Raw genomic sequence first — 1153433 nt, forward strand, 5'->3', positions numbered from 1 at the left:
TGTGAAAGTTATTCTTTTCTGAGATTCTTAAGGTCTCCTGGGAAGCTACCTCTGAGTTTTCGGCTCAGTACAGAACTGAGGCTATTGTTATTTAAGTCCAAAGAAATGGATGGCAGTCAACTGACCGAAAATATCTCTCTGTTTCAACCCTAAGCCTCTACCCTGCCTGGCATTCCAGAATGCTTAGTCCTTCTAGGATTCCTCTGCGGAAATCTGATTTCTTTTGTTTCTGTCTCTCTCTGTGTATAGTCGAAAAGGTAGCTTTCCTTGCTCTGCTAAGTTTGCTAAATCTGTATTCCAGAAATGTGTAGAAATCTCTTATCTGCTACTGACTCCAATTCCATTCTTTTGTCCTCATGAATCTTTACCTTTTATATGATTTTACTAAGATTCTAATGGAACCTAGAGAAGACAAGGAAATTAGTATGTTGGTTAATCTACCATCTATAACTGAACATCCATGCACAATTTTTAAAAGCATTTATTGATTGTTATACTTTCCATCATATATATATGTATATATATATACACATTTTCCATATATTTATCTCATTTATTATATATGCATATATGTGAGTATATATATATGTAGTGTATGTATGTGTGTGAGTATATATGAGTGTATGTGTGAGTGTATATGTGTGAGTATATATGTATTTGTGTAAATATATGAGTGTGTGTGTGTGTGTGTAATCTTTTTTCCATCATCCCACTCTTTTGGAGTTAAGATATGTAAACTCAAGAAATATCATCAATCTCAAAGACAAAGTTCTGCACATTATGTCTCAAGATGAGGGGGCTTAGCCTATTTTAGAAACTGGAAGAATAGATAGCTTCATTTTGGGAAGAGAGAAATAATCACAGAAGACACTGCAGAGAAACCTTAAAAAATGAGTTTAGATCCTGAAGGGTCATGTAAGTAAGGTTAGGAAGACTGAAGTTTGTTTTATGATCTGCAGAGAAGCACTGAATGAGTTGAACAGAGAATGATGTAATCAGACTTCTATTTTAGAGAAATCACCGACTAGAGCGGAAAGAAGTCAGTAGGGGGTAAAATACAGAAGGATCAATCCGAGGCTATCACAGCAATGCAAGCAAAAGATAACGGTGGCCTGAACAGAGACAGCGGCAGCCGAGGTTGGCGAGTGACCAATGTGAGAGATATTTGGGAAGTAGAACTGATGAGTCTTGATGTTTATTAGAAATCGGGGTGGACATAGGAAGAGGAGTCCGGGATAATTCCCGGTTCTGGGACAGAACTTGGCAGGCTAGTGCCAAGAAGGAGAAGCAGGTGAAGAAGGAACTGCTGAATGGAAAGAGAAGAAACAAGGATCCAGAAGCCGGTGACACCCACCAAAGTAAGACACAGCCAACTGCAGACCTTAGCATGGAGGGAGAGGCGATCTCATCTGAACACAGAGGGAAGCACTGTTTGACTTCCGCTGCAGGACCCCTAACCAGATGTGGGGATTCGGGACCAAAGTGAGAACGGGATGATCATTTGAGGGTTCACAGAAAAGACCTCACCTTTCCCAGCATTTACATCCAGAGGCAGAGGAAGCTGATGCCCTCCGAGTAAATTTAAAATTGCATTTTTGTTGCAGTCCACGCATCATAGATTCAGTGCACGGATTACAGATACATGAAACTCTGTACTCCCCAAATCGAAGGTACACGTTCTATTCAAGCGCACATAAAACGCTTATCACAATTGACCACGTGCTAGGTCGCCAAAGACGACTCAAAATTTTTCCAAAATTGGACGTCACAGGGATTGCATTACTTCAACCACATGATCACTAAGGAAGATATCATCAACAACACTATAGAAAGAGAGGACTAGCACATTTTGATGAAATGTATCTCCAAAGAGTTCATGAACTAAAGAGGAAATGACAATGAAAATTACAAAATATTTAAACCTGAGCAAGCATAAAAGTACTACATATCAGAATTATGGGGTACAGTTAAAATGATTCTTAGATATAAATTTACTGCCTCAAATACTTCTTTAAAAGAGTATCGAAATGAATAAGCATTTACTTCAAGGAAGTATTAAATAATTCAAAGAAAGACATCAAAGTAAGGCCTCATCCTTTTTTTATACAAAAATCATTTGGGCATGTTTTACCACAATAAAAAAATGGGATCATTAGGTAAATAAACAAACGCCTATTAGTTCCAAGTAAAGTTTTTATTAGCCAACTAATAAAAATGGTGATTTTAGGGGCGCCTGGGTGGCTCAGTCGGTTAAGCCTCCGACTTCAGCTCAGGTCATCATCTCACGGCTTGGGAGTTCGAACCCCATGTCGGATTCTGTGCTGACAGCTCAGAGCGTGGAGCCTGCTTCAGATTCTGTGTCTCCCTCTGTCTCTGCCCCTACCCTGCTCGTGCTCTCTTTCTCTCAAAAATAAAATACACATTAAAAAAAATTTTTTTTAACTGATGATTTTCTTCACTACACACTCTTTGTCTTTTTTATGTCTGTATTGATCAGAAATTTCAGTGAGTTCATAGTCTGACCTTGTATAAATTATGTATGTGCAGTAGCTTCACGTATATGCAACATGATTCTCTGTGTGCATATATCAGAGTCTAACTTGGACGTTTTGCCTCTAAATAGAAACCAGCTCTGAGAGAAGCAAGATGAAGGGATGAAAAAGACCATGGCCTCTGGTCAGACGGCACTGAATTCCGTTTCCACTTCACCTTACGTTGGCTGGGTGACTTCAGCACCCGTGTGCAACCACTAAGCACTTCAGTCCCCTTCTCTGTAAGTGACAGTTGCTGGAACGCAGGTCCCAGCCACAAAAAAATTGTTGTGATGATTACAAGTTACTACACACCTAGTGCATCCTTTGTTGCCCAGCAATAAAACTCTTCACAAATAGTAAATTGTGAGAATTAGAAAAGAGGGGCACCTGATTGGCTCAGTCAGTAGAGCATGCAACTCTTGATCTTGGGGCTGTGAGTTTGAGCCCCACGCTGGGTGTAGAGATTATGTTAAAAAAATAAAATTTAATTTAAAAAATTAGAAAAGAGAATAGTAATACTTCACAGTGGAAGAGAATGTTTCATCTTGATAAGCACTTCAGTGTACATAAAGTGAGCCTGTGTCCTCCTTACACTAATAAAATGAAGGTCATTTGGCATTTGATATTCATAACCCTCCCTTAGGGAGTTTTGATCAGACCTTATTCCCATTTTACAGATAGGGCAGCGGAGTCCTAGAAAGCTCAAGTGCTTTGTCTAAAATCACAAGACTAGCTAGTGACTATGTGGTCTTGGAACCTTGATTTCCTGACTTCCTTGTTTGCTGTTTTTCCAGAGACGTGTTTCAGCAGAGATGCCACTTGGAGATCTCTCCTAAAAGACCTTTATTTTATTAGCTTACGTGAGACACAGGTTTGCTTAACTGTCTCTTAAGACAGTAGAAGAATTAACACTCTATAACAATATAGGCTTCAGATGGGGTCTTTTTGTGGGGAACAAAAAGACCTGTAGAATTTGTGCACATCCTTTGTTAAAAATTAATATATAATGTACAGCGAGTAAAAATTTTACTCTTTCTAGTGTAGTTTTGTGAATCTTGACAAACACTTGCCGTCATGTAACCATCACAGCAATCAAGATCTAGAACAGTCCCGCTGCTCAGAAAATGCTCCTGGGTCACTTTGCAGTTAACTCCTTCCCCCACTCCCAGTCCTTGGTAACTGCTGGTCTACTTTCTCTCCCTATAATTGCATCTTTTTCAGACTATCACAAAATGGCCTATAGTATGTAATCTTTGAGTTTGGCTTCCTCCTCGTGGCATAGTGGATTAGAGTTTCATCCATGTTGTTGCATTTTCAGTACTCCTTTGTTTGTTTGTTTGTTTGTTTTTAAAGACACCTGTTTTTTTAAGTTTATTTATTTATTTTGAGAGAGAGGGAGAATACAAGCAGGAGAAGGCCAGAGAAAGAGAGAGAATCCTAAGCAGGCTCTGACAGCATGGAGGCTGATGTGAGGCTTGAACTCATGAACCATGAGATCATGACCTGAGCCGCTGAAACCAAGAGTCGGATGCTTAACCAACTGAGCCACCCAGATGCCCCTAGTACTCCATTCTTTTTTAATTCCTGAGTAGAATTCCACTGTATGAAAGTACCATTTGTTTATCCATTCCCCAGGGAAGGGATATTTGGATTGGTTACAAATTTTGATGATAACAAATAAAACCAATGTAACATTCACATGCAGGTTTCTTTGTGAACATAGGTCTTCATTTCTCAAATATGTTGAAGTAGGATTGCACTATGGTTAACCTTCTGAGTTGCTGTCAGACCCCTTTCCACAGTGGCTACACCATTTGCCTTCCCACCAGCAATGCATGAGAGTTCCAGTTGCTCTAAATCTTGCAAGCACTTGGTATTGTTGGGGTAGGGGGGTTATTTGGTGTGATTTCATATGTGTGCATCACTATAATAGGCGTTGAGTGATAATTCTATTTCTTAGAGACTGCTACAGATTGAATGTTTGTGTTCCCCCCGCCCCCGGTTCATATGTTGAAATACTAACCCCCCAATGTGATGATATCTGGAGTTGAGGTCTTTGGAGACAGTTAGGTCATGCAGGTGGTGTCCTCATGAATGGATGAGTGCTCTTATAAAAGAGACCTCAGGGGCGCCTGGGTGGCTCAGTCGGTTAAGCATCCGACTTCGGCTCAGGTCATGATCTCATGGTTCACGAGTTCGAGCCCCACGTCGGGCTCTGTGCTGACAGCTCGGAGCCTGGAGCCTGCTTCCCATTCTGTGTCTCCCTCTCTCTCTGACCCTCCCCCCATTCATTCTCTGTCTCTCTCTGTCTCAAAAATAAATAAACGTTAAAAAAATTTAAAATAAAATAAAATAAAAGAGACCTCAAAGAGATCATTCACCTCCTGCACCGTGTGAGTTCATGGCAAGAAGACAGGCATCCATAAACCAAGAAGTGGGTTCTCATCACATACCCCGAATCTACCAGCACCTTGATCTTGCAAACTTCCCCACCTTCACAATGGTAAGAAATACATGTCTGTTGTTTATAAGCTACCCGGTCTATAGTATTGTGCTACAGCAGAACAAATGGACCAAGACAGACACATTAGCTATGATAACAACCTGAGGATCCCCGTTCAAATTAACAGCTATTCTAGTTGACAAGGGAAGTGTAAACAAGTCTCTAACCAATGACTTTGCCGGTTGTTGTTCTCCCTTGTCCAACAAGGTGTATTGCTCAAATACAGGGATGAGTGCATGAACAGACACATAAATAAACCTCATCACTTTTGTCAAGTGCCACCCTTTGGGGCCCTCAGAGAGGACTTCTTTCTAGGACTGGAGGTGTGGTGTGTACTCTTTTGTACTTTTCCAAAGGGGAATAAGCAAGATTTATAAGGCTTAGTAGGCAGAATAATGACTCCCAAAGATATGGAAATATCCTACTCTACTAAATCTGTGACTATGTTATATTCCCCACTAAGGCAGAATTAGTGTTGCAGTTGGAATTAAGGTTGCTACTCAGTCGACCTTGAGATAGGGAGCGGATTCTCAATTACGCAGGTGCGCCCAGTGTAATCATGAGGGGTCTTTAAAAATAAAAGAGAGAGAGAGGAGAGTCAGTGTCAGAGTGCGGCAGCATGAGAAGTACTTGACCTGTCATTTGCTGGCTTTGAAGATGGAAAGAGAGCACAAGTCAAGGAATGTGGGCAGCCTCTAGAAGCCAGAAAAGTGCAAGAAAACAGGTTCTCCCTTAAGCCTCAGAAGGAATGCAGCCTTGATGTTAGCCCAGTGGGACCCATTTGGACTTCTGACCTTCAGAAACTGAAGAAAATAAATTTCTGTTGCTTTAAGGCACTGAGTTTGTGGCAATTTGTTACAATGCCATTGGAAACTGATACATAAAACGAACCTACAAGAGGAAAAACTGCATGGCCATCAACTAGATTAATTTCTGAAAGTCTTTCCATCAACCCATGAAAGCCTCAGTATTAAATGATTGTGATTCCTGCCTTTGTCACAGCTTCTTAGGATTTAGTCCTGGGACATCTTCTCACTCTTCTCTCCTCCCTGCCTCTGTATCATCATCCGCACTCATGGCTTTGGATGCTATTTGTATATGTGGATGATTCACGAGTTTGCATCTCTCACGTACCCTTCCTTCAGGGGTCCACTCCAGAATATCTCCATTGGGATGTCTCAAACTTGAAGTGTCCAACACTGAACTCTTGATTTTTCTACTCCCTACTTTCCATGCTCACATCGCCAGCCTGCCTTTCTGCAGACTTCCCCGATTGCTCATGGCAGAAACTAGACAGAAAACGTGACAACTTTCCTCAACTTTCAATTACCAAGTCTCGCCAAGTCTCTCTTTCAAAGACAACTCGAACCCAATTCTCACCACCTCTAGGCTCCACCTAGTCCAAGATGACATCATCTCTTCCCTAGACTACATTGACAACCTCCTCCTGTGTTGCTCCCCTCAGGGCCCCTCCAGCTCATTCTCCACATAGCAGCCAAAGTGATCTTCTTAAACATGAATGAGATAATCTCGCTCCTCTGCTTAAAACCCTTTAATGGTTCCCCTTGGTCACACAAGAAAATCAAGACCCTTGAGATGACTTAAAAAGCCCTGCATGATCCTCCTGCATTTTTTCAAATCTATCTCATGAAACTACTCCTTCACTGTTTTCTGGAAAACTGTGTGGCTACATTGACCTTCTTATACTTCCTTGAACATTCCAACCTCCTTCCGACCTCAGGGTCTTCAGACATCCTATTCCTTCTGCCTGGAGCATATTTCTCCTAAGTTTTCATGTGACTTTTCATCTTTCAGGGTCCATCTTATCAGAGATCTCCTCAACTTAAAGTAGTTCTCATAACGTCCTGTTATTTTCTTACAACATTCTTATCCAAATCTGTACTTATCCATGTACTTATCTGTTAATTTCTGTAATCTTTACTAGTCTGTAAGCAGCCTGTGCCTGAGATCATGTCTGCTGTGTCCATGTCTATATTAGTCTCATGCACAGTGCCCAGCACGTAGTAGTGTTTGATGAAGGAATAAATTAATAAATTAATGATGAGTTTGGATAAAGTAAAAATTTTAAAGATCTCTTATCCTACTCCCTTCAGACTATCTTTACCATTTACTCCTACCTTCCCTAGGCGGGGCCACATGCTCTGAAACCTTTCTGCAACATCGAAATACTATCCTGTCACATTCCCACAGGGATCCTGCCCTCTTCTGGCCAATATGAGAACCAGTTCTATTTTAATGGGTCCTTAAGGACTAATTTATTTTCTTTCTCCAATCTTTATCTTAATCAACAACTTCTGGAAAACAAAGAGCTTGGCCCCAAATAAAGTCTCCCAATCCATTTCTATGTAGTAATGCATATAAATCAAGTCAATTACCCAACTCATGAGTGATGAATCCATAAATATAACCATGACGAGCTTCACTTGTTAATTCAACACCTATTTATCGACAACTTTGGTTGAGAGACCTAAGATTTTTGAAGAAGCCCCAGACCCAGAGAAAGATATTGTAACTAAAAGAATGAAACTCTCTCCTCTGTAGATAACTCCCCATCTCAACTCCCCTCATCCAAGTCACTGGGAAGGAGAATGATCCCTGGGCTATAAATTTAATCAGCAACTACATTATGACGCACTACGAAGATCTTCTCATATTTACATCATGTCTAAGAGAAAATATTTCATGACAAAAGTTAAGGTTAGGGTCAAGGAAAAGGACTAATAATACTCTGCAAGTCTCCGGGAGTACGTTTAGGAAACATTTCTATCATATGAGCTTACCTGCCATGGCCTTTGAAAATCGTTAGTGCTTATATGTGCGTGATCCTACAACTGACTGCTGGACAAGGGGAAACACTTGTTGGACGGCGTGTCTGTAACTCACACTAGAGGGAAGACCTTAAAAAAAAAAAAACAGCCTGGATTTTGAATATGCATGTTCACCTTGGGTTGCTTACTGAGGCACTTGCAATGCCAGAGGTCACCTCAGATGGACCCGTTGGGGCTGCCTCTCCACACCACCCTCCTCACTTCACTTTCACCTTCAGTAGCATTTCCCAAAAGGGGGGCAGGTAGAATTTCTCCCAGGAGAATTTAGAAAGAAGAGGCACTTTTTAAGAGAGGCACATGTCTGGGGCTTCTGGGTGGCTCAGTCGGTTAAGCATCCAACTTCGGCTCAGGTCATGGTCTCGTGGTTTGTGAGTTCGAGCCCCTCGTGGGGCTCTGTGCCGCCAGCTCAGAGCCTGGAGCCGGCTTCGGATTCTGTGTCTCCCTCTCTCTCTGTCTTCCCCTGCTCACACTTTGCGTCTCTGTCTCTCAAAAATAAATAAACATCCAAAAAAGTTAAAAAATAATATTGTCAGTATATCGTATCGTGTTACTACTACAACCCTCCATGCAGTTATTCTCTTTAGATGCACCAAACCTTTAGTAAAATCTGACTTATCGGTATACATCCATGTATGGGAATGTTGAGGCAACTATAGAAGTAATACAGAATAAAAACATTCATCAGAATCTCTCAATTGCTAACAATTGCATTGGCTTAAGTGAAAAAATGAATTCATTGGACCATTGAACTGAAAATCCAAGTGCTCAAACTATATATTCAAGGAACTCTCTTTTTTCTTCTACTGCTATTTTTCTCCATGTGGTCTTTATTTTTAAGCAGGCTCTCCCATACACTGGTGGAATGGCCACGCGAAGCTCTAATTTAGCAACCCCAACAAAATCAGAACTTGTTTCCAAAATGTTTCAGTGACAGTACTAGGCAGATACTTACTTGCTTTGCTTGTCTAACCCCAGAGCAATCACCATGGCCAGGCAAGTCCAAACCTGGGTAAAACGTCCGTCTCTACATCCAGGAGGCTAAGTCAATTCCTTGAAACACATAGACCAAATCTGAAATGACAAATCTGGATGACAGGCACATAGCGTTAAAACAATAGATGTGTAATATTATATCAAGTATTGACAAATCTACTGAATAAAAATATAACCAAGTAAAGGGAGAGGAGGACAGGCGGTGGTTTTTTGTTTTATGTTTTTTTTGGGGGGGGGCGGCTTGTTTTGGTTTGGTGTTTGTTTGTTTGTTTTTAGAAAATGTCAGCAGGGAACGAATGTTAGGAGCTGGTGGAGAGTGGATATGGGGAATGACAAATGCAAAGACTCTGAGGGTGGCTTGTGCTGAGAGTATGTGACAGCCAGCGTCAGGCCCACGTGGCTGGAGTACAGAAAGCAAGAGTTGGTAGGAGATGAAGAAAGAGGGACACAGGATGTAAATTAGGAACAGCCTTGTAGACCACAGCAAAGGTAGATTTTATTCTAAACACGACAGGAAGGTAATGACGTAATTTGAGCACAAGATTGACATGAGGTTGCTTATGTTCTAGGAAGAAGGCTGCCTACTGTTATAGACGTTAGGAGGCATCCGGGGAGGCCGAGAGAGGAAACAGAAGAGTTATGAGGCATGGGGCACCGACAAGAGATGAAAGGTAAAGGCAGCTGGCCTGCAACGGTGGTGGCGGAAGTTGGATTCGTGGTCAGATTCAAGAATCATCTGCAAAGTTAATGCCGATAGGGTAGAAGATGGACTGGAGAGAGGATGAGAGAGAAAGACACCAGTCCAGGATGATTTCAAGGCTTCATGCTAGAGAAACTAAGGGTCCCATTTCGATACAGTATGTAAAAAATAATGGCTGCATGTCACAACACACATTCACACGTACACACACATTTTATTAAAGAGCCCATGAACTCTGTTACTTAGGGTCTGGCGCTCAGTGCCTGCATATGTCTGGTAATCCTAAACATCGCTCTCAAGACTAACATCATTCAGGCCCCTGGGGAAACACTTCTCTCTCTCTCTCTCTCTCTCTCTCTCGCTCTCTCGATCTCTCGCTCTCTTGCTTTCTCGCCTCATATCCTTGAACTGTAAGCATATGGCTGTCCTGAAGGTATCCAGATTGTGCCATTGCCAGTGCTGGAGATGACACACTGCTTTCATCTGTGAAACACCGAGAAGGGGACTTGAGCAGTGCAAGGACTTAGGTAAGAGAGAAAGAGAAATGAAGTTGCCACATCTTTTCTCTTGCGTAAATAGCATCCTTTCCCAGCAGTACCGAGTATCAATTTTCCTGCTTCTCTTGATATTCCAATTTGTGGCCTGGGAGATATTCTTTAATTGCTCATTATTCAAAGCTGTGGTGCATGGCTTCTGAAGAAAACAATTTGCAACATTGAAACAATTCAAAATACTCATATTTATACACGAAGACCTAGATGTAGCTAATGCAAGAAATGTAATGCTGACTATTTACACGGGTAATTAGACACATATCAACGTCTAGATTTGCAAACACTTTTATAAAAACATTTAAGAAGATCTAATGAACTTTTCAAACTAATACATTTAAATAGATGCACGTTAGAAGATGAAGGCGGAGCAGAGCCCTGCAAGGGCAAGACTTGAACTTTGCTCTGTAAAGTGATCGGCCTTATTGCCTTTTCCACGGTCAACCCATGGTGGGTATCTCAGCACCAATGCATTGGTATGAACATTTTTTGGATATGGGCCAGTTTTATTTGAATAATTTTGACTTAAAATTTTTGATATGCATTAATTATCTTCTATGTTTTACTTTCTAAGTTTGTCAGCAATTTAAAACACTTGAAAGAAATAACTTTCTTGAAAATAAAAATAATTTTTATGTTTAATTGTGATATATAAACTTAAGAGAGTCAATTTTGAATCCACTGAATACTACGTTTTGTTGTTTTAATCCGGTAGATCATAACTGCCAACACAGCACAAATGAAATAAAAATATTTATTATAACATAATAAATGATTTTCCTGAAGTCAAGAAAAATCTATTTTGTAGAAAAACTATGTAAAAATACACATAGTAATATGTAATAATGTGCACATTATGTATATCTTTTCTATTACTCATCCAAATGTTTCCAGCCTATAAATTAAAGAATGCTTAATAATCATTGTTAAATTAAATTCAGCCATCTTCAGTATTTGGCCAACTTTCAGCCGTACAAAAATAATATTTTCTTATATTTTTATATATAGATTATGGTATATTTGACAAGGGAGGAGGATAGAATATATTTTATTTTATTGATTAGCTTGATTTAAAATTCCTTAAACATTTTGCCATGTGGTATGCAGGCCTCCATTCACGCGCTTGCCTGGGCCCTCTAAATGTCAGGGGCAGCCTTGTTCAAAATACCAACAGAACACCTGAAGAGTGTGATTAATTCTGGGAGGTCAGGGAAGGTTCTGCTGAATGTACATGACGGATAGTTAGGAGCTCAACGGGCAAAGGAAGAAGGGCATCCAGAGAGTGGGAACAGCATGTGCAAAGCTGAGTAGTCAAGCACTGTGAAACGCAGTCAACCTGACGTGGCCGGACATAAAGCTGTGTGAGGACAAGGGAATGGATGGACACAGAGGTGGAGACAGGACTCAGAAAAAGACATCCAGAACTGATACACATACCTCTTGTTGTTACTCACCATCTATGGCTTTTATTCGTGCAGAAATATCTTTTTGAGAACTTATTATGCACCACAACTCCCACCCAGGCATTGTTTTTGCTCTCCAGGAGTTAGGGAGAGGGAGTCCAATGGGGGAATGTGTTATGAAAGTCACTGTGCATGCAGAAAGCTTTGCGTCTCAGGAAGCACCTTGAGTGAGGGATCCTGGTGTAGGATCTTTGCAATTCTACCCAGCCTAGGATCTGAAACCCGATGATTTACTCTCCGTGAAATATTTGCTGAATTGAAGGGAAAAAAAGAGATCACTGCTGGAATATTTGGATGTATTCTTTTAAAAAAATATTTAATATTTATATTTGAATTTATTCTTTATGCTACATTGCAGGAAACATATTTGCGAATTATTTCCCAAGGTCTCAGGTTTGAGGGATGTCTGGAATCCATTAGCTAATGAGAAATGCTGTGAGAGAGTTGAAGACTTACAAACAACAAAATATTGTAAATGTTAAAATAATAACAAATCATTATGACCAATAATAAGAGCTGCCATTTATCAGTCACTTACTATTCGCTGATCTTTGTGTTAAGTGCTCTCTATGAATGATCTCTATGGCCTTTTCATTCTTAGACCAACTCTACAACACAGATGAAGATACTGGGGGGCAGCAAAATGAATTAACCTGCCCTGATACAACCAACAAGCGACAGACCAGAAGTTCAAACCCAATCTGACTGTATCTGCAGTGTCCCTTAACATACACACACACACACACACACACACACACACACACTCACACACACACGCATATATATGGAACAGACAGTGCTTTTAAAATAGTCCAAAGAGCTGTGATCACCCTCAAAATGCACCGCCTTGTGGTTTTTTTCTCTCCTGGTGATTTTATAAGATTTGGACAATGGCCACATCTATATGATAAACAGATGGAGTGTGGACTTTTTCCATCTGGCGCATCTCTAAAACATGCTCATCTCAGTGGATTGGTCCTGGGGTTTCTGTGGTGAGTGAAAGGGTTCTCCAGCCAATATGGAAACACAGTTACTCAACCGATGGAGCTGAGAGACAAGGGTTTCTTTTGCAGGATTCCAAGTCCTGTTAGTGAGAATCTATTGCCTCATCAAGGAATCAATTGAGAGACACAGTTGTTGTTGTTTTTTAATTAGAAGCATTTGCTTCCATCAAAAATGTTTAGAAGAATGTAAATATTAAGAGAAGGGGAAGAATTACTTCTCAGCATACAAGACCTTGATGAAGAGATGTCTCCACAGCTGAATCTTAGTCACTAAGGGCCAGAAGATGATGGGAGAGTTTGCCGAAGAAAGACAAGGAGCTGGGCCATCTCGTGTGGCTGTGGACGTTGCTCACCGCACAAGGGCTCCTGTCAGAGGAGGCGAGTGAGACTCAAATTCAGCCAACGCTCTGCTTGCCAAATCAAGCACAGTGGTGCAGGCCGTATCTGCCCCGAAGGAGAACTGGGTTCGAATTTGCATCTATAGCTTCCTTCCATTTTAAAGGTGTTAGCGGTGACACCAGGTATTCGGCCCCACTCTTCCAAATCCCTCACACACTTTGGAGCATTGGAGAGACTATATGGAGTAGTAGGCTCCAGCTCTGGGCTGCTACCACTCTGACTCCTGGCTCAGTTCCGGGGTCAAGCCCCACATCGGGCTCTGTGCTGACAGCACAGAGTCTGCTTAGGATTCTCTCTCTCCCTCTCTCTCTCTCTCTCTCTCTGCACCTCTTCTGCTCATACACACACAGTCTTTCTCTTTCAAAAGAAATAAACTTAAAACAATTTTAATTCCATATTTGGGGTGGGCGAGTGGTCCTAGACAGTGACATAGGAAGACCCCACCTCACCTCCTCCCATGGACACATCAAGTCTATAACTACATATGGAATAATTCCCACTGGAAAAGAACAGAGAGCTAAGCTGGACAGCTTCCTCCACGAGGGACAAAAGGGCCACGCTGAGATGGACAGGAGAGGCAAAAATGTGACCTTACCCAAAACCCCACCCCTGGCACAGCAACCCACAAAAGGGAGGGATCTCACAGGCCCAGAGCCTTTCCCTGAGTTTTGAAGGGTTTCTTCAAAACACCGGTCACCCCAACCCTTAGGGCCTGTGCCAAAGAGACAAGGCCCCCCAAACGTCTGTCTTTGGAAACCAACAGAGGATCCTTACATCCAGAGGATTCAGGGGACTGGGAGAGGCTTGCATGTGGGAAGAGCACATCCTGGGAAGCTCATCCTGGGAAGAGCACAAAGGCAGCAGTTTCAGAGGTAACAGGATTATATGTGAAGGTGATTCATTTGCTAATCTTAAAGTGTCTGCTGGAGGGGCAGGAATTAGTTGGGATTTTCCTCCGGAATGGAGGTGCTGAAGAGTGCCAATGTTTGCACTCTCTCACAACCCTGCTAGAACAGGCAGGCGCTTATGGACACAACTAGCTCAGCCTGAAGGCCTGCCCCACTCCCAATGCACTTCTCCAGCCTCACAAAACCATGGGCCCACCCAGCCCCTGGTGCTTGCTCCTGGCCTTGTCAAAACCACAGTCCCCCCCCCCCCCACTCTCCAGCAGTTAAGCTGGTGGACAACTGCAGTCCACACAGGGAATGCTTCTTGATTGCCCATCTCTGCGGGCCAGAGGGTCTTGGGTTCCTGGGCCCCATGGGACTGGAACAATAAGAAAGACAGTTCTGGGTAGAACACCACACCCAGGGCACTGCACAGACAGCAGACTGACATACACCCCCAGTCTGCATGTGAAAAAGGCGCATTTAATGGTCCTGGAGCCTCAACCTGAGGGATGAGCTTTGAGTTTGCCACACGTATAAAGGCTACAGAGGGGCTCTTGGGAAACAAACATAGGCAGAGAGACAACATCTATGTGCTCTCCTTGCCACGGCTTGCTCCTACTTCCCAGAAAGGATCTCATACACTCATCTGAAGCCTCAGTTCTTGCGATGGCCACCCAAGGAACACCTTCAGATCTCTTAGTCTGAAGGTCAGCATGGTCTAAAACTGCAGCCCCACAGGACTGTGTATATTTGGAGACCTTAAAAGCTGCTGCCTGAGGATCAGGCAATCAGCCTGAATCTAGGTGCTGACTGACATCTCTCCCTTTGGGTCACTGACAGGTCCTGGCACCCCCTCAACCACTGGGACCTATCAAGAATAAATCAAGCTGGGGCACCCACATGACTCAGTCGGTTAAGCGGCCGACTCTTGATTTTTGTCTCAGGTCATGATCTTGTGGTTTGTGGGATTGAGCCTTATAGTGGGCTCTGCACGGATGGTTCTCTCTCTCCCTCTCTCTCTGCCCCTCCCGTGCTCATGCACGCACTCTTTCTCTCTCTCTTTCTCAAAATACATCAACACTTTTTAAAAAGAATCAATCAAACTAAAAATATGGAAGAAGCCCAAATGTCCATCAACAAATGAATGGATAAAGAAGATGTGGTATACTGGGACACCTGGGTGGCTCAGTCAGTTGAGTGTCCAACTCTTAATTTCGGCTCAGGTCATGGCCCCAGCATTATGGGATCAAACCCCGTGTTGAGCTCTGCACTGAGCATAGAGCCTACTTGAGGTTCTCTCTCTCTCTCTCTCTCTCTCTCTGCCCTCCTCCCCCACTCATGCTTTCTCTCTTCCTCTAGAGGAAGAAGAAGAAGAAGATGTGGTATATAGGCATATATGTATACACAATGAAATATTACTCAGCCATAAAAGAGAATGAAATCTTGCCATTTGCAACAACATGGTTGGATCTAGAAAGTATAATGCAAAATATGTCAGTCAGAGAAAAACAAATACCATATGTATGGAATTTAAGAAACAAAAAGAAAAAGGAAACAAAGAGAGAGACAAAACAAAAAACAGATTCCTAACTATAGAGAACAAACTTATGGTTATCAGACTGGAGGTGAGTAAGGGGATGGGTGAAATAAGTGAAGAGGAGTACACTTATCTTGAGTACTGAGGAATGTACAGAATTGTTGAATCACTATATAGTACACCTGAAACTAATTTAACACTGTATGTTAACTACACCAGATTAAAAAGAAAAAAAGAAAAAAAAAAGAATAAATCAGGCTATATAGAGCCATGCAAAGGTTTGAGAGACAACCAAGAGCTAAGGCAAGGTTGAACAAGAAGGACCATCACCTACACAAGGCCACTGTTTCAAGACTGGGAAAAATAGGTGTTTCACCAAATGCATAGAGAGTCAAACAAACACAGAGAGTCAAGCAAAATGAGAAAACAGAGGAATATGTTCCAAATGCAAGAATAAGAAAAACCTCAGAAAAATACCTTAATGAAACAGAGATAAATGATCTAATAAAGAGTTCAAAGTAATGGTCATAAAAATGTTCACCAAACTTGAGAGAAGAATAAATGAACACAATACGAATTTTTGAAAGAGATAGAAAATACAAGAAAGTCTCAGGGCTGAAAAATACACTACCTGCACTCAAAACTAGAAGGGGACCACTAGCAAACTTAAACGAAGCAGAAAAATGGATCAGTGACTTGAAGACAGGACAGTAGAACTCACCCACTCAAAACAGTGAAAGGAAAAATGAATTTTTAAAAGTGAAGATAGCTTAAGAGGCTTATGGGACAACATCAAGGAGAATAAAATTCACATTATAAGGGTCCCTGAAGGAGAAGAGAGAGAGAAAGAACGGAAAAATTATTTAAAGGGATAATGGCTGAAAACTTCCCTAACCTGGGAAACAGACGCCCAGGTCCAAGAAGCAAAGCAAATGAACCCAAAGAGATTCACACCAAAACACATTATAATTAAAATGTCAAAAGTTAAAAATAAAGCATCTTAAAAGCTGCACGTAAGAAAAACAACTTGTTACGTATGACAAAACCCCCATAAGGCTTTCAGATGACTTTTCAGCAGGAACTCTGTAGATCAGAAGGGAATGGAGTAATATAGTCAAAGTGCTGAAAGGAAAGAACTTCCAACCAAGAATACTCTACCCAGAAAGGCTAAAATTCAGAATTGAAGGAGAGAGAAAAAGTTTTCCAGATAAGCAAAAGCTAAAGTAGTTCATCACCACTACATCAAGCTAAAAGGTTACCTCACATTGAAGAAAACTATTAACAAAATAAAAAGGCAACCTTCTAAATGGGAGAAAATTTTTGCAAATGATATACCTGATAAAGGGCTAATATCAAAATATATAATGAAAGAAATCAAACAATTCGTTTAAAAAAGGACATCTGAATAGACCTTTTTTAAAGACAATATACAAATGGCCAATAGGCACATGAAAAAATGCTCAACATCACGAATCATCAGGGAAGTGCAAATCAAAACCACAATGAGATACCACCTTATGCCCATTAGAATGGATACAATCAAAAAGATAAGAAATAACAAGTGTTAGAAATGCTGTGGGGAAAAGAGAACCCTCGTACACTGTCGCCGGGAGCGTAAATTGGGGTGGCCACTACAGGAACTACCACGTGATCCAGCAATTCCACTACTGGGTATTTTATCTGAAGAATACAAAAACACTAATTATGAAAGATAGCTGCACCTTTGTGTTCATTGTAGCCTTATTGACAATAGCTAAGATGTGGGAACAATCTAAGTGTCTATCAATGGCTGAACGGATAAAGATGTGATATATATATACATCTGTAGATGTATATATACATATACAATGAATGGAATACTACTTAGCCATAAAAAAGAAGGAAATCTTGCCATTTGTGACAACACGGATGGAACCAGATAGAGGGTATTGTGCTAACGGAAATCAGCCAAACAGAGAAAGCCAAATACCGTATGATTTCACTTCTATGTAAAATCTAAAAAACAAAACAAATGAATGAGCCAAACCAAATAAAACAAAACTAATAGATAATGGGAGCAGATTCGTGGTTATCAGAGGGGAAGAGGTTTCGGGGATGGGCCAAAAGGGTGAAAAGGGTCAATTTTTTTTTAATTTTTTTTTTAATGTTTATTTATTTTTGAGACAGAGACAGAGCATGAATGGGGGAGGGGCAGAGAGAGAGGGAGACACAGAATCGGAAGCAGGCTACAGGCTCTGAGCCATCAGCCCAGAGCCCGACGTGGGGCTCAACTCACGGACCGCAAGATTGTGACCTGAGCCGAAGTTGGACGCTCAACCGACTGAGCCACCCAGGCGCCCCGAAAAGGGTCAATTTTATGGTGAGGATGGTAACTAGACTTATTACGGTGATCACTTTGACATGTATGCAAATATCAAATTATAATGTTGTACACCTGGAACTAATATAATGTTATATACCAATTTTACCCCCCAAATAAAATAAAGTAATAAAATAACATATGTGGCCTGCATGATACTTATCTTGGACAGAGCTGTTGTAGAGGGAGTCAGAAAAGATTTAAATACCCTCCCCTCCACGTACTAGCTCTGCTTCCTTGGGCAAGTTCTGTCATCACTTCTTTCATATAAAAGTGAACTTATCAAACAAAAAGCAGAATCAGACTTACAAATACAGAAAACAAACTGATGGTTGGCAGAGGGGAGGGTGTGGGGGAATGGGCAAAAAGGGTGAAGAAGAGTGGGAGACACAGGCTTCCAATTACGGAATGAGTAAGTCACTGGAATAAAAAATGCAGCACGGGAAACACAGTCAAGGGCACTGAATGGCAATATAGGGGGACAGGCGGTGGTAGCTACATTTGTGAACATAGCATAATGTATAAACTTAGCGAATCACTATGTTGGACACCTGAAATTAAGGTAACACCGTGTGTCCACTATACTCAAATATAAAATAATAATAATAATAACGAAGGACGGGGGCGCCTGGGTGGCTCAGTCGGTTAAGCGTCCGACTTCGGCTCAGGTCACGATCTCGCGGTCCGTGAGTTCGAGCCCCGCGTCGGGCTCTGGGCTGATGGCTCAGAGCCTGGAGCTTGCTTCCGATTCTGTGTCTCCCTCTCTCTCTGTCCCTCCCCTGTTCATGCTCTGTCTCTCTCTGTCTCAAAAATAAATATATGTTAAAAAAAAAAATTTAAAAAAAATAATAACGAAGGACGTATGGGTGGCTCAGTCTGTTGAGCGTCTGACTCTTGATTTCGACTCAGGTCATGATCCCAGAGTCGTGGGGTCGAGACCTGTTCAGGCCTGTGTCTCGCTCTCCCTCGACCCCTCTCCGCTGCTCACTTGTCCTCTTTGTCTCTCTAAAATAAAATAATACTAACAATAACAACAACAACAACAACAATAATAAATGTTTTAAAATAATACTAACAATAACAACAACAACAACAACAATAATAAATGTTTGCGACATCACGGTGTTATTCTGACGATTAAGCATTTCTGAAGCAGGTGGATATTCTCAGCTTCCAAAGCACAAGCTGAAGCTTCATGCCAGGATCAAGCTGTAGCCTCTAGCCAGGGAAAGAGACCTTGCAAAGGACCTTGGCTTTGAGCATCATTTTCACTTTGCAGAAATCCTGCTTTCGTTTCCAAGAAGCTTGCTAGCACTAAGGAACCGTTCTCGCGTGGCTGGTGCCACCTCCCCATGCCACACTGGAGCACAGGCACCCAGATGACAAGGTCCTCAGGGCCAAGATGCACATCTCGTCTCTTCAGCCCCTTTGGGGCTCCCTGCTAGGCTATGTGTTTCCATCAGCACTGTTCTTGTACCACAAACATACTGTTCTTTTCCTCTTTCGGGGGACTGACACCAAACAAACAAACCCAGCTATTCTGCAACCACAATACTCACTGCTATGTCTGTATCCAGCTTTTTCTTGGACAGGTAAAAGTAGGAGGGAATGTTCATAGTTTTCATTTTTGAAAAGGCCTCAAAGATCTTGATGTCTTGGTCCAGACATGTCTCTTTGTGGGTATGTTTACAATGTTTGTATTCATAAATTAGAAATCTAGGGCAAATGTGCTCATCTAAATGCTCCTCTTCTGAGCCAGGCTTCGTCTACTCATTCCGCATTTCAGAGGGGTTGACACCAGATATCCAGGGACCAACAAGTCATAACCTGAGTCAATTGCCTGTATCACAAATAGCATTTGTCTCTCAACCACAACCTCACATGCCTCGTGGTGATTCATTTGGTTCACTTTCCCACTTAGGCTTGTGCCTGGAATGCCACAGCTGTAATTTTCCACTATAAAGAAATCTTCAACTAATTGATAAACTTCAATCCGAGTGACAAAGAAAACAGCAATTTAAAAAAATGGGTCACTGTCTGCTGATCAGATCTAGTCTCGGAGAATCATGCAACTTTCTAAGTTTTATAGTTTTCCAGCTAAAAATTAGAAAGAAGAGTTAAACTCTGTGCTGAAGTCTTTTGCGGAGGAAAAAAGTGGGTCAGAATAAAAGGCAGGTAACAAGTATCATTTATTTTAACTAATCTACTCAGTTAATCCCCATGATCTCTGGGGGTTCTGGAATTGCCTAACACAGGACCTAGCAGACTATACCTACCCTGAAAGCTTTTGCCCCGCTCTTCTTTCTCTCTCTCTCCCTTCATTACCCCATTTGGTTTCCAGGATTCTCTTAGCTAAAAAAAAAAAAAAAAAAAATTTATTGTTGAGTTCTGAAAAAATAGGCATGGTTGTTGTTTTTTTCCCACTGGGAATATGTTCAATAAACGTTTAGTCGTCCATAAACAAAGGAGATACGAAGATAAACGTGTGCCCTGAAGGAATTTCTGTCTAGAGGAAGACCTTAGATATGTGTTCAGTCATTCAACAAATATTCGTTAAGTGCTTATTGTATGCGAACCACATTCTAAACAACAGGGAGGAAGCAAAGGCATTGCTATTGGGCTTATATTGTGGAATGGAGATTGACAACGAATGACTATATAATGTGTCTTCCATCACAGTACCTATTTAGTGCTGTTCCACAAATACTGCTGGCTGGCTGTCTGCTGTGTATATGTAACATCACTTCGCTCTGACCCTTTGAAAGCTAGGCGCGGTCACGTGACTTGTGGCCAATGACACAGAAGCGGAAATTACTTGTGTCACCTGCCTGCAGAACCTTTAAGAGCCAATGTGCAAACTTCCATCCTCCCTTACCATCGCTGCAGTAACTGTGGAAGCAATATGTTAAATGGGGCCTTGTCCTTTTGAGACCCTAAGTGATGACCACAAGTAGAGCCTCCTGCTGGCCTGCAGTGGACACGTTGCATGAGCAAGATACATTTTGCTGTGTTTAGCCGCTAACATTTGGAGACTATCAGTTACGACAGAATAGCCAAAACTTCTCTGAAAAGAAGGGGTGGCTAAGTGTCCTGGGGCTAAGTCGAGCATGATTAAGCGTATAAAAAAAATGATACGGGAGGAAGCAGATTCTATTTCAGACAGAGTGGGTTTTGACGTCCTCTCTGATAAATTGATATTTGGTCAGAGACCCGAAAGAAATCAGAATGGCGCCCATGAAGGCATCTGGGCAAAGAGCATCACAGGCAGATGGAACAGGCAAGTGCAAAGGTCCTGGAAAAGGAGCATATTTGGAGTGTTTGATGTGGCCAATGGGGCTGAAGCACAATGAGCAAGAGGAGAGTGGTAAGAAGTAAATTTGGAAAGGTTAGTGGGGGATTGCAAGAGGAGGAGGGCTTTTGTGATCGACATGTATTATATGTAAAAATCAAGTGCAATGGAAAGTTAGAGATACAAGAGAAGGGTGAGTGGCATTTGAGCTGGTCATCTTTGACTCTTACCTTTACCTCACCTCTTATCTCTAATTCATGATCAAGTCTTAATTATATCTGGAATCTGTTTCCCAAGCCCCAGCCCAGCCCCCCTGCCACTGCTTTGGTTCCTCTTTTTAGCCTTGACGTGAATCATGGCAATAGATTTCTAACTGGTCAAGTCCTTTTGTTTTTGTAGCCCAGATGAGTATTCTGTGCTATAGCCACTCCCTCCAGGAATGCATCCTTCAGAAACTCAAAACTGATGAAGTCACACAGCCCAGGTGATAACACGTCAGTGGCTCCATACTCCCGAATGAAAACTAAACAGACCCAACTCCTTAGCATGGAATTTGAGGCCCTCCGTCATTATGCCAGCTCATAGATCCTCTTTTCCAGTCTTGACGCTCACGCTTACCCCTCCTCCCTCCCCTCCAGAATGATCTCGCTGCTATGGCTCCTTCCACACCATGTTGTGTTATGGCTCTGTATCTTCGCGCATGCTGTTCTCTTTATCTGCTAGCATCGCTCCTGTTAATCATGGCCTCTTCTGCAAAACTTCCCATAGCATTGACCCCACAACAGACCCGCTACGGCTCCTCTATTTTTTACTTTAGCATTACAGAGATTACAGACATGATTACAGCTATGATACGGTGTACATTCACCTGTTTTTGTGGCCATCTCCTCTTCCAGTATGTCCATTCTTGAGTTTGAAACTTTGTGATTCACTTCTCTGATCGGGCTGGGCCCGGTACAGCTTTCTCTGCACTAGAAGGTTATTGTGATGCCTCCTTCACAGGCATTCTCTGAAGGCTTTTTCTAGGCCTCACCTCCTACACCTGTTCTGGGCCCAGTTGCTCACTCTTCCTCCAGCTCTTGGTTTTACTCCTTGTGATCTGCTTTGGGCTGAATGTTTTAAATCCATTCATGTTTCCAGCCCCAGACTTTGCTTTGAACACCACACACGTACAATCTTAGGTCTGTTTTGATCAATCCCGGTACTTGGACAACCACGCATGCCAGGTCCTATCTTTTGGTTCAGCCAGCAGGTGGTCATTGCTTGTTTCTACACAGGACTATAGAAGTCTATACAGGTCATTGCTCGTTCCACACAGGACTGCAGAACCAAGTTAACTTCCCTTTTCAGGAGGGGATACGCCTTCTTTCTTCTTCACTTGTGTGTCCCCTCACCCCCACCAATCTATTCCTCCATAGGAGCAAATTTTCAAAAAGTTTGAAAGGTGAGTGGCAGCAGCTCCCCACAGCAGATTGGGTGGCCCCTCGGGAGCCGATCAGGCTTATCTTACCCACCCTTCCTCCCTGCTTGTCTCTTTTCTCCTTCAAGTTGTTGGAAATGTTTTCAGAGCCATCATTTACAATAGAATTAGTAGAATTTGTCCAAGCCTGTCTGAAATGGGGTACAAAAACCACAAGAATGAAGTTGTGTGCTTTTTTTATTTAATACTTGGCAATTCTTCTCAAATATGTATCCTGATATGGGAGAGGGGTCGGAATAAGCTACACTCCTTGTCAGACTCTGTTATGTTAGCGTGAATCTCCTCCTGGGGCCATTTTGCCTCAAAGAGTGTGTTTTGAATCTTCTCTGTCTTGGAAAAACCCGCAGGAGCTGTGAGTAAGAATGGTGGCATGCAGGGGCCTGGGTGTGGGCTGGGAAGGCTCCAGAGTTTCTGGGAAAGCAACATAATTGTGGTAGGAAGAATTTCTAGGCAATACTGATTTCAGGGAATAAAGGTGAAAGTGAAGGGAAAATAAAGCTCAGAAATGAAAACGAGGGATCAAGTGCCTTTCCTTTTCAATGGCCTGATTAAGCCCATTATCCCCAAATCGATAGAAAGAAGACCCAGTGTTGGGATTTTGAGGTTGTGCTGTCCAGGTTGGCTTCATATCTAGAACATAAAAGGAGTTCTCAGGTCCCCAGCTGGAAGAAAGGGCAGCTAAGAAGGTCAGAGATGTCATGGTTCGTTCCAGATCTCACAAAGGGAAGGGAAGAAATGGCCTTGACCATGTGGCCTGTTCTATTGAAAGCCTATGGTGGCCTAAACATCTGCAAGGAGCCCTCAAATGGTACATGACTGATCTTGTGATATCTCCTCCACTTTCTTATTTTAGAAGGGATTAATGCCTCATAATATTGCTTGACAGTGCTTTATTAAAACCAGAACTAACTTCCCTTGAATTTGAGATATGCATAAGGTTTTTTAAGAGACCACTCTAGGAATGGGTTGGAGTCAACTGGAAAGGTATAAAAGCTTGTTTTCACATACAGCCTCATTCCTCTCAGTGTTTGAAATAAGATCCTAACACCACAGTCAGGCAATTTGCAGGTCACCTCAGTGAGCATTGGAGAGACAGGAGAAGCCAAGGAGAAAGTTCCTCTGAGAATCCGTCAGAAGGCTAGGCCTGTGTTTCTCAACACACTCAGATCACCCGGGAGTTTTTTCAATTCCCAGAGAAAGAGGATACGCTCAAAAGGTTCCAAAAAAGAAAACCAGGGTATTATTGGAGTAGCTGGAATACAGCTGCTGCCTCAACTGTGAGGTAAGAAGAAAATATCAAATATTAAATTATATTCATGTAACATATGAAATGTATTAACTTAATTTATATATTAAGTTATATTATTAATGTATTAATTTAATAATTGAATTAAATATTATTTTATATTAACATAACTTATGAATATAATTACAAATAGTAATTTAATTATTATTAATATTAGAGTTATTAGATGCACATTCGACCTAATATATAAAAAAGGTATTAGATTGGATACCACCCAGCCCTCAAAGAACATATAATTCCTACATTACACAAGAGTTTTTGAGACTAAAAAACAGGAGTAGTCCCCCAGTTTCTTTTATGAAGCTAGCGAAACATTGCTATTAAAATTCCACAAGGCGGGTTGCCTGGGTGACTCAGTCGGTTAAGCACCTGACTTTGGCTTAGGTCATGATCTCATGATTCATGGGTTCAATCCCCGCATCAGGCTCTCTGCTGATAGCTCAGAGCCTGGAGCCTGCTTCGGATTCTGTGTCCCCCTCTCTCTGCTCCTCCCCTGCTAGCACTCTGTCTCTCTCTCTCCCTCTCTCAAAAGCGAATAAACCTTTAAAAAAAAGATTTATGTAAAAGAAAATTCCACAAAGTACACACAAATAAATAAAAATAAACTTCCACAAGGACAATATACTAGGAGAAAAATTATATGTTAAACATAGTTATAAACATAGATGCACAAACTTTTAGTAAAATTTAATATTTATTAACCTTTTACAAAAGGAAGTGAGGAAGAGAAAGAGAGAGGAAGGGAGGAAGAAAAAAGGAAGATAGAAAGATGTAGTAAATTTGGAACAAAAAGAAATTTTCTTAACCTGATGTAGGTACCACCAACAACCTAAAGCAAATGTCATTCTAAACATGAAACAATAGAAGCATTATTTTTTAGTTGAGATATAATTGACACATAGCATTATATTAGTTTTACGTTCAAAGTCAGGGAGAAGGCAAAAATGCTCACTTTTCCTGCTTAGATTCAGGATAGAAGTCCAGAAACAGAAACAAAGACAGAAGAACTCAAAGAATGAGCAAAACGGTATGGTCAGTATTAACCAATAATGTGATTTTCTACATATAAAATTGAAAATTGAGCGCTCCAACACTTGATCTCAGCTCAGACCTTGATTTAAGGGTTGTGAGTTCAAGCCCCGTGTTGGACTCCATGCTGGGCATGGAGTCTACTTAAAAAAAAAAAAGTGTTTTAGGACATGAAAATGTACAGAATGTTAACAGATGAAAACACTCAGTGTTGTAAGAATGACAATTTTTCTCAAAGTAGTCTATGAATTTATTGCCACTCTAATTCAAAGTTGAACAGGGCTTTTGACTGAATTTGACAAACTGATCCTAATATTCATATGGAAGAATAAAGGATCAAGAGCAATCAAGATAATTTCAAAAAATAAGAATAAAGAGGGTAGCATCTTGCCCTCCCAAGTATCAAGATTGATTATGAAGTTTTGGTCTTTAACCAATGTGATATAGGGGCACCTGGGTGGCTCAGTTGGTTGGGTGACAGACTTTGGTTCAGGTCATGATCTTGCAGTTTGTGAGCTCGAGCCCCGCGTCGGGCTCTGTACTGATGGCTCAGAGCCTGGAGCCTGTTTCGGATTCTGTGTCTCCTCCTCTCTCTGCCCCTCTCCTGCTCACTCTCTGTGTCTCTCTGTCGATAACAAATAAACGTTAAAAAAAATTTTTTTTAATAAAATAAACAATGTGATATTAGTTTGAGGATAACTAGATGAACTAATGGAACAGGATAGAAGACCCCAGCCAGACATACACATACACACATACAGAGAACTTGGTATACGTACTTCCGGTGCTTGGGAGGGAGGGCTGGGACTGGGGGGGTGGGGGGGAGGGGCGGTGCATGACAGTGACAGAATAAATAGTGGAGAAAGAAAGATCTATCTAGTAAGTGAGGTAGAGAAAACTGACTATATCCTTATAGTTTAAAAACAAGTCCCTACAGACCTTATATATAAAAATGAATTCTGTGTTGATTAAAGGTCTGCAAAATGCAAAACTTTAAAGTTATGAGAAGACAATGTGGAGAGTATCAATATAGAGGAAATATCTTTATGACCTTATGGTACAGAAGAATTTCTTAAAGAAAACACAAAATTTACCTCATGCAAGAAATTAAAATTTTCTGTATGACAAAGGCCATCTACACGAAATGTAAAGACACACTATTAGAAGACAATGTAGAACATACATTCAAGAAAATATTAACATACAAAATGTACATTTTAAAAATCTATAAATTAATGGGAAAGGGGTCATCAAAAAGAAAAGCGGGTAAATGATCTGAACAGGCAACTCACAGCAAAAGGAAACCAAATGGCAAATAGCCACACAGAAAGATTTCCCCCTTCCCTGGTAATTAAGAAAATAAAAATGAAACAAAAGTGAGACAGCAATCTGTGTGAAGTTTTTTGGCAACACTTAAGAAGTCTGACAGAGCATGAGTTATAGTGATGTTTCTGTGCGTTCATTGTTAGTGAATCAACAATATATATTAAATAAGATGTTTTTAAACAGACACACACATAAAACAAAATTATGTGTTGATAGGTTGATAAAAATGTTGTGACCAGAGGCTCTCGGGAAACTAACCCTGTATTTTCATATGCTCTTGGGATGTCTCTTACACTGAAATCAAATTATGGGTGGAGGCCCATCCTATTCTTACAGCATGGATATAACACTTTCAATTTGGAAAAACTACTCCAGGAACTAATATGATCAAGGGCCTTAGGGAAATAAATATGCTGAGAGATTAAGAAGGCTAGGCATAAATTAAAAAAAAAAAAACAAAGCAAAATAACTTCTTTGATGAGGGATATACAAAAAAAGGCTCATTCTGTTTTTTTGATTCTCTTCCAGGTGCACTGCACTTTAACCTGAACAGTGTCTTATCTTTCTGTTATGGTAAAAGGTAAATAACAGTCTTTCTAAACTTGTCAAAACTATTTTTTACCTGTCCAGAGCTCTTTTCTTTTTCACTGCAGAGTCCCATAGCTGTGAACAAAAAGACAAACACTGTTTCCTCAAGCTCTCTTTTTCTTCCATTGTACCTCTTTGGCCCTGTATACTTCACAGCTATGGTTGGGTGTCCAACTTCGGCTCAGGTCATGATCCCGTGGTTCATGGGTTCGAGCCCCGTGTCAGGCTCTGTGCTGACAGCTCAGGGCCTGGAGCCTGCTTCGGATTCTGTGTCTCCCTCTCTCTCTGCCCCTGACCAGCTCACACTCTGTCTCTCTCTCAAAAATAAATAAAAAACATTAAAAAAAATTTTTTTAATTAAAAAAAAAAAAAGGAATACAGGCCCCTCCTCCATAATGGAAAAGCCTTAAATTGCCATTTTGGCCATATGACCCTGTCCCTTGTTATCACAGAAGGGGAGATCAACCAAAGGCCTCTCACTCTGCATTTGAGCTAGAAAATACTTCTCTATCTTCTCTCAAAGTAGAACATGCAGCCGTAATAAAGAGCCTTTAATTAGAAAAAGCTATCAGCTAAATATATTATAACAATTTATAATATTGTTGTAGCTATAATATAGCTACTATATTCTGAATTTACCATATTTAAAATCATCTCCTCTACTTTCATGAGGTGGCATTATCCATGGCCCCTTCCTGAGCTATAAGATCAAAATGAATGCCAAGGAACATGATTTCATGAAAGAAAGAGAGAAATAGTTAACTATTTAGTGTTTACAAAATATTATCCCCTTTGTACTTTCCAAGGTACAAATCTAGGATTTGAACCTAGATAAACCTGACTGCAAAGCTTGTCCTCTTTATGCCTTATGAACTCTAACAGTCATGAACCACTAGTCACAGCCATTCCCCCATATTCTTCTTTGCTCATAGAATCTTGATTTTTCTCGGCTATCAGGTGGCCATGCGCTTCAGCGGAATTTGCTCCCTTTCTAGCCCAGAGGCAAATCTTGATGTTAAATCAAATAGGGTAGCTCCATTCCTATTCTAGCAACAATTGAGCAATGGGCATGTGTTCAATAAGACATTTGGCAAATTTGATAGGAAGCCTCTTGCGATATTTTCCTTTCCCTTAAAAAATAATGATGTAGGGGCACTGGATGGCTCAGTCAGTTGAGTGTCTGACTCTTGATCTCAGCTCAGGTCTTCATCTCAGGGTCGTGTGTTCAAGCTTTGCATGGGGCTCCATGCTGGGCATGAAGACTACTTTTAAAAAAAGATATCAATTGGCCATTGATTTTATTTATATTTTTATATGTGGCTTGTTTGTTTTTACCTCTGTGATGTGATGTCAGAACTTTGGTAGCCCACTTGGGACACTGCAGGAAGTTACTCTAAAGGACACAACAATGTCCTGAGACTAGCACAGTGGAAAAGAGAAAGAACGTAGAACCCTAACAAAATTGTTGACTTGATTTAACTAAACCTCTCCCATTGAGATAATACAAACTTTTGGTTTATGTATTTTGGATTGGATGTTCTTTACTTGAGGTCCAAAATGACCTAACTGACATTTGGTCTGTAAAATATGATTTACTCATAGATGGTTTGAAAACCTAGAAATAAATTTTCTTATAGGTCAAGAAATAGGGTTTCTGGCTTCACTATGGGATGTAGGAAACAGGAAAGGACATCATGTCATACTTATGATAAAAAAAAAAAGACTAGATTATTTACAAAAATCCAACTTTTATTGAATCTATCACAGAGCTGTGGTCCGAGAGCAAATAGTTAATTTAAGAAATGCAAACAAAGATGCCTCCAGGAAGAGCACCTACTTAGCTGCAGCAAATACCAGAGGCTATACAAGCTGGTAAGAAAAATTTGGCTAAAGTTGGGGGGGGGGGGGGGTTTGGCATCCAAAATCTTTTCAATAACAAGGCAGGATGTGAGGTTCATTTTAGTAGCCAAGGCTCGCCCTGAAGCCTCTGGGCCACTCCAACTTCTGGCCCTTGAATTACATGCAAACAAGGAATAAAAGGGAACATCCAAAACTGACACAAGGCATCTACCAAAACCAACACCTTATGTCATACTTAAGAGTGAGAAACTGGATGTCCCACCTTCCTCGAGATTGGGAACAATTCAAAAGTGTCCCTCCTACAATTCCTTTTCAACATCATACTAGAATTTTTAGCCAATGCAACAAGGCAAGAAAAAAAAATAAGACATATATATTGGAAAGGAATAAATAAGCTAGTTGAGAATCATATAAATGGCCTCAAATTTTACCATACTTGCAAATAAACAAGTTAACCTGCCCTGTTTTCATGGATGCTGGCAGAGGGCACAAGATTCTTGCATCATAGAAAAGTATTTCATTACTTATAGTGATAGCAATCACCAGAATATCAGTATTTTCTTGTGCTGATACTCTAACCCCAATTCCCACAGGGCAGTGTGAAAAGAGCCAGATGATATCTGCAAATGGTTAGGGAATCCAAATATTGTATATTGGCTGTCACTGATTATAAGGGACCGGGGTTGAGGGTAGAATCTGACTACCAAGAGGCACAGAAAATATTTTGGTGTGATGGAACTATTGTATATTTTTAATATGGTGGTAGTTATGTGACTATGCATTTGACATAACTCATAGAACTTTCTACTAAAGAGGGTGAATTTTACTATACCTAAACTATACTATTTTTAATGAAAAAATTATGGTGAGAGATACAGATAAAAATGTTATCTAAGAAAATTTTATCTAAAAAAGTCAAATAAGTTTTTCATTATTTTACCTTAATGGTTATCATTTTATACATTGTTTCAGTTTTGATTCTCTGTTTTGGATTTCATAATTATTTGATTTTTGTATGTGAAAACTATTTTTGTATTATACCTATGTAATTATTTTTACATATAAATTAATAGAAACTTGGTTTAAAATGTTACTAATATACTACCTTGAATTCATGAACATTTTCTTTTTTTTTAATTTTTAATTTTTTTAAAAGTTTATTTTGAGAGAAAGAGAAAGTGCAAGTGGCAGAGAGAGAGACAAAAAATCCCAAGCAGGCTCCACTCTGTCAGCACAGAGCCTGATTTGAGGCTCAAACCCACAAACCATGAGATCATGACCTGAGCTGAAGTTGGACATTTAATTGACTGAGCCACCCAGGTGCCCCCATGAGCGTTTTCAATTAACAACTTTATAAGCACCATTAAAGCTGTTCCCACAACTCTATGAAGAAGAGAGGAAAATGTAATCATGAGCCACAGAAGTTAAACAACTTTCCAAGGCTCATGCTACATTGACCAGTTCAGATCAGTCCAACTAAAGTCAGTCACCTTGAGTCTTGTGTGCTACACTGCTATCGTTGGATTAACTGGATCTGGCTACTGTTCAAGGTCAAAAATACATAACACCAAACTTCCAGGCTAGGGGAGAAATCAGAGGTTGGAGCAAGATTACCAGGCCAGAGGTAGATGTACCAAGATAGAGATCTGAGATAAAGTAGACAGGTCAACATGAAGCAAGGAAGGCCAAAAGCTTTGGGAGTTTGGCCACCTTTTTAAGCCATAGTGGGACAAATCAGAGGTATAGGGGACACCCTGAGAAAATTCAACCCTTTAGGCTCTGGATGAAAAGGGATGGGGTCAGGAAAGCCACTTGCCAGGTGAGAGGAGAGGGTCTAAGGCTGAATAACCAATTCAATGTGGGCAGTCTTGTAACCTTTCTGATCCCACTTCACAGATTAACTCTTGCGTGCTCCATTCTCCCAGCTCCCCTACAAGGTCCACAACTGATCAGTAAACTCACAAACTGCTGATTTTGTGGAATAAATAGCCAAGCCAATTGACTAAATTGAGGATGTCAGCAATTTGTCAGATGTTTTGGTGTCTTTTAGACAGAACCTTTCCATCATCACTTCACTTCATGTTTCCAAATATGATCTTCTATTTAAAAGGAAACAAAGAATAGCAGAAAGAACACATATTTTGTTTTGTTTTGAGAGAGAAAGTGAGCAGGGAAGAGGCGGAGGGAAAGAGAGAGAGAATCTTGAGCAGGCTCCATATTCAGCCTGACCCGGGGTTCGATCCCATGACCTGAGCTGCAATCAAGGGTCAGATGCTCACCCAACTGAGCCATCCTGGCACCCCAAAAAAGAACATATATTTTGGAGTCAAGCAGACTTGAAGCCATTCCTGCTGGGCCAATGCTGCTTGTTGCTGTCTGGCTTTTGCAAATAATTCTTGCCTGCTGTCTCAATAACTCTTCTTCAGGAGTGCCAACGTTTTCCAAACAAGAGCTGGTCTTTCTTCTTTTTAATGCTACAGTCTTGCATTCTTGTAAGACCTCTTTTACTTGACTGATACAAGAGCCAGAGCCCAAACTTTCTAGTGCTTGTATGACATGCTCAGGTGAGATGGTCTTCTTTTCAGATTTGTTGCAAATCTCATTGGCTTCAGAAGATACGAGGTGAATGAATTCAGTGCAGTAGATCACCACCAGATCCCGGGCATCGTTGGCCACCAGACTTGGGGAGAGTCTCTTTGATCATCTTATTGGTAGCAGCTGTAGGTATCGTGAGAGCATCCTCATTGCCAGATGAGGAAGCCATCGTATCTCCCTCCCTGGCACACCCCCGGACTTTTAACCCCCCACCCCACCCCACCACCACCACGCTCTGGTCCACTATTCCATTTTTCAAAGGCTGCCCTCAAATGTGATCCCAGGAGCGCGAAGAGGATGAAGAAAATGAGGGGAGTGGGGGAAGAGCTGGTTCATGAAGGTGGGGAGCACCTGTGTGGGGGAGATTTAGGGCGAGAAGTTCTGGGGGGGCTAAAGAGAATGGGGACAGGACTGCCCAACGTCAGAGAGGAGAAAGCAAAGGTGGTCCAGAAATTTGAGCACTGGGGAACCACCTTTGTGTCTCCTCAGAGGAGCGGGTGCTGTCGCCTAACCTGTCCCCAACACGCCAGAGGAGAGGCAAGATCTAGGGGCCCTGGCCTCACCGAGGTACCAGGCGGAAGCCCAGTGGGCTTGGCTCTAAGGAGCCAGAGCGCCACCTGCAGCTGCCCGCGCCTCTGCCTTTACCACTGGTGTTTCTAGGCATATGACCAGACATTAAAAATCTGATTCTCAGTGTTCCCATATGTAACAGGTAAACAACACCTCTCCTGTGGAATTGCGGTGAGAAATAAATCAAATGGTGCTTGTAAGCTACCTAACACATAGAAGGCATTCAGTGATCAGTAATAATAATAATAATGGCCATTTTTAAACTATTTCCTATTCAAGTTAAGTTTGAACGTTCCATAAATAATCCATCTAGTTCATTCCAGAATATTCGCGGGCATGCCAAACACTTTTCCAGGTACACAGAATTTGACAAGGAGTCGTCCTCCCGGAACTGGCATTCTTTGGGGGGTTTGCATATTATATGCCACCCACATGGCGAGAGATGGTTTTCCCACTGAGCCCAGAGTAGAACTCCTTACCACCCTGAAGCTCCACCATCAATGACTAAGGCCACTGATTCAGATCCATTGAGAGAATGGTTTGTAGATTTCCCAAGCAACTTCTGCATCAACATAATGTCCTGCTAAAGAACAAGGATCAGTTTTGCATAATGGGTATCTCCTGAGAACAGAACTTAAATTTTTCAGACTCCCTCATACAGACACAGCAGTAACATCATTAGTATTTCAGAGTGATATTACGCCACAGGAGTCACAGACCCAAATGCCACCTGAAGACCATGGGTAAATGAGCCAAGAAGCCCAGTGTCATGGTTAAAAGTGGAGAAAACTCTTTAAAAAATTAAACAGTCCCTACGAAATGTGCAGCTGCTACTATTTCCAGTTGGTGTTGCTGGAGAAAATGCCAGTGTTGCTAGAGCTGAAGCTGAAATCTGAATCTTAACATGAAATTAAGCGGTTGTCCAAATAAAATCCCTCATCAGTACTGATTCAGCATAGGACACATCAGTTTGCAACTCCTGTAGAGCTCTAGAAGACTCCATTTTTAAAAAGTTATAGCATAGGGGCACCTGGGTGGCTCAGTCGGTGAAGTGTCTGGCTTCGGCTCAGGTCACGATCTCATGGTCCGTGAGTTCGAGCCCCGCGTCGGGCTCTGTGCTGACAGCTCAGAGCCTGGAGCCGGCTTCAGACTCTGTGTCTCCCTCCCTCTCTCTCTCTCTCTCTCTGCCCCTCCCCCACTCACACTCTGTCTCTCAAAGATGAATAAATGTTAGAAAAAAAATTGAAAATAATTTTAAAAATAAAAAAAATAAAAAGCTATAGCACAAACGATCTCTAAACCTTTCCCACATTTTATACTGAAAGACGTCTTCAGAATTGCAAAATGCCAAATGGCAAAGATTTCTAATTTTGTTTGTTTGTTTTATCTGAAACCACAATTGTTATCCAACATCCAACAACGTGGAGCTCAACTGGTAGATCCCATCATTTGTGGAGAAGCAACAATTAGGCTGGAGTAATGATGGATTAGAGGACATCTCACCCTGACATCTTCCAGCCTACTCTTGCCCTAGCATTAAGACATGCGGGGACTTGTTTGTAGTCGCGGATTTTGTATTCTCTCTTGACGGGGCTGCAGTGAGAAAGCACATCTGTGAAGTGTTTGCCAGCATGTCAAGAGTAACAGGAACTCTTGAAGCCATTTCAAACGTCATGCCAATCCTTGTGCATAACATCTTTAAAAAGATTGTTGCTTTAGAGATCTTAATATTTCAAAAAAGAAAAAAAAAAAACCCCGAAACGCAATCCTTTTAGCCACTTAAAAGTGGAGTTTTTTTTTTTTTTTTTCACGAAGCCAAGTTGAACTTTTTAAACTTCTTTTTACCAAGCAAGCCTTTTTGGTGGTGAGCAAATAAATTAGCATGTGGGTCCTAAGTGCTCTTAAAATCGTTTTGCTATAGATCTGTCCACTGTTTATAATACTTGAATAAAGCTAAAAGTAAAGAAAGCCATTCTCTGAAGGTTTATGAGCATTTTTCCATGAAGCAGAAGTCAAACAGAAGATCAAAGGCATCTAACAAAATGCTTCAAACTCGGGATAGGGTGGGCTGAAGCCTGGCGAAAAGAAACCAACCTCTCCAGATAGTTTGGAAGATATGTCTTGTTCTTTCAAAATAAAACGAAACTAAAACAGGATAGTCCAAGTGTATCAAACTGACATTTCTGAACCATGTTGTTAAAAGTATCAGTCTTTGATATTTTAGCCATAGAATCAAAGGCATTTTAAAAGAGGTTACACAACTGTTTTACCAAGTGGCAAATATGAACAAAATCAGGTGAATTTCTTCTCTCTTCCTAACGGCCATTCCTCTCTGGGCTTCTCTGGGTCTTTCGGGAAAGACTCGACCAGGTTCACCAAGGATTAATGTACAGTCTTGAATTATCTTGAGCAGTATAGCGCATCCTATATATTTTGGTACTAATTAATTGATGCTTCAGCTTTTGATATGAGACTAGTTCACATACCTACAAACCATTCATTTTAAAATAGAAAAATGAAGCAAAAGAATATAAAATGAATATAGTTGCTGAAAAGGCATGAATCTATCCAGCCTTGATTAAACCCTCAATAAATCTGCTTCTAATCATCCACTGGTATTTAAATATATGGCAACTACACTATTAAATTTACTTCTCCTTATTTAATGACAGTTATTCTAAATTTAATGACAGTTGTTTAAAATGTATATCCATAGATTATTAACAACATTTTAACAAGATTTGCAAACCAAGGAACACAAGCATGAATCCATCAGATGTCAATAAATCAATTACTATTTGCTTCAAATTGTTAATTTGAAGCATATACAAGTGAAAATGCTTTGAAAACATTTCACTGAAAATTAATTTGCTGGGGTGGGGGAGGGGAATGCATCTGTGGACTGCAAGTACCATTTCAGCATAAAATTAAGGATATATAACTTTAAAATACATTTATTTTGCATGAAAATATCCATTTGGTGAAGCACATTAAATTTTCTTGTATGGGAGTTGATTTTAACCAGAATACCATTTCAACATTATAAGTCAACTGGTTTTCATTTTTCTGTTGCCAATTAAATACGTGCTAAAAATGTTACATACTATTTTATTCTGGGGATTCACAACCAGGCTTATACAAAACATTCCTTTATATCGAATATAAGAAAAACCTTTTTTCAAGTTATGGTGACCACCGAGTCACCATCCCTCAAGCACAACAAAGTCCTTAATCCAAATAATTCTGTTTCCGCCTGCTGGCCAAATTTGCTTCCTGTCAGAAGGACTCCAGCTGCCGTATCTTTCTGCTGAGGATGAATGATCCAGGCCATTCTTGCACGGTCTTGCCCTTCCAGTTGTCCTCTTCCACATCACTGGGGCATTTACGGGGATCAGAAGCGTAGACTGGCAAGTTCGTGTGACGTAAGAGCCCTAACCTATAAAGCACATCAGTAGACACTTCATAGCATGTGCCGTTTATTAGAGTTTCCATTAAAAGTATTATGTTTCCATACTTTACAACCATAAAAGAGTAAATAATTTCAAAGGATTTCTTGATAGGAGACTTCTGTTTTAAATGGAACTTGGAAATATCTGGGAAATCACTGGAATAAATGTACTTAATAGACCCAATGCTGTGAAGTTCTTTTTAACTGTTTTCTTAAGCACATAAAAGATATACCATTTCCTCCAACATTTTTTGAAATAGGTTTTGGTTTGGAGTTTTTCTCCGTAACATTTGACTTATAAATATTTCTTACAATGCTTCCATTGTTTGTTGTTTCTCTCTCTCTCTCTCTCTTTTTCTTTCTTTTTCTTTCTTCTAGCACTGAGACTTCATAACACCAACAGATTCTGCTCCACTTCATTGCTGTAACCTATAGGATAAGTTAGAACTTAAAACCAGAAAACATTACATGCCCCTCAAGAAAGCCTACTGTGCCACTTGAGAAGTTGGCACATGTATACTAAATGCCCCGTTGAGATATTTCCTTTTTTAGAGAAAACAAATTCCATCCATGGCACTAAGCAAATACTTCATCAGTCTGGGCTATCTAGGAAGCCAATGCACCATCCACTGCATGGAAAAGATTAGGTTGGCTTCAGAATACAACTATTTTTTTTTTTTAAATATTGCTAACACCAAACATCTGAAGAAGAGTTAAGTAGTCCATAAGATATCAACATGTTCGTATCCAGTTGGAATCACCTAAATGGGCTATGTCTAGGTTCCTCTTCTCTGGGAAACTCTGTGAACTTCTGTCTGATTTTGTCTGTGTCGACGTAGCGTTGTGTCGACATAGCGACTTTCTTTTTTTGCAGGATAATTATTTAAAGGATGAAATGAGATGTTTCTGAGCACCCTAGTCATCAGAGCCAAGCTGATGAGTAGATAATACCCATGGCGAAGAGCATTTGATCATCTCCTTGTACAAATTAGAGGTCTCAAAAAGGTGGAGATTCACTTTTCAAACCAAAAGTTTTAAACCTTCAGCAACAACCCTTGAAACTAAGGAAAAAGAGTGAGCATAATGTCATCAGGTGAGCTCCCTAGGCTTGGTGAAGAGGGCACCAGGAATTGATGGTAGCAACTACCACACTTGGATGCATTCCAGGCGCTACGCTGAATTCTTGACTCACGTCATTTCGTTTCATTCTGGCCATCCCTCCTCGTCTTCATTTTACCCGAGAAATTGAGGTCCAGAGAGATTTAGTAACTTGCCCAAGCTCACGGAGTTAGTCGTATTGCTAGATTTTAACCCACGTCTGGCCGAATCCCAAGCTTATGCCATTCACTGCCATGCCAGTATCTCCCTTGCTTCACGATTAGGTAGGGCCAGAGGATAGAAGCCCGAGGCAGACCTAAAGAGAAGCTGGATTCTTTGGAGGTGAGAATGCGGTGAAGTGAAGAAGGAAGTCACCCAACAGCTGTTTACAGGACCGAGGCCTCCTCCTAGCAGAGGATGGCTGGCTGGCAAGGGAGAATAAAGGAGAGAGGCATGGACGGCCTTCTGGATCTGAGCCCAAGCCTTAATTTCTGTACTCTGTCTACTGGGAGATGACTAACAGCTATATGTGTCCCTCTCGTGCTGGGCCAGGCCTGCATATCTGGGTGGTGGAAAGCTGGGGGATTCACCTAGCTAGAGTCAGCAAAGAAAGAGGAATAAAGGTGGGGAATGACAACCCAAGGCATATCTTCAGATGATCAAGGCCTTGTCCTTCCCATCAAAGTCATGCAGTCTGAATGAGGACACTCTCTGGGAAAAGCTGGGAAATGGAGCAGGAGAAGAGGAATTCAAGGCAATTAATCGCCTCGCCTGCCAAGGAAATGCAGTTCAGAAACCAAAGGGAAAAACAGGGCTCGATTCCACAAAGCACTCAATCTCCTGAAAGAAACAGCATAAATAGAGTCATATATGCCAATGAAGGTTTCTAAATGTTTAAACTAGCCCGTAACACCACCCAGATGGAGAAACTAATGCTTGCGGAAGTTAATGATTTGTACCGTAGTCACACAGTGAGTTGGAGATAGAGCAGATGTGAACCCCCAATCTCTTGACTCCCAGATCTGCACATAAACCTTCAAAAATACAAAGCCTCTAGCCCTGAAATGTGCCCAGCCCTTTGTCTACTGTGTGGTCCCCTGTCAACCTCAACATTGCACTACACAGAAGGGATTTCTTTCCCCTTACGCACTTTGCGAGTCTTGGTGAGCTGGGTCTCCGTGCTTTCTTTTTTTATCCTTGCATCCACTTGACAAATATTTATTGAGTGCTCACTACACGCCAGGCACTGTTCTAGACGCTGGGAATGTTTGGTGAACAAGACAAAGACCTTGTTCTCCTGGAGTGCAGATTCTAGGAGGGGCAGACCAACCGTGAACAACGAACACCCAAATAGGAAAATACCAAAGCATGCAAATGCCATGGAAAATAAAGCAGCGTGATAACATGGAAAGTGACTGCAGGAAACAACTTTGATGGAGCAGTCGGAGAAGGTCTCTTAGGCGGGAAGGCTTTTGAGGTGAAGCCTGTATGCCAAGAAAAGCCAGCCAAGTGAAGATTGGAGGAAAGCAGATTTCTCCACCCAAACACACGCCTGTAGACTTCCCCAGTGATGCTTTCTTTAACCTGGTTTCTTTTTTCCACCCAAGATAACTTTTCAAATTGCAAGGGAGTGAAAGTGTCATCCTACTAAGAAAAGGGCAAAATATTCTGAATTAGTTTTGATACTTTGACTATTATTAATATTGATTTGCATCCATATGGAATTCCTTACACATTTCACAACAGATTAAGACACAGCAGTGTCTTATATCAGAGAGGTTCATATACAAAGAAATTGGAAGGTTCCTAGAAGAGCTCAATGCCATGACAAACGTCACATCCAGATTATCCTCAAATTCATTTGCACAGCAGATCCTACTCTCTATGGTTTACCGTTGTCACCATCTCTTCCCATTTTATTGTAGGACCCTCCTAGCTGGTCTCCCAGCTTCTCAGCAACCAAGGTGATTTTTTTCAGAAACAAAGCCTGAGCATGTCTCTCCACGGCTTACCTGCGTCTGACTTACAACTGTCTGCAACTGTAGATGGTCATGGACTGAATCATGCTGCCCCCAAACTCTCATTTTGAAGCTCTAACTCCCAATGAGACTGTATTAGAAGATAGGGTCTTCAAGGAGATAATTAAAGGTAAATGAGGTCAGAAAGGTGGGACCCTGATCCAATAGGACTAATGTCCTTAGAAGAAGAGACAGAAATCAGGGGGGCCTGGGCAACTCAGTCGGTTATGCATCTGACTTTGGCTGATGTCATGATCTCACCATTCCCGAGTTTGAGCCCCACATCGGGCTCTGTGCTGACAGCTTGGAGCCCGGAGACTGCTTCAGATTCTGTATCTCCCTCTCTCTCTGTCCCATTCCCGCTCACTCCCTATCTCTTAAAATAATAAATAAAACATTTTTTAAAAGTTAAAAAAAAAAAGAAGAGACAGAAACCAGATGTCTCTCTCTCTCTCTTTCTCTCTCTCCCTTCCGCCTCTCTCTGCCCCCTCCCAACACCCTAAGCATTCACAGAGGAAAAGCTATGTGAAGTTATAGTGAGGCCATCCTTGAACACCCAGGAAGAGAGGTCTCACCAGAAACCAACCGTGACGACACCTTGATCTTGGACTTCCAGCAGCCCAAATGTCCATCAATGGATGAATGGATAAAGAAGATGTGGTATGTATATACAATGGAAGACTACTTAGCCACAAAAAAGAATGAAATCTTGCCATTTGCGATAATGTGAGAAATTTTCTGTGAGAAAATTTCTGTTGTTTCAGCCACCAGCCTCTGCGATCGTGTTATGGCAGCCCAAGCTCACTGCGGCATGGATATTCATCATCTGCTCACCTCACTTCCCTCCTCATCTCCTGTAGACCTCCCTTCTCCCATTTCATCCCGGCCATGTGGGTATCCTCCTTGTTCCTTGTACATGAAACCGCCCCCCCCCCCCCCCCCCCCGCCAAACATCCACATGGCTTTCTCCCCCTCCTCCTTTAGGGTTTTGCTCAAATGTCTCTTCACAATGAGACCTTCTCTGACCACCTTCATTTAAACTTATAAAATTACCCTTCCCTCATGGTTCATTGCATTGCATTTCCCTGCTTCACTTACCCTCAGAGACTCATCACTTGCCAATATGATAGATAACGGACATATTTATAATGGTGTATTGCCTCTTTCTTCACATTGTTGGGTAAGCTCCATGAGGGTAGGGATGGCTAGCTGTTTTGTATGCTGCAAGATGAGGATAGAATGGGGAGTGTGTGGGCATGAGAGAGAGGAGAGAGAAAGAGACAGAAAGGGGCAGAGAGAGAGAGAGAGAGAGAGGATCATCAGTCGGATCAAGATTGTGCCTCTCGGGGAAATTCTATTGAGTTCTTTGACCAAGCTCCCTAGATATTGACTTACACATACTAATAAAATAAAATAACAAAAAATAATTTAAAGAGTTCAAAATGCAATGAAGACTGGGCACAGCTACTTACTGCCCAGTGCCCGGCAGACAGCCTCGTACAAAACAGATCTTCAGCGATTACTTTTTGAACTGAATAGCTATTGTTACCATGACCATCATCTCCGTAATCTAGTGACCCCCCCCCCCCCCCGCAATGGCTATTGTCTGATTATGGAAAAGGTTTTCCTCATCTGAAACTTACGTGCTTCCGTTGGCTAGAATAACGCCTGACTTGTAGTGGACGCTCAGTAAATATTCGTGGCGGTGATTGACCGAATTCTAACAGCGGAAAATCTAAACCTCTTCTGCGTAGCCCATTGTAAAGTATCTCACAATTCCTTTCGGTGACTGACCTTTCCTTATTCTGCTTGGCTCCAACCATAGTGTTCAAACCAGCCCACATGCCAAAGATACTATGTTTTTCTCTTTGGGACTAAGAAAACTCAGAGTTTCTTCCTTGGTAGGAAGGGAAAATGTTGCCACAACAGGCACTAACAGCGTTTAATAGCATCATTTCACAAATTGTGCAAGACACAGAAAGTATGTTCGCCAAAACTTTGTTCTAAAACTTAACTTTTTTTTTAAAGTAGGCTTCCACACCCAGCCTGTAGCCCAAAGTGGGGCTTGAACTCACGCCTCTGGGATCAAGACCTGAGCTGAGATCAAGAGTCAGACACTGAACTGACTGAGCCACTCAGGCACCCCTAAAACTTAACTTTTTAAGTGAACTTTTTTTTTTGAGATTTTTCATTTAATTTTATTTTTTGGATTTTCTTTTTTGCCCCCAGCTTTATGTGGTGAGCTAGTCTTAAAATTTATAATTCCAGTACAGTCAACATACAGTGGTATATTCGTTTCTGGTATACAATATAGTGATTCCGCAGTTCTATACGTAGCTCAGTGCTCATCAAGATAAGTGTATTCTCAATCCCCTTCACCTACTTCGCCCACCCCCCACCCACCTCCCCTCTGGTAACCATTAGTTCTCTATAGTTAAGTGTCCGGTTTTTGGTTTGTCTCCCTTTTTCTTTGTTCATTTGGTTTGTTTCTTAAATTCCACATATGAATGAAATCATACGGCATTTATCTTTCTCTGACTGACTCATTTCACTTAGCCCAATACTCTCTAGCTCCATCCCGTGACGACACCTTGATCTTGGACTTCCAGCAGCCCAAATGTCCACCAATGGATGAATGGATAAAGAAGATGTGGTATATATACCACATCCCGTGTTGTTGCAAATGGCAAGATTTCATTCTTTTTTGTGGCTAAGTAGTCTTCCATTGTATAAACATACCGCATCTTCTTTATCCATTCATCCCTTGATGGACATTTGGGCTGCTTCCATACTTTAGCTATTGTAAATAATCTGCAGTAACCATAATGGTACATATATTTTTTCAACTTAATGTTTCCATATTCTTTGGGTAAATACTCAGTAGTGGAATTATGGGATCATATGGTAATTCTATTTTTAATTTTTTCAGGAACCTCCATACTGTTTTCCACAGTGACTCTATCATTTTGCATTCCTACCAACAGTGCACAAGGTTCCTTTTTTTTTTTCCACATCTTCGCCAACACTTGCTGTTTCTCGTGTTTCTTTGTGTTTTCCTGTGTTTGTGATTTTAGCCTTCTGACAAGCGTAAGGTGATATCTCAGTATAGTTTTCATTCGCATTTTCCTGGTGGTGAGTAATGCTGAGCATCTTTTCATGTGTTTGTTGGCCATCTGCATGTCTTCTTTGGAGAAATGTCTGTTCGTGTCTTCTGTCCATTTTTTAACTGGAGTATTTGGGGCTTTTTGGTATTGAGTTGTGTTAAGTTCTTTATATATTTTGCAAAGTGAAACTATTTTCTAATGCAATCGAGATTACTGAGTTAAATAGCAACAAGAAGACTGAGAAAGAGTTTGTGTAAAAAAAAAGAAAAAACCTATATGCAAATAATCATCCCCTACTTAATCCTGAGGATTGGGGAAATGTTTCCTTTTTGTTATTGTTGTTGGCTTATTTTGTTGTTGCTGCTATTTTAGGTAAGTGATTTTCTCTTTCTTTTAATTGAATTAAAATTGGCATATGATGTATTCGTTTTAGGCGTACAGCATAATGATTTGATATATTTATTGCCAAATGGTCACTTCAACAAGCTTAGTTAATAGCCATCGCCCTACTAGAGTTACAAATTTGTGTGTATGATGAGAACTTTAAAGACCTACTCTCTGAGCAACTTTCAAATATAAAATACAGCATTGTTAATACAGTCATCTTGTTCCATATTACATCCCCGGGGGGTTATTTATCTTATAACTGGAAGATTGTATCTTTTGGCCACTTCAGCCATTTTGCCCACCTTCCCTCCCCCACCTCTGGCAACCACCAATCTGTTTTTCTGTATCTATGAGTTTGGGGGGATTTTTTAGATTCCACATTTTTAAAAATTCCACACAGTATCTGTCTTTTCCTGTCTGACTTATTTCACCAAGCACACTGCCCTCAAGATCCATCCATGTTGTCACAAATATCGGGATTTCCTTATATTTTATGGCTGAATAATATACCATTGAATATATATGCCACATTTTGTTTACCCATTCATCCGTTGATGGACACTTACGCCGTTTCCACATCTTGTTTTCTGTAACAATGCTGCAATGAATGTGGGGGTGAAGGTATCTTTTTGAGTTAGTGATTTCATTTCCTTCAGATACATACCCAGGAGTGGAATCACGGGCTCCTATGGTAGTTTTATTTTGAGTTTTTTGAGGACCCTCCATACTGTTTTCTACGGTGGTCGTACCAATTTATATTCCCACCAACAGTGCATAAGGGATCCCTGTTCTCCACATCCTTACCAACACTTGCAATCTCTTCTCTTTTTGATACTAGCCTTTCTAATAGGTATGAGACGATATGTCAAGTGATTTTTCTTAAAGTACAAAGTTAAATATTAGAATAGACTTTGTTGCATACTTCATAGTCAGTTTCCAGATAATTGCCTGTTCATTTAAGGGCTTTTTGTACCCTTATCCTATCTCTAAACCCTATCCACTGCTAGCCTCTGACTCTACTCCTAAGCATCTCCACCATAAAGCAATGCAACCAGTCAACCCAATTCCAGGCGAGCAAAGAGTACATGGTGTTGGCAGTCAACACTACTATCAGAAATACCACATTCTCATATTTTTCTGTAGATTTCCATGAACCTGGGGCCCTAACCCACTGAGCTGGATAACTGAGCCATATGCTTACGTACGTCTTTGCAAAGGATAGAGTGATTTCTCAGTAAACCTAATAGAGTTGTATTACTAATTCTTCAACATGAAGAATATGACAAGTTTATGTTCTTTATCTTGACAGATTGCAGGTTTAGACTTTAAGGTGTTTCTTTTTCTATGTGTTGTTTAAGAAAAAATCGGTAAACCGATCTTATCAATTTGGTGTTTGAATCCCCCCCCCCAGTAAACATTTATTCAGTAAATGTTAAAACATTAGAAAACCAAAATAAGGGGCACCTGGGTGGCTGAGTCGGTTAAGCGTCCAACTTCAGCTCAGGTCATGATCTCACGGTCCGTGGGTTCAAGCTCCACATCGGGCTCTGTGCTGACAGCTCAGAGCCTGGAGCCTGCCTCAGGTTCTGTGTCTCCCTCTCTCTCTGCCCCTCCCCTGCTCATACTCTGTCTCTCTCTGTCTCAAAAATAAATAAAAACATTAAAAAAATTTTTTTTAAATAAATGTTGGTTTTAAGTAACAGAAAAAGTCAACGTCTACATCTAGAGTGCAGAGAAGTGAGGAAAAGGAGCAGCAGGAGTGAGTGTAGGTTGAGACCACTTGAGGGCATTTGGGCATCTTTCTATCTCATGCCAGTGAAATGGCGCAAGTTAAAAAGTTAGCCTGTCTTTGGCGACAGAAAACCATATGAATCCAGGAGGTTGGAATTTTTTTTTACATCTTTCGGATAATATTTTAGAGAGAGAAACTATAAGTAAATTAAGCCGATACATAAGTATCACATCCAAATTACCAAAAATTGAAATATAGAGTTAAAAAAAAAGATACCACATACAATGGGATTATATGAATCTCCAGACCCCCATTTCTGCAGATTACTCTCCAAATATTCATAAATCTAAGTGAATTCCTGCAGGACATCTCCCAAACAAAGTGTGGCTGAACACAGAAAGCTGAAATACATAAAAAACAGGCTTCAAGTATATATTTTGTCTGGAATTTATTAGGAAGCAGAAAGGCCACCAAAATGGAAATTGCACACAGGGAAAAAATTCCACCATGCTTTTATCCAGATAGGTTGGAAGTGATGTAATAAAGGCACCATAATTTATGTACATAAATGTGTGGGCAACTTGTTCAGGGAGTGACAAAATGCAGTATTCTAGTTAAAAAAAAAAATAGTGGACATCAAAGAAATTTGACCAGCTGCCAAGAATCATCAATCTCTTCATGACCTTTTTATTATTTAGATGCCAAATGGAGCTTGTCATTTTATTCCATCCTCAAAGCAAGACATCCTTATTTATGAAGTTATGAGAGAATACAATATTTTACTTCGTTTGACATGCATCCACAGAGTGTATGACAACCTTGAGAAGATTCCATTCTTAAACATGAGGACATTGATACATCAACAGGCATACACCTCGAGGATAATGGCTTAAGTCTGACCATAGTCCTCAACTTAATGTGACTGTGATCTTCATTCATCTTGCCATGATCAGCAAACCACATCATAGAAACCACTGTATGTGATACATCACCAACAGCCTGCTCACTAACCAGGAGGGACTTCAAATCAAGACAGCATTGAATTGTTTCAGATGTGGAGGCATGAGGAAAACCTTCCGAATTAAGACAGAATACCTTAAAGATCCCACTAAAAGAAAACATTTGTGTAGTTGTCCAGGAAAGTTAGGAGTTGCTGGCTGCAGTTACCCTAGAATTATAGCATTCCGTGTGCTAACGTTGTTCACTGATAAACCTTTCCGACGATGTGGCTTTGCCAGAAGCCGCTTAGCGCTCTGCAAATTCGTGGATTGATAGGTTTCCATGGAGAGCTTCCTGTAAAGATATTTCCTTCTTTGGATTTCGTTAATTTTACCTCTTAGACACCTCGCAAGAAAACACAGTGTGCTACTTATTACTCCCTCTGAAATGAACAACCAATATTTCCCACCTTGAAACATTTCTTCAAGTCTGGATGGAAACACCTCTAGTTGTCTGGACACGACTGGAAGAGGCCTTGTAAATAATAATTTAAAATTCATTCAAGGAACAGGGTAGCCGTAATATTGTCTCCCTCACTGTGACCTCAATAAATATTTAGGATGAGGAGTGGGTGGGTGGTGTGAAAGAGAGAGAAGACAAAGACAGGCAGACACACCCCGGAAGTGAATCGTTAGATCGAGATTTATTGAGTTCTTTAAACAAGTTCCTTACATTTTGACTTATAAATAGTCATAAAATGTAATAAAACAACAACAAATAGCTTCAAGAGTTCAGAATGCAACAAAGAGGTTCTACTCGCCACCACCAGGCGGAGGACTTGTCACAAAGGAGAGGTTCTAGAAGTACTTTATGAACAGATGGGTCATTGTTGACATAACGATCATGTCCTTCATCTAGTGACCCTTCTTTCCTCAGCAACTACCTTCTGATTATGGGAAAGGTTTCATGTGGAAGCTTCACAGGAGAAGCAGAGCAAGGTCTTATGTGCTGACGTAGGCCTGCTCATAAGCAACCAGCCCTGCTGGCCTTGAAAAATGGATTTTTTTCATCGTCTTCAAAGTGGTCCAAAACAACGTTCCTTAATACCTTATAAGAAAGTATGAAGACATATAATGGGACCCCTTCTCCCCTTGTTTTTCCATTTGTAGAACAGACCGGACTCAGAGTACATACATGACCTGATCCCAAGTCTCCTAAAAAAATGCTAATGTTGGACCTGAAGAGAGAGAAGGTGAAGCAGCAAAATTCACAACCGTCCTTCTAGATTCTGCTATGCCGACCTGCTCACAGGATTCACTTTGTAGATCTGCGTTTTCCAGGAGGCAAAGAAAAACAAAGCCAACAAAACCAGTATCGTTTACCAATTACTCGGGTAATTGGATACTGGTCCTAACTCGAGATACTGGTCCTAACTCTCTTTCTCTTGGTTAGTGGCTATTTCCGACAGTTCCTAAAACCAAATCAGCCAACATCATCCTGTGGAAATGGGGCTCCTGAACGACACTAAGAGAGCAACCAGCTAGGGCTGTATATTTACAAGTACAGGGGTGGGAGCAGAAACAGAAGACAGAGACCCAGAACAGGCAAAAGGATGACAAATCATGCCCTGGGGTCAAAATTGGATCCAACCGAGGGACAGAGAGAAGGATGGTCTTGTCCAGGAAGCATCCCCTCTCAGAACACAGAATGCCTCAGATTTGTGGATGGTTCCTGCCACCCAGGAACGCTGGAAGGGCCCCATACAGGAGGCAAACAATTTAAATAGGGGGAAAAAAAAACCCCAAAACCAAAAAGAGGTTTTAGCAGCCTGAGGCAACCAAAGTGCAATCAGAAGTCACACCTACTCCTTAGTGCACCTGGACCCACAAAAACTCCGCCATTCTGTCCTGCCTCTAATTCAACCTTAAAAGAGCCAGCTCCTTCCTCTCAGCCACAACGAAGTCAATTCATGTAGGTTTGCTGCCACTTACTGAATTTTAGTTCCACTTTTGTTTTTATTTTTTATTTTTTTATTTTATTTTTATGCTTATTTATTTTTGAAGGAGAGAGAGAGCATGAGCAGGGGTTCGGGGCAAAGAGAGAGGGAGACAGAATCTGAAGCAGGCTCCAGGCTCTGAGCTGTCAGCACAGAGCCCCACGCGGGGCTCGAACTCCTGGACTGCGAGATCATCATCTGAGTCCAAGCGAGACACTTCACCGAATGAGCCACCCAGGCGCCCTTAGTTCCACTTTTAAGTTACATATTTATATGAACTCTTCTCATGCCCATCACCCAAAATTTACTTAGCAATTTTTTTAGGATTCCAAGCTTATAAACCATTGAATTCACATGGTTCTCAGTCTAATTCTTTTTTTTTTTTTTTTTTTTTTAAGTCTGAGCTCAACTTCTGCTGAAACAAACAGGGAGACGATTTCTTTCTTTCTTTTTTTAACTTTTTTTTTTTTTTTTTTGAGAGATAGAATGCGAGTTGGGGAGGGGCAGAGAGAGAGGGAGACACAGAACCGGAAACAGGCTCCAGGCTCCAAACAGTCAGCACACAGCCTGAGGCAGGGCTCGAACTCACGAACTGTGAGATCCTGACCTGAGCCGAAGTCGGACGCTCAACCCTCTGAGCCGCCCAGGTGCCCCTGGAATACTGAGTCATTCTTAAAATCTCCTTACTCGGGTGAGATATTTCGCTACAGTTAAATCGATGAAGAAAAAAAAAAGATGTGATGGTAATAAACTATTATTGAAACAGAATCATAAAGTTGGACGTTAAACAATAGGGCACTGTAAGTGATACCCTCCCCGAAAGGTTCTCTCTGATAGCCACAGCTAAGGAAAACATACGCTAACAATAAATACGACTTCTACGACACCAAAGCTCTTTCAGCACCTGTTCCATGTGGGGATGATAAGCAATACTTCTGCTCTGCATTTTTTGTTAAATAGGAAATTCTTCCTCGCAAATAATAAATTTATAGCAAGAGAATGTCTTTGTGACTCAAGCCTCCGTCTTTAACTTACTGCCTTTCTGGACGTAAATTCTATGAGCCTACATGTGGAAAGTTTGTGAGGGCGACCTGGCAACCTGGGACCAGTGGGAATTGGTAAATGCCTCCCGGTTTAAAAGGAAAACATACAGTTCACTTGAGAGTCTTTTTAGCCCTCCACCATCTTCCTGGCCATCTCAACCCAATGTAATACTACTTCAGTCAGCAGCGGATTAGGCGATGGGCTACATTCATTCATTATATTTGGGTAAAGAAAGGTCAATTGAAAAAAATAACATGGCGTCCATGAATGTGTATATCATGCCAGTTAGCTGTATATGTATCTCAGAACACCGTACCCTTATTTACATTTTAGAAATCGTTTTATTTTTCGAAAGACAACTTCAGTACGAAACATAGATTCATTCTTCCAGGATTTGAGTACAAGCTGGGTCCATGTGATACCGGAGATACTCCATTTATGGTTTATTTTACTTAAGCAAACACTTCAGTGATTTCTAGAAATCAACAGTGCCCAGGCAATTATATATTTTCTTTCAAAAGGAAATAATACATAATTATACAATAAAATCACATTATTTGAAAACTACCAGAATTTCTCTCTCTATACTTCAATAGTGCTTTAATGGCTCTGAACTTAATCTGTTATCCTTTTCCTTTCGTTCCTCAGCACAGAGACCCATCTAAACTAGCACTACTCAAACGGTATTTGAACAACAGTGCTGCTTGCCTCTGGACCGACAGTCACCCACAGCAATGAGTTAAGTACAGAAATTGAGAATACGCATTTAGAAACTGTTTACGGCAATTCGACAGGTAATTTTTGCCTGTTAAATCTAATATTAAATATTTGAGGCTTGCCTTCTGCATGACTTGGGGTATCTTTTAATTTAATTTTTCTTGTGATTCGTTTTTGTTACATTTTACATAAATATCAGCCATGTCCAATTGGAACTCTTAAAACTGGGCCTTTGCCACCAGTAGTTTGAGAAGCGTTGGTATAAACTACAAAGTCATCTGGATAGTCAGGTAACTGTCTTTTGAATTAAATGTACAGCATCATATATATATTTGATAATATATATATTAATATTGTATATTGTATATAGGATATATATTATATATTATATATTATTATAATATATAATGTATATATATAATTATAATTTTATATTTTTAGAAATTTTAATTTTTAGAAATACACATGCAGGCCTTATCTACAAAACAGAACAGTTAATTCTGCAAAAACAAAGGTTGAGGCTCTGTGCATTCATTTCTTCAGTCTCCCCAGATGTGCCACGGCTGAAGAGATTGTTCAGAAATAGAAATGCTTTAATTACATGATTGAAACAATTGGACTTGTTATGCCTTGATCCTTTTTCTTCTTTCTTCCCTCCCTCCCTCCTTCCCTTCTTTCTTTTCTATGTAATGATAGCATCATCTTCTTCCCTCTCTTTAAAACATGAAACCAAGGGGCACTTGGGTGGCTCAGTTGGTTGAGCAACCCACTCAGGTCATAACCTTGCAGTTCGTGAGTTCAGGCCCTGTGTTGGGTTCTGTTCTGACAGCTCAGAGTCTGGAGCCTGCTTTGGATTCTGTGTCTCCCTCTCTCTCTGCCCCTCCCCTGCTCATGCTCTCTCTCTGTCAAAAATAAATAAACATGAAAAACTTTTAATAAAAATATGTGAAGCCCTGTCACACATGTCAATAAAATACATCAATAAAATTCACTGAGGTGGGGGAAGGAGAAAAAGGAACATAGGGCTATATGAAGACACAAAACTCTGGATGGGAAATGCAGTTGCAGTAGGATCTAGAGAAAAGCATCCACAACAAACAAAAGAAGCATTCCTTCGTGAATCCCCCAAGGGATTCCTAAATGAAGTCACTTTTTAGTAACGTTTTAATTGCCTAGAAGAGTCATTTTTTAACCTGAAGAAGAACTCTTCTTGGTTGTTTACCCATGAAAATCCAAAGAAATTTCTTCTAAGTCATTAATGAACATTCTTTTAGACTCTTTTGGGAAGAGAATTGGTGACGCCATTTCCCCTGCTGCTTGCTCCTTCAACCCCAGCTCAACATCACCAGACCGCAGGACTCTGACGGGGTCCGAGTCATTTCTTCTATCTCTGAAATATGGATGGTTAAAAATAGGATGCCAAAATAGCCATATTTCTTCCCACTACGCTACCTCTTTATATGTACTCAAGACAATGCGGATTTGTTCTGCCTCACCTGTGTCTAATGTTAGACACATGCCCAAGAATCTCTGACAACTTCTGTGGTTCATTTCACAATCAAGGAAATGTACTGCCCAGGCTCGGGAGAGAACAGAGAAATTAATCTATATCCCTTCAGCTTTGTAATTCATTTTTCTTCTTTGTCTGTCCTGAAAACTGAACTCCCTGGGTTGGAGTTTTATGCTACAATTTTATCTTCTGCCCTTTTCTCTGCTCCACCCCTCCCCCATGGGGTCTTTGGCTCCAAGTCAAAACAGCTTTCAAGTGGCCAAGACCAAGTTCCAAAGCTCCTACGTTTCCTAGAGATTTTCCTTCTTTCCCAGATTTTCCTAAGCCCCAGTCTTTGTAGGAGGGCATGACTCAAGGTGGGGCTCTGACTGTAAGTTTTGTGCCTGGGCCCCCACCCCAACTGCAGAGGTTTATTTGAAGTGTGTTACTCTTTTTGCCTGCTTCGTAACTTGAGGCCCGATAGTCTTACAACGTCATTTTTTTCCCCCTACTGTAATTCAAGAGACAGCTGTCTTTGGAATAAATTCTAAATAGTTGGTCTGGAAATGAACTTCACAGTGGGTCCCTCCTCCATTCTGGCTGACGTTTCCCCATTAATTTCTTTTTCTCTTTCATCCATTCATTGGCTGATGAGTCTATAAATACACCTCATCTGCTTTTACTTTGCTTTTTAAGAATAAACTGATACCAAACACACTGTCTTAATTACATCCACAGGCAAAAGCAGAACAAGTTTAAATGTTGTCACAATATAGTTTTAAAAACTTGACATCCTTCATTATGCCAGCTGTGGCAAAAATTGGCAAATGAAGGCCCTAATTTGAATGTGTAAATGAGTAATTCATCTGAAAGGCATTCGTAACATTAATAAGTGAAAATAACCAGTCACCTACAAAGCAAAAGAAGTCAGTCTGGCAGTAAACTATTAAGTGGATTGGTAAGGAAGCAGGGAAACATGGCCCCGGGTCTCTAAGTCGCCACACTTATACCACTGGGCAAGTCAGTACTTCTAAATTCAAATCAGACCAGGGAGAACACGGTTCCTGTTCCATTCTTGAGTGCCCACATTATGTGGTGGCTGAACATTCACGATGTTCTGAATCCCACAGACACATCAGGAAGGCAGGCCCAGGACAAATTCTGACTTGTTCTCAGAAGATGGTAGGTTTTGGAAAGTTCTGCTTAGGAGATGCAGACAAAATTGAAGGAAAGGATAAGAGAAACATCTTGGCAGGATTTTCCCAGAGTGTCTGCCCTACACCCAAACCAGTGTTCCAAGCCATCTTTTTTGTGGTTATATTTCTATTCTACTCTTTTTTAAGTGCCTTCTATAAATGCACTCTTGAAAGCATTCTCTCTTCCTTTTCTCTCCACCAGATGCAGAAAGGAAAGAAGATCTCACTATCAGTCTAGAAGAAAAGCTACTCATCTTTGAGCTGGTTAAATAATTGTAGCCCATTGTATGACTCGCTATTTTACATTCAAGTCCAATACCTTTCAAGTTATTAAACTCATTGGAATTTACTTCTTTTTAAAATTTACTGATGTAAAGAATGATCCTAAGAGCAAGTATTTCTCATATGTTTTTGTAGAAAATAATGGTTGTGATGGTATGGCTGATAATTTTCAGATATAGTAGGTCACTGGAATCAATTAATATTCTGAGTTTTGTAAGAAAAATCCTTATCTTCTTGAGGTATTCTCACATAATACACAATGCTTACCCGACAAAAAGCATTGGATAAATGAACCTCCATTTTTGAATAGGAAATAAAAGTCAATGGAAACTTTCTCAGGTAGGAAATGATTATAATGCTCCATTTTTCACATATAGGAAAAGAGCAGTCGATATGTTTTAAGTCATGTGTAAAAACTGGTAGACATATCAAAAAAACTTCCAAGTAAGCCAAAAGAAAAAAAGACTGACAGATGGCCGAATGGTCCTGACATTGATAGGGAAACATGGGAAGAGTGATGATCCGATGTTTTACTATTTCAATGAGGATAATCCAAAATTAATATGGTTAAACTGCAGAAGAATCAAACTTGGCAACATATAAGAAATTTCAGACTAGCTGGAACCCATTCACCACAGCAAAAGCTTACTAAAGGAAGCGGTGGAAGAATCTATTCTATTTGAAAAGAATATTCCCCTTCCTTGGGGTGCTTGGGTGGCTCAGTCGGTTAAGCATCCGACTTCAGCTCAGATCATGATCTCACGGTTCATGGGTTCGAGCCCCGCATCGGGCTCTGTGCTGACAGCTTGGAGCCTGGAGACTGCTTCGGATTCTGTCTCCTTCTCTCTCTCTGCCCCTCCCCACTTGTGCTCTGTCTCTCTGTCTCTCAAAAATAAATAAATGTAAAACAACTTTTTTTGAATAAATAAAGATTTAAATTTTTTTAATAATTAAAAAAAAAAAAAAGAAAAGAAAAGAATATTCCCCTTCCTTGAAGGAAAAGAAGAAAATCAAGATCTATGCTGGCAGCTCTCAACCCCCATTACAACCCAATGTGTTGCATCATGTTATGTTACCCGTGTTTTTAAAACACAGATTGTTGGCCCCACCCCTAGAGTTTTTGGTTCGGTAGGTCTAGGGTAAAACCCTAGAATTTGTATTTCTGACAAGTTCCAAGGTGAGGTCACTGATGTTCGTCCGGTTGCCACACTCTGAGAACCACTGGTCAATACTAACTCTCTGCTAGGCATTGTCACATAACTATCTCACTGACTCTTTGTAACAACTCTGAAGTCCGTGCAATTCTGAGAGAGAGACAAACAGATATTCCTCAACTTTCATACATTTAACTTTCATATATCATGTGTGGACAGCTATAAACTGCTTCCTATACCCCCAAACCACCCTTCTGTACATCAGTTGATGAGCAAACTTTCTGAGAGACCCCTGGTAGTTGCCTGACAGCTATAATTTAGTGTGGAGAGCAATGCTGTCAGCCAAAGATAATGTGATAGGTTCACAAAACCATGTGGTTTCTCTCCTGGGCAAACAGGAAAACCACATCTCTCAGTTTTCTTGCATCTAGATGGGATCTTGTACCAATTTATGGCGAGTGGAATGTGAGCAGATGTAATGTACATACCTACAGGCCTGGCCTTTAAAAAGACCCATGAGATTCTCCTCATCCTTTGTCTTTGCTCACCAGCTAGTTGAATTTAGTGGATTCGGCAGGGGCCTCCTGGGAAGGGCCATCCTAGTGGATGGCAAAGATGCCAGGGAAGATGCCAGAACCCCTGAGTCCCATCTTGGAAAAGAGTTACCCAGGCAAGATCAGCCCCTTTGGATTCTGTGTGAGCAAAGAAATAAACCAAGCTCCTGAGTTTTGGAGATTCTCTGTAACAACAGCTAACAGTAGCTACCCCAATAAATAACTTCAATAGATACAGCAACCCAAATGAAGTTCAATATTTGTGCATAGATTTTTAACTTCAGTCAGAGTCTCACTTAAACAAGTTGACTGTAAGTTCAATTGCAAAGAAAAATAAAATTAAAGAACACCGGTGAGATTCTAAAGTTTCGATCATTCAAATAGTGTGTCTAAAAAGCAGAACTTACACAAAAACCGGATCTCTCCCCACTGATTCCATTGTTTCACTCTCTTACAATCAACTTGGGGCCATGTCTTAAGGATCAAAAGTACAAAAGTGCCTATTTCCTCATTTTTTAATATGAGAAAAATAAAAATCAGAGTTGAACAATTCCCTCAAAGTCATGTTAATAAATAACAGAATTGAGATTACCTCCAACATTTGCCTCAACCTACACCCTTGTTCTTTTCATTATATCTCACTGCCTCTCATCTCTAAAAATTTGGCTATCTGCCTTTCTTTGAAAAAGAAAATATATGAAATGATCTCACCGCACCTCCTTTTAGCACTTGGATTCTATGATAGAGTTATTCCCATAACTTTCTAATCCTGTGAATGCAGGAACCCTGTGAACAATGTCCCTTTGCTACCCAGATAGATGAGTGCCCAGTGACGGCGCTCTGGTCTGCTATGCCATGCTACCTCTGTAAAACAGCCTTATTTCTATGAGATGTTTCTGTTCATTTCGTGTGGAAAACAAAGCTACCACAACATGAATGAGTATACTACAGTTTCAAGCTATACACTGTTGGTAGAAAACTTGGCCTCTGTCCCAGTATTCTGCCCCAACCACATGTCTAAGGGGTGGGGGGAAAGAATTCCTCCTATCACTCCCCAGCAGCCCATTCTGCTCAACCCAGACCCCCACAGACGGGTGGTGATGAAGACAAAAGATTTCCAAAGACAGAACTGGCAAACAAAAAGCTTGAGACACCCTAGCTCTTGAAAAGAAGGAAATAAATAATTTATTTATTAACATCACAATGGACCTTAGAAGAATGTCATAAAAAGCATCCTTTGTCATCAGTACCATACCAAAGCAAATGTGTATGAGATACTTTAACTAGAAAAATTATTTTTCATTGGCAACCCAGCAACTTTGACCTCATGAAATATTTTGAGAGCCCACTTCTATAATAAATCAGTTCTACAGTCTCCTGGGCCCCATCAAATGTATATGCAGTGGTTAGACTTTTGCTTGTGAAAGTTATCAATGTAAAAATAAGCTTTAATAAAGTTATTAGCATCCATGTACCTCTGTACCCATAACCACTTCCATGCTTCCGCTTCTGCCAAGACTCTTGCTTGATGGGTGTTTCCTGTGAAGGCTCCTCTGCCCTCCCATCTGTAGGACTTCCCAATTGACTGCACAGTGACAGAAGCAGCCATCGGGAGAAATTATGACTCAGGTGGCCCCCCAGAGTCAATCAGAAGTTAGGACCAAACGTTGTTTAGGGTACCAGTGTCACAAGCCAGCCCCATGTTTCATACATTTCTCTGCAAACCTCCCCTCTCTCCTTGTTCACGTCTTTGAGCTGTGTCCAAAAGTGGAAAGTGAAACACGATGGATGAGAAGACAGGAGAGAGATATTGGGGTGAGTATGCATGGCACGGAATTCTACTAGCAAAAGTTTTGCTGCTGAAGTCACTCCTGAAGGAACGGTTGCACACATTGGGAAGTGTGTTGGGGCTTCCAGCCACAGAGAGTATGGGCACTCTCAGGAAGTGTGTACCCAACACAAAGTGGTATCATGTAGACCTGCGTTTCTCAAACCTTAATAGGCATACGAATCGCCCGGGATAGTGCTAAAACACAAATTCTGACTTAGTAGGTCTGGAGTGGTACCTGAAGTAAGACCTTTGTAACAGACATTAATGTGCTGATGCTTGGAGGAACCTGAATATAGAAAGTAAGAACACGAAATCTAATTTCTGAATATATGAGCTGTGAAACCTTGGGCTTCAGTCTTCTTACCTGTGAAAGAGACATCAAGTACTATCATGTAGGATTACTGTGAGCATTAAATGGCGTGCTTTCATCTACATGGTACATGATAAGAACTCAATGCGCTGACTGCCATCAACAGTTTATTTTTACTGCTCGGAGCATTGGAGCAGCTTCCAAAAACTGATGCCCATTGTCAACTTGGTTTTTTAATAGTGAGACCAAAGTGTGCATAATAAGGTGAAATGTATGTGTGTCAAAGGGTGGGCTGGGTGGGTCCAGAAGGTGGGCTAAAAAGAAAACCTGGGGATGAATAAAAGGAGAGATCCCACCTATATTCCCATTCGTGCTTAGATAGCCACTAGCCCAGTGACAAATGCATCTCTGTGACATTACATTAGGAAAAGTATGAGTAGGTATTAGAAGAAGATAAAGGACAAGCTTTGTGGTTTCTTCCCCACCCCCCAAAAAAGTAAAGGCATTGAAGTCAGACTGCAGCTACCAAAATACCGTATCCTTTAACTCTCATACTTGTGATTCTCACAAACATTTCCACCATAGGGATAGCACGGACTTATCAACCGAATAAAACAAGTAAACTAAATTACTGTGATGCATTCCCAGAGTACTTTACTGAAATTTTAGTCAAGTACTTAACTCCTTAACCTTTTCCCTGTGGTTTGAGCTGCAAATAGGATGAGCTCATTTGTGTAAATAATATATTACAATGACTTCCTATTTAACAAGCATGTGTTGGGGCACCTAGGTGGCTCAGTCAGTTAAGTGTCCAACTTCAGCTCAGGTCATGATCTTGCAGTTCATGAGTTCGAGGCCTGTGTTGGATTCTGTGCTGACAGTTTGGAGTCTGGAGCCTGCTTTGGTTTCTGTGTCTCCCTCTATCTCCACCCCTCCCCTGCTCCCTCTCTCTTTCTCTCTCTCTCTGTCTTTCTTAAAAATAGGGGTGTCTGGGGCACCTGGGTGGCTCAGTCGGTTGAGCATCCAACTTCAGCTCAGGTCATGATCTCGAAGTTGACAAGTTTGAGCCCCACATCGGGCTCTGTGCTGACAGCTCAGAGCCTGGAGCCTGCTTTGGAGTCTGTGTCTCCCTCTGTCTCTGCCCCTCCCCACTCATGCTATGTTTCTCTCTGTCTCAAAAATAAAGATAAACATTAAAAAAAATAGGGATGTCTGAGTGGCTTGGTCAGTTAAGCGTCCGACTTCGGCTCAGGTCATGATCTTGGAGTTCACGAGTCCGAGCCCCACATCAGGCTCTGTGCTGCCAGCTCAGAGCCTGGAGCCTGCTTTGGATTCTGTGACTCCCTCTCTCTCTCTGCCCCTCCCCTGCTCATGCTCCATCTCTCAAAAAACAAATAAACTTAAAATTTTTTTAAACATAAAAAAACAAATATATGTTAAGCACTTCCCATGCCATGCTATATACTAATCACTTAGAATATAAAAATAAATAAGACATTGTTCTTTCTTTCCCATAACCAGCATTAATCTAGTTGGGGAGACATACATATCAACAAAAAAATAGATAATACATTTTAGTAAATATAACAGAGATACCAACTGAGTATTATGAGAGTACAAGTGAAGAATATCTAAAACAGTAGCTGTATCCTGATGATCCAAAGGCCAAATATAGCCCATAGGTATAAAATATATACAAGGACTTTTGTTTTGGGTTGAGTCTAGTTGACAACATTAAAATAAAGGAAGAGTTGTACTCAATTTCTTTCCAGAAACAATCAGTTGAAGCTAGTAAAGGATGTTCCTTTTGGATGAGATATTCATGGTCTAGTTTACCACTGTCTTCACTATTGACCTAATTGTAAACAGGTTTCATTCATTTACCTTATCTGCCTAAACTATATAAGGTGTTGAGTTTGGCTTAATGAAGGATGATAAAGAAGTATAGAATTTCTTCCTTAGGGAAATGGATATAGGTAAAAGAGATGGAAAAAATTACGCAAAAAAAACCCTTTTTTAAAAATTTTATTTGCCCCCCCTACATTGCCTACATTTTTTGAAAAGTATCTTTGCTGGGTATAGAATTCTAAGTTTGCAGGCTTTTCTTTCAGCACTTGAAAGATAGCATTCTATTGTCTTTAGACCTGCATGGTTTATGATGAGAAGTCTGCTGAGATTATCTTCCTTCCTCTGTACATAATATGTTTTTTTTCCTCCAGTTGCTATTTAAATTTTGTGCTTGGCATTGGTTTTAAAATTTAATTATGATGTGTCTTGGTGTGGTTTTCGTTATGTTACTTCTATTTGTAGTTTGTTGAGAATCTTGGCTCTGTGGGTTTATATTTTTCATAAAATTTGGATAATTTTCAGGCATTGCTTTCTTCAAACAGTGTTTTCATTTCCCTGAAATACATTTCTAGAACTCCAATCACACATGTATTACATGGCTTAATATAATCCCAGAGTTCACTGAAGCTCTGTTTGTGTGTGTGCATTTGTTCTGGTTTTATTTTTAGTCTTTGTATTTTTCTATGCTTCATTTTGGATAGTTTCTGTTACTGTGTCTTCAGGCATGATGATCTTTTCTTTTGCATGATACAATATGCTGGTAATCTTAACCATTCTATTTTTTTGCCCATAAATTTTCATCCCTACAAGTTACATTTAGGTCTCTTTTGTATCTTTTATTCTTCTTTCATCATTTGTGTGTTTTCATTTATATCTTCATGCATAAGAATGAGCTTTATAATGGTATTCATAAGGTCCTTGTCTACTATCTCTATCATTTCTGAATCTGTTTCTATTGATAAACATTTCTCTTGTTATGCATCACATTTTCACACTTCTTGGCATTTCTAGCAATTACTTTTGGAATTTGACATATTGTGAATTTTATTCCATTGGGTGCTGGATTTTATTTTCTTCCTTTATTTTTTTATTTTAAATCCAAGTTAGTTAACATACAATGCAGTAATGGTTTCAGGAGTAGAACCCAGTGATTCATCACCTATGTATAACACCCAGTGCTCATCCCAACCAGTGCCCTCCTTAATGCCCATCACCCATTTAGCCAGTCCTCCCACCCACCACCCCTCTAGCCACCCTCAGTTTGTTCTCTGTATTTAAGAATCTCCTATGGTTTGCCTCCCTCTCTGTTTTTATCTTATTTTTCCTTTCCTTCCCCTATGTTCACCTTTCGTGTTTCTTAATTCCACATATGAGTGAAATCACATGATATTTGTCTTTCTCTGATGGACTTATTTTGCTTAGCATAATACACTCTAGTTTCATACACATTGTTGCAAATGGCAAGATTTCATTCTTTTTGATTGCTGAATAATATTCCTTTGTATGTATACCATGTCTTCTTTATCCATTCATCAACGGATGAACATTTGGGTTCTTTCCACAATTTGGCTATTGTTGATAGTGCTGCTATAAACATTGGGCTGCATGTGCCCCTTCAAATCAGCATTTTTGTATCCTTTGGATAAATACTTAGTAGTACAATTGCTGTTCATAGGGTAGTTCTATTTTCAATTTCTTTAGGAACCTCCATAGTGGCTGCACCGTTTTGCATTCCACCAACAGTGCAAAAGGGTTCCTCTGTCTTCACATCTTTACCAACATCTGTTGTTTCCTGTGTTGTTAAGCTTAGCCATTCTGACAGGTGTGAGCTGGTACCTCATTGTGGTTTTGATTTGTATTCCTCTGATGATGAGTGATGTTGAGCATCTTTTCATGTATCAATGTGGATGTCTTCTTTGGAAAAGTGTCTATCATGTCTTCTGCCCATTTCTTTACTGGATTATTGTTTACAGTGAGATGGCAATTGCTGTAATAATCATTCATGAGCAGAAGCAGGAATTAGTGTAGTCGGTGGAAAATGAAGACAATAAGAGCATTTTGGGCAAGAATGATCAAATGAGCCAAAGAAATTAGGTGAGAAACAGCAATCATGAGTATCAGGAAGTAACAATTTGGTGTTGCTGCACCATAAAGTAAAGGCAAGAAGGGACCAGGACAATGTGAATCGGGAGTTGGTGTCCAATGCCAGAATTTGGGACGTCAGAGGTCATGTGATTCAGAACTGTAGAATAAGAAGAAAAGCAACAGACAAAGAGGAGACTTGGTTTGAGTTTTACACCGCTAATAATGGGCTGTGTAGCCTTGAGCAATTTTTTGTGCTTTAGTTTTCTCATTTGTCAAACAAGAGACCTTCACCAGTTCTTACCCAAGACCATATTTGAGGGCAAAATTTCTATAATTGAGCTCAGTAGAGGTAGAGGACACTGCAGCCTGGGATTTTTTAGAGAAAATAGGTTATTAACAAATAGTATTTATTGATCACTTACTACATGCTGAGATATAGGCTCAGAGTTTTAAATGCATTATCTTGAATCCTTACAACAGTCCCATCTCACAGATGAGGAAAAAGAGAAGCTAATAGCTTGTTAAAGGTCCTATAGGCTAAAAATGATGGAGACAGGATCTGAAGTCTTGGTGACTACGTTTTGCTGCTTCTGTCCTGGGACCAGGAATCAATAAGTCCTTAAAGGTCCTTGGGTGATTCTAATGTGCTTCCAGGACCAACAGCCGTCAGTTAAAAAGGCTAAAAGCAGGTCCGAGACACCTAGCTAATAATAAGCAACACTTTCTATGTTTCCCCTGCCCCTTTACACCAATTCAGACATATTGTGATTATACTATACTGTACCCCAGCTCTATAAAGGACTGAGAGATAGAAGGATAGAAGAAAACTTTCATTTTCTGGAAGAGGATGCATTCAAGAAGGGTCCTCTTCAACAACCTTCTTGGTTTGGTGAATGGTCAGTTGTACTACCTTGTCTCCTCTGTGCTTTTTGCAACAGTACAGATCGACCAAAGATATATTAATAATGTTGGAGTAAATTGATCCATATTTTATGCAACTTGATTTTGGGAGCACATCGTTGGACTTAGGGCAAGATTTTACTGTACTCACAGCAGACAACTGAAACCTTACTGGGGTCTAGCTGAGCACCCTACCTGTATTACCTCAGTTAATTCACACAACAGTACAGTGATTATTTCCGTTTTACAGGAAACTGAGGCCCAAAGTTACACAGTGGGTCATCCAGAAAGGGGGCCAGGCAGTCGAGTTCCAGAGCCAAAGGTCTGAACCCTGACTTGTCTTGCTGCTTCCTTGCAATGGTTGCCGGTGGAAGGGAGGTGGTCTTTACTGCCTTTTCAGCCATAAACTGTGAAACTAGCATAATCAAAAGAATTGTAAAATGTTGTCCCTGCCATCCTTTTAAAAGGTAGACTACAACAGAAAAGGAAACTCTTGATATCCTGAGACCAAACTCTTGCATTCTTCTGGTCTATTGTGGGTGAAACTTCATTTTTGGCACGCGGGTCATTGCTCAAAAGCAATGCATTCCTTTATCTTTTTAATCTGTGTGTGGTCTCAGTAATGTACGTGTGTTATGGGCCGTGCCACAAATCTGGCTCTCCCTTCACTGGCAAGGCTTTTACTACGCAGACCACGTTAACGTGAAAAACCTGGAACGAAGCGAAACTGTGACTAACCGCATTGTTTCCACGGCTAAAGGGGCTGCGTGATGTATCACCCCTTGATAAGCAAAACAAGTTCAAAACATTTCCTTTCGGTACGGGAATCAGCAACATCTAACTCAGAGATGAGTTCTTCAAAGGTCTGGGGAGGTAAGAAGTCCCTGAGCTCAAGTGTGTCCCTTTATGGAGGTCTCTGATAGGAAGCAACATGTTTTACAGACAGTTTTACCTGGGACAAGTCCCGATTCTCCAGCAGGGAACGGGCTTTGGTGAACTTGTCCAGGGGACAGATAGGCATTTTGCCCCCCATATGAAGTGACTCTTCACCCTTCTCGGAAAAAAGAGATGAGAGGAGAAGTTGCCTAGTCACCTCCAACCATAGATATCCACCCCTTCCTCAGCAAGATTGGCAGTGAGGCCAGTGTGCATAAGAAAAAAGCAGAGGTGTCTCCATTGTTTCCCTTAAGGCCGAGTTGCAATTTCTCTCGAACAATCAAGCAAAACTCTTTGATTGCCGTTCCTACAAAACACGAAAATTGACCTATCATTCCACACATACTCCCAGCTCCAAGGTGGAGGAGATAACAGGACCAGCAGAAAGAGAAGCCGGACCCAACACCACACCAAGGGGGCTATTCGCCCAGAATTAAGAGCGGATCAACCTGATATCTCTATCATCTTTTGCTGAAGACTTTCTGACCCAGCGTGAACACTATCTGTTGTATCGAACCCTGAAAGTGGTGAGTGCTCTACCCGAGGGCATATTCAGTGTCAGTATTGTAGAAGGGATATTTCTCCGTTGAGCCGAGTTCAGACTAAAGGATTCTGGGTGTTGGCTAGCACATGCTCAATCTGCAGATGAACGCATCCATCCAAGAACAGAGGCGAGCCTACCCTGAGCTAGAGCCGCTGCAATTCTTCAACAAGGGTTCCCCGGGACAGCCGGAGGTGGGCTCGTTCCTTCTGAAGTGAAAACAGTGCGTAGCCCTTGGTGCATTCCAGTAAATACTCGCAGCCAGGGGGGCAGGTGGGCAAAGGGGTCTAAATACCCTCAGAGACTGCTGCAGCGTCTCTTAGTGCTGGGTCTGCTGGCAAAGGCCAAGTTCCTGGGCTCCACTGGGGCAGCAATGCCTTCAATACATAACTCAAATCTTTGAATCCTGGTGTCCCACCCAACGAGGGGGAAGATCTTTGCTGGGACTCTAATGTATGGAGTCCGTGGCAAAGTGATGGCCACCTACAGTAGAACACAGTGACGCCGTAGACCCCAGGGAAGATGTCCCCATCGGCTGCTGACAGGTCCCTGCCGTCCTACACCATTTTAACAGCCGGTCTGCCACTGCGCTGTTTCTCACCTATTGGAGAATCAGAAAGGCCTGCCAGCAGGACCAAACTGATTCAAATTTTCCAGATTACGACGTGCAAACCCCCTCTGAATACAGTCATGTGGACATCTTCGTCTAGTTCTAAGTTTTGAAAAATTAAAATCATTATTAAAATAAAAAAACCTTGGGGCGCCTGGGTGGCTCGGTCGGTTAAGCGTCCGACTTCGGCTCAGGTCGTGATCTCTAGGTCCGTGGGTTCGAGCCCCGCGTCAGGCTCTGTGCTGACCGCTCAGAGCCTGGAGCCTGTTTCAGATTCTGTGTCTCCCTCTCTCTCTGCCCCTCCCCCATTTGCACTTTGTCCCTCTCTGTCTCAAAAATAAATAAACATTAAAAAAAAATAAAAAAAAAAAAAACCTAACCCCTGCTGTCTTCTTCTAAACCGGTAGCATGAGTTGTACACCTCATTTGGTCACAGTCAAGACCTCCAGATCCTACTTGAGATCTAACTAGACCCTGCAGAGAAAGCCTTGGACTTTGCGGCCACTAGAGCAGGACCGCCAGCTGCTAGCATAAGAGAATGCAATCCGTCCTCCCCTCCCTGTGCAGACAGCTTTGCAGGGCTCTGAGGGGAGCGGTAAGTGTCCAAACCGATGATGAGAGCTTTCCTGTGTGTTTCGTCAAAACTGAAGCCAAGTCCAAAGGGTTATGTCAAGGAAATCACATCAGACAGTGCCCTTTCAACATCTAAACACCCGTGCCTTTTAAACACGGAATAGAATTGATGATTTTTCCCCCCCTGAAGCTATTTGTTCTGAGTTCACAAGGAACACCAGGAAAACCATCTCTCTTTTCTCTTGTTTGCAAGAAGCATTGCATGCCAAGGACAGGCAGGAGTCAGCACAGGGGACACACTACTAGAAGACAACATCAGTGAGACACCACAAAAGTAAACACGAGCTGCCGTACTCCTCTTATTGTTGGCCGTCAGTGGCAGCAATCGGAAATAATAAAAATAAAATAAAATACAGTTAGTGGTGGTGAGAGTGGCTGGGGGCGGAGTGTAGAAGCAGCTAGAAACTGCTTCAGGACATTGCTTCTGCCTTCTCTGGCCACATCCTCTCTTCTTACGTAGGCGGTGGAGTGATAGGGTTAGGGGAAAAGTCACCTCAAGCTTCAGAAAGCCCTGAGTTCTGGGCGTGGCTCTGCCATGACCCCGGTTATGGGGGTGCTTATGAGCTTGGGCAGTAATAAGAACGAGTAACATTGGTCGAGTACTTATCACATGCCAGGTACTCTTCTTAAAGCCTTGTGTCTATTAACTTGGCGAATCATCACAGTGGTGGGGGGCACTATTCTCACACCACTTTGTAAACGAGACAGCGGTGAACTCACTTGTCCAAAGTCACGCAGCTCGGAAGTGGAGGACCTGGGGGACCTGGGGTCCAGCTGGTCTGGCTCCAGAGCCCCAGCTTCTAATGACTACACCATCGCTCACCTAGACCGGCCCTGGTCCTCTTTACTTACCAGACGTAGGTTACAAACCTCAAGGATTTAGCGTGTTAGTTAAATGAGATACGGTATGTATACTTGGCACGGGGCCTGGGGGATTAAAGGCAATCAGAAATGCCAGCTATTCTTTTTCGTCTTTCTCTCCTTCGCTTTTCAGCCCAGACCCAAAGAAACAGAACTCGCAGAGACGCCTTGAAGAAATCATGCTAGGTCCCTTTCTTCCCCACCCAGGGAGTCCTGTGTCCGTATACTGTTGTTCTACAAACCAATACGCACAGGAATACCAATGAGGCCACTGGGTGCCAAGAACACGGTAGGCATTACACAAAACCCGTCGTTCTACAAAACCTGTTTGCTTCCCCAGCCTGCCCAGTCTCTGCCGAGCGGGTGTAAGATTCCTAGCAATATATCCATTGCAAACCCTTTTAGTCAAGAGGGTCTGCTGCTTTGTCTTTAAAGCTTTGTCTCTGCAAGAATACAGGACTCTTTTATTTCAGCTGCAAGGGTGTTTGGGTCGCAGCCAGAGTCTGTAACATTTGGGGTCCTTAAGCCCTTATGCCTCTGTTGTTTGGCCATCACAACTGACTGCATTGACTTAGTTGGAATTACAACTCAATTTACACCCTATATTTTCCCTTTACTTATTCTGCATCGTTACAGGACTAGAGACTTAACAGCATTTCTTTGACTTTCTGGCCTCCTCTCCAGACTTTATTTGATTTCTACAAGCCACGTAACAGTGTTGTCTGCAGCCAGTAAGTCTTCAACGGGATGTTCTAACGAGGCTCTTTTCCTCAGCTCCAGCTCTAGCAGCCTCGCTTCCTCTCCTCTCCTGTGGCGAAAGAGAGACGACCGGCAAAAGAAATGTGCTTCGTTTTTAGCAGGAGGCTAAAACTAGCTTAACAGGTGAAAGAAAGTCGACTCCTGTCAAAGTTGGAAGGATGGTTTCTCGGAGAGAAAACCCTCCCTCTGTAGGCGCTTGATTCCTCAGAGAGCGATAAGGCCAAAATGCCCGGTTGCGATCCAGGGCATGGAGTAGTATTCCTGACGACACTTGTCACATGATGTAAGGCAAGCCTGTTTGCTTCTCTGGAGACTCAGCGTTTGCATCTGTGAAATAGCGCTCTCTGGCACCTGTACCACAGAGCTGAAAACACCTCGCCCGTGTGTCACCCCTTTCCTCTCGCAATCCTGTAAGTGGGGGCCCAGATGCTTTGCTTTAGGACCTGAAAGAAAGCAGAGCAGCCAATACATTTAGGGACCTGCCCACGCTTGCAATACAGCTGGGCGAGGAATTCACATTGTTTACCTCAATGGTAAGTGCCCTTGTTCTCTAGAAAGGCCTCTGCCCCGAAATGGAGTTCTTAATATAGAACTAAACCCTCTCTCTTGCAAGTTACTGGATTTGGGTATTTAAAAAAAATTTTTTTAACCTTTATTTATTTTTGAGACAGAGAGAGGCAGAGCATGAACAGGGGAGGGACAGAGAGAGAGGGAGACACAGAATATGAAACAGGCTCCAGGCTCTGAGCTGTCAGCACAAAGCCCGATGCGGGGCTCGAACTCACGGACGGCGAGATCATGACCTGAGCCGAAGTCCAACGCTTAACCGACCAAGCCACCCAGGCGCCCCGGATTTGGGTATTTAAATGAACTTTGGGGATTTGCAAAACCAAGGCGATCGAAAACATTAATGTTCAGGCAGGAAAAAAACAGGGTCACCAGAATTTCACATCCTAGCATACTCAGGGTGTATCACCGCGAGACACTGACTACTTCATGTGCACAGTTAAACCTTGTGAAACACATTATTAGTCACTATTAGTTCCATTTTACAGCTGGAGGAACTAAGGAAGAGTGTTCAAATGGCTTCTCTGGGGCCTCAAAGGAAGTCAGTACCGCACGGGAGAAATTCTTGTATTTGCTCTCTCTCCCTCACGCAAATAGAGAAAACAGGTTGTCCGGGGAAGTTCTCACGGCTGGAATCTTTCGTGCAACTAGAGGCACATTCACATCACGCCAGCTTTTGGGTACAGTAGCGGATACAGAATTTCTAAAATACACAATACACACAAATGTAAGTAAGCTCCACATTGGAAAAACGCCCTTGAGGCTGCGTTTCTTTCGTTGTAGTCACTGGGCGACCAGGGATTTGGGAGGACCCCAAGTCATGCATGGATTACACCACCTATTCTAGTATTCATGAATTAACTATATATCTTAGGGCATTCAGTGAAAAGCTTATGTCTTTTTTACATGTGTCTTAACCAAACACCGTACCGGGCTTTCCACTGGTTTTCAAGATGTGGACTGCGCGTGTGGGTCGTGTCAACTAGGCATTTACTGAGTATTAACTACCTAGCAAGCATTGTGCTTATTTGTTGGGAAACAGAATCAAAACATTCCCTCCTCCCCTAAGGAATTTAAAATGTAGGCAAGGCAACAAAACACAATACGCTAGGTTCTGATGAAACCTGGAATTTTACGTATGTTATTCTAAATTTGGCTGAATCCCCCATTTCTTTAACTTGGTGAAGCCTGAAAAACTTTTTTTCTTCCAAAAAGCACCCAGTGATGCCACTATAATCAGTTCTTCACACCTGAAAATTAATTTATTCACCTCCCAATCAATATTCAGGATGAAAAACTTCCTAAGAGGTCATCGCATTTAGGCTCCCTTGTAAAAGCAATCACGGAACTAAAATGCAAACAAAGGTTGCTTCAGTCACGTTTACATTCCTTATTTCAGGTAAAACGGAGGAGGGGGACCCCCTCCTGCCAGGTGCTGCGCTGTGCGCTGAGCAGAAAGGAATCCAACAGGAGCCTGACTCAGGGGTACAGTGGGAGAGAGACATAAAGCGGTGACTGCAGTCCAGTAAGGCGAGGGCGGGTTGACTTAGCTGCGATGTACTAGGAGCAGCGAGCAGAGAGCGGCCCATACCACGTGCGGTGCAGGGGGGCGGGGGACGGGGGGGGGGGGGGGGCGAGCGGAGGCAGGCTTGCTTTATGGAGGAAGTGATGTTCGAGCAATTCTGAAACAGCAGGTCCCCCAAGAGGAGGATGAGGACTTTTCCAGGCCAAAGGAGAAGCATGTGCAAAGGCAAAATGGCATGATTTGGGAGTCTCTGGGGGTCTCCGGATCAAAAGAACACCTCCTGGGAAGGTTGAGAGGTGGGGCGGCGTCGGCAGGGGGCTTTGCACGGCGAGCTGAGTCAGACACCAGACCGCTTCCGCTGATGAAATCTGCCCCCAGCGTCTGCTCCCCCACCCCCCGCACCCGCCGTCTCCGAGGCACCCCTAACTGCTCTCCCAGCTCCCCTTCTTTTGTCGCACAAAGGTAGGGTCCAAATCTGACTTGTCAAGCACGTGAAAAAAGACCTCGAGCTCCACCAGTGAGCATCCTGGAGAAGCTGCAATGGGCCTTGGGTGGTGCTGTCCTAGTCTTTGTCAGGCTCATGCAAGAGCTCCCTCCAACTGTATCCTATAGTGAAAATTCCGAGGCTTAGCATGAGCCGCGTCTCCAAGACCTCTTCCTTCTGTTGTTTACCCTTGGGCGATCTCACTGTTGACACTTAATGCACACAATTGGTTGCAGTGAAGTCTGTTCTCAGCTACTGTTACTTCTTGTGGCGACAAAAGAAAACAGACGAGAGCGATTAGATTCGGGGAATGATTCGGGGACTGTTTTCCAGTTCGATCTATTCCCCAGAACATCGAGATTGTGTGTGGGTGTGCCGCGTGCGTGCGCGTGTGTGCGGAAAATTAGCATGACTGTCAAAATGTTCTTTCACAGTGTTTTTCAGCGAACAACATTTTTAGCTGGTCTCTGAAGTTGACGGACAGCTGGACTCCTGCTGAATTTCTTGAGTCCTAAGAGAAGTCCCTACAGCAAGCATTGGGTTTTGACATCAATAGCAAGGGAAAACACTGTAGGAAGATAATTATGTTGTGGCCAAAGCATCTTAAGCTCAAGTCCTTGAACAAAGAACAGTTACAGGTATCTTTGTTTGAAGTTTCACGGTGACATAATAATTGGAAGCTTATGTAGATAGGCCTTGATTGATAACTGTCCTATGAAAATATTTTCGAAAGACCGAGCATTTGCTAGTAATACGAAGTACGCTTTTAAAATTCTGTATTGGCGAAGGTTATGTATATCCGCTCAACTGAGTTACTTCATTTGTGTAGATGCTTTCAGATATAAATGCTTGACATGCCATCTTTAAAAGAAGTCATTTATGATTACCCAAGAAGAACCGACAGTGATTACCATTGGCAAAGACAAAAACGTAATATTACATTACTCTGCAATTGAGTGATTACTAAGTACAAGGGACTATGCTAAGCACTCAATGTATATATTACCTCGTTTAATCCTGTTGGTGACCCCTTGAGGTAAGTTTGTTATCCCCTTTTTTATAGGTGAGGAATCTGAATCAGAAAAAAAAAGACATTGGTCAAAGTTTGTCAAAGCTAATAATAACACACAGAGCTAGGTTTTGAACTCTGAAACTAATTCCAAAGATTTGTCTCTTAACCACTATCTCTTCATCGTTTTAGGCAATTTGCTTACCACCATTGTCTTAGGAGAGCAACTTATAGAGATACTTATCTATGGTAATATTCTCTAACAATAATCTTTCAGGTTGGTATTATTAATTCCTCCTTTTTAGAGCTGAGTACATGAGGCTCAAAGAAATTAAAGAACTTACCTAAAGTCATGAGGTAGAATGAAGACTGAAAACAGGTCTTTCCACTTTAAACCCTCTGCTATAATTATTATTGCCATTTTTATTCCAAATAGGTAGAAAGTGAAGTAATAGAAAGTTTGTTCTACACATATATACACACACACTCAACAAATTAGGAGGCATTCCTATATCTTTTTGTATGAATAAAATGATAATTCAAAATACAACACATCAATTTTTATTTTTTTACAAAAACTTAGTGGCAATTAAAGCTTCTAACAATCCTAATAATAAAGGTCAAGAATCAGGTATTTTTCAATCCTTATGAAATAAGATTTTACTAATTATAAAATATTTTACTTTTTCTTAGATTGTTTAATTAATAACCTTTCAAAGATGGAGACCTATTACAATTATAGACAATAAGAGGCACCTGGATGACTCAGACGGTTGAACATCTGACTTCAGCTCAGGTCATGATCTCCCGGTTTGTGAGTTCAAGCCCCACGTTGGACTCTACGCTGACAGCTCAGAGCCTGGAGCCTGCTTTGGATTCTACGTCTCCCTCTCTCTCTGCCCCTCCCCTGTTTGCATTTTCTCTCTCTCTCTCTCTCAAAAAATAAACAATAAAGGGGCCCCTGGGTGGCTCAGTTGGTTGAGCGGCCGACTTTGGATCAGGTCATGATCTCACAGTTTGTGGGTTCAACCCCCACATAGCACTTTGCACATGGAGCTTCTTTGGATTCTCTGTCTCCCTCTCTCTCTGCCCCTTCCCCACTAATGTGTGTGTGTCCGTGCGCACTCTCTCACACACTCTCTCTCAAAAATAAATAAACATTTAAAAAAATAAACAATTAAAAAAAATTTTAATCATAGACAATGATTTTAAGTCCTTTTCACTGTAGGCAAGAGAGAGAAAGAGAGAGAGAGAACTAACTCACTATCCACCTGTTTTAACATGAAAAAAGGGAAAATTTTTGCAAAATGAATTGTTAATGAAAATTCTGAAAAGATGATGATTTAAAATACCTTTGGCTCTTGTTGGTTCTTGAAATTTTTACATTGAAAATGGAGAGAAAAGAGTAAAACTTTAGCCCTCCGAAGGATGCTTAGAGGATAATATCATTCAAAAAGCCGGTGCCAACAACAATTTATACACAGCATGAAGAGCAACAGATTCCGCTTCTGTGGTTTGTATCTGGAGAGGAAAACAAGCCAAAAAGGAAAAATTCCAAAGAAGGTTCAAATTTATTCTCCAACCTCAGAGCCTAGTTCAGGTTTGCCTGTGTGGTTTTATTGCTTAGTTCACACACACAAATTAGCACTGGAGATCCTAAAAGCCAGCTTAAAAAAAAAAAAAAATCTTTTGCTCCTGGTGTTGATGAAAGAAAACACTCTTTCTCAAAAATGTGATTATTTGGTCCCTCACAAGTTCAAGATGTGTGAAAAGAGAGAGGGGGATTTCTTTAAAAGAACTTCCTTCTACCACGTTTTAAAATGTTGCTCCTTCGTCAATGATAGGCAATCAGGGGCTTCTAAAAGCAAAGAAACATAATGGTATCTTTCAAATTAGTCAACAGGGAACTTAGTGTCAAATTATGTATATAACCAGAATACCTTGGAGTTGCTTTCTATAGTTATTCCTTTATAGGAAAAAAAAATTATATATATATATATATATATACACACACATATATATACATATATATATACATATATATGTATATATATGTGTGTATATATATATGTATATATATGTGTATATATATATATATATATAATAATGTACTTTTTAAACCATTGGAACTTAGCAGTGACCTTTACTACAGTAAAATCTCATTTGGAAAAAAAATCTTGCTGCAACATTCCCTCAAGAATAATTTTTTATAGTTACAGCCAGATAAAATATGATTTGCTTGTAAGGTGAAAGCTACTGCTATACCCTACCATCTGCATTAGATATTACTGTGAAATTATATTGAAGTTATATTGAAACAAGTTAGAGTAAGACCAATTATCTACCCAAAGAAAACACTCACAAATCTAACAGTTTAAAAAAGGATATGAGAAATGTAAGTTACAAAATGTGTATTTTGCTAAAGTCATATAACACAATGGTTAGAAAAAGAGTGTGCAAATTGCCCAGAAGTCCAGGAGTTCAGAGTCCTGTGTTGGACTGTGACATGAGAAAAATCCCTGTCCTGGCATCACCACGTGAGTCACTTGTAAATACACCCTTGCATTAGCGTTGGAACTTTATCTAATACCTTTCGACCCTTCAGAGGCCACTGCCAATCAAACTAGTTTTCAAAAATACACTGGCTCTTTTTTTCTTTTTCTCGGTCAACCTACTTGAAAGTTTTTTTTTGTGGTTTTGCCCTTGGTGACATCCACAGTGCTGGAAGGCTTTGTGATAAGGAATATCTTAGAACTCATTTGTTTCCTCCTTAACACAGACACCAGCTCCTAAATCTGTGTTTTCAGCCGGGTGTGCTCATTTCCAGTTATTTTATCTTAAAATAGCGGTTTTTTGCTTGTTTGTCTTGTTTTGCTTCATTTACATTTCACACAGGAAAGTTTTCTTCTTGATTTAACATTGTCAAGAGCCAGGCCTTCTGTTACATGTGAGGGTTTAGGAGCTGCCCCCTAAATTGGAAAGTATTATTTACATCCCAATGTTTTTTTAAAACTAAAAAGCTCAAAAATAAAAACCCCAAGATGCACCAATATGCCTATTTAACTATTTTGACTAAATCTAACTTTTAAGTGATTAAAAAACCAAGTCCCTTTGGCTGAACCTCCGATGACCACCTACTCTGGGTAGATGTAATGAAGCTAAGGTATTGGGGTACGACATCTGGCAAGGACTTGTGAATTACAATTTTCTTTTACAACTGAAAACCATATCCTGGTCAGGCCTCAGTGGGGTTTAATGCTGTCAGAGCACACAAGGTTTGTTTTGATCTGTTATAGAGTAACACACATAGCTTTCAGTTCACGCTAATAACATCCCCGTGTCTGGTATACACCAATCCAGAGGCTACTAATTAAAGGCTGGAATTAACCAAACACAGTTTCACTACAAGACATATGAAACTTATTAAAACTTAAAAGTAACTGCTGATTCTCAATACAGGCAGAAGTGAAGAATGTGGGAGTCTTGCGAGGTTACTTAAGCAAAAATTTTAAAGCACATTCAAGATGCTTTGGGTCTGCCTGATCAGTACACAATGTGTTAACATAATAGGGAAATGTGCTAAACTTTTAAGATTACTGCAACCGAGAGATGAAAAGGATTCAACAAGGAAACAGACCATTTCCTCCACCAGGGTTAACTCCTACTCTGAATCTTTGGGCTGACAAATAATTCTACATGCAGTTGTCAGAGCAATTGCCTTACCATTTTCTCACCAGAACCTGCGTGTTGACTTGGAAGTGAAAGGGGGAGTAGGGACCAAGGGAAGATGGCAGAGAGGAGGTGAGTTTCAGCAGGTAAGTTACATAATTCAAAGTAAGACTACAGCTTTATTTTTTGTTAACGATGTGTAATGTACAAATAGGAAAGGGCGTAGTTCATGAGTGTACAGTTTGCTGAATTTTCACCGGTTGGATTTAATCATTGAACAAGTGCCCAGATCAAGAAGCAGAAAATTCTTAGCACTCTTAACAAAGTTTTTTTCTTTTTTAAAAAATATTTATTTATTTATTCGGAGAGAGCCAGAGACAGAGCATGAGCAGGGGTGGGGCAGAGAGAGAGGGAGACACAGAATCCAAAGCCGACTCTAGGCTCTGAACTGTCAGCACAGAGCCCGACGTGGGGCTCAAACCCACGAGCATCAAGATCAGGACCGGAGCCGAAGTCGGTCGCTTAATTGACTGAACCACCCAGGCACCCCTACAAATTTTTAACTTAGCAATGTATCTTGACCCACGGTGGGCATTTAGATCTCACTCCATGTCATGATTTGAGCAAGAATAGCAAACCTCCGAATCTGGAAAGCAATAGGGAATGATAATTGTGTTGAGTTCTCTCTGCTTGTAGCTTTTGACAGGGCTACTGGGTCCCAACATGGCATGTGTGACCCCAACTGCTCAAGCTGGATCCAAGGAAGGCATAAAAGAGGGGGAAACTGCTTCCATTAAAGCTTTCTGTGGGAGTTGCCCTCAAAGCTGAGGCTCATGAAAGTTGTGGAAATACTGTGGTTTGGGAGGCTAAGCCCCAGTTTCTGAATCAGAAATCTCCATAACTTACTAGAAAGAAGGCTCAGTCCAGGAAATGTAACCTCTGAGCCTCAGAGACCTCATCAACAAAACAAAGATGTGTCAATCTCACGAAGTTACTGGGACCGATCGAATGGGAGCCCTTACAGCTGCACGTGAAAAGTGCTGAACCAGAAAGAAGTAATCAAAAGATGGCATTTATCATTACTATGATGCCCAAAAAATTGATTTCTCCATTGGAGAAGAGACCTCTAGTTTTCTCCTCTGTCGAATACCAGTTCACCCTACTCATGTGGATTTTGTTATCTCTTAGCCACTTAGAACCAAGTTGAAGACTAAAGAGTGAGTGACCCCTATTGGTGAGAGACCGATGAAGTTCATCCCTTCTCTTCTTGGCTGACCTACATCTTGAAACAAAAACCTCCAACCATTTACCCTACACCAGGTTTCCAAACTCTGGTGTACATAAATGTCACCTGGATTTCTGGGGCCCCATACGTAAATATTCTCTTCCACGAGATCGGGATTGGGACCCAGGAATCCGCATGTTAATCATCCCCTAGGTGATTCTGCCAGAGGTGGTGTATGGGCCACCCTTCCAGAAATACGGACCCTCTGAGTCTTGGAACCTCAGAGATTGTGATGAGCATCTGTGAAAGCAGAGGAACGTTCACTGATTCTATTTTCTCTGCTGAGTAGACAGTATCCACAACTGACACTTTCCAAACATTAAAGGAATTTTCCAAGGAATAAAAAAAAAAAATTCTCCAAACATGTGGGTTACTGGCCCTTATTTTAGATAGGTTATTTGCATATCGTTTCAAGTCCTAAGCCAAAATGAGATGCTAATGAAATTGGTTGAGTCAAATCAATGCAACTGTAAAATTCGTGAAAGTAAAAATAAGATTCCTGCTAATGTACAAATGTAACATTTTTCTCATTATGGTTTTCGATTCCTTTTTTGTTTTTAACATTGATTTACTCTTGAGGGACAGAGAGAGACAGAGCACAAGCAAGGGAGGGGCAGAGAGAGAAGGAAGACAAAGAATCTTAAGCAGGCTCCAGGCTCTGAGCTGTCAGCACAGAGCCTGACACAGGGCTTGAATCCACAAACCACGAGATCGTGACCTGAGCCGAAGTCAGACGCTTAACCCACTGAACCACCCAGGCGCCGCTGTTTTTCTATTTCTTGTGCATATTTCTTGGTCTCTGACATTGTCTATTTTTTCACATTTTCAGCTCCTCTTATTTTTTTCTAAAAATAGGACCATCGGCACCACAGCCCATGACATTTTTGTAGAAAATTTTATTTGTACCTATGCACTTAGAGATATATATTTACAGATATTTACTGAGATAAGAATAATGGTTTGTTGAATGAATAATTCTTCCCGGTCTTCATATTTCCTCTTTTTCAACTGTTATCGCCACCCTACTCAGTGCATATTAAGTTATGTCCACATTCACTTACAAGATACATCCTTTTACTAAGTTCAGGTATAGGTCGTTCACAAAAACAATTTGGTATTCTTAAGTGAGGTTGCATTCCAGACGGTAAGTTTTATCTCTTCAGTTGTGCTCAGTAAGCATTTATCCAGGACCTACTATGTGCTCAATTCTATTTGATGGGTTGGTTATTCTCCCAAGTTGATAGGGAAATAACCACATCGTGGTGGAGCACACGTTGGTATAAGGACTTGGCTCCACTTTTCCCTATCAAAGAATCGCTGTTAGCAAATCTGAGCTGTGGATTGACAGATCATTCGGCACCCAATACATTTGAATTTGCTTTTATGGAACAGATCATTTTCATTTCCCTTCCTAGACACCCGACACACAAATTTCTACCCGGAGAGCACAGTTATCGGAAACTCCTCCCTTACACAGTTCTTGACCCTGGTTCATGGCCTGACATTGTCAAATTTGCCTGCCTTTCTAAGCAAACCAATGCCAATCCATCCCTAAGAAAGCACCTGCTGAGCTGAGAAAGAAAAGCTTTAGGACTGAGTGAAAATATATCAATTATCAGTGCGTATCTAGAGAAGAAGTAGGGCTAATTGAGAGTGATTTTTTTTTATGTCCTCCAAATTTCCCATAATTAAATGTTACTTTCATCATTGAATGAAGTAACTAAGAAAAAGAGTGAGGAAAAGTGTATCTTAAATTGGGGTGCCCTACCATTAGAAAACAGGGTACAGAGCCATTGTAATTGGTGCTGTTACCAGATATCTTCTTGTTTGTATTTTAAATTCAAGTGCATATTAAAATCAAAATATAGTTGCTTTGAAAAAGGATCCTCAGTGGAATATACAATTGTTTTTTTCTTGGATGTCAAGATTTCAGGCATGAGTGAGATCGAAGATGGTTTTGTTTTCTTCTTTTTTCCCTTCAAGTTTTCTAAAATAAGCATGAATAACTTTTATAATTAGAAACATACCAATAAATGTTATTATTTGAAAAAAGATTTTAGACTCACTGAAGCCCGCAAATATTTAGGCTTTGCCCAAATTTATTTCTACGCTACAGGAATTTGCTCAACTACTTCCAGTGTGGTGGACAATTTCTTAAAATAGCGCTCAATGAATTCGTTTGCTTTAATGATTTTATAATTAGATATCTTGTGAATATTCTTGATTTTTAAGTCTATCTGGTGTTGGTACGAGCCGAATCCAGGAAACTACAATTAACAAAATTCCATCTCCTTTGGATATGGCCTTCTAAATAGGCAAGCATCAGATTTACAATGTGGGACTTGTGAAAATGTCTCATTACCTAGGATTATCATAATCCTGGAAATGACAAATTTTAAAATTTGTAGATTCATTTTAAGACCACAGCGAAGGCTGAAAGAAGGAGCCTATATTTATTGTGACCAGGTGTTCCTGGCCACTATCTTTAATAGCCGAGACCACATTGCTACATCCCTAGAGCTCTGTTCAGGAAGGCATAAAAGGTATGAACGTTTAAGAGGGCCTGGTAAACTCTTCACCCTAACTGCTCAAAGTGTACCTCGTTCTTGGGGTAGAACTCAGCAGCTTCCAACTTAAGGTGAGAAGTGCTGAGATTTCTGAAAACAGATGTTGAAGTCAATAAACTCAGTCTATGTCTCACACTTGATCCCACTGGACCAAAGAGGGGTATACGAAATTGAATTCATTAAAACAAACATGAGAAGGCAAACAAACAGGGAAAGACGAATGATAGAACTGGCTAATTCCAGGCTCAGCCTGAGTGGACTCATCACAGAAATCGCCTTTATTCTTATGTGTCCTCTTAGAGGCAGTATTTCATATTGAAAACAAAGTTTCAGACACATCATATTTTAAAATAATGCCAAGCAGAACAAAGGAGAAAGAAGCATGCAACTGTCTGGTGTTATTTATAGGGTCCATATCTGTAAGCCCAAAAAGAGACTATATGTTTTAAATACAACCAAGGGATAATTTTCTTCAATGGAATCATCACTGAAAAGAAAGTTTTCTTATTATTTTATTCTGTAAACAACCTTTTGGTCATAAAGATTGAATTGATCCTTAGGGGTTCCATACTTTAAGAAGGAAAGTAATGAATGTCCTCCAGTGAAGGGCCCACGTGCACATTGTTCTCCAGCATCGAGGCCCAGAGGCTACTGGTTGCCTTGCAAGTTTCTTCCATAACTTCCACGGTCATTGGGTTTGAGCTATATAGGCCCTCCCCGTGGTTCGCTTTGCACAGACTAAGACTTAAATGGCAATGGAGCATCACCCTGGCCAGACTGCTTGGGTTCAAATCCCAGCTCCCCTACTTACTAGCTTACCTTAGCTGACTTCTTTTAGTTCTTTTCTGCTTCTGTTTCCTTCCCTCTAGAGGAGCATAATACTGCTACTCTATCCTAAGATTGTTGTAAGGCATATATAAAGCTAATCCATGTAAAGTTCTTAGAGCAATACTCAGTACAGAGTAAATTGTCCGTATTAACTATATTCACAAATACAGTCAGTGTGAAGCTACGGATGAGAGAGAAATCAACAAGGAAGAAAAATTAGGGTGCCTGGTTGGCTCAGTAGGTGGAGTATGTGGCTCTTGATCTCAGGATTGTGAGTTCTAGCCCCACATTAGGTATAGAGATAACTTAAAAATAAAATCTTAAAAGAAAACAACAGAACAACTGCCAAACTGTATTGTAAACATTGTTTCAGAAAAATTAGAAATTATACGCAAATGCACTCATGGTGCTAAGTTACGCAGTTTTGGAATTTTCTTTTCTCTTACATCCGGGCGAAAATCTCCAGGAAATAGGACTGGAGACTTCTATATTATCCTCCAAACTTTGCCAAAAACAAACGCCAGTTTCCCACAAGGCTGAGATAGCATTTTTAAAGAAACAGCAGTCACTTGTGAAACATTTTCACCTATAAAAGTAATGGCCAAAGCATGTCCTCAATTCCACTTAGAACCCATTGTGTTAAGAAGTGAATCTCTTGGGGACTGAACATCAATTGCATGTCGATGTAAAAGGTATTTTTAATTGCACACCACCAGTGGGAAACGGTACGAAGAATAAGGAGGCTTATCTAACGAATGGGAAGCACAATGACGAGTCTCATTCAACAGATTTCTCAAAGGCCTTTCCAACAGCTATTACAGCAGTCAAATAAAGGGGAAGGTAACAGTGGATTATTACCTTTCACTCAACACTTCTCCCTCTGCCAAGAATTTTTTAAATGTCACAGGAATATAATTCACATGCTTCACAGATTGTGAACAATTTTCTCTGAACCTTCAACCACGTATCCAGCAGCACCCAGGCTCAATATAATCCAAGCACGACAGCCCATGGCCAACACACTACCACCATGCCCTGCCCTTCAAATGCCCCGGGGGTATGGAGTAGAGGACTCTGTGGACTCCACGTGACACTAGCCCATTGCGTGGCAGGGGGTGGGGGTGGGGGTGGCCTGGAGGGTGCAGGGTGTGGGAATGCCCCCGGAAGTGGGGCACCATTAACATCCTTCAGCTTTGCCAGAACACTTGAAGAGCTGTGGGCCATCACGCCCAGTGAGTGCAGGGAGAAACTCTCACTGACGGCCATTTTGTCAACTTGGCTGGTTGTAGAAAGGGAAATAGACTCTCAAGCATGTCTGTGCCAGTTATTCACAAGCCATGAACTCACGAGAGAGAAAATCACCTCTTTTTAAGCTCAGACGACCTGTGTCACACGGTTCCTGACATAGAAAAATAATGACAGTCACTAACATTGTTAGTGATAATCGCTAACATCAATCAAAAACTCACTGTATGCCAGGCACTGTGCTCAACGCTTTCCTACAAGTATCATCTCATTTAATCCCAAGAACCCTCTGCTACATTTAAGCGACCTGAGGCACAGAGGTGAAGCATTTTACCCGATGTCACCTGCTGGCAACTTGTGACTTCCGTAATCAAGACCCAATATGTGCTTGAAGGAAAAAAGTGAAGTGAAAGCATTTCAAAGTAGGAGTCTACTTTCCCAGCATGCAAATTCACTAAACGTGCACATGTTACCAGGACTGAAGGGAAAGGACACCAAGACAATGGGTGAGAAACTTGGAAAATTACGAAGATTGCCTAACGCAATTGGGAAGAAGCATTACTGCATACTGCAGAGAAATACAGCGATCACCACACACCCTCCTCCTCGTTATCTTTGTTTGAAATCAGATTTCCCGTGAATATGCTGAAACTGACTTTTAACTGCTCTGAATAACTACGATCATTATTGCTGCTGTTTTGTTTGGAGCTAATAGTTTATTGGTCTCCGATAAATGGTAGCAACTGCCTCCCTCTTCCAGCAGCAGCAGTGAGCAGCAACCTTCACCTGCCGGCTCATTCATTCTACAAATAAGCATGGAGCATCTACCACAGGGCGGGCTCTGGGGATACGGTGGTGAGCCAGACACAGCCTTGCTCCCAGGATCTCATAGTCCAGCATCGAAGCCTTAATGTGAAACAAATAATTGCCCAAATAGCTAGCAAATTAGCATCAAGATACACGCTATGAGGGACAGATGCATCATCTGTGAGGGATGGAGCCGTGGTACTTGCCCAGCCCGCAAGGGGACAACGAAGATGTCACTAACAACGTTTTTAAGCTGAGACCCGAATAGAAAACGTGTAAAATGAATGGAAGTTTGCTGGGGGTGAGTAACAGGTAAGAATGTCCCAAGCAGGGAGAACATCCTGGGACAGCCTAGGACAGCATGTGTAAAGACCCTGAGGCAGGAAGGAGCTGGATGCAGTATAGATACTGATTTTAATTATTCACTAATTAACACTTCATTGGTTGGCAACAGAGCAGTAGTTTCTAGAAACTGCCATGTAAGCTGAGCACTAGAAAATAGGACACTACAAGACAGACCAAGGAAAGTATTCCAACCCTAAACAGCCGGGCCACTGGCCTTGGTGTAGGAGATTCTTTGGAACCGTTTGCTCTGGGAGCAACCTCTGAAGTGTTCATGAGTGAACCAGAAGATCTCAGGCCTGTCTGCCCCCTCTCCCACCATGCACAATCAGCACGAGAGAGACAGAACGAGACTCCCGCAGAAGAACTTCTTCCAAAACACTGGTCTGATGCTTATGCAGGTCTTCCAGCAAAGCAAAACAGGGTGGCAGCCGGCCCCACCGCATTGCCATTTTCTTCCCCCCACACACTTCCTTCCCTGAATGCCTCCACCCACCTTTAACTTAGACTTAAACATCTGCCAAAGTAAACAGAGATGCCTTAGAAAGAAAGAAAGAAAAAAGAATATGAAGAGGGAAATGGAGAGAACGAAGAAAACAAATCCCTTCAGGGCTGCTGGCACTTGGGGATTCATACGGCGAAACAATCCGTGTGCCGGCCGGACTCCTGTAGCTTTTCAACGTCCACAACAACCCGCTCACCCAGCTTAAGTGGCATAAAAAGCAGACCCACCAACTGATTGCATTCATGCTGTGTGGTCCAGAAAATCAATCCAGTAGGAAGACAAAGCCCACACCTCTTCTTTGCAAGGTTTCCTCACTTATTGTTTTCTCCCAGGTAATGCCTGCAACCTAAGTAAGATCAGTAAAGTAAGTCGCCCTTGATAAAGTACAGGAAACCTGGATGGGAGGGGGAGGGTAGCAGGAGGGCCGAGTGGGGGCAGGAGAGCCTCCACTATCCTGGGACCCAAGGAAAAGTCTGAGCAGACGCATCCGTGTGCTCTCAAGATACGGGTGGCGCAGCAGAGAGCTAAGAGTTGCTAAGGGCGTTCTTAGAAGTTCATAGAAAACTCAGTCACCGGTTCCTCGGCATTTTCCCAATTTTGAATCCCTGGAGACCACTCCGACTAAACCAGTTCCGATTTGGCACGGAAACGGTGTAAGTGCCTCCCGGCACACACAAGCTTTTCAACAATCTCAAACCTTTTTCAAGAGGCCAGACAGGAATTTAATCTTGCCCACCTCTCTGCGCAGAACCATTCACGGTTCTTGACTCGCTTTTAAAAGTGAATTCTGACAACCTAGGTGCTGGTAAAGCTCATCTTTCGTTCCGTTTTGAGTTTTAAAGCCATCTCCTGGTCCGAACCAAACAAAACACGTTTTGATGCGAGCAAACTAAATAAATGTTACCTGAAAGGAAAAAAAAAAAGATATCATACGTATAAATGAAACATTTTAAATATATAAATACATATAAATTACAGAGACAGATCAAGTTCTCCCTTTGGCAGAATTCTTCTCCGTCCATAGTTCGCAAACCGGGAAAAGTTAGAGGCTGCTGGGTGACAGTCTCATTTTCTTTCATTCGGCCTCCCTCAGTTTCCACGAGACATGAAGCCAAGCTACCAAGTCGCCCCACTTCAGGAAGCACCGAATTTTCGTAAACCGTAGTGTGAGTGGCCCAACGTGGAAGAACTGTTCCGCAGAATATTCCGTTCCCAGAATATTCTAGAACATTAGCGAGATGTCCATCGGCTTCTCCCTTTCCACACTGCTTCTCCCAACCACTCTCTCTCCAGAATGATGCCTCTTTTTGTCACAAACGTCCTGTTGGAAGGGAAGAAAAAGAGGACTGGGGAAGCAGGGCCGAGGGAGAACCCAGTTTATGAGAAATGCGCATTCAGTCACCCTGCTGAGCCGCTCTTGCCCCGAGGAAGCCTAAAATCCATTCCTTCTCTGCATCTTCTTAAAAATGCAGTCTTTGGGGCGCCTGGGTGGCTCAGTTGGTTAAGCGGCCGACTTAGCTCAGGTCATGATCTCGCGGTCGGTGAGTTCGAGCCCTGCGTCGGGCTCTGTGCTGACAGCTCAGAGCCTGGAGCCTGTTTCGGATTCTGTCTCCCTCTCTCTGACCCTCCGCCGTTCATGCTCTCTCTCTGTCTCAAAAATAAATAAACGTTAAAAAAATTTTTAAAAAATGCAGTCTTTTCCACCGGCGCTGACCGTAGCTCACTTCGAAGTTGAGACCCTGAGCTTCTCGCATCACTTAGTTTGAGATTTCCCCCGAAGCTTTTGCTCTTCAAAGGGGGACATCTCTGGGCAGCAGCACGACTTTTACTGATGAAGTTCCATTGACCTTTGTGATCCAGGGCAACCTGAACTTCACCAAGGATTCAACCCAGGCAGGCCAGGGAAAGGTGCTCGGGAACTAATGGCTGTGCTCCCATGCGGAACCCCAGAGAAACGCTCCACCTCCCAACCCCATCCCCGCCCCCCCCCTCCCGCCGGAAGCGTTGGAAATGCGAAGATACATTTAATAATAATATTTGTTGGGGGTGGAACACGCGCTTTTCTTCAAGGGGAACTTTGTTTGGCACCACGAAATTAAAGGATTTTCTAACCCTGTCTTCTTCCCGTCTTTCCCAGAGGAGGAAATTGTAAAGGCCGGCCCTTGAAAAATAATATAGTAAAATCTAACTTTATTCCCCTAATCTCTTAATGATGCTGCAGCTGGCCGTGATCTCTTTAGCATAACACAAAAATAATGTATTTGTACCAAGCAGATTTGAAATGCCTTAAAATAGTGAGCGCTATTTACTTGATTGATTAAGTTAAAGTGTTTACATAAAAGTGTCGTATTTTGACATCAGTCATACAACACCACATCTGGTACTTCTAATTAAATTGTGTGAAAAAGACTACATTTTTTATTCAGTCACAACAATATGGCTAATGGGAAGTACAAACGTATTCGTCATGCCTAGCCTGGGATCTGCAGTTAGGGCATGTGGCAGCTAAAATCCCCATTTTTGGATTTTGCAAAGCTTTCATAGCCTCCAACACATGTTTTGCCTGAACAAAGACTAAGTAACTGGGCCCCACCTCTGTGAGTCAACGGTTATTATTTTTCCCATTTTGATTTAAGCCTCTCCAAGCGCCATCAGTGAACTAAAATGTAATGAGAATTAGGATGAAGTTATCTTAAGAAATTGGTGCCCAGAGCCCAGGTAAGGCGCTTTGTTTTGTTAAGCTTTAGTCCTGCAGATTAGGAAATAAACTCAAGAAACGTTAATGGGGGAACAGGGGAGTGAAACCCTATTATTCATTCAGGGCTGGAGTTCATTTGTATCTTTGTTGAAGTGTGGAACTCATACATACCTTAAAAATGGCCTGCTCCTTACTGAAACACTTGATTTAAACCACTGCTGTTTTTTTTTCTTCCCAAATCAAGATGAAATATTTTAAATACAACAAATAAAGGACAAAATGGGTTGGCTTGTTAAGGCGTGCTCACTTCACTTTTAATATAGACAAATAATACTTCAAAATCCTCTTTTTATTTTTTTAAGTTAAATTATGTCCACCCCATGTGCAGATTCAATTTTCTGACTAAGTACACAACCAAATCTAGCTTCCCTGGGAACCATCCATTTGCCGAAGAAGGTAGAGGAGACACTGCTGTATTTTCTTAAAGAGATTCCTGGCATTTTTTTTCCTCCTTCGCTTCGCCTTAAAGACTACCTTGAGAAATGTTGCCCAGTGGTAAAAGGAAAATGAGTTCAAGCTTCAAAATCAGGAAATTTGGGTAGTAAAAATGTAAGTTATAAAGTCAATGTTGATCGGAAAATAAACCAAGCTCTTTTAAACAGGTTAAGCGTCAGCCGTGAGAAGACCATTGGACTTCCTAGAGAATTATTCATCCTTCCTCGGGCAAACGCTGCCTCCGAAAGGCTCTTGAGCTGCAAGGGGATATGTTGGCCCAAGCTGGTGAAGTATTTGGACTCACATATGGGGTAGGCACTTATTTACCATGTACGATGTTCAATTTAAAGAAAATAAACGTGAAGGCAGGAACCATGAACAAATAGAGGGCACGGTTTTCCATAATTGCATGGAGGCTTAGGTAATGTTCTCTGTGGTGTTTGATTTAAAATGTTAAAATATTAACAGAAGTTTTCTATAGCAGAGTGTTCCTATCACAGTGAAATGACTCATAAGAATGCTAAATTCAAACCAGATGGGCACAAACATTAACTGAAAAAAAAAAATCAGATTTTTAGGGGTCAGCATGGGTCTTCATAAAAATGAAGACCTTGTCTGAGTTAGTGAAAAATGAACTTTCAGTGATAGAAAAGAAACCAAGAGAAAATATTAGTGCCTTTATTTTCATGACACAAGCCACTGTCAATTAGAAGAACTAACATTTACAAAACTTTACATTGCCATTTTAATTTGAAAAAGATGACTATGGTAATCTTGAGACTTGAGGCTTCGGTGTCTCCTGTACAGCCTGAGTCAGGGACACATGAGTTCAGCTGTGTGCCGCGCTCATATTCTACAAGAATCTCTTTGCTTCCCACCGAGAAGCAACCCTCATTGAAGATTTGTGCGGTAGAGAAACCTCCAACCGTCTGCCCACGGCAGGATGCCAGACTCTGCTCTTCCTGCGACAGACCACAGAGGAAAATTCTCATTGCCGGGTCAGCCACCCCACCAAATCTCCTTCTGCTCTCTTGTTAAAAATATGTTCCCTTGCATTTCTCCCTTTTTGTTTTTTCCTCCAGAGCTTTCTACCATTTGCAGATTGCAACATGTGCTGTGTGTAAATGTGTACATGCCCTACAAGAAGAAAAATATGTGGGCTCAGAATTAATATTGTTTTTGACTTATAGGGAAATTCCAGTTGTGTTTAACTTGGACTGTGGGATCCAGGAACTTTACAGAGAGGAGAAACGAATGTGTTTTGAGCAAAAATGTGTAGGGGGCGTTCCCTACTGTTTTGTTGCTGGAATCTTGGACAACACGGGGGAAAGTGACAAGCACATCCATTTAGTCCGGCAGCACTACCACTTTGTGCTGGTGAGCCTGTCAGTTCTTACTAGCTGAGTAAGGGCTGGTCTGCTTTGGGGCGAGGATCAGAGACCTCCCAGGAACAAGTAGGTACTTCAGGAAATGGTGTTTCTCTTTCAGTAGGTGGCCTCTCCTCTCCGGGTCCGTGTGAATCGATGCCCTGCGTGGTGTTGGGGGCACTGTGCACTGAGCTGTTTACCTTTTGGATGAAACCTAAAACCACAGACCTAGCCATTTGTGGTCACCAGAGACCTTATGGCAGACTTTCTAAGAGCAGTTGTGTTAACTCCAGAATCCTGGCCCGAGTCCAACTAAAGTAATTACATTCTGCCTCCCTAAAATTCCCCCTGCAGTTTCCATTGACTGCAATGGTCTCGGCCCTCCATCTCACAGCATTGCTGGGCATAGCGGTTAGCATTCCACGTAGACGGAGCCCACAGTTCCGCACTGAAAGCAGTGAGTCCCTAGTCCTCACCGAGGTGTGGCGATGCTTAATTAATTAGTGCTCGTAAAAGCATGTGGAGAACCTCCGTTGAAAAGTGTTCGAGGTATGCGAAGGGGCAGGAATGTTCACGTGTTCATTTGTCCCTAAGAGCCAGCGGTCGATGTGCTATTTGACCGCTCTAATGGAAGTACAAACTCAGGACAGAGAGGTAGAGTTAGAATCCCACCGCTCTCTGACCTGGAAATGCCGTCTGTGATGTAGTGTATCCAGTTCTGGAGCTGCATTTAAACGAGGAGCCTCATCTACGTGTAGTAGGTCTGAAGAGACCGCCAGAAAGGAGGAAGGGTCTAGAAATGCTGTCATATGAGGGACAGGCCTAAAGGAACTGGGGATGTTTAACCAAAAAGAAAGAAAGGAAGGGAGGGAGGGAAGAGAAGAAGAACAGGAGGTAGGTGTGGGGTTGTGGGAAGGGAGGGAGGGAGGGAGGGAAGGAGAGAAAGGAAGAACTGAAATTTGAAGAGCAAACAGACTTAGGAGCCTCACAGAACAGAACCAGGACCACTGGTTGAGATGACGGAGCGGCAGAATAAAGCTCTCCCTCCCAGGCCCAGACTAGAATATCTTTACCCACCACCCCCGGGGCATCAATTCGATTCTTACCCTTTCTTGAAGACTAAATTCGAGTCTATTGCCAGACGAAGCGCATTCCACCAAGAACTTATGTCCAACTCACTCGGTACTTACGGTCGGTAACGCTAATCAAAGGCTCTCCACGGATAACTCATTAATTCTGCATATCTGTTCTCATCGATATGTCTCTAAGCTTCATCAGAGGAGGAGCCATGCATCATATCTCCCCATATCTGCAGTAGCGGTAAGCAAAGCACATTCAACTCAGTTCTTCACGAGAGCTATTCATTAGCAGACCATCACACATGTGCTAAGTGTACAAAGATGAATAAGACAAACTTACCCTCAAAAGAAATAAAAATAAAAAAGGACAAACTTACCCTCAAGGGTGAACTCCCACTATATGCCATAAATTATTTTTAAAATAAATACATAAGAGGAAAAAAGAATCCCATCAAATTGGAAGGTTCGGGAAAGATTTTCATGAAGAAATGGTACCTGTGGTCGTCCTTGAAGAAAGAATGCCTTTCCATAGGTCAGAGTGTCAATGGGAGACATTTTACGGGGAAGGAACCTTAAAAGCAAAGCCTCACAAGTGGGAAAACATAAAGTAATTTCCTGGAGCTATGTAAAGACGTTTCTTGAAGTAGAGGAATAAATTAGGGAAGAGCAGGAAACGCAAGAAAAGGCTACTTGGAAATCTATTTTGGAGGACCTGGAGATAATAGTCCTTACTCCAGCAATTAACAGCTGGCAGTGAAAGATTTTTTTAAACCTTTTCTTAAACGTTTTAAGTTTATTTACTTATTTTGAGAGAGAAAGAGAGAGAGCAGGAGTGGAGGGGGAGCCAGACAGAATCCCAAGTAGGCTCTACGCTGGCAGCGTAGAGCCTGATATGGGACTCAAACGCACGAACCGTAAGATAAGGACCTGAGCCACCCAGGTGCCTCTGAAAGATTTTATTTTTGTTTTCAGTGGGGAGACTATTAAGATGAGACATGTGCGTTAGGATGCTGATATGATAGAGCTGAAGCCTGGAGTCCAGATTAAGGTAATTGCAGGTCTAACCAAGGTGTTGAAGAGGTGCTCAGAGGTGGTGTCAGAGGAAATGGAGAAGACCGATTGCACAGAACTTCAAGTTTGCCCTGGGGATGTGAAAGGAGATCTCCAGGATGGAAACCAGATTTAAAAAAAAAAAAAAAAAGAAAAGCAAAAGGGAAGGAAAGGAAGAGAAGGGAAGGGGTAAAAAAGAAAAGAGAAAAAAGAAAAGAAAAGAAGAAAAGAAAAGAACTCAGGAGAAGGGCTTGGTTTCCATGGGAAAATGATTAGTTTTACTTTTTATATGTTAAGTTCAGGGGCTTGTGCTGAATCCAGGTGAAGACTTCTAGCATGCAGTTGGAAACGTAATACTGCTTCCCAGGAAAAAATACGCAGTGGTAGATGTATTGCCTCCATCGACAAGATATAGAGTGTTTCCAGAACTAACATTCTCAAAAAGGAGAGGTGGTCTGCCAGACCGTCGGCTGCAGAGGCCAGACATGAAAAAATGGCACATGACTTGATTATTAGAAGAAGGTCATTGGTAACCTTCAAGGATTCAGTACATCTCAGAGGAAAGTAGGAATGGGAATGAATACAATAAATATTTGAGTTCCAGGCGACTTAGAAAAGCTTCCGTGAAGCATATGATAAAAACCAGAATCGCCAATAGATGGGTTTGGTAATGCTGAATAACCATGAGTGACCAAAAAATACTGTACACAACAAAAGAGAACACCAGCAACAAACGCTGGCTTGTGGTTTTTCTTAACAGGTGCACTGAGAAGACAGTACGTGAAGGTTGATCTGGGTGGGGATTTGATGGTTGTGGAACCAGGGAGTACAGGTCAATGGCAAGGGCAACGGGAAATTGAGTCCCTCAGATGGAATCTAATGAGGCTGGTGGTGAACCTGGCCACATGGTCAGGTTAAGTAGAAATAAGGAGGGAGTGGTAGGGACACGGACAGCTGCCCAGCACCACGGGGAGGTGTGAAGGGGATGGAAATGGAGGGAGTGTATCTCTGAGGGACTGCTCAAAGTGGGCAGATGGAAAACATCACGTTGATGATGAGGTAAGGGTCTGATGATCAGACCCAGACTCCACCACCTACTAGCAAGGTCATCCTCAACCTCTAAGCCTCAGTTTCCTATTCTGTAAAATGGGAGTGGCAACCTACCCCACAGGGTTGTTACGAGAATTAAATAAAATAATCCATGCCCTTGGCTCAAGGTAAGCACCCCATACATGGATTTCCCCACGTTGCCATGTTCGCTTTAACCTACGCCAATCTGCAGCTTTCTAGTGTATCCCTTTCCCACGGTGTCACCATCCTGACCTTCTGTGAGTGGCTTGTCCTGATTACTTTCTCCTCCACAGGACAACTGTGTGGTTACACTCAGGGGGACAGTTAAGGATCATGAGTCTCAACCCTACCAAGTCGTGGTGAATTTTCCAGCACTTTATCTCTCTGTCCCTAGAACCCACGGCAGAAGCTCAGATTAATAGTTGAGGGACCGTATCCAAAGAGGGATGAGGTGTGTGTGCTGACGGAAGTGGATTCACTCTTGAGCTGCTGGGCCTGCCTCCAAGATTTCTCTTTTCTCCGTGGAACACCTTAGCTACAAGTCATTCCACAGGACCATTTCCTCAGGGAATTTGGTGAAGAAAGAACATAAGTAGCCAGCCGGTTAGAGACAGTAACAGCCTAAGAATAGAGAAGAAGGAGGAAATCAGTGCAGGGTGGGGAATCCCAGTCCCTGCATTTTGTGGTTCTCTTGGGCCCAGAGACTTTACTTTCCCTTTGCCAACAGTGCTGTCTCTACATCCGGTGGGTAGGAATTTAGCTCTTTGCTGCACTTTAAGGAGACCACAGTATATTTTGCCTTAAAAATAAGTCCCAACAGGGACGCCTCGGTGGCTCAGTTGGTTAAGTGTCTGACTTCCGCTCAGGTCATGATCTCACGGCTTGTGAGTTGGAGCCCTGCGTTCGAGCCCTGCGTTGGGCCCTGCGTCGGACTCTGCGTGGGGCTCTGTGCTGACAGCTCCGAGCCTGGAGCCTGCTTCGGATTCTGTGTCTCCCCCACCTTCTCCTTCTCTCTCTCTGCCCCTCCCCCACTTACGCGTGCTCGCGTGCGCGCGCGCGCGCGCGCGCTCTCTCTCTCTCTCTCTCTCTCAAGAATAAATAAACATTAAAAAAAAAAAATCCTAACATTTTACCAGCCTTGCAGTCTTTCTTTAGATTTCATTTCCAACACCAAGGCAAAAAAATAAATAAAAATAAAATATTTGTTTACATTTAATGAAATCAAGTTTTTCTACTTTTTTGACTTAAGTTGTGACTTCCCCCAATGATGTGGCAACTTACTGTCTCTAAATCCTAGAGCTATGTTTCTGCAGCTCCCGTGTTTTCAGGAGTTTGCAGATAGTCCAAAGATACACTAGGAGTAAATGTCTTACCGAGGGAAGAGAGAGTGGAGACACAGAATAGGGGTCCTTCAAAGAGGGCTCAAGACCAGGAGAAAAAATAACCCAAAGTTGTAATCTGTCTTGTACCAGCATTCAAACGTGACCAGCTGTCAGCTTCCTCTTAGAGAGTCAAAGGCAAGCTGGAAGTTCCCATCATACCAACACCTTCACTTTACAGGTGAGAAACATTAAAACTAAACGAGAAGTTTTCTTAAGTTCCCTTTTAAGAAATAAATTAGTCTATAAATAAATGTATAGACAACCTCTATAGTCCTAAGGATTGGTTCCCTGAATCTATATTTTGTTGATCGACAAACTACACATTCTAACACAAGAGGCACCACTACATAAAAATCCATTCCTGGGGCATGTGGGTGGCTCAGTCAGTTAAGCATCCGACTTCTGCTCAGGTCATGATCTCACAGTCCGTGAGTTGGAGCCCCGCGTTGGGCTCTGTGCTGACAGCTCAGAGCCTGGAGCCTGTTTCAGATTCTGTGTCTCCCTCTCTCTGACCCTCCCCCGTTCATACTCTGTCTCTCTCTGTCTCAAAAATAAATAAACATTAAAAAAAAATTTTTTTTTAATCCATTCCTTTCCTGGATCCTTGAACACGGGAAAGTATTCAATGCTAGCGGAAAGAGAAGATGTTAGGATTTGCAAACTGTCTTATCTTACTTCAGTCTCTTAGCATCGCCTTGTTGCGAAGATGAGGAAACCTGTTTGCCTAAAGTCACACAACTTGTAAAATGTGAAGCTCACACGTATGTGACTTCCGAGCCCGGTTGTTGCTGTTGTTGTTCTGTCATTCAGTCACAACACATTTCCTCCCCTAGTGGATTTCTGCATTTACATGTTAGAATTCCATTTGTACTTCTACTTCAGAAATGGCAAGAAAGAAAGAAAGAAAGAAAGAAAGAAAGAAAGAAAAGAAAGAAAGAAAAGAAAGAAAGAAAAAGAGAGAAAGAAAGAAAGAAAAGAAAGAAACAAAGAAAGAAAAGAAAGAACGAAAAAGAAAGAGATAAGAAAGAAAGAAAGAAAGAAAGAAAGAAAGAAAGAAAGAAAGAAAGAAATGGATGGCTCACACCTTGAACCATGTGAAGGTCTTCACATGGCTTATCATCAAGTGGCTATTACTTCTAATTCTTCTCATCTCTTCCCATCTTGGTACCACGAAACCATTCTCCAAAGTGACCCACAAATCAGATCCACGGATGAGGGAAAGGTGGACAGAGGGGACTCCATCCAATTCCACCTTCCCCTGCTAGATCAAGGCTCTTCCTTCCCTTACTCGGCCATGCCAAAGATACTTTGTTCTCCTTGAAAATGGAAGTATAATAATATTTCATTCAAAAAACAGCTGAGGTATCTTCTGCTATTTTTGAAAAAGAAGTTGAACCCAGAAATTCTATAAGTTTTCCTACTTGATCATGGAGGTTATCTTTCTTTCTAATTGAGAACACAAAGGCAATGACAAGGAATATTTTCTTCAAAGTGATACAAATTGTTTTTAATGAAAAAATACATTGCAATGCACTCTGTAATTAATACACCCATTCATTCTTTTAACAAATACTTCGTGAGTACTAATTATGGATTAGACACTATCAAACTTGCAATTTAACCTCATAATTGAGATCTGAAATAAACAAAGATTTAGGAGCCCCTGCCTCCCTAACTAGAAACACGATCCTGACATTAAGGTTATGTTTCCATCTAGTAATGCAAATCATTAGTTAGCCTTTTCATCAAAAAAAAAAAAAAAAAAAGGAAAATTTTATTATGGGATCTACATGTATCAATGCTAGTTAGTGCAAAGGAGAACAACACAAAACTTCTGAAACTGATAATAATGCTCCAAGCATTTCTTTCTTCCCACACAAACATATATCTGGCCATTAATATCAACACGATCCTCCCACATAGTCCTGGCATTGGAGAGAGGAGGCATAAACCAGGAAGGTCTCACCTCATGACCTCTTTCTTCCCCAGCTAACATATGGTTACAGAATTCTTTCTGATTTATTTTACTGAAATCCCAATTAACTGTCCTTAAGTGATATATATTTTTTAAATATCAGAAATACTTTCATAATGTTTCTAATTTGTCCTCTAGAAAAAAAAAATGGATTTCAAAGTTTGTACTCTCACTATTATTATTACTGCCTTGGATCTTTCTTAGAAAAAGTCAGAGGGTTTCTGACAGAGAAAGTCAAATTCAGATTATTTAATTAACTCACCCAATCACACAGATGGTTTCTAAAGGACAAAAGTAAAAATAAAACACTACTGTTGGAACTGCCATGCCTATTTTCGGACACAACAATTTCACTTCCAGGATTTTACTCTGTAGATACGCTCACAGAGGAATCAGAGGGAACACGACTTGGGGGGTTAGAGCAAAGGGAGAAAACGCCTTATTGATGAGTTGAAGCCAATATTGAATACCTCTTGGGTTTAAATTTAAACGGTGTGGGGCGCCTGGGTGGCTCAGTTGGTTGAGCGTCCGACTTCAGCTCAGGTCATGATCTCGCAGTTTGTAGGTTCGAGCCCCGCGTCAGGCTCTGTGCTGACAGCTCAGAGCCTGGAGCCTGCTTCGGATTCTGTGTCTCCCCTTCTCTCTCCTTCTCTCTCTCCCCATCCCGTGCTCATGCTCCGTCTCTCTTTCTCAATAAGAAATAAACATTAAAACAAATTATTTTAATGGTGAATGCGTTGACATTCTTCCTAAGATATTTGAGCTATTTTTAATTAAGTACCCCTCTTGCCAGTAGTATCCAGTCACTGCATCCAAAAAAGACAAAATTACCTGAAGCCAATATGGCACCATATGTCAACTAACTACAATTTAAACAAAAATTTGAAAAGGAAAACAGAAAAGACAAAAGCCATAGTGTAGAAGGACAAAACTAATCTGCCTTCGAGAAAAAGAAACTGAATTTCTCTAAATGTTGAGTAAATGGTGTAACACAGCGTACCCCAGGTGGGAAAGTGTTCCCTTCCGATTTCCCTGCCTTGAGGAATTGTCTTCCACTCCTGCTTTTGCCACATGGAAGCCCCTCCTTTGCTTCCACTGAGGTTGGGTTGTAATGGACTGCCATTCTTTTATTGTCTGCCCAAGACCTATTAAGCTAAGATCTTCAGAAGGATGACCTTCAATTCAGCATATTAGTGGTTACTTGATTTACCATGTAATTCAAATGTAGGGCAAGTTCCAAAAGAACCAAAACTATTGGCAACCTGGTAAACTTTGGTTCTGAGAAAGCTCTCTTAGGTTAATAGCCGCAGGTCACTGGTTTCCCAGGGGTTCTTTGCGGTGAACCTGATTGAAAGGCTAAGCCTCTGAGACATCGCATTGGCCCTTTGATGCTAGATACCCTAGCCATAGCTTGACCTTCAAACCATTCCAGAATGTGGCCCCAATACACCTTTCCAACGTCATGATTACACCCTAGCCTCAAGCCTCTGCTCCACCTTTCCCCATCTTGCACTTTCCCCTTTTTCCCTGAAAGAAAATGTGATGAATGATATTGTATAATCTCTGAGGTGCAAAAGACAGAAACTCAAATCAGTTCAAGAAAAAGAAAAGCCATTCAACTGGCGTATACAAGTGAAGAGTCTTCAATTATCAGACACACAGGAGTCCAGGAACTCTGATGATATCATTAGGGTTTGTTCTATCTTTTGACTCTGTTTTCCTCAGAGTTATCTCTATTCTTGTGCAAATTCTTCCCTCTTGGTGGCAAGATAGCTGCCGGTACTCCAAGCTTACATCTCCATCTCTAAAATTGAGGCTTATAGGTCTGATTGTGTTCCACGTCCCCAGTTGCGGTATTCACAATGATGGAAGTGATGCTGTGTTCTGATTGGTTGGGTCTGGACAACTTGCCCGTCCCTGAAACCAGTTCCCCACCACCTACCTGGAGTAAGAATGGAGGTGCTTGTTATCAAGAAAAGGGGGGATACATGTTGAGTGTGGGAAACTGAAACAGAAGTCCGCTACAGAGATCGGACTCCCCTTGCTCCCAAAGCCAAAATCTTGTGAGGGAGCTATACAGATGAATACACAAATACCAAACCTGTGAAATCTTGGAGTTCTTATATTTCCCAAAGAAATACATCTGTGCAATAATTATGAACAAGAGTTTATTTTATGTCACTGCCATTTTTATGCATTTCTGCTGGTTGAGGCAGAAAAACTAAAACTGGTTTGTGGCTAATTCAATAACAAGAAATTTGTCTTATTGGGCGGGGGGGGGGGAATAAACCTAATCCCATGCCTGAAAACTGTTTTCTTGTTTTGTAACCTTAGGTCTTTGCTTGTATGCATATATTATTATGGTTGAAATCTTGATGGTAAACATTTTGCATTCAGTCTTTTTAAAGTTATATAATTATAAATATTTCCTATATATATTCAAAATAACCTAATAATCTGGTTCAGTGATTGCATGATATTGCATGGAGCAAATCTCTTATGGTTTCCTCAGCCACTCTCTTATTATGACAGATGTAGGTAGTTTCCAATTTTCGCTAAATACAATCCACTGCAATACACATCTATCTGTGTCTAGGTAGTGGGGCTTTTTTGTTGTTTTTTTGTTTCTTGTTTTTAATTTCTTGTTTTTGTTTCTTGTTCTAATGTTTATTTTTGAGAGAGAGAGACAGAGCACGAGCAGGGGAGGGGCAAAGAGAGAGAGAGACACAGAACCCAAAGCAGTCTCCAGGCTCCGAGCTGTCAGCACAGAGTCCCACGTGGGGCTCGAACCCACAAACGTGAGATCATGACCTGAGCCTAAGTCGGATGCTAACCGACTGAGCCACCCGGGTGCCACTTTTTCTTTGTTTTTTTAAGAACTGCATCCTTAGGTGATACTTCCTAGAGTAACATTACCGTGACAGAAAGATTAAATATGCAAAAAGGGTTAAAGACATGGGATTTGAAGTGAGGGATCCCGGAGTTCAAATCCCACCTCGATCACTTAGTATGTGATCTGAGACACGCGACTCAGCCTTTCTGGATTTCCCTTTCTTACCTGTTAAATAGGCATGAAGATACCTAGTGTTTTAGGGATGTTGAGAGGATCATATGGAATAATTTACATAAAGTATTTAGCACAATATATGGCACATAGGGCGCCTGGGTGGCTCAGTCGGTTAAGTGTACAACTTCGGCTCAGGTCACGATCTCACGCTCCGTGGGTTCGAGCCCCGCGTCGGGCTCTGTGCTGACAGCTCAGAGCCTGGAGCCTGCTTCGGATTCTGGGTCTCCATCTCTCTCTGCCCCTCCCCTGTTCATGCTCTGTCTCTCTCTGTCTCAAAAATAAATAAACGTTAAAAAAAATTAAAAAAAAAAAACAATATATGGCACACAGCAAACACCACTAACATGATAGTTAAGGGGTGCCTAGAGGCTCAGCCCACTAAGCATCTCCCTTTGGCTCAGGTCATGATCTCACGGTTTGTGAGTTCGAGCCCCGTGTGGGGCTCTGTACTGACAGCTCAGAGCCTGGGGCCTGCTTGGGATTCTGTGTCTTCCTCTCTCTCTGCCCCTCCCCCACTCATGCTCAGGCTCTCTGGCTCTCAAAAAAATGAATAAACATTTAAAAAATTTTGTTTAAATGATAGTTAATGGCGGAATGATTGCCCTAAGTTTCTTGATGATACAGTATCATAGTTTCCTAAGAAATTCTACTAATCTGCACCGAAATTTACTCAGCTTTATTGTATTTGCAATACATATTTGTAAATTTTATAATTTACCAATTTCATACTACAAGCCTATTTTAATTGGAAGTTCTGAAAACTTAAATGAGTACACTTTCTCCATGTATTTTCAAAACCGGGTGGTTCTCAACTAAGAGGACACTATCATCTCAAACCTCAGTAAGTGAGTCACTTACAATTAGTGGCTCTCAAGATTTTTCTAACCTAAAAAACCTGAGGGATATAATGTACTTCATCAATAACAGTGACCTTTTATGGCAGATTTTTCCATCTGGAGACCATAGCCCTTGGAAGTTATACTAGAATTGGAAAAGAGATGGTCTGAATAAATAAATAAATAAATAAATAAATAAATAAATAAATCTCTCAGGTGATTTATCTCATTCAATTAAGAATCACCAATGTAAATAAACATATATATTTAACCGCATTAAAGTTTCAATATACCAATACCCACAATTGTCATCAGCCTTGTTTTTCTACCTGTGAAGATGAGATTGCACCATCTATAAGGCTGGAGGGCTGAGAAACAAGCTATAAGGTATGGGTATGAGCAGAGCAGATTCCCCTCAAATGGGACCTCAAAACATACTTGCTCTAATTCTCATCGGTACAGAGGCTTAATCCTACACCCTACCCCCATACCTGCAGTGAAAACCAGCAAGTGATTAGGTACCAGAGTGATGGAGAGGATGGTGATGTGGTGCAGTGGGAAACTGAAAGCTCATTAACACTTGGTGACAGATTGATTGATTTTCCCATTTCTTCCCTGACCCAGTGATAGAAATGGACTTCAACCACAGAGGACCACGGACGGCCCCAGTCTCAGAGCGCCTCTCTTCACATAGAGTCAGTGTTTCAAGCCCGGATAAGACAGAGGAGAGGATTTAGTAAATTAAAAGCCCAGTGGAATAAGCAAGAAGTGAGAGAAGAGAAGCCCATGGGAAGAGGGAGGCAGAGGGTTTCTAAGCCAAGAGCGTGAGTTACTGGGGGAAAAAAGTATGTAGCATTGGCATCTTCTTGGCCCATCACCAGCCCAGAAAGAGAAACTTATATTGAGTTTCTGAGCTAATCAATAAGGCTTAGAACACCGACATCTACCCCCCATCATTACTACTACCAGCCCTCACTCAGAATGTGGAGTAAGTAATAACTTGTGTAGATTACACACATTGAAGATTAAACTGGGTAGACCTTGAGGTGAAAGCGACGGAGTTGAACTGTTAGGGGAGTCTGAGACTGGGTAACAGATGGAGGACAAAGTAGCAGGAGTAGCAACCCTTTATATAAAGAGAGAGCTGTGAGATGTTGATCCTGAGCTCCGGGGAGGATTACTAGGAAAGGCATCTCTAAGCTTGGCCAGAGCACTGGGCTGAAGAGACAGAGGGCAGAGACTAGCACAAAACAATGGCACTGGGCAGCACAGTGGATGATGGTAAAGATGGAGGGCGCCAGGGCTCCTGCCAACTCCTGTCTTTTGTTTTTACCTAAAACAAGGAGTCCTGATCATATAGCCTGAAAGAACCCTCCTAAGTGAGAACAAGTCCATGGCCATTTAAACAGGCCATTGGGTTGAAGCAGAATAAACTTTATCTGGAAAAGTAAAGTAGGCTTCTGGTTAAAGATGGCAATAGCCTCTGCTCTCTCCCCACACTCAATAAAAGCAACAGCCAAGAAAAAATTTTAAAAGGTGGGGGGGGGGGGCGTCTGGGTGGCTCAGTTGGTTAAGTGTCCAGCTTCAGCTCAGGTCATGATCTTGTGGTTTGTGAGTTCGAGCCCCACGTCGGGTTCTGTGCTGACAGCTCAGAGCCTGGAGCCTGCTTCGGATTCTGTGTCTCCCTCCCTCTCCGCCCCTCCCATGCTCATGCTCTGTCTCTCTCTGTCTCTCAATAATAAATAAACATTAAGAAAAAATTTTAAGTGTATACCCACAGGTATAAAGAGAAAGAGAGAGAAAACAACAACACTTTGAAAGCTAACAGGCTAATGGGCGAATGGAAATGCATTTAGCAGACTCAAGAGCTACATCTGAAGCCAACAACTAAGAATACTGACAAGCAGCTTGAATTACACTGGGGACTCACAAAGGTTCGAATATTTATGGTACAATATCTCTGGCTGCAGGGGTGAAGATGGACTGAAAACAGAAGGATCTGTTGGAAGTCTGCTTGAGAAATAGCGAACTCCTCCCCAGACGCCTCTATCCCACTCCATGCAGTTGGTCAACTGCCCGTCTTCTACCCCAGCAGAAGCCAGGAGACTCCTTCTCTTCGGAGCGGGACATGGAGGGCATTCAGACTGGAGGCTATCAGGCTAAGTCGAAGGCAAAGGTATCATGCTGAAAATAACGATTAAGTGGAAATTGACATTCTTTACGTTGAAACCACTAAGCCTTCTTTCCCATGGTGCTTCCAGAATCCTGATATCTAGGCAGAAGTTTGGAAGAGCCTTTTCTAGGTCATATGATTGGCCTAAGGGGACAATCCTCAAACAAACCACCCCGCTGGCTAACAATCCACATGCTCCAAGCCCCTCCCATATGCACAAAGTTCCAATCATCTTTTTATAGCTCAAATATTAAATATGAGCAGACAATACAGATCACCAGGCATTTGAGCACATCTTCTTATGTAAAAGAGAGCGGTCCAATCCAACGAAGAGGAAAAAAAAGTAGAGTAAATGACTGTGATATAAGAAAACAATGTCAGATAGTCACTGATATCCTAAGAAAGATCAAGCATTCATGACGTAAGAATAGGAATTTACTCTTTTAAAAAGGAATATAGGATATTCAGAGACTAAAAAGGAGATCTTGTATATTAAAATATATAATAGCAGAAATAAAAACAAAATTGAAAGAATCAAATTGTATTTTAAAAATTGTTTCAACATTATTAAGATCATTTTCACTATTTGCTGTGTCTATTAGGATATAAAATACTTTGGGGCGCCTGGGTGGCTCTCAGCCGGCTAAGTGTTCAACTCTTGATTTCAGTACAGGTCATGATCTCACAGTTTCGTGAGTTCAAGCCTGATGTCAGGCTCTGCATCAACAGCAAAGAGCCCACTTGAGATTCTCCCTCTCTCTCTGCCCCTCCCCTGCTCTCTCTCTCCCTCTCTCAAAATAAATAAATAAAATTTTTTAAAAAGGATATGAAATACTTTGAAAATATTTATTAATTGCTATCCAGTCATTTTTAGATGCTTGTTATTAAGTAGGAACAAATGTGGAAAAGCTCTGAATGCCCAATTACCATCGGGCCTTAAGAAAACGTACAGAAACAGGGGCACCTGGGTGGCTCAGTCGGTTAAGTGTACAACTTCGGCTCAGGTCATGACCGCACGGTGCGTGGGTTCGAGCCCCGCGTCAGGCTCTGTGCTGACAGCTCAGAGCCTGGATCCTGCTTCTGATTCTGTGTCTCCCTCTCTCTCTGTCCCTCCCCTGATCACACTCTAGCACTCTCTCTAAAAAACTAATAAACATTAAAAAAAAAGAAAACTTGCAAAAACAAGGTCATCAAATTTTAGTACTTGAAAGTATGACTTCACATCACCAAGTCTGTACCAAATACTTGCTAATTTGTAAACACCAATACTTCCTAGCATCTGGAAGTTCACTGGGACACATACTTATGGCACATTAGATTGTTTTTCAGATGCCCTCTTCATCTCACCAACGTTGGGCTTGGAAATATGATTTGCTTTGGTCAGTGGAATATGGGCTGAACTGACAGAGCAACAATTCCTAGCAGAGACCTCATCTCTCAGGAACCTGCTGACTTCTGCCATGAGAGCTGCCATTCTTCCTGTCTGGGTGATAGAATAAGACGTGAATTCCACCTACACACTAGACAACACATAGACCCATGCAAGCGTTGCATGCTTATCGCTGTAAGCCACCGATATACTGTGGCTGGTTATTGCATGGTAAAATAATAGACTTGTTGATTTTTTAAATACAGTGCTTTCAAACTCTATTTAAGACAAACAAACAAACAAACAAAACGAAACCAAAATCTAAAATTCCGCGCTGTTGAGAATCTATATGTAGGAGAAGAATCAGGCTTCACACTCCCTTCTGTAGTGATGCTTCTATCGCTTTCCATTCGTATTTAGTTTTCATTTTACAGTTATCATTTTCTGAATTGAGCACATTTTCATACCCATTTCAGAATTCCATTATTTATAAACCACAGCATTAGCAATCCTCCAAACATGGCAGAACTAAGACTAAATGGCTTTCCACTGAAGAAAACTAAAAGAGCAGAAGTATCTTCTTAAAAGGATCCAAGAGCTAACAAAATAGTGAAGAATCACCGGGCCAAAATCCAGATGAAAACAAGACCCCAGAGAGGTAAACCCAGGATTCAAAGTTGCTTTGTTCTTGCAAGCATTTGCTGATGTGTGAGAAACAACGTTGAACCTTAGCTGTACTTTGAGGGGACTTCAAAGGATCAAAAGGATGAAGGTAAAAGCCTAGGGCTTGCCAAAGGCAAAGACTCTGGTAAACTCTCCCTTAAGAGAGAAGTAGAAGTAGAAGGATGAACTGAAAATAACCCAGTCTTCACATGGATTTACATCTAGCTTCATCTGGGTTGTTCAGGAAACTTTAAGCCTTAAAAGGAGATTAAGATATTCCCAGATTGGTAGTGTTCCCAGGCTCCTCGTTGAAGCAAGATAATATGCTTTAGAAGATAGGTTTTTAGGCCTCAAAGTAGCCCTAAGTGTGGTGTCCAACACATAGACGGAAATAATCAGGCACACCAAAAAGCAAGACACTTGAAATGACAACTGTAAGAAATAACAGAGAGCAGACACATAAACATTTGAGAGATTGAAATTAACGGATGAAGACTACAAAACAATTATGCTACATTTTACAAAGAAAAGTGAAGCCTGAAAATTTCATTGGAGAACTGGACACCATAAAAAGTAACAGAGCAGATTTGAAAATGAACCAAATAAAAATTCTATAAATTAGGAATACAGTAGGAATAATAGACAAAATCAAGATATTAGACAAACCGAAGGAACTATCTGTATCAGATGCAGGACAGATTTTGGTACAACTCTTCCTCCAGATTAACAAACTTCTGCAGGAATAATTCTTGCAGTTAAGAGAATTCATTGAATACTTCTAGCTATCACTGACAGGCGGTGCACAGCCAAGTGCATGAGAGAACTGCCTATGTGAAAATACAGAATGTACTTTGTTGAGTGAGTAGGAGCACGTTAGCTTACTTTAGTTTGAATTTCTCTCTCTCTCTCTCTTTGACTCATTTAAAGACGGAATTATTGGGGAGCCTGGGTGGCTCAGTTGGTTGGGCGTCTGACTCTTGGTTTCAGATAATAACAATGAAAATGCACTGTGGAAATCCAATAATACATCTCATTGTTTCTTTCTCTTTAAAATAAATGATAGTAATAATCCTTGGGGCTCCTAGGCGGCTCAGTTGGTTAAACATCCGACGCTTGATTTCAGCTCAGGTCATGATCTCATGGTTCATGGGTTCAAACCCTGCGTCAGGCTCCACGCTGGCAGTGCAAAGCCTCCTTGGGATTCTCTCTCCCTCTTTCACTCCCCCTCTCCCCCCACTTTTCAAAATAAATAAATAAACTTTAAAATACTAAATGAAATAAAATGATAGTAATAATCCTTTCCTTTCCCATGCTTTTACTAGGGGAGAATATGTTCTGTCTTCAGAGGGCCTTGCAAAATTAGCTCCTGGACATTAGCTTTTTCAGTCTTTGGGGGAAACTCTCCCCCATGACACAAAGTCCTAAACCAGCATCTAGGGCATAAATAATTATGAAAAAAAAAGTGTAATTGATCATCTGTGTTGAGGCTATAGTAGGCATTCAATATCAGTATGAATGATAATATTTCTATATTCATTAGAACATGCTTTTATTTAGTTTTTAAAGTGGGTATGATCGTCTTAACTCTGAGAAGTTAAGGAACTTGCTGACCATCACACATTAGCATGTGTTGGAGCATCAACTCAAAACCAGACCTCATACCAAGACTAGAACTATACAAACTGTGCAATAATACTGCTTTGTTGAATGAACCGAATAAATTCCCACACTTGCCAATATTGCTGGCTCCCCTGGGAAGTAGAAAGCATCAGACTTAGCTTATTTTAGCCATTTAGAAGCAATTAGGTATATTTGCTCTCTGTGCTCTCTCCCCTTAAAAGTCTGAAACATTCCTGTGGACACTAAAACAATATTGCTCCTATGACTACCTGTTTGTTGGAACAATGGCCCGGTCCCTTTCTGTGTGTTTCAGACAATTCCGCAATAATCTTCATATTACTTTTTATGGTTTGCCATTTGAAATATCTACTTGGAAGACTGAAAACAAAACGGCTTTTCCTACAGACTAGTCTCTGTTTCCATTTGGGAAACTCTAATATTTCTTTCTCCGCATGTTTCAAATTCAACTGAAGTCAACATGGCTTTGCTCTTGCCTCCCTTTTACTGTTTTCATCTTTGTGCATCAAGGTCAATGAGCTCATAAACGTACCTGTCTCGAGGAAGGGTGAAACAAAGACCCCTAAAGCCGACTACGTTTGAATCTGCTTCCAAATGCCACATGCACAAGCATTTCCCCCCAATAGATCAGTGCTCCTGGGGACACCTACGACTTCATGATCGCTAACATCAGGCCTTGGGCATGGGTGGCACTGACCAGGAATTCTCTCTTCCTGCAGTTCCTGCCACCCTCCTCTCCCACTCAACTTCCTGAAGGATTTCCTCAAACCAACTTGCAACCCCGATGACTGAAATTCCCATAGGAACCCAACACCAGCTCACCCTCTCTGGACATTCCCAAGACTCCTCCCCTTCGATACCAGGTTACCTCAAAGAATAATTATGTTATTTGCTACAAGATACAACTCTGAGTGAAAGCTAGAAATTAAAAAAAAAAACTCAGGATTAATGATAGAGTCAATATTTGGGATTAAAAAGAGGTCAGTAAGTCTGCCAAATACTGTGTACCAAAAAAAAAGGGAGGTGGTGAGTGCCATCGAGAAGGGCAAAGAGGCTTCCTTGAAGGCAGATCTTGCTCCTTCAAATGGAATGAAATTATAAGCAGACGATGTTCATCCCAGGAAGCTACCTTTGTGCTCCTGCTCACAAGTGCTAGTCATCACGTACGTGCACGTTTCATCTGGAGTCTTGAATGTTCCCACAGTTTCTCCTTTTCTATATACCTCTGGCACTTTAGTGTCTCTCATTAACACTCTTCTGATAACTGTCTCTGACTTTGCTTCTATTCCAAATGCAGTGTGGGCATTAGACTTCAGTCTTTCACCCTCCGATCTGTCTTATACTTTTTGCTTATTCTCCGCCATTATTCTCATTTGACTGCTTAGCCAGCAAGGGGGATATCTGCAAAGAGACAGCTGAAGGTTTTGTTCAGACTTCCACCCAAGGCAATGGTTTGTTTAGTTAAAGAATAGCTTCTCTTCCAAAGGCTGTATCTACAACTGAATTCTAAGAGTCATTTCCTACTCGGAAATAAATCTTCAGGTCTGGAAGTGGAGTGGAGTCTAAAATAGGGATGGCGTACTACACTAAATTATATCTAATATTTGTTCGTCTTGGCCAAAGAGCTATTGTTTATGGTATGTGTTTGTGTACATATCTCGGTACAGATGCAGTCATTGGAATAAAGACATTTATTCATGTTGTTCTTTTCAAAAGCACACAATATGTTATACTGCATTTCTGCTTCTTCCTATATGAATGAGTTTCTTTTACAGCGGTACTTAGATCATAAAAAATATTCTCCTGAGTTTTACTGGGCAATGGTATGACACATAACCACTAAACCTCATATTAGGAAAAAGTTAGCTTAAATAAGAAATTGAAAAATCTGCCTGCAAATAATACTGTAAAAGTTTACAGTCCATCCTAACCATCAAGGATACTTTCCATAACTTTAGGGTTTGATAGTAAAATATATACACACACATATGTATGTTTCTAATAACAAAGCACTAAAGTAAAATAAACCTGCTTGTCCAAATACGGTTGCGTTTCAGTCAAAGTTTTGCTTAATATTTTGAGAAGAGCTTTGAGAAGATAAACGTTCTCAGCCTTGGATCTGATATAAGGTGCTCATGGTGCCATCTACTGGCCGTTTGTTACATGACTCAATTGGGAGACCTGGATTTGGAAAATTGTGTTTTCGGCACAAAGCAAACTCCATGTTGCCCCATAACCACGGCTCCAAAGGTAGCCCAATTTTAAGACAATGTCAACTGTGTTGATTTTCTTTTTTCATAAAAGGATATCCGAATTGTTGAGCGTTATTGGAATTATAAGGCGTCTCATTTCTGAGCGGCAACGTTTGTGACAATAAAAAGCCTAAGCTACACTGTGCACTAGGAACCCACAGCTCAACTGCAGTGAGATGTCCTGCTGTGCCTATGTATCAGAACGAGGCGGGGAGAGCACTCTTGGCCAGCTGCGTCTTCATGGAAACACCATCTTAGCACAGAATGTGCCCAGTAGGGTGAAGCTGTGGAAAAATGGGGGAGGTATCCCATTGTTGGTGCTAAAAGGATCAGTCCTCTGTAAAGGCAGGAGTTGACAGGCCTGTCCCCCCTCAGTATCCCCTCACAAGTCATAAGATCATGGCAGGCTCCAGGAGAGGGCTCACCTTCACCAGCAACTTTCTGAGCAGGTTCTCTCTTGAGGTCCATTCCTGGAGAGCCAGCCCAATGTCTTCTTCCTTCGTTACCTCCCCACTGAATGCAGGCTCTTTCTGTGGCATCTTTCTCCTTCCATTTGTCTCTCAGAAGCTAAGGTTGTTCTCCTCTATAATATTTTCTGTGTCTCGGGTACAAAAGGCCTTTATGGATATTCTACGCATCACTAATGAGCCCATTTATTATCCTGCCCGAACTCCCGTGGAGCTACCCTGAGTTTGGAGCTCTCACGGGCCTGGACACTTTAGAACATAAGCCCACATCAGCCACAGCGGAAGGGCTTCAGAGCCACCCGAGCTGTTGGTTAAGCCGGTTGACCAAGCAGCCAGGGTCCTCTTACGCAAGAGGTCACGCACAAATCAGAAAGTGATCTGTAGGCCTCTGTGTGGAGACCACCTGATCAGCCTTCCGAAGTCTCTTTTTTATTAAAAAAATCTATGAAGAAACTATTTTCCAAGAATTAAATTAAGTTCCAAACCTGACATATATTTCGAGGCGAGAATCCAAGACTCAAGAGGGTAGAGTCCTTCTTGAACCATATATCAACCTAACCTCTTCCAATGCTATGGTTGGGGCGCCTGGGTGGCTCAGTCGGTTAAGCGTCCGACCTCAGCTCAGGTCATGATCTCGCACTCCGTGAGTTTGAGCCCCACGTTGGGCTCTGTGCTGACAGCTCAGAGCATGAAGCCTGCTTTGGCTGTGTCCCCCAAGCCCCCCCACTGCTGCCCCTCCCCCACTCGTGCTCTGTCTCGTTCTGTCTCTCAAAAATAAATACATGTTAAAAAAAAAAGAAAGAAAGAAAGAATTGGAAAAGATCTACGTGTTTACAGGAGCAAACGGTATAAAGTCCCAGATCACAGCAAATATTTTAAACAAGTTCTATAAGCATGAGTGATTTTTAAAATCAAAGTTGACTTAACCATTGTTTTATTTTACTTTTTCTGAATGTTTATTTATTTATTTATTTAGAGAGAGAGAACACATGTGTGCACAACCTGGGGAGGGGCAGAGAGAGAGAGAGGGAGAGAGCAAATCCCAAGCAGGTTCCACGCTGTCAGCACAGAGCCTGACACGGGGCTCTGTATCATGAACCAGGAGATTACAACCTGAGCCTAAATCAAGGGTCTGACGCTTAACCAACTGAATCACCCAGATGCCTCCCCACCACCCCACATTGTTTTATTTTTTAAAAAGGCCTGTTTCACTTCAGTTGGCACAGAAAAGAGGCCTAGAAAAAAATTACTTGTTTCCTGAAAGATCGTGCAACTCTAAAGACACTGCTAAAATCCAACTGATGTTTGTGTGTCCGTAGGTAAACAGAAGATTCATTAAAAGAAACAAAACAGAAGTTTTGTTCTATAGAAGAAGTTTTTCTATATAAGAAGCCTTTTAGAAAAGGGTAAGTCCTTAATAATTTAACTAGAAATGAAGGGATACAAAATAGATTAGTGAAGCACAGAGAAAGATACAAGATAAAATATTGATATCATGGACTGAGTCTATTCAGCTGATATAATATGTGAATTTTCAACTTGATATGCTAACAGAAGTGTTAAGTTTCAGTTTGGGTCTTTTGAGGATCACTCCTTTGTTTCAAGTTTTCTAAAGATAACTTTCAATTTGTAGGTGTTATTTTTATTGTAGGAAAGAACCCAGATTATTCTAGAAAGGCACCAACAACACAGAACTTCCAAGAAAAAAAACATTCCATTGAATTAAAACCTCAATCATATTTGCAATGACACCAATGAGATTATCCATTCAGCACAGAAGAACTCTTATACTTTCAGTGCCCAAACTTCCAACTTCCTTAAGTGTTCGTTCCTCTTTTTTGAAAGAAATGTACCATCCATTCCGGATTTCCTTTGATCAATCCTTCTGGTAATTTCCAAGGATCTACTGGTATCTAAACAGCACAGCAAAAGAAAAACAAGGTGGGTTTAATTCAATGAAAGAAAAAGAAAAGTGTGAGGAAGAGAGGGAGAGAAGAGAATATTCCCAGAAAAGGGAGATACAAAATAGAGAGAGGGAGGAGAGACAAGAGGTGATGGGCAGGGAGATGGCAAGAGAGTGAAGGGGGCAGAGAAAGGAAATCAAAGAAAGGAGGAAGGAAATAAGATGGCAGGGAGGGCAGGAGGGCATAAGAAAGGTGATGAGAGGGGAAAAGCAAGAGAAAGGATGGAAAAAGAGAGAAGGGGAGACAATATTACAAGGAGGGATTTAAAAGCCAAGGAAGGGCTCCCCTGTGGGGTTGGATTCCTGAAGAGGTTGAGGAAGGGAGGTAATAAAATAGTTACCCAGCCATTTAGAAACTCAGCAGGTCTGAGCTGGAAGGAATATTATGGAACATCTCCTCCAATCCTTCAGAGTACAGATTCAGAAATAGAGGCCGGGAAGGTGAAATAATCAAACAGAAGTCGCGTAGCTAGATATCACCGTCGGAATAAAAGTCACAACGAAGGAGCGGTTAGCCCCTCCGCAACAAAACCTTAGGCAGGTGGCGGGAGGGCTCGTCTGAGAAATGGGACCGGGCCCCGGGTCATCCAGGCTCATCCAGGCTCATCCAGAGAGAATTTGGTGTCATCTGATGTCATTACTCAGCTCAAGGTGAATTCCCAGGGCAAGTGACAGCTCCGCAAAGAGAAGTTATCAAAAACAAAGGAGCAGTACTAACAAAACTCTAATCCCTCTGGTGTTGAGAGGAGGATGCGAGCTTGAACTCCAGGGTCAGGCTGCCTCCGTGTGAGACCTCATCGAGCCACTGCCCTGTGACCTTAGAAAAGCCTTCTCTTTACCTCGATGTCCTAGTCCGTAAGTTGAACAAGTACAGTATTTACCGTCCAACACTGTTGTGAGAATTAAATAAAATAATCCGTGGCATGCGTTGACTGCTGCGCCCAGCGCACCATACGCGAAAGATTTGGGGATTCCTTGCCAAACTGTTTGAGCTTCAGCGCCACCCAGCTGTGCTTAAAGCCTTGAACTGACTGCATTTCATTTGTGTAAAATACTTGATTATGAAATGCCTTGGGCATTTACTATGAATGAATGAGGAGGGATAGTAGGAGGCTGTCTCTCCGAGGCAACCACCTGGCGAGATTTTTCCAAGCACTCCTTACCTATTTGAGGGGATCTAAATTTCCAATGTCACCAGTCTTAGTTATGAAAGATAAACTTAATTTGGCATTTGACTTGCTTGGCTGCAGACCTACTGAATGCTATTTGTTTTGAATGAAAACGGAAAATTTAAACCAAGGCATGACTTATATTAACTTGCAAGCATTAATGCTGATCTGTTGCTTTTCCTATTAAAACAGCCTTCTTTATATCCATTTCAGCCAAGGTGCTGATCCCTCAGTGACCGCCTCCGCGTCTTTCATGTCACTTCTGAGAGCTCTTTCATTGCCGGAAGTGAAGTGAACCAGTGGGGAGGCTGATTAGAATCTGTGCTAGACGCAAGTGGATAAAAATGAGATTAGGGAATGTGAGTGCATCTCTAAATCACTGCACTTGACCAAACCAATTACGTTTAAGTCAGCTTTCTCCTTCAATCCAGAGGAGTGAGCAGTGATCCAGGAAAAGAGAGACTCAAACTCTGAGTGTAAGCAGTAGTCGTCGGCCTTTCTGTCTCTCTGTCTCTGTCTCTCTCTGTCTCTCTGTCTCTCTCTCTCTCTCTCACACACACACACACACACACACACACACACGCAAGAGCATGCATGATTTTCCTCCGGTGAAGTGGCATTTTCCTTCCCTAAAACTTCTCCAGATGTTCTTAAATCTGCTTTGCAATAACCACACTTCTTATTTACGGTGTGTGTTCTAAGTACCCAGCACTGGGCTGGGAGATTTACGTATGTAACTTAATTTGATACGCAGAACAAATCTGTGACGTGGATAGTGTTGACCTCTTAACGGTGAGGAGGTGGGAGCCCAGAAAATAATAATATCAGTGATAATAGTTACATTTTTAAAATCTTACATGTGCTCAATGATTTTACATATGCTGCTTCATATCTTTTGAATGATTCTGTGAGGTAGATTTTTTTGGTCCCTATCCAGTTTTTAGAGGTGAGAAGAGTGTGGCTCATAATTATTTATAATCACTACAATTTATTGTATACCAGTTGTGTATAAGCACTGTGTCACATCTCGTAATACAATACATGATCTTTTGTAATTCTTACAACCTACTAACCTAGTAACATAATTCTCATCCTCTCCACTTTACAAATGAGCAAATGAGGGCATGGTAAGGCAAAGAACTTGCCCAATATCATTCAACCAAGACAAGACCAGACCAGGATTTTAACCAAGATTTTGATGACTTCAGGCCTGACTATTTAACCTGTGCCATGGATCATTCCTATTGATTCCTTTTCCAATTTTACATGTATTTTTTCCCTCTATCTCTGTTTAATGTAACATAAAGGCTATAATGAAAGAAATTCCAGATCTAGAAAACACGGTTTTGAAACCAATTTGAAGGGGCTCCCCCTGTCCAAATCTGAGACAATTTGAGCATCAAAATATATAATGACAGTAACAGATTTTAATCCACTTGTAAGTAGCAATTCATGTGCCCACACTGATATCAATGAATGTATGTATGTATGAATGAATGAATGACTGAGTGAAAAGAAGAGAAACCTCTTCCTTAAAGCAGAAAGCCAGACAAGAAATACAGGAAAAATGATGGAATTGGAAGACCACCCAGGTGGCAATTACTATAGTAATAATTAACTCTTGCAAGAAACGTCGATGGATGCCAAAAGTCTTAGGTGAACATGGAGTAGGGAGTGAGATTTTATAGTCTCAAAGGATCTACCCACAAAATATTTGTTAATAACAGGGGAGAAAATAACTTTTCAGTAGAGAGACACCGCAGACACCACAGTCTTAATCAAGAGGTCAAAGTTAATACTGCCAGCAACAGGAAAGACACCACATGGTTTTCGGTAAGATGTCACAAAAAAGATTATGAGGGGTGCCTGGGTGGCTCGGTCGGTTAAATGTCCAACTCTTGATTTTGGCTCAGGTCATGATCTCACAGTCATGAGACTGAGCCCTGCCTCAGGCTCCATGCTGGGTGTGAAGCCTGCTTGAGATTTTCTCTCTCCTGCTCCCTCTGCCTCTCTCCCATTCATTCTCTCTCTCTAAAAAAAAAAAAAAAAAAAAAAAAACACAAACTAAGGGATATTCCACAAATGACGGGTGCATAATCTTCAAAAGTGCCAAGATCATGAAAAGACTGAGGATCTGCTCCAGAATAAAAAGACTGAAAACACAATTGAGTGCAACATGTGTCCTTGATTTGGATTCTTTGCTGTAAAGGACATAATTGGGAGAATTGACAAATTTTAAATGGGGTGTCTGGGTGAAGAATGTAGACTTCCTGGTACTACTCTTGCAAATTTTCTTTAAGTCTCTAATGTGTCAAACAGTATTGTTTAAGGAATTCAACCACTTTCTATGTGATCTCGGGCAGGTCACTGAACTTCCAAGTTTGTTTTTTGTTCTGTAAAAGTAAGGAAATAATTCGGTAGTTTTGATGGGAAAATAAATGAGATGGTGCATACACTGGTGTTTATTAGAGATTCAGTAAAGGCTAGTTTCCTTTTCCTTTTCAACCTGAGCCAAAATCAACCTAATACTTTGAACGTGATCTACTGGTGGGGAGAAGGGGTTGGAAGGAACAATATGATTTATGCTTTGCTTCACAAGGTGAACAAGTAACATCGTAAGAAACATCCCTGAAGCTCCAAGCTCAATGTTTTCCTTTGGGTGACTTTATAATCTGCTAAGAAACTATCATTCCACAGGGCAGTGATTCCAAAATTGGGGTCCACAGATCTATTCTTGGAGGTCCAGAGAGTTTTCTGAAGCAAGTTTTGTGTGTTTTCATTTAAATTAAAATAGCAATTAATATAATCTTACCAGCATGATATTTAACTGAGTGACTATAGTGTCCATAGTTGCAATTGTTTTCAAAATTTCAGAGCCCAAATTTACAATGGTGCTTAGAAACCAAATAGTCCGACTTTTATTATCATGAGCTAATGAGAAAAAGAAGTGGATTTGAAAAGTAATTTATGAATTTGTGCCAAGTGAAGGTTATTGCCAGCAAAAATGGAACCCTTATGTTAATACAAAAAAGATGTTCTGTCCTCAAGACATCTTACCTCCATCTGTCAAATTATTCTACTATAAATAATAAGCATGATAAATTAATAAACGATATACTCTGAGAAAGTGATAAGTGTTATGGAAAAGGAGAAAGTAGAGCAAGTTAAGGGTAATCAGGAGTACCAAGTCAGGATTGGGAAGAGGCAGCAGGTTCAATATTAAATATATTGACCAGAGTTGGTGCCACTGAAAGGTAACATTTAAGACTACATGGAGGTAAAGAAATAATCTGGGGCAGATGTCTGAGAAAAGCAGATACCTGGAGGTAGAGTATTTGAGAAAGAGCCAAGTCACTAAGGCAGGAGTATGGTGTGTTCAAGGAACAATAGGAAGGCCAGAATGGCTGCAGCAGAGTAAATGAGGAGGGGAATGGTTGGAGAGGACTGTCAGAGCAGTAAGGGTGGGGAATAGATGATGTATGGTATTATGGAGCATTCATCTTAGGGATCTGGACTTTTAGTTTGGGAGAAATGGGGTTTTGAGCAGAGGAGTAACTCACCCTGAAGTACATTTTGAAAGGATTACTCTGAACAGACTGTAGGTGGCAAAAGTGGAAGCGGGGAGAGGGGTCAGGAGGCTATCTTGGCGGTCCACGTGAGAAATGACTGGCCCAGACAAAGAGGACGCTCAGAGGGTGGTTAAGAAATAAGGTTCTGGTTCTGTTTTGAAGGTAAAGCCAATTGGATATGCCTAGACATTGGATAACAGTGTGAGAGAAAGGTAAGACTCAATGATAAATCCAAGGTTGCTGAGTTGGATGATTGGAAGATGGATTGTCCAATCACTGAAAGAGAGAAGGTTGTAGGGAGAGCAGTGGGACATACATACCGAGTTTGAGATGTCTGTAAGGCATCCAAAAGGATATATGCATCTGGACCTCAGAACTGGTGGAGATGGAAATGTGTCCTCGGTATTTATAGCCATGAACCCACAGTGTGATGAACAAGGGAATACAAGCAAATAGAAAAGAATGCAAAGAAATGAGCCCTGGGAATCTACAGTGTTGAATGCTTGGGGAGAGAAGGATCCACAAAAGCAATTTAGCAGGAATAACCAGTGAAGCAGACAAAAAAACATGAGTACAATGTCTCGGATGCCAGATGAAGACAGGAATCACTGGTCCAATTCTTCACTTGCCTGTAATGGGACTCTACATCCAAACCATTTGCCATGTAACTTTCTAGTGCCTTCCCACGGTGATGGGGATAGTTCCCCCACTTGCTGTGTGCTTGGACACATGAATAACTTTGGTGGGCGTGAATACAACAGAGGCCTGAGGTGCACTTGCATGGTTTGTCTTATCTCTTGCATCCCTGGCATTTTCCATGAGAAGAATATGTCCTAAGTAGCTGCTGATTGAAGGAAAAGGAAAGACTCATGGAACACACCAGAACCCAACCTATAGCCTAAGCAGATCTGCCCCATCTAACCTGCATACCTGTGAGCATAAGAAATAAATTTATTGCTATAAGCCACTGAGCTTGTGATACAAACATGATTGCAGCGACCGCTGACTATTATAACCACACAAAAGTCCCCAGGAACATTTATACAACCCAAAGAGAAAGGGACTTCCCCCTTCTTGGTCACAACCACCTTCATTTGATTTAGATAAATGATGTGACACTTCTTGCACCTGCAGGATGTGGTGTAAGTTCACTCCTGGCAGTGTGTGTGTGTGTGTGTGTGTGTGTGTGTGTGTGTGTGTGTGTATGTTTGTGTGTGTGTAATATTTCTCCACTGATGCTTATGACCGGGCTCAGAAACCAGTAGACTAGATGACCTCCAAAGGGTTCTTCCAAATCTAAAACATCATGATTCTACATAATCCAACCCACTCTATGTTTTGCCTGTGTCACACGTAGCTCCTTCCTTCTGGCAGTTCCTGCTTTAAGTCAAATGGAGGTCACTCTCTGTCCCTGTGCTTTAGTATCATTACTTCTGAGGTCTCTTGCAACTAGCAAATATGAGAGGCCTCCACCTTCCAGAGTCCTGTATCACAGCCTGTAGATGGGGGAGGAGATGAATATAGATATGGGGCAGCAGGTGGTGTAGCTCCTGCGTGGTGTGGAGAGGAGTCGTGGAGACAGTTGATCTCCCAGATACCAGCTTCCTGACCCCTGGACTCTCAGATCAAATGGCTGCTTGCAATAGACTGGAAGGGGTCCTGGAAATAGGGCAAAATTCCTTTAAGAGCACAAATGTGGAAATCAAAGGACCATACTAGAAACACTGGATTAACAGTAACACTTAATAGAGTCCTAGATTTGCCATGTGAACAGAAAACCTAAGAGGAAAAATGAAACTACATGGAATGTTTGAAAGTCCCATCATCACAGATGTTCCCCTTATATCCTGGAAATTCCTAGACAGGGCCTGACCTTAAATGTAGGTGGATATTAGGAAAATAACTCGTATGGTTTTCTCTCTCTCTCTCTCTCTCTCTCTTAAGCTCTCTTTCTCTCTTTAAATAAGTTCCCTGTAACTTCTAGAGAGCATACAAAATTAATAAGAGATAAATTCCACCTTTCAGGGAACTCTCAAGGACTTTTAAAGTTGTAATTCATCTTAATAAGGTGTCAACATAGAAAGCAGACCAGTATTTACATCAGCCCCAAAAGAATTTTTTCTATCCAAAGAGATTGAAGGTTTACTGGATTAGAAAGGAATTTCCCTCTTTATCTTTAGAGATTGTAAAATTCCTTCTTTTGTTATTTCCTTCTTTCTTTCCTGGAGGGATGCTCTATTCCTCCAGTTTTCTTACTGATCCATTTCACCCCATCCCAGAGAAAGAGCTGAGATTTAGACAGCCCACAGACTGCATTTTGTTGTTCAACTACTCTGAAAGAAGCATAAGGATCCTGAGAGCACTGATCACTTTTGTTGATCATCTTTAGTGGCTTTCTTCAGGAATCTTTAATTCTACTTCCAGTGGGGTGTGTGTGTGTGTGTGTGTGTGTGTGTGTGTGTGTGTAGGCACACCTACTAGAGGCAACACTATATTTTTAAAAAACACACAAAAAAACTTTTCTTCAAAAACATACTTACTATTTGATGACTCTGGGAAGCCATGTCTTGATTTGTTCATCAAGAAGTTTTTAAAGGCTGGCTGCATCGATGGGAATATTGTCACGTGACAGTAAAATTTCTGTTAGATTCATCAAATTCAGTTAAATAAATCAATTCAACTACATAAAATTACGGTGCATACATACAATGGGAAGTATTTCCCACCCTGTAGCTGTTAAAAATAATTATTTAGCTTACCTCCAAGACACATTATTAAGTGGAAAAAAAGATGCAGCGGTGTCTAGAATGTGTTAGCATTTATATAAGGGGAGGAAAGAATATATATGTATATGTTTGTAAAAGCTCAAAATATATCTGAAAGAATACACAGGAAACTTTAACTACGGTAGCCAATGGGAGTGCAGCTATGGGAGGAGGCAGGAAGGACGGAAACCTATTTGTGACTGTGTACTTGAATTTATCATGCAAGTATTTTACCTCTTCAACAAAAAAAAGCAAAATCATAGAAAATGTCCCCCTTGGTCCCATTTTTAGGAGCCATGGGGTAGAGTGTTCTACCGACATGAGGTTGGGCTTTGGGGTCAGGCAGGTTAAGATTTGAATCCATGTGGGGCAGCTGGGTGGCTCAGTCGGTTAAGCCTCTGACTTCAAGTCACAATCTCGCAGTCCGTGAGTTCGAGCCCCATGATGGGCTCTGTACTGACAGCTCAGTGCCTGAAGCCTGCTTTGGATTCTGTGCCTCCCTCTCTCTCTGCTCCCACCACCCCCCCCCACCCCCCCCCCCCCGTCTCGTGCTCTCTCTCAAAAATAAACATTAAAATTTAAAAAAATAAAAAGATTTGAATCTACAGGCTAACTGTGAGACTTCCTGCCAGTCTCTGAACTTGCCTGAAGCCCTCTTCTCTACGAAATGGGGGCGATGATAACTACTGTAAATGATGGCCTTGGGGATCAACAAAAGCAATGAATGGAAAAACACAGTAGCCCTGATTTCCTCTCTGCCTGTTGGAAGGGGCCTGCTTTGGCTACAGGATGTCCTTCAAAATTTTTAAAGAGTTAATAGATTGCAGCCTGTTCTTTTCCATCTGTCACATCCAAAGGGCATGAACAAACCTTTAGTAAGAAGCGCCTGGCTCTGCCACAGGGAGTAGTTCTCGGTGCCTCAAAACCAAGATCCCACTGCCTTGAGCGCAAGATGACGTTGAAGAAAAAACAGGGAAAGAAACTTTACTACTTGTCTTGGTACATGAAACTTCATCATTAAATTTCTCCCTTTTATACCTTGGTAGCCAGTAAATCTCTAGTGGCCTCAGTATAGACGATATTTAAACCTCATCTACTAACACTTTGCAGGGAATTCATTTAAGCAATTAAAATCTTGCTCTTCTCCATGCATCACCACCCATAAAAGAGGACTAGGAAAGGCCGGGCCCACCAGCCTCCCCAGTCTAGTCCAAACTGCAGCTTGGTAGATTTGAGAAGGAACCTTCTCCTCAAGACCCTTTACCACCATCTGCTGGAGAGCTGAAGGTATCAGCTATACAGATGCCCCCATGCCTGCCAGAGGATGGCACCCCTTGGAACTGCGCAACACAAAGCCCGCACAACCTGAACAAATGCCCCCAGACAAGCTTCACAGTTTTGCCAAGGGCTGGCACTACTCCTGGAGCACAGGCACCATTGATAAGTAGCCGTCACCTTCAGGGGTGCGTCCCACAGGAATTCTTGCCTGCAAGGACTCTCCTTGCTCACCCACAGTACTGGACTCAATGTTTCCCCCTTTCCCCAGAACCTCTAGGATAGGATATCTGTAGGTCCCCTCCAGACCATTTCAAAGACCCTTCAGGAGCCCATGACCTCGGCAGGTGAAGGAGTTTTTAAGGCGTGTGAATTCATCCTTCCATCATTGCCTGAGGCAGCACCGCCAGTTGTGACAGCCAAGGGACATGGAAGGGAATGCAGCATTGGCATGCAAGCTTGGCAGATGGGAAACAGATCTGACTAGGTGCCATCAACACAAGGCAACTGGCCATTGGAAACTCTGCTGAGGTCTCGCGTGCTGGGGAGTGGGAGAGGAGAGGAGGGGAAAGAAGTCCTGTGGGGCTCTCACAGCCGGTCAGCTCCTCATCTCAAAGACACAAATGAGGTTTGGCTTCATTTCAGCCCGCTGATTGCTTTATTTCAAATTACCCTAACTACTTAGCATGGTAAATTAAGTTGAAACCCCCAAAAGTTTGCAGAGGATGTCATCTAATCTGATTAAAAGGAATATTCCCGTCACAAGCGAGGGAGGAAATGGAAATTACTCTGAGCGCACTGCTATTAAATAATTTGCATAGACTTGCATATGCTATACATCAGAAAAGCATACGCTGCTTAGATTTAATGAAATAATTTTCCCTCTCTAAAGACTGTTACAGTTTCTGTCCTTCCCTATCTGTCTTTTTCTTTTCCCATCTGTCTCTTTTTTAATGTTAAAATTATTTCATGGGGAGGGTAGGGAACTATGCACAAATCACATGAAATATGCTAATAATCTTCCTGCTGGCAGGGCTGGGAGGTCTTGAAACTGCATGGCCAAACTTCCCATGTACCCTCCCCCATGTCTCCCTCACATAATTAAAGGCTCCCTTTACAGCCCTTAAAAGGTCCAACTTGATTCATTTTGGGGCTCCCATTGATGGGGGGGGGGGGTTGGTTAAAACCAATCTTTTGGCCCTACTTTCCCAGTGATGTTTTCCTAACCCTAAGGAACAGCATCTAAATCAAAATGAAAATGAAAGGAAGAATCCCCATCAAGCTCATGTCATCCATATCTGTTGAGTCTATGATGCTGCCATTGTGGTTGCACGTGTACAATAATCATCCTTGAAAGATTTTTGTGCCTGCTCTGCTTCTCAGGGTTCAAAACCCTTGACAAATGTTGGCTGCTGTTAAAGCGTCACCCCTATTTTTATCAATGGAGACAAGGAAGCCCAGATAGATGAACATGATGCAGGGGGGTGCGATGGGGGATGAAATCTATCTATTCCTGTATTCTCTATGGATATTCACTAGTTTTTGGTAATATTTTAGCAGATCTCATGTTCAGTTGTAACGTAGCCAACAGAGGAATTCTAGTGAATTCCCCAACAAAATTACATTAGGATCAAATGTGATCGTTATAAACACTATCCAGATGTTGGGGATGGACTGGATATAACTCTTTAAGCCCCAAATTACAGTATAATAAATGCAAGCATGGGGATCTGCCAATACATCTGAACTTCGTGTCGGAAACCAGGTCTGACCTTAATTTAACTCTATAAGGAACTAAGAGTTTCCCCACTTGTATAGTTAGGATGCATCCAAAGATCTCCAAGTGCTATATTGTCACGAGTTTTACCACTTACTTGAAGAATGACCATATCAAATTCTGGAGTCAAGCCAATCTTAATGCAAGCATTTTATTAGCACATTTAGAAAGGAAACAGAGTTGCAAATAGAAATAACTACTGAGGTTATGAAACAAACCTGTGAAATGAAATACAATATAATACTAAGATCACATTTGTCCTTGGTAAATCTCAGGGAGTTAAGATACTATAATAAGCACTAAAATATTTTACTACATAAACCAGGGATGCTAACTAACACAGGCCCACAGAGAAAGATAAAATTTAGCAAGGAAAAACTTCATCCTTTGCCCCTAAAAATTTTTTTTTCTATTGGTAGGGCTGATATAAACCGATAACTTTGTATTACAGCTCAAGATCAGTACGGAATGTATCCTAATAAGAATGTCAGTGCTTATAAGGGAAAATAGATATTTCAAATATTCTAGTGTCAAATTAAAAAAAAAAAAACAGGTACTCTGAAAAGCTGGAAACAATAGACTAACCAATTTGCTAAATAGTATACCATAGCATGCCTACTAAATGCATACTATTGTTTTGGATGTTTCTGGAAGAAACAAAGTAAAAGGAAACGTTTTAAGGAGAGCCAAATATGCATCAAGTCGTTTAAGAGATGTATGTTCTTTATCTGGATATACCAAATTACAGAATGGTCTCCTCCCTGGAGAAACTTGAAACATAGTGCCAAAGACACGAGGTATCCAACCTCCCAAATTCAGAAGTTAAATCACCAAACAAAATAATAAATGTCACAAGTTAGCATAAGTATAACATTGAGAGGTTCTGTGTATCTCCCACCACCGACTTTCCAAACAAGAAAAAAAAAGCTATTCATAGCAGTCAAAAAGTATTGGGGAAAAAAACACATCAAATCATCTACCAAAAATATGAAACCTACAACATGATTGTGAGTGTTAACCTCAGTAGTTTTTAAAATTACACCCTTTTTGAAAAAAGAAATAAAAATCTATCACTATCACATTGATATAGTTTGGGGCACCTGCGTGGTTCAGTCAGTTAAGTGTCTGACTCTTGATTTCGGCTCAGGGCATGATTTCACGGTTGGGCTCCACACTGACAGCTCAGAACCTGCCTGGGATTCTTTCTCTTCCTGTGACCCTCCCCTGCTCACTCACTCACTCTCTCTCTCTCTCAAAATAAATAAATAAACTTTAAAAAAATACATTTAGATAGTCTTTGAACTCTCCCTCTGTTCCCTCCTGATCTCCTTCCCCAATATTTTCATCATTCAGTATATGACTGAGGCATACAAAGGGTTCAGACAAAGGAGTGTCAAGGAGGGGAGGTTGTTTGAGAATGGAGAACTTGGATGAGCTGGCACCATATTAAGCCTCGAGATACTCTCAGTAGAATAACTCAAGTGTCCACTGACGTTTTAATGGAAAAACAACATGTGGTATATCCATACAAGAGAATATTATTCAGCCATTAAAATGAATGAAATTCTGACACACGTCACAATATGTATGAACCTTGAAAACATTATGCTAAGTGAAAGAATCCAGACACAGAAAGGGAAATATGGTATAATTCCACTTGTATGAGGTATACTTAGAATAGGCAAATTCATGGAGCCAAAATAGAACAATGGTTACCAGACACTAAAGGAAGGATGGAATGGGAAGTTATAGTTTAGTGGGACAAAATTTCTGTTTGAGATGGTGAAAAAGTTCTGGAAACCGACAATGGTGATGGTTGCACATTATTGTGAATGTACTTAATGCCTCTGAATTCTATACTTAACACTGGTTAAAATGGTAAATTTTATGTTATGTATATTTGCCATAATGAAAAATATTTTTTAAATACATAGTCATGAGAGAAGACAGTGGAAACCAACGTGCCCTGGCAGTGATAGGCCTGGAATATGCGAAGATGAGTGAGTGTTGGCAAAGCAGGTTTGCTGAAGGCAAATTTCCTCCCAGGGTCAGTCAATTAACTGTGTATAAAACAGTATGGAGTAAGGATTACTATAAGAACCTAGAAGTGCCCGACCCACCTAAAGGCAATAATTCAACTACAAAACAAAGCAAATGCAATGCAAATATCTTTAGGGGAAGGGTACCAATTTTTCACTCTGGATATTGGACATTAATGTGATGTTGGACCTACAACAAATACTTGCTATAGGGTTTCTACTTCTAAGCACGTCTTACCAGAAACTGGAGGCAGAACTTGAGGAGTGGAGGGAGGTAAGATCTATAACAACAAAACAACCACCAGCATGTATAAAAAGCTTCCTGTGTACTAGGTAAGCACTGGAAGTGTTTTATATGTATTTTATTTAATCCACAAAATTACCTATGAGGTAGGAACTACAATTATTCCCATGTGATAGATGCAGAAACAGAGGCACAGAGGGATTAAGTCTTTCACAGGTAGATAAGTAGAAGAGCCAGCTGGCCATCTGGTTCCAGTCTAGGATCCCAGCCCTCAAGGCATAAACAAACAAACCAAAAAAAAGAGTAGAGCCAGTGATTCTCAAACTGGAAAACTTTTTCAAGCATACAGGGTTAAAAGACACATATACTGAAACTGTAAGCAAAACAAAGTTGGCAGGGGAAGCAGGTACCGAAAGGAGATGATGAGGTCGGAAGTTCATTTAACATCCATATTTAAGTGGAAAATGAAGAAACAGAACACATTGGAGACTGAGGATAATGTTAGAGATGGGGGAAAACACCAGGAGTGCTAATGGCACCAAGGTAAAACAAAAGAGGGCTTCAAGAACTTCAGCAATAGCAAATGCTACAGCGGAAGAAGGACCAAGAGTGGGCTCATACTAGTAGATCAGAGCGCAATAGCAAACAACCCCCAATGCCAGGCTTTAGAAAAGCCAAGTCTAACTCTTGCTCAAGATACAGGTCCATCACTGGTTGGCCGGGGATTCCTCTCCACGATGACGTTCTCTGTCGAGGACCCAGGCTCATGGAGCAACCACCTCCAGAATTGCCCTTTGTCATGGAAGAGAGAACAGGAGAGTGACTGGCTAAGGGCCACTGAGATTTTGAGTGTAAGTGCATATATCACTTCCACTCATATTGCATTGGCAAAAGTCAGTCATGTGGCCACATCCAAATTAAGGAGGGCAGGGAAGTGAAACTCTACCATAAGCCTACATGAAATCAGAAATATTTGGTGAACGGCACTAATAACTACCACATTATCCCCAAGAGTAGTTTCAATAACAATATACCCCCTAACATTTACAGATTAAAAACATTTCTTGCCTATATTATCTCACAGGAGCCCCACAAATCAAGGTCTGTTTTATTATTTCCATTTTAAAGCCGAGGACACGGGCTCAAAGAAATTAAGTTACTTGCCCAAGGTCACATCCTACGAAGTGGCAGCACTGGGATTTGAACCCTAATTTCCTGACGCTTTGTCCAGTCCAGGGCTGTTTCTTTGATGTCTCCAGGCAGACAGCGGGGGGCAGATGCCAGACTGCAGTGGTTGAAATCAGTTGCAAGTAAAGAAATGGAAGAGTGTTCACCAAGAAGTTTAGATCTGATCTTGCAGCCATGGGAAGTTTCCTAACTGGGGAGTGACATATTTAAAGGAATGTTTTAAAAGGCTTAATTAGAGCTCGTCAAGTGTGCCTCAGACAGGCAGCCAGACACACTACTTCTGGAAAAATTTTTAATTGTTTCAGCCTTTTGGGAAAGTGGTTTGGTGATATGGATTGGGAGTCTTATTAAGAAAAATTCATCCTCAAAAAAAAAAAAAAAAAAAGGAAAGAAAAGAAAAAGAAAGTTTCATTCTCTTCTAGAACTCTTCTACAAGAATATAATCAGATAAGGATTAGTGAGACCATTAATATTACTGGGAGATATTTTGGGTGCAAAAGAAATTTTCTGAAAAAATTTAAGTGTCTAAACGTAGGCAAACAAGAAAACGTACAGTTTACCCACAAGATAGAATATGAGGGAACTTTTCAAACAACACTTCAAGAATTTTTGGTGGCATGGGAAAAATCCTCATGATATGAAGTTAAGAAAGCAGAATATAAAGTTATGTAGGGTTAAGACAATTATGAAAATATACACACCGACATATATTCTGTGTGTGCTTGGACTGTGAATGATTGTATTTCACCGAGCCTTTCCTGGGTTTTCTAATTTTCTACAACATATACATGTTACTTTCAGGTAGATGAAAAAACAATAAAAACTGTAATAGACAATAGAAGTTATGAAAATAATAAAAGTTACAAAAAGAAAATAAAATTGAGAGCCACACAAGTTGAATTACAAGAGTAGAGACAAAAAAAAAAAATACAGGCTTTCAGGGGAGGCACAGGAGAAGAGGATGGTTTATTATTTTGTTCTGTTTCATCTAAAAGATGTTGCACCAACTGTGAGGCAAAGAGGCCCAGCCACCAATGGAAAAGGTTTGATTACCAACCATTGCAGAAGTGGACCTGCAGAAAAGACTGCCAGTCACACACCATAGCTTCATGTAGCGGCCCCCTCTCTTTAGAGAAAGGAAAGGAATAGAATGAATCTTGACATTAGTCAGAAGGTTACACTTGAGCAGCTAGTTGTCACTGTGTTATGGTTTAGAAAAAGCCTGGTCTGAGAATAAAGACACTTAGACTCTGTCATGAACTCCTACTATCTTGGGAAAATCAGGAGCTCAGTTTCCTCATCTGTTGAAAAGCACAGGGCGGAAAACAGGTGATCTCTAAAATGTTTTTCAACCTTAAACCTTATGGCTATTTTATTCCATATTAATTGAATGTTAATGAAATCAACCTGTAAGTGTATTTGTGTTAAAAATGCTCAACTAGACCACCTACCGCAGCAAACTAAATTGGAGTGCTTTTCTTTGTGTCAGTATTCGAGGTGTTTTGTTAAATTAAGTCTTTTCGCTAGCATCTAACATTTCCAAAAATGGTTCATAGAGTTAAAAGAAAACTTAGCTATTTGAGGCGCCTGAGAGGCTCAGTAGGTTAAGGCTCCAACTTCAGTCAGGTCATAATCTCGCGGTTCGTGGGTTTGAGCCCCATGTCCGGCTCTGTGCTGACAGCTCGGAGCCTGGAGCCTGCTTCAGATTCTGTGTCTCCCTCTCTCTCTGCTCCTCCCCTGCTCATGCTCTCTCTCTCAAAAATGAATAAACATTTTTTAAAAATTTTTAATTAAAAAAATAAAAGAAAACTTTGTTGTCAAATTTCTCAAATATTTTCGATGGAATCTTTATTTATTTATTTTTTGGTCCAATCAGAGGTGGAAGGCGGGAAACACATCTCAACACAAACACATGACAAACAACAACCCTTTGGTGTGACCCACCTTGCTTTATAGTCAGGATGAGCTTCTCCTTTTTCTTTTGGATACAGTTGCCTTCAAGTAAGAAATTTACAGGAACATGTAAATATAAAAGGTGACTTAAATTCATTAAGTAGAGATGGGAGACCTAAAACTGATCCAAATCACCTGAATTTCTAAATAAAGAATAAATTAAGCCTTCACTTAATACAGAAATATTTTCAAGCAAAATTCAGCAAACTTCTTGAAAGGCCAGATTTAATACAGAAATATTTTAAAGCAAAATTCAGCAAACTTCTTGAAAGGCCAGATAGTATTTTAGGCTTTGCAGGCCAGAAGAGAGGGTCTCATTCATAACTCTTAAACTCTGCCTTCGTAGTACAAAACAATCCCAGGCAATCATGAAGGTGTGTGTGTAGTTATGTTCCATTAAAACTTTATTTATAAAAAGAAATGGCCAGCCTGTTTGCCCCCGTTGTAGAGCCTATTTTCTATTCATGCATCCAGTTAAGGTTAAGAGTTGTGGGTGAAAAGGAAGAGGAGGAAAAACATAACGGGCAGGAAGATTGAGATAAAGGGGAAGAACCAAGTGTGGAGGGAGAAAGAGGATGCAAGAAGGCGGTGATTTGAGCCTGAAGAGGAAATTAAAATAATATCCACACAGAAGAAGAGGACAGAATAGAAATAGGGAAAAAAATGTGGGGGGGCATACAGAGGGAGAGAGAAAGACAAAGCGATGGAAATAAACAGCACAGAAATAGGAAAATTTCTACTATCATTACAGGGCCACAGAGAAAAACACCAGGGGTCATTTATAAACAAAGAGCACTTATAACTAAGCTTAGTAGCATTTTTTTCCCCTAAAAGTTAAATAAAAACTGTCTGACTCACAGCTTTAAGCTTTTATTTAATAAAACAATTAAAGAAAAAAACTAACACGCAAGAAAAACAGACTGAAGGAGAAAGACTAAAAGCAAAGGTATGTAAAGAAAAGGGAGGTGCAAAAGGAAACACCAAGTGGGGACACGGGTAGGGTGGTGACAACCAGCAGGTAAGAAAAAAAAGGTCAATTTTCCCTGATCTTCATCTCTTCTCTCTGGAATTCTAAGTGCCAAGTTAGATCTGAAACCCTCTGGTCTTGCTGGAGACTTCCCGGTAAAAACATCCACCTGGCATATGTCCTGCCGTGTAGCCGTACCCACTCCCCAGGCCTCCAACCCATCCCAAGGCCAGCGGTCTCAGCCTATCATGCACTTGTCTTTCCGGAAATCGCTCAGCGTCAAATTCCTCCCCGGCACACCGTGAACTCAGTGGGTACACCAGTCTTTAATGACAAGGGTGGAAAATCAGCCATGGGTCACCTTCCTCATCCATTGGTCACACCTTAGCGTTTCTTTCCAATCAAGAATTGTACCAAAAGGACCTCCAGACCTAGGAATCCTCTGGCATTTTAGTTCTAATGACTAAAGTCTACCTTTCAGGTCTAACTTCAAACCTCATAACCTGAGATGTGAGTGTGAGAAGAGAATAAAGCCTTCATACCTACTGGGCAGAATTACATTTAAACCATCTCGATTAAGTGGGGATCTCCCACTCTCGGCCCCCTTCCATTTCTTTCTCTAGCATGCTCTCTCCTCCAGAGACAATTCAACAGCCTGTTTTCAAGCCATACTTGGCTTTAAATAACACTCACATTCAGGAAGTTCTTCTTTACATTTAACCCAAATCCCTTCTGCTACAGTTAAAACCCGTTTCGTCAGTGGAGATTTGGAACAGCTGGTTCCCATTCTCTTTATGGCAACTCTTCTTAAAGATTCATAGGCTTACACAGGACGTCCCTACCAACTTCACCTACGGCATACAGCTTCCTTTTCTCTAGCATTTTCCTAAGCAGTTACTCATAATCGCCTAGTCTGTGGAGAGCTGACTCGTTGAGCAAATTTCTACAAAGAAAGACAATAGCGCCTATCTGATTACTCAAGGGATTACCTGAATTATTAAATACCTCTGCTTTTGTGAAGACACTGTTAGGTTGAAGTTTGGGACAGAACAAAGACTAAAAGTAGGGCAGAATGCTTACGTCTGAGTAGGGAAGCATGTGGAACGACCAATCTTTGGCCAACTGCCTACTGCTCTGCTCAAGAGTATCACTGCTTCAAGGCACTTCAGAATTTTGACAAATAGCACCCAACGTTGGTCTCTCACTTCAATTTGTAACTCTGCCCCCCACCCCTGCCATCACATATCTCAAACTGTTTCTTCTCTAAAGCATTAAAAAAAAAAAAAGAAAAAAGAAAAAAGAAAAGAAAACCTGGAGCAATACAAAAGATCTTCAGCTGACTCTTAGGAGCAAACAACATATGTTCTTGAACATCTGTGCTTTTCCCAAGCTATTTTTTTCCATTATTGTCAAGAGAAAATAAGTTTAGTGGAATGTTTCTCCACAGAGGCACAAGTCTATAATACTCCCTGTTGATTACATATAAAAGACACAAAATATTAGTTTATTAAAAGCAGCTTCGACCATTGCTGTACAAAGCAGTTCTCCGATGGAACAGATTTATGAAGTAACAGCTGAAAGGTATGCAGATCACAGATACATGACAAATGTACTTTATTACACGGATCAGAAATACCATATGTACTAGCAGTTACTGTACAATGATACACAACACCCAAGTTAGACTATGTAAAGGTTTTGCTGATATTGAAAACTATAAAGACACAATGTGAGAGTGAGAGTGTTTCATAAGATAGCATAATGCCAAAACAAGTCATTGCTTTAGGAAATTAAATCCACTCTGCATATTATAAACTTAATGTATTAGAAAACTGTGCCATTCTTTAAATTAAAATGCGAAGAACTGTACCCCCTTCATTGTTTAAAGCAGATGTTTGTAACCTTCTTCCATACTTTAGAGTGGAACTTACTGGAATAAATGCCAGACTTCACGTACATTAACAAATTTAAGATTTTGGATTTTGTTAGTTCCACCAAAAAGGATACTTAGGTCTGTAATTGCGCAGCACCAAAAGACTATCAAGGGTGAGATAAGCATACCACATTTCAGACGGGGCAACTTCCCACAAGGCATTTCTTAGCTAAAATGATGATAGCAGCTTTCAACCCAATTTCTAAGTACAGTGTTTGAATCCATTCTGCTGTGTTCCAACCAAGTGCCTGTCTACCCCTAGCGTGTCAGAATAGTACTCCCAAGGCTGCCTGTTCCAACTTCCAACACTTTGGTCAGAAGGTTCTTCCTTGGATTGACTCAAAGTCCGTCTCTCTGAAGCGTCCCATCAGAGGCATTCATTCTACAGCCTGGGGCAGCCTTGCTCGCAACTGATTAGGTGCCTAACTGTGAGCAAATACACTGGCCTCTTCCAAGCTGTTCCCTCATCTGAAAACTGGGGTAAGAGTAGTGATCCCACAGCATCGTTTTAAGGATTAAATAATATAGGTAAAGCACTTAACTCGGCATTCCCTAAACGTGGGTTGTTATCATGACCATTATTCTGCCAAGAGTCGTATGTGATATCACATTTTTTTCCTGCTCTAAAAATAGGTGAAGACCTCTGGCATTCAACGCTATCAAATTTAAGGTTTTGGGTAGGTAGGCACAAATCTCGCCCTGGCTCCCCTACTGCCTGAGGGCCCTGGGAGCAGCAGAGGGGCCTTTGACCTGACACGAGTGCTTAACAGCTCTCCATCCACTTCCCTCCACACCCAACATTTCCTTGTAATATTCGTACATGTCTGCTACCATGGCATTTGCGGGGAAAAAGAATTCCATCTTGTGGCTAGCATGAATTTCAACTGCTCTGCCAGGTGGCATCAGAAGTTAGTCACTTAGCTAGTAAGCTTAGTCAACAGCCCAACATCTGCTTCTCGATTGCAGTATTTATAAATTTGGGAATTCCTTAATGTCTTTGGATTCCTCCCATTTACTTTGTGGCTAGTGTTCACTGATCTAAACTACACACCCCTAACCCTCAAGGTCACAAATAATCCATTTCAGATATTTAAACCAAGGCACTTATAGCCAGTTATTTTTCATTCTCCACCTCTCAAAACTCATATCCCAGATACATATATCTAAATTTTGAAAACACCCAAATTCCCTCATAAGCAAATATATTCTGCTGCATATTTATTCTCGGCAGTATGTGGACTAGTGGAGGAAAAAACTGTACCTACAATGAATGTGACACTAGAAAAAACAAAAACAAAAAAAAGATGTGCTGAAAACCACTACTTGAGCCTGCCTTTGAGCTTCAGCTACAGTTCACTTGACTGCCCTGAGAGCCTTGGTACCACAGACTGTGGGCCACACCTTTAGAACTGGGTCAGCCCATTCCACAGAAGCACTACCTAGAGAATTCCAGTCTGGGTTAGGCTGAGATTTGAGAAGGGGTCTATAAACCCTGAGCCTCCAAAATGGACTGAACCCAACATAGTTATTGCTAGGAGGATTAACTGAGTTAATACTTTGACTGGAGAGTTTAGGATTAAATCATTTCACCCAAGGTCTATTTGACAAATAACAAATAGATGAAAACAACTTTGATTCTCCTTATTTTAATTTCTTAGAAAACAAAAATAAAAGAGGCACCTGGGTGGCTCAGTTGGTTGGGCGTCTGACTTCAGCTCAGGTCATGATCTCATGGTTCGTGAGTTCGAGCCCCACGTCAGGCTGTGCCGACAGCTCAGAGCCGGGAGCCTGCTTTGGATTCTGTGCCTCCCTCTTGCTCTGCCTCTTCGCTGCTTGCACTCTGTCTCTCTGTCTCTCTCTCTCTCAAAAATAATTAAAACATTAAAAAAAAACAACAAAAATAAAATGTTACATTCAGTTCCTACTGTGACTTAGCCCACGCTAATTCCCAAAATGACTTGATGTTTACCTTGAGCTCCATCTGGTGGTTTTACAGCAATTCTCTGGAAAACACGAGTTAAATAAATGACAGATTCTAAAAAAGATTAGCTAATCATCTAAAGGATTAAGGGACCGTGCTATACTTAGTTGATGCCCTTTATGAATAAAGCAAGAAGTGACTGTACTCCTGCACTCTTTTTGGAACCTCGGTCTAAATTTGCCGCCACACTTTAGAGGTGGGAACAATCTTGCTGGAGGTGCAGCTCAGGATGCCTTAGAAGCCCCAGTCATACCTGAGTGCCAAACCCTTTCTAACAGCCACCTTTCACCGGTGGTGTTTTGGTTTCTTATCATTAACTTTTAAGCTAAATTCTGAAGAGACAAATTTCATTGACCGGACAAACTGAAGTGAACATCCTGACATCGAGAGGCCCTGGATGAGAGCTCTAAGCTCCTACCACTGGAGTCAAATTAGAAGTCATCAGCCGCAGAAAACATGAACATATCCCTGACATTGGCCTCTGACCTCAATTTAAAGAAAACCCAGATCTAAAATACTTGACCATGGTGTTAAATTTTATATAAGCACTAAGTGTGCAACATCAGTGATGCAGTCAATTGCTATGTGGAATGAAAGGTAAACAACTTGGGGCACCAGGCTGGCTCAGTTGCTGGAGTACACGACTCTTGATCTTGGTGCTGTAAACTCAAGCCCCAAGTTGGGTATAGAGATTACTTACAAAAAAAAAAAAAAAAGGTAAATAGCTAGTGTATTTAGGCTGATATTGTCAGCGGCTTAATTGGTAAACATTAGCAACTTTTTATTTCAAGGATAAACATTTATGTATTTACTTTTTCCTCATAAACTATTTGTTGTTCCTAACTATACCAAAAGGCAAAAAGGAGGAGGAGATTTGAATCTTTAAAATTTAATGACAGGAAAATCTTAAGGTGGTTTTATATACTACACTTTTCTGAATTTACTCAGTGATTAATGGATAATTAACTGAAAGGTTAATGGATAATATTTAAATACTTAAAATACATTTTCTCAAAAGAAGCTAATAGAAAATAGTTGGAAAATAAAGTGTGCTCTTGGTTTTGGGGGTAGATTACCGCAGTTCATTGCTTACTTGCAACACCCAGTGCTCATCCCAACATAATAGATTTCACTTTTAACTTGGTTTTCCTCAGAAGCTAACAGCCTCTTTGGAGTAGAGGCTCATAAGGTCAAAACTTCCTAAGTCTCCCTCCCCGTGTCCCCAGCACCTGGAAAAGTTCCCAGCACATAGTAGGCACTCAATAAATATTTGTTGTTCCAGTGAACATGTAAGGATGGTCAAGAGGACTACTGTAAAATTCCAGAGAGAATACAAAGTTTAAATTGCTTAACTAGGGGCACCTGGGTGGCTCAGTCAGTTAAGCATCTGACTTCGGCTCAGGTCATATCTCACAATTCATGGGTTTGAGCCCCGAATTGAGCTCTGTGGTGACAGCTCTGAGCCTACAGCCTGCTTTGGATTCTGTTGTCTCCCTCTCCCTCTGCCCCTCCCCTGCTTGCACTCTCTCTCTCAAAAAATATATATAAACATTAAAAACAGTAAAAAATATATATAAACATTAAAAACAGTAATTAAAAAATGGCATCAATTGTCAGAGCAACCATCAATATAATGCAGTTTTTTTTTTTTACTCAATATAGGGGCACCTGGGTGGCTCAGTCGGCTGAGTGTCCAACTTCGGCTCAGGTCACGATCTCACAGTTCCGTGGGTTCAAGCCTTCCATTGGGCTCTGTGCTGACAGCTCGGAGCCTGGAGCCTGCTTCGGATTCTGTCTTCCTCTCCCTCTGCCCCTCCCCTGCTTGTATTCTGTCTCTCTCAAAAATAAACATTAAAAAAATAAATAAACTGCTTAACTAAAAGTAAACTTAAAAGAGTAAAATTAGTAAACTGTAGCAAAACAGACTTCACAAAAATGATTTCATTTACCAGGATTTCCAACAGTAGAGCCTTCAGAACAATAGTTTGAAAGAGTCAAAGTTAAATAGGTTTCTTTGGTAGATCTCTGCAAGACCATACTAAGCTAAACACTGTGAATGTCCAGGTATGTGGTAGTTCCCAAACTGATGTGACTATGAAATATATTTTTCACCACACATGTAGAAAAACTCATTTTTTAAAAAAATGTTTTAATGTTTATTTATTTTTGAGAGGGAGAAACGGAGTATGAGTGGGGAAGGGGCAGAGAGAGAGGGGAGACACAGCCTCTGAAACAGGCTCCAGGCTCTGAGCTGTCAGCACAGAGTCCAACGCAGGGCTCAAACTCACAAACCGTGAGATCATGACCTGAGCCGAAGTCGGACACTTAACCGGCTGAGCCACCCAGGCACCCCCAGAAAAACTGATTCTAAGAAACATAGTGTGAGGAATGTTGTGTTATATTAGGCTACATAATATAAAAACTGACATTAACTAGTTCCCAGGTTGTTCTCTCTCCTAAAAAGATGGAGGCTATTAATTTGTAGATGTTAATATTCTACCTAAAAACTTAAGATTTTTTTAACAATTTAATTGCAGATGGTCTTCTCTCCTACTAGAAAACCTTAAGGACACATGAAAGAAAAGCACTTCAAGATCTAGACAAAATATCTTTTATTCTGAATTAAACAAAATCAAAACTCTAAACAAGTAGTGCTTATAAGATCCACTGACATATTTTTAGTTGTGTAAGTTTTCTTTAAACCTGAATTAGCTGAAATGTGTCAGTATAATATCTTCTTTTATCTTTATGGAGACCAAACAATTACAACCACAGTAACACTTAATAGAATTTTGAAGTCTGAGAACCCCTGCACATTGGACAGCATCCAATTAAAATACCGGTGTCGCTTTCATTTATCAAAGAAAATATTTTATCAAGCTCCCAAAACAAATTTGAGGAGTTAAGTTGGGTTTGAAGAGAAAGGCCAAGTTAAATCTGGAAACACAGTTTTCATTTGGTGAAAGCTGAAATCCACGTATACATTCTAATCGAAGACCTGTCCCATGTAGGATTTCTCAAATTTTTAAAGAGTCTACCAGGCCAAACCCTTTGCTGCCTTTACTGCTTTTGCTTTGCTTTTCCCCTTCCCTTTTTCTCGCTTTGCCTTCAGCCTTTTCCTTTGTCTCTGGTTCATCCATATGGGGTATTGTCCATGCTGGTCTAGAAGACTCTTTTTGTTTCTCTTAATATCAGTCTCCATCTTCATGTCATCTGAATAAAAAACGAAAACTATTAACGCTCATGAATAAAGAAACAATCTTGTGAAAAAGCATGTTAATGCAATGAGAACATCAGAACTGAAAGTGGTCTGAGACTACAAAAGAAAAAAAAAATCCCTTTTTCTATGGAATGCTCTTTGACTAACACTGAAAACTCCACACAGCGCATTCAATGGACTCAGACATGCTCTCATGGGTTCCTACAACCATGAAAGACATAAAAAGTATTTGTGAGGAACTAGACATGTCTTCTATTTAGTCACTAAGAGACTTTCTGAAGAATGCTGTCATGACTGTCCTTTGCATTAGTAAAAGTTAAACAGAGTCATTTAGGATGTATGGGTTTGAGTTACTGCAAGAAGGGTAAGTATATGGCTGGGAGCAGAAGTGGGTTACAAGAACATTTCTCAGATTAAGTGCTTTCTTGAGCTAACTAGGACAGTTGAGCCTATTAAGTGTACCTACACTTTTAATGGACAGGCCTTAGAAGTAAATGAACTATGAAGAATGGCTGGCCACTTCTAATGAAGTGTACTCAGAAGAGGAGGAGTAGTAAGCAACAAGCTTGTGACGGGCAGATGACAAAGGAAAATCAGGATGGGGGCGCCTGCCTGGCTCAGTCAGTAGAGCATGCAACTCTCAATCTCAGGCTCATGTGAGTTCAAGCCCCACGTTGGGTGTAGAGGTTACTTAAAGAAAGAAAGGAAAAAAAAAAGAAAAAAAGAAAAGAAAAACTTGGATATAAGGTTGCCTGGCTGGCTCAGTTGGTAATGCACACAATTCTCGACCTTGGGGTCCTGAGTTTGAGCCCCATGTTGGGGGTAGAGTTTACTTAAAAAAAAAAAAAAAAAAAAAAAAGTGTATTAAAAAAAAAAAAAAAAAAGAAAGAAAAATGAAAGAAAGAAAAGCCTGGATGTACACTGGGGCTGACACTCTTATCCAGATAACACCCAGAGACCAGCAATCTCCCTGACAGGGAGCTCAGTGCAACCATGCTGTGGTACATCTATCACCAACCTTATCTACTGTGAAGGACAGGCCCAGAATGTCCTCCCATGGGAACTTACCAGGGTATACAAGGTCGTGCATGATCACTACCACCTGACACTGTATTAATTCGTTTATCTGGTTTACTTTCAGTCTCCTCCAATACAATGTAAATCCCATCCGGATGGAAGCAATTTCTGATATTCATCATTATTTCCTCAGTACCTAGAATAGTGCCTTCTGTATACTAGCCATTCAATAACTAGTTTTTGAATGATTGTTTTAGGTGCCCTTCTAGGTTCTGGGGATATGGTGGTCCAAATACACTCCTTGCTGTCATGGAGTTTACAATATTCTGTTGAAGGGAGAATAACAAAGCAAACCGCAGCCTGTGTTAAGTGGCTTTTTTAAGAGAAACACCAGAACCGCACTAAGTAAGACCCAGCAGGCTCTGATGAGCACACGGAAAGACAATGAGATGTTTTAATGATGTGAATGACAATAATTTGCCTTATTTATTCTAAAAAGATCATACTGGGGCGCCTGAGTGGCTCAGTCGGTTGAGCGTCTGACTTCGGCTCAGGTCATGATCTCGCGGTTTGTGAGTTCAAGCCCCGTGTCGGGCTCTGTGCTGACAGCTCAGAGCCTGGAGCTTGCTTCAGATTCTGTGTCTCCCTCTCTCTCCGGCCTTCCCCCACTTGCACTCTGTGTGTGTGCCTCTCTCTCCATCTCAAAAAAAATAAACATTTAATAAATCAATCAATCAATCATACTGTTTGATATGTCAAAAATGAATCAAAAGGGAGTGTCTGGGTGGCTCAGTCAGTTGAGCATCTGGCTCTTGATTTTGGCTCAGATCCTGATCCCAGGGTCCTGGGATCCAGTGCCACATCGGTATCCACAATGAACATGGATCCTCCCTAAGATTCTCTCTCTCCCTCTGCCTGTCCTCCCTTGCATGTGCTCTCCTCTCTCAAATTGGAAAGAAAAAAAAAATATCAAAAGGGAGCAAATGCTGAAGAGAGAAGTAAAACAGGCTACCATCTTGGTTCAGGCAAGAAACAATAGTCATTTTAAAGTGATAACATGAAAGGAGGAGGAAAATGGATAGATTCCTGCTGTATTTTGGAGATATTCAAGATGCGCTAATGTTTTAGAGGTGAGAAATAAAGGAAAAAAGGATCAAGGTGACTATTAGGTTTGTGGCTTAAGTTGAAGGAAACAAAGTAAGGGGAAACACAAACCTGAGGGCAGAGATGAGCAACCACACTGCAACCAGGCAGATTACTAAATGGAAAGACTCCCCCACTCTCAGTTCTATCCCCATTTAGTTCCTGAAATATTCCAAGGAGTGTAGCTGGACACTGCTGCAGGCAGATGAGAGGATCCCTCTCTAAGAATGATGCAAGAAAAGACCTAGGTTCTGACATACATCCTCCACAACAGAACCTTCTAGGTTCAACCCAATCATACTCCAAGTCTAACAGTTGATAAGTCCTCCCCCACACCTTGTCCCCACCTCCCCTGCCAGCGTCCATTCATCATTTTAGTGCTTTACTTTTAAATATAAACAACCATTCATTACTAGGCTTTGGAGAAAGCCTTCATTGTGAAAGAGAAAGACGAAAAATAAAGGAATGCAGGGGGTGGAGGGAAAAAAGAATTCAAGAAAATAGACAAGGCAGAGTAGATCAAAAATTTTCAAACTATAATGAAAATCCTCAGTGAGATTAGAGAACATATATCCATTAAGAACCTCAGGCTATAACAAAGAAAGAGTAAAAGAGAAAAAAGAACTCAGAAATTAAAAATATAATAGCAAAACTAAACAACTCAAAATAAGAAATAAACAATAAAGTTATGAAAATCAGAAAGTATTAAGAGAAAATAGAAAACAGGAGAGAAAACTACAGAATACATTAAACAGACTCAAAAGCAAACACTCAAAAAGCCAATAGGCATCTACCATCCAAAACATATAAGGAACACTTACAATTCAACAAAAGGACAATCCAATTTGAAAGCGTCCTGACTGTTGATTTCAGCTCAGGTCATGATCTCAGGGTCATGAGACATCAGCCCCAGCATGAAGCCTGCTTAAGATTCTCCTCCCTCTCCCTCTGTCCCTTACCGGCTTGCCAGTGTGAAAACAAAAATGAGCAAAGGACTTGAAAAGATCCTTCTGCAAAGATGATATGCAAATGGCCAACAAGCATATGAAAACATGTTCAACAGCGTTAAATGACTGAAGAGATGCAAATCAAAACCACAATGCGACACCACTTCACACCCAGTAGGATGAGGCAATTCTAAAAAGAGAAGGAAAAAGGGGAAAATGGCTGCCTGATACAGAAAACAGTAAACAGAATTATCAACCGACCCAGCCAATTCCATCCATAAGTACAAATCCAAAAGAAATGAAAACATGTATTCAAACAAAAATGTGTACACGAACGTTCACAGCAGCACTATTCACAACGGCCAGAAGGTGAAAGAAAGCAACCCAAAATGCCCACCAACCAACGAATGGATAAACAATGTGTGGTATGTACATAAAACGGTGTATTCTTCAGCCTTGAAAAGTACTGATACATGCTACAACATGGATGGACCTCAAAAACATTAAGCTCAGTGAAAGAAGTCAGACACAAAAGGTCATATGTTACAGGATTTCAATTATATGAAATATCCAGAAGAGGTAATCCATAGATACAGAAAACACATCAGTGGTTGCCAGAGACTCAGTGAAGGGAGGAAGAGGGAGACTGTTTTATGCGTATAAAGTTTCCTTTTACGGTGATGAAAATGTTTTGGAAAAAGAGGTGATGTTGGACAACATCACCAACGTACTAAATGATACTGAATTCCACACTTTAAGGTAGTTAATTTTATGTTATGTGAATTGTACCTTAAAGACAAAAAAAGAGCAAATGGGCAGAGGCAGTACATACGAGGAAAAAGAGACAGCAAGTGTTAAGAAGTTTCAAGGAGAGCTGAAATAAAACAGCAGATTGAGAGAAACGGGAGATCAAGGGAAGGATTTTTCTTTGTTTCCTAGAACATATTTATGCTGTTGGAATGACCCGGTGAAGAAGACAGACTGATAAGCAGGATGCAGGCGTATAGCCCTTGAGAATGGAGAGGATTCAGAACACAAGCGGAGATACGGGCCTTTGAGAGAGTAATATTAGCAAGAGGGAAAACTTCTAGGACTGGAAGGCTGAGGATCACTGCTCTCTTCCTTGACCACTGGACACCACATAAATACACTTCTATTTTAAGAACCTGAGTATTATGAGTGCTTATTTCAGTTTGCTGCCAAACTGTTATATGAGGATGCGAAAACCAAGGAGTCCTTTCCTGTGCTGAAGCTAGTAATATACACAGCCTCTAACTTTAGACTGTGATTAAGACAGGTACCTAGAATCTGTCAAAATCAAATACAGGACACTTTGATTTGTTTTAGGAAAATAATAAAACGGCATATAACGATTCTTTGAATGGGAACTAGATCTTACAAAGGATAAAATGGAAAACGATCTGCTATCTTGCCTAGTCCCTGACTGAATGATACACTCTTCCAACAAGGATGGGTCTACGTTGTTCGTCAACTCCTGTTATGCTGTATTTCTGACACACTTAGGCTATTGTATAAGCCTAAATACCCTGAATAATCCAAAACATGCCTATTCACATGAAGTGCCTTTAAAATAGTTTAGCATAGAATCTCTAGCAGCACTATAAGCCTTCAAAGAATCAAATGGGCATGGCAGGAGGTTTGTAGAGAAGCATGTGCAGGAAAGAGTGGAGGACAGTCAAAAACGGAAAAAGAGTCACAAGAGGAAACTGATAGAATTATTATTAATTTTTTTGTTTATTTATTTTGAGAGAGAGAGCGGAGGAGGGGCAGAGAGAGAGAGACAGAAACGCAGAGACACAGAGAGAGAGAGAGACAATCCCAAGCAGGCTCTGCATGTCAGTGCACAGCCCGATGCAGGGCTCGAACTCACAAACCATAAGATCACGACCTGAGCCGAAGTCAGAGGCTTAGCCTAGTGAGCCACCCATGCGTCCCTATTATTATTTTTTAAACAAAGCACTTAAACTCACCTTTTTCATCTTGTACCACACATTCAGTTTTCTCTGGACAATGTTTAGGTACCACCACAGTTGCTATCTCTTGAACATCTTTCATTAAAACATCACTATCTATTTTAAGAATACTTTTAAGTCTGCTGAGTTCCTTTGGGGCATTCTTTTTTCTCTTTTCGGCACGCATCTTCCTTTTCCACTTACTCCGTAAGCTTTTAGCCATATTTTACCTGGAAAGCTGACAGAAATACATACACAAAAGCAAAAATTTATACTTTTAAAAAAAGAAGGGCAAATCCTTGGAAAACCAGGTCAAAAGGTATCTCTACAAAACATGAACAAACGAAAGGTAACACACTTCACTCTGTTCATGATTTATGATGGCATAATGCACAAATTATGGGAGAATCAACATTGCATATACAGCCATTAAATAACAAGAGCACCAAATCAAACTCCCTGTGGTCACTGGCAAACTGTAAGTCAAGCCAATTCTGAAAGCTCCATACAAGATGCAGAAACTGAATTTCCCCCAAAATGCAAAGAGCATCATCACCTTACATTTATGCAACAACTTACAAATTACAAAATGTTTTTATAGGTATCTTTTAACTTGACTGCCTCTGAGCTTATAGGACACCTTACCCCAGTCTTCCTCATTATGCTCCCCTCAATTCAATCTACCTAATTTTTTTTTAACTGTTTATTTTTGAGAGAGAGTAAGCATGTGCATGGGAGGGGCAGAGAGAGGGAGACAGAGGATCCCTAATAGGCTCTGTGCTGACAGCAGAGACCCACAAACCGTGACATCGTGACAGGAGCCAACGGTGGATGCTTAACCGACTGAGCCACCCAAGTGCCCTTCAATTTAGCTATTTTAAACTTGTCCATATCCACTCTTGCTGTTCATCTGTTAGCCCCAGCCCTAAATCCTCCAAAAGGCAGTTAGTGTGAGCTTTTAAAAACTTAGAGCTTTCCATAGTCTTTCATGGAATTCTTTAATGATATCCCACCTCATATTCAAGATCTACAAGACTATTTGTGACTTTCAACTCTATTTCATCTCTGGCTCCAAGCTCCATCCCATCCCCAAGTACCAATTACATCGGAGAAAAAGCTCAATCAGTGACAACCCAGGCACAGTATGGGGAGGTGAGAGGGAATGGGAAGGAAGGAATTCTAGGTATTATAAAGGGTTAGGAGGAAGGCTTTTGAGAGTGATTTATAACACAATCTTGATTGCACTGATGGACGTTTGTATACATATATCAAAACTTACACTGGAATGCCTGGGTGGCTCAGTCAGTTGAGCATCGACTCTTGATTTCGGCTCAGGAAATGACCTCATGGTTGGTGAGTTCCAATCCCCCTCAACCTCCATGGGCTCTGGGCTAACAGCGACAGCTTGCTTGGGATTCTGTCTCCCTCTCTCTCTGTCTTCCCCCTGCTCTCTCTCTTTCCCTCTCTCAAATAAACAGCCATTAAAAAAAAAAAAAACATATTACACACTATAAACATGTGCAATTTAACAGATCATACATCAATCAAGCAGTTAAATAAAACGTTAAGACATGATTTTGAAACAAAAAAAAAGAAAAAAATTTTTCAAAGTCCAAACTATCTCCACTTTAGCACCTTTACAATTTGCTGCTTCCATGCCTGGGAATGACCTTCCCAAAGCTTGCTCCTTCACTTAAGTACCACAGAAAGGGTTTCTCTGACGACCTCCCCCCCCCCCCCGCCCCGCCTCGTAAGCTTCCCTTCTACTCTCCACCACACCATCCTTTTCTTTCCTTTTAAATACGTATTACATTCTGAAATTTAGTTTATTTTCTGTCATCCCGGGGGACTTCGGGGACCCCGAAGGCAGGCGCTAACTAAATGGGTCTCGTTCACCACTGGATCCCCCAACGCACGGCGCATTCGTTGAATGGATAACTAACAGTTAACAGTTTGAGGACCACAACCAGCAACCACAAACTCACGGTCCCCCTGCCTACAACAATCCAAGCCTGCGAGGGGCAAGAACAGAGGAGTTGCGGTAAACAACTTTGAGGGCCCAGGTTAACCCGAGCGAGACTACCGACAAAGGAGGGCTCCACCTCGCACAGAGCACGGGGAAGCCCGAGGGCCACCACCAACACCACAGGAGACTCTCGTTCCTGACGGAGGGCTGCGTCTCGGGCCGGGCTCAACCTTGCCCAGAGAGGGACCGGGCTTGAGATGAGATTCTCTACGGGCGACAGGTTAGATTCCCAAGTCCCAGGCCCCACTGGACCCGGAAAGCAGACAACTCACCAGGAAAGTCAGAAACTCGCAGATGGCACGCAGACCACGCTGACCGGAAGCCTCCACACTTCCGCCTTCCTGCCGGTGCCCTCCACGCACTTCCAGGAGCCCCGGACGGGCGCGCTGCATGCCGGGAGCCAAGATGCCCCGGAAGGCCTCGAGGGGCGGGGCCTTCTGGAGTCTGGCGCTGACGCACTTCCTCCCTCTGATGGGGGTGCGGTTTTAGGAGCTTGGCTCCTCCCCTGTGGGTTCCCAAGACGGATTTGGACATTGCGGAAAATCCGGACGGCTGTTGGGGCGCCAGCTAGACCAGTTTCCCGATCGTGACCGGGGTATCTCCGACACGGTGACACAAACAGTGATTCTGGCCAGGTGACCCTGCCTGCCCAGTAGTGAGCCCAGAGTCTCCCTTTACATCTCAGGTCCCACATCACCATTCACACGATACTCTTGGATTTCCTTAGACTGAATCGTTCCAGACACGTGTTCTTCTAGAAGGGAAACTGAAATCTTTATTTGCAGCCCTTACGTTTTCCCATCACGGGTGATGATCTCACGTATGTACACATTTGTCAAAACTTACCTATTGTACACGTTAAATGCGCGATTTATTGTATGTCCATTATACCTCAATTTTTTTTTAACCAAAAACCCTGTCCCATCCCAAAGACAAATTCAAAAGGTAAAATGATCATACTGATTCAGTTCAACCAATTTTTACCTGGCTAACAATAATTTAATGTAAACCAGACATAAGTCTTAGGTGATGGTCACAAACACCAGTTTATTATTATTATTATTATTATTATTATTATTATTATTATTATTTTACATATGCTACTAATAGCATAGGCTTTGGAACCAGACATGTCTTGTGTTGCATTTTTGGTTCCAACACTTCCTTGTGAGTAATAAAAGTAAGTATCTCAGAGCCCGGAATGCCTTATCCATAGACTCCAGCTAATACATACAACCCAGTTGATCCTAGGTAGGTGATACAGAGCTCAACAAATGGTAGCTTTTATAATTTTTTACATAACCTCAAACATACACAGTACCATTTCTTTTTTCTTTATTTATTCTGAGAGCGAGTGAGTGAGAGGGGCAGAGAGGGAGGAGAATCCCAAGCAGGGTCCGGGCTTTCAGCACAGAGCCAGAAGCAGGGCTCAATCTCACAAACTGAAATCATGACCTGAGCCGAAATCAAGAATTGGTTGCTCAACCAACCGAGCCACCCAGGGGTCCCACAGTACTGTTTCTAAACTGTTATTTCCCAGAGATTTATAACATATGCTAAAAAAAAACAAAAAACAAAAAAACAACCCAGGAAATTGTCTTTAATGATGTCTGGTAAATTCATATCTGGTTGCTAGAAAAGGAAAGCTCTAAGAAAATTTGTGTGTACCTTCTTTCTTTAAATTTGTGTCCCCGAAGAAACCCTGCAACATATGGAAAGTAGTACACTCAGAATACAGCAGGCTTTTTTAAGTGGCTGACAAACTCTTAACATGTGATATATAAAAAAGCAGCACACATTAGAAACCTGCTTTCTGGGGCGCCTGGGTGACTCAGTCGCTTCTGATTCTGTGTCTCCCTCTCTTTCTGCCGTTCCCCCACTCACACTCTGTCTCTCTCTCTCAAAAATAAATAAACATTAAAAAAGTTAAAAAAAAAAAAAAACCAACCTGCTTTCTTTAAATAAGAGTAAGCCTTTACAAAGCAAGTGAATTTCTATCTTACTAAAAGTTAACCATAGATCTTAGCTGCCTCTCCCAAAAATACACGTTCACATTGCATTTTAGAGAAAGCTCATGGGCAGTCCTAATTAACTGCATCTCTCTTAATAAACCAGGCCAAGGAGTGCCTGTGTGGCTCAGTAGGTTAAGCGTCTCCAACTTCAGCTCAGGTCATGATCTCGCAGTTTGTGAGTTTGAGCCCCGTGTCGGGCTCTGTGCTGACAGCTCAAAGCCTGGAGCCTGCATCAGATTCAGTGTCCCCCTCGCTCTGCGCCCCTCCCCCATTCATGCTGTGTCTCTTTAAAAAATGTGTAAATATACCAAAAAAAAAAAAGTTTTTAAATAACAAACCAGGCAAAGACTTGAAGACGCCTGGCACCAGAAGAGAGAAAAATTTACCTATTGTGAAAATGTCATGGTGTTAAGTATATTCTGCAGTACCAATACTTTAAAAAGCTGAATGGTGAGCTGCGTTACTGGAAAAAAAAAAAAAAAAAAAAAACCAACTTGTAAATTTATGTTCCTCACCGGTTTGTATAAAAGCAGTTCTAACAATAAATAAGTGGCCTTAGTATATTTAAAAATCTATAATTAATTCCCTCATTCATACATTTGAGTATGCACTCTGTGACAGGCTCTATGTTGGGTATATGAAGATGACTGAAACTAAACTACCAGCTTCAGGAAACTTAAGGCCCCTGATGGAGGGACAAGGCTTACAGGTCGAACTGAACATTGCTTCAGCTCCCCCCCAGAGCCGGAAGGAGCCCCCTGGAATGGAGGTACGTGTGTAGCACTGAATACAGGCTAGGAAGTGGACCAGTTCTCCTTCTTAAAGGCATGCCAAACAAGCACCAGCCAGTAGGCCCTCTGCAGCCAGGCTTCTCCCATGGAACTCCCAGTCTGACCAATCACTCAGTGAGGACTGCAAAGCCTTCTGGGATTCAGACAGTGACGCCATGTTGCCCAGATCCCAGGTGATAGGGACTTCCAGGCAAAGCTCTACAAAGATGAACAGGCAAAAAGAGCCCGAGTTCCCAGCTGTTCCAAAAAGGCCCACAGCTGGCTGCTGATACCACTAGTCCCCAGAAGTGCATCAAGTGGATCAAAGCCTGGGGTGAGACCTGCAGAAAAAAAAAATGTAGGCAGGCAGACAGGGCCCACCGCACCTTTCCCAAGAATGCATTCAATAGAAACAGCTCTCAGATACTGCTCTCTCCCCATTTTCCTCCTGCCTCTGGCTGTACTTTGTACCTTGCGTGTGGAGTTGCTGGTCACTCTGTCCAAGTCCTGCTAATTCCATTTTTTAAAGCATTTCTGGAGTCTGCATATTTTCACCTTTGTTACGAAAAATTGGACATTGCATGCACCCTTTTATCCAGCAATTCCACTTCTAAGTATATTTCCCTATCTTGGCAAACTCCTATCTATGCACCCTGGGAGATATACAGGGACACACGTAGCAGCACTGATTTTGCCAGTAAAAAAGAAGGAACCATATAAAAATGTTTGACAGAAGAATGTATGAATAACTATAGTTCATTTATGAAATATAGCCTACATCAGTGTTTTTCAAACTTCTTGGTCTTGTGATCTCTTCACACTCTTAGAAATTCAACATTTGTTGTATCAGAAATTAAAACAATTTCTTACACTTATTTGTCATTTAAAAAAGATGTATGAATTACACGTCTACATTATGTTTATTTAAAATAAACTACTGAAAAGAACAGCATTGTTTTCCATTTTTTTAAATGTCAAATCTGTTTTTGCTTATTTAGTATCTTTAGTTACAATTCAGTACATTCTGCCTTTGGATGGCCAATAATAATTAACAATAGTAGCTGACATTAACTAACACTTATATGATATATCCATCTCATTTAAACCTTGTAACAGCCCAGTAAGGTAGATATTATTACTCCCATTAGAAAGATGAGACAAAGACCTAGATAAGAAAGGATAACTAACTTGTCAAAAATCACATAATCAGTTGGTTACATAGCAAGGATTCCAATTTCAGTGCTCTTACCCCCTATACTATGTTAAACTTGAGTAGAGCACCATACAATTGGGTATTCAACAACTAACTGGTAATGATGGAGTCAAATTTACACCGAAAACTCACCAGAAGCTAAATCTATATTACTAATTTATTTCAACTTAATAGCTGGGAAATGATGCTTCATGGAGGTTATGGGCCAAGTTGTGTCCCCCAAAATTCGTATCTCCCTTAGTCTACCTGAGCTGCCATAACAAAATACTAGAGACTGGGTAGTTATAAACAACAGAAATTTATTTTTCACAGTCTGGAGGCTGGGAAGTCCCAGATCAAGGTGCTGGCAGATTCAGTATCTAGTTAAAGGCCCTCTCCCTGGTTCATTGATTGTGTCTTTTCACTGCTACCTCATGTGACAGAAAGGGTGAGGAATCTCTGTGGGATCACTTTTGTAAGAGTACTAATCCCCTTCATGAAAGCACCATTCTCATGACCTAAGCATGTCCCAGAAGCCCTACCTCCTCATATCATCACACTGGGCATTAAGTTTCAAACTGTGAATGGAGGGTGGGGAGGGCACAAACATTCTAAATTACTACAAGGTACTCACCCCTAGTACCTCAGAATGGGACCACATTTGGAGACAGGGTCTTTAAAGAGGTATTAAGGTAAAATGAGGTCAGTAGGGTGGGCCCTAATCCAATATTAACTGTGTCCTTGTAAGAAGAAGAAATTTGGACACAGACAAGTACAGAGAGAGAAAACCATGTAAAAACACAAGGAGACGATGACCATCTACCAGCCAAGAGAGAGACCCCAGAAGAAACCAATCCATGATCTCAGACTTCTAGCTTCCAGAACTGGGAGAAAATTATTTTCTTTTTAAGCCACCCAGTCTGCGGTACTTTGTTACGGCACCCTAGCAAACTAGTACAGTGAAGGAATCTGCCAGAGTTTGCTTGGCCACTGGTACACTGCTGTAATTTTTAAATGAAACCTGTACTTAATGTCAAATTTTATGTCAAAAATCTGACTTTCAAGAAGACATCTAACTTTTAGTATACTTTATAAATGAAATGTCATTAACACTTTAATTTTAATATAATGTGGAATAATTCTGCAGAATTTATCTTTTTTGCTTTTTCCTAAGTAAGATTAAAATTTCCTAGTAAAAGGAAACTTATACTTTATAATGGTGAGGACACAAGTACTTTAAAATCAAAATCAATTCTAATGTTAATTAAGGAAAAATTTACATAAAGTCACTAGAAGATCAATTGATAGTCTTATCTACTCAAGAAATCATTTTTGAATTGCAGATAAACAATCTCTATATGGCAAATTTAGGATTGAAAAAACTGAAAAAGAGAATTTTGGTATCTCTTTCCTGAGATTCTAAATCAAGAATTTAGAAATGAGATATCATAAAGAATAGTTAAGATTTATATTACTAGAATATAATCTAGTAATTATATATTTATCATATATATGCATATAATTATAATTACTATTATAATTACTACTATATAACAGTAATACAGAGATTGCTATTATACTATAGTATAATACTGTACTATAATATTCTATATATATTATACTATACTATAGTATAATAATATATTATAGCAATGGCTCAGAAGTACATAGCATATACATAAAGTCACAAAAGTATTTACTAGTTAATTATATCCCAAACTTTATTACTTAATGAAACAGTTTCCAAACATTGCTCTCAATCACTTTTTATTAACTGCTTCCAAAAACCGCAACAGATGCAGGAATAGATTGATGACATCCAAGTAGAGGCTGATGGCAGCTAATACATACTCTTCAGGTGACAGCCTATGCATCAGGGAGTGTGTGTCATAGATGATGAATCCGCAGAAAAGAAGGGCTCCCACAGCAGCCAAGACCAACTCCACTGTTTCGTTATAGAAAAATAACTACAGGCAAGATATTAATAAGTTTGTATTTAAGAACGATATTAAGAATACTTGAGTTACTTGCTCTGAAGTTACACATGGTATGTACATATTTAATAATGCTTTACAACTTTAAATACAAATGCTAAACATAGAAAAAGGCCAGGCAAGTCCATCATCATCTCTGTTGGATGAAAGGATGAATGGATGAATCGATGGATATCCTCCCTTCTATTAAATTACCCACCTGACTTTGAACAGTAGCATTCCAAATATAAATCATTTAAAAGTAGATTTCTCTTTCAGAATTATACGTGTCACTTGGAGGTGAGCAATTACAAGTGAGGGCCTCTTTCTATGTAATTTAACTGATATGTTCATCTTTCTTTCAATCCATAATACTGATTAACATAAGACCCTAGTTTTTTAAAAGGTAATTTTTAAGTCATTTACATACAAGTGTTCCAAAAAATTATAACCAAATATCCTATCACAAGAGTACCTCTTATAGCTTTTCAAGATTATTTATATTGACATGGCCAGAAGTAAATTTCAAGTTAGCATTTGAAAACAACTTACCTTCAAGATTCCAGACAAGCACAAAATCCACAAAACAGCAAACAGTCTATAAAAACAAAATATTAGTGATTTAGAATATTGTTCCCTACCAAAAAACTATGTAAATTGATGCAACATTTTCTGGAAAAAAAAAATACATCCATCCTGACAGTTGCCAAAGAATAAGTGAACTATAAGAGTTCATAAACAGGGGCACCTGAGTGGCTGAGTTGGTTAAGCATCCAACTCTTGATTTCAGCTCAGATCACGATCTCACAGTTTGTGTGATCGAGCCCCTCGTCGGGTTCTGCACTAACAGCACAGATTCTGCTTGGGATTCTGTCTCTCTCTCCCCCCCCTAACTTGTGACCTCGTGCACTCTCTCTCTCCCAAAATAAATAAACTTAAAAAAGAGTTCATAAACATACAATGAATACTGTAGAATACTCAGAAATTGAAAAACCAGCTATCGATTCAACATTTGTTTTTATGGTGAACAAAACTAGATTAAAGTACCATTTTTAAGGTTTTCAATTGGAACACCAAAAAAACACTGATATAAGCAGAAATATCATTAGAAGCATTTTAAGCCAGAAATCAATAAAACTTTTAGAACAATGAACAAAAACATAACTATTTTTAAACCAAATAACAGTGTCAAATTAGTCTGTGAATATGCATATCTATCAAAGTTCCCAATGTACTATTTTATTCTAATGTATTATAGAACTTACTTTATGCACATAAATTTACCACTGCTATAATTTCATGAGTTACCACTCATACATATTATATATGATGTATAATGAGGTATTATAAAGTATAAACATACGACACAGGACATCTAAGCAGTCAGTCCTTTGTTATCAGATATGCGATGTGAATACACATCTGCTGCTTTAGGTCACGAGGAAGTACTGGGGTCAAATGTACCCTTCTTCCTTAAGTAAAAAACACACAAAACATGAAATAACCGTTTTCAGTCCCTGAACAGCAAACAGCATGGCACAGTAGTTCCTGAGATAAGGGAAACAGAAGAGGTAAGCTCTATAAGTGACCCAGCTGGAAAAGAGTTTCCGAACCACAGTGTAGGGACAAGAACCCATATGAAGCCCTCTGGTCTCCCTGAATTGAGGAGGTGAGAATTCAGAAGTCAGAGAGGCCCACATGGCTAGAATTCGCAGAGCGAAGTTCCAGAAAGGAGAAAGCTGTACAGAGAGCTAGTTGGCTCTGGTGATATGCAGAGAGTCCCCTTTAAGTCTTTGGCTGAGCACAGATCAATGCATACTCGTGAAGAAGTGACAAAGGCTGGGGAAAGAGAAGCAGGCAGAACAATCCTCAGAGCCCAAACGGGAACAGGAATAAGTTCGCCCTAACCAAAGTGGAAAGACCTCCTAAGACGTGGGGTTTGAATAATTCTTAGAAAGATACTGTCTCAACAGTGGGACCAAATTAGCCCTAACCTAAACACTGTTCTGGACCCACCTAACAGTGCTTAAAAACAAGCATCAAAAGGTTCAGGCAGTTTCCAAGGAACTTAACAGCTTAAGAGAAGAATAAAACCAAAGATATTTAAAGGAAAGAAAAAAATCAACACCCAACAATATAAAATTTACAATGACAAGCATCTAATAAAAAATTAAAAGGCATGCAAAAGAACCAGGAAATATGACCTATAACAATGAGAAAAATCAATCAATATAAATAAATTCAGAAATGACACAATGATAGAATTAGTAAATGACATTAAAAAATATATTCCATATGTTCAAGGAGTTAGAGGAAAGCATCACCATGAGAAGACAAGGGGAAGATATATATTTTTAAGACGCAAACTCAACTGAATTTCCATAAATGAAAAATATGTCAAAAGAAAAATATTCTGGTTGGAATTAACAGCAGATTAGACACTAAAGAAGAACACATTACCAAATTAAAAGTAGCAACAGAAATGAACCAAAATGAATCACAGAGAGAAAACCGAGGAGAAAAAATAAATAAATAAACCGAGTATCCATGAACTGTGGGACAACATCAAGAAGCCTAACGTATATGCTGATCTCAACAGAGAAGGCAAAACCTAAAAATGTTTCAAGTAACAGTTCCTGAAAATGTTCCAAACATGATGGAAATTTTAAACTGACAATCCAAGCAGAAGAAACATGAGAAAACTACACCAAGGAGTATCATAATCAAATTACTAAAAATGTTAATCAAATTACTGAAAATTACTGAGAAAATATTAAAGGTAGATGGAGGATAAAAGACATTATGTACAGAGGAACAAAGATAAGAAAGACAGAAGACTTCTTGTCAAGAACTACCTGAACCAGAATACTATGGAATGATATCTTATAAAATATGGAAAACAGGAAAAAAAAAAAATCACCCAAACCTAGAATCCTACACTCCATAAAAATAACATTTAAAAACAAAGGTGAAAAAATATTTTTTCAGACATGCAAAAGTTGAGATCAAGAGACCAGCACTGTAAGAAATATTAAAAAGAAAGCCCGCAGGCAGAAGGAAAATATAAGATGGAAATTTGGATCCACACAAAGAAATGAAGAACAGAAATGACAAATATGTGGGTGAACATAAAAGATTTCATGTATTTTTAAGTCTCCTTAAAGGATAATTTAATGTTTTGAACAAAGATAATATTTTACGAGGTGTGTAACATATGTGGAATTAAAAGTTACAGTAACAATAGCATGAAGGCAGGGGAGAGGACATGTAAGTTTGCTATACAGGAAATGGTATATGACTTAGAGGTAGATGAGGATGATTTAAAGATGTGTACTGTAGGGGGCTCTGACTGGCTCAGGGGGTAAAGCATGAGACTCTTGATCTTGGGGTTGTGAGTTCAAATCCCACGCTGGGTGTAGAGATTACTTAAATAAATTTTAAAAATGTGGAGTAAGAAGAAAACAAACAAATAAATAAACAGTAAAACCTAGAGCAACCCCTACTTAAAAGAGCTATAGCTAATAACTAATAAAGGAGATAAACAATCTGAAGGAAGGAAAAGAGGGAAAAAAGTACAAAGAACAGACAGGACAAACAGCAAGAAAACAAATGCTGAGATAGTGGGCTTAAATTCAATCAGATCAATAATCACATTAAATGTTAGTAGTCTACTCCAATTAATAGCAGAGATGGTCATATTGGATTTAGAAAAAAAAAAAGCAAGAGCCAACCATATGCTGCCTGTAAGAAAACTATTTTAACTATAAAGCCACAAATCAGCTAACAATTAAATGATGGAAAATGGTTTACCATGCTAACATAATTAAAAGAAAGCTGAGGTATGGGGCGCCTGGGTGGTTCAGTCGGTTAAGCATCCAATCGGCTCAGGTCATGATCTTATTTCATGAGTTCAAGCCCCGCATCAGGCTCTGTGCTGACAGCTCAGAGCCTGGAGCCTGTTTCAGATTTTGTGTCTCCCCCTCTCTCTGCCCCTCCCCTGCTTGTGCTCTCTCTCTGTCTCTCAAAAAATGAATAAATGTTAAAAAAAAAAGAAAGCAAGCAAGCAAGCAAGCTGAGGTAAGTGTATTGATAAAGTACTTTAGGGCACAAATATTACCAGAGATAACTACTACAGAGTAATAAAAGGATCATCAAGAGGACATAACAATCCTAAACGTTTATGCAACTAAAAACAGAACTTCAAAGTAACATGCAGCAAAACTTACAGATATGATGAGAGAATCATACACTAATCCGTACTTGTAGTTGGAGATTTCACTACTACTTTGACATTAATTGATAGAATGAGCACACAGAAAAGATTGGTTAAGCACACAGAACACTTAAACAACACTATATCAATGAACCTGACTTAACTGACATTCATCAAACACTGATCCAACAGCAACAAAACATACATTCTCTTTTAGTGCACAAAGAACATTTACTAAGTATTGTAAGATGACTCTCAATAAATACCTAAGGACTGAAATCATGCAAAATATGTTATTTAACAACAAAATAAAATCAAAAATTAAGTATATAATAGTATCATAACCCAGTGTGGTGAATTGAGGGCATGATGAGATTCCAGCTCTCAATTCCCTTGCTGGAATAGCCACAAAATTTCTACTGAGACATCTGGAAGACCGAAGTTAGAATGACGTATCATGACAACACATAGTATAGATCCTTCAGGACTGAAATGGACTCAGAACTTGCTTTTCCACACTTAAACCTTAGGAAAACTCCAAAGCTTCTGCACCAAGGAGTATGGGGAAGGTGGCATTAAGAAAGCATCTGAGGTTTTACTCTACTCACAAGCTAATAATGAGGTAGTCTGGCACAGTTTCATGGATGCCCGTAGAAAACATGAGACCCCTAGGTCTGATACAAAGGAGTTTATTACAGCAATAGCAGTTGTTAAAGAACAAGCACAGTAGATTGGTGTTGTCAGAGCAGAGAAATAAGAGAGCTAGTAGAAGGCTGAAGAAAGAAAGTGCGACACTGGCATTTAAGATTTCTTCAGTGGAACAATCCCTAGTGACCACAAAGTCCGTGGTGTAGCCATGGCAGGGAGATGAAAAGTTGCTGAAGAAGAGGGCCAGACACACTGAGAAGCTAAGGTGATAGATGGGCCTAACATGTGGTGCGATGCTAGAGTCTTTAAACAATGAGGAAAGCTTGGGGTGCCTGGCTGGCTCACGGTACAGCATGCGACTCTTGATCTCGGGGTTGTGAGTCCGAGCCCAACGCTGGGTGTGGCGATAACTTAAAATAACAAAAAATAAAAAGAACGAGGAAGGCCTGAACAAAGGGAATCAGTGGCAATAATGAAGATGATTAGGAAGTATAGAGCCGGACAACATACACCTTAGAGCAATGGATTTCTAGCACACTAAAGAAATAACGAAAGTAGCACTAGGGGACTGAAGCAGTTGGCAATACTAACCCCCTACCCAAACTACATAGGGTGTGTGCGAATGAGCAGCTAGAGAACAATGTTCTCAAGGAGGAATCAAGTTTCAGCTGAAATAAGAATAATACATTATGAAGAGGCTGAAACATAAAGTAAGATTATTTACCAGAACTGGATTTCTAGAGACTATACTAGAACGGATGGGAGACAGGGAGCACATGGAGACTGGCATGAGAAGAAGCAGAGAGCAAATCTTTCACCGTATGTACCACATGAGTATGTATCCACACCACAGCACTAAAAGCAGGAAATGGAAAAAATATTGCCTGTAAATCAAACTCCATTCTAATACAATGATTTAAGCATCTTGCACAATTGTCAGTGTTGGATGACTAGTTGTATCTTATCCCAACAGAGATTTCTGGTAACCTGGATTTCCAGGGGGAAAGAAGGGGATGAAAGAATGTTTTGCCACAGTAGACTTTTGTAAATTTTTAATGTTGTAACAGGAAAAAGGACAGACGATGCTCGGGTGATGATATGCCAACAGGAAGCCATTATCAGCTTAGAAAAGAATATATGCATTCTTACCAGGTGAGGGCAACACTGTACCATTATCCTATATAAAAAGTATCATTCCATATATTTATTAGTTTGAAGAAAGATACAGGTTAATCTAGATAGGTCAAAAAGGCTTTAAAGTTCATGCAGGTATCACCAACACCTGGGTTTCTCCCACAAAGAAGAGAGTGGATGGTCTTGGTAACAATGATGTTAAGACAAAGGCCTGAATAATTTAGTAAGTTCCATAGCATTCATAGAGCATACAAGCCTAGCCTCTCTAGAAAACTGGGTTTGTTTTTTGTTTTTGTTTTTTGTTTGTTTGTTTTTTGACATTCCCGTTCCTTTCAATATAGAGCGGAAGCAAATGACTCAAAGCCACTTTCCGTCTCCCTGTATGTTCTGGGAGTAGAGCCCGGCCTTAACACTCAGAGAGATGACCTCTCATCACCCTCCATTTTAGAAGGCAGTATCCAAAGCTAACAATATAGCACTTATCTTAGGACAACCTATAATGTTAAGGATATTTATCTATCACAGTCATGAATATATAACTTACCCTGCTCCAAATTTGCTGAAATCTCTCTTAGATTGCAGAGTATACGCAGTCAAACCAAGAAATACGGCAGTAGTCAGTATAAATGCTTGCAGAATAATATATATATCATAGAAAGAAACTGTAAAATTAAAAACCACTGATTAAAAATGCACTTAAACATACTCAATTTTAAACAGCGTTTTCCCCTGGCATTTAGCAGAAATGCTGCATTTTCTTCGGTACTACTTGCCAATAAAAATAGAAGACTCTTTATCCAGCCTTGGAAGGTAAAACCACACCCACACTGCAATAAACAGGCTCCAAAATATTCATTCATACAAAATAAAGGGGTCACATCATTATGAAGTTAAAGAGACAACTGGAGAGATATGACACAGCCAGGTGGTTCAGGATTTGGGGGATATGGTGGGATGACTCCCACCATCTCTGTCCCAGCTGAGTTTTATGACGATCTGTGGTGACTGTCCTTTATTGACTTAAGTATCAGTAGGGATGAATGGGGTCCTGTGGCTGACGGGGAATCACCGGGCAGTAGCAGCAATTCTAGCAATCACCTGCTTCATTGCATAACCCAGTCCATCAGCCCAAATCAAAGAAACTAGGCAAGAAAAAATACTGGCACTGTCTGGGATTGTCTGCCATTCATCAACCCTGTAGACAATAGGAACCAGCCACTAACTGTGTTATATCCATACCTGCATCATCTTGGAATACAGAAATGGGGGTTTCCTGAATATATACCAAATTCCCTTCTGAAATTTTAGAATGAACATCTGAATTGACCACGGCTATTGTAATTATAACACAACTGCTTAACATTTTAACAAAATGCTAAATTGTAACCTCTTTAAAGGAGGTTAAGTACTTTCAACCAAAACCATTTAAGTAATTTTTAATTTTTCAGGGATTAATTTCTATTCTTAAATACTACATATAGAATTTCTCTATTTCTGGGGTGCCTGGGTGGCTCAGTTGGTTAAGCGTCCAACTTCGGCTCAGGTCATGATCTCACGGTCTGTGAGTTCGAGCCCCGCGTCGGGCTCTGTGCTGACAGCTCAGGGCCTGGAGCCTGCTTCAGATTCTGTGTCTCCCTCTCTCTCTGCCCCTCCCCTGCTCATGCTCTGTCTCTCTCTGTCTCAAAAATAAATAAAAACATTTTAAAAAATTAAAAAAAAGAAGTTCTCTATTTCTATCATTATAGGATCAGGAAGGTGAATGCAGAGAAGGAAAAACATGAAATTATCTTGTCAACAATTTTAGAATGAGATTAGGTGGAAAGGATATTATAATTAATGAGGAAAATAAAGTTCTCAGATTATCCCATCTGTGTATGTCCACCCCTATTCCAATAACCCTGAACTAGGAAATCTTTCTCCTATATCCATTACACATGGTGGGAGCCAGGGAAGACAGAGATGGACTTGACAATAACATGAATACATAGTAACATTAATAATAATGTTAATAATAATAAATAATTGGGGCACCTAGGTGGCTCAGTTAACTGTCCAAGTCTTCATTTCGGCTCAGGTCATACCTCACAGTCAGGAGACTCAGCCCCGCCTCGGGCTCTGTGCTAAACAGGGAGCCTGCGTAAGGTCCTGTCTCCTCTCCCTCCGCCCCACCCCTGCTCACTCATGTGTGTGTGTATGCACGCTCTCTCTCTCTCTCAAAATATAAAAAATTGAAAAATAATTTAGAAAAAGGAAAGGTTCTACCAAAAATAAATATTAAGTAAATGTTAATAATACTTCCCCTCTATGTTGAGAAATTTCAATCCTATTTATTTTAGTAGTTATTATTATTGACTTATATTGATTCCTTTATAAAACAAAGAAGTGGTTACCAAACAATATGTAGATTCAATAAAACTGGCTTAGGTTAAAAGCAACAATGACAAAATAGGAAAAGACAAATATGTTAAACATAATGATTAACAATTAACTATTATTGTAATAGTTAATTCTAACTTTTTTGGTACCCTAGGTTAATCATTTTGAGACTATCTGAATTTTTATTAATATTAAGTCATGGGGACGCCTGGGTGGCTCAGTCGTTTGGACGCCCGACTTCAGCTCGGGTCATGATCTCACAGTTCATGGGTTCAAGCCCCACATTGGGCTCTGTGCTGACAGCTCAGAGCCTGGAGCCTGCTTCGGATTCTGTCTCCCTCTCTCTCTGCCCCTCCCCTGCTTGTGCTCTCTCTCAAAAATAAACATTAAAAAAATTTTTTTAGAAGAACAGTGAGTCATGAAAATTTTTACTTGAGGCATTACATATGATACATCAAATAATTATGACAATTCATTTCTTTTCTTTTTTAAACAGACACTTCTTTCAAATACATATTTAACACCAAATATAAAACAGAATTACCAAGTTTCTTATAGTGCCATTCAATAAAATATGATGTAATAATGAAGCACAGTTCAGTGTAGCAATTTGAGAGGCTCAGCTCATGTGATGAAAATGTATGGCTCAAAATATATTTTATCAGTTCCTCCAAGGCCCCTTTAAATCGGGAAAACATTAGCTGTCTTGTTTTTTATAAATGGATAAACACACATGAATACTGTTCTCCATTCTGCTGTTTTCTTAACTCTTTTCCACTTCCTCTAAGCTTAGTTGAACTACATAAAGTATAAACATTTAATTTTGCTTATATTTTAGGAATTCTTCATCCTATGCTATATATTTGAAATATGACATTTCATGAAGTTAAGCTTTAGTCCCAAACACCTTTTTACACAAAAGATTTATCCACATTAAAAAGTTAATGTAACATAAGAGAAGCAGAATTACGGCTTACCAACAAAGGCCACAGTCAGAGCTTCGAATAGTGTCTAAAAAAAGAAACTAAAATTACACAGATGCACATAAAATTTACACTAAATCATGTACATATTCTAATTACTAAGAGTTCAATGTGATTCCATGTTTATGATCTCATTTTAGCTTCAGAGCAGCCTTTGAATTACACAGGACATTTGGTAAGCCCACCATAATGAAAATGAGACCTCAAGGGCACCTGGCTGGCTCAGCTGGAAGAACACATGACTCATGATGTTGGGGTCGTGAATTCGAGCCCCACATTGGGGAGATTACTTAAATAAATAAAGCTTTACAAAAAAGTAAAAAGAAAATGAGACCTCAAAGTATTGAGTAGGAGTATTTAGATTCTAATAAGTGATCCTTAAACCCTAACTAGAGTTTTCGTATCTGTAGCAGGAACAGAATAGTATGGGAAATTCCATTTTTCATACTCTCTGTAAGTAAAAAGAAATTACAAATGATATGCCCATCCGTAAAAACTTCTAGTGGCACACACACCTAGGAAGAATAAAATATTTAGGTAGCACTTTGGTGTGGCAGTCCTGAAACCGTCTCCCAGTATTCTCTCTTTCTTCGCTAGTAACAGAATTTTTACCTGGACGCATAGCTGTTCAGGTTAAACATTACATTTCTCAGCTTCCCCTGCAGCTAGATCTGGTCATAGGACTTTATTGTAGCTAATAGAATGTGGGTGGAGAGGTATACAACTACTAAAAACAAAGGGGCTTGCTCTTCCCTTTATCTTCTCATTTAAAGAAAAAACTTTTTTAACGTTTATTCACTTTTGAGACAGACAGAGCATGAGCGGGGAAGGGGCAGAGAGAGAAGGAGACACAGAATCTGAAGCGGGCTCCAGGCTCGGAGCTGTCAGCACAGAGCCTGACGCAGGGCTCGAACTCACGAACTGTGAGAACTGAGCCACCCAAGCGCCCCTCTCATTTTTTTTTTTTTTAAATAACTGGATGGAATGTGGATATTGGCAGTGAGCTAACTTATGCCACACAATGCTTAAGGAGTACTTGAACTTCAGCAAGTGTCTGTGCCCCTGACAACTAAACAGTCATGCAGATTTTTACATGAACGAGAAGTAAGCCATCTTGCTTCCCCCATGTCACATGCAGCTGAACTCATATCCTAATACAAGATTTAGGGGCATTGAGTCTTAATCCTCCAGCTTCTCTTTCTCCTTAACTACAGGCCTTTGTTTCATCTGCCATGCTTACTCTAGTTAGATTTTACCAACTATCTGATTAGACCGTATCACAAAGCCAAGCCAGAAGTAACAAGCAGTGGCTGTATACTCATAGTCCTGAGAGAAGCCCTCCCTGTAACTCTCCCCACCTGAAATCAAGAAATCTAACAGAACTAGAGCAAAAATGGAATTAGAAATGGGCACACACGTGGAGGCAATGAAGCCACCGCCCCATTTTGTCATAATGCTGTTGGCAGCGTCAGGGAAGTGGTAGCAAAAGATGATAGAAAGATTTTTTTTTTTTTCTGGGCAAATATGATTGTACCACTTTCCTGATACTTGTGACATGACTTGAGGTAAGAAATCCCACCCCCTACTCAAGTATCCAAAGGAAACGGGACAGGATGAACAGGAGAAAAGATAAGACTAGGAAAACATACCACCACCCCAAATAATGCCCTCTTTTAAGTATGTGAACACACACACACACACACACACACACACACACACACACACACACCCTTCTAAAACAAGATAAGATCCACCTCCTTGCTTACTTTGGTAGAGCAGGACAAAGTAACCTCGTATCAGAGGTCTCTGAATAATCTGAAATGTATTTTACATGCTTCCTTAGTTGTTCACCCATTTTTAGCTATGGGTATAGGAATAAGTGATCACCTTGCCCACAAGCATTTGGCTAATGCTTTTCTAGTAGGTTCTCTCTCTGCTGGACAAAAGTCGGTCCATACCAGAGAGAAATCAACCACAGTCTTTTTGAAAGGAGGCTGGCTTTATATAGAGTTGAAGAGGAACTCCATATGACAGGTTCTTTTTATGACCCTCTCTCTCTCCTAGGACAAAGATGACTGGGGCAGGAGTTGGTATCTAACCCTAGGACTACCAACCTGTGTATTGGTTAACAACCTACAATGTGACCTGTGCCAATAATAAGCAGTGCCAATCAGATTCTTTCTCACTTGGGAATCTAAACTTAGAGAAAGAAGTTATGGCAGCAGGAGCTAAAGCTAAAGGTTAACGAACCATATGAGGGCCCACAATGCACCATAAAAAACTAAAGATAGCAGGGGCGCCTGGGTGGCTCAGTTGGTTAAGCGTCTGACTCTTGATCTCAGCTCAGGTCATGATCTCAGTGTGTGAGTTAGAGCCCCTCATCAGGCTCCGTGCTTACGGTGCAGCTGACAGTGCAGAGCCTGCTTGAGATGCTCTCTTTCTTCTCTCTCTCTCTGCCCTTACCCCACTTGCTCCCTCTCTTAAAAATAAATAAATAAACTTAAAAAAAAATAACTAAAGACAGCAAAGAGGAAAACTATGTGTAAGGACAACTGTAAGGTAGAAAAGAGATGTTACAGAAGGGGGAAGAGACTCCCAATTCTTGCTTCGAATTCTCTACAATAGCATCATTCCTGGAAGCTTCCTCTAGTGTTCCTTGTCTAATTCTTAAGGCCACTTCTTGGGGGGTTCCCAAGCTCTTATAAACTTCACATTACTTGAGATAACTTGGGTTAGGGTTCTGATACCTGGCAAACAAAAGAACCTAAGATTTAAATGACCTGTCCTATAATTGAAATTTCTAAAGTCATGAGCTTTTGTTTCAGCATATTAACATAAACTTGTTACCAGAATTCACAAACTTTCTTTAGTTTAAAGCATTTTAATCTGGTAAATAGCATTTTCACTCTTATTTGACGATAAAATTAGCATTAGTTTGAAATGTTTTGAAGTAAATTTTCAGGTTAGAACCCAAAGTCATATTGGATATGAGAACAAGAAAAATAATTTAAAAGATATATAACTTGAGCCTTACAACTCATTCTGGTCAGATTATAGGATTGGGTTTTAATAGGTAGTAGTTTGGGTTTTAATTTTCACAAACATCTAAACAAACATGACCTAAAGTTAAGTTCCCCAATTATGATTTTATTTATTTATTTATTTATTTATTTATTTATTTATTTAGCAAGAGAGAGCACAAGCAGGGGAGGGGCAAAGAGAATGTGAGAGAAAGAGAATCCCAAGCGAGCTCCATGAGCCCAATGCTGGGCTTGAACTCATGAATCTATGAGATCATGACCTGAGCTGAAATGCAGTCAGACACTTAACTGACTAAGCCACCCAGGCTCCCCTCCCCAATGATGATTTTAAAACAAATTAGTACAGCACATCAACTGAGCAAAACGGTCCTTTAAAAGAACAGAGTAGTAAGATAAAAATAACACTGAGGGGGTGTCTGAGTGGCTCAGTCGGTTGAGTGTCTGATTTTGGCTCAGGTCATGATCTCACAATTCATGCATTTGAGCCCCACGCGTGGGGCTCTGTGCTGACAGCTTGGAGCCTGGAGCCTGCTTTGGATTCTGTGTCTCCTCCTCTGCCCTTCCCCAACTCATGCTTGCTCTTTTTCCTTCTCTCTCTCTCAAAAATAAACATTGGAAAGAAATTAAAAAATAAGTAACACTGAGGAGTTAATCATAAAGACTTGAATTTAAGGTCTATGAAATTAAGGCTATAATTTTTTTCTCAAGGAAATCACAGAATATTAGGGATACAAAGTATCACAGGGATAATCTACTCTAACATTTTCATTTTACATATGAGCTAACTAGGTACAGAAAGGCTAAACACCCTGCCAAATGTCACATAACCAGATGGTGGCAAAGCCAAGTCATGAGAGTCCAATTCATTATTCTTTTCCATTATGTCATAATATCGATAGAAAAAAAAAAAAAACCTTTGAAACTGACAAAGGTTAATTTTAAAAGACTAGAAAGTTACAAGTAATATCCTAAGATATTTGAATTTATTAAAAACTCATTACTTTTGTTTTGCTACTATTCATTACATATGTACTTGCACTCAATAAAATAAAGAAAGTTAAAACACAAAAATAAAACATTAAAGTAACAGATACTGCCAAAATACTCACAAATCCAAAAAGCAGGTACAGGTTAAGGGGATGCTTATGTCTGTTTACAGTCAATGCTAAAATCAAACCCAAAGATCCAAGGGCAAACACCAAAATTAAGGCAGGACTAAAAGACATAAAATTAAAAGCATTTTTAAGCTTAAGAACAGTATAAATAGTATTAACCAATAGAATAAAATCTGTCTGTTGTATTTGTGTGTATTTGTGGTGTGGAAGGAACCACACCAAACTGTCAAAAGAAACTATTTTTCCATTCAGGGAATTTGAGGAGTGTGAGCTGGGAAAGAGCAGCAGGACAAAGAAAAGAGCCCATAATAAATGGGGAGTACTTTTCCTTTTTACTTCAGGAACTTTTAGCATATTTGAATATTTTTGCAATTAGCATACTGCTTTTTAAAACTGACATAAAGAATAGCTATTAAATAATAAACAAATTTTATATACATCTACTATGTAGCTATCATTTAAATTAAAGGACTTTACCTCAAATAGCAAACTAATTTTTTTGTAGGGGAAGTGATGATAGAAATTGTCTACTTCCAAGAAAATATTCATTCTTTCTTTTTCCTTTCTTAACGTTTGATTTATTTTAGAGAGAGACACAGTGTATGAGCAGGGGAGGGGCAAAGAGAGAGACACAGAATCCGAAGCAGGATGCGAGCTGTCAGCGCAGTTTGGTGCGGGGCTCGAACTCATGAACGGTGAGATCGTGACCTGAGCTGAAGTTGGACGCTTAACCAACTGAGCCACCCAGGTGCCCACATTTTTCCTTTAATACAAAAAAATCTACATAACTTTTAGCTATGGAAATAATTATTTTGGAGGTCAAATCTTAAATTAGGGATGAACCACATGAAGCTCCTTTGGAAATTTCTCAGTGAAATTATCCTAGTCATGAGCCAACACCAAGGTAAGTTAAACACACGGTTATTAGTGCTTATTCAAGCACTGTCTTAGGCTTTGAGGACTGGGCATAAGTATAATAAAAGCAAAAAAATTAAAATTCAAAACTGCATACAGTAGGGATGCCTGGGTAGCTGGGTCGGTTAAGCGACCAACTCTTGATTTTGGTTTAGGTCAAGATCTCATGGTTCATTGGTTCGAGCCCCGCATCAGGCTGTGCTGACGATAGTGTGGAGCCTACTTGGGATTCTCTCTCCCTCTCTCTTGCTGACCCTCCCCTGCTCATGCTCTCTCTCTTTCTCTCAAAATAAATAAACTTAAAAAAACCTGCATATAGTAAAAATTCTTAATTTCATCAGAAGATGAAAATTTAACACTACAAAACTGTCAGCTAAAAATTTAACACTACAAAACTGTCAGAGGTAAGTACCATGTTGCAGAACCTTTTCTTTATCAGAACTAGTCTTACTCATAAGAGTTAATAATGAACCTCTTTTAACCTCAGAAGTTAATAGAGGAAAAAGCGAACTTTGCTTATCATATGCCCTTTTGATCATAAGCAGCAGCAGAAAATGACTCAAAATCATCTTATCACCTTACCTCTCATGTACAAATGTCCGTATAGACTCAAAGTATAAAAAAAAAGAAGATGTCACTGTAGTTAAGAGAACTTGCAGAGAAAGGATGCTGTAGACTTTTCTTAGAAAGCCTGAAAAAGAAAATAATTACACATGACAGTATTCTTAAGCATTTATCACAGAACAGCAGGAACAAATATGTTCTTAGAAACATTAAATTTTTATATATAATCTGTAAATCTTAATGCAAATAATATAGTGTGTAATTTAAACTAAAAACAAAAACACTTCCAAAGAAATCACAAACTGTAAATGATAACTATCCTTCAAGAAGCATGAGTCTAAAAAAAATTAATAGGCCAGAATAAAAATGTTTTCAACCATGGGTGGTCTGGCTGGTTCACTAGGTAGAGTATGTGACTCTTGATCTCAGAGTTTTTTTTTTAAGTTCGATCCCCATGTTGGGCATAGAGCTTACGAAAGAAAAGAAAGAAAGAAAGAAAGAAAGAAAGAAAGAAAGAAAGAAAGAAAGAAAGAAAGAAAGAAAGAAAGAAAGAGAGAAAGAGAGGGAGAGAGGGAGGGAGGGGAGGGAGGGAGGGAGGGAGGGAGGGAGGGAGAGAAAGAAAGAAAGAAAGAAAGAAAGGGAGGGAGAGAGAGAGAGAGAGAGAGAAAGAAAGAAAGAAAGACAGAAAGAAGAAAAGAAAAAATGTTTTCATCAAAAGGAAAAGAAAGTATAAAACACTGTTTGTACACAGCAGCATAAACAAAGCAAAAGATTACAAACAGAACATTTCCAAACAACAAATCTATCTTGAAACTGAAAAGCTAGAATAGAAAGCATATGGTTAGATACAAATTTTAAGAAGAAATCTTAATTTCCAAGCCATGCACTACTCTTCCCTTCCTCACTATGCTTTACCCACGCTAGCCACCTTTCTGTTCCCCAAGCATGCCAACTCCTTCCTATGCCTGGGCCTTTGCCCTTGCTATTTCCCCTGCCTGGAATGCCTTTATCCTTCTTTAGATGGAATGGTGGTTTAAAACAGCCACAATTTTTTGACACTCCGTTCAAGAGATTCACTTCTAACAACAGAAATAAGGCAGAAGTGACAATGTATGGTATGCCTAATGCTAAGTCATAAAAGGTAATTTTTTATACCTTAGTTAAAAAAAAAAAGGAATACAGCCACCCACTTGCTCTTTCTTAGAGGACTCACTCTAGGGCACTGTTGCTCATCCTTCCTTTTTTCATTATTGTGAACCTAAGGAGCCTTCTGGACATTACTTTCCTAATAGTCTGCCGATAAAATTTTAATGCCGCATACATCTGTTTATGTACCACGGGTCTTTGGAAGGCTAAAATTATCGTAAAATTTGAGATTTTTTTGCCCTCCACCTCAAGAACAAATTTCCGCCCCCTTGGAGGCAATATTGTCCCACTGAGAGTGAATGCTACAGGAGCCAGACCTTCCAATATATCTCTTCATCTGGCTGTTTACCTACATCTTTTGGTAAACTGGTAAAAGTGTCTCCTTGAGTTCTGTGAGCTGCTCTGGCAAATTAATCAAACCCAAGGAGGGAGTCATGGGAACCTTCAACTTACAGCCAAGTCTAACAAGTTAAGGGTAACCTGGGGACCTATTACCTACAATTGCCATCTGAAGTGGGGTGGGAGTATTCTTATGGGACTGAGCCCTTAACCTGAGGGATCTGTTACCATCTACTAGGAGACGGTGTCAGAATTGAGTTCAATTGTAGGACCCACAGCTGGCGTCATGGAGAATTGCTTGGTGTAGAAAAAAAAATTTTTTAAACCACACTTTGGTGACCAGAAGTGTCAGAACTGAAGTGTTCTGTGTGAGCAGTGAAGAGAAACACAGGAGGACGAACTGGGTTTTTTCCCTACTCAAGGGGGAAAAGCAAGTTTGTCACTAAAACATGTATGATCCAGCGATTCCACTTTGGGGTATGTACATAAAAGAACTCAAAGCAGGATCTCAAGGGAGTACTGTGCCACATGTTTATAACAGCATCATTCATAGCAGGTGGAAGCTACCCAAGCGTCTACCAACAGATAAAGGAATTAACAAAATGTAGTTTATTTGCACAATGGAAAATTATTCATCCTAAAAAAGTGACGTCTGACACACGCTACAAAATGGATACACCGTGAACACCTGCTAACTGAAATAAGCCAGTCACAAAAAGACACATACTTCATGATTAAACTTATATGAGGTATCTAGAGTAGCCAAATTCATAAAACAGAAAGTAGAATGGTAGCTGCCAGGCTCTGGGGGAGGGGAAGATAGGGAGTTGCTTGATGGTATAGTTTCGGTGTTGCAAGATTAAAAGGTCATGGAGATTGGTTGCACAACAAAGTGAATATACTTCACACTACTGAACTGAAAAATGGTGGAGATGGTACATTTTTAATGGGCTGTATTTCACCACCATTAAAATCTTAATTTAAAAAAACTACGCTCATTGGCCAAAACCATTCCAAAATTCCATTCTAAGAATAAAGATGTTAGGGATCGAGATTCTTAATGCATCAGATCTTCATAATTCCTTTTGCGGAACAAATTCCAGCCACAGGGATAGCCTGAAAATCTGGGGCAACTTCTGTAATCAATTGGCTGAACTAGAGCGGGCAATGAATTCCACTTACATGACGGTAAGCATTTTATTTTTTTTAAGCATTTTAAATTCAACATAATTTCTGCCCATTAAATACTGTATAATTCCTTAAAACGAAGATTGCATTTTGATTGACCTCTAAAGCTTCCATTTCCAGCAACTGCGTCAGCGAATCCTCAAACTTAGGTTGCGTTCCAGGTGTTGCAGAGACTAGTGAACAAGAGATATGGTCCCTGCCCTCACAGATCCTACAATCCAGTAAAGGAGGCAGACAAGTAAATAGAAACCTGAAACGCGATCACATCCCCTACACCAAAGACGTGCCGGCAAGTAACTGCATTCAGGCGGACGTCACCATGATCGCATAATAAACTTATTTTCACCTTAAAAAGTAACCTTTAGTTTCTTTTAATATAAAGACGCCAAATTAAGGCTGCTGAGGTTTTCATCTACCCTTTCTACGCGGAGGAGGGAAAGGATTAAAGTGGGACGGGCTGCTGTTCCGGTTCTCGGTCGCACAGCCAGAGGACCACCACACCTCCCTAGAGCCGTGCTCTCCCTGGGCGCCCTGGCGGAGCGGAAGCGACACTTCCTCCCAACTCCCGGGGGAGGGCGCTCTTCCTAGGAGCCCGGGGCCTGGGGGGGGCGAGCTGGAAGCAGGGCTTCCGCTCTGAACTCCTGGAGACCCGCGCTGGCCTACCAGCCCTGCCCGGGAGGCGTTGTCCCCGGAGGCCGAAAGCCGCCCCCAGAGGCCGACGACAGCGCAGCAGCCCCACGCAGGGCAGCCCGAAGGGGCGGGGGGAGACGTACCCATTCGGATGTGCACACTGGCAGAGGCCACGCAGCTGCCATAGTTGAAGTCATCCTCGATCGAGGAGCAGGGGTACCGGGGGTCGGGGTCGGCCATGTCGGTAGCAGAACCCCAGCCACCCCTCCCAGCGAGGCCCAATACTCGGGCTCAACGGCCTTCGACCCACTTCCGGGATGAAGCAATCCAGCCCCAACTAGCCGAGTCGCCGCGCCCATCGATGCGCAGCACACGCTCATCGATGCGCTCACCTCAGCGCTTCAGTTCGGCTGGGGGAAAAGGAGATTGCTTCAAGTTGGGGAGGGAGAGAAAACGAATGACGTTGTTCGCATCATCCGAAGTGAAACTTTTCTCAGAGTTTTCTCAACAAGGTGTTTTAGATCCTCTCGCCAGGAGAGTTGCTGAAAGCTATAGAACCGAGGCCCCATCCATCCATCCTTTCAACAAATCTCTCATTCACATATTCCGTCCATAGTCCACACGGGAGACACACTTTTAATTACATATTTTTTAATGTTAATAATAATCCCTAAGTTTCTTGAGCACTTTCTCTAAAGGCTTTCTGAATGAGATGATGCTTAATCCTGGAAGACAAGAGCCAACCAGAGAAGGATGGGCTGATGCAGGTAGGTAGGTTCTCAAGAGACCAGCATCTGCAAGGGGTGGGGAGATGGGGAACAAAGCTCAGTTAAGGTTAGATACAAGTGACAAAGAATGAGACTAGATAGGGGCACCTGGGTGGCTCAGTTGGTTAAGCGTCCTACTTCGGTTCAGGTCATGATCCCAGGGTTCACCAACTTCAGCTCAGGTCATGATCTCAGGGTTCATGAGTTCAAGCCCCGTGTCCATTCAGTGCTGACAGCTCAGAGCCTGGAGCCTCCTTCGGATTCTGTGTCTCCTTCTCTCTGCCCCTCCTCCTCCTCCTCCTCCTCCTCCTCCTCCTCCTCCTCCTTCTTCTTCTCCTTCTTCTTCTCCTTCTCCTTCTTCTCCTCCTTCTCCTTCTCCTTCTTCTTCTCTCTCCCCCCTCTCAAAAATAAGCATTTAAAAATTAAAAAAAAAAAAATGAGACTAGATAGATAAAGTCCAGATCACTGTGTGCCAGATGCAGAATACATTGGAGAGAGCCATGACCAAAGGCAGGAAAAAGGGAATATTGGTTTAATCTAAAACAAATGATGAGGCAAATTCGATGGATCAGAGTGAATACTCATGGTATTGCTGTCATTCAAATACAAATATGAGATGTAGGTATTCCCAGAGTAATACCATCCCAGGGTTCCTTGGAGTTTTTTGATGAGTTTGCTTTGATCCACTCACATTCACCTAGTCTCCACTTTAACCGTAAACACTCAAAAGACTTAGTAAGTGGAGCTCAGAATAGCTGTGGAACTGTCTATTCTGAAACAAAATCCTTCAACTTGATGTTATTGGAAGCTTTTGTCAAAAGAACTAAACTCACTTCCAAAAAGATGAGCCAAAAAAACAAAACAAAACCTTACCTTTTATGATTTTCATTTTAGAAGCATATTACTAATTTTTTTAAGTTTATTTTGAGAGAGAGTGTGCATGCATGTGCAAATGGGGAAGGACAGAGAAAGAGAGGGAGAAAGAGAATCCCAAGCACACTCCACACTCTCAGCTCAGTGCCCCACGCGGGGCTCGATTCCACTACTCATTACATCATGACCTGAGGCAAGATCAAGAGTGGGACGCTTAACCGACTGAGCCACCCAGGCACCCCCATATTACCCATTTTAATATAAAATCATAAAAGGAGTTGCTAAATGGGACAAACTGGAGTTGCGCTGCCAATCCATCTTTTTATTAGCTAAAAGCAGCATTTGTAGAATTTAATCCCCTACCTCTTTTCAGTTGCAAAAAAAATAAATTCCAGATGGATTATGGATCTAAATGTGCAAGACAAAACAATAAAATTTTAAGAAGATAATATAGGAGAATATCTTTATGATTTGGAGAAAAGCAAAGATTTCTGAAAACAGATACAAACTAGCAGTTAACTTTGAAGGAAAATGTTGACAAACTATATTAAAATTTTAAGGGGTGCCTGCCTGGCTCAGTCAGTGGAGCGTGCAACTCTTGGTCTTAGCTTTTGGGTTGGAGCCCCACATTGGGTGTAAAGATTATTTAAAAATAAAATCTTACACAAAACAGATGAGCATAAGGGAAGGGAAGCAAAAATAATATAAAAACAGGGAGGGGGACAAAACAGAAGACTCATAAATATGGAGACCAAACTGAGGGTTACCGGAGGGGTTGTGGGAGGGGGGGATGGGCTAAATGGGTAAGGGGCACTAAGGAATCTACTCCTGAAATCGTTGTTGCACTATATGCTAACTAACTTGGATGTAAATTTAAAAAATAATTTAAATTAAAACAATTTAAAAAAATTTGAACTTCTAGTAATCAAAATATAAGAGAATGAAAACCAAGTCACAAAATGGGTGAAGATATTTGCTACACATGAAATCTACATAATGCTCCTTTCCAGAATATAAAAACAACTGTTACAAATCAAGAAGAAAAAAAGAGACAGGCAGCCAACAGAAAAATAGGGAAAAGGCTCAAATAAGCACACCACACTCTCTCTCTACCTCTCTCTCTCTCACACACACACATATGCCAAATGGCTAATAAAAAGATGCTTGCCGTCATTAATGATCAGAGAAATGCAAATAAATGTCACAATATCTCCACACAGATGGCTAAAATTAAGAGGTGGACAATACCAAGTATTAAAAAGGTTGTGGATTGACTGGGACTCTTAAACTAGAGCTGGCTTCCTTGACATGCAACCTGTGCAACTGCACAGAGCCCTGCTCTCAGAAGGACCTTGCATTTGGCTTAATGCTCAGTTGTCACCATTTTGAAATACTTAATAATTTTGCCTTTGAACTTTTGTTGTATGAGTGGAAGCACAATGCAGCATGAGCATGAGCAGAAGAGGTACACACAATATATGAGTGTCCATTCTTTGCCAACCATTTGCATTTAGCATTCAAGATGCCCCGTGAGCACAGAATTCTATTGAAACTACAAAGAATGGAAGTTAGAGTAGATACAAAATCAGTACAAGGTAAGTGTATTATACATACAATTTAATAAAGGGAAGGAAAAGGAGGGCACAGACTGCGCCAAGGGCTGTGAACTTACTGTGAATGTAGAAAGAAGGCAGTGGTATTCTAAGAAGCATAAATGACCAAGGAATCCTATCACATCCTTTTTCACTTGTGTCAGTTCCCAGTATTAGCCAGCCACTAACACTAAAAATGAAGATGTTGTAGGAAAGGGTAAGAGAGACAACTATTGTTTCTTTTCCTTACATGTAAGCTGAAGGTAGAGAGAAGTGAAATAAAAATATATGAGTGGGGGTCCTGGGTGACTCAGTCGGTTAAGTGTCCAACTCTTGATTTTGGTTCAGGTCATGATCTCATAGTTTGTGGGTTCGAGTCTTGCATCGACGGTGCAGAGCCTGCTTGGGATTCTCTGTCTCCCTGTCTCCCTGCCTCTCTCTCTCTCTCTCTCTCTCTCTCTTGCTCTCCCAAAAATAAATAAGCTTAAAAAAATATATATGAATTAGTTTTATGCAGTTTTTTCACAGTTCTAGTAAGAATGAAATACATATGCATATATAGGCCATGAAATGCAAACTGGATGATCCACATAGGAGTTTGCATTTTAAATCAGTTATTGCACAAGGGCGCCTAGATGGCTCAGTCGGTCGGGCGTCAACTTCAGCTCAGGTCATGATCTGAAGGTTTGTGAGTTCCAGCCCCGCCTTGGGCTCTGTGCTGACAGCTCAGAGCCTGTAGCCTGCTTCAGATTCTGTGTCTCCCTATGTCTTCTCCTCCCCCATTTGGCTCTGTCTCTGTCTCTCAAAAATAAACAATAAACATTTAAAAAGTTTAAAAGTAAATAAACATTACAAATATATATATTAAAAAATAAACTGCTATTGCACAATATAAAGATCAATTATAAAGCTTGTGCTAATAGTTTTAAGTGATATTTTTCCCTTTACTTAAAGGACATTAAATAGAAAGTTAAAAAAAAAAACACGGCAAGTAAAGAAACTGCAAAAGAAATGAGAGCTCTGGGGGAGATTATAAGCGGTTTCACAGAGTGTTTTAGTTTACTAGGGCTGCTGTAAAACATTACCACAAACTAGTAGCTTAAAACAACAGACATTTCTTCATTCACGGTTCTGGAGGCCACCAGTCTGAAATTAGGTTGTCAGCAGGGTTAGTTTCTTACAGAGGCTCTCAGGGATAATCTGTTCCATGCTCTAGTGGCTTCTGGTGTTGGCAATCCTTGGATTTCCTCGGCTTGTGGCTGCATCACTCCAATCTCTGCCATCATCAGCAGCAGGCCTTCTTTCCTCTGTTTCCATGTCCAAATTTCCCTCTTTTTATGGACACCAGTCCTAATCCACTATGGCCTCATCTTAACTTGATTACATCTGCGGAGACTTTCCAGGCATACCTTGTGTTATTGTGCTTCACTTTACTGTGCTTTGAAGATACTGTGTTTTTTTTACAAATTGAAGGTTTATAGGGGGCACCTTGGTGGCTCAGTCAGGTAAGCGTCCAACTCTTGATTTCGGCTCAGGTCATGATCTAACAGGTAGTGGGATCCAGCCCTGTGCTGGGGCTCTGTGCTGACAGGGTGGATCCTGCTTGGGATTCTCTCTCTTTCTCTCTCTCTCTCTCCCCCTCCCCTGCTTGCACGCGCTCTCTCTCTCAACATAAATAAATAAACATTAAAAAAAACCACAAGATTTATGGCATTGAGCCACTTGCTGCATTGAGCAAGTCTATTGGTATCATTTTTCCAACAGCATTTTCTCACTTCATGTCTCTGTCACATTTTAGTAATTTCCACAATATTTCAAACTTTTCTATTATTATAATGTTTTTATGGTGATCTGATTAGTGATTATGACCCTCTGAAAGCTCAGATGATAGTTAGCATTTTTAGCAATATTTTAAAATTAAGGTGTATGCTTTTTTCATAGACCTAATGCTATTACACACTTAATACACTACAGTTTAGTGTAATACAGTGTAGTGTAAACTTTTATATGGAAACCAAAAATTAGTTCGACTCGCTTTATTGCGATACTTGCCTTATTGCAGCAGTCTAGAACCAAATCTGCAATATGTTCCATGTATGCCTACATTTCCAGTTGATGTCGCATTCAAAGATATCAGTGGTTAAGACTTACATGTATTTTATGGGAGCCCACAAGTCAAACTACATCACAGAGGTGGTGACTTTTCAATAGCATCTTAAAAAATAATTAGGGGTTCATCAGGTAGGAGAAAAAATCCAAATATGAAATAACTAGTACAAATTGGAAAAGACCCAGACACTTATGAGAGACATTACAGAAGAATAACATTTGGTGATTTATTGGATATAAGCACCACCAAGTGTAATGTCTGACATAGCAGGTGCTCAGTAAGTTCTTCTGACTATACCAGTTGATCAGTCAGTCAATCAAAATTACTAAGAGTTCTTTTGGCCCATGTGACCAGACACAAGAAAGCTGATTTTCTAGGAAATGATCAGTTTGGAGCATGCTGAATTGAGATGAAAGAAAGAAATCAAAATGAAATTGTTCAGTAAACACTGGAGGTGGGGAGTGAGAAGGGAATCTATAGGACAGCTTAGGACTAAAGGCACAAATATGAGCATGGTCCACATAGAGGTAACAGATGAACAATGAGATTATATGAAATCTTCAAGACCTGGAATAAAATGATCACTAGAATTCCGCCTGTGAGTGCATGGTATAAGCCAAAGGAAGAGTCAGTTCAGAAAACAGAAGAAACCATCAAGAGTGTAGGAAAACACTGAGTATCGTCATAAAAGACAAAAAAAGGGGGGCACCTGGGTGGCTCAGTCGGTTAGGCCTCTGACTTCAGCTCAGGTCATGATCTCACGGTCCGTGAGTTCGAGCCCCATGTCAGGCTCTGTGCTGACAGCTCAGAGCCTGGAGCCCGTTTCAGATTCTGTGTCTCCCTCTCTCTCTGCCCCTCCCCTGTTCATGCTCTGTCTCTCCCTGTCTCAAAAATAAATAAACGTTAAAAAAAAAAGACAAAAAAAGGCAAAACAAAAATTCACAAAAGGTGGTGTGATGAGGGACCAATGCTATGGAACTGTCAGAGTAAGCCCTGAGGAAAGGCCATTTGATCTGAAATTACTAGTATTTTTAAATCCAAATATGCTGGATATTTTCATATACAGACTTGGTATTGCCTTCATTATCAACAGCGCCGGATTCAAAATCCAAGCCTTTATTTTTGTTTCAAAGGTTCAGAACAATGAAACAAAATCAGTAGGAACAAGAAGAACTATGATGGCCATGACAGGCCAGAAGATGTGGATAACTAAATTACCAAGTGTTTTTAGAATGCGTCCTCTGAAACCCAATGATGTGACATCATTTCTTGATGTGCAAAGGGCTTGTTATGGACTGAATGTTTGTGTGCCCCCCATTTGTATGTTGAAGCTCTAACTCCCATTGTTGCTGGATTTGGAGAAAGGGCTTGGAAGGAATTCATTAAGATTAAATGAGGTCATAAGAGTAGGGTCAGATCAGATAGGATCAGATCAGATAAGAGGAGATGAGACACTAGATAGGATCAGATTAGATAAGTGGAAACACACCAGAATGCTGGCCTGCGTGCTCCTGTGTTCTCTCTCTCTCTATCTATCTCTGAATGTATGTGTGCGTGTGCCTGTGTCTGTGTGCGTGTGCCCACATCCAGGAAAGGCCATCTATAAGCCAGAAGAGATTTTACCAGAAATTGAACCCTGTGGACACCTTGATCTTGGGATTTGTAGTCTCCAAAGCTGTGAAAAAAAATAATAAATTTCTCTTATTTAAACCACGCAGTCTGTGACACTTTCAATGCCAGCCTGAACAGACAGGATTTATTTTGGGGATTTACTAAATAACAAGGAAAGGAGGGCCAAATCCTTGAGATGGAAAATGCACAAGATTTGTGCTTATAACTTGACAAGGAAACTTTGGAAATCCTCAATGAGATTTTTTTTCATCTATTTTTCCAACAAACATTGCCTCCAGAGTTCTTCTAGCCAGCAGCAGTTTAGCCATCTGTGAAGTGCAGAAGTTGGATTAGGATGTCTAAGCCATTTTCCATTATCAAATTGCAAACAGTCTGAGTAGATACTTGACTGCAAAAGAAAACATTCCGCCATAATCTCAGATTTATTTCACATGTTTGGGGTTCTTCTAGAAGTAAATAAATGTTTGCTTCAAAAATAGAGCTTTAGCTAATATTGAAAGCCCTTGACGGAAAACTATTCAATTATAAAAATCAGATTTTAGAAGGCAGTGCTGACTAGGCAAAAGTTATTATAGCCACACACTTCGAGGTGAGAAATACTAGGAAAATGATTTAAGAAGAAAATAGTGAAATGAGATGAAGCATGAAAATGTTGGAAGAAATTATTTTCTATAGTTGAGGGTTTTCTAATAGACAATAGCTGTTGACTTTAGAAAGTTTGGAAGACACAGAGTAAGAAAATAAAATCACCAGTTATCCTTCCTTCAACCCTAAACGGATAATTGCTAAAATTTTAATATAGATCATGTTGCAAAGTAATAGATTTTTAGAACACTGGTTTTGGTGTCTTAAATGGGGAAGGGTTGAGTTATAAGACAATGCAAACCTAATCTTTAAAAATCCACACTGAACTGGAGGAATAATTATTGCATGTTATTACTATTAGGTCATTTTGATGAAGGCCTAAAACCACCCAACTTTTCCTTCATAGAATTACCAAGTAATACGCACCACAAATGTTCTCGCCCCATTACTGATCTTTACCTCACCCCTGAACTCCAATGTACCTAGGACCCTCTATGGCCTGGGGACAGGATAAGGCTCAAAGAGGGAATACGCTAGTGATCTTTGTTTTGAAAATTATTTCCCAAACCAGAAAATCTATGTTCCACAAGCTGGGTGTCCTTTGCACATTCATCCTTAGGGATGCTGGGTAAGTAACTGCCACCAAGAAAAGTTTTCCATGTATACAAAGAGCTGTTATCTGACTCTAGTTTCCTTCTCACCTGATTTTTTATCTTAGGCTTTGATGCCTGTGCTTAGCTGGGACTTTGCCACTGATAATACTGTGTATCTGTGCTATTGTGCCATCTGGGCCATAGCCTTTAGGGTTTCCTCGGCATCTCCATTTGGTAATCCGTGTAGTTCATTACTCTCTTACCTCCAGCTAGGAAGGAAGCTCTTCTTCTAGTATATGAAATATGGGGGCAGGGGGGTGGGGGGCAGAGTCGGAGAGGCAAAAGTTCCCGTGGCAAAAGATGAAGTCACAGAGTGAGACAGTTTTAGGTTTAACCGCAGCCCTCTCTTTGCCAGAAGCACGTATGCTGGGAGCGGGTGGGCAGGGTGCATTTCAGGGTCTGGGTTTGTGTGGATTTCAGTGTAGTGTCATGTGCATCTGGAACTTCATACTGCTTCTGTCTGTGCTGTCAGAACCGTTCTCTACCAACACTTACTTTCTCTCAGGGGCCCGGTTGTCTCCCTCTACCATCCAGTTTCCATGCCCATCTGACATTTCACAGATACAGCTGTATACATTTGAACTCCAGTTTTGGACAGAGGTTAGTTTTCTTCCCACAGTTCTACAGGCCCTCAACAAAACAGGAAGTATCACCAAATGTCTGTTCAGTGTATCAGGATGCATTTGGCTGCAAACATAAGATTCCTAGTTTATAAACCTACTTAGTAAGGAATTTATGTGATAGAATTTATAAGCCCATAAGCAGGACATTCTCCATGGAGAGAACAAAAGAGCTGCTTAATGACATTATGAAGGATCTGTTTTTTTCTCTCCCGAGGCCATCCCCAAGGCTCACTTCATTCTAATATTTATCTCCATGTGGTTGCAAAATGGTTCCAGAAATGGCCAGAGCTGCCACATGTTCCTGTTCAGATCCAGAAGGAGAAATGTGAATGAGATCTGGTACTCCAAGCCATATATTATTGGCTGTTGTAGTCACACACCAGCCTGAGTCTGAGCGCAATTTCAAATACGGAGGGCAGGGTAGACTGCAGCAAGATGGGAAGAGCATAGTAGGCAAGGGGATAGCAAGTGCAAAGGTTCCGATGTGGGACTCTGCCTAGTGTGTTCACAGACCGACAAGAAGGCAGTGTGGTAGTGCAGAATGAACAAGGGAATAAGACCAGAGGTGACAGCAGAGTGGGAGGAGAGAGAGTGCAGATCATACAAAGAGTCTGACTTTTATTCTGACCCAAATTAGATGCCATTGTTGGCTTCTAAATAGATTTAGTTTACATAGTCAAATAATCAGATAGTCAGATTTGATTTAAAAGGATGAATCTGGCTGCAGTGTTGAGGACAGTCTATAGATTGTAACAGTGGAAGCTACTTTAGTTAGAAGACAACTGCAGTAAACCGAACAGGATATGATGATGGCTCAAACCAGGCTGGCAGTTGTGGAGGTGGAGAAAAGTGTGATTCTAAATATATTTTGAATAGAGTCAACAGGGTTTGCTAGTGGGTTGAACATGGGCTGTGAAGAAATAGAGGAGTCAAGGATGACTCTCTAGCTTTTGGTTCAAGCAGCTGGAAGGATAGAGTGACCTGGATGGGGAAGAATGTTGAAGAACAGGTTCAGGAGACAGGATCAAGTGTTCAATTTTGGACATGAGTCTTAGGTTTAAGGGAGAGGTCTGGGCTAACCATATACATTTGGCAGTCCTTGGTAGATAGATGGTATTTAAAGCCTCGAAACTGGTTGAGATCATCAAGGGAGTAGGTGTACATAGAGAGAACTATGAACTGAACCCTGGGGCACTCCAACATTAAGAGTTAAGGAAGAAGAGAAGGGACAGCACAGGAAGCTGAAGAGTGACCAGTGAAGTAGGCTAAAATGTAAGAGAATCTGGAAAACAAAGAAAGTGTCCAAGAAGGAGGGGAGGGATCACCTATGTCAAAAACTACTGATAGGTTGGGGCACCTAGGTGGCTTAGTTGGTTAATCTGACTCTTGATTTTGGCTCAGGTTGTGGTCTCACGGTTTGGTAAGATTGAGCCCCACACGTGGGGCTGCTTAGGATTCTCTCCCTCCCTCTTCCTCTGCCCCTCCCCTGCTTACGTGTGCACTCTTTCTCTCAAAATAAATGTAAAAAAAAAAACAAAAACAGAAAAACTACTGATAGGTTGAATAAGATGAGGCCTGAAAATGGACTGTTATATTTAGCAATGATGTGGACATAGATGACCCTGAGAGCCATTTCAGTGGAGTAAGGTAGCAGGAGTGGCTTAGGAGTTGGTTTAAGAGAAGGTTAGAGGAGAAAAGTTGGAGATAGAAGATTCAACTCTTTACTACAAAAAGGAGTAAAGAAATGGGGGTAATTATGGCATCAAAGGGGGGAAATCATATCAAATTTTTTTGGTTTATTTTAAGATGGAAAAATAACATCATATTTGAATGCCGATGGAATTAATCCAGCAAAGAGTGAGAAATTGATGGTGTAGCTGAGAGTGAGAACGGCTGCCCTGATATCTTTGAATAGGAGACAGGAGATCAGATCGGATGCACTAGTGAAGGGATTAGACTTAGATAGGAACCTACTAATTGACTAATGGGAAAGGAGGGAGGGTGTGTATGTCCCTACAGATGCTGGTGGGCAGATAAATGTGGTGCTGATGGTGCTGAGAGTCTGTGGATGTTTTTTTCTGATACTTCGGTACTTTCACTAAATACTCTCAAGATCATTGGCTGCACAGAAGGGTGGAGAAGAAGGTAAACGGAGTTGGGAAAAGAGAAGGCATAGAATAGTTGTCAAGGGGACCCGAAGAGTAAGTGAACAAAGGGCACTTAGTGTGACAACCTGGAAGCATAAAGGACCCATTTGAAAGTCATGGCTTTGATTTAAAAAAAATTTTTTTAACGTTTATTTGTTTTTGAGACAAAGAGAGACAGAGCACGAATGGGGGAGGGTCAGAGAGAGGGAGACACAGAATCTGAAACAGGCTCCAGGCTCTGAGCCGTCAGCACAGAGCCCAACGCGGGGCTCAAACTCACAGACCGCGAGATTGTGACCTGAGCCGAAGTCGGCCGCTTAACCAACTGAGCCACCCAGGCGCCCCATGGCTTTGATTTTAAATTGGGTCCAATTAACAGGGTTTTTATTCCCCACTCCACCTCCAGCTACATTCTGGTGCACGGGAGGCAGAGCCAAAAATTAGAAAATTGTATCTGATCAGAATGGTAGATGTGCCAAGGCAGCTCAACAAAGCCAAAGAGGAGCAAGAGAATGGAGGGCATATGTGAGAGGGATTAGAAACATTGAGTGTGGATTTTATGGATAAAGAGAGAAGTAAGGACATTAAGAGGGTGGGGCCAGAGAAGAGGTGGCAAGATTTTGGATTTGGTAACCTACGGGGGTGGGAAGGTGGGGCGGGGGGAAGAATTGTTGGGGTCAGAGCACTAGAGGGAATGCACTGGAAGGACAGGAGATGTGGTCTGAGAGTGGATTCATGAAATAGAAATTACAGAAGGGGCACCGTCGATAATGACAAGTTCAAGGGAATGATCATGGGAGTGAGTGGCTGAAATAGGGTGGAGAATAAGATTACTGGAGGAGGATCGGTCAAAGAACTCACAGGACAGGGTATTGGAAAGATCATCATCTACTCTACATAGATTTCAAATCATCAAATAAGATAGGGCTAGTATTGGAGAGAATTGCAGTGAGCAGGAGCTATATCGTCTAAAAATGAGAGGGAAGAATTAAGGTGGGGGAGAGCAGTGGATGACAGCAATGGTGAAGAACAGTGAGCGATATAACCTGATGATATAAAATTCAGAAGTCAAAGGCAGTTTTAAGGAATACAGAGAGAGCATGGGCTGATACTAACTGCCAACATTAAAAATACAAGAAATTTCACATAATCCATATACATTTCAAATACTATGGTGTTCACATAAAATTCTTGCTTCCCTGTAAATCAGAAGATCTGGAAAAGCAGGCCTTGTTGACTGCTTCACTCAGCAACCGTGATTCCTGGATCCTCTGCGTAATTGAGTTTGGATCTCTCATCGTACTAATTCACCAATCCAATAGCTACCAAATACTTGTATCCTGCCTGTTGCTGTTTTTTCAGGTAGTACTTTTGAAAGGTATAGAGTTTCTTAAGCGTGTACAGATAGACAAAATTTCAGCTATTTGAACAAAGGCATATAGAAACCTTTGCCCAACCGGTATTGGTTTCACCAATTTTCAAGTATATTTTGTGGTATACTTTAGCTGAGAACGACTCGGGATTCAGGTAGCGTCAGGGGTAATAAACGATGGTGTATCATCAACTGTTGGTGTCTAGGGGGCGCCATTGCCAAAGAGTACAAATCTGAAAGGTTTCAACAGAGTTGATATTGTTCGGTTGATGGCCATTGTCCACTCCACTCATTAAGGCTGGGATTTTTCTCAGCACTTTCAAAGCATCTCCTCTTTTTTGTCAGTAGCATTCGTATCATGCTTGCGGTGGGTACAGCGTACCGTGACAGAATAGTTCAAAACAACAGCCAAGTTTACTTAAACTCCACGTTGAAAGCAAAACAGTCTGTGACACACTTTGAAGTAGGAAAAGTAGCGGAACAATGTTTTATCAAGAAAGCCCAGAGAGAAAAGAATGTACAAAAACCAAGTAGCAACGTGGAGAATGGGCAGCGTCTGGAAGAAAACGAGCACAATTTTCTTCTGCTTTGTTCTCTCTTTTGCGTTCCTGTTGTTGGCATCTTCTTTGGTCTCTTCCAGCAATCACTTCGTATGTGCACATTTACCTGTTCGACTTCAGTAAAAGTTGGGAGGGGAATGCGCCAAACGTTTCGGATGGTTGTCTTCAGCTGAGTGACGATCTTCTGTCAGTTTTTCTGGATTTCCCAAGAGTTCCTCGGGACACATGTATCGCTTTCTGGCAGGGGAAAACAAAACGCGTTTTTAAAAGAACTGTTGACCGGTCTTCTGTCCATCCACGCCAGGAGACAGCCCATGCCAGGGCAGGCAGAGTGGGGTGTAGACTCTCCTCCATTAGCCCTGCCCTCCTGGTCTTCCCCCGGCTCTCGCTCTTTGCCTCTCCAGTCACGTCCCAAACCCGGAGGGACGAAAGCCCTGCTCAGAACGTAAAAGCCAGTGAGGAGGGCCACGCAGACGCAGGGGAGACCCCGCCGCCAGGCCGGGCGTCCCCAGGGGCATCTCTGCCGGGCAGCGCCTTGCGTCATGTGGGGCCCGCCCCCTGGTCGGGCTCGGCAAGTTCTGCAGCCTTGGCCGTCGTGGAAGCAGGATTTCCGCGGTTGTGTAATAGCACCTCGCGGGCGCGGAGAGGCCTGGGCGCCGCATCCCTCCTCGGACTGGCCCCTGGTCTCCGGCGGCCGAGCCATGGCCTGGACGGCGGCGGCGGCGAGCGGCGGGGCCCGCGGTACGCTCTCGGCGCACACGCTCCTGTTCGACCTCCCGCCGGCGCTGCTGGGCGAGCTGTGCGCGGTCCTGGACAGCTGCGACGGCGCGCTGGGCTGGCGCGGTCTCGGTGAGCGCGGCCCGCCGCTGCGGCGGGGCGGGCCGGGCGGGGGGCGGCGGGGACGCGGCGCGCATGCTCAGCCGGGCCCGCCGCCTTCGCGGCCGGGCTGCCCGCGGTCCGGCCCGCATGGGGCCGCGCGGCCTGCGGGGTCTTCCGACGGGGAGGCTGCCCTTTCCTCGCCCCGGGAAGGAGGCAAACACGCCCCGAGGCCCGAAGGAGAGCTCCCCCTTCTCTTTCAAAGACACTTGGGGTGTCTGTGCAAGATTAAGTGAGCGGAGGCTTGGGAAAAGCGGCAACCCGCGTGAAACCATCTAATATTTATCAACTGTGCCTCCTTTGCTTGGTTCAGAGTATTTTCAATCAGAACGCCTATGTGATGTCCTCTTACTGCAAAATTACCCCAGAATATAATCTTCATATTAAAACATTTTTGTGCCTTTCAGTGTACCCTTTGGTGTTTTCAGCCCACTTCCAAGTACCCCACCTTCCTTAAATTTCAGGTGAAATGCTAAAGTAGAATACGATTTGTAATTAATGTGGCTCCCAGTTTTCCTCATTAAGTATTTCTGGCTTATTTACCCAATTTGTGGCATGAAAGTTTATGCTAGATGCTGGCTTTTTATTTTAATCTAGAAAATTGGCTTTTAAGACTCCCATTTTGTGCAGCCATTGGGGAGTTGGGCAACCGACTGCTTTTGGCAAGTGTTGAGTGTCTTCACCAGAATTCGGACAAAAATCCTTTGTTTTGATAAGTACAGGGGTTTTTGTTAGATTTGATCTTCCATGATGCCACATTTAATATGATTGAAAATAAACACAGTCATGTCAAAATAACTTAGCCTTGATTCTCTGAAATTGTCTTACTCATTTATTTTAAACAATAGCACAAGACCTATGAGAAAAAAGGTTTGTGTTGATGAGCAATATGGTCACACATTCTGGAATGTGGCATTGGGCTTTGAGTTAGTGTACATTATATTATAAGCTCTGTCACTTTCAAAGTATGACCCTGATGTAAACATCTCAGAAAAGGGTGCTTGACTCTTTGGCTTCTGGAAAGCATAGAGAGTTCCAGTATGCGTTTGAGGGGTAAGATCCTTTCCACACCAGATCTTTTTGAAATGGGTAATGGCATGGGCAGTTTTAGCACCCATTGGTTTCCTGGAATTACTACGTTTGTGAGAGAAACTTTTTTAGTCCAACCCACAGGTAATGAATAGGGCCAGGCAGCTATCATAAATGAGTAAGGCAGGTTGAAGACTGGAAATGAAGAACATATGTCCCATCTGAAAGGGGCAGTTAGTCCTCAGTCCCAGGTCACTGCCACTTTTCAGGAAGTCCAGCCCAGAATTGCTGGACTCTCTCTCTCTCTCTCTCAGCACTGAAATACAGATATCCGTGCTTTACCTGGGCTGTCTCATATAACACTTCCAATTGCCCTTGGGAGGTAGGTGCGATTATCATCACACTGTTTCAATAGGGGAGGAAATCATGGTACATATACATTAAGTTACTTGCCCAAATTGACACTGCTAAGGAGCGGCAGAGCCAGGATTCGAACCATGGCAGTTGGGATCCATTGCCTGTGCCCTTAACCTACAGCCACTCTACACTTCCCGACCCTGACTTCCTCAGGGTCGCAAGTCCTGACTTCTGTGCTCTTTTCCGCTGTATCTCAGCCTCTCTAAAGTGTAGTCATTTCAGCCATGAAAGAACAATTCAGTGAGCCATTTCACACATGCAGCCCCATTTTTCTAGCTGTGGAAATCAGACCACCCAAATGAGAACAAGCTCGCGCTGTTTATTCAAAGCAAGGGAGTCAGCCACCATCACTCGCATCTGACAGAGACCCAAAGGCAAGCTGAGGAGTGGAAAAGCTTTATGTTGGAAAAAAGGGGAAGGCTTCAGGTCTGTCCTTATTGGAAGCAGTTGACATGGAGAAGCTATGGACAAGCTAACTAGCAGGAGAGCATTCTATGTGATTGTTTAGGGAGCATATTTGACTTTTTCCAGATGGCCCTAAACTGGAAGCAGGGGCAAAAATTAGGAAAGCTGTCCCTTGTTGATCAAGTCCTGAGTATTTGGGGCTGATTGCTATAGCGATTATTGTTTGGCTTCCTGGACTAGTTGCTACAGATGCTAATATAACTTCCCAGACTAGGCACCCTAGGTAGTAGATTGGCATTCTGGGCTGCTTGATGCATCTTGTGGGTCACAGTTCTATTTTTATATATAGTCTGGCCATTGTCCCTTTGTATATTCTTTCATAGGAGAAGAATCTAAAATGTCTAGCCCTTGATTCCCTAGCTATAATTTATTATGCACATAGCTGGACCACATAGCTCTGAAAGGAGATCTAGAACAGACCAGCTGCCTCATGAATTATTGGCTCAGCAAGAAAGAAAGCCTGGCTCAGTTCAGGGTGGTTGAGAGCAACTGCCCATGTTTAAGTATGCCATTTCCCTATTGGCACTGTGAAAGGAGAAAGAGGGGAAGAGGTGCAGGGAGGGAAAACTTGACCTTAGAAGGTAGAGGGAGGAGAGTGTTAGGGGACTGAATCAAGGAGACAGCCCTATTTATGCTCAGGACAGTGGAGAGCCTAAAGATACAGAGTGTCTAGATTCCATATAGAGAACAACCGTAATAGGTAAGACTGTCTCAAGCCGATTGTGTTTTTTCTTGATGATGGTGAATATCAGAGTATATTTGCAAAGGCAGCTCCACCACAGATAGATCATATGGCAGCCTAGTTGTTCGCAAGCCAGAATCATCTGTGCAACCTTTTAAAGACACAGATGGCTCAGAGCTGTCAATTCAGTAGGTCTGCTTTGAGGATCCTGCATCTTTCTGGTTTTTGCTGAGCCCTACAGGTGAGTCTGAAGCACAGCCTGGTTTGGGAGCCTTTGCTTAGGCCAAATTCTCTTCTTTAGTGGCATCTTAATATAACAGATATTTTGGGTGGCTCTGTCAGTTGAGTGTCCATCCCTTGATTTCGGCTCAGGTCATGATCTCACGGTCATGAGCTCGATGCCTGCGTCCGGCTCTGTGCTGAGCACGGGGCCTGCTTGGGATTCTCTCCCTCTCTCCCTCTCTCCCTCTCTCCCTCTCCCTCTCTCCCTCTCTCTCTCTCTTCCCCTCCTCTCCCTCCCCCTCCCTTGCTGATGCAGGCACATGCACTCTCTCAAAATGAATAAATAAACATTTAAAAAATATATACACATAACAGTTATTTTACCACACTTTCACTTCTCCACTTAATTTTCTTTTTTTTTTTCTCTTTTTTTGTTTATTTACTTTTGAGAGAGAGACAGAGCACGAGCAGGGGAGGGGCAGAGAGAGAGGGAGACACAGAATCTGAAGCAGGCTGTCTGCTTCTCAGAATCTTTGAGCTGTCAGCACAGAGCCCGACACAGGGCTTGAACTCACGAACGTGATATTATGACCCGAGCCGAAGTTGGAGGCTTAACCAACTGAGCCACCCAGGTGCTCCTCCACTTAATTTTCTTTATCTTTAAACGTATTCTACATATTATTCTTCAAGTCACTTTTATCATGTATTGTTATTAAGAATAGTGTAATCACTAGGTTAACGTTCTCTGGTTGGTGATGATTTTATGGCTTTGCAATGAAAGTAGGAGCCCAAATCGAAAATGTTATTTATTTTATACTATCTTACAGACATGGGAACATGTATACTTGGTGGCAAGTCATTTCATTACTTTACGGTAGAGGGTTATTGAGTGTTATTCGAATTAAATTGAAACCTTTCAATGCTTATGATACATTGAGAAGGAGACCCTTTTACAGATAGTCTATAATGGTTGTATTTAGATTTCCTCTTCTTAATAAAAGAAATTATCAGAGCAATTATTATTCATCATTTTAAAACAAATTAAATGTAAAATTACATTAAATATGTATTTGAATATTAAAGACTTAAAATAATAGGAATAATAACGATAGTAGCTGCCATCTACTGTTTACTCTTTGCCAGATACTCTGTGCTAAGCACTTTATGGAGTCTGTCCTTTATCACAAAAATCCTGTGAGGTAGTCACTTTTCCTATTCCCATTTATAGGTAGGGAAACTGACTCTCGGAGAATATAAGCAAATTACCTCAAGTCATGGTCTTGTAAAGCACAGACTAGGTTTCTAATCAGATGGTCAGACTCCAGAGCCTGTTCTTTTTTAAAAAAATGTTTAGGGGTGCCTGGGGGGCTCAGTCGGTTAAGTGTCCGACTCTTGATTTTGGCTCACGTTATGACCTCCCAGTTCATTCGTGGGATCGAGCCCTGCGACAGAATCTACACTGACAGCACAGAGCCTGCTTGGGATTCTCTCCCTTTCCCTCTGCCTCTCCCCTGCTTGTGCACACGCACACACACACACTCACCCTCTCTCTGTGTCTCAAAATAGATTTAAAAAATTTTACAAATGTTTAAGTAGACTTTATTGTTTAGAACAGTTTTAAATTTACAGACAAGAAGAATTCTTATATATTTAATGTCTTTCTCACGTACTCTGCACTCAATTTCCCCGTTATTGACATCTTACACTAGTCTGGTGTTGTAGAATCTAAGTCTAAAGTTCTCTTTTGCCTAGCAAAAGAGCGGATGCAGGATTAAAACGAGAGATGGCTAATGTTGGGGGGGGGGAGATAAGAACCCCGAATAAGCGTCCTTGCCTCGTATTTATTCAGATCAGAAGGCTTGCAAACGTGATGGGTGTGTACAAAGAGACAAAGAGACTCGGAACATTAACTTGTGGATGTGAGGGGGAAAAGGGAATTTTGAAGATATACAGTGTTTGGGGTTTGGGTCAATATAAAACAAAATCCAGGCACTGGGCAGATGGGTAGATGGTTGTTAACGGCAGACAGGAGGCACCGTGTCTGTTTATCTTTGCCAGCCTAGGGGATGAGACAGACAGGGGGAATAACCTCAGGGTTAACAAGACACCTTTTCGTTTGTTAACCACCTCCGCTCTGGCTGCTTTGCCTGCAGTGCAGAGGTCCAGAGTCCAATTCACCAATTTACCTAACCTGTCCCTATTCTCCTATGAAAGCAGCTTTCTGCTGTAGTACTAAATTTGGGGTGCTTTCACCCTGAATATCTAATCTTGTTATTCCTATGTATTGGGCACCTTTGTGCCGATTCTATTTCAGGCCTTTGCCTCTCTGTATGTACATCTAGGGGTTCAGCACCCCTTCCCTGTTTTGGCGTGCCTTTGCACCTCCCTATTCTTGGCACCTTTGTGCCTCCCTATTCTTGCCACCTTGTGCCTCCCTATCCTTAAAGTGCCAATCTGTTTACCCAAACTTGGGTGTGAGCATTTTATGACTTTGTGTTTCTTTATGCCCTGTTAACCCATTGGTGTAGACCCTGGGGGATTCCTAAGCTTATCCCCCACAGTCTGGTACATTTGTTACAATATCAATATGTTATTGTTAAAGTCCATATCTTATTGGGATTTCTTTCATTTTTACCTAACGCCCCTTCTCTCTTCCAGGATCCCATCCAGAGGCTAGTTAGCCATCATGTATCCTTAGGCTCCTCTTTGCCATGATCGTTTCTCTGACTTTTCTAGTGTTTGATGACCTTGACAGTTTTGAGGAGCACTGGTCTACAGTTTTGTAAAATGTCCCTTGACTAAGATTTGACTGATGTGTTACTCATGACTAGACTGAAGTTATGGATTTTTGAGAGGCAGAGGTAAAGTGCTATTTTCATTACATCATATCAAGGGTGCCCACTGTTTACATGACTTAGCGCTGTTGCTGTTAACCATAGCTGAGGTAGTGTCTGTCTGTTTTCTACACTGATACTTCTCCCTCTTGGCATACTCTTTGGAAGAAAGTCACCATGTGCAGCCCACACTTAAGGAAGAGAGAGTTATGCTTCCCCTCCCTGAAAGTGGAATTGACCACCATGTAATTTCTCTGATCTTGCAGTGTTCTCTCTAGATCTCACTTCTACTCTGAGTTACCACCCCATTTCTCTGTTCCCTTTAAGACAAAATTATGTGTATTATATTCCAGGCCCTCCATTTTCCCTTGAACCTGCTCCAATCAGGGTTTCATGCCCCACTGCTCCATTAAAATTCCTCTCATCCAAGGTCACAGCGGCTAAACTCAATGGTCAGTTCTCAGTCTCTTTTTATTTGACATAGTTGATCACTCCTTCCTCCGTGAAGCACTTTCTTTACTTCTAGAATTCACACTCTCTTCATTTTCTTGTCTTCTTACAGGTTCCTCTTTATCTCTCTGACCTCCTCGAATGCCCCTGGGATTAGTCCATGGCCCTCTTCTTTTCTGTTTATCTACTTTACCCACTATCTTGTCAATTGCATCTGTATGGTAATAATGCCACATTTCTAGCCTAGGTCTCCCTCTTGACATCAGTACCATCTCTCTGTTTGCCTACTTGACAGATATTTCCAACTTAACAGCCCAGAAATGCTTCCCTCCCCCAAAGTTTTTCCCCATCTTGGCTAATGGCAACCCATCCTTCATTTGTTCAAGCTGAAAATATTAGTCGTCTGTGACTTCTAGCTTTCTCTCACAAGCCACATCCTGTCTCTCAGTGTATACTGGTAACTCTACCTTCAGGATCTATCTAATAATCTGATCACCTCTTACCACAGCCTCCACAGCCCTCCTGGTCCAAACCACCGTGAGATCCCACTGGCTAATTTCAGCAGCCTCCTAACTGGGCTCCCTGCTGCTACCACCCTGGCCCTCCTCGAGTCTCTTTCCAGCACAGCCACCGACCGGTGAACTAAAGTATATATGCAGGGGATATTATATCATTGTCCTCTTCAGAACCCTTCAGTAGCTTCCCACCTCACGGTAAACACCAAAGTCCTACATGCCTTTTCTCACTTCCTTCTTGTTTGCCTCACTCCAGCTCCATTGGCCTCCTCAGACAAGCAAGGAACATTTTCCTGCAGGTAGCCTTGAGGCTCATTTCCTTACCTCCTTTGTGTTTTTGATGAACTATTATCTCTCCTGATCACTCTTTTAAAATCAACACCCCCCCCAGGGCGCCTGGGTGGCCTAGTCATTTGAGCTTCTGACTCTTGGTTTAGGCTCAGGTCATGATCTCACAGTCTGTGAGTTGGAGCTCTGCAGGTTCAAGCCTCATTGTTGGGCTCTGCACTGCCCAACAGTGCTTGGGATTCTCTCTGCCTCTCTCTCTGCCCCTTTCCTGTCTCTGTCTCTCAAACTAAACTAAACTAAACTAGACACTCCCCTCCTCCTTATGCCCCTTTCCTGCTTCCTTTTTCTCTCCATCACTTACCATCTTTCAAATATTTTGTAGATTTTTATTTGTTTTTTTTGCCAATCTAGAAGTAAGCTTCAAGGGGACAGTGTGAGAAGTAAGCGGGAGGAGTCATTTTTAGAAATACCAAATAAAAGCTGTGCTGCCTAACGATAGGTTTGCAACCTATTGGGAATATGTATGAGCCCCCTCACCCCATAGTGGAGTCCCAAACCCTTAGACACTTCGCTTCCTGGTTCTTCCCCTCTCTCTTTCCTGTGCTTATTTTTGCACGCTTTGCAATGAACATGCGCCAAAGAGCAGAGGGAAAAGGGACTGAAGGTCTCTGTGTCACCTCAGGGAATGTACATTTGTGCCAGTCAGACTACTTTTTGCCTTACGTGGGGACAGGCAACATCCAGGTAAGCTGTCACTGCTATAGTACTCAGCCAATGAGGAACCAGGGGAGGGGCTTACATACTAGGAGATAAGTTGTCTGCTGTGACTTCCCCCAGTTTGCCTGTTCATTAGATACTTCGCTCTTGCAAGAACGTTGATTAAAGCTTCGCTTCACTGTGCTCTGAGTCTCAACATCCCTCCTTTGATTGGGTCAGTGGGCTTATTTCTCACAGGCAGAGAATTTTTTGTTTGCCTTATGTCCTGCTTACTCCTTTAGCATCTGAAAGTGTACGTAGTACAGTGTAGGCATTCAATAAATATCTGCGATTGAATGAATAATGAACAGATGTCTGTTAAATATCCAAAACCTTCTTGGGCAAACTATCAAACAAAGCGTTGTACCTGATACAAGTCATGGTCCCTGCTTTTAGGGATTTTCCAATTTAAGGTAGGCAACAGGCCTATGCACATTTTTTTTTTTACACATTTATTTATTTTTGAGAGACAGAGAGAAGCAGACTGCAAGTGGGGGAGGGGCAGAGAGAGAAGGAGACACACAATCCGAAGCAGGCTCCAGGCTCTGAGCTGTCAGCACAGAGCCCGACACGCGACTCGAACCCACAAACCATGAGATCATGACCTGAGCCAAAGTCGGACGCTTCACCGACTAAGCCACCCAGGTGCCCTGGCGTATACACATTTTATAAAGTTTAACAAAGGAAGAAAACATGGGGAGATAGTACTGATCATAACCTGGGTAAGGAATTACACAGCTCTGCTTCAGACTGAAATGCTGGTGTTCAGGGTGAACTGTTGTAAAATTTTCTCCCAGAGGTAGTTAATGTTAGGTCCTTACCTGAGTCTGGGATTGAGGAGGGAGTAGGGCAGAAGGCTATGTGAAAAATCATGCATAGCCCTTCCATGGAATATGAGTCCTGCTCAAGTATGGGTAAAATGTAAACATAAGCTTAAGTATGGATAAGAATTACTTCTTGTAAAATGTATTTATTACCTAGTGGGTTTTCTTTTTAATTTTATTTAAATCAAGTTAGTTAGCATATAGTCTAATAATGATTTCAGGAGTAGAATTCAGTGATTCATCACTTATATATAACACCCAGTGCTCATCCCAACAAGTGTCCTCCTTAATGCTCATCCCCGTTTAGCCCATCCCCCCCCCCACCTCCCTTGCAGCAATCCTTCGTTTGTTCTCTGTGTTTAAGAGTCTCTTATGGTTTGCCTCCCTCTCCCTTTTTATCTTATTTTTCCTTCCCTTCCCCTATGTTTAGCTAGTGGGTGTTAATGCTATAGTCTGGTAAGAGGAGTTGAGCTAACTGACACATTTGACTTGTGTTATTTCTTTGGGAATTAAAAATATCTTCAATCTTAAATGTTCTTTTAAAAGAATGCCTAATTGCGTTGTGTGCTTTGTAGGAAGAAAGAGAGACTTCTTTTCCTTTTCCCATTATATTGTCTCAAAACAAACTTTGCAAGAGTGCAGTCTTAAGTTACTAGGGGTTTTGACTTGTGGTTATATGCAAATACAAAGATTCCAAACAAGGGTGTGTTGCATTAGTCTAAAAAATCCCTTCAGAGACATATTTGCATGTGGAGAGTGCTTTCTGCAGTTGAATTCCCCAGTGGTTAGCATTACCTAGATAGTCTTGCTCTCTCAAACAGAGCCCAAAAGGACCTTTGAGCGTCAAATGAGTATTAAGCAATCAGTATCTTCAGATACACTAATCTGAACTGTTCAGGTGGACTTTTTGGCTTCTATTATGCCAAGATGCCTTTCAAAGAAAAGATTTGCCTTCCAAAAAAAATTTTTTTAAACAATGCTTAACTATAGCGTATTTTTCTTAAAAAAATTTTTTTAATGTTTATTTATTTTTGAGAGAGAGAGAGAGAGAGAGAGAACAGGGGAGGGACAGAGAGAGAGAGAGAGAGACACACACAGAATCTGAAACAGATTCCAAGCTCTGAGCTGTCAGTACAGAGCCCGATGCAGGCCTGGAACTCGGGAACGAGATCATGACTTGAGCTGAAGTTGGACGCTCAACAGACTGAGCCTCCCAGAAGCCCCAACAGTGTATTTTTCTTAATTTATCTTTTCATTTAGAATGCTCTTAAGTTTAACAACACAATTAGTCATTGAGAACTTTACTCTTTATTTGTTTAGTGCCATGAATAAACAAAGATCTATGTTTTGGAAGAAAACAGGAAAGGATTAGAGAAAACTATGAATATGGAAGGATCTGAGTAATAAACATGTCAAGAATTTGCCTTCCTGTATCATCACATTGAAACTCTTGTCTAGAATTTGACCCAAATGAATTATACACTTTATGGATGCTGATAATGCTCGTTAGTGGTGTTTCTATGCAGAATGCATCATCATTGAAGAAAAGCTATTAAGGTTTGTACTATGAATCACCAGTTAGAGAAAGAGAAAATGTATTTCGTTTCTTATCCTGGAAGCAACCCATGCATGCGGTATCCATTTCAACTGAGCCTGGGTCAGTTTTACTCCATGAACTGTTGCTACTAGAAAAATGCCTCTGCTTTCCATAGACCTGGTGCAAACTCAGAACCCTTTGATCCTGGTCAGTGTTAGGGAAGTAAAACCTCAGCTCTTTTGGTATCTGTTGTGTCTCAAGTCACAAGGTGGGAGAGCACAGAATCATGGCCTGTTGCACTCTTAAAAGGGAAATTCAGGGGGTGCCTGGGTGGCGCAGTCGGTTAAGCATCCGACTTCAGCCAGGTCACGATCTCGCGGTCCGTGAGTTCGAGCCCCGCGTCGGGCTCTGGGCTGATGGCTCGGAGCCTGGAGCCCGTTTCCGATTCTGTGTCTCCCTCTCTCTCTGCCCCTTCCCCGTTCATGCTCTGCCTCTCTCTGTCCCAAAAATAAAATAAAAAACGTTGAAAAAAAAATAAAAAATAAAATAAAAAAAAAAAAGGGAAATTCAGAAACTGAACAAAGAAAAAGAAAACTGGGGAATAGAATGATGTGGGAAATCCGATATTCCCTGGGACTTGAAAAGTTAACTCTAGATCTCCTTTGGGGTTATAAACTATTCCTTTTTTAAGTTTGTTTGTTTGTTTGTGTATTTATTTAGAGAGCATGAGCAGGGGAGGCGGCAGGGAGAGAGAGAGGGAGAGAGAGAATCCCAAGCAGGCTCTGCACTATCAGCAAAGAGCCTGATGCGACGCAGGGCTTGAACTCACAAACTGTGAGATCATGACCTAAGCTGAAACCGAGAGTTGGATGCCACCCAGGTGCCCCTAAACCATTCCTTTTCTACTGTGAGAATTGTGAGCCATAAAATGTTTTTACCTTTTTATGTACAAATATGGTATATGAGACTCCTGGTACTTCTGCGGCCAGATGGATCCTCCCAAAACTAAAGCTTCCATCTTTGCACTGCCTTCTCAGAAATCTTTGGCCTTGTTTACTTTCAGAACAGAGTTTAAGTTTGTGTGCTAACACCCAGGGCCTCTGCCACTCAGCAAATACGTATTGAACATCTACTATGTGCCAAGTGCGTACCTACGAAGGTAACAGGGAGACCCCATGGGGCTTGTTCACCTTTTCTTTAACGTGAACCCTCTGCTCTAAGCATACTGGCCTCTTCTTTGCCCTCTCAGGCCCTTTCCTTCATTTCTGGAACAATTCCCCATCTGACAGGCTCTTCTGTTTTGTCCCAATTCAACCCTGTTGTAAAGTGAGCTGATGTCATAACCGAACAAACATGAGTTGGTGCCTTGGTGAGTCAGAAACTGCACCAGGTTGCGTTTTCCCACAAAGAAAACTTTTGTATGCGGCAAATAAGATCATGGGGACTGGCTTCCAAAGCCATGACTGCCTGAGAGAGGGTGAATGGGTTCCTTTTGTTCAGTGTTAGGATGAATATTTGGATTGGGAAGCCTTGTCTTCCTGTTTAGAGGTGAGCATAACATCACACATGCACCTTAAGGAAACATGACAATATGACATCGTGTGTTATGTAAATGACACTGAAGCTCCTCCTTGGGTGGAGATTTTAGTATTATAATGAGATAAAGATAATCATAAGTTATTCCACAGCTCACTCCATGGGCCAGCCGCACAAGCTCCAGGCTGGTTTAGCATAAATGATCTGGGTGGTCTGGGCCAGTAGGAGGTCTTGTCAAGACAGTCACCATCACCTGGGGTTGTTCCGGGGGGGGGGGGGGGGGGGCGGGGGGGGGTGGTTTTGGGTTTCATTTGTCTGAGTTAAGGGAAAAGCCAGAAAGTAGAGCTTAGGGAAAAATGTAACACAAAAGTTAATGCGTGTAGCAGGTGGATAGTAAAGGCCAGGTCCTGGGGTCTAGCTGGTGACAACGTCCCACCCTCATACTCCTCCCTGACTGTGGTAGCCCACAAGGCTGTCATCTCCCTTCATGTCTCATCCCAAAATCAGGTCATGTCTTATCCGGAGTTTTAAAGTAGAGAGGGAACTGTTTGTTTTTTTTTAAATTAATTAATTTTTTTAAGTAATCTCTACACCAGCGTGGGGCTTGAACTCATGACCCCAAGACCAAGAGTCACATGCTCTTCCAACTGAGCCAGCCAGGCGCCCTGAGACGGCGCTGTTTTATTTTAGTTTTTTATAAAAGCTTGCTGTATGTTGTATAAGTATTATTAATTTATATGGTACATGATGCCTGATACTCTATAAATGTCAGCCAAGTAATCTACTAATAGAAAAAGTAGAAACCTAAACTTTCACTTTGCTGAGATTTGATATTTAGTGTTCCCCTGTTGGGATGTTAATCTGGAGACTGGGAAGTGTTCTAAAGACTGGAAGAGGTATTTTAAGGTCAGTGCTCCTATAATCAGCAGACCAGAGAGGGGCAACCAAATTTAGTGTCTGTTTTGGGAGGGACTTCAAATGGACTTCAGAGGATGTTTACTGATGAGAAGTTTGAAATTGCTCAGCGACTTGCCTAGAGTTGCACCATAGGCCAATGGCAGAGCCACGAATAAACACACATTTTCATGCGTATACCCAGGGGGCCACAAGGGTCCTCTGTCTTGATGGAGACTTCCCTTTTGAAGACAATGTAGTCTACTTTTGGGGTTCACAGTTCACTCCTTTATTTTGTTTCCTAACTGAAATTCCCATGATTTTTTTTCTCCCCAGTATAGTATATTAATTCCAATAATTCCTTGAGTATCGGCCTCTCTTTAGAAGTATGCATAATTTTAAACTTGGCTCAGGCTCCAGAAACCATTCCTCTAGGAAGCTTTCCATGATGCCCTTATCTTTTTGAGAGGGATAGAGAGGGATAGAGTCCCAAGCCGACTCTGTGCTGTTAGTGCAGAGCCCAATGCAGGGCTCCATCTCACGAAACGTGACATCATGACCTGGGCGGTGAAATCAAGAATGAGTCGCTCAACCGACTGAGCCACCCAGGTGCCCCCCCGCCTTTTTTTAAAGATTTTATTTTTAAATAATCTCTACACCCAACATGGGGCTTGAACCCACAATCCCAAGATCAAGAGTTGCACACTCCCCCGACTGGGCCAGCCAGGCACCTCCATGAGGCCCCCATTTTTAGTTAGGGACCCCTCTTCTTGCTGCACATACACTTGACGTATGCAATTACTATACTACTAGCACAGTCAACAAATGTTTGAACTTGTTAAAAAGTGAAATTCAACCAAGTAAATCTGAAGATTTTAATTGGCTTTATTTAATAATTCATGAATCAGTCAGTATTCCGTCTAGCAAGTAGAAGGGAGTTCCGGGGAGTTGTACAAAATGGAAGGTTATTTTCCAGGAAAGATGGTGGGGCAAGAAAAATTATTAGCAAAAGAAAAGTATTGTTCTGCTTAGGTCATGACCTCACGGTTCATAGGTTTCAGCCTCAGTTCAGCAGAGAAGCTGCTTGGGATTTTCTCTCCTTCACTCTCTGCCCCTCCCCCTCCCCTCAAAATAAATAAACAAAAACTTAAAGGGAAAAAAAAAAAAAAAGGATTGTTCCTGGCAAGATTCTTTCCCTTAGGGAGAAGAGCAGGGGGTCTTATCATGCAGATTACCTCATCTTCCTCTGGGGATACAGAGGGCCCATGCAACAGATTACTTCAAAGGAACTGATTAGAAAATTCCTGACTAACTGGGTAAGATATTTCTGATGCAGGTTGAAACTACAGTATTGGATTAGGTATTTAGCCCCATTTGGTGACTTGGCCTAAGTGATGCCATTTTGGGCCTGTTAACAAATTGTACCGATTTGCACTATTTCCCCTAAGAGCTTTTAGAAATAGTTAAAGTGTTTATGAAAAGTGTGCCTCAACCAAATAGGTAGATCACATCATCAAAAGAAATACATTAAAAATTAAGTTACTGGGGTGCCAGCTGGCTTAGTCGGTTGAGCATCTGACTTCAGCTCAGGTCATGATCTTCCGGTCCGTGGGTTCTAGCCCCACGTCAGTCTCTGTGCTGACAGCTCAGAGCCTGGAGCCTGCTTCAGATTCTGTCTCTCTCTCTCTCTCTCTCTCTCTCTCTCTGCTCCTCTCCCGCTCTGTCTCTCTCTCAAAAATAAACATTAAAGCAAACTTAATTTAAAAAAAATAGAGAGTTACTATATCTTGATAAATATTTTTGCTTTGAAGGTCCCCTTCTATTTTTTAGTGTGAAGCTATCTAAAACATATATTGACAGTTGGATAGTCCTTGCCTCTTCATGAGACATCATCTCTTCCAAGAAATAGATAATAAAGATATTCTTGCCAGAACTTAAAATATGGAGGAAAGGCAAAAACAGTCCAACTTAATGATGTCAGATACGTTATTGTAGCTGTTTTTTCCTTTACAGCCTAAGCATACATTCCAGTTGAATGTCTCAACTTCATCATCCTTTATTGGATATGCCACTTCCTTTCACCCTTTTCTGATACAAGATGTGACTGAATAACATAACGTTTAAGATGAAACTTTGTGGGTATTGACCAGGATAGACTAAGTTATACGCAGTAACAAGCACTGCCCAAATCACTGCCAGTGGTTAACATAACTGAAGTTTGCTTTTTGCTTGTGGGAACAGCACTGAGAGTCCAGAACAGCTGACCTCATGAGGTGGCCCAGCATTCCAGGTGGCTTTGATCTTGAAGCACCCCCGTATCAACATGTGCTTATACCTGGTGGCGAGCATGGGTGCTTGGTGAATTGCCCCCTGGCTCTTCAGTGTTCCTGGCTGAAAGGGACACATAGGCATAACTAACCCAGGGCAGGAAGATGTAATCCTCTCTGAAGGGGCAGAAGATTGGAAATATTGGTGAGCACTGGTAATATCTACCGAGTCCATTTTTGGTCCACAGGAAGAGGGGGGCAGTTATGGTTGCATATTGTGATCTCTGTCAACTTTCAGGATGTACTTATACTCTCAGCAAAAACAGAAAGTTGAAGGAAACTGAATAGTCTAGCAAACCCTTGAAGGACTGAAAATGTGGAGAGAAGGGATGCCATATTAAATCAAAAGATGTTTGTCTTTCTGATGTCTTGATTCAAATACCGCAGCTATTGGGGTGCCTGGGTGGCTCAGTGGGTTAAGTGTCTGACTTCTGCTCAGGTCCTGATCTCACAGTTCGTGAGTTCGAGCTCCACATCAGCCTCTGTGCTGACAGCTTGGGACCTGGAGCCTGCTTTGGATTCTGTGTCTCCCTCTCTGCCCCTCTCCCACTCGTGGATGTGTGCTCTCTCTCTCTCAAAAATAAATAAATGTTAAAAAAAAAAATTCAAGTACTATAACTAGTGTAGTAGCTCCCTAAGAAATTTTTTAAAACTTTAGAGTCTTTTAGAGTCTGAAATAGACTGAACAGAGATAGTTCTGTAGGGGGCTTATTACACTTCTCAGGTCTGAGCCCCTGTTCGTCTTTTAAAAGGACATCAACCTTTGGAGAGTATCACTGGGGGATAGGTGAGTCCTCCAATGAGGTTACCTTGGTTACTGCTGGAGAGAAGCTTCCAGATTTGTGTGTGGCAGAAGAAAAGGCTGATTTCCATAGCCAGTTATGGTGACGTGTTGAGGGTCCCCACGACCACACTCGGATGACAATTGGATTTTATCCATCCATGTGTATCTGGCTTTTAAATTTTTTAGACTTTCCAGAGGATAAAGGTATGAGACAGGGTGTCTGGGTGACTCAGTCGGTTAAGTGACCAACTCTTGATTTCAGCTCAGGACACGATCCCATGGCTCATGGGATTGAGTTCTGTGTCGACCCCCGTATCGGGCTCTGTGCTGACAGCTAAGACACTGTTTGGGATTTTCTCTCTTCCTCTCTCTCTGCCCCTGCCCTGCTTGTGCTCACATTTTCTCTCTCTCAAAATAAATAAACATTAAAAAAAATAATTAAAAAAATAAAAATTATAAATAATATGAACTAAAATGTATAAAGTATCCCTACACATGTATTCCAATAAAAGTAAACTATTTTTGGGTTCTTCCTGTTGCGATTTCTACAGCGGAGCGACTTTCAAACAGCTGGCTGGATGTTCGTCACATCGAAAAATATGTTGACCAAGGTAAAAGTGGAACAAGAGAACTACTCTGGTCCTGGGCACAGAAAAACAAGACCATCGGTGACTTGTTACAGATCCTCCAGGAGATGGGGCATCATCGAGCTATCCATTTAATTGTGAATCATGGTAAACATTTATGATTCTTATGATGTGGCTCTCTATCTATTTTATAGAGTTTGCAATTTATAAATATAAATATTGCATTTTGTTCAAGACCATGACTGGTTATACTATATGTCAAGGATTCCTTACCTGAAGCTTTATCTGAAGGCTTTTGTCACTTCTTTTGGGTGACACTTTCTTTCCTTATTGCCTATGTTATACAACACAGTCCTTTCTACCACTTGTTTAGGTTTTTAAAATTTTTTACTTGTAAACTACACATTAAAAAAATTTTTTTTAAATATTTATTTTCGAGATAGAGACAGAGACAGAGTGTGAGCAGGGGAGGGGCAGAAAGCGAGGGAGACACAGAATCCGAAGCAGGCTCTAGACTTTGCTGGAGCTGTCAGCACAGAGCCCCACGCAGGGCTCGAACTCACAAGCGGTGAGATCATGACCTGAGCCGAAATCAGATGCTTAACCGACTGAGCCACCCAGGTACCTCTAAATTACACTTTTTTAAACATTTCATTCTTAGCTAAGAGAATCAGTTTTCCATCCAAAACTCTGACACTATTTGAATCATAAACAGAATCACAGTGTTTGAGTAAAACATAAATACTTTTATAATTAGCTTTGTCATATAAGTCAAAATATAATTGGATTCTCTCTTCCCCCGCCCTTGTATTTTAGTGCAAATGATGCCTGGGGCTTATCTTTTATCTTCAGTGCTGTTTTTATGCCAGGGCCTCTAACTCTGCCTTATGAGTCTCGTTTCACAGTGGCCTAATACCTCCCTCTATTTGTCTTGTGTGTTTCTGATGCTGTGTCATGACTTACATACACTTAAAGCAACCTGATAAGTAAAGCTCATGAAACTTTTTCTGTTCATTCTTTATCAATAAAATAAGTTCCTAATGTCCCCTGTTCTGTTTACTCCACTTTAGATTTATTCACTTCAACAAGAATGATCCTGAGTGATCTTGGGTCTTATGTTACAGACTCAGGGCTCTTAGGCTGAAAATTCTTTTGAATCAGCATCCTTGTTCTTTTGGCTCTTTTGTCCAGAGGTATTTTTAGTTCCGTATATTTGCATGCAAATATAACTCTACCTTATCACCCTACCTAGAAAAAAATCCTGCGAAATTTGTACCAGAACACTGTACCTTCAGATTGACTTTTATATGCTTTTTACGTTTAATGGGATATTAGACAGTTCCCAATAGGCTCCCACTACGGTATTTCCCGTAAAAAGTGGCTCATCTCTTTTGTCACTGTTTCCTCACTTGGTTTAGTCCCATGGAATGCTTCACTACGAAGCTGACTGACCAAGTAAAGTACAGTGACTCCCTGGACACTGTAAATGCACTGCCTTTTCATTCTCTGAGCCTTTTCCAGCTGCTGAAACCACCCACACAACTTATCGTTCACAATATAAACTCACACCAATCTGATAGGACACAGGGTTATGTTTTACGTTTACAGATTCTGGAATAGATTTCAGGATACCTTTTCACTCTCTGTGTTGTTTATTTACACAGCAGAGAATGATGTGGACTGTGAGTAGACGAAAATTTCACATCCTTGCTTGACTCCTGTTGCACGTGCAAAATTGATTTCATTTTTAAAAATAGGAGATTCGCTGATTGGTGGAAAGACAATTATTTACTGCCCTAGTATCAGGAGATAGGTAAATCTGAGATGAAGAGGAGGATAGCATTTTGGTCTGAGTCCTTTGCTGAGAAAAATAGCATTATTTAATTGCAACTTGTTGAGTGGATGCTTTGAAACTAAATCTTTAAAATGTTAGCTGTTTATAGCTTGTTCAAAGAAGCAGCGTGATGATTCATGGAAACCATTAAGTGAGCCTACTGAACACGTGTCTCCTATGATAGCTACTCAATGAATTAGAAGTTAGAGTTCCTAACTGAAAGTGCATAAAAAGATTCAGTCTTTGTTTGTTGCTCCCATGGACAGACTTACCAGTTATCCAAATAATCCATTATTTGCTCAAATATCCATTTTTGCCTCCCTTCCCTTGAAATTGTCAGTTTGGTGGGATGGTTTTCATTTTAGAGGAGAGATCACTTTGTGGATTTGGAATTTCTTACAAGTCCTCCTGAGAAAAGTCTTGTATTTCCTCCCAGTCACTATTCCTGCGATTCAGGTGGCTGACATTAGGTGTTTTCACATCCATAAAGCATTCCCTCATATCTCAGGACATAGCCTAGTTGTTCAAGAAACAAGAATCCTTACCTGCTTTCATTATATTTCTGGTATGCCTGCTCTTACATATCACATTTTGCATTTATATTTCAATGGTCATAATTGTTTTCTACTTTTGACATAAAATCCACAGTTTTCTGCTGGCTTCTTAGGAGAGCCATTTTGAATCTTCAATTTTATATGACAATGAATATTGCCTTCCTTTTTATGGGCAACAAAAGGACAATGACTTTTAGTGCCCTTAGTTCAAATTTTATTCTACACGATACTTCCCCATGATGTTTATTTCTTTTTCTTGCCTAATTGCCCTGGCTAGAACCTCTGGTATAAGGTTGAATAGAAGTGGCAAGATCAGACTTTTTTTTCTTGTTCCTGATGTAAAGGGGAAAGCATTCAGTTTTTCATAATGATGTATGACATTATTTGTGGGCTTTTCACAGATACCCTTTATTAAATTGAGGGAATTCTCTTCTATTCCTTGGGTTTTTACGATAGGTTAGTGGATTTCATGGGTTTAGTTCTTCATTCTATTAATGTGGTGTATTACATTGGTTGATTTTCATATTGTAAGCCAATCTTGGATTCCCGAATGAATCCCACTTGATCATGGCATATAATCTTACATGTTTCTGGATTTACGTTGCTAATATTTCATTGAGGACTTGTTGTTGTTGAAGACTTCTGCATCTATGTTCATAAGAGATATTGGACTATAGTTTTCCTGTGAAGTTTTACCTGGCATTGGTATTAGGATAATATTGGGTCTCATAGAATGATTTGGGAGTTGTTTCCTCCTCTTCTATTTTGGAAAAATTTGTAAAGAACTGATGTTAAATTTTGTTTAAATATTTGATAGAATTCACCTGTGAATCCATTCAGGCCTGGGGTTTTGTGTGTAGGAAATCTTAAATTATTAATTCAGTCTCTTTCCTTGCAATAGGTCCATTCAGATTGTTTATTTCTTCTTGAGTTAGTTATGGCAGTTTGTGTCTTTCTAGGAATCTGTCTGTGCCATTTCAGTTATCTAATTTTTTAAGTTTATTTATTTATTTTGAGAGAGCACGCAAGTGGGGAAGGAGCAGAGAGAGGGAGAGAGAAAGCATCCCAAGCAGGCTCTGCACCTGCACAGAGCCGGATGCAGGGCTCAAACCCACGAACCTCAAGATCATGACCTGAGCTGAAATCAAGAGTCACTTAATTAAGTGAGCCACCCAGGTGCCCCTTAGTTATCTAATTTTTTACATGCAAATGTTCATCATATTCTCTTACAATTCGTTTTATTTCTATAGGGTTGGTAGTGTGTCTCCTCTTTGTTTTTGGTTTTAGTAATTTGAGTCTCCTCTCTTTCTTGGTTAGTCTAGCTAAATCAGTTTTGTGATTATTCCAAAGAACCCCTTTGGTTTCATTGATTTTCTCTTTTGTTTTTATATTATCTATTTCATTTATTTCCACTGTAATCTTAATTCTTTCCTTCCTTTGCTTCCTTCAATTTAGCACTTGCTTTTCTAGTTCCTTCGGTGAAAATTCAGGTTATTGATTTAAGATCCTTTTTCTCTTTTAAGGTAGGCATTTAGAGCTATAAATTTCCTTTTAAGTGCTCCTTTTGCTACATCCCATAAGTTTTGGTATGTTGTGTTTTCACTTTCATTCATCTGAAAGTAGTTTATAATTTCCCTTGTGATTTCTTCTTGGATTCATTGGTTATTTATGGACTTGTTGTTCAATTTTCATGTATTTGTGAATTTCCCAAATTTCCTTCCATTACTGATTTCTATTTTAATTACATTGTGGTCAGAGAATATGCTTTGTATGATTTCAGTCCTTCCAAATTTATTGAGGCTCATTTTATCACTCAAGATATGGTCTATCCTGGAGACTGTTCAACATGCTCTTGTGAAGTATTTGTATATTCTTTTGTTTTTGGATGGAATATTCTAGAGAATGTCTGCTAGATCTAGGCTTGTAGTTTGCTCAAGGAGGTCTGTTATTAATTGGTTATGTTTTGTTGCCGGTCCTCTAAGCAAAGTAGTTTTTTAAAACATTAGAATACAGTCAAAGAAAAACTAGAAGATGAAATAAAATTTTTCTGAAGTCTGAATCAAAATGTCAGATGTGACAGCAAGATACTTCAGGGTTTTCATCTTTTGCAGGAAGCTACATAGACTACCTCAATTCAAATAGAACATACAGAAGTTACGGTGTATATTTGGGGAGGGGTGACAGGTGTTTGTGGCTGATCACACGCGCGCGCGCGCGCGCACACACACACACACACACACACACACACACACCCCTCTAATATCTTACAGCACAAGAGGGGATACAAAATAAACTAACCTAAGGAGATATAATCCCATAATTATACAACTTTAAAATATATGGGCAAAAAGCTGATTCAATGTTGCTTTTTTCCTTTCAATTTTCTACTTTCTACTTTAATATTTTTAATGATGTCTATCAATAATGTAAGGTAGGTATTATACGTTAGGTAAACAAAAACATGTTTGAATAATATTTGATCATTACAAAGCTATTTACATATGTTAATTTGTAACCATTCAAAGGGAATGCAAGTGAACTTTAGAAATTAACACTACTAGCAAGGTGTTTATTTTCACAGTCTAAGAAAAGAAAAAAAAACATGCTTATTAGAGACATAAAATTTTATCTGTATCTACCTCCCTTTATTTCTTTTTAGGAGCACCCTTGAAGAGTCAGAGTCATCATGGAGATAGATTTCCAAACATGTTACCCAAGGTAGAGTGTATGTGCAGAGATAATGAACCTTGAACTCTGTTGCATATATAATTGAGCATGGGGGATGAAATTATCAGACAGAAAAATGATGGTTTGCAAGTACTTTTTTAAAACCAGTAAAGCTTTAGCTTTCTCGTTGCTTTGGTTGGGGATTCGGGAAACTAGAGATTTGTGGGAAAGGAGTGAAGAGCTTTCTCCTCTCAGTGATCTGTCATAGATAAGGCTTAGAACTAGTAAGAGTGCTGTGAGTTACACATTTGTCTTAATTCAGCTTTTAATTTTCCTGTTCTACCTGGCATTTTGCATGTTGCTGTTGGTTTTTATGGGAACAAATAAATTGGCAGCGATCATTTTTTATAGCATTAGAAGTCATTTAAAATTGACTGTAACTATGACATTGATACTTGAGTTTTTGTAGTTAGTATGGAAGCTTTAAATGTATAAGGCAATGAATACCGTTGAATTAAATAAAGTAACTTCGCTTTCTACTAGCTTTCTTCTAAATTAGATTCTGCTCTATTGCACTGTATAGTCCAGGGGGAGCTTTGGATTTCTGTTAAGGTTCTGTTCTTTCTAGGCTTATGAAATGGAATTACTTCAGTATGTATTTCCTCTCTTAGGAAATAGCCAATGTCACAGTGGATAATGTTCTTATTCCTGAACATAATGAAAAAGGTAAAAAAAAAAATTTTTTTTTTACTTTAAATCATGCTTTGCTTTAAGTTAACTTACAGAGACAAATATCCAATGAACACATTAACTATTCATTAATATGCAGGTTTAGGGTAAAATTTTCATGGATGTTGAAATACTTGCAGCTTTGACTGACACTAAGTTCTGATGGATGATATATTATTGTTATATTAAAAATCCACTGGCCAATGGAGAACATAATTGTGGTCTCTTCCCTGGGGGGGGGTTTCATACTTTCTGTTAGTGAAATTTGCATTTTTATGTGTCATAGGAAAACATTTAAAAATTACATTGGGTTTTATATAGTGTTAGAAATTGTGATAGCCCTTGCAGAGATCTTTAGAGATGTTTGTAGAGCAATGCCGAAGGTCACTATGAAAGTCTCATTATTTCCTTATCACTTTTATTACTTTATTAGCAGGGAGAATAATTTAATTCTACCTGGGAATCATTCTGATCAACGTTAATGGCTAGTTAAGGCTGCTTTGCCTCGTCTTTACCACCAGATCTGTACCTTCCTTGGTTCAAAAGAGAATTAGAGAAGTTGGATAAAATTTTGGTCCTTTAAGATTCAACAATAAGATGTAAATCAAACAGCAAATGTGGAAATATAGCCAAAATTGGGCTCTGAAGGATTTAGTTAAGCTTTTCCCCTTGGATATGTATTTGATTACCTTCTAAATGTTTTCTCCCAATCTCTGCTTTAGATGATTTTTTAAAAAGCTGAAGCATCTTCCTAATTTACTCTGAGGAAGTAAGTTAGAAATTTAGAGGATTTGGCTCATGAAAAATGATTCTATCAGTCATACTTGGAGAATATTGTTTAGTCATAACAAAGTTTCTACTTCTATAGGTTTTTTTTTTTTTTTGAATGATTTTAGGTTCATAGTGAGTCAAAAGCAACCCATTGATCTAATGACAAAGAAGTGGAGTCCTGGAAAACTTTCCTCAACTGAGTTCTTTGGCTGACCTCTTTGGAAGGGTGATAGAATCACAGTACTATTATTCAGATATCTAAAAAGGCATTTGTTCTGTGGAATGGTGGGAGCCAGACCCAAGTAAATGTGCGGAGATGGGCTTCAGTTTTGGTTCCTGGGCCTTCTGCTCCTGGCTCTCTGCTGGGCTCTGAAGTATTTCTAATATGGAACTTATGGTTCTTTTTAATGGTGATGTTGATTCTTAAAAAAAAAAAAAAAAAAAAAAGAAAAGAAAAAGTAACTTATCTTCTCCCTACTTTCTGTCCTAAGGAATATTGTTTAAATCCTCCGTCAGCTTTCAAAACATCAGAGATGGAACCAAAAATTTCCACAAAGACTTCCTAATTGGAGAAGGGGAGATTTTTGAGGTATACAGAGCGGAGATCCAAAACCGAACATATGCCATTAAATTATTTAAACAGGTATGGAAAGAATTACTATCACAGGATATCAGTTCCATTTATTTGCTCATATTTCATGCTAGAATGTGTCATTTTTCATCAACATTGAAAGGAGATATACTCGAAAATAAAATTTAATCAATGGAAATAAGATATATGACCTCAGGTGACTGGAGAAAAGAGCATGAAATGAATGCCTGACTTGCAGGAATGTGGAAGTGAAATTCTTCCCATCCCCAGATGTGTCGAAGGAGAAGGGCTTTTCTGAAGAGCTGTGTAGGAGCTTGGCACTTTGCCTGTGCTGGTCTGCTCCAGTTTTCTTGTGTTGTTTTGTTTTGTTTTTGGTCTTGTTTTTAGGATGGGCCGTGTCTCCTCCAGGCAGCTTCACAGGCTCAGCCCCAGATTGGTCTTCGGTGCTACTTTATAAATTATCGTTTATCACAGTTCAAGAGGGTGGGAAAGGGGAGGCTTCAAATAGAAGGAGCGAGGCAATGATCAGAGTTGGAGTTTAGGAGAAAGCTGAGTGACTGCAGCCAGTAAAGCAGAAAGGGTGTTGGGGTATCGCACCCAGGAGTCAGGAAGAGACAGGTATGCACACATACACCCGGAAGAACTGCTCTGCTGTTCTTCATCGTTAGTCAGCAGTCAATAAACATTCATTCAACTCTCTCTGTGAAATGGGTGCTGGGCAAGGATGAATAAGGCATCATTCCATCCTCTGGGAGCTCAGTCCTGTGGGGCAAACGGTCAGGTAAAGAAAGCAAAGATAATAAAGCTACAGCGTGAGAAGTAGTTGAGCCCGGATTTGCACAAGAGGTCATGGCAGCACAGAAAAGACAGCCAGGGCAGGGGCAGATCCAGCACCCAGAAGAGAGCCTGGCACAGAGGAAGTACGTGATAAACATTTCTGCAATAGACAAATGGGAAAAGCGAACGAAAGGAAGTGACCTCTCAGCTGGATTTTGAAAGCCCAGTAGAATTTTGGCAGGGAGCGAGGCATGGGAAGTGCTTTCTGGGTGGAAGAAATAGCAGGTGTAACAGCCTGGAGGTGCGTGTGTGCAAACATACGCCTTACTCACTAATAACGGATCACTGGGTGGAGGGAACATAGAGTGGGGGGTGGGAAGGTAATGGCAGATGACACGGGAAAGATGGCTCAAGTCGGTGGGCGGGTTTTAAGTGGGAGAGTGAACGGATTAGGTTTGTGTTTTTGAGATATAACTCTGAGCACAGGTTAGGTGATGGGCTGGAAGTCGGCAGAGGCATTGGAGCAGAGATGGCAAGGACTAGGCTGGAGGTGGATAGAGGGGGTTTTAGATGGGTAGTGAAGAGATGGATGGGACTTAAACCCATGTCCTCAAGCCTAACATTAGAGTCACCTCAGGAGCTTTTTTGAAATGATCCCTCAGCATCAGGTTAGGTCAGCATAGTGGTGGCAGGCATCCGTATTTTTTCAAAGCTCCCCACATGGTTCGGATGTGTAGCCAGCATTGAGAAGCCCCGCTCTGAGCTAGGGCAGAGGCAAGGAGAAGGTACGTCTAAGCCAGGAGGTGAAATGGACCAAATCTCACGATCGGTGAGATAGGGCTGGGCAAATGGGGGAGAGGATGGATCTCGGGCGATTCCTCCTCTGCAGCTTAGATTATGGGGCCCTTTTTTTTCCTTTAATTATTAACCTGATTTCTCCAGTCCTTACATAGCATTCTATACCCACTGATTTCATACGGACGTCTCAAGATTCCTGAGGAGGCAAACGGTCTAATAAAGAAATGAAACACCATTCAACAAAGAGAATGTGGTTATCTAGAGGTGGCCTAACTGAAGCCTGTTTCCGAAGGCCAGTGTGTCCCAGTCCCATTTGTATGTTCTCTTGGGGTTGAGCCCCACGGCCACCTCCCCAAAAGGTTCCAGCCCTCTCTCTACTTTCCTCTTCTCTCCATGGCTGCCACCAACTCACACTGGGAGTTTTTGTGAGGTTTTTGGAAGGTTTTGGGAGGTTTGGGATTATTTATTTGTTTATTTATTTTTTATTCCAGGAGTCTGGCTTCAGAATGGAATGTCATTGCCTTTAGATCTCCTTTCCCTCCTGTCCTAGGGACAATGATCATTTCCTTGATTGCCTCCAACCCTTCTGGTATAGTTTTGGTGACCCTCCAATGTGCAGCCACAGCACCATAGCAATACCTCCTAATACTGGTTTCTTCACGCACCTCTCCCAATGGACTAGATGATGGTTTTTAAAGATCTTATTTATCTTTGTATCCCGGAGCGTTATTACAGAGCCTGGCCCATGGAAGTTGCTCAGTAAATGTTCGTTAGGTGAATTGAATGAAGCATGTGTGTATGTCCTTTTCGTGAATTTAGTTGCTGATCTCTAGGAGTAAAAGGACAGGAAGTAACAAAGTTACCAAAGGCCTAGACACCATGCAAAGTCCTAAGTGTGTGCCTGTGTGTGTGTGTGTGTGCGTGCACGCACACACACACACACACACACACACACACACACACACACACACCGGGGAAAGATGGGAAATTTAATGAAGCCTTAGCCATAGAGCATTTGTTTCTAAAGAAACGTGGTTTTGTAAAATTGGAACATTAACTTCAGTAACCTTTCCTGGAGGGACTGAAGTGGGAAAGTGTACAAGATGCCTTAGATGGGTGCGACCAGATCGCCTGGAGACCTTACAATACAGATTCTGGTTCAGCACACCTGGGCAGGGACCTGAGAGTCAGCATTTCTTACCAGCTCCCTGTGAAGCAGATGTTCCTTGTGCACAGACCCAAACTTTGAGAGTTAAGCTAGGTTAGCAGGAACACAAAAACTGACCCCTTCATTTTTCAGATTAAGAAAACAACGATCTCAGGGAGGCTAAGTGACAAAAAGTCACAAATCTTGCATGTTAGAAATAAGACTGAGACCAAATCCACCTGGCTCCCAGGACAATGGTATTTTAAAATGTAAATTCTCATAAAGTGGTCTGCGAAAATGATTTGTTAGCCTCGTTTATTGTTTCTGACTTCCTGGATTAACTTGGAAAATAGCTTCCAGAATTCCTGTTGGATTTCTCTCCCTTTCTTCCTGAGAACAGAGCTCTAAAAACTCTGCCCTATCTTGCAATTTACAAATGATAGAAACTTACAGCTGATGGAGCCTAACAATGTACTTAACTCTTTCATGGTGGAAGTTAGGATCTTGAGATGCAGAGACGCGCAGCGACATAAGGTTTATAAGCTAAAGCCATCACGAACAATACCAGGGACAGAGTAGGCACTCATACAATATTACTGAATTCATTAATGTATTCAATAAATATTCCTGTGTCAGGCACTGGGCTAGCTTCTGAAGATTCTTTGAAGTAAGCAGTTACGTTTTTCAATTTCTTAGTAAGTCCACCATTTCAACATTAATACAAAGGTAAACCTGAATCGACATATCCAAATGACCCAAATCATAAATACCGAATTGGTGAAATCCCCTTCTAACCAGAATACAGCTATCACAAACTGGATCCTTTGTGAGACCAAGTTGGGCATTTCTGTCATGGGATTTTCTTTGAATACATATAATATTTTTAAATTATGTAAATGTGTACAAAGTATGGTAAAAGGGTTCGAATATAAACTATGGCAACATAATACAGTGCACGAAAAATTTCTAACTCAAGAGCAGTGGTTAGAAATCTGTTTGGGAGTTAATGGGTTTTTGAAAATCTGATGAAACCTAAGGATCCTCTCCCCGGTAAAAGAATTATATACATTCACATCAAAAAGGTCAGCTGGTTTCAGGAAGACTGTAGACCCTGGTTTACAAATCCCAGAAACAGAGATCCTTTCCTTAATTTTGTTTTCTTATTTTTCTCCATGATATTTAGGAGAAAAAAATGCTATGTAAGAAACAATGGAAGCAGTTTTTATCTGAGCTTGAAGTTTTACTACTGTGAGTATATTTGGTCTGGAATTTCTGCCTCTGTGCCTGGCTTTCATCTTTGTGCATCTTTGATTCTATAACACAGTGCTTGGCATGGTGGGCATGTAATAAAGGTGGGTTGGATATTAGGACTTTGGGTAAATTTTTGACATCTGCTTTAGTATATTCTTCAGAACACATTTTAAAATAGACCATTCACATAATTCACTTGAACGTATTTTAACAAGGAACTGTCACAAGGAAGTGGATTAAATCATGTGTGACTAACATGGCTGAATGTAAAATAACTCCTCGAACGTTAGAATTGTGTCTATTCTACCATTCTCCCCTTCCTTAGAGACACTTTAGTCAAGAAACTTTTGTCAGTATAACCGTCTTCGGGAAGAGCGTTTAGACAGAGAAATCAAGTGCTTTTGATGTGCATATTGTTTTCTGGGATTTCATTCATGAGCCCAGGAGTCCTCAGAGACAAGCTAAAATGACTTCATTTTCATATATATTCATAACTGCAGCTGTGCGGCTGTCCAGCCGGCTCATCGGAGGTCCTTAACCCTACAGACTTCACTCGGCACCCTTTGTGAAAAGAAATGTTCTTTTCAGATGTTTTCTAAACCAATATGTGAAATGGTGGTGGAAGAGGAGTCATTGTGCTAAATCCTGCTTTTGTGCCCTGGGCCAGCAATCAAAACATTAGAGTTCTAATCAGAAAAACTTAACGCATACCATTTAGTCAACAAGAAACTAAAGCCAGCATTGTAATAGTAGATTTCTACATGTAAGCTGTATTTATTTGTAATGAACAAGTAACAAATTGAAATCTTTCAGAATTCCAAAAGTGCCAAAGGGTAAACCAAGAAAAGGGGTTTTCCACTATTGTCTTTAACCACCCAGCTGATTGTCCCAAAGGCAGCAGTCATCAGTTTTTCGTAGATCTTCCCAGAGATCTAAAATATGGCAACATAATACAGTGCACGAGAAACTTCTAACTCAAAGCGGTGGTTAGAAATCTGTTTGGGAGTTAACGGGTTTTTGAAAATCTGATGAAAGCTTAAGATCCTCTTCCCGGAAAAAGGTTTATATGCATTTACATCAAATAAATATATTTGTATTTTTCTCTCTCTCTCTCTCTTTTTTTTTTTTGAAGTTTATTTCTTTTGAGAGAGAGCGAGCATGGGAGCACATGCATGTGCGTGCGCAGGAGCAGGGGAGGGGCAGAGAGAGAGAGGGAGAGAGAGAATTCCAAGAAGGCTCTGCACTGTCAGTACAGAGCCCAGTGCAAGGCTCAAACCGTGAGATATGTGACCTGAGCCAAAATCAAGACTCGGACATTTAACTGACTGAGCTGCCCAGGTGCCCCTGTATTTTGTTTTCTTATTTTCCCATCAGAGGTAGCATGAATATACTGTTCATGTTGCTTATTTTAGTATTCCGTTGTGTTCCTGTACTGTAATTTGAATAACCATTCTTATATTAATGGAGTTTTAGATTTTTTTCTAGTCTTTTATTTATTTAAAAAAAAATTTTTTTTAACGTTTATTTATTTTTGAGACAGAGAGAGACAGAGCATGAAGGGGGGAGGGGCAGAGAGAGAAAGAGACACAGAACCGGAAGCAGGCTCCAGGCTCTGAGCCATCAGCCCAGAGCCTGATGCGGGGCTCGAACTCACGGACCGCAAGATCGTGACCTGAGCTGAAGTCAGACGCTTAACCGACTGCGCCACCCAGGCGCCCCTTTTTCTAATCTTTTAATGTTAGAAAATTATGCTGCAGGGGCGCCTGGGTGGCGCAGTCGGTTAAGTATCTGACTTCGGCTCAGGTCACGATCTCACGGTTCGTGAGTTCGAGCCCCACGTCAGGCTCTGTGCTAACCGCTCAGAGCCTGGAGCCTGCTTCAAATTCTGTGTCTCCCTCTCTCTCTGCCCCTCCCCTGCTAGCGCTCTGTCTCTGTCTCTGTCTTCTCTCAAAAATAAATAAACATTAAAAAAAAAAGAATGCTGCAACATGAAAAGCTTATTTTTTTTTAATTTACTTTTTAAATATTTAATTTATTTTTTAAGGCTCCACACCCACTGTGGGGCATCACGACTCCAAGATCAAGAGTCACATGTTCTACTGACTAAGCCAGCCAGGCACCCCAGAAAAGCTTGTATATATGTTATTTTGTAACTGTTTGAGTAGATCTAAGTTCCCATAAATAAAATTACAGGGTCAAATGGTTACACGCATTACATAATACCAAATTGTCCTCCAAAAGAAGTTATAAAAATTTATACCTACACTAGGCATATATGAGTGCCTCATTCACCATATTTTTGCCAACATAGTATTTTTTTTTAATGTTTATTTTTGAGAGAGAGGGGAAGGGGCAGAGAGAGGAGACACAGGATCTGAAGCAGGCCCTGCACTGACTGCAGAGAGCCCGATGTGAGGCTCAAACCCGCAAACCGCGAGATCATGATCTGAGCCTAAGTTGGACGCTCAACTCACTGAGCCACCCAGGCGCCCTACAAAGCGTTTATTCTTAATTTTTGCCAATGTGCTAGGTGAAAATGGTTTCTTAATGTGCTTTAAATTTCTTTTTTTTATTATGAGTGAATCTTTTCACATGTTAAGAGACATATTTCCTTTTCTATGAAATACCTGATGCTATTCTTTGCCCATGTTTTTAAAAGTTAGGCTGTTATTTTTCTTAATGACTTGTAGAAGCATTTTACATATTAGAGAAAATTAGCCTTAGTCTTATGTTATGAAATACAAATTTTTTACCAGATTGACATTTGTCTTTGCCTATTCTAGTCTTTGCTATGTGGAAATGGTTTTAATGTAGTTGAATTTAATCTGTTCTTTCTTTTATGGATTCTGGGTTTTATATCACAGTTTCTAAGACCTTCCCCAGTGAACGGTTATAAAATAATTCTACCATGGTTTTGCCAAGTACTTTTATGATTTCATTTTTTACATTTATATCTCTTAGCCATTTGGATTTATTCTGGTGAGGTGTTTATATATGACTTTTAAGAGGATTAACAGCTCCATGATGTTGAATATTCTTGGTGTGACATTTTTATTATTTATACTGCTAATATTTATTTAGTTTTAGGCTTAATACCAAATACACTACACGTATTAATTCTGTAGTCCTCACAACAATCCTGTGAGGTAAATACTGCCATTATCCCCATCGTACAGATGGGGAAACTGAGGTAGATCCTACCTTTTGGAGAAGGCCCAACTCATTTCCTAAGTCGTTTTCAATCTCCTCCTTCTCAGATATTTATTAATGAATAAATCAGAGGTAGCCCTCTCCTCTCAGAACATGCTGGCTGAAGTGGGATTAGGAGGGACGCACATAAGTAAACAGGCAATTTCAGTAAGCTAAGTGGTAGGATGGGCAAGTACAGAGCACTGAGGGTGCAGAAAATGGTTGCCCGGGGCGGGGGGAGGGGGGGCAGCAGTATAGCCTTCTCGGAAAAAGTAACATCTAGGCTGAGACCTGAGGGTGAGTTTTTTAAGTTCAATAGTAAGGAAGTGTGTAACCCCTGTCCCTTAAACAGAATTGTGAAGTCCTTGGGATGTGGCTTCTGATTCCTTTTTTCCCTCCTTTCCCAAGGGGAGGGAAGGGAGCTAATAATTTTTGAGGACCTAACACCTGGCTAAACAGTTAACTTTTCGTTTAATTTTCAGGAGGACCTTGGGAAGTGACATTTTAATTATTGTGTAGAGTTGAAGAATATTAGTCTGCTGGGGCATCTGTCACAAAAGAGACAGGGTGACTTACACAAAAGAAATTTATTTCTCACAGTTCTGGAGGCTGAGAAATCCAAGATCAAGGCAGATTTGGTTCTTGATGAGGGCGCTCTTCCTCGCATGTAGACAACTGCCTTCTAATTCTGTCCTGACATGGTGGAGAGGGAGGGAGCTGACTCTCCAGTGTTTCTTCTAATAAGGGCACTCATCCCATCATCCCGTCGTGAGGGATCCAACCCTAACCCCGACTACCTCCCGCAGGCCTCATCTCCAAGCACCTTTACATTGGAAGTTAGGGCTTTAACAGGCAAACTGGGTCAGGGGGTAGCGAGTGGGGGGAGAGACACAATTCAGACCATAGCAAAGAAAGAGTCTCACAGAGATTAAATGACTTGCCCAAGTTCACACAGCTGAAAAAAAGAAGACCAGAGATTCAAACCCAGGTTTGTCTGTCGTTCAAGTCTGTCCAGGCTACCACATGGTGGTGCCTCACATTGTGTTTATCTGACACTCACAAATGCTGATTGAATTGATTTTCAAGGTGTTGTATCAGGGGCACCTGGGTGGCTCAGTTGGTTAAGCATCTGACTTTGGCTCAGGTCATGATCTCACTGGTCCCGAGTTTGAGTCCCGTGTTGGGTCTGTGCTGACAGCTCAGAGCCTAGAGCTTGTTTCAGATTCTGTGTGTGTGTTCCCCCCACAAATAAATAAACATTTAAAAAAAGGTATTGTATCTGCTGACCTTCAGACCGACCTATATAATCTAAAATCCCACTGACTTAAAAATTTGTAGCGAAAGGTGGATGAGAAGGGTCTATAGATGCAAAACCAGCAGTGTTTATGGCTGTGCCATGTTCCATACCTCACAAACTTATACAGTGTCCATTTTACTGCTAGATTGGCAATATCTAAAAATAAGCAAATGGTCATTTCTACCCTGTGAGCGAGAGAGCAGAGAACCAGGGCCATGACTGTGTCTGTACGAAGTCTGCTAGCTGCTTTCCAAAAGATTTTTTATCTCTTTAAATTATTTTAAGGTTACCAGGTAGTGGTATAGATGAGTTTTTTAGGCAGCCAAATACACCAGCTCCGTTCCTTTTCAGTCCATTGTGGTGCATTTTATAGATATGGTCTGAATTGTAATAGGGGTAGGGATCTTGTACACACACATACACACAAAACTTCCTTCTTTATGATAGGAGGAATAAAAGAAATCTGAAGCCATGTGTGAGTGTGTGTGTGTGTGTGTGTGTGTGTGTGTGTGTGTGTGTTTTATAGGAAGGTTTTGCTATTGAAGAAACTAAATAAGAGGCCTTTGTAAATAGAATCTTACAAAAAAACCAACCTTATTTTAATATCCCCAAGCATGCCTAGAACATAGTAGGTAGTCAATAAATAATTGAACTGAGATCATAGGTGAATTTCACATTTTATGTTTCATGTTTGTTACCTGAGTTCCATTGGTTTTCACAGTGATGATACAGGCATTCAAGAAACAGGGTTTTAAAGGAAAAGAGGCTGAAAATGTAGGCTACACTGATATAGAACTCTGTCATTTAAAATCTTTTTTTTTAATGTTTATTGTTGAGAGAGAGAGAGAGACAGAGTGCAAGTGGGGGAAGAGCCGAGAGACAGAAGGACACAGAATCTGAAGCAGGCTCCAGGCTCTGAGCTGTCAGCACAGAGCCCGACATGGGGCTCGAACCCATGACCCGAGCTGAAGTCGGATGCTTAAACAACGGAGCCACCCAGGCACCCCAGAACTCTGTCATTTAAAAATCAGTGATATATTTGGGGCACCTGGCTGGCCCAGTTGCTGGAGCGTGTGACTCTTGATCTTGGGATTGTGAGTTCAAGCCCCATGTTTGATGTAGAGATTACTTAAAAATAAAAACGTTAGGGGCTCCTGGATGGCTCAATCTGTTGGGCGTCTGACTCTTGATTTCGGCTCAGGTCATGCATGATCTCAAGGTAAGTGGGGTGGAGCCACATGGTGGGCTCTGTGCTGACAGTGCAGAGCCTGCTTGGGACACTCCCTCCCTCTCTCTCTGCCCCTCCTCCACTCATGTGTGCACACACTCTCTCTCAAAATGAATAAACATTTTAAGAAATCTTCAATAATAAATAAATACATGCATACAATAAAAATCAGTGATATGTTCTTCAACATCAGACTTTACTAACCACATGGATTTTAGGTAACTATAAAGCTTTATGAAGATCCTGGATGTCGTCTCTAGTCGTGTGACTGGTGCCTAGCACAGAATCTGACATAGTAATACTCACTAAATGAACGAACTAAATGAATAAAAAATAGTCTCCTGTACTCTTCTATTTTGGTGATTTAGACAGTATACTTCAAGCAATGAAATGAATAGTTTCAGTTGTATTATCCTTATTTAATAAATAAGTTACATCGGCTTTCATATTGATAAACATAGTTTATTATATTAGAGAGTATTGTCTATTTCTTGTAAAGTTCCCAAGACTCCCAAATCTTAAGAAATCGTCACTTTCTTAACTTTTCTGTCTTATAGTTGGATATTTTATTTATAGTTGCATGATCACAACCAATCAGAGAATGGCTAGTATTTGTCAGAACTCTTTAGACCAATTTGGAAAACAGATCTGTGTCACGTCATGTGTCCAGTGAGATTACTTTTCCCTTGGCCAAATTTATATTTTGCTTTAGACCTATTCCCCATTCCCACCTTATCACCCCCAAACCACAGCACTGTTCATTTCCTATTTGAATGAACAATTTGATGGATTTAAAAATCTTTTGTTTCAAGGTTCCATCATCCAAACATACTGGAGTTGACTGTGTATTTTACAGAGAGTGAGAAGTTCTGCCTTGTTTATCCATATATGAGAAATGGATCACTTTTTGACAGATTGCAGTGTGTAGTAAGTCGGACCTATTGCTCTCCCCAACTCTCTGACCCCCTGAAACCCTGAGGGAGCTCCTGAAATCTCCTGAGATCCAGGAGCCAACATGTGTTCACAGGAGGGGATAGCCAACAATGGGTTTCCCAAGGAAGTAGAGGACTTTTCCATGAATTAATATTTTACTCTTAAAAACAACTGCATAAATACCTGAGTTATTGTGTGTTGTGCAACATGGTGGCCAAAAGATTTGCTGGATCCTTACTTCTTATTGATTCCATATCTTCAACGAGTTTACATTAACTACTCTTGTTTCTTACATAATTTTTATTTGCATAACTTTACACAAAATACCATTCAATACATAGGGTAGGCATAAAGGCAATGCAGACTCCTTAAAGAGAAGAAGGTTGAATTAATGCCTTGATTCCCCGTATTTGTGAAAGATAAGTTTAACAAGTCATTCTGAACAGGTGACGTTTCAGTTAGGGTCAGAATAAAAACAGATTGTTTTCCGTTACCCACACTATTATGCCACAAATACTTCTAAATCTTACTTAATGAACTTACAAACATAGTTACCTTCCTAACCGTATTTTGACTAAGCTAAGGTTCAGATTATTGGGTATTTCCATTACCAATGGAAAGCTGTAAAGAGGACTAGAATCACTGGTAGAGGAAAACCCATCTTGAATCACAAATAGGTTATGGGAAACCAAAAGGTTTCCCATAACCTATTTGTGAATTCACCCACCTTACCCCGCCTCACCATCTGCCTCTCTTCTGGCATACTTCTATGTAATGCGCACCCGTGTGTTTTGCTCCCAGACCAACTACCGTTGTCTTTTTAGGGTAACACAGCCCCACTGTCTTGGCACATTCGGATCAGTGTTTTAATAGGAACCTCCAGAGCCATTCAGTATTTGCACAACACGGAGCCGTGCTCGGTCATCTGTGGCAGTGTATCAAGGTAAGTTGTCTCAGAGCTTGGCTTGCACCTGACAGCCCCTTTCAGCATCACAGGGGAGTCATGCCTCACACTCTTTTCTGCCTGCAATTTCCCTGATATGTACGTGTGTTTAAGGATTAAGAGTGCTCACCTGGGGCGCCTGGGTGGCTCAGTCCGTTAAGGGTCCGACTTCGGTTCAGGTCATGATCTCGCGGTTTGTGGGTTTGAGCCCCGCGTCGGGCTCTGTGCTGACAGCTCGGAGCCTGGAGCCTGCTTCCGACTCTGTGTCTCCTTCTCTCTGCCCCTGCCCCACTTGTGCTCTGTCTCTATCAAAAATAAATAAGTGTAAAAAAAAAAATTAAAAAAAGGGTGCTCATCTAAGTATTTAAAAATCTTACTTTTTAAAATATAATTTTATTATTTTTATTTTGAGAGAGAGAGAGAGAGAGAGCAAGGGAAGGGCAGAGAGAGAAGGAGAGAGAGAGAAATTCCCAAGCAGGCTCTGCAATGCTAGCGCAGAGCCCGAGGCAGGGCTTGAACTCACGAACCATGAAATCATGACCTGAGCCAAAATCGAGAGTCAGACACTTAACCAACTGAGCCACCCGGTGCCCCCCAAATCTTACTTTTTTAGTGCAGTATAACTGACATACAATATCCAATTTGTTTCAGGTGTACCTTCTAGTGATTTTATTTATTTATTTTTTATTAATGAGAATGTGTCTACCCAATTTAAGAAGCTACGTTTATATTGCCAAAGGGAGAGTTTATATTATCTTTGGGAATTACTAACGAACAACGTAGGGTAGACAGTTTTGCGTAGTTGACACTAAACTTTGAGGCGAACCTGTATTAATCTCACTTTTTTCTTCTCGAGTGAAGTTTAAGGAAAGGTTAAGTGACCTGTACGGAGATTCCCAGCAAGATAACCGCAGTAGACAGTAGACGGTGATTAAAATTCTTTGTCCCCGAGTCCCCAGTGTCTTGCTGATTCTAGCAAGCAGCCTGCAGTCTCCTAGCTTTACATCAGTGACAAGCCAAGCAGTAACTCCGGTGTGCATTTTTGAGACAGGAGAAAATGAGAGGCAGCATCTTCCGTCTTTCTTTTTCTTCAGTAGACCTAAAGAATCTTTCAGAGAGTAGGTACGCTGTAACAAAATCCCCCTGGTGAATTTTTCCTGTGTGCCCTTCATCTTGAATCTGTTCAACAGTGGGTAAATCCACCTTTGTTGAGTAGCAGGGATGACTGAATTTAAAAGGCTGCTGCCTTTTCGGAACCATCTCCTGGTATCTTGAAAAAGCTTCTGATGTGCTTTCGAGCTGAGCAGAAGAGGAGCCGATTGCTTGCTGACTTCCTTGTTTTTCTGGTGAAATGAACTCCATATAAAAAGACTAGATTTTTACTTAGCCCTGGGGCTCATAGGGGAACCACCCATAGATGTCTGCTCCTGTGGCAGTGTGGTAATGGTAATTCATCAACTCTAGTGGCCCCATAGAACCAGCACAAAGTGGGTGCTCCCTCACGGGACCTGGGACAAAGATATACACAGCGAAGGTGTCAGGAGTCTGTTTCGAAGAGCTGAAGTGGCCACCCCCAACCCTAAGGAATCCTTCTTCCCCCTACCTTACCACCAGTTCAGCACAGTAGGTGCTCAAAGATATTTTATCTGAGTAAATAAATAAATATCTGGAATTTTGCTGTATATATTCTTCCTTTGGTGTAAAGTCAACGCGAGTATCGCTTGTTTTCTGTCCCAAGCAGTAGTAATACATCAATGTTATTAATTTCCCTTTTGTGTGACTGAGTTCGTCAAATCCTTTCCTGGAAGCAGAACTGGATAGGAGAGAACAGTGAGAAGCGACAGACTCTCAAGGTTCTGATACTTGATGGGCCTGGGGGACAAGGGAAGACCACCAACTGGGAGCATGGTGGGGGGGATGGGTGGTAGTGGTGGAGGGATACAGATCCAGCCTCTGCCTTGTGTCCAAGGTTTTCCTCAGCTTTGGATGTGCCCTGCCAGCATCTGTCTCCAGGGATCTGATTAGATAGAGCTCAGGTTGTGGCCCTGATAACCCGCTTTCTCGTTCTGGATAGGTGTCTTCAAGGCAGGGTCCTAGGAAATAGGCTCAGGGGAGGGATTTGCCTGCAGCAGGTTTTTTAGAGTGCTGTCAGGAACAACAGAAGTAAGGGAGGGAAGGAGGAAGGCAGAATCGGGCAATTGGAGAAGTCGAGCTGGGATATTGTAGTAGAGGCCCTTCCGATGCCACGGGGAGCACTGGTGTTGGGGTGGCCCTTTGAAAATATCCTGATGGCAAGGCAGCCCCCTCCCACCAACGGCATCAACAGCTGTGGGCTATCCACAGCCACCCTTCCCCTGGCTGGGGAACCACCATTGTGTCCCTGGGTCCTGTAGGAGGGATCTGGACCACACCACGGTGGCCACCACAGTTCCGGAGGGGGATCTGACTGGCTAACGCTCTGCAAAATGTGACCAAATGATTTTTCTTCTTCATACTTTCCTCTCCACCTTCTTCCCATCCTTTCCTCTCAGCTCACTTCCCCTAATGTGTCAGACATCTGATTTAAGAAGCCGGCGATGTTCTTCTTAACATGGGATTCTGAGCAAATTGCTTAGTTTCTGTAAGCCTCAGTTTTTCCCTCTGCAAAATGCTAACAAAAGAATAATAGCATCTATCTCTTAGGATTAAATGACATAAAATATATATGGTGCTTGGCAGAGAGTATGTTATAATTGGTGAAAACGTGGCAGGAATAGCAGGGGCAGAGGCTAAGAGAGGATGATGGCCAGCCAGTCTTTGAACTTACTTACTGTCTTAGTCCATTCAGGATAAATAACCATAACCAAAAGACTAGAAAGTGGGTGGCTTATAAACAACACATTTATTTCTCACGGTTCTGAAGGCTGGAAGTCCAAGACCATGGTACCAGCTGATTCTGTGTCTAGTGAGGGCCCACTTTCCGACTCATTGATGCCCATCTTTTTCTCTGTGTCCTCACAGGGTAGAAGGGGATCTCTCTGGGGCTTCTTTTACAGGGGTACTAATCCCAGTCACGAGGGCTCTGCCCTCTTGACCTAATCACCTCCCAAATGTCTCACCTGCACATACCATCTCATTGGGGGGGTAGGATTTCAGTATGTGAATTTGGAGGGGGACCCAAACATTGTGTCCACAGCACTTACTTCTATCATCAATTTATTGTGTTCGAAAAGTAGACCTCCAAACTAAGCTCTGTTTTAAGACTGATCACTTCTGTGTTAACATATGGTGATTGCACATTTGGCAAATCATGTTTAGTTGAGTTAATAAATATTTACGGAACACCTGTTGTATGCAGAGCATTGTATTAGACCACGTGGGGTAGAGGTGGGTGATCATAGTCTTGTCCTTGAAGGTTCAACCTACTGATCAGAGGGATAACACAAACCCAGAAGATATATGGTGCAACACTAAAGATGTTCAGTGGTTGCCTGCTCTGAGGAGGCTCGCTCTAATTACAGAGTTCCAAGCCCAGTCTTTGAGGAGATGGGTCATGGCAGTGGATTGGTTGAAAGAAGGGGGGAGAATAGTCCTAGTGGAGGCAATAATTTGTTCAAGGGAAAGAGTCAAGTAAACAGTTACCAAGTGTATAATGAAAGCAAGACAAATGGGTTAGCTGGAGAGGAAGAAACAAGACTGGAGAAGAAGGAAAGGGCTCCTGGGAAGAGTGAGGAACGTGGGTGGGCAGGGGTGCAATGGGCTTGCATGCCAACCAGCCTGAGGACCTGGGTAGGATAAATGAGGCTCTTACGAGGGACTCTGAGGCTTTTCTGGGGCCATAGGTGGGAATAGAAAGGTTCTGGAGTCTCTTAGGAGGTCTCACACTCGGAAGGAGGCCATTTCTTCCAGGCCAGTATCTTAGGTACTTGTCTGGATGGGGCCAACTATAAAATCATTTCAGCAACACTGCGAGACAGAGTGCCCAACAGTATTACAGATAAAGAGCACCAAGAGAGATCTGGTCAGAGATAGAGAATTTCACGGAAGAGGCAGGATTTAAACTGGAAATGTGCTAACAATGTATTAATTTTTTTTAGTTGGTGACGGGGCTGCTGCTGATTGTTGCCTTTTTTGGCTTTTCCAAAGGGTTGGAGGACTCAAACATAACCATCTGTAGACTATGCTTGCCCGGGCACGAGTCAGGGTGTAGAGTTCCAGGGCTGTGGGCATTTCTTTGAGATTGTGGTTTCCTAGGGCTCATCAGTGTGTCCCTGTCTGTTCCAGAGCAAATCAGCCCTTCTACAGCTAGTGAACTCTTGGCCTTTTTGCTGAGCCTGCCAGCAAAGATGTTAATTAGTACCAGCTATAACAGTAGATTCCTCCCCTTTCCTTTGGTGATGTGTGCACCTGTTCTCTAGAAACTGGAATGAAACCAACTCATTTCATTCAGGGCACTGAACATCTGATGGTAATGACATTCAGCCTCCAGCAGGCTTGACCAAATGTGAATTGGCTGACCCAGGTCACCCTCCCAAATCTTTTAAATGAATTCTTCACTTTGCTCTAAACTTGGGCCTCCCTGATTCTTGGTTCCTGTTTGCACAGCCTAGTGCTTTCAGGAAGGTCTGAGATTCCTGTTCTTCTGCCTGCGTCATATTAATTTTCTCATTCTCTGTAAGGCAGCTTTTAGGGGAGGTGTCATTTTATTTCATGGCCCTGATAATTGGCTCAAAAAAGGACATTTCAAAATATGTCCAATAGCGACCTTTTCTGTGACTAAGTCAGGGCTCTGTTTTTGATGGAATAAGAAATGGAAGATATTGTTACCTTTATTTTCTTTTCTGGACCTCAGACTGATGAATCACAGGAGAGTTTGTCATACATCATTTGACACAATTAAATAATGTTTTTAATAGTATGAAATAACATGGAACAATGTATATAAAGTGAGATTAAAGGGAAAAGGCCAAATTGGGGGCACCTGGGTGGCTCAGTCAGTTAGGGTCCGACTGGCTCAGGTCATGATCTCATGGCTTATGGGTTCGAGCCCCACATCGGGCTCTGTGCTGACCGCTCAGAGCCTGGAGCCTACTTCGGATTCTGTGTCTCCCTCTCTCTCTGCCCTTCCCCTGCTTGCACTCTGTCTCTCTCAAAAATAAATAAACATTAAAACAATTTTTTTAAAAAGGCCAAATTGAACTAGTATACGGTACAGTTATAACTTTTAGAACTACAAATTCATGAATTAAAAAAAAAAGATTAAAACATACCAAAATATCAATGAGGCTTCATTTAGATGGAGACTATAGCTTTTTATTTAATGTTTTCTTTTTATTTCTATATCATGCTTTTAAAATTTTTATTTAAGGATTATGTTCTACTCTTAAGAGAAAAGTCCTTGTCTGGAACCAGGCAGGTGACTACTGAATCTTCTCCTAGGGCTGTGGACATGAAGTGAGATAACGTATGTAAAGCACAGCCCAAGACTTGGAAATAAGCTGTAATTCATCCCACTTCATGGGGACTCTTCCTTCTGCCTCCAAGTGTCTCATCCAGCCTGTCTTTGGACCCTTGCACAACGTGTTGTTAGCACTCCATTTGGGTGCAGCTCTAACGATTAGGATGTCATTTATTTTGAGCTAAAATCTGTCTTCCTGTGACTCACCCGTTAACCATCATTGTGCCCCTACAATTATCTCTACGTACCTGAAGAAGAGAGAAACTCCATTTTACTTCTGCTTTGTCATCAACAGTTTCTTAATCTTTTATGAGTAGCTGAATAAAAAGATGTTTCTTTCGGTTAACTGTAGTAAATTGAAAGAGTAGCAAACTGAAAAAGGAGGGTTAGACTGTAGTCCTGACTCTGCCATTAACAAGCTGTTTTGCAAAAAGACAAGTCATTACAACCATGCGGGGCTCATTTACCTCATCTGAAAAGGTAATAGCACCAATGGCAAATCAGTTACAGCTCACATTCCATCGTTGATTGATTGGTAATGACTTCCCACCTGCAGTGTTGAAAGAGAACCTGGGGTGGGTGCGTTCTGAACTCAATTAGTGATGTCTGCCAAGAAAATGGGAAGCTGCTTTGGCAGCATTTGGGCCGTATATTTGCCATATGCAGAGTGGTCTGGGTCCACTTATGGTTTCAAATTCTCTTAATTAACACGTTGATTATATCAACAAATGTTTGCTCGGTATCTTCTATAGACTCAACATTATGCTTATGTAAACAACACAAGCTGGTCTCTCTGAGGAAGTACCAAATGGTATGGTGCGGGCTGCACAGTGGGAATGCGGAGAAGGGAGTGAGTACCACTGGAATTCAGAGCAGTGGGGTGAAAACTTCATGGAGGAAGTGAATCTTAGGCTGCATTGAAGGTTGAAATGAAAATAAGGGAGGGAGGAGTACTTTGCAGGTCAGGGGAACAGTATAAACGAAGTCCCAAAACACTAATAAGCGCTGTCTAGCACTGGTAAGTGCTAGTGCATTCGGGGAAGCTGATAGGCTGTGGACAGACTGAGGAGTTCTGTGATAGCCAGCCTGACTTAAGACCTGACTGCAAAGCCCAATGAATAACTTACTCCTCCCAACAGCCCTGAGTTTGTGTATCATTGGTCTTACATCAGTGCGGCAGAGGAGAAAGCTAACTTACTAAAGTTTGTGATCTGGCTCTGTTCCATGTCTGTAGATGGGGAAGGTGGTGGGGTTCCATGTTTGTGTGGGTCCAACAATCATGGTCTTATCAGGCAATTGAGGGTTCCTAGCCTGGATTCCTGGGAGCATGTTGGTTTCATGGGCAAAGACGGGGAAATTGGGCAGGAGAAGAGAACATAACTAACTAGTATGTGCAAATTGGGAAATGTTGACATTGGACCCTTAGTGAAAATGGCAGTAGGCAGCAGACTCTGAGGGGAGATTAGGCCTGGAGGTCGGCATTGGGAATCTTGGTCTTGTTCAAGCAGTGAGAATAAAGAGTCTTCTAAGGAGACACTGTCAAGGACGCAGCTGCAGAATACCCAAGGAGGAAGCCAAGCCCACATTTCAAAGGTATTTTCAAGAAGTCTGGTGGTTTAGTTAGCCCAAATATGTCTTAGTAATTTGAACTCTTCAAAGAGAATGTTAGAAAAACAAAATTCATTTCCAGATGGTGGAATTTAAGGAGGAAAAGGATTTAAAGAAAAGAATTTTGAAGAGTTGAAGTCTCTGTTCTTGGCAAAAGACCCTCACATTTTTATTTGGGAAACGAAGATGTTTTTGAGTTACAGGATCACATAAAAGCATCTGAAAGCAGTAAACCTTCTTGTTATTTCCATCCTATCCCTTAGCCAGCTTAATTGTTTTCACATTTATGAACGATTTTACATTGAAGTGCATTTTATCCTCAGCATTTTTCATCCCAGGCATTCATTCCTGTTAATGTTTCCAAAGCCGAGATAATCTCAGTGAACATTTCTAATGTTTCCTATAAGATCATGTTCTCTCATCGGTATTGCCATGTGTCTCCTGCCAAGTGAAACAGATTTTCATACAAGGGAGGTGGTCTAGGAAGGAAAGGAAGGAAAAAGCCATATGCTTAAAAATGAATTTTTAGAAGAGGGAAATTGATCAGAGATAGTGGTAGTTGTGTGGAGAATTTCGTTTGTGAGGGACTAGAAACACTGAGTGGTTTGGAGGGAGGCTAGGAAGCCACTGATCAGCCCCTTCCTCCCACCGTTAACACCCTTGCCTGAGGACCCAAGCTCCACCTTCCTTTACCCCGCCTACTCCCCCCCCCCCCCCCCAGACCTGCTGTGTGTGGCTAGGACTCCTGCTTAGCCTTTAGTAGGGATGCAGAGCCTGAAGGGAATGCAAAGTCTGTTTGTTTGACTGGTTGGTTGGTTAATTAACAAGTCTCCTCTCTACCCAACCCCCAATCCCCTCCCCGTAAAAACCTACTTTTCTTTTCAGAAGTATTTCAGATGTAAATAATTCTTTTCCCCCAGATTTTCCTCGCCCCGCAGCCGTGTCTCCCTTCTTCTAAAATTTCCAAATAAGTTCATAATTTCTAAGGGATGCTGGCACAATTAAATGTTGCATAAATTAAAATTTCTCCTATACCATCACAGTCTCTAAACCCCAACATTCATTTATTTATACACATGGGTACCTACATGCATGCACATATATATACCAAACAATTCTTTTTCTCTCTCCATGATCTTAGAGTATCTGGAAATGTTACATTACTCAGGTTTTTCCAGAACTTCTCTGGAACTATTTTGAAACTCAATGGATGCCCTGAAAATGATTAACCCGATGATCCTCAGATCTCCAGGGTCATCCTGCAACTTCCTGTACCTTTGTTACTTCAGATTGGTGCCTTGAACTTCTAGACATACCCACCCAAATTTCTTGGGATTTTAAGGTGGGTATAGGATGGACAAAGGCCAGCCTACATCCTTCAGAGTATATTTCGGGGCCCTCCCTGTGTATCCGGCACTCTGATTACATTTTCTCATTTAATCCTTGTAACGACCCTAAGAGGTAAGCATGCTCATTTCCTCTTACCCGCAAGGAAACTGAGCCTTAGGGAAGTTGTGCTAGTTTGGTTAGAGATGAAATTTCACATTTAAAGCATGAATACCCCTTATTGGCTGGGCCTTTGACACAGAGAGCCTAAGACTCACAAGTCATCAATAAAGCAATAACAAGCTTTAATATCGTCTCTGGGTCCTGCCTGGGTTCAGTGGAAAAGAAAGAGAAGGCTGCACAGTCTGAGGCGGAATAAAGGGCCTCAACTTTGTCAGATGTACTGCATGTTGAAGTGGGGGGAGGGGGCGTGTGTGCCCTTTTCCAGTAACCTGTAGGTTCCCAGAGAAGCTGCATCTTGCCTCATCTGGTGAGGGGTATCTTGGTGTTGCAACAGCAGTGACACAGACAGTGAGATGTCCTGTTGCCTCAGGCTGTCAGGAAGAGGCCAGCGGGTCGTCTTTATCTCTGGAGCCAATGGGTTGGAGTCTGGACTTTGCCAGAGAATTGCCAGGTACTCCAGACTGGGTTACTAGACACCCATAATACTCTCCCTAAAATACTTTAAAAATAGGTATTTTTAAAAACCAACCGTATGCTTACAGGTCAAACGTTTATTTTTACTTAAATCCAAATTCTGCATTATAGTCTAGGTGTGTCCTTGCACTCTCTGTTTATATTTTAGGCCCAAGGGCTTTGGCTAAATCAGGAAAAAAACTGGTGGGCAGAGAAAGCAATCCTTGTAGCCTTTGGGAGCAGGTTCAGGCCCCAAAAAGAATCGTCCTGGAGATCCCTGGCACAAAAAGAGAGAGAGCATGTTACTCCCCAGAGTCGGGATACAAATTGACCGCCTTGTGTAGTAGGATTTTCCCCATCTCCTCAGTGTACCTCCACTGATCCTTCTACTAAAAGAATTATCTAGAGAGGTGATGGTCTGTGTTACAGTAAGTAGCTCTATGGGAAAGAACAGAAGAAATGGCTTGTAGAAACACTAAGCTGAAGGTGTGGGCCGTGACAGGTTTCTTGTCTGTCTCTTTGGTAAGCGCCATGGTTAGCAAGCTGCCCTTTTGTTTCACTATATTGGTATCTGATTGTAGTTCTTTTATGTTCTCTTTATTTGATTAGCCTGGTTTTACCCCCCTAAGATAAACATACTCCCTTGACCTGCATGATAGTTGAAGGCAGCGTATGAACGTTCTATTGAAGGCTGTAGCAGGGGAAAGAACTAGGGTAGAACTCATTGTTCAAGGGGCTTTTGCAGTTACTATTTAATTAAAACAGAACATTTTTCTTCCTTAGCTATTATTACCTTATTTAGAACAGAGTAAGTAAATCACTGGACGTAAAATTCATGCTAGTCTGCGGGTAAACAACTTGTCTCTTCACCAGATTATCATCACGAAAAGTGTCAATGCAGTGCCCTGGGGGCAATTTCACGTTCTCACTGATGGCCTCTCGCTGACCCAAAGTCCTCTGTGGGATTTATTGTGTCACACATTGTGGTTACTTGCTCTCCCTAAGTCTTTCAGAAGCATGAGTCACCAAGTGCTGAAAGCTTCCCACTAGTTTTGCTGAGGCTCAAATAAAGGCATTAGAGTATGGGTTTGGTTTTTCTTGCTCGTTATTTTTTCTTCTTTTGTGCTTAGAAAAGACCCGTTCTTCAGGAAATCTAAGTGTTTTGCAAATTCAGCTTTTCACATCCTCCTGGATGTAGCATTTAACATTTTTTTAATGTTTATTTTTGAGAGAGAGAGAGAGAGAGAGAGCAAGCGGGAGCAGGAGAGGGTCAGAGGGTGGGGGCAGAGGATCTGAAGTACGCTCTGTGCCACACTGACAGAAGCAAGCTCAGTGCGGGGCTCGAACTCACAAACTGCTAGATCGTGATCTGAGCCCAAGTCAAAGTCAGACGCGCAACTGCTCCACCGACTGAGCCACCCAGGTGCCCCAGGTCTGACGTTTTAAGTTATGATTTGATACTGTCTTCAGAGCTGAGTTGAGGAAGGAGAGGGCTAGACGTGTGCCGTTGAAACTCTGGCATTCAGAGCTCTTGCGCCCCCCCCTTGGCTGAAATAAAGGGTGTGCGTGTGGGGGTTGGGGGTGTATGCAGAAGACAGCTAGGCTGTCAGTGCAAAGGAGCTGGAGGGGCAGGAGTTTGGGGCCTGGTAACGGGACCTAACGAACCTCTCTGCCCATCTCACCTCCTGGCACACGTTGCAAACTCCTGTGCTAAATTCCCAGCACTCCAAAATGATCAGGGGATCCACCTGTGGAAGAAGTAATGACAAACCAAGTGTCCGTACTCACCTAGAGCTGGGGAGAAGGTACGATCTGGCTCTAGGGGATTCCTCGTCTTCAGAGGCTTGTCAGGGTGGTCAGCACTGTGTTCCAAGTGAGATAGATGATGAGTGACACAGATGTGTGAGCCCCGGGCCGGGCCTTAGAAGCTGCCAGGTTTGAAATCAATGGAGAGAAAAGACAAGGCAAGGAGAAAAATGAGAACCGTGATCGTTGATTCAAGCGGGGAGGGCTAGGCCTTCTCTGAGTTTCTCCTCGTAAGTGCAAGGATCACACCACGGGGAATGGCCCTAGGATGGGTAACATGAGGCGGCGGGCTCTCTGGATTTTGCAATTCTCCTGCCACCCTTAAAGGATAGAGGGTGACATCAGGTATAGGACATGTTCTTCTCTACCCTTAAAGGGCCCCGGAGAATCTCTTCATTCTGTCTGTTGTCGGCTTAGTTCTAGACAGAGTCTGGGTTAGAATTCTTAAAGGCCTCAGCTCTGAATCCTCGAAACAGAACTAGGAGTCTGAATACTCTGAATTATTAGAACACCTGCAATTCAGACCCATGAAACTAGGGTCTGTCGGCCCACTCGTACAGGGACAGCAAGGACTTCTGGAACTTTTGTAAGATTCAGTATTTGTTGAGGATTAAGAATTTCTTATTTTTCTCCTCTGGCTATTACCACTTACTTTTTTTTTTTTTTTTTAATTTTTGAGAGAGAGAGAGAGAGAGAGCGCGAGCACACAAGCAGGGGAAGGGCAGAGAGAGAGGGAGACACAGAATCTAAAGCAGGCTCTAGGCTCTGAGCCATCGGCACAGAGCCCGACGTGGGACTCGAACTCACGAACTGTGAGATCATGACCTGAGCTGAGCCAAAGTTGGACACTCAACTGACTGAGTCACCCAGGTGCCCCTATTACCACTTTTAATAACAATGTGTAGTACTTCAAATATACCACTTGGCATTTTGGAAGCTTTGGTTTCAGGGGACAAAGAGCAAGCTCTGAATAGCCCGGAGCAAAACTGGGAAATAGGTTACTTTTTCTTGGCCCACCCACCTCTTTTATCAATATCCTTCTGCTCTCTTATGATTAATGAGTAATTTTCATCTTACCTACCATTTATCGACCGTTCCTGTGTGCCAGAAAGTAGGCTATTTCTATTCCCCTTATCAGTTCTGTGAGTTCTATTGTTTGCCTCATTTCACATGTGAGGAAAATGACATTGGGACTTATGGGGCGAAGTAACCCATCAACTGTCACAGAGCCAGGGAAAGGCAGAGCTAGGACTCACCCCAGGTGTGGGCCATGTGAAATGCATGGGCTTAGCCTTTTCCGTCCCTGCTGTGACAGCCCTTTGACGGTAAATGTAAGCTGAGGCTTACTATCAGCCAAGATGTTAAGTGATTATTTAGGATTTTATGTGACAAGTAGCTAAAACTGACTCTAAGCCCTTTGTCTTTACCTCAGCAGATATCTATGTTTTAAATAAGGCTCAAAGACATTTTTGTCTTCAGTCCGTAGAAAGTCATAGAGATGGGACAATAGAGAAGGGCTATCCTTAAGGCAGGGGCTACCAAAGATCCTTCACATCGCTGCAGGTTAGTGGCTCTCTGCTGAGAAGCCAGGCATTCCGCAGCACAGCTCTGTACATAACAGGTACTTGATTGTTAGCTGACTAAAACCCAGTTAGTGTGCTCACCGCATATCAGAAGAGCATAAGGAAAGCTGCTTTGGTTCATTTTAGTTCCTCCTATTGGCAAATCATCAACTTTATCTACCAACTCCCTCTGTGTGTCTATAAATTGGAAGAGCCCACTGTCCCTAGGCCAGGTTTTCATCTTTGAGTTTTATATAATCCTTGTATTTGTATTTTAAGAAAAATGGGAAAATACCCTCATGGAAAATTCTGTACGGCTTTGTGTTGTCAGTGTTTGGAATTAACCAGATATCAGGGTACGCTTGCCATTTTGTTTTTCGCTGGAATGCCTTCATGATGTTTTGGTCTCGTTTGTTTGTCCTTGGTTACAATTTCAGTGCGAACATACTTTTGGATGATCGGTTTGAACCCAAACTGACGGACTTTGGCATGGCGCACTTCCGACCCCACCCAGAACATCAGAGCTCTACCATAAGCATGGCTAGCAGCAGCACTAAACATCTGTGGTATATGCCTGAAGAGTATATCAGACAGGGCAAACTTTCCATTAAAACGGACGTCTATAGCTTTGGAATTGTAAGTACCAAGTACCAGTCAACAAAGAAGGAGAGTTTATCACCAGGAATGCTCTAGATTCTAAGAATTTTTTTAAGGGCTTTAACTTTCAGACCTACTGACTTCCCGTTACCCAGTGTCTTATACATTAATCTCATGCAATCTGTCAAATAATAAAATATACAGTCATTGATTAGAATGAACTATATCCATTGTCAAGGTTAACTGTTGAACTAATTATATGTATGTATTTAACGTATGTAGCTGACTTTCTGTATATTCCTTATAGGTAATCATGGAAGTTCTGACAGGTTGTAAAGTGGTGTTAGATGATCCAAAGCATATCCAGCTGGTAAGAATTGTCTTCATCTCTGCACCCACTTCTTGGTCATTTTTTTGGATAGAGTTCTAAAAGACAAACATACCTTATCTTCTTCTCTTCCTAGAGGGATCTCCTTATGGAGTTGATGGAGAAGAGAGGACTCGATTCATGCCTTTCGTTTCTAGATAAGAAAGTGCATCCCTGTCCTCGGAATTTTTCTGCCAAGCTATTCTCTTTGGCGGGCCAGTGTGCTACCACGCGGGCAAAGTTAAGACCATCAATGGATGAAGTACGTATACATGGTTTTATTCAAAACCAAGCCCACAGAACCATGGAAAATCTAAATTGGGTACATTGCGTGTCTAAGTAAATTCTTTATCAATGAGGCAAATCCAGCCCCTAACACAGAATTCTAACCTAATAGATAGTTTTTCCAAGTCACCAAGTCACATTCTTTGGTACTCTGGTAGAGGTCATTATTGGGTGGGATCAGGGCACCACAAAAAATTTAATGAAATGACATAAGTGAGTAGTTTGGAGAGAATTGTATTCAGCCTTCATTAAGAGATCTGGTCCATTAAGAATGTAGCACTTATTCCCCCTACTGATTTTTTAATTTAGTCATCAGTTTAATCATCCAGTCAGTTATTTGTTTATTTGTTCAACAAATATTTAGCTAGCACTTACTTTGCATGTGCCAGACTTTGTACTGGGTGCTGAGGGCACAACAGTAATCAAGATACGGTTGCTGCCCTCAGGCTCACAGTCCCGAGTGAGTCAGATCAGTAAACATGGCATGACCTGGGTAGAAGCCCAGGTCAGTATGGGAGCGTAGGCTCAGAATACACACCAGCCTATGGAAGTCAAGGAAGCTTCTTGATGGAAGTGACGGCTGTGCTATGGTTGGCGGAATAGGGTGAATTTAGGCAATAGTAAGAATAGAAGGACACTTTAGTCAGCGAGAATCTATACGTGCAAAGCTCAGAAGTGATGGATTCCATGGCACTAATACTGCAGGTAGTTCAGAGAAGTGGGATGTCATAAGGGAAAAGCTGGAGTGCTCAAAATAATAGGAAGTTCTAGATGATGGACGGACATGAATCCATTGTGGTAGTCTGGGTTTAATCCTGAGTCTATTGTAGAAGCAGGAAGGGATTTTAAACAAGAGGTCAACATAATCAGAATATAAAGAACACTGGCCTGGGAGTCAGCAGAGGTATATTCGAGGCCTGACAGCACCAGTAAGAGCTATATGACCTGAAATCTTGGGCCCAAAAGGTGCTATGAGAGGCACAGTGGAAGAATAATGGAATTGGGAGCCAGATCTGAGGTCAAGCAACAGATCTGTTCCTTACTGGCTAGTGATATTTATTCCCTTTTTGAGCCTCAGCTTTATTATCTGTAAAATGAGAATAATAATATTGTTTGTACAGATTAAAAGGGGGAATGGGTGTGAAAACACTTTGTAAATAGTAAAACTCTCTAAGTACATTTTTAAAAAGTACGTGTGTGTGTAAAGATATGTTACATGCTCTTTTAAATCAGGTCAACAGCTCTCAATGTGGGCTGCATATCTGGATCAACTGGGAAGCTTTTAAAATACAGATTCCTGGGCCCCTATCTTTTATACTTTGGTTCAAGTCTGTGAAAGAAAGGGTCTAGCTAATCTTTAATAGCTTCTCATTCAAAACTCTATTGTTGAACTTATGTCATGAAAACAAGAGGCTGTTCCTTAATAGGTAGACAGAAAAAAAGGTGAAAGGAGAGGTTATTCAAACTTAACTCAATCTTTGCTTCTTGGTTAACTAGGTCCTAACTACTCTTGAAAGTACTCAAGCCTGCTTATATTTTGCTGAGGACCCTCCCACTTCACTCAAGTCCTTCAGGTGTCCTTCTCCTCTATTCTTGGATAACGTACCAAGTATTCCAGTGGAAGATGATGAAAACCAGAATAATCATTCACACCCTCATGATCAAGGTTTGAGAAAAGATGGAGTGACTCCGAAAGTTCCATTTGAATGCAGCCAGTCTGAGGTTACATTTCTGGGCTTTCACAGAAAGACAGGGGATGAGAGAAAAGAGGATGCATGCAACACGCCCAGTTCTTCTTGTAAAGAAAGTTGGTCTGCAAAGCATTCAGCTCTATCACAGGACTCAGGGGCCTGTGGTGCAGATCTGGACCCTTCTGCAGAAGCTCCAGACCCTTCTTACAGGAGCAGGCCAGTGGAGACCAGCTGTTCCTCTGAATCTTCCTGGAACGAATGTGAGCAGTACAAAAAGGAATCAATTTCACCAGAAGATAAAGAAGAAAGCAAGTATTGCTAAGGCCTCTGAGTACAGGTATCATCTTGGGAAAACATTGTTACCATAAGTAATGCGAAAAAGGACAATGGATGGTGAGTTTGGGTGATGCGGATCTACTCTCTGGAGAATTCTACTCCTTCCTTCCCAACTCCGAAAACAGAGTGGCTCAAACCTAGGCTGTATGAGAGCCATCCAAAATTACTTAAGATCATGAGCTGTGGCTTTAGACAAACAAAACCTACCAAAGAGGGACTAGATTCTACGGTCTTCTCCATCATCATCAACATGAGCCCCTGTGCCACCAGTCTGCTAAGTACATTCAGTTCAGTTAGATTGCATGATTCAGTTTGGCTTGCTTGTGAAGGTTGTAAGAAGCGTCTAATTTGTAAATGTTAACAGGTGCCTTTTTAAAGAATTACCTTTGTGTTTATCTTAATTAACCTTTAGTATTTTTCTGTTCCTCCCTGTCAAGCCTGTCTGTTTGAAAATGAGCCAGATTCACCCTTGGCTATTGACATGTTCTGTGTAGAGAGGGGATTCTTGCCCAAGATCTGTATTTCTGTATTTAAACCCTTAGGATAGTTTATCACATATCATGCAGTTTTGGCTATTATTACATTTTTTTTTTTTTTTTTACAAACCTAGAGACCATTATATCCTGAGTAGAATGTGTGAAATTTTAATCAAGTAGTTTTTGTTTCTGAGAAAATGGCTGGTCACAAGGGCTTATGTTAGCTTTTTCTTTGATTCTGTACCTTCCAACTCTGTGCCTTTACTCTTGCTGTTTACTGGGTCTCCCCCTGTTGAAATCCTACCCAGGCCTTCAAGGCCCAGCAGAACTACCTCTTCCAGGAAGCTTCCTTAATCTGTCCAGCCAGAAGTACTCACTTCCTTAGCATTTCTATAGCACTGTTTTTGTATTTGTTTCATACTTGTTATTTTCTCAATTGTACCGATGTTGCCTGTGCCATCTTTTCTCTCTTACTAGATTGTAAACTACCTGTATTAATTTCCTATTGTTGCTAGAACAAATTATAACGCACTTTGTGGGTTAAAACAATGTAGGTTGGGGTGCCTGTCTGGCTCAGTCAGTAGAGCATCCAGCTCCCGATCTCAGGGTCATGAGTTCAAGTCCCATTTGGGTATAGAAATTCCTTAAAAAAAAAATAAGTTAATTATTTTACAATTCTGGAGATCAGAAGTCCTTGGCATTCTTTCTGGAGGCCCTAGGGGAGAATTCATTCCCCTGCCTTTTCTAGCTTCTAGAGACTGCCTGCATTCTTTGACTCATGGCCTCTTCCCCTCCATCCTCAAAGCCAGCATTGTGGCATTTTTGAATCTAGATTTCTCTTTCTTTTTCTCTTTGGACTTTTCTTCATCACCTCTTTCTCTTCCTTTGCCCTCCTGCCTCCTACGGATCCTCATTATTGCATTGGGCCCACTCAGATAATCCAAGGATATCTATGCATCGCAAGACCCGTAACTCATTCGCAGAAGTAACTCACAGACTTCTGGAATTAGGACATGGATGTCCTTGGGGAACTGGGGGCCTTACTCTATCACATTCCCTGAGTGTGCAGGGGCCATCTCTTCAAGGCCTAGCATGTTATCCTATATAGAGCTGTTTCCTTACAAGTTAAGTTGAATTAAGTTCTAAGAACCCACATAATAAAAAAATTGCTGAGTAAAGTGGGGATTAGGACTGTCTTTCTGATGATGGATAGAAACACTCCAAGAAAACCATTTCCACAAGATAAATGGAATTTCCCTCTCTAGAACATGTATGATGAAAGGGTAGACCTCTAGCCTGCTGTGCATCCAAGGAATAGGCTCTTGCTTTTTTTTTTTTTTTTTTTTTGTGTGTGAGTTAGTATGTTTGGGTTAATTGGTCAGATTGGAGTCTAGATTTAAGAACAAATGATTTAAAAAAGGAAGTCATCTTAAAAATTTTTTTTTTTAATGTTTTCCTTTATTTTTGAGAGAGACAGAGACAGAGTGTGAGCTGGGGAGGGGCAGAGAGAGAGGGAGACACAGAATCCGAAGCAGGATCCAGACTGAGCTGTCAGTACAGAGCCTGACATGGGGCTCTAACTCAGGAACCGGGAGATCATGACCTGAGTCTAAGTCGGAAGTTTAACCGACTGAGCCACCAGGGAGTGCCCCAGGGAGTCATCTTTAAAAAAAAAAAAAAAAAAAAAAAAGGTTGGGGGGTGCGCCTGCGTGGCTCAGTCAGTTAAGCGTCCGATTCTTGATTTCAACTCAAGTCATGATCTCGTGGTTCATGAGATCGAGCCCCGCGATGGGCTCCACACCGTGCGGGGCCTGCTTGGGGTTATTTCTCTATCCCTCGCCCTCTGTCTCTCCCCTGCTCGTGCTCTCTCTCTCTCTCAAAATAAATAAACTTAAAAAAAAGAAGGCGGAAGTCATCAGGAATCAGGGTCAGGTTAACAGACCAAGGCCAGGAACATGAAGCTACAATTCTGGGAAAAATGGTCTCATGGTAAGGTTCAGAACACAATAAGCCTTAGTCTGATTGACAGGCCACATAAAGGCCCAGGTAAGCAGTTGGGAGAGGTCATGCTCAGGCTGGTCCTCAGGGGCCAGCCATCTTACCCATCTGTTCTTTGCATGTGTTATTAAGCACCTGCCAGAATCAAGGCACTGTATTGGCTCCAATAGGACACTGAGTGAGGAAGAAAAGGCAACCACCCCAGTGAACAGTTGGGTGACATCTGGTATTTGAACCACAAACCAGTGGAACTGAAAGTAAAAGTGGGAGGAGGAGGAGGAGGCAGAGATTACTATGCATTTTCTAGAGGGGAAGGAAGGCTTTTTGGAGAAACTTGTTGGAGAGAGAGAAGGGAGGAAGAGAAATAGAAAAGGAGTCCCAGGATGGACATCCAGGGATTTGGGGGCCCAGAGCTCTACCAGAGCTCTGCAGAACCCCAGCTCTGGGGCTGGAAGGATGGGTGAGGGCAAAGGGAGCTCGGTCCAAAGCATTTCATGCTTTTTCCTGTTAATCCTTCACAGCCACACTGAAGGTACAAATCCCATTTTATGATGAGAAAACTGACTTAGAGAGGTTAAATAACTTTTGAGCCTGGGGTTTTCCCAGAAATGGAAGAGCCAGGATTTAAAAGCACAGCTGTCTGATATCAAAGCGCACACTCTTTCTTGTATTCCACATTGCATACAGAAGCCCCCACAGATTCAAGCTTTTATAGAAAGGGATAGAGGTGAGAGCTCATTTGTTGATTCCAACAGGTTTTCAGTAAGCACACAAGGCTTGCCATGTCTTCTGCCTTTTTTCACTATCCTGTTCCTTTGTTAACAGTTACCCACCTCTTTAGTCATTAGATGTAAGTTAAATGAATTCATTGATCTAACCATTCATTCACTGAACAAATATTTATCAACAGCCTCCTTTATGTCAGGCATTGTTCTGGGAGCTGGGGACACAGTGACGATCACACCCAACTGAGGGCGCCTGGGTGGCTCAGCTGGTTAAGCGTCCGACTTCAGCTCAGGTCATGATCTCGAGAAGTTCATGGGTTTGGGCCCTGTGTGGGGGTCTGTGCGGACAGCTCAGTGCCTGGAGCCTGTTTTGGATTCTGTGTCTCCCTCTCTGTCCACCCCTCCTGCTCTCTATCTCTCTCAAAAGTAAATAAGCATTAAGAATTATTTTTTAAAAAAAAATCACACCCAACAAAGATCTCTGCCCTCATGGAGCTTATGTTCTAGTCAGTAAATGAATGGATGGATGAAAGGCAACAACATGGGAAAGTTGTAATCTCGATTCTAATGCTAACTGGTGGCTCTCCAGGAGACCAGCCTCACTGAGCCATCTGTGACTGTTGTCTGGACTTAGACTCCAGCTTCTCTGCCAGCCCTTCTGTAGGGATTCACAGAGGTTCCCCCTCACCCTATGGTACAGCTGATGTCTCCATGGTAGCTGGTTGCTTTGCTATTAGTGTGCACCAGGCAGTCTGTGGTATATGGCAATCATGACAGGTCCGATTCTTCCATTGACCTATGATTTCTCCAGGACATTCATCTAGCTACCAACGACACCTTCAACTGGCTGCTCCTAAGGACTCTGAAGCACCTACACATGCCTCACTTCCCTATCACTCCACAATGTAATTGTTGACTTCTCTCTTCTCCACAAAACTGAAACTTCTTGAGGACGGGGACTATCTCCTGCTCATTTTTGTGTCTCTAACAATGAGTATGGTACCTGGTACGTAATATGGCCTGATCAATATTTATAAAATGAATGAACCAAATAGTCATTTAGAATATCTTCAAAATCATTGGTATCTAGTATATCACGACTATCATCTACATTGCACCCAAAGTGCATCTTTCTTTTCTCTCTCTCTCTTTTTAATTTGTTTAACGTTTATTCATTTTTGAGAGACAGAGACAGAGCATGAGCAGGGGAAGGACAGAGAGAGAGGGAGATGCAGAATCCGAGGCAGGCTGCAGGCTCTGAGCCATCAGCACAGAGCCTGACGCGGGGCTCGAACTCACAGACCGCGAGATCATGACCTGAGCTGAAGTCGGTCGCTCAACTGACTGAGCCACCCAGGCGCCCCTCTTTTCTCTTTTTTTAAGTTTTATTTATTTCAGTAATCTCTACACCCAACGTGGGGCTTCAACTCGTGACCCTGAGATCAAGAGTTGCATGCTCTTCATGGGACGCCTGGGTGGCTCAGTTGGTTGAGCGACGACCAGCTTTGGCTCAGGTCATGATCTTGCAGTTTGTGAATTCTAGCCCCACATCGGGCTCTCTGCTGACAACACAGAGCTCACTCTAGATCCTAAGTCTCTGTCCCTCTCTCTCTTACCCTCCCCCACTCACACTCTTTCAAAAATAAGTAACATTAAAAAAAAAAGTCACATGCTCTTTTGACTGAGCCAGCCAGACGCCCTTAAAGTGCATCTTTCTAATACCCATACTACCATTATTCATTTGCTTAGATGGTTCCATCCCACTATTCTCAGATAAAAGTTATTAATATTAAGTATTAAATTGGAGATATCTTTGAAAGGAGGAATTAGACATTGTGTATACATTGTTTATAGATTTGATTCATGGTAGAAAATATTCCCAAACCATTTCTAAGGAATGATAAACCAGCATTTGATAGGGGATAAACTGATACTTGTGGTATTTTGTTTCCATATTTCTGTCAAATTATTTGTATATATTTGATGGTCCATTGAATTTGACATGCAAGTATTTTCTTGGAAGGCATTTTTATTCCAAAGATCTACACTGCTTACCAAGCTTTCACTTTAGAGCCTTCTTATTAATGTCATCTGTCTTGTTGAAAACTTTGTGGCAATCTCTATAAATTGCAAGCGAATACTTCCAAAGTTTTGTATTGGCTCCTTAATTTTAAAATTTCTTACAGACCAACATTGATTGCAATGGAGAGTAAGCAGGTAGAAAGAACTTAAGTGCAGGAGATTCAGACTCAGTTAACACTGAGGTGTCTAATAGTGTGATAAGTGCTTTCATCACCTACACTCTGAATGCCAACTGAGCTGGGTTCTGTTACTATAATAGCAAGGAAAATGATATCAAGAAAGTTGACTCTTATCCCAAGTCATGCTGATAGTGAAGTATGGACACAAATTGAAAACTCTTTATTCAAATCCAGGAAATATTTGCTCTGAAAAGGGATAACTTAAAAATTAGGTATTCCTGGGGCACCTAGGTGGCTCAGTCAGTCAAGTGTCTGACTCTTGATTTTGGCTCAGGTCATGATCTCATGGTTGCGGGGTTTGATGCCCACATTGGGCTCTGCCCTGACAGATCCTATTTGGGATTCTCTCTCTCCCTCTCTCTCTGCCTCTTCCCTGCTTGTGCACATGTGCCAAAAATAAAAAAGTAAACTTTAAAAAATTAAAGGCATACCCTATTTGAAAATAAAAACAGTAATAACATATGTGTTTATCTTACTTATATTAATTGTATTCTCCAAGATTGGCAAATATCAAAGTAATTGACAAAATATGAACAAAGGGACATTCTTGTTCACTGTTGGCAGGGGTGAAGACTGGTACAACTTTTCTAGAGACAGTATGTATCAAATTTGGCAGTATATACCAAACATTTAAATGATACACTTTTACCCAGCAATTTGTTTACAATTTGTCCTAAAGAATAAAAACTACACAAGTATGTAAACATGAGGGCAAAGATGTACTTTATGATATTCGTGATATTAAAACTTTGGAAATGGCCTAAATATCCTTCAACAGAAAATGGGTTACATAAATTCTAGCACATATATACTACTGAGTCATATACAACTGTCATTAAAGATTATTTAGACTGCATTTATTGCTATGGAAATTTGCCCCTGAAATATTATTGAGTGAAAAAGCAAGATATAGGATAATATGTTTAATATGGGCCCATTTCTGACACTGGATATTTTAAAATAATATATGTTTCATACAGAGATCTTTGCCAAAAATGATGTCTTTCTCTGGGCTATGGGATTTGGGTGATCTTTACTTTCTTTTGCCTTTTATGTATTTAAAACTTATATAATGAGCATGTATCATTTTTATTACCAGAAAATAATAAAGGTATTTTTATGTTGGAAAAAAATATTCTATACATGTCGATATTTACCTCTTTGCTTAGCTGTGCCCTTGATAACAACTGTCAACCACCAATAATATTTCTGTTCCATTGCCCTTATTTCTATCTTACAGCCTCAGCGACTGAAGCTCCCACATAGATCTATCTTGTATCTCCTGAATAACAAGTTTTGAGAGGACTTATAAAAAAGCAATCCAATGGGTGCCTGGCTAGCTCAGTGGGTGAACTGTGCAATTCTTGATCTCAGGGTCATGAGTTCAAGCCCCATATTGGGTGTGGAGCCTAATTAAAATTAAAAAAGGTAACAAATTAAAAAAGCAAGCCAAGATGCAAAAACCAGACCAGCTAAAATACAGAAGAGTGGAGAACAGATCACAGTGCACCATGCTTTGTAATTACAGTTGATTTTGGTAAAATATTTAAAAATTACCCTTAAGCTCTCTCCTTACAAATTAGCACTGCAAGGCATAGCCTACAGTTAAATTAAAAAAAAAAAAAAAATTAAAAGATCTTTGGAGAGAGAAATTTTTAACCATAAATTATCCCTTCCTCAGACTTAGGTCCCATTATCCCTTTTTAACCTACATACGACTTTTAACCTGCTGAATTTAGTAGACTCGGGGCTGTAGTTATGAGTTGAAGATAAAACTTGCCACAGTGCAGAGAAAGTGTGACAGAATACAGTGTTTTTCTCTAGCAGGTAGAGATGGAGCCTATGTAACAATGCTAATGGGGCCCACGATACATTAATTATAACGGGAAATAGCAAAGTGTACTCCAGGGTAAAATACCAATTCTAATGAGCTCTATCCTGGAGGGACTGTTTTGTGGGTGTAAGTTACAGGGGACAGTAAATATGATAAAAACACAGGCAAATCCAGCTAAAAGATAAATTCGTGCTGGCTTTTTAGGAGCGTGACCCTGCCGTAAATTTTGTTCTCTTGATACCAAATTAACACGTTGGTGCTATTTTTGTGTTTCCTGGAAGAGAAATGCCGGGTAATATTAACTGTATCATCACTGCAGAGATTTCAGCAAAAGAGAGGTTAAGGAATCTAATACGCAAATCGAGTGTAAAATGAAGTCACTCTGACAGCACATTGGGGTGAAGTATGCATAACTTCCGGCAGTCTTCTTAATCCCATTATTCACTAACGATAATTTCATGTCATTCTGAAAGCATATTAGCTAATTACAGTGCACTTGCTAGACCATTAAACATTGGATCTTCTGATATATCTTTTTATTTTATGTTTGTAACACGGGATTTTTCTTGCAGGATTTTTTTTTTTTAAGAAAAGAGCTGCAGTGATCTCAGCCAAGGGCAAATATAAATCTGTGACTTCTATTATTTTTATTTTATGTGCCCTGGAGGAAAATGTGATTTTCCAGTATGCTTACAAAGCCAAGTGTGCATGTTTGTATTAAGTCACTGCCGGTAGCCCTAAGGCTTGAGACAAGAGGCAGAGCAATCATTATGCATTTGTTTAGCAGTTTGAAGAGGGGGAAATAATTCATATGATTTCTAATATTCTGTCTTGGCCATTAAAATGTATTTCTCTAAAAAAAATTATTACCGTATTTTAGAAGACATAATCTAACATGTTCTCATCTTTCTCCCTATGTCATACCCAGCATCGTTTGTCCTTGTTTCAATGGCCATTTGAGTGACCCAAGTAGCATCCCTGCATCACAGATCTCATCAATCACAGTGAAACTACACCTCTACTTTACTTCAGCCACTATTTCCAAGGCCACACCCTCTGGACTCCATTCTTAACTGAAGCTGCTACACATCAGAAATCACAATATGCTATCCTGGACTTTATAAAGACATCCTGTTGTCTGATCTCCCCATTTTTTTTTTTCCTGGCCTGTCAATGACCATCCTTTTCCTCCCCATCTACTCCATGGTTTCTTTGCAGAGGTTGGGCCATGGGTTCATCTGTATCAGTATTTGTCCTTACGGAAAACGAGAACCCCTGCTAGTTATTTCAAACAGATGGAATTTAATATTGGCAGTTGGTTATCAAAGACTTGGAAAGGCCAGAAGAGGAAAAAAAAAAAAAAAGAAAAGGAAAATGTGTAGCTATCCAGAGATTAAGAACTACAGGAAGCCATTTTCACTGTTGTGCATGAAGGAGAAAAAAAGGGAAGAGGTGTAACTAAGAGCCATGACCACTGTTCTGCTGAGGCCACAGAGAGCTTGCTCCTGATGCATGCAATGCTGATGCCTTTCCATGGAGGAAAGCGGGAACGTGGATCGACCTCCACCTGTGCAGCTCCTATGTTACTGCCAGGGGCCCAATAAGAAGCAGAGAAAGAAAAGGCTCCTCTAGTTCTTCCGGGTTCTATAATGAGGAGTCAGCTGTCAAGGGCATCCAGGAGATGCAGTTTTCTTTAAACTACAAAGGAAAGCACAGAAGGGCAAGAACAGACAAATCCTACCCTGTGGCTATTCAGCATTTATTCTCGCCTTTCTACCTTCTGTTTCAATTTCCGGTAACAATAACAATATCATGCAAATATTCGTCAAATAATCGAAGGTGCTGTCACTCTTTCAAAAGACGTACAGGCTCTCATCAGTCATTATATCTGTCTCCAGGTGATTTTAATATATCTTCTGCCTAAGTTTTCTAAAAATAGAGGTAATCATCTCCAACAATTCTTATACAATATAGGAGAAAAGAGAGGGAAAGTAAGTAAGTGGTGAATAGACACAAATACACACAAAACAAAGGAAGCCTGCACGGCTGCTATTGTCTTTGTTTCTGTGATTTGTCACCAGGATGCAATTTCACTCTCCTTCCATGCTCCCTTGGCCTCGGCCGGCACTTTGGGTCTCTCGGTTTCCTACCCTGATGGTGTGCGCCAAACCTTCACTGCTAAAGGGTGTGAGCCTTCAGTGGTCTTTATTGGTGCTGGAATTGACATTAACTTTCATCGCTGGAGATGGAACTGTTAGTAAGCGGAGTTCTCCGGATTTCAGTCTTAAAGCCTTCCTGTCCTCCTTGTGCTCCCCAATCTCATTTCCCCCTTGACAGCGGCAATCAATACCCAGAACCTGTGTCATAAGCTACATCTTTCTCCTTGGTTCAGTGGCTTGAAGAGCCCAAAATGACAGCCTCCACTTCCCAGTCTGTAAAACCATGCTTGTGTCCTCATGGGATCGTTTCTCACTTGAGATCTAAGAGCTCTACACTAGCAGAGCTCACGGGGCACCTGGTGGGCTTAGTCGGGGGAGCACGCTACTCTTGATCTCAGGGTTGTGAGTCTGAACCCCATGTTGGGCGTACAGTGAGTAAATACATACATACGTAAATATGTAAATAAGCAGAGCTCCGAAAATGATGAGATGGGAAGCTGAGAAAAATATGTATGAGTGGATGTGTTTACTTTTCTCAGCATCCTTGTCATTGAATAATGGGAAACATTTTAAATCAACAGCTCTCTTAAAATTTATCATACCAAATCAAACGTAATACTTTAAATATTGTATGTAAAAAGAGTATTAGTTTATTCTGTTACTTAACTGGGCTATGTTTCTGTGAATCTAGTCTGAGTTTGTGTTAAGTGTGGGTATGTGTGTCTGTCAAAGCCATCATTTCATACGAGCTCCTACTAGCCTGGGGATCTACCACGGCCTTGAGATCTTTTTCACATAAACAGCCGATAGCATAGATCTCCTTCATCTTTTCCTTGTGTAATTGATTTTCACAAAATAAAACCCAGAGCTTATTATATGTTTATCGCCTTAACACCATCCAACTAGTTTTGAATGACTTAATACACATTGTGGTTCACTGCTATCTTGTTTATTTGGAATCACTGATCCAACATTTTGAGGCAGCCCCTCACTCCATTTCTTACCACTCTCATCTCTTACCATGCTCCCCATCATATGTCAGCTGCAGCCACTCTAGCCTTCTTGCATGCCAACCTTGTTTCCATCTCAGGACTTTGCACTTGCTGTTCCCCTGCCCGGAACTCTCTTCCTCCAGAATTTCTCTCTCTGCTCTTACTCCCTATCCTCTTTTACAATGTACCAGTTTCCTTCAATTCATGTGTCAGTGCATGACGCTGTATTATATACCTATCTATTTGTTTATCATCAGTCTTCTTCCCTAGAATACAAACTCTATGAAGCCAAGGACTTTGACATGGTCATGACTGGATCCCCAGCACTTAGAAAATTTCCTGAGACATAATAGATGCTCAATAAACATTTTTAGAAGAGTCTTTTAAATTTTTTTAATTAATTAATTTTTTTAATTTGCATCCAAGTTAGCATATAGTGCAACAATGATTTCAGGAGTAGACTCCTTAATGCCCCTTACCCATTTAGCCCATCCCCCCTGCCACAACCCCTCTGTTTGTTCTCCATATTTAAGAGTCTCTTATGTTTTGTCCTCCTCCCTGTTTTTATATTATTTTTGCTTCCCTTCCCCTATGTTCATCTGTTTTGTATCTTGAAGTCCTCATATGAGTGAAATTATAGGATATTTGTCTTTCTCTGACTAATTTCACTTAACATAATACCCTCAAGTTCCCTCTATGTAGTTGCAAATGGCAAGATTTCATTCTTTTTGATTGCCAAGTAATCCTCCATTGTGTGTGTGTGTGTGTGTGTGTGTGTGTGTGTGTGTGTGTGTGTACACACCCCACATCTTCTTTATCCATTCAGCCTTCGGTGGACATTTGGGCTCTTTCCAGACTTTGGCTATTGTTGATAGTGTAGTCTTTCAAATTTTTAATTCAATCATTCAACGTTTTAGCATTTTTTTTCCCAGGCTTGCATGATTGGACAGTTTGATGAAATTACTTTCTCTATCCACAAAATTTTTGATAAAAAGTATTCTACAGGATAAAGTCAACCTCAGAACCATGCGGCACTTCACCAAGTATTCTCCTTCAGGTTAATCTCTTTCCAGTAATTAAAACATCTTTAGGAAAAAATCCAGTCAACTCTGACTTTATCTCACTTTTGCAACATGTTTCTCTATCTTGACTACAAGATATGATCCAAGATCCTTTAAATAGCATAAAATCACCTTCATAAACTGGTCCCAAACTATCTTTCTAGTATTAAATCCCATCACTACCTCTTTCTTGTTCCTTTCCATTGATTTTGTATTTTTTGTTCTAGTCCCACTAAATTTGTTATGATTCCTAAAGCATACCATGTCCCTTCTCATTTCCATGCCTTAGCCCTTAGCACATGCTGTTCCAACTATCTGGAATGCTCGCCTCTCCTCACCCCACCTTCAGCTACGTATATCCTTATACACCATTCATGAGCTAGCATAAATATTACTTCCTCCATGAATCCTTCTCAAACTTCCCTGATATAATCATCTCCTCTGTTCTCTCTCAGTAATTTAGATTTATAAACTTTTGCATTTTGCTTATTGTTTGTAATCATTATCATATTGTTTATGTCTCTTTTCGGAGTTAAGACTGTGACCTCCTCCAGGGTATGAAATTAGATACTCATTGATGTCTATTAAACAAGTGAAACACTTAACAAAATATTTTTTCCATTACTTTTTGGAGTTTAAAGAAAGCAATTCACACCCAATAGGAGTGACTGATACCCCAGATTGGCTTCCACCAGAGTGGCACTGACCTTGGTGAATATTGGGGAATCCATCTTAGCCCTGCCATCTCAGAGGCTAGAATTCTTCAGTCTCCTTGGAATGGACTTATCTCTCAATGGCAGATCTGAAGTGATCAAGTTCATAGAGGTTGATAAAAATCAGCATACTGATTTTCTACTTTATAAGAAAAGCCTAACTGTCCAGAGAATTGAATTCTCACATCAACATTATTAGTGTATTATCTCCTTATAGGCAAGCTATATATGAAGCAGTATGATATGGTACAGGGGGATTGATTGATTTTAAGTATTTCTTGGTGAAGGAAGCTTGAGACCATCTCATGCACTAGGGAAACAGTGCCTTCAAGGACACTATGATGTTTGAGGTTGCCTAGCCAAGGCTGCCACTCCCTGGGCAGGGCCTGGGGGATCACCTTCAGCTTGGCAGCTCACCATCCATTTCTTGTGTAGCTACGGTCAACCAACATGTCTTTGCCCAAACAGGACCTAAAGAAATGTCACTGAATGCCTGGTGACTAAGTTACATTCGTATTTGAGTTCCCATTCTTCCCATTTATATATTCATGGATATTCTCCCGGTTTTTTCCTGTTCATATTTACTGTGTGTGGATCTAACTAATTTAACTTCAAGCACAACTGTATTGTTGACTCATTGTCAACTCTAATGACAAGACCTAAAAGGGTTGAGTAATGAATCAAGGTCTTGCAGTTTGCCAATGGACAAGGCAAAAATTCAACCTTGATCTTACTGCTTTAATCTGGTATGCTTTTCACTATACTTCTCTAAGTGGAAATACCTACTAATAATTGTACAAGCAGATGAATTCTTAACCTTTTCTTCCTGATTAAAGGTATTTTTCTTTAAAAGGCTTAAAAACATGCATATACTTTGAGACCTTTTTCTTAAGTTTTTTTAAAATTTCTTTTTAATGTTTATTTTTGAGAGAGAGAGAGAGGGAGAATGTCAGCAGGGGAGGGGTAGAGAGAGAGGGAGACACAGAATCCGAATCAGACTCCAGGCTCTGAGCTGTCAGCACAGAGCCCGATGCAGGGCTTGAACTCACAGACCGTGAGATCATGACCTGAGCCAAAGTCAGAAGCTTAACCGACTGAGCCACCCAGGAGCCCCCTTAAGTTTTTGTTTAAGTTCCAGTTAGTTAACATACAGTATATGTTAGTTTCAGGTGTACAATTTTTTAAATGTTTATTTATTTATTCTGAGAGAGAGAGAGAGAGAGAGAGAGAGAGAGTGAGAGCAGGGGAAGAGGCCCAGAGAGTCGAGGCTCGATTCCATAAACCGTGAGATCTTGACCTGAGCCAAAATCCAGAGTCAGATGCTTAACCGACTGAGCCACCGAGGAGCCCTGAGGAGTCCAATTAATTTAGTGATTCAACACCTACATATAATACCTGGTGCTAATGACAAGTACACTATTTAGTCCCCATCCCCCCACCCACCTCCCCTCTGGCAACCATCGGTTTGTTCTATATAGTTAAATGTCTTGTTTCTTGGTTTACCTCTCTTTTTTCCCCTATGATCATTTGTTTTGTTTTTTAAATTCCACACGAGTGAAATCATGTTGTCTTTCTTTGACTTATTTCATTTAGCACACTCTAAGCTCACTCTACCTCCACCCAAATCATTGCAAAAATGGCAAGATTTCATTCTTTTTAATGACTGAGTAATATTCTATTGTATAAATATACCACGTCTTCTTTATCCATTCATCCGTAAATGGACATTTGAGCTCTTTCCATAATGGCTATTGTAGATAATGCTGCTATAAACATCAGGGTTCATGTATCCCTTCGAATTAGTATTTTTGAATTATTTTTGTATTATTATTTAGTATTTGTATTTCGTAAATTCCTAGTAGTGCGGGAGGGCCTGGCTGGCTCAGTCAGTGGAGCATGTGACCCTTGATCCTGGGGTTGTAATTTCGAGCTCCATGTTGGGTGTAGAGATTACTTAAAAATAAAATCTTACAAAATCTAGTAGTGCAATTGCTGAATCATAAGGTAGTTTTATTTTTAACTTTTTGAGGAACCTCCACTCTGTTTTCCAGAGTGGCTGCACCAGTTTGCATTCCTGCCAACAATGTAAGAGGGTTCCCCTTTCTCCATCTCCCACTTTGAGATATTATTGACATCTATGAATCTATCTCATGGAAATAATCGTATTGGTGCAAAAAATTATAGCTGGAAGGATGTACATTTCTACATTATGTATAATAGTAAATAACTGAAATCAATGTAAGTGTCCAATAATAGGAAATTTAAAAAATAAATTATAACTAAATGTAGTCGTTAACACAATGTTCTACAAGAATGTTCATCTTACATTGTTAGTGGGAAAAGGCAGATTACTAAACACTATGTAAACAGGATTCTACTTTTTGCAACAAGGAAGTGAATGGGTCTATAATTATAGAAAAAGGACTAGAAAAAATAAACAAAAGCATCTAAAAGTAAGTGGGTGTTAGGATTATAATGATGCCACCTTTCTTTTCTGCTTATCTATATTTAAAAATTTTTTGCAAGGAACATGTATTACTTTAATTTTTAAAATAATTGTCATTATTTGAGTAGTTTTAAAATTATTTTTGTAATCTTAGATGATGGGATTTAAAGAAAAAACAAAAATCATATGCACCATATGTCAGTATTGGTAGCTTTCTGTGTAAGAAAAATGCTTTTATCTATTTCATGGGCTATTAATTTCCTATAGTGACATTCCACTATAGAGAAGCTCTTTAAATTTATTAATTGCTTGTATTTTTATCCATATAATTGCAGACAAGTCTGTTTCGTTGTTGTTCTCTGGAAGAGACTAATATAAGAATGAGGATAAGGACTCCCAAGCAAATATACAAGGGACTAAGCTTAATTTGTTAGAGCACTACCGTGTTGTGATAACAATTATGATTTTGTCTCCAGTGTGGGACAGTGGGCTGTATACTAGGGCTACAGTAGGTACCTGTTCATAATCCATCCTCTGTAAATATTGCATTGATTGGAACGGATGCCATGAGAGAGCGAGGGTAGATCGGCATGAAACACTTTTCCACTGGTCAATCAGTTAACACCACTATTTGTACAGGAAGTACCATAGCGGTTGGATCAAGAAATGTTAATATTTGATCAGAATTCAATTCAATTTTAATTTAATTTAAAAATTCTGGGAATTTAAGACCAGTGTAACGGAAAAGTAATGAAATGTCAGGTCCTCCAGGATGTATCCTCTTTATACTCCCATCCACTCTTTACACTCCCTCCAGAGTTCATTTGCTCACTGCTGACCTCCCTCTTGGACATTTCTGCTCTGTGCAGTGGGAGGTTCATTTGCTTGCAAAGAAACTTTTCTTTATTCTCAACTTGTTCAAAGGCATTTTCATCCTATCATCTCAAGGAAACCTGGCTCTCATCAAGTGCACTGCTTTGCTTCATTTACAATTCTGTCCAGGGAAGGGTGCTCATTCTGCTGTGAACCTGATGCCTCTAGGTCTGGGAGGGGCCGGTCCAATGCTTCCAGCTGCATGCTGCTGTCTCCCAGCCCAGGGCTGGCTTCAGGGGCATGTGTCCGGTGTAGTCACACAGTGTCCGTGCACAGAAATACCCCTGCTTGGGGCTTAATGCTCTATAGTGTTGTCTTGAAACTCTTAACAATTGTTATGGGCTGAATTGTGTCTCTCAAAACTCCTATGTTGAATACCTAATACTTAGTAGCTCAGAATGGGACTATATTTGAACATGGGGTCCTTAGGGGTGCCTGGGTGGCTCAGTTGGTTAAGCGTTTGGCTTCAGCTCAGGTCATCTCATGGTTCAGGAGTTCCAGCCCCATGTCAGGCTCTGTGCTGACAGCTTAGAGCCTAGAGCCTGCTTCATATTCTGTGTCTCCCTCTCTCTCTCTCTCTCTCTCTCTGCCCCTCCCTCACTCACACTTTGCTTCTCTCTCTCTCTCGAAAATAAATAAACGTTAAAAAAAAAAAAAGATTTTGAACATGGTGTCTTTAAAGACACGGTTGAATGAGGTCACTGGGGTAAGCCTTAATCCAATATGACTTGTTTTCTTGTACAAAGAAGAGATTAGGACACAGACACAGTGGAAAGACGTGGTAAAGGAAGAGAAACAAGATGGCTGTTTACAAGCCAAGGAGAAGGGCCTCAGATGAAACCAACCTGTAAGGGACATCTTGATGTAGGACTTCTAGCTTCCAAACAAGTGAGGAAATAAATTTCTGCGTTTTAAGCCACCCAGTCTGTGGTACTTCACTACAGCAGCCCTAGCAATCTAATATAACAATTTTACCTTTTAATTTATGTTTTGTATGTGAAGTCTGAAGGAACAGTACTCAAGAGGCTTGGAGCCACAGTTCATGAGTCCCACCTCCCACTGTCTCCCCACCTTCCCTGGTCAGATTCTTGGCTTCCTATACTTCCCCTCAATTCCTACACCCCCAGCAGTTGGAGTGATGCCCACTCTGCCCCTTCCTGTCCCCTCCCTGGGGTAGTGAGTGGGCCATGTCGGCAGAGCAAGTGCACCTGTGTCCCATCATTGCTCCCTGGCCCTGGCTGGGGACTGGATGCGGGCACAGGTAGGGCTGAGGCTGAGTGAACATTCCCTATGACGCATTTAGGTAGGGAACGTCAGGACCATCTCTGTTCTCAGACACAGCTGGCAGCACCACTGTGTCTGGTGGGTCCTCGGCAAGGGTTAGCCTCTTGCCCACCCCGATCCAGGAATTGTGGCTCCTTCACGGCTGCCCTTCTGCTCTGGTTGGAATGGTGGGCTATGGAAGGAGAGACCGACTTATTTCCATTCAGCTCAGGTGCAGCACATCAGGGAGGCAGAAATCGGAAGCCAATGGGCCTTGCACTGAGTCATGGGACAGAGCCCCCACGGGGCACCTGTGAGGGTCTGCACTCACTCTGCAAGTATCCCCACGTCCAAGGGACCACAACATGCAATTACAAGTAAAAACACCATGACAGGCCAAGAGACCGCAGAAAAAAAAGGAAAGAGTTTTCTATATTTTAGTAACTTTAGCAGCATTATATATAATTTTTAAAATTTATTTATTTTGAGACAGAGTGTGAGCAGAGGAGGGGCAGAGAGAGAGGGAGACAGAGAATTCCAAGCAGGCTCCGCACCCTCACCAAGGAGCCCGATGCGGGGCTTGAACCCACAAACCACGGATTGTGACCTGAGCAGAAACCAAGATTCGGACGCTTAACTGACTGAGCCACCCAGGCACCTCAACAGCGCTCTATTTAAATGGAGGCCCTCATATTTTCATTTGGCACTGGGCCCTATAAATTATGTCGCCAGCCCTGCCCAGGCCAGCCCCATACCTTAAGGTCACTACTTTTAGAGCTCATACAATCCGGGTATTTCATCCTGTCTCCTCAGTACCCTTGCTTCTGTGCTTATAATTTACTCCCTTAGCTCGTATCTTTATCCCTGCTCCTGGCCATCACGGTGTGGTGGCCATTCCCGGAGTGTCAGACTTAGCCACATCCAGCTCCCTGTTTCCCCAACCTTCAAATCCAATCTAGGAGAACAATTCCCTCTTGTGACCCACCCTTGTCTTTCATCACCCAACTGCTCCACCTCTCAACCTCAGCACTGTGATTTAGTGCACACGCCATGTGGCAAATCAACTTGTAAAAGAGAAGAGTAATGTTTACTTTGTAGGTTTGCTGTAAGGTTAAGCAAAATCATATATATATATATATATATATATATATATATATATATATATATATATATATATATATAGGATGTGCTTAGCATGATGCCTGGCACACAGATAGGTCTTCTCACTAAAAGCCTAGCATTTTCCCCTTGGGTCACAATTTCCTACCCTTGAGCTCCCACCCTCTTGTCCCCACCAAACTGGCATCCAACACTAAGATCTCCACTCTCAATCTCCCCCTTTTATGTCAGTCTATCACGACACCCTTGTCCATCCCCAGGCTTCACTCCCTACCCTACCCCCTATTTTTTCAAATGTTGGCAGGATTCTCATTTCTTTTCTGCCATAGCTGACCTGCAAAATATCTGCCCTGTAAAAATTTACCTAGTTCCTCTCTAGTTTCCTGTGATCTGCTTTCTCTGCTCCCAGACTGAAACCCTGCTGTGCTGGCGTGTGCCTGCCGACTCCAGCCAGCCCCTTCCTGCTGGTCTCGGCTCATCCGTAACCTCCATACCCCACAGTGGTTGTGAGAAGGCTTCTCTTCAAGCCTCCTGTCCTTTCCTATCCTCTGACTCTGAGCCACTGTCCCCGGTTTCGACTCCAGAGGTAAAAAGCAGGCCTTGGGCTTGACTCTGCCTTCCCTGTTCTGCTTACAGACACACCCCTGTATGTGGGGCCTCCCTCCTTCCCCCTCTTCCTGCGTATCTCTCTTCTTGCCTATTTTCCTTTACACTCTGGGTCCTCTGTTGCTTCCCAACTTGGTCAGTCATTCTTTCTACTTTACCATCAACCTCTTGTTCTCCATGTCTGCCCCTCCTCCGAATGATACCTTCTTCAATATTTAATTTACAGGGAAACCTTCCATCTCATCAGCCAGGCCCTTTGACAAAGCCTACCGTGCTGGCTCGCTCCCTTCTTCCACTTCCGACAGCTCCTCAGCTCCCTTGATAGAAGGCTGTCCTCCATTCCAGGGACATCTGTCTCTCTGAGACACTCAGTGGGCTCCTAACTGCCCATCTGTGATCAACATCTAAACTTGATCACACCTCATTTCTCTGCAGTGTCTGACATGGTTGAATTCTACTTCCTTCTGAAAAGGAATTCTGGAATTCTAATTCCTTTAGGTGGTCTCTCTCTCCGTTTTCTTTGCCTTCTCCTTTTTCGCCTTCTCTGCTGCTCCCTCCACTGTTGCTGTTCTCTCGGCTTCCACCCTTCCCCCTTCTCTTTCCCTCTCAAGCCTCCCTTGATGAATTCATTTGTCCTCGTGGCTTTATCCACCCTATCTTTTCTGACGACCCAGTGCTGGGGTCCAGGCCCACCGGACCAGAGTAGCACAGTGGCCATCACATTGCTCAGCCACACAGCTTACTGGCTAAATGCCTGGTGCAAATCATCAACTATGCAAGTTTTAGCCTCCTCCACCGGACAGTGAGACTAACAACACATAGCTTATGGGGTTGTCGTGAGGATTAAAATAATGCAGAAAAAGCTGCTGGCACATATAAATGCCTCAATAAACTGTAGCGACCCTGCTGTTGCTCATTGCCATGATATTTATTTATTTTTTAACTTTTTAAAGTGTTTATTTATTGTTGAGAGACAGAGAGGGGGGTGGGAGAGAGAGAGTGCAAGCAGGGGAGGGGCAGAGAGAGAGGGAGACACAGAATCCGAAGCAGGCTCCAGGCTCTGGGCTGTCAGCACGAAGTCCAACATGGAGCTCAAACCCACGAACTGTGAGATCATGACTCGAGCTGAAGTCGGATACTTAACCCACTGAGCCACCCAGGCTCCCACTCAATGTATTTTTGTGCAGGATTTATTACAACTCTGTTCATATCCAGCAAAGACCATTTGACAGGCACAATGCAATAGGATAAAGGCTAGGTGCTTGCCTACTTTTCCACTGTCCCGTAAGTGCTCATGCACCACCAAATGAAACCACTGACAATTTCCAGAAGGTACCATGTCCAAATAGCCTGTCTCTATTGCTACCCTACTCTGTACAGCCACCCCTGACCATCTCTCCCACAGTCCCTTACCAAATTCATTACTTCCACTCTAACCCCTGCAGCTATGATCGGCTTTTTCTAAAAATCGTTGCCTCTCAACCTTCTGAACTTCGCTTTTCAGTCCTGTCTTTGTCTCCAGAGCCTAGCACAATGCCTGGCACACAGACCTTTATCACCCCTACAGTGGTTGAGTCGATAAATTCAAAACACTAGAGAAATGCTTCATCAGCATTCCACCAGGGGTCACTTTCTTTACATTTTAGGAAGGAACAGTGCAGGCACTTAGTAAATCAATTCTTTATGAAAAATTTAACTTTGTGTTGAATTTTTAAAGTCATTTATTGTTTATTTAATGGAAACTGAAATTCTGCCATGTCGTACAAGCCTCACAGCACTATGTGATCTGCAGCCCTTTCTGGTTTTATGGATAATGTCAAAATTCACGTTTGGATAAAACCCAAAATTGAACGTGGCTTTTAATTTTGCATATTAAGAATTCAGATCACTGAATTTATGTGAAAGTTTCTTCCATATTTTTAAGGTTAATATCCTTAGGTAAGGATATTAGTATTTAATTAGTTTATTTCAAGTATGTTTATAGTTTATCCCAAAGACCAATTGTCTAAAGCTTTATTTCTTTATTCCTATTTACTCTGTTGCAAAAATAATGGTGTATTCCTACTAATCATCTTGATATGCCTGGCTTGCAGTGGACACTATAATTTCTAACAGTACCATTATTATCTCTAGGAGAACTGGCCACACAGAATGAGAAACTTTCCCTCTAGAGGGTCAGGAAAGACTCCCTTGAGGAAGTCGTACTTGTACAAAGATCTGAAGCAAGAGAGAGCCCAACGTACTGATGAACTGCACAAAATTCAGGATGGCTGGAGCTTAGGATGAAAGAGGGCAGTGGTGGGGAGAAGATAAACTCAGCAATTATCTGAGTGATCTCAGTAGTTGGCTTGCACCAGCCGGCTCAGAAAGAAACTTTTCATCACGTTTCATGCTATGAGCAATGAGAAGCTATTGATGGGGTTCATTTTTAGGATGACTTGAGTCAGCAAGACCTTTTAGGAGGTTGTTCGGGAAGACATAATGGTGGCCTGCACGGGGGTGATCCAGAGGAGATGGAGATAAGCGGACAGAGTAAGCATATTTTAGGAGGTGGAATTTATAGAATTTGGTGAGGAGCTGCAGGGGTAGGGAGGGCGGAGAGAGCCAGAAGTGGAGGATGCCTCTAGGGTTCTAGCCCAGGCAGTCAGCAAGAGGAAGCAGCATGCGAGGAGCTAGTGGAGGAAGGCCAGGTGTGCTACACGTGTCATGGAGTCACTCCACGGTCCCAGCAGCTGACCTTTATCACCCATTTCTCTGTGCTCCTTTAGTATATCATTTCTCTTTCGATTGGAATCCACGTAAGAACCACAGACTGTTGGAACAGTACAGGATCGCACAGATTAGCAACAACCTCATCATATATGAGCTTTAGGAATCACAAAACTCTCCAGCCTTCTGGGGCCCTCCTATACAAGTAAAATATCTCAGGTACCTATGCTTTGTAACTGTAGGAAATATAGTCAACACCCAACTATTTCTAGGTATTTCCAGGAGGATGTTTGCATGGCCTATTGTCATCGGGAACGAGCAATGCTCCATTTCTCCTTAATCCCCTCTTACTGCTACTTCCTTGCCTCCCCTTCATGCTCTGGCTCTGTCTCAATTCCTTCGCTCTAACTTGGCCCCAGAGCCCCAGGCTTTCATTTCTAGGACCTAGGGACCCAACGCTGTTGCCTGTAACTTGCTTTATAAAAGACTGGAAGGAATCGAGGAAGATTACTGAGCAAATTAAGGAACTTTAGACTCAGATTTCAGACTGCTCTGTGGGCTGGCCAGCTGCTGTCCTGCTAGACGTGCATGCTCTCATTTACAATAGGTGTCTTCGCCTGGTTCCTCTCTTGCCTGTTCTTTAAGACCCCAATCCTTTGTCTCCAGCCCATTTCCCAAATCAGTGATCATCCACATAAGTCATCTAAGGATAATGCCCTTTTCCACTTTATCTGTAGCAGTTTTATCAGTTTTATTTACTTATGTTTAATTTTTCTCATCCTTGCTAGACTCCGTGTCCTGGCTTTGCATGGCCAAGCGTTTGCCCAAAGCTGTTTTCTCTAGATGAACTCTGCTGCACTTTTCAAATAGTAATTATTTCCTTCCTGCTGTCTGTACTCTATTTTGAAGAGAAAACAGAAGCTCCCAAATCTAAGTGCACAGCACTGTCAGTGACAGATTTTAGAACAGAACATCTTTTTTCTGAGACATCTGACCTTGATTCCAGTATGCTTTCTGTACAAATCTCTCATCCTGGGGGTGCCTGGGTGGCTCAGTCAGTTGGGTGTCTGACTTTGGCTTGGGTCATGATCTCACAGTTCGTGGGTTTGAGCCCCGCGTGAGGCTCTGTGCTGGCATCTCAGAGCCTGGAGCCTGCTTCTGATTCTGTGTCTCCCCCTGTCTCTCTGCCTCTCCCCTGCTCGTGCTCTGCCTCTCTCTCAGAAATAGAGATACATTAGAAACAAACAAATCTCTCTAGTCTTTTGGCCTGGGACTTCTTGAGGGTGTGGAATTGCTAGCTAGCTCAGCACAATGCCTGGAGCAAAGCAAGATCGCCCTCCAGGAATGTTTGCTGAATGGACATGCTTCATCCCCATTCCCTCGAAATTCTTCTAGACTGGAGTGATCCAGCCTTTCTGGTGCCAGTGACCAACTGTGACCATTAGAGGGCAGCAGAGGTACAAAAGCACCCTGGAGGGGATGGCTGAAGTCTTGCAACCAAGTCAATCAGAAACATCAGTAACAGAAACCTCATGGAATACAGAATGCAGGGCTGTCAGGTTAGACGTAAACAAAAACAAAAACAAAAACAAAAAAACCCCAGGAAACTCTGGGAATACTTACATTAGAGATTTTTCGTTGTCTATCAGAAATTCAAATTATCTGGGTGCCCTGTGTTTCACCTGGCAACTCCAACAAGTGCCATTGCACATGAGCCTCATGTTTAAGAAGTGGCTTTGGTCCTTATCAGGAACCTGTTGGAAGGAATTTAATGGGGAAGGTGTATGGTGAGCTTACAAAAATCAAATGTGCACGTTCATCACAGAGGGGATTGACTAACGGTGTTAGCTTAGCCGATGTTAAAATCCGCCCTGCAGGAGAAAACTGTAATAGCACCTGAGTACTCAGGGTGGCAGATCCCTCCTCTACCCCTTCCTGCAGGAAATGTGACTGCCCTTGCATGCAGTGCAACAGATAGTTACCGTCGAAAGAGGATATGCAACATCTCTGTATGTGGGCATAGACTGAGCAATAATTGTTTAACTCCACGCACTGTGACAGCTATAACTTGTATCCACCCTCCTCCTTGATCTTGGCATCTTTCAACTTGAATCACAACCAATTCTCTTTATTCCAGAATCTGCCATTTTCCACAGATTTTTCTTATGATGCTTCCTTTCCCCAAGGTTCATTTTCTTTTTAAGGACCTCCTAAAATTATGCTGCTGCTTTTTTTTTTAATGTTTATTTATTTATTTTGAAAGGGAGAGATAGAAAGCAAGTGGAGGAGGGGCAGAGAGAGAGGAGACAGAGAATCCCAAGCAGACTCTGGGCATGGTCAGAGTCAGACTCCACCTGAACTACAAAACCGTGAGATCATGACCTGAGTGGAAACCAAGAGTCAGACGCTCAGCCAACTGAGCCACCCACGCACCCCCTGAAATTATGCTTCTTAAACGTACCTTTCTCTAATTAAGTGGAGGTACCCATTCTTAATGTAATTGATAAGCATAAACATGGAATAAGCTGAGAAACACATTTGTTTCAACACACACTTATTGAGGGCCTACTATGTAGGAGAAAGATGTCACCATTAAGAAACTCATAACATAGTTAATAAAAACATTAGAAACCAGAAGGGAAATTTCCCCCCGTAAGAAGTGATTGATCTGGGGTGGAGAGAACAACTGGTTCCTTGTAAATCACTGTTCTCCTATTCCTATGAATTTACTTTTGGAGGTAACTTCAGGGTAAGAAAATTCATGTGTATGTTATAACTGATCTATGGGAATTGGGAAAGCTACTAGAGGCTACTTTAAGTTGTTTCTCAAGGAGCAGTTACTTGCTTCCTCTTTTCGTTAGGTAGAACTGACCAAATCTAGCCTCAGTCATCCTTCTGTATATAGAAGCAACTGAAACACACACACACACACACACACACACACACACACACACACACACACTCGTACAGCCGCATGGATTCAAGAACAACAGGTACTAGTGATAGCTGGTTGGAGAAGGCAGCTTCTAACAATCCTAGAATGTTAGTACTTCAAAGACCTTAGGGATCAATCATCTGGCCCAATTTCCTTACTTACAGATGTGGTATCGGAGGCCCCCAAATTTTTAAAGACTTGTGTAACTTCCCTCCCCAAGCTTGAGATAGGGTTGGGACAGAGCTCAAGACTCCCATCTGTGTTTAAGATTAGGTTCTGAAAGACTAGATATGACGTCCAGTGACATTTGGGTAGTAACCATTTTCTCCTGGGAAAGTTTTTTTTTTTTTTTGAGAGAGAGTGTGGACTCACCCATGCTAGGAGAGGTAGGAGCAGAGGGGAATAAGGAAGGGAGAGGGGCAGAGGGGAGAAGGAGGGGTAGAGAGGAAGCGGGGGAAGGGCAGAGGGAGAGGGAGAGAGAGAATCTTAGGCAGGCTCTGCACCCAGAGCAGAGCCCGACTTGGGGCCGGAGATCATGACCTGGGCCAAAATCAAGAGTCAGACGCTTAACTGACTGAGCCACCCAGGAGCCCCTCCTGGGAAACTTCCTTAAGTCCCTGGCTTCTATGACGATTTTAGATTTTCCTCTGTCTCCTGGATGCTCACTTCTGACTCCTTTGCTAGTGCCTTCCTCTAGTCTACAAGGAATGTTCTTTAGGGTTCATTCTCCCACCACCCCCTGCACAATTTCATCAACTATCATTGTTTTAGTCAGTATAAAAACTACCCCTTCAACTCCCCAATTTTTCTCTCTTATTCTGATGATTTCCCTAGGATCCATATGTTCAACTGTTATCTAGATATTCCACAGACATCTCCAACTGTCCAAAACAGAACGCTTATCTTTTTTCTTAGCCTCCCCCAAGTTGGGCTCTCTTCTTGTATTCCATGTTTTAGATAGTAACGTAATTATCCACGCAAGTCTCCTTGTCCCCACACCGTCCCCCCCCACAAATTGGTCACCAAGCCCTCTCAAGTCTATGCCCTTCACACCTCTTTACCCGTTACGTCCTCTGCATCCACACAACCCTGCCTTCGTTAGGTCAGGAGTTACAGATTCAAATGCATACAGGAGGAAAGCAAGTGAGAAGGGACACGTGCCTTTAATAGGGGGCAGTGAGAACTATGACCAACTAGAGACAACGGGCCTCACGTAAAGAGGAGACAAAGTATGTAGTTTATGTCAATTTTTTCTAAGAGAGAATGCAGGCCCAGTATTGCCAGATATACTAAGTTTAGAAGCCTAAAGTTTTAATGCAAAATATTCTGACTTTTAAATGGGCAAATAATTTAATTTAAAAAACCCTCAGATATTGGATGGAAAACAAGCATACCCTGTCCCCCCACTGCCACCAGCACCACTGTGCCTGACCCATCCCATCGTCCTGCATCTAGCACAGTGCCTGAAACACAGTAGGTGATCAGCAAACACTTAAGTGAATGGAAATGGATTATGAGGTTGTTGTTGAGTGGTGTGCCGTTTAACCTTAAAAAATAATTGCAACTCCTGAGTTGTTATGCGCACCTTTTAGTGAATAAAGTGACACAAAAGTATTTCAAGAAAAAGTCAATTATTTTCCTTCTCTGTTCCCATACCCTACAGGAAATTGATACTAACAGTGTAGTGTTTATCCAGCTACATTTTCTGTGTGATCTTAAGACAGTTATGTGAATTTCTGTTTTGTTTTTGTTTTTCAAAAATGTAACCATACTTTACACATTAGTCTGCAACGTGCTGTTTTCACTTAATTATCCAGTATTGCCATCCTTTGGCTTAGTAATTAAGTTAGTTACTAAGTTAGATATTCTTTTTTTTTTAATGTTGATTTCTTTTCTTTTTTTTTTTTTAACGTTTATTTATTTTTGAGACAGAGAGAGACAGAGCATGAACGGGGGAGGGTCAGAGAGAGAGGGAGACACAGAATTGGAAACAGGCTCCAGGCTCTGAGCGGTCAGCCCAGAGCCCGACGCGGGGCTTGAACCCACAGACCGCGAGATCGTGACCTGAGCCGAAGTCGGCCGCTTAACCGACTGAGCCACCCAGGCGCCCCTAATGTTGATTTCTTATAAGACAGAGAGGAGGGAAGGAGAGAATCCCAAGCGGGCTCCATGCTCTGTGTAGAGCCCACCTCGGGGTCTCAATCTCATGTCCTTGAGATCATGAACTGATCTGAAATCAAGGGTCTGTTGCTTAACAGACTGAACCACCCTAGTGCCCTAAGAAACTTCATTCTTTTTAATAGCTGCATAATGCTCTTTAATATGATTTACTATAATTCATCCAACCACTTTCCTATTGACTAACAATCAGATTGTTCCCGGCTTCTTTTTGGTTTGAGAAAGATGTACAATAAATATCCCCATAAACTTATACAGGGCTCTTCCACGCCTTCTATTTCTGTGAGAGAGATCCCCCAAAATGGAATCACTATATTAAAGGATGTGTTAATATGTTTTAAAAGACACTTCGCAATCACTTTCAAAGGGTTCTAACAATTCACATTCCCAACCAGGTGCCTTTGGCAGAGTGAACAGGGAAGGTCCCACTGAGAAGATGATATATGAACAAAGACTCAAAGATGGTGAATGAGCTAGACACACAGATCCCTGGGCAAGACATTTCTGGACAGGGGGGAACACACTGGGCAAGTGCCCTGAGACTGATGCGTTCAAGGAACAAGAAAGAGGCCAGTGCAGCCAAAGCAGAATGATCCAAGGGGAGAACAGGAGGAGATACTGTCAGTGAGACTGATGGTAGGGCAGAGCCTGTAGAACCATCTAGGTTTTTGCTTTTACCATGAGTGTGATAAGGAGCCATCGCTGGGTTTTGAGCAAGGGAGTAATATACTAAGATCCTTTTAAAAGGATCACAACGGCTGTTACATTGAGAAATGCTCTATCGGGAGAGCACGGGGCGCAGGAGACCAGTAGGAGCTTGCTGCGATAAGCTAGCACAGAAAGGAAGGCAGAGGGGGGACTAGTGTATAAGCAGTGGGGATGGTGAGATCTGTCAGATTCTGGGCCTGTTCTGAAGGTAGAGTCAGTGGAACTTGCTGATGGATTGGTTATGGGATGGAGGAGACAGAGAGGAGTCAGGGATGAATCCAGAGAGTTTGGCTAGAACAACCACGAGGATGAAGTTGCCATCACTGTGGGATGGGGAAGACTGTAGGTGGAGCAGATCTGAGGGGAAAAGATCAGGGATTCATATTTGGCCATATTAAGTTTTACATGTGTATTAGTGATCTAAATGGGGGTTTTTGACAGGCAGTTGGAAATACAAGCTTATAGTTCAAAAGAGAGGAACAGACAGCAATACAAACTTAAGAATCACAGCATAACGAGGCTGCTGGGTGGCTCAGTTGGTTGTGTCTGACTCTTGATTTTAGCTCAGGTCGTGACCCCACAGTCATGGGATTGAGCCCCGCATCAGTCTCTGCTGCATGTGGAGCATGCTTGGGATTCTCTCTCTCTCTCTCTCTCTCTGTCCCTTTCACCAGCTTGTGCTCTCAATCTCTCTCTCTAAAATTAAAAGAAAAAAAAAAGAATCATGGCATATAGATGCTATTTAAAGACATGAGACCAAATAAAGAGAGTGTAGAGAGAAGAGCAAAGACCAAGTGGTCAGGGAGAACAGGGAAGACCAGAAAAGGCAACTACTCGGAAGCAGCAGACATGAGAAAGGGAGACAATCAAGAGATTGTGGCGTCCCTGAAACCAGGGGCCCAAAATGTATGAAGGCAGAAGGAGAGATTAGGTGCGTCCAATGTGGCTCTGATAAGTCATGTAAGAGGACAGCTGAGAGCTAACTGATAGACTGAGCAAGGGACCCCAAAGACAGTCACATCCTACTCCCCAGAACCTGCGAATACATTACCTTCCATGGCAAAAGGGACTTTGTAGATGGGATCATGTTAATAATCTGGAAATGGGGAGATTGTTCTGGATTGTCAGGATGGGAACAATGTGATCACAAGTGTCCTTAGAAAGGGGAGGCAAGAGGTTTGGAGTCAGAGGCAGAGGCAATGGGACAATGGAAGCAGAGTTTGGAGTGATGTGGCAAGGGGCGCACTGTCCCCTAGGGCCTCAGAAGGAAGGCATCCTGCGGATCCATTTTGAACTCCTGACCTCTGGAACTGTGTGATAATAAATTTGTGTTGTTTTAAGCAACTAAGTTTGTGGTACTTTGTCATAGCAGCAATAGGAAACAAATACCCCAACCATGGGGTATAGTGATGTGAGTGTCCTGTGTTCATGGCCACATGGTGGCCTTGGAGCAGAGGAGTTTCAGGAGAACGATGGGAGTAGAAGTCTGACTGAAGTGGGCTAACGAAGACCAGGAGAACATGCAGGACCTTTGTGCGAAATCAATTAAAAAAAAAGCCTGTTTCTGGGGGCACCTGCGTGGCTCAGTCGGTTAAGTGTCTGACATTGGCTCAGATCATGATCTCACAGTTCGTGGGGTTGAGCCCCACATCGGGCTCTGTGCTGACAGCTCAGAGCCTGGAACCTGCTTCGGATTCTGTGTCTCCCTCTCTCTCTGCCCTTCCCCCTGCTTGTGTTCTGTCTCTCTCAAAAATAAATATACATTAAAAAAAAATTTTTTTTTTAAAGACTGTTTCTGGCTGGCCAATTGGAAACGGTGATGCCTCGAGGTAGATCAATTTCAAATGTTGTGCCTCAAAAATGACAAAGTCCTGTGTCAAGCATTTTGCTTGGCAAACAAAGAATGAATTAGATTTCAGCCTTTACCAGCACCTCCTCTATCAAATGCCTTTGGGCAGAGCACAAGTTAGCCCTGGAGGAGAGGAATTGAGGATAAATAAATATAGACAATCCTATTAAGTGATTTTGGTGCAGGAGAGCTAAGAAATGGGTTGGTGGCTGGTGGGGGAAGTGAGGACAGAGAAATGATTTTTTTTTTTTTTTTTAAGTAGGCTTCACAGCCAACCTGGGGCCAGACCTCACAACCAACTGGACCTTGAGATCAAGACCTGAGCTGAGATCAAGAAACAGACACTTAACCAGGGAAGGGCTGCTGGAGTGAATGATCTTGAGCAGATGAGAGGGGCTAGGATCGATCTATCTATCTACTAGATATCGCTTTATTTTTGAGAGAGAGACAGAGTGAGAGCAGGGAAGGGTCAGAGAGAGGAGACACAGAATCTGAAGCAGGTTCCAGGCTCTGAGCTATCAGCAGAGCCCAACATGGGGCTTGAACCCATGAACCGTGAGATCATGACCTGAGCTGAGGTCAGATACTTAACTGACTGAGCCACCCAGGCACTGGGAGAGGGGCTAGGATCTAGACCATAATGTAAATGAGGACTACAACTGAGGGCTTGGTATTTGATAAAATCAGTAAGAGGCAACACGGCACAAAATAAGACCGTGAAATAATATGTTTGCACCAGGAGAACAATGACCACAAAAAGAAGGAAAATGGAGGTTGTGAGGCCAGCCAGGACAGAGTTGTAGTAAGTTAGGTGAGAAGGTACAGAATAAGGTGTTGGTATAACTTTCAGAATTGTAAATCAGGGCTCCTAACGAGGGCCCCAGGCATCAGGGGGTCTCACTCTTTGAAGTGGCTTCCTTAAATCTCCTCAGACCCTCTCCGGAACCTGGGACCAGCTGAGAACGGATTGGCGTCCATCTGGGTGGGGCGCTTCCAGCCAGAACCGGGGCCCCATGTGGGCTCAGTACCAGTTTCTCTGTTTGTGGATGATCTTTCATTGCCTGTCCAATGAGTGGCCTTGATCAGACGTCCCACGTTGCTCTGTGGTTCTCGGCTATGCTATCATCCTGGGGTTCTGTGGCCAGGTCTTGGTTCTGGGAGGGTGACCCGGCAAGCTAATTGCACCTACTGGGCAATGCAGGTTTTTGTTTTAGTTTTAGGATTGTGTGAGCATGAGATTGGGCTGCCAGAATGGCACTGCCATGTTGATTTAGGGTGGCCTAAATCGTTTATACAGACAGGAGCGCTGCAAAAAATAGTTGCCCATGGCTCCACACACCCTAGGAAGGGCCCTGAGTGAAACCTAGTAATGAAGGGGCAATCGAAGAGACATTTTAGAGGAAAAGGAGAATACATGCAATTTAGGGATTAATTAGATGTCCAGATATCTGAGTATCATCTTCTTAAGTGAATCCCGCCCCCCCCCCAAAGAAATAGTTCAAACCTTGTACTTCCCCCTATTATTTGGCAATGATACAACCTAGCAAAGAGATAATAGGTGGAGCTTTTTAAAGAGCAGTGTGGGAGCTATAAGGAAGCGTTTTTTTTTTTTTCTCAAAATGTGAAGTAGTGGTCAAATGTTACGGGGAAGGTGTCAGCCAACAATAATCTTTCCAAAACAGAGCTAGCCAGGAAAGAGGTAAGGAACATTCATTTCTCCCACATGCACTATTGATCTGAAACCGTGGAGCCGGGAGTTCTTACAGGTTGATCCAGCAGCTGCGTGAAAAGTAACCTCCGTGCAATTTGAGTTATGGATCACTCAGAGATGACATCATGTTGTGGCTGTCTTTATAACTGTTTTACACCGACTTGAGGATCTCAAAGGAACGTGTGTATGTTTTACAAATCTCAAACAAATAAGCGAAGGCAGAAAATCAAGGAGTTTTCTTTTGCAGCAATATTTGTCTCCACACAACCCCAGTGTTCTTGGCTTTGTGCACAGATGCTGAGAACACAGAGCTGTGCTTGGACACGCAGCAGCAAAGAACACAGGCGCTGGCGCCAGACTCCCTGGGTTCAAATCCCGGCTTGGCCGCTTCCAACCTTAAGCAAGTTATTTAACCTTTTCACAACAGTTTCCTCAGAAGTAAAATGGATATTTTACTGGTACCTACTTCCTGGGGCTGTTGGGAAGAGTAAAGGAGCTAATTCACTAAAAGCACTTGATGGCCGACACATCATAAGCACTCAAAATTAGCTACTTTTCTTGTTTATAAATAAAGGAAGATAAAAATACATAAATGTTCTATTTTTCTGGGTGTGAAAGAATCTTTCTGTGCCCTCTCCAAATTCTGTTTTCGTCTATGAAAAGTGGAATTTCACAGATTTTATCTTCCTTAATGAAATAAGCCATTGGGTAAAATGAACTGTTGTTATAGCTTTATGGCTTTTTTTTTTTTTTTGAGAATTTTCAAATTCTTTTTTCTACTGCCCTGCATATAATGGCTTTATCCTCAGTGTAATTCTCTTTCTGCATGTTACTTGTCTTTCACTCATTCCTTCCCTTTTTGCTCCTTATCATACCACCCTAGTTCTTTGTATCTTATTTTTCTTCAATGCTTCATGAGCTGGGTGACTGTTTTTTTTTTTTTTTTTTCTGTCTTTGACCAGAGGTATGTGTCATAGGTAGAATCTTCGCACAGATGGAGGGGTTTCCAGTCACTTACAATGAGCCCAGGAAAACACAGCTGGTAATCTGAAGGCACTCTGACTTCTGCAACCTGGCTGACCCTGTGGAATGCCCAAATATATTTCTGTTCCACGACGTCAGTCTTCTTCCTCTATTACTGATTATGGATTGCATAACTATTACATTTTTCACCTGTTCCTCGATGTGCACTTCTTCTGTTCAATAATTCATCCCAGTGCCAACATAGCACACTATCTTATCAATGTCAGTTTAATACTATCTCTGTCTCTATTTCTATCGATCACCATTATCTGAAATAAGAAGCCTCCACTCCCGTCATCCTCTCTCCTCTTAATGTCAGTGTAGCCCGTAGTACTTAGCACCACTTGCTATTTGTATTTCCTTGTTCTTTGTCTATCTCCTTCCACTAGAATATGCAGGGACTTGTTTTGTTCACTATCCTTCTCTAGTGCCCAGTAACTGTCCCGAAATACGTATTGACTGAATAAATGGGTTGTAACCATTTGCTGCTTCTCACTAATACTTTCCAAACTTCTGCTGCTTTTTCTCCCCACTTATTCTGTGAGATCAATAATTTTCATAAACTGCCTAACAGCTGAAGACCAAGACGGCCAACGAGGGATCTATCTGCAGCACCGTACCTCTGGGGTAGCAGAGTTGTTGTGTGTTTGCTTCTGTGCTTACTTCAATCATGGCATACATGTTAGGAAAGGAGCCTCTAGAAAGCATATTTAAGAAAGCAATAATTCTTTCATCAACATACTCTCCTAGAACTTAAAGACTTATATGCTGAAATAGAAATAGAAGGGCATGGAGTTAGCCCTTCACGTTATTTTACCTTGAGTAAAAACTTACATAATAATGCAGACTAAATTCAATTGTAATTGAGATAACCGGGGCCATTACTTTGTAACATTTAGAGACAGGGGCATAACATCAATGGCAATTACTGAGATCAATATTTCTACGGAGGCACCCAGGTGGTAAAGAAGAGGCCATGAAGGCTTCATGGGATCTCGTGGTATTTACTACCCAACCTGTCTCCTCAGAGGTGACATTACTTTTCTCTTTCACCTTAAAAATCCATATCAGTTTGTCATCTTACATATCATTTTTTAAAAACACTATAAAGACATACCTTACATATTAAATAACATCATGAGTCAACTAGGCACTCCCAAAGGACTTTTTTCTTCCGTCTTTTTTCCCTTTTTGGTCTATCACTACTGAACTACTAGGAGTCCGGATTTCTGGTTGGAGACTTATGAAACTAGATATCCACTCTTTGTGGGTAAGGCTTTATACTTCTTTAATCCATTTTCCTACCTCACAATGCTATCCCAGTGTTTTAGCATTCAAAACTCTGCTGAATCAGCCCTTAGCACGGTTTTCCAGCCCCTCATCCCATTAACTCCCAATGTACATACTTTAATTATTTTATAGGAACTTTGTGGCAAGGTTTATAATTGTGTCCTTAGGTCTCTCACTGTACCCACCAACACAACCACCTAGTATGTGATCAGCCTTATGTCAGGAAGGGTAGGCTAGGTTCGGCTGACAAGACAAACAACTCCGTAATCTTAGTGGGTTAACCCAACCAAGATTTATTCTCATTGACTCAAAGTTTCCTGCAGGTCTCTAGAACTCTCCAGGGCAGTTGTCCATCATATGATGGATCGCCGTTGTACCTCACACTCCCACAATCATCAAGGTAAGGAATAATTAGGGACAGAGAGCGGAGCACCCACAATTAAATACTTCCACCTTGAAGTGACATGTTGCTCTCGTTTCATCGACCAAAGCAAGTCAGATGGCCATGACTGACTTCAAATAGGTGGGGGAGTAAAGTCCTATGTGCTTAGGATGAGAGGGGAACTAGGCATCTGCTGACAACAGTACTATCTGCCACACATAGGTATATCTGTTGACTAAATGAAATTGAACACATTTTTATTATAATTTCTGCTCTGTATGTAATTACCAATCTTTTTGCGGTCCTATTATTGAACCCATTTCTTTTTCAAAAAAATTTTTTTAATGTTTATTTATGTTTGAGAGAGAGACAGAGCGTGAGCAGGGGAGGGGCAGAGGTAAAGAGGTGGAGACAGAATCTGAAGCAGGCTCCAGGCTCTGAGCTGCCAGCACAGAGTTTGACGCGGGGCTTAAACTCACAAGCCAATCCCCATGAGATCATGACCTGAGCCGAAGTTGGACGCTCAACAGACTGAGTCCCTGAGGCGCCCCTAACCCATTTCTTGTTTTGATTCTACCATTTCCTTCCAGACATTACTTTAACAAACAAAACAGACAAAATACTAATTCAAACACTCATCAGGATAAATTAGTCTGAAGTGCTTTCGTGTAACTGTGAAACCATCATTATCGTGACTACACCTTAACCGTGTGCTTTACTTCATTACATTAATTAAACAGGTCACTAAACCTTATTCCCTCCCTGCTCTCCCAATAAAATGTTTAGGCTTTACTAATGATAACTTCACAGTGGGCTACCTGCCTTGATCCCCTCCAGGCATTCTAAAACAAATACATTTCCAAAATAACCAGAAGACACATTATAGATAACATAGGGAAAAAAAACTTCTGCATGAGAAGCAACATGGCTGAGATACTGAAAATTCTTTGCTACATGATTCAGATTGATTTATTTAACAAATTTCCTAGGATAGATTTCAAGCAGACATTGACACGAGAGCTTGATTTTGTGTGAGATGAATAGCCACGGTTTCAGGAGAAAATGGTTAAGCTGTTTAGAGCCTTCAGTGGTTTCTCACTAACCTTACGGAGGCCTCCCAAGGCACGGCATGTTTGGCTCTAGCCCACCTCTCTAGCCTCACCTTGTACCCATTCCTGATACTCTTGGCTTCAGTGACTGGACTTATGTCAATCCCAGAATCCCTCTTGTTCTTCCTACCTTTTCCCCCATGATGCTGGCTTTTCAGAAAATCCAGGTCAGTTGTCTTGTAGAATGTCACATGTGCTAGGTCAAGTTGCATATATTTATGGCCTGTTTCTGAACAGCACTAGAGCTAAAAACAGCTTTTACATTTTTAAAGGGTTGTAAAAAAGAAGAGAAAGAAGAAAAGGGAGGAGAAGGAGGAGGAAGAGCCGGAGGAGGAGGCAAGAGAATTATGTGATGGAGACTACAGGGCCTGCAAAACCTGAAATATTTATTATCTGGCCCTTTATGAAAACTGTATTCTGACTTCTATTTTAGATCTTTCTGTTTCCTCGTGGCATTATTTAGTTTATACCTCGGTTCCTTGGATTTTAGGCAAGTTGGAAATTAGATCTGGAAATGTGCTATCCAATATAGTAGCCAGCAGGCACATGTAGCTATTGGGTACTTGAAATATGGCTAGTCCAAGTTAAGATGTGCTATAAGGGTAAAATATACCCCAGATTTCAAAGAATTAGCATGAAAAAAAAAAGCACAAATTTTTCATTAGTGATTTTTATGTCAATTACCCTGTTGAAATAAAAATATTTTGGATATATTTGATTAAATAAAATGCATCATTACAATTAATGGTACCGGTTTCTTTTTTTAATGTGGCTACTAGAAAGTTTTAAATTACATATGTAGTTCACATATTTTCATTGAACAATGTGGTCTACAGCCTTAATTAAAACCAGGTTAAATGTTTTTGGCAAAAATACTTCACAGCTGATCTTCTGTACATTATACTGCATCCTACCATGGGACACACATCAGTTTGTCTCATTAATGGCGTGAAGTTTGAAAACTTGACAAAGGGGTGACTGACAAGAATCTTCATTGTAAAAATACATTTTCCCCTTTGCAGTTTGTAATCTATTATAGCCGTGAGACTATTGAGCCACGGTTTCCCATTGACTTTTCACTCAATTTTTTTTTTTTTTTTTTTTTTAGCCTTTTGTGACCCTTGCTTGAATCTGTTATTACGTTGCAGATTGCAAAATGGTGTTTTATATTTTTAGAATTTCTCTTTAAATTTCTTACCTGACATTCTTTTCTTCTTTTCCTTTTTTCCCCCTTTCCTTCTTCCTTAAAAGGTGTTTTTTTGTTTTATTTTGTTTTTGTTTTTAGGAAGTATCACAATGGACACATCACTTTTTACATACTCAGTGTGTTACAATCAAAGTGCAGTGATTTTTCTGATTCTCAAGCTTCCCGAAATTTGGCTAGTGGAAGTCCCTTCAAGGTGGCGCCTGAATCTTTTTATCATCACCCCATTGGTTTTTGAGGGCTTCCTTGCCATCTGGTACAACAAGTCCCAGGTCTGCCTTCTATTTTCCTTGTTTCAGAGGTAGAAACAGCCACTCCTTAAGAAGCCTCCATTTCTTTGAATGACAAAATGGCATTCCAAAACCAAGATTTAGGGTGGTAGATGTGATCAGAGTTACTGAGATGACATTCTTTTCAGGTCCTCTCAATAGACAGAACTAGAAAATATATTTTAAGAAACCACAGCTCATATTGACATTGCTAATCCAAGTTTAATATTGTAGGAGTTTTCTCATTCCATTTGTTTTCTTTTCATATACATTAAAAACCTTCATTTGATAAAAACATAAAGGCATTTACTTATCTGCTTTATCCTATGATACATAATTTCAAAATTATCATAACATTATTAAAACCAGCATTAACCATAGTGTGTGGTGAAGTTTAAGATTACTTTGTAGATCTTTTGTCCTCAGCATATATCCTGTTAAGGGTCTATAGTCAGAGTAACTTAAAAGTATTTATTCAGGGGCACCTGGGTGGCTGCTCAGTTGGGCGTCCGACTTCAGCTCAGGTCATGATCTCACGGTCCATGAGTTCGAGCCCCGTGTCAGGCTCTGTGCTGACAGCTCGGAGCCTGGAGCCTGTTTCGGATTCTATGTCTCCCTCTCTCTCTGCCCCTCCCCCACTCATGCTCTGTCTCTCTCTGTCTCAAAAATAAATAAACGTTAAAAAAAATAAAATAAAAAAATAAACAAAAGTATTTATTCAAAGTATTCAAAAGTAACTTGAAGTAATTATTTTCCCTGAAAGGTTATAGTATATGTTTGATAGACACTTTCATTTGTTTCTGTTTGTGTCCAATTCAGGTTTGCTTTTGGTTTATTTATTTTTGAATAAGTGAAACATTCACACAGTTCAGAAGTTAAAACCATTATAAAAAGTTATGCTCAGAGATCTTGTTCCCAGTCTTGTTTCCTCTACCTTCTTTCTATCCTACCTGTAGGTAACTATTTTCCTTAATTTCTGGGTTTACCTCTCCTGGTCTTCCTGTCTTCCTATCCCCCTTCCTTCCTTCTTTCTCCCCCAAACAAGCATACCCATATACACATAAATAAAACTATATGCATGGCTTTTGCTTTTTCTTATTTAATTGAATATCTTGAAAACCACTCATTATCAGTTCATAGAGATTTTCCTTTCTTTTTTAAAGTCACTGCAGAATATTCCATTGGATGGATGTGTCATAATTCAGTAAGTCTCTTACTTATACACATTTCTGCTATTTCCACTTACTTGCTACTACAACAATTACAGAGTGAATAACTCCACGTCTGTGTTTGTGGACACGTACCTTCAGGGTAGATCCAGGAATCTCACTTTTAGAAACATCCCAAGTGATTTTCATGCATAGCCAGATTGGAGTATTGTTGCTTACTGTGTAAAAAGGGTAAAAATGGTATTCAGAAACCTTGAATAGTTAACATTTTTAAAACGAAGAAACAACAGGTAGGGAAGCAAAGTTCGCACCACCCCAAATCGTCACTTTACTTCGAGGAATGCAATTGAGTTACATAAACAGTAGCTTAACCTCTGGAGACTTGTCCCCTAATCACCACGTTGGTAACAAGAATATACTATTCGGACACACATAAGTGACCGAGATTTGGGCAGCAGATAACTTTCAGTTTAGATACGCTGAGTCTGAAGTAGCTGAGGTACATCCAGCAGTGGCATCTACTAGGCGGTTTTTTGCACAGGTTTGGAGATGAGGTTAGGAGTCATTGAGTGCAGATGCCAGAGTAGGTAAAAGATGCTCGAGGGGAGGGTTACAGAGTGAGAAGTTGCTTAGGATGGACCTCTGGGGAATATTAGTACTTAAGAGGGCAGTAGAGGAGCCCAAGGAAACTATACATGGCTAGAGAAGTACGAGGAAGCCCTGAGAACACAGGTCACGAAAGCCCAGGGAACAAAGTGTTACAAGGAGATTAACAGTTACCAGTGTCAAAGGTTGAGAGGTGAGGTAAGACAAAGGCAAGAAGGTATCCACTGATTTCCATCCAAGACACCAGGACTGTGGCAGACCAGGTTTAATACTGTGGTGGGAACAGCAGCCTTTATTGAGTGTTAAGCAAGGAATTCAACCTCACACAGATGATCCTTGGAAATCTTGGAAACACCTGGTGTTTTGTCAGCTACAACAGAGTTTTTCTAAAAGCAACAAGAAGAGAGATTTGTATCCAAAGGGAAAAATCAATTTTAGTATTTTCTCCCATAGATTTTTCTTAAAACTTTGGTGCTGGCTGTTGTTAATGTATATTAAAATCTATCATAAAATGCTTTGGGATTTAGCAAACAGCACATGTTTAGGTATTTTAGGTTTATTATTAATAGAGTAATTTCATAATAAATAGTATAAAAATAGTAAGGTAATCATATGTTTTATGGTGTTCCTCAAAGAGTACCATGACTTTCAAACAGTATCCCGTATGGGAACCATGGCTCCGGAATAACTTTTTAAGCCTCTCAAACAGTATCCCGTATGGGAACCATGGCTCCGGAATAACTTTTTAAGCCTCTTTGCTTTCTCTTCTACTTCCTTTCCCCAGTCCCTGTCCACACTCTTGGCTATAAGTAGATGCTGTTTTGCCCCACTCTTAGCAGGTAGGTAGTCAGCTGCAAGGAGCTTGGGAGACCAGTGTGCACTCACAGAGGAAAAGAGAAAACAGACTTTGAATGTCATCTAATCCAGTAGTTTCCAAACCCAGCTGAGCATCGAAATAGATAACCTGGCACGTGCCTGAAAAAGACAGAATCCTGGGTCCCTGCCCTAGATCCCTATACTCTGCGTCTGGAACGGGGCGTAGAGAACTGTACCTTGAATAAGAGCTTTGATGATATGAATTTAACTCCTTAAGAAAGCGGAGGACCAAAGCAGCCACGAATAAACGGGTCCTCCGACTGGAGATTCCCTGCTCTGTGCTTTGGGTGATGGCCGATTGTCCTGAAGGGCATCTGGGTTTTCGTTTTAGGGTGCTGGGGATGGCTTGCTTTTCCGGGCTTTTTGGCTCACTAGACCTGGGCTTCCCTCACTTTTCTCTCTCCGGAGGTGCTAGAAGTTCTGCAAGTGCCCCGCCCCTGACGCTGTCCAGCCAGCGGGGTTGGTCCAGGCATCCCGAGGACAATCAAGTCCGGTTACCGGCATGCACTCTCTTCTTCACCCCGCCCTTCGCCCTGTCCCCGGCGTCTGCGTCTTATCCCCGCCTCCCGCGGGAGACTTGGGGCGGAGCTTCGCCGCTGCCCCGCCCCCTGTGCGCGCGCAGGCCGGACGTCGCGAAGCTGATTGGCTGGTCATGGCCGTGTACCTGCCGGGGCTTTCCGGAATGTGGGGACAGGCTGGGGGGGGGGGGGGGGGTGGTGGGATCATCATGGCCTGGTTGACCCAGCACTTGCGGGAACTGCAGGGACCTCTGCTCCCACCCAAGGACTTGGTGGAGGAGGACGATGACTATCAGGACGAAGCGGAGGAGACTGAAGATCTGGTGTTTGTCGACGCCGAGGAGCTGTGCAGTGGGGGCGTAAAGGCTGGCGGCCTCCCCGGACTCCTCCGCGGTGAGGAAGCCCCCTGCCCCAAGGGGATGGGATTGGAGGCTGAAGTGTTTCCCGTTCTGGTGTTGTCCTAAGTAAGGCTCCCCATTGCTAACAGACTTTTATTTAGGACGGCCTCGCTGTTTTCATCCTACTTAGGATAAGATAATATTAATAATAATAATAATAATAATAATAATAGCAGTGACTTGAGTAAATACTATGCGTGAAGCTTGTGTTCTGTGTGTATTATCTCATTTGATATTCACAACTCTTTGAGGTAATTTTATAGTCGAGGAAACAGTTGAATGTCCAGCCTGTATTCACACCCGGAATCAGACTTTCAGACTATTTTCCTGTCCTGCCTGGAATCAAATGTGTATTTATTTTTCAGCTACTTCGAAAATAGACGCACGTACCCAAGAAACATCTCTAGGCGTTGTTGATTCATTAACCTTGTGTTAATAGTGTTGCGATGGGGGTTTGTTTACCTTGTGTAGTTTCCTGTGCTATAAATTATACCTGTTATGTGTACATTGTGACTGATATTTAAGAATATTTTATTTAAGAATATTTTAGTGGTAACCAAAGACCCGTAGAATTTTCTGTGCTGGTGGCATTTTTCAGTATTTGCTCTGTCCGGTACAATAGCCACCAGCCATATGTGACTATTAAGAACCTTGAAGTGCAGCTTGTGCTATTGAGCTGAAATTTAAATATTATTTAATTTTAATTAATTGAATTTGAAGAGTTACCTGTGAGTGGCCAGCACAAGTTTCCACAGAAAGTTTTCAAGTGTTTGTGGAGGGTGTAGTCATTTATCCTAAAAGTGTTAGTGACTGGCTGTCTTGTTCCAAGCAAGGTGGTGTTTGTTGCAGGTATACCCAGGAGGGATAAGATAATGAAATTTCTGTCTTAATGGGGCTTATCCTTTGGTAAATTAAACAGACATTCTTTAAATAATTACAGAAGTAACTATATTATTATTTAGTGCATAGAAGGAATAGTAAGTAGTGCTAGGAGAGGTTATATTCTTGAGATTCAGGGAAGGCTTTCTTGAGGAAGTGACAATTAAGCTGAGGTCTGTAGCAGATGGGGTAAACAGTAAGGAAGAGAACATTTGAAACAGGTGGAACGGCTTATGCAAAGGTCCTGTGGTGGGAGGGGCCATGCCAGTTTTTAGAAATGGCATGAAGGTCATTATTGGCATGGGTCAGTGTATAGTAGAGATGACTGTTTTTAGAAGAGAAACAGCAGACTTTTGCCCTATACCGTACTCAGCTCTTGGAATACAAGGACAAGTGAAACATTGTTATTCTAGAGAGCTTTCCGTGTAGTAGAGGGTGACAGATAAACAGGTAAGTGGAATGTGGATTCCCTCATAGACATCTATCTGTACAGGGTGCTGTGGGGCGATTAAAGAGAGTGGTAGATTTGGTAAAATATTGTAAAAGGGGTTTTAAATATCTTAAATTAACTTTTTTTTTAAGTTGTAATTCCTGATGAAAACACTCAAGAGCAATGTCAAGTGTTTGGACGTTTTCCAGTAACGGGTCCTTGGTGGCGAGTGAAAGTACAAGTGAAACCTTTGGGACTGAGGAGCTATCAAGTTCAAGGATTTCCATCTTACTTTTTACAGTCTGATATGTCACCACCCAATCAAAAAAATATCTGTTCCCTGTTTCTTAAAGACTGTAAAGTCTCCAGTGATCATATAAATAAATTTTTAGCATGGGTAAATGCTGTATCAAGCTATAAAAACCTCAACTTTGAAAATCTTAGGGAAACATTAAGAACTTTCCAAAAGGAAATTGAAAGGAATCGTCAAAAACAGTCAAAACAGAATGTACAGGAAGAGTCTCTACCAGAAAATGAGATGTGCCTTCCTCTGGAAAACACAGGTAGGTGTGATTTTTATCATCCACTTTTAGTGTAATGGAAATAGTTAATGACTAGTGTGTTTAAGACATTACCCCTATAGTATCTTGGCTTAGTATTCTTTTTTAAAATGTGTTTTTTAAAATGTGTTTCTATCGCTTTGGGATGTGTCATTGTCATTCAAGTTTCCTTGTCATTAATGTGGAGAGTTGGGTGAGATGATCTTTAAGCTCCTTTCAGTTCCTCCCCAGTTCTAAAACTGTGATTCTGTCTTTGTCTCTAACTTTTGTGTCCATGGGATTTCCTTGAGTCATTAAGAAAAAGTTCAGTTGTTAGTTATTCGGTTCTAGTTATGATTCTGTTTAAGACGGCAGAGGAGAAAGATACTCATATTCTTGAGTATTCCATTTTGGAAAAATTTCAGCCCAAAATGGTATAAAATAATTATATATTATGACTTGCTATCTGGACATCCGCATGAGTGGGATATTTCATTTCTTAATTATATCAAATAAATTTGGCAGGACAGCATTGAATGACTTCAGTGACAAAAGAATCATGATTACAGTCAGAAAAATGATTATAAAGGTTAAAATGTAATAAGATTTTTTACGCTTAGTTTTAAATTTATCTTTGTATCACAGAGTCACAAATTTTACTGATTATATTGTAACCAGAAGGAAACAGAAGGCCGAGAAGCAGTTGTCTAAGCATTTGAGGAACATAAATTTTGGAGTTAAACACAGTGAAAACCACCTTAGTACAAAATCAATTGTTATAATACAATCAGTTTTCTTGCTGGTTAAAATACACTTATTGATCTCTCTTTGATTAGGATTTCTTAAACTGGTTGTGCTGGGTGAGAAAGTCCATCAAATCAGTTGTTCTGTGAGCTCATTTGTATGTTTGATGTGTTCTTTTCTATTACCCTATAGTTCCATTTATAAGTGTAATGACAGCTTTGCAGTTTCCAAAAATAATGGAATTCCTTCCAGTTCTTCTGCCTCGACACTTTAAACGGCTCATAAGTTCAGGTTCTAAGGAGGTGTTGGGAACCATAGAAGAGATGTTAAGTACACATCCGTGGAAACTTGGATTTGGTAAAGTAAGTAAGACATTTACTCAGCAGCATCTTGTGTGGGGGGCGGGGGGAGGTCTCAAACTTGACAATTTTTACATCTCTTTCAAAGGAAAAAAATTTGTATTGGACTGCAATGTTGATTTATTTTTCGTTTAGTGTTAGAACCAACTATAAAGTTCTTACACCTGTAGCTCATACACAGTAAATTGATAAAGGAAAACAAAATAACAAAACTGATAACATTCACATTGTCAATAATTTCATTATATAATTTAATAGGAAACATGTTTTGGTAACTAAATGGCCATTTGCAACTTGAATACAGATCTCATTGAAGGCACAAGTTCTTATGAATTTGGCAAGTTCATTTCAGTCCCTCCCTTTCCTGTTTGAACTTTTGAAAACTTTTAGTATTTGGCACAATAGGATCGTTTACGTATGAACCCACTTCTGTTCTTATCATTATAGACCAAAAGTAGGAGTGACGCTATGAGGCTTCAGGGGTGTTGGGAACCAAATGTGGCCCTTAAATGTTGCAGGACTTTGTTATGGGCGGTTTTCCAATTGAAAATACAATTTAAAAAATCTGAGATAATTCTTGGATCTCCAGGAATGTTCCTAGAACCCCCTCCCCCCACAATTTGAGTAATACTGGAACAATGAATTTGTTCCCTATGTAAAATGATGATGGTTTCAGGATGTTTTGCAAAATGAGATTCTGGAACATTTGATTATTGCATGTATTTATCGAGTAGAGAAGAGAGGCAGAGCAATGCATATTCTGGGACTCAAGTGGGAGAAGGAGGCTTGAAGTCCATTGCTCAGTGTGTGAACTGCCATCAAGAATAAAGACCATTACTGGGGTTAAGATTGCTGGGGCTGCTGACCATCTAAATCTGTGCTTCATACCATAGTCTGGGTGGCTTAAACAATGGAAATTTATTTTCTCATGGTTCAGGAAGCTTGAAGTCGAAAATCAAAGTGTTGGTCTGGTTGGCTTCTTCTGAGTCCTCTCTCCTGAGCTTGTACATGGTCATGAGAAGACACCTCTCCCTGTGTCTTCACATGATTTTCCTTCTGTGCCTGTCTGTTGTAATCTTCTCTCCTAATAAGGACACCAGTCATACTGGATTCGGGCCTACCCCAGTGACCTCACTTTAACTGAATTACCACTTTAAAGACCCTATCTCCAAATATGGTCAAGTTTGGAATACTAGGAGGTTGGGATTTCAACATATTAATTTGGGGGGGGGGGGGACACATTTCAGCCCGTAAGATATAAGGAAGGTTCTAGCAGGGATGTCTCCATGAAAAAAAATGGAGCTGGTGGAGAACTTGCTGAGTGGATCATGGTGAAGGAAGTTCTCTGTCTCTTCAGTAGAGTTGGGGCAGAATTGTTGAGAGGCACATAGACACCTAAACACGCCAAGAAGGTGAAGCAGTCATCATACACACAAGAGTTTGACACAAAAGTTCATGTAATTGTGGTATATCATGTTGCTCAGCTGTGAATCCTATTTAACATCAATGTAACCAAAACTGATTAACAAAATGTATACTATAACTTTTGTTCAAAGATGGGAGGAGGAGAAGAAGGTATGGAGGTGATGGCATAAGAGAGAGCTTCCCCAGAGAAAGACTTTCCATAGTAGGGAGTTCATACTAAATATCGAAAATCTAAAAACAACAACAACAACAAAAAAAACCCCACAAAGGATAGTGTAAACAGTACTTGGAAATGTGGAGTAAATTCTGGAATAAAAAACTGAAAGTGTTGGAAGTGTTGACTTTGTCAGCATGGAAAGAGTAAGGCAGGGGATTCCTGTCTTTTTGATAAGCTTCATGGTGTTACTTGACTTTCGAAACTGTGTATGTATTGTTCTGAGAAAATAGAATTTTAATTAAAAATGTATATAGATCTTTAAAAAAATTTTTTTAAAGGTTTATTTATTTTTGAGAGGCTGAGAGAGACAGAGTGGGGGAGGGGCAGAGAGAGAGGGAGACACAGAATCGGAAGCAGGCTCCAGGCTCTGAGGGCTCTAACCCACAAACCATGAGATCATTACCAAAGCCGAAGTCGGACGCTTAACCGACTGAGCCACCCAGGTGCCCTGTATATAGATCTTTAATCACAGGACAGTAAAAACTTGGTGATGTATTAGGTACAGAGTTTTTTCCTCCAACTTGATATACATGTCTCCTGGGACTTAAGCAGTTATTGACAAATTACATAGTTTTTACTGTATTTCTGATAAGATTCATCGACATTTATAATTTTTATAAAGCAACTTGAATTCTGTTTTCTTTAAGATAACCTACACAGAACTGAAGCTTTTGCAGTGTGAGGCAAGTTGGACCTCATTTTGTCAGTGCAAGTCTCTCCTCCAGTTGATGACTGCTTTGGAGCAAAATGCATTAATAATATATTCTAAACTGAAACATATATGTAGAGATCAAGGGCACACGTGTGTTGAAGAAGCTGACTTCACTTCTAAGTTGTCAGACCATATGTCTTTCCATGATGCTTGGCAGTCTCTGAGGTTTTTGAAGGATATTGGTGTGGTGACCTACCAGAAGGGCTGCATCTTTCTTTATGACCTTTACCAGGCTGAGAAAGACATTGCCTCTTTCATATGTGACCTGATGACGAGGCCCCCGTGGCATTTACATGTCGACGTCAAAAGGGTGCTTGCATCTATTCACACCGCACAACCGGAGAACTCACGAAGCGATGATGCACTGGGCGAAAGTCAGCCTGATGAGAGCAATTTGGAAACTTCTGTGGACATTCTGGAGAGCCAGGACAGTGGTGACCATATTTGGAACAATGGTGAACATGAGGTTAACGCAGAAATCAGTGACGCTCTGCTGGATCAGGATCAGGTGGCTGCTTTGGAAATGATTTGTTCCAATGCTGTGACAGTCATAAGTGGGAAAGGCGGTTGTGGGAAGACCACGATTGTTAGCCGTCTTTTTAAGCATATGGAGCAGTTGGAAGAAAAAGAAGTAAAAAAAGCTTGTGAAGATTTTGAACAAGACCGGGATGTACCAGACGAATGGATTACCTTTACCGAGCAAAGTCTACTGAAGGCCGACAAGGCTATAGACGTGTTATTAACAGCACCAACAGGAAAAGCAGCTGGCTTATTGCGACAGAAGACTGGTTTTAACGCTTATACACTGTGTCAGGTAAAGGTTTTTACATTTGTCTCTGCAGATAAAACATTTGCCTTAAAGATAAGCTTTGTTGAATCAGCTGATGTTTTATTTCTTCCTGATGACAATCAGTAGGTATTTCTTGAATGTCTTATGGATCCGCGCTTTGTAGCAGCTGAACATTGAGGTCAGTGCCACTCAGAACATCCGGGCTGTAAACTGTTACTGGTTTCCGTGAGGCAGGAGCTAGTGCTGGACAGTAAATCAGTACACTGCTCCCTACATTGAGAAAGTCTTACTACTATGGAAAAATAAAAGGCAGCTAAACTGAAGCGTATGCTTAATGATGTAGTTAGTTTAGATTCTGACACCAGCTTTATTCTGCTGGGACTGGTTACAAACATGTTACAGTCCACAGGCCTTATTTTGAGAAGCATTTGCATTGGAAGGGAAAGGTTTTATTCTATTTTACAGAAGGAAAGCTCCATAAAAGGGAAGACTTTCATCATCTAGCTTAGTTCTTTATCTTTGTCACCCACAACAATGCCTGGCAAATAGTCACACGTAATGAAATTTTCAAATGAATTAACATGCTTGAAAAACAGAGTTTTGGCTGTAGTTAGAAGTCATAGATTTCAAACTTGTAAAGAGCTGGAGAGGTTTTTCTAGATCTGACCTGTCATTTTGTAGATCCAGGAACTTAGCTGTTGGAAGATTTCTGAAGGAAATGATCATTGAATTGGACTCTAAAGGACAGAGAGCCTCAGGTGAGGAGAAGGACATTTTATTTAGGGGGCAGGTCTTTCCACAGGCATTGAGGAAAACGATCATAATGGGTTTTGAGGTGACTGCATTGATGGGAATGAATTCCATGTATTGCAAAATAATGGAAATTGAATTTGGTTTCGACTGGGAATTTGAGCTCTAAAGTTTGCAAAGTATTTTGCCATCTCATTAAATCCCTGATAAATCAGTGACGTGAGTCATTTTGTAGAAGAGCCAGTTGAAATTTGGGAGCATTAAAGGACTTGCCCACGATCTTAACCAGGAGTGCACCTAGCACCTGGATTCAGATTTCTCACCTCCCTGCTTATTATTCTTCCGGGGGTGCCATACTTTCCTCATTTATTATAGACCTAATAGAGAAGCTTGGACTTGGTTTACTGGGGAGCTGTTTAGGTTCCTAAGCAAGAGAGTGAAATGAAGAAAGCGGTTTTAAGGAAGACTGTATAGAATCACAGAGCCATGAGCAACCCCAGAAGTGACGTTACCTATTACCTTTATTTGTCATGAGGGTGAATATAGTCCTAGAGAGGTTCAGTGTAGCTCATTGATGGAAGGGTCTTCTGATCAGCTTATGATTTTTTTCCATTACACCTTCACGTCTGATGAGTCTAAGGGTTGGATTAGAAGAGGAGAGTCAGAGTGGGATCATTTTGAATTTCATTTAGAATGAAATTGGCAGTGTCTTAATATCTGCTTGGAATACTGGGAGAGTATTTCTGAAGCAGGAGAGAGTGTAGGACCATAGGAAAGGCACTGATGGGGCACTTGTGCCATTTATTTATCATCCTTGGGCTAGGGTTACCAGATGACGCAGATAAAAATAAAAACAAGTCTTTACTATAAGATGTACCAAATATTGCATCACACATACTTGTACTAAAATGTCATTTATTGTTTATTTGAAATTCAGTTTTAGCTAGGTGTCCTCTATTTCATCAGGCAATTTTATTTTGAGTTAGTGTGTAAGGGAACATGGCTGTAAGGCTGTGGGAGTAATCTAGGCTCATAGATAGGTCCTGTATTGAATTGGTAGCACTAAAAGTATAGTGGAAAATGTCAACCAGGCATTTCTAAGGTAACTGATTGAATACGTAAAATCAAATTAGCAGTGATTCCAAATATTCTATTGTGAGACAAGGCCACTGAGAGAATGAGGGTTTTATTGAAGGGAATTGATGCATTCATGTGGAAAATATGAAGGGTTTTCCTTAATAGATATATGTTGAACCTAGCTGCAGTAGAAACATTAAATAAAGATACGATACCATTTAAAAAATCCATGTATGTATATTATATATATAGTGACAATGTAGAAACATTTTGGGAATGATGTATACCAAAATATTTAATGTTCTCTGGTTGTATTTTCCAAATTTTTCTCCTCATCTGTGTTTTTAAAATAGTAAATATTATTACATCTTTATTTTTTATTTATTTATTACAAATTTTTTTTTAATGTTTTTATTTATTTTTGAGACAGAGAGAGACAGAGCATGAGCAGGGGAGGGGAAGAGAGAGAGGGAGACACAGAATCGGAAGCAGGCTCCAGGCTCTGAGTTGTCAGCACTGAGCCCGATGCGGGGCTTGAACTCAGGGACTGTGAGATCATGACCTGAGCTGAAGTCGGATGCTTAAGCGACTGAACCACCCAGATGCCCCATTACATCTTTAATAAATAGTTCTTTTAGTTGTTTTGTTGGTGGTGGTGGTATTTTTTTTTTAACTTTTTTTTAATGTTTATTTTTGAGAGAGAGACAGAGTGTGAGTGGGGGAGGGGCAGAGAGGGAAGGAGACAGAATCTGAAGCAGACTCCAGGCTCTGAGCTGTCAGCCTTGGTGGTATGTTTTTAAACGTTGGGAAGTAAGGGGTGGCTGGGTCGGTCGGTTGAGCGTCTGACTTCAGCTCAGGTCATGATCTCACAGATTGTCGGTTTGAGCCCTGCGTCAGGCTCTGTGCTGACAGCTCGGAGCCTGCTTTGGATCCTACATCTTCCTCTCTGTCTCTCAAAAATAAATAAAATAAACATTTAAATGGTAAGGAAGTAAGAGAGCTTAGAATATTAGAAGAAAAATAGTATTTTCATAGGTTGGGAAGGCAGCCTTTTATTTCTAAAATGGAGTATTCCAGTGGGGAGAGGGGGTGAGTCAAAGTGACAGGACCATCTCAGAAGGCCAAGAAAAGGTTGGAAAAGAATAGGGAGCTCTTTAATCAAGAGCAGTAAGAGAGAGGTGGAGATTTTGCATTAGAATAGTGCTGTGTGCAAAGCTTGTTAAACACACATAGTACTTATCAGGAAGCAGTTTTTTGAACTATTTGATCTTTTCTTTTTAAATTTACTTGATCTATATTTTCTGTGTATCGAGCCCTAAAACTTTTGTGTTCTCTATTTCTTTAGCCTGTTTCCCTATGTGACTCTATGTACATCCCCCTGCCCCTCATTTAAGAACTTTGTTAAACAAGTTTTTTTTTAATATTTATTTATTTTTGAGAGAGAGACAGAGACAGAGACAGAGAGACAGAGTGTGAGTGGGGGGAAGGGCAGAGAGAGAGGGAGACACAGAATCTGAAGCAGGCTCCAGGCTCTGAGCTGTCAGCACAGAGCCTGGCGTGGGGCTTGAACTCACGGACTGGAGATCATGACCTGAGCTGAAACCAAAAGTTGGACACCTACCCGACTGAGCCCCCAGGCGCCCCAAGAGTTTTGGGTTCAAGCCCCATATCGGGCTCTGGCTGGTGGTGCAGAGTTTGCTTGTGATTCTCTCTCTCTCTCTCTCTCTCTCTCTCTCTCTCTCTCTCCCTCCCCCCCCCCCGTCCCATGTGCTCTGTCTCTTTCAATAATGGATAAACTTTAAAAAAAAAAATTTTTTTTTTAAATAACATGCTAAAATTTTGTTTTGTAAAATTTATTATAACCTGAATTTTAAAATGCCATGCTTTGCTTATAGGTCAATTATAGTTTCTATTACTGGAAGAAAAAAAGCCCGGCCAAGAACAGCCCATGGAAGTTTTCCTCTGTTAGAGTTCTGGTTGTAGATGAAGGGAGTTTGGTATCTGTCAAGATCTTCAAGTCAGTTTTAAATTTATTGTGCGAGCACTCCAAACTTTCTAAGCTTATTATCCTTGGTAAGTGAAATATTGTTGGAATCCTAATTTGTTTATTCAAAGCATTGCAGTTAATAGGTTGCTTACACCGTTTGGTGGTTTTAATATCCATATCCTGCAGGTGGGAAGCCAGTTCTCAGAGTCCACACTCCAGCTACCCTGAGTTCAGTCTGACTACTCCCTCTATTAGCTTGGGTGGTTCTTCATTTGGGCCAGGATATTAGCAGGCCGGGTGGTGAAATGAAATAGAGTTGTTAGGGGTTATTGCTAATCACCTAAATGATGACCGTTCAGGTGGTAAAAATGTCACACACTCAGAGGAAATAATGATGTGGATCATTTGGGAATAATACAAAGTCTGAATTACAGACCACTTAGGAGTAAATTTATGATTTTCAGCTAATAACCCAAATTAGACCTCACTAGCCTCTTAAATTCTTTCCCGTTCTGGTGAGATTTAGTTAGATTCTGTTGGGTACCTCTGGTCTGTAGAGTGTGTGATTTCATGGAGAAAAAATAGAATCGCGTTGTGAGAATCAAATTGTATATAAATAATTCTCTTAGGTCTTTGAGGATGTGTTCTGAGCAGTTGATTCTGTTAATGGCTTAAGCATCTTCCCAGTTTGCGCTGAAAAAATAGTTGTTGTTGTTTTTTTTAACTCCAAGTTTTGTTTGTTTAAAGAGAATTTTAATAGAGCCAAACATTATCACTGTATTACTGAAATTTATTATCAAATATGTTGGGTTTGTTTATTTTGTATTTCATGTGTTTATTTATTTGAGTCCGTAGATTCTTCCAGGTCTACTAAGACGTTGAGCAAGATTGAATAGGGGACTAAATACCATATATCTAAGGATCTAAGGCCTGTTTTTCTCTTCACATGTTGGCTAAAATATACACCCCTGCACAGTTTGCTTGGGGTTATAGGTCTGAAAGGAATTCAATTCAGATTTTACCTTATTGTGTTATTGCTTTTTTATATTTCATATTGTTTACTTTCAGTGCTTTGTTGTTAAATATTTTTAAAGAGTTCATGTTCTTAAGTAATTTTAAACAAAGACGTTTGGGGCTTTTTTTTTCTTAGAGTAAGTCTTTATAATTATAACATATGTCAGTAGGGAGAAATAAAAACAACTTCTAAATTGCAGGACCCCTGTTACTTAGAACCTACTGTATCCTTTTTGTTCCCCTTTTAGGTGATATTAGACAGTTACCCAGCATTGAACCTGGTAATTTGCTGAGAGATCTTTTTGAGACTCTTAAGTCAAGAAATTGTGCTATTGAACTAAAGACAAACCACAGAGCAGAATCTGAGCTAATTGTGAACAATGCTACGAGGTACAGTATAACTAAAATTTTGCGTTTTCTCTCTGTTGTATTAGAAATCAAAGGTTAAAAAAATGCATATTAGCTTTTGAATTAGGGCAATTCAGTGCAGTACATTTACTGTGCTTTTTTAGCGAACCTATTCTAGCCTTTAGGTATATATATACTTTTTGACCCACAGTTAGAAAAACAAAGGCAATATTTTTCATTACTGGTCTAGCATAAATTATTATTGAAATTTAAGAATGACTTTTTTTGGGGGTTCCTGGGTGGCTCACTTTGGCGTTGGGCGTCCGACTTCTGCTCAGGTCATGATCTCGCGGTCCGTGAGTTTGAGCCCCGCATCGGGCTCTGTGCTGACAGCTCAGAGCCTGGAGCCTGTTTCAGATTCTGTGTCTCCTTCTCTCTCTGACCTTCCCCCGTTCATACTCTGTCTCTCTCTGTCTCAAAAATAAATAAACGTTAAAAAAAAAAAAGAATGACTTTTTTTGGGGTGTCTGGGTGGCTCAGTCAGTTAAGTGACTGACTCTTGATTTTGGCTCAGATCATGATCTCATGGTTTGTGGGTTTGAGCCCCGCATTGGGCTCTGAGCTGGTAGCATGGAGCCTGCTTGGGATTCTCTCTCTCTCTCTCTCTCTCTCTCTCTCTCTCTCTCTCTCTCTCCCTCTCTCTTGTTCTCACTCGCTCTCTCTCTCCCTCTCCGTGCCCCTTCCCTGCATGCTCTCACTCACTCTCTCTCAAAAAAAATAAGTAAACTTAAAAAGAAATGTATCTTCCTGATTTAAAAAGTATATCTGTGAATAAAGTTATATCAACCTTAGAGACTAGAATAAGCCCAAGGGGAACAGAGACTTGGAAATGAGTTCATTAGAGTTCAAAGGAGAATGGGGAAGAATTATCTCCAATTTCTTTAAGGGGAGCCCCAAGCCAAAAAAAAAAAAAAAAAAAAGGAACACACTATTGTACTCCTTGATGAGTACTGGTGGCCCCCATAGCATCTTACTCCCCTTAGTGTAGAAAAGAATCCTTTTCTTTCCTTAGTCTTCTCATAAGCCTTTAGAGTGATCCTCTAATAGATGGAATGGGATCTCAGAATACTAAGAGACCATTTTATTCATTGGGCCAAAATTTATCTTTGTTTTTGATTGACATTCTTGTAAAATGCCGTTTTTGTTGCTTGACATTTTCTTCATTGGATGTCAGCAGAAATTAGAACATTTAGAACCGACCTTCTCTAATGCCCCTGTCTGCCCTGGGTAGGACTATAGGAAGAATTGACAGGGATAGTGTAGGATGTTGTAGGTTCATATTAAGACATTAAGCAAAAGAACGCAGTTAGACCCTTTTTGTATAACCCTTCTGCTCCTACCCAAAGGCCACCTGACTTTGGGGAGGTTGGTAGATGATTGGTCACTTTAAAATCTGAAAATCTTGGAAGAACCCAATGCACATTAGATTTCTTAGAACTCAGTTTTATCTGAAAGTTAGGAATTCTTCTTAGTAACGCTTTTGATGTCATTTGGGCTGTGCTGCCTTTATCATTTCTTCCTAATCATCATCACCAGATATTTAATGTCAGAAGGATCCCAATGATACCAGGGAAGGATTCCTAGAGATAGAGGTTATGTTTCATGTTCTGGGTCAGAAGCAAAACCTGAAATCCATGGTGATTCTCAGCACTCCCAAAATTATATCTGCAGGGATATTTCAGCAGGGTGGCCTCCTTCCCTTTTCTCCCTTTCAACCCTGTTGGGGAGGGTTGAAGGTGACAGTAGGGTACCACTAGCTCTGATAGCCAGGCTGATGTTGGGTCTTGTCAGGGAATCCACCTTCTTCCAGATAACCAAGGAGAGACTCTGTTGTGACAAGGCACCTGCTTGTAGCATAGGGACTCTGCTTTCTAGTATGATTTGCTAGTCTTGGGAAACTAAGAACAAAAGAAGGATGAGGGAATAGAAGCAAAGCGAAGATGTGGATATTTGGTTCCGCTGAGAAAATGAGGCCACGTAAATGCTATACACAGAAAAAAGGAGAAAAAGAGTGTGATGTAAGCATTTGGACAAGGCCTCAAAGAGTCCACATTAATGTAAATAGGAAGGGCTATGGAGCCAGAAGGGCCCGGATTTGCCTCCTAGCTCCCCTGCTTTCTCCCTCTGGCCATGGGCCTCGTGCTGCTCACCTGTGAAATGAGCTAATACCTACCTCGTATAGTTCTTTTGTGGTCTGGAGGAAGGTAGGTCAACTTCCCAGAATGGTAAATTCCCTGACATTTTTCTCTAATGCTTTTAATTTGCTAGAGACAGGGGATTGATTGATAAATGTAACATTATGGTCTTGCTAAGTCTATTGTAAAACTCATTTACTATTTACCATGCATATATGGGAAGCCTTTTCACCCTGTTTATTATCTATTAGCGGATTTTAGTTATAGTATTGACATCTCTGATGATATACGAAGACACTTTTTTGGATACTCATGTTCTTGGTGTGTTATTTTATCTTCACTTAAGAATCTCAAGACGCCAGTTTCCAATATTTGATGCAGAGCTGAATATCTCTGATAATCCAACATTCCCTGTCTCAATACGAGATAAAACATTTATTTTTATCCGACTCCCAGAAGAGGATGCCAGTTCTCAGTTCTCAAAAAGTGATCATCGCTCTTGTAAGTGTAAGCCTCTGTATTGTGTAGGGTTATGGTTTCAGTTTTGCAATGTACCTATTAAATGACTAGTTATAATTTTATTTGACGGTGAAGATAAATGTTGCTAGTAAAAAATTTAGGCACCGAAAATGAATAAACTACAGGGCACCTGGGTGGTTCAGTCGGTTAAGCGTCCGACTTAGGCTCAGGTCGTAATCTCACAGTTTGAGAGCTCAAGCCCTGCATCAGGCTCTGTGCTGACAGCTCAGAGCCTAGAGCCTGCTTCGGATTCTGTGTCTCCCTCTCCCGCTGCCCCTTCCCCGTTTGCACTCTCTCTCTCTCTCTTTTTCTCAAAAATAAACAGTAAAAAATTAAAAAAAACCATAAACTAATTTATTAATCATCAAAAGCAGAGTACCTTAGAATTTTGTAAAGAAGTAAGCTTTCCTAGCCCAACATACGTGACCAAACCTGCGTTAACAGGTCTTATCTGTAACAGCTCATGCTGGAAGGAATTTGGAAGGACTGACGATACACACGTGCACGCACGCACGCACACACTCATACACACACACACACACACAAGAAGTAAGCTTTTGACACATAACACACTAGGACTCAGTAAATATCTGTTGAGTGAATAATTGGATATAGATGATTAGTTTAAAATGAAGCAAAGATCCAGGAATCCAAGTTCATTCAGGAGAAAGCATATCCTAATTAATGAAGATTTTCTTTTATAACACTTGGGAAAGTAAATACATTTGTTGCTTTGGGTACATTTGTGAACCAGAGGTAGTGGTTGTGAAACTGTTGCCAACTGGAGTTCCTACTAGTTCTTACAGTTTCTTACAAAATGACAAGCATTGCTTCTGATTGTGGGTGTTAGGATGACAACACAACAAGGTCAAAAAGAGCACAGGCTCCCGACGCAGGTCACATCACTTAGGCATCTGTAAACTGGGAATCATAGTGGCACTGCCTGTGGGGCTGTTAGGAGGGTTGAGGGCATTCTTCAGTTTTGAGGCACTGTTAGTTTTTTTTGTAAATAATAGATCTTAAATGAACTATTATAAGTTAATTCAAGTAGAGTAAACCTTTTGATCGTTATTTGTATTCTAAACTTAGCAAACTTTAAAAAAAAAAATAGTGTGATGGTTTACTCAAAATTGAATTAGTGAGGATTTAAATGATCACTGCTGGGAATTTATTGTAGTTGCCATCGTTGTTACGGGTGTGCCCTAACTACTGAGCTACTTTCGCTCGTATGTGAAGCAGGTGACGCACGGCTTTACACGTAAGCATTTCCTGCTTTGTGTGTCGCATATGTGGTTCCCTTGGTTTCGTGTCCATTCATGTGTTACAGTAATGTTTTTTTTCTTTTGGAATGGGATCATATGATATGTAGTATTCTCTAAATGCCCTTCCGGTTTTTGTTTTGTCTTGTTTTGTTTTTTGAGAGGGAGAGAGTGGGAGTAGGGGCAGAGAGAGGGAGAGAGTAGCTTAAACAGGCTCCGCGCCCAACGCAGAGCCGGACGCGGGGCTTGATCCCAAAACCGTGAGATCATGACCTGAGCCGAAATGAAGAGTCCGATGCTCAACCAACTAGCCGCTCAGATGCCCCTGATTTTTTTTTTTGATCATAGAAATAACTTACATTCCTTAAAAAGGGTCAAATAATACAGAAGTGTTTGAAGTAAAAACGAATATTTCCTTGTACTCTTCCTCTTGATTTCCTCTCAGGCAACCCCGAAAGGTCACATACTATCACTATTACTCGTCCACCACTCCTGCTGTGTAGTAAGACTTAGGTGTTTATCCTTTAAACCTTATGATATCAATACACAAGCATGTATAATTTATTTCCGTTTTACATACATGGGATTATAAGCTGCATCGTTTTGTGATGTTTTTTATTACATGTGTTATGAAGAATTAATAGGTAATATTTATTCTCACGACAGTTTAGTTAAGAGTAGGTGCTAATAATTATGAAATACAATAAGACTTAGGCAGTTAAATAACTTGCCCTCCTTGCCACTCCTTGTAGATTTACCTGAAATACGGTTGGTTTTCCTTCTGACACCCCTTCTTTATGTTACTGAGAATGTACTTAACAAAAAAAAAGTGCTCTGTTTCAGAATGGCAGCAGAGCCCCCAGCTGATGCTGTTTTTCTATCTCAGTCACAGACTTCAACTGTGAAATTAGTCCCTTCCTTAAAAGAACTGAGTAAATATTCCTTAGAGAGAGGCATATAGTGTACTTTCACTGATAATGAAATCACTGAGTACATGACTCCATTATATTCCAAAGTACAGGGGCCTAAGACAGGCTTCAGAGCTGGGCTGGAATTTCAGAGATGCTAAAGTGTGAGAAAAATGTATATCTTAGAATCATTGAAATATGGTGTACGTATTGATCTGTAAGGTGTAGGGAGAGTGAAAAAAGCAAGGAGCAGAACAACACGATCCTGTACATATAAAGGAAAACAATACCCTGTGAGACCTTTGGAAATTCCTGCTCGGGCAGCCCAGGGCTTGGCTGGGGGGCGAGCTGAGCATTGGCCATTTTTTAGTGATAATCTTCCCTTCATCTGAACCAGGAAGGGCTCAGTAAGCAACTAATTTAGGCTTCCTGGAGCAGGGCATCACAAGGCCTGGGCTGTTTTTTTCATTCCCCTGGGATTCATCTGCTGTGAGGGGAAGGCACGAAAGCCTAGAATGTTCTTACCCAAATTGTTACATCTGTCTCTCATGAGAAATGTTCACTGTTTTGTACTATTGGTAAGACAGATTAGAGGAAGCCTACTTCTCTGCTTTGAGGGAGGTTGGAAGTGGATGTCATTATTGCCAATGATTTGAAGTCTGAAAGAGGGAGGCCAGGCACCATACCCCTTTTGGAAAATTGCTTTTACTTCCAAGAGCCCCGGCTCCACATTATATCTAGACTGTAATCAGTGTTTGTGGTCAAACTATGTAATAGCTGAGGTATGGTCACTCTTAGAATGGATGCCTCTGCTGTGCCAGGGTTAACCTTTTAGTTGCTGGACCATGGGGAGGTTTGGGGGTTCTGGGGGTAGGTAGGAAACACATGGTTGGGGTGGGGGGTGGGGCGTTGCAGTGTTTGGGGAGTAGCTGTTTGCCATCCTTTGTGGAAGTATCTTAATATTTTCTACTAAATACCAACCTTGGATATAATAATAACAGCTTCCTGTGCATGTTGTAAAGATTAAAAGTGAAATGACAGATGCAAAGCGTATAGATACTCAAATTATTTCTCATTACGAGCAGAACTTAAGACAGAAGGAAGTCTTACATTGCAGTAATTCCATTACATATTTTGTCTTCTTGCTCATATTTTAAATTCAGCTTTCACAAGCCATCAGTGATGAGGGGTTGTGTTCTAGATTAGGAGCCGTTCTAATGGCTAGTGGTTGACCTCTCTGTTGAGGATAGGGTATCTGGAACCCTTATCTCCATTCTCTCTTGTGTTGCTCTGGCTGCTGTAGCAAATGAAGTTGATGTTCCCATAGAGAACTTGGGTTCCGTTTGTGTTAGTTTCTCCATTGAAACAATGTTGTAATTTGGTGCTTTTCCTTGTTAACTTTTTTTCTCTTATATTCTTGTATTAGATTTATATTCTGCAGTTGGAACCTTGCTCAAAGAAAATGACCTACAGGATGCACAAATGTCACAATTCATTGCATTTAGAAGGTAAAGCATTTGCAGTATTTTAGTGTGCTTAGTGTAGCATTTAAATCTCGTAACTTATCAATACAGGTACTGTATGAATGGGAGACTCTCATTGCTAATTCTGTCTCTAATTTTGAGGTCTTTCTTTGTTAGATATGGCAGAGGGAAGTTTTTAAACAGGACTCTTTCTACCAAATATTACATTTGGAAACTCCCAGGAAATCTGAATGGAAACGGTTTATGTTAAGATAAAAATTATTGGGGGCACCTGGCTGGCTCGGTCAGGAGAGCATATGATGCTCGATCTCAGGGTTGTGAGTTCAAGCCCCACATTGGGTGTGGAGATTACTTAAAAATAAAATCTTTTTAAAAAAGATGAAAATTACAAAATGCTTTTCTCTGGTGAGATTCCTGGAAACTTTTATAGCATGTAGTACATTGTAATTGTTGGTAACAGAAGTGAGCACAAAGCAGATATCATTAAGGTGACCCTTGCTTGTTTGTGTGTTTCAGGCAAGACTGTGACTTAATCAACGCCTGCTGTTGTAAGCACTACACGGGCCGCCTGATCAAGTGAGCACAAGGGGTCTGAATGCTTGAGGATAGCCCTTCCTTTGCTGTTCTTTTATTTGACATTTATCACTGTAGCCACATACTCAAAAATATTTTTTATTCTCATTTGTGAAGTGAAATGATCTCTTCAATTAAATATGTCTCCTTGGGAACTGTTTCAGTAATCAGTGTAATAAGAAAAATAAGGAATACAGTGTTTCTTGTGGTTTTCAAGTTGGCAACCTCCAGCTTCTTGGAGATGAGTATGGGGAATTCAGGAGAATTTTTTTTCAAGTATAATATGTGTGTAGGCATGTCCAAGACCCTTAGCAACAGGATGTCCATAGAGAGCACCCCAGGGGACATCTATCAGAGAAATAGCAGTGTAGAAAAGCTACTGTGTTTACACACAGGAAAAATTAACTCACTTCTCTTGCATTTATCAACACTGTACTGTTTGTTAAATGCAGAGAATAAAGATGTGGAAGTTGCAGGAGGAACTCCCAGTCTGTTGAGGGATGACCCACAAAAAAACCCACTTTAGTAGCCTAACAAAGGGTTAGAAAGCACCAGCGGTGGGTCACCCAGTCTGTGTCCCAGTAACTGTGATCTCAGGCAGGTAGTTTAACTTGTCCATATGTGTAAAAATAGGATACCGATGCAGAATTTCCCTCATAGAGTTGTAGTCAGGATGGGATGAAATAATATCTCTAAGGCACTTATGACGGTAACTGGTATATCACCAGCATTTATTCAACTTGCTGCTGTTATTCCGATATAACATCATAGTTACAAGAATAGAAATATGTGTACGTGGGATAAGACGTGATATAGGGCAGGGATAGGAGAGATTGGAGAGGAGAAGATGAATTTAAAAGGCAGAATGCAGGGGCGCCTGGGTGGCGCAGTCGGTTAAGCGTCCGACTTCAGCCAGGTCACGATCTCGCGGTCCGTGAGTTCGAGCCCCGCGTCAGGCTCTGGGCTGATGGCTCAGAGCCTGGAGCCTGTTTCCGATTCTGTGTCTCCCTCTTTCTCTGCCCCTCCCCCGTTCATGCTCTGTCTCTCTCTGTCCCCAAAATAAATAAACGTTGAAAAAAAAAATAAATAAAAAAAATAAAAGGCAGAATCCATAAGACTTTGGATAACTTTTATTTTTTTATTTTATTTATTTTTAATATGAAATTTATTGTCAAATTGGTTTCCATACAACACCCAGTGCTCATCCCAACAGGCGCCCTCCTCAATGCCTATCACCCACCCCCCCCCTCCCTCCCACCCCCCATCAACCCTCAGTTTACTCTCCGTTTTTAAGAGTCTCTTATGGTTTGGCTCCCTCCCTCTCTCACTTTTTTTTTTCCTTCCCCTCCCCCTTGGTCTCTTGTTAAGTTTCTCAGGATCCACATAAGAGTGAAAACGTAGGGTATCTGTCTTTCTCTGTAGGACTTACTTCACACACTCTCCAATTCCATCCACATTGCTACAAAAGGCCATATTTCATTCTTTCTCATTGCCACGTAGTACTCCTTGTGTATATAAACCACAATTTCTTTATCCATTCATCAGTTGATGGACATTTAGGTTCTTTCCATAATTTAGCTCTTGTTGAAGCCATATAAACATGTTTTCTATAAACATAGGGGTACAAGTGGCCCTATGCATCAGCACTCCTATATCCCTTGGGTAGATTCCTAGCAGTGCTATTGCTGGGTCATAGGGTAGATCTATTTTTAATTTTTTGAGGAACCTCCACCGTGTTTTCCAGAGTGGCTGCACAAGTTTGCATACCCACCAACAGTGCAAGAGGGCTCCCGTTTCTCCACATCCTTGCCATCATCTATAGTCTCCTGATTTGTTCATTTTGGCCACACTGACTGGCGTGAGGTGGTATCTCAGTGTGGTTTTGATTTGTATTTCCCTGATGAGGAGCGACATTGAGCATCTTTTCATGTGCCTGTTGGCCATCTGGATGTCTTCTTTAGAGAAGTGTCTGTTCATGTTTTCTGTCCATTTCTTCACTGGGTTATTTGTTTTTCGGGTGTGGAGTTTGGTGAGTTCTTTATAGATTTTGGATACTAGCCCTTTGTCCGATATGTCATTTGCAAATATCTTTTCCCATTCTGTTGGTTGTCTTTTAGTTTTGTTGGTTGTTTCCTTTGCTGTGCAGAAGCTTTTTATCTTCATGAGGTCCCAATAATTCATTTTTGCTTTTAATTCCCTTGCCTTTGGACATGTGTCAAGTAAGAAATTTGGATAACTTTTAGAATCTATAGAGGGAAAGAGAGACATCAGCATTTATGCCAAGATTTCTAACTTGAAAACATCTGGCTGGGAAATGTCATTGAGTTTGAGGTGCCACAGACAGGATAGGTAATCAGACCACGATTGTGGGAGCCTGATTTCTTGTTGACATTTGGAGAACAAAATTGAAGGAGAGAGAGTTTGGAAATTATTTTGAGAATTGGATCAGATCTGAGTGGGGGTTAATGCCTGAACAAAATGAAATTGAGGCTTTCCAAACCTTGATGACGTATTCTCATTTTCTAACTCAGAGACCATCGGAATAGACTTCAGTTTGGAGTTGGTGATAAAATTTGTTGTACAAGGAATGTGTATCTCTCGGAGCTACTCCCTCAAGATACCTCTCCCAGTCAGGAGAGTAATGAACAAGAGGCCAGTGGTGAAGACTTTAATGGTACTCTTCGTGGTTTTGCTAAAAATAAGCATGACTTTGAAAGTGATATTCGACTCTGCAATGGAGAAATATTTTTTATAACAAAGGTAGGTGACAACAGAAAAATAGTACCTTATTAGAGGTAGATTTTTTTTTAATTGCCCTAGGTTTGATTCAGAACCTAATCATATCGGAATTGTTGACATTCTTCCATAATTTTTTGTTAAGGAGTTTTGCATTCATGTTTATGAGGAATATTGGTTTGTAGTTTTCTAGTAATGTCTTGTCTGGTTTTGGTTTCAGAGTAAAACTGGCTTCATAAAATGAGGTGGAATAGGTTTCTTTCTCATATTTTCTGGAAGACTTTGTTAAGAAACATTTTTATTAAGTTCGGAGGGCTCAAGTAACAAAAAATAAGGGACAAGTGACATACTTAATATATTTTGCAAAACATCATTTCTTTGGTTGCTGCTTAAATACAGAAACCATTGAGGTTTCTTTGAATTTGTTCTCATTGTATAAACACCGTCTTAAACATAGAAGCTTATTCTTTACAAGCAGTGAGGATGTGAGGAAATATAAACTTTTTGCAAAGAATATGTGCAGACTTACATAGTCAGTGCGAGAAGTGAAACGTACAGACTTCAGAATAAGTCAGGCACACAGACTATTCTCCATAGAATCAGATTAAGGTTAAGTTTCAAATTTATTCAAGTTTGGGTGTATATATATATATTTAGTTTGTGCTCAAGTGTAGATTTTAAGCCTTTTGAAAGTTCTTAACAATTGTGAATATACATGCAATTTTACTTGAGTCTGCATTTAATATTCAGCACAAAAATAGACTATATTTACAGTGTGTCTATTTGAAAATGTACAGAATAATTCTTTGTTTTGATCATAGGATGTAACTGATGTAACTTTTGGAAAGAGAAGATCTTTGACCATTAATAATATGGCTGGCTTGGAAATAACAGTGGACTTTGAAAAACTGATGAAATATTGTCATATAAAACATGCCTGGGCAAGAACTATTCACACTTTTCAGGTAACAGTGGACATTTATAAAGTGATTTGAACTGGTTTTGAAGCCATGGAGTAGTACCTTCAAAGATTTTCTTCTTAATTTTGTTGCCTTTATTTTGTAAAAAGGAACAAGGTTACCAAAGTTTACATAAATGGCTTCCTGATGTTTATGTATTTTTGCAGCTTGCTTTTTTTATTATTGTATAATCAGCTTTATTGGGGTATAATTTGCATGCATATTTAAATTTATCAAGTTGGATGGGTTTTGACAAATACATCCCTTTCCTCTGTTCTTTTGAGGCAACTACTCTCTACTTGGGAATAATTTTAATTTTAGGGTTTTTTTTTTGTTTTTTTTTGTTTTTTGTTTTTTTTTAATTTTAGAGAGAGCATGAGCTGGGGAGAGGGGCATAGGGAGAGAGAAAGAGAATCTTAAGCAGGCTTCAAGCTCAGCGTGGAGCCTGACACAAGGCTTGATTCCCACAACCCTGGGATTATGACATGAGCTGAAATTGAGCCACCCAGGTGCCCTGGGAATAATTTTAGTTTTATAGAAGAGTTCGAAAGATAGCAGAGACTCTTCCCATATACCCTTCATCTGACTTTCCCTAATGTCAACATCTTACATAACTATGGTGTTTGTGTTAAAACTAAGAAATTACCGTTGGAAGAATTACTATTAACGAAGCTCCACACTTTATTTGGATTTCACCAGCTTCCCAAGAATGTCCTTTTTCTGTTCCAGGATCTAATCCTGGACACAACATTGCATTTAGTGCAATTTGCTTTTAAGCTCATTTTAATACTCTTGACTTCTCATAAGCTATTTGTGGTTCTGTTATTTAACTCGTTGTTTTGCGTGCCCCTCTTTGATGTTGGTATGTTGCTTTAATCATGAAGCTGCATCAGCCTACATTTGCATGTGGAAAAATTTAGGTTAGCCTGTACCCTCTACTGGTAGGCAAACTAATTAGCGTACGGGTTCTGTTTTTTGTGTGTGTGGTTTTTTTTAATGGATGGTGTTTTATTTATTAACCTACTCCATCTCAGTTCCAAAAAGAAGTCGAAATGGCTTTCAAAAAAATGGCCCCAATTCAGCCTTTCCTTTTAAAAGATAAAGGTAAGGGTGGTAAACGCATTCCTGCCAGGGGAGGGTTGGGATGCGGATATGCACACTGACCTATTTGCTTGCTAATGTAGGCTGAAGATTTGGCTTTGTTTTCAAAATAAGAGAGAAGCAGTCAGTGGACTGTGTCTATTGGGTAAAAAAAACCCAGAACAGCCAGTTGTTAAGAAGTACACATATTCCTGGCTGCAGGTCCTGGCAAAATTTCTCCCGTGGATCTTTATGATGGACTCTCTGTAATTCTAGAAACTCGTATCATTCAGTTTGGGGAAATTTTCTTGAATAATTTCCTTAAGTTTCTTGCCCTGTGTTTTCTGTGTTTTGTCTTTCTAGAATCTCTATTATGTTGGGCCTCCAGAAATGATTGTCTGAATTTCTTACCTCTCTCCTGTTTTCCATCTCATTATTATTTTGCTGTTTTTTTTTTTTCCTAAGAGATTTCCTCACATTTATAATCCAGTCTTCTGTTACATTTCTGGACAAATGAAGTTTGAAGGGGACTTTTTATTACTTTGTTAAGGTTGGAGTAAATATCTCTAGTTGTTCCTTTTATTGAATCTGTCATTTTGTGGTTGAAAGAGCATCTCTTACCTAGAAGAACATTCGTGATTATTATCTTTATCAGTGTAGTTTGTTTCTTCCATGTTCAGTTCAACAAATATTTATTGAGTCAGACTGTCCTTGGTGCTTGGTTTAGATCAGTCCATGAAACAAAGAAAGATACCTGCCATTGTGAAGATTACATTTGCTGGGGAGGAGGAAAGAGACAGATACAACCGTAAAACAAGTAAACTATAGTTGACCCTTGAACATTGTGGAGGCTCGAGGCACCAACCCCCCATTGCAGTCAGAAATCTATGTATACTTTTGATTCCCTGAAAACTTAACTACTAATAGCCTGCCATTGATTGGAAGCCTTAATGGTCATCAGACAATTAACACGTATCTTGTATGTTATACATTAATAATATATACGTTATTTTACAATAAAGTAAGCTAGGGGCAGCTGGCTGCCTCAAGAATTAGAGTGTGTGACTCTTTTTTTTTTTAATTTTTTTTTTCAACGTTTATTTATTTTTTTGGGACAGAGAGAGACAGAGCATGAACGGGGGAGGGGCAGAGAAAGAGGGAGACACAGAATCGGAAACAGGCTCCAGGCTCTGAGCCATCAGCCCAGAGCCTGACACGGGGCTCGAACTCACGGACCGCGAGATCATGACCTGGCTGAAGTCGGACGCCTAACCGACTGCGCCACCCAGGCGCCCCTAGAGTGTGTGACTCTTGATCTGGGGTTGTAAGGTTCAGCCCCACACTGGGCGTAGCGATTACTTTAAAATAAAATCTTAGAAAAGTAAGCTTCAGTAAAGAAAATATTAAAAAAATTATAAATAAGGGGCTCCTGGGAGACTCAGTAGGTTAAGCAGTTGACTCTTGATTTCAGCTCAGGTCATGATCTCACATTTCATGAGATAGAGCCCCACATTCGACTTTGCGCTGACAGCGTAGAGCCTGCTTGGGATTCTCTCCCCCCCCCCCCCCCACCCCTCCCCTACTCGTGCTCTCTCTCTCAAAATAAATAAACCTGAAAAAATAGTCATTAAAAAAAAGAAAATTATTATGAAGAGAAAATACATTTACAGGACTGCCCTGTATTTATTATTTAAAAAAATCCATGTGGAAGTGGACCTGTGCAGTTTAAACCCATGTTGTTCAAGGGCCAGCCGTACACATTATGGTAGAAAGTGGCAAATGCTATGGAAAAAGGGCAGGGATAGGTGTGGGATGCAGTTGTAACGTTAGTCAGCGTAGGCCTCATTGAGAACGTGGAATTTGAGCAAATGCTTGAAGGAGGTAAAGAAGTTAACCATGTGGGTATCCGAGACAAGAGCATTCTAGGTTGACGAAATAGCCAAGGCCACAGTTCTTAAGTGGCAGGCTGTCTGTCATTTGAAGACCAGGAACAGCAAAGAGGCCAGTGTGGGAGAGTGACAAGAGACGAGGTCAGAGAAGTAAGGGGGGATAAGGGAGGGTAGAAGGATTGGGGGCCAGATCACCTCCTAAGACCTTCTAGGACTGTATGATTTAATATGGTATCCATATCTGGCCCACTACCAGATTTTGTAAAGAAAGTTTTATTGGAACACAGCAGCACTTGTTCATTTACGTATTGGCTCTGACCGCTTTTGCATTACAAAGGAAGAATTGAGTGGTTGCCATAGAGAACAGCTGGCCTGCAAAACTTAAAGTATTTATTTTTTGACCATTTGCAGAGAGAGTGTTTTAACCCCTATTCTAAGGTCCGTATATTTTCAGATTCTGAGCCTATAACATCATGAAAGGAATCAATGGTTTGTGTTTATTCGTACAGATGTAGAGTTTTAGAACACATTTAGAGAACGGACGTATACATAATTTAAAAGTCAGTGTATGAAACCTGCCTCCTTTAAGAAGTTTGAAAGCTCTCATGATTCAAGGAAGATATGAAAAATGGACGAATAATTTATAGCAGGTTATTGCCGTGACATCAGATGTCCATGTCCTGCTTTTTAAGCACATCTTTGGCATGGCTGTTTAATTTTTATAATTATTCATTAGACACTGGGTAAAGAGCAGTGAACAAGAAAGACGCGGCCCTGCCTTTGCAGAGCTTACAGTCCAGCAAGGAGAAATACGGTGAAGGCGGCAAACAGTTACATTCCAGCTCAGTAAATGTTCTGTGACAGAGGGAGTCTGGGGCTCTGGAATGTGCATAGATGGGACAGCTGATCCAGAAGGGGGCTGGCACTGGCAGCACCACAAAGAGGTTCGTGGTGCTGGATGGAGCGTGGCTTGTGCATGGAAAGGAGGAGAAGAGAGGAGGAGGGAAGGGAGCAGGTCCAAGGCTGGCTTCTGAAGGGCCGGACGAGCCATAGTAAGGAGTTAGGACTTTGCTTTGAGAGCTCGAGAGCTGTGGCTTTAAGCGGAGTCGGATGTGATTGGATTTGCTTTTTATGCATATCCCTATAGATGCTGTGAGGGCCGTGGATTGCAGCACATGTGAGTGCGAGGGAGATGGACTATGAAGCTGTTGGGTTTTTCTGTGCTCCTTGATTAGGAGCTCGGTGAACTAAGTTTAGGTTAGATATTTACCAGTTTAGGAGTACCCAATATGAAGTCCAGAGGGATAAATGGTGCTGTGCGTCTATACAATGGATTTGGCGTTTGCATAATCAGGTGTCATTGAAGTACATTTCTGAGACTCAGCAGCACCAGAAGGAAGTATTTGTCACACTTTGATAATCTGAAGCATTGGTTCCAATTTTCTGTGTCTAGGTAAGACAGAAGGGCTTGCTGTGGAAGAGGGTTTTAACTGGAGATCTGTGTTTCCTACCTGTCTCGTCTTCTCATTTGTCTTCCCACAATTCCTTTGGTGGGGGGAGTATGGGGACATTGGGAGAGAGAATGGTTCAAAGCACTTCTTAGTTTATGTCGGCCCTGAAAACAATAGGGACTGAGAATAGTCCCAAAACTTGAAATTGTTTGCTCACAGTCACATGGTGACATTGGGCATTTTTCTTGCCTATGTAATTCTTCTTGCTAAACTTAAAAAGCACAAGTTCATTGTTCTCTTTTGTTTTGTTCACCTTGATGAAAGTAATAAATGTTCAACAATGGGAGAATACAGAAAAGTAGAAGAAAAAAAATAATCCATAGGGCCTCCATTTTGGAGATAGACTAGTTAAATTTTTGATAGGATTTCCTTCTTTTTTTGTATGACTCATTTTGTTAGGTATTTGTGTTCATTTGTGTGTACGTTTTTGGATCAGAGTCATTTTATTTTGTGTTACATAGTTGTGATCACTCTTTACGTACAAGTATCCAGTTTTTGTTTTTTATTTTTTTAGAGTTTATTTATTTATTTTGAGGGACGGGGAGGGAGGGAGACAGGGGAGAGGCAGAGAGAGAAGGAGAGAGAGAATCCCAAGCAGGTTCCAGTGTGGAGCCCAACGTAGGGCTTGAACTCACCAACCACGAGAACATGACCTGAGCCAAAGTTGAGTCTGACCCTTAACCAACTGAGCCACCCAGCTGCCCCAAAAGTATCCAGTTGTTTTTAAAATTTTGTTAAGTTTTAAAGCGCCTTTGCCATTTGCAGAATAGTATTTTAAATGTCTATATACAGATACTTGATATGAATATAAACAAACGAACTTATCTATTCTCCTGTAGGTACAAATAGGGTAACACGTTTATCCATAGAGCCTACACGATCATTGAACATTCTTTTTATGAGGGAAGATTTGGCACCGCATGCAATCTTTCAAGCTTTTGCTGGGTTTCTACAAGCCAGCTGTGGATCCGTCAGACCTGAACTTAACAGCACAGTTAGGAATCATGAGGTCTCGGATAATGAATAAACCGGAAGCGTAAGGTGGATTTAGGTGAATATTCTGGCCGACTAGCAGAGATCCCTTTTAGGACTTGTCTGTTTTCTATCTTGGTGGACCGTGTGAAGACAAGAGCCCCCTGTGCGAAACTAACCCTTCCCACCGCATTCTCCCCCCTCCAGGGGTCTGAGGAGCAGACGGTCGTGTACGTGGTTGGGAAGGCGGGCCGCCAGCACTGGCAGCACGTTTATACGGCGGTGACCCGGGGCCGCGGCAGAGTGTATGTCATCGCAGAAGAGTCTCACCTCCGGAGTGCAATTATGAAAAGCAGTGCCCCTAGAAAAACCCGTTTGAAACATTTTTTGCAAAACAAGCTCTCCAAGAGCTGCGCGTCTCTGGCGGATTCCGCATCCCCGTCGGAGAGCTCTGGAGACAGCAGCAGGCCCGGCACACAGCCGTCAACACCGTCACACCTTGCAGTCACAGCCAGCACCGTGACACCCAGAAGCAAGGCCTCCGCAGCTGATGACAGGACGTTCCCCTTGGCCGGAGAGTGGAAATTCTCTTCACCCGATGAGGTGGATACAGATGAAGATCCGTCAAAACCCCGTGGGTCCAAAAGAGCCTGTGGCATGAGTGATGCTGAAAGTCCAAGCAAAGTCCTGATGGTAAGAGTGACGTTCTCGTGTGCTCCCGCTGTATTTAAGTCGTGTTGACTTCAGGGTGCTGATACGTGGCTGTGGATTTTTCATTAGTGTTAAATTGTGCTATCGGACCTAAAAACAAGTGTTCTCTCCCCTCTGCCACGTGTCGTCTCCCCTGTGCCTGGTCGATCCTAGCGCGCTTTGTCGCCTGGCATGAGGTCGGCACAGGTGGCGTGCCGAGAGACCTTGTCATCCTGCACCGTCTTTCCGCATAGCTTCCTTGTCACCCTCCCCTTCCCCTTTGTAGGCCACAGTCTCACTTTTATCCCCACTGTTCGTGAAAGCGGCCGGGTAATTATCAACATTCTTGGAACAAATGAAGTTCCAATAGAAGTTTGAGAGTCGCTTCATGTGCTGGGGTCCGTAGGCTTTCAAGGCCATGACCTTGAAAGGGGCCAGGGTGGGAGCCCCCAGGGGAAAGTGCTAATGTGAGCTGTCAGTACCAAGCAGAGTTCTGAAAGGAGGACAGAGATAGCCTCTGACCCCACATGGATAGGGGACAGTGAAACTGTCCTCTGAGATGCTGCCAGCACATGCGGCGTGTGACGTCTTGGCCTGTTGGGCCATCGCAAGTATGGAGTAGTGTGGCTGGAGTACGCACGCCATCGGAGGCTGAGCTGAAGACACTGGAAGAGTCGGAAGACACAGGCTCTTCCCAAGAGGCTGAACGTTCTTCTGAACACAGCGGAGAACACTAGAGGCATTTTAAGAGCCCGGTGCACTGAAGTTTTGGAAGGTCACTTCGGAGTTGAGTAGTGTTTTGGGAGGCCATAGGGGATGAGTTCCTAGCGCAAAGATGATTTCAATGGCTTGAACAAAATGATTAGGTTCTGAAGTCAGGTGGTAGCGATGGGGTTGGAAAAGAGATGCTTAGGGACAAGGGGTGCACGGGCCTTGATGGCCGGTTACATGTGGGTGGGGTTGGGCCCGAGCAGGACTCTTAGGCTCCGGCTTGGGCTTCCCGGGGGGATCCAGCTACATTAGGATTGGGAAGTGAGGCCGAGGGACAGGTTTTGTAAGGAAAGTGACAAGGGGAGTCATAAAACCCCAAAGTTTCTTCTTTTACCTTCTTGGAAGTAGTAGGGACCCTGCCGATTCTAAGCTTCATTCGGTGCTCCACGTCAACTCTTTGATATGGAATTACCATATCAGCAAAACATCTTTTCCTGAAATTGACTGTATCACCTCTTACAAAGACCCTGGGGTAATAAGGCTTTGGACCTGGAACAGAAAATTCCAAACAAAAAGTCTTGGCCTAAAAGTTTCTTGCTTTGTATTTCTTCACGCCAGCAGGGGATGGGTGGCTTCTGGCTTCTGGGATGGTACAAAGAGACAATGACAGCATTACCTGTCTTCGCTGCCGAGCTTGCCAAAGTTTTTAAGCTCTGGTCTGTGAACACGGAGAGTCCAGCGCTGGCCGCAGAGGGTCAGTTTTCTCGCAAGCCTTGCCAAAAACATGTGACATCTACAGAAATCCCTGGAAATGAGGAAACTAAGAATTCAAAGGCTCGCGAGTGATAAATTAGGGACTTCTGTGTTTTCCATAATTGTGAGATATGTGATTTCTAGAAGCTCAAATTCACTGACAGGGGCTGCCCTCATACCTTTCTTTCCTGTATGGGTGGCTGCATAAGAACCACATCAGCATTTTAATTCTGCAAGTACTGATGGCTGAGCCTCCCTACATGAAAGCTTTGGCTTTTCTGTGGATTAATAGCTTTGGGTTGTGAAAAAAAAAGGCTTAAAATATTGTCCTGATTTTTGTTTGTTTGTTTGTTTTGCTTGGTTTTGTTTTGTTGCTTTTTTTTGCCTTGTGTCCCACAACCAAAAAAAGGGGGGGGGTACAAAACAGAAATTCCCCTTTAAATAAAAGCATATGCATCAATATTTAAAAATTTATCATATAAAGCAGTGATTTCCAGAATTTTTTTTGAAAGAAAATGACATTTTATTATAAAAAAAAAATCTGGAAAGGGAGTAATCACAAAGTCCCTAAATAAAGATAGTTCTATTAGTCAGGGTTCTCCTGAACCAGTAGCCTGTGTCTGTGTCCCTGTCTATTTACCTACCTACCTGTCATCTCTCTGTCTAGATTTATTTAAGGAACTGGCTCATGATCGTAGAGGCTGACAAGTCCAAAATCTCCAGGGTAGTCCTGCAGACTGGAGACCCAAAGAAGAACTGACATTGCAGTTTGCATCCAAGGGCAGGCAGAATTCTTTCTCTCTGGGAGGCAATCTTTTTTCTTTTAAGTTTTCTCTTAAGGCCTTCAGGTGATCAAATGAGGCCCACCTACATTATGGAGGGTAATCTGCTTTATTCAGTCTACTGATTTAAATGTTGGGGCACCTGGGTGGCTCAATCGGTTAAGCGTCCGACTTCAGCTCAGGTCATGATCTCACGGTCCGTGAGTTTGAGCCCCACGTCAGGCTCTGGGCTGACAGCTCAGAGCCTGGAGCCTGCTTCAGATTCTGTGTCTTCCCCTCTCTCTGCCCACCCACCCCCCCGCCCCCCGGCCCTGTCTTTGTCTCTGAAAAATAAATAAACCTTAAAAAATTTTTTTTAAATGTTAACCTCATGTAAAAATAGGTCCACAGAAACACCTAGAATAATATTTGACCAAATATCTGGGTACCATGGCATAGTCAGGTTGATACATAAAGTTAACCAGTGTAGTCCTCTAAATTGAACAGGTTTAGCATTGTGAAAGATTGATTGTGCTTATTTTTCTCATTTCCCTATGGCGGTGAAACTTTCTCATGACCGTACTGATCCCTTGCCTTGTGCTTGGGAGTCACGAACAGTACCAAGAGTACTGGCATTGCAGTGTTTCGTCTTATCACACCCAAGGCCGGTGTCATGGATGTGCAGCTGAGCAGTAGTCAGTCATTCAGGGCTTTGTGCTTAAAACTACCCCATACTTACTTTAATGTTCTGCACTTAACCATCTTGAAGTTCTTAACTTTGAACAAAGGGCCCACATTTTCATTTTGAACTGAGCTGCCAAATTATGTAGTGGCCATACCTGTAGAAAGTATGTGTGTGTGTGTGTGTGTGTGTGTGTGTGTATAGTGTGTATATATATATATTATGTAAATATATATATATGGTGTGTATATATATAATGTATATATATATATATAGTGTGTATATATATATATAATATATGTATATAATATGTATATATACCCTCATTCACAAATAGTCACTTCTTCATGCCTGTCCCAGAGCTGGGTGCTAAGGATACCACAGTGAGCCAAAGCAGGTATGATCCCACAAGTTGCCGACAGCTGATTGCTGTGGTCTCCTCAGGTCTTCCAAGGGGTGGGGAAGATATTATGTCTCCCGCGGAAGTAGAGGAAACAGAAGTACATAGGGCAAATTGTGTGTATTTTCATGAAATTAATCTCATTTTTATTGCTGTCCTAACAGGTGGAAGAATCATCTCCGCAAGTGTCTTTGAAACTTCGGAATTTGAGACTGAATAGTTTAACCCCCCGGCAACTTTTCATACCCACAAGTAATCAAGAAACTTAATTTGATTTCAGATTGCGGAAAGTAATTTCTCTCTCTCTCTCTCTCTCTGTCTTTTTTCTATTTAACACAAATGAACATCGTAGCTTGAAAATATTAAGGTACAAAACAGGATATGTGTAACTGGGGTTTTATTTTAAGGTGTTTGTGTTAGCAGATATTTTAAATCCGTTTGATCATAGAAAACCATAATGAGTTCAACATCTGTCATCATGAGAACTGATAGCATATATGTATATATTTTTTAAAGTTTGTACTTTAAAAAGTGTTTTATTTTTGCAATAATGCCTTTATTAACTTCCATGATCATGTTGGGTGGTCTTTGCCCATGGTATGAAGCCATAGTCACGACAGACTGTAATTACGCCTCTCGTATTATTAACTGACACACATTTTTCAGGTTGTTGGGTCTTCTGCCAAGTGTTCATCTGGCAAGGCTCCTTGCTCCATCACGGCCGGCCAGACCCACTTCACCTGGAAATTCCTTCTGATTTGGGAGTACATTTCTTTTTCTGTATTTGAGATACCATTGACATATGTTACCACTGTGTACCTTGAAAGTGTACAGTGTGTTGATTTGATACATTTATATAGTCAATATGATTTCTACTGTAGCATTAGCTAACCCCTCCATCATGGCACATGACTGTTATTTCTTTTATGAATACATTGTTTTGAAGGTATTCTACCACTGGAACATTATTTTCTCTCAGTGATTTTATTTTTTTTAGAGCTCTATTTATTGTTAACCGGTGAAAAAAAAGGTTAAGAAAAAAAAAATGTACCCGTGATTCCAATATTTGAAAAAGAACCTTAATGAGCTATAATTCACATACAATTCACCTGTTAAAGGGGTAAAACGGAGTGGCTTTTAGTACATTCATGGAGTTGTGCCACTGACACCACAATGGATTTTTGAACACTTGCATCATCTTCTCCAAGATGTGCCTCTTAGTACCTGTACCTCGTAGTTCTGACCCCCTCGTCCCCTCCAGCTCTGGGCAACACTAATTTACTTTGTCTCCATTGATTTGCCTGTTGCAGACATTTCCTACAAATGGAATCCTACAATATGTGGTTCCTTGTTACTGACTTCTTTAACTTAGCATAATGATTTCAGACTTCATGTTGTGGTGCCTCTCATATCTGTCTTTTTATGAAAGATTAATAAATATGTACCAAGAGCTAGCATTGTTCCTTTTATTGGGTGGATGTCTTGGATAGTCCATTCAAGGGGAATCACTCAGTCTAACCAGATGAAGCCTCATATCCTTGGTGTATTGATGGAAAATATGGCAGCATATATGGAGGCTGTATTTCTGGATCACACCATGTTGGGTTGAGCCGATGAGACAAAACCAGGAACCCTGGCTGAATTTTTGCAGGTGGTTCCAGTAGAGCTGCAGGTGACCTATCTTGCTTCCAGTAGTGCAGTAAGACAAAAGGCCTCTATCTCCTTTTATTACCAAATAGTATTCTGTCGTACGGGTATAGCACATTGAATTTCTCGGTTCATCAGTTGATGGACGTTTGCGTTGTTTCCACTTTTTGGCTATTATAGCATGCGTTGGCCTACAAGCTTTGTGTGGACATGGATTTTAATTTCCTTTCTTTTAAGTTTCTTTTCACTTATTTTTGGGGCGGGTGGGGGAAGGGCAGAGAGAGGGAGAGAGAGAATCCCAAGCAGGCTCTGTGCTGTCAGCCCAGGAACCCGACTTGAGGCTTGATCTCACAAACCGTGAGATTACGACCCAAGCTGAAATCAAGTGTTGGAGGCTTAGCCGACTGAGCCCCTGATTTCTTTTCATTATATTTCTAGGCGTGGAATTGTTGGGTCCTATGCTAACTCTATTTAGCCATTTGAGGAACTGCCAGATTGTTTTCTAAAGCAGCCATACCATTTTGTATTTATACTTGGGAGTGTGTGAGGGTTCCCGTTTCTCTACGTTCTAGTACTTGCTATTATCTGACTTACTGATTATAGCCATTTTAGTAGGTGTGAAGTGTGGTTTTCATTTGCATTTCCCTTACGGCGAATGATGTTAATTATCTTCTCATGTGCTTACTGGTCATTTGTATGACCTCTTCAGAGAAATGTCTATTCAGATCTTTTACCCATTTTTTAAAATAATTTTATTTTATTTTATTATTTTTGAGAGAGAGAGAGAGAGCACACATGAGGGAGGGGCAGGGAGAGAGAGAGGGACAGAGGAATCGAAGCAGGCTCTGTGCTCATAGCAGACAGCCTGATTCGGGGCTTGAACTCCACGAACCGTGAGACCATGGCCTGAGCCAAAGTCAGACACTTAACTGACTAAACCACCCTGGTGCCCCTACCCATTTATAAATTGTTATTTTTCTTTTTATTGAGGTATGAGTTCTTTATACATTTGACATGCAAGTCCCTTCTTAGAACTACTGTTTGCAAAAAAAAAATTTCCCATGATGTTGATGTTGTTCATTGCTGCTGTTTAGAAATACAGCTGATCTTGTATCTTGCAACCTTGCTATCCTCATTTATTAGTTTTAATAGGTTTTTAGTGGATTCCTTAGTGAGGATTTTCTATATATGAGGTTATATCATCTGCAAATAGAGATCGTTTTCTTTCTTTCCAATCTGGATGCCTTTTATTTCATTTTCTTGTCTTAATGCTCTGGCTAGAGCCTTTAATACATTGTTAGATACAAATGGTGAGAATGGACATCCTTACCTTGTTCCTGTGAATTTACAAGGCCTGCAAGACAGTCTGCAAAAATGAAAATGTTGGGACTATAAGTGTAAGTTTTAAGTAGCATAGCATGCATTAAAATTGGTACATCTTAGTATATATAATGTATTTCATGAACACATGTACTGTTCTCTGAGGGCAGATGTTATTATGATTGTTGAGTTAAAATCTATCTTTGTCACCTAAAATAATTGTATAATTAGTCTGGGGTATTTCTATCTGCAGGCTGTTTTAGGACTTAAACCTTGTATGTTTTACATCTTGTCCTTACAATGGTCCTGGAGTACAGTTATGACCTTCAGTATCACAGGTAGGGAAACTGACTCTAACTAAATTTTGTACCACCAGTGAGTACCAGAGCTAGAATTCAAACCCAGATCTGATTTTAAAACTCATATTCTTCCCATTCTTCCAATGCTGCTTTTCAAGCTTAAGGCAAAACCTTTCCCCTTTAGAAAATTTTAGGGGTGCCTAGGTGGCTCAGTTGGTTGAGTGTCTGACTTCGGCTCAGGTAATGATCTCACACTCCGTGAGTTTGAGCCCCACGTTGGGCTCCATGCTGACAGCTCAGAGCCTGGAGCCTGCTTTAGATTCTGTGTCTCCCTCTGCCTGTGCCCCTCTCCCACTCACACTCCATCTCTCTCTCTCTCTCTCTCTCTCTAAGATACACATTAAAAAAAAGAAAATTCTACAGCAATAAGCATTGTATAGGGGTCATCTAGAATAAAATATATTCAAAGCACCAAAAAACTGTATGTCATAATTTTGGCTTTTCAAAATCACTTTTTATTCCATTTGGTAGAGGGTTTTTTTTTCCATACAAATATTTGCAACAATTTTGAAGTCCCCAAAACCATACATAGACGATAAATACCATGCTATTAAAGTATTAAATTTGTACAAAAATACTTTACAGCTTAATACTTGTTTGTTACAAATAAAAATACATATTTAAGTGACTCATGATCTTTTTTTTTCTTTTTTTTTCTTAACATGATTCTGCTTTATACTTTCTTGCCCTGGCGGGTTGTGACATATGATTGAAATAATATATTTCTTTGCACAAAAAGAAAGGTGAACTTTTTCCTTAAACAAAGGACACAGTGTTCAAATGCTTTACCTAAGCAGTCATTTGAATTATTGACCAAAATGAAGATGTTTGCAAAATAATCATTTCAATATGGAGATTCTACAATCCATATACAGATCTATCTTTTTTTCAGTATTCACCAAATAACAGTTATTAGTGTAACTATTCAAAATATCTGAACAAATGAGAACAGTTGCTGACAAACATTAAAAGCAACTGTCACAATTTATTGCTTTGAGGGATGGTAATAATTGGCAATGCATTTTGTGAAAGATGTATTTACAATTTCGAGAAGTGGCATGGCTCAGAACAAAAGATAGTCCAGTGTCATTTTAAAGTACATGTCCTGTACACCCCTCTATAAACAGTTTTCCAAACATGTCAAGCAAGATGAGTTTGATTTGCCTATCATTAAGATAAACCTCATTTTAATAGACTCTTCATTCTCTCTTAAGTTCTTAGTCCTGAATTTTAAAAATAAGATAACTCATTCTCAGTGTTCCTAAGCACTCTAATTCATTATCAGAGATTTGCAGCTATTAAAAACGTGTCCTTAAAAAAAACAAAAACAAAAAAACAGGTCACAAGACATATCCTGTTTGTTAGTTTGTTGCATAGGGAATAGCATACATCTTAGTTAAGATCATTCCTATATTGGGGCAAAACATTTACCACCACCTGTTATGGTCTCCTACGTGCATCATCGCTGAAACGTTTTAAGAGAACTTTAATGTTACACCTGTACCCCTCCCATGGCAGCAGTCCCTGGCCACATCTCAAACTCGAGTTCCCCTAGGAGAGCCAGCTTTGTGGAAAGACTTGGTCAAGTTCTTAACGTTAACGACTTCACGGTAAGAAACTGATTTCAAAGTGAATTAAGGAAATTGTCATAGAGAACAGTTTCAAACAGACATTTCTCTTTTCAAAAAGTGATTGGAAGATGAACTTGTAAAAAATTTCCTCTGATGTTAACTGGGGGGAGGGGTAGCCTGTCTTCTTTTTCTCTACCATTGGGCTTGGCAGGGAATTGGCTGCCATATACCATAGTGGTCACCAAGAAAGAAACCTCGTCAGCTTGAAAGGGGAAGTGAACATGAGCCATGAGAGAGATTTAAAAGACCCCTGTGCTTGCAGTTAATGCCACGTGATTATCTGTGCTTTAAATGCCACAGAAATCTGAAAGGGATATTTTAGCACCATGTAGATATTGTCTTTTGTCCTGCTTTATAAAAAGCGTTGCTATAATGTGTTAGTGGGTTCTCGTATCTCCAAATTACTACCATGACTAGGCTGTTGGAAAAAAGCGCTGTTCTGTTCACTCCATTCTCCTCCTGGTAGAGTCTGTTCTATAGACTTCTGTGAGGCCAGTGGGTTTCTACTAATAACCAAGTCCAGCTTATTACCAGATTCTGCTATGAGGGGCACAACAAGGCAGCAGTCAAAGTCTCTCGTTCGGACGTGATTAACCTGAAAAATCAAGAAGGGCCACTTTGAATTATTGTCGTAGTCTGAGATAACTCTCAAAACCCAGAGTAATACTTGCCATGTTAACAGGTGTCTGCTGATGCTTAAGTGAGCCCTCTACGCAGAGAGGTCTGTCCTTTCTCTGACCACCCTAGAAGGTGGTCATTGGCTGACTTATTCGTTGCTATTAAATTGTAAGGCCCTTGAGAGCTTGGAACAGGGACACGTCCCAACATCCCCATGCTGAGCAGGTTGCCTCGCACATGGCATGTGGTCCTAGTGCCGAACATTATCCCTATAATTTCCAGATGAGGTAGGTGAGGCACAGAGTGGTTCAGAGATTTGCCTTAGATCAGCACTTGGTAAGCGGTCCAGATAGGATGTGATCCCAGGCAGTCTGGCTGACCCCAGAGCTGTGCTCTTGGCCGTGATGTTGAACTACCTCTCAGAAGTGAGCCCATCCCCTCCTCAGCTTTTGCATGTACTCATCTTCTTTTATTTCTCCTTGTTCTTCACCGGCAAGGGTTTCTAAACCATCTACGTGCCTGCTTCCACTCTTTGACTTTCCATTCTCAATCTTGCCACATCTGGAACCCGACACAGTGTACAAATGACCCCAACTGTCTAATACAGATACAGATACGGGTCTCATCTGCTTTGGCCTTTAGCACTGGCTGTGCCTGACAGCCACACATCCCTAAAACTCTCCTTCCTTGGCTCTCTGTGACATCAGTTTGTTTGGATCCATTTTAACTTGATTTCAGTTCTCGCCTACCTTTATTTCTTCCTGTCCTTTACATTCGTTTTTCTTACGATTCTCTCCTTGATTCTGTTCTCTTTCTTACTATAAGCCCACCAGAGGTCACTTCATCCAAACCCATGCCTTCAGTAACCTAATCTCCTAAATCTGGCTCTGACGTCTCTTCGGAGCAACAAGTCCAAACTGCCAGTTGCCTCCCAGACTGCTCTACCCGGAAGTACTGAAGGCATTAAGGTCTCAGGTCAGATAGAGGTGTCTTACCCACACCTACCTCGTCTCCCTCCCCGTGGTCTTCCCCTTCCCCATTCTACACCAATCCACGTATGGTATTATTCTATGGTCTTTCTAAATTAACAAATTATGTCACTTTTCTGCTTAAGAAATTAATATGCTTGAGAGCAAAGTCCAAGAGATTTACCGTGGCGTTCAAGGCCCTTCACAGTCTGAACCCAGTCTACCTTCGTAGCCTCAACTTCCATGAAAGCAGGTACAGTGCAGCCCCAATTTATAGATTAGGAAGAGCCACATAGAAGTTAAGTAACCACAGTTATTCTTTCAACAAATATTAGAGTGTGGAAAATAAAAGTGTCCCATCCTGCCAGCATAAGACGAATTGTTCCATTGCTGTGGTAAAGATCGCCAGAACTGGTTTTAAAACCGTAATTGATCAACGACAACTTGCTCTGGTGAACGCGTGTCTGAAGGCCAACCGATCAGTATAGCCTCATGCTTTGAGAGTCAGCTCTTTGGTGCCAGACTCATTCCAGTTAGATACACTTTCAAGACTGATGTCAACCCTCTCTTCTTCCTACAAAATGCTATTCCTAAAAAGTGTACGTCAAGTCAGGAATTTGCTTAGCTCACTGAAACTATACATGACCATGATGGTATTCCACTCGGTAAACAAGGTTTGGCTTCTTGCTGTCAGATAATTGTGTGAGATGCTGAGATATCGTGTATTGTATACTGGGAGATGGGAGAGTAATGTACCAGCTCCGTTCTCAAGCTGTTTCTAAGCCAACAGCTTAGAACCGATTTCAATGACTGGTAAATTTTACCAAAGGGAAAGGTTTTTATCCCATATAGAAGGGGCCCTAATCTAGTGTTGAGGCAAAGAAAGATGGGTAGGCATCGGTCAGGTAAGACTTTGGAAAGTTAAATTAGAATTTCACCTGAGGTCTTACCTGTAAGAGTCGGTCATAGGGTTTTAAGCCACCAAGGTCTCCTGGCCCAGCTGGGCGAATGTTTTTGACATATACTCCTTTCTCCAGCAAGCCATCTGCTACGCTGAACCCAAAATCTTCCACATCGGAGCTCTTGTACAAGGTCACCTGCAAAGTGAGAAAATGTGAAGGGGACATTTAGCTTGGCTGGAGACTTGTTTTTTAAAACATTTTTTTTAACGTTTATTTATTTTTGAGACAGAGAGAGACAGAGCATGAACAGGGGAGGGGCAGGGAGAGAGAGGGAGACACAGAATCTGAAACAGGCTCCAGGCTCTGAGCTGTCAGCACAGAGACCGACGCGGGGCTCGAACTCACGGAGCTTGAGATCATGACCTGAGCCGAAGTCGGATGCTTAACCGACCAAGCCACCCAGGCGCCCCTGGACACTTTTGTTTGTGAAACTTTTCGTGCCACAATTGTCTGCCAATCTGTCAAACAAATTTACTCAGTAGCATCATTGATTTGTAATACATTAGGCAGCTCCCCATCCCCCTGCTGCTTTCCCCTTCTCCAAGAATATCCTTGGAATCTGTAAAGTCCCACTCAGAACTGAAAAGGAAGGAGAAGGGAACTACTGGAGAGTCCTGGTCTTTTTGTTGTTGTTGTTAATCACAGTCCTTGGATGGGTCTAGGAGAGCATTTTCCCAGGGCAGGCTGACTTCTCTACTTTCCTGAAGCAGCACCCGGGTGTTGGGGGTAGCCAGTAGCAGCCCTTTGCAGCTGCTGGATATCAGGGCCCAGCCAAAGGCCTTTCCTTCCTGCCCACCGAGCCCGATGCTGTGCCAGGTAAGCGCTCAGTATATCATTTTCCTTTGAGCAAGCGCCATGGACGCCAATGGTATGGTATCCCAATCAGAACGTCCATACTGAGAGCAAAAATGAGTTAAAAGACCTGAAAGTTTTCTTGTAACTGACACATTCTGGGGTCCGGCCTGAAGAGCAACGAGGCTTTGGTTTTAGCAACTCCAGGCACTGCCCCTTCTCAGCTAGGGGCCTCACTGGTTCCCTCCGCACCTGCAGCCACCTGTCGGTTCAAGCTTCCCATGATCCTCATGCCTCCCATCTGACCACCTGCAAGAGTTACTCTGAGGTTCATACATTCATCCAGCCATTCATACATTTCGCCAAATGTGTACTGAGTCTCTATGATGTTCTAAACATGGTGCTGGGTGCTGGGAAACAGCGGTGAACGAGAGAGGAGGCTGCCTTCCAGAGGCAAGCACATTTATGCGTAACATTTACTGAGCATATGCTGTCCCGGACCCTGCTAGGGGACATACTGAGCACTTTGTGCTCACCTAATGTTTTAAGCTGGCCACTGATACCGCTAAGATTTGCCCGATGCCCTCCATACAAACTGATGCACTCTTCAAGCAATGAGCTGGGCTTTCTGTCTTATGCTAATTATTGTTAAAAAATGTTTTCTTGTCTTTTGTTTTCATGCAAGTAATACATGAATATGTGTCTGTAAAACAGTAGAAAATTCAGAGCTGTACAGGGCAAAAAGTAAAGACGACACAGGTCTGTTTTTTATACCCACTTAATGTATTTCAGAGAAGTCGAGAATATTGAAAGAACTACAAAAAGTGGTGTTTGTGTTTTTTTTTTTACTTCACTGGGCAGAGCGCTAAAATATCAAGCTGGCTGAGTCAGTACTATTCGCCAGACAGCCCTCATGGTTATTGCCATATCAGAGGTGAGGAAATTCAGTTTTATAGAGGTTAAGTAATTCTCCCAAGGTCACAAAGGTAATGAATAGCAGGGCCCTGTCTGTCTGATTCCAGACACCGCACACTTATGCCTTATTTCATAGGTTCTAAGATAAGCATATATATATATATATATATATATTTAACTCTCTGAAATCAGGTGAGTTTCATAATAGATGGCATCTTACCTAGATCCTATGAATTAAGATATATAAACATTCTACCCCTACCTGGCTCTTTCCTACAAGTACACTGGAAGGATTTTGTTGCAACTTTGCTTTAAGAGAGAGAGGAAAAAAAAAATGTGCTTTGAAGTGAGTTCCAGAACGGAAGCATCCACACCTCTCGGGAGCATGTTCCAAATGCAGAATCTCAGCCCCAGCGAACTGGCACCTGCAGATCCCTGGTGATTCCTGTGCACATTAGAATTGCTCCACGTGGTACTCCACACACAAGAGGGGCTATCACATGTTTGGAAAAGAATCGAGGGAACCAAAGTTTAATGGAATGATAGCCTTTGTAGGCTCATTCTATCATTGTGTGCATGTGAATGTATGTGTGTGTGTGTGTGTGTGCGCGCGCGCATGCACCCTACTATGTGCCAGGCACTGTTTTAAGGACTAAGGACATAGCACTTAAAAAATAAAAAGATACAGCAGTGAGCAAAACATAGCCTTCTTGAGTTTATCACCAGTGAAGATATCTGATTTAATCCTCGTAACAATCCTTAGAGATGGGTAAGGGTCTCAGGTTTTTTATTTATTTACTTATCTTTAAATTTTTTAGAGAGAGAGTGAGAGTGGCAGAGGGACTGAGACAGAGAGAATCCCAAGCAGGCTCCACGTTCAGCCTGGAGCCCAACGCAGGGCTCAATCCCATGACCCTGGGATTAAGACCTGCGCCAAAATCAAGAGTTGGATGCTCAACCGACTGAGCCACCCAGATGCCCCAAAGTCTTAGTTTTAAATGAGGTAGTGTATATGAAGTTTTAAAATCTGAAATGACTTGACTCCCAAGGAAGGATCACTTTCATGGCACTCAGTTAGTTGTACAGGTATAAAAGTAGAAAAACTTACTGCACTATGGAAGGTGTGTGTGTGTGTGTGTGTGTGTGTGTGTATACGTGTGACTACATGCGTGTGCGTAGCTTAGTAAAATCCAGCCCCCATCTGACGTGCACCCTGATGATGCACAGGGAGAAGTAGGTCTACACGACTGAGAAAGTTCCCTCCAGACCAAAACTCATTAGGAGGTGAGAAGTCTTTGTTGGTGACCCGGGCTCAGGTGGCCTTGGAGAGAATATGGAAGATTCACCCTCCCCCACACCCATCAAGCTCACTGAGTGGGGGAAAGAATCTGTTTTTTGTTCACTGATCTATCCCAAACCCCTAATACGGTGTCTGCCACATAGTAGGGTTAGTGTTTTGTCAAATAAATGAAAGGGCTGGTTCTGACATACCGAGTGGTTGACTATGGAAGCCAGTCAAAACTGGCCAAGAGGTGCTGTGCGCATGAGCTACGAGGCATTTAATTCAAGCCGTGCTCCCCACTCCCTCTCCCGCCCCAGGGCTCTGCTGGGAATTCTCAAAGCTGCAGCTGCAGGGTGGCTGGGTGGCTAGGTGGCTGGGGCCAGGGCAGGATGAAGCTCAATGGCGACACCGTGTGGACGTGAGAGGTGAGACAGCCTCTGACGTTGAAGCCAGGCCTGCCCTCAGGGCTAAGGAAGCCCCCCCATTCTTGGGCAGGGCAGGGAGGTAGGATGGAGCGTCCTCCAGCAGGAAATACCAGACTTCTTGCTAATAAGAGATGAAGCCTGAGCCTTGAATGAGCAGACTGAAAAGCAAACAGGATGTTACTGACTCTACCATGTCTGTGGAGTGGACCATACAGAAGGGGAATTGAATTCAAGCTCAGAGAGTTAGAAACGTGTCCATAGTAAAACAGCGAGCAACAGAGAAGTGGTTCAAACCCAAGAGGTTCTGACTGCGAAGCTGAGATCTTTTCAAGGCACACTATCTCCTTAGCTAGCGTGTGGTTGTTTAATGAATACTCATTACAAAGAAGAATTTTTAGGCCTCTCTATAATTTTTTTTTTAATTTACAGTTTATTTATTTTGAGAAAGAGAGACAAAGTGAACAGAGGAGGGGCAGAAAAAGAGAGGGAGAGAGAGAATCCCAGGCAGGCTCTGCAATGGCAGCGCAGAGCCAGATGTGGGGCTCGAACTCACAGGAGTTCGAACTCACACGAAACCGTGAGATCATGACCTGAGCTGAAACCAAGAGCAGGGTGGTTCACCGACCGAGCCACCCAGGGCCCCTAGGCCCCTCTATAATTATGATTTGGCCTCAGGCCACAGTTCAGGTGAGGTCTGCCCCTTTCCTAAGGTGGGGAGGGGAGTTATTGGAGAAAGGTATTAAAATTTGTTTTTTAATTCCCAGTTTTGTGGAGATATAATTGACATCCAGCTCTGTATAAGTTAAGGGACTTCGTGTACATATATTGCAAAATCATTACCACCATAAGTTGAGTTAGGAGAAAGCTATTTTTTAACGAAAAATTTCAGATTCAAGAGTAGAGAGGCTAGAACAATGAATCCTCATAGACTCAGCACTCAGACCCTACAACCCTTCAGAGCAGGCCACACTTGCTTCATCCACCCTTCTTTTTCCTTCTTTGGGGGATTATTTTAAGGTGAATGCCAATCCTTAAGTCATTTCACTCCTACATACCTCAGGATGAATCTCGGGGGGGGGGGGCGGCGGGGGGAGGACATGATCATTCTTTTTACATAACCTCAAGGTCATTAATTCATTCACAAACTAACCCTTATTCCTTGACACACTCCAATACCTAGTCCGTGACAAAATTTCCCTCGTTGTCTCAAAAGTGGTTTTTAGAGTCAGTTTGTTCAAATCAGGATCCCAACAAGGTCTACACTGGAATGTAAGGTGTCTTATGTGTCCTCTCATCTGGAACATGCCCCCTGCTGCTCCCTTACTGTGGGAACAGCACCTTTTGTCCCTCAGTGCACTCTTCTAGAGCCCATTTGCCTGTAAATGGAAGTTACCTCGGGATCCTTGATTGGAGTCAGGGTCAGCTTTCTGGGGAAGGGTGTGCTTCCTATGACGTCACGTCATTCAATGTCTACTCGTCCCACTTTCGGGGGGGGGGGCGCGTGTCCAGGTGGGGACAGCTTCATTCCTCCACTGTAAGGCTTCCCATCAACCTCTCTTCTAAATGTAAATTTTGACTGATGGTGACCACTGTCTGAATCAATTAACTTCATTAGGGGCTTCAGAGTATGCTCTTTTTCTAATCCTATAATAGCTTTCATATTTGTTAGCTAGAATTTTTTCTTTTTCTTTTTTTTTTTTTTTTGAGAGAGAAAGAGAGTGAGCATGAGCAGGGGAGGGGGAGAGAGGAAGGGAGAGAGAGAGAGAGAGAGGATCTGAAGCAGGCTCTGCGCTGACAGCAGATGGTCCCACGTGGGCTCGAACTCATGAGATCATGACCTGAACGGAAAGTCAGACGCTTATGACTGAGCTACTCAGATGCTCCAGCTAGAATTCTTTTGTAAAGAAGTCTCCTTTCATCAGTTAGTGCTGTTTGGTTACCCTGAAGTGCAGCTTGTACCAGAAAGGCTGAATGAATTCTAATGCTTTCATTTTTAGTGTAGGGAATTGGTACACTAAACACTTCCAGTGGTGTCCCAAAAAGGTTTTTTTTTTTTTTTTTTTTTGGTGGGGGGGATGACTTCTGATAAGTAAAGTATCCCTGCGAACCTCTGGGTTTATATATAGATAAATGGATTTCAATTAATTTCATCATTACTCTTTTGGGTGCTCAAACGCTCTCATCTTTGGCTAAGGGGACTCTTTCATGTTGACTTCGATGTCCTTTTGACATGACCCATTTGTTTTGGTAACTTCTTTGTTTTCTGGCTCCAAGATATCATGACTCATCATGAATATTTCCTGTTCCCAATCTGGAATCAGCCACTCCTCCAAGGTGACTTGACTGGAGGAAACATTTTTATATTCTAGCTCCTTTCCTCCCATCCTCATGCTCCTTTATCAGAGGAAGGAAGAGGAGGAATGGGGGCAGAAGGCCAAAGATGGAGGAGGAGGAGGAGGAGGAGGACGTGGATGAGAATGAGGAAGAGAAAGCAAATAGCTAATAGGACTGGTGATAGTCTGCCATTCTTTGGGCCCTGCTTCTTAGTAGATGATTCTCTTTATTCAAGGTTCCTGCTTCTGTGCCTCTCTTTGGCTTTGTGCCTTGTGTGTGGGATTTTGTATCCTTTTGCCCCTTTGTTTCTAGTCATGTTCCCACCATGTGACAAGTAGTGCTCCTAGGGAGGGACGTCCCCACGACTCCTGGAGGGCAGTGCATCCTAGTTCTTTCTGCTCCACTTACAGCTAGGTGTGGGTGAGGGTCCTGGAGACCCTGTGCTTCTTGCTGGATGGGTAGTGGGGCATCTGCTCTGCAGGCCCAGCCACACTCTTGAGGTGCACCCGGATGTGAGGGCTGCAAAGCCTATACATGCAATGGACATGGAGAAGCCCACTTCTGTCTTAGATCTAAGGCATGTTTTCCAACACAGGGACCAGTATTCTTGCGTTGGGGGCAGCATTTGGTGTGGCCTAGAATAACAGTGAAGTTCTTCATTGCTCAGTTGGCCTGTGATTCTTGGATGTCAGCTCCATAGCCAGAACCTGGGAGGGGCACCAAATAATGCCAACACCAGTCAGGAGTAATACATTAACCAAAATATTCGAGTTGGATGTCAACCGGAGCAGGTTAACAGATTAGCTCATTAACTTTAAGGTCAGAGTTGTTGGCCAAGAGGCTTGGTTTTTCTGAGCCTCAGACTTGATGGAAAACTCTTCAAGATAAGAGGCAAACCAATGGTTTAAAATTGAAACTAATCTGAAAAGAAAAAAGTTGAAACTAATCTGTTTCGCTAGAATGATTTCCTAAGTTTAGAGGAAAAGGGATTTTCAGAGCTAACTCTATGGTTCTCCTGGAGATAGCCAATAACAAAAATGAAATTATTTTGAAGGGACACAAAGGAGAAGATTCCAGGACTCAATAATTCACAAAAATGGGGAGCACAGCCGGCTGCTCTCAAAGCAGCAACAATAAATTGTGCCACGTGGCTGCCTCCCTCCTGCTGGCATGGAGACTGGTGGTGGTTACTTCTGATTTATTTCCCGTCCAAGAAGAATTCTAAGGATTCCAAGGTTTCAGTCCCCCCGCCCTTTTTTTTTTATTTTGCCACAGATGAATTCCTTACGCAGGCACTTTCTTACATAAGATTGCTTTTGAACGCCTGGCAATCTTGTGTAGCAGAATTAGTCCCTTCCTGCTAATGAGAACACTGATCTTCAAGAAGTTGATGGACCTACTTGTCCAGTTACAATGCATAAGCTCTGGGATTCAGTACTTGAATATCTGACCTCATTTGCCGTGTTCCTTGCACTAAATCGTGATTCCCACGCTCCTCCCGGACATATAATCTCCTAGCTGGTCAGGCAGCCTTTATCCATTTCCAACCGCCCAACAAGCGAAAGATGAATAACTTATCATGTCTGCTGTATTTCTTTTCATCAGAGCCCCTCCGTGGCTTTCCATGAACATCTGCCTGAACTTCTGCTCCTTGAGCTCTTCATGGCTCCTCTGGCTCCTGGGAACGGAGTTTTCTTGTGGCGTCTCTATTCTGTGCTGACCCCCAGGATGCAGCCGGGGAACCTGGACTATGAACACCAGGCTACACTTTTCTGTCCTAAAAGGGCCAATGAGCCTCTTGAAACATAACTCTGGGCCAGAACCTGGTTTTACAAAGCTCAGTTCAATCTTAACTATTCGGCTGCACACGCTGTGATTGCTTCTGACCCCCCCGAGAACAGAAGCTTTAACAGGAGGCAGAAGCGTTCACCACAATTCAACTTGGGCCTTGTTTTTTATTTCTAAGCAAGTCTATTCACATGTCTGAACAATGTCCTCAAGGCAAAGATTAGAAACCTACTGTTTCTGGTTTCGGTTTTGACACACGGGGAAGTCTTTAAGCGGGCAGAGGCAATTCTCTCCACTTGGGTTTTGAGGGCCATTGTGTCTGCCATCTTGAGCAAGTCACGGCAAGTGACAGTTATCCCAGAAGCACTTCTGAAGCCCTGGCAGGCTTCCTATCGTTCAGCGCCTTGCCTGATGGCCTTAAGGGCCAAATCAACACCTACTTCCCAGAGATTGTACTCCTTTGCCCATAAATCACCAGGCACTTGGGTTTATTCTTGCAGACGCTACTGGGGTAGCTCTCTGCCTTTAACCCTCATAATTCAAGTAATGCTGGCTTGGAGGATAATCTTATGACTACTTGTGAGGCCGGAAGAAACAAAGGTATGGCCTCCCGACTGCATCCTTCCAGCCCAGGAGGAAGCGACTTCAGTTTATGCCACTCAGACTGGGCTTCAAGACAAACTGGGTCAGGAAAGACGGCTGCTGCCCCGTCTGGGGATCCTCCTTGGCAGGGGAGAGAAAGGGACAGCTGCTTCAAACACTGCCTCCTGCTGCTTCCTGGCAAGTGTGTGGCACCACAGGCTTGGGAAGTAGGGGCTCGACAACAAGAGATTCCGTAGCTTGGATTTTGGCTCTGAGTATGAGCACGTCAGGGCCGACTTGGCCCTTGGAGAAGGGAGTCCTAACCAAGGAGAGCACCACAGTTTTTAAGATCTGAGGTGGATTTATGGGCTGCTTTCCCAGTTCATGTCAGAGCACCTTCACCTCCATCACTTCGTGCCGCATCAAAGGGAAAAGAGCCAGATCAGTGTCCAAATTCTCTGGGAGATCAGACCAAGCCATGGGCACCTTGGTCACCTGTTGTCATGGGCTCTGTTGTCAGGGTAGGCAGTCAGTTCGGTTCTAACAGGATGCCTGGAGGCCGGCAATGAGAAAGGCCAGCCCAGCTATCCTGTCCTGGCAGGAAGCTGGGTCAAACCAGAAAGGCCTAAGATGGCGGGTGTCACGACAGGAAACCCCTGACCAAGTAAGGAAGAAGAGGCTCGAAATCCTGCATCTCCTCCCCAAGTAATGAGTGTTCCACCTCCTTGCTGACAACTGTCAAGAAAAGACAGAAAACCCAAACCCCAGGGTGCACGTCTCTCTCTCTCTTTCTCTCATTTGCCCAATCTCACATCTCAAGAGTATACTTCCACTTTAACAAACGTTCCTGCTTGTGCTGTGTGCGTCCACTATGTTGTGTGTCTATCCTTGAATGCTTTCCCATAAGGAGACTAAGAACCTTCAGCGACATCTTTGGGATGAACTGAGCCGAGGCCCCAGGGCACAGGGTCTCCCCGGTTCACCCAGCAACACTGCCACCAGCCTCCTCCCTTGCTGCCGCCACCACTAAGTTAGAGTCTCGGTTCCAGGGTTTTTCTCAGGACAGCCTGGTCCGCACCTGCTCCCTCTGCTCCTGCCTCTGCTTTCTGGCTCCCAGGTCTGCCCTGGCCTGGCTCTTCTCCAGCTGCTGAGCCTTCCCATTTCCCTCTGTAACCTACTGACCTCCAATCTCTTTAAGTCTCTGTGGGCCTCCTCACTTCAAGGGCCACCCGCATCTCTAGCCGGAAGGCCTTCTGCTCACCCTCTGGGCTTGTGGGAATTCAGGGCCAGGCTCACTGTCATTCGGGAAGTCGGACACTACAAAGTTCCTCAGAACAAGGCGAGAGCTCTTATCTGTCTAAGGCAAAGAAAGAGACAAGCCCGGGCAAGACCATTGTCAGTGTAATCCTTACTATAGCCAGACAAGTAAGAGGACAGAACACTGGTGAAGGAAAAGGTTCTGCGGGACCTGTCTCCAAGGACCAGGACATCAGGGGAACAGAGTGACCCTCAGAGAGCTACGCCATCCGTAACTGAACATCCTATAGATAATACAGTATCTTACAACCTATAAATGAACATATTTGATCACGACAGAGAGACATAGAAACATCAGGAAGAGACGAAGGCTCCCCAGCCAGTGTTAGACTTATGGGAAGCTACTAACGTCGGAGCCATAACATAAAGCACATCGGAGCACTGAGAAGGCCTGAGGGTCATCTGAGTCTGGAGGCCTGCCAGTCTGTTGGACTTAACATTTCTATGGCTCAGAGCTCAGACTCTGCAAAGGCAGATGGTAACTTGCTGGAAAATAGTAAGATGCAGAATGGGCTCTGCCACGTAGGGTTGCAAATGAAAAGATAACCTTGAAGGCTCTGCTTTTCCCCCCCTATAAGTCGCGGGGCGGCTTTAATCCTAACTTGGAAATCTCATTCTAGCGTTATTGCTTCCCCCTCCCACACTGAGACATACAGAAAGTGTCTTTATCCCCCTTTGAAAAAGCTTTGTCGTCCCACTCATCATTAATGAGTTAAAAAAAAAATATGTTCATTTTTGAGATGAGCCTATCATTTTTATAAGAACTATGTTTTTTATGGGGTGCCTGGGTGGCTCAGTCATTTAAGCATCTGACTCTTGGTTGTGGCTCAGGTCATGATCTCACCTTTTGTGAGTTTGAGCCCCACATCTGAGCTGACAGCGAGAAGCCTGCTTGGGATTCTCTCTTCCTCTCTCTGCCCCTCCCCCACTCGTGTGTGCTCTCTCTCTCTCTCCAAAATAAATAAACTTAAAAAAAAAAAAAACCCAAACGCCTGGGTGGCTCAGTTGGTTAAGCCGACTGCTGCTCAGGTCATGATCTTGTGGTTCATGAGTTCGAGCCCCATGTCAGGCTCTGTGCTGACAGCTCAGAGGCTGGAGCTTGCTTTGGATTCTGTCTCCCTCTCTCTTTGCCCCTCTCCCACTCACCTCTGTCTCTCTCTCTCTCAAAAATAAACATAAAAAAAATTTAAAAATAACCCCAAAATCCTCAAAAAAAAGAATTACATTTTCGACATTTTGAAAAGTATCATAGAATACTTAGACAAAGCTGAGGGAATGATCCCTCCGGAGGACTGTCAGGGCTGAATGCCATTACTCATTGAAAACATACAATGCAACCTCCAACCCTTATTCTACACACCCACGTCCCTCCAACAGTGTTCTGATTATCAGCTGCCCCTGGTTTTACAGGGAGAGAATATGTCTGTCAGACTGAGGTAGTGACTAGTAGTAACTAGACACTCATCCATTTGTCTTTGTAAACAGATTCTCATTCTGGTTCATATCTCCTCTCGGGGGCTCTAAGGCAGCGGCTGAATCTTCTCTTCAGGCTGGGACTCTGCAGAGATCTGATTTTCTGGGTTACTGACATTGCACGGCTAAGGCAAGACTCTGAATGATGGTGGCTTCCTCAGGGAAAACGCTATTTGTGAAGGCTCCTTTCCTGAGCAGGATCCTGCCCCCTCCTTTGCTAAATGAGAAAACTAAGGTGTAGACAAGTGACATGGCTAATGACTGTCACACTGTGACCGAACCTCGGTCTGCCTGACGTTGAAGTCTGTATTCTCTCTAACAGATCACCCCTTGCCTGGAGAAACAGAAACCGCAGCTAGCAAAGAGGGGTAGACAAAAGCAAAAGGTTCATATATTCAGTTTGTCATTTTTAGCTTCTAGTGACTTCCATAGTAAGACAATTCTATACTAGCTATTTGGAGAAGGTCTACACCTGCCATGAGGACTCACTTCATCTTGACTACCAACTCCAAATATTTGGCGAAGAAAGAGGCGTGTGTCTGAATAAGATATGTTTTTGCATTTCATATTACCTCCTAGGGCTGAGCCTCTTTTCCTGACTCAGGAAGAATATTGCAAAATCAGCTGCCACTAGGCACTGAAAATGACACTCCTTACAAGGGGAAAAACAGCTTTCTCATATCAAGAAAAACAAAGATCCCCTCTGAAAACATTCAGATGTACAGAAAACGCAAAGTGAAATTGGGCTGGGAAAAAAGTTGATGGTGGCAAAGGCCGTAGAAATGAAGAGGTTCCCGACAGATGACTTGAATGTTCCAGGGTCACGCCACCAGCAGCCATAAATAAAAGTAGATGCTGAAAAAGTATTTTTAAAACTTTTCCGTAAAATGATAAATACAAAATAGCTGCATACAATTCAGGAATACAAATTTATTTAAAAACACAAACGACAAGGCAAAGGAAATGTCAATCATGATTAAAAAAAAAAAGTGCAGGGATGGGGCGCCTGAGTGGCTCAGTCGCTTAAGTGTCCGACTCTTGGTTTTGGCTCAGGTCACCCTCTCACAGTTCATGAGTTCGAGCCCCACATCGGGCTCTGTGCTGTGTCAGCGGGGAGCCTGCTTGAAATCCTCTCTCCCTCTCTCTCTGCCCCACCCACTCATGCTCTCCCTCTCTGTCAAAATAAAGAAATGAACTTTCAAAAAATTTTAAAAATTTTAAGAAGTCCAGGGGCGCCTGGCTGGCTCAGTCGGTTAAGCGTCTGACTCTTGATTTTGGTCCAGGTCATGACCTCATGGTTTTGTGAGTTCAAGCCCCTGGCAGCAGGGAGCCTGTTTCCAATTCTCTGTCTCCTTTCCTTTCTGCCCCTCCCCACTTCTGTCTTTCTCAAATAAATAGACTTAAAAAAAAAAAAAGAGCCCAAATGTTCTGAATGTGGGGTAACTTTCTATTTTGCAGAAAAATAATCTTTTTGCTTTCAAGTATGCAAAGAAGTGAAGCTAGAATTTGTCTCAGAAATAGAGTAAGTGGACATAAAGGATATTTAAGCATCAGAAGGGAAAGGGCTATCAATGAACCGTAGCTAAGATCACAGGCTCCTTATCTGCAAAGAGAATCAATCTGTGGTAAGCTACAGTACAAACCGGAATTCATTTTAAAGATAAAACCCAGAAGGCTAGGGCTAGGGCTGAAGATGAAGCCTCATTTCCCTTTTACCTTGCCACCCAGCTGTTGCCAATGACCTCCCTGAAACAGAGAAATCACCTCCAGTAGCAAAACCTTAAGAAGTGATTCTCAATCTTTCTGGTGAGAAAGAACCTACCGAGGAGGTTGCTAAAATGCAGCTTCTTAGGCTGTACTCCCAGAAAGTGCTGACTGGGTAAGTCTGGGTGGGGTTTAGGAAACTGAACTTTAACAAGCATCCCATGTAATCATGGTAAAGATCATCAGAGATTTTTAGGCCAAACTTTTTAGGCAAACTTTTTAGGCCAAAATTGTTAGGTAAACTTTTGGTTGAGACTCCAATAAATTTCACAATCGGCTTAATATGAGAGTACGTTTGAAAAAAAAATAAAAAATAGAAAATATTAGTGTAAACCGTGCAGTCAAGTTTTGGATTCATTCCTATATGAGCATGGATGTATGCACGTCCTGAATCGTGAAGTCAAATGTATTTCAGATCGTCTCGGCCAACACAGTCTGAGAGGTAGTGGCCTCAGGGGACTTGAGTATTATCTCCCTGTGACCCCTCTCACTGTCCCCCACACGTTACCAAATATCAAATCATCATGTCAGCTCTAATGTCCTCCCCCATTCACAAGGCCAACAAAGGAAGTGGGGCTGCATTTCTTATGTTTGTTCTAAATGTCATGAAGGACAACTAGCTTATGGGGCTGAGGAATGAATGTAGACAGCTTGAAGGAAGACTTTGTCAAACCCGGAAGAGCTTCAGACATATCGGATGGCGTGAAATGAAAGAAAACCATATTGACCCTGACCTGAGCTTAGGATTTTCCGGAGGTCCGAAGGAAGAGAAGGAACGGCAAGGAGGACTGGTTGGAAAATCATAGGCAAATAATGGAAAGCAGCTGAAACCCAAGAAATTGGAAGATAAGCCCACGCTGTCTTCTCTCTGTGTGAAGATGACGTTAGTAACCCGCCATGCAGAGTTGGAGCTGTTTTTGCTTTATGTTTTTTCTTCCCAGAAATGAGGATGGATACTTGCTCACTCATCCGTATCCTCTTGACCTAGCTCCTATCGAACACAGTATCAGTTTGTAGGTGTTGGCTTGGACAAAACCAGACCTGTAACCCGTCCTCAAGGACGCAGATTTCATCAAGTAGCAAACAGCCACAAGAAAGATGGCGACCGAAAATGACGCCAAGCCCGTTCAGGATGGCGTGCCATGTACCTCGTCCAGCCTGTTCGCTCTCCTCTTTGCCGCCCCTTGGGAACTCCTCTGCCAGATCCATTTGGAAAAGTCCAGCAAGGGGGCTCAGGGAACTGAAAGCCAGCCCTCATTCCGCTGGTCAAGCTGTGTATCCAGCTTGGGGTTATCTTCAAGTTGAAGAAGGAAAGTTTTTCTAATTCCACAGCCACCACCCAAAAGAGTGCCTTTTCTCATTTTTACAAAGGATTAGTACAGGCTGGCAGCTCCCCACTGGGAGGATAACTCAATCCCATCAACAAGTCACTGCGCTTTTTCATGGTGTCAGGCAATCTCGCAGCGTTCAAAGGACACCCCACGTACAACATACAAGCACAGCCACGGGCTGAGCGGCTTTCCTTCTCACGCACTTCAAGACTGGAGAACGCACTTAACAGCAAACACTGGATGGCCTGACGAATAACCGAACTCACTTAAAAAATAAAGGCTACCCGGGCTGTGAGCATACACCGCTCCCAGATTCCCCATGGTCAGCCTGCAGCCTCCCTGGCTACCTTTTCACTTAACTACGTGTTTTTGTGTGCCTTATGATGCCCAGCACATCATCCACTTAAGAGAGTCCTGTTTTATTTGGGATCAATTCAGACGATGCCCTTATTGCCACCACTGAGGGGAAAAGGTCCATCCATGTGTGTGATCCTGTGGCCTCCAGGTTCACACACTGCCACACAGATGTTCCAGCGATAGGCCACACTCTGCCACTCATCGGGCTGGCAAGCGGATGCTGCCTTTTCAAAAAATAAGATCGATTTTCGGCATCATCACTTGTTTCAAACCTCAGCGGTAACAACTTGCACACCCCATTCATCGTCATTATCTTTGCTAAATGCTTTCAGTGCAGGAAGGATGGGGAGACAGGTGTTTGCACGGGTGCACTATCAATAATCTTTTGAGGAAAGTGCTTCACTCTAGAAGGAAAAATGAGTCTATTTTATACTTGCTATTTCCCTATCCTGTAGATGGGGATAATAAATATCTGCTCAGAAGGGCTATCGTAAGGGCTAAAAATACAGAGTATCGCATATAATAGGAACTCAATACATGTTGGTATCTTTTCCCTTTGGGGCTGGAGGAGGATGGGTTATCACGTAATCTCTTCTCTGCCTGGGCAGGAGAACTTTTGAGAAAAGAAGGCAGGATTCTTAAGACACCTGAGGGAATCAGGTTAGGCTAACTTTTCTTAGTACAGCTGAAGGAGCACGGACTATATAGCTCTTGCTATTTAACCACCATGGGGGACCTTACAGCCTCCTAATGGTGTTTGTCAATTAGCATATGAGGACGTTTGACAGGCAGTGAAGACTGTGTCTACCAAACAGACGCATCAATTCAGGGTAGCTGGACACACAAGCTAACTTGTGGCATGGGGCTAACCTGGGTCGCTGCCCTAAAATATCCAAAACTTCTTTGCTTTTCTGTACGTCTGCAATTCCTCTTAACGCACAAGGCTCCAAGCCAAGGCTTTGATCACTTGATCGGGGTATTTCCACTCCCTCCATTTACCACAATCTTTCACATCCCTTTGCACAAGCTTCCTTCCTTCCTTCAACCTCCACCTTCCTGCAGAATCGGCACCTACTTCTAACAAGCCTTTCCTGTCTCTTTCTGTAGTGGGTGAGGATCCACCCTCTGCCCCCCCCAAGGCAGCCTGGTCTTGCCTCTCTCATTGTACTCACCTCACCACCTTCCCCCTGTTTCCCAGACTGTCTCCTCATTAGACCGTGTGCCCGCTGATGATTTGCGACACACCAGTTAAGTGAATGCATGCGCGGTACATGTATGAAATGAGTGAATGGGTGGGAAATGAATCAACCTGGGGATTGGAGCACCAAGTTCAGAACTCAACTTCCCATTCTATGTCTCTCTTTCATCACATCCTTTGTCAGCTTCAAAGTAAATAGCTCCAAAACGTATAAAATATCTTTTATAGGGTGCTTGGGGAAATGGACGTCTTTAGCGGAAAAAGGGAGTGTCTGGCCTGTTAACTCCTCTCAGTCCAACATTTACTTGTTTTTCTGGGTAAGACGAACAACTAATTTCTAATTAATAGGTTATTGACTGCAGAGAGGGTCTTGGTTCTCAAGAAAAGTGGGACAGATGATTATTGTCTATGCATCTTTATGTATTAAATAAAAATAAAGCGTTAGTTCTATGAAAGAAAATCAGAGACACCTCCTTACTACTGCTCTCCTTCCCTGGGTTCTGCAAACAGTGTCCCTTACATATGACTTGCTTAAACTCTGCCAGCAACTCAAATTCAGCTCTGGGTGCCATAGTGGGCTTTCTTCCATGAAGTCAAATGAGGCAACCATCACAGGCTGAGACGGAACATATGAGGCCTTGCCCTGTCCTGACCCAAAGACACCTAAATTATGTCTGGAAGAGAACTTCATGTCTTCTGCATAATATAACCCTCTACTGATAAGCCTTCAATTAAAGAGTAAGCATTCCTACATTGCACCTGAAGCTCATTTTCAGTGAAGCTATGAGTGTATGATACTTAGAAAATCCACAGGGCGCCTGGGTGGCTCAGTCGGTTGAGTGTCTGACTTCGGCTCAGGTCACGATCTTGCAGTTGACGAGTTTGAGCCTCGCGTCGGGCTCTGTGCCGACAGCTCAGAGCCTGGAGCCTGTCTTCGGATTCTGTCTCTCCCTCTCTCTCTGCCCCTCCCCTGCTCATGTTCTGTCTGTCTGTCTCAAAAATAAATAAACATTAAAAAAAATTAAAAAAGTAAAAGAGAAAATCCACAGGGCACCTGGGTGGCTCAGTTGGTTAAGCTTCCGACTACGGCTCAGGTCATGATTTTGCAGCCCATGAGTTTGAGCCCCGCGTCGGGCTATGTGCTGACAGCTCAGAACCTGGAACCTGCTTTGGATTCTGTGTCTTTCTCTCTCTGCCCCTACCTTGCTCACATGCGCACGTGTTCTCTCTCTATGAAAATAAATACATGTCGAAAAAAAATTTTTTTAAAGAAAATCCTTCTCCCGTTTCCAAAGAAGTTGGAATGACAGACCAATTCATCGCAACTCCATGGGATGTGAGAACCTCTAACTTTTGCAAGAAGATTTTGGTCATAAATGCATCATTAGGAAATTCATTGCTCCAAAGCGAATTCTCCCGATTTTACAGGATACCCTCCCAAAGATCGCATTTTGAGCACAGAATCTCTAATGCTCTGCCTTTAAGCTCTGGCTTCTCTCCCTGGCTGAGCCAACAGTACAGTGTCATCACTATGCTTGCATCAGGGTGCTCATGCGCAGCCGAATGGCTACTGAATGTGACCGAGGGGAGGGAAGAAAGCATCCTGACCTTGTGCAGCTCCACAGGAGTTGGGGACATGATCTCCTTTATTTCTTGTTTCATTTTCCTCAGGGTGACAGACTTCCTGCCCACGTCGGAGGGCAGGGTGTTGCTCCGCGTTGTTTGGCTATAATGCGGCCGCGAGCTGCTCCGTTCCTGGAAGCTGGCTTGTCGCCCCAGCTGACTGCGAGGTGTTGGGGCCTCATGATTCAAACTCATCGTGCTCCCCGACATGATCGTTGCCTGTGGCATTGACAATTTTCAGAGACGATTAAGCCATGGACTAAGAAAAGGGTTCGGTTGCTCAACAGTAAGCACATCTCTCCTTCTGCCCAGTCAAGATACAGTCTCTTCGGGGCATAACCAAAGGCTGGAGAATGGACGTACTAATTGAACTATGACAGTGTGGCAAAATGCTTTGCAAGTGACATTTATAATGCACATCTCAAATCCAATTTAAGTACTTAAGCCATTGAGTTTATTTAATCAGATACCACCCCCGGCAGTTTTGAGGCAAATTGAAAAGCGATAACATTTGCTTACTGTAAACTACATTTTAGCCATTAACTTTCCACTGAGTGGGCTCTAAAGATGGGATTCGTGAAGCAGCTTCAATATATCTTACAGAAATGGACGAAGAACTTTTCAACGGGACCAGGTGGCGTCTATTTGCAATGCTGCCTGTAGCTCCCCCTGGAGGTAACAATGGGCTGAAACAGGGCTATTGATAGAAAGGCAAGGGCTTCTACCCAAAGCCGCCTGCCTACCATAACATATGGTCTCTCCTTGGGCCATGTGACCTGCCCCAGAAATTTGTAGACCAGCGAGGTCTCCGCGTATTTAGCATGGGTCAACCTTTCTTAGAAACGGCCTTTGTGTGAGATGCTCAGAGAGTTTAAAGAGGAATCCTATATTGTGCTACCGGACTCAACCCTTTGCTCAAAAGCTGGGAAACTTAGATTGGATTTTACCGGTGAACAGGGAAGTCTGTTCAGTTTCAAATATGTTCATACACAAGGAAAGGCGAGATTAGATCCCAAATATGACTGAATCTTAGAAGTGAAACTACTTAAGCATTTGAAACCAATGTCCTGTTGAGAATGTTCATTTTTCATGGTTCGGAAATGCCAACATTTCAAAATTGTGCCTGGAGCCAGCTCCGTCCTCCTTGATAGGATGGCTGGATGATGGTAAACTAGCATTGGTGAACGTGCCCGAAGTCACGGGAAAAAGAGCAAGCCCCACGTGCCGTGTGCCGGCTACAATGCGACTGGTGGTTTACGTGAACGCTAATGCTAACAGTAACCGTACTTTGCTGAGTCCTTGTATTCCCCTATTTAAGCCTCACAACAACTTTGTGAAACAGACACTGTTATTACTCCTAATTTGTAGGAGCAGAAACTGAGGCACAAAGAGGCTGACTTACTCAGGGTCACGTAGGCTCCATCACATAGATGGAGCCAAGGGCACCGTCTAAAATGGTTGGTTAGAAGGGAACACTGCCAAGTGATAGAGCTTTCATTTGTTATCTCCCTAAGATTTTGTGACTCTAAGATTCACCTGGCGTTCGACTATACACGCACCACTAACATGATCTTCAAATGGCAGCCCAGTATTGGAGCACGTGTAGGTATACCTACAACTCTTATAAAAAAACAAAAAAAAACAACAAAAAAAACCCCCCAAAACACAACCAGTTATCAATATCCTGACTGGATCAGTTATCTTACTGATAATTTTGAAAAAGAAAAAAGAAAACCTTACTGGCCATTGACTTTAACATGTTAGCACGTGTAATACCATATACATGTGTATGTAGAATGTCATTTAATATTTATGATAAGTTTCTGATAGGTATTACAGTCATCATACTTCCCCATTTCAGTTATGGAAAGGGATGCCCAGATAAACTGAGCAAGTTGCCCAAGAGTCTGGGATTATAGCCCTCACACTCTGACTCTAGAAACCTTACCCTTGACCACCAGGCTGTATTGCTTCCCAGTCAAGTATTAGGTTGAAGCATATAAAATTGACTTTTTAGGAGATTAATATTGAAACAAATGTGGATTAACCATATTATTGCTTTATTTCAGTTAAATCCCTTTTTAAAATTGAAAGCTTTGTTGGTGTCATGGGACATCCTTTATTTTATGGCACTTAACCCACATACAACATTTTTTTGTCTACTGTTGATGACAGAACCCAGGGATTATTTTCTTGCTGTGCTGACCACCCCTCTATTGTTTTTACCTACTTAGACACATTATTTGCTTTGTTAACATCTATGTTTTATATTCATTTTTATTTTTATTCATTTATTCATTTTTATATTCATTTATATTCATTCACTTTCAGGGGACCAGTAGGAGAAACACGTCGGAAGTAAAATACTTAATCACAATTCTGCTTGGCTGAACCTTAAGCCACTACGGAAGTTCCAAACTGATCTAAATGGAGTTCTGATGGAACCAAGTTTCCAAAGCACAGCTTGATTGCTTTGTTTAAAGTGGACTTCAGTTGAATTACTATGAAGGAATATAAAAATTAAAGTACACATATAAAAACTAAAGTTTAAAAATGATTATTTTAAATTATCTAGGATTTGTTTTCACTTCAAGAATATCTATTGCCTGTTTCCATTTTGCACAATTAATAATTTATAGTTATAACCTCCCAAGTTCTCAATGAGATAACTGAGATACATGTAACTTAGAGGGGTATGTTCAAGAGTTTTCTATCTGATATCTAGTTAAAATTTTTTCATATATTATCCTAAACAGAAAATAGCTAAGGCACTGTTAATTAATAAAAATGGCAAAAATAATAACTTCTACTGAATAATTATCGAGTGTTATGTTCTGTGTTAAGTGCCATATAAGCATTAGTCATTATAATCCCCTTATTTTACAGAAGAATAAATATCTGGTAAAAGAGATTAAGTAACTTGTCCTAAGTCTTAGTCTGAATTTTTTTCTTCTGTTTTAACATTTTTCAGTGCTAAAGTTGAACATAAATTATTGCCAGCTAATGGGAAGAATGACTAGTATAATTTTCATTTCCATTTCAATCGTAATCATTTTTCATGTTAGCTAATCTTTTACATTTATTATGGTTATAATATGCTGTAACTTTTAATGCTGGATGTACATTTCATACGCAGGAAACTAGCTCCCATAATATTTTTTGCACGGTAACATTTACAATCACACGATCAGAGTTCATTTAAACTAGTGAATGAATATTCTTTTTGATAAAAGTCTAAAGAAGTCTCTTTAGATTTGCCAATCATTCTTCCTCATTGAGGACTTTAACTTCCTTTTGGCTTACACACTCAACCCATTTCCTTTCTGCATTTATAATTTCAAGGGCCACACCTGCCTGAAGCTATGCTAGAAAAAGTTTATATTTATAGGCTTTTGCAACATAATTTCTTTTTTTATTTTTTAATTTAATTAATTAATTTATTTATTTGCAACATAATTTCTATGCTCATAGATGTTTGTTTTCATTAGATAAATCAATTTGCTAGCTAATGGGGACAATGACTAGAGTATTGAGTGAAATGAGTGAAAACCCAATTTCATTGTGCCACTTTTTACATCGCCCTGGTTTTACTTGCTGTGAAAGATGTTATTAGAAGAATAGTTGTTTCTTTAAAAGAGAAGTATCAGAGCGCAAAGTGGAAAAGGCATATGGGCCAAGCGCGCTTTCAGAAGCAGGCGTATGTTCAAGAATTGTGAATTGAGCTCAGTATCCAGTTTGGACCCCTTCTGCTAATCATTCTACATCCAGGAAGTGGTAAAAGTTTAAATAAGCCAGCTGATACTTAAGCATTTTACTCTTTTTGAAAGGTGCCTAAAAAGGAATCGATGGCCAATGTCTTAATTTATTTAAGTTTCATAGTATTATCCACCTCCAGGCCCTTTAACTGTGCTCTGAAGTTTCAATTCATGCCAGGTAATACTATATTTATAAATTCAAACTACTATTTTTCTTTATAATTCTCTTTGCAGATTCACAAACATTAGAATCACATGAAAATATCCACACATGCAACCGAGAAGCAAAACAATATAAAGATGAGTATTCGTTTTAGAATTGCAGTTTCACCCAGTTATGCCATTCACATTCCTTATGGGACTTGGGGACCTCAGATGACGTCAAAATAAAAATGAGACTTTTGCCACTTTACTTTTTACAGCTCAGAAAATTTAAAAAGAACATAAAAGGAAACAGTCCAGGACCTCCTAGACCACAGGGTGAATATCGTCAGCAAATTCATGGCTTTGATTAAAGAACTCACCGGGAGTCCAGCTATTGTGTTCCATCTTGCCACAACTCCTAGAATTCACACTAAGTCGATACGGAATCAGGATTTGCAATTAACAGCAAAGTACTGTGTAATATTTTGGCTGCTTTTTTCACACAGACTGGCCATTTTCACCAGCTGCATTTGTCATCTACTTCCAGGGCAAAATGAAATAAAATAAAATAAAATTTCCTCTTATGTTCCTCTTCACGATCAAATCAATTGCTATACCAGGTACAAATGAAAACATGCCAAAGAAACCTTTCTAAAGCAACTCAGAGAGTGAGATGCGCCACTGCTGGGGGGCTTAGCTCCCTCCCCAGCGATTCGGTGGCAAACAGGTACAGTCAGGGTTAGCAGGGAGCAATGGCAGAAGCCACAAGTCAGAAAGCTCGGGGTGGGGGTGGAAATGGGGAAATAAATACTTTCAACTGCACTGAATAAAATCAAATTGCTGTCCAGGAGGCAAGGGGGCAGGGAAGGCAGCTTCACAAGCAAAAATATAAACATAAAGGGTAGCTACCAAGAGAGTCATGTTTCTCAAAGACACACGCCTGTCAGCTTTCTCCTGTGGAAAGGGGTTAAAGCTTTTAAATGAACTGATGTGATAAATGCAAACTCAAAAGGACCAAAAAAAAAAAAAAAAGAAAATGAATGTAGAAACAATACAAGTAGCAGGACCGAGGCTACCTCGAGTTCTCTCAGAATTCCCGACTGTCCACAGGTTTCCAAGTCCTCCAGCGCTTGGGACCAGAAGTTCTCCTCTTGTTCAGCCTCCGTACTGTCGGGAGCCCCTGTAAAACTGTCGTCAGAAAGCACAGTCTGGGTTGACAACTCGCCGAGGCATCATTCGGAATCTCTCTCTTTCATCCCACGTGTAAAAAAAATGGAGATTCTGTTTGGGGATCTGGCTTTCTTCCAACTGTAACCACCAAGTGAGGGTGCTCTAGGAAATGCAGAGTATCTCAGAGAATGGAGGGAGGGAAGGACCACGGTCCTGTTAACTGAATTTTAGGGCGTTCGTGGCTCCTGCAGGGTGAATTGCATCAACATGGCACCGTGTGGGCCTATCTTTCAACTGATCTGTCTAGTGCAAGGGAAATCAAGCTTCCCTTTAAGAGAAACATGTTTTGCCACTTATAAATGTCAGTGGAGATCATTCACGTGCTATCGGTTTTTGTGAATTTCCTTAAAATGCTCTGTCTCTCTCTGTCTCAAAAATAAATAAAGGTTAAAAAAAATTTTAAATACTTTGGTAAGGAACAAAATGCTAAAATACATCTCAATTCAAACTATGGGATCCTCGATGTACCTTTTTTTTTTTTTAACCTAAGCTGACATGAAGCAACCTTTTATTTATTTATGTATTTATTAGAGTTTTTTTTAAATATATGAAATTCTCAAATTGGTTTCCATACAACACCCAGTGCTCATCCCAAAAGATGCCCTCTTCAATACCCATCACCTACCCTCCCCGCCCTCCCATCCCCCATCAACCCTCAGTTTGTTCTCAGTTTTTGAAGAGTCTCTTATGCTTTGGTGAAGCAACCTTTTAAATGTAAGGAGAGGAGACTAGTCAGAGAGTGAGGACAGGGTTTACAGATGTAGTTTTTCCCACATGCTATTGTTTTTATCAGGGGGAAAATGAGCTCTTGTCCGGCCGTGGGGTGGTCCCGGGATCCAGCCGGGCAGGCACAGGTCTCTGAGCCCTGCCATGGGGCCGGCATGATGACACTGGCTCCTTCCCACGCTAGCCGTATGTGCCATCGGAAGTGGAGCGATTCGGATCTGGGCTAACGGCCACAAAGCAGCAGTTGACGAAAACCTTACCCACTGACTGTGGACCGGTCCCAGTCTTCATTACTCAGCCCCACGTCTGGGTAGGTCTGGCTTCGTGGCTTCGTGACTGGGGACAGGCTACCTCTCTGTTTCGGACCCCTCCACTCGTAAGTGTTGAAACTGTAGCCTGACGCCTGAAAGCCAGAGCCTGGAACAAAAACAAAGTGTCATCTTCTGTTTCTGAGAAAGATTCGGGAGATCTGTTCGGGAACTTGCCTTTTTCTGCGGTTCCCATTAGTTTGTTTAAGGCAGCTGACCTTAGGGGCGCCTGGGTGGCTCAGTCGGTTAAGCGTCTGACTTCAGCTCAGGTCATGATCTCACGGTCTGTGGGTTCGAGCCATGCGTCGGGCTCTGTGCTGACAGCTCAGAGCCTGGAGCCTGCTTCGGATTCTGTGTCTCCCTCTCTCTCTGACCCTCCCCCGTTCATGCTCTGTCTCTCTCTGTCTCAAAAATAAACATTAAAAAAAAAAAATTAAAAAAAAAGGCAGCTGACCTCAACTGAATTCGGGATTCTGAAGGCCATCAAGATAATCCCCAGGTCTTATATTTGAAACACATTCGCACATTATATGTCAACTGATTCCAACAGCCCTGAGGTAAGACCTTCAGATCTAAGCAGGCAGGCCCACGGTGCTGGACCTGTTTTTATGAGGGCTCCTGCCCTGTTCTGTCTGGGCAGGAAATCAACTGGACCAGGGGGAGGTGCCCACCAGACCTGTATCCAACCCTCTCTAGAGCAAGTTCTAGAAAGTGAGGCACCTAGATTTCCTGCCCAGGCAAACCTGTGGTCACTTCCAGGGTTTGTGAGAGCTTCTTATCCAAGTCTGTCCTTTTACGATTGAAATTTGCCACCAGATGGGGGTTCCGGGCCCAAAGGGCGGCCGAGAGGCTGCTGGTTGCCGAGTGTGGACGGAGTTGGCTAGGTGGGGCCAGGACCCACTCATGTCAGGGATGACTTGGTCCGATGAGAAATGACTTGTTAAATGACCTCATTCATTCTCCAGAACCATCTTTGAACGTAGGTACTTTTACCGTGTGCACTTTACATATGAGGGTACTAAGGGCTTAGAACAGTGGCTCAAGTACCTAGGGGTATCTGTGAACTCTCCTGGGGGTTCCAGTCATAACCTTAGAAGAATCAGTTCCGCATTTATTTATTTTTTTTAAAGTTTATTTATTTTGAGAGAGAGACAGACAGAGAGAGAGAGAGAAAGAGACAGAGAATCTAAAGTGGGCTCTATGCTGACAGCAGTGGGCCTGAATGCAGGGCTCGAACTCACAAACCGTTAAGCACGTCTTCCCCACACTGACCCTACTGAAAAGGACCAGAGATCTGAGATCTGTTGATTCTCCCTTCTCACGTCCACCGTCACAGTTGGTCTTCTGCCACTTTACCAATGAAAGATACACGTCTTATCCATCTCAAACCTTTGCAGGAGATTGGCCCTGGGCTGCAAAAACCCCCAGTCATTAAATCAAGGGATAATTTGGGAAAGCCTTGCTCCTGAGAGAAGGTCTCTCGGGAATAGTGCCTTATTTCAACCAGGCACGGACTCCTGGCAAGGCTTTCCCCCCTCTCTCATTCACCTGTCTCTCTGCGTCTCAGAGTTAGCATTCAAAACAGTTGTCGGTTGGGAGGTGGGCACATTATTATTTTATTTGAATTGCAAAATGAAGACTGACTTCACTTCTGACAGGGAGTTAAGTCTGATTAGCTTGATAGGCGAGGCAGGGAGGAATGGCTTTGGCCGTTGGGTTATACAATGGACCTCTTCCATAAATTTGAGCCAAATCCATGGCTCCAGAGTTTGACAAAACTATATTTAAGGCATACTAATGGCAGACTGGAAGTTGTGGTCTTTGCAAGTATTTAAATTTGGGGAGAAAAAACATTAGATGACAACTTTAAATTGTGATGGGGTATGCGGTTTTTCAAAATTCTTTCGGGAGGTTTAAAGAGGAGAGCAAGGGCTTGTTGGCAGCTCAGACTTTCGAGCTTGTGCTGTGATCATGATGCACGGCTTCACCCACCATTTCAGGTTGGGACCCGCTATGTGTGTGCATGCGTGTATCTCTCTGTAGGTGTTTACATGTATATACTGGGTTGCAATGTAATACGTATTTCTGACTGCATTTAAAAACAGTTACTACAGTAAACAGGCTGAGGCCCCCATTCTCACATACAATGAAATGACGGGATCACATGACTGTCTGCATGCCATCCCTGCTCGTCTTAACTCACTGTCCCTCAACCTGCTGGAGCCTATAATGCCATCCTTACTAGGAGAGGGCAGGGGGAGAAGGATGTCCCAAAGGATAACGCTCTGATCAAAAGGATTTGATCTCAAGAATGCAGGGGAACGCCCAAGGCTGCAAGAACCTTCTATGAACCTTCTGCTTTAGGATATCAAGCATTAGGAGTCCACGGTGCAGAGCAAATATTTACAGTTCAATATCTCATTTTCTTCTTGGGTAACTACAGAAATGTGGCTAGCCGTTTGGGAAGAAATTTTGTGTGACGGATGCACTGCCTTCTGTCAAAAGTGGTGAATTACGGGAACACACATGAATCTCTTCTTGAAGGGCAGTGACTCTGTGCATTTCTCCTGGATCCCTGTGACAGGCTATCCATTTTCTCCTTCCCAACGAGATAAACCAACTCCCTAAACATGTGAAGTCTCACTTTTTGTGATACAAAAAGAACTAGGGGGAGCCTGCACCTCCCTGGCCTTAATTAGCTGTAAACCTGTTAACAGCCAAATCCCAAGCCGGCTTCATGCTGTCAGTGCAGAACCCGACATGGGGCTTGATCCCATGAACCGTGAGCTCATGACCCGAGCCGACCGACATCAAGAGTTGCACGCTTAACCGACTGAGCCACCCAGATGCCCCAAATTCCAGCAGGTTTTAAACTGGACAGATTAACTGTCTGATTTTCCTTCCAAATGTTGTCTGTAAGTAGTTCTTGGTGACTTGGGCCAGATGCAGGCAGGCCTTGAGCAGAGGTGCAGCATTGTTCCTTACTGGGGAAATGCCTCTTTTGAGAAGCATGTCTGTCTACACCAAGGATGCCCTGTCTTAATAAGCAGCATTAAAAGATTATTGCATTACAACAAAGCAGGGCAGGAAGAGGGGATAAAATTCAAGTATCTTTGGGTTAGGCATAGACTCAAAAGAACTGGGTCTGGACCACACTGTGCTGGCACAGGGACTCAGAAAGAGATCTAGGTTCAAATCCCAGCTTCACCACTTCCTTGATCTGTAACCTTGGCCAACTCTTCTCAGGGTAAAATAGGGATAATGATATGCACGTGCCTCACCAGGTTGATAAGAGGGCTGAGAATAATACACACAGACTCTCAAACATAATGAGGGTTTAATAAGTACAGATGCGCATTACTTTTACTACGTGCTAAGCCATTCAACTTCTCAAGATCTCTGAAACCGGGAGAGCAGGAGAGGAGGAAAGCTTCTGCACCACTGAGTGAACATTTGGTGCTTCTTCAGTGTCCGGTAACATGTGAGGAGCTGAAATGCAAAGATAACAGTGCTACGTTCCTATCCTCAAACACTGCACACTTTCGCATTGTCTGGAACAGAGAGGAGGAGAAACAGGCATAGAAAGGGACAGTTCCAACTGCATCTGAGGAGTGCTGTCCTTTTAGTCTGAACACGCTGATGTGCAAGAACCAAGACCTGCTTGGGGGTCAGGATGTGGGTCACGAAAGGTGCAAAGGGAAGGTGCCCTCTACGCTTAGAGCTAGAGGGTGAGGTGGCATTTCCTTGTCGAAGTGTTGGGCAAGACGGTGCAGGCCTCACAGGAGAGGCTGGTAAACATGCAGTCGTGGTGAGCACTGTCCTCATGTTCCATCAGCGGGGTTCTGAAGGAGGGAACAGTGTTCCAGAAACACTCTGGTCCCTCTTACCATCTGGGCTTATGCCTCCCCACAGGAAGAGCAATGAGTTACCTAACTGTCGAGTTCCGGAAGAAAACAGGGGGTTGTTGAGACCCTCGGTCTCTTCTTGGCTCCCTCTGGACTCATTCTCTCCCACTGCTGCTGTGCTGTAAGGCAAGCACAACTGCGTCCCACTGTTGGGGCTCAATGAGCTCCCAAGGGACAGCAAGGCCAAGACTGTGCAGTGAGCGGACTGTGGCAGGCTACCAGCTGCCTATCCAAACATCCATTCTTCTCTTTATCCTTTTACCAGAATACCAGTTTTGGGGGTGGGCATATTAGTGCTCAGGATAAGACTGTATTTCCTGGGTCTCCCTTGATGTTAAGTGTTGACTACGGAAACTATGTAAAACGCTCTGGCCGATGACATGTAAATAGAACTTCCAGAAAGGCTCTTTACAACACTCCCCTGCTGCCTGGAATGTAGATGAAATAGCTGGCACCCTGGTAACCACCTTGGATCATGTGGTAAACCCAAAGACGGAAGCCAAGGGCTAAGCACAATAGAGAAGAAATATTTAAGAGTGTGGTTCCTTGACAACACTGTAGAATTATACACCAGCTCTGAAATGCCTACTTAAAAAAAAAAAATGATTTAAGCCACTGTAATGTTAGGCATTCAGTTCTATTTAGCTAAATCAAATCCAACAGTTTGCTTTGCTGGTCTGACTTCCCCCTCATTTATGTCCCAACATCTAGACTTGGGTTAGGGGTAGGGATATAACAATATTAAAAAAATTTTTTTTGATGTTTATTCATTTTTGAGAGAGACATACAGAGCACGAGCAGGGGAGAGGCAAAGAGAGAGGGAGACACAGAATTCGAAGCAGGCTCCAGGCTCTGAGTTGTCAGCACAGAGCCCAATGCAGGGCTGGAACTCAGGAGCTGAGTTGTGACATCATGACCTAAGCCAAAGTCAGATGCTCAACCGACTGAGCCACCCAGGCACCTGGGAAATAACAATCTTGATTCTCTGGCTAAATGTTCAACTCAGCTTTTCTAGCAAAACAAAACAAAACAAAACAAAATGCCTCCTCTCCAAAAAACCAAAAATAGTTAATTTTTAATCCATAGCTGACTCCATTTCTACTTTTTTTTTAGAGAGCGAGCAAGTGAGCATGCATAAGCGGGGGAGGGGCAGGGAGAGAGAGACAGAAGATCCAAACGGGGCTCTGCACTGACAACAGTTGAGTCCAATGAGGGACTCGAACTCATGAACTGTGAGATCATGACCTGAGCTGAGACTGAGCCACCCAAGTGCCCCCCCATTTCTACTTCTCCACTGATTTAGAATGGATCAAGGCAGGGATTGATTAACGGATCAAAATACCTAGTGCTATAAAGTACTAAAGAGCAAAGCTTGCTTGGAGAAGAGTGAGAAAGAAGTTCAGGATGTATAGGGCTAAAGGTCCTGCAGGGAAAAGTCAGGAGATAGGTTGATGAGGCAGTTGTACCTACATTACAAAGAGCTCTGTGCTTTAAGCTAAGGACCTTCCGTGTTATCCTATAACAACAGAAAACCACCAAGAGGGCTTTTGTTATTTTGTTTTTAAGGGAGGGGCAAGGTTAGATTTAGGTTTTTTTGTTTGTTTGTTTGTTTCTTAAGGATCATTGATGGTAATATACTCAAAGTAAGGAGCCGGTGAAGAGGTAAATAGTTCAGGCGTGATGAAGGTTTTATAAGAAAAGGCAATGAATGGAGAGACAGGAGACATGCGAAGCAGGGACGAAGTAGAAGATGCTGGTCCACGACGCCGCGGGGCTACCTGCCTCCTCCAGGCTCTACTACAGCGGGAGAAAAATAACTCACTTGCTTAAACGCCGTCCTTTGTGTTTTCTCTCATATGTAGGTGAACTCGATCCCTAACGAATGCAGGTGGAGGATGGGAGCATAATTGAACATAGGGAATATCTGACGGAAATTAAGCTTAAATAAAGACAGGCTGGTTGCCATAGTCGACAAGTTAGCAGCCCTGAGGAACATCCCTTTACAAGGGGAGTCAGACTTAAACGCCACAGGAGGAACGGAATCAGCGAGGCAGCCCAGGTGTAAGAAAAATCAACGGCCAGAAATACAATTAGATTTTGTTTTTATTGAATGATGGTGTGAGCACATAAAATTAACAAGCAGGTATGATATTGGAAACTAGATTTTAAATTCAAAATTGAGAAATCCATGGAAAGACAGATGTAATTTTTAAAAAATGCATTTCCTAAGTCATTACTCTTTTTATTTAGAATTGGAAAACTTTCTTTCTTTTTTCCTCTCTCTCCCTTCCTCCTTCCTTCTTTCCTTCTTTCCCATCTACGTTTCAGTATCTGGTCTTATCCTTGATAACATAACGCGAGGTATGTTATGGACTGACTTGTATTTGCACCTAAATTCGTATGTTGATGCCCTCGCCATCAATGGGATTGCATTTAAAGATCTGTAAAGAGGTAATTCGGGTTAAGTGAAGTCAAAAGGTGAGGCCATAGTTTACTCTGATTGGAGTCCTTATAAGAGACTATTTACACACACACAAGAGATACCAAGGATGAGCTCACACATAAGAAAGGCCATGTGAAGACACGGTGAGAAGACAACCATTTGCAAACCGAGGAAAGAGACGGGGAGAAACCAAACCTGGCACCTTGATCTCGGATTTCTAGCCTCCTGAACACTGGAAAATGAATTTCTATTGTTTAAGCTCCCCAGTCGGTGGTATTTTGTTATAGCAGCCCAGGCAAACTGATACAAGGTATAAAATCCAGTCTAGGGGCACCTGGATGACTCAGTCAGGTAAGCGTCTGGCCCTTGGTTTTGGCTCTTGCAGTCCGTGGGTTCGAGTCCCACGTCAGGTTCTGCGCCGACAGTGCGAGGCCTGCTTGGGAATCTCCCTCTCTCCTTCTCTCTCTGCCCCTCCTCTGCTTGTGTGCATGCACACACTCTCTCTCTCTCTCAAAATAAATAAACGTGAAAAAAATTCAGTCTAGATTCCTTTCACTGAGAGTAATGTTTAGTTTTATTCATTAGTGTAATGGAAAATAGGTCTGTACAAATGTTGGCAATCTTGGTGTAATGATTTTTATTTTTAAGGTAACTACACTTCAGATACCTGTAAAATTCTGATACTCCAATATTGTACTATTTGGTTTTCAGTACCACAATACTGTGCAGATTAATATGTTACATTTATAGTTCTTAATTCACACTGAGTATTAATTTTAAAAAGCGAACTCAACAATGTTGGTTCATATTCATAAAATTTGAAATCAGAGAATGGTTTTGAAATGCAGTCTTCAACTGTGCAATTTGGGGGCTGTAGCTCCTGCCGTTACTTTCATTTTCGGAAGCCAATTTTAGGATAGTCAAGTGAGCCAGATAATTCCCTGCCAAAATTTGTTTCATAAAAATCGAGTTTCGTTAAGAATGAGAAAATCAAATCATACATTTGTGTAACTACTTGTAATTGTTCTAGCCAAGAAATATTCAAGGTGTTTAGATGAGAATGTGGTCTTAAAATGGCAGAGCAAAATAGTTCTCTACCTTTTCCAGAAATCATCTCAAGACAAAAAGGGTTGACAAACAACATAAACTTCATCTTGAGCAAAACTAGAATCTCAAACCATAAATACACGGAAAAAGTTACCAAATTCCCTGCGTCAAACAGGGAGTGAGAAGCGGTATTAAGGAGCCATGAGGAGACACCTATGGCCAGCGATTTCGGAGAGGGCCCACGCTTCCAAAGCAGGGGCCATGGCATAAAGCAAAACAACAGTCCTTTGTTTGGAAGACTAGAATGGATTGCACATGCTGGTGGCAGGAAGTGCCCTGGACCCAGTCTGGCACCAGGGCAAGCCAGGGAGGTGGGCTGAAGGACCACACCTACAGATAGGCCACCACCTGCAGGAAGCAGTCTATCAGGCGAGCAGGAAGGAATTCCACACTGCTGGCAGCCTACGGTTGCCATCTCTGTGGGCTGGGGAAGAAGGCACTCATCACAGGTCACTGTGAACGGGGGGGGGGGGGGGGGGTCATTTTTCCTAGCCTGGAGCACAACTTGGGCTCTTCTTTGAAAGAGACCCTCTTTCAAACTTCCAACTTAGAAAGAAGTCATCTCATCCACAGATGAGCAATAATTAAAAAGGAACTGTCATAAGATGTATACCAAGTTAATATTTTAAAAAAAACAAGGGGGAGAAGAAACAGAAAGACAAAGCAATAGCAGATGAAGGATACTCATGAGTACAAGGCTGCCATGGAGCAAATGATACGTATGACCAAATACATCATCACGATATTTAAAAGATGCACACTGAAACCACCACCTCTATAAAGCAAGAGGTCAAAGCACAGATAGAAGAACTCAAGGAAAATTGGGCAAGGCCACATGATAGAAGGAGATAAAACATGAGCTTGTAGAGGTCAGAAGAGATATAGAAGAGAGAAAGAAAAGCCCTCCCAATGGGGAGAATACTCTCAGTCTTCTGCCCTGGCTACTCTCTTTATGTACTATGTTGTGTTCCCTAACTATATTAAAGGGAGCTTGGGCTCTCTGACTGTACCTGTTGGCGTCTCTCTCTTTTTTTTAAGTTTTTATTTAAATTCCACTTAGTTAACCTACAGTGTACTCGTAGTTTCACGTGTATGACATAGTGATTCAACACCTTCATAATGTTGATGTCTCTTCTCGGTCATCAATATCTTTATGAAAAGTAGAAGGAAGCATGGAAATAAACGAATCAGGTACCCAATTCTAGTCATAAACAGAAAACCTAAGAAGAATGGAGTAAAGTTAATCAAACTCAAAGCAAAAATGTATTTTAAAAAATAAGAACAGAACTAATAAATAAATGCAAGAGTCAGTTCTTCAGAAAACTACTAAATAAAAATAAATCATTACCAGCATGCTCATGGGAAAAAAGAATAAAAACACAAATATACCAAATATGGGACAATATTGGGGAAATAATTACAGAAACCAAGAAAATAAAAAGAATCAAACAAGAAATTCCTTAATTGTACACAAATACATTTAAAAACCTGTGTGAAACAGACTTTTTTTTTCTGAGAAAATACAAATGATACAAATGACCTCAAAATGGATCCACCAATCCCACATCTGGGTATATATCCAGGAGGAAATATAGTAGGTATCTTGAAGAGATAGAATATAATAACAGCATTATCCACAATAGTCAAGATACAGAAACAACCTAAGTGTCCACTGACAGATGAATGAATAAAGAAATGTAATGTATGTACACAACAGAAAATTATTCACCCATAAAAATGAAGGAAATCCTATTTGCAACAATATGGATGAATCTGGAGTATATTATGCTAAATAAAATAAGTGAGCGAGAAAACAAATACTACTAGCTCACTTATATGTAAAGCCTAAATTAAAAACAAAACAAAACAAAACGTCAAACTCATAGAAACAGACAGTAGAATGTGCTTGCCAGGGGCCGGGGAGTGGGAGAAATGGAAACATGATAAGTTCTGGAGATTTACAGAGTTTGATTAACTTTACACCATTTACAGTATGGTGACTACAGTTAAAAATATTGTATGCTTGAAATATGCTAAGAAAGTAGACCTTAAGCATTCTCACACACACACACACACACACACACACACACAGGCACACACACACACACACAAATGGTAACAACGTAAGATGATGGATGTGTCAATCAACTTGACAGTAACCATTTCACAATATGTTTGTACATCAAAATCATCACATTGTATACTTTAAATATATACAATTTTATTTGTCAATTATATCTCAATAAAGCTGAAAAAGATGAACTCAAAAGAAAGAAATATCTAAAGATTAGGGTAGGATAAGACAGAAACAAAGCTATCTGAGTTGAGAGTCAAGAATTACAGACAACAAAAGAGCTACGCCATCCAGGAGAATGAGAGCCCAGGTACAAGCAATTTGTCAGTCCATCCTTTGCTAAATCCAAGGAAACGGTTTTTTGAGTTAGAGGCATAAATAAGACAAGGGGGCCAAAGCATAAGATTTCGATAAGGCAGGAGGGTATGAACATAAGGGTCAAGAGAATGGGAAATAGAAGAAGCTGACCCAGAGGCAGACTAGAAAAAGTCTGCATCCTAGAGTTGCACAATAGAATTGAGAGTCATCCCATTGTAAGACTTCTTTAAAAAAAATTTTTTTTAATGTTTATTTTTGAGAGAGAGAGAGAAAGAGAGAGAGAGAGTGCAAGCAGGGGAAGGGCAGAGAGAGAGAGGGAGACACAGAATCCGAAGCAGGCTCCAGGCTCTGAGCTGTCAGCACAGAGCCCGACGCGGGGCTCAAACTCACAGACTGCGAGATCATGACCTGAGCCGAAGCTGGACATTTAACCAACTAAGCCACCCAGGCGCCCCAAGACTTCTTTAAACACACTCCTTTCCCCACAGCTTTGATGACTCCATCCTACTTCTTTCTGTGTTAATTAATACTTTGCACCGTAGGAGCTTGTTAATTGGCCCTTCAAGTGCATTACCCCTTCCATGAGAATAGGGACCCCAACTCTCTGGCCCATCATGTGTATCCATGTATGCTGGCCTTTTAGTGTGCCAGCCATTACATATTTGTTGAATGAATGAAAGGGACAAGTTTCACACTTTGGAGAAGAAGCAGAGAACAGTAAGGAATGTGGCTGCAGAGACATTGGCCCCAAGGAGGAGGATGTGCATCATGGAGGTGTGACATCTTATTGGGAATGGGACAGCTATTGTGGACTGCAGGGTACAGTCAGAATGTGCAACGTCTTCCCGGGATATGTTAGAAGGTCTGCTGAGAGTCTGGAAGGGCACGTTGAAGATCATCTGTATCTCACAACATAGTATTTACCAGGGAAAAGGAAGTATGGTTCTATGCCTTACTTTTAAAAAAAGCCAACTGCACAAGCACAATCTGGAGAGACTGGGTTTAACCTAATAACACAAGGAAAAGGAACAAAAAAACATACTTTGAGATCTTGGTAAACAATCAGCTCAAAATGAGTGACAGACAGGATCTGACCACCAAAATTCTTACGCTGAGGTAAGACAGGCTGTGTTCACAGGCTCTAAAATTTTCAGTGATGAAGGTGACAGGCTTGAGTTGCTCTGGACTGTCAGGCTGTTGTATAACCTTCCTTTCTGAGAGAGAGACTTCAAGGAGTATAAAGTTAAACTTGAACATACTCAGAAGAGAGGCCCTCAGGATGATAAAGACACTCAAAAGTAAGTTTTATGCGAGGAACAGTTAAGGACCTGGGGCGATTTTGCTTGGAGGAGGAAAGACTCCAAAGAGGCACGATGGCTGACTTGGAGTATCTGAAGGGCTGTTGAGTAGAAGACACTTCAGTCTAGTTCTGAATGACCTGGAGGGCACAACTAAGACCGACAGGCAGGGGCCACGGGCAGACACATTTCAGCTCCGTACGAGTGAGAACTTCGGGCCATCAGAGCTCCCGGCGAGGATGTGGGGGAGCTGCCTCCTAAATTCTCCCCTCACGCTGAGGAACTTCATGTTCCTTATGAGAACTGAGATTAGAGTTTCACAAATATAAGGTGTTACTATGTTTTCATCATCTCTCTAACCTCATAAAGGTTTCTAACTTACTAATGTCAAATTTAATATTATTATGATCACAATTCTCCATCTAGGAATTCACATTTCCAAAAGCTTCATGAATAATAAGTGGTTCTTCATTTTTTATTATTTTGGGAAAGGCCCTATATTTAGTATGCTAATCACAGTCCTCATCCTATGGTATAAAGGGGCAGAGTACCTAAGTTCTTTCTCTTTTAATTTTTTTTAAGTTTTAAAATTTGTTTATTCATTTTAAGTAATCTCTACACCCAAAGTGGGGCTCGAACTCATGACCCCAAGATCAAGAGTCGCTCGGTCCGCTGACTGAGCCAGCCAGGTGGCCCTGAGAGTAGCTAAGTTCTTACACGTTACCTTATGGGTGGACATCATTAAAATAAAGAACATCCTTACAAACAATCTGTGTAACATGAAAGTCTCCACATTAACAAACAATAAAGAAGCAAGCACATTAATAAATAAACCTCAGAGTCTACGCTGAGAGAATTTGACTTCTGCCCTTTATCTGAGACCTCTGGTGACTCATCAACTCACAGGCAATGAGAAGAGCAGTTATTTGATGGGATAGCTAAGCCGTCACAAGCAATTATGACGTGGAAAAATTAATTGGCAGATACATAAAAGCTCCAATTCTATTTTGGGTCTTCAGAATATTTTCTCCACCAAACTCCAGTATCCTCTCTGACAAGTGACAACTTGAGAACTTTTGAAATATCATTCCTTTTCCTTGTCCTCTACTCTTCACGGGACTTGAGGGGAGAAAACTAGCAGAACCAGGAAGAGAGCAAACTGGATACAGTCTCCTAAAAAGTAGCTAAATAAGTTACAAACCAACTCCCACACCCAAATGAGTGTGGGGCTCCAGACTCTTGGTTTATGTGTTTTATTCTCTGACGGAGTTAAATCAGAGCAGAAAAGGGATGTGAAGGCTGGAATTTATACAAGGCAAAAAAGAGAAGGTGAAGTTTTAGCTTTAGTTTTTGTTTGGAATAGATACACCAAACATTTATTTAATTCCCTGTCCGTTGACATTTTTGTTTCACTAATATTTACACATTGCAAACAGTGCCTAAAGCAATGTCTTTGTATCTCTGACTCTGGTAAAATTATTTCCTTAGGACAGAGTCCCGGAAATGAAATTGCAAGGTCTAAGAGATTAGGAGCATTTGTGAGGCCTTCCGCCATGGTCTTTAAAGTGTATCTGTTGTATCTTGCTTTCAAACCAACTCCTCTGTGTGGCCAGTGTCCCACCTACAGCTTTCAGCACATGTGAACATGGCCAGGACACCCCAGTCCCCGCTGGTGGCCAGTCTGTCCACCTTTAGGTAGTTGAGCAGATGTGGCTTAACCTGCAATTCAAATATTCTCTAGGCACCACAGGGGCAATCTGGAACATCCTTTCCTCGAGGGGCATTTTCACCAGAGATCCAGATGGGGGCAATCACGTCTCAATCCCATGTGGGAGAAATACAAAGAAGTTTTGGCACATTTCTCTTTTGATGCTGTGTATCATTTGAAGGAAAGAGTCGAAGGGAAGAGACAAGAAGCTTTTAGTTTATAGTCCGCATTCAGCCTAACACTTTTTGTACGTTCACAGTGTCAGTGAGGTTTAACTTTTAACGGAGGTTACCCTTCTTCACGTGAGGATGATGCTTGTGGAGAAAAATCTGCTCTCTACTTTCATATATCGTGGTTACAGCTCTCTAATAGCGAGTGTTTGGGAAACCTGGATAAGTTTCTATTAAAAGTCAGGAGGAGGCAGGAATAAATGGGGTCACAAGTCACTGACTCATCTCTTGAAGCACACACCTTCAGCGCTCCCAATCCATCTTTGTGGAAAGCCTGCTTAAAAAGTAAGAATGGGGCCTGCCTTCAGTGAACCGCTTTATTGTATGGGTTGCTTCATATTAATCTACGTATGAAGTGGATTGAACAGTTAGACATCAGTAGATCTGGTGAGGGCCTCGCAAGTGTTTGATAAATGCTCATGACTTACGGGTGTTAAGGAGAAAATGCCAGGCCGCCATATTCAGTGTGTTCAATCTGGTTATGCTGAAGTAGACGCAAGTAAAATAAATAAAGGTGTTTCTTTTCAGAAAGCAGAGGGTGGGTCTTTGAGGCACACAGGCTTCAACAGTCAGTCCTCTGCTCCCTGAGGCTAGGACATACCTTGATTCCCATAGCCGCTATCTATTCCAGAGCCGTCCCACGAGTCTACCGCACTGTCCACACTGGGCACGGTGGAGGGGTACGTGTCAGTGAGCTTGCCTGGCTTCTGTGCCAGAGAGGGGTCCTCCTCCACATCTCCCAGGTCACTCAGGTGGCTAGAGATGGGGAATTTCTTGGGACTTGATGCTGCCTGGGCTTTAAAGACAGAGAAGGAGTTTGAAGTCTAAGCGTCCATTTAAATAAAAAGATATTGACATACTCCCTCAGGAGAGTCATTTCCTTAGAAACACACACACGCAGGGAAAGAAATGCACTGAAAACCCTTCACTGTGGCTCTCGACCCACTCACCATCTGTCTGTTTCTTAATCTTCAAGGTGACGGTCTCTCCGGCCATCTGTAGCAAATGGATGGCCTCACTCAGAGGCTTCCCTTTCAAGCTGCTGCTGTTGATGGCCAGGATTCGGTCTCCTATGTGGATTGCGCCAGTTCTGAAACACCACATGGTAATAGGAAAGGTAGAAATAATCCCTGTGTGCAGCTGAGTATCAATTCCCCACCATACTTTATGTATTCATAGTAATAAAGATTTGGCAAGGGTCTCTAGAAGCCACTTCTAGCTTTCTCCTGGGCAATGGTACAAGATAACTGCATCTGCTGGGAATCACTTTTTGGTTTCAAATAAAATCAGAAAAACTGTTTTAATTAGCATTTCGAACGGACTTGTGTGCTTTTTACATTCCAAAAAAACGCTGGGTCATTTGGTAACCTCTTAAAGATCCCGAGGAAAGAAACAATGTTGGACAATAAACGCAGCGATGTTTAGTATGGGGCATGCCTTCTTTTGACAGATTTGAAAGACTGAACACAATCACTCCCGCAGCTCACCGGAAGTGAGGCTCAGACAGGTGGACCTGCACCAGACCCTGGTGCATCGGGGTCCCTCTGTTGGTAATTCCAAGGATAGAAAAGGCTCCATTCAGGAATCAATTAATGTTACATTGTAATCCAACTTCCCAGTTGTGTGGCCCGGGTACCTTCATTTAAGCTCTCTGGGTGTCAGTTTCCTCACGTCTCAGGGGGCAAAATGGGGATAATCATCTCTCAGGGGAGCCCTGAGGATTAAACGGGGAATCTCATGTAAAGGGCTCAGCCTGCTGCTTGAAAGATGGATAAAGAAAATTTATTGATCGATGAACTAATAAACCTCTGGCCTTTTCTCTTCTCTTTCCGTCCTCACCCAGTTTTGAGCAGGCAGGTTGGAATTCATAATTCTGATGTTCACCATATCCATCTTTGGAAGCACTGGGTGGGGAAGGAGTAGGGTCATAAGCTTTCAAGCTCAGGGATGGTATAAACACTCAGATCTCTCCAAGCGCTAGCCTCTTATTGTACTGGCTCACTGTAAGCACGCTGAGGGAGGGAAGTGGCCCAGCTCACAGGCTGCTTGAGGCTGAGCGTTCTGACCACAGCTTGCTTCTGGGGCGCTGGGCAGCAGCAACTGGGGTAACAGAGGTGACATGCGGTCACACAGGTTATGAGAGCACGCTTAACGAGTCTACCGATGCATCTACTCTCAAGGAAATTTTTTCTTAGGGGGAAACAAAAAGGATCACTTAATTCATTCATAAAGGATCTCCAGTTTATGAAAGATCTGTGTTGTAAACCATAGAACACTTGACCGGTAGGTGGCTGAATCAGATCAATATTAATCTTTTCTTGTTGTCTCCCTACCAGAGATATGTGGGACTGTCTCTCTAGCAGGGGAAGCTAGGAAAAGAGAATATCTGAAGAATACCACAGCATTGGCATCTCTGTTAATACCGGACTGTGACATTCCTACAGGGTGAACCTTTCTGAGCTGTCTCAGTGCCCACATCTCCCAGATGAAGATGTTGGGGGAGCTGACTTCCAAGGTGCCTGGAAGCTCCAAAGTTCTGCAGTGCTGCAGCTCTACTCTGCAAACCATTATTCGTGTCGGCATGAATGACGTGTGTGCTTCCCTGAGCAAGCCTACCAGAGGAAAGATCTGGTTATGGGGTTTGGAAGATGCACCATATCACGTCTCAGAAAGAAAAGCAGTTTAGCGGGGCTTGGGTGTGTGTGCGCATCATTGCCAACACAACAGATGGACCTTCTAAGTTACAAGACATTATGAAGATGGGTCACTACACTTTGTTTCCCCAAATCTTTGAAGACAAAGCCTGGGTCATCCTCTCTGGAAAACACAGCGGCCAAACCCAGTACCTGTCAGGTAACAGAGCCTCAGTAAATGTTTGCGGAATTGAACTGGACAAGCCTTTTAACCTCCCTGAACTTCAGTCTCCTCTCAAAATGGACACAATATAAACCCACCTCCAGTTGACTGTGGTCAAGTGTATACATTTCCGGAGAGTAATATCAAGGCTAAGCCCATGATATCTGTTACTGCCTGTAAGATGCCCCTCAAAGTCAAGTCGGAGCTCTGCCTGAGAGTTCTCAAGCTCTAAAATCAATTCTTTGTGCGGATCTGAAAAAGTCAACAGGTAACCAACCAGGAGAGGGGAGCATATTTCTATGCGGCTTGTGAGGACAGCAACCCATCTCAGACACAGGTAATTGTAGCATTTTCTTGAAATTTTACCTTTCAGCTAATCCCCCTTTAGTGAGGCTTGAAATGATTATAGGATCAAACGGCTCTTCAGTTCCTGAAATTGTGATGCCAAGGGGCCCCCCATAGCGCTTAAGCTCCACAGTGTAAATAATTGCTCCGGAACTTTCTTGCTCATCTGCAATAAACGCCAAGGAGTCATAATTGGTTCCTTTGGAAAAAGCGGAGTAAGAAGACACATATATTCATACACAAAATAAGAAACTCGAAACGTCGTGAAAACCTTACGTCTCAGGAAATCATTATCTGGGGAAGTAGAATCTCCTTAGGATATATCACATTCTAATACAGGGATGTGGTTACCTTAGTGTCCGGGAAGGGGTTCACTGCCTAATGACCTGTGTTTGAAATCAGTGAGTGAGCCACCGAGCTGGCACCGCAGGCCCTTTGGACAGTGTCCATACCTAGTACAGGGCTTCCCCAGCACTTGTGTGCCACAAATACCTGAGGCATGAGCACATGGCTGAGGAGGAACTGAAGCAGGAGAGAGAGAGTCATGCAGTGACAGAGACCTGGCCAGGCCATTCCTATTTCCAGGCCTTTCCAAGCAAGCTAACTTCCAATATGAGAACATTTTACTCAGGGTTGGAGCAAACGTTAGCATATACATGGCCAAGCGGGGCTCGGACAAGGTGGTTTAGAAATCTAAAATCCCTTACACGTCATTCCACTGATTGTATCTTAAAACGTCAATCCTACGGATAAATTCACAGGTATTAAAGTCGTGGTTTGAATGGTTCTCTCTCCTCTGTTCTAGAGATTAAAAGCCATGCAAATCATGTTTCGGTAGCATATACCAGGCTGCCACGGTCATGAACTAACTTTCACTATTTAACATTGGTATGAAGGAAATCCTCTGTTAATGCGGTCTTACTACAGCACTGGCCTGCAAGATGTCACGGGACGCCTTTAACATTGTTGGGGGTTTTCAGTGTGTCAGGGTTACAAATATGCAGTCTCAGATTTCAATGTGTTTTTCTTTGCTTGTGACATGCTTCAAGTCCTCGGGCATTTCTCGTTCTATTCCTTGTGCCCCGGAGCCGCGAATGGCTAAGGAGCTGTTTCATTTCTGTACCCAAGGATACAGTGAAATGGTCCCGGAGCTACTTTAACACAGTCAATTTTACAATCAGACTGTATCCTAGTTAAGCATTACCACAGTCACATTTCTGCAAGGAGCAGCTGTTCATTTATGACATGAAACCCTGAAATAAGGAGGAAAAGAAGAGCCTGAATTAACGATTCAATTATCTGTGTGTACAGTGAACAATTACAGCGAGCATAAAATGAAAGGTCTGTAGAGTAGCGTAGGAAGTGTTATGCTCTCTCCTGCCAGCGTTTACTTCATTCTTGCCATAGACTGCGACTTCTGGAATGTACCCATCCCCTCCACTTCCTCGGTACTCTACTCCTAATAAGCTCCATGCACAGAGAATTCAAGACCGTCTACCACACACGGCAATGCTTAAATCAACCTCTTACGATATAAAAATATCCAATATTACACTCAAATCTGTACTGGCAGACAAGAAGCCTCCACCTCCAGTGTCAAGAGCTTTAGTTTGACGGCTCACAAACTACTTACAGGCTTCTACCCAAGTGGCCAACAAGGTGGTGATCATGTGCTAGGGAGCTGCTGAAGGAAGCAGGAGGATACAGTACCGTGTGGAGGCAGAGGTCAAAAGTCTAAATTTTCGACACTATGATACGTCATCATCCTTCAGAGCTGGCTTTGACATAAAGGAATAGGGTATTATTGGATAGATTACATGTACTTCGTAGACTGTGCTATCAACTATATTCTGGATAGAATTCTAGGTGAGTCATTTGATTAGTAGACCTTGGCATTATTAAATATTAGTCACCCCCGGGGCACTCACTCTACAGGTCATTCAGTGCGGGTGTTTATGCCAGTGGAAAGACCCTGACCCTTATTGTTCTGCCTTATAGGGCAAGCAGGAACAATGCTTTGTCAATGGACACCAAATAGTCTGGACTTGGCCACGGATGCTTAATGGGAGTTGTGGGAAATGAAAGCTGCCCAGTACCGGAACCCAGCAACCTGTGGGAAGTTTCAGTTAAAACTTCAGTCCAGATGAAAATAACCACTAGTGTATAGGAAGCTGGGCTTGGGTGCAGTCCCACTAGCTGGGAAAAGGTGGAAAAGCTGGCTCTATTTCACTTCTTCTTTAGGCGATCCAGAGTGAGTGCCCTGGGTGGTTTTTGTTGTTGTTGTTGTTTTTGTTTTTTTGTTTTTTGTTTTTGACAGTTTTGCAACTTGCATCACAAAGATGGCAAAATAACACCAGAATAGAGCGAATGGGTTTAAGACAGGCCACTTTATGTAGGGACATTTTTAAAAAAATTTTTTTTTAACGTTTATTTATTTTTGAGACAGAGAGAGACAGAGCATGAACGGAGAAGGGTCAGAGAGAGAGGGAGACACAGAATCAGAAGCAGGCTCCAGGCTCTGAGATGTCAGCACAAAGCCCGACGTGGGGCTCGAACTCACGGACCGCGAGATCATGACATGAGCCGAAGTCGGCCGCCCAACCGACTGAGCCACCCAGGCGCCCCTATGTAGAGACATTTTTAAAGTAGGCAGCTGAGGCCTCACAATAACAAGCCATCAATTCTTAAGGCACTCCATGAGTTTAAATTGTGACGGGGATGCCAATTAAAAAAATGGCAGTATTTTAGTGAGGAAGGACACACTCCTGTTATCTGTCACGTTGGGATGGAAACAGGAAGAAGTGAGGCTATGTTAGATTATGACAGAAATAGAAGCTTATTTCTGAATTCTTCATTAAGTAAATTGTCAGGAACAAAGACCAGAAAGGGAATATTTAAGAGACATTTCAACCAAAAACAATGAGTAGGTTTTTTGTACCAAATTAAAACCAACTGTTGTTTTTTTATTAAAAAAACATTTTGTAAATGTTTAGTTTTGAGACAGAGAGAGGACAGAGCATGAACAGGGGAGGGGCAGAGAGAGAGGGAGACACAGAATCTGAAACGGGCTCCAGGCTCTGAGCTGTCAGCACAGAGCCCGACGCGGGGCTCGAACTCACGGACCGTGAGATCACGACCTGAGCCGAAGTCGGACGCTTAACCGACCAAGCCACCTAGGCGCCCGTTTTTTTTTTTTTTTTTTAAATCAATCTATCAGTTTATCTATCTATCTCTACCTACATAACTAATGATACACACACACACACACACACACACACACACACACACGTAAATCAAGGAAATGGCACACTGAATGAATATTGGATGATATTAGGAATTATTGCTAATATTTTAAACTGATGATATGGAGCTACATCTTTTAGAAATCCTTTAAAAGAATATCATTTATAGATACATTAATAGTGTTTATAAGGTGGGGTGATAGGTGTCTAGAATTTGTTCAATGTAATTCAGTGTGTGGGTGGAGTGGGGAAATTAGGATAAGAGTGGAGCTGTATAACAAGATTGATCCTAAGTTAACAGTTGTTGATGCTTGGTGGTGTTGGATGGTCCATGCCACCATTCTTCTCCATTTAAAAAATACATTTGAAGTTTTCGTATTAAATTGGTTTTTTTATTATTTATTTATTTAAAAATATTGTTATGTTTATTTTTCAGAGCGAGAGAGACAGAGCGGGAGCAGGGGAAGGGGCAGAGAGAGAGGGAGACACAGAATCCGAAGCAGGCTCCAGGCTCCCAGCGGTCAGCACAGAGCCGGATGCGGGGCTCGAACTCACGAACCGCGAGATCATGACCTGAGCCTAAGTCGGATGCTTAACCGACTGAGCCACCCAGACGCCCGAAAACTGTAAAAATATCGGGACATCTGGGTGGCTCAGTTGGAGGAGCATGCGACTCTTGATCTCAGAGTCCCGAGTTCCAGTCCTACCTCAGGTGTAGAGGTTACTTAAACAAACTTAAAAAAAAAAAAAAGATAGAAATTTCCTTAGAAAACACTCATGGATGCCTTGAGTAAACGACTATTTAATTAGTCTGGCTTCCTTACTTTCACAGACGGTGGTGGCTGCACACACACTGTCTCATCCAGACCCTTAGGAGCCATCTGTCCACCAGGCGACGTTCCCAGAACTTCCCACGGACACTCGCTCTAGAAGAGGCCCCCACCTCAGCTCTGCCCTGTTTTTTCACAGTTTCTTCCTAAATTGTTTTCCTGGTTGGGCTCCTGCCTTTGCCCCTCCCCCACATCTATTTTCACCAGTGCTGCCAATAGACAATTCCTCCTCTTTTCTTCCCAGAATATTTTTAAGGCATAAATCTGAATATGTTACTGTCTTACTTGAAGCTTTCCTGTAGTTCCTCAGTTCTTTTGAGAATAAAATACAACCACTTTGTATGAGCTGAGCTGGAGCCTCTGAGTCCCCAGAGGGTCATGCCCCCTCTCCCACCACAGTCCCATCTCCTAACTTCTCTCCTCACTGAACCAGCCGCGGCTTCTTAAAGCGTAGTTAGAAAAGTGCTTTTCTAACATCTTCAGCCTGGCATGTGTTACTCCCTACGCACAAACGCCTTTCTTTCTCTGGAGAATTTCTACCCTTCCTTTGAGACTTGGCTCATGGGTCTCATCTTTCAGGAAGCCTTCCTGGTTACCCGGCCGCGGCCAGCAGCTTTTCCAGGGGATCCCATAGCTCCTGTGTATTCTACCAGTGTTCTCAACTCCTCTTCATTCTTGTTCCCCTCCTCAAGGAGAAACATTCAATTCAATTTAAATTCTCTGTAACAAGAGAAATTAAATCTGAAGAATGGATTCAGTCAGGTAAGGTTGAGCTTTGAAGGGCCACAAACCATTCTAATGTAACGTCTAAGATTCTTTGCTCCCTGAGAACCAATATTTGCCCCCATCAAGAATGCATGCATGTTCTCGTATATACTTTTCACTCTATGTTTGAATGATTTCTTTACTTGTCTCCGCCATTCGAATAGGATCACCTTGAAAATAGACATGTTGGGGCGCCTGGGTGGCTCAGTCGGTTACGCGTCCGACTTCGGCTCAGGTCATGATCTCACAGTCTGTGAGTTCGAGCCCCGCGTCGGGCTCTGTGCTGACAGCTCAGAGCCTGGTGCCCGTTTCAGATTCTGTGTCTCCCTCTCTCTCTGCCCCTCCCCTGTTCATGCTCTGTCTCTCTCTGTCTCAAAAATAAATAAACGTTAAAAAAAAATTAAAAAAAAAAAAAGAAAATAGACATGTTGTCTTCACATCCCCAGAACAATGTCTGGCACCCCGGGGACTTTGGTAAACGGCTAGACAAATGAGCGAGAGGATAAGCGGATGTTGTTAGCCCGAGTCACCGTTCCGAGGGACGCAGTCTCTAAGAGAGCCTCGTGAGTCACTGTCCCGGCAGCTCTGAGATCTAGTTTTCTTCCGCAAGGTGATGTAAACCCAACTATGGCTCACTCAAAGAGTGACAGTAAGACCCGGGCTGCCACCGTGGGGACCAGCAAACCTAGAGCATCTTCCCTCCACAGCGCTGAGAGTGTCTGAGTCAGCTTCAGGCTACACTTCCCACTCCATCTGTCTTCTCGGGCTTTAGCCCAACTGGCAGTTGTAAGGTCCTACAGCTTAGGAGGGTGATAACCACCATTCATGCTCAGGCCATTTTGGAGGTGGAAGCATTCCAAGACCCTCTCTCCTTGAGGCTGCTCCAGCTTAGAAAGGAGCAACGGGAGTGTTTAGCCAGAACAAAAACTTTCTGAGAAGACAAAAATGCAGGATCGCCAGTAAGTTTCAAAGTGAGCCCAAACAGATGTTAATGATATTATAAGAAGCTTTTATATCGCAACAGAAGGTTTACAACTATTAGCGAAAGACATGAAAGGGGGCCGGCCTACTTGTTTGTTCTGCTCGGCTCTAGTTAAGAAAATTAATGGGACCACAGAACAGATGCAAAATTGCAGCGTAACTTATCTACAATGTTATTTTCGGGCGTCTTGAGTGTTGACTGTTTAACCAAATGAACACTATCCGGCTTGAATCCATAATGGCAGCTGCTTCTGTGACCAAACGGGGGGCCTGGGTTTGGGAGAGAGCCCTTGGAATGCATAAACGTACAGGTCAATCAAAGTTCACTTCAACTAAAAGCGACAGAATTCATTTCATGGAGTATGGCTGTTTCTTGGAGGACAGGACTGAGAAAATAAACCATTTAGAACAACACCCCTTACAGCTTCCTACTCTTGTGTGGTCATTTTATCTGGCCACTAAATAGTGTACCAACGGAGCTCCAAGGAGTTGCTCAGTGTCAGAGAGGAGAATTTGAATTTCTTTTATGATAATTATATATGTATATATAATATATACATATACATATACATATACATATACATATACATATACATATACATACATACATTACGCTTTGTGACTGTGCTTCTCAAAGTGTAGTCTGAGGACTAGGAACTTCAGCATTATCTAAGAACTTGTTGTAAATACACATTCTCTTCACCTCAGACCTATAGGAATCCCCAAGTCTGGGGGAGGAACCCAGTCATCTGTGTTTTAATAAGACTTCTAGGTGATTCTGACTAGAGTTTGAGAACCATTACTCTGAGGGGCGCCTGGGTGGCTTAGTCAGTTGAGCATCACACTTTGGCTCAGGTCATGAATTCAAGCCCCACATTGCACTCTCTGATGTAAGCCTGTCAGCGAAGAGCCCACTTTGGATCCTCTGTCCCCTCTCTCTACCTCTCTCCTGCTTGCACTCTCCCCCAAATAAATAAATATTTAAAAAAATAAAACCATCACTCTGAGATCAAGCATGAAAAAAGGGAAGATACCCCCCCCCGCCCCCCTTTTTAAAAATCTATTATAGGTTCTTTCTTGAAGCCAGTCTTTTGCCAAAACCACCCCTTAACCACCGCTCCTAGCACAGCAAGGATCATTCTTGCTTGCTTGTAATGGGGACTTTCTGCTACTTCAGTCTAGTTTTGAGGGGGAGAAAAGCTAGGGGAAATTACTGAAAAAAAAAATGAAAGCTCAAATCTTTGAAGGGCAGATTTCACTGGTACTAAAGCTATCTGTGCACAAGGCTCTGTTTGGAAAGGCATAAAGGTAATTTGCTTTTGATGGGACAAACTGTAGCCTGGAAATGTTTCTCTATATAAATTAGAGCCCATGGAGGTAAAATATTGCATTTCTGGTCTCTGAAAACATGCTCTATATTATAAGAGAGGTCTCTTGATCTGCAGATCAAGAGAGAAATCGCTAACAGCTATAAATTTGATTGGCACAAAGGCAGTAATAGAGAGCACACAGGCCCTTAGGAATTATTTGGCACACATTTGCAAGTCTCCACCTGTTTCTTCCTTCAAGTCCCCAAATTCTCAACTGTTTTGCTTCAGGGCTGCTTCTCAGCTAGCCACTCTCCCTCTCTTCATTTACATTGGATCTAGACACAATCAAAAAAAGACAATAGATTTTATTTCAAGAGGGTTATTTGCATCTTTGGGGACCTAAGGATTGGGTAACAGCCCTTTTTTGGAGCCTTGGACCCAGGCAAGAGCCATCTGGCTCTACTTGGCTTATCCTCCTGTGGTAATGAAAGATGACAAACACAAAAGCTCCTGAAGGCAGAATGGTCACTGAACATCGCGGGGAGGGAGGGAGGCAAATCCCTACAATTCCAAGGGTTCCAAAAGATTTGGGCATCGTAAAATAGAGCTAAGATTAACGTAAAAGCATCCTAATACTGGCAGCTGGTAGTTAGGATTCATTGAGCCCTAGTAGGCACCACACATCACTGCTGCACGCTTACATGTATCACCTCCTTGGATCCTTGAAAACAGCCATGTGAAATAGGCATTAAATGGACATGTACAGATGAAGAAACGGATGCTCAGAGAATTTAATTTCCCCGTTTCCCAGCTTGTCAGTTGTGAAGCTAGCCTAGAGCTCTTAGTCATTTCACTCTCTTGCTCCCGAGGCTGGACTAGAAACAAGAGTTGATTCAGACCCTTGAGTGTGCTCCATTCTTCACTAAACAATGGCAACCGGGTCATCACTGACCAAATACTATGGCCTCACTCCCCTGCTTTAAGTCTTTTAATGGCTCCCATTGGCTTCTGGAGTAAGGTTTGAATTTCTTAACATGGGTTAGGACTGTAATGGTCTGGCTTCAGTATATCTTTCTACTTGCCAACTACCGAGTCCTTACACATAATTTGTGCACCGGCTACATCTGTTACTAGGATGTGTCATGCTTTCTGATCTCCTGCTTTGGCTCACTGTCTTCTGGTTAATTCTAACAACACCTCCCAAACCCTTTCAAGACCAAAGTGGTTAGAAATCCTTGAGCTCCCCAGGCTCAAATGGATGCCTCCATATTCTCTTAACATTTTGTGCTTACACCTAGCCCATTCATCATACTATCAATTATTTTCTTCTGTGTCTCATATAAGGTGGTGACTGATTTGGGGGCAGGGATTGTGTGTTTTTTTTTTTTTTAATGTTTTATTTATTTTTGAGACTGAGAGAGACAGGGCATGAGCAGGGGAGGGGCAGAGAGAGAGGGAGAATCCGAAGCAGGCTCCAGGCTCCCAGACGTCAGCACAGAGCCCGACGTGGGGCTCGAACCCATGAAGTGTGAGATCATGACCTGAGCTGAAGTTGGACACCCAGCCAACTGAGCCACCCAGGCGGCCCGATTGTGTCTTTTTTAATCTAAGAACTGGCTGACCCTAACACCTCATACACATCAAATACATGCCGATGGCATGATTGAATGGAAAACAAAGACTTTAACAATTTTGAGAGTAGTTCTACCATCTCCCTGGGTAAGGTACAAGGCAGAGCAATAAAATTAGTGTAACGGGAAGACGTGCCCACATTTTGAAGCCACAGCTATTAAACCCAACTGCAGTATTGCTAGCTTAGGAAAAGAAGTTCTATCACGTATGGTTATAAACTTTCTGCAATTGATGAGAGCAGCAAGGATTGAGGGGGCAGGGTCAAGGAAAGCACTGGAAGACTCCCAGAGTACAGAAAGTCCAACATGAATATGAACAACATTTTAGGGAGTGGAGACTATATGCTGAATATTGCCATTTTAAAACACTGAGACCAAGGATGGTAATAATTCACATCACCAGTTTAATTTCAGATTAAGCACAGCGTCAAACTTCCCAAATCAGTGACTTGTTATGATTAATGCTTACTTCCCATTCATTTAAATCTTGCTGAATGATAAGAACAAAGGTGGAGAAAGGCATTTTAGGAAGCAGTAGCCATAAAAATAGTCCCCATGTATTGAACACCAACTGTGCCAGTAAATATTTCTATTACTAAGTGACAACTGCTCCGTAAGGCGAGTATTGCTGTCTGTACATTACTGAAAATATAGCGGAATCTCAGATTGGTTCAGTAGCTTGCCCAAACTCACATAGCTCAAATGTGGTGGAACTGGACTTTAAACTCAGGCCTGATCTTAAAGCATTGTGCTCTTTAGGACCACAGAGTCTGCCTTGAACTAACTCATTTTGAATCATTTCCTCCCCCACTCCTTGCTCTGTTCTGAATAAGAGTAGTCAGCTACTCAAGTTATACAGTACTTTACATCCTCATGTTGGAAGAGGATATAGAAACACTTAAATTCTTCCAAATCAATGATCAGATGGTAATTTTCAAATAGTGGTCTGTTATAAAAACATGTCTGAATGAGTACATATTTTCATATGCCAATTCGAGAAAATCTGGTTTGGGTAAATATGTCTCTCACATCTATACTTACAGTCTTATTTTGGGTAGGCGCACAGTTTTCAACGGAAGGATTTAGAGTTTTAAAAATAGGACCTCCTTGGTGCACCTGGGTGGCTCAGTCAGTTAAGCATCTGACTTCGGCTCAAGTCATGATCTCGCAGTTCACGAGTTAGAGCCCCACGTCGGGCTCTGTGCTGACAGCTCAGAGCCCGGAGGGAGCCTGCTTCGGATTCTGCATCTCCCTCTCTCTATGTCCCTGCCCTGCTTGTTCTCTCTCTCTCTCTCTCTCTCTCTCAATCTCTCTCAAAAATAAATTTAAACAATTAAAAAATTAAATAAAAAAAAATACGACCTCCTAAAAAAATTTAAAAAAACGTAATAAGCATGATAATTACCATAATACTAGGCATAGGGATTGTGGGGTGAAAGGGGAAAGGGGGGAAAGATGAGCTGCAGGAATGAAGCAATTGAAAGTAAGACCTGACTCTCCAAGTGCTCAGTTAATGTTTCTGGAACTCTTCCTGCCTGACATGTCTGCACAGCCTGGCGTTGGAACTGGGAACACCGCCAACTGTGAGCACTATACATATTCATCTCTGGCTTGGGTTTTTTACTCTGCAAGGAAGGTGGCTGAGATCTGCTTAGCTTGGCAAATCATACAAAATGGGTTTCTCCACAGAGTGTTGCCTCTTCACTAGGACACAGCCCAGACTGATGCTTGAGGCTTTATCCTTTTTGGAAATAAATCCCCCAAAGAAAGTGCAACTGAAGCATGCTTGTAAAGGGAAGAATGCAAACGTTGGTACAGAAAATCAGTTGCTTGAGAAATAATGAGTGGAAAATTTTAAACGTTGGTTATAAAATATATTTGAATACAATCATCCTTACCAGCTCTGCTGATGGATGCAACTACCAGTTTGTTTTAGCTTTGGATAGGAATCAAAACCACATGACCACAAACTCTAGATCTAGATGGCTTAATTATAGAAGATTCTAGAGCACTGACAATAACTCGTCTTTGGTTGGAACGAAGCTCTCTTAACCACTCTCTCTGTAACCATTACTGGATTAACTGATTCTCCATCCTCTTTGTAAAATGTACCTTTCTTTTTTTTTTGAATTTTTTGAATGTTTATTTATTTTTTGAGGGAGAGAGAGAGAGACAGAGACAGAGACAGAGCATGAGTGGCAGAAGGGCAGAGAGAGAGGGAGACACAGAATCCAAAGCAGGCTCCAGGCTCTGAGCTGTCAGCACAGAGCCTGACATGGGGCTCGAACTCACAGACTGCAAAATCATGACCTGAGCTGAAGTCGGAGGCTTAAGACTGAGCCACCCAGGTGCCCCTAAAATGTACCTTACAATGCCATAGAATGCTCTAGTGTAATAGGTCTCTCTCTCTAGTACCTCTGTGAATCTCTGTTCCTGCTAACAATTGTGTTGTAAGCTTAAAAATTCAGTCAATTTTGTTTATTCCCAAGCTTGTTGATGTTAGTTTTACTAGTTTTTGTAACTATGTAATCTGATGAATCTCACATAACCTATGAAACATGAGTACAGTGGTTCTATGAAAACAAAATCAAATTCTTTGGAAAGATTCAATAAGGGAGGTCGTTAGGCAAAAATCTACTGTTAATTCTGTAGAAGAAAAACTTGAAAATATTGGGCAAGTAAAAAAATCTAAATGGAGTAAACATTCAGATTAAATTCTTTAAATTTTCACTATATTAAAACAAAAACAAAACTGGAGATCATGAGCTGTCTATTATATGTATGGTTTAGGAATCCAAACAAGTAAAAAGACTTGTAACTGTGATCAGCAGAATGATATTCATAGCAAAGAAGTTGGCTTCACCCCCGAGATTGGTAAAATTTTAAGTTAAATGTTTATGCTATCCATAGCTATCATTTTCTGTTAATTCCCCACATTAGCTGCGTCGTTCAATTATGGACTTTTTTCAATCAGCTCTAGGTTCTTATCATAATCAGATAAAAGACGCTCTACTACTGCTCAGACTGTGTTCCTTGGACCACAGTAGGAAGGCTGCTAGAAATGCAGAGTCTCGGGCCTCATCTGGGTGTAATATCCAGGAACTGTGTTCTAACAAGCTCTTCAGGTGATTCTGAGGCCCTTAAAGTTTGAGAAGCCCTGTCCCATTGTGTTCCTCCATTACTGGAAACACTACCAATGAATATAGCCCTTTTAGAAAATAACAGGATACTTCCAATCCATGAGCATGGAAAATTTTTCCATTTCTTTGTGTCTTCTTCAATGTCTTTCATAAGCTTTCTATAGTGAAGGATATATGATTTCACTCATATGTGGAATTTGAGAAACTTAACAGCTGATCATAGGGGAAGGAAGGGAAAAATAAGATAGAAACAGAGAGGGAGGCAAACCATAAGAGACTCTTTACTTTTTTTTAAGTCTCTACCTCATGGAAAAAAAATTTTTTAAGTGTTTTATTTTTATTTTTATTCTTTGGAGACAGAGAGTGCGAGAGGGGGGGCAGTGAGAGAGGGAGACACAGAATCCAAAGCAGGCTCCAGGCTCTGAACTGTCAGCACAGACCCCGACGTGGAGCTCGAGTCCATGAACTGTGAGATCATGACCTGAGCCGAAGTCTGATGCTTAACTGACTGAGCCACCCAGGTGCCCTTATAAGAGATTCTTAAATACAGAGAACAAACTGAGGGTTGTTGGGGGTGGGGTGGGGTAAGTGGGTGATGGGCAATAAGGAGGGTACTTATTGAGATGAACACTGGGTGTTATATGTAAGAGATGAATTGGGTCCTACTCTTGAAGCCAAGACTACACTGTATGTTAAGTAACTTGAGAATTAAAAATAACTAAAGAAAAAAAAAAAGAAAACAACATGATACAAGACTCATCAGGAATCATGAGAAGTTCCTTTTTACTCTTACTCAGCAGTTCTACTTCTAAAACTATTTCCTAAGGGAATAACTCAAAAGAAGAAGAAGAGTTGAGTAAAGATATCCATACGTAAAGATGTCTGTGATTGTACTATCTACAATAACTGGAAGCCATCTAAGTAAGAAGAGAAAAATGATAAGTAAATTACAGACAATGGTAGATATTAAGTGTTTGAAAAGTGGGTAATGTGCTTATGAAGGTGTAACACACACTGATTATGTAATACAAATATCAGCTAGAAAATGACTAGTTCCATTGTGTTAGGGTAGTATTGGGTGATGCTTTAGTTTTCATTTTCAAGCATTGCTTTGATACAGCTGCAATAATGTTGTATAATAAAAATCTTAACTGTACAATTTAAAAGCACCCCTATTGAAAATTCATAGTACCCTCTTAACACACAATTGAAAGACCCCTTTAACTATGTAAGACTGCTGCAAAGTCACTAGCCAGCTGCCGCATGTAAAACATCAAGATGTCATATCTTTTGTGACAGACGGGCAGTTAGAGAAGTCAGTCGTAACTAAGAAGGCTATCAATACCTGAATTATCTTCATCTTTGCGGATTTTGAGCTTCACCAAGTCTTCACATTGCTGGAGGATCTGAACCGCATCTTCCATAGAACAGTTGTCCAGCCGGATGTTATCTATCGCAAGTAATTTATCCCCCAGTTCCAGGGTGCCAGTCCTGTTAGTAAATGCACAGCGACACATGATGAATGAGCACTTACCCTGGTCATCTAAGAGGCATTAAGAAGAGTGTGGCGGTAATGGCAGTCTTTAGAGGGAAAGACGTCCTCCAGCTATTTTTAAATTGCATTTTATGAACAAATCCCTTTTTTTCCAGTCTTGTTTTGGATGGCTGCCATGACACCAAATTTCAGAGTATTAAAAACATTTTTTTTAAGTGGTTTCTTCAAGTCGTCGAGGACAGCTATATAAGCTTCCCTCAGGAATTCTAACTTTCCCAGGAAGGGAGGTGAAGGGGCAGGGTTTACAGACACTGGGAGTCCTCATGCTTCTCCGCATCGGTGCACTCCTTTTCTTCCTGGGCAGTTCCAGGTACTAGGAGAGGGCTGAGAGATGGTGGGCGAGACTTAGTGGATGTCAGAGTCTTGGTGTCCCTGCCCTTTCCACCTGTCCCGGGAAACACACTGTGGCTGCCATAGGCAGAAAGGGTGAATCTGATGCTACCTATCTGCGAGGTGGCCACTGAGAGTCTCACACTGGCCATGGACCTCTGCAGGTCTGTTGAAAATATTTAAGGTCCATCATGAAATAAGAAAAATAATGAGAATGGATACGTGTTTGTGCATATATGCACACACACACATATTTGTAAGGAAGGTTATGTTTTGGGAAGGACTATCTTTCATGCATTATGTCTGTGGCAGAGATTGCTAACTGCTTTCCTGCGTCTAATTTCCTCTCTCTTCTTCTGGGTCGCTCCTTGAAGATGCATGTCCCAGACTCCCTCGACACCACTCTCACTTCCCTTTCACGGCTAGACAACCGCAATGATGGGAGCAAGCTGGTGAGGATGACGGGATTGTTGCCCTAGTCCTGCACTGCCTGCCTGCCTCCCAGCTGTCACATGAGATACAGTGCAGTCTTGTCTGACCCAGTCTGTTTATGAGCCTCCCCGTCATGGCATCTGAGCCTATCCCGATATACCTAAACCCATACAATGTCCTTCCTGCTTTTTGAGCATTAGAGTATTTCTTTAATGAAATGACTGTGATAATAGAAGGGTTTCTTTTTTTTTTTTTAAGTCTTAATTGGACAATAGAAAGTTAAGTCTCACATAAGTATTCCCAAACATTTAAAAATATTTTGATCTGTGACACTGAAAGTTTGAGACTCCCTGAGTTTAAAGGTATACGGGCCAAATAGGACATTGTTCTAGGCTCAGGGATCTGGCTTGGCTAGGGAGGACATTCGGGCATCTCGCAAAGCTCTCCCACAAGCTATTATCTCCATGTGGGGTGTTTTATAATTGGGACCACAAGTAGGACCACTTCCAGTTTCTTAGCTGGAAAATGAAGATAGTCAGCGAAGGAGAGCCTGTGATAGATTCGGGAAGGACCCTAACAAATATTTTCAGGTGATTATTGTCTACAGTGGGTACAAAAATAAATAAATAAGGTGGGAGAGCTACACAGTCATTGCATGAGAAATGTCGAATATAATCAATTAATAGTGGCTGTTTGGAAAATGATTCATTAGGAAGGTCTACCTTGGGTGTGGAAAGGGTCACTTCTACTTTAATTAAGGAAGCCTTACAGCCAGCTGCCTTAGTCGTTAGAGCATGTGACTCTTGATCTTGGGGTCATGAGTCCGAGCCCCACGTTGGGGATAGAGTTTACTTAAAAAAGAGAGAGAAAAAAAAAAGAAATGCCTTGGAATGAACCAGAAAATTCATTTTCCTTACCTATGTGCCACACTGCCTTTCTTGATATCTGATATGACAAGGGGATCTCCTGGTTTTCTGCTGGATGGTGCTGTAATAATAGATTTAGAATAGTCACATCTTTATACCCATGATTCACCCACACTGTACATTTCCAGTTTGTAGCAATGGTTAATGCAGGTACAGTTTGTATGCAAAGCAAAGCTGCTCAGCAAACAGATTAGAAAATGTGCACATTACACCTTCTTGATATAAAGGTATTTGTGTTGAAGTATTTACAAACTTAAAAACAAAAGCCAAGCCATTAAAAAATTTTTTTTACTGTTTATTTTTGAGAGAGACAGAGAGAGAGAGAGAGACAGAGTGTGGGCTGGGGAAAGGGCAGAGAGAGGGAGACATGGAATCCATTGCAGGCTCTAGGCTCCGAGCTTGTCAGCACAGAGCCCAACACGGGGCTTGAACTCATGACCCGTGAGATCATGACCTGAGCCAAAGTTGGACGCTTAACCAACTGAGCCACCCAGGAGCCCCAAAACAAAGTCATTTTAAATTTGCAGTTGGAGAAAGCAACTGCAGAACTTCCCATCAGGTTTAAATCTATTTCAACCTGTGATTCCCAAGAGAAAGGTGAAAGGTGAGCACCCCAACTGGAGAGTATCAGACACAACTGGGGGCTCCCCTTAGGGGTATTCACATGTGCTCCCTTCTCCCTTCCTTTCTTTTTGGTGAGGGGACAGCACTTTTTATGGGACCATGCCATATTACTCCAGTGGATGGGGCTGGAAAGTGGATGAGATTCACTGATTTAAAGTTCTTCTTTTTTCAGAAGGAAATCTTTTGCTAGATAGACAGTAAATCTTAAAATTTTGCTCACACATTCACACCTAGAATGCTCTGAAATGTTCTGGAATGTGACTATTTTGTTTTACTGAGAATAGTCAATATCTGGTGTGACTTAATTACATGTTTATACATATGCATATTCTAAATATATACATGTAACTTTTATCGAGTTTACAGATTATTCCATTATCCTGCACAGTGGTCAGTTTTGGGCTTTATAACTTCTCTTAGGGATGTTTCCATTTGATGAGACTCAATACACTTGGTATTGAGTCTACCTTAGATTTAATCCTGAAAATGAACTACAGCTCACATAAGTACAAAAATACCATCTTGATCTAGAAGGTTTACATTTAATGTAGGAGACTGATAATTAAAATAACCCATACCGACATTTATAAAAAAAAAACAATTCGCCTCCGAGAGAAGAGGTTTTACCAGTGTGAAGTATGTTGTGATTTCCTTTTAAGGATCATTAAAAGGCCCCTAAAGTAAGATTTTATTATAAACAGGCTGATCACCCCAGAATAATCATAGAACCATATCATATCCCATAATCCCATCTGAATCCCAGGAAAATGTTTATACTCAGGAACAGATGGTTTAATATCTCAACACAACATTGAAAAAAAAGCAAACACATACACCAATACCTTACCCGCTGTCTAAATTAGTCCATAGTAAATGTTAATGGGACTTCATTCAATCATTATTCTTAGCTTCTAGCAAAGTATGCAAAACATTCTATTCACTACAATTAATTCATAATTTAAACCTCCACTCAATGATCTGATATAATTCTGCTAGAGAAATAGAAACATTGAGCATTTTTACACATGTCATATTTCACAACCGCAAATTGTTTTGGGCATAGGGCACAAAAACAAAAACTTTGTTATCACCAGAAAATACAACTTTTCTAGCATCTGCCGATGAATTTACACTGTATTTTGCTGAGCTGTAGTAACGTCGTAGAGCATTCAATGTTTCCCTTGGTTTTTAATAAAATCCATGTTCCACTGAAATGGTCTGATATGAAACAATAGTGGAGACGACAAACTACACCAAACCCATCTCTGTCATCTTTGCAGCAGAGGAAACTAGCACTGGGACCTCCTGGACAAACCCACACAGCTTTGCAGAGAGGCTTGAAAGTCATCATGGTGTGTAGGCACATATGGTGGCCATTCTCACGTTTACTAGATTCTTCTCTTTTTCTTTTAACCAAGACCATAGCTGAGGCTTGCAAAATTCATCAGGGTAGAGGCTCACTGGAGTCATAAAGCCGAACCCAGAAGTGGGTCCAAATCTGTACGAGCTCCTGTCACCGTCACTACTATGCCTAGCAGGCATATTAAATGAATGTGGCTCTGGGAGCCCAGTCATTGTTTGCACAGCCTAGTATAGTAAAACCTTGGATTGTGAGTAACTTGTTCCGCGAGTGTTCTGCAAGACGAGCACACATTTCTAATACGTTTTAACTTGATAAACGGGCGATGTCTCACAATTCGAGTAGGATGTGACACCGAACGTCAGGTGATCACAAGTGAGCCAATGGTGGTTCTCTCTCTCTCTCTCTCTCTCTCTCTCTTGCTGCAGGATTATGGGTGATCACCTCCCATGCTCGGATGCTTGGTCTCAGGCTGCGGTGTTTGGCAGATAGCAGTGATTTTTCAGAACGTTGGAAGGTGCCCACAACTGGCACGAGTGTATTTTTTTGTCATTTCAAAGCAACTATGGACAGTCCTTTACTTTCCCATTCAAGAGTAAGCTTAGGAATGTTTTGCTTCATTCTAGGTCATCGGATAGCTTCCTTGTTAAAGTTGCATGGAAAGAAAAAGGTCCCATTGAGCCAACAGATAGCAATGATTCTGTTAGAGATAGTGAAAGTCGTCCTACACAATAACCCTCCTCTCTCTTGTCTCCCCTCACACCAGCCACGAAGGTTTTCAAAGGTAATTGCAGGTTAATTTGTTTATTTTTCTTTATATTTTGTATTTTCTTTACTATTTGGTATTATATTACAGTATTGTAGTCATTTTTATATGAATATTTTGGGGTTGTGGAACGAATCATCTGAGTTTCCATTATTTCTTATGGGAAAATTCGCTTTGATATACAAGTGCTTTGGATTACAAGCATGTTTCCGGAATGAATTATGCTCACAAACCAAGGTTTTACTGTACCATGTTTTAATTCTCCACTCTTTGAGAAGAAGTCACAAACCAAGCATCCTTTGCTTGCCTTGTGATGCTTTAAAAAGCTAGATTAGTTGCCAGCATTTAAAAGTTAGTAGATTTCATGTGTAACTTCTTTTAAAAAATTAGGAAGGCAGAGCACTTGGCAGGCTCAGTCAGAAGAGCGTGTGACTCTCGATCTCGGGGTTATGTGCGTTTGAGCCACATGTTGGGTGTAGAGATTACTTAAAAAAATAAATATTTAAAAAAATTTAAGGGGCACCTGGGTGGCTCGGTCGGTTAAGCGTCCGACTTCGGCTCAGGTCATGATCTCACGGTCCGTGAGTTCGAGCCCCGCGTCAGGCTCTGTGCTGACAGCTCAGAGCCTGGAGCCTGTTTCAGATTCTGTGTCTCCCTCTCTCTCTGCCCCTCCCCTGTTCATGCTCTGTCTCTCTCTGTCTCAAAAATAAATAAACGTTAAAAAAAAAATTAAAAAAAAATTTAAAAAAATTAGGGAGGCAATATGGTATAGTGATTAAGAGCCAAGAGTTGGCAGCCAGATGCTTGGGTTCAAAATCCTGGCCCTACCACTTATTAGCAATGTGCAGTTGAGGACATAGTCTTTAGGTACCTTAGTATTCTCATGTCCAAATGGTGATGAGGAATAATAACAGTACTTACCTAGAGGGTGTGTTTTTTTTTTTTTTTTTTTTTTTTTTTATAAGGATTGAGTTTTTACATTAAAGCGACTGGACCAGTGCATAAGCAAGTGGACGTGAGCGTTCACTCTAATGATTATCTATCAACACTGGACATGTTCCAACTCCTCCCTTGGATGGAGCCTTCAATTTCCCATTTGTCACTGTCCTCACTTGGATGGGTCTCATTCACTGACTTGCCTCACCCCTGAGGGCTTCGGAATTTGTGACCTTTTGAATGAGAATACACCAGCACTCAGTGCTTCCAATTTGATTGGAGATCTCCACAGAATCATTTGTTTAAAACATACTTATTGAACACCAACTCTGAGTTAGATAGCTCTGCTCTGGCCACTGGCCATGAAACCCCAGAGAAGTTGGATAGCAAGGAGAGGCAGGGCCGGTTAAATCTCATGAAGTTCTTAGGCACGAAGCTCTCTTTTCCGCCAAGTGATTCCAACTGGGAAGGTCATACAAGCACATCATATGGTGGGGAGGTTACACTAAATGGGTCAGGGGTGTGGCCTAGCAAACAAGGGTAACACATGGTTATTAAAGTTCTGAAAAAACCAAAATGCTCCCACAAGTGCTTGAAATCTCAGTATCAATTGGTCACATGTGCAGAACTGAAAGCCTGGGACAAAAGAGAAAGAGCAACGACAGCTGTTTCGCAATCCAACAAGGGGAGGTCCCTAGAAATTTTATCCTAAATCACAAGTACCTGTTTGTATAACATGACAATGACCGACATTTCCATGCTGCCCACAGACGTACATTCTTGATCCTCAAGAGGACACTACCTACTCTATTGCTTCTCAAAAATCTGCGTTTCTATTTTTTTACTTTTTATATCAAAATTATACGTGTCAGATTTCTGCAAGAGCAGCCCTTTACTTCCGACTTCCCCAGGTGCAACTTTTGGCTGTTGCTCTATTGGTAAGTAACATACAACTGTTACTATTTCATTACGTTTCAGTGCTAGTCATTGACCTTCTATTATGAAAGATGGGGAGTTCGTTCTCTCCCGCTCTATACCAACACCACACTCATATATGTTGCTTGTCCTGTGGGCTCCCCCCATTCTTCCAACACAGTTTTGTCTTAATTTTTCATAAGATCGATATTTTCCTCAGACTATGTAAACAGTACTCACAGACAAGTCATGTCGCATACCATGCCTTTTCATAGGACATGTTTTCCCTGTAGTCGTCTGTTGTCTTGGTGTCTTTGTTTGCTTAGTTTTCTTGGCTTTATCATGAATCCAACTCCTCAGATTTCCCAGATTATATAAAGCTCCTCTTAATATGTAAAATCAGGGGTACGTGGGTGGTTTAGTCGTTTAAGCATCAGACTTTGGCTCAGGTCATGATCTCACGATTTGTGGGTTCGAGCCCCGCATCAGGCTCTGGGCTGACAGCTCGGAGCCTGGAGCCTGCTTCGGATTCTGTGTCTCCCTCTCTCTGCCCTTCCCCTGCTCATGCTCTTGTCTCTCTCTCTCAAAAACAAATAAACATTAAACAACTAAACATATATATATATAGACACACACTGTATATATATATACTATATATATTATACAATATATACTATATATACTATATATGTATAGTACATATATACTATGTATATATAGTATACTATGTATACTGTATATATAGTATACTATGTATACTATATACTATATATACTATGTATATACTATATATTATGTATACTATATATATATACACGCTATATACTATATATACTATATATATACTATATATTATATATACTACATATATATGTACATATATACTATATATACTATATATACTATATAATCAGATGAGGGATTCTAGCAAAGGTTCACAACCTGTCTGGGCTGTTTGCTTCCTAGGGTTGCTACCCAGATCTTGGGAACTTCCTTCCCACAGACCCTGCGAACCCAGATAGATGTTCTCTTGACTTTTGTTACACTTATTAAACATGGAGGCCATTAGACTGAGGTGGCTCTAATGCTGTGCTGGCCTATAGAAGCAAACCAAAATCTCAGCCTGTCAATGTCTTAAGGTTACACAATCAAAAAGCTAAGGAAAACCAATCACAAACAGCCAACTGGGCTTTCGGCTACATCCAACCAATAATCTCCTTTCTTTGTATCTGCACTTCCTTTTTGTGTCCTCCCCAGGCTCCTGTGGGTAGAGTGCCCCTAACCACTTCCAGTTTGGCACTCCCTGACTTGAATCTATTTTTGCTCAAATAAACGCTTAAAATGTTTAATGTGCGTTAGTTTATTTCTTAACACTAATGACATTAGTAAACTAATAACACTTAGTTTACTTCTCCCCTCTTTCATTCTGTAATGGCTATTCTTTGGATTTCGTGTCGTTTGGACTCAGCCTGAATAATTCTTCTGTAGTCTAGATTCCTCATTTATTTGTTTTGTTCTCATTTCTGGACTTTTCCCTCAGCTTCATTTTCCAATATTTTAATTTCTGCCACATTATCCTCCGAGAGCTCTTTGTCCCCCTTAGTGTGTTATGTTATATTAGTAGTCGTCTCCTGCCTCCCACAGATACAACATCACAGGTTGTCACTAATGTTAATGAAAGCTTTTTCCTTGTTAAAGTTTTCTCCTTCCTGAATGTGCAGCTTCTGTTTTTCTTTTTTCTTTCTGGTTACAGTCTTGCATATTAGATTCTTTCCTCAGGTGTCTGCTTTTTCATAGCTGTCTGTTCACATTAAGGAGAGCACCCCTAAAAGGCTGTTTGAAAGCTGGGTGTACTTGTGGTCTTCCCTGGATAGTTCAGGCCAGGCTGTTTCTTTGGGTCACATGGCCCCGATTCTTTCTCTCACTTTGAGGGTATTAAGCCTGGCCGCCTGGCTTGTTTGAGCCTTCGGAGGGGAAGAAGGCTGGCAGTCTTAGGTATATACACTTTCCCTATATATATTCGGTATATACACTTTCCCCTCACATGTTTTTAGAGTGGTACTGCTACACTCAGCTGGGCTCTCTTGTCCGGAGACCCTCCATGTCATGCTTTCCAGAGAATGGACCTAGGTTCTGGCTGTGCTGGCTGGGGGAAGGCATCTAGGAATAATTAACAGACTTCCCACCATTCCTCCTGTCTCCCCTCTACCATCACTCTCACTGCTGGAAGTTCCTGACTCCACTGTCTTGCTTTTGTTGGGAGTTTTGACTGCAAACCAGGTTCCCTGTCAGCTTTCCCTTCTGCTTCTATAAATTCATCTTGCTCCATCTTCTCTGCCACTTCCAAATTTGGTTGCTGTTGGGGCGCCTGAGTGGCTCAGTCCGTTGAGCATCTGACTTCCGGCTCTGTGCTGACAGCTCAGAGCCTGGAGCCTGCTTTGGATTCTGTGTGTCTCTCTCTCTCTGCCCTTCTGCCACTCATGCTTTGTCTCTCTCTCTCTCCCTCTCAAAGATAAATAAACATTAAAAAAATATATTTAAAAACCCAAAAAACAAATTTGGTTGCCGTTAACTATTTTCCCCTTCTCCTTTTGGGTTTGTGCCTTTTGAAAAATCTTATACTGTCATTTAAAAACGGTATGGGGTGGGAACAGAGCTAAATGCCAGCGTTCAAGCTATCATCTTTTGACCTCTGAAGATTTAAACCCACTAGTCATCCTTCACTATCAGAACTGACTCTTAAAGTGAACACGTATTCTTTGCTTCTCAAACAGTTGTCGGAAGAGGTAGAAAATGACGCTGTCTTTTGTTTAAAAATTTTTGTCTATATTAGAAGACAGGTAAAATCTTCTAAATTCTGGAGCTAATTAAATATGACTCAACAAAGCATCCCAAGAACATTCTATAATAACTAGCTATTCATGGATCTTACTCTACTAGTCAAGGTACTTTGCACAAAGGGAGTAGAAACGTGTCCAAACTACACTGGACACACACACACACACACACACACACACACACACTCATTCAGCTTTACTTGCAACTGTATATATGATACCTGGCAAGTAAAACAAGTTATTTGATTTGAAATGGAGCAGTGAGTAGAATTTTTATTGCAAAGTTGGCAAAAAACTTGAGCCATTCTCTTTAAATACGTTTAAGACTTAAGGGGAAAATGACAGATTTGTTGTGCTTGTCATAAAGGCTGCTTTACGATTTTATAAATAAAAAAAGCAAGGCTTTGTTCCTGAAAACAATTCAGTCTCAACTAAAAAAGAAAGCCAACAAATTAACTCCACTCACAAAACGCTGTCTTTTGCGTTTCTGATATAGGATGCGGGAAGGGTCATCAATCAGGTGGAGGCAGCGATGGGTGGTGGTGTGGCAGCAAAACCCATGTGAAGTCAGACAGAATGGGTTTGAATCCCGTGTGGCCCTGATGAGTTCTGGGTCTTGGGCAGGTTACCCAGCTGAGCCTTTCTATTCTAGAAAATGGGCATTGACGCCACAGGGCCACTTTGAGGATTAATAATGTAAGAACACACGTAAATTGCTTATCTCCATGCCTGGTACAAAGTAGATACAAACTGTAGTAAAACAGCAAAAGAAAACACCCATATCAACGTGACTTGACTGACAACCGCGCATGACAGGCAGCCGGGGCTCTCTGGCTTGGAAGGCAGCCAGGCCGTGTTAGAGGGTTCGCGCTCTGGCATCTGACTGGCTGAGCTGTCAGAGTTTTAGGATGTTGTCCTATACCCCATCCTTCTGCGAGGCTCTTCCACTTTATTTGCTATAATAAATTGTTCCATGTTACAGCAATAACATCAATAAAAGTAATGCCTGATGTTAATGTGCTATGAATGTCTCATCAGGAACTGAAGAAAATTAGTCTAAAACTGCTCACCACATCCAAAGTCAGAGAGGCTCATTTCTCAGTCAATTAGGTATGAAGAGTGAGGCTTAAGCCAAGTGTAAAAGGCGCCGGTGGAATGCGTCCCGAGATGAGGGCCTGCCTCTTACCACTCAGGTTTTCACAAGGTAAAGATGAAGACTTTGTATAAAGATAGTGAGATACGTCAATAAAGCCCTGCATTGCCTCAGTTTCACTAACAGTACCTGCGTGTGTTTGAGAACAGCATCCCTTGGTTTCCTACCCAAGTGCCGTAATTGTGTGCGGTACAGCTTGAGTTAAAATATTTCATGAGACTCTATATGTAAGATAAATAGCAATCATCATAATAACGAACACTTGTTAGGGTTCATAATCGGTTCTAGGCACTCTGCGTATACCAACTCATTTAATCTTGTCAACCATGCTATCAAGAAGGGAGCAAGTGCACCGTTTAATAGATAAGAACATGGTACAGAGAGGTCAAGAGAATCGAGGAGTGGGGTGGTCTAGGCTCTGAGGCTTGCTCTTAATCATTTTTCAAGTTAGTGTATCTTTGGCTCACACAAAGGCCTTTGCTTAAACATCTATATTCATTGTCTCCTTCAAAGGCTCATTTTCTGGAGTGAACAGTTGTTAGTAGAAGATAGTAGAAGATTGTTTCTGATGGACTCCTTATTCATTCACTCAACAAAGAGAGGGATTAAATAAGCACCGTGTAGGGGCGCCTGGGTGGCTCAGTCGGTTAAGCCTTCAACTCTTGATTTTGGTGCAGGTCACGAGCTCACAGTTGGTGGGATTGAGCCCCACATTGGGCTCTGCACTTGGAGAGCAGAGTCTGCTTGGGATTCTCTCTCTTTGTCTCTCTCTGCCCCTTCCCTGCTCTCTCTCTCTCTCAAAAAAAAAAAATAATAATAACATAAAAAACATAAGCACCTTGTATACATCAGGAACTGTGTGAGGCCTCAGGAGTTTACTATTTCATAACAATAAACATGGATTCTGGCCTTTTTAAAAATTCTTATTTATTTTTGAGACAGAGAGCACGAGCAGGAGGAGGAGCAGAGACAGGGAGGCATAGAATCCAAAGCAGGCTCCAAGCTGGCAGGCAGCACAGAGCCTAATGTGGGGCTCGAACTCATGCAATGTGAGATCATGGCCTGGACTGCAGTCAGGTGCTTAACCAACTGAGCCACTCAGGTGCCCCTGGCCTTTTTTTTTTTTTTTTCTTTAGAGTAAATTCTGTTTTCTCATTTGGGAAAATATGAGTATTTTCCATGAGGAGACACAAACTCAGTATGGCGATAAGTTGCATAAATGGAGCTGTAGCTCCATAGATGGGCTGACAAGCATGTCTGACAAGCTTATGTGTCACATCTCCGTCTTCATCCAGGAATAGCATGACACTGGTAACTTCCATAAACCGCTTCAGCTTACTGCTGGCTAAAAGTCAGGCCGTTCTTGTGGGGGTTTTGGGGTAGTTTCCATTGTTGGTATCAAATGTAATGCTTAATACATGTATAACACCATCAAAAAGCATAATTTTAAGCGACTCTTCATATGAATAAAATATGTTGTACTTGTGTGTACCTGAATACACGTCGAAGTGTATTCAAAGTGTATTCAAAGATTAAGCAGCTAAGTGCCGACTTTAAAAAAAAAGAATATATCATAGGATTAGTTTCTACATGGATACTCTCCTTTATATTTAAACTATGCTTTTGTGTATATCAATTTTTTTCTTTAAATTTTTAAAAACGGAGGTATAGTTGACACACAGCGTTACATTAGTTTAAGTGTAAAATACAGTGGTTCGACAGGTCTATTTGTTATGCTATGCTCACCACAAGTGCGGCCACCCACCACCTGTCACCATGCAATGCTGTTACAATAACATCGACTATATCCTCTATGCTGTCCCTTTTGTTCCCGTGACTTACTCATTCCATAATGGAAGCCTGTATCTCCCACTCCCCTTCACCCATTTTGTCCATCTTCCTACTCTCCTCCCCTATGTATATCAACTTTTAAGAATAAGTCTATTGCAGGGGCGCCTGGGTGGCTCAGTCGGTTAAGCATCCAACTCTTGGCTTTGGCTCAGGTCGTGATCTCGCAGTTCGTGGGTTCGAGCCCCATGTCAGGTTCTGCACTGTTAGCGCAGAGCCTGCTTGGTATTCTCTGTCTCTCCCCCCCCTTCTCTCTGCCCCTCCCCTGCTCGTGCTCTCTCTCTCTCTCAAAATAAATAAATAAACTTAAAAAAAAAAGACTAAATCGATTGTATGAAAAACCATAAAGACAATTTTCCCACTTAAAATTTGGAAGTAAAATGACTATGTGGCAATAGAAGCTTCTGAGCAGTGGGTGTCTTTGGCCTGTGCACAAGCAATACACATCTCTAAGGACAGGGAGTGCATTTTCAAAACGTAGCAGAGGGCCTAGGTGTGGTAGGCGCTCAGGACGCATTTATGTAACGGAGGCAAAGGGAAGAAAGAACGGAGTGGACAGTGCGCCTCTGTGAGAAGCCAGCAGTTTATGCCCTACTCCAAGAGAGGCCGTTTTCATAGCCAATTCTGAAGGAATAAATAAATGGAATGGAATAAACAGAATAGAGAGCAGCTTTGAAGCTACACGGGGGTTGCAGCAGCCACGTTGAGCCCCAAACATTTTTAGAATAGTAAGTTCTGATGAGCTCTCCCTTAATTTCAGTAACCAGCGCTGTTGAGAGAATAACTGAATCCCGTTTCATGATGAACACACTGAGAGGCTAAGCGACCCAGTTAAAGTCATAAGTGACTTCGGTAGTACCTAGAAGAGGTCCAGAGTCTTCCAAATCCCATCTCACCTTTCTACATATCATAGAGAGGCATGTAGACACCTCGGTCCTACTCTTCTCCCAGGAGGCCACACTGGCGTTCAGGAGGTGGGTACAGGTGCTCTCTCATACACATAGCTTCTTGTCCTTAACACTGATTCTGTGTTGTAGGTCCACTATTTTTAGTGTTGCGCCAGATCCGTCTGATGTATTGGTTATAACTGAAATTTCATTTTCAGTGTTGCATTTATATTGTCAAAGTTGCAGCGGACAGCCCCCATTTCACACTGCCCAGTTGAGAACTATTTTTGCCTTAACCGCTGACATAAATGCGATCCAACAGAGTGTAGCGAGGCATGGCATCAAGTGCCTTGATGTAAACTCATCACTCTTTCTTGAAGGGACCACTCCTTGATCACAAACATTGCCTCTTTGGTCTTCATGTATTAATCATTTGCTTCATTTTCTTGGGGCATTTAAGGATGAACCTAGTTTATGGATATTAACAGCATAAAAACTTCAATTCCCATTCTATAAACAGGGGCTGAAATTTTCAAAGCTGTTTTACCAAGCAGTTATTCATCTAGAGCCCGAGGAAAGGAGGGAATTAAACACATTTATAGTTCTGCTTTTCTTTTTGGTTTGGTTACCCAGACACCTTGGACCATGCAGGAATTCAGAAAGTTACTAAATTAAGAGATAATATTTCAGTGTTGTAAAATGGCTTATAGATGCATAGTGGGCAGATAGGAGGATAGTTTTAAAAGGAAATAAATGCAACTTTTGTTAGTGAAATGGATTATTGTGAAGACTTAATCACAATATAATAAAATGTAGGGAACCCATATGCATTTATATGCTCATTTAATTATTCATGGTGGGGGTGAGACACATTTATTGGGCACTTATTACTTGCCAGGGACTGCACTAGGTATAAATATGTTATATACCTATATACTAGGTATATAAATATGTTATATACCTATATACTAGGTATATAAATATGTTATATACCTACATACTAGGTATATAAATATGTTATTTTACATAATACTTCAAACAATTCTATATTTTGTAAAAGGCGAAAGATTTATGTGATCTGAAGAGAAACCAGAGTATAAACAATCCTATATTTTGTAGATATCCTTATTTCCATTTGACAGATGAAGAAACATAAGACTGGAGACAGTTTAAGTAAATGCCCCATTCACAGCGCTAGTTAAGTGCTTAGAGGTGTGAGTGGCTCTGTATGTTTGTAACATTACAGGGAAACTTGGCAATGACACTTAAAACATTTTTCACACCTGTAAGCCATTTGACAATACAATTTCCTAATGTCTTTTTTAAATGCTGCATTAAAAAAAAATCACTTTTACTTACAACTGATGGTTATTCCAAGTTCCACATTATGCTTCTTAGGGAGCTTTACATGAAACGTTCCACTACTTGGGATGACAGACTCTGTAATTTCAAAACAAAGAAGAGTACGTTTGTAGGTGACCAGGAAGAATGGAGCACCAATCAATGGAAATGCATCAGGGATTCTTGTATCATAATCGTCTGAAGTTCAAGTTGTAGGAATTGAAGTAAATGAATGCCTATAAAATCCTGATAAATTGCATTCCTGGTTAAGAGTGGATGTCCTGCCCGGAGGCAACTGTGTGCATTTCACAGCAACAGCTGAGTTCAGTATTTCTTAAGTGTTATTCAGGCAACATTTGCATCGAATTTGCCTGGAATGCAAGTTACAAACAGATTCCTGAATCATCCGGGATCTATGGAATCAGAGTTTCTGAAGATAAAGCCTAGACGTCTACATTTTAAACATATTCTCCAGGTGATTTTTTTTTTAACAGATTTTTTAAAATGTTTATTTAAAAAAATTTTTTTAATGTTTATTTATTTTTTGAGAGAGAGATTGACAGAGTGTGAGCAGGGGAGGGGCAGAGAGAGAAAGGAAGGCACAGAATCTGAAGCAGGCTCCAGGCTCCGAGCTGTCAGCACAGAGCCTGACACGGGGCTCGAACCCACGAACTGTGAGATCATGACCTGAGCTGAAGTCAGAGGCTCAACTGACTGAGTCACCCAGGTGCCCCTTTAATGTTTATTTTGAGAGAGACAGAGAGTGAGTGGGGAAGGGCAGAGGGAGGGAGACATAGAATTTGAAGCAGGCTCCAGGCTCTGAGCTGTCAGCACAGAGCCTGACATAGGGCTAGAACTCATGAACCATGAGATCATGACCAGAGCCGAACCCAGATGCTCAACCAACTGAGTCACCCAGGTGCCCTACTCTCCAGGTAATTCTTAGGCATACTAAAGTTTAATCATAGGTCTGGTTTTACATATATATATATATATATATATATATATATATATATATATATATATTTTTTTTTTTTTTTTTTTCTCTTCAACCATATTTTTCCAGAATTTACCTAGTCAGCAATTCTTTTTTTCAACTGTTTCTTGAAGGTAGCTAGGGGAATAGGTTTTAAGAGAAATTTCAGTTTGATGCGATGGTTGTTGATAGGGGCTGGGGGGTGGGGGATAGGAGGTGCCTTAATTTGTAATATAAACAGTGAAAAGTACCCCTCAAGAGGTAGAAGCAAGAGTGATACTCAAAATATTTTGCAGCCAGAAGGGTACTGGCCACAACCAGTCAGACTGGACGCTGACTGCTAGGCTGGAACAGAGGGTCCCCGGAGGACCCAAGTGCATCAAGGATTGTGCTTAGGTGTCTGGATCGTGGGGAGCTCTGGGAGGTCCCGGGGAGGAACGGGAGGGCAGGGGGCACTGGGACAGGGTGCAGGTTGGCTCAGATCCTGTCCAACCGGTACAGAGGTAAGGTGACACTGTAGCAACAGAGAGAACCAGTGGAGCTGGCTGAATCTCAACCCTGGATAGAACTTAGTTGATTTACCAGGGCCTGACTAGTATTGGAGAAAAGAGGAAACTGCTACATATTCTTAAATAGACTCTTCTTAAAATTCCTTTAACAGCCTGGGAGACCTTCAGTTAGAGTCAAGGCTAAAAAGAAAATACGTTAAACGTCCGGTTAAGCTTCCGACTTCAGCTCAGGTCATGATCTTGAGGTTCGTGAGTTCGAGTCCCACATCGGGCTCTGTGCTGACAGCTCAGAACCTGGAGCCTGCTTCGGATTCTGTGTCTCCCTCTCTACCTGCCCCTCCCCTGCTCATGCTCTCTCTCTCTTTCTCAAAAGCAAACATTAAGAAAAGAAAGCAAGAAAGCAAGAAAATATCCTCTGAGGAGATAACATCTATTCACCCTAAGCTGTTAATGACTATAATCCTTTCTTGAAGGTTTTGGAAAGGGGTGGAAGGCGCCCGTGAAGGGAAGCATTAGCGTAAGTGGGGGCTTGTGGGATGGCAGAACTAAAGCATTTTTACTGCTTGATTTTGCTCAGTGCTTAACCCGCACACAAGGACTCAACCACAACCATGAGGCCCTGGGTTCAATTTGTTAATCACATACTGAACACATTTTGTCTCTGCCAAGCTTAGGTGGAAGTGGGGATGGTCTCATGAAAACAGCTGGAGACTCCCTTCCTCAGCCTTAACTTGCCCGTCCAGGCCTTTTGGACTTTTCTAGGAGGAATTGAGGCCAGTGAACCTTTTATAAGACAAGAATCTGATCTTCCAAAACAGAAGATATGCCACAGGCTGTTCAACCGGAAAACACAATAAAAATTTGATTTCTCTGGGCCCTCCGGGCTTCTAGAATGCCACCTGTGAAAAAAGGATCCCCAAGCTGCTTCTCATAGTCCTGGCTGTTGGGCCAAGTGAAGGCAAGTCTACCCTTTGGGGTCCTTTCTTTTCTTTCGGTGCTGTGCACACTTCCCAGGGAAGCTAGGGAGGCTGCTGCTTCTCCCAGTCCCTCCCACTGGTCTTTGGTTGTTTTTTTTTTTTTTTAAGTTTTTACTTAAATTCTGGTGAGTTAACATACACCACAATATTAGTTTCAGGTGTGCAATTTAGGGATTCAACACCTCCATACAACACCCAGTGCTCATCACAAGTGCCCTCCCCAATCCCCATCACTTATTTCCTCCATCCCTCTGCCCTCCCCCCGCCCCCCCCCCATCCCGCCCTGTAACCACGAGTCTGTTCTCTACAGTTAGGAGTCTATTTCTTGGTCTGCCAATCTCTCTCTCTCCTCTGTCTCTCTCAGACTTTTTCCGTATTTTCTTTTTTTGTTTCTTAAATTCCACATATGAATGAGATCATACGGTATTCATCGTTCTCTGACTTATTTTGCTTAGCACCCTCCTACTCTTCTTAACTCTTCGATGAGTGTCACAGACTGTGAGTGGATGTCTTTGGCTTTGCTGTTGTCCCCAACTAACACACTGATGTACCAGAAAGGACCCATATATATTTATTTGTTTATTCATAAAGAATCTGTACCCTTGGGGAGCCTGGGTGGCTCAGTCGGTTGGGCATCCGACTCTTGATTTTGGCTCAGGTCATGATCTCATAGTTTTTGGGTTCGGGCCCTGCACTGGGCTCTGCACTGACAGTACAGCCTATTCGGGATTCTCTCTCTCTCCCTCTGTCTCTGCCCCTTTCTTATGTGCACTCTGTCTCTCTCTCTAACATAAACTTAAAAAAAAAAAAAAAAAGAATTTGTACCCTTCCCATTTCCCAATAGGTCTTGAGATAGATAAAATTATTTTCCCTAACAGATTTCAAAAAGACTGGCTAGGTTTGATACACTGGGGGAGAAAAAGAAGAGAGGTAAGTAACAGTATATAGGTGTGCTTTACTTCCTGGCTTTGGATGCTGCAGGTATAAATATTTACTTCCCAAACATTTCTCAAATCTGTGCCTTTCTTCCATCTCTTCCCTAAGTCCTCTACATTCCCTGTTCCAACAATGGAAGACTAATTGCCACCTTCTTCTCACCCCCAAAGTGACAGTTAAGAGTGGGGAATTAGCATGCAGACTGGGGGCTGAGAGGGCATTTGAATTGACCACATTTTGCCTATCTGCACCAACAGCCAGTCTGCAGAGAGAAGCGAGTGCACATGAGGAGCCTGCATGAGGTCTTGGAGAGCCTGTGCTTGGCCATGACAGCCCTTTTGTCTGATTCTAGAGCTTCCTGGGGCTGTCTGCATTTCCTGTCCTCCAGAGCTGTGAAACGCCTGTGTGCTTCCAGTAAATGCCCCTTCTCTGTCTGAATTAGCTCCTGTGCATTTCTGCTGCTTGCAACAGAAAGATCCCTGAAGAACACATTGAGCTGGTAGAGGAAATGGGATGGGAGCTAAGCAGAAAGCCTCCACAGAAGTGTTCATGGGTGTGGTAGGAATTTCATTACCCAGATATGGCTTGCAAGTGGTCTGTGAGTACATGCATAAGAAGCTTTAGAGGCAGAAACGGCTTCGCTAATTCCGGAACTCACTTCATGTATGTTTGTTTTAGTGTTCTGTGTTTTTTACAAAAATTCTCTGTGAAAGGGGAGGGGAGCATATGGTATGCTCGTATGTATGTATACATGTATTCACGTATGTATATAACAGCTTGTCCATGATGCGACTATACAAATGAGGTCTTGGAACCCTACGGGCCAGGAATCATTGATCTAGAATTGTTACTATAGCAACATTTTGCTTTTATAAATTTTTAATGCAGGGAACCTTGACCGAGATTAACATTGTTAATGACACTGGAGGAGATATTACCACTTTCTGGAAAATAGTAATGAATCATGTTTGACAACACGAGATTTGAAATATTCATAATGATGAAGAAATATCAACAAATGAATCTCTTTGATCAGCCGTGGCTTCATTTTAATCTTTAAATGCTAACATGATTTATTTCATACTTGGTAAGTTTTTTTGTTTCTTTGTTTTGTTTTTGCCCACACAGTTATTTGGTGGTTGAAGCAAAGGCCTATTTACATTGGTGTTTCTTAAAGAACTACTTTGGAGAGGAAAAGATACTTGGAGAAATCATAGGTTTAGAACAAACAGCTGGAATGTTTACTTTGTTAGACTCCCATGTGATTATTTTGTGCTTCTCTTGTTTTGCCTTATCTTTGTTAATACTGTAATTAAAAACACATTTGGATAAACAAAGTCTCCCTTCTTTCCAATCGGCCTGCTTTTCCTGCCTGAAGCATTCGTTGTTGGCACAGTAAGATAATCACCCCATCATAATTCATCAACCTGCACACCCTTGTGAGACTTGAAAAAGTAAGGGATTCTGAGAGGGAGCGGGGAAACGTAGATGCTTAACCCCCAGCCACTCAGAGGAAAGCACGGGGGGCTCCCGCAATGATGGCAAACATCATTTGATAGGATTTTCACTGGGACTTCTTTCCAGAACAAAGCCGTATTTTTTTTTTTTTTTCTGACAGAATAACTTTATAGTCAAAGCAGAATCTTCAAGTGTTCACAATTTTGTAGACTGGTATTTAAAAGACAGTATTGAAAAAGGCAAAATATAAGTTGTGTATATATTATAAATATAGCTTTATAAAATTATATACATGATAAATGACCTTGTAAAGAAATATAAAAAAACTTTTATTAAAGTGATGAGGCTGTGAATAATTTCAGCTTTAAAAAGAATCTCATCAATGTCACTACAATGTTGTTTATACAGTGGTGCCCATTAAAAGAGATAGATTTAGGCAAGAGTGTACTCACAGGCAAGCTTTTTTTTTTTTTTAAATTTTTTTTAACGTTTATTCATTTTTGAGAGACAGAGAGAGACAGAGCATGAGCGGGGAAGGGGCAGAGAGAGAGGGAGACACAGAATCAGAAGCAGGCTCCAGGCTCTGAGCCATCAGCACAGAGCCTGATGCAGGGCTCGAACTCACAGACTGTGAGATCATGACCTGAGCCGAAGTCAGACGCTCAACCGACCGAGCCACCCAGGCGCCCCAAGCTTTTTTTTTTTTTTAAATTAAGTATAATTGATTGTCAAGTTGGTTTCCATACAACACCCAGTGCTCATCCCAACAGGTGCCCTCCTCAATGCCATCATCCACTTTCCCCTCTCCCCTACCCCCCATCAACCCTCAGTTTGTTCTCAGCATTTGTCTCTTATAGTTTGCCTCCCTCCTTCTCTGTAACTTTTTTCCCCCCATCCCCTCCCCCATGGTTTTCTGTTAAGCTTTTCAGGATCCACATATGAGTGAAAACATATGGTATCTGTCTTTCACTGATAGGCAAGCTTTATAAAACTCTGTGTTACTTAAAATAGAGATGGCTTATCTCTGAGACCCAATAATTTGGGAATTAATATCTTGGTATATTTCTGAGGAAGAATTTTGGAAATGGGTGGCCCACATTCGGGCAATTAGGAGTGAATCCAGGATAGGACAGTCTTGAATTAGCTCATGTCCAGAGATTTCCTATACCAATGTTCCAAGATCTCAATTGGCTACAAGAGAGCTTTCTGACCCCAGCAGTTTCCAGCAGATTCCATTGGTAATGACTAACTAAAGTGTTTTATTGGAGATTCTGATGTTGTGTCTGGGCTCAGCAGGAGAATACTGAAATCAATTAGTGATGTTGGCCATGAGCAAGGGAGGAGAGAATGACAGGATGGGAGCATATTTTTTTTCTGGCCTTATTCTACATCATTTCTATCCATTTGAAACATGTTGATTTCTGGAACAATTGGGCAGGGGGGAAAGACCTTTGGTCCCTTTTCCCCTGTCTCTTATTCAAGGAAACTTGGCACTGCACAGAGTGAGTTTAATAGACAAGTTTCTATTTCTTAGAGGAGCTTAAACCGAGGATATTCAAATAGTTAATCAGCAAATATTAAGCTATACATATACATTAAGTATGGATTAAACAATGAAAAAACATTGAGGATACACATAAAATAAACATGTATTGATAGCACAAGTAAATGCTTGGATTCTGCTTATGGTAGAGGTCAAATTGTGCTGGCCATTCCACTATAGGGGGGTTTCAAGAATATGCTGTGTTACATCCTACAATGCACAGGATAGCCATCTCCCCTCAACACACAACGACAATAGGCAGAAATTCAGAAATCCTGCGCTTTCGTGCTGGAAACCCCCACACCTCCTGAACAGGCAGTGTAATATGATATGAAAAAGGCGCAAGTCAACAGTCTACTTTGTTCTATGACCTTGAGTTTCCCCGCTCAAACTTCAGTTTCTCCATTTATAAATAAATGAAGGTATTGGATTGTAAGAGTCCCTTCACCACTAATGTTCTGTGATTGTAGTAATACATTCTGGGGCTGCTGGACAGCCTTCTTTGAAAAGCACACCCTCATCAACATCTGACTGATCCTTACAGGGTCCTTCTACCAGATTCCTGCTTGGTCACAGCTGACAAGAAGGGGAAGCTAACAAATCTGAGAATTAGAAACTTGAACTGGCTGGCACTGGCTGGGCCCTTTAGCAAAGATGGGGCAATCAAGTACAATCAAAAGCCAGAAAAAACTTGTAGAGAGACAAATGGAGCAGATACGCAGAGACAAGCAACACCGAGAGACCAGGAACTCCAGAGAAATAGTGGATATGAAATCAGTTTTTTTTTTTAAGTGTATTTATTTATTTTGAGAGAGAGAGAGAGAGAGAGAGAGAGAGAATCCCAAGCGGGCTCTGGGCTGTGAGCACCGAGCTTGATGTGGGGCTCAAACCCACGAACTGTGAGATCATGACTTGAGCCAAAACCAAGAGTCAGAAGGGTAAGTGACTGAGCCACCCACGCACCCCTGAAATCAGTTCTTGATGCAAACTGAGGTTCCTGGATCCAGTCCCTCAGGAGAGACAAATGCACTTCATTCATTCATTCATTCACCAAGTATTGGCTGAGAGGCTCTTGTATTCCAAGCACTATTCTGGGTGCTGGGATACATTAGTGAACAAAAGGCACAAAGTCCCTGACATCATAGATATTCTTCCAGTGGAGAAGATAAGACAATAAGTACATCCACAATATAACATCAGAGCATGAGTAAGGCTAAGAAGAACCATAAATCTGGGCACAGGAACAGAGTGTTATGGTGAGGGAATGATTCCCTGAACGAGTGATATTTGAGCAAAGACCTGAATGAAGTAAGCAAACCACCTGAATGTGGGAGGGAAGAGCTACTCAGGCAGGGGAAACTGCAGAGATCCTCTGATGGGCTTGTGTTCAGCATGTCAACAGTAGCTAGTTCATACTCCCTCATTCCAAGTCCTGCCCTCCTTCTGGGAGATTCCACTGTGTGGATGCTCTTTCCATCACACTGCATTCCAATTTCCCAGACCTCTGGTTGAATAATATTCGCCTCCCTTCTACTTCACTTCAGCAGCTCACTACCCTGAGCCCTACTTGACCTTCTCTGAAATGCTAAGCTCTAATATGCCACTTTGACCTCAGTCTCCCACCATTAGCTCCCTCCTCAACTTTCTCTTACTATGCCCATTTTTCTTCCTGAATACTCCTAAGCCCTTGAGTCCTCTCTTTCTTCCCAGTCTACCATGATGATCCACTATTGACTTCCATCCATCTGTAGCCTAGATTCCCTCAAGGCAGTATGTGTAGTGGTTAGAGCATGGCCTTAGGAGCCAGACCAACTGGGTGAAAATCCCAGCCCTACCATTAACTCCATGGGCTTCAGTTTTCTGGCGACAAAATAATAGTAACCTCCATTGCTGTTATAAGTGAGCTAATGCACATGCAGTGCTTAGAAGAGTGACATGCCATAGAGTAAGCATTTCGTAGTATTACCATGATTTTGATGTTATTACTATAGTTATTCATCTGTTCTTCCTGCAACAATTTGAACTGCTGTGACTTTAGTTTTCTTTCTGTTGACCCTTCTCTGGAAATCTCAATCTCTGGTTCAGTCTAATCACCTAGCACCTCTGCTGTTACTCCTCAGTAGCTGAGGCCACCTGACAAAAAACTACTTGGCCGTGCAGGTTGACAGTGCTATTAACTTAGAGCTTCTGGACTTTGCATGGTCCACCACCCAGCTGGAAAATCCCTGTACATGGGTCTGGTTAGCTTTCTCAGTCATTTCCCCATTAGCTATTCTAAACCATCATTCTTTTCAACTCCCCAAGATGCTGATCCTTTTACCTTTGCCTGACAGTTCTTACATGAATGTCTCAATAGTTATATTCTCACATCCTTCTCTTCAAACTCACAAGAGGCGGCCATCAACCTTTTGTCTTAGACTAGTTATCTACCTGTGTTCTAGACAACTTCTCTGCTCATCCCTTTAGGGACCTATATCCATCAATTATCTTTTTTCTCCCTCATTCACTTCAGGCCTCAGACATGTTCAGATCTCTCCAATCTCAACAAAACAAAACAACAAAACAAATAACTCCCCTCTGAACTCCGAATCTTTTATCTTTTACCCCATCTTTTTCTCACCCACAGCGAAATTTCTTACCATTGCCAAATGTTCCACAGGGCAAAACTGATCTTGACTGAGAACCACTGATTAGAGAATAAAATAGAGTGTCCAGTATGTAATTAAATGCTGTAGAAGTTTTCAAACAAGAAGAGGCCACAGTGGCCTCTGTCCTTTTTATCCATTCACTGCATTTTTCTAGTTACCCTCTTTCAAAACCCAGTTCATTGGCAGAAAGCAAACATAGCCTGCCTGTATTTCTCTGCCCATTCCTCACTCCTCGGCTTTCTGTGGTCTGACTCCTGTCCCCCAACTCCCTGAATATACTCTGCAATGTCTTTTTTTCTGAATTGCCAAATCCAATGGACCTTTCTTGCCTTATATTACTTGAATTCTCTGAAGCCCCTTTATGCTATTGATCACGACCTTGAAGTTCTTGTTTTGGTTTCCAAAATGCTACCTTTTTTGGGTTCTCCTTTCACTTCTCGTAATCCACCTACATTATTTCCTTGGCTAGCATCCTTCCCCTTTCCATCTTAGAATTCCTCAGGCAGCATCCCCTCCTTCCTGCCACTCGTTCCTTAGTGGTCTCCTGTATTTCAGTGACTTCACCAGTCACTGACATGGTGGTTCCTCCTCAAGGCTGCTCTCTGGCCCAGATCCCCCATCGGGCACTTCCTTTCATATTCCAGTGGCAACACACATTCAGTAAGTCTATTCTTATCTTTTAGCAGATCTTGCTCTTGTCTAATTGACTCTGAGCTCTTTGAAGATATTAATCCTTTTTATTTTCCCTTTAAATGATCTGAACATAGCACAGTGCCTAGCACTGAGTAACTGGTGCTCGATAGTTGTCTTCTGAACTAAGGAATGGATGTGCTTGTCCCTTTCCCCCTAGAACTGGCAGTGGATTTGCCTAGTCATGTCTAAAATAGAACTTGTTCGGGGTGCCTGGGTGGCTCAGTTGGTTGAGTGACCGACTTCGGCTCAGGTCATGACCTCACGGTTTGTGAGTTAGAGCCCAGCATTGGGCTCTGCGCTGACAGTTCGGAGCCTGGAGCCTGCTTCGGATTCTGTGTCTCCCTCTCTCTCTGCCCCTAACCCACTCGCATAAAACAGAACTTGTTGTTATCCTCAAATTTCCATTCCTCAAGTCTTCCTCTCCCTTAAAGCCATCACTCTTTACTTGATTGCTGACTCTTACACCTCAGGAGTCATCCATGATTTTCCCTTTCTCTCATTTTCCATATCCATTCCATAAACAAGTTCTGCTAGTCCTGCTTCAAGCCACATCTTAAGTTGGCCCCTTCCAATCCTTCTTATTACCCCATCTCCAATTCCAAACGTGATCGTCACCCCCAACTTCCTTATGCTGCAGTGAGAACCCTTTCCGTTGGTTCTCAAATCCATCCATCTTACTAATCTGGCCCATGTCTTTTACGCTGGCTGTTCCTTCTACCTGGAATACCCTCCTCCCAGGACGTAGCTGGCTCCTTCCCAACCTTCAAATCTCTGCTCAAGTGTCACTTCCTCAGAGAATCATTCCATGAAAATAGCTCCCCACAGCCATTCTCTCATCCCCATCCTGTTTTCTTTTCCCCAGAGCACTTATTACTGTCTAAAGTTATATTCATTAACTTAAAAATCAACTTTCTGTAATACTATATGCTTCATGAAGGAAGGAGTTATTTTTTCTTCCATGTCTACTGCTGCATCTCCAGCTGGCCCACAGTAAACACTCAGCAAGCATTTGCTGGGAAGATGCAATCCCTACGTCCAAAGGCATATCTTTACCAGTTGGTAAAGATTGTTGGCTCTATGAAGTGGTATATCACTGTATGAATACTATTTCGTTAAATGGAAACTAGCAGCGACCTCTAAAATCCACACACCTGTTAGCTACTGACAAGGATTCCCTTCCCGATCAAACTTAAGTTAGGCTCCTCTGGGTCCTCTTTTCAACGAGGCCTTATCTTTGATTTGCTGAGCCCAGTTTTAGCGAGAATCCTGCTAACTCAGGTTGTTGAGAATCCCCCCCACCCTGGAATCTACAATCAAATTCCTCATTCCCACCCCCTTGATATCTAATCAAGTTCCTGTTAGTAATTTTTCATTCCATGACTCCCTACCCTCACCTTGCTTGGTGGCCATAAATTCCCACCTGCCCATACTGTCTTTGGGATTGAGTTTAATCTCTCTTCCCTATTCCAACTCTTGATCTCTCTTGAAATAGTCTTGAATAAAGTCTTCCTTGTTTTTAACAAGTGTCCGGTGCAATTTCTTTTTCACACTAGAGAATGAATTATTTACCTGCTGGGCTTGTATAAATCCACCTAATGCGTTTTCATTGTTCCCTACCAAACTTCCACATGTTCTTTGCAGTGGGAAGGGTCAAAGACAGGCTTTTCTCATCCACGTGACAGAAGAATATGGTTTCTCGAGCATATAGGGGAAAATCAGGAAGAATAAAGGCTACGTGATTTTTTAAAATCACCTTTATAGCAGCTAATACTTATTCACTTTGTCACATTTATTTTCATCTGTTCTTATGGTGACATTTCAACGAATAGCACAAAAGTAATGCTCAATACAAAATGACACCCCAAATCTCCTAAACAAAAACATGTTCAGTAGGTAAAAAAAATAGCTCCCCATCTGCCACACAATCCATATAATTCACATGCGGTCCACTCCTGACTCTGCAGCTGACTCGCGATTATATGACCATACCTGCAACATCAAACTCGATTTCCAGTGTGACCTTGCTCGTGATTGAAGAGTCTCGGAGGAGCTGGTTGGCTTCCTCAAAGGTGCTGTCTTCAGTTGGAATCCCATTAATGGCTATCACTCTGTCTCCAATCTGTAGCACCCCACATCTATATTTAGAACCACATGTTAGAGACTGTAGCCAGAGTAAGTAATTATCAAGTTGAAGTTGCCAAATCTGTATTGTTTGATCCTTGTGAAATAGCGTAACCATTCGGTCTTGTTCATTCAATGCTGTGGGCATCGTATTAGGTCAACTGCAAGGTCTTGCACTCTTGTGTTTGATGGCTCCAGATGTGAGCCAGGCAATGTTGATGTACCCCAGAGAAGGAACAAATAATTTAAAACTATGGCATTGTTTTAATCTGATCTGAACCAATATATAGTAGTGATGAATGTACAGCTCCCCATAGCAGAGGAATGATTATAATAAAGTTGGAACTTCAGAGATATTTTCCTTTTTAATTAATACAGCCTCCAGTCCCTGCCAGACAACAATCTGCTAGATAAAGGCATCCACGCTCGTTTTTCTTCTCAAACCTTATCAAGAACGTAAAATTTTACTGTCGGAACGGAGAGTTCATCACATCCTGCATTTCCTGCATTGAGCCCTGTTCCCTAATTTATTAGCTATTCAAAGATACCGGGCACAGAAAAGGATGCTGTCAAGGAGTGTCTTACCTCTCGGCTGGGCTGTCAGCTTCAATATAGGAAATCAGAGGTGGCGAAGAGAGCGTCTCCGTGGCAAACACACTGCCCTGCAGTTGGATCCCAAATCCTGTGACGGGATCGGCTGTCAGCACAACTTCTGTGGTTTCTGTGTGAACGACCTGCCCAGCCAGGCCCACTGTGCTTGAGGCTAAAGACACTGGAGGAACAAACATGAAAAACAATGATGTTAGGTTGGAGCAAGCACCAGAGACGCCGGCCTTGCTGACGCAGATTATGTCTCTGAAAGAAGGAAAAATAAAAAAAAAGCTCATTGGTAATGGTGGGATATTTTGGTCTCCTTGAAATAAGTTTAGTCAGAGCTGAACCACATAAAGGAGTCTCCTGATGTCTGTCATCTATCAGTCACAACACCAGGGTGGCCCCCATACCAGGGATAGTTGTGGGGGTTGTAGGAAGAGGATGGCCTTGGGACTGGGTATGTCGGTTCTGGTCCTGGCTCTACCAGTAGGCAACCAGCTGTGTGACCTTGGGAGGGGCAGAGGCATTGATTTCTTTTCTATCTATGAAAAAAAAAAGGGTTCGGCTAACTGGTCTAATGTGTTTTCCACTCTATCCATTTGTGCCTAAGCCTTAAGGTTTTTATAAACAATCTGGTCTGTAGCTTTGAAGAGTCTGGCTCCTGGAATGGCGAGGACGTGTTGGTCGTCAACCTTAACCTAGCATTGGGTTGGCTTGATGGAGTCGTTTAAACTTTCTATTTCTCCTATCCCCAAATTTTGGCTCTTTAGCCTTTGTTCTTTCCCACTGGATCTCTGGCGGGTCATGAAAAGGCCACTCCACTCCCCGATGCCTTTCTCTCATTGATGCCCACTGGGACCTGTGCCTCCTTTGCTTTCTGTGAGCAAGCTCTCTGCAGGGTCCCATGTGGGACTGTCACTTCCTCCAAAAGAGTCTGGCCTCCTTACTGCAATTGACACCTGCTGACACCATATACCTCAGAAACCCCTCCACCCAGAAGCTATTTTCTTTCACTCTCCCTGCAGGGGACAAGGACAGAGAAAGGGTTAGAACCTTCCGTGCTCCACACATGCAGTGCTTTTTACCTTAAACCATTCCTATTTTATTTTATTAAAAAAAAATTTTTTTTAACGTTTATTTATTTTTGAGACAGAGAGAGACAGAGCATGAACGGGGGAGGGGCGGAGAGAGAGGGAGACACAGAATCGGAAGCGGGCTCCAGGCTCTGAGCCATCAGCCCAGAGCCCGACGCGGGGCTCGAACTCCGAACTCCCAGACCGTGAGATCGTGACCTGAGCTGAAGTCGGATGCTTAACCGACTGAGCCACCCAGGCGCCCCAAACCACTCCTATTTTAAAGTTCTGTATTATTTACTTATTTCTGCTTTGTCTCCTCTTCAAACCCATGATGTTCTACTTTTCCTGTTTCCCCCCATTTCCTCACTGACTTCAGACTCGGCTCTTAATTTGCCCCTTCTAGTCTGTCGCTTTTCCATGTCCTCAGTATCTTTGACATCATGGCAATAATTGAACGCCTGGCTTTGTGCTTCTTTGGGTCTCTCAGTGCTGATTATTAGCAATTCCACTCGACTTCAGCTCTCTATCAGCAGAACCCTGTGTTGGACCCCACCATCCTTCAACCTGGAGACCGCTCTGGGATCTTCATATCTGAATCCTCTTTGTTGACCACGCAATCTTAATAGCCATCTCCCCCCCGTCCTTCCGACCTCATTTTCCCTCCTTGATGACTTCTAGCCCCACTCTCTCTCACCTGTCTTCCAGTCCAGTGGTTTGCAAACTTGTTAGCAACAGATTCCCCCTGACCCCTCTTCAAATGAAAGCATGTAAGGGATGTCTTTGTATTTCAGATAAAAACAGAGCTACTGAAGATACTGAGGTAGGAATGGGAGACCCTAGAGGAGGCCTTCCCATCCCTCCTGTGGGAATCTGGGGAATCCAGTTTGAAAGCTACCGTCTTTATGTATTGCCTTTTACTGGCATCGTTTCCCCCCATACTCCCCCTGGATCCCTGGTGACCACTTCAGTGATGCAGCTGCTGGAATCAGAGATGCTGAAAGCTCATGACATTTTCTATAGTCTAATACTCAATATTCTTTGGTAATGCCCACTCCACTCCCGTGCTCTTACTAAGTTGCTGATGGGTGCTAGAGAAAGTCACTACACATTCACACAATTCTCTATGGGGCCCTGGAATTTTCTGTTGTGTAATACTTTGACTCCTTATTTGATTTCTCACGGGATCTGTCTCAAACATTTCCACCATTATAAGGATCAAACTTGACTCCTGACTTCATTTCCTACCAGACTGAAAAGATCCAGCCATTTGACAAGAGTTCCTTAAAAGCATTCTTTTCAACTTCGATTTCTCTGTATCATCTATTCTAACTTCCTTCTTTTTCCCAGGAGGATGTATCCTTCTTTCCATTTCAAGGCTACCTCCTCCTTTCTGGTCCTATCCATTTCGGCTCCCTGTGATTTTGTGTCATAAATACTTCTCTCTTGCTTTTTCCAACTTTCCTGCTCACTCCCCTAGCTTTCTGACCTCTCCCTATGGGTTTGTACTGATTCTGGGCCTGCTTAAAACTTGGCCTCTCCTTTCACCCTTTACTGAAACTACTCTCACTGATGACTTCCTGACTGCCAAAATCAATGGCCATCTTCTGCTCTAACTACTCTGCAGCAAGTGGCTTGGGAACTATCCTTTTCTTTCTGAAATTGCTCTCTTGGTTTCAGTGAAGGTTCGTTCTTAGTTTCTGACTTTTTTCAGCCCCTCCCAGTTCCTTTGCTTAGTCTACACGGCAAATGTAGACTTCCCTGTGGTTCTCTTCTAAGCCTTCTCTACTCTCCTTTCCCTCATTTACTTCTACTGCTTCTGTAATATGACCTCTGCGTGTATCTTCTCAAATCTACCTCTCCAGTTTCTCTCAAGCTCCAGTGATGAATTTCCTGACGTGGATATCCCATCCACAAGAAGGTCTCACTGACTCCTCAAAACTCAACATTTTAAAAATTGAGTTAGTCATCCTCTCTTTTGCATTCCCCCTACTGTTTCTGTGACTGGGACCATCATGCTTATAGGTCCACCAGGCCTGAAATCTCAAAGTAGCCTTTGACTCAGAACATCCCCATTGTCTCAAATTCAATCAAGACAATGGCTAAGTCCTTTCAGGATGACCACTGAAATCTAACTTCTATAAATCCTCTTTTCCCTTCTTATTGTTAATGCTTCAGTCCAGGCTTTTATTATTTGTATTTCAGGTGTTTAGTTTATTTCAAATACATGAATATGGAGGTTTCTGGTCCTTTCATGCCCAACATTTTCTACGTATCAACTTGCCAGGTTAACTTTCTCTTCATGATGAGGCCCCCAGTGTATCTATTCTCTAAAGTAGGGCCTCATCATTGCTAATACAGATCACTATATAGACTTAGAACCATGTCCTTGCCTCTTGTCTTATGCGAACAGCCTCCCAATTGCTGCCAGAGTGGCTTATCTAATGGGCAGAGGTCATCCTCCCATTTAGACTCTTTCAACGCCTCCCTATTTTCTATAGAACAACAACCCCAGTGCTAACAGAGCTCGTGGGAACCTTCATAAGTTCATGTCCCCTGCCTATCCAGTCTCCTGCCTATCTGCTGCAGCCCTGCTTACATCCCTCTGTCCCTTTAGCTCTTCCCCTGGGCTTTCAATGTCCCTTTCCCTGCTTTCTCCAGGCAGAGTTAGGTACTCCCCTGTCTACATCTCCACATTTCTAATACATGGTCCTACTTAAGCATTCAGCATCCTTGTTTTTAAAGATTGGAACCCAGATCTTTTCCTCTTTGAAATCCCAATGCCTGGAACATTCAATGAACACTAAATAAAGGAAGAACGAATTGAGTTTTGTGATATTATCCACATTTTTCTTTTTGGAACCAACATTTCATGCAGGTTCTGCTGAGTTAAGGAACTAGAAAGTTGTCCCTCAGGACCCCAATTTTTCCACTATGTAGTTCATCCCAACATTGTAGCTGACATGGCAGAGGAAGATGCGATAGATCATTTGTCTAGAAGGAAGGAAAATCTACTTCTTCTTAAGAAACATCATCATAGTTCTCACAACAAAATTCACATCAATGAGATTAAAGTAGCCTGAAGTAGGGGGTAAAGGTAGCTTCCAACCCTGAGCCTCTTACAGCTGGTGGCCTACAATTCCAAGATCCGACACATGGACTATATTCATTCAGATCACACTTTCTAGTGTGCTTTGTTGATGTCAACTGTACTTTACCTGCTCTCCAGATTACACATTTTGTTCCTGATGGCACAGAACCACCAGGAGTAGTTAGTATGGATCTGGAGAGTTGCATTTCTTTCCAGTCTGTTCTCATAGTAGGCAGGAATATAATATTAGGACATCCCCTATTTGGCAGATTACTTCCATTCTATCTTCTATTACTTCTTACTTCAATAGGAATACTTTCTGTGAATTTTTCTATAGGTTCACATTAATATACACAGTTTTTTCATCGGAGATCTCAGTTTGGTATAGATTTTTGGACAACTTAACTGGAGTTAAAAACCACTTTTGAAACTTTAAGTCAGCTAAATGCCATTTCCACTAAGAGAGGATTAAGAAGAAATGGGTCAATCATAACAGGAGGAATAGATTAGGCTAGACATAGTAAAGATCTTCTCGAAGGAGAGACTTGCTGCGTTCTTGCAAGAGTTAGAGAAGATAGTTCAGAAACGGACTTCTCTAAAAGGTTTTGAAAATAGATCTAAGTGCTCACTGTGGGCATCATTAAATTTGTAAGCGTCATCTGGAGTCAAGTTGAGACAATAGAAATTATTAGGACCTTTAATTTAGGATTAAAATTATGTTAAATATTGGTTTTATAATTATAAAAGTTTACAATGTATCTAATAAATGTAGGATTATATTAAATAATCTAGGATTTTATAATTACCTCTGAAAGTCCCTGGATACACTGAAATGTTCTTTGAAACAGTAAAATTTCATTTGGAATTGTACGTACTGATTACTCACACAAATTAAAGTCTTGCAAATTATAACCAGACATGAAAAAGATAAATGGTAGATTTAAAGATGATGAGCCAGAAGAAGAAAAGCAACCAATATTACTCAGAGGAAAAAAAGATGAGCTTGATTATCCTGCTTCATTAATGTGGCCAACCATTCACAAAGGTGAATTATTATGAATTATAATGCCGTAATTTAAAAATTTGTATGATGAATTCTCTCTCCGGTAGTAGAGACTCCTGCAAGGTCCTGGCTCTGAACTGAAGTGCGCCCATTTCTTCTACTCACAGGAGAGGAAGGAAAGGACTAAATCACTGACATGCTGTGAACACTGCTAAATGGTATGGGCCCCACGGTTGTGTTCATAATCTGCATCTGCTCTGTCCTGCTCCTGTTCACCTTTGGAGGGTTCTGTTCGCAACCCTTCAGGTTTGCAGGAAATGACCCTGTGGTTTTTGTCAATTCTTGTCTTTTCTAGTGTAAGGAAGGGAGGAAAACCAGAAACAACTTGTTAGCTTCTAAAGCTTAAAAATCTGCTTTCTTAGAAGGCTGTGAGGTTAACTGTCAGATAGGAAAAGCATTTAAAAAGTATAGGGAGCAATGGATTGCAAAGGTTTATCCATATATGGTGTTCACCATTATTTGATCCTGTAACTCAAGACCTCTGTGTCACTCAAGTATTTCCCCTTATAGTCGGCCTGCTGGGGATCCAGCCCACTGTGCACCGTGTGATCCAGTTCAGGCGCACGGTGTGGGTGTCCAACAGCTCCCTTCTCCAGATGGGGGTCAGCTCGTGGGGTGGGCAGCTCTTAGGCTGTTCCCTGAAGGGCTCCCTGCATGCTCACTTATAAAAGCTCACCATTAGCTGCCTTTGTCCTCCGATCTTTTTTCAGTGGTTGGTGGCAGGGACAAAACTTGTTAGGTTTTTTCATTCTCTTCAACTCTTTTCCATGTTGGCCTCCCTAGTAGTACACGGTGATGGCAAAAGAGGCAAAGACTATTCTGGGAATGTCATCTAACTTCTACGCTTGGCTGCAATTCAGGTGGACTGAGAACAGGCAGAGCCTACACTGGCTGTGTGTGCAGAAGCAGGAAGCAGGGGGAAGGAACCGGGTCCACTGCTCAGTCATGCTGCCATCACAGGGGGATGACGGGGTTCTGGGAAGAGCCTTAGCCTCTGAGGCAGAAAAAGGGACAGCCCAGGCTGTGGGGCAAAGGTCAGTAAGATTCCAGAAGAGCTGACAAGAGGGTTCCCTCTGTGACACAGCTCTGCAATCCTTCCAGGGCTTTGTGACACTCCTCCCAGCCTGGTGCTGGGGATACTCATCCTTCTCCCTGTGAAACAAACACAGCACTTTCCTGCTTTAATTCTTGTAACATGGTGTTACAGACTTCCTGTATTCGCCCCTCCGGTCAATGATACAGAATCTTTCAATATTTATGAGAAGACTTCAATTCTTTTCTGGCATGTCCTTTTGTACCAGAAACATATGTGAGAATTTTTTCTGTTTTGTAGGCTCTGGCCTCACCTCATCACCAGTACAGCGAAGAGACTTTTTATTGTATTTGTTGTGACTTTGCCATGATTCATCGTCCATACAAATGGCCTGGTTGCTATGGAAACGTAAGTATTAGAAAGGGGACAGCAAAAGGTGGCATAGAATAAAGACATAAATAAAGTGGTGGAAATAAACCATGGTATAGTGAGAGCATAATAAAACTTTTATTATCAGTTATTTGGGAAAACCCTTACATCGAATGTGACCATACCAGAAGCAAAGAGAGAGAGAGAGAGAGAGAGAGAGAGAGAGAGAAAGAGAGAGAGAGAAGAGAAACTTAAGAAAAACAAAAAAACAAAAACAGCAATTACTTTTTTCTGGCTTTGGAATGCTATCATTATTTTTGTAGGCCTTTTTGGAGTACGAATCAAAGTTTTGGACCTTGTTGTTTGATCACAATATAAAATGCGTGATCTCCTGAGACACTTTCATAAACATTCTGGTAGGTATACGGTCAGTGGTGCCCTGGTGGCCGATGTCTCCAAAAAACACAAATAGCTTGCAATTTCTGGAGTCACGCGTCTGCTTCTACTATGTTGGAGAATAACTTTCTGATTCAAAAGAGAATTTGAGTTGATTATGGGGATCAGTGACAGCGTGATCTCAGCTTTGTTTCCTACTGTAAAATTCAAGCTATGTAAATATCAACCCGAGATAGCCAAGCATATTATCACTCATTTGGAGTCACTAATGCCTTTAGTCAACAGAGTGAGTCTTACCTAACACAAACAAATGTGTAGCCATTCAAGCAGAAGTACAAACATTAATGAATTCATTTTAATTGCTCTTCCCTGATGAGGGCTGTTAGGCTGTTGCTGTCGGTGAGGGACGCTGCACCCAAAGGCATTACTTGTAAAAAATTTCATATACAAAAATCCACCACAAGCCCTGATGGCATTGCATGGAAGACCCAGAACCTATGTATTATGCCAAAGTAGTCACTGTGAAAAATGCCTAAAGTTGGGAACAGTGTCAACAGATTTTCACACATGGCAATTTAGATTCAAGGCATACTAACTAACACTTAAACTATTCAAATGGCTAACAATTAAATAGTGTTTACCATTTACCAGGTGTTGTTCTAGCATATGTATATAATATATATAGTATTTATTGTATATAGCATATTGTATATAGTATATAATTGAGAAAATTATATATAACACATACATAAACTATGTGTATAATATGTATATACATATATGTACATGTATTAACACATATTATTGTATGTATGTATATATGTATTTTTAAGTTTATTTATTTCTGAAGGAAAGAGACACAGAGTGCAAGTGGGGGAAGGGCAAAGAGAGAAGCAGACACAGAATCTGAAGCAGGCTCCAGGCTCTGAGCTGTCAGCACAGGGCCTGACACAGGGCTCGAACCCATGAATCATGAGATCATGACCTGAGCCAAAGTAGGATGCTTAACTGACTGAGCCACCCAGGCGCCCCAATATATATAATTTTAAAATAATATGCATAATATGTACTTAATAATATATATTCTCCTCACAGAGTGTATTTCTTGTCCCATATGTCCCTTTTGGTGGTGTGAATATATATATTCTTTCATATAATCTTCCCAATTACCCAATGAAGTAAGTAATTAATCCCTGTTTTGTAGCTAAGGAGGCCGAGGCATAGAGAACTTAGGTGCCTTGCTCAAGGTCCTACAGCAATGATGCTGGGATGAGAGCACGGGCAGCCTGGTTCCCACATCTATGCTTATAACCACTTCACTCTACTGCCTTCAAATGGTTTCTTCCAAGACTGAATAATTTACTTTCGTGTCACCTGAGAAAGATCTGAGACTCCAGAAGCTGTTTATTCTCATTTTACCTAAACTCAACCTTCCTTCTATTTCCCTCTTTTTAAATTTACTGTCCTGCACATATACCCAAGATGAAAAAATCCCCTTATATTTGAAGGGATATGCAAGGCAAAATCATGACTATACCACGGTGTGACCCTATCTTTTGCAGTGGTTTTCTTTGTAAGGAAACCTTCAGCTTCCTGTAACATGAAGAGACCATTTCCCAGGGTGGGTGGTGGCTGGTCTCCGTGATGGTGGCATGGCGGGTCCTCTTGTGAAGATGAATCTCTGACAAACAAGCTGAAAAGCCAACAGGTCCAAACAACATTCTCTTCACTTCCAGCCTTGAAGAGTCTGGGTTTTATTTTACTTAGGTAACTTAAGGGTGTTCCTTATTTTATTTTTATGGTAAGTGCAGGAAGAGACCCCACCTTCTTTGAGTTTCTCTATAGGAATCACAACTACAGCCACCAAAGGGGACATATAGGACAGGAAATACTCCCACCTCTCTAGACTATGATTCGATCTGGTTGGAAAGAGAAGTGATTACATGTTATAATCATATTAAACAGATGCATGGGGTTCTTTCTTATATTTATCAGGAGGGAGACATAGTTTTCAAACCATTGATTTGGAGTGAGTAAGGAACTGAGAACAAATGTTTCATGTCCAAAGTCACCCAGAATATAAGGAAGGAGACTTGAAGGGGAAAAAAATCACCTCTTTGGTTACCGTAGCAGATCCAAAGAGCAAGAAAAGAAATTTCAAACAAAAAGTTGTCGGCAAAGATAGTACAAACTAACTAATTCAGTCTGAAATTGTTCTGGGCAATCAGTATCATGTAGATACTAGATAGCATTTCAGGGACCTCTGGCATAGAGCTGGGAGCCCCTTAGCATCCACCTGATCATTTAGGCACCAGAAAACACTCTTCCCACAGACTCCGACCAGCCCGCCTATCTTCTCCAGCCCATGAGACAACGGTGACTGTTTCACTTACGTGAGCTTTTGAAGTCTTTCTTTTTCAGTCTCCTCCTCATCATGGTCCCGCGAGGGCTAGTGGAGTAGAGGCTTCGAGGTAAAGTCCCCATGTTCAGGGAACTCAGGCTGTATGCACTCATGGAGGTAGGAGAGAAGGGTGAAGACACCAAAGCTGCTGTAAGAGAGTGGAGACTTGGCACAGAGCATTCTCAGGTGGGGTGTGAGCCTGCTACCCTTGCCAGCCAGGGACAACCCCGAGAGACACACACGGCAGCAATGGCTAGTCAGTGCCCCGACCGGGCAGAGACCAGGTCTCAGAAGCCACGGAGACGGCACTGTAGAATCTCAAGGTTACAAGAGCCCACCGCTGCCTGAGGGGCAGCACGATCCTCCTGAGCACAATGCAACCCAGAGGGAGGCTCTATGAATTTTGCTCTAGACACACACAGAGATAAACATGAAACCGCGTTTCTGCATAAACAACAACTCCGTGCATCCAGTACAGACACGCATCGTTCGTAGATCTTTTCTGATGTGAATTTCACAGTGGTTCCAAGCACACAAGGAAGTTCTGAGCACATCGTATTCTATATCATATTTTGGACTGTTAATTTCCGGACCACATATAAAGCATTAGGAACATTTACATCTTTCTCTAATGACAAATGCTTTCTGATTGGGGGGGGGGAGGGCGGGAGGGGAAGAGACTCAGAAAGATGTCAGAAATGATAAGTTGCTATTACAAAAAAAGCACATAGCACCCATGAAGCCAAATATGGTATGAATCAGATGAGGAAGAGGCAGAATATAATTTTCACAAAAGACCAGGAGGAGAAAGTCTGGAACATTACGAGGGCTGTTGGGAGGAGGCGCCTTTGGGGCTGGCAGGGCCGGAGCTCTGCAACGGTCGGGGTGGGACGCATTAGGGTATTGGTAGGTGTGAAGGCTGCAGTGGTCGCTGGCCCAGGAATCCCACGCAAGTTGCCTGTCGCTCCTCTGAATTTTCACTGCCCACATGAGGTGATGATGACAAATAAGAACAAACAAACAAAGAACCAAAAACAAAACAAAACAAAACAAAAGAAAAAGTAACTGAACTGTACAAATAAAAAGTGTAACAAAAAAATGAAAGCTGCTTGCAAAGAAAAAGAAAATATACTGGCTTTGCCCTTTCTCAGTGGTCAGCAGAACAGATGATTAACATCACGAATGGAAGCCTTCCATCTTCCCAAGAATAATGCATGTCGTTCGCCAGCTCATTTTTTCTTCTTTTAACATGACTATTGAATCAATTTCTAATCTCCCCCTGCGCTTCACAGACCAGATTAAAAACATTTTTTTTTTAAACTTAAAAGTCAACGCCATAAAGATCTATGGCACGTGATTAGTAATTAAAGATTTGCACATCTTGGTCAGTTAGTAGCACTTGTTTTGAGAAAAAGAATAGAAGGAACAATAATAAATCATGCTGGCTCATGATTCAAGTGCTTTACCAGTCACATATCACAATTTACTGTTCTGACATTTTAATTACAGTCTGATCCATCACTTGGACTTGATTTTTCTCAAAAAAAAAACCCACTCTTAATCATCTATCAATATCAGAATCATATTTGTATCCTAATAAGTAAAGGTCTCAATAGATTTTATGCTTTTCTGTACCTTTGAAAAAAGATATGTTTACATTTGAAAGAAACAGTTAATTCTCAAAAGATTTCACATGTTCTTATATTTTCTTAAGATGCCACAACATTTTAGTAAAGCTATTTCAAAATTTTTGTGTCCCCTTTATTGAAAAAAATGTGTAGTGCGTTTCCATTCTAATTTCAATATTATTTAGACGTTTTTCTACCAGGTGTTCTGAAAGATGAGCAAGGTCATGTTCATTACTATGTCCGATCCGAAGTTTTTCACTGAACAAGAGTGAAAAATAACAAATGAACTCATACCTCCTTTTAGTATCATGATTCTAATGTGAGGTGCCTTACATGTGAGTTATTTGACGGTATTTATTCATGCAGAGAATCAAATGCTCCGTAAGTATTTAAAGGAAGCTCATTTAGACAAGGGCTTAAGTTGTACCATCTGTGATGTCAGCATCATTGGCCACTTCACAGCCTTTCTGGGGTAAGGCTACCCGTGGAACCAGAGCCCCAACAATGAAAGAGCGCTGTGGGCTGAGGCGGGCCTGGGTTTCAGTTCTGGCTCCAGCCCTTCCTCTCTATAGGACCGTGGCTAGTTACTCAGCCTCCCTTAGCCTCAGTTTCCCCACATGTCAAATGGAGACCACGAAAACATCGCCCCGCAGGACCACCGTGAGAATTATGCCCACGGGTCTATATGCAAGGTGCTTGCACGGTGCCTGTACACTTGATAAAAACAGATGAACTCTTACGGATAATATTGATTCTGACTACTTTCGCTCTACTTGCCAACAAATAAAGTATCTTTTGAAGGAAATACGTATCTCTCACTCAACAAATCTCACTCACTGGACACTTAGGTTGAGAGAGTATCACTTGCATAGCCACCATAATTCTACAGCCCTAGGCGGCCCAGCCGGTTCCTTCTGTGCCGCTGCTGTTTCTGGTTTGGGTTCCATCTGCCTCTCCACCATTCTAGTTCCAAGCCATCACCTCTACCTAACCTCTGCAACACCTACAGACTTGGCTCCCCACTTCATCAACTGCATACTTACCTCCCAGTATCTGTACGACCTGGTAATCCTTTAAATATATAAGGTGGATCATGTCACTCCCATTTAAGCTACTTCAATGGGGTACAATTACAAAGAGAATCAAATGTGACCCCTACTTATCTCTGCGGGCTTATCCCCTATCACTCTCCCTATCATTGACTGTTTCAGCCACCATTGGTCTTACTGCCGTTCTTAGAACAAGCCAGGTTGCTTTCCTGCCTCAGGGCATTTGCCCTTGCCATTCTTTCTGCCTCGTGTATTCTTCTCCCAGTTGACTGCGTGGTTGCAGTCGGTTGACTCCTTCTTCTCCTTCGGGTCTCAGCTAAGGGGCCACCACCTCCTCAGTGTTGTTCTGACCACCCCCCAGCCCAGGCTGAATATGCCCGACTCCATGCTACCCCATTAGTATTTTATGTTCTTCATAGTACTTATTCACTTAGTCTGAAGTGGCTTTATTTATTTAACATATTTTAAATATTTGCCTCTCTATACTGAAATTCCACGAGGATGGGAATCTACTTTGTCTCCCTCACTAGATGTCTTGTAGCACCTAGAATAGTGCCTAGTCATAATGACTGATGAATCAATGAATGCATAAGTGAATAGGAATCAGCCAGAGTGTGCATGTCTACACTGCGGCAGCATTTTCCTCGTGATAAAGAGTGTTGCAGGGGAAGTTCATAATGGGTTATCTTTCCCCATCCTCATTCTCTTTTGGGGAGTGTAAGATGACTTTTTACCAAGATGCAATCATTGCTGGGTCTGGCTCATTGACCCCAACAGCCACTCCGATGTCCTTTTTACAAAGTACGGTCTGCGTTTCAAATGAGGGCAGGGTATAGTGAATGGACTTTAGAAATCCACACTCTCTGACCCAGTTCGTTAAGGACTTTGGACATTACCGGGCATATTTAAGGATGGTAGCACCCAGTTAAGTTTGGAAGTCTGATTCAAGAATCCCTGCCTTCAGCCCACCCGCACTACACTGCCTCCTGTGGGCGTTCCGAGATTTGATACAGATACATAAACGGCAAGTTAAAATAGAATACTTTTTACATCTTCCATGATGACATCACTGTTGAGGTCTTAAGAAGTCTTAAGGACTGTTGAGTCCTTAAGAAGGACGTGGAGGGTCCTTTGGTTTGTTCTCTCTTCTAACTGTACCCTCTTGCCCTGTCTGGGATGTCTGAGGGGCATAGGCAACAGCTGCTTTTGTGGTTGCTCCTGGAACTCAAAAATGGAAGGTCTTCCAGGCCTTGACTCTATTGAGCCTTGCGATTCTGCTCCCATTTTCTCTTTCAAAGTCTCATGAACTTCAATCATGATTATGTCTCCCAAATACCCTCAGTAGGAACAATGTCTAATCTTATTGAGAGCTCATTCTCGTAAGCACTTTTAACGCTATTTAAAAATTTTTTAAATATTTACTTTTGAAAGAGAAAGAGAGACAGAGCTTGAGTGGGGGAGGGGCAGAGAGAGAAGGAGACACAGAATCCGAAGCAGCCTCCAGGCTCTGAGCTGTCAGCACAGAGCCTGATGCGGGGCTTGAACCCACGGACCGTGAGATCATGACCTGAGCCGAAGTTGGACGCTTAACTGTCTGAACCACCCAGGTGCCCCATTAATGCTATTTACCAGCAAAAGGCACAGTTAATCTCTTTTTTTCCTAGCTGATGTGCCCGTTTATTTCTCTGAAAACACTATGGTGGATGCTTTCTTGTGAAACAAAATGTGGGAAATATATTTCCATCTACCATGGGATGAGACATAAGCGTTCAGGGATCAGGCTTCCTGAAAAGATGGCCAGAACTCTCTTGTGGAAAAAGGGAAAAACTATGTAAAACCACCCTACCACAGAAAAAAACATAAGTTTTTTATAAGAATTATAAACAACATAATTTGGGGGGGCATTCCCCCCTATTCTTAACTGTGATTTAATTATGTTTAGAAGCTAATACTTTTGCCTTCTTGGAAATGCAAGTCTGATTTTAATGTAAACTGTAGGGAGATGCCTGTAGGCTAGAGAAGAAAGATGATGAGCAACTTTCAGCCAAAGTAGATGATGGGGTCAGAAATGGAAGCTTGAATTATTTAAATCACCAGCCCCGACCCTGCACCCCTCTGAAAAGTCACAATGACAACAGGGCTTCCATATTAAAAAAAAAAATAATTTGTTCTTGGTCTTCATGCATTTTAGTATATACATTCATCCTCTCAAATTGTCTTGACAGGTAAAAATATTTAATATTTCACGAGTTGGAAACTATTTGGACTATTTATGATTTATATACAGGGCAAATAAAAAGGGGAAAATGAGGTTGCTGAAGATAATGACATTTTGCAAGGGTCTGCTCCATATTTCTGATTCACCGATAGCAGGATTTACCAAGCCAAATCTCATGCTGAGAAAGTGCTACACAGTGTATATCCTTATACCTCCTGTGCTCCAAATCCAGTGACGGCTTCAGATTAATTTAGAAGAAACTGAGTTTGAGAAATCTCTTCCCTCTGCCAGGGTGTCCCAAGGGGTCTCCTGACCGGAACGGTGTGCATTCCCATGACCTGTACCTCCTGGAGCCCCTTCCCACTTCTAGGCAAATGAGGCAGAATTTCTTTTCATAACCTGCCTATACTGCATCACTTCTCGGCTCCATTGTGTAAAATTAAAATCTGATAAAGGTAATGCTGTACTAGAGATTTTCATTAGCTCCAGGGCTGTCTAAGCTCCATTTAATTAAAAAAGGTTGCATCCAGCTGACTCATTCAGTATGAAAATTAACCGGTCCCTCTGTTTTTTCTTCAAACTGTGGAAAAGTGCGGTGTCTTTCAGAAGGTGGGAGACACATAATACAAATGATCTCTTCACAAACAAAATTTCAATTCCGGAGAAAATTGTTCTCTTTCTCTAAACATACAAAAAAAAAAGTGCTCTTCTCCATTAGGGCCCCCTGACAGCACTAGTGAAGCTTCAAGGAATCGATTTCAGGGAATAAAAAAGGGGGGCACTTGACTTAAGGGAAAGGAGAGAGGAGTTGGAACAAAGAACCCCCTTGAAGAGTCTTTCTTCAATGTGATTTTGGGCTCCAAGTCCTTTCTCTTGTACTGGGTTTTGTTTAAAGATGCTTAGGTGGATGGTGTACAAACACTTAGCAAATGTACCTGTGAGCTTCAGACAGTGAAAATGCAGGTCCCCTCAGCTGACACTTGTTACTGAATAAAAGCAGTCAAATATTCTGACATGCCCAGGAAAGATATTTCATCATAAAGGTCGTTCCTTTATGGAAGGGCTAAGGAAAAAGCTATTCTGGCAAACAGACAAACTGTAGAGAAAGTCAACCTTGCACACAACTGTTTTCTCCTCCCCAAATTTGAAGTGTCTGCCATTAATACCCATTTTATAATTATTTTTAAAAAGTGAGAATTTTATAATTTGCCTTCATCGTCCTTGAGGTAGAGTGGACATTCACTCTGCGTAACAGGAAGTCAAATTATTCCCCTTCTCTTCACAATCAATTTGCAACAAAGGCTTCTTCTTTTTCTTCTTCTTTTTTTTTTTTAATATCAAATAGTACAAGCCTGAAAATTCTATTTCAAACAATGTTTCTTTCCTCAATTTTGAGGTTTCAAATAAATTACATTTGGCTCAGGAACAAGGATCTGGGAGACGAAGGAAAGTAAACAAAAGATAACCCGCTGCTCTGAAAGAAATGATAAAGCCAGAATTAGCCTCTTGTGTCTTTCTGCTTCTAATTCTGGGAGAGAAGCAATAACTGTAAAAGCAAGATAAAGAGATTTATCCAGATGGATCCTTCTCACCATGCTCAGGTCCCTTCAGGGCCAGGCGGGTCTGATGATGGGGAAGAATCTCCAGCTTGACCTGGTCAGTGGTGTTGGCCAGGAACTGGGTGGCTTCTGCCAATGTACAGTACTCCATGCTGGTTCCGTCGATGGACAGGATGTGATCTCCCACGTGAAGGGCGCCACATCTACGGAAAGGAGAAATACTCAGTGCGATGAGTGCTCTCGTCTTTGGAATATGATGTTCATGTCCTTCGTAGTCTTAACATTTCACGCGGTTTGCATTTACTTAAAAAAGGAAAACTCTGAGTGTTATAGGAAACACCATCTGTCAAATGTGAAGCACCTTGCGTATGAAGAGGAATGTGGGAGATACAGAAAAACTCAAGGAAATGTTCTCTTGTGCCTCTTAAGAAATCGTATTATTTCAGGGTGGTGGTGCCAGAAGTTGAAGGGAAGTGTGTGGGAGGGAAGAGAAGAACAGGAACATTTTTCCCCTTGACTTTCTTCCGTGATTTTTCCTTGTTGGTTTGTATATCTATAAATATGAGCTGGTCAATGTTCAGGATGTCAAGATGTGACTCACATAACTGGAACAGGATCATTTACAACTAGTTTATGTGTGAATGGGAATAACTTGGGGAGATTCAGCTAATGCTTTTTTCAGAACTCTCTCACACAAGCTGCCAAATCACCAGTTCTTTACTACTGTATTATATTTTGTTATTTTCGAGTTAAACATCGATTAGTACAAAAGCTCTTGATGGCGATGGAAATTATGCAGGAGTCAAAAGAGCCATAAAGGAGGCCTGCGTGGTGAGTGAAGGGAAAGCGGGGGCTAGAGCTACACCTTGCTGAACTCAAGAGACTGGCTACTGCATGAGTTGAGAAAAGCAAACACAGCAGTCAGCATCCCGACGTACCAGTCAAGTGGACAGCTCCTTAAACTGGTTACCCCCTGCGGAACGGGAAAAAAAAAAAACAGAGGGAGAAAATTAAAGCATCCTGCACCATTGAACTGGAGAACACCCCTGGATCAATGGCCGTCACTGTTAAAGGGCTGAATGTAGGGTAAGACCACAGTGGAGCTGTAGACTGACCAAGACAGGGGTTGCTGCGGGTTACTGCGTCTGAGTTGGAGGTTTCCCAGGTAAGGCGAGGGCATATGAAAAAGAGGCTGGGAACCTGCAAGGGAGGCTGGGCCTTTTGGAGTACGTCTAGAGACTTCCACAGTGAAAACAGTCTACTTCTCAAGACAAAAAAGCATTTCAACTCATCCCTTCTGTCTAAAAATAAAAGTTCAAGTGGAAACACTTAAAGAGCTTCAGCTGTGAAGGTGGGGGGGGAGTTCCTATCAGGAGCTGTGAAATAACTTATTAGGGGGTGAGGTAGTCTTTCTTCCCCCCTTCTCACCTTGTAAGTCTAAAATATTAATTTGCAAAAAGAACTCAGGAAAAAGGGCTTTTGTTTTTATTGTGTCATAGGAATGAATGATGTTTTCAGGGGCCCTTGAAGATTGTGAAACCCTAAGATTAACATTCCGTGACAGCATAAGACTTCTCTTTAAAGACTGCATTATTTCAAAAATATTGTCTTACTTATTTAAGAAAAAAGGAATAAGATTTTATGGTGGCAAGATTTAACTGTTAACAGTTCACGAAAACCCATGACTTCTCTAAATGGAGCATACAAAAGATATACTTAGCTACCTTACAGCAAAACCAATCTATCACCCTAGAACATGGTAGGGAAACTTGTTCAGTTGCTTGACTTCCTTTTTTTCCTATTTCTAAAGGCCACACCAAACGTCTGGATGAGGCAGCATAACATCTGGGGTGGCTGACAGGTGGGTTGATTTTTAAGCCCTAGAACCGTAACTTGTTTTCTTGATGAAACTTGTATAGATGGGCAGAAGAGCTCTTTTTAAAATCAGATATGTACGTATGTGAAGGCATGTGTATATGTGTATGTATTACATGTGTGTATATGCGTGTGGAAATATATGTAGATATCTATTTTAACACTCATGCAGTTTTGAAACGTAGGCACTTTCTACAACACTCACCTGTCTGCAATACTTGCAGATTTGATTTTGTCTATGACAATGACCTGTTTGTTACAGCACATCGAGGTAGTCAGGGCAACCCCAAGGCTGGCACCAGGAGTTTTGGCAACTTCAACTAGCAGTGGCCCGGACGCTGTTGCCACAGAATCTATGGAAGAACAAATATCAGAAAACAAAACAAAACAAAACAAAACAAAACAAAACAAAACAAAACAAAACAGAAACCCAATAAGCAAACACAGACACATGAGAAATGTGGAGAGTGTTCAGTCTGATGTTGGTCTGGTAATGTTAGCCCTGAAACTTACATTTCCCTCCAGGTAACATGACCCCTGCCAGCGGTAACTTCTTAGGGCATGTTTTAGGACACATTTTAGGCATGTTCTATGCAGCTTGCGTATCTAGTAATATGTGCACAGATTTATCTCTTCAATTAAAATTTAAGCTTCACATCACTGGGGATAATGTTTTGTGTATCTTTATGCCCTCTTTATCACTTGGCACAGTGCCTGGCCAAACTAGGTTTCTCAGTAACAGTTTTAAAAATTAATTAATTCAAACATCTCAGCATCTACTGTGGATGGATGGATGGATGGATGGATGGGAGAGAAGGATGAAGAGATGATGTCTCTAAATAGCCAAATACTGGGGATGCATACCCTAAGTTGAATTTGTAAATCTTTTGGATCTTTCTTTATCCCGGACCTGATCTAGGGTCACCTCACCCTCAGGAGTGACTTTACACCGCACATGCTTTACTTTTGGCTTGGAACACTCTTTATTCCTTCAACTCCTACTTGGGGACTCCGTGTAAACATCAATTCTTCTGAGAAGCCTCTCCTGACTCACGATTTGGGAGATCACTTTCTCACGTGCTCCTATAGCCTGCTAGATGCCTTCAGTTGTGGCACACGCCTCACTGTTTCATAGTGGCCAGTGTGGATTACATGCTTCTGTCCTTTGCCAGACTGCAAGCTTGCTGGGAAGGCAGAGATGACATCTTATTGATCGCACCCTCCTCAGTGCCTGGCATAATGACCGGCACATAGGAGGTGTGCAATAAATAGTTGTCAGGCCTCGTTACCCCTGTTTTAGTTGTCCTTCCTTCACTAGGGGAGACGATTCTGCTTGCTTCTCAACTCTGATAGTCAAAGTTCTGTGGCTAAGGCAAACGCACATAATCTGGTGCCTCAAGCTTCACCCCCTGAGGTCTGCTGTCCTCCCTTTCCTTGAGCATGCTCCCTAGCAAGGTTGACCCTCATGTGGGCTCTGGTCCAGCAGGGCCTTTTCTCCCATTATCTTTATAGAACTCCAGAAGGACTTAATTAATTAATTAGGGATCGTTTGGCATATTACATTAGTTTCAGGTGAACAGTGTAAGGATTTGATATTCGTATACACAGTGAAATGATCACCCCAAGAATAGAAGGAATAATTTTAGAAGGACTAATTTTCAAAATCACTTCCCACAGACTCGGCTGGATTTTAATAGATAGCTTTGGGAGGTGACGATCACAGATATTCTTCCACTTTTTTTTCCATGTCGAATAAATTTCCCAGGCTTAACAAATGAAAGTAATAAATTTTCTCTGTTACTTACAACTTAATCTCTTACGAATGACAGAAGCTGAGAGTTGTTCCTTGGTATCCCACACTCCCTTCTTTCTTCAGTAATAAGCTTTCCAAGTTTTAGCTGAGCAAATGTCCTGCCCAGCTAAGGACATTTCCTGGCCTCCTTTGCTGGGAGGTGCAGCCATGTGACCTCATACCAGCCAATGGGAAGTGAGCCCTTCTGAATGTGCTCTTCAAAATGATGGTTGTGCTTTCCTGTAGCTCATTTCCTCCTTGTTGCTGTTGCGGTGTGGGCCCAGAACTGGTGACCCATCTTCAACCATGTAGACAAGAGCAGGAAGCCACACAGGAAGCTTAGGTTTCTGAAACCCTATATCCAGAGATTGGAGATCTCCTGATAAATAACCTTCTATCATATTGAAGCTAATATTTTAAGTTTGGGTCTTTGTTAAAAGCTAAATCTGGATCCTGATAGGGCTTTTCACTGGAGTCTATCCCTCCAATGTACCTTTCTTGAATTCTAAGGGGCAGCTATTTCTAACTAGGTATTTGCAGGTGTAAATTTTTAACAAAACCATAATCAACCATTATCTAGTACACGCTATGTATGCATTTTTCTTAAAACATTACATCACGATTAAGGATCAGAGTTTTTAAAGAGATTATCAGCCTATGTTGTGGAACATGTTACCAAGAAACAGAAAAATATTAGCAAACTTGCAGGGAATTGATTACTCACAAAAAGCTTTTAACTTTTTGTTCTTTAAGGATCTAATTAGTCTTTCAGAACATTTTGAGAGGAAGGCAAAGGTGCTATGTCAGGTTGTAGTGTCTTAGAAGAATGGAACAATTAGGAGAAATTGTTGGTAGGAAAGGAGGCAAACCGAAATTCACAAGCGAAGTGCTACACAGTAAATGCATACGAGTAGCTGACAAAAAAGGTTTAAGGAGGTAATGGGAGACCTTTGCTCCTTTTAGCTTCGTAAGTGCCTGTCAGTGTCCTGCTGTCACTGAATAATGGATCTTTCCATTTGGAGAGGGGTTTTGGTATTAGACTGATGAGAATGGAGTGAGTCTAGAACAAGTATCAGGTTCCCTTAGACTCTGAAGTAGATGATGTGCACACAATTAAAGTGATTTATGGGGGGGTGGAGGAAAGAAGCATAGAAAACGGGAACCAGATCTTCTGCCGCCATTAATCTAGAAGAGAAGAGAGATCAGACCCACAGCTGCTCTGGTGCCCCTCTGTGAATGGGAACTAGAATAACAAGTTCTCTCTAAGTAGTACTTTCCCCAGTAAGGCTTCAAAGGAACAAGTGCAGCATTTCCTTTTGGGAGAGCCTAATGTGCAACTAATGAGTTTCTTTTAAACTTTACAAAGCTTCAGAATTCTGAGAAGAGACATTTAAAGTCATGGTTAAGGGAAGAAACAGTGTACTTCTAAGCTGGGCTCAGGGCTGGAGGCTCGGAGGGTGATGCCTGGCTATGCTACCAACTTACCATGTGGCTGAAGCCATCGTCTCCTTTTCACCTCATTTTCTTCTTTTGAAAAATTAGAGGACTTCAAAAAAAGCTCTCTAACCCTGATAATCTGTGACTCTACAGAGAGATAGCAATGTCAGGTAAGGAAGAGCCTCGTGGAAATCAGAAAACTAGAGAAGGTTAATAAACTTTACAAAGACATGCAATAGCTAAATTTAAATTCCAATTTCCTACTAATGAGTAGAAGAGGTGACCTGCTGGATATAAAGTGACTGTATACAGCTGGTGTTTACCAAGATGATATGCAAGACATCAGACTGTTAAATATTTTGATAACAACAGTAACATCCTTTAAAGACTGAGTTTGAGGGATGGTCTCCCACCCTTGTACTCTCATTATATAATATAAAGATTTCACATTAAGGGGTTTCCAGGGCACAAGTTTAAGTTTCTAGCAGGACTGTGTCACAATGAGGTCCTAACTTACCCAGAGAAAATAAAGATGGCACAGGAAGGAAGGTGTTTATCTCATGTAAAGACGATCCGGAATTGTTGACAACAGTTTATTGAATATGAGCTCAGCCTTCTATTCTTTCTCCTTAGGAGCCCAGTTTCACTTGACCACGATCACTCTTAAATCTATGTGTCCAGCACATACCCTTCCTCTGAGCTTCCACTGCCACCCCCCCCCCCACCTCGAACAATTCTTGGATGTTTCATGAGCACAACAAACACAATGCGTGTAAAACTGATAGCGAGCCCACCACACTCCATTGATTCCCATCCATGTTTCTTTCTCCCAGTGAATGACGCCTATTATATTCCATCATGCAAACCAGAAACCTAGGAGTCATTCAACTCCGTCGTCTCCCGCATCCTCCCAAATGCCTCTTGTTCCTAAGTAGCTCTCAACTTCACCATTTCTTTCCATCCCCACAATCACTCTTTCAGTCCAAGTTACCATCATCTGATACCCCTTTATCCTCATATGGCCTCCACCTTCCAGTGATTTAAAAAAAAAAAACATAGATCTCATCATGTGAACACCATGCATAAATCCTTTCAATGACTGTTCTCGTGGGGTAAAACATTTTAACACGGTCTACAAGGACCTACACCTGGCTCCTGCTCACTTCAACAGCTTTATTTCCATCATTCTGCTCTTGTTCTCTCTGCTCTACCCCCTACTTCTCCTTCAATTTTTTAAAAATGCCTTGCGCCTTCCTGCCTCTGGTCCCTTATATATATGGTTCTGTCTACCTGGAATGTTCCAAACCGCCCCCCCCCACCCCCCGCCCAGTTTCTCCTTCACCTACTTCACCACTGCCTTGCTAAATGTAACTTCCTCAGGGATTCCTGCCCTGATCTGAAAACCATGTCAACCTGCCTGTGAAATGTGTTCATAGAACCCTGCTTTTTTCCTTTACAGGACTTCTAATAAATGTAATTCCACAATTAGTTGTTTAATTTGCTGTTTATCCAATTGTTCTTTGTTTTTTAAAGTTTATTTATTTATTTTGAGAGAGAGAGAGAGAGAGCGAGCAGAGGTGGGCCAGAGAGAGAGGGAGAGAGAGAGAATCCCAAATAGGCTCCATGCTGTCAGCACAGAGTCCAATGCGGGGCTCAATCTCACAAACCATGAGATCATGACCTGAGCCGAAATCAAGAGTCAGACGCTCAACCCACTGAGCCACCCAGGCGCCCCTAATAGTTCTTCAATTAAAAGTGTAAGCTCCGTGCAGCTCTTCATGACTGTGAATGCCCTCCTCATGACTGTGACTCCACAGTCTACAATATTGATGTACACAGTAGGTGCTCAGTGATATTGGCGGAACGAGAGAAAGCATACACACCTATCATTTTGTTCAAGGTGTTATGCTAACTATATTGATGATACAGAAATTTAAATCATATTTTTTTGTTTGAAGTAGTTCTTAGTGTAGCTGGGATCATGTTCACCCTATGCTTAAATCCTTTCAATGGCTCTTCTTGGAACAGGCTGCATATGCATGACATAGGTAATGTTGATGATGAGGAAGATTTTTCTCTTGTCTAAATTCTAAGCCTGCTATAATGAATTCCATCTAATGCCTCACAATATCAGACTGAGAAGTGTTTGAGTTTATCTAAGAATGAAAGAATTAGGGAACAATGCATTGGCAGAAAGGGAACCCACCTTCTTTCAGATGGGACTTGAGCTCATTGATCATTCCAGCTCCGTAAGTGGGTATTAGAGCGACTGAAAATGGTCAAGTAAAGAAACCACCTCCAGGATTATGAGCTCTTAAAACAGACTGTTACCATTTAGGGATTGACACAAAGGTCCTGCGCCTTAAAACCATGAAGAGATATGAATGCTTTGGGTGTCTTTGAGAAGAATTCTCTGGCCCTAGGAAAATCTGCCAGACCAGCTTCTCTGCAGAGGACTCTGAGCGTATCATGTTGACCTATAGCTAAACAGAACCACAGAGTAGATTATGCTTGTTTGAGTCAGGGTCCTTGCAAGAAACAGATGACACACTCAAATCAGGATAATTTGATGAAAGTTTAATAAAAGAAATATTTAGAAAGCTGTGGGCAACTTAGAGGGAAACCACCAGGATGATGTAATACTGTGGGGCCAGAACCAAAGAGCATTTTGCTACACTGTCCTGAAGAAGCAAAGGCTAGAATTCTTAGTGAAATGCGGATTCAGAAAGGTCTGTGTGGAAAGGGCTACCTGACAGGAGCTGGGACCTTGAGTCAAAGGACATAGCCATCCCCAGTGAATCCATAGGGAGGAAGCTCGGGAATAACACCCTCCATCACTGTTTTCCCTCCCTCTCATCTTCTGCCATGATTCCCTATTAGCTAAACCCAATGGAGCCAGGGGACATGAGAGCCCATTATGTGGGCCATATAGGTCACAGCACACAGTGGCATGGAGAGGGGTGGCGAGTGGCTCTAGAGGTAAAAAGGAGGATATCCTTGTTTGTATATATCTCCATGCAATTTCTTTCCACAAAGTCTGGAGGCTGCTTGCTTTAAATGAAATATGTGATATAAAGAAAGACTCAGGAAGAAGAAAAAGAGCCTACAAGTGCCTTGCCCACAGGGGTTAACAGAAATGGTCTGAATGAATTGCAAAAATGACTCTGAACTATAGGTAAATTCAAGGAAACAGAAAGTAGATTGGTGGTTGCCAGGGTGTGGAGGCAGAGGGGAATAGGAAGTGACTGTTTAAGTTTTGCAACTACACAGAGCTGATGGTCTACACTTTATTTTTTTTAAGTTTATTTATTTTGAGAGATAGAGCGTGAGTGGGGGAGGGGCACAGGGAGAGAGAGAGAGAGGGAGAAGAGAGAGAATAACAAGCAGGCTTCTTGCTGTCAGTGCAGTGTCCGATGTGGTGCTGGAGCCCACAAACCGTGAGATCATGACCTGAGCTGAAATCAAAAGCTGGACACTTAACTGACTGAGCCACCTAGCGACTTTTGCTTCAGTGAAAAAAAAAAATATTACTCTGAGATTCCTGGAAATTGGGACAATAAAGGAAACATGGTCAATTATGCAGTTATCACCATTGGAAAGGGGGAAGTCTTCTAGTCCTTGCAGTGGAAATAAAGGTTCTTCTAGCAGGAAGCTTTAAAAGATCTCTCTCCCATGGGGTTTTATAATCTATATCTATATGCAGATCTATCTATCTATAGATAGATATAGATCTATCTATCTGTCTATCTATCGTGCTGATATAATGGGAGTATCCTCAATACCTTTTTAAAAATGTTTATTTATTTTGAGAGACAGAGAGAGAGTGTGAGCGGGCTTGGGGAAGAGGCCGCCATGGGGCTCAACCCCATGAACATGAGATCATGACATGAGCTGAAATCAAGAGTTAGGTGCTTAACTGAACCACCTAGGTGCCCCTCAACACATTTTTATAATAGGACACAGAGGTAGTGTCCAATGGCTGTTCCTTCATCAACGTTGAGGAATAAAATTAAAAAGCAAATCAATGATAGTGTCTCTATAATGGAATAAGCTAATGTGGTAGTCAACTTGATCTAAAGGCAGATCCTAGCTTAGACAGATGGGATGTCTCTCTGGGGATCTTTCCTAGATATCAGTCTTCTCCCTCACTTGGGTTTCCAACAGAAGTTGGCTATTAGATGATTCAAGATGGTTCTCTGCAAGAAGACCTTAGTATGTTGGCATTTTATATAAGTGACTGAGACCAGATCCATTTGCTTTGGACATCGGATAAATCAGTTACAGGATTAATGTACTATCAGGAGATGAGAAGCCTAGCCAGATTCTTGCCAGGTTAGAAGATCACCTACCTCACTTCCCACAGAACTGAACTTTCTAAATCTGCAGGGTAAGTCACCATTCTTGCAACAAAATGAACTTTAAAAATACATTTATTGAGTGCTAACTATATGCCAGGAACATCAGAAGGTACTGAGGACTCAAATATGATAGTGTACTGTCCCTTCCTTCTAGTAACCCCTAGGGATCCCTTGCCAAGAAGATGGGGGTATAGGATAGGAAAACTAGTGGATTCCACAATGGAAAATGATTCTGCTGAACCTCAAGACGTTTCTAGTTGTTTTTTTTTTTTTAACTGCAGGCCGTATAATGCTGGCAATTTCCCCCTCTAATGAAATCTTTAATATGGTAGAGTCAATGTCCTTATAAAAAATAATGAGCTGTCAAACAGGATGTGATTTCCAGGTTTCTAGGAAAATCACTCAAGTTTGTCATTTGATCCACAGGTGACCAAAGTTCCCTGTCCATAAGGACTGTCTGTCTGTGTTTTAGGTAACATAGAATTTGATCTGAATGTTTCTCTGCTGCCTTTATTTTAATGGGCTCTAAGAAAACAACAAAACTATTTTAGCAAGTAAGCTCTCCAGCATTACCCAGGTGGCAGTTACTTTCCGCATCACAGAAGGGGATCTACAAATGCTAACGTTTAATTGATCATTAGCCTTTTCTGGCAATTGCTTTCCATAATAAATGTTTCCCCACAACAACATCAAGAAGCTCATACTGCCTTGTGGTATTAAGCCTATTTCCCTAGTTGCCACCTCATTCCATTTACAGAGGGCCTTATGAAAAGTAGGAGTCCAAAAGCCCTGGCTTTATTCCAAGCTGTCTAATAAGATGCATAGCAAAAGTAAAAGCAAGCAGACGGGGTGGATGAATGAGGCACCCTTATTTAAGAAAGTGCGAGAGGGAAAAATGGAGTGTGTCAAAATGAGAAAAATAAACCGAAGAAAAATCAGGAAGAAGTAATCAAGAGCCCATCCCCTGACAGCAGATTAGTCTGTCCCGCCTAAGTGAAGCATGGTTGAGAAAAATGGATCATGCAGATATAAATTATTCATGGCTAAAGACGTCTCAGTCATTAAGATATTTACACTATGGCTGAAGCCCTTGCACGCTGTGTTGATTTATGGCCTACATAATTACATAAGATACGCTGATGACTGTTTGCATGGGAAACACTCCGGATTTTTTATTTTGTTAATCAGTTTTCCCACTCTGAGCTCTGCATTTCAATCAGAGCACAAGACTTGATTAGAACCTCCCCGGGTGGCAGAAAGACTACACGGTATTATTAGCTCTGCCTGCCTTACATTCATTCAGATAAAAAGTACCTTTGGGGTGCTTTTCAATGTACCCATTAGTTAAAAGTATTTTTATTAGTGATAGCCTATTCAAATCATGCTACTAATAATTTCAATCTCTTTCAGATGAGCTAAACTCTAATACATTTTTTTTTAACTTTCAACAAAAATTGCCAATTTATTTTTGCTTCTTAAAATACACTGCTTGGGAAATATTCCCAGTACAACAAAGCATACCTTCCATGTTCAAATGAACTGTATCTTAAGCCCTGTTTTTCTTAGGGAGTTAAAGGAGACAATTTGCATAGTTACTGCCTTGTAAGAAGAGTCCAAAGTCAGTGAAACTCAGTAGTATGTCCCATGTCCCTTAGGTTTGGCTAAAGCATGGTTGATGACTGACTTTTGTTCTCTACAGCAGCTCTGGTAATTTTACTAACTTTGGAATATCTTGGCCCCCTCCCCGTATTTTACATGACTGCTACTGTTATTTTTTGTACCTTGCTTATTGGGTTATGGTGCTTTTTAAACTTTTTATTGAAGTATAATAAACATATAGAGAAATGCATAAATCATGAGTTAGCAGCTTAATATATTTTCATAAACTGAACACATCTGTGTATCCATACCCAGACCCAGAAACAGAACGGTACCAGCATTAAAGAATGCTCCTGCTTTTATATTCCTTTAAATCACGCCCTTGTCCCACAGGTCACCACTATCTTGGCTTCTACCAGCATAGGTTGGCATTGCTTATTTTTGGACTTTTAAGAAAATACACCCATGTTTTACTCTTCTGATTCTGGCTTTTCTGCTCGATAATACGTTAGATTCATGCACATTTTGGGGAGTAACTTTAGGTCATTCATTCTCCTTGCTATATACTATTCCATTGGGTGAATATGCCATAATTGATCCATGCTACTATTTAGGTATTTTCCAGTTTTTGGCTATTACAAATATTGCTGCTATGAGCATTCTAGTATGTCGTTTGGTGAACACAGGAATGCATGTCTGTGGGAGTCATAACTAGGACTGACCTGTTGGGCTGTGGGGTGTGTTCAACCAGAGGAGTTGTGTACATTTATCTTGTCGCCTGCAGGGAATGAGAGTTCCAGTGGTTCCACATGCTTGTCACCTCTTGCTGTGGTCAGTCTCTTCCACTTATGCCATTCAGGTAGGTGTCCAGTGGTATTATGCTGGGGTTTCCCTTCGCATTCACCTGATGACTAAGGTGTTGAGCAATCTTTCCCGGGTAATGGGCCACTTGGTATCTGTTTTTCATAAAGTGTCTGCCCAAGTCTTGCCTCCCAACTTTCCATTACGTTGTCTGGCTTATTGATTTGTGGGAATTTAAAAATAACATACGCTGATAGGAGTCCTGTATTGGATGTATGGTTTGCAAATACGATTTTCACCTCTCTGGTTTACCATTTCAGATGCTTAATGGTGTCTTTTAATGAAGAGAAGTTCTTATTCTTTTTTTCTTCTATGGTACTTTATTGTTCTCTTTAAGAAATCTCTGCTTACTGGGGTGCCTGGGTGGTTCAGTTGGTTAAGTGCCCGACTTTGGCTCAGGTCATGATCTCACGGTTCGTGGGTTTGAGCCCAGAGTCAGGCTCTGTGCTGACAGCTCAGAGCCTGGAGCCTGCTTCAGATGCTGTGTCTCCCTTTCTCTCTGCCCCTCCCCCGCTCCTGTTCTGTCTCTCAAAAACGAATAAATGTTAAAACTTAAAAAAAAATCTCTGCTTACAGGCTTTATTATTTAATTTTCACATTTAGATAGATAATCCATCTGCATTGATTTCTATGCATGGCGCAGGGCAGGGTCATGATGTATATTTTTCCACGTGGATATAAGTGACCCATCATCATAACTGGAAAAAAACCATTCTTTCCTCACTGCATTGCAATGTCACCTGTATCATAAAAGAGAGACTATATATGTATAGGTCTGTTTCTGGACACTGTTTTCTGTCGCATTGGTCAATTTGTTCTGATGCCAGTACCATACTGTCTTAATCACTTTGGCTTTTTAACAGATCTTGACATATGGTAATACAAGTTCTCTGAGTTTGCTGTACCTCTTCCAGGCTGCCTTGGCTTTTCTTGGCCTTTTGTAGAGTGATGTTTCACTGTGGAGCTAGTTCAGGGGAAACCAGAACCCAGTAACTAAACAAATGAAGGAGTTTAGGCCCCTGGCTAAGGGAAAAACAATACATAAAATAATCATGTTAGGATTTACATGGCTGGGCTCAGTATTAAATTTTATAGACTGACAGTACTTATATATGTTTAAGCATGTTTTGTAGGATACTAATAAAAGTCTTCCAACTTTAATTACTCTGGCTCTAATCTTGTCCCATGTAGATAAGTAATAAAGAGTTATTAAACTTTTAAAAGAGAGGATGAGAAAAGTCAGGTCCCAAAATTTCTTAAAGGAATTTATGAGTTCAGACATAGTGACTTGGGGCACACATTGTAGACAATGCCATGTCTCTTTACTGCACAAGCTCCAGAAGCTTCCATTCCCACCGTCAGTACTAATGTGATGACTTTTTAAAAAAGGGCATAATTCTGTCTACTAGGAGCAAGCTTTCAGGAAACTCAAAAAATTTATGTCCTATTTGCTTTAAAAAGTGTGAACGGCCAAATGAATCAGGGCTTTAAGTGACCAATTGTCAATGGGAAAGTAGAAATATTTGCCACAAAGCGAAAAACCCTTTGCCCCGACCGTTACAAAGATTTGGCATTTATACATGGCTATTGTGTAATCATCATATTCCTTATCATCATTTTCCAGAAACTCTGATTCCTCCTCAGTCTAAAAATAGTCACTTTCAGGTTTTCTGAGCTGGATAAGTGATCCAAAAAAAAGAAAAAAAAAAAAGGATGAATTTCCATCAGATTCTGCTGAGGCAGAGAAACTACTTAAGTAGGAATAAGTGTCTGCCAGCCTGAGAAAGAATTCCTACTACTCAGGATTCTTAACCTCCAAAGACTACGAGGAACACTCAGTCAAGAAGGGTGAATGGCTCAATAGCAAGATACAGACAGACTCTCTCTGGCATCCTGTGCTAGATTTGGTTTTATATATACAGTTTTAAAAAAAGTATCCTTTTCACCAGGAACCGGATCTGAAATAAGACAAGTGAATCCCAACCACACAGACATCCTAAAAGCCGATTTACTTGCAAATTGCCAAAAATATACTTAGAGATATTTAAAGCGTCTATATTTCTGGCTGACCTTGGGTTTTTACAGGAGGTAAAGACAGTATTTAAAGAAAGCCATACTGGGCAAATGTACAGATCTAAAGATATGGCTAGAAAAAAGAAGGAAAAACAACTTGACCACCATGCGTTAAAACCACAATGCCTATGTTTTCACTCATATGGGGAACTTGATAAACTTAACAGAAGACCATGGGAGAAGGGAAGGGGAAAAAATAGAACAGAGAGGGAGGCAAACCCGTAAGAGACCCTGTAATACAGAGAACAAACTGAGGGTTGATGGGGGAGTGGGGGGAGGGGAAAATGGGTGATGGGCATTGAGGAGGGCGCTTGTTGGGATGAGCACTGGGTGTTGTATATAAGGAATGTATCATGGGAATCTACGCCTGAAACCAAGAGCACACTGTATACACTGCATGTTAGCTAATTTGACAATAAATTATATTTTAAAAACAGGTAAAAATAGAACTACCATATGAAAACAAAAACAAAAACAAAAACAAAAAACCACAATGCCTCATCAATGAAGAAGGAAAGGAAGTTGACCAGGGCATCAACAATGCAAAGGCACTAAGAGGCCTCCCAGCTTGGGCCAATGGTGACCATTAGATAGGAATGATAAGCACAGAGTCTAGTGTTTTGAATCTGGTAAGTCCCCAATAAATACTTATTCATTAATGATAAATAAACAAAAATCCTAATTAGAAAAGTTTGAGATAGCTGGAAAAGACAGAAAATAAGTTGGATGTCAGATCTAAAAAAGTTTAGGCAGGGTGGGGTGATGGATGAATATTATTTAGTAGGGTTATTATATTATTATTTAATAATGATTATGATTTAATAGGGTAAATGATGATATGCCTTCCATTTTTACTGTGAGTTGTAGTTTACAAAGTGCTTTCATATATATCATCATGTTCTTTTTGTCACAACCCTCTGGGATGGGATGGACATTTTCAATGTTCTCCAGGTAATCCCATTGTGCATTGAAGGTGAAGGACTCTTGGTTTCGGCTGTGGAGTTGGTTGGCAGGAAGGTGTTTGCTATCAGAGGTGTTCAAATAGAGCTTGGTAGGGAAGGTCTTGAAGGGATTCCGGCATTGGAGAGTACTCTGAGCAGATGATGCTGAGATTTAACCGTGGTGTCTTAATTTAGAGAATACCATCCCCAGGGAGCCTTATATCCCTTCAGAAGTATGTTTTGAACGTCATGTTTTCACTTACACAGTTAGATGGCTCCTCTGGAGGCATCTGTTTCTTGACCAGAGAGGGCATTCGAAAGTGACATATAGCCTTCTACGTCACTCTGATATACTACTCTTAGGAGAAAGTGGGGGTATCTGCCTGGCTCAGTCAGAGGAGTGTGTGACTTTTGATCTCAGGGTAATGAGTTCAAGCCCCGTGTCGGATGTAGAGATTACTTAAAATAAATAAACCTTACAAAATAAAGAAGAAATTGGAACCACTCCTGAAATACATCAAAAGATGAAAGTAGAAAACTTCCCTAAACCCGTACACACAGCAGAAAGAAGAGCCAAGTAGTTCTGTGGGGAACTTGAGAATCTATGGAGTCCAAGTACATTTTGCACATGATTATAGAATTAAAGAAGGCGAGAGCCTTTGCCAAAGGGTAAGAGCTAGCAAACTGTTCCATTTTAAATCCTTCATTATGGAACCCTGACTTAGATGATGGCGCTATAATATCACTCATGATCTCTTCACTAGGTTAGGAAGTGAACACAGACCCTACTTTGGGACTATACTTGTGTTCCTTTTCCTGAACTATCTATTTCTTTCTTGTCTTTGGAGACCAGCTAGTTCCTAACACTTCTGTTTCTTATGGAAATGTGAGCTGTAGATGCAGTGCTCAGGAATCTGTGAAGATGTCTCTGGGCACACATGACATATTAAGAGACCAAAGAAAAAACAGGTAAAAGGGTTCCTGGATTCTGATGCCTCACTCCCTTAGTCTGAGTAGCTTTACCATAATTCATATCAATAAAAATGCCTGAATGATTAAACACTAGTAGATAATTAATTCCCTGTCTCACTTTCTTCCTGTTATTCAGAACTCTCTTAGGTGCTTGATGTTAAATATTTGATGTTCTGGGATTTTCTCGATTTTTTTTCTCAGTAATGCACCCAGGCCTAAAATGATTATATTTCAAATCATAAGATTTCACTTTTATTTTTAAACATTCTCTGTAAGACATTTAGTTTTGAAAGAATACGAACTGAGTCTTACATTTCAATTTCAGAATTTTAGGTTTAGAATATACAAAGACATATTTCATTATTTTTTCTGTTGCTTTCAAAGCTCTCATCCATACTTAAAATATATGTTTCTTTTTTTTTAATATTTACTGTTGCAGACATTGCTATAATGACTGTCAATCTTCTGTGGGCACATAATCAGATCTGTGAAGTCAATCAGGTTTAATCCCAGGTTTACCACAATATTATCTGTGTGATCTTGGGCAGTTAATGTAGTGATGTCTCTTGAAGACAATTCATTTATGAAAAATAAGGATAACATGTTCTTTTTGTCACAACCCTCTGGGATGGGATGGACATTTTCAATGTTCTCCAGGTAATCCCATTGTGCATTGAAGGTGAAGGACTCTTCATATCATAACAGGATTGTTATGATAATTAGAATTGATAAAACAGGTAAAGTACTTTGCATATTGCTTGGCAGAAATGAACCACGCAAATTGTTAGTTCTCTCCTTCTCTACTTCCTGGGATAAACCCAGGACATGCTGATTTCATCTGTGCTGCTTAATTAACTTCCTAGCTGATGTGAAGGATTATTTTCTTTACCTAGCCACAGAAAGATAAAAACTCTTAAGTCAAAAAATTAAGTTATTATGTATGTGTCCCCAGAACTGTGAGTGTTTGCCTAATGTAAGATGCAGTGACGTTGTCATTAAGACAAAGTTTTAACAGAAAGAGAAACGAGGGGCAGGATGGAAGAGGTGGATAGTATTCTAGTATATCATTAGGTAGATTTCCTTTCTTTTTAAAAAAATTTTTAACATTTATTTGTTTTTGAGACACAGAGAGAGTGCGAGTAGGGGAGGGGCAGAGAGAGAGGGAGACACAGAATCTGAAGCAGCCTCCCGGCTCCGCACTGATAGGCTGATAGCAATGAGCCCGATGTGGGGCTCGAACCCACGAATCATGAGATCATGGCCTGAGCTGAAGTCAGACGCTTAACTGACTGAGCCACCCAGACACCCCTCATTAGTTACATTTCCATGTACCTTTCCACTTACTTAGCTTTAAGTGCTGTAAATGATTTCAATATTACTCTGTCTGCAATTTCAGATGATCTACCCCGCTATGAATTTAGTTTTATAATCTATAACTAATGAATCCTTATCTCGGACAATGCACTCAAGAAACACCTACACATGGAGCCTCTGAACTGTACAATTATGAAAATTAAGTTAATTTTCATTTTTTCCACAGATGGGATATTTCATAAATCTGCCAAATAGCATCTTCAGCTCGACTGACCAGGCTAAAACCTACCTTATGCCCCCAAATGCCCTTCTGAGTGGAAGAATTCTGCTAGTAAGGCTGCCAAACTTCTATTGCAATTCTGTTTGTATAGGAAGGCTCCAGTGAAGCAGATTCTGCACGGTAAATGTACCACTCAGCACAAAACTATCTTTTTTCTAAGTTTATTTTTATTTATTTGGGGGGGGTGGGGGAGGGGCAGAGAGAGAGAGGGAGACAGAATCCCAAGCGGGCTCTGAGCTGTCAACGTAGAGCCTGACGCGGGGCTCGAACTCACTCAGGAACCATGAGCTCATGGGTGAGCCAAAACCAAGAGTGGGATGCTTAACCAACTGAGCCACCTAGGTGCCCCTCCACAAAATTATCTTTTAAAGAACTCAGCAGAGGCATTCAAATTATAGAAGTCATCTCTGAGAAGTAAGAGGTCCCAGAGTAGCCCAAAGCATGTCTTCAGCGTGAGACATCGCAGATAGAGTCTGTAGCAAAATTTCAAAGAGGTGCTATGAAGCAGGCAACCAACATTATGAATGGAAGTGCTTAGGGCAAACGCCAGTGAGATTTTACATGTGTGCTGCTAAAATACTGCTTGAATATTTCACCCAGTTCTTGTGAATTAATGACAACCATTCCTCCCTCCCCTCGGGAGGAGAGAGAGAGTATGTGTGTAGCTTAGTAGTTGCTTTTTTTTTTTAACCTTTTGATAGCCACAAACTTAAATATGCCAGGATGAAAGTCTCTAATGAACCCAACATGTCGGGTCTCAAAATCTAGCTTGTTCAAGTATATGATGTTTATCTGGAATCACACTTAGGAGTGTCGAAGAGAATTTTCTCTTTTACCAGTAACCATAATGTTGGTGAAAGGTATGGAATACACCAGAGGTTGGACAACGAGTATGGATGATACAATAGACTTACATTCCCATTAATAGCAACCGTTATAATTAAGGAGAGACCGAGGATCCTCAAATGACCTCAAATGCAGAATACCAAGTTTTCAACCAGCTAAGACACCATAGCAGGTCAACTCTCAGAAGCTGTGGCATTAGGAACTTTGATCATGAAGACTCATATTTGCTACTCTGTTCAAACAAGGGTCTTCTGAAATTGGAGGGCTGGTCACAGGGTGATAAATGGTCACTTTGTACTCTGATCCCAGTACTTCTCAATCTTCAAAGAACTGGGGAGAAATAATTTGTTGTTTGTACACCAGTACATCTAATTCGAGGAGGGTCTGGTATAGTCCCTAACAGAGAGTACTGTTAGATTCTGGCACTATGGTGTTCTGGAATCACTGAAAATAGCTAATGAAAATTTGGGCAAGAAATCAACTGTGGGCATGGGCTATGAGTCACCCCAAATCCTGCCAAGTGGCTCTCCAGGATTTAGGCACCCTGACGCTTTTGTCTGTTACCTGGAGGAAATGCTTCTTTAAGGGAAGGGAAGGAAAGGGAGGATGGTGGTGAGGGAAGGGGAGGGCAGGGGGGTGAAGGGGAGGGGGAAAATGAGGGGGACAAAAGGGGAAGGGGAGGAGATGAGAGGGAAGAGAAGAACGAATAAGAATATCAGAATAGGAATATGAATTGGTTACTTAGGACTTTATTGCATCTTTTCCTACCACCTTTGGAGTTCATCAGAAATGAGTAAACATTTATTCTCAATTTAGTGAAACACAGTAGAGGTACTGTCCTTAAGCTGTTTGCATTTCAGTCATCCAACAAATATTTAATGTGTACTTTTTTTGTGCTTCACACATACATTGGTAAAAAATATATACTGTTCCTGTCCCAGCCCTGTTGGTGCTTACAGCATTGTGGAGACAGCAGGTTGGCTCACCAACAAATTAGCATTATAGTGGTGATAATTATCATGAACCCTTCGGTCAGGGTTCCCTGGGTAAGTAAAATGGGGAGACCTAATTTAAACAAGGTGTCAGGAAAGTTCTCTCTGAAGAAGTGACACTGAGGCTGAGACATTAAAGGACATGTACCAAATAGCTGGGTAAAGAATGGGTTTGTTCATGTGCAAGGGCTGGAGAATCACTTCTGAAGCAGTGGGAACAGAACTTGCAAAGTCTCTGAGGATGGGAGACTGGTATGGGGGGAGGGGCAAACAAACAAAAAAAAAAAGCCCAGGGTTTCAAAGAGAAGAGAGCTTCTGGGAGACCATGGAAAGTGGAGATGGGGGAAGGCTCTGGAACAGAGCATGCAGGGATTCATAGGCACGGCACAGAACTGAACTTGATTGGAATTTAGTGGGGCAACATTGAGGAAGGATGATGCGATGCCATGGGTTCCTCTCTGGGGCTTCTGTGGGAGCACAGATTTGAATGGGAGTGGGGGGTGAAGAGAAGACGGGCAAGCCGGGAGGTGACTGGGAGAGAGAGGGCTGCATCTGTGAGTGAGAGGCAAGGACAGGTGCATGGAAGGCTAACGTGGACCGAGCCGGTGACCGCAGGAAGTGGCAGCTTAGTGTAAGCAGGGTGAGGGAAGACGAAGGATGACCCAGAGCTCTGGTTTGAGAACTGCTCAGAGGGAGGCATCACCACCTGAGATGGGGAAGATGGGAGAACAGACCAAGGGGAAGGTTCAAGTTCAGTTCTCAACATTTAGCTTTAGGAAGTATCCTATAAATGTTGCATTAAGACTGCTCCAGTGGTTAAATTGCTGGAAGCAAAGGTTCTGGAATCAGATATAACAGTTTGAATTCTGGCTCTGTTATATTCTACCCAGGCAAGTTGTTTTATTTTCTCTGTTTCCTGAAATGGGAATACACACACACCTACCTCTGAAGGTAAGATCACAGGGAGATAATGTTTATAAAATGCCTTTGCACAGAATAGACTTTGTAAATGGCAGTTACTACTACTATAGTTTGCTAATAGCAACATATTATGTTAGCAAAAAGGCTGAATTTTCACTTTGACATTTATAAACTGTGTCATCAAGGCAAATAACGTACCTTAGATTTCTAATTTTCAGAACAGTCAAAATCCTCCCTTTCCTACCTCATTAGGTATATAAAAACAATAATGATAACTCCAACATCATTGATTTAGCCTTGAGCCCAGTGTTGCCATTGATAGATGGAACAGAGTTGCCACTGGTGAGGAACCTGGCATGAAGGATCTTTTTTTTCTACCACAGGGAAGAGAAGATTAGGAATATTCAGTGGGTGGCTCCAGGAACTCTGTAAAAAATGGCACCGTGAAGAGAGCAGTGATTTGGGGGAAGACCTTATTTAAGGTCTGTCTCACATGTGTTCCCTGAGAAGGAACAGAAAGTTGCCCAAGATATGCAAATATGAACTACAAAGTTCTCACCGAATATTCTAGAAATGTAACCTTCAACAGTAAACATTACCTGTGTGATGGTCATGAAGCGTATGTTTTGATCTGTTCACTTAAAGTGCAAATGCATTCACCAGCTTAATGTGAACTGACCTGTTGTTGTAGAAATCATGTAGATCCTTGTACTATGGATCAGAAAGTGTCAGCCTCCCAGGGTCCACATAATTCTTTCAGGCTCTCTCAAAACACAAGAGGAAGTGTGGTCTATAGAGGTAATGTACGGATAAGGCAGGATAGTGATTGTGAAGTGTCCCGTAGACTAAAAGTGTTCTAAATACATGAGAAGTTATTTTGAGTATTATTAAATTTAGGGTAAAGACAGGCTTATTTTGAATTAATCCTTGCTTATTTGTTCATTCATTTGCCCAGTCAACCAAGAGATAGTATCTTCCAGGTATAGGGCACAGCAGAGGATACATATGGGTATGAAATAGCGCCTGTCCTCGGGGAGTTTCTAATCTCATAGAGGAGCATGGTCACACACAGAGAAAACCACACTACTATACTCGGGGGTAAAGACTATAAAGAGGTGTCTAAAAAAGCCGCCACAGGAGTTAAGACGACAGAGGGATTGCTACCAGTTGGATTTGCTAGGTCTAACTTCAAGAAATAGAAGTCAAGTTGACAGGCTGTAATACGAGAGTGAGAAAACTCACATAGCAACAATAATAATAAGGACAATAATAAAAGCAGATTTTTAAGTTTCTATGTGTGCCAGGAATATGCCAAGTGCTTTAAATGTATTGACAACTTTAACCACCACGAACCATAGGCAGGAGCTGCTGTGATGAATTCCCATTTTACAGTTGGGGAAACTGAGACTTAGAAAGGTCACATACCTAGTAAGTTGCAGAGCCAGGAATCCAACCTGGGTCCTGTTAATCACTAAGTCACTATGCTGTACAGGTAGGATGAAAGCCATGAGGAAACACACAAACATGGTAAACCTCATTCACAAATCATTAGATGTCCAGTGTGGCTGAATGAAGCCCAGGGTTTTCCAGGGATATAACAAAAAACAAACCTAGAAAGGTAGGTTAGGAAAAGCTTGGGTACAGACTGAGTGTCAGACTAAAGACTTTGGACTTGATTTTATAGCTAACGGGTGGGCAGAGGTCCAAATAAAGACGGTGGTAGTTGTCGGAATAGATGACAACATTGTGAGAGAGTATGTTCAGAGACAGAAAAAGTAAAGAAGTCGAGGGAAGAATTACGGAATGGCTCTTTGCATTTTACTTGTTTTAAAATAAAATAATTCTGCAGGAGGTGGTGTGGTCCGTTTAGCAGTCATTTGCTGTTTCTTGTGAACGACTCCATTAAATGCTACAGGGATTCTGAGCGAGATTAATGCCGTGTAGTACTGCCCTCATAGAGATCGGGCGAAAACCTGCTGGCTTTTCCATTTCTTATTTTACTCTCAATACAATACCTTCAGGGGATGAGAACCAGATGCTACAGAAGGAGGATGCTGGGTGTTGGTGTATTCTCAAGGATGTCCGTATGAAAAGTTTGAGGTCAGTCTGCTTCTGAGAATTCACAGTAGAAAAATTTCCATTTATCTTAAAGTAAACCAGAGGATCCTTACAAAACGGCTCTGACCTCCTGAATCCATGGAGACAGATTCAGGGCAGTTTCTACCATTATAATTGTGGATCATATGGAAAATCCAAGAGGCAGGGGAATACAGTGGGTGCTATCATATAGAGTAAAGGCACCCTCATGAGTGATAAGACAGTGGGTCTGGGAGCCACATTCAGTATCACAGCTGCAGAAACAAGTAGAAATATAGTTTGTTCCCTTGGTATTATGACTGTTGGGAGTCAACCTGATCCTTTACTACCTATTAGTATATCATAAACAATGCTAAAAATACTAATTTTACTGTATACAGGAACTGAAGTGGATGCTGTTGAACAAGGATGACTAAAATATGGAGAAAAGAGAAGAGTTTCATGCCTCACAGGGAGCTTGTGGTCTTCTGTTTCTTTGGAAGGTATAGCCTGCAGTTATACATAATAGTTGATGGAAGATACAAAGATATAAAGAACAATGACTTTTCCCCAGTAAAAGATATTTTGGTATCCTACTTTACTTTTCTTAGTTACTTACTTTACTTTTCCTTGCCCAATTGACAGCAAGGAATTATAGAATTAGTATCCAACCACTGAGGAAAGTAATCTTGATTAGCAGTTGGGTAGTACTCTAAAAAAATGTCCAAGAACTGACCTTGTGATCGATAAAAGTGCTTACCTGTTACCCTTCTTAAAATGAAATGCAATTCTGGTCTACCTAATACATGTATGTGACCTTACTGAAATTTACCATGCAAAGAAGTTTCCTCTGACAGAGTTTAGGCAGTTTTTCATTTGTCTAAAATATACTACAATTAAAGGACCAATTTTCCCCTTAAGGGACATGTTTAAGTTTAGAAGCATAATATTCAATCTGAAAATGAGGGAATTTTAACCCATTTTCCATTAATTTGTTAATGTCTCAGAATGCCAAGATCAAGATCTTTGCAGATAGTGGCTTCGTAGCAGCAACTTGGCCTTATGCCTATTATGGAAATGCTGGGAAGAAATCTCTGGGAAATGAGATTGCTGGGTTTGTTGTGATTAACAAGGGAAGTGACCAACTTTCCTTTTTATTTTTAAAGTTTCTTTATTTTGCGAGAGAGAGAGAGAGAGAGAATGTGCACATGCATGTGTGCACAAGCGAGGGAGGGGCAGAGAGCAAGAGAGAGAGAATCTCTCTCTTAGTGGGGCTCAATCTCACTAACCGTGAGATCATGACCTGAGCTGAAACCAAGAGCTGGAGACTTAATCAATTGAGTCACCCAGGTACTCCCCACTTTCCTTTTTTAGATAGTGGTTTTAACCGTAACCCTTTTAATTCAGTTTGAACTATAGTTAAATATTATTTAAAGCTATTTTTATTTACAGTATTTTGCTTTAGAATTACATCAATGAGAACAGAAGAGGTGATAGCTTTTAAAATCTTTCATGAGGGGCGCCTGGGTGGCTCAGTTGGTTAAGTGCCCAACTTCAGCTCAGGTCATGATCTCGCGGTCTGTGAGTTTGAGCCCCGCGTCGGGCTCTGTGCCGACAGCTCAGAGCCTGGAGCCTGCTTCAGATTCTGTGTCTCCCTCTCTCTCTGACCCTCCCCCGTTCATGCTGTGACGCTCTCTGTCTCAAAAATAAATAAACGTTAAAAAAAATTTAAAAAATAAAATCTTTCATGAGAAGTTATCAAATTCAAAGAGACAGAATATTAGAGTTGGAAGAACCTCTGGGATGGTGTGGTCTAGTCCCCTCATGCCACAAGTGAGGAACAGTGGTCCAAAAGATTTAAAAGACCCTTCTGATTCTATCACAATGGATATCGCCTAAAATATAGTCAAATGGGCTCTTAACAAAAAGGCAGAGATTAAATTACTACTCTATCTTACTCCTACTCTGATACCTCGCTCATCTCCTCAGTACCTCATATAACAGGAAACTTCTAGAAGGTGTGAATTCCTGAATGATATGCTACGGTATTTTATTTTCTTCCATTAATGTTACTGAGTTAATTAAAAAGGTTAATGAATACCTCTCACGCTAAAACCAGACTATTCGCATCGCTTTAGAGACCCAGAAACTAACTTACTTGGGATGAGCTTTCAAGATATGTATCTACCCCCCAAGCCCAAGGAGAGAATCAGGGTGTAATAAGCATGAGGAGGCCGGCCCAGTAGGGAGCAGAATGGGGAACCGTGGTGGCTCAAATGAGAGGGATCGACAGGGGGCTGAGTTAAGCTGAGCATCTCGGCTCCCATCTCTACCAGTCTGCCAAACTCTTCACATCACCCCTAGGAGTCATCAAATACCTGTTTGGGGAAATGCGAGGTTAAACAGACAAGGATGTGGACCACTTAGGACAGAAACTGCTGGTAGGGATCTTTTTTCTGAGAGCCTGCCCAATCCTGTCTTGAAGCTACGCTGGCTGAACAGAAAGGTCACGCAGTGCAGAGCAAGGATCACAAACCCAAATGCCTGTGGGCAGCAGACTTGCTGCAAGGCGTGGGTGTCAGGGAAACAATTTGGACAAATGGGAGAGAATATCCCTTATCCAAAGAGACAGCCTGAGACTCAGCTTAAGCCCGTGGTTCCATATGGGCAGGCCAACCTAGTGCTGTTAAACTGTTAAGGGCAGTCGGATATTTAGATTTACTTTAAATGAGAAATTCTTATTTCTAAATGTTCAAAACTAATTCTAACTTTTCCAAATCACGGTGCAGACCAAAGGATACATGCTCCATGTCTTCCAGTTTGCTGCTTCTCCTCGAGAGCGTAAAAAATGTGGATTATCGTATGTGGTTGTAGAAAAAAACAGACCATCCTCCAGTTATGGTGACAATGATACGAAGTGGTGTATTATTCAGATTTATCAGACAGAGAGTCTCTAAAATTGATTCAACTTTGGACTAGTTCGCAGGTCCAGTGGCTAGTATCCCTTGGACCTCTGAGTGGGCAAGGGGTGGTAACAAGAAGGCATTTGCACTCATAGGTACCTGCAGCACTCAGTACATGGTGTAAGTGATCACTGTCTTTCCCATTGAGCTTGGAAACTTCAAGCTCCTTCTTACCACAGTGGTTCAGACAACCACCACCTGTTAATCAGAGATGACATTAAAAAAACCTGGAAAATTACTGATTCTTCCCATTCTAGTTGAACTATAGTTTGGGGATACTGTAGCCGTTTATTTGTACAAGAACATTCAGAGAAAGGTGATATAATGTAACAGCATAAAACAGAATCTCAAAGGTACTCAAAACATGTTGAGAATTACTTCAAAGTAGGCACCAATGTTGGTCTAGCTGATCACCTCTCCACAGGTGTTTCGATCTCTAAGTGCTGGCATTTCTCTTCTAGTCTGTTCCTGTCTCTCTTTGGTTTTGTGGTAGACGGAATCTCTGAAACTATGGTGTCCCTCTCCCATCATGTGCTAATCCTCAGACCCTCTGAATGAGATAATGTATCACTCCCATGACTGTGTTGTATCGTTCGACCCAGGTGACCTTAAAAAGAGAGATTATCTGGGTAAGCCTCACGTGATCAAATGAGTCCTTAAAAGTGCAGAACTTTCTCTGACTGTTGGTAGAAGGAGAAGTCAGGGATTTAAAATGTGAGGGATAGCCAACACTACATTGCTGGCTGTAGATGGAGGAGGCCATGTGAGAAGGAATGTGGGCATCTCTAAGGGCAAGAAACAGTTCCCAGTTGGAAACGGGGACCTCAGCGTCAAAGACCTGGAGTTGGCCAATAATCTGAGTAAGCTTGGAAGTGGATTCTTTCCCAGAGCCTTTAGATAAAACCTTAGCTCAGGTGACACACTGACTTGAGCCTTGAGAGATGCTAAGCAAAGAATCCAGAAGAGCTCGCCTGGACTTAGGACTTCTAGAACTGTGAGGTGATAAATGGGCGTAGTTTTAAGTCACTGGTTTGTGATATTTTGCTCCCTAGGAAGAGTTAATACTAACATTTAGCTACACAGCAATAGCTAATACTAATATAGTACTGAACTCCAATGGCAACATCTACCTGAAGATGGCAGAACAAACTAGATGGAATTTTACATCCGCTTCCAGGCTTCTGTTTGTCAAACTCTCAGGACATTCCCAAAAAGCAACCAAGCAGTTTATTGGAATGTTATGGATTAGCTGAAATCTACCAATTTTGGCATTTCTTTTCCAGACAGTAGTTAGGGTTAATTTGTAACATATATAAATACAATAGGGCTTGCATATATAATGTACAAAGACCTCATATAAATCTATAATGATACAGTTGCCTAACGGAAAAAAAAAATGGACCAAAAGACTTGAACAAACGGATTGCAACGGAGAATACCCGGATGACAAATAATGAAAAGGTGCCCAGCATCCTTATTCATCTGGAAATACACACTAAAGCCACAAAAAGCTAACAGTACACACTCTCAGAATGGTTAAAATGAAACAGATCGATGATGCCAAGTGCTGGTGAGGGTGGGAAGGAAGCAAAACAGTCAGCAGGAATGCAAATCGGTACCACCACTTGGAAAAACTGTTTGGCACTGTCTACTAAAGCTGAGCATGCATGTAACATATGGCCTGGCGATTCCACTCCTAGGCATAACCTAATAGAAATGCATATATATGTTTACCACAAGACATACACCAGAATGTTCACAGTAGCATTATTTGTAAGAGTCTCAAACTGCAAAATATATAAATTATCATCAATGGGAAAGGCTAAATTGTGATCTATTGGTATAATGGAATGCTATAATAACAAAAAGAATGAATTACTGCTGCAGGTAACGGTAGGAGTGGCTCTCACAAACATACTGTTGGACAAGAGAAGCCCAGTACCAAAGAAACAGGCTACATGGTTCCATTTATAAACAGTTCAAAAATCAGGAAAATACATTTATGGTTTAGTCAGTCAAGATGGGGGTTACACTGTGGAAAGCGATGGGGTAGCGATTGGGTGGAGACATTGGGGTTTTGGCGATAATGGTTCTGTTCTATTTCTTGACCTGGGTGGGGAATATGCCAGTGGTATTTCAATAATGTGTACAAATAAGATTTCAGCACTTTCCTACTTGCATCTTGTACTATAATGTAACAATGAATTTTATTTTTTTAATTAAAAAATTTTTTTAATGTTTTTTATTTATTTTTAAGACAGAGAGAGAGAGAGCATGAACGGGGGTGGGGGCGGGGGCAGAGAGAGAGGGAGACACAGAATCGGAAGCAGGCTCCAGGCTCCGAGCTGTCTGTCAGCACAGAGCCTGATGTAGGGCTCGAACTCACGGAGTGTGAGATCATGACCTGAGCCGAAGTCGGACACTCAACCGACTGAGCCACCCAGGCGCCCCTAAAAGTGAATTTTAAAACCCCTCTGTTATAATCTAGCAATATAAAATAAAAAAATATACCTTTTCTAATTTAAGGTAACTTTCTCCTCACCCATTTCTTTTGTGTCCATAAACATATGTTAAGTGGTTCTAGTTTGAATACATAAAAGAGAACCAGATGAGTAGGAACAAGAGTATTCTGCAAAAAATCATTTTTTAGATCAAAAGGAGAAGTGTTAAGGAGATCTGCCTTTTATCTTAGAAAAATAATATTCCAAATAAATGGCTATTGCCATTTGAAAATTAGACTTTTTGTAAGTGGAAAACTTTCTGGTCTTCCATTTATGAAATTTTCTGTGAAGGGGAGGTTATGCTGGTGACCCATAAAGAAGCATGTGTGTCATAAATACTTCTAGGAGCCCTTGAAAAATTCGATGGAAAAAATGTCCAGTACATTGAGATCATCTAGAAGAAACTTATTAGAGAACACAGATAGTGGCCAATTTACTCTTGGTACCTGTGACTCAGAAGTCACTGGTGGAAGATGTTACATCTTGATCTTGATATTCTGAAAAAATGAAATGCAAAGCATGGCCAAGATCCAGTTGTGATGACACCAATAAACCTATACTCTTTAAAAATATGTTTGTTTGTTTGTTTGTTTATTTATTTATTTATTTATTTATTTATGAATGAGAGAAATGGAGAGAGAGATAGTGGGCAGGGGAGGGGCAGACAGAGACAGGAAGACAGAGTCCCAAGCAGGCTCTGCACTGTCAGCGCAGAGCCCCATGCGGGGTTTGAACTCATAAACTGCGAGATAATGACCTGAGCTAAAATCAAGAGTCGGATGCTTAAGGAACTGAGCCACCCAGGTGCCACACAAACCTATACTTTTGATTGCAAAGGAGTTAGCCATCTTTTCCGAAGACTCATAACACTCAAATCAATATCTGTTAAAACAATTACTTGAAAATTACTAAGGATTGAATAGAAGTAAGGACCATCCACACATCTGGGCAAAGATAGAATAGGCGTGGGCATTTCAAAGGAAAGGGTAACATTTTTTTCAGCATTCTTGGTTTTGCATGCTGGCTTAGTCCAGATAAATGAAAGGAAATATTTGAAGCTGAGCAGAGAGATAGTTAAGAGAAGAGTCAGAGGATTACAGAAACACAGAAAAACACCGTAGGTAGATGAAGAGGTTTTGTGATTTAAAGATTCATAATGGGCACTGAGGAGGGCACCTGTTGGGATGAGCACTGGGTGCTGTATGGAAACCAATTTCACAATAAATTTCATAATTATAAAAACATAAAGATTAGTGATGTCATTCTGAAATGTAAGATGGTATCATGAAGTAAGTTCATTTGAACCTACCACATAAACATTGACGTTTTGCTATATTCTATATGCATCCACTTCATGATGATCAGTCATAAAAACAGCTCATCTATAGGTGACTGCATTGTTCAATCCACAATTATCATTAAGAACCTCCTGTGTATATCTGGAGACTTCATGTGAGATGCAATAGAAATAAGCAAAAAAGATGACTCAATTACTGTCCCCAAGGAGTCTATGGAACCTAAAGGCACAACAGAAAAACTCACAGATAACTTATGCAAGACAAAATGTAAATGCCCTCCAGAGTTGCCAAGGGAGCGCCAGTGGGGTTCAAAAGGGAGAGAAAATGAGAGACTGACTGAACCAAATAAGAGTAGGATCAGGGAAGGATGTGGATTTGATGTGGGCATATATGCATAGAAGGGAGGGAGGGAGGGAGAGAGTATATTTTTGAAAGGTCTATGCATGGGGATAGTAAATATTAGGGATGACAGTGGAAAATTTCACTGTATTTCACAGTTTTTGAGAAACATTTTAGTTGTCTTTCCATCTTTATTTGCAACTACAATAATTTGCTGTTTACATTTGACATCTACTAAGTGACTATGATTACTGTTTCTTGGTGAGAAAGCTTATTTAAATTACACTACAGTGAGCCTTGTTTAATATAACTGACAAGAAATCCATATTAACGGATGGCTTTCCACAGCTCTTTCCATGGAAGAAAGAGGAAAGTTATAAAATAAATAATATTAGAGGATCTTGTAATTTTTAAAACTCTGGAATAAATTATAAATCAGTACAGATTTAGCATAACCTCTAAACCTCTTGACTCTGTGGCACTGGCCTAAAGATTGATGTTCAGAACAATGCCCTCTATCTTGGGGGACTGTTTCCATGTGCTCTATCAAAGACTCAAGTATCTTTAATTTAATATACATTCTAGGAAACATACTTTAGAAATATTTTCAGCAAAGTTCTAAACAAAATAAGTATTTCAGTGAATTTTAGAAAATAAAACAATCCAGAACACGTTATTACTCAAATATCCTTTCTACCAATGACTTAGTATTGTCACAGAATGAAGATTCAGCTCCTTCTTCATCCAGGGTAATAATGGGTGATGTGAGGTTCATTTTAGGGAAGTGGGGCATGGAAACAGTCAACTTTAATTTCCTGGTATTCAATAATGGGTCAGTTTAGTTATGGTAAGCACTTTATATATATTCACTCAGTCTTTCCATCAATCCTTTATAGAAATGCTATTATCATCCCTATTTTAGAGATAGGAAGGTCGAAGCTTGGAGAGGCTCAATAACTCGTCCAAGGTCAACAGAGAACCAAGACTCGATCAAGTTTTTTTGACTTCAAGAGGCACTACATTTTGCTGAAGTCAGAATGTTCGTTAACATTCTAAATGATTAGTTCATATTTACTATGCACGTATTATGTGCCAAACACTGCATATGCATTAATTCTTCCGCTTCTCACAGCAACTTGTGAGTGTGGTGGTATAATTACCACCATTTACAGAGGAAAAATCTGTCCTCCATGCCTCAACACTCTGCCTCGGTTCTCTGTCTCCATCACTCAATTTATTTTGCAGGTTCCTCTTCACCTTCCTGACTTGTGACTTGTCACTTTTGGAGAGCCCCAGAGCTCAGTCCTCTGTCTCACCCCCCTCAGGTGCCTCATGGTTTTATGATCCATCTTTGTGCTGTTGAGTTAAAAATTTACATCACCTGCCCTCACTTCTGCAGTGAAATCCAGGCTTAAATACCCAACTGTACGCAGTTGGGTATGTCACATATCACTTGAATGGTAGACATCTCAAACATAACATATCCCAAACCGAGCTCTCAATTTTCCCCTAAATCTATTCCTCTTACAGTCTTCCTTATCTCAATAATTTTCCTTAAAATTTTAACATAGATTAAATTCAACTTTAATTAATAAAATCTATAGTGTCAACAGCTTTCCTAAATAGACTACTGACTTTGCTGACATTTATATTTTGAGATTTATTGAAAAATACATCTGATTTCAGGGTTGAGATTTATGGTTGGATGGGTACACATGCACACACACACACACACACACACACACACACACGCACACACACATATACTTCCTAAGAAATAATTTGTGTACTTTTAAGGGTATATAAGTAATTAAAATCAATATTTATATCTATGATTACAGATGTATACATACTTCTAAGATATAATACGTCATAGTTTCAATAGTATATAAATAAATAAAAGTCTTAAGTGTAAAGTCAATGCAACAAGTATGTCCTGCTGGGAAATGAAAAGGTGTCCCACGTGGTTATTCATGGAGACAATATACATTAAGCTTAAGATGGGATATCACTTAACATCCATCAGAATAGTTAGCATGAACCAGACTGGGAATACCAAGTGCTGGTGAGGATGTGAAGCAAGGAAAACTCTCAGATTAGAGGGAATATAACTCCTGTGAGTGGGAATGTAATATTTAACATCAAAATATGTTCTCAGAAGGGCATCTATTACTTTCATCAACTCAACACCATCCGCTTTGGGGAAGTGCCATTTCTCTGTTTCATTCTGCTGGGGCTGTTCAACATACACTCTGCCTCTCCTACCAAAGGAGCAAAGAGTGCATTATATCCCCGGACACAGTGATTAGGGTATGGTCAGCATTTGCTCCAAGCTAAGTCACTGAGAATCTTTTACAGGAGATCCATTCTCATTTCTTTCTCTGGTATCATAAACTCTCAAGATGATGTAGGCGTGTGGCTGCTGGGGCCATCTTGTCATAACATAAGGAGCGGCTTTCCTAGGCAAGGAGATCGGAGAGACAGAATGCCTATGACATTACTGAACTTATGTTTGAAGCCAGGCTACACCTTGGACTCCAAGCTTTTATAGGCTAACATCTTCCCTCTTGAAGCTAGTCTACATTGGGTTTCTGCTATTTGTACTTGATGCTGTCCTTGTATATGGTTGAGCTATTATTGCTCATCATTTTCCCAGGCTGTGCTGCATAAGAGCTCATTTTATTCCTGTTGAGAAAGAAGAGCTCTAAAAGTTGCAAAAGAAAAAGTATTACAAGAAAAAAGGAAAATGTGTTTTTTGCTATAGAAAGTATCAGTTCATATTTGATGAACAATTCTAATTGAAAGTATCTCATATTCTAGGACACCATATGTACTTCTCTTTCCTCCAATTGTCATTCTCAATTATTTGAGCTTATATGGGGTGCCTGGTTGGCTCTGTCGGTTGGGTGTCCGACTTCAGCTCAGGTCATGATCTCACGATTCGTGAATTTAAGCCCCACGTCGGGCTCTGTGCTGACAGCTCAGAGCCTGGAGCCTGCTTTGGATTCTGTGTCTCCCTCTCTCTCTGTTCCTCCCCCATTCACACTCTGTCTCTGTCTCTCTCAAAAATAAAGAAACGTTAAAAAAATAAAAAAAAAATATTTGAGCTTATGGATACCTAATCCTATCTTAACCCAAATTAGGAAAACAGGAATGGAAAAAAGCAAGAAACACAAACAGAGAAAAAGGAGGATGGCTATAGGGAATACTAGAAAAAAAGCTGAGTAGGACAGTTAGAATAGAGTAGTACTCATAGTGAGAAATGGAGAGCAGAATATCAAAGAAGAATTGGGTGGCTAGAAGGGAAAGGAGGAAGAATGGAAGACAGACAGTGAGGAACAGAGTGAGAGAGAAAAAGTTGAGAAACGGTAAGCAAGTCCCCATTTGACAAATGAGGTAACTAAGGCACAGGGAAATAAGAAACATGGTCCACCTTAATAGCTAGAAATCAGTACCGTGAGAACAGAACCCAAATCACCTAACTCCAAATCTAACTTAAAACCTATATAACCAAAGAGAAAGAAAAAGAAAAGAGGGTGGGAGAGAATACAAGAGAAGGGTAGAGGAGGGTGGGAAGTTCATTCATTTTTGAACTTTCCATGTCAAGAGCATACCATACTGCTTATTCTGCTAAGAACTCCTTAAATCTCATACTTAAAATTTTTTTAGAAACCTCATACCTTTTAAAACATTTCAGGCCAATAGACATATTAATATTTTTAAGCAACACTGTTCTACATGAATCACACAGGGTGGGAAATAAAGGAGAAAGGAGTTTGCAGTTAATAGAGTAAGCCTCTTTTCTCTGCTACATTTCACCAGCACAAAACTTACTGGTAAAATCAGGTCAAATAATCATGTCTGACAATTGTTAAGTGTATATAACATGATTGAGTTTCAATTTCAAGTTCCAATTCATTATTTCATAATTCTTCTGCCTTCATCAACACTACACAAAACTGGGCTCTCTCTTAACATTTAAAAGCCAGATGAGGATACCTTCCAAGTTTTACCATAGTTGTAAGGGTAAATTAATAGAATTAATTTCTATTGTAATCATTATTGAAAGAAAGAATACTACACCACATTTTGCTAGATATGTCTCCTCAGGCAAGGGAAACAAAGCAAAAATAAACTATTGGGACTATGTCAAAATAAAAAGCATTTGCACAGCAAAAGAAACCATCAACAAAACAAAAAGGTTACCTATTAAATGTAAGAGGATTTGCAGATGATATGTCTGTTAAAGGTTTAATATCCCAAATATATAAAGGAAGAACTTCTATAACTCAACAACCAAATAATCCAATTAAAAATGGGCAGAAGAATTAAATAGACATTTTCCTACAGAAGATATTCAAATGGCAAACAGAGACATGAAAAGATTCTGGACACCACTAAACACCAAGGAAATGCAAATCAAAACCACAATGAGGTATCACCTTATACCTTCCAGAATGGCTAAAAAAAAAAAAAAAAAGACAAGAAATGGGGTTCCTGGGCGGCTCAGTCGGTTGAGCGTCCGACTTTGGCTCAGATCATGATCTCACAGCTTGTGAGTTCGAGCCCCGTGTCAGGCTCTATGCTGACAGCTCAGAGCCTGGAGCCTGTACGGATTCTGTGTCTCCCTCTCTCTGCCCCTAATACACTTGCATTCCGTCTCTGTGTCTCTCAAAAATAAATAAACATTAAAAAAAAAGACAAAAAATAACAAGTGTTGGTGAGGATGTGGAAGAAAAGGAACCCTCGTGCACTGTTGGTAGGAATGTGAATTGGTGCTTCAGTACAGAGTTTCTTCAAAAAATTAAAAATAGCAAATACCATATGGTCCAATAATTCCACCACTGGGTATTTACCCAAAGAAAACCAAAACACTGACTCAAAAAGATATATGCACCTTATGTTTATCGCAGCATTATTTATAATAGGTAAGATATAGAAGCAACCCAAGTGTCCACTGATAGATGAATAGATAAGGAAGATGTGATTTATACACATTATGCAGCCATAGAAAAGGACAAGATAGGGCCATTTTAGACAAAATGGATGGACCTAGAGGGTATTATGCTAAGTGAAATAAATCAGACTGAGAAAGACGAATACCATACGATTTCACTCATATGTGGAACTGAAAAAAATCCAAATAAGTGAATAAACAAACAAAAAGCAGACTCAGACCTTTAAACACAGGGAACAAACTGATGGCTGCCAGAAGGGAAAAGCGTGGGGGGACGGGCAAAATGGGTGAAAGGGAGTGGGAGACACAGGTTTCCCGTTATGGAATGAGTAAATCACGGAAATGAAAGGTACAGCAAAGGGAATACAGTCAAAGGTATTGTAACGGTGTTGCATGGTGACAGATGGTAGCTATACTTGTGGTGCACATGGCAAAACACACACACTTGTCGAATCACTACGTTGTACACCTGAAACAAATGTAACATCGTGGGTCAACTACATTAAAAGAAAAAAAAAAAGGATACTGTACTCAACTTCTCATTTTAACCACGGATACTATATGGTCCCCTTCCTCTCTTTATTCCTAAATCTTAGGATACAATGATTGGTCACTTCCATTAATTCTGATTCGCTGGCCTCATGCTGTGAAGTTACAAGAAGGAAAGAAATCTCCTATTTTTCTCAGTCTCCGTGTAGTAAAAGAAAAAGTACCAGCCCTTTAGTTAATAATACTATTCTTGCGATTTGGAGGGGAAAATACTTTGCTGCCAAAGTATAATCCACACAGAACTGACTGCCAGGTGAAACGTTCTGATGGAATGAGACCTTATTATAGAAGCTATTGACACAAGAACTCTAAATTGCTGAAAAGCACCACTCACCTCTTCCTGAACCCAACAGAGTAATGATGGAGTATTGATGAAATTCTGTCTGCTGCAGGAGGACAGCACAGTTCATTCTTAACCCAGAGTGGTTTATCAGGGACGGACAATGACATGACCCAGATCTTAGTGAGCACAACCTCAGGACTCCGACATACCCATCACTGAGACGTCATATTCTATCAGCAGCGTTGCTTCTTGTCCACACTGTTTAAGAATACTCATGGCTTCGGCATGCGTGGTTCCAAGAAGCCGAATTCCATCCACACTGAGCAACCTGTCGCCAGGTTTGATGGTGCCCTCTCTGAAGGGAGAACACAGAAACAGTCTTCATTAATGTAACATAATGGGGGTTAGCATTAAGAGTCGCTCAGCCAAGGGGCGCCTGGGTGGCTCAGTCGGTTGAGCGTCCGACTTCGGCTCGGGTCATGATCTCACGGTTCGTGAGTTCAAGCCCCGCGTCGGGCTCTGTGCTGATGGCTCAGAGCCTGGAGCCTGTTTCCGATTCTGTGTCTCCCTCTCTCTCTGACCCTCCCCCGTTCATGCTCTGTCTCTCTCTGTCTCAAAAATAAATAAACGTTAAAAAAAAAAAATTAAAAAAAAAAAAGAGTCGCTCAGCCAAAGCGGTTCTTTCACACCTTCTCCCATCCATCCATTTGCTCTTCGTCTTAAGCATCAAGTGTGATAGTAAGGGACTAAAGAGGTGGCTCTGAACAGAAAATTGCTGCAATATGCAAGTCAGTAATAAGGAAATAACTGCCCAATAGTCGATCACCAAGTAACCCCCAGTTAATTCTTGGGATGCAAAAATACTAAAGGCACATTTTCCCTTTTCTAGGTTCTTGTCTAAATACCTAAAATTGATTTATTAGGGCCCAGAAAATAGCATTTACCTATTTTTTCCAAAGCCAGGTGAGCAGAAAAGCCTGCTGATTCCATTCCATTTATTATCAGTGAACCCAAGCAGGACTGGGAGCACTGGTGAAAAATTTCCCTAGTCTAGACATTTCCCTATTGATTTATAAGGCCATTTTGGCAATCATTAAATCGATTCAGTCTTATATTCCTTGGAAGAGACAGGGAAATACTATTCTTTCTGCTGTGACCATAGACACTCAAGGCACTGGAAGAAGATGCCTGAGGACATTGGAGACACCACTAAAATATAGCCAGGAGGCTTCCAGATTATAACCCTCCTGCCTCAGGGAGGGTCATGATATGAGAAATCAAACTGGGGTGGGAGGATTACAAGTTGAGGATTTGGAAAGGATAAGAGTGATCTCTTAAATATCCTTCGCCTGGATAATTCTCTAAGAATTTTGACTCTAAATTTTTATCTTAAACTTTTAGATTCCATTTCATCCTAAGTTAATTTGATAATATGTTGCTCAGAAACTAGTAGCTTGCTTCTGACATTTTTGTTAACCCCAAGGTAAATGTTAATAAGGAACGGAAATATTCTCATTTACTGCAGGAAGAATAATTCACAAGAGAAGCAGGAGAGAGGAAAAAAGGCAAGATTTCTGTGCAAATTCTGACTTTGTATTGTCCTCTGCAAAGGCAAACATACTATGGCACAGGTGAGAAACCAGTATCTTCATATTCTCTTATTTTATATTAAACACAAACTTTTTAGAAAAGTGAGCTAACAGTATGGATTTTGAAGGAGAATGAACCTGAATTCCTAGCCTGGCTCTTCCGTGTACTAGCTGGTAAGTCATGTACCCACACGGGGCCTCAGTTTTATCACTGTAAGTGTGGCTAAAAAGTACTTAGTAGGCAGTTGTGAGGACAAATAAAATAGTGTCTGCTAAACACATAGTACATTTCCTAGCACATGGCTCGGTGCTCAATCAATTGTATTTATTATTACTATTTCTATTGCATAAGAAAAGGTTTAAACATTATATCCCGGTTTGAAACATAGTGCAGAGTCAGGGGTAACCAGGGCATTATTCTCCCACCCTTCAACCACAGCGAATGGCCGGAGTTGTGGTCCCTTGCCTTTATGGAATTGACATTTGTGATGGGAAATTAATACAAAGACAAGCATCTCCTGAGACAGCTAAGTTGTGCGTTTACGTACGACCTCCTCTAATATTTGTGATATGAGAGATGAAGGAGCTGCCTCTTCAGATACTCAAATTAGTCCCGAAGAGATAGCTCTAGGTACTGACAACGCTCCTTCCCTTTTATTGAAATCACTTCCATTCTCACATACATAATCATCATCAACAGATAATAATAACCAGAAGGATGTTGATTAATAGTAACAGTCAGAACATCACCACCTATCTTTCCAGGGTAGGAGGTTAGCAATGGGAGACGATGTGTTTAAAGTACGTGCCTTTAAAAAGCCAGCTACCTTTTATTAAGTATCTACTGCATGAAAGGTCCCCTGCAAGGCCCCAGCCAGTCTCTGATAAAACTGAAGACCTTGTCAGGTAGGTATCATTATCGACATTTCACAGTGGAGGAAACTGAGCTTAGAACTGGTAAGTCACTTGCCAAACACATAGGGTAGTGAGTGTTGAGCCTGGAGTCAAACCTTCTTTCTTCTGATTTGGCAGCCCAACAATTTCAGTATTCACATTCCAACACGTTTGCTTAATATCTATCTTTCACTATGAAATTTCTAATTCCTCAACTCTATGCCAAAGTCCCCAGCTTTGTTGAATCTGTTTGGATAGTGACACAGACAGAGGAAGTTTACCTGTCAGCAGGTCCTCCGGGACGAACACACGTTATTACAACTGGACGAGATTTATTTCTATCGTCATGTGCCCCTCCTGGCAAACAAAAGAAATACAGCTTATAAGTGCCTTCATTAAAAAAAAAAAAAAAAAAAAAAAAAAAAAAATTCACTTACAAAATGGCAGCTGAGAAACTAAAGTACATTTTGTTGATGTATGGAGGAAAACATGTAAAATTTTTCCAAAAATCTTATTCATTTTATATAGAATATGTTTTTGAAGTCATGATGTTTCCACCTCTCAATAAATACATGGCTGTATTCAGGGGCGATATATAAAATATTTAACCCAGCGTCGTAAGAACATAAACTACTTAACAAGTACTAGCCTAATTATGACAATAGCCAGTTATCAACACAGTGCAGGTGGGTATACCTGTTGCCAATTAACCTGGGCTATAATACAGATGAATAGGTCTACAACCTGGCATAAAGGAAGCAAAAACTGGAGAGGGGGGGAAATACGTAAGTATATAAAACAAGAAAGAAAAAACTTCAAGTGGCTGAGATGGGTTCCATTAAAGTTGGGGTGTTCAAAAAATGGACACATAATTTCAAGACAAGTGCAATGCTTAAATGGAGATTTTATTTCCCTATATGGAAAATTTCTGCTCAAGAATTCTTGGAAACATAAAAGCTTTTAGATGGAAGGTAATTTATTATAAACTCTCTTCTAAATCCAGGACCCTTTTGTAGAACACGTCCATAGTCTGTGCTCCCCCAGTCTTTTCTTGAGACCCACCAGATGGCCTACTTATTAGGTTTGAGGCAGCCCATTTCACATTCGGACGTGTAGGGGTGTTAGAAGCTTCTTCCTAATTATTCATCTGATACCTAACTTCCTTCAATTTTCACCTACTTGTTCTTATTCTATTATTTGGAGCAGTGAAACAAAAATGTATGCTTTCTACTACAAGAAACTTTTTCTGAAAGTTGAAAACAGTGATTATACACCTGCTAAGTCTCATCTTCTTTAGGCTGGACATTTCCACTTTCTTAACTATTCTGCATCTGACCTGATTTCCGTATCAGGTCACCTCACCATCCTGGCTACCCACCAGATACCTGCCAGTATCTGATAAATACGAATGTTATCGTCAGATATTCCTTCCATAACGCCTTCCTGGTAGAACAGACTGGCATTTCCCAAACTTGGAACGGGTAGAGAGGTCAACTTAAAGAATCTAACCTAAAAGACAAATCAAAAGGCATTCACTGCTCCCGATGAAGGCAAATGCTTCCTTTCTGCTTACTTCTATTACCAATGATTTATTCAGTCTGGCTGATTGATAAAAGCTCCCTTTCAGTACCTCACTCTTCCACTCAGTTTGATGGTTTCTTTTGAAATTCCTCCTTGTTTACAATAGGAAATTCACAACTTCCTTGGAAAAGGATTTTAAAATGAAACCATGACAATAAATTATAGCACATGCTTACCCATATTTATATAAATACTACTATGTAATTTCTCTTTTGCAAGGGGATCATAAAAAGGTAGGTTTGTTTTCTCCTGAAGGGATATTGATTTAGAAAAGGATGGGGGCTGACGGCCATACAAGCTTCCATAATTTTGATTTGGAGGTCCACATTTAAATCTGTAACAGTGAATGCATGGCAAAGTGTGAGATGGCTCTAAATTTCTCGATATGTGACATTTTACCATTATTTGAAATAATGAACCAGATGTAGCTTGCGATTCACTTACATTTTACAAGTTTGGAACTGCAAAGCAATTGACACACACAGAGCCCAGTGGTATTTCTCAATCCTGGCTGCCTGTTGGCATCAGTCCCCTGGAATGCTTTTTAAAAGTATCAATGCCAGAGACACAACGCAGACCAAATATGAATGTTGGGCTCTATCTAGCAGATAAGTAGACCTATCTATAATTTTAGAGTTGAGAATGATCGATAGGTAAATTTTCCTTGCCCAAAGTGAAAAAGAACTTAGTGGCAGAGTGCTTTCCCTATTGTCCCAAGCTGTTTGCCTTAGCTTGGCGGCGAGGGAATTAACTGAAATTTAACTCTGGCAAGATTTAGGCCAGAACATCATTTTTCATTCTCAAGGTGCCAGGTTCTACTGTTCGGCGAGTCAAGGTGCTAGAACCTATGACATGTAGCACTGGAAATGCAATTCCATTCATCAGGTAAAAGCCTGTATTATTGTTCTACGACCCATTTTAATTGGTTAAGAAGAAATTCACCAGTACTAAATGAATATGCCGCATCTGTAATATTGTCCTCCTCCTTCCTGAAAGTCCTGGTGTTCTCACTAAAATAAGTTGAGCTCAAATTCCATCTATGCCATAATGTCTTCTTGGCCATGATAACACTTGCCCACAGTACTTTCTCATTCTGCAACTCTTTTTGTGACTAATCAAGATTCTGAAGCAATGGGTGGGGGTCACCTTTTGAGCAAGGAAGAGCCTTCAGATAGGCCTCAAACTAATCTAAACATTAAGTTCTTTATGTGATTCTTATGAGAAATTGCGCAAAATTTCACAAACTTTTACGTTCAACTAATATACTAAGTGAGTTTTTAAAGCCGACCAAAATATGGTGCTCCTAAACTAAAATCACTATAGCACTAAGAAGTCTGATGTCCGCACAAATCTAGGCAACATTCAATTACTTATTCATTTATTTGTTAAGGGCCTACGATGTACCAGATAGTATCCTAGGCTCATATTATAAAATTCTTATTACTCATGCACATACAGATATTTGAAATTCCTGCAAATGGCAAGATAAGCATTTTGCTAACATTATATCATCAGCTGTCTTGTGGTGGTTGTAGATTTCAAATGCTTCCGTTTTTTTCTGTTCCTAATGATAAATTACTGTTGTTTTAGTTCTTTCATTAGCAATTTGATTTACTATTGATTAACCACACAACAACTAGTAATGAATATTTGCACCCAGCAGTATTTTTTACTGCAGCTTTTCAGTAATTAGGCTTGTATGCATGTGATTCAAGAGTGCCTCTCTATCATACTACACTGCAAAAACGGATTTGTACCACCCTCTGAGCCAAAATTACTTTTATATTGACTTTGTACTATATTCATCTAGTTCTTTTACACAGAAATTTGGGAATGGTTAAGGTAAATGATGAAAGTAAAATGATCCTGTTTGCGCCACCTAAAAAAAGGAGCTGGTCAGAAAAGGGTAATAATTGCTGGTCTAAACCACTCAGTGAATTCCTCGTTTTCCATTTTCTCTACCGCTCACTCAGGCACTTTGTCTTAAATTCACTGGACTATAATTCCCTGCAGATAGGGGTCCTGTCCTATGACTCTCTAATACTTGGCCCTATGCTGACATGTTGACCTGTCCTTAATAAATACCTGACTGATTGATTTGCTAAATGATTGGTACAGAATGGAATCTAAAGCTTAGTCATTTAAGACAAATCTGTATAAATGAATGTATTTCTTTTATTCCTTGATGCATGTGCATTTATTAAGGTGCTTAGTTAATTAAAAAAAATTTTTAATGTTTATTTTTGAGAGAGAGAGACAGACAGACAGACAGAGCATGAGCTGGGGAGGGCAGAGAGGGAGACATAGAATCCAAGGCAGGCTCCAGGCTCTGGGCTATCAGCACAGAGTCCAATGCAGGGCTCAAACTCATGAACCACAAGATCATGACCTGAGCTGAAGTTGGACACTTAACCGACTAAACCACCTAGGCGCCCCAAGATGCTTAGTTAATTTTAATTAATGTTTTAATAATTTGGATAAATTTTAGACCCTGGTGAAGTATAGAATATAATAGGTAAAAGCAAAAAACATCACGAAATGTGAAATGTTAAAAACATTTCTGATGCATACATAGTTCCCTATTGAACTTTATTGTCATATGCAGAATTATGAGTTGTTTATGTATAGTCTTTGAGGGGTGAAACTGCTAATAAGAAAAATAAAATATTAAAAGTCAGAATTACAGCTCAGAATTCATGGTTTTATAGCCAAGTTGGAGTCACCTGAAATCTTTATTATTAATGTCATCCCATAATAAAATAAGTTAAGCTGATGCACATAGGTTCCCAAGGGATCAGATTATCTTCAATCCATTTTTAGAAAGCTACAATAACAAAATGTATTTCAGGAGAAAATAATTTAAGCAAAGTTGTTTAATCCTAGTGTATTAAGTCAAACCAAGCCATATTCATCAACATTTTTGACTCAGAGATACAGAAAAGTATAAAGGGAAAGCAAAAGACATGTAGAAAAGTGGCAAATCAGCAGGATGAATGAATTGACAAGGTTTACAAACAGTGACTTCTTACTCTGTACGGACTGAAAGCAGATCTAAGTCATTTGGATTCCACTTTGATTCCTACTCATTGCTTTATTTTTTAAAAGAATGGGTGCAAATATTATAAGGGGACTTTACGCATTGGGAACATCTGTTGTTGCTGTTGTTTTCAGGATGACTTTCTAGTTCACTCCCAATATTTCATTGACAAATTCTCTAAGAATATCTGATGATTCATGTTTTCTAGCCATCACCTACCTCGGATTACAAAACCAAAGGTATTGCCTTCTTTATGTAATGTGACCTCCACCGTTCGGAAAATAACACTCGATCCTTGAACAGCTGAATGCAGGAAAGAGAGAGAGAAATATATTAAATCATAACATCATTTCCTGTTTTTTTTTTTTTTTTAAAGGTTATTTATTTTTGGGACAGAGAGAGACAGAGCATGAATGGGGGAGGGGCAGAGAGAGAGGGAGACACAGAATCGGAAGCAGGCTCCAGGCTCTGAGCCATCAGCCCAGAGCCTGACGCGGGGCTCGAAGTCACGGACCGCGAGATCGTGACCTGAGCCGAAGTCAGACGCTTAACCGACTGAGCCACCCAGGCGCCCCTCCAGTTTTTTGTAATGTGGCATAAAACACTACAGATCCCCCTTGCAAATAATTCTTGTTATGAAAAATACAAGGGCGATAACTGCTTTTCAAAGAAAATGTTAAAAAAATACATACAAATACCATAAAATAGTTGTCTGCATTAGGGACTTAGGCTTAGACCCGAGTGGAATCAAAATCATAGGCACTTCCTTTCTTCTTATGGAGCCAGCTTCTAGCTAGAGTGTAATATTCACATCGTTAAAACTCTATATACCAGGAGAGATACTCTTTATGTAATCAATAGAATTATTTTCCCTTTGTGAAATGCAAAAGCAATATGATTTTTGTAAACCTTGAAATAATTAATGTATTTACATTTATTTTTGGAGGAAATGCAGGAAGAAAAAAGTATTACTCTCAAATTACCACTAATAGATTAGGCGATGAAGACAGGTTTTCTGACACGATGCACAGCAACTAACAAAGACATCAGCAACCCAAATCACACCTGGAGGGCAAAAATATTTCTGTACATTCAAAATGTTACTGCTGTCTAATAAAATATTTACTTGATTTCATTTGATACTATCATGCTTATGTTATGTTTGCCTGCTTACGGCTCTTACTTCACAAAATAAAACTGCATGGCCAAGTTGATATCTCTAATTAATATCACATACAGTATACGTGTGTAATACGGGGTGTAGGTTGTATGAAGGTATAGTAACTAAACTCTTCTGTGAGACTGTTTCCAGGAAAGTGGTGGGTAATTCTGCTTAGATAGTACACTATTGCTGAATTAAAAAACAACAACAACAACCAAATTTCCACAAATTAATATTTCATCATTATGGATACAGGGATGTTTTTATTCAGAGAGAGAAAAGAATTTGCAAGTATAGAATCTGATGGTCTTAGATCCTTAAGTGAATTTGTACAATGATATCTAATTACTTTATGCTGTGGTCCTTATCAGTGGCATATTTTTAACATTGCGATTAGATTTTGAAAACTTTATTGCATGAAACATTTATCAATAAGAAATATATGATGGAATATAGGTACAGATTCTAAAGATAGAATTTAATTGCATCTATTAAAAGAACATTTCTTGCCATTTACAGAAATAGGAAGTAATTTTAATTTAGCATTGATTACAATTATTTTTAATTATCAGAAATTCTGAATCCTCAAAGGAATAGACATGATTATGAAAAGCACACAGATAAATTCACAAGACTGCGCACATCTGGCTGGGATATAAAGTACGTCACGAACTTGGATCTGCTGAAAAACAACATAACCCTACAGCTGAACAAATGTTTTGGTATACTGCTGATTTAATTAAATGTCATATTCTTGCTAGCAAGGGAATTTCAGTTCATTTTAATCAGCTAGGAATGGTACACAAATAGCTGAAAGTGTTGAGGTACAGTTTTAATTAAATGAAAGAAACTGAGTTCAAATCAAACGTTTTCTTATTTTCATGACAAACAAGCCACTTGAGGTAATTGGTTGAGAACACGATCTTTTTGTTCTAATGAAACAAATAGAAAGGAAAGGAAAAGATACAGGGAGAAAGAATTAATGAGCGTCCACTGTGTGCCAGGAAATCTGCAAAGTGGTTTACAAATACTATTTCATTTAAACATTAAATCAGCTTTTAATTCTATACAACCAAATTCTAATTCGGGGCCACCTGTCCTTGTTGGCCGGGTGTCTGTTCTGGGAACGAAAGGCACTGTAGTTTGGTGGCTCAGTCGGTGAAGCGTCCGACTTCAGCTCAGGTCATGGATCTTACCGTTGGTGAATCTGAGCCCCACATCGGGCCCTGTGCCGACAGCGTGATGCCTGCTTGGGATTCTCGTCTCCCTCTCTCTGTGCCCCTCTTCTGTGCTCTCTCTCTCTCTCTCTCTCTCTCAATCTCTCAATCAAAATAAATAAATAAACCTCAAAAAAAATTTTTAAAAAAGGCACCATAGTTCACCGTAGTTTGAATTTTGCTTGAACTCAATCTTGTTGACCACAAACTCCTACATTCCAATCTAGAGTCAATACAAAGACTTTTAGGATTATCTACAGCTTTGGATTATCCACACTCTTGCTGTTTATCCTTCACAAAAATAAATGTGAATGTTAACTACATTTTGATACTTAATGAAATAGATTTGGTCTTCATAATTTTCATTTGCATGACTGGATCTTGGTGACTGGGTTTTCATATGCAATAGCAGGACCCCTGCTATTGCCACGTGCATTTTATTCATTACTTCACATTTGTGTATGTGGACATAATGGATCCACATAAGGAGCTTCCCCAGAGAATCAAATGCAGTACACAGAAGGGTTAAGTTGAAATGAATATTGCAAAGCAAAAATACTTCTCCTCAGCATTTTAGTGGTGCTGCTGTCCCTTGTTTCTATATGTGACTATGCATGTACTGCTATCCATATTATTTTACTATGGCAGATTAGATTTTTCTACATGATATACTATTTCCCTGACTCCTCAACTCCTACCTCAATAGCATGATAAGGGTTGTATACTTTCCCTCCTCAATATGTTGGGCTTCCCCATGTGACTCGCTTTGGCCAATGGGATGTTAAGAGATGTAATAAGCACTTGGTTGGAAATGTGCTTGGGTAGTTGGGACTATCCTGCTTTTCCTCTGCTATGGCCACAGGAAGAGCTTTCTCTGGGTGGCTTCTGCTCCTTCAGACTGAATCCCGGAAGGAACTACGTGGAGGAGACCTGAGACTGCTCCCCCTGCCCCCCATTGCCATCATCATCATCATCATCATCATCATCATCATCATCATCTGTCACTTGTCTATCTCTCTTAGAATTGGAATTGAGAAGTAAGAGGCAATCACAGAGACACACTTTAACACATCTTTTTGAATTAAAGAGCTCCGTCTGATAGAAAGCTAATCTGATTTAGCCGACGGTTTAACAGTGAGGATTGCCTTTGCCAATCAGATTCTGTAGCAGACATTTTCCATGAAACAAATGAGGCAAATACGTAGCTCTAAGGTCTGAATGGAAACTTCACTTAAAGGTATATAAAATGAACAGCATGCCAGAAATTATATCCTTTCCAATGATTTAAGCTTATAATAAAGAATGTTAGGTGGCTTACTAAAAACTAAATGAGGATTATGGTTTCAAAATTCTTTAGGGATTATGTCACCACAAAACATGAAGGCATTGCTCTAGACCAACTTTTAATTTTTAATTTTAGAGAGAGAGAGCACGCAGGGGAGAGAGACAGAGAGAGAGAATCCCCAGCAGACTCCACACTCAGTGAAGAACTTGACATGGGGCTCGATCCCATGACCCCGGGATCATGACCTGAGCCAAAACCAAGAGCTGGACACTCAACTAACTGAGCCACCCAGGTACCCATAGACCAACTTTTAATACATAAATATCTAAGATACAGTTTGGAAATATTCTCTCTAAATACAGTCTCAAAACCACAATGTAATTCTAAAGTCAAAAAGAACTTTAGAGCTCATGTAGATCAATCACTCCATTTTCATAAAGAATCTGAGTCTTACAAAAGGTAAGTGGTTTGAGCAAGGTCAGAATTCCATTCCTTCTCTATCAGATCACATACACACAGACATGCAACAAATATCCCTCCTCCACTTCTTTCTGGACTCTGGGGGTGGCTGAGCCTCAAATGATGTGATTCTTGAGAGTTACCTATCTCGGCCTTGGCCTTGGGCAGCTTATTTTTCAGCAATCTGCTCTCTCCCTAGGGCCTCACTGCAGCGGCTTGGTCCAGCTCTAGCAGTCTGAGCTCAGTGAAGGGGATGTTTATTAATCCCTTCAACCTCCCTGAACTCAAAGATCTTATTAATTTACCCAAACATAATAGAGACAGAGATAATCCTTGGAGAATAGATCTCTTCTATCTGATTTCTACCGTCGAATTCACACTTTTGTTTTAAAAAGTATTTTTCCTCTTCCTCATCAGCTTTAATGCACGAGGAAGGAAAAGGTGGTATAATCACCAAGTCATGATAGGTTTTAACTCCTGTATATGTCTGATATCCACTCTACTCTTTAACCTTACTAATGCTATATTTGTTCAGGATGTCACCTCTCTTTTGGAAAACTGTAACAGCCTTCAGGCGGCTGATAGCCTCTTATCTATTCTCCATTTGGTTTCCTAAAATGAGAACTCTAAAAACTCAAATCTGTTATGATGTTCGTTGGCTTTAAAAGCCTTTAAAGGCTTCTTGCTGCCCACCTGATTTATCCAGGCTCCACCAGTGTGGCTTCCATCATTTGGTTCCTGTCCACCTCACTGGCCTTATCTCCCTCCAGGTCCTCTCTTTCCCTTTGTGCCTCAACAACAAGAGTCCATTTGTGGTTCAAACCTGTGCACTGGGCTAAGTTCTTCCTTCCTTGCTCTCCCCTCTGCCCAAAATGTTCCTCTTCTTACTGGATCTGCATAACCTCCTTCAAAGCTTCTCAAACTCCTCGCTGTAGTTCACACATAATTTGGCAAATCTCCACTACTGGCTTTACCCCTGGAAAGCTGTACTAAGAGTTTGTTTTAGAAAGAGGGTGTGTTTTGTTGATATTTATTTCCCCAGTGGAATCAAAATGGTTAATCCAAGAGCATTAGCTCTAGATATCTGGATTCTCTTAACTCCTTGGCGATGCTTTGAGATAGTGATTTCAAAACAAATGGACTCCTTTAAAGTAAAAGAAAACACAGTACTTTCAGTGGAATAATAATAATGTAATAATGACTAACAGGCATTATATCTTACTGAGTACATGACGATGATCCAAATATTTCACATGATTATAGCCTTGAATTCTTACAAAAATTCTACATCTACTATAGCCATTTTACAGATGAGAAACCTAAGGCTCAGAGAACTTAAATAACATGCCCAAGGTCACATAGCTGGACAGGGAGAGAAACTGATATTTAACCAGTGACACAGTCCAAGCTCTCAGCGCTCGATTTTACTGTCTACTCTTGCTGAAAATGAAAAATGTTACAGGGAGGTTTTTGAACACAGACCTCAATTGATTTTGTTATAAAAACACCATTATACTTTTGGTGTTGGAGTTTATGTTCAGAATAAGAACTCACGACTGGTCATATGCACTCACTCCCTGAGTGCTCACGTTTGGTCCCAAAGCTTCAAACACCCTCTATATTCCCATTACTCTAAATGTACATTTCCAGCCCAGATCTTTCTCCCAAACTCCTAACCCCATCTCTAGTGCTTTTCTTGACATTTCTTCTCTGCACATCAAAGAGACACGTCCACTGTAGCATTTCAAACAATGAACGTCTTCTGATGGCCCCCTCGCAAATCAGCCCTGCCCACATTCTCGCCCAACCCCATGAATGGCAACCCTGCCCGTCCGGTTGCTCAGGCCCAAAATCTCCGGGGGCCTTTGACTCCTTTATTTCTGTACAACCCACATCCAATCTGTCAGGAGGTCCTGATGGCTCTACCCTCAAATAGATCAAGAACGTAACTGCTTTTCGCCATCCGCACCACAGTCTCTCAACTGGATCACGACAACAGCCCCCCAGCTGGTCTCCCAGCTTCCACCCTAGCCACTGCAGTCTGTTCTCAACACAACAGCCTGAGGGAGGCTTTGAAAACAGGAATTAGACCCTGTGCCTCCTGCCCCAACTCATACAATGCCATCCTCTATCACCCAGAGCCAAACTTAAGGTCCTTCCAACGGCCTCCAAACATACCTCATCCGTTACATTTTTGACCTCCTCTTCTGCTTCTCTTCACGCTCACTCTGCTCCTGCCAAATTACCCTTCTTAACGTCTCTCCAACAACCCCAGTGGATTCCTGCCTTTGCTCTTAGCACTGGCTGTTCTCTCTCCCCAGAAATCCACACGACCAACTTTCTCACTGCCTTCAAGTCACCGACACAGCCTCAGTGAGGCTTTTCCGAGCCACCCGATTTCAAACTGCAACCCCACACCTCTCCCCACCTTCCCAATCCCTCTCCTGGCTCTTTCTTTTTTCTCCTAGCATTCATGACCCCTAGCGTTCATGCTGTCCAGTTTACTTATCTACTGGGGTCTTGTTTTGTTATCCGTCTTCCCTTGTCTAAATGTAAACTCCACCAGTATACAACGCGGCGGCCGCAATGTAACAAATGCTCAATAAGTCATTGCTGAACAAATGAGCTATTATCAGTGATTAATATTCAGTCTGAGTTCTCACTGGCATAGAAAAGCAAAGGGCTTTGTCAGGCTGGCATCTACGTTGACAGCTTAATAATAGGAGACGTGGTGTTAGCAGAGCATGGCTTAAATGCAGGTCCGCAGTAACACACGGCATAAGTATATGTCACAACGAATAAGCATATGGACTTTGGAGTCAGGGAGCCTGGCTTCACATACTGATTCTGCTGCCTATTTATTTGGGAAAGATACTTTACTCAAGCCTCTGTAAATGAGCAATTTAATGTTAATAATGCCTCTCTTATAGTGTTAATGTATACATTATTTATCAAAAATTTTTATAGTGCCAGCTACTGTTCTAACTGCTTTACAAATACTAACTCATTTAATCCTCACAGCAGCTATATGAGCAGGAACTAACATTACGCCCATTTCCCAGATGTGGAAACTGAGACACAGAAAGCTTGAGCAACTTCCTCAAGGGCACGCAGTTAAAGGTGAAGCTGGGATCTGAACCTGGCTATTTGACATCCAAGTCGAGCTCTGCTAGGCTGACACTCCTTATGGTGAGAATGAAGCGTATCCGTGCAGGTCAGGTTCCTTATAAAGCCGGACCTTTAGTAAGCTCTGGAAATGTGTTGGCTACTCTTGTTACATTACTATTATTTTTACTTGGTAAGAATGTGCTTTGAATCAATTTTCATGCTTCAGAAATTAACGTAACTATACAAGAATCAACACAGAACACATTACACATGCTTTTCCTAACCCTAGTCCCTCTGTGGAGAGCTTGGATCGAACTTAATGTGCAGACCTTACAAAGAGTGATATACACAGAGGACCTTAATGGAACACGAGTCCTGTATAATTTTATTGTTTTCTGAGCTCTTTTTGATTCTTCTGGAGTGGGCTATAGGTGTATCAATTTAAATAATTTCTAAATATCCAGAAACGGTGTTCTATCACCCCTGTAACGAGACAACGATGCCAAAAGGGAAAACATGGAGAACGAATTGTTTTAGGCAAAGGGGTGGCGTAGCTGTCCCGCCCCTGAATTGTGATTACTTACAGACTGGCGGCAGCTCATACTCGACTTCAAGAACCACTCTTTCCCCAACGTTCTTCAGCAAGCTGATGATCTCATCATGGCGGAACTTGGCCAGGTTGATCCCATTCACTGCTTTGATGTAGTCACCCACATCCAGCTGATCGCTTCTGCAAAATAGGCAAGGTGGCTTCAGTGGACCCGTCCTCTCCCCAGGCCTGCCCCGGTTTTCCACTTTCCCTTCCTGCAAGTGCACGTAAGCCCGGGAGGCCTGCCTGGCAGGAGCCCCTGCCTCCTAGGATACGGAGGGATACTTTGAAATATCCCTCTATTGGATCTGCTACGGTCTCTCATTTTTTTCCCTAACCCTTTCCCTCTTTTGTTTTTAAAGAGCACATGAAATAAAATAAAGAGGTTTTGGGTTTTTTGTTTTGTTGTTGTGGTGCTGTTTTTTTTTTTTTGGTTGCTCTGTCCATAAAGAGTTTGGTTCTCTAGAAACAGATGATCCAGATCTTGGCATGCCCAGACTTTTTCTTTCCTTTCATTCTCTCTCATTTTTGCTGCCTGCCTCCTGGACATTTCCTAGCTCTCAGTATCTGCACTGGGAGTTTGTTGAGGGCTAAGGAGAGGGCCCGCTTGTTCTGCTATTGAATGCTTACAGCAGGGCTGATAAAAAAGAACAAATTACAATGAAAGCATTGGGTTTCAGTACCATTCTCGCCTCTCTTCAACACCATAGAAGAACTATGGCTACTTTGGGGGTTTAGGCAGACTTTACTTCTAAGGCAAGAGCAAGCAATGAGACCAAAGACAGTACTTAAAATTCGCGTCACGGATAAGGACCTTCAGTAATACCTTCTCCCCAAACAGAAACATGTATGCATTTATTTTACCTAAGTCCGGCCTGAATCATTCCTCTTTCGCAAGCTTTCCTCATCTGTGCCAGCCTGCGGTCCATGCTGTCCTTCCTCCCTCGGGTTCACTAACTCACTGGGCAACGTAACCACCCAACGCTCTGTGATGATGCTCACGTTGTGGCAATGCTGTTATTGTTCCCAAACTTTTCATGTTGTTCATACCCATCTTCTCTAGTAAATTATCAGCCCCCTTAGGGCAGAGTTCTTATCTTTAATTATTTTCCTTTACTACTTATAAAATGGTAGTGCCTTAAACAATGACTAATTTGGTCATTGATAATATAACCAGCACAGCGTTACTTTTTTTTTTAATTTCTCCAAATTTTATTTGAATTCCAGTTAGTTAGCAGACAGTGCAACACTGGTTTCAGGAGTAGAATTCAGTGATTCATCACTTACATACAACGCCCAGTGCTCATCACAAGCGCCCTCCTTAATGCCCATCCCCCATCTAGCCCATCCCCCAGACACCTCCCTCCATCAACCCTCAGTTTGTTCTCTACCATTAAGGGACTCGTGTGGTTTGTTTCTCTCTCTTCTCTCCCCCCCCCCCGCCCCTTCCCATATGTTCATCTGTTTTCTTTCTTAAGGTCCACATATGAATGAAATCATATGGTATTTGTCTTTCTCTGACTAACTTATTTTGCTCAGCATAATGCACTCTCACTCCATCCACATCATTGCAATCGGAAAGATTTCCTTCTTTTTGATGGCCGAGTAATACTCCATTGCATTGTGATATATACCACATCTTCTTTATCCATTCATCCATCGGTGGACATGTGGGCAGTCTCCACAGTTGACAATGCCAACAATACTTTAAAAAATTTTTTTAACGTTTATTTATTTTTGAGACAGAGAGAGACAGAGCATGAACGGGGGAGGGTCAGAGAGAGAGGGAGACACAGAATCTGAAACAGGCTCCAGGCTCTGAGCTGTCAGCACAGAGCCCGATGCGGGCTCGAACTCACGGACCGCGAGATCATGACCTGAGCCGACCTCAGCCGCTTAACCGACTGGACCACCCAGGCGCCCCAACAATACTTTTAATTATAGCATCAGTACGACTGAAGATCTTTGCCCTATTTACCCGTGCTACAGGGCCTACCTATGAAAAAGTTCTGGAGACATATGAGACCCTAGCATCGGAGATTGGCCATGACCGTTATAAAATAAAGGAAGCTGTCGGTGTGGAAAGAAATCTCTTCCCTCGTGAAAAAAGGAGATGACGGTGCCTGTGTTGACATCAGCCTATTTCATAAACAGTACCTCAGATTATGAAGCAGTCAATTGGCTTAAGCTTATAAATTGTACAGATGGGTTGATCACCAAAAGTAATCACTATTTTTGATGATCCTTTGTAAGGTTAAGAAGGCCCAAACTATTTTTGCGATTACGTGGGCAAGACTATTGGTGTCCGGGACTTAAGATACATTAACCTCACTTTTAACGAAACCTGACCATTGCATCTGAAGTAAATTTTGAATCTGTCTATAAGGCAAGCCCGCCTGGACCCAGCACGCAGGACATTCTGCCTTTGGCAAGAGCGAGTGCAGTCTGCAGCCCATCGCACGAGGACAGAACGACACCTCCCCATCTATGCTTCCTATCCTTTTGGAAACCTCATCTTTGTCTTGATGAAAAGGGAAATGTCACAAGTAGAAAAGCAGAGAAGATGGGAGACAAGCAAAATCGCCACTTAGAAACTCAGAGCTGGGTTTCCCTACTCCTGTAGGCTTACCACATCCCTGCACGGGCGCTCCCTGCATACGCATGATACGGGCCATCTGTTCCATTTACATGATCGGAGTGCATCAGTCCCACTACAGCCCGTCTGCTGTCCAGCGGCATAGTTGGGGACTGGAGCCACAAAGTCGTTTTAAAATTAAAGTCTTATGAGGGCCAGGCGGCTCCCCGGTGACTTGGCACGGGCCAGAAAAGCTTCTACAAACACGCCCGGGTGTGCTTCTGCCCGGCAGATGGCAGCTGTCATTTATTTATTAGTGACCGTTTCTGATGGAGCTTCGGTTTTTGGATTAGTCACACCCTGTGTTCCCTTTCCCACGTTTCCCCGAGAGGGAGTTACCTGGCAGCAATTCCCCCTTGCCGCAGGTTAGACACGCGTGGCTTGCCATCCTTGTCAATTCCGCCCGATACCGTCAGCCCGAGGGTAGTGCCTTCCTTCTTCATCAGCTCAACCACGGTGGAGCCCTTGAATTCCTCTGTTAAGAGAAAAGCATTTGCCTTATTAAAGAGAGAAGTGCGAGGCGCAGTTGCGCATGGTGAAGGGACTCCTTCCCATAAACTCTTTCCACTTTCTCTTGGACGAGAAAAGGTCTGTGGTCTCTTTTCCCTTGCAGTTTGCAGCGTGTCTCGTAAAGACGTGCGTGCAGATAAAGTCGACGCAGATATCCCGTTATAGGTTATTAAAATGGGTACCAGTGGGGTAATCCACTCAAGGTTCACAACAAAGAGTCTGACATGGGTTAGATACAAACAATGATATTTGCCCTTTGTTTTCTGCCATCCTCAAGGGACTTTCTCTGGTTTCTCTCCTTGTAACTCCAAAGGGAACAATAGAGAGTTGTAACATAAGGGCCCAGAACAGAGTTTCAAATAATAATACAACAAAAAATAATCTACTTATTTATTTATTGAAGTTTATTTATTTGGAGAGAGAGAGCATGCGAGTGGGGTAGGAGCAGAGAGAGGGGGGAGAGAGACAGTCCCAAGCAGGCTCCACACCGTCAGCACAGAGCCCGATGCCCGGCTTGATATCACAAACCGTGAGACCATGACCTGAGCCGAAACCATGAGTCGGACGCTTAATCAACTGAGCCACCCAAGGGCTTCCAAAATAATTTTAAATAGTAACACATATCATGCAGCAGCAGACCTCAAGTTCCTGGTACATTTCAGCTGAATAAGCCGATGGGCACAAGAGAAGAGAGCTTTCTACAGATTCAACAAAAAATATTACTGACTCCATCATTTTCTATCTTTCAGAAAACAAAGTACAATGACTTCACGTAACAACTCACATCACTTCTTACCAAAATGTGTCACAATATGGTAAGGTGGTGTTGGTCCTCAGAAACTCCAGATAACTGCCATAAATCCCTCATCTCACAGATCTTATCCAGACAAAGTCTATACACCAAGAGGGAACCCAAGTCTTCTGATTTTAGGCACAACAGAAAGTGAGAAACCTTTAAGAATACCCTTTCTTTCAGAAGTAAAAATGAGTCGAGTCAACATTTACCTATCCAGACGTCAATTCTGATCAGCACTGTTTTCAAATTCTCTGTTATATTATTCCCCCTCTGCATACACACTTTCTGGGTAGGGACGGGAAACTCAAGCTTTCTAATTCCTCCCGACTCACATTATGAATTTTGGGAGTTATCAACTTCTAGGACATCAAAGAGTCTCATATTAAAATGCAAGAATGGGGGCGCCTGGGTGGCTCAGTCGGTTAAGCGTCCGACTTCGGCTCAGGTCATGATCTCACAGTCCGTGAGTTCGAGCCCCACGTCGGGCTCTGTGCTGACGGCTCAGAGCCTGGAGCCTGCTTCAGATTCTGTGTCTCCCTCTCTTTCTCTGCCCCTCCCCTGTTCATAATCTGTCTCTCTCTGTCTCAAAAATAAATAAAAACATTAAAAAAAATTTTAAAAAAATGCAAGAATGGACTTTCTTCTTCGAAGTTAAGAAACCAAAAAGGTTATCGGCCTACCTCTTCCCCTTCCTTAATTACACATAACAGAGTTAATTATCATTTCAAAAATCTATATGAATGCTTATCATAAAAGTTCTTAAATTGTTGCTGCTGGTATACTATTCCACTAGCTGATGAAAAAAATCAAATCATGTTAATAAAAGGAATGATCATTCATCGGATCTTGGACGGAGAACAGAGTACTCCAGGAAGGAATGCGAGGGGGGCAGGACACTGATTTCCTCAGCAATGTACTGAGTACCATTCCAGGCAAGGCTTTCAAGATTCCCAGGTCCTGTGACCTTAGCACACAAATACACCCTTTTTCATGACAGACTCATGACCCTGCATACATGAGCTGTTATTGCTTTTTAAAGTAAAAGCCAAGGAAGAGTGTGAATGCTCTCAGTTTCATTCATTACATTTCGTATGAGAGACCAAATAATGATTGAAATTCAATAATCAAAATTCTTGTCATGTGCGTAAAAGCACAGGGCCTTTTACATCACTTAACAGACGCATTTGAAACAAAATTCCATCATTGGGTGCATTTAACCTGTGCCCTTTTAAAACAGAATAAAACAACCCCTTCTATATCCCATAAAAACATACATAGGCCCAACTGGTATTTAAAGAGGTCAACCTAACAACTGCTATAAGTCCTTCTTGGCAGAAGGGTAGGTATAAATTATTTTAAAAATCAGGTTAAGTAATTAAAGTAATGAGAACTACATAACAGATGAGGACTGTTCACATTACAGAGACATAACGTGCTTAACGATTCTGCCCAACAAAAGAAGTCTTCGCATTTTGTCTAAATATGTACGTTGATCATTTGAGCATTTGGTTATAGGTTATAGGTCTGTACGTGAAGAATTAGAAGCATAGTTCTTTAAGGGCCCATCTCAAGGTCAAATCTCAAAGGTCAATCAGAAATGTGCAAAGAATCAATGATGAAACAGTAATACCAGGCAAGGTAGAAATAAATCTTAACTAATAAAATTTTCATTTCTACTCAGGTTTTCAAGAACATGCTTCCTGCATAAAATGGGCTACCAGTGCACAGGTGCAGCTTTATGGGATGTGCACAATGTAGTTTTCTCCAGAAGGAACCGAGGTCCTTACCAGACTTCTGGCTGAATCCTGAAAATCTAGAAAAACCTTAACTCCTGTTTTTTTTTTTTTTAAGTTTATTTCTTTATTGGGGGGGGGGCGGGGAGCAGGGGAGGGGCAGAGTGAGAGGGAGAGAGTGAGAATCCCAAGCAAATTCTGCACTGTCAGCGTGGGGTTCGATGCAGGGCTTGAACTCACAAACCAGGAGATCACGGCCTGAGGTGAAACCAAGACTCTGACGCTTAACCAACAGAGCCACCCAGGCAGCCCATAGAAAAAGCTTAATTCCTTTAATTTAATCTGTGTTAAAATATAAACCCATCTGGGTTTCCTTGTGAACTGGTCAATTCCCCTCTAATGAAAACAATTTTTTTTAATGTTTATTTATTTTTTGAGAGAGAGAGAGAGACAGAGCACGATTGGGGGAGGGGCAGAGAGAGAGGGAGACACAGAATCCGAAGCAGGTTCCAGGCTCTGAGCCATCAGCACAGAGCCTGATATGTGGCTCAAACCCACGAACCATGAGATCATGACCTGAGCCAAAGTCAGACGTTTAACCAACTGAGCCACCCAGGCGCCACAATTACCCTTTAATTTTAAAATGTTTCAAATCTTTCCCCAAGAGCCAGTTTTAATAACATGAAAGAAAGAAAATACTGATGTACCAGTTAATTGAGTAATCTGTACATTCATTGATTCAAGTATTTACTGAGTACCTACGAAGAGCCAGACGATGAAACTCAAAAGACGAGAAAAGTTAGAGATGCTTACAGCCTAGTCACAGAGGCAAAGGAGTCACAGACCAGCATGCCAGAGTGTGGTTTGGGCTACGGGGGCCATAGAAGAGAAGGTCCTGGCTGCAATAGAGAGCGAAGGCTCAGTGTTCCAAATGCAACATCTATTTCACAATTTTGTCTCCTGTCTAATCTGTCTGTATTTATCGATCAGGATCAGCTGAGCAGAACAGACTAAGGAGGAATCTAAATTAGGCAAAACTCAGGAGTAAAGACAGAATATTGTTGCAAGAAAATGCGCTGAATCACAAGAATGTTAACTGCCAAGTAGGTATCTCTAGACCCTCAAGGATTGACGAAATCTTTTACTGGTGTTTTGAAGGGAACAGGAGAAAAGAAGCAGTCAGAAGAGGGAGGAACATGCTTCTGGAATTTACTTTCTGCTAACCTGCACCCTGCATTAGATGAATCAATCATTTTATGTATCTTTTGGTGTTTAATGTTTGCATAATGACGTAATAGTAAAGAGAAATGATGAACGATGCATTCATTTGCATGAGTTCACGTATTTATCAAAGATTACTTAACAACACTCTGCAGTGAGACACTGGAACTCGGACAAGTCAATACATCGTGACAATTTCTTCATGATTTAAACTGCAAACATCCCTCCCCGAATTAAGAAGAATGTAGCGAAGACAGTAGTATCCCCAAGTTAGTAAGCAGCACAGGGAATAGATGATGCCCAGCTGGCAAGGAGTGAGATGGTTCTGGACTTGGCATCTTCCTTAATCACCAGATTTAGTGATCTTAGCAAAGAAATTGCAGGTTTACTTCTGTAGGAGTACTCACTCAACATAACCAACGAGAATCACACTGCCAGTGTAGGATTTAGTTGTTTGCAGTTTTTCCTTGGATTTATAATTCAATACTGTTAATTGCTAAACTCCAGAAAGTTTTAAGAAAAGTAACAATGATGCCTGGTGAAAACAAGAGAATTTTGAGAAGTTCTTGCAAATAAGAAAATTGGTTACAAAATTAATATGCCGAAAACCATATCCTTTGTATAAACAAATAGCCAGTTAGAAGTTATCACAGAGGGAAAAAAAAACCCATTGACAATAACCAAAAAAAATAAAACATGAAAAAAATTTAATGAAAAACCTACAAGATGTATGTGAAGAAAACTTCAAAAACACTTCTGAGGAACATAGGATCAGAAAAAATGTAAAAGCATCCCACTCATTCATTCAATAAAAAAACCTGAGTGTTTACTATATGCCAGGCATTGTTCTAGGCTTTGGAGACTGAGCAAAACTGAAAAAAAGTTTGGAAACCAAACAAAGCAGAGAAAATCCTTGCCATCTAGGAACTAATACTCCAGTGGGTAGCATAATCTAACATCAAAAATATGTCAATTCTCCCTAAATTAATCTATGAGGTTCACAATATCAATAAAAATGCCAATAAGATTTTTTGGACAAAAGATCTATTTAATACTATTGCAAAAATGGAACATGCATCCTTGTAAAGGTTCTGTGAAAAATTATGGTCCCAAAGTAGACCTGTTTAATGTTGCTATGAAAGAATATAGAGAGCCCGCCCATGATGCCAACCTGAATGAGTTAATGGAGTTGTGACTGGATGTTACATTACTAACTGTATCTCCCCAGATGACCCAGAAGCGTGAGCCTGGAGTGCGAAGTCTGACAAAGCCTCCGTCTCTGCCTCCCAGGCATTGGTCAGAGTCTGGATCTGCTTGGCTATACCAAAAGGAAGAGAAGAGAAGAGAAGAGAAGAGGAGAGGAGAGGAGAGGAGAGGAGAGGAGAGGAGAGGAGAGGAGAGGAGAGGAGAGGAGAGGAGAAGGGAAGGGAAGGGAAGGGAAGGGAAGGGAAGGGAAGGGAAGGGAAGGGAAGGGAAGGGAGGGAAGGGAAGGGAAGGGAAGGGAAGGGAATGGAAGGGAAGGGAAGGGAAGGGAAGAAGGAGGGGAGGGGAGGGGAGGGGAGAGAGAAAGGAAGACAAAGAAAAAAGAAAAGAAGTAGCACAGACATATGGCATTCAGAACCCATCATTAGGCTGTCTTAGAGTTTTGTAATACTGGTTTGCATGAAATAAAGGTATGGCATAAGAATCTTATTTTGTTCTGTAAAACTCTTGGTGCCGGGACATTTTTGCTTCATTGCTTGTTTAAAAAAAGAAAAATAGGCTTAGACCAGAAAAAGAGAGTCAACTCTAATTGTTGGCAAGTCCCTAAATTTTAGGGGCTAAATGAACAGGGAATCACAAAGTGCACAATTTCAACAGTTGCTGAAAGTGGGGGAACAAAAAATGATGATGACAACAAAGAGTGACAAGGGCTATGACAAAAGTAAATAAAGGTGCAACCTGGGAGGACCCCTCATCAGGCTGAGCAAGTAGTGCTCTGAAGAATTCTTCTCCCTGGAAGAATTATCCCTGAGCCATTCTGAAGACAGCCTCAGTTCAGCGAATGGAGGAGGGAAGGTGTTAGAGGCACAGGAACGGTTAATGGTAGGTGATTACACGGGTTCTGGGGAGAGGAGATCCATCAATTCAATTTGCACTTTGTCAATTCTGGCTGCGTGGTAGAATCAGTTGGGGAGCTTTTCAAATAGCAATGCCTGGGATCAACCGAGAACAAATCATCAGAATACCCCCTGATGGGAATGTTTTAAATTAAACTTTTAATTTTGAGGTAACCGTAGACTCTCACGCAGGTTTAAGAAATACTATAGAGAGATCCCTTGGACCCTTTGTCTGGTTCTCCCCTGTGGTAACATCATGCAAAACTGTAATACAATATCACAAGCAGTTTATTGACATTGATGCAGTCAAGATACAGTATCACAAGTTCCCTCATATTATCTGGATAGCCATACCCACTGTTCTCCTCCCTGGACACCTTCCTTAACCCCTGGCAACCCCTGACCTATTTTCTATGCTTATAACTTTGTCATTTAAAGAATGCTAAGTAAATTTAATTCCACAGTATGAACACTCTGTGGTTGACTTTCTACATTCAGTATAATTTTCCATACCGTAACAATAGTTGGTTCCTTTTTATTGCCAAGTAGGAGTCCATGGCATAGATATACCACAGTCTGTTTAACCATTTAACTCTTGAAAGATGTGTTGGTTGCTGCTAGTGTAGTGCTATTGTGAATAAAGCTGCTATAAACATTCAGGCACAGGTTTTTGTGTGGACACAATTATTCATTTCTCTGGAATAAATGTCCAGAGAATGTCCAGTAAAATTGCTGGGTCATATGCTAGTTTTACATTTATTTTCTAAAAAATGGCTAAGTCGTTTTCCAAGGTAGCCATACCATTTTATATTTCCGACAGCAGTGTATGAAATATCAGTTTTTCTACATCCTGTCCAGTACTTGATGTTGTGACTGTTTTTTTATTTTAGCTATGCAGATAGGTGTATCAGTAATATCTAATTGTGGTTTTTATTTTTGCATAATTTGAGTCCTTTCCCTAGTGGGAAATGTTGAACATTTTTGTGTGTGTGTGTCCTTATTTTCCATCTGCATATTTGCTTTGGTGAAATGTCTCTTTATGTCTTTTGCCCATTTTCTAATTAGATCGTTCACTTTTTTACTGTTGAGTTTTGAGAGTTGCTTATATATTCGAGATACTAACCCCTTGTTGATTATGAGATTTGCAAATATTTTCTCCCAGTCTTACACTTTCTTTTCATCCTTGTAATAAGGTCTTCTGCAGAACAAACATTTTTTAATTTTGATGAAGTCCAATCAGTCATTTTTCCTTTTACAGGTCATGCTGTTAGTGAGTCTAAGAACTCTTGGCTGAGCCCTAGATCCTGAACATTTTCTCCTATACTTCTTCTACAGTTTCTAAAAGTTCTATAATATTATGGTTTACATTTAAGTCTCTGAGCCATTTTGAATTAAATTTTGCATAAAGTGTGAGACTTAGTCAAAGATTCATATATTTTTTGAGGGCAAAGGGCTATAGATGACCAATTGCTTCGGTAACCATTTGTTGAACAAGCTATCTTTACTCCACTGAATTGCTTTTGCATCTTTCCAAAAATAAGTCAATTCCTGGATTCTTTATGTTGTTCCACTGATGTATGTATTCCTCCACAGATACCACACAGACTTTATTACTGTAACTATATAATAAGTCTTGAAATTGGGTAGGCTGATTCCTCCTACTTTATTGTTCTAGCTAGTCTAGTTCCTTTGCCTTTCCATATAAACTTTGGAATACTCTTATCTTTATCTACAAAATTTTTCCTGGTATTTTGAAAGGACTTGTATTTAAGCCAGTATGTCAATTTGGAAAGAATAAACATCTTTACTATGTTGAGTCTTCTAATCCATGAGCATGTTATGTCTCTCCAATTAGGCAGACCTTCCTTGATTTAATTCATCAGCATTTTGTAGTTTTCAGCATACAAGTCCTATACATGTTTTGTTGGTTTTACACCTAATTATTTCATTGTTGGGGGGAAAACTGCAAATGATATTGCTATTAATTTTGATGTACATCTGTTCATTTCTAGTATATAAATATGTAATTGACTTTTGTATATTTATCTTGTATCTTGTAGTCTTGCTGAACTCACTTAACAGTTCAAGGAGTTTTTGTGGTTGTTGTTTTGTTTTTGTTTTTGTGGATTCCTTAGGGTTTTCTATGTAGCCCATCATGTCATCTGCAAAAAAGGACAATTTTATTTGTTTCCAAACTGTATACCTTTTATTTTCCTTTCCTACCTAAAGCATGAGGTAGCACTTTCAGCACAAGGGTGAATAGGAGTAGTGAGAGTGGATATCCTTCCTTCTTCCCTATCTTAGGGGAACGACATTAAATATTTCATCATTAAGCATTATGTTAGCTGTGGGTTTTCGTAGATACTCTTTGTCAAGTTGAGGAAGTGTCCCTCTATTCCTATTTTTCTGAGGGTTTTTATCATGATAAGTAGGAATTTTGTCAATTTTTTTTGCACTGATTAATTGATCATGTGATTTTTCTTCTTTAATGTGATAATGCACTGGATTGCACTGATTTTCTAATATTAAACCAATCTTGCAACCCTGAAATAAATCTCACTTGCTAATTATATACAATTCATTTTATGTATTGATGGATTCTATTACTAATATTTTGGCAAGGATTTATTTTGCATCTATATTCATGAGAGATATAGTGTGTAATTTTATTTCTGTACTATCTTTGGTTTTGGTATCAGGATAATAATGCTAGCTTAATAACACGAATTGGAACACATTTCTTTCTTTCCTATTTTATGGAAGAGTTTATGTGGAATTGATGTTTATTTTTTTAAACATTTGGTATAATTTTCCAAGGAAGCCATTTAAATCTGAACATTTTTCTTTTTGGACGTTTTAAATTACAAACTAAATTTCCTTAATAGTTACGGGACTATTTAAATTAACTACGTTGTATTGTGATGAGTTGTGGTCATTTGTGCTTTTCAAGGAATTGGTCCATTTCAATTGGATGCAAATCCTTGCAGGTGGGGAACTGGACATAGGCATTTTTTTTTTAAAGCTCCCAGGTGATTCTAACATGTATTCGAGATTAAGAGACACTGATTTAGGGTTCGGTGCATGAGGAAAATTGGTAGAAAACAGACTGGGAAGCAAACAAAGGAAGTGTTCAGATTTACGTTCTAGGAAAGGTAAGCCTGTTATTTACTGTGAAGCAGTAGACTTGGAAATGATGGCATGAAGCACCGGGGAAAAAGTCACTAGATTTGAGTCAAGGAGAACCACTAGAAGCCACCTCAGTGATACATTAATTAAGTTAGGCTTTGCTGTGTCAACAAAGTGAAAAATGAGTAATTGCTCGACCACAACAGAGACTCATATGCCAGTCTAAGGTGGGTGTTCCTGATCCTTAGTCAGCTCCTCTCCACGTGATGGTTCAGGGATCTCCGCTCTTTTCAATTTTATGACTCTGTCATCTTCTAGGGCTCTGGTTTCCAAACTGCGCACTAAGGTGCCTCAAGGTTCCCTAGTGAACTCACAGGAGCACCACGGACTATTGTAAATTTCTGAGGAGCATAGAGCCATACTTGACATCTTTCAGACACAACGCTATGTACCAGCTGCCAGCAGTGTTGCTCAACATTCGCTCATATTATATCGCTTTTGTTGATGTCCTATCTTTCCAAAGTTAGGTTTTGGGTTTTAGAAAAAGGGAGTTCCACGTGAAAATCAATGTGGAACAGGAAATGAGGCTGCCACTCTTTAATTTGATTTGGAAGTTTGAGAAGCTGTGCGATGCCCAGTAACCACACACGTACCACTACTAAGTATTCTGGTTCTTCCAGTTTATACGTATTGTTTTTCAAATGTCTATTAAGTGGTTAGGATGCAATATGTACTATACCATTTGGACGTCACTACCTAATAAATGGAACTATTGGTATTTCATTTCACCTAGAGCCGCTATGAAAAAATTACCGAGGCACTAAGGGCTGTCAACGGAGAAAGTTTAGAAACTCTTGCCCTAGGACTCCACCTTGTCTTCATTCACTCGGTTGAAGGGGCAAAAGGGCTTTCTTAAAAGCCAAAATGGCCTACTTCTGTTCATAGTCCAGTGGCAAGAACTTGTTTCATGTCCACACCTAAGTATCAGGGAGGCTAAGAATTGGAGTGTAGACAGATGCCAAAACAACAAAGGTGGGGTGGGTTTTTAGAAACAGGTAGAAAACACCTGAGAGACTGAAATCCATCCGTAGCTGTATGGATGGCACGGGCTCCAGATATATTGAGGAAGAACTGCCCTGAGTGGGAGACAAATCAGTGTGTGGGGAGCAAGGATCTGTGAGGAACAAGAGGACCTCAAGGATTCCAACTTTTTTGGTGCGATATTGATGTCTGTCCGTAAGAAGGGGAATCTGGAAAATGAGACAAAGTTTGTGTTGTTGTGCCTCATTGGAGAGGGGGTAGTCACATGATATAATGCCACAGAGAGAGAAGTAAAATGTGATTTAAATATCAGGGAAACACCTAGTGTTAGTATAGTTTTCATCATACCTTAAGCAAAGCGGGTAGTCTGTAAGACCCCCCACCCTATGGCTGTAACATAAAAATAGAAAGGGCATTTTAAAAGCAACCACCATAGGCACATCCAGCAAGATAAGCATTGGCAAACCCCTTTACTTCTTGCAGTTCTATTAGCTACGTTGAATTTTAAAAAGAGATCATAAACAGTGAAATGGAAATACTATTGATGAAAACTCTATGCAACGAGTCATAAATTTCCAAATGCTAATGACAGAGATAGTGTTTTTCCTCCTCTGTATGTCCAGTGCTTAGAATGGTGCCTGGCACATTAGTACGTACTTCCTGGTAAGTGCTGAATGAATGAATAAATGAATGAATGAATGAATCCCCCAATCCCAACAGAGGGATGATGACCCGGCAATGAGCACTGGCTTGTAGCAAACAGAATTATTGCTGGATAGTGCAGAAGCAAAATGAGAAAGGAGCAGAATTCGAACAGGAGTAGACAGGGTTATTTCCCTAAGCTTGCATGGTTGATCATCATCATCATCATCATTATTTATTTATTTATTTATTTATTTATTTAACCATTTCTTTAATAAGGTGGATTGAGGCCCACACCATAATACCACAGCTATATCTATGTATTGCTTCTGAAGAGGATATTATTGCTCACACTACAGTTTTATCTATATATTACTTTTAGTGGTGCCACTTGGAAGTTTATCCCCCTCAGGAAATAAGCAGATGCTTTTTCCAATACTCATTTCAAGTTTCCTCCTAACAACCCCTGGTTCAGCAAAGCTGCTGGGATCAAAGCTGGGTTTCTGTGATGAATGGCTGCATTTTCAGTCTCGGTTCCTGCCACCCAGACTTGCAGAGAAAGGTCTTCTGGCACTTTCCACCTCTGTGTGGTGACATGAAGGATGTACCAGAATTTCTTTCATCCCCTGGGAATCTGAGCATAAGTTAGATTAGTGACAGGGATGTACGGCACATAAATATTACCCAGCACAAATATTCAGGTGAAACAAAATTATGATTGGTATTTATCTTACACAGTGATGGGGACAGCTGGATTAATATCTGTATGTTTCTTAGAGCACCTCAAGAGAAAGAGAATATATAAATATGTAGTACCGAATATAAAAATCTGAGCCCCCTGAAATTATGTGATGAATAGATCAGGATTTAAAAATAGAGCTGAGATGTGGATTCTGGTGTAACTGATTCAGATGCCACATGTCTCCTAAAGCATCAAGAAAAAAATATCCTTGATTTTAAAATATGGCAGAACTAGAATTCTTTCAGTTCCCCACTTCTTCAAAATCAATGGTTTGTCAAAATGTGTTATTAAGTTTCCCAGTGTTGCAACTTATTAACAAATTATTGAATTTTTCTCAGTCTTAGCTTCCTTATCTCTAAAATAGGGGTAATAAGAGTACCTACCCTTAGGGTGGTGTGAAAATTGGGATAAAATTCTTATAAAGAATTTATGGTATTACTTTATTATAGAAACTGGCACAAATATAGTATGTCACACATGATCTAATATACATTATATTAATAATAATTATTATATTTAATACAGTACCTGCCACATATTTAGTGTTTAATACATACGTTAGTCATAGTATTACTATTATTGTTGTTGTTATCAGTAGGATATAAAAAAATTCCAGGTATGCAGATTACCAACCTTCTACTGTATTTTGATTGTTATGAATAGAAGACAAGATACTTAGCAGTGGTATTTAACCATTTGTTAAGTCATATATTCCTTTGAGAATCTAATGAAATCCATGGGCCTCCTCCCCAGAAAAGTTTTGCTTAGGGCACCTGAGTGGCTCAGTCAGTTGAAAGTCCAACTTTGGCTCAGGTCATGATCTCACGGTTTGAGAGTTCAAGCCCCACATCAGGCTTGCTGCTGTCAGCCTACCAGCGAAAAGCCTGCTTCAAATCCTCTGTCCCTGTCTCTCTCTGCCCCTCCGTGCCTCAAAAATGAATAAACACTAAAAAAAAAAAAAAGAAAAAAATTGGTATACAATTTTAGAGGAATTCATGGGCACATCACTCTGGACCACATTCCTGTACTCAAGAGACCATGAGGATCTTAAGTTGCATCATATTTGAGCCATAGGAAAATCACAGAATATCTGCTAGCCTGATATTTCACAATCTGTGCACATATCAGGGAGGGGTCATGAAATAGCACATAATGCCCAAACCTATCATTCATATGTTCCTTTGTGGTCATTTAATAATTGAAATGAAACCATATGCAAAATACCAAAAACAGGAAGTGACTCACCTCAGTGAAACTTCCTCTCTTCCTGAGCAGGCTGGCCTATGTGGTAGACATTTATATCTGAGAATCCATAAGGACCAGCAAGAGGGACTGTGCAGAAGATGTGGTAAATGCCCTTGTCTTAAGAGCTCCTGGCAGTTTTTCTTTGGGAAAAACTCTCCATCTGTGACTTTTTACTTGTAGGCGGTTGTCATCACATTTTCAAAGTTGTCGACACAGTGGAAAACTGGATTCTACAAGTTAAACGACTGGCGCAGCTAATTTTGAAATTACCTTGATTTTCACTGGTTTCCTAGAGAAGTTAACTGCATTCTTGTAGCTACTCGTGGGCCACTTTGGTTCAAAAATATTTTTGAGCATCCACTATTGCCAGACTGTGCTGGCATTTCAACGACCAATAATCACCGCCTTCACCTTTCTGCAGCTCACATTCTACATGTCTAAGGGGTGAATGTCTACACTAATTATTTCAATTAAGTGTTTTTGGTCCACAGAATGGCCTGGGAGCCAGAGCAATAACAGTTCAACGTGTGCTCCTAGGAAAGCTTCCTGCAGGTTACAGATGTGTAGTTGGAGGTTGAAGTTCATCCTGCAGGTGATTTTCTTGTGATCTTACTATCATTTCCATCTTATAGTTGGAGATATAGAGGTACCAAAAATTGCTTAGCAGATTAATAAGGTATGGCTGGGTTTTTGCATGTCTTTCTAGACGTCCTTTTGACCAGTGTTTTATGTTGCATAGCTGTTTAGATATAAAAAGCCAGAGCTACTGTGTAGGATTGGCTTAGAGTGACCAGTTGGCCTGGTCTGGGAGTCTAGCTGAACAAAAGGTATGAGAGATAGGTCTTGTCTAGCTGAGGGGTGACAAGAAAGAAGCATTCTGGGAAGGAAGGACATCTGAGACACACAGATGTCAGGTGAGGCTGCACAGGCAGCTAGCGAGAGCTAGTCATAAATGGGTTAGGTAGCTTAGTCAATGCTCAGGATGGGGATGCTAAACGCTGCTTAGGCACTGTAGCTGCTTCAAAGACAACTGGGGTCTCATTCAGTGTGAAAAGGAAATGGACGGATGATAAAACTTCGACAAGAAATTAGACTTCTCAAATAATCAGGGCAAAGTGGGACTTAGAGCTACGCTTGCGTGGCCTCCTCCTTCCATGGATACCTCCGTACCCACGAGTCCAGCACGAGCTAGACAACCTGACTGCATAGCGAAATTAAAATACGAAAATATTTCTGACACCTTCTAAGATTATCCATCCTTTTAAAGCAGCTAATACTTTTCAAAATGTTCTCATATCCACGATCTCATTTAACCTTTGGTACAACTCTGTGAAGAGGATAGGATTTTATAGATCTTATAGACTAGGAAATGGAAATTTGAAAATTAGTTTGTTATGCAGAACTTTGTATCTGTTTTCGGTACATGACAATTGCCTCCTCATATAACTGAATGCTAGAAATGCTCAGACTCATCATAAAGTAATTGATAAACGATGGATACAAGAAGGTAATGAAATACTGCTGAGAAAAGGGCTGAAAAATAAGGCCATCCTGAGGCAGACACCAAGCCACCAGAATAACAGCAGGGCAGTGAATCAGTCCCTCTCATTTTGTTACAGATGTCGTAGGCACTTATTTGGCTTTCTTTGGTTTTATAAGACTTGATCCATTTCAAATAAAGGACCAGACGGAAAACTAATAGTGCACTCACTGCAGATAACCAAGAAGCAAGGCATCAAGGGAGCCCCGTAGACTCTCCATGGAGAAGCTAGGAAGCAGGGCTGCAGTGAATTTGAGTTTTACTGGAACCCTCTTGAGACCTCACTGCAATTCAGAACACAAGGAGGCTGTGCTGCCCACATCAAGGACAGCTCCCACATCCTACCTTTGGCTTCCTCCACTCTGACAAGGACAACAGACTGCTTTCCTAGCCCCCCTCCTGGTCCAACTCTTTCTTCTGCCCCACGTGGGAAACAACTATATTCTTGTCCCAAGGGAACAGGCTTCCCGTTAGGGTGAGCAGCAGGGAATGAACAGACAAACCAGAGTCATTACTGTTTCTTCTCTGTTCAGTCCTTTATACTAGTACCTCAATCACCGTAGGGAACACAACCTCACCCAACTGCCTTGTAGCTTCACTCCGAATATGAAATGTTTTAGTCCTGTCTATCCCTCCCACTCTCCCTCCCTCCATCCTTCCATTGCATATTTATTGACAATTTGCTAAATGCTAGGCACCTTGCCTTCTAGCAATAAACAAGACTGACTTGGTCCCTGCCCTCAAAGAATTTATATTCTAGTAAGAAATTCAGACCCTACACAACGAAAAATCATAACCAGTATGACTAGGAATAATTAGCAAGACAAAGGGGAAGGGTTCTCGTCCGGGGCTAATTAGGAAGCAACTGCTTGAAACATATCTGCAGTTGGTTCCTTGAGTTCCCATGGTTGCATGGTTGTGTAAAATTTGAAAAGGATAGTTTTGGATTCTTTTCCTTGCAGTTGTCTCCCCTCGAACTGCACGAGCTTCAGGTGCCAAAAAACCTAGGTCTTCCTAGGATAACACCACCTCACATCCAAATAGCACCTAAAGGGTTGCCTCATAGAGGCGCACACATTTTCTCATTTGATTCTCACGGAAACCTAGGGTCTTAGGGATGAAAACACAGAAGCCTTCCAAGATTAGGTGACTGGCCTAAGGATACCCTATCAGGCAAATCATTTGCTAGAACTTAAAACCAGGTGCTCTAACCTTAAATTCCCTTCTTTCTACTACATCGCTTTGGTTCACTTGTGCTGTCTTGGCTTGACGAGGTGCCAAAGTGATACGTGGCAAAAAAAGTTCCAAATTCTAACAAAAACGCGCTAAGACTATTCTTCTTTTTCTTCTTGAATGTAAGTATGAAACAGTAAAACAAACTGTAGTTCAAAGAGTGTGAAAGTCACTTTCACCTGACAGGTGAAAGAATATTCACTGGTTTGTATTGAGTTAGGGACCTGCCAACTCCTCATCTGGAAGGCCACACCGGTTCCAGAAAATAACAACCTTGTGTTAAAATCCTTGAGAAATATGCCCTGCTGAATATCTAAAGGAAAGGCCTACTCTTTTTGGGTTGTTTTAATTTTTGTTCAACCAGTGATATATACACACACATACGAATGTGTTTTTCTCATGTCTGAAATCTGGATACATATTTCCTAAAAAAATATTACGAGCCTCTGTTTTGCCCCATTGCATACTTTCCTTTAACAGATTCATCATGTGGTCTGAATACAATACCCACCCATGTTATCAAGTATGAACAGAGCAAAGGACAGTTTCTTTTTAAAAGCACAGTGCCCTACCAACGCCTTTAAAATCCATTAAAGAATATCTCACCAAGCCCAGGAGAGCATTACAATAATTGCTTCTCTTACCCAGGTGAAAAAGGACATATCTGTCAACTAAAGAAGTGGAGAAGCAATTAGCGCCTCAACACTCTACTGGGAAATTGCTTAAATTAAGGAAATAACAGGGATGCTTTATGGTTATCGTATTTCTAATATTTAGTTACTAGCATGGCTGGAGAGTGCCTCAATCACTCCCATCCACTCTCCCCATCACAACAGGGTCAAGAGCTGGTGTGTACATGACTCGGGGTGTGTTTGGATGTCTGCATGTATGGCACATATGATACTTCAGTCATTTCATTCTTCAGAGACTCGGTGCAGAAATAGGATTGGTAGATGCACTAATGAAATCAACATGAAAGGCTCTATATGTCTTAGATCAGTAACTTCTCAGGCATAAAACAAAACAAAACAAAACACACATTTCTGAATTATGTGCTACCACAGTGGAACTGCCTTATCTTTTCTCTTCCAAAGCTGGGCTACCATGCGGGACGTTCACATTTAACAAGCCTTCTATACAAAGAACAGAGGCATGTGACTGAGCTGGGGAGTGAATCAGACAAGTCGAAACCCTTGTTTGTCAGCAGCAAGATCTAGAGAGAACCTGGAAATCCAATCTGTCATCTTTCTCTCTTCTGGGAAACACCCAGGAATGTTATACAGCCTTTACTGTGAAGTATAGGTATACAAACCTGTTCGGAGTTTTGAGAGAAGCTGAATATAGGGCCTGAGAGTCTACCAATCTTAGTAAAGGTAAAATATACTTCTTTCTCTTCTCCCTACCCCATTCCTAAAGATTGACTGTTGAAGAGGGACCAAAGCCACTCAGAATTCCCAGAGAAAATTATACAGGATGCTCTAGTTCCCATTTGTATACAGGTGAAGACAAGTAAAAATGAAAAAGCTAGCATGTAAAAACAAAAGCAGCAATGAACCCAGGAAGATGCTGGAGGAGACCATGAAGGAGGAGGGCCGTTCTTCACCTTGCCTGGTGACTGAATTACATCACAGATGATCTGCAAGTTCAAGACCGACATCCATTTGGTTATCTTCACTATGTGCCTATAATCAGCATCGAGCACCTGTCTGAATACTCCCAGTGTGAGAAACTAATCTTCTCAGAAAGCTACCTATGTCTTCTTCAGACAGTTTCAATGAGTGAGTAAACACTACATTTATCAAAGACCTTATAGGGACTAAGCGTAATTTAGTATGCTGTGGCAGACAGATTACAGGGTGGTCCTCTATGATCCCTAACTCCTGATCATTAGCCCTTGTGTTGCTCCTTTTCCTGAATGTGCATGTGACCTACAACTCGTACCTAACCAGTAGAATATGGCAAAGGTGCCAGCATGTATGCTATTACACGTACGTGATTTTGTACGTAAGACTAGTGCCCATCTACCTGGAGGCTTTCGTACCCTTATGAGCTTTGAGGAAGCAGACAGCCATGTTGGGGCTGAAGGTGGCCTTTGGCTGATAGCCAGCAAGAAACTGAAGCCCTGAATGGAATTCAGCCAACACCCTGAGTGAGTTTGGAAGCAGATCCTTCCCCAGTCGAGTCCCATATGAGACTGCAGCCCTGGCTGACACCTCGATTGCAGCTTTATGAGAAGACCAAAGAAGCTGTACCTAGATTATCGACCCACATAAAAATTTTAAAATGTTTATTTATTCTTCAGAGAGAGAGAGAGAGAGAGAGAGAGAGGGAAGAAGGGACAGAGAGAGAGAGGGAGACAGAGAATCCCAAGCAGGCTCCACACTATTAGCACAGAGCTTGATGCAGGGCTCAGTCTCACAAACCATGTAACCTGAGCTGAAACCAAGTGTCAGACACCTAACTGACTGAGCCACCCAGGAGCCCCACTGACCCACAGAAAATTTTAAGCTGCTAAGTCTGTGGTAATACTGTTACCTAGCAATAAAAAACCAATATAGATGCTCTCTATGCATTAACTTTGTTAGTCTTCATTACTCTCCCATTTCATACAATGGGAAAACTGATACATAAGCATGACACTTAAATAACCTGGCAAAGTCCACATAGCAGTAGGTGGCAGGGCTGGAACTTAAAAGGACAGGTGAACTCCAGAGCTTGTGTTCCTAACCAGCAATGTATATTGCTTTTCTAAACTTATGCTCTACCTTAAGTTGCTTCCAAATCTGATTTCCTGTAACTTACCCTCATAGAAGAGGTCAAAACTCTTGCTAACTAGATGCAATAAATGAATGAAACAGGCTGTGGCAACCTGGGTGGGAGGGTGTGGTGTGGGCATGAAATACACTGAAGAGCAACAGTCATTGCCTCATGGTATTTGCTGGTTGAAGAAATGCGTCTATAGGCTTCCCTGAGCCAACGGGGTGATGCTGGTTGGTGATCTCCAACATAGGAGCTCCAGTTATGCCTCTGAGATCATGAAGAACACATTGACCCCTTTTCTACAGGAACAAAATATTTGAAACCAGTGATCATTTTTGTTTCATATCTTCGATTTTCTCCTACTTATATGAATGGTGACAACCTCACATTTTTGTTATTCTCTTTTGCTGATGGTCTCCTTGACACATGTATAAATACTTAGAAGGTTCTTGACTCTGCAGTGCCAACTGTCAGAGATCCCTCCTTCTCTTCTCCATCTGCAGGGTTGGGTCTGGTGTGCCTACCCAGATATAGTTCTGCAGGTAGCTGTAATCCACACAGTGCTTGTCATTACAGTACTTACAACAATTACCCAGGTTATTACATATTCTAGCATAAGAGTCAAGTGATACATAAGCATATGGAGCAAAGCCTGAGTGAGGGTGCCTTCTATTCCTCCTTTCATCTCAAAGGAGACCACTGTCAACATTTATGTCGAAACTTCCATTCTCTTTTCAGACACTAACATTTAACCTAAACTGGAATAATCAACACCATAACTTTCTGTTTTCAACATAACACTATATCTTGGAGATCTTTTCATGATATGGCCTATAGGTCTACTTCATATTTTTAGCAGTTTTGTAATTTTTCTTAGAATGGCTATGCCCTAATTTGTTTGACCATTCTTTAATTGATAGGTATTTTAGGTTGTTTCCAATATTTCACTATAAGCAATGCTTCAGTGAACATCTCTGTACATACTGATTTGCTATTCATTATTTCCAGTCCTGCCCATTTTCAACCACACATCACCTGTCCACTCATCGCTGACTGAAGGGAGTCTCAGTTCCCACTTTTCAACAGTGAGGCATCAGAATTGGGAGAGGTCCCTTACTATCCCCAGAGTCACCCTCCTCCAATGCTAATGATTCTCCATCTCAAAGGCAGTGAGTGATAGTGACAGTGGTTGTTGGGAGGCCACTGACATTTTTTCAAAGCATTTCTTTATAGAATTGGGATAATTCTCAAAAGTTACCACATCTTATAGGTAGGCAACTTTATGGTTACATATTTGTGCACAAGGATGAGGATTGCTGTAGGATATATTCCCAGAAATGGTGGGAAAAGTGGATATATATTTTTAATTTTTTAAATGTTTATTAATTTTGAAAGAGAGAGCACAAGCAGGGGGCGGGCAGAGAGAGAAGGAGAGACAGAATCCCAAAAGGGCTCTGTACTGTCAATGTGGAGCCTGACAGGGCTTGATCCCATGAACTGTGAGGTCATGATCTGAGCCAAAATGAAGAGTTGGACACTTAACTGACTGAGCCACCCAGGCACCCCAGATATATTTTTAAACATTTTGATTGATGCTACCAATGTGTCTTCTAAGAAATTTATATTCCTACCAACAATATATAATTCTATTTTCCTGTATCCTGTTGGAACTGTATATAACTTAAGTATTTGCCATTTCCTTTTTTTTTTGTTTTTGTAAACTCCTAATATCTTTTCCCTTTGTTTTTTGCTCCTGAGAGCAGAAGAGGGGTTCTTGCCACCAGAATTACTACCACCTTCATGTGGGCTTCTAGAAAGAATGGTTCTTGGATATGCTTTTTTGTAATATGGACAATTTTATCATGTGAGAACTATAGGAGGTGTTACGGACAAACTAGAAGAATTTTTCCAAGTTCTCCAGGCCAGAACAAGAACATGGGGAAGAAGTCTACTGCTGGTAGAAGCTGGTCTAATGTTACTTTTGGCATGGTGAAATGCTGAGCTACTCAATTCCAATGATGCATTCCAGTGGCTTCTAGAATGGTCTTAAACCAAAAAAGATTGAATTTAAAATTAATGTACGAGAAAACTTACGCCAAAGGTGGGTGAAGTGATATTAAAACAATTCCTTAGCTTTTAGAAATATATTCTAAGCAGCTTCATAGAGTCAGATATATTACCTCCCCCAGAATTGAAAGAATGTGCAGATGTGATAATGAAATGAAGATAAAAATCAAAGATATGCCAAAAAGACTAGGAACGAGTGAGCGTCTCAATTCCTACACTGAAGAGCTCTGAAATCATAGATGTCTAGGATTAAGGGATGTCCTAGCAAAATTTTAGAAAGGGTTACTACACCACTGAAAAGTGAGGCATACAAATCAACATATATACATAAAAATAATATAATGTAGGGGCACCTGGGTGGCTCAGTCGGTTGGGTGTCCGACTTCGGCTCAGGTCATGGTCTCACAGTCCATGAGTTCGAGCCCCGCATCAGGCTCTGTGCTGACAGCTCAGAGCCTGGAGCCTGCTTCGGATTCTGTGTCTCACTCTCTTTCTCTGACCCTCCCCTGCTCATTCTCTGTCTCTCTCTGTCTCAAAAATAAATAAAAACATTAAAAAATTAAAAAATATATATATAATGTAAATACATACTTGAGCCTGTCAGTGGGCTTTGAGAAAGATCTCTCATGATCACCTGTGGACAGAACAGAGTACTGTGAACTCAAAGCCTGTGGTTTTGAAGCTCACTGAACAGGTTACCCAAAGCCTGCAAATCAATATTAATGGGGGAAGGTCAATGTTTCTGGTGGGGTGTTTCAGAGTTCTGTCCGTGGTACTGCTATGCCCCCGAATTTTAATATTGTTAGATGCTTATCAAATTCGTGGTTAATTCACTGCTAAGAAGAGTGGTAAATATATGTGATGAGCAGGAAGAGAGACTATTTGCATCATGTTGCAAAGATGAGCTGAATCATTTGAGAGCTGAGTATGTACCTGAAAGATGAGGGGCCCTGGATTAAGGTAATTTTAAATTCAAATACCCGCTTTGTTGTTGGATAAGCTTGGGCAAGTCACTTAAGCCTTTGTGAGCCTTAATTTCTTCCTCTGTAAAATCGAGATAATGAGCTATCTGTTTTGAATAAATAAGACTGGTACATGATAGATGCCCAACAATTGTTAGTACCCTTCCTACGCTCCTCTTCTCAAATCTTACTAGCTGAATGTAATAGAAGTAAATGTACAGACAACTGAATGAAGGGTACAGTGTTGCCCTGCATTACACAGAGTGCTGCTTCTCAAGGGAGAAAGCCTAACTCATAGGGTCAATTTATGAGAACAATTGCAAGTTCAGTATAAACAAACACCACTATTTCATTTAAAAATACAATCTTAATCTACATTAATCCAGTAGAGTATCCAGATCGGGAAGGGAATGATTTTCTTACACTCTGTTCTCTTCAGCTTGAGAAGGTTCAGTTTGGGCCACAAATGGTAAAGGGCATTGACAAACGTGAGAAAGACTACCAGGGTGTGGCAAACAGGTTACAGAAGACAGGGCTGGAGGAACGAACATGCTTTCCCTGGTCAAATAACACCAACTCAAAGGAGAGATGACCAGGTGCGTGAACATACTTGAAAACCTGAGGATGTTCGGGAGAATTAGAAGAGCCAATGGGTAGAGGTACGAGGTGGGAAACTTCAGTTCTTTGGCATAAGGAATACTTCCTAACAAGTAGAGATATAAAAAAGTGGGTCTACCTTTTAAGATAGTAAGTTTCCTGTTTCTATAAATATTGGAGCAGAAATTAGTTTCCTATATTGAAAGAGGAAAAGAGAAAAAAAGGCGTGCGTGTGTGTGTGTGTGTGTGTGCGCGCGCGCACATACAAGTGAGTGTGGTAGGTCTAAGTGTTTATTAGAGAAAGAGCAGTAAGAGTATAATGAGCTGTACTCATCACCGCATCTCATTATTTTGTAATGTTTGATGTATAATGGCGATCAGATCCTAAGGTAAGTGATGCAAGGAGTCTTTCACACAACCCACATGGACTCCACTGAGCTATGAATCCTGCTGGGCAAAACAGTGTGGAGGCAATTTTAATAAAGACACATTTTCTTGAATCTAAGGGGCTCTAATCTCAAATTAGAGATAAGTCTGGAATCCAGAAAAATAATCGCAGAGCAGCTTGAAACAGGATGAGCTAAACTGCCAAAAAGTTTAATAAAAACACATAATGCTCTGGGTGTTCATCAAAAGAAATGATCGTGGAAGGAAGAAGTTGGAGGAGAGCTCCCCGGGGGAAATGGACTATAAGCTGGCAACAGGGGGTATCAGCATTAGGTGGGTAAGTTCATTTTAGCCTGTTTTGATTTGAGGAGGCAGGGTTTGTAAGAGAGAAGGTTCTGTTTAGTTGGAGATCTACAGGACTGCATGGTAATCCTTGGAAATTGCCCTAGGCAATCCACTCCCCCCAAGCTTTGAAATGACACCTCCTCTCTCTGCCAGCCTATAGCATTCCTTTCCCTTCCTTACTCTCTGTGATGACCTCCCCTCCTCTTTCACTAAGAAAATAGTCATCAGAAGAGGACTCACGCATCCTCTCAGCAGGAAATCGACCATCCTCCTGCCTTTGTGCCCTTGGACTCTGTTGGCCTTGCTTCCTGCTAACACCTCCACTACATGCTGATGGCCTCCCTCTAGCCTCTTCAAAGACTTTGTGTTTGCTTTTATCCCTTCTCCCTCCTGTGTCAATTTCTCCCACTCCACTGGATCAACCACATCAGCACACAAAGGCGCAGTTTCCTCTCCCATAGTTTTTGAAAAAGGAGCCCCTGCACTCCCAGGACCGTATGCTCTCTCCAGCTACTGTCCCATGCTTCTACTCCTCTTGATAGCTTCTTTGGAAAGGCTGAAAGAATTGGCTACATTCTCTGCCTTTGTTAACTTAAGTCCTATTCTCACCTCAACCCACTCAGATCGGCCTTTGGCTCATACTGTTTTATGAAAACCAGTCAGAGTCACTAAAAACTTTCTTCTTGAGGAATCTTACGGTCAATTCTCAGCCATCATCTTACTCATCTTTTCATCAACATTTGGCCCAGTTTGTTTCTTCCCCCTCAGTGACATGGGGTTCTTGGCTTGGATTCCAGGACAGCGTATTTGCCTGGTTCTCCTCTTACCGCGTCTGTTTCTCCATGTCTTCTGTGGAAACTCCCTTCACTACTGACCTCTGAAGGCTGGTGTGCTGTAGCCTCAGGCCTTGGACCCCACCTTAACCTATCTGCACCACCTAAATGCCATCACTCATCCCCAGGGATGTAAATACGGCTGCTGACTCTAAAATTTCTGTCTCCACTGGCCTCTCCTCTCCTTTGAGTTCTCTACTCCCCCTCCCGCTGATTTAGTTCTTCCTCAGTGGCTCTCTGTCTCAGTAAATGGCACCGCTGTTTATCCAATGAAGAGCAGAAACATTTGACTCATCCTAGACACATCTTTTCTTCTCACATTCCCCATCTAATTTCTCAGCGGGTTCTTTGAGGTCTTTCTTCAAAACTTGCCCATTTTCCAATACCTACACCTTCATCATCCTGGCCCAAGTCACCGCCATTTCTTGTCTGACACACTGCAATGACAACTGATCTCCCTGCTTTTGCTCTTGTCTTCTTAAAGTCTATTTTCCATATAGAAGCCAGAGAGGTTTTCTAAAGAAAATTATATTGTACCTCAACTGTTCAGCCCCTGCCATGGCTTCCTGTCACACTAAGGATAAGTTCCAAACTCCTACCTTGGCTACAAGCTCTACAGAACCTACTTTTGTCTCTCTCTCTCCAACTTCATTTCTTTCTTTATTTTAAAGAAGATTTTATTTTTAAGTAATCTCTACACCCAATGTGGGGCTCGAATCTACAACCCTGAAATCAAGAGTTTCATGGTCTACCATCTAAGCCAGCCAGGCACCCCTGACCTCATTTCTTACAGTTTCTTTAACTAGCCAAACTAGTTTTGACCTCAGGGCCTTTGCACTTGCTATTTTTTTGGTCTACAGTCTACTTCCTCCAAACCATTATGTGGTTTGCTCCTCATTTTAGGCTCCCTCAAATGTTACTGCCTCCAGGAGGACATCTTTGACTTGCCTTTCAAATGCACGGCCCATATCTTTTTGCCCCCACCACTCTCTACTCCTTATACGAGTTTATTTCACTTTATTGTACTTAGCATTGTGTGACCTTATGTTAGGCAGTTTGTTGAATATATGTCTTTTCCACCAGGAAGCCAACTCCAGGAGGACAGAGGCTTATAGGATATTCCTAGCACCAGCAACAGTAATAGGCACATAGTAGGTGCCCAACAAGTTGTTGAATGATTAAATGTTGAATGACTGTATAAGGGTCCGTTTTGATAAAAACTCAAAATAAAGAAATGAGAGATCACTTTAATTATAATGGATTTAGCCAGCAAATAAAAGCTTAGCTGGAGAAAACCAAAAAAGCAATGCAAGTATGCAAGTATGTAAGGGTAAAAAGCATGTGCCAACAGTTTACATCCTATGCAGAAAACAGGAAAGCACCAGAGGTACAATCAAACTCCTAAAAAAAAAGAGATTTGGCAGGTGTTATAAAGTATTTCCCTCCAAAATTATGAAGGAGAAATCTTATAACATCAGTTTAACATCTAATTCAGTAATAGGCTTTAGGAATGTGTAAGAATGTCTAATTTTAAAAGAATTTAAAGTGTGTGTGTGTGTGTGTGTGTGTATGTATACATATATGTGTGTGTGTGTGTGTGTGTGTGTGTGTATGTGTGTGCGTGTGTGTGTATCTATCTATCTATCTATCTATGAGAGAGAGGGAGCACATTGCTTGGAGTCAGTCTTTAAGCATTTAATCTGATAATGGGGGATATATATGTACTGATTTTAGAAACCTCTTTGCGAGGTTATATGCTCTGCTACAGATAAAAGTGATTGCTTCCATTTATTCAGGTTGTTCCAAAGTCTTAAAAGGGAAACATGAAGTTATAGAGTAATGGAGTCGCCAGTTTAGGAACAATTATATTAAAGACTTCTTGGCCAATTTTGATTTTTTCCTTTGAATTGAAAGCCCTGAAAACCACAAGTGTATAGAAGAAATTATAGCACAGCTTGAAGGCACTGCCAGTTTTCTTCCTCAGTTTCTCCTGGCCTTTTGTTACTTAGAGAAATAATGGTATGATCCCCATGACTTCAGCCTTTACTCACTGACCTCCATTTAATAAAGGGTGCCAGTCAGTCACGACTGAGATGGACACCTTACGTTTTCTGGATACTCTGAGCAGAGACTCAGTTGGCCTGCAGAAGTCAAAGTCTTTATAACTCATACTCATTATGGGCTTTCTCCATCACCTTCTCTTTTTTAAAAAAATATTTATTTATTTTGAGAGAGAGAGAGGCAGAGAGAGGGAGAGAAAGAATCCCAAGCAAGCTTTGTGCTGTAGCACAGAGCCCAACGCGGGGCTCAAAACTTACAAACTGTGAGATCATGACCTGAGCCGAAATTGAGAGTCAGATGCTTAACCAACTGAGCCACCCAGGTGTCCCGTCCACCACCTTCTCCTTTTACACACTGCTCAGGACACTGGTTGAACTTGATTTTTATTTAGGCTTTACCCAAGTTCCACTATTTTCCAGACCCTGTGATGCTGGGCAAGTGTTTTTAGCCTTCTAAACTTAAGTTTGCTCGTCTGTTAGAGAGGAATAAATAAAACTTACTTCCTGAAGTAAACTGGGAGGAAGAAAAAAACCAATATTTATCAACATGGTTAGTCTAATACTTGAAGCATAGCATGAAGTGAACGGCAACTAGTATTCTTATAATTAGCTATAGTTTCCCTCACTTTATCTTTCTAGATTAGGTTACTCTTATGATCATTTCATTCCTGTCTTTCCCTACACTTTGGATTAATACTGTTCAACCTCATCTTTCTCTTTCAGTATTTCTTCTCACTTTATATAGCAAAAGCCCCAAATGCCTTCCACTCCCATTCAGATGACCTGTTTCTGCACATTGAATCTCCGACTACTTATCAATCTACCAACAAAGTACACAGCACTGGGGTTCTTGGAGTCATTTCTTCTGAGGAGACTCTCATTCCAAGCTGGTGCTTCTCCAAGCATGGTATATGTAAACATTAATGGGTGTATTTGAGAGGACACAGATGCCTTTAAAACCATTTCAGAACTAGACATTTAAAAAATTTATGTTAGAAAAATACCATTAGTATTTCAAGGCACAGATAACAAAGGTTTGGAGAAGGCTAAGAAAAAAAATCCATTTAAATTTACTGAAAAGCACATGAATTAGAGTACAGGTGGAACACAGATATATAATAAACATCATGAGGGGAACATGGGAGCGGCAGAAATTTGGGAAGCTATTCTAAGTCAGGTAAGCCTGAACCATAAGAAAGGAGTATTGATGGGCCCAACTGCCCTATTCTACAGTAAATTGCGTAAGACGGTTCTTGGCTTTCCAATCAATCAATACAACTTTCACCCAGCCTAATTCTCTGAAGTCATTTAATTTAAAAACCCTGATTGCAGGCCTCCCTAAGTTGGAAACTGGGAGAATTAATTTTTCTTCGCTGCAAAAGGGGTAGAGGGAAAAGACTTGTTCCTTGCAGTTCCCGCACACATGTCCTTGAGCCTCTTTGTAAAATGTTCTTCAGACCCTGGGAGGCTGTGCTGGCCATCACGGTCACGCGGTCACTCCGTGAGCTTACTGTGTGTACCCAGGGCGTGACATTCACTAAATGCCACCACTCCTATAGCACAGGGGGACTCGGAAGTATCGAGGCACAGTACTAACTCGCGACACATGATTTCCCCCTAAATTGCACGCTGGGAGAATTATTATTTAAAAATTGTTTGCTGCATATGTACCACTTCATTACATCTCATCCATGTTTACTAAGGTGTGAGAGGAGTTCAAACGTAATAGACTGCCATTTTTTGAATTGCTAATGAAGGCGGCAGCATTGAGAACACAAATCAGGCTGGCTGGCTTTGCCCAGTGTTATTTGAGAAGTCAGTATGTACAACCAGCCACATGGCCAAGTGGATCGGTTCTCTGGGGGAAATATTTAATGTGTGCCTGCCATAATAAGTAATAAGTTCTGCCTTGCACCACTCTATTTATAGACTCTGGCTATTTGCACGTCAGTTTTAGCGTTTTTGCTACAGCAGAACACTTGAACGAATCATTCTCATCTTGCCACTTGTATTGTTAAATTCTGCTCAAACTTTCAGTGTTCCAGAACTGCACAGATATTGTCTGCTCAGACAGAAACACATAAGGCTGGAGGGAGACCTCTGGCCTTTAAAATTCTCTAGCTTCTAGCTGACCTATATTCCATTCATTAGTCTTGGGCAGCAGACGATTTCCTTAGAAATGCCATATTTGGAGCAGCCTCAGGGCTCGCCTGAACAGCATTTTCAAGGAGTCAGGAAATATATGGTAAACAGAGATTGTTACACTCGTTTTGTAAAGGAAGCGTATTAGTCACGAGGGAACAGACCGCACAGAGAAAACGTGCCTGCTGATCTCTGCCTGCTCATTCATTCCACAAGTATTGACTGGATACCTACCACTTGCCTAGCGTTGTTAGCTCGATGCAGTGGACACACACTGGTGAACAAGACATATACAGCAACTGCCCTCCAGTCGCTTACGTTTCAGTGAGGGATTGAGAAAGCAGAAAAAACAATAAATGGAGCAGTTAATTTCAGAGAATGGTAGATACAGTACCATGGACAAAACAAAGGTGGGGGTCTGGACAGGATCTCAGACACATGTGCAGCTCCCAAGACTCTTGACTTTACCACCTTAGCCATTTACCTCTAAAGACGTGATATAGTTCTGCTAATTTCTTAAAAATGCAACAATTAGAATGCTAGTAAACCCTGTTGTTTTGTGTTCTTACTGTGGACTCTGAGGGGCTCTGGTAGGGCACACCCCGGACCTAAGTCCCCTTGTCCTTACCTTGGCCCCGCTGGAGGTTTTGAGGACACAGGGACAGCCTGACTGAGTAGCAAAGGTGCTTGTCTTGGTATTTTCCCGCATGGGTCACTAGCTCACTAACGCCAGAGTTTGATTCAGTATCTGTGGGCAGCATTAGTGCACCAGGCTACCATTCCTTTCTTTTTCTTCTTCTTCTTCTTTTTTTTTGACTTTTTATCTTTGAAATAATTTGAAAATTATAGAAGAGTTGCAGGACCACTATGAAATACTCCTTCACACACACACACACACACACACACACACACACACACACACTCACAGATCAATTTTTCTTTTCTGAATCATATGAGAATACACTGGAAATGTAACGGTCCTTTACCTCTCCCCTCCCAGCTTTATTGAGATGTAATTGACAAGTTAAGTGAACAATGTGATGATTTGATGTATGGATACGTTGTGCAGCGCCTTTTTGTGTGTGATGCCTCATACGTGCTTGATTCAGCTGACTTTAGTTTACCACCTGTGAGACTTGCCCACTTTTTTGGAGGAACTCAAGGGTGGAACCAAAAGGAAGAAAGGAGAACCAGCCCCAACCAGAGTAAATGCCCTTCATACACCTGAGCAATGTCATAGCTGTAAAATCCTGTGTAAATGTCACACTATATATGCTGTCATAATGAAGATTTTGACCAATGAAGTGTCAAATTGTGTGCTAACAAAGGCAGGGAAATGCTGAACAGAGAGGGCAGAACCTTTAAAATTCTTGTCCTTTCCTTCTTAATTCAAGGTTGACAGCTTCTCCGTGGTGCCAATGTCCCTGTATGATTTACCAGACTGATTTTCCAGTAGGTGTTGACCCTTCCTGGATGTATTCTAAACAGCTTGGGTGTATACGTCTGAGGCTAAAGGACATTTCAGACTCAGCTCCGTGTTTTTACTCCCCCAGCAAACACCCAAACGTGAGAAGCAAGAATGACTGATATAGACTTCATTCCATTATGGCCAAGTTGATAAGTGTCTTTTTTATATTCTAGGAGCAAAAACAGAAATCTTACACAAACTTTTGTAGCTCATTCTGGCTACAGAGTTAAGATCATTTTCCCGGGGCACCAAGTTTGCAAATACAATGGATGTGAAACGCTTGACAGCTTCTTGTATTTGTGAATTGCCCAGGAATCTTTGTGAAGACTAGCATAATAAAAGAAAGCTATCCTACTTGGAAAGAGGAAGCATGTCGAATAAATAACACACTAATTCTAAGCCTTGAGGCCTATAGCAGTATCCTATCTTTTTCCGTCATTCATGTTGGACATACATAATTAAATGCCTCATCTCTAAGTGGGTAAAACCATAAATTATTGCACAATGTGTTAAACTAAGAATCAGTACAGATTTCCTTTCGTAATTTGGACACAACCTTCAAGTGGTAAACTTTACCACTAATCTGTCAGACTGAGGGGAACAGATCAACAGATTGTTTTTAATAAACAGATGTGTGAGAGAACCTGTTACTTCAAAATATCTTTGTACTTGGAAATCATCTTCTCTTTGATAAAAAAAAATGGGCAGAAATGAGTCTGAAGATATGCCTCCTTAATATTTCTTAATAGACTTAACAGATCTTTCATCTAAATTTAAACTTCAGGGTCGTAGACACTCATGTCATTTTTTTACTGTCATCATTATTAAAATTTTAAAAAGCCTCATGAAAGGCCAAAAAATCTTTTTTGTTCTTACACATTTAGTGTCGTAAGAGAGATGGCTAAAATGACAAGTTTCCAAATAACATGAATAATGCATTTCCCCTTTATCCGAAGCAAGTGTACATTGCTCCTAAAGGATGTTTAATCCGTTCCCTCTTTTTTTGTTGTTGTTTTTTAGAAGAGAAATGGAGGACAAGGAAAGGAATGAAAGGATTTACAGCTAGAACTGTCACTTCATAAAAGATACATATTTGACTTGTGAAGTATAAAATAATTGCTGTAGTAATATTGAGTTTAGACGGGGTGGTGGATCTTAATATGAATAAAAAGCAAATTATATTTCTGTTAACATTCAAGGCTATTTCTTTGGGACAGAATTATTACACATTACTCTTTATTATGCCATGAAAATAGTGGAGCCCATGTTAAGAAATCTCATCTATGTATACGTATATAAATATTTACTCCAGGAAGCCCTAGGTCTACATTTGTAGAATAAGTTTCAAAGAATGGAGCTTTCATAAAAGTTGGATAGAGAAGTTTAAGATGGCTTTCCCTACCTTACACTTTTCCTCCACTACCTCTCACCCCTTCTATCAGAGAAAGTGCTCACGTGAGTGATCATCACCATCACTGGATGGTTGAGAGTGAAGTCTGGGGGTAGATGTGAGGAAAGCCATAGCTCCTTGAAGGTTCCAGTTTCCTTGTGTTTGCTTATAGTGCCCGGGGCAGCAAAATGGCCCTAGGGCTAAGGCTATGTCTGCCCGAAGAGTTACCTTTGCGCTGAGAAGATCCAGGGTCTGCTGGATTAGCCACGCTCTTGTTTAGGCCTCATTTCAGTTCCTTGCTGCATTTTTCTCTAGACACATCTTTCCTTGCTACCAAGGTGGTAAAACACCTTTGAGGAAAGTAAGATTGGCAGGGGAGCACAGGAGGAAGGAACGAAGGCTGTAAACCTGCATTTTGCTTTTATGCTCCGTGTGGTTCAATGGAGTTCATCCAGAGAACATTTCAGGATTTTTCAGCTAAAGCTCCAGCAATGAATAAAGGCCATGCATTTCCCCCTGCCTCTTCCTCTGTGTATCTCTTTCTCATGGGGTAGGGGTAATGGGGTAAAGGTAGTAAACATAGTAGGTGACTGGTTAAGACTTCTGGATGCTGGGTTAGATCTCTCCTTAAGTGACCTCTTGGCCTAAGATCAAGGGAGGATGCCCCCCACAACCTTCCCCCCGCCCCCAGAACAAGAATAGGTTCTTGTAAGTAGTAAGACAGAAAAGTCAAGTAAGTACAGGTTCAGAATTCCAAGTATTAGAAGTCAGTCAGCAAACAGTTTCTAAGAAGTTCCTTAATTTTCTCCTTGCGATAATAGTAAGTAATAATCAGCTATTAACCACTTTGGTTTCTTAGCCCTCTGGGTGGTGACGACTTTCTTCTTGGGCTATTCTAAGTAAGAAAATTTTCAGGATCCCCAACCCTTCTGGCTGCTACCTCATTAAAGAACAACAAAAAGGTGTCTGTCCATGTTGAAACCCCAAGAAAATAACCCATGAAGCCTACAAAATAGGTTCGTGATTCTAATTAAATTGATTCCAATTAAATTGATATAAGGAGGGCTAAAGGAAAAAGTTCTGTAATGAAGAATCACTATATGTCATGAGCTAAGGATTATGATGAACGACTTCTTTGTACCTAGCGCGTAACTTAAAAAACTACTTAATGACTTTAGGGAAAAGTTTGACCCTCAAACATGTTATAATTTAGTAACACTAGAGAACCCATGAAAAGAAAACATAATTATAGTCAGTGCTTTTGTTCAATATCACATAAAGGGGAAAGGACACTAGGAAGTCCCTTCACTCTTCCTAAGAGAAGAGTATTGCATACTAGCTAATGTAGACAAGCCAAGAAGGAATTGATGGATAACTGGCATTCTTGAACTTCAAACTTTGGGTACTTCCTTACTGCTGACAAGGAGAAAGCAGAGAACACAGCCCATCGCTGACTACAGTAGTTTTTCTAAATGTGATCAGCACAAAGAATGATGGGCTTATGGGATGGAATAGAAGAAATCTCTGCACTGGGTGATGCCATCTAATTATAGAAGTCAAATTACTTTAGAATCTTCAAAACACCCAGACAAGGATGTATATAGCATGTTCACAAGATGGCTCTTTACAAGCCATGTACTTTCATAATGAATCTAAGCCTTCACAGCAAGAATAAAAATAACCACATGCCATTCTTATAAAAGTAAATAATAATCATGAACAGGGTTGCTCAGAAACTGGACTCATATTGCTCTCATTCAAATGGAAAAATTCCCCTATTCACTGACAGATTTGCCAAACCATTCAACTGAAATCCTGGAAAACACTGCTTTCTTTCTCCTGAATTGTTAAACTACTATGCTATGCTCTAAAATCCCATAGCTAAGATTTAGCTGTGCTCAATTCACTTGTCCAAAATATATAAAGGCATTATTTTTATAAATGTCTAAGCGTGTTAATGATTTTAACCCTTCTTTTAAGTATAGTTACTTCCATAAGAGGTTTTTCACAAATCAACTAGCTTTATAAATTTTGAGTAATATTTTGAATTTTTTTTCCTCTTTTACAACTTTTGTGTCATTCTCAAATTCAAAGCTTCAAAAACATTGAAGTGTTGGGGTAAGGCTTTTAAGATATTTGTCCAAAATGGTTTTTTTTGAAAAAAACAGGTATCACTTATTGTGTCATAGGAATCCTAATCGCAGCTTCCTAACGAGACAAAGCCCCAGAATTTTACAAGAGTTGCCCAGTGGAAGTAAATCCAGGTTCAAAGAGATAAGAAGAAAGGAGTAATTTGTTATTCAGAACATATATATGTTCGGCCACAGCAATTTTGCACCCTTTGTTCTGCCTTGTACATCTCAATAAAGAAATAGATGCTGCCGTGAAAGTCATCCCCTGAAAACAGAGAAGAGAGTAAGTAAATGAGTGAGAGCTGACATAACTCCAAGTCATTTTACCAAGGAGTTGCACATCGGATGATTTCTCACAAGTTGGCAAGCTTTTCCAAAGTCTAGTTTTTATGAATATCCTTCGAACAAGTTGGGTGGAATGCAGTCTATACCCTATGAAATATCATTGATTTTTATTACCAAGTTGGAACTGTTTAGGATCACCAAATAACAGGGTTCAAAAGTAAAACAGCTGAAAAATCCAACAGTCTGGTCTAACCTGGGATGCTCTGTCTCCTCACAGCCAACGCTCCATCAGGCGGCTTTGTCTGGCTGGCGGATTTAGTGTAGGGGCTCTCATCTGCAAAGGTACAATGAAGCGTTTGGTTAATTTCCATCCAGTTTCTAATGCAGTGAAGATTTTTTAATGGACTGCAATCCTTCTGCCAGAGAGAGGTGATATGGTATGGTATGGTAGAAAGAGTCAGGAGATGGGAGTGTTAACCTTGGCTTAGCTGTGGGGCAAGTCATTTAAAATGCACTGAGCATTGGTTTTCTCCCCTATAAAAGAGGGAGAGAGATACTTTCTCATCTACCTCTTAGGACTGTCAGGATCAAGCTGTCGTGTACGTGAAGGCATAACATGGTAAGAACTAAGCAATACAGCATACAAATTATTTGCCTGTCACCTACATGCATTGATAAATAAGTATCAGTGAATATCAATAAGAGGAAGACAAAGAAGGAATAAAATGGCTCAGTGGGCACTAAGAATAATCAGGTAGAAGAACAAAGGAAATGAAACGAAATGTTATATTTCAGATGACAGGGCATTATAAGCAGATGACAGAGCATTAGTATTGCAGGAAAATAAAGACACACTAAATTAGTGGGTTCCTCTTGGAAGTGCAAAATGGCATCCAGATATATGGAGGGACATGGACATTTAGAGTAAGACCAGAGAAGCTATGCTGAGAACAGGAAAGGAATGATGGTTTGGCAAAAGAGGACGTATATTGCAATGGGCTGATCTGCCCTCTTTTAGAAAGATATAAAAATAACCTGCAGAACCATAAAGAGAACAACTGAAAAGACAGAAGGACCAAAGCTCAGCATATCTGTGACAGGCAAGAAGCTAGATGAGCAAAACACTAGGTGACAAGATCATAGAGGTGATGGATCTATGAAATTCTAAGTAAAGTGGTTTTATTTAAATATAGAAAAGGATTTAATCTGGCTTGGAATACAGGAGTAATGAACTAGGATGGCAAATGTTAGGGTTAAAAAAGAAAGGAAAAATTCTTCCTAATTTGCACGGGGCATTTGTATAAAGTAAGAGATGTCTGAGTGACAGTCTTAAACATTTTCAAGAATAAGATATGTATGGCCATAGTGGACATAATGTAAATTAATTATCTAGCATATCGAGTCAAGCTAGATGACCCAAACGGTACTTCTGGCCATACTGTAAAGTAAGTTTGTTGTGGGTGTTGTTGTAATAGGAAATCACTAGATGATTAAAAAGAACTGTATTGTACAATGCAAACTATTAAATATAACAAGGAGTTAATTCAGCAAGTAGGCTTTATCATCTGAAAACATTAATTCTCCCAACTAAGTGGTTTGTGTTTCAAAATTGGGGAACTCAGTTCCTTTCTAGGATGTACTTCTGGTTGAAATGATTCATGATTTCTTCATAAAACTAACAAGGCCTTTAGAAGCAGTGACAAAAAGCAAAGATTAACACTGTTGTAAGCTGCAATTAACTTAAAAAATGGAAATCACGCTGTTTCATGTTTATATTCCATTTGTCACACAATTCTTTATGTTCTTTCAACCACAGATATAATGTACCAACTTTCAGATACCAATATAATCAACAGCATCATTTTTGCTTATAATATAGTATCCTGGATCTTTGACTCTTCTCGATGCGGATGCAATTTTGAGTATAATCAGAAACCACAAGACAAAATGTAAACATTGCACTACAAAAGTCTCTATTTGCCCCATCATTTCCACTTGAGTATTTGAGTTTTTCTCACAGTATTGATTTAATAACCAGGCAATGTGTTTTATACAGCACCTATTAAAACAAACTTACTATATATGAAAATTTGGATTCTTTATAAAACCAACTAAAAATATATTTCCCTTTATAATCCAAATCTTTGAAACTGTGTATGTATGAGTACAGAGCGCTGAATCAAGGAGATATGGATCATAACAACTAGTTTTAGGAATAGCATCTTGGAAGCCTAAAGGCTTTCTTCCGTTTTCAGTTTGTCAAGAGTCCAGCCAATTAAAGTCTTGGGTTGAATCCAGTGTTGGATTTTCTCAAAGGGCAATAAGAGATTTACCCAGGAGACTCTGGGGTTTTTTGCACTCAATGTTCTATTTTAAGGAGCTATTTCTTTAGAAATTTACCACTTTGCACTACAAAAGTAGACAACTTTGGTGAAATTGTTTTCTCATTTATATTTGAAAACAGTTTCCTTGATTTAGAGCTGACATAGTCTAGCTATGCACATCCTAAAAGGTTGAAACCACATTACAGATGGCCACCTGGCCAGCCTCTACATATCCATTCCCCAGTCTCCCGCTCCTTCTCCCGGTATTAAGAGTGTCCTTACTGAGCATAAACAAAAGTAAACAATCATCTAGAAGCCAAAGTTGTATTGGTCAAAGTTCCAGACTGAAGTAAACTTGACATTATCTAAGAATAGCTTGCCAAAGTCAATCAAGGTGAAAGCAATAATTCCTAATGGAAAGCAAGTCAGAATCCTGGCAACGTTTATCATGAGAAGTAAGCCGAGTGCAGCAACACAGCAGTGTGGCACCATCTCACATTTGCTTTTAAGAATACATTCTAAGATATTCTAAGAACATCTGTTTATTTTAAACCTCTAGGAGGCATCACGGGCCTTTTATGAAAAGCTGCCCATTACAGAATGGACATCAACTCTTGATGTGATCTACTCAAAGTCAACTCTTGATTCAAATTTTGTTTGAAAGTAGAAGTGGAGGAAAGACACTGAATAAATCAGTGGCTGATGGCTCTAGAGCAGGTTACTAAAGGACCAGAAGGTCGGGGGCACCTTTTTAATCCTTAAGCGGAAAGTCATGGAGAGCTATGGAGTCTTCTATTGTGGTTTTCTCATGTGTTCCTTAATGGAGATTGGTTGACATAGCATCAGAATTTCATGTTATAAGGGATAATGTAGGCTAGTCTTTTCATTTTACAGTCAGGACTTAAAGTCCAGAGAGGTAAATTTATAGAAGAACACACATCTAGAGTGAGTCTGGACTGAATTTCGTTTATTTGTATTCTCATGCTCTTTCCTCCTTATGCAACTTCCTCTTGCATGAACAACAAGCTTTGATAGGTTCTTCTTTGCATGTTTCTGTATCATACAGGTAAGCGAATGAACACAACACTCCAGCCACCAGCTTGCAAAATGTAAGCTGAATTCCTATGGAGAAGGCTATGAAAATGAGCAATCAGAGTTAATTTCTTTTGTGTGTATAGAAATCTCATTTCCCCCTCCTCCATATATTTGTTGGCCTAAAATGAAGTGTATTTAAGTTGTACCATAGTATCAATCCATCCTTTTAAGTTCACTTTTTGGAAGATAAAAATTTAAAATACACGCCAGTACAATTCACTGTTCCTCAGTTAGGGTCTTAAAAGGTTCCCTGAATATAAGACCCACGTTAATACTTCTTTATTTTATCAGGGAGACACTAAACAGACTTCCAAGTTCCATTCAATTACACAGGTGAGTTAAAAAAAATAGGTCAAATAATAAGGAAAAGAATCAATCAGTAGATAATATCTCTAGAACAGTGCCTGACACATAACATGTATTCATTAGACATTTGCTGATAGATGATTGAATTATATTCCACTTTTCAACCTAGGGCATTTATTATAGATTTATTATAAATTAATTATAAATAAGCAACCTGAAGAAAGTCAAACATTTGTTATGGACCATCCTTCTTCCTACCTCTGATTTTCTTTTTCTAGGTTTATAGCCAAGTCCTTTTAATGTCACATCATCCTCCAATAGCTGTTAAGGACTGACTTAATATGTATTTAAAACATTCGTGACTCTTTATAAAAACTAATATTGAAATATATTTCCTTGGGGCACCTGGGTGGCTCAGTCGGTTAAGTGTCTGACTTCAGCTCAGGTCATGGTCTCGTGGGTTCGTGGGTGTGAGCCCTGCATCGGGCTCTGTGCTGACAGCTCGGAGCCTGGAGCCTGCTTTGGATTCTGTGTCCCCCTCTCTCTCTGTCCCTCCCCAGCTCGTGCTCGGTCTCTCTCTGTCTCTCAAAAATGAATACATGTTAAAAGAATATTTTTAAAATAAAAAATATATTTCCTTTAATTTTCATTCAGACTACAGAAAGATTTATCAAACGTCCTTTAGGATAATGCCTCTAAGCAAAAGAATTCTGATTTTCACCCAGGACTTCCAGACTTGACTTTGATGATAGATCACATAAAAAGGGATCCTTATTGAAAGTCACCATAGGGGCAAAGCAGACATTCAACTGGTGAGCTACTGTTCACTGAAGGGAATGCTGTCAGTAATCATTAAGGGCACCATAGGGTGTCAGAACTGTCAACCTTCTCTAATGACCTCTTAGCAGCTAAATAATCACTGTCATACATGATGGCCGCCCACTGTCACAGGGGCTATGTATTGGTTATAACAAGGAAGAGCATAGGTCCCCTTTAGAGTGACATCCCATGAGGCGAGGGAAAATGCCCTCCATTAAATGGAGAATCGACACTGTGACAGAGGCACAGAAAGGGCTTAGTCAAGCATATACTTACAACAGAAGTGGAACAATGGGAAGGCCATCTGTCCCCCTCATTCCCCCAAGTTTGGTCAGTCTCCCCATGTGCCAAACACAGGAGTGGCAAACACAAATCATTTGTTTTGATTACATATTCTGAGTGAAGCTGGTTTTCATAAACTTGGAAAGCAAACACAGGCGCCTTCGTTCTGCATCACAACCAAAGCCCATGCTGGGGCTGAGAAAACCACATCTTGAGGAATGGACTCAGGGCCCCTCATGTTCTCACAACCTTGAATGGTTGCTTGATCTCAAATAGCATCCATGTGTAATCAGGCTGCTTCTTGTCTCTCCATCTCCTGCCTCCCCTAGTCCCAGTGTCTGGGATTCCCAGCGGGACAGGATATGACTATGGTTTCAAGAATCTCGAGCCGTGTTCATGGCTTTGTTGAAGAAAAAAAAATTAATTTCCTTTGGCTGAGACTAATCAGCCTATGCTAAACAATGCCTAGCAACTAATTATGCACAATTGAGGTGCCAGCTAAGCCAGCAGATCTCTTAACTTCTTGATTGGGGGGGGGGAAGGCATTTTGTGCAATTAAACATTAGGACCACTTCCTAGCAGCAGGGAGATAGGCAGCTCATGCCACAATGTTCATGCACGTCATTACCAACTCCGAAGAAAACTGTTTTTCATGAATGGAACAAAATGAAATCCATTGTGAAGGGAATGGTCTACCTCTTGAATTCAATTACATCCCAGAAATTTTAGTGCCTACTGTGTGCAAACTAAGAATCAAAGTGGATAAGAGATAATAAAACTTTAAGTGGAATGGTGATTGAGGAATCCTTATTGCTTCATGGGTTTGAGACTGGAACATGTGCTTCATTAGCTGATGGGAGAAATGAGCATGGGCTTAGGGTGCTGGTGGGGAGGGGCATGGGAAGAGAAAGGGAGAGCCACTGAAATGAACTTATCCAGAGCTCTGCAAGCAGAAAAATCAAGAAATGGGCCATTTTAGTTTTCAGCTAACATGGAAGTTTTGTGTGACGTGGGACCATAATCTTTTCATTTCATCCCAGCCCAGCATGAATGTGCTATAAGTCGGCCGTTTCTCTTTTTTAGATACTAGACCTCCAGTTTCATTTGCTGCCTTGGCAGTTTGGGGCACATTCTAAAATTTAAGCAAGATGTCCGGAAGGATAGCTGTCAAAGGGTTTTGACAATGGAACTTAGTTATGTCTTATCCTTATTAAAATAATGTATAAATACAAGCACCATTCCCTGCATAATTTAAAGAAAAGCACAAAGATACAGCACAATACTCCTCTTCAATCCCAAATGGTTCCTAATCTTTGATAAAATAATATTTTTTCCCCTAGGACCAAACGAAAAATGCACTCTCAATCTTTTCTAGAGTCAGAAACTTCTTGAGTCTTACATGGGCTTCAGTTCTATTGCTTTGGTGTATGGAAGCAGTTGCTTACAACTGATCATGAGCATGAATTAATTTCATCTCCTTGCCCAATGGGATACAATAGTCCACACACTAGATTTAAACCAGAAGAAAGGAGGAATGATCTGAGCTTGATGGCAGGAGGCAGAGGCGGTGTGCTGCTCCTGGACAGTCTTCTTCCTATTAAGAGATGGTTTTCCCCTCTCCAACTGTCTTTCCCTCCTCTCTTGTGTTCTTTGTTTTGCATCTGCGTGGCATTGTTGTCTATCCTTGGCTCTGCAGGTTTCTGTATAGTTTTATAGATCAGACACAGATGTGCTTTACATTCTTAAATGGGACCAAGTCTTTGACTTTTGAACATCAAATAAAAAAATCATCCAAACAGAGAATGACTTCATTTTACAAAGAAAGGTACAGTGGTTTTGTCACAATGATAGAATGTCCTCTAAAATTATATCACAATCACATAACCATTTCGGGGATTACATATTTACAGCTAAACACCATGCCAACCATAGAGCTCAGATTGCTGCAGGCCGGTCGTATAAGACCATTTTTCTCCCTCACTGCCCCGTTAACTAACTCCTTGCTACTCAAAATGTGGTCCATAGACAAGTGGCATTGGGCATTGCCTGGGAGCTTGTCAGAAACGCAGGATCTCAGGTCCCGGCCCAGACCTATGGAATTGGATTTAACAAAATCTCCACGTGATTTGTATGTGCATTAAAGGTTGGGAAGCCCTGGTCCAGTTGATTTGACCCAACAGCAACAGCACGGGCAGTGAGGATGCATCTGTCCTATTCGTCACCTGATAGTGTCAGTGGCAGCCCACAAAGAAGCTGGCAGAATGGCTTCAATGGTATTCCCAGTTCTTAAATATGATAATTATCAAATTACCTATAGAATTATTTCCTCAAATGGAAATGAAACTGGTGCAGTGTTACGATTCTGAGTGAATTTCATCTTCTCCTGATCCACTTTAAACCCCTTTACAACCCTAAAATGGCTAGTTCATGGGGGTAACTGGATACATCTAAGGTTAGATTACCTACAGCAGTGGATGGATTAAGGTGGAGACAGGAAATAGTATGGTGTGATTACCCCCTAGCCAATAAAAGTCGACTGAAAATGTAAAGTTATGTCCTGCGTCATGGTGGGGACATGGGGGAGAGACTCTTCTGTGGTACTCTCTCCTTAAACTCTTTTTCTTCAGACACAAAGTTGCTCCCTTGACGCATGTGCACAGTTCTCTTGGAACTGGGGAGGTCTCCGGCCCAGAAACTGGCCTATGATCTTCATGGGGGGATACATAGGACCACTGCAGCCCCCGAGCATCTGGTCAACCTTGTGGAAGTGGTCTGCAATAACTGTGCCTCTTGGTGATGCCTACAGGTTGTTTCGAAGAGTAATATCTCGAGCCAGGTTAATTTGCAAATCCTCTCTGAAATTAATGAGCATGAAATTGCACATTTTCTGTCTCTGGCATTCCTCTTGCTCATGTGTCTGAATCATAAATGATAACCCCTATGCTTCTTCTTAAGTACTGTTTCTAGCAGGAACAGATGAACAAGAGTCACAGCAGTCACAGGCTGGCCTCCTCACCAAGGAATCAGTATTTCTAGAGGGATGGACACAATGCCATGAAGCCTATTTTCATTGCCATAACAGATCCCAACTAAAAACTTTAAAAAGTTAAAGTCAGTACAGCTTCTACATTTGCTATATGTAGGGAGAGTATACACTTTAATTCTTTGATTTAACCACCAGATTATGGCAGCTGATATTCTCGGTATCTTAACATTATGAAACCGTGTAGGTTCCACAGGTGCTTAGCATTAGACTAAGAATGTGGTGAAAAATATGAGTTACTTCAGGGTAATGAGCATTGGGCATCTAAAGCCACATTTGCTAATTCTTATTTAAAAAGTGCATCACTGGGGTGCCTGGGTGGCTCAGTTGGTTAAGCATCTGACTTTGGCTCAGATTATGATCTTACAGTTCAGGGGTTCGAGCCCTGCATTGGGCTTTGTGCTGACAGCTCAGAGCCTGGAGCCTGTTTCGGATTCTGTCTCTCTCTCTCTCTCTCTCTCTGCCCCTCCCCCTGCTCATTCTCTCTCTCTTTCTCAAAAATAAATAAACGTAAAAAAAAGTGCACCATTATTCAGGAAGCAGTATGTGGGTAGCAATAGGCTAGAACATATCTGAGTATTCTTGGGGGGGGGTTCATATGATTATACATAATAGAACTGGAGCTTGGTGGGAGGATCAATAGAAATAAAACATTTGGAGTAACTAAGGTTCCCCCAATTTTTGACCAAAAAATAAGATGAAATGAAGAAGTTACTTTGATTAATACAGAGAACAAACTGATGGTTGGTGGGGGTGAGGAAACGGGTGAAACAGATAAAGGGGATGAAGAGTGTCCTCATCTTGGTGAGCACTGAGAGATGGATAGGACTGCTGAATCATTACACTGTACATCTGAAATGAATATAACACCGTATGCTAGTTCTAGCTGAATAAAAAACAATTTTTAAAAAAGGAGTTACTTTGATACATATTGATCACAATTTCAACTGGAGTAACTTTTAGAGAAAAACTTTTACGAGTACATAGATTTTCCTGAGCGAACTCGTGAAACAAAATGTTAAACATGTCTCCATTGAAAAGACTGAGATTTTTTTTTTTTTAACATCCCAATAACAATGGTCACGGCGTCAAAAGTGGATCATTTAAACGGTTGTATCTCTTGATTATTTAAATCACTTAGGTTTTTTTGCCCCTTTGTCTGGGACACTTTTTGCATATCTAATATAACTCGTAGAGAAAAAGACAGAGCTTTTTGTAAAATCAGGGCTCTTCAAGAACTCTTCTTTTACGTGTTCTTACTGCAAAGCTTTCCATATTTAGAAAATTTCAGTATGAATTTTCAGTTACAAGAAACAGGTCAAAGTTTACGGAAAAAAATTAGAGGAAGGAAAATGCAATCAGGGCGACTTTATTTTAAGAGGTCTAAATCTTGGGGCGTGCCTGGTGGCTCAGTGAGTTCAGCGTTCGACCTCAGCTCAGGTCATGATCTTGCGGTTGATGAGTTCGAGCCTGGCGACGGGCTCTGTGCTGACAGCTCGGAGCCTGGAGCCTGCTTCAGATTCTGTGTCTCCCTCTCTCTCTGTCCCTCTCCCACTCCCACTCTGTCTCTCTCTCTCTAACTCTCTCTCTCAGAAATAAACATTAAAAAAAACTAAAAAAAAAAAAAAAGAGGTCTAAATCTCGTGCCAGTGAGGGAAGAAACACTGGATATCATTAGATAAAAGAAGGATTCACTTATAGCTATGGGGAGAGCATTCTGGTATAGGTTTGATTATTGAGAAAATAACCTTTAAAGCCCTCACCTGTTGCTCCAGCAATCAGTGACATTATGCAATTTTACAACTTTCCAATCTGGTTCAGTGACTTAGTATTTTTTCTTTTTCTTTTTTTCCCTTTTTCTTATTAACCAAGTATAGTGTAAGCTAAAACAAATGCCAACTGCTGGCGAACGACTTTATACAAATAAATGATCAGCTAGTCACTACTGCTGACAAATTGCTAAACGAAACCGAAAAAGGATAACCACCACCATTCAGACTTAGTTTCTAACACATAAGCTGAAAAATCTGTCTCTGTATCTAGCATCCTGGAGTAAAAGAATGGGGAAAAATAAGTAGTATAGATTTTAACCTTGAGTAACATTTTGCAGCTAGGAGCACAGACTATTTTCCCAGGGTCATTGATCTGACCAAACCACAAGGATCATATGAGCCAACCTCATTGTGTGACTCCCAACTCCCTCCTTCATGGCTCAAGTGGGTCCTCAGAAACAATACTCCAAAGGATGTTTCCAATATGCCAAGAAAAAACAAAACTTTTTCCAAGGGTCTACTGTCATTAATAATCCAAACAGTGAAAGAGGAGATGAGACTTTATGGTAACGGGGAAAGAGGATTAAACCAGAATTTTTTGGAGCGCAAAGTAAACAAGGAAAAGTGAACCTCAGGTTGAATTCCCTGGCTATATGTGAAAGATATTAGTTACATGAAGAAAAATTAGGGTTTGATTGTCATCATGTAAGATTTTTTAGATACTTCTTTCATTATACATCAATGCCGTGGGTTTCCTCTACAAGTATTCTAAATACTTTCTTACAGACCTTTACTTCTGACTTTGTGCTCCCTCTCTTTCTCTCTTGTTTATTTATTTTTGAGAAAGAGACAGAGTGCGAGCAAGGGGAGGGACAAAGAAAGAGGGAGACAAAGAATGTCTCCCTGAAATGAGAGTCCATCAGGGGGCTCAAACCCATAAACAGTGAAATCATGACCTCAGCCGAAGTCAGAGGCTTAACTGACTGAGCCCCCCAGGCGCCCCAGACTTTGTGCTCTCTTTAATAAGTAGTTCAAACTACTTGGGTCAACCATAAGACATTTTATTTACTATCTTTTTAAATGTTTATTTATTTTGAGAGAGAGATAATGGGAGGGGCAGAGAGAGAGAGAGAGAGAGAGAGAGAGGAAGAGAGAGAATAGCAGACTCCACGCTGTCAGAGCAGAGACTTACATAGGATTTAATCTCACAAACCATGAGATCATGACCTGAGCCAAAATCAAGAGTCGAACACTCAACCAACTGAGCCACCCAGGCGCCCAACCATAAGACATTTTAAGATGTAAATAATACTGACCATACTATAAACAATTATAGCTAATACTTACTGAACACTCATGGTATGACAGTATGAATCTAAGTCCTTTATGTGTATAATCTTATCCTCACAACTCAATAACACTTAGAATAGCAAAAAAAAAAAAAAAAAAAAAAAAAAGAGAGAGAGAGAGAGAGAGAGAGAGATAAATTCATTTTACAAAAGGAGTTCTGGTTTTAAGGAAGAATGTGCCATTGCTCATCCTAAATAGTATTCCATGGTGAATTTAATGCAACTACTATGATCTTAAAATTGAGAGTGGGGCACCTGGGTGGCTCAGTTGGTTAAACGTCCAACTTCACCTCAGGTCATGATTTTGAGGTTCATGGGTTCGAGCCCTGTGTCCAGCTCTGTGCTGACAGCTCAGAGCCTGGAGCCTGCTTCAGATTCTGTGTCTCCTCTCTCTCTGCTCCTTCCCTCTTGTGATCTATCTCTCCCTCTCTGTCTCTCTCTCTCAAAAATAAATAAACATTAAAAAAATTTTTTTAAATATCAAAAGCAGTGTGGGTATACTACATGCCTAGCATTGTTCTTAATACCTTAAGACATAATCAATGTTCACAACAATATAATTGTTCAGGCACAATTATACTACTTGACATATGAGGAGATAGAGGCTTATAGAAATGAAATAAGATGCCTAAATGCTCCCCGGAAACCAAGTGCAGAAATGAAGCTTTAACTTACACATCTTTATAGAGTCGGCTGTTCACCACAATGATGTGTTATTTACCAAAATTTGATTCACATCCATTTTTATAATTTCTCTGTGTGTGTGTACGAAAAAGAGGCACATTTTCAGAGAGCAGTCACGTCTGGGTGTGTTCTCGCTGACTACACATATTGATAGAGGACAGGGACTTGGGCTGCATTTGATTTCCTGGAATTTGAATTTAGAAAAGAAAATATCATCTCCCAGTTTTCAGATCTCACTTCCTTGTCATGAATTCTTAGCTTAATTTACGATATAAGATTCAAGGTTTTTTTTTTGTTTTCTGGCACACAAACAAATCACTTGAAAGAATGCCTTTTAGCCAAGAGCTCCAAGTATTTTAGGAGATGAAATCTGGCTGAATTTATCTCTCTAACTCTTCCTCTATGCCAACCATTCTCTACTGATAGAGCATTTATGAACTAGTTCCTACAAGTGGTTTATCATCTTACAATGAATAAATTGTGGGACGCTCTCTTTTCTCCTCTAGTATTCCAGACACCATGTTCATAGCCTGCTGCTTACAATATTTTAAGCATTTCTTTAGTGTTCATGCAGCTGGAGGGGGAAAATAAATCTTGGACCAGGCCACCCCCAGCAAGACGACGAAGAAAATGGTGGTATGCCTCATGCGGTTGGCAAAGGAGATCATTGAAGTCTGTCTTTCCTCCTCCTCTGGCTCCCCCAGCCCATCTCTGCAAAGATCCGGGCTCCAGAGTAGGGAGTTTACAGACTCAGGAGTGGTTCTGTGCAGCGGAGTAACAGGACAGACTGGTGCAGACTCTTTGCTGCCCCTAATAATTTCACAGGGAGCCTATGAAGCCCGGTGACTAACACCTAATTAGCCATTCTTTCCCAGACTGCCATCTCTTCTGGCCTTGGCTCCTTTCAGGGCCTATTCTCTGAACTCGCTTTCTTTAATGGCTTATAGTTTTGAACATTCCCAGGTGTCAGCTCAATTCGTAAGTGCGGGCTAGTGTCGCTACATGCCATTTTAGAGCCAACACCTTTCTGCCCATTAGGTGAAGGGTGAGAATCACATTTGGATGCTTTGGGAACAATATACTTCATACGTATGCCTCGAGTTGCCACATGTTTTGCTTTATTAATTCATCGCCAGGTCAAAGCAACAGCAGATGACTGCTTATCAAACAGATGACATGTGTTTTTCATGCATGATTAAAGCAGGATTTATCATGGCTGTCAGAATCCAGGGAGTCTGTGAGGTTTGTTATTTAAAGCCCTACTTTGGATACTCTCTGGTTTTACAGTGAGAGGCAGTGATTATACAGATGAAACCTTGCAAGGGTGTTGGACCGGAAACAATTTTTGGATGCAAAACATTAAACCCATTTTAATGCACCAGAGTTTTACTGCACTGCAACTTTCATGGTTTGGACGGCTTTGCTAGTTACTGCGTGACCAGGGACAAGTTACTTATTCTCTTGGAGCGCCAGTCTCCTCACCTCTACAGTGGAAATAGTACTGTACCTACCTCTTAGGATTGCTGTGAGGATTGAATAAACAGTGTAAATAAAGCACCAGGACTGATCTGAGTTCCAAAGGTGATGGTTCCCCATCCCTCTACCTGGTGAGTGAGGAAGCTGAATGAGACACAAGAGCCAGCAGCAACAAAAGAGCCCCCAGCAACAAATCTATGTTTTCATGAGAGCCCTTATCATACCACCTTGTAATCGTCGACCTGCTTTTCACCACCACATGAACTCCTTTGACTGGGGATTTACTTTGACAGTCATAGACACTGGTTTCCCCATTTTTACAGATGAGAAAATTAAATCTCCGGGAAGCTAAAAATCTGTCTCAGCCTAAACAGCTAATAAGTGCCACGAATCGAACCCAGGTGCCTGACATCAAAGACCATTCTTTCCCTAGTATTGCTGCACTGCCTCAATAGAGTTTAAACAACCTGTAGTGGAGACAGAAGTGTGTTATCTGACTAACGTAAACCAATATGACCATTGTCCAACCTGTCCTTCCGTTTTCTATCTTAATGAAGAGGCAGATAGTTGGCACATCATTTTTTTCAAAGCTCTGGGCTACCGTTTGCTGAGTTTTCAGTGGGAGAAATTCACTGACATTCATTAAACAGTCTATTCTGATTCAATTTGTCAGTGGCAAAATAAAAATTAAAACCCAGGTACCTAGATTTAATAGTCCAAAGATGATCAAATTATCTTCATCTGCTTCTGAGACAAATTATTCAGACGTACAATTTCCTCACGAATTACTTGCTTGTCTAACTCTCCTTGGGTTTTGTCTACTTCATCAATTTCATTATTTTTTCCCATAAATCTTGCCTGAACAAAGATTCAGCTTTTGTAGTTAATGAGGACAAACATGGAAAATGCAATTCAACTACACCAAATGTGAATGTTTAATTTTGAACCGATTTTGTAGCATTAGACTCGGTAGGACCCTTCCAATTTTCCAATTAACAAGTTACTGACATGTACAAACATCCAGAATAAAAGAAACCTTTTCTTCCATCATTGTTGTCAGTTTCATTACTGAATTGGGGTCTGCTTTGGGACACTTCAATCATGAAAGAAATCATGGAAAATTACATTGGGTTTTATTAGCAATAACACCTTAGAGGAGGTTCATCTATGATAACTAAAACTTTCTCTGACTCACTCTCATCTATCATGTAATTTGCCTTAAGGTATTTTAAAATCACACTGTCAAAGCTTGAGAAGGGCACTTCGAAGCACTTAACTCGGAGCCACAGTATATTTTGAAACAGATTTTTATGAAATCCAATGTTAAGAAGCAAACTGCTAAGTATTTTCCAATATAAACATTGTTTCAATTTTCCAGATCAGTGTATATCAATGCCATATGAGGCAATCAGGAAGGTCTGTATCTATATCTGTATAACTATATATCTGTATCCGTATATCTACATACACACATACATAAATACACACAAATACATGCATATGCATTTGATAGATGTAGGTATCCATACGTATGTATCTATTTATGAGTACTGGTAGGAAAAATTATGCATATGAACAGGAGATCTAAAAGGATCTTTCAACCCCCAAGTATCCCTTCTCTCCTATTCTACAGGGAAAATACAATGGGCAGAAGTTGGAGGCCATCACCTTTATCCCAGTGACTTCTTCTTGAGCCCTAGAGTAAAATGAGCAAGAGCTTAGAGCTAATGGCAAGAATCAAAATGGTACAGAGCTCCTATAATATTCCAGAGACGTCACCTTTTAGAAAATACATGCAAACCTGTGCTTTAATTTATATAAATTCATAGACTTCGGAATTCTATGTTTGGGGTTGCCACATTATATCAAGAGATGCTTTCAGAGAAATTGCAATTTAGCTTGGAGACAGTCTATAAATACGTAGTGCAGATGCACAGCGTATAGAAGAACAGCAGCTATGTGAGAAGTCCGTTTATCTCAGGGGTCTAGAGTGAATATTCACAGCATAGCAGATATCATAGAGGTGGGCATGATTACCATTTGACGCTTACTGTCTACACATATACTGCATAAAGGTTATGCATGCGAGTGTAGATCCATTGAACAATCTGGGTACTGATTTTAAGTATAGTCTGGCTTTGTGTTTCTTCACTGTATACATGCAGCTTTTACTGGCTTCTATTTTGCTTAAGACAAGTTTAACAAAACATTTGCTATTTATTGTGACGGAGTAAACAACACGGAATGGCTATGTTGGGTACAATAAAGCTCAGATATTTGCTTCTTTGACAATTAGGGATGTATTGCTTGCAATAAGTTCAAGTGTTTGTGTGTTATCTGAAAAACGTCACATTTATGTAAACAGAGATCATAAAACTGAAATATGAAAGCACCGCTCACACTCTGCTCCCATCAGTATCTTCCCTCCAGGAAACGAATTCAAGGGATACTTTTTAAATTGCAATTATGGGAGATTTTAGCTAAAAATCCATTAGGTCACACAATTCTTTGTTCAACCAAGTAGAAAACTTTACCACCTTTCTTAAATACCTACAAACTTAATTGAAAAAAAAAAAGATGTTAAATTTGGTGAAGAAATACCAGAAAGCCTCAAGCAACCTGCATAATTAAATCATCTTTTTCCATTTCCTTTATCTTTTTTCCATTTGACCCCAAAAGCTCTTGCTTCGCATATTTGCATGTAACTGAGATGGAACTTGATACAAAGGGTGGGCCTCATCTCACAGGCCCCCAGGCTCAGTTAAGGGTGACCTGGTTGGTGAGTAACGACTCTCACACTTAAGAACTAGATGCCCGGGGCACCTGGGTGGCTCAGTCGGTTAAGCGTCCTACTTTGGCTCAGGTCATGATATCGCAGTTTGTGAGTTCGAGACCTGCGTCGGGCTCTGTGCTGACAGCTCAGAGCCTGGAGCCTGCTTTGGATTCTGTGTTTCCTTCTCTCTCTCTGCCCCTCCCCCACTTGTGCTCTGTCTCTCTCCGCCTATCAAAAGTAAATAAATGTAAAAGAAAATTAAAAAAAAAAAAAGAACTGGATGTCCATCCACTAAATGATCTCTTTTCATCTAGATTGCAAAATCACACAGGCCTATTGCAAATTTCATAAATAGAAGGGACGCAAACATTTACCACATTTGTTTTTTTTTTTCTGCCATCAGCAAAGATAAGCCACTTGGAAGTAGGTGAGAGAAGGAAAGTCTTTTTAGTTTTCTCCTTTTCTCCTTTAGTTTTCTCCTTTTCTCCTTTTTTAAAAAATTGAATTTTCTTTTTCTTAAGATTTTATTTTTAGGGGCGCCTAGGTGGCGCAGTCGGTTAAGCGTCCGACTTCAGCCAGGTCACGATCTCACGGTCTGTGAGTTCAAGCCCCCGTCAGGCTCTGGGCTGATGGCTCAGAGCCTGGAGCCTGTTTCCGATTCTGTGTCTCCCTCTCTCTCTGCCCCTCCCCCATTCATGCTCTGTCTCTTTCTGTCCCAAAAATAAATAAACGTTGAAAAAAAAATTAAAAAAAAAATAAAATTTTATTTTTAATCTCTACACCCAACGTGGGGCTTGAAACCACAACCCCGAGATTAAGAGTCGTATGTTCCACCAATGGAGCCAGCCAGGCACCCCCTCTCCTTTTAAAAAAATTATTTATTTATTTATTTATTTATTTATTTATTTATTTATATTTTAACGTTTATCTTTGAGAGAGAGAGAGAGAGAGACAAAGTGCAAGCAGGGGAGGGGTAGAGAGAGAGAGGGAAACCGAGGATCTGAAGTAGGCTCTGCACTGACAACACAGAGCCCAATGAGGGCTCAAACTCACGAGCTGCAAGATCACATCCTGAACCAAAGTTGGACACTTAACTCACTGACCCACCCAGGCGCCCCTCCTTTTTTTTTTTTTAATTGACGTACAATTGACCTAGAATATCCTATTTGTTGCAGGTGTACCTCAAAGTCACTTGATATTTTTTATACGTTACAAAATGATCCCCACAAGTCTAGTTCTCCATCACACAAAGTTATTACAATATTATTGACAACATTCCCCATGCTGTACATTACATCCCCATGACCTATTGCAACCCCCACTCTGGTAACCCACACTTTGTTTCCTGTGTCTATGAGCCTGTTTCTGTTTTATTTTGTTTGCTCATTTATTTTGTTTTTTAGATTCCACATGTAAGCGAAATCATATCGTATTTGTCATTCTCTGTCTCATTTAATTAGCACAATACCCTCTAGACCCATCCGCATTGTTACAAGCGGTAAGATTTCCATCTTTTTTATGGCTTAGTAACATTCCCTCGTATTATGAACTACCTCTTGTTTACTCATTCATCTATGGATGGATAATCGCTTCCATATTTGGCTGTGGTAAATAATGCTGCAGTAAACATAGGGGTGCATATACTTCTTTGGATGGGTGTTTTTGTTTTCTTTGGATAAATACCCAGAGGTAGAATTGCTGGGTCACGGGGTAGATCTAGTTTTAATTTTTTGAGGAACCTCCATGCTGTTTTCCAGAGTGGCTACACCAACCTACATTTCTACCAACAACGTAGGAGAGTTCTCTTTTCTCTACATCTTCACCCACCCTTATTTTATGGCTTTTTCATAACAGCTGATGACAGGTGTGAGGTGATATTTCATTGTGGTTTTAATTTGCGTCTTCCTGATGATTATTGATGTTGAGCATATTTTCATTTGTCTGTTGGCCATCTGCATGTCTTCTTTGGAAATACATTTACTAGCGTTCTCTGTTCATTTAAAAAAATTTTTTTTTATTACAGAAATTTTCTTCCTAAGGCTTACAGCAACAGAGTGCATGTGCACACTATTTTTATATTATATTCACCTAATGCCTAATGTTTCTCAGCTAATATGACTGCAAGCAATTCAAACATAGAAATGGGGGTTCTTTTGTAGAATATGAACATAGTGAGGTGCCTGGGTGACACAGTTGGTTAAGCGGCCGACTTCAGCTCGGTCATGATCTCGTGGTTTGTGGGTTCGAGCCCCACGTGGGGCTCTGTGCTGACAGCTCGGAGCCTGGAGCCTTCTTCGGATTCCGTGTCTCCCTCTCCCTCTGCCCCTCCCCTGCTCACACTCTGTCTCTCTCGCTCTCCCTCAAAAGTGAATAAACATTAAAAAAAAAAACTAAAAAAAAATAAAGTGAACATAGTAATGTGCAAGGCACACAGGCTTTATGTTCATAAAATGTTTGAAACTTGGTGTCTCCATTTACTTTGGGTGCATAACATAAATCCTTTAAGCCTTAATTTTCTCATCTCTCAAATAGGGATAACAATATCTATTTTGTGAGAATATCAAACTTGTGAGAATTAACTGGGAGAATGCATGTGAAGACCTCAGTATATAGCCCAGGCCCAATAATACGAGCTGCTTTGTGCAACGTGGGCCTGGTAAGGATTCAAGGAGGTCTTGCACGTTTGACAATGTTAACTGATCATATTTAGTAGAAATAAAAATCATGCAAAGGGGGATTTTTAAGGGCCTAGACTTTTTCTTTTTCATATGTTTTTATTTTATTTTGAGGGATTGTCAGAACCCTGACAACTGAGAACAAAGACATTGCTGTTCACACATAATTGAATTACTTAGAGATGAGTTCTGAGAAGGCTAAAAATGGCTCCTTAAAAACACAGTCAAATAATCCTAAAAATACACATGAAACCTATTAAATATAAAACATATCTTTAAAAAATAATATGGTAAATCCTCCCAGAGGCACAACTCAGTCCCCAACCCGACACATCAGGTGGGCGAATGCCAATTCTTTGATGGTACTAAAATATCATTTATTAAATTACTTCTTTTATAGTGCCCTGGTGGCCCCAGAACTACTGCTCCTCGTAAAGGTTTAAGTTACACTGAGAAAGACGGCTTGCTCATCTGATCCTTTATGTATAATTTTCACTAATTGCACAAATCTTGTTTGTCTTTGTTCCTTTAAGTATCTTCAGTGACACTGTTTCGTTTACAGCCCAACGCTAGGATGTACACTGTGTCTACACATGGGATGCTTTTTACGTTACAGTTCGGTTCAGAATTTTAATTAAATAAAAGAGAAACAACCACATAACAAGGCCGCCGCAGCTCTTAAAATAATGAGGATGCACTAGTATCCGTGCTTTACATGATAAATGATGACAAAGGACAGGGTGGTATCATTATCCAGTTTGGCAACAACTCTGAAAAAAAGAACTTTTTAATTTCTTTCTATAAAATTTTATTTTAAAAAGTGAAATATGGCGAAAGGCAAGTACTCTTGGGTGTTATAAATCATCTCCTAGGTCGTAGGAAGAGAGATCTGTTGGAAGGCTGCCCAGGGCACACCGATTTGTTCTCTTTTCCTGAATCACTATTAGGGGGCAATTACTTTTCATTGGGTTGAAGTTTATTCTGTGCAAGCATTAAAAAAAATGCTTCTGTATTCTGGAGTTTAAAACTATAAAAATAGTACACACTTAAAATGCAGTATAGGTAGCACTGACTTTTGATCAGAAGGTTCTCTCATCATCAATTTTATTTTAAAACTATTCTTTGATTTCTTCATTCTTGACATTTGAGCAGCATCATAGGAGTCAATCTCTGCTTGGGTTTAGGTATACCAGATGGCCCTAGGTCCCCACTAACCTCACCAACCACACCTTTTTTCAGCCTCCACTAGTTGATGCCTCCCCTCCCTCTTTCAGCCTGTAAATATGGATATGCCTGTTCTTTGCTATCCCCTACCATCTCAAACTGTTCCGTGCCTTTAAATGCTAATGACTCTTATATTTATATTTGCTGCCATGGCCTCTCCCTGAACTCTGGACTCAGGATATACAACTGTCTATCTATCATCTCTGCTTGAATATTGAAAAGGCATTTCAATCTTAACATGTCCAAAATGGAGTGATTGATTTCCCCCCCACCAGCACTCCATGACACCCCCATTCAAGCAGTTACTACAGCCAAACACTCTTAGTTATCTTGGATTCTGTCTTGCCCTTACATTCTACCTTGAATCCATAAGCACATTCTGCCAGCTCTTCCTTGGAATATTCATCCAATCCATTCACTTACCACCACCTACACAGCAACTAAGTCACTATCATCTCTCTGCACTATTGAAACAGACTCCAAAATTTGCCCACTTACTGCCCACGTGGCTTGCAGAATTATCTCATAAAATAATTTAAAAAATAACAATACTCTTTGGCTTAAAGTTCTTCAGAGACTTTGCATTATTCCTAGGGTGATATGCAGACACCCAGCCACGGTACCAGGTATCACCTAGCCCTGCTCATCTCTCTTACCCCATCCTATATCTTTCTCCTCTCCATTCACTGCACTCCGGCCACTACGGCCTTCCTCTGGCTCCTTGACCAGGGTAAGGTCATTCTCACCTTAGAGCTTTCACTCTTGCTGTTCTTTCTACCTGGAACATTATTTGCCCAGGCCTTTGTACAACCAGCCTTATTATTCTGATCTTGCTAAAATGCCATCTCCTCATCCTTGGGCATCCTTTCCCAATTTGGCCCTCTCTTCCCAAGCCACGGTCTATCCATTAACTTATTTTTATTTCCTTTCCAACACCTAAAACTATTAGCAATGGCTATTTATTTACTCGTCTAGTGTCTGTGTCCTCCACCAGACTATGAACCGCGTGTGAGCAGGAGCCTTGTATATACTGTCTATATGTCTTAGCACACAGTAGGTATTTGTTGAGTGAATATTTCGAATACATTCCTGACCAACATATATATGTACTGATGTATAGACATACCATATAATAAAGTCACACATTTAAAATCCTTTATAAAAATTTAAAATAACGAAACCATGCTCCTGGCCATAGGGTTCAAGAACTGGGAAGGACCTTAGAAATTAAAGGGCCACCTTCTTGTTTTACAATGTTCTGAGGATCAGAGAGGGGCGGTGAGCCACTAACAGTTCACAAACTAAGAGAGAGGGTGAGTCGGGCCTGGCCAGGTCACCACTGGAGCATCAAATACAGCGGGCTGTTCCTTACATATTACACATGAGCAATTGTATAGAACTCACTGAAAACACAAAGAAACCCAAGTTCAGCATCAAAATGCACACCCACTATGCACCAGAAAAAGTATGACTTTGAATCATAAATTTGATTGATCTTAAGTGAATATACTAGAGTTCATAATAAATGGTAACCTTTTAATTAAAAGTATGCTTGCATTAGAATTTAGGACACCTTTTTCAGGGACCACTGAATGACACATTTCTAGAAATACGGCCAGAAGACACTTAGTTTCTCTCCATAAATGTCCATAAACATCACTTCCAAAAATCCTTACAGCCGCATCTCATTATCTGGGTGGCTTTAGTTACGAGACACAATGATGTATATAATTCAGCCCTTTTGAGTGCCTGGGGATTTCACAGAAGTTGAGAGAGGCCTATACTACTTTAAATTTTTGAGACAATTGGTTTTTTTTTCCAGTAATAAAATTATGAAATAAGGTTACCCAAATTATGGAATATTTTAAATATTTATATTGAACAAATTGACATATTAAACTCCAAAGAGTGCCATATAGTTATAGGATTTATGAAATATGTTTATCCTTCACGCATTTAGAGCTCTGTGATCTACTGCAGGGACATACATTGTAAAACTGTACGAGGAACACCTACTCCTTGCAATGTTGCCCATGAATCTCTGGGACACGTATATGCAAATAATGGCAAAAATCTAAGTTTGAGGTTCTTTATAAATGTGAGACCTGAGCCGAGTGGCCTTCTTCGTACCTATGACAGGCCTTGTATATCTGATTTTCTTTTCTTTCTACTCTTCACTTCAACCGTAAGCAAGAGGTGTGGGGAGAGGATGGCGGGGGTTGGGGGAGACATTATCCTCAAAAGGCGGCTAAAATCAGGCGTACAAAAAGTGAAGGAAGGATGGAAAGTTTGTGTCTCAGAACTTGAAAAACAATCCAGGAAACGAGTAACAGGATGGCGGGGTCGGGGGAGACATTATCTTCAAAAGGCGGCTAAAATCAGGTGTACAAAAAGTGAAGGAAGGATGGAAAGTTTGTATCTCAGAACTTGAAAACCAACCCAGCAAACAAGTAAAAGTACCATATGTGACTGTCTGCATCTCTCTCAACCCACTCACTCTCTGATTCTCAGGGGGAAAGTGAGTGGCTGTATGGGTGTTTTGAAAGGTCTACTGGGTGCTGAAGAGTAAGTCAGAGGAGAAATGAAACCAGAGTTGTCTCCTCAAGAGTTAGGGAACAATTTGATAAGCAATAGGTAGGAGGGTGTGTGTGTGGGGGGGGGGGGACAGGGCAGGGATGTATAGTCTGAGGTGCCTTTCAACTTCCGAAACCAGCTCTACAGTGGAACTGAGAGATAAGTCTGCTTAATTGTTCAAGGAGACCCCATCTCAGATCTGGCTCTTTCCTTCACCTAGCCAGAGAGAAAAAAATGCTTGTAAATTGCTACATTGGTGATTCTATTCATCTTTTTTAAATGACATTAGCCATCTAATAAGCTTTAGTTCTTAGCTGTTTTTACAAGAATGATGTTTAATCAAAGCTAATGACATCAGGTTACTTGAATCATCACATGAATTAATTGAGCAATATGAATGCTTCATCACATTCTCTTTTTATTTCTGTCAATATTAATTAGAATCATTTCCCAAAGAAAATGGAAGTTCCAGGGATGACTTGGCTATCCCACTTTTCTACTCAGAGCGGACATATTCCAAGTGCGACAGGCCACAGATAGATTGGTTTTGGTTAGAGATCAGTGTCTAAGATTTGCCCAAATCTGGAATATTTACATATATTTGATTTTAACACCCTATAACCAAAAGCCAGTAGAAAAATGGGCCTGTGATATTAACAGAAATTCACAGAAAAGGATATAGTAAAAGTACAAAAAAGATGTTCAAACTTACTCATAAGAAATGCAAATTAAAGCCATATGCAATACCATATTTTTCACTTCCCAGATTAGCAAAATCCTCCAAGTTGGATAACATACATAATGGTGAGGCTGTGGGGAAACAGAAACTGTCACACACTGTAGGTAGAAATATGAATCGGTATAACCTTTGAAGAGGTCAATTTGACAGTATATACCCACATTATAAATGCATATACCCTCTGACCCAGATTTCCATTCATGTGATTTATCTTACAGATACACTTACACATGGATAAAATAATATATGTAGAGGGATATTCATTATAGTAATTTCATAACAGCAAAATATTGGAAACAATTAAAATGTTCACAAATAAAGACTGGAAACAACTTACATATTTACAGATGAGGGAATGGTTAAATAAAGCAGGGTGCAGCCATACAAAAAACTGTCATGCAGCCATAAATAAAGAATGATAAACCACGCATGGTGCCAATACGGAAAGATCTCCAAGATATCTTTTCTCAGTGAAAAAAGCAGCATACAGAACAGTGTGCACAGAATGCTATATTTTGTTTTAAAAAGGAAAGTTATGAATATGAATTTATATTTGCTTGTATTTGCATAAAGAACATCTGGAGGAATTCTAAGAAGCCAATAAGCATGATTTTCATTTTGTGTATGTAGTGGTGGGACCTGGTTGGTTGGAGGGCATGGAAGAGAGTGAAGTTTTTCATTACACACCTCTTTTATGTTTTGTATTTCAAGTCATCTGGTTAAACCAGAATCTACCTATTTACCTCCTCAAAAAAAAAAAAAAAAAAAACCACAAAACTATAATTGATTAAAATGTTACAATTTCTGGTTTTGTAGAACATATTGTGTCTATATTATTGAATACACTTAAATTTTTCCCTGGCAGCTTTCTTTGCCAAGGAAGAATCTAATAAATTCCAGAAGATAAGCATTAAAGACATTTCATGAATGCATGTGCATAATGAAACACTTCTAAAGATCCACTAATGCATTAGCGAATTATGTTTCTTGAGAATTAGCATTGATTAAATGTCATACTTGTAAAACAGTTAGGGACTAAAACTTATTGGATGGAGACCAGCTGAAAAAAGACAAACACCACCATCATCTGGAGTAGAAGACAAAAATGTGATGTTCAGTAGCTACCACATATCATTTTGGTAAGGTAAGTTAAAAATCTACTTATTTTATTTTTATTACAGGGTTCTAATACTATGAAGTTAAAACTCCTATTACTCTATTACTCTGAAAAACAATGTTCAGGCAGGTATGACCAAGTGATATTTAAAATACTCAGATATAAGGATAAGGGGCATTTCCTCCAAGTCTGTTATTGCAGTTATTTGAGGCCTTGCCTGGATAATTAACATACAGAAAGAACCCAAGGTTTCCATATCAAGATAGAAGACAGTAACATAAACTAAAATGCACAGTTAAAATGAAAGGAAACACTGTGAATACAGAAACAGTTCAGAAGCCATAGGACAAGCAGTACTAATATGTAAGAGTCATATTTCTCTTTTAAAAAGCAACCAAAAGCTTACTTATATAACGTATGTTTAAATGGACTTATAATGTTCACAATTCACAATTTTAAAATGACACATTGAGAGAAGATGTGATATATTCAATCATATGTATATATATTATCCAGCCATTAAAAAGAATGAAACCTTGCATTTGCAATGACGTGGATGGAACTAGAATGTGTTATGCTAAGCAAAATAAGTCAGAGAAAGACAAATACCATATGATTTCACTCATATGTGGAGTTTAAGAAAGAAAACAGATGGACATATGGGAAGGGGGGAAAATGAGGGAAACAAACCACAAGAGAACAAATTGAGGGTTAATGGACAGACATGGGTGGGGGGATGGGCGAGATGGGTGATGGGTGGAGGGCACTTGTGATGAGCACTGGGTTTTGCATGTAAGTGATGAATCGCTGAATTCTACTCCTGAAACCAATATTGCACGGTATTTTAACTACAATTTAAATTATAAAACAAATGAAATGAAAAAAAGAAAGGACACACTGAGGACTACACACCGGATCACGGGATCTAATGGGCCAACGCAGAGTAGGAGCAAGCAGATGTAGGTAGAGAGCCATTATGGGTGGTTTTCCTTGACCTCCCTGAATCAAGAGTACACATCAAGGTCCTTTGCTTTCTTCCTGGTGGCATCTTTGACAAAAATAGCAGTTCACAGTATTTGTACTCAACACCCACTTCAAAAAGAAGAGGGAGCAAGCTTCTAACGTTTGCCGCGTATCGACTAATAGAAGAGCAATAAATGAACACTGACAGCGAAATCAATAAAGACTATAAAATGGCCAAAACATTAAACTTTTTCATTTTTACCTGCTTTGTCCAAGAAAACCAAAAGAAGATTAAAACAAAAAAGATTTGAGGATAATTATGAAGCCACAACCCTCTCAAAATGGTTACAAAAAGCAGGTGACTACAAACTGTCTGATTTTATCCTCCAATGAAAAAGCAAACATCTGGAGAGAAATCTACATGGGGGGAGGGAGAAAAGAATGAGATTAAAAAATACTAGTTTACTCCTATACAGTTTTGGTTGTTGAAAGAGAAATAAAAGTAATTCATTGTTTGGGGTTGACATTAGTGCCTCTTACAAAACTGCTAATAGAAACAACTCTTATTTAGAAAGCGCGTTACAATTTTAGTGCAACTTTACATCCATTATTTCCATTTGATTAGCTGATATTATCATCCCTGTAATATATACAGTATATAGAGATCAAAGCTCAAAGGCATTTAGCTACCTGCTCAAGTTTGCACAGATAGAAACTAGTGGAGCAGGGACTCAAACCCAGTTTATAGCTGCACAAATTCTGAGCTCTCTGCTCCACAGAGCCTCAAGGATATCTGCACGTAATGGCGCCCTACTAGTCTTTACAAAAATGAGGCATTCAGTTCCCCTGTGGAGTAACCAGCCAGGGACTAAGGGTATTTTGACAGTCTATGCCAATGGTGTGCTGAGGGAGCTCTCAAAAATAGGTTCAGTGTTAGTTACAAAGACACATTGATTCATTGTCACCACCCAGGATCCTCAATTCCCTGTACCCAAAAGGCCAATATAATTTTGAACCATGAGTTGAGCAAGGAATTGATTTTCCTTTGATTCAAATTCCTGGGAAGGCTACCCTGAAAAGCTGGGAAAGCTTCGCTCTAACCTTCTGGACATTTCACGTCAACATCAGACAGATGTTAACAATTAGAGATGTTCAAAGAACAATAAACAATTAAGAAGCCAGCAAGATTGATCTCATACTCTAGGTAATTGCTCTCTGAGGATATTGTGCCTTTCTTAAGCGCGAGAACAACAATAAGACCGTCATGATGTTCCAGACCAGAGCTTTCAAAACTTTTTGGTCTTTCCCCGACTGCCTTCCGCCACCACTCACCTAAAGCTTCTTTGACTCTACGGCTGGGGAGAGTGGCATAAGAGGCTTCTTCCTCACCACAAATTAAGAGTTGGGTTGTAGATGTTCCTTTGAAGTTTGGAAGCTAGAGCATGAAGTTATTCACTCAAAACATCTCTAACTGGCTCAAATTTACACACTCCAAAAGTACCAAAGGTAGCGAGTGGATAGTGAGTGATATAAAAATTCAAAGAGGTTATTGTATTTAGAAAAGTTCTGTCTTTGGGAAAACGTTTTATAAATTGCAGGCATTAGCCATCCCATTAAAGGTTTTTTGATATTGTCGTAAAATACACATAACATGAAATTTACCACCTTACTCATTTTTAAGTATACAGTTTAGTGGTCTTAAATACCTTTATAATGTGGAACAACTAACACCACCATCACTGTCCATAACTCTTTTCGTCTTGTAAAACTGAAAGTCTGTAACGCATTAAACACTACCTTCCCATTCTACTCTTCCCTCAGCCCTTAGTGACCTCTATTCTACTTTCTGTCTTTATGAATTTGCCTACTCTGTGTACCTCAGATAAGTGGAATCAAACAATATTTGTCCCTTTATGTCTGGCTTATGTCACTTAGCATAATGTCTTCATGGTTCACCTGTGTTTTAACATATTGTCCTGGGGCGCCTGGGTGGCTCAGTCAGTTAAGCGGCCAACTTCGGCTCAGGTCATGATCTCGCAGTCCGTGAGTTTGAGCCCCGCATCAGGCTCTGTGCTGACAGCTCGGAGCCTGGAGCCTGTTTCAGATTCTGTGTCTCCTTCTCTCTGACCCTCCCCCATTCATGCTCTGTCTCTCTGCGTCTCAAAAATAAATAAACGTTAAAAAAAAACCCACAAAAACCATATTGTCCTAATTTCATTCCTTCTTGCAGTTGAATAATACTCCCTTGTACGTGTATACTGCATTTGGTTTATCTGTTCATCTGTTGATGGACATTTGGGCTGTGCCCACCTGTTTCTTATTGTGAATAACACTGCTATTAACATTCATGTACAAGTATCTTTTCAAGTTCTTGTTTTCAATTCTTTTGGATATACACCTAGGAGTGAAATTGCTGGATCATATGGTAATTCTCTGTTTTGCTTTTTGAGGAACTCAAAGTATTCTCCACAGTGACTACACCATTTTATATTCCCACTAATAATGCAAAAGACTTCCAATTCCTCCACATCCTTGCCGATATTTGAAACCTATAATTTCCATTGTTTTTTTTGTTTTTGGTTTTGAATAATAGCCATCCTAATGGGTATGAGGTGATATCTCATTGTAGTTTAATATCATTTCCCTAATGATTACTAATGTTGAGTATCTTTTCTTATGCTTTTGACCATTTGTGTATTTTCTTTGGAGAAATATCCATTCAGGCCCTTTGTCCATTTTGGAATTGGTTTGGTTTTTATTGTTCTTGTTCTTGAGTTATAGGAACTCTTTCCATATTTTGGAATATATTAATCTTTTATCAATATATGATTTGCAAACATTTTCTCCCATTCTGTGGGTTGCCTATCACTCTGTTACAGTGTCCTCTGATGCACAAAAGGTTTTAATTTTGATGAAGTCTAATTTATCTACTTTGCTTTTGAGGTCTGTTGCTTTTGATGGCATACCCAAGAAATCACTGCAGTGATTCCACTTGATTATTAGTCTCTGATACCCTTTTCAGCAGTATTCTTCTACAGGTCACCTACAGTAAGTTTATTTATTTATTGATTCCCACATAAATTCTAAAGAAATAAAAGGCAAAAGATGTATGGGTGACTTCATATTGGATCCCAATTGCCTTTAAGGTTCAAACTGCATGGCACTGGTTTTCCTTCATGATCTGATCCCTGCCTCCTTCTTTAGCTTCATCTCACCCTTACCATGTAACTTTAGTAATCCTGAACTCCCTGTGCTCTGGAATATTCTATATAGGTCCTCTTACCTGTCTCACTTCTACTCATCCTTCAAGTCTTAACCCAGTCACCACTTCTTCTAGGAGCTATCCCATGTTCTGCCCCCTTTTCTTACCAGCATCCATCTGGCCAGGGGGTTGATGTGCTAGCTTTGAGATCCTACGGCACCCCATATGGTGTTTATCACAGGGTTTACTCTACAGAATTATTATTTATTTAGCTCACTCACCCTCTAGATCATAAATTCCCTGAAGACGGTGACGATATCTAAAATTTATTTGGATCATTATATCCTTAGTACCTAGAGTAATTCCTGGCAAACAGTAGATGCTCAGTAAATCTCTGATGAATGAAAGAATAAGCCAGACCAACAGCTTTGCCAACCCAGTGTTCTGTTTCTAGCAGTAAAGAAATCTTTTCATGAGGAGGTATCAAATTCAAAGATATACCATAAATTTCCCTGTTTTTCTCAACAATTTCTTCTCTTTGAAGTTTATCTAAAACAAACCTTTAATCAAGGCACTGTTCTAAGTACTTTACAAATATTAATTCACTTAACCTTTCCAATAGCCTGATGAGGTAGGTATTATCTGCTGTTTTCAGGGAATGAAGTAAGAGCAGAGAGACGTTAAGTAACTTGCCCAGGGTCACACAGCTACTAACTGGACCTGAGTCCATTTAGAGTTGGTCAGCCTGTGCCATATCTTGGTTGTGACAAGTTCCAAGTAAACGTGAAACAATATACACTGGAGCATTTCAGACTTAGAAGGATGGTCAAGTTCATGGTATTTATAGTATTCTAAACTTGGCTTGAGGCCTCCTCAGATTTACGGTCCGATGTACCTTGTAGGAGCCCCAAGTTTCCTAACTGGTGTTCATGTACCCATCAACCCTTCACCCCTTTTACTCCGTCTCTCAGAACCTGAGCTCACTTCCTCATCCCTTCTGGAGGCTCCGCTGCTGGAAGCAGAAGCACTGAAGAACCATATTATTTTCAGGACTAAAAACAAAATTTCTTACCTGGTTTCTGATACCTCTTTGTTTTTAATTTTATCAAGGTATTCAAATAACTAGCTAAAGTGACCTTTATATTCTGTTTTGAACTTCAGCTGGTAGGTAGTACCACTGCTTACCGCTTTGAGGGATATTTGAACTATTTTCTTATCTTTTGGTTGTCTTGAGTAAAACTAATCTTCAGCCACATTATTATTATTATGCAGCAAGGTATCTCTTTAAACAGAGCTCCTCTGTCCTTCTTCCGTCCTCCCCTTCCTTCCTTCCTTCCTTCCTTCCTTCCTTCCTTCCTTCCTCCTTCATTCATTCAATGCACTTTCAAGGTGCCAGATGCTGTGTTAGATAATAGAAATATAACTTTTATCCTTAAGAAGCCAATGTTTTTCCCATTTAAAAAAATTTGTTCAATACTGGGCACCTGGGTGGCTAGTTGGTTGGGCGTCCGACTTCGGCTCAGGTCATGATCTCACTGCTTTTGAGTTGGAGCCCTGCGTTGGGCCCTGTGCTGACAGCTAGGAGCCTGGAGCCCGCTTCAGATTCTGTCTCCATCTCTCTGCCCTTCCCCTGCTTGCGCTTTGTCTTTCTTTCTCTCTCTCAAATATAACATCACATTTTTTTAGGGGCGTCTGTGTGGCGCAGTCAGTTAGGTGTCCGACTTCGGCTCAGGTCATGATCTCACAGTTTGTGGGTTCGAGCTCCGCATCGGGTTCTGTACCATCTCTGACAGCTCAGAGCCTGGAGCCTGCTTCGGGTTCTGTGTCTCCCTCTCTCTCTGCCCCTTGCCCATTCTCACTTTGTCTCACTCTGTCTCTCAAAAATAAATAAATGTAATAAAAAAATAAAAAAAAATTTTTTTAAAGATTTGTTCAATATCATGCAAGTTAAATCATTCTTTGATTTGGGATAGTAAAAATATTTTGTAAGAAAATAAATTATTACAATGGCTCCTCTTTTTCTGTATTCATATTTGCTCACTCATCGGGCTACAGTTGCACAGAGGTCAGTACCATTACCTTCGTTTGAATAATTAAACAAAACATCTCATTCCAGAAAGTACAAAAATATAAAACAAGATGACTTACAACTTTAAGTTAAAGTACATAAAGTGCATCAAGTTAAAGCTAAGAGTTAATCTCCTTAAAAGAGAGAAAAGAATTAGAAGTAAAGTAACATTTTAAGGAAAGATGGATATATTAGAAATTTACCACTGGATAGACTGCAAAACGTCTCTTGCATCTGAATAATAAATATAATTTATTGATTCTCTCTGAATGTATTAGAGAAATAAAGCATGTAAAATCATCATTTATGCTAAGGACATACAGTAAAGAATCAAAATTATTCTCTGCAGCAAGTACTAGGCTGATGGTTAATAGCACATACATCCATTTTCATACCTCTTGCCCTTTTTAATAGATCTCTAAGGAAAGACAGCAGTTATTATTTGGATTTCCCCATGTGAAATTTCTCATATAGTGCAGTAAATCTTTAAAAGTTACATGAGAAGTACATTTTTCTTCCAGGATTCTCATTCATAGTTAAGAATGCTTGGGGGTATATTTCATTTACCACGGACAGCATTTCCAATTTAACTTGTTCCAGAGAATGTAACATTTGCAGCTAATTTCCAATATAACATTTAGAAATAGCTCAAAGTGAAAACCCATTATTGGTTTTTGCCATGTTTAAAAGCCAAATGCAAATGAAAACCCAGGCAAGACTATATTTTACTTTTAGATCACGTATTTCAGTTCCTTTTCCAGAAAACTAAGTTTGGTGTAGGTGGTAACTTGTGATGTCATTCTTTAATACACAGGCAGGAAGGTCCCAGGGAGGAGAGGGCACATGTTAACATCTGTCATGACCCTATACTTACTAATCTCCCATTTGAAGACAGGCTTTCAAACGACCAGATGCGTGGTCATCTCTAAATCACATATATTATATTAGCTTCATTTTTTGTTAACCAATATAGTTCAAATCCTGGCTTTTATATTTCTATTAGCTTCTCACTATGGATAGCTTACATTATGTTTTGCCCAAACTGAACTGACTCTCTGATCTGGCTCATGCATCTTATTTACAAATAAACAGATTTTCACATATGTGCTTTCCCATATGAACTGATGACCAGTAGGTCTAATGAAATCGTTTTTGTGCATTTATAATGTTACAAATCACTACTTTTCAAAGGGACTCAATAAAGTAATACAAATATTTATAAATTTAGATTGACATGCATTCATTTGAACTATATGTAAAGAAACCATAATTGGTATTAGTGATTTTTTTTATACAATTACCTGCTGACAATAAGCATAAAATGAAGAAATTCAAAAGGATGGAGTTAACCTTGGAGTTTGAGGCAATATATAGTTTTATAACTGTTAGGGTTTAATGGAAAAAGTCACTGAGGTGGACAAGTTTTGCAAACATATATTTTAAATGGAGTTTCTAAAAGGGAATGATTTTAAGATAACCTATCAAATTTGAGGAGTCAGGGATTATATAGATAAGAAGTTTGCCATATATATAAGTAGCATAAAGAGTATGTAGAGAGATTTGCAAGTATCTTCCATATCGGGTTCAACAAATATTTATTTCATGCCTACTAAAGATTTCAGATACTGCGAGTCCTGAGTGGAAGGAAGGAGGCACCATGCGGGAGGGAATGCCTCTCTGGGGAGGCAAAGGCCACACATGCTGGGATTCAAATGAAGACCTGGAACCGGCCCTATCTCTGGGGACGGTGGCTCCAGACAAAGACAAAGGGCAGGCACATCAGTCTCAAGAGCACGTTAAAAGTGTATTTATCTTTAAAACCAAAGGCTAAGAGTCAGAAGTTCAATTACAAATTAATGTATCTCTACAGTGCATCTATATTGTGTTCTGACAAAATATATGTATACATATGTAGACTTATACCTACAGAGATGTATACCAAATATGTATACATAAATAAATAATTTTTTATAAAGAAAATCAAAAGTAAATTTCTTAAATATTTTGAATATAAGCCAGCAGAAGCTAGGAATAGCTGGATAGCCCCTATCCTCAAAATATTTGGTTACAGTTTGTCCTAATAAATCTGCCTTGTCCCTATTTCTGTTGTCTTTTCTGCCAGTGTCTCATGTGCTAGCTCCCTCTCTGGCGAGCTGCGGAAGCTGAGAAAGCCCACTGTTTCAATTAAAAAGTGTCACAAATCCATGTTTCGCAGTTCTGGAAATGAGCACAGAATCCTGATAAGACAGTGCACTGCTTTTTTCTACGGAGGTGACTCTGCAGGTGGCAAAAAGAAAGGGCACTGAACCGGGATACCCAGGGAATTGGCATGGATGCTGTTTTGCCAGGATTCATACCCTTGCACTCTCTGGCCATCTCTGCCTGGTCCAAGTAATTCATGTGCGTGGACATTAAGCTCCAAATGTCATTGCACACTGTGCCTTCCCATTTTCTAACAACAGGTGCTTCCAGATCAGGCTCTTGCTCAACCTGCCACTGGCAGCTAAGCCATTATCTGTCTTACAGAACATTAGGACAGCTGTGCTCTCCTTTGATAAAGAATAACTTAGATGTTCTTTGTCATCACTTAGGACAGCTTGACACCTGACACTGTATCACTTTTGGTCTTCATCAGATGGTTTCTTTGTGGCAGAGATCAGTGTCTAATCTTTAGGACGTTATGTTTCTGTACTAGGAAGGAGACTGCAACCCAGAAATTTAGCACAATGACCAAGTCCACCAAATCTCTCTCTTGAACTAACAGACTCCTAACTGGTTTTCCTGACTCTTCTTCAATCATCAGATCTCTATATGTAGAACAAAATGAAAGTATCAGTTCAATTGCTTATTGTTCAAGTCCACCAAATCTCTCTCTTGAACTAACAGACTCCTAACTGGTTTTCCTGACTCTTCTTCAATCATCAGATCTCTATATGTAGAACAAAATGAAAATATCAGTTCAATTGCTTATTGTTCAAGAAACGGCCACAAAATCTACTGAATATCTTCCATGTGTCAAGCACATGTCTTCCCAGTGTCAAAGTGACTGTATCAGGACTCCACGGTAGTCAGAGAGGGATGGATCCTGTTACTACAGGGAACAAGTGATGTTTTTGCCTAATTAGCAGACATTTCTCCCTTTATTAGCACCTCCTGATAGATACGTAGATAAATAGACATAGATATACATATAGACATCTTATCTATCTATCTATCTATCTATCTATCTATCTATTCCAACATTTGCCCATTTAGATCTAGTTGTGCTCTGAAGCTCTAAGGCCAATGATGGAAACACTGACAAACTACAAAATGAGCACTGAAGAGGAAGCAGCCAGCTCTGCCTGGAGCAGCTGGGAAAATGCATTTCCACCTGGCACCTGACTGTTCTCCACTATTCTTTAAATGCCACCTCTTTAGGGAAGGCTCTCTCTCCTTCCCCCAGCCCCTCCCCACCTCACTTCCCCCCCCCCCCCATCCCCATCCCAGAAGAATTACTTGCTTGATTTACTCTGCTCTTAATAGCTTGTGAGGTCACAGATACCAGAGAGCATGGCTTGGTCATATTTATATCTCCTAGTGCTTAGCATTGTGCCTGTTAGATTGGGTACAGAGTATGCCTTCAACAAAAATTCCTTGAATACCTCTATGTACCCAGCCCTGAGTGAATGCAGGGGGTTCAGACAGGAGCAGAATGGTGGCCCTTCCCTTGAGGAACTTGCCAGGATAACTAACATGTACAGAGAACTGGACTTCAGAAAGAACCCTAAAATCACTTGTTCGATTTCTCATTTCCCCCTCCTCTCCATGTCCTTCTCCGTCTCCATACTCTAGTCTAGTTAATGCCCCATCAGATGTTACCATGTCACTTCTCAGAAAGCCTTGCCAGTTTCCCTGTTACCTGTTCTCAAAATACCTTGCATTTCTCCTTTGTATAAAGGAGTTCTTCTCAACTGGGGTGATTTTGCTCCCCCTTCCTGAGGACATATGACAACAGCTGGAGACACTTTTGATTGTTACTATTGCGAGGCAGGTTGCTGTTGGCAGATAAAGGACAGGGATGCCGCTGAACAACTCCCAAAATACAAGATGGCTCCCCACAACAAAGAATTATCTGGCCCACAATGACAGTAGCTTGTGAAACTCAGACATAAATCATCACAGTTTAGAACTATTGCTCTCCTTTTGTCGTTATGTGATTCCTGTATTTTTCCCCGCTAAACGGTAAGTTCCAAAAGGGTAGGTAGGAGCTAAATCTGCTTTGTACCATAATATTACCAAAGACTCACAGGTAGTAGGGACTCAACAATCATCTGCTGAATACGGTCTTTAAAGAAATGTTTAATCTACTCTCTGAAGCAGAATACAGTATGCAAGTGATTTATCCTTTATGGCAAGTGTGTATATTAGCATGCACAATTAAATTCTCTCTACTCATGTACCATTTCCTAGAAACAAAAGTTGTCGGTCGCATGCATGGCTGTATTTTGGTCTAATTGAGGAGGCTCCGTTCCAAAGTGAAAATATCCCATATGCAAATATTTGTTTTGAATTATTAGGAAATTCTTGGGAGGTTGACAAGACGCATAAAAGGTATGGCTCTGGCTGCAATGATGCTTTATACTTTGCAGCACACAGAACTCGCCAGCCTCAATGACACAAATAGCGGGCAGCCTAATGTGCACGATGACCGGCCTGTCACAGAGATAGCAGACTGGCATCATCAAAATATTCCTGAAGTAGATGATAATACAGATTCCTATACTTCATAACTGCTCCCTGGTAACAATAAACTTGGATTCCATTCAGCTTTGTCTTCAATGACTGGTAGTTCTAAACCCTCTAATTATAATCTTGAGTCATAATATTGGCTTCAAAGCTTCAACTCAAAGTGAACATTCAAATGTGATTTTTATATGAAAGTCAATTTCTGGAAGGGCTACAATGTAAAAACATTTGGAAAAGGACTAGGTTAATTATGAAACTGGATCTAAAACAATATACTTACACTACCTTATAAAAATCAAAAAGAAACTAGTTTATAAATGACACCCTCCTTAAAAGCACGTTGCAAACACACACTGCACCTATTTTCATCCAGAGATGTTTACGTTCTCCATGAGGCAATGAATTATTTAAATATACACAGAACCTGCATTTGAAAGCATGCTAAACCATTTATCTTTTATATTTCCCTGTTGAAATTCTGTATGGAAAAAATGATTCCAGATTCTAGTTTCAAATAATACAAGATTAATTTTGACTATAAAAAAATGAGTTTTTCCCCTGAAAAATGTCAAGTCACTGGTAGTCACTCTGCCAAATACAGGTCATGGCTTTTGGGGCCTTTAGGCACCTTTTCTGTTTTTGTCTTTGGGAGCTACAGTGTACAAGGCCCTTTTGGCTAGTTATTGAAGACGATGTAAAAATTCCAGAATCCTTGTCTTCAGATACCAGCTGCAAGCCTCCCTTGATTTGTTTTCTTCTGCTCTCTGTCCTCAAGGTGCTTAAACTCTTGTGAGGCAGAGAAATGTAGGCTTTAGGGCTCAATTTGCGCAAAAAAGACATTTTTGAGTGAAAGAATGGATCTCATTTGACAGGGGAGTAAAGTAAGGCTTACAGAAGTTAGTTGAAAGGATCTTAAAATACAGGATGTCAACCTCCATCTTTTCAGGCCATATATTCATGAGTTAATTGTTCTATGATGGAACTACAAAGTCCATGAGGGCAGGGAGCAGAAACTTTTCGAATGGAGCAGGAACATTTTATGAATCAGAGAGTAACATCTGTTTCTGCATACGTTTAGTGTAGTAAAAGATGTTCTCCAAAAGATGAAAGTCACTATTGAAGGAGAAATGTCTATCCTTAGGATTTTGTTGGAATTGACCTACAGAGACAAAAGACCAGAAAACATTCCCGCGAAATCAAATTTCCATCTATGTTGGCTGCATTTACGGGGATAGCTGGGACTAGTAAATGAGGAAAGTAAAGCTTCTTACTACTGTAATGATAGTAAGATAATTGGAAAAGCTATATTTCCTTGGTCATGGACCTGATAAGAAAATCACTGGAGCTGGGGCCATTTTTTATTCATTTTTGTCCCCACACAGTATCTTGTATATTATAGGTGCTTAATAAGTATTTGTTCGTTGACTTTGTTTACTGTTTGGATAAAAGGAATATTAAATGTGGTATTCAAATAGGACAGGAAACCTTACTAAGGAGAAAAATAAACACTACTTATACTCAACCTTTTTTAAAAATCACCATAACAACAACACTAAAGACATATGTAGTGTGTCAGTTTTTGCCGACGTTTTTCTCCATTTAGTAAGCATTAGGAAGAAGAGTTTATTCTGTCTTCATGCAATGCATTCCACTGTGGCCATCTGACTTTCTATGTAACAAAGGGGAAAGGGTGAATGATACTATCCTTGTCATCATGATGGAGACGGGTAACAAATTATATGGTCCCACCATGCGAGCCACTTGATACAAAAATTCCTATTTAAGCAGAAGGTTGTTACAAGATGTATTAAGGTGACAGAACTAGGACAAAAATGGAATGAACATGTATTAGTACTGAATGTGTCCCAAAGGTCGGCCTCAAAAGGCAAATACACAAACACAAACACGCATTAGGTATCAACTCCATTTAACAAATAAGAAAGGTAAAGCTCAGGGAGGGTAAGTGATTTGCTCAAGGGATGGTAAAGGGCAGGATAAGGAGTGTATCTGTCTCTATAGCAGATATAAGAATGTAATTTTTTTTTTTTTTTAAGTAAGCTCTATGCCCAGGGTGGGGCTTGAACTCATGACCCTGAGATCAAGAATCACATGCTCTGTGGACTGAAACAGCCAGGCACTCCAGAATGTCCATACTTTTTACGATGAGTTATATAAATGAAGACTTCATCCCAAATTCCAAAGATCAAAAAGGGTAAAGTGGAAAAAGAGGGAAATGGGTATTTTAAAACTTTTGAATACTTAAAGATGACCACAACTTTTTTCTTTTCATCCTTAAAGACATGGGTTAAATTACTACTATCCCCATTTTACTGGAGAGTAGAAATTACCTGAAGTTCAATAACCTACCCAAGGTTTCTTAGCTGTACGTGACAGAACTAGAATCTGAATGAGGGAGTTGTATTCCAGAGGCTGTGCTATTACCCACTGTGCTATCTGATGCGTGGCCACAGCCTAAGCAGTCTCTGGCTTCATCCATCTTTACTGGCAAAGTCTTAAACTGAAGTTGTCAATGGCAATCAAATAACATACTGTAAGCACACCTGGGAGTATGATCTCGAAGGAACTCTGAACCTTAAGGTCAAGAAAGTCAGAGTCCAGGGTAACCCTCAGATAAATGGGAAGATTCATATGCATGGGATTCATATGCTTTCATTCAGTTTTTCAAAGAGGTGTAAAAGAGTTTATGTTTTCCTTCGAAAAGATCCATCTCTGCATTTTCTTTTGCGTTGTGTTATATTCCATTAGGCAACAAAGGCTTCATTTCTTCCACTCCTGGTAATAAGAAGTGATTAATCACAATCACCTGTCACACTTAATTTAGCATTCATCCCATGAAAAGATTTTCCACAAGCCCCAAAGTGAAATTTACATTTTAATGTCCACAGATAAAAAAGTATAGCAGTATGTGTTACGTTTTTTTTTCCACTATGAAAACCATTTTCGGGAATTTAGACTGTTAAATAATCATTCCTTTTATGAGACTGGCTCCAAAGATACATATACATTTTGAAATCTATAGTATTACTTAGCAATTTTAGTGCCTTCCTTTTTGCAGCCAATCATGGAAGACTTGCTTTTATAGCTTTCTCTGCAGAGTCATCTTAATTATAGGGAAATCCCTTCACAAATGGTTCCCCATTTTACAGTGCTTCGGCTGGAATCTCATATTGGTTTTATTGGAAGTGATGAAAAATTACTCTTCCTGGGACATAGAATTAAGAATCAGGATTAGAAGTGAACTACACTCTTTTATCTTTAGAAACACTTAAACTTATCACACTTCCTTCTAAACAGTTTTTCCCAAAGGGGTTTAATAAAGCAAAAACCTTTTAGATGTTCAGAATCATAGAAAAATTTCCAAGTTGAAAGGTTTTGTACAGGTTATCTGATTCAATCCATACTGAATTGACAAATAAGATAAGTTTCACCCAATTTATAGAGTGAGAGAACCAGCACTAGAAGTCCTGTGTATGCTGCCATTGTACCCTTCTTCCTAAGCTTTTCACATAGCTCACGTGGGTGTGAGGGTTCTATGGCCCTAATGACAGGAATTTCTTTGAGCCTTTCTTCATAGTATTTACGACAACCTGGCATGTGCTCCATATTCATTTGGCTATTGTCTTTTTCCTCCAAAGAACAGAAACTCCATGAGGGCAAAGAATCTGTGGCCTCTAAGAGGGTGTCACATAGCGTGACTCAATAAATACTTGATAAATGAAGTCTCAGATTTAACGCTAACACTCCCCCATAGTTTACATGTTCTTTCCTAAAATTCCCATGTTTGCCTTAACTAGAATTTTAAAAAACTAAACATCTTAATGCCCTCAAGGTAGAAGACTTCTTAAATGAGAAAAGAAAAGACTTCTTAAATAAGAAATGGAGAATGTAATCAATTATGCTATATTAAACTTAGGGGGTTCTAATTCACCAAAAACTACCGTAAAGAGATTGTAAATCAGAGTCACAAACCAAGAGAAGAAAATTGCCACACATATAAGCAACCAAAGATTAGTATCAAGAATACACAAATCACTCCTAGGAATCAAAAAGGAAAATAAATCCAAGTTACCCATTAGATAAGAAAAAAGATAAAAGATATATGAATGTATATTGTAAAGAAAAGAAAACCCATGTGGCTAATAATGGCCAATAAGATGGATATTCAACCTCTTCAGTAAGCAGGGACATAAAAATTAAAAACCACAGTGACATATACTTGAAAGAATTAAAAGCAGTGACTCAAAGAGTACACCAGTATTTGTACACTTATTTGTACATCCGTGTTCATAGCAGCATTAGTCACAATAGCCAAAAGGTGACAGCAACCCAAGCGTCCAAGCGTCCATCAACAAATGAGCGGAGAGGGGGCACCTAGGTGGCTCAGTGGGTTAGGCGTCTGACTTCGGTTCTGGTCATGACCTCACGGTTTGTGAGTTCAAGCCCCGCAATGGGCTCTGTGCTGACAGCTCAGAGCCTGGAGCCTGCTTCGGATTCTGTGTCTCCCTCTCTCTCTGCCCCTCCCCCCCCCCCCCCCCCCCGTGCTCTCTCTTGTGTGCGCACGCTCTCTCTCTCAAAAATGAATAAACATTTAAAAAAAAATTAAAAAAAACCCACATGAGTGGAGAAAGAAAATGTGTTTTGTTTACAAATGGAGTACTTAAAATGGAAAATTATTCAGCCTTTAAAAGGAAGGAAATTCTGACAGATGCGACAACATGGATGAAACTTGAAGGCATGTATGTTAAGTGAAATAAGCCAGGCATGGAAAGACAAATACCGTATGATTTCACTTACATGAGGTACAAAGAAGAGTCAAATTCATAGAGACAGAAAGTAGTAGAATGGTGTTTGCCAGGGGCTGGCGGGAAGTAGGGATGAAGAGTTCTTGTTTAATGGGTATGGAGTTTTCACATAGCTCATATGTTTTGAGAAAATGAAAGTGTTCTGGGAATGAATTATGGTAATAATAGTTGTACAACAATAAGAATGGACTTAATATCCCTGAACCGTCCACTTAAGATAGTTAAAATGGTATATTTTATGTTGTATATGTTTTCCCATGATAGAAAAAGAAACCACAGTAAGATACCAGTTTATATCCACTGATGGACAAAGCACAAACCAAAAGACCCCTATACTTCTGACAATACCAAGTATTTATAATTACTATGCACTGAATTGTGTCCCCGGAAAATTCATTTATTGAAGCTCTGACTGCCCCAGGTGATCGTATGGGAGAGACGGCCTTTCAGGAGTTAGTTAAAGTTAAATGAAGTCATAAGGGTGGAGCCCTGATCCTATCAAACTCATGCCCTTGTGAAAAGGAAGAGTTACCAGAGAGCTTGCTCCCTCTCTCGCTGAAGGACACAGCAAGAAGGCAGCCATCTACAAGCTAGGAAAAGAGCTCTCACCAGTAACTGAACCCCAATCTTGGACTTTACGGGCTCCAGAAGAGTGAGAAAATAAATTTCTGTTGTTTGAGTCAACCAGTCTATGGTATTCTGCTAAGGAAGCCCAAACCGACTAAGTAATGGTGGAGAAATGGGAACTCACAAGCTGCTGACAGCGGCGTATGTGGGAACAGACTGGTCTGGTCTAGCCAGCCTGAAGAGCTGAGCACCCCTAGCCCCAGCAACTCCACTGTCTGGTGTGTCCAGAGAAACTCCAGCATGTGGGCAACAGATTAAGTACATGGACGTTAACTGGGACAGCTTTTGTGTTAGCAAAATCTGCAAATACCCAAAATATACACTGAGAGGAAAAGAGAAACTATAAAGAAAAATAGGTGAATAGGAAATTCAAAAACACAGGATGGTATTACATCTGGGGAGATAAAGAACAATGGCATCCTTGAGGGGAGTGCACTCATCAATTTTAAGCTGGGTGGTAGGCATGTGGATGTCTTACCATACTTTTATTTTACGTATACAGAATATTTATTAACAATGAAATAAATGAAATTAATGACAATATGCATTATCAAAGGCATAACCTAACTACATTTGACTCATCTCGGTCCAAAACTTTTGATAACAATTACATTTCTCTTCCCTTGCTAGGTTCTTGTGTTTTTTATTTACAAAAGATAATGAAGAGTTAAGGAAAGTAATTGTACTCAATTCAAAGATCTCAACTTTTCATTTTATCCATTAAAAACTGAGCATCTGGCGAAACTAGAACAAGCAATCCTAAAATTCATATAGAACCACAAAAGGCCCCGAATAGCCAAAGGAATTTTGAAGAAGACCAAAGCAGGAGGCATCACAATCCCAGATTTTAGCCTCTACTACAAAGCTGTCATCATCAAGACAGCATGGTATTGGCAGAAAAACAGACACATAGACCAATGGAATAGAATAGAAACCCCAGAACTAGACCCACAAACGTATGGCCAACTCATCTTTGACAAAGCAGGAAAGAATATCCAACGGAAAAAAGACAGACTCTTTAACAAATGGTGCTGGGAGAACTGGACAGCAACATGCAGAAGGTTGAAACTAGACCACTTTCTCACACCATTCACAAAAAATAAACTCAAAATGGATAAAGGACCTGAATGTGAGACAGGAAACCATCAAAACCCTAGAGGAGAAAGCAGGAAAAGACCTCTCTGACCTCAGTCGTAGCAATTTCTTACTTGACACATCCCCAAAGGCAAGGGAATTAAAAGCAAAAATGATCTACTGGGACCTCATGAAGATAAAAAGCTTCTGCACAGCAAAGGAAACAACCAACAAAACTAAAAGGCAACCAATGGAATGGGAAAAGATATTTGCAAATGACATATCGGACAAGGGGCTAGTATCCAAAATCTATAAAGAGCTCACCAAACTCCACACCCGAAAAACAAATAACCCAGTGAAGAAATGGGCAGAAAGCATGAATAGACACTTCTCTAAAGAAGACATCCGGATGGCCAACAGGTACATGAAAAGATGCTCAATGTCGCTCCTCATCAGGGAAATACAAATCAAAACCACACTCAGACATCACCTCACGCCAGTCAGAGTGGCCAAAATGAACAAATCAGGAGACTATAGATGCTGGAGAGGATGTGGAGAAATGGGAACCCTCTTGCACTGTTGCTGGGAATGCAAATTGGTGCAGCCGCTCTGGAAAACAGTGTGGAGGTTCCTCAAAAAGTTAAAAATAGACCTGCCCTATGACCCAGCAGTAGCACTGCTAGGAATTTACCCAAGGGATACAGGAGTGCTGATGCATAGGGGCACTTGTACCCCAATGTTTATAGCAGCACTCTCAACAATAGCCACATTATGGAAAGAGCCTAAATGTCCATCAACTGATGAATGGATAAAGAAATTGTGGTTTATATACACAATGGAGTACTACGTGGCAATAAGAAAGAATGAAATATGGCCCTTTGTAGCAACATGGATGGAACTGGAGAGTGTGATGCTAAGTGAAATAAGCCATACAGAGAAAGACAGATACCATATGGTTTCACTCTTATGTGGATCCTGAGAAACTTAACAGAAACCCATGGAGGAGGGGAAGGAAAAAAAAAGAGGTTAGAGTGCAAGAGAGCCAAAGCATAAGAGACTCTTAAAAACTGAGAACAAACTGAGGGTTGATGGGGGGTGGGAGGGAGGGGAGGGTGGGTGATGGGTATTGAGGAGGGCACCTTTTGGGATGAGCACTGGGTGTTGTATGGAAACCAATTTGACAATAAACTTCATATACTGAAAAAAAAAAAAAAAACTGAACATCTGGGGCACCTGGGTGGCTCAGTCGGTTAAGCATCTGACTTCAGCTCAGATCATGATCTCATGGTTCGTGGGTTCCAGCCCCACGTCAGGCTCTGTGCTGACAGCTCAGAGCCTGGAACCTGCTTCAAATTCTGTGTCTCCCTCTCTTTCTCTCTCTCAGTCCCTCCCCCGCTTGTGCTCTCTCCAAAATAAATAAATAAACATCATCATCATCATCAACAACAACAAAAACCTGAATGTCCTGGGAACCAATCTTCCATTAAAATCATACTGATCTCATAGCCGTCCTGGTCTTGCTTAGGCGCATTATACAACTTCTCGGCATTAAGTGTCTGTCATATAATAATTCAGGAGAGAGAGAGAGAAATGGAAGGTCATAAATAAATAGAGTATAAAACTTCCAGTTTCAGGGCATAACTGGGACAGATAACAAAGCAAGCCAAATTCTGATTGAATAAGCTACTTGAACTGCCTAAAAGAGTTGGCTATGTAACTCACAATTTTACCAAAAGGGCTGCACAATCTGTGCTGGCTACCAAAAGGCATCAGGAACAGTAAAAGGTCTTCTGTATGTTGTCAGCCAAGACTCCACATCATATATGTAAAGTCCAAGGGCCACTTAGAGATATGCCATGGCTTATACACACAATCATCCAGATCAACTGTCCCCCTTCAGGGTGAGAACGTCATTGTCCACGTGAAAGCATATACTGTTTTGGTTTTGTTTTTGTTTTGTTATAGCTAGAGGTAGGAGTGAGATGTTAGAAACAATGAGTGCAAAGAGTTAACAAAAAAAGCGTTGAAACCACTAAGAAGTGCTATATCTTATATTTTATCCCACCAGGGTAAACAAATTATTCCGAGGGCACTGATGATGTGACACATAACTGTTTCAGGTCCATTCACATTTACCATTTTATTTAATCCTCAATATATCATCCTTGATAGGAATGACTTTTCCCATTTTATACGTGAAGAGAGAGACAGATTAAATACCTTGCCCAGGGTTGAGTGTAGGTAAAACCAGACTGATGGAATTCAAACCTAGTCCTTACTCAAAGTAAGAACTTTGGCCACTATACTGTTTCTTTTGTTTGTTTGTTTATTTATTTTTGAGAGAGACAGAGACAGAATGTGAGTGGGTTAGGGGCAGAGAGAGAGAGGGAGACACAGAATCCGAAGCAGGCTCCAGGCTCTGAGCTGTCAGCACAGAGCCCTACGTGGGGCTTGAACTCACGAGCCGTGAGATCATCACCTGAGCTGAAGTCGGACGCTCAACCGACTGAGCCACCCAGGCGCCCCTATACTATTTCTTTATGACTGCCTTAAAAATCGTTTTTAAAATGACAGCAAATAGGTAAAGGGGATTGAGAGGTACAAACTTCCAGTTATAAATGAGTCATAGGATGAAAAGTACAGCGTAAGGATTACATACAGTCAATAATATTATAATAACTTTGTATGGTGACAGATGGCAATTAGACTCAGCGTGATGAGCACTGTGTAATGTTTAGAATGGTTAGATCATTATGTTGTACAGCTGAAACCAATATAACATTGTATGTCAACTACAATAAAAACGATTAGCAAACGAACAAAATTCAGATCATCGAGTCTAAGATGAGTCTTAGGATTTCTTGTTTCCTGTTTTCTTTTTTGGCTCAGCCTTATATTCTACAGCTTTATTTATGGCACCTGTGAAGTGCATGTGGTACAGTGTTGGTCCAGAGTGGGGGCTTTGGAGTGAGAGTGCCTGGGTATAAATCCAGAGGCAACACTTACAGCTCTGTGCCCTGAGCAGCTTACATCACCCCTCTGTGTCTTAGCATTTTTGTAAAAAGAGGATAATATCTCATAGTTTGGTTGTGAGAATTAAATAACAGAATGCACATAAAGCATTTAATAGTTCCTGACAGATAATAAGCGCTTGATAAATATAGGCATTATCATTAGCAGCAAATACACATACACACATATGTATGTATTCTACGCACTAATAAATGTTAGATATCACTATCAGTATTATAGTATACTAATAGCACAACATATTACTATTAGTACACTTAGGTGCCAAGGGGCGAGGGGGCAGGGGCACTGAGGCAAGGCATCTGGGCAGAAAAGGATTAGGAAGACGTTCTGGCAGAGGCTGAGCTTGAGGTGGGTTTTGAAGGGTAAGCAGGAGTCAGATGTATGAAGATGATATGTGTTCTGGGGAGCGAGGGTATTTCAGGATGAGGGAACGGCACGTGTGAAATCACACAGCATGAAATAGCATGATGTCCAGGATAGACTGGTGGGGCAGAACGTCAGCGTCAAGGGGCCAGTTACAGTGTAGTAGTTGGAGAGGAGATCACATTGAGGTAGACCACAGGGACCGGACAGCAAGTAGAAACTGACTCTTCCAGGCACGCAGGCTGTGAAGAGATTAATTGTTCTAGGAGCTAGAAAGAACCATGGAAAAGACTGATAAATAACCCGGCATAAAATGTCCACTTGAACTGTGATCAAAGTCTTGCTTTACAAATGTTTGCATTTTCTAGTACGAAAATACAAAATTTCAGAGGTAAAAGTTGTAGAAACCATCTGCATCAAATATCCTCATTGCCATTTGTCTTTTTTTCTCTTTTCTTTCATTTTTAAATGTTTACTTAATTTTGAGATAGAGAGAGTACAAGCAGGGAGGGGCAGAGAGAGAGAGAGAGAGAGAGAGAGAGAGAGAGAGAATCCCAAGCACGCTCTGTGCTTGTCAGCACAGAGCCCGACGTGGGGCTTGAACTCACGAATTGTGAGATTATGACCTGAGCCAAAATCAAGAGCTGGACGCTTAACAAACTGAGCTACCCAGGCACCCCTTCATTGCCATTTTTCTATTAAAAATTTGCCACACATGAGAATGAGAGAAATCTATTTTCTCATGACACATATAAGGAGCTGGATGAATTTAGTGCAAGCACAGTTACAGTAGTAGGATTAAAATTGAGGTTGAGACAAACTTGAAGGAAATAGAATTAAAACGACATCATTTTTCTTTTTGTCTATTCTGAACTACCAGTAACCTAACCTCTTGAATGTAGGATGTACCTTTCCACGTTGTCATGCTTGCCTCTAGAATGCTCCCCCCCTTTTTTTTTTTAAATTTTTTTTTCAACGTTTATTTATTTTTGGGACAGAGAGAGACAGAGCATGAACAGGGGAGGGGCAGAGAGAGAGGGAGACACAGAATCGGAAACAGGCTCCAGGCTCTGAGCCATCAGCCCAGAGCCTGACGCGGGGCTCGAACTCACGTACCACGAGATCGTGACCTGGCTGAAGTCGGACGCTTAACTGACTGCGCCACCCAGGCGCCCCCCCCCCCCTTTGTTCTCCTTTTGGACTGATATCTTCTACTTGGCCTTCAAAATGTAACGGAAGGGTCATTTTCTCTGGGAGCCTTCTCCGATACTCCAATCTGCTTTAGAGACACATCCTTTTGCTCCCAGACCTCAGGCATACTCCCATCTTAGCAATTATATTACATCACACTGTACTATAATTGTTGGTGTTATATTTATTTGCAATAAACTATGAGGTCATCAAAGGTAGGGACCATGGTTATTCAGAACAGAGATCACGCATGACTTTATACTCCTAATAACACACATTACTTAGCACATATTTGGCATTAGATAATGGCATGTAGTTTGTTAACATCAGGCGAGCACAGAATGAAAAATAAATTTATCACCCTGAGAATAACAAATGACCTTAAAACAGATTTCTGATTTCGCTACCCGAAAAACTACAAATAGATAACATGGAAAAATGCCCCAAAGGTATCCAAAGCAGGATGGAAGTCTCACACAGTGTCTCTCAAAGTTGCTTTGGGCAGTGGTATAAATATGATTTTTTTTCCCTCTCACATCCAATGAAACTCTGCTTTGGTTTCCAGATCGGTCCACCTTCAAACCAATAGTTATGATTTTTCATTATTGTGAAAGAAGAACTCTCTCATCCACAAAATAGGCTCTTATAGCATTGCAGGATCATTTTCCCCACACGTGAGCATAAAAACTAAAAGTAAGGAGTATTCAAGGGATTAATGTTTCAAGTAAAAGCCATACAGGATTTTGCCACAATCTTTCAAGAGAATCTACTCTCTGGTTCTCCCAAAGCACATTTTCCATGCCAAGAAAAATCACTTGTATTTCAAGGCAAAAACAGACAAAATATTGCCTGGAAATAGTTTGCAAACCCCAGTCGGGGGGAAAGTTCCTTATAGAACAAGGACAGAAGAACAAGACGTTAAGCCTTATTTTCAGGCTATTGGGGGACAAGTACAGAGCCTGAAGCACACAGATGATGGGAGCAGATCTGTGCTTCATAAAGATCCCTCCAGCTGCAGGGTAGAGGACAGGGAATGTGTAGGGCCCAGGAAGGCAATTAGAAATATAATCTAAGTACTCCAAAGACCAGCATTTGGAGATTATTTAGAATAATTTTCAAGTCCACTTGGAAGAATAAATGAGTGAGAATGGACGTGACTCCTTCCAAGCTCTCCATCCTCTGTCCTAGCCAAGACACTGAATTCGTTGTAAAACGACCGTCATTAAAATAGAGTGACAGCAGAGCAGAAATGGCGCAGACGGCTGATTGGAACAAAAAGTCAAGAAATAAGCCTAAATATAGATGGGAATTTAGGTCGTGACAAAGGGGCAAGTGGAATTGTTTTAAAAAGTAATGAGGCTCTGGCCATAACAATAAAGTAAATTCTAGATGGAGCGAAGATTTCAAGGTACAAAATAAAAACAGGTGAAAACCAGTGCCAGGCAGTTCTCAAAAGAAGGAGAGCAAATACTCAGTAAACACAAATGGCAGTTTTTATGCAGTGGGTTGGCAGGGATGTACAAGGATAATATTCCTGGACAGTGAGGTTCTAGGAGAATCAGGGCACGTCCACTCCCTTGGTGAGAATATAAAATTGGTATGTCCTTTCTGGAAGACAGTTTAATAATGTAAATCAAACCTTTAGAAACCTCATACGTAGGAATGCATCCTAAGGAAATAACTGGACAGCAACCTCAACACAGTATGTACGATAGAGGCAAGTGCAATATTTTGAATAGTAAACACTGAATAGTAAACACTATTGTAAATAGTGACAACGAAAATGTCCTGACAGAGACAAGGAAGTACTGTGGAGCCGTACAACGTAAAGATGCAGGACTAGTTTAATGACATGGAAAGATATTCACAATTTATTGGTAGGCGAATAAACTAGATTCTGGGACAGAGTAGGTAGTACAACGCTATCATATGTATTTGCATTGAAAATAAAAGGGGGAGTTTACGCAGAACTATTGATGGTAGTTTTCTCCATGAGATGATAATTGATCTCTGTTTTCTCATGCGTTCTCTGCAATTTTATTGCCGTGACTGCTTTTATAATTGAAAAAAAGAAAAGAAAAGAAAAGAAAAGTAAAACCTCTATTTCCCTTTACAAAGAAGTGTCAAGAATATAGCGGTGGTGGGGTTGATAACTCAAGGGGATGCAGAAAGAGCAAGCGCCTGCATCACATCCCAAGTCATTAACAAGCGCCTGCTGTACCGTTTCTTCTCTGGAGTCAAGGAGAAAAACAGACGCAGGAAGACTTTCTACACTGAACCGCAAGAAAAAAAAAGAATACAAATCCTTGTCAGGAGAGCCAGCGGGGTTACTGACTAAATTACAATACATTTTGCACTTCAGTCGCGCAGGTAAGACAGACACTAGAACCACATTTTTTACACTCAATCCCCGTATCATGCCTGTCAACTGATCAAATCCCGTCAAATTTTATATAGTACAACTTAGGTTAAAGAGTCATAGTCTTCCCTTGTGGAGGTCACGTTTGCATGAAATCTCATGCCACTCTATGTTTTTTCACTTAGCAAACAACAAAAAGCTGTTTGGCAGACCCCCCAACGTTGCATATCAATCATAGCATGCCTTAATATGTAAATGTTGTCTTCATAATAATTCAAAACTAGTAACAATAAATGCCACCTTCCTTTTGTGGTGTATAGCTTCCCATGTTTAGTGAAGGAACAGGCAAGGCATTCTTACTATTAGTATCATTACTCTTATTCCTGCTTATACACATAAAAGAAGTTACTATCAGAGGAGATTATATCCCCAAGGGTTTCAGAGTCCATCGGTCACAGATTCAGATTCATACACAGTTTTGTTTTCATGCTGACATATTTTTTTTCAGCTTCTACTAATAAGAGTTTTTACATGAGAAATACTGGAGTTGAACAATTTTATCTTTGTGTAATCTACACAATATAGAATTTTAAGATTATGGAACTCATAAAGTTCAGTCTCCTCATCTTACTGAAAAGGAAACTAAAACCCAGGGAGACTGAGTGAGTGACTCTCCTCATTAGCAGAATGGGAGCCAGACCTCAAGTCGCCTACCTCCTCCGTTAGAGCGTTCATCATGCTGCACAGAGAACCTGAGCCCCTATGACCATGATAATTCATAGAGCATTTCAACATACATTTAGTTCCCACAACAACCCTGTGAGGTGTTAATATTGTTATTCTCATTTGGGAGAATTTAAGTGACTTTGTAACACTTTGAGCCATACGGCCCAAGGCTTTATAGCCAAAGGTAAGAGCTTTTCCACTTGAAATCAAGGCCGGGGTGTGTTTGCTATAATTACCTCTTCAGTTCAAAGGGATCCAATGCTGAAAAAGTTTTGGAGCCTTAAAATTATATAACCATCTCATAAAAAGATCCACAGATTGTTAAGAGCATTATTTTCCAAGAAAAAGTCCTTTTGATCACAGATCTCAAAGCGTCAGCTTCCTGTAGATAATTGAAAATTGAACTCAGAAAATAATGAAAGCTTACCACTGTTTAGTTTAGCAAGACACTTGAGAGGGCTCTGATGCAGGTTAACCTTTGTATCCTTAATATCAGGCAGCTTACAGCTTAAGTAAAAATCGTCCATGTAAGCATCTAGGGCTTTGGAGGCAGAGAAATATGGCTTTTCTTTATATTGGATGGAACCATCAACATTAAAGGAGATCCTGTTGAGGGCTAAATTTGCTGGAACAGAAGGGTTGGAAGTGCTAAATTGAAGTTTCTTAACTGACTTTGCCATGGCTTTCTCAAACTGGGCTGCAATGTCCATTCATCTTTCAAAAAACCCTAAACACAAACGAAGGTAGACAAGATTTCAGTTAAATAGGAATGGGTGATGATACAGAATCCTTGCTAATCTTTGCATCACCTGTATTTCTGTTTTACAACACAATTGCTTTTTATCCCCTTTTACGCTGTAAGTATATTGAGCTCTCAATCCCTGCATTGATTGACAGCTTTATTGAGCATAAGCATAAGCTACACTGTAGAAACATACTAGGGAACTAAGAAGATGAACCTTGCCAGGTAAAACATAAAATACAGGTGTTGCTCTCCTTTGGTTTTATTTTTTTTTTAATTTTATTAAAAATTGTTTTTCAATGTTCATTCATTTTGGAGAGACAGAGCATGCGCGGGGGAGGGGCAGAGAGAGACTCCAAAGCAGGCTGGCTCCAGGCTCTGAGCTGTCAGAACAAAGCCCAATGTGGGGCTTGAACTCGTGAACCGTGAGCGTATAACCTGAGCCAAAGTCGGACGCCTAACTCACTGAGCCATCCCGGCGTCCCGGCTCTCCTTCGGTTTTAGTTTTACTGGATTGGATAAGTAATTCTGGAGTCTTGAGATATTTGTATTTGCTACATTAAAACAGACAAGCCTCCAGAATTATGTCATAGCTTTTATTCCCTACATCTGTCCCCACTCCATTCATAGGACAGGGGAAGCCATGTCTGAAGACAAGAAGACAGGAATAGGGGACCCTGGCACAGAAATGATGGCAAATAGAGACTAGGGAGCAAGATGAGGTGAGTGCGGAAAGGAGCAGATTTAGTGGGGGGCCACTGGGTCCTCTGACCTTCTGGCACTCTGGCCTTGGTGCAAGAGTTCAGCAGCTGTGAGCCTCTGTAGTGCCACCTTGTATCGACCACTTACTCTCCATGGCAACTATAAAAAACAGGTGTTATCAGTAACCTCATTTTTGAGATAGGAATATGGTGGCACATGAGGATTAAGTAGCTTGTCTGAAGGTATTGCGTAGGGAAGCACACAGCCAAGGTTGAACCCCAGTGGCTGGATCTGAGCTTGAACTTAACCACTGCACTAGACCCCCGGTCCACTTTCGCATGTGTGCTGGAACTGCCAGTGTGACCTGTGATTTCTAAATGTCAGCCACCGGTAACATGCTGGAAATGTCTGCCAAGCTAGGGTGCCTGGGTTCCATGGTCTCTCATGTCTCTAAAACACTTAAGAGTATTTACTGGTATGTGCAAGGGGAAATGCCATTTATTTGATAACAATATAAGTAGTGCCAAAGAGAGAGTACTCACTTTCAGTCCTTTGAAATTCAAGTGGATATGCTGTATTTTCAGAATGTTACATTCCATGACATCATAATGCCCGAAATTACCATCTGTGGAATGTCATTTAATTTCCTCTAATGTAATGGAGTTATGCAGAGGCCTCGAAGAACCTGGAGAAAACTATGGATCCTCTTCCTACAAAAATGCACGATGGCAGGCACAAACACAATGGGTTCTAAGATTCTGGAAGCCCATTCATAGTCCCCTTGCATCTGAACCATAGATTAAGACTTTTTATCTAAAGGAAGTGATAGATGTGTGAAGAAAGAAAGGGAAAGAAGGTTAACTAGGAAAGGGACAGTAAGATTCTTGCCAGGAATGGAACGAACCTGATGTCACACACTCTTCAAATGAGATGAGAAAGTATTTTTTGATATTTTAAAGGCTCGGCTCAATAGGCACTTCCTTTGTAAATCACAATCACGGTCATCTTCCTCCTTCTTCTCTGAATTTGTAAGGATGAATTAGTTACTATTACAGACACTGGGCTTTAGAACTAAGGGAGAAGTAGGTTAAACTCAGTTCTACCTTTTACTCACTCTGTGTCTCTATCCTATCCTTAATACGTGATGTCCTCATTCTAAATTCTGCTTAATAATACTTCGCTCATAGAGTGGCTGTGTTTGATCTTCTGCATCTTTGTACCAGAATGGTCACAGCAGGGGTAAATATTGAAATATTTTCAAAACAGCTGGCAAAGCCTGCTACCCTTCAGATGAACCCCCTCCAACACACACACACACACACACATACACACAACTTCTTGCAACCCCAGCCCTGACCAGTGCACCCAGAAGCCCCCAGACCTTCCCATAAGTTCTGGTTGATGTCCCTTCTGACTGTCCAGTGCCTAGCCAGACAGATTGCTAAGTGTCTTGAATACCATCCCTGAGAAGATACGGTATTCAGTAAGTGTCAATGTTTTTCCTTTCCCCATCCTTAGGTACTTTGCCTCTCCCTATTCATACTTATTATGGCTTGACCTACATGATAGCTGGGTGTGAGTCTTTTTCCCTCTCTAAGTTCAAACAAAATCAGGGACGGGTGGGTATCCCAAGCTTTCCAGCCCATGGCAGTTGCTCGACAAATGTGTGTTGAATTTGTCAAAATATTCCTTTTACTATAAAGTATTCCAGCGTGATTACTGCAGTCATGAAAATGTTCCGGAAGATCAAGTCCTTTGGGTTTACTCGTAGCTGCTGAGAAGTCACAAACTAGGCAAATAGGATAATGTATTAAATCAAGGATTTAATGAGAGAAGGGTTGAATGCAGAGAGCAAGAAGCTGATGAGGGAGTTGGTAAGATTATTGTCCATGGTGACACTGGCTTTGAGGTTCACTTAGAGCAAATCTTTAGCACCAGACTGTCCTATGTGCATCTACAGTGGGAAGTCCGGTTTTAACTGGAGATTTAGTTATTTTTTTTATTTATTTTTATTTTTTTTTAATATATGAAATTTATTGTCAAATTGGTTTCCATACAACACCCAGTGCTCATCCCAAAAGGTGACCTCCTCAATACCCATCACCCACCCTCCTCTCCCTCCCACCCCCCATCAACCCTCAGTTTGTTCTCAGTTTTTAAGAGTCTCTTATGCTTTGGCTCTCTCCCACTCTAACCTCTTTTTTTTTTTTTCCTTCCCCTCCCCCATGGGTTTCTGTTAAGTTTCTCAGGATCCACATAAGAGTGAAAACATGGTATCTGTCTTTCTCTGTATGGCTTACTTCACTTAGCCTCACACTCTCCTTAACTGGAGATTTAAAGGCATTTTCTTTTCTTTTTTTAAATTATTTAAAAAAAATTTTTTTAACATTTATTTTTATTTTTGAGACAGAGAGAGACAGAGCATGAACGGAGGAGGGGCAGAGAGAGAGGGAGACACAGAATCGGAAACCGGCTCCAGGTTCTGAGCCATCAGCCCAGAGCCCGACGCGGGGCTCAAACTCACGGACCGCGAGATCGTGACCTGAGCTGAAGTCGGACGCTTAACCGACTGAGCCACCCAGGCGCCCCTTAAAGGCATTTTCTATGTCACCTAATTGCACGAATAACACTGTAAAGGAAACTTGCTAATCACATATTTCTAAAACAACAGAGAGGGAAAATTCAATGTGTAAGATGTGTTGATAATCCTGGTGAGTGAGCACCAGTTATAAACTTTAGCTGATTGTGGCTTCCATTTTATCATACACATGGCAATGTGCAAATTCATTCTCTTGGTTTTTCACCTATTTCTCACTCATAGAGGCTCAGCAAAGAAATGAATGAATACTCCAGTAGTTTAAAAAGGCGAGATGACCATATGCAATAACTAAGAGAGGAAAAAAGACTCAATAATTTCCTAACTATAAATCAAACAAAATGGAGATTGTCTGTATATTTTTCCCCTGGCAATTTCATGTTTGAAGCTGGTCTGGCTCCATTCTCTTTGATAGTGTTTTAAAAAATGTATTCAATCTGTAAAACCTCAGAGTACATCTATCTACCAGGGGGCAACAGATTCCTGAAGCATATAGAAGATTATAAGTAGGACTAGAGAAAATCATTAGCTCTGTTTCCCTTATCACTTCAGGTTATACCAGGCTCAGTCCAAGAAGCTGAGTCCCTCAGTCCTGGGCAGGGAGAAAGGTCCAAGATTTGCACAAAGTTCAGTTTCCCTCTTTCATTCAATTCAATCAAACACACAATTACTGACTGCCAATGTGTAAGGAACCGTGCTAAGCACTGCATAGGGATACAGCGACGGACTGGACTTGATTTCCCTCACAAGAAGCCTATAGTCCAATAGGAAAGATAAAGGCAGCATATAAACGAGAGCAGCCCAAGAAAGGACATGCTAATGCCATCAAGCACCCCCAAGAGTGGCTGGAATACAGAGAAGAGAGAAATTGCTTCTGTTTGAAAGAATTGGGGAAAGTCTCATTTCAGACAGAATATTTAAACTAGGACTTGCAAAAGAGGTAGCATTCAGACACACAGAAATGAGGAAAACAGATACTCCAGAAGGAAGGAACAACATAATCAAAGATACTGAAATAGAAAAAACCTAGGGGCGCCTGGGTGGCTCAGTCGGTTAAGCGTCCGACTTCGGCTCAGGTCACGATCTCGCGGTCCGTGAGTTCGAGCCCCGCGTCGGGCTCTGGGCTGATGGCTCAGAGCCTGGAGCCTGCTTCCGATTCTGTGTTTCCCTCTCTCTCTCTGCCCCTCCCCCGTTCATGCTGTGTCTCTCTCTGTCTCAAAAATAAATAAACGTTAAAAAAAAATTAAAAAAAAAAAAAGAAAAAACCTGTATGCATGTAGAGAGGAAGGAATATATCTAATTTTTGTGGGTGGTCAGGCAGTGAGAGAAGAGGATGGAAATACTATATTCTCTGCCGTATGGCCAAAGGGATGAGAGCTTCAGGGCCAGGTATTGGGCCTATTTTACAGAAAAGGAAAATTGAGCCACAGAGAGCTTTTCGAGTGCTCTGAGGGAATAGATCTAGTGAGTAACAGATCTGAGACTTAAAGCTTCAAAGCTCATATTCTTTCCACCACATCCGCATGTCTACCACGGGCCTATCTTCCCCCAAGAACGGCTGAGTAAAACACAGACTCTCCTGGCCACTCCTTCCTTCTGCATCATGGCGGTTAGCTCCAAATCCAATGGACAGTATCTGACCTCGCCTTTGCAGCCACCAGAAATCTGTACCCCAGCTGAAGTCCCCGACGCACTCGTGCTTTTGAAAATCTACTTGGGTCATCTGGCCAATGGGATACCTTACTAGCCAGCATCCATCTATGCCAGCTGTATCTCAGGATGCTTGAGGGAGACCGGAAGCATCAGGACAGAAATATTCTTGAATCTTACGAGCTTTGTCCAAGAAATTTAGTAAGCAAATAAAATGTATTTTACTAGAGAGAGATTATATTCTCTGGTGTCAGTCTGATTCTGATGAAACTTTGAGCCCTCAAAGATCAAGCTGTAAAACATGCTATGCTTCAGAATTTGAATTTTAGTAGAATAGTCACTGCAATGCACCTTAAGTTTTCTCAGTACAAAGGACCCAATGGAAACACTTCATATATTACCTTAAGCACCAGACACTGTGACAAGTAATACCTTCTTTGAAGCCTAGCTTGCACATAGGGTCACTATTATGAACTATTCAGATTTTAAACCGCAGGCTGATCTTAATTACCGAGAAAGAATTAGAGAAGACACCAGCGTTTGCAACACACACACCTTACAGATCAAGAATACTCTCTTCAGGGGTTGTCTGCTAGTAATCTGGTAGATGGTAACCGATGAGCGAAACCATGAACTGGTGCTCCTCGTGTGTTTTGTAGTTTGGGGTATGTAATATTTCAGACTAACAGCTTATTGCGGGTTTGTGTCACATTCTTTTACAAACCCACCTGGTAACCCCTATATACATAAGGAACCACACTCACCAGTTTCACATCAAGCAGCACGACTTTGGGCAAATAATTTAACTTCTCTGTCCCTAAACGTCCTCATCTCTAAAATGGTAATAATAACCAGTTGCCAGCCCTCATATAATGATTAAAGGGGATACTGTGGGTAACACTTAAAAAAAATGCCTAATACACATGGAAGTTGCTCATGAAACAGTTTGCTGTTGGTATCATTGTGATTGCCTAGTGTGTGTTAGTATCGATCACCTAAGTGTGATAGGTCCTCCTGCCAGAACATCCATTTCCCATTGGGATGCCTGTAATTTTGTGATTTTAGGGGACTCTGCCCTGCCCAGTCAAGCAGTCGTGTAGCAACTTTAGAATAATAAGCTCCAAAATGACAAACCTAGAATTTCATTCATTGTAACCATTAATCTCCTTACATTCCCATCCCATAGATGAAAGGATTATCCCAAAGCAGGATCGATACTTGATTCATTCCACATCCTAGAATCTTCTGTAGAGCCCAGGAAGCCTGAGGCTGGAGGAGAGGCATCAGCAAAATGTAAATTATTTCCTAAGTCTTAAGCTTTAAAAGTTATTACGTTCCGCTCTAGGGATTGCTTTTCTCCCTCTGTCACTTAGTGGTTCGCAACCCCCCCCCCCCAAAAAAAAAACCCGTTTTCAATTTCTCTTTACTTCCAAATCAGAATACTCACGATTATTGTTCTCTTAATGTGGATGTGAGAGCTTCTGCAAAGATAGCTGCCAAAAAGACTTTAAAAGATTTTATTCACTTTAATACACCATGACTGATTGGGGGAAAACAGCAAACAACCACATTAGGATTGTGTCTGTAGGCCTGTAACCGTTCACCGGCACACTGGCAACACATTAAGTGAAATGTTACTATATTGGGTAATGAGGAAAAAATTCCTTCCCTTGCTGGAAATCTCTATGGACATAACTGTAAGGAGGAGCAAAGGGGAGTTTTTACTCATGCTTTCTGAGCTAAATAATATCATCCATCGCCTCTGAATACATTGTTGTTATTCAGGAAAAAAAATACTAGAATCAGGAAGGGAGCCCTATACCGCATTCCGTATTTTAAGGGTTTTCTCAGCCGTGGCGGTGGCACCTAGAAATTAGGAAGGGGGGGGTTCTGGGTCGTATGTTTCCAGTGAAGAGAAGAGAAGCGTTCCACCTTTCGGGAAAAATGGAAGACATTTCTTAACACAAAATCAAAGGAGGTGAAACAAATTGTTATTCCACAACTCCTAGATGCAAGCCCTATAGAGAAAAATGAGGAAATGTCGGGGATGCCTTTGCACGGAGATTCTAATGTATGGTAGAGAGAAACGTGAGTTTGAGAGTCTGCAGGTGGCACTGGGCGACGGGTGCTGGGGTGTTAATAAGCAGGGTCTACACGAGGAGCACTGGCCACAGGGTGCTGGGCAAAGTATGTCGCCGGCAAGCTGATGTGTCCCTCTCTCCCCACGGGCTTCTGCCCTGTGTGGCCTGATGTGACTAATGAGACGTCTAGCCTTTCCTCTTAGAATCTGGTGAGAGATTTCCACTTCAGAGGCTCTTACCTGGAACTTTCTTTAGGGCCTAGGTCTGCCTCACACATGGGAGAAAGGCGTAGATGAGGGTTATAAAACAGGCCACACGCTTTTCGTCTCTAGTTTGATCTGTGAAGTAGAAATGCCAGTTGCTTTACTTGAAAGATTCCAGAGGCAAAGAAGAGTATTTAAAAAAAAAAACCAAAAAAAACCAAAAAAACCCTGGCGTGTTTTCATTTGGTTGTTCTTGGATAATTTTTTGTGCTCACAATTATATTGTGCCCGATGAGTTGTAGCTAGTACCTGTTAGTACCTGTGTGATGGCTTTGCTGCTCTTGGAATGAGCTGGGTCCCTGGATTCTTTGACAGTGACTCTAGATCACAGGTTCTGTTTGCACATATAATTTTCACAGAGTTTCCCAATTGAAAAGGGTATTAAAAGCCCCACAAATCTCCTTCCCCAAAGTATTAACATAATGAATCCAACCACTACCCTATTATAATTTTCCAAGCATCTGTGTGGCCAAACAGCAAGCTACTAAACTTTACAAACTTTAGGTACCCCTATAAGCTGAACAGCTAATGTTTTCACAGAGGATTTAACAATTTTGTACTGGCCCGCCTATCTCCTAAAAGTATCACCTAGAGTGGATACTAATTCGGGAAACAGAATCAGCGAACAATCTATCAGCTCTGGATTAGCAGTTCCTCCATTTATTAATCTGATGTAGTAGAAGTTTTATCCCCGGTATTCCCTTTTCTGCAGCTCCTTCCACACCTTGGCATGTCAGCATTTATGTCACGGAGAGTATATCGAACCCAGGAAGTTATTGACCCATGCTTGACCTAAAGGAAGAAACTATTTGCTATAAGAATGTGGCAGATTTGGGGCGCCTGTGCGGTTCAGTGGGTTAAGTGACCGACTCCTGATTTCGGCTCAGGTCATGAACTCACGGTTTGTGAAGGTGAGTCTCACGTTGGGCTCCATGCTGACAGCATGGGATTCTCTCTTCCTCTCTCTCTGCTCCTACCCTGTTTGTTTTCTCCCTCCTTCTCTCTCTCTCTCACTCTCAAAATAAATAAAAAAATAAACATTAAAAAAAAGAATGTGGCAGATTTATCATAAGCCCTTTCCAAGAGGATTGTTTCTCCCGCTCATACCCGACAGATAGCAATGAAAATTTAAAGCAAAGCTAAGGGAGCACAGCCACACTTAGACAAGTATCTCTTTGAATGAAACTTTGAACTGAAATGTACACCACTGGGTAGATACAGGGGTGGCCCACTGAGTTCAGGAGTGGACCCAGACTGTGCACACAGAATCAGAGAGAATGGAGACTAAAAGTCCATGGATGCAGGATGCCTATGGATGTGGGATCATCACCTGCGACAGCAAGCTGGGGCAGGCATCCCTGCCAGTGAGCAGAGGCTGAAAATGCTTCGACCACTGCCCAGGACTGTGATCACTAGTTGGCTGGGGAGGAGGGAAGGAGCATAGCTACCAAACCTCAGCTCTAGATTTAAACTCTCTCAAACACAGGAAAAGAATCCCTAGCAGTCCCATAAAAACCAGCTTCTCAATGGTTGAACCCAGGAGGACAAAAAAAAGACAACTCCAAGAAGTTGGGACAAGGAGAGGCGACCTTGAGGAAAGGGGAAAAAAATCAACAAGCAAAACAAGCAAAACAACAATAAGCAAAGGAAAACTTCCACCTAAGCTGAACTTGCAAACAAGAAGCGTAATATCATACCACAGTGAAAACAATCCACGCCAAAAATACGATAAGGACAAAGACATAGGTCGAATCCTACAGAAGAGGTGGAATTTGAATCGGACTTGTGGGAAGATATTTTGGGAAAGTAGGAAGGGAAGGGGCATTTCGTGAGGAAGAACCACATAGGCGAAATCATGGAAGTGATTCAATGTGGAATGGTCCTTGCTTTCTAGGAGTTATTGGAGGGTTGATGAGAGAGGTTGGAAATTGTGGGAAAGGGAGACATGCTTTATATATTGAGATGGGGCCAAACTATGGTGACGCCCTAGGGCCAGGAAGAGAAGTTAATGTGACTTGTGAACAACGGGAGCAGGCGAAGATGTGATGAAAGAGGTAGTGGCATTGTGCAGGAAGGAATAGAGAGGGAATGGGGTAGTCGCCAGACATTTCAGGAGGTGTTGAGGGTAGTTAAGATGTTACAGAATGATGTTTGTGCCATAATGATTCAAGAAGAATGGAAAGAGATGGTTTAAGGTAGATTCCCTAAGTAACAGATTGGGTTAGCCACTGGGGATAAACAAGAGGGAAAATTTAAATATCTCAAGTCTGGGAGGCTGGCGCCACTAAAGCAATGGTGAAAATGAGAAAAGGCATTCCCTCGGGAATGAAGAAAAAAAAAATCTAATTTAGTGATGTTGGTATTTCACATTCTTATTTTATTTTTAAGCATTCTCATTTTATTTTACTATAAGCAGGAAGATGAAGAAAACGTGGGATGCCTTACTACCCATCATCAAGATTTAACAAATGTTTACATTTTAGCAAAATTGCATCAGATATTTTTAAAGAAATAAAGTGTTCCAGATGCAACTCCAGACCAACATCTCTATCTCATTTCCCTCTTTCTTCCCCCAGAGGCAACCACTATCCTCAACTGGGTGTTGTTATCCTTCAGCTGTGGAGGTTTTTATACTTTTCCTTTAATTGGATGCTCCTATAATATATACTACTGTTTTCCATGCCTTACCAATTCACATAAAATCCTTCGGCATATTTCTTGCCATCTTTTTATTTCTTCTTTTCTCTCACTATTATGCTTTGAACACGTACTGATGTGAATACAGGTAGACCTAGTTTATTGATATATCATATTTGAAGGAGGTTAGATATACTGAAGGTCAGGCGAGAGATTAAAACTAAGGTGCTGATTTGAAGACTATAAACATACAGAGAATAACTGAACTGTGAGCACAGCTTTATTTTCCAGGAAGGACAAGGCATCCCCTAGACCTTGAGGTCTTGAGTGCAATGACCCTGTGTCACTTATCTTTGGAAGTCCCATAGCACGAATCATGATGCGATACTCCATGAACGTTGGCTAAATGAATCAATGGAGCTTTCTTCCCCCCTGCCCTTTTCTTGCTGTAAAGTCTGCAATGCACGGCTTGCAAAAAGGAAACCGCAGGTGAATTTAAACTATAAGTGAACTTTATTAACCAGCACGGTTTTTTTTTTCATAGAACCAACATTTTTAGATTGTGAGATTTCCCAATTAAAAAAAAACACAAAACAGATACCTTGCTTTTATTGCAACATCTAAGTACCTGGCTTGTACAATGCCTGGCTTGTACTTCTTCCTGGCAACAATCGAGGTGAGTGGCTGAAGTAACCTTTAAATGGGCCGTGTGTTTCCAGCATGATACCAACACCTCCCCCTGCAGTTCTGACCCCCAGGCCAATTGTCAGTTACGACGGATTATTGCTTGCACGGTTGTTTTTCATACGGTAGGAAATATTTCAGTGTATCCTAGCCTCTGAGAAAGAGGGGAAAAAACAGAGAGGGACTGACAGGGCCCAGTGCTTCACACAAAGTTGGAGAGAATACATTTCTTTGCAAAAGTGAAGACTATATATCCTTAGATGTTCAACACACAGTGGTGCACACAAACAGCGTATCCTGGTCAGGCAGTCTAGGTCACGGGGAACGGCACGTATTTATTTCTTACACAAATATTAAATACGTCGATTCTATTGACATTTTGGTGAGCAATCCAACCCTCCCTCCTCAGATACTTTTAGAATATAATATTTTTTACGTGAACTATAAAGAAAGGAGCTTCAGCTTTTCAGTATTTATTTTCACACAGTGTTCATCCCAATAGAAAATCCTCCCTAATAACCTGGAAACCTTCTCCTTCCCCCTCCTCCTCCTCCTCCTCCCCTTCTTCTTCTTCTTCTTCTTCTTCTTCTTCTTCTTCTTCTTCTTCTTCTTCTGATGTTGTGTTTATTTTTGAGACAAAGAGCACAAGCAGGGGAGGAGCAGAGAGACAGAGGATCTGAAACAGGCTCTGCACTGACAGCAGAGAGCCTGACGTGGGGCTCCTACAACTCACAAACCATGAGATCAGGACCTGAATGGAAGTCAGTCCACCCTCTTAATTTCCATTAAAAAATTAAAAGAGGGTTCCAGGAAACCCTCTTAATTTCCATTTTCTCTGTTAGACTGCCCAACAGGAGCAGTCACGACTCTAACAGAGCTTGTTACCAGCACATATATTAATTCTAAAAATTGAAATTTGTATGATTTTGATTTAAATAAGAAAACATGGGAGTGGTTCATTTTAACGCTAGCTATGGCAGACTCCCCTCATCACATTGCCATCTTTAATGATGTGAGACGACTCTCTAATAACAATTTCTCGGTCAAAGGCAGCATAGGGTGTGATCCCCAGGAAAAGTCACTCTCGGACTTCAGAAGGACTCCCAGAGAGGCAGAACACTTCTGTCCTTGGGAGTCACCTTGGTACCCAATCCTCAAAGCTGGACAGAGTACAGCATTAGAAAAGGTGGTGGGGACCAGGAGGCATAAGGTGCTAAGTGGGGAGTCCTTGTGGCTGAAAATGATACTTTATTTGAGCTTTACTCCAATCGTCTGCTCAAATGAATTAAGTCCTTTCAGGTCCCTTTACATCAATAGATGGTTATTCTTATTAAGGAAAAATGGTCTTTGAGTAGAAAGTAATTTTTTTCCAAGCTTAGAAGTGGAGGAGAGCTGTACATCCCTCATCCCATGTTTATATGGGTTTATTTCCAGCTATAACAGTTTCTTTCGCTGCATTTTAAAGATATCTCGCTGTATTTCACATGTGCCAAACTGCCATGAAAATTAGTAAAATCTTGGGGCACCTGGGTGGCTCAGTCAGGTAAGTGCCCGACTTCAGGTCATGATCTCAGGGTTCGAGAGTTTTAGCCCTGTTTTGGGTCTCTGCTGTCAGTATAGAACCTGCTTCAGATCCTCTGTCTCCCTCTCTCTCTGTCCCCACCCCTCTCATTCTCTCTCAAAAGTCAATAAACATTTCAAAATAAACTAATAAAATCTTCACACTTGGATAAAACAGCAGATAGCCACGTCATTGAAAAACCAGGAGGAACTCTGTTTTAGGTGACTGTAAGGTTTACTCTTAAATATTTTTAAAAAGGCCTTTGTTTTTGGGATTCAACTTAAATTTTGGTTCTTACAGAAACAAAAGATATCTTCAATTTTATAAGTGAATAGTTTTCCGTCTTCTCTCACCCTAGTAAGGGGATTCCTTCCCACTAAACTCCTAGGATGGCAAATTCTTGATTTTAAAAGGTACTTACTGATGAAATGAATGGTACATAATTATTTCAATAGTTAATATATATGATGAAGAATTTTTGATTGGCATATTAATACAGAAACCCCCCCCCCCAGAAAGGTAGATACAAAAGATATTAAGAAGAACAATGGAAACAATGCACATGAATTGTTGATACTATCAATTAGCAAATTTCTTTGAGAACTTAATGCAGCCAGGCTGTCTGGGTGGCTTGGTCGGTTGAGCATCCGACTTCGGCTCAGGCCATGATCTCACGATTTGTGAGATCCAAGCCTCACACTGGGCTGCTGCTGTCAGCCTGGAGCCCACTTGGATCTTCGTCCCCCTCTCTGTCTGCCCCTATCCCACCGCACTCCCTCTCCTGAAAATAAACTCTATGTTGACAGTGGATCTGGATGAAGGCTCTCTTTGCAGCTAGAAATGGCCCTTATAGGGGCATTTGGGTGGCTCAGTTGGTTAAGCCTCCAACTCTTGGTTTTGGTTCAAGTCATGATTTCACAGTTTGTGAGTTCGAGCCCCGTATCAGGCTCTGCACTGGCAGCATGGAGCCTGCTTGGGATTCTCTCTCTCCCTCTCTCTGCCCCTCCCCGCTTGTGCTCTTTCTCTGTCTCTCTCTTCCTCTTTCTCTCTCTCAAAAAAAAAAAAAAAAAAAAAAAAGAAAAAAAGAAAAAAGTACGAAAAAAGAAATGGTCCTTGTATATGTGAAGAAATGCCCAGTAAGTATGGTACTAAATAAACGTGTAGTCTTGTATTCTTGTAATCTATGCCTCTGTGGAGTATTTTGGAAGTGTGACTACATATGCATATGATAAACAATTAACTTAAAATCCCTCATTTAAAAAAGAGCTCCTGAACTCTGTGCTTTGCTTACTGTGCTCTAACAATATTGTTCCCTTGATGAGACATATACACCAAGGTCATTCCAACTTAGGGGCTTTTGCATTTGCTGTTCCCTCTATGTAGAACACTCTTCCCCTGGATAGATATTTGCATGGCTTTCAGTTCTTGGCTTTCAAATATAATGTCATCAGACAGGCCATCCCTGACAATCCTACCTCAAATAGGGCCTTTTCCTTCACTCTCTAACCCCACATCCTCCTCTAACTTTCTGCATAACACTAAGAGTATGCATTTATTTGTGCATTTGTTTATTGTCTGACTCTACCATGAGAAGTTAAGCTCCACTGATGCAAGGACAACACTTGTGATGTTCACTGCTGTGTAAACTCCCACCAACCAGAACTTTATCTCACATTTAGCAGATGCTCAATAAATACTTGTGAATGAACGAATGAAGCTGCCATTGTACATTACTTTTTAAAAATTTTATTTATTTTGAGGGAGGGAGAGAGAGAGAGAGAGGTGAGACAGAGAAGGAGAGGGAGAGAGAGAATCCCAAGTAGGCTCTGCACTGTCAGCACAGAGCCAGATGGGGAACTTGAACCCACGAACCATCAGATCATGACCTGGGCCAAAATCAAGAGTCAGACGCTTAACCGACTGAGTCACCCAGGCACCCCAACATTTTAAAAACAACTTTGCTTTATGTCCTTCAAAACAAAACATTTTAAAAGCTACAGTTCCCCATGTGTGTAATACAGTGTCACACAATCCCTGAGGATGTGAATATTAATGTACTATTTTCATTTTATAAGCTACTAAAAAAGAACACATGTACCAGTCTCTGTATAGATTCTAATTTGATATAAACTATATATGTACACTGAATTAAATCTAAGAAAGCAATTATTTCTCTTTTCAAATGGTTGTTCATTCTGACAGTGTATCCAGTATGTGCTCTAAACATGGATATTTAAAAGATATATTCCTTGAAGGACCCAGCTTTGTTCCATGTACTCACTAGAGGCTCAATAACTGTTAACTCTTGGTGAATTGTTGCCATGCAATTCTCCTGTAAAATCTCTCTAGTGGAAAAGAAAACAAAGCTCTACCTTGCTTTTAGCCCAGAAAAATGGTCTTCCCTAGTATAAACTCCCCAGATATATCTCAAGTTAACACACAGGTTCTACACATAAAATAAGCAAAGGATTGTTTTTCTACTAAAACGATTCTGTTTGCTGTAAAAGTTAAATCAATGTTCATGCTGCTCCAGTGGGGGGGGGGGGGGGAGAGGTGGGGAGGGAATAAATTATCTGATTTTTTTTTATGATTGCCATGCTGGTGCCTAAGCTGCATAGGATTCAGTAGCCTCAGCCCTGGTGAACTGTTGGCCGTCTTTGAGGCTAAGGAGTCGATACTGTGTCCTCATTAGAATTATCCTCATATGTCTTCAACCCTTAATTCTACTAAAATGATCTCTAGCATTCATACCCTAAAATGAGATCAATACCATAACATACCGCACCACCTCTTATAATGATGTGCCTACATATTCAAAATAATGGCAACATCCTAGTCTTAGAATATTTATCAAATTCTTCCTCAGTCACAGATAAACATTTAATGCTGTCTGAGGCAAGAAAGAAAAATAATTAAATCTATGAATTATCCTTACTGATATTTTAAAAGTCTGATGGTCTACCGACTGAGCTATCCAGGCTTTTTCTCATTGATTAAAAAAAATTTGTTTTAATGTTTATTTATTTTTGAGAGAGGGAAGGAGAGACAGAGCGTGAACGGGGTGGGGGGGGTGGAGCTGAAAGAGAGAGAGACGCAGATTCAGAAGCAGGCTCCAGGCTCCGAGCTGTCAGCACAGAGCCCGAACATGGGGCTCGAACTCACAAACCGCGAGATCATGACCTGAGTCAAAGTCGGATGCTCAACCGACTGAGCCACCCAGGCGCCCTCACTGGTATTTTAAATCTAGAACTTACTCCTTGCTAACAACTAGCACCAACTGCTGATTATTAACCCAGGGTCTATTAGTAAAAAATACAATTATAACCCTTCAGATGTTTATATTTTATAGGAACATTAACACTATACAATATTTATATAAAATTTTACAAAGCTCATTCACATACATTTCTCAAGCCATTTTCAGCCCACTATTTCATATAGTAACACGTTCTAACACATTTCTGTTTTTGGGAAGATGTGTGAATAGAGCTGTTATTAATTTATTATAAATTCAATTTTATTTATTTATATATTTACATTTATTGATTGCTTGATATCTTCTAGGCATTTGGCTAGGTGCTGGGGATACTGAGAGGAGTAAGATATGGGCCATGCCCTTTATAGTAATGGCTGTTTAGGTACAGAGAAAGTAAATGTATTTTTTCAGAGTGTCCAATATATTTGTGTGTACATGTTTTGTGTGTATGTATGTGTATCCATCAATATGCATAAATTATATACATATGTATTATATGTACTATATATGTATTATATGCATATACATATATGTATATATTATAGATTATACATATGTACCTCATCTGATCTCTCTACATAACTCACTAGTTATACTCTGAACATACATAAATATTGAAGTTGAAATGGATGCTATAACTTTTAGGAAAATAAAAGTTTAATATGCAGATCTGTAGAAACATAGAAATATGTTCAAGTTTATAGCTGTGATGAAAAATTCATGACTTACAGAAATTGAGTAATATTTGGGGAAAAAGTGGCCTCTATATGGTAATCTGAAAGCTGAATTGCCCTTAAGAGTAGGAAGCAAACTATGTAGCTGATTTGAACTTCCTGTACCCAGTATCAGCTGGCCAGAGTTTAAAGATCTGCCTCTGGAGATATGAATCTTGAGGAGATTTTACTTATTTGAAATTCCCAGTGTAAAAGGTCAAGTCCTGGAACAGTGAAACAATTAACTAGGAACTGATTTCTCAAAGCAGAAACTACTTCTCTCAAAAACAACCACCACCATCACAAGGAAAACCCCACTAGCTCTGAGAGCAAGGTCTTGTGCAAATGAAACCCTGGTCAGCCTCTGGAAAAAATAGGAGAGGTGGGAAAGAAACCAAAACAAACCGTATCTAATACTGTTTACAACTGACTTAGGGACAGCCCAGTCTAGAATAAATTCATCATCATCTTTATCAGAACCTCAGACAAACTTTATTTCAATACCAGATACTACATAACATATATTTTACACACAGTTTTGTCTAAAATTCCACTAAAGTTATAGAAAAGGTGAGATCATAGGGGCACCTGTGTGGCTCAATCAGTTAAGTGTCCAACTCTTGATTGTGGCTCAGGTCATAATCTCACGGTCATGAGATTGAGCCCTGCATCAGGCTCTGTGCTGGGTGTGGAGACTGCATGGGATTCTCTCTCTCTCCCTCTCCCTCACCTGTCCCCACCTCTAAAAATAAAAAAATAAAAAAATAAAAAAGATGAGATCATCTATATATTTTCTTCCTCCCAAACTACTGTCTTTCTGAGTTCCCATTTGGATTTACATTAAGCATTACTCAAGTACCAACTCAAGCCTTTACAATGGCCAGCATCTTATGTCTATAACTACCAAGCTCTTTTTCTTTCCGTCTCTGCCCTTGAGATAACTTAAATAAAATTCAACCCAAAATTAATCTTTAGCATATCATATAACTCTTCTAAGATGTCGCCACACCTGTCAGTTGAACAGTGGAATTTCGGCCAAATAAGATTTAGATAAAGCAAGGATCTTTTCCTTCCCATAAGTTGCAATGTACCTTTCTCACTCTGGGTTCAGTAAGAGATTTAAGACCTAATATTCTTTTTTTTTTTTTTAATTAAAAAAAAATTTTTTTAACGTTTATTTATTTTTGAGACAGAGCATGAACAGGGGAGGGGCAGAGACAGAGGGAGACACAGAATCGGAAACAGGCTCCAGGCTCTGAGCTGTCAGCACAGAGCCCGATGCGGGGCTCGAACTCATGGACCGCGAGATCATGACCTGAGCCAAAGTTGGACGCTTAACCCACCAAGCCACCCAGGCGCCCCAAGACCTAATATTCTAAGTCACACTCTTCTGCATGTAGAATGACATTAATTGCATATCCCCCTTGGGAGATTTAAGAAAACAATCACCCAAAACATGTTCATTGCTCTGTGTTTCAAATTAGGCACCAGGATGGAAAAGATCTGGATTTATTCTACTCAAAATGTCCTTCTGCAGAGGTTTTCCCTCCAACTAGGGCTAACTAGTATCTACTAATCTTTTTTTTTTTTTTTTAACGTTTATTTATTTTTTGGGACAGAGAGAGACAGAGCATGAACGGGGGAGGGGCAGAGAGAGAGAGGGAGACACAGAATCGGAAGCAGGCTCCAGGCTCTGAGCCATCAGTCCAGAGCCCGACGCGGGGCTCGAACTCACCGAGCGCGAGATCGTGACCTGAGCTGAAGTCGGACGCTTAACCGACTGAGCCACCCAGGTGCCCCTACTAATCTTGATGTTCTTTTCCATTTCACTGTTTGCTGGAGCCAGGAGTCCCGCTTTCTTCCTCTCCCTCTTCCTTTCTAGGTTCCCTCCCCATTTCCCCATCTACTCTCCCGCCAAAAGTCTATACAAGCTAAACAAGGTATGGAGGAAATCACACATAAACCATTTTAACTTCAAATCTTTTCAGAGTAACGTATTCCTTTGGGGCAGGGGAAGGGTTCTAATAAATTGCTACAAGCAACCTCTGGCTGACACGATTCTTGGGCCCCGTAACCTGAGCAAAGAGGTCTCCAGGAGGAAGAGCAGACGCACACGTCTCTTTAGATGACTAGGTCAATTACTTCATGATGCTTTTCCCACATTTTATGGCCTACTGAAAACCAAACCAACAAACAAAAACCCAAAAAACCCTTTAAAAATTTGTTATCTCTTACCTAAGTATTCTAAAAAATCTCGGGAGAATACCCTTCCCTCCGAGAATTACTAAATTTCTGTCCCATGTGGCTGCAGCTTTTCTGCCAGACCCCTTTCTGTAATGACTTTCTTTGGCATCATTCCTTCGCGGTGGGCTCTCCTTTCAAAGTGGGGACACCATGTTACATTTCATCCAAAGTGCAAAACTATGACTCATTTTCCTTATTAAAAAAAAAAAAAGGAAAGAAAAAAAAAAACTAAGTCGGGGTCCCTCAATCTACTCTCTTACATTAAGGAACCGGGTTTCCACTGTTAATTACTGTTCTACCCTCGCTTTATCACGCTAAGACGAGGGAAGACTTTTTGTCATGTTCATTGATCTTTTTTGCCTTTGATTCTATAAACAGGAACTATCTGTAAGTCAAGCTGTACAGTCTTGGATTAAAGCCCAGGCTATTAACGCGTTTTCAAAGGGTATGCCATAATCCTACTGTCAGAATCAGTGTGGATAAGAATGCTTGTTTGACAGATCAAGTTCTAATTCTAACTTGTGCAGCATCCCCTTTCGTGTTAACCTTTATCAAGATAACTTGATAATGTTTTGTGCTCAACTGGAATTATGCCCATAGGTTCTAACAAATTGAAAGATGACTGTATGCCACTGTTTTATTATCAGGATGTATTGATTAATTATTGCGATAAAGAATTCCACACAATATATCCTTATGATCACGTGTGTATTCTTGGCAGATATTCTCTAATATACAAATGAAAAACTGAACCTCTCCCCATCCCACATACACAAAATTTACTCATTCAGCTACCCAGGGAAGGGGTGCCTACGTTGCAGAGGACGCAACTTTCCAGGCTCCTCAGGAAGTACTTGTATTGAAAACTAGACAGCGTATGAGAGTCTAGGTCGGTCAGTTCGTAACAGTGGCTTTTTAAATGTTAGGAATTCAAATCATCTTTTTTTGTGCTTCGTGGCGCAGAATTTAGAGGTTACACAGAATTTATTTGAAATGACAGGTTCTGGGGTGGGGGAGGGAATTTAATCTAGCTGTAGACACCCCTGTAGTTATTTTTGTGTGAAAGTGGGAGGTGTATGTCTAGGACAGAATTTGTCAGACTCCTAACTTTTTGTAATAGGACACAAACTATGCTTTCTGCATTTCTAAACTCTAAACCATAGGACTCTAATTTTATAAACAATACCAGAGAATACTGGCACTTGAAGCAATTCTCGGAGAATTCACCTTTCAGTACTTGCCAAGCCTATATTTGAAACAATGAGTTTTGGAAGCTACTGTCTAGGGACTTACTAATGACTGGTGCTTCTATGTTGACTATGTTCCAATCCGTATTGAGTTAAACTAATGTTTTCCAAACTCTGGTTTCTGCAGTGTTAGTATTAAATGAAAAAAGGCCCCATTATCAAATAAATTGGGAAAATACTGGGTTAAACAAAATTAATTAGCTTTATTTCTTACTGGACTTCTAAGGGTCTTTAATATGCTAATATAGTTTTGGATCTACAAAAGGGAGGTTACAGTTTGTTGCATTTTCCATTTCTTGAACCTATTTTTGATGGAATAACTATTAATATGTAGCATAATTAATTTTCTGAATAATAAAGGTTGGGAAATGCTCCCCGAATCAATATGTCCAGATTCTACTACCCACATTTCCTGAAGAAATTATTTCCCTGCATTATTATGTCATATCAGGACTTTGGGTTTTACAGTGAGTCAGTAAAGGAATGAGTTTTTAAAGTAACTCCTCTCTTTTTGCCATAACATAATTATAGTATCTAGTATATATTTAAAAAATTTTTAAGTTTACTTATTTATTTTGAGAGAGAGAGTACAAGCAGGGGAGGGCCAGACAGAGAGGGAGAGGGAGAGGGAGAGGGAGAGAGAGAGAGAGAGAGAGAGAGAGAGAGAGAGAGAGAGAGAGAGAATCCGAAGCAGTCTCCATACTGACAGCACGGAGCCTGATTCAGACCTTGAACTCACGAACTGTGAGATCATGACTTGACCCAAAACCAAGAGTGGGATGCTTAACCGACTGAGCCATCCAGATGCCCCAGTATCTAATATATGTTAAATAAACATTTATAATGTACATTTTTGCTAGAATTTGTTGCCAAGTACTGATTATCTCTCAAAAGTTTTTAATGGGAAGTGAGATTTATAAACACAATAAACTTATTTTTTTCTCCTTGACTGCTAGGGAGCTCAAATGCAAATGTGCCTTAATATAACAAACATATTTTCAGTAGCTGAACATTTTTCTTTCTGAATGTTTTATGTCTTTTGTATTATAATTGGGTATTTTGATGTTTAGCATCAAAATGTTTAGTATCATTATAACTGGGTTAATAAATTCACCCTAATAAATGTGGTGAAGAACATCAAGTGTGAAAATGTAATTGAAATAAATTAAGTGGAACATCTGCTTCAGTATTTCAGTAATGGTAAGCATGAAATAAATGGCAGTGTTATTATTAACAATGTTAATATTAGTTTTGTTTTGTCTTCCTCTTTTTAATGTTAATGGTGAAGAAAAGTAAAAGATGAAAAGTAAAAGCTTCCTTCCTTATTTCTCATTCTCATTCCTATGCCTCAATAGGGAACATTTCTTTTTTTTTTTTACGGTTTCAGTCTTCAAATTTCGGAAAATGCCAAAATAAATGTTATCATTTCTTCTCTTGTCAATTTTGAGCAGTATTGGTCAATGTCGTCTATGAAAGAGAGACATTTGTTTCACTTAGTCTTCACTTTTTTTTTTTTAAAGTTTTTTTTTTAACATTTATTTATTTTTGAGACAGAGAGAGATAGAGCATGAACGGGGAAGGGTCAGAGAGAGAGGGAGACACAGAATCGGAAACAGGCTCCAGGCTCTGAGCTGTCAGCACAGAGCCCGACGCGGGGCTCGAACCCACGGACCGTGAGATCATGACCTGAGCCGAAGTCGGACGCTCAACCGACTGAGCCACCCAGGCGCCCCGTCAGTCTTCACTTTTCTTTCTCCTCCTCTCTGTTTTGGTAGTTATCATTAGTTCTTTGATAAGTCATGCTTATGAAATGTAAATAATGTACTTAACACTTTAGTTTTTTAGATAAGCTTTTTATGGGAATATAGTGCATACACAGAAAGTGCACCAATCAAAAGGAATAGCTAGATGAGTTTTCACAAAATAAACACACTCGTGGAACCACAGCTCAGAAAAATAGACCAGTGCCAGCATCCCATAAATCTGCCTGTCTCCACTTGATGAACGTTTTTGAACTTTTTAACCAATCAATCGTATACTTTTTTATATTTAGCTCCCTTCATTCAACATTATGTTTGTGATATTCATCTATTTTATTGCATGTTCTTTTTATTCCACACAGTATGCCATTAAATGCCATTACGTATTTATATCCATTCACTTGTTAAGGGATACTTGTGTTGTTTCCAGTCTCATGTTAGTAAGAATAGTGTTGCAACGACCATTCTTGTACAAATCTTTTGGGTCATGTACTATGCATTTTTGTTGGCTATAAAGCTGAGTCATATGATATGTATATGTTACGTATCAGTAACAGTTTTCCAAAAGTAGTAGTTCCAAATAATACTTCCATGAGAGCGTATAAAAGTTTCAGTATCCAGGCCAACATTTGATAGTATCAGTCTTTTTAACTGTGGTGTTTTCTTCTAATGTGTCAACTTCATATAGTACCTTAAAATATATTACACAAAAATTGAGGACATTAGTAGCCCTATACTTTCCTCCATAAAGCCTCCAAGCTTATCAGGTATGTAGTTATATTTATATTATAAAAGTTTATAACATGTGCATTCTCTTCTCTAATTATAATTTAGTTTTATGTTTCTCTGTACAGATAGACTATAAAAATGAAAAATCCAATAAATGACAACTACAAAATTATGATTATATAAATATTATTCATTGCAAAATAAAATAATGTGATAGAATTCCTAAAGCAGGAGAGGCAATTCTATGTCACTAGATCTGTGCTACTCCATGGAGAATTTTCCAAATATAATTTTTTTTTTGAGAGAAAGACACAGAGCATGAGTTGGGGAGGGACAGCGAGAGAGAGAGAGAGAGAGAGAGAGACAGACAGAGAGGGAGACACACAGAATCTGAAACAGGCTCCAGGCTGTCAGCACAGAGACCTATGTATGAGGGGCTCAAACTCAAGAACCATGAGATCATGACCTGAGCTGAAGTCAGATGCTTAACCGACTGAGCCACCCAGGCACGCCGAGAATTTTCCAAGAATAAAGGTCAAGTTCATTCTCGAACAACTGTTCAAAAACATGATACATTTTATATTGCTTTATATTTAATTTTTACTTTTTTGCCCAGCTTTAATACTTCTTAAGGTTTCTGACTGCCTTTCTTTTTCTTGTTGACAAAAGAGTACTTACATTTCTACTTCATTATTAATATATCCAATTTACTCATTAATTGTTGTAAGACATCCATGTTCTTTGGAAGATATTCTTCTGACTCTGGTCATATGTTCTAATTTGGATCGACTGTTCTCCCACTACATAACTACCATTCTGGGATATCTTTTCACTGCTCTCTTACATCCATTGCTCGCTGAATTTCACACTTCTCCTCTCATCTAGATTGTGTGTGTGTGTGTGTGTGTGTGTGTGTGTGTGTATATATATATATATAAAATTTGTTGTTGTTATTTATTTTGAGAGAGACAGAGTGCTAGTGGGGGTGGGGCTGAGAGAGAGGGAAAGAGAGAATCCCAAGCAGGCTCCATGATGTCAGCACAGAGCCTGATGCAGGGCCCAGTCTCATGAATGGAGAGATCATGACCTGAGCTGAAATCAGAAGTCAGATGCTTAACTGACTGAGCCACCCAGGCACGTGTGTGTGTGTGTGTGTGTGTGTGTGTGTGTGTGTGTGTGTATTATATATATATATATACATATATATATATGTGTGTATATATATATATATATATATATATATATATATATATATAATTTGCTTAAGTATATCCTCAGATAGTTTTTTTCTAAAAGTATATGTTGGATATAAACTGAATCATTATATGCCTAAAGATGTCTTTATTTTATGCTCACCTTTGATTTAAAGGCACAAAGGTTTAAAAGCAGAACTTTGAAAGCATCGAAGTATGCTTTTTTTCTAGGATCTAGTGTCTTTTTTTTTTGTCTTTTTTTTTTAAATTTACATCCATGGTGCAACAATGATTTCAGGGGTAGATTCCTTAGTGCCCCTTACCTATTTAGCCCATCCCCCCTCCCACAACCCCTCCGGTAAACCTCTGTTTGTTCTCCATATTTAAGAGTCTCTTCTGTTTTGTTCCCCTCCCTGTTTTTATATTATTTTTGCTTCCCTTCCCTTGTGTTCATCTCTTCTGTGTCTTAAAGTCTTCATATCAGTGAAGTCATATGATATTTGTCTTTCTCTGACTCATTTCGCTTGCATCATACCCTTCAGTTCCATCCACATAGTTGTAAATGGCAAGATTTCATTCTTTTTGATTGTCCAGTAATACTCCATTGTATATATATACCACATCTTCTTTATCCATTCATCCATCGATGGACATTTGGGCTCTTTCCATATTTTGGCTATTGTTGATAATGCTGCTATAAACATGGGGGTGCATGTGCCCCTTTGAAACAGCATACCTGTATCCCTTGGATAAATACCTAGTAGTGCAATTGCTGGGTCATAGGGTAGTTCTATTTTTAATTTTTTGAGGAACCTCCATACTGTTTTCCAGAGTGGCTGCACCAGCTTGCATTCCCACCAGCAGTGCAAAAGGGATAGGATCTAGTGTCTTAAAAAGTCTGATACCAAATTGATTCTTATTCTTTTATAGGAGGTCTGTTTTTATTTATCATGACAAGCTCTTAGGATCTCTTCTTTTTCATAATGTCCTAGAATTTCACGAGAATTTGTCTAGATCTTTTTCCAGTCATGCTGCTTAGGGCTCAATGGGCCCTTTCAATCTGAAAATATTCTTTAATTTCAGGAATTTACATCGATCATGTTATAATTTCCCAGCTGCTCCATCCTTCAAACAATCGCCTTATTTTCCAACCCCCTTCTTCTTCCTAATGTCCCAAACCAACACAAGGTTGGAGCCTGTCTGTGCTCCATTGCCAGGAAGTATGACCTTCCCCTTCTACTGTTCTTATATTTGCTCCTGATGGCAATGTCTGCTTTAGTTTATCCACTTTCCATCTTCCAGAAATTTCTGAAAATCTCTGGTCTCTCGATATCATTCCTCCCATTTTTGGAACTGTTTACTTTCATGCTGACATTTGGGATGCAGCTGAGGGAAACATTTTTTGGTCAGTGTGCCTTGAGCCCCTAATTCTTATACAGAATTTAACATTTGGGAGGCTTACATTTAAAACAAATATCATCTACATAAAAATATCATTAGCAATTAATACTCTTGGAAACTGTCTTGATTCTGAGACTTTATAACTAAATCTTCAGTTTATGAACCAAATTTACTAACAAACCATTTAGAAAACAAAGGCAATAAATGAAATTCATTTTTGATCTTTATGAGGTCACCTAGCTTTAGAGAATGGGAAAGACTCAATTCAATCAGAAACTCTGTGGGGTCCTAGATATTCCCCAGATTGAATTCAACTGGGAATTCTGTCATGCAGAATTTAACAACAGTCTTGTCCTTCAGCCTCCAGCTCCCGGGTGCTATTCCTGGACTCCTGCCAGTATCTTCCCCTAGACTGCTTTAAGAGGGCTTCGGGAGGAGGAGGAAAAGAAGGAGGGCATGGAACACCCCTCCAGTTAAAAAGGAAATTGGGAAATGAGCAGGTGAGAGAGGATGTTGCACCTCCTTGGAATAGTTCTGGGGCTTACTTCCTGATGTACTATGAAAATGTGAAAAAATACTTTAAAAGTCAAGAGCTCTGGTGAAATGAAAGGAGTTATCTGAAACATTCTAAGTCCAAATAAACATGGGAGATTGATTAATCCAGGAGATCATTAGAAACTAACCCTATCCATTCAATATGGTTTTCTCTGCGCCAAATAGTGTGGGTACTTGCTGGTGATATAATGATAAGTAAAGCATATATATTAACCTCATAGAATTCACAGTCTGATGGTTGCATACAGATTGACATATAATCAATCACTATCCCCATTTAGACAGCATAATGAAAAACGTCTACAGAGGTTTTATGAACAGAGAGACCAGAAGTATCTGTTCGATGGTGCGCTGGCAAGTGTTTAACCCCTGGCTTTCTGGGGTTCAGGCTTTGCCAATTTCCCTTGTGTAAACACTCAAACCACAGCCAGTTTCAAGTTGATGTGCGGCAGCACACCATCGTATGATATTTTGGCCACACTGCTACACCATACGTTAAGAAGACAAGTAATAAAATCTAGTGAAGTAACACGTAGGTAATAATTGGAGAGTGATGAATTTTCAGTATTTATTACATTTGTTTTTTAATACAATTTATTTCACTATAAGTTAATATAAAACAATGTTTAATAATAGATGTGTTTCACAACCAGCCCACAAAACTCTTAAAAATTTGGCTGTAGGTTCTTACGCCAGTACAAGCTGGCTTCAGCAGACAGCTACCTGTAACTGGGGGACGGGGTGAAAGACATCCTGCAAGATACCAATGAGGATAAAACCCTTTATCATAAGCAGGTTAATGTCCATCGAACTTGGAAGGAGAAAGGTAACAAAAGGGAAGAGGGATCAGGGAGAAGAGCTGATCACGCCCAGAAAACCAGTGCACTCCACATAGCCAAAGCAACACAGTTTACAACCCTGCTTTTTAAAGTCCGCTCTTGTTAAACAGTCACCTTTTGCTTAGCAGGGAGAGAGAGGTCGGGAGGAGTCAACTGGCCCTCACGTCCTAGAATAGTAAGGGCAGGAAAATAACATGGAAACAAAACACTGCTTTTCCATCCCTATCCGGACATTCCGTCTAGTTTATGATGATGTGGACTCCCAAGGGGGCAGCGGTGGGTTCACTCGATCAGTGGTTCACTAAACAAAATGGCCAAGTGAAAATCGTAAATTGGTGGTGGTGCTCATTACTCAACGCAGAGCTGGGGGGCCAAGATTTGCTGAGACTATGATGGTGTTCTGCAGAATATGAGTGATCCAGGAGTCCAAAAGTAGTTGAGTCAATTATCATTTTAGCTACATTTAAAAAAATCTTACCAAAATGTATATACTCAAACGTGTGATAATCCATATCAGGTTTCTTTTGATTGCAACTGAGAGAAAACCTGTCTCTAGCTTAGTTTAGATGTTGGGGAAAATTATTAGCTAATATAACGGAAGAAGTCTAGGGGGGAGCTCAAGCTCACTTAAGGTAGTTCTTGACCAGAGGCTCAAGTAATGCCAACGGGACATGGTGTCTCTTTCTTTTGGCTCCATTTCCACTTTCAGATGGGCTCTGCCTTCAAAGTCACAGGAAGGCTAATCTGCTCAATTTCTCCAGCAGTTGAATAAAATTCCTGGGCTTGTCTCTGGCCAAAACATGTCTGATTCCAAAGGACTAGCGTGGTATCTCTATGAAGCTGCCTAAATGGTTAGGTCCCTGGCTCCCAAACTCATCTGCACAATACAATCACCGGGGACTTTTTGTAAAATTCTAAAGCAGAGACCACACCCCAGTCAATTAAATCACAATCTCTGGGGCTGACGCAGGTGTCACTATTTTTTTTTAAGCTCCCCAGGGTGATTCCAATGCAGAGACAAATGTAGAAACCCCTGGATGAGGAGCTCATAAGAATATGAGGTTTTAGAATCTCCTTCTAATTTACTAAGATAGTCAGGTTAGGTTAATTTCCCTAATGCCCACCTCAAAAATCTTTCTTCCTATGCTTTCCCATCTCTGTGACAGAACGTCCCTCTGTTAGCCCAGGCTAGCAACCATCTGTATCCTCTATCTGCATTCTGTTCTCTCCCTCTCGCCCTGCCTTGCCTGGCTCCCAGAAATCATCCCTTCTCTTCTTTGCATCTTGAAGTTCATCTCTCTGCTGGCTCTCTCCTGGAGAAGTAAAGAAAATATGCTCAGATCTCTCCTATCCCATAATACCCTTCCCCATTCCCTGTGGCCCCACCCTCCACTCCCAGGGGCTACTGCCCAGCTGGCCTCACCTCTACTGTCCACCTTAGAAGAGGACTCTGTGCTCACAGCCTTATCATCTGCCTGTGGACATCACTATTCTGCTGAAACTGTTCTCTCAGAGGTCAGCAATGACCCACTTACAAAAGCAAATGGCTGTTTCTTTCCCTCTCTTTCTCACTGAAGGCTGCTCTCTGTCTCCTTTTTGAAATACTGTCCTTGCTTTGTTTTTTGGATATTATGGCATCCAATGCTCCTTCCCTCATTGTTTTTCTTTCTGCCACCTTGGTAAGCGTTGGACAAAATGGATATGTATCCTAAACACATTTCTCAGGAAATATCTATCACGAGACTTGAAAGTCAAAATACACTAAGGCAACACTTTAGAACACAACAGAAATTCTTTGGAGATACTCAACACCACCACTTATTAGAATGAAAGTCTGAAAACAAATTAGGGAGATATGCTAATTATGGAAATCCACATAACAGAATACTATTGACACTAAATTTTCCTACAACTGTGTGCTCACATGCACAAATGGGTAGAATTTTAAGAAGAAAATGTAGGGCAAAAGTATGTATTGCACCTACAATAAAACTTCAAGTCTTATTAAAAAGTGCACAGAATAAGTTGTAATCAAGTTGTCCCCTCTCCAAGGTTTCCAATGTAACACTGGCAACGTACTGTTAGTGACGTGACATTAGATTCGAACTTTTCTTGAAACAAATTCAGTTTTGTTTTGAAAATCAAACAGAATTTGGTGGTACAAATTTCAATTATTGTGCTTTTTAATAACTGAGTTTGAATTATTAATAAGAAGCTTTTTGCCACTTTCTAATTGTTCCAAAGCTTCGTCTGAACTTAGGTGGTCACCACTGACTGAGAAATATGAGACCATTTTTGTTTTTACTGCTTTTGTAATGGCAAGGTCAAAGTGTCTCTTCCCCTTTGAAAGGTGAAGCCACATCCTTCAAGAAGCTAATTGTAATAAACATCTGGTTCATTGCTTTTGTTTCGAATATATGTGGTATTGGAACTTTAATAAAGTAATTACAAAAGAAACTGTGCAGAAAATTTTCTTCCGTAGATTCATAATGCATAGATTATTAATATTTAGTTCAATGCACAACTCTCATGCATATGTACAAAATAGTGCCAAGAGACTTAATATAAGAAAGAAAAAGAGAGAGAAGGATCTAAACATTGATTGCTCCCTATATTCCTACAAGTTTTCAGAATACCATATATTGCCTTCTCTCAAATGGTGGGAAATTACTAAAAATATGTTTTCTGCCAGAATAAGTGGGCTTTACTAAGATAAAAAACTTGAATAAATCAACTGCAATAGTAAATTAAAATTAAACTATTTTGCTATTGCAAACATAAGCAGAAACATACGGTTTTTAATTTATAGATGGGGAAACTGAGATTCAAGGAGGAGGTTCAGTTCTTCTTTTTTTCCCCCCTGTCACACAGGTAAGAAAAAGAAAAGCTGGGACAGGATCACATATCTTCTCACTTTCAAGTCAATTCTATTTCCCCCAATACTGTGTGGAACGCTAAGGAATTAGAGATACACTGCCTTGGTTGATTCTAATATTCTAGGTGGACAGGTATACAGTCCCCATCCCCTTCTCCTACTCTAGAAAACGTGGCAAAAATGAAACAGTGGGGCTCATTTTCCCCAAATGCCCAAGTTAACACACTAGAATGACCATCCTAAATTGGCCTTCCTTTTCCCAGTAACAAACAAGCTTTTCCTTCCTGATCAGCCACAGTTACATCAGAAGGGTATGGACTCCTTCTTGTTCATCAGAGGTTATGTGAGGGACAGCCAAATAGTCCCTCAGTAGGACAGGTGCCTCCTGCAAGGAGATAAAGCATTTCTAGTATGCAAGTCCTATGCAGGAGATGGGGGGTGGGGAGGGGAGAAATAAACCTGTAGCTATGAGAAGTCTAGCCAGTTTACAAAAGAAAACCTTCAGACCCACTAGGAGTAACATGGTCCAAGTCACTCAGTGTAAACCCTCCAGAGCACTGGACTAGGAGCAGAGCAGGAACTCCATCGCTGTCCCCACCATCAGTAGTACTTGGGGGAGAACAGCAAGACATGCCCGAGACCTGGTTGCAGAATTCTCAACTCTCCGTATTTATGACAGAAATATGTCCATGCCCTGACAACAGCTCAAACTCCAATCCAATCCAATCAGTCTTATTTTCTGAGACAACTTTTAAGAGCATGGTATTTTTAAAAGGTTATAGGCTGGAATGATAAGCTGGTTTTGGTAGGATGGCATCAAGCGGTAGAGGCAAAGGAGAAAGGATATGTTTCAGGTGAGGTTTGAAAAGGGATGGAAAGTTAATGAGGTGGAGAGATACCGTCAAACTGTTCCAGATGGCAGGGTCTGACAGAGGAGGCCAGGGAGGGTTAGCAAAAGGAATGAGGATGGGGAGATGGGAGAATGAGGTCCAGCAGAGAGAGGGCATTCTCAACCTAGATGATAATCAATTCTGAATCACATCACAGAGTGGATAAGGAGCCATTAGAAGGGAACGCTGGAGGACCCGGGAGACCAGATGCAGACAGATGGGGAAGTGAGGAGGGACCTAAACAGAAAAGTTGAGGCTATCAGAAGAGGAACAATCATGTGCAGAACAATGACACGAGCTCAATGACTGATACAGAGTTCCTTGGATTAAAAGAATGTAGCAGAAAGGGAAGGGCTAAGAAGTATTTTCCCTCCTCCGTTAAGACAAAAAAGATTAAGTGTATTGTTGCAGTGGGTTGAGGTTGCACCTAGGAAATGAATTTCTGAGTAGAAAAAAATTAAACACTGGATGAGTGTCAATCAAAGAACCTCAGAGTTCAGAGGGACTCGGAGGTCACTTGAATAATCCCTTGGAAGATTATCAGACACGTTGTGAGATTGTTCTTGTTGGGGAGAATTAAGAATGAGATTGCTGGCTGTCCAAGAGAGTTGAGTTGCATTTCTCTCAGGAGACAGGTCCTAGATTAATGTCTGACCTTCCGTTTCAAGCGTGACGCGTCTGTGATTGGGGGAAGTGTAGGGAGCAAAGACTGAAGGGAAGAGAATGTGGATGTGATCGGAACACAGTCTGTTAGTCCTGCTCAGTGCCAGTGGATACAGTAATGCCCAGGCATGCTCAAGAGGAAGAAGAGAAAGGGTAGCAAGGTTTGGAGGAGGGAGATCAGGAAGGAGAAAGGGGCAGACAGAAAGAAAAGAAGCCCAGCAGGGAGCGGTTGGGTGCCAGCCATGAACGAACGAACGAACGAACGCCTCACTCAGACACCTCATTGAGATGCAGGTCAACAGGGCTGCCTGTATAGTAAGCTAATGGGACAGGGGCCGAGATAGTTAATTCTAATTCAGGCCATAAGTGTGCTTGGGAAGAGAGAGGAAGAGAAGGCAAGTAGAAAGTAAAATGACACTTAGGCCAGCTATGATTTGGGAGTCGACAGTAAAACGAAAGCAGAGATGTTTGAACCCAAATTTTGAGCCAGTAGAGAGAAGACAGGAAGATTAAAATGGGGGGCGACAAAAGATAAAAGGTGACCGGAGCCAGGCTCCCCGTGGAACGTCAGTTAATACTTATCGGCTGATGTTGGCTTTGGTAGACAGAGTAAAGCCTGGGAGAGGAAAATGCCATTGCCAATGGGGTATGACAGTTCAGACCTGTGGACCCCAAGCGGTGGCATCTGAGAAAGAAGTCGAGTCAAACCCAGTTATCACCATGGACAACGACGCTACGCGCAAGAGGCCAACCAGTCTCAAGGAAAAAGAAATGGCAAAATCCTGACAAGAGAGAACCAACAAAGCCTGTCGAAACTGTGAAAATACATTCCCTTCTCAGAGAGTCTGTTCACTTCTCTTGAGGTACTGTAGCCCCCGGTAGAGAAGGCAGGACTCGCAGAGGTAGTGGTGGTCAAGCGGGCCCCCAAGAGTCTTGCTTTACTCGCTCAAGAAAACTCCTTCGTCAGATGTGGCAAGAAAGCTGAGACAATGTTATTTTTGACTTTGGCTCCAAGGCCAGGTAATCACAGGCAGTCTCATTATGAAGGATGGGGAAAGGAGCAGGGGCAGAAGACAGCCTCTCTTCTCTAGATTTCAATACCAGGGGTAAAAGAATGTTTCTGATGGTGTTTGGTCTATTGTTGGCCCAAAGTTCCCCTCATACTGGTAGGGACAGGCCTTTCCTACTGGTAGGGACAGGCCTTTCTTATTGGTAGGGACAGGCCTTTCGGGTGAAGGTTATTTTCTTCTGGCTCTACCTTGGTAGAGGAACAATAAGGCAAACAAGTTGAAACAGTCCCTTGAAGCCTTAATAAGAAAAACACTCGATTCCCAAATCTGAGAAGTGTTAGGTTCACCTAAAACACATTCTGCTGCAATACTGTGGGCCACGCTTCTGTGTGGGATGATCCTTTAAAATTATTCTCAGGGGGCGCCTGGGTGGTTCAGTCGGTTAAGCGGCCGACTTCGGCTCAGGTCACGATCTCGTGGTCCGTGAGTTCGAGCCTGCGTCAGGCTCTGGGCTGATGGCTCAGGGCCTGGAGCCTGCTTCGGATTCTGTGTCTCCCTCTCTCTGCCCCTCCCCCGTTCATGCTCTGTCTCTCCCTGTCTCAAAAATAAATAAAACGTTAAAAAAATTAAAAAAATAAAAAAAATAAAAAATAAAATTATTCTCAGATAGGGGCGCCTGGGTGGCTCAGTCGGTTAAGCAGCCCACTTCAGCTCGGGTCATGATCCCACTGTTCATGAGTTCGAGCCCCGCCTCCGGCTCTGTGCTGACGGCTCAGAGCCTGGAGCCTGCTTCGGATTCCGGGTCTCCCTTGCTCTCTCTCCTACTCGCGCTCTGTCTCTCCCACTCAAAAATTAAATAAACATTAAAAAAAATTTTAAATTATTCTCAGATAAAGAACCACTTATTTACTGTTAAAAACACATTGATTAAAAAATGCTTGATACGCCTATAAAAAGCCCAGCCCAGGATTCTAGTGCAAAAAATGGTAGTGCCTGGAACACACAGTAGGTACTCAACAGTTAACTGTTCAATGGACAAGAGAGAGACGGATGAAGAACCTAACGACCCAAACAAACTACTAAGAGTGTGGGTATGTGTAGAAAATGTTTTCCTTTACTTGCACTCTTTTCTCCTTAAGAGACTTAGAAAGACAGTGCAATTGCCCTATGATTTCGGGAAGACATCAAGCACATATAATAGCAAGGCAGTTTCGGAGAACATGAAGCACATCTCCCCTCCCCTCAGCCCAAGGTCTGGATAAGGTTCTAGCCACCAGGGGTCTAGTTAAGAACTTGAAGCATTTGCTAAGAGCTCCCGGAGAATTCAACAGTCCTACCAATTCCAACTATGCAAATCCTGTTCATTTTACCAAACAATTACTCTGAGCCTACCACATGCAGGGCACTGTGCTAAATATCTGGGGAAGGTATAGTAGTTGCCGTCCTCAGTGAGTACAAAAAAATACGTGTGTTTGGGGGGTGCGAGTGAGGGTGTGGAAACTGTGTGGTGAGGAGGATGAGACAAGAAAGAAAGGAACTTCATCCTGGTGCAAATCCACCCATCATCCCCTCCCTCGCCCCCCCCCCCCCAAAAAAAAGAAACCCAAAACAAAGAAGGAGCATTAAGATTGTAATTACCTGTTTTGCCCTCTAGGATTTTGGTGGTTTCCTGTCTCCCGCTTAACTTGTATTTCTTGGTTTTATTATTACAGTCTAAGAACAACAGCACCACAGAGAGGGGTGGGGTTCAAAGAACTCAATGAACAACAGTAGTATTGGTGAGCCTTGAACCTGGTTGACAGAGCTGCGAGTGGACGGCAAGGTAAGGCGCCGCACTACTCAGACACAATGTTTCACATCCCGGCCAATGATTCACATGCAGTCAGACACAAGAGGAGTCAAATTATGGCAAACTTTCTACATATAGATTTTATCTGAGCCATTAATTGGCAGCTAAGCTAAGTACCAAACAGAAAACAGCAGATGTAAAGATTTTGGGGGGGGAAAGTGAAATGGCAACTACAGAGAAGGTATCAATACTTAACTCATTTATCAAGGTTTTTCACAACTCTCTTAGTAAACATTTAAATCTCCTTCCACTGCAGGGGACCAATGCTTCCAGAAAACTCCAAAAACTGGCAATAGTTAAAATCAAAATGTTTGTAACAACATTGCTTGGGTTCACTCTGGTTCCAGTAGGTAGGATTTAAAAAAGAAGTTCTGATACACATGACTAAAAATGATTGTTTCATGATTATAACATAAGAGGAGCATCAACTTCTCAACATCGAGACAAGAAGATGCTAAAATCAGTTAAGAAAAGAACTTTTTAGGTTGAGTCCTGTCTTTAAAAGTCTTAGCCAAAACCAAAACATAAAGGATAGTCTTTTAATAGTGATTCACAAACAGAAATTCTATGTTTATACCAATTGCAGAGGATAATGTCAAAACAGAATTTACTATCTTGTGCTAACAGCCTCATTTAAAATGGATAGTCTTTCCTATATTTTCCCAAAGTACCTTTTAAAAAGACTTGTTCTGCTATCCAAACAACTTGCAAATGCATTCGGTAAGTTGGGCTACAGTATTTATTCTCTTTCCTATTATTGACTCAAGATCTATTTCTCACTATTTGCTTTGTGCTCATTCTTCTGCCAAATAAAATATTAATTGCATTTTTAGCTGCACTGCTGGTGATCAAAGAACTCTGATATGTCAAGCTAAACTGATAGAAATAGCATCCATTAACATATTTATAGGTTCAGAGCTTCTAGTGCATAATTACACCCATTAATTACTTGACAGTAGTCTATATTACAGGCTAAAAAAGAAAGACATTTGCAGGTACACAAATGGTAAAGTGTTCTTTTTTTAATAATAAATTATCACTAAAGAATGTTCTATCTCAAGGAAAGAAAGCAAAAGGGCTCACATGTCTATCTGTACGTAGCCAGGACAGAATTTTAAAGCAACGATTCACTAACTTTGGGACAGAATGTACACAAAGTAAAATCAGATGGCATAGAGTGATTTCAAAGAAAAGCATAATGTGAATATTACAGAGAGATGTGATTGATATCTTAGAGTTCTAAGAAAGACAATCTCAAGCCAGTAATTCTTGACGATAAGATACAGAGCAACGGTTTTTACTTGCAAATAAACTTCTTCAAATATCACACAGGACCCGAGCATTTCAAATTACCTACATTTCTGAACATGCAATTCTAACATGTAGGGAAAAAAACAGAAAGCTGTCCTTGGAGAAAGCTCATGAGATGTTAGAAATTAATAGAATAAACAACGGTTCTGTAGATTCACCAGCTGTGCGCGTCCTGAAGCTGCCAGCTGCATTTAGTACATGTATCATGCAAAGGACAGTAACACACACTTGATTCCTCTTGACCAGTTAATCACTATGCAAAATGACGGTTTCTCATATTAACTTCAGCACCGGACCCAAACACATTTTCTTTTCAGCAACGAATGAAGAAGTCGTTACGAAAAGAAAAGGCAATCGCACAAGCCACATTTTCTCCCCCTAATTTCAGCACGAACACGACCGGGATGTAAGGATGAAAAGCAAAGCGGACTCCACCTGTACGTATAGGTCTGTACATATCTCACTGAGTTCTTTGTTGCCTGACAATAAATTGTAAAGGCAGTCCTATTTGAAAGTAAAAACCGTTACACTGTGTTTACAGGCTACTGCACCAGACTGGCTGAGCGAATAACAAGGAAATCACGGTACCTTTCGCAAGTCGCCTCAGAATCTGACAACGGCATTTAAAAGAGACAGCTATCATTCTTGCTCACTGCCTTCTGTGGCAAAGTGTACTCAGGGCTCTGCTCTGGTGGCTGCAGCAGCAGCATATGAATTCCTTGTGCACATACCAGGAGAAAGGTAGTCCCAGTGGGGAGTGACAAAGCTTAATTCCTCTTGGCTGATGCAGAGGTCCGCTCCGTGTCATCTGGCAAAGCTGTGTCATTCACTACTACTAGCCCTGCCCGCCCGCCCCAGCCTCCTCCCCCTGCACAATCACAATAGCTTAGAAAGTAAGGCTGTTTCGATAGCAACAAAGCACCAAATTGTGGAAAGCAGGGACAAGGCTGGGAGAGGAGCCATTCCATAAATCTAATACTAAGCACTGAGCGATGCATTCAGTTTTAGGCAAAGGGCTATGTATTCCAGCCGATTCAGCTACCCCCGCTCCCTTCCGTCTCAGCATGAAGTCAGGGTGCTTTATGTGTCTCATTTCACTAGAAATGTTACTGAGATGCTCGCACTCTCACTTTACAAAGAAATGCATGTATCATATACCATGTTTTCTTAACAAGAATGGAAGGCAAAGGAGGGAGGCAGTTTATCTTCGGGATTCAGTAGAAAACAGGAGGGAAAGGGCCCTATAACAGAGTCGGAAAGACCTATTTGGCACTTTGCAAATCTGTGAGGGCAAGGCAGTCTAGCTTTGGAGAAGAAATGCAGCAAGGGCTCAGGGAAAGGGCTCAGGCAAGGGGGCCATCAGGCAGATGGAGTCCCAGCCCCCTTAATTACCCTTCCCCCCCCCCCCCCAAAAAAAAAGAAACTTGGCTGGAGAGCAACACAGTGAAGACTGTTTCTAAAGATACCAGGAATAAATGCAAACAAGGCCAAGTATTTCTATTTTTAATGTACTTTATCATCCTATTTCCCAAACAACTCTCCACCAAGCCATTCTTCTCATTATGCAAATAAAACAGTCTTGCAACACTGCAGATATTCATGAGTATCTGCTCCAGTGGAGTGAAGAGGAAATTAACAAACCCCTCACAATCCATTCACAAAATGACAGGAAGGAGGGGCACATTTCTTCATCTGTTTGCACCAGCCTACTCACCATTGAGTCAATACAAACTAACATTTGGTATGGAATTTTAATCAAAACCCAAGAATCTCCCACAGGAGTTAACACAAACATTCAGAGCCCCCCCCCCAAAATCACAGTTGGTCAGGAACTTAAAAAAATTAGCTGTTAGTCAAAATGAAAAGATATATCACTGTCCAAACTATTTGATTAATATTTCTAGGACTATATGAATTATTCAAATGGTCTTATTCTCTACTCTAAGGCTGTAAAAAAAACCTTCCAAGCTGGTTTCTAAAATAACATCCAATATTCCAAATTTAGCGATAAAACTTTCTCCTCTTCATTCATAAATTCCAAATTAAGTCAAACAATTTCAATCTGCCAATATTGAAAAGCATATGCTATTTGGGGTCCAATAGAAAAATAATCTCTGTGTGAAAAATAACTGAATATCGTAAGCATCTACTTTAAAGGTTTTTGAAAAGAACAGAATTCCCTGACCAAAGACGGTCTAGCTAAAGCAGTCAGCTACTAATCAATAGGAAAGTACATTAAATGGATTGTATTGCAGAATCAAATTTTTATAACTGTTTCAATTAGCATAAATCTGTTTTTGCATTTCAACCCATCTCATTTTCATCTTTATTAGGTCATCCTTAGTAATATGTTAGCCTTCTTGATTTTTTTTTTGCTTTGATAGAAATGTACCTTAGTGCTAGAGAATTGGGTTATTAGCGAAAGTGAGATAAATATTTACAGTTAGGTCTTTCAAAGATCCTTCCCCAAAACTAACAACTTTCTTTAAATCTAGGTACTCAGAATATGCAGCTGTCAAATAGCATTAGTAAAATCTTGCCTGGGGAGTATCACCACTCCAGCCCATTTTATTAATGTCTATTCAAATAAAACTCAGAATCATTCAGGAATCTCTTGCCCCCTCCTCTTATGCTTACTCAGATCTAATTTGCTTCTTCCTTAAGGCTAAAGTGATCAAATATTTCCTCTTGTACTAGAATGCTCAATTACTTTTTAAAAGCTCTGTCTTCTGGTCCTAAGAAAGATCCTCAGAACTACTAAAATATCTACTTTTCTGGCAGGAGAAAAAAACCCTATCCTGGAGCCCTTTGAAAGGTTCCTGGAGGCTCACATTAGGGGATTTTTTTTTTTTCTCTTTGGAAATTATGGCTGCCAATCCATATATATCCTATTAAACAGCTCAGGCTCAGCTCCAGGAATCTTACAGAAATAGAGGCATCCCGGACTGACCCTTTTCTAGGAAATGAAGGAATCTGCCATGTGTGTCTACCTTCTTCCATTTTTGGCCTCTCTGGTCCTCAGAGATTTCCCTGGGAGCCATTCCCAGCTCTGCCTTCTTATCCTAAGCCCTTCACCTAATTCCAGCCTAGCCTCACATCCTGGACTCTAATGCTCGCAGAACAGCTTCCAGCAGGCAAGTTTTTCTATCCCAAAACTTACTGGCCTGTCGGACAAAGGTCTCAAGTGGGCAAGACCACGGTCTCCTAACATAAGCTACCACTGGGCAGAGTAACCTGCCTTTCTCAGCTGCCAGTTTAATGGAAGTATGTGTCTTTGGAATCCTATAATCAACTGCGACAATTACGATGGCCCAGCTGTCTTGCCAGCTCAAACTTAACAGCATGCTCTTTGAGGGTCACCATGTGGGAACTGTAGAGATACAAGCAGGCAAAATGGTATAATACACATATCTGATTAAGCTCCAAAGTGATCTGGAAAACAGCTGATGAAGTGTACTCCTCTTTTCTTAAAAATACCCTCAATATATGAAAACATGTGCTTGCTGGATTTAAGGTTGATCATTCCCTTAAAATTATCATTTTTATTTTAGGGTTTCTTTCAAATATTAGTTTTCTTGAGAGAGAGAGAGAGAGAGAGAGAGAGAGAGAGAGAGAGAGAGAGTGTGTGTGTGTGTGTGTGTTTACAAAGCACTTTCACACACAATGCATCACTGGAATGACTCCCTTATGGGTTTTTGTTCCTGATAAGGAACCTGGTTCTCAGAGCATTTTTCATCGAAGTCACTCAGCTACTAAGTTGCAAAGAACTAGAAAGAATCCAAGGCTTCTCACCCTGGCCGAATAGTCTTTCTACTCTTTACTTTGTTACTATGCCTCTTTTCCACGGACAGAAAACGTAATCCTGATTACAGGGGGAAAATCCCATTAACAAAGACCATTTCTATGCAGTTACGTTTTATGATAGGAGGCAAATCTAGAGTCTACCGTTTCAACCACCCCTTCTTCTCTGCCCTCACCCATGCCCCGCTGAAGTGCAGCCAGTGTGTCTACAACCACAGTGACCAAAAGGACGCAGAAACTGGAGGCAGTTAAGACAGGTTCCTCCAGGGACCAGATCATTATGCACCAAGCGGTATCTTTGTCATACTTGTGTTTAAATATTTTATTTTTTAAAATTTTTATTTATTTTTGAGAGAGGGAGAGACAGAGTGAGTGGGGGAGGGGCAGAGAGAGAGGGAGACGGAATCGGAAGTAGGCTCCAGGCTGCGAGCTATCAGCACAGAGCCTGACACGGGGCTCGACCTCACGAACGCTGAGATCATGACCTGAGCTGAAGTCAGATGCCTAACCGAATGAACCACCCAGGTGCCACCCCCCCTTTTTTAAAAAAAAATTTAATGTAAATATTTTAGTATCTCTGTCAGTGACATTATGGTACAAATTACCTTATCCTGCTACTTTTTCTCATTTCCTTGATTCTTACCTTTCTTCTGTGTAAAATCTCCACCCCCCAAAATAAACAGTGCTGTTTACAGATTCTTCTGATTCTTAAATTTTTTTATGTTTACTTTTTTTATTTTTGAGAGAGAGAGAGAGAGAGAGACAGAGATACAGACTGTGAGCAGGGAAGGGGAAGAGAGAGAGAGGAGACACAAGATCCAAGGCAGGCTCCAGGCTCTGAGCTGACAGCTCAGAGCCCAGGGGGGCTCAAACTCATGAACTGCGAGATCATGACCTGAGCCGAAGTCGGCACCTAACCGACTGAGCCACCCAGGTGCCCCCAGTTCTTCTGATTCTTAATAAATCATAAGTCACAAGTTTCCTGCCATATACTTCTACCTGGGAAATTCATTAAAAAAAAAACAAAAACAATGGGGTCAACTCCACAAATACCCCACTACTTTATATTACTAGAATCAACTTGATTAAAGTACACACATACTGTGTACTTTCCTCTTCATTTCAACTGATTTTGTAAATCTGTCACAAATACATTTCATAGATCCTACTTGTTTGATTATCTATTACCTTTTTCTTTGGATGCAATTGATTGAAATTGTTTAACATGGTCAGGCCATTATGTAGACAGCACACGATATCTTGAATCAGCTAGTATTGAATCAGTATACTGATTTTTTCCCCTCACACTTGGCAACTGTTAGGCATCTCCCAAATCTTTAGAGCATTTTAGAACACAGTGTTCTCGGAGGTCTCAAAATGTGACCAGGTCGTCTTTTTCAGCTACTTACCGGCAATCTTGTTGACTCATCCATAGCTTATTATAACCAGTCGTTTTTAGTTTCCCTCTCAAAGATGCTGAGAGTAACTATGATCCCCACACATATTCTAGTTCTCGTGACCACTGTCTGCCACTCAGTTCACAGAATATGTCAGTGTGAGACCAAACATTTAGACTGGACTCCAGACAGAACCTGTCATCGCCAAGCTGCGGACTACTGAGAAATAGGAAAAGCAAGACTTAATTTGCTGATAGAGGTTCTAAGGGTGTGAAGATTTGGTGTAATTGCCCAAGACAGGATTTATAAGGCATTTTTTAACAAATATTTTATGAGAAAACATTTGTGTAGAAGTAACGATGCCCTTTAGGAAGTGTCATTAGGACATACTCTGGCAAATCTGGGGTGATTAAAAAGCACTTAGTGGCTCTGAGCCCCTGGTGTGCCATGCTATAAAAGGGAGGGTATAATGCACACTTTATGTGTTATTTGCTTATCTCGTTAGGGCTCTGAATTCAGCTCTTCACGGGGCCAGGGGAAGAAGGTTGCCTGCAGTTAACATGAGAAGGCCAGGAAAGCCCCCATAAAGGTAAGAACTTTAGAGATTTTTCAGTTAAAAGTATCTGGTTGGAAATGTTAAAGAATGGAATATGTAGAAAACGAGAAATGCAGCACAAGAGGAAACCGGCCAGAAATCAACCCCACAAAAGACCAGGTTAAATCAAATATTTACTGGGGTACCATGAAGACAGAAGATGGTGCAGTGGCCAAAAGCCCAGGCTTTATAATCAAACTGGCTTTGAGTTGTGCTTTACCACTAAATGGCCAGGTGACATAGAGCGAGTGAGTGAACCTCTCGTTTTTCATTTCTAAAATGGTGAAAATCATTTCCCAGCTTGTTTTAATAATTCATTGAGCTATTTACGTAAAGTGCCTAGAATAGAGAATAGTAAAAAAAAATTCATTAGTTTTTATGTATTTGGTGGGAAATACAATGATACAATTTGGCATTTGGTTACAGAGCTCAGGCTCTTGAGGTAGGGCTGGGGTTAATAACAACTAAAATGATCCCTTTTCTGTGAAGTCTTCCATGATTGCAGTGGCATGAAGTAATCGCCCCTCAACTCCTGTTTCCTGCCCTCATCTCTCCTCCTTCTCCCACTCCTGAATGATGGCATTTCCCCAAATTCAGTCAGAGCGCCTTACCCCATCTGCAGCATTGTATCTACTCCAGACTCCAGTGGTCACCTCTCTACTTTGACTCCCAAAGCTTGGCCTTCAACTCAATCTTGCTCTCATTCCAAACCTCATTCCCGGATCCTTGATTCCCAGATCTGTGGCGCCCTTCATAGACATCTCAGATTATCCCGTTATCCAATCTCACCCCTCATTTTGTCCCCAACAGGATGGCTTCTCTTCCATGAACCCACTACTCACCACCCTCTTCCTTTATAGTCATTCCTTTCAAATCCACCAGTAAAACCCCTCTCACCATTCTCCCCTTCTGAGTGCCAGCAGCTGGTTGAAACCTGCATAGTCATTATACACAGAAGTCTTCTCTTGCAAACATATATTGACTGTTCTGTTCTAGGCACTGGGGCATTGGGCCCCATACTAGGTATGCCAGTGAACTCATCCTAGAATCAGTGGCCAACAGTTTTTAAAATTTTTATTAATATCTGAGTAGGTCTTGGGGGCAGCATTACTTTTCAAATTTTGCAGTATTAGTCAAACTTTTTTTTTAGGGCAAAATTAGAGGGTACTTTATGTAAATAATCTCATGTATTACAACAACAGATTGCCCAGGTTATGCCAAATACCTTGACCAACAATTTGCAGATCACCTGGAGGTAGTATGTTATTTCAAGAATGAAGAAAAGTGGACTACATCAAATAAGAAAGCTTCTGCACAACAAAGGAAACCATCAGGAAAATGAGAAGGCAACCTCCTGAATGGGAAAAAATATTTGCAAATCATATATCTGATAAGGGGCTAATACTCAGAATATATAAAGAACTCTTACAACTCAATAGTAAAAAAAATCTGACTGATTTGAAGGGGCACATGTACCCCAATAGTTACAGTAGTATTATCAAGAATAGCCAAACTATGGAGAGAGTCCAAATGTCCGTCAATTGATGTGGTATACACACACACACACACACACACACAAACACACACAATGGAATATTACTCAGCCATCAAAAAGAATGAAATCTTGCCATTTGCAATGACATGGATGGAGCTAGAATGTATTCCAAGCGAAGTAAATCAATCAGAAAAAGACAAATGCCATATGATTTCATTCACATGTGGAATTTAAGAAACAAAACATGAATATATGGGAAGTGGGGGGAAGAGAAGAAAAGCAAACCAAGAGACCCTTAATGATAGAGAACAAACTATGGGTTGATGGAGGGAGGTGGGTGGGGGATGGGCTAGATGGGGGATGGGTATTAAAGTGGGCACTTGTCATGATGAGCACTGGGTGTTGTATGTAAGTGATGAATCACTTAATTCTACTCCTGAAACCAATATTGCACAGTATTTTAACTAGAATTCAAATTAAATTTAAATTAAAAAACCTGACTAAAAATAGGTACAGGATCCGAATAGACATTTTTCTAAAGAAGACATACAGATAATAAACAAATACATGACAACATCACCAATCATCAGGAAAATGACAATCAAGTCTACAGTGAGATATTACCTCACACCTGTTAGAATGGCTATTATTGAAAAAAGACAAGAAATTACAAGCGTTGACGAGGACGTGAATAAAAAGGGAACCCTTGCACACTGTTGGTAGAAACATAAATTGGTGCAGTGACTATGGAAAACAGTACGGAGATTCCTCAAAAAATTAAAAATAGAACTACCATATGATACAGCAATTCTACTTCTGGGTATTTATCTGAAAAAAAACCCCACTAATTTGAAAATAAATTTGCACCTCCAGGTTCATGCAGCATTATTTACAATAGCCAAGAGAAGGAAACAACCTAAGTGTCCATCAATGGATATATGAACAAAGAAATATATATATGTATGTGTGTGTGTAGGAGTATATACATATATGCATATAATGGAACATTATTCAGCCATAAAAAAGACTGAAATCTTCCCATTTGTGACAACATGGAATGGACCTTGAAGGCATTATACTAAGTGAAATAAGTCAGACAGAGAAAGACATATATGTATGATCTTAATTACATGCGGAATCTAAAAAACAAAACAAAATGAATCTAGTAAGTATAGAAAACAGATGAGGCAAGGGATGGTGAGTGAGTGAAATGGGTGAACAGGTCAACAGGTACGAACCTCCAGTTATAAGATAAATAAATCCTGGGGATATAATGTACAGCATGGTGACTACTACAGCATATATTTGAAAGTTGCTAAGAGTATAAATCTTTTCTTTCCCTCTCTCTTTTTTTTTAATTTCTTTTTGTTGTTAGGAGAATAGCTCTTAATACTCATCACACACACACAAATTCTGTTAACTATGTATGGTGACTGACGTTAACAAGAGTTATTGGTATCAATATGGTGGTCATTTTGCAATATATGCAAATATTGAATTCATTATATTGTACACATAAAATGAATACAATGTTACATGTCAATGAGACCTCAATTAAAAAAAAAAAACCAAGGAAGTCCAACAGGAGAGGTTCTCTCATTATTAAAAAGACTAACTGTAGAGGCATGGATTAATGCTGACTTAAAGGACTGTTCATTTTCCACACTCCCCGGATGTGTGCAGGGGTTTTCTGTGCTACTAAGAAGGCGAGACACAGAACTAATTCAAAAGCCCAAACATAAGGAGTGATGGTGTGTGCACGGAAGCGATATTAGATCAAGGGAAGACATGGGATTTCCCAACGAGGTTTGCATGAAGTGCTTATTCCAATATCGCCCTCCATACACAGCCTATTACAACCTGTGGATTGATTATTTTCCCAGATCACTAAATACCATCTAACACACTATTTTCATTATCCGTTTACTGTTTGCCCTTCTGCAGCCTGGAGCTTCCCCACCCCCCCCACCCCTTTTTTCTTTTTTTCCAAATGAGAGCAGGATTTCTTGTCTGTGTTCATTGCCTAGGACTGCACCCAGCACATGGACACTATTTCATAAAATTTTTGTTGAATAATTTTGGAGGGTTTCCTTTCTAGTGGACTTCTTTTATAAGCAATACTGTTTCTAAAGCTCTTCTGTAAAAGATGAAGTTGACAACTTTGGGGGAGGGGGTGGGAATCTCTGCCTCTTTAAGAGCAAATTCTTCCGAATAATATGTTTCTTGAAGGCTACCTGTTTGAGGAGGGGGAAAAAAAGAGACATGCCATGTACCCTCCTTTCCAGAGCACACCTCAGATTTATTCCTGGCGCTTCTGACAAGATGATTCATAAGGACCCTGTTGTTCTCGAAATAGGAAGAAGCAACCCTAGTTTTTCACCGAAGTCAGAGGCAGGAGGAGCAACAAAGAAAAATCCAAAGTAAAAGATGCTAAAATTGAGAAGGATTCTCTCTGGCTTGGCAGCAGAAAGAGAAAGGTAGCAAGGACAGCTCATCTTGAGAGTCGAGTCTGGTCTAACGCTCCTAATTGTGGGCTGTCAAGGATATAATGTATCCCTAAGATAACAGATGTGTCTGTGTTTAAAAGTTTCCATATCCAGGAGCGCACAGCTAAATAACTTGGTAATTCCGTCTTCAACAGGGCTTTGTACTTTATAACAATTAACCTCCAAACTAACCTTGTTGCTGTTTTAGCTGCTATTTTGACACTTTTCATTTTGTTGATATAGAAGTTACCCTTTCCATGGTTAGAACCCATGCATTAAAAACAAACGACACCTCACAGCCACCTCAGTTCTAGGATACTTTGCTCATTCAAATAAAGGTGAAGGGTGTGTATCCTGTAGATATATGACAATCTAAAGAATGTGAACGCAATGAGGGAAAAGTAAGTCTTGATTTTCTTATCATATTTGATACAATGAAATGGATAGCTCCTTCACTCCTTCAAGCCACCTATAAGACACATGCAATTGGAGGGCCAATGCCACCACCCACTCTAATATTTTGATCACATAACACTGAAATGATGATGGAAAGTATGAAAATGGAAAACCACACATGAGAAATAGATGGTAGGACTGAAAAGCGTCCTAAGGAGACAGTCTCAGGTTAAAGTGTGGATGTGGTACAGACTGGCCGTGTGCTCTTGGGGGAAAGTTCCTGAGCACCTCCTGCATGCTGGCCACCACCATGGGCCCTGCAAGTACAAAGGTGAAAAAGACCATGTACTTTGTGCTGAAAAAGTACAGAGCGGGGGAAACGTCAACTCAGAACAATACATATTACACACCAGGATTCTAAACAACAAACTATAGAACCACTTTACATAAAATGACATAGAGCCTTATAAACTGCTTATGTCCGGGCAGCATCGAGACTCGCCCTCCCTTTAAAGAAGAACAACACTTCAATTTTCTTCTGAGGACTCCCTCTCAGTCCATATGGTGTGGGCGGGGTGGGCACTCCCTCTAACTGCCCCTCCAGGCCATTAGGTCTGCCTAAGTAAGCACATGGTCCACTTAATCACATGGATTGGTCCAGAAATAGGCAGTCAGACAAGGCTGCCTGATGAGATGCAATCCTAGGACATTTGCTAGAAAGACTGTAAGGGAGATATGCTTCTTTCCGCAAGAACTGCCATCTTATCACCACTGTGGGAGACGTGACCCTTGATCCATGCCAAGACAGAGAAAAACAGTCAAGAGATGGAAAGTGATGGATTCCTGAAGATGTTGCTGGAATATCGAGATCTATCCATTCCCGAAGGCCTAACAGCCTGGACTTTTTGGTTATATTTGCCAATATTATCCCCCATTTGTTAATCCAGCTTGAATTGGGTTTCTGTTACTTGGGATCAGAAGTGCCCTGACTGCTACTCTTTCTCGGCTACGGATTCTTGACCTGCAAAATAAGGTTATCTCTCTAAAATCCCCTACAGTTCTGCCCTTCTATTATAATACTGTCTTATCTTATTCAGCTATCTTATAAGGTTGCTGCAGTGATCAGATGAGATAACGAAGAGGAAGGCGCTTTGTTGATTTTAAAGTGCTCTACAAAGGATAGGAGGGTTTATGAAAATGATAATATTCAAATTTAAATATATGTGTGTGTGTTTATATATATACACACTCACTTGCATGTATATATACATATATATGTGTGTATATACATACACACACACACATATATATATGTATATATACATGCAAGTGAGTGTGTATGTATGTGTGTTGAAAAAAAAGTTAGGAGGTTCCAGAGTGCACACTGTTTGTAATAATATAGTTATGTAAGAAGCACGGATTCAGAAAACAAGGACAAGAAAGGTCTTGCTCTTTCTGCGCTTCCCTCATAGGAAATTCACATTTTATCAAATCTCAAAGGTTTCTACTAACCATTACCTAAGCTGTGTTCCTACGTTCATTACTCCACCCAAGAAGGCCCTTTTCTCTCAGTTAAAAAAAATATTGCTCATTATTTTTCACTCCCCACCCCCCCCCCCTTAAAAATAATACTAAGGTCTCCTTGGGGATGTTTTGCAAATGCTTTCAATCACCAATCACTGACTCTGAGGGGAAAAAAATGTCAAGGTGTTTCTTTTATTTTCCTCTAAAAGAAAAAGAGGACCAACCTTGTAATAATGCCCAAAGTGGGGGTAAGCCTTTATAAAGATGGAAGGAGTGCAGAAATGAGGAATAAATGAAAACAAGTTGGTGTGGAGGGATATTCTACATTGGGTCTCTTTTTCTCATGAGACTCCTCCTCCTCCTCCCCCTCCCCCTCCCCCTCCTTTTTTTTTTTTTTTCAAATTTAACCCCTTTACTGGGGAGTGATTGGCATGCAAAAAGCTATAGATATTCAATCTATACAGCTTGACGTTAAAACTTCAATAGACATTCCATATTGCTTTCCCCAAGCATTGTTCTAATTAGACTTCCACCAACAATATAGGAACGTGTCCATTTCTAATGACCATCACCAATTCTGCAAAAGATCATTCTCTTATTAATCTAATGAAAAATTTGTATTTACTTGGCCTTTAGGGAAGCTGAGGATCTATTCCTAAGTGTGTGTTCCTTTCTCCACTTTCAAGGTTGTATGTATTTACATCCAAGTTAGTTAGCATATAGTACTATAATGATTTCAGGAACAGATTCCAGTGATTCATCCCTATGTATAACACCCAGTGTTCATCCCTACAAGTGTCCTCCTTTAATGTCATGAGGCATCTTCTTAAGATCCAGGTAGGTAAGCCCCTGCCATCCAGCAAGAGCAAAGCAGGTTCTGTGTTCTTGCTATGCAATGGGGTGGACAGCTATTAGAGGGCAGCAAAGTATCAGAAGCGGGAGCACAGGGCTCAGGTAGGTCCAGGGACAGACCAGGTGACTGCAAGACTAAGTCCAGCTTCCCATCATAGGACAGGGAGGGTTAACTTGCAGAGGGCCCCTCAGAATTCTTATATGGCTTATGACCAATCTGTGTCCATGGCAATGCAAGGACTCACCTGAGTATCCACGACAGGAGCACAGGTAGAGAGGCACTAGGAAATCAGCAGTGTAGGGGAAAGCCAAGAGTCAAAGTCAAGGAGAGGTGGGGAGGAGGTCGGAGGGACCTGAGTTTTGATTAGAATTGAGGGAACCCATGAGATCCGTGGGTTGTGATGACTGTTTTCAGGTTTTCCATCATCAATTGTCATTGCCAGCAGCAGCAACGGCATGGCTAGCACTTGTGTGGAGCTCTCCAGGTGCCGGGCATGGTCTAAGCCTTGACATTTATTTCCTCAGCAAATCCTCACAAAAAGTCTATGCAGGTGAAATTATTACCCCCATTTTGCACTTGAGGGAGTTCCTCCTCCTATTTGCCCACTGCACTTTGGAGCAACAATTGTAAATTTGCACGGTCAACTCTCCAGGGGACTGAAAGCTTCTGGAGGACACAGGCAGTCTTTTCATTTTCAGGGTCTCAGGGACTATGGCTGGGAGAACAGTAGGTTCTTAAGCTTTTTTGTTGTTGTTGAATGAAAGAAAGAATGAATGAAGGGGGCCACTACAAGAAGAAAGGACCAGGTGAACAAGAATGCCCTATTTCAAAGGGTCTAGTCAGTACACATTGGGATGTAAAAGACTGGGGACTAACCACCCAAGATCTGCAGCTCTCAGACTGGTGCGCCCAGAGAGTAGCCTAGCCCTAGTGGAGGCATCTCAGCTCCAGGTAGTGGGGTCCTGCAACAGCTTTCACTTGCAGGAGGTCCTTACTACCTCTGGATTTTTTCTTCCTTAGGCCTTTTCTTGCAGAAGAGAAGCTGAATAAATAGACATTTTAGGAAGCATTATATTAACCAAGGGCTGGGAGTAGGCACTCCCAGTGCCTGGTATAAGCAGGCACCTGCTTCTCCAGTCTCACCAATTCTATTTGTAAGGATCCAGCCATACAGAATGACAAGAAACATCCAGAATACACCGTCTACTCCAAAATCCATGCTTTCACCTGCCATACCACCCCTGCCTGGGATTCTGTGAAATGTGCTTACTACTTACCTATTAATCTCTTCTACTGGGCTGGGAGCTCCCTAAGGAAGAGATGGGTCTTTGTCCTTGAATCTATAACACTGAACATGTAACTGGAACACTGAAGGCACTTGATGAATGAATGGACAAATAAATAGTAAAATTCAAAAGTCCTTAGTCTGAGATGTGACTTCATCAATTTCCAGCTACACAGCCTCAGAGAAGTCACTTAACCTTTCCAAACCTAAGATTCTTCACCTATAAAATGTGAATTGTAATACTGCCCTGCCAACTTCACAGACTTGTAAAAACTGTTACATAGATTATCATATATAAAATTTACAAAATATTTACAATTTATATGTACTAATGTCTAAAACAGTTATCTATCTATCTATCTATATGTACGTATGTGAGATATATATATATATATATATATATATATATATATATATATATATATATATATGGCTCCATATATCTATCTAGGTAAATCTCTCAAGCCATTCCCTTCCTCCCCAATGCTTCCCCAAAAGGCTCAGATTTTGTCAATAAAGTTAGTCAATACCAGTTATAAGAAGCATTAACAATCATTTTCTTCAGGTCAAGAGATTTCTCAAGATAATTCTCAGCTGTAAACTGTGAATTACAAGTCAGTGAGAAGTTTTCAGATACAGAATCTGGTTTACATGAAAATATTAATTAAGGCAAGAGATAGGGGTAGCTTTACATGCATGCCAAACTAAGGTAGTACACAGCCTTATAAAGGAATTCATTCAATGGCACATATTGCCTTGTGACGAGCATGTTACGGATACTGTGAGAGATATGAGAAGGGACACATGGGTACCTGCCTTGAGGGGCTTAAGCTCTAGTTGACAAAGTACCCAAATAAATGAATCATGAAATAGGTCTCAGCAGTATAGGTGCTGTAGTCATTCAGAGTGAAGAAAATGTGATTGGAGGTTCAGGTCTTTTAGGCAGCCTTCATGGAAGAAGTAAGTCTTGGAAGAAAGAGCAAAACTTGGATTTGTGGTAAGAAAAAAACACATCATCACATTCTGGGTCAAAAATGCAAAGTAGTGGTCAAACTATACACCTTTAACTTATGTGATTTCAGCCACTTTGGGTCTTTCTCTCTTCTCTCACTATTTATACACACACACACACATACACACACACACACACACACACACACACACATAATATGCTATATTTCATGTACCAAATTCTCTGTCTTTTCATATTCCACAAGCGTTCTCAGTCATTAGGTGAGCAGTCTACCTCATTGAATATGATTCTATATTTGCATATGACTCAGCCCCTATATTTTGGCCAGCTGTTTTATCTGCTTAACCTAAGATATACAAGGATTAGTCAAGGATAATTTTGACTTTATGAGATTTTGATTCACTTAACTTTAGAATTACCCTCCACACGCTCTAGTGCTACTAAATTCACAGACTTTCTGAATCAGTTCTGATGATGTCATTTCTCACAGTAAGAATGTTCTTTAAGCAATGTTTCTTCAGTCATTGATATCCATGGTCTTCACTGAGGACAAGAGTACAAACCATTAGAAACATTACATTTGTGCAAATCCTGTGATGTATGTTTGGGTCAATAAGGAAAACTATCAAATGGACATACCCAAATTTTCTTCCATAGTACCAGAAAAAAAAAAGTCAAAACATTTCATTAAAAACAAAAAAGAGCCTGGGTGGCTCAGTCAGTTAAGCGTCCGACTTTGGCTCAGGTCATGATCCTGCGGTTTGTGAGTTTAAGCCCCGCGTTGGGCTCTGCTGAGAGCTCGGAACCTGAAGCCTGCTTCAGATTCTGTGTCTCCCTCTCTCTCTGCCCTTTCCCTGCTCATACTCTGTCCTCTCTCTCTCTCTCTTTCAAAAATAAACATTAAAAAAATTTAAAAAAAGAAAAGTTTACTTTCAAGTTTTAAGGAATATTAAAAAGTGCATATACTTTTTAAAAAGTAGTTCACTCCATCAACTTTTGCTTTTCCCATTGTATAGTTCTTTAAGTGTTTTTTAATGGCTGGCTATATTATCAAGCCTGGAATTCTACAATGCTCCCACAATGCCCTTGGTCACTCATTCTTCCATATTTTTGGTTGTGAGTCTCAGTGGTCAATAAAAAAGTTCTCTTTACAGGCATTTTTTATTCCAAAGCTACCTTTCATTTGGCTTCATATCTAATGTTTTATTTTCAGGACTGACATTAAAACTAGTCCCCAGGAAGAGAGGTCTTCCACAAATCTTCTCTGTACTTGTTTAGGGAGGGAGATTCAGGTGCTTAATTGATCAAAAGGGAGTCCCGAAAGGATGAAATATTTTGCAGAGGCATATGCTAATCGAAGTGCACTGACAGCTACGACCCACTGCTTACAGGAAGCATCATAAACTGGTTAGCTGCTAGAAATGCAAAGCTGTAAAGCAATAGCCAAATCCACATTTCGTTTTTCAAATAAGGGGCATCTTCGAAGTAGGAAATTAGGGGATTATTTGATATAATTCATGGCATAGGATAGCTGTGGAGTAAATTCACACCCTGTCCTTTTCCTCACTCCTTCTCTCGGTTTTTCATTATCAATCTCTCAGCAGGGTTTAGATGTCAGCATTGGCACCAGTAGATGGAATTGGAAACAAGTGCATTCTGCAAATCACTCCATGCTCCCATGTTGTAATTCTGTCCTCGTTCATCAGACACAGATTCCCTGTTGCTGCTACACTTAAAGTCAATTCTCTGCCATTGCAACTGTAATTTTTCACTTATTTCAGGAGTTTATTTTGTGCAAACCTTTAGGAAGCCTCACTCATTTGAAGTGGCTCAGATGGAACGGAATTTGAGTGGAGAACCAAGAGGTCACTCTCTTTATCACCCCTGCCGTCTTATTCTAATACAAAGCCTTTGATGGCTTTGATGACGTCGCGGCCAAACTTGTTGAGAGACAGGAGACAAGGCCATCTATCACCATTATTTGGAAATCTCATCTAGCAAAGGATTTATGATCTGCTCATTTCACAGGAGATTAAAAAAAATACCAAAGGCTGAATAAAGCATGTCTGGTGATGCATGAAAATGAGACGGATTTCTCAGAAGACCTGGGGGTGACTACACTCAGTCAGAAATGCCACACCACGATGCCAGTGTGGACAGGGTTTGTCTGAGACCACTACGGGGTATTTGAAGAGTGGTCGGTACCCAGCGCACCACAAAACAGAACAGCACAGGAGTTGAGAGCACAGTTTCTCCTGCGTTTGCATATAGGATATGGGCTAAGGCAAGTTACCAAACAAGTCTGTGCCTCAGTGTCCCTAGCTCTTCATAAGATCATCATAAGGATTAAATGAGTTAAGACATGTGCCCAGAAGCTCCCAGAACAGCATCCGACACACAGCGAATGTTACAGAAATGCCTACAAAACCAGTAATAACTTCCCACAGGAGGTTGCTGACATGCTCAAAGGAGTTACTGTGAATATTCAGAATAGTGCGTGGTAGACAGTAGGTGCTGAGTATCAGCCAGTGCTATTACGAATGTTGTTATTACAATAACAACAATAGTTCTTAGTAATGGTAGTACTAGGATTCCCCAGTAGGGTATGTGTCCCTATCCCAAGAGAGCCAGGTCTTGAGCTTATTAATTACAAGCTACGGTCTTTTTTTTTTTTTTTTAATAGGTTGATTTATTTATTTTGAGAGAGGGAGAGAGAGAGAGAGAGAGAGAGAGAGAGAGAGAGAGAGAGAATAGGTGGGGAGGAGGAGAGAGAGGGAGAGAAAAAAATCCCAAGCAGGCCCCACGCTGTCAGTGCAGAGGCTGATGTGGGGCTCCCTGTGGGGCTCCACATGGGGCTCTACTCGGGGCTCAAACTCATGAACCGCGAGATGACGACCTGAGCTGAGATCAAGAGTCGGATGCTTAACTGACTGAGCCACCCAGGCGCGCCATCACAGGCTGATGTCTTAACTCAGTTTGTCAAATTGACAGCTCAAGAGTCACACGTGGACTATAGGTCCACTCATTTTGCCTGAGCTGTTTAAAAGTGTTAGTTGTACCCTTCAGAAATTTCTGAAGTTCATTTAAAATTACGGACTTGCAAGTTCTTCTAACAAGCCCAGAGGTAGGGACGCCTGGGTGGCTCAGTCAGTTAAGTGTCCACAACTCTTGATTTCTGCTCAGGGCGTGATCTCATGGTTTGTGAGTTTGAGCCCTGCACTGGGCTCTGCGTGGACAGTGTGGAGTCTGCTTGGGATTCTCTCTCTCCATCTCTCTCTTCCCTTGCTCATGCTTTCTGTCTCTCAAAATAAATAAATAAACTAAGCAAAAACAAAACCAAAACAACAACTCCATTGGTCATGCCACGCGGGGCCTGGGGCCGAGCAATGTGGCTGCCTCCAGATAGCTGGGGCACACCTTACGCAGCTGACCCTACTCCTCACCACATTATGTCCATTCACTATGTAATCTGCCCAGCCTCTGGAGGTACTTGTGTTTTCTCTCCCCACCACACCCTGAATCTAGTCTAGGCCTCCTTGGGTGATATGCCCTCAGACAGAATGTGTTTTGAATGGCCCCGACCTCGACTGAAATTCTGATGGATGTTAGGGAAAGTCTCCCTGGTAAAATACACACAAGTTCAGATGCTTACAACACTGCTAATTCTAGGGGGACTATGGAACCCCTAAAGAAGCCCACTCCTGGAGAAATTCCCAGGTTTAAGGGTTTATTCATGGACAAGAAAATTCTAACAATCTCCATGGGGAGAACATGATGAAAAGAAGGTAAGTTATACAGAAGCAGAAACTGAAGGACAAGGCATATGGAGATGAAATGCTTTGAAGGGACAAATTTCGTGGTTGATTTGGTTTCAGTTCAATTTTACATCTTTAAAATGCAAGTATCATATGGGTTTGCTGTCTCATCTCGCTTCCTAAACATTTCTCCACTCCTGCACCTTTCCTCCACATCTCACTGCCAGGGGCAACTGCTAGCCCACAAGGTACCACAGTAAGCATTTGAGGAAGGCATCCCTTTCTCGAGACATCTTACTGCCATCTGCTGGCAAGAAGATGCCATAGGAAGTACATCCAGTCATCATGTCCAAGAGGAGAACAGTGCCCCCCTTGACATGGGGTCCGTGAGTAGTACACAGCTGCAAGAGACTTTCCAGCATGATCGGGATTGTAAGCATCCCTGGCATGGACTGACCATCATGACAGAAGGCTGCTATCTAGTGAGGCAAAGAGAGCAGTGCTTGCAAGCTTTGTCGTGTTGAGTTTTTAAAAAAACTTTCTATTTGAACTACCCTTAGGCTTCATGAAAAGCTACAAAGGTAGAACGGAGCTTCCACATATCCCTTACTCAGACTCCTCCAGGAGTTTTGACTTTATAACCATGGAAACCAGGGTTTTAATCATGATTCTGCCCAGATCCTGGCAGATGGGCACAGTGCCAGCACACAGGAAATGCTCAATATGTATTACATGTTGTTGCTATCTTCTGCTAACATGGCTCCTCTTACCTGTAAGTGGAGATAATAAAAATACTGAGTGTAAGCACTATATTAAATTACGTGTAAATTAAGCACCATGGAGTGACATTAGTTTTTGTTGATATCGGTGGTGATATTAACCGCTGTTATAATTTCTGTGGTTTAATGCTTCCCGCGACCACTTAGCTGGTATTCTGTCATCCCAGTTTCCCAGTAATCACTAGTAATAAGATGCTCATTATCTCAGGAGGTGGGTGTTGATGACCATCCTGGATGACGACACTAGGCATCCCAGGAGCTAAGGGCAGAACCAGCTCCAGGAGGAGGATGTGACTAATGGGGACCTTCTATTTTTGTTATCTTTTCTGAGAGTCGGCACCTCTCTGGACCACCGAAGTCTTACTGGTTGTTGTTATTGTTGTTTTAATTTCATACGAGAAAAGCAGCTCCTTTTTAAAATAAGGGAAAAGGGCTTTCTGTTCCCACTCCCAAGTCATCTGTCCCTATCCAAGGCATAGGGACCATCAGGCTCCCAATGAGGCGTGTTAGATTCTCAACCTGAGAAACAAGCAGTATAAAAGATCTTGGTTCCTCAAATAGGCTCTGATGTTTAGGCATGGGGGAAGGGGGGCAGGGCATGTGTGAGGAGTAGTCTTACACTTAGAAGTGAAGACACTTTGCTCCAAGTACTCCCACACTGCTAACACAGCACGTAATGCAAGCTTTTTCGTTACGGCATCTGTTTATATAAATTCTGACCAGGTGGCAAACTCTTCCCCTCTGCTCTCAGCAACAGTATCGAGGACAGAGAACACCTGTTCTAAAAATGGACTGATTAGCCCGAGGTTGGCATACACAGCATGGGCTTGGGGCCACACATAGGGAGGAAATCCTGCCACCTTGTCAGCGGTTGGCTCTGCTTCTCCTCTTGGCTCTAGTCCACGTCCACTACTAATGGGATTGATCCACGGGCATAAATCTGAAGGGCCTTGCTAGGCACGTGGGAGGTTATTCTGTCCCAAACTGCTACCACGTGCAGTTACTAGTCTAAAAGCAAACGTTTCGAGCATTGGGTAGGGGACGGGAGATACAAAATCTACACGATGATCCTTGTCTTTAGGGAGCTTAGGGAGCTTAGGGAGCTTGTTGCGGGTTAATGACTATGATAGAATGGAGTGGAAATACCATTAAACGATTACTTTTTCTGGAATGTAATTTACATAGGCAGGATCACTTTAAACAAGTAACAATAATTCATTGGGATATATGTCATATTAGGATTATCAACAGAATGCTGTAGAAGCAAAAAGAAAAAGGAGAAAAATAGTGGGGTGAGTGGGTAGGTTAGGGAGTGAGGAAACTGTGGGTAGCTTTTCCAGAGGAGACAGCCCTGAAGCTTGATCTTGAAGGCAAAGCAGAAGCTTATCCATGGAGGGAGGAGAAGGCAAATATTCCAGAGAAGAGAAACAGCATGCAGCATGGGGCAGATGGGAACAGAGCTTGAAAGAAATGGAAAGTACTAAGTGAAGAGAAAACCAAATTAAAATCTAGCCTAATGAATTTGGGGGAAGCTAACAATGAGCAAAGTTACTATTATCTCAAAACACCATTTTCTTATGAAGACAACACATCACAACACTTCCCAAATGTGGGGTTCTTAACAAATACAGGGTACTTCCCCTCTCAGGAATGGTCCCTCGACCCAGTGAGCATACAGTAGCACAAGTCAACCCATTCTGCTTTTTAAATCTACAGAAAGCTCTAACTTTGCATGCTCCTTGTCGTTTTTAAAATTTGTTTTCTGGTGAGTAAGACCCCAGCCTAAAGTAGAACACTAATCTAAACATTATTATGGATGGAGTAATAAAGAAGAAATTCTACAAGCTCTTTATTCCCAATAGTCACAAAGGTCAGAGGCCAAAAATAACGTAACTTAGAGCAGTGTAGAATAGACTCCAATATGAAAACAACATTTAAAAATAATTACAGTTATAAAAATTTAGATCCAGGGGCGATGTTAGGCAGCCTGCCCTAATAGAACATGGCATATGCTCAGAAAACACTTGTTAAATGAATGATTGAATAATTATTCTATTCAGTGGTTTAGACACAGTTCATCCTATGGGGAGCCTGGGTGGCTCAGTCAGTTAAGCGTCTGACTTCGGCTCAGGTCACGATCTCACAGTTCGTGAGTTCAAGCCTTGTGTCAGGCTCTGTGCTGACAGCTCGGAGCCTGGAGCCTGCTTTGGATTCTGTGTCTCCCTCTCTCTCTGCCCCTCCGCTGCTCATGCTTTGTCTCTCTCTGTGTCTAAAAAATACATAAATGTAAAAAAAAAAAAAAGAAAAAAGAAACAGTTCATCCCGGAGGTGGCGCTGGGTCTGTAAACCCCAAAGTAATCTCTGTACAGCAATGAAGGTTTAAGCTTCTCTGTAGACAAGTTTGGCCTAGTACCTGACAACAGGTGCTTTATGAATATCTGACAGTCAACAAATGAAGGGATAAGCAAATACTTTAATAAATAGAAGGACGGAGCTGTTTGAACACTGCTAATCCCGAAACAAGAGAGTAAAGTCTAAATGAAGAAGATAAAGACTGAATTTCATTCTCTACTGACCCACCTCCAACCTCACCTTTGCCAATACCTTACTTTTCTTGGATCAAGAGAAGCAGAAAAATGACCTTTTCCTCACTTCAGAGGGAGGTGGGGAAGATAAATATGTTTTTTTATGTTTATTTATTTTTGATATAGAGAGAGAGAGACAGAGCACGAGTGGGGGAGGGGCAGAGAGAGAGGGAGACACAGAATCAGAAGCAGGCTCTAGGCTCTGAGTACCTTGTCTTCAGCCTCGGACTCACATGGGGCTCGGTTTGGGGGCGATCACAAACATAAGCCCTTACCTGCAGTTGTGTGGTAAAGGGCTGGTGAGTGTGCTCACCGGCACTGGACTGGTGGGAGGCAATGATGAAGTAAATGCACCTTTCTCTGTGCACTGAAAGCCCTGATTTTCAACTAAATTCCAGGAGAGTAAGGGTAAAGATGAAAAACAGGGTATTTGAAGATATTTCAACGGTTTATTTTTATTTTTTTTAATGGCAAGTACTGACCCTATTCAAGCTACATTTCTCATGTCAACATTGTGGAAGAATTGATCTCATCAGCAGATGCAAATCAAGAACCCTTCAGTATAGGGACGTGGAATAAAAATAAAAGCTTATTGATCTCCTTATTATTGATCTGGCCCATACATCTAAGTTCATCTGGATCCCAGAACAAGAAAAAAAAAATTCAGTGCATAGAATTAAATCGAGAAAAGAATATCAACAGCAATGGTTTCTACAATATGTGAAATAATCAGAGATTAGGAGCTTGGGAAAGAATGAAGCTCATTACTAAATGGGACTTCTCTGCTAAATGGAACTTATTACTAACTACCCTCAGTTATGCAGGCTCATGAGATCCGTCTCAAAATTCTTCTCAGTCACCATGCTATCAATACACACGTGGATCTGCATATGCACTGGAAAGGATCAACACATCAAAAATAGAACCAGGAGTGAGCAAACATAATTAGGACCAGAATTAATTGCAAGGGATTTAAAAAGACAATTTTACTTGTCCACAGCATCATATTCCTTATGAGAATGCCTGATATTTTTTAAAAAATCATTATTGAACAGTAACAATTGTGCTCGTGCCAGATTTTCAACTACACACAGGCCATCAAAACTTGACATTTCCATGATTCTCTCAATTCCACATATGCAGAGCAGAACTTAACTAATTCTCCCCAAGACAGGTCCATTTTAGTAACTCCTTTCTGTCAGTTTGACCAGCTTCCCTCGTCTCCTCTGCTAGACATCTAGGCAGAAACGTTCTCTCTTTTCTTGCCTCCATCCTCTGGGACTCTGCCATCGCTAGAAGCACAGAAAGAAAATACTAGATTTGTATCAGGAGGGAATTCACTTAACGTCCGAGTCTCCATTTCCTCACGTGTTCAGTGAGGATGACTGTCGTCTTCCTCCTACTCCCCAGCTATCTCGTTGACTCCAGGTCAGTCCTCCACCCTCTCCCCTCCAGGGGTTTGGTAGGAGGAGTCTGTTGAACTTATTTGGTTGCTCAGGGGGTCCAAGACAGGCTGAATAAATGCCAACTGTCGTTGTCGTCCTCGTCGTCGTCGTCATCAGCATCCATCACTCTCCATTTTCACCAGTCAGTCCCAGCGCATATGCCCACTTCACATCGGATTACCACATGCATTCAACAAACAAGCGCTCAATGACCATGTCCGCTGGCACCACGAATACTGGGTGCTGTGCATACAAAGATAAGATGAGCAAGTCCTTAGTCTTACAAAGATAAGTCTAGTGTCCAAGATAGACACATATAGATGATTGAAGTAAAAATGCGGTCAGCTGGTTCTGGTGAGCTCTGGGCGGTTCAGTAACTAATACTTCCCTTCCCCTTCCCAAGGTCAGACGCAAGAGAGATGTGCAAGAGTCAGGTGGATGGAAAGCAAAGCACTGCCACCATAACCAATAAACCTGATCCTGGAGAACGTGGCTTAGTGTGAGAATCCAAACGGCTGGCTAGCACGCTGTGAGTCAGACCAACTTACACTGTCAATGTCGCAAGCACAGCTAATGAGAGCCCCCTGCAGGAGGCCTGTGCCTGAAGAATGTAAGGCAGGTAGAAGTCAAGGAGCACTGGTTCCCCAAGAGAGGGGAGAGGGAGGAGTTGAAGAGAGCATGCTCAATTTCCTACTCCAACTAACCAGACCCACCAGCCGGCCTCCCGTGAGGAAGCAAGCTGGGGGAGAGCCATGCAGCGAGGGGGCAGAAGCTTCCCACCTCCCGCGCGAGAAATATTAGAGACCCGCAGAGTACTGCAGTGGCAGTGGCCGTGATGACATCACCCAGGCTGTGCGGGGGGCTTAGAGGAAACCAGAGCAAAACTCCTGGAGGAGTTTCATTTCAGAGAACAAGCAGGAGTTACGGCAAGGCCAGCCTGGGAGGTAGGCAGGACGGGGCTTGGCTGGGGAGGGCCCTGGATGGCATGTTACGGGGAGTCGACTTCATCATGGGTAATAGAAGCCACCGAAGGCTTTCCGTCAAGGTCTGACATAGTCAGACTTGTGTTTTAGACAAACAACTGTGGTGGTTGTTGAGGATGGACTGGAGGGGGACACATCAGATCAGTTCTGAAGGTATTCAAATACTTCCTGGAGCCTGAGGTAAGATAATGCCGTCAGGGCCCAAGAAAAGACGGACTTGGGAAATATTTTGGAAGGATCACCGACAAAGCTTAGGAAATGCTTTGCTGCTGCCTGAGTCCTCCTGTCTCCAAGCCATCCTTTTTTTCCAAACCATTTTAAATCTTCCGCAGGCTGTGTATGGTCCCGCTTTGTGCCAGGCACTATACCACATGATTGACCTTCATGATGTGAGTGTTAATAACTCCTGTTTGGCAGAAGAGGTCACTGAGAATCAGTGAGGTTTGGTCTAATAAGACCCAGTGAGTAGGAGGAATTCACATCTAGGCAGTCTAATTCCAAAACCTGTGCAATTAACCAAAATGACCCTCCCCCTTTCTACACTCATTCATACTGTCCTCCTCTACTGCTGATATTCCCCCAGGTCCTCCAGGTACCAAAGTGCCCTCCCTGGTCTCCTCTACCTCGCCCCACCCCATCCTCCTTTTTCACAGCTGCCTCCTGGCATTGCCTACTCTGATGCTTTTCCATTGAGCACCTCCATGAGCTACCCACTTTAATTATTCAACAGCACACATTTTATTTTGTGAATTGGAAATATACATACAAGGTAAGGAATTCAAACACTTCATTAAAATACAATAAAAAGCAAGTACTCTTCCAGGTCCTTTCTCCAGGAGCAGCCACTGTTACCAATTTGTGAAATGCTTCTGAAAAGATATATAAGACATATAGAACCATAAATAGATGCATGCCCTTCAGGCTGCCCATGGGAAGCTTTCTCCAACTCCTGTGTTCACTGCTGTCTTCTTCCTCTGGATTCTTCCTATTTATCCACAGAGCAGTGCCCCGGATTTTAGCATACGATTAACCTCAAGTTGTTTCATACATATTAGCCTTGTCTCCTTGAGGGCAATGGCTGTTACACACACATCAGAATGTTAGACACACAGTAGTTGTTCAATAAATACCTGCTGATTAATTAAACCTCCTCGAATTAACTTCACGCTAGCTTAAATGGTGTATTTCATGCAAACCTTTAATAGAACCCATTCACAAGCTTTTTACATGGTTACTTTTGCAATAGCTATCTACTTAATTGGTCATCAATCTCTTTTTAGAACTCCAAGTACAAGTAGCCAGAAAAAAAAATTATTATGGATGATGACATTACGGTGAATGCAGTCATTTAAAAACCTAAATCTCAAGACATTCAAGTATCACAGAGCTAGTCATGCAACACAAATTTCAATTCCACTCTGAGAAGCCTGCGTTGTCAATATTGGGGAAAAGGGAGTACAGATTCCTCCTGCGGTGCCCCAACAGGGGTATTATTTCTGCCATGTCTACCCATTTACTCTCGGCTACACACTCAGGCTAAATTTTAAATTTTAGATGTTACGTTCACGATATTGCATTCAAAGGAGACCACCAGGCTCACTTACCTACTCTTCAAGGGAACGGATCTCAGATAATCTGTCAAGGAAAGACCAGTTGCTTCTTTTCCCTGTGACTCAATGCTGTTCTCATTGAATAATGCTCTAAAACTACAATTCCCTCCCCTAATTTGGGATCTCTTATGCTAAATTCCCTTCTTTTGTTCTCTTGACAGTTTCCAGTCATGGTTTAGAGTCTGCTTTCAGGGTAGTAATTTTTGATACTTATCTTTAGTGACAGCAAAAATTCTATGAAAGGGTTCAAGTGAATGCCTTGCCCTGTGCATTTTACAAGCCCAAAGAAAATTACATTTCAGAGAAGGTACATATCCAATTACTAGGAAATGAGTTACAACAAAGTGGCCATAAGAGGCGGTGTAATAAAGACAGCCTCAATTAAAAGTCACACAGCAAAGCGAAAAAGAGACACAATGCGATGCACATTAATGGCTTATTCAGAAGCTAAATACAAGAGTGGGTGGTAGAAACATGAAGTTCCTTTCATGTGCAAGTTCATGAATCATTCTATTTCACAGGGGGTAAAGTAGGAAAGGGTGGGGGTCTCTGCTGAGATGGGTAAAAAGCAGTAGTTAGAATTCAAGGAGTAAAACAACTCTCAGCCACCTTGCAAAAAATTATTCCAGACAGTTCTTACCGACTTTAATCTGTTTTAAAAGCAACACCGGGAGACGAATGAAGCGCAAGTGAGCACAGGCACACAGTCATACCCACGTTTTGGTTCCGTAAATACTATTGTGCTGCTGAAGGACGGGGGTCCTGCCTTCATGGAACCTTTGGGGAGTGGACACCTGATTACGTTGCCGTGGTGCGACCTCCAGAGCAGAGCCCGCAAAGTGCTTAAAAGTCAGTGGAGGAGATCTAATAGCCGGAGGTAGTGGTGGGAGTCGAAGAGAGAGGGAGGCAGGAGAAAGAGGAACAGGCTGTCTCACGAATGCAATGTAGTGAGGCTGAAGCTTGCTGGCCGCGTGAGCCTATGTGGGCGTGAGGGTTGGGTATGTGTACACAGCAGGCAAGCGCAGCTGGCGTGAACAGTAGGGGATGTCTATCGGCTTGCAAAGATCCGTCAACCCCTCAAAGAATCTGGAAGTCGGGAACGTCAGAAAGCCTCTAAGCCAGCACAGTGGCATGATGGCATTTGCCTTAAAGACAGCCAGGAGGCACCAGTGTAGAGGATGACGTGGTAGGTGAGCCCCCATGGTAGGTGACGGGGCTCAGAATGAGGGGAGGGCCGATGCGGGGGAGAAAGGGAGTGAACATCTGAGGAATGTTAACGATAGAGGACCAACCGGCCCAGTGACTGATGAATATGAGGAGCGAGAGGAAAGAAGAACCCAAGATGACTCCCAGATCTCATGTCCGGGGGGAGGATGGAGCCACTCACAGGAGAGGAGATAAACCAGGAGGAGCATGTCGAGCGACACTACACCTGAGCAAAATGAAGAGCATCTTCTTTAAAGAAGAACGGGCTGGGTGACTTTCTGCCTATCAGACATTAAAGTGTATTACAAATCTATACTAATTAGAACCATGTAGCCGGGAGAGAGGAAATGAGGAGTTGGTGTTTAACAGGTACAGAGTTTCTATGTGAGATGATAAAAACACCTGGGAAAGAACAATGGTGATGGCTGCACAATATTGTGAATGTCCTGAAATGTACACTTAAAAATGGTTAGAACGACCGGAGCGCCAGGGTGGCTCCGTCGGTTGAGCGTCCGACTTCGGCTCAGGTCATGATCTCGCCGCTCGTGAGTTCGAGCCCCCCATCGGGCTCTGTGCTGACAGCTGGAGCCTGCTTCTGCTTCTGTGTCTCCCTTTCTCTCTGCCCCTAACCCACTCGCATTCTGTCTCTGTCTCTCTCAAAAATAAATAAACAGTAAAATAATTTTAAAAAAATGGTTAGAATGATTAAAAAACCCAACCACCATGTAACAAAGGTGTGGGGAGCACATGTATATCAATGAAAAGGAACAGACAGATTTAAAGCAGATCCCGGTATACGGAAGAATCCAGGAGACAAAGGAAGGGTATATTTACCGAAGTGATACAGGGTGAAATTAGCTAACTCCTTTGAAAAATTCAATGTAGATACATTGCACAAACATCAAAATGAACTCTAGCTTGATAAGCATAACACGTAAATAATGAGCATAAAATACCTATAAAACCATTTTATGTGAATATTGGATCTGTGGATAGGAAAGAACTTTCAAAGCATAAAAGCAACGGAAGAAAGAAATTATAAAGAAATGTTTATCATAAGAAAGAATTATCAAGAAAAATATCAACAAATTTTCATGTTCAAAAAGGGTTAATGTTAAAAGAATTCAAATATAAGTCAGAACTGTAATGGATTTGACATGAATTTGAAAAAAGTTAATATTATTCCATGAAGAACACATAGAAATCAATAAAAAGGTCACTAAGATCCAAATAAAAAAATAGACAAAAGATGTGATGGAATAGCACAGTAAGGGACAAATATAAATATCCCAGAAATATATGAAAAACTTTTCAGCATCACACATAATCACAGAACTGCAGAACAGAGCAATGAGATGTGATTCCCATATTAAATTAAGAGCTGACCAATGCTCACAAGCACTCTGCAGAACATGTACGTGCCTAGGTTCCATAGGCAGGAGATCAATTGAGTACTGCTTTTCCAGGGAGCTCCCTGGTGACTTGTAGCAAGAGCCTTAAACATGTTCCAAACCCTTGATCCAGTAATTGCATTGTTGAGATCGCACCTAAAGAAATATTTGGAAATGCAGCCAAGGTTTTTGCATATCATCACAGTCTCTCTCTTCTTTTACTGGCTTAAAAATAAAGAACTTGTCGATAATTCTTTCATTTGTAACACTTTTCCCCATTATTCCTCTATATAATTCCTTCTTTTCCTTCAGGTGTCCTTGAACCCTGACCACACTGCTATCCCTGCTCTACATTAACTTAGGATCCTGCAGCCCCCCCTTGATGTCACTCATTATGCTGGTAATTGTTGCCCTCCTCTGTCTGGATGTCTTGTCTCGATGACAAGTTCCATGAAGATCTTCTTCTCTCTGATATATCCATCACCCAACAGAGCCCCAAATGCAAATACATAGTACTTGTTGAATGAATGCATGAGTGAATGAATGATTACTGAGAAATAGACTGTAATCAATTTTACTTTTCTTTTCTCCCTAAGAGTCCACAATTATCTTATGTGACTTTTTATTTTTTCTTTTTGGAGAGAGAGAGAGAGAGAGAGAGAGAGAGAGAGAGAGAGAGAGAACATGAGCAGGACGAAAGAAAGGGAGAGAGGAAGAGGCAGAGGGAGAGGGAGAGAGAAAGAGCGAGAGTGAGAGCGAGAGAATCCCAAGCAGGCTTCACACTCAGTACAGACCCCAACCCAGGGCTCAATCCCATAACCCTGGGATCACTACTTGAGCCAAATTCCGGAGTCAGATGCTTAACTGACTGAGCCACCCAGGTGCCCCTTATGTGACTTTTTAATTCCAAATAACTACAATAAAAGTTATTTAAAACAGCATCCTTTCATACAGTTCACCTAGTACCTTATAGGTCAATGCTCTATAAATCAACTGTGAAATACTGCATAGGATTTAAAACTAATAAAAACATCTGCTTCATACTTGTTCTTAATTTTTCCGTAGGGGAAAAAGGAAAACAAATTCAACCACCTTGCAGCTTGTGAGCTGGCTTCCCATGAAATAAGCAGTTCAAGTTGTGTCTACCCTGTGACCTTTACTCTGTCCCCAGGATCCACAGGTTCTTAGGAATGTCCAACCTTAGAACCTTCATGCTATAGCTTCCAGGCCGTAGCTGCCGCTCTGAGAATTTCCTGGATGCGACTCGTGGATTGTGAGATCTAAGGAATTCTTTATTACTACTGAAGTACACACACACTCTGACAGGTTAAAACACACCCTGTAAATAAGCAATGTGGATAAAAAAAAAAGTGCTTATACTCTGTCTCTGAAGTCTGATTAAAAATAGTAAACACTATCCTTCTCTGAGCAGTAGCGATAGGCCTGGTGATTTTACTGCCTGAACCAATCACTGATTTAAAAAAAAAAAAAAAAGTGGTGAATGTACTGGTCTATTTAGAGGTCCTGACCCTCTCTGAGCACTTCCCACACAACTTCTTTTAAAAAGAGAGAGGGCTTTCTTGGGGCGCCTGGGTGGCTTGATCGGTTAAGCGTCCGACTTCAGCTCAGGTCATGATCTCACACTCTGTGAGTTCGAGCCCCGCGTCGGGCTCTGTGCTGACAGCTCAGAGCCTGGATCCTGTTTCAGATTCTGTGTCTCCCTCTCTCTCTGCCCCTCCCCTGTTCATGCTCTGTCTCTCTCTGTCTCAAAAATAAATAAACGTTAAAATTTTTTTTAAAAAAAATAAATAAAAAGAGAGAGGGCTTTCTTGAAAGTGGCGGAGAGACGGTGGTGACCCCCTCCTTCCACCTTTTTGCTGCTTATTCCTCCTTCACAAAGTCGGAACCTGGTGAATGTCCCCATAACCCAACCACTCCTAAAATTCCTTTCAGTGCCCTGTAATGCTAATTTTACTGAAAATTAAAAACCCACGCATTTTTGCTAAAGCAGTGCTCCCTCAGTTTTAACATGTTACACATTAATGTTATACTACAGAATATCATGTTAAGTGAAAAAAGTCGGTTTAGAGAAAGACAAATACCGTATGATTTCACTCCTATGTGGGATTTAAGAAAGTAAACAATCCTAGGGGAGAAAAGGGGGAGGCAAACCAAGAAACAGACTCTTAAATCTAGAAAACAAACCCATGGTTACCAGAGAGGTGTGGGGGTGGGTGGGTGACATAGGTGACGGGGATTAAAGAGGGCACTTGTTTTGATGAGCACCGGCCGTTATTTGCAAGTGCTGAATCACTAAATTGTACATCTGAAACTAATATTACACTGTATGTTAACTGGAATTTAAATAAAAACTAGAAAGAGAGTGCTAGTGTCATTAAAAGTAACTTAGTGTACTATGCGAGATTTTGGTTTCTTTTTTTAATTAGACAGGACTACTAATTATGTGTAATACTGAATGCTAATTGAGGGTCTATCTTGCCTGAGAGAGGTTATTAACAATTTTTTAAAAAAGAAACAGAGAAAAACAATGTGTGTTTGTATGACAGTCCCTATTCTAAGAATGCTGTTAAGTCTAAAAGCGCATATTTACAAGTTACCTTGTTACTATCTTTTGAATGTTCAAAGTAAGCTGGTCATAAAGTCTCCTATCCAGCAGCAGCACTGGGACCTGTCTTGGGACATTCAGCACGCACAGCGCATGCACCCCGTGGGAAGAAGGTAACGACGGTGTTCATAATGCTCTTTGACATCAGTACTCGATAAACAGAATTAAGCATAACCTCCTCGCAGAGTCGAATGTGGCAAATTAAAGTAGTTTAAAAAAAAAAGAGAAACGATCTAACCTGTCTAAAATTTTATTTGTTTACATTTTGGGTATCTGTAATGAAAGGAGTGTCTTTCAGACTAAATCAAGGTGATTCCAAAGGTTTGCAACACCAGAGTTGATTTGTTAGTTCACCTAAGTTCTTTTAGGAAGTTTTAATGTGTAACGCTTATATTCTTAGTTCAGGATCAGGGAGATCAATGTTAATCCAGTGTTCCCAAGTGATGATCAAATAAATTATTTTACAAATAGAATGAAAAATAAGACCAACCCTTCAGTGCTCTCTCACTGAGGAAAGGTCTCAGTCTTCTTTTTCTCCTCAAAACTAAACAGACAATAGTCACCCCAATTTAAAAAGTATGTCAGGGAGAATAGCAGCCTCTGGTTGGGGGGGCCCAACCACACCGAACAATCAAGAGATGGAGAAAGTGGGCACTGGAACACGTATTTAATAGTGTTCCTTTTGTACAATCCTGTGGAATGGACAGACTTTTGACACTGGATCAGGGGTGTGTCCCTAGACCTTCTTGATCACCAGATTTGCCAAGGAAACGGATACATTTATCTCCCCATCGATGCAGCAAAGTAAAAGAAACTCATCTTGAGGAGGGCCATGATGTGACAAGGTAGAAAGGAGGGGAGACAAGGAGCAGTGAGAAAATGTTGCAGAGGGGCCGGCTTTTCTCACCAATGAGATTTAGTAAGCAGGGGCTTCCTGGAGCAGCCTGTGGTTACCACACACGGTCCACGGTCCACGTAGGGTCATGACCGGTGTTTCAGGAAGATGATGGTAACATACTCTTTCACCTTAAGATTTTGTAACAGTTAATTTTTTTTAAAATAATGTTTATTTATTTGTGTGAGAGAGAGACAGAGACACAGAGAGAGAGACAAAGAATGAGTGGGGAGGAGCAGAGAGAGAGGGGGGCACAGAATCCAAAGCAGGCACCAGGCTCTGAGCTGTCAGCATGGAGCCCAACGCAGGGCTCGAACTTGTGAACTGTGAGATCATGACCTGGGCTGAAAAGTCAGATGCCCAATCGACTGAGCCACCCAGGTGCTCTAAGATTTTGTAACAGTTTTAAAAGTTCCTTTGCTAATGGTACATCACAGGTTCAAAGATATAATTTGACATAATTATAATTTAGGAATATATTTTTACTTCTTTAAAATATTAAGAGATATTAGTTTTTATAGATATAAACACCTGTCTTAGATATTCAAATAATATTAATATCCTTTTAATACTTTGCATTAAAAGAGAATTAAAACAATATGTCAGGTAGAAGAACAGAAGAATATAGATGAATATGTTTATAGAAATGAAAAGACAAATAAACTTGTGGTCTGTCCACAATGAAAATACATGAAGTTAAGTTATATTTATGTGTAGATCATATGTATATACTTAAAATATATGATTATGTACATAAAAATATATTGTTATGCATTTTAAAATAAAAGTATATATATATTTTTAATTAAAGTCTATACTTTTTTTTTGAATGTCATAAACTACATTTAGTTGTAGTTGACTCCCTCTACTGGCTAAAAAGGATACTTTTTGTGAAAACGTGTTTGTCAAGATTTTGACACATGAAATAACCACGATTTGCAGAATCTGACAAATTCACAACATGACGATGCAACATGATTTTTTTAACCAGAGGGAAGTTAATATAAAATAAAGATGACATACCATCATGAATTAGAACAAAATGAAAAATAAGAAAAAAATTCCCAGGACATTTACTATAAAGAAAGGGAAACACTCAAAGTATTTTGAAACAAGTTTTTATCCAAATAGCTGATAATCATATTGAAGGACAAATAACTTTTTTTCAATGATTGAAAAAGAAACCATATCAGGATCTGATCAGATCTGTGAGGAAAATATTTTTTGTTCACTGTGTTTTTTAATCAATGACTTGAAAGGTTTTTCAAGTATATTTATAAAATTGTCAATAACTCAGAAGGAGGGGAAAACACTCATGTACTGTTGGTGAACAGACTCAGAACTCAAAATGATCCTTACAGGGTGGTACCGTTGACTAAAGTTAACTGTTTATCTATAGTCCCCGAACTAAAAAGCACTGAAAAAGGAAAGTTGCTGATTCTGCCCTTTTGATGGCAAAATCAGACCTGAGCTAACAGGAGGTTACAAAAATCTTCATCAGCCCCACTTGGTGTGAATATCCATACTTTTCACTGCAGAAGCATTACATTGGTATGTTTGATAACCAGAAGCTGTTCCAGGATAATCCCGGGCGGGGCAGTAGGCCTATTTTGTAACTTACAGGTAATACAGAGGCTATTGCATTACCTTCTAAAGGCTGATAGTTCAAAAACACATCTGGTTTACGGATTTACGATAAGGGACTGTGAAACTACAACAAAACTAAACTAAAAGGGGTAAATGCCAGTATGCACGTGGAACCAAAAATTCAATGGCATGAATGCAGGGATTTAATAAAGATTTAACAGCATATTTAATAAAAGGAGACGGGCTACTTTATAGTGAGCTGCTATATTTTGAATATGTGCTGCTTGCCCAGCCCTTTGTTAGTCATTTTATATAAAGCATCTCTAATTTTGCAATAGTTTTGTAAAATAAAAATATTACTCCCATTTTATAAATGAGAATCTGAGGCTAAGCGTGGCCAAATGACGTATGCCAACACCACAGCTATTACATGGCAGGACCGGGAGTTGACTCCATTTCTTCCTGACTTTGAAAGTAGCACCGTTATAACTACACCGCCACCCAGAACAGGACAGGGAAGGGACTTAAATCTAAATCATGTTGAGGATATTGGCAGGAGTTGGGAAAGTGCTGCCAGGAAACAGTATCTGTTGGGCTTAGAGTGGGGAGTGGGAATTAGAGGCACAATGGCTATCCTCAAATATGAGACTTTTATGTGGAAAAAAAACAACAACAACTTTTTTCCTAATGGGAGTGAAAGGGATTCAGATTTTCGCTCCAGAGAAGGAGGACTTTTGTAATTTTCAGACACTATGAGCTTCACAAAGGCAGGGGTATTGGTCTGTGTTGTTCACCCATGTCCCTAAGTGACCAGAACACCGCCTGTTAAAGAGTCGTTATTCGGTAAATATCTGGGGGATGAATGGATGAGCTGAAAGAAACGAGGAGTCCTAGTGGTGAATCTGGGCCCTGCAAGGGCCGGCCCACTAGTTAATTACTTGCCTACCTTCCAGACAGCATTGTGTAACTCTTTACTTTGTCTGCTACCACTAGGGTGAGCTCTTTACAGCAAGGATTCTTTTAGCCTCAGTCTCTAGGCCTGTGCTACCTCAGAATGGATGTTCAACACAGGCTGGTTGAGACTATGTAAACGACTGATACATCATGGTTACTCAGACTCGCTATACAGCACATTGCATTTGAGTCAAAAAAAAAATCTTGCCTCAGAACGCGCACATAGTATCATTTCTTCATGTACCACAGAAGGGCTCGTACCTGAGTCCACAGTAGAAGTAGAGTTGAGTCCTAAGATTTTACCTCTTGGTCTGTAAATATAAATTTGGATAACCCAGGGCTCAGAAATGACAGCCATCTAAAGATGAACCTGTTAGATAGAGTACTAATTCTGAACAGTTACAACTAGACATGGCTCTTTAAAAATGAGAGAAAAATCCAATAAACCTAAGACAGATATGATGATTATTCTTGGTATATAACGGTTATAATGCAGATCATTCATGTACACAACTTTCTAGGGTTTTTTTTTTGTATAAAATTTTAATTTTAGAATAGTTTTAGATTTATTAAAAAATAATAAAAGATAGTACAGAGATTTCAATATACTCCACACCCACTCTTTCCCCTTTTAATAACATTTGACCATGAATGTGGTATGTTTGTCAGAATTAGTGAGTAAATACTGATATGCTATTATTAACTCAAGGGGGTTTTAGTCGGACTTCTGTAGTTTCTACCTGATGTCCTTTTACTGTTCCAAGACCTCATCCAGGATAACATATTGCATTTAGTGGTCATGTCTCCTTAGGCTTCTCTTGGCTGTGACACTTTTCTCTGACTTTCCTTGGTTTTGATAAACTTGATAGTTTCGAGGAGTACTGGTCAGTTATTTTATAGAATATCCCTTGACTGGGACTTCTCTGATGTTTTTCTCACAATTAGATTGGGGTTCTATATTAGCGGGAGGAAGATTAAAGCATATCATATCAATATATCACGTGAAGGATGCATACTAGTAACATGACTTGTCAATGCGGATCATCATGTGACTGAGGTAGTATCTGTCAGCTTTCTCGGCCGTGAACTTACTCTTTTTCCCTCCTTGCCATACTGCGGTCTTTGGAAAGCAGTCACTATAAGTAGGCCACACTTAAGGAGTGGGAGTTATGTTCCACCTCTCTAGAGTGTTTTTAAAAGTAAAAGAGAGTAGAGTTATGTCTTAAGAGAGAAAAGAAATAGATAAACAAAATGCAGTCTGCTCTTTGGGAGATTATAAACTAGCTGTGGGAACTCTTAGAATAATAAATAGTCTCTTAAGGAAACAGTGGAGCTTTACTAAGACTTTTCCAGCTGAGAAGGACTCTATGATTTTCCTTTCCATGCGAAACACATAGGTCAGCTATTCTGCTTTTCTCATCTTTTGCAAATCTATCTTATTCTTGAAGGAAGTTAATATTTATTTGTTAAAACATATTACCAAGGCACACGGGAGTGTTACTTCTAAATCCTATCAATTGGTTTCCAAACCTTTGTATCAACTTCCTCACATCTATAAACAAGATGGAGAGAAACCAATGCACTTACCTTGAAAATTTACTGTTGCTATAACCCCTGAGTTAATGACCCCAAACACAAAGAAGAAATTCAAACCAGTCCCTCTGTCATACACTTTGCAAGGCCTTATGATTAAAGAGAATCTTAACATAAATAATGCACGATCAATAACATAGTTCACCAAATTGCATTTAAAATATTCATGCCATTCTTTTAAAGAATAAAACCACAAATTGCAATTCAGATGGAGTCTTCTGAAGGGGAAGGAATACAATACGTGAATATTTCTGATTATCTTTGAAACGAATCTATGGAAGAATCTTCCATACGTTTCCACCTTTCTGGATCAATGCAGCATGTTTTATGATGGTAGTACAAAGCACAAGTGTTTCTGAAAATACGAGATAATATGGTATGTTTAGCTCAGATATGGTACATTCGTCTTCAAGTAATCTGTCGTGACTTCATAGAGGATATCTTTTCCTTCATTCTTCAAACACAGCGATGTAATTTACTAGACCAATATAGAAATAGCTTTGGGTATTGATTTAGGGCTCGGATGGGTAACCTGCTTGGGAGCATGTTTGCTCTGATTCCTGCTTTAAGGAACAGTATTTTCAAAATGTTTGGTTAAAAATGTATTTAATAGGAAAATAATGAGAACACAGGATTTTAATAAAGGGTATTCCTAAAAGCTTCCACTTAGAAATGAAAAGCAAACTCTCTAAAAATGGATTTAACATTGATGCATCTCAGTTGTCATTAAATACATGTGTCTGGGATATATAATTTTGTAAATGTTCATACAAAAAATCTAGAGATTGCTATCATTAAATCATCAAGAAAGATTTCTGAGAATGGTAAATTTTACCTCACTGGAGATCAACAAAGGGTCTTGACATCAAGAAAATTAAATTTTGCCTACGTCTTGAAATACACTGATAAAACACAATTCACTATGCTCTTAGATATTAAAAACCCTAAAAATATGGTAGGCATAACACATATTTATATTCAACATTGAGATTTTTCTTGGTAGAATAATTGAGTTCACACTGATCCAGACCTTGGTAAATTGATGCGTCTTATAAACTGAACAACTATAAATCCAAGGGCACGAAAACACAAATCTTGGCTAAAATAAAAATCCACCTGCCAAAAATATCCTTTTGGAGCTTAGAATTGGCCTGTTTAGGTCTGCCACGATGCGTTATATGTGAGAATGCACAACTAATAACATTACTAGTTTATAGACCAAGTTTGAATAACATGGTTATGCACTGAGTTGTGCAGAACACTGAGCCACAGATCCTCAACGGGTAAATCAAACCTGGCCCACTATCTGGCATGATCAGAAAGACTCCCAAGTGGTTTAGGACTAGTATCATTTTTAAAGATTTATATTCATGGGAAATTGCCATATCAGTGAAATATCAGCTGAATTCAGTTATCTCGGAATTGTAGTTTACCTTTTATGTTAGTGGCAAATATTTTTAAGTTTTTTTTTTAATTTTTAATGTGGGAGCATTGAAACCTTGAAATTTTATGCAATTAAATTTAATAAATTCTTCTGGGATACCTTTCAGTTTTGACATTTAATTTTGAGAGAACCGAAGATATATATACAGCTCAATCATGCTTCACGATTATTTAGGCATGAACAAATAGCGCCAAGCATAGGCAAAAGGACAGTAAAGTGATTGAGAAATGCAGTGAGTTACAATAACGTGCTCTTACAGACAATGAGTTCAAATTACAGTTTCACCCCTTGCTATTATGTGAGCTGGGGTAAATCACTTAACTCCTAAAACACAGTTGCATCATCTGTAAAATATCTGTCTGATACAGTTCTTAGGATTAAATCAGATGATAACCTATGAAAAGTCCTTGACCGCATACTCAGCACTCATTCTGTGGTCCTACCACTTACCAACATGAGTCTGAGTTTTGCTTGTCTTAACTTCTATGTCCAGTGCTCACTGAGGGCAGTCTTCTTCATCTCTCTCTATACATTCCTAGGACTCTATCAGCAGATGAGTTATGTCCAAAAAAAAAAAAAAAAAATGGTGGCTAAAGCACGATGAGTGATCACTGCCTCTTCAAAAAGTTGAAAGTACTTTCACAGACTGCTTCTCTTATCTTTATAGTAAGCTTTTGAGGCAGAAAAGACAGAAAATAAAGCAGCTGCTTATTTTATCTTCCAATGACATAACCTAATGCCCTTCTGTCGGAAATTTCCTTCCCTAATTTTTGTCTTTGTCACAGTCCGCTCTTTAACTTCCTTAAAGTGGGATGGGGCAGTAGATCTACTCACAGCCAATGCAGAAAATAGCTAAGAAATGGAGAGCAGGAATTACTTCTAATGATTCCAATGTCTAGCAAGTGGTCCTGTTCTTCAAAACACAATCATTGATCATCTACTATGTGCCAGGTAGTGTGCTAGGTACTGAGGATACAATGATAAGTAAAACAATCTCTATTCATGGAATTTAACATTTAAGAATGACTGCACTAAGATGAACTGTAGTCTGCCTGAGCACATCTGAGAGTACTTGTCAAAACATATTTATTCTTAAACAAATAAACTTTAAAAAGGGGGGGGGGCAGTTCCTGGGTTGTTCAATCGGTTAAGCGCCCGACTGTTGATTTCTGCTCAGGTCACGATCCCACGGCTCACGGGATCGAGCCCCGTGTTGGGCTCTGTGCTGACAGTGAGAAGACTGCTTGGGATTCTCTGTCTCTCCCTCCTTCTCTACCCCTCCCCTGTGCTTTCTCTCTCTCTCGAAATAAATAACTTCAACACACACACACACACACACACACACACACACACACACACACGCACACTCACACACACACACACACACACACACACACACACACACACACCCCCCACAGCCTCCTGGGTTTTCCCCCAGAGCAATGGACCTGGAATTTCTGGATATCAGGCCCAGAAGCCAGAAGACTTGTCTCCTGAGCCCCCCCACTCTCAGAGCATTGCCCAGTCTCTGCTACTCATCTGAACTATTCTCTATTCATCATTACCCTCCCTGCTCACCTTCAAGTTCCACTCCAAAGCTACCTCCTGTAGGAACCTCGCCTGATGCTCCCTCTCCCACAGAGTTACAGAATTAATTCCTTCTTTCTCTGTTTACCTTGCACTCATTTCTACCAATGACAATGGTATATGCTATTGTGTAGTTGATTGGTTTATGTCTACTTCCCTTACTGGTCAGGGACTCTGTCAGCAGAAACTCCCCCCCATTCACCTCTGCATCTTGGTACCTACACAGAGCCTGTATGTGGAGGATGGTCAGGAAAAATTTGCTAAATCATAAATAAAAAAAAATTCAAAGTTCCCTGATAGATAAAGTTGAGAATTTCCTTAGTCAGAGATAGGTAGAGGGGTAAAAAATTCATTTAAATTCATCCCGTTGCATGTTCAGTGACCCAACACAATCTAATTCCCAAACTGCAGAATTGTTTTCACAAGACATAGAATTTTATTATTATTTTGAAATTTCCTACCAGATGTCTCCAGTTGTAATTTCAAACTTTGGGACTTAGAATTCTAAACCAACTTGAAAAAATACTTTTGTTTTAATCTCTAAATCTACCTGTCAGTTCTGTTTGAAAGCCTGATTTATATAATGGAGACTCTTCTTAGACCTAATTCATAAAAAGGATTTGGTGTGTTCAAGTGAAATATCTGAAGTAAATGTTTTCTATTTTCTATTCACGCTGTATTTCACTGAAAATAATAAAGAAACTCTTTAAAATACAATGAACACAAGAAACTACAAGAAGGAAGGGAAATACACAAGCACAGAAGGTCACAGTGAAGTGATATTCACTGAAGCACATAAGATTCAGTGAATATGAACGGACTTAATCATCAATTTTATTGTGAAATGTATCCTCTCAATCTTTCATTTTCTATTGTTGCTATAAAACTTTGTATCAGGATCTACCTAAAATAAATATATCACATAATCTTAATTTGTATGTAATTAAGGTAAGTAATCTCTTTAAAGGAGATTAGCATAAAATGTTGACTTTTATAGTTTTGAACTATCAAAAAATAATTATTAACTAATCACTGAATTTTCCATGCATGGTTTACAAAAAACGTTATCTTATTCGGTATACTACCAAAAGATTGCATGTCATTCTGTCTTATTTGATAAGCCCTTGTTGACATGACTTCCTCAACAGTGTTACCCCTTCTATACACTTGGTAGATGTTATTCCCAGTCTTCTAGGTGGACAAGCCAGAAAATGGGGAATCAGCCTAGATTCTTCTCCCTCATCCATTCATACAACCATCCATCCATTTGTCCATCCATTGGTCAAATCAAGATTCCATAGATTGCACTCCATACTTGTCTCTTATAGCTCCGTCCTCTTTTCTGTGTCCACTTCTGCGCTCTAGTGCAGGCCTTCAATTCTGTTTTCCCTCCTCCTTTCTTCCATGTAGACGGTGATCTTTGTAACTTCCGAGCTGAACAATCTTCAATTATCTTCTATCGCCAAGGACACCACACTCTGAAATCTTGAGCAAGGTACACATGACATTCATGATCTGTCTCCCAAGCTAAATACAAATTTGGCCCTCAGACAATACTTGCTATGCTGCTTACACTTTCTGGAACTTGTCATGGGGTCTCCTTAGACAGTGCTCATTCTGTCCCTGTCTCTAGAACCTTCTCCTCCCTTATTGGACTCACAAACTCCCATTTTGTCCATTAGATCTGAGCTTAGGCATAGTTCCACCATAGAAACATTCTGATTATAGTTTTTGGTTGGTTGGCTTTGTGTGTGACTCCCCTCCAGAATAAACTCCTTGTGAATAGGAGTTCTTCTGTTCATCTTTGTTGCCCCCATGACCAGAGGAGTGCCTAGCATCAGAAAGATAGCTACTATGTACGTTCATAGTGAATAGTTGAATAAATGGATAGTAGTCTACTTCGCCTAGGCTAAAGACGGGTCCTGCTCAGAACCGTGCCAGAAATGATAAAAACATTAAAGCATGCAGGAGGTGGGAATACGGGCAGAGTAATTAGGATGCAAAAATTGCTGCTGCCTCCCTTATCCACCACTCTTTGTTTCTCTCACTGATTCTGCTGTGGGGACTTTGATGAAAACACTTTTGATCTAGAACTTTAAGAAGAAGGAAACAGTGATGATCTGGAACAACTTCAGAGAGTTTTCCCAGAAAGGAACTTTCAATCCGGCTCAGCCAGTCTCTGGGCGCCCCTGGATCAGAAGAAGCCTTCCTCACCTGGCATGAAGATTTCATTTGCTCATCTAAAATTCCTCTCACTGGAAATGCTTCTGAGGTTTATTTATACCCATTTTGTGCTAAGGAGGACTCGCCATTGCTGATGCACAAGGGCAGTTTCCTGATCTAAAAACGATAATAACCTTCCTCTTTTCTCTGTTACAAAGTTCAAACATAATGAAGTGAAACTACATTTAGAAATATTAGAAAATCAAATAAATTTAACTTTCTATCCTCAGTTGATGAGAATTCATTTAATCTGTATTTTTTCCTTAGTCAAGTTTAACTGACTCGTGGAAACAGGATTTTTGATTAGGAGGCAAGGGATTTAGATTGTTTGGATTACTGGTTCCCTGTTCACTGGAGGCTCCTGGGACGTACCGATGCCCCGGCCCACCTCTGAGAAGTCAGGGGCTCCAGGAGAGAAACCTGGGAATCTGCACATTCACAAAAGTTTCCTCGAGAACTCCAATAGTCAGCTAGGTTGAAAATCACTGTTTTAGGTATATAACCTTTAAGGTGTTCCTCACGGGCAGCTGCATGGCTCAGTTCGTTAAGTGTCTGACTTCAGCTCAGGTCATGATCTCGCGATCCATGAGTTCAAGCCCCACATCAGGCTCTGTGCTGACAGCTCAGAGCCCGGAGCCTGCTTCAGATTCTGTGTCTCCCTCTCTCTCTGCCCCTCCCCCACTCACACTCTGTTTCTCTCTGTCTCTCAAAAATGAATAAATGCTAAAGAAGAAGAAGAAGAAGGAGGAGGAGAAGGAGGAGGAGGAGGAGGTATTCCTCAGGGGTGCCTGGGTAGGTCAGTTGGTTAAGCATCCTACTTCAGCCCAGGTCATGATCCTGAGCTTCATGTGTTCAAGCCCTGCATCGGGCTCTGTGCTGACAGCTCAGAGCCTGGAGCCTGCTTCAGATTCTGTGTCTCCTCTAGCTCTGCCCCTCCCCAGCTTGCACTCTGTCTCTCTGTCTCCCCAAAATAAATAAACATTAAAAACAAATTTTAAAAAAAGAAGGTGTTCCTCAGTGTGGAATCCTGTGTTAAGAACACAGACATTTGGGCTCCGGACAGACTGATGTAGAATCTAGATGCTAAACGTACCTCCCCAACTTCTGGCCTCTGTAATCCTGGGAGCTTGATGGGAGCAATGCCACAGATAAGGAGCATTTAAGAGTGGAAGAAACATGACAGCCTCAGAAACTCCACAGCCCCAACTCTCAAAATAGGAAACCCCGACTTGCCCTGGATATTCTAATTCAGCTATTTTAACAATCTCTTTTCCTGACCCTTCAAAAACCAAATACAGCCAAGGCAAGAAATAGATAAAATTGCTAGGAACCCGATTACTATTTATGTAACTCTGTCTTTATGTCAGATCATGTTCCCAGTTCCAAAGACCTGAGTCACAAGTGATCTTTAGAAACACAACCCACTCTTAGATCAGAAATTGTTTCTGTTACCCTCGAGAGAAATGTTACAGACTACACATATTCAGAATAGCCTGTTCTTATTACCAGACAACTTATGACAAAAATTTATTTTTCTTACATTTTGTAGACAGAGGGCAGCATGCACAAGGCAACTGTACAAGCAAAAGCTTACGTGCCGATTTTACAGAAAATGCTCTTTAAGCATCTTTGTGTCATGGTCCTTTTAAACTTGAAAATACTGCTTAGTCATTTATAGTGGGCTGGCATTTTTGCTCACTATTAAAAAAAAAAAGGACCCAGGAAGGTATTTATTTCTTTGGTTCAGAAAAATGTATGCATGCGATGTTGCCACGGCTTTGGAAAGGGTATACACACAGATATGGTAAAAAGCATCATGCCAGAAAACTCAGTAGTTAAAAATGATAACTGATCTTGTCATGCTCTGTCATTATGCAAATCCAATAAATGTATTGCCCAAGGGACTTATATTAGTGCAGTTGAAAGACACTTAAAAACATAATCTTCAGCAGATCATTTTAAAACTGACTCTCTATGACTGCCTATGCCTTACAATGTTGATGCATATTGAATAGTAATTGTATTGGTCTTTTTTTTTTTAAAGTATACATGATACTGCCCTTTAATCCAATGTACACGATTGACAAAATTATGTTAGTGGACTTTAAAAGTCTCTCCCATTTTCGTGCTTTGGTCAACACAGCTATTCTTGGACTAGATGATAACACATCTGTATTTCTCTGTGTAGGAGAGAGCTGGTGGATGACACCCTGTATCCTGGGAAGATGTATTTCTAGAGGTTGCAGTGCTAGTGGGGTCATCACAACACAGTTTCCATGGAGATCTGTTTCTGACATCATATTTTGGTGCTCGGGCTTCAATTTTCTTCAAATCCCCTGATGAATTTCCAGATGTAGATTCTTCCAGCTACCATTCACCCAATGGCTAGTCAGTCCTCCCAGGCTGCAGTGATATCCTTCATGAATGCCAAAAGATCCCTACCATCCCCAATGCCTTGCTGATTCTGAGTTATCATGATTTCTCAACGCTGAGAAATATGAGGGACATTCTTCAAACACGGTTGCCAATTTTTTTTTCCCATTTGTGGAACCTCAGAGCTCACTCCAATTCCCTCAGTTTACAGACAGAAAAGAAAGGGCCCTGTGGTTAATATTCAGGATAATCTTTCTAAAAATTTGGGAAAAAAACATTTAAAATAATTGGAATTAATGTTAAAATTTACCTAAGCTATTTTTCTAAAAGAGGGAATTTCAAGCTGTATTTCTTGGAATAATAGGTACTTTCATGATTAAGTAAGTTTTGGAAACAGTAGGGGAAATAAAGTAAAGCAGATTTCCTTCCTACAGAAATTTTTACTCATGTTTTTTGTCAATCTGCAGGGAGAGCATTCCCTAAATATTTTTTCTCTTTTCTCACAGAGCACCTTTAAGATCTAGAAATCCGCAGAATAAATTTGGTAGACACTACCATGGAGGCATAGAGTTTACTGTCCTGTTAGGAAAAATTTGAGAGTCAAAGAGATGCCATTACTATTTCTGCTAGGAAAACAGGCGTAAATTGGGACTGTCCTGGATGGTTCTATGGTCACCACATGGAGGCATAGAACAGAACAAAACATTTTGAGGGTTAACAATAATAGAAAAAGGCAGTCATAATACTGATCCTCTACCTGAGTGCTATAAGATACAAAAGGATGAACATTATTCTGTGTTGCTCTGGACAATAATAAAAACAACAACAACAATAATAATACGAGGGAGAAATTGCATGGTGGAAGATTTCTACACAATATAAAAAGAACTTTCTAGCAATTTAATCTGTCCACAAAGGGAATGGATTCTGTTAGGAAGATGTGGCTCCTCCCTCCCTCTCAAGAGGTATTCAGACACAGGTTAGATGTTGACCAGTGAGGGATGCCAGAGGAGCTAGGAGTACATGATTTCTAAGAAACAACTCATATTTTTATGATTCTATGATTTGACTATAAGAGGAACTTATTACAAAGTCCTGAGACAGTACTGCACTTCAATCCAAGTAAATGCGATTGTTTCAAGGGAGAACTCAAAATGTCTTATAATCCAACTTTTTCCAATTAACCATTTGCCTAAAGGCATATGAGCAATACCCCACAGAACAAATGAAAGATGATCAAACTTGAGTGACTCAGTTTCACACAACTTAAACCTCACTGAATACTTTGCCATGAGCCCTTGGTCTCAAAAAGGTCATTGCATTTATGTAAAAATTAATGCTCTGAAAATTCCCAGGGGCAGTGCTGTTAAAACTAAAGGACTGGTAAGCTCAGACTTAGATATAATTTGTAGATCAACAAACTGTAGAGAGTAAGGAACCTTGCAGGTCATTCTAATTTGGTTTGTTCATTTCCTCATAAGGACACAGGCCTAGAGATACGATGCATATTGCCCCCAAATCCCATAATAAGTTAGAAGCAGAGTTGAAATAATAACGTAGGTATGAATCTGAGTAGGACATGTACAAAAAGTTAAAATTCTCTTACTTAGTCTCATACAAGAAAATAGCATATATTAACAAATTAAGATGAATTTTCAGGCATCGGAAGGTGCTGAGTTCCCTCTAACTTCATTAAAAATTTTCTTCTTGGCTCGAGAATGCAGACTAGGAGTTCTGTACACACAGCTGGCTTCACCATGGAGTTTCCTAAGGTCTGATAAAACCACACAACTGCAAGGTGTCTACGTGCAAAACAATCTGAGATGCTTCATACCACACCCACACATACACACAAAGGGGGGCGGGTAGGAGAAACAGAATTAGAACGATCGGAGGTAGCCCAAGACGAAGAATTCAAGCACAAGTGCCAAACTGGGAGGTCATTTTTCAAACACACACCTGCTGAATAAAACACAGTGGTTCAATGAAATGAACATTTCTTTAATTAGGTCAATGGCTTATCGATTAAGCCATGAAGTGGTAGGAAAAAAGATGGGTTAGTTAGGACATAAAAACAAAGTAAAACACAGAATGGTGCTTTAGAGAAGTGACAGGGCAGGAAAGCATCAAGCTCTCAAGCCGTAACACCCTGGTATTCCTCTAGTCCAAAACCAGAGGCTGGAAGCTGAATTAGCATGTAGTGACTCAGGGGACTCTGGGAATTCACACTTGAATGGTGAGCGAAGATGGTTGTATGTGGCTCTGTGAGGTTGGTAAGAGCTTTTTAAAAAGCTTGTTCTGATTCTCGTGCAGTGAGAGGCTTCTGACATATCAGAACAGGGTGCTGGCAGTCATTTCTGGACACGTCACAGCATTTTCAGCAAACTGCCTGTTTGACACTCTTAGGAAACGGGAGCAAATGCGGTGTCCCTGCTATCCAAAGGAATAGAACACTTAGTGTGACTTTTTCTCAGAGCCTAGGCAGCAGGTTCAGAGGTGCTAAGAGGCACCGAGCATTATGCCCTGTGTCTTCGATAACTGAGGTAGAGGAAACTGAGTGCATCACAGCTCCTTCTCTCTCAATTGTCCAACATCACACTCCCCATTAGAGCATAGAACATCTCGGTGAAAAGTCGGCCAGCCTTTGGCTCTGTTTACCTTAAAAACTGATCTCTTGATTCCCTCAGGGGGCTTTTGTCATCAGATGTCCAAAATGGACTCCAGAGACCATGCTAACAACATAGCCTCACGTGACTGGTGACTAAGTGCTGTTCTGTACCCTAGAACCTTTCCTTTAGAAGTTATTTCCTGTACTGGATGGACAAATAAAGTTATTGCTACCCTGGGATTCTCACCTCACTATGTGCTGCTCCAAAGGAAAAAATCCAAGGAGTTTAGAGACCTTTTGCCTTCAGAAGTGGAAGGGGCATTGTCAAAGCAGAGGCTGTTTGAGAGCGGACCCCGTGTCAGAAATGCTGTGTGACAGGAGGCATGTCCAAGCCCCTGACTTGAACGATGTTTTCCCCCTACAGTACTTACTACTCTCCACTTTGTTGACCAAACGAAAAGCACCACTTAAGGATTATTTTTCAAACTAGATAATCTTTTCGAAGTACATTTTTTTAAAGAATTTTTTTTATGTTTGTTTTTGAGAGAGAGATGGACATAGCAGAAGCAGAGGCAGAGAGAGAAGGAGACACAGCATCTGAAGCAGGCTCCAGGATCCAAGCTGTCAGCACAGAGCCCGATATGGGGCTTGAACCCACAAACTGTGTGATCGTGACCTGAGCCAAAGTCGGATGCTTAACCAGCTGAGCCACCCAGGCACCCCTCAAAGTACGTTTAAAAAAGCAAAACACATAGGGGGTGCCTGGGTGGCTCAGTCGGTTGGGCATCCAACTCAGTTTTTACTCAGATCATCATCTCGCAGTTTTGTGAGTTCGAGCCCTGTATCAGTCTCTGTGCTGGCAGCATGGATCCTTCTTGGGATTCTCTCTCTCTCCTGTTCTCTCTACCCCTCCCCTGCTCACGCTGTCTCTGTCTCTTTCAGAATAAACAAATAAACTTAAAAAAGTTTAAAAAAGTAAAATACATAAACGTTACATAATGTAAAGGCAAACTAACAAATCTAGAGCTAATCTTGGTATTAACTTTATAATTTTTCTATTATATGTGTGTGCGTACACACATATATACATATTTTAGACTGTATATATGCACACATAAAATTTATGTGTATGTACTGCTTTTATAAAATGAGATGTTTTTCCCTTAGGATATTATGAAGATCTTTAAAAGTCGCTAAGTTGTACGTATGTGTGAAAATTCATAGAACCAAAGAATATTAGAGCTGGAAAAGATTTAAGACACCATCTATTCAGACTTTGACTACAATCCCACGCTAAAAATATATTTTGTGTTGCAACTCAGCACACACATTCATATTTGTCATGCACACACACACACACACGCGCACACACACACACGCACAGAAACAAGAGTTTCATGTAACAACACTCACCCTTACTATAAGAAGCGCTCTACTAATTTCTAATTTCCTTTTATTATATTTTAAAAGTGCCACTGACAATATCAAATACTGGCAAGGATGTGGAGCTACAGGAACTCTCATTCATTGCTGGTGGGATGCAAAATAGTACAGCCACTTTGGAAGACAGTTTGGCAGATTCTTACAAAACTGAACTTACCATATGATCCAGAAATTTTAGCTTAGACCCAGCACTCCTTGGTATTTACCGAAAGGAGTAAAAATTTACGTCCACACAAAAATCTGCACTCAGATGTTCACAGCAGCTTTATTCATCCTGCCAAAACTTGGAACTAAGATATCTTTCAGTAGGTGAAGAGATAAATAAACCATGGTACATCCAGACAGTGGGATATTCTTCAGCACTAGAAAGAAAAAACGTATCAAGCCATGAAGAAACACAGATGAACCCTAAATGCATATTACTAAGTGAAAGAAGCCAGCCTGAAAAGGCTACATACAATATGATTCCAACTATAACATTCTGGAAAAGGCAAAGCTATGGAAATAGTAAAAAGATCAGTGGTTGCTAGGGGTTGGGTGGGAAAGGGATGAAAAAGCAGAGCACAGAGGATTTTTAGGGTAGTTAAATCATGATATTATAATGATGGATTCATGGCATCGTGCATTGGTCCAAACCAGATGCACCCAAATAAAATGTAACCACCGAAAATGAACTCTAATGTAAACTATGGACTCTGGATGAGTACAATGTGTCAATGAAGGTTCATCTATTTTAACAAATGTGCCACTCTGTTGTGGGATATTGATAAGGAGGGAGGCTCTGTGTAGGGGATGGGGGAAGGCAGGATATGAGATGTCTCTGTACCTTCCTCTTAACTTCTCTGTGAACCTAAAACTGCTCTAAAAAAAATAAAGTCTCGAAAAAATGCTGGTAGACATCTTCTGTGGATTTATAACTCACGAATGGGTTGGGAGCCACAGTTTGAAAAAAAAGTCATCTCACGAAATCTCTTCTTTTATGAAGAAGAAAACTAGGCTCAGAGAAAGTATGTGATTTCTGAAGATCACGCAATGAATGGTATTGTCAAAACCAGGATTAGATCTGGTAGACAGAGGAGCGTGTGTGTGTGTGTGTGTGTGTGTATGTGCACGCGCGCGTGCTGCACACACCACCCCAAGATATGGAGGAAAATGCTCAACATTTTCCATGGGGGAAAATAAAATTAAATAATAGCTAATTTATGATTCATGAGTTAATTTCCTCACATGGTTTTATAACGTTCTAAGGCCAGCAGGTCCGGTCAACTGATTAAAGACCAAGCTATTGCAGATACGAGTCGGTAAGTTAGATAAGTTTAAGCCACACCACTGTAGAGTATATGAGATTATCAATCTGGGTTGGCAGAAGATCTGGACTTTATGAACTTCAGTTACTTTCTTTATCCCTAAAATGGAAACGACTACACTTGAAAAAATGTAGGATATAACTCCAAAAAACTTTTATTTCTTGGTTTGCCAATTCCACTGCAGGCTGAGGGAGAGTCCCGGCTGGTAACAACATGACCCTGGCTGCTTCAGTCTTGTGGTACCATCACCAGTTGTGCCTCCCAGGCCAGGCCAGCAGGGGAAAAAGAGCCAGAGGGTGACATGATGGCTCTTAAATGCACTGGCCCAGCAGCTTGACAGTAATATCGACTCCCAGGTCATTGTCTAAATCGAGCCACTGGCCCCTGCCTAGATGCAAAGGGAGCCATGAAAAGTAGAGGGGCATAGGTATATTCCGTGAGCAGTAAATGTCTCTCCTTCCTCAGGGAATTATACCCAAATAGTTAGAAACCGACTAACTATAATGAGCCTGATTAGTGCATATTCTTCAGCTTCAGTAGTATAAGACTGTAGTGTCCAACCTATCATCATGATTAGTGTTTCTGTTTTTCAAATTGTGATCTGGGGGCATGAACAATAAATTTTTGAAAGCCTAAGCACCTATTGTAATTGGTCCGACCTCTAACAACCAATGAAGCAGCCTGTCATGGAGCTATAATATTTTATGTCCGTAGAGGCCCCAAAGTATATTACAATCGTATATAGAAACTACACTCTGTCGAGCAGGGTATTTTTAGCACAGTTCTCAAAGCACCACTGAGCTGGAAGAATTTGAGGCAGTAAAGTTAGCCACTATCTTCATTTTGTCCATTAAGTAAAATCAGCTGGATTCTAAAATGAAGTGACACCAGTTATCGGAAGCAAAAGCAAGTTTCCTCAAGAGACCCGATGTGCCTCAGGTCTCAGGATACTGGCTGATAGCTTTGGCATTTAGAATACAGGGGCACCTGGGTGGCTCAGTCGGTACAGCGTCTGACTTCGGCTCAGGTCATGATCTCACAGTTTGTGGGTTTGAGCCCCGCATCAGGCTCTGTGCTGACCATTTGCTCAGAGCCTGGAGCCTGCTTCAGATTCTGTGTCTGCTTCTCTCTCTGCCCCTCCCCCGCTCACGCTTTGTCCCACTCTGTTTCTCAAAAATAAATAAGTGTAGAATTTAACAGTACAGTATACAGTGTGGTTAACTTACCAACCCATTTATATTTTAATACAAGAAAATGGAAAAACTCTCTCTAAAGATGATGAATATAAAGAGTTCTCTAACATACAGCTCACACCTCCCAAAGGACATGAATTCCTTTCACCTTTTTGGACTTTAATCCATCTAGACCTTAAAGCCAGAATTAGATGATTCTGTGCGTGTGTGTGTGTGTGTGTGTGTGTGTGTGCTCACGTGCACGTGTGTCTGCAAATGTGTAGATGTTGAGCATCAAGTGAAGGCATACATTCATTCGTAGCTATATGCTAGAATTAAGTATTGCTTCAAATATTTCAGTTTGCTGTAATAAGATTACAGATTTGCACCCTTTGCCCTGTAACTTTGCAATGCTTCTCCAAGGAACAGGTGGAGTAGGTATCCCCCTGCCTCACTAATTCGGGCCAATGGAATCTAACGTAAGTGACAGAATGATAGTTCCGAGGTGATGTCTTAAGTGACTCAGTCCTCTTGCTGTCCCACCACCTGCCAGGAGAAGAGTATGACATGCGGCTGTCAGTTACAGAATGAGAGACACAGGGGGCAGGTCTGAACCCAATCCACATTAGAGCCACAGCTGACCCAGCCACCCCACAGACCCAGGAAAGAAAAAGAAATAAATGGAGATTGTTGTAAGCCCTGACATTTGGGGTGGCCACCTATGCTGTGTTAATGGGGAAAACCTAACTGATACGAATGAGGAAAACACAGAAGCAGACTCTTTTTTCTTTTATTTACAAAATTACTTCTATAAATTCTCCCTCTTTAAACACAAAGCCTCTTGAAAGAAAGTAGGAAAAGAATAGAAAGAAATGCCATGGAAAGGAAGGATGGTTGTCCTATGAGGATCTACAAAATACAATGGAGAAGCTGCAATAGATTAAATGGGTATATATGTACCCATATAAAGTCTGAGGAGCTGCTGATATACTGAGAGAAAGCTGGAAAAATTCTATATAAGGAGAAGGATTTCAGCTTGCACAAGAAAATGGGTAAGAAAAATCTCAATTTTTTAAACAGCATTGTCCTTGATGATGCTAAATCTTGACCTAAGTTAAGGTTTCAAATTCAGAAAGGCTAATTTAATATTTAACAGATTTTACAGAAGAGACAAGGCACTCGAAAGAGAAAAATATAACAGAGACACTGCCAAGACAAAAGTTCCACCTTGAAGGCTGATATGTTATGACAAGGAAATGGAAGAAGTTAATTCAGAATTTAATGCAGTACAAATTCTACAATCTATACAAATTTCTTTATGTTACTTTTAATTTTTAGGAATAGGCTTGGCTAGGTGTGACAGATAATCTAAATTAATAATGGCTTAGACATAGTAGGATTTATTCTCTCTTACAGAAAATGTTCCAGGGCAAAACCTACAGGGTTGGAATGGCTCATCGCTATGCTGCAGACCCAGGATCTTTCCATTTGCTTGCTCCATAGTCTCAACACACAGGTGCCCCTTTTGGCTCTCAGATGGCTTCCTGATCTCCAGCCATCAGATCCACACTAAAGAAGTAGAACAGAGGAAAAGATAAAGGAAGTCATGCCCCTTCTTTGTAGGACGCTTCCCAGATATCCCATGTGACATTTTAGCTTTTATCGTATTACCCATAATGTAGATTCACAGGTAGCTTTAAAGGAATGCACCCAGTTGAGAAAAATGGGGGTTCTATTATTAAAGAAATAGGGAGTAATGGATATAGAAGGTCAGTAGCCTCCACTACTATTTTTACTGTGTTGAGAGTACAACATGTAAGCAAGAAACAAGCAGTCCTTCAACAGCCTGCCCTAAATCACTATGGCAAGCAAGACGAGAAACACACAGAGGGCGGTAGCATTTCACTTCAAAAGCTAAACGACACTAACAACATTAACTCACAGAATCCCAGCATATACTTAACTAAGAGGAAACCTATAAACTTTCCCTCTTCCTTTCTCCCTCCTTTCCTTCCTCCCTTCCTCCCTCCCTCCCTCCCTCCCTTCCTTCCTTCCTTCTTTCCTTCCTTCCTTCCTTCCTTCTCCTTCCTTCCTTCCTTGTTGCTGATTAAAATCCAAAATGCAGTAATCTTCAACATCATCCCAAACACCCGTACCAGTTAGGTCAAAAAGTGTTGGTGGGTTCAGTGGATTAAGGGAGCTTATTTTAGGCAAAACATGTTAATCTTCATCACTAGCGTTAATGGCCTAAATTTGGTGAAAAGAAGCACACTGTCGTTTTCCTGCTGATACTTAACTTTACCTCAGAGGTTTGGTTAATATTAAGATGAAGCGTGTTGACATTAACCTTTTCCTGCATATATAATATGTATTTTGAAGGTGCATAATTATGTATGTATATTATGTGCATATTTTTCTAATTAAATGTATATGGCTTCTCTGTAACGACAAGATAAATAGTGAGCATACAGTCAACCCTTGTTATGTGCCAGGCACCATGCTATGCACCTGAATTACTCATTTCTTTTCACTCCTTTTTCAAAAATAAACCTAGAAGGACAGACTATTGTATCTTCCAAATCACAGAATAGAAACTCAAAATGGGTAATTAGCTCACAGTCACATATTACTCAATGAGGGAAGATGAAACCAGGATACAAATTTAAGTCTCTCTGATAAGGCTCAAGCTTACCTACTGCTTTGCTGCAGCACATTATCTTAAGGGAAACGGCACATGTTTTGGAGATAACTAGATAATTACATATTTGCTTTCATTTTTGTACTTCCTCTTTGGCTTATCATTGTCTCCTAGGTAAATGAATATTCAGAAAATTCTATCTCTGATTCATCACAAAATCAGTGTCCAGCAGTGATGTATATATAATAGCCACTCAGTGAAATGTGACATGATTACACTTATTAGTAGCTCTTTTTTCATCGACTTTCCAATACATATATGCCATACTAGCACTTTTGTTTTACCATAACACTTATTTCCCACATCATATACAATTTCACCAGTCTGAATTTTTACTATAAAATATCATCCATCACTAATAGCTAGTAGAAGTTTTAGAATACTGTAAATAGTTTCATAAGTAGTTTTAATGTAAATGTCTTAATATCAGAACTACGAGTTTTACTGAAACATTCTGGACCAGAAACAATGATTGGGAAATGCATTATTATTGCTTATGAATATATTTAAATTTCTTTTACTAACTTAAAGATCAACAGCCATCTCCTGATTTTTGATATTATTATCTGTTCAAAAAAAAGGGGGCTCAAATTTCAAAAATATATGTCACTTACACATCCTTTCTCAAAAGCAGGTTACCCAAAGAAGATATAAATTGTAACCTAAAATATGTTTGTTCCTTAAAAAAATTTTTTTATTTTATAGAAAGAGGAGGGGGTAGGGGCTGAGGGAGAGAGCGAGAGAGACAGAGACAAGAGAGACAGGGTCTCAAGCAGGCTCCATGCTCAGTAGCAGAGCCTGACCCAGGGCTCAATCCCATGACCCTGCGATCATGACCTGAGATGAAATAAGAGTCGGACCCTCAACCAACAGATGCTGCTAAAATATGCTTGTTCTTAACAGCAAGGCCCAGACCTTAACTGGATGCTAGCCCAAGAAAAAGATGCAAGAACAATCATCAACAAAGAAAAACCTACCTTAGATGTCATACCTCCCATGTCCACTATGCATGGGGGAAAGGAATCTGAACACAGCATTGATCTGGTATGCAAAGGAAGTGGCTTATTTCAAATTTTCAAAAGATGTATATAAGGGTGCCTGGGTGGCTCAGTCGGTTGAGTGGCTGACTTCAGCTCAGGTCACGATCTCACAGTCTGTGAGTTCGAGCCCCACATCAGGCTCTGTGTTGGCCTGCTTTGGATTCTGTGTCTCCCTCTCTCTCTGCCCCTCCCCCACTCATGCTCTGTCTCTATCTCTGTCTCTCTCTCAAAAATAATAAATATTTTTTAAAAAATTTTAAAAATGTATATATAACTTCGATTTCTCTACGTTCCTTGGGTTGTGTCAAAATACAATATTCGGTACTCTTGGGAATAAAAAGCACTAACTTGGTGTGAAAAGCATTATTATTAATGATAAAATTCAAGTCATTTTAATCTCTGCTGGTTAAATAATAAAGAAGGACTGTAAGCCCACTCTTCTCTCTTCTTGCTCTGGGGTCATAAAGAGCCCATGAGATCTTCTATACACATATTATTTTTTTCCTGAGCCACAAAATCAAATTTAATGGTCTCAAATGCAAAAGTGAAAAAAAAAAAAGCAAAATAAAATTAACAGAACCCAAAATGTCAAGGCAGTTGTGAAGAGAACCCAGAGGGTTAATCTTTAAAACTACAAATCAAAGGATTCTTTGTTCATAGATAACTGGCAAGAAGTAAGTACTTTTCCTCTGAGTGTTCACATAGAAGCAAAGTTTCAAAGCAAAATCCAATTTAAAAAAAAGTCTAGGACTCACAAGAAGGGATGCAAGAAATAACAATGCTCAAATGTTTTTGTGTTATTAAAATATAGAGCTACCTTCCTGCATTCGAGTTACAATGCTCTTGGAGACTGGAAAACGCGAACAACTGTGTCTGATGGGCGGAGCACTGTGAACGCAATGTGTGAACAAAAATTTGGGATGTCAGAGTAGGAAAACATCTTCAGGCATGCCTGGAGCTTAGGTCTGACTCTGGAGTATACTGGAGTCCCCCTGAAACTCTTTGGTCAGTTCTCACTGGCACCTTTGGAGAGATCTCATTAGATATTTTCCCTGCTGGTGGATTTCATTATTTTAAGGAGAACCACTGAATTGTCAAAGAAGAAAAGAATAAGTTCTACAGATTAAAGCAAAACAGAATGAAACAGAATATAAAACCAAAAGAGAACTTTCTTATAATCATCATTAAAATACTAAAAATGCGAAACCTTTTTGGACTATCATTATAAGCTGGTATTGTAACACACTGGACTCAGAGACTTTACTCGTGTCATAAAATTATCTGAGCCGTTTGGGGCTTTAAATGTCTTACATTTAGTTTTAGGGACTGTGACATGACGATACTGTACTGCATAAAATCACCTGTGCAGTGTTTTGGATAGAAAGTTCATTGCTAAATAGTACATTGCCCAATTAGACCGGCTTATGGCTGTTTACAAAGTACTTGCCTTACTTAATCACTGGAATGTCAAAGAAATATGGTAGGAACATGACTTCTCAAAAATTCACCTAGATAGGGGCACCTGGGTGGCTCAGTCAGTTAAACGTGTGACTTTGGTTCAGGTCATGATCTCGCGGTTCACGGGTTCGAGCCCTGCATCGGACTCTGTGCTGACAGCTCGGAGCCTGGAGCCTCCTTCCGATTCTGTGTCTCCCTCTTTCTCCGCCCCTCCCCTGTTCATACTCTCTCTCTCTCTCTCTCAAATATAAGTAAACATTAAAAGAAAAATTCACCTGCATGAACAAACAGTGGCAGAGCACTACTTCGTGCCAGAGACTGTAGTAGACAAGAAAATGATTAGGTCAAAATAAAGACATAAAAACACGATGGGGAGTTCCACAACAACGTGAATATACCTCACAATACTGAACTGTACACTTAGAAATAGGTAAAATGGCAAATTTTATGTTATGTACATGCTTACGTTTTATGTATATTTTACTACCACTTACAAAACAATCTTGAGAGAATTATTCGTATCGAAGTACATCAAATGGACTACAGTGGACTAATAATAGAGGCAGGACCTATCCCTACTAGTACAGGAAGGGTGTCAGGGACCGACTTTTAACTTCTGAAAACTATGTACTCTATTTTAGGATTATAAGAAACTTGCTTTAGTTCAAAGGATTGGGAAGTGTAATATGGATGAGAATGAAACATTCTTTTCATCTGGGACCCAACGTGTCATATCCAAATGGCCCACTCTTAAATAATTTAAAACACTCAAGTTGCATGAAAACGATACTTAAAAAATAGAACTTTGCTGATTCAGAAAAGCCATTAAGAATCGGGCCGATATTCAATTTTATTGTGATTAAGAGTAATTTTTCTGTCAACAGAAAAATATTTCTGAATATTTATATGCTGAATAAATAAGTATTTTTCTGTGGATAAACAATTCAAGAGAGAGGGGCGCCTGGGTGGCTCAGTCGGTTAAGCGTCCAACTTCGGCTCAGGTCACGATCTCGCGGTGCGTGAGTTCGAGCCCGCATCCAGCTCTGGGCTGATGGCTCAGAGCCTGGAGCCTGTTTCCGATTCTGTGTCTCCCTCTCTCTCTCTGCCCCTCCCCCATTCATGCTCTGTCTCTCTCTGTCTCAAAAATAAATAAAGGTTAAAAAAAATTAAAAAAAACAATTTAAGAGAGAGAGTATGGAAGACAGGAATCTGCTGTTAATACTTGTTTTCATACTTTGTCCTTTGGGGTGAAGGCTACTAACTGCCAAACCAATATCCCTTCTTTCCTTTTTCCTTAATATAGAACACTGATTTTTTGGACAGAAGGCAATATATTCAGCTGATAAGTTATATACTTTCCAGGTGACTAATTTCTGGCTAACAAGGTGTGGATAGAAGTTTTGGGATGGGACTTCTGAGGAAAACGCCTTAAAAAAAATAAAAGGCCGACACCTTAAAAAAGAGGGTCTTTATAACTAGCAGGTGTATACGATTTCTAACTAACGGATCAGGTAATGGAAATAAAATGGGTAGGACGTCCCGCCGAAAGAGGAGAGCCCTTTTCAAATTTTAACCAAACTGTCTTGCAGGATTCTAACCTCACTGCACAAGATGTATACATTTTATTCTAGAAGAAACCCAAGGGGGCAGAGGACTTCCTTTTGTGACATTTCAGAGTTTGTTGAAAGCCTCGGCACCATCACTGCAGGGCATCATTCTAAACACAGATGCTTATTGTTGTTCACAAGGAGAGAGGTGGTTTTCTACATAAGCTGCAACTAGGTGAGGCACAAAGGAAACGTGTGGCCCACGCAGCAAAAACAGCAGGAATCAAAGTTGCTTGCTCTGTAAATCCTGAGATCTGAATGGTATATACGCTAGGCTCTCCGAGGTCTAGTGTAATAAAATTCCTATTTTAATTACAGCAGCATACTTAAAGTGCTATCATTAAGGTGGTGTCAGCAATTACTTTTTTTACAACCTTATTTTCCAGAGAATAATAAAAATGTGTTTGGGGCTGATACCTTGGCCTGAAAGGTGGTATTCAGCTCTCTATCTACATGCCTTTTCTTGCTGCTGACAAATTGGAAGAGAGCCTGAGCTGTGCTCCCTTGGAATTGTGAAAGAGAAAATTCTAAACGAACAGACCTCCAAATTACTTTGCCTTTGATTGTCTGAAATTCAGGTCTGTGAACTGTCAGGGGTGATCGCTGCTGTCATGTTTCAGGATGAGAACTGTGGTTTCTACGGTAACAAAGGCTCAAAATGATTAGTGCTTAAAAATTAAAATCACCTCTCTGAACTGTACTTTAAAGAGGGAAACCAGAGTCAGGATATAGAAGTGTTAATTTTCTTGGCACATAGATGGAATGATTTGCAGGGAACAAAACAGGCAAGAGATTTAAAGAGATCGACTCAGATTACTATGAGAATAAAATTACTTCAGATAAGGAACTCTCCAAAGATGGATGGGAAAAAACACCTAAGTTCTGTGAACAGTGGGAAGAGAGTTATAAAAACTCAGCAAGGAGGCAATATTAGAAGATCTGTTATTAGAAAGAAGTACCATTGAAAGAATTGAGGCTTAAAGAAGAGTAAAAATCTCCTTATTAGATTGATAACGTATTTAAAGGCTGCATATTGGGGCGCCCGGGTGGCTCAGCGGGTTAAGCAACTGACTAAGGCTCAGGTCATGATCTTGCAGTTCGCGGGTTCAAGCCTCGCATTGGGCTCTGCTGACAGCTCGGAGCCTGGAGCTGCTTTGGATTCTGTGTGTGTGTCTCTCTCTGCTTCTCCCCCACTTGCGCTCTGCCTCTCTCTCAAAAATAATAAATAAACATAAAAAATATTAAGGGGCGCTTGGGTGGCTCAGTCAGTTGAGTGTCCGACTTGGGCTCAGGTCATGATCTCGCCGTTGGCGAGTTCGAGCCCCGCGTCGGGCTCTGTGCTGATGCCTCGGAGCCTGGAGCCTGCTTCGGATTCTATGTCTCCCTCTCTCTCTGCCCCTCCCCCGCTCATGCTCTGTCTCTCTCTGTCTCTCAAAAATAAATGTAAACATTAAAAAAATTTTTTTAATATTAAAAAAATAAAGGCTGCATATTATGTCAAATGTCAGTTATAATAACAAATATAATTAATATCATGACTAACATTTATTGGGCATTAACTATGGACAGGCCCGTTGATAACTTTTTAACATGCATGAACTCATTTAACACTAATGACAATCCTACGAGGTGGGTACTTTTGTTATCCCCATTTCACAGATGTGGACACGGGAGCCAAGAAATGTGATGGGCAGTAGGAGGCAGAGCCTCCTGCGTTCTTCTTGGTATGCTCTTTAAAGGCTTTGCCATGGCTGCTGTGCAAATCTGTTCGACAGGAAGCTTTACCATAACCGACTTCCGTGGCTTCCTGAAAGAAGATGATAAGCAGGTTTCAAGATGCTCAGGCAGAAATTAAACCTTAGGTTTGTAATGTTGAATGATAAGAAGAATTTTCCAAGGCATAGAGGAAAGATTGGGAAGGAGACCGAACTCCGGTGTAAAGAAAAGTTATGGAAACCAACTGCCCGAAAGAGACCACGGAGGCAGTAATAAAAACTTGCAGTAAGTTGCCCCGTGGCAATGGTGCCAGAGGAGCCTGCCGGGATACCTAGGCCAGAGTCCACAAATAAATTTCGGACTCACTCCATATTGCCTGGAGTCATTCTAAGGCTCCTTTGTGACAAAAGGGAAAATCTGATCCAACTTGGTAGAAAGATAAAAAGTTTAAGTGACAGCAGGAGAAACAGAAAGGAACAGAGGTGACAAGAGTGAAGAAATCCTAAGAACAAAGGTGGCAGGAAGGGTGAAAGGAAGGTGTCAGGGGAAGGAAACCATCAAGAAGCTGTCTGAGAAAATAGGCCAGCGAAGGCAGGCTGCAGAAAGAGAGGGGCCATCAATTCTAAGTGGCGGGACTTCCAGATACAAAAGCTGCCATTACCAAGACAAATCTTTTCCTAATCCCATTTCTTATCAATTTTAGCATGAATCCATCCCCCGGGGAAGATGCTTCAGCGTTAAACAGCAAGTACAGGCTTCCCCTCCATTCCTTGCTTACCAGTAAGCAAAGATGGCCCTTAGGATATGACACAGTTAAATCGGAAGAGGAATCTTGAGACAGATATGCGATGCAACATCCAGGAAAAGGACAGAGAAGGTGAACATATATATTCTAAGTACGTGAGTTGATTCTTCTCTGCTGCTAAAAATCCCTGGGAAAAAAAGCTTTAAGTGAAAAATTTAAAGAGATCTGGGAAAGAGGTTTGTTAGGTAGATGCACTGGTGTCATGAGTCGAAATTAGATGAGATTCACTATGGCATTTCCTGGGAAAGAAGTCTTCACATTGAATATACAACAGTGCTTGCTTTGGCATTCGATTGGTTCACGAATCTTCTTGTTGTTAAAATACATCCTAGCATTCATGGAGCCTTGCAAAGTGACAACTGTTCATCAGGAATGTTCAGGTAGAGCTGCAAAGCAGCAAGGAAGACTTATCTTTGAAGAGCTGACCGTGATCACGTGTGCACCTCTGTCAGTGAAATAAACAATGGTCACTTTCCTTCCCTCTGGTACCCGAAGGTTACTAAGTCATTACCCTCCGCTGCACAAGGTGCTTCTCTGCTTCGGTTGCAGTTCACTGTGACTGTTTTTTTTCTAGGTTCTGCCAGTCGTCCTCTATTTCACCTCTAGCGATTCCCAGGATACTCACTGTCTGTTTCTTTTACACACTCTCACCTCATAAAATCACCTCATTACTTCTTATCTCTCTAGTCTTTCCAGCATAATTTCTAGCTCCCTCTTCCTCTCCCGTCAACCTAGTATCCCTTTTGAGATTATTTTTAAAAGCTAACAATATTGCCACATCTCTTTGTTCTGTATTGGACCTATTTCTTTACTCTTTTGTCCATCCTTTAACAAATATCTAATCGTCACCCACCATGTATCAGGTGCCATGTTAGGCAGACTGATTTTTTAATGTCCTCTTGATGTTTTAAATTCTAGTTGAGAAGGCAGACACCAAACAGGTGACTATTTCATAAAGTTGTGACGGCATAGTAGAAAAGAGAAGGGCAGGTTGCAAAGACGGCACCTGACAATGGGAGCTGACCAGTTTCAGGAAGGGGAAGGGAAGGGTTTTCAGGGAAATCCATGTCTGGTGCCCTTGACTGCAATGTCTCATGGCAGAGACTAGCACAGATATTGGAGGACTGGAAAGAAGTACAGAGATGGACTGAGAGGGAGCAGAGCGAGAGAAGAGCCATGAGGCAGGCAGGGGGCAGAACTTGAGAGCCTTGCAAGTTCAAGAGGAAAAGGTCCATTGTATATTTTGAGAAAGGTCATTCCTGTGACCTGAAGAAGATGGATCAGAATTAGGAAGAGGGGAACAGGGAGACCACTAGGAGGTCATGGTGGTAAGTGCACGGTGCTAGCAGTGGGAATGAATGGGAATTGGTGGGAGTGAGCTACGTTAATTATGCAAATAAGACGCCTAACAAATGCCTTTGATGTGTCTCCTACTGCAATAACATGAAGGTGTTAAATGGTCAGGATGGAACCTTACTTTCCCAAGTTGCCTTCTCCATTCCTGCTAGGAACCTACCCTGCCCAATTCCTCCTTTACTTATTCAGTATTCTTCCCTCCTGCTAGGAACCTACCCTGCCCAATTTCTCCTTTACTTATTCAGTATTCTTCCCTCCTTTATTTTGCCCAGAAGTTCCTCAGGAACTTTGATCCTTGACCAAAAGAGCTTTAGATATTTGTTCACAGATTGACATGATTAGTAAGTCAGTATCCATCCTAGTGACCACAGACACTGGCTCTACAATTTGCTTGGGTCACGATAAATTTCTGGGCTAAAAGGATCATGATATTGAAGTTATCAGAGAAGCACACTACACTGTCTACTGTAACACTTGCCAAAAGGAAAACTAAGATTAGTAACTAGATAATAATAATTACTATTAACATCTATTGAGTACTTAGAGATACACCAAATATCCTAGGTTGATTATCTAATTTAAGCCTCAAAGAAATCCTGAGGTGGGTCCTGTAATTTATCTCCATTGTATAGACTGAGGCTCAGAAAAGCAAAGTAATTTGCACAAAGAAACAATGAATGGTGGAGCCAAGAGTGTGACTCTTCCAGTAACTTACCTATCTAAGGTACTAAACATCTCACAAGAAGAGGCTTGATTATACGTTTTCACTCATATGTGGATCTTGAGAAACTTAACAGAAGACCATGGGGGAAGGGAAGGGGAAAAAATAGTTACAAACAGAGAGGGAAGGAGGCAAACCATAAAAGACTCTTAAATACAGAGAACAAACTGAGGGCTGATGGGGGGTGGGGAGAGGGCAAAGTGGGTGATGGCTTTGAGGAAGAGCACTTGTTGGGGTGAGCACTGGGTGTTGTATGTAAGCCAATTTGACAATTAATTATAATAAATAAATAAATAAATTAATTAATTAATTAAATTATAAAAAGGAAAAAAAGAGGCTTGATCTTCTAAAGGAATCAGAGGCTCCAAGTCCCATATACCAGTTAGGGGTATTACTGAGATTTCCCACAGTCTCGGTGGTACCCATATTTGTCAAACTGACTGTTGGGATTATCATAACTTGACTACTTCTCTTCCTCAGTAAGGGGTCATTGAATAGTCACTAATTCCCATTTCCCAGTCTATAAACCCAGTCCCATCGCCTTCTAGAACTCAGGCAAGAGAGATTTAAGGAACAACATTGGATTGGTTTTGTTCTTCAAGGAATATTAGCATCAAGCTAATCTTACCACAAATCTGCTGAGGCTCAGTTCTCAGGAACTAGCCTCTACCTGTTATTGGAGTCCCCTGCTCTTCACGCATGAACTCTTTGACAGATTCTTTCCTGAGCTTCTATCCTAGTAGAGCGCCCAGTATTTCTAGGACTGTGATCCTACCTTCTTGAGCTTTCCTCTGCAGTCCTGAGTCCTGGCATGTTATCTAGGCTCTTCCAACAGATGCCCCAGATGTGAATTGAGTAGATCCTCAAACATTGCCACGTGAAGAGAACCTGTGGCTGTGCACAGCCTGGCGGTCAGATGTTCTTGTTACGATGTCACTCACGTTGGACCCCAATGATGAGTACGTTTGTTGCCATAACCTCTGATGTGTGTTCTGCTTGCCCTTCCTATCCCCACTACCACCCTATAGTCGGAAAGATCTAATCCCAGGCCATGTTTCTCTCAGTTTGCTTTAGCTATCTGAGTTTAACTGGGTCATCCCTAGCCCTGTCAGTGCCTATGAAACATAAGTGATACAAATAACAGTGTCAGGATCCATGTAAGGTTCTTGACTTCCACAAAAGTCCTTGTCAGGACTGTAGTCACCCTGCTTCTCTCCCAGAATCTGAACTGTAGCCAGCAATAATTTCTGGCTCCTGGCCCAGAACATAGAAGGACGGAAACTTGAGTTCTAAAGCCAAGAGTGCTTTCAACTCATTAAAGATGTTGGAAAAATCACTTAGCCTTCTGTTGATGCATCCCATTAGAAGAATATAGGGCCAAAATAAGGGGAGGTAAATGAGGACGCTATTTCCACAATCAAAGTTATACCTCTAAGATCCATTAGTATGTATTGAGCACTAATGTGTCAGACACTGTGCTAAATGCCTTGGATAATTATCTCATTTAATTCTCACAAGAATACAATGACTAGCTATTATAATTATCTTGATGTTACATGAGACAAATTGGGCTTGGAGAGATGAACTAACTTGCCTAAAATCAAGAACGTCGACATGGATGAACTTTAGGAGCCAGCCAGAACCTGGTGGAAGGGCTCATATATTCCTCTCAGCAGAACCAGATTCACTAAAGACACGGATATGGGCACGTATGCCTTAACTGTATGCAAATTTAGTTTCTCAAAAAGTTAAAAATACAACTACCCTATGACCCAGCAATTGCACTACTAGGTATTTACCCAAAGGATACAAAAGTACTGATTTGAAGGGATATATGCATCCCAATATTTATAGCAGCATTATCAACAATAGACAAATTATGGAAAGAGCTCAGATGTCCTTCAACTGATAAATGGATAAAGAGGATGTGGTATGTATATATGATGGAATATTACTCAGCCATCAAAAAGAACACAATCTTGCCATTTGCAATGATGTGGATGGAGCTAGGGTGTATTATTTTAAGCAAAATACATCAGAGAAAGATAAATACCATATGATTTCACTCACGTGTGGGACTTCAGAAACAAAACAGATGAACATACAGGAAGGAGGGGAGAGGAGAGAGATAAAGAAACCACAAGAGACTCTTAACGATAGAGAACAAAGTGAGAGTTGATGGAGGGAGATGGGTGGGGGATTGGCTGGATGGGTGATGGGTATAAAGAAGGGCACTTGTGATGAGCAGTGGGTGTTATATGTAAGTGATGAATCACTAAATTCTACTCCTGAAACCAATATTACACTATATGTTAACTAACTAGAACTTAAATAAAAACTTGAAAAAAAATGTACACAGGTTTAAATTTCAAAGCTAGAAATGCAAAGAATTTTTTTTTTAAGTCCAAATTTGACCAAGCCTTCTCGAATCTGTAAGAAAAAGGTTTGGTGATAAAGAATAATGCTCAGAAAAACAGCTCCCCTCTCTTGTTAAACTGCTCACGGCTCTCTCTCTCTCTCTCTCTGTTTTTTTTTTTTAAAGATGATGCAACATCGACTCCTCTAATAGGAATAAAAGAGGATTATTCTGAATCAATTTATTCTCTTAGGTCCTTTTTTGTGTAGTATATCTACCAATAATGAAAATTTGACAAGACTGTTTACTTAAGAAGTACTTAAAAATCCTTTATTTCAGAGGAATGTCTCCTGAGCCTGTTCATAAAAATAATTCTCGGATTATGTTGTTCATTCTCTTTATTCATATCTACTTCTTATTTTAAAAATACAACTCCAAAACAAATGAAACAACTACCTGAAAATTAACATACTCACAGGAAAATGTGAGGAGAAGAAAGTAAAAGCAATCACACAAGAAAGTCAACCATGGTTAAAATGCCAAAGATACAAGATAGTCATACTAACACAGTGTAGGGCTAGACTAGACTAGCACTAGCCAATAGAAATGTGGGCCACACATGTAATTTTAAATATTCTGTAGTCATATGTAAAAAAATTTTAAATGACAGAAATTAATTTTAATAACATTTTACTTAGTCCAATATCACAAAGTTATCCATTCAACATGTAATCAAGCCAAGAGTTACTGATAAGATATTTCACATCTTGTTAAAGATCATTAAAATTACATATATAATATAATATAATATAATATAATATAATATAATATAATATATCATTTGTATGTTATATATACGCTAAGACTTGGAATCTGGTATGTATTCTTTACTTACAGCACAACTCAATCTGGACTGACCACGTTGCAGGTACTATATAGCCTCTTGTGGCCAGTGGCTCTATGTTATCAGACAACAAAGAGCTACCATGTCACGAATCTGAATATTCTTCCAGTTTCCAAAACATCATGGCTTCCCATCTTCAGAGAATAGCTAGCTCCCTCCTCATCCTTTTCTTTCCTGGCACTTTTCCCTTTTCGTTGCTTCCCATCCTCTCTATCAATTCTTCACTCAGTTCACACTAGAAAAAATGATTTTCTGTCAACAGATCACCATACAGAAGAAATTATATACCATCATACCTCTTTCCCTCTGCTTATACAGTACCTAGGTTATTTCCCTGCTCTTGTATTATTTTATTTTCACCTGTCTTGCTTCTGATTTATCAGGGCTGCCAGTTTTTTACAGGCTTACTACTGAAAATCCACACAGAGTTTCCTCCAGGAGAGGGGTGACCTCCTTCTGATATGAACTGTGTCCGTTTGCATTTTTTCTGGAAGCCTCCTCAACTCATCTGCTCTTTCCAAGAAGTTGGGATGTTTGTTCCAAACAAACTGCTAATGAAATCGTTTCTGCAGTGGTGGGGGTGACAGAAAGAGACAGGGAACAGGGAACAGTATTTCCAAGGAAATAATGGGCACCAGACAGACATGTTTGCTTGTAATCATCAAGGCACTGGTACGACGTTGCCTAACGGAGCTCTGCTGTCCAGAAGGTGTCCCGACCAAACCACCAACCCCTCTGCAAGGAGAATACATGTTATATATGGGAAGATAATTAGAAAGTCAAGAAAAAACAACCATAGCATTTCCAAGATCACACTGAAGAAAGGTTAACTGCAAACGAGGTGCTAAACAGATTTACACTATTTGGATAAGACACATCTGTGGTCGTGTCTGATGTTTCACACCATACACATCTGACCCAGAAAAATACAAAAACATTACATCATAAATGAGAGATGGCGTGGGAAACAGAAAACAGTAACACGGGAAGAAATGACTGCTCTCCCCCAGATGATAATCGGAGGAGACTGCAGGCTGAGAGACAAAAAGGGCAAGGGAAACACGACGAGGCAATAAAAAAATAAAAAGGGAATGTCAGCCCTATTTATTATCTGTATTTTGACAATTCAAAAGGATAGTTAAATCAAGGCAGTTAATGACTAGCAGAAGTAGGCAGTAAAATAGTCAACTTAAGAATTAAATTCAGGTTGAGAAAAGAGCAGTATCCACCTTTCTATGAACAGAATGGTTAATGTCTAGGTGATGAAGAAGCTTTGCCAGGTACCACTGCGTTAGCAGCCTTCCCCGATTCCAGTTTGCAGATAAATAGGCCAATAGGAGATGTCTACTTCTCTGGCAAACAAGCAGCCCTCGAAAACACACTGTATGAAAAAAATTAAAAAAGAGAACTGGTCTGAAGCCAGAATGCAGGGACTGCACTTATCCGCCGAATATTCACCCTCGGGCTCAGTGTAATGCCTGGCACACAGCAGGTACTCATTAAATATCTGTTAAAAATATTTGGGGGCAATGGCTTCAGCTGTAGGTTAATACTAAGTATATTTCTATCCCCAAGCATGTTGGGGTAGAAAAAATGTTGAGAACCACTGGCTTAGTGTCAGTTTCCCCCAAAGTGGAAGGGTTAAGACTCAGAAGCAACATGAGTCCTGCTATTATCTGAGCTGGTGGAGTTATCAGAACAAAACAAAACAACATTATCAAAAGAGTAGGGGTTAGAGTAGAAGTCATGAGGAGGAACTCTATCAAAAGCCCAGGTATGACCGATATGACTAGATCTGTGGATCAGGAGCCAGGGACCTGGAAGAAGTCAATAGATCAGCCAGTGCAGAACAGTGGCCATGCTTCATAGGGGCAAGTGGAGTAAATGATACCCATAATGTAGACTTTTTTTTTTTTTTTAAACCAGGCCCTTGACCTTTACCAGGACTCAGGAGGAGCCTGTCCTAAAGAGTCTAGGATTTTGTGTAAACCGCCCCCCCAACCCCGAAGAATGGGATAACAGGGAGGGGAAAGAAAGTTAACAATCTGTAATAAAACCAGACAAGATAAACAGTGGTAAAATTAGTGTGTTAACAAATTAATCTATCTTCTATTCAAAATCGTCAGTTCTCAGTGGCTTACGGCACAAGGGCCACAGGTACGAAAAGACTGAAATCATTGTGGAGGGTCTTTTCTACACTACACGCTTAAGTGGAAGGAGGCAAATTCTCATTACCAGTAGTAACTTTACCTTACAGTAAAAAATAGAGACACTATAGCTGTATAGACGTTCTTGCCCTTACCTATGATAATAACCATTTCCTTCTCAGGTGTCTTTAGTGCTTTCCCATCGCGGTCTATGTCATAATTAAAATATTATCTTCATTTCCTAGGCATGCTCCCTAGAGATCCACTAAACTCCTGTTCTTCCAGGTGTGACAGTGGAAAGCTACCAAAGTAAGCAACACTGTAAATTAATATATGAACAAATGCACAAAAACATTTGAAATGAAATAAACACTGATTAGTTCCATTCTTTCCTCAAGTCCCTCTTTCCCCTTCATTTCTCACCAATGCATTTATCAAGATGGTCCTTTATTTCGGGGCGGGGGGGGGGGAAGGTCCAGTCCTATAAGAATAGCCTTCCCCTGCCTCCTTACCCCTTTTTCAGCCATTTAATTCTTTCTGCAATACATAGCCTACCCCTTCTTGTGGACTGGTGCCTGAAAAGATAATAAAGAGCATGGGACCCCATTTCTGCCCTATACACAATCGCTTTGAGTTTCTGGTTCTTCTTGCTCCTAGATTGCTCAGGGGATTCTTGCCATTTTATTTGTCTTCTTGGTTTTGGGTCCTACCATACATTCTGACGTCCAAGATGTGTCTGAATGAGGGTCCCCGATTGTGAAGCAGTCTGCTCTGGATTGTTAAACTCATTGATGTTTAAGGTCATCGATGTTGACCCTTCCTTCCCAGCCCCCCTGCCCCAGAGGAGGCCTGACACCCCCATCCTATGCATCTCCTGTTTTTGCCTCAGCACCTCCTTCTGTGCAGACAACTCAGTCCTACCCAGACTCTGACACTATCTAAAGGTTATTTTCCCTCACCCTTGAGTAACACATCCGTCATAATTTAGTTTCATACACAGAAATCCTACCCAATTACATTATAAACAGTTCTATTAGTGCTGCTGACAATTACTAAATTCATAGTACTGTATGGCTATATATCACCAGCAGGAGATTAATGAATTGGGCTTCCAGTTCTAACAAAGTCATTTTGGTCCTATAAAAGGCAAAAGTAGGAAGCACTGCATTGCAGGGACCAGTTCAATGTCAGGGACAAAGCATTTCATGCATCGCCTGACAGCTGTATCTGAAAGGATCGCTCCATCACGAAATCCATAGATAGTGAGGAACATCAAAACCTTCTATTGCTCCCAGGTGGCAAAGCTACCAAATTACCTCTACAGGAAGTCTGACCAGAACATATATAAACTAGTCTGTAAAAAGGATTGCAGTTTTACCAAATCAGCATTCAGGAATAGTCAGTAAAACCCAGCAGAAAATATACAAATGACTTACAGGTGATTTATAGAGAGAACAGAAAGACCTTGTTGGTTTGGCCAGGACCACAGATAAATCAAAGCTGAGGAAAGGCAAGTTATGTGGGGGTAAATGATAACTCAGGAATTATACAGAGTGAATGAGAAGGAAAAACAGGCTGATCAATAAATGCATTCATTTGACGTGTATTCTGTGCCCAGTAGGTCCCAGATATTGCAATAGGAGTTACAGAAATAAAAATGAACAAGATGATGTTTTTCTTCTTAAGAAGCTCATATCCCAATGCTAAGACAAACACATAAATAAAACACCATAATAGACGGTAAGTGCAATGGTAGTAGAATTATGCAAAGTCCTTACAGAGCAGAGAGAAAGGGCTAAATGCACGGAGCAAGTGGAAGCAACCTTTCAACATATCTTTTTTTAAATGTTTATTTATTTTTGAAGGAGAGAGAGTCAGAGCACAAGCCAGGGAGGGGCAGAGAGAGAGGGAGACACAGAATCCAAGGCAGGCTCCAGGCTCCGAGCTGTCAGCACAGAGCTCGACACGGGGCTCGAACCCATGAGCCATGAGATCATGACCTGAGTCGAAGTCAGACACCCAACCGACTGAGCCACCCAGGCGCCCCACCTTCGGACATATCTTAAAAATGAGTAAGACTTGACATGCAGAGGTACAGGGACATTTCAAAGTATAAGTTCATTCTTAAATGTGTGAGCTTAGAATATCTCACAAACATCATGCAAAGGACTGGTCCAGCCAGAACAAAAGACACATTCTGCACTGGTAGGATTTGCCAGCTGTCCCATCTACAAGTTTTGAACAAAGATAAAAGGGATGGAAACACCAGAAATCTTCTTGCTTGAAAAACAAATAGTACTGCTGGGAAGAGGGGTTAGAAGAGAAAGGAATCTCTGTAAGAAAAGCCAGAAAAAAATTTGGAAATGGACAAACACTTATTTCTATTGCTTTCCAGGATACATTGGGTATTCTGTAGACTTGCTACTCAAAATGTGGTTCTCAGGACCAGCAGCATCGGTAGCATCTGGAAGCTTGTTAAGGGATGCAGAATCTTAGGCTGCACTCAGATCCATAGAATCAGAATCCGTAGTTCATTAAGATCCCTATATGAATCATAGGCAACATTGACATTTGAGAATCATTACTCTACAGAACTGGGGAAACTGTCCATGCTACAATGAGGGCAGGGCAGCTACCCCTAAGGCACTCCGCAGAAACATGCCCTTCTCCACCCCTGGCCCTCAGCGCCCTCTTGCAGCTTTCTCAATTTCAAATCCTGCAGGTCTATCAGCCGTTTCCCTAGAATGCCTACATTACCTGTATGCCTACACCACTGTGGCTGAGCTTAATCAGGCACTAAAAGAAAAAGAATATGATTAACTCATCAAAGTAATATCGTGCTAAGGTGTAAAAGGCTGATTGGATTAACATCCTCAGCGTGTATTGACATTTTAAAGGGTATCTGTTAATCCAAATGGATTTCTAATTGGTAGTCTACGGGAAAGAGTGATTTTGGAGCTGGGAAGACTTCCAGGTCTGTATTGTCCCTGCCTGCTGCAGACTACCGCTAGCAGAACAATAAATTATTAGAATCCACTTATGGGCCAAACAGCGTTACAATAAATTAGACTATATTCGTCTGAGTTATGGAAATGATGGTGATGACAAGCTAAGCAGACTAGTGAAGATTAAACTATTTATTATGGGGCAGGGTGCTGTTGGCACTGTTTGAGAGTGCCAGTGGAGGAATCTCACTCCTGTGTCTCCATGGTGTAAGGCAAGAATCAGAAGCAGCCCCATCAGTGTTCAGTGCCGAGAAGCCACAATGTAGGATGCCAGCTACCTGTAGGAACAGCCAGAGAAAACTGAACACTGGATGCCACAGTCCACCCTTCAAGGGGATGAAGCCACAGATCCTATAGAAAAGCGAGCTTAGGTGTAACCTCACTCCCTGGGAGAAGAAGGCAGCCCCTCCTCTACGATGTCCTAGCTGTCTTATTGTCCAGTGAACCCTGAGTCAACTGAGTCATCCTGGGTCTGACACTCCCTGTCCAATTCTAAGGGCATATAGCTGCTTCTGAGTAACAACTTTAAATAAGTCTGTTGTATCATATCAGACTGTCCAGATACCTACAGATAGTAAAGGGAATATAATCCTAAAATCAGTCTTAAATGATCCATACTAACAGCAATAGAAGTTCACAGAATAAGCAAAAGACTTGCGAAATAGGGGTTAAGTCACCTAACTATATAGATATCAAAGGGAATTTTGAATAAATTCTTTACATGTGACCATTAAAAGAGCATAGGCAATGAACTTGTAATTCTTCTAAAGTAATTGGAAGATTGATTTAAACCAATAAAGACTAAAATATTCTAAGTTTGCTATAACTTTATTCTCTTTCATCTTCAGATACTTACTATAGTAGTCTGCTTTTGGGGGGGATAGCAGTGGTTAAAAAAAAAGGTTTTAAGTTAAAATAGAAATACCATCTAGGTGAGAAATTGGCAAAGAATTATAGATGCAGCTTGAGGAACCCTCCAGAATTCTTGTTACTCGACTTCAAGTTAGGAACACTGGAATGGCTGCCCCCAACAGCACTGTGAATTCCATCATGCAAGAATTTGCCTCTATTGGCTCTAGCAGCCAATGGATACAAAACGGAGAACTTTCAAATGAAAGATTAAGAAAACTAATGCAGAAGAGTAAGGTAAGTAAGGAACTAGGAGAGGTGTGACTATCTATGGATGCCCAGAAATATGAACAGAAAAAGTAGACAGAATAACCGGGAAAGTATTCTCTCCCCCCTGCCCCATAGTCTGCATTCTGTACCCTCACAAACTTCCCAACCTAGTCCACACACTTCAAAAATCAAAGGTAAAGGAATACGCAGGATTATCTTCCATAAGAGCAGGGTGCAGCCCACGGAGCAACTGCTGAGTGCCTGGTTCTGTGTACTTTAATTCCAACCTGGCTCAAAGGTTACTTCCTCTCTGAGGTCTTCTCTCCCCACAGGAGAGGAGTTAGGAGCTCTCCTTGGTATTCATGATGGGCTCTTTGGCAGATGCTCCACAGAGGAAGGCTTCAATTATATAAGACTGTAGATTTAGAGCGGTACTTTCATTAACCCCAATGAGAAACAATTCACAGTTTGTTTAGTTAAAATGAATAGATTTAGATTTCGTACCAAGTTTCCCTCACTTATAGACTTGGCAAATTTGCTTTTAAGTTTCACATATCATCTAAAAGTGCTGACAACATGTGTCACCAGTTTAAAGTCTACATCATGATCCAATGATGGCAAATGAAACCTAAAGTGACTTAAATGACCCTGCTGCAATTTCAGATAAGAGCAAAGCACAGAGCCACAATGAGTAACTATCAATAACATACACATGTCACAAATCCAAGAGACCGATGAGATAGGCACACAGAACGAGAACACTAGATTATCATTCTCGTGGGCAGGACCTTGATTTTTCAACACATTACTAATGAAAATGCTTCTCATAGAGTGGAAATATTTATCCATATTATAAACCATAACAAAGTCTGATGTTAGAATTTATTATGGTTAGAAGCTTCAATTTAAGAGACAACAGGGGGGCACCTGGGTGGCTCAGTCGGTTAAGCATCCGATTTCAGCTCAGGTCATGATCTCGTGGTCTGTGAGTTTGAGCCCCGTGTCGGGCTCTGTGCAGACAGCTCATAGCCTGGAGCCTGCTTCGGATTCTGTGTCTCCCTCTCTCTCTCTGCCCCTCCCCCACTCATGCTCTGTCTCTATCTCTGTCTCTCTCTCAAACAAAACAAAACAAAACAAAACAAAACATAAGAGACAACAGGGACTATGATTTTAAGGACCATGGCACAGAATGAACAAAGTGAATTGGTTGGAGTACAGAATATTTTCATCAAATACTTGCATAGTCCTTCATGTAAGAGTCCCACTAATCTACTATTTTCAGGGAGACTGAATTCAAATGTCTATCTGAAATGTTTTTCAGTTTGAAACAAAATGACATTTAGTTTTATAGTAAATAAAACCAAACACATTTTGATATAGGACTAGCGTACTCCTTTAAATATCATAAAGATTTTCCAACGACAATCATACATGTTTTTCAAGTTGAAAGTTATTGAAGAGTTAAATACCTAGAAAACAAGTACCTGTCCTAACTAATATGTCCAAAGCCCTATACACAATGGGCAATTAAAATATTTGATTTAATGATACAACACAGATGCCCCTTAGTTGCTAGTAAGTATGAACTCCTGGATTATTTAGATATAGTATCATGGTTAGTGACATTGTTTTTTTTATACCTCTTTAAATAAAAGTCGTATTTGTGAAGCTGTTATTAAACGATAAGCTAATTAATTAAACACTGACTAGGTACTTTTGTATCTCAGTGGTCTTGGGATACTATAGGGAAATATATGAAGTATAAATGGGGCCCTTACCTACAAGAAGATTATAATCTTGTTGAAAAACAAAACTTAAATTAAAAAAATGCATTATCCAAATATTATGCCTCAGATCTGATGTAATAAATATAACAACTATTTCAAAAGTAAATTTCACAAAATTGAACCATTGGGGCCTCATCAAGATAAAAAGCTTCTGCACTGCAAAGGAAACAATCAACAAAACTAAAAGGCAACTGATGGAATGGGAAAAGATATTTGCAAATGACATATCAGATAAAGGGCTAGTATCCAAAATCCATAAAGAACTCACCAAATTCCACACCCGAAAAACAAATAATCCAGTGAAGAAATGGGCACAAGACATGATTAGACACTTTTCCAAAGAAGACATCCAGATGGCCAACAGAATGAAACAATGCTCAGTATCACTCATCAGGAAAATACAAATCAAAGCCACACTGAGACACTACCTCGTGCTGGTCAGAGTGGCTAAAATGAACAAATTGGGAGACTATAGTAGCTGGCAGGGATGTGGAGAAATGGGAACCCTCTTGCACTGTTGGTAGGAATGCAAACTGGTGCAGCCACTCTGGAAAACTGTGGAGGTTCCTGAGAAAATTAAAAATAGAACTACCCTATGACCCAGCAATAGCACTGCTAGGAATTTACCCAAGGAATACAGGAGTGCTGATGCATAGGGGCACTTGTACCCCAATGTTTATATCAGCACTTTCAACAATAGCCAAATTATGGAAAGAGCCTAAATGCCCATCAACTGTTGAATAGATAAAGATGTCGTTTATATATACAATGGAATACTGCTTGGCAATGAGAAAGAATGAAATCTGGCCATTTGAGGAAATGAGGATGGAACTGGAGGGTTTTATGCTAAGTGAAATAAGTCAGGCAGACAAAGACAGATACCATATGTTTTCACTCATATGTGGATCTGGAGAAACTTAAGAGAAGACCATGGGGGAAGGGAAGGGGGGGAAAAGTTACAAACAGACCATAAGAGACTCTTAAATACAGAGAACAAAAAGAGGGTTGATACAGGGTGGGGGAGGGGGGAAAGTGGGTGATGGGCATTGAGAAGGGCACTTGTTGGGATGAGCACTGGGTGTTGTATGGAAACCAATTTGACAATAAATTATATTTTTAAAAAAAGTAAATTTCAGCACAGTAAATCGGTCAATTAATATTTGCTTACATTAGAACAACAATGGAGAACTCTAAAACTAGTAGAAACTTTGTCTTTCTCCCTGAGCCTTCCCTGCCTCTGTGCTTGCACCCTAGCCAAAATAGAATATTCCTTCCTCTTTCATGTTACTGTTTCTCATGCTCTTCTCTTCTATTTATATTGCTATCCACTCTTCTAGCAAATCTAAAAACAACCCCTCACAGTAGCAAGATTACTACTACTTTCTAATGTCTAAAGTAGATTTCCACCTTCCTTGCAGTTACATGTGGCCACATACGTCTGAGTCCCAGGAAACAGAATGTGAACAGAAGTGATGGGGGTTCCTTCTTGGTCTTGCCCATAATAACTTCCATCTGCAAACCTCTCATTCCAACGTTCTGGAAGAAGGAAGGGAAAGCAGCAAGTGGGAATGACCCATGGTTCCCAAATCACCCTGTGGCCAAAGCCTCCTTCCATGACTGCTGATCCACTTTAGGCTGCTGGCCTGAGATATGAGTGAGATGTAAGAGTTGATGCCATGGCAGATGGCATTATTAGCCTTAACCCATACACCTACCTGTCTTTTAGTCATAGATCAAAGATTCCTCCCCTGCAAAGTCTTTTCCACCCCCTCAGGCAGAATTAATCACTTACTGCACTGTGTTCCCAGAGCATTTATTACATATATTTACAATTTATTGCTAGCTGGTTCATCAATTAGCTTGCGAGCTCCCTGAGGGTAGATTCAGTTTTATTCTTCTGAAAATCCATAACCTAGCCCATAGTAGGTAGTCAATGAATGCTTAGTGAACATTCTTGAATGATTGATGGTATCTGAGAAAGCTGTATTAATTTACTAGAATGCTTACACATGAATCTGATTTAGAACACAAGAGAAAACACTTTTCTTTTTCTCTTTTAATTCGTGAGAAAACACTACTTTGGATTCAGCAGTGCATTCAACTTACACTTAAATGCCATGCTTAAACAGTAACATTTCTTTGGATACACATGGTTCATTTATTTTTCCCCTCTATGATGCTTAGCAATGTGAATCATCCAACTCAACTACCATAAATGCATTTCCTCTTACTCTGACTCTTAATAGCCCTTAGGGTTTAAGTGACGACATGCTGGTAAATAATTATGATCTGTTGTGAAGTTTAGAATAGTTTTATTCTTCTTTGTTGACAAAAAAAAAAATACAGACTGATGGAAGGATACCTTTGGTATTCATTCAAGAATAACCTAGCCAGAAATAATTAAAAAGAGTGTGAAAAACAAATGTTTATATAAAACCGAAAATATGCAAAGGTTTGATTGTAGTCTATAATATCAGAAACTAAAAGCAAACCCATACACTTCTGAGTTCGTAAGTATTATGTGCTTGCTGCTCTCCCCCGGCTGCATTACCACCTTATAGGATATCTTGGGGATTATTGATGGGATGGAGCAACCATATGTGCATATTCAAACACGTGCACACACAGAATACGTCTGGACCGAATCCCTCATTTAATTAATGAAGAGACATAATATCATCTCCATGCAGCTTCTACTGGCCCTCAGTACCCTTAGTAACAGCAGAGAACTGTCTCTTCACTGGTCATCCAGCCTAGGGTCTCACAGGATCTGAGAGCACAATTCTTCCTAAACCGGAGCCTTATATTATTATTATATCATTATTCCAGAAGGGAGTATGACTAGCATGGAGTTCTCTTGATGCTCAAATGAACCTCAGCCTAGGAGAGTCTCCATCTTCATAGAGGGGCGATGGGAAAGTGAGGGTAGAAAGCAGCGGAGGGTGAAAAGCTCAAATGCCACTAAAAATAACTACATTCCACATTTTTAGAAGCCCATCTCCTGGAGTTGGCCTAATAAATCATCTACATCTTCACTCTGATTCCAAAGCAGCCCACCTTTATTCTATGGGGGTTCTTTACATTATGAATCCCCTAATGAGGCAAAAGATCAAGCTGAGAATGAAAGCTTCAGTTTTTAATTTTTCCCTAGAAGGAATTCCCTAACATTCAACAAAGAATAAGAGGATGCAAGATATTCCTATGGTCACTGCACGCATAAGGCCTTCCTCTCATGTGATCTCTAATAATACATAATTATGAAAATAAAGAAAAGTAACGATAAAGGCAGCCCTCATTTAACACTCTTTTATCTAGTTGACTGTCACATGAGTTTGCCTCCCTCCCCTTCCCCACTTTAAAAATTGGGATAAGGGCACCTGGGTGGCTCAGTCGGTTGAGTTTCCGACCCTTGGTTTCAGCTCAGGTCATGATCTCACGGTTCATGAGCTCAAGTCCTGCATCAGGCTCTGCGCTGACAGTGTGGAGCCTGCTTGGGATTCTCTCGCTCGCTCCCTCTCTGCCCCTCCCCACTTGCCTTCGATCTCTCAAAGTAAATAAATAAACCTTAAAAAATTAAAAATAAATATAAAATAAAATAAAATAAAATAAAATAAAATAAAATAAAATAAAATTAAATAAAATTAAATAAAATTAAATAAAATTAAATAAAATTAAATTAAAAAGTGAGGTAAAAAACACAGGACATAAAACTGACCATCTAGCAACATTAAGTATATTCACATCCTTGTGCAACAGATCTCTAGAACTCTTTCACCTCTTATCTGAAACACATTACCCACTGAACAGCTCCCCATTTCCCTCCTCACCGCCCATGCCCTCCAGCCCCTGCAACCACCATTCTGCTTCGTTTCTAGGGATGTGGTGGCTTTAGATACCTCATTGGTCTTTTGGTGACTTCCTTTTCCTTCACCTCACTGGCCTGGATTTGTACATCCCAAATCAAGTACTTCCCAAACGAGTACTTCGATCCTTGCCTCAGGTGAGTCTCTAGAAAATTCTGGCTAGAACAGTGTTCTGCATAAATGAGATTTCACTCATTGTAGCAGAAAACCCTGTCTCTTGAAAGGAGACCCTCGGTTTGCCTATCAGGACTAGTTTAGGAACTTGTATCATATAATAACACTTCATGTCGTAAGTACCCTTTCTGGTAAGTACCTAGGTTTTATCCTAACTTATATTAGAGATATTAAACCGGCTGCAAGAGCCCCAACAATGGTGGTGACAGGGTGTTAGCCATGGTGTGTGGTAGCAGAGATAGTTAACCATTACTGAGCACCTCTGGCCGAGTACTATGTATCATCTCATTTAATCCTATGTGCTAGAAGTCTCATCATCTCATCATATGACAGATAAAGAACTGAGGTTAACAGGATGAACTGAGAATGTGTCTTGGGCCACAGAGCCAGTAAGTGGCAGGACTACAGTTTGAATTGAAGCCTTTCTGCCCTCAGAGCCTGGCCCTTAACCATGTGTGCTATAGATTCTGCCTCTCTTTCAAATAGTCAAATCAACCTGAGTCCTTTTATGTGCCAGGAACTTCGCTAGTGCTTTACATGCATCTCTTTCCTGTCGTTAAATCCCCAAAAATGATTCCATGAAATGAAAAAGCCTCATTGATCCACACATTTTTCTCCATTATTTTTCCCCAAACAAATCTAGGAAGAAAATAAAGCTTTCCTCTGTATTTTATTAGAGGAATAAAACAGGAAATGTAGGAAATCTGTGAAAAAAATACGTATTTACAAAATCTAGTTAGTTCAGGAAATTAAAAAAAATATTTCTGAAAACAAAGAAGTACTGTGAAATTAATTTGTGATAAAAATGCATACGCAATGAAGGCTGAACACTATCAATATTTTGTACATCCTCAACTTGATCTGGAACTTGCTTCAGTGTTAGTGCCCCATCCTGTTAGCGAGCAACCTTTTCTGCTCCCCAGAAGTAGTGCCCCAGACTATTTTGTCAGTTACCATGATGCGGGATGCCAGAGAGAAAGCATAATGCAATGACAGCTTGGAGCTCTATGAATTAGAGCAAGAAGAGTTGGTAGGCCAACTTGAATCGCTTCAGAATTGTCCCCCCTCTTCAACCGACTTGGCAAAAAGACCGATCCTGTCCCGCCGCCGTCTTCCAGGAGTGCAAATGATCGTTTGCTTTCATTCCTTTCTTTCCAGTTGCCCCCACCTCATTTCTTCCTGTTTGATACCATGTGACGGACCCTTACACAGATCCTGCCTTTGCAGCATCCTAAGCATCACTGCAGATACATTTTTCTGAAGCACAAGTCATCTCCCTAGCCCCAAATGTCCATACTCTCCTTTTTCCTTCCAAAGTAAGCACCTGCAGTTTTAACTGTCCCCCATGGCCACACCGGCCATGTTCTGTAGCCAGAGCTGGGTGCATGCTCTTTGGCACCTCCACTGTGTTTTCTGCTGTTTCCTCGTGTCTATCTTTGCGCTGAAAATGAAGTGCCTACAGCCTCACCTCAAGCCTATACTAATCCTTTGGAATCCTTCTCCAACATTCTAGCCTCCTACCTTCTCAGCTCCATGTGATCGCTTCTTTTCTTGGATCCCCACCACACTGGGGCCGGGCATCACCTGGGTCACCCCATTAACTCTGCCATGTATCATCTCCCTACTCAACTAAAAGTTTTCTTAAGGAAAGGTATGCCATGTATATCTTGGCTTTTCCTTTGGAAGGTAGCACACAGCAAAGCTCATTAAATATGTTTTTAAGGGAAACAGGAGATTTAAGGCATCAACCCCAACGGCTGTTGGTGTTTGTAAGCTGAGCTTTGAAGGAATCTCAGAACTAGAAGATTCCAACTGCAGATTCTTCAAGTCTTTGTGTTTCATCACACAACTGAACAAGGGTGAGGCAACTTGGTGTAGCAAGGAGAAGCATGAGCCATAGCTGGACTGCCTGGGGTCGAGGCCTGGCTCTGCCACCTACTAGCTCTGATGTGACCTTGACAGGTTACTTTATTGTCCTCTGCCTCGGTTTCCTCATCTATAAAAGAAGGATCATTACATTTTCTAAGCTGAGGGTTATTAAGTAAAATAAACGAGCTAATATTTGTATGGCACTCAGCTCAGTGCCTGACACATAATAAATAAAAAGAATATTAAACTGGATCTCCATGTTTTTGCTCCTTCCATCATAGCCACCTTCTATTTTGAGACAACGGTCTTGTGAACTTGGAGGAACTTTGTGGCAATGTATACTTACTTAGTGTGAGCTTTACTTAACACTAAACGTCAAGGCAGGCAGAATTGTCAACAAGGAGATTCTAGACTGCAGGCAACTTAGCTGGGCTGGAGGAAGCTTTCTGCTACACAATGGTGGGTGTCAACAGGCTTATTTCCCTCTGGTCAGAGGAGGCTGGGGGGCAAACCCTGGCCCCTCAGCCCACATTGCTGGCGGTGAAGCAAAGGGGCCAGGGGGCTGGGAGCATGTCTACACTCTTCCTCTCCCAGGTGCATTTTCCTGTGCCCCATTGTCAATACCCTTCTTAATCCCCACTACGCTTATTTCCGAATATGGCTGTACAACTTCAAATGTGTACCTAAACATATGCTGAAATCTTCCAGCAAATAGATGCAGTATTTAGTTCGGTATTTGGTTCAATTTAATTCCCCGAACACCACTAGGACCATTCTGTGCTAGGCGCTGGGCTTCTGCTGGTGAATCCAAGAAAAACGAGGCAAGGTCCTCCCCCTCCGGGAGCTCACATTTATTTGAAGGAGACAGAATGCAAACACACAGCTGTAAGGTAATGTGTGACATGCCTCGACAGGAGCATAGACCGTGCAGAGTGGCTGCACAGATTGATTCTGCCCTGGGGATTGGCTTTATTTAAACAGCTAACAAATTAATAAGCGATACTAGTCGATTTCATTTCATCATTCCCTGTGTTTACCGTGTTTTGTGTATGAAGCTGTTACCAGGGGCTATTGAGCTGAAGTACAGAGAATAGTCACTATCATCATACTCTTGAATATTCTGTTTACAGAAGCCGTGCCCCCACAGTTTGTTCTGTTACTGCAAAATGCAAATAAAAGGGATACGATGTACTTTAAAGGAACATTGTCGCTTCAAAATTAGATGATTCATTAGATCTCCACTGCTAAACTAACTCTCAGTATCCTCCCAACAGACCCTAGTGCATTTGTTTCTCTTGGTGCTTCCCGTGTCAGATTTAGAAGTTGGCCCCTGAGCTAGGAAGGCCACCGACGACTGTGACTATGGGTGGCTTCTCCAAATCAGCCACCCTGGTGACCCGCCCTTTTTTTTCCCAAGCTTCCTGCCAATCGGCTTGTCATCTGCAGGCCTGCATGGATGTCTTGTCCAGCCTACCCCTGGGCAAGCTATCTAGTCTTTAGAAACAAGCTCCACCTCAGAAATGGGATCTGACCTAAAATTACAACGACTATCGGTCTGACCACAGTCGATGATAATTCCCCGGGACTCAGCCTGACAAGGAAAAAGAATGAAGTGGAGGAAAACTAGATGCTTGCCAGCATGACTGCTAAATGTCAGCTATTCTGGAGTTTATCCCCACATGAGAGATTTCTTTTGTACTATGAGGGCGATCACTGAAAAAACATGACAACATAATAAAGCCACAGAAGACAACCCCGTCATTACTGCTGCAGGAAATAAAACACAGATTAGTGTCACTAAAGCACACGTCAGGAGGGATAATGATGATGTATACAAATGAATCTTCTCATCCTGGACAAAGGGCTTAAGTACCACCTAAAACTGAGTAATAATTATATACAAATCACCAGTGACAATGCTCTCTGCTAAGCATGTATTATGTTCTCACATTTTCAAAGAGTTTGTTTTATATTTTTCTCTGAAAATTCTCTCAAAGTCTTCCCACTTGTATTCAAGTGACACAAATTACAAAGCGGTGCAGCAGGCATTTACATTGCCTAACAAGGCAAATGCAGCCTGCCATGGACAGCAACGGGACATCATGTTTCCCCATACCATTGAACGTGCCAAGAGGACTGTGCAGCTGTGAATAAGCAAGACAAGAGTGCTGTGGACCATGCAGAGAGGCCATTTGGCTGTCCGAATCAAAACTGGATATAAACAATCATCTGGAAAATAGGTTCCATTTGTATTTCTGGCCCCCGAAAAATGGGACAGAGAGTAAAAATTAAATGGGAAAGAATCTGAGGCCAATAGCTGACCAATATAAAGAATGCAAGATCTAAGTTGAGCATCAAAGATGAAAGGGGTTAGAATTTCTTTATCTTGGCTCTTGGCTATAGTCATTTCACTATTAATTAGCAGTCTTAATGTGGTTGGCTAGAGCATCATAATACATCAGCCTACTGAAATCTCAAGGTATGCTTTAGGAGAATGTAATAAATGACAAAAGAAATGTTGCTACTTTATTTATATTTATTTATTTAAATGTTATTACTTTATTTATACTGAAATCCTTGACCAAGATTTAATTTAAGCTCAACTTCTCGGGGATACACTTCATTTCATAAAAAGAAGTCCACCTACACTTGACAGCAAATGAAAGGGTTATAATTACTAAAGCCCCATCTAGTCATGAATACATTCTAGAAGGCTTATATATTTATTAAAGCCTATTAACACTCAGTTATCTAACAGGATGAGGGATGGAAAAGGTGACTCTGTTTTGTCTTTTCACTATCCTGTTCTCTTTTAGGATAAAGTACAGCCAGGCATAAGAAAATGTCACTTGAACTTGAGCAAAGCCCTCCATTAGCTGCCTGGTCTATAAAGCCACTACTATGTTTCCCTATCTATGAGACGGATGGCACTTCACGTAGACTGCAAACCGTAACAATATCAACAATATTACTAATAGCAGTTTATTTAGGGCTTCCTGTGGTCCAGACATTGCTCTCTAAGTGATTATGTGAGGTGATTGATCTAATCCTTACAAAACCTTATGACGTTCGAGTATAACCTTTATTTGATATATAAGGAAATGGAGATATATGTATTTATATTAGACATTTCATATTTTCTCATAAAGAAAGCTACCCTCCTGCAACTTCATTAGAGTACGTAACTAGAACTTATCTTACTAAATGTAGAACATAGCACTAAATACAGAATACACAATATTAACATAACTTATCTTACTAAATACATACCTTTCACTGAAAGTACATTTGGTCTTTCTTGCTGATGGGACAGGTCACTGGCACGGCCTGCCCATCTGATCCACTAATGATATTTCATAGACTCAAATAGTCTCAAAGATATAAAAGACCTTGAAATCATTTACAGCTATGTTTCAACTTACTGCAGGAAGCATCCTTTCTGAATGTATTTCTGGCCATCTTCTGAACATCTCCAACCTGTTTTGTTGATGGAAAGTTCCCAGTGCCAAAGCTCTCATGTGGAATCACACTTCATGACAGTCTTTGAAATGGGTCTTTTTTCAGTCAGTCAAGAATTTTGTCCTTTTCAGTGTTACCCTATGTGAGTGAAATGGTCAGGAACCATGTTGTAGTTTGTTTGTTTGTTTAATGGATATTAGCTAAAATCAAGAGTGTGATGTTACAGAACTCTACATGAGGAAATGAAGGAGGCTGGTCCCCATCTGTGCACTGGGAGATTTGATCTCATTCCTGGTTGTCACACTTCTTGTTTCAAACCCCTAGTGGCTTCATCCAGCTTCCCCACCATTGAAAGTGCTAAGACTCCTTCACATTGCCTTCACGAAAACACACTAGAAACCAATAATATGTAAAAATTATATTGAGTGGGAAGTTCTTGATGAGTGAAGCTGAAGCCAGTTTTTTCTCTTTTTTTTAAAATTTTTTTTTTTAACGATTTATTTTTGAGACAGGGAGAGACAGAGCATGAACAGGGGAGGGTCAGAGAGAGAGAGAGAGAGAGAGAGAGAGAGAGAGACAGAATCTGAAACAGGCTCCAGGCTGTGAGCTGTCAGCACAGAGCCCGACCCGGGGCTCGAACTCATGGACCGAGAGATCATGACCTGAGCCGAAGTCGGCTGCTTAACCAACTGAGCCACCCAGACGCCCCACCAGTTTTTTTCTCTTAAAAATGGTATGGAAACTCTATTTCTGTGAAAGAATTATACATTAGATTTGAAGAAAGAGGAGGAGGGTAAAAGGGTGAGATAAGAGGGTATGGGGGAGGAGGAGGAGGAACAAGGAGGAGGAAATGGCTGCAGATAGAGGCCATCCTTAGGAGAAGAGCTGTCTTCAGACTTTCAGACCACCCTGGACAGTTCTTCTGGTACGGATACCACCATGCATCTTTCTGAGCCCCTTTCTCCATCCTTTTCCAGGACTCCCTACACTGTGGCGCTGATTTTTTTTTTAACTATGAAAACAAAAAACTCGGGAAAATCAAACAAAACACACCTGAAGCTCATCCACAATGAATGTAAATGGCAGACAACCTGATATTAGCATCATCAAAAGTATATTTTTAACAGGAATTAAAATGTTATATTAGAGGGCTGGAGCTCTACGTCTTGAACTGAGAGTATCACTCAGCACGTGGCAGAGATATTGTGGGGGGAGGGGTCGATGGGCCTTTCAAGGACCAGCCTCATTCCTGGAGCTCCCCCTTGGACTTTGTATAAAAGCTCATCAGGGTTATTCAGATCTCTGCACATGGCACCTCTTTGGAGAAGGTGGCTGGTGAGCCAGGCAAAGTTGGCATTCCCTTCTATAAGCTTTTCAAATACACAGCACACACACCTCCAGGAAAGCATCTGCCCTATTGTACTTTAACTGAGTTCACATGTCTGTCTCTTCCACTAGACCATGAGCTCCTTGAGGACAGACACTGTATCTTGGTTATTTTTATATTCTCAGTGTTTTGTATCACACCTGCACGGTCACCCGTTCCTCTCAAATGGCTGCCCTGTGAGGAATCCAACACACAGGGAACACTTCTGCCTGGGGCAGTCTTATATTTAGGGAGATGCAGTCGGTGGCGATACAGGAGGTTCTCCAGGTATTGACAAGACCTTGACTTACAGGTAACAAGGCCAAGCCTGTGAATCATTTCATTAAATTATAAGCTTGCTAATGGCATGCTTGTGATTTTTATTTAATGGAGTCCCAATTTGTTCTTTCTAATTCAATGTTATTGCAAGCATACTCTCAGCCACTGAAATTTTGAGTAATACCCACTGAAGAACTGATCAACCGAACTTTTGAGTAATACCTACTGAGGAACTTATCCACTATGGCATCAACTGTGGATGAACAGAGAATAAGTAAGTGGATAGGGAAATCACTCTGACTTCCCTTTTCCCTCTGGGATTTGCTACCCATTAAAAATACGTCGAGTTTAGTCATCTTTAAGTGAGAGAAGACTCAAAACTATAGTTCAATGGTTTAGTCTTAGGCATTTGACTAAAAACTGAAATGACTTTAAGGTGGACCAGATATCATTAACTAGACAAAGGCAAGCCTGATGAAAGAGCAGTAGATCATGTGACCTAATTGCTCTGGTAATTGCCCAAAACATGACTAGCAAATACTCAACTACTAAAGACTGAAAGTCAATTTAGCATGTCTATGCTTAGGTAATAGTGGAGAAATGGAATAAGAGCTTTTTAATTTTTTTAAATGTTTTATTTTTGAGAGAGAGAGACAGAGACAGAGACAGAGGGAGAGAGAGACAGCATGAGCGTGGTGGAGGGGGTGGGACAGACAGAGAGGGAGACAGAGAATACAAAGCAGGTTTCAGGCTCCAAACTGTCAGCACAGAGCCCGACGCAGGGCTTGAACTCACAGGCTGTGAGATCATGACCTGAGCTGAAGTCAGATGCTTAACTGACTGAGCCAGGAATGAGATCTTTTTAATACTTGCCCCAAACTTGACAAAAAATAAAATAATTATTTAAAATGCAAATAATGCTTGAAATGCATAAGTTTATCTAACAATAAGAACCCAAAATATTTTTCTATAATTATATAATCAGTGGTACAATACACTAATTATAGCAAGCACACTTCCCATATCAAAAGGAATGCTGATTTTTAATAGAATGACATCATGAGAAGCACATCTATAAAAGCAAAGCTAACAAGTTAGTCTATATTCCTCAAGGAATAAAGAAGCTCCAAACAAAACCATAACTTAGAAATCACTGGTTCAAAGGCAGGTCAAAACACATCTTTACCTAAGTTCCTTCATCTATGAAATAGGGAATATTTTGACAAAATAAATTATTAGGTGATACATAGTTAGTAAGCAGCTGCCTGAGGTGTGCTTGCGTATACATCCTTCACTAAAACTTTTTTTGTGTTCCTAGGTAACATTCATTACACAAAGCAGAGGTTTGCAAAAGGATCCATAATTTTCTGGATTGATTTCTTTAATCCTGCTATACCAATCTAACCAATTTCAAATCTCAGGTGACTGTATAGCTTCTGAATGTCAATGCTCTAATTTGATTTACTTTTAAAATTCAGTTTAAAACACTCTTTTTGCTACTTAGAGATACCTTTAAATTCCAGACTGCTTTCACATTAAAAATACTTCACATGAACAAGCTGTCTGAAGAAACACTCCCAGTCAGAAAAAGCCAATCACCTTTGGGGATGAGGAGAGAAGGAGAAGAAAATGGGAAAAGAGAGGGAATTCTCAGAAGCATCTAAGGATAACGGACCGAGGAAAACAAACAAACAAAACTACTTTCATTATTTATACCCTCTACGCTTAGATGTTGAAAGAGTTATTTCAACTGAAAGGTCTGGGACAGGATTAAAGGCACTGGAGTTTTCTGATACATCTAATTAAACAGTAGAAGCTAAAGAAGAATGCTATACATCATCATTTTTGCCTTCCCAGCAAGTGGCTGTCTCAATGTTAAAAAAAAAAAATAGCTTTAATCAGTATAACTGACCTTTGACGGGATTAATAGGCTACCGGGCACGATTTCTCACAGTAGGCTGAAAAATTGCAGCTAACATGAGGGAAAATTACATAATCGCTGAAGCGGAAGACAAGCAAATAATTTATACATGAGTCAATTGAGACAGAGCAGCCCTGCCAGGATGTCAGTTTGCCTCTCCTCGGCTTTATCCACCAGAGACATAACATACATGTTTTGGTGCCATGGTGAGGTAATGTCTTTAACAAGGTAATAGCCTTGAGTTTTCCCCCTTTGCAACAATGTTGAGGTCCAAGGACTCATTCGTGATGTACCTTGTGAAAACAACCACAGAGCTCGTAACAGGAAGAAGAGAGGGTTCAGAATCAACACAATTCCTGTCAAATGTTGGTATCCTGCAGGCTTATAAAAGGTAGAATCAATTCACTTCAGCAATGAGTAATAACTTCTGCGTCCTTGAAGAAGCACTTTGAGAAATGCTAGAGTCACAGAACTATGTATCCAGTGACACTGATTAAATGCTCTATTTGCTATATTTTTTACTGAAGGTGGAGGTGGGGTGGCACATTAATATTGCTTGCTAGTACTTAGAGGGGCAACATTGAGAAAGCTAGGTAAGGAATCCCGGGATGCCATTTGCAAATTGCGGGCATTATCTGATGAACATCACGGGAATTAATATTCTATATAACCTCGGTTTAGCAGGCACCTACTTCCCCAAATTGCATTGCCTACTATCGCCAATCACTGATGTGTTTGTCTATAAACGGAAGCTCACATACAGCTGGGGATGCTACAGGTCTTGTTGGGTGGGACTTGCGACCTTGCCAATTGCTTCCATGGCAATAAAGATGAGAATTTGCCAGCACAGGGGATGACACACTTGGGGTAAGTGAGGATATTAGTGACATGAGAGTTGGTATGGCCCACTGGACTGGTCAACAGGCCATGGGAGTGAAAGCGGAAACACTGTGTTCTCATCTCACCTTACCTCTGATTTACCCAATGGCTTGGAGGAAGGTATTGACCTTTTCCCTACACAGGTGATAGTGTAAAAGCATATTATGGAGAATAAACATGTCAGCTAGACACTGTTTACACATCACATTCATCCTTTACTTGATAGTGGCATTTCATTATTGGTGACTGAGGACAAAGACAATGCTTACATGAATGTTTTCACATTACAGAGTGAGAAAAAAAACAAAAACAAAACAACTCAGGTAACCAAAGCTAGAAGACAGTGGTCTTCAACTTTGCTGCATATCTGAGTAGCATGGCGACTTTTGAAAAAATCCCAATACTCACCCTACATCTCAGACCAACTCAATCAGAATCTCTGGGAATGTGACCCAGTTTCTAAACATCCCCAGGTAATTCTAATGGGCGGCTGCCTCTGAGAACCAATGGAGTGGGAATCCACTACGACACTCTACTTGCCCTGGCCACCTGGCCTTGCTCCTGAGTGTGCCCCAGAATCCCCTGAAGCCCTCGTTAAAACACAGATTGCTGGGACCCACCTCCCGAGTTTCTGGCTCAGTATGTCTAAACTGGCATTTCTAACAAGTTCCCAGGTGATGCTGAGGCTGTCCAGGAACCAACTTTGAGGACTGAGGATCACTGCCTCAATCAAGTGTATTCAGCTGCATGAATGCCTCTCTGACTAGAAATGTTCTTTACTGTTGGCCTTTTTGAGGGTATGGTTTTCCAACTACTGGCATTACCACTCCCTGGTATGCTTACTGAAAATGCAGAATCTCAGTCCCCACAGCAGATGTGCTATTTCAGAATCACTAGGGACGGGGGCCCCTTTTGATTTTACTATCCCCACACTTGTGATTATGCACAAACAAGTTTAAGAACCACTTCTTTACTTCTGCTTTCTGTAGGTGTTTGAAACAGTTCCCCCCTAATCACCAAAATTACTCCAGCATGAAAAGGCCACTGCCCCCACCCTGAGAAGCAGGAAAGAGTGAATTGCCTATGGTGCAGCGTCTTCACTGCGTTACTCTACGGGGCAGGGGTCAAGGACACAGGTGCAATTTTCAGAACACTGTGTCTGAGAAACTGACTGTGTTGTAGACAAAAGTCTCCTGTGTGCTGAGCACACACTCTTCATTATCTTTCTTATCGCTGCAAACCCTCTGAATGTGGGAGGAAAAAAAAATCTTCCTTTCCAGAGAGTTCTCTGTAACAACCAATGGTGTGTATGTGTGTGTGTGCGTGCGCGTGCGCGCAATATCACTTTCTACCTTTCTGGCTTCGTGCATCCCTATCTCTGTGTCCACTCCTGAGCTCACAAAAAATAAGAGTATTAGGAAAGAAGGATATTTTCTTCCCCATTCCACCTTGCTAACATTCTCTGGTTATTTTCTCTAAAGAATAAGGGAACTGGACAATAGAATAGTTTAATTGTTTACAGTTTAAAACTATTCTGGTAACTTGTTGGAAGATTAGGTGTTGGAACCATTCGAATATGGGATTATATCTCAGGTCTGCCACTCACCAGCTGGTGGCAGTGGGGGTATTATTTAACCCTCCATGCTTCCAGTTCCTTGCCTGTAAAACTGAGGTAATAATAATGCCTAATTCACAGAGGTCTTGAAATGAACTAAACCATATAAAACACCGAGCATAGCACGCACGGCATAGTAAGTGTTCAGTAAAGGTGAGCTTTTGTTTTTATTATGACAAAAGGGCCATTCTGTGAATGCTGAGGAAAGCATGGAATAAATGAATTAACAAATGGCTAACCAAATAAACAACAGAAAAGACTGTCCTTTGGGTCTGTCAGACTCCAAGTTTAGACTATGCTATTGCTCAGGGCATCTATAATATCAGAGTACCTGGATAGAGAGTATGATTCTATATGAAGTTCATTAGCAGAAGTTATATGAAATTTATTTTTTACAGCTGAGTCAGGCCCAACTTGCTGTGAAAGTTACTTTTGCCAAGAAAAAGAAGAGGGACCCAGGCCTTGTATGTAACGGGGCAGACAGTTAACCAGCACAGAATGACAACTAATAGGGCTGGAGGTAAAGCCCTGAGGCTGACCCACCGGGAAACTGAGGCAGGGCAAAGGACGAGGGCCATCAGAAGGCCAAAAAGAAGCAGGGGACTAAGAAACATATGGGCAAGGAAGCTTGAAAGGGTAAGCTGGATAGATCAGGAATCTTTTTAAATTTTACTATGTATTATAGATTTTCTCCCATTCATAAATATAACAAGTCATACTCCCTATATCTCATGGTACCAGCAACTCCAATTTAACTTTATCAGTTAAACCCACAATAAAAACTCAGCAGTGGGCCTACGTGTCGTGTTTTATTATTCAGAGACATGCCAAAAACTTAACACCACAGACCATTTCATCTTTTGGAATCCTAATCTCCCACTTAAATTCAGAAAATACTTTATTTAAAGGAAATTCATTTTTAGTGACAACACATTTATTCCTGTCATTACATTTTCCCAAACTTATACTCAAAGGTAATACAGTAACACAATGCACCATTACGTTTCAATTATATTTACATATATATATTGAATCATAAGCATATAAGATCATATACACATACAACACACATAGATGCTGATACTCCTATCCACACACATAATCAAACCATAGAGTACCTCATAAAATAAAGCCCATTCATTTTCTATTGCTACAGATACATGGAGTGTATGTGAAGGCTAAATTAAATTTTGGGTTCACTCTGGTCTAAAGAGCCTTAGATTCAATCTGCCTTTAGCCAATCCCAGGCTAAAGGGTTCCCAAAGAACAGATCATTCTTTCTTTCCCTTCCTTCCTCCCTCCCTTTTTCTTCCTTTCTTCCTTCCTTCCTTCCTTCCTTCCTTCCTTCCTTCCTTCCTTCCTTCCTTCCTTCCTTCCTTCCTTCCTTTCTTCCTCTTTCCTTTTATTCTTTTTTTTTAAATTCTCAAATTAGTTAACCTACAGTGTAGTCTTGGCTTCAGAAGTAGAACCCAGTGATTCACTACTTACATATAACACCCAGTGCTCATCCAAACAAGTTCCCTCCTTAATGCCCATCACCCATTTTTCCCCACCCCCATCAACGCTGTTTGTTCTCTATGTTTAGAGTCTCTTAAGGTTTGCCTCCCTCTCTGTTTTGAGCTTATTTTTCCTTCCCTTCTCCTATGATCATCTGGTAAGTTTCTCTAATTCCACATGAGTAAAATCATGTGATATCTGTTTTTCTCTGACTGACTTATTTCACTTAGCATAATACACTCCAGTTCCATCCACATTGTTGCAAATGGCAAGATTTCATTCTTTTTCATTGCCAAGTAGTAGTCCATTCTATACTTACACCACATCTTCTGAATCCATTCATCGGTCGATGGAAATTTGGGCTCTTTCCATAATTTGCTTATTGTTGCTAGCATTGCTATAAACATTGGGATGCACGTGTCCCTTTGAATCAGCCTTTGTGTAGCCTTTGGATAAATTCAGAACAGGTCAATTCTAAGATATACTGAATTTGTTTAGAAGGTTAAACAACTGACCTGGTTTCTGAAGGGTTTGTTGTGAACAAAGACCACTTCAAGGCCAGAGAGTCTCCTTGTGTTGGCTTTGAAAAAAAGTAATCCCCTTAAGCCTGAAGTAAATAAGAAAAACTACTTCATTAGCTCTGGAAAGAGCCTAAGTTCTTGGATTTGGGTCACATACACCCAAGTCTAGGATCTCCTATGGAACGTAAATCCATGGAGGCACACTGCAAATGCCACAACTGACGAAAGAATCTTCAATTTACTAAAACAGGTCCTACACATACAGGTGACACACAAAAATGAATGGCATGAGAAAAATTATAATAAACATGATGAATAATTATTGAGAGCTTAACAAATTCTAGATATGGGTAGACATTTTACATGATTATCTTACTTGATGTTCTAACAGCCCTATGAGATAGGTACCATATCATTCCCATGTTATAATTTAGAGAACTGTGGCTTAGTGATATTGAGTAAGTTGCCCCAAATCATGTTCAGAGCCAGCATGTATACCTAAGCCTATGATCTCCAGAGCTGAAGCGCTCAGCCCTACCCCAGTCTGCCTCTCAATACAGAGCATTGAGCAGAGAACTCCTCAATTGTTTTAGATCTTAAATGGGAAATTATACGACATGGAAGAATGGGCACATAGTCAAGAAAGAATACTAAAGTGTGATCCCAAAGGACAGCATGAGCTAAAACTCCAAATAAGCCAGATCTTTCATTATATTACTGGAAATGACACACACACACAAACATTTTATTGATGGAATTTAAGATTAAAAGCACAAATCCTGTTAGTGCCAAGCTTCAGCCACAGCTGGACAGCGTGAAGGACTAATGGGATATATCTTTGAACAGAAAAGTGAGAAACCACTAAGGGAATAATATATCCTATGAGAGAGGTCTGCTGCTGCCACATGAAAGCTTGGTCTAAAAGGATAATGGCATCAAGTTAGAGGGGTGCCTAATTCCCAGTCATTAGTGTATGTTCCCCCACCCCCTAAGCTTGTGCCAGAGCTCTGGGGACTTAAGATGGAAAAACACTGTTTCTTTAAAGCCCCTTAGGCTTTGGAGAGCACAGAGCAGCCAGCTCTAAGGTCCATGTAACAAAGTGTAGCATGAGTGAGAGGGAAAGGAGTTTCCCCATTAGAGTTGGTTCTTGAAGCCCACTGGAGACTCAAATGGGGCCTGAGCACTACTGGGCAAGGAGCCATGCCTCAGGGCATTAGGAGTGGGATCAGACCCATAAAGCCACAAAAGAGGCAACCTCAACACATGGCAGCTGGGAAAACAGAACTTCCTAGACCAAGTGAACAAAAAAGACTTCCAAAATAGGTTGGAGAGATGATATGCTGAAAAGATTGAAGAGAAGAAGGAATTCCTGCAATTTTGTTCATGGTGGAGGTGGGGGATACTCAATGGTGAGAAGCAGAGGCAAGAAATGACCTTTTAATAGTTACTCATTTATCCTCAGGTCAGTAGGACCTTCAGAAGCTGAGATCAGTTATATTAGGTCTGATCTTGAACAGGACAAAGAATGGGACTAACTCATTGTAGGTCATTGTTTTTGTTCTTGATGGTGAGATGTTTTGGTTGGAGTTATGTTAAAACAAACAGAAGTCCTAAGCTTTTTTTTTTTCTTTTTTTGCATTTGTGGTACATTCAAGTTCACCATGACTATGCAGAGATGAGCCACAGTAGCTCTTGAATCCAAGAATTATTGGGTCAGTGACCCAAGCACTACTGTGGTTAATCTCTGCAGCCTTGGGAAACTTGAATTATGTTGGAAGGTGGGGGTAAAAAAGAATATATGTCAAAGTTCAAAAGAGAACAGTGTATTTGAAAACAAACACAGTGAGATATTGTCATGTTGTAGAAAAATGACAAAACTAAATGCTTAGAGTTTGGTTCAGAGTCATCATTCACTCATAACCCTGTTGCCTCTGTTTTGTCATCAACAGAAATGGAAAGCTTCAAGATCAATGGCTGAGTCCCACTTTGAGGGATTCTCAGCTGGAATAATGTTTCCTGTGAAAACCCTCTGAAAACTGAAGCTCTTGAAGCTGTGATGCCCCATGTTTCTACGTACATTTTGTACAAACATAGAGAAAAGAAATTAACTCAATATGAAAGTGACATGACTAAGTTAAAGCTAATGTGTTTAATAGTGACTAAGTGACGATTAATAAAGCACTCCACTTACAGGAACAGTGAGACAAACCCAAATGAGATAGAATGTAACAGGCATACACTTTCATTAATATGAAAACATTTTTGGGGTGCCTGGGTGGCTCAGTCAGTTAAGTGTCCAATTCTTGATTTGGGTCATGATCTCAGGATTTGTGGGCTAGAGCACCACATTGGGTTCTGCTCCAACAGCATGGAACCTGCTTGGGATTCTCTCCCTCTCTCTCTCTCTTTCATTCCCTCTCTCCCTAGCTGCCCGACCCCTGTCCTGCTTATGGCCTCTAAACAAACAAACAAAAATTTAAAAAAATATAAAACATTTTAACTGCACAGGTATAAAAAGTGGGGAGGTACAGCCCTAACCTTGAAGTATTTGAAAAGCCTTGGAAGTTTCATCTTACCATAAGCTGAATGTAAGTCAACAATAAGATCTGGATCTTTAACATCCCTAAGCTGCACTAATGGAAATACCACTCTAGTAGAATACAGTAGGACTGTTATTTCTCTTCAACTGGAAATACACTCATACCATTGCAGCCTCCATGATTTAACTATTTGTAGCCTGACTTAGATGCACAGGGGGTTAATGGGCTTTTAAGGGCTGGTCTAGGATCATAATTATCATGAACAGTATTTTTCAATAGAAGGGGGGAAAATGTTCAAAGTTCGAAGCCGTCGATTTAGAAATACACTTTGGAACCAAGTCATTCACAAACCGGGGTGGGGCATGAGAGCACAAGCACTTGGGGCCACATCTCACACACAGAGCCACCTCCCTCCTGGCTGTGAGCCTCACATTTCACAGGAAGTGCTTGCTCTCACTCAAAGATGATTTGAAAAGATGGAGCTAAATTAACATATTGATTTCCCAGCACTCTGAAGGCCATGAGCAGCACACACTCGGTCATGTTTCAGATGATGGAATGTGAAATTAAATTAAAGGATGCATCTGTGCTCAGCCCCTAATTGCCAGCCTAGTAGATGTTTTTAAGCAGCACAGAGAGGGAAGGGGGAGAAACGAGAAGAGGAAGAAGCAAGGTGAGTACATTACAGAGCCAGAAACACACAGGCTGTCACAAAAGGAGTGGGGAGGGGCATTTAGCAATTTCTAGGCACAGATCAAAGTTCCGAGTGCCTGTTAAATAAATCTTCACAATTTAAAATCCAAGTAAGAACAGTTATCGGTTGGTATCTTTGACAACACAGACAGAAGTTTTAGAAGCATTCCTCCGACAACGTTTCAGGTATCTAAAAATATTACGTAATTCGGGGAAATGAATAGCTAGGTTTCTTTACTGAAATCATCACTTTCTTCAATATATCAATTTTCAGACTTAAACATGGTCCCTGAACTCTCAGGTTAGCTTTAACGTTTCTAATGAATCCTGGGATGGAGTCTGTTAAAAAAACAGATCATTGAATTAAAATGTTCAATTCATCTGTGGCCTACTTCTGTGATCGACTGACTAGAAACCAGCACATAGTAGATAAGCATCTCTTCATTTCATCAATGCATGTGAGGAACTTAAAATATATATACCTAACAGTTCTTTCTAAATTTATATAGTTACCTCTCTCGGTACACAAAGAAAAACAATTGCTCTAGAAAACTGGTGGTATTCTGTGATACACTGACAGGTGGTGCTAGTTTAAAAAAAAGAATAGTTTTCTGGGATCAAATCAATCTGACAGACTCTAGGATAAAGAGGTTTCTTTACGTCAGGGTTTCTCAGAACCCTTAATATGCTTATGTGCATGGAGAGGGAAGACTCAGTATAACATTTCCCAAATGGAACATTTGTTATTCTCTCCAGGGACCCTAGTGTACAGAGAAACCAGCCCAGGAAATGCTGCTCATCTTCCTGACCCAGAACATACTCCTCTCTCCAAATCCATCTTCAAATCACATTTCCAAGATTCTCAAAACTAAGCAACGGTGTAGCCATTGGCCTAATGACCTCAGCAGCCAGATGCCCAAGGCTACAAGCCAGAAATTGCTGCTTAGTTTCAAGATGGCAAACCAGACAGAAGCAGACAAAGCTGTAGGAACCTGGCTAAACTGTATTTACCATCACTTACATAGGTATCCAATTCAGTCCTACTCAGGTTTTTGTATATTTAAAGAAATGCCTACCTTAGGGATTAGAAATAAGATAACAAATGGACTATTTCCACACTGAAGCTACAGAAAGAATACTGTTCTCAGCTAGCAGTCAAAAACATATAATCCAATAAATCCAAGAGTTTCAGTGACAGTTATTATTGTCATTTTAATTATTAATACATTGATAACATCAGTATAAGATTATGCTGCATAATTCAAACAGAATTAAGTCATTTACTTATTAACCAACAAAGATACAACTGCTTCTTATGTATTGAGCAAAGTTCTAGTCACTGGGGGAGGGTATAAAAAATAAGAGGTTAGCTCTGCTCTTGAGAAGCTTATAATAAAGAGGGAAATACAAGGACATAAACAATTCAAATACAAAGCACTGTGTGCTGTAATAGATGTCAAGTGCAAAGCAGTTTAGGAGCCCTGAGAAAAGAAAGAGGACTGGAATAGAATCCACGTTATTATATGATTTAGAGTGGAGGACAGATCCCCCCAAAATTATACCAGTAAGAGAACACTTTCACTTATAGAATTGGCAAAAATAAAATTATTGATTAACTGCTATGTGTTAACAAGAAAACAAGCAGTCTCACCTATAATGGAGAGGAGTATAAATTTGTACAATCTCTTTGGAGGGTGGTTCGGCAATGTCTGGGAAAATTAAAAATAAGCATTCCCTCATCTAGCTATTCCAATACTAGGAATTTATTCTACATGAGCAAAGAGATGTAGATTCCGGGACATACACTATGTCATTGTTTAGAATAAAGAACAGACCAGAAACAACCCGAGTGTCCCTCTCCATAGGGACAGTGGTAAATAATCTATGGTACATCCGTATATTAGAATGCTTGGTGGCTGCTAACGGGAAGCATGACAGGCGTCCCCACACTCACAGCAAGAGTCCCAGTGGTTACAGTGGCCTACAAAGCAGACAAGATCTACTGCCCTCCCAATATAACCTCCCCCATGTCTATGTGCCTCTCTCTCACTTCACCCCAGCCCCAATGGCTTCCTCACAGCTCCTCAAATGTACCAGGCTCCTTCCACTTGGGCCCCCACCTTGCTTGGAACACCCTCCCCCCCAAGTTTACCCACAAATTTACCCACTTCTCTCAAGGTCCTGAACAAAGATCTTAATGAGGTGTAGGTACCCTAAGCACTCCATTTGAAATGGAAACTCCTGCCCCCACCATTTTTTGTTTTCTTTCTTTCCATACATAACAGACACGTTACCTTCTAACATGCTATATAGTTCGCTTAAGCATTTGTTGTCTCTCTTACTCCTCTAAAACGGAAAACCTGAAGGCAGGGGTCTATATCAGTTTTGTCCACTGATGTAATCCACGTGCCTAGCAAAGTGTGTAGATCACAGTAGGTTGTCAGCAATATTTGCTAAACGTAGTTGAACACACATATACGTGTATAGCTACACGCATACATAACCAAACACACTTGAACCACTAAGGAGAAATCTTCAAATGATGGTGTTCAGTGAAAAAACAAAGTACTAACATATAAAAGTGTGTACAGTTTGTCTCTGTTTACATAAAAAAAATAAGGAAAAATACACTTGATGTATAGAATAACTGACTAGTACATCGGAAGTTAGGTTTGCCTTTGAGGAGGAAGACTGAGGAATTGAGAATCAGAAGTGTAGCGAGTCTTGTTTCACACTACATATACCATTTTATTTCTTTTTTATTATTTTTTTTAATGTTTACTTTTGAGACAGAGAGAGACACAGCATGAGCAGGGAAGGGGCAGAGAGAGAGGGAGACACAGAATGTGAAGCAGGCTCCAGGCTCTGAGCTGTCAGCACAGAGCCCGACGCGGGGCTCGAACCCACGAACTGTCAGATCATGACCTGAGCCGAAGTTGGAGGCTTAACCGACTGAGCCACCCAGGCGCCCCTACATATACCATTTTATACATTATTACTTTCTTCCTCCCTCCCTTCCTCTCTGTACAACATAATACAATAGGCACTAGCCACTGATCGCTAGTGGGCACTTGAAATGTGACTAGTCTACATCGTAATACATTGTCAGTGAAAAAATACATACCAAATTTAATTGAACTGTCCCCCAAACAGAATGGAAAATAGCTCATTAACAATTTTTATACCGATTGCATGTTGAAGTGGTACTATTTTGGATATATTGATTTAATAAAATATATCATTACAGTTATTTTTACCTGTTTCTTTTGGCTTTTAAACATGTGGCTACAGGGTTGCCTGGGTGGCTCAGTTGGTTAAGCAGCTGACTTCGGCTCAGGTCATGATCTCTTGGTCCATGGTTTGAGCCCCACGTTGGGCTCTGTGCTGACAGCTCAGAGCCTGGAGCCTGCATCAGATTCTGTGTCTGTCCTCTCTCTCTCTGTCCCTCCTGCACCTCTGTTTCTCAAGAATAAACATTTAAAAGATTTTTAAATAAATAAATATAAAAATAAAAATGTGGCTACAATGAAATATAAAATCATGTATGTGACTTGCATTTACATTCCATTAAAAGTGCTGCTCTCTGCCCAAAAATAAATCAGATAGATAAATAAACACCCCCCCCACACACACACACATGCATACTAACACACACTAACAAGAATGGTAAAGAAGTGGGGCGCCTGGGTGGCTCAGTCGGTTGAGCGTCCGACTTCGGCTCAGGTCATGATCTCGCAGTCCGTGAGGTCGAGCCCCACATCGGGCTCTGTGCTGACAGCTCAGAGCCTGGAGCCTGTTTCAGATTCTGTGTCTCCCTCTCTCTGACCCTCCCCCGTTCATACTCTGTCTTTCTCTGTCTCAAAAATAAATAAACGTTAAAAAAAATTAAAAAAAAAAAAGAATGGTAAAGAAGCTTAGAGATAGACATAAAAACCTGGAATAAAACCAATTTTGTTTTTACTTAACTTTTCTGTGCCTTAGTTTCCTTTGCCAGCAAAATGGGATATGATCCAGGTTAATGTGGAAATTAAACGAGACCAATGTATGCAAGGTACTTGGCACACAGAAGTGTGCCATAAAATGTAGTTTTCTTTCCAGAGGAAAATAGTTCATAAGGCTAGTAAGGAACCATGAGCCTTACCACCTAGCAATGAGGCAGTATCATTTTTCTAAATTGTTGTGCAGATTGTATTACCTATGAGAAAGGAAAAGAAAGTAAACTCACCCAATAAAGATATGAACCTTATGCAGAAAAACATAAGCAGGAAATAAATGAAGGAACAAAGCGCTGAATTTTCAGTGCAGGGGTGCTACCATATTTTTACGTAGTTTCACGGTATTCAGTAGATGCCAAATTGCTCACCCACCAGTAGAAACTTTAGTAGGCAGAAGAAAAGGAAATAAGAACCGATGGACCGCTGTAGAGTGTGTACCAACACCATCAAGAAGATGTGAGGGCAGGGTCTCTACCGACCTCACCTCCAGAAAGAGTCAGGTTGGGAACATGAGGAACAATTCATGAGGTTCAGAGGTGAACACATCAACTGACCGTGTTGCTTTGGGAGCAGGTCTCCCAAAAGAAAGGAATTCATAGAGGAGAAGAGGGAGAACCCCGAACACTTGTGCAATAAAGATGAAGTGCTACATGTGACCACAGGGCAGCAAGGGGAATAACAGGGCCTCTTGAATACAAAAAACTTGTGCAATGTTGTGCAGCATTTCTGTTAGTGGCTGAATTTATTTTAAAGGTTCAGAAATGATTTTAGTACTGTATTCAAAGAAACATTAAGAGGTCACTTAAATTTTTCAGTTACACTTTACTGCATTTTATGGAAGAAATTTTATGCTATAATATTTGTGAATTTGTGGAAACAAGGAGGCCTCCTGGACATATTCCTCATGAATGTCACAGGTTTACTGTATCAAAGACTATTAGAGATGGGAAGGCTTTTCAGTAAACTGAGGCCCACAAGACAAGCAGCTCAGACATCGTCACGATCGTTACCACATCGTCAGGGAATCTGGATTAGCCATTCCCAAGCACAGGCAATGGAGGACGAGACACAGGCAGCAGCAACATCCTGATGTGCCGAGCGCACAAAGTGAGATATTTGCATTTTATTCTGGTTGCGGGGATGCCTTTGGAGGCTTTTATGCAGCAGTTTCACATTTTTAAAAGATCATTCTGAGTGAGTTCTGGTAAAATGGTAGTTATACGGCAGCACAGTTTTGGATCTTCCCAAATCCCTACATCAAAACAGACAGAGTAACTAACATCCAAATCAAAACTCTAGGGACGATATTTACACAAAATTAGGAAACAAGGTAGCTCAAAAACTCCAGATTCCAAGCTGGTGACAAATGACCAAGAAGCACAATATTAGCATCTGTGCAGAAGCAGAGAGACGCAGATCTCTGACGAATCAGAGAACAAGAGAACCCACAAACGGCCAACATAAGGTATTTACTAGAGAATATTGCAGGCCAATGTAATAACAGGGGTTGCAGCTGCCTAATCCAAAAGCCAGTGAGGGCAAGGGGCCCATGGCAAGGCCTAGACATTCAGACTCTGTCTAGGCCCTGTGAACTTTTGCATCCGATCCAATCTGGCCTCCCTTCCTGGACAGGACCCCATTCTGAGGAGAAACTACTGGGGGTGAAATCAAAGTTGAGCAAGACAGGAACAACTGAGGTAAAGGAAAGAGAAGAGCCAGATAAAGGGGGAGCATATCTTCCGAAGCTGCACCCCACAGTATCTCCCATTCTACATGTTCTTAATAAATACATTGTTCTTAATAAATACAGCGCCCCTCCCATCAGGTGATTAGGTCTTTATCTCCTCCCCTTGGAATCTGGACAGAATTTTGTGACAAACTTCATCAACAGAGTATGGCAAAAGTGACTCTAGGCGACTTCTCAGACCAAATCATAACAATGCCATTCACTTCCACCTTGCCCTCTTGGAACCCGGCTTCTACGCTATGAGAAAGCCCAAATTCACCTAGAGGGAGAGGCCATGTATATGCATTCTAGTTGACAGCTGAGCTGAGAGGTCCCAGCCAGCAATGAGCTGAGGCCTCAGAAAGTGGAGCATACAAGCCACCTCTGCTGTGCTACATCTGAATCCCTGACCCACAGAATCTACGAGCACAGTGAAGTGGTTATTCTTACTGCTAACTCCTAGGGTGGTTTGTCACTCAGCTAGTGACAGCCATGCCATAGTTTTCATTAACAATTTTTATCTCATGGAAAAGCTTATGAGACATGTTTATTTAAAAAGTCTCCTTTATTTTTTTTAATGAAATTTATTGTCAAGTTGGTTTCCATACAACACCCAGTGCTCATCCCAACAGGTGCCCTCCTCAATGCCCATCACCCACTTTCCCCTCTCCCCCCCCCCCATCAACCCTCAGTTTGTTCTCAGTATTTAAGAGTCTTTTAGGGTTTGCCTTCTTCCCTCTCTGTAAATTTTTCCCTCCCTTCCTCTCCACCACTGGTTTTCTGTTGAGTTTCTCAGAATCCACATATGAGTGAAAACATATGGTATCTGTCTTTCCCTGCCTGACTTATTTCACTTAGCATAACACTCTCCAGTTCCATCCACATTGCTACAAATGGCCAGATTCCATTCTTTCTCATGACCAAGTAGTATTCCATTGTATATATAAACCACATCTTCTTTATCTAGGTCTCCTTTATTTTTGATAAATTATAAAACAAACTCAATACCAGTGGTAGGATTCCTCTTTCAAAAGAGTAGCTTAATGGATTGGTGTAACCTAATCCATTTTCCTTTGCTTTAGATGGCATCTCTGTAGCAAATGCTTCAAAACTCATGTTAGGGAGGTTTGTTTTTTTTGAAAAGAAGTAGCTAGACTCATTCTGTTTTGTTTTGTTTTTCCTCTCTCTTTTTAAAACTTGTTTACAAATGGCAGAAATGGGGTCAAGCAGGATGACCACATAATTTACCATCCAAACTGGGGCAATTTTTCAAGAGTCCTTTATTGAAGATATAATTCACATGCCATAAAAATCTGTCTATATAAATGTTACAATTCAATCATTTTTTTTTAAATTACAGTCACAGGGTTCTGCAGCCATCATTACATTTAGTTTTAGAACATTTTTATCCCTCCAGAACCCTAGGTAATTTGAAAGTAAAGGGAGCATTAATAATAAGTACTCAAAGACAACAGGTATCAAGTTGGTACCTCCAGGGTCTGTCCAGGGCAAACCAGAGTCTCCCATCACTTGAAGTAGAGGGTACAGATGTTAGAAAGTAATATGTATCACCCAATTCAAAACAGTGGCCTGCTTTAAGAAATGTGGCTTTAAATTTTTTTTAATCTTTGTTATTTATTTTTGAGAGAGAGAGAGAGAGAGACAGAGTGAGAGCAGGGGAGGAACAGAGAGAGAGGGAGAATCCAAAGCAGGCTCCAGGCTCCGAGCTGTCAGCATAGAGCCCGATGCGGGGCTCGAACCCACGAACCATGAGATCGTGACCTGAGCCGAAGTCGGACGCCTAACCGACTGAGCCACCCAGGCGTCCCAAGAAATGTGGCTTTAAATGAGACAGATAATCAGAAGCGGAATTCTTATTTCTTGCTGGGGCAGGGTTAGGGGCCAAGTGTATAAATTAGTGGGACCACTCGGAAGACTGGCATGATCTGTTAAAGCTGAACATACGTGGACACTATGTATTAAGTAGTTCCACTCCGAACTATGTACTCAATAGAAATGAGTACTTGCCATTTGATTTCACTTATGTCAACTTCAAGAACATGCAAAAGTAATTCATAAAGGTACAGATCAGGATAGTGGTTAATCTCAGGCAGGACTTAGTGATTGGAGAGGGCACATGAGGGAGGTTTTAAGGTGCTGGTAATGTTGTTTCTTGATCCAGGTGCCAGTTACATGGGTGTGTTCACTTCATAAAAACTTAGCAAGTTCAGCATCTTTAATTGGTGCACTTTTCTACATGAATGGAGAGGTTTCTGTTCGCAAGAGGAATATTAAGAATCTGGATTGAGACAGGATTTCCAAGCCCATTAACAGGGAGCTATTTTAAAGCGAGTAATTAAGAGCATTTAGTGTTCACATGGCAACAAGGCGTTAACTTTTCTATTTAACACCTTTCCTTTAAACTAGAGGCAATGAAATTCCTAGGGAAAACAGAGGCGGGGAAAAAGCAAAAGGTCTTTCCCTTATAAAAGGAAATGTTTAAGATGGGAAAATTAACCACCACTTAGGAATAGTGGAGGCTTTTTTACTTTGAATTTTTAAGCACTTTTGCTAACCAGGATAGTACTTTAGAATTAGAAGTAATATTCAAAATAATTCAATTTCTTTAACTTTACAGTTAAGGAAGTGGAGGTCCAGAGAATTAATAAAAGTTTCCCAAAATTACACAGCTAGTTAGTATTAAAGATGAGTTCAGAACCCAGGGTCTTGACTCATCAACCATTATAACCATTAATAATGATGGTTACTCTTATTGCTTCCCATGCAGCAGACTCTATGATAACAGCATTCCTATTCATCTAATGGAATCCCCACAAAAGAGAACAGGTACGAACAGTTGTCCCCATTTTATGGAGGGAGCAACTAGAGATGATTAGAAAAATTCATATACTTTGACAAGGTTAAAAATCAATTAAGCAGAGGATCCAGGTTTCTGACTGGTTCTCACTCTAGAGTCTAAGATGTGGCCAAAGCACAACACAACTTCTTTGAGTTGATAGTACCTTGCCATGTTTCTAAGTTGAAGGTAAGTAAGTAAATACACGTGTGGTTTCTTGATCATTATGTCATGGGAAAAAAAGCGAGTAATTTATTTCTATCTTGTAATCCAGCTATTCTCACTTATGTCTTAGGAAAATACAGCCATCCACTGGACCAATACCATTTTCAGTAGCACTAACAGTTTCCTCTTGGCAACCATCTATACATAAAGTGGCTGTGCTTAGCTTTCTAGGAGTTATTCAACACCCAGGAAGCTAACCTTGAAACATTACCTCTTTTAATGACACATCTTTATTTCCTTAGCAATGTTCTTGACAACATACAATAGGTAGTGTTAAAGATTCATGGTCAACACATCAATTTTACAGTTGTCTTCTTAAGTATCCATGGATATATAAGATAAGGTACTCCCAGTAGAGTCTAGGGAATTATTCATATCCTAAAATGTGCACGAAACACTAGTATGAGTTCAATACAAATATATGAAAAGTATATTCAGATAAGATATATTTGATTTGGCAAAAGATAGCTTGCTTTTTAGCATTTGATTTTCCTCACATTCTTTCCAAATATCTAATTGATAGTAGAACTAAGACATTTATGAAGCACAGGCTCATTCATTGTGCATTGTAAAGTGTATTTCCTTCCACTTCATTCACATTGCAAGACTAGCAAGGTCAACGGAATGGTAGAAAAACAAGGTATTTTCTTTCCATATAATTGTCATATGTTTAAACTTAAGATATAATAAGACAAGGTGAAAGGAAAGAAAGATGCATGGCAGAAACTCCCTGATTAAGCTAATGTTCCATCTACTTTATTATTTAAGCAGTAAGTAAATAGCTACATAACATGAAAAAATAAAAGGACTGAATATAAGTGATCATTTCATTCAACTATACCCCAAAGATGATAAATCTATGGCCTACTTTCCTTCACTTCCATGACAGACATCACTAATTGATCACATTTGCTTTCCCACCTAACACGATCTTATAATCTTTCTTTCTTTGACCTCACAACCTTTCTCAATGCTAACATTTATCACTTTCCATGTGTAAGGCACTGTACCGAAGGCTTTACATGCTTTATCTCCTCACAATATCCCCAGTGAGATAGATACTACCATTTTCCCCCTTTTAGAGATGTAGACACTGAGAATTAGATGTTAAGTCACAGTGTTGGAAGGGACTGAGCTTACGTTCAAAGCCAGGTTCATTTTACTCCTAGGTCTCTGCTCACAATGACTACACTATTATAACCATATTCTGCCAACTGACGGGAGTTAGCACATAATATATGAGCTATTTTCCATCCTGCTTCTCTATGCATGCACTCCTTCCATCACGTTGCTAACAGTGGTCACAGAAAAGAAATGCTATTGTTCTCAGAAAAAGAAAAAAATCCTCAAAGTTACTCATTGATTTTAGCCTTGTTTTGATTAAAGTCCGTACAGAGGAAATTCGTGGGTTGCACATCACCATGTGCACTACTGTACCTCTAACCTACTTTCTGCTCTTTTTCTGAGAAGTCTCTTCTTGACTAAGGTGAACACATTCTATTCTTTTAGTCAGTCTGTACACACCATTCATGTCTCCATCCAGTCATTCTTCTCTGGCAGGGCTTCAGTTTGCCCATATCTCTCTCCAGTGAGCTCTGACCAGCCCAGAGTACGTTGGGGCTATCTGTACCTTTCATGTTCTGGCTGTCTTTATTATCACATCTGAAGACTGATTTTAAAGCCAATTTCATATCTCTATTGACTTATGATGACCATTTAATATCTTACTAAGTCAGCACAGGCCTCAGACTCCAAAGAAGAAGAAACTGGATATGAGAAAAGGAAAGTAGAAGTTAAGTGCTGGTAGAAGAAGGTTTAGGAAATGGGACTATTTCTGATAGGAGAGGCTGCAAATCCCCATATCAAAATGTCTTTTTATCTTTCTTTGTTTAATTTTTTAATGGTTATTTATTTTTGAGAGAGAGAGAACGCGCACGCACGCGCATGAGCAGGGGGAGGGGCAGAGAACCAGGGAGATACAGAATCTGAAACAGGCTCCAGGCTCTGAACTGTCAGCACAGAGCCCGATGCAGATTTGAACTCATGAGCTGTGAGATCATTTCCTGAGCCGAAGCTGGATGCTTAACGGACTGAGCCACCCAGGCGCCCCGAAATGTCTTATCTAAATAGAATATGCTTAGAAGCCAAATAGAGCAAAAATGATCCAGTCTAAAATATTCTCTCCTACTTTGCCTGAAGTCTCATCATTTAAAGGTTTATTGTGGTTAATAAGCAAAAACAAAACAAAAACTCATCCATAATAATGTGAGTTACCAATCACCCATCTTGTGAGTTTTAAAAAGGAACTAACTTGGTTTAGCAAATGACCTAAGTTTTGGAATTGAGATGGTAACTTTTTGACCAGGACATGAGTTGGGAAGAAAATGAAGAAAGCTGGGAATTTGGGGATGAATGTGTATTAGGGGAGAAAAACCAAAATCCATTCTGGAGGATGAATACAATAACCATGTTTTGCACAATAGAAGTCAGTACAAATGGATGAACAGAGGGCAGAGGATTTTGAACTGGCACAGTGACCAAAATGCCTGAGACACATGGAGGCTGTAAGTACTTGGTTGATGGGCAGGAAAAACATCACCATGTGAGCCATGTGGCAACCAGCAGGCAGCAGGAGGACTGTGGATGGTTTCACAAGCCAAGTTCACCCTCGTGGTTGTTCAACCCAGGACCAGTTAAGCTGCTGCTTTCTTCTCCCTCAAAACCCAAGTGCAGATGTCATTTATGTGGACCATGGATGATACTCTGTTTTTTTCGGCATCCCCAGAGCCTCATACAATGTCTAGAAATGAGCACTCAGGAACGAATGTTGAGGAACAGTCTCCCCGCCAAATGTCTAGCCTGTAAGGTGCTGCCACCAGAAGGAGAGTGGTGACAGCCTTAGTTGGCTGGCTCTCCAGGACATACGGACTTCAGGGGTCCTCCTGGGTGTAGGAAGAGGAGAAGCCTACAGTCATGCTTATGCTGAGCAGGGCCCCGTTTTCATGGAACCACAGGTGGAAACTGCAGCGACTCTGACAAATGAGCTTTAGTTTTGCGATCGACCTCATACACTTGAATGTGATCACAATGACAGTCTAATAATTCTGTTTTCTCTCTGAAAAAGAGCTATAGCTGACTTCTCAGGTCGAATCTTTCAGATACCTAAAAGTAGGGGGGGAGCCCAAAACAAGGGTTTGGGATACCAAAACAAGGTATGTCATCCTACACATCTTTAGGTTCACCACAAGCACAGTAAACTGCATGAATGAAAACAGATTACGGTGCAAGAGGAACAGATGAGTGCACTAGGCAATAGTGATTTGCCTGCCCGTTAGCCAGTATTCCCTACTGTAGCAACAGCACCTCAATTTTTCTTTCCCCCCACTCTCAGTTCATATGATTTAGATTTCTGCTCTTGTCACTTTCCCCAGGTTCCAGGAAGGGGAAGGTGACCCAAGACGAGTCAACTGGAGAGTTCCATTCCCCCTGACCATCGGGATGGGAATGAAGCACAAGACAGATCAAAAGAACCCATTCAGAGCTATTCAAGAAAGCAAAGTTGAACCCACAACTGTATGGTCAATTTATCTTCGACAAAGCAGGAAAGAATATCCGTTGGGAAGAAGACAGTCTCCCCAACAAATGGTGTCAGGAAAACTGGGCAGCAACATGTAGAAGAAAGAAACTAGACCACTTTCTTACACTGTACACAAAAATAAACTCAAACTGGATTAAAGACCTGAAACCATAACAATTCTAGAAAAGAAAACAGGCAGTTACTTCTTTGACATCAGCCATAGCAACTTTTTTCTTGACATGTCTCCTGAGGCCAGGGAAATAAAAGCAAAAATAATCTATTGGGACTACATTAAAATAAAAAGCTGTTGCACGGCAAAGGCAACAACGAACAAAACTACAAGGCAGCCTACTGAATGGGAGAAGACGTTTGCCAATGACATATCCAATAAAGAGTTAGTATCCAAAATATATAAAGAACCTATAAACACTCAACACTCCAAAAAACAACCCAATTAAAAAATAGGCAGAAGACATGAACAGACATTTCTCCAAAGAAGACATACAGATGGCCAACAGACACATGAAAAGATGGTCAACATCATTTACCATCAGGGAAATGCAAATAAAACTACAATGAGATACCAATTCATACCCGTCAGCATGACTAAAATCAAAAACACAAGAAACAACTAGTGTTGTCAAGGATGCAGAGAAAAAGGAACCCTCTTACACTGTTGGTGGCAATGCAGACAGGTGTAGCCACTGTGGAAAACAGTATGGAGGTTCCTCAAAAAGTTAAAAATAGAACTACTTTATGATCCATCAATTACACTGAGTATTTACACAAAGAATACAAAAACACTAATTCAGAGGGATACATGCACTCCTATGTTTATACAGCAGCATTATTTACAATAGCCTAGATATGGAAGTAGCCCAAGTGTCCATGGACTGATGAATGGATAAAGAAGATGTGGTGTGTGTGTGTGTGTGTGTGTGTGTGTGTGTGTGTGTATTATGAATAATATGAATATTATTCAGCCATAAAAAAGAATTAAATCTTGCCATTTGCAATGACGTGGATGGAGCTAGAGAGTATTATGCTAAGTGAAATAAGTCAGAGAAAGACAATACCATATGATTTCATTCATGTGTGGAATTTAAAGGAAAAAATGAGCAAAGCGAAAATGAGAGAGAAATCAAGAAACAGTCTCTTAACTAGAGAGAACAAACTGAAGGTTACCAGAGGGGAGGTGGGTAGGGTTAAATAGGTGATAGGGATTAAGGAGTGCACTTGTAATGAGCACAGGGTGATATATGGAAGGATAGAAGCACTACATTGTACACCTGAAACTAATATAAGACTGTATGTTAACTAACTAGAATTAAAATAAAAACCTTAAAAAAAAGAAAATAAAAGCCAAAACAAAAATGAAAGCAGAGTTGAAAGTTAAAGAGAGGACAGAAGAGAACCTTGCTGGCTCAAAATTCAGAACAACTCTGAGATATATATTTTTTTAAATTTTTAACGCTTATTTATTTTTGAGAGACAGAGCATGAGTGGGGGAGGTACAGAGAGAGAGGGAGACACAGAATCCAAAGCAGGCTCCAGGCTCTGAGTTGCCAGCACAGAGCCCGATGTGGGGCTCAAACCCATGAACTGTGAGATCATGACCTGAGCTGAAGTCAGACACTCAACCGACTGAGCCACCCAGGTGCCCCTGAGATACTTTTAAGTAAAAGAATAAATTACCTTATTTTGAAGGAGAAATGACTACAGCCAGTTTGAGTTGGGTTTCTATGATTTTTTCCTTAAAAAGTCTGGACAAGGTGGAGGTCAGTCTATTGGAATTTTATTTCTTCTGATTTATTCTGTGTGAGCAACAGCATTTAATATAAATGTCATACCCAGTCTTAAGATGGCCCCAATGATTCTGACCTCTTAGTATTCACAACCTACTGTAATCCCATCCTCTTGGGTTTGGGTTGACCCAGTGACTCTTTTCTAATGAACAGAAAGCATGAGTGATGGGTTGTTAGTTCCAAAATGAAGTTACAATGAGACTGGCTTTTGTCTTACTTGCCCTTTCTCATTCTCTCTTGGCTCACTTGCTGTGAGTGAAACCAGCTGCCATGTTTGAGCTACCTAGTGGGGAGACCCACGTGGGAAAAACTGATGCCTCAACCGATAGTCAGCAAGGACCTGAGACCATAGTCACATAAGTAAGCTTGGAAGGGGGTCCTCCCTCCACCCAGCCTTGAGATGACTACAGCCCCAGTCTAAACGTTGACTGCAGCCTTATGAGACACAGTGAGCCCAAGCACTGAGCTAAGCTGCACCAAAACTTCCAACTCACAGGAACTATAATATAATAAGTGTTTGCTGTTGTAAGCTGCTATATTTGGGGGTAATTTGTCATGTGGCAATAGATAACTACTAGAATGGAATTAACCCCAGACAGATTAACAATAAAATACTTATCCTTTGCCTCTTTGCTGTTTCCCATGATGACTTCCAATTTATAAAAAGTGCTATTCATTTACAGGATATTAAAAATGCAGTGTTAATATTTTCAAGTGCACAGCATAATTCTATTAAGTTGATACAATACTGTATTTGAGTAGGAAGATTCTTTAAGGGACTGATAGTTGAAATTCTATTCTAGTATAGGCTAATCTATTCAACAAATACACTGTGCACCTGCTATGTTCCAGGCACACGAAGATAAATGGCACGGGGTAGCCTGTTTCAAAGAGCTCAAGTCCATTCAGGAAAGTAAAAAGGCCTAAAAGATTTGGAAACAGCTGAATCAAGAGGAGCCACTATTCATTATTTGTATGACAATGAACAAGCCATTTAATTTTCCAGTGCTTTTTTCCTTCATCTATAAAATGGGGAATAACAATAATAACAGCTGATTTATCAACTTATAAGTTGGTAGAAGGACCACAAAATAAAATGTGTATAAAAGCATTATAAAATTCTAAAATAAAATAAAGCTATAATTATTGCAATGCTTACCATCAAACCATAATATACAGGCTGTACTATAGAAATAGCTAAGAATGACTCATAATTAATTTGCTGTTTACTGGCATGTGACATTTCTTTTCTTTTAACTATTTAAACATGTCCTTAAGTTTGAAATTTGTACTCCAAAAGTTGGTCAGTCTTGATTATCTCTTCAAAACCATGCAATCCAAATTACTTCTCTGAATTTAAATCTCTCATAATTTTATTTTCTGTGAGAAAATAGTTATTGTAATGGTTTAAAGAAAAACAATGAAAATTACAAAGAACACAAAAATTGTAATCATTTTGGTCAATTAATACTGTTGTAAGCAAAAAAGTTTTTGTCCTACAAAAAAGAGAAAGAATCTTCTTTGATGTTAAATTTAAACAATGTTTAGAGCTACCATTTAGAATCAATTAAATGTTCTCATTACCTCTATTGCCTTTCTTCATTAAACTTCCTCTGATATACTTTGTGATTTATTAGATCAACATTCTAAAGTGAAAAACACTTTATTTTTCATATTTTCAATATGCCACTGTACTTCAATTCATTATTCTAATCCAAATAGCCAGTCCATTAATAAAAATGCATAGGCAAGAATAATTGATTCCATTTTAGGGAAAAGATATCAACAATAAACTACTTTGGGTGGAGCAATCAATGGTTATTGAATTCTAGACCCCAAGCTAATATTTCCAGATACCCAGGTCCTTGAGACTTGAGCTGCCCACTTTGCTTTTAATGAACAAGGTGAAAATCATCAATTGAAAATACTGTGACACTAATAGAATACTTTACCTCAGAAAAATTTTAGCCTCGAGGCATCATAAACTGCCAAGTATCTTTCCAGTAGGCCTAAAGATGAATATATACATCAAAGTTGAAGATAGATAGGTCCCCTGGAATCCACTGTTCTAGTTGTCTACAGTTTGATGTGAAATAAAACAAAATTAAACATTTATTAAGCTCCAACCATGAACTAGCCTAAGTGGAGAGGGAATACAAAGTAGACGAAGTAGATAAAATATAATTGAAAAACTCAAGACAAGCTCGAATGAGGAATGATTTTGAGCTTCTTATTTTAGACAGCTTTTTAGAGGACAATGCCTTGAAAAGAGAGAAGGCAGAGCAAACCTGTTTGGGGCAGGAGATAAGGTACTGAGTTCCGTTTAGGAAACGCTGAAATCTGAGATGACAGAACATCCAGATGAGAGTTGGCAATATGGATCTAGAGCTCATTTGTGACATATAAACTACAAAAAGGAAGGAGCCAGATTATTTCCCAGGATGAATTTACAGACGGAGAACGCAAAACAGCCAGGACTGAACTCTGGGCAGTTCCAGAATAAAAGGGGAAGAAGGAGAAGGTGATCAGAGAAGGAGAGAAGGACCAGGTAGAAGATGGATCAAAGTGGCTCAGCTGGTTAAGCTTCTGAAGCTTGGTTTCAGCTCAGGTCATGATCTCATGGTTCGTGGGACTGAGCCTCACATCCAGCTCCATGTGACAGTGCTGAGCCTGCTTGGGATTCTCCTTCTCTCCCCCTCTCTCTGCCCCTCCCTTGCTTGCTCTCTCTCTCCCTTTCTCTCTTAGAAGACAAGTCATAGAAGCCAAGTCAGGAAAGATTCAAAAATCAAATGATGACCAATTTCACACAAAGCTCAAAAATGTTAACAACATTTTAAAGACAACTAAATTTACACTCATTAGGTCACTGGTGATCTCTGTTGTATCACTTTCAGTGGAGTGGCTGGTGTGGAATTGGAGGACCACCAGGCATCATTCCACCAGTCTAATATTAACTGAGAACCTTCATTGTACTTTGGGATGGGAACATGCTGCCTGTATATATAGAATTTTTTATAAGAGATACTTGGGAGGGGATGAGGAGAAGTAGAGAACTTGGAATGAGTCTATATCTTCAGTTGAGAGTGTGTTTAGGGAGGGGAAGAGCAGGTTTGAATTCAGAAGACAGGTACAATTTGGGAATAACTGCGCCGGGAGAGGAAAAGGGATTGACTCCAGATAAAGGCAAAGACTGATGACTAGTTTTGAAAGCCCAGCTGAAGCTGGAACTCCTAAGTTTGTAACACAGCCAACCTCCATGGTTGTCTGGTCTTTTTCTTCCAGGAATGTTAGGAGCCAGAGAGCAGGAGTAAAGACAACAGATGGTTTAGTGGCACAAAGGCCAAGCACTGGCAGGCGCGTGAGGCCAAAGTCCAGGGGAGACAAGCACTGAGGGGCCTGGAGATTAAGCAGGGAACTGGAAACTGCATGACAGGATGAAAAGTCAGCAACGTTCTGACAAGTGGAGAGGACACAGGAGCTGAAGGCCATGGTGAGTTTAACATTCAGATGTGATAGGGAGAGGTTGAAAAAATGGAATTTTATGAGATTTCTGACAAGAAAAAGATATAAAACTAAATAAAAAGAGAAATAAAAAAGTAAAAAGAGAGAGGGGCACCTGGGTGGCTCAGTCAGTTAAGCAATTGACTCTTGGTTTCAGCTCAGGTCATGATCTCATGGTTCCTGAGATCAAGTCCCTCATCGGACTCTGTGCTGAACATGGAACCTACTTAGTACTCTCTCTCCCTCCCTCCCTCCCTCCCTCTCTCTCTCTCTCTCTCTCTCACCCCTCCCTCACTTACTCCCCCCACCTCTCTCTCTCTCAAAATAAATAACCTGAAAAAATAAGAAAAACTGCTAAAAATAAATATTACCACATGGCTTAACAGAGCAAGAGAACTGATTCTACACTTTAAAAATGATACACTTCGCTATTCTTCTCTACATGACTTAAAATATATACTTTTCTCTTAACATTACATAATTCCAAGTAGTATCAGGTCATTTCTGAGGCTTGACATCACATTTCAAATCAAGAGACCCCTGTCAGGTTAATAAAATATTGTAATTTCTAGCTATTTGGGAAACATGCAATTTTAAGAAGGAAAAGAAATTAAAAATAAGAAACAGAAACTTTCCAAATGAAAAGAATAAAGAGCTAATCATCTGAGACCATTACAAAACCCCAAGTAAGACACTTTGACAAAGTCAAGTTCAAACCGGATAATATAAAAGACATAGCCTGACACTAAGAGCTCCTTGATCACTGCTGTCAAAAAACAGAATAATATTCAGTCTTAAAATTTATACTTTACGGTAAATAATTTCACTCTACTTGACAAATATTTCCCATCAACCAATTATTTTATTTGTCAGGGGGGATATGATTCATGTGTGACTTGGTAATAGAGAACATAAATAAAACTAATTCCTATATCATTTTCCAATTCTCATGAATTCAAGGATTTATGTGGAACCTCAAAGAGAACTCAGATTTTATGACAGATTTATGCCTGTATTCACATTTTTGTTCATATAGCTGCATTGGTTCTATACTGCCTAATTTTATTAATTTGAGACACAACATGCATTCACATTCATATATTCAGATGGCCAGATACTCACATTCCTCCTGCTCTGCTTCTGTGTTGCTGAAGGACTGTGAACAAGGCTTGATTGAGGTCCCTGTCCTACACCAGATGTGTTGCTCATCTTGGTGATAATAAATATTCTTCCAATCCAAATATGCTGTGAATTATATACATCAGTTCCTAATTTCAAATTTAGTGGGGAAACACACACACACACATACCACAAAGTTACACCAGAATGTAAAGCAAATTGTCCTGTTCAAAGCACAATTGAACTGAACATAATTGAATGAAGACGTTGAAGAAGAAAATTTATCTCATTACAAAAATGGTTAGTCATAATAGCAGTTGCTTTTGATGTTTTTCCTACCATGAGAGACAAGGAATTATAGCCAAGATGACTCATGAGTCTATCAACCTGTCAAGAGGGCTGAGGTCCGCTTCCTGACAACATCCTTGAACAGCAAAGTGAGGGAGAAAGGCACACAGCATTGCAGATGGGAGATACGGTGCACTTAAAGCTCTCAGAATATAGTATGTGCTTAATGAATATTTGGTAGCAAGATCTAACAGCTCGGATAATTGTATGACACTGGGAAAATCAATTAAGCTTGTTTGGCCCCAGTTTTATAGAAAATAAGGATAATATCTGTCCTACAGAGTTGTGAGAATTAAATGAGCTAGTGCATATAAAGTTCTTAGAGCTAATGTATGTAAAGTACTTAGAGCTAATGCATGTAAAGTACTTAGCATAGATTCCAGAATGCACTAAACTCAGAAGAGGTAGGTCTATACATTATTATAAAACATAAACACTTCCATTCCACTTCTATTTTCTTTGCACTCAGATTCTCTAAAAAGTCTGTTGTCAGAGCTGTGTTCTCTTAATGCTACTGGGGTAGGAGAAGGGAGAGGGAGAGTATCAGAATTATGGATACTGCAAACTCAAATTCTTAGAGCCAAATATTACTATTTGCTAAACTTCCTTCTCATTTCAGATATGTGAATGGTGGCTATAAAGGAATGAGGTAGGTTTCTGTGGGTGGGTCATAAGACCCACTGACCTGCGGTCAGTCTCCACAGATTTTCAAGGACGAAACAACTATGCATGGCCCAGTGTATTAAGGCAGCCAGGCACTGTCCTAGGTGCTGGAATATAAACATGCCTACACAGCACTAACAGGAGAGACAGACATAAAAGTCATTACAAAACAGGAGAGTAAGTGAGACATCATTCATATACAAAGCACCCCTTGGGACTGGGGTAGAGGGTGGAAAGCTTCACATGGAGGCAGTCTTTGAAGCAATGAGAAGGGTTTGAGGGAATGTAAGATTAAAAATAGACCAAGTTTAGAGAGTTAAATACTTTTATGCCTGTATTCTTAGCTGACTGTAATCCTAAATCAGATTTTTTTTTCTCTTAAGGCCAAATTACTATGTTGTTAAGGGTAATAATCATATGTAAAAGCAAAAAGTTGAATTGGGGCGCCTGGGTGGCTCAGCCAGTTGGGTGTCCGACTTCGGCTCAGGTCACGACCTCACAGTTCATGAGTTCGAGCCCCGTGTCCGGCTCTGTGCTGACAGCTCAGGCCTGGAGTCTGCTATGGATTCTGCGTCTCCCTCTCTCTCTGCCTCCGCCCCCACTCACAGCCAATCTCTCTCTCAAAAGTAAATAAAACAGTTTTTAAAAAAGTTGGATTGAAAGATCCCAATAGTTTTTCTTAGCTGTAAGATTCTTTTATGCCTGATCATCTTCCAAATGGTCCTAAAACACCATTATACAAAAGCTTGGGATTTTTAAGAATGAAAGAGGTATTTGGCCCTGTAAATCATGAAAACTTGGTACTGACAGATAAAACCAGCCACAAACAACAGTTCTCAGGTGCTGGGAATTCCCCAACTCTATGTCAACAATGAAAGACCACTGTAAATCTATAAAATGGACATTTATAACCAACTGCTGAATACCAGTATTTCTCACGCTAAATTTTGACAGCTGCTCCCTTAAAAAGTCATCATGATTCTAGGCAGGGTGACATGTACTGAGCAAAGTATTTTCAAAGTATAAGGTTGTATTTATGTCTTCAAAGTACTTGCAGAAATGAGTTTTAACACATGTCAAGCACTGTTTACAAAAACAAGTGTTAACCTCAACTGTAATTGTTACTAAAACTCTTCACTGCAGCTATTTGCTAACCTACATCCAATTTTTAGAATCAGCAAGATGGCCACTCTTGACTTCACATTCTATACAGGTTACATTTGACATGTGCCTAGTGTTGTCTCAAAAATGAGGCTTCACAAATCAAATGTTATTTTCCACACCTGCAAAATCATGAATCACATAACACCACCAGCCAAAAAGCAACATGAAAACTAAGACCAACTCAGCAGTAATCAGAAGCACCTGTTTTTACAAAACGCAAGCCACTGTCCTGAAATTAGGCACACATTTTAAAAGTTTACTAGTTAGCTGCATCTCCTGAAAGCAGTTCAGACATTTATCAGAAAGCAGAAAGATTTTTAATCTCACACTGAATTTATGTCTAAATATGAAAAAATAATACTGTGAATCATATTTAACATACAGTAACTGATCTAGAACATAGTTGAATATTCCAACAAGCAATGTGAAGTGTCCCTGGTCATCTATTGCTAGTAAAATAATAAACAACAGAAACCTAAGGGGTCCAATTCTCTATAAAGCACAGAGAACGGCAATGCTGTGGGCTGTAACCTGAAAGATCCTGTACAACTTTGTTCACTCTCTGGAGAAGAATGTCTTTGATGTGTCATCTTTCCCCCCAAATGCACAAGCCATTGAGAGTTTCTATAATGTAGTGATTTTCACTACATTTATAATTTTGTCTTTCAGAAAATGAACGAAAAGCTATGAAACAGGGGCACCTGGGTGGCTCAGTCAGTTAAGCTTCTGACTTTGGCTCAGGTCATGATCTCACTGTTCATGGGTTCAAGCCCCACATGGGGCTCTGTGCTGACAGCTCGGAGCCTGGAGCCTGCTTCAGATTCTGTGTCTCTCTCTTTCTCTGCTCCCTCCCCTCCTCCCCCCCCCCCAACCCGCTCATCTCTCTCTCTCTCTCTCTCTCTTTCAAAACTAAAATAAACATTAAAAAAATTTTTTAAGCTACAAATCAATCATACATTTAAGTATCTTCTGATTACAACGCAAGCACATTTTTAGCTTAAGAGCTCGCTCAAGGGATATTTAGAAACCAAATGTAAAGAAAACCATCACATACTTGTACTAACCTAAAGGAAAAATAAACCATTTTCTCGTTCCTCCAAAACACCACTGCTACTTCAGGCAACCCTTGGCAATATTAGACAGAGAAGAGACCTACATATGAACAGCAACTACCTCTCTATCTTTTTCAGCAAAATAAAGGTTTTCTCCAATAACCATGCCCCCTTTGGCCACAGTCATATTTTACCTATTAGTGAAATATCACACAGGCCTTGATGTTCAGGTCTGGCTTGAAACCCACATTTTCCCAAAAAGAAATGCATCTGGAATCCCAAATAGCAGATTTTGCAAGTGAACTTTCAGGAAACAGCCCATTCAGAAGATGTCAATACAAGTATTATATTAAAAAGAATAAGGATATTTTTAGCTCCAGAGAGTTTCATGCCCCAGCCTCCTTCCCAGATCACCACAGAGTGGCTCCATCTCTTCGATCAGGGGCAGCTCAAACATCTAATTCTCAAGAGGGATCACTTTTGCAAAAACACTCACCGCTCTCACTACCTCCCTACTCTGTCCTGTAAATCTGATCTGATTTTCCTCATGGCCCTTTATCATTATTTCTTATTTTCTATTTCCCTGTTAGATTGCTGGTTACAACAGGGCAAAGACCTTCTGTATCTTCTGTAACACTGTATCTCCAGCACCTAGAATGATATGTGGTGGGTATCCTCAAGTATTTGCTGAATGAATAAAAACTGTGAAATGCTTAGGATAAACTGAATCTTCCTATTATTTAAAAAAATTTTATTGTATTTATTTATTTTTGAGAGACAGAGTGAGACAGAGTGCAAGCAGGGGAGAGGCAGAGAGAGAAGGAGACACAGAATCCGAAGCAGGCTCCAGGCTCTGAGCAAGCATTCAGCACCGAGCCCGATGCGGGGATCAAACCCACGAACTGTGAGATCATGACCTGAGCTGAAGTCGGACACTTAACCCAGGTGCCTCTGAATCTTCCTATTGTTGACAAGGTAGAAAAACAAAGAAAATTTGAGCATTATATTATATCTTATATCTTATTCCAACAGTTTCCAGAAGAGAGATCTTCAAAAGTTTAGAATGTTAACTGAAATTCACATCCGTTTCTACACATTTGTAGACCTAACTGCTAATACTAATTTAAACCCACATATCCAAAAAACTCAGTTCTATGGTTCAATGTTTCAGAAATGTCTTTTGACTCTAAGCTTATGTAATAACAGTTGAGATACTGGGGTAGAACTCTAACACTTCAAATTTAAAAAGCATATAATCAGTTCTATTATATATTCTAAAACACCAACGGGAGTATTTCCCTGTGGCACTATGGTGAATCACTCTGTATTGTACTTTTTATTTAACTCTTTTTTTCCTGAGTAGGTACTTAAATACTTCATGACGGAGCTAATGTCCCATAATGAAGAAAAAAGCCTCTGACTGCCAGTTTGGGAGCTGTTAAACAACAACAAAATTTTACATGTATTCATTTGAACATCCCTCTATATTAAAAATATTAATGATTTTTTAAAAAAAATTAATGTTTATTTATTTTTGAGAGAGAGAGAGAGAGAGAGAGAGAGAGACAGAGCTCAAGCAGAGGAAGGGAAGAGAGAGAGAGAGAGGGAGACACAGAATCTGAAACAGGCTCCAGGCTCTGAGCTGTCAGCACAGAGCCTAACACAAGGCTCGAACTCACAAACTGCGAGATCATGACCTGAGCTGAAGTCCACTGCTCAACCGACTGAACTACCCAGGTGTTCCATATTAATGATTTTTTAAAAGATTATACTTACACAACCATCACCACAGTCTAATTAATCTTCAGAAAGTTTTCATCATCCCATAAAGAAACCTTGCGCCCATTTGCATCAATATATGGTCTAGTTTTTTTCATTTAGCACATTTTTGAGGTTCTTCTATGTTGTACCATAAACTAGTCTATCTTTTTTTTTTTTTTTTTTTTCAGAAAGAGCGAGACCAGTGGGGCACAGGAGGAGCAGAGGCGGGGAAAGACAGACAGAGAGAAAGAGAGAGAGAAATATCAAGCAGGCTCCACGATCAGCCCAAGCCTGACATGGGGCTCGATCCCATGACCCAGGGATCATGACCTGAGCTGAAATCAAAAGTTGGACATTTGACCAACTGAGCCACCCAGGTGCCCCAAGTCTCCTATCTTTCTAAACTCATTTAGAAATAGCATTATCTGAACATACACTAATAAAAATCCACCTTTTGAATCCTAACACTTATTCTGAGTTTCATTTCCCTTTGCATGATCAACTTTCATTTAGCCTTCTATATCATCATTATGAGAAATTTATCAAATGTCCGATCCATTCAGTACTCATTGCAAATTCTCTTAAGGTATCTTCTATCTGTCGAAACTCTCTTACACCATCAGAATCATATGTTTAATCAGTTTTCCTGGTTTGGCCCCAAGAACAATCAGCATTAAGCTGAGTCAAGAGACCTCTCTTTTCTTATCAAGTTCACCTAGTCCCATGATTCAGCCATCAGACCCACACACGTCTTGCATGTCTCTTAAGCTCTATCCCCTCTGTATAACCCCAACTTCCTCATTTCAAGCTACCTCCTAAGAACTCTCCTCAGACATCTTGGCAACTCAAACTCAGGACGTGGAATATATTCCTTCTGCTCCTCCCGATGTTTTCCCACAACTGCTATATCTGCCCTTGTATTTATGTCTCTCTCTCTCTAATCCCTTTTATACACTAATGCCACCTAATCTTCCAAAAGTGCAGCCCTTCCATGGTTACACCTTCACTAAAAAGCCTACAAGAGTGCTCCAGCGCCTACACAATGAATTTAAGCTTCTTAGTCTGCCATTCATAACTATCCAACACGCTTTGCTTAATATCTTTATGAATAAGGCTTTCTTCCACTAACATGTCCTAAGTGCTCACTAGGTGTCAAGCACTAAGTGCTGTATTATGTCATTTAATTCACAATAACCCTAAGAGGTGGGTAGTTATTGACTCAATTTCACAGATGAGGAAACTCAGGCACAGACCGATTTACTCGTCAAGGTCACATATCTATTAAGAGAGAGAGCCAGGATTCCAACTGAGAGGATTCCAACTGAGGTATTCTCATCCAGGTCCCCCATCCTTAACCAGCAGGATACAGCTGTCTCTGTAGAAACAGGTATCACCTCAGAGTAAAGAAAGGGTGTTCTTCTTGATCTCACACAGAACTGTGTAAGTGCTATGCGCATGTGTATGCACGCACACGTGTATCCACACATGAACGCACATACCTGTTAACCTTCTGGGGGTCTCACTGTCCTCTACTTCCTACTCTAAAGCGCCTAGTTTCAGGCACGTGCTCATAAGAAAGAATCGTCTTGTATGTATCCAAATCCTCTTTTATGCAACTGTGGATACTGGTGGAAAAACTCTGGTGAGGTGTGGATGGGGAGGTTATGTGAATCCCCCAAACAAGATTAAATTCTGAACTGAAAGTGAGGGTGGAAAGTGTTAAATACACAGTGGTTATGCTGCTAAGAAATCTGCTCAAATTTGCCTGCAGGCTCTTTCTTTCTCCTCCCCCCCCCCCCCCCCCCCCCCCCCCCCCCCCGCCAGCTTTGGCTGTGCACTGCACGAGAGCTACGGCTCTACTGACTAGACCTGTCATTGATTCCTCTGTCGGGATCTTCAGCATTCAACACTGGTGTGTAATCTCTCATTTTAAAAATAAGAAACCGCAGAAGCATAGGGATCGAAATGATTCACCTGAAGTCACATAACTCCTTAGTCCCATTTAGAAAATTACATTTTTTTGGAGGGTAGCAACTTTAATTTAAAAAAAAAAATCTAGTTTCTGTCTCTAGCACTTATTTCTGTCAAATAAAAACACCCAAGTAAACGTATTTTCCAAATTAAAAAAAATTACCCAGACTATCAAACTAGAAACTAGCCCATCTGAGTTTTGATCTTCGTTCTGATCCCTTCTAGCTATGTGACCTTTGATTCGGGCAGCGCTACAGACCTCGAGGACTGGGAGTGGTAACCTCAGAACTCGGAGGGTCTCTTGGTCTTTCATCCCCATTTCTTTGCCATCTTGACTTGATTCTCTCCTATTCCTGACTCTTTTTTACGTGGTAGAGGGCACCGTCTTGGATTTGCAAACTCCCAGAGGAGCACTGATCGAGCCGGCTTGGTTTCTATGTCCATTGTCACCCCAATCACCACAGCCAAGGAAATGGTATAATATGTCAGTTTTAATCAATCAATAATGACCGAATTGGAGTGGAACAGGAGTATATTGAATATGAGGATTGCTCTTCCCAGGGAAAAAAGAAGAGTTTCAGGGCATACAAATAATGTCTACTACATCATGCGAACAGAAAACACTAGACTGTGTTTTCATTAAATGAATGACAGGTTTAGTGACATTTTAGTAATACACAGAAAGAAAGAAAGAAAGAAAAAGAAAGAAAGAAAGAAAGAAAGAGAAAGAAGAAAAAGAGAAAACTTACATGGAAGTGGGCCCAATACAGAGCTCTTCTGGGTTTGTGTAGTTAAAACAAAAATAGCACTGAAGAAATTACTCACCTCCACATACCATATGTTACATCGATAAAAGACTAATATGAATAGAGAAGATGCGGGAAATCTTACTGCACATTAAATCTAGTAGAATCTATACTTATTTGGGTCAAGATACAATTTTGACCATATATTGTATTCGTTGGGATACGCAAACAACTCAACGTATAATTCAGAACTTGTGTAAAAGAGACATAGGCTTATTCAGTGACTTGCCTTCTTTGGAAGTGAATGTGTTCATACCAGAATGATTTAAACAAAAGCTGGATATCCACACAGTAGGGATGGTGCGAAATGACTTGCTATATTGAACAGTAGGCTTTCCTAACATAACTTCAAGATTCCTCTAATATTTTCTGATAGAGTCATGCTATTTTAAATCCCCCAAAGGGATAATTACTGGTAAAAGTGGCTGTATTTGCAGACCACAGAGAAAATGGGAGGTGATACAGAATATACTGTACTTTGGTTTTTGAATCACTGACAATCACTGTCATTAACACCATTTATAAAAAAGCCACCATGTTAATTTGACTTGCAGTACTTTGTTGGCAGTTAGTTTTTGTTCAGGAGTTTAGTTTAAGATAAGGTGACCCATTGATCCAAAGAACAAATCTACCTACAAAGGAAATTAACAGTTCTAATTCATATGCAGATAGATTCCAGCCCTCAAGTATCAGGGGAAGAGTCATCCGGGAACTAAAAGATGGGTGTGGAATAACCTAAGGAGGACCAGACCTTACCAACAGGTAGGCCTTCTAGTCCCACTTCTGAAGGATCAGTGGGGCTGGCATAAATCATGTAACATGTTTGTATCCTAGTTATTCATCTAAAAAAATACTCAAGGTGGACAAAGTGCATTCTAAAGTCCCTTTCAACTTTTATTCCTTCAAATTATTCCATGTGGGAAAAAATACAGCTTGAGATAATAAAGCTGATGACACAGAATACTCCAGACAAATGGAGCATGGTAGCCAATCAATTTTCAACAAAACAACCCTACTAGAGATGGAAAGCAATTCTTAGGAAAGAAAAATAAGCAGTAGAGTCATAAAACAAGCAAGTTTGCCCTGTTTCTATATAATCGATGTTTCTTCCAATTCATTGGGGATTTCTTGAGTCAAACTAAGTACAGCTAGGAGTTGAATCATCAGTATCTCACATCCAAGACCTGTCAGCTTGATGATGACTGTTTTAAACATAGAAATGAATGGCTTTTATGTTTGTAAACTTTGGAAAGGTAAGGATAACCTATGAAATATGCTGCATTCTCTCCTTCCCCTTTCCCTTCCCCAGCTCCTCTCTCCTCCTTTGCCTGAGCAAGGCAACTTCCCCTTTGATTATGTGTTCAGCTTCCATAGGAATGCCAGCAGGGATCAGCTATCTTTCTCAAGTACCTGTAAAAATTCTCACTCTATCCTCTGGCATACTTATTTAAAAAAAATCTAAACAAAGGAACTAGTGAGAAAAAATTACCTGTACTAATTACCTACACTAATTCCTAAAAATTCTCCTACTACAAACACCCACTACCAACATTTTTTTCTCCAAGAAGAACCATGAAGGGCATTTTTTAAAGAAGTTAAAAAAGTAAGCACCCCTCTTAAAATACAGTTTGAACATCTAGGCACTTGAAAGCCTGAATTGCCTACCTAGGGATTTTAGATGCACATATTGTTTAATAAAGTCACTTAGCTAACAACATTTTTACATAACCACGTCATGATTTTTGCTAAATATCTACTAGAATAGGGCAAAAAATATGAAATAAAATAAAATAAAATAAAATAAAATAAAATAAAATAAGTTTGTAAATACAGATGCCCTTTTCTCAAAAGATCTAAACCATATTCTTGTTCCCCCCCTTTTCTCTAGTTTCTCTGAACTGACCTCAGTAGGAAACTTGAGTGAATCAATATGCCCTCCCTGAACAGCTTCCCCGGCATAGCTTTTCTCCTGCCTAGGAGAGTGAATGAAAACAGAAGAGTGGTTACCATGGAGGAACTCCTTGCCTAATTCAATGCCATTACCCATGTGCAAAAGGTGGTAGGGTCATAAGGGAAAGTGACTCATAACTTTCATATGCGTAAGAGCAAAACAAATTTCTCCTATTCAAGCAATTCAATAACCTTCTCCTGCATGGCCCACGGCAGGTCAGGATTTCTATCATGAAGATGAACAGTGTTAAGAGAATGCTTATAAAACGTACATTATCTGTTTTACCACTTGAATATTATCTGGTGTGGTTAAATAAAAATATACATTTGATAGGGCCAGAGGGTTTATTTATTGCCTGATTAATCAAAATAGATGCCAAAGCCTTTAAAGGGGAATTGCCATAACACAGTATTTCGTGAAAAACAAATACAAGCACAAAACACAATAAAATTGAATTTCAGGATCCTTTTCTAACTTTTTGTTACATTCAGGTTTATGAATCAGTTTTGTAATCAATGCAAGTTTCCCTTAAGGAAAAAATACCAAATGAGTCATCTATGTGAGATTTTCAGAGCAAATGGTGCTTCTTGGCAGATAAGATAAAGTAAAAAATGAAGTCTAGGATTTACCAATATGTTCAGAATTTCATAGGTATAAACACTCTCCAAAACTGCCTCAGGCTCAATGATAGATTACTATCTTAAAGGAATAGGAATCTCCCTACTGACAATTCCTTCCAGGAAAAAAATTCCCTCAGGATATTCAGGTGATTTTTTTTGGTTTAAATTGCAGTTAAAATCCTTCAGCCAATACCTTTATGTAAATTATTTCAGAGATAAAGCTTAAGATCATATACTTATAGAACTTGAAACATCCTAAGAAATAAAGATATCTCTTGTTATATTTTAGGAAACAACCCAGGAAAGTTTGGTGATTTGCCCAAAGCATCTGTCTAGTTTATTTAAACTCTAAGTCTAGAATTCTGAAAAGACAGACGAGTAATGAAAGCAGAATTAAAAAAATCAAATACGGTCATCCCAAGCACCGTGACATACATCAAGTCCATATAAAATCAGGGAAGGCATAAAATCAGTCTATCATTACTGTCATCATTGCTAAAACTCAGTTTTGATAGAGTTACAGAAAAATCATCCATTTTTAGAACAACTTCTCTTCCGTAGCATCAGACCCTATGACATTTTGATTCAGGCTTTGACATTTCATGAGATTATAAACTGTGTTGTAGTTAAGATGAAGGAAAAGGATGAAGACATCCTCATCTGAGCCCACAGCAGAAGAGACATTGTTCAGGATTAAGTTAAAAATCAGCAAGCACTTGAGAATGTATTAAGGGAAAAGCAGACTTACTGGAGAGTTTTCTGGGAAGGTTTTTCTAGCTCCATCTTTCACTATCATATGCATAGAATCCTTGTGGTAATCTGAACCACTAACTAAACTGACAAGACAGAGAGTTAAGTTTATTTCGAGGAAAAAAAAAACTACAGGGAGAAAAAAATAAGAATGACACTTCTGGTTTATCAATAGCACCATTAACTAAGATGTGAATATCCTCCGTAAAGTCCACCAAGTTTTGAGCCTTAATGTAAACAGTTTTTCTAAGCTATCTAGGGAAACACAGGGCACACACTTTCAAATTATGCCAGAGACTAATTAAAATAGATACACTGTAGATGTAATTGAATCCAACCATATTACCCATTTGAGAGGATTACTTTCAAGGATCTGTCTCACCCTTCAATACATTTCTATAGCCGTAAAATATAAGTGGATGTCTTCCCTACCCAATTCAAATAGGCCCTGAAACCGAAGCCAAAAGGTGCACTGAGAGGTCATTATATTATATGACATGTCTTCTTTAAAAGCCCTGGCACTTTGACATTTGACGAAATGTCGAATCCCAAGTGTCTGACTCCACTGAGACACATTCTGTTTATTATGCAGCAGTTGGAAGTTGGAGGACTCAACGTGCATCTAACTCCACAAAGTAAATTGGTGTTTTCGGATAAAACGAGGGGAAAACATGCCGGTTATATACCTAAAGCAAGTGACTTTTGATGTTTAGTATCGTATCCTCAGCATGACCTTCACAAATCAGATAAGTGAAGACAGGCTTCTAAGTTACTGCACTTGATGTATAAAGACTAATGCCATAGCTATATATCATTCTCCTAACTCTAATTCGAGGATATTTCTTAGACACTTTCATAAATATTTCTCTGCACAGTCATATTTTGTAAACTTTTAAAGTATTTATTTTGTTTTCTAAATTCTTACTAAACCTATTAGGATGCAGGCATATTTCAGAGAGAGAGAATTTGATTCTATTTGTACAAGCACATACAGCACAAACCCGAGAAGGTGTGAATTTGACTCAACACATAGTGCTTGTGAGAAATCTGTACAATGGACACCAGTGTAATGAAAGTTCCTAAGCTTCTCTTTTTTTTCAACCTCCAGGTTTTCAGAATTGTGCATGCAAGCAGATAGTATTTTTTGATGTCACACAAATCTCGGTTAATTTTTTAAGTATATTGTGGAAACTAGGTTAGTAAACATATACTGTCACCACATTAGGACAAATTATTAATGTAAAAGCATTATAAAAGAGAAACATCTCTACAACTCAGAGATTGTAAAAGCAACATAGCCATTTTATTTGAGCAAGTGTCAAAGAGTTAAAATTTTTCATTATTATGTTATTACCACCACACGAATCTTCAACCTTCAACTTTCATCAATGACAACAGAATTTCTGGCATTAACACTAATTCTCATGCATTTCAATATCACAGAAATAGAATCTAAATTATTTATTAGTCACCACTCAGAGGTTGTAAGTAGGATATATTCATGATTAGACATCAAAAGGCCAGAAAGAATTAGAACTGAATTACAACTGAAATACGAGTTTAGAAAGATCCTTATTCAAGAAGATAAAAAAATAACTTTTAGTGTTGTCAGTATAGAGTATATGTAACTGTCAGTCTCCCACATTTAGGGCACTTCATAAACCCAGTGATTTCTGCATGTAGCTGCTTTCTCTCTGTACCTTTAGGCATTTCTGGGCATTATAAATCTATGGGGATGAGTCTAAACCTCACCAGGAACTTAAAGCACTGATAAGTACAAGAAAGACTCTAGGTCTCTGCTCTGCTATTTATAAGCTAATTTACAAATGTCTTAATGTGGATTCTAAAGGTATCACTGCTTCTAGTTGACAGCAAATAAGTGTTCCCTTAATTTAATAATAAAATGATGAACATGCATCAGAGAAAATAATTTGAACTTCCTTCTACAAGCAATACCTCAGGTTAATCACAGATAACGATCTAGAAGTCTGTATCAGGAACATTAATCAACATCAACTTGAACATGAACAATTATTTGTTCCTAATAAGCTAGCCTTCTCTATTTGGAAAGAAAAAAAAACCTGTTATTTAAAAACAACTACAACAGAACATATTCTAACTACCACATTGGCTTGCAAGGTATACTTTTCTGAATGGCTCATTACAACAATAACATAACCAACTAATTGCACCTAAAATATTAACCAGGCATAGTACTGGACGGGTTATACTGTCTAGATGCTATCTGATAGCTGTTCTTGCAACAAATCAAGCAAAATGTAGCACTTCAGTACTTACAGACTGCTCACAGAGAACACCATCTGGGAAACCTTTTGCATGTAACATTAAAGCTCCATACAAGGTTTATTGTTAGCCCAGCGTGCTAGAAGGAACGGAGGGTGGAGGGAAGTGCTTACTTCGAAAATGCTCTGAGGCGTAATAATAGACATCCTCATAGCCCTCGTGGTAATCCTCTTCTGGTCGGTACTTTTTCCCCTTTCTTCTCCTAGATCTTCTTATCTGCTTGACAAAACCCAGGAAGCGGTCCATCTCTCACTCACCGTGCAGCCTGGTTCAGCCAGCACCAGAGAGGAGCAACAGCCCAGCTGCTCCGGGACCTGGTGGCGCATGAACGCCCAACACCAAACCTGGGGATTGGGGACGCGCTACCCTTCCATCGGCTTCTGTGCTACCATCGACGCCGAGACTTTAGCCATGGGAGGTGAAAAAAAATAGCAGCGATATGGGTTTACCTTGACAAGATTTCTTACTTTGCTCAATAAACTATCAAATGTGCAATTAAAAAAAAAAAACAGTAAAGGAAAAGAGAGAGAAAGTAAAATAACGAAAGACTAAAAGGAAAAAAAATAAACTGCAAAGCTCTGGACTTCAAACAGCTTCAAAACAAAACAACAAAGTTCAACAAGAGATTCAGCTGAAGCCCGAGGAGTCCCGGCACTACAATTTCACTCTCCAACATCTCCATCATCAGGGGCGGGGGGCGGTGTAGGAGATGAGAGGGGCGGGGAAACACGTTAGTCAATGGACTGAACCAAAACTGGAGACTGAACCGGCTTTTTCTTACCTGCTAATCCCACCCCCTAATCCTAGCACCCTTGATCACAAAAGCACATACTTGGGAAACTTCCCAGAAAGCTATTGTTTTGCAATGAGCAGATTGATTAACCCTTTGTGCTCTCGTGCATATCATATTAATGAGCACTAAAGTGGTTTCATCCATATGCACTGCCTCTTGCTGACAAAAGTGTGCTGTATGTGTTAATTGGAGCAGCAGGGAGAAGGCTCAGCAGCTGCTTTCAAATGACACATTTACCCACTGGGCGTTAACGTATTCCAATCACTGTTTGATCTAAATATTAAAATGCACTTCACAGAGAGACTTCTCATAGGCTTAGTAACAGCATACCATAATTGGCAAATAAAAGAAACTGCATGGTTTTTTGGGAAAAGAAACACAAACAATCCCACTGAACTCAAATATAAATTTGAGTTGTTACACTTTTAAAAAAAACACACATGAAAAGAAAGGGACTAAATAGCAAATAAAATTTAGTTTTCTTGGTGAAAAATTTAGTTTTTCTTGGAGAGAGGTGGGGAAGTTTTAAAAAATGCCCACACCCTGTTCATTCTTTGTCTCTAAAATCACAACCTTTTTCCTTTTTTTGAGTATGACAATCAGAAACACTTCAGACTAGACTAAAGAGGTACTCTAAAGTCTAGACAGGTCAGCATTAATCATGGGTGATCTTTTTCTCTCTAGCTTTTTTCTTCGGGTCTCTAAATGAATGTGAATGTTTAACACCAGGAAAAATTCAATTTGTTTACAATATAATTAATAAACATGTCAGCATATCACCTATGAAACTAATAATATTCTGCAGCTCCATATTCCCAGAAATGTAATTTTTAAAAGCTTTTTTGCTGTATATAATTCAATATCTATGTAATACCAGTTTGTAGGACCATCCTAGAGGAAGGTGATTGCACTCTGCATTATCTGTTGTTAGATTCAAGGGAATGTGTCTCTCCTCTAGATTCAAATAGTTCTCTATTTGCAGATATTAATTGCTAAGGATGGAGTGGGGAGACATTTACTCACAGAGGTAAACATTCATCAACCAATAACATTTCAGCTCTAAAATGTGTAAAGTGAGATTCAATGGTTACATGAATTTTCCCTGTTCCTAGAGTCTTCCCACTTTTTATGCTTTTATGAATGAGTTTGTGAAGAGAAACACAAACTTAATGATGCTGACAAAAAGATACCATAAAATGTTTTATGAACATCTTTAAACAAAAAAAATCACTTGTCCTTAGGTTCCAATTCCTTTCTTTATTATTCTGAATCCCTCAACCAAAATAAACTAGAACAGTTAAAAAAAAAACAAAACAATGAACTAGAAATTTGAATATCTAGAGTCCAGACCTTGAAGAGGTCACTAAACCAATGATAATAATTAAACACAATCTGTTCATTTAATCCTCCTAACAACATTTATAATGAGGTAATACCCCCATGAGTGAGGAGAGAAGGTTCAAATATGTTTTAGTGGTTTGGCCAAGGTCACAAAAGTCACACTGCCAAGTACTACTTAGTGCTATGTATTTTTTTCATACAAATTCAGAGATTATCTTGTCTATCTAAGAATTATTTGCAATCAGTGATTCATTGTTTTCTGTGTCAGTTTGCTATTGAAAATAGTTGTTGGCTTTCAAATGTTTTTAAGTTTTTATTAATTTATATTTGAGAGACAGAGGGAGAGCATGAGTTTGGGGGGGCGCTGAGAGAGGGGGACAGAGAGAGGGCTCTCTGAAGCAGAGAGCCAGAGGTGGGGCTCAGATTCAAGAAACCTTGAGATCAAGACCTGAGCCAAAGGCAGATGCTAAACCGACTGCACCACCCAGGCACCACATAGTTGTTGATTTTCATTTTTAATTGAGCCAAACAGATGTCCTGATTTATATGGGAATTTGTTGAGTACACTTGTCCCTCAGAGATTATTCAGGCAACAAATTTTACCCAACTATTCCTGAACTATTATAACTCCTAAGTTGGTGGAGTCCACATTATTTAAGTTTTGTAGTTATAAGCTCCTAGTTGAATCTAAAGGGACTGACGTTATAGGGCAGATGATATTTTAATACAAGATCCTTTTTGCATAGACTAACTTGAAACACTCCAGTACAGTTTACTGATTTTTAATTTTAGTATTTACAAAGACAGACTTTTGGGGCATCTGGGTGGCTCAGTCAGTTAAGCGTCCGACTCTTGATTTCAGCTCAGGTCATGATCTCATAGTTTCTGGGATCAAGCCCCACGTTAGGCTCTGTGCAGTCAGTGTGGAGCCTGCTTGGGATTCTCTCTCTCCCCCTCTCTGCCCCTCCCCTGCTCACGCTCTTTCTCTCTAAATAAATAAATAAATAAATAAATAAATAAATAAATAAATAAAATGATTTAAAGAGACAGATTTTCTGAAGGAGTGGTAAGCAATCATTTTTGACCAAGAACCAATGCAAAGTAAAATTACCTACATACCAAAGAGAACTTAGGCTTATGTACCTTTCTATTATTTTCATAGTTTCAGAGGAATTTATTTGGGAGGTTAGCATTTTGGCATCTAATTACAGTAATAAAATGTGTATCAAAGCTGAGGTTTGGTGGTCGTAGGAAAAGTTTATAGTTTAGCCATACACTTGGAGGGGTATGGCAGAGGAAATAACAGCCCTATTAAAATAATCATAGATGCTGAGGAAGCAGGAATAGGGGATCTGCTATTTAAAGGAGGTGTACTTGGATCACAAAGAATGAAAGAATTTAGCAATGGACCATGGGAGGGATGGTGCAGGTGCACAGGATACTTTCCTCAAGCTTCCTGGGTCCAACCTCTGAATTTTTCTAATCTTCTATCCTAACTTCTCCATGGTTAGCAATGGAGGACCAACCTGAAATCTATTAAGGACTTGTTATGAAACAGTAAGTTCACACCCTACCACAAGTGACAAATTAGTGGGGTGAAGTTCAAGTCCATTCAGTTAGGTGTACGACTATTTCCGTGGAGAATTACACCCACTCGCTCCATAGCACAAACACTGGTAAGAGGTGCTATTCACCAACTGCTGCACTCCATAGTTTAAACAGATGGGATAGTTTAAAAATTGAAAATGGTAGTGCACAGAATAAGTATCTCCCACAAATGGTTTTGTTTGGCTCACATAGGTATATGTTTTTGTTTATTTTTTGGGTTTTTTTTTCGACGTGGCCAATATCTAAAAGTCAGGAATTGCACAAATAAATCAGCCATTTTATTTTTTCTTCTTGAAAACTCAAATGATCTGGCAACTCTAGGCCCAGTTTCAACATGGCGACTATTGATTAGAGCTGAATGGTGGCTGTCATCCATTAATAAATGTGTGCTTTCCACCTGGCCACAGTCTCCTCCCCTGGGCCCAATTCTCTCATTCAGTTACCACCTGGCCCCTATAGGCATTTCTGCTTACGAAGCTTGTTTGAGGTACAATCCTCACTAGCCACCTCCAAAATGCTAATTTCTTTACATTGCAGCTCCCCAATATTTTCACGTAAAGAAAGTAGACTATTATCACCAATTGCTGTTAGTTGAGTGAAATGTCCACTAAACCATAAAATTAAAATTCTTAGAAAAAACTGTTCACAAGAGAAGATAAAGCAGGTTGAATTATTCAACAAAATGTACTTCAACCAACAATAGCAAATATATGTCATGGGGGGAAAAAGCTAATTCTTTTTTTTTTTCCCCCTGGGAAACAGGCAATTGCCTGGACAGCAACTGCCCGGCTTCCATACTCTTCTGAATTAGATTCTCCATCCCCTTTTAGGAAAGGAGGAATAGGCCAATGATTGAGATTAAATCTTCCATTTACTACCTTCCCTAGATTACTGATGAAGTAGTACATTTCTGTGCTTATTTAGATTGAGTACTGGTTACAGTATTTTCTGAGTTGCACAATGGAAAATCTGGTCTGGTCTCAAGGAAATCTTTGGGACATTAAATCAGTCTGGCCTTTTTAGATACCGTGGTGTTTGCAGACAATGCCAACAACTATGGCAGTCTCCCTGTGACCATAGGAAAAACACTCTGGCACCCGGAAATGCCCGCTCATATTCTTAATCAGACCCTATCAGACCCAACGCCACTGTGTTGTAGCAAATGATTGATAATATCCCCCTTGACTAGTCTAAGTGAAATTCACATATCATGTGATGCAAGCATACATCATTTAAATATATAATAACATCATCATACATATTTATTTTTAAAGTTTATTTACTTTTTGAGAAAGAGACAGTGTGAGTGGGGGAGGGGCAGACGGAGGGGAAGAGAGAGAATCCCCCTGTGCTGGCGGCACAGAGCCTGATGAGGGGACTCAAACCCGTGAAACCGCGAGATCATGACCTGAGCCAAAAGCAGGAGGCAGACCCTCAAATGACTGAGCCACCCAGGTGCCCCAACATCATCATATATTTAAATATATGTTTAATAATATGTATTCAAATGAATAAATCTGAGGATACAACCACACCAGATATAGTTAGATCCTTGGACCTACTTCTTCTTCTTCTTTTTTTTTTTTTAATTGAAGTATACTTGACATACAATGTTACATTAGTTTCTGGTGTACAACATAGTGATTCCACAAGTTTATAAATTATGCTATGCTCACCACAAGTGTAGTAACCATCTGTTGCCATACAAAGTTGTTACGTACTGTTACTTATATTCCGTGCTGCACATTATATTCCTGTGTCTTGTTTTATAACTGGAGGTTTCTACCTTTTTGTCTCCTTCACCTATTTCATTCTTCCCCCCAAGCCCCCCCCCCACCGCCTTCTGGCAACCATCAGTTTGGTCTCTGTATTTGAGTCTGTTTCTGCTTTTTATTTATTTTGTTTTTTTTAGACTGACATATAAATGAAATAATCTGGTATTTGTCTTTCTCTGTCTGACTTCTTTACTCACCACAATACCTTCTGGGTCCATCCATGTTGTTGCAAATGTCAAGATCTCATCTTGTCTGAGTCATCTATGGAATTGTTGAATCACTATGAAACTGTGAAACACTGGAATTGAATATAAAACTCTATATGCTAACTACACTGGAATTAAAATAAAATTTAAAAAACAAACCTCATCCTTTGTTATGGCTGAATAATGTGTGTATGTGTGTGTGTGTGTGTGTGTGTGTGTGTGTGTGTGCACACCTCACCACATCTTCTTTATTCATTTACCTACTCATGGACACATGGGTTGCTTCTATATCTCGGAATGGTAATGCTACGGTAAACACAGGGGTGCATAAATCTTTTTCAATTACTGTTTTTGCTTTCTTTGGGTAAATATCCAGTAATGGAATTATTGGATCACATGGTAATTCTATTGTTAATTTTATGAGAAATGTCCATACTTTATCCCACAGTAGTTGCAACATTCCCACCAACAGTGCACAAGGGTTCCTTTTCCTCCACATTCTCACCAGCAGTTTGCTACTTCTCGCCTTTGTGATTCTAGCCATTCTGACAGGTGTAAGGTGATATTTCATTGCGGTCTTGATGTGTATTTCCCTGACTAGTGCCATTAAGCATTTTTTTCATGTGTCTGCGGGACATCTGTACGTCTTTGGAAAAATGTCTATTCAGATTCTTTGTCCATTTTTAATTGGGTTGTGTGTGTGTGTGTGTGTGTGTGTGTGTGTGTGTGTGTGTGTGTGTTATGTAACTTCTTCATATATTTGAATACTAACCCCTTATTGGTTATATCACTTGCAAATGTCTTCTCCCATTCAGTAGCCTGCTTTTCATTTTGTTCATGGTTTCCTTCCTTCTTGCACCTACTTCTAATGAACAATTTTAAATTTAGGAGATGATCAGAAGCCATTCCATACAATGTACTGAAAATAAAAGAGTAGAGTCAAAGGTGGACACCACAGTAAAAATTAGTATGTTTGCTGTATAGTAAAACTGTGAAAAATATTTCATGTCAAGAGAATGAAGACAGATTTGAGAGAATATTTACAAACATCCACCTGATAGATAACTATTATCCAAAAAAAAAAAAAAACCTCCTAAAATTCAACAATAAGAAAATAAACTACCTGATTAAAAAATGGGCCACAGACTTGAACAGATACTTCATCAAAGAAGATACACAGGTGGCGGACAAGCATACAAAAAGACATTCCACGTCATACGTCATCAGGGAAATGTAAACTAAAGCAACAATGAGATAACACTACACACCTGTAAGAATGGCCAAAATCCAGAGCAATGAAAACAGGAACTTTCATTCATTGCTGGTGGGAATACAAAACGGTACAGCCGCTTTGGAGGACAGCTGGGCAATTTGTCACAAAACGAAACATACTATTACCATATAATTAATCAATCACACTCTTCAAAGTTGTTGAAAACTTATGTCCACACAAAAGCCTGCATTTGGATATTTATGGTAGCTTTATTCGTAACTGCCAAAATTTGGAAGCAACCAACATATCCTTCAGAATGTGAATTGATAAGCTGTGGTCCATCCAGATAACAGAGTATTATTTATCACTAAAGAGAAGTGAGATATCAAGCCTGAAAAGACACAGAAGGAAATTAAATTCATGTTATTAAGTGAAGAAGCCAATATGAAGAGGACACATACTGTATGATTCCAACTATGCCATTCTGGAAAATGCAAAACTATGCAGCCAGTAAAAAGACCAATGGTTGACAAGGAGTTAGGGAGGAGTGAAAGATGAGAGAGAGAGCATATCGGGTTTTTAGGGCAGTAAACCACTCTGTATGATACTATAATGGATACGTGTCAATTACACATTTGTCCAAACTCATAGAATGCAGAACAGCAAAAGTGAACCCTAATGTAAACTAAGGATTCTGGTAGTGATGTATTACTGTAGGTTCATGGGTTGTAACAAATGTACCACTCTGGCGGGAGACATCGATAATAGAAGAGCCTCTCATGTGTAGGGGTAGAGGCTATGTGGGAAATCTTTGTACCTTCTGCTCAATTTTTGCTGTGAACCTAAAACTGCACTAAAAAATGGAGTCCATTAAAAAATACTCTATGCTTCCGTGTATAACAGTATTAGCTTCTAGGCTCAAATCATTATAAATAAGTGCTCACTTACAGGAATATTTATTCATGTAGATATTCGAAAGCTGTACAAACGCAAGAGAAATTTTCAGCTTTGTAAGAGTTTCTCCCTCATTTCAGTATTTCTAGCAGCCCAGGCCCCCTTCCACCATATGCTGGTAGGCCCCCTTTTCCTTCCGCCTTACCTAGCGTTGTGGTAATCCATAATGGCCCTATAAATGTCTAATAGGGGCATTTGGGGCTGTTCCAGCTGATGACCCCAGAGCTAAATTAACCAAGTAAATGTTCCCTTATCCCTGCAATTCTTCCTCCTGTACTTTCATACCTCCTCACCCCTCTTTGTTCTCCTTGTTTTAGATACTTCGTAGGGTGAAGACCAATGGTATTACTCAGCTCTTTGAGCAGTTGATAGTCAAAAACAGGTAATATCCCAAGAATTTGAATTATATAATGCTCATATTTTCTATCTTCTTGCTCTTCATGAATTTGCACAAAATCTAAGGGAAACTAAGTCCCAAAATAAATGCTTCAAATTAAACGTAAGTGCTTCACACCAAGTCCAAGGCATTTTAAATCATTGTTCTGCCAGTAACGTCACCTCAACCTACTAGAAGGAAAACACTGTTGGTATACTAGAATTAAGTCGTTTTAGAAAGAGTCACCAAAGCCCTGCAATCAACAAATGCTCCAATTCTTACATTTATTTAAGTAATAAAAACACTTGTTTTCATTGTTAAAAAAAAAAACAAAAAAAAAGTAAAACAATAGCCCAGGGTCCAAACTGGGCTCATCAGAGCCCGAAGTACAATGCTTTCAATTAAAAGTATATCTTTCTAAATTCTCCCCAGGCACACTACCTGTGGGTAAGTAAACATATCCATACAGAGACAGGTATCCATTGTCCCTGGCAGAGAGTAGTGCTCAATAAATCTTTTTTTTTTTTTTGTTATTTTGCATTCATATGATAACAATGCCAAGATATCTTAGATAACAAAACAGATAAAATCTAATGGCATTTTTAAGAAATCAGATTCACAAAATACTGATATTAGAAAAGATTTCAGAGATCGTTCTCAGTCTCTGTATTACCCTCTCTCCACCAACACGCAAAGCCTAGGTTCTCACCACATTTACGCTAGCAATCCCACAAGACCCAGCCCTAGTGCGATCTCCACTTGACACATCCTGGCTCTACTCTGGAGCAAAACGGACTTTTCCCGGGCACACTCATGGTACTTTGCTTCTGCCTCCTTTACAATAATAACTCTTCTCCCCATCACAGTGCCCCTTGACTCAAACATCTAGTTAGTTCATGTACAGTAGCCATTATCACTAATTTGAGATATGTAAATGGTATGCATAGTTTTATTTGATGTACTGTCTTTGTTTTATTTCAGGGAAAATGATAAATACACACTTCATATACTTAGGACTTTTAACTCTCTTTGCCATTTTTTCCTACCAGGCTCTTTTCAGTTAGTGGACCTACGATAACAATAATGACAGCAAAGTTAAATACTTCTTGCTATGCCTCTGTCTTCAAGAGCTTTGTGTACTCATTTAATCTTGACAGCAATCCTATGAAGTTGGTACTATCATTCATCTTCATTTGTAGATGAAGAAAAGAGATACGAAACAGTTAAGTAACTTGGCAATAATCAACACAGTGAAGAGCGGCACCTTTACTGGTCTGAAATGCAATCCATAGATGATATAACCTGCATGTATATAATTTAAAATACATCTGACCTCCTATAACGAACCAGGCAGTTTAGAGTTTATGCTCCTAATCATCGATGCTAAGCTGCCTCTCAAGAGTTATCCTTTAGCAGGATTTTTAAAGTGACGATTATAAAAACTTGCGGTCTAGGTGCTCTGTATACATTCAAATGAGTGATCTAATAGATTTATTTAAAATGTATACTATGCTAGAAATGATACATTTGGCAAATATATAAATGATTAAAAGTATGATGAAAAACTTTAGACGTGAAGTTAAAAATCTGTGAGGGGAATGCCTTTGCTTTTCGGAATGCCTCTGCTTTTCAAATTCCCTGAAGGCAAAACATTTTGAGACCACTGCCTGAATGTGGTGGTGGTTCCTTGTCACCTTTGTAGCCTTGGCTGGGATGGCATGCTACACACTCAATATCTGACGGGCGGAAAGATGGACTGAAGGGTGAATAAACGCACGAGTGAATAACTGATTGAATGATGGCTGAAGAGACAAGATCTGCGTAAGATTGCTAGGACGGGGAGAGCTATCACATAATGGAAATATAGCTGCGTCCTGTCCCACTAGGCTAACAGGTCACGGAGAAGACAGGAACGTGAGAGAAGACACGGAAGACACAAGATGAGGCTACGATGGTCCAAAAGACCACACCACACTTTAAGTGGAGAGGTCCCTGAAGGAGATACATGGAGCAGACCTAAACCAACCGCCTATAGCCAAGCCCACATGTCTCGCAGCCCGAAGCGGGGCTTCTAGCATGACGCCTGCCTTGATTAGCCCAAACGGAAACTCCCTGCAGAACAGTGGGTGCGAGAATAGAAATGACTGTTGCTGCAAAGCACCAGATTTCAGGAGTGGCTCATAATGCAGCTGCATTCGTATATGCTGGTTAAGGTACCACTCATACTTGTCTGGTACTTCACGCCGGATTACAAAGGTCTGGTGTTTTTTTAGCTGTCTATCTGACTAGACTGGGAAGTGCATAGAATAAGAGCCATATCTTACTGATTTTAAGGTCTTTGGTCTCTGGCACAGTACTGAACTCAGAGTAGATGTTACATGTTTAAAGATGGAATGAATGGATGAAAGAATAAAGCATTATACAATTGCTGAGGCTTCTTTCAATTCTAATTGCAACCACTTGAGCACCCAGCCCCAGGTACTGAGTAGGTCCAAATACACACTGGGGGAGCCTCAAAAAGAGACTAGTGACTACCTAGGAAATATCTAGGAAATAGTCCCAGAACATGACTGGCACTGATCACTGTTCCTATTGTTCTAAAAATGTGCAACTTGATACACTAATGGACCTAGGAAGAGGATTCTAGCCGGGTCCTCCGGAAACTGAGACCAGGATGTAAAAGATTCTGTTTAGTCTGAGGATCAGTAATGGCTACTTGTTAGAAAATCTAAATTAGGCTTGTCCTTAACTCTTAAGGGGGAAAAACCCAACTCCTTACTTTCTTTGGACATTGAAAACCCCATTTCTACCTTTCTCTATGTTATTTGTTTTTAACCCCTGGGTAGAGGTTTTTGAAATTGGATGTTTCCAGAATCCTGGGTTATGGGAGAATAACTCAATAACCCATTTAGCCCAAAGGACAAACCAAAGAAAGACAATCTGGTCTACCTAATTCAAGTTTCATTAATTCTAACTAATCACTTCGTCCGGAAATTTAGTCTCATGACTAATTGTAACATGAACAAAATGTAAAACGTTAATGGGAAAGACTGGAATTTGGAGAGTTATCCTCAGTTGGTCAACTTTTAACCTTTATTATTCTGTTTCTGTACCATGATTAAATATACCTGAAAAAAAGAATCTAAACTAATGGATTATTTTTTTCAAGAAGAATGACATGAAGTATGGAGTTTATTGCTAAGTCTTTCAGAATATCCATATGGGGGGGGTGCCTGGGTGGCTGGCTCAGTCAGTTAAGTGTCTGACTTCGGCTCAAGTCATGATCTCGTGGTTCATGGGTTTGAGCCCCACATCGGGCTTCTGTCTCCCTCTCTCTCTGCCCCTTCCTCACTCATGCTCTCTCTCTGTCTGTAAAAAACAAACATTAAAACAACCTATCCACATTAGTTTTACAAATGTGCCTAATATCCAATATCTGCCTATATTATATTTTTTCATGTACTTATCTGACAAGTGAGCATACTATACATTACACAGGTAAATAGCACATAATGCTTTGTAAATATTTCATTGATACTTTCATGATAGAAGGCTAAATAAACACAGAGAGATAGTGGGGCACCTGGGTAGTTCAGTCAGTTAAACATCTGACGGTTTCAGCTGAGGTCATGATCTCACAGTCAAGAGATAGAGCCCCACGTTGGGCTCTGTGCTGATTGTGCAGAGCCTGCTTGGGTCTCTCTCTCTCTCTCTCTCTCTCTCTCTCTCTCTCTCTCTGCCCCTTCCCTGCTCTTTTTCTCTCAAACATAGATAAATATTTAAAAAAAAACATAGAGAAGCAGTTTAGTCCAATGTATAATTGGAACTATGTATTTAAAGGAAAGAATGCTATCTGTTTCTCTTCTCACCCATATACTAATGCCCCTAGGAGCTCCAGATTCACATACCCACATCCAGCTTCCTGTTAAAATACATAACAGGCCTCTCCAAGATAGCCAGGTCAGACACTCCAGCACAGTCCTCAAACCTCCCCCCAGAGTTCCCAGCTCAGTACACAGCATTATCCTCACCATTACTCAAAACAAACCTTGATTCCTTTCCTTTAGATTACCCACACCCAATTTATTGGCTATACCTTTGAAATAAACCCCTAACCTACCCACTTTTCTATGCTCCACTGCTACCCCCAAAGCCAATCTTCTAACTAAGCACCCTGTTTCTACTCTCGTTCTATTTCCCATACAACAACCAGAATGATCATATGGAACATACATCGGGTAACATCATTTCCCTGCTTTTAACTCTGAAATGAGGTCTATATGTTTCACAATCCTTATCAGGACCTTTAAAGCCCAAGTTGAGCTGGTCTCTGCTCACCTCTTTTGCTTCTTCTCATTTGACTCCCCACAATGACCTTCTTCTTGTCCTTATCAAGCTCAGAGTCTTTGCCCTTCCTGTTCACTCTGCACCAAATGTACTGTCCCCAAATCTTTGCATGGATGGATCTTATTGTATTATTCAGGTTTCAATTTAAATTTTGTCTCCTTCTGTTGAGGCCTTTCCAGACGCCCCCCTAATAATATAGCCTCACAGTCACCTTGCATCATATCTCCCTGTCACTTACCACTGCCAGAAATTACTGTTGGATAATGTGCTTATTTGTATGTTACCTGTTTCTTCTCTTCTAGAATATGACTTCCATGAGAGTTGGAACCTTTACCTTCATGTACACTGCTCTAACTCTGGGCCAAGAACAGTGCTCGGCAATACAGGCAAATAATAAGCACTTGCTGAATGGATGAATGAATGAATGAGATTTAGTGTATGTAAGCACATGTTGTTCGTGGTTTATTTAAACATACCACTTAAATTACACAAGGGTCTTTAAAGTTTCCTTCCTAAAAAGTATATCAAGCATCAAAATCAGCCAGCAAGGATAAGAGATAGGACCAGTTCTAAAGCTTCTAATGGTGGGTCAGATTCTAAAAAAAAAAAAAAATGATTGGTCAGTTCTAAAAGTGGGCATGGAGTAAGAAGCTAGTATGTCACAGGTGCTAAATACATTTCATAGAGTGAATAAATGATTCTTTAAAGCTACAGACATTCTAAAACCTTTTCAAGCTAATGGTTTTAAAGTCTTCACGAAAGTTGTAACTGAAGTTAATATCAAGTAGAAATTACCTGGCTCAGAATCGCCACCCCCTCCTGGTATATACCCACTGGTTAATACATATTGAGTGTTCAGTATGTAGGTGGGGGAGAAATGAGTGAATAAATGCATAAACAAATGAGTGAACCAATTAAAGTTCAATAATAGAAGCAGAGAGCCAAGAACATAATTTAATCCAAATTAAAGAGCTTTTTTTTTAAAAAAAATCAACAACTCGTAAGTTATTTGACAGCAAACCAGACAAGTGTGCCTGAAAGTGCCTGAAAGCAAGAACTGGGGTCTAAGAAATGGCTTTGAGAGAAAAAGGTTAAGAAGGTAAGATGAATAATACGGCAAAGCACTTAGAGGAAGGAAAAGAAGAGAAATTTAAATTAAACTAGTCACCACAACTTGAAAAAGAAGTGAGACTATAAGAAACTATTTTAAATACCAACCAAAGGTTCCTGTAGCCAAATGAGTCAATTAAAAACAAACAAAAAACAAACTACTAAGCTTTCTGAAATGCAGTGCTTTGGTAAAATGAATCAACCAATCAAGAAACATAAACAAATAAATGTGTGCCATTTCAAAATAGACTTCTTGCCCTCTAGTAGTGTGGAAGGACAACAGGATAGGGGGAGGAAAGGGGAGGGAGGAGAGGAAGAAGTATGAATAAATTCCCAGGCAACGGAACCGTTAGGTAGCACGCTGTTCAGAACCATCAATAAGGAGCTTAAATGATTCCTGTGAAGTCCCACAGTTATCTAAAAGAACTTCATAATCAGCACTCTTTTTTACTATCACTTGAAAGCATCTAGCTACACAAAAATAATAACCTCTTACAGCTGGAAGAGACTTTCCAATCTAAATCTTTCTAGCTAGGATACATCTTCAGGGAAAATATGAAGTGTGATACTTTCCATGTTTTTCAAACCCCTGTAACATTCCGATAGTACACTTAGCATTTCAAATTTGGAAGTTATTTTTGTTTTTACTTTTGACTCACCTATGCTCATTCCACACATAGTTACTGACTGAATATATTAATTTGATGTGGTTGAAAAAATTAGAAAGTATCTTTAAAAATGGAAAGAATAATCTCACCTCTTCAAGCCCTTTGAAGCCTGATATATTTGGAATCTCAGAAGGACTGCCTGACATTTCATTTTGCAAGAAGTGTAAACAACTACAATAAATTTACAAATGCAGACATGCCACAGTTAAATTTCATTTCACGCTCAGTAAGCAAACATTATCAAACTATAAGCACTGTCCTCCACTATCTTTTTAACTCAAAATCTTGTAGCCAATGGATGGTCGACCTTGAAATATTTCACAGATGGATGAATTGGCTTGGTTTATTCATCAACTTGCAGACTAGCCAACTTAAGCTATATGTATTACTGCTCAGGCAGGTGTCTCTATACTGTATTTAATGTACAACACAAATAACTACTGATCAGACAGAATCAAGTTAGAAGCCCAATTAAGAATTATTCAGGGAAAAATTCTTCTGAAAATAATGCTTATTTTTTTTAAAGTTTATGAATCTTGGTTCTTTATTTATTTTTTTAAATATGAAATTTATTGGGGCGCCTGGGTGGCTCAGTCGGTTAGGCGGCCGACTTTGGCTCAGGTCATGATCTCACGGTCCGTGAGTTCGAGTCCCGTGTCGGGCTCTGTGCTGACAGCTCAGAGCCTGGAGCCTGTTTCAGATTCTGTGTCTCCCTCTCTCTGACCCTCCCCCGTTCATGCTCTGTCTCTCTCTGTCTCAAAAATAAATGTTAAAAAAAAATATGAAATTTACTGTCAAATTGGTTTCCATACAACACCCAGTGCTCATCCTAACAGGTGCCCTCCTCAATGCCCATCACCCACCCTCTACTCCCTCCCACCCCCCACCAACCCTCAGTTTGTTCTCAGTTTTTAAGAGTCTCTTATGTTTTGGTTCCCTCCCTCTCTAACCTTTCTTTCTTTTTTTTTCCTTCCTCTCCCCCATGGTCTTCTGGTAAGTTTCTCAGGATCCACATAAGAGTGAAAACATGTGGTATCTGTCTTTCTCTGTATTTTTTCTGCATTCACATTTCTTTAGAAACTTGATGCCACTTTCATTTCTTAATGGCAAATTTCTTTAAACAGTTTGTATCCATTTCAGTGAAAGCAGGAAAGTACATTCATTGAAGAAATCATCAAATTACACAGGGGTTTGGGAAACTAAAGAGTGAGTGCTATAGAGTGCTGGGTAACTTCTTATGCATCAGTTATTTACCTGCAGTTTTAGATAGATATAAAGAAGAAGCTTTCTTAAACATGTTGGTTTTGTAATACTGCCAATTCATTTGTCATTCTGCATTTATCAGTTATGTAATAAATGTAATAAAGATACAACATGAACATACTCAGGAAAAAAAACCCTCATAATATACTTCATATTTTTTATACCAAAATCCCGTATGTGAGACTTTCTGTTCAATTTTGATTTATTCACTTTAAAAACTGTTACACAGTATCAACCTCCAATTACAAATTATTAGAAAGGCAGGTTACTGATGCAGATTTTACATCAGTGAATATCTCTTTGACTAATCGAACATTAATACTGGCAGATATGAACCAAAGACATTTCCATTAAAGTTGTAGTACATGCTATTCTCCAGTAGGGGAGCTTTATCCTGTAGAGCCTGAGATGCTAGCATTAGTCATGATTTGCATCAAATGTAAGTCATTTATCCACATCCATATTGACTTTTTCTTTTATATCACTGGTACATCACTGAGTAAATTTCTTTCTTTCTCATTTTCTTTCTTTCTTTCTTTCTTTCTTTCTTTCTTTCTTTCTTTCTTTCTTTCTTTCTCCCTCTCTCTCTCGCTCTCTTTCTCTCATTCTTTCACTCTTTTCTTTCTTTAGTAAATTTCTCGCTGTAATTAGTACCCCAGTGATTTCAAACTCTCAAGAAGTGACGTAGTTTTTTTTTAATTTTTATTTAAATTTTAGTTACTTAATATACAGTGCAATCTTGTTTTCAGGAGTAGAATTCAATTCATCACTTCATACAACACCTGGTGCTCAAGTGATGTAGGTATTTTAGGGATGTTGTTAAAATTGCACTGTTCAAGTGCATGTAATGCATGTTGAAGAAATAAAATTCACTTATTTTTGTGCAGTAATGACTGTCAAAGTTTAATTCACAGAATATATTCATTAACTTTATTATAGCTGCTCTTTATACAGCCTCATCATCTTCTTTCTTAACTGGGAATTCAAAGGCAAAACTGTCCTTTTTATTGCTGGAGGCTGAATGTCTAAGTGTACAATTTCCCCTTTATTCATTGGTTCTTTCAACAAAGAATTTATTGAATGCTTACTATGTGACCAGCTTCATTGGGTACTAGTAATCCCATAAAAAAACAAAAAGGAGACAATAATCATATTTTAATGAAGCTTATATTCTGCGTAGAGGGGAATGATAGTTTATAGAAAAAGTAAATAAATAGAGAAAATCAGTAAGAAGGACCTTGGGCCTATATTGGATATTTATTTCCTTTATTTACATGCATACAGTAAGTGCTCCATATAAATTTGTTTAAAGAATGAAGCAATTACTATTTAATTCAATCTTCCAGTGGGATTACTAACAATGGAAAAGGCAAATCTCATTATAAGGCATCACAGCAATGACTCATGGGGAGAGACTATTAAGAGGGTAGTGGCAGAATCACCTGGGGAGGGGGTTTTTCCAACTCACAATGATTTTTCAAAATGCAGGTCAGAGACTCCTTCCTACAACAAGCCTTGCCTGATGCTCACTTCCCCCATCCCTTCCAAAGATCCTAGGCTTGGGAGTCACAGTATCCTGAACTTACCCTACTAGTTAGGATACTGGTTAAGGTGCTTTAACAATTCAGTGAATGTGCTTAATCAAGACTAGAGGTTTATTTCTTTTGCACATGAAGGTCTGAGCTGGTAATCTGGCGTGTCGAGGTCGGGAGAGAGAAGGTGGTGCTGCTATATAGTTATCCAAGGATCCGGGTTCCTGCTCTCTGAAACGTTATACCTTGACGTGTTGTTCTTAGACTCGTGAGTGTGACCCGCCACCACTATGGCCAAGTTCTAGCCTGAAGGAAGAGGAAAATAGATAGTAAAGTTTCATTTTAAGAACTTGGCCGTAAGTTGTACATATTACTTTCACTTGATACCATTGTTACATGGCCACTCCTTACTATCATCAAGGAAGGGAAATACGGTTTCTCTAGCTGGGTGGCCAGATGTCTAGCTAAAACACAGAACTTCCTATTACTAAAGATGGGTGGGTAAGTATTGAAGAAAAACCAATTTGTTTCCCCTCACTTACTTAATTGTAACATTATTCTCTGTTGTAATTGAGACATTATCTGGTTTTCCTTGGGGCTGATCTCAAGTTTTGTTCAGCAAAGAGCCAGTGTTGTAATCATTTTTGTTTTCCTGGTGCCTAGAAGAAAGCTTTGCCGCTAGTGGGTCCTCAGTTCCTGTGTATTGCCTCTACTATGGGTTCTATCAAAATTTCATTTTGTTTGTACAACAACCTAGTGATATAGGTGTAGTAATTTCATTTTATAAGTGCTGATATTTATAAACTTACTGATTGAAGTTTCACTAAATTATGGATCCGGTATTTGAAACCAAATCTGTATGACTCCTCAAATCCCTTGTTCTTACAACAAATCATGCTGATATATTTTAAGTACACACCAAAAACTGAGGCTACTATTTTAAAATGTAGCCTTAAAGTCTTCCATCAGACATGTGTTAGAATTTTCAGATAATATTTTAACATTAACAGCCTTATTTTTTCCCTCTATTCATGTAAATTTTCTGAATAACAAGAAACAAGAGTTCTGATGGTAAAGACTGAACTTCTTACAGAGCCCTGAAAACATTTGGAATAAGGCAAAAACTAGATCCTCAGCCACTTGAGCTCATTAAATGTTGTGTTATCATTTGCCTCATGGTTAAGGTTGTCAACCTGTCTGTTCCACGTGAGAAAGTTATAGGGCTTATATTAACTTTTTAAATTTTTTATTTTAGTGTGGCAAAATCACCTCACATGTAATCTGCCCTCGTAACAGGTCCGTAACTGTACAATACAATATTGTTAACTAGAGACACAACGTTATGCAGCAGATTTCCACAACTCATTCATCTTGCATGACTAAAACTTGGTGGGAATGAAAAACAGTGCTGCTGCTATGGGAACCAGTATGGAGGCTCCTCAAAGAAGTTAAAAATAAAACTACCATATGATCCAGCAATCCCCCTTCTGGGTCTTTATCCAAAAGAAATGGCATGGGGATCCCAACGAGATATTACTATATTCACTGCAGTACTATTTACAATAGCCAAGATGTGGAAACAACCTAAATGTCCAGTGATGAGTAAGTGGAAAAAGAGAATGCAGTGTATACATACAATATCATATTATTCAGCCTTAAAAATGAATGAAATCCTGCAATATAATAACATCTTAACCTATGCAAGGCACTGCATCTTTCAAAGCAAGATGTAACGGAAGCGATGTTTGCAAAGTATTATTCCTCAAACATACCTTCCTCAGAAAACAAATAGGATTTCATCTTAGAGCTTGAGAAACACCAAGTTAAAATTACAGTTTCTTTTTTTTTTTTAATTTTTTAATGTCTATTTACTTTTGAGAGGGAGAGAGACAAAGTGCGAGCAGGGGACGAGCAGAGAGAGAGGGAGACACAGAATCCGAAGCAGGCTCCCGGCTCTGAGCTGTCAGCACAGAGCCCGACGCAGGGCTTGAACTCACAAACTGTGAGATCATGACCTGAGCCAAAGTTGGACGTTTGACCGACTGAGCCACCCAGGCACCCTCAAAATTACACGTTTCTCAACTGCATGACCGTCATGGTACTTTGGGATGCAATGGAAGTGCTTTAAGAGTACTTCCTAATTCATAACATAGAATATTAAAATGATGTTTATTATCTTATCAAAGATATTCTTAAATGAAACCTATATTTTGCTTTTCATTGCAAGTGTTTGGTAGTGAAGAATATAAATGGCTACTAGTCCACTTTGGTGCCACTGCCTTGATGCTAAATCATTAAAGATGTTATCACTGGGTAACCCTACTACACAAAATCACTGCTGAGTGAAAACACACAAGAGCCTTGGTCCTCTGTGATTTGCTCCAAGTCCTCACAAAGCGTTTCTCAAAAATCTTAGCACAGTTTCAAGCTTTAGTAATTTCAGAGGTATAAATGCTAGCAACCTAGTTAAATTCTCTTCCAAAAATTTTGTTCAGTGCATTTGAAAGAATAAATTTTTAAGTTAAAATTTCTGTCTGCAACTGTTTCCAGATGGATTGGTAGAGGAAGCCCTAGGCTTGACTATCTCAGTCATCACATCTGCCTTCACCAGGTTTTTTTTTTTTTTTTTTTGGTAGGTAATATCCAAACTGTTGTGTATATAACAAAACTGTGTTGTTTTTTAGAGCTAGGATTTAGAGCTAGGATTACAAATGTAATCCTTTCAGTCAATGAGCTTAGTTGGTGAAAGTTTTTACAAAAATCAACAAGAGCAATGTATAGCATAAGGTGGTAATTCTGTCAAATTATAATAAGAAACATCAATATTTTATTTTTTAAAAAATTTTTAACATTTATTTTATTTTTGAGACACAGAGAGACAGAGCATGAACAGGGGAGGGCCGGAGAGAGAGGGAGACACAGAATCGGAAACAGGCTCCAGGCTCTGAGCTGTCAGCACAGAGCCCGACGCGGGGCTCGAACTCATGGACCGCGAGATCATGACCTGAGCCGAAGTCAGACGCTTAACCGACTGAGCCACCCAGGGGCCCCAGAAACATCAATATTTTAAAATGTTAAGTAATCAACCTGTCAAATGCTTCCTTTAAGTAATTATACTATAGTATTCTAAGGTTATTTGTTTCATAAAGCAATTACAGTAAAAACACATGAATTAAACCATTCACTCAACAGTTAATAAATATTGGTTAAATTACTTTTATATACCAGGAATTGGGCTGGGGACTGCAAAACATTTAGTAAAGAAAGCTTTTAAATAACATACAGTGCTACTTGAAACTATTCTTTATAATGCCAGTGTAAGGTAGTTTCTGAGATTTATATGCAACAGTTGTCAGATTAAACTGATAATCTTTAATATTCACCGTCAAAATTCAACCTAATCTTATTCTAGCATTTACGGCTAAAATTATGAGCCTGCTAGAGGTGAGTAAAATGGACTTTTACTTGACATTGTTATTAAAATTTATCATAAAATAACGAATTCTGTAACAGTGCTAAAAATTTTGCATCTCAGCCAAAAGATAGAAGGTTATAGGTGAATAAAGGTCAATGATACTTTTTTGCTTATGGATACTATGAGTCCTCAATTCAGAAGCACCATGGCATGAATTAATGTGGTTCTCCCTTGACTTCTTGCTTTCTGACATAAGAAACAATATTTGTTTAGATTACGTTTATAATTTTCTAACTCAGGTTGAAAAAAAGTTAAACAAATGTCAGCCTACAGAAGTAAAAATACTATCCTTGTCAATACAATTTAGCTGACGTCATGTTTTAATTTTTAGTGGTGCTAAATAGTCTCCCTAGGGAAATGGAGCCAATAGTAATTAGAAAAATCTCCTATACATACTCTTCTTGGTCTGGGAAACAAATAAGCCGCTGAGATCGTTAATCCCCACCCCCACCCCCTTCCAGAGTAGTCTTGTGGAAATAGATGGCTCCTCATGGAAATGGGTGACACTGAATCTGAGACTTGGACGCCCCTCAGCATGAGGGGAACTTCTGTGTATATCCCATCAAGAAACAAATCGTGGAGGCTCTGCTGCTAACCATTGCGATCTAAGAGGAGTCGTGAAACTTCACATCCTTGGCCAACCACATCCAACCCAAGAAGAAGTCCTAGATGATGACCACTTTTTACCTTGCAGATAGAACCGTGGCTAAGTGATGGTGCCACTTCTGTCTTTTGTGTATATGTACACAGCATCCAATTAATGTGCCTCCTTTTCTTTTTAAATGCTTGGTATTCAGAAAGCATCGTACAGTTGAAACATGTAGGTGGGCTAGGAAGAAATTAATCTGACTGTAAGTGACTTAACAAAAGCCCAGAAGCCATACTGCAACATACCTGTGTTCTTATTTTCACCCATAGTGTTTTAACGCTAACAAAACTTTCCCCTTATTCAGCATACCTGTGAAAGGTTCCAAAGGTCAGTAACCATTTCACTTATAAAGCCAAAGCTAGTGATGCAGAGAGAGGTCTCTTCTTGATAATAGACCTGGTTACTAGTTCCACAGAACCTGCCAACTAACTGCATGACCTTGGGCAAACAACTTCACCTCTCTAGACTTGTTTTCTTATCCGTAAAATGAGGGGACTGAACAATAAGATAGCTTACCCGTTTGCTTGCTGCTTGCTGTAAAATTCTACAACTATCTGATTATATACCCTCAGACCTGTAAATATCTCAAACATCAAAATTTCCTAGGAAATTAAGATAGTGTTGCAAAGAACTATTTTTTATAATTACGTGTTCCTTGGTAAATCGTCCTCAAGTTGTTGCCTTTGGTTTTGTTTGGGGTGATTAAAATTCCTTGAGGAATGACATCTCTTGATTTCTATTTGGTTAATTACCCAATAATGTCTAGTAAAGTGCTTTGCACATTAACGTTTTCATGATAAAAATGATCAATGATCATTAAAAGCTTCTCTTGATAAAGTATTGGTTTATACGAAAATTATACCTCCATTAAGATTCATTTTTCTCTTTCATTAGTTTTTAGTACATACTCTGGCACCTAACAACCATATGTATCTATCTGGTCAGCAGACAAATTAAAATTGTGTACTTTGACCAAAAAATTAGAGACCTTTAAAAACAACAGCAGTGCAAATCAAATATTTACTGAGTAAACACCACTTGTAGGGAACCATCTCTCCGTACAAATGCTTTCCTGCACCTGAGAATCATGGTACTAACTTGCAGCTCTCATGGGGTGCCAGACTCATGGCAAAGGGGTTCTGAAAGGATTTGGGGGAGATAGCACAAACCTCCCTCCCTTCCTGGCCTTCGAGTGCTTTTACTGCCATGTGTGAACTAAATTTCTCGTCAGTTGGATAAGACGTAAACAAGAAAATGTAATGCCATCCTTAACTGTGAAACAGGGGATCTGATGATTCCCAGATATAACCAGTTCTACTTCTGCTAATAGGTCTGTCCTTTCCAGGAGAGTAGATAAAAGTGGGCTCCAGCTGTCATAAGAACCTAATGTTTCATTCTGTGTGCAAGCCTGACAAGTTTTCAAATGTTAATAACATTAGCAATAATTTCCATAATGTAACCATGGCAGAGGTGCCCTGAGTCTGCCAGGATTTTTAAAGAGGTGGGTGGGGCACAATTCCTAAATGCTGAGATTCAAGAATAAGGTCTTTTTAATCATCAATCAGAAAATCAGATACACACACACATGCACACGCACACACACCCAAGGTGGAGAATAAAGAATCAAGCGTCACCGGTTGAAAGGTGCTCTCACAGAAGCTGTTTTGGGGTTGTGAAAAGGTGATGTGAGATAGGGAAAAGAAAGGTGAATAAAGACATAGTATATGCCGTTGAAGCTCCAGCCTCTACAACACAAGGCGTGCTTCCTATGAATGGCACCAAGCAGGCGCCTTCAGGTTTTTGCTGACTCTTTTTGGTTGATCGACCTCAGAGGATTTCACAAGGCTTTGGCATTGCAAGTAGCCTTAAAGGGCATGAAGTCCAGACACCATCTCCTCCCCACCAGGTTGAATCCCCTCTGCATAATCTGGACAAATGGTTGTCCCGTTTCTCCTTCAATTCATCAGAATAAAATAACTACGCTTTGTCTACAGGAAGCACAAGGGGACTCGTTATTCAAGGATAATTGGTACCAAGAAAAGGCCACCCAAAGAGAACCCACTTAAAACAGAAGCTAAATTTCATCGTATAGAGCACAAACCAAGAAGGCTAGAAAAATGAGCCAAGAAAAAAAAAAAAGAGTCAAGTATTGACTTTTATACTTTTGGGAGAGTGCATAATATAAAACATTTTGCTGGAAATTTTACGACAACAAAATTTAACATCCTTCACTTCCAACTGGACTTTCACAGCCTCGTCTTAAAAAGAAGGTCATTTTTGTAAAAGTTTTCAAGACCCTTATTAATTTTCCCAAAGGCTTTTCTTAATCCCTTGAAACACAAATTGTTCTCTTTATAAGTGCCCACGTTACCACTATTGTCCATTTTTCATATTCAATTTTTAACTAGTCCAATTCTATCTTTAGATCTGAGTCATCTGTCCACATCCCCTTAGCAGTCTCAAGAAACTCTGAGTTTTTAGCAAGATTTTCAATTTACATTATTCTTCATTGTCAGGAAGGGTCATCGGTAACCGCACATATTTGTAGATCTCTTAAAAAGGAAGGGAAGCTGACTGAAAAAGTCTAGAGACAAGGGTAGACAGTAAATACAGGAAGAACGTTCTCCTAAGGACAAATTTTAAGGTGATCAGTTCATAAGTGAATTTTTTTAATGTTATAACAGGTTTTTGCTATATAAATCACTTAAAGGTTTTTAATTTTTTTAATGTTTGTTTTTGAGAGAGGGAGAGTGAGTGAGCTTGAGTGGGGGAGGGACAGAGACAGAGAGGGAGACACAGAATCTGAAGCAGACTCCAGGCTCTGAGCTGTCAGCACAGAGCCCGATGTGGGGCTCGAACCCACGAATTGTGAGATCATGACCTGAGCTGAAGTGGGACACTTACCAACTGAGCTACCCAGGAGCCTCAATTTAAAGATTTGTATAAGATAGCTATTGCCCTTCTCTGTAGTTAAATACAGAGTCTGTTTGTAATATGCACGATCATACTATTGAGTACAAAGGGCATTAGCTGCCCTCTCTCATGAGGGAGCTAGCTTGCTAGAGAAATGGCTCCATTCCTATTTTTAGGGATTACTAAGTAGGATGATCTTAGGTTCTGGCATCAGTCTGGTTGCTATTCCACCCTTCCAATTGCTACCTCTGAGACCTGAGGGGAGGCATTTACCATCTTTATCCCACAGTCTCCTCATCTGCAAAACAGGCATAATACCAACACCTACATCCCCAGCTGCCTGTAAGGATTATTGCAAGTAGCCAGCATTCAGTACATGTCAGCTGTCACTCTTCCACTGCTGCTGTTATAATAAAGTGATGAGGATGCCTTCTGAATGACTCAGAAATCTTTTTCCATGTTCAAGGAACAAAACTATGTTTTAAGATGTGAAAAAGCATCCTGTCTCTATGGAATAAAAATCTTGATCAGGAATTAAGGAATTAAACCTTCCACTAACATTCAGGGCTTTTATGATCCCAAAGTACTTGTAGAGAATGAGGCTGATTGAAATGAAAACTTAGCTGAAGCCACTGGGGTTGAGGATTTAAAATGCCATCCAGAAAAATCTCTGCCCTACACCTGTTAGATGAAAATAAAGTCACTGATAAGAAAAAATACTAAAGTAGTAAATTATGGCCAACAACAACAACAAAAAATAAAAGTGAGAAAGGAATGATTTTCCTCCCAAGTTCAAAACCCAAAATGCTATAATTAAATTAAAACTGGGGTGATGGTGGGGGGAGTTCTCATGTTCTGATCATATACATCATCTGTGCTTGTCCTCCTTTCAAAATATTCACAGGCTATGGTGTCTGTTTTTTTGAAAACACACAAAAGAGTATGAGTAGAGGGAAATCAATATCCTAAATATATTTTATACTTTCCAAAATGGTTATCAGCTTATTTAATGCCTATGGCCTGGACTCCTCTCTCTCCTCCTGGAGGTAAACTTTTGGATGTAGAGAAAAATCTAAATCCATTGTATTAGCATCTGTTGTTACATAACAAGATTACCCGAACTTAGTAGCTTATAATAACACACATTTACTGTCTCTCAGTTTCTGAGGGCCGGGAATTTTAGCAAGACTTAGCTGGGTCCTCTGCTTAGGGTCTCGTAAGGCTGCAACCAACACGGCTGGGTTCTCATCTGAAAACCAATTGGAGAAGGGTCCACTTCAAGCTCATTCAAGTTGTTGGCAGAATTCAGTTCCTTGCCGTTGTATGACTGAGAGTGTCCATTGTTTCCTGGCCATCAGCTGGTGGCTGCCTTCAGCTTGTAGAGGCTGCCTACAGATCCTTCCCACATCAGGTTCCTTAAGGAACCAGCAAAGGGTAGAGATAGGGAGAGGGAGAGGGGTTGGGAGACCCCAGAAAACAGACACTGAGATCTTATGTAACATAATCACATAGTTATATGCATGTAATCACGTATATCCCATCTTTGTTGCCCTGTTCTATTGGTTGGAGGCAAGTCACAGGTCTTGTCCACACCCAAAGGGTGGGAATCTCACAGGGGCATGAATACCAAGAGGCAAGGGACATGGAGGCCACTTTAAGAGTGCCTGCCACACTCATGTCTTTACATTCCTATTCAAAGATTCATCTTCAGTGGAAGAATGACAATCTTGATTTTAAAAGCCTGAAAAAAGTCCATTCTCCATTCCACATTGCCCTTCATTGTCCTCCCTCAATAACTGAGTACTTGTTCTTCTGAGGTCTTATTTTGAAATGATTATGAAAAGTAGCCATACATTAGCTTAGTCAAACTTCAAAAGATTCCTTTTCATAAAAACATATCTTGCTTATTTGACTGATTATGGAATAAATGTGTCAGGTTCTAGTTTTCCCAGAGCTTAGGGTTCTATTTTTCTCAGTGTTTCTTCAGTGGCTGGAGGCTGCTGAGAAGGAAAATGTATTACACAGTCTTTTCATGGATCTTTCACTGGACAACACTTCAGCCTGGACCAGGAAGCAGAGACATCCCCAAGGATCACTTGGCTTGCCCTGCATCTGGCACTCCTATGCCCCAGAGTCCAAAATGGACCAAATAACTGTCCAAGATGACATAATTTACCAGCATTGTGTTGAGACAATCTTTCATTTTAGTTTAACACGAATGCAACACCACTCTTTCTATAGGCTTTAATAAATTCAAAACAGTACTTGAGAATTATAGATGACATAATCACAATTATGGATAATGCCATATGGGATAGTAGAAACTTAAAAAGATCACCAAAGGCTATACTAAAAACAAAACAAAACAAAACAAAACACACACACATACACACACAAAAAAAACCTAATAGGTAAGCATGATACTTGGAATTCTGGACATTACTTCACTCTTCAAAATGTAAGGCCACACCATCCACTTTCTAGCCTACTGATGTACAGTACTTAAATAATATGATTTGGAGATGACCAGCATTATTAAGAACCAACACGTGGGGCGCCTGGGTGGCTCAGTCGGTTAAGCGACCGACTCCGGCTCAGGTCATGATCTCACAGTCCGTGAGTTCGAGCCCCGCGTCGGGCTCTGTGCTGATAGCTCAGAGCCTGGAGCCTGCTTCAGATTGTGTCTCCCTCTCTCTGTGACCCTCCCTCGTTCATGCTCTGTCTCTCTCTGCCTCAAAAATAAATAAACATTAAAAAAAAAGAAATTAAAAAAAAAAGAACCAATATGTCACATCCCCATAGCCTTTACATTTTCAAAACATATTCATAACTATTATATCTTTTCAGATAAGTAAAAATGGAATTATGATTTACACCCCCTCCCACACACACACACCTGTTTTTAAAAGTCTGACTTCTGGTGCATGTCATGAGTTTTACCTCTCTTTTGCAATGAGAATTATACTAACACTTACTTTTTCAAAACTCAGCTCCAACTATTCCTCGGGTGAGGAAGCCTTCTAAGAGAGCCTTCTCCCTCTGCCAGTGCCTCCTTCCACCTTTATGTGCTTCTCTACACGGAAGATCTCTGTGTTATATTGTCTCCTCCTCGGAAGTTTTGGTTGTTCTGAAGTGTGTTTTGTATTTCATTTGCTACATGGGAACCTCATCAAGGAAAGGGATTTCACCTGTTTTTAATTGTGTTTGGGGTTGCTCCTATAATGCATCAGAAAAGTGTTCTTGCTCCTGGAAGTATTCAACAAAGGGTACCTACCAATGGTCTGACATTTAGCCACTGTTTGAAAGATCTTTACCAGGGGTGCGTGGGTGGCTCAGTTGGTTGAGCACTGGACTCTTGATCTCAACTCAGGTCACGTTGTCACGGTTCATGAGCTCGAGCCCCGAGCGGGCTCTATGCTGACCGTGCAAGGCCTGCTTGGGATTCTCTCTCCCTCTCTCTCTGCCCCTCCCCTGGTTGCACACACACTCTCTCTCAAAACTAAACCTAAATAAACTTAAAACCAAAAAAAGAAAGATCTTTACCATTTCAAAGTGGGCTTCCCCTTACTCTCCCTGTACTTCTTCAGTATGCTAAAAAAAAATGGCCACCTTTTTTCACCACTAGCTCCTAGCACTCATTTTACAAAACTATTTGAAATACTTTATTCATACTCTAAAGCCATTTAGGCCAGCATATACTCCAAAGCATGATTTTCAAACTCAAAAAAAATTATAACTATTTTTCAAAATCTTACATGAAATCATCATTGTATAAAAGAAATCAAAGAATTTTGTCCGGTGGAAAGATATTGGGGATGGGAGGTGGGAGCAAGTGTAGCCTGCTTTCCTGCTTGCCCTCTACCCCCGCTCCTGAATCCCCCTTCAGAAGCCTTGAGAATCACCTGAAACTCTCTCTCCTGGGAAGTGACTTCTGAATCTCATTCCCACCAACTACTTAAGAGCTGGCCACCTAATCAGATTCACGCATGCACGGTACGTTGCTGTTTTACCTCTACAAGGTGACACTTGGCTCTGATTTTCCAGGAATGCTGATTAGTTCATGTTGATTTATTCACATTAGCATTATGTTAATGTTATTGATATTTTCAAGGACTGTAAGATACCTTATATTAGCAATTTCTCTCAAGAATGATAAGAGAAAGAATGAGTTGACTTGGTCACCCCAAGTTTTAAAGGTAGAACCAGTCAAGGTCCTTTCAAAATGTCATACGTTGACCCAACATACCAGATTCCCTGGAAATATTTCAAAATAGTAATGGCTAAGAGTTTATGCTCTGTGTGTGTCCTTAAGAACAGCACTTCAAAGCAAGTATTTCATTCTCCGTTTACAGTTTCAGAAATGAGATTCAGAGAAGTCAAATAACTTTCCTGAGGTCACACAGCTGGAAAATGGCCGTACTGGAGTCTGCACCCAAGCCAATCTATCTCCAAGACATATGCTCTTTCTAGATTTCACACCAAGGAGGATCCGTTGCCCTCAGAAGAAGTATGCTATAAATCCATATTTATCTCTTACTTGTCAAGTTACTTAACCTCCCAACGCCTCAGTTTCCTTACCTGTGAAACCAGGACAGTAACACCTATCACAGACACCACAGTGAAAAGGAAATGAGTTAATACATGTCTACTGCTTGGCAAAGTCCCTGAGATAAAGTACATATTCTAAACCATTATTATTACTTATTAATACATTTGAGTGGTAAGTTAGACTTTCCTCAATCATTCCACACTACACACCTTGTTTTACGTGGAGTCATATCTGGAGAAATTTTAGCCTCTGCAAAAGATCAGGACAAGTTGCGAACTGAAACAAGTTACCTCAGAGACTTGCTTTGTGTACACTTAAGACCTATACATTCCTACCGAATTAGTTTCATGCTTAGAAAATATCAAGAGGTCACTGAGTTCATCTTCAAGCTGTGGCCTGGTCCCGTCTGAAATTATTCACTTCAGTTTGAAATACCTCCAGAGAAAGAGATTTTATAGCTTCCTGTGGTAATTGATTCAAATGTCAGACACGGATAGACCCAAAGTCATGAGCACAGTGCCTCATGTTTCACTTTGGGCTCGAGGTCAGGAATACATAAAATGTAGTCTAGAATTTCCTACAGAGACCTGTGCTATTTTACAAAGGTTTCTTGAACTTTAGCTGATATCCTTCCTTCCAGATTCACACTTCATGCGTTCTTCCTTCCATCTTTCCTTGGAACCAATGAATATCTCAATTTAAAAAAAAAACAAAACTGTATCATCTGTTTATGGAAAAAATGTTTATTTTCCTTATAGGACTGCAGAATTTAGTAAGGAGGCAATGCACTGCAAACTGAGCTCTGGTAATAGAGCAAGCTGGGGCCAGGGGCAGTGAGTACTTTAACTGGTTGTAGTGAGTGCCTCAGAAGATGTTTAGACTGGAAATAAGGAGAAACAGATTCTATACAAGCCTTCTTTTATTTACTGCTTATCTGCTCTCAGGCAAACCCAGCATAAAAAGGGTATGATGGCAACGACCCTGTTTATACTGCAGGCATGCTGTGACAATCAAGTGCGACCACGTTAAGTGCATCAGTGACTATGTAACAGGTGGTTCCCAGGAGAAGACATCTCATGCCACCCAAGTTCATATCTCTGACCCACAATGATGATAGGCATGATGACAGGCATGATGAGAGGCACCAGCAACTTTCTGAGTTATTTCCGCCCCCTGCAGAATGGGGTTTGCTTTGATGTGTGTTCCTCCTGGTGGCTCTCTGGGTAAGTGCTTTCAGAGACACAGAGACGGAACTCAGTCAACTCGGCAGAATTTGACCCTGGAATTCCCAGTGTCACAAAGCCAGTTTCCTCCTGAAACCTGGCGTCAATTGGTACACAATGCAGCCAACTTTCCTGGAGGCTGCCACAAGCACTGGTGTGAAGGAAGCGTTCTTGAATTGGTCTAGGGTGGGGTAAAGGCTGTCTTTTTCACAGGGGCCCCTAGCTCCGAGGTAGGGTGGGCACTCCATGGCAGTCCATCTAGAATATTCAACTGTTGCCACCCTCTTTATTGTGGCACAAGAGTGGGGCTGTTTTCCTTTTCTTCTGAAGGTAGAAACATGTTGTCAAACATTCTTCCCTGGGCCCCAAGTGAGACCCACAAAATCTTCATCTTTTCTCCACTGTATGGGCTCTACCACATGGTCTGCCCTTCTCAAGGAAAAACAGACCTTTCTCCTGTGTCCCTGGACACAAGCTTCTCCCGTCTCCCCTCCCATCCTTCTCCTCCTTTACCAGCGTTGTCCCCTAGTTCACTCGTAACCTGTAGATTTCTACCCTCCCTGATCCAAACCTGTACCTCTACAATCAAACTTAAACTGTGGCTTCTTTCCTGCCATCATTATCGCAATTTAAAAACCATCCTGAAGCTGGACACTGTGTGCAGCTGGGTAAAACAAGTCACATTGTTTTTCTATATCTTAGATTTGAAAAAATGCAAGCTCAAGAATCAGGAGTAGAGAGAAAAGCCTTAATAGTTGATAATAGACAAAATGTGTCAAGGGTTTACTGTATGCCAGGCATCAAAAAACAGTTTTAATCATTTTTATTTTATTTATTTATCATTTACTCCTCCATATAGGCCAATGAATTAGGTATTATTCTTATTAGCTGCATTCAACAAATGATTACACTGAGCCTCTGAGAGGTTATATCATACCTGCTACAGAGTCAGGCAGAGTCAGGCAGAGCCAGGATTCAAACCCTTACACTGCACTGCCATTGTGAAATAATTATGCGGTGGCCTTTTACTCTTTCCTGACAGTTTTGTATATGCATGAGGAAACAGCGACTCTGAATTATTACAGATACAAGATAAATCAAGATAAGGCCTTATAATCCCAAGGGGAAAATGAAATTAAAGATCTTCCTTAGGATCAAGGAAAAACTAAGGTTTAGTTAAATAGCAATTAGTGATAGCCAAATTAGCAACCAATATTCTTTATATCTTGTTCTCCATTGTATTTGCCCCCCAAAAGTATTTGAGGCTTATAGCTGATTTATATCATTTTAGTAGAAGTGTGCAATTGGCTGCACTGTATGTATGGGTAAAAATAGCCCGTTATCTAAGCCTGCTACTACTATTAATAAGGAGTTAAGGCTCTCAAGGAAATAGCAAAAATCACATGACTGTTTTACCATCCTGACGTGTCTCAGATCTCTGTATCCATCTAGGATATCATGAGTAAGTTTTTCTTATAGATAACAATGTCACACACATCTCAACCTTTCTAAGTGCTTGCAAGAGCCTAGGCCCAGAAGCCCCAAACCTCACTTCCTCCCAGAAGATGTCCATCTCCCCTAAGCCAGACCTCCTGAGCCTTCATTCACAGCCCTTTTATATAAGCCTGCTACTAGTTAATAGGAGCTTTCAGGCAGTGACACAGTGGCAATCACATCAGCGTACTCTTCAATACATCTTTTAAAGTAGGCCATAGCTCTTGGAATAGAAATGTCATTAGCAGTATCCCCACAACCACCCTCCCCCAGATTGATTTCACGAAACATGGAGAGAAAATACAGCAAGGATAATATTTTTGTTTCTGCTCATGAATCTCTATTTATAAACACACATACCTTTTAATTTCTAAACAACGAAGTAACGAGAACCCTTTCATTAGAAGGATGAGAGACTGGCATTGATAAAAATGCCTCCATTAATAACATGGATTAATGGCCGGCAGCAATACTTGGGGTCCTCCCTCCCTTGTGTTTACATTTACAGACTTGAAATTAGTAGTATCATTAAGAGGCCTCATTTGCAGGCTGGCAGCAGGTTGCCCCACTAGAAGTATGAGTGATGATTAGTTCATCTGAAGAGGGGGATGTTTATTGCTCACAGTTGGGAAGCTCAACTGTCAAAACAGCATGCGGCTTTTGCAAAAAAAGAAAGGGTGCATTCGTGTTGCTTTTCTCTTCAAAGCCCATCTTCCAAACGGGGGTTATGGAGGAGGAAGTGTATGCTTTTATCCAAATGATCATTGCTGTCAAACAACCTAGTATAAAATAATTTCCACTGTGCACTGAATCATTGAGTCTATCACTTCCATGTATTTCCCTAGAATCACTGCTCACAGCTTTTCTCTTTCCAAGAAAAGGTTAGTAATGTCTTTATTCTCTCACTCAAATTAATTTAACACATATTTACTGACTATTTACTATGAGCCACATCAGGCCACCAGGATACAAAGGTAAATTAGACATTGTCCTAATCTTTAAAATCTTACACTAGGTAAAAAGCTGAAAGTTCTTCCTTTAAGATCAGAAACACGACCATGATGCTCACTCTCAGCACTTTCATTCAATATATTATTAGAACACCTAGCCACAGCAATCAGACAAGAAAAGAAAGAAAAGACATCCGAATTAGAAAAGAAGAAGTAAAGTTGTCACTATTTGCAGATGGCATGATACTATAAACAGGAAACCTTAAAGACTCTACCAAAAACTATCAGAAGTAAAAATGAATTCAGTCAAGTTGCAGAATACAAATTAACATGCATAAATCTATTGAGTTTCTACATACTAATAATAATCCGTGAGAAAAGTAAATAGGAAAACAATTCCATTTATAATTGCAGCAAAAAGAAAAAAAATACCTGGGAATAAATTTAACCAAGAAGGTGAAAGCCCTGTAGACTGAAAAGTATAGACACTAATGAAAGAAAATGGGAAAATGAATCTTGTTAAAATGTCCATACTACCCAAAGAAATCTACAGGTTCAAGACAATCCCTATCAAAATACCAATGGCACTTTTTATAGAACTAGAATAATCCTAAAATTTGTATGGAACCACAAAAGATGCCCAATAGCAAAAGCGATATTGAGAAAGAACAAAGCTGAAGGTATCATGCTCCCTTATTTCAAACCCCAGTACAAAGTATGGTAATCAAAACATATGGTACTGGCACAAAAACGGACACATAGATCAACAGAACAGAAGAGAGAGTCCAGAAATAAACCCACGCTTGTACAGTCATTAATCTTCAACAAAGGAAGCAAGAACATACAATGGGGAAAAGACAGTCTCTTCAATAAGTGGTGCTGGGAAAACTGGACAATAACAAGCAAAAGAATGAAATGAGACCATACGCAAAAATGAATTCAAAATGGACTCAACACTTAAATGTAAGACCAGAAACCATGAAAGCCCTAGAAGAACACATGGGCAGGAAGCTCTTGGATATCATTCTTAGCAATATTTTTCTGGATCTGTCTTCTCAGGCAAGAGAAATAAAAGCAACTGAACAACTGGTGCACACAACACTAAAAAGTTTTTGCACTGTGAAGGAATCCATCAACAAAATGAAAAAGCAACCTACTGAATGGGAGAAAATATGTGCAAATGATATAACCAATAAGGGGTTAATACCCAACATATATAAAGAACTCACATAATACAATATCAAAAAAAATCTAATTTAAAAATGGACAGAGGACCTGAATAGACATTTTTCCAAAGAAGATATACAGATGACCAACAGATATATGAAAAGATGCTCATCATCATTAATCATGGACATAATGCAAATCAAACCATAATGAAGTATCACCTCACACCTGTCAGAATGACTAGACTAAAAAGGACAAGAAATAACAACTGTCGGCAAGGATGTGGAGAAAAGAGAGCCCTTGTGCACTGTTAGGAGGAGTGAAAAATGGTGTACTCTATATAGTATGTCTGTCTATCTATCTACCTACCTATCTATACAATGGAATATTACTCAGCTATAAAAGGGGATGAGATTTTGCCATTTGAAGCAACGTCGATGGACCTAGAGTATATCATGCTGCGCAAAATAAGATAGTCACAGAGAGACAAATAGCATGATTTCACTTATATGTGGAATCTGAAAAACAAAACAAATGAATAAAGAGAAACAGACTCACAGATACAGAAAAAAATCTGGTGGCTGCCAGAGGGCAGAGGGAAGGGGGTTGGGGGAAAGGGGGAAATAGATGAAGGAGATTAAAAGGTACAAACTTCCAGTTATAAAAGAAATAAGACACAAGGATATAATGTGTGGCACAGGGAAAATAGTTAATATGCAATAACTTTGTGTGGTGACAGATGGTAGATATATGTAGCATGGTGATCACTTCGTAATATACATAAATATTGAATCACTGTGTTGTACACCTGAAACTTAATATGTCAACCTTCAATTTAAAACATTCTTTTTAATTTTAAAATCTCACACTGGAGTAAGGGAGAGAGAGATTTAGAGAAGAGTTGCATTAACAAAGCTATCTAAAACATAGAGAGAAGGAACGAACAAGCAAGTGATCACCCTACTTGGGTGGGTCAAGCAAGGCTTCAGAAGGGAGATGTCTGAGCCAATCACCAATGTGCACCTGGTATACTTCCAGAAAAGAAATGCATTCCTGCTGCAGCAGCAGCAACCAGCACCAATGCCCAGAGATCTGCTGTAACTAGTTCAGTGCGGTATGTGTGCAGAAAAAATGAGGTGACGGTGGAGTAGTTGGCAAGGACAAAGCAATGGAAGGGCATATTAAAGAGTTAATATTCGATCTTGTAAGCAATGAATGGCCACAAACTGATTTGAGTTTTAGAAGACTCATCATGTTGCCATTAGAGAGTGGACGGGAACAAGGGTGGTAGGGTGATGGTTAGAAGCTTATTGTAAGTGTCCAGGCGAGGGGAGGTGAGGATGTGAACCATGGCAGTAGTAGAGGGGTAAAGAAGAAAGGGCGAATGTTTAAGACTTAGAAACAGAATAAAAAGGAAAGCGTCAGGGATGAGGATCCAGTTTCAAGCTTGGGTTCTTTGAGAAAGGGGATATAGAATCCAGTAGGTTCGGAGAGAAAGGCAATGAGTTCATCCTCTCCGTAACAGCAATAGATAAGGTATAAGAAATATTCTTCTTCACCCCTTAATCTGTTACTGGGTACCATTTATGCTTCCATGTATTTTAAAGCACTGATTCTAAAAACCTTAAAAAATACTTCAAGTATTTCAGAGTGAGAAAGCTTAGTAGCAATAGGTAGAATCATTAACAGAGAGATGAGGTAGGAACATTAGAATTGCATTCACGAGGGGCGTGTGGGTGGCTCAGTTAGTTAAGTGTCCGACTTCAGCTCAAGTCAAGATCTCACTGACCTGAGGCTGAGCTCTCAATGACCTGGGGCTGGGTTCGAGCCCTGTGTCAGGCTCTGTGCTGAAAACTCAGAGTCTGGAGCCTATTTCAGATTCTGTGTCTCCCTCTCTCTCTCTGCCCCTTCCCTGCTCACACTCTGTCTCTCTCCCTTTCAAAAATAAATAAATATTTAAAAATTAAAAAAAAAAAAAGGAATTGCATTGATGAGATAGGACTGTTTGCCTAGAGTGAACACAGGAGATGCAAAACTCTGATCAGACAAGAATCCTGCCAGAAGCAGAGGTGTGACACAGTTACTCATGCATGGGGACAAATCATCTTAGACATCATAAAGCCAAAGAATCTGATTAGGAATGTTTGGGATCAGTGGCTGGGTTAAAATAACAGAAAAGGGAAGCACAAGGACAGAATAATGTCACCTGATAAGGGGGCATGGAGTACTTTGGTTTGGATTGATAAAAATAAGTGAGCGAGTCAGGTGATTCTTTCTGGTTTGGTGATAGCAGTGATTGGGTAAATGAAAAAATAGAAGAGGTTAATACAGAAAGAGAGAGAGAGAGAAACCCACTAAATAAGAAAGGATGACAGAAGAGGCACAGGATAACAGAATTGTCAGAGTAAAATATTGGGGTCATAGATAAGGGCAACTTCCTATATATAAAGGCCAATTTTAAACTTAGCAGTGAATAAGACATTTTAAAGGGCAAATCAGAGTAGAGACAGAAACGATGAGCTGCCTCAGTCCGAATATTACAAGAACTCTACCACAGATGAGAGCATTTTATAGCAAAGAGCGGTGAAATCTAGACACTAAGTGCTGGCCAATGCAATAATGAGTGTTACTGTAAAATGATTATTGCTAGAAGAGAAAAGTAGACTAATTTGGACTTAATTCCCAATATTTGAGGTAAAAATACAAAAAGAAATACAGAGAAAAATGGAAAAAACTTGAATTTAATGAACAGAAAGAATCCTCTGATTTACTGCTGGTAAATAATGGACAAATGGAAATTGCCAAATCTAATTCTAGAGTCAGTCCCTAACGAACCTATTAAAAACCATTGTGGGCAAGTAATACAAGTACAGAGGCCCAGATGACTCTCTCCCATGTCACTTGTTTATGAAGTCAAACTGTAATAGACACAATTCTGTGGGATGAGAATTTTCAAAAGAGTTTAATTCTGCAAGCTAATTGCATGTAATATTCATATGTGAGTTTGTTTTAAATATATATTTGCATACACACACGAATACCTCAGTCTATGCATATATGTATGAGACTATATGAAGACTCACAGCCCCAGAAAAAAACATCTGAAAAATTCAACTCTGTCAATTCAGTTTCAGCAGCTGTGTAGCATGAAAAGCGAAGAGCTGTATCCCCAAAGGGACAAGCTTGGGCTTCAAAGGCCAAAAAGAAAACAAGAATTCATGGCACAATGGATTCCTAAAGCAGTATAGATGGGTAAGTGACAGCTTACTTGGGAGAATGGGTATCCCACCTGGTGAGACCGGGAGGGGGACTTGGAGCTCACCTCAACAGGTGTTCATTTTGCACTTACTCTGTGCAAGGCTGTCTGCCAAGTGCATCGGGTTCATAGAGAGTCAGATGAACTCACATTCGTTGGTCCCCTGTACCAGTCTCCTCCCTTCCCCTATATTATCACCACTTATATTTGACGATGTGTTCAATAGATACTCTAGCTAGCAAATATAATCCATGAAGCTACAAATTCAATACAATTTAATCTAGGACCAAAATGGGAAATTACTTTGATTTAAATATTGGTATTTCCAGGCTTTGGTCCCACACTGCTGTTTTATAGTTTAGGCATACGAATTCTTTCCCAATCAAGCCCATAAATGCCTCAATCTTTGGCAACCCCAAGCACAAGGTCAAAACAGCCCTTCAATGTGTAATTAAAGGAAACTCTCTATTACTTGGGAATTTAAAATAATATAATAATAATAATAATAATAATAATAATAATAGTGATAGTCATAATAACAGGCTCCTGGTATTGACTGTCAACTAAAACAACCTTGAGGGGCTTTTAATCTCATGCTATTATTTCAAGTATAAAGCAATAGGGATTATTCTTACCAAGAGACAATAACCAGCTACAAGTTTGGGGTGGTGGCTTTTAATCACTAATGAAATGGCAAAAACTTAACATTTTCCTAATGTTAATCTGCCAGGAAAATGACTAGAAAACAATGTCCGAGGCAGCTTTAAAAGCAGAATGTTTGTCCTAGACAAGAGCAGGGAAGGAACAAGATCATTAGACAACAACAGTGAGGGCTGCCTGTTAATGAGGCGTATGTAAAAATTTTCCTAGCTGATTGGCTGCCATTTTTCTTGCCGATGATGCTAATACTCACCTTGCAAAGTGAAGTCATTTTACAACATCAGAACAGAGAATTAACTCTGAAACATCCAAGATTTTTCATACTACCGAACAATCTATCGTTTATTTATTTCTTTTGTTTTACATTTATTTATTTTTGAGAGACAGAGAGAGACAGAGCACAAGAGGGGGAGGGGCAGAGATAGAAGGAGACACAGAATCCGAAGCAGGCTCCAGGCTCTGAGCTGTCAGCACAGAGCCCGACGTGGGGCTCAAACTCACAAACTGTGAGATCATGACCCGAGCCAAAGTCGGACGCTTAACCGACTGAGTCACCCAGGCGCCCCTGAACAATGTACTGTTTAAATGGAAACATACTGACCTATTATGTGCCAAGCTTGATAGAACAAGAGTCCCGAAACCCTCTAACTGGTCCTTTGGGCTGCCTGAGAGGTATTACAGGGTAGAAGTTGTATCAGTTTCTGGTCCTCCAGTGCCTGATCAAAACCCTAATGTCAAATGTGAACAGACAAGCCCAATGAGTCTTTTAAAATTTTAACTGGCTGGTTGTTCAGTTACTTTTTTCTAACTAGCTAAAATACATATTTTTTAATCTTTTTAAAATTCGAATGAGTTGCCAGGTAAAATATAGGACGGCCATTTAAATTTTAATATCAGACAGCAATGAATATTTTTTTCAGTATATCTCAACACTGCATGGGATATACTTCCATTTAAAAAAGTATTTGCTGCTCTTCTGAAATTCAAGTTTAACTGAGCATCCTGTATTTTATTTGTAAAATCTGTTACAGATGAGCTTGCAATGATATAAGGGAAATCATCAGGGTAGGAGGCAAAAAGGAACTAAAACCAAAGATCTGAATGATTGACATATAGTAGATGTTTCCCATGTTTTTGTTCCTTCCTCCTTTCCTCTTTCCTATCTATTTTTGCTCCTCTGCTAGGTGTTAAAGGAATACCAAGAGGTTTATTTTCCTGTCCTCAGTGAGCATCAACCAAAAGCAAAGTCATATAAGAAAATATGGCATATGCTCGTGCCAACGAGGAAACTAGGAGCAACTTCCTACAGAAATAGAGAGCAAATCTAGTTACATGCGTGTTCTTTTTTAAAAATGTTATTTATTTTGAAAGAGAAACAAAGAAAAAGAGAGCACAAGCAGGGGAGGGGCAGAGAGAGAGAATCCCAAACAAGCTCTGTGCCGTCAGTGGAGAGCCCAGTGTGGGGCTTGATCCCATGCACCATGAGATCATGACTTCAGCTGAAATCAAGAGCCAGACATTTGGGGCACCTGGGTGGCTCAGTCAGTTAAGTGTCCAACTTCGGCTCAGGTCATGATCTCATAGTTTGTGGGTTCTAGTCCCACATCAGGCTCTGTGCTGACAGCTCAGAGCCTGCTTCAGATTCTGTGTCTCCCCCTCTCTCTGCCCCTCCCTTGCTCACACTCTGTCTTTCTCTCTCTCTCTCTCTCTCTCTCTCTCTCTGTCTCTCTCTGTCTCTCTCTCTCAAAAATAAATAAACATTAAAAAATTAAAAAAAAAAGAGCCAGACATTTAACAGACTGAGCCACCCAGGTACCCCAGGACCAAAATCTTCTATAATCTACATAGATTATTTTTTCCAAAGTAAGATCAGCAATGATTTCTCTAATGTTGTGCCTATGCTATGCCACTCTGAACATGGAGTTTAACTTCAAATGCTTTGATATTAGTCCACTTATTGTGAAGAGGCATATTTTAAACATTCTTTTCCTAACAATGAAAATACATGCACACTACAGAAAAAGAAACTTTAAATACATCTCACGCCCATTAGAATGGCTACTATATATTTGAAAAAAGAAGAAGAACAAAGATAGCAACTGTTGTTTAGGATGCAGAGAAACTGGGATCCCTTTTGCACTGTTAATGGGAATGTACAATGATGCAGCCAGGATGGAAGACAATATGGCAGTTCCTCAAAAAAATTAAAAATAGAATTACCACATGATCCAGCAATTCCATTCTGGGCATATGTCCAAAATAATTGAAAACAGGATCTTCAAGAAATATCCCTACACTCATGTTCACAGCAGCATTGTTTACAATAGCCAAAAGATGGAAGCAACCTGTGTCCCCCAATAGATGAATGGATAAGCAAAATGCGGTACTTACATATAATGGAATATTACTTGGCCATGAAGTAAAGGAAATTCTGAGCCGTATTACAACATGGATGAACCCTGAGGATGTTATATTAAGCGAAATAAGCCAGTCACAAAAACCCAAATACCGGGCGATTCCACTTATATGAGGTACTGAGAGTAGTTAAATTATAGAGACAGAAAAGAGACTAGAGTCCATGGCGTGGACTAGAGGGGGAAGGTGGGGATGGACAGTTATTGTTTAATGGGTGTAGAATTTCAGTTTTGCAAGATGAAAAGAATTCTGGAGAGGGTTGCACAACAATGTGAATGTACTTAATACTACTAAACTGTATACTTGAAAAAGGTTCAGACAGCAAAATGTACATTTTGTATATTTTACCACAATCAAAAACAAATCCATGATAAAAATGTTTAAGGATAAATACAGGAATATTTCACGATATATTCTTTCTTGCATTAATTTTTAGGTTCCACTTCTCTCTTTTTAAAATCTCTTTTGAAAAGGATATAGCCTTTAAAAAGGATAAGTTCTGTCTCCCCAACATAACTCTAATTTCCACAGGATCATGGGCTGGATCCATTGATTTTGGGTACACAGCAGACTTATAATCATCTTCAGTAGTTAACTGAAATGAAATTAACATAATAATGTTTGGCTAATCTTCTTTTGAGCCTCAAACATTAATACTCTCTACATGAGCTGAGCATGATCAGCAGGCAAAGGAGAAACTCTATCCTGCAGGAATATCTATTCTAAAAGACAGAAAAGCCTGAACAAAAGGAACTCTATTTAATTCTCTTAATGAAGTACCCAGAGGACTACTGGCACTTCATAAACCCCCCACCTCCAAGGCCTTCAAGGGCTGAATGATTCGGTATCCAGATACTCTACACCTTTGCTCCTACTCCCCCCACCCCATACAAATCATCTGCTCTTGTCAAGCTGGACTATTCATTGTTCAAATTTGCAACACTGCTTCTGAACCTTTGTTCACACTATTTATTTCTCCTGCTTAGTATTCTTTTACCACAGTCCAACAATGCCGACATCTCAGTCCCTGTAGGAAGAGATTCCTCATGAATAGCCTTTGGCGACTGCCATCTTTGCTGTTGGTGCTACCATCTGTAATTCTCACTTGCTGGGATTTTTTAAAAGTCTATTACGCATGTATTATCCTTTCTCAATGAGATCTAGTCACCAGTTCGAAACTGTATATCTGCTTGTCTCCTTGACTTTTCCACTTGAACATCTCAAAGTTACCCCAATATCAAAATGCCCCAAACTGAACTCAAGACTATCCCACAATCAGAGCCTTTTCCAGTCTTGATTAATGGCCCCTACTACACAAGCCAGAAATCTATGACTCATCTTCATTGCCTTCTCTCCTCCCATCCTCCACATGCACCTATCTCAGAATTCTGTTAATGTTATCCCTTAAATATCTCTGCATTCACTAGCTTCTTGCTGCCTCTACCACTGACCTAGACTAGCACAAATGTAATGGGTTTGATTGTTATTTAGGAATGATAAGGCCAACAGATCAGAAGACAATGCCATTGAAAAGGCAGTTTATTCTACTCACAATTCCTAAGGGAGGAAGTGCGTGTCACAGCGGGGGGGGGGGGGGTGTGCATCCCCGGATTCACAGGGGTCTATGAGGAGGCAGAGAGGCAGGGAGGAACTGTGGGCAAGAATCTTTATTGAGGTCTTCATGGGAAGGAATGGGCAAGGCTGGGTAAACCAGTTTAGGATTGGCTGGTTTGAATAATTTCAGTGGGCTCTGGGGAATAGGGGCTGTCCCTAGTTGTCTGCTATCTGGCCCTGGTTCGAGCAGGTGAATAGTGGCCCAGCCTGTGAAAGCCCAATAAAGGAGATGGTTGGTGATGAGGACTTAGTCAGCTATTCCAGAAGATGAAATGACTGGCCTCCAGCCAAGGCCTCAAAACAGAGTCAAGACAGTATTTAAATAACTGTATGACAAGCATCTCACCCGGGCTGGGTTTTTTTTTTTTCTTTCTTTCTTTTTTTTTTAAAACCATTCTTTTTTTTTTTTTAATGTTTATTCATTTTTTGAGAAAGAGATACAGCATGAGTGGGGGAGGGGCAAAGAGAGAGAGACACAGAATCCGAAGCAGGCTTCAGGCTCTGAGCTGTCAGCACAGAGCCCGGTGCGGGGCTCAAACCCAAAAATCATGAGATCATGATGTGAGCTGAAGTCAGACGCTCAACCCACTAAGCCAGCCAGGTGCCCCATCACCTGGGCTGTTTATTTCAGTAGCTTCATAATGGTCTCTGTCAGTCACGATCTTCTACCTGTAACTCCTTCTCTCTCTCTCCTAGAAGCCTTCAGTTTTCCTATTTCCTTAGAATAAAGACAGAATTTGCTAATATAGCTTCTGAACCCCTGAATACTCTGGTCCCTGTTTATTTCTCAGGTTCAGTTGCACTTTGCTTCCTGTAACTATATATTCATTCTTGTCTACTTGTATATACAATCTCTCATTTGTTCCACAAAAAGGTACTTCCTGCTGAGAATATATCAGTTGCAAGAATTCTGATGGACAACTTAAATTAAAACCATTTACAGGATTTATCTTTATTTGGCAAATTATGTAATGTTATTTAACTTTGATTAATCAGATGGTGCTATCCATTATACGTATTTATCTGCACCATTAATATAAACCCTGAAGTTAAAAGGGCTGAATTTATTTCCACATAAAGAGTAGCTTTCAGATAGACATCTTAAATCTGGTTGTTGAGTCTTCCAATGAAAATGTTCTATTCAGACAATCCTTGTTTCAGAGAACTTTATGAGCTAACATAGCCACAAATTTTGCTTTAGAATGTGCCCGACAATTCCATCAGACTCATAAACATCCTCAAGATCTAATGGTAACATGTTAAAAACTCATTTAGAAAATCATTTCAAGATGAAATTTTTCCTACCGCATTTAGATGGCAGAAATAGGATATGAGAATGTGTTTTAATTTCTCTTTCAATGATGCATTATCATCATTTTAAATAAAAAATGTTTTTGAGGTAGGAAGTAAGTTTATTTGATCCTCGGATTTGTCATAATTTCCCTGACTTGAATTTTTTTTTTAAGTTTATTTCTTTTGAGAGAGAGAGTGTGTGTGTGTAAGCAAGCAGGGGAGGGGCAGAGAGAGAGGCGGAATCCCAAGCAGGCTCCACACTGTCAAGTGCTGAACCAAATGCGGGGCTCAAACTCCCCAACTGTGAGACCTGAGCAGAAATCAAGAGTTGGATGCTTAACTGACTGAGGTACCCAGGCACCACCCCCAACTTGAAACTGTTTCTTCGTTTTGTAGGTGGCGCATCAGACATAAGTGATTTGACCTCCCTCCTCTCTCTCCTAACATGAACCTGTGTTCAGCTATTTCCCTAGAACTTACTGAGCACTTTCTATATGGCAGACACTACAGCAGGCCCTAAGGAGCAAACGGTAGACAGGACAGAAGATAGTCCTGTCACTGGGAAGCTCACAGTCTGAAGAAGTAACCAGCCATTAGGCAGTCATAACCCAGCATGTGACCTACCCTGTGGGAGATGAGTGTGGGGTGCTACAAAAGCATGTAGGAAAAGGAATAACCTGAACCCACGGATCGCAGAACGCTTTCTGGAGGAAGCGGCATCTAAACTACAGCATAAAACAATCAGCCAGAGGGACATTCCAGTGAAATTTCAATTTAAATAGAAAGAGCGCTGACTGAAAGTCTAACTATATGCATTCTGGCTATACCCAATTCCTTCACTAACCTCTGTCATCCTGAGGAAGTCACCTCAACTTCCAAGGCCTCACCCCAAATCTATAAACTAGGGGATGGCACTTGATAAACTCCTTCCAGGTCAGGATTTTCGTTATTGGTGTCTGAGCCTTCCTAGTCTGGGTCTCCATTATCTCTTGTCTCTTGCCCGCCTAACTCCCCTCAACGCCAATCCATCCTGCACACTGTCACCAGATTTAGCTTCCTAAAGCACTGCTTTATGCCAGTTCTCTGCCTCCCGGGTATTATCCCTCAAGGTAACATCTCATCTCACCTTCGTTACCAGTCCCACCTTATCTCCCCAGGATGAGCCCTCCACCCTGAGCAGGTTACAATGCATACCCGATGCTGGGATCCCTCTTAGCTGCTCCTCCCTGCTAAAGAGCCCTCGGCCTCCTCTCTGCTCTGATCATTTCTTCTATGGCCCGGGAAGCTCGTATGGCCCAGGAAGCTCACTTTCCAGCCTTCTCTGTGAAACCTCCCCAGGTCACTCCAGCCTTCCCTGTCTCCTCTCTCTCTGAACATTTACCACGCCACTTATCTGAAATCCCCTTTTAATTACCCAACACTGCAATCTGTGTTATTTTTATTTACCTAATGATACTGTGAAATTTTTTAGCTCTTAAATCCTTTTATTTAACTCCCCTCCTTACCTCCTTCCGTGGTAGTATTAAGCCCATACTACGTACTGAATTGAATGAAAAAAAGAGAGAGAGACATAGATTTTTACCTACTTCCCAAAAGGCACGTGTGCTAGTCCTAGAATAAGAAAGAAAACATTCCTACCTCTTCGGTCTACCTCTCTCATTCCTTTCCAAGGACCAGACATCGTTCAGCTAGCAGACACAGCCCAGTGGAAAAAGCACTGGACTGGAAGCCCAGAATTCCAAGCTCAGTTTGTGGCTCAGCTGGTCTCCCGCTGGCTAACTCTAACCTCATTTTTCAGTCTCTCTGTGCCACAGTTTTCTCACCTACAAAATGGAGGAGATTGGTCCAGATAGTATTTAAAGTCCTTTTTCAGTCTCAGATTTGTGGGGACACACAGATAAGCAGAGGGGTACCTGGTTACACGGGGAGGCACTCCTCAATGTAAGGAAGTCTGAGACAAGAGAGGAGATGAATTAGATTACAGATTCAATTAAAAAAAAAAAGCGCGTAAAACCGTTGTGCAGGTGAGGCAACAGCCTATCGTCTGAACACTTCATCTCTAGGGAGACAGCTCACAACACCAGTCAACCATCAAGCAATTCAAACTTTCATTCTTTCTTAGAGCCTTACAAACACAGATCTGGGGTCTTGAGGTGGCTGAACACTTTTCAAGCCCTTGGAACGGCTCTATCAAATGATGAAACTGTATTATAAGACTTAGGGAACCATCACCCGACTGTATTTGCAGAGTGCAAAGGTTTTATTTTGTTTTGGTTGTTGTTCTTGTTTGCTCGTGTTTTAATGCTTCGTGAGAATGGATTTCAAACTTTCTATCTTGGAATCATTGATCTGGATGCAACATTAGCCTGGAGCAGGAAAGGGACGCAATAAAAACGAACCCAACATTTCAGGGACATCTCAGGAACACCTGGACATGCCTCATGGATGCCTAAGACATCAGTGATACTCCCACAAGAGTTACCTGCATGGAGGTAACAGGCAAAGAAATTCAGGGCACATTTTCTCAAAAGTACTTATTTCTGTTACAAAAATTATATAGATATATTTGTTTATTATTTTCAGATAGGTAGCACCCAGCATGTAACCAAATACATTCCTTCCTTCCCCCTCTTCCTTCTTTTTCTTCCTCTATTTTTGTTTAGCACTCTTTTTATTAATGAGGAAAGGGAAATGTGACCTCTCTTTTGGAGATGTCTCTCCTTTTAGACTTACTGGCTTTTTAATTCCTCTCTCTGGCTTATTTAACATCTCTGAGCCTTGATTTATTCAGCAATTAATAATGTAGGCAAGGTATCTTAGCAGGATAGGATCTTTTATTGATTTATTTATTCATACTGACCTCATTCCAAAAGCAATTTAAAGAGAATACTTGGCAAATAGTAGGTGCTGAATAAATGTTAGTTTTCTTCTCTTTTCTCTATTTAAATTACCCCTGGTTTTCTTGAGAGGGAAGGATTAACTGAAAATCAAGAGGAGTTTAGGAATAGAGGCTATGGACGTAAAATATTAGTAAGTGATAATGACCAATCTTTTTTAAAAAGCTTCCATCTGAAGAATGACACTCTTTCACAAGACACAGGACATCTAGAAGTGAAACAGGAGGCTATCCAAGGAAAGCAGGGACAAAGGCAAGCGTCTGTCTACAATAAAAGAAGTTATAGGCGGGAGGATGTTTTTGTGACTAGAGCAGGTGTTCCTCTGAGAGCTCAGCAGCCCAAAGCCAAAATACAGGGTTTTATTATAATTACATTTGAAATTTATACAGCCTTTGTACACTGAAAACACCAACCAACTCTTCATCATGCCGGCTTCACAGCCGTCCTGAAAGATTTTACCAGCTGGGCTTTTCCAGAAGTGACTATGATGCACTGGAAATCAAGTGACTATGAAGCTGAAGTTGGTATGCTGGGTAAAGCATACCAACTTCACCTCTCTGGACTCGGTTTCTCTATCTATAATATGGGCTAGCTGAAATCCCCTTCCAGTTCTAAAATCCCACAATTCTATCTTCCCAGCCATGGAAAGTGGGTAACTTCACCAAACCTCCCATAGTACCCAGCTGAGCAAGGTGTGGTATCCTCCCCGCTTTGTTCTCTGAATTTTATGTCTCCTTATAAAGTTTTTCACATTAAACAAGCAAAGTGTTAAAAGGCTGAGCATTCTTTCTCCAATCCCTAATCATTTGCAATTTTAGGTTCGCTCTATCATTACAGATACATACATTCATAATCATAAAACTTTATCAAAAACCTACCTAGCATGCCAGTTCACATCATTAACAATTCTGACTTTGCCACAATTAGTATTCCTTTTCCTCATCACGTCATCATGAATTAAAGTCATAATCTATAAATAGAGGGTGTACAATTTCAAATAAAAACTCAATTGCACTTAAAGTCTTCTGTAAATAGAGCCAGTAAATTCAGGAGAGAAGGACTGGGTCAAGACTGTGAAAAGGGCTGTCGGTGCAGACACAAATTCATTCTCCCATTTTTGGACACCTTCCTGTACCTACTTTAGTCATGAAAGTTATATCTTACATTAGCCATGCCAGGGAATTTCTCTTTCAAAAGTGATTTGATGCCTTCCCCAAATTGCATATGATTTGCCTTAAATCAGTAAGATTTACCCACTGTGATAAGTTAGCAGTCCTCCCCGGCAGGTAAATTGAGGTCAAATAAACAGAAACGTGGGGTGCCTGGGTAGCTCAGTTGTTTAAGTGTCCAACCTTGACCTCAACTCAGGTCATGATCTCATGGTTCACAGGATCAAGCCCCACGTTGGGCCTTTTGCACTGACAGCACGGAGCCTGCTTTGGATTCTCTCTCTCCCTCACCCTCTGCCCCTTCCCTGCTTGCTTGCTCTCTTTCTCTCTCTCAAAATAAATAAATAAACTTAAAATAAAAAAGAAATGTCACTTAGAATGAGATCACAGCAGAAAATCACCTCTTAGTACCCCCTGAGTTCAGTTGTGATTTTTAATCAGCCCAAACAATAAACAAAAAATGCTTATACATACAGATAAACATAACATAGTACACATGTAGTATCGTATCTTTTAAAATAAACTTAGGGGCGCCTGGGTGGCTCAGTCAGTTAAGCGTCCGACTTCGGCTCAGGTCATGATCTCACGGTCCGTGAGATCGAGCCCCGCGTCGGGCTCTGTGCTGACAGCTCAGAGCCTGGAGCCTGTTTCAGATTCTCCCTCTCTCTCTGCCCCTCCCCTGTTCATGCTCTGTCTCTCTCTGTCTCAGAAATAAATAAACGTTAAAAAAATTTTTTTTAAATAAAATAAACTTAGATTTTTTTCAAATCAGTATAAATTTATATAAATTTTATGAATGTATATTTTGATAAATAAAATGTATCTTCCAAATACCAATTAAATAGAGATATCAGCTCTAATGATTTTGAAACGTTTACTTGCTACATTATTAATGGGAAATCTGGGCCAATTCCCATGTATTTCAACTAATGCCAAAAGATATAAAATGATTCCATTTATAATTCAAAGCCTGGAGTCACTGCAAGTGAAACAGTTTTACTGTTAAATATTGCAAATCATTAGTGCTATCAGCATATATGTCTTTGGAGAATAGCCTCATATCCTAACACAGACGAACCTCCATTTATTGCAAGCATAAGAGTAAGTAAAACATGCCACACTAGCAGAACGCATCTTAGCCCTCCAAGGATACTACCCTCCTTGTTAAAGTTTCCCTTGATAAGTATGAAAAGTAACAGACAACTAAGACGCTATTAGCTTAGAGTTCATGTCTCAAGGATCAAACGTGGTGGGCTTTTTCTTCTGATTTGGAGAAATCTCAAAGTAACCATGAAAGAGTTCTTTATATGAATACCAGGAAAGGAGATTTTAAATTCTTTTATGTTTTCTTCATTTATTTTTGAGAGAGAGAGAGAGAGAGAGAGACAGTGCAAGCAGGGGAGGGACAGAGAGAGAGGGAGACACAGGATCTGAAGACAGGCTCCAGGCTCTGAGCTAGCTGTCAGCACAGAACCCGACACGGGGCTCGAACTCACGAACTGTGAGATCACAACCTGAGCCAAAGTTGGAGGCCTAACCGACTGAGCCACCCAGGCACCCCTGGAAAAGAAGATTTTAAATCTTACAGGTTGCTGTGGAGCTCGTGTACATTGAAGATACTCAAATACTTCAGTAAATATCCCCATATCTTTCTGATGGAGGCAAGTTGTGATTTGTTCCGTTTTGTTTTGTTTTTTCCTTAACACTTTATCATTACCTGTCAGCAGCCAGTAATGCATTTGATATTTGGCTTCATTCCTAGACCACACATAGAAGCCGTCCCCAAAATGAATTATCGAGTAACTGGCAGTGCGAACTGTTTGAGCTTCAATTTTGAAATTTATCTTTTTTTTCCTTTTTTTCCTCCTTACATAATCAAGAGCTCAAGTATCTGGGGAAGCCATTTTAACAACTCTGCTCTTAAGTAATAATTAAAGCTGCTGCCACACAGAGGTTTTATGTCTTTATAAATGTCAGTCCAATTCTAACAAATCCGAGTTTCTTTCAGCAGCTCTAACACCACATCTTGGAAGAAATAAACTTCTGAAACGTCTTTTTGCCATCCAGACATTTATAAATCATGGGCCAAAGCTAAGACCGAAGTGCGTACCTTTCCCTGATACCTGAGCCTACAGTGACCGGTGGGCATTCTAGCAGTAGAACTCTGCCCGAATCACTGACGCTGACGGCAGACAAGATGCTGAAAAGACGGAAGTATCTGCAGTTTGATTACCTTAATTCTGTAAGAATATAATTTGAGAATTCATGAATATGATTGGTTCCTGTCATTAGAGGGTTTAAGTTTATTTATTTTGAGAGAGAGAGAGAGAGTGCGAGTGTGCGTCAGTAGGGCAGGGGCAGAGAGGGAGAGAAGAATCCAGAGCAGGCTCCTCACCGCCAGCACGGAGCCTGACGTGGGGTTCAAACTCATGGACCGTGAGATCATGACCTGAGTGGAAACCAAGAGTCGGACACCTAACCGACCGAGCAACCCAGGTGATCCTAGAGTGGTTTTTTTGTTGTTGTTGTTTTTTAATACACTTACAAATGTATCTCTTTTTTTTCTAAATAGACACTAAAAATAAGTTATTTGGGGGGTTCACAAAATCACTAAAATATGTCTTGCTCTGCTAGGAATAATAATAATGGGTCTTTTGGGGTTGACAGGCATGGGGGACAAATAAGGTGAGACAGAATCCAGGAAACAGAGATTTCTTGAGCACTTGCTGTAGGTCAGATGCTGTACCTTGGGAATATAAATATAAATAAGACACAAGTTGCACCCTTCATGTGCCATCTTGTGAGGGAACAGATAAGCAGATCGTATTGAAATGAAAAAGTGTCACAAGATAAACAGCACAGAAGAGAGACACTCATTCTGGACAGGTGGGGCAAGGGGTGGCCAGGAAAGACCTCCTAGGGAGGAAAGGAAGTGCATGACACAACAAGCAAAACCATAATGGTCAGAAGAAAGCAGAGAAGTTTAGGGTGACTGGTCATAACATGTGGAGATGAGAATGATGGGAAATGGGTTTGGAAATAAGCCAGTTCATGGGGGAGGGGGGGGGGGGAGCCTTGAATGACTCAGCAGGGAGCCTTGATCCTGGGAGCACTGGGAACCACTGATAAATTTGAAACAGACAAATTCAGATTAACATTTTATACTGGTTATTCTGGGAGTGACGTGAAGGAGGGCTTTGGGGGAACCAGCATTTAGGAAGCAGCTATGCCCCACCAGGTTCTTTACTTTTAGTATCACTGACTCCTCACAAGAATCCTAGACATCATGACCTCCATTTCACAGCTGAGGACGGGAGACCAAGAGAAGTTAAATGCTTTGGCAAGATCACGCAGGAGGTAAGTGGTAAGACTGGAATTAAAATGCTGCCCGATACGCAATCCCCAGTTTCCCCAACAACATCAACATGTTGCACAAAATACAAAAGGAAACAGGAACAATCTAGGTGCAGCCTAAGCATAAATACATGGGTACTGTTACAAGTTAAAACAGAAGTTATAGTGTTGATGCGAGAGGGGAATCTATGAAATGAGCCGCGGGACAGGAACATTACTATCCATACTACCCAATAAGGCAGATAACGGACAAACTCCCAAATGCTTTCACTATGGACTTCGTTTCCCATGATCCTCCCTCCCTCCCTCCGTTCCTTCCTTCCTTTCAAATCTACACCTTTATTTATTTACTTTTCAGTTAGTTTAAATCCCTGAGGGATACAGCATCACACGGATTCTGCGGCCAATGGCTTTAGCAGGAAGGTTGCTTTGGAATTTGTTTGGCATGAACCATGCCACTGTTTCCATGAGCACAAGTTACTTTTTCCCAGAGTACTCTGGTTTTGTTCGGTTTGCCACCAGGAGTCACTGTGTTGTTCTTTGCTTTGTACATATGAGCACATCTTTTGCCTAGATAGAATTCAGTTTCATCTTGAGCATAAACTCCTTCAATTTTAAAAAGAGCTGTGTGCTCCCTCTGGCTCCAGAGACCCTGCTTATAGCCAGCAAAAATGGCTCCGGACCACACCTTCCCAGACATCTTTGTCATTTTAGGAGTCCTGTTCCTAGTAGGCCCCACTTATTTGGACCCCAAGTTCAGCAGCAGCAGCTCCCCTCCCCCATGGCACTTTATTCTGAGAAATTACTTATTCTTAAAACACAGTGTCAACCTTTGTCAACATCATCCCTATTTGAAGTGATGTCTTCTGTCTATTCTTCCTCTCCCATCTGCTTTTTTTTTTTTGGGGGGGAGGGAGGAGGTGTTGAGGGCAGAAGGGGGATCTGGGGAGAAACTACATTGGCAACAAATATCCCAAACTGTGTTACTACATCATTAAGGCTGAGTCGGACACATTAGGTTTTACCAGCTCCTACTGCACACGTATGATGCGTTATTAACTGGTCAGGTGTCACAAGTCACTTTCAAGTCATCTCTAGCTTCTGGAAATGAAACTGCTCTCTAAGCAAACTGATTTAAAAACACATCCTTAAGAGTGTTAGTTACATCTGGAATCGGGCAGGGAGCAAACACACATCTCTGCATTGTTTGTTTGTTCTGTGCCTGTGTTGACACTTCGGGGATTCAATATCCCCACTTTATAGGTGAGAAAACTAAGGGTCATGAAGAGAAATGAGAACTGCACTCCCATGGCGTTTGTGAATGTCAGACTTGGGGTCTTTGAATCCAAGTCTGTTGACTCATATCATTTACTACCTTAACTTCATGCTTCAGAAAGAAAAATTAATAATATATTTTCAAAGGTCAATGCACTTAGAGAAACCAGCAGGAAATTAGAGGAAGAAGCAATCACTGTCACATACTTCTAAAAGAATATTCTAGATTATATTCCAAAACCAGAAGAAAGGAAGCCTGTTGTTCCCATTTTCCCAATACTAACTATAAATACATAAATAACACAGTGTGGGGAAGACATGGGCAGAACTATCTAGAATCTGCTACAGAGTGGGTCCTGGGGAACACTAGCTCCATAAAACCCTCCTTTGTTGTTCCAATAGTCTGAGAAACACTAAATATTTTATTCTCTTCATGCAGATTCTTGATGTACTCTGGCACAAAAGGGTAGGTTTTGCAATGTAAAGGAGGCTGTTTAACTTTATTTAACTCAGAGTATCTCAAAATAATGAAAGTGAAACAACACCATGTTTGAATCTCAGTGATTGGAGGTATCAGCAAGTTTTAAAACATTGCTAGATTCAACTCCATCAGAATACTTAAGCCACAAGCCACAAACAAAGCTTAAGCCAAAAGCCACAAACAAAGGTTTCATATGATTTCCATTTAATATCATTTTTCACCTAAAAATAACAATGACTGCTTACTATGCGCTAGGTGTTCTGCTAGGCCAGTGGTCACAAGGCAGCTGAAACCAGCATGTCAATCACAAGGAACCTGTCTGGTAAGTAGCAGCTTCAAGTGTGGCATTCAGAAGTACTAGGGAGCTAGGCCTAGTCTCCGAGAGAGAGAAAGTGCCATGATTGATTTGCAGGATCTGTCACAGACGCGGGAACTGAAGACTGAAGGCACATGTACCTCACATTTTTCATACGTGAACTAGGCACTGAAGATACATAAATGAATGAAATGTGGTTCCTGATTTCAAGGGGCTCATCTGGGGGTGGGAGGAGGGTGAGGCTCATATAATTTCAACATCGTGAGACAAGATCAAAAATAGGAGGCCCTAACAGAAAGAGGAGACAAACAGTGATCAGAGGAGCTAGCTTCAAAGATCAGAGGGTACTCGACTGGAGTCTTGAAGGACACGCCCGAGTTCATCATGTGTGCAGAGAGGTGGCATTACAGGTTAATGGCACAGCATGCTCAGGGGGCTGTCACTAACAAAGCTTGGCTGGAGCAGGGAAGTATGGAAAAGACACTTATCACCTTTTCTTTGATTATATTTTCCAGGGCAACCCTCCCAACAATCTTCATTATGTTTTTTGTTTGTTTAAGTACCATTTCAGTACCCTTTAGTTATTTACATTGGAAAAGGAATGCATGTTCTGTTTAACTGAATAATATGGCTAGTAGAGGATTACTATATACACGAGAGATCATTTTGATTCTAATTTTCACAATGGCCCGTGTGCTACTCTTGACTAAAACAAAGGCCAACACATTTTATAATACAGATGGCATTCGTATTGCTTCTTTGTGATAATTTGCTAGCACCCCATGAGACATTACGTTAACTCTGAGCTTTGTATGTTTAAGAAATTAAGGTAAATATGAATTGACTTCATGACATACTCCAGAACTAGTCTTAAAAATATAAGCATAAAAAAGGGGTGCGTGGGTGGCTCAGTCGGTTAAGCGTCCGACTTCGGCTCAGGTCATGATCTCAGGGTTCGTGAGTTCGAGCCCCCACATCGGGCTCTGTGCTGGCTGCTTGGAGCCTGGAGCCCGCTTCAGATTCTGTGACTCTCTCTCTCTCTGCCCCTCCCCCACTCACATTCTGTCTCTCAAAAATGAATAAATGTTAAAAAATATACATGTATGCATAAAATACTCTTAAAAATCCCTCAAGTTCATTTGTTTTCTTTGGTATCTTTTTCCTCTTTTGCATATCGTAACTACTACAGCTTATTGGGTAACAACGTCTACTGTTTTTCCAGACAACACCCCATTGTCTTATGGAGACGGGTGAGGGCAAAATGACATGGTCAAGAGGCCGCTTTAAAAAAGTGGAGACAGTAACCAGACAAAATTCTTAGCAGGCTTCTCTCAGAGATGCCGTCACCTCACCTTTCTCCTTTTTACATTTAAAATAAAATACTCTACTCCAAGAAGACACGGAGTCGAAGCAAGATTGAGAATGAAACATGAGCTAGTGGCGTGGATGAGCATTTGAGGGCGGTTCCAATGAAATGGAGGAAAAGCTCACCCTTGGACAAAAAGATAGCACTAAGCCAGCGTCTTTTTTGTTGTTGGTTATATAGAAATTTTGGCATATCAAAGTTATTCTTTTAAAGAATGAGGCAACGGTGCTCCTTGACAAATCATCACTATAGCCATCATGGCTGACCATTTTGACCTAGTTGCTACTCCCAATCCCTGTGAATTTGTACACGCACTTTTTCCCCCTAAAAACTTCTACAACATCCCATGCCGCTTTGTTTTTGGGAATATGAGCCATATTTGGAATATGCATTCACCACTGTTAGCCAAAGATAGAAGCAAAACCATTTTTGACTCTAGGGTACTAAATGCTACAAATTGCCTGGAAGTAACAAGACGGGGCTTCAAAGATCAGGCTAAATATTCCCAGCACTTTCTGAAAAATACCAATATTAGCCATCAAAGGCCCGTAGGGCAGTTAGTTCCTTTAGCATCATTTCTTGACCCGTAGGTTCTTCACAAGAGGCAGGTGTTATTTTTGCCAACTATGTATGTATGTTTCTAAACCGTGATTCAAATTTAATATTCAGTTTTGCTTACAGGTGGATATAATATGTGAAATAATAAATGATAATACAAAAGGATAAAAGGCCCTGAAGGAAATAATTTTCTCAGACTCAACCACAATCCTCCCACATACAGTGACAAAAAATAGATATAATTTCCTTATCTTATTGAGATGTCTAATTCCATTCTCTGTGGGAGACTCATCAATGACCTTAGATAAAACAGCCAGGCTCATATAAGTGTAGGTCATTAAAACCATATTAATCCCTGAGAATTGTTTTGAAGAGATGAGTGTCAGTCTGGGGCAATTCCTAAAAACCGTGCTCTGTGGCCTCTGCAGGGCTCAGTGTTACCACCATCCGGACGACTGCTGACTTACAAGCAGTACCTGACTGGTTGTGGGAGAGAATACCCAGATTCTTACTTCTCCTGAGCTCAGCAAATATAATCCCATTCTGTTACAAATTCTCCATCTAAAAGTCCCCTAGGGCCGCCCATCTGCAGTCAGCCCCTTCCTCCTCCTGATGGCAGGGCTGCATTGGATCTCCAGACGTCCCGATAGAAGAACTGAGATGACCCACGTGCAAGGTATTAGGTGACCACCGCTCACTGGGGAAATCACTCTTAAGTGCTTAACTTCTAAACTTTCCAAAATTACCTTTTAATGCAAGGTCCTCAGATCCTTGGTCTGGAAAGCAACACCTTCCTTTGTTATCTATAACAGGGATTACACAGATAGCTCATTTCCTGAAAAAGCCTGGGCTTCTAAGATATAGTTTATTGAAAAAGCTTGGGCTTTGGAGCCTGAAAGAGCTGGGTTTAAGTGTTAGCTCATCGTTGACTGGCTGTTGAATGACTTTTCATAGTTACCTCTTCCAGGACAGCAATTTCCATCTCTCAGAGTTGTTATAAAGATTAAGTGTGAGGGGCACCTGGGTGGTTCAGCTGGTGAAGCACCCGACTCTTGATTTCAGCTCCGGTCATGATCTCACGATGCATGACTTCGAGCTCTGCATTGACAGGGTGGAGCCTGCTTGGGATTCTCTCTCTGCCCCTCCCCCGCTTGTGCACGCTCTCTTTCCCCCTCCCTCCCTCTTTCTCTCTCTCAAAAGTGAATGAATAAACTTAACCAAAACAAAAGATTAAATGTGAACCTCAGCCCAATGCCTACCAAACACACACTTGCAACTAGGACATACCTGTTAGCACCTACATTGCTGTATTGGCTTCGTTGTTTACGGTTATTTGTTTAACATGCCGCTTATCCCCTGATGGCCAGTATCCTGACTTGGCCATCTCTGCAACCCAAGCCCAGGATGCACTGCTTGACACATTGTAGGCTCTCAACATCTGCTGTACATTCAAAGAGGAAGCACTTATTTTTTTTTATATGAAATGTATTGTCAAATTGGTTTCCATACAACACCTAGTGCTCATCTCCCAAAATGCCCTCTTCAATACCCATCACCCACCCTCCCCTCCCTTCCACCCCCCCCCATCAACCCTGAGCTAAGAGGAAGCACTTAATAGTCAATGTTTCTCAAACTTTGATGTGCATATGATTCATCTGGGAATCTTGTTAAAAAACAATTCAGATTCATTACATCTAGGGTAAGCCCTAAGACACTGCATTTCTGACAAGCACCCAAGTAGGCCCATGCTTCTAGGACACACTGAGAGTAATGGGTGCTAGTTTCCTTTTGTTCCCTTCCTTTTTGGCCACAATACTCCATGAAGTGAGCTGTTTGTGAGCAACTCTTTGAGGGCTGTTACCCTTAGCCCAACCACATCCCTTCCTCAAATCAAACACAGGGCAGGGGCACCCAGGATGATATTAGTATGGGGATTATTTGCTGATGTATCTCTACCCTATTGGCACAAGCTTTTAAGTGAACTCTAATGTTAATAATCAGAAAGATTAAAAGCTCCGTAAGGAACAATGAACAGTTTTATTTTATTTGTATCACGAAATACTACATAATAATGTGCCAGTACAAGACACAAATTTACAAATCGCAGACACTTGTGTTTCAAAAACGTGTCATACTGTCTACTGTAATGTTAACAGAATGCGTGTTTATAAATATAGATGTGGTAGAAATGCACACAGCCACATTTACAAAAAAAAAAAAAAAAAAGCTGTCATCTAGTTACTTCACAGTGCCATCTGCTGGACAGCTGCTAAACAGCAGAAAAATGCAGGAAACCCGTTGGGAATAATAACATGAAAATTTTTTGCAGTTTTTCAAAAAGATTTATGCAAACTAAGGCAACTTCCTATAGTTCGGCACTGGCTTATTTGAAGAGAATATTGTATAGTGTCTATGCCCTTTCTGCTTAGAAAAGTAGAACAGTTTTATAGAGATAAGCATATTGATGCAGGACTAAAAGCTCAACACAGAAATTCCATACCAGCCACGGAGGAAAAAAAAGAAAAGAAAAGAAAAGAAACTGCTTCTTTCTCCCAAGAAAAAACCTGGTATCTTGGACACTAATGGAGTTCACATGACTCTTAATCCATAAAATATTAGTGCACAATACTTTGCAGCATCTCTTGCAAACAAACAAACAAAAATAGATATAGCTAAGTAGAAAATACAAATTCCTAATCTCATTCACTTCTGAACATGGGTTCCTCTTGAACCCTAAAATTAGTCATAATTCTTTAGTGCAAATGGCAAGAACAGAATAAGTGAGAAAAACGTACGGCTTATGTAAGACCTTCCTAGCACTCTTCCTTCAAGGAAAATGCAACTTGCTCTATCACAGAGGTGGTATAATTCTGACAATAATTTAACAACTTCCTACCTGAATATGCGCTCAGTCCAGTTGCAAGAGCTGATCACTTATGTCTTGGGCAGTCATAGATTTTAAAGAATTAAGCAGATGTGCACGTTTAACTAGACATTTTAATGAAGAATGATTAGTGCTATGAAATATCTACTTTGGGATGTTAAAAAATATATATGTAACCAGGCCCTTTTAAGCAATTTTCTATGGCGGATCTCAAAGGATAGTGCTATCGTGCCGGCTTTCACTCAATGACCCTTAGAATGGCTCTACGGAGGTTTTCTAAGGTTCAGGAGTGAAAAGTATGAATAAAATATGGATCAATAAAATACCTTACACGTACTTTAGAGAACATTAAGTGAATTGCCTGAGGTCACTAAGTCCTAATGGTGAGGGAAAAAACAACCTGGGACTCCCGGAACCCGCTTAAAAATCCCAAAGCACAGCCTTCCATGGCATACTTCTTGGGGGACAATCCCATAATTAATTTAAATGGCTTTCTGGGGCATATTAATTATGTATGCTATCTGTACGCCAGGCCACTCTGAAAGCAGAAAATGTCTTCCCTGCTAGTCATAAATGGATTGCTTTCCTCTTAGTGATACCGAGGTGCACTGCAAGGCTCTTGGAAGGAAAAAGCTGCCATGCCAAAAGGGCCAGGAACACAGGTGGGGCACAGATTTCTCATCCGCCTGTCTTATCTCATCTTGGAGGATCCCCTCAGTGGCCCAAGAGAGCTGACCTTTCCTTCCAACTGTGAAGCCTCACCGAACCCCTACCACAGGCCCTCATCACCCTCCATGGGGCGGGGGTCCCAGCTGTAAATCTGCATGGGCTAGAAGCAGTGCCTGAGGGGCTCAGCCCTGCTGGAAAGGGCCCTGCGCGCCATCTCCACAAATGATAAGGGTAGCATTTCTCCCCTCTTCTGGGTCCACAAGAACTTCAAATACGCTGCAGTTTCAGGGGGAGCTAAACCGGAGTTTTGTGAGGAACCACTTACACGGTAAGATGATGGAAATTAAAATAGGAGGTACTAAGATTGAAATACCAAAACAAAGCAAACACCTCTAGAGTTGGTTAGGAAGAGGATCCTTGATGGCGAGACGGCACCTGGTCGGCTCAGGAAAAGAAGAATGTTCTTTGATTACACGTGCTGCAGTCTAGAACCAAAATATGACTCTAACCACTTGAACTGAAACCAGAGCCAACTGAAATTCTATTTCTCTTCTCCCCTTTTCTAGCCAAATTAAATTACTGACTGTTCCCTAAAGTACACCTGCAATTGCGAGCCTGACTGCAATTGTTCCTGGCATCCGTCCAAATGGCAAATATTTACCAAGGCCAACTATGTGTCACCTAGGTGGTAAGCATATGGTGATGCACACTGTAGTCGTCCCTCCTCATGTGCAGGGACATCATTCCAAGACCCCCCAGTGGATGCCCAAAATCGCAGATAGTACCAAACCCTGTATATATCGGGGCTTTTTTTTCCCCAGACATGCAAACCGAGGCAGACTAATTCATAAATGAGACACAGTAAGAGATTAAAATAACTAGTATCAAAATAAAACAATTATAACAATACTGCGATAAAGATTATGGGAATGTGGGTTCTCTCAAAATATCTTACTGCAACGTATGCTCCCCTTCCTCTAAGGATGCGAGGCGAACGATGTAGCATTAGGCTACTGCTGCCCTTCCACGACATGTCAGAAGAAGGATCATCTGCTTCCCGACTGTGGTTGACTCGGTAACTGAAACCACAGGAAAGTGAAACCGCAGATAGGGGGGGAGGTGCTGTACAAGGATAAATGAGTCCCTGTTCTTGTGCTGTTGACTTCTAGTAGGGCGAGACAGACAGTAAGTAAACAAACCAATAACTGTATAGGAGGGATTAAGCACTTACAGGAAGAGAGATAAGCCAGGTTAGGAGCCAGAGTGACAAGGCAGGTTTGTTTAAGTCATCAGGGAAAGCATTTCTGATAAGGTGACATCTGAACAGAGGTCCAGAGGAAGCGAGGACAGACAGGTATATTGATATGGAGGAAGTGCATTCCAGCAGAGGGAAAAGCAAGGGTGAGAGGCTTTTGCTTGGCATGTTCAGGGAACAATGAGGAACCCCACTGACACACCAGCGGGAAGACCATATCACACGGCACTCCTCAAACACTCTGTGATACAGAACCACTTCTCTGTTCTTCACAATCCACTGCAGATCAATTATTAAAAAAAAAAATAAAAATAAATGTCACAGTTAACATCTACTGCTCTGAAAGCTTCTAGATTGATCTCCTCAGAGACCCCTGGCCCTTCTCAGACCAGCGGCGACCCGGGGGCCACACTGAACAGCACTGAGATGGGGTCAGGGAGGCCAGGGCCAGCCTTGTGAATTTCATTCTGAGGGCACTGCACCACCAGGAGAAGAGAGACCTTTGACCCTTTGGACTGAAATGCTCTTCCCTCACCACCATGGGCCAGATCTCGCTCAGTTACATGAACTGTATTCACTACGTGCAGAGACTCCTTCAGCCAGCAGCCCTCCAAGCACTTCACATTCTTGCATCCTGGCCTGATCTCAGGGCTCCTCCTCCACTCCCACTGAAAGCAACCGCTGTCAGTGAAAATCTTTCTCTTTTGGTGGTATAGTCTTCATGGCATCCATCTACACTGTATTATGGTTTTTTGAGTACATGTCGCATCTCTCCAGTCTGTAAACTCCGAGATATCGGAGACTATTTCATAAATCTTTTACTTATTATGCTAATCTGACATTCAATACATGCTCTTGAATTGAGTTCTAAACTAGATCTATAAAGATCGGTCATCAATAATATGATATGAGTATATAAAACAGTTATTTAAAGGCCTGTTTATAGCATTTGGGGAAAGTGCTGACATTTTTCAAGCTCCCTGTTACTCTACAGATCAAATACAGAAAATTATTACTGGATAAAACTTTTGTAGTTGTAATCTTTTGTCTATAGCATATTTCTTGAAAAACATGGCCCATTGGCTGGAACTTGTTACAATTTTAGTGCTATATAGATCTCTTTTCTAATGAAATATGTTCTAATGCAAGTTTGACCTGTAAAGCTGAAGAATTCCAAGCCTCCCTGAAAAAATCAGGGACCAAGAAACAGCACTGTTTGTATATGTCCCAGACCTACAGTTAATTTTCAAATCGGAAGTAATGATCTGCTATGTTAAATGAGTAAGAGAATAATTAAACATCTGGATTAGGGAACTGTAAGATAAAAACCCAGCAGCAAGTTGAAAATTTAGCTTTCAATGTTTTAGCCCAGAGAAGCATGGAAAGAAGATTATTGCTCTAAAATCCAACATGAAAAAGTTCATGGTGATTCTAACTTTAGTTTTACTAGCAGAAACACATTTTTGGCTGCACAATCTTCAGTGTTGGCGTCTTTGGACTGAATCATGATTTGGGATGAAATTCTCGGCTAAAAACAAAACAAAACAGAACACTTTTTTCTAATCACAGAATGACATTATTCTTCTCAAAATGAGAACGTTCTCCTCTACAAAAGAGGAAAATCTCTTAAGAGTAGGTAGGCAGTAAGAAGGACTACCTAAATAGAGCAGGAGGGCTTTGCTATAGCTTTACTGCATGGACAGAAATAAGCTCATTTCTAGCTGCCAAGGCACCTTCTTAATTTGACACATATGGTTTAAAAGGTCTTAGTCCCTTCAGGCTGCTATAATAAAATACCATGAATTGGGTGGCCTATAAACAATAAAAATTTATTTCTCACAGTTTTGGAGACTACAAAGCCTAAGATTAAGGCACAGGCAGACTTGGTGTCTACAAAGATCCCACTTCCTGGTTGATAAATGGCATCTTTTTTCTGTGTCCTCACATGGCAGAAGGGATGAGGGATCTCTCTGGGGCCTCATTTATTAGGGTGCTGATCACACATATGAAGGCTCCACCTAATGAGTTAATTACATACCAAAGGCCCCACCTCTTAATACCATCACCTTGGGGGTTAGGATTTCAACATGCGAATTTTGGGAATTCACAAGCATTCAATCCACAGCAGTCAGCAATACAATCTATTCATTACCCATCATTCATGCATCCTGTGCATTATGATGCACATCTCTCTGTTGATCTATCATCCATCCATCTGCCCACCCATCCACTCACCCACATAGATCTCTCTCTATATATCCATGTATCAATCAATTTCTCTCTCCCTTTTGTAAACTTGAGTGAAATAAAAATATTTTTTCCTCAAAATTGCAAGATTTAAAACTAAGCACTAGGCATATCTTTATGGTTATCTTCCTTTATTCCTGGTTAATCATCCTCCTTCAGCAATTTTCCTATTTCTACCTTTGTCCCCAACCCACTTTTCTCCATTTCCTAAATTTAATCCTTTTCTTCTCTATGTAACTCTGCATCTCTTTCTGTCAATCTGCAGAAGAAAATTTACATGACTCATAACTTTTGCTCAGGGGTCTATGTAAAGCAAGAAAAGAACAAAGAACCAAGGCCTTCCTTTGCCTGGTATTCTCTCTGGACCCCCTCCTGGGCTTATGACTTTACTTGCTACTCCCAACAGACTTCTCACTCAGTGGCTTTTGTGCTGATATTTTGCCCAGAGAAAACACATGAAATAACCTACAACTCTATGAAAAGCCTAAAAGAAATAAGAGAAAGACCCACTCTTAAATGATTTTAAAAATAAAAAGCAGTGACTTCATGTTATGCACTGAAAAACCCATGAGCAAAATCTGATTTTCCTAAGCAAACACTGGTGAACTGATTTGATCCCATGGAAGCTTGAAGTCCTCAATATGCATCACTGTTTTCACTACACATTATAAAATATAAAGCTTAAGCATTTAGAGATTATCTTTGATGGGGTGCCTGGGTGGCTTAGTCGGTTAAGTGTCTGACTTCGGCTCAGGTCATGATCTCGCAGTCCGTGAGTTTAAGTCCTGCATCAAGCTCCGTGCTGACAGCTCAGAGCCTGGAGCCTGCTCCAGATCTGTGTCTCCCTCTTTCTCTGTCCCCCTCCCCTGCTCATGCTCTGTCTCTCAAAAATAAGTAAATGTTAAAAAAAAAATTAAAGATTATCTTTGAACAGGGCTGGAACCCACAAAGGGTAGGCAAGGAGCAAAGAGCTTTCAAACGTACGTATGTTTGTTTTTTAAACTGGTTGGTGGATACACAATGTTATTTTATTTTTTATACATCCATTATAATTATCTTGTCTACCTTCAATATATAACAAAAACAAAATTATTAAAGCCCATCCTTTGAAAAGAATTATGATTTATAATGTTATCTGTTTAGAAAATGGCAGAAACGACACTTATTTTCTGTAGGTGTACACTTTTAAATAAAAATAAATCCACCAGAAAACCACATGTGGTACTAAAGATACTTCATATGATAAAGATGCCTCACAACTTTTTGTAAAGTTGTGAAATAATGAATATAAAAGCACTTAATACATTGCTTCATACACAGCATGTGTTCAGTGAAGGTCCTTGAAGTCAAATACAGACTGCTAAACAGCAAACAGAAACCTTCTATAGAAAGACATGCAGAAGTTGGTATTAACCAACACTAAATTTTCAACTCCATGTGAAAAGAAAAACATGATTCTTTATTTTTTTGGTTTTTTTAAAGTAAGCTATATGCCCAACGTGGGGCTTGAACTCACTACCCTGAGATAAAGAGTCACATGCTCTACTGACTATGATTCTTTATTTTAATACAATAAAGGAATAGAAAAAATAATAGGAATAGAAAAAAGGAAGCGATGATTAGTAAGAGATGGGATAACAATAAATATCACATAATCAATCTCAGCATATGTGGAACAAAAGGCAAACCGCTTAAAAATCCAACCTGTGGTTCACTTAAACAAAAGGAAACTATGGTTGTCTTAGTCCTTTTCAGCTGTGATAACAAGACACCACAGACAGGGTAGCTTGTAAACAACACAAAATTATTTCTGACAGCTCTAGAGCCTAAAAGTCCAGAAATGCTCTGGGTCTGGTGACAGCCCTCATCCAGGTTGCAAACTGCAGACTTCTCCGTGAGTGATCACACAGTGGAAGGGGGCAAGGGAGCTCTTTAAGACAACTTTCATAAGGGCACTAATCCCATCCATAAAGGCTCCACCCTTCATGACTTAAGCACCTCCTAAAGGCCCTGCCCCCAATACCACCACCTTCGAAGTTAGGATTCCAGCATGGGAACTTTGGGGGACACCAATATTCAGACCATAGCAATGGTACGATATGGAATTACTTAGAATTTCGCATTAAATACACCTCGTTAGAAGATGGGGGGAGGGATGTTGGTTATGTTGTTGATGAGAATGATCAGGAAGTGATGTGGGGGGAACATCTGTGCTGGTAAACAGTGAAAACAACAGAAGCCACCACTGACATAGAGGACAAGGAAGGAGAGTTCCCTTTAGAAATATTATGGAAGTGAGGAAGATGAACGGTGGGGAGAGAGCTCACTGTGGCATCTTTGGGAAGCATTTTATGTGTCCCCTCAATAATCTTCTCCAACGATGAAATGTAAATGTTATTAATCCTGTCCGTACAGATGAGGAAATTCTAGTTTTGTGAAGTAGAAAAGTTACATCAAAAGACACAGAGTTATAGCAAGGACGTAAATCCAGATATATTTGACCCAAAGCTTATAATGTTTCTACTATGCCATCCCAAGAATAGAAAAGTCTACAAAACATCATTGGGGTGAAGGAAGAGAGGGCCATCATCTATCTTAAAAAATGGTAGAACTAAAGAGTACAGAAGTTAAACAAAATTTTTGAGTCCTTATTGCAGTAGTTATTAGGAAGATCTGAAAGCTAAAATCATCTTTTGAAGCAGAGAGGTCAAACTAATGTTAAGAATACACGATGTTCTGAGTCTAATTGACACACCAGACATAAATAAATCACCAGGAGTGGTTGTAATACACTTTAGAGGTTTCAAGGAACTTCAGGATGAAACAGTGCAACACTGGGCCAAAATGTACAACTTGTCACTTATAAAATTATCCTTATGCGAGGAGTCTGGAAGCCTGCCAGCATAATTCTACTACAGAATATGGGTTCCGGAGGTCTAGATCAGGAACTTGAACTTTCATGCATGACTGGCAGGTGGACTCTCTAAGTCTGATGCTTCAGACACCCCACAGAAAGCACATCCCTCACATACCTCTTTCTACAGTTATTTATGTACATATCTTACCCCCCTAACAAGGCTTCTAGCTTTTAGCAAGGGCTATTTCTGATTCATTTTCTATGCCCTGATAGCCTGGCATACTAACCTGTACTTAATAGACACTCAATATTTGGTTGAATCCGCCCCTGCCCACATCAGGAAGCTGGGTGGACAAGTAACTGTGGTTTCTGTTGGGGAAAATACTATGCCACTGATTTACTAGAATTCTTTAAGAAACTGACATCAGTTTGTAGCTAAGAACTCGTGGATATACTTTTCCAACTGAATTTTATGGTAATTGGGAGACTGCTGTGTCAAGGGAAGAAAACCGGTTCAAAACTATAAACAAGAAGGATAAGTATATAATTTCTCTAAATGAAAAGGCCCTAGCCACAGAGTCTGTTGCAGCTGACCTTAATTAACATGTTAAAAAATATAAATCATCTGGCTGATGAAGCTATAAAATGTTCCAGATTGCAGATAAGAAGTCAAGTTAATGAACATAAATGGCAAAAGAAATCGGCAAAGAGTTGAGTGGAAGGAAAAGTGACAGATGTGCTCCATTGAAGACAAGTACAAACTAATGATTAAAATACAAAAGTATCATATAAGATGACAGCCTCTGAGCCATTAGTAACAATTTAGGAAAGTAATAAAGCCCCTAAACTCAGGCATTTTCTAAACACACAGACCCCAAATTTCCAAGTATTATCAGGCAGGATTTGGAAAACCAAAAGGTATTGTTTTCCTTTTGCACCAAAGCCAGATTCTGTAGCTGTGTCTAAGGACAGACATACAGAGTAGAAAAGGATCCAGAGAGATACACCTAGAGCAGGGTTCTCAACGGCAACACTGTAGGTGGATAATTCGTTGTGGGGTGCTGTCCAGGGCACTGCAGACTGTTCAGCATCATCCCTGCCCTTTACTCACTAGATGCCGGCAGCACACTCCCAGTTATGACAACCAAAAATATATCCAGACATTACCAAATGTCTCCTGGGGGCCAACCTGTCTGGTTTAAGAACCACTACTCTAAAGTGATCAAGAAACTCCCTGGCGACAGATAAAATCTGATAAGCATATGACAGAAATAAACATTCCGCGAGAGAGCTGGTGCAAATAGGTATATGTTTACCAAATTTCAGGACTCTGGATGTGGTTGAGGGAGGCACTTTTTTTTTTTTTTAATGTTTATTTTTTGGAGAGAGCAAGTGAGGGAGGGGCACAGAGAGAGGGAGACAGAGAATCCTAAGCAGGCTCCAGGAGGTCAGAACTCACAAACTGTTAGATCATGACCTGAATTGAAATCAAGAGTCAGATGCTCAACTGACTGAGCCACCCAGGCTCCTCAAAGGGAGGCACTTCTAAGGTGCCTTTTAAATCATAGAAGGATTAATAAACAGGATGCAGGCTTGGGAATTTCACCTTAGGAAGTGGACCTGGTTGAAAAAATTAGGTTGAAGGAATGTTTGGCAAAGCCATGTGCCCTATGTAGATAGACCCTACATCTTTTTTTATGTTCATCTTTTACAGGGCAATGTTGTTCCTCCACAAAACATTTCTTGGTGCAATAAAAAGCACATCTGTGTAGTCTAATACAAAGGTTTACAAATACCAGGCTGAAATTAGCTATATTCTGCAGTTCTGATTTTGAAGTATTTTTTTTCCAATTATTTTTGGGTTTCACCAAATGCACCTCGTCTAACTGCAGAAGTTATTTCTTATGTAAGGTCAGCCAAATTTGGGCATAGATAAGCACTTGAGGGGTGCCTGGGTGGCTCAGTCGGTCCAGTGCCTGACTCTTGATTTTGACACGGGTCATGATCTCACGGGCGAGACGGAGCCCCACGCAGGGCTCTATGCTGACAGCTGACAGCATGGAACCCGCGTGGCATTCTCTGTCTCCCTTTCTCTCTGCCCCCACTTGAACGCATGCGCGCCCTCTCTCTCTCAAAATAAATAAATAGACATTTAAAAATAAAAAAAGAAGAGCATTTGAGTTCATGCTTCTTGATAGGATTCCTGGCAAGCGCTATCAGACTGGAAAGATTGCTACATGACCAACAGGATGTAAACCGGTCATAAATACTAGAATTTAAAGTCATGGACTTTGTATGCTGCCATTTCATAAACAGCCATGCCATTTCCAAAGACTATACACCAATCAGGTCTCCTTGTCACTGTGGTTTTCTGGCCTTGTCTTGCTGTGTGAAACAGTAATCTCCACTTATCTGGGATTTTGTTTTCCATGGTTTCAGTTACCCGTGGTCAACTGCGGTGTGGAATCAGATGATTCTCCTTCTTCTGTATCATCAGAAGGTCAATCAATGGTAGCCTAACACTAAGTCACAATGCCTGAGTCATTTACCTCACCTCGTCTCATCTCATCACATAGGCATTATATCACCTCACATCATCGCAAGAAGAAGGGTGAGTACGGTACAATAAATATTTTGAGAGAGACCACAATCACATAACTTTAATTACAGTATATTGTTATAATTGTTCTATTTGATCATTAGTTATTGTTGTTAATCTCTCACTGTACTTAATTTATAAATGAAACTTTACCATAGGTATGGTATGTATAAGAAAAAACATAGCATATTAGGGTTCAGTACTATTCGTGGTTTCAGGCATCCACTGAGGGTCTTGGAATGTATCCCCCACAGATAAGGAAGAACTACATTGCATTTCATATATTGCATTTCACTATATTGCATTTCACTGAGAACCTTCACTGTATAGCTTACACAATAGTTGAGAATGTGGAATTTGCATTCAAAGCCTAGATTTTTACCATCGATGGTCTATGTGATCTTGACCATAACATAACCTTGACACTCATTTTCTCATGTGTAAAAATGACCAACCTCTCCGCACTGAGGTGAGCATTAAAGAGGCAAAAAGCTTGGAAAGCTACCACTGGAATTGTTGTAAGTAGAGGAAGAAGGATTTCCTGGGAATCAGGGTCCAGAGTGCAGACTCCTAAAAAATTAGACAGTGTTGCAGTTTCTCACCCATTTCTCCTTTTTTTTTTTTTTCCAGACAGAATCATCTTAGGAAAACCTGTGATAATTGTTTCAGAACACTTTTCACTTTTCCCCCTAGTTAATATATAAGTGCTATATATTCCTGGAATTCACTCAAACAGGAGCAATCACAACCACCTAGACACCGAGTGAAACCCCCATCTGTCAGTACTTAGGAAAGCAGATCTAGGGGCAGGATACCTGAGTCCCCATGCCAGCACTGCACTTATTAGCTATGTGGCTGCTTTGTGCCAGTTTCCTCAACCGTAAAATCAGAGAGTAATATTATCTACCTCATAGGGTTGTTGTAAAGATTTCAAATAACTAATACGTGTAAAGTGCTTTAAAAAGTGGCACATACTATCAGGAAGTATCAGTATCATCAGCAGCATCATTATCATTATTTGTCTTCAGGATCGCACTCTGCCAAGAGACAGGAACTGGTGGGCAGGGGACCCCCATCCCCAGCCTACAGTGTAAACATTGCAGAGTTAGGCTTATTTATTTCATCTCCTCTGATCATAAACCCCTTATCTCCATATTATGCCCGTAGGGGTTTTGCTGAGAGACTTGAAATTTAAATAAGATTGAGCAATGTTGTGCTGGGGCAGGGAATTTTTCTTGAACTATTTACACTGGTACGAAATTTAACACCTAGCCTGCTGGTACACTTGAATACTCCATCCGCTGTCTAGTCTTGCCTTCTGGCACCACCAGAATGATGCAATGTTCTGAGCTGTGGTCAGCAGGACTTCTGTTTATCTTCTTTTAATGTATCCCAGCTATGCATAACTGTCATGTTTTCAAGCTACCCAGCACCTTCCAAATACTCTCAGGATGTTTCAGAAATTGGCAGCCACATGGACCTGGCTTCATCAGAGCAGAATCCAGAAAACTCAAATTCCCAGACTTCCTTGCAGCTAAGACACAAGCGCTGGGACTACATTTTGCCAACGAGTCACGTGCTCCTGACTCTTTGGTTTAAAAACAAGCAACTTAAGGAAACAAGCTTTGGGAGGAGTCCATTTTGTTTGTTTTGATGGGAGCAGAGGCATCCAGTAATCAGGAGCAGCTCACCTAGGGATTTCCTCCGGTGCTCAGTGGGCAGCAGAAGTTACAGTTTGCTCATCAGGCTGGTTCTGATGCATGCTTTAGATGGTTCCCATAAGTTCAGACTCAACTATGGTTGTATGTTTGGATTCTAGCTCTCCTCACAATTCTGTGAGCTACATAATATTTTTATCATAAAATCCTTTTCCGGTTGATCAACTGAAGTTGGTTTGTGTTGCTTTCAGCTATATCTATGAGTAAAGTAAATAACAGGAGATATATATATATATATATATATATATATATATATATATATTTTAAAAATATATATTTTTATATATTTAGAATATAAATGTCATTTATATTTGTTATTTAAATGTTACTTAAGAATAATGTTATAAATATAAACATAATAAATGTTATTTAAAAATGGCAGTTGATACAATTATGTCGACCCTAAATGTACAAATTTCTTCTCCATATTTATCAATAAATATTGCTTCTACAGAGACAGAAAGACTTTGTTTAGGCCTTTGCAATGGACAATAATGCTTTGCCATTGTAATGTCAAGTTTACCTTATCAATGATTTTTCTAATTATACTACAAAATAAAGTACCTCAAAATTTCGTGTCTTAAAACAACAACAGTTTTGCTATGCTCACAGATACAGTGGGTCAAGAATTTGGAAAGGGCTCAGAGGAGATGTCTCCTTTCTCTTCCAAGATCTGGAGCCTCTGCTAGGAAGAACTGAAGAGTGACTCATGACTGGGAGTTGGAATCCTCTGGAGGCCCCCTTTTCCTTGATCATCTCTGTTGCTTAGCCTGACCTACGCAAGGACTAGGACTACTGACTGGAGGTCTTTGCTCCCTCACAAAATACTGCCTCAGGGTAATCAGACTTGTCACTTGTCAGTGGAATTATAAACAAAGGGGATGATGGTACATTGTCTTTCATGGCCCATCTTGGAAGATGCATACCCTATGGTTAATTCCAGCATACTCCATTGGCCAAAGCAGTCACGAGCCTGCCCAGAATCAGGGGGAGGAGAATTAGACTCCACCTCCTAATGGGGAAGTGGCAAAGCCACACCATAGAAGAGCATGTGGGATAAGAGGTGTTGTTGCATCCGTTTTTGGAAAATAAAATCTGCCACGGTGATGTTGGGAAAATGGATTTAGAATCTAAGTGTTGATTAAAGGATGTCTAGGAGTCACAATCAGACATTTAAACTGCTGGGGTACTTTGAGGTTTGATGTCATTTTAATACTCTTTATCTGGTATAGATCCCAAAAGGATAAGTTTCTCAATGTTGCTTTCTATTTTTCACCCATCAGTACATAATTTGAGTATGGAATACTTGTCTGGAAGAATCTGGTGACTACCTATATTCTGAATACTAAAATATCTAAGTAGTCCAAATTCATATATAGTTTGTGTTTTCTTCCAGCTTATCGTAAGTCCCTGGTGCTATGGTTCCTCTGCAAAACAGTTAAAGATCCCTTGAAAAATCTTGTTTTGCTTTCACAGAAATGTCATGAATATAAAGTCTTTTTGATGATAAAAGGAATTTTGTGATGCTCATGTATTTCCTTTAGTTTTATAGATGGAAGATGGTGTTGATAATGGCACGATAATTTATATCAGACTCACTGAGCAGATCATTGCAACTGAGTTTTTCACTGAAAAATTCAATTACATTTCTCTACATTTTAACACCACTGCCAAAGGATGCACTGAAATCTTTCCTAACTCCCTTCTAGACAAAAAAAAAAAAAAAAAAAAAAAATGTTCTGCCACAAAGAGTCTCTTAAGATTCTTGAAGGACATTTCTCCTTGTCAGTATGTATTCTGGGGGAGAACTATGCTGTTTCAAGATACAGGCTCATCAGTTATTCTCTCGGTAAATGTAAAAGCTTTGACTGGCTGATTGCAAAGACAACACCTGAGAGCTATTACTCTTAATGTATCAAACCTTTCCAGAAGAAAATATATCCACCATTTTTAAAATGTCATGTGTATTTGTTCCTCAAGTCTAGGGCTTAAGTCTTACCCATTGATGCCCATGTCAGTACATTTATGTAGTGTTTGTTCAACAACCGCCTATAGGCAAGAATTTTATGATTGCACATTACTTCCATGTACATATAGTTCATACTACAATACTGACTTTTTAAATATTTGGCTAGGATCTTCAATTTTTAACTTCTGATGGCTGACATTCCATGAGATAATCATCATATTCATATTTTAAGGTATTACACTTCATGCATACATACCTTGTCTCTATGCTACAAAGTCAAATCCATGAAGACAGGAACCATGTCTATACTATATATTTCCTGCACCTAACATAGTGCCTCATACAGAGTAGCATTCAATAAACATTTGTAAAATGATACAATGATTGATTGAATAAATGAAAGAATGATAGGATAGGTTTGGATCTTAGGTCTCCTTGTCTTGTTCATTCATTATCTCATGAATCAATCTCATCCTAAAAATAAAGATGGTAATATCCACATTGTTACAAAATGGGACCTCAGCTTCTTTAGAAAATAATTGGCTCAAATCCTACATTGCCATCACCAGAAAGGATTTAATTTCTACCAGCAAACTATGTAAATTGAGCTAGATTTCCAGGAATGGTTCTTGATTGGTCTGATTAATCAGAAGTGTTGCACTGATGTGTTAAAAGAACAGGAAGTGACCAGAATGTAGTCATCTAACTGCAAAGTTCCATTTTTATACAAGTTCTCTATGATTGCAAGGGCTCACCCATTTCACAGGCTGCATTATAAACATTAACACATTCACCATAAAAATAAAACCCTGGCATTGTTGTTAGTCAGTAATTAAATTCTAGGCACATCCAGAATTTTGCTGGCACGTACATTTTAATAATGTGGTTGTCTTAAAGGCTCTTGAAAGGTAGTAGAAGACTTCATTGCTTAACCGAAGTCTGCCAATTATCCCTTAACTTTGCAGTTTTACTAGGATCAATCATCCATCATATTGTGGTATTTTAACCGGTTACAAATTAAACAGAAAAAGTAATAAGAAAAGAAAACTAATTTTCCTAGACTACCCTAATGCTGCCAAGCATAAAAATGCACTTAACTGAGAAAACTGCTGAGAGATTAATACAGAATTTGTGTGCTACTAAAGAAATCATTACAGCAGCTAAGTTCTGGGAATATGGCCTCTGCAAAAGTGAAGGGAAAGATCTTTTTTCAAAAATAGTGGTGCAGTAAGATTAGATATTTATTCTCTACTAATGCAAAAAAGGATTTTAGAAGTGTAACTTCATTTAAAGGCACAGATGCAAATCTCAGTGAAGAAAAGATTTCAATGGCTATGCAATTTAAAATATATTATTAGCTCAAAGGAAAAGGATGACATTTAACTTAAAACAAAGAAATCTACAAAAGGGATCATAAGCATCAGCTAAAATAAAAAAAAATAAGCTATCTAGCTTATTTAGAAAAAAAATCTAGTTAAGTTAGAAAGAAAATCAAGGATAAAGAACATTTTTATCTCCCGTGTAATTCTTTATCACTGTCCCTGTTGTCATCATTGTTGTCATTATCAACATCGTTGTCACCACCAACACCCCCCCCCCACCACAGCTATTCTTTACCAAATGGCTACTCTTATCTTACATACAAGTATCTTATATACATTTTCTAATTTATTCCTCAAAACTTAACTCTGAGTTAAGTTTTATTATTGCCTATGGTCGACTCTTGAAGAAAGTGAGGCCAAAACAGGTTAACTAGCACAAATTATTTGCCTAAGCCTTGTAAGTGGTAGGTTCAAACTCCCAACAGTCTGATTTCACATTCCCTCATAATGATCATCTGTCTAGATATTTCTGACAATATGTATGATGGACACAGGAGCTACCGACAGAGCAAAGCTGCCAGGCAGCTCATGGGCTACACGAAGCTTAACAAGGTATTATGTGACTCATTTCAGGTAAATGAAACTTCCTGGTTCTCAAATGCCTCACTGGTGGCAGGACTAACCTAGAGATTTGCAACTGGTTGGCACCAACTGTTCAGGGGAAAAACCTGGACATTTATGGGGAGGTGAGATCACAATGATTGTGGACCACTCTTCTGGGCATTTGGTGGGCAAGAGTCAGTCACCGGGGTTGTAATGAGTGGGCAATTCCACTAATAACAGGAAAACTGTCTTATGTTCTGCTTGATCTTGCAAATGCTCCAACAGACATTCAGATGTTAGATAAACCCTTTTTATAACTTTGAATCTGTACATTAACTCTTTTCACACGTAAACACCAAGTATTTTGCTATTTTAATACACACATGAATTTTCCAGGAATGCAGCCACCATGTATGTATGTGTGGGTGACTGGGTACGTGTGAGTGAATTTTGCTTCGTTTTGAACTTTATCAATAATGGTACACCATCTAGGAAAATTATACCATTGATATGAAGCCAATTATGGTATTTGATCTGACAGCATGTGTGGCTGTTCCATTCATGATGATTCTATGAAACAGGTGCAAGCATCTGACTACTTCTATATGTCTTCCAGAGAAGTCATGCTCAAGCGTTTATATATTGATACTGAGGCATATGTAATTTTTATACATCATAAACACAATTTGTATATAAATTATATAAACTTTAAGTACACATATATAACTTTATATACATACATTTAATTTTATATACATACGTAATTAATTATTCTTTTTATTTTTCCTTTACATTTCAGTCAGGGTGTGATATTGATGTTTTTTTAAATATATTTGAGTTGATTATATGGTTGGTGAAATTTATTTTAAGTCACAAAATTGTTGTTACTAAATTTTTGCCAAAAAAGGGTACAGTGGTTGTGACAGCCTACAGAAATTCTGGACTGAGTGGTATCTAGGGTCCCACCTAGATAAATTCTACTTAAAATTCTACTTCATCCTATTAAATAAAGCCATAGCAGTGATTTCCTCTACAAACGTGACTACAGTCAAAATCAAAAGTAAACTGCACACTCCCTCTTACTTAGCATTACTGCTCAAAGGACACACAATTTATATTTCTGGAAATTCTCTGATTTGCAAATTTATATAAGGGGAACTGCCTTTCTTAGTCTAGGCGGCAGAAAATGGCATTCCACATCCACTCCTGCATATCCAGCCTTTCCTCTTAACCCACACAAAATCATACCTGGCAGAGTCAGTCAGATTAGAAAATGAAATGAGACTATGCTCACAAAATGATTTTAAATCAAAAAAATATGTGAAAGAGTGAGTGAACGGAATAGCAACAGAAACAATGAATGGCAAATGAGAGAAATGATGTGGAATTAAAGTAATTTGATTACTCTGCACTGTGGGCCAACACTATGGAAATACTCAGAGGATTACAATGAAGTATCACATTGTAAATGAAGAAGAGTTTAAAGTTTACTCAGTGCCTTGCCATCTGGAAAGTTCCCTTAGTCAAACAATCATTAAACAAGACTTCAGAACTATTTTCAGAGGGATATGAATGGCCTTTCTGAGGTCCCTTCTCACCTTCAGGTTCAGCTGACTAAACATTTACTGAGCACCCGCTGAACAGATGGGCGGAGCACTGCGCTGGGTGTGAGGGAGGGCGATGGAAAAGAGGAGATTCCTACATTCCACATTCCTGCCGGACACACACATATAAATAAATCTGAAGTGAGGAAGACAAAAAACAGTTACGAGAAGCACAAAGTGCTAAAGGAGCCCACGAGAGGAAAAAATTCATTTCAGCTGGAGGAATCTGAGAAGGCTTCTTGGACGGGGTAGGATTTGAACTGAGCTTTAGGGAGAAGAAAAGCTTCGATAAGTAGAAATGAGCAGGAGTGGGGAGGGAGCCCAGACACAGGACACAGCTTGAACCAAGGCCTGGGAGAGGAGAAGGCATACGGCACAATGGAGTGATGGTATTACGGTAGAAAAGGGACGCTGGAGAGGGCCAAAATAAAGCTATCTTTGAAATCCAGGTTGAGGATTCTGTATATTCAACATTCATTATACAGAGCACCTTCTATGTATCTGACTCTGTTTTAGAGAGCAGAGATACACCAGAAAACAAGGCAGATGAAAACCTCATGGAGATTACATAGTTAGAGAAAAATAAGAAAGAATATATAGTAAGTCAGAGGCTGAGAAGTATCGTGGAGACAAAGGAAGAAGGGAAGAGGACTTGGGAACTTCCAGTTCAGAAGGTCCAGGGCTCACTGAGAAGGTGGTGCTCCAACAGCGGCTTGTAGGAGGTGAGAATATATGGAATGGGGACTCAAGAACAGATCATGACCACCACACTCTAATTAGAATGGCCAAAATCTGGAACACCGGCAACACCAAATGCTGACAAGGATGTGGAGCAATGGGAACTGTTGTTGTTGGGAATGCAAAATGGTACAGCCACTTTGGAATACGGTTTGGCAGTTTCTCATAAAACTATACATACTGTTAACCATATGATCCAACAATCACACTCCTTGGTATTTACCCATAGGAATAAAAACTTATGTCCACACAAAAACCCATTCACAGATGTTTATAGCAGCTCTATTCATAGTTGCCAAAATTTGAAAGCAACTAAGGCATCCTTTATTCAGTAGCTGCATGCATAAATAAATTGTCACGCATCAGATAATGGAACATTATTCAGCACCGTAAAGAAACGAGCTACTAAGCCATGAGAAGACATAAAGTTAACTTCAATGTGTATTACTAAGTGAAAGAAGCCAACTGGAAAAGGCTACCGACTGTAGGATTCCAACTACATGACATGATGGAAAAGGCAGAACTATGGAGATAGTAAAGAGATCTGTGGTTGCTGGTGGGGGTGGAGGAAGAGAGAGGAATAGGCAGAGTACAGAGGATTTTTAGAGCGGTGAAAATATTCTGTAGGATATTATAATGATCGGTATATGTCATTAGACATTTGTCCAAGCCCATAGTATGTGCCAAGCGTAGTTACTCTAAGGTAAACTATGGACTTTAGGTGATTATGATACTAAATGTAGGTTCATTGTTTTGGTAAGAATGTACCATTCTGGTGAATGATGTTGATAATGGGCAAGGCTCTGCATGGGTGGGAGCAAGAAGTATATGGGAAGTCTCTGTACCTTCCTCTCAATTTGGTTGTAAAATAAAACTGTTCTTGAAAAAGTCCCTTAAAGAAGAGAGACTGTGAACAATTTACGGAATCGGATTTACATTTTGGGGTGATAACTCCAGAAACAATATGGCTTACTGATTTAGGAGTGCACTGAGGAGTGGGTAACTAAAGAAGCGGCAGATTGCATTGCACATCATATAGTATTCATGATTTCTAGCTATATAGCAATGTATAAAACCATGCCTACAAATGCCAAATGGCAAATATATGTCAGTGGTTACCTGTGAGATGGAAGAAGAGAGAAAAGGAAGGAAGCAAGAAGGAAGGTGATGTAGGAAAGGGTCTTCAAGTGGATTTTACTATCTCTGTTTTCCTTCTTTTTTAAAAAATATGTATTTATTTATTTTTGAGAGAGACAGAACACAAGCAGGGGAGGGGGCAGAGAGACAGGGAGACACAGAATCCGATGCAGGCTCCAGGCTCTGAGCTGTCAGACAGAGCCTGATGCAGGGCTCGAACCCATGAACCATGAGATCATGACCTGAGCTGCAGTCAGACGCTCAACCGACTGAGCCACCCAGGTGTCCCTCTTTGTTTTCTTTTTTAAACCAGTAGTGAGTTTGCTATATTGATCTCTATTCCTATTTGCAGTCTGAAATAGTTCACAAAAAATAAGACCATTGTGAATGTGGACACTAGGAATAATTAAAATAATTCCTGTGTAATTACATTATTATGATTACCATTTGCTATGTACCAGGCACTATGTGATACACAGGAACTACCTCAACCAATCCATACAACCACCCTGTGGAAGATGGTCTTGTTACTATCTTCCACTTACAGGTAACAAAACATAAATGGGACACAGAGGCTAGGTAATTTGGACGAGGCCATACAGCTAGCAAACCAACCCATACAGTCTCCAAACCAAGGCAGCCAAGTTCCAAAGACTCTACTCAAAACCAGTGAGCAAAACTGCCTCTCCAACAAATAAAAGCTTGAGCTGGAGGAAACTGAACATGAAGGAAGGCTGAGAAAGATAGCAACAGAGTTAAGAGGCGGTGTCAAGGCAAAATGGACTGAACAGCAACTAGTTATAAGATTCACTCACTCATTCATTCATTCATTCATTCATTTTTTTCAATGTTCAACTTTCAAAGCATATTTCTTGAAGCTTATGTGCCAGGTTTCATTCCAGATGTTGCATTATAAGAGTAGGTAAGACAGCTTACAGGTAATTGGAATACGGTGTGATTAGTACTCTAATAAAGACATACACACAGGGCATGGGAACCTGTAGAGGGCCTGTCTAAAATGCAGACTTCAGAGACAACTTCAGAGACGAAGAGGGAAACTGATTGAGCAGAGGCTGAGGTGTCTATTTGCAGTATCGGAGATGTTTAACCATGGCTCGCTTGAAGAAATGCAAATAAATGGTTAATATGGAGAGAAGAAGGGACTGTAAGTATTTGCAAAAGATGAAGCTGGAGCAGTTAGCAGAGGCCAGCTTATGAAGGGCATGGTCAGCCATGCAAACGTAAGGAAGGAGCTAAGGATGGATGAAATTGAGAGCAAATTCAGTGTGCAAGAGATGGGGCAGATGAAGCCTAAGAACCTCACATTTTCTAAAATTGTGGATATAACATCATCTGCTAAGAGAAGGGGAGGTGGGGGCAGATGAAAGCTTTAAGACAGAGAACATCAGAAATATTCACGTTAATTAAACTGACAGGAAATTAACAGGGGATCCAACATAAATGCATCCTGACAAAACGGAGGATGTAGTGAAGGTAAAGTGCCTTGACGTTGAGTTTATCGGTCAGCGCACACATCGATCAACATCACAGTTGGGAGATTCTGATCCATTCTCGACCATTTAGGAATGGAAGCAAAGAGGTTGCAGGAATAACCAGGGAATAACGACAACCACGGTGGGCATGATGGATTCCGGACTAATTTTTAAATTCTTTGTAAGGATTCAATGCTAGTAGTAATAAAGAACATAGGTTATATTGCTTCCAACTCAAAGAGTTTATATGGTAATTAGAATTGAGCAGAAGTAACAGGAAGAAAATGCCAGCCATGGACAATAAGTAGTGGGAACATGGCAGAACACATGTAACTAATTTGTAGGAGCCAAAGATTAGCCAAATGAATCTCAAAAGAACGTTGTGCTGATTAACTGACTGTACCTTAAAAATTAAATAGATTTTTGTTAATGTTTCTTAAGGTTCACTCAATATGTGTTCCCTACAGGCACCATTTCCAAGTAAGAGGTGAGGGGAATGAGAAGAACATCTCCAATTCTCACCTGTAGCCTAATACAAGAAGTCAGGTTTTCAAGCATTATTCCTGCTCTTCTTCTGTTCTTTTCCTTTCCTGCAAATAACATGTAAGTGGGAAACGGAAGACCATTTCATTTCTTTTCCCTTCATTTACTAATTCCTGCAGCTATTACTCCAAGTGGGCTATCTGATGAATAGCAAATAGACTTCCTTTAAAAAACAAAAACAAAAACAAAAAAGAACCCAATGAGTAGAAAAAAAAAAAAGAAGCAGAAGCTCTTGTGTATGGTAGTGGGGCAAGAGAGCCGTGGCACAGAACTCCCTTTTTCTGAACGCTAATACCAGCAGTCAGTTTTAAGCCTTAGTCTGTAAAGATGTGCTCTGGGGCTCACAAGGAAAGTAAAGGGTAAACTTCTTAAAGCATAGTTGGAGAAGCTGAAGCTGCTAATTAGCTCTAATGATCTGAATGCAAATTAATAAATCTCTATGCTAAAAATTACACGCATATATAATTGTGACTTTTATAACTTGAGAGCTCCACTTAACCCATTATTCACTTTTTCCTTCATAGGACCCGGTATGGATGAGTAATTTTTTTCCTTCTATATTCACCTCTTTATTATTGAAGTAAAGTTGACATACGATATTATAGATATTACAAGCGTACGACATATCTGTATTCACTTATTTATTTTTTTTTAGTATAGTTGACACACAATGTTACATTAGTTTCAGGTATACAGCATAGTGATTCAACATCTCTATAGGCTATGCTATGCTCATCACAAGGGCAGATATCATCTGTTACCATACAACGCTATTACAATATCACAGACTATATTCCCTACGCTATGCCTTTTATTCCTGGGACTTATTCATTCCCTAACTGGAAGCCTGCATCGACAGAGAACTTTTTTTTTTTTTTACTACCTTTCCTGGACCATCCATCACATGCACCATCGAGCTTTACAACTTTCGAAGGTCTTGTTAAAAGAATCCAAAGGATGGCAGAAATGAAAGCCACAGACATTTTTACAAAGCAGGGAAAAAGGGTCAAGCACAAAGCTGTGGAAGACTGAGCAGCTTGAAAAATCCCCAGCATAGTTGTCTCCTCAAAAACTCTTGGACCCAGCAAGAAGAAAAACTTGACATTGCAATGTGTGGCTGATGGCTGTTGGACATAAAAGGCGTATAAGAACACGGCTATAACAAAATGGTCAGACACCGGCATTTTGTTCAACAAAGACTGGAGTAGTCGTCGGGAGTAACTGAGATAATTGATCACGAGAAAGCCTAACAGGGTACTTGATACACAGCAGGTTCTCAAAGAGGTCCTTTCACTCATTCATCCACTCGAACAGTCAAGGAGTATCTAATTCTGATTTCCAGTCTCTATTAGTTCACTTTTTGCTTCTCTTCCTCTGTCTGTTTTTACTTTTCCTATGTATACTTGCCTCCTTTGCCCCCTTTTCTCCCTCCTCCCCCTGCTCCCCCCCTCCTCCTCCTCCTCATGCCTTCCATTGCATGCATAAGCACTTTTATTTCCTCTGGAGGCACCCGGAAAGAACAGGCATGGAGCCTCATCACCAAACACTCATCAGAGACCTGAACCTTGAGCCCTATGGCCTGCACCCCCTGTGGAAACATAGTCTGCCATCGCTTACAAGGCCACTCTGCTGGCAGTGCTGACATTAGAGCACCTGAGCCGGCGGTGTGTTAATAGTAAGTGGAAAAGGGAACTACACCTGGAAACTGGCAGGCCGGGCAGTGTCCACTGACAGGACACCTCAAAGTCACCAGAGAAAACCTGCATGCAAATGAAGGTCTACACTGTGCTCCGGGTCTGACAACAGTGGCACAGGAGAAAAAGTAAGAGGAGCAGATGGATCTCAACCCAAACCCATTTTAGGTTACTGAACAGCTGTGACCTTGAGTAACTGCCTAACTTCTCTGTGCCTCCGTTTGGGTCTGTAAAGTTATTATGAGAATTACTTAGCCTATGTGTCTACGAAAGCATTGGGAACAGTGTCAGGAATGTATTAAGCGCCAACGAAAATAGTAACTGCTATTACCAGCACGACCACTACCATCATTTTATTTTTCAAGATAAACCCAGAATGAATATTAGAATCATCAACACTAATCACAATAATATCCTTCTTATTTTATATTTTGCTTTTCAGTATCAAACGCACCCTCCTCACGCTCTCATTTGGGCTTCCCAACAGCCACGTGGGCTGGAAGGATAATTATCTCTATTCCACTGACAAGGAACCTAAGGCCATTTTAAATACTGTTCTACTCTGTCGTCCTCTGCCAGGGTCATAACTAAGGAAACTCCTACAGTGGAGACAAACACATAAGCAAGGGAAGAAACAAAAGCTGGGAGGAAGGATCTTTTCCTCTCTCCCCTTCCATCCCACCAATCGCCATATTATTTGTGTCCTTCATTTCCCCTTCCACCACCACCACCACCGCCCACCCCCCCCCCCCCCCCGCCGCCCCCACGGTGTCCTTCATTTCTCTTTTCTCCATCCCATCCTCGCTGGCCTGGCCTTTCTCATCTGGCCCTTGGATGACTGAAACCACCATTTCCCGTTCATCCTGTCTCTTCTGTCTCTGCCCCTCACAGCATTCTCCACATGAAAACCCATCACGCCATTCTCCTCCAGGGGCTCTCCTCATCTACTCCAAATGGACTCCTCCAGTCTCAGTCCCACTGCATGAGTGCTCTCCTCCTTCCCTTCATGGCTCTGCTCACCGTATTCCACAGTTGTTGGCTTTTGTCTCCATGCTAGATTACAAATTCCCTGAGGCCATGGACAGTATCATTTTCTCACTACCCATCAAAATACCCCACCCATGTTAAGTGCTCAACAAATGTACGCTGTACACAGAAACTGAGACTCCATTAATGCAAACATAGCGGGACAGGGGCACCGCCCTGACCATATTTACATGGTTTGCATCATTAGTGGGCACATGCATGGAAAGGGGCCTCCTTTGAGCAAAAACTGAGTCTGCTTAGGATCAAGCACTTTCCCACTTTGGGGGAAGGAGGTTGGAAAAGGTTCCAGAGTCTCCCTTTACTGTCTCAATGATTCAAAGCTCTCCACCAAGAGAGTTTACAGTTAGGGTAAACATTTGTCCTGTCTGCATGGAAAAACTGGTTTGTAACTGTCATCCAATGTAAACAGCAACAGTGACCCATATAACTTTGAAAGATGTCCCAGTTCATATACTGTATTACATAGTGGGAAAAAGGGCAGACTGGGTGTGAGCTCGGTCACCTTCCAGCTTTGTGACCTCGGCCAACTCCTCTAAATTTCCCATTCTCCATCTACAAAATGGATATCTACCTCACCGGATTGTGAATATCGAACAAGACAAAGCATGCAAAGTCATCGGCATAATGCCTGGCACGGTGCACAGATGGTGGCCACTATTATTATCACTGATGTTGATCACTCAAATGTACCTGTGTGAACAGAAAAATATATATATACAATTACGAAATGTTAACTCTACAACACATTCTGGCAACAAACCGATCAGGTTTTTAACTCAAACCATGTATGAATGCCTTTTGTGCAACATTACAATAGCCCTTTTCAGAGTAGAGAAATGGGGAAAAGCAGGACAAAAAGCTGCAAGCTTGACCTATGTATTTTGTTAATAATTTAAGTGAGACCACTTAGCGCTTTTGCTTACAAGAGGGAGCAGAGATCTGCACCTCCCACTGATGTATCAGAACTCTTGTCAGCCACAAGGGAATAGAGAGCTGTTTGAGAAATTGCCTCTCTCTAGCCTCTAATAATAATATAAAGCATATCAGTGAGGATCTATAATTGGTAAAGAAGGCTAAGACTAGAAAGGAAGACTCCTGCTTTCTAGAATTGTCTTATGATAAGTGATAAATGTCTTTTAGAAGAATTAGAATCAAAATACATAGAAATAAGAAGAGAGGTTAATGCAGCTTAACATATTATTATTCAGCAGAGTTGACACCAATTGGAAATGGATGATCATGAAATGCAAAAGTTGTAAGAAACAAAAGCCTTAAGACACAAGAATTATAAATGGATTATAAAAAGAGATAGATCAAGCTTAGTCTTGAATTCAATGAATTCTACACTACCCAATGAATATCTGATGCACAATTTCTTAAACCAAAGAGGAAAGGAGAGGGGAAAAAATGAAATACAAAACAGAAAATAAAAGGACAAAAAGTAAAATACAACTTGTGCAGGTGGAAGAATAAGATTTTGAAGTATCTTCTAAAATAGGCATCACTCGTAGCAATTCTTATTGCCTCAAAGTCCTCTACTCTTCGAAGCTGAGGCATAAAGTAGAGGGCAGGGCCAGGAAGTAGTAAAAAGAAGCCATTGCCATTCTTGGATTTCAAAGTAGACCTGTTTTAAAACAGAGCATGAACACCTTGATTTTCCCTTGTAAAATCTGGGTACTGAGGGGTTTTCCCTGGACTCCAAAGATATGCTTTAAATATCAAGGTTAGCTTACAGAATTGAGTATAAAATTCTACAATGAGCCAACAGATCTGCCCACTGAGATCAAAACCCCAGGAACTCTTCAGAGAAACTGAGCATCCCAAAGCAGAAGACACTCATGGTCCGTTTTCAACTAAAACTTTCAATGGTACCCACACCACTCAAGAAGGCTGCGACAGAGAAATGCCAGCGGGCACATTCCTACAGAGACGACTAGCCCCCCCATCTTCCCTCCATACCAGTTCCTCTTGGCACCAACGGGGGATGGAGAAGAGCTGGAAAATCCCCATGGGCCCTTGAAAGGGGCATAGAGGGTGGCTATGAATTGCCAGCAAATGTGTTCTCCTACATGTGTGGCCCCAGACAATAAGAACCTGTAGCGAAGTCTGTGGATAAACCAAAGCCAGGATTTTATGTCGGTGGGGCTGAATCTGAGAGAGAAAATAGCAAGGAAAAAGCCAAAGTGATGGCCAAGTCAGCAGAAAAAGACCTCTAGGTACGGATTGTGCTAAGGTCAGGGACACTTCAGTAGCAGATGAAGTGAGAGTAGAAGCTAGTGCCCAAAGAGCAGTTAGGACAAGACGTCTCAGAGAAGGCAGGGAGAAGGAGAAGACAGCTGATAAGCCAGCCACCGCCTCCCCTCAAACCTTAAAGGTTGCATAATCTACGTCCCACTCTGCCACCCGGGCTCCACTGGAGAGAAAAGGAGAAAAACTCTGAAAGACTAACACTTTAAGTGGATGAACGGTGAGTTAACATGGAACTGACCCTATTATCTGGAGTGGACAAAATTACGAGGAAGTGGGGAAATGGAGATTTAAGTGCCCTGGCTAGAGAAAATTAAAGCTATGGTATGAGACTCTAAATTTAAAATCCCCCCAATACGTTATGTGTCAAATCTATGCAAAATTCGCCTGATAGCATTTTTGTTACCAAAGTGAATCCTGAGAAGATGACTTGAGTTCCAACCCAGAGCAATTTTTACTTCCTCCTAACTCCCTGGGAAAGGGGGTCTGCATTTTAAAGCAAGAAGGACACTGTCGGAAAAGTTGGAGACAGAACCCTGGGTGGGGGTGGGGGCACAGTGTAGCTAAAATAGGCCTTCGACAGCCCTGCTACTGAAACATACTCTTTATTTAATGCGCCCAACAACCTTTATTTAATGCGCCCAACAACCTCCTGACACGACATGAAAAAGTCCAAGGGTCACAGAAGCGAAGGAACTTTTACAAGGTCACACAGCTGACAGGTGGCAAAACTGGGATTCAAACCTGGCTGTCCCTGACTCCCGAAGGCCCGGCTCTCTTTCTTATGTCAGCACGTGAAAATTAGGGGGGAGGAGGCTGAGGAACAGAATTCTGGTGTGTGCTTCACCATATGCACTCTACACATGCCTGACACTAATTTGGATCTCGTAATACCGAAAAATGGACCTTTCTGAATGATGATGAAGCAATACCGGAAGAGAGATTATTCTTATTTGCAAGGTTTAGAGTTTGTTTGCTACCTCCTCTACACAAATATTAAATGTGTGTGTGTGTGTGTACACCACAACATATTATTAATATTTGAGTGTGGATTATTTCAAACTCAAGTAAGGGGCGCTTGGGTGGCTCAGTCGGTTAAGTGACTCCTGATTTTGGCTCAGGTCATGATCTCATGATGTCATGGGTTCAAGTTCCGATTGGGCTCTGTGTTGGCAGCATGGATTGGATTTTCTGCCTGGATTTTCTGTCTCCTTTCTCTCTGCCCCTCTCCCACCTGCACTGTCACTATCTCAAAATAAATAAATAAACTTAAAAATTTTTTTAAAGAAGTAAATGAAGCTGAGAGCTAATTTCATAATTGAATATGGGCCTTGATATAGAATAATTTTGGAAAGACAAAAGATTATCCTTAAATCATATAAATAGAGGCTTTTACAGTAACAATGCTCATAATAAACAGAATAAAATTACTGCCTTTAAAAGTGAAACAATGTGCATTTGGACTGACAAATTAACAATGATCAATATCTGGAATGACTTCTAGTTTTCAATTTCTGCTTACTCCTCAAGTCCAATTACAACCTCCCCCCATTCTCCACCTCCCCTGCAGTAAAAATTCTCTTTTTTGAAGGCAAAGCTAACTAAGAGACTTCCCTACTGAAAATACGTTCACATTCCTAAATTTAAAAGCTCCCAATGGTCTTACAAAGTCTTATAAGGATAGATGCCTGTCCCTGGCACTCATTCATCCTACCCTCCATCTACTTTAGAAAGGCGGGACCATTGAAGTATGTGGCAATAATAAACAAAAGTAATAAGATAATAATAGTTACAATAAAATAACAATAATAAGAAAAACTAATATCTGGATATCATCATATAGCCCCAGAGCACTCCTTGACAAATAATGTCATCCGTGACAATAATACTGTGAAGAGCCACAGTAGATATGTTGTCATTGTTAATTACTGCTGTTCCTACTACTTCTCCCTGTTTGACAGTATGCATATGAAGTCTCAACAGGTTCAGGGAGTTTTGCAAGATCACACCCCTACTATCACCCAGTATCACTCACTAGATATGAAATGGATTTCAAACCTTGAAAGTTGGGGAACTGAGAAAGCAAAGCAATTAAAAGTGTGGTGTATGAACCACTTGACCTTACCCTTTGTTTCTCTGGCTTTGTTAACTATGATGGCATAGGAGAAGAAACCACTTTTAAGACTTTGCCTTAGGAGTAAAACATATTTTAATAAAGGTTGCCATTTCAAATCTAGCAATAGTCAGAAATAATAAGGACTGCTAAAGTATAGACATTTTTGAGAAAGAAGGCTTAGAATTCCAATTGTAATTACTAATGATAATATTTACATACTATTTATAAAATTGCTCACTGTGGTCTCAACGTTCTCATGGGTAAAATGTGGTTAAAATGGTACCTACTTCAAAGATTGTTATGAGGATTGAGTGAGATCTTGCCCTAAGGTGCTTGGAATACTGTCTGGCACACCAGGAGCCCATTAATGTTAGCTAGTAGCCCATGATTCTAATGATAGAATAAGAAACTATAGGTCATTGGTTTTTTTCTAGGTGTCAAGGATATTTATAGCTGATATTTAGTTGCTTTTTAACTAACTTCAAAATTCTATATATGTACATTGCCATAGATGGAATGTTTGTGTTCCCCCAAAATTTATACATTGAAATCCTAACCCTCAAGATGATGATACCTATGGGGCACCTGGGTGGCTCAGTCGGTTGAGCGTCTGACTTGGGCTCGGGTCATGATCTCGTGGTTCGTGACTTTGATTCCCGCATCAGGCACTGTGCTGACAGCTCAGGTTCAGTGCTTCCCCTGAACCAAAGATTTTTCCAATAAGACTGTGAAGGTATTAGTTCATAAATGCCTCCCTATCAAAAAAAAAAAAAAAAAAAAAAAAAAACAAACCACCAAATCCTACTTTAATTAAAAGTAAATTTAATTTAGATAAGGATAGGCCTAAATCCACAGCTCTCAGTCCCCTGTGTACATCAGAATCATCTGGGGTCTGTAGAGTGTGTTTTTTTTTTTAATTGAAATGTAGTTGACATACAATTATATTAGTTTCAGATGTATAACACACTGATTTGACATTTATATAAGTTATGAAATGGTCATCCACAAGTAGTTGTTACCATCTGTCACAACACAAAGTTATTATAATATTACTGACTATATTCCCTAAGCTTTTAATAAATACAGAACCCAAGTCCCACCCCTGGTGATTCTGCTTCTACTGGTCAAGGGTGGAGCCCACAAACTGAAAACTTTTGAAGCTTAGTCAGGTTATAAGAATGAGAACCATGGATCAAAATTAGATTTCCAAGTTCTGTTTTGCTAATAGGAATGAAAATTTTGTTTCTGTACTGTTTTTCTACTGAACAACAGTTGTTCTCATCAGACTTTAAAAGCCACATTTAAACAAATCAAGCCATATTTTGATCCAAGGAATAGTACCCAAAAAGCTCTGAAGATGACATTTGAATAAACAATCTAGTCTTGTATAACCACAGTGGGATGTTAATGAAGAAATAGTGCTAGAAAACACAGCTGATCTAGAGAAAAGTGAAGCTCTAGGAAGGAACACGATTTGTTCAAGGGAATAAAGCCAGCAGCAGACTCTGCTATCCAACCTGTTTCTTCCAATCCTGCCACACTTTTTCTATTATAAGTCTAATGGTTTCTACGCATGCACACAAGAACTTTTTTTTTTTACAACGTCACATTTTGAAGAATTATGATCCAGTAGTAAATGTTACCTATTCTACATTATATATGTTGAATATTTTAAAATATATCCATAAGAGTCAAAGTGATTATGCTAAATGGTCAGTGATGTAAGCTAAAATATATCCTTTGCTTCTGATCAGAATGGATATAGTTAACTGACTTCCAAACTTTAATAGAAGTTGTATAATACTAATTTTCTCAATTTTATTTTATACCATTTGCCTAATATTTTAAGATTTATATTATATTATATTATATTATATTATATTATATTATATTATATTATATTATACTATTGCCTGGGCTATGTTCCTAGATAGAGAATGATGGCAATGTGCTAACCTACTACATTTCACGTCATGGGATTTGGAACCACATTTGCAACAATAACAATAATACATTGAAATAATGCTATTATAACAATAATAACTGCTATTTATTGAGTGCCTATTCATTGTATTAAATGTTTTACATATACAGGCTTTAAGATTTTTACATAAATTTCATAGATGTGTAAACTAAGGCTTAGAGAACTCAAGGTGCTCACAAGTGCAGCCATTTGATGGCAAAGTAAGGATTCCAATGCAGACCACTTTTGATAGAAAGCCAATAATGCTTGATCCACAAATTTATACCACCTTAAAATAATTACTTTGAGACCACTCAAAGTTTAATTTTGTTGAATGTAAAATTACATTAAAATTTGGGGTAAAATTGAGTTTAGGTATAATTCAGGTTGAAAAACTCTAATTGTTTGAGAAAACACTGATAACAATAAAGATTAACATTGATAAAACCTGAATGTAATAATGTTAAAGACTCTCCTTATTAGTCTGAGTGACAGAGAAAGATGACACAGGGTTCAGAAGGGATACACCTGTAACTAAATACTATTATCTGCTCTGTGCCTGAGAGTGAGCACCAGGGAATATAAAATTAGAAAAACAGGCGCAGAAAAAAAAATTAAATGCAAATAATTCAGGTGATTATAACTGGAATACAAATAAGTTTATTTTACATGTTAATGGGTCAACCATCTTTCCATCTGAAAAATAGATTATCTGACTAAAGGTAAATTTTAGCAGGAGGGCAGGGAATGTAACAGTAACAGATGTGCTACATAAGAAAGAATTGCATCAGTGTGGGGATTGGAACTAACACTGTGGGTCTTTCATCTGGTAGGATACTGGTGGATGCTCAATGATTTTATTACGTGTTTCTTGGAGACTTAAATAATATCACAGGGAACATATGGATTTCAAAGGGAAGTGGGGGAACATGTAAAGTATTGCTATATTTTATTGTTGCTCTAAAGATTATATAGTTGGTTTTCTAGTAGCAATTTCATGATTGTTTTAAGGTACCTAGAATTCATGCCTATTTTGATAAAGAGTTTGTTTTATTGGAATAAAAGTTGATGGATCTCAAAGCAACTTAAGCTTTTATATTTCTGCATAAAGGTTGAGTCTATGTTTGGAAAACAACTGGAAAAAGTCCCAATCTTTTTTTTTTTTTTTAATGTCAATGATGATTCAAAATTGATACAAAGCTTCCCATAACCTTACTAAGAAGTAGGTTGTGGCTATGATTCAGTGGTCCAGAACTGCTCAAGGACTTGATGTAAATTTTGTGTATCAAAGACCTGGCAGGACTGCCAGCCCTAGAAAAGTGTTCATATCTGAGTGGTCACAAAACTTCCAGCATATGGTTCTAGGAGGCTGAGGAGGTGGAGTGCCTGGCTGCAGCCAGAAACAACGAGAAGGAATTTATCTCCCACCGGAAAGATGCGCTGGAAGGTTCTGGGCAGTGTACTGATATTAGAATGACATCTGAAGGATTGGTTGCCAAAAATAGAAGTGGCATATCATAGGGATGAAAATGCTGCATATCCTAGGGATGAAAATTGGGATGACTTAGCCTCTGCAGATCACTGAGCTAGCCCTAATCCTCAGATCATTGAGTCAGCCATAATCCTAAGAGACGACACATACCATAAAACAAGATCAGTAAGAAGGAAAATGCTTTACCACAGAGGTTTTCCCTCCTTCTCTCACTTGGGAATGTGTCTTGAGAAAGAGCTGAGAGATGAGGACACCTCACTGGAAAATATACCCAAGGTGAACTCTTCCCCATGGACGTGGAAAAGGAATTAGAAGCTTCCTGTCAACGAGAGAGTGGGGAGAGCAGAATATGATCCACCTGCAGTGGGAAACTGTCCAGTTCAAACCACATGGGGCAGGTTGTGGTCTCCTTCCTAGTAGACAAACTGAGAAAATATAGCTTGGACAATAAAAGTCAAGGACCTGGGAAGGCCCAGGCAATTCTGGCACAATGAGACAAGAGTCCATAGCATCATGAGGGCAGTGGCACTCACACTGGCTGTGATGCTCAAATTTCAGGCACAGGGGCAGAAAGTAGTGCTAGGATCAGCAAGACGTAAACAACTGGATCCAGAGGGGATAGTAGAGATGGCAACAGGGTGGTGACAGGCAGGGTGTCTGGCACTTTTCTGAAAGTTGCTCCACTGCACAGTTCAGAAAGGACATTTCCATCATCAATCCCACCCTGGCCCTGGCCACCATCATCTCATGTAGATGGTTTTCTTGTTGCCCCTCCTCTTCCTTCAGTGTTGACTCAACATAACTGCTGGGAAGCCCCTTTTTAACTTTATTTAGAAATAGTTTTTGACTCACAAGAACATGGCAAAAAATAGTACAGAGAGACTCTGTGTACTTTCACCCAACTCTTCTAATAATAACATCTTATATATCTATATTATACTATCAAACAAGAAAAGTTGACATTGCAATACTATTAATTCAGCTACAGACCTCATTAGAATTTCACTGTGTTCTTTCTTTTACTCATTTTTTACTGTAGAGTTCTAGGAAATATTATCACATGTACAGTGGTGTGCAAACACCATCACAATCAAGATACAAAACTGTTCCATCACCACAGAGAAACTCCCTGTGCTACTGCTTATAGTCACAGCCTCCCCAACCCTCACCCCTGACAACCACTCATCTGTTCTTCATGTCCGTAATTCTGCCATTCTAAACATGTTATGTAAATGGAATTGCATAGTTTAAAACCTTTTGAGGTTAGCTTTTTTCAGGGTAATGTCCTTGAGCTCCATCCAAGTTGTTTTAGGTGTGTTTCATAGTTCTTTCTTTTTAATCTTAGAGTAGTATTTCATTATCTGGATGTGCAAAAGTTTGTTTTCCCATTCACCCACTGAGCAATGAGGGACATTTGGGCTGTTTCCAGTTTTTGACTTTTACAAATAAAGCTGCTATGAATACTGATGCACAGGATTTTGTGCACACGTAAGTTCCCACCTCTCTAGGATAAACACTCGGGAGTGTGACTGCAGGGTTATATGGTTAAGTGTATATTGAATTTTACTGGGAATTGCCAAACTATTTTCAGGATCACTTTATTTATTTTTTATTTAAAAAATAATTTTAGGTTTATTTATTTATATTGGGGGAGAGAGAGAGAGAGAGAAAGAGCACACAAGCAAAGGAGGGTCAGGGAGAAGGAGAGACAGAATCCCAAGCATGCTCTGCACCATCAGTGCAGAGCCTGATGCAGGGCTGGAACTCATGAACTGCAAGATCATGACCTGAGCCAAGATCAAGAGTCAGACACTTAACTGTGCCATCCTGGTGCCCCTTCAGGATCATTTTAAACCAAAGGTCATGTTATGTTACTTCTCTCTCAAAACCCGCTGGTGGCTTCTTCTTGTCTTACTCTAGTAAAAGTCAAAACCCTTGCTTGACCTTAAACAAGCTGCACCCCCTGGTTACCTCTCTAACCTCACCTCTCATTACTTAACTACTTGCTCATTCTGCTCTGGCCACACTAGCCTCCTCTCTATTTGCTCACCAACCACGCCACTCCCAGTTCAGGGCCTTTATATCTGCTGTCCCAACAGCTCATCCCTCAGAAGTCCTTGTGCCTTCCTCGTTTCCAAAGCCCAGTCTTTAAAATTACAGTACCTCCCTTTCCTGCTTTATTTTATCCAGAACGTATACTCCTAAGATTCTTTCTCTAAGCTTTCCTGTGAATGCCCATTAGAGCTCTTGGGCAAAACCCATTAAGAGAGTGTGTACTTCCCCAATTTCTGCTACCCCTCTAGGGAGGAGTTTGGGGAAATGCAAGATCTTGCAGTTCAACATGCTTTTCAATTTTTTCACTGCAGGGACGGGAACAAAGATCTTTCCAGCTGCCTACACATCAGCAAGGAAGCCAGGTTCTTCTGTTTCCTACAAGGTGCTCTAAATGTGATCACCAGCCCTGCCACCTTTCCCTGTCCTTTGCCCTCCCAGGTCCTCAAAGGCCCAAGCCTGTCCTGATTCCTGAGCCAATCATGAAAATGGCAAGAGTTGGATCAGAAGACACAGACAGCCTCCCAGACAGACCTGGGAATATGATTATACTGTCAATCAGGCCTCACAAGGGATGAGCAGTATGCATCCAAGAAGCCTCCCAGTGGCAATTTTTCTAGCTACTGTGTTGACACAATTTTTTCCATAATCATCTTGGTTATACTGACCAATAACCAAGGCTCCCACTAGGACTGGAACCTTAGCCACTGGGCTTAGATACTGCATGCTCTGGAACTCCTTCCCCTTATCCTCCAGTCCATGGCTGTAATCCTACTGTGAAGGAACAGGGTCTTCAGATGTGGCTCAGCCATGCCTGACTTTGCCCTCTGTTGTCCCTTGGAGCTCCTAGTGTACTTCAGCTGCCGGACTATCGATCTCTAGGACCATGGACTACCTGCCCAAATACACACATTCTTTGGACACCTCTTCAGATTGCTCAGATGCCCGTCCAGCACTCAGTGTCACAGCCTCATTTGGTCTGACTCCATTCTCTCCTGTTTCTGCCTGAGACCTGTAGGTCTCAAGCTCACTGAACGCTCTACTGAGCAGCATTAATAAGTGAAAATGAGATTCGATTATCAACCACTGCCTTAGTCAAGGATTTGTTCTCAAAGGTACAGGTAGCCCCAGACCTGCCACTACCTCCTACAGTTAATTTAATCAGGCTACTGGTTTCCTTTCACATTAATGTTCATTTATCAGAAGGAAGGGAGGTTACACACAGCTTAGAGTACCCTGTGGTTCCTATTATGTGCCTTAGCTATAATATTAGCAGTCTTTGTGACTAGTTTAGCCCAAAGAATAAATGTATTTAAAAACTGAAACTGACTATAGTCAACCTCTGCCATCTAATGGGAAAGTCAAAATGCATATCATTGAAAAAAAAATAAGTTTTCTCCTCTGATCTTGTCCACACTCAGAAAATGAGCAGAAGTGAAGAGATGGGACAGAGAAGGGAGAGTCAATGCTGAAACGCCAAGGTCACTGCCAGTTCTCCTATACTGATAAGGACTGATGGCCATTTTGTTTAACGAGATAGTAATGAATCCCTCAGGCAAAGGTAGGCATGGAGCTGAAGAATGGGCCGTGGCTAGACAATGCTGCCTAGAAAATGAGGGAAACTGAATTTGAAGTGTGCAGAGAACTGGAGTGCCATCAGGCTGAGCAAGAGTCTGGAGCCTTCTTCAAGGGTGACTGGTGAGAAAATTCTCTGGGATGGAGTAGCTGAGGCACATATAGGGAAAGGGCTGTCTAAATTCCATTCTAGGTTATTTGTGTTGTGATGACATCACTACTAACATCCCCCGTCGTCCTCCAAACATTCAGTTAAAGTCTCTGACACCTAAAAATGCCATGTATGAGGAAGGGGGGAAATCTAAAGGTGAAAAGCCAGGTATAGGTTAACATGGAGCAGAGGGAAGAAAATGTCAAGAGAGACAGAGACTTCAGTGGGAATTAAAGCTCAAAATCAGAAGTGACTGGGAGAATATTACCTCTCAGGAACTTGCCTCACCCCAAAAAGTCTTTGGTGGGCCTGGATGCCCCACAACATACAGAAGAGAGAGCTAACTCAGTGTTTTGTGAATCCTAACGAAGGAAGGCTCCTACAATGCCATCTGGAATATCTTCTGCAGGTGAATGGACACTCCTTCTCAAACAGGTGGTTGTGGAATAAGCTGAAGTCCTGGTGACATAAAGAAAGGTAGGAAGGGGTTAAAAGACTGCCATGAAGAACAACTTCAGCAGACTGAAGGATAAGTCTGGAGGCTGTTTTTAGAATCCAGAGTGCTCCAAGTTAACCAGCCATAATAAATTCTGTATTCTAAGTTAAGTGTCATGAAACAAGGATTAGGAAGGTAGCTTGGCAGTTTTCTGGTTGGAGAATTTCAAAAACATTCCCACGATAAGGGAACAAATAATTAGAATGTATCAAGGCATTTTTCAAACACTCTCCCAAAGTCCTGCTTTCACAGCAATTGGGAGCTGCTCAAACTGAGAGGCAGTGTGACATGGTGGGTAAGTATGCAGGCACGAGAGCTGGCTTGCTTAAATCCAAGTGCTGGCTCAGTCATTTGCCAGCTTTGAGATCCTGGCATGCAACCTGTATTCTCTTGTCTCCGTTTTCTTATCTATAAAATGTGAACAATAATCACTAGCACAGATTCACAGCGTTGTAGGGAAGATAACATGAGTTAATACACGTAAAGCATTTAGATTGACACCTGGTACCTAGAAGACACTCAGTAGGTGTTTTTCTCTATTATATAAAAGAAACAGCTCACGGAAAGTACTCTAAAGCCCTGCCCTCAGAGCTAGGAATCATGCCCTGCAACTTAGCGAGAAAAATGAGGGTCACAGTCTAGGACTCTTTTAGCTTTCCATGGAGGTCAGGGTCAAGGCACAGCAACTTCTGGAGTTTCTGCTGCTTCTTTATTAGCCTCCAGCAATACAGAAAGTTGACACTAATTTTGCATCTGCACAGGCTTAAATATCATTTAGGTAAGAAAAATACACTCTGTTCCACTAAGACCCAGAGGCTATAGCCAAGGCAGGCAATCAGCAGCTTCAGAACGCTTGCCTCAAAGATACACATGAATAGGAGGGAGTCAGCGATGGTGGCATGTGAGATCAGAACAGTGCTTCCTCTCCACAGAGACTTTCACCAGGAGTTCACAAAGTGACAATAAACCTGGTAATGTGAACAGATCTAGTATGGCAAAACACGGTAAATGAATACTGAGCCTCAGGCATGTAGTGTTTATTTTAGACCAGTGATTTCTTTGTGAGACTTATAATACTTAATTCTTCCTGACATTGCTTTTGAAATACCTTTCTTATATTGCTTTGTTCATGGTGTAGGTATGAATCCAAACACACACACACACACACACACCAGCTACGGCTTTGTAAAAACAAGTAATAGTAATTACCTGCCACAAAATGCTAGGACCCATTTTTCTCTAAAAGCCAGATACTTGCAAAACAAAGAAAAATAATCAATAGTGACATGAGCACATTGCCTAACCCTTGTGCTGTAAAAAACAAATAATAGTTCAGAAGATAAGGGGGAAAAATGTTTATTTATCACCTTTGTCACCTACATGCTCGTCCATATACGATATTCCACAATGCCCCCCAAATTCCATAAAGTGGAGAAAAATCATCTTATTCGTGTTAGCTAAAGCAAAGAACTGAGATTCAAAACCAGTTCTGAATTCAGAGCCTGTGCTATGTGCACGACACTGACCTCTTGAGAAAGAATCCCCAACCTTCCTCAATAACTGGTTATCGTTTGTGACATTTTTTCTTTTAATGATGCTCACTTTCAAGAAATGCTTCCCAGTACTTCATCTAAATCCCTCTCTTCTCCTCTATTTTAAGCAATTCCTTTTATTTATGTTCTCAATGGGAAGAGAGTGCATGGGTCAGCCACTTCCTTAATAACAGTTCTTTAACAATTATTAAATCACCTCTACTCCAGGCTAAATGCATCCTACTCCTTCAACCTTTTGTTTCAAGTTCTGATTTTTTGGTAACTGCAACCACTCTTCTCTGGGCCTCTTGCAAGCTCTTGTTGTTGCCCTCCAAATGCATATATATTACATATACACACCCCTCTTGTAATGTAGAGTCTATGCCAAGTAAAGCCAACATAATCCCCGCCTCTAGTTCTTTTATATGAGAGAGAGAGAGAGAGAGAGAGAGAGAGAGAGAGAGGCTCATGATTTTAATAAAAGCCTTATCTTGTTAGGATACTCATTATCCACTTACAATCCATTATCATCACAGATTTCTTTTTATGATACCCTTTCCTAGTCCAGCTTGTGTCCAATGTAGTGTGTTTATTATCAACAATAATAATCTACCTTGAAATTACTCTCTACAAGCATGCCAAGTACTTTGGTGCCTGGAGGGGAAACAGACTGTGCTTACAGGGACTGGTCCCTGAGAAAGGAAGCTCGTGTGAGGCCCCAGCACCATCCTGACAGTGGCAGGAGGAGACAGCAATATGACATGCCCTGCGTGTGACAGCATCGCCCTTCCAGCAGGGGCATGTGGCATAGAAAGGGGTGGGGTTGTCCCGTTTCTCTTTGGTGCATCCCTGCCCTCCCTTTGTGTTTGTGCCTGAGAAACTTGCTCCATCTTCCCAACTTATATCCGTCCTGCTTCTTCACGAGGTTTTCTTTTCTTTTCACCGAATCACTCCCTACCCCAGGCTGCTTATGACCTCTAGTTTGCTCCACATGAGCCATCTCACAGAAAGCTGTAGGAAGGCAGGTACCAGACCCCCGATCAGGGAAGGCGTAAAGGGGGCTGTCCCATGCGCTAGTCCATGAAACCCTCCCCCAGTAAAGCGCGGCTGGCAGGACAGACTCTACTTCCTGCAGACATCATTGGAAAGAAACTGTGTTCCTGTCCCATGGGAGACAGTAACCCTGTCCATTTCCCCTTTGCTACAGAGTAGATTCTAGACTTCAATGACTCATGCGGGCAACACAACTGCCCCGTCCCGTACACCCCACCCCACAGCTACTGCCCTGAGTGCTGCTGTGTAAAGTCTCTGTGTTGCTCTGAAATCTTTGTGTTGAAAGGAGAACAAAGGAACAGCAGAAATAGCTGCGCGCCCGTTCTGGGGCAGGACCGGCCTGCATGATTTTCAGAGGCACTTCCTGTCTGAAAATGTCCTCTTGAATGCTAGTAATACGTGAAAACAAAGGGGCTGAGAGTTGGGAGAAGGCACTGGTGGAGTGGGAACAGATGTTTCTGCACGACGGCGATAGAAAAGCTAAAGAAAGCCATATCAGCCAGGACAAGGTTGTCTGCATGTAACCGAATGCCAGAGTCCCTGACTTAACCGAGACAGAAGTTGATTTCCTGCCCGGATAAAGGAAGCACGGATGTGGGCGGGACATGCTGTGACGTAAGCTCCAAACCCAGCCGGAACGCTGCGTCTGACCTTTCCACGTGGCCTTCATCCTTGAGGCCCAAGGTGTCTGTGCAGCTCCAGACACTGCGTTTCAGGCAGAAAGAGGAGGAAGAAGGGAAGAACTTTCTGGAAGTAAAGTAGAACGGATACTGGGTAGATAACTAGCGGTTTCCACACCAAAAGCTAAGACAAAATACTTTCGGTTGTGGTTCTCAAAACCCTGCATGTGTTTTAAGGGCAGGGAGGACACGCACCACACTTCCCCCCACCCCCCCCACCCCCTCGGGGGCAGTGGAGAGACCAGGATATTTAAATCTGATGCATGAAAACTTGTCACTCGTATCTTTTAGGTCATTTTTAACGTTAAAATGAATGGAAAGCTTGATTATATAAGTAAAACAACCGAACTTTATCGTGTCAGAGGGAGCTATTCAAATTGAAATGTAGAGCTTTGTTTTGAAAATAAAAAACATCCATCAGAGGGGGAGTTAGTTCAACAAAGAAATGAAACCAGTAAACATCTGCAATTTCACATGATGAGGGAAAATAATATAAAGCTCAGTTATTTTAAGCAATAGACCAAAAAAAAAAAAAAAAAAGTGGAAGCAAAATGGAGGCTACGACTTGTCATTCTTGCTGACAAGAGGAATGGCTTCACTCAGCCATGGGTGTGACACATGGGGGGGGGGGAAAGGAGGTCTCAAGTGTTTCACTCAGTTGTCTTTTATGCTTCCTGAGACCCTGTGATTACAGTAAACAGAATCTCTCAGTGGAAAAATCAGGCTACATGGTTTGACAGAGGACTTTTTTCTTTTGCGTCAAGCTATAAGGACAGCCTCACAAAGCTAAGATGATGCACAGTTAAGAGATTGCTTTTAGGGCAACGAATAAAAGCCCCCGAATTCAGGGCTATTTGAAGACCGCTGGGATGTATGCTAGACTTAATAAACTTGGACTGACCTTTAAAACCTGCAACAGAGACTCTTCCCCCTGAGCAGTAATTGCCCTGCCAATAACACCCAAGCCACAGGTCCAAGCCTCATCGCCGGCCCGAGGGAAAGCCAGTATCTGACAAGACATAGGGAACAGCAGAAAGGCAAAGATCTGCTCTGCTTATTTCCTTGTTACTTAATCATTGCAGTAGTGAACCAAAGGTCCTTGTAATGTTCCACAATTGTACTGTAATGTCTGGGGATCTCTGCTATATACAAAGTCTTCTCAACCTTGTAGTGCATTCAACAGCAACAAAAGTAAGTATTTCTCCCTGAGGAACCCCACCCCTCCCTCCCCTGAGCAAGTGCATATGTGGGGAAAACATGAGATTTAGAGCCACAGATACCTGGCTGGCAATCCAAGATCTGTGATTGACTGGGCAAGAGTAACACCAGGAAAGCAATGAATACTTTTCACACACAAAACTGGGAAACCAGTTCCTTACTTCCTTACACTGATGCTTCAGTGATTCAATGAGATGATGCATATTAAGCCCCCACCTGATACTTAATAGGTATTCAACAAATGCTAGAATCTCTCCCTCTCTCCTACCTCCCCACCCCATCCCTTTACCCACCCTCAACAACTCATTGTTTTGCATTTAGGTTCACATATTTAGCACAATTTGATCACGATAATACACTGTGAGGTTCAATGAGGATGCCAGTAACAGTACAGCCATGGATAAAAACTTCTCCCTCGCAATGTGACATTAGGCACAGACCTCCAAGAAGCAGCTGGCTTCAGCAATGATCTCAGCAAGGACTCTAGGAAGGTACAGGAATACGGGAAAACCACATGAGCAGGCTCCCAGACATCATTCAGGGATCTTCATCCTCTGCCCAGTCTTTTGCTCTAGGACTAGGCAACCACATGTAAAAACTGCCAGTTCCATTTATTAGCTCAAAGTTGAAGTCACCAGGTAAGGGTATTTGGGAATATTGCAAAAGAGATGCAGGCAGAAAGGAGAGTGAACTGGAGTTTTGGGCACCAGTGACCTAACGTAGGAAGTAGTGACAGTCTTCTGGGAAAATTCAGTTAGAAATCATTTAATATATTTGGATATAGACACAGGAGTAGTGTTGGTGTTTTAAGAGCTTATATATCAAAATGAAATATAAAGACCCTAAACGTATACTGTTTTTACTGCTTTTGAATTATTTAAGAGTAGAGATACACGCTCTGTCTGAATTGCTCATTTCTTTAATGCTCACAATCGAGCACTAGGGAAAGCTTCCTGTCTATGTAAAAAATTAATTGCTAAATTTTATTTTTCCAGTCATGGAGTTCTAATCTGTTTACCTTTAAACACTCATTATTTATACAAATAACTAAGTTGTTTTTCAGAGCAAATGCAAGAGAAAAGTAGAGAATGAAATAACTAGCTAAAATTTGAGATGAGACCAAAATACCCAAGAAAAGCTTTTCTTGTTAATTCACATTTAATGACTGGGGAGTCCTTTGCCTATTACTATGCTATGCAAATCAACAAGCAAAAAAAAAAAAAAAAAGCATGCAAAAAATTTAACAGCACCATACCACAATCCACAGTTACCATTTATTTTGACAATCCCAGTTCTATTTTAATTATTCATTATGGTACTTTATGGCAGAGTGTAAATGTGCTATGATTTATTTTTTTAAGTTAAAAAGTATATGTACTGCAAACCTCATGAGTGCTTTTTCCCATTAAATGTTTTCTATAATCAGAAGAGACTGCCTTTCTAGAAAACTTCCAAGGTTATTTCGTGACAGAGCAGAATAAATTATGTTCTACTGTTCACCTACTTCTACAAGTTAGAGATTTTGAAGATTAAGATCCTTTATTTTAAAAATCTTAAGAAACTATGTATTTTGGGCCTTACTTAATGAAATTCTTAGGGTTAAAGTTTTAGATTGTCAAGGTTTCTCCTTGAAGGGGAGGTGGTGAAGAAAACCATAGAAAACAAGTAATCAAAGAGAGATTCTAGGAAATACTACATTTTCTCTTTAAAGTCTATTTATTGAACTTAAATCGACATAGACAGGGAGGCTTAAATTTACACATTTCTTTTTCTTTCCCAAAATAGTACGAAGGAGGAGAATGTGGGTAATAGGTAATAATGAGTTCGGGATCAATGATAATCAGATACCGCTGAGGATGTCGGTCTTTGCCATGCTCAAGGCTACGGTGTATTGATTGTTGCTTTCCCATGAGGGACAGGAGGAAAGGTGGAACTTGGAGCCTCCTCTGCTCTTACTCAATCGAGCAAACGGCTCTATCGATAGAGCCCCTAGATACAGTAGTTCTATGTTTTTGCACCTGTTGATACTTTAGGATACTGGATACTTCTGCAAGAAGGCAGTGGCTCTTCAAGAAAGTGACGTGACGTCCGCCACAAAAAATTTTAGGAAGTACTTAATAGAAGGTTAATATCCTTTATATAACAAATATATTTAGCCTGCCTATAGTTAAAGGTTGTTGCTAACTAATGTTGCTCCAGAAAGGAACAGTAGTGAGGGGAAACATTTTTCTTCCTGCTATATAGGCTAGAGGGCACTGTGGTATAATCTCAGTAGGTATGTCTTCAACCTTTGTATAACCCAGACTTTTGGACATCAGATATGGAAGAAGTACTTCAAGCCACTGCATGGTGGTGCTGCCTGCTGGCCAACACACAAATTTGGACAGTGATACAATCTTGAAGTGAGCAGCAGTTTATATTTGAATATTTCAGCCTATTTTCTTTTCTTGTTGTATGAAATGGCACGGGAAAAAAATGGAAGTCATGAAAAAAACAGTCAGCCCTAATAAGGAGCCAGGATCTCAGGATTTCAGATGAAAACCCAGTTAATCTGAGTGCTGACTGATATTATGAATTAAAACAATAAAAATAAGGAACTATATGGGGCGCCTGAGTGGCTCGGTCGGTTAAGCGTCCGACTCAGGCCATGATCTCACGGTTCGTGAGTTCGAGCCCTGCATCAGGCTCTGGGCTGACAGCTCAGAGCCTGGAGCCCGCTTCAGATTCTGTGTCTCCCTCTGTCTGCTCCTCCGCTGCTTGCACTCTGTTTCTTGCATTGTCTCAAAAATAAATAAACATTAAAAAAAATTTTTTTAAATAAGGAACTGTATGAAACACTGGGAATTTAAATCAGAAAATTGTACGTGAAAATATACTTAATTAAGGATTTCATCATATACTTAGCTCTTGTGTAAGGAAGCCCCACACCTTTAGATATAGAAAACTTGTTAACATGTAACAGATCATAAAGATGTAAAATGTGAAATATTGGGTTTTGTTCATCGTTTTAATGGAAAAGCAAAAGTGAGCTTAGAAGGCAGGCCACATGTGTAGCGTACTCAAGAATGGCAATGCCACCACCATGAGATGAGGGTCCTTAGATACAGCAAATGTCGCTGCATCTCTACACGCGTTGACCCCGTAGGGGCATTTGTGATACCTCACAAAGTGCATAGCATTCAAGTATTCAGTAAATGTTCCCAGAATTGTCATGTATATGAAAACTGGGACTGTTCCATTTTTAATTTTGAATTCTGTCTAGTTGACATTGCCCCCTACTCAGTTACCAGGATTTTATGCTAAAGGAACAAGTATGGGACAAGTTGCTCCATTGCACTGTAAAAAAAAAAAAAAGTTTGCTATAGGAAGCCTCTGTTCCAAGCCCCACACTTTCCATCTGCGGATGTTTGTGTTTGTGAGGTGGAGTGCCTAGATACAGGGATGGATGGTAGATGCCGCAGAAACACATAGGTAGGCAGCTGTGGAAAGCAGAAAGCCCTAGGGAAGGATGCCCAGAAACAGACAAGAGGGACTTTGCTACAACAACCTCAGCTCCGTGGTTAGAAGTGCGTGGTTTATGAGAGCAAATGGCAGTTCAGTTAGGGTCGAAATGGAACACCATGTGTTTTCGACAGGAATGACTGAAAGTCCAAAGCTTTACAGGCGGGAGGAAGAGAACTACAGGACGACCCTACATTTCTAGAAACATCCTTCTTAATTTCCAGCTGATTAGGTCACATTATAGCTTGTATTAATTACACGCGCTACTATACAATCATTTTAAAGTAAGGGACTAAGTTAAGGTGCTTTTGGGAATGCTCCAGGATGTTTTCACATCTGAGGTGTGAAACTTATTTTGTCAACCTTTACAAGTTAGTAACTGTAGTATTTGGATTTCTATCACAATGAATCGGCATAAATATATTCTTTTGTAGTAGGTTTCAAACATTTCAGAGGAACATTTTCTTCACGAAACTTGAGAGGGGACGCTATTAGTGAAAAGGTAGTCAGTCCCCAAAGTGTAAAGTAAAATAAAACTGTACTAAATAATAAAAGAAAGAGACAAAAAAAAGAAAAGAAAAGAAAGAAAGCTCAGTTGGGAATCTTACTGGAGTATCTTGATATTCGATATGAACAATTTTAAATTCACAGGTAAAATATATACAATTTAAGATCAAAGTATAAAGAGACCAGATTCCCCATTTTTATTTTGTTTTTCTCCAGCACAACTCTTATTACCCTCAGTCCTGCTGGAAGCCAATTACCAACACACAGGATGTAGGTAGTACAATAGCATTGCCACCAAAAGGCAGGCTTCTGGCCTCTCAAGCACATGCGCTCTGGGACCACGTCCTCCCTAAAGGCACCAAGCTGTTGCTAGGTAAAGCAGGAAGGGCAAAGAGAAGACACAGACTGCAAATAACCTAAGTAGGAGCAAGTAACGGTAAACTAATTTGGTGTTTACTGAGCATCTACTAGGCTGTGCAATGTTAGGAGCTGGGAATCTAAATATTAAGACACAGTTTCTGTCTATGGAAAGCTTCTCATTGATTTTTCCCTTAACTTTTTTTTATTTTGAGATCATTTTTTATTAAAAATTTGTACAAAGGTTTCTCATCCACCTTTCACCCAGCTTGTGCCCTCATGTTCATATCTTGCACAATCTTCAGGCCAATCATCAAAACTAAACAACTGACCCTGATAGAATATGATTACCTAACCTACATGCTTTATTCGTATTTCACCAGTATTTGCACTAATGCCTGTTGTTTCGGCATCCACTATGCAGTCCTACCGTGGTATTTAATCACCGTGCCTCTTTAGTGTGCTGCATTCTCTGACAATTCCTCAGTCTCCCCTTGACTTTCTTGATTCTGACCTCTCTGCTAGTTGACTTCTGAACAATCATAATGGGAAGTGTGAGTTCCATGAGGATGCTATGGGGTTTTTTTTTTGCCTGGAGATGGGGTGGCTTCATGGTAAGATGGCATTTGAAATGTGTCTGAAAAAATGAAGTGGGACTTTGCCAACTTATTATTTATATCTCATCTGTTCATTTTAACATATATTTCTAGTAATGAGAAGAATAGTAGGCATTGTGATTGCACCCTCAAGACAAAAACGGTCTCTGCTCTTACACATCTTATGGAGGTATTAAATAGGTCTTGACAAATACATTGACAGTTACAAAGAGGAGGTAAGAAGACCTGAGGTCAAATTCGGCAAATGGGTTTTACTTCACCCAGAATGTGAGGGGAGATTCCCTGGAGGAAACAGCAGTAAACTGAAATCTAACCAGGGATTCGTCAGGTGAAGGGAGGACAAGAGAGTTCAGAAAGGGGGAACAGCATCTGCAGATGCCTAGAGTCAAGAGCACTTGTCAGATTCAGAGAACTTCAAATGCTGCATCACTGGAACATATGATGGAGGGGGGTGGTATAAAGAAGAGAGGCTAGATGGCTTGGAGAGAGAGAGGAACTTTCTGCGTTATTTGGGAAAAGGATGGCTGGAGCAAAGAGGAGGGAGAAAGGTCATGCCAATGTAAGAAGAACATACACAAAGCATCCAGAGATACCTGAGGACAAGAAAGATGTTGGATTTCCCTTCAAGATGATGAAGGTTAGGACATCAGCAGAGTTAGGGTACCAAAAGCATGGAATAAAATTTTGAAAAATAAAGAGATTTATTGTCTTCCCAAAAGAGCATCAATATCGTGGAAAGTGTAAGAACTCTGTTAGACTTTTAAACTTATTTTAATAGCTCAGGAGTATCTTTATTTTAATAGCTCAGGAGTATCTTTACTTTGAATCATATCTCATAGAAGATATCATTTTAGAGTTTCTGGCTTCTAAGATTCCTGGTTTGGGCTAAAACTACAGATTCTGATGACACTTACTATTGAAACACAAGATAGAGGAATGAGTGTGGACCACGGCTGGCAAAAAGGTGGTGGAAGGCTGACACGGAGAGTGTGAGAGGCAGACTGGGAGCCTAGGAAGATCTGAAGCAGAGAGGAGTGAAAGGTCTAGGGGAAATGTGGTTACAGGAATTAAGGAAAGAGAGAACTGTGAGGAAGCATGCCCTCCCACAGAGAGGTGAGGCCAGAGGAGCACTGAAATGATTCCTGTAATCTGACCCTTAGCAAGCAGCTGTCATGGGTGACCTTTGTTAGAATACTTTCAAAAAGAGTCATGGCATGGACACTATATTGAAACAAGCTGAGGAGTGAATGTGACCTGAAGAAACAGTGCTCTATATTGAAAACTGTCTTCCAGAGGCTTTGTCTATGAGGCAAAGCATGAAGCAAGAGTACACTGAATGCAGGATGGAGGAGATATTTTTATGGAGGGCAGTACATTCCTAGACCAAAGGGAGGAGTGAGCTGGAAGATTCTTGCTTTCCTGGAAAAGGTCTGTACATCTGCAGGGGTCCCCTAGTCGGGGACTTCTGCCCCCAAACAACCCCAGATTTAAGAGGACCCAAGGGAAGCCTACAGTAGCCCCCAAGACATGCCTCAGACATGGTAACTCTGCCCCACAATGGAGATGCTAACTTAGCAGGACTAAATACCCTTCTTCCTTTTTAGCACATTCCTTGATAATTTTGCGATTTTCCTTTATTTTATTTTTATTTCTATGGCTAATACTGTTCACTGTCTTATTTTATTTATTTGTTAGTGTTTATTTTTGAGAGAGAGAGAGAGAGAGAGAGAGAGAGACAGTGAGAGAAAGGAAGAGGCAGAGAGGAGGAGAGAGAGAATCCCAAGCATGCTCCCCGCTGTCAACACAGAGCCTGACACAGGGCTTGATCTCACAAACTGTGAGATCATGACCTGAGCTGAGATCAAGAGTCAGACGCTTAACTGACTGAGCCACCCAGGCGCCCCTTTACTGACTTATTTTACATTTTTTTCTCGCTAAAGTGTTTTAAATGTTCTTTATCTCTTTCCTTTTTTCTGCCCTTGTTATCATTAACTTTCTCTGTTTTATTATTTTGCCCTATTAGCGCGTTATGATGTATTAGCTTCTGGTACTTCCGTCCTCCATCTCAAATGGCCTCTCCAACACCAGCCACCATACCCTTCCTATGTTCTCCTCTGTGAAGTCTGGGAGAAGGTCATCTGCTGAGGGACGGGGAAGTGACGTGGAGCACACAGCTTGTGGTGAATGCTAAATGGAGAATGGTTCAGACAAATAAGTTACTCACCTGTTTGGTACTGATAAGGATTTTGAAAATTGTTCCATATGCAAAACCAGTTTCAACCTAAAACCTGCTTATAGAACATTTCAACAGGGATGTTTCATTGTCAGCCCACAAGGTCATTTTAAGGCCCCTTATCATCCCCAACCTTGTTGCCGGTAGTCAGTTATGTCTTTTACTTCTTTCCTACTTCAACCCAACTAGGATTTGCTGAGGGCCTACTGAATCCATTCACTTGTTCATCCAAGTAATTATATATGAAAGCTGCTAGGATGAAGGTGACTATAGGGTGCATGTGAACAAGGTTTATGATGTTCTTCCAAATACTTTCTGGCTCCCTTTATTTTTCTTTAGCCTCTCCTCTACTTTCTCTTTCCCTCTACCCCAGACTAGTTCTCTTCTAATATATCTAATCTCTAGTTAGCTGACCAAACACAATAAAATGGCTCCAATTTATTTCCATCATAGTGTCAGAGCTCTTAAAAATAGGGTCAAAGATCTCCAAACTGATGGCATCAAAAATATCTCATCCCCATCACTTCAATTCCTTACTTCATCGAAGCAAAGCATAATCAATCCCAGTATTCTCCTATCTCTGGTCAGTGCATTTAATCAAAGTCTTCTTTTAACAGATACTCAAGGTTGGAAAGCGTTATCACTAGGATGACTAGTACAGGTCATACACGGAATTCCAGACATAGAAGCACTTGGATTATGAAAATCCCTTGCTCGGAAGCAACACCCAGGCCACGGACCCATCTCTCCCATCTCTTCTAGCCATTCGTTCTCCCCCTTTCCTCTGCCTCCTTGGCCAGTTTGCTGACAGAACTCATCACTAGCATGAGTCTCCAGTCCTCATCCCCTCTCTGCCCAAGTGCAAAGAAAGAAGCAAGGCTGCGGTCATTTAGACCCCCATTTCCATCTGCAGTCTTGGGCCTCCCCTTCCCTTTATTTTCCTGGCTTCTATGAAATGTAATTTCACGTTTGGCTAACGACTACGGGCTTACCAAGCTCCCACCTAATCCACAGGCAGCGCCAAGTGCTAGAACATGGAGGACATGGTATTGCCACCCACAATGTATGGAAACTAAAAGCCCATAGCGAAAATACTTCAGCAAGAACTGGGGAATGTATCGTATAGCCTTTCCAGCTAAGAACCTATGAAATTGTATCTGGAGGTAGATCCAAGCACGTGCCTCTTCTATTTAGAATATGGCTCTTCACCTCAGAAAACATAGGGTAAGAAAAAGTCTTAAAACAAAACACAGAAAATGTGAAATAAAAAGATTAAGAATCAAAGACCTAAAGAGCAAAAAGTAAACTAAAGAATTCTTCCAAGTTCAAGTTTATACATCAGTGGTTCTTAACCTGTGTTCTTCAGAGGTGTTTAAGGGTAGGTCTCTAGAACCCTAGCACTCCACTTAACCCACATAATTCCATTTTTATCTCTTTCACATACTAGACCTCCATGTCAGACTTCAGTTTGGAGGACAGGTTAAAAAAAAAAAGTTTAAAAATCATTATATCAAACTCCAGCCATTCAACAAACATTTGTTGAACATCTACTATGTGCCAAGCACTGTGCTATGGGATGGAGGTGCAAAAATGAGTAATACACGGGTGCTGCCCTCAAGGGGTTCTTCCTGCAGATGGAGAAACAGATAAATGACACAAAGCACATAGTACAGTGTGAAGAATAGGGAGCTTTGTGATTCCATGAAACAGATGTTTTAACATCTGTAAATTGGCTTAGAAGCTCTGCTTAAACATATCCAGTAATTCTACAAGGTAGTCGATTCTATTTTTAACACGTGTAATTTTAAGAAGTTTTTCTTTTTAGGGCTGATGTCTACGTTCTTGTGGCTTCAATCCATTGGCTCTAGTTCTGTCTCTAAGTCTACCCAGGCTACGCCCACTAGCCTTTTCCAAAAGATTGCATTTTAAGATTTGAGTTCAGTCATCATTCCCTTCCCCTGACTTTCTACTCCCTTAGGCATACAGCCTTTATTTATACCAATTATATTATGGATTCCTGTAACCGAGACAAAAAGGGAGAGAATTTTTTGAGAATAGAGAATTGAAGAAATGGCTCCTATTTGGGATAATTGTAAAAACAGTCCTGGGCTCTCCTGGAATCAAGAAAAATATGTAAATGAAATTAGACATAATAAAATGTGACTACAGATCCTTAAAGCTCATTTTTCTTCATTATTAACATTCGAAATTAATGGAAGTCTAGAGGGTGGTCAAAATCATACAAGAATACACATAAAAATGACTTACTGCTATTACAACACATGACATGCTCAATGTGTTGCCCCTCATTAAAACGCATAGTTTAACACAATACTCAAAATTGGAATGAAACCAGTGTACTAACAGTTCCCATCAATGCCTGCACAAACATCTAAGAAATGTTGCCTGAGAGATAGTACCTCAGATTTCCACTGGCTAAACCTGCACCTTTAGCATGTTCTAGAAGAAATCAAGGAAGAGTAATTTAAAATTTTTTTAATGTTTATTTATTTTTGAGAGACAGAGAGATAGAGTGTGAGTGGGGGAGGGGGAGAGAGAGAGGGAGACACAGAATCTGAAGCAGGCTCCGGGCTCTGAGCTGCCAGCAAAGAGCCTGATGTGGGCTTGAATTCATAAGCAGTGAGATCATGAGGTCATGATCTGAGGTAAAGTCAGAGGCTTAGCTGACTGAGCCACCCAGGCGCCACAAGGAAGATTAATTTTAAAAAATTAATATTACCTACGTTTGTAGATCATGGCCAACACCTACTTTTCATTACATTTTAGTGTTTCACTTATTGGGTACTTTTTAACTACTGAAAACCTTTAGAAAATTATTGTGCTTAAGTAATATTCTGAAATGTTTAATAGGCCTAATTGTATAAAGCATTTCAGTATTTTTTTAACCACAATTTCTATACACAAGAATTTTGCTATATAATGAATTAAGGAGCTTTAAAAGCTGGTGTGAAACCTAATACACATATACATTTATCTTTATGAAAAAATTATCAGTTAAGATGATTTGAAGGTAAATTTTCTGAGCACACGCTTTGCATAAAAAGTACATTTCACTATTAATATAAAATTTAAGTACCGCCTCCTTCCAAGGGAACTGAAGTAATTGATAAGTTGTTTTCAATTTTTAATTTTTTATAAGCCTTTTTTATTATTATTTTCAATATATGAAATTTATTTCAAATTGATTTCCATACAACACCGAGTGCTCATCCCAAAAGGTGCCCTCCTCAATGCCTGTCACCCACCATCCCATCCCTCCCATCCCCCATCAACCCTCAGTTTGTTCTCAGTTTTTAAGAGTCTCTTATGCTTTCGCTCTCTCCCACTCTAACCTCTTTTTTTTTTTCCTTCCCCTCTCCCATGGGTTTCTGTTAAGTTTCTCAGGATCCACATAAGAGTGAAAACATATGATATCAGTCTTTCTCTGTAAGGCTTATTTCACTTGGCATAACACTCTCCAGTTCCATCCACGTTGCTACAAAGGGCCATATTTCATTCTTTCTCATTGCCACGTAGTACTCCATTGTGTATATAAACCACAATTTCTTTATCCATTCATCAGTTGATGGACATTTAGGCTCTTTCCATAATGTGGCTATTGTTGAGAGTGCTGCTATAAACACTGGGGTACAAGTGCCCCTATGCATCAGTACTCCTGTATCCCTTGGGTAAATTCCTAGCAGTGCTACTGCTGGGTCATAGGGTAGGTCTATTTTTAATTTTTTGAGGAACCTCCACACTGTTTTCCAGAGCAGCTGCACCAATTTGCATTCCCAGCAACAGTGCAAGAGGGTTCCCATTTCTCCACATCCTCGCCAGCATCTATAGTCTCCTGATTTGTTCATTTTGGCCACTCTGACTGGCGTGAGGTGATGTCTGAGTGTGGTTTTGATTTGTATTTCCCTGATGAGGAGCGACATTGAGCATCTTTTCATGTACCTGTTGGCCATCCGGATGTCTTCTTTAGAGAAGTGTCTATTCATGTTTTCTGCCCATTTCTTCACTGGGTTATTTGTTTTTCGGGTGTGGAGTTTGGTGAGCTCTTTATAGATTTTGGATACTAGCCCTTTGTCCGATATGTCATTTGCAAATATCCTTTCCCATTCCGTTGGTTGCCTTTTAGTTTTGTTGATTGTTTCCTTTGCTGTGCAGAAGCTTTTTATCTTCATGAGGTCCCAGTAGTTCATTTTTGCTTTTAATTCCCTTGCCTTTGGGGATGTGTCAAGTAAGAAATTGCTACGGCTGAGGTCAGAGAGGTCTTTTCCTGCTTTCTCCTCTAGGGTTTTGATGGTTTCCTGTCTCACATTCAGGTCCTTTATCCATTTTGAGTTTATTTTTGTGAATGGTGTGAGAAGGTGGTCTAGTTTAAATGTTCTGCATGTTGCTGTCCAGTTCTCCCAGCACCATTTGTTAAAGAGACTTTTTTCCATTGGATGTTCTTTCCTGCTTTGTCAAAGATGAGTTGGCCATACGTTTGTGGGTCTAGTTCTGGGGTTTCTATTCTATTCCATTGGTCTATGTGTCTGTTTTTCTGCCAATACCATGCTGTCTTGATGATTACAGCTTTGTAGTAGAGGCTAAAGTCTGGGATTGTGATGCCTCCTGCTTTGGTCTTCTTCAAAATTACTTTGGCTATTCAGGGCCTTTTGTGGTTCCATATGAATTTTAGGATTGCTTGTTCTAGCTTCAAGAAGAATGCTGGTGCAATTTTGATTGGGATTGCATTGAATGTGTAGATAGCTTTGGGTAGTATTGACATTTTGACAATATTTATTCTTCCAACCCATGAGCAGGGAATGTTTTTCCATTTCTTTATGTCTTCTTCAATTTCGTTCATAAGCTTTCTATAGTTTTCAGCATACAGATCTTTTACATCTTTGGTTAGATTTATCCCTAGGTGTTTTATGCTTCTTGGTGCAATTGTGAACGGGATCAGTTTCTTTATTTGTCTTTCTGTTGCTTCATTATTACTGTATAAGAATGCAACTGATTTCTGTACATTGATTCTGTATCCTGCAACTTTGCTAAATTCATGTATCAGTTCTAGCAGACTTTTGTTGGAGTCTATCGGATTTTCCATGTATAATATCATGTCATCTGCAAAAAGTGAAAGCGTAACTTCATCTTTGCCAGTTTTTATGCCTTTGATTTCCTTTTGTTGTCTGTTGATGCTAGAACTTCCAACACTATGTTAAACAAAAGCGGTGAGTGGACATCGCTGAAATGTCCCTGATCTCAGGGAAAAAGCTCTCAGTTTTTCCCCACTGAGGATGATGTTAGCTGTGGGCTCTTCATAAATGGCTTTTATGATGTTTAAGTATGTTCCTCCTATCCCGACTTTCCCAAGGGTTTTTATTAAGAAAGGATGCTGAATTTTGTCAAATGCTTTTTCTGCATCAATTGACAGGATCGTATGGTTCTTATCTTTTCTTTTATTAATGTGACGTATCACGTCGATTGATTTGCAAATGTTGAACCAGCCCTGCATCCCAGGAATGAATCCCGCTTGATCATGGTGAATAATTCTTTTTATATGCTGTTGAATTTGATTTGCTAGTATCTTACTGAGAATTTTTGCATCCATATTCATCAGGGATATTGGCCTATAGTTCTCTTTTTTTACTGGGTCTCTGTCTGGTTTAGGAATCAAAGTAATACTGGCTTCATAGAATGAGTCTGGAAGTTTTCCTTCCCTTTCTATTTTTTGTAATAGCTTGAGAAGGATAGGTATTATCTCTGCTTTAAACGTCTGGTAGAACTCCCCTGGGAAGCCATCTGGTCCTGGACTCTTATTTGTTGGGAGATTTTTGATAACTGATTCAATTTCCTCACTCGTTATGGGTCTGTTCAAGCTTTCTATTTCCTCCTGATTGAGTTTTGGAAGTGTGTGGGTGTTTAGGAATTTGTCCATTTCTTCCAGGTTGTCCAGTTTGTTGGCATATGATTTTTCATAGTATTCCCTGATAATTGCTTGTATCTCTGAGGGATTGGTTGTAATAATTCCATTTTCATTCATGATTTTATCTATTTGGGTCATCTCCCTTTTCTTTTTGAGAAGCCTGGCTAGAGGTCTATCAATTTTGTTTATTTTTTCAAAAAACCAACTCTTGGTTTCGTTGATCTGCTCTACAGTTTTTTTAGATTCTATATTGTTTATTTCTGCTCTGATCTTTATTATTTCTCTTCTTCTGCTGGGTTTAGGCTGCCTTTGCTGTTCTGCTTCTATTTCCTTTAGGTGTGCTGTTAGATTCTGTATTTGGGATTTTTCTTGTTTCTTGAGATAGGCCTGGATTGCAATGTATTTTCCTCTCAGGACTGCCTTCACTGCATCCCAAAGCATTTGGATTGTTGTATTTGCATTTTCTTATGTTTCCATATATTTTTTAATTTCTTCTCTAATTACCTGGTTGACCCACTCATTCTTTAGTAGGGTGTTCTTTAACCTCCATGCTTTTGGAGGTTTTCCAGACTTTTTCCTGTGGTTGATTTCAAGCTTCGTAGCATTGTGGTCTGAAAGGATGCATGGCATGATCTCAATTCTTGTATACTTATGAAGGGCTGTTTTGTGACCCAGTATGTGATCTATCTTGGAGAATGTTCCGTGTGCACTCGAGAAGGAAGTATATTCTGTTGCTATGGGATGCAGAGTTCTAAATATATCTGTCAAGTCCATCTGATCCAATGTATCATTCAGGGCCCTTGTTTCTTTATTGACTGTGTGTCTAGATGATCTATCCATTTCTGTAAGTGGAGTGTTAAAGTCCCCTGCAATTACCACATTCTTATCAATAGGGTTGTTTGTAATTGTTTTATATATTTGGGGGCTCCTGTATTCGGCGCATAGACATTTAAAATTGTTAGCTCTTCCTGATGGATAGACTCTATGATTATTATATAATGCCCTTCTTCATCTCTTGTTACAGCCTTTAATTTAAAGTCTAGTTTGTCTGATATAAGTATGACTACTCCAGCTTTCTTTTGACTTCCAGTAGCATGACAAATAGTTCTCCATCCCCTCACTCTCAATCTGAAGGTGTCCTCAGGTCTAAAATGAGTCTCTTGTAGACAGCAAATAGATGGGTCTTGTTTTTTTTATCCATTCTGATAACCTATGTCTTTTGGTTGGTGCATTTAGTCCATTTACATTCAGTGTTATAGAAAGACATGGGTTTAGAGTCATTGTGATGTCCATAGGTTTCATGCTTGTAGCAATGTCTCTGGTACTTTGTCTCACAGGATCCCCCTTAGGATCTCTTGTAGGGCTGGTTTAGTGGTGATGAATTCCTTCAGTTTTTGTTTGTTTGGGAAGAACTTTATCTCTCCTTCTATTCTAAGTGACAGACTTGCTGGATAAAGGATTCTCAGCTGCATATTTTTTCTGTTCATCACATTGAAGATTTCCTGCCATGCCTTTCTGGCCTGCCAAGTTTCAGTAGACAGATCCATCAAGAGTCTTATCGGTCTCCCTTTATATGTTAGAGCACATTTATCCCTAGCTGCTTTCAGAATTTTCTCTTTATCCTTGTATTTTGCCAGTTTCACTATGATATGTCATGCAGAAGATCAATTCAAGTTACATCTGAAGGGAGTTCTCTGTGCCTCTTGGATATCAATGCCTTTTTCCTTCCCCAGATCAGGGAAGTTCTCAGCTATTATTTCTTCAAGTACACCTTCAGCACCTTTCCCTCTCTCTTCCTCCTCTGGAATACCAATTATGCATAGATTATTTCTCTTTAGTGCATCATTTAGTTCTCTAATTTTCCCCTCATACTCCTGGATTTTTTTATCTCTCTTTTTCTCAGCTTCCTCTTTTTCCACAATTTTATCTTCTAGTTCCCCTATTCTCTCCTCTGCCTCTTCAATGTGAGCCGTGGTTGTCTCCATTTTATTTTGCAGCTCGTTGTTAGCATTTTTTGGCTCCTCCTGGCCGTTCCTTAGTCCCTTGATCTCTGTAGCAAGAGATTCTCTGCTGTCCTCTATACTGTTTTCAAGCCAGCGAGCGATTAATTTTATGACTATCATTCTAAATTCACTTTCTGTTATATTGTTTAAATCCTTTTTGATCAGTTTGTTAGCTGTCGTTATTTCCTGGAGATTCTTTTGAGGGGAATTCTTCCGTTTCGTCATTTTGGATAGAACTGCAGGGCACTTCCCCTGTGCTTTCTTGAATAACTCGCGCTGGTGGGCGGGGCCACAGTCAGACCTGATGTCTGCCCCCAGCCCACCGCTGGGGCCACAGTCAGACTGGTGTGTGCCTTCTCTTCCCCTCTCCTAGGGGCAGGATTCACTGTGGGGTGGCGTGGCCCATCTGGGCTACTTGCACACTGCCAGGCTTGTGGTGCTGGGGATCTGGCGTATTAGCTGGGGTGGATTGGCAAGGTGCATGGGGGTGGGAGGGGCAAGCTCAGCTTACTTTTCCTTCAGAGATTCACTTCAGAGGGGCCCTGCAGCACCGGGAGGGAGTCAGACCCGCGGCTGGAGGGATGGAGCCACAGAAGCACAGCGTTGGGTGTTTGCGTGGTGCAAGCAAGTTCCCTGACAGGAACCGGTTCCCTTTGGGATTTTGGCTGGGGGATGGGCGAGGGAATTGGCGCTGTCGAGCGCCTTTGTTCCCCGCCAAGCTGCGCTCTGCCGTCTGGGGCTCAACAACTGTCCCTCCCATTGTCCTCCAGCCCTCCCGCTCTCTGAGCAGAGCTGTTAGCTTATAACCTCCCAGATGCTAAGTCGCGCTTGCTGTCTGAACACACTCCGTCCGGCCCTCCGCTTTTGCAAGCCAGACTCGGGGGCTCTGCTTGGCCGGCGGGCCACCCCTCTGCCCCGGCTCCCTCCCGCCAGTCCGTGTAGCGCGCACCACCTCTCCGCCCTTCCTACCCTCTTCCGTGGGCCTCTCGTCTGCGCTTGGCTCTGGAGAATCCATTCTACTACTGGCGGTTTTCTGGGTTATTTAGGCAGGTGTAAGTGGAATCTAAGTGATCAGCAGGATGCGGTGAGCCCAGGGTCCTCCTATGCCACCATCTTGTCCCTCCCCTCTATAAGCCTATTTTTTAAAGAAAAGCATGTACAGATATCACTGTGGTGTATATTAAATTTGACTTTGATCTTCCTGGCAGCCTAGGCAAAAAGGAAAATATGAAAGAATATTAATTATATTTGATACATCTGAGAAGATAAAATAACCACTCTCGGTGTTTTTAAGGAAAACAATAACCTTTTTTCTACTAAATTCAAAACAGAATGTATCAAGAAGTACTAGTCGAGGGAATTTAAACAAAGGACATATAGCAATACCCACGTCTTCAACAAAGATATGCAGAAGGCTAGAAAACGATCCCAATAATATTATAGATTACATATTTTCTATAGAATTTGAGGGTTCAGGGTTAATGTAATTTAGTAAGGGTGTTTTTACGGAGAACTATCCTGAATAAACCAAGGAATGTAGCTCTTTTGTGAACTGCGATCATTAATTCATGAATGAAACTTGAATTAATAGAAAAGAGACGACAATTATTTTCTGTATTCCTCTTCCCCCAATGCAACTGTTACAGACTGATATAGATGGAAGCTATCTCAAGTTTAAACTCTAAGGATAAAGCCTGTAAGGTAGGTACCTTGTGTTCGTGCCCAAAGGAAGAACTCAGGATATCAAACATGAAAGCACAGAGTTCACATTCCATTATAGAAGCTGAAAAACTATTTCTAATCCTTGCCTGGCTGAAGGGTCACCCCCCATTGCCACACAAGTCAGTCATAGCAGCATCTAGGGCCAAAATTGGCCTCAAGACACAGCTTTGGAGAGGCTCAAGTACTTGAAAAAACTGCTTGTTTAAAATTCCACAGTACTGTACCAAAGAAAATTGTTTCTCCGAGCGTTTCTTTGCTCCAAGACTTCTCAGAGCTTTTAATTAGCTAACATGCAGTGTGGACGTCCCAAAGTGGGCACAGAATGAGCAATAAACTTATCTGACTACCGTGATACCATTTCCCAGAGAATCTTCCAAGACAAATTATAGAACAGTCTGGCAAATACCACCAGAAATGCCAGAAGCCCCACTTTAGGAAACAGGTATCCCCACCTCAGCCCCTCCTTCCCCCACAAAGATCCTCAGTGCTGTTCCAGTAATATGTTTGGTTTTTCATCAGCACCGACTCTTCAAAGACCTCCCACATGAAATTAATCTTAAAGTATGCCCCCAAGCAAGTGAACAAAACAGGTTTCAGGAAAGCACTGCTTATCATTGTTGGAGAGTTATTAACGAAATAACAATAGCTTCCGCACAGATCATATAAAGCTGCTCCTTTAGAGAATAACATAACAAGATGAACCACCTTCTAGGGCTGGAGATGGAAATTCAATGTCTTCGGCCTAAAGAGGAATGTTTTTCTATTCGATTACGTCAGGAGGTCACTGAAATAATAAATCGGAAAGTTGTAATAGTAAGATAAATTACACGGGAAGGACATTTAAATTTTATACTGCTTATGACATTTGATATTAAAATCTAATCTATTAGTAGATAATTCCTTTTCATTCCTGTCATCAAGAAATATATTAAAATACTGATTTTGAAGAATCATCACTAGGTTGGGCTTGATAATGATAACAGCCAGTACGTACTGTGCTGTAGGTCATGGTATACTAAGGTTATTACCTTCTTATACCAGTCTCATGAGATTGGTATTATGGCCATCCCTGTTTAAGCAACGACTGATGAGATTCACATAGAACATATTGTAAAACCCAACCTGGTTTTGACAAGACCAAATAGTGATGAAATAAACTGCGAATGTGGTTGAATTTTTGCCATGGTATTTATAAAAATATTTCATAGGTACATGGGTCAGGAAGTCGCAATTTGTAAGTTCTCCAAGTTTTGTCATTTTATGTGGAAAAAAGTGAATAAATATAATTGCTTTTACCTCAAAAAAATTTCTAAATGTGAGTCTCTTCCCAAATGCTATTCCACAGGTAAATTTAATTAAGCAAAAGACATGCGTTATTGAGGAACAAGCATAAGAATATATTAGTGTGTTGTTTCAAGTCACAGTACACAGTATTTATAGATTTTTTAATTGTAATAAACATGAATCATGTTATTGCAAATTTTATGTGCATCATCATCTTTTCTGCTGATTTGCTAATGGCTGTGGTGTAGATACAAATATAACTGGCAATTATCAAAACTTTTACTAGCACATCAGCAATGACCGCAGCAGACTGGCTATTCATAGTTTCCTTCCACCTAAGAAAGGATATCATAAAGCAATGAGCAGGATTATAGGAATAAATCAGAATCTGCTTTAAACTACATGAAAGAGGAAATCATTTGCAAATCTGGGGATTTGTTAGTGTATCCAGAATACCACACAACTGATTGATTAGTCTATCATGTCATAGTATGTAAGAACAGGCTGTATTAAAAACTGCCCTTGGGAGAGGCCTGTCCAGTTCAATTTTTCTCTAATAAGAGGTTTGGGGGGGGGGTGCACCGAGTAAATAAAGATCGCGACTCTGAGACCTGGCAACCAAAGACTCGATACGCACCTTGGCAGGAGAAAGACAAACACAAAGGCACTACAGGAGGGTCTAATCAGAAAGCTGAATTAAAATCAGACTAAAGCTGAGAAAGAAATAAGCTTTCCAATTTTATGAGACATGACTCACGCATCTGGATGGCCCAGTTTTGTACCTCTCAATTTACCTGATCTTGAGAAAATTTGTTTCCTAAAATCCAGGGTCCCTGGATGCAAATGACAAAAAAAAAAATCTGAAAGGAAACTTGGCCAACCAGAACCTTGCTTTTGAGATGCTCATCCTGATGTGTTCCTTAACCACTGAAAGGAATAAACATCCCAAATAATTCACTAAGAGAGGAAAAATGCTGTCACTTTCTTTTTGGCAAAGGCTTACTTATTTGGCAAATGCCTACTAACAGGAGTAACACCTCGAGAGTCAGACTAGCTTAATTGCCTATGCATCCTGGGGAAGTTCTTGGTAGAGACAAAGTCTGTGGGCTTTCCAGACAAAGCCATCTGCAGATGGAAGGGAGGGGGAGTTGTCTAGACAAGGAGACAGCTAGCTTTAGAAAAGGAAAAGAGTATGTTGTGACAACGGCGAGTAAGACAGAAAGAGTAAGAATCACGCGGAGTCCGGGTTCTCAGCAGACGTTGACAGTGGTACAGAATGGAGGCTGCTGTCTGTCTTCCGTCACTGTGAGCCTTAGCCAAGAAGGTTCTGGGGGTGGTACAGATCTCCCAACTGGGAAGCTTCTCCATGGTAGAGCTTTCAGTTAATGAGAAAGAATATTGTATCAAGTGGGCTGAATTGGGGTGGGGCCTAGGTCTTGTATGCCACCAGGCTTCAAGCCTTGTCTTTCCTCAGGATTGTTTCCTGATGCTCACTAGACAAATAAGTGGGCCAGGTATTGGGCTAGACACTGGGATGAGACAAAGAAGAAAACACAGCCCTACCTTCAAGTGGCTCTGTACGTAGGAACATTCCATCAACATCAGAAGCAAAGTGAGAGGGGAAGGGTTCAGAACACTTCTCACAGGAGCCGTCTGTGACCACCTGATCATACCAGAGGCACCTTCTGCAGGGCAAGAGTGGGGGGGTTATGGGCCCACTGAGCTTTGGCTGAATACAACGACGCATTAAGCACGTGCATGCTTGCACTTACATGCACACTCAGGACGGTGCAGTGTGGCCTTTATGGGCCCTAAGTACACCCACCTCTGCTCTCTAATACAAAATGATTTTTGTAAGAAAGCCTAGAAAACAGGAAAACGGAAAATGAAATGACCATTCAAATTCACAATTAAAAGAAAAAGCATCCCGCACGGCATTTAAGGTTGGGGCCTTACATAGCTGACAAGGACGGATCTGTGTAATCTGTTCTCTCAGGCTAGAGTCCACAGCGGGGGGCTCTCGGGGACTCAGATTGTCTTGTTTGGAGAATCTGAGGGAGACAGAATCCTTGTGTTCGTGCTCCCCTCCACCCCCACACAATTTATAACTATTCAGGTTTAGGCATGTACAGCTCCACTTTCCTGGGAAGTCCCGATTTTGTACAGACAACAGTCTCAGCCCTGCGCCCTCCAGCAACCCCCTTCAGAGGCTGCCAATGTACCATAAAGTGCCTTTCATGTTTAAAAAAACACCAACAACACCCCTTCAAATACAAAGTATTAGAAGCATTATGTTTTTTAAACAAGTAAAATGCATATACTTCAAAACCTCACATTTCAACAAGTTTCTTAGGGGATTTAAACAAAGTATTTAAGTCTTGGTTTTTCCTTTTGTTCAACTGTTAGGGGAGCCAGCGTCAGGCAAAATAGTCAAGAAAATCTAGAAACTGAAGATTTGCATAGAAAAAAAAATCTTAACATGAAATAATTATGGTTGGTTATACTATGTCCTATTACCCAGGATCAAAAGCCATCGACTTTACGTGGAGGCCTGACATTCTAAAGAGAATCTTAAATTTATCCCATACATTTAAGGAATATTTTCAAGTTCTTCATCTCGTGTTTTATCTATGCTTATTTTTAACTTTTTTCCATTTTTTATCATCCTAGTCCTAATTTAGAACATCTTTACTTAATGTTGCCTCTCAATCAATAACAAAAACCACAAAACCCATGACCAATGATCTCTATCTACACTTTCCTAAAACAGTGTTTCAAATACAGTCCATCCTGCATAGCAAAGTGTTTTCTAAACGTGGTGAAACCACTTTCTCTAATCCAGAAATGCACTGAGGAGTAACAGAACAACTAGGGAGGCCAAAAAATCTTATCAAAGAGGACCTATTCTTTGTTTTTTTATGGTAAAACAATGCAACGATGTATATCAAGCACAAATTAGGGCTTATAACTGTATGGTTTCATGAAAATATAATTAAAGCACGAATTAATTGATAATCACAAGGCAGAGGCGTGATTTCCTTTCATCACATGCCAAGTGTACTGCTTCATTTTAATCATTATTTATCCCATACCTAAAATATACCAGAGGGGAAATTTACTGCAGTCATTTCAAACACTAGACATTTTAAGGAATGTCCTCAACCACTTTTAAAACATTATTTCAATTTTCCCTGTTGTCTCAGCATCATTTCTTTTTTAGATCAGATATTTTAGAAAACTATGAAACTGGACAAATTAAGTCATTTTGTATAATGTTCCCTCTGGTGTTTGTAATTTTCAAAATAATTACATTCCATCATCTCTCTGTTTATATCTATGAATCAAAACCACTTAGTCCAAATGCATTAGTTATGGTTCTCCAGAAAAATAGGACCAATAGGATGTGGATAAACAGATAAATAGGTAGACAGATAAGCAGACAGGACCTCTAGATAGAGGCAAAAAGATATTTTTGAATTTTAATTCCAGTACAGTTTACATACAGTGTTATATTAGTTTCAAGTATACAATATAGTGATTCAACAACTGTATGCATTACTCAGCGCTCATCATAAGCAAACTCTTAAAACTCCTTCCACCTATTTCCCCCTTCCCCAACCTACCTCCCCTCCAGTAACCATCAATTTGTTCGCTATAGCTAAGGATTTGGTTTTTTGTCTATTTTTTTTGTTAATTTGTTTTGTTTCTTAAATCCCTCATATGAATGAAGTCATATGGTGTTTGTCTTTCTCTGACCGACTTCTTTCACTTAGCATTATACCCTCTAGATCCATCCATGTTGTTGCAAATGGCAAAATTTCATTCTTATTATGGCTAAATAATATAATAATATTCCTATGCACGTGTGTGTGTGTGTGTGTGTGTGTGTGTGTGTATGTGTGTACACCTTCTTTATCCATTCATCAATTAATGGACATGGGCTGCCTCCATAATTTGGGTATTATAAATAATACTTAATAAATATAGGGGTGCATGTATCATTTTGAATTAGTGTTTCCATATTATTTGGGTAAATATTCAATAAAGGAATTACCAAATCATTTGGTAATTCTGTTTTTAATTTTTTGAGGAACCTCCACTGTTTTCCACAGTGGCTGCAACAGTTTGCATTCCACCAACAGTGCACAAGGGTTCCTTTTTCTCCACATCTTTGCCAACATCTGTTGTTTCTTGTGTTTTTGATACTAGCCATTCTAATACATGTGAGGTGATATCTCATTGTGTTTTTAATTTGCATTTCCCTGATGATAAGTGATGTTGACCATCTTCTCATGTCTCTGTTGCCCATCTGTATGTCTTGTCTGGAGAAATACCTGTTCATGTCACCTGTCCATTTTGTAATGGGATTACTTGCTTTGGGCATGTTGAGTTGCAGAAGTTCTTTATATATTTTGGATGCTAACCTTTTATCAGATATGTCATTTGCAAATATCTTTCCATTCAGTAGGTCTTTTAGTTTGTGGGTTGTTTCCTTTTCTGTGCAGAAGCTTTTTATTTTAATGTAGTCCCAACAGCTTATTTTCCCAAGCCTCAGAAGACATATCTAGAAAGATGTTGCTATGGCCAATGTCAGAGAAATTACAGCCTGTGCTCTCTTCTAGGATTTTTATGGTTTCAGGTCTCACATGTAGGTCTTTAATCCATTTTGAATTTATTTTTGTGTATGGTGTGAGGTGGTCCAGTTTCATTCTTTGGCATGTAGCTGTCCAGTTTTCCCAACACGATTTGTTGAAGAGACTTTTTCCCGTCACATATTTTTGCCTCCTTTGTTGGAGATTAATTGGCCATACAATAGTGGGTTTATTTCTGGGCTCTCTATTCTTTTCAAGTTTTGTATCAGTACCATACTGCTTTGATTACTAGCTTTGTAGTACTCCTTAATACCTGGGATTGTGATACCTCTAATTTTATTCTTCTCTTTCATGATCATTTTGGCTATTTGGGGTCTTTTGTGGTTCCATACAAATTTTAGGATTATTTGTTATGGTTCTGTGAAAAATGCCGTTGACATTTTCATAGGGATTGCCTTGTATCTGTAGAATGCTTTGGGTAGTATGAACATTTTAACAATATTCGTTCTCCCAAACAAGAGCATGGAATGTCTTTCCATTTGTTTATGGTGTCTTCAGTTGCTTTCGTTAACAATGCATAGTTCCCAGAATACAGGTCTTTCACCTCTGTGGTTGTTTTTTCCTAGGTATTTCATTATTTTGAATGCAACTGGAAATGGAATTGTTTTAATTTCTCTTTCTGCTACTTCATCATTAGTGTACAGAAATGTAATGGATTTCTGTATATTGATTTTGTATCCTGTGATCTAACTGCAATCATTTATCAATTCTTCTAGTATTTAGGTGGAGTATTGAGGTTTTCTATGAATAGTATCATGTCAACTGCAAATAGTGACAAGTTTGACTTCTCCCTTACCAATCTGGATATCTTTTTGTTTCCTTTTTCTTATCTGATTGCTGTGGCTAGGACTTTCAATACTACGTTGAATAATAGTGGTGAGAGTAGATGCCTTTGTCTTGTTCCTGATCTTCAGGGAAAAGCTCTGAGGTTTTCACCATTTAGTATGTTAGCTGTGGGTTTTACATATATGACCTTTACTATGTTGAGGTATGTTCCTTCTACCTTATTGAGGGTTTTTACCATGAATGGATACTGCATTTTGTCAAATGCTTTTTCTGCATTTACTGAAATGATCATATGGTTTGTATTCTTTCTCTTATTGATGTGATGTATCATATTAATTGATTTATGAATATTGAACCACTCTTGCATCCCAGGAAGAAACCCCACTCAATTGAGGTGAATGATGTTTTAAACGTACTGTTGGGTGTTTTGTTGAGGATTTTTGCATCTCTGTTCATCAGAGATATTGGTATATAGTCCTCTTTTCTGTAGTGTCTTTGTCTGATTTGGGCCTCACAGAATGAATTTGGAAGCTTTCCTTCCTCTTCTCTTTTTTGGAATAGTTCGAGACGGACAAGTATTAACTCTTCTTTAAATGTTTGGTAGAATTCACCTGTAAAGCCATCTGATCCTGGACTTTTGTTTATCAGAAGTTTTTTGATTACTAATTCAATTTTGCTGCTGGTAATTGGTCTGTTCAAATTTTCTACTTCTTCCTGATTCAGTTTGGGGAGGTTATATGTTTCCAGAAATTTATCCATTTCATTTAGGTTGTCCAGTTTGTTGGCATATAATTTTTCATAATATTCTCTTAAAATCCTTTATATTTCTCCTCTTTCATTTCTGATTTTGTTTATTTGAGTCTTCTATTTTTTTCGGATGAGCCTGGCTAAAACGTTCACCAATTTTGTGATCTTTTCAAAGAACCAGCTACTGGTTTCACTGATCTGTTACAACGGTTTTGTTTGTTTGTTTCATTTATTTCTGCTTTAATATTCATTATTCCTTTTCTTCTCCTGGTTTTGGGTTTTGTTTGTTCTACTTTTTCTAGCTTTTTTAGGTGTAAGGTTAGGTTGTTTACTTGAGATTTTTCTTTCTCCTTGAGTAGGCCTGTATTGCTATAAACTTCCATCTTAAAACAACTTTTACTGCATCCTAAGGATTTTGGATCACTGTGTTTTCATTTTCATTTGTCTCCCTTTATTTTTTATTTCCTCTTTGATTTCTTGGTTGACCTATTCATTGTTTAATAGTAGCATGTTATTTAATCTCCATGCACTTATGTTCTTTCCAGATTTTTTTCTAGTGGTTGATTTCCACGTTTCATAGAATTGTGGTCAGAAAAGATGCCTGGTATGACTTCAATCTTTTTGAATTTGTTGAGACTTGTTTTGTGGCTTAACATGTGATCTATTCCGGAGAATGTTCCATGTGCATTGAAAGGAATGTGTGTTCTGCTGTTTTAGGATGGAATGTTCTCAATATATGTTAGATCCACCTGGTCAAATATGCCATTCAAAGCCACTGTTTCCCTATTGATTTTCGGTTTGGATGACCTATCCACTGATATAAATGGGGTGTTAAAGTCCCCTATTATTGTGTTACTATCAATTACTTCCTTGTTTCTTATTAGCACTCCCATCTTGGGTACATAAATATTTACAACTGTTTTATCTTCTTGTTGGATTGGTCCCTTTATGATTATGTAGTGTTTTTCCTTGTCTCTTGCTACAGTCTTTGTTTTAAAGTCTATTTTTGTCAGATACAACTATTGCTACTCTGGCTTTCCACTTCTATATGCATGATAAATGCTTTTCCATCCCTTCATTTTTAACCTGCATGTATCTTTAGGTCTGAAATGAGTCTGTTGTATGTAGTATATAGATGGGTCTTGCTATCCATGCCATCACCTTGTGTTTTGATTGGAGCATTTAGCCCATTTACATCCAAAGTATTGATAGATACGTACTTACTGCCATTTTGTTATTTGCTTTGTGGTTGTTTTTGTAGTTCTTCTCTGTTCCTTTCTTCACTTGCTTTCTTTCATGGTTTGCTGTCTTTCTTTAGTGACATATTTGTATTCTTTTCTCTTTATTTTTTGCATATCTATTACCAGTCTTTGATTTGTGGTTACTATTAGATTTATATGTAACATCTTATGCATATAGCAGTTTAAAGTAAGTTGATGGTCACTTAAAATTTGAACCCATTCTTTATTCTTCTCTCCCCCTCATGTTTTAGGTATATGGTGTCATAATTAACATCCTTTTGTTTTGTGAATCCCTTGACTGATTTTTTTTATAGATATACTTCATTTTACTGCTTTTATGCTTCCTTTTTTTACTCCTACTTATGGTCTTTTCTTTCCACTCAAAGAGTTCCCTTTACCATTTCTTGTAGGGCTGGTTAAGTGATCATGAATTCCTTTAACTTTTTTTTTTTTTTTTTTTTTTTTTGGTCAGGAAACTCTTTATCTCTCCTTCTATTCTGAATGATAGTCTTGCTGGACAGAGCATCCTTGACTACTTTTTGTCATCCTTCACAGAGTTTTTTTTTGTTGCAGCACATTGAATATATCATGCTATTCCCTTCTGGCCTACAAAGTTTCTGTTGAAAAATCAGCTGATAGCCTTATGGGGTTTCCTTTGTATGCACTATTTTCTTTTCTCTTGCTGCTTTAAAATTTCTCTTTATCACTACTTTTTGCCATTTTAATTACTACGTATCTGTGGATCTGCTTTTGTTGATTTCGTTGGGGCCACACTAGACCTCCTGGATCTGGATTTCTGTTTCCTTCCCAGATTCAAAAACTTTTCAGCTATTATTTCTTCAAATAAATTTTCTGCCCCCTTTTCTCTCTCTTCTCCTTCTGGCATCCCTACAATGCAAATGTTATTACACTTGATGGCATTGCCGAGTTCCATTGTTCCATATATATATGTATGTATGTATGTGTGTGTATATATATATATATATATATATATATATATATATATATATATATAAATTTCCTCGTCTTTTTTTTTTTTTTTCATCTTTCCTGTTCAGCTGGATTGCTTTGCACTATTCTGTCCTCCAGGTCACTGATCTTTTCTTCTGCTTCTTCTAGTCTACTATTTATTCCATCCAGTTTATTTTAAATTACAGTTATTGAGTTCTTCATCTCTAATTGGTTCCTTTTTATGTTTTCCATCTCCTTGTTGAGGGTCTCACTAAACTCCTCTATTCTTTTCTCAAGTCCAGTGAATATCTTTATGACCATTACTTTAAATTCTCTACCAGGCATATTACTTAATTCTATCTCATCTAGCTCTCTTGGCGTGATTTTGTCCTGTTCTTTCTTTGGGACCTCGTCATCTGACTCTTCATTTTGTCTAACTTTCTGTGTCTGTTTCTATGTGTTAGGAAAGTCAGCTACATGTCCTGCTCTTGAAAGGAATGGCCTTATGAAGAAGAGGTCCTATAGTACCCTGCAGTGCAGTGTCCCCTGTTCACCAGAACCTGAGACTTCAGGGGTGTCATCCATGTGTGTTGCATGTGCCCTACTATTGTGGCTATGCCATGTTTGCCCTCAGTCCAGTTATCTGCAATGGTTCTCTGCCTGCTATTGGCAGGATTTGGTCCCTGTGTCATTAATGGGTCAGTTGGGAGCCACGCTGGGCTTGAGTTGGGTTAGACCAGGTGTTTGCCAGAGATGCAGTAGCACTGAACTGCAGAGTACTTTCCCTGTGTTGTCCCCTGAGAAGCTTCCATTTGTGGGCAGGACCTGCAGTCAGACTCAACGTCTGCCCTTAGTCCCACTGCTGGAGTCACAGTTGGACTGGTCTTTGTGGTTATCTTTCCATCTCCCCAGAGCAGGAGTGGTGCTGATCCCTGTTGGGGCTGCTTGCACACTGCCAGGCTGCCAGCACTGCTTTGGATGGACTCCAGCCAAGGGTGTATTGGAGGGGGCAGATCGTAGAATGCAGGGAGAGGGTTCAAAGTGCCATCAACATCCATTCCAGTCCACTTCGGGAAGGGATCTGTAGCCATTCCGGGGAAGACTCCTGCCAAAGCCAGCTAGGTTGAAGGGGGCAAATCTACAGAAGGGCTTGGAGGAAGGGCACACTGTTAGTGAACTAGACAGTCTTGATGCTGAGCTGGTTCCCACAGGGTCTATGTATCTAGGGTTGGAATCAGGGGAGGGAAATGGCACCTGCCAGCCCTTTTGTTCTTGGAGAGATCTTTCAAAGATCCCTGCCCCCATAGCCCATGCTCTGAAATTAGTAAATAAATTTCTTTCCCATGTTTTTCCAGCTGCTGCTTCCATGCTGTTTCTCAGCAGGGTTGTTTGTTGTGTGATCTCTTCTAGAGCAAGGACTCGACCCTCTAGCCTCTCCCAGAGCCCAGGCCTCTGAGTCTTAAAGTTCCAGGTGTTGGGGCGCCGGGTGGCGCAGTCAGTTAAGCGTCCGACTTCAGCCAGGTCACGATCTCGCGGTCCGTGAGTTCGAGCCCCGCGTCGGGCTCTGGGCTGATGGCTCAGGGCCTGGAGCCTGTTTCCGATTCTGTGTCTCCCTCTCTCTCTGCCCCTCCCCCGTTCATCCTCTGTCTCTCTCTGTCCCCAAAATAAATAAACGTTGGAAAAAAAAAATTTAAAGTTCCAGGTGTTAAGCCCCATTGATTGTTAGGCTCCACTGGTTTTCAAAGGGGATCTGTCCTCCCTGTGTGGGTCCCCCATGCCTGAGGTGGCTGTTGTGGGGATATGCCCCTCTCTCCTCTCCATGCCAGCCAGTACTGCTCTCCCATGACAGTTCTGCAGGTACACTTGGCTCCCAACCACATCTCTGCCCTTCCCACCCTTTTCAATACAACCTCTTCTCTACATTTAGCTGTGGAGAATCTGTTCTGCCAGTCTTCAGGTAATTTTCTGGGTTATTTACACTGATGTGGGTATTATCTAGTTGTATCCTGGGGCAAGGTGATCCTCCTACTCTGCCATCTCCCCGAGAAGTCTTGAAAGAAAAAGATTTATTATAAGGAACCGGGTCACACAATTATGGACAATTCCCAAGATCTGCAGGGTGGACTGGGAAAGTGGAAACCCAAGAGAGCTTATGGTATACTTCTAGTCCAAGTTCAGAGGCCTGACAACCGGGAGAACTGATGGGATAGTTACAGCCCAAAGGCCAGAAGGCTCAAGACCTAGGAAGAGCTGAAGTTTCTGTTTGAGTCTGAAGGCAGAAAAAAGCCACTGTCCCACTTCAAAGGCAGTCGGATGGAAAGACTTCCCTCTTTCTCCTGGAAGGGTCAGGCTTTTTATTCTATTCAGGCCTTCAACTGAGTTGATTGAGGCCCACCCACATTAGGGAAAGCAGACTGTTTTACTCTGTCTACTAATTTAAATGTTGATATCATCCAAAACATCCTCACAGAATGAATCATCTAGTATAATGCTTGGCCAAATACCTGGGCACCTCATGGCCCAAATAAAATTAACCATCACATCAACCAATGATGTTGCCAAATATACTCCCTTTTATTCTATACTTTCCCCTAATTCTCTCAAATTCCAGAGTTTTAGAGGATTAATATATTTCCAAACAACAATTATAATTTAAATTATTCAGAAAACCTAATCAGCAGGAATAAGTTTTCTTCTTAAGCAGAAAAATGATACTTTCTCATATTTTGTAAGAGTTGCATATTTATATTAGCTTTCCCAATAAAAGAGTGCTATCACCAAGATTAACTAAAAGAAAATGCTAAGCTTCAATTTAAATATCAGTCTTCATTTGGCAACTTCTCCCTCAAATTCACCAAATATCATTAGTGCTACGAGGTAAAGACATTTTATAGAAATGTAAAGTGAGAAGTAAGAATACATGAATCGATTAATAAAAATGTCACAAAATGTTATTCAAATTTTCTTTAAGGTTTTTGGAATAACCTTAAAACATGTATGAAAAATAACACACAAATATTGAACATCTACCATGAATAGTTCAGAAATGGGTGAGGCCAGAAGGTCACTGGAGCTTCAGGTTCACAGAGGGCAGTGCCTTGGTCATCACCATAATTCAGGGTCTGACTTTTGTGCAGTTTCAGAACAGCAGTTTTATTTGGTTCTCCCAGGCTTTAACAGGTATGATGGAACAGATTCACAATAATTTACTGAAAAAGAAACCTATTTAAATCCTAAATCATCAATTTTTTAAGTGGAAGATTTTATGTGACCCAAGAACTAGGGACACGTCTATAAAGAATGTCCTTCTTGGGGGTTGGCAGGGGTGGTAGAAGGGAGGGTGTTCACATGGAAGCAAAGTTAGCAATTGGCAGCTGGCTTGGTGACAACAGAAGAGAGCAAAGATTGTGAAGCTCCTTAGGGAATCTGAATGGTGTAGCCCAATGAGCTACCCTTCTCTACCTTGGGGATATTTTTGTATAAAGAGCAAGATGATTCATTAACAATCAGAACATCTGCCCTCTGAGCAGTGCTGGAGAAAAATTGTAAATTCTTTCTCTGCAACTCCCTTTTCTTTTCCAGACTACACAGGAACTTCTTTGCACTTATCATTACATCATTCTCTTTTATTTTAGCTTACATAATAGACTGTTGTCTGTTTCCTAATGACATAAAGGGAGGCACCTCAATGACACCAGTGAAATGAAGCAAGAATTTGGTTTGGGGCTTGAACTGCCCCCAAATAATTACCTCAATTAACCATTCCAATGAGGGGCATAAGGAAGTGAAATAAGCCAGAAACGTGTGTCACAGTGTATGATGTTGACTCACCCCTCCATTAAAGTAGAATACAATAGACATTTGAATAAAGAAAAGAGCTGTCAATGTGTTAAGAAGACATTACAGGTTCTTTTGCAAGTCTTACATACAAAAACTTTACCTTAAGTAAGTTTTTACTTAATTAAAGGTAAAATATTTCTAGGTGGGAATATTTATTTTTATATTGAATATGATACAGAAGTTCCTTCAGGAAAGGGAGATTAACTAGAAATACTAGAAAAGTAAAAATTATCAATAATATAAATACAAAGGAGATGATATGTTATAGGTATATCATGAATATTTATATAAAGAATAGTTGATACAGCTATTTTTGGCAATTATAAATCAATTTGCATCATAAAACCCATAAAGATGATCAATAATTAGGATAAGGCAAGAAAAAAGATAAGCTATGAAAAATGACAGAATTTGATGGACCTGCATTAAATATTAAAATCTCCCTCATCCGGCATTGTTGAACAGTGTTCTCTTCCAGCTACACTAACACAGTAGGTCAAGCCTTACTTATCACCTCCCTCACATTGTCATCCTCCTGCTTACTCAGCTTCATGGCTCATGGCTACTACTGTAACTACTCTTTTGCCCCATCCCTGGTCCTTCTCCTTCAACAGCATAACCACCTGATTATACCCAAACATGTGCCTTCTCTCTATCTCCCCCAAGCAGTTAAATTTAGCTTAAACAACAACAAAGAAAATCCCACACTCACAATGATAAATCACACATTCATTATATCTGTGTCCCAAAAAGCTCAAAAGAGCCCCACCCAGTGATTCTCAAAGGTACCAAGAGAAGCTATCCAGAGTGCAAAGTACCATCAGGGCAATGATGGAAGAAACCCAGGGATTAGGGAGACATGTTAGTATCTGGTTCAGAATCAATTCCCTATCATTTATCACTCATAGTCAAATGTCCATGATTCTAGAAAAAGAAATTATGTAATTCATATATATTTTAGTTACTAGTGGACATGGTGAGCCTTAATCAGGTCCAGACCACAAAAGGCTCTCCTTAGAATTTCACATAACCTTAGAAGATCTCTATTCAGCTTCTTCCTCATCTTTTCTTTACTTGAGCATTAACTTTTGGGCATTCTGATCCATTCAACTTTTCTCCATACCTTATTAGTGTTCATGAGGACCATATCTGCTGCCCTGCTGACAGTCCCACTTATTTTGAATGTAACAGTCTGTACCTCCCCAGCACCCCTATCTTGCCACCAAATAATGACAATGCAACAGTGAAATCCATTCATTTTGAGTTAGGCATAAAAGGACTTCTGAGTACCTTCTGGCAAACTGTAACAGGAGGAGAGGATACTTCCTGTCACTCCCTTTCATTTGGGATGGCACAACCCAGCCTCTGAATACAGCTATCCAGATGACAGGAAATTAAAGTTACCCTACTGGGAAATGAGATGCCCTGATGTTACCATTAAAGGCAGGTGATACATGAGCCTTTGTTACCAATCATGAGACATCACTTCCCATCCAGAGAGAAATAATAGATGAGCTCAGAAGCCTTTCAGCTCAGAGGACAGTTTATAACAGCAAAGAAAATGCTATGATAGCCCCTGACCTGATATGCCATGTGAAAGGGCGGGCCTACACCAGCCGACTCCATCTTGTTCTGTGTCCTTCACCTTGACCACACCTCCTCCCCTTGAGTAACCACCCCCCCCTCACCTGCCTAACAGGACTCGACCCTTCCCCAGGACCCTTCCCCAGCCAATCGGCTGAGGCCATAGCCATTACCTCACCAACTGCCCCCAGGCCCCAATAAAACCTTTGTCCTTTTGAAACTCGCTCTCTTTCCCTGGTATCTCACCGCTGCATCGGTGCAGGTAGGGGATTGAGCTCGAGCTAGCTCGAATAAAGGCTCTTTGCTTTTGCATCGGACTCGGCTCCCTAGTGGTCTTTGGGGATCACGGATTCTGGGCATAACACCATGCTAAGAGACAAATGAAATATCCAAGAAAACTCTTTTCCATAAGCCCAAGATGTGTCAGTTGCTTACACCCCCATTCAAAACTCCAAACAAAGTACTGAGAAAGGGGATCGCTCCTGGCTCCCAGGTATTGACATATCAATGCATAAGAACAAAACAACCACCTGGATCATCTGAAGGCATCTGAGCTGCCTTCCAGCCAGTCTCCGGAGCAATTCTTGCACCTTGTTCTTTATTTCTAATTCCCAGCTGAACCTACCATCCCATCCCCCATCCATGTGCTGCAGACCCCTGTTATTGAGTTCAGCACACTGTGGACCTTCATACATGCCCCCACTCGTTTGCACTCTAGGGGCAGGATGTAACACTGAGTCAAACATCAACCAACAAAGGACCAGAACTGAAGACACAAATCATTAATCTGAATCTGCTTAAAACCAAGCAGAGAAATTGGAAGCTTGATCTGGAGGCACTTGAATGTTGGAAGAATCAATTCTATAGATCTGAAGGTATTATCTTTTGCTAGGCTCTGAAATTTCCTCTTCTATAGATCCTTATAATTTTAGGCCATCTTTAATTTCTTCCTTTTGTTGCCATAAAGTAGCTACAGAGGCTCTTGATAATTTCTCCACTTGTTTACCATCTGAAAGGAAAGAGAATTGGAAAAAAGCACCACTGCTTCCAAGAACAGAAATACAGAAAATTATTAATATGAAACAAATTGTGTTTGTTTCAAAAGCATTTCTTCTACTTTATCACTTTATAAAGGATGTAGCTGATTTATATTTCATTTAGAAAGCAACTGTTTATAAGAAGAACCAACAACTGTGAAATCTCTTTGGGAAAGAATGAAGAAAACCAATTAATAAATACACAAAACAATCAACAGTAAACACTTTTTTAATATATCAGCTTCCTGCCTCTAGAACACATCAGTAACCCCAAAACAATTTACATGGCACAAGGCTTGCCCTGGGGGGAAAAAAGGAAGTGTCATTTTTTGCTTTTTCCCCCCTCTTTAAAATCATGACTCCGGGGCGCCTGGGTGGCGCAGTCGGTTAAGCGTCCGACTTCAGCCAGGTCACGATCTCGCGGTCTGTGAGTTCGAGCCCCGCGTCAGGCTCTGGGCTGATGGCTCAGAGCCTGGAGCCTGTTTTGGATTCTGTGTCTCCCTCTCTCTCTGCCCCTCCCCCGTTCATGCTCTGTCTCTCTCTGTCCCAAAAATAAATAAAAGTTGAAAAAAAAAATTAAAAAAAAAATCTCCCTCCTTTTTAAAAAAAAATAATAATAAAATAAAATAAAATAAAATCATGACTCCACATTCTAGAGCCATCTTAAAGTAGAAAATAATGGTGGCTATTTACATTCTAACCTTGTGAGAGAAAGCCACAATGTACTATCTGATGTCTAATTTTCATCTAAGATTTCCAAATGTTGAGGATTTGAGTATAGAAAGGTGTTGCAGAGACTGAAATTGTCTATTCAACATTCAGTTTTATTTTTTCTTTAAAAGCAGATCCCTACATTGTTACAGGTGGCAATGTGCCTGGATTTAAAACAAAACAACAAAACAAAACACTATAATTTCCAAACTCCCTTGATTTTAAGAGAATCTAAATTTTGAGCAGAAGTGATTGACAGGCTTCTGGGGCAATGCTACAACGGAGCTGACTCAACTGACAGCCTTTGCCCTTCCTCCTATCTGGAATATAGTCATGATGGCCAGACCGCCGGCAGTTATCTTGTGAATAGGAGGTAATGTTGAGGATGGAGAGCCTAGCCTAGGAAGAGTGGAGCAGAAACACAGAAACAGGTGAGCCACTCATGACTGTGTAGATATCATACAAGCCCTTGACGACCTACCTTAAGATTTATTCTGCATGAAAGAAAAATGAATCTCTGTCTTAAATGCCTAGCATCTCAGGTTTCTGTTACTAGCAGCTGAAACTAATCCTAAACAATACAAGTAATTATTAGGTTGTTTGACTCCCTTTTTAAAAATCTGTATTGCAACACTGCACATGATTTGACACATTGAGAGCACCGCTAATTCATGGGCCACAGCATCAGCTGTTTTCTTGGGAATGCCTGCCACTCCAGCTCAGCGTCCACCATCAACTCACTTGCCTACGCAATGAGAGTTCTTCCAAGTCTCCCCAGATCTCCACAAACCCCTATCCTCTTCCTAACCCTACTCCACACTCAGCACATCTCATAATCCACTTCAGGAAAAAGAGTAAAAATTATCAGGTAAGGGCCTGCTCCTTCCACCAAAGCCTCAAATCTCCATTTGTGAGGCCATACAGGTTAAAAGCCCAGACTCTGGATTCAGAGAGACCTAGTTGGAACCTCATCCACTTGTTGAGAAATCTTGGGCAGATCCCTGACCTAAGTTTTGATTCCTCATCCAGAAAATGTAAATAATTTTTGTATATGAACCTCACAAGCTTTTGAAAGGTTAATCAAATGAGATACATTTTTAGCATACTTTACTGCAATGCCTGGGACATAGAAGACACTGAAAAACAATGCTAGTTCATATCATAATTAAGTCTATACCATATCTGTCACAATCACCATGGTGCAAAGAGTCTGACACACAAGACACATAATATATATTTGCTGAATGCACTATACATTAAGCAAATTCCATTTAAAGTTGGTGAAAATCCCTGAAAAAAAAATCGAGCCCATGTTGAAGGTAGAGAGATATAGATGTGTCTGCATAATGTATCCAGAGTTGCATCATCAGCAGACAGAATCGCATTCTCTGAATTCCTTTTCTCTTCGCTAGGCAACAAAAAGAACCAACTTGGTATGGAAATGCATTTGGCTGATTTGAACAGTGATTGGACTGACTCACTGGGAGAACTTTGAGAGGTATCACAAAACAGATGCTTAGCTCATTGAGAGTAGCCAGGTAAAAATGAATACAGCAAGATAAGAATTTTTTCATTCAAAATATAAATAAATTATAGTATTCGTGATATTTGATTTATTTTAAATTTATTTTTGAGAGACAGAGACAGAGTGCGAGTGGGGGAGGGACAGAGAGAGAGGAAAACACAGAATCCCAAGCAGGCTCCAGGCTCTGAGCTGTCAGCACAGAGCCTGATGCAGGGCTTGAACCCACTAACTGTGAGATCACGACCTGAGCTGAAGTTGGACACTTAACTGACTGGGCCACCAGGTGCCCCGGTGACATTTCATTTTAAAAGAAATGATGAGATTCTTGATTTTCTAACAGATTTTGGGCATTCTGGGGGCAGATGAGATTTCCAGGAAGAGGATATAAGTAAATAAATTCAAGAAACAATGGCCAAAGAATTTTTAAGTAGCCAAATCAGAGATATTTTTTTTTTTAAAGATGGCAAAGAAAAGATCTATACATACACACTGATGCCCAGAAGTGGACGAGAGTGAAAGTATCGATGGAACGGGGTTAGGGCAGATGGCCAAGCAGCACGTAAACTACCCAAACCATCCATGAGTTAGGTCAGCAGTGATACACAGGAACGGAAAAAGTCTGTTGAAAAAGGCAAAAGGAAGTAAAAATACGTTCTTAAGTATGAGAAGTACAGTACAATACCTTCTCACATTATATAGAAGAGTGAATGAGCGTATATTCTGTTTTCATTGGTCTGAAGTCAGATGGAGAGAATACAGGAGGTCAGGGATTTCTAAACCCGGAAAATACCCTAACCATATTGTGTTACAGTCAAACCCGTCCAAGAAACTTTCTGAGCAATAAAGAGAAATAGCATTAAGTATGAAGTAGGATAAATTAATAGACTATGTTTATTAGACATGTTAATACAGGAATAATGATAATAGAGGCGACATGACAGACTCTCCTCAACACAGGAAGTAAAACAGCATTCTCAAAGGACTGCTTCCTCTCTCAACATGAGCAAAATCATTACCTCACACTGTTCTTCGGGAGTCACTGTGGAGTTTCGGTTTAAATTTCTCAGTGTTTCATGGTCAGTGTTACCAGTTCCTCTGATAATAACTGAAGTCTTTTACATGTAATAATGTTCTCCACCACCTTAGGAGACTGTTACTTTCATTTTTTTCTCCTATTCCAAATGGCGTATTAGTAAAATAAAGGTCTATTCAGGGTTTGCAAGACCACCCCCTGCCCCTCCAGCTCAAAGCCAGTTCCTGCCTAAAATCACACTTTTAAAATCAGCCTGCTGCTCTCAATTATCCTTTCTTTCCTCACATGGCCCAAGTACTGCAGTTCAGTTGAGAAACCAGAGTTCGATTTCTACCTCTATCACTTAACCAGCACTGAAATAGCAGGCCATCACCCTGCTTATCTGGTCTCAAGGTTGCCATCTACAAGATGGGACAGCTGGATTAGATGGCCTTTCAACTCCTTTCCAAATATGGCATCAAACTATTATATATAGTTTTAGACATCAATTTGCGTACTTGGTTGGTAGGGCTTGAGGTTATTTACTTTCAGACACTGAGAAGGCAATTTTGTAGGGTGCAAAATATATGCCCCTGTGCTCCACATAACCAGACTTTGTTCGACATGGAATGGAGGGTCAAAGCACATTTCACTAGGTTACATTTTTCCATTAGAAATACAGCACCCCATTAAAATAACAAAGCTAATAGTACCACAAATCGCACCACTAGAAGCAAAGAAAAAAACAAATGCATGAAGGCACAGTTGGATACGAACTATTTAATCTAATCATGATATTCTCCCCAAATCTAATTAGAAGCTCACCAATCATTCATTCATGATTTATTTACTGAATATGTACTATGTGTTAGGTGCTGTGCCAAATATTCCTATTAAGTAAAAAGCTTCCTTCTGCAGAGACATCACCCAACTTGTTATATTACATCAAGGTCTCAGAGCTTTGCTGGCATCAGAAGCCTTTCTCCATACCCTAACATCCTCCAAGTGAGAGAATTAATTTACCTCCTCAGACTTCTTACCTTACAGAACCTTCCAACCATTCAAGCACGTGACTGAGCTTCTGTTGTCCATGCTCTATTTTTCCACTCTCCTTTCAGAAATCATTAATGGCTTTGGCTCCAAGAAACATTATTTCAATAAATAACAGTGGCATCCTCAATGTGTGTCAAGCAGTGGGCTAGGTGTTGGAGGTATGCAGGCAAGAACGCAGTGGGAAATTTCCCACTCCCAGAGAGCTTATCATTGAGTAGATACTGATTAAAGGTGAGTAAGATCAATAAGACATGTCCCTGTGCTCTTGACCATTCCTGTCACTATTATTACTTGTCTACGTGACCGCCTTGTGGGTTTCAGTTCTTGAAACACAGTATGAACCCGGTAAATATTTTCTAAATGAAACATTTCAGTCCGTCTCTTTTTCTGTCCACAAGAAAGAAACTGATGCTCCTTAGGACTTGGCTGCCACAGTAAAGAACAAATAGAATTTATTACTAAGAGGTCTTTAGTCATTTCTACAGACGCCGACCTTATAGGAGTGGTTGCCACCCACTGTCAATCCTCCTCCTTCCTCTTACCTAATGGAGCCATGATTTAGGTCAGGGTTTTCCTCCTCTCAGGACAGCCATTGTTATCAAGGGAAACAGATCCTATCCCCAGATCCAAGGCTGAGGCCAGAGAGCCTACAATTCCCACGATCATCTCATTAGCCTTGGTATTAAGGGCTCAGGGGTGAGCACATGACCTAAGTTAGCCAATCAGACTGCAAGAAAGAATTTTTAGTCTATGGCTGGAGAACAAGTCCTTTCTTTCACTACAATTAGGGACAACTGTTGCTAGTATTAGCAATTATCTTGTGACCACGGTGGAAGCCAGCTTGAGAAAAAGGGTAACACATGAAAGAGAGCAGAGCTGAGATCCTAGAAAAATGGAGTGGAGACTGGCCAACTTCTGGCTTCCAGTTATGTGTGATAATATCTCTGCTTATTGTTTATGCCAGTTTAAGTGAGGTTTTCTGTTACTTATAATTAAAAATACACTGATACGATCCTCTAGAAGCTACTGGTTGAACCCCAAATCAGGAGAGAAGAAAATATGCTTTTGAATACATGATATATTTTTAAATGTAAATTCTGATCATAAGGACAACATATTTCTTCCAAGACCCAGCTGGGCAGTGAGGCATCTGTGAATATAGTTGTGAAGTGAAAATACTATTTACAGTTAATAGTTTATAAGGTGCCTTTCCCTCCCCTCAAACTTGATGTTTAATACCCTCCAGAACTCTTAGAAATACTTTGGTTTTAAAGTTCTTTCTCTGAATTGAAAGGAGCTCCCTTAAAAGCAATATAAAGCCATCTATGTTGGGTTATTCATTCAGTTATAGAGGAAAAGAGGTTAACAATGAATAACCCAAGAATGAAGAACTTTTAAAAAGAATAGTGGATCACAGAATTGCAGCTGAAAAACTTCAGTGTCTAGACTAATGCTTTTCAAACTTTTCCACTGAAATCCATTATGGAAGCATTTTCATGAGTACAGAAATAGTCAAAAGTGGCCTGTCGAAAGCATGAAATATCTTTGACATTTGACTTTTTAATCTTAAAAAATGTAAGGGAATTTTATGTTCTAGTGCAGAATATTATTTATATATAATTTTCCCCAAGCCCTTAGTGAAATTAATAGCCCAGAAAATTGTCCAGTGTCTGTGTTGTGGCTTTGGGTTGACCTCACTGATACACCATGGTGTATCTCCAGGGGTAGATGGTAAATTTACCCAAGTGCAAGCATACGACTACTGACCATTACCCTCATGTCACAGATCAGAGAACTGAGGCCAAAAGAGGTTAAATAACTTGCCCAAAATTCTGAAGATAGTTATTGGCAGAGCTCAGAACAGAATCAAGCTCATTCTTTTTTTTTTTTAATTTTTTTAATGTTTATTTATTTTTGAGAGAGACAGACACAGAGACAGAGCATGAGCAGGGTAGGGGCAGAGAGAGACAGAGACACAGACTCCAGGCCCTGAGCTGTCAGGACAGAGCCTGACGCAGGGCTCGAACTCATGAGCTGTGAGATCGTGACCTGAGCCAAAGTGGGATGCTTAACAGACTGAGCCACCCAGGCGCCCCCAGAATCAAGCTCATTTTAACTCTCAATACCAGTACTCGTTCCAAATGCTTTTTCCAGTCCTTGTATGAAAATAAGAACAACCCAAATCACAAGTTCAGCTACAGCTTGAATCAAATCCATGAGGCTACAGCTCATTTCCTGAACATGCCTAGCCTCAGTGCCTTTGCATTTGCTATGCCTTTCCTCTAGAAGGCTCTTCCAGCTCTCTGTATGGCTTGTTTCATCCCAGTATTCCTGTCTCAGCTCAAATGTTACCACTTTAGAGAAGAGGCTTTCCATAGCCACCCTACCAAACTGGTTTCTCCCACCCCCAGTTAAGCTCTACCTTATCAATCTGATTTGGTTCCTTCATAGGCTCCATCACAATATGAAATTATCATACTTATATGTTTGTTCCCTTGTCCATTATCTGGTTTCCTCCCTCTTGAATATGAACTCCACAGAAGAACAGACCTTTTCTGTCTTGTCTGTCTTGCTCATTGCTCACACCACAATTGGGCATTCACACATAGAAGATGCTTGAAAGATACTGTTTAATAATAAATGAATACCCGGTACTCTCCTCTCTACCTTTACCCAAGCTGCCACTCCCCTAGAATGCCTTTCCTCCTTCACATTTGCCTGCTCGAGTATTACCCATTCTAAGGACAACTCAAATCTTACATCTTCCGGGAAGCCTCCCCTCAGTCTATTTACCTGACTTGCTTGGGAGGACATTGAGGACCAGAAACCTGCCTTATTCACATCTGTATTCCTAGATCCTAACAAAGCTGGATCTCTGAACTCGGTCCTTCCTTTCAGTTACCTGTTCATTTGCCTTTCTTATCTCAGTGCATTTTTTCTCTGTGTTCTAGAAGACCATTCATTCATTGTAAGGTTATCCTACCCGTGATTGACTATATTTTCCCTTATGTCAATTCTGTTCCTTAAACACTCCAATACAAATTTTAATTGTCATGTCATTTGTTTTTTCTCCATTGTCATCTTTTGCTCATGTCATTCAGGTTCTCTTTTTTTTTACCTCAAAGCATTATTTCCGCTGGGCTTCATGCTCTTTCATTGAGATTCTACCTCTTTGCGGTCAATGTAGAAGGCCTAAGTTATTCAAAATAGTATAATGTTTCCTGTAATAAATCATATTCAGAAGTATTCTCCTCCTCTGATCCTTCAGCTTGATATTTCTTTCCTTTAACCTGCACTGTTATTTTGTGGGCTATACACGTAGGAGTTCCTCTGTTTTCAACCTAGAAGGAGGGGAGTTCTATCCAGACTCCTGTATTGGCCAAATAGGTAATTCAGAGAGTCCGCCAGGGAACAGGTCTAATCCCAGATGTAAAGCAAAGAAAAGACTGGTGCACCAGCTCTATCCTGGCTCTAGGAGTCTAGGCTAATTCAGAACAGCTCTAGTGGACCCGGGTGGACTCTCCTCCCAGTTATGTCAAATGATGGTGTTCAGAAGTGTAGGAAAAACCACAACCACCAGCATGCACAGGGTAAAAGATTTCCTAAAATACAATGCATTCTTCCCCCAGCTCCCTCTAGACTATGTTCTGCCCTGTTGTCTCCTGAATTCATTGCCTTCAAATCAACATTGAAAGTGGAGGGAACAGAATTAAAGTCTCTTAACAGTAAATAAAACAAAAGGAAAAAGCAAGGGGCCAAAAACCATTAAATATTGCTAAATAAGGACTGGAAGAAGAGAGAGAACGAAGAAACACTCCAAGTACTAAACGATAACCATGCATAACGATACAGTTAGGGATAACAACAACCACAGAGATGACTTGAGGAGGAGGGAGCGCTGAAATACTGCAAAGCGGTGACCACCAATGTCAATGATTTCATCTAGAAAAATGAATGAATACTGCATGATTAGGAGGCTGCTGATGTCCTTGAAATTTTCAGAAGGATAACAAAGAATATCACTGTGGCAGGTGATTAAGCAATGAGTAAAATGATTTAGAAAGGGAAACCAGGACATGCTTGTGGAGGATGACTGACAGTGAAATACAGAAAAATAGGTAGTAGTCATCGATATTAATATTTTAGGAAAGATGTTAAAATCTGCAAGCACTATTTAAATTTCTAAGTAAAAGTAATTATCACCATTTCCTTTTTTGAATTTAGGAAGACTACCTAGGGTTTAGGAAGTAGTGAGCATAACCATTATGCACACCCTTTTTAAAAGCGGCACAAGAGGGATGAGGGCAGAATTCAATCCCAGAAATTAGAAATCTGAGAATTTTAGATAAAATATCAGTGAAGAAAGACTCTGGGAGTTTTCTAACACTGGACCCCAAAATTTCTTCCTTAATTCTGCTAAATTATCATGGAGATTTTGGACTTCTCTTTTTAATATTTTGTTGTTACATGATCCCAATATCAACTATAGGTTATATGCCAAATTCCGAAGCCTTCTTACAACTAAATCAAACAGTGAATTTGTAAAGTGTGATGTCTCAACATTATCACACCCACTGAATATGAAGATTACTAGAGGATATATGTGTTTTTATAGGTAAGAAAAAGTCATTTATTATTTCTTTTCATATCTTACATTCTGAAAGCATAAAAGAGCCATTCTTTTTCAACCATAACCCAGCAAGACTAAGTGAAAACATAAAGTCTCTTAGCCACAAGCAAATTTGGTAAGGGCAGGGGAACCCAAGAACTAAGAGAATCGTGTGTCTCACTTATAATCTACAACCCCGGAGAGAGCCTCATGAAGATTCCATCCATCCAGGAGCAACAAAAGCACAAACTAGCAGATATTCACCCCATTAGTCTAACCATCTATTGGTACTTAATTGTTTTTACTTCCTTGGTCATTTGAGAAAGGTACCGAGTTGGAAACTGTACCATTCTAAGAACGAATTCCCACCCTGGAAAGGAAACATCAGAATCATCCAGCAACTGCTTAAATATTTTCACTTTTAAAAAGGGATTTACTCAAACAAGTATTTATTGAGGACTCCTATACACCAGGCTCTGAGACTTAAGCAAATAGGTCACTTAATTGGACACTGAATTGAATCTCTTAAGTCAAGTGAGCAGAAGAATCAAGATTATATATACTAAAGAAACAATATCCAAGACATTAGCTCAAGTGGCTAAAATCAGAGGGAGGGAAAGACTCACAGATTATCCATGTGGTTTCGTGGCAGTGAGCCTAGCAAGGGATGATATTATTCCTACAGGCAGCAGCTTTCATTTTTATGAATAATCTTTCCTATGTGTGACATCTTTTAACCTTTAGTCTAACTTTCCTTCTGGATACTAGACTTTCTGGCTGGGCATAAGTTTCGAGAGCAAATTAACTTTTGATGATCTGACCTAACCTTTTCTTGAATAGTCAATACAGACAGAGGCTGGCTCCACTTCTCCAACATAAAGGCATGATCGGGATAGTAGCTCTTCCCAGAGGAGCTGCACAAGGGTTCAGGATCATCAACATAGTTAATTCTCCAGAGAAATCTACCATAAAAGATGAGATCACTGTGTGTAATTAAACTAAAAGTAAATTGTCTTATGTTGTATGGAAATGACTGCTGACATGTTCCCCAAACATAACTCTAGTCTTAGGAGAGCTTAGCTCAGCTTAGCATGTGGTTGATTTTAAAATTTACTGATCGTATTAAACACATAATATCTGTTATTTACTTCTTCCTTCATGCAGCCTCAACAGGGTATCCATCTTCATTTCTGCATATTCAGTTCATTCAACAAAAATTAACTGAGGGCCTACTATGTACCAGCCACTGTTATAGGTTCTGAGGACACCATAATGGGTGAAATGAAGAAAGTGAAGTCTCTGATCTCATAGACCTCACACTTCACTGGATGGATATAGCAATGTACCACCTTCATATACAGGTGTAGTACAGCAATGTTTATTCATCAAAGTGAAATCTGCTTCCCTTCTTAAATCTGGAAATATCTGAACAGTGTCAGGGAGCTAAATGTGCCACTAAGCCACTTGTATTCCGCACAGTATTAAACTCTAGCCCAGACCTAAATCTTAGCAGATTCCCATGATGTTCCTTGGGCTTTTTTTCTGCCTACGGCAGGTTGCTCCCTTGCCTACACTGTCTTCGTGTTTCCATTCTTCACCCCGCCTCCCTTCCCCCCAGCAGTGTTACTCATTGTCCCAAAGTGAACCACCATGTCCTTGTTCAGTCTGCTTTCTCACTTAAGACCACCTTGCTCTGAATGGTGCTTTCTTGTCCTCGAGCTCATCTTCTACGAGATCTCCAGGATCTACTTAATGTGGCACACAGCGTGATCCCTTCCTATGTTTCCAGGTCATTTCTCCCAACTCACTTCAGACTTCACAGAATTGCTTTTGTTTCTCAACCGCAGGTCCCTCTCACCTCCAGGCCTTCGCTGCTGCTTTGCACACCGCCTAGCAGCACCACACTCTTTGCCAGGCGGAGCACTTCTTCACCCTTTCATACTTAGTCCAGGCACTGCCTCCTCTAAGAAACTGTCTCTGACCTTTGCATCTCTACTCCCCTCCTCGGGGAACTTTCAGCTCTCCCCTTCTGTGCTTGCACAATACATGAGAAAGAATCACAGTCATTCAACTTACACTGTACTGTAATCTTCTGGCCGCAAACCTTAAAGGGGAAATAAAGTCCTGGTCGTGTTTGTGGACCAGCGTCTCTTATAGTGCTCTCCACATGGCAGAGACCAAAAAACATGTTCACCGAATAAACGCTTGGATGTATTTAAAAAACATACTTGGATATAGTAAAAAACAGCAAGGGACAAAAACTTGTGAAATTACCAAGTTCTAAACCAAAGAATATTTCTTCACTCGCTCTGTTCTCCTTCTTCTTTTTATAATTCGTAATAAAGTTTTATTGTCAGTGCAGAAGAAGAGCAGAGAAAACATCTTTAGTAGCTTTCAGCGAGTAAAATCTATCATCTTTTTCTTCTTTCTTCAAGCTATTTATGTAGCTTTTTTGCTCTAACTAGATATTAAACACAAGTGAATGCATGTTTAAACTTGAAAAATCCTACAGGGATCATGGAAGTTGATAGAGGAAACACAGTAAGCAACTGAACAAATATTTGTTATGAGATTTACCCTCTGCCCAGGAGACACCAGAAAGAACTTCATTAGCAAAGATCTTCCTTCACCTATGAGGTAATGAAAGGGGAATTGCCAAAGCCCTCAAGCCAAGGAGTGGGTGACATCAACTTTATCCTGAGCAATTTAAATCCATCTACAATGTCCTGTCCTCCAGAAGAGGCCTCAAAGAAAGAGATGAGCTAAATACGTTTTCATTTACCATTACTTTATGCCCCTCTAACAAAGAGATGAACTTCAGCTTTGATTGTGAATATCCCCTCTATAGTCAGGAGGTTTTTCACCTCAGTTGGCTGCTTTTTTCTTATCTCTGGGTCAGGTATATTGTTAAGATTCATAGGCCAAATTGTTTTCGAATTTCTGTCTGTTGTATAATAAAGAATGTGTCTGGTCTTTGTCCCAGGTTCCTGGGACTGAGTTTCTAAATTCAGAATTGAGAGACAGGAATGTCTTTGTTATTCACCATAGGCCCTCAGACCACCTCAGAGTTTATGCTAATTAACTGGCTCCAGTGGGCCCCTAGACTATTTGCAGGAGGAGGGCTGGTGTGCTAGAAAGACCAACCAGGTGATGGGAGGGTTGGGACTTTGAGCCAAGGTTCTGACAAGCTTCCGGGTAGGTGACCACATTGATGTGTCCAGAGGGCAACGTGTCTCGATTCCAATGGGAGAGCACATGAAAGTTCTGTGTCCAGGACCCTTCCAGACCTTGCCCTTTTCATTTTTCCTTTTCATTTGGCTAGTTCTGATTTGTATCCTTTATAATAAAAATGTAACTGTAAGCATAATGCTTTCCTGTATTCTGTGAGTTGTTCTAATGAATTATCAAACCTGAGGCAGTTGGGGATACTCTCAAGTTATAGCCAGCTAGTCAGAAGTGCCAGTGGCCTGGGGACCCCCAAATTTGCAGCTGACACCTTAAGTGAGGGCAGTCTTGTTGGGAATTCTGCCCTTGAGCTCTGGAATCTCCTTGGGGTGGTTAGCATCAGAACTGCATTGCAGTAATACACGATTCTACTATGGTAACCACACAATCCCCATGTTCATTCATCACTAATAAAAAATGTCAGAGGACCTGGGTCCAGAGTCAAACCTGCCATTTAACAGCCCTGTGATCTTGAGCAAGCCACATAAGTGTTCTGAGTGCCAACTTTCCCACCAGTAAATGAGGGGGGCTGGACTCCATGGCTTTTGCCATTTCCCATCTTTCTACTGCTCCCAGTAGGCCTTAATCTGGAAAAGCCAATGATCACTTTTGCCTCTGAATAATTTTCATCTATAGGCTTCTTTTATTAGCAATGTTACAGATGGGTTTAAGGCCTTTGCACCTGCTCTTCCCTCCACCTGGAACATTCCACTCCCAGATATCTGCATGCCTTACTGCTACCTTTCTCCAAGGCTTTCCTGCACAAATGCCATTTTTCTGTTAATCCTCACTGGCGATGTTGGCTGTAATTTCAAAACCCATCACTGATACTCGGCCACTCCCTTTTCTGCTTTATTTAGCTCCACGGCATTTATTATTAAACTAACTTACTATATATGACAATGGCTCCTTTTTTTTTTCTCAGATCAAAACAGCTTTAAAATATCACAAATAAGTCTAAAAATCATCCAATGTCTTGCTGTTTCTGTAGCTGGATAACTTAGATCTTATTCATCCAGCCTGCTGAACAGTTCCTTTTTCAGAAACATAAATACCATCCCAAATTTTTCTGATATCCTTGTTTTTAACTGTTGTGGCTTGCTGAATCAAGGCAGCTGAGTTTGATACAAGCTCCATGTCATTTCCTCCAAAAATTAACCTACCTTTCTGGTTTTGAGATACTGAACAAGCAACATCTGGCCTCATCCGAACCCTGCAGATGTATTTTTCACCCACGCAATTTCGGACATCAACAAAAGAACCATCCTCCTGAATTACGAGGTTGATGGGAAAGTGAGCATAGCAGGCCTCATCTCATAACAGACACCCAGTGTAATGCCCTTGACCATGCTCTGTACATGACTACAGCAGTGCAAACAGTTCTTGTTCTAGTTCTTGTTTTCCCACCATTTGTCACCTTGGAGTCTCTTCTTTTTCTTTCCAAGGAGACAAGAGTTCTACACTGATGTGACTGAAGTCCCTTTGCAGGGTTCCTCTGGGGCCCTTCACAGTAACAGTGTGACCCTGCAGAGTGATACTGACATTTTCTGGAATTTCTGATTCTGATTTCTGAGAATGGTCTTCATTTTCACCAGAGATGCAGCAAAAATGAGGTAATGACTTCCTTCTCATCTATTTCTTCAGTAGATGGAAGCTCCATGAGGGCAAGGACGTTTATTGTTTGTCCACTGCTTTCCCTTCAACATCCAGAGAAGTGCATGACAAATAAATAGCTCACAAATGAATATCGTTATATATTTCACAGATGACTCAATGATTAGCTTTTTTGAGATGAGGTAGACACAGCAGCTTAATTAAGTAATCTATATGCTCATACCTGGAATAATTGTAAAAAGTATCCCCCCCCCCCCGCCCCGCCCCAATTCAGAATGACCAGGAGCAAGGGAATGGTGATAGGTAATAACAGGACGCTAGGAACCCTAGTCAGAGACAGGAGCTTTGGAGGTTAAGAGATTTGAGGATGATGATAAGGATCAAAGAACAGAGATGACGATGATGAGTGATGTGGAAATGACATAAGACGTTGAGAGAGAACACAGAAAGGAATGGGGGAAACTGGATAGCAGTTGATGCTGCTATAATTCTGAAAAGATTATGGAAAACGGGTGGTGTAAGAGAAAGGTTCTAAAATACTGAGAAATTTCAAGGGAACAATAGTTTAAACTGCCCAGTACAGTAGCCACTAGACAGAGAGGCTATTTAAGCACCTGAAATGTGGCTAGTCCAAATTGAGATATGTCATAAAAGTGTAAAATGAACGCTTTCCAAAATTTTGAAACAAAATGCTTTTTAAAATTAAAAAATTTGAAAGCTTTATTGTGAATAAGAAAGGTAACACATATCACTAAAAATGTTTACATTAGCTACATGCTAAAATGATACCTTTTGGACATATTGGACTAAATAAAATATATAATTAAAATTAATTTCACTTATTTCTTTTTACCTTTTTAAGTTTATTTATTTTGAGAGACAGAGAGGAAAGGGGGAGGGGCAGAGAGAGAGAACACTAAGTAGGCTCTGCAGTGTCAGCACAGAGCCTGAGTCGGGACTTGAACCTACACACCGTGAGATCATGACCTGAGCTTGATGTTTAACCGGCTAAGGCATCCAGCCACCCTTCTTTTAACCTTTTTAGTGTGGCTAGGAGAACATTTAAAATTACATATGAAGGCTAGCATTATATGTCTATTGACAGCAACAGTTATAAGTGTCCAAGGGGTATATGAAGAATTCCACAGGTATATCAGCCTCATGAATCTGGAGAAATGAGGGAAGGCATGACCCCCCCCCCCCCCCACTCATTAGAGAAGTTTGCTAAAGAAGCGGTATCTTCAAGGGAAACCACAGTTATGACCTCAGGGAGGAAATAACATGATTATTTGAAAAAACGGACATGTTACAGATGTTAGCTAACACTATGGCAATAATTATGTTGCAATACATAAATGCATCAAATCAACATGCAGTACACCTTACACAGTGTTATATGTCCATTGTAGCTCAACTTAAAAAAGATGAAAAAAGGTACAGTTTAGGGGTCAGAGGCAGATTGGCATATCAAATCACAGGAGAGGTAGAGACTTTGAAGTTCATCTACTCTATGCTGGTTCCAAAGTCAAGAGCACTTCCTCGAGTTCCCTTTGGGAGATTGGTGGATGAATAAGTCATCCAATTATAATGCAGTCAATCAACAAACATTTATTAAAGAATTAATACACCTGGACTCCAGAGATTTAAAAAATGAATAAGTTCCTGGCTTCAAATTGTTCTCAGGCTAGTAGGAGAGACAGGTATATAAAAATCGATACATTCCAATGCATACCCTGGCAAATGCAGTAACTGAGTATAAACTAGGCCTTGAGCTCAGAGCCAAGAATGAGATGTACACAGTTTAAGTCCCGTGTGTTATTTCAACTAGGGCAAAGATTGTAGAAATAGTCCATTCAGCACAATTTTAACTCTAGCAACAAAAGGGTCATGTCTTCTTTACTTAAAAACATTAAAGCTTTTGTCTGGGGGAAAGATAAAATTTTTGCAGATACAAAGGAAATTAACTGATAGTTTACAAATGTATTCCACTCTCATTTAAAGTATACCTGTACTTTATTCAAAAACTGTAAAAATACCAGCTTATATTCTGCAATATTATTTTTAGATATCTTTATAGAAAACAAGATGTGCATATAACTGCTACCTGCTTTCACTATCTTAAGATGCCAGGTGGTTACAAAAGAGAGTAATATTTCTTTCCTTTTCCTGACTTCCTTCAAAAATTATCATACAGTTTGTTTGGTACAGTTAGCTTCCAAAAGGTATACTAAGAAACAGCAAAATCTCATTAGTAGACACAAATCAGCCTGTGTATACCTTTTTGGTTCTTCTCATTTTCTTCAAAGCACCACAGTAAAGGTGAAGATAACACTGGTTAACAACCAGTGTGTGTGTGTGTGTGTGTTTGTGTGTGTGTGCGTGTGTGTGTGTGTGTGCGTGTGTACTGGGGACAGAAGGCGGGGCACACAAGTTGCACATTTATGTCTGGGGCAAGCACTGATCACCTCTAGAGCTCATCCTGGTTAGAAGGAGAGGTACTGGGCATCAGGATTGGAGAAACCGAGATCCAAACCTCAGCTCCATGGCTTCTTGAATTTAGAATCTTAGGAATGTTAATCAACTACCCAGAACTTAAATTCCATCACTAAAATAATGGAGGTAATGTGCTGCACACCCCCAGGACTACGAAAATTAGACAAACATTCTGGCACATGGTAGGTGCTCGGTAAGTGTTAGTTCTCCAATCCCTTCCTTTTCCCTTTTAGTTGTGGCCATTTATCCCCCAAAGAAAGACAAAATTACATCAATCAGCATAATAATTATTGCTATCCTAAAGGTGCCAGTGCATCAGTGACAGCAATCATATCTTGTGTATTAAAATGGAAGAACATGGTTTCAGAATAAAAATGTCATTAATTTTTGTTAAAAATTAACTGCTTAAGGATTTTCTAGCAAAATTAATCCAAGCTAATTGAATAGCCCTTGAAAAGCAGGGAAATCATCACAGCCATCACAGACTATTGATTCGGTTTCTACAAAGTTAAAAAGCAAATTATAGAAAGTTGTGATGAGAATCTTCTCCTTATCAACATGAATAAAGACTCATAAACTTCACCCACTAAATTCCAACAATCTAAAATTCAATAGAAGAATAACGTCTTAAAATAACCCTAAGAGGATGTGTTTTTATCAGGGAAAATAACTTGCCTTAAATCCTCTGTGGAGAGAAGACATACATTTATTTTTATCTAGTAAAACTTTCCATTTTTGATATCAGAGTCTCCTTTTTTTACTTGAATAAGTACAATTCCCACCAAAAAAAAAAAAGTTTCTAAGGAAAACAATAATGCATTTGATTAAAATAAAGCACAATGCTGATACAGTCTCTAGTGAATAGAGCACTTAATGTGTAGCAAATGACAAATAAACAGTGAAAGCAAGCACACCTAACAACATGTTACAACAAGACGGTACATGAAGTCATATGGTTTTTTAAAAATCCATTCAGGACAAGTCCAGCCAACTTTGTGGGCGAGGAGGCTCAGAGAGGGTAAGCGACCCACCCAAAGTCACACTTGCTAAGTGAACTAGAAGCCAAATCAGCTGATTCATTTGCCTACCTTTAAAATCTTAGTGTTGGAATACCCCATGAAGGTTATTTGGTCTCTGGTTAGTAATTCCAATGTCTCCTTTTATAAGGTCACTGTTGCCATTTCTGAAATGTCTTCTTTATAATAAATCTATATCTTCTCCCCAGTTATTTTTATGCTCTGGTCCTGAGCTATAGCACATATCTAATCCCCCTTCCATAAAAGAGCTGGTCCCCAAAGCTCTTTGGACTTCAAAGCTAAACGTTCCTTCCACCCATAGGGTTTCACCATGAGGTGCCGCTATGGGCATCATCCAGGTACCATGTCTGCCAACCGTGGCTCATTTCTATCTTCCCATCTCTTCCCACCTTTTGATTTTCATTTCATACCACCCTGGGGTGTTTAAAACAGAAGCAAAACTAGACTGATAAATTTTAAAAAATTAAATGAAAACCAGTAACATAACCATGACCTTCCTCAATTATTGATTTTCCTGAAATATCTGGCACTCTTCAGTGGAGAATTATTTATAATCTAGATCTGTAAGGATCAACAGTTATCAAACCTCTTCATCTCTTACGTTCAAAGACCGAATTCACCCAACCACTATATAAAAAGCATTTAATGAACACCAACTACACAACATGCCCTAAGCTAGGCTCTGTGGCAAGCTCTACCAATAGAAGAATCAATAAGACAGTTTCTACACTGAAAAGGGGTAATAATGTTATTATCAAATAACTTTCACTGAGCACTTACTGTGTGTCAAGCACAGTCCAAAATGCTTTACACGAATTAATTCACTTAATCCTCACAAGGACCATAGGTGGGTGTTGTCATGATTGTTATTTCCTGATGAGGAAACCAAGTCCCAGAGAGGTTGAGGAATTTACCCAAGGTCTCCTAGTCAGTAGCACTGCCCCTGGGGCCTCAGGGAAGAATTTCAAAATAAATAGTTTCTTTCTTGTTCCTGCCTTCTTTTTTTATTTTTCCTTTCAGCTTTTCTGTTATTTCCTGGTTGCCCCAACATCTTTGCTAATGCTAAGTGATGTGAGGTCTTCTTCGGTCACAAATTTACATTACGTAGATAACCAAGCACAATACTACTACTTTTCCTACCTTCTTTGACTCAGTTCCTCTCCCAGGTACATAAATGCCCCCAAGGTCAGAAGAAGGGCACTCCAAATGTGACTTGGCATTTGAACTGAACAGTGAGGTGTATTTTAAACATTAGTGGGGGGAGGGGGTTATTTCAGAGCATCTGTTATTAACCATGCCTGACATCCTTCATTTGATGCAGTATCTGCAGTTGGTAAGAAAGGCAGATCAGAAAAAGCAGTGTGTGTTGTGACGCTGAAGTCTTCTTTTACAGATGGTGCTTCGGGAGCATGTGGGTTGGTAAAGAAGGGCACAAATGTGAAACCTCAAAGATTCCTTTGCCGATAATTTTGTCTTCTAATCTTATGCAGAATCTCTCCATCTTCCTTGTTGGCACATCTAAAATGAACTAATCCTGGATTTCCTAGGTCAATGCCCCATCTGAAGATCAACTAAGGGTTAAGCTGGAGAGGGGAAGGGCAGAGTAGAGGGTACCCAGCAAATACAAAGGCCCCAAGATGGAGAGGTCCTGGGGATTCCAGGAACGAGTGCCAGGTTGGAAAGGAAAGGGAGGAAGCCTGATCAAGGAAGAACTTTCTAATGAGCAGATCTTTGAGCGACATGAAGAATCACTATATATATACATATACATATACATATATATATGTATATATATATGTATATGTATATATATACATACACACACACACACACACACACACACACACACACACAACTGATATCCATAAATTGATTTCTTCTATTAAGTGTTCTAGGCATTAAAGACATCTTTACTAAAAAGGTAGCTTTACAAATATTTGGAGTTTAATGTTATCTATATTCCTTTTTCTGTGAAATTCCTTCAGTTCGTGACAAATGCAAAAGCAAAGCAGTATGCATGTCTCTCATTAAAGGTTTTAAAAGAGAAGCAGCATTACAGTAAGTACATTTACAGATCATTCTGCTCATGAATTTTCATTTGATAGATATCATAATCCTCTTTTTAAATGTTGGATCATGGTACATTCACAAGGTGTTCTTGTTTGTGTGTTTTGTTTTTTATAATTAAAAAGGATCTTCATTGGTCCCTAAAAATGCCACATAACTACAAATCTACTGAAACGGTGGGAGAATCTACTTCAATATACACATTCTTAGTCTTTAAGCTTCCTTTGTATCCATCTGAAGCAGGCAACTGGGTCCTATCTGGTGTCCTGAAAGGTTAAGTATTTATTAAGGTTCACTTTGACCCATGTAAACTGAAAGAAAAAATTAATACTGTTGAAATCTATCTTCTTCAATTCTTTCCTCTGATACCCTGAGATGACTAATAATTCCAACCCCCAGGCTTTCAGGGGTTGATGTGATGTTACCGTGGGTTCTCCTACCTGGAGCTTCGGTGGCAGAGGTGATCTGGTGACTTTCTCCACGTCATGGACAGAAAGGACGTAGAGAGGCTGCCATGCTGTGGAAGAACACTCCCTCCTTAACCCAGGCAACTCATTTGCCCCTCAGGCTTTGGATCTGTTAGATAAACAGGTTAGACTCTACAATCTCGAAGGCCCTCCAATGCTATGATTCTATGAATTGCGAAAGACTCAGTTTTCTCCTTTATAGAGTTTTAGGATGACAGAGAGCCTGACCCTGAGGCTACTATAAAAAGTCTATCCTTCCTGTGTAAAATGCTGTCTTTTTAAGTAAATGTGACATAGAGCTGGAAATTCACGTTGATGAAGTGGAGTACTGATTCACTTTACTGAGAGCACCAAACACTTTGCACAGGGCACTTTGCTGAACAGAAGCCAGTGTATCTACTCTGCAAACTGAAGAAAAAGAAGGGGCAAAACTCTGAAAGGAAGTACACAGTTAGAGGACCCCAAGATGTGCAAGAAAATCTGGAGAACTGAAGAGATGGTGGGGGGAGGGGCACAATGACAGGAGAGTGGCTCAGAGGGTCAGAAAGGGAAGGGTAAGTGTTTTCTCCTGGACTGCAGGGCCCGGATGTCACTCAGAGAGCCGCCACTGAGACATTCTGTACTCTTTTCTTGTCAACAGTTTCAAAGTCAAATTAATGCAGGAGGTTTTTAATATAGAGTTGTCAATTCTCTTTCACGGATAAGAAGATTTACTACGGCAACATTCATCTAACTGTTAAAATAGAAATGGAGTCCAAATGCCATCCTCAACCATGATACCCTCTAAAATCCAAAAATGTTTGGCCCAAACATCCATCAGATTAATTCATCAGATTAACAGATTAATTAACCAAGTGATAATCCATCAGATTATTTCCGATTATTCTATGAAATAATCTCTCCAGCAAGCTTTGGAGGCTTATGTGCTCTGGCCGTGATTTTCCACTTCAGCTGAATTCTCATCCATTGCTTGACACCTTGCACCATTGTTTTTCATCCACCTCTACAGAGGCCCAGATGTGGAACTCCCCGGGATGCCACCCTTCTTCCTGCCATGGAATCATTTAGAATTCTTGTATGTAGCAGAACACTTAGAGAAAGATGCTGGGTCAGGGGGAGGTGTTATGCATAGCACTGCCCAGTCAACAACTAAACCTTTTCCTAAAAGACCTTTCTACTTCCTCTCCCCCAAGGCGATCTATCTAGTTTCCTCACTTTTGCTTGCTCCTCTCTCCCCCCTATTTCCCACAATGCCCACGAAAAGTCTACATAGGCTTCCTCTCTATTATTTACAGTAATTCAATCCTCTCCACTTCTGTCTATAAATTAATTCCAGGCCCACCTTTGAATAATCCAAACCCAGGAGGAAGCCTGAGATCACAGTCTTTCCATAAAAATGATTGGCAATTCATAGTAGTTATGGTTTTAAATAATAACATTTTCTTAATGAATATATTCAAACATATGCTTTAGATGATGGACATCAATTCTAAACAAGAGTTAGCCTAAAGTGTATTATCATCGACATCAAGAGTGTATTATTCTTTAATACAGTTATTCTCAAACATTAGCATGCTTCAGAATCAACTGGAGGGCTTGGTAAAACACAAATTGTTGGGTCCCCATCTCCTCGGTCTCAGGTTTCAGGAAGTTTGGAAATCTGCATTTCAGACGTGGTCCGGGTGTGACTAATACTCTGTCCCTCTCAGAACCGCTGCTTTAACAGAAGTTTTCATCTTCTCTGCCTGAGGAGGGCAGGAAGCATAATAGAGTGTTTTTGCTAACATCATGGCTGGAGCTCACTGCTGAAGGTGTAGGTAGTGAATACTTTCACCTGTCCCCTTTCAGCCCACGCGTGGTGATGAATCATCCTGTTCCCACGGGATGCTATTTTCTGTAAGATCTACTGCACAAAGGCTGGTGTGGTCTGCATATTAATCATCCCTCCCAGGCCCCTGTCATCACAGCAGCCAGAAGGATATGCTCAGGACTTACATTATAAACGTGGAAAAGGGAAAAGATGATGCGTATTTTCCATCACCATACTTTCCCCTAAATCACCGTGATTGTTGCTGATGACTCTTGTGTGCTGGCGGAGGAGAATGTGTAAAGAGTGAGAATTTGAAGATGAAAGCAGTCGAAAAGGTATACGATGCTTCATGTTTAGCTTTTAGATGCGACAATAGTTTTCCTATTCTTCTGAGCAGGTGGCAGATGGGTGACTTCCAGTGTAGAAAGGACTGATGTTCTGATTCGATGGCTGCTCCCATGACATCAGTGACAAAGCATTGTGAATGAGAATTGTAACCAAAATTTTAGCCACTGTTCAGCGTCAACTATTCAGTGTTTTCTCACCAGTGAGATTCCTCCTGAGACAGGCTATTCCTGCAGGAGTCCTTGAATTTTCCAACCTAATCAATAACCAAGCATAAGACATGAAGCCACACAGTGGTAGGCCCTGTAAGCAAGACTTGCAGCTGAAATCAAAAAACCATCTTGGTGGTTCCCTGTAGAAGGGGGTCGGGTTGTTCCTACCCCCATTTTCCTGTCTCCTTGGTCACTTATTTAGTGATTTTCAGAGTCATCTCTAAGGATGCAGGACCTCATTGTTTACAAAAGAATGGCCAACAACACCTCTCTGTAAAATGAGTTTACTTCACAGTGTCAGATCACATCAAGATATACAAACCACTCTCACTGTAGCAAAGAAAGCTTAAAACTAAAATCTGATGATGTGTTTATTCTCAAGGCCGAGCTGATTTATAAGATTGATGTTTCTTATATAGTAGAAATATTTTAATTCTTTAAATATTTATTTTTGAGAGAGAGAGAGAGAGAGCACAAGCATGGGAGGGGCACAGAGACAGGGGGACAAAGGATCCAAAGGGACTATGCTCTGACAGCTTCGGCGCTGACATCAGCGAGCCAACGTGACACTCGAACTTACAAACAAGGAGATCATGACCTGAGCCGAAATCTTAAGCTCAACTCAACTGTTCAACCGACTGAGCCACCCAGGCACCCCTGAAGTACCTGAATACTTTAAACTGCCACCATATATCCTTGGAGGGGGAGGGCAGACTTTTAGATTTGTCCTTAGGTAGTAGTCAGTTTCTCAGATACTAGGTTTGTTAGATATCTATTTGTTCTTTCTTCTCTTCATTCTTCTCTAAACTTCATTTAGCTAAAATGATCTGGGCATGACTATGTAAAGAACTCTTGATATTCAAAACTTACTATGCAATCATCCAACTTCATTGGGCAGATCCAATAAACATCGTCTTAAGGACAGTGTCACACAAAGGGGTACCCAAGACAAGTAAGTAATTGTACATGTCCTAAAGAAGCCCTCGGTCCTGGGGGAGAGACAGATACGTCACTAGCTAAACTATGGTAAAACAGGGTGTGCAAACAGCTGACTAAGTACAGCACACTGGAAATAGCGGGTAAGGAGAGAGGAACTTCTTAGGGCATGAAAAAGGCTTCAAATAGAGGCTTTGTCTGAGTTAGGTTTCAAAGAATATATCCATAAATGGAAGAAGAGAAAGGAAAGCTATTCATACAGATTCTATCCTTTCTACAATTTGCATCAAGGACAATTCCTAACTTCCCACCATAGAAAGTTGGAATTGTAGATTTCTATATCTACTTTCACTTCCATTTTTAGCCAATGTTAGGGAATCCCTCTTATAAATTACTGAAGATGCGTGGCACTTAAAAGCATAAACTAGAAGCATGTAGCTGAAAGGGAGAGGAAATTAAAGAAAGAAACAGAAGACCTTTCCCTCCAATTCAACATTATTTTCTACTTTTTCACTAGAATAATCTGATTAAATTAGCTTAAGCTCATCATAAAACAAGTGCTTAAATTTAGTGGAAAATGTTTTGTTTGGGGACTTTGGCTCTTTAGAACATGATTTAAGACATAATTATGGGCACTCTATACCATAAGTTTAAGTTATTGATTATTAAAAAAAAACTGTTAGGAAAAAAAGTATGAATATTAACTAGTTGTGCCTGGTTCCTAGAAAAAAATTCCTGAGACTTTTCTATAAAGGGAAACTAAAAACAAAACAAAACAAACAGAAACATCCTTCTGATTGGGGAAGAATGATAAACCATTTCCCCCCAGCTTTACTCTAACCAACTAGACTGAGAAGTCAAATGAGAGATCCACGTACAATTAACTCTGAAAGCCTACCTGACACGAATGTAAATCTTGATTAAGATGGGACTTAGCAAGCCCAATTGCTAATGGTCATGGCGAACTGATAAAGAAAAGATGAATGGAAGATGTACCTTTCTCTTTCTTTTAAAAACTTTTTGAAAAGGATGTTTGTCTTACTAAAGTTAAAGTATCTTAATGACAAATTGTGTATCTTATTCTAAAAAGTAGACATAAAGGACATCAACCATCCTTACTTCTCTGGTTGGCCATGGCTTACGATCAACCAGGTATTATAAGCAGCCCTTAAAAGTTGACTACAAATCTAAGATCATGAACTAATAACAGATGTAGGAATTGTATTTCCTTTAAACTTTCCTTCTTTCATGTTTGTCTTTCCCATTCAAAATGTCATCAAAACATTATCAAAGCCTTTCTGGGGTGCCTGGGTGGCTCAGTCAGTTAAGCAACTGACTCTTGATTTTTTGGCTCAGGTCAGGATCCCAGGGTCCTAGGATTGAGCCCTGCATTAGGCTCCACGCCTGCTTGGGGTTCTCTCTCTCCTCCTCCTCTTCCCCTTTCCCTCTCCCCTCTCATGTTCTCTCTCTCTCTCTAAAATTAAAAATACATATATCACTTTATGATCATTCTGATTTCTGAACTAAAAGCCAAATTTAATGTCCATATTGCACTACATGGTTTTAAATACAAAAATAAAGGGAATTCCAAAACAGCTAATAGTTCTCAAAATTAGTATTTCAAAGTGCTAGCTGAAAGACAATTTTGGTATATTAACTCTCCTATATTTTAAGTGAGATAGTGTCCTCAACTCTCAAAAACATTTTCTTTTCTTTACTCAAAATAATTTTCTTGAATTAGGGGTACCTGGCTGCCTCAGTTGGTAGAGCACTCATATCTCGATCTTGGGATTGTAAATCCAAGCCCCATATTGGGCGTAGAGATTACTTTAAAATTTTTTTTAAATCTGAAAAAGAAAATGTGTCTCCAACCTTAATTTACTATTCAGTTTTAATATTTATATTAAAGCCACAGCTTTAAAAATAAAATGTTCTTCAAAAAATTTTTCCAACTGTGAAATTAATTAAGTTGGTTTTAATTAATATTGATAAATAAATAAGATAGAGTAGCGCAAAATAGAAAAAAAAAACAGAAAAGAAACTAACAGAATATACTGCTGGTAGCAAGAAAAAATAAGGATTTCTGAGGTTTTATTTCAGTTTTGTGTGTGCATGTGCATCTGTACTAGATCATGGGATAAACTGAGTCGTGGCCAAAAAATTTTGAAAAATACTGTTCTAGAAAAAGTATTGAATACTGACGAGTAGACATTCTCTCTGTATCTTAGAGACCATGTGCAACGTCTAGGTTGGCCACTAGCTCATCCTGCAAGATGAAGGAAGCTGCTTCTAAAGAAACTGCTTACAGTATATTGAAGCTGAAGACTGATCAGCTGAACACTTGACAATGTGCTGGATTAATTAAGATTAATTTATCAAGGCACCATGACAGGCTCAGGGAGAAAAATGGTGAGCAAAAAAAGTCATAAGCCCTGCTGTCATGGGGCTTACAGTCTAGCAAATGTTAATCAAATAAACACACAGTTAAGGTACAGTTATAGCTGTTAGGGGCATCTGGGTGGCTCGGTCGGTTGAGCGTCCGACTTCGGCTCAAGTCATGATCTCGCAGTTCATGAGTTCGAGCCCTGCGTGGGGCTCTCTGCTGACAGCTCGGAGCCTGGAGCCTGCTTCGGATTCTGTGTCTCCCTCTCTCTCTGCCCCCCCCACCCCTCAGGCTCTGTCTCTCTCTCTCTCTCTCAAAAATAAATAAACCTTTAAAAAAAAGTATAGCTGTTAAATGCTAGGAAGGGTAACAAAAAAAGATAATGAGTAAGTCTCACTTGGTTGAAAAAATAATATAAATCATTAATATGATATTATAAGATGTATCTTATAATACTATAATATTTGATATTAATTAATATTTCAGTGGTATTAACTTTCTTGAGGAAATGATATTTAAACTGAGCTCTTAAGGATGGGAAGTAATTAACTACATAAAGTAGTGTACAGTGAGGGTTGGGGAACAAGAATAACATTACAGGCAAAGGAAATAGCAGGCACAAAGGTCCTGTGGCAGGAGACAGCAGGGCACATTTGCAGTTACTAAAAAATGATAAAATGGCTATAGTGGAGACCACAACAGGAAGCATCTTGTGAAATGAGATGGCAGAGGTCAGTGAGAGCAAGACCATGCAGAAACTAGCAGGCTTGTTAAAGATTTTGATCTGAACAAAGGAGAGAATACATAATCAAATTTCTGTTCTCAAAAGATTACTCTGGCTGCAATGTGAATAAAGTTTAAGTGAGGAACAAGAATGGATGTGAGAAAACAAATCTGGAGATTATTCTAGCCTATAATAGCAATCCCTGGTGTAGTCTACCTGGAAGATTCTACTGGCTTAACCTAGAGTGGCCAGGTGCACTTGTGATGAAGAGAAGCTATTAACAGGGTAAAATAGCCAGGTAGACTGAGTAGATTTGAGAAGGTGAAGAAAAGAGAAGCACTGTCAGGATATGACCTCGGTCTCCTGTTTATGTAGACCAATGTGGAAGAGGATTTTAAACTGAGCAATGGGTATGCCCTAAAGGCAAAGGGGAGATGTCTAGATAGGAGGTCTGAGGTTCAGAGGAAAGGTATGGGCTAAAGATTCGATTTTTAAGTCAACACCATAGTTGCAGGAAGTTGACAACAGACAGGACCACAGATGAGATTATTTAGGGAAAAAAGTATAAAATGAGAAGAGATGAGAGGGAAAGGGAGGGGCAGGGAGAAAAAAAAGGAATGGAAGAAGCACCAGGACTGACTGAGCCCACAGGATGAATGGCCAGGAAGAGCAGACAGAGAGGGAGAACACAGAAAATCTGAAGGAAAACCATGCTCCAAAGTCAAAGGAAGAGACAGTTTAAGGAGGGAGTGGCCATCAGCTGGAACACTGTTTAGAGATTAAACAAAAAAGCCTGGAAAGTATTCTAGGATCTTGGACGTTGAGGGCATCAGAGATCCTGGTGATCACAAAATAGAGTTTCTCCTATATAAATATTGAGAGTTTCAAAGCTCAAGATTATGAATGAAAATCACATATAGTATTATTTATCGATGGCCTATTATGGGGACCCAATAAAAGGGCAACCACCAATCTCCTTTTTATAACGAAAGTAAAAACAACAACACCAAAATTTGTTCATCTTTTTCTTCACGATTGATCACATCCTCCTGCCATTAGTTACAGTAAAATCAGACTTAAAAACAAAATATGAATGCCAGATAAACACTTACTTTTTCATTTTAATACAAAGCATTATGTTTCATCTCAGTAGAGTTCAAATTTCTCTGACTCAATATATTCAACATCGTTCATGACCACAATTCAATCTGATTTGACAGCTCATTAAAAACATTCTCCATTTGCTGCTGGCTGAATGATTTCATAAATTGCATACATGAACCAGACCCTAGAATACTGAAAGGAACATGATTCTGATGAGCAAACATATGCCATTTTTAGTTCATTTTTATTGTGCATACTTGCAAACTTATTCAAGTTTACGATTAGAGTTACATGAGGACTTTTATAAATATTCTGTATAGCTCAACTAAGTCACACATAGAAATTTAAATTCCAAAGTTGGTTGAGCATAGCTGCAACCCAAATCAGAAGAGGAAATGTTTACTGGAGTACATTTTCAAAGCACAAAAATTATACCACATCTCAAAAGAAATCATTCAGCCAACGACAAATGGAAAATGACTTTTTTTTTTTTAAGGATGCTTTTTAATCTTAAAAAAAACCCAAGTAGTCATGTATTCATTGATTCATTTTGCCAATATTTATTGATTGTCCAGCATTTGTTGGGCACTAGGCCGCAGGTGTGAACAGACAGACATGCTCCGTGTGTGAGGAAAACTACAACTCGTTGTCAAGGCTCTGAAGGAAAGGACTAGGAAGAAGGTGGAGTTATTGGACTCAGACTTGGGGGCTGGAAAAATGGTGATTCAGGACCTACCACTGTGCCAAACCTTTGGAAGCACCATAAGGATGATCTCATTTGATCCTCAGAACAATTCTCTGAATTGGGTGGTAATATCATTAAGACAAGAATACTAATACTTAGAGTGGTATTTTGCTTTTGTTTGTTTGTAGCATAAATTACAATGCTCGCGATGGTCATCCTGAGACATCAAGAAAATTTAAGCCCTGCTCAGCAAAATAAGAGAGGTGGCAAGCTCTTAGAAATGTCCCCACTAAAGGGATAGTTATGATTGTGTTACTGCATTGGTACTCACAGGTACCAATGGCTTCTTGTGAAGGCTCTATTCTCTCCAAGAATGGCAGATTAAGGAGGCAGTACTATAAAAGACTAGGAAAAAAGTAAAAAAGAAATAGAGAAGCAGGAATAAAAGTAAACAAAACTGAATAACACTGGGTAACCCTGCATCAGCTACTAAATGACAGACCAAAGAGAGGGAAGGACACACACACAATCCTCTACAACCTAAATAATGAGGACCTGGTCTTCTCACCGTCTACGATAAAACTTTGCACTCACAATGTGGTCTCTTGCTCAACAGAGTACAATATGTCTTCTCATCCCCCAAATCTGTTGAAAAAAATGCCATCAAACCCATCTTATTTCCAGCTGTCCACAACACTTCTCTCTCAGAATTCTCTGCTGATTCCTGCGAACAGAGTTCACATTTCTTTTACTGGGTTTCACAGCTTCCTCCTCGTGTGGGCTTTGCCTTTATCACCTCTCCAGTTTTATTTACCGCTATCTGTACATCTGCCTGGTCCATCTAACTCCCCTTTGTCTTATTTCTTCCCTTCCCCTAATTCTTTCCTCATGACATCTCAGTTCCTTCTGCCAGGAACAACTTCGTAGCTCTTAACTGCCATTCTTAACCAATAAAAAATGGCTGCAGATTTCAGCAGTGCTTGGGAACACAAACTCATTCTAACTTAATGGTATAGAGAAGGGAGTTTCAAACTCTTTAGGCTACACAGTCCTCTTGCCAGTGAAATTTCTTCCAGAATCCAGCCACACAAGGACTCTTGGGGGAAGGATGGGTGTCTGGGGCAGCCGAGTGGACCGGGACCCTATTCCTGCCCCAACCACACTAGCTCACCAAGTAGCTTCAGGGTGTGGAGACCATCAACCAGTGCCAAAAGCACAGCCTAATTATGGAAGCTTTTCATAAGTCAAATCAAACATTTAGTACACCTGAAGTGCTTGAAGAATGTTTGGATGACCCATTTCATAAAACAATATTGACCATTCATTAGAATAAAGTACCTACTTTACCAACATGTGAAAGTACCTACCTATGTGCCAGGCACTGATTTAAGCACTTGGACTGCATCAGTGAGAACAAAGGTCTCCTGCCCTTGAGGAGTTACAGTTGAGCATGGTAAGACACATATTTTAAAAGGCACATAATGAATGTATAAAGTACATAATTTATGAGAAGGTGATAACTGCTACTGGGAGTTGGGGAAGGTGGGGAGGAGAAAAGACGACTGGGAGTTCCAGGCAGTGGGGCAAGAGGGAGAGGTAGGTTGCAATCATAAAGAGGGCGAACAAAGAAGGCCTCCGTGATAAAGTGCCATTTAAGCAAAGCCCCAAAGGCGGTAAAGGAGTTAGCCATGAAGTATTTGAGGGGAGGGGTGGTGATACCTGGCTTTAATTGGTACCTTTTATGGAAACGCTTACAATATTCCGGGCAAATTGGCTAACTGACTTGCATTACACACTCCAGTTACATGTGAAACTATAAGAGGTGGGTATGACTATTGTTTGCACGTTACAGATAAGGATACCATGGTCTGGAGCAATGCAATCACCTGGAGGGCTTGTTAAAACGCACGACTGCTGAGCCTCATCACCCAAGTTTCCAATTCGGTATGACTGGGGTCCAGCCTGAGAATCTGCACTTCTAACAAGTTCTTAGGCCATGCCGATGCTACTGGTTCCTGGAGCACACCTGGAGAACCACTGACTTCAAGGAACAAGGTGATCTGCAAAACATTTCTGTCTCCAAACTCCCACATCCCGGTCTCTGTTACAGAGTCCCTCGTTCAAATAATAGCACCTTCATCCCAATGTTTCCGTTTACCATCCCAATGAAGCATAAAAGCAAATGTCTATTATAGAATAGATTATAAATATGTAAACAAATCTGCAGTTCTTTTTAAAAAAGGATCAACTGGTAATAAAATGAAAGCTGTACAAGGTCAAGGACATGACCTATTTTATTCATTGTAGAATTCTTAGCACATAGAAAGACGACCTGGCGTGTATTAAGTACTCAGTAAATAGCTTTTGTGTGAATTAATACTATCCCATCGTTGACAGAAGGTTGACAGAAGAGCTATGAAAACAGCATAAAGAATTCCCATATACTCTTCAAGCAGCTTCCCCTAATGATAACATCTTAAATAATACTTATCAAAACTGAGAAATAAACATTGATACAGTACTATTAACTAACATGCACACTTCATTCAGATGTCACAGCTTTTCCACAAATGTTCTATCCCAGTCCAGATGAGCCGACTGCATTTAGTCACGGAGCCTGTTTACTCTCCTCTGATCTGTGACAGCTTCTCCATCATTCCTTGTTTCTCATGACCTTGGCACTTTTGAAGCACACTGCTCAGGTATTTTGTTGAATGTCTTTTAATGGGAGTTTTTTGCTGGTTTTCCCCCCATGAATAAACCAGAAGTATGGATCTGGGGGAAGAATGTGACAGAGGCAAAGTGTCCTCCTTGTTTCATCCTATCAGTGGTATGTGACAGTAACAGGACTTAGCACTGCTGATACTGAACTTGATGGCTTGGTTAAGGTGGTGTCCACCAGCTTTCTCCACCGTGAAGTTCCTGTTCTCTTTCCATGAATTCAAAAGGTGAGTCACTGAGTCCATACTTCAGGGCGCTTCTTGAAAGAAGGCATGTAAGGGAGTTTATGGACATATGTTAAAACTACCACAGGGGTAGTTTTAAATAAATTAATAAATATGGGTGAGGACATAATTTGAAGCTATGTACATACCCTAGGTCTCCTTGAATTCTCTCTGAGACTAACCTTGTACTTTTCCTGTCCCAGTCCCAGAACTGGCCATTTCTCCTTCATGAGAGAATGGTATTTAGAAGCTATCTGGGGGCCAGGAGTGCTTGTTTTTGCTGGAATGTCACTGCTTCCAGGACCTCTCAGCAGATGACCTATGTGATACATGCATATCTACTACTATATGCATATACATATTTCCATATTTATTTCTGTATCTGTATGTATATTTATTAAAGTGAACACAAGTTCCCACTAAGATCTTTGATTCAAATCTGTTACCACAAGGTTCATTCTAGACTTCCTCTTTTGCTTCTTTGTAACTCTGACAGTGAGAAACCTGGTGTTGTGGGCTGAACTGTATGCCCACAAAAATTCATATGTTGAAATCCTAACCCCAAAACTTCAGGTTGAAACCATACTTGGAGATGAGATCTTTAAAAAAGTAACTAAAATGAGATAACTAAATGAATTAAAATAAGGTCATTAGGGTGGGCCCTAATCCAATGTAACTAGTGTCCTTAATAGAAGAGGACATTTGGACACAGGTCCAAACTGAAGGAAGACAATGTGATGACACAGGAAGAAGAGAGCCATCCATAAGCCACAGAGTGAAGTCTAGAACAGTCCCTTCCCGTATGGCCCCCAAAAGTCACCAAGTCTGCTGAAACCTTGATCTCAGACTTTGGCTATTACAATTAAATACCCAATATCGATATATTATTATTAAGTAAAATCTGTACTTTAAGATTTCCTTGGCTTGACCCCAATGTCCTTTTTGCTGTTCAAGAATTCTATCCAGTTGAACACACTGTATTTACCCATTATGTCTCCTAAGGCCACTCTTGGCTGTGAGAGTCTCTTAGACTTCCCTTGTTCTTGATGACCACAACAATTTTGAGGACTACTAATCAGGTATGTTGTAGAATGTCGTTAAATTGGGATTTGGCTGTTGTTTTGCTCATGATGAGAGTGAGGTTATGGGTTTGAGGGAGAAAGATGAAACAGGTACATTTTCAGCACATTGTATCAAGGATACATCAACATGACTTATCACTACTGATATCTACCTTGACCACATGGCTGAGGTAATGCTTTCCACATTTCTCCACTGTAAACCTATTCTTTTTTTAATTGAAGTATAATTGACATACAATATCCTAACAGTTTTGAGCATACATCACAGTGATTTGATATTTTTATAGACTATGAAATGATCCCCATGATAAGTCTAGTTACCATCTGTTCCCTATGAAGTTACTGCAATATTATTGACTATATTCCCTGTGCTGTACCTTACATCTCCAAGATTTTTTTTTTTATAACTGGAAGTTTGGACTTCTTATATTGTAAACTACTCTTTTCCCTCTTCCTAGTACTCTTTGGAAGGAAATCGCTAAGCATAGATCACACTTAAGGATTTGAGGGCTACACTCTACCTCCTTGAGGGTCAAGTAAATCATTTGGAATTTTTCTGCATGGGAGATTTCTCACTTGTTCTCCATTTACTGACTTATTCTATAATTTATTTATATAAGCATACACTAATGAATATTTACTTTATGCTTTGGATTATAATCCAATGCTTCTTTATTTTGTTGCTTAAATTGTCCCAGCTTTGGCTATTGGGAACTCTCTCTTCCAGTTGGTTCTTGTATTCTTCTGAATACTCCATCATTGCAGGGATTATTTTTGGTATCTTGGTAGAGTTTTCCGTTTTTTTGTTTTGTCTTGTTTCTTTTTTTTAAAGTTTATTTAGTTTTAGAGAGAGAGAAAGAGACCAGGAGGGGGAGAGAAAGAGGGAGAGAGAGAATCCCAAGCAGGCTCCACACTGTCAGCACAGAGCCTGACACAGGGCTCGAACTCACGAACCATGAGATCTTGACCTGAGCTGAAACCAAGAGTCAGACCCTTAACCAACTGAGCCACCAAAGCACACCTGTTGTTTTGTTTGTTTGTTTGTTTGTTTGTTTTTGAATACTCCCTTACTTTCTGGCACTACAGGATGCTCCCAGCCCATTTTGTACATTTGCTGACACAGTCTTAGAAGCAGCCATTTCTCCAGGGAGCCCTGGTTTCTCTTATTGGAGAGCGGTATTAGGAACCAACATCTGGGTGCTAGATGTATCCTACATTTTTGACACAACAATTCATCGTAAGTATTTTCCATGTGAATAAACACTATAAATTATCATTTTTTTGAACTGTATAATATTCCACTGTTAGAATAAACCATAATATCATTTACTGATGGATATTTGTATTGTTTCTGGCTGTTTGGATATCAACTTTCTGGAGTAAACTTTCTGCTATCAAAATCAGCATGCTTATGACTAATTATTTCCTTAGGATAAATTCCTCAAATTTAAAATTGCGAGTGTGGGGCTTTTGATGCATATTACAAGTCTTCCACAGTCCCACTTGCAGAAAATGAGTGCCCTTCCCCCACATACTCTCCAACATTGGGTATCTATCGTTATTCATTTTATTTTTTTTTTATCATTTCCTATTTAATGGATAAAACTTACTTTGTCAATTGATATTGATTCCCAACTAAAATGACCAAATATTTGCCACTTGAATTCCCTTACAAAATTTATTTTTTCTGTTCAGGCACATTGCCTACTTTTCTACTAGGATAGGTTTTTAAAAATTTAATATGCAACAGTGCTTGTATACTAACGGAATTGACCCTTTGTCTGTATACATGCATTATTTAACTACTATCTTTTACAGTTTGTCATTTGTCTTCTAATTTGGTTTATGGCCTACTTATTTTTAAACAATAACTTTCCATATTCCATATTCTACAGTTTAAACTAATATCTAGGGGGGCCTTGGTAGGTCGGTAGGTTGAGCATCCAACTTTGGCTCAGGAAATGATCTTGTGTTCCTGAGTTCGAGCCCCATACGGGGCTCAATGCTGTCAGCGTTTCAGATCCTCTGTACCCGCCTCTCTCTGCCCCTCCTCCACTGGTGCTCTCTCTCTCAAAAATAAATAAACATTAAAATAAACAAATAATTTATGGATTTTTCCCCAAGCCACACTTACATTTTATAATTTGGCTCACAGACGTTTAAAAAATGTGTTTACTTTCACATTTTTGCATTTTGTGAGCCAATCTAAAAAAAGAGCTGATGATGTATTATTGATTCTGACATAGTCATGAAAGCACAGATTATGCTTCTATTAAAACTTACATTTTATGACAGGTTTGTCAGGTTTAATTTATGACTCATACACATTTCTGGCTCAGTAGCCACAAATTATCTCCCTTTGAATCTTTATGATATAGCACATATTCTCACCAGAGCATTTTTTAAAAACATCTTAATATTTAACAAAAATAAATAAATAAATACAAAAAACAGAAAACACACACCAACAAGTGATAAATAAGAAGCATCATTGTTTAAACCAGTTCCAAATACAGTTGAAACACAAACAATATGTGGTTGAACTGTACAGATCCATTTAAATACTGATTTTATAAACATGTATATACATGTATGTATATAGTACAATAAATATATTTTCTCTTCCTTATTATTTTCTTAATATTTTCTTTTCTCAGCTTACTGTATTGTTAGGATACAGTCTATAACACATATATCACATAAAATATGTGTTAACTGACTACGATATCAGTAAGGCTTCTGGTCAACAGTAGGCTATTAGTAGTTACATTCTGGGGAAACCATAAGTTACATGCAAATTTTTGACTGCATGGGGGGTCAGCTCCCCAATTGCCATGTGGTTCAAGGGTCAACTGTATTTATATATGTATATATGTGTATGTGTGTATAGAATTCAATCTCCACTTCCTTATCTCTCACTCTAGTTTCATATCTTTATAAATATATTTTTCTCATTTTTAGAAAAAGATGTAACATAGACATTCATGTTGTCAGGTTGTCACATTCATTCATGTCATGTTCGAATTTCTGAATATAAGAAACATGCACATACCAAAAGTAAAGAAAAAGAAACTGATGAAGCCATCTTCTTTACAGTAGCATTAGTGAAAGGAGAGAAAAAATGCACACACTCCTAAGATTAGGAATTAGAATGGTGGGGTTGAGGGGGAGCTGGCTGAGAATATTCTAGTCATATGCAGAGACATAGCAATGGGAAGATACATGGTATCTTCAGGGAATGGAGGGAAGGTAGGCAGGGGCCAGACCATACAGGCCATCTAGTCTTATTAGAGATTTGGGTCCTCAACCTGAAAGCAGGTGAAAGCACATGTGACTTATTCAAATTTATTGTCTTCCTCTTACTCCATCCTCCGAGTAATACAGAGGATGGGTTGAAGGGAGCTAGAAAGTCCTGGAGTCCAGGGTTGAGCCTCGTCAGCGGTCCGGGCAATAGATGACGGTGGCTTGACGTGCAGCAGTGGGGTGGTAACTATGGAGTGAAGGGAATGGATCTGGGGTAGAGTTGGAATGTGAAATCAACAGCTGTTATTGACTGACTAGAAACAGGAAATAAGGGAGATGGGTGGATGGCTCTACCTTACCATGAGATAGGAAACACCAAGAGAGAAGTGTGGTAAGAAGATCAGCATTTTTTACTTCCAGCTTTGCAATCTCTTTGATATATCTAAAAAGACATGTTGTCACTGGAGCTCGACACAAGGTCTGAACTGAAGTTCTATAATGAGCATGATTAACATGTTGCTCATAATTGAAGTGTGGGGTTGGGGTTGTTTAGGGAAAGAACAAGTGTGCTGGTGGGGTTGTTTAGGGAAAGAATATAAAGCAGTGGTTCTCAACCAGGGTTAAGGGAATTATTATTTTGCCCCTCAAAAGATATTCGAAAATGTCTGCAGACAGTTCTGGTTGTCACAAATGGGGCATCTAGTGAGGACAGGGATGCTGGTACACATCCCAATGCACCAGACAGGCCCCCACAATAAAGGTCACCTAGACCAAAATGCCAGGAGTGCCAAGGCTGAGAAACCCTGATATACAGTGTGATGAAATGAGGGCTTTTAGGAACCCTGCCTGAAGATGAAAATGGGTCGGGAACAGGGCCTGAGAAGGAGCATTCGCAGAACTAGGAGGAACACCAGGAGTGCCTGCTGCCAGGAACATCAAGGGAGTTTTCAAAGACACGGGCAACAAACAGAGCAGGATGCTGCTACTGAGAAATGAAGGACTGTACTAGTCCAGAGTCTAATTCATACAGAAAGTAGTTTTAAAATAATTTGCCCTAGGGGCCCTTGGGTGGCTCAGCTGGTTCAGCGTCTGACTCTTGATTTCAGCTCAGGTCATGATCTCAGGGTTTGTGAGATGAAGCGCCATGCTGGGCTCTGTGCTGACAGTGAGGAGCCTACTTGGGATTCTCTCTCTCTCTCTCTCTCTCTCTCTCTCTCTCTGCCCCTCCCCTGCTTGCACTCGCTCACTCGCTCACTCGCTCTCCCTCAAAACAAATAAATAAACATTTATAAAATAATTTCCCCTAAAGTGCATTCAAATTTGTATTATTTTTCAGCAGGCCACAAACTAGGCATACATTTTTAGAAAGAGCAATGGAATTTTGCATCCCTTCTCATTAACCCCCAACCTTGGTCACCTTCCTAATTTCTCTTTTTCTCAGATGCTCACCTCACAGGGGAGGGAGGGAGTGACTACTGTTTTAGAAGGAGCAAGATTAGGGAGGGAAGGAGGAGGCAGGGAATCTGGCAGGAAAAAGGATGAATGACTTTACACAGGAAAAAAGCAGCATTCCAAATGATCATTTCAAGTTTTATTTGCAACTTGCACCTATTGTCCCACAGACACAATGTTAGAGAAGTGAAGTTTAAGGGGAAACTACAAGGCTGTTTCACCTATGTTACCAGCTAACGCTGATGAAGGCCAACCTGTAGGCCAGGAGTTCAGGAGGCCCAGGAGGGTTAGGATAAATTCATCCGTCTTCTCCTTTCTTGGGAACACTCTCTATCCCAATTTTTTAAAAAGCTCATTTGCTCACCAAGTATTTTTTTAAAACTTACATAGTTATTTTTTAGTGTCTGTGTCCCCCCGCTCAACACTAAGTCTATGACAGCAGGTACCGTGTCTACTCTAATCACTGCTACAGGCTAAGAAAATGCCATTACTGCCTGGCTCCCCAAAAATAATAATTGATTACAGAATGAATAATGAACAAGTGAATGAAAGTATTTGTTTTTAAAATGATGATCGTTTACTCTAACGTATTTGAAAAGGGTAAATTTTTAAGCAGAATTACCATATAGATGTTTCGGAAAATAGCCTGGTAGTGTGAAGAATTGTATTCTGATGCAGAAAGGTCACCCAGAAATAGGCCCATCCTGCCTGAGCGCTTCCCCTTGAGGTCAGCCTTGTTCACATGGTACATACACTTATAGTTTTATCCCCCTCCTCCTTTTCAGGTACGAAAACAACTATTTTTGCCATGGCTCTGCAAGTGGTGATGCAAGCATAGCTGAAGCTAACCAACAGTTAAAATTTAGGGCGCAACAGTCTATCCCTTCAGTAATAAAAGGAAATCTTCAGGAGAGGCAAATTTTTGAAACGTTAAGAAATCTAACAGGATTAATGTATTATCGTAAACAACTTTATGCGGAGGAACTTTCACACTGGACTTCAAAGGGAAATGGAATTAAGAGAAGAAAAGTGGGTCAGGTGGAGAGGACTTCTCTGATTAGGGAAAGATAGTCATCGGAGAGCATTCTACCGTGAGCTCAAGCATGAGGCCTTTGTAACGTGCTTTTCTTATAGCCGAACGGTGCCATTTAGACCAAAGCATGATATTAGAGAATGAAAGCCACTTCTCTACAGAAAACAAGCAGGAAGCAGGAAGAACTGAGTGTCCCAAAGGAAGCCACTCCATCAGGTTGCCGACTGAAGAAGACAACAGATTTTTTTTAAAAAAACCTGCTAACACACACTTTAGTGAGCCAATAAATGTACAGGGTTCCGGGACTTTCAGATATTCAAGGTACTAACAGAAAGGGCCATCTGAAAACAAAAAGAAGAAAACAGTAAGGCCCAGATTAAACAACAGTGAATAAGATTTAGTCAATAACACACTCAGTTTTATTCTGGAGTTTGTATTTTACTCCGTGTTGCTTTAAGTTTCACATCATTTAGTGCACGCTTTGTAATTAGTAGTTGGTAGACAGACCGTGTATTTTAATAATTATTCACATACACACGTATTTGCAAACATAACATAAAGGAGTGCTCCATCACATCCCACCTAGACAACAATCCACCTCGAGAAATCTTCTGTGATCAATCTTAGAGGCTGTAGGCACTGATGTTTCACAACTGGAAACATAATCATATAATTAAACAATGATATTGACAAGAGCTCACAATTATTGAGTACACATTATACGATAGAGGCTATAAGTATATCTTATCTATCTTCCCAACAACCTAGGATAGAGGTAGGTGTCATCCTTGGGCTCATTCCACAGATGAAGAACAGTTAGGCAGGAAGTAGTTAAGTAACGTACCTTCAGAGCTAGAAATTGGACTTTGCATTCTTCTTAAAGTTCTATAAAGTAACAACAAACATAACAAGAAAGATTTCATCGAATGTTTGGGAAGAGCACTGGCTTCTCACGCTTGCTTTGATTTCCTGTTGCCATTTCACTCCTGTTCCCATTTCACTCACAATACTCTGTGTTCTTCTCTTCAGTGTCTAGACACTCTTCTGAAATCATTGCATCCAGGTCCATGGCTTTAGTTTTACCCCTCGGCTGAAGATTCTAACTCTACATCCAGCCCAGATAGTCCTCCTCTACAGACACAAGCAAGCACACATGTTGATATGGATGTCATTCTGCTCCCTAAAGCTAGACCCAAAAACTGAACTCAGTACCTCCAACCAACCCGCACCCCCCCCCCAATCTACTTTTCTTCCTCTGTTTCCTGCCTCAGGAAATGGCCCTGTCTTGCTTTCAGTGCCTAAGGAGGCAGCGTGGGACTGACCTTGGACTCCCCTCTTATTCCTCAAGCCTTAAGACCTGAGGAATTTTAAGTTCTCCTGATTCACCTCCGAAGTAACTGCCCCCTATCAAACTATCTTCTGTCCACACCTCCTCCATCCATTGTGGCAGAACCATTCCAACAGCCTCCTGTTACCCCTAACTTGGGGCCACAAACATTCTCCACTGTGCTGCCAAAGTGATTTTTTAAAAGAACAAGTCATGATTTTCATCCACTTATTTAGTAGTTTTGCTAAACACCTTCTATGTGCCAGGTACCATTCTAGCTAGTGAAAATACAATGGTGAGCAAGAGGCAAAAAGGCATCATGGAGCTTACATTCTAATGAGGAGAGACTGGCTGACATTAAAACAAAATAAGAGTGTGTGGGGGGGGTTGTGTGTGTGTGCGCGCGCGCACGTGCACACGCTCTTGTTTGTTGGATAAAAGCTTACTACTCCGAGGCCAAATCTTACCACTCGTTCATTTACACACACCCTAGACTTCATCCCTTTCGAACGACTTTTGATTTCCCAAATATGCCATTTCCCATACCCAGGCATCTGCACGTGCTGTTCTACTTAAAATTCTCTCCCCCTGCCCTATTCATCGGGCTTTTACCTACTTTTAGCACGTCTTCCCTGACCCCCCAGTTCTGGTTTTGCCACCCATCATAGAGCTCCCAAAGCCCATTTAACACTTGCTATACTATACTGGTATTGCATAGTTACTCATCTGTCTTCCCTTCTGCTTTATAAGCGCCACGGAGCAGAGAACATGTGCTCTGATGATGTCAGATCTGCCATAACAAAATACCACAGACTCGGTGGCTTAATCAACAGTGCTGGAGGCTAGATGTTCAAGACCAAAGTGTCAGTTGCCTTGATTTCCTCTGAGGCCTCTCCTTGGCTTGTACATGAGCACCTTCTTCCTATACCTTCCTATGGTCTTTCCTCTGTGTGCACATCCCCTAGTTTCTTTGTGTGTCCAAATTACCTCTTCTTATAATAACACCATGGGATTAGGACTCACCCTAATGGCCTCATTTTAACTTAATCACTTCTTCAAAGGTTCCTATCTCCAAATATAGTGATATTGTGAGGTACACATGAATTTGAGGGAGATACAATTCAGCCTATAACAGTATTCTATAATCAACTCATGGCCAATCTTGTGTTGCCTATAGCCCTAGCCACTCCCCCCAATCCCTTTTATTATTTTGAAGTAAATTCAAGATATCATATCTTTTAATCAGTAAATATCCCTTCAATGTACTTAGATAAAGACAATATAGCCTTCTCTTGGGGACAAAAGAGATAAGTCTTACTTCGATCTCTGATTATGTCCTAACATCTTTTCAGATTTGGAAGAACAACACTATTTTTTTAAAAAATCTCTCCTCTTCGAAAAGTTTTCTCTTAAAATAAATTGTTTAATAATAAACTTCATATATTGAAAAAAATAAATAAATAAAAAATGAATAAATAAATTGTTTATAAAACAAATGTTTGGGGTGCCTGGGTGGCTCAGTCGGTTAAGCATCTGACTTCAGCTCAGGTCACGATCTCATGGTCTGTGGGTTCGAGCGCCGCATCGGGCTCTGTGCTGATAGCTCAGAGCCTGGAGCCTGCTTCTGATCCTGTGTCTCCCTCTCTCTCTGCCTCTCCCCCACTCACACTTTGTCTCACTCTGTCTCTCAAAAGTAAATAAATGTAATAAAAAAATTTTTTAAACACACTTGAAATCTTCAATATGGTAGCTCTCAGTCTACACTCTAGTGATGGAGGAGGAACTATCTATGGGTGGTCTTAATTGAGGTTTAATTTTTCTACATGCTGCTTTAAGCTACTGAAAAATGAACTATGTGTGTATGTGCACACGTGTGTCCATAAAATACTATACCTAAAATGACGTTCACGAATTTTCAGGGTGCATTTTTAGAATCCATGCATGCTATTCCATGCATCATCAGTGAGATCCAAGAAGCTAGACTGTTTTCTCTTTTCATTACGGATGCTCTTTACAGCATCTCTACTCTCCGAACAGCTGTCATGGCAACATTCTCCTCTGTCAGGATGAGAAAGCGGCAAGGCTCATCCTCTTAATGCATGAATGAACCAGGGAGACTTCTGAATAACAGGACTCCCCAGAGTTTGGATGACGCCATTGCAAAATGCAGCTTCTGCCACATAGTCTGCTTTCAAAGCAATGCCTTCTCCACCCTGGCACTCCACAACGTGATGATAAAATAAGGAATAGATGAAAGAAATGGACTTTATTTTTCATTTGTGACGCTACATATTTTCTCCCTAAATAGTAAGCTGTGTAGTGACAATGAATAATATGAACACTGAAAAACATTTGGAAGACATGGGATTTTAACAGCTGAAAGACAATTTTTTCCTTGCAAGTGTTTGCAAGGGAAAATAAAAGAACTGCTGTAGTCCAGAAATAAAGTGAATATCATAAATACCAAGAGTTTTTTATCAGCAGAAACTCTTGACGGAGGAACAAATGGCTGTGGGTAAGAGTTCTACAAATGAAACATGTGTACGTATGCTCACATTGATATTTTTTAAGCTAAAATGTATTTTTAGAACAGTTTAGATTTACAGAAAAATTGTGAAGAGAGTTTCTAGAACCCCAGGTTATTATAGTCCTACATGTGTATTAGCTATAATTAATGAACCAATATTAATACATTACTATTAACTGAAGTCCCTACTTCATTCAGATTTTCTTTGTTTTTGCCGAATACCCTTTCCTGTTCCAGGATTCCAACCAAGATAACACATTTCATTTAATTGTCATGTCTCAAGCTCCTCTTGGCTCTAATAATTTCTTAGACTTCCCTAGTTTTTATAGATAATGCCTAATGCTAAGATTTGCCTAATGCTAAGATGGGGGTTATACATTCGGGAAGACCATAGGGTAAGGCGCATTTCCATCACGTCACGTCAAGACTACATAATATCAACAACACTCATCACTGCTACTGTCAATCTTGATCGCCTGGCTAAGGTATGTTTCTAACTACCAAACCTCTGTAAAGCTACTTTTTCCTCCTTTCTATAATGTACTCTTTGGAACAAAGTCACTATGCACAGCCTACCCTTAAGGAGTGGAGAGTTATGTTCTCGACGGTAAAGTATTATTGACTGTAAAGTACCTACCACCTTCTTGGTGGCAAAGTATCTACATAAATATTTGGAATTCTGCAGGGGAGATTGCCTCTTTTGCCCCATTATTTTATTTTTTGTTGGCTGTGCCATAGTTTGTTAACCATTTATCTGCTGAAAGACATCTTTTTCTTTTAGGCAACAGAGAGTGGGGTCTTTTTTTTTTTTAATCTACTCTGATAATCTCTGTCTTTTAATTGGATAGTTGGTATATTGAGACCATTCACATTTAAAGTTGATAATACAGGTGAATTAGTATCTGCCATGTTTTTCTCTGCTTTCTATTCATTATACATTTTTTCTCTTTGTTCCCCCCCCCATTCTGCCTTCTACTTTTTTTTAAATTTTTTTAAATGTTTACTTATTTTTGATAGAGAGACAGAGACAGAGCATGAGTGGGGGAAGGGCAGAGAGAGAGGGAGACCCAGAATCTGAATCAGGCTCCAGGCACTGAGCTGCCAGCACAGAGCCCAATGTGGAGCTTAAACACACAAACCAAGAGGTCATGACCTGAGCTGAAGTAGGATGCTTAACCAACTGGGCCACGCAGGCGCCCCTGCCTTCTATTATTTTAGTGAGTATTTTATATAATACTATTTTATCTCCTCTCTCTCCCAGCATATCAATTATACTTCTTTTTAAACTTTTTTTTAATAGTGGTTGCCCTAGAGTTTGCGATGCACATTTTAAACTAATTCAAGCCGAGGGGTGCCTGGGTGGCTCAGTTGGTTAAGCATCCCACTTCAGCTCAGGTCATGATCTCACTGTTCGTGGGTTCGAGCCCCGCATCAGGCTCTGCACTGACAGCTCAGAGCCTGGAGCCTGCTTCGAATTCTGTGTCTCCCTCTCTCTCTGTTCCTCCCCCACTCATGCTCTGTCTCTCTCTCTCCTTCAAAAATAAATAAAAACATTAAAAAAAATTTTAAATTTTTAAAAATAAACTAATTCAAGCCCACCTTTAAGTAACACTACACCATTCCATGTGCAGTGCCTAGACCTTATTATAAAGTACTGTCATACCATCTCCTGTCCCTGTGACACCATTGCTATTCCTTTCACTTCTCCATATGCTGTAACCATCTAATACATCATTACTGGTATTAAATCGTTTTCTGAATTTTTAGTAACAAAAGATTTTTTTAAAATAAGAAAAAGGATCTTTTTTTTTTTGGACAGAGAGTGTGTAGAAGAGGGATGGAGAGAGAATCCCAAGTAGGCTCCTTGCCATCAGTGCAGAGCCCGAAACAGGGCTCGATCCCACAAAGCATGAGACCATGACCTGAGCCCAAATTAAGAGTCAGACGCTTAACCAAGTGAGCCACCCAGGCGCCCCAATAACAAAAGAATTTGTTTTACCTTCATTATTTCCTTCTGTGAGGCACTTCTCTTCTTTATGTAGATTCAAGTTCCCAAACTATATTATCTTCCTTTTCTCTGACAAATTTCTCTTAACATTTCATGAAGGGCTGGTCTGCTGGTAATAAAGTCCCTCAGTTTTGCTTGTCTGAGAAAGTATTGCTCTTTTGTTTTTAAAGGATAATTTCTCTGGATACAGAATTCAAGGTTGGTGGGGCTTTTCTCTTTCCCCATTTTAAATATTTCCTCTTGTGTGGTTTCCAGTGAGAGGTCCACTGTAATTCTTATTCTTGTTCTTCTGAAGGTGAGGTCCCCCTGTCCCAGCCCTGGATCTGTGGCTTCTTTCAAGATCTTCTCTTGGTCTTTGGTTTTCTGTAGTTTGAATATCATATACTTAGGGATAGATTTTCTGGTATTTGTATTGCTTATATTATCCATCTGTTCTTGCATGTTGTATACAACATGCATTTGTAGACAAATTAGTCCTTAGCCTATGAATCACAGTTATTTTAAATTCCCTGTCTGATCATTCCAGAATCTGTGTCACATCTAAGTCTGGTTCTGATGCTTTCTTTGTCTCTTTAGACTGTGTTTTTCCTTGCCTTTTAGCATGGCTTGTGATTTTGTGTTGGAAGGCAAACACGATATATTAGAGAATAGGAACTGAGGTAAATAAGCCTTTTATGGTAACCTGGCTAGGAGCCGGGCTGTTGAATGTTTGCTGTAAACACAGGTGTGAGAAGCTTAAAACTCCTCTAGGGTCTTAATGTTGCCTCTCCTATTATCTTTGGGCTTTCCTAGGAACCCCTCCTTGGACAGAGTGTGCATTCTGCAGCTCTTTCAGCTGGAACCTACTGTTACAGGAGAGCTCTGTTAGCACGGTGGTAAGAGGTGGGAAAGGGGAAGCATTCTATAACCTCACGATTAAATGTCAGTCTTTTGTTGGGCTTGTGTTGCTGTGCTAGGACCTTTACAAGTGTTGCTTAGCTTTTTTTCCCCTTCACCCTTAGGGGACACAAAAAAGCTAGCAACGGTTTAAGTCAGAGAAATGTCCTTTCACCAGGTGGTATAAGACTGGTAGAGTCATGTCCCCTGGAGAGTAGACCTTTATGCTACAGAATGCTCAGGGAGTATTTCACAATGGTTATTTTTTCCCTCCCTTTGTCAGAGCCAAGAGACTGTCTTTCTTGGCTCTTCACTGTGAGAAGTTGATGGAATTCCTAGAAACAAACTCCATCTAGGTGTGAGATCTCTCTGAAACTGCAATGACCAGGAATTTCTCACTCTCAAGCTAAACTATACTCAGCCTCCAGCAACTCATCAAAAATCACTATTTAAGTGATCGTCCCAGGTTGTGGCTCTCTCTACATCAGCCTCAGGCAAGCAAATCTTATTTGTGACTGTCTGGATTTACATTTCTCCAGATTTCAGTGGCATTTGTCCCGTGACTACCGATGGGTCTAAGAAAAGTCACTGACCTCAGTTTGTCCAGGATTGTAAGGACAGGAGTGAGGACTTCCAAGCTCTTTATATGTTGGAGCTCCTTCCAGTCTTTCCATACTCATATTTTAATATTTATTTTTATTAGAGAACATAAATGTCTGGCTGGGAAATATCTATTGAAAACTCATGACAAACATAGCATGGTACCAGGTACTCTGGAAGATAAAAATTCATTCACTCAACAAATATTTATTAAGCACCTATATGATAGTAGGCCATGTACTGAACAGTAGGGATATGGTTATGAAGAAAGCTATGGCCTCAGCTCTCAGAGAACTTATACTCTAGTTAGAGAGAAAAAGTACATACACACAAAACCAGTAACCTCAGCCTTTAAGAAGCTAATCAGAGTGGCAAAACAAAATGGAATAGTCATAAAGAGTGTATACGTCTGAGTACACTGTAATAAGGTGAGTCAGCAAAGAAAAGGAATGGCAATATGTTAAAGTATTCTGGGGTTTGAGCAGAAGTTAGGAAACAAATAGAATTAAGGTTGTGAAGAAATGTCACTTTGATGAAGGACACAGCAATGGCAAAGACTTGAAAGCAGTAGTGAGGAGAACAGGTTCCAATACAACCAATCCAATATAAGAGCATGTTCCATTGAGCTTGGCTGCACTGTAGTTTTCAGTGCAAGGTAGTACAAAAGAACAGCAAAAAAGTTGGTTTACACCAAAATCAGAAATGTGTTGTTCAACAAGATCCGTGAGGACCCTGTTGTTACAACATTTGCTAGTGACTGGAATACAAACCAACAAACCAACCAACCAAAAAGTTCAATCACTGAGTCCTCTTCCCATCTAAACACCTTAATGTTCTGAGTGGGAATCTTCTACATCATTCCAAATAGGTAGCAATCTAGTCTCTGGACGAGTCAAGTGACAGGAAGCTCACTGTTCTTGGAGGCAGCTAGTTCAACAGAATGGGCACTGGGGAGTTAAACTGATAGAATGTTTTTGTTCATAATGAGCTGAAATCTGCCTTTCCATAATCCACTCCGTTTAAAATGTGAGCAGCTCTGTCCAACACATCTTTCTGCGATGTTGAAATATTCTGTACTGCACTGCTCAATTCAGTAGCCGCTCTCCACACGCAGCCACTGCTCACTTGAAATGTGGCTGCCATGACTGAAGAATTGAATTTTTTGTTTTATTTAACTTTTTATTTTTTGTTTTATTTTGACTTGATTTAAATGACCACCGGTGGCCAGTGGCTGAAGTATTGGCCTGCCTAGCTCTAAAGCAACCCAGAATAAACATATTCCTTCCACATGACAGGTCCTCAAATACATGTGATAGCCCATTGTTGGCCTAATTCCGAAGCTTTTTTTCTAGGTAATCACACGGTGATTGATGATGCTCTAACCATTGCTCACATGGCATATTTTGTAGCCCCATCTTCTTACTGACACATTCCAATTCACTCACACTCGGTTAAGGTCCACAGATGGTCTCTAGAAACCGTGAAACACCCCTGAATTTACATGAAAATCTGCTATGAACGTATGTGCATTTTTGATGGGAGAGTTTCCATGGCTGCCTTCAGATTCTCATAGGAATCCCTGACCCCCCAAAAGGGGGCTTGAGTGAGAGGGGAAGATAAAAGAAAATGAGATACAATGGTAGTATTAAAGTTAGCTCTGAAGCATCACATAACTATTAAGACACTGAGTGAAAGCAGACCTTAGGACCCCCAGAGCCCTTAAAGTCTGACTTCTATTTCAGTACCACCTATGTGGTATTTTCACAAAAAGTTGCTTCACTTTCTTTCTAAAAAAATAGCCCATCATTCTTCTTCCATAAACACAGTAACATGTAATTTTTATAAATCTGTGTGTCATGTAAAACTATGTTATTTTCAGGAGAACTATGGTTGAAAGCATTTTTTTAAAGGCATCCTTTAACACCACCACCAGCAAAAAAAAAAAAAAAAAAAAAAAAAAACCGAAAACACTCTCTAGCTTATTCAGAGTCTTGGGATACTTATTTTATTTATTTATTTTTCTGACTGACATGACAACTTAAAAAAAAAAAGGAAAACGCACTTCAAAACCTTTCTTGCAGTTTGCTAAAGACATCTGCAATTCCCTTGGTTCAGAGCCTGCTGCCTCCATGTTAGATGAGTATATTTTGAAAAGATTTTTGAATTCTGTAGAATTCATCTTACTAAATCAAAGGACCCCCAGTCTGTCAAGTAATCTGACCTCTATTGACCTAAATCAAAACATCACAGCTATGCCAGTGTTTATCCTATTTTTAAAGAACTCCAGGAAAGGTCATCCTGTTACCTTAAATGGCAATTTATTCTAATGCCATTCAATAAAAGACCTCATGTAACATAACACTGAAACAATTTTATAGATAGTGTTATTGCCTTTTCCAATGGTATATATCAAGGAAAAGCACATCATCTACTTGGATCATTGTGCCTTTTCTTTACTATCATCCTAATTTAACCTAAGCATTAAAATTACGTGAGAAGATCCTATGGTGTAATGAATATTCAAGTCTACAGTTTTCCCAGATCCCAGGGTTTGAGGGCATTCTTTTTTCTTGCTCTTAATTTCTTTTTGTCTCTTGTTTAAATATTAAACAAGCAACTGCAGTGGCTACAATATAAAAATTCTAGGGGCACTCAGGTGGCTCAGTCAGCTAAGTGTCCAACTCTTGGTTTTGTTCGAGTCATGATCTCATGGTTCATGGGCTGAAGCCCTACATCAGGCTCTGTGCTGACAGTGCAGAACCTGCTTAGGATTCTCTCCCTCTCCCTGGCACTGTCTCTCTCTCTCTCTCTCGAAATAAAATAAACCTTAAAAATCCTAAATGAACAAACAAACAAGAATACCCCATCCTGACATCACCCCATACCTGCAGGTTACTTCTTAATAACAACTGACTAGAAGACAGAGCATGCACAATTTGAATCTATTTGCAGTTAGATCTTTCCACACAAACTTTAGAACATTTATTTTTGTCTTTCCAGTTCTAAAGGAAGAAATAACCATGAGACATGTACAAAAGTCCCTCTAAATCATCTTGAATGGAAGAAACTGAAAAGTCAGTCTGACCACTGGAGTCTGGAGTTGGCTCTTAAGAACTGTGCTGTGACAGCCTTAGAATCCCCCACTTGGATGTCTATTTTACCATTAAAAACGAAACACAAAATCTGGTTTCATCTCACCATCTATAGCCCTGCCTCCCTAGACCACATCTCCATGACTCCCTGTCAGATCCCTGTCAGCTCATGACTCTGTCAGATCCCTAGAATACCTGCTAACCCATCTCCCTATTCTGCCCTTGACCTCTTTTATTCTCAACCCAGCAGCCAGAGAGATGCTTTCAAAAATAAGATCATGTGATTCCTCAGCATGTTCCAAATGCTTCCCATGCAATCAAAGAAGAAGCCAAAATCCTTACTATGCCCCACAAAGCTGCCTAATTCCTTCAAGTCCTTACCAAATGTCACCTTCTCCATGCATTGATTCATTTAAATGTCAATCTTTACCCCCAACACATGTACATTTCTTACCTCCTTGCCTCCTATACTGTTTTTCTTTAGTACTTAACACTATCTAACATATTAGAGACTTTACTTATTCATCTTATTTGTTGACTTATTTATATAAGCTTCATAAAGGCAGAGATTTGAAGGCCTGGAACATTGCTTAGCATTCAATAAGGCGTTGGCACATAAATCTAATGCACAGGTTCATACACAGGATAAAGTGAAAGGGTAAAGCAAAAATGATCATAATTTCAACATCGTCTAAATTCAAATCCTCTAAATCCTGGTATTATTCTCTGGAATTTTTAAAAAATAGAAATAAATTTTTTTGTTATAAACTGGTCAAAATGCTCATCATAAAAAATCAAAATGAAGTCTTAACAAAGTGTCTGGTACATAGTAAGAACTCAACAATTGTTTTCTATCATTGATTCTTAGCACAAACTTAACTTAGGGTAAATTCTTGAAAAGTGCAATCGCTGATCACAGAGACATATGCATATTAAGTCCCTAAGAAAGTGTAATCTTCAGGGCCCATCATTTACTAGAGCCTTTTCCAAGACATGAAAAGAGTTCCCAAATTATATTCACATGACCATATGTTTTTACAAAATTTGTAAAAATCAGATCTTTAACTGCACCTGTTCTGACTGCTGTTGACTTCCACTCCAGTTTCCCTTTCATCCAGCTTCCCCTTGTATTGAGTGGTTCTGAAATAGCCATGGGCATTTTTGGATGCCAATAAGGGCAAACTGAGTTGGGAATTCTACTTTAGTTTACTTTAGTTTATATATGGATTTTGAGGTCACTTCCAAAGACAGTGATAGCTATACCAGACTAGAAATGCCCAGGAATATTCCTACTGCCCATTATCCCAACTCACCACCCCCCCCCCATAGGTGATGGCACAAGAATGCCTCTTGCCAAACTTGGCACCAGAAGTATGTGGGTAGTGGAGGAGAAACGGGATTTGAAATGTATAGAACCTCGTGGCACCTGGGTGGTTCAGTCGGTTAAGTATCCCACTCTTCATACCAGCTCAGGTCATTATCTCATGGTTGTGAGATCAAGCCCCAGGTCAGGCTCTGCCCCGAGTGTGAAGTCTACTTGGGATTCTACCCGCCCCCCCCGCCCCTACCTCACTTGTGCTCACTCTCTCTCTCTCTCAAAAAATAAACATTTAAAAGAAAAAGAAAGAAGGAAATTATAGAACCAGAAACGAATATGTAGAAAATCCTTCCAATCATCAGGTGTCTCAAATTGTAAGTAAGGGATTCAATTCAGTTTTCATCAGTGCCTACACTAAATGGAAAGAATCCTCTGTCTAGAATATATTCAGTAATGTGGGTATATTCAATTATAAATACAACAAACCTATCGTAGTACTACAAATAGCAAATATATGTGTGTGTGAACTTAAGTTTTATGAATCCCAGCTAGTACTAATAGAAAGAAATTTCCATCTACCATGCTAGAAAACTTAATTTTATCTTTCTTGTGCTTTTGTAGAAAATAACACAAAATTAGTGTCATATGAAAAGACAATCAAAGAGTAACCAAATAATATAAGGAATAAATTGTTACAGAAAAATGTCAGGAAATTAATTACTAAAAATGTTACTAAACATAATATGTACATTCTGGTCAATTGTGAAACACAGAGGAGGCATGCCAATGATTTGAGAGAGACAAGACTGAGAGTTAGGCCAGGATATCAGCAGGAGAGGGGGCAAAAAGTTGCGAAAACATTTTGGTCGTTAACAGTCAACAGACATATACAGTGATGCAACCTGAGGCAGTCACTGCAAAGCTGTTTGTGAGCCAAGTCCTGGAGCCAAACTGACTCAAGTTTGCCACATAGATGGTCCAGTCCTTTGCATTTTTCTATTAGAAAGGAGTCTTTGTCACTCGGTTGGTATACAATGCTCTATCAGGGTCAAACAGTCTTACTATGTGTATTTACACGACTTATCTTGCACATACATTTCATTTAAATGTCTTAGCTCTAAATGCCTTGTTTCTCCAACTAAAAGATAAGTTCTTGATAAGCAGGAAAAGTTCTTGATGAGCAGACTTTTGTATTACGTTATATTGTATTATATTATATTATACTATATTATATTATATTATACATTTTATACCCCTCACCTAGGAAAGAACCCACAGTTGTTTTTTTTTTAATTGAAGTGCAGTTGAAACAAAATCTTCCATTACTTTCAAGTGTACAACATAGTGATGTGACAACTCTGTATGTCATGCTATGCTCACGACAAGTGTAGCTACCATCTGTCACCATTCAACACTATTACAGTATCATTGACTACATTCCCTATGCTGTACCTTTAATTTCCATGACCAATTCATCCCATGACTGGAAGCCTGTACCTCTCACTCCCCTTCAACCAAAGTATTTTAAATGAGCAGTGTTTAAAACAAAATCTAAATTCCTTAAACCACCGCCACTTCTATAGTTTGAACTGCTAAATTCATTCACTCAACAGGAGTTAAATACAAACGCCTCACTGGATGTATCATATATCCAGCCCAAAGCACATCCCATTGTCATGCTTTTAAATGAACATCAGAAGACTTGTGTCTTCATTATTTCCACTCACCCCCACTCTTCTTGAACTCTCCCAAACCTCCTCCATATTCTCATGTTTCTCTTTCATCCAACCCTCAGATTCCTAAAAGTCACATACACATATAAATACATTCGCAGTTTATGAACTGTGAGCTAATGAGAAATTTGAGAAACAAATTCTATGTTTTGAGCTGAACATAAATTGTAGCTAATTCTGACCCCCCACTGGGGCCTTTGAATACACTTAGATGATGACTGAAAATATAATTGCAGAAACAGAAGCAGGTTGCTAATTACAAGGAACATCAATGGACAGCTCCCAGAGAAAGATTTCTCGATTTTGATGCAATTATGAAAAAACAAAATATAAACATTAGCATTCCCAAATCTCCCATGCTTCGGATCAGGTCAGATTTTCATCAGGATACATCACCAAGCCTACAAAATTTAAATTTCTTTACGATAAAATTATCTTAAGAAAAGTTCTGAAAAGTCCATTGCTCTATACCATAGCGTTTTAACTTACAGTGTAACATGAATGTAGCAGAAAAATACACAAATGATTAAATATTCAGCTTGAGGAATTTTCACAGAATGAGCACTCTTAGGTCATCAACCCCCAGTTAAAGAGACAAGAGCACTACCAGAAGCTGGGAAGCCCTCATTGTGGGAAGCCCACATCACTACATCTCCCCAAAGTACACCACTATTCTTAGTTTCAACACTATAGATTGGTTTTGCCTATGTGTGAACTTTCTATAAGTGGGAATTATCCAATATACACTTTTTTTGTATCAGGCTTCCTTTTCTCCTAGTTATGTTGTTGCGTATAAGAATAATAGCCCCAACACCCAAGTTGTGTAAAACATCACCGAGGAATGCCTTCCTTCAGTCACTATAGTTAGTTTGGCAGTGGGGCTCTTTTTTCAATGAAGTTTCACATTTTAGATTTTAAATTCCAATCCAGTAAGTATCTCAACAGAAGTTAATAAACAGATTCAAAGGTGGGGAAGGGGGAGGGGTTAGGATGATTTTTTGATAGCGCAAAGTACATATTCACACATACAAAAAGGGAACTACCTTTCGTTACCTTAAAAAGAGTAACAATAAAGCCCTGTTCTCTAAAGTTCTCTTGAAAGTTTGGGTTAAAAGCAATTCTACAGAAATGAACTGTAGAAACTTCTAAATTATAGGTCAATGCGTGTATATCAAAATCACATCTTTTTTTTTTGATTTAACTGTTTTTGATTATGTAATCTGAAATGACCACCCCTTGTCCTGCATCAGCTTCTGCCTTGGGTAATTATGTTAACAGCTCCAGTCTTCCTCAAACTGGTCATATGTTCCCCAAAGAGACAATGCTTTTGTAAGAGTTTCCATCTTCCATGCATCACACTTCAGCACTGCTTTTTGCATCTGTCTCAGACCAGCTGTTTTCTATTTTTCCCCCAACCATTAAATGTTACTAGATTAAAGCCGAAAAGTATTTGCCTCAAAAGCTAAGATAAAAAATAAACAAAAACAACTAACGAAAAACAAACACCTCTATTTTTAAAATACTGCATTTCCGCCAGATTGCTCATTTTTCTCTTGTGCAATGACATTTTCATTTTCTTTAACTTGATTTGACTTCTAACCAAGTTCATTCTTAAATTACAGGCAGCTAAGCCTTTGAAAATTTTATCTGCGGTTTTCAGGATCCACGGGGACAAATGGCAAAGTGGTAGACCGTGACACGGCCACAGCTCAGCCTGCAGAAGCCGGCCAAGCTTTATGCCTTCGGCCGCATGCCTCCACTCGTCTGTGCTAGGTCAGTAGCTTTACACCATCTGGGTTGCTGCCCCAAGATATATGATTTACTAAACCCGCTGTGATCCCATGTGTGACTCTTCCCAAGGAATTAAATAGAAAATGCGCTGCTCTCCCTAAACAGCAATAAATCCCAAACATTTTGATCCCCATTATACCACTTGAAGATTTGCACAAACCCCCAAACCCCCAAAGCTTCTCTTCTATTTAAAAAAGCGGCGTGGGGGGGAGGGGGGCAAAACAAAAGAAAAATGTGTCATCTTGCAGGTACCATCACCACTAGATAATTCTGGAACTACTTTTGCTTTGATATGAATTCAAACGCTTTGGGAAGGTGGAAAGAAACTCAATGAGTGGACCCAGGAGTAAAAGTGACTTCCTAACCTAGTTTGTGTGGCAAGAGCCTGTACTGGCCAGCACTGAAAAGTTAGAGCCCTACAGCTCCTGTCTTCACGAACTCATAAAAACATCTCCCAATGTGTTCTAGGGCTGCAAGCCTCAGCTTTGAGAGATGCTGTGTTATGGGCTGAATTGTGTCCCCAAAAAGATATATACCTGTACCTATGCATGTGATTGCGACTTTATTTTGAAACAAGGTCTACGCAGATGTAAATCAAGTTAGAATGAAGTCATAAGGGTAAGCCCTATCCCAATATGACTTATATAAGAAAATTGCCATATGAAAATAGAGACACACACAAAGGGATGGCCATGTGACCACAAAGACAGAGACTAGAGTAAGACAGTGCAAGCCAAGGAACACCAGGGATGGACAGCCAACATCAGAAGCTAGAAAGAGGCAAGAAAGGATTCTACCAGAATCTCAGAGGCAGGGGCCCTGCTGTCACTTTGATTTTGGAATTCTAACCCCCAGAACTGTAAGAGAATACATTTATGTTGTCTTTGTTTTTTAAATCTTTATTGATTTTTGAGAGAGAGAGAGCAAGAGAGCTGGAGAGTGACAGAGAGAGGGGGGGACAGAGGATCCAAAACAGGCTCCACGCTGACAGGACAGAGCCCAGTGCGGGGCTCACACTCACAAACCGTGAGATCATGACCTGAGCTGAAGTCTGGTGCTTAACCAACTGAGCCACCCAGGTGCCCCTATTTATGTTGTTTTAAGCCACCCGGTTTGTAGTCCTTTGTTGTGGCAGCCCAAGGAAACAAGTAGACAGTATGATGAGCACATTAAGCAGAGTGCCAGCAAAGCTTCTAAAGTGCCCCTTGTTTTACAAGACTCCAGACTCCAATCAGAAGAGTCACCATCTACTATCATGCACTAAATGTGCTCAATTCCCAGTTCTTTATGATGAGATGAAATACTGAAAACAGTTAATCAATTTGCTTTTTCAAAGCATTTTGTACTTATATTTGAATGTGAGTGGCTGGCATTCTACAAATTCGCCATACTTCAAACAATAACGGCAACCGTATATTGAATGTCTCCCACGCATCAGGCACTCCTCTAAGAGCTCATATGTATTACCTCATTTAATTAGTACAACCCGATGAAACAGTAATATTCTTATCCTTCTTACATCAATGAGGAAACTGAGGCAAAAAAGAAATGCACTTGCCCAAGGTCCCATAGTTACAAAGCAGCGGAACCACAATTCGACACCCTACAGTCTGACTCCAGAGCTTTCGCCAGCTTGCAAGAGTCCCTGCTACAAGTTCACACTGGATGAAGTGACTACCTAGCTTATCCACGTTACCCTTTCTACTCAGTGCCTTTTGTCTTTCTCCATTCTTCCTGCCTTGTTCTCCATTACCCCATTTTGGGCACTGGCCAAATTACCAGTAGGCAGTATAAAGGACCTACGCGTAGCAGAGCTGAGCCCTTCCTGCAAATGTGCAGTTTCCTACTTTTCCTAGGGCAGAGAGGTTAAGTATTTTTATCTATTTTTTTTATGTTTATTCATTCTTGAAAGACAGAGAGAGACAGACCACAAGCAGGGGTGGGGCGGAGAGACAAGGGGACACAGAATCTGAAGCAGGCTCCAGGCCCTGAGCTGTCAGCACAGAGCCTGACGCAGGGCTCGAACTCATCAAAGATGAGATCGTGACCTGAGCTGAAGCCGGATGCTCAACCGACTAAGCCACCCAGGCACCCCAAGTATTTTTATTTAAAAGGACTGCTATTCCAATTGAATTTATAATAAACAAAACTCCTATTTATGTCATTCAAGCACTTAAGCAGAGAAGGTGATAATGTCCGTGAGTATTCCTTTCAAATGCTTAATGTACATAATGTCTAATCAGGAGCTGGCCCTACACTAGAGTGGTTTTCCCAAATCCACAAGCTGGAGGTGGTCCCTTCTTCTCTCTAAATCCCCTTAAGCTTTAGTTTATGATGTTTATCAGAAACTACTTTCTATTATAATTGTGTTCACGTGTCACTTCCCTTTTTACATTACAAATTCCTTGACGTCAAAACTACATTTTATGTCTGTCTCCCCCACAGCAATTTCCTTGGTGCTTTGCATAAAGCAGGAGCTCAAAATACATTTGCTGAATGAATAACTAGATAAATATATAACAGCCATGATATTAGGCAAGCGATCCTACTGTAATAATATGCTGAATTCTAGACATAAATTGATTATTCAATCCATGGAAAGCAATATAAAGGAATTTCACCTAAAGAATCAGGTTCCTATCTAATTATAAAAACTGTAAGTTAGATTTAAGGTTGAAAAGCAGAAAAGACAAAAATTTAGCTTTGCAGCAAGGTCTTGAGCTACCTTTATCTAACCCAAAGACATGCTAAAAAAATAAAGACTCTATTTAAAAAGACAAACACATTGATGCAGGTACTCTGATGGCAGAAATGACTCAGCTTGGCTTTACACAGGTCCTTTACATTTGCCTAGACTGTGAGATGGCCTACTCAAAAAGAAGGTAATCTATATATAAATAAAATGCCTATATTTTAGGTTTCTTAACTCTCAATCTTATCATTTGTGTGTCTGGGCTGCATTGTGTTATATTGGGGGCTATCACTCCTTTTACCTTTGGAAAAACTGGATTCTAGTTCCAGTGCCCCTACATAGTAAAAGAAAAGAGGGGCGCCTGGGTGGCTCAGTTGGTTGAGTGGCCGACTTCAGCTCAGGTCATGATCTCGCCGTCCGTGAATTTGAGCCCCGCGTCGGGCTCTGTGCTGACAGCTCAAAGCCTGGAGCCTGTTTCAGATTCCGTGTCTCCCTCTCTCTGACCCTCCCCTGTTCATGCTGTCTCTCTCTGTCTCAAAAATAAGTAAACGTTAAAAAAAATTAAAAAAAAAAAAAAGAGCTAACACTCATTGAGATTTTACAGAGCACACTTTTATGCTATATTATCTCATTTTATTTGGACGATGTACTATGCTTTTGTGGAAGAAACAGATCAAAGATGCTAATAAATTCATTTCATCAGTGGCAGTTTTAGGACTCAAATCCAATTCTTTCTATCTGCACACTCGGTACCCTTTATCCACTCTTTGTCGTAACAACAGCTAACTGCCTTACCCAACATTCATTCTCCACTTCCTCCTGACTTTGTGTGTTACAGTAAGATCACAACTAAAAGCATTCAGGCTCTCGGATGGCTCTGCATGATTCTCACCTTGCAATACTTGAATAATCCTCTCCCACTTGATGTGAGCTGGAACTAGTGACACGTCTAATAAGTAGAACAGGGCAAAGGTGAAATGATGTCACTTACAAAATTATGTTTAAAAAGTCTGAGGCTTCTATTTTAGACTACCCTCTCTCTTCTCACATTCACCTTGAGGGCAGTCAACTGCCATGTTGCAACCCTACCCCTGAAGAGGCTCTCATGGCAAGGAACAGAGGAATTTTGGTTATCAAAGTAAGGAACCAAGGCCATTAGTCCAACAATTCATTAGAGATTGAATCCTGCCACCAATCACATGAGGAGGCTTGAGTGGATCCTCCCCCAGTCAAGTCTTCATATGAAACCACAGCCCCAACTGATACCTTGATTGCAGCTTTGCAAGGTTCAGGACAGAGACCCCCAGCTCAGCCTCTGCCCTGAGCCATGGACACTAGGAGATAATAAACATTTGTGGTTTCAGCTTCAAAGGTAGGATAATTTGTTATGCAACAATAGACAACTAACACCATTCCTTTGAAGCTGGTAGGGGCTATAAGACTTCTGAGATGTAAGTAGAAGTCCAATGAATGGGACTACTGGAAAAACTACTTCGTGCTTAATAGAAAGGGGCAAACAGCTGTCATGAGCTTTTGGCACTTTTCCCTTCCCTTTCTTTCTTCTTGGAATGTAGGTGTGATGCCCGAAGTTGCAGCCATCATCTTGTAACAAGGAGCACAAAACCTACATGCTAAGAAAAGCAGAGAAGAAAGGGAAAGAACTTGGGGCATCTCTATGATGCCATCCCCTTGACATTTTGTTACAAAAGAAAAAAAAACCTTATTTGATGTTATTTGGAGTCAAATATGATTCTAATTTATGCCTTTTCCAGCTTTGTCTGGATCTTCTGTTTTCTCTATAAAATCGGAGGTGAATAACATCTCCCCCTTCTTAGATAGGTGTGTTGAAGTACTTTGTTCTCATAAAAATGTAATATAAATATATTTAAGAACTGAAAATATTAATATGTAATGACAATACCAGGTATAACATTACTGACAACATATAATGTTTAATTTTAACTCTCAGCAATATTTTAAAAATCAACATACTAATAAGTTTTTGAAAAAGGAAATTATTTGTAGGTAATTATTTTAATAGTTATATCATAATAAAACGTTTCACTTAATGTAACTCCATAATATAACCAACACCAAGTTTTACATCTCTCCCTTATGCTATATATGGATTTGATGAGGTCGTGTCTATGCTTTCTAAATAATTCACAAAAGATCTGAAATATAAGCCCAATAAGTAGCAAGTTAAATTCAATACCTGTACCTCATCAGCCAGTGTCATCAATGCAACTTACAGGGTATTGTGCATGAAGTACTTAAACAGTACTGCCCTTGGATGCTGCTATCAAGGGTATACTTAATGGTGTTACCCAGGAAGTCTCATGGTGTCTGTGTTTTTGCACAATGGGGTATCTATTTTCAAATCAGACTCCAGGCAGGAAGCACCTCTTCCCACCAAGGGAGATTTAAAACCCGCCTCTATCTTTGCAGCACACAGAAGACATCGATTACAGCAAAGAAAACACAGATGGGGATGTTCAGGTTAGAGATACAGCATTATGTGACCACAGCCAGCAATTTGCAGAGCAAACTCAAGAGAAGCAAAGCCACACTTAAGAAATCCAAAGATAAATCAAGCCTCTAGCCTATACTTAAAGACTGTATTGCAAGACCATAAGAAATGAGAAAGATAGTTATAATGAGCCTACAGCAGAAAGCAGGCATCTCAGCAGATGCAAAAGCACAGGGGGGATCTAGTCTGGACCAAAATCATTTCCATGTCCCCAGTGGTGATAGACTCTCACCAGGGCTCCATACTAAGGATAAGAAGGGACTAATATCAAAAGCTATTATATGGCATATACAATTTATCATATGTAAGAACATCTAGAAAATTATGAGACAGTCATAATCAGTTGTAGGTTCAACTGTTTTCAACAAATCTTCGAATTGTCCTCATAAACTATCAGAACTATAATGATGCTAACAGTTATCGCGTACTTACTAAGTGCCAGGTGTTGTTCTAAGTGCTTTACGTGTACGAATTCATTTAATCCTCACAACGTCTAGGAGTTAAGTGTGTTAGTATCATCCCAAATTAATAAAAGAAGAAATTTTAAAAAAAGAAAAGAAATCAAGTAACCACTTTTCTAATGGGAATAGTCAGGGAAATGACGACTGATATCATGAAAGATTTGGATTTTTCCATCATGTTAAACTGGAAAAAATTAGCACTGCCGCTGAGGTTCTCCAAGATAAAATTTCATTTTCAGTAACACCTTACTACCTCTGAAACATTTCATCCTGCCTTTAAAAAGCACTGTAAACCAAAATCTCAATTCACTCTACCAAGTTGGCATGTCACTGTAGATCCTTCAGTGAGGACACCGGAAAACAACTCCGTCGAGGCACCTGGGTAGCTCAATCAGTTAAGAAAACAACTCCATCACTGTAACTCATGTGCCTCTGGTCAATGGTCAGCAACAGTTATTGATTTCATTCTGACTACAAGTGCTCAGTGTTTTTTGTGTCTAAAATTCAGGGTCATCTTTTTAAATGCGCTGCTTACTTTTGCTCTCCGTCATTGCTTTCACCCTTGAGAGATACTGTTTTCCAGCCTCAGATGCCCTTCCCCCAGCTGACCTAAATCTCATACATCACTTAATTCAATCACAAATCTTGATTTCTATACTCCTGAATACACACACATCCACACTCCGTGCAAGAGATACACCTGTAGTAACCAAATTCTTATCTGAATATTATTTGGAGACCTACAGAAATTCCAAGAAGCTCAGAGATACCATGTGAATGCAGAGAGACAATACACAAGAGCTTCCCCTATTTAGGGTTTGTTAAGCAAGTTAATAAAGGGTTCAGCAAGAGTGTTTGAGCCTTATGGCTTCACAAGGTGAAACTTAACAGGGGCAGAAGAAGGTAAAATAAAATAGAATTGCTGAACTCACGGATGTTTCCAGGCAAGAGGGAGGACTGAGAACCTAGGGGGCAGGATATCAAGGGGAATAGCTTGGGAAGGGGAAAAATAGGATTTATTGTCTCCTTTGACCAGAATATAAGTTCTGTGAAGACAGGGTGGTTGTTGACTGTGATAACTGCAGCACCAAGAACAGTTCCTGACAAGTAGCAGATATTCAACCAGCATTTGCTGAATGAATAAATGACAGAAGTACATGATGAGGGAGCGTAAGACAAGCTGAAAGGCCTCAAACACCCCACCCCGACCTCAACCAGGTGGGCTATGTGTGATATTCCTCCTGCACTCCTGGCTGCGCAAGAACAAAAGAAAGGGGAAAAACAAAAGGTTAACTGATAGAGATCACAGCCCTGCAGGACCTAAAAGTCTCCATCACTCCTCCATAGTAATGTGGGAAACAAAGGCAGAAGGAAATGGCAAATAGAACTAAATTTCCTTATAACCTGCAGCCCATTGACAAATACTTGAGGCAGGCAGAGTAAAATGTTTCTCCAGGAACTCCCTACTGTCTTAATGCTAATGCTTTGCTACAGGGAAAACCACCTTAACTGGACAATAGCTAGGTCTCCACTGTCTTGAGTCTTCTTTACCATATGAAAATCTCACTGGAAACTTCCCCCTGACTTTTCCTCCTACAACCCCATAGCATATAACCAGTGTCTCCTGCTGGTCCCGTGGCAGCTCTTCCTGCCCAAGGGTCCTGTCCCCATGCTTCAATAAAACCACCTTTTGCACCAAAGACATCTTCAAGAATTCTTTCTTGGCCATTGGCTCAAGACCCCACAAACCCCACTATCACCCCAAAAAACCTTATCAGTACATAGCAGTAATTCTCAAGATACAATGCAATGAGAGATGGGAATCCAGGCTTTCACTCCTTTGAGAGCAGACCCTGTCCTTTAGACCCGTGCCTTCTTATCAACCTCCCAATCTCTCTCCCTTTTTACAAACCTCAGCCAGAGTAGGATGCTAACCTTCTCCCTGCCTGGAGAGCTGAAGAACACAGTTGCATCTCCCCACAACACTGTAAAGGAATATCTGCCAAAAGGAAATCCGTCCACGTCGACACAACAGGTCATCTTTGCAGCCCCGCTCCTTTTGGAAACGAGCATTACCTGGAGCTTGGTCTTTTAAGCTCACTTGCCTTCTACAAGGTCAAAAGGTCACGGAGTGGTCACCAAAGCGTGATACTTGCATATCTTCCGCTCTTCCCTGGACCCACTACAAATTAGTAAGAATGAGGTTCTTCCTTCATTTAAAGTCTTAGAAACTTCCTCTTTCTTTCGGCTCCTCTTTTCTCTGCCCATCCTGATGACCATTACTGCTCTCAGAAATGCCCAGTCAATAGCTCTATGTGGTAGGCCACAGATGGGCTTTTTCCCCTCCTTTATGCCCTTGGTAAATCTATCCTGACTTCCAAGCCTGCCTCAGTCACTGGCCATACCTACCTATGGCCAGGTCATTTAACACCCAGGATCTTTGTTTCTTCATTCATAACCCTAGAGGTCAGAATAAATAAACTTAATAGTCTCTTCTAGGTTGCAAATTCTTTGAATCAATAAGTAATTAACAAGGGCACTCCAAAGAATAATCTTTCTGATAGTGTAAAAGAATGGCGTTAGTTAACTCTGTCTTGTAATCTAATGGCCATTTACTTCTTTGACCAATAAATAACTAGGCACTTATTGTATACATAAGTTTTGTGCTGCTTCCCTGATATTCCAGAACCTGTATTTATGAATGATATCTCCTTGAGTTTTGATCCATGGTTTGGAAATGTAGGTTTTTTTTCCAAATTCTGATAAACTGCACAGTTAGCTCACTCATCTAGTTATTCATGAGACAGTTAAAAAGCTAAGTGATTACTGATGAACTCTCAATAAAGAATGACTGATTTCACTACTTCATAATGGAAAATATTCAGTTTTTGAGATTTTCTTAACTCTCTGAACTAGAGTAATGGCTAGGCAAGCTAGGGGGTGATCAGAACCTTCATTTATAAATATATCCATAAGCTAAATGTAATCATAACTATGACTTGATGGGCACTTACTATGGATCGGTGCTTTATAATCCACCTTCAAAACAGTCCTCTGAAAAAGGTATTATTCATCCCATAAGACACAAAAGGTTGTAGACAATTATACTGTGAATCATAAATTCCTGACTTTAAAGCTATCGTTCCCAAGAGTCATAAGCAATTTCTAACCAATGTTCTAACATTTCTAAGTTTTTGTTAATCTGATATTCTTGTACGTAAACTTGCTTCTGCTTCACAATTAAAATGCAGACTTACTCACTGGAGACTCTCATCTTTGTTATTACTCTGAATACCCAGTTGTGGCACAGTATAGGAAGTTTTCACTGAATAAATGCAGTAAGGTTTTTTGCCTTGTTGAAATTATCAAATTTGAGAGTTGTCACAGTGAAGATCAGTGTGTCCTTGGGAGGGAGCCATGGCCATGGAAATCTTCCCCAAGCAACAAGCAATTAAAGGGGTGTCTGATCTGTTTGCCTTCAGGGTTGAGAATAAAACCCATCTGTTTCTGCCCTTATACAAATGGCCTAATGGCAAAATTATCTTCAGTTCCTCAGATGAATACATCTAAATAGGATATTAATCATCATTACACAGAAAACCTTTTTATCTCACGCTTAGAGAACTTTTTTAAGTCTAATATGGTCAAATTAAAATACGATGTTTCTAAAGTTAAGCTTCACGTTTGCTTTGGATAAGAAGGAAAAATAATGGAAGATATTAGTTTATTACTGAGAAATGGGATCCCTGTTTCCAGCATGATCTGGCTGGCAGCACTCAAGCCTTTCATAGAATTTTAGTTACAACTAGAGAAGTAAATACAATCAACTCTATTGATTGCGGCAATGTGGGAGGCAGGGAAGAAAAGTGCAAATGATTTAAAAGAAACTACAAATTCCACGGGAAAATGATAAAACTGCAAATGTACAGTTAGATGTTTTCTGGTAAGCTTTCATAGAATTAAAATAAATGAAAGTATTTCTGCTAGTTCTAAGCTCATTATATTCTGCCTGTTCCTGACTAGTAATATATTAAATATATTTCATTAAAGAGCATGGCCCATAACAAGGATGAGGGAAATACTGCTTCAAGTTGTGCAGTTAGAAACAGAGGGAGATATGGATTTGTTTTGAATATCTGGGAAAATGTTGTTAAAGTTGTAAAAATAACGTATTTAAAACTTCCAAGTTTCCAGCTCTGGGCCACGTTTGAAAAATACAGTGGAAATTAATACAAGCCTACCAACATAAAGGAGTTTATGTACTACTGGAAAGGAGAAACAGAAAGGAAAAGGAAGCTAATAAGTGTGACTATTCTGTATATCAAGCATTAAAAGAGGCACTTTGCAGCCATGAACTCATTAAACACTCACAACAACCTGGACAATTATTCCCATGTTACATCATTTTCCCAGCATTATCCCCATTTTATGCAGGACTCACCAAAGCTCAGAAAAATTGGGTATCTTGCTCACGTAGCAATGTGGTTAAGCTGGGATTTAAAACCATTCTATCTGTTCCTTCCACTACGCAAACAAATATATCCAAATACAACATACAACAGACTGGAAGGTAAGGGTTGCTTGTAAAACAAACTATGCTCAGGAGGAATCAGCTTTTTCATTTATGTGGACTCAACAAACATCTGCAACAGACAAAAATCGATCAGTAATGATTAGAGATGTCGCTTCATTTCCAAATTAGGGAGAAGGTGGCATTGTCACGGTAGGTAGGGGAGGAAAGAAATATTTCTTCCATGTAGCTGAGTGAGGGGAAATCTAGGAGTTATATGTAATAATGTCAAGTGTCAAAGTAAAATATGGAATTATTAGTTAAAATACTCATTTCTGTAAATAATTATTATTTCTGAATGAAAGGGCTAAGGAAAACATAAAGACAGCTTTGGGCACAACCAACTTTTTCAATAATGGGCAGCATATTCACAAGTCATATTGTGAGAGCCAAATGATATATTAATAGCAATGTTGAAATAGAGCCAGTTTGATTTTTAATGGTGATATAAGAGCCACACAAAGCAATTCAATTCATCCCAAAGTATACTTAGTGATAATAATAAGTATATTTTAATCAATACTAACTACATCAATAAGAACACTGGAATTTGTCAAACTGAGCTGGTTTTTTTGACTCTCCGGGGTGTATTCAGCCAGAGCCCGTCTCAATTTGGATTCCAAATTAACAACAGTAACGGGAGCTCTTGGCCTGAATTTTAGCAGTTTCCTGAAAGAGAACATGCTTCCACTGAACAGGATACATTCAAACATTACTCAATATAGAACTGAAATGAACAGAAATTTCACATTTCCAAGAATATTATGGGTATGTTTTCTTAGGCATAGATTGAACTCAGTTGAATATCCCATGCACTAAGGGCCATGGTCTGCTAATGCAGATATTCAGGAATGAGTGCAAAAACTTACAGCATGATTCATGCTGATCAAAACCTGCAAACCTCCTCCAGAACTGTGAATTTATTCTTGGGGTGGCACAATTCTTAAAGAATCAGTAATTCTATTAGTTTTAAGATAATTCAGTAATAGAACAAGAATAAGCAGGCTGCATTTGGCAACCATGTGCCTCACTGGAAGCCTAATGCCTGCATCCTAGAACAGTAATTGTAAATTTTTTTTAATCTTTCTTTTGTTTAGCTTTTTAAGAGAATTTCAATTTCAGTATATGCAGATATATGTCAACTCAGAAAGAAAGTGCAACCAAACAGGTAGCTGGCTCTTTCAGAGACATTTAAATACCAATAAGTCCCAAGTAAAAGCTTGGTAAATCTATTCCACAAATGCTTAAGATAAACCATGTGCTGTAAACTAACAAGACCTAACACACATCTATAGAGCACTTAACCCACAAGAGAATCCAGTCTTCTCGAGTGCACATGAAAACATTCTCCATAATAGACCATACGATAGGCCATAAAACAAGCCTACAAATATCTTTAAAGGAATAGACATTATACAAACTATGTTTTCTGCCCACAACAGAATGAAACTAAAAATCAGTAACACAAAGAAATTTGGAAAATTCAAAAATACGTGGAAATTAAAAAAAAAAAAAAATACAACTTCCAATTAACCAATGGATCAAAGAAGAAATCACAAGAGAAATTAGAAAATACTTTAACATGAAAGAAAAGGAAAATAAATATACCAGGGGTGTCTGAGTGGCTCAGTCATTAAGCATCCAACTCTTGACTTTGGCTTAGGTCATGATATCATGGTTTGTGGGATCAGGCCCCCTCACTGTCAGCACAGAGCCTACTTGGGATTCTCTCTCTCCCCCTGTCTCTGACCCTCCCACCCATGCATATACGCATGCACTCTTTCTCACTCTCTCAAAATAAATAAACTTTAAAAAAAAGAAAAGAAAAGAAACATACCAAAATTTACAGGGTACAGCAAAAACAGTGCATAGAAGGACATTTATAGCTAGAAATATCTATATCAAAAAGAAGAATCCTCTCCAATCAATAACCTAACCTTTCACTTTAGGACACTGGAAAAAGAAAAACAGACCACACCAATAGCAAACAGAAAGAAGGAAATAAAGATTAGAGCAGAAATCAGTAAGATAAAAAATAAGTTTTAAAAAAAGACACAGAAAATCAATAAAACCAAAAGTTGGATCTTTGAAAAGATCAACATAATTTACAAACTTTTGCTAGCCTGACCAAGAAAAAAGAGAGAGAAGACTCAAATTACTAAAATCAAGAATGAAAGCAAGGACATTACTTACCAACCTTACCGAAATAAACAAGATTATAAAGAAATACTACAAAAAACCAGGATGCCAACAAATTAGAAAATCTAGATGAAACAGACAAATTGTTTAGAAATAATACAAACTACCAAAACTTATTCAAGAATTTAAAAACATTTTGTATAGACTTATAACAAGACTGAATTAGTAATTTTAAAACCTCCCCAAAGGAAGGCTCAGGCCAAATGTCCTCACCGGTGAATTTTACCAAATATTTAAGGAAGAGTTAATACACACAAAAACTTGAATACAAATGTCTATACTAGCATTATTCATAATAGCTAAAAGGTAGAAACAAGCCAAATGTCCATCAACTGATGACTGGATAAATAAAATGTGGTATATGCCAACAATAGAGTATTTTATTTGGCAATAAAAATGAATGAACTGTCAATACATGCTACTATGGATGAACCTTGAAAAACTTGTGCCAAGTCAAAGAAGTCAGTCACAAAAGACCACATACTGCCTGACTCCATTTATATAAAGTGTCTAGAGCAGGTAAATCTATAAAGACAGAAAGTAGATTAGTGGATGCCAAGGGCTGAGAACCTGGTGGGGAGGCAATGGGGGACTGACGACTTAATAAGGATGGGATTTTTTGGGGGGGGCGGGTAATGAAAATGTTCTAAAACTGATTGTGTTGATAGTTGCAGAACTCTGTAATATACTTAAAGCTCCTGAATTGTACACTTTGAGTGAACTGGTGAATTGTGTATGTAAATTATGCCTCAAAAAGCTGTTAAAATATGAATTAGCAATCTGAAACTCTTTCACAATGGGAAAAAAAAAATGAGACCTCTGACTACATACAAAAGTTCTAGAGGCCAGCGACCACCTGAGCCAAAGCAGTACGGCTAAGATACTCTGATGGTGCCTATGTTGCCTGATGGCCTTGGCGTCACGAGGGTGGCCCTGCTAAATCATCCGTTCCACACCACCATCACCGCCACCTCACCAATAACTCCCTTGGTACATGCATGAATAGAAAAGCCCAGACCAAATTTATTGATTTCCCTCCCCCTGACCAGAGTGGAAAAAAAAAAAAAAATGGCATGAAGTACAGGAACTGTTAGTCCCTGGTACCTAGAGATTAGCTCATGCTGGAAGACAGAGCAGAGTGAAATTAGGAAATCCCTACAAGTTATAACCTCATTGTTTGTATTATCCTCTCTGGATTTTGGAACTGTGTGGATTTCTCTCACGTTCCCACTCCTTTGAGTGACATTCCGCCTAATGAAAGAGGCCCTCTCACCCTCACAGCTCACTCCAAACCTGAGAAAGACCCTCACTCCCAGAAAGAGCTACTAACACCTGCCCACGTAAAAGGAAGAAGGAAGAACCAGCACTGACCTGCCATGTCCCAAGAATTGTGGCTCTAGTTCCACCACACAGCTTCCACAGGAAGACCTAAGAAGATACACCTGGCAATTCCTGAACAGAGAAACTGACCGAGAAAAAAGAGGGAATCCTTAAATCTTGACTCTTTTCCAATACTGGAGTTTTTGCCTTTACTCAAAAACTTTTAAAATGGAAGCTTTGAAAAAATCTGCAGCACAAGAGTGACATTTCTCTAAGAATGTAATGCAAAATCCTCCTCTTCAGTGGTTTTACAACCCGGCATGTAATACATAGAGCATATGCGATACATAGAGCTGTTCCCACCAAGATTCAAGAGGACGTTTCTATTAAATAAGAATAGGCAGAATAAGAAAAGCGAGCAGTAAAATGAAAAGTACAGTGGAAGTAAAATTCAAACCAGAAGCCATATAAAACAGGCTCGACACCAAAGAAAATGGAATAAGGATGGAGAACAAAGTTGAGCAAGAGGATGAGTCTACGGGTAACCATTTGGAAAGTCTGATCAGAATTCCTGCCTATGAATAACAGGTATTCTTGAAGTAGAAACCAAAGCAAATGATTTTATCGGAGTGGGAGAAAATGAAACACTTGTCTGTTTTAACCTGATTTTTCCCTTGCAGGAAAATAATTTTGAAAAAACTTAAGGCATTTTCAGCTGGGATACAAGCCCAGGTCTGTATGGCCCCTAAATGTGTGTTACTGTCAGTCACACTTTCAAAACCTGAAAAAGGACTAGTGATTGCCATGTGCTCAGCAAGTTAACAGTTTTTAAAAATCTAAAAGACTTATTGGGGCGCCTGGGTGGCTCAGTCGGTTGAGCGTCTGACTTCGGCTCAGGTCATGATTTCACAGTTTGTGGGTTCGAGCCCCGTGTCGGGCTCTGTGCTGACAGCTCGGAGCCTGGAGCCTGCTTTGGCTTTTGTGTCTCCCGCTCTCTCTCTCTGTCCCTCCCCTACTCGTGCTCTCTCTCTGTCTCTCAAAAATAAATGAAAACGTTTAAAAAAAAATTTTTTTGAATGAAAATCTAGGGGCGCCTGGGTGGCTCAGTCGGTTAAGCGTCCGACTTCAGCCAGGTCACGATCCCACGGTCCGTGAGTTCGAGCCCCGCGTCGGGCTCTGGGCTGATGGCTCAGAGCCTGGAGCCTGCTTCAGATTCTGTGTCTCCCTCTCTCTCTGCCCCTCCCCCATTCATGCTCTGTCTCCCTCTGTCTCAAAAATAAATAAACGTTAAAAAAAAATTGAAAATCTAAAAGCCTTATCAATCATTTATGAACTTTGTTTTCTCAAAGAAAGAAAGCCTGAGTTTGGATTCTCCTCTGCAATAATAAATGCCAGAAGACATTGGAGTAATATCTGTAACTATGCTGCAACCACCAGCCATATGTGGCTATTTAAATTAATGGAAAGCAAATAAAATGCAAATTTTAGTCCCCAAGTGGCACTAGCTACATTTCAAGGGTTCAAGAGTCACACGTGGCTACTGGCCACTATAGTGGACAGCACAGATGCAGACTATTTCTATCACTGCAGAAGGTTCTACTGATCAAGCTAGCCCATCAAGTCTTGAATAAAAGTTCCTGACCAAATAATTGCATGGAGAAGTTGGAATTTCTGTTTGAGGTTAGCGAAAGTATGTTTTAGACCTTTACAAATCTCAGAAAATATACTGTCCCTGTAGCTTTCTGAGAAAAAGGCTTGTCTATGCATACAACCTGGCTTACCAGTCTCATTTTAAATTCATGACCACAAATCCCAAATGGACAATAAGAACTGCCTGGAATTCTGCTCTGTATCCCGGAAAAGTTCATTTCACACATTCTTCTTTCAAACTCAGCCCTCCCTTCCCTGCCCACCTCTCTTCTCCAACTCTCCGCAGGTCCCTCTGAACCAAAGACATCACCTCATTCTTCATAGAGAAAGCTGGGGCGCCTGGGTGGCTCAGTCAGTTAAGCATCTGACCCTTGATTTCGGCTCAGATCATGATCTCACGGTTCAGTATGTGAGTCTGAGCCCAGCCTTGGGGCTGCCAGAGCAGAGCCAGCATGGGCTTCTCTCTCTCTCCCTCTCTCTCTGCGCCACCCCTGCTCACACGTGCTCTCTCTCTCTCCTTTTCTCAAAATAAATAAATAACATTTTTTTTAAAGAGAAAATAAAGCAACTGTATAGGAACCCACCTGCATCTGGTCCATGTTCCTCTGCAAATGACGAAGAGCCCCAGCGGCTAAGACAGTGCAACCCCTTCAGCTGTACCTTGGCCCTCTGTCCACTTCAGAGATGGCACTTAGGCCATTATTCCTCTCTCCCCAGTGGCACTGATGTCTCCTTCTCTACTGGGTCTTGCCCACCAGCATTCAAATAGGCTCCAGAGCTTTCTTTTTAACGAATGGTGTTTACAAGCTCATATATACAGAGAACAAATCGGTGGTTGCCAGAGGCAGGGGTTGGAGGGTGAGTAAAATGGGTAAAGGGGTCACAAGGTACAAACTTCCAGTTATAAAACAAGTAAGTCTCGGAGATGTAACGTACAGCATGGTGACCACAGTTAATAACACTGTATGTCTGAGACTTGCTAAGAGAGTAAAAGAAAGTTCTCATCACCAGAAAAAAAATTCTGTACCTACGTATGATGACGAGCATTAACTAGCCATTGAGGTGATCATTTTGCAATATATACAAATATCGAATCATTATATTGCACACCTGAAACTAATATAATATTGTATGTCAAATATACTTCAGGTTTTTTGAAGTAAAAAAAAAAAAGAAGAAGAAGAAAAAGAACAGAAACAGTGTTTGGACGCTAAGTGCCCTCCAGACATGACCTCCTTTTTTCTGCCCTCCTCAATCAGGTCTCCGATCAAATGATTTCTCAAGGTGCCCTTCACCGACCATCCTATGCAAAGCTACCCACACCTCATATGCCCACCTATGCCCTCTATAACGTTAGGATGCTTTCTTCATAACACTTTTATATCAGGAAGAAAAAACAGTTCCATCTCCACAGACCTTGTCTGCTGATTTATACCCCACGTCTCCAACGGAGCAAATAATAACCATAATAAAATAACAATAGTTAGTGTGCCATGATCCAAACATGATTCTTATTCAATGTTCACAGCTTTGAGGAACATACTATTAACGCCTTATTTTATTGTCCAGGAAACTAAAGCCCAGGAAGGTTATGTCACTTGCCCAAGGCCACACAGGTAAGTAGAAAAGCCAGGCTGAAGCCCAAGCAGGCTTTCCTCAGAGCCCATGCTGCCTCTCTATATTGACAGGTATACAAATATACTTTTTGTTTGTTTGCTGAATGAAGTTTTTGGCCCAGTCATCACAAAACAAAACAAAGCAAAATTATAATTCAAGAATAAGAAGATTAAGGAAGTGAACTTTGAAAATAACAAAAGGTATAAGATAAAGGTAAATTGCATTACCCACCAGTAAGGAAAAATATAGTATAGAATTGCCTAAATAATTAAGGCACATATGGGAGCAAAAAGAGAAAGCTAAAAGGAAAAAAAAAAAAAAGGACTAAAGAAAGTTTGTAGTAAAAACAGCAAAAAATAAAAATATAGAGAGAATCAAGACAAAATCAGATATCATGGATCCATCTGCTCACAATTCTTACTAATTTTTGGTTGTGACGTGAGGTGTTCTGGTAACAGGCGACCACACATGCTACAATGGACACTCACTGCCCTGGATGTCTGTCCTATACCTCCTTCCACCCATAACTGTTCTCACGCCATTGTCATTTCAAAGCCCTCACTTTTTAGGGGCGCCTGGGTTGGGCATCCAACTGCGGCCCAGGTCATGATCTCACGGTTCGTGAATTCGAGCCCAGCATCAAGCTCTAGGCTGACAGCTCGAAGCCTGGAGCCTGCTTCAGATTCTGGGTCTTCCTCTCTCGGCCCCTCCCTCGTTAGTGCTCTTTCTCACTTTCTCTCTCTCTTAAAAATAAATAAACATTAGGGGCGCCTGGGTGGCTCATTCGGTTAAGCGTCTGACTTCAGCTCGGGTCACGATCTCGCGGTCCGCGAGTTCGAGCCCCGCGTCGGGCTCTGGGCTGATGGCTCAGAGCCTGGAGCCTGCTTCCGATTCTGTGTCTCCCTCTCTCTCTGCCCCTCCCCCATTCATGCTCTGTCTCTCTCTGTCTCAAAAATAAATAAACGTTAAAAAATAAATAAATAAATAAATAAACATTAAAAAAAATTTTTTAAAGCCCCAACTCTTTTTTCCTCCCTCCCACTGAGTTTTTCTGGATTTAGGAACTCAAACATTTCTCTCCTTGATTTCAAAAACTTGCTACAACTCACAGGGTAACAAGCTATGTGACAGCACACATTTATATCATGTATTACTCGGTCTTTTCCCAAGTTTATTGTTACTTCAAACTAAACTGGGACCAAATTTGGGGGGGAGAGGCAACTCTGTCACATACATCTCCTTATCTCCTCAGGACCTGTCACAGTATTTTATACATAAATTAGATAAATAGTGGAAGGCAAGCAGAATACCATACATATTCAATTATCAAATACCTATGACAGTATCATAAAAAAATAAAAGAATACATGTTTCTACAGAACATATCTTGTGTAGGAATTAGCTATGTTTCTCCGATTTAGAGAAACAGATTTATTTCTTTTGCAGCTAAATAATAGGAATTAAATACTAGCCATTACTAATATCTAGTAACTTCCCATTATGTGTCTGCTAATATATCTGACCAAAAATATCTATCAACCTCCAAAGCATCATTAAAAACGTCACACCTTTGGAGAACCTTTGATCAATTATGGACCAAATATCTGAACTGCTTTCTCCCCAAAACTTCCATGTTAGCCCCACACAGGCATAGATCAGTCTGCCTCCTCACCTGTAGCAGTTCCAGTAAAGGTTATTTTATTAATTTTTTTATTTTTATTTATTTTTGAGAGACAGAGAGAGAAAGAGACAGAGCATACATGGGGGAGGAGAAGAGAGAGAGGGACACAGAATCCGAAGCAGGGTCCAGGCTCTGAGCTGTCAGCACAGAGCTCGACACGGGGCTCAAACTCACAAACTGTGAGATCATGACCTGAGCCAAAGTCAGACGCTTAACTGACTGAATCACCCAGGCGCCCCTAGTAAAGGTCATTTTAAAAGTCAGCAAGTTCATAAGGACATTTCAACATCAGACAGTCAGTCCAAATACTGTTGAGAGAATTTGTTACAATTTTTCACTGTATTCTAGCTTGTGAATTTTGGATATTCTGGCCGAGACACTGAATTTTGCACTGGCTTGTAGTGTAGGGTTACCAGATGCAGCAAATACAAACAATACAGAAACAAGATGCCAGGTTCAATTTGAACTTTATAGAAAACAACAACAAATATTTTAGTACAATGATGCCCCTTACAGTGTTTGGGGCACACTTATTTATACTTTTTAAATATTTCATAGGACATATTTACACAAAAGCAGTATTTGTTGTTTATCTAAAATTAAAATTTAACTGGGTGTCCTGTATTTTATCTGGCAACTCTACCCTAGAAGACAGAAATCAGACTTCCTGTATTTCTGGAATCATCTTCACTTACCATTGATGTCGCACTGCCTAAACTGGTCTGTAGTTTTGTAAAACGCTTCCTGGCTAATCCAATCTATCCCCCTCTTACTGTATCTGCTCGCACTAGCTCTGTTCCTACTGGAGATTTTTTTAAATGAGTTCTGATCATCTCTTCAGATTTTGCTCTAGCTCAGCTCTTTGCTTTAAAAGAGCCAAGTCTCTCCCAGTGTTTCCCAACATAAATTATACTGCAAACTTATAAGCTGCCTAAATTCTCTTCCACAGGCTCCAGGAGCCTGTGAGTTGTAGCAAATCTTTGAAATAAAGAAGGAGAGAAATCTTTCAGTTCTTCAATCTGGAAAAAACTTAATGAGAGGGAGTGAAGAAAAAAGCTGGGGCCCTGAAATGAAAATGGCATGAGAATAATTATGAGTGAAGGAAGGTATAGGATATCCAGGGCAGAGAAAGGGAAAAAAATAATCAAGATACATCCTCAGAAACAAGCCATAAGAGACTCTTAACGATAAAGAACACTGTGAGGGTTGACTGGGGGTGGGGGTGGGGGGCTAGATGAGTGATGGGCATTAAGGAGGGCATGCGTTGTGATGAACACTAGGTGTTGTATATAAGTGATGAATTGCTGAATTCTACCCCTGAAACCAATATTTATGTCAGCTAACTAAAATTAAAAAAAAAAAAAAAAAAGATACATCTTCAGTCATGGAGAAGTAGGCAGCAGATTCAAGATTCTGTGGTAGTTTTTTAGAATTTTCAATAACCCAGACTTAATAATCAGCGTTATTACCTAAAAATTCTCTCTGTGGTTTCTCTTGAAAAAAAACAAAAGGACCCAGCAACTCTGAGCCTGCTTTGCTAGATGATAACCAGAGACTGGAAGTGAAGAAGTGCCCAAGACCCCCAAAGACCCTACCCGCACCCCCCCCCCCCCACTGTCTCACCTGCATCCCACCAGACACATGGCTGCATTGGATGCTCTCTCATGCCAAGGGCTCACCTTTCACACGTCCACATGACCAACCACTGTAGCTTCTACTTCGCATCTGCAGAGACAGCTACTCAGGCACGTCCCTCCTAGCAGGTCCCAACCTTGCACTGTGCCTACTAGTCCCTTGTACGACGTCTGCCTGGATGTAAAATAAATCTGAATTCGACCCAAGATCGAGTTTTGCACATGAGATGAGGAAAAAACAGCCTGAGGAAAATAGGTACCAAAGTTATAAAGCCAGAAAGAAATGTAAATCCTGCCAGTACTGCACATAAAGTGAACAGTATTGGATTCAAACTCAGCGGGCACAGATGCACCACTCGCCCTATCGTTAGAGCAACGGTGAATGCGACCAGTACGCCCCATTCAGAAGAAGCGTAGCACAACTCGTTTTCCTCCTGAAAACCTCGTGTTCGTGAATTGTACAATCTGGCAAAAGGTGAAGACAACCTGAAGGAAAACATTTAAATCAGCAAGCCTTCATCTTGAAACTCACTGACCTAAATATCACAAAGACTGTAAATGAGACAGTGCCACAGATTCGACCAAGAGAACAATCGTTGCGCACTGCACACCGGAAACGAACAGACTGAAACGCAATCCTGGGGTAGTGCGTTGTCTCACGTGTCCGCAGCAAACTTCCTCGACTTGCAACCTCACAAGGGTTCTGGTTCCCCGAAGTGCTAAATAGGGGGTGATACCAGCTTTTACCACAAGGCAATTCACACCACAAAGTAAATTAAAGTTCTCTAATCAGAGGCACCGGGGTGCCTCAGTCGGTTAGGCCTTCGACTCCTGGTTTCAGCTCAGGTCATGATCTCATGGTTTGTGGGTTCAAGTCCCACATCAGGCTCTGTGGTGACAGTGCAGAGCCTGCTGGGGATTCTCTCTCTCTCCATCTCTCTCTGTCCCTACCCTGCTTAAGCTGTCTCTGTCGTTCTCTAAATAAATAAACTTAAAAAAAATTCTCTAATCAGTTTAAAGAAACTATTTTATTACAGCAACCATATATAATTAATTAGGTTGATGATTTCATGACACAGTACGTCTTCTCATTTTTAGTCATGTGGTCATTTTTAAGAGAACTCAGACATACCGTTTGCCTGTAGAAATGTACCTGTCTTCTCATTTTTAGTCATGTGGTCATTTTTAAGAGAACTCAGACATACCGTTTGCCTGTAGAAATGTACCAGAATTATGGTTTTCTACTTTCCTTTTCTTTATTAAGTTTCTTTGCCTTCCTCTTCTTTCTTTTCCTCTTCTTTTAATATTTACCTTTAGAGACATCTTTAAAGCAAAACGTCCTTTGTCCCTACCAGGATTAAATCGGCATTACCATTGGCTTTCTGCCATCAGGAAAAAATATTTGAAGAGGAGAGAGTCAGTGACCCCTCATGCCTCCACCTGCCCATGAGCACCTTGGTAACTCCACGCCACTTGCTTTCTACTCTCCCCCTCTCTGAGCACCATGTCCCAGAAGGAAAGGGTAGCTGTGGTCAGAGAAAGCAGCCCCTGCCTTGTTCCCCTGTAAAGAAATGTGCTACAACCCGAAACCTGCAACTTACAGAAAAGTACCATAGTAACTGGGAACACCTCTTGGTAATTTGCATATCACATCACCCTCTTTTCCTCTTCTGCTGCCTTTCCATCCTAACCCCAAAGATGCCAATTTGCTTGAACAGTCTTACATTCCCCGTGGCAAACTATTGCTAAAAGAAGAAAGAAATGTGTTGCAATTAGAGTACTGCGTTTTGTCTTCTATGCTGGTACTATTCCAATTAACTTCTCGAATATGAAATTCTATGCTACTAATTCTGTAATAGATACTGACAGCTCAAAAATGATAATTCCTGCCATACTTTCCCACTTTTCACCATTAAATTATCAAGAGAGAGAATAAACGTGTATCAGTTTCCTGAAGCTGCTATAACAAGTTACCACAAACCGGACAGCTTAAAACAACATGGATTCTCTCACAGTTCTGGAGGCCAGAAGTCTGGATCCAGCAGGGCCATGCTTAGTCCTCAGGGCCCAGGTGAGAAGCCTTCTTTGCCTCTTCTAGCTCTTAGGGGCTGCCTCAGAGTTCCTGGGCTGTGGCTGCATCATTCTACTTTCCGCCTTCATCTTCACATCGCCTTCTCCTCTTTTCATGTGATCTCCCTCTACCCTCTCTTATGCGGACACTCGTGATGTCGTTCAGGGTTTACCTGGGTGATCCAGGGTAATCTCTCCATCTCAAGATCCTTGACTACATCTACAAAGATCTTTCATCTAAATATAGTAATAGGTATAAATTACACCCAAATTTCTTTGGGTGACCATCATTCAACCTACTCTAAGATGAGTATGGTACCACATGTAGAATATCTTCATTGGCTGAAAACCATTAGCCAGGGCATGTTATCTTTCAATTATACAGATATTGTGAATACTACATTCTTACTAAACCAGCCCCAGTTGTAACAGTCAACCTTAGTTTAGCACTCAGAAGCTAAAAGATTCAGGATTCTTGATCTGGAAAAGCAGCTGGATGGCAGAGTTGGACTACAGTAAGAAATCATTCAATGGATAAAACTATACCTCCCAGAACTTGATGAAGCCCCAGTTTAGAAGGCACTCCAAGAATAAGGTAACTTTCTATTATTACAAAACCAACAAACCTGGCTATGGAGAGGAGAATATGTTAAAATGTGACCCACCTATGACACTCTAGTTGGATGGGAATGAAGAAAAAGAAGCAACAAAATAGTCTATCTGGGACACCACATGAAAACCCAGGAGTTAAATGTTGAGCACGGCATAACAGCAAATAACACTTTAAGCTTAAAGGGAAAGAACAGAAGTATAATAGAATTGGGAATGGAATTAATTTTTGAGAAAATTGGACAGAGTATATGACTAATTTAGTCAAGCTTCATCTAAGATAGGAAAAAATCGTAGACATTTGAAATGTGTGCATACTGGGAAGAGAGGAATTTAAGTTATCATCAAAGAATTAAAAGCAATGGAAAAAAGCCATCTTCAAGTGAAACCATGAGAGCATTTTTTAAAGGTCAAAGGCTGGCCTTGTTGCATAAACTTTAAAGGAAGACAAATTATCAATTTATTTTGATCACTCTGGAAAGGAAATATGAGAGCAAGAATTTTTAATTTTTTACGAATATCTGGCTAAAGTGGTCTTATCATAAGTGGGAGATGGGGAGATATTCTTCAGACCACCTAGAATGTTTACATAATTTGTTGCTCTCTCTCCTTCACAAAATTCAAATTCCTCAGAAAACAAAGTCAAACACTTCAGAAGCTATGCTTCCATTTCATCTTCTGTATCTAATCTGAATCTGCAACCTAGAGAGAAAGCAGTCTGGTGATAACATCTTCCGGCCATCATAGACATAGTGTTGATAACCTAAAAACTGTGACAGACCTGAAATATAAAGATAGTAAGGGAATTACCAGAAATTCATTACAATGATAATATTAGCTGACATTCACTCATAGCTTGCGACCAGTCGAGCACTGTGCTAAGCACTTAACTTGGATGATTTCTTTAAGTTCTCATAAAAAAAAATCTATGAGGAGGGTACCATTTGCATGGACATTTTACAGCAAAGGAAAAGAAAGTCAAGATTCCAAAACCAAAAGTAGCTGAGCTAGGATTCAAACTCAGAGAGTTTAAATCAGAGTGGAACTCTCATCGACTGCTGTGGCTGTGCAATAAACAGCACCCATCACTTACTGAATGTCTCCTGTGTCCCAGGCGCTGCCCAAGACATCTTACACAAATATGAAGACATGTCTCCCAAACTCCCTGGAAGGGAGGTCCCCATTATTAAACCCAATGAAGGAATCTGCCACACAAAAACATTATGTAAAAGGTAGATCAGCATTTAAACACAGTAAGGAAAATATAAAAGGAAGTATCCTTGACAAGTATGCCAATAATAAAGGCTAGTGACCTACGCTGTATTTAATAAGACTTTCTCTGACAAAGTACAGAAAGGGAATTCAGTCATCCAATCTGCCTATTGAGAGCTGACTACCTTAAACATCCATCCCCCTGGACTCCTGTGCATAATATCCAGATGCCAATGCCTCAGCTTTCAAAGGTAAGGACTGGGTAGCATCATCACTTTTAATACATTTTAATGGGAAAAACAGTGCCAGGTTTTCTAATGACTTGATACTCTAGGAGTAAGTATATATGAGGAAAGGGCTAGAAAGAGGCATCCATAAACAAGGCAGGAAAAATACAAGTACCAAAAGCAAGTCAAAAATCACTTTCCCACTGCTGCCTGTATCCAGTCAGGTAGGTACCAACATTTACAAAAAGAAAAAAAACAAGCCACAATGCCAGCCTTCACCTGAGACAACAACTTACAGGTGCATTTAAGAAGCTGCTGGCTGGAACAAACCTAAAGACCGAAGGGAGCAGTCTCCAAATGGAGGGATAGAGGAAATAATTTGGTCCAAAGCAGAGAGAAGCAATAAGTAAACCAAAAAGGGCCTCTGTGTGTGTGTGTGTGTGTGTGTGTGTGTGTGTGTGTGTGTGTGTGTGTTGTTTTTTTTCATCTACCATGAGAATTTCATAATGACAACGCATTGCCTTGGTTTGTAAAGCCAAGTACATGCAAGGGAAATGTTTCCTCTAGTTTCTATGAATTCATAGCTGGGATCAAGTTAGAGCAACCACTGATCACCTTGTCAGTTTCCCTTTAATGTCTAGAATGGGTAACAGAACTTAGTGGAGGCAGCACAGTGGTGATAGGTTGGAAGAAGAAAAAAAATGCCTTAAATTATGATTTTCTTCCTGTTGTCACACACACACACACACACACACACACACACACAAGGATACTCTGTACCTGAGTTCAATATGATCATCTGCCAAAATTCAGGGCAACAAGATTCATGTGAGAGAGGTAAAGGAATCTACTCAGCATTTATTCAGCAAAGTAATATCCAAAGTATGTGTCCCCAACAGATGCAACCTATCTTCTTCTTTCAAAATCTTTCATAATCCATTGCATTTCTTATATGAGCAGAAAGCAACGCAAAGACGTATCCCTCCACCACCCCCAAAAAAAGAAGAGTACGGCCAACAGAAGAACGATGGGCAAATATGATATTGGTTTGTAGACTCAGACATGTAAATATACAACATTTAAAAGTTTATTAGAGAGATGAGTTCACTCACATACCTTATCCCTCTTGTTACTGTTACTAGTGGCATCTCTTATTTCCAATGCCATACCCACCAACGTCTCAGCCACCACAGGAAATTAGGGTCATGGTATAATAGCAGTCTTGCCGCAAAAATCACAGATGAGATTTTTTTGCACAATCAATCTTTTTGATATCTATTCTTTAAACTCATGGGGACTAAACCGCAGTCAACAATTATTAAGTTTCACAAACAGCTGTGTTCTAGCTACAACGTGCATTAACATCTCAGAAATAACACTGCCTATATAAGGATAAATTTAACAAAAAAACAAACAAAAAAAACAAATCATGGCATATTCAGCCAAGGAAAATGAATAGGAACCCACAGAGTTTTTGCAGAAATAACAATTCATGAATAAAACATCTGCATAGTATATGGCTTCAGAAAGAATCAATCATAATAAAGGCTTCTATGACACAGGATGATAAGCATGTATTTAAACTTTTTTTTTGACAAACCACAGAATATCATCAAATCCTTCTGTATTCATTGAAAAGATATTGCCAGTCTAAATGCTGACAACATCCACTGCCTCTTCATATGTGAGCTAGGGGATGGGGGAGGATAAGGGTACTGCCCCGATTTAATGCTCAAAGTACAGTTTTACACGTGCACGTGCACACGCACACACACACGAAATTTAAAAAGTAAAAGAAAATCTGCAGAAGTAGCCGCCTTTGAGGAAAAATGTGGAGTGTGAAAAGCAAGTCTCACATTCATTCACCATATTATGTATAAAAATATATCTTCAGGACTTCCCAAATTAAGGCTATAAGTTTATTTTAACAGAAGGCCACTCAATACATTATTATTTACATTCTGCTTACTTTCAAAAAGGAATTCGATTTAATGTACAATAAAAGGCACGTCATGTCGAAGACTGGAAAAACAGCAGTTTGGTGCAGTGGTTATGAGCCCAGACTCTGGAGAGAGAGAGGGTGGGACCACTACAGCTTGTATGGGACCACTACGAGCTGTATGACCTTGAGCAAGTTACTTCACACCCCCAGTCCTCAATTTTCTCACATGTAAAACTAGAATGATAATACCTACCTCTGAGGGGACTATGTAAAATAACATACATAATGTAATAAAGTGGCAGCACAGTGCTGGGTTCAAATAATAAGTGCTCAAAAAACTACAGACCCTGTTCATTTTGAAATTAGTAAGGACAGAAGAAGATGTTAGAAGGACTCTCCAAACTGCCACGTCATCCTTATTAACTATTTTAAAAAAGAAAAAATCTATATGCTTCCACTGACGCAAATGTGTATGCCATATAGGTACAAAAATTAAAGAACCTGACCCCTTCCCATCTCAAGGAAAAAAGTCATTTCATCTTATCACAAAGATGGCCAATAAGAAAACCCGCAACTCTAAGAGAAAAATGTGATTCAGGAAGTAATTTTGCATTTGTTTCAAGGGCCTAAGCAATTGAGACACTAGAGTTTTACATCATAAAACAGATAGCAATGACTTTGGTCTAGGATATTTTAAGAGCAGGAACGACCAGCTGGCTACTTTAATTATGATTTCTATTTTTAAAAACTGCATCCTCTTGTGTCCCCATACTGAATTAGCTAGAAACTATTTCTCCTGAGAATTAAACAAAAAAGTAATTTATTTGATATTGTACATCTAATCGCTAAAGATTTTCACAGAGGATTATTTAGCTTTCTTTTTGAGAGTAATTAGCCACTGCATTTACCTGCCTTGCTAACAACATGGAGGAAGATGCTTATCTTTCAATTAACTTTGACAGGAGGGTATGCATACAGCTCATCTTAAAGCTACTCTGGCTTATTTAATGCTGTTGGAAGTCAAGATGGCTAAAAGACAATTCTGCTTTATATTATTTAGGATTGGAATTTGATCTACAAAGATCAAATATTCTTACCCACTCTCATTCTCAGAATGGTTTTATATGACACAGACTCTTTAGAAGAATTAACAGCTTGTAATTCATGCTGAATTACAGTTCTGCTTGTGGATTAAAGACTGACCGCAGATAGATTGATCAATCTTGTCAAAGTCCTTCATTGGTCATGAACATCTAACTGACAAGGACTACAACCTATTAATCCTCATCCAAAACAGATTATAAGACTCAATGAAAGCTACTGAGAAGCCTGTACATTTGGAATGTGCACCTAGACAAATGGCGGATCTATAGCTGGGGAAAACTGAAAGCCACCTTTGAGTAGTTTAGTTTACACTTTGGGTCCAACTTAAAGAAACTGTAGCTGAAGAACAAATCTCAGGATCCATCACTTGGAACAGGATTTCAACACATTCTCATGATACCCTCAGGTAGTGAGTGATTACTTTTCCCCTGACTTTCAAATAACATCTGCACACCGAGTTTTTACTAAAGGCAGAGGTATAAGGAAGGCAAGGAGGTAGTCCTAGGCAGATGTATCCCCACCTCATGGGGTGTTTATTGATGGTCTGGTGTCAGCTAGACAAAATCTCCATGCGTATACCACAGGACTGTCTCCAAACCTTCTTTTCCATGGTTTTCATCTGTGATTCAGATGAATAAAGATATATGTACACTCATCAAACCTGCAGATAATGCAAACCTAACAGACAATACAAAAGAAAAAAAAACAGGATTCAAAATGGTGACAACAGATTAAATAAATGAACCAAAACCTAGAGATTAAATTTAATACTCCATTCCTAGTTTCAAAAAATTGACTGCACCACAAGTATAGGATTTGACTTAATAGCAATTTGTGTTAAAAAAAAAAAAGGATATAGGCATTTTAGTTGCCTTCAAGCTAAATATGAGACAATAGCATTACAGCTGCCTGAAAAAGTTAAAGCAACCTGAAATTAAATTTAAAAAGAACAGTGCCTAAAGCAAGAAAACACAATCGTCCTTTTCTATTACGAACAGCTACAACCATACCATGAATTGATGTGTTCAGTTCTGGGTGCTACATTTAAGGCCACTGACAAGCGGGAACACACCTACAGAAAGTGATAAGAAAGTTAAGGAGTTCCAAAACCAGATATAAAAAAAGGACTAAAGGAAATTAAGATATTAACCAGAAGAAAAAACGATGGAAGAACAGGCCAGTGGTGACACGTTTGCCTCCTCATTGTAGTTAACCCAAGAACGTCAATAAGAGCTCAGTGCAGAAATGGGGAACATAGGACCCCAAACCAGAACTCCTGAGCCTTCAGTCCAGGTCACAGATGAATCATCTCATGTCCTAGGAACCACCCACTTTAGGGGAATGTCAAAACCAAATCCACCAGGATGCCTTACATTCTCTGTTTTCCTTGGTTACCTTCTACCATGCAGGTCTCTCTTCCCAAATATTACTCCAGTTATCTGATGTTGCTAATAACCCACCCCAAAAATGTAGGGCTTAAAACAATCTTTTTTAAAAATCATGGTTGTGCAATTTGGGCTAAGCTCAGCCTGACAATTCTTCTATTGACCTTACTAGCAATCATTCAGTGGCTGCATTCAGCAGGCAGAATGCCTGGGGGCTGGGCTCAGCTGAGATGGGTTCTCTCTCTCACTCTCTCTCTCTCTCTCTCTCTCTCTCTCTCTCTCTCTCTCTCTCGTTAGGTGATCTCCCTCTCCACATGCTGTCTCCATGTGGACTCTCCATGTACTCTCTCCAGCAGGGTACCCAGGCTTCTTTAATGGCATCTAAGGACTTACAAAAGAGTAAAAGCTTAGTTCTAGAATGGGTGCTGCTTCACTATTGCCACGTTCTATTGGTTAAAGCAAGGCACAGACTCAGAGCAAATTCCAGGGAAGGGGATTGTACATGGACATGATTCAGGGAGGCATGGTTCATTGGGACCACTAATGGTGTAATCCACCACAGCTGTCATTTCCCCCACTACTCACAGTAATGCTCTCTGCTATGCCAACCACCACTTGTCCCACCCTCCTGTGCTCTCAACTATGGCCTCTGGAACTCTAGAGACCACTGCGTCACCCACATCCTTAGCCTCTTTTCTGAACAATTGTTTTTGCTTCCTTGCCTTCACCTCTTTACCTGAGCAGAAACCTGGCTATCTCCAGGAGATTCAGGTCTGCTGCAGCTGTCTAGTCTTACTTGCTTTAGGACCAGAGTTGGGAGTCTGGTCTGAACCACTGCATATCGACTCTCCCCTTTTCATTTTTTTCTCTCAAATCTTGGATCTTGCCATCACCAAAATTAAAGTCACTAATCCAAACATCTCATTCTCTGCCTGTAGTCAACTATTCTTCCAGGTTGCTAGCTCAAGTACCAACACAGTGTGTGTGTGTGTGTGTACGTATGTGCATGCATACATCTCACGGGCACCTTCAACCCACCGACTCCTGTATCCCTATCCATGTGTCCCTTTGTATATGCGTTATCCTCCTTATCTACATTAGGGTCCACAGTCCATCATTACATGAACTCACTTCGAGACACCATAAATTGTCTTGCCCTTTGGCCTTCCATCTCACCCTTCTGCCTAACCTCCGTGTTTGCTTCTCTTTTTATGAACTGAAGTATGGATCTCTTCTGCAGAACAATCACAAAACCACAGATTAATTCACAATAAAGTTATAATCGTCACCCCCAAACAACTAGCAATCCTACTTCTTTCTCTAACATGCTCTCCTTCTCTCAGCAACAAGTAACAACTATGTCATACGTCCTGCATGTTCATGTTATTTCCTTCCTGACATCTGTTCCCTCCCAATTGTAGCAGGTGACCTTGTTTCATATTTCAAGGAGAAACTAGAAGCCACCCATGGACATCCTCCTTCTTCTGCTAGCACATGGGCAAACCAATGTGCACCTGTATCCCTCCTGTTATAATGGAGGCAATGTGCTTCCTTCCACCTAAAGCCAGTCCTTCCATGTAGACCCAAGGTTCCCTCCTAACTAGCAACATCAGAGATTTCATCTATTATCCTTTAATCCTGTCTCTTCACTCCTCCCACCCTATTCTTTCCTACTCTTTCCATTGAGGCCCAACACCTTGAAAACAAACAAAACTTCTTCTCTACCTTTCCTCTCCTGCTCTAGCAGCTGCCTTGTCTCCTATCCTTCACAGCCAAACAACTTGAAAAAATGTCTCTTTGTCCTTAATTCCTACTCGTGTACCTCTTGATCTACCCTAATCTGGTTTCTCCCCTCATCACTAGACTGAAGCTGCTCTTGCTAAGCTTACCAGTGCGCTTCATGTTTCCATCTTAATGGACACTCAATCTTCACCTTACATCAGCAGCAGCATGGGGCATATGAAACCCACCCTCTTTGAAACACACTCCCTGCTAAGCATAAGAATACCAATTCTTCTAGGTTTCTTCCTACTTCTCTAGTTGCTCCTCCTCGGCATTCCCTAGGAAGCTCCCCTCTCCAACTCCACCCAGACTATAAATTGTTAGAGTCCTCAGAAAGTGAATCCAGTACTCTCCTCCCTGCACCCATCACCCTAGGAAATCTCACCCACCAACATGGCTTCAGGGAACCCTAAATGCCAACGACTTCCCAGTTATCACTACCACCCATCGTTTCTTCAAAGCTCCACACTTGCACATCCCACTGTCTTCTCGACGTTTCTACTTAGGTATTTCAATGGCATCTCAAAACTAAACATCTCCCAAACTCAAATCATCAATATCTCCCACTAAGCCTACTCCTCATGCAGGGTTCCCCATAAATGGCAACTGCATTCAACCAGTTGTTTAAGTTAGATGACTAGGAGTCACCCCTAGATTCCCTCCCCCCTTCACACATCAAAGCAACTGGTTCACCAAATAGTTAATCCAATGATTTCTCTCCATCTTCACCCAAATGCTTTAAAATGCAAACCTATTTAAAACCCTTCAGTAATGCCCCAGTGCCCTTAGGAAAAGAATAGCATGTTTAAAAAGTCCTGCCTGACTTAGCTCCTGATTACCTCTCTCTTTGGACCTCAAACCACCTACCTTCCCTCCTCACTTGGTTCCAGCCACACTGGCCTTCTTTCGGTTCTTCACACATGCCAACCTCTTTTCCTTCTTCAGGACTTCATACGTGGTGTCTCTCTGCCTATTTGTTCCTCAAACCCTCATAATCTTCTAGCTCTTTTGTTTATCCTCCAGGGCTCAGCTTAAATGTCACTTTCTCAGGGAGGCCTTACTTACTGCCCAACCGAAATTAGGTTCTCCCTGTTAGCTCTTACATAGCACCCTGCACTGCAGAAATTTGAAATGACATGTTTATTGATATATTCAAAAACTGAATAATATATACCTTATCTGCCAAGCCAGGAGTCAGCAAAATTGTTCTATAAAGTGCCAAAAAAGTAAATATTTTAGGATTTACAGGCCACAGGGTCTCTGCTGTAACTTCTCAACTTTGCTGTTGTAGCACAAAAACAGCTAGAGACAAATGTAAAAGAACGGGCGTGGCTGTATTCCCATAGAACTTTATTTCGGAAAATAGGCTTTGGGCTGGATTGGAACTAAAGACTGTAGCTGGATACCCCTCACTAACTATAACTTCCAGGGAGGCAGAGATACGACTGTTTTATTCTTACTGCCCTATCTCAGTTTGCCTAGTAAGTACCTGGCATATAGCAGCTGTGCAATAAACAGTTGTTTAATGGACACAAAATGGAGCGCCTGGGTGGCTCAGTTGGTTAGGCGTCTGACTTCGGCTCAGGTCACGATCTCACGGTCTGTGAGTTCGAGCCCCACATCAGGCTCTGTGCTGACCGCTCAGAGCCTGGAGCCTGTTTCGGATTCTGTGTCTCCCTCTCTCTCTGACCCTCCCCCGTTCCTGCTGTCTCTCCCTGTCTCAAAAATAAATAAATGTTAAAAAAATTCTAAAAGAAATAATGGACACAATATGGAAGAATGTCACAATAAGGTCTGCTCCATGGGGCTCTACAGATCAGTAAGTACAAGTTAGAGGACGGCACATTTGGGTTCAATGTAAAGGAAAACTTCTTAAAATAAAATTTCTACCAACGTTACAGAATTACCATAAAGATTAGCTAAAATAATGGTTATTAAAGCATTCTATAAATTATAAACAAAATGTGTGCTGTTACCCTTATTAGAGATGTCCAGAAACATGTGTAGGCTGCCTTCTGAGGTAACAGGGCCCTTGGGTTATCTAATGAGAGCCTGAAGACCCATTTATCAGGAGTGCTCCACGACAGACTTTTGCACTGACAGGAAGGAGGTTGGACCAGAAGACCTCTAAGATGCCTTCCAACTTAAAGAGTCTAAATCATCACTTAGGAAGTTCCGACTTTGTGACAAGAGCTTTATATGTCATGATTTATTTAAGTCCTGAAACAATCCTTTAGGTTCGAGTGGCATTGTCCTCATGCTGTTGAGAAGCAGTGGAGATTCAAAGATGTGAAAGTAAAGGGGCAGTACCAGGACCAGGAGCTCATGTCACACACTCCACAGCTCCCCCCGGCCACACCAGTCCCTTCTCAAGCACCATACTTACACCCCCAAACTACAACATGTAATTCCTAACAAGTCCCTATATATTTAAAGCCAAAAGATAAACGACTCAAAAAGTAGTCTGCATCAAATCCATGATAGGGCTCAGAGGAAATGATAAAGAAATGTGTGTCGCGAAAGTCATTTTTGAAAACAATTTTCCTTTAAGATATGCTGAATAAATATAACAGCTTTGTAAACAGAAAATAATTTATGTCTAAGAGAAACATTTTCACCTTTGTGAGAAACCTATTATTTTTCAACCTACACTTCACAGAAGGGAAAACAGATAGCTAAAATATTAGGTAATAATATAAATTACTACATCACATAATTTGGGCAATATTTGTTAGGCAAAAAATACCAGATACATCACAAAATAAATATTGCTTTTTCTGATTTTCAAAGATGGAATAGACTTTCCATTCCCATATACAAATGCTCATATAAAAACAGGCAATTTTTACTTCAGAAGGAGGTCAAAAATTAGTCTTGTTTTTAAGTCAAAGCAGTGGGATTACAAATGCTCTTTATTATTTTCAAATTGCTTCTCTATTTTTCTATATTTTTAATGATGAACATATATTACTTGTGTAATAAAATGTTCAAAAACAATTCGATTAAGAGATGTATATCTTAATATTTTCTCCATAATTTTATTGACCAAATCGTTCTTAATTACTCCATGTACCTATTACTCATTTATTTGGCCTCATCTACCCAGAACACAACTGAGAATTAGGAAGAAGGCAAACAAACCTCTAAACAGCCCAAATAGATGTGACAAGTTCAGTATTCATGCACATTCATTACAGGGGGACCTTTTGAGCCCTTCTTATTATTTTACAGGGAATTCTAATAAACTCAGAGAGGTGGTTTCCAAATCTCTCACAGAGTTGGGGAAACAAAAAGGGATATGTAGTAGACAACACGGTTATCTCCCCAGTGTCCATTCTGTCTGGCCCCCAGTGGGAGAAAGCCATTCTGCCTGAGTTGCACTGCGTCCCACCTCCAGGAATATTCTCTGATAAGCATGGTAATATCAAAATATTCCCATCTCCCTTTCACACTAATTGCTGTATCATATCCAAACCAATAAGCACTTCAAATTCCTTGGGGATTGGTTTAGGAGTTTGTCTAGTCGATGCAAAACTCAGAATTTCTAACAATTCTCAGCCAAGATGTTCTTCTATTCTGGTGGCAAACTGCAACGTGAATGACAAAATGCAAAACCTAAAAACACTGCAACTATTTTGCACCATGATACAGATCAGCCCAAGGATAAACCTTACACACGGAGCCAGGTCAATGAAGCCAGATCTCTGATCGAGTCACACAGAGGCCAACTCAATCTCTGAGGTTTTCAGGTACATGAGCCATTAAACCCTCTATTGCTCAACTAAATTAGTATGTACTGGATTTTGAGTTAGTCATAACAATCTTTGTTTGCCTTGTAGTTTACAGCTATTGTCTCAGTAGAACTATTGGCAGAGTTCCTTTTCACTTCCCAAAGTATCCCGGTTTGAATGACCAATTATATGGGCACCCAAATCATAATTGAAGTGGGATGAGGGGAGAGTATTAGACAGTTAGGGGAGGTCAAAACACTCACAGTGATACCTTTTAACAGTAAAAAAATAAGAATGCACGTAAATGTCTTTTAAAAGGAAACATAAAAATCCAGCAGCAGTCTGGGGCCATTCGATGTAAAGGCGAATAATCCCATATATATTGAAAGCTCTAGAGGCTATCACACTAAGACATTTTCCCCAAAAGTTCTAAATATATTCTCCAGGAACTATAACAAATGTAACATACAGGAGGTTCTCTGGTCCACCATAATTGAGAAAAGCTCCATTCCACAACTCCCCTAGGAGACTTAAAATACACAAGAAAGTGCTAAGGGCTCTGAGTCATCCTGAAAAAAAGAAAATTACTTATTTTGTTTACCCAGTATTTACTCAAGTTATCTGATCACAGAGAATTGTTTTTCTAAGATACCTATTAATATGCAGTAGATAACTATTCTGCTGACGCCAATTTGAGAAAAGCCATAGTCAGTAAATTAATGAATCTGAGTCATCCAAAAATAAATCATCAAATTACATGTACTGTTTTTTATTTTAAAAGATGAAAAGTATTGGGGCACCTGGGTGGCTCAGTTGGTTAAGCGTCCAACTTCAGCTGAGGTCATGATCTCACAGTTCGTGGGTACGAGCCCTGCATCAGGCTCTGGGCTGACAGCTCAGAGCCTGGTGTCTGCTCCAGATTCTGTGTCTCCTCTCTCTCTGTCTCTCCCCCACTTGTGCTCTCTCTCTCAAAGATAAATAAACATTTTAAAAAATTAAAAGATGAAAAGTATTTAATATACTCTAGAAAGATTTCCTTCCAAAATGATTAAAATTTTAAGAATAAATAAATGGGAAAAACCTCACCTCTCCTAGTGACTAATTAAATAAGAATGGTAAATAACAGAATCTCTAGCACATTACTAAAACAGCACATTTTAAGGTGCTATGGCTTTTTGAACGGTACAGGTCCTATTACCCAGGAGAGAAAAAGTCTATGAAAACACACACACAGACACACACACACACACACGTCAGTAATTATGTCTGACTAGAGAGTTCTACACTGATCAAGAAATGTGTAAACTGATTGAAATTCTCCAACACTTTAAGTTGTATATTATCCCGGAGGTCATATCAACCAGAATGCCTCTACAAGGGACTTGAGAAATTGCAACCTTCACTAGATAAATTCTTAGCCAGCTTAGGGGGCTCTTTCGTGCTGAAATATAAACATGTGCTCAAGAGGAATGTGACAGAGTATATTTCACTGTCCCCAAGAGGGGTTCTCTTGACTCTGAGTAGAATAAAACAAAAAGCTTTGGAGTTGCCCTAAAATAAATCCTACTTACAGCAGACAGACCAGCATCTTCTCTACCACTTGAGCCTGGTGAATTCTTATAATTCAGGAAGTCCTCGGAGCTTTCAAGAACCACTCCAAAAAGACTTCTGACAGATATTCCTGTTGGGCATATGAAATTGAGAGAGTGAAAACGGAAAGAGAATGTATGGCTTGACTAGAACATCAAATACCCAAAGCCGTGCAAGGAGGCAAACAAATAATCCTCCATGAATGCTGAGTGTAAACAATCCAGCCCAAGGGCTTCAACCAAGCTGTGATGGTCAGAGAGCAATTTCCCTTCAATTTCTACAGGAGAAGGGATCATGATACATCCTTGAGGAGAACTGTTAGCAGCTGACAATGCAACATTTAGCATAAAATCAGAAAATTTGATGCTGGGCCTCAGTAGCAATATCATTCCCACCTGAGAGGCAACAACAAAGTTCCATTAGATGAGGACATGAAGTAGAAATGACCCTGATAGTTCATTATAATGAGTTCTGGCCACCAGGAATCCCAGCTGTGGTTCACCACTGTGTGCCCACCACCAAGCACCACTGCTAATGTCTTCTGCTTCTGTGGGTGTCTCAAGAGGCTGAAGTAAGGAATTAAGGGCACAACAGCTTATTACTTAAACCTGGAACCATGCAACTCTGGGTTACCGGAAGGGCTAAGGTCCTCCACCCAACTTGTATCACAGTAGTTTTAATTGTCGATGCATTTATTTAAGAGGCACATGAGACTATCCCTGAAAAGAGAGAGGAAATAACACTCTGCTTCAGTTTGTGATTGTGTAATTGTAAGACATTAGGTTAAAATGGTTCCTTTCTCTAAAAAGATAGAAGAAATTCCAAACACTTCAGATATTGAAGCATGTAAGACACTCAAAAATTCCAAATATCTGATAACTCCAAATTCACAGATATACACATAAGGATGGATAGGAGGATGGACAAATGGATGGATGGATGGGTGGGTGGATGAATGAACGGATGGATGGAGATGAGAGAGAGAGAGAGAGAGAGAGAGAGAGGGAGAGAAAGAAGAAGAAGAAGAAGAAGAAGAAGAAGAAGAAGAAGAAGAAGACGACGATGAAGAAGAAGAAGAAGAAGAAGAAGAAGAAGAAGAAGAGAAAGAAAGAAAGAAAGAAAGAAAGAAAGAAAGAAAGAAAGAAAGAAAGAAAGAAAGAATATAGATAGATATAGAATGATAGCTAGCTAGAGAGAATGATCAATGATAGATAGATAGATAGATAGATAGATAGATAATCAAACATAAGGCAGCAAGCCATAAAACAAAGGAGTATTCTGAAACAATCACTAATATTATGATCCTTTATCTTATTTCAGAAGGACTTTCACATACATTTAACTTGAGCCTCTCGCTATCCCCTTGGACAGAGTAGGTATGATTTCATTTTTAAAGATATGGAAACAGACTCAAAGAAGCTGACTGACTTGCTCACATGCTCAACAGTAGATGGAAATGGCTGGGCTGGAAATTGTATCCGGTTACTGCTAACCTACTGTCCCCTTAACCTTATTTTAACCGGAGTTAAGAATTTGGGAGGGGAAAGGAATTAATACCTGAACTTCCACTGGAAAGAACTTAACAACTGATGAAGAGGTTATCTGGACCACTCGATCAGAAACAAATAAACACAGCGGAATAAGAATACTTTCACATATAGTATTTCAAAGTGCTTTTGCATACATCATTTCCTTTGCATTTTACAATATTCCCATAAAGTATATAGCACAGGTATACTTTCCCCCATTCTTGAGGTGAAGAAACTTAGATATTTAGATATTAAATCATTTGCCCAGGGACATATGAAAGGTTAGTGAAGAGTATGGAATTACTATAAATTAGATCTGATGGTGGCTATTCAATTCTGTAAGACATTTTTAGTGACTTAATAACATCAGTGTTGGTATTTTTCTGTCTTCCATTCTCTTCTTTAGTTCACAACTGAGTACTTACTATATGCACACGCTATGCCAAATGCTTTGGGAAAGCCAAATAAATAAGACAGTGAATCTACTTTCTAGGAATTTACGATTTAAGAGAGCACTAAGACTTATTTGCACACTCAAACTACCAGGAAGAATGAAATGTATCCCATCAGAGATACAAACAAATTCATCAGAAGGGAAAGATCATTCATGAATGGAAAATTCAAGAAGAGGCTCATGAACAGTTATTATAAGCCCCAGTCTGCCAGGAACAATCCCAGTTTATGCCTGTTGTCCTTTTAGAGGCCTCTTCCTCTGAAAGGTGCCCCAATTTGCTTGACAGATTATATGATCAGCCTTTTCAAGAAGGTAGTGAAACTTAGACTGGACCTTAAAGGATGGGGCATATTTTAATGGGAAGAGAATATTAATAGAAAGAAGGGAACAAGAAAGCCAAAGACAGAGGCAGGAAAAGAAAAACATGGCAAATTTAGTATAGCGTATAATCTGCTGAGTTGGCTGCCATTGATTCTTTCCCTCCCTATATGTGCATACTGCTCTACCCATCAACAGATGGCCTGTCTTTCCCTTCAATCTTGGCTCCCCTCCTAACTTGCCCCGACTAGAATGCACTGGAAGCAACAAGGTGCCAGATCCAGGCCTAGCCTTTAGGAGGCTGGGCACCTTCCTGTTTTTTTGCTCTTGAAAAGAACAACCAAGAAAGCCAAAGACAGAGGCAAGGGGAAAGGGCATTCTCGAACCAACCCGTAGCAGTTCCAGCGACTCCACAGAGGTGCCAGTTTATGAATGCAAAAGCCATCGTGGTTATTTCAGTGCCAGCAGACCCCATGTGGAACAGAGAATTGCTCCTATTGCCTGGGTTACAGAGATAGTAAACTGCTTATGTGTTAGGCTGATAAACTCTAAGATGGTTTGCTATGCTGCAGCAGATACCTGGAACAGAGTGACTAAAACATCGGGATTCAAACTTGCCTAAGTTGTGGCTGTTGAGGTAGGTGATGCCTGTTGTCCTGTCCAGCCTCAATCTTAGGAAAGCCCTGTGTCCGTGGGTCTCAGAGGTGGGCTTTCTCAGTGATTCTGACCCTCCTCCAGTGGTAAAAGACCTCTTATAAGTCTTTGGCCCAAGACAGTTTCTTCTCCAGCTCCAGGTCTACACCACCAAAAGAGACTTCTCAGATCTCCTGGCTGGTCTTCAGTCTTTCTTATGAGCACCCAGGGAGGCCCGTGGAGGAGAGCCTTCAAATGGGTGCCAACTCCCCTAGTGTCTAAGACTTCCAGGGATTCTATCTTATCACACTTTAGCATCTTGAAATTTAACAAGTGTAGCTGAATTCAGTTTGCTTGCTTCTATATAGCAGACCCTCCTTCTTGTCTCCTGAGTTGTACAATAGATAAGCCAATGTCTGCATTCAGTCTCTCCTGGGAGATTTTATACTAGCTGTTGCCCTGCAACCTCAGCTCTCTGATGGGCTTAAGAAAAGTTATGATTTGGGATATTACTTCCTGGGTCAGGTTTCTACATACCAGGTAGAAGTGAGAAGTGCTTAGTTGCTTTTTATATTGTGATGCAGTGACTTCTGGAAAGTCCACAGAGGAGTCTCAGGGCAGCACCCAGGAAAAGAGGAAGGTGAATACACAGGCCTCTGAACCCTCCATTCCCGTCTCAGCCAGTCAGCTCCATTTATTTTAAATTCCAGTATAGTTAACATACAAGGTTGTATCAGTTTCAGGTGTACAATTTAGTGATTCAACAATTCTATACATTACTCAGTACTCATCAGATACCTGTACTCTTTTTTTAAAGTTTTTTAAGTGTTTATTTATTTTTGAGAGAGAGACAGCACAAGCAGGGGAGGGGTAAAGAGAGAGGGAGACACAGAATCTGAGGCAGGGTCCGGGCTCCACACTGTCAGCACAGAGCTTCACACGGGGCTTGAACCCACAAACCATGAGATCATGACCTGAGCTGAAGTCGGATGCTTAACCTACTGAGCCACCCAGGCACCCCAGGTAATTGTACTCTTAATCCCGTTCACCTATTTCACCCATTCTCCCACCTACCTCCCCTCAGGTAACCATCAGTTTGTTCTCTACAGTTAAGAGTCTGTTTTGGGAGTTGTCTCTTTGTTTTCTTTCTTCGTTTGTTTTTGTTTCTTAAATTCCACATATGACTGAAATCATATGATATCTGCCTTTCTCTAACTTATTTCACTTAGCACTATACCTTCTGGATCCATCCAAGTTGTTGCAAATGGCAAGATTTCATTCTGTTTTATGGTTAGTCAGCTCCATTTTTAAAAACCAAGTTTATATACTGACCTTGAGCAGAAAGATGTGTAACTAAAAACACTTGGAAAACCACTGACTCCCAGCCAATTTCAGATGCACCAAGCAGGCAGTCTCTTCCCCAAACCTTTCTCTCCACTTGTTCCCGAAAGCCTGAAATCCTCAGGAGAGCAAAACTTGCACATCATACTCAGGGATAAAGTTTAAAATGCAAATACTTAAAAGAGAAGGCTGACTTAAATTTATATTAAATGGAACTGGTAATAGAATTTTTTTCCCCTACAAGAGGTATTAATGATAACAAAGCTTGTGAACCTGAAAAGAAGTAAAAAGGGACCCTGAATGGGGGACAGAGAAATAATTTCAAAAATGATGGTTCAGGCAAAAAAGACAAACTTTCTACTTTACAATTCTGCCCACAGCTAGCATATATACATATGTCTGTCTGCCTGTCTGTCTCTTTTTCTCTCTCCCAGAGAAGCAGGTAGGCCAAGAACCTGTTTAGTCATTGCACAATGCACGCAACTATTGTTGACACCTCAGGAGACCCTGCCTGATGACTAGATGTGAATACAGACACTTCCTTCTCAACCACCTTGCCTGGGGGCCAGTGACAGGCACACAGCAGCTCAGCACCTCTTCTGACCCTAAAGAATGAAATACAAAGAAAAGAAGGGAAATGTGTTCAAGACATACGTATAGCATGAAAAGTGGTCACCGTAAAGCCACTAAAAATAAGAGCAAAATAAAAGGTAGATGCTTTTCCAGAAAGTACCTTCAGTTTCCAAGCTTCACACGAATCAAAAAAGGAAAATCTTCACAACTGGAGAAGCAATGTCTGTAAAAAATGCTAATATCACTGAATGTTACTGTTTCGTTTCCAATGAGAATGACTAAGCCAGCAATAGCATGAGCAATTTTCAAACCAGGTCTTAGGTAAATATATTAAAAAGGAAAATAAATGTGGAATTAAATTCTCTTATGATCCTCAGCTCCACTTACTAAAATAGACAGGTGATTTATGATAAAATATATACCCATGAAAGATTAATGTAAAGATCTGAAACATGAGAAAGTGTCATGATTTTCTGCAGAAGAAACCTGGTTTCTCAATCAATACCTGAAAAGGGAAGTATTAGAGGAAACAAATGTCAAGCACCCTACTCTTGATCTTAGTGAAAATCGTCCTTTCAGGTTGCTTACTTGAATGTGTACTTAAATCTCACCTTTGCAAGCACTCTACTGGGGAAGAGCCCCCCTACGGTCAGCTCTTCTTTTGTGACCTCTTTTTTGGCACTTTATGGGTAAAATGAACATGAGGAACTTAGAGGACTGATCACACTATACTTTCTACAATGTTATATGGAGAAAGTTGTGATTTAAGAAGTAATTCATCTTGCTTTATTTCACAGTTCCTCTCATGAAACTTTAGTCCTTCAATGTTGGCTATTTTGAGCCTGTGCCTAACATTTAACATCTAAAAACATTTAAATATCACTAATGCTAAAGGAATTGTCAACAACTTAAACTGTCAGAAAGTATTACCCTAAGAGCAGAAACTTTTTAAAAAGCATATTTAAACCAGTAAGAGTAAACCCACCTTAGTGGGTTAAACTTAATATTGTTTTTTTTAAATCAACTTTACTGAAGTTTAACTGACATATAATAAACTGCATATATTTAAAATGCACAATCTGATATGTTTTAACTTATGTGTAAATCCAAGAAATCTTCACCAAAGTCATAATAACATCATCGCCCCAAAAGTTTCCTCCTAACTTCGTTAGTTGCTTCCTGCCACTATACCCTGTCGTCCATCCCTCCCTTTCCCTGTCCCTAGGCAGATAATGGTCTGCTTGCACTTTTTGCATTTTTACAAATGACATCATATAGGATGTACCATTCGAGGGAAAGAAGCAGGGGTGTCTGGCTCCTTTTATTCAACATAATTATTTTGAGATGCACGTATCAATAGGGTATTCCTTTTTATTGCTGAGTAGTGTTTGTTGTATGGATCTACCACAATTTACCCATTCATGTGCTGACAGACATTCAGGTAGTTTGTAGTCTTGACTATTCTAAATAAAGCTCATGTGAGCATTCATGTTACAAGTCTTTGAATCAGCCATACTTCAGAGATACTGTGGGCTCAGTTCCAGAACACCACAATAAAGCAAATATCAAAATAAAGCGAGTCTAATGAGTTTTCTGGTTTCCCAGTGCATACAAAGTCCATGTCTACACTATACTGTAGTCTATTAAGTACGCAACGGCATTAGATCTAAAAAAACAATGTATATACGTTAATTAAAAAATACTTTATTGCTAAAACATACTAGCCATCATCTGAGCTTTCACCAAGTCTAATCTTTCTGCTGATGGAGGGTCTTGCTTCCATCATGATGGCTGTTGACTGATCAGGGTACTGGCTGCCAAAAGTTGGGGTGGCTGTGGCAATCTCTTCAAATAAGACAATAATGATTGATTGACTCTTCCTTTCAATCTGATAAGAAATCAACTAAGGAATTTTTTTAATTGGAATCATCCTCTCAAACCCTACCACTGTTTTATCAACTAAGTTTATATAATGTTCTAAATCCTTTCCTGTGATTTCACAGTATCCTCAACAGGAGTAGATTTCATCTCAAGAACCACCTTCTTTGCTCATCCATCCATAAGAAGCCACTTCTCATCCATTCAAGTTTTATCATAAGATTGCAGCAATTCAGTCCCATCTTTAGGTTCCCCTTCTCATTCTAGTTCTCTTGCTATTTCCACCACATCTGCAGTTTCTTCCCCCACTGAAGTCTTGAACCTCTCAAAGTCATCCATGAGGGCTCCACTCAACTTCTTTCAAAGCCCTGTTAATATGGATATTTTGATCTCTTCCTATGAATCATGAATGTCAATAGCATCTAGAGTGGTGAATCTTTTCTGAAGGTTTTCAATTTACTTTGCCCAGACCCATCAGAGGAATTGCTACCCATGGCAGCTATAGCCTTATGAAACGATAAAACTTGAAAGTTGATTGATTCCTTGATCCATGAGCTACAGAATGGATGTTGTGTTAGCAAGCATTAAAACAACATGAATCTCATTGTCCATCTCCATCAGAGCTCTTGGGTGACCAGAAGCATTGTCACTGAGGAGAGATCTTTCAAAAAGAATCCTTTTTTCTCAGCAATATGTCTCACCAGTGGGCTTAAAATATTCAGTAAAATGTGTTGTAACAGATGTGCTGTCATCCAGATTTTGCTATTTATAAAGCACAGGCAGAACAGATGTAGCATAATTCTTAAGGGTCCTGGGATGTCCAGGGCAAATGAGTACTGGCTTCAAGTGGAAGTCGCCAGCTGCATTAGCCTCTAACAAGAGACTCAGCCTGTCCTTTGAAGCTCTGAAGCCAGGCATTGACTTCTCCTCTCTAGCTATGAAGGTCCTAGATGGAATCTTGTAATACAAGGCTGTTTCACCTACATCGAAATCTGTTGTTTAGTGTAGCCACCTTCACTAATTATCTTAGCTACAGCTTCTGGATAACTTGCTGCAGCTTCTACATCAGCACTTACTGTTGCTTCACCTTGCATTTTTACATTATGGCAATTGCTTCTTTCCTTAAACCTCATGAACCAAACTCTGTTAGTTTCAAACTTTTCTCCTGCAGCTTCCTTACGTTTTTCAGCCTTCACAGAATTGAAGAGTCAGGGCCTTGGTCTGGATTAGTTTTTGGCTTAAGGGGTCTTTGGCTTAAGGGAATGTCGTGGCTGGTTTGATCTTCTATCTAGACCACTAAAACTTTCTCCAAATCACCAATAAGGCTGTCTTGCTTTCTTATCACTCCTGTGTTCACTGGAGTGGCACTTTTAATTTCCTTCAGGAACTTTTCCTTTGCATTCACAACCTACTTAACTCTTCAGCAGAAGAGGCCCAGCTTTCAGCCTATCTCAGTTTTCAATGCCTTTTTTACTAAGCTTAATTATTTCTAGCTTTTGATTGAAAGTGAGAGACGTGCAACCCTTCCCTTCACTTGAATGCTTAGAAGCTATCGTAGGGTTATTACTTGACCTAATTTCAATAATGTTACATTATTGAATAGGGGGATAGGAATAGGGATGCCCAAGGAGAGGGAGAGAGATTGAGGAATGGCCAGTCAATGGAGCAGTCAGAACACAAGCAACATATATCAGCTAAGTTTGCCATCTTATACAGGCATGGTATGCGACTCCCAAAACAATTACAATAGTAACCTCAAAGTTCACTGATCACAGATCACAACCACAAATGTAATGATAATGAAAAAGTTTGAAATATTGAGAAAATTACCTAAATGTAACAACAGAGAAATGAACTAAGCAAATGCTGTTTGATAAACGGCGCCCATAGGCTTTCTCAACACAGGGTTACTGCAAACCTTCACTTTGTAAAAATTGCAGTGTCTGAAAACACAAAAAGTGAAGCACAATAAACAAGGTATGCCTGTACACATGGTTTTATTTCTCTTGTGCAAACACCTTGGAGCGTTGTATTTAGTAGGTGAGATTTTAGCTTTTTAAGAAACTGCCAAACTTTTCCACAGTGAAAACAGTGATTATACCATTTTACACTCCATCGGCAGTATATGAGGGTTCCAGCCCCTTTACTTTCTTGCCCACACTTGGTATGGTCAGTCTTCTTAATTTTAACAATTCTAATAAGTGTATGTGAATAAATCATTATGGGTTTAATTTGCATTTCTCTAGCGATTATATTGAGCATTTTATGTGCTTAATTGCAATCCATATACCTTCTTTGTGTGTCTGTTCAAATTTTTTGCCCATTTTTAAAAACTGGGTTGTTTGTTTTCTTATTAATGAGTTTTGAAAGTTCTGTATATTCTGGATACAAGATAGATATACACCTCACAAATACTTCCCCCAGTATGTAGCCTGTCTTTTCATGTCCTAACAATGTCTTTCAAAGATCAGGCATTTTTTATAAAGTTTAATGTATCAATTTGCTTGTTTGGAGATTGTGCTTTTGGTGATGTATCTAAAACATTTTTATTTAACCCGAAGTCATAAATGCTTTCCCCTATGTTTTCTTACAGAAGTATTATAGTTTTAGGTTTTACACTTAGGACTATGACACACTTTGAATTAATTTTTTTATTATGATATAAGGTGCGGACTGAAGCACATTATTTTACATATGGGTAACCATTTTTCAGGCACTATTTGTTGAAGACTCTTTTCTGCACATGACTGTCCTTGCATCTTCATCAAAAAGAAGCTATCCATATACGTGTAGATCTATTTCTGGATTCTCCATTCTCTTCTATGGATGTATTCATCTAACTTGATACCAATATCACACTGCCTTGATTACTGTAGCATTTTAATTAATGCTAAACTCAGTTAGCTAATCATATAACTTTACTCTTTTTTATTTTTTGGTTGTTTTGGGCTATACTAAGTCCTATGTATTTCCAAAGGAATTTTAGAATCAGTCTGTCAATTTCTATTTTTAAAACTATCTGCTAGGATTTTGATTGCAATTGCATTGAATCTATTGCTTGGTCTAGAGAGAAGTAATTTAAAGTGGTAGAATCCTGAACTTCCACTCTCATCCTTTCCTCCCTCCCTGTCAGCCTCCCACCCATGCAAAACTAGGTCCAGAGGGTGAGGGATGGAGAGTCAACCAGATAGGTGAGGTGGCTCCTACTAGTATGACTCCTTAGGGGCCCAGAGCCAATTCCCTCTTCTGCCTTTTTCTCTCCTTTTTCTTTGTTTTCCTTTCTTTGATTTTTTTTCTCTTTTTCTCTTCCTTCCTTCCTCCCTCCCTCCCTTCATTCCTTCCATAGATTGGCTCCCCTGCTTCCCTTCCCACAGTTAACACCAGTACCTTCCAGCCAGGGTTGGAAACCAGGTTCACAACAGTTTCCCAACTCTCAGGCCCCTGAAGCAAGCAAAAGGCCCTTTTGAGAATGTCCACATTTGGGGATCTTTGGGTCCTTTCTAAATTAAATCATCAAAATAGGATTTTCCTCCCATCACTCATCACTGTCCCATTCTTCACTTTCCACGATTCTAGAAAAAGATGAAATACAAAGAATTACAGCCGTGATGGCCCAAAGAACTGAAGAGTCATGTGTATTTCTGAGGAGAAAACCATCTCAAAGGAGTTCTGGCTGAGGCAACATTGGTCCGAACACAAGAAAGAACAGAAGGAAGAGGGACAGACCTACAGCCATAGAAACTAAGGAGGGGAAAGCATCAAAAGGAACAGGGGAAGACAGGGAAGAGTGTTTTAAACCAGAGCAATGAAGGGGAAGTGAAGGAGAAAGGGACGAAATCCTGGCAGAGGCAGTATATCTGAAATAGGACATACTGGGGCACTGTTCCTAGAGGCCTTTACCAACACAGGATTTATTTGTAGGTCAGGGGCTGCCTCTGTAATAAAACAGCCATTAGAAAGAAAATCTCTCACCACCCTTATTTAATTTGTGTCCTAAGTGCAAAGTCTAAATTCTAAATGGTAGAGAGGAAAAGTATTATGACCCTGATCACTTCACATATAGAATTTTTAAGATCTCTGTATCTCTTAGAGACTTACAGAAGATCAGAAATACAAATGGCTACTCTTCCACATTTAATTTGACTTCACTCCGAGACGATCAAAGAAATAAAATGACTGATGCATACACATATATTTTAATCAATAGATCTTTATAATAATGTCTGTCATAATTCACTATTCATAAACTCATTTCAGGTTAAAGAAATTATGACACTTTCCTCACTGCCATTTTCTTCTTTAATTTAGTCCAGGGTATTCCTCCAAAAGATGTAGTTGAGAACCCATGGCAATTTCTGAAAGAGACCATTTCTACTTGACTACTAGAAAGCCTAAAATCCCCTCTAGAAGAATAAGCAAAAAGAACAACCACATGGCCAGGGTAAAAAGGTCTGCAATTCAAAAAACAATACTACTAAGAGAAACTGAGAAAGTAAGGAATTCCAAGTCCCATTATCTATTTCAGTTATAATTATTTTATTCTTTTAGACAGGTTTATACTTTAGCCTTCTATTTCCATACAAATATGGGATAGAATAAATAAATAAGACAATCCTAGCACTCTCAAATGTTCATTACCTTCAGGATCCCTTCACAGATTGGCATTTCAAAGGCTGGACCCTCACAGATTTATTTCTCCCCCGGGTTTCACCTTGCAATTTCTACACCTGCCGCCAGGTGGTATCTTGGGTCACGACAGCAAGGGTCAGTCTGCTAGGTTCGTACCCCAGGTGTGGATGAACGAAGGAACACATAATCCAGACAATTATGCACATTCTATTTTTAAAAATAAATAATTAAAATGGCAAGCATAAATTAATAACTAGCTTCTAATTATCACGTACAGCAGTGCTTTCTCGGCAATCTAATCTGAATTCTCAAAATACTCTTTTAACTGGCCAGTGCTGTTTTTTCTTTTTTGTTCAGGTGGGAGAATGTGAGTGCACAGTCACAGTGCTTCCTGGGCAACATGAATCTCTCCGCCTTCTCCCAATTAGGAGGTTTACTTCCTACCTGGGCTGCTTCACCCTTTCCCAACTCCCTCGACACCACCTCAAACGCAATTTAATTTTCCTGGAATTACTTAAGATTATTTATTGAAAACCTCAGATACTTTCTGTCAACTCTGCTCTCTATTAAAAGAACAATGTCTTTTTTAAAGTTCCTGCTAAAAAATACTGAAAAGTATAAAGGAGAACAAAAAAACCCAACCCGGAAAAAGAGAAGAGGGGGGGAAAAACCACAAGAGACTCTTAACTATAGAGAACAAACTGAGGGTTGATAGAAGGGAGGTGGGTGGGGAATGGGCTAGATGGGCGATGGATACTAAGGAGGGCACTTGTCGAGATGAGCACTGGGTGTTGTATGTAAGTGATGAATCAATGAATTCTACTCCTGAAACCAATATTGCACCGTATGTGAACTAATTAAAATTAAAAGAAAAAAAATCCCTAATCTCACCACCCAAAGATAATACCACTAGAAACTACTGCACATGTCCTCACAGTTCTCCAGTTATACATTTTCATCCCTTTTCCCTTATGTTTGAATTTTTTTTCTCAAGTCTGTTTTCTACCTCACCACTTGTGATATTTCTCAGCGTCCCATTTTCTATCGATTCCTCTACAAAGGCTTCCCAAATGGGGTTCATAACTGTATATCACTCATAGGGTTGTCTTAAGGATTAAACAAGCTAAAACATGTAGGCCCTTAGAACAATGGCTGGCCCCTAGCAAGTGCTCAATAAATACTAGCTCTTGTCATTATTTCTATGGAGGCTGGCTTTTACATATTTCAACTCTGTGTAATCCTTCCTCTTCTTCCTTTACCTGATGGCCTGCTTAGCTATAGTTTCACACATGCAGCATCCTCTCAAGTGTTGTTGAAAGCAAAAAATACATATGTATTTTTTCTAAGACTGTCGCATATCTCTACTGAGAAAACAATTTCTCTGAAGCCTTAGGAACACTGAGTCCTTTCTTTTGAATAACAGTCTCTTAGTAGAATCCATGGGAGAGCCTTACTTTCTGATAAAATAATCTTCCAATAGGAGGTGAGTTGCTTTCTGGCAAAATTTGTTGTGGATTCCCATTCTTATCTTTCTTAGAGACACGTTTGTCTGGATTGAAGGAAAATGGTCTAGAGCAGATAGAAGAGGAAGAGGAAGACAGTGTTACAGCCCACGTAAAGGGACAATAAGGCGAATATCTCTCTGCACCTCCAACATGGATCCAATTCCTTGGAAACACCTCATTTTCTAGAACCTCTGCCTGATGTCACAGCCACAAGAGCAAGCAGCAGGGCTTTCCTATGACTATTCCAGGTCCTTTGCTTGTGGCAACAGTCTACGTAGGGAGCAAAGGACAGGGGTATCCTGGGTAGCTGTTCAAATCTGAATGTTACCATCCACCAATCCATCCATCCATTCATTCATTCGATAAATATTAAAAAATTTTTGAAGTTTATTTATTCACTTCAAGAGAGACAGAGCAAGCGGGGTAGGGGCACAGAGAGAGAGAGAGAGAGAGAGAGAGAGAGAGAATCCCAAGCAGGCTCCACACTGCCAGCATGGAGCCTGATGCAGGGCTTGAACCCACAAAATGCGAGATCATGACCTGAGCTGAAACAAAGAGTCAGATGCTCAACGGAGTGAGCCACCCAGGCACCCTGCATTCTATAAATATTTACTGAGAAATATGTGTCAAGTGCTTGTTAAATGCCAGAGACACAAAGGTGTACGAAACCAGATTCCACTCATGCCCTCATGGAGCTCATAGTCTAATAGGACAAATACTAAGTGAATTATTACGAAAATGTACAATTAGAATCACAAAGTGCCATGAAAGCAAGACCTCTCATGACTCCTAAGGAAGTAACAATGGAGCCAAGGTCAGAAGGACGATTGGGAATTAACTAGGAAAGAGGAGCAAAAAGGATGTCTAAGCGGTGGAACTATTTGAGGACCAGTGCAAGGCCCCAGGACCAGTGAATCCCAAGAGGTCAGTGTGACAACCGCACCAAAGCACGGTAGACACGGGACTGGGAGGCAGGAGAAGTCCATATTCTGGATGTCTGCCTTGATCCTAAAAATAGTCCAAACCCATGGAAGCAATTAAGCAAAGGATCATATGACAGACCTGCCTCTTGATCATAGAAGTCGAGTGAGAAGAAGAAACTGGAAGAGGGCAAGACGGATGTGGGGGATAAGCAGAGGCCATTTCAATCACAAGAGGCTGTGGCCACATGTTCACCAGACACCCTCAGCTCATCCTTATCTCTGAACACTGCCATCACTCAGGTCACCCAGTGAGGGAAAGGGGCTCTGGGATCCCCTTCAATACAGATCTACCGAGGAACCACTAACAAAAAATTCGCCTTACTTTCCGCCACAGGAACTGTATCCTTTACGTGCTTCTCTTGCTAATGCTGAGATCCCCCTATTTCTTTATGTTTCCACCATTCCGCCAGGAATTTGGGGAGAACTGGGGCCTCTGTCTACACCAACCACTGAACACAGAGGTTCCAACTATTACCTTCCAAAAACTCAACATGCCAATTAAAGAACTGTGTTTGAACAGAACCACTTTGAAACAGATGTATTTTTAGTGGTCTGTTAACAAGCATGTTTTGGATCCAATGGATAGTTGTAATTACATCAGCAATTTTCAGCTCTCATATAAGTAGAAATTGTTGTGAAAAGGTTGCTGAAAAAGGAAACATCACCCATGTCCCTATTATCTGCTATCATACGGAGTACAGCTAGCAGGTATGATAGACATTTATGACTAACATTTAAGAACTCTCTTTTTTTTGCCTTGCTGATACATGTATTGTTACAAGAACTCTTTTGATTCAATAGATTCTACCTCTTCAACATCTTTTACTAAGAAGATTAAATGCCATGACTCTCTCTTCCTTTTTCTCCATATCATGTTTTTAATGTCAATAATTTAAGAAGTAATATACCCCAAATGCAGAGAGCAAGGAGTACTCTGAGTAATCCCTACAGTAAGTGTTTGCTACAGTCCTAGGAAATGTATTTTTTTACATCTCACAGTACCCGTACTTTATAAATCAGTTTTTCAAATTAATTAGTCAATACCATTTGTGGAGAACATTGGTCATAGAAATTCTCAAATTTTCATAATTATTTTTTTGTAGCTCCTAAGATAGCACTATAGACTTAATCACTGGGGAGCTAGTAATGAGATTCACTGGTATTCTCATTTTATAAACATGGAAGCTTGGGCTTCAATATTAAATAGGTTTACATAAAATTTAATCAAGGCCTAATAATGAACCTTTAGCAAATCCAGAAGGAAAGCAGATATATTTTGATTATCAAACTGAAATTCTGGCAACCACATAACATTGCTTTGACTTTTCCATCAATTTTTTGAATAAAAGTTCCTCAAAAGCAGTAACCGATGTGCACCCGTCCTGCTGACTGAAACCTTGACTATTTATACTGCTGGCAATTTCTAGCAATCGTGTTGCTATTTTTGTGTTTTTCTGTACTTTCATATTTTAAAACATTCAAGTTCTTCAAGTGTGAATTGCTTACATGTTTTCACCCACTTATTTCCAATTAAAATAGTATGGGAAAAAATCAAAATCTTACCTGAAGTTTTACTATAAGCTTTTCTTAAGACATTAAAAGATTATTGTTGCAGGGAAGTACAGGCTTCATCAGCTGGGGCGCACGCAGGGATGCAAACCTCAAGGTAGGATATAAAAGCGTCCCCACCCAACCCAGACTGAGAAACACCCATCTCTTTGCACTACCTTAACTCTAGCAATGAGGATCATTCAGAAAAGAACAAAATTAGCCATCTAACATGTGTCCTCTAATAGTCAAATGGCAAAAAGTTCCCAGTTTGGAACTATACTATTATTTTCTCTCTGATTCATAAAAATCTATTCAGCTATTTCCCCTAACCTCTCAGTAATAAATATTACAATGGAGCAGTCTGGCCTCCACTTTCACCAAACCCGAAAACAGCAGATAAAATTAAAAATTCAAAATACTTCCAACTATGAAAAGGCAACCAATGCTGGGCTAAGTTTATTTATTTTTAACCTCTCCCACCCCTGCCCCCCGCACCCCCACTGGCTGATCATTTCTAATTTGTTTGTTTATCAGAAACATTGTTCTTAGCCAAAAGCTGCATAAGGGCAAGTAGAATTCGACATGACATTACTTAGGATGTCAATATCTAAGCCTTCAGAGCTTTGATAGAGAAGAAATATGGACAACTACAAAGTCCTGGGATTTAAGAGCCTAATTACTAAAAATTTCCTTCCATTATTTTTTCCAAGCAATGACACTGTTAGCTCTGTCCTACAGGTGGAGATGACAGAGATTATATCTTCATTCCCTTTATATATACCCAATTCCACTCCCCATGGTAGGTAAAATAATAAATATATGCTCACTGAATATCTGCTGAGGGAATGAATGACCTAAGAGAAAACATGTCACAAAATTAGCATGTGCCTTTCTCCCACCAGAGGCTCTGGGCCAGTCTGGCCCACAAAAGCAATGTGCCCACTCACTTCTTCATCCTATCCCATCTGCTCCCCGGCCCCCGGCCCCATTACTAGAAGGCCACCGACAGGCTTCTGATGGTGAAACCCAAGTCCTAAATACTGTTTCAGCTCCACCCCCCATCCTGGGCCAAGCTATTCAACATGGTGGAACATCCCCATGTGAAGTTTCTCTTAACTTCTACGATGCTAAATTATACAAAATCCCTTTTTTGTGTCTTCTGCCTTATCTTTTATGTCCTTCACTGACTTCTCTTCATTTCATCACCAAACAACAGTCACACCTAAGAGTGTGTCACGTCCTTTTTGATGGACACTATCTACTCCCTTCCTTGAGTACTCAAATCCATTCTCAAAACCTCAGTGATCACTTTACTTGAGGTGATTCTAAAATCTCTGTTCCTAGACGTTTTTACTCTCTCAGTCTCCAGAGCTGATTCCCAGGGGGTTCCTCAAACTCTCCACCATCTAGATAATGTACTATTACCCCAAACTCAACAAGGCAATTTTGAACTCATCATCATCATTCCATTCTTGCTAAACCAATCCATTCGCCTGACCTCTATTCCAATCAATGTCCCCAGACACCCAAGCTTAAAACACCAGGATCATCTTTGATTCCTCCCTCTCCCCAACCTACACTTGGTCAATTACCTACTCCAATACATTTGCCTCTATTTGCCTCTCTCAACTCTTGCTTTTTCACCTTGCCAGTCTATTACATGTGACCTCAGTCTCATTTGCATTTATTTCTTTTGTTGGGGGTTTTCATTTTTTAGCCTCATTTTTCAACTACTTCCCACTGGGATTCTGAGCCAAGGTGACTATTGGATATTCCCCAAACACACTCCCATCTTTCACTTTCCCCTTGTCATGAACCATGCTCTTCCCTCCGTTGTGTATGCCTTTCCACCATCTCCATGGGTTGTTATCCTGTTCATTGAGGGTACATTTCAAATAGAACCCTTTCCATGAACCTTTGCGTGATTTCCCCAACTGAACATGGGAAAACATATTTTCCTTTGAAGCTGTAATTTTTATTGTTATTGTTTTTCCCATCTCTCTTCCAACATCAGATGCCGCCTTGCAAGATAGTGTACTTCTCATGCCATCTCCTACTAACCTACAGGCTTTTTAAAGGCAGGAATCATAACTTTATCTTTATTTTCTCTGTAGAAGCTTTGGATACAATCAGAATTCGGTATCTGTATATGCCTGGATACATGCATTGAATCTTCCCTACTCTTGTTCCCAAAAGAACTGGTAGTCACTTAATAAATATTTGTTGAAGTAATTACCAAAACCTGTTGCTTTTCTGCTTACCCTCTAGCCATTTCCAACTTCCTTACTCTTTTCTACTACAGCAGTCCTTCTTTAATGCTGCTAAGTACTTATTCATCATAATATTTTAAATTAAATTAACCTAAAAGTAGTTTTGGTTCCCAGTCTTTCTTTTTTCGACTTCTCCTTTCTGAACCTCCTAGACTAGAGGTTCTTAACCCCAGCAACTATTGACATTTTGGACCAGATAATCCTTTTTGGAGAGTGAGAAGATGGTCTGTCCTATATTTAGTTGTATCTCTGGCCACTATTCACTAGGTGCAGTAGCATGCCCAGCTGTGACAACCAATAGGGTCTCTAAATATTACTAAACATAGCTTGGGGGGGGGGGGGCGGGAACGTTAGGATAGGCTTTCCTGTGGTTGAGAATCACCAATCTCAAGCAGTACTATCATACAGAAATATCATCAAAGTTACAAATGCAAACTATGTATATAATTTCAGATATTCTAGGAGCAATATTTAAAAGTAAAAAGAAACAAACTAAATTTGTTTTCATAATACATTTTGCTTAACCCCATGTATTCAAAATATTATCACTGCAACACGTGGCCAATATAAAAAAGTCACTGTTAAAATATTTGACGTTCTTTTTCCTCCTGGTCTTCAAACTCCAGTATGTATTTTATATTTACAGCACATTAGTTCAGACTAGTCACACTTCATTTACTTCACAGCCATAGTGACTACTGTTAGCTCAGATCTAGACAGTTTTCTCTACACTGAGAACTCCTTTTTCAAGAATAAAGAAATCTTCTCTTTTCTTGTCTCCTAATTATTCATAGCTATAATCAAATACAGCATAGTTCAGGATCAGTTATAAACTCAGAAAATTTCAAAGGAGATAGATGATAGGAGACTTGGGATAGGAAAGGAGATGTGAAAAAAGAAAAGGAAAATCAAGAAATGGCTGTAAGAGAATTCTCTTCCACTAGCTCACTCAATCATTAGGTCATAGAGAGATGCCAGTTTCTTCATGCCCTCCACACCACAAATTCCCAACCCAGAAATAGTATCTATAATATTATATAACATGTATCTATATGCCCTATACAAGGTGCTCTCACAGTGTTCACGAAAACATGTTCATTAAGTATTGATCTCTCTCGTTTCCCCCAGGTCATACATTATAGAGATGGTAGACAAACTTATTCCAAATCTTCTCATCCCAATCCTTCATTCCACAAATAAAGAAACTAGGATCTAGACAGGACTGGAAATTGGCTTGAAATCTCAGAGCTCATTAATGGAAGTCAAAGCCAGAATCCAAGTTTGGAGTCCTGTCTCCAAGCCCTTCCCCCACCCTTTCCTAGATGTGCAATTTTCAATGAGTGGCTTCACCTCTTGGACCACTGCTTTCTTTATATCTACAACAGAAACAACGATATCTACTCTGCGTGTTTTTGTGAGAATTACCTCAAATGAACGAACATATGTGAAAATACCAGGCACCTTGTTCCTGCAATCCTAAATGCTGTTGAATCTGAAAAGGGTAGCACATAATAGAATCAGAAGGTAAGAAGCAACGTGGAGATTTATTTTAATCCATTCTTACCCTTCAGGAGGATTATGCCTAATCTACCAAGGCTGATGAAATTTTAAATTGTTATTTAACAGCTTTAAAGAAAAGATTTTAAGACCTCTCTCAACAATACATTCCAATGAGGGACAATTCTTACAATCCAAAAGTTTTCCTGTAGGTCTACATTTTTCAGTCAGCATTTCAAGAACCAAAAAAGAGCTTAATTATTAGCTTCAATCCACCCGGGCCACCAGAACCTGCCAAAGGACACATGTCAACCCTGGAGGAAGAATTCCCTACTACCTAACGGGGTTAGGGTCATCACCTGCTTCCTGCACTGAAACTCATCATGGAAGAAGGATTTATTTTTATGTCCTAAATACTCCACCCTTTTTTATATATAAATTTTTTTAATGTTTATTTATCTTTGAGACAGAGAGAGACAGAGAGTGAGCAGGGGAGGGGCAGAGAGAGAGGGAGACACAGAATCCAAAGCAGGCTCCAAGCCGTGAGCTGCCAACACAGAGCCTGATGTGGGGCTCAAACCCAAGAACCATGAGATCATGACCTGAGCCGAAGTCGGGTGCTTAACCAAGTGAGCCACCCAGGCACCCCCTAAATACTCCATCTTTACTTGGTTTGGCTAATAGGAAGGCTTCCTGTGCCAGTAAGATAAAAAACAATATTACCAGGTTTCTTCTCTCTCAACAGAAACAGACATAAAGCCAATCACTCATGGAAAATGGAGTTTGCCACGGTTCCTATGTGATAACAGCATGACTCCCGTGAATATCTGAAAAGCATTATTAAATTATTCCTCAGCCTTCTTTTCTTGGAAACTTTAAATATTAACTTTCCAGGTCTGTAGAAAGGTGGGCACGTGAATAACACTTTCTCCAACATTCTGTTGTATTTTGGTCCAACTTGAATTTAGGCACAGTCCTTCCCTGGGTGAATAGAAAGAAAACCATAGAGAACAGAGGGTTGCTGGAGGGGCAGTGCGAGGGGGAATGGTCTAAATGGGTGAGGGGCATTAAGAAATCTACTCCTGAAATCATTGTTGCACCATATGCTAACTTGGATGTAAATTAAACAATAAATAAATTTTAAAAAAAGAAAAGAAATGTAGGCACAGTCCTTCCCCGAGTGAAGTGAAAGAAAGCCACTTTTTCCCCTCCATGCAGTTCCATAAAGCTCTGGTTTCATGCAGGCTCTTTTATCTAAGGACTTCCCTTTGAATTAGATACTTCCTGCCTAAGCATTCCCTCAGCAGGGTGTTCTGGAGGAGGGTTTGCAGTTTGGAATTCAGGCCCTCAAGTTAGGGAACAAAGTCTGAATCTGCCTGTCCTTCAGGACACAATGAAACAGCCAGCTGTTTGCTTAGACATTTGTCTGAGTAGTATTTTATCAGGCTATTATTAGTTTTAATGTTGTAATTAGATGTGCAAATGTACCCTGAGGTATGTTTGGATGGGAACATCATACAAATCTGAATTGACAATGATGAACACAGCTGCATTGCTGCCAGTGATTAGGCATTTAAATAAGTGCTCATGGTGTGTTTGCTGGAAAACGTGATCCCATGGAGTGGGGAGGTTAGCAGTGACGCGAGGCTGCCAAGGGGACATCAAAATACCGTAAAAACAAGAGAGAGTGAATAAACTGAATTCCATCTGGAAACTGCATACTGACTTCCCTAACCACCTTGTCTAAAAGAGCTCACTTCTCTCACCCTGACAAATTATACATACGAGTAGGTTTTTGAAACTTGTGTGTGCTGTGCCTCCCTTGCCAATAGAACGTTAAGTTCTAGGACGGTAGGGACGGTGCTATATCCTCAATACTAGAACACCGCCCCCTTTCTCCACATGGTAGATTCTCAAAAAATATTTGCTGAAGTTGTGTGTCCACTAGACTTCAATTTAAAAAACTAAATAAATTAATAAAGTTATTTGCCGAAGAAAAGAGATGGGTAGAAATTGTCATTTGACAATACACCATGACAAAGCCTGGTATAAATGACTTTCCTGCATGTAAAATTTTCATAAAAATCATTTAATATTTAAGTATTTGTGAACGGTACCAAATTCCACTCCACCCCTGGAACCGGAGACTTGGGTTGGCTAAGTGACTTGCCCAAAGGCTTATAATTATTTAGCCTGGACTACGGTGAAAAACTTAGAAGCCAACTTTACACTTCTACTTTCTCGTTCTGTCGGAGTAACCATCATGATGAGTGTTCTCTCCTGCTTTCCTTATATTCTACTAAAGAAGTATAATCACAATAATAGAGAATAAAGATGTCAGCGCTTTTGTACCTTCGCAGCACTCGGCTGCAGAATCATAATTAAATCTCTTTCATAAACTGATGGCCTCTGAATCCACACCCTCCAATCCAAGGCCTCTAGTCCAAGGCTCCCAGTAACGTTTCTACTTATCACTTCAAGCCCTGAAGTGGGCTTCACTCCTCACTTCACACCTTCACTCCTCTCAACAACATATCCAAATTATCTCCCTGCCACCTCCTCCCATATTCTTCCAAACTCCACAGAAATATGAATCCAAAGACATTAATGCACAAAACAAACATTATATCTATTTCTGGAGGCATGAAAACCCTGCAGTCTTTGACAAGCGTGTAAGCCAGTATGGTTTGGGGGCTATGAGCACATAGTTAAATACTGTACCAATGTTCTATGAATAAGAATAAAGTACTCTAATGCTGATGCTAGACCAAATGATCTGCTTTTGCAGATTCGGAAGCCAATTCTTGCAGTGCCTGGAGGGCATTACTTTGAACATCGATTCTCTCCATACATCGCTGCAGAAAGAAAATATGATTATTTGAGCTCTTGGATGCTGAATAAATGGAACTTTATGGCATTTTGACAAAGAGGAATTATGATGTTCTTCATATGAAGCAAAAGCAGATATAAAGAAAATGAGCTATATTCCAAACAAAAAAAAGTTAAATATATTTTAGATATTTATCATCTATTTATGTATAAAAACTAAATCTAGGCCCTAAATCATTAAAGTATAATTGTATTTATCATGGGTTATGACCAGAAAAGTTTAGTGAAACTTTTGTTCTCAAACAAAATGCTAAGGTTATAAATTTGATTTCATATTCTATTTCAGCCTGGCAGTGGGATATTGACCTGATCTAGATTGCTAAATATTAAGTCATCTACAAATTTACACAGGTTTTTCTTTAAATAACTTTCAAAGAGGGGATTTAATATTACTAAAGCTACTTTAAAGTGTGTACTATCCTAAATATACTGAAACTGGCAAAAGCCACTTATCACTTTAAATACATAAGTTGATGAGAAACATAAACTCATCAATACAACTCACATTGGCCATCTTGTATCTGTCTGTAACTGTTGCCTGACTACCCAGTACTAACCTAGCTAATGAAAGACTAACCAATGACCTTTTAAAATCTTCTTACATTGTTTTAAAAGCAGAAAGACTTGCGGAGCACCTGGGTGGCTCAGTTGGTTAAGTATCCGACTTCAGCTCAGGTCATGATCTCATGGTTCGTGAGTTTGAGCCCCACATCAGGCTCACTGCTGTCAGCATGGAGCCTGCTTGGGATTCTTTCTCTCCCTCCCTCTGTCCTTCTCCCACCCTTACTCTCCCTCAAAATAAATAAATAAACTTTAAAAAATAATAAAATAAAAGCAGAAGGATTTCTAAGGAGAGTCACTACAAAAGGCTAACATGAAGACAGGGAAGAAATCGAGCAGAGGGACTGACAGAAGCAAATATAAGGACATGGGGAGAAACTCCTGAAGGTTTTCCAGACCATTCTTGTGATCCAGCTCCCTTCCCACTTTCACATTCCATGAGACATCTCTGAGTCCTTATAATAAATTCTCTGTCTTTTTTAGATTTAATTTCCAGTTGGTGTCTGTGGCTTGGAATAAATACTTTATCTATTAAAAGAGTATGTTCCCTCCTTAGAATTTCACAATGTACATTAATATAAAGCATCAGAGAACTCTGCAGTATTTTTGAAACTTAGTACACCCGTAAAACTTTTTTTCATCATTATCTACTAACGACCTTCAAGCCAGTGCCTCACAGAACCTATTTTGAAAAACAATGATGTATATATATATTAGTATAAACTTATACAGTATGTTTTCTCAACCAAGGCATTTCAAACTTAATCTCAAAATACGGTTGTGAAAGGGAAGGTCTGAGGAAGAAATCCCAGAAATAATATCACACAGGCAACTACCCATTCCATCTTAGCAAAGGCAAATTCTGTACAAATCAAAAGGGCATCCCCCCCCTCAGAATTAGTTCAATTACCACAAATACACATTTTACCTTAGATGATCCACTATTGACTTTTAAAAATATGATCAATGCCTTAATGTAGCATGGCTCTACACTTGCTATGAGTCAATACCACACACATATCCTGAAGTCCTAAGTAAGGCCTTAATATGCACAACCCCAAATCTCTATAAATACGTAACAAGAAAAAGCCACAAACCACATATGCACATATACACTCTTGGCATTTATTCCCAAACATAATTTTAAAATGAAAACTAGAGGTCCTGAAAATTTAAAGTTATAAACAACCGTACTGAAAATCAAGAATTAGGTAAGATTTATATTTGGGATGAGTGGAATACTATATTTTTTTTAACTGTTTGGGAAGTTTCCCAAAGCACAACTCCAATTCAATTATTGCTTAAACATCATGTTTATTCTCAGACATCTGAAAAACGTGTTGAGACACAAGAAAGCAGGCCCTGATCTTTTTTTTTTTTTTACATGTTCCATTCTACCAGACATGGGCAGGAAAAAAAGTAATAAATTCTAAATAGTGACTTTTCTATTATCAGCATATAAAACAAAAATAAATTTGTTTCAGACAGGATAAAAGGCAGTCAGGCTGCCACACAGTCAGTAGGAATTTGAGTTCTAACACTGGAAAAGAATTCCGCACAGCTGGGCTCTCTAACTCTGCCTAAACTACAGCCAACATGGGCGCCGGGCAAAAGTCAATTAAAGCCGACGGCTCCAACTCCAAAAAAGCACTGCAACACTGACTGGTTCTGGACCAACAGGAGGAATTCAAAGGAGTCTCATAATGCTTATTATTATCTCAAGAAGATATCTATCCAGAACCCTAGGAGCATGAAACATTATGGAGAAACTTCTTTCCAGATAATTGAAGGCTTGCTCTTTCAAGCACTAAAACATCTTCCCAATTCTCCAAAGGATCCTTCTAGAATGCACTGCACACTTTGAGGCCTTCTAAACTTGAGTGTTGAAAACCTGAACTTTGAACTCCTAGAGACTCACTATTAACTCCTAGAGACTCACTATGAACAACAATTAATATCAACGGCCTCTGGTATAAAAGGATGTTTTCATTTATGCTACTTGGATCCTGGTTGTGGTATATTTTAGGTTTATGTTTGCTTTCATTAAGCTTCTCTCTTCAGCTATTTGTTTCTTCCTACTCTCAAGCTGTTTGCCCCGTGGAACCTCTTCTCCCTGCCTCCTCCTAACAGACAGCCTCTTGCACTGCTCTAACTTTAGAAACCAACATTTCAGGAAGAGCAAATAGGCCAACTCAAGGCCCAGGTTACAATCCATGATTTTCATGGCATCTGTGAGCATTTTTTGCATGCTCTCTGGTTACTAGCCAAGTTCCAGATGCCTGCAAGGTAATTACAGTCCATGTGGATTCTATCCCACACACTGTCCCTCTCCAGAAAGGTATAATGCATGAGCTCCAGTAGCACATGGCCAGTCCCTGCTTCAACAAGTTGAAATAATCCTTGACTCAATATAACTAGAGAAAGCATCTGCCTCAACCTCGGACACAAAATCTACCCTGTCTAACTTCTGTCTGTCAATAAGATTTTCAAAAGACCTTCCTGAGCCTTGCCCTAGGCTCCATTTCACATAGTCATAAATCCCTGTTTCACCCACTATTGTGGAAACAAGTCACCATCCCTGTAAGGGAACAATTTGCATAAAGAACTCTTTGTAACGCAATTCCTATGTCCCTTCACAGGACCCCCAGCAGTTCTCAGCCCACCAGTCATTCTCATGTTTAAAGGGAAGGTAAGAAATGTCAGCCCCGTCTACATCACTTACTGCCTGGATGACCCTGAGCAGGTAACTCACCCACTCCATCCCTATTCATACTATTGTATGTATTGTATGTATTCAGATGTGAAATGGAGACACCAAACTGACAGAGTTAATGAAAGACCTGAATGAGGGGCCCCTGGGTGTCTCATCGGTTGAGCATCCAACTTCGGCTCAGGTCATGATCTCACGGCCCGTGAGTTTGAGCCCCGCGTCGGGCTCTGTGCTGACAGCTCAGAGCTTGGAGCCTGCTTCTCTGCCCTTTCCCCATCCCCACTCATGCTCTGTCTCTCTCTCAAAAATAAACATTAAAAAAAATGTTTTAATAATAATAAAGAATAATTTAAAAAAAACTTGAATGAGATAATGTCCAGAGAGATCTGGCACTCAAAATGTGTTCAATAGGGGTGCCTGGGTGGCTCAGTCGGTTAAGTGTCCAACTCAATTTTGGCTCAGGTCATGATCTCATGGTTTGTGAGTTTGAGCCCTGCCTCAGGCTCCGCACCGACGGTGCAGAGCCTGGCTGGGATTCTCTCTCTCTCTCTCTCTCCCCCTCTCTCTCTGCCTCTCCCCTGCTTGCACGCTCTCTCTCTCAAAATAAACAAATGATGTTTTTTAATTGTGTTCAATAAAGGTTGTTGGTCACTGTGATGATTAATTTTGCATGTCAGCTTCGCTTGGCCATGGTGCCCAGACATTCAGTCAAACGTTATTCTGGATGTTTCTGTAAGTTGTTTCTTTGGCTGAGAAAACAATAAATTATTGGATTTGAAGTAAAGCAGATTGCCCTCAATAATGTGCACGGGCCTCATCCAGGCAGTTGAAGATCTTACGACAACAAAGACTGACCTCCCAGCAGGCAAGAGAAAGTTCTGCCAGCAGACCTCCCCGAGCCTCTAGCCTGCCAGACAACATTGGACTCACCATGCCTCCAAAATTTCACAACCCAGTTCCTTAAAATCTCTCCCTCACCCCACCTAATCAATCAGTCTCTCTCTCTCTCTCTCTCTCTCTCTCTCTCTATATATATATATATATATATATCCCTCCCTCCCTCTCTCTCTCTTTCTCTTTCTCCTTCTCCATACATATATGGAAAACCCTGACTAATAATAGTTACTATTATAATTATTTATAACCACCATCATTATTATGCTATTAAATCAAATACACTGGACATCCTCTAATTTCAGCTACAAAGGAGCTAGGAAGAAAAGCATCATGTCCTCAAACTTCTTCAAATCAAGAAAGGATAGGATAATCCTCAGCAAAACCAGATCTCTAAATATGTGTCCCAGAGTATTCACCTAGTATACAAGTGTATCTTGGTACTGAAACATCACTTTAAACCCACTTGCAAGTGAAGGTGACAACTTTACCGTTTCTCTTTTTTATAAGAAATTTTACAGAAGAAAAGCCACGGCAAAAGATCTTCAATTAGCAAATTGTTTCATATGCTTTACTATTGTATTTATGTTACACTGTAAGCCCCTTAAGAGCACATACAATGCCTGCATCTTTCTAGCAAAACAACAGTAATGTTAACAACATGATTATTCACTTAGTGCCTACTGATTTTGTAGACAAAGGCTTCTATGACCTATGTTTTGCTCATATAACTATCATAAAATGAAACCCCTTTGTCTATGAAAGGTTATAAACTGGCTTTACGTCTTTGAAGTATGAAATTTTTCACAATCTCCTTTCACATTTTTTCTTTAGCAGAGGGTCAGAGGATTTCCCAAAACCCTGTAATTTCATTCTATTTCAACTCACAGCATATAAATATCTTCATTCCTCTGCCAGGCATTTTATTTCTTTACTTGTTCATTCCTCATAGTTGTGTGTCCTAAATTGCCTGTCTCCTATATGGTTTTTGGCTTTAAATACCTCTACTTCTTTAATCATCAGAAACACACGTCTGTGAGAGAGCAGGCTGCAAGAGCTTGGGGGTCCAGGACGGAGGCCAAGTTAATGGTGAGAACAATTAGGAGGGCACCAGGTTGGAAGACTCGAGGGACAGTTCTGATGGGCAGAGGTGTATCACGACTGTGAATCATAGGAGTGAGTGAAGTCAGAGAAATGGGGGCTGAGACAGAGTGAACATGGGGTTAGACTCTAAGTATGAGTAAGAAGGAAAGGGTCGGTGTCCAGGGGAATAACCTGGACAGGAACAGAATACATCTTTTGGCCAAGTTGCAAGGAAACAGGCAGAGAAGAGCCTCACGTGGGACAAATGGACTTGTCCACATGACAGCACAATTTGGAATGACAGAGGATCCCAGGGCAGAGCCATCTGCCTGCTGTCTTGGCTTTAAATGGCCTCACTAGTGTAGGCAGATAAAGGCTAGCAGGTGTGTGCTGTTCCCGGACAGAGGCCAAGGCTGGCTCTGCAGGTGCTGGTGACTGCAGCTGAGAGGGAGGTCCTCTGGGGAGCCCTTGCAGTTCCACTGCCATCATTGAAATTGATAAAGCATAGATTCTTCCTTTGGTTTTCATCCTCTTAAAAGCCAAGAATTACATATTCATTTTTATTCCATAGAGTTATCTTCTGGAGCCTGCAGCAAGGAGGGATAGCTAACCTCTGGAAAAAGTCCCAAAAGCTGCAATGAGAACATGGAAAGAATTGAAAAACTTCCCACTTTCCCTAAAACTGTAATTGTTCAGTCCCCAAAAATCTTTCTTTTCAGAGAATCAAAGTGATTCCAAGTGCATAATCAAAAGCAAACTAGGGCACCTGGGGGGCTCAGGTCAGGATCTCACAGTTTGGTTCATGATTTTGAGTCCCACTTCAGGTGAGCTCGAGCCCTGCCTCCGGTGAGCATAGGCCCCACTTCAGGTGAGTCGTCGTGTGTGTGTGTGTGTGTGTGTGTGTGTGTGTGTGTGTGTGTGTGTGTGTGTGTCTGTCTCTCTCTCCCTCCCCCACCCCCCCCCACTCACTTGCTCACTTGCTCCCTCTCTCTCTCAAAAAAAAAAGGGGGGGGAGGCCACCTGGGTGGCTCAGTTGGTTGAGCATCCCACTCTTGATTTCAGTTCAGGTCATGATCCCAGGATCGTGTGGAGCCTGCTTCAGATTCTCTCTCTCTCTCTCTCTCTCTCTCTCTCTCTCTCTCTCTCTCTCTTCCTCTGCCCCTTTTTGCACACTCTCTCTAAAATAAAAACTAAAAAAAAAAAGCAAACTAGATCAGCCCCTCTTAAAGATACAACTAAAAGTACTGAGGCATAAAATTAGAGATTTTTGTTTGTTTACTCGAAGATCAAAACAGAAGGCCTAACCCTGAGCAAAAGGAGGAAGCAGGTGACATATGGCTTCCTGTCACCCAGCTTTTCTTCTATGGTGCCCCACCCCCATTTTCACCGTGGGGCCATCACCCTCTTACTCTCCTACCCTTTCCCCCAACAACCAAGAATCACGATGCTCTCTCCTTACTCTTATTCACGGCCAAACAGAACCCCCAGAACCCAGAAAAGAGTTTCTAAACTCACAAACATGCTACTGTGGGGCTGAGCCTGTTATTACTTAGACATGCCTGCCATATCTGCATTTCCAGAAGATAGAAAACTTGAAGTCTGAAAAAAAGCAAAGATAGAAGAATCTCTAATGTGGAATTTCAAACACTGAATAGATAAGCTATTTGGAGAGAATTCAAAGGCATTTCTCAGCCCGAAATGAAACAAGTTATTTAGGGCCCACTCCACCCACGGGTAAGACTGACCCTGTGAGAATCCTTTATAATAGAGCAATGAGTTTTAATCTTAAGGGATTTGCCTATAAATTCTGCATATTCAACTCTAAAAAAAACTGGAAATTTCCCCAAGAGCTATTTCAGTCCGTTCGTTCCTGAGGGGTTGTGGGGGGAGGGAGGGAGTGGGGGGGGGGGACATTTCTTCCACCAGTTAAATATCTTTGCTGAAGGAAACCATGTTACATTCTTTTAAGGAATTTAATCCAAAGAATTTTTCTCCTAAATTGCACATGCAAATTGCTCCCATCTTGAGAGAACTAGGATTTGTAGACACTAAAGAAGTAAATCAGAAATTAAGCTGCTTGGATTTACCCCTGATCGATCTGGTATTATTCCCCAGGGAAACCACTCAACCATATTCTTGCTCACATTCACCTTCTATACAAAATTAGAGTGATTAAACATTTTTCTCATACAGATTTTCCTAAGTGGCTATACATTTCCCCTGAAAATCTTTGAAATAAAAAGCTACTGTGAAAATCTAGTAAAACTGTTGTCATAATCATAATGACTGTAAAATTCCCGTTGATTCCCAGGATGTGTTATGTATCACGACTGCTCTTTATCTCATTCCGCTGCGTGCAAAAGCTGACACTAGCTACTTCTAATTCTCCTCTAGTGACTGTCATAATGTTTCTGTGTTAGAATTTAAACAGATTCCAATCCAGAGTCATGTAATATATATACTAGTCTACAGAAAAAAAAAATCAAATAAGTCAACAACAAAATCTATGCCCCAAGGACACGTTTTCAAACACATTTTGCACTGTATTAATCCAGAAGGAGATGCTGAGTTGGTCAGCACCACAATAATTCTTTCTGAGTACTTACTAGGTGCTAAGTGTTTTATGTATGTTAGTTCATTTAATCCTCACAACAAGCAGGTGAGAAAGGTATCATTATTATCTCCATTTTAACCGGTAGGAAAACTGAGGCACAGAGGCATTAAAAGCCTTGCTTGTGATCATACAGCTAACAAATGATAGAGCCAGAATTTGAATGGAAGCAGACCATCTCCAGGGGCTGACTCTCAACCCTACCTCTGCTCTGCCAATGGAGGAAATCAAACAGCACAGAGGAGATGAGATTTAAAATCTTGTTGTTTCAGGGGAAAGAAAAAAATCAAGATGTGTCTACATGGGCAAGAGTGGGCCATTCTATTCTGCATGTGTCTGGATCTGGGGAGGGCAAAGTCTACACTGGGGAATCTGCATCTGAGGAAGCCAGTGTGAGACCCAACAGGACTGTGAGCACACCAAGGAATCAGTCTCAAGTTGCAACGCACGGATGTCCCTACGTTAAGAAAAAGGGCAAAACGATGCCTATAGGGGCAGTGGGGCAGTCGAGACCACTCTGTTTGGAGGCTGGGCTTGCGCGTGTGAACCTCACACTAGCCAAGGGCTTGGACAGTGATCACCAACACCGTCCAGCGCTAGTGACAGCTTCCGGGGCTGTCGGCACATGGGTCACTGTCAAGACAGCAGTCAGACCTGCACCAATCACAGGCGTGACTGTGCTCACACTGGCCAGGCCTGAGTAGGTGAGCTCCTTAGAAGGCGGACGTTAACCTCACACACAGACAAAAAACTTTGCAATTCCAGGACACACACATTTTGATGTCTGAAGCACACCCCTGGGGTGAGGCTGTCTTTCCTAAGCTCTTCAGAGAGAAGAGCATTCCACAGAGAAGAGATGCAGGTCGGGGGCAGCTGCCATTTTGTTTTCTCATAAAACTGGGGAGAAAAAACAACTTGAGCCCTCTCTAGTTGACCTCCACTTCCCAAATGAGTTCAGCCTCAAAGTCAGAGCCAGGAACCCTTCACTTCCTGCCACACTCGAGAAGGGGCAGGAACATGAGCGGTACAGTGCAAGGAGCGGTGGCTGTGGAGAGAGGCTGTCTCCTCTGCATGCCACACGACTTAAGAAAATCCAAGGATGGAGTCTCCATGAGGGAGTCTCCATGATGGACTCTCAAGTGCAGAAACGATTCTGATAAATCCGATTCACAGGCTTCTCATCTGCCAAGATTCCTAACCCGGCTTAACCCCCTAGCAAGGGTTTTTGCTTTACCACTAACTTTTACACCTGACTGAATGTCATGCTAATTTTCATAATTTTGAGCCCCGAATCTTAAACCTTACTGTATATTTACATAAGACATAATAAATTCTGATACAACCAAAATTCAGAGTTTTCTGACCTATATTCAAGATTGTAAGCTGTTACTGACATCTTTCATCAATTTAAATTAAATTTAAAATATCTTTATTTTTAATTCAAACCAATTTTCAAACACAATTCCTAAACTTAAGGGAATCTATCCAAAACATTTCAAAACACAAACCAATTATAAGAAATAAATTTACACATAAGTATGGAACATAATTAAAGTTTACTTAGACCACCGTAGTGGGATCCTTCACTATAGGAAATAACATTTGAGTGGAAATGTAAATTCCCTCATCTCACTTTAAAAGAGGAAAAGGGAAAAACACACCATTATCCTAAACAGCCATTTTCAGAATTTTAATTATATTATCCCGCTCTTCATGGCATGTAAAATAAGAAGACTAAAGAATTACTAGGCTGTTAAATTTGCATTTACCTAATCAAATTGACATTGCATTGGACTTTTTGATCTGTTGAATGTAAGATTTTATCTATTCAATACACAATTACCATTTACTACAGAAGTGCTTTAATGAAAGTAGCATCTTAAAGGCTTTAAACATATCAGTAAAACCAAAGATGTTTTAGGAGCTCAATAAAATCACAAATTCTGGTAGTTTTAATTAGATCTATTAAATTCCCATCATTGCTCAGACACGAGTTCCTCTTTTCCTATTTAAAAAGGATAGTGCAAACATATAATAAATTATGGCAATTAAGTTTCACATTTATTTTGCTAACTTAAAAAAACACATGTTTTTATTGTAGAAATATTGGGACATACTGAAAAATATTTTTCAGAATTCATACATAATCCAATTATAAAATAACTGTTAATATTTCCATGTACCTCCTTTCAGGCCTTTCTATTTTTCACACCATTGAGGCCAATGCACTTATAATTTAATATCTTACTTTTTATACCTACCATCTCAAAATGTTATGGAATCCTCTTTTTAAAAAATATTTGGGGATGGGGCACCTGGGTGGCTCAGTCACTTAAACATCTGACTTTGGCTCAGGTCATGATCTCACGGTTCTTGAGTTTGAGCCCTGTGTCGGGCTCTGTGCTCACAGCTCAGAGCCTGGATCCTGCTTCGGATTCTGTGTCTCCCTCTCTCTCTGCCCCTCCCCTACTCGCATTCTGTCTCTCTCTCTCTCTGCTTCTCAAGAATAAATAAACATAAAAAAATCTTTTTGATTACATAAATAAAAATTATTTGGGGAAAAGACTCCCTTCACTGCTGTGACCTTGGCACTGAGACGATGCCTGGTACAGGATAGGCAATCAATGGTTATTTGTTGAATAAATTAATCAATACATGATTTATCCTCTCATTTATTACCCCATGACTGCAGTGCTATACATTTAGGTTGTTTCCCATTTTTCCCCATTATGGGTAATGCCATAGATCTTGGTGCACAAGTATTTTTGAGTATTTAGGATTATTTACTTGAGATCAAATTCCAGGAGTTGATTACGGACTGGGTCAAGGTTTATATAAACAATTTTCAGGCTTCTGCTATCATCAAATTGCTTTCTCCAAAGCAGCAACTTCGGAGTACCTGTTTCTGCACTCCTTTTGAAAAAAGCTGTCCTGCCCTTACAATGAAAATAGTCATCTCATCATGGTTTCACTCGCAGGTCTTTAATTACTCATATTGACTATTTCTCCAAATATGTAGCAGACATTTGTACTTCCTACTCTCTGAGCTGTTTAGTCACATCACTTATCAGTGTACATAGTCACTCTGTATTGCATGGGGAGCACACACTCTTCTATTCCCTGGGTGTGCCTTCTCTTTATTCTTCTTTTGGGGAAAAAGTTGGTTCTAGTAACTCTTTCTTATAAAATTCCAAGTATGTTGTCATGTTCACACACACACACACACATACACACACAAATTTGGAAAGATTTTTAAAATACTGTTGCTTATGGGGTACCTGGGTGGTTCAGTCGGGTAAGCATCCATCTTTGGCTCAGGTCATGATCTCGCAGTTTGTGGGTTCAAGACCCCTGTCGGGCTCTGCACTGACAGCTCAGAGCCTGGAGCCTGCTTCGGATTCTGTGTCTCCCTCTCTCTCTGCCCCTTCCCCACTCACTCTCTGTCTCTCAAAATAAAATAAATATTTAAAAAAATTTTTAAATATTGTTGCTTATAACACAATATATACACATTACAGAAAAATTAAAAGGTATAAGCAAGAAGAAAATAAAAGTCCCAGATAAGCACTGTTCACATTTTAGTATATATCTTTCCAAGTTTTGCTGTGTGCTATATCATTTTTAAAAGAACATATGTGGGATCATATGTGCAAACTGTTTTGTAATCATTTTTTTACTTAACTCTATTTCATAAACAACTGTATTTTATTTAAGTGGGGTTTTTTTTGAGAGAGAGAGACAGTACACGAGTGCATGCAGGTGAGGGAGAGGCAGAGAGAGAGGGAGACAGAGGATCTGACGTGGGCTCTGCACTGACAGCAGAGAGCCCTATGGGGGTTCAAATTCACAAACCATGAGATCATAACCTGAGCTGAAGTCAGACACTTAACCGCTTAATCGACTAAGCCACCCAGGCTCTCTCATAAACAACTTTCCATACCTTCAAATAGCTTTTTATTATTACTATTATTATTATTAATGCCAACAGAATACTATGGTAAGTAAGAGTGTGGACTTCAGTCACACACAGCTAAGAGTTCAAATGTTGCCTCCAAAATCCTAACTATGTTACAAGACATAACTTTGCTCATTGGTAAAATGAAGATAATAATACCTATTTCAGATGAAGTGTTGTTTAAATTAAATGAAATAATATAACTTACAAAGCACTTTAACAGTATGGTGATAACAGGTACTTAACAAGCATTTATCAAATTAATGGGGGATAGATTAAAAGGTTATTTTCTTCTAATTTGCAGTTCTTTATTTTTGATATTTGGATTTGTACTTCTGTGTGTGTGTGTGTGAGAGAGAGAGAGAGAGAAAGAGAGAAAGAGAGAGACCTGTGCTATGCCAACTGTTCACATCTTTTTCCTATTTCTATTTGGGTGATTTTTTTTTCCTTACTGCTTTCACTTAATTCATGCACTCATTCATTCATTCCTTCACTCAACAATGACTTATTAAAAAGTACTATGTGCCCATTTTATTAAGGATGGTAAACTTCTATTTTTTACGTTGCAAATGTCTTGCCTCTGAATTTTGTTTATGGTAGGTTTTGACATATAGAAATACTAAATTTTCATGCAACTCATTCCGCTTTCTATTTTTTGTAACATGCTCAGAAATTCCTTTTCTACCCTAAGGGGATCCTTTATCATCTGGAGTGGAAAGAGAATAGAGCCTTGTTAAATAAGTCTTGGGCCTGAAATAAAGAAAAACAAAATAATTGGCTTAATGTAGAACTAGCTTGATAAAATGTTCATTTTACACTATAATTTGTTTGTTAAAGGGCAGAGCTTATATTTGTGTTTCTGGCAACTAGCACAGCATATGGTACATAGTAGGTTCTCAACAAATACTGAATTTGCTCAGTTAGAGAGAAAAGAGCAATTAGTAAGGGCAAACTCAGTAACCAAACATCAAAACTGAAAGGGAAGCTTTTAATTAGAGTGACGGTGCAGTACTACACAAAAAACATCAAGAAAATTCAAAATCAAATATTCTACAGCACTGATACTCTTATGTTGTTGAGGGAATAACACCTGCTCTTAACGTTTTTTTCAAGCCCCAAATATCTCTAATTACTATGCTTGGCAGCATTTCTCGAAGTGAGTTCTGAACGAACTATCAACCACCAAGATGCTCCAACAGCAAATGTCCCACAGTCAAACAAGTTCAGCAACCACTGCACACAGCTTCACCCCTTCTCCTCAAATCACTCCCACGCCAGAGGCACAATGAACTTTTGCATACATGAACATTCTTAGAAATTCTGCAGGTACCAGTTTTCAAAGGATACAGAGAGGAAATCAAGATCAGAGCTTTTCTGGGGTGCCCAGACAGAAAGGAGGGAACCGGGGAAATGTTGGGTCTGACCTAGTAAAAAGCTAAAATCAGTATCCTGGGATTAGGAAGATCCTGGACAAAGCACACACTTAGGACACAGGAAAAGACCAATGAGTGGAGGAGACACGGACCAGGCATGAGTCGTTCAGGGATATTGGCAGGAGTTAGGCTTTGTGGTGGTATGGGTAAAAAATAAGCGTCATGCAGCAGGAACCCAGGCAGAGCCTGAAGATGGAGTCAAAGGATTTGGCAATACTGTAAATCCCAACTGCCAAGAGCTGGGCTGGACCACAACATGTGCTGAGATTCCTAGGAACGTCAATCATTTGCTTCCCAGGCAGCCTGGTTATTCAACATTCATTTACTAGGGGCAGGGCACATTCCTGCAGAGAAACTTGTAAAAATTTCCATTCGAGGGTCTGTCCACTAGGATAGAAGGAGGTATAGAAGGCCTGAGTTAACTGGCACCACATTCCTGATTTATTTCAGTGATGTGCAGCATCATTTGGACTGGTACCCTCGCAGCAGATCCCTTACACCTCCTGTGATTGGGACTGAGTACCGAGTGGGAGGAACCATCAGCACTGATTTTAATAACAAACCAAGTTCCCCCAGGCAAGGGTTCCCCTGGAACACCTGAACTAGGCTAGACACTGAACAAGGTGGAGTCAAAGAGGTATATCTAGTAATCCGTGGGAAGCCAGGCAGCTCAGAGTGGCTGTAGATAAAGCAAGGTTCCAGTGGCAGAAGGGGACTGAGCTGGCAAAAGGAATCCCTGAGATCCCAAGTTAGGTTTGACACAACCTCAAGTCAAAGAGCATCTCCAGGTGGGTTTTTTTGTTTTTTTTTTTTTTTTGCTTTGTTTTGTTCTATATTTATCTGTAAGCCATTAATTGAAAAAGTGTTGAAACAAAATCCAAATCATCACATCTTTGTAGGTTCCCTACACTGCAAGACAGTAGTTTGGTTGGTATGTTTACTTGATTGTCATGGTTTAATACATACTGAAAGCCGTATGCTGCACAAGGTTATTGTTCAAATGAAGTCACTGACAGGAAGAGAAATGAAAAACTGTTATTCAAGAGCTTGATGTCTGAACCACGCATCAGCCACAAAATAAACGGAAGCATGTGATTTCATAATCAATCCTTTTATCTAGGTATAGTATAATTCTATGCGTTTGGGGACCCTTAACACTGATGCAAATTAGCCTAGGTAAATTTCTAGGCTATGTTCATAATTATTTTTTTAATATATTTGCAACCAGTTGTTAACATTACCAAATATTTACTTTATCATGAGAAATGTGTGAACGTCCCCTCTTCTCACGAGATACAGGGATTTCCAAACATCCTGGAACCCACCTTCTAAAACAGTCCTCAGGTAACTGCAAATCCCCCAACAACCTGAAAACCTCAACCTCTCTTGTATAGGATCTTGTAAGTTATTACACTCATCTGGATTTCACACTTCTATATATAGCTGCCATCACAGTTCTATATATAGCCGACAGTTACTTTTACAGATAACTCTTAAAATCTATAACCCTGAGGAGTAGGTGTTATTATGGGGTCCTTTTACAAAGTAAGAAACCTAGAGGTCAAATAGTTTGCCTCAAGCCAAAGAGCCAGTGGGGGAGGAGTTAGCATTCAAATCCATTTATGATTCTAAGAGCTCACATCTCTAATCATCCTGCAGTAAAACCAAGTTTCCCAAATTGCTTTTCCATAATAGAAAGTATTCTTTTGATCACTGAATATTTTTGCCACACCTACTGCATATACTCCAAACCTAACTGACAGGATAAGGAATCCATGGGGGGCCTTTGATTCATTCAGAGTCTTCCTTAGGTTAAACTCCGAGAGGAGTTGGGGATTAGATCAATCAATCCACAAGTGTTTATTGAATGCCTGAGACTTCTCATGCTAGGCACTGCGGAAAAAACACACTGGAGTATCAGAATTGATTGTTATTCTGACATCCCAATGTTGGGGGATAAGGGCGAAAACCAAGCAGATACCTTGGGAATTTAGGAAGAAATAGAGTACAGATCTTATGAGGACAAAGAAGCATTGATAAACAGTCAAGTGACAGTTTACATGAAACAGAAGCCTGGGAAAATTAGTTGTTTAAAGAGATGCTTTGGGGGAGAAAAACGATTGCATTAAACCAATTGCCTTAATCTAAGTATGATTCATGATTATGCTGAAATTTGAGATTATCTACCACGCAATCAACCGTATCTAAAGAAAAAATGGTGTAGTTTAGGATGCATGTATATATGAAACGCAACTTTAGAACAAAGAACAATGTTATATAATAACATTATAAATGTTTCCCTAAAAAATATATAAACACTCCCTAATAGGTCTGCCATATAACTATGCAGCCCTTTGGTTGCAGTAATAAGCAGGAAATTGATTAAGTACTACTTCTGCATTTGATTTGAAGAAAAAAACAAATGGCATAATAAATTATTCAATTAAAGGCCATTTTTTATGTCATTCCATTAGAGTGCAATGAATTGGCTTCAAAAATAGGGCGAAATACACTAATCCTCATTTTACTGGCATGTTATTATATACTAGCAAAACCAACTGGACTCATCTAGGGCCAGAAAGAAGCTGTTAGAAAGACGTTGCCTCCAGTACTTTTTTAAGAATCAAGAATGAAAAGAAAAAATAGCATAGATAAGGAAATACATAAACTATTCATATTTGTTTTAAAAGAACTCATCTTGTCTTAAGCACAACTTCTTCAAATATCAAAAACAAGTGTTTTTTTTTGTTTGTTTGTTTGTTTTGGTTTGGTTTTGGTTGTTTTGTTTGTTTGCTTGTTTGTTTTACTTAAAGCAATTGAGAGATACAATTCAGAGATACTAAGTGGTGATATACCGTACTCTTCACTTTTACGTAGCTTTTGCCTCTAGATAGAGGGGAAAAGATAGGCCTATCTCTTTCCCACCATGATTTTTCACAATGCCAACTCATCTTGTTCCCTTTACTCATTCATTTAACAAAATATCAAGTATCCACACGGAGCCCTGCGCCATGGGGGGCAGGGTGGACACAAATAAGACTATCACACAGGCACTGATGTAACCATCGTATTTCAGAGTATCAAGAAAAAGATTTCCACTGTAAAACATTCCTCTATCATTTTTCCGCTTTAACACATCTAGTATATCATCAACAGAGGTATATCTTAGCAGAAAATATTTGTAGTGTTAAACGTGAAAGAGCACTTTTTCAAAGGCCAGTCCATGGATTGCCAGTGATAGAAGAGAAACTCCCTGCTCACCTGCCAGCTACCTTTCTTGAGGTGGGAGTAGTCTATTTAGATCCCCCAATTCTTCAACCCCATAGGGGAGACCAGGAATGAGGCGGTATGAAAATCTAGGGGAAGAAGAATCTTCTGCCAGAATCAAAATGCTTCAAGTTCAAAAGATAAACCCTGAAAAGCAACACGAAACCTGCATGTGAACTTCACTACTCTATCATCCGAAAATCATTTCTCCTGCTCTCTGAGTACCACTGACTTGGAAACTCAATTGAGAACCTACTATGAACCAAGTATTCTCTATGTGTTAGGGATAGAGCAGTAGTAAATCAGACAAAAATCCTTGCCCTCGGGGAGCTTCCAGTAACAATAAACACTAGGCATACACAATATACAAATAAATAAGTAAACTAAGTGGTATGTCATATGGTCCTAAGGAGCAAATTAAAGCAAGAAAGAGAAAGAGTGTTGAGGAGGTTGTGATTTCAAATAAGCTAGTAAGGGAAGACCTCACTAAGAAAGTGACATTTACACAAAAATTTGAAGAAGGTGAGAAAGGAAGTCTTACAATCAAAGAGAAGAGTGAGTACAAAGAAGGACCCTGAGATAGGAGTAAACTGGGTGTTGCTAAGCCCAGTCTGACTGCAGTGGATTAAATGAGGGGGGGGCTAGGACAGAGAAATAAGGATAAATTGGTAACAGAGATTATACAGGGCCTCGTTATTAAGGCCTTCTATTTTGGCTTTTACTCTGGGTGAGATGGGCCACCATTAAAGTGTTTTGAGCAGACCTGTCATGTTTTTAAATGATCACTCTGGCCGTTCTACAGAAAACTGTTGTAAGAACAAAGGACAAGGGGACAAACAGAAAACCAGTTAGGAGGAAAATGTGGTAATCTAGCTAATACAGATGCTGGTAGCTGAATTGGACGTGGTAGAGGTAGGTGATGACAATCAGATTCTAGATATATTTTGAAGATGGAATCAACAGGATTCCACACATAGGATCCAGGATCTAACACCCTGGAGGTAAGATATGAAGAAGTAGAGGAATCCAGGAAGATACCAGGGGCTTTGCCATGAACAAGCAGTAAGACAGAAACAAAATGAGGCATAGGTTTGAGGGAGAAAGTCAGGAACTTGATTTTAGGTATATTAGGTGCAAGATGCCTGCCTGTCAGATAGTCAAATGGAACTGTTGAAAATCAAGGAATCCAGAAGCCTTGGATTAAAAGAAAGGAATAGGCTGGAGATACAAACGGGGGAAGCACCAGCATATCAGTAAGACTGGAGGGGAGCACAAAAGAACAGGAGGTACAAGGACCAAAACCTAGTGCACTCCAATATTTAGATGTCAGGGATCCAAGGAAAAAATACCAGAAGAGACCAAGAGGAGTAGCTGATGAGGGACGAGGAAAAGTAGGACAATGTGATGGACCAGTGACCACATGAATGAAGTGTTTCCAGAGAGGAGTAGTTAATGATGTCAAATTCTGTTGACTGGTCAGGAGATAGGTGATTGAGAATTGGCCACCAGGCTTAACAATATGGAGGTCATTGGTTTGCTTGGTAGAAGATAGAATAGGGCACAAAAATTGGACTGGACAAGGTTCAAGAGAGAATGAAAAAAGAAATATTACAGAGTGAACATAGGAACATCTCTCAAGGGATTTCACTAGTAAGGGGAACAGAAAATTGTAGTGGTAACCAGAGGGATTGAGAGTCAAAAGAGGTGAAAAAGTAGGTGAAATAATACCACGGATGTATGCATAATGGCAATAATCCAGCAGAGGGGGAGACTGATGATGCTGGAGAGGGGGGGAGAATATGTTGGAGCCATGTTCTGGAGTGGGCAAGAGGGAATGGGATCGTGTGTACAAGTAGAGAGCCGGCCTTGCACAGGAGCACACAGTTCAACCACAGTAACAAGAGTGAAGACAAAATATATGGGCAGAGGCAAACAGAAATGCTCTTCTAATTGCTTCTGTTTTCTAAGTGAAATAGGAAGCAGAGTTTTCAGCTGAGGGTGAGAATGGAAGAGGAGGTGTTGAAGGTTCGAGGAAACAGGGAAGAGTGGGAGGTATCAGTCATCTGGGAGAGCAGAGGCATGAATGAATTGACCAAGATAATGTAGCCTGATAACCCAGCAGCACTAAGGGCCCGTTGGGGATCAGTGATCACAGAATTAAGGTGAAAGCAGTCAGCTTGGCTGAGTGTTTTTCTCCAACCACATTAAATTTTACAGAAGTAAACTACAGTGGTAGGGAGTTTCACTGGGTTTTCCAGATGAGTCCTACCAAGTGAGAGAGGCATGAGCGAATTAAGAATCCTCCTAAAAGACTGATTATATGATATAATGGAAAGTCAAGCTGGAAAGAAGGGAAATGAAGACCTGAGAAGAGTGTTGACAGTACGTATAAAGAAGGGAGAGCCGATGGATTTTAGGCCCTACTGGAATTGAAGTCCGTTGGAGTCAGGATTACAGAAAGACAGGTGCCAACTAGAGAGCAGAATGAGATAATGGAGGGTGCAGTCATTAGTAACAAGTATTGGGGCAGCCATTCTCAAACATGTTGGTCTCAGCGTGGCTTTACATTCCCAGAAACTAGTGAGGACCTTAAAAAAGTTTTTGGTTATGCAAGGTATGTCTACTAATATTTACAATATCAATATTAAAACAAAAATTTTTAAACACAAGAATATACAAGTATGTATTCCATTAGTGGCCAGAATGAAGATGTTCATCACATCAGGCAGTTTTCTGCAAAGCTTTCCCAAGACAAAGATATTAAAAAGGCAAATAATGTCTTAGTATTATCGTGGCAATAGTTTTGACCTAACAGACCCTCTGAAAATGGCTTGCAGCCCCAAGGGGCCCCTGGACCTCACTTTGAAAACTGCTGGTGTAGAATGTGGTCACAGAAGCGAGCAACTGAGGTAGAGTCGGATAGAACAACCGAAAGACAGGAAGACACAGGATGGAGAAGCAAACCAAGAAACTGGAGGGACCATTTATATGAATATTGAAGTCATAAGAATTATGACAGAAGCCACATTGGAACAAGTGGCAGTGAGCCAGGAGTTAAAATGGTCACATACCGCAGAGAAGTGACCACAACAGAGAGGAGCAGTGGTTTGTAGGGTGCTATAGCACGAGATTCAAAATTACAAATTTTCAGAAAGGAGGGGAAGAAAACTGACTGGAAACAGCAAAGAAGAACGGAAAGGACCTTCTGTCCCTCCTCCAGGAGTAGGACCGCCTGAGAGGACACAAAGGAAGCAATGGAAGAGCCATGTTTCAGTTAGATCGAGAAAGGGAAGGGGAAGTTCCAGGGGAGGCTGAGGATATAAAGGATGTTGCTGATGATAAACAACGAGTTCCAGAGAGTGCAACAGAACAGGAGATAAGGGATCCAAAACGGGGCCATACAGCCTCTGTTTCACTTACCATTGCCATGTAACAAATTACCCCGAAATGTAGCTGCTTTTTATGAACCATTTAGTGATGCTAATAGAGTCCACAGGTCAAGAATTCAGACATGACAGACACAATGGCTTGTATCGATTCCATGATGGTCTGCGGCCCCAGCTAGGAAGAGTCACAGGCCAGGGCACTCAACAGCTGAGGGCTGAAATTATCCACAGGCTCATCCACTCACACGTCTGGTACCTAGGCTGGGAAGACTGAAGGCCGGGATAGACAAACAGGGCACCTACATGCGGGCCTCTCCAAGTGAACTGAGTTCCACACAGTGTGGTGACTCACCAGAAGCAGGAGAGCCCGGTGGTGGCTCAGAGCTCCAAACCGAGTGTTCCAGCTAACAAGGGGGAAGCCACACCATCTGTTGTACCTGAGCCCCAAAAGACACACAGTGTCAGTCCCAGCATACCCTGTTGCTTAAAGCAGCCACAAGCCTGCCCAGATTCCAATGGAGGGGACACAGATACTCAGTGGGAAAACTATCAAAAAACAAAAATTTGGAGGCTGTATTTTAAAACCAACTTCTAAGTACATTAACCTCTGTACAAAAGGAGCAGTTTCCAGATGCTGAAAGATGAAACGTATAGAAACATTATATATGCCATTGACTGATTTTCTGTTCCTGCCTGTTATGGACTGGATGTTTCTATCCCTGTGTTGAAGCCCTTACCCCCAGCATGGCTGTATTTGGAGATGGGGCCTCCAGGAAGTAATTAAAGTTAAATGACATCACAGGGGTGGGGCCCTGATCCCACAGGATTAGTGTCCTTGTATGAAGACACAGTAGAGTTCTCTCCACCTGCACCTCATGCATATTCCAGGGAAAGGCCATGTGAGCACACACAGTGGGGAAGGCAGCTGTTGGCAGCCCAAGGAGAGACCTCCCACCAGAAACTAACATGATACCTTGATCAAGGACTTCTAGCCTCCAGAACTGTGAGAAAATAAATTTTTGTTGTCTGAGCCACCCAGTCAGTGGTACTTCATTAGGAAATCCCAAGAAAATTAATACATCGTTCTCCTTCCTTTTTCACTATGATGAGTCGAAGCGAGAAGGGTGGGGTTTTGAGTAAACGTAGTCACTGAATGCAGGGCTCAGATCACACCCAATAACATTATAGATTCTTGATGAGAAAGCAAGACTACCCTTCATTGGTAGGGCTTTTACACACACACACACACACACACACACACACACCAGCACCATATATCAGCTGATATAAAACATACATCAGCATTCAAGTGCACGATCAAAGCCAGATGAGGTACTTCCTCAGCAGATGCAGCACTACAGGTGTTGGCTTCTAGCCTGGCAAATTTTCATTCTCCTAACTAAAATTATGGGGGGGAGAAAAGTGAAACAGTAACAAAGAAACTAAATTTATATTGCCTTGTTCAAGGTTTTCACTTAATGAAAATGTGCTCTGCACACACTGGAAAATTATACATTTAAAAAGAAACACTTGAATTCATCTGAAAAATCTAATTTTAATGCCAATCTCTTTTAGTCAACAATCCTGACACTTCTGAGGAGGGCAACGGAGAAATCCTGACTGTCGAAGTATGACTTGGTGAGCACGTTAGCACAGTCCACAGTCTGTGTCAATGGCATTTAGAAGATCAATAATAGGAGAGACAAATACTTGACATCATAAGATATCAAGGAGGAAAACTATTCACAGAGTATGTATCAGAATAAATGAACAAATAAATACTACTACATTATTATCTGTTTATTCACCTATGTTATTATCTACTGTTTTGGTGTTGTTGTTTAATGTACTAACAGGTAAAAACCATCTTCCTTAATTTTTTCTCAAATTATGAACTGTACTTAAAAAGACGTAGACTCTACTAATAAAAAGATGTCAAACTCTGTATCAGACTTTCATACTGTCTGCTCTATTCAACAATTGTGAAAACAAACTAAATTAACACTTGGCTAGTAAAATAATAATTCTAGCATCAATTCATACTAGAAGTCTTAAGGATATCTAGTGATCTCTTTTAAACATCTTTCTTCAAAATAAAAAGTAAACCTTTAAAATACATCAGTATCTGAGGCGCCTGGGTGGCTCAGTCGATTAAGCGCCCGACTTCAGCTTGGGTCATGATCTCATGGTTTGTGGGTTCAAGCCCCACATTGGGCTCTGTGCTGACAGCTCGGAGCCTGGAGCCTACTTTGGATTCTGTGTCTCCCTCTCTTTCTGCCCCTCCCCCGCTCATGCTCTGTCTCTCTCTGTCTCTCAAAAATAAATAAACGTTAAAAATTTTTTAATAAATACATAAAATACATGAATATCTAATTGCTAATGCACGTTGCAATTACACTTCCAATCATGAGAACTACTATGTCAGTTCTCACGTTCACACATTTGCTGATGAAATATAAAGGGCAGATTTCTAATAAAACTATTAAGTGAAAAAGGTGTGTGTGCAATACAAGGTATCGGTCAGCTTCAGGCTACGTCAACTCTAGGTTATTTCTTTCTTTCTTCTCTGACATTCCGATCTTACGGAGAGGAACCCACCTAAGATGCGAACAGGACTGTTCCTTGTGTTCACTCACCCTTTTGACCCTTGTGCCTTCTAGTTTTAAGTTTTCAAGTCACTGAAGCCATTCTAGATATCTGATACAGCACAGAATGAGAAAAACAGGAAGGGACAGGGGGACAAATAATCAGATACAAGTGTCCAATATGCTGCAAGGATTTAAAACTCCTTGACAAGTGCAAAAAGAGAGAAAAACACCTGTGTAGCTTTAAGGGCAATAGTGAACTTTCTGACGAGTGATCCTCATCACCCGGCACGATGGTTATTTGGCAGAGACAGCATTCAACATGGCATGAGAGCAAAGCAGAGGTAGTATCTGCAGAAGGTGCCAGATCTGCAGAGGTGGTGAGAGCACCTCCCAAGATCCCACAAACTCCACCATGATTCAAGGGAAAGAGTTAAGTGCCCAAGAGGGATACAGAAATGCTGACAGGACTGGTACCTAAAAAAGGCATAGTTTTGACAAGACGGTCACGGGCTACAGGATCTCACAAGTAGACACAATGGCAAGGTCCAGGAAGTCCAAATCAGCTGCCAGGATGACATTCAAAGACCAAATGGGAACAGTCTCATTTCAGTGGAGACCAGGGCACAGCGCCCAGTCACCAAGCATGCCAAGTGCAGAGCAGGGGACAAAGTGAGGGTCACACAGTGAATCAAATGCCCTTCACCCAGCGCCATGAAGATACTAACTTTCCCCTTCAGAGAATGAGGGAAGGAACACCCTTGAGAAATGAGAGCAACCACCAAAGAAAGAGTGCTTAAACTGAAAACTACTATGCTCTTAATTAATAAGATCAGATGTTTTCCATCTTCAACATGAGTGGGATCTCAAAGGCAAGGGGAAAGCAGCTACAGAAAATAAATTATGTTTCATTTGTATATCTCACACGTACTGTGTACATTTTTACACACACACACACACCTTTCTCCCATCCTTCTGAACCTTCCTCCCTAACCCCTGCCACATAAACATGTTCTAACCCAGTACTATCCAAAGTGTGGTCTGTGGTCAGTGTCAGTCAGGAAAACTGTTACTCACCCATGGTTAGATAAATACTGAAAATGAAGTCAGGCATTCAGAAACTCCTATAGCAATGTGTCACCGCCCCAGCATCCCAGTCTGGGATTAATGCACTCACCTCACTGAACAGGGTAAAGACATATACAGATGTGGTCAGACTCTGGTAACTCAGGTGAGCCCTAGTACACTCACTGGGCTGTATGGGACCACTTACCAGACTGGGATGAAAAGAGCCCTCCATCAGAATAGTTTAAGAAGCACTAACATAGATCAGCATGTAGCCCACTGCTGCTACCAGCTGCAAAGCCAATGCTGGCTTTTGTATTTAGGATCACCATTGTGTAAAGCAGACCAATTAAGAATGGAGGGCTTCAGGGCCGTCCGGGTGGCTCAGTCGGTTAGGTGTCTGACTTCGGCTCAGGTCATGATCTCACACTCCGTGAGTTCGAGACCCACGTCGGGTTCTGTGCTGACAGCTCGGAGCCTGGAGCCTGCTTCGGATTCGGTGTCTCCCCCTCTCTCTGCCCCCCCCCCCCCATGCTCATGCTCTGTCTGTCTGTCTCTCTCTCTCTCTCTCTCTCTCTCTCTCTCAATAATAAATAAACGTTAAAAAAAATTAAAAAATTTAAAAAGAAAGAATGGAGGACTTCACACATAAATGATGCGTTCATGCCCAAAACAACCAAGTAACAACAGATTGTTAAAACCAAGGTTCCAAAGGAGTTCAGCCAGTGGGGGGAAAAAAGGGTAATATTACTTTCCATAGCAGCATGTGACAACGTTACTTTCCATAGCAGCAAGTACCATATTCACGCTCCAAGAGGAGATTTAGTTTCAGGCAAACAATATCAAGTCACATGAAATAAATGTCATTAATTTGAAAGTTATTGATTTTTTAGTAGTTTTGTTTATATTTCACTTGTAAAATCTGTTGTGGTTCTGTGATTGTATGAGAGCTATAAGCATCAGGAATTTACACCTAGTTTTATGTTAGTACATATTTAAGCAGCATAGTAAAAATGAAGTCAGCAGTGGATATCTGCAAGAAATTTTTTCTCCTGTAAAAAGGTTCTATATGTGATTTCAATTTGAGAAGTAATGGTCCCTTAGACATTGGGTTGAGATCAGAAGCTTGGACTGGTGAGAAGCAGAAACCGAACAACAGGGCGCAGGAGACAAGGTCGACTCCTAGTCTGAGCTGGACTTTTCCAAGGACAACCAGGAAAGAGGCTGTCTTCCGGTGCAGCTTTGAATGTATTGTAATTTAGTTGCATTATTTGAGTTGTTTTGCAACCAAATGGGAGCCTAACACGGCAAACCTCATAACATAACTGAACTTCATTTTGGAAGATTTTTTTCCTGTTTTTAAGTAATCTCTACACCCAATGGGGGCCGCAAATTTACAACCCCAAGATCAAGAGTAGCCAGCCCGGTGCCCAGAGAATTAAGGTTTTTACTTCTCCCCTTTGTCATGTAAAATTAACAGGTTTCACTCCATAACATAATCCCAGGAGGTCAGTATGCCAAGAATCATCCTCATTTCAGAGATGAGAAAAGGGAGTTTGGGGGGGGGGGGGGGGGGCGGGGGGGAGTAGTCTATGCCTAGGCCAAAAGATCAGGAAGATGGCTGAGAGAGGACTTGAACCCCAGTTTTGTTATTTTGAGTCCTATACACGAACTATTTTTAAACATTATTCACAGAGCATTTAGTTGTTTTCAGAAAATAATAATGTTAAAAACCCCACCCAATTCTATTAGTAGGAAAGACATTTCCACAACATAATAACTACCACATTTCTCTCTCAATTAAAAAAAAATTCACATACCTGGATTAGAAGAACAAATATTGTTAAAATGTCAATACTACCCAAAGAAATCTACATATTCAATGCAATCCGTACCAAAATAACACCAGCGTTCTTCACAGAGCTAGAACAAACAATCCTAAAATTTGTATGGAACCAGAAAAGACCCCAGATAGCCAAAGCAATCCTGAAAAAGAAAACCAAATCTGGAGGCATCATAATTCCAGAATTCAAGCTGTATTACAAAGCTGTAATCATCAAGACAGTATGGTACTGGCACAAAAACAGACACTCAGATCAATGGAACAGAATAGAGAACCCAAAAATGAGCCCACAAACTTATAGCCAACTAATCTTTGACAAAGCAGGAAAGAATATCCAATGGAATAACAACAGTCTCTTCAGCAAATGGTGCTGGGAAAACTGGACAGCGACATGCAGAAAATGAACCTGGACCACTTTCTTACACCATACACAAAAATAAACTCAAAATGGATGAAAGACCTAAACGTAAGACAGGGAATCACTTCTCGGCCTTTTGGCTAAGATCAAGTGTAAACATAAGACAGGAAGTCATCAAAATCCTCGAGGAGAAAGCAGGCACAAACCTCTTTGACCTTGGCCACAGCAACTTCTTACTCAACACGTCTCCGAAGGCAAGGGAAACAAAAGCAAAAATGAACTACTGGGACCTCATCAAGATAAAAAGCTTCTGCACCGCAAAGGAAACAATCAGCAAAACTAAAAGGCAACCAGTGGAATGGGAAAAGATACTTGCAAATGACATAACAGATAAAGGGTTAGTATCCAAAATCTACAAAGAACTTATCAAACTCAACACCCAAAAAACAAATAATCCAGGGAACAAATGGGCAAAAGACACGAATAAACACTTCTCCAAAGAAGACATCCAGATGGCCAACTGACACGTGAAAAAATGCTCAACATCACTCATCATCAGGAAAATACAAATCAAAACCATGAGATACCACCTCACACCTGTCAGAATGGCAAATATTCACAACTCAGGCAACAACAGATGTGGGCGAGGATGCAGAGAAAGAGGATCTCTTTTGCACTGCTGGTGGGAATGCAAGCTGGTGCAGCCACTCTGGAAAACAGTATGGAGGTTCCTCAAAAAAGTAAAAATAGAACTACCCTACAATCCAGCAACTGCACTACTAGGTATTTATCCAAGGGATACAGGTATGTTGTTTCAAAGGGGCACATGTACCCCAATGTTTATAGCAGTGCTATCAACAATAGCCAAAGTATGGAAAGAGCCCAAATATCCAACAGATGAATTGATAAAAATGAATGGATACACACACATGCACACACACACGCGCACACACACACACACACACACACACACACACACACACACACACTGGAGTATTACTCAGCAATCAAAAAGAATGAAATCTTGCCATCTGCAACCATGTGGATGGAACTAAAGGGTATTACGCTAAGCGAAATTAGTCAGAGAAATACAAATATCATATGACTTCACTCATATGAGGAATTTAAGGTACAAAATAGGTGAAAATAAGGGAAGGGAAGGAAAAATAATATAAAAACATAAGAGACTTAAACATAGAGAACAAACAGAGGATTACTGGAGGGGTTGTGGGAGGGGGGATGGGCTAAATGGGTAAGGGGCATTAAGGAATCTACTCCTGAAATCATTGTTGCACTATATGATAACTTGAATGTAAATTTAAAAATAAATAAATAAATAAATTTTTTTAAGGATCACTTAAAATTCCTAATTAGTTATAGAAGACTAATGCACAGGATAATAATTATTTTTCCTTTAGGATCAGACGGTATAGGAATTTTACATAATTAAAAACAACTAAACAAAACTTGTGCACATTAAGCCATCACTATGACCCAATCACTTTGGTGGCCTTCTATTTTCACATTGTTTTATCAGATCATGTTTATATTCCCCCCTTCCTCCTCCCCGATATAAACTTGATGAAGAGGAAATAAAGAAAGGCAACATGAGGTAGAAAGAATACCAGTGTCTGTATCAAGGCACTGGGTCTCAAGACACAGTCTGATTCTAATCACAGTCTAAACCAAAAACCTACATGCCCCATGTTTCTTACATTCACCTGTCCTCCTCCTGAGTATCTCTGCAGGCCTGAAACAGGGCAGTAGCCTCCTACGTGACCCCACCCCTCCAGAATCTCCCTTTCCCCAATCTTTTCTCCTTGTTACCAGGATGACCTTTCCAAGATATAAATCTGATCCCTTCACTTCTCTGTCGGAAGTCCTTCAATTCACCGAACACCTGATGGATGCAATGTGAACTCTTTCATCCGACATATATAAAGTTCTTCCAAATCTGGCCCTCTCTAGGCTCCTCTTCTCCAACCAGCTTCCCTACCTCATGGGGAAATGAATATTCATATTCTACACTCCATATGCATGGTCTTATTCTACACTTTGGCTCCTTAAGAAACCAATAGTGGTTCCTGGTATAATTTATTCTACAACGCTTTGGAGCACACCATGCCCGCTGCCTGAAATATCCATCCTCACATCCCCATCCAACCTTCTAAGTTCTTCTCCTTCCTTCAAGTCTTTTAACACTTCCTCTGTGCCACCTCTTCAATACAGTCAATCCCTCTTCTCTGCTCCCTTGGCACTAATCTTTACAGGAGAAGAGAGGCTGTACTGAGTTATTTGTCACATCCATGACTCTATAACTACCCATAACAGTCTTCTTGAAAATGGGAACCATGATTTTCTCATCCCTGGTACCCATCATGGCAGTTAGTGGTAAATAAAAGTTTGCTGCATGTATGAAAAAGTGTGGCCTTAGGACTTTCTTCATCTTTGTGACAGTTAGACTCGACTTTATCAATGACCTCATAAAGTTCTGCAGCTTAGTATAGCTTTTCACAAAACCCTGGACTTTTTTTTACTGGTTTATAAAGTTTTTAAAGAATAAAAATTTATCATTTTATCATCAGGACACCTTGGGGTGTTAAGTTTACAGATCTATATCAAGATATCATAAAAATAATGAGTTGCTATTACTGAGCCGGAACTATATGAAAGGTACTATCATAAATTCCACATTTGTTAATTTCATTTACTCCTCCCAAGAGGTAGATGTTATTTGTCCTCATCTTCAAAAAGAGAATACAAGGGCTTTGAGAACTTAAAAGAGCACAGAGCTAGAAAGTGCTGATGGAATTTAAACCCACTGTTGTTTGACTCCAAGTATCTTACTGTCCACCACTGTGCTGGGTGGAGCTAAGGAATCTACCTAGAATACTAACCACATTTTCACATTCTTTTCAACACCTGATTTGCTGCTTAAAGTTTAATCGCTGTTGAAATGAAAGACAGTAAGAAATTCAATCAGGTGCATTTTAATCAGCAGATACATTTATTTTTTTTTTTATGTTTACTTATTTCTGAGACAGAGAGAGACACAGCATGAGAGGGGGAGGGGCAGAGAGAGAGGGAGACCCAGAATCGGAAGCAGGCTCCAGGCTCCGAGCTGTCAGCACAGAGCCCGACGCGGGGCTCAAACTCACAAACCGTGAGATCATGACCTGAGCCGAAGTCGGTCACTCAACCGACTGAGCCACCCAGTGCCCCTCAGCTGATACATTTCAAGAACATTAACTTTCCCTTAAAACTGACGGCACCCTTTGGTCACTGACATGCCTAAACAAGTAGGTTTCTTAAATAAGGAAATTTGTATTGATAAGTTTTTATATTTATATTTAGGTAATCTTTGAATTTATGAAGAAATAGACTTTAACAAAAGATAAATCAAGAGATTCAAAGTCAGGTTTTGCTTTTGCATTTGAATATTGTTCTCTGTTGGACATGTTGCTTTGTATTACTATTACTTTTATATTTTGTATGACTAAACTACTATTATGACTTAAGTGAACGTAAGCAGCTCAAATCCTAAAAACCTTAAACCATCAGCCATCATGCAGCATTTAATATAACAGTTTTAAAAACTATGATATTCAATTCTCAATATTCTTTACCAATTTAAATTGGTACTTCTTTTTCTTCATGAAAAAAAAAAAAAACAATCAGCTTACCACAGAAGAAAGCATTATCTGTTTGGCTACTGGGCCTTCTGATAGATAGCTAGGCTGAGAGTTCAGATGAATGGCTTTAATTAAATAAAATGTTGGCAAAAGAGCAAATGCACAATGGCTATTAACGATACAGTAGTTTCCCAGTTCATCGCGGTGAGGAAAAATACTTAATTCTTATTAATTCTTGCCTTCACGGCAAATACTCTATGAAAACAAGGAAAACTATGGAATTATAACAAGTAGTTAGAGAAAAGCCTTTCACTTAAATGACTGTCTTTAAGTTTAACCAAATAATTCTACTTAAAAATATGTTGACATTTCAATCCTTATTGTTAGAGTTAATAAACCCATCTGGTCAGTTTGTCAAAAGCCCAAAATATACTTTGGAAGCTTTGTCCCACTATCCATGACTAAAAAACTCTTTTTATAAATTCTTAATGAAAGATTCAGTGTCCGCTAAATAGGTCCAAAAAATCCATGTTTTGTGTGTGTGTGTGCACACGCGTGCACGCATGTGTATAATGCTAAAAATTCCATCTCAAGAAATATAACTTAACTTCTTTTTTGAATTCTCTCTTTAAAAACTGGTGCCCTAAGTCTTGGCCTTTTAACTTTAGGCATTTTTTTTCATTCTGTGAGCATCAGTTTCTCCATCTGTCAGGGGAAATAATAATACCTACCTTACGGGCATGTGGTAAGGATTGTACCAAATAATGCATGTGAAGTGTCAACCACCATGCCCAACACATAGCAGACTCTCCATGCGTTTTGATTGCTTCTCTTTTCCCCACAGCACTCTCCAGTCAAAAGTCAAATTTCAAATTGGAATTTTTGATAAGCAGGCTGTGTACCATAGGGTCAACAGATCTCCTTGTGGTGTGGAAAATGAAACAAACCAAAGACAATAATAAAGCACACTGCTTAAGCCCCCTGTGCTTTCTCACAGACATTTTATAAAAACTAAAGTCTTTATATCTAAAGGGATCCAGAAACTCTCATTCAACAAAACAGAAGCAAAAGCCCAGATACGATAATTCCTACTGAAGTCCAAAAGAAAGTTCTCAAGTTTATTTGTACACCTCCAAAACATATGAGAAGAATAGAAACGCCAGGAGAAAGGGAGCTATACAAAATGCATACATTTTCCCCGGTGAATAAACATACACACACACACACACACACACACACACACACACACACACACACGAATATTTACTAACCAAAGCCACAGAAATCAGAAGGGAAGCTACAAGCCAAAGGAAGCATCATTAATTACCAACATTTTCCTTAACAACTATATTTCTATTACACATGATAAACTAATGAGCAGATTAAAACAACTAATATATTACTTAATCTAATTTGAGTGGGTTAATTAACAGTTTTTAGAGTCCTTTCTCTTCTCCTGAAACATTTAGCCAAAAATGTATTGGGTGACTTCTAAATGGATTGGGTTTATCATCTCCGGCAGAAAATCGGAGGAGGGAGGAGATAGAGAAATGTGTCCTGAATTTTAATAGTATGTCATCGTACATGAGTGAATCTTAACATGTCATTTTGGAAGTAACTGCATTAACCGCAATAACCCATATGCTACAGTTTCTCTGCTCAGCATTGCATGCAATAGCAATAGTTCACTCAATATCATCTTGACAGAAGCCTTCAAGATGAACCCAAGTTAGGAATGGTGTATAGGTATGTCATGAAATCAGACATACTGGCCAAATCTCTCTTTGTATGTGATACATACCAAGAAGGTAGGTTCCCTAAATCTTTGAGTTGAGATTAGGATATTTTATAAACATTAATGCTACGAAATACTTGTAAAAATAAGTAGTCCTTAAAGAAGCTAGCAATCTGTATTCATTTGCATTAAGTTTCGGGAAGAGATTTAGCTAAACAGAATCTGCATGAAAAAATGCTATGCTAGAGTAGTCTCCATGATGGGTTTCAGAATGTTTAAATATAAATTGGAGTTGGGGGGGGGGAATATGAAAAGAGCAATGGTTATGTGAGCACAACCAACATCAGACTTTAATGGTAAGATATTAGAAATGGCATTTTGTCCAATGTTATCCCCAGAGAAAATGTAACATGTACTTGTTCCCTCTATGTTCATTATTTTTCTGACCAACCTCATAGTTCAACATTTTTGTTTATATTTAACAAGAACTAATTCAACACTATTTGAATCATTTAAAATTGTAAATTCCAAAGGGAAAAAAACCTAAATATAAGCTGATGACAAACGCATATAGAAAAAACTACTCGTTCCAATAGTATTCTTCCAAAAGAATAAGCAATTTCAAGCAGTATCCTCTGACATGTGCATTAAAAATCATGCAGGCAGCGCAGTTAATTTAAATATATATGTACATATGTGCACGCACACGCAACTCAAACAGAGACACCAGGTAGGTTTTAAAGAGAACAAAACACATATAATTGTGCATTCCCAGTGAATCAGGACCCCAAAAAGAAATGCCACAAGCAAATCAGATACAATGCTAATTAGAAAAGCATCATATAAGCAAGAAGAAATCTTTAAAGTGTAAAAAGACACCAAGTAACAAACATGCCTGTATTCTCCTATTGGAGAAGGTAAAGAATACCCCATTTCTGACTCAGATTTTTATGTTCTGGAGGAAATTCAGTCTTACCTCCTCCAAGCAGATTAGGTGATCATCTTTCAAAGTTACCATACATTTCTAAAAGACATACAAGTACATTTTGTCACCATTCAAAAATCTACCCGTTTCAGCATTCTGATAAAACTTGTTAGAAGTACCACGATTTTTGATGTTTTTAGCAAACAGATCCATTTAACACCAAGTTCATCGTGACATTCAGTGGACAGGACAGACACTCCATGCTTGACAGAATGCTTTCATTTAGTGCTATTTACCTGGTTATAAATTATTAGTGCCACTATTTGCAACTTTTAAGATATGATTTCCTAGAGGGAAAACCAGGAGCATTTCTAAAGCAGGGGTGCCTTTTGAATGGGTAAACATAAGGTCCCCTGCCAGAAAGAGTGCTGGAAAATGAATGCACATATCTAATAAGGAAGTGGTTAAAAAGGGATGAATTCCCTGAGTCATTAAACAGGATATAAACCAAAGACAGGTTGTGCCACCTAGAGAAAAACTGGAAATCGTACATTGGCTCTTCAGTAAGTAAGCATTATTTCAAAAGCCTGAAACTTTTGGCATGCCCAATAACCAAACCACCCTCCATACCAACTCATCAAGCTGCCGGAGTTAAGCTCCCCTGACAACTCTGCCTTCTCCACGCACCAGATTTGCCTCCCCCTGCTTTCCTCACCCACCCACCCACACAGCACCGTTTAACCTCAGCACCGACTGCTGCCACAGCCCGTGCGGACCCAGCATCCGGAAGCACATCCAATTCTAAAACATTTTCCTCGAAGCCAAGGCCAGCAGGGGTGGGAGGAGCAGGAGAATAAACCCTGGTGGACCTTGCCAGCCAGGGTCCCTCTGGATGCCAGCAGAGTCACGGCGCACACCTCTCTAGCCCCGTGGGGCCTGTATAGGAAATTCTGGTGCACTCAGTACATCACATCCAGGTTACCGAGCTGAGCTCCCTGACCAGCCTCTGCACAATCCAAACCAGCGTGGAATGACCTCAACAGAACCGAGCCTTTGAGGTACAAAGGCCCTTCAACTTTCCTCTCAAGTCACTTGGAAGCAATGTGCCCAGCACACTTCGTCAAGCAACAAAAGGTCTACAAGCAACCTGGCACGGACAGTCGCCTTTACAAAAGAAAATAGACAGTAATTACGAAAAGCCCGCAGTCCTGCGGTATTAACTTGACAGCAGGGACTGCGCTAGGGCATAACTCATCTCCCAGGCATCGCTCCCAGCCCCAGACCCCCAGCCTAGGAACAGCATTCTCCTCCTCCCCTCCCCCGCCTCCGGAGACCTGCGGCAGCGCCCACTTCCCGCCCCGAAGCTCTACCTCCCCCTGCTCCTCCTCCTCCTCCTCGTCCCTGAATCTCCAGCAACTTTGGGCTTCCTAGCACCATCGAGCCCAGCCAGAGGCAGGGACACCGCCAAGGCGGCCGCGGGAGAGGCAGGAAAGTTTGAAAAGTCACTTAAAACACTGCAGGACCCCCTACCAGCGCCCACCCCGCAGGCAGGCACCCAGGGCTCCACGTGCAAGCGGGCCCCGGAGAAGCTACAGTACCCCCTACGCCCCCCCCTCGAAAAAATCTTTCCCCAAACTAAAAGTTCCCTGCCTACCGCACCCTCCCTCTTTCCCCTTCTTCCCGCACCGCCCCCCCCACCCCCACCGAAGAAATCGGTCCGAGTTCGCACAGCGCCGCCTCTATCCGCCAGCGGCCCCGGAGGGCGCGGCGCCCCTCCCCCGTCGGCCGGTGGACAGGTCAGGGGGAGCTGGGGGAGAGGGAGGCACCGGGGGCGGCCCCTGGCCCGGACCCCCCTTCCCTGCCTTCCCCCGCCCCGTCGCCTCACTCACCTCTCTCCTGCTCTTCCGCCTGCAAGCAGATGGGGATATTCTTCTTCCAGCCCGGCATGGTGTCTGCTCCCTGCGCTCGCTCTCGGGCTCGCTCTTCCTCTCTCGCTGGCCCCCTCTCTCCGGGGCTCGCCGCGCCTCCTCGCTCGCCCTCTCGGGCCGGCCGCTGTGCGCTGGGGGGCTGCTCAGCGGGGCTGGGGCGCCGAGGCGGCTCCCGGGCACATCGAGGCGGAGCCGGGCGCCCCGCGCTCGCCTCAAACTCGCCGGCGGCTCCGGGTGGCGGCGGGCGGGCCGGGCCGGGCCGGGCCGGGCTGCCGGGGCTGCAGCAGCGGCCGCCGCGGCGTGGACCTGAGGCCGGGCCGGGCCGGGGGCGCGACGCGTGAAGGCCGAGAGCTGGGGACTGCGGAGCCCCCCAGGAGGTGGGCGCCGGCGGGAGGAGTGGGCTCGCGCCGCCGCCTCCTGCCCCTCCTCCTCCTTCTTCTTCCCCTTCCTTGTCTCTCCGCCGCCAGCAGGTGGGACTCGGAGCCGCCGCCGCACAAAGCTCCGCCGGCGGCAGGACTGAGGCTGCGGGTTCCCCCGGCGCCTCTCGGCGGAGCCTCCCCGGAGACGCGCGCGAGGCTGAGCGGGCACGGAGGGGCGCGCGCGCTCACACCCTCCGCGCCCCGGGCGGCCGGCCTGCGAGGCGCGCCCGGCCCGCCAGGTACCAAACTGGCACCGAGCCGCGGGTGCGGAGTCCACGCCGCTCCGCCACGGCCGCCACTCCTCCCTCCCAAAACCCAGACCGGCGGCTCCAGCGGCTTAGGCAGCGACCTCGCTGAAGTAGGGGGCAGTGTCCTTCCCTCTAGTCCCTCCTCCTCGCCGCTCTCCCCCGCCCGGGCTGTCGCCCCCTCCCCCGAGTTGAGACTTCGCAGCTACGGATTCGCTAACTTCGCCCTCAACTAAGGGAAATAGCAACTTTCGGGATGGCCAGCGCTGGTTCCAGAAATACGTCTTCTGGTGGAGTGGGAAGGGCGTGAGTGGAGAACCTCTTTTGTTTTAAATGGAGCAGGGAGACCTTGGCTGAGTGAATATGTAATCGCTGTCTGCAAGTATCAGAAGGCTTTTAGGATCAGGTTTTATGATTAGTTTCTTTCCCTTGTCATAGGCTTATAGAATATGGGTGGAAGAATGGATATGGGGGAGGGGGACAGCTTTACTGTAGAGCCTGGAAGATTCTGCCCAGACATGGGGGCGCTTGCTTGTGATTTCAAAGCATAATGCTAGGAGGGGCTCCTGACAGTCTTCCAGATGACACTTGGCAACTGTCTGCCCTGTGGGGTGATGACATCCATCTGCCTCAAAGCTGGGGGACTGGCTAGATAATCCCTATGTCTTCACCTCCTGAGTGTCTGATGTGGACTGAAGAATTTCACCCCTGAGGCTGTAACTACTGGTTTGTGGTTGTTGGGGACCAACCACTGCACTGTTAGGACTCTCTGTCCTGCAGTTTATTTTGGCCTCTGAAGGAATTGCAGGTCGCGCTCCCAAACTGACATTGGTTCTTGCCAGCCTTGTCTGTCTCTTCTCTTGGAAACATAACCCTACAGCCAGAGAACCACAAATAAAAAAAAAAAAAAAATGGAAAGATAGGATCTCCCCACCCCCCCCCCCCCTTGCTTCTGCATAAGCAGTCTTATCAGGCTGGGATGTTTGCTCCTGCCACTGTCCCTTGGCTGGGTGGCCAGCTGTCATTACAAAACTGCCCAGCTGCCAAAGACAAGCGGCTATCTCTCCTAAGCAAAGGAGAGGCCCAGGCCCAGGAGCTTCAAAGGTAAAGGAATTGAAGAGCTAAAGGAAGGGCATCGTCAAACCATCCCAGGGGGTTATCAGTAGAAATCCCGTCTGAGCTGCTTAAATCTTCTTTCCAGACTCTTTGGGAAGTAAAATCCAGAAAATCAATCCGAATGTCACACCTGTTACTCTTAAATGGTCCACCCTCCATCCTGAAATAAACAAGACTCCTTGCATACTTTTGTCTTGTCTTAATCTTGTTTCAAGATCTAGAACCACCAATCTTATGGAGAGAAAGGCATTTGTCATTGATTCCCCCCAAAGGAACAGGGCAAACCCAGCCATAACCAGGCCAGCTGGTGTGTAGGCAGAGATCTAGGTTTTGACAGCATAGAAATAACCACAACATTGGCTGTGCTTGCTTTTTGTTTTAATGGCATCTTAAATAGCCATGTAGTGTGTGGTTGCTCTAACAAACATAACCCAGAAGACCGGTATGCTAAAGTATGGATTGAATCATGCTCATATAGTTACATCACAATCAGTGGTGCATTTGTCCTACTGAGTAACAGATTACAGTTGATAAGGAATTCCAGCTCACAAGGGTTAAAATAATAGTATTTTATCTCAGGGAGACAAAATTCCTACTATGTGTTAGACTCTGGGCTAAGGCTAGAGATACAAGAAGAAAATTACAGTTTAGAAGTGGAAGATCAATTTAATACATTCTATTTGTTAGGGTGAGATATTATTTTACAGATTGTACAACTGAGACTGGTAAAGAAACTCTTCAAAGTACTTATTGTCCAAAGAGTTGTTCATCAATATCCAGTGTCTGGTATCATCTTTGTATGTACATGTAAGTCATCTGTTAGGCCCTGAGCTCTGTCAGGGGCAAATATGGCTTACCTCTTTGCATCTCCATTCCAGGGACAGTAAGCACTTGTCAATGAATGTTGATGATGGTGGTATTTAATCACCCTTGAGCTGTGCCTAGCACATCACCCCAGACCCTAATGAATCCTTTTCATGACACTGTGAGATCATTTGCTAATATCAAACCGGGGAAAAAAAAAAACTAAATCATTTAAAACTTAGTCTGTTATGTTTATTTGGCTCCATTGTCTAAAGTCATCTCATATTCCAAGCATTATATATAAAAATCTATTCCAACGAAATTGTAGTGCTACTGGGACTTTCATACGGAAGATATCTACCAGCCAGTAGGATATAAGATACAGTATTTTTCTCCTTCATCAAGTATGAAAATCAGTGCCTTTCAAAGACTACAACTACAATGCAACGTCTGTTTCTAGACATCAGTTCACTTACATTAAGAATTTTTGGGAGTGGGGGCGCCTGGGTGGCTCAGTTGGTTAAGCGTCGAACTCTTGGTTTCAGCTCAGGTGATGATCTCACAATTTGTGGGTTCGAGCCCCACATCAGTCTCTCTGCTGAGCATGGAGCCTGCTTGGGATTCTCTCTCTCCCTCTCTCTCTGCCCCTCCCCTACTCACACTCCCTCTTGCTCTAAATAAATAAATAAATAAATAAATAAATAAATAAATAAATAAATTTTAAAAGGGGGGGGCACCTGGGTGGCTCAGTCAGTTGAGTGTCTGACTTCGGCTTGGGTCACAGTCTCTTGGTTTGTGAGTTCAAGCCCCACATGGGCTCGCTGTCAGCACAGACCCTGCTTCAGATCCTCTATCCTCTATCCCCTGCTCACATGTTCTCTCTCAAAAATAAATAAAAACATTTAAAAAAAAAAAAAAAGAATTTGTGGGAGTGCCTGTCTGGCTCAGCTGGTAGAGCATGTGACTCTTGATCTGAGAGTCTTGAGTTCAAGCCCCCCATTGGGTATGGAGCCTACTTAAAAAAAAGAAGTTATGCTCCTTTTTTGAACATAAACTTGTCCAGCCAAGTTATTTGTACAGTTTGAATGGTTTCACAGTCTGCGTTTACAGAATTCCATTTCATTTAATTGCCTAACTGGTTACTGTGCACAGCTGATTGCACAGGCCACGGAACACATTCCTAAATGCAGCCTCACTTTATCTACTTTTCTATTTATCATCTTCAAAATAAAATGAAGAAAAGGCATGCCCTCTTGCTACTAGAACCTCCCTCGCCTGAGAGAAAAGGAGGCAAAACCTGTAAACCAAAAGCTTTACTTTTCATGTTTGATCGCCTTTTCCAGCTTACGTGGACACACCCAGGCCCTTAAAGAATTGACAATGTGTGTGACAGACACAAAGAGCGACTTCCCTTTCATTACCTTTGTACTCTGACAAGTGAGCCTCCAGTCTCCTGGGCCTCCACTCTAACGGAGTGTTATGACTTCTTGGGACTGAATTTCATGAGTTTGAGGAGTCCCTTGGGAGGTGTAAAATCCCAGCTGTTCTTCTGGATTTGCTCCAGGGCCTAAAAACATCCACAATACATTTTTTTTAATCGTGCATTGACTTTCACGAACACACACACTGCATACTAAGCAACCACCTGAAAGTTTCTGTACTGCTACCAAACCTAACACATCCTTTCTATTGCATGCAGTGCATTTGAAAACTCTTTTCACACCTGATAGACGCTTCGATGGGTACCCGTGGAGTCTTTTAGATGTTGTTAACTCACTTTTAGCTGCAAAACCCTTTTTGAACATTCAAAATGAAAGAAGAAGCTTCCTTGGATAGTTTATCTTCTTGGGGGGAAAAAAGAGAGCAGAAAGCAAACAGAATGAATCCAAGTGTTCTTTACTTTAAAATCTTTGGTTAGGGGAACGTAACTGCGGAAAGGGAAAACATAGGAGAAGAAGCTCTAACATGAATAATTTAAGTAAAGCTTGTGTGAAAGCAAAAAAAAAAAAGTTCGTCTAAGAAAAATAGAGTAAGTTTTAAAATGACAGTACTGGGCAGAGTAATTGGAGTCAGAGAGAGAACAATGGTTAATTTTATGTGTTAGTTTGACTGGGTTACAGGGGTGCCCAGATATTTAGTCAAACATTATTCTAGGTGTTTCTGGGAGGGTGTTTTTAGACCAGATTAACATTTAAATCAGTAGACTGAGTAAAGCAGATTGCTCTCCCTAATGTGGGTGGTCCTCATCCAACCAGTTGAAGGTCCAAATAGTATGAAAAAGGCTGACTCCTCTCAGACTGAGAGAGAATTCCTCCTGCCTGGCTGCCTTTGAACCAGGACATCAGCTTTGTACTGCCTTTGGACTCGAACTGAAACATCACCTCTTCCTGTGTCTCAAGCCTGCCAGCCTTTGAATGGGAACCACACCACTGGGTCTCAGGCCTTAGGACTCAGACTGGAACTAAAACAGCAGCCTTTCTAGGTTACCAACTTCCTAACTGCAAATCATGGGACTTGTCAGCTTCCATAATCACATGAGCCACGTTACTGGAATAAATCTCTACACACACACAAACACACACACCCTATTGGTTCTGTTTCTCCTTAGAAACCTGACTCATACAGAGACCTATCCAAACCCTGCCTCTACCACATACTAACTTTATAATTCTGGGCAATTTATTTAACCTAATTCTATGTTCTCCCCTGTTTGAAATGTAATGCCTATATGGAGATACATGATGGGGATTAAATGAGCCGGTATAGATAAGGCACTTAGTGCAACACTGACATGTAGTTAATTATAGTTGGAGAAAATATTAATGCATTGGTAAAAAAAAAAATAAATTATGCAGAGCAGACTCTTGGGTTTCATGGGCTTGGCCTCAAAAAATACAAGAACTCCCTAAAATTGTATGCAAAATTGTGTATGTATGTTTATGATTCCTCCCTCCCTCCACACATATATCTGCACATACACGCTTGGGGATACAAGAAAGTCTATAGCCTTCAATAAGTTCTCAGAGGAATGCCTTTGAGAGAATCCAAAAAGAGAATAAATGTCCTGATAAGAATGAAAAGAAGATGTCATAATAAATATATATATATATATATATATATATATATATATATATATATATTGCTGAATAAAAGAAAGTATTAATCCAAAAGAGATTTACCTTCCTAAATTAGCTTTAGGATTACTGATACTCAAAGTTCCAACTTTCTCCTTCTCTTTACATTCAAACTTTGCAAAGTCATCTATACTGCTGACACCCAAGTTTTCAACTCTGATTCATTCCTAAACTAACTGCAATTTCTCTCTGTGAAAGGCATTATCATCATTTCAGGCCCCTGGGAGGAAAATCTGAGGAACATTTTGACTCAATCCCAAATCCCCAATTGGTTACCAAATTCTTTCAAATCTACCTTTGAAAGTATTCTGGAATCTCTCTTCTTCCTTTGCCCTAATTCATGCCTTTGTTATCTTTCACCTGGGCAAACCAGGTGAGCCTCTTCTAGGTTCCCTTCTTCAGCCTCTCCTTGCTCCAAACTTTACCATAACCAACCTTATTGCTATTGTTTCCATTTTTGTAACATGATGACAAGTTATCTTTCCTCTGTCTCAAATATCTAACAATTCCTCATACCCACTTCATTTGTCTTCAGCTGCGACTGCTCCCCACAGATGCCTGCCCTTCCTTCCCTCCCTTGTTCCTTGAGCTGCCCCAGTACCCCCCAACATATCATACACTTCCAAATGTTTATAACTTTGCACATTAGAACCAAAACCAGTTGAGGGTCTGAAGCTAAGAGAAATTGTCTTGTGACTAATATGGACTGCAGATAGAATTTGAATCCAGGAGTATTGGGGTCTAGAGTTCATCCTTCCACCCCATGCTAAATTTATTTCTATCTCAAACTATACTGTTTCCATCTTTCAAGGCCCATTCATATCCTACCTCTTCTTTGCATCTTGGTTTCTCTCATTTCCCCAACGCTCGGCACTACCATATCTTCTTATTTTTACACCATTTTATTGTAACTTATATGTAAATCTGTCTATCCTACTATACTGTAAGTTTTTATAGGAAAGTATGTGTGAAACAAGCCAATTAATTCTGAAGTATGATAGTCAAGTTTAAATCCATCTGTATGATCCTGGACAATCACTTGCTTCTCCCAGCCTTGTTTCCTTATCTATAAAATACAGATATTAATAAGATTAATCTCATATCATTCATTGTCGAGTGGATTAGATGTGTCGGTACATGTCAAGGACTCAGACCAGTGCCTGGCACACAGGGAGAATCTAATAGATTTTACATATTATTATTGCAGGGCCAGGAATGTGCCTTATGCTTCTTGGCATTACCGTAGGCATCAAGCATTTGTACGTTATAGTGTGTGCTCAATAGAGGCTTGCTGAGAAGATGAATATTAAAAATAGTTTTCACTTCCTAAATTAATATCCAATGATCATGAAGACAGAGCCCATTAATGTGCTACCGTTGGATAATTTTACCTAGCTTATTTCAATAAGGTTTGACAACGCTTCAAAAAGAAACCTTTTAGGTCAGGATAGAGAACAGTGATTTTTATTATTAGGATTAATATTAGTATTATGAACAAGAGCAAAAATGACTAATCCAATAGAGTTCTAGACATAAATAAGCATTTCATCAAGAAAATTAAATAGATGGTTCCTACCTTTGTAAAAAAAAGTTTCTAATAATGAATCCAGGTTTAGCCCCTTGAGTATCTAAAAAATTAGAGCAGTGAAGTGATTAAGGAAACTGACTTTAGAGGGAAAATTAAGATTGGCAAAGCAATGACTAAGAACTTTTTGGTTGAGATTCATAGAATCAGTAAAGGTTATAAATACTAAAAACAGAAAGGAATTATTTATCATGTTGGCAGGCGATAAATAAAAACAAAGGAAGAAATGAAAGAACAGGGTAGGTTGGTCAAAAAGCAAGATTTAACCTGTACATACTGTTAGTGAATAGTGAAAACCACTGATTAGGTAACCCTGTGTGCCCACATATTCTACTGGTTAGCCTACAGATTGATACACAATTTTGGAAAGTAATTTGGCAATATAGAGGAAGTGCAAACTACATATCATTTTACCTAGTTATGCTATTTTGGGAACTCTCTCTTAAGGAAATTATCAAAGATGAAGGCAAAGGTTTATACTCAAAGATGTTTGTCACATCTTTTTTTAGGATGGCAAAAAATTGAAAACGTCTTAAATGTCCAATAATAGGGAATTGTTTACATAAATTATACTGGCTGTTGAAAGGCCTTAAATATCACGAATTTCGGGGCGCCTGGGTGGCTCAGTCGGTTAAGAGTCCAACTTCGGCTCAGGTCATGATCTCATGGTCTGTGAGTTCGAGCCCCGCGTCAGGCTCTGTGCTGACAGCTCAGAGCCTGGAGCCTGTTTCAGATTCTGTCTCTCCCTCTCTCTGGCCCTCCCCCGTTCATGTTCCATGTTCTGTCTCTCTCTGTCTCAAACATAAAATAAATGTTAAAAAAAAATTTAAAAAAAAAACTTGCAGATGGGGGACATCAGCTTTAAGGCAAGTTCTAGAGGCAAAAGCATAATACTTTCAAGAAATGCTATGTCACCAACACCTTGGTGGAGACAGAAAATAACTGTGTAGAAAAACACACACATTGAAAAGTCTGAATCACAGAGTGAATCATAAGAGTGAAAACTTAAATATGAAAAAATTTAGGAATACCTAACCAATTAATTTCACTTCATTTTTATTTATATAAACTCAAGATATTTGATAAAACTATGTTTAAAGAATTTCTTTCAACAAGTATAAACTAATAATTCTAAGTGGTTAAGCATTGTGTCATAGTATTGGCAGGTTTTTTTCTTGTTTCCTACTAGTACATATAATTATGGTAGATGTTAATATAGATGACTTACTAGATTAATGAAAAGCAACATATACATATGGTATGAATCCAATATTTTTAGAGAGGAAAAGAAACATCAACATATGTTCTCTCTGGGTATTATCTGTGAATTTTATTCTCATCTTTTCATACATTTTTGTATTTTTCAATTTCTCTAAAAAGCAATATTACATTTCTTAATTGGAATTTCTTAATAAATATTGTTTTTAAAAACAATAGTGTAAAGAAATGTTTGAAGACTTGAGGTTTTTGTTCCCCAACTTCTCTGGAGTTGGAATACCTATCAGCTATTATGAAGTAAATAGACTAAGAAATTGAATTGGAGAAGTTTGAGTTTCAGTCTTGCCTCTGCCAGCCTTAGCTATTTGCAAGTGATTTGAGTTTCCTAGAGTTTTCATATTCCCAGGTGTAAGAAATACAAAATAATGCTCACTTGCCTACTTCGAAGTAACAGTGAGTGAACATCTGGGATGAAATAAATAGATTATATCATAATTTCATAGACTTTCGGCGAAGATCACGAACAATGCATTTTGTGAAGACAAGTCTATCTCCCCTTTAACCGATCATTAAGCAGCATTCATGTCTACACTAGCTGTGGGGCCCAGACCAGCCAATCCATTGAAATCCCAGGAACACCAACCTTAGAGCAGTTTCTGTCTAATGTGTCAAAAGGTTAAAAAAAAAAAAAAAAGTCCCTTAAGGATTTGTAAGCTTATTTATTTTTCCAGCTTGTGATAGCATTGAACACAAAGTGCCTGACACATATGTATTATGCATGTATGAGCATTTGTTTATATTCTCTTTGACTTTTAAAAATCTGTTCAATGAGCCTTTTTATTCCGCACTTATTATATACGATGTTTCATTAAGATCCATGGATAGAGTCACTCCTAGTTTATATTTACATTATTTAAGCACTACAGTGATATTTGCTACTGGTTATGTAAATGGAAAAGAACTTCTGAGATTTATGATGTGATTTTCCTTCTTGCACTCGGTGACTAGGTTGCCTCCTGATTTTTATTTATGCCCTGAAAGATAATCAGCACCTTCCATTTGCCCACCCACACAGTAGCTGAAGCTTTAAGAAACTATGTGGCTAGAAATGAAGGTGGGAGAGAAATAACTCTACTTACTTCAGAATGACAACAGGTAGCCCCCTCCTAGAAACCCTGAGGCAGATCAGCTTCCAAGAAAAAATACCAACCCACTTTCTGTAAATGGGAAGCAGAAGTCCCGCGGGCTTTACTTAGAAGCTACCCCAGCACTAAGAAGTCAGAAAAGACCTGTACTGTGGAAATGCCTATAGGCGATTAACAGGTAGACAAAGGGAATTACTTCAAAATTTTAATAAACAATGGACTAGATGAGCAACGAAAAATGTGCCCATCTACCGCCACCCTGAAATCTAACAGGAAATAGGCCAAATTGCAAATTAGTCTGTTTAATGGTTGTATACGAGAGAAAGTGCCTCCTTCTTGTGAAGGAACTGTAACAGATCCAGTCTTGGAGGAAATTATAAACAAGTTAGACTCCTCAGGGCACCTGGGTGGCTCAGTCCGTTAAGCATCTGACTTCGGCCCAGGTGGTAATCTCCCTGCTCATGAGTTTGAGCCCTGCTTCGAGCTCCGTGCTGACAGCTCAGAGCCTGGAGCCTGCTTCTGATTCTGTGTCTCCTCTCTCTCTCTGTCCCTCCCCCGCTCATGCTCTGTCTCTCTATGTCTCTCAAGAATAAACATTTTTAAAAATAATAAAAAAAAGAAATGAAAAAAATAAGTTAGACTCCTCAAAACAACTTTCCTAAATTCATTAAGTTATTAAGTGAGTTTTACATTATAACCCAATTAAAAAAAAGAAACAATCAAATAAGGAAGAAAAACAAAAACAGAACAAAAAGCCTGAACAGCCACCAGATGAAACACCATGATATCTTCTCAGGATCACAGAAAATTCTCTCATATCCAAAACAAAGTGAATTTGAATTTTGTCAAGCAATCAACATCACTTACCTTTTACTTCAGCAAAGTACAGTCCATAGTCTACTAGTGAAATGGACTAGGATGTCCTCTCTGCCTGTAACTTAGGTCTATTTTTCAACTCATTTCACCATTTCAATTACTGTTCTAGTGTTTTATCTTCTTCGTCCTATTCAGAGCAGCCTGAAAGAAATTTTACTTTGAGGCTGCCCACAGCCTGTTCAAATCCTGACCCTTCTTAGCATCCTCTTTTCCATCATCTCTATGTGTTTTCTGTCTCCTGGGAGCTGTCCGCATCGTCATTTCAAGATAGAGACCTGCCCACCTCCTCACCACCATTCCCAAACTGCACCTGTCTCCGTTGTAATCTCCGCTTTCTATGTGACAGTTAACTAATCTGATAAAGGAATCTATGCTAATGGACTATCCGTTTACTATTGTGCAACTGAAAGCATGTTGGTTCCCCAGCCTCCTCTACTTCCAGGAATTTTTACTGTGGCCTTTAAAAAAAATGCCTTGTTTCATAGAGGTGGTATTAGCAGTGGGAATTTGAGGTCTGATACGGACCTGTGGGAGAAAGTAGGACAGCCCTTTTGTTATTCTTCAAATCACAACACAGAGGAATGGTGTCCCAGGGTAGTAGCTGATGCATTTGATTATTATGTTATGGATGATTCTGCAACAGTTCTGTTCAGAACTGCTGTGGACTCAGTGTTAGGTTAAACCCTAGAAAAATGCCATGGCAAAGCGACTTGCATTTTTATGTCTTTAATAAAGGTTAAAACATTTGAACTCTCTATTTAATTGGTGTATATTTAAACTTTTCTTGCCTTACTAAAAGAAAGCCTTTTTGGCATTAAACTGCTGCTCTGTAGATCCTCAATGTCTGAAAAATTCATTAAAATAGCACTTTAATTTTGACAGAGTTGAACTACTGGGAAAATTAATTGATTGTTTCTCACTTGAGCTTTGGAGAAGCCATTAAGGTTTTTATGGTTTATGGAAAATTGAGAATTGAAGTACACTAAAATCAATATGCTATCTGATGTACAGAGAAAATGGCACTTCAGATGAAAGAAAGCATAAACAACTCCTCAGAGCCTTTTCTTTCTTTCTCCTGATTCGACAAGCCTATTTACATAGAGCTTCTATATTTACTTGTATTCAAAGTCCTTAGTCAGTCATTTCATTGTGATGCACATTGTGAGGACAGAATAATGAGGTCTGAGAGACGAACCACTGCGTTTTAGAATCTATTCTTTCCTGGTGATTTCAAAAAAAACATTACGGACATAAAACAAAACACCAAACACATTCGTACAAGTCTGCGTATTTTGTAATGACTTTTAACGAGAAATTTGTCATTGGGCGTTATGTGTTAGGGGCAATGGAAAATACCTCTGTGTTCCATATTGTGCTTACATGTATTCTGGAGAAAATCATCAAGCCTTGTGGAAATAATGGACAATGAATTGGGTACTGGCTGATGCCACCAAGTAAGATTTAGGAGCCCATTCTGTCAGATTAAACGAGGCTAAGGAGAGAAAAAAAAGAAAGGACTGGCAAGAGAAAAGATCATTGTGTAATTTGTCTTTAGTCTTCTGAATATATCCCCCCGATATACACACCAATAATTCTGAGGAGGTTTGGCATTGTTCAGTGTTTGCAAACACTGAATCGATTGGGGATTTCAAGGATACCCACTTCCACATTTATTCACTTCCACCATGTGTATTGCAGAAAGAGATATTTGCCTTTTTGAATATTCATTCATTTAGTGCTGGCTTCCAAACTCCTTCAGCCTCGGATTGACCCTTTCCTTCCGTGGGCAGTTAAAATCACTTGCAACTCTCCATCCTCTCAAACAGTCACATTCATGGGATATGGGGACACCAGCAGGGGTGGGTTAGTGATCAAATATTTGCTAGCATAATTCTTATCTCAGAAATGCTAAGTAAATAAAGTAGCCTTATACATTGCAGATTGGTTATCTTGGGTATCACCGGATGCTTGAAAACCAGGATGGCTGTCTAGTAAGAATTTATTCTGGACCAGGTATTTTGAGGCAATGAAGCAATTGCATAAGGAAACAAGGGTGTGCCCATTAAGTTTGCATTTGATACTTGACATGTTCACTTTCTATAGTTTCAGACTTTATCCAAAGGAGTTAATCATTGTTTACTTCGTCAAGAAGTTAATAATCCCTAAGGAACACACTGTGACTGGAGAAACTCTTTAAGTCTTCTTTTTAAATTGTATTTTAAACTTCTTTTTATTTTTAATTTTTTAATGTTTATTTATTTTTGAGAGAGAGAGAGAGACAGAGTGTGAGCAGGGGAGGGGCAGAGAGACAGGGAGACACAGAATCAGAAGCAGGCTCCAGGCTCCAAGCTGTCAGGACAGAGTCCGATGCAGGGCTCGAACTCACGAACCGTGAGATCATGACCTGAGCCAAAGTCAGACGCTTAACCGACTGAGTCACTCAGGCGCCCCTTAAAACGTATGTTAAACTTCTTTCTTCTGTAGTTTCATTAACAAAGTCTATGGAAAACTAACTAATTCATTACGAAATAAGTGCCCACCCAAACCAGGGCAGGGTGCCAGTTTATCTCCTGATTGTCAGGCTGGTGTGCTGTTCTTTACCTGGTCTTTATGCTGCCAACTTGTGAGTGACTAATCTCTGCCTTCTTCTCCTACAGTCAATTTATCCTAGTATATGTTCCCATGATAGGCATCTCTGAACGTGTCTTAACAACTTGTTCAGGGGAAGGCTTTCAGTTGGAATGGAAGAATAGGAATTTTTCCTGCTTCAACGAGTACTCATAAGAATATAATTTATTAAGCTACATCTTCTAAACCAAGAGTAAGAATTTTTTGTTCATGATTATACTATACTCACAGACTTATTGAGATACCAAAAGGGAAAAAAGTCTTGCAAAAGATTCACTATAGCTCTAGTCTTTAAAGGGGGAAAATTGCTAAAGAAAGTATAGTTGGGGTCAGGAAATTTAAGTGTTATTACTGCGTTCCACCGGTGCTGTTCAGTGGTCCCACTCATTTGACATAAGCACCGAACAGTGCTCTTTTTTGAGCAATGATTCTTTTTTTTTTTCTGCCACTAAATTTAATCCCACAGGCTGTGAGACCACTGCAGTGTTATTCTTTTTTCTATTACTGAGATTACCCTTCCTAGTCCTAGAAAGAGAATCTTTGGGTCAAATCATGGTCTCCATGAAATCCACATTGAAGCATGCCTTATTAGTATCAATCATGACACAATCAGAGATTGATTTATTGCATTTTCACCAACTAGCAACCACCTGAGCAGGTGAAAACTGCCAGGAGACTAGGGAGACAGAGGAAAGCAGACATGGAATTGTTTGTTCTTCAGTAAGCAAACTTACACTGAAGGGTTGGAGAAGGTCCCTGAACCGACGGCCGGAGGGTACCACCCAGCAAGAGAGTGGAGGGTCAGCTAATATGGCAAGGGCCCTACAGAGACTAACCCCATTCCTCACAATCTGTCTGAGGCAACTGTTTTCGGATCAGTTCTTTGAATAAAATATTCAAAGTCTGCAGCAAAAAGGACAAAACATTATCAGCTACAGCTTTATAACATTTCTGTGGGTTTTTTTTCTTTTCAGCTGTTTACAAGTTTGTAATTGCGTTTAATTCTGATATAGATATCAGTAGACTGCCTGACCTCTAATCTGATAAAAATCATTGGTATGTACTGGGCCCCAGATCATGCTGAAAAGTCTGCAACCTGATCTTTCTTGGTACACTCTGACGTCACTGGTGAGCAGTCTTGATATTCACAAGCTCCTTTAAATTGCAGTCACATAAGTGGAAAACACTTCAAACCTAAGCTGCTAAATTTAAGGGATCAAGAGCAACTGACAGCCATTTCACTCCTTCCCCCTATGAAATCCTTTCCCACAACAGTTCATCCTTTATTTTGTTTTAATTGGAAAAGCTTAAAGTTGAAAACTAGAAGCATATTAAATGTGTAAACATGGAAGAAAGAATTGCATTGTGAATAACAGCGCAGAATCCAACAGAACTGCTTTGGATTGCAGCCCCCTCACTTACTACCTGTGTGAATTTTTGAAACCCTGCTGAATGTCAGTTTTTCTGTCTGGAAAATGGGGATAATATCAGTATTTCTTGGAACATAGTAAGTCAGCTCATACTCACTTTTTAAAATTAAATATTATTCTACTAGAAGTTACTTCTGTGATACATAAAGATTTTATACATTATAATTATAGAGACAGTTACCACTAAAATTTCTAAACAAATAAATTGTAGTCAAGGAACGATATGACTATAAAGTATTCAGTGCCGGGACAGGGACTTTATGAGTACAAAAGACATATAAACCCTAGTTTTTTCCCTTAAGTAATGTACCTCAAAGTTGGGGAGACAAGACTAACTTACGAATATGTAATCATTAGTAAACATATGCGGTACTAGCAAATAAAACATTACAGTATTTATTTAAAAGATCAGTCTGGGCACAGATTATTATGGCATCACGTGTAAATCCGTCATGTAACATAGTCCTTAATCTTCCAGTGCCTCAAGACAATTATACGTAGTGATAAAATAGAGTAGCCAATGAAATAAAGTCAGAAGTTGCAGTGAAACAGTAGCATCTTTCAATTTTACATTTCCTGATTATATCTTCTTCGCAGGGGCCGGTAGGGAACCACTTTAATGTCTGTGATGGGTATTTGGCAGACCTAGCCCCATACTGCAGGGAATACTGACGGAAAGGGATGGGCTTGTTTCCGTGCTTTGTGTATCAGCTAAATCCCCATTGCTGGGTGGAGACCCAATAAGCACAGGCACGTTGGGATAAGGTGATTCTGCTAGCCAGAATCTGGTTCACAGTTCAAATGTGCAACTAGACCAAACCTACCCCTATAAAGCAGGCAGGGAAAAAATATTTCCTCTGCCCCTCTTCCTTACACATCCCTCAAACTAAACATTGCTACATGATGATAGTCAATATCTATTTAGAAGTGATTATGGCTATGGCTACCTTAAAACAACAATAAACATAGGGAAGGGGGTTTTCCAGGCTTTACCGGCATCCAACGAATACTCGGATAATACACTCCTAAAGTGAAGACGGAAAGGAGGTGATAAAACTGAGATGCTGACACAGGCTTGTTTCGATGGGAACATTTTCTTTTTTCCAAAATGCAGGCTAGAATTGCCTGACTCTAGGAGGCACGCCTGGGAGTTATTTGTTTCATGGTTCAAAAGTTTGTTTACTGAGCTTTTTTTTCTGATAATGATCTGAAAGTCAGTTTAACTTTAGAATGAATGGCAAGTCGAACTTGAATTTTTTATTATTTGAGTTGTGCCACAAGAGGTCAAAAATGACCATACCACTGATCCGTGGAAAAACACAAAGCTATTTTCTGTAAAATCGCTAACCTTATCTCCAGTTTAAAGTAACCTTTCGGGAACACACACACATACACATACGTACAAATTTTGCTTCTCTCCACAAAAGTAAAGAAGAGTGGGCAGTTTGAAACAATCAATTCTTATCTAAATTGGGTCAGTCAGTTTTTACACAACTTTTTTTTACTTTAACCAAGAGTGTAAGAATCATTCCCAAGAGCAAACAATTTCCAATGAATGCTAGCTTCTTTGGTTAGAACAGCGTTGGGAGGTGGGCAGTGGTTACAGAGTAACTCAGGTCTTCAGAAAAAGCTCCAGGACAATTATAAGACATGTTTTCAGGCTTGGCTGTTGGAGTTTGTAACTATTTTGTAATCATATCTTCTATACATATGTCGTATCTCATTTAAGAGATTTCATATCTAGGGGCACCTGGGTGGCTCAGTATGTTGAGCGTCTGACTCTTGATTTCGGCTCAGGTCATAATGGGATCCTCCCTCTTCCTTTCTCTCTGCCCCTCCTCCCCCCACTCTCAAAATAAATAAATAAACATTTACAAAAAGAGAGAGAGATTTCATATATAAATAAGTCACGTCTTACCTAGATGTGACAACTCCTTCAAAGTCATTGGCTACTGAGGTTTAATATCCCCATGATGTAGGTAAAATATATTACGATTTCTGTTAAAATAAGAACAATGAGGCATTCAGAAGCTGTCTCATTTCTATTTGAATAGAACATTCAATATTTGTGGCTTAGTCTGACACACAGGCAAGAGCAACATTCAGTTCAGTTCAGAAGTATAGGCAGAGACTAATTAAAATTGTCTTTTAGAACTATTATAGGGGAGGAGAGTAATTCTAAATTGTGTTGAGGCTAGTTACAGAATTCTTCATTTATTTTCTCAGAATAATACCCCATAATATTTTAATGGTTATTCTGGTATCATCTGAGGACATACACATACACAGACACACATATACAAAATTTGAAGAGGTCATATTGCCTTAAGAGATATCCATTAAAATAGTTGTCCCAAATATATTCTTTTGATTAGTATGTGTTATGTTTAAATGCATATTTTCAGATTTATATATACATTTATTGATATTCCTCTAGCCTTTCCTTAACAATAGATTGCATATCTAGAGAGGAATGTGGGTAAAGAGGGAGCTGTGAGTTCATGTGTGAACTTGCCCTAAAATACTCAATATTAATAATGAGGATATTTACCTTTTTAAGAAAGTGAAAGTACTTTCAAAAGTAAAGTTATGCTTTTTAACCATTAAAAGTAATTTTTGAGGCAATTTTGAAAAAAAAAGATACTTCCTTTAGCAGCTCAAAAGTAGGAACAAAAAAAAAACAAAACAGGCTAAAGTTAAGTCTATGACCATTCTGTCATAGTACATGTAACAAATGATCCCAATATTTATGTGAAAATATACTGTGTCTGGTAAGCTTTGGTTCTCAGCGGCCTTAATATTGCATTTCAAATAAAAGATTTAAAAAGACCAAAAAACAAACATTTTTTAAAAACATAAAATTTCTCTCTTCTAGTTAAAAGTAGATTATTGAAGCTATGGTTAATAAAAAGACAAATATCAAGTAGCTATAATCTTACCCAAATTCACATCTGATTTTCTATTTCAGTTCAGAAGACTTCTGTATTCATGCTGAATCTTGGATTCAATATTAATGTTTTGCAGGTTGGCTTGAAACTGGTTCTAAAAAGGAAATCAAGTAGGCAATCTGCACTTTGATATAGTAGGAGAACACCTTTTATAAAAAAATGTACAATAGTTGAGAGTTATGTTTGTTTTTCCTGTTACTTTTTATTATTAAAACTCTTTCATAAAGCTGTTATTTCTTCTATGCCCAGAAGGCAAGAGCTTGGCTCTCTGTTGAATTAGTTCATCTAAATGTCAACTGTTTTTTGGGTTTTTTTTTTTTTTTTTATGGAATGAGAATTTTGACTTAGTATTCTCATTTAGGACTACAACTATCTGACCTTTAAGATCCTTTCCTACACTATGATTTCTGATGATTTTATTATAACTTTCCTTAAAATTAAAGGTAAAAAATATTTATCCTAATTGTTAAGTAGAATTCACTGTTATATTAGCTTAAGGCAGAATATGAAAATATTTATGTCAACTATGGCCGTCTATTGAGATGAATATAGATCCTAAGCAATCTCTAAGGAGCTTTCCGAGTGTCTTTGGGTTGCTGCCTGAGAAAAAGGAAGCACTGAAAAATTTCTCCTCCAAAGATTTTATTCTTGAATCCCCTTCCCCCTCTCTGTGCCCCCCCCCACTTTGATATCTCTAAGGAGTGACATAGGCCCAGCAGGAGGGCATAACAAATTAACACATCTGAGCTCACATACTAGATACAGTTGGTCAATGTACAGATACACAGTTGCTTTTACTTAAATGAGGTTTTGTAGTTTAACCCTAAATGAGGTTTTGTAGTTTAACCCCTTTGCTCTTATTCAAAAACTCCCTCTCAAGGTTCCCTACAGAGTTTGTTGGCTCACATTCGTCCCTTTTATCCCACATTTACTCAAGACTCTCACTGGCTCCCAGCTCTACATCTTTAGTTCCAGTTTCAAAGTATTCTCACTGCCGTCCCCCTCTGAATGCTGACTCAGTGGCTCTGCGTTCTCTCCAGTCTGCCCCTCCCCTGTGACATTCCCACTGCTCCCTGACCCAGTGTCCCTGCTTCCTGGGATGGCTCTACATAGTCCTGTCTGTTCTGCTCCAGTTCTTTCAGGGCTTTTTGTGGTTGTTGACTACTTTTCATAGTTTGATCACGTTTCTGCTAATGGTCCTTTTTATTACTTTCAGAGTTTCCCAAGTGAGATTAGCATATAGCCCTTGCCTTTCCGTGGTCTGTAATGGCATGCCATACCTACAGTCTAAAGAACATTACCTATCTAGAAATAACTAACATTCAGCATGATGAAATGCATTACATATGTTGAGAATACATGAGTTTATAAAAAATACTTAAAAGTATTCATTAGTCATCTTGGAAGCTGATAACAAAATGGAGAGGGAGAGACAGAATCAAGCATTTATCATGCTTTTCCCATAAGGACTGTATCTCAGAGTAACCAAAGAGTTGATGAGGGAAAGTTTGTTTGTTTGTTTTGTTTTAATTGCAGCTAATAAATGCAGAAAGGACAATAGAATTTAAACATCACCACTTTGCAATCCCTAACAAGATAAAGAATCTGGGCAAAGGCCATCAATAGCTTCTGGGCCATTAAGTGAAAGACTAATGGGGAGCTTTATAAAGAACGGATCAAGTTGACGATACCAAAACCCACGGATCTAGTTTAACTTTACAAAAAGAGAAACAACCACACACTCTGTGTCTCCTTTTACGACAGCGCTTTTCCACCATCATGAAGCTTGGCCACCAGCATGGACGACACAGTAACCATCTGGACCAGGAGGTTCCTGACCAACCGACTACATCAGCAGAAACACACGGTCCTTGACATGCTTCACCCCAGCAAGGTAACCAACAGTACCTACGACAGAAATTCAGGAAAAGCTAGCCAAAATGTATAAGACTACACCAGACGGCATCTTTATATTCGGATCCAGAACTCACTGTGGTGGTGGCAAGACAATTGGCTCTGGCATGATTTATGATCCCTCGGATTATGTCATGAAAAACGAACCCAGATGTAGACTTGCAAGACATGGCCTGTATGAGAAGAAAAAGGCGTCAAGGAAGCAGCCAAAGGGATGCAAGACCAGAATGAAGAAAGTCGGGGGGACTGCACAAGCCATTGCTGGTATTGGCAAAAAGAAGGAGTCAAGACTCTGCAGTGACTGTCTGTGGTGATTGTGCAGATTTTTCTTGAGAAGATTAATAAACCCAGAGCGTTTATATGTAAAATAGAAATGTATTATATATGTAAAATATATAAACGCTCTGAGTTTGTTAATAGATAATAATATATATACACAATAATATAGATACATAATACATATATAATACACAATAACATATACACACAGTAATATACACACACAACCCTAACTGTGAAATATTCTCATAAAAAGTGGAAGAGATTCTTATCAAGGCCTCTAGATCTAACTGCCAATTGTCTAGGAGACAGGATATCACAAAGGCAATTCGTAAAATCCAGAATGTGAAAATTTCTACAGGGAAAATTATCTGCTTTCTTCAATAAATTACAAGAAAAACAAAAAAGCAAAGGATACACATATGTTACAAAAACTTTGGAGACAGATTAATGTGCAATGTATACATTTTGGCTCCTGATTTGAACAAAGCAAAGCAATTGTAAACAACAGATCTCTCACCGAACAGTCAGAGAAATCCAAAGATTGGGTTTTTGCTAGTATTAGGGAACTATTTATTAAATTTTAGGTGTAATAATGGTATTGTGGTTATTTTTTAGAAAGAGTCCTTCTCTTTCTTTTTTTTTAATTTTATTTTTTTAAATTAATATCCACACCCAACATGGAGCCTGAAGTCACAACCCCAAGATCAAGAGTCGCATTGCTCTACTGACTGAGCCAGCCAGGTGCCCCAAGAATCCTTATCTTTAAAAGATATATTATAAAACACTCATAGGTATAGTTATATAAACTCTTGGATTTGTATAAAAATAATCCAGAAGACAGAAGATGTGGATGGGGTAAAGATGAAAGGAGATTGTCCATGAATTGACAAGTTTTGAAGCTGGTGATGGTAGTTCATTATACTATTTTTATACACTTTGGTATATGCATAAAATTTTTCATAATAAAAAAGTTGTAAAAGATTCAGCAAATAATACATTTCTCTGCAGATGCAATAGGAACTCCAGTGTCAAGAGAGAAGCTCATTCTAGAAATTATAGCCTATCAAAGGGAAGCTATTCTGTAGGAGTGTAGTGATACTCTTAACCCACTTTCTTCTCCTTTTCCTCCCAAAAGCTTCAGAAAATGTTACTGTCTGTTAAAATGTAGACATTGAGGGACTGGAGGGTGGGAAGAATGGTGGTCACCAGGGAAGTGGCAGGTTTATCTGTTAGTTGTGGAGAATCTCTGCTTTGTCCTCACTACTGTAGAAAGGAATGTGGTGATCCAGACTGGAGGCATCTGTGCAAGTCCCAGGTGAGTGCAAGTCCCCTTATGCCCAGTGCACTATCTGGGCAGCCACAGCCATGTAGTTGATGGTTCCTTTCCTGGGAGGAGAGAAAAAGCTGCCACTAAAGGAGCAGAGTTAGAGAAAACTGAGAACAAAGGGGCTGACATATTCCTAGGGAGGAATCTACAGTCTAAATCAGGAAGTTCAAGCCATGACAAGTCCAATTCTAATTCTGGCTAAAGACTGAAAGCTGAAAACCAGGGAGTTTGGGTGTAAGATGCCACCACAAAGACTTCTCAGGCCCGGCACGACTGAAAAAGAGGTGTCGGAGCCCATTGGAAACCAACCTAGTAAGCAGGAGAGGCTCAGCCGTAAGGTTGAATTGGAGTAGAGACCAGGAGTTGGGAACACATACTTTGGAGGGTCGGGGAGATACAGCAGATTTAGTGGAGAGGCTGTGGGTCCATTGGTCAGGTGGTCTCCTAGGAGTCTAGTGTCACATGTAACTGAGCCCAGGCAGTAGGTATCATTCAGGAATGGTGGAGAAGGAATTTGAAGCCCAGTCTGAGTTCAAGACCAGTTGTTTTACCATTGCACACTCTGCCTCTCAGCTCATTTAACAGTCTGAGCATAAGGGAGAGGCCTCTAACAAGCAGTTCTGTTCTATCCACTTGGTGTTGTTCTCGTCTTGGCATCCCTCCCAACCCCTTGTTAAATGCCAATCCCCTGCTTAGGCAGCAGTAGAGGAGAGCCAACAGGATACAAAAGGAGGAATACGGAAGAGTCCGTGGGAAAGCTTGGGATTCTAGAGGCAAACCCACCTGGATCGAGTCCTGGTTTTATTTCTTTCCAGCTCACTAGCCTCTGGCAAGTTTCCTGTCCTTTAGTGCTTGTTTTATCATCTGTGAGATGAGCGGAATATTATCCATCTTGAAGAATTGTTGTGAAAATGAAATTTAAAGTGGACCATAAAATATAGTATTAAAGAAGCCAGGAGCCCCACTCTCCCTTTTAAAACTGTTTTTGACCATGTGAGGTCCTGGAGTAAATGGAAATAAGATAGACTACAGGATAGCAGACACTTGGGAGGTTTTATTAGCATGTGGCAGCCCCATACCAAGAAAGTCACATACTCAACCTGTCCAACTTGTTTCGGAAAGAGCTGTTTTGGGAAAATTTTATGAGTCAAAATATTACAATACTTTGGCTAGTCTCTTCTCAGGAGCAACCCATCCCATCATCACAGAGGTATAAAAGCTGGAGGGGAGTTTCCTACCAATGCCATCTTGTCCAAAAGATTTATATCTTTTGCTTTTCCATGATTTTCAACACTACCAATCAATTGGGCATGGGACCTCCAAGAAGCAAGAAACCTAAGTGATATCAAAAGGTTGATTCCTTCGGGCAGGGCAAGGATATCATTTGAAACTTTTTTTTAATGTTTATTTATTTTTGAGAGAGAGAGAGAGAGAGAGAGAGAGAGAGAGAGAGAGAGAGAACATGAGTGGGGGAGTGGCAGAGAAGGAGGGAGGGAGACACAGAATCTGAAGCAGGCTCCAGGCTCCGAGCTGTCATCACAGAGCCTGATGTGGGGCTTGAACTCACAAACCGCGAGATCATGACCTGAGCTGAAGTCGGACGCTTAACTGACTGAGCCACCCAGGCGCCCCAAAAGTTGGACACTTAACTGACTAGTTAGACACACAATCTAGAATTGTTATTGACTTTGAGTCATGGGCTTTTATGCTTATTTTTAAAAGGATCATTTGACTAATGTTTAATAGAACAGAAGTTCATTGTTGTATTTACTTTTAAATATCTTACTAGGTTAGCTGTTGACAACTCTAAATTTTGGCTTTTTTAAAAAGGCATCAATTGTAAAAATGCAGATTAAAATTTTTTTTAATGTTTATTTATTTTTGAGAGAGAGACAGACAGAATCCGAAGAGGCTCCAGGCTCTGAGCTGTCAGCACAGAGCCTGATGCAGGGCTCAAATTCACGAACTGCGAGATCATTACCTGGGCTGAAGTCAGACCCTCAACTGACTGAGCCACCCAGGTGCCCCAAGATACAGAATTTAAGGAACAGGGAAGATAAATGTTTAACTCAGTAGCCCCTTTAACATCTTTTTCATCATTTTTGATCAATAGCCATCCAATCAAGACCAACTCTCTAGGAGAATGCTGTAATTTTGTTCATTTCAAGCTAAGTTGCTGAAGACATTTCCACTGTATTTGTTGTCTCCATTTTATAAGTCCTTGTGGGTTCCCAAAAGACCATTATAGAACCTTCCCTAACATTAATCTTGTAAAGCCATTCTCTGGCACAGATAATTAAAACTTTTCTTTTTCTTAGACTCAATGGACTTATTTTGGATCTGCTGAACAACTTTTATTATGATTAGTTTGGGGAAAGTTTTTTACTACTATTATTTAAATGGTGATAAAACCTTATGGAACATATTTTTTCCATTGTTTACATGACCCCCAAATATACAAATGAATAAAGAAACTCATCAAATATCTGGGCCTCTTGTTAAAGTTAAGACTATCATCTGGAACACTAAAATTTTTCCCCCATGTCTAGCCTAGTAGTTTATGCCTATAAACAGAGTTTTAGACAATAGGTAGAGTGAAAAGCCAGACTGGAAGGATCATGCTAGTTTTCTTGAATTCTGGGCAATGTCCCAACATTAAAATGAATTGCTCTCGGAGCTGTGGGGAGTGGATATCTGAAATCATTCCTTTGTAAGCTGCAAGAGGTTTGGGGACTATGAAATGGTAAAATGTCAGCTGGAAGGAAATTAAAGGTTTCAAATCCTAAACTTGACCTTAGAGAAAAGTTTGATTCCTTGAGTGGCCATGGGGGGTGGGAGTTTGGGAAACACAGCCACAATGGATCTAAGTGAGCACAAACCCCAGAGGTCCCCAAACCAGCAGAATGCTGAAATAAGAAAGAAGCAGACAAGTAGGTCTTAGTTCCAATGCTGCTGGTTACTGGTCACTTAAGTTCTCTAAAAACCGTAAAGCCAATGGTGTCATGGTTCAGCATCTGAACCTGGTAGCCAGACTGCCTAGGTTTATGCAGCCGATCCTGTCATTTACCAAAGGTTGAGCTTGGGAGTCTCAACCTCTCTAAGCCTCATCCGTAAAATGAAATTCATAATAGAACCTAACTCTGAGGAGTGTTGTGGAGAATCAATGAACGGGAATATATACACTTGGCACACAGTAAATGCTCTATATTATAGAGCTCCTTTTATTTTGACTCCCGTGAGCTGCTAAGAGGACCATCTGAGACAAAAGAAGTGAAATGTGAAGGCTGCAAACGGCCATGCTAATTCAAGATATCATTAGTCAGTTCGCCAACAGACCCACCTCAGTAGCTCATCAGAGGGCTGGATGAAATCTCAAACCATAATGGGAATGAGTTCTCCTTCTATGTCCTGTCACAGCTTGTGTTTGCAGGAATTAGGAAAAGAGAGTCATTTCTTCTTTTTATGTATCTGGTCAAGTAGAGACCTAACACTGCTGGCAGCCATATCCTCACCTGGATGATTGCCTATTATTTTTTTTTTTAAGTTTTTTTTTTTTTTTTCCCTGAGAGAGAGAGAGCAAGCGCAAGCAGGGGAGGACCAGAGAGAGGGAGAGAGAAAACCCCAAGCAGGCTCCACTCTGTCAGGGCAGAGCCCGATGCAGGGCTTAAACTCACAAATTGTGAGATCATGACCTGAACTGAAATCAAGACTCAGCCTCTTAACCAGCTGAGCCCACCCAGGTGCCTACATATTATTTTAATAAAGTGCAAGTCTATCCCTTGCCCTTGGAATTGGGAAATGCTGGGAAAGAGATGGGAATAGGGGTCCTACTCCTTACTTCCTCCTTATCCTGCCTTACACAGCCCTCTTCTTAGGTTTTCTGGCAGTAGATTAACCATACTTTGAGTCACCCCATAGGTCCATGATCTTTCTTCTTATATAAGACTGTCCTAATCAGGAATTACAAAGTCCAGCTTTCTGCCTCTGCACAGATTGAATTCAGTGTATGGAGAATTGGACCATTAATTGGGGTGACGACGTGAAATGGATTCTGCTACCTGAGAAGTATTCTTGGGAGAAAAATAAAACCAAATATTGCTATTTAAATGTTGCTAATACCTAAATGGCCTGGTTGCTGTGGGAGCATAGAACAGAATAAGAGAAGGGGCTTATCATTTGGGGAGATGCTTTCAGTTCCTTCATAAAAGATGTTGTCAGAATCTTAGAACTTTAGCTAGTTGATAACAGCCCTGTCAGAAGGCTGACTTTTCCTCAAAGCCTGGTGGTGTCATCAACCTAGAACCCGCAGGAAAAAAAATTAGGAACAAGTTTTATGGATGAAATAACATATGGAGTTATATACTGTTAGCAAAACACACAATATTTTGAAAAATAACTCTGAAGCTGAGCTCCAGCTTCAGAAAAAAGGAAATCAACCATCAATAAGATTCTGTGATAGGAATTCTGAAAATGTGTGAGACAATTTCCCCTTTCCTTTAAAATGGATAACACTGGTATATATACTATGATTGGCATCATTAACATTTATTGTGTGTCTATTCAGTCAACCAAATAAAATTTACTCTCTCCATATGCCTGCAAAACACCCATTCTCTTGCAGTCCCTGGAGGAGTCTGAGGAAAGGGATATTCAAAAAAAAATTTTTTTAATGTTTATTTATTTTTGAGAGAGCGACAGACAGAGCGTGAGTAGAGGAGGGACAGAGAGAGAGGGACACAGAATACAAAACAGGCTCCAGGCTCCAGGCCTCTAGCTGTCAGCACAAAGCCCTATGGGGGTCAGACTCAAGAGCCATGAGATCATGACCTGAGCCGAAGTTGGATGCTTAACTGACTGAGCCACCCAGGCACCCCACTAGAAAGGGGTGTTTTGATCAGCCTAATCCTCAAAAGAAAATCTGAAGCTGCCTTCATGGCCTTTCTTACCACAAGTAAAAAACCATCCAGCAGTGGACACACCCTCTTAGCCCATTGACTAAATCACAGCAAAATGGCTCATATCTTGTAGAACTCTTCTTCCTGTAATCCTCTAAAGTGGGAAAAGATGAGGGGTAGGGAAGATGCCAGGCTGTTGCAGGGGGGTATGTGCATTCTGCTTTTTTTTATCACCACCCCCCCTCCCCAGCACCATGTCACAGGTGAGGATGGGTAGGTGGATAAAACCTATCGATTGGAATGTATCTGTATCAGTTTGCAAAGCACCAAGAAAAGTACATTTGATTATGAATTGCAATAATGAGCGGTGAGCAGCACAGTCGTTAATGTCAGTGCTACTGCTATTCCAGGCAGAGGTCAACGTTGCCACACGAATGAGTGATTCAGCATTACAAAACTGTGAGGTATCTCCTCTGCAATCAAATCTGGCTCTTTCAGAAGTAATCAAAACAAAGTGCTCAGCAGGAGCAAGGCTGGAAAGTAATTTGGCAGTGTATTATAGTGATTACTGTTATTTTATCATATCTGTGGTAGAAACTCTCCGTTGCTGACCAAACTCCATTCTCCTCTTCTTTTGTGCATATCCTCATCCAGCCTCAAGACTGCATTTCCCAGTCTCCCTTGAGACTAAGTGTGGCCACAGGACTAAGTTCTCAAAAATGGAACGTGAGTGGAGGTGGTGAGTATACCACCTGCATCATTTGCTTAAAATGAAATTGACGCTCTGGACCTGGGCTCTTGAACGCTTCCCAGATGTGCCCAGGACCCATCTTTGATGATTCTGATGAGGACAGGGCTCTTTCTGGGGGATCGTCAGGGTAACAGAATGAGAGAAACATTCTGTACTTTTGGATCAATTGGAAAAGGCCTCTACTTTGTCCTGATGCAATATATTATGCAATACACCCTTCTACAAAATATAATATGATAATATATATATATATATGCATGTTCATTTTCTACAGTTACATAACAAATTGCCATAAAACAATGTTGTGCCATAAACAAGAGAAGTTTGTGATGTCACCAGTCTTCAGGTCATGCTTAGGTAGTCTCTCTGCTCAGCAGCTCTTCAGGCTGAAATGAAGGTATTAGTTGGGACTGCTGTCTCATCCAGGCCTCAGGGTCCTCCTTCCCATCTCATGTGTAATGGACAGAACGCATGTCCTTTCTGCTCTAGACTGAGGTCCCTAGTTCCTTGCCGGCTGTCGGCTGTCGGCTGTCGGCCAGCAACCCCTCTCATCTCCTGGAGGCTGTGAGCACTTCCTTCCCACATGGCGCCCATTGGTAGTTTGCACCATAATTGCTGCTGCTGCTCTCAGGCCGTCAAGAGCACGTCTCTCTGACTTGTTGCTCAGATGTTTGCAATCTGGAGAAAGCTCTGCTACAGAAGCACTTATCTGAATAGGTCAGGCCCACCCTGAAAACCTTTAGTTATCAAGGCCATAATATAATCCCAGGAATGATATATCAGAGATTCACAAGTTCAGTCCAGACTCTGGAGGGGTCTCTATAGGGCTTGCCTGTCAAGGAGTGGGAATCTTGGGCATTTTAAAATTTGATTTTAATATACATTATATATTTTTCTATACTTAATATACATATGTAATATCGACATACCTGTGACATATAATAACATAATGCAATAATGGTTACTTATAATAATAATTATGCTTACTATGTTCTAGGATCTTACAAACCTGCTTATGTGCATTTGATCCTTTAATCCTCACAACAAACCTATGAGAGAGAACATTATATTCACAATTTGACATATTACAGAGGTAACCGTGGTTTAGGGAGGTTAAGTAATTTGCCTGAAGTTATATAGCTAGTAGGTGGCAGAATCTGGAATGTACCCAGTTCTATTCCCAGGGAGCACAGACTCTGGAAATGGACAGACCTGTTATACATGCTCCTGGTGCCCTATAATTCTTCGTAGCACTTGTCACAATGCCAATTAAGTAATTATCGTGATGGAAATTGGTTATGTCTGTTTCCCCAAATAGAGCATAAACTTCATCAAGGAAGTTGTATCCGTTTTGGAGCACATTCAGCAACAAGTAACAGAAAACCTAACAAATAGGGATCGACCTTCTTCATGTAAAACGAAGTACAGAGGTAGCAGCTGCTAGTAATGTTCTGAAGGTTTAACTATATCAGGGTCTCTCTCTATTTTTTAAATTTAAATTTTAGCTTGTTAACATATTGGTTTCAGGAGTAGAACTCAGTGACTCATCACTTACATACAAGACCCAGTGCTCATCACAAGTGCTCTCCTTAATACCTATCACCTCTCTAGCCCATCTCCCACTCACCACCCTCCATCAACCCTCAGTTTGTTCTCTATCAGTAAAAACCTCTTGTGGTTTGTTTCTCTCACTTCTCTTTACCCCTGTCCCATATGTTCATCTGTTTTGTTTCTTAAATTCCACATATGAGTGAAATCATATGGCATTTTTCTTTCTCTGACTTATTTTGCTTAGCATAATACATTCTAGCTCCATCCACATCATTATAAATGGCAAGATTTCATTCTTTTTGATGGCTGAGTAATACTCTATTATATATCTATATCTATATCTATATCTATATGCCACATCTTCTTTATCCATTTATCAGTTGATGGACATTTGGTTATTGTTGATAATGCAGGATAGCTCTTTACTTCAGTGGTTCAAAATGGCTGCTACAGCTCCAACCATCACATTCAAATCGAGGCTGGGAGAAAGGAAGAATAATGACGAAAATCACATCTGTCTTATTTTAGTAGGAAAGCACACTTTCCATTCTTGAGCTTCGCCATAACTAGGTGCTTTGAACTCTAAGTTGCAAGGGAGGGTAGGACAGTGAGATTTTGCATAGTCTAAATTGGGGAGGAAAGGTGTAGTGTATATTTGGTAAGCAAAAAAAATAGTGTCTGCCGTGGGCAGTGATTGTATCTGTCTTATTCATCATTTTGTGTCCCGCACCCAGTTTAATGATTTGCACATAGTAGTCTCTTCACCACTGTTGAGTGAAGGTTTGCTAAATACTGAGTGCAAAATGCTTAGCGCAGTCTTAGCATACACTACATAATTGATAAACAATGACTATTAGTAACTACATTGTTTAGAGATCCCAAGTGTGGGGTGTGTGTGTGTGTGTGTGTGTGTGTGTGTGGCAGATGGATGCTTTCCAACACTACTTTGGTTGATTAAGGAAAAGCACTAACAGCTGATGGTTCTGCGAGGCACATTAGCCACAGAAGGGCCCTGAATGGGGTGGGGAAATTCGAAGTGTTCCATCTCTTTCTAGCCCCACTGGTGCTTTGCAGGCTAAGACTGGCCAATAAGGGATAGCCCTGTAGCAATTGCTCAACTGCTGTTGGTGAAGCTCAGTTTACACAGCTTGTGGAACTGGTGAATGCTTAAAGCTTTCTTTGTTTTGGTAAAGAGAAAAAAAAAATCCCCACCCTAATGGTGGCCAGATTTCTCTGCCTGAGGCTGAGACAAGGAAAAACGTTCAAGACCTTTGTGTCACTACCTTCTTCTTGGCAACATTTCAACAAACTTGCTGGTTGCCCCCTTCACTTCTCTCCCTCTCCGCTGCAGGGCCAGGCAACAAGGTAAGTTTAGATTGCCCCGTGAAATAGACACCCCAGTCTCCACTCACCCTCTCAGAACTAGGTGAGCACGCCCAAGTAGCAACAATGCTGAGAATGGCAGGTATGCGGCTTCCCTCTTCCCTTAACAGCCACCCTGTGGCTTGGGGACTATGTTAGTTTGTTGCTGTTGCAAAGTACCCCAAACCTGTGGCTTAAAAAACAGAAATGTAGCATCTCAGCGCTCTGGAGGCTAGAAGTCTGAGAACAAGGTATCAGTACAGTTGTTACCTTCTGGGCTATGAGGGGGAAACTGTTCCAGGCCTCTCCCCTGGCTTCCGGCACTTTGTTGGCAATACTCGGCGTAACTTGGCTTGGCTTCCTCGGCTTGTAGAATCATCGCCCTGGTGTCTGCCTTCATCTTCACATGGTGTTCTCCCTGCGTGCATCTGTCTCTGTGTCCAAATTCCCTCCTTTTATAAGGGTACAGTCATGTTGAATAGGCCTATCCTAATGACCCCATCTTAACTTGATTGTCTGCAAAGGCTCTATCTCCAAATAAGATCACATTGACAGGTGTTGGGGTTTAGAACTCTCACACCTTTGTGAGGACACATAATGATGTTAGGGCCTCCTAAAATGTTGAACTAACTTCCAGGATCTTGCGTGAGAACCAGGACCTATAAAGATAGTGATTCCATGACCTGGATTTTTAGGATAACACTGATTCCTTGCAATGTTTTCAATAAAAACAATTGGTTAAACATACTTTAAAGAGACTTATGTTTTAGGCCTTTATAAAATTTCTCAAATAAATAGTCAAGTCAGATGAATGAATGATTATGATTAGAATTACAATTCATGGCACATAGCCTCCATGTACCAGATAATACTGGAAGGTTAACTTCAGTAATACTGCAAAGTGGGTGTGAACAGACTCATTTTACGGATGAAGAAACTGAGGATAGATAGAGAACATACCTACTTATGGTCAGGCCCAGTCTGGGAGTAGTATATCCAGACTAATAACCAGTGTATGTTTGATTCCCTGGATTGCTACAGCATGTTTTTGTTTCAGAAAATACGATCTCTCTCTCCATTTGTAGCTCAAATCATCTGTACACATTATAATGGCTGGACATGAAAAAATGAGAGTCTAGACAAACTAGACTTTTAATAAAAAGAGAAAATCGTGACCAGCAGTGCTGAAATAGCACTTCATTGATTTACTAATTTATTTCTATCAGATAGATCGTGGTTATACCTAAAGTGAGCAGGCAGTGGTATGTTTCTAATGTTGTCGAGAAAAATGTGGATCGGTGTTTAAGTAACTCTTCAAACCTTTAAAAATAGTTTTTCCCTTTGCAGGACATAGGCAGACGGACATTAAGGAGGTAAACAGTCAAGTCTTGACCGTGTCCCTAACTAAAAAGACTTCAGAAAGAGACAGGCATTGTTGAGAGTTTGACAATAGCAGAGTTTAAGAAAGTGCCATTTGTTTTAAATTACTCTTATGGTCTATAAAATGTAGACTCCTCATCAGAGTATTTAATTGAAGTCTTCTTAATACCCAGGTTAAGTTACATTAAAGAGAAGATGAAGAATCTCTTTAAATCACTTTGCTCTAATAGGATTTTGCGGATAAGAACCTAATTTAAAATAAATGGGCCACTGGCTAGATTTAGACATTTCTGTCATACAAATTTCTGCTCCAAATATATTTGCAGTAATGGATTTTGATATATTGTAAAAATGGTCAGTTGTTTTGGACATTGTACCTATCTTCACATGCATGAAGTAACTGATGAGCAACTTCTGGAAATTTTGCTAATTACCAATGGCTGCTTTTTAGTGTGATAAAATTAAAGAATTTAGTGGAGCACAGATGTTAAGACCTGCTTTAAACCAGTAGCTGGCCGTCAAACTATTTCTGCCCAGGGAATTCAGATGTAGAATCCTCACATATTCATTCAGCATATTCATTAAACACTGTGGGCCAGGCACTGTTCACTATGGTTGAGATGCATCGGTGGACAGACTGATCCCTACCTTGCAGAGTTTACTCCTAGTGGGGGGGGGGGGGGGAGGGGGGGGAGCAGTAAACAGGAAACAAACGAGAAGATATTGAGAGTCAGAAGCATCAGAATAAAAGTTAGGATAAAATAGCCAGAAAAAAAAAGTGAGAAGGTGACAGTGCCACGAGAAAAAGGAAAAGGGACAGTCAGGCAAGAGGCGCTGAGAATGTTGACAAGTGACATCACCATTTTAAATAGCTTGCTCAGGGGCTCCTGGGTGGCTCAGTCAGTTAAGCATCTGACTTTGGCTCAGGTCATGATCTTACAGTTTGTGAGTTGGAGCCCTGCGTCAGGCTTAGTGCTGACAGCTCAGAACCTGGAGCCTGCTTCGGATTCTGTGTCTCCCTCTCTCTCCCCCTCCCCCACTCGTGCCCATAGTTTTTCTCTCTCTCTCTCTCTCTCTCAAAAATAAGTAAACATTAATACATACATAAATAAATAAAGAGCTTGTTCAGGGCAGGCCTCACAGCAAAAGTGGCACCAGAGTCTCAGTCTGGAGAAGTTGGATTCAGAGTTTCCATTAGACGAACTTGAGCAGGACCACGTAGAATACAGTGCATAGACATTTTAAACAATGGCCCAGGTTTGGATGGCATTGACGAGTCAAGGCCTAGCTGAGGAGAGTTCTGGAGACAGATCACATTCCATTCCCTCTCCATCTCCCTCCAACTCCGTCTCCTAAAAGAAGTGTGTATGGAATAGAGAAGAGAAATCACAGGGTTTTTCCAGAAGGTATGGGAGCAGGGATGGAGGTAAATGGTAGAGATGATTATACGCTGGAAGAACAAATTACTTAAAGGGGACATTCTGCATTCAGCTGAAGACCTAATGGAAACGTTGAAAATCACCCTTGAAAATTCCTCTGCAAAGTGCCCATTGGAGACCAGCAGACCAACTCTCACGAACTTGGCATTGCCAGGTTTTCTTTTGGCATCAGAGTAGTTTTCTGTGTCCTTGGTTGAGCAGCAGATAAAATAATCGATTTGCACCGTTGGGCCACCACCTGAAATGTCTAAACATGGTGAGAGGATTACAAGGGAACTCAGGTTGACGAGGTCATAGCAGATTCATGTCTCTTGTCCCGCTCTGGGGAGGCTGTTCACTTGAGGGGACAGCAGGCAAGTGCTATTTTAACATCTCTCTATTCCAAGCAAACGCAGTTGAATTTGCGTAACTTACTTACAAATAATTATTTAATGTAACGACAGCCTACCTATCAGCCTCAGGTCTTGTGTTTATCAGCTACTATCAGTATGCCTCCCTCTCTCTGTCTGCCTCTCTGAAAGGGTGACCTTCATCTGCCTGTTTTCTGTGGTTTTACAAAGCCACCGGAGTTTACAACCTCGTGGCATTTGCCCCTTTTTACTGTTCAATAGGGTTACCTTTACTAAGCTATTGAAACAAATATGTCACCTGTATATTTTTCTTTTTGCTTCATTTAGTTCAATAAAATGAGTCACGTGAATTGAAGAAAAAGCTCATACAAAGTAACACGATTCACTTGTATACACTTACTTCATACAGACAAGATCCAAATTAAGAGAACTGCCTGAGACAGTGAAACAATTTAGGACAAGTTCACAATATCATGAAACTTGAAGACCCTTAGTTTAATTATTAGTCAGGATTATTCTGATTACATATGCATAAACTTCTCCTTGGGGATAAGAAATAAGAAGATTAAGTTGTCTTTTTCTAAGCAACACATTACAAGCTTAACCAAGATTAACCACATTATAACAGCTAAGATTATACATTCAAGATTCCAGTTACATAATTTAAATATTTCAGAAATTGAAGGTAACTCCTTAAAATTCCCAAACTAAGACAAAAAAGAAAAAAAAGGTTTTCTTGTGTGTTTGTGATTGTTTTGTGTGTTGTGAGAGTGGTTTGATCAATTAAACACAGTTCTAAATAAGTTTTCTCTTTTTGGGGGGTAGGAGTATGGGAAGGGATATTGTAGTTATAGGAGAAGCAATTGAAATTTAGTTTTCCTTTTGGTAGTGTTCCTAAAGTGGAGACTTTTTCAAAATTCTCAAAGATCATTATGCTTCTCCAATTCTCATCTTGGCCTCAATGGGAATACCATTAATCCCTTTTAGTAGACTTTTGAGAACTCTGCAGAGTTTAGACCCTATTGCAAAAGAAAAAATAAAGACCTGAAATGTACTGTTCCCTCCTGGGTGACTGCCAAGTTTCCAATTCTCAGCAACTCTTTTCATAGATGGCACAACCCTTACTAATATCTAATTTCACACCTATTTAGGATAAAATAGTTAGGAAAGTCCAATGAATTTAATATCAAGAATTAGTTGCTTAAATAATTCAAGGGCTGCTTTTTGAAATAAAATTTTAGGAACAAAATAGTTTTGTAAACACGAGTCCTGTGATACAACCTGAAAAAATTCCAAACCCACTGGCAAGTCCGATGTGGGTGAAGGGAGCAAAGAGAAATCTTTGAGAGTGCGGCACCCTTGGCACACAGTCATCTTTAGAATTCACCGTTGAAAATGGCTAAAGGAAGCCAACGCCTAGCAGAGTTCCAGAGTGAGACCTGGGGTCTGAGAAGCCGCTGTAAATCCTGATACTCCACAAACAGTTCTGGAGGATCAGCCAGGCATGCCTGCCTGGTAGGGAGTTATTTACAAGAGGAACCACGGAGCCTTGTGGGAAGGAATTCACCCAAAGAAGGGAGAGGTGTGTAAGCTCAGTCCAAGGACAATGGGTCATTGTCAGAGGGGAGGGGCAGTCTGAGGTTACAAGGTTTATGTGGCTCATATTTCCTTCCGGCCCTCGTTGCATCCCGAGACCGGTGCCCAAGTCTCAGGAGGAAGAGTGCTTGATAAGAAGCTGATCACCAGCATCATTGTAAAAGACAGGTCGCGCAGCATGGCTCTGTGGCCTGTAACAGAATATAAGTCAAGTGAATGGTGGGGTAAATTCCTCAGTTTAGCCTCAAGGCGGTTGGCACATGTTACAGCACTTACGTGCTGGGGATGTCATTCACAGCAGCCACCTACGACCCCCTGGGCCATGTTGTATGAGTGAAAGAGCCAGGACCACAGCCACCTGGCTGCTGGATGTGGGCACAGCAACCTGACACCTAAGTGAGAACTAGTGGGGAAGAGGAGGGCAGAAGACTCCCATGTCACAGCCAGGAGGATTAAATCTGGCAGTCCAGGAGGTGACCCAACTTCTAAGGATTTCCTTAGCCACTCCAGGAGGCCTGAGACGGGGCTGAACCCTGTGATTCATCTAGAAAGACCAGGCAGATACTCTTCGGTGAAAAATCTCTTGATCCTGGGGCTCCCGGGGTGGCTCAGTCAGTTAAGCATCTGACTTCGGCCCAGGTCGTGATCTCACAGTTAGTGAGTTTGAGCCCCGCATCGGGCTCTGTGCTGACAGTTCAGGGCCTGGAGCCTGCTTCAGATGTTGTGTCTCCCTCTCTCTCTGCCCACCCCTCCCCCCGACTCACACTCTGTCTCTCAAAAGTAAATAAACATTAATTTTCTTTTTAAATCTCTTGGTCCTATTGCCTTGCTAGCATCCCCAAGGCTGGTGGGACCTGGGGAGACACAGGTTATGTCTGTGACCTCTTCTCACTGCTTGCTCCCCTCCATTCCCCACTACTATCCTCGACACATGCACAGTGCTTCAGACGTGATGACGTTTAATGAGCACCTGCAACATTCAGTGTGGATACGAGCAAACCTGAGAAACGATGTTTACTTTAATCTAGTTTGGGAGTCTCCATATGTTTTTTAAAAATGAAGCAGGATGAAACAAGGAGAACAAATTAAGAGAAAGCATTTCGTACCGCCACAGGAATGAACGACCTGGTGGCTTCGCTCAGGAAAAGTTTCTTGGAAGAAGTGAGGCGATAAAGACACTGGCGAGGAATTTTGCTGTTTCTACTTATGATTGTGAAATCCCAGTCCCCTGTGTGCAATGTTAGTTCAGGCAATAGTACACACACACACACACACACACACACACACACACACTAAGAAGGAGTTATCTGAAGTGGAACAAGGTCATAGAGCAGCACTGTGAACAATTCTCCCCGGTATAATCCACAGTTCCATTGCCCTCCTCAGGAGATGATGAAGTAAGTACTAGCCATGAAAACTTTAAGTGCTTATATTTGAATCTCTTGAGCCCTGTGAAGAGAGAGGCAGGCCCAAGTTTCATTCAAAATTCATGCCATAAAGCCGAGCACCTACAAAGTGGGAGTCAGGAGCAGTCTGGCCGTGTGCATCAGACTCCCGGGTAGAATCCCGAGTTCTCCCCTGTGCGATTATGGAAAAGGTACTTATCTTCTCTCTGAACTCGAGTGTCTCATCTGTAAAATGGGAATAACACTCACCTCGAAGAGTTGTGAAGATGGAATACGTACAGAAAATCTGATAAGGTGTCTGCCATATAGAAAGCATTCAATACATCAGGATTGAGGTTCTGGACATGGGGACAGGCATCTCCTCAACCATGAAATTGGGAAAAGACAGTGGTGTTTGGTTATCGGGAATGTAAGAGTGCAGTCATACTAACAGTTCCTGACAGTGCCCAGAAGAATCCTTCTGGCCTCCAGCTATCCTCCTGTACCACTAATCGTAGACCCCGGTGTCTCCTTCTGGATCAAGAGGTAGGTCATTGGCTCTACCTGCAGCAGTCAAGAGCTGATGTCAAGGGCATGCTCACTGCATTAAATGCTGGACGTTGGGATCTGAGGAATACCGCCGTGTCTTCAGAATCTCCACTTCTTGGGTGTCGTCAGGAGTGCTGGTGCTGGGGACAGCTCTCACAGCTTCTTTGTCTTTGATGCTTCTCCCAATCAGGGTCATTGTTAAGTGCCAGCCACTACTAGTAGCTCTGGGCCCAGGGCCTGATGTTGGGAAGGATTTGGAAGGAGCAGAAATGTGTTTCCTCCCAGTGCATTGCCGGGATCTGGCATTGGGACCATTTCTCTTGTCTCTGCTTCTGCCCAGTAGCCCCAGTCCTTTCATTTCCTTTGAAGGGGAAGAGGTATGTTTCCAACTAAAATAGAGAAAACCCTGGATGTTAGCCCTCTTCCTCCCTTCCCTAATCAACCATTCAATGATGCTTTGAAAATTGTCTCATTTAATGCAAATAACACCGCTAGAGCAAAGATATTGTTTCCCCTGTTTTACATATGAAAAAACTAAAGAACTCCAGGTAAACCCCTTCACAGCTAGTTGGAGACAGAGCCAGGATATGAACCCAACTTTTCTGACTCAAACCCTTCTGCTTTCTGTCACTCTATAATTCACACAGAACTGTTGGTGGGGAAAGACCCAATTCTAGGACTTGTACCACCAATATCTTAATAGTCCCTGATACCTATGAAGCACTCAATTATAGTTTGTTGAATAAATAAATGCATAAATGAATACCAAGTACAAACAGAAAGACAATAATCAAACAACTCAATGATAATAGGCTGCCCTCATTTCAATAAACAATGTTCAGAGACATACATCATGGGGAGCATGTTGTTTATGAATGATGGAGGCTCCAGCTAATTTTACAATGCACGGCAGAAGGTGATAGACAGGCAACTTCTGGGCCTAGTGGCGCATTCATTCTAGGACACAATATACATCAAAGGCCTGAGCAAAGGCTTTGTGCAAGTCTGCTTGGCTATGAACCAGTGATGAGGACAAATTGGAAAAACAGCAGCAGGCAGGCCTGAGAAGTGAGTTCTGCATTTAAGCACATTGATATTAAGCAGTGCAAGAGAATTGAAACTTTGAGAAGTGCTAATGTGCTAAATATTAGAGAGGAAATGAAATAGCCCACGGAGGGAGTGGAAAAAAGCAGAAAAAAATGCTCACTGTGTATGAGGGAAAGGAAGTTAATAGATTGCTGAATAGATCAGGAAATGAATTTTTTTTTCCAGAGGCTTCTGTTCCTATGTCCACAATACAAAGAAATGATAAGTCCCCCCCCTGAGCATTATGGACCCATCATTCTCATCTTCTTTTCCCCTCCAATAAGGTACTTGTTTGTAAAAGACACCTGAACAACAGCTTACGAAAATAAAAGTGCTTCTCCACCACCAGAAGACTTGCCATAAGAGTTGGATGGGTTACAGGCACCAAAGAGCTCAGGAAAAGGTCCAGAAATCGAAGTAACAAGATAAAAAAGGAAGCACCATATTATCTCTGGTCATTGGCAACTGTACATCTTAAAATTTTTACCATATTGTGTGACATTGCAACTCATTCATAAAGTCATTGGTCACCCAATGTTTACTAAATCTTCTTGAGTAACAGGTGTAAGGCTGGGAGCTGGGGACAAGGTGGCCCTGTCTTGCCTTTAAAGAGCTCCTTTCTATCATAGGATATAATTATCTATCTTATTACAAATAAGATATGTAAATGTTCTCTGGAAGCACTCTGCTTGAGAGATGGGTAGGAGTGGAGGCTGAAAGGTTTCACAGAGAAGGCTATGTGTGAGTTAAATCTTGAATAGTAGGTAACAAACATGGACGGAGGCAGATCCAGGCATTGGGAACAGCATGAGTGAAGGCTTGAGAAGCCTGCTTGAATACTATAAATTCTATGAGGGGAAGATCCACACTATGTGAGGCCCGGAGATTATATATTTGGAAATCCTCTTTAACAAAGATAATAAAAATTATGAATATGAAATAAAATATTAAAATGAAGATTTATTTAGAATGAGAAAGTAGTGACAACAAACTATAAGTGTAAAAGCTGGTAAATATCACTGGAATCTGGAAAAATAATATAATTTGTTATTATATTATAATAATAAGATAATAATATAATTAATTCACTGCTTACCATACTCTCCCCATCATTTGGTGGAAATGGGGATGGGGTGCTTCTCCTACTCTTTGGTAGCCTCTTCATATAGAAACAACTTTACAATATTGCATGTATGGAAAAAAGAAAGCTAATAATTTTTCTATGATGCTTGATAACATTGAATTTTATTATTTTTTTAATTTTATTTTTTATTTTTTTAATTTACATCCAAATTAGTTAGCATATAGTGCAACAATGATTTCAGCAGTAAATTCCTTAGTGCCCCTTACCCATTTAGCCCATCCCTCCTCCCCCAATCCCTCCCGCGACCCTCAGTTTGCTCTCCATATTTATGAGTCTCTTCTGTTTTGTCCCCCTCCCTGTTTTTATATTATTTTTGTTTCCCTTCCCTTATATTCATCTGTTTTGCCTCTTAAAGTCCTCATATGAGTGAAGTCATATGATTTTTGTCTTTCTCTGACTGACTAATTTCACTTAGCTAATACCCTCCAGTTCCATCCACATGACTGCAAATGGCAAGAGTTCATTCTTTTTGATTGCCGAGTAATACTCCACCATATATATATATATATATATATATATATATATATATATATATATACACACCACATCTTCTTTATCCATTCATCCATCGATGGACATTTGGGCTCTTTCCATACTTTGGCTATTGTTGATAGTACTGCTATAAACATTGGGGTGCATGTGTCCCTTTGAAACAGCACAGCTGTATCCCTTAGATAAATGCCTAGTAGTGCAATTGCTGGGTCGTAGGGTAGTTCTATTTTTAGTTTTTTGAGGAAGCTCCATATTGTTTTCCAGAGTGGCTGCACCAGCTTGCATTCCCAACATTGAATTTTATTATTACCAGTTGAGAAAAAAATATGTTACAAGTTCACAAGTCTTTATTGTTAATACCACGTTAATTTTTTAGGGCTGTTATCAAATTTGGGGAAATACTATCGAGTTTCTTTTATGTATGCTATAAGATTTTAGGGTGTTTCAATTTCTTTTTGGCAGTGACTTGCCTTTAATTCTCTTTGAATTAATGACACTATCATCCTGTTGTCATTAATGTTTTCATTATGGTGGTATATCATGGGTTTTATTTTATCTTCCTTGATGTCAGTAATTTTATGTCAATTCAGCAAGAAATTTAACATTTTTTTTCACTGTAGTCACATGCTTCACTCTTCATTAATTGGGTTATCAAACAATATCCATGACTTTTTATTACTTTTATTCAAAATTTATCTCTTCTTTTGAGTGACTTTTCGGTGTCAAAACAATCTCATCACTCATCTTTATCACATTTCATATTTTATTAATTTCACCTAAATCTTTTCTTTCATAACTTAAATAAAATAAAATAAAAGGAGGTACCCTTCACATGCATTTAAATCAGGAATCTATAATTTCTCACTTGTTCTATTGAAGTGTTTGTAAAATGGCTACCACATTATAGTTAAAGAGTATTTTTGAGTTTTACTAACTTAAAAAAATTTTTTTGATGTTTATTTATTTTTGGGAACTAGAGGGAAACACAGTGTGCGCAGGGGAGGGGCAGAGAGAGAGGGAGACACAGAATCCCAAACAGGCTCCAGGCTCTGAGCTGTCAGCATGGAGCCAGATGCGGGACTTGAACTCACAAGCTGTGAGATTGTGACCTGAGCTGAAGTCAGATGCTTAACTGACTGAGCCACCAGGTGCCCCGAGTTTTACTAATTTTTAAATAAACTTTTTGCATCTTATTTGTGTCCGTGTTGCAAGTCTTGAACACCTTTATAAGGGGCAGATCACGTTGTTACATCTAGACTAAAAGTTAAAAAAAGAAAAAGCCACATTGATATGTGGGTTTATTTATTTTTTAATTTATTCATTTATTTTGAGAACAAGAGAGAATGTGCAAGTGAGCATGTGCGGGGCACGGGCAGAGAGAGAGGAAGAGAGAATCCCAAGCAGGCTCCCTGCCGTTAGTGCAGAGTCCAACGCAGGGCTCGATCTCACAAACTGGGAGATCATGACCTCAACCGAAATCAAGAGTCGTTGCTTAACTGACCGAGACACCCAGGCACCCCTGGTATGTGGGTTTACATACTATATCCAGGAGATGAACCAGAAAACACTGAACGTTTGCCAAATATCAAAGCAATCAACAACCTCAGGAACCGTGGGGTTACTTTTTTTTTTTTATTACAGCACGATTAAGGAGTGAGCTACATAGGGCACATATTGGGCAAACTTGATCAATATGATCAATATTGAGATCTTTTCGCTCACCTTTTATAGCAGCTGTGTTGTCATGATGTTTGGTTGTAAATGTTGCCTGGTGGCAGGTTATAATCAAACATTTGCTTCACTTTGTTAAATAAAGTCACACATAAATTCTTTTCAGGTGGCAAAATAAAGCTAAATATAAATATATAATATTTGTTCCACATAAACATATTCCACTATATCCAAACAAAACATAACTCCAGGCCAAGTTCTCATTAGCTAGATCCCAGAAATGTTTATGCCTACTTCAGTGCCGCTCGAAGCTGGGGGTCATGTGACAGGAGAAAAGCTACAATAGGAAGAGACAGTGCTCTTAATTGATTGTGGTTAAAAATATCTTTCTTTTCCAAATTTATGAAAGCATAAATATCCTTATTTTATAAAAACATTAAAACCCTTCGTCCCTCCAATCCTTATTTTCAAAACAATTTAATCCAAAAAACATAATTGGGACCAAGTGAAGTAGGTGGCTGTCAGAAGTGGTCGTGGTCATGACAGCAGCATGATGTATCAAAGACCAAATGGGATGAAGGAAGATGGCATCTTCTGTGGGGCTGGAAATGGGTAGATGTGGGCTGGTGGCGCCCCACCAGAAGAATGAGGAGGTTGTCCATGAGGCCAATGGAGGACTTTGGAGTTCAATAGTGGTAAAGAGGGAATCTGAACTCAGAGTGAGGCCGGATTGGGTGATAGAGGCAGCCTAGAGAAGGGCTTATTTGGATGAGGAGAAGGCCAGTGCATGGTCAGGGGTAGTGTGGCATGGGGTGGGATGGGGGACATCCATGTGGAAGGGATTGGGGGGAAGATTGGTTACAGAAAGAGAAAGGGGTAATTGCTCCAATAGTTAAATAAATCCAGGTTTTGGTAGCCAGGTTTCTCACTGTCAGAGAACAGAGTTATAAATATGCTAAGGAGACAGTTAAGGTGAACCTTGTGTTGGATTGCAATAGGAGGGATCAGTGTGAACTGACATATGAAGATATAAAAATAAATATAGATGTAAGCGTGTGCATATGTATATGTTCCTTAGGTCCTCCACTGAGAAGGCTTGGGAAAGGCAACACCTCAAAGTAGTGAGCACCCCTAATGCTCAGGTCTTGGTTTGTCAATACTATTGCAGGTTTGGAGCAGGGAAATTGTAAGATAAGCTTGGAAATACTGCTCTTTCAGAAAGCAAGAGATATTCAAAGAATAATGGCGATGTGTCAAAATTCACAGAAGCCAGCTTGAAGGGGTTCCCACTGGCCAAATCAGGGACAATTTGAGGTCAAAATAAAATATGATAATAACAGATTATTGCTCATTAAATAAAATAACAGTCATGAATTCACATCAATACAAATTAATTAGTGAATAATAAATGGAGAGAAGAAAGAGTAGAATACCAACTAATAAATGTAGAAGGAATAAGGGAATTAGAAAATCATCTTTTGGCAAACATTATAGTAATAATTCAAGTCATTAATGAATGCTAAAACTAGTGGGTGAAATTCACAAAGTCTCAAAAAGCCTCCCTCAAATAAGTTAATTACAAAGGGGAAAAGTAACTTTAAAGACATCCAGCAAATACCACCTGAGTCATGATCGAAATTAACACCACCACTAACTGGACAGATGGAAATCATGTACTACCTGAAGAGACGCAATGAGAAGAACAGAGCTTTCTGTAATGTTCTTGCTAAAGATGTATAAGCTGAATCTAATTATGAGGAAATAGATGAACCTGAACTGAGGGACATTTTACAAAATAGCTGGCCTGTAAGTTTCAAAAGCATCAAGGTCATGAATGTCAAAGAAAGACTAAGGAACAGTTCCAGACTGAAGGAGTTTAGTGCGATACATAATCATACACTGAATCACTTTATTGGGACAACTGGAAAAGCTTAAATTGGGTCTCTGGATGATAGTGATGTATCTATTTTTGCAATTTTCCTGTCATTTTTAAATTATTAAAAAATACCCATGAAGCCACATGAATGTATAGCTATGGCCCTGTCATGGAACCTCAGAAAGGACCTGTACTGGTGGAGGTCCTTATATTGAAGCTTTATCAGCTTCATAATACATATGCTTTCACTTATAAGTACCTGAAGATGAGAGGCATTCCTAGAAATAAAATCATGTTGGGGAGCCTGGGTGGGTCAATCAGTTAAGTGCCCAACTCTTGATTTCAGCTCGGGTCATGATCTCACAGTTGTGAGATGGCACCCCAAATCGGGCTCCATGCTGGGTGTGGAGGCTGCTTAATATTCTCTTTCTCTCTCTCTCTCTCTCTCCTTCTGCCTCATCCCCAGTCTTTCTCTGTCTCAAAAAATAAAATAAAATAAAACAAAATCATGTCATCGCATACATTTGGGAAAATGTTTTTCCAGTATCATCCACAAGCTGTTTTATCAAATCTCGGGAATCATGACGTGTCTCCAACCTAAGTATCTTCCCACTTAAATAATAGATGGTTATGGTTAATCTTTCTGGTCTGCAGTAGTATTATAGTGCTTCTGAGATGTCAGAGAACTTTCATCAATTCCTAATTATCTGAGGATTGCTACTTTTTTTTTTTCATTATCTCTTTGAAGGTGTCTTGACCCTCTTTGGAATCTGCATGTATATTATATGATCTGACTTACATATGAAATCTTAAAGAACTGAACTCATAGAGAGATAGTGGATTGGTGGTTACCAGTGACTGGAGGGTAAAGGAACTGGGGAGAGTTTGGTCGAAGGGTATAAGTTTCCTATTATAAGGGGAGTAAGTTCTGGGAATTTAATGTAAATCTAGGTGACTATAGTTAACAATATTGCGTTGTATACTTGAATGTTGCTGAGAGATCTCAAATATTCTCAGCATAACAACAAAATATAGTAATTATGTGAGGTGAAGGATGTGTTAATTATCCTTATTGTGATAATCATTTTGTAATATATACTTGTATCAAATTATCACATTGTACACCTTAAAAAATACTGCATTGTATACTTGAAATTTGTTAAAAGAGTAGATCTTAAGTGTTCTCACCACAAAAATTATGACTACGTGAGGTAATGGATATGTTCATTAGCTTGAATATGGTGATCATTTTATAATGTATACATATATCAAAATATCATATTTTAAACCTTAAATGTATATAATTTTTGTTTGTCAAGTCTCCCTCAATAAAACTGGAAAAACAAACAAACAAACAAAAAGGAACCTGCATTTTAAGTTCCCATAGTTATTTTTCCCTTTGCTCTATCATGATCTGTTCAAGAATGTGACTTGCGTGCCTTTAGTGAGCCATCATGGATCCCAACTCATTGCTAGATTATGAAAATAGATGACAGAGAGCCTATGATGAAATAAACCATACACACTCCAAAATAACTTAGGAAAGCACACTGAGATATAATTTTCTGAAAGAATTTGGCAGCCTAGGGAGCAAGAGGAAAAATGAAAAATATATATGAACCACATGTTGTAATCTGTTAGCAAAACAAATACCACTAAACGAATCAGTGTTACCTGGATGGCCCTGAAAGGATTTGGTCTTGTGTAACAAAAGTGCAGGGGGTAGTGGGAGATTGGCTGGGGTCACTGTGTTGAGTTTTGGCTGACATACTAAGCAATTTAACTTTATTCAGTAAGCAATAGAGTGTTATTGGAGTTATTTTAGTAAATTACAGTTGTGTTTAAGAAAGAATTTGAAGGTAGCGCTGGGAATAGACTGAAATAAGACAGGAGGGGAGGAAAGCTATTACAAGAGTCCAGATATTATGAAGTTCTTATCGAAGGCAGGGGCAGTGGGAATTGAGATAAAAGAAAAGGTTTTTTAAGTCCGTTGCAGACAAAATCATCAGGGTTCGTATCATATGTAAAATGATAGGAAACAATGCAAGAAGATGCTTGGTTTCCAGCTTGGATGGCTTGGGGGAACAAATGGTGACAGCACCAGACACAATTGGCTACCCACATGAACGCTCACCCCACAGCAGATTTGCTGGATGCCTCCAAATAGACCTTCCTCCTTCCTTAGTAACAAAGCCTTGGACAGTATATCAAGCTAAAAATGACATTTATTGTCTTCCTTTGCAATTTATTTCTTAAAAAAATTTTTAACGTTTATTTATTTTTGAGAGACAGAGAGAAAGCATGAGTGGGGGAGGGGCAGGGAGAGAGGGAGACACAGAATCCAAAGCAGGCTCCAGGCTCTGAGTTGCCAGCACAGAGCCCGACCGGGGGCTCATATCCATGGACCATGAGACCATGCCCTGAGCCGAAGTCGGATGCTTAGCCAACTGAGCCACCCAGATGCCTTGCAATTTAAGAATAAATCTTATCTGGGAAGTTTCCTTTAAGGAGATAGAGATTGAGTTCTTTTTCATTTCTGGAATACTACTGTGTAGACTGGAGATCTATTGGCTGGACTGTAGCATGACAACCTCATACCGAAGAGCAGAAAGCTTGGAGGGGGCATGGATCCCTCATCACTTCATGGAACTAAAACAGCTGTCCTGGATTTTCTCCCTCTGAATTTCTTTATACATTTAAACCACTATTGAATTTGGGTGTTTGTTAACAGCAACCAAAAACCTAATTATGATTGAGTCAACTATCTTCTCTCTTTTCTAACAGAACCCTGACTCTCATCACATACTGACCATCCTCGAGGTAACATTATGGTGCAAGAGAGGTGGGCCTACCACCGTGGCCCTTCTCTGTCCATTTTACAGTAGATGATTTTGGAAAGTGTATGTGGCACAATTATGGCCAATGAGAAGAGGAGAAATCTTTTTTTTTTTTTAATTTAAATTCAAGTTAGTTAACATATAGTGTAGCATTGGTTTCAGGAATAGAACCTAGTGATTCATCATTTACATATGACACCCAGTGCTCATCCCAACAAGTGCCCTCCTTTTTTAAAAAATATTTTTTAAGTTTATTTATTTATTTTGAAAGAGAGAGAGAGAGAGAGAGAGAAACTGTGCCTGGGAAGGTCAGAGAGAGAGGGGAAGAGAGAGAATCCCAAGCAGGCTGCACTGTCAGTGTGGAGCCTGATGTGGGGTTTGAACTCATGAACTGTGAGATCATGACCTGAACCAAAATCAAGAGCTTAACAGGCTGAGCCACCCAGGCAACCCCCAATAAATGCCCTCTTTAATGTTTATCACCCATATAGTCCAATCCCCATCCAACTCCCTCCAGCAACCCTCAGTTTGTTCTCTGTATTTACGAGTCTCTTATGGTCTGCCTCCCTCTGTTTTTCTCTTATTTTTCCTTCCCTTCCCCTATGTTCATCTGTTTTGTTTTTTAAATTCCATCACATGATGTTTGTCTTTCTCTGAGTGACTTATTTAGCTTAGCACAATATACTCTAGTTCCATCCACATTGTTGCAAATGTCAAGATTTCATTCTTTTTGATCTCTGAGCGATATTCCATTGTATATATACCACATCTTCTTTATACATTCATCAGTCAATGGACATTTGGGCCATAATTTGGCTATTGTTCATATTGCTGGTAAAAACTTTGGGGTGCATGTGCTCTTTTGAATCAGCATTTTTGTATCCTTTGGATAAGTACCTAATAGTGCAATTGCTGGGTTATATGGTAGTTCTATTTTGTATATGGAACCTCCATACTGTTCTCCAGAGTGACTGCACCAGTTTGCATTCCCACCAGCAGTGCAAAAGTCCTTTTCTCTGCATCCTCACCAACATCTGTTGTTTTTTTCTAGTTAATTTCAGCCACTCTTACAGGTGTGAGATGGTATCTTATTGTGGTTTTGATTGTATTTCCCTAATGATGAGTGATGTTGAGCATCTTTTCATGTGTCTGTTAGCCATCTGGATGTCTTCTCTGGAAAAGTGTCTATTCATGTCTTCTGCCCATTTCTTCACCAGATAATTTGTTTTTTGGGTGTTGAGTTTCATATGTTCTTTAGAGATGTTTGAAAACTAACCCTTTATCTGATATGTCATTTGCAAATATCTTCTCCCATTCTGTCAGTTGTTTTTCAGTTTGTTGATTGTCTCCTTAGCATGCAGAAGTTTTTATTTTGATGAGGTCCCACTAGTTCATTTTTGCTTTTGTTTCCCTTGCCCCAGAAACGTTTCTAGTAAGAAGTTGCTGCAGTCAAGATCAAAGAGGTTGTTACCTATTTTCTCCTCTAGGATTTTGATGGTTTCCTGTCTAACATTTAGGACTTTCATGCATTTTGAGTTTATTTTTGTGTATGGTATGAGTTAGTGGTCCAGTTTCATTCTTCTGCGTATCACTGTCCAGTTTTCCCAGCGCCATTTGCTGAAGAGACTGTCCTTTTTTCCATTGGATATTCTTTCCTGCTTTGTTGAAGATTAGTTGGCCATACATTTGTGGGTCCATTTATGGGTTCTTTATCCTGTTCCATTGATCTGTGTGTCTGTTTTTATCCCAGTACCATACTGTCTTGATGATTACAGCTTTATGATACAGCTTGAAGTCTGGAATTGTAATGCTTCCAGCTTTGGTTTTCTTTTTCAACATTACTTTGGCTATTTGAGGTCTTTTCTGGTTTCATATAAATTTTAGAATTTCTTTGTTCTAGCTCTGTGAAGAATGCTGGTGTTATTTTGATAGAGATTGCGTTGAATGTGTAGACAGCTTTAGGTAGTATGGACATTTTAACAAAATTTGTTCTTCCAATCCATCCGCATAGAATGTTTTATCTTTTCTTTGTATTTTCTTCAATTTCTTTCATAAGCTTTCTATAGTTGTCAGCAGTCTCAGAGATCTTTTACCTCTTTACTTAGGTCTATTACTAGGTATCTTACAGCTTTTGGTTTAGTTGCAAATGGGATCAATTCCTTGATTTCTCCTTCTGCTGCTTCATTATTGATGTATAGAAGTACAACCAATTTCTGTACATTGATTTTATATCCTGTGACTTTGTTGAATTCATGTGTCAGTTCTAGCAGTTTTTTGGTGGAGTGTTTCAGATTTCCACACAGAGTATCACGTCATTGGTGAAGAGCGAAAATTTGATTTCTCTCTTGCCAATTTGCATGCCTTTTATTTCTTTTTGTTGTCTAATTGCTAAGGCTAGGACTTCTAGTACTATGTTGAACAACAGTGGTGAGAGACATGTTTCTGACCTTAGGGGGAAAGCTCTGTTTTTTCCCATTGAGGATTATATTAGATGTGGGTCTTTCATGTATGGCTTTTATAATATTGAGATATGATCCTTCTATCCCTACTTTCTTGAGGGTTTTATTAAGAGAGGAGGCTGTATTTTGTTAAATGCTCTTTCTGCATCTATTGAGAGAATTATGTGGCTCTTATCCTTTTTTTTATTATTAATATAGTGTATCATGTTGATTGATTTGCAGATACTGAACTACCACTGCAGCCCAGGAATAAATCCCACTTGATTGTAGTTAATAATTCTTCTAATGTATTGCAGGATTCAGTTTGCTAATATCTTGTTGAGAATTTTTGCATCCAGTTTCATCAGGGATATTAGCTGTAATTTTCCTTTTTAGTGGGGTCTTTGGGCTTGGAATCAAAGTAATGCTGGTCTCATAGAATGGGTTTGGAAGTTTTTCTTGCATTTCTATTTTTTGGCACAGCTTCAAAAGAATAGGTGTTAACGTGGGGCCCCTGGGTGGCTCAGTCGGTTGAGCGTCCAACTTCAGCTCAGGTCATGATCTCACGGTTTGTGAGTTCGAGCCCCGCGTCGGGTTCTGTGCTGATAGCTCAGGGCCTGGAGCCTGCTTCTGATTCTTTGTTTCCCTCCCCTCAGCTCCTCCCCTGCTCACATTCTGTTTCTCTCTCAAAATAAATAAAGACTAAAAAAATTTAAAAAAAAAAGTGTTAACTCTTCTCTAAATGTTTGGTAGAATTCCCCTGGGAAGCCATCTAGCCCTGCACTCTTGTTTGTTGTGACATTTTTTATTTCTGATTCCATTTATTTTCTGGCTATGAGTCTCTTCAAATTTTCTCTTTCTTCCTGTTTCAGTTTTGGTAGTTTATATTTTTCTAACAATTTATTCATTTCTTGTAGATTGCCGAACTTGTTGGCATAGAATTACTTGTAATATCCTCTTATTATTGTTTGTATTTCTCTGGTGCTGGTTGTGATCTCTCCTCTGTCTTTTCTGATTTTATTTATTTGGGTCCTTTCCTTTTTCTTTGTGATAAATATGGCTAGGGGTTTATCAATTTTGTTAATCCTTTCAAAGAACCATCTCCTAGTTTCGTTGATCTGTTCTATTTTTTTTTTATTTCAATATCATTGACTTTTGCTTTAATCTTTATTATTTCCTTTCTTTTGCTGATTTTGGGCTTAATTTGCTGATTGTTTTTCCAGCTCTTTTAGATATTGAGTTCGGTTGTGTATTTGAGACCTTTCTTCCTTCTTTACGAAAGCCTGGATTGCTATATACTTCCTTCTTATGACTGCCTTTGCTGCATTCCAAAGGTTTTGGACAGTCATGTTTTCATTTTCATTGGCTTCCATGTAGTTTTTTATTTCTTCTTTAATTTCTTGGTTAACCCGTACATTCTTTAGTAGGATGTTCTTTAACTTCCAAGTACTTATGGTCTTTCCAGATTTTTTATTGTGGTTGATTTTGAGTTTAATAGTATTTTGGTCTGAACGTACATGTGGTATGATCTCAGTCTTTCTTCTTGTTGAGGGATGATCTGTGACACAGTATGTGATCTATCCTGGAAAAGGTTCCATGTGCACTCAAAAAGAATGTGTATTCTCCTGCTTTGGGATGAAATATTCTGAATATATCTGTTAATTCCATCCAGTCCATTGTGTATTTCAAAGCCATAGTTTCCTTGTTGGTTTTCTGTTTAGATTATCTGTCCATTGTTGTAAGTGGGGTATTAAAGTCCCCTACTATCATTGTATTATTATCAATGGGTTTCTTTATGTTTGTGATTAATTGATTTATATATTTGGGTGTCATCACATTGGGGCATATTTATAATTGTTAGATCTTATTAGTGGATAGACCCCTTAATTATGATATAATGCCCTTCTTCATCTCTTGTTAGTCTTTGTTTTAAAATCTAGTTTGTCTGATATAAGTATGGCTACTCCAGCTTTCTTTTGACATCCATGAGTGTGATAAATGGTTCTCCATCACTTCACTTTCAATCTGCAGGTGTATTTAGGTCTAAAATAAGTCTCTTGTAGGCAGCATATAGATGGATCTTGTTTTTTTAATGTTCATTCATTTGAGAGAGAGAGAGACAGAGACAGGGTAAGTGAGGGAGAGGTAGAGAGAGAGGTAGAGAGAGAATCTCAGGCAGGCTCTGTGCTGTCAGAGCACAGAGTCCAATGCAGAGCTTGATCCCCTGAACTGTAAGATCATGACCTGAGCCAAAATCAAAAGCTGGAGACTTATCCAACTAATCCACCCAGGTACCCCATTGGATCTTGTTTTTGTTTTTGTTTTTTTAAAGTCTATTCTGATGCCACACATCTTGATTGGACCATTTAGTCCATTTACATATAGAGTGATTACTGAAAGATATGAATTTCATGCCATTGTGTTGTCTGTAGAGTTGGTGTTTCTGGTGACATTCTCTAGTCCTTTCTAGTCTTTGTTGCTTTTGGTCATTTGTTTTGTTTTTTCTCTAGTCAAAGAGTCCCCCTTAAAATTTTGTTGTAAGGCTGGTTTATTGTAAGTTGTTGAGTTCTCTAAGTCTTGTATCATGATCTTTTCCTTTGTTTCCCTCTTTTTTTCTGCTTCATCATTTTCCATAATTTTATCTTCTATATCACTGATATGCTGCTCTGCATCGTCCATCCTCGTCATCATGGTATCCATTTGAGATAGCATCTCAGTTACAGAATTTTTAAATTTTGCTTGACTACATTTTAGTTGTTTTGTCTCTGCAGAAAGAGATTCTCTGGTGTCTTCTATGCTGTTTTCAACCCCAGCTATTATTCCTATTATCCTGGTTTTAAATTCTAGTTCAAACATGTTACTTATATCTGTGTTGATTAAATCCCTGGATGTCATTTCTTCTTGTTCTTTCTATTGTGATGAATCCCTCTGTCTTGTCATTTTGGAGAAAGGAAAAAAAAATCAGTAAAATAAAATAAAAAATTAAAATTAAAAAACTAAAAACAAAACAACACAAAAATCAAATAAAGCTAGATCCTAGGTCTGTTTTGGTCTGCTTATTGAGAGAAGTGTGATAGAAAATTAAAAAAAGAGAAAATAGGGGCACCTGGGTGGCTCAGTCGGTTAGGTAGCCGACTTCAGCTCAGGTCATGATCTTGCGGTCTATGAGTTTGAGCCCCGCATCAGGCTCTGTGCTATAGCTCAGAGCCTGGAGCCTGCTTCTGTTTCTATGTCTCCCTCTCTCTCTGCCCCTCCCCCATTCGCACTCTGTCTCACTCTGCCTTTCAAAAATGAATAAATATTAAAAAATTTAAAAAAAGAGAAAATTTAAAAAAATTTTAAGTTAAAAACGTTAATGATAAAAGTAAAATAAATAAAGTAGAATACAAAATTTGCTAGTTCTGTATTCAACAAAGCAAAATAAAAGGAAGAAATTAAAAAGAATACAACGTAAACAAAAACAGAAGCAAAGGAAATGAACAAACGAACACGCAAACAAAATGAAACCCAAATGAAGCTAGATCCAATTTCTCCTGGAACTGAAACTTTGCAGCACACTATGGTCCATAGAGTAAGCAGGTGGAAGGGATTTGTGTTGGTCCTCTGTGGGATGTGCCTGGAGGGAGGAGGTTGGAGGGCATTGGTGTAATGGCTCCATTCTCCACTAGGTGGTGTTGCTTAGCTCACTGGGGTCAATTAGCGTCATTGTGCTAGAGGTGAAAATGGCTTCACCCCACTCTCTAGTCTGTGGCATAGGAATTTCATGCCCTCAAAGACATGCCATCAATCACCCCTCCTTTGTCTTAGGCTTCCTTCAGTCCCTGCCTTTACCCTGTCTGTGTCCAAGCTATCTATCTGCCAGGCGGCACCTTCCTCCAAAGTTTTATCTCGGATGGGCCTGTCTTTCAAAACCCCACACTTCAGAGACCCAAGCAGTTTGGACTGTGATGATCCTGTTGGGGAGGGTCTAGTTGTGCTATGGCTGGATGCTGGCTTGCCCCAGAAAATATTCTTGTGATCGGGTAGCAGCAGAGGCTCAGAGTTTGTGGTAAATCACAACACACAGCCAGCACCAGGTTTTGCTGCATTCTGGTGTCTTTGTTCCAATATCAATAAACATGGCAGCTCTCCAGGGTCCACTAGGACTTTTGCCTGTGGGGAGGCTGTATCGTCTCTACCCAATGCACCTGAAGCAAGGGAACTGCTTCTTCCTGTGGGGCACCCAGTCCTCTCAGACCACACTGCCTGCACCCTGGGCCTTGTCAGAGCACTACCAGATGCTGAGCTCCAAAACTTCAGACTCTGTGCTCCACTGTTTATAGAATCCTGTTGGCATTGAAACCGTCTCCTTTCCCCCCATCAGTGATTTTGGGGAACAGATTTCTTGTCCATTCTCCCTTGAGTGTTTTCACTCTTTCTCTCTCTTTTCTACAGCTACTTTCAGGGGGAGTGCTTATCTTGAATGATCCTGACGTGCTGCACTCTCCCCTTTATCTTTCACTCTCTCTGTCCTCTTTCAGCACAAATGGCTCCCTAACCTCTGACACACTGCGGCTTTTCTCTCCCCCAGTTTGGTGTACCGAACCGTATGGTGTACCTGCCAAGATCTCTCACTCAAATTAATCAGATTGTTGTGTTAATCCTCAGATCAATTTCCTAGGTGTTCAAAAGGGTTTGATGCTGATTTAGCTATGTTTTAGGGAAGAGACAAGTTCAGGGTCCCCTCACTGCTCCACCATCTTAACTCCTTCCAAGAGGAGAAATCTCTTAAAGGGCTTTTGGGAAAGGTTTTCTTTGTTGATATGAAGACCTACAGGAAAAGAAATAGTCCCTATGTTCTTCCAACAGACATTATTTGTCTTGATATGATGCCTGGCACTGCTGCAGTGATCTCAATGAGAGGCTAGCCTGAGGATAAGCCAACGGGCTAAAAATGGAAGAAAGTAAGAATAGAAGGAGTTGGGTCTTGCTTGATGTCATTTAGCTCTGAGTTAACCAATCAAGAGACTAACCTATTTTTAGAATTCTCATTATGTGAAACGATACATTTTCCTTCTTATTCAAACCAATTGAGTCTGACTTTTCTGTAAGTTAAAGTTGAAAGCAGCCTTACTGATATTAACTAAAAAATGAAGACATAGGTTTGAGGGGAGGGATACTATGGAGAGAATTCTACTTTTTAAATGTTGATTTTGATGATTCTCTATAACTACTAGGAAGTTTAAAATAGGGATAAAGCAGACATAGGTATTGGAGATCATATATAGGTGGTCCTTGGAACCATGAGTTACTCAGGAAGTACATGTGCAGTGAGAAAAGGATCATGGATTAACAACTGAGAAACAGTTTCATTTACAGCATGAGCAAATAGAGTCTGAGGAAAAGACAGAGAAAGAGGAGACAAAAGCAAAGTAGGAAATCACCAAAGGATGGTGATTTCAGATAACAAGAAGATAGAACTTTTAAGAAGGTGATGGCTGCAGAGGTTATTGAGATTTTTGGTAGCAAAGTGGGGTGGGAGCTTGCTTACATTGTGCTGAGGAGACTTGGAATATTGACTACTTCTGTGGATGTTAGAGTAGCTTTATTTAAAAAGAAAAAAAATAATAGATTGCTGCACAGATTTTGATTCACATCTTCTGGAGTCAAAGCCCAGAAGGCTGCATTTTAAACAAAGATTTGGGTGACTCTGGTATGAATTGCTTATGAACCACACCTTAAGGAACACTGGGCTACTCTCATCATGGATTACTTGGAAGGAAAAAGAAGGGCAGAAACTTGAGGCTAGGCAGTATAAATGGAAGGCATTTATATTGGAAAAGACTCAAACATTATTGAAAGGATATAGGAGAGACAAAGACACCAAAGAAAAAGAGATGATATTTGGTAATCCAAGGTCCTGGAGAAGGATGTGGTTGGTAAAGGATGAAGTATTCTTCAAGACATAAAAGAAACAGGGGCGCCTGGGTGGCTCAGTCGGTTATGCATCCGACTTCGGCTCAGGTCATGATCTCTCGGTTCATGAGTTCAAGCCCTGTGTCGTTCAAAGCCCTGGAGCCTGCTTTGGATTCTGTGTCTACCTCTCTCTCTCTGTTCCTCCCCTGCTCATGCTCTGTCTCTCTCTCTTTCTCTCTCTCTCAAAAATGAATAAATTAAAAAAAAAAAAGAAAAAAGAAACATACAAGCATATGGTAAAGATGGTAAAGCCATCTATCCCCAAACGGCTTGCAGCTAGGTTTTCTGTGATGTTTCACTTACTGCTCTTTCTGCTTTCTCTCTCCACCTGGAGATGTTGACACCCTCTTTTTCTGAAAACCCTTAAGAGTTGCCCTTAAAATTCTCCCAATTTTCCCCTCCTCAATATATAAATGAATGAATACAATGCTGTAAATAAAAACTAACTGAGGATTTTAGTTTGGTAGGAAAATTGTTTTTAATCAATTAGATTAAAATGTAATCTTTTACAATGAAATGGGCTGCTACCTTCTCATTTCAGAAGATCTCAAGCAGAGACTGGAAAATATTCTGACAAATGTTATAGAAAGGATTGATGCACTGCCTAGAGGTTTGAACCAGAGAAGTTTGTGTTCTTTTCTATCATTGAGATTCTAAGATTCTAAGATTCTAGGTAATATTGGAATAGAAGAGCCTTCACAGAGGAAGAGAAAAAAGCAAGTGGGGCATAGAGCTGGGAATAAATCAGGAACTATGGGCAGCATAAGACTATTGAGATTGAATAAAAATAGGAGGTAGAAGGGTGGCATTCAAAGGTTTTACCCTCTATGTGATTTTTGGTCCAATCTTTCCCTAGTTCCCAGCTAGGTGGTGATGCCAACATTTGATGTAAATTCTAAGTCAAAACCTGAAACAGCCTAAGGCTATGTCTGTGCCTCAGTCTTGCACTGAAGAGAATTTTCAGTTTATCACTGAGGCCAACCCTAGTGTTTTCAAGGCGAAAGAACTGTTGCATAAGGATTGAAAAATGTGACTGAGGGATGTCTTGGTGGCTCAGTCAGTTAAACATCTGAGTCTTGATTTTGGCTTAGGTCGCGATCCCAGGGTCATGGGACTGAGCCTAGCATCGAGCTCCATGCTGAGTGTGGAGCCTGCTTGGGATTCTCTCTCTCTTTCTCTTTGCCCCTCTCCCCACTTCCACTCTTTCAAAGAAAAGAAAAGAAAGAAAAAGAAAAGAGAAGAAGAAAAGAAAAAAAGGTGACTGCATGCCGTTGGCTTTCAGATTCTCAGCTTTTTATGGGCAAAAGTGGCAAGAACAATGATCAACATCGATGGTACTGAAACATGGCAGAGAGTAGGGATTGTTCTGGAGGGATTTTTCCCTCAAAAATAAAGGAACGTATTTAATGACTGGTGGTGACTAATGTGTTGCTTTTTCGGTGAGTGAAGTATATATGGTTGATTACTGCCAAGTTAAAGGCTAAATGCAAATAAGAAAAAAAGAATAAAGACAAAAGAAGTGCTGTGTTCACCGTGAAAGACAAAGTTGAGTCCTACTAATTATATTAATTAGTTGACATGAATAATGCATCAAGAAAAGAGGCTGATTAATATCAGTAGTGATGAACTTAAATTATATAACAGTCTTTTCAAAGCGTTCCATGGATTTCACACTCTTTTAGGCACATACCTCCCTGAAGCCATTAATTTCTAATTCATTAAGGTGTGGGTGGTTGGGTGTCTTGTGATAGTCATGCAGCAAGTGATTGGTAGAACCTAAGCTAAACACAGAGTTCAACCACTGTCCTGTCTAATCCTTCAAATACTAATTTGTATCTTAAACTCTTTTCAGAAAGAGTTTATTGGAAGAATTTGAAACATTTGGCTGAAATAGGAGTGAGAGAAATACTTGAAATGACTTCACAGTGCCTGATTGACTGAAGGAAATGATTTCCTGGTGGAATGGCTTGTTGAGTTACTGCTGAAAATACTTGGTTTGATTTCGTGCCCATCATTAATGGTGTGAAGCACAAGTACATACTGGGCAGAGTTGGACTCAATCTATTTAATGCACCCATGCCTGACATTACAACAAGGGACCTAGATGCTATTATTAGAATACATTTCTAAGTCTCCAGAATACTTCTCTCTCTCTCTCTCATTGGATTTCAAATATCCCCAGAATCCTTGAGGGGGCCGTTGATGAACTTCCTTGGAGCAAATGATTGTACACTAGAACAAGTCCAGAAAGTTATTTTGTAGATTATAGACTGCTGTGCAGTGGTAACTGAACAGCAGAGTTCGAAATGAGTTTTAAAAAGACAAACCAGTTATAAAATCAGCCCAGAAAAATATGGCCCCAAAACTGTGTTGCTAGCCTAGAAGGAAAAGCTCCCTAGGTCTGAAATATTGCTTAGAAATGACTATGACTCAGTAATAGGAAGGAGAAAGGGATTCCAAGGTACATACCATTCTAATCTAGAAGAAGACAGTGGTTTTATAATATTGAGGCATCTCCTACCCCTTCACTAGCTGCTGGGCAAGGGGTGTATCTCACCTGGATTCAAGCCAGATAAATTGTGTTATCACTTAAAAGAATATGGGATCTAAGGCAGCAGGAGAAAGCTGCAAGTCATGCTATGTCCATTCCTTCCACCACTGGGGAACTTTAGTGTGTTCCTACTATGACTTGGTCTTAAAATCACAGAGGAGGAAACTCAATCTTAGAGGGGTCTGTAGATTTTGTGAAGTTACACAGTATGTGAGGAGCAATGCTAAGGCTAGATCCCAAGTTCCCCAAATTCTATCTAAGAGCTCTTCCTATCAGGCCTTTCTTCAGTTTTTTATCATCTTATAGGATCATTTAGGATGGATCTAAGGAGGAGATACTATAATCAAGGAGGGAATTATCTTTAGATATAATATGTTGAGCGACCATGTAAAGGTAGTTACTGTGTGAATGAAAAGAAAGACATGGCTCTGAGAGATTTTACAAAGAAAGAGCTTGTTTTTTTGACCTTAGATTAGATCTATAGGAGAGGTTTATGGAGTAAATGGGTGAAATTGCTAATTCCTGAGCATCCTGATAAATAAGATGGTGTTTTACATCCAATATTCTTACCTTTCAATAACAAATATGGAGGTCTCTTGAACAAATGGTGTAGGATTGACACTAATGGAAGAAGAGAAAGGAGAAAAAAAGGGAGATCATGTGATGAAGAGCAAAGGATCAGTGAAGGTGGCAGAGAATATGATTGTTGCCAAACAATTCTGTCTGCTTTTTGAAACAGAATTTTATCTGAGCTTATTAGCAACCAACTACAAACTACATTTCCAGATTCCCTTATGGTACAGTTGGTCTCTGACTTTTGATGGTTTGACTTGCGATGTTTTTTCTACTTTACAGTGGTCTGAAAGTAATATACATTCAGTAGGAACTGTACTTCAAATTTTCAATTTTGATCTTTTCCGAGGCTAGCAATATGTGACAGGATACTGTCTTGTAATGCTGGGCAGCTCCCAGTCAGCCAGCCATCATAAGGGTAAATAACTGGTCACTTAAAACTGTTCTGTACCCATACAACCATTCTGTTGTTCTCTTTCAGTACAGTATTCAATTGATTACATGAGGTCTTCAACACTTTATTATAAAATAGGCTTTGTATTAGATGGTTTTGTCCAACTCTAGGCTAATGTCAGTGTTTTGAGCATATTTAAGGTAGGCTAGGCTAAACTGTGATGCTTACCCAGTCATAGCCCCATCATAAATCGAGGAAGATCTGTATATGTGGCCATGTTTTGTTTAATGAGATTTGTAGTAGGCAGCTTTTAAAATGGTTCCCAGGCACTTCGGTGGCTCACTCATTAAGCATCTGACTTTGCTTCAGGTCATGATCTCACAGCTGCTGAGTTCGAGTCCCGCATTGGGTGAGCTGGAGCCCCACTTCAGGTAAAAACATGAACGCCGGGTGAGCCCCGCTTCTCTCTCTCTCTCTTTTTCTCTCTCTCTCTCTCTTCCTCTCTCTCTCTCCCATTCTCTCCCTCCCTCTCTCTCTCTCTGGCTCTCTCTCACTTGCACCCTCCCTCTAAAAAAATGGTTCCCAAAAATCCCTTTTGATATGGCTTTCTCTTGAGAATCAGCTGGGTCTTCTAATGAATGGAGTATGCACAAAAGTGAAGAAATATCTCTTCTAAGATCAGGTTAGAAAGAGACTCTGGCTTCCATCTTGTGGTGTCTTCTCACACTCTTTTGCTATGAGGGAAGCTCTACAGAGAGACTCATGGCAAGAAGCTGATGGCTCCAGCCAACACATAGAAAGGACCCTAGGCCAGTCAATAGCTTCATGAGTGATCTTAGAAGCATATCCTTTCCAGGTAAGCCTTCAGATGATTTAGACCCAGACAACACTTTGATTGCAACCTCATGAGAAATCCTGAGCCAGAAGTACTCAGCTCAATTTCACATGGATTCCTGACCCACAAAAACTCTGAGACAACACATATTTTTTGTTTAAAGCTGCTAAGTTTTGGCATAATTTGTTACACATCAAGAGAAAACTAAAATAGGTATTAAGGAAGTGCCACGAGGTATGCACAGAAAGTCTCCTAAAATAAAGCAGCATAGCCATCATGTGTCATGCTGCCTGGAATATGCCTGTGCTGGCGGGAGCTCCATCAGCTATCTTGGATCATGGAGTCAAGGATTCTCTAGGAGTGCTGAGAACACCGACTCCATCTTGGGCCCTCCTTCTTGCTCATGCCCGTGCAATGACCCTCGCTGGGTTCCCTCCAAGGGCCCTTGGAGGTTAATGTATGCCCTGACTAGAATGTGGGAAGGCTTGTTCCGATTTTCCCTAAAGTGGCACACAGGAGGTGTCACTTCAGGTAGCTAGTAGAGATAACTGTCCCACAGAGGGTGCCACTTTGAATAACTACCCTTTGACCTCACCACAACGCCCCCACTCTATAAAAGCTGTGGATTAAGATCCAGATGTGGAGGGCAGAGAATGGCTACATAACACCTGGATCCTCCACTCACCCTCTCCCCTCTGTCAGTAAGTTATCCCGCATAAAACTCTGTGTAAAGGGTATGGAGTGGCTTGCTTCATTTTTCTGTTTCAAAGTGCTTTCTGGTCTAGACAACACTTTACTGACCCTTCTCCACCTTCTAATAGACACCCTCCGGAGATGGCAGAATGTTGAGTTGAATAGTCACTGACTGCCTATCTCTAATTTCCTTCACCTAAACTTTCCTAAAATAGCCAGTGCTACTTTGTGTTGTGTTTTCTGTTATATTGGACCAAACCTAATCCTGGCTGATATAGGTGGTTAGTGATAGGAACAGGAAATCTACCAGTGATAAGGAGTATGAATTAAGCCTAAGAGAATGAACAGTGGAAACAGGGACTTTTGTGGGTTGAACAGAAAACGCAGGGACATTTATTATAAAGGGGAGAAAAGAATGTCACTAACTGCTATTGTCAAGCATGCGCTGGCTAGCACTAACCCAGTGACAGCATTAAAATATAGGTTCCCAAGTCCCCTAGGCAAAAGTTTCATGGAAGTCTTCTGCCAAAAAAATGGTGAACAACACAGTATATCTAAAATTTAAGAATAATTTAATAAGTTCAATATGAATACTTTGTACACAGTGGCTGATACCTATTTTGGTTTTCTTTTATTTAATTTTTGTTGATCATATATTATGTGCTTGGCACTTAAAATCTTATCATTTTATTATCAGCACCATTTTATATTTGTTATTTAGGCCACTTATATTAAAATGTGCAAGTGGATGCTGCATTGACTTTATTCCTAACAAATGAAACAAATTTCTTCTGAATATTGGCATATCAACAGTATCTTTATACCCTTAATCCTATCAGGGTACAAAGGGAAAAAAAAAATTAAAACACCCCTTTAAATGTGACACCAGTGTTAAATCAGCTATTACCAGGAATGTACATTCTTGACATGCATTCCTGATAATTCCATCTGCCAAATGACAAGGAAAGCAGTGAAGGGGAAATGCTGCTTTGAATCTAATCCTAGCCTACAATAAAGAATTTGTTGATAAAGAAAAAGGGCTAGAACTTTAGAAGAATAAAATGACATTGCATAATATTTTGTGATAGTCAAGGAGAAAAAAGCTGGACTGTATTCAGCAATGTATTCAATTATATTTTTATTTATTATTATTTTTATTATTAAAAATTTTTAAATGTTTATTTATTTTTGAGATGAGGGGGAGCAGAGCAAGGGAGAGGCAGAGAGAGAGGGAGGCACAGAATCTGAAGCAGCCTCCCGGCTCTGAGCTGTCAGCACAGAGCCCGACGCAGGGCTCAAACTCACGACGGCGAGATCATGACCTGAGCCAAAGTCGGATGCTTAACCTACTGAGCCACCCAGGCACCCCTTATTATTTTTACTATAAAATAGGTGTTCATTGCAGAAGAATGCAGAAAATGTAGAAAATTACCAAGGAGAAAATAATGTAGTAACCGTTACGCTTTTCTTGTTATACAATTTGTATATAGTTTATATAACATTTTATACTCTTTCTTTCTCTCGTTAATACATCATAAACACTATTTTATTTCATCTCTATTTTATTACATGGTCAACTGAGACATTATTTTAATATCTACATGATACTCTATTAAGAAAAATTACCAAGTTAATTTTCATTGGGTTTATGTGCTAACATTGCATAAAGGATACATTTTTGGATTACCTCATTTAATGCTCATTTCAGTTATGTTAAGCACTTTTAGGATTCCCCACTTATACTGAGATTTAGGTAAAATAAATAACTTGTCAAGGGCCCTAAAGTTAAGAATACAAAATTCAGATTTGAATCTCGCTAATTTAAAATTAGTCTTTGCCCTTTACTACATTATGGTATTTCTCTTATTGTAGGAATTTATAGAAATTAGTTTAACGCAATCTTCTACTGTTGGATTTCTAATTTTTTTAAGTGTTTATTTTTGAGATAGAGACAGAGTGCGAGCAGGGGAGGGGCAGAGAGAGAGAGAGAGAAAGAGAGAGAGAGAGAGAGAGAGAGAGAGAGAGAGAATCTGAAGTAGGCTCCAGGCTCCAAGCTGTCAGCACAGGGTCTGATCTGATGCAGGGCTCAAACTCATGAACTGCAAGATCATGACCTGAGCCAAAGTCAGATGCTTTATTGACTGAGCTACCCAGGCACCCCTTGTGTTGGATTTCTAAAAGTTTTACAGTTTTAAATATTATAAATAATGTCCTTAACTTTGACCATACATTTTTGTGAACATCTATTTTTACTACCTTAAGACAAAGTTACAGAAATGAAATTGCTGCGTGAAAGAGTATACAATAATTTTAACACATTATATAGTTAAAAATATGTTGGTCAATTTGGCAGGAAAAATAGTTTTTTTCTTTAAATGTGTATTTCTTAGATTATTAATGAGGTAATAAACTTGATGTCTACTTAGACTTATTTTTAAATACCTGACAATATTTTTAGCATAATTTCTACTGGCTTTTAAAATTTCCTTATTGATTTGTAAGAACTCTTTACATATTAATGATAGTCAAGATTTATCATGAAATTTTCAAATTTCTCTTCTAAAATTTGACCTAAAATTCTGCTCATGGTGTCTTTATTAGATTTAAAACTTTAGGTAATATATAAATATTTTCTTTGTTTTTTTTATTTGCATTTATGTTCAGAAAGACACTGTGCTCTCTGAGTTCAGATAAATATTCAACCTTATTTTTGAACAACTTTAAAAGACTTTCTTTTAAAAATTGAACTCATTTTTTAGCTATGTGAATCTTATGTATATTTAACTACTATGGACCCTTGAACACAAGTTTGAACTGTGTGGGTCCACTTATACACGGATTTTTCTTAGTAGATTTATAGTACAGTATTATAAACATATTTTCTCTTCCTTATGATTTTCTTAATATTTCCTTTTCTCTAGCTTATTGTATTCTAAGAATACAGTATATAATACATATAACATACAAAATATGTGGTTAATTGACTGTTTATGTTACCAGTAAGGCTTCTGGTCAGTAGTAGACTATTAGTAGTTCAGTTTTGGAGAAGTCAACAGTTATACATGGATTTTCAATTGCACATGGACTTCAGTGCCCCCACCCTCTAAGTTGTTCAAGGATCAACTGTAAATGACCTGCAAGTCAAATCATAACTAGGCAAGAAGGGAAGGTTATGATCTCATTGTACCTTTGAACTTTTTGTTAGTGGTTGGTGAAACATCATTAGGTTTATAAAGTTGTTTAGGTTTATAAGGGTTTTCATTTATTTCCAAGAAACAATATGGAATGTCCCAGAAAGGATTGCCTGTAAACACTCTACCTGTGTACCATTTAAAGTGGATGTCTCAATGAATGACACGATTTTCTTCAGCAAAGCCTCTTGTTTCATCTTTTGGGACTGCCTGGAGAGGAAGTAAATACTTCCTGTTCCTAACAAGCATTGTCATAAAAATATTATTGTCATAACCTCTTCATTCTTTTAATCACCAGTCCATATTTTCATATGTGACACACTTAGCATCATTAAAAACCACAAGGCACCTATTTTCCTGGGGTTGTATGATGATATTCTAGCCCAGCAGCATCGTTGTTATCCTCCTCCATACCCTATGTGTACCTTTATTGTTTTCCCACGAACCTGGATGTGTCTTGTTGAACTTCCTTCTGGTGGAGCTCTTGATGTCCAGATTCAGCTCCTTCAAGTGAATTGAAACAAGACGCTTCTCGCTATCAGAGTCCTACTTGTTGTCATAGACGCCAGCAAGTGAGATGGTGCTGTGAGCTGTCTGGTGGCACCGGGAAGAATTGATGCAATCATAAAGGACCACGCTCTCCAAACTTTAATTTTTTAGTCCATCTGAAATTTATTTTTGTGTACGGTGTGAAATGGTAATCTTATGCTATTTTCTCAGCAAGTAATTTATTTCCTCAAATTTCCTCAATGATTTGAAATGCTCCCTCTTTCATACGCTAACTGTATATATTTATGTATATGCACATATCTGTACCTGTATGTATATAGACACACACACATATCTGTTTCTGAGATTTTTATTCTCTTAGTCTCTCTCATTAGTCAGTTTCTTAGTCCCGTCCCACCCTCATATTGTTTTCATTATTACAGTTTTAAAGTATACTTTAATATCAGATAGTGACAATCCAAATCACCTTCTGCCAGTAATCAATTTACTGCTTCTCAGCTCCAAACTCACCCTTCATTGAATGCTCTGGGAAAGTGGAGTCGAATCCTTTAAATATTTTCCTTTGCCAGCTGGCATGGCATTAATCTTTGTCAGTAGGGGGCGGTAGAGAGATATTGCAAGAGGAAGAGACCATCCTCAGTTCTGGGGTGCTGCTTACCAATCTGCAACAGGCGTGGGTGGGTTCTTTAGTGCCTAACTCCTGCAGGGCATAGCAGTCTGGAGTACCCAACAACCGATACCTGCCCCCAGCACTTCCCTCTGGCAGTTTTGGGGCAGATCCTTTCAGCAGGACATCTTCCAGTGAACCGCTTTCTCCAGCACGTTAGAAAGCAAATTTCAAGCAAGTTCCATGGGTGCAATGCCATAGTAACTTTTTTGCCATTCAGTGAGACACAGGTGTGCCTTCAACAAAATCTAGATCTCAGCCCTTGGGAGAGGCTCTTTCTTCTGCAGCCCTGGAATTAGCGGCTATATGCTATTATATTCTTTAGCTCTCTTTACTTCTTATTAGCTAACCCCTCACAACTCCAGTTCTCTCTCATAGTTAACAATTTTTAACATTAATGGTTCCTGTTTTAACTATTGTTTTGCTTCTGTCTCCTGATTGGACCCTGAAGGATAGCATTCTTTTTCAAAAATTTCATAAATCCTCTTTTGTATTTTTCCAGATGAATTTTAGAATTCGTATGTAAAATTTTGAAAAAAACACTTTTAGATTTTCCAAATACGATTATATTAATACTTTACATTAATTTATGAAAATTGACGTATTTTCAACATTAAACGTTTCTTTCTAGATAAACCAGCCCTCATCTATGTTTTTCAGAAGAAAATTTGTTTTCTTTATTTAGGCCCTATGAATATCTTGCTATTTTCTAGATATTTTGTTGCTGTTATTATAAATGCGACCTTTTTCCATTATAGTTTCTATCTGGCTCGGAGGTAATGGTTACCTTGACTGATTCTCTGAGATTTGTCTCCCAGAAAACTGGCCTTCTACAGAACTCCATGAAACCTGGATAAAGTCAAGTGTGAAAGCAATCAATTCTGGCATAATATTGAGGTGGTGGATCAGGCCATCGGTTACATAAGTTACAAATGCAATACTTAAACTTTTGTAGCTGTTTGAGTTACTAAGGTTTCATAACAAATTATCCCGACATTGAATAGCACGAGACAACCACTTACTGCGTTCATGGATCAGATATCTGGGCAGGACACAGGGAGTACAGTCTCTCTGCTCTTGATGTCTGAGGCTCAGCTGCAGTACTTGAAGGTTGGACCTGAAATCATCTGAAGGCTTGTTAACTCACCCGTTTCTGTTGGTTGTGGGGCGGGGGGAGCCCGGGGCGGGGGGGACTCATTCTTTCTCCACATTGGCCTCTCCATGTGGTCTCTCATATAGGCTAGTTGGGGCTTTCTCCTACCATAGTGGCTGGTTTCCCCAGTGCAACTTCTCAAAAAGAAAGCACCAGTTGGAAACTGTGTCCTATTGTTGCACTAGCCTTGAAAGTTATAGTATCACTTCCTCTTTATTCTATTGGTCAGAAGTCACATGTATACTCTAGCTCAAGGAGATACTAGATAGACCCTATACTTGATGGAATATAGCGAGTCTCTAAAAGAGCATGTGGGATCAGAAATATTGCTGTGGCAATTTTTGGATAACAGAATCTGCCAGTCCCCAAATAATATCAAAGGGAGGACTGATTCTTCCCAAACAGTAACTGCTGAAGTGGCAGTGTGGCGATAAGGAATAAGCTTCTGTCAGAATCTTGATCATGCTTGGTGAGAGGCTGGTGTTTCCCCAAACAATTTCTAAGACTCATATTCCTAGGGCCAGAGACCCTCTCTTAGTATCTGACCCCAGACACTGCTAAATCTCTTTGTGCTTTTTCAGAATGTGCAGAGCAATGTTAAACTCACAGACCATGTTACTGCTTCCATCTCTATGAGTTTCCTCAATAAATATTGTTGCAGAGGCCTGTTTGTGTGCTTTCTGGAAATCTGACTTTGTTTGCTCAAAGTTGGATTTTGCTGGCATATTAAAAAATCCAATTTTTACTTACTTATAGTCATATTGCTAAACATTTTCATTGCTTCTAAAATCTTTTCAGTTGATTCTCTCGAGTTTTCTAGGTAACAGATTCTGACAGTTCTGTTTTCTTGCTTTTCTTGTCTTATAATGGCCAACATTTGCAGAAAAATGGTAAGTAAGAGTGCTGATAGAGGAAGTCTTTGTCTTTCATACTTCAAAATAAGAAATCTCTGTGTTTAGTAATTAAGCATGATATTTGTAGTTGGTTTGGGATATATTTTTCATTATAATTTTTAAGAACCATCTTCCTAATTCTCACTTGCTCAAAGGTTTTTTTTTTTTTTCTTTTAAAATCAAATTAAAGTTTTCTGTTTAGCATCTTTGGAGATTATTTTTCTTCTTTAACCTTTTGGTGTGGATGCTTTATACTTTCTAACATTAATCATGCTTTGAATTAGCTTATTTGGTCATGGTACATTTTTTAGTATTAAATTCAATCAGCTATAATAATTCTTTGCATATAGGTTTTATTAGGTGTTCTCATTGTCATTATTTCCCGAGTAGTTTGAAATAGCATTTTCTTTGCTCCAAAATTATTTTGGAGGGGATTAAAAATGTATTATTAATATTTCCAAGTAGTTGAGATTTGTTTGAAATTCCATTAGTACAACTTAGATATTAAGAAGATATATTTGATTGTAGAAAGGATGTATATTATTTTTGAGTGTGTTATTCAGATTAGGCCATGTTTGCTGTGTTACTAAATCAACTCCCAGGTCCTAGTGGTTTTACAGAACAAACATTTATTCTTGGTCACACTACATGTTGAATGGCAGTTTGGTAGGGAGCTACTCCAAGAACTCAGAATGATGGAATGTCTACTGTTTCTTGGTACTGCTATCTCAACTTGTGATTTCAGCCTTCCCTGTACCATTGAAGAAGGTGGATGGAGAACTCACTCTTTTAAAAACTTTGACCTGAAACAACATATGCCATTTCCACTCGTCACCCATTTATTAGTAGTCTCATGGTCCACCCTAACTACAAAGATATGTGGCCAAGCAAATGGAAATTCAGAAGACAGTAAATGTCTGTCAAGATACCTATGACATTAAATGGAAGATACTCTTGGGTATTTTTTTAAGTTTATTTATTTTGAGAGAGACAGACAGCACGAGTAGGGGAGGGGCAGAGAGAGAATCCCAAGCAGGCTCTGCACTGCCAGCACAGAGCCCCATGTGAGGCTCTAGGCTCAACCCCACGAAACTGTGAGATCATGACCTGAGCCAAAACCAAGAGTCAGACACTTAACTGACTGAGCCACCCAGCCACCTCTAATCTCAGGGTATTATACTGAAATTATAATGAAGTTACATTAAATGTTAGAGTGAGCACTTGCAGAAATTTTTAACTGTAAATGAGGAAGACAAGTGCAAGGCATCTAAAAGACCAGTGTGACTACAGAGAAAGGTCTCTGATAAGTTATTAGAGAACATGTTTAAAATATGAAAGAAAGGATGAAGTAACAAGGATTGGAATTGTTCTCTCACTTGAAACAACCAACAAATGGACACAATATATGAAAAAGCTGTTTCTAAGAAATTGGACATCTGGCCACTACGGACAGTGATCCCCAACAGATGGGTAAAATATGAGCCAAGCCCTACGATTGTCCCAGATGGTTGCCTTGAGAGAATTTCCAGGTTGCAGTTCATGAAAGGGGAGCCCAGGTAAAGTCTGAATTGAGGAGACTGAGGTGAGGATTTGGCAGACTTCACGTGGCTGGAATTTACAAGACAGAGTAATAGAGAGGAGAAATCAGTGCAGACATTAAACTCCAGAGGTCTACAGAGAGTCCCCGCTGGTATCCAGCAGAGTAGTGATCAGCACACACGTGTGAGGAACCTACCTGAGGATAGGAAAGAACCATTCACAAGGCTTAGAGGGAATGATTACCATTACCAACACATAGGTGGGAATAGTCCTGTGACCATCAGCCAGACTGAGAAACTTGTCATTCATAAGGCATTGGTAGAGTACTCAAAGGAATTAGCTTTCAGAACGAGGAATAACTACCCCTAGACTAAATGCTGTTCAGAGCTGCCTAACAAATTTTAACAACAAGAACCAAAGGATCAAACTCTTTCCAAGTAACTTAACTGCATCTGAGAACAAGGCCCCAAAATTATTTATGGCGATACAAAAATATCCAGTGCCTAACAAGGTAGAGTTCACAATGTCAGACAGCTGATAAATAATTACCAGACATGCAAAAGCAGGGAAATGTGGCCCATGATTAGAAGAAAAAGCAATAAATTGAAATTGACCTAGAACTGATGCAGATATTAGAATTAGCAGACAAGGACATTAAAAGAGTTATTATAACTGTATTCCATGAGTTCAAAATGTTAAGTAGAGACATGGAAGGTATTAAAAAGAAAAGAACCAAATAAAATTTCTAGAGATGCAAACTGTAGTGTCTGAGATGAAAAATATATTAGATAGGATTAAGGATAAATTAGACACTATAGAAGAAAAGTTTAGTGACTTTTAAACATAAAGCAATAGAAACTATCAAAGATGAAAAACAGAGAGAAGAAAACTTTTTAAAATTAACATAGCACCAATAGCTATGGGACAACCTCAAGCAGCCTAATGTGCATATCACTAGTTTTCCAAAGGAGAGGAAAGGGATGGGGGAACAGAAAAATATTTGGAAAAACAATGATCAAAAAATTTCAGACTGTTTAAAAGTATAAACCCATAAATGCAAGAAGATAAATGAGTCTCAAGCACAAGAAACATGAAGATAACCATACCCTGGCACATCATAAGTAATTTGCTCAAAACCAGTGTAAAGAGGGGCGCCTGGGTGGCGCAGTCGGTTAAGCGTCTGACTTCAGCCAGGTCTTGATCTCGCGGTCCGTGAGTTCAAGCCCCGCGTCAGGCTCTGGGCTGATGGCTCAGAGCCTGGAGCCTGTTTCCGATTCTGTGTCTCCCTCTCTCTCTGCCCCTCCCCCGTAAATGCTCTGTATCTCTCTGTCCCAAAAATAAATAAACGTTGAAAAAAAAATTAAAACCAGTGTAAAGAGAAAAATCTTAAAAGCAACCTGAGTGAAAAGACATATTATGTACAGAGCACAAAGATAAAGCTAACAACAGATTTCTTGTTGGAAACAACATATATTAGGAGACAGTGGAGAAAAATCTTTAAAGCAGAGAGAAAAACATTTCAATCTAGAATTCTATACCCAGCGAAAATATATGTAAATAAATACCTTTTCAAACACACAAAAGCTAAAAAATCTCATCTCCAGCAGACGTGCACTATAAAAAATGTTAAAGTCCTTCAGACAAAAGGAAAATATGGACGGAAACACAAATTTCACAAAAGAATGACTAGGGTGGAAATTGTTAATCATTCTTTTATGGACACAAATGGCTGGTATCTTGTATCATATTCAAAAAAGATAAAATCCAGTCAAAGTAAAGGACCTTTATTTTTTCATCTTTTCCAGTGTGATTCTTTAAAGAAAGAACCCCTTTCTTAGAAGTAACTCCCACACATACCCATATACTTTTACTTAAGTCACACTGGTGAGAACTGTGAGATCAGAATTGGCTTAAATTTAGAATTTACTCAAGACTCAAGTGAGAGAGGAACCCAATTCATAATCCTTGCTGTTGGACATTTAGATTGCTTTGAATTGTGAACAGCCCTGTCATAAAAAAAAAAATCCTTTTGGACATAGTCTTGTGCACATAACTGATTATTTCCTTAAGATAAATTATTTGAAAAGGAAGAGCCACATCAAAAGTACACATCAAATGCTGCCTATGGTAAAGTTATGCAAATTTATTTTCCCACCACCAGAATAGGGTAGTTTCCATATCTCCTGACCCTTACGTACACTAGCTATTAAACTTATCCAATTTGTTGAACAAATTATGTCTTTTCATTGCTTTAATTTTATTACTTTGACTAATAGTGAGATACATCATGTATTCCCATGTTTCTCCTTTTGTGAACTGCCTATGTGATAACCTTTGCCTACTAGATAAAGTCACATTTTAATGCAAACAAAATATGAAAGGAAGAACACATAATTTAAGACACTTAAGGGATGGCACAGACCAAATTATGATATTATCAGAAAGATAAATGTCCAGAAAGAATTGAAATTTATAGAAAGTAATAAAGGGCACTCTTAAAGGATCTAGCTTGAAGAGAAGAATAAGAATATATTGATCTTTCTTTATGTACTGTGTGATGGTGGTTGATGCCAGACCAAAAATGTAGATTAAACATTTGTAGGAACAATTTAAATCCTACTGAAATTACAAGAGTTTACTTTCAAATGAGTTTAACCTTTTGGGACTTATTGAATTAATTGCCAAAGTCCTAGTACGATGGATTAGATTGCTGATCTTTAAGAAATCTTGGAGAGTAAGAGAGTTTCTGGATAAAAAACTGATAAATGTTGCCTCGAGTTTTACAAAAGGGAAAACAAAGGTAGAATTTGCACATTATACTTGTGATAAAGGAGGTATATAGATTCCCACCCGATTAAATGAGTGACCCCAAATTTTCACGATACAATAGTGATAAAGGAGATATGCAGATTCTCTTATTATTGAATGACTCCAAATGTTGGTCTCTGGTGGATTGCTATAGGACTCAGTCTTCAATTTATCCTGTTCAAAATATGAGTTGCAAGCTAATATAATGAAATTTAATGAGAATATGTGTACTAATGGAAATAAATCACCTAAATAATATAAATTACTTATGTACAGGATTGGGACTAGATAGACTTCAAAATGCTTTAAAAAAAGTGATGTTTGTTATTCAATTTTAAGTCTGATAGAGCAGAGTTTGTTTAAATAGCAATTGTTTAAATGATTAACAATTTTAGAAATCTTAGAGTTATAAACAGACAATTCCACCTTAGAATGGGAAAGGGACTTCAAGAATATCTTGTCTCAGGCCTTCATTGGACAGTTGTCAAAACAGACATCAAGAAAGGTAAAGTGCTTTCCCAGCCTCCCAACAAGTGAGGTGCATGATTTAATTCTTCATCATCTGTCATTGTAGTCTCTCTCTCTCTCCCACAATTACTATCTCTCATTCTCACGACCTACTTTTCAGGGACAGGTTGAAGTTTCCTTTTCTGAGCATAATGGGATTTTCAGAGGAAAAATGTAGTGAACGTCTTAGATTGAAACATGGATTTCTACCTTTGGACTTCCAATTGGATTTAGGGTTTCTATAAAACAGTCCTAAATCAATGATTGGCTCTGTTGGTCTGACAGCTGGTGTTACTTGATGCCACATTTGTGACACTCTTGGCTCTTCCCAAGGAGAAAGACCACTGCCTTGCAAGCATCATTCCTGCCTCATGTGGAAAAGGTGTTTTCCTTTCCTCATCTGCCCAGCTCACCTCTCTTACCTCAGGTCCAATAAGTCGTTCGTCATTCATTACACTGCAATGATTCTGGCATTCAATCTTTTCCTCCAACATACTAAGCCATCTTGGAAAATCTTTCCTTACACAGGCTACTTCCTTTGCAGCTGGATCTTTGTATGACTGGACAGAGGGCTCAGTTTAGCTGTGACCTCCCCAGAGAAGCCTTGTTTGATCATTCATTTTAAAGTACCTTCTTATATGCCTGGCTCTTTACATCCCATTTTTCTGATTTTTTTTATTCTTCCATAGTATTTTTCACCATTTGAAATTGTATTTTTCCTTTAATATCTTTATGTATTTATTGTTTGTCCATCTACACATTGTATAATGAAATCTTCCACAGAACAGGGTCCTTGAACATTCTTATTCACTGTTGGATCTGCAATGCCTAGAAGAATAACTGATTCATGGAGGTATCTCAATAAATATTTGATGAATGAATGAATGAAGTTCCCACTTAGCCTCCCTGCCCTAGTTCCTAACTGGGAATCACAATATTCAGCTTTATTTGGGCATCATATTTATGTGTATACAGATGCCTATCAGAATCAGGCAGAATGGACTGATTCCTCAAACTAGTATATACCTTTATACTAGTTTGATACTGTTTGAAACAGAAACCAAAATTTTGAAGCTTAAATAACTTCAGATCATGATGACAACAGGATGATGGTGGTGGAAGAGGATAACTGAAACCCAGAGAACTAGCTCAAAGTGACACAGATATTTCTAGATAAAGTGGAGACACAATCCAGGTTTTCCGCCTCCCAATACTAAGCTTTTCGTATTGAACTATACTTTTCTATGAACTATGAGACTGCATATGAACTAACAATGTGGAGGGAGAGTGTTTGGAAAGGATGACAGAAGGTAGGAAAAAGTCAGAAAAAACAACTGATTAACAATGGCTGCCATGGAATCAGGAAGTGGTGATACATACTACCTATAGTCTAGATGGGGTAATCATAACCAACGGCTCATAGTATCATAAACCAGGAAATCCTAAAATACCGTAGCTATCTCAATTTTAAAGGGTATGAGGTGTTTCTTTCCCCTTCAGGGGAGAACCATAAGTCTGCTATTAGCTAAGCTACTCTGTATAAGAAGTTCTGAGGGATTTTGCAGTTGCCCCATATGCTCATGGGAGATTGCCTCTTAGGAGAAATGAAATGCAAATATAAGAAGTCATGATTTTGTCATGTAAAATTCTTTATTTCGTGTACATATCAAGGGTATAAAACTAGAAGTAAACATGGGTATAGGACCAAATTCATTCAAAATGACTTGGGTAGAGATAAGGATATTAGGTCTGATAGATAAATGTGCTCTCTAGAATAACACTATGCTCTAAAATTATTATTTCCAAATATCTGGGATTATTCCCCAAAACTAACATTTTCACAAGTTGGATTTTTGGCTGGAATTCCTTAAGTTCATAAATGATTCAACATGGAATCTTTCTGATAAAACTTTGTGAAGATGCAGACTGTCTGCATTCCCATTTATGCTATATTTTCATTAGCTTTAGGGTGCTCTGACAGTCTTCAAAATGATGAATTTTAATATGTTACTTGCTTACCACATTATATTGGACAAAAAGTAAGGAAGAGAAGCTATATTATTCAATACAAGCTTAGAGATGAAACAGCTGTTTTCTCCCACATCGCATGTAAAGGTGTGGGTTAAGCTGGAATTGAATAGTCACATAGATGTGAAGGGAACTCCTGACTTTCTGTATGTTACCTGTGCTGAAGAAGTGTCTAGCCATGTTCAAGGACTAATGAACTTTCCTGTATGGAGAGAGATGTGCAAAGTAAACAACACTAGACTTGGGATTTTAGCCCTTATTAACAAGGTGATCTGAATCAGACACTTAACTTTGAAGAGATTTAGTTTTCTCATCTATAAGTTAATGACAATAATATTTCCCTGGCTCTATCAGAGGGTGATTATGAGGCTCAAGGGAGGTAATGTCCATGAAAGTGCCTCATAAACTACAAAGTATTATATAATTGCATTTATGTATGGTGAAAGGACCTAGCTGGATATACTAGAGGCAAGATTAGGAATTCAGAAGTAAAGGGAATAGAACTGACAGGAAGCCCTATTAGCTCATTCAGTTATGCTCTCTCACTTCCAAGTGTCTGTGGATGTATGGGTGTGTGTGTGTGTGTGTGTGTGTGTGTGCGCACGCATACAGGTGTACATATGTATGTATATACATCTTTATCTGTTCCTCAAAAGGGCTAGGAGTAAATCACCCTAGTAACAATGACCACACCTGAGACCCAAATTTTGGTTTTGAATACTGCTTTCCACTGAATGCAACCAAAGTACTTTGGAGAAAGCCTGATTTCAGGTCTGAGGCAGAGAAAATATAATGTAAGCCTAGTACATCTTTTGTGAGAAGTTAAGGAAGTACTCAAAAATTATGGATCATAGCAAATAGACATGGCAGTTTGAAAGGACTTCCACTGGCCAAATCTGGGGAAACTGGGCATGAAAATAATTGAGGATCACAATGAATTATTAGCCACTGAAACTCAGGAGTTCATACTGATAATAGGTAAATAGATAAATGGAGGAGAAGGAAAATGCTGTAAAGCCCATTATGGAGAAAATTGATAAAAGGCAGACTGTGGCTACATAAAAGTGTTACATTCATGTTCAATTTCTAGAATTTGATAACTATACTGTGGTTTATGTAAGAGTCTATTGTCTCAGAAAAAAAACACATGGGAGTATGTAGGGATAGAAAGGCATGCTGTATACAATCTACACTCTAATATCTCAGAGCTATAAATATAAAAAAGCCTGACATCTTATACTAGACAAATGTGGGACGTGGGTTTGCTTTCTGGTTTTAGCACCAATTAGTTGCTTTAATTTTTTCTCTATTACTTTCTTCCTTTATACCCTAAGTACAAAAGGACAGGTGAATTGAATCTAACCATGAAATGTTTGGAGAGGCTATGTAGAGGAAATACTATCTTTAGGGGAACATTTTAGTTAAAGTATAACATTCATACCGGGGGAAAAAAAGTACACACATAATGTGTAACTTAATGAATTACAAAGTGAACACACTTATGTATCATAGATTCCATATCAAGGAACAGAATATGACTAGCACCCAGAAGCTCCTCTCATGTTCCCTTATAGTCCGTACCCCCACCGGAATAATCACTGTACTGGCTTCTAACAGCATAGTTTAGTGTTGCCTATTCTTGAACTTTATATAAACCACCAGCTTTTTTTCTTTTCACATTATTCTCGTAATTTCCATACTGTGTGTATTTTTAGTTCATTTATTTTCATTGCTGTATAGACTTCTATTTAAGAATAAACAATTTATTTTTTCATTTTCCTGGCCATAGATATTTAGATTGTTTGCAGTTTGAGACTGTTGTAAACAGTGTGACTAAGGACATTATTGGACATGTATTTTGTTAAACGTGTATGCATTTACTTCAGTTATGTATCTAGGAATGAAACTGCCCAGTCATAGGATTCGTATATACTCAGTTTTAGGATGCTGCCATTCTGAAGTAGCTGAATCAATTTCCACTCTCTCCAGTAGGATATGAAAATTTTAATTGTGCCAAATCCTTGTCAACACTTGGTATTTTCTGCATGACATTTCTTGCCATTTTAGTGGGTATGTTACTTTTCTATAACTGCATAACAAAGTATCACAAACTTAGCAGCTTAAACCAGTACATAGTTGGGACGCCAGGGTGGCTCAGTTGGTCAGGTGTCTGACTCCGGCTGAGGTCATGATCTCGCGGTCTGTGAGTTTGAGCCCCGCGTCGGTCTCTGTGCTGACAGCTCAGAGTCTGGAGCCTGTTTCAGATTCTGTGTGTGTCTCTCTCTCTCTGACCCTCCCCTGTTCATGCTCTGTCTCTGTCTCAAAAATAAATAAACGTTAAAAAAAAACTAAAAAAACACACAAAAAAACACACAAAAAAACCCAATACATAGTTATTCTATCACAGTTTCTGTACATTAGGAGAGCAATTTAACTGAGTCCTCTGCTCAGAGTCTCACAAGGTTGCAATCAAGAATGCAACCAAGATGCATTCTCATCTGGAGGCTTGCCTGGACCAGAATCTGCCTGTAAGCTCATTCAACTTGTGGGAAGAATTCATTTCCTTCCCTCAGTATGACTGAGAGCCCTAACTTTTTGTTGGCTGCTGTCTGGAGGCTGTTTTCAGGTTCTTGAAGTTGTCCACGATAATGAAAGTCCCCCCTCAGTTCCTTGCTACATAGGCTTCTCTAACTCAGCTACGTACTTTATCAAGTCCACAACATTACTTCCGGTCTGCTAATACAGGCATATGTTGGAGAAATTGCAGGGTCAGTTCCAGACCACTGCAATAAAGCAAATATTGCAATAAAGTGAGCCAAATGAACTTTGGTTTCCCAGTATATGTAAAAGTTATGTTTGCACCATAGTGTAGTCTATTAAGTGTGTAATAGCATTAGGTCTAAAAAATATACAAATCTTAATTAGAAAATTATTGCTAAAGCATGCTAACCATCATCTGAGCTTTTAGTGAGTCATAATCTTTTTGCTGGTAGAGGGTCTTCCCTTAATGTTGATGGCTGCTGATTGATCAGGGTGGAGATTGCTGAAGATTGGAGTGGCTGTGGCAATTTCTTAACATAAGATGATAATGAAGCTTGCCGCATCCATTGACTCTTTCACAATTTCTCTGTAGCATGTCATGCTGTTTGATAGCATTTTTACCACTGTAGAACTTCTTTCAAAATTGGAGTCAATCTTCTCAAACCCTTCCTTGCTTTATCAACTAAGTTCATGTAATATCCCAAATCGTTTGTTGTCATTTCAACAATCTTCACAGGATTTCACCAGGAATGGATTCCAACTCAGGGAACCACTTTCTTTGCTAATCCATGAGAAACAACTCCTCATCGATTCAAGTTCTATCGTGAGATTGTAGCAATTCAGTCCCATCTTCAGGCTCCACTTAATTCTAGTTCACCTGCTATTTCCACCAAATCTGCAGTTACTTCTTCCACTGAAGTCTCGAACTCTTCAAAGTTATCCAAGAGGACAGAATCAACTCTTTCAAAACTCTTTGTAATGTGGATATTTTGACCTCTTCCCATGAATCAAAAATGCTCTTAATGGTATCTAGAATGGTTAATCTTTTCCAGAAGTTTTCCAGTTTGCACAGATCAATCAGAGGAGTCACTACCTATGCAGCCATAGCCTTACTAAATGTATTTCTTCAACAATAAGACCTGAAAGTTGAATTACTCCCTGGTCTATGGGCTACAAAATGGATGTTGTGTTAGCAGACATGAAAACAGCATGAATCATATTTCCATCATCATCAGAGCTCTTGGGTGACTAGGTACATTATCAATGAGCAATGGTCTTTTGAAAGCAAACTCTTTTTCTGAGCAGTAGGTCTCAACAGTGGTCTTAAAATATTCAATAAATCATGCTGTAAACATATGTAATGTCTGTCCTTGAGGCTTTATTCCATTTACAGACCACAGAAATAATAAATTTAACCTAATTCTTAAGAGCTGTAGGATCTTCAGAAGGGTAAGTGAACATTGACTTCAACTGAAAGTCACTAGCTGCATTAGCCCCTAACAGGAGACTCAGCCTGTCCTTTGAAGCTTTGAAGCCAGGCATTGACTTCTCCTCTCTAGCTATGAAGATCCTAGATGGAATCTTCTTCCAACAGAAGGCTGTTTCATCTACATTGAAAATCTGTTGTCTAGTGTAGCTACCTTCATTGACTATTTTAGCTACATTTTCTGGGCAACTTGGCTGCAGCTTCTACATTAGCATCAGCTAATGTAGAATTACATTAGCTTCACCTTGTACTTTCATGTTATGGAGATGGCTTCTTTCCTTAAACCTCATGAACCTACCTCGGCTAGCTTCAAACTTTTACAGTTTCCCTACCTTTCACAACCTTCATAGAATTGAGGAGAGTTAGCGCCTTGCTCTGGAATAGGCTTCGGCTTAAGGAAATGTGGTGAGGTTGATCTTCTATCCAGACTACCGAAACTTTCTCCATATCAGCAGTAAGACTGCTTTGCTTTTTTATCATTTGTGTGTTCATAGAGTAGCACTTGCAATTTTCTTCAAGATTTTTTCCTTTGCATTCACAACTTGGCTAACTCTCTGGCACAAGAGGCTCAGTTTTCAACATGCCTTCCTCGCTAAGCTTAATCATTTCTAGATGTTGATTGAAAGTGAGAGACATGCAACTCTTCCCTTGAGCACTTAGAGGCCATTGTAGGATTCTTACTTGGCCTAATTTCAAAATTATTGTGTCTCAAGGAATAGGGAGGCCCAAGGAGAGGGGGAGAGGTGCGGGAATGGCCGGTTGGTGAAATAGAACACACACAACATTTATCAGCTAAGTTTGCCATTTTATCTGGGCACAGTTCATGGCACCTCAGAACAATTACAACATAGCAACATGAAAGATCACTGATCACAGATCACCATAACAAATATAATAATAAAAGTTTGAAACATTGTGAGAATTACCAAAACATGACACAAAGATACAAATTGAGTAAATGCTGTTGGAAAAATAGTGCTGATAGGCCTGCTTGATACAGGGTTGCCACAAATCTTCAGTTTGCAAAAAAATGCAATTTTTATCTGCAAGGCACAACAAAATGAAACAATAAAATGAGACATGTCTATACAGAGTCTTATATAACATGATAGGAGTGACATCCCACCATCTTTGCCATATTCTATCAGTTAGAAGCATATCACAAGTCCTGTTTGCAGTCAAGGGGAAAGAGTTATACAAAGATGTAAACACCCGGAGGTCAGGATCATGGGGAGTCATCTCAGAGTTTGTTAGCCAGAGTGAATATACTGTGGTATTGCATCATGATTTCATTTTCATTGGAAGACTATTTTCTCTTCAAAACTAACAGAGTAAGAAAATAATGTTTACCTAAGAAGTTTGTTCTAAAATATCCAAATAATTTCTTTCTGTCCATCTTATGAATTGGTTTCTCCATCTTGGCTCTACCAGTCTAGAAATGGGCTCAAAGTAGATTTCACCTTTCATGTCCTAGATAAAGCTTTGCTTTAATATAGGTTTGACATTCTGCCAGCTCTGATATCCATAACGTTTCAATTGGACACAAAGGATAGAAACCTGAGTCATAGCCTGAGATACTCCAGAAATTTTGGATATGTCACTGAAATATAAGGAATTCTTATTCAGTTGCCTGGAAATGGGACTTGGCCTCTTCTTTCTTGCTTACTTCCTCTAAACAGCGTGAAACATCACTCTGCACTATTAAGCAATGGCAATTTCACCCTAGGGGAGACATTTTAGGAGTGAATGCTGTGATCTCTGAGGTTTGTTTATCCCTTCTCTTAACTTTATAGAGTGGTTGGAACCTTCCCCAGGAGGAAGATACTGATTAACTATCAAACATCATTATGGTTAATATGCTTGCTGAATCACAGATTATAATGGAATAATCAACATTGACCACAAAGAAAAAAAGTGATCATCACTCCTACAAAATTAGGAATTTATAAATCACCCAGCTAATAAGAACTGCATTTTTAAGTCTTTTATTCCCTGTTACAGATTAAATAATCCAATCAACTGCAATAATACACAATAGTTTTTAAGCGAAATTATATCAAAGAGTTTTGAGAAAATAATTGTTTGAGTGAGCTTAAAACTCAATACTTTCCTCAATCCAGAAAGCACAAAACTCCTCTATCTTAGTGAGTTTTTTTTTTCTTTTACCCCAATGTTCTTTTAATCTTTTGGCAACCTCCTAACTGAAATGTACGGAAGGAAATTGACATTGTCGGGAAAAATTCCCCAAATATAGCAATACATCCATAGGAGAGCAATCACATCTAACACAAAATGTTACAGAGATAATTCCACCAGGAGCTGTCTTTGGGTTATCTTCATAAGACTAAAGAGAACATTCATTCAGTTTTGACTCCCCTTGCAAGGAAGTAGAAAATGTGTGCCAAAATATTCACAACTCTGAGACACCTGAAAATTATTTATAATGAATAAAGTTCAACTAGCACAAGCAGTGAATTAGATTTTCTGCTGAACAGATAAATTTTTATTCCTTGAATCTAATTTTATAAGTAAAAGGCAATGGTTTGTCCATGCAACAAACTGGAGGAGTGTCATGAGTGATGCAAATTCTATTGTATTTGTAAAACTCAAGTAGCCAATCCATTTTATATTGTGTATTTTTAGCATTTTACTTTTTTAAAAACAATTTTTGAAGAGAGGTCCTTGGAAATAAATTTTTAGGTACATTTATTCTGTTCTGTTAGGATATGCAAGAGCTAAAATTTTCCTTTGAAATAAAACTCAAGCAAGACTATAGTGGTAAAGCAAACAATTTTGACTTAACTGGAAAAAAGTCATATGTCTAGGGAATTATATAAAAGCTGAGTAACCAAATATAAGTATCCCTTTTAAAATAATGATGATTTTTATTAAACCTGGCAAGTATACTAAGCATTTTGCTCTGATATGGTGTCAGAAATTAGAGCATGGGAATTTGAATCCTCTCATTTTCTAGTTGAAGGCAAACTAATGATGTAGACAACCCAATCTGCCAGGATTAAATATATTCTCGTCTATTTTAATATGTATGTATGTATGTATGTATATATATTCATCTAATCTTATCAAGAATTTTGCAAGATAAATATTATCTCCATTTGCCAGATGAAGAAACCAAAATTTGTGAAGTCCCAGAGTCACATAGCCAGTCAATTGTACAGCTAGAATTCAAACCCAGTTGTGCATGGTTCTAAAGCACATTGCATTCTCCTGTTCAGAAATATCTTTCTTCTGCTGGTGTGCATCAAGTGAGGTCTCCATGGAGATAATCCTACCCCCAACCTATGGATCAATATCCTATTACTAGAAGCCCCTGTGATTGGTTTAAATCAATGAGTATAAATTCCAACATACCAAAGTGCGCTCAGGATGAGGTCATATTTGCAAGGTCCTTGAGGCTGGACTATGCCAGAAGACATGTGCCAACCTGGCTTTAGAATGCCCTTTCATTCTGCTCCAATTTCTCTTACTCTTATTTAAATATGGTGGATACCAGGTGTGAGATAATAGAAAAAATATATATTCATCTCTGCCCCAGGTTCCTGGCACAGTGCTCCTGAAACTCTTGTACTTTTCTGGATAGGACTGTCTTTTGTTCTAAAGAGGCAACTCCGGCTGAGCTCCTAGAGGGCTCCTGGATGATGGCTGGTCACCAGAAAGACCAAGCCATGATTAGAATTTGGAATTTTTAGTCTGCCCCCTCCCCTGCCACCTCCAGCCACATTCTCTTGAGAACAAAGGCCTAAAAATTGAGTTAATGGTTGATCATGCCTACATTATAAGCCTCCAAATCCTCCTGGAGTCGAGAGTTTCCAGGTGGGTGAATACATCATGCACACTGGAAGGGTGATGCACCCCAACTCCATGAGGACAGGAGCTCCGTCCTCAGGACCCTCCCAGACCAGACCCTCTGTATCTCTTCATCTGGCTGTTTATCTGTATTCTTTATCATATCATTCAATAAACTGATAAACATGTTTGCCTGATTTCTACGAGCCACTCTAGCAAATTAATCAAACCTGAGGAGAGGGTCATTGGAACATTCAATGTATAGTCGGTTGGTCAGAAGCACAAGTGATCACCTGGGCTTTCAACTGGAATCCAAAGTGGGGATTGAAAGACAGTCTTGTGTGGCTGAGCCCTTACATGTGGGATCTGACACTGTCTCCCAAGTAAATTGTGTCAGAATTGAGTTGAATTATAGGACAACCAGCTGCTTGTTTTTGTGGGGGGAAAAACCCACACGTTTGGTGACCAATGCCAGAAGTGAAGTGTTCTGTGTGAATTGTATAGGAGACACACAGGATAAAGAAAAACAATAAGGAAGAACTGGGTTTTTCCTACCTAGGAGGCAGAAAACTATAGGCTGTCCTTTAGACCATGGCCTTCACCAATCATGAGAAGAATGTCATCACTTGGTCCAGCCTCTCCCAACACTTTCCTTTCTTGCTTCCACTTCTTCTAGAACCAGTGTGTGAAATTCAGGTAAGAGAGATTCCAGTATTTTTAAATATTTATTTATCTTTGGTTTTTAGCAGTTTATGATATGCCATGATGTAGTTTTCTTTGTATTTGTTTTGGATTTGCTGAAATTCTTGAGTCTATTGATTAATATTTTTTAACAGTTTCATAAAATGCACAAATATTTCTCCAAATATTGCTACTGCCATATTAATTTCTTTGTTAGGTCTTCTGGCATAGTCCTGCATATCTCTTTTATTCTCTTTGTTATGCTTTTTAAAAAATTGCTCAGTGCACCTGTGTGGCTCAGTCAGTTAAAGGTCTGACTCTTGATTTTGGCTCAGGTCATGATCTCACAGCTGTTGAGATCGAGCCCCACATTGGGCTCCAGCACTGGGTGTGGAGCCTGCTTGAGATTCTCTCTCTCTCTCTCTCTCTCTCTCTCTCTCTCTCTCCCCCCCCCTCATGTTCTCTCTCTCTCTCTCTCTCTCTCTCAAAAATAATTGCTCTTTGTACTCAAGTTTGGATGTGTTCTATTGGCCTGTCTTTTCTGAGTTTATTAATTTTGCCTTTTGCTGTATACAATATGCTTAAGGAAAACCCAAACAACCTTATAGAGATATAATTCACATATCACAAAATTTACCCAAAGTGAGATAGGCTAGGGAGAGAATGTCATTTGAGAAGAGGCCCAAGACTGAGCCATATTCATAGGCATAGCTGGAGGCTTGGATTAGCGAGTGAATCATGCCCAGTGACCCATACCTGTTCCCATGTACAGAGTTGACATGTTTCTTGTGCTTTTCCTGGTCCACCAAAACCTCCTCTTTCCAGACAATGCCTGCTTTACACTGTAAATTGATCCCTACTTCTGCCTTTCACTTCAACAAAAGGTAATTTTTCTCAGATCCTTTTCCACCAAGGATCTTAAATGACTAGCAAAACTGATAATTGATTGACATTGGTGTGTAATGTGTTACTCTGCTCTGGAGGGTTTAGAAGTCAACAGAAGATTCCCTAGAGATGAAATAACATAGCCTACATTTTCTTAAAGAGAGATTCATGGACCATTTTCACTGGGGGTGCATGTAAAAATGTAGATGCCTGGCCCTCATTCTTAATCTACTGAATTAGAACCTTTACTTTTATAAGCTCTCCAGCTCTTTCTTATGGACCCTAGAGTTTGAAAATGAATGCCTTAACTGATCCGTGTGAATCTCGAATATCTACTGGTAGGACTTCAAGCCCAGAGCAGCGTAATTACCAAATGTTTCCAAATGTCTCAGCTGCGTCTTTCCAGCTGCACTACAGTACTCTCACTGATTTCAGCTTGAAGCACAACTAACGTTGTTATAAGTAAGTGAATATATAGTATGTGCACAAAATCCAACTTTATATGGACTTCTGAGTGCGAGATATGGAAGCAAATGAAGAGAGTCATTTTTATTTGAGTGGTAGAAAGAATCTGCAACACCAGGCTTCTATTCTGGGCCAAAATAGATATGGAGAGAAGTTTGGAAATGATTAATTTAAAATGACACAATCCATTTCCACCCTGAGTCAAGAGCACTGATGCGGTGGCTAGAGGACATTGAGCCTCCAAAGATTTTTCCGCGCTGCTCCTTCACTCTGTTCTTCACCCTGCAGCCTAGAATTCCCTCAGGGGAAATTAAAATTAATCTTAGCATGACATAAGCACTGTCTCTTGATTTCCGACCTCTAGTTACATAGATACATCTAAACCATGTGTGAGGTGTGCTTGCATGTAATTGCAAGGGCTTTTAAAAAGATGAAACCCTAAAAAATTAGACTCTCATCAGCTTGTATTATCAGTCCGTCCTGATAGTCTGCCTCTTTGCTTCCTGTGTCTTAGTAAAGATGGTTCCCCAATCTCTGAACGGACAATCCTGCTGCTCTCATTGTTGGTAAGCCAGCTTGCTGAGAAATAATGGGAAGTTATTATTGCTATAACCTTTTACATAATTTATCTTTAAAAACCATGGTCATTATGTATAAACACTGAAACGTAAGAAGAAAAAAAAAAAAGAATGCTTTCAACCTGTTAGGAAAAAAAAAAGGATAATATATTTATGACCTGAGGATAGGAAAGAATTTCAACGAAGCACAAAAAGCCTAACTGATAAAAGAAAAGCCTAATAAATTGGATCGCATCAAAATTTAAAACTTCAACATGGTAAAAGACACTATAAACAAAGTTAAAGGCAAGTGACAGACTGGGAGAAGATATTTGCAACACATAAAGCAAAGGTTTAGTATCCAGAATATATAAAGACAGCCTACAATTCAATAAGAAAAAGAAAAATAACCCAATAGACAATGCACAAAAGCTACTAACAGGCGATTCACGGAAGATGAAATTCAAATGACCAATAAACATGAGAAAAGAAAAAAAAAAAGATTAGATCCACTTGCATTAGGAAAATGCAATAAAATCCATAAGATATGATTTCTCGTCTATCAAATTAGAAAAAAAATAAAAACATCTGAATAGATCACACACATTTTCTTAGTTGCAAACTACAGAAATCAGCACAGTTTAAGAAGGAAAAGAATGTAAATTATAAATTATAGTAGCTATTATTTACTGATTACTCATTATGTGCAGGCACAGTTCTAAATGACTTATTTGTATTTGCTCATCATGTCCTCACAACTCTTTAAGACGGGTGCAATTACTTCCCCCTTGCTATGGAAGGGGAAGCAGAGACTTTGAGAGGTTAATTTACCTGAGGTTGCACAGTTTGTCAAAAAAAAATGATGGTTTTTACAGAGGCAGCCTGTTTCCAAGGTCCACCCTATTTAGAGATACATCCAGATGCCTACTTGAAAATGCTGAGTCTAAAGGAGGACCAGGAGCCATGCCCCAAATCACACCTTCCTAGGATACTGAAACTCCACAACTATCAAGAAATCCTAAATACCGACCGCTGTTTGTATCACTGGTACCAGGACAGAATGTTGCTTCTGGAATCTCTGTCTCTGAGGCCTCTGAAAAATGGATGTAGCTGTTGCCAAGAGTGGTGTTAAAAAGAAACAGGTCCAAAGCCTCCTGGGTGGCTCAGTCGGTTAAACATCTGACTGCAGCTCAGGTCATGATCTCACGGCTCATGGGTTCGAGCCCCATGTCAGGCTCTGTGCTGACAGCTCAGAGCCTGGAGCCTGCTTCGGATTCTGTGTCTCCCTCTCTCTCTGCTCCTCCCCCACTTGCTTGCACTCTCTCTCTCTCTCTCTGAAATAAACATTAAAAAAAAAAAACAAAAACAGATCCAAACTGGAGTTACTTATGCTAAAACCTATCAGACTAATATCTAACCTGATGGCAGTTTTGCCTTCACCCAGAAGTGGAATTTCAAACAAATCAGTCTGGAATTTCCTGATTAGTACAGATAGGTAGTCATGATAAGACCTCCTGGCTTTCCTTCAAATGGAAGGTGATCTTGCCTGAAACAATTTTTTCTTTTTGTTTGCTAATAACCTCTTTACCAGCCACCTCCCACCCCATTTCTGCCTATAAAAGCGGCCCATTTTGTACAGCTCCTCAGAATACCCTTTGTTTTTTAGATGTTGCCTGACTCATGAATCATGAATAAAGCCAATTAGATCTTTAAATTTACTCAGTAGAGTAAATTTATTTACTTTTTTCTTTAACAGTGGATTCTAAGGAGCACCTGTTTCCTGTTAAGTCCCTGGTTTTCCATTCCTCATCTGGTGTGGGTGAGTCTGATCGGCAAAGTCTAGGGAGGGTGGCAAAGAGAGTGTTGATGTCTATAGTGGGAGGTAGAGGCTCATAATTGGAGATACTCCAAATATAGAAGGATGTGCAGGATACTGGGTAGCCAAAAAGCATGACAAATGTTCACTACACTGACAATACCATATGCTAGAAAGGATGCAGAGAAACAAGAACTCTGGGGTGGAGCTGTAATTGGTACAACGGATATGGAGAATATTTTGGTAATTGCACCCACCTAACAGCGTAATTTTCTGGAGAAACTTCCCATGTGCACAAGAAGACATGTGAAAGATGTCAACTGCAGCAATGCTTAAAATAGCAACCTATTAGAAATGTCCTAACTTTCCATTAGTGAATAAGTGAATTGTGTGATGAAATTAAATACTATACGGCAATTAAAGTGGATGACCTACAGCTATACTAATCAACATGGATGGTCCTTAGTAACAGAATGGTGAAAAGAATGTCAAGAATGACAGGTACCCTATAAAAGCATTTATGTAAATTGAACACAAATAAAAAGAGTACATGAGTGTAGTGAGTATAAACACATGACCTAAAGGATACACATCGCATTCATGATTTGTGAGGTGGAAAACGCCTCTGGGAAGGAAAAGAGGAAATTGCAACTAGAGGCTGGGAGAGAGACGAAGCAAATTTCAACTTCATCGAAAATATTTTATTTCCTTTATTAAATTTTAAAATCGGAAGCAAAAATGTTAAAATGTTAATAGCATCTGTTAATTTTGGGTGATGATGAATACATGAAGTTGTTTTTTTCTATATTTGAATAACTTTCCAAAAAAGGGGGAAGTCATGGTTATTTAACTGTATTATTTTAGGGTTTTTTTTGGGGGGGGGTCCTACAAATTTAATTGATTTTCCCCAGAAATTTTTTATTCTCTTTGATAGACTTCTCTTTTGGACAAATAAAGGGCACAACTTTATTAGTAATGCTGAAGCTATATAATTCATTTGATTAGCATTTCATTTGATGACTACAGAGATTTGTACATTTTCCAGGTTATTTAATATTAAAGGTTCAGATATAATCTTTCTCAAGGGTATAAACTGTATTTAACTCCTTTCTTTTTGTATAATCTGCCAAAAGTGATTTCTCTGCTGCCGTTTTCTAGCTAATGAAGATGGAATCCATTTGGTAACAGAAAATAAAGCCATTTTTCTTTAACACGGAAAAAATATTTTTGGAATTAGTTTTATTTCAATTGCAACAGCATCTAAATCAAGCATTATTTCATTGAAGTCTATTTTAAACAGCAGAAAGTTGAAATGTTTTCTTCTAAAATATGTATTCAGAATATCCTTGAAATTACAGTGTTAAAGACAATTCTTAAGCTGTTTATCATCTCCCTAGCTATCCTATTTTATTGATCAACTCCTTTGAAGAATTTGCGATTTCAGTATAATCAGCAGTCCCTAAGTATGGGGAAATTTAGTCAATTGTTACTAGCTTTGGAACAGACAATATGCTATACATGTAATCACTTAAATTCCTTCAGGGAAGCTCACAGATATCTGCTAGATCCAGCTTGGAGATTAACCTATTGATGATTTACAGGACCACAGAGATATAGGAGAAAATCTAATCTTCCCAAGAGAGGCTCAGACTACCAAACTAATATCACCCCCGATAACGGGAAGTGATTACAGTTTTCATGGCTTAAACTTCCTGAGAAGAAAACAGAAAGTGGTCTTATTTATAGTACCTACCCAGATTGGTGAGGAGATAGTTGCACAGAAGATTTAAAACATGTCTTCAAAATGATATGAAAAGATTACATCAGAAGATGGAGAACACTTGTCGTCCATTCTAAATTTAATTATCTTCACTGTTAATAGTAAGAATTTAAGTTAAACATAAAAAAAAATCATTGGGAGGAATAATAATGAGAAGCTGGGACCAAAGATAAAGAGCTATTGCTCATACTAACTCTCTTCTGGAAGGTTTATAAAAACAAGATTGATAGTTATTAGCTTGAGATGGCATGCGTAGCATAAAGGATAATTTTAAATGATCTTTGGCATAAAAAATACAGTGGATTGGTAAACAGTGATTATCATTCTGTTTATGATAATCGTGATGTCCTCCAGTCATTACTTCTGGACGGTAAGACTAGGTTGAAGGGGAGGTTAAATAGGAGGCTTCATCTATTCAACACTATCCTGCTTAAACTTGGTGATAGGTACGTCAGTGTTATATTCTTTATACATTTTGTTTGTCTAGAATAACTCATAATCATATTTAAAGGAAAGATGTGGGTTTTTTCAAACACTTATTTCTCTTTGAGAGAGAGAGAGAGAGGGTGCAAGTGAAGGAAGGGCAGAGAGAGAGGGAAAGAGAGGATCCCAAGGAGCTCCCTGGTCAGCGCAGAAGCCATGAGATGATGACCTGAGTTGAAATCAAGAATCAGACACCTAACCGACTGAGCCACCCAGGAGCCCCAAAGAAAGATGTGTTTTAAGGTCGTAGAGAATTGTGTGCTATTCTGGATGCCATACTTACAGAGAGATTTAGACAAACTAGAGAGTAATTAGAAGGTAATGACACTAATGAGACTGGAGACCCTGATATAAGGAAAAGTTATATGGACTGGGGAGGTTTAGCCAGACTGAGAAGACTTGGAGGTGGGAGGGGTTGTGACTTGGCACAACAAGGAAACTGACAGATAAAAATATTTGAGTAACAGTACTGTGCAGAAAGGAATAGATCCTGCACAAGTAAAATGGGTTGAAGACAACAGCAACAACAACAACACAGGAAAAATTTAGTAGAATCCCAGTATAAGTAAGAGTTGTCTGCAAATGGAATGGCCACACCGGTCCTGTAAAAAGTGTCTTGGAGGACAGCTTAAGATGACTGTCACCATGTTAAATTCAAGCAGAGTTTAACTACTCCAGAGTTTTCCAATACACTTAGGTTTTTAAAATGGTAAATTATGTGAATTTTTCATCTGACCGGCACCTTCCCTGGTGAGGAAATTCTTAAAGAGTTGGCCAGTCTAGTCATTTCCATTGTATTAAGGGTCTAGAAATGCGACTTAGCCGCTGGCAAGGTGCCGGGTGCCTGAGGACAAATGCCAAGATCCGAGGGAACATGCTGGTCTAGCCAAACTAGATTATTCAAAGGGGCTGGTATAGAATCAAACAGAAGCTGGAGAATAAAATTAGTTGAGTTGTTGATCCAAATAGATGACATAAGACTCAGTCTAAAAAGTTCCATCTGTAAGCCATTGAGTTCTTGCTCATCGAATGCTTGGTTACACAGCTGACTCAAACTCACTTAAAGGGCTCATGATCGGATGGAGGAACTATTCTGGAGAGAGAAGGTGAACTAATTCACTACATCACTAAGAAGTGGAATGGCTTTGCAAAAGTAGCCAATGCGGTATCTTATGGTATTCATGAGCCTGAACCTCAGCTTGAGTCCAAAGCCCTCTAATTACCATCTGTTTGACCTTGGGAAATTACTTTGCTCATGTGAGCATTAATTGCCCTATCTATAAAGATATTAATTTTACATGCCTCATCTGGTATTTGAGAAAACGTATGTAAATCTATCAGCCTAGTGCCTAACACATAGTAAGTGCTCAGTCAATGGAATCAAAACTGAGGTAGGGAAGGAAGAAGGTGTAATCAGCTTTACCTACTGTTGTATTCTCAATGCCAGGTAAATACTAGGTGTTTAACCAATATTTGTAAAATAAACTAGCACTGAGAAAACAGAAGGCCATAGATTTGACCCAGATATCTGAGCACCAAGAATTAGAAAATAAAGAAAATGGCAATAGTTACTGTTGTGTTAGGTCAGGGGTATTATGTGGGAGAGGTAAAGCAGGAAAAAATGTGTCATTTTTATGGACAAGGTACCCCATCTATAGGATGGTTAGGGGGAAATCCTGAAGTTGGAAATGAAAGGTGATCATGTTGCAGGAGTATTTAAGTTTGTCAGCAAGTCCAGTGGTCCCTTAACTCATGATAGCTATGGCAGGGAGGGATGTGCTGCAGGGTTTCAAATCGAGTGAGAGACGACCAAAAATCCTGGTGGGCTGCACTGTAAATTTTAAGTGACTTCTATGTGTTAGACATATCTGGTCTGGATGTAAGGGCTTACCAATACTCTGTGCCTTAAGGACCATCCCAGGGCAAAACCGGATTTCTGCCCCCTCAGACAGAACTGACTAACTGACTTACTGCCATAGCGTCAGAGGATTGGCTGGGGTTGGGTCTCTCTTCTGTCCGCTGATACTCTGGCTTTCACAGTAAAGTCAGGCAGGTCCATTTGCGTAGCATGTAACAGATATCAGCATAAAGTGGTCCATTTCATCTGGCATGAACTGAGTTTACAGGTCTGCCTCAGTTATTCACTGTTGTCTAGGAGCATCACTCAGGGTCTCTTCTAAAAGTGGCCATGACCTCTAATACCCACGCAGAGTAATTGGCTCAGACTGGAATCAATTTCTAGAAGAATCAGAGAGCAGAGGCCACCCAGACTTGGATCTGCTTCTGAAGTATGCTTTCCTCTAAATAATGTTTGCTATATCATGAAGGCTAATGAAGAATCAGAGCAGGTAAGGTTTAAAGCTGAGATAAATGAGATTTTAAATGACTGTGAGGCCATGGTCACACGTAGGTACCAAGAAAACCCTTTTCCCCATGTAAAGAATTCCCAGGTATAGTCAGGTTAGAGCAGTGGTTCTTAAATTTGAGCATCTATCAGAATTATCTGCAGGGCTTGTTAAACACAGATTGCTAGGCCCTGTTCACTAGTTTCTGATTAATTAAGTCTGAGATAGAGTCTGAATAGGTAAATTTCTAACAAGTTCCTAAATGGTAATGCTAGTGTGGGATTATACTTTGACAGTCATTGGATGAGAGCTAAAGACCAGAAAACCCTAGGCATCATGTATATAGCCAGAAAAAAACTAGAAATAACATGGAGTTCTTGATTTTGCAGGGTACCCCATATTAAATACAATAGCATTCACTTTCTCTAGCATCAGTGGATCATGTACTTTAGACAAAATGTGACCCATCTATAACACTAACCCAAGAAGAGTTCTTTGAAAGTCAAGTATAAAGAAACCTTCTCATCCAGAAACTCATGGAGTATCCCCTTTATGACTCATTGGAAGGCAGGATTGTTGTAACAGCTCAACAATGTCACCATTTGGTGTATTTGGTGTTCATGTATTTCATGAACTAGTTGAGATGTTCCTGCAAAGCTGTCATCACTTATTATTCTTTCTTTTTGCCCAAAGCTGTAGATTCCATAAAAGTCTTAACTTTATCAAGCCCAAGGTTTCGTGGAGCTGGTCTATAACAGGGATTAGCAAGAGTAGTTAACTATCTCAAATGGTATCGTTATGGCATTAGTAATCCTAACAAAGCCCCAATGTACTTATACAAGTTGGACTGAGGGACCACTATAACAATCAGTGCCTAAGAACTTGCAGAAGCTGTTGGTTTTGAGCAATGAGAGTAAACATGTCTGCTTTTCTGGAACCTAGGTACTAGATCTAATGTCCTTATTGCACATTTGAGCTAACTACACAGAAGCAGGGCCCTTGTCTCTTAGTTTGTTACAAACTGAGAACGTTAGTGAATAGGGAGGAGGTGAACTGGAGACTTAATAAAGATATTAATAGTGTTGGTAGCATAGTTTAAAGGTAAAGAAAAGAATACGGGGGCACAGATCATAAGTGTTTAGTCACTCATTTAACAAATATTTACATGCTAAACTCTTTTCTAGGAATTCAGAATACAGTAGCAGAGAAGCCAAAGTCCCTGCCATCAAGTGGTTAACATCTTTAAGTATGATGGTGTAGCAATAAAGGGAAATTTTGGTAATGGATAAAGGACCCCATTCGTTTTTTGATATCTTGATAGGCTTGCCAACATGCAGCTCGTGAGGGAGATGACATTTAGTAATGCACACTAATGGTATTTGTCAAGTGTGCTTCTTAGTTTCCTGAGTAAGGACATGATTCATGAAGCTACACAATATCCTTGAATCTATCAGTCTTCAACTAAATGTAAGGGGAAGCCACTTTTAAATCCATGGAACACAAAAATCTCCTTTTCCAGAAGGGTTCCATATGGATATGGTGAGTGGGACTCGAGTGTTGGACAGAGCCAGAAGTGGAGGTGAATCCCAGAGGGCAAATATCATCACTGTGTCCAATAGGCTCAATGTATATCTAGCATGAAAGATCAGAATTTGAACTAAAAATCAGCATGGATGGTAAAGTACCCAGTGGAAGTTGTAAAGTAAAGGAATGTGACAATAAAGATTTATGCATGGGAATAAATATGCTAGGATGTGTTCTGGATGAATTCCAGAGACCAAATCTATTATCCAAGGCTAGCTTTTATAAACTTATAGTGCATTCTTACACGGGCAGGAAAGATTCCTTTAAATAGGCTGGAATGGAGCAAGTATTCTCTGCCATACACACTAGGAATAAAGGCAAGCAGAACCAAGGTAACAGAAAAGAAAATAGGATTTAACTGCTGCCCTTAGAAATAGAATGGATGTATATTTACTGGACAATTAATATATGTGTAAGAGTCAGGATTCTCCAGAGAAACAGAGCCAACAGGATGTACGTATGTATGTGTATAGATATAGATAGAGATATATAGATTTATTGGCACTCACAATTATGGAGACTGGGAAGTCTCAAGATCTGCAGTCAGCAAGGTGGAGATCCAGGAGATCCAGGAGATCCAGGAGATCCAGGAGATGTAATGGTATATAGTTGTAGCCTGAGACCAGAAGAGCCAATAGAGTAAATTCCAGTGCAAAAGCCAGCAGACTTGAGATCCAAGAAAAGCCAATGTTTTCGTTCAAGTCTAAGGGCAGGGAAAGACCAATTTCCCAGCTTAGTAGTTAGGCAGGTCAAGTTTCCTCTTAATCCTGGGAGGGTCAGCCCTTTTCTTCTATTTAGATCTTCACCTGATTGGATGAGGCCCACACACATTAGGGAGAACAATCTGCTTTATTTGGTCTACCAATTCAAATGTTAATCTCATCCCAAATCACCCTTACAGACACACCCAGGAAGACATATCTCACAAGTATGTAGGCATCCTGTGGCCCAGTCAAATTGACACAAAAGATTAACCACCATAATTCACCAGAGCTGCTTTTCTCGATTTAATCCTCCCAATAATATAGACTCTTAGAATTACTACCATCTCTGTAATACGGTTTAGTCATAAGTGTTTAGGCATCATAAGATGCCTAAACACCAGGCATCATAAGAAACAAACTTAAAAAAATTTTTTTTAATTTTTTTTTCAACGTTTATTTATTTTGGGGACAGAGAGAGACAGAGCATGAACAGGGGAGGGGCAGAGAGAGAGGGAGACACAGAATCGGAAACAGGCTCCAGGCTCTGAGCCATCAGCCCAGAGCCTGATGCGGGGCTCGAACTCACGGACCGCGAGATCGTGACCTGGCTGAAGTCAGACGCTTAACCGACTGCGCCACCCAGGCGCCCCAAAAATTTTAAATAGCTTAAATACTATAGAAGTTAATTTCTCACTCATGTATCAATACAAGGCATAGTTTCTGATCAGCAGGCAGCTTTCCCTATCTTGCCGTTCCATCATCCGATAAGTCTTCAGTGTTATTATCAGCATCTAGTCAACAAAAGGGGAAAAGAAGGTACTTCTCTTTTTATAAGGCATGGCCCAGAATGATGTCTATCATTTTCACAAACATTCCTTTGGTTGGAACTAGTCATCAACCTACACTTTTGATGTAAGAGGGGCAGAGAAATGCTGTGCCTTCTCAGGGATAATTCCATGCTCTACAAAGGGGAAGTGCACCAAACTCTCTGCACGGTCTGCCCCTCTAGCACTAAATATTTATGCTCACCTTCTTTGCGCCCATAGGATATGCTTACTCCTCCCCAAGGGAATTATGTACCAGTATCATGCACTTTCTGCAACAAGCTCAAACTCCATGATCTCTTGGTGATACATAGTCCTTTTCACTAGTTCTAAGAATGGTCTTCTTTTGGTCTGGCAAACTATAAATTGGAAAAGAAAATACACAATGGTAGAGCAGGGATGGGAAACATGCAACTGAAGTTGTCATGTAGATAAAGAAAGAATGGGAAATGCATAGCAGTCATAGCAATGATAGAATCCTACTGGGGAGGACTATGAAGAACTCCTACCTTAGACCTTGGTTCTGCTCTCAAGGAACAGAAGCTGTCGCCTCTTCTGGAGGTTCCTCCTGCCTGTTATCCTCCTTGCCCACATCTGAAATAAATGTTGGGGAGTGTGCCATTCTTGACAGTTGTCCAGATTTCATAGGCTGCTTCTTGCCTGCGTGATTTTGGGACCTGGTATTCTTTTTTAAAGCTGAAGTGATCATAGATTTTGGGCTAGGATTACCATTTCTTTACATGATAGTCAGTTACTGCTATGTTTTGTTGTGGTAATAAGCAAAACTCAGTATCTTTCAGCAATAAAGATTTATTTTTTTGCTCACATTAAATGTCAGCACTAGATTGGCAGAATTTTATTCTATGTTACTTCATTCTGGGATCCAGACTAGGGGATCAACTCGTATCTGGAATTAGCAGAACCATGTAATGGCTCCTAAGGCATATGATAGAACATGATAGCATTCATTACTTCTTTTCACATTACAATGGCCAAAGTCTGATATCAATGGGGCAGGGAAATATATTCCTCCCTCAGGGAGGCACTGCCAGTCTTAAGGCAGTGGGCAGAGCCATATAATCTTATCAGAGGGAGGGGACAATAATATAATCTAGCAGGTTCCCCAGGAACTTAGTAGGCTTCAATCTATTTGCTTCCAGTTAGGTCCAAGTTCTTTCCTTGAGCATATAGCTCTCAACTCTGTTTTGTTTCTTAGCTTCCTTTCCCTTTCTTGCTCAATTTAATGAGAATTATCTTGAGGCCTCTAAAGCCATAGGCTTAAGTAAGGGGCAGTACCCTCAATGGTATCTTTGCTAGAGCTGAGTCACTTTATTTGACTGAGGAGTCTTATTGGACCCTTGTCATTCAAGATCTGCTTCCATCTTATTTCCTCTTATTTAAGGTCTGGAAACATTCTTTAACACTGGAAAGCCTTATTTTATCTCTTTTACTTCTTGCTCTCTAACCAGAGAATCTTTGCTTGAGCTCGTAACTTTCTTGCACTATCTTACTAAAGGCAGCAATCAAGCAACTAATGCAACTGTCAATACACACTAAGATTCTGGCTTTTTCCAATCCTCTCCCCTCCAAACCCCCTACTGCAAACTCAGTAGGCACTTCATCTTCATTCTAAGCTAATGCAAATGACAGTTTTACCAAATGTTTTGCCACTGCGCATTCATTCTAGCATTAGGCTTCTGTCTCCTTGGTGCCCACCACCTGCCCTTTACGCTGGTACCATACATTTTTAGGGTTTTGTTTTTGGTTTTTGTTATGCTAATATTGCACTTCAACTTATCCATTTTTTAAAATAGGTTGATGGGTGCTGCTACAAATAAATGTCCCTAAAAATATATCAACTCAAACTAAATAGAAATTTATTTTTCACTCAAGTATTTCTCTCTCAAATCCAAAGTGGGTTTCCTATTAGTCAGGAGACTCTCTTCCGTGTAGGGATATAGGGATTTAGATTCCTTCAATATTGTGGCTCCATAATCCTCTAGGGTAGGAGTTAGCAAACTATAGCCAGTGGACCAAATCTGGACTGCTGCCTGTTTTTGTAAGTAAAATGTTGTTGGAACATAGCCATGCCCATTCATTTACATATTGTCTATGGCTGCTTTCACGTTATAATGGTAGAGTTGAATAATTGTAACAGAAATATTACAGCCTGCAAGGCCTAGAGTATTTACTACCTGTACTTTCACAAAAAAAGTTTGCTGATGTCTGCCTTAGGATCTAATAATCATCATCTGAATCCAGCTGGGAGAAGGTACAATGCTTCTTAAAGCCCTGGCCCAGAGGTGCCACACAGAACTTGCTGTCACTGTCCACTCTCACATAGCCTCATCTAGATGTAAATGAGGCTGAGAAATGTCATCTGTGGCTGGGCAGTCACTTTGCCACTTTCCAGCAACTCTATACTAAATGCAAAGGGGAGTAAGAATTTTGGTAGATAGCTGGTCAACTCCACCATAATGTCCATCTTGCAGATTTTTAAAAATTAGGTATTTATAAGTTAGTAACTTGATGAAGGACTTTAAAACCTGTTTGGAAGTATTATATCAAAATGGTTAACAATTCTGTCTCTAAAATCAGAAAGACCTGGGTTTGAAGAGTAAATGGTCAATAAATGTTATCAAATATTCTTGCCTAGAGTACAGCAGAAGCTTTTGCTAGACAGGTAAAAATTTCCCTCCTGATCTGTGTTATGCCCAGAATTCGTGATCCCCAAAGACCACCAGGGAGCCGAGTCCGATGCAAAAGCAAAGAGCCTTTATTCGAGCTAGCTCGAGCTCAATCCTCTACCTGCACCGACGCAGCGGTGAGATACCTGGGAGAGAAAGAGAGTTTCAAAAGCACAAAGGTTTTATTGGGGCCTAGGGGCAGTTGGTGAGGTAATGGCTGTGGCCTCAGCCGATTGGCTGGGGAAGGGTCGGATTCCTGTTACGCAGGTAGCAGGGCGTGTTTTGATTGGGAAGTTTGAACGGGTGATCGGGAGGTTACTCAAGGGGAGGAGGCGTGGTCAAGGTGAAGGACACAGAACAAGATGGAGTCTGCCAGCGTAGGCCCGCCCTTTCATCTGTAGTTTGGAAGTTGGGAAACACTGGCCCAGAGGGTCTTTAACATTTCTTCTAATGTAGAAATTATTCCATTCCATGTGTTTTACTTGAGCTCTACTGTGTACCTGAAACTGTGTGAGGTAGTGAAGGGACAGAGATGAATAAGGCCATGTTCTAGCTCTTGAGGAGCTTACAGTCTAAACAGGGAAATAGACGGTATCAGTGTCTCCCTTTAACAATTGGGGGTGGAAATACTGAACTAGAAATGTCCACAGAGATCCTAGAGCCTTGCTGACACCTTTTCTGACAGCATTCGGGCTGAACTCCTAAGCACCTGGATCCTACTGGTTTATCTGTTAATTCCTCCATCAATTGAACCTTTCCTTTGGACACATTATTGGTGGTTAGCTCTTGACTTCCTCTTTGTTTGTAGTCTTTGCCCTAGGAACCTGGCTTTTCCCATATGTTTATTTTCCATGCTTATTTTATCCCAATTTTGTTCTTTTTTTTTCTTCTATTCAAAAACATGAACATAGGGGAATGAAAGGAAAAATAAGCTAAAAACAGAGAGGGAGGCAAACCATAAAAGACTTAAATACAGAGAACAAACTGAAGGTTGCTGGAGGGGTGTTGGGTGGAGGGATGGGCTAAATTGGTGATGGTCATTAAGGAGAGCACTTGTTGGGAGGAGCACTGGGTGTTATATGTAAATGAGGAATCACTGGGTTCTACTCTTGAAGCCAATACTACATTGTAAGTTAACTAACTTAAATTTAAATAAATAATTTTTTAAATAAAGTGACAATTGATTCTTTATTCCAAAACATTTGTGAATACTTCAAGTCCTTTTAATTTCCTGGTCTTCTTCCTTTCACTATGCCCTGGACCAGAGTTTTGGAACTCTGGGAAAGCATGGATATGTTCTGAGGATTCTCAGTTTTTGGAAAAAGATTTTTGAATTTGTGTTTTTGTTTCACTGATAAATTTAAAAATTAATGTAAGCATATTCTGGCTTATCACAATGATAGCATCCTAACAAATTAACGCCTTGTATTTCTAGTGCCTGAGCTTGTGTTTGTATTTGTGATTGTGTTTGCATCAAATGGCATCAGAGTGCTGACTGGCTGAGGGTTTCAAAGTCATAAGAATGTGAGAAGTAGTAGGAGAATGGGATCGTTACATGAAATATGATGGTGTAGACATGCAGAATTAAAAAAAGAAAACCCATACCGTAGCATCTGGCGTCATGCTTATTTTTCAAGTGGGTATATTGTTTAGATACTAACTAGGAAAATTTCATGAACAATAAACATGCTGTAAAGTATTCATTATTTCCATTGCTGGATTAAATACCCATATACAGATATTTTAATGCCACAATGTTAAAATTATCTTAAAGTAAACAATTTACAGAGTTGACACATCATGATAATTATTCTAGGACCATTATTCACTGGAAGAGTTTTGATCCTACAGGAAGACTATTTATCCTAAACTAGGAAACAAAATCATACTTAAGAGAATACACATTTATTCTTGCATTAGTATTATTAAAATCAAAATATAAAAAATGACTACATATAAAATATGACCTGAGACGATGTCCTTATATATTAAAGCCTATGTCAGCAATGTAGTTCCAGTAAGACATCATGTATTATATTCAATTAGCATTGTGGGGTGCCTGGGTAGCTCAGTCAGTTAAGCATCCGACTCTTGGTTTCTGCTGAGGTCATGATCTCATGGTTTCATGAGTTCAAGCCCAACGTCGGGCTCTGCACTGACAGTGCAGAGAACCTGCTTAGGATTCTCTGTCTCCCTGTCTCTTTGCGCCTCCCCCACATGCTCTGTCTCTGTCTCTCTCAAAATAGGTAAATAAACACTGAAAATAAATAAATAAATTAGTACTGTTAATTTAAATTTTAAATGTTTATGTGGTTTTGTTAGTATTTAATTTCTAAACTTGCATTTGTTTTTTAGTTGGATAGGAGCTGTGAGCTCATATTTCTTTTATGTTCCCGTAAAATATGTGCATATTTACTTTACATTATAATAAAATAATGTAAGGCAACATGGGGAGGAGAGTGTGAACATGCCTTTCCCTTTTAAAAGAGAAAACACTACATAAACACCACTCTCAGGAGCTGAACTTCTGATCTTTGAATCAGTGTAGACTGCAAATGAAGGTATAATATAGTTGAGGCAAAGTATACAAAATAAGGACAATTTTGTGAGTTTTTGTTTTGTTTTTAAAGTTTATTTATTTTGAGAGATAGTAAAAGAGAGAGAGAGAGAGAGAGTGAGAAGGGCAGAGACAGGGAGAGAGAGAGGATCCCAAGCAGACTTTGCACTGTTGAACTCACCAATTGTGAGATCATGACCTGAGCTGAAACCAAGAGTGGGACGCTTAACTGACTGAGCCTCTCAGGCAGCCCCAGTGTAGTGAGTTTTGAATCATACAAAGTAATACCATACTTATTACTTTTTTTATTTTTTTAAATGTTTATTTAGAGAGAGAAAGAGCAGGGGGAGGGGCAGAGAGAGAGGGAGACACAGAATCTGAAGCACGTTGCAGGCTCTGTCTGAGCTGTCAGTGCAAAGCCCCACAAGGGGGCTCGAACTCGTGAACTGTGAGATCATGACCTGAACCAAAGTTGGATGCTTAACTGACTGAACCACCCAGGTGCCCCAATAATACTACATTTAAAGGAATGTCCATTAGCTAATGTTCAACTTTTTTTGATGATTAAAATTGTCCTAAAAAATATTGGTGATAACACACAGTAGCCTTCTTTAATGCTTTTACTTAACAAAATGTTACTAAAATGTTACCAGTTTATGATGTTCCAAAGCTACGAACCCCTGCTTGTCTTGGTCCTCTTGTAGCCCATTGGAATCTGTGATCTCCCATCTCCAGTGTTCTGGCACTGGGACCACTCAGTCAAGTCAGAACTGGAACTTGTGGTCGCCTCAACCACATAGAAGCTCATAAACCAAATACCACAAGATAGTAGATTCCTATTTGTAATGGGGACTAGTGGTTGGTCAGTGAATAGAAAAAAATAGATTGAAACCAGATACTTAAAGTATGATACACATATACTACAATTATTTTTTTCTCAATACAAATGAATGTATGTTAATTCACCAATATTTTGATGTAGAGTCACAAAACTATGGGCCCATTGCTTGGTGAGTAAATTACATTTAATTTCAAATTCTTTCAAGGGGAGCAGGAATTTAAAGGCACCTGCCATCAATCTGAGTGCAGAATCATGTCTGATCCCTTCAACCAGTTTTTTGTTTTGTTTTAAAAATTTTTAAATATTTATTTTTGAGAGAGAGAGTGAGACAGAGTATGAGCGGGGGAGGGCCAGAGAGAGGGAGACACAGAATCGGAAGCAAGCTTCAGGTTCTGAGCTGTCAGCACAGAGCCGACACGGGGCTCGAACCACGAACCGTGACAACATGACCTGAGCTGAGGCTGGACGCCCAACCGACTGAGCCACCCAGGCACCCCACAACCAGTTTTTTATAGTTGTATCACTTAGATCTATTTTAATAGAAATTTTTAGTTACTTGCCTTTATCAATAGAAGTACAGTTGGATTAAAGAACTTTGGGAACCAACCCAACTGACTCTCTCTTTTTTTAATGCTTATTTTTGAGAGAGAGAAAGTGTGTGTGCATGAGTGGAGGAGGAGTAGAGAGAGGGGCACAGAGGATCTGAAGCAGGCTCTGTGCTGACAGCAGAGAGCCCGATGTGGGGCTCAAACTCGTGAACCTATGAGTTCATGATCTGAGCTGAAGTCAGAAGCTTACCTGACTGAGCCACCCAGACAGCCCCCAACTGACTCTTCATAAACAAATAGCTCGACTGGTGTGAGTATATGAAGGCATATTGAAGAGTAGAATCTTCAAGCACTAAATGTCCTAAGCATCAGTCAGCACGTTTTATAGGCAGAATGGAGAGCGTCATCTACTTTGGCAACCTGGTTAAATGGAAGTCAGTTAAAAAAAAAAAAAAACAAAAACAAAACTCTGCACAATATAATTAAGGTGAAAAAAGATTTAAATACAAAATGCTGTGGAAGCCCAAAGGAGGAAGCAACTAATGACCTATGATTCTAGATCTATTCAAATTTTATTAAACAATAGCAGACACAAAAAGCAACTTTTTTTTTTAATGCTTTTATTTATTTTTGAGACAGAGAGAGACAGAGCATGAGCAGGGGAGGGGCAGAGAGAGAGAGAGACACAGAATCCAAAGCAGGCTTCAGGCTCCAAGCTGTGAGCACAGAGCCCGACGCGGGGCTTGAACTCACAGACTGTGAGATCATGACCTGAGCCGAAGTCGGACGCTTAACCGACTGAGCCACCTAGGCACAGCAAAGCAACTCTAAAAAAATTTATTTCAATATCTTCACTAATTAAAATATTAATGAGTTATTCTAACATACAAAAGGTTAATCTGGATTTATATTTTTCCCTTAAAAAGTGAGGATAATACACACATGCTATATTTGCTCTTATTGTTCTGAATTATCGACAAGTAATATGTTAACTATTATCTTTAATGATCTGGCATCTTGTGTTGTGAAGAATTAGAATTCTCAGCAAAGGTATTTTATCCTCCCAGAAAGGGAAAATTCTGGGCTCCGACCACATGGGTCTCATTGCGATTGGTTTCTCTTGCTGGAGTACCCAGCTACCTCTCTTCCTTCTACCTATCTTAGCCATTGATCAACTCCCTTCACCTTATTTTCCCCTCCTGGCTCCAGCCATTGCTGGTCTCTCTCCTTATCAGGACTCCTAGAACACTGTGACATTTAATGATACCCTACCTTGGCTTATTCCCTGCCCATTCCATGCGTTTGCCTTTTCTCTTTGAAGCTGCCTACAAGTGTCTTGGCAGAGGACCCTCCCATGTCTTTTCTCTGTTTGCAGCATCTTTACATCACAAATACAAATAACTGCTTGTTGAGTTGAATTGAAACAACAAGCAGGCTACCAAAAGAAGAGTGCAAGTATATTTAATAAAGTTAAGAGAATTTTCTGAGAAATTATTAAATGTGTATTCTACTGTAAATGCTGTGAAAGAGAAGAACAAACCTTCACCTCCTGCCACAACTAAAAAAACCAATCCTCAGTAGGAGTACAGAGTTGTTGGTGAAATTCAAGGTAGAGCTGCTGAAATAGAAATTCAGATGTATCATTTATCTACATACGAGGTTAAGTGTCGAGAACAATTTGTATACTACTTCTAGTGCATAAACAAATGCATGGAAGGCCGTGACATACTTGCTTATGTGGGTTAGAATAATGCCTGATACATTAAAAAATGTCTGTTATCAGTGTTTGTTACCATTATCATCATCACCACTAAACCATAATCAGAGCATTAGAACATTAGATGATTATTTGCTTTCAATCCACAGCAAGAATACTTGAGTTTGGATTTGGGATTCACAACAACTAAAACTCCAAAATTTTTGCAATGAAAAATTCTCTTTACAAATTCCTTCTCCATCTGTTTCACTTGATTGCTGAAATGAAAAGGATTTTCCTCTAAAATAGTCTTTTGCTTCCTCCTCTTTCTTTCAGAGGCAATTTTCTCCTAGTGGGAACACTGTGTAATATAGCCTAACATATTTTCAATGCAAACTCCAGAACTTAATTGTACTTTCCATAGAAAAGTTAATGTCTTCTCTTCTCTCTGTCACTCTGTGAAGTCTTCCAATTTCTGGAGTCATTTCTAAGATGGCTGTCCTTTTAATATTTGGGTATTCTGTCTCAAGGTCACTAGGCGTGCTAATATAAAAGGAGGGCAAACACACATTTTTCTTTCTGTTTTCCTTGTTCCATGTGACAGGACTCAGAAATAAGCATAAGAATTTTATTTCCTATATCAGATCAAAGCATGTGTTTTTCTTTTTCTTCTGGATAGGAGCACTTCTGGGGAAAACATTAGTGTTAGCCTTTGGACCAAGTGCACCGTTGATTCCGTGGTAGAGGGGTCTTAAGGAAGAGATATGTATTAGCACACAGGAGGTGAATTTCCTCACTGTGAATCCCTCTCATGCCACTGCTATTGAAAAACCTTCTCTGATGGAGAGGACCTATTGAAGATTTGGGCTATTGGAAAGGGGGACCTATAGGTGAGCACACAATTTGCTCCCAATTGCAAATGAGAAATAGAGCTAACAACACTCCTATGCACAGGAGAGAAGGGAGACTCATTCAAAGACAGAAGTCTTGATTCTTCTTCACCTGAGTTCCTGGTGCTGACCCAGAGGTGCTCGGGAGTCTATGGATGTTGATTTCTGAAATACTGTGATTTATAAGAAAAATAGAGTATCTGCTCATCCAGATAACCAAAATATATTTCTCATGTATGGTTAGTCTTTGTCTACAATTCCAGGCTCACAGCTCCTAAACCCTCAAAATTTCCTGGGGTAAGAGTGATAAAGATGCGTTTTGTTATGGTAATGAGACAACTTTTGGAAAGCCCTTTGGTAACTTAGGGGGACTGGTTGCCAGGAGAACCAACCAAGTGATTAGTATCTCTTCCCCACCTTCAGGAGGGGAGAGGTGCTGGAGACCGAGTTTGATTACCAATAGCCGATGATTTAATCAAAACCTCCACAAGATCCCAAAGGACACAATTTGGTAAATATGTGATTTGGGGAGAGTGGTACACCTAAAGAAGATGTGGAGGCTCCTCACCCTTTCCCCATACCTCGCCCTATACGTCTCTTCCACCTGACTGTTCCTGAGTTACATCCTTTTATAATAAACCAGTAATCTACTAGTGTGAGCCACTCTCATAAATTAGTCAAACCTAAGTAGGGAGTCTTGGGAACCAGCTGGTCTGAAGAACAGGTGACAACCTGGACTTGTGACTGGCATCTGAAGTGGGACCCAGTGGGGGCAGTCTTGTAACCCTTGACCTGTGGGATCTGATACTATCTCCAAGTAGATAGTGTCATAATTGAGTTGAATTCCTGGGCATCCTGCTGGTATCATAAAATTGCTTGGTATGGTATGGGAAGCTCCCTCCACCCCACTCGCACTTACACATGCCCACACACCTACAGACACCAAATTTCCTTCTCTTTCCTTGACCAAAAAACTCTAATCAGAAGTTTTCAGAGACAATATCATTCATCCTTCACTTTTATTTTCTATTGCTTTTATTGTTGTTGCAGGTTGGTTACTAAAACTGAGTGTGTAGAATATTCTTAAGTGTGGACTTTTGGGATCTATACACGTGGCAAAAAGGGAAGGAGGTGGGATTTGGGAGAAAGTGAAGTAGAGCTGTGAGGCAGCTTGATGACTGCCTAGGCTGACCTCTGGATCTAAAATGGCTGGTCCCAGCTGTCCTGCAATGAGACAAAAGGACTAGGTCTCTATACCCCCACCTTTATCAGCCACTGGATGTGGACCATCTCTCCCAAAGTTGTGGGCCTGAGGTGAGGTAGCTCTCTGCAGCTGGGCAATTCCTGAAGGAGCTGACAGCTGAAGGCTCTGTTGATGGTGCTAATCGCTGCTAGGGAAAGTCTATCCTTGCAGGGAGATGATTATTGTTTTCATACTATGTCTTATTCCCCTTAGGAACTTCTCTTTTGATTCTTAAAAGTCTTTTTTTTTTTTGAAAGTTAAAGAAAAATTAAACATTTGTAGTTTCTCTTTATATTCATGTCATAGCAAATTTTTTTCAAGGCGGTATTAACATCTCTTAATGACCAGAAGAAAGGTCATTAACTTGACCAAAGTTCGGTCTTTGAAGATAGTATAGAGAAACATTCTCTTTTACAGTCAAAATCATTTGACTTATTTTGAGTCTCAAGTCTCTTTTATTTTGTTTACTTGCTGGCTTGCTATTCCCAAGGCCCCGATTTAGCTTCATTTTCATTCCAAACTATGAAAGAGTCCAGTTTTTGTGAGTTTGCCCTCACAAAATCTATGACAAAGCTGAGAATCGTGGTAAAATAATCTCCATCCCAGATAAGAATCTCATCTCCCCAAACAAGAACTTCAAATCTTCAGTTTAAAAGTGCCACCTAACCCCAATGCCCTGTCTGACCTGATTTGTGAGCAGACTCAGTGTAGGTTTCTATCCAGATGCCCTGCTTGGTAGCAAAAAGGAGAGATTAGCCAATTGAATTATATTTTAATATTTTCTATCCATATGGAATACTTTGGGTCTAATAGCAGAGCATAAAAGCCCAACTCAGCTGAAATATGAACTACCATTTGTTATTATCAATCCTGTGTGTCAGCATTACCAGCCTCATATTTCAAGAGGACAGCTGGTACTTACAAGGTCAATGACAGTTTTATACAAAAACCCCAAATGAAAGGACTATAGACATCAAAGATTTGGGACAATCATATAGAGAAAGACTGCCATATGCTAACTCATCCATTCCAAAAATTGGGTTTTTTTTTTGGTACCTATGATGGAGAGATGGGAGGAAATTGAAAAGGAGGATTTAGTAAAAGCTATCAATATGAGACTTTACTTTCCAGTATAAGTCAAACATTCCATAAGAGGAGTTGCTAGGGAGAAATATACCCAGATGATTGTTACTACTGAATATTCACTCCCTGTTGGTGAACTCATTTTGAGAAAGCTAGATGCTAATACAAAACCATTCAATTATACAGCAGGATAGTAATGATCTCACAGACTGATGAAAACAAATCAAAATCAGCTCAGTGGTACCAAGGAATAGATGTGGACATGCTGTGCTAGGCTTTCAATGACCTTGGTATGTTTACATTAATGAAAGAGGGATACCAAATTTTCAAAGTCTTTTGATTTTCAGAACTAAACAGGAATCAGAATCATGATAGCTATACCTCACTTTTCTTGCTTCAGGGGAAGAGCGGAGTAATTGTGAGAAATTACCCAAATTCAGGATATTCATCCCAGATAATGACACCATTACTCCAAAGACCTTGATCCTGTCCATGTATGAAATGCAATGATTCAGGCATTTGGAAGCAGTAGGAGGAACCACAGGATGTTCCCAATTATTTCAACTTTCCATACTGCCCACCGTATGCATTTACCTTCATTTTGAAATCATGAGTTGAAGCTGTTTGGAGAATATTGTGGAAGAAGAAGAGTGACAAACCCAGGAAAATGGAAGACATAGCCAGGACCTATATTTTTACATAGGAAAATTATGCAGTAAACAAAATTTTATTTCAAGCCTCTAAACTTCCTCTACTCAATGTTTTCCTGTTCCTGCTTTCCAGCTTCCTCAGTATTTGTGCTCATTCTTGGGCCCTCCCCCTCTTTTTGTTATTAAACTGTATCTTCTGGTTTGCTAAGGAATTGAAAGGATGCACATATGCAAAAGTCTGTTTTATATAAAAGTGTGTTTTGTACAAAAGCAACATTTTACCCAAACCATTCAATAAAAGAATTGAAAATTGAGTTATCCCCAACTCATGCCAGAGATTCAGCAGTCTGAAACTCAACTGATCCTGCTTTGGATTGTGGCTACTTTATTATTGCAATTATGATGACCTCAGTCCCAAATCATCACACCAAGGATATATGAGCTTGTGGTGGGAGATAGTTCTTTCAGGTATGCACTGATGAGCAGAATGCCTCAGTTTCTGCAGATAGTTCTTCCAACTCTGCAATTTCTTCCCACAGATGCTTTTTACATTCTCACCTCAAACTATCTTAGAGTAAATTTACTTAGAGTAAACTTCAGCCTCTAGCTCAAATCCAGCCCCAGCATGTGCACCACACACTCCCAGCAATGGGGGAGACAGACACTTATTAGCTGGGTATCTAGAAACTGTAAGAGAAATTGCATGATCATTGCATGTTTCTATAGCCCTTCCGCTCATTCAACACCAGAAATCAGTTCTTACTAGTCTCTCCTCCTTACGTTTTCTCAGGGAAAAAGTCTAATTTGAAATTAAATGTGAATTCAGTATAGTGTTACCTCTCTAAGGTATCTTTGCATTTAAAAAGTAAAAGCTTTGTTTCTTTTTCAGGAGTTATGTATATCCACAAGCAGGAGAGGGAAATATATATGTGTGCACCCAGGGGAAGGTACAGATACATGCACAGGGGACCCTGGGGGTGGGGGAAAGGGGTGCAGATGGAATACCTTACCCAAGCCTACATAGATCTTACACATGTCCCAAGTTATCTCAGACTCAGAACATTCATCTATGAATGAATGATAATGTAAGCGTATGTTTACCAACAACAAATATCATGCCCCTTTGCTGTTCTTTTTCCCTTAGGCATTGATCCCTGTGTAACACACTACATGTATTTTACCTACTTTATTGTCTCTGTTGCTACTAGAATATATTTCCATTACCTGGACCAGTGCCTGCTGCATAGTAGATAATCCAAATGTTTGAATGAATTATTTATATGAATACTACACCTTTGCATATACTTTTGTCAGTTGTGTGTGTTGTAATTATATTTTCCTACTGTGCGTTCATTTTTTTCACTGTTTCTATGATGTTTTTGGTGAATAGAAGTTCTTAGTTTTAATTATTTTCTTTCATGTTATTGCTATTTGTGTAGAGTTAAATAAGACCTTCCTGCTTCAAAAGCATGAAATGATGATACTCTCCTATTTTGCCTCTTTAAAGTGCTATTAGTTGTGTTGTTGTTGTTGTTGTTGTTTTTCCAACTATAGGTCTTTGATTTGTATATGATGTGAAGTAGTGGTTTAATTTTCTTTTTTGGCCCATATGGATAACCACTGTTTTAGCATCATTTATTGAATATTCCAAACATTCCCACTGATTTTCAGTGCTTCTTGCCATGTATCAAGCATCCATGTATGTATACTTGCAACTGTTTTTAGACTCCCTTTTGTTCTACTGGACTTAGTATCTTTCCCACCTTCTATATTAAATATTGCTATCTGATACACGAAATTCTCATACTTTATTTTTCTTTTTGAAGAGATCATGACCATTTTAACCTTTTGGCTTTTTACATAAATGTAATATTAGCTAATAAATTTTCCCCTTACATACATACACACAAACATCTATTGAAGCTATAAATCACGTAAGGGTAGATTGAAACCTTAATAATATTGAGTTCTTGGGGTGCCTGGGTGGCTCAGTTGGTCGTGCATCTGACTTCGGCTCAGGTCATGATCTCACGGTTTGTGAGTTTGAACCCCACATTGAACTCTCAGCTGACAGCTCAGAGACTGGAGCCTGCTTCGGATTCTGTGTCTCATTCTCTCTCTGCCCCTCCCCTACTTGTGCTCTGTCTCTCTCTGTCTCTCAAAAATAAATAAATGTAACAAAAAAAATTTTTTAAAGAATATTGAGTTCTTTCAGTCTATTAACATGGCATAGTTCTCAATTTAGTTAGGTCTTCTTTAATGTCTCTCAATCAAATTTAGAATTTTCCCTTTAGAAGCATGAACATCTTTTGAGTTGATTCCTGGGTACTTCATATTTTTGATGCTTTTGAAAATTTTATTTTTGTTCTGGGTGTCAACTATAAGTATTAAAACTACAATTTATATGTGAAACTACAATATGGTTTTCCATGTTCAGTGTCTACAGGAAACTTGTTAAACTCTACTATTAATTCTAATAATTTGTGAGTAGATTCTTTGGTATTTTCTATGTATATCATTATATCTGTGAAAATAACCATTTTGTATTTTCTTTCCTGATCTCTTCACCATTTACATAATTTTATTCTTTACTATGATATTGAAGACCTTCACTACAATGTGGGATAGAAGTAGTGATAGTAAGCATCTCTGGTGACTCATTTCTAATATAAAAGCAAAACTTTTAATATGTTGCTATTAACTATCATGTGTATAATAGGTATTTTTGTAGATACAATAGGTATTTTTGATTTTGTCAGTGGATTAACAAAGCACCCTTTTATTTATAGATTGCTAAGAGTTTTTTCATGAAATGATGCTAAATTTTATTAAATACTGTTTCTGCTTCTTGGCTTGATGGATTATATTTTTGCATATTGCTGGATTTGGTTTGCCAATATTTGTTTACGAGTTTTGCATAATTTTTCATGAGTGAAATTAGTTTATAATTTTTCTTATATTATCCTTTTAGATTCTGGTGTCAAGGTTTTGCTGACATAAAATGAGTTGGCAAGGGTTCCCTCTTTTTAAAATTTTCTCTAAGAGTTTACATGAGATTCAATGATTTCTTCTTCATATTTTTGGGAAAACTCACCTTTGAAGTTATTTGGTCCTAACTTTTCTTGGTAGAAAATTTTGACTTATAGAGTCAATTTATATAATAGTTATAGGACTACTCAGGATTTCTGTCTTCTTTCCCCCCCTCCCAGCTTTATTGAGACATAACTGACATGTAGCATTGTGTATGTTTAAGATGTACAACATGAGTATTTGACACATGTATACTGTAAAATGATTATCACAATAAAGGTAGTTAACACATCTGTCATCCCAAATAGTTACTATTGTTTTTTGTGTGTGATGAGAACATTAAAGATCTGTTCTCTTAGCATTTTGAAGTGTATGAAGTACAGTATTGTTAACTACACTCACCCTGTTGTATGTTAGTCCTCCGACTTTATTCATCTTATAACTGGGAGTTTGTACCCTTTGAGCAATATCTCCCTAGTCACCACCTCCCCACCCTGGCCACTGGCAACAACCATTCTACTCTCTGTTTTTATGAGTTCACCTTAAAAAAAATTTTTTTTTTAATGTTTATTTATATTTGACAGGGAGAGAGACAGAGCATGAGCAGGGGAGGGGCAGAGAGAGAGGGAGACACAGAATCCCAGGCAGGCTCCAGGCTCTGCACTGTCAGCACAGAGCCCAATGCGGGGATTGGATCCACCCACTGTGAGATCATGACCTGAGCCGAAGTCAGTAGCTTAACTGACTGAGCCACCAAGATGCCCCTCCATATAGTATTTTTATTATCACTTAGTTAAAAATGTTTTCTGATTTGTATTATAATTTCCTTTAAACAATATGGTTGTTAGAAACATATTTTTAAATTTTCAAACCTATGAGGATTTTCTGGTTCTCTCCCTCATTTTCCTTTCTAGTTGAAATGCAATGTGGTTAGACAATTTATAATGTATGATTTCAACCCTTTGAAAATTGATGGGTCAATAATCAATTTCATAAAGTTTCCTGAGCCCTTAAAAATAATATATATTCAGCAGATGCTGGTTATTATGTTCTATATATGCTCATTATGTCAAGTGTGTTAATTATCCTGTTCAAATTTTCTCTTTCTATGCTAAACTCTTATCTATTTGTTTAAAGGCTCCTACTAGGATCATGAAGCTATTAATTTTTCTATGTTTACTTTTTATTCATAAATTTTGACACATTAAATATTTCATACCAATTTGAAAAAGCAATATATCTCTTATATTATTATCTTAATCTGTGATAATGATTTTTTTGTCTTGAAAAACATTCTTATAATATTAATTTGCTATATCAGCTTTTTTAGAGGGAAGAGTTGTAGTATTTAAATGGTTTATATATATATATATATATATATATATATATATATATATATATTAAACTTTTAACACTTCTGTGTTTTTTGTATTTTAGATATATCCCTCCTAGTAAATAGCATATAATTAGAATTTTTCCGGCCATCTTTATCCTTTATTTAGAGTATTTACTTATAAATTTAGGTTTTTATCTATTTTTTTACTTAAAAAAGAATTTGTCCTGCCTATGTCTATTTTATTTTTCTATGTAGCTTCATTTGGACTTCCCTTATACAAGTTTAGTGTTATTTACTCTATTTTTATTCATTTAGTTTTTGCTCTAGATTTACAACATACGTAATTTATAAATGTCTAAAGTTAATATATACCTTTACTTTTGTCATTGACCTTAAAATATTTTAACTTCACTTAGCCCCTATATGATCTTATTTTGTTTTCTTAAGCATATTTTAGTGCTATCATTTCATTAATCCCCAACGCATTATCATTGTTGCTCATGACATTCTATGGTCATTTGGTTTACCCCTATTTAACACTCTTTTTGCCTTCATTTCTTCTTGCATCTCAGACCTTTCTCTGGATTATTTTCTTTCTGCCTGAAGTATTCCTTGAGAATTTTCTTTTTAGAGGGTCTAATGGTCACACATTCTTTCAGTTTTTGTTGAACTGAAAATATCTTTATTTTTTCTTCATTGTTGAAAGATGATTTTGTGTATGAAATCTGTTGACAGTTTTTCCCTCGAACATATTCAACACATCATTCTCCTATCTTCTGGCTTCTAGTATTACTCTTGAGAAGTCAGTCACTATATCTGATGCTGTTATAATCACTTTAAAATGTGTCTAAGATTTTTCTTGGTTTTCTGAAATTTTACTGTAGTGTGTTTAGGTGTAAATTTCTTTTTATTTATCCCACTCAAGATTCACTGGGCATTTAGAATGGCTTGATTGGTGGCTTCCATCTCTAGAAAAATTTCAGTCATAATCTATCTAAATATGTCTCTGTCTTATTTTGTCTCCACTAGAATTCCAATTAAATATATATCCAATTTATCACTTTGTTTTCCTTGACTTTTAATGTCTCTTCCATATTTTTCATTTTTTGCTCTCTGTGTTCTGCATTTTGGATAACTTCTTTTGACCTATCTTCTAGTTCACTAGTCCTCTCCTCACCTCTATCTAATCTGCTATTAAACACAGTTACTTTTTCCCAAATCTGATGGATCACGTTTTATAATGATCTGTTTTTATAATTTCTGTTATCTTGCAGATATTTTCAAGTTGATTTTTTATTTCCATAAAGATGGTACAAACAGTTGTTTGGAAATGTCTTATGATTTATCTTTACACTAAGTGTGTAGCAGTTTGGAATCCAAGTTTTACACTGGGATGGATAGGTTTTGGAGGCCCACTGCTTCCCTGTGCCTTCCAGACAGTAAAAACTATGCTTGTTTTCCTTTGTTTTAAGCAAATGTCCTCAAGACAAAAGGAGACTTTGTTCTTGACTTACCATTCTGAGTTGTTTCTTGCATTTAAATTTTAGTCTAATAATCATTTATGTTTTTTCCATGCTCTTAAGGTTAAAAAAAACCTTTAAAAAAACGTTATTCAGCATTTTTAGTTGTTTTTAATAGGAGAGTTGGCATGACCTAGTCCTGCATATTACCTGAACACACACACACACACACACACACACACACACACAGGCTTATTGATAATTTGCAATTGGGGCATGAAAATGTGTGTTGTTGCTCCCTCAATAAAGTCTTGGCTAGATTCCATAGATTTTCAGTTACCTCCAGTTTCTAGAAAAATCCTAATTTTATATATAAGATGCATTTCTTAATTATTGGTTCAAAGCTCAACCTCATCTCTTTTCCCTGCTTCCTTAGAGTAGGGAGTAAAGAGTATGATAGTATGTTTAGATTCTAAAACTTCTTTTTTCCTTTCCTCTCCCAGGCATGAATTCCTTCAGTGTTGGTGATACACAGAATTGGCAGAAGTCTCCTCACTTAAATGTTAATTAGACCCTATCTTTGTTCTGGTTCAGTTTGGTTTGATGTGATATTGGGGACCTCTACTGTTGTGAAGAGCTCCTCACAGGCTGTGAGTGTGATTTTCTTGGGGAGGTATTAGACTTCACCTGACACTTTCCATTGCTCAAGAGCCCCTTCACAGAATAGAAGTGTCTCCTGTTGTTCCTCTTGCTGTATGTATTCCCGAGGCCCTCTCAAACTTGAATACCTCATTACATGACTCTCAAAATACACATCTGGGCAGCCTCAAGTCTCCTGTCTCAAAATTCCCATGATCCTTTGTGTGGAGCCAGGAAAATTACCAGGGTCTTTCATGCCCTATAAGGCTCCTAAAAAATAGAATGGGGTAGGAGTCGAACCATTCTTCTTTCTATCTATCTTACACCCAAGCACTGCTGACTGATATAGCCTTCCAATAATGGGTCTCCTACTTTGAGAACTCTTCAAACCAAATGCATCTCCAATCTTCAAAGGACATATGGCAAGCAAACCATCTTTTCCCCATAAATGGAAAGAATGTCTAAAATCACAGTGCCATAGTCTTAGATCCCCAAAGCCCCCAAATGCTAAGAACTCTCTGATGTTCTGTTCCTATATAGGAAGCATGTATATAAGTCTGTCCCTGAGTCATCATCAAGCTGGAGAATAAAATACTAGTGCCTCATCTTAAAGGTACCCCCAAATATTCCATGATGATCATTTTGGAGTTTTCCTCATTGAATTTCAATGGGGAGAAAACAACCTCCTCTTCTTCCTGTGAGAAAGGAAGAAGGATCCTTCTACTTTTACTTTTGATCTTATATAACTGTGGGGTAGGGAGGAAATGACATTGGTGCTAGGTGCTGCACTGGTATTTTCCAGCAAGGCTGCAGGGGGAAGGCTGGCCCCAGAGGTTGGATATTAGATTGTGAGGTGATGATTTACTTTCATCCTTAAATGCCCTTAGCCTCAATTGTGGGAGAATAAGAAGGATCTAACTCACCTTGTTAACAGTATACATATTCTTGGGGTGCCTGGGAGGCGCACTTGGTTAAGCATCTGACTCCTGATTTTGGTTCAGGTCATATTCTCACAGTTTTTGGGATCAAGTCCAATGTCTAGCTCTGTGCAGCATGGAGACTGCTTCGGATTCTCTGTCTCCTTCTCTCTCTGCCCCTCCCTCTCACTTTCAAAAAGAAATAAACATTAAAAAAAGAAAGTCTTAACAGTATACATATTCTTAGTGGATATACCTCCAGATGTCCACAGTTGCTCTTCTCTTCTAGGGTAGTGGGCTTTTGGATGATTTAAAGATATTTCTTTTCATTTTTCTTTATATTCATCTGTATTTTCTAATCTTTTACTAATGACATACATTCATTGTATGATACAAATAAAGCAATTTTTCTGCCTACTCCACCTTTATTAATGGACGATTGCTAGACTCCCTTAAAAATATTAATCAAATTATTACTAATTACATTTTAGTTTACTGGAAAAATTGCTTTCCTTCTCAGATGTGGAAATGAATTCCATGCCTTTTGACTCTTTTCTATATATACTTGAATTTTAAATTCTGCCACCACATTTTGTTTTGACTTTCAACTCACACTTTAATAAAAGTAATTTCTGTTTCAAAGCTGTAAAGGAAATGGAAAACTGAAAATTAAATTAAATGTTATACTTAATCTCTGACTTAGCATGAAAATACCTCCTCCAAACAAGAGATAGGTGGAAATGATAATTGTTCTGTGCCAGACATTCTAAGAGAAAAATTTAAATATGCACGCATAGGCTTTTTCTAAGATGGCAAGTTCTACCACTGCCTCCCCCAGGTAGAAGGAAGCTCACTGGCATTCAATTGAAGTACTTCCTTGACCCGATTGAATAAATTCTTTGGTCAGTGAAGGAAACAGAGAACTTGGAAATGGTTCTTGACCAGCCTGGTATTTTTCCATTTTATCTCTGGCTAGCTATGTGTTCTTTTCAATTGCACTTGTCTGTTCCAGTACATCAAGTTCATTGGGATGCACTTCCAATTTCTAGATGAAAATTCTTTTTTTTTTTCAGATGAAAATTCTTAATTGAATATCATTTGAATGTTTTTCGTTCTGGCACCGTAACCTAAACAAGGCAAAGAGTTTTCAATTCCATTAATCGTATGTTTATTAGGCATCTTCTCTGTGCCAAGTTTTGCACTAGACACTATTAGAGATTGGAAGATGGGAGAATCAACCATGATTCAACCACAATAGTGTCATGTACATTGGTCTTAGAACATTCTTTTAAAAATGTGGTATCTTCTTTCAAGGACAGTTTAGTGCACAGGATAAGAGTTCCACATATTAACAACTAAAAAGCAAGACAAGGAGAAATTATTCAGTGTTGAACAGTTTGGTGTAGTTAATCGGTAAAGGAACACAGGTATGGAAGAATTTGTGATCAGCAGTGATGGAGGGTGGTTAAATAAGATCAGATGAGCTTTAAGAATGAACAGGCACTGGGTAGGCAGAGTCAGGCAAGGACTTTCTGTGTATGAAAAGTAACAAGAAAAAATGTACAGAGCATGGAAAGAGTGAATCCACAGCCTGATCAGAACAGAGTGGGTCATAACTAGAAATAAGTACTGTGGCCCCATGCACCTGTCTACAAATGCCAGGAAATAGAGAGAGAAAGAAAGGGAAAAGAACAGAGGGGGCAGTTGACAAGTAGAAGAGAAGAGTTTGCAATTACTCATGATATGCATTTGTGAAGTAAATATTTAAAAATACTTGTTCAACCTCACTTGCAGTAAAAAAAAATAAATGAAATGGCAGTATTTTAATCAAAGTTGATATCCCAAACATTAATTACTTACTCCAAAGGATAATAGCACATATATGGCCTTTTAAATATTGTCTCATTTAATTTATATAACAATTCTATGAAGTAGGAATTGCATTTGGTTACTACTAAAAGAGATAGGAAAAACAGCAACTGAAATAAGAAAGGATTTTTTTCCCCTTCACATAAAAAAACTCCAAAGAAAACCCTGATTCAGTCCCATGGCCATGAGAGATTCAGGCTTATTTCGTCTCTGTGTTCATCAGACTTAATAAATGGCTTCTAGTCTCATGATTATAATATGGTCATTATAGCTCCCATCATCATATACATGTTCCAGGTAGGAGACGGAAGTAGGGAACTTGAAATGTAGAAGGGCATACTTCCTATTTATTTTTAAAAATAATTCCAAGTTGGGTGCCTGGGTGGCTCAGTCAGTTAAGTGTCCAACTCTTGATCTCAGCTCAGGTTTTGATATCAGGGTTGTGAGTTCAAGCCCCACATTGGGCTTTGCACTGGGCATGAAGCCTACTTGAATTAAAAAAAAAAAGAGATTCCAAGTTACAAGTGCTCTTTAAAGAGATTTCCAAAAATTCCAGTTCAGTGATCCATGATCTCATCCCTCTCTGCAAGGAAGGATGGGAAATGTACTTTTAGCTGATCATATACTGCCCCAGTAATAAAGAGTTTCTACTAGTAAGGATGAGGGGGAAATGTATCTTAACTAGGCTGTTAGCAGTCTGTCAGAGTAATCTTACTACCATTTTATAGCTGAGGGAACCGAACCTCCAAAACGCTAAGTAAACTAACTCAGTCACATAACCATGTCCTAAGTACAGCTCCTTCATCAGACTTTCTCATGTGCATATTGAACAATTATTCTCCTCTCAGGATTTATCACTCTCCAGCTGCAAGGAGATACTTCAGTATCATCAAGAGGACTGAACAATTTCTGATATGTATACATTGGGGTCAATCTTGCTGCAGTTGAGGCTTGTGTAGCTGTGGTTTTTGGAAGGCTTGGGAATGAAGCTTTTCCACAGATACAATACCGCTTTGTATATATTTCATTTCAACTCTACCAACCACGTCTCTCCCATCATTCCCTTCCATTTAACATTTACCCATTTGTCATTCCTACCCAAATATCCACATTTCTATTTCTTTCAGACCTGACACCCAGCTACTGACACCATTTTCAAGAGAAATTGTGAGCAAAAACTTGTAGAGGGACGATTTACTCAGCCTCGATCCTTAACCTACAAATTATTATTTTTTGAACATTTACTCTGTACATTATTACTGTGCCAGGGAGTACTGGGTTTGTCATGAAACATAAGGTACAATCATGCTTGATCTCAAGGAGTAAACACTCTACTTGGGGAAATAAAATGCATTCACATTAAAGGACAGGTAACAGGACAAGGCAATATATATAAGTACAGGTCAAATGAGAGATAGGAGATGAATGCTCTAAATGTTGAGAGAAAGGAAAAATCCCTTTTGTCTAAGGAGGTCAGGGAAAGCTTCATGAGACCAGAGAGCATTGATTTGATCTCTGTGGGAAATTAAGAAAGTCAAATGGAGAGGAGGTTTCCTTAGGTGGAAAGATCAAAGTCACAGCAATGGGAGACTATTGAGTGTGTACAAGTGATGGGAATGGGTGGGTCTGGCTAAGACAGTTGGTTAGTACGGGCAAGGCGGGAGGAGTAAGGCTGGAGTAGTTTAGGGTCAGATAATGGAAAGCCTTAAATGCCAGGCTAAGGAATGTGGAATGGATATACATTTGGATTTTATCCAAATCACATATAAGATTTAGAAAGCACTTAATGAAAATCCTGTTTTAAAGGGACTAACTCCAAGTCTACATAAACTCTGTTCTGTACAATGAATTTCCCACTCTGGTGTTCTTTTTCTGATCTCCATGGCCTCTCTTCTCCTTCAGCCTGCTTTTCATTTGCCCTGGCCTCTTCATTAGTGCTTTCACAGGATGAGATAAAGTGAAACTAATACCGATCCATTTTATGCATTGGGTTTTCCAATTGTACTAAAAGGTTTAGAGGAAAAAAATCTGAAAGCAATCTCTAGAATATGACCTTTGATTATTAAATGATTGTGTCAGAAAATAAACAAGTGGTGACTCTAGGAACAACATAGGTACAGGTTGTCCACACATTGGAACTAGAAAAGACGCTGTGATTCTTTTCTTCTGTGCCTGACTTCCTGTCACTGTGCTTACAAATAAGGTAGCTTGCAAAATGATAGTGGTAGTCTTGGTTTTGTCCAGTCCTAGCAAGAGAATTATGTGAAGAAATTATAGTAGTTTCTCTTCCCAACAGACAAATTCTTTCAAGCAATCTAATAACATTATCTTATTTAAAAGTATTGAGGATATTTGTGGGTTGCAAGTAACAGACAATCTAACCCAAATAAGCTTAAGCAAGAGAGGAGTATATTAGTTCCCAGAGGTTACAACAGACTAAATGTTTGTCACCCCTCAAGTTCATATGTTGAAATCCCACCCCCCCCAATGTGATGGCATTAGGAAGTGGAGCCTTTGGGAGGTGATTAGGCCTGCAGGGTGGAACCCTCATGAATGGGATTAGTTCCTTACAGAAGTGCTCCAGAGAGCTCTCTCACCACTTCTACCATGTGAGGATACAATGAGAAATCTGTGACACAGAAGAGGATTCTCACCAGCACCTAACCATGCTGGCACTCTAGCCTCCAGTAGCTTTTATAAGCTACTTGGTCTATGGTACTTTGTTATGGAAGTCTGAACCATGGCTTCACTGTGACTGAATCCAGTGGTGAACTTAAGTGATGCCATCAGGACACGGTGTCTCTGTATCTCTCAATTCTGTTTCCTAGTGCACTGTGTCATTTCCTATACTCACAAGCTAGCAAGGTGACTATCAATTGCTCCAGGTGTCAAGGTTCAAATCCAGTGGAAAAGAGTACATGTTTCCTCTCAACAGTTGCAACAAAACTTTCCAGATCATCTCTCTTTGGATCTGATGAGATATTAGATTTTCCAAGCCTGAGTCTCGTGCCCCTCCATGGAGTTAGGTGTTCAGCCAACTACATTCAAAGCACTTGCACTGAGGATGAAAAAGAGAGTGATTCCCATGGCACTATCACCAGAAGAAGAGGAAATGGATACTGGGGGGGGGGGGGCAAAGGGGGAGGTAGCAAACATCTACAACTGTCACATTCTAAAATAACTATCTTAGTAATACATTACACAATTTCCCCCATTCTTTTCAATTTTCCAATACCATTGTCATATGACATTTGCAGGGAATACTATAGCCCCAAAATACCCATGACCAGATCCTAGGAGAGTATGGGGTGCTAGACTTTATGGAACATGTCCAGGGACTGACTTTTATTATGATAGTTCGCCTTCACAACAATCCTTTGAAGCAGGCATATTCTTATTTTTTAAAGAAACTTCAGTTTAAAGAGACTAACCATCTTTCCCAGTGTTATATAGCTAAAGAAGAACTGGCATTGGTTCTAGAAATCAGGACTTTCTGGCTTAAAAGCCATTGCTGCTTCCACTATGTTATGCTGTCCCCAAAGTCTGAATTATTTCCCAGGGCCCATTTTCATTTCCATGGCCATAAAATTATGCTGTGTGTGATCACGTTGTGGTTTTTTTTTTCTCATTAAATTCTAAACCATTGTCTGTTTGTAAAGATAAAGAATCCAAGATGTGAGAGCTGAAAGGGACCTTAGAAATAATCTAGTTCAAAACTGAAAATTCTGCTTCAAAAGACAAGGATACTGGGCACAGAGGGGCATTGGTCATTCAGGACCATAAAAACAGACAGTGGCCCCGGTCGGGCCCGATTTCCAGATTCATACCCTGGCTCCTCTACTTTTTTTTCTTGCCTGAATATGACCTTGGGAAAGTTACAGTAAGCAACCTTATTTTAGTTTGTTCCTCTTTAAAAGAAGGGCCAAAGTACTGAATTTCATTTGTTCCCAAGTGCACATAATTTTAGATTTTAAAATCTAAATGTGGCTTAACTGGAAAGAAAATCCTAGCTTAATTGTTTTTACTTTCTTCACAGTGCATATATAAAACAATGGCATGCATCACAGTCAATAATGTCTTAGATTCTGTGAAAATATGGAAATACAACCTTCACAGGGTTGTTGCAGAGATGTAATGAAATAATAAAGTTGTATCATTTAGAATAGGGCCAGCACATAGCAAATGCTGAGTGAATGTTAGTGTGGTAGTGATGGTTAACACTATATATAAATAAGACATTTATATGGCTTAGCTCAAGTATTCTTTTTGGGATGTAAAATTATCCCTAGGTTTTATCACCATTTATAGTTTTGTCTCTTTGGCTTGTGGGTAACATAGTGGTTTCCCTTTCCTATTCTTCATTCCTGAGTGTTGTACTCTAGAACTTAACCATCGGCCCCAAACCCATTTCAACTAAATTATCTAGATTAGTTCTTTCCTTTGTTTAAACCATGTGTCAAAGTGAAAAACTGTCATTCATGTTTGTATTATGTGGATACAGGGCATAGCAGGTACTGCCTTTCCTTGTTCTTTATAGTCAGTTGATAAAAATGTTTTTTTTTACAAATAGTTGCACTCAAAACTCTCAGCCTCACCTTTTTATGACGCAAAAATGCATCACAGAAGGTAAATTGGCATGAGATGTTTTGGATAGAGATTTAGTTTTGCTTAGGCTAGTAACAAAGACTTTCTCTATCAAGAAGGGAAGTCTGATAGAATTCAGATGTAAGTTTAAATTGGCACAATATCAAACAAAGACAAGTTTTATTGATTTCTGAGACAAATTTCTGTATGTTTTGTTCATTGTAGTTCAAGATATAACTTTGAAAGGCACAATTTTCTTTAAAAGATAGGACATTCATGAAGAGACGTTATGATTCTTTCCTCTAGTTCCCCAAATTTCTCTGTCTATAGATTTGTGATGAAAATAGGTGATATCTTTACTGATCTTGTTATTCAAAATTCACAGCTCTTTATATTATTCTTCTATTCATCATTTTCCCCCTAGTCTTTCAGAATGTCTGTAAAATGATGGGTTATTATTTCCGCTACTTCAGTTACTGTTTATGCCAGCAGAGGGAACATTATTTTATTATTTTTAGAGAATAAAAGCTATTTCTTGAACCAGGAAATTGAACTTGCTATTTTAGAGAAATAAAGCAAAGACATCCTTCTCATCAATCTCTACTCGACTTCCTCTAGGGGGGCCTTCCTAATTCCCTAAAACTACCTCCTACATGAATAAGAAGCCTTTCCCAGGATACACTGTGCATATTTCTGTTTATCGCCAGGTTATATTGTAATATCTATTTCTGTTTCTGTCTTCTCTCTAGACAGGGCACTTGTCAGGCACAGAAACCGTGGCCATTTCATTGTTGTATGTATATGTCCTAGAGCACTAAATTTAAAAGTATGTTAAATGAAGAAAAGTCTAACTTGAAATCATTCTAGAGCTCTGAGGATAACTGTGTATTCAGTTTCAAAACTAATGTTTATCCATTGGGTAGTAAGATACATTACCAAAGTAGATTTTAGTTTCTCAGAGCTACACCTGCAGAGTTGCATGCACCACTTTAGGTAATAATCTGCTAGAGACACTTATAGGCACATATTTACTTAATATTAAGCTGGGCTAGAAAAGAAACCAATTTGAAATTGCTTCCTCAGCTGAAAGCTCTATGCTAACAATAAAGTTTAATTTCAGCAGCTGTAGTTCTCAAATCAATAGACTGCAAAGAGGGCGGCAGAATTTCAGTTTTTGGTTTTGAATACTAAGCAGGTCAGAAGTTGCATTATTTAAGAATAAATTTACTGGATTTTAAAAACAGCTTTTGGAAAATTAGCCACGTGGATTTATATTACTTTCAATAATAATCTAAAACTCCAGAGTAAAAAAATAGTGTCCAACCATAAATTATATTTATTACAAATATGAGGGGTTTTTGAACATTTATGGCTTTAAGAGAAAGATATAGATAAATTTGTAAATAATAGATATTCAGTCATATTATATAATTGACTAAACTGATAAGGAATTTCAGGACATTTCTTAAGCCTCTCCTGTCCTTTCTTTAGACAGAAAACTATTATCGTAATAACTCCTGGTAACTGGACTATGTTATATTAATATCTGTTTTTCCCCTTTAGCAGCATTTGCTCTAGAATGGGAACATTTTTGTAATAAATACAGACTGTAGTTATATTGGGCTTTTTACATTGAAACTAGTTTCTATGAGTATGTTATTTCGCCTTGTCTTTTAATAACTAATTATACTGTAGTCACTTGGGCACTAGAGTATCAAATCATGGATATTTTTATAACCAAGAAGTCCAATTTGGGGAATAAATTTAAAATATAAATAAATTACTTTGTCCTTATAAAAATAAAAGTGAATGCTCTTATATCTCTCCAGTGTCGTCAAAACCTTCCCTTATTCCAGAAGTTTCCCTATCCTGGATATTCACAGGCTGAGGGGGAGAGAAAGCCACATTTACTACTATTTTCTAAGGCAAGGTTGTATAGGAAGGTCTTAAAGTATTCTGAGGTAGTAGGCAAGAGTTGTCAGCATTTCTGAAGGAATGTGGAAGGTCAAGATTAGTGTTCAAAACCGAGATAGAGAAGGAGACAGTGGGCCACAGATGATGCAGAATAGTGTCAGGACCCTGGACAGCTCCACTAATCTTGATCTACCACTGGATTTTTCTTGTCCGTTTTTGGAAACATGGAGCCATCTCATCATAGGCTTTAATTCTGACTAAGCACTGAAATTTTAATGTCACAGTCTCTGTAATTTTTGGCTCTTCCCTTACTGAGGTGGGTTGTGGGGGTGTGAATAGTAAATGAACTTCATCTACCTTTCATATTCACTCTAGGTTTCTAGCCGGACTGAAGCTTCAGCAACATGGAAGAATATTGTGTTAATTTTGGGGTGGCATAGAGGTGGAGGCTACCCTCATACTTTATCATATTTTTCCACTATGCATTTTCTGTCCTGAGAGGTAGAGATTGATATGAGCAGAGCTTGAGACTATACAAGTAAAGATGTTCCCAACTTCTTTTGTGGAAGACCCTGAAGGTATCCAGTTAAGCATTTATTTTTTTCTCTCATTGAAAGGAAGAGAAACACAAGTTTTCTCTCTTTAATAATTTTGTGTAATTAAACTTCAGGCTTTTAGATGTGATGCATACTAATACATTCTCCATGGAATCTTTTAGAAGTAAAGCACAGCTGTTCAATTCATGAATTTATTTTGCAGGGTCTTAATAAAATGTTTTCCTCAAAAAAAGTTTCTTCTTTAGATGGACCAAATGACTTTCTGTATTTTATCTTCCCTGTCATCTTTTTTATTTTTGGCCTGATTCTTGATTAAAAATGCTTGTTAGCCTCAGTATATTATACTTCTGGTGTCAGATCAGTTATTCCTGCAACCTGCATGCCCGTGTTTAGTTCATTTCATACTCCTCTTTGCCAAAGATTATGCCTGTTGCAGGAACTTTAAATTCAGTGAGATTAATTGGGATTTTATTAAAATATATGATTCTGATTCTTTCCTTAACTTAGATGCCTTACAGGTTATATTAAGTTATAATCTGGGTTCATGAAATATTCAACAAGATGATTTCTGGTTTTAAAATATAGCTAAAAACAGAGAAAGATAAAAATCAGGTACTGTATTTAATCTGAATTCACAAGGAGAATTTATCTCACCCTTATTAAATATTTGACTAACTTAAAGTATGTCACATTGATAATAAAGTGGCAATTGAATAATTGTAAGAGACCCCCTCCTCCTCTAGCATGTGCCAAACAACACTGGGTTGATTTAAAACCTTGGAGGCCTTGAAGACTTTCTCTCACATCCCACTCCTACAACCTTAAACTGCCCACTCACCTCATTCACCATCAAGTATTCCTCTTGACCACTGTCAGTACTAATCCCCTCCACCAACATGAAAGAAGACATAGGACAGGAAAAATGGGAGGAGTGGAAGGATGGAGGGAAATAGAAATGGAAGGGAGACTGCTGGTATGCTTTGAATCAGGACCACTACGTGGTTCATTACATTCTATGTATTCTATGTGAATTTCCCTTGGCAGTCCTCTTCGGGATCATTACCAAAAAAATGTGCTTAGACAAATTTAGAGCATGAAAGAAATCCCTAACAAAATAGCATCTTGCTTTATTCTTTCAGACAAATCTCTCCCTTCCTATGGCTGACCAACCCTGGCAGTTGAGTTCATCTGACCAAGAGAAATGGAGATCACTCCAATACTTTGCCAGAAAAATTTAAGAAAGTTCTATCAAGGTGTCTCTAGGATTTAAAAAATATAAAACTCTGTTTGATGTGTTCTGATCAAAAATCATTCCTTGTAGTATTCAGGTGACTTTCATTCAGGGACATTTCAAATAAAACTTTTTTGAAGTAATCACTAGGAAAAGGAATGTCAAAAGGATAAATAAAAGTGTTCACTATTTGGAAGGTAATATACAAAGCATGAGCATCAAAGATTTGAGAAATAGAAAAATCTTTAAATAGATTAAATCCACACCTTTGTCAGTTGAAGAGATTTGAAAAAGTTTTTTTTTTTTTAAACATATAGCACCTACTTAGAAGCAATTTGAGTCACAGCAGTACTTGTCTCAATCATCTATACTCTTTCTTGACTTCTTCACTGTTTTGTTTCTGTTTTCCTTAGGTTAAGATAGTGCCCTTTTTCACAGGCACCTAGAATGGCTGCATTACATTCCCAATCTTTGCAGCATCTGTGGAAGGTAATCGAAGGACAAATAGTCCTAATTTTCACATACCAAATCAAGTGATATTTGTTATTTGTTTAGCAGACATATTACCAATATTCTGCTATGGTAAGCAAGGTAGTTAAATCCTGGCCTCAAGGCATTTATAATTTAGAGCCATCAATAAGGATAAACATGCTGAAGCACATGTCAACAAGCAAGGAACTGCATAATAAATCTAGAGGTAGAAGCCAGAGACAAACTTCTAGAGAAAGCAATATCTATAGTTCAGAATTAAAAAAAGAAACATTACTTTCACTTTTTGCAAAATGTGGGGAGAAGAAATCATAGTGGTCCTAGCCCTCTAAGGGATGCTTTTAAGCAAAGATATGAAGCTACAAGTTTTGGTCATTTTAACCTCTCATCCCCCCCCCCTTTTGTGGCACCCTCTAACTCCTTCATCATAAACTTCAATCATAAAGTGATTTCTGTTCTCTACCTATTCTTTACCATACAGATCTAATTAGAATAGTCACTTGTATCTTAGAGTCTATTTTATTCACCAAGTTTCCTTCTTTCAAAAAGTATGTGTCCTTAAGTCTCATCTCTCTGTGAGACAAAAGGCTTTATTCCCTGTTATTAGAATTTTAAACACTAAAATTAATAGAAATTTAAACATCAGCAAATATACATGTGGATGGGAGTGATATTTGAGAAATAAACATGCTTTCTTGGACCGCTGAGATTTTAGCACATAAACTCTACTTATTCTTCTATATGAGAATGACCTTAGTCATCCTTTTTTATTTTTAAGCCACTTTGTAAGGTCTTTATGTTTTATTGTTATCTGAGTACACTGCCGGTGTGATAACAGTGATGGTGGTAAAGGTAACAATGATAATTATCCTAATTGCTTAGAGTGTCATCAGGTAAAGAATTCTGACATTCATTTTCTTTCAGAGCAGCATTTACTTGCAGATATTTTTGATCTAGGCATTTGGGCAGTACTAGAATGAATAAATATTACCAGAAACCTATCAGGAGGAAAGAATGGGGGAAACCTGCCAGCATTTTAGTGACAACTTTTCCAAATAATGAAGAATGACGAAGGGAAGAGACAACATAATAAATTATGTTAGAAAGAGTTAAGCTTCATTGTGACCTTAACTTCTCTAAGACTCAACTTCTCCACCCATAAAATGGGAATAGCAAAGCCTACCCTTCAAAGATATGTAGGGACTAAGACTTCTAACTCAGTAAATCTTATTTTCCTATCCTTCCCCAGTGGAGGAAACAAAACAAAACAAAAACCTCACGTCTGAATACATCATAACAAAGTGAAACCAACAGTGACCATAGGGAGAAAACTCTTGCATATTATATGTCAGTGAATCCAAAGTGTCACAGATATGATATATTGCTACCATAAAAATTGCCACAGTTTTGAAACTTACCTTGAACACATGAAATATGTGAGGAGAATTCAGAACAATCCCACAAAACATTACAGAAACAGAATCGATTTTCCATTTCTCCTGTGGGAGGATCTTCTACCAAGCCAAATGTCTCCCTTTTATAAAACCTTGTATAAATTCTATTTTTAAGCCTCTCAGTAATAATTATGCAGAATGTGACTCAGACCATTTTAATTCTTATGTATATATATGCTCACAGCAGAATTTACATGCTCTTATGTTTCTATTGTCTTCCCATGTCTTTGTTTCACCACTTCCCTGCCAATCCCATGTAAATTGTGTAAAACTTGAAGGCCAGGTCATTGCTGTATTCTAATGGTTGCCAATATAATGTGCTTCTTTTAGCTCTTTCCTTACTTGACCTCCTAGAAGTGTCTGTCATCAGTTCCCACTTCTTCCTTCTTGAAATCTGTCCTTGGTTTCTGTGATCATATACTCAGCTGGTTCTTTTTTTCTCAAACTGCACCTTCTCAAATTCCTTCATGGGTTCTTTTTTCTGACAAGGCCTTAGAAGTTGATGTTCTTCTGGGATCTATCCCTTACTTTCTTTTCTTTTCATTCTACAGAATCTCCCTATATCATTTTTTCTGTTCAATGGGCTCCAACTAACATTTATATATACTGAACTTCCATATCTGGAGTTCTGACACATTCTCTCTTCAGACCTCCAGGTACATATTTTCAAGTGCTAGTAGCACATAAACTCTACTTAGCCCTCCATTTATGTGTCTCAGAGGCACTTCAAACTCAGCATATCCAAAACTAAACATAGCATCTTTGCCTTCCCATTCCCAAACTTGCCCTCTTTTCCTATATTCTCCTATCTGTGGAAGAGCCTCCATCTACATCACTGTCCAAGGTACCAGGGAGTCATCCTTAATTCTGTCTCTCCCTCATCTCATAATCAAACCAAACTCCCATTCCTAGGAGTTCTACCTTTTAAATAGTTCTTTGACTCTTTTCACTTCTTTGTGTCATCACTGCCACTCAATTCAGCAGCAATACCACCAAATTTTGCCGAATGACTAGAACATCTTTCTGTTCTTTGGTCTCCTTAATGTGATGTTGGCTTTCCCAGTACTATTCCATTCTCCATATCATAGGGAAAGTAGTCTTTCTAAATTGTAGATATGAGTCAAGACACTCACCTGCTTAAAACACCTCAATGGCCTTCATAACCCTCAGGTTAAAAATCCATTTTCCTTACCAAGACCAACAAGCTCTTTATGACTACGCAGCCTCACTGCTTGCCCTTATTTTCTCATTATGAATTACTTGAAATTCTGCAAGTGTGACTTTCTGTTTCATCTCCTTGGCCTCTGTGACTCCATTTCCTCTGTGTAAAGAAACTCCTCTTTCCCTACCCGTGACTAACTTACAGAGAGTACCATTTAAGAATGATGCAGTTGCATAGTATTGGAATTCTTAGCTTCAGCAATCAGACAACACAAATAAACAAAAGACATCCAAATCAGCCAGGAGGAGGTCAAACTTTCACTCTTTGCAGATGACATGTTACTCTATAGGGAAAACCTAAAATATTCCACCAAAAAAGCTGCTAGAACTGATCCATGAATTCAGCAAAGTCACAGGATATAAAATCAATGCACAGAAATCAGTTGCATTCCTAAACACCAATAATGAAGCAAGAGAAAGAGAAATCAAGGAATCAATCACATTTACAATTGCACCAAAACCATAAAATACCTAGGAATAAATCTAACCAAAGAGGTGAAAAATCTATATATTGAAAACTATAGGAAGCTTATGAAAGAAATTGAAGAAGACACACAAAAAAATAGAAAAATATTCCATGCTCCTGGACAGGAAGAACAAATATTGCTAACATGTCAATACTACCCAAAGCAATCTACATATTCAATGCAATCCTTATCAAAATTCCTTATCAACATTCTTTCCAATCCTTATCAACATTCTTCACAGAGCTAGAAAAAACAATCCTAAAATTTCTATGGAACCAGAAAAGACCCCAAATAGCCAAAGCAATCATGAAAAAGGAAACCAAAGTCAGAGGCATCACAATCCTGGACTTCAAGATGTATTACAAAGCTGTAATCATCAAGACAGTATGGTACAGGCACAAAAGCAGACACTCAGATCAATGGAACAGAATAGAAAACCCAAAAATGGATCTCCAAACGTATGGCCAGCTAATCTTTGACAAAGCAGGAAAGAATATCCAATGGAATAAAGACAGTCTCTTCAGCAAGTGGTGCTGGGAAAACTGGACAGCAACAAGCAGAAAAATGAACCCGGACCACTTTCTTACACCATACACAAAAATACGCTTAAAATGTATGAAAGACCTAAATGTAAGACAAAAAGCCATTAAAATCCTAGAGGAGAAAGCAGGCAAAAACCTCTTTGACCTTGGCCACAGCAACTTCTTAGTCAACATGTCTCCAGAGTCAAGAGAAACAAAAAGCAAAAATGAACTATTGGGACCTCATCAAAATAAAAAGCTTCTGCACAGCGAAGGAAACAATTAGCAAAACTAAAAGGCAACCGACAGAATGAGAGAAGATATTTGCAAATGACATAACAGATAAAGGGTTAGTATCCAAAATCTACAAAGAACTTATCAAACTCAACACCCAAAAAACAAATAATCCAGTGAAGAAATGGATAAAAGACATGAATAGACACTTTTCCAAAGAAGACATCCAGATGGCCAACCAACACATGAAAAAGTGCCGAACATCACTCATCAGGGAGATACAAATCAAAACCACAATGAGATACCACCTTACACCTATCAGAATGGCTAACATGAACAACTCAGGCAACAACAGATGTTGGTGAGGGTGCCGAAAAAGAAGATCTCTTTTGCACTGCAAACTGGTGTAGCCATTCTGGAAATAGTATGGAGGTTCCTCAAAAAATTAAAAATAGAACCACCCTAAGATCCAGCAATTGCACTACTAGATATTTATCCAAGGGATACAGGCATGCTGTTTCAAAGGGCACATGCACCCCAATGTTTATAGCAGCACTAACAACAATAGCCAAATCATGTAAAGAGCCCAAATATCCATCAATGGATGAATGGATAAAGAAGATGTGGTACATATATACAATGGAGTATTACTTCATTGAGTAATGGAATGAAAATGACAAGGAATAAAAGAATGAAATCTTGCCATTTGCAACTACGTGGATGGAAGTGAAGGGTATTATGCTAAGTGAAATTAGTCAGTCAGAGAAAGACAAATATCATATGACTTCACTCATATGAGGACTTTAGGATACAAAACAGATGAACATAAGGGGAGGGAAGCAAAAATAGTATAAAAACAGGGAGGGGGACAAAACAGAAGAGACTCTTAAATATGGAGAACAAACAGAGGGTTGTGGGAGGGGTTGTGGGAGGGGGGATGGGCTAAATGGGTAAGGGGCATTAAGGAGTCTACTCCTGAAATCATTTTTGCACTATATGCTAACTAACTTGGATGTAAATTTAAAAATAAATAAACTATTTTTTAAAAAAAGTATATGATCAATTACTCCTCACAATCCTAGTGCAATTCTTCCTGCCTTTGGGTCCTGTCCCCATGCTTTAATAAAAACATCTTTTGCACCAAAAAAAAAAAAAAAAGAAGAATGCAGTTGCAAACCACCTCTCCTCTTCTAAAGGTGAAAAGTTCACCTTGGAAAAGGTCAGTTTTAATAGAAGATGGTCAGTAAATTAAGTTTCCTTGTGATCTAACCATGTTAACTCTGGTAGAGGTTAACTCCGTAGAAGGCTGTGAACAAAGCTTATTTAGATCACTGATACTGGATATGAATAGCACATACTTATTATTAGTTTTTCAATTGTAGCCAGGTATGTGGTGATTTGGTATATGTGTACATTGGAAAAGGATTGCCTGTGTTGGATTAATTAACACACCTACCACCTCACATATTTACCCTTTCTGTTTCGGTGAGAACATTCAAAATCTACTCTCTTAGCAAATTTAAGCTGTACAATAACAGTGTTACCAACTATGGTCACAACGGTATACATTAGATTCTGACCTTATTCATCTTATAACTAAGTTTGTACCTTATACCAACTTCTCTCCCCAACCTCATCCTGCCACCACCCCCAGGCTTCGGCAATGGCTCTTCTACACTGTCTCTATGAATTTATCTCTTTTTTGAAGATTCCATATATAACCAGTCTCATGCAGAACTGGTCTTGTTCCAGCTAGTTTATTTTGCTTAGCATCGTACCCTCCAGAATTACCCATGTTTCCCCAGCACCCAAGGAGTATCACAGGCAGCCGCTAGATGTGTGCTAACTCAGAGGTCTGACCCTTAGGCAGCAGCTTTCAAACTATATAGATGGACCCCTTTCAGGGAAAGACTAAGAGAGGAGTGATTTTGCCTGCCCCCTCTGTGCTGAACCCTGGGAGGATACCCTTGGCTAGTGCTCCTTTGTTTGCTGTGGTCTGTGGGAATTTTCCTTACTGCCTCTGGTAGTGACCAAGCCTGCTTGTCCTTCTAAACCTGCTCAGAAGATGGTGGTATGACCTGAATTCCTTTCCTGGTGCTGCGGAGTCACCTTAATTTGTCCTGTTTTCTTTCTGGAGGACCGGGATCATACAAAGGAAGCAACCGGCACATAGGAAGCAAGTAACCCTCAACTGCTGCTATGGGATATCTTATCTTCTCCCTCCCAAGCTAAAACATTCAAATCTAGAAATAAGTAAGGAAACTTATCAACTCTTAATAGAACCGGTGCAGTGGTTTTGATAAACATGTGGACATAACAAATTGTTGAAGGCGATGCATACATAGAATTCCCCACACATCCAGAAAGACATCAGCTTTCTAGTCAATAGGTGCTGCATCTGTAATATATCACTTTGATGTTCCCATCTGGTTTCCATAATAATACGCATGATAAATATAAGAATATTATTTATTTTGCATCCGTGAGCTCTACAGTCATATCTGAAGCTCTAAGCAGGACACTAAAGATTAACTTCATTTCAATCAGAAGCTTAATGTTACTTGAAAAAGGCATTTAACTGTGAGGCAATTGTCTGCCTGTAATTTGCAGTTGGATTTTCATAGGCCCACTCTCTGTCCCTATATTCTTGTTCATACGTTATTTGGCACTTTTTCCATGAGTATGTGGTATTACTAGTTGTTGGTAGACACAGGACACAGGCACACATTGTGAAATTTAATTTGACACAAAAGTGACCAAGAACAGCAGCCAGAAACATCAGTTACATGAAAACCTGGCTACCAGAACTATATACAAGGATCCAGATGTCATGAGAGTATTGCGAGGTGGAATTAGCTCTTTTCCACACTATTCTTGGCCATCATGCATCTCATAATGCAGCAAAAGTTTGCAACACTGCCCTGTTGGCTCCTGATGAAACTGCAGCCAGCGAAACCTAGCCTTTCTTCCGTGAATTGTTGTAAGATCGGTTCTCGCACATACTGGACTTTCACCATTAATTTTTTTAAGCCTACACTTTGTAGGTTTTTTTCCAAATACACGTTGTCTTATTAGTTTTAAGCACTTTTTCTGGCCCACTTATCTTTGATGACTTCACTAGGAAGAAGAATCGCCACTCATTGATTCAGCCTTCCTTCAGAATATTTTACCTCAGGACGTTTACATCAGGCTAAATTAGGACATTCTGAACTGATGTTATACTAAATGCCTTTAACTGCTTTGCAATCAATTCCTAGGAATGGAGTGGGGACGGGGGAAAGGGAATTGATGGTGGGTAAGAGATAAGAATAAAACTTGGGAAGATGAGTGAATTTTTTTAACATTGGAATCAAGATTTCATTATAAATACGAAAAACACAGCTGTAACTGGCAGAGGGAGTGAGTCAGCCTTCCATCCTGGCAGTCTTTTAACTTTGGCAGCATGAATTGGACCTGAAAGACTTCTACTGCTTTGGGGTTTGATTTTCATTTAGTCTTACCAGCGAGAAAAATCACCCTGGAGCAATGAGCATGCTGATTTTGTTAATTCTCTCAAATATGTCCCTTGTTTAAATCACTGCTGATTAAACATTCTTGACATCTTTCCTTTCTCAATGTGCCGTGACTCATCAGGTGATCACAGTGGAAGCCAAAAGCTAAATCTGCTTCTTTAAAATGTTTACTGAAAGTGAGCAGCGAAAAAAAACAATAGCAGCTAAGATGATGAACGGTTTTGGTGGGCGGTGTGTTTTTTACCTGTTGATGGTCTTCAGGAAACGAAATATTAGCTGTAAGGCAACATCACCGAGAGCTGAGTCAGACCAAAGACGTGAACTGCCGCAAGCCTGGGCTTCTGTGCCAAATGAGCATTTCCCAAATGGGGTGGAATACTTTGCTACTACTGAAGGTCATTTAGAGGTGGTAGTTTTGGCAGTAACCGTAGAGTTTCCCTCTGCCTTATCAGCAACCGTGTTCAAATTCACTCCGGTATCTGATTCTCTATTTCCCTAGTGGTCTGAATTTTAAGATAGAAAAATCACTTGCCTCACAGACACCTGGCACATGGCTAATATTAACTGAAAGTTTGTTTATATTGTGCTGCTTTTAGTGTAACAAAAATTAGGCTTTCTGTTCCACATATGAAAATAACAGGGGGAGGATGAGTACCACAGCAAAGTGCTGACTCCTGCCTACCTAATAATCCATCAGGCTCTGTCACTTGTGTCAAGGGAGGCACTCATCATATTCGGTGTAATACATAGAAGGAGCACTGATGTGCAAGTGAGGGGAACAGATTTTCTGTTCTTGGCTTTGCCCACAAGTTGTGTGGCCTTGGATAAAGCATTTAAAGTCTCTGAGCTTTCATTTCTCTTCTATAAACATTAGACCAGTAAGATCTTGGGGTTTTACGTTTTATTCCAGACTTCCCCCAGCCCTAACAAGAATTATTTTCCTGCAACGTTACTAGGATTTTATGTGTACCTCATTCAATGCAGCCTGAGACATTAATTTAATTATTACCACCTGGAAAATAATCTGAAGAAAAGACCAGATAACAAATTCTATATTTTTCTTCAGCCAAGGAAGATCCCATTTTAGGAGTTTGGTTTGTTGACTTCAGGGGTCGTTTTAAAAATGGGTTTGGCTGGAATGATTAATGTTGTGTGCAGAACTGCTATCTCAGGATTGGGGGGTGAGGAACGTTGAAGTGCAATGAGCCTCATTCTGAGGTCTGTCACTGACTTCTCCCTGGGATTCGGGCCAGTCATCTCATTGCTTTGTATCTGAATATCTTTATTTCTGTCTGAGAGTTATTCAGTTATTTCAGCTTGCCTCAGGTAACTGTGGCAGACACAAATAAAAATCATTTGGGAGCACACTGCCCATGGGATGATGTCAGAGGAATGTTAACAATGTAAAAGTAAGTACCAAACTAAAAGTTGCTTCCTTTAGCCTTTGTTATTTACAATATAAGTGCCTCAGGATTTGGAGAACTCTAACGTCATCTGTAGGTTGTCATGGCAACAGCTACTGCTATTACCAGCCTACCTGGAACGATACAAATGGAAGGTAATAATTCAAAAGTCTTTTTCCTGGCTATGACTTATGAAGGGGCAAGTGTGTCCTCCTCTGATCCATGTACCGTTCTCATTTCTCAAGTTCTGCTGCATCAAAGGCCATTTTCCTCCTCTTTGTTTCTTTTCTGCCGAGTAACATGGTTCCATTGGCTAATGGTCTCAGATAATTCTCTTTTCTTCCCTGGCAAATCTAGAAAGGATATGAACTGCAGAGGAAATAGGGTTTGAGTGATGAAAATATTTTTCTTGGGGAGAAGTAGAAGAAAGAAAATCCCTTTTTCTTCATTTAGAAGTAAATAATGAGGCCCTATGGAATTACTCTCTGTAACTCAATAGTACCTATGAGAGTGACTTATTTAAAATTTAGTCTTATTTTAGGGCAGAGGGACAGATATTGATTGGGATTAAGTAAGTGATTATGTAAGTTTAGCATACCATATTTTCATGCATCCACTGTATACTGTTTCTTCTTTTCTCTTTTCAATACGTTCTGGTAACTTCGAAGTCAGGCTGGTAAATGGAACCAATGCTAAAATTCCCATCTTCAGCACAAACACACACATAAGTGATAGGTAAGAGATATTTAATAAATTGAAAAGCACATGGCTACACTCAAAGACACAAAGGGGAACATATCGTTGCAGAAACCAAGATATTACCATAAAAATGATAAAAACAAACAAAATCAAACAGAAACCTATAGCTGTAACCCGCTGAAGCCATGGGTCTGGCATAATCTAATGGGAACCTCAAAAGGAAGAAGAGGGAACATGGGTACAAAGCAATATCATCAGAGATAGGGCATAGAATTTCTCAGAACCAAATAAAGAGTACTCAGACTGATATATTCCACCACATTTCAAATGGGATAAATATACTTTAGAAATTCACATCTAGGAGCTCCTGGGTAGCCCACTGAGTTAAGTGACCAGCTCTTGGTTTTGGCTCAAGTCATGATCTTGTATTTTGTGGGATTGAGCCCCACATGGGGCCGACAGTGCTGAGCCTGCTTGGGATTCTCTCCTCTTTCTTTCTCTGTCTCTCCCTGCTTGCACTCTTTCAAAACATAAATAAATAAATAAATAAATAAATAAATAAATAAATAAATTCATATCTAGACACATTATAATAAAATTGCAGAATAGTAAGATAAAGTGAAAATCCTATAAAACAAAGATAAAAATCAGATTAGCTGTAGAGTTTTCTCAGTAAAAATAGACACCCATGAAGTGGATTGGTATCTACACAATTTATGAAGGAAAAATAGAGCTGTGCAATAATTCTACAGCCAGTCAAGCTATAATTTTAAAGGTATTTTAAAGCCTACATACACCTCTAAAATAAAAATAAACCATCATAAGAAGAACTTTGAAAGTCTATTTTCAACTAAATAAATTTATTGAATTAGAAGGAGTTGTGATAAGCAAGAACAAAAAGTGAGCCAAGAATCAGGAAACTATAATGGAAATGCAAATGAATGTTTGTAAATAAAAACAAAATGATATTTTATATGTTTAGTAACAAAATTGATCTAAAATTTCAGGCAAAAATTATGCAGAAGTTGGGGAACAGTTGAAGAAAAGTAAAGTGTGCTAAGGTAGACTTCAGAAGGAGGAGAGAGATACTAATTAACTTTGGGCTTTGTTAAGAAAATATAACTATATGCATGAATGTTAAAAATTTTTGAGGGTCAGGGAGGGAGCAGGTGGGGAAAAAAGAATTTTAAGGGTCAACCTTAAAAAGGAAGGAAGAAAGAAATAGAACACATAGTTTCCAAGTAAGTAGAGGGGAGAGGGGAAACAAAATCTTGATCACTTGAAGAAAAGACAGGAAAACAGAATAAGAAAAAAATCAGCAAAAAAATAAAAGTATGATAGATAACATAAGATAATATGGCAGACACAAGAATAAGTATATCAGTAATCATAAAATGTGTAAAGTATCAAACTTATCTTTTGAAAGAGACTCTCAGTTAGCAAAAATAAATCCACCTATCTGCTGCCTCCAGAATTATCCAAAAATAGATAAAATGGATGAGTATTTTGATAAATATTAACATAAAGAAGCTGATATAACAACATTCAAATTATAAATATAGCATAGTTTGGTGAACAACATTAAAAGGGCCAAAAAAAAAGAAATCTAATATTAATAAAAGGAAGAATCCCCCAAAACAAAAATTATGTTCCAGAATGTATTCTACCTATCCACTCTCTGATCTCAGAACTTCATTATATAATTTAATTTGTTGGATCTTTGGTATTCAATTTTTATTTTTATTTTATTTTATTTTTTAGCCTTATTTTGTAATTTTATTAATGTGTTCATTTGGTATTTTTTTTCAATATATGAAATTTATTGTCAAGTTGGTTTCCATACAACACCCAGTGCTCATCCCAACAGGTGCCCTCCTCAATACCCATCACCCACCCTCCCCTCCCTCCCACCCCCCATCAACCTTCAGTTTGTTCTCAGTTTTTAAGAGTCTCTTATGCTTTGGCTCTCTCCCACTCTAACCTCTTTTTTTTTTTTTTCCTTCCCCTCCTCCATGGGTTTCTGTTAAGTTTCTCAGGATCCACATAAGAGTGAAAACATATGGTATCTGTCTTTCTCTGTATGGCTTATTTCACTTAGCATAACACTCTCCAGTTCCATCCACGTTGCTACAAAGGGCCATATATCGTTCTTTCTCATTGCCACGTAGTACTCCATTGTGTCTATAAACCACAATTTCTTTATCCATTCATCAGTTGATGGACATTTAGGCTCTTTCCATAATTTGGCTATTGTTGAGAGTGCTGCTATAAACATTGGGGTACAAGTGCCCCTATGCATCAGCACTCCTGTATCCCTTGGGTAAATTCCTAGCAGTGCTATTGCTGGGTCACAGGGTAGGTCTATTTTTAATTTTCTGAGGAACCTCCACACTGTTTTCCAGAGTGGCTGCACCAATTTGCATTCCCAGCAACAGTGCAAGAGGTTTCCCGTTTCTCCACATCCTCGCCAGCATCTATAGTCTCCTGATTTGTTCATTTTGGCCACTCTGACTGGCGTGAGGTGATATCTGAGTGTGGTTTTGATTTGTATTTCCCTGATAAGGAGCGACGTTGAGCATCTTTTCATGTGCCTGTTGGCCATCCGGATGTCTTCTTTAGAGAAGTGTCTATTCATGTTTTCTGCCCATTTCTTCACTGGGTTATTTGTTTTTCGGGTGTGGATTTTGGTGAGCTCTTTATAGATTTTGGATACTAGCCCTTTGTCCGATATGTCATTTGCAAATATCTTTTCCCATTCCATTGGTTGCCTTTTAGTTTTGTTGGTTGTTTCCTTTGCTGTGCAGAAGCTTTTTATCTTCATAAGGTCCCAGTAATTCATTTTGGTATTCAATTTTTAAATAGCATTTTGAGAGTATTAGCACATTAGCAGTTTTTCATGATGATAATTACAATATATAACTCATTTCTTAGCATAATGTCTATACTTCTTAGTGAATTAAGCAGAATACTATCTGAGAAATCCTTCACCTTTGAAACTTCAATCATACTGACTTCAGAGTTTGCATTTGAATCTCTATTAACCCACTGAGTTATGTATAATGTAAATAAATTTGGGGAATGTTCTTGCTTGCATAATTCTGAAATATAAGTATTAAATAGTATTTCAGGGCATTTATCCAAAAATAACTCTATTTTTATATGTAGACATCTCTTGCCATTTATTCTGTTTATTCCTTCCCTTCCACAGGAGGATGTTACAGTCACCTTTCAGGACAATTTTGTTGAAATATTAAATTTTGTTTATTAATGTTTATATGTAATTAATAAATTTCTCAATCCTTGTTTTTAAAATGTGGATAAAACATTCAAGATAGTTCTCCCAGTATATATATTTCCTGTTATTATTAGAATATTGAGGGGAGCCTGAGTGGCTCAGTTGGTTGAGCAATTTGTGAGTTTGAGCCCTACATTGGGCTCTGTGCTGATAGCTCTGAGCCTGGAGCCTGCTTCGTATTCTCTCTCTCTCTCTCTCTCTCTCTCTCTGCCTCTCTCCTGCTCATGCTCTGTCTCTCTCTCTCAAAATAGTAAACACTAAGAACAAGAATATAGAAAAAAAATCAAGGTGATAAATACAATTGACCTTTGAACAACACAGAGGTTAGGGCCACTGGCCTTCCATGAAGTTGAAATCTGTACACAACTTTTGACTTCCCCAAAACTCAACTACAAAGAGACTGCTGTTGACTGGAAGCCTTAATGATAACATAAACAGCAGTATTTATTATATACTGTATTCTTACCATAAAGTAAGCTAGAAAAAAATGTTATTAAGAAAATTGTAAGAGAAAATATAGTACTGTATTGTATTTATCAAAAACATCTGCATATAAGTAGGGCCCATCCAATTCAAACCCCTGTTATTCAAAGGTCAACTGTAATTAGAAATAGAAGAAAAAAAATCAAAACAAATTAAACTGTTTATGTTATTTGAATACTTTTAAAAGCACACACACCTGATGTAAAAGGAATTATTGATTGTAACGTCTTGTGAATTAATTTTTGTGTTTTCTTCTATGATGGAGATTACGTAGGAATCCTACTGGGAATGGAAAGAAAAAATGAAACATCCCTTGAGAAATGTATCTATAGTAAGAGGTTACTGATTATTTGGAGACAGTATACAGTTTGGGATCAAATATTGTTTTATGATTATTATGGTTCTAGGTTGGTGACTGAGCCAAGAGAGTGGTTTTCTCTTGATCTTATGGCCTCCTCTATTAATCAAGGCATCCTGTCTCCTGAGATTGGAGCTGTATAGCAAAAATTTACTCTGTAGCTTAACACAAAGCAGGAGAATGCTAATTTATTGTCATTCCCTTAACACCTCGTGTAAAGAAAACATACCTTTTAACAACAAATATGCTTCCCCAGTGCCTATTTCTTGTCACCAGACATGGTTTAATTTTTGAGAGGCAGATGCATGCATCTTTTGGCTGAAAATACAGAGAGCAATTTTACACCAAACACATCAAGAGGGAAATTGGGAACACTTGCAACACTTTATCGCTTGGTTTCTGAAACGCTTTCACAGTACTGGACAAAAACTGGCCTCATGCCGGCTCCCAAAATTCCTCCTTTGGAGTGTAATCTCCTGAGAGATTTTTCATTATTGTCTTTACTGCTTAGATCAACACCAGGCAGACTGAGTGCAAATGGCCCTTTAAACCCATTTTTAATCTTTCAAACAAGCAAATTAGTTGTAAATTATTTATCAAGAACATCCAGGTGGCCGCTAATACAGTCAAATCAGCTTCCTACGTTCCTATAACCTGGAGCTTTGTGAGCTTTGGAAATACTGATGTCACTCCTATTCTTCTACCAATTTTCTGTATTTTTCCCAAAAATAATTTGATACACTATCAGTAGGAAAAGATGTTTCTTTCTTTGTCCTAAAGTGTTGTGGCCAAATCACTGAGAAAAATAAGATAGTACCTGGGCCCACAAATGTTTAGGATTTACAGAGAAATGCAAAGAGAGAACTGGGGAAAGAAAAATTGAAGGAAGAAAAAAAAATTTTAAAGGAAGGTTAAGATTATAGTAACATTTTTGGGGGGGCTAGCAAAGAGGAATGTAGGGTGTGTACTGTGCTAATCCGTTAAAATAAGTTCAACTTTTTTCAAGGAAGGAACAAGCCAACAAAAACTCCTTGATGTTCAACTTTATGAAATCAACATGAATTTTCATTTTCCATTGTTGACCCAAATCTTTAGTCAACCCAGATATGATCACCTTATTTTACAGTGCACAGGCTTATAAACAACATCAAGTCTTGTATTACTTTTAATTCTTTTTTTTTTAATTTTTTTTTTTTTTTTTTTTTTTTTTTTTTTTTTGAGACAGAGAGAGGCAGAGCGTGAACAGGGGAGGGGCAGAGAGAGAGGGAGACACAGAATCTGAAACAGGCTCCAGGCTCCGAGCTGTCAGCACAGCTGACGGGGCTCGAACTCACCGACCGGGAGATCATGACCTGAGTCGAGGTCGGACGCTTAACCGACCGAGCCACCCAGGCGCCCCGTATTACTTTTACTTCTAATACACACAGAAAAAATTCCTGGCTGCTTTACAACCTGAAGGCTATAAAATCCTGGACAAAATTCCAGAATTAACTCAAGCAAAGCAGAGGCATGCTTGTAAACAGAGAATACTCTATTAGCAAAAGGAATAAATATTATTTGTGTAGTTAGAAATATTATGATGCTGTTAAGTAATAAGACAATAAAAGATGACCATAAATTTAAAAATTTTTAAATGAGTTTTGAGACTTAAAGAGTTGCAAATCTAAAGAGCACTTATTATAACCCATAATTAATTCTCATAAAAATAAAAAGGGTTGAGTTAGTAATGTTCCCATTAATTGATGAGGTAACCAAAATATAGAGTGATTGAACAACTTGTCCAAAGTTCCATAGCTAGCAAGCGGGGCTGGGGAAGGACACAGATATTCTGCTTTCAGAGCCCACTATTTTAACTACTTGATATTTGGCCTCTCTTCCACTCACCATACCTAATATTACTAAAATTATTACTGTCAAGCATTGATATGACCCCTTACCAAAATAACAAAAATTCCTTCAGTGTCTTGTAAAAAATTTACACAAAACATGAACTCTTTGCCACTCTGATGGCCACACCAAAACCGATGACCGTACTGTTTTTATAGTATTCCTTTCTGCTGTGCGTGCTTTCTGCTCAAGCTAGTGTTGGGTAATGTTACTTGGGTCGGGGGAAGACGCAGAAAGAGAATAAGTCAGTGGGGGTAATGTAAAATTGGAAGGACATAAATTAAAAATATTGTGCACTCTTTAGTCAACTGGAGACAAACAACATTAAACTTAAAATAGATAAATGAAGAAATAAAACTAGCACTTATGCTGTGCCACATACTTTCTTCTGTTAAAACTCATTTAATACTACTACTAACCCTGCAACATAAAACCAGTATCCTTTTTAAAGGTGAGAGGTCTGAAGTGAACCAAAACAGAGAAAGAATTCAAATCTATGTTATCTGTTGCTAAATTCTTCGCTCTACTTTCTACTGCTCTGCTAATCTATGGCTTTGAGATACAATGGTAAATAACACTTCTGGAGTCCGTTCAAAATCCTTTATTCAAAAATTATGGCATCCATGGGGTGCCTGGGTGGCTCAGTCGGTTGAACATCCAACTCTGGCTCCGGTCATGATCTCATGGTCCATGAGTTCAAGCCCCACATCGGGCTCTGTGCTGATGGCTCAAAGCCTGGAGCCTGCTTCTGATTCTGTGTGTCCCTCTCTCTCTGCCCCTTCCCTGCTCATATTCTCTCTCTCTCAAAAATAAATAAACATTTAATTTTTTTAAAGAATTATGGCATCCTTGCTCAGTAGAGGTATAGTCTCTTTTTATTAAGTTTTAATTTTAATTCCAATATAGTTAACATATAGTGTTACATTAGTTTCAGGTGTATACCATAGTGATTCAATACTTCCATACCTCATCCAGTGCTCATCATGAAAAGTACACTTCTTAATCCCCTTCTCCTATTTCACCTGTCCCCCCACCCACCTTCCCTCTGGTGACCATCAGTTTGTTCTCTATAGTTAAGAGTCTATTTCCTTAGTTTCTCTCTCTCTTTTTTTTTCCTTTGCTTGTTTGTTTTGTTTGTTAAATTCCACATATGAGTGAAATCATATGGTATTTGTCTTTCTCTGACAGACTTATTTTGCTTTGCATTATACTCTCTAGCTCCATCTATGTCATTACAAAGGGCAAGATTTATTCTTTTTTATGGCCGAGTAATACCCCAGTGTGTGTGTGTGTGCGTGTGTGTATACACACGCACACACACACACACCACATCTTTATCCATCCATCAGTTGATGGACATTTGGTTTTTTTTCTATAATTTGGCTATTGTGAATAATGCTGCTATAAATGTTGCTATGGCTGATGTCAGAGAAATTACTGCCTGTGTTCTCTTCTAGGATTTTTATGGTTTCAGGTCTCACATTTAAGTCTTTAATCCATTTTTAATCTATTTTTGTGTATGGTGAAAGAAAGTGGTCCCGTTTCATTCTTTTGCATGTAGCTGTCCAGTTTTCTCAACACCATCTGTTGAAGAGACTGCCATTTCCCATTGCATATGCTTGCCTTCTTTGTCAGAGATTAATTGGCCATTTAATTATGGGTTAATTTCTAAGTTTTGATTTTGTTCTATTGATCTTTCTGTCTATTTTTGTGCCAGTACCATTCTGGTTCGATTACTATAGCTTTGTAGTATAACTTGAAGTCTGGAATTGTGATACGTCCAGTTTTGTTTTTCTTTTTCAAGATTGCTTTGGCTCTTTGGGGTCTTTTGTGGTTTCATATGAATTTTAGGATTTTTTATTCCAGTTCTGGAAAAATGCTATTGGTATTTTGATAAGGATTGCATTAAATCTGTAGATTGCTTTGGGTAGTATAGACATTTTAACAATACTTGCTTTCCAATTCATGATCATGGAATGTCTTTCCATTTGTGTCATCTTCAGTTACTTTCATCAATGATTTATAGTTTTCAGAGTGCTGGTCTTTTACCTCTCTGGTTATGTTTATTCCTAGGTACTTTATTATTTGGAGTTCAATTATAAATGGAATAATTGTCTTAATTTCTCTTTCTGCTATTTCATTATTAGTATATAGAAATGCAACAGATTTCTGTACGTTGATTTTTTTTTTTTGTATCCTGCGATCTTATTGAATTCATTTCGCAGTTCTGGTCATTTTTTGGTGGAGTCTTTAGGGTTTTCTATGTATAGTATCATGTCATCTGCAAAGAGTGACAGTTAAACTTCTTCCTTACCAGTTTGGATGCCTTTCTTCCTTCCTTCCTTCCTTCCTTCCTTCCTTCCTTCCTTCCCTCCCTCCCTGTTTCACTCTTTCTTTCTTTCTTTCTTTCTTTCTTTCTTTCTTTCTTTCTTTCTTTCTTATTGCTCTAGCTGATTACAGTACTATGTTAAACAAAAGTGGTGAGAGTGGACATCCTTGTCATGTTCCTGATGTTAGGGGAAAAGCTTTCAGATTTTTCCCATTCAGTATGATGTTTGCTGTGGGTTTTTGTATAAGGTCTTTATTATGTTGAAGTACGTTCCTTCTAAACTTTTGTTGAGTTTTTTTTAATCATGAATGAGTGTTGTACTTTCTCAAATGCTTTTTCTGCATTTATTGAAGTGATCATTTGTTTTTTATCCTTTCTCTTATTGATGTGATGTATCACATTGACTGATTTGTGAATATTGAAGCACCTTTGCATCCCAGGAATAAATCCCACGTGATTGTGGTGAATTATTCTTTTTAATGTATTGTTGGATTTAGTTTTCTAGTATTTTGTTGAGGATGTTTGCACCTATATTCATCAGAGATACTGGCCTGTAGTTATTTTTGTGTGTGTGTGGTGTCTTTCTCCAATGTTAGTATCCAAGTATTGCTGGCCTCATAGAATGAATTTGGAAATTTTTCTTCCTCTTCTATTTTTTGGAATAGTTTAAGAAAAATAGGTATTACTTACCAGGATTTTGACATCTATAGTAATGTTTATTTGATTCCTCTTATAATAAAATCAATATATATTCTTACCATAAAAATGTAAAAATATGTAGATAGTAAAATGTAGTAAATGTAAAATAAAAGCATGTAGATAAGTAAAAAAGAAAATAAAATAATTTATAATAAAAAAAGAAGAATAGGTATTAACTCTTCTTTAAATGTTTGGTAGAATTCTCCTGTGAATCTGTCTGGTCCTGGATTTTTATTTGTTGGGAGGTTTTTGATTACTGATTCCATTTCTTTGCTAGCAATGGGTCTGTTCAAATTTTCTGTTTCTTTCTGTTTCAGTTTTGGTAGTTTATATGCTTCTAGGAATTTATCCATTTCCTCCAGATTGCCCAATTTGTTGGCATATAATAGCTTGTAATATTCTCTTATTATTGTTTGTATTTGGTTGTATTTGGTTGTTATTTCTTCTCTTTCACTTGTGATTTTGTTTATTTGAGTCCCCCTCCCCACCCCACCCCCGATAAGTCTGGCTAGAGGTTTATCAATTTTGTTAATTTTTTCAAAAAATCACCTCCTGGTTTCATTGATTAGTTCTATTGTTTCGTTGTTGTTGTTATTGTTGTTTTGTTTATTGTTTCTAAATCATTTATTTCTGCTCTAATCTCTATTATTTTCTTCCCTCTGTTGGATTTGGATTTTGTTTGTTCTTTTGCTAGCTTGTTTAGATGTAAGGTTAAATTGTTTACTTGTGATTTTTCTTGCTTCTTGAAGTAGGCTGTATTGCTATAAACTTCCTTTTTAGAACTGCTTTTGCCACATCCCAAAGATTTTGGATCATTGTGTTTTCATTTTCATTTGTTTTCATGTAATTTTTAATTTCTTGTTTGATTTCTTGGTTGAGCCATTCATTATTTAATAGGATTTTATTTAACCTGCATGTATTTATATGCTATCCAGATTTTTGTTTCGTGGTTCATTTCTAGTTACAAAGCACTATGGTCAGAAAAGATGCCTGGTATGACTTCAGTGTCATAGTGCATATATGAATGTCTATATTTGTCAAAATCTTTCACCTGTACATTTTTAAATTGTTGCATTTTAGCACTCTCAACAATAGCCAAATTGTGGAAAAAGCCTAAATGTCCATCAACTGATGAATGGATAAAGAAATTGTGGTTTATATACACAATGGGGTACTACATGGCAATGAGAAAGAATGAAATATGGCCCTTTGTAGCAACGTGGATGGAACTGGAGAGTGTTATGCTAAGTGAAATAAGCCATACAGAGAAAGACAGATACCATATGTTTTCACTCTTATGTGGATCCTGAGAAACTTAACAGAAACCCATGGAGGAGGGGAAGAAAAAAAAAAGAAAAAAAAAAAGAAGTTAGAGTGGGAGAGAGAGCCAAAGCATAAGAGACTCTTAAAAACTGAGAACAAACTGAGGGTTGATGGGGGGTGGGACGGAGGGGAGGGTAGGTGATGGGCATTGAAGAGGGCATCTTTTGGGATGAGCACTGGGTGTTGTATGGAAACTAATTTGACAATAAATTTCATATAATAAAATAAAATAAAATAAAATAAAATAAAATAAAATAAAATAAAATTGTTGCATTTGTTGTATGTAAATTATACCACAATAACATTAATTTAAAAAATAAAACATGAACTATAAAGTTTCATTCTTGTATCAGAGTATTATTCCTAGTTTGTAAGATCACTCACAAGGATGTGTACAAACTTACACTGTTATAAAATAGTCAACACAAATTAAGGGAGGAAAAGATGATTCAATAAAAATGTCATGAATGATTGTCTGGCTATTTGGAAGAATATCAAGTGTAGTCTGCTCTCACTTCACATACTAAAATAAATTCCAGGAGTAACAGAGTGAAATATATATATAACATATTTTTTAAAGCAGCAGAAAGTATAAATAATAAATAAATAAGTAAGTAAGTAAATAAATAAATAAATAAATATTTATCTGATCCTCTAGACACAGAGGACTTTCAAAGTTTCAAATCAGTGGAAAAAATCATAAACAAAAAGATCAAACTTAAATGTATCTTAAAATTGGCCACTGTTTCTTTAAGAATACCATAAACCAAATTAAATGTTAAATACCTTATTTTTAAAAACCTGGAGTATATGACCAAAAATTTAATACATGACATATAAAGAATTTAACGCATAAAGTAGTTCTCAAAATAGCTAAGGAAAACACCAGGATAAGCAGTCAAAGTCTGTTAACATGCAAAGCAAATGAATTAACAAAAATGCAAATATGAGGGGGTGTATGGGGTGGTTCAGTCAGTGAAGCATCTTGATTTCAGCTCGGGTCATGATCTCAGGGTTCATGAGTTTGAACCCCGTGTTGGGCTATGCACTGACAGCGTGGAACCTGTTTGGGCTTCTCTCTCTCCCTCTGTCTCTGTTTCTTTCCTGCTTACACACACTTTCTCTCAAAATAAGTGAACTTTAAAAAAATGGTTTTTGTGCAAATGTGAGTAAAAATGAGGAATTTTTTGTCCATCAAATGTAGCAAACATTTTAAATATTATAATATTAGTAAAGTTACAGTAAAATTTGCAGTTTTATATACCACTGGTGGTAGAGTAAGTTGGTATGAACTTTGAAAGAATTAAAATCACCTAATATTAAGAGAATTGTTATATCAATTATGATAAAAACCTTATGGAATATTATATGTTATATATTACTAAATAGATACCATATATATAAAATACTTATTATATAGTTATAATTATTAAAATCATTTACATGAATATATTTTTTATTTTTTTAATTTGTAAAGCCTTTAAATCATGTTTTATTTATTTTATTTATTTTAATGTTTTTTAATATAATTTATTGTCAAATTAGGTAACATGCATTGTGTACGGTGTGCTCTTGGTTTTGGGGGTAGATTCCCGTGATTCATTGCTTACGTTTAACTCCCAGTGTTCATCCAAACAAGTGCCCTCCTCAGTGCCCATCACCCATTTTCCCCTCTCCCCCATCAACCCTCAATTTGTTCTCTGTATTTAAGAGTCTCTTGTGGGTTTTCCTCCCTCTTAGTTGAAACTATTTTTCCCCTTCCCTTCCCCTATCATATTCAGTTTCTCAAGTTCCACATATAAGTGAAAACATATGATCTCTCTTTCTCTGACTGACTTATTTCACCTAGCATAATACCCTCCAGTTCCATCTACATTGTTGCAAATGGCAGGATTTCATTCTTTCTCATTGCCTAGTAGTACTCCATTGTGTATATAAACCACATCTTCTTTATCCATTCATCAGTTGATGGACATTTGGACTCTTTACATGATTTGGCTATTGTTGAAAGTGCTGCTGTAAACATTGGGGTACAAGTGCCCCTATTAATCAGCACTCCTGTATCCTTAGGATAAAGTCCTAGTAGTGCTGTTCCTGGGTCATAGGATAGTTCTATTTTTAATTTTTTGAGGAACCTCCACACTGTTTTCCAGAGTGGCTGCACCAGTTTGCATTCCCACCAACAGTGCAAGAGGGCTCCCATTTCTCCACATCCTTGTCAACATCTGTTTCCTGAGTTGTTAATTATAGCCACTCTGACCAGTGTGAAGTGGTATCTCAGTGTGGTTTTGATTTGTATTTCCTTGGTGGTGAGTGATGTTGAGCATCTTTTCATGTGTCTGTTGGCCACTTGGATGTCTTCTTTGGAGAAGCGTCTATTCATGTGTTCTGCCCATTTCTTCACTGAATTATTTGTTTTTCATGTGTTGAGTTTGATAAGTTCTTTATAGATTTTGGATACTAATCCTTTATCTGATATGTCATTTGCAAATATATTCTCCCATTCCATTGGTTGCCTTTTAGTTTTATTGATTGTTTCCTTTGCAGTGCAGGAGATTTTTTTCTTGATAAGGTCCCAATAGTTCCATTTTGCTTTTATTTCCCTTGCCTTCAGAGACGTGTTGAGTAAGAAGTTGCTGTGGCTGAGGTCAAAGAGGTTGTTACATGTTTTCTCTAGGGTTTTGATGGTTTCCTGTCTCAAATTTAGGTCTTTCATCCATTTTGAGTTTATTTTTGTGTATGGTGTAAGAAAGTAGTACAGTTTCATTCTTCTGCATGTTGCTGTCCAGTTCTCCCAACACCATTTGCTAAAGAGACTGTCTTTTCTCCATTGGATACTCTTTGCTGCTTTGTCAAAGATTAGTTGGCCATACATTTGTGCGTCCAATTCTGGGTTCTGTATTCTACTCCATTGGTCTATGTGTCTGTTTTTGTGCCAATACCATACTGTTTTGATGATTACATATTTTTTAATTACAGAAGAATAATATCAAGCCAAAATTATATTATGCCATATTAATATATGTGATCTCATCTATGAAAAGGGAAAAGTACAGAGTGAAATTAGTTGAAAGAAATATGTCAAGGGGTGCTTGGCTTCCTCAGTCAGTGGAGCATGCAACTCTTGATCTCAGGGTCATGAGCTCAAGCTCACATTGGGAGTGGAGCCTACTTAAAAAAATAAGTAAAAATAAATAAATAAATAGATAAATAAATAAATAAATAAGAAATGTGTCAATACATTAAAATAATGGTTATCCCAAGACATAGCCAGGTAGGATTATGGATTTTTTTTTCTTTGCTCCTGTACCTTTTAAATTTTCTATTATAATGGGTAGATGAATAGGAAAATAAATTTAAACTTCAAACCTTTACCATATAGATTGAGTTGGATCAGTGGTTATAAAACCTAGGATAATATTGCTCCCAAGGGGCATTTGGCAATGTCTGGAGACATTTACAGTTGTCACAACTCAGAGGAGGGTTTCTAGAGGCAACTGGTGTGTAGAAGCCATAGATGCCACTAAATATCCTACAATGCACAGGAGAGCCCTCCTCCTAGTTCCCACCCCCCACAAAGAATTGTCCATAACAAAGAATTATCTGGCCCCAAAATGTTGGCGGGGCAGAGATGGAGAATCTCTGAGTTAGAAGCTTTTTATGTGTTTGCAAAGCACCTTCACAAAATAATAAAACTGATTATATTGTTAATATTTACTATTGACACACCTGTCTTTACCTATAAGACTTTGAGTAAGTTGAGGGCACTTAGCTAGGTGATACCTGGCATAGAGTAGGAGCTCACTGTTTCAGTCATACTTATCCAACTACTATTTTTGTGAGACTATCCCAGGTACTGGACTCTGTACTAGACTGCAGATCACAGAGATGAACAAGATGGAAAAAAAAAAAAAGATCCCTGACTTCATAAAGCTCAGTTATTGTCAGGAAGATCATTGCAGACCGTGATGAATCTTACAAATAAAACAGGTAAAGAGATAAAGCATAAGCAGGGGAGGCTATTTTAGATAGGAGGGCACAGGAAGGTCTCTCTAAGTAGGTGGGCTTCCAGCTGACAAATGAAGGATGAGAATGCCATATGAGGTCATACACAGAGCTTGGAGAAAGAAAGCAAGTGCTCTTGATGAATGTGTGTATTATAGATGAATGAATGAATAGTATATGTTGATTAACAGTATTTCACTGACAATTTATTTTGCAATCTACATTACAGTTTTTTGCATATTTCCCTTTCACATGCTTTTCTCTACTTACCAAGCAAGTGAGAATAAAAAATTCAAAGTGCATTTTCCTTTTTAAAAGAAATTCTGTTCTGTATCTGTCATTCACACCCATAAATCCATAACCAAGCAAACATGCCTTGGCAGTCCTATTAAATTATATACATATGAGTTATGAATGAGTTTGTTTACTAGGTCCAAGAATTACACATATCCCCAGGGCTAAGAAATTCTCAGGGAGTCTCTGCCAATGCCACAAAATTATAGCCTTATATGGATCCCATAGGACGGGAAGGGATTATCTTATCCCTGTGCTTCTTTTCTGGCATATAGTAAGCAATTGTCGCTACTGCTACAAATAGCAGACAAGGATAAAATTGATAAAAAATACCATCCTCACCTCACAGATCTTTTTCACCCCTCAGAAGCCTAGAGAACTACATTCAAGATCGAAATGTAGAGGTGACATTGAGAAGTTGAATAAATAAAAGAATTGAGGGGTTTGTAAATGGGAGACATACTATATTACACTTGTTTCTCTACCTGCTATGATTGTTTACATGTAAATGGTTCAATTGCATGTGGATGTCTGGTCAACTGAGTCTGTTCACTGTAACATATGAGCTTCCCAGAGCAGATGAGAGAGAGACAGAGACAGAGAGAAACTATAGCGATGATATGCCTAAGTTTTGTAGTACAGTTTCAGAGAAGATAAATAATGAGGTTTCTCTCAAATATATTACTCTCTGGTTCTGAATTCAAGATGGAGGCATGTTGATGAGGCATATATTTCATATTGCCTATCTAAAACATGCATGGAAATTCTACTCATTAGCTAAACCCACCTTTCCCACTTGAGCTTCTATGAAAAATAGAATTTCTTTTTAAAAAAAAAATTAATGTGTATTTTTGAGGAAGACAGAACAGGGGAAGGTGGGAGGCAGGGGGACAGAGGATCTGAAGTGAGCTATGTGCTGACAGCAGACAGCCTGATGTGGGGCTCGAACCCATGAACTGTGAGATCATGACCTGAGCTGAAGTTGAGCAGTTAACCAACTGAGCCACCCAGGCACCCCATGAAAAGTAGAATTTCACGAGGGATCCCTTCCCAACTAAAAACTGGTAATTTTAAATAAAGTGTCTGGACTTACTGAAAAATTCACTATTAGAATTTAATTTCTTTTTTATTTAAGCTTATTAATTCTGAGAAAGAAAGAGAATGTGAGCTGGGGAGGAACAGAGAAAGAGGGAGAGAGAGAATCCCAAGCAGGCTCCGCAACGTCAAAGTGGAGCCCAATGCAAATCTTGAGCCCACAAATTGCGAGATCAAGATTTGGACTCTCAACTGACTGAGCCACCCAGGTGCCCTGGATCCTTTCTTGAAAGCAATTTTTGATAACAGGGAGATAGAGACTGTGAAAGCACTGAGCATATTAGTTGGTAGAAAGTGGAGAAAAGACACTAAATGGTGAGTCATAATCACAAGTAAATTTCCCCTACCTCAAATTTTTCTTTGTGGCAGGTTTTGTCTCTAGCTGTTGGTTTAGGTTTCTGGCAATTTGGCAAACTAGACATGAGACAGAATGATTCAGAGCATATGTAGAACACTTCCAAGCACAGTGGCTTAAAGAAGAAAAAGGTAACTTTTTTTATACAAAAAGAAAGAAAGAAAGAAAGAAAGAAAGAAAGAAAGAAAGAAAGAAAGAAAGAAAGAAAGAAAGAAAGAAAGAAAGAAAGGAAGGAAGAAAGAAAGAAATTCAGACTCAAGATGCCATGGTGGCTCCTTAGGATCATCAAACACCAGGCCATTTTAGTTTTCTGATCAGTCATTAACAATATGCAAATTTTCTTTATGGACCAAGATGGCTACCAGAGCTCCAGTTATTCTGTTACATTCTAATCAAGAGGAAGGGGGAAAGAAACAAATTAAGGAGAATCCTGGAAGTTCAAACATTACTGTTAACAACTTTATGAGCAACAGTCAAATACACATACCTAGACACAAGGAGGAATGGGAACTGTGTCTCTCAGTTCGGTGTGTCTTTAATCTGCATTCTGTTACTGAAATGGAAAGGGAACTTGCATGTGGAAGAAGGCAACTAGCAGATGCCACCACTTTAAAAAACACGAAAATCCTTAAGCTATAGAATACTTACAAATTTCAGATAAAATGTAATAAATGTATTCTCTTTTTCAAGTCTATTTATTTAAATTTCAGATAAAATGTAATAAATGTATTCTTTTTTTAAGTTTATTTATTTATTTTGAGAGAGAGCGAGTGGAGAAGGGGCAGAGAGAGAGGGAGAGAGAATCCCAAGCAGGCTTCCTGCTGTCAGTGTGACGTCCATACACGGCTCCATTTCGCCAACCATAAGATCATGACCTGAGCCGAAACCAAGAGTCAGACGTGTAACCAACTGAACCACCCAGGAACCCCATAAATGTATTCTTAAAATTCATTTTTGAGACTTCCATTTCCATCCAAGGGGGAATAATGGGAACTAGACTCACCCTCCCAACCAAAATACCCCCCCAAAACAAAAACAAATATATGAACCAAATGTTTTTCAAGGATATTAAGAATTACAAATAGCAATCCTTAGAGAATAAAAATGAGGTGAGCCTTATGATTGCCCGATTGCTCAGACTGCCCTATGACTGCATGAGGAGGGGAACCCAGGAATTCCTGGTGGACACTCTCGGTTGAGGAGGTAAAGCTGAGAGTCTGAGTAAACCAAAATAGCTAGAGTTTGCAGACCAGAGTCCTAGAGATGAGAGAGTTTGACAGAGAGAGAACTCTGACATCTGCAGAATCCCCCCCTAATGTTAGGATAAAACCCAGATGAAAACATTGGAGAACAGTGCTTGGCTGGTAATAGTGCCCGTTTCCACCAATAAGACTGAAAAAAATTTTGCAGGGCAATGATTAATAATCTTAGGAAGTTGCCTCAGTAGTTGGGAATAATTGCATTGAGCACTACTCTGGGTCTGGGAACCCAATCAGAAAAAGATCAGATTATTTGTATTTTTGTATCTAAATTCATTAGATCCCAGAACAAATCTGAAAAATATTGTAGAAACACAAAAATATTCACATAACAAGGTAACATTTTATTTTTTTTTTTAACGTTTATTTATTTTTGAGACAGAGAGAGACGGAGCATGAATGGGGGAGGGGCAGAGAGAGAGGGAGACACAGAATCGGAAACAGGCTCCAGGCTCTGAGCCATCAGCCCAGAGCCCGACGCGGGGCTCGAACTCACGGACCGCGAGATCATGACCTGAGCTGAAGTCGGACGCTTAACCGACTGCGCCACCCAGGCGCCCCGGTAACATTTTAATATCTGTCATCCGGTCAACTAATGAGTGAGCTTAGCAAGTTTGCTGAGTATGATGTAATATGTGAAACTAAACTGTATTTTTATATACCAACAGTGTACAGCTAAAAATTGAAATAAAAACACCATTTTAAATGACATCAAGAATATGAAATACTTAGGGATGAATCTATAAAAAGATGTGAAAAACTTATATACTCAAAACTAAATGGCTGGTGTATGGGACCTGAGTGGCAAAGAAGCTTGCAGTTTATCCTGGACCTATTGCAGAGCCCTCTCTTGCTCTGGGTCTCTTAGAAAATGGAAAACCTTCCAAGTCATGCAACAAATGAGTCAAAGCAGTATTCTGTATTACAGTACCTACTTACTCCAAAATCCAGAGGCCCAGCAAACACAGTGCTGCTTTTCTTGTGACAGAAGTGTGAGGGGCAACAATATATCCTTCATCTTAGAAGGAGAGATCCCAGCATTATTCAATCCATTGACTCCAGAAAACTTTACTAATATGGCAAGCTCCTGAATCTCCACGGGACTTTCCTTCCACTTTCTAGTGTTGTTAGGGCATCATCCAGGGTACTTGCCATTTCTTGGCTATAGGATTCAATAGCATGATGTCATCAGTATAGTGGACTGGTGATGTTTCATGAAATATCAAAATGACTAACAGCCTGTGGACACATTATGACAGAGAGTAAGAAAGTTAACATAGGCGTGCATCAAGATTAATAAGTTTGTCCTTGCTATATGAAAGTAAACCGCTTTTGATCCTTTCTACTAATTGAGACTAAGCAAAACGCATTTATTTACCAAATCAATAGTTGGATACTGAATGCCAGTACTATGTTGATCTGCTCCATTAAAACTGCTATATTTGGCATGGCGGCTGCCATTGGGGCTACCAACTGTCTATATTTATGGTATTCCAATAACATACCCCCCTTTTTTGGCAGGAGCAAGTTTCAAACCTTGAGATTATGGGAAGCACTATCCCTGCATCCTTTTCTGTCTTGTACAGTGGCACCAATCTGTAATTCTCTAGGATAGTATTACTTCTAATTTACTCTCTTTGCCTAGGGTTGGTGGCAGTTTCAGGGACTTTCACTCGGTTCTTTTTTTTTTTTTTTTTTTTTTTTAACGTTTATTTATTTTTGAGACAGAGAGAGACAAAGCATGAACGGGGGAGGGTCAGAGAGAGAGGGAGACACAGAATCTGAAACAGGCTCCAGGCTCTGAGCTGTCAGCACAGAGCCCGACGCGGGGCTTGAACTCACGGACTGCGAGATCGTGACCTGAGCCGAAGTCGGACGCTTAACCGACTGGGCCACCCAGGCGCCCCTTCACTCGGTTCTTAATAGCACTGTGGTCCTTGTTTCACACGTCTATAGTCAAATGTAAAAGTTCTGTTTGTGCTGAGAGTATTTATTCCAACTACATATTCAGGACCAGGAAAACTACCACAAGATGAATCTGTGGGCTCACTGGACCCACCATATGATGGACGTGGGCCAAGACTCCATTTATCAATGAGAATGCATAAATTTTACCTTATCCCTGGCCCTCAAAAAGTCTGAATGTTCTCCTTTCTCCACTGGACAGTTATCCTGGGGGAAAAAAATCATAGGTCTCTTTAGGGAAGGATTGAAAAAATATGTACTTGTGAGGGGTACTTCTTCAAGGGCATACATCTCTGCGTCAATCAGTTGGCTCTGTGTCTGTGAACTGGCTTAGCTCTGGAAAGTGAATGAGAAATTGCAATTTCCTATAGCTGACATTAGCCTACAAACCATCAGCTCTCATTTTTAAAAATTGCTTTTGTTGACGTTCTGCAAATCAGGTACCACTGCTGTCTGTTGTCCTTCTGTTTTGACACTAGATGTATTATGATCTAATAGTCATCACCCTAGATCCCTGTGGATCAAGGCATCCTGATTGTCATTTACTCTTTCTGTCCATTGCTAGGGTAACCAAAGATTTATTGTCAAAACGAGGGCACTTTTGAGAGTGAAAGCTGGCACTATTAATAATTATACTGGGACAACTGGCAAAAAGTATCCTGAGCAAACAGTGACATATGCTGACCTTACTCATCATGTTAATTAGATTCATCTTGCCTCTGATGATTCAGTGCTGCCACCTGGCTTCTGCCATTTCTTAATCACTTTATCCTCCTGAATTCCAAGGATCACAACTTCAATTGCAGCATCTCACACCGTCAACTCCAGCCTACACAGGACAACAACCATTAAACTTCTCAAAGTTATCGGTGATGCTTTACAAGCACATTCTGTTGCGTTTAAAAAGAGGACATCCTTCAGGACCTCTGATGAACTATGAGGTGGTAGGTCCTCAGGTATTACACAGTCTATTGCGATATCCAAACTGCAAAGAGCCATCCCAGCAGACTGGGAAGACTGGGTTCATGTGCTTGACCCAAAACATTGAATCCCGAGGGATAGATAGTGTCCTCATATCAATAATCATCCCCTAGCCAGCCTTTATTTCACATTCCTACCCGGTCCAGTGCTCTTAACAATCTGGTACCTCACGGGTTCCCCTGGTTTATGCTTGTATGTACGATTCACATTATTCAATTCCCTTGATATGTAAGCTACTTCTTCCCGGAGCAGACTACCTCCATATTCGACCTGTGCTGAAATCTGATCTTGGTTTTCAGCCTGGAGTGGGGTATGTGTGCTGATAGTTGGCACCACCTTATGAGATACTATAGCTATGCTAGAGCTGTAGCTGAATTCATGCAGGGTCTCTGGATATAAGAAAGCCTCTCTTCCTAACAAATGGAAGGGTCTTTCTTTGTCAGTCTAGAGGGTTTAGAAGTATTTAGCCATCCCAGAATCTTAGACTCACCTATCTAAGAGCCCTAATTCCAGATCTCAGACCCTATTCATATTCTAGCAATGTCCTGTGTTTCACATTCCTGTCAAGTTTGCAGCGAGTGTCCCTTGCTGCACCACCACCCTTAAAATTGGATCTGGAGCCTGATTTTCAGGGCAGTCTGCCTTGTAACTGCAGAAGTCAAGCATTTTCTTATAAACTCCTCCAGAAGTTTTATCAGCCAAGATCTAAGTATTTTCTTTCATTTAGTACACAGTCATGATAGTAAATCTCTGGTATGTCTCACCAAGGGAAGCTTTGAGGAAGATTTACACTATATACTTGGGGCCGCGTTGCAGGTTACTTTCTCAAGGGACCCACCCTTTTTAAAATTAATCTCTAACCCCAACGTGGGGCTCAAACTCATGACCCTGAAATCAAGAGTCACATGCTCTTCTGACTCAGCCAGCCAAGTATCCCAGATCCACCCAATCAAAATTTGTGAACGGGCTTAGGTCTGTAAGCTAGATGAGAGGCTTTGACTCTCCATTGTGGTGGCTCAAGTCAGCTTTCTGGTCATGAGACCCGGATTATTTTATTTTCCTGTTCTAAGCATCAAGTAACATTTGAGTAGTATGTCTATCTATTTCATTTCTGTGGCCGGTGGCCAAACATTTTGATTATCCCTTCATTGGGGATGCTCATCTCTTGGAAATGTGTCCTCACTGTCTCTAGTAGGTAAGTGCTACCACTTGGTGCCACTATGCCTTGTTGAAATCAGGGACCCATTGCAATGGCAGCATTTCTCAACATCTTGCCTGGCCTGCTGACCACAAAGACCACAGAACTTTTCTAGGATACTGGTGCTCCCCTCACCTACATATTGCTTAATGCCCCAGTGAAAGAAATGTCTTCTGAGGCATCTAAGATGATGCAATGAAGGTGGATCAGGGGGGTTAGTGTACAGGCCACTTATGATAAGTCTACTCCAATATCCCAGTCCTCCAAACCTCTAAGTTCCTACCCCTGCCTTATGTGGAGGAAGGTTCTGCATCCCCATCTCAGTGAATGCAGATCATCACTGGACCCAAGTTCTGTCAACCAACGAAGTAAATGACTAGAGCCACTTCCAGGTGTGTAAAATAACACATTACACCATAGTCTCTGAAAAGGGTACCCCTTTCAATTTATTTGACTCAATCCAGTTATGTAACAGAGACAATGTATCATAAGGAATTGGTTGAACAGATATTGAAAGATTGAAAAGGCAAAAGGAAAATACTGAGAGAACACAGAAGCAATAGCATAGAAGGAAGCTACCATTTCAAGGGCTGGGGATCAAAGAGATTGGATTTATTAAAGCCCAGAAGCTTGGAGAACCTCCCCGTAGCAGGAACTCAGGCTTCTGAGGAGGGGTCTGGAAGCTGGTATCTCTGAGGAGGTGATGTCGACAGGCACAGAACACAAAAAACCAAGGAGCTAGTTGTTCCTTCTCCTCCAGGCTTCCAGCCTCCCTCTAGTGTTCCCTTTTGGAAAAACCGAACAGGAAGCCCACTGCTAAAACAGAAATACAGAGAGCATCATAAAGCAAAATATAGACAAGAGGGGTTGGAGCAGACAAACAATAGCTTAATAATCAGCAAGGCACCCCTCAGACTCTCACAGTGGCAGTTGGCTCTGTGTGACCTTACTCTGTGTGACCTTACATGCCTAATGCCATGAACAGGATCCAAACTCCTCCATAATCCTTATGTTTGTAGTTGTTGCCTTATCCCCTGAGACATAAGATGTGCTAAAGCCACAGTACATGCCAGGGCCTCAGTTTCCCCCATACGTCATCCCAATGAAGTCCTGGATGAAAGCCCTAGTGATCCTGATGCTATTACAAGCGGGAGATATTGCCACTTCCACTTACTACCAGCAATAGGGTCCCTATTGGCGTCCAACTGGCGAGAAACACAACTCCCCAATCCTATCCTGAGAGGGCTGCTTTCAAGGGTTACCCCTGGTTTTTAGAGGTCTCAGTTCTCAAGTGCCGAGCCTGAGGCAAACCCTTACGTGTTGCTACTTTACCAGAGAATGCAAGCCCAAGAGTGAAGGCAAAGGTGAAAGAGGCAAGGAAGTAGAGAGAACCACCTCAAGGTCTAATACTGAGCAGGCTACCCACCTGGTTTCAGAGAAAACTCATTGCTTGATCTTGTAGGATCCTAAGAGCCTATGAACTACTGTATTTCAGGGCAATCCTTGGGAGGGAGAGAGGGTGGGTCACTTTTCTGTTGGTTCCCATCTCCCTTTCTTCGAAGAGTTACCCTCAGGGGTTCTCTTTAACATTTATTTTCGTGCAATTCTGCTTTAAATGCATGAGAGTGGAGTCTGTCCTAGGGTATCTCATGCCTCAGTAGCAACTGGCCTCCCTGAAACAGGAAGTGAAAGTCACACATCTTGGGCAAGGAACAAGGTGCGGTCTTGTTGGAGTAAGCAATAGCTCATGCTAGATGGGTCAACACAGGAATAAATAGGAAAACAAAATAGTGAAAAATGACCCTGGTGAGGCTGAAAAGACACAAGTAGTATCTGCTACAAACATTGTTTATAACAAAAATGATGAGAAACTACCTGAAAGTATATCACTAGGAGAATGATGGAATGAAATACAAATAATATTATGTAACTCTAAAAAATAATTAGAAAATATTTTATGTATTGTTATGGAAAATCTATAAAATATAATATTAGGTTAAAAGAATGGTACAGATGAGCATTTATAACATACAACCTTTAGTTAAAAAGTGGGAAAATGAGACTATATTTAAATCCACTGAAATATGCATAAACTCTGGAATGACACATATGAAATTAAGAACAGTACTCACTGGAGCGCCTGGATGGCTCAGTTGTTTAAGCATCAGGTTCTTGATTTCGGCTCAGGTCATGATCTCATGGTTCATGACCTTGAGCCCCGCATCGAGCTCTGTGCTGACAGTGCAAAGCTTGCTTGGGATTCTGTCTCCCTCTCTCTCTGCCCCTCCCCCACTTGCTCTCTATCTCTCTATCAAAATAAATAAAAATAAACTTAAAAAAAAAGAACAATAGTCATCTATGGGTATCACGGTAAGACCTGAGCATATGGGGACAAGTATGGAAGGTCAGGCTTCCGCTATAAAATGTTTTGTACTTTTGGGTTTTTGAGCCATGAGAATATATTAGCTAAACATTTGATATAAGAGCGTGGGAGCATGGAGTCAGGGGAAGCATTAGACAACACCTACAAAAACAAAAAGATGCTAAAATTAAGTGTAAGAATATGAAGAAAATACTAGGAATTAAAGAAATTGAAATGGTAGCCAAAGACCTCCATCCCGTCTCATTCCACCCTCACATTTCCCAGCTGAATGGGTTTACAGTGAGTTCTACCAATATATTATGGAAAAGTTAGTTCCTATTTGAAATGAATTTCCCTAAAGATGGTACAAAAGCAGCCCAGATCATTTTATGGGGCTAATATAATCTTGACTCTAGAAACATAAGGACAAACAAACAAATTTTACAGACCATTTCTCTTATAAACGCTACCTTAAAATATAAGCAAAATCTGACCACTTACAATCTCCTCAACCTTCCACGCCATCATTATCTCTCACCTGAACTTTCTGCAACAGGTCTTCCTGTTTCCACACTTGGCCCACTGCCATCTATTCTCCACAGTGACAAGATTGTCTTTTTTTTTTAATGTAGGACATCACTCTATTATTTCTTTCAGATATCTGCTCAGTATCTCTGGTTAAAAGAGGGCTTTATCTTGTTCCATAGTCTCATCACTCTTTACCTCTTACTATGCATTATTTTGTTTTACTGATTATTACCAGAGATATTGTATATTGTTCTATTTATGCTTTAGTGTCTGTCTCCCAACTACAAAATTAAATTTCATGACAGCAGAGATTTTGTTCTGTCACTACTGTGTTCTCTGTACTTAAAAGAGTGGTTGGCACAGAGTAGATGCTCAAATATTTGCTGAGAAAGGTCATTTTATAAGTATACCTACATGGACACTAATACTGTATATTGTACAGTACTTTCAGATACATATTATAAAAACATAAAGATATGCATACAAATCAAAGCCACCAAATACAGGAGAATGTGATTAGTACATGGGGTTAATGTTTTCTTATGGTGAGTGATAGGTACATGGCTATTTGTTACACTGGTTTTCTTACCTTTTTTAGGTACCTCAACAGTCGATACATTTATTAACGGTCAAGAGTATAGATTCAAGAGCTTGACCAACTGGGTTTGAGTTCTGTCTCTGCCATTTAGGAGCTGTGTGACCTGAGAAGTTGCACTTAACCTCACTGGGCTTCAGTGTGTTTTCCTGTAACATGATGATAGTAATACCCATCTTATCAGTGAATGTATTATGCAAGGTGCTTGGCACATATTGTTATGTATGACTCTTCCTTATTTTCTACTATTGAGTTCAAATTCAACAAAGGATTCTACTCTACGTAACAAAATTAAAAAAACCCCTCTTGGCATGAAGCATCCTTGTATCCTAATAAGTGCAGAACAGAGGAGAGAAACATATTCTATGCTTAAATTTTTATCATGCCGCTTACTAATTATGTGAACTTCAGCAAGTTATTTTCCTTTTGTGATCCTCAGCTACTTCACCTGAAAAACGGGAATAATAATTTGCTATTACATCAACAAACATTGGCCAAACATCAACTATATTCAAACACGAGATAATGTCTAGAATATAATAAGTTAGCTGTTACTGTTTTTGCTTAGAACACTGCTTGAGCACTGTGGAGTAGAGATAATAAATACATAGACCCTATTCTTTTTTTTCTTAACTTATTTTTTTAGCTTACATCCAAGTTAGTTAGCATATAGTGAAACAATGATTTCAGGAGTAGATTCCTTAATGCCCCTTACCCATTTAGCCCATCTCCCACAAGCCCACTAGCAACTCTCTGTTCTCCATATTTAAGAGTCTCTTATGTTTTGTCCCCCTCTCTGTTCTTATATTATTTTTTCTTCCCTTACCTATGTTCATCTGTTTTGTATCTTAAAGTCCTCATATGAGTGAAGTCATATGATATTCGTCTTTCTCTGACTAATTTCTCTTCACATAATACCCTTTAGTTCCAACCGCATAGTTGCAAATGGCAAGATTTCATTCTTTTTGATTGCCGGGTAATACTTCATTATATATATATATATATATATATATATATATATATATATACACACACCACATCTTCTTTATCCATTCATCCATTGATGGACAATTTGGTCTCTTTCCATACTTTGGCTATTGTTGACATAGACCCTATTCTTAAGGAAGTTATATCCTAGTAGTGAAAAGAATCTGATGCCTAGATTAATTATAAAGCACTGTGAAAAGTTCAACACGAGAAAAAGCATGGAAAAGGAAGTAGTTAAAATATGACAGAGTCCAGTGAGGTGTCCCAGTGATAGAACTCCCTGGGAAGTTCCTTCTAAGTGCCAGAGGAAGCTGTCTATGGGGAGATGCTACATGCTTTTTATTTCTGCATTCTCTTTCATTCTGTCTCCAGTGGCTTCAGCTGATGAAGCTTAACATCATACCAGCTGTCAAGAGAGAATTGTTTCAATATCACAGGCACAGCAATGAAGGGTGGATTTGGACCACAGAGGCAATAGATCAATAATAGTATAAACTAATGAGTCCATAGTTACATTAAATATAAGTAAACAAAATGATCCAATTAAAAGACAAAGATTTTCCAACAATTACAACTAGGTGATGTTTACAAGAAACATTTAAGAAATAAAGATGTAGAAGATAAGAAAAAAATTTTTTATTTCAATTACTAGAAATAAAAGAATTTCATTATGGTAAGACATTTAACTCACAAGAAATTTATAATAAACTTTAAAATGTATGTGTCTAATAACTTAGCCTCCAAATATAGAAAGCAAAAATTAATACAAAGTTACAAAAGTGAAGTCCACAATCATATTGAAAAGTTGTAACAGTTTTTCAGTAAATAAGTTGATAAAAATTAATAAAGATATATATTTGTGGGATTGTTGCAATGATAGACACATAGATCAATGGGACCATAAAGAGAACTCACAGACCTACGCATATATGAACACTTGATTCATCACAGAAGTAGCACTGGAGTATGGAGAGGGAAAAGCTCTTTTTAAAAAACATTGTCAGAGGTGCCTGTGTGGCTCAGTCGGTTGAGCATCTGACTTTGGCTCAGGTCATGATCTCATGGTTTGTGACTTTGAGCCCTGCAATGGGCTCTGTGCTGACAGCTCAGAGCCTGGAACCTGCTTCGGATCCTGTGTCTCCCTCACTCTCTGCCCCTCCCCTGCTCATGCTTTCTCTCTCTCTCTCTCTCTCTCTCTCTCTCTCTCTCTCTCTCTCAAAAATAAACAAGGGGGCGCTTGGTTGGCTCAGTCGGTTAAGCGTCTGGCTTCGGCTCAGGTCATGATCTCGCAAGTTTGTGAGTTCGAGCCCTGTGTTGGGCTCTGTGCTGATGGCTCGGAGCCTGTAGCCTGCTTCACATTCTGTGTCTCCCTCTCTCTCTCTACCCTTCCTCTGCTTGTGCTCTGTCTCTATCAAAAAAATGAATAAATGTAAAAAAAAATTTTTAAATAAGTAAATAAATAAATAACCATAAAAAAATATTGTCAGAACCAAAAAAAAGCACTTAAAATAAAGAAAAAGATTGATACCATAGACTAATTAAAATCATGAACATTTGTTCATTAAAAGACATCAGTAAGAGATGAAAAGAAAAGGTACAAAGTGGGAGAATTCATTTGCATAGCCTTTATATTACATATATAACCAAGAAATCATATCCAAAGCATTATGAAAAAGACGCACAACTCAATTTTTAAAAAATGGGCCAAAATTGGGGCACCTGGGTCTCGGTTAAGTGTCCAACTTTGGCTCAGGTCATGATCTCATGGTTTGTGAGTTTGAGCTCTGTGTTGGGCTCTGTGCTAATAGCTCAGAGCCTGGAGCTGCTTTGGATTCTGTCTCCCTCTCCCTCTGCTCCTCCCCTGCTCATGCTCTATCTCTCTTGTCTCTCAAAAATAAATAAACATTAAAAATTTTTAAAAGGAAAAAAAGAAAACAAAAAAATAAAATAAAATAAAAATTAAAAATGCACCAAAATCTCAAATAGGCAATTTACATAAGAGGAAATCCAAATGGCTAATAAAGGTGTTTGATCTTATTAGCAATCAGGAATGAGAAATTTAAGTTAAAATTAAATCTATATACCCTAGCTACAATTCAAAATCTGACAGTACCAAGAGTTGGTGAGAAAGTGGTAAAAAGCAACTATCACCCATTGCTGGTTTGGTGGTAAATTGGTGTAAACACTTTTGAGAATAATTACAGGTTATCTAGGAGGAATGAAGACACATATGTCCTATGACCCAGAAATTCTTCTCCTGAATATATACTCTACAGAAATGCAAACTTAGATGTGCCAAAAGACATGTACAAGAATTTTCATCATGGATGTTGTGTAATAGTCAAATAGTAGAAACAAATCAAACATCTATCAATGATAGAGTGGATTAAAAAAGAAAATGTGGGATGTTTATTTAACTGAATATTAGATAGCAACAGAAATGAACTAACTACAACTCACATTTACAATGTGGGTAAATGTTAAAAATAATGCAATAAAAATAATGCCAGCTGGACCAGATTACATATAAAGTTCAAAATCAGGCTAAATCAAACTATAATGTTTAGGATGCATACTTATGTGGTTAAAAAAACGTATGTGTACATAACGAAAAGCAAGACAGTGATAACAGTAAGTCAAGCAAATGGCTACTTTTAGCACGAGTAAGGGGTTGTGATTTGGTGGAGCAAGTAGAGATTTCTGGAGTAATGGTAATATTCGATTTCTATACCTGGGTGACAGTTACATGATGTTTGCTTTTTAATAATTCAATTAGCTGAACAGATATGCCTTTGCACTTTTCTAAATGTGAGTTATATTGCATAATAAGATGGCTTCCAATACAAAAAGAAATGAACAAATAATCCTAAGATGGGTAGAACATTGTGCTGTGTATTTCCTGTTTGTTCTCTCTTCTCATTCTGATAATAACTATGAGAACAGTGTTATACAGTATTGTCATTTCCATTTTAGGGATATGCAGTATATTTTAGTCTTCTTTGTCATCTTTGTAAAAATCTAGCACCATACTTGGCAAATGGCAGGTGTATAGCATCCTACGTGTTTATTATCCCGTGGCTCAGAGAAGGTGAATGCTTTTTGTTCAAGGCAGTGTAATTCACCAAGGAGTGGAATCTTCAAACCCCAGTGTTCTGAATCCAAGCTCCATCCAACGGCCACATCTGCCTCTTCTCGCTTCTCCTGTGGCAGACAGAAGTCTCCCTGATTCTGGTCACCAGCTGTACACACAGCTATATGAAGAACCTATTTCCAACCATGGACTACAAACAGATTGCAGGAGTAAAGGCATCTAGAAAGTGAGGGGCAGGGAAAGCCTTGACTATAGATCTTGCCCACTTTAGCACAAAATGGGTATGTGTACCTTTTACTGTTATGTTAAATTGACCTCAGACAAGGAGCTAGCATCCTTTCCTTTGGCAAGGGGCACTGTCCTTTTGCCCTAAGCAAAATATTTGCGGGTGTCATTCTGGAACCAGCAGAGATAATGTTACATTTTTATTTTAAAGTACTTTGTATTCTTCCCTGTAGCTCACAGTATGTTTAACAATTTCATTAGAATGTAATCAAGTAGAAATTATTTGATTATATTTAAGCAGACTGTAAGCCTATGTCTTTGGACTTATTTACCATTGCGGAGACAAAAATCTGTTTCCTACTGGTTTCTGCCATACAGAAATTATACAAATGCTTAGCAGAAGGGAAGGGTTTTATCCTGTACACTAAGAGTGACAAGCTCAGCAGATTTTCACCAGAAGAAGCAAGTTCTAGGGACTCTCCCGAGAAGGGGGTTTTTCAAACTGCAGGTCACAATCTATTAGTGGATCCCAACCATTTAGAAAAATAAAATAAGATAAAATAAAATAAAATAAAATAAAATAAAATAAAATAAAATAAAATAAAATAAAATAGATTAGAAAAATTTAAAGTGTGTTGCCTATGGTAAGAGTAAGTACTGTTTGATGAAATTTTAGTTTCACATTGTGTGTGTGTGTGTGTGTGTGTGTGTCCATGCTTTTTTTTTTTTTTTTTTTAGTTCCTAGAACCAGTTCCTAGAAGTAGGGAGTAGACTTCCTCACACACCACCAAGCCATTCTCTGAACACTAGCTGGGCATCCTATATATAGTTTAACTCAATTTTCACACTATCTACCCAGAGATAGCATCAGATCCCGTAGGTAGGAGGTTAGTCCTATAAGATTTCCACCCAGCTCCTTCAGACGCCAGTTATAAGCCCAGTCATCAACTGTGCTTCCAACCAAAGCCTTCTGAGGTTTGGAGATTGCCACAACCTCATCTAACTCAGGATGCCAATCCCAAGTCCTGGTTGTTACCTGCACTTCTCTGACCAACTGGCTATAGGTCAGAGGTTCCCAAGCCCCCCTCCTTGGGTACAATTAATTTGCTAGAGTAGTTCACAGAACTCAAAGAAACATTTTATTTACTGGATAACTGGTTTATTATAAAAAGATATAACTCAGGAATAGCTAGATGGAACAGATGCATACGTTAAGGTATGGGGAAAGGGTGAGGAGCTTCCATTCCTTCTCTAGGGCACCACTCTCTCTCAATGCCCGCATGTTCACCAACTCAGAAGCTCTCTGAACCAAGTCCTCTCGGGTTTTATTTTGTTATGTTTTGAGTATACTTGACACACAATGTTACATTAATTTCAGGCATACAACATGGGGATTTGACAAGTTTATATGTAATGCTATGTTCACAAGTGTAGCTACCATCTATCCCTGTGAATTGCCATTCAATATCACTGATTATATTCCCTAGGCTGTACCTTTTATTCCCATGATTTATTCATTCCATAACTGAAAAGACTGTATCTTCCACTTCTCTTCACCCATTTTGCCCAACCCCAGACCCATCTTCCCTCTGGCAACCATTAGTTTGTTCTCTGTATTTATAGGTCTGGTTCTGCTTTTTGTTTTTTATTCATTTGTTGTTGGGTTTTTTTTGGGGGGGGAGGTATTCCACATATTAGTGAAATCATATAGTATTTTTCTTTCTCACTTTGACTTATTTCACTTAACATAACACCCTACAGGTCCATCCATGTTGTCTCAAATGGCACAATCTCATCCTTTTTATGGTTGTGTAATATTCCTGTGTGTGTGTGCGTGTGTGTGTGCGTGTGTGTGTGTGTGTGTGTGTGTGTGTGTGTGTGATATACATAATACGTATTCCTTAACCATTCATCTATCAATGATCAGTGAACACTTAGGTTACTTCCATATCTTGGCTACTGTAAATAATGCTGTAATAAGCATACATCTTTTCAAATTAGTGGGCATTTTTTTGTTTTGTTTTGTTTTTTGTTTGTTTGTTTTTTAGGAAGAGGTAGAAGATACAATACCCAATAGTGGAATTATTGGGAGGGTATCAAATGGTATTTCTATTTTTAATTTTTTGAGGAAACTCCATACTGTTTTCCATAGTGGCTATACCAATTTACATTTGCACCAAAAGTGTATGAAACTTTTCTTCCCACATTCCCACCAGCACTTTGTTATTGTCTTTTTGATTTTACCCATTCTGAAAGGTGTAAGGTGATATTTCATTGTGGTTTTGACTTGCATTTGCCTAATGATTAGTGCTGTTGGGCATCTTTTCACGTGTCTCTTGGCCATTTGTATGTCTTCTTTGGGAAAATGTCTGTTCAGTTCCTCTGCCCATTTTTTAATTGGATTTTTTGGTTTTTGGGTGTTGATTTGTGTGCATTCTCTATATATTTTGTATATTAACCCCTTATTGAATATATCATTTGCAAATCTCTTCTCCCATTCAGTAGATTGCCTTTTCATTTTGTTGATAGTTCCCTTCACTGTGCAAAATTGTTTTTGTTCTTTCTTTCTTCTTCTTTTTTTTTTTCTGATGTAGTTTATTTTTGCTTTTGTTTCCCTTGCCTTAAGAGACATACCTAGAAGAATGGTGCTATGGCCTATATCAGAGGAATTACTTCCTGTATTTCTTCTACAATTTTTAGGGATTCAGGTCTCACATATAGGTCTTTAATACATTTTGAGTTTATATTTGTGTGTGGTGTTAAAAAGTGGTCCACTTTCATTCTTTCAACCATTGCTGTCCGGTTTTCCCAGAATCATTTATTGAAGATACTGTCTTCTATATTGCATAGTTGTCCTAGAGAAATTGATTGTTTAAGCATGCATTTATTTCTGGGTTCTCTATTTTGTTCTATTGATTTATATGTCTATTTTTGTGCCAGTACAATACTATTTTTAAAATTATTACAACTTTGAAATATTTCTTGTAATCTGAGATTGCAATATCTCCAGTTTTATTCTTTTTTAGGATTACTTTGATTATTTGGGGTCTTTTTTGGTTGTGTCCAAATTTTAAGATTATTTGGTCTAGTTTTGTGAAAAATGCTATTGGCATTTTGATAAGGAATTGAATCTATAGATTGCTTTGTGTAAAATGGACTTTTTAACACTAAATTCTCCCAATCCATGAGCATGGAATATCTTTCCCACTTGTTTGTGTCATCTTTGATTACTTTCATCAATGTTTTATAGTTTTTGTAGTATAGGTCTTTCACCTCTTTGGTTCAGTTTATTCCTAGGTATTGTATTCTTTTTGGTACAATTGTAAATGCTGTTGTTTTCTTCATTTCTATTTCTGCTACTTCATTATTAGTATATAGGAATGCAACCAATTTCTGAGTATTAACTTTGTATCCTGCAACTTTGCTGAATTCATTTACTACTTCTAGTAGTTTTTTGGTAGTCTTTAGGATTTTCCATGTATAATATCATGTCATCTGCAAATAGAGACAGTTTAGCTTCTTCTTTACCAATATAGATGCGTCTAATTTCTTTCTCTTGTCTAATTGCTGTGGCTAAGACTTCTAATACTATGTTGAATAAAAGTAGTGAGACTCGACATCCTTGTTTCATTACTGATCTTGAGGAAAATCTCTGTTTTTCACTATTGAGTATGGTGTTAGCTGTAGGTTTTTTATATATGGCCTTTATTATATTGAGGTACATTTCCTTTAAGACCACTTTGTTGAGAGTTTTAATTGTGAATGGATGTTGAATTTTGTCAAATGCCTTTTCTGCATGTATTGAGATGGTCATATGGCTTTTATCCTTCATTTTGTTTATTTATTTTTTAATGTTTATTTATTTTTAAGAGACAGTGAGAGAGAGACAGACTGTGAGCAGGGGAGGGGCAGGGAGAGAGGGGGACACAGAATACAAACCAGGCCCCAGGCTCTGAGCTGTCAGCACAGAGCCCAACACAGGGCCCAAACCCATGAACCACAAGATCACAACCAGAGCTGACATCAGATGCCTAACAATTGAGCCACCCAGGTTCCCCTATCCTTCATTTGTTGATGTGGTGTATCACACTGATTGATACACAAAAATATCATTCTTGTATCCCCAGAATAAATCCCACTTGATTGTGGTGAATGATCTGTTTAATGTACTGTTGTGTGTGGTTTGTTAATATTTTATTGAGGAGTTTTACATCTATGTTCATCAAGGATATTGGCCTGCAGTTTTCTTTTTTTTTGTGGTGTCTTTGTCTGGTTTTGTCATCAGGGTAATGCTGGCCTCAGAGGATGCATTTGGAAGCTTTCCTTCCTCTTCTATTTTTTTAGAATAGTTTGAGAAGTATAGGTATTACCTATTCTTTAAATGTTTAGTAGAAGTCATCTGTGATCCATCTGGTCCTGGACTTTTATTTTTTTGGTAGTTTTTTGAGTACCAATTCAATTTCAGTTTGGAAGTTTGTATATATCTAGGAATTTATGCATTTCTTCTAGTTTATCCAAAGTGTTGGCATATAATTTGTTTTAGTATTCTCTTATAACCCATTGTATTTCTGTGGTATCAGTTGTTACTTCTCTTTTGTTTCTGATATTATTTATTTGGGTTTCTTTTCTTTTGTTCTTGGTGAGTCTGGCTAAGAGTTTATCAATTTTGTTTACTTTTTCAAACAACCAGCTCTTAGTTTTATTGATTTTTTTTTCCTATTTTTGTTTAGTCTCTGTGTCTTTTATTTCTGCTCTGGTATTTATTATTTTCTTCCTTCCATTCACCTTGGGATTTGTTTGTTCTTTTTTCTAGTTACTTTAGGTATTAGGTTAGATTGTTTATTTGAGCTTTTTTTCTTTCTTGAAGTAAACTTGTATTGCTATTTATTTCCCTCTTAGAACTGCTTTTACTGTGTCCCAAAGACTTTGGATCATGTGTTTTCATTTTTATTTGTCTCCATGTATTTTTATTTTCTCCTTTGATTGCTTCATTGACCCACTGGTTGTTTAGTATCATGTTATTTAGCCTCTATGTGTTTGTGTTTTCTCCATTTTTTTCCACGGGATTCATTTCCAGTTTCATACTGTTGTGATTGGAAAAGATGCATGGCATGATTTCAATATTCTTTTTTTTTAAGGCCTGAATGGGAGAGGGGCAGAGACAGAAGAGAGAGAGAGAGAGACAGAGAGAGAGACAGAGAGAGAGAGAGAGAGAGAATATTCCAAGCATGCTCTGCACTGACAGTGTGGATCTCACAAACTGTAAGATTGTGACCTGAACTAAAATCAAGAGTCAGATGCTTAATTGAGCCACCCAGGTGCCCCTGATTTAAATGTTAAGTTTACTGAGTCTTGTTTTGTAAACTAATATGTGATCTATTCTGGAGAATGTTCCATGTGCACTTGAAATAAAGGTGTATATTGTTGTTTTTGGATGGAATGTTCTGTATATATCTGTTATGTCCATTTGGTCCAATGTATCATTCAAAGACACTGTTCTCTTGTTGATTTTCTGCCTGTATGATTTATCCATTGATGTAAGTAGGGTGTTAAAGTCCCCTGCTACGTTCTATTACCATCAATTTCTCTCTGTATATCAATATTTGTATTTAGGCCCTCCAGTGTTGGGTGCGGAGATATTTACAGGTGCTGTATCTTCTTGTTGGATTGATTCCTTTATCATTATGTAATATTCTTCTTTGTCTCTTGTTATAGTCTTTAAAGTCTATTTTCTCTGATATAAATATTACCACCCCAGGCTTTTTTTGCACTTCCACTTGCATGATAAATACTTTTCCATCTCTTTATTTTCAGTCTATATGTATTTTGAGGTCAGAGCTGAGTGTCTTATAGGCTTTTTTTAAACATCCATTCTGCCATCATATGTCTTTTGATTGGAGCATTTAAACTACATAGATTTAAAGTAATTACTGGTAGGTATGTACTTATAGTCATTTTTTTTTTTGGTTGTTTTTGTAGTTCTTCTCTGTTCCTTTCTTCTCTTGCTCTCTTTCTTTGTGATTGATGAGTTTCTATAGGTTATGTATGGTTTTCTCTTTCTTTATTTTTTGTGTATCTATCATAGGTTTTGGGTTTGTGGGTACCATGAGGTTCATATATAACATCCTAACTAAACAATAGTCTATATATATATATTTTTTTATTTTATTTTTTATTTTTTAAATGTATACCCAAATTAGTTAGCACATAGTGCAACAATGATTTCAGGAGAAGAGTCCTTGATTCCCCTTACCCATTTAGCCCATCCTCCCTCCCACAACCCCTCCAGTAACCCTCAGTTTGTTCTCCATATTTATGAGTCTCTTCTGTTTTGTCCCCCTCCCCGTTTTTATATTATTTTTGTTTCCCTTCCCTTATGTTCATCTGTTTTGTCTCTTAAAATTCTCATATGAGCGAAGTCATATGATTTTTGTCTTTCTCTGACTGACTAATTTCACTTAGCATAATACCCTCCAGTTCCATCCGTGTAGTTGCAAATGGCAAGATTTCATTCTTTTTGATTGCCGAGTAATACTCCATTGCATATATATGCCACATCTTCTTTACCCATTTATCCACTGATGGACATTTGGGCTCTTTCCATACTTTGGCTATTGTTGATAGTGTTGCTATAAATATGGGGGTGCATGTGTCCCTTTGAAACAGCACAGCTGTATCCCATGGATAAATGCCTAATAGTGCAATTGCTGGTTGTAGGGTAGTTCTATTTTCAGTTTTTTGAGGAACCTCCATACTGTTTTCCAGAGTGGCTGCACCAGCTTGCATTCCCACCAACAATACAAAAGAGATCCTCTTTCTCCACAACCTCGCCAACATCTGTTGTTGCCTGAGTTATTAATGTTAGCCATTCTGACAGGTGTAAGGTGGTACACCTTACACCTCATTATGGTTTTGGTTTGTACTTCCCTGATGATGAGTGATGTTGAACGTTTTTTTTTATGTGTCAGTTGGCCATCTGGATGTCTTCCTTGGAGAAGTGTCTATTCATGTCTTTTGCCCATTTCTTCACTGGATTATTTGTTTTTTGGGTGTTGAGTTTGATAAGTTCTTTGTAGATTTTGGATACTAGCCCTTTATCTGTTATGTCATTTGCAAGTATCTTCTCCCATTCCACTGGTTGCCTTTTAGTTTTGCTGATTGTTTCCTTTGTGGTGCAGAAGCTTTTTATCTTGATGAGGTCCCAGTAGTTCATTTTTGCTTTTATTTCCCTTGCCTCCGGAGACGTGTTGAGTAAGAAGTTGCTGCAGCCAAGGTCAAAGAGGTTTTTGCCTGATTTCTCCTCGAGGATTTTGATGGCTTCCTGTCTTACATTGAGATCTTTCATCCATTTTGAGTTTATTTTTGTGTATGGTGTAAGAGAGTGGTCCAGGTTCATTCTTTTGCATGTCGCTGTTAAACAATAGTCTGTGTTAATTTGATGGTCATTTAAGTTCAAATACATTCTAAAAACAAAAAGAAAAAAAAAGAAAGGAAGGAAAAAGAAAAAGAAATAGAAAGGGAAAATTTTAAAAAGACTTTTTTCTTTTCCTTTTTTCCTTCTTTTTTTAAACTATTCCACATTTTATGCACATGCTATCATATTTTACATTTTTATATTCAGAGTCTCATTATGACTATTTCTTTTCCACTTAAAGAAATCCCTTGAACACTTCTTATAAGGCTAGTTTAGTGGTGATAAATTCCTTTATCTTTTGTTTGTTGGTGAAACTCTTCATCTCTCCTTCAGATCTGAATGATAACCTTACAGGGTAGAGTATTCTTGGTTATAGGTTTGTTTTTTCTTTTCTTCAGTACTTTGAATATACCATGTCACTAGTACCTGGCCTATAAAGTTTCCACACAAAAAATCAGCTGATAGGCTTTTAGGTTTTCCCTTATAAATAACTTTTTGCTTCTCTCTTGCTGCTCTTAAAATTCTCTCCTTATCTTAAACCCTTGGCATTATACTCAGTATGTGTCATGGTGTGGACCTCCTTGAATTCATCTTGTTTGGAACTCTGCTTTTTGGAGCTGGATATCTACTTCCTTCTCCAGATTAGAAGAGTTTTCAGCTATTATTTCTTCAAATAAATTTTCTGACCTCTCTCTCTCTCTTCTTCTGGGACCCCTCTAATGTGGATATTTATTCACTTGATGTTGTCCCAGAGATCCCTTAACCTACTCTTGTTTTTAAAAACTATTTTCTCTTTTCACTCTTCAGCTTCCATGTTTTCCATTACCCTGTCTTCCAGATTGCTGATATGTTCTTTTGCATCCTCTAACCAACTGTTGATTCCCCCTGGTGTGTTTTTTATTTCAGTTATTGTATTCCTCAACTCTGATTGGTTCTTTGTAATATTTTCTATCTCTTTGTTGAAGATCTCACTGAGTTCTTCCATTCTTCTCTCCAGCCTGGTGAATATCTTCACAATCATTACTTTAATTCCTTCATCAGGCATATTACTTATCTCCCTTTTATTTAGTTCTTTTTCTGAGTTGTTTTTCCCCTGTGTTTTCTTTTGGAGCATATTCCCCCTCCCACCCATTTTGTTTGACTTTCTGTGTTTGTTTCTATGGAGTAGGCAGAAAAGCTACTTTTTTTAAAATTGAAGGAATGGTCTTGTATATGGTCATCCCCAATTTAGACTGTGTGTGGTTGGTAACTTTCATTGGCTGGCTGAAGCTGTAACTGGCTTGGCTGGAGGTCTTGGGGCTTTCCACATAGTAGGCACACTTTTAGGTCAGTTAAAGCTGAAGAAAATGCAGGTGAAGTGTCCTGCGGTTCTATATGTTTCAAGCGGAAACTTAAATGGATGCAAACTGGGGTGTCCTGGGATGCTCTGTGCAGGGTGTCTTGGTGGGGAACCCAGAGCTGATGTGGTGTGTGGACCAGGAGGTCACTGAGTTCTCTATGCAGAGGGTGCCCTGGCAGGATAGCTGAAACTAAAGTGGGCACAAACCAGGGGGACCCAGGGCTCTACACACAGGGGGCAACTTGGCAGGACAGCTAAAGTTGAGGTGTATGTAAACTGGGGTGTTCCAGGACTCTCTGCACCAATGGTACCCTAAAGGGGACACTGGAGCTAAGGCAGGGTACAGGTTGGGAGGTCCTGGGGCACTCTGTGCAGGGAGCTTCCTTGCAGGACAGCTAATGCTAAAATGGACAGGGCTTGGTGTGATTCTTGGGCTCTGCATGCAAAATGTGTCCTGGCAGGACAGCCACAGCTGAAGTGGTTGCGAGCCGGGTTATCCGGGGGCTCTCCAAATTGAGGGTAATCTGCAGGATAGCCGAAGATGAATTGGGTACAAGCCAAGGCGTCGCAAGGTGTTCAGCCGAGGGGGTGCCCTGGCCAGTTGTCTGGAGCCCAGTACAGCATGGGCAGGAGTGTTCCAGGGCTCTTGATGCAGGGGTTACCCTGGCAGGGTGGTTGGGTCTGAAGTAGATGTCAGCAGAGAGGTTCCAGAGTGCTCTGCGGCAGGGGTGCTTTTGCTAGCCATCTGAAGCTAATGTCGTATAGGCCTAGAGTATTCCAGGGTGTTCTGTGCCTGTGGCATCTTGACACAAAGGCTGGGGCTGTAGTGAGCTCTAACCAAGGGTGTCCCGGTGTGCAATGGCCTTTGGCCACCTTGGTAGGCCTGTGGGCTAGGAGCTCAGGACTCACTGAAGTGGCAGGCCTGTTATGGCACCCGCATGGTACACTGGTCTCTGCTTTCAATGCAAAGGGAGCCAGTGGAGAGTCTGTCAGTAGTCCCCTTCCATCCAGAGAGCATTCCAGCAACCACTACGCCACCTTGGGTGGAGTTCCAGGACTGGCTCTTTTTTATGCTAGTCGCCCTTTAAACTGTGGCTTTTTAAAGAAAAAAGAGAGAGAATAAACAGAGGAAATAAAGAAAACAGAAGGAAAAGAAGAAAAGGAATGAACAAACAACAAGAGCAAAACCAACAAAACAAAACATAACATAACACGGGTGGTTTAAATTCCATGCCCCAGCACCACCAGGGCTGGTGGGGGCTTGCGGACCTGGAGCTTGCTGAGGCAGCCAGCTCGCTTTGTAGATCAGACCTAGCAGTCATGGGCTCTGACCCTGCTCCACCAGGGTCGTCTTAAGGAGAATTGGGAACGTAAACCGCATTCTTCTCCAGTCCTTCTGACCCAGAGAGACTTCTTGTAGCTCCTCTGCAGCCATTTGGCCAAGTTCTGGTGCTGTCTCTTCTCTATGTGAGTTGCATTTTTAACTGTGGCTTTGTTTCTGTGCCCAAAGACCAAGGAATTTGTTCTTGGTCCCTCAGTACTATCTCTTCCCACTGCAGTTTGTAGTGTGGGAGGTAGGCATTCCCTTTGTTACCATGTTTCTGGCTCTCTCGGTATTCTCTTTCACCATTCTCTCTGTCTTTTGCATTGCAGTTGGCTCTCAATTCTTCTTCAAGAGGAATCGTTCTAGCTATACATGTAATTTGGTATGTTTTGTGGAGGGGATGAGTTCAAGGTCCTCATGCATTGCCATCTTGAGCCAGAACTCCTTTTGGATTTTTATGGAGGCCTATTACAAAGGCATGAATGATGAACTCATGGCCACTGGTATTGATTCAACCTCTAGCGCCTCTCCTCTTCCTAGAGGTTGAGATGCGGGGGTGAGGTGTGGAGGTGGGATAGTAGGACTGAAATTTCCATCCCTCTAATCACGTGGTTGGTTCCACTGGCAACCAGCCCCCAAGTAGGGTCCAAAAGTCACCTCATCAGCAAAACAAAAGATAACTTTCTCTCTCCTGTCACTTAGGAAATTCCAAGAGTTTAAGGAGCTCTGTGCTGGAAAGGGGTAAAGACCACATGTATGCTTATTATAAATCACAATATCACATATGCTTATGTGTGTATATAGCTATAAATTTGCATGTATTCAGTTGTGATATAAAAATGTTTTTCTTAATGTGACATACTGAAAATATGTCTGAAAACCCCTGCTTTAGATGATATTTTTTTCTATGCTCTCTAAGATTTATGTTAAAGGCCAACAGTTATGTGTTCCCTTTTGTGATAATTTAGATTTCAAAAAAAGGAATATTGGGGTGAATGGTGTGTCATAGCACCTAATTCATCTGAATCCAGAACTTGATGGTAGCCCAGGAGCAAATGGAGAGGTAGCTGACCAGCATGAACTGGAAAATTCTGTGATGTCATTAAGCTCAAGCAAGAAACAATGACTCCCGCACTATTATTATAATTTTGTCCAAAGACGACAAAGGAAAACATGGCCAAGTACAAGATCTATGTCAAGGCACACTGGAGACTAATCCTCTAACCAGAATTAACTACCACCAGACTCTAGAACCACTCAGATTACTGACCATCCGTTATAGGTATCTACTGAAAAGCCTAATGAAGAGGCAGAAACTTCATCATGGCTTTTCAATATGTCTCCTTACTAACAACAGCTCTGTTTATTTTAGTGTTTTATCCTTATCTTTGTCCCTAACAGGACATGAGTCCGTTTCATTTCATACACAAAGACATAAAAGTACCTCAACTCAGAATATTTCTCTTTGGGGCATAATGATTTTATTTATGTATTGAATTATTTTTAAAAAGTTAATATTATTAAAACAAATAAACAAATAGACCCAGGAGTATCCAGAGGTAAATCTGCCCCAGCAGACTGTATATAAGTAAAAGTTTGGTAAATTTATTATTTTTTTCATTGCTTCATTGCTCAAGAGCTCCTAACATTTTAGCTTCATGCTTCTCTGACAACCCTTTGTTTTATTCTAGAAGCTAATGATAAAGAAATTCTGATATGAATAACCACTCCCTAAGCTATCTATTTGATAAATTTTGAATTTGCTTTTATTGTGACTGCTGAAAATAAAGACCGAACTATACTCAACGATTACATTTGTGGTAAGAACTGCTTGTCTATCGGCCCAAATTTTTGCAAGTGCAAAAGCATGTGTGCATGTTACAAAGAAAATTTGCAAAATGGTTTGGTAGAGATAAAGAGGAATAAAGATTTTCTGCCTGCGAACATAAATGGGCTAGGTGTCTGCCTAATTTCTTGAGTCATGCCAGAGCCAGCAATGGCCTAGCTAAATCCTGAATGGGTGTAAAGGAGCAGGCTTGGATTAAAAAGCAGTGAGAGTTGAATTTTGTATCTGATTCTAACATAATCAATTACCATTGATCAGCATGACTTCTTTTCTGCAGAAGTTTCCATGGGAATGACGTTAATGAAATGTTTTAACTTCTGAGAATAGTTTGCTCTATTTCTGAATGATAGGCGGGATACTGCTGATGAAGACAGTAAACATTTGGAGGGAGATGACCTGCCTTGTTCCGACACTACTGCCACTTTCTCAAAATCTTTCTCTCGCTCTCCAGGAGAGGGTACAATTCTGTTCTAAGACCTCCTACAAACTATCACGGCATTACTATTAATAGCCCCCTCCAAGAGAGGGCTTCCCATGTGCCAGATGCTGGGTGAAGTCTTGCACCTGCATGTTTCCATTCCGTCTTCACAACACATCTGTGGACTAGAGGTTGTTATTCTTGTATAAAATAAGGCTGATTAAGCTCCAGATTCTGTTTTCTAACTCATGCATTTCTGTCCAACTCCGGAGCCTTATCGCTGCCATTAGCTGCAATTAGATCAGCATTTTACTTTTATGCCTTAAGGTGTTCTTGCCATAAATAAATAAATAAATAAATAAATAAATAAAACTGAGTAACTTCAAGTGATTAAAAAAAATTTTTAAATGTGTATTTATTTTTGAGACAGAGCACAAGTGGGGGAGGAGAAGAGAAAGAGGGAGACCTAGAATCCGAAGCAGGTTCCAGGCTCTGAGCTGCCAGCAAAAGCCCGACTCGGGGCTCGAACCCACAAACTGCAAGACCATGACCTGAGCTCAAGCGGGACACTTAACCACCTGAGTCACCTAGGCACCCCAATCAAGTAATTTAAAGGTGAGATGATCTATATTCATTTCTAAAAATCATAAAATGCTCCTACATAATTATATATTTGAAGGTTATCTTGTACATAATAGCTATTGTAAACTGTGCGAATAGATGCAATATTTTGTATTATTACTCAAAAATGTTATCAAGCACCTTCTATTCTAACAATTTGTTGTACTAGTGCCACCTTTGGGAAAAAAAATACTATCAGGTGATTTGTTTCATGGTGAAGTTTGGCCTACTCTTCCGGAAATAATTTTAGGAGAGACTAGCCTTAGACAACACTCAAACAATACCATAAACCAGTAAGGAAATTACATTCTTTTAGGTCACCTTTTTTTTTAAAATTTTTATTTACTTTGAGAGAGAGAGAGAGAGAGCGAGCACAAGCAGGGGAGGGGAAGAGAGAAGAAGAGACAGAATCCCAAGCAGGCTCTGTGCCATCAGCACACGGCCTGATTCAGGGCTCGAACTCACAAACTGTGAGATCATGACCTGAGCCGAGATCAAGAGCTGGAAGCTTCACTGACTGCATCACCCAAACACTCGTGTTTACCTTTGAAGGCACGAATGCTGCTTTCTGAAAAGACTGGAAGCAAGCGTCATGGCTCACCACTATCGACAGCCCAAATTAAACAAGTACCCTGCGTCTTATCTCTTGTAGAGTGGATGCTAGACCCTCTCATCTCTGAGATTTTGTGGACTCAGGCAGTGGGCTCATCATATAAAACAAACTTGATAGCATGTGTTGGTAGAAATTGGAAACCAGAAGAAAATTAGTTTCCTTTACACCTAGGATTTCCAAATGTTTGTGGCTATAAGATCTTTCTCTATTTTTTTTTTATACCAGAGATTTCCTACACTTTCTGGCGAAAAGAATATGTAAAATAGTTTCAACGCCCTCGGTGCTAAATTTTCACAGAAAAAGTCAGAAAACAGAGGGGTGCCTAGCTGGTTCAGTCAGTGGAGCGTGTGACTCTTGATCTCAGGGTTGTGAGTTTGAGCCCCACATTGGGTGTAGAGATTACTTAAAAGTAAGATCTTTAAAAAAGAAGAAGAAAACAGGATCAGAAAGAGTGTTAAATGTTTCATTAACACTCTAAAGAGTGTTAATGGTTGATTCTGTCTAGACTTATTTTTTAAGGCACTGGTCACTCAAAGGAATACTTCAAGTAAGACGGGACTTCATAGGACACCCACCTTCTCCCCCTACATGCAATTGACCAGAATCTTCAATTTAACCAAAATAGTCTGACAGTAACACTTTCAGAGAAAAAGATAGATGATAAGAAAAGGATGTCAACCTAAATATTTTGTGAAAATAATCCCTAAATGTCAAACGTTTTTTGAGGTCCATATAGACATTTATTCTCCTACTGCTATAATTCTAGAGGTTGAAAGTTGGTATAAGGAATGGGAATCCTTGGTCTTACAAAATGCTTTATCAGAAAAAAAGACAGATTTAGTTCAGTTTATTAAAATGAAGTACACTATAACATCTGGAAGTCATTAAAAATTTTTTTAATGTTTTTTTTGAGACAGAGAGAGAGAGAGAGTGGGGGAGGGGCAGAGAGAGAGAGGGAGACCCAGACTCTGAAACAGACTCCAGGCTCTTAGCTGTCAGCACAGAGCCTGATAAAGGGCATGAACTCACGAACCATGAGCCAAAGTCCGATATTTAACTGAGTGAGCCACCCAGGTGCTCCTCTGAAGTCATTTTCAACATGAGCATTGGTTAAAAATCATTTTTATATTAATCAAAATTTATTCAGGGAACAAAAAACTGACTAGAGAATCCTTCATTCCCCTAATTGAGAGTATCTCTGATTAACAACCTTTGTGTGTGTGTGTGTGTGTGTGTGTGTGCGCGCGCGCGTGCGTGTGTGGTAGGGAAGGAAAGGGGTGGTGGTGAAGGGGGCTTCCCATAAGAAAAGTTAACAAATAGTTTCTGTGTTTGAGATTAAAATCCTCCCCTTCTGGAGTCAATGCAGGTAAGAGAAGCCCGTTCCCATTTTACCCATTATATTTTCTGTGAGGTCCAAAATTATTCAATAAATGATAGCACTGTGGCAATTATGAAGTTACTGCTAATTATTTGCTATTGCCAATCTCAAGCTGATAAATAGAACAGCACAATGATACTTACTGAAGCCGGGGGCCAAGCAATATGGAGTGCTTCTGTTTTTGTTGTTGTTGTTTAAGAAAAAAATAAAATAAAAAACACCTACAATGGTGAAGCAAGCATAAAAGTCCAAATGTAGCTCATAAACCCATCTATTCTCTGACAGAAGATATGCTAAATGACACTGAAGGTTCGGGTTGTTTCTGTTGTGTGACCAACCCCAACTTAGTCCCCGGAGCATAAGATTCAAAGGGCGCTAACTCTTATGCAGTGCATCAGTGTTTGCAATTGCACATCCCTAACGTTTAAAAACAACTGAGCACGTTCCTCCCAACTTATCTAAATGCTTTTTTTGTTTTGTACAAATTGGATACATATGTTATGATGGTAACCAAGTGTGCGCACGATGAAACAACGTATACAAGGAGAATGTAAAAAACATGTATGTAAACATAAGTCCTCATATTTTCCAGCTGTATCTCAGTGGGTGGTTTTGAGCATGCCTGCATGCACAAACCTCCCCCCACCCCCCACTTGGTGCACTGCTAGTCTGAACTAGACAAGTACAGGCCGGCCTGTCCTTTCTTTGGAATCCACAAGTCCCCTGATTAGCAACTATCTTAATGTATTTAACTTTCAGGAACAAGATTAGGGAACATTAAAAAAAAAAAAAAACAAACAAACAGCACATTCATTTAGGAACAACATTTCTAGAGAGATTGTGTGCAATAGTGAAAAAACAATTTCCCTACCGTCTAAGCTATTTGTCACGTGGTGAAGCGTTCTGCTTAAAACAGAGTTGCACCCAGTTTGAGAGAAGCCAGGAAAATAGATTTTGGGCTGTGCAAGGTTTTAACACAAGGTTAGTAATAAAGACCCCACTGGATAAAGGTGGGACTAATGTACAGAATTCCTTATTTAAAGATCATTTTTGGTTAACTATATACGATAGTAGGTCAAAAAGTGGTATATGCTTTGGGTTTTATCAGATTATAACATTTTCAAAGCATATTCACTTGGATGTGTCATAAAATATAAACAACAAAGTAGCACATTTATGTACAGTGGTAAAACAACATGTATGTTCATTATGTATAGTTAATTATTACATTTATATTATATAATTAATATAATATAATTAATTATAACATTTAGAACCCTTATATTAATTAAATGGATAGGGCAAATAAGAAGACACAAATACTTTTAAACTTTGGGTGTTTTATTTATAAACCAAGGAGTATTCTTTTTCTCCTGGCCCTGCCTTAGTTTCACCCTCTGCAGTCCTACTCATGTTTGAAAGTTTCCCTCTAATTCCATTTCTTTGTCAAATATTTTGAAATTCATCCTTACTAATCTCAGAACTAGTCACTTCCCTTCAGTGCACACGCTGAACATTGTGGTGCTTTTCATCAGCAGCCTGAATAATAATAATAATAATAACAATAATAGCTATTTTGCCCAATATCACAGTTTGTAAATGGCAGATCAAAGAAGAGCTGAAATCGATCTGACTTCCAAGTCCATGCCCTTCTGCCATACTGTATCTTGTGAATTATAATAACCAGATTGGGGTTGTTAAAGGGTTGGTATGGTATTGCAACAGCTAACACAGCACCTTGTACAAAATGTGGATTCACAAACGTTTGGTAATTTGAGTCAATAAATGCAAAACAGCTACCTTGAATGTACACATTCAAATTATATATATTCATATAATTTAATAAGTCCTTAAATTGACATTTAAAATTCATATTGTTCTTTAAATATATTTTTGTCATCTTTTGAAGGAAAAGAATGTGGAAAGGAATGTGGGAAGAAAATCAGTGGACTACAATAATGTACTGTTCTAAAGAAAAGTACTAGGAGCACCTGGGTGGCTTAGTTAGTTGAGTGCCCAATTCTTGATTTTGGCTCAGGTCATGATCTCACAGTTTGTGAGATGGAGCCCCCATGATGGGCTCTGTGCTGACAGCAGAGAGCCTGCTCATGCTCTCTCTCTCTCTTTCTCCCTCAAAATAAATAAGTAAACATTAAAGAAATAAAGAAAAGTACTAGAAAATAAAAGAACACAATTTAAGTGGGAAAATATTGAAAAAATAAATTCATCACTTGAGAGAATGGGCTACTTTTGTGATCTACATTGAAAATTTTTGTTCTTTTTTGACTTTTCTCAATTCACAGTATATGGTTAATGATACATATTAAAAATATAGAAGAATTTGACAGGAAATTCACTGCAACATAGTAGTATTTGCACACCCTTCTCAACAATTCTGGATGTCAGAATAAGCCATCAGAAATCCTCTTTGACTGGAGCTTCCCAGGAGAAACCATGAAGATACCTTTGTTGAGACCCTTGGGAATGCCAGTGTAGGGGATTACAGGATACTAGCAGATGCCTATGGAGACAGAAATTCCTTCCAGAGATAGGAGAGAATTATGTCATGGAAGATGAGTCTGGCCTTGGGAATTTCAGCTTGGATACAAGAGAGCTTTTTTGAGAATAAACTCTGGAGGGTTTCTGAATGCCCTCCAGGGCAGCTCTTGAGAAATTGTTCTAAATGTCCCATAAAGATGTTTCTAAAGCTAAAAGAGTATGGCTAACTCATCAGAGCCCCAAATAGCTGTATTCATCATGTAAAGTCAATTCAAGGTCTTCTAAGAGAAGTAAAGACAAAACAAAACAACTCTTTGGACGTAAAAGACATAAAGCTCAACACGTTAGGAAAGCTCTCAAAAAAAAAATGAAGTTCTGATAATAAAGTTATGAATGACTCTGTTGTAGAACTATTTTGAAATATCTTCTGGTGTATTTTCCTTTTTCAAGAACTCATCTTTACCATCCATAGTCCTTCTGCCAAGTAGAGTTGGCTTACCTGTGGGCATCTTATCTCTGGGAAAAGGAAACAAGTAGAGTTTTGAAAGAAAAAGTCATTGATCAGACTTTAGTGCCAAATTTGACTTGTAAAAATTTATAGGAAGACAACAGTCTTGAAAGATGGTTTTTAAGAGAGAAAAAAGGATTTTCTCACCATCATCAAAGTTTAAATTTGATTCTAGAACCAAAGTTTAAAGGATTGACCAGAGGGGTGCTTGGTGGCTCAATTGGTTAAGTGTCTGACTCTTGATTTCAGCTCAGGTTATGATCTCACAATTCATGGGATCGAGCCCTGTGTTGGGCTTTGAGCTGGTGGCTCAGAGTCTACTGGGGACTCTCTCTTTCCCTCTCTCTCTGCCCCTCCCCTGTGCTTGCTCTCTCTCCCTCAAAATAAATAAACTTTAAAGAAAAAGGACTGACCATAACTTGGATATACAGAAGAAACAATGAGAATGTAATGTGGAAAAGTTCTTGCCACCCTGTAAGGGAAAGAAATAGTCTGCCTGCTGCTGAGGGGTGGAAACAGGAGAGCTGTGGCTTTCTCCCTCCCTAGCCTAGAGGTGAATTTCAGAGGAGAACACAGCAGTAGAAGCAACCAGATATGTTTAGGAGAATTCCAGGTCAGAAGTCTGTAGCTGGCTTCCTCAGGTGAAGACTGAAAACACTTTCAATGCCTCCCAAAGAAAGCCGTGGTTAATATAGCATCACAGACTTTAGGCTATAGAAATGGTAGAGTAGAAGGCTGAGGGAGGGCCCTAGATTTGTGGGTCGGAAGGCAGCCTCCCAGTGTCCAGCACCGTCTGACTTCATGCAAAGAAAGTATCTCACTGAGAGGTCCTGAGCCTACAAGAAGATAGCATAAATAGAGAAGAGACAATGATAACCAAACAGGCTTCATTTGGGGGCAGGCCACAGAGAACAGGCACTTTGGAATAAGAGTCAGGGGAAAGGTCATGTTCATCATCAATGGCTGCCAGTGTATGACCCCAAACACTAGGTAGGACCAACTATACCTCAGTCAGGAAGACAAAGCTGTACCATAGTGAAGGAAGTGAGATTGGACACGAGGGTATAGAGACCCTGGGTTAAGAAATCTCAGTTGGAAAAAAAAAGTCTCAGTTGGGTTAAGAAGTCACAATTGACATCAACCATAGGTCATAGAAGACCAGGCCCTCCATCCCAAATGTAGCCATGACATATAAATGTTTCTTGTATGGCCTGATGCCATTTTGGAAAGCAAGACAGCATAGAAGAGAAGAGAGAGAACCCCTGAGGAAATAAACAAATATCCAGAAGAGACCTTTACAAACCTTGAGGCTGAGATACCATCATTTGCAAGGTGAATTTGTATGTGTTTCTATTTTCATTTCCTATGGCTGTTGTAACAAAGTAAAACTAACTGTGTGGTTCAAAACAACAGTAATTTATTCTCTCATGGCTGGCTAGAAGTTCAAAATCAAGGTGTTGGTAGTACCATGTTCTCTCTGAAGGCTCTGGGGAAGAATCTGTTCTATGCCATTCACTTAGCTTCTACTGCTGCCGATAACCCTGCAGGTAATACTCTGCTTCTTTACAGAAAAAAATCTTGTACCTCTCATCTACATTGATGGGGGAGAAAAAGGGAGAAAGATAAAGTGATGGATATGAATGCATGGAGAAATCTCCAGGAAGTTCATATTTAAAGGACTCTTGAAAAAATGAAAAAAGAAATACGATGCAAAGGCAGAAGGAGGAGGAGGAGGACAAGAAGAAGAGGAGGAGGAGGAGGGGACGGAAGAGGTAGAGGTGAAAGGAGGAGGGGGAGGAGGGGAATTTGTGGAGGAGGAAGAAGGGGAAATAATTGGGAGGAGCAGCAAGGAATATATGGAAATGTCAGTGAAGCTAAAAGTTCACAAGATACTGAGGCTTGTGAAAATTATGAATAGCAAAAAAAAGACTTGTAAGTTAAGGAAACAAGAATGGGGTGCAAGGCTACACCTTGGGGTGAATGGCACAATGCTACTGAATAGAAAAAAATTAAATTCAGCTACAGAACTCTCTTTACTAACTTTACTTTTACTAACTTTAAAGGCGTTTCCATTTTTTTTCTGTGAAGATTTATCATTGCTTGGAAAGGACAAAATAAATAGTAACAAGAAGCAAGGGAGATCAAGAGAGTAAAGTAGCAAAGAAATACCCATCTGGTCAAGTTTATCTCAAGGCCTGGGTGAACAATATCTCAAAAAGATACCATCATATCTATCCATCAAAGAGCTGTGGATGATTACTAAGTGGCTATTGATAATCTTCAGGAATTTTGAGAGAACTGAAGGGTGCTTAAAATACTGGAAAATAAAGTCTCAAATTAAAAAGAAAAAAAAGAATCTGCAAGCTATTGAGTTGAGAGCATGCTATAACTCCCAGTGAGACTTTAGGATGAACTGTTGAGTCTTTATGAACTGAGAAAGGAAACTTGTGATCAGGAGAGTAGGTTTACTAGAAAAATCAGGCCATACAAACTTCATATCATTTTTAGATAGGATCATAATATATATATTGATTTTAGAGAGTCCTTAACAAGGTCTCTTATAGTACCCTTAGTAGGAAAAGATTTAGAAGGAATGATGTTTGCACATCAAGAAATATTGTCAGTGTAGTTATGTGGATTTATAATTAGAGTAATTGATTAATGATATTCCCCAAAGTGCTGACTAATGAGTTGATGCCAAGTTATGGAGAATTCTCCAGGAGTATGTTAGGGTCTTATTCTCTATTTTTTATGAATGATTTGATTAAGGACGTTGCTGACATAATGCCTAAATTTGCAGAAACTGGGTAGTACAAGGGGTAGGTAGCATGTCTTATGGTAAAACCAAGATCCAAAAATATCTTCAGAAATGGACGCAAAATTCTACAAGTAGGTCCCAAACAAAACCAAGCAAACATGAACCCAAACCAGCAAAACAAAGCTGCGGTTCTCAATGCCAACACTGCTTGTTAGAATTGACGTAGAGAGATTTTTATTTAATTGGTCTGAGTGTGGTCTGAGCATCAGTATTTTTAGGGGCATTCCAGTTCAGTCTCAGTTGAGCCAGCTGAGAATCACTAACTATGCAAGGAGAGGAAGATGGTATGTAGAATAACCAAAGCCCAGTGTGTGTAGGGAAATGTTCAGAGGCTTTGTGGGCTGTAAAATCAGCGAAGCAACAGTGAGACGTGGTGACTGAAAAAGCTAACATGATCTTAAGTTGTAAATATTGAACAGAGAATTAGAAAATGGTAAAAGTAACCCCCGTTTGTCAGATAATCACTCTTGTACGGGCACCGTAGAAAAGATTTTTAGTCCTCGCATAACTCTACGAGGTTGATATTACCACCCCCCACCCCGCATTTGTAGTGGAGACACGGAAGCTTGCTGAGGCTAAGTAACCCAGCTAGTGCCTCAATCACCCAGCTAGTGTCTACTGTGGTTATGGTTTGCTGAACAACTATATAGCAAAGAGTTCAAGAGGGTCTGGAGAGACCAATTGTACTGGGAGTTGATTAGAAAAGAAAAATCTAAGTAACGTTCTCATGAAAAATTGGTGTTCCAGTGAATGAAGATAATGAAGGGAACA

At 40.3% G+C, this 1153433-nt stretch overlaps 5 protein-coding genes, 1 long non-coding RNA gene and 2 pseudogenes across 17 annotated transcripts; 3 read left to right on the forward strand and 5 right to left on the reverse strand.

Annotated features, from left to right (window-relative positions):
• Window positions 1–128130: 128130 nt before the first annotated feature.
• LLPH (LLP homolog, long-term synaptic facilitation factor) lies at window positions 128131–136787 on the reverse strand. 2 transcript variants are annotated; one of them, XM_015079526.3, is made up of 3 exons: window positions 136134–136289; window positions 133854–134073; window positions 128131–128748 (listed from the first exon to the last, which is right to left on the reverse strand). In XM_015079526.3, the coding sequence occupies exons 2-3, from the start codon at window positions 134056–134058 to the stop codon at window positions 128570–128572; spliced, it is 384 nt and encodes a 127-aa protein (XP_014935012.1). In that variant the 5' UTR covers window positions 134059–134073; window positions 136134–136289; the 3' UTR covers window positions 128131–128569. The 2 variants fall into 2 exon arrangements, with proteins under 2 accessions (XP_014935012.1, XP_026927118.1); XM_027071317.2 differs by lacking the exon at window positions 133854–134073 and having other exon boundaries at window positions 136134–136787.
• Window positions 136788–141538: 4751 nt separating this feature from the next.
• TMBIM4 (transmembrane BAX inhibitor motif containing 4) lies at window positions 141539–160424 on the reverse strand. Its single transcript, XM_015079524.3, has 7 exons — window positions 160244–160424; window positions 156816–156924; window positions 155313–155418; window positions 151157–151190; window positions 148348–148465; window positions 142361–142406; window positions 141539–141802 (listed from the first exon to the last, which is right to left on the reverse strand). The coding sequence occupies exons 1-7, from the start codon at window positions 160338–160340 to the stop codon at window positions 141596–141598; spliced, it is 717 nt and encodes a 238-aa protein (XP_014935010.1). The 5' UTR covers window positions 160341–160424; the 3' UTR covers window positions 141539–141595.
• Window positions 160425–171800: 11376 nt separating this feature from the next.
• Window positions 171801–226778, forward strand: IRAK3 (interleukin 1 receptor associated kinase 3). Its single transcript, XM_027071316.2, has 12 exons — window positions 171801–173863; window positions 190002–190184; window positions 195085–195143; window positions 195764–195818; window positions 197084–197235; window positions 201090–201154; window positions 207684–207798; window positions 208629–208747; window positions 221560–221758; window positions 222027–222089; window positions 222184–222348; window positions 223869–226778. Exons 1-12 carry the CDS (start codon window positions 173557–173559, stop codon window positions 224382–224384), a joined length of 1998 nt encoding a protein of 665 aa, XP_026927117.2. The 5' UTR covers window positions 171801–173556; the 3' UTR covers window positions 224385–226778.
• LOC106981357 (uncharacterized) lies at window positions 224154–261680 on the reverse strand. 2 transcript variants are annotated; one of them, XR_008300319.1, is made up of 3 exons: window positions 261596–261680; window positions 247257–247387; window positions 224154–224311 (listed from the first exon to the last, which is right to left on the reverse strand). It is a non-coding gene; the product is annotated as an uncharacterized LOC106981357 (long non-coding RNA). The 2 variants fall into 2 exon arrangements; XR_001431196.3 differs by lacking the exon at window positions 224154–224311 and adding an exon at window positions 240561–241392.
• A 1970-nt stretch (window positions 261681–263650) lies between these two features.
• Window positions 263651–296661, forward strand: HELB (DNA helicase B). 2 transcript variants are annotated; one of them, XM_015079501.3, is made up of 13 exons: window positions 263651–263853; window positions 265320–265730; window positions 266643–266812; window positions 269099–269977; window positions 273676–273853; window positions 275030–275171; window positions 277671–277825; window positions 281437–281518; window positions 282011–282070; window positions 284599–284827; window positions 285625–285768; window positions 291422–291907; window positions 295376–296661. In XM_015079501.3, exons 1-13 carry the CDS (start codon window positions 263670–263672, stop codon window positions 295478–295480), a joined length of 3225 nt encoding a protein of 1074 aa, XP_014934987.2. In that variant the 5' UTR covers window positions 263651–263669; the 3' UTR covers window positions 295481–296661. The 2 variants fall into 2 exon arrangements, with proteins under 2 accessions (XP_014934987.2, XP_026927115.1); XM_027071314.2 differs by having other exon boundaries at window positions 263712–263924.
• Window positions 296662–300191: 3530 nt separating this feature from the next.
• GRIP1 (glutamate receptor interacting protein 1) lies at window positions 300192–970880 on the reverse strand. Of its 9 annotated transcripts, none has more exons than XM_027071305.2 (25): window positions 970672–970880; window positions 484881–484961; window positions 451611–451746; window positions 448632–448777; window positions 441036–441119; window positions 436480–436555; window positions 433925–434070; window positions 400569–400716; window positions 398522–398691; window positions 392859–393014; window positions 392027–392182; window positions 382600–382786; window positions 381883–382028; window positions 370172–370252; window positions 357478–357547; window positions 355589–355734; window positions 342366–342510; window positions 340094–340233; window positions 339745–339939; window positions 326013–326169; window positions 324873–324984; window positions 324706–324750; window positions 319883–320116; window positions 302705–302851; window positions 300192–300763 (listed from the first exon to the last, which is right to left on the reverse strand). In XM_027071305.2, exons 1-25 carry the CDS (start codon window positions 970727–970729, stop codon window positions 300536–300538), a joined length of 3390 nt encoding a protein of 1129 aa, XP_026927106.1. In that variant the 5' UTR covers window positions 970730–970880; the 3' UTR covers window positions 300192–300535. The 9 variants fall into 9 exon arrangements, with proteins under 9 accessions (XP_026927106.1, XP_026927107.1, XP_026927110.1 ...); XM_027071306.2 differs by lacking the exon at window positions 970672–970880 and adding an exon at window positions 570076–570316; XM_027071309.2 differs by lacking the exon at window positions 484881–484961.
• LOC106966358 (60S ribosomal protein L35a-like) lies at window positions 746076–747047 on the reverse strand (annotated as a pseudogene).
• Window positions 970881–989934: 19054 nt separating the features above from the next.
• LOC106966351 (40S ribosomal protein S24-like) lies at window positions 989935–990486 on the forward strand (annotated as a pseudogene).
• Window positions 990487–1153433: the final 162947 nt, after the last annotated feature.

Source organism: Acinonyx jubatus, chromosome B4 (genome assembly GCF_027475565.1).
Source record: "Acinonyx jubatus isolate Ajub_Pintada_27869175 chromosome B4, VMU_Ajub_asm_v1.0, whole genome shotgun sequence".
Lineage (NCBI taxonomy): Eukaryota > Metazoa > Chordata > Mammalia > Carnivora > Felidae > Acinonyx > Acinonyx jubatus.

Excerpts from the sequence above, each read along its gene's own strand:
- LLPH (XM_027071317.2), bottom strand. The coding sequence starts at position 136,395 with ATGTCCAAATCCGTCTTGGGAACCCACAGGGGAGGAGCCAAGCTCCTA. Across the intron at positions 128,749-136,133 it reads GCGAGTTTCTGACTTTCCTG|ATGACATGAAGATGGAGACT; the intron begins GTGAGTTGTCTG and ends TTTTTTATTCAG.
- TMBIM4 (XM_015079524.3), bottom strand. The coding sequence starts at position 160,340 with ATGGCCGACCCCGACCCCCGGTACCCCTGCTCCTCGATCGAGGATGAC. Across the intron at positions 151,191-155,312 it reads TGTACCTGCTTTTTGGATTT|ACACTATTCGAAGCTCTGAC; the intron begins GTGAGTATTTTG and ends TTCTTTTTTTAG. Across the intron at positions 148,466-151,156 it reads TCTGACTGTGGCCTTTGTTG|TTTCTTTCTATGATATATAT; the intron begins GTAAGCCGTAAT and ends TTAATTTTACAG.
- IRAK3 (XM_027071316.2), top strand. The coding sequence starts at position 173,557 with ATGTGGGGCCCGCCCCCTGGTCGGGCTCGGCAAGTTCTGCAGCCTTGG. Across the intron at positions 173,864-190,001 it reads GCTGGGCTGGCGCGGTCTCG|CGGAGCGACTTTCAAACAGC; the intron begins GTGAGCGCGGCC and ends CGATTTCTACAG. Across the intron at positions 190,185-195,084 it reads CCATTTAATTGTGAATCATG|GAGCACCCTTGAAGAGTCAG; the intron begins GTAAACATTTAT and ends ATTTCTTTTTAG.
- HELB (XM_015079501.3), top strand. The coding sequence starts at position 263,670 with ATGGCCTGGTTGACCCAGCACTTGCGGGAACTGCAGGGACCTCTGCTC. Across the intron at positions 275,172-277,670 it reads ATTGTGAACAATGCTACGAG|AATCTCAAGACGCCAGTTTC; the intron begins GTACAGTATAAC and ends TCTTCACTTAAG. Across the intron at positions 282,071-284,598 it reads TACACGGGCCGCCTGATCAA|AGACCATCGGAATAGACTTC; the intron begins GTGAGCACAAGG and ends TTTCTAACTCAG.
- GRIP1 (XM_053226462.1), bottom strand. The coding sequence starts at position 534,746 with ATGGACATTGCAGCCCAGTTTGAGAAAGCCATGGCAAAGTCAGTTAAG. Across the intron at positions 448,778-451,610 it reads CAAGGGGGAATTGCTGCCAG|AAGCGATCAGCTGGATGTGG; the intron begins GTAACTCCCTCT and ends CCTATTTTGCAG. Across the intron at positions 393,015-398,521 it reads CCTGAAGGGACCTGAGCATG|TGAAAATTCAGAGGAGCGAC; the intron begins GTGAGAAGGATC and ends TCATGTGGGCAG.